General features: G+C 34.3%; 5 protein-coding genes, 1 long non-coding RNA gene and 2 other non-coding genes across 22 annotated transcripts; 4 read left to right on the top strand and 4 right to left on the bottom strand.

Moving 5' to 3' along the window:
* Window positions 1–14,777: 14,777 nt before the first annotated feature.
* On the bottom strand, window positions 14,778–52,156 carry LOC118197086 (tripartite motif-containing protein 2-like). The gene is made up of 4 exons (XM_085824693.1): window positions 51,928–52,156; window positions 38,492–38,594; window positions 30,338–30,389; window positions 14,778–25,117 (listed from the first exon to the last, which is right to left on the bottom strand). The coding sequence occupies exon 4, from the start codon at window positions 25,079–25,081 to the stop codon at window positions 23,054–23,056; it is 2,028 nt and encodes a 675-aa protein (XP_085680819.1). The 5' UTR covers window positions 25,082–25,117; window positions 30,338–30,389; window positions 38,492–38,594; window positions 51,928–52,156; the 3' UTR covers window positions 14,778–23,053.
* Window positions 52,157–65,173: 13,017 nt separating this feature from the next.
* On the top strand, window positions 65,174–227,545 carry LOC146994906 (uncharacterized). Its single transcript, XR_015043722.1, has 3 exons — window positions 65,174–65,304; window positions 115,815–115,873; window positions 227,467–227,545. It is a non-coding gene; the product is annotated as an uncharacterized LOC146994906 (long non-coding RNA).
* Window positions 89,106–89,187, top strand: TRNAL-AAG (transfer RNA leucine (anticodon AAG)). Its single transcript has one exon. It is a non-coding gene; the product is annotated as a tRNA-Leu (tRNA).
* Window positions 135,508–135,580, bottom strand: TRNAS-CGA (transfer RNA serine (anticodon CGA)). Its single transcript has one exon. It is a non-coding gene; the product is annotated as a tRNA-Ser (tRNA).
* Window positions 227,546–261,211: 33,666 nt separating the features above from the next.
* On the top strand, window positions 261,212–554,976 carry LOC118181685 (uncharacterized). 5 transcript variants are annotated; one of them, XR_015043301.1, is made up of 5 exons: window positions 351,278–351,326; window positions 351,429–351,480; window positions 508,810–508,919; window positions 548,727–548,789; window positions 554,760–554,976. XR_015043301.1 is itself a non-coding variant. In XM_085824691.1 (4 exons), coding segments are annotated over exons 1-4 (348 nt in total). In that variant the 5' UTR covers window positions 369,828–369,906; the 3' UTR covers window positions 554,762–554,976. The 5 variants fall into 5 exon arrangements, 2 of the variants coding, with proteins under 2 accessions (XP_085680817.1, XP_085680818.1); XR_015043302.1 differs by lacking the exons at window positions 351,278–351,326; window positions 351,429–351,480 and adding an exon at window positions 261,212–261,341; XR_015043300.1 differs by having other exon boundaries at window positions 351,260–351,480.
* Window positions 320,059–482,305, bottom strand: LOC118201692 (uncharacterized). Of its 4 annotated transcripts, XM_085824689.1 has the most exons (7): window positions 482,171–482,275; window positions 423,452–423,575; window positions 360,942–361,097; window positions 358,858–358,974; window positions 349,037–349,421; window positions 342,976–343,388; window positions 329,447–331,794 (listed from the first exon to the last, which is right to left on the bottom strand). In XM_085824689.1, the coding sequence occupies exons 3-7, from the start codon at window positions 360,987–360,989 to the stop codon at window positions 331,750–331,752; spliced, it is 1,008 nt and encodes a 335-aa protein (XP_085680815.1). In that variant the 5' UTR covers window positions 360,990–361,097; window positions 423,452–423,575; window positions 482,171–482,275; the 3' UTR covers window positions 329,447–331,749. The 4 variants fall into 4 exon arrangements, with proteins under 4 accessions (XP_085680816.1, XP_085680815.1, XP_085680813.1 ...); XM_085824690.1 differs by lacking the exons at window positions 329,447–331,794; window positions 423,452–423,575 and adding an exon at window positions 320,059–320,476 and having other exon boundaries at window positions 482,171–482,305; XM_085824687.1 differs by lacking the exon at window positions 423,452–423,575 and having other exon boundaries at window positions 482,171–482,305.
* Window positions 530,431–532,991, top strand: LOC118181684 (chloride intracellular channel exl-1-like). The gene has a single exon (XM_035350873.2). It carries the CDS (start codon window positions 530,731–530,733, stop codon window positions 531,463–531,465), a length of 735 nt encoding a protein of 244 aa, XP_035206764.1. The 5' UTR covers window positions 530,431–530,730; the 3' UTR covers window positions 531,466–532,991.
* On the bottom strand, window positions 536,124–1,023,766 carry f (espin protein forked). Of its 8 annotated transcripts, none has more exons than XM_085824686.1 (13): window positions 1,023,749–1,023,766; window positions 946,832–946,955; window positions 805,228–805,648; window positions 689,268–689,423; window positions 612,933–613,116; window positions 610,068–610,250; window positions 573,586–573,753; window positions 561,609–562,140; window positions 558,739–560,151; window positions 556,380–556,492; window positions 548,332–548,490; window positions 542,887–542,981; window positions 536,124–537,789 (listed from the first exon to the last, which is right to left on the bottom strand). In XM_085824686.1, the coding sequence occupies exons 3-13, from the start codon at window positions 805,575–805,577 to the stop codon at window positions 537,573–537,575; spliced, it is 3,570 nt and encodes a 1,189-aa protein (XP_085680812.1). In that variant the 5' UTR covers window positions 805,578–805,648; window positions 946,832–946,955; window positions 1,023,749–1,023,766; the 3' UTR covers window positions 536,124–537,572. The 8 variants fall into 8 exon arrangements, with proteins under 8 accessions (XP_085680812.1, XP_085680811.1, XP_085680810.1 ...); XM_085824685.1 differs by lacking the exon at window positions 1,023,749–1,023,766 and adding an exon at window positions 1,003,988–1,004,142; XM_085824684.1 differs by lacking the exons at window positions 946,832–946,955; window positions 1,023,749–1,023,766 and adding an exon at window positions 891,295–891,593.
* Between the last annotated feature and the right edge of the window lie 118,579 nt (window positions 1,023,767–1,142,345).

Below are 1,142,345 nucleotides of genomic sequence, written 5' to 3'. Positions count from 1 at the left end.
TTCGCTTCCGATAGTGAAGAAAGTGACCCAGAGGTTATTGAAAACGAAAACATTTCGATTGACAAACTAGTCGGTATTCTCAACACAGCAATTATAGGACTTGAACAGCGGAACTTTGTAACTGAACAAGAAATTATGTCTGTTTAATAGAATTAAAGAGAAAGTATTATCACATGAAACGAAGCAACTTACATTGAAAGAAACGTATAATAAAGTAAACAAATAAATATTAAGCTTTTTCTTTTTGTAAATTTTGATACCCTTTAGATCATAATTGTTCTTTATTTCATAAATTACGGTTTTATATTTTTAATTTTGTAATTTCTGCATGCCATCGTACCAGATTTAAACTTATGATCTATAATTCGGAAAAATCGATAATCCGGAATCGCCGAAGTCCCGACGAGTCCGAATTAACGACTTTTGACTGTATATGTATAATGGAGAGAAAATTTATGTGGGAAGGTCCTTTGCAAATGATTAGCATACTTGATATAAAATGAAATAATGACTGATAATAGAATTTCACTAATAGCATGTTTTCTGAGATCACCCCTCCCATAAAAACATCTATTTCAGTAAGAGGTTACTGTCTTTGGGAAGTTTGATTGCATTTTCTACAAAAAAGCACACACTGTTTTGCATATCATTACATTCGTCCATATCTGTGTTGATAGCAAAAACTGAATCATAATATTAAATGATGTGAAATATATCCAAGGAAATTGCAATACAGTTTAACTAATTAAATGGATGTATAATAGAAATATAAAAATGCATGTTTCCACGGGACCTTCATTAAGAAACAAGAGCTAAAAATTTAATAATAGTGGATAGCATGCAGTTGTCATGAAAAATATCATTCATAAACAGCTCCGATTATGAGCATTAGGTAAAACAGTTTTGAGGAATAATAAGCAGAAGTAAGAAAGTTTTTCTCATCATCATATTCGAGGCCATTTTTTTTTTTTTTTTTTTTTTTTTTTTTTTCATATTTTGTACTTGGATCTGTTTGAGGAAGTGATTGATTTTGCCATCAGTAAAAGTTATCCTGCTTAAAGCAGTTCATTATTGTGTTTTCTGAAACATGGTTTCAAGATATATATTTAGCAAATGCAGAAAACGCACCAAGGAAGTTAGTTCTTATTCACTCATTTTCACTTTCATCGAAATTTTCCTCATTATGAAGAATACAACTCACCACACAAAGATCATATTCTTTCATCGCTCTATAATAATTCCTTAATCCCAAACTGGAATAATAGATATCATGTTTTCTGCAAGGAATAAAACTCCAAATTTTCCTCATTATGAAGAATACTGCTCACCTCACAAAGATCATATTCTTTTATCACTCTATAATAATTCTTGATCACAAACTTGAATAATAGATATCATGTTTTCTGCAAGGAATAAAACTTCAGCATACTTTATAGAGTATGTGTTGTGACATGCAGTTGTAAATCAGATCAAAGCTAAATTTCTTTTCACCATACAGTTTCTATATTCATTCATTAAATATTGCTGTCATCGTCAGCAATATTTCATTATCAACCTTACATTATTTTCCCCCAATTTCATATTCATCAAGGAAAAAATCAAATACATTGTAACATTTTGCTCACATTAAATGATATAATAATTATAGTAAACGATAAGGCAAATTCCGATGGTTTTGTACAAGTACCGATAGAACTTTGATATTTCGAAACGTTTGCAAAACTTGCAAAATATTAAAATAAATTTAGATTTCAGAGGCAGAAAAAAGTAAAAAATATCACATCTGAAGTTTGGTGTCATTAACTTCACAAATGATGTTAAATTATACGAAAGCACAGTAATTTTACGATTAACTAAAATATCAACAGAAAAAATGCGTTTAAAATTCAGCATTAAAACAGTAATTTTAAATATGTAAGTATTTTTATAATTAAACAGTTTAGTGCTTTCGTAAAAACAAAACAAATAAACAAACAAAACAAAAACCACTCAGTTTTTTTATCTTATTTTAATAGTTTTAATGTAAATAAAAACTCTAAAGGGATATAAGCGTATGTATGTATACTTTTTTTTTTTTTTTTTACACAACCCTAACTAAATAATAGAAGAACCGGATTAAAGTTAAAAAAAACAGTCAAGATTGGCATGTACACTGGGGGGAGGGACAGTTCTATATCTTCCATTCTACTGGGCCGATTGACTAAATTCAAATTGCGTTTTTCATGTATCGAAAGAACGACTTAGGATATATATTAGATTTACATATAGCATTGTCCTAATATAGGTATTTTGACACAAAATCGGGCTTTCTCTGAAATAACATACCAATTTTTTTCCGTATTTCGTTTCTACGACTCAGATTATGCCACAACCGCAAGTTTTGTAAAAATTTTTGTGTAATTTTAATATTTAAAATTACACAAAAATTTTAACAAGTAATTTTTAAAAAATTAGCTCTCAAAATTTTAGCTCCTCTATGTAAATTGAATTTAGTAAATATTTATTAATATCTCATTTTTATTAAATTTATTTAATTCTTTTTTTCACATTTCGAAATTTAGGTTCATTCCATATAAAATTCGCCCATTTTTTATGATTTATTTTTAAAATTTGCATTTTTAGATAATTTTTAAAAATTTTTCGAAAAAAATTTGAATTATAATCTGTAAGGTATTTTTCCCGCCATCATAGAGCGCCTTCGTGGTGCAGTGGTCTGCACGCCGGGCACGTATTCCAGAGCTCCGTGATTCGATTCCCGCGAAGGCGTTGCTTTTTTTTTTTTTTTTCAAGTCTCTTGCTTCCAAATAACTTAATAGCTCTACAAATCTATAAAGTTTTTACCATCATCTTAAAGTAGACGGATTTCTAAGCATACCTGCAAAAAATTATTTTATTTTTATTCAAAATTTCCGAATATATACGTGGATTTATATATTGGCGCGTTTTGAAATTTGGCATATTTTTTGAAAGCGGTGATAACATCAAATGTGGTTAACGCACTTTGTTAAAATTATTTGAACCTAAGAACAATGTGACTTTTTTTCCGCTCGTGCACAATGTAAAAAGAGAAAATAAAATAGGTTGCCGCAACTTAAGAAGATCGCCAAGTGAATTATTCTTGGCTCATACTGAAAAAAAAATGCACCAAGATAAATTTTTTAATTTCTCCATAAATTTCGCACCAAATTTTAATATTTAGGCATAATTTGAGTCGTTGAATCACAATATGAAAACAAATTGGCTCGTTATTTCAGAAAAAGTCCGATTTTGTGTCAAAATACCTACATTAAAACAATGCTATATATAAATCTAATATATGGCGTATGTCGCGCTTTCGAGTCCTGAAAAACACAATTTGAATTTCGTCAATCGGCCCAGTAGAACGGGAGATATAGAACTGTACCCCTTTTTTTTCCGCTAATTTTTAAGAACCTGAACAAAGTTAAAAAAAGCCAAGATTGTCATGTAAATGCTATTTTTCAAAATTTGTTTAATTATTCTATTTCCCTTTATTGTCAAAGGTTCCACTAACCAGTAGTTACATATGATTTCAACCTTTACCATCAGTTTATTTCTTCACTTTTCTCACACAAAAATTATAAGATTTCTCTTTTCGGCATACTCTTATGGTGTAATTGAATAGCACACTCGGCGCGAATTCAAGAGGTCCAGTGAAGGCATTTGCTCATTTTCTCACTCTTGCATTTAAACCTAATAACTCTACAAATTAATTAAGATATTTAAGTAGAAGGTTTTTTTGAGGTTAAAAGATATTAGATCAAAGTTGGTATTTTGTTATCCACTAGTGTGAGTTAGTTGAATTATTTCTAATATTCATGTGTGTATATATTTATTACTATTAAGTTACTTCCTCGCAAATGACAATTTATTTGAAAGCACCAAGTGAGTGTAAGTTTTTATATTTTTGTAAAAAAAGCAGCTTTTTTTAATTCCATATAGTTCCAACAAATATTTTTAATGGGAAAATATGCATATTATACATTTACATTATATATGCAAATCTAACATAAAGATGAGGCAAATGACATAATTGCTTCTCACATTATTTCTTCTTCTTTTTTTTGATTCCATAAAAGATTCTTATACAACGTTCTGTACTAGTTGTGGTCATAATGACGAGTTGTAAAAATTAATGTCCATATAATAATCGTTTAGCGTATCCATCAAAAAGTCCAAGTCGTCAGTAGTATTCGTTGAAATTAATGAAGAGTCATCCAATGTAACTCTTTCAGATTGAAAATTATTAAAACTCATTATTATTATTATTATTATTATTATTACTATAAGGGCCCAGCCCCGATCCTTCTAATCGGCATAAGCTGGCGTGTGATCAAAAAATGAGACTGGCCAGAAAAAAAATATATATATTGTTACGAAATGTACAGTCGCGGTAAGATGGCTTCCCCGCAAAGCAGTTTTAGGGTTGTCATAAAATGGCAAGGGAAAGCAGAGTTGCCGCATTTGGCGAGAAATCACCCATTTGGCGACAAAATTGGCGATATGCCATGGACGGATGCAGAACCTTCTGGAACGAATTCTTACCGGTTTAGCCCAGAATGTTCTCGAACACAAGCCGAAAGCTATATAAACCCTGCTGGTACGCAGTCAGTCAGTGTGTTTCATCGAGAGGGCGAGTGAGTGTGCCTCGTCTAGTTAGTACAGTAAAAAGTCGTTAATTCGGACACCCATAATCCGGAATGATCTATAATCCGGACCTCAAAGCTACAAACTTTCTGCGCATGCGTCGCGTTCACGCATGCGCACAGACGTTTACGAGTGCGCGTAAGACCTTTAAGGCTGCGAATATGTTTTTGCGCATGCGCGTTTAATGTGTAACGGATGGTATAATCTAAGCAAAAATTATTTAATTCAGTTAATGTTGCAGATTGCGTTGTTCCTTAATCTTCGAATTGGATCCGGCTTATTATTTTTTGCGGACTATTAGAGCAATTTCATAAAAGTAAGTTTGAACTTTCGATTATGTCAAATAGAATTTCCGATATATATTTACTAATATGTAATTTGTATCTACAAAGCGAAAGTATGTTTTGAAATCCGAAATCTGTTTATCAATTTCACGCCGCGGATTGGAAGTTGATCTGTCAGCACTATCCTTATCTTCAGGGCAGATGTTTTTATTTCATTTGGCTTATAATTCCTTACTAAGTGTAGTATTTCATCTCGATGTACTCCGTCTTTGATATGATTTAAATCAAGTTCCTCGTCATTATAATTCGCTTCCGATAGTGAACAAAGTGACCCACAGGTTATTGAAAACGAAAAAATTTCGATTGATAAATTAGTCGGTATTCTCTACACAGCAGTTATAGAACTTGAACAGCGGATCTTTGTAACTAAACAAGAAATTATGTCTGTTTAACAGAATTAAAGAGAAAGTATTATCACATGAAACGAAGCAACTTACATTGAAAGAAATTTTTAATAAAGTAAACAAATAAATATTAAGCTTTTTCTTTTTGTAAATTTTGATACCCTTTAGATCATAATTGTTCTTTATTTCATAAATTACGGTGTTTCATATTTTTAATTTTGTAATTTCTGCATGCCATCTTACCAGATTTAAGCTGATGATCTATAATCCGGAAAAATCGATAATCCGGAATCGCCGAAGTCCCAACGAGTCCGGATTAACGACTTTTGACTGTATAGAGTTGGTGTCTCGTCTAGCGAGTCAATCCCCGTAGAGTCAATCGAGTTGACAGCCGGGCAGCGAGTGCCGAGTGGGTTGTCGCGTGCACCGAAAGAGTCTCGTAGTGTATCGCGGTTAGTGCATCGTCGAGAGAGCGTGTTGAGCTCCGGGAACGACTGAACCGAAGAGTTGGGAGCTGTGCTCTGTGTGTCGTCTTGTGCATCGTGAGTTGTAGCGTGGAGAGTGTCGAGAGTACGTGGAGTTTCGAGAACGACCAAGCAGAGTCGGGAGCTGTACTCTAGCGCTTTGCCGTAAAGCTGTCTCCACTTTGATAGCCTGATAACCTGGAGGCTGTGTCGCTGATCGTGTCAGCGTGTTTATAGTAGTTCATCGACGACTGTAAAAACGTGTTTTGGAGCTGTCCTGACAATATTGGCTAATAAAGTGTGCTTCGATATTTCATCAAGTGTCGTCGTTATTCACTGCAAATCTACAAACACCGTACGAACGTGAAGGAAGAAAATAACGTAACAACTGGTGTCAGAAAGTAAAACGTAACAATATATATAAGAAAAAACATATAAAGTTCAAAATCTGAATCTCAGTGCCGAATTCCAATTCTATCTTTGTTCGTACTTAGAATCTTCTTTATTGTCTTAGCAAAATCTTTGAAATTTGAATAGTTCCTTTTAAAATCTTCCTTAAAATTCTTTCTATATTTCTCTCTTGCACTCCGGGTAAGCGTATATTCATCGACGAAGTGCCTGGCGTCCCCAAACTTATCACAAATTAAGCATTTATCATTATTCTGTAGATGGAACCGATTAAAATAAGCCGGGAAAAGCCCATGGTTAGTCAGTACCTGATTTACATCAACATTATTTATAATATTCATCTTCTTGTTTAACTTTATATTTTTCATTAATTTTTTTTTCTTATTATACGACTCCAAGCAAAAATTAAATTCCATTCTGTATAAATCCAGTTTTCCATTTCAGCAATGGTCTTTTTTTTCTTGAATCTTGGATATCAAAATTATCGGTCCTATCTCCAAGTGCCGCTGTTTTAGCAAGATTGTCCGCTCTTTCATTTCCGACAATTCCATTATATGCTTTTACACAGTGTCATTTAACAATATGTTTTCTTTCAGCCTTTTTAAACAAGTCTTTTATTTCATTAATCAGTCGGTTTTTATGATCTGGTTGGGCGAGTGCCTGAAGCGCAGAATAGGGCATCGGTATAAATATTTATAAAACATAGAACTGTTAATTTTTTATTAATCCAATTAAAAGCCTCTGTCAATGCGTATAGTTCTGCTTGATAAACCGAATTCATTGGTCTCACATTGTTCTATCTACACTGCATGAAAATAAATTACCACAGCGCTACTCACTTCCCCATCCATCTGGTAAAAATGTCTATTTCGCCAACAGAAGGCAACAAGATCATAAAATAATCCAAATTCGTGTCATTGGGTGAATAATATCCTCATTCTCTAGTTGAAAGGCCTTACTTGTGAGTACTTTTTGTCCAATTTGAGTATCTATAATAATTTTATTAGCTAATAGAAACTTTTTCTAGAATGATTTGTATAACATCGAGAGGGGCGGAATACCCGCAAGGACGCAGGCAACTTCAGTCAGAACGGTTTTGAAGGCTCTCGTAATGGCAAACATCCAGCCTCACTGCAGGGTGTCCAATTTCATTCTAATCCTAAATACCTCTTCTGCCCAGCAGCCCCAAGCTTCGACTCCGTAAAATATTTCAGGGATGATCACATTTCTATAGGATTATCGCTTACCCCTCCTTGTAAGGAGGTATCTTGGGTTTGTTTCAAAACATGAGGGTTGTATAAATGAAGATTTTTGTATAACGGGTCTCTGCTATTTGTGGTAATGGTGCAGTTTCTCTATAATCATTAAATGGTGACGAGTTGTAAGAATTAACGTCCACATTATAATCGTTTAGCACAGGGGTTCTCAACCGGTGGTACGCAAGAGAAGAATAGGTAGTACGCAAAGAAGCAAAGTATTTTTAACTATTAAATTCAAAAATCAAAACCCCAACATCCTGATTAAGTTTTTTCTCTAACACTCGTAAATTTATGCGATCTGAGATTTGTTCAAGAGTGGTGGTGGTAGTAGTACTTTGTAGTGGTGCTACTAACGGTTTTCAGTTTTTGTTTAGATGGCAAAAGATAGCAGATCGTTAGTGAAAAGGTTGAGAACCGCTGGTTCAGCATATCTATTAAAAAGTCCAAGTCATCAGTAGTATTCGTTGAAATTAATGAAAGTCACCCGATGAAACTATTACAGACCGAACATTAATAAAACTTGTTGTGGGATTATCGGACATTCTTTGGAGAACTGTCTTGACCCCCAAAAAGGGAGAAGTAGCTCATTATGGTAGATAAGACTACGGTTGTTATCCGATGACGGAAGTATCTGTCGGAAGGGGCGAGTATGAGTAAACCATGGAGGTAGGAAAGGGAGGAGGGGCCATTCCGCGCTAGAAGTGAAGCACTGCTTTGAAGCTTGGATCACCAGACGGGGTGTTCTTTGTTTACATTCAGAAGCTCGCTTGACAAGATTCTGATAATATTTCGACACACGACAGTTCCATAGAAATCGAAAAAGGGACACTCTCGCATGAAAGAAACATTCATAGTGTAATGGATAATAGCAATTTGTATAGTTTACTGACATTTACGCAAAAATCACATCTTGGTTATTTTTCGATAACTAACAACAGCGATTTTGATTATGAATTTGTTTTATAAAATTCTAAGCTGTTGCACTACAAAAATATAGATTTTAAGAAAATTGCTAAAAGAGATCTGCCAAAATTTATTTTCTAGCAGATTTGAAAAGTTTGAAACTTGATGGCTAAATGTAAATATAAAATTATGTATGTTAAAATATTTGTAATTAGGCACATAGGTCAGATTAAGTTTTTATTAAATAGAGTAACGCATGCAAGGGCTATTTGCCTACAGAGAGAGATGCCATCGTGGAGGAATTTTGAAGAAAAACTGACCTTTGAGTGGGTATTAAAAATAATACTTATAATTTTCATTCAAATTATATTCATATATATTTTTTATGTAAAACTTTCGGGTTTATGCTAAATTAGTGTAAATTACTTTACACGAAAAATATAGTGAATGCACAGAAATTAAAGATTTGCACATGCCGGAAATGATAAATAGGAAATATGTATGGGTATATGCATGTGCTTGCAAAAAACATGTATCTGCCTGTAACAAAATACTTAAATATTCATTAAATTATTTGTAAATGTATTTGAAATGAAGAATTTATTCACTTATAAACAACTGTGAAAGTACTGTGAAGAAATCTAATGATTAAATGTATCTAATTTATAATGATTATAAATGTTATCTAAATATATAATAACCTTAATATTGAATAGTAAACATAAATTGAAATCCTGTTGACAAATACGTTATAAAACTATTTAAGCAAGAATTGTTCGTATTGGAAAGCAATCTGTTAAAAGGTATTGTAAAGCAAATGCTAGGAGATGCGCACGAACGTAATAAAGAGTCTTGGAATATGTATTGTTGAAATAATGAAGGGTAAAAAAAAAAAAAAAAAAAATCTGATAAGTATAATTAAAAGAATTATTCCCTTTACATTTTATAATAACTCAGTTACAAGTTTTAAATAATACTTAAAAAAAAAAAACTTATTTTATTCCCTTTCAGAAATGTTCAGAGAAAGTCAAATACTATTTAATACCTATTTAATTATTAGGAATTAGCGAAATACTTATTTAAAGTATTTCGCTAGTTCCTAATAATTCTCTAATTTAAAATGAACCGAATAGAGCATTAATTATAAATTGACTTACATTTTTCGATTTAAAAGAAGCCAAAAAATCATGTCATATTTAAGAAAGTATTTTAGGAAGAAGCTCTATAAATAGAAAAGAAATAATGCATAATTTTAATATTAATAATACAGTAAACTTTGATCTTAATTTTTGTACCTTAACCGAATAAAATCGATTTACCTTAATTTTTTTTTTTTCTAATGTAATTAACGAAAACTTGTGAAAATATTTTATTCAAATTAGACCATTCTGAGAAAACTGTCCTGTGAAAAGTATAGCATTTAATTCCGTTCAGAATGAAATGTTGTTTAAAAATATGTTGTTTTCACATACTTAGGACTCTGAAGTGTTGTAGAAAAAGAAAATATATACATTTATATGTATATTTGCGACGTAATTACAAAATATTTACACCCGAACGCGTCAAATCCCATAGAACTCAATGGTAAATGACCCAATGTTTTGGTCACCACGTAGGGATCGCCGGTGCTTCAGAGCAGGGTACGGAGAAACTTGTTTAGGGCGACTCCATCTTACTTCCTACCTCCATGGAGTAAACTATTTTCTTATGTTAGACGTAGGAGATCACAGTTTTCTTCCTGTAAAAGGTCTATACACCTGGAGTCCCTAGTTTGAGTTGTGGTGTGTAGTCCGTGGTCTTTTCACCATATTCTCAGAGGCTGGGGTCTGATACTCTTGTTAAATGTTTAAACTGATTTATCATTTTGTTAAAGAAATTATGAGAACTTGTAGGCGAATAATCATGAATTATGACAAATTTTAATTCTTTATGAATTTGTTTATTACGCACAAACCAGAATGCATTAAGTATGGTTCAAAGAGTCTTATTTTAAAAAACATTCATGCTTTTTCAGCTGGTCTTATCTACAGTGGCTCACAGAGCCAGATATCTAATACGTAAATCCTTTACTGGTGGCCCAGGCCGGACCTGCATACGTCAGAACTGGTCTTATTTTCGTTTTATCCTATACCCAAGTTTAGATCTTCGTCCAGTTAAAGGAGAAACAGCCATAAGAGCTAAATTTGCAATTTTTATGGCATGGGAGAAATTACTTCTAACTTCAGCTTCATTCATTTTAATATGTTTATGTACAAGGAAATTTTCCATGTAACGTCTGAAATGATTACGTTCCTTTTAAATGGGTTGATTTTAACGCTGCCCAGACTACACCAATGCGCTACAATGTTTACACCTGTTTCAAGGGAATAAAAAGCTTTTTGCGGATAATCACCGTGTCATCGGAATATTTTGCAATTTTTCCGTTGCTCTAACAAGGTCATTTATAGTAAATGCTGAAGACTGTGGGTCCATGCCAATGCCAATGATTTGCAATTTTCGGAGTGCCTATGGTTCAAACCATGTACCTCCATATCAGAATTACTAAAAGTGAGCAGAAATAGGAATAATTTGGCACAAGTGATTTACTTGATGCTCAATAGAGGGAGCCACAGGCTCGAGAAAGTTTAGGGATAGAGATAGGATAATAAAAACTTAAGTATCATAATCCTTTTTATAAGTTTTTAGGTTTTTATAATTTTTTTGTATTTTATATTTTATACTTTTTTTGGTTTTTATATTTTTTTTATACACAATACAAACACTAAAGCAACTGTGGGTCCAAATAATTTTTAATGGGGTCGCATACATAAAAATGTTATGCATATACTATTGGTTAATTCTTGATTATTAAATACTGCTAGAAACATGATCAAGTACCTTTATTTTATTAAAAACCTATGTTTACTAATTATCTTTTTGCACATGTGTTTATTGTGTATTATATCTGCAAATTGGTATAGCTACATATTTTATTTTACCCAACAGAGTATCTACTTTACACGTGATCGAAATACAGATTCTTTCCGTTCATAGATGGCAGCACTAGCACATGTGTGAACCTGAATTTCAACTTTACATCCTGATTTCCATCACTTCAGGGCCTTTATCGTCATTTAGGCCTTTTATCGAACAGTGCGAAGCCACATAATCTACATAACATTTTGTCAACAACCGTGCAAGACAGAGATTCTGTTTAAAACTTCAATAGTTGTAGAATCAATATCCCGACTCTTTTAGATCTAATTACGAGTAAAGATGACTGGAAAACTTTATTTCGTTAAATTTTAATCACAGACTTTTAAGTATTCCCACTTATCGATATAGAACTTTATTGTTATTATTATTAATTTTGCAAGCAACCTTACGCATAGACAATTCTTAAAAAACTGTTTTGGTAAAAACGGGTAAATCTGCAATTCCTAAGAAAACGGAACAGTTTGAAAGCAACGAATGTATTTCTGAATCATTTAAATCCTTCTTTTTAATTATATATGTAATTAATATAAAGCATTTAATTTATATTGCATTTAAATGTAATATAAATTAAACTGCATTCTTACAAGTGTCTACAGCCTTGGTTTCATAATAATAAAATTCTTTCTTTAATTATTGGTCTTAGGTATATAGTACTTTCAAGTATCTCATTTTATATTAATAAAATTGTTCCTTTAAGTATTGATACTTGTACTTTACAAGTATTCGTTATACAAGTTAATTAATAGTGCTAAACGTAAAATCTCTACCTACCTTTTGGGCTCACAAATAGCTATACTTCCAAAATTAATTTATCTTTCATACTTTATTACTTGTTAACCTGAACAATTTAAGCACAATATTGTTTTTTTTTATTAATTTAGATCTCTATTCCGAATAATAACTATTCTTTACTTAAGGTTATTTTAACCTATATTTAATAATTAAATTCCTTAAAAATAAGAAGTTCTGAATGATTTAGGAACAAAATTTTAAATTACAATATTTATATACTTAATACTTTTGATGCTCTAAGTTTTGAAAAAAAATGATCATCATAATAATAAATATGATATTTTTGGTTATCAATTAATTTAATCTATTTATCATAATAAATATATAATAATAATACTTTGGAATAAATTAAACTTTCTTGAGATCATTACATGAACTGAAATTTTCAAATTATAGTTCTTGCAAATATTTCTTAATTAGGATTTGGGAATATTGGATTCACTGAATTTACCAAAAAAGGTAAATGAATATGATTCTTTGCTATTTTAGCTATAAAACACATGAGAAATAAAATTAGCATTTCGTAATACATGATTTTCTGCCGATTACTTTCGTATTCAAGTTCATTGAAAACTTAAGATTTTTAGCAATTTTCAAGAGTGAAAAAATAAATGATAATGCAGGAATAAGGAAATGATTCTACAATTGGATATGTAATGCACGACACAACATAAACACTTTACAATGCATAGTTAGATCACTGACAAACACAGCATTTAAAAAATAGCTTACTAAGAAAGGCTGTCAATACCAGATGTTCCTACAAAATAAATGTTTCCAATCCTGAACAGTGGATACATAAAAATGTTATTTAATGCACCAAATAATTTCTTGATATTATCTTTTTGCCATCTTGGAAACAGAATTATATCTTTTAATTACATAACACGAAAAATTCAGCACACTGTACCTTGTTTTCGTTCATAAAATTAGTTGAAAATAACATGTTATGTTAGTCATTAGTTGAAAATAACATAAGTCTTTTATTAACTAGCCATTTGTGTGAGCAGTCTCCTAAAATTGTTATCATAAAACGTAAAAAGTATAAAACAGTATTATCCAGTGCAGTTAGTGTATTTGCATAAAGATATTTAATATTTCTAATTAAAACACCCTCAATTTAAATTTATGTGTATTTCAATCAATCAGATTAAAAAGGTAGAAAAAATATTCTTATTTATTATTTTTAAACTGCTTGGCTTCTTAACAGTCACATTAAATCTGAAGTATCTTACAAAGTACTGCACAAGTGTCCATATGCACTTAGGCAGATAGCCGTAGCGAGCATTGCCATAATCATATAAATCAAACATTACATTTTATTGAAAGGCAACATGCTAGCATGTGAAAGATAGAAGTATTTTATTTCGGGCAATGGCAACATACTAATATTAAAAATTGTATTATACTGATATTAAAATGGTGGAGTTTGTTCATTAAAACTGAAAGACCAATATCTTACATTTTGTTGAATGGCAAGTCTTAAGCAATGGAGATAAAAATACAGTCAAAAGTCGTTAATTCAGACACCCATAATCCGGACCTCAAAGCTAAAACCTTTCTGCGCGTGCGCCGCGTTGACACATGCGCATAGGCGTTTACGCGTGCGCGCAAGACCTTTCACGACTGCGCATATGCGTGTGAGCAAGCGCAGAAAACGTTTTCGCGTGCGCGAAACAACGGACGGTATAAGCTAAAATTATCTAATTATCTATTTCAGTTAATGTTGATGATTGCATTGTTCCTTAATCTTCGAATTGGATCCGGCTTATTATTTTTTTCAGACTGTAAGAGCAATTTTATAAAAGTAAACTTGAACTTTCGATTATGTCAAATAGAATTTCCGATTCTGGAGCTCCCAAAGAATCGTACAAAACGAAAGTATGTTCCGATGTCCATCAAACAAAAAGTGGAATTGCTGCAAAAAATGGATAAAGACATGAAGAAAGTGACAGAGAGGTTAGTGAAAACGAAAAAATTTCGATTGACAAGTTAGTCGGTATTCTCGGCACAGCAATTAACGGGACTTGAACAGCGGAACTTTGTAACTGAACAAGAAATTATGTCTGCTTATAGAATTAAAAGAAAAAGTATTATCACATAAAACGAAGCAACTTAAACAACTTACATTGAAAGAAATGTTTAATAAAGTAAACAAATAAATATTAAGCTTCTTTTTTTTTTTTTTTTTTTTTTTTTTTTTGTAAATTTTGATACCCTTTAGATTATAATTGTTCTTTATTTCATAAATTACGGTTTCATATTTTTTATTTTAGAATTTCTGCATGCCATCTTACGAGATTTAAACTGATGATCTATAATCCGGAAAAATCGATAATCCGGAATCGCCGAAGGCCCGACTAGTCCGGATTAAGGACTTTTGACTGTATTTCATTCAGTGTTGCCACTGCTGACTTTATCACTGCATTTAATGAAAATTCATTGAATTTGTGCAAAATATGAAATAAATCAAAAGTATGGCTTCAAGGTGCATGTGTTCAAGTGGAGGACTATGTGCCTCAAGATTCAGTAGCCCTCTAGGTGTCACCATTTTTTTTGCAATGACAGGAACATACAAATTCTTTATTATTTAACAGCAGAGACTTACAAAACACAACGATATGAAGAAAAATTATTTATTGTATTCTGTTGCACAAAGCTTCTTTCAACTGACTAGAAGCATGACACTACATAAACACTTTACAATGCATAGTTACATCACTGACAAACACAGCATTTAAAAAATAGCTTACTAAGAAAGGCTGTCATTACCAGATGTTCCTACAAAATAAATGTTTCCAATCCTGAACAGTGGACACATAAAAATGTTATTTAATGCACCAAGTAATTTCTTTAGATTATTTTTTGCCATCTCGGAAACAGAATTATATCTCTTAATTACATAACAGGAAAAATACAGCACACTGTACCTTGTTTTCATTCATAAAATTAGTTGAAAATAACATATGTCATGTTACAAAAACATAACGACATTATTTTAAACTATTTCGAAAATTATTGAAATTTTGAATATGAAATTTCATTTTTTTATATTTGAAAATACAGTTGGACAGGAAATTAATAAAGTTCAAAACTACATAAATACTCTAGAAAAGAAATATCTAACATGATTGTGTTAGTTTAAAAAAAAACTGTGGAAAAACGTATACTATTACTGAGCTTTTATTTCTTACATTATATTGACAAAATAATATCAAGATTTACAAGTTTTAATTATAGATTGAAGATCTGAAAAATTTTTTAACCTGTTCTTTGAAACATTCAGGATGCAAAGGAATTTTTTCGATGCGTCTCATCTCCAAATTAACGATTTAAATGAAGAGGCACTTCTTTATATTTTCCCATACATTTAGAAAGATTCAATTATGAAAATAAAAGTTTTTAAATAAAAAAATATTAAAATGCTTTTCTCTCAGGTTTTCAAATTTAAAATATTTAGTCAAAAAATTAGTCTTTTTATTTTAGAATCTGAATATCAATTAATGTAAATACAGGTATCCATCTTATAACACAGGTCTGCTCTTACATAACAAGAAAATTACATAAGCCCTTGTATAGCATGGTAACAAGGTTTCATTCTGGCATGTCACTGATTATGTATAAAAGTTCTTAGAATAATTTATGTACATTCTTTGATGTACTATACTTACATATGTACATATTTCGGTAACACAATTTTTATTCTAAACGTTTACAAAATTAAAAGACATACTATACCATCATGTGTAGTATACAACAGCAAATTATTTATTTTAACACACTACAAGAACAGAAACAAAATAAAATTTACGTGCATTCTCTCACAAAATAATTATGAATTATTTCCTGAAAATAAATAAATATTCGCATAAAATTCCAAGAATACGTGCATGAAATTGAGACATGCCCATCATTTACATAATACCCATCTTGTGCTCAAGTATTTGTGTTACATACACAATAGTGATTTTGAAAAAAAAAAATTGGAGTAATTATTATTAATTAGTAAGAAAAAACTTTTAAAAGTAAGTTTACTTTTTTGGAGATGAAAATACAAATTTTGAATCGCTTGTTAAAAAAAGAAACGGCATACGACATCACAAAAAGTTTAAATTTAAATGAGGCAACGAAGAACCATTACAAAAATATTTTGCCCCCTCTATTTTGTATGAGTTGTTTATAACATGGTATTTTCTAGGAACCCATTTACTGTGTTATAGGAGGAATACCTGTATAATAGTTTATAATAACATTGCTACAATTAATAAACGGCTGTTATATCTCATATTTCTATTAGGTACTAACTGTTATTTTTCAAGTACCAATTCTGATAAATGTACATTAATTTGCTATAATATACAGTAGTACCTCCTGTAGGGAACTCTATTTAATGAGAGTAAAAAACTTCAAAATAAGATAAAGGCACAGAAACAAATAAAAACTAAAATACACTTTGTTAGTAATCTTCTGAGGTTTCAAAGGCAAGTTTGTGCTTAGTGAAAGGTAGTTTTGTGACAAGTAACAATAAAATAAAAAGTTATTCCCTCCCTTTTGAAAATGTTTTTCAGTTGGGAAATGAGAATAAATACACAGAGAAAAAGCTACTTATGTTTCAATCAAAAAGATATTTCATAGTCACAGAATTCAAAATCCCATTATTTTTGCCAAAGTTTTCGCTAGAGGGCAGGAAACACTTTAACAAATTATAAGGCAATCCAAAGCTGGAACCAATGTCTTATCTAACATGGCTCCAAAGAGAAAAAGATTAACATTAAAAGAAAAAGTTGATGTAATTCATTTAACAAAAATGAATAAACTTCGTTTGCAAGATTTAAGGCAGGAATTTTGAATAAGTAAAAACCAATTAAGCCATGTGCTAAAAGATACAGAAGAAAAAAATATTATGGATTAGTATTTCAACAGAAAATCTGAAGCATGTAAAACTGATACAGTAGTGTTCAATTTGTTTTATTCTGTAACAAACAATGTTGCTCTAAGTGAAGTATTCTTGCAAAAGAAGTTTCAGAAAGACTGGGACTACAGAACCACAAAGCATCAAATAGTTGATTAGACAAATTTAAGCAAAGACATAACATTATTTTTAAGACTATTTGTGGTGAAAACATATCAGTAGATATGTAACATGCAATAAATAGGAAAAAAAAAAAAAAAGGCTAAGTAAAATTTAAGAAAGATATGAGCCTAAAAACATCTACAATGATGATAAAATTGGATTATTTTAATGAATTTTGCCTAATAAAACTATGCTTCTAACGAGAAAAGTGCTCTTGTATTAAAAGCTCCAAGAAACGTTTCAATGTGCTACTTTTGTGAAACATGGAAGAAAAATTTGAGCAATCACTTCTAATCAGAAAGGTGAAAAACCAAGATGCTTCAAAAGCATCAATCCAAAAGCTTTATCAATCCATTGGCATTACAATAAAAAGTCATGGATGAATCAAAGGATAATGCCAGAATGGTTGACTGCTCTTAATAAAACAATGTCTAGGGAAAAAAAAAAAAAAAAAAAAGAGGAAAATTCTGCTCTTCTTGACATATCACTAACCCATTCAACAAATTTTAAACTGAAATTAGTGTTTTTCCTACCTAATGCAACACTAGTATTTGGATCAGCTTTTGGACAAAGATATAATTAGAAACTTCCCGATTTGTAGCAGAAAACTGTTTTTAAGGCATGTCAAGCTGCTTGCTAAATGTGTCAATATAATGAATGCCATTCAGTGAAAAACAATGACTGTTAAATCCGTATCACAAAGTTGTGTTCAGTATTGTTTTAAGAAAGCACGCTTTGAAATATTTAGAAAGTGATGAAAGCTTGATTACTAAAGATACCAATGATGACGTAAAATTTTTTATTTCAACTGTAACTGATGATGTGAACTTTAATAAAAATAGCATGGAAGGCAATGAGGAAATTGAAGAACCAGAGAAAAGTGTGACATCTATACAGATCTCTTAAAAATACATTTCCCAATTAATAAATTTATAAATATTGGTATAATAAATTTAACTATTTGTAACAGTGAAAGACTTAAGATCATCTGTGACCTTAGTAACCACGTAGAAAACAATGCTTGCAATGCACACTTTGAAACAAATCCGTGTAACATATTATTTTCAATTCTGTATACAAAACTCTATTGTTCATTTTATCCATTTTTACAATAATCAAACTTTTTTAAATTATGGATTTCACTTTTCATTAACTTTGAATTCAAATAAATACCTGTGACCTGAGTCACAAGCACACAAGACCTCTCTTTCATTGAAGTACTTCAAAAGATCTTTCCATGACATTTTTTACCATTCACTTTCACAGATGTCTTTTCCTCATATCAGTCCTTTATCAATCAACTGATATAGAATCAGAGACTCGGGAGATGGGGAAAAATGTTACACAGAAGGCACTGACAATAAAAATAAATTAACCACAGGACAGTATGCAGTTCATAAGGTAACAAAGATGGTTACATAAAATAACTCATTATAGAAAATTACTCAAAGCTTAAGGTGGCTGAAATATCCAAATCTTAAAATCAATCGACTGATTGTTTTAAATTAGGGTTCCCAATGGGGTTTTTAGGGCTCGATGAAATTTTAACGAGGGTAAATTATGGTAAAGGGATCAGCAGTTGAATATAGCACCAGCAACTGAGCAGCAAAATCAAGATCTCATTGATTATAAAAAATCATTAATTAAATTGGTAATTAACTGTTTATCAATCAATATAAAGCTATATCATGTATGAGGGAGAAAATCGTATAAAAATATATAAGGGAAAAATAAACTAAAATTACTTATACTTTTTGATTCAATAATATTGTTTTAAAATGTATAAAATTTTTATGCAATATAAAAGAGTAAAATGTGGGAAGACAAAAAAAAAAAAAAAAAACACAACAGAGAAATATGAAACACGTAAAAGTAGAATAGACAAGAATCGAGCTGAATATTTTTGAGCATGTTCATTTAAAATTAAATTATGCCAAATATTACACTAAAGGTTGTATCAATATATGTAATATAACCATTACATTCATTAAAATTTGACTTTAAAGCAATTAGAATCCCTGGTTTTGTTTCTGAAAGGTAAAAGTTAATCCATAAAGTAATAAAACATAAATATAATAAATTCATTGTTTCTCTAAAGTTTTTGTTTTTTCTTATTTTAATCCAACTGTTATCTTTTTATTTATGTACAGGTATTCATATTATAATTTTATGTTTCATGTTGTATATTATGCAAAGAAAAAAGTTTGGACTACTTAGTTTAAAAAATTTTAGCAAAGCCCATGAAGCAATATGGAAGTTGATCAAGAAGGATAGTGTAATGAAAAAAAATATTTAAGTATTCTGGCAATTTTATTGCTGTTGTTTTTCGTTTTCATAAAACATTATGAATGAGGTATGTAAGCACAGTTCAAAATCTTAGCATTTCTGAAACATTAACAGCAAAATTGAACACCGGGTAATTACAGAATTGCAATTTTCACACAACAGAATACATCATTTTCAATTAGTTTATTCTAAATACAAGGCAATATTGTGAAATACGACCAGCACATTCACTTTGCTATGTGTAACAAAAATGGCACAAACAAATATGGAGCAACATAAATAACTATCGTAAAATAACACTTCTACATTAACAAAAGTTCTCTTTTGCAATGGCTATGTCGAGATGAAAACCAACTTCTTCAAAAAAATACATACATCATACCCATGGATTTGATATATAAATGTAATTTTTTTACGACCTATTGAAAATATAATCAGTACAAATAAGTAGATCAAATGTAAAAAATAAAACAATCAATGTGTATGTTGAAAAGAAAATTGGCAGTGTAGATACTTATGTGCATCTAGAGATGGAAAAACACATTTAAAGCATAGTATACATTGCACACAGAACTATAACAACTTCATTTTCATCAAATCATATTTCTAAGAATTCTAAGCATTGTGAGGAAAAAAGGAAGGGGGAGAAACACGCTTTATAAAAAATTAGAATGTTTTTAGAATAATATTTTACTCATTACTGAATGGATTTTCTTGAGGCAGAGCATATGCTTATTTGAAAGTATTTAACTATTTGAGCCTGACATTACAGCTATTTCTGTAGAATAACAACTGCTTATTCAATATAATAACTTGAAATATTTTAAAGCTATTTTAATAATAATCATAGTGACAATTTTCACATAAAATGATGCTCAATAATAATATAATTTAGCTAGAGTAGTAATTTATCTTATAAGAAAAACAGTTAAAATATTTGTTTTATGTAAGTTTTAAAGACTAATTTTAGTTGAATTTTGAAATACACTTCAGAAGTATGCACACACTAATAAAAAAAATCAGGAGCAAATTTTCAAATTCCTAATACAAGATTATAATAAAGAATTACATGAACAAGGGAATAACATAAAAAAATTAAGTGCACAAAATAAAAAAAAGTACACTGAAACACTCCTCCCCCCCCTCTGGAAAAAGAGTTTTCTAAGAACACCCTCTTCAAAATAAATTTTTTTATTAATATCATTGGGGGGGAAAGAGCCTTAAATTACAACAAAAGTATTTCTTTCACTGAAGTTATGTACTTTGAGCTCATGACAAATTCGTGGGATTCCCCCCCCCCATGTATGACATATTTGGCTCATTTTCAAATTTTACTTTTATATGATGTCCCAGAAGAAAAGAAAGAAAATTCAAGATAAATTAATATTTAAAGTTTAATTTGAGCAATGCATTGCATAAAGATAACTATAAATATATTTCTATAATTTAAAATATAATCCATTGAAATTTTTTAGATATAAATCTTACAAAATGTGATCCTAGACAAAAATGCTTGTCCCTTTCAAGTTTTATGTTACTCAACATCTTTCTTTTGTAACCTAATTATTTTTTTTAAATTAAGAAGTTTAATTACTTTAAACATGACTATGCAATGTTGTTCAAATTAAAATTTAAATATTAATTTATCTTGAATTTTCTTTCTTTTCTTCTGGGACAGCATATGTAAGCAAAATTTGAAAATGGGCTATTTACACACTTATTCTTTAAGTATGTTGATCTTTTTTTATATTAAATTTTAAAATTTATAACCAAAAAAGGTGCTTAATTTTTCTACAAATAATTTATATAACAAAGTACATGTTAATGCTTAGAGTTTAAAAAATATTGCATATATATTCCAAACTCTTAAAATTTACAGTTCATTTCAGCTGTCACTTTGAAGTATACGAGGGATAACAGTGCAGACAGGAATCAAAAAGACTTAAGATATAGTTGGAGAAGCTATAAAAATATACTTTTTGCAACTGCTTTAAATTTTAATTCTATGTTCTTCTATTATTAATTCTAGGTGTGTATAGGGGGGAGAAGCCTTTTTCAAAATTTAGTACCACAGCCTTCAAATAAAATAATCACCTCAGTTCAGTGATTTTTTTTTTATTTAAAAGTTCACCACATGATCAGTCACTTACACCATTATAAGATGGTTCACACTATTAAGGTGACCATTACAAAAAAAAAAAAAAAAAAAATTAACAATACAACATTAACATATATATATGGCACAAAATTTTGCCAAAATAGCTAAGAAATCTTAAATTATAAATATATGATTCTGCTGACATCAAATATATATATATATATCATTTTCTAGCAGTAAATTTACTTAAAACATTAATTTAAGAAAGCATTAAAACGATACTCACTGAACAATTTCGAAGCTTCAATAATATTATCTAGTTTGAAGAGGGAATTTTCTTTACAGATAATATGTTATGTTAGAAACATAATTCTATAAACTTCAAAACGCATATCTAACAATATGCAAAAACCGTCTATAAACAATTTGCAATATCCTACATAATAAATATATAAAGAAAAAACAAAAAGTTGATTTCCTATACAATTAACTGTGTGGAAGTTATTTGTACTTTAATAAAAATTTAATCATGCACAATAACTACCACTGCATTGCTTAAAATAAAGGAAAACTCCATAGTTATGTCTATGGAACAAACAATAATACAGAAAAAATAAGAGATCCATAATTTCAATGAAAATGATAGAAATGTTGAATTATGTGAGAATCTTTGGGTAATTGCTTAAACATGTTAAAAAAGTATAACAGTACATGGTAAAATATAAAATATAAAAGCATTAATTTAAAATAATTTGTCTTCAGTATTATCTTATTTGTATGTATAGGGAGAAACATGAATAAAATAATGAATTAATGAGTTCTGTGTCAAAATAGTTCAACCAAGTAATAAAAAAGTCTTTGGTCCACTTAAAAGCTTACATTTTCCGAAGTGCAATATGCAGATTGCAAAATACTTTTTATGATAAACACACAAGATATATAAGAGATTGTTATAAAGATAAAAGAAGAATGAGATTCAGCATATGTTAACAATAAACACAGCCATCTGAATTACAAAAAGATAAAACTGCCATATTCCAAATTAAGTTTAATATAAAATAAACCAAATAACCTTTTCAACAAAAACCTCAGCATATGAAAAAAGTCATGAAGAGTTTTACACTAGTGAATACGAGTGCAGAAACCGCAAAAAATGTTTTGTTTAACATGTGAAAGAAAGGTATTAATGAAAGCTTTTACATAAACACATTCCATATATTTATAAACTGACTTTGAGTTAAATATAGTTGAAAGTAAAATAAATAACTAGAAGACTGATTAGATAATTATTACACAGATAAATTCCAAAAGATAATAATAATATAAGGAACTAATGCATGTGATAATTAATTGTTGAGTATCGCAATTCTATATAGGATGAAGAATATAAACATTTAAAGATTAGTGCAGCTATAGATTTGCTTCCAGATATTGACACATTTAGCGATATCTAAACTTTTTTATACAATCATTTCCAAGATCAGCCACAACTACATGAAAGTCATTAAGTACATCCAAGCCACTTGGACGTTTCAGTTTAGCCTCATGACTATCAATAGAAAAAAGGAAATTTCCTGACTGGTAACTGAAGACTCTTATAAAACTACCACTCTTATCACTTTTTGTAGCTAAAAGATTTCCTTTGCCATCATAAACTATTCCACCATGACGACTCTTGCCCTTGCCTTCTGAAACAATCTCTCGAAGAAATTGTCCACTAGATGTAAAAATCTGGATCCTTGAATCACTAACTATGATTTCATCTAATGGACCAATTGCAATAGAACTAATTAAATTAAATGTACTACCAAATTTCATAACAAAGGTACCAGATGGCTCAAATGCAAACACAGAAGCAGCACCATTATCAGCCACAAAAATTTGGCCCTTACTATTAATGGCTAAATCTATTGGCTCCACAAACTCAGCATGAGTAAACTTTTGAATAACAGAACCTTCAAAATCAACTTCCGTTATAAATTTTGTTCTCCAATTAACTATAAACAAGGTGTTCTTTAAAGATAAAGCTATCCCTGTACCACTACGATCTTCCATACCTGCATCAAATATATGACCTAAAAATTTGAAATCTTTTGTAAGGACTTTTATTCTGCTATTTCCAGTATCAAGGACAAATAATTTACCACAACTTGAAGCAACCAACCCAACAGGCTGGAGGAAATGCAGATCGCCACTGCCACGCAGACCAAATTGAGAAACAGGATTAATGTGCTCGGACACTATAAAATGAAAGGGACTATCTTTGATAGGTCGATCAAAGACAGTTACATTTAATTTATAATTTCCTGGCTGTTCTGGGAGAAAATTCACATCATAAGTTCCATTATTGCGGTCTATCAAATGGGTTTTGACACTATCTCCGTTTTCATACCTTAAGTCGATAACCACAGGATCTCCACCTTCAGACTGAACTGTTCCATGATAATCATAAGCCGTAATGCACACAGTTGTTTCTAAGTGAGCTGAGCAACATTCAACCGAGGCAGAGCACAAAGCAGGATATGTGGTACTAGAACGAACACGACCAAATTCTCTAAGCGATTTTTCTATATCATTTGATGCAGAATTATGGTCATGCTCATATTTAAGAAATGCATTTTCTCTAGGCTCCATAATAGCATTTAAAGAATCTAGTTTTTTATTCAAATCACTTATTCTATTGGTAATATTACGAACTTCAACTTGGTATTGCAAACCGCTACACTGCTGCTCAACTTTTTCCTTTTCTGATTCAATGATGGACAGCTGATCAGCTAATATTTTTTTCTTGTTGTTTTTCAGTTTTTTAACTATTTCTATGAGTTCACATCTTCTCCGTTCAATGGCATTTGTTATTTCCTGAACAGAGCGATTGATGGTTTCAAATGTTTCTTCTGCAGTAGATTCTAATTTAGTGATTTCATCATTTACATTTTCTGCAGCTTTGTTAAGTTTACTAATACAAAGATGTGCCTTGTACAAAAGAATTTCTGACATTCTCTTTATGGCAATGGAAAATGGTATGACAGTGTGCTGGCCACTCTCAGTGCCATTTCCATGTGCTCCTGTAGTGCATAATCTACAAAATACACAATCACAAGTTTCACAGAATAGCAATTCCTGAGTAGAATGCAAAGAACATTTTGGAATAACTTCTCGCCGTTGCCTGGACATTAGATCTAAAAGCTGATTTACCAGGAAACTTGGTGGCAAAGCGCTGACTCCACCACGAGGCAAAGGAATCGTTTCTCGACAAATGGGGCATCGGAAAGAACCAGCATCCCGAACACCATTTCCTGCTGCTATTCGCTCAAGGCAATTACGGCAAACTGTGTGAGAACATGGCAAAAGTTTCGGAGTATGTTCTTGGCCATCATAAGTGCACAAACATGTTCCACATGTGAGAAAGCTCTCACTAAAATCTTCATAATCAATAGAAACAGTTTCAACCAAAGTTGATGAAGTCATTTTAGTTGATCTTTTATTTCTTCTCTTGGTTAAAACCTACAAATATGAAGCAGAAAAAAATATGATTAAAAATCTGCTATGCAATCAGTAGAAAGAACAAATTTTTAATAATAATAATAATATTACACTCTTAAAGTGAAAGTTGTTTAAGACACAATTATGAATGACAACTACAGTTTTCTTGATGTCTAATAAAACAACATAAGACACAAATAAAATGAAATTTTATTTTAGGCTGGCAGCGAATTTGTCTGGCTTTTAAATGTACCGGAAAAATGGCTGAAGGAAACACCAACCATTAAATTTAAAAACTGTGTAGGATTTTACTCTACAGAACAACTTCATAAAAAGAAAGTTATTACATATAACAAAATTACAATGAAATAAGCAATATCCCTTAATACAAATAATAATTATCCTAATAAATACATTAACCAACTTCCCTTTGCAAAATCTTAAGAACTCAAATGGTATAAAGGAGGTTAAGAACTTTGTTTTCCTGGCAGCGAGTCTAATAAAACAACATAAGACACATAATGAAATTTTATTTTAGGCTCGCAGCGAATTTGTCTGGCTTTTAAATGTACCGGAAAAATGGCTGAAGGAAACACCAACCATTAAATTTAAAAACTGTGTAGGATTTTACTCTACAGAACAACTTCATAAAAAGAAAGTTATTACATATAACAAAATTACAATGAAATAAGCAATATCCCTTAATACAAATATTAATTATCCTAATAAATACATTAACCAACTTCCCTTTGCAAAATCTTAAGAACTCAAATGGTATAAAGGAGGTTAAGAACTTTGTTTCCTAAAAAAAATCACTCAAAACTTTTCAGTATCTTAAAAACATTGAAATGAGCAATAAATAACATAAAAGAATACAAAAAACAAAAAATTCTAAAAAGCAAAGTATAATTACTGATATTTTATCTTATATTTTCAAGAGAAAAATTTACAACGAAATAAGCTATATCCCCTAATACAAATATTAATTATCCCAATAAAAAAATTAACCAACCCATTGAAGAAAAAAAATCATGCAAAACTTTTCAATATCTTACAGTGAAATAAGCAAAAAATAACATGAAAGCAACTCAAAAAACATAAAATTCCGCACAGAATTTTACTCTTCAAGAACGACTTTATATTTAAAAAAAAAAAAAAAAAACCACCACCAATAAAAATGTATTACATTTATATAAAAATGACAATGAAATTTGCCAATCTCTTAAACACAGAGACATAAGAAATATGATGGAAAATTGTTGCCAAACCCATATTTCTAAAAGAATGAAACTATTCAAAATGATGCAATTTCATCAAAAATCTATCAACAACAATAAGACAGGAAAACTGTTGCCAAAATCACATTTTTAAAGATATGAGAAGTGTACTCGGAAGCTTCATTTAAAAATTTTTTTTAAATACGAAATACTATCATTTTTCCAAAATTCTTTTTGGAAAAGCAGTCACAAGGATGAAAGTTTAACATGTCCAAAAATCAAAGAAAAATAAACTGCACATTTTTAAAAATAAAGTTTTTTCGAAAATATTCCGTTGAAAAGTTGCTAAGCTCCCTTTGTTAAATAAATTCCTATTTAATAGATTTATCGAAACATGAAATTTATTTTAAGTTCATAAAATAGCTAAGTGCCTACGTTTCATGACGATGTGAAAATGGAGTGTGTCGAGTAAAATCCCGCTTTCCTATAGCCCATTATGTCTCAAAATGAGGTGATTTTGTAACACATAAAATAAAAAAAATTCTAATTCGAATTTTGAAGAAAAATTGCTTTGAGGTGCACTGGCTCTTGTCTAGATGCACCTACGTACCAAATTTCGTAGCTGTGGGTTTATTAGCTTATGCGTAGCGCGAACAAAAGACAGACACACACAGACAGACTCTTTCTTTTATTATATGTAGAGATTATATGTGAAATTGGGATTTTTGTTCTTAACTTTGCTAAATTTTGAACAAACCTAATCTGACTGCATAAGGTAAAATAAATAAAAAGTACATTTATTAAATAGCATTATTTTCCAGAAAAGTTTCAGTTACTAGAGTATATTTAAAAATAGTTTTAAAATGAAAGGAATGCATAAATAGATTATTTAAGTTTTATGAAATTTCTTAATTCCTATTCTGAAGTCAGACTAAAACCAACAACAGACTTATTTCAAATCTGGTGGCTATATCGTTACAGTCACCCAACAAGATACTTTTTTCTTGGGAGGGAGGAAGGACACTTTTACTAATGAATTCTACTATTAACTTGAAAATAGTTTCAACAAATGCCACCAGATGGTTGCTCGGTTTTCAGATGTGAATTAAATGATACAAACGAAGGATTAGGAGCCATTCTTTGCGATTCCAGCTCCAGTAATATCTTGTTCTTTACCACTATAGCTCCATTCTACATTTAAGAAATTGGGGGTCGAGTTTGGGGTCATGTGAGTATTCAAATACTAGATACTTGGCAAAGAAGAGATACAACCATTTTCAGTGGATCCTCTCTTATACATATATGCATCTGACAATGAAGTCGCTGATAAACTGCATAAAAGAGGAAATGACTACTAAACATGGTATTAGTTTTGGGAGATTTTTTTATAAGGCTAGTTCACCGCTCCATCCCATAACTGACATGGCCAAAAGACGCCTTACCTTGGAATTTGAAAGACCAGATCAAATGGCTATTTCTCAGCTCATCAGTTAGCCATTTAAAAATTATGTGTTTTTTAACAAGATTGAAGGTTCTTCTCAACTTGCAATATGTGCAAATCACATCATGCCATCCTCTGAACACATCCTTAATTGTTTGGGTTTTTACGCTTGAGGATATCTACACACACACAGTTACGGTGCTTGATTTTGCTAAAGTGCATGGGCTCATGCACCAGATCTAGCTGGGGTATACTATTGTCAGCAACAACAACCATTAATAAATATCTAAAGATTTGTCTTTCAAGTAAACTTATAATAAGAGGAATATGCCTATAAATTGAAAAAATAAACTGTTTAATACTGAAAAATACCTAATTCTGTTTAGTATTATTGTCCATGGTAAATCTTAGCAAGTTGGTAAGCAAAGACGTAATTCACACAATGAAGCATGTTTCATCAAAAATATGGGAACATATAATGACTTGTAAGGGCACTGGCATCGCAAACAAGCAAAGGCATACAAGTTGATATGTGCACAAAATCAAATCTATAAAAGGCAGGGGTAGCTCTAGGAATGACTTACTCTACTAAGATAACCATGAAGAATTCCAGCTCCTCACAAATAGAATAAAGACACAAATAGATACAAATGAACTAGCTTCTTTTGCAAATATCCAGATTGGCACAGTAGAACATGTTATTGAACAACATATACTCCTTTAAAATGGCGCACAATTCAACTAGAGGACTAGGATCATGTCTCCACTGAAGCCTTGATAGAAGTGACAAATAATCAACTCTTTCCTCCCTTTTCCTCCACTGCATTCACAGAGGAAAGAATACAGGCACCTTCCAGCACAACTGATGCAGTACTGCTGAGCTTTGATAGTCTAAGGCGGTATGCACTTTTGTTTATATCCACAGCATGTTACCTTAACAGCAGTTTCATGGTCCTTCCAAATATGAGAATTCTATATAAACTGAAAAACAAGGACACTTCCTTACAAAGACACATTCATTGCCTTCCCTCTTCCATGACTGCATTCATTTCTATACAGACTTCATGATGAAATAATTCATGTCATATGCCTATTGCAAAAGTATCTCACCACAACTTGTAAAATCTCGTTTCACACAATAACTCAGTTAATGTCGGTATCTGTATGAATGTCTTCTTATTTTTTCGTGCTTCACCAATAATCATATTTGTTGAGTGAAAGTAAAAGAATCTATAATCATTATTTTTAATATAAAACAATTTAATACTTTCACAAATTTCATGAGGACATGCATATATCACATATTTAAAAATTTTAGCATACATAACATTAAATATACACTTTACAAAAAATAATTCCCTTTTTTGCAGTCCCCTTCTAATGATAAAACAGGATTTTATCTAACTTGAAAACTTGGATCTAACTTGAAATAGTTAATACAGAAATAAAAATAATTCTATGAAAAAGGGTCTCCGCTAAACTGTAAAATTATATTATAATCTAAAAAATTTTAATTAATTCTCTTGGTTCTAGGTATTAATCCCATGTTCTATTTAGATAATTTATATTAAACCTATGTATTCTATTTTAGCATAATTTTGATATGATAGCACACGCTATAAAATATTGATGTGTAGAATGCATTCATGGGTTATGCTAGCAGTTAAATTATTTCATCAGTTATATACATACAAATTAATTAATGGAATTCTGCATGTCCTGAAAATTCTGCAATAATTATAACTGTTAAAGCAATACATGTACTTACACATTATCCCATCAATTGTGAAACAGCTGTCAAACCATATGATTTAGTATCAATTATGGATAAGTGGAGTGTCATAATACACTCATAATATCTGTGTTTTTGTTTGATGCAACTCGAACTGATTTTTGATAAGCCACATTTTTTTGTTTTTATGAACAAAGATATAAAGTGGTTGTTAACAGCTGCATTCCCCCCCATATTATGGAAAAACTATTAAAATTTGAGACCTGCCTGAATGTTTTAATCTATGTTCTACATACAGGCCTGCCTGTATGTTTTAGCCTGTTCTATGTTCTATATACAGACCTGCCTACCTGTATGTAGAGCAGCAAGCAGTAGATTTTTTTCAAAGTTATGGAATCCTAGCCCCCACCCCAAAAAAAATGTGAATACATGATATGGTGAGTCGACTGCATATGGCTGATGAAACAATAACCTTCAGAAAATTTTAACTCATCATATTCTAAACAAAACTTCCATTAAAATCAAGGCCCTAGCAAAATAGCAGACTTCAAGAAAACTTTTAATGAAGAGCAAAAATGAAACAGGTTGAATAATGATTGTTTATTAAATAAAGAGGCCTCAATTCCTTCAGAATTCCACAAGAATGATTGATGCAACTTTGGCAGGATCTCCGTCAAGTTTCATGGTTCGGTGATAGCCAACTTTCCTGATTTGTAAGACTTATAAGAAGAATATAAAAACACAGGAGAAAACTTCCATTTATTCAATATGGAATGGAACATTATTAAATCTAGCCACAAAACTTAAAATTTCACTGAATTATAGTAATTAAATTTTAAAAAATTACATACCTATCTATATTATTCCACTAGTTCTAATACAGCATGAAGCAGTATTTTCCAGCTAAAATTTAATAAAGAAAAAGATATTAAGCCCAATTAGAAACGAGAAATACATTTACTCAAAATTAAGAACTGTACATTATTTTCTTTTTTAAATAATGTGCAGATCAGAGTTTATAAAGGAAAGAACATAGAATAATTACATAAAATAACTAATATAAAATCAGAGATAACATAAAAGAAATCATCATCAGTTTTATCAGAAATAACATAAAAATCAGAGTTTATAAAGGAAAGAATTAAATTTAAATTAAAAAAAATTCTTTAATGCCAGATGAATACTTGCTATGTCTTAAACAAACATAATAAAATAAAAAACAGGAAATCAGATTATTACAGTACATTCTAAAACAAACTGATTATCTGCACCCTCACATAACACTCGCCACATCACTGGTGAAAAATATTTCATTTGGCTATCTTTCCGGCTCATATGTACTGTTTTGTTCATAAACAATAATAAAAAAGAAGCATTTTATAAAAAATAAATTTTACAGTGGGAACAAATTCACACAGTAAAAAAATTAATTGATCAACTCAAGTATTGAGTGATCAGTTATTGATCGAGTTATTGCTAAACATAATAACATAAAGGCATGCAAATTCACATGTACTCAAACCCATATGTGGTGTGCACATGCGTTTGCTATTATATGTATGTTTGGGAATATTAGGGGGGGGAACAGAAACTCAAGTGAATTTAAAACCAAGAGGTGTAGATAATGAGAAAGTACCAAATCTTGAAACTGGAGGGGAAAGGAATTTTGGGTTTTGATCAAATAAAAGTTTTGACTCTGCTAATTTAACACTGCATTAATTCATATCATAGAATCTTGGCAATACTAGGGGGGGGAACAGCAACTCAACTGAATTTAAAACCAGGAGATGTGGATAATGAGAAAGTACCAAATCTTGAAACTGGGGGGGGGGAGGAATTTTGGGTTTTGTTCAAATAAAAGTTTTGACTCTGCTAATTTAATTTAACACTGCATTAATTCATATCATAGAATGCATTATTTAAATATATCTGAACAATGGATAACTGCAAGCAGAAAATAGCATTTCAAGCAGCACTGCCTAAAACCTAAATAGTAATTACAGTCTACAGGAAATAACCCATTAAATGCAATCTCAAAGATAAGAAAATAAAATTATGAAAAGAACAATATGCAGCAGTGGATTTTTTATGGCAGCAGGATTAACCAATGTCGAAATTCATCAATGGATGTTAAGGATACTTGTATGTTACTCGCAAGGATACAGGAGCACAGCAAACTCTTCACAGAAACATTGCCATCGTTGAAAAATTATAACTGATCTGATACACCAAAAGCAGCAAATCAATCATGTCTGCTTCAGTGTTACAGTTATTAATGTGATTATCCAAATAAAGTTCTAAAACCTGAATGTCCAGATGGACTGAGGACTAAGAGATATATCGAGTTTTAACAAAAAAAGTTCCCTGCCACCACAAATGTCGGCTGCGCAAACAGTTCACATTGACATCTTTAATCATATTTTGTTGAACAATTTTTGGGATTTGAAAGAAAGACATTTGCTTTACAATACTGTGTCGTGAAATATGTAAAATAATGTCACTAAATATAAGGTGTCTGAAATGGGAATTCTGTTCCAGTTCTGTTGCAAAAAGTCAGCTACAAAATGTCACCAAATCATGTGTACAGCTTTTGGAACTAATGTTGTACCATATGACACTGTGAAGGTTTGATACCAGAAGTTCAATAACAAGGACTATGACATTCAAGAAGCGGAGCACTCTAGCCGGCCTACTGATGTTGATGAGGCTTGCCTGCCAGAATTTGTGGAAGATAATCAGTATGCAACTACTCAAGAGCTTGCTAAGGAGTTAGATGCTCGTGTCATGTCCATTAGTTGTGCTATGCATCACATAACCTTTAATGTACAAGTTCAAATGCTGGAAGCCATATGAGCTGAGTCAAGCAGATAATAACAGACTTGTTTAGGCATGCACTAATCTGCTTGAATATCTACAGAAGGACAAAATTCTGGAACAGATCATCACTTGTGATGAAAAGTGGATTTACTTCAACAACACAGACCGAAAAGGGGGTTGATCTGCATCCAATCAACCTGTCAGCAGCGTCGCAAAGCACAATTTAACTAACAAAAAGGTCATGCATTGTATCTGGTATTGAAGATTGCCATGGTATTTATTATCCACAAAGAGTACCTGAAAAAAAGGTAAAACCCTCGACAGCAAGGTGTAGAGCAAGATGGTAATCCATTATGATGCATCAAGGAAACGCATCGAACTACATTCCGGCACAAAAAGGTAATGTTCCATCAAGATAATGCAAGACCACATGTGCCTTGCATGTGACCACGGGCTGGAATCTGTATGGACTTGAATGGGATCTTTTGCCACATCCACCATATAGCCCAACATCGCTTCTTTGGACTTCTACCTTTTTTCACACCTGCAGCAACATCTTGCTAGCGCAATCTTCCATTCTGCACAGAATCCCCAAAATGAGATTGATCTGTTTTCTGACTCGAGGGCAACAAGTTTCTGGGTGAAAGGATTTGAAAAACTACCAAAATGTTGGCAGAAAATCATAGATTTGGCTGGTGATTACTACCTGCACTAAAGGTACTGCTTTCATGCTTTTTTCTAACTTTATTAAGGATGTATTTTGGCAGAAAACTTTTGCTACAACCAGATATTTAAGCCTCTGCAGTATTTGTAACAACATACCACAGAAAGAGATGTTTTTGCATCATGCAGGGCCAGTGCTACACTTTCTGCTACCCCATGCAAATTTTGTAACTAAAAAATTCTGTCGCTCAATTCCTTCCTAAATTCTAAACATTTTTTTTACCTTAACTCTGTTGCCCAGTGTGGTTGCACATGGTGTGGCAGCACACGGTGGCCAGTGGTGAATTTCTGGTGTCATGTCCTGCCCACTTCTACCTGTACTTGCCATAAATAGCTGCTGCCTGATAGACCTATGTTTGAATCCCAACGAAGGCATGGAGGTTTGTAAGCAAAATGTATCTGTGCAGTAAGGGGACACTCAAAACACACGGTAAGCCAAAAATCCTCTCGAAAGGTTGGTAATATGGAAAAAGGCGTGGGGGACCCTCAAACTATCTCCACAGCAAGTTCTTTCTCAAAACTGGAAAGGAAACTTATAATTAGCTAGGTTCAGCATCATCTAAATTACCTGTGGAGGTGATGACCTAGCTGCATCTGACCTGTCTTGGATAGCAGCCAACCTTCAAACAGAAAAAAATGGAAGGTACTTGTGTGAAAACCATGAGGTTTTAGGAGATTTTTGCACTACATGGCAATACCATTTCAAAAGAACTCCAAGTTTACTTAAAATTCAATTTATAGTGCAAGATTTCTGTTAACTAATGATTTATAATATGAATTCTGATATAAAATATATTACCATTTAATTAGATATGCTAAATTTTATATTTTCAGGCTTGTTTCATAAATTTTCTGGTGAAAGTGCAGAATCGCCCACTGCTTGGCGCATTTTTCAGAATTGTACATACATGTACACGTCAACCTGTTTTCACTTTAAAAAAATATCCCAGAATTGCACAAAAATGGCATTGCGCACACACTTGACTTTATCCATGTACACATCAACCTATTTTCTTTTAAAAAGTCAAAGAAAATTGACAAAAATCCAATTCTTCTTACTCTTGTAAAAAGCAACAAACAAATAAGTGGGAAATTCTGCACTTTAGCCAATTTTCTTATGCTTTTATATTGAGAAAATCCTGAAAACAAATAAGTGGGAAATTCTGCACTTTAGCCAATTTTCTTATGCTTTTATATTGAGAAAATCCTGAGTAGGAAAGAAAATTTTTTATCAACTAAAGAAATTTTAATTAATAAGAAAATAAATAAATTAATAAATAATTAATGTATATATTATCATGTGAATAAACTTAATATTGTACCATTTACTGTAGTGATATAAAATTAAATGCATATATTAATTACTTGAACACTGGTTGAACTTTTATAAAAGTTCCACAAATGTCTACGGTAGTTTAAGATATTCAAATCAATCAAAATTTAAAAAAGAAAAATAACAATAAAAATCAGTGCTTGTGAGAGAATGAAATTTGGATATTTTGAGTTTAATTAATTTAAAAACTTTTATTTATCGCTTAATGCCATTTTCCTTAGCTAAAAATTGAAAATCGGAAGATTTGGTGATCTACCAGGGGATGTCATGAATAGTGGAAGAGTTTCAAGCTATGCTATGGTGTCAGTGTAAATGTACTTCTTATCAACATCATAAAACACCACCAATGATGAATGTGCATTGCTATGGGAAGATACTGACATCACAGGAATGGTCAATCAAGTGATAAAGATCTGGAAAATTTTCAGACAACATTTGACACCATGCAACAAATGTAACTACAGACCTCTGCAGGAATTTCACCTGTGAAGTTCTCACTCCATCCCACAATTCAGAAACGTAACTCTACGACTTCATAGTTTCTAGACGGATAAAAAAGCTTTTTTGAATACAATTCGAAATTAATGATAACATGAAAGAGAGAATTCGAAAATGGTTCCAAGAACAACTTAAGGATTTTTACAAGAAGCTATAATATTTTTGGTGCCTAAATAATAATAATAATAACTATTTTTGGGGAATATTAAATCATTACAGACCTCTGACTTAATATTTATTAAATCTATCAGTACTTCATGATTATCTGTACTTCCAGTTACACTCAAAATACAGACTGAGTAATTAAACTGCTGTGTTTTCAACGTATTTTCAACCCCACAAGCAACAATAACTTATTCACTCTTCAGCTTCAGTATGTGTGGAATGGAATTCACGAAGCCTAGTTTCAAGGCATTTTAGTGCTCCTTCAACTAGAATACTAGTAAACAGTGATTAAAATTGATTAAAAGAAACCACAACTGAGTGCAGGGAAGAAATGTCTGAAGTATACCCGATGACTTCAAAAAAAATATTTACAATGTAAAAATTGTTAGAAAGTAAAGGAAAAAAAATCTATTGAAATTTTGTGGACAGCATAAAACCTAACATAGTTAGCAATAGGTGGAAAGAGTGATTTTTAAAATGAAGTTGAGAATACATGAGATTTAACAACAATGATCTGTCCATCCTTATCAGCTTTGGAAATAATGACGTCAGGATTAGCATGAATTCCATGTAAGGCTTTTTTTCCCTTTTGGTTAAGATTCGAAACCATCAATTTGTTATTAAAATTCAGTGGCAAATTGTATCTTCCTGTGTTTCTGAAATTTAAGAGGATTTTAAATCTTTTTCAATAGGAATAGAGCCAAGAAAAAGAAGACACAAGTAAGGCCCTTGCCTCAAGTGATGGCTAGAAAGGTTGCAGAAATTTTATAAATACATACAAAAATAGGTACTATTCGGTTTTGAGGGCCGTAAAAAAAATGCCAAACTATTGTTGATGCCAGTGCTGCCAAAAATAATTGCGGCAAGAAAGGAAGTATAATAGTAAATAACTATCTAAGATTGATATTTTAATTTAGATGAAAGGTTAATTTCATATAATACGTTTTTATTATTATAATTTATATAAAAAAGGCTAAACATGACTGAATGGAAACATAAGAGTAAATAACTATATAATATAACAACAGATCATTATTATAATTTATATAAAAATTGCTAAACATAACTGAATGGTTGCCTGCATCGCTATTTCGCTACCGAGTTATCGCTAAAGCATAGTTTCATCTCAGTTGTTCAAACATAATTTTCTATAATGAATGATGCCTTTTCTTTGAAAAAAATCTTGGTAAAGTTCAGAATCGTCCACTTATTTGTTTGCCACTTTATAAGGGTAAAAACAATTGGATTTTTTGTCAATTTTCTTTCACTTTTTAAGTGAAAATAGATCAATGTGTACATAGATAAGTCAAGGGTGTGCCGCAGTGCCATTTTTGTGCAATTCTGGGATTTTTTTCTTTTTTTTGAAGTGAAAATAGGTCGATGATGTGTATGGATACCGAGCATGTGCAATTGTTAAAAACGTGTCGAGCAATGGGCGAGTCTGTACTTTACCCAAAATTCTATTGCAGACTTTTCGTCATGGGCAATTCCCAAATTGCTAAATCCATGTGATATCAAAAAAAGGATTTAAAATCAAAAAAGGGATTTAACAATTAAACTAGTATTTCAATGGCGTCTTAAGAAATACAGTACATCTTTAATCTGGAATGATCTATAATCCCGACCTCAAAGCTACAAACTTTCAACGCAAAATCGCAAAATGAAAACAATAGTCCTTCAGGGATAAAGCCACTTTGGACTAATAATTAAGTATATTTAACTTTATTTTTCTATTTACTTAAACATTAATTTACAAAAATGCCTGAATATTAATGGGTTTCATATTAACTGTGGTATTAGTTATATAATTTCAGTGCTATTTGTTATTAAAAAAAATCCAAAAGGTATCTTTAATGTTTTACTTTAAAAATTATAAATTATTACATGTATTAATTTTCCAAATATATAGGGATACAACAAATTTGATTATATATGGGGACACATATATAACTCATTGCCTCAGGTGAAAAAAATTCTTAAGCATGTCTCTGCATAAGAACAATGATTTGAAAAGCTCAAGGTTTTGATGTCTTTGAAAAGTTTGAAGTTATATTGCAATACTTTCATCTGATCCTCCAAAAGATTAACAGTTGTGATATTAACAAGAGGATTACTATTACAGTGGAAAGATTAACAAGTTGGAGTGGCTAGACCACTGGGGTGAGAGCTTTTGGAATTTAGAAGCATGGACGTCATGGTTTTGACAAGCGGGTTAAGTTCTAGACGAAGATTTTTGATCAAATGAGGAAAAATTTTTAAGTAGAATTGGCAATTTTTCAAATACTGGTAAGGTAACATAATTAATATCCAATTTAGACAAATGTTTGCATGTTTCTTACAATAAGAGGAAGAAGTGACAATTTGAATTTCTGCATAATTTTCCGTAAAAATCTCAACTACATATTTTTCATTTGCTTATTTTATGGAATTTTAATAAAATGTTTTAGGATCACAAGAGTTTATAATCTCATTTGATGAATAAGAAAAATATTCAATCATAACATAACGAATTGATTTTTAACTGTTTTATGATTGCAACAATTTTTTTGGGGGGGATGATAGAAAATGATAATCATGCTTAAAATTTACCTTCAATATTAAATTGGTAAAATACTAGAATACGATATGGCCTTGGCAAGATTTCTGAAAATTATCGCCAACACCAAAATTACTTGTTTGCCTGCTCATCATAATGTCGCAAAAAGTTGCCAAATCGCATGTGTACAACGTATATTAGGATTAAACTATTAAATTGAAGGCATTTCATGTAATATAATTTATTCTTTAACATGTGCAGAACAATGCAGGATGAAAAACATATTTTTTAATATAAAGGTAATGTGCACACAATTTTTCATTTTGATTTCAATTAACAAATATAAAGTTTTTTTCAGATATTGTTTTATGTGGATGAAATCAAATGCATATCCAAGTGAAAAGATGGGCACAGCTTTCCACAGCAGCAGAAAGTAAAACTTTTCATCATAAAATGTGAAAATGCAATATATTACGACTTTTATACATTTAGCTACCAAGTCCTCGTATATGTATATTACAAACAAACAGTAAGACTACTTGTTATTTCACTCTAATTTTTGTTTACAATAATTATTAAAAATAATATTAAAGGATTATCACTGAAAATTTTACATAGCTCAAATAAAAATTAGTACCATAGTTAAGAAGAAATAATGAAAATTAACATTAAAAATTTTTCAAAAACAATCCTAATTTACTAGTTCAAGGCATACATATAGCTAAACTACTAATATGATATTTATTTTATAACTTTTCTAAAAATTCATCTTAACTATTTGTCTTTACATGTATAATAAATCAGATAAAAAATAATACATACAATTTTTATTAAAATACTTTCTTTATAAGAAAATAACTTTCAAAAATTACAGGGCAACACATATAGATTAACATAACATTACAACATTTGCAATTTATTATTAGTACTCACTGTGACTTTTCTTCGCTTTAGACTAGCTCTTGGTTCTCCTGACTGCTCCGATGTTTTAAGGAACTTCCAAAAACAACTCATCTTTAAGTTACATATGTATGACCTAAAAAACAGCATGTGTTACTAAATCTATAAAATTTACAAATATTAAAACATAGCGCAATAAACACTATTCTCATATTCTGATGCATGAAATATTGGTTGATCTTTACAATATGGTAACTGGTAGTTTAGCCACATTTTGGAGGCGATAAAGGTTACTACCTGGGACTTTGGTAATAATGTGAGCAGTACTCATTTCCAATTACGCATTATTTTGTGTGAGGGAAATGAGAGATCATGGGATATGTCATGTGATATTAATGGACGAATTACGGTTCTTTAATCGGAAAAGGGGGGAAATTGAGAAAAAATCTGGAAATTTTGTATTTGGCTTTATTCTGTGTTGTGTGAAACAGTGTTCGTGAATTTTTGGATCCCATGGCCGTAACTAAAGTGAATTCGAAATGGGTATTTATGTATGTATTAATTTAATGTATGTGCTCATTTATATTTTAAGTAGTGTTTTTGAATTTAATTATATTTTAATTAAATGATAGTTATTTTGTGAATTTTATGTTTGTAGGAATTTGGTATACGTTTTAGTTGAAGTAAACGTGCATGGAAATAATTTAAATATCTGACACTAAGTATTTGTAATGGTTGCGGTATGAATTCGTTGGTGATGTGTATAATGTAATAGATGATTTAGAGGTAAAAGTTTTTGGATATTTTATTTATTTTATATGTGGAAATGTTCATATTTGGAAAGGGTAAATACTTTTTCGCGATCAGGTAATTTCATATATGTTCTTTTTACCGGGTTTAAAGATTGAGAAAATTGTCATGTATTTTCGTGAAATTTTTCTAATTTATGAGAAAAAAGCAGTGTACATGGATATAGTGAAGAGTGTGCGCAATGCCATTTTTTGTGCAATTCTGGGATGTTTTTTTAAGTAAAAATAAGTCGGCGTGTACATGGTTTAGTGATATTTTAATTAAATGATAATTATTTTGTGAATTTTATGTTTGTAGGAATTTGGTATACGTTTAAGTTGAAGTAAACGTGCATGGAAATAATTTAAATATTTGATACTAAGTATTTGTAATGCTTGCGGTATGAATTCGTTGGTGACGTGTATAATGTAATAGATGATTTAGAGGTAAAAGTTTTTGGATATTTTATTTATTTTATGTGTGGAAATGTTCATATTTGGAAAGGGTAAATACTTTTTCGCGATCAGGTAATTTCATATATGTTCTTTTTACCGGGTTTAAAGATTGAGAAAATTGTCATGTATTTTCGTGAAATTTTTCTAATTTATGAGAAAAAAGCAGTGTACATGGATATAGTGAAGAGTGTGAGCAATGCCATTTTTGTGCAATTCTGGGATGTTTTTTTAAGTAAAAATAAGTCGGCGTGTACATGGTTTATGTGTATGAGTTATTTTGAAAAACGCGTAAGGAGTATGGTATTGTGCACTTTTTCCCAATTTTGCAGTGAATATTTGTCATGAGTAAGCAGTTTTGTTAGGTAAAATTTCTAGCATAAGTGTAATTCGGCTAGTAGATTGTTGGAAGAAGTGTTCAGTAGATAAAAAGAAAAGAAACATGTCTTTACTTCGTGAAGACAAAATGGCGGCGGGAAAAAAAAGTAGAGGGTTGCTGTAGGAGAGTTGGTCGCCAACTTTTCGCCAAAAAAACGCCAAGTTACCATAATGTAAAGATCAACCGAAATATTGTTACGAGAAATGTACAGGTGTGGTGAGATAGCTTCTCCGCAAAGCAGTTTTAGGGTTGCCATAAAATGGCAAGGGAAAGCAGGGTTGCCACATTTGGCGAGAAACTGCCCATTCTGTGACAAAATTGGTGATATGCAATGGACGGATGGAGAACCTTCTGGAAATAATTCTTACCGGCCAGCAAGTGTCGAGTGGGTTGTCGAGTGCACCGAAGGAGTCTGTTAGTGTATCACGGTTAGTGCAACGTCAACAGAGCGTGTTGAGCTCTGGGAACGATTGAACGGAAGAGTCGGGAGCTGTGCTCGTGTGTCGTCGAGTTCATCGCAAGTTGTAGTGTGGAGAGTCTCGAGAGTACGTGGAGTTCCGAGAATGACCAAGCAGAGTCGGGAGCTGTACTTTGGTGCTTTGCAGGAAGCTGTCTCCACCATTATTGCCTAACAGTGTGAAGGCTGTGTCGCTGATTGTTCCAGACTGGAGTCATAAAAAGAAAAATGCAACAACATTTTCTTTTGGATGAAAATTGCATATGGTATAAGCACAGAAGAATCTGTCTGAAATTTAAAGGTTCTGTTGGTTACATTTTGTAATTGGTACTGATAACTGGCATTTATTTCAAATAATTCTAATGCATTGAAATAATCATTAAATAACTTTTAATTTAAACTAAAAATAAACAAACTGCCAGAAATTTCCCAAGTGAAGAAAACATAAATTGGAATTTTCCTTTTTGTGTCATTATAATTATTCGTTAGGCAAGTTCTGATAAATATTTAGTAAATAACATAGTTTAAAAAATTTGTTTTGCTAAAAAAAATAATGGCCTATATCAGCTACTTTTAAATAATGCATTTGGCACTGGCATGCAATTCAAGACACTGATATAAAGAAACAAACAACAACAACAAAAAGTAAGTAACTAAATTGTTTATACAGAAAACAAAATTGTGTTAAAAAGGAAAACTAAATAATAAAACTGATTTGCATCACAGTAAGAACAATATATAAAAGCAGAACATTTCTTAATATTGTACATGTTTTGCAATTTTATTTAATTTTGAAAGGATTTTTTTTATTTTGTAATTTTAAATTTCAAAAGGATAAATTCAAAAGAAGTGATAATTTACTGCTGAACTTTAATTTCAATAACATTGTAGTTCATGTGAAAATCAGAAATGGTGCATTCCTTTCTACCATACAAGATTGTATTGCAAATGGCATCAGGGTAAAATAAGATTTTGGATACGGTGTATTCTCAGAAGTGTTCGAAAGTTTTTTTTCATGGTGGAGAAAATCAGATGGAAGACTGTTTTTTTTCCCTTATTTAATATTATTCATATTTGATTGAGTAACACTATTACAGTCAAAAGGTTTTAATTCAGACTCATTGGGACTTCAGAGATTCTGGATTATCCATTATTCCTGATTATAGATCATCAGTTTAAATCTGGTAAGATGGCATGCAGAAATTATAAAATTAAAAATATGAAACTATAATTTATGAAATAAAGAGCAATTATGATCTAAAGGGTATCAAAATTTACAAAAAAAAAAAAAGCTTAATATTTATTTGTTTACTTTATTAAACATTTCTTTCAATGCGCGCGTGCGTAAAGCATACATTACGCATAGTCGAAATTAGAAAATTGCAACCAGAAAACTATTTGATTTGTATTCATGATATTTATAATGACGAGGAATTTGATTTAAATCATATCAAAGACGGAGTACATCGAGATGAAATACATTCAAAAGTCGTTAATCCGGACTCGTTGGAACTAAGGCGATTCCGGATTATCGATTTTTCTGGATTATAAATCATCAGTTTAAATCTGGCAAGATGGCATGCAGAAATTATAAAATTAAAAATATGAAACCGTAATTTATGAAATAAAGAACAATTATGATCTAAAAGGTATCAAAATTTACAAAAAAAAAAAAAAAAAAAAAAAAAAAAAAAAGCTTAATATTTATTTATTTACTTCATTAAATATTTTAATTCTATTTGACATAATCGAAAGTTCCAACTTACTTTTATAAAATTGCTCTAACAGTCTGCAAAAAATAATAAGTAATGTGTAAGTTGTTTAAGTTATAAATTGCTTCGTTTATGTAAGTTCTTATAAGTTGCTTCGTTTTATGTGATAATACTTTCTCTTTAATTCTATAAACAGACATAATTTCTTCTTCAGTTACAAAGTTCTGCTGTTCAAGTCCTATAATTACTGTGTTGAGAATACCGACTAATTTGCTAATCAAAATTCTTTCATTTTCAATAACCTCTGCGTCACTTTCTTCACTATCGGAAGCGAATTATAATGACGAGGAATTTGATTTAAATCATATAAAAGACGGAGTACATCGAGATGAAATAATACATTTAGTAAGGAATTATAAGTCAAATAAAATAAAAACATCTGCCCTGAAGATAAGGATAGTGCTGACAGATCAACTTTCAATTCATTGCGCGCGCCGCAGAGCAGCGTGAAATTGATAAACAGATTTCGGAATGGTTAGAGAAACAAAGGATATGCCTTTATCCGTTTTGGTTGATCTTTGGATTATGGTAACTTGGCGATATTTTGGCGACCAACTCTGCTACAGCAACCCTCTATTTTTTTTTTTCCGCCAACATTTTGTCTTCACGAAGTAAAGACATGTTTCTTTTCTTTTTATTTACTGAACACTTTTTCCAACAATCTACTAGCCAAATTACACTTATACAGTCAAAAGTCTTTAATTCGGACACCCATAATCCGGAATGATCTATAATCCGGACCTCAAAGCTACAAACTTTCTGCGCATGCGCCGCGTTCACGCATGCGCACAGGCGTTTACGAGAGCGCGTAAGACCCTTACGACTGCGAATATGTTTGTGCGCATGCGCGTTTAATGTGTAACGGAGTTATACGCTAAGCTAAAGTTATCTAATTCAGTTAATGTTGCAGATTGCGTTGTTCCTTAATCTTCGAATTGGATCCCGCTTATTATTTTTTGCAGACTGTTAGAGCTATTTTATAAAAGTAAGCTTGAACTTTCGATTATGTCAAATAGAATTTCCGATATATATTTACTACAAAGCGAAAGTATGTTTTGAAATCCGAAATCTGTTTATCAATTTCACGCTGCTCTGCGGCAGAGGGGGGGGCAGAAACGTCATTATTAGATTATGATAGATTAGAAAGATTATGTCAAATAGAATTTCCGATATATATTTACTAATATGTAATTTGTATCTACAAAGCGAAAGTATGTTTTGAAATCCGAAATCTGTTTATCAATTCCAGTGACCCAGAGGTTATTGAAAACGAAAACATTTCGATTGACAAATTAGTCGGTATTCTCAACACAGCAATTATAGGACTTGAACAGCGGAACTTTGTAACTAAACAAGAAATTATGTCTGTTTAATAGAATTAAAGAGAAAGTATTATCACATGAAACGAAGCAACTTACATTGAAGGAAATGTTTAATAAAGTAAACAAATAAATATTAAGCTTTTTCTTTTTGTAAATTTTGATACCCTTTAGATCATAATTGTTCTTTATTTCATAAATTACGGTTTCATATTTTTAATTTTGTAATTTCTGCATGCCATCTTACCAGATTTAAACTGATGATCTATAATCCGGAAAAATCGATAATCCGGAATCGCCGAAGTCCCGATGAGTCCGGATTAACGACTTTTGACTGTACTAGAAATTTTATGTAACAAAACTGCTTAATCATGAAAAATATTAACTGCAAAATTGGGAAAAAGTGCACAATTGCAAACTCCTTGCACGTTTTTCAGAATAGCACATACACATAAACTATTTACACGTCGACTTAAAAAAAATCCCAGAATTGCACAAAAATGGCATTGCACACACTCTTAACTTTATCCATCTACACTGCTATTTTCTCATAAATTACAAAAATTTGCACGAAAATGCAAAAAAAATTCTGTGAATCTTTAAACTCTGTAAAAAGCACATATATGAAATTACCTGATCGCGAAAAAGTATATACCCTTTCCAAAGATGAACATTTCCACGTATAAAATAAATAAAATATCCAAAAACTTTTACCTCTAATTTATCTATTATATTATAAATGTCACCAACGAATTCATACCGCAAACATAACAAATACTTAGTGTCAAATATTTAAATTATTTCCATACACGTTTACTTCAACTGAAACATATACCAAATTCCTACAAACATAAAATTCACAAAATAACTATCATTTAATTAAAATATCACTAAACCATGTACACGTCGACTTATTTTTACTTAAAAAAAATCCCAGAATTGCACAAAAATGGCATTGCGCACACTCTTCACTATATCCATGTACACTCCTTTTTTCTCATAAATTAGAAAAATTTCACGAAAATGCATGAAAATACTCAACATATTCCAAAACCACGATCATTAAATTAAAATATAATTAAATTAAAAAAATACTACTTAAAATATAAATAAGCACATACATTAAATTAATAAAAATTAGATTAGAATCCTAATTACTTTAAACTAAATCATTGCTAACAACAATTTTCAAATAATACCATTTTAATTTATTTACTCCTTACATTTAGAACAATGCATAAAAATAATATCCTCAAATGATTAAAAATACTAACTTAACTAATCTTCTTCAGAATCTTCATTACGTCGCTGCAGTACTACTGCTAATTTCTAAATCTTAAATCCAATAGTCAACTGGAAGTCTATTCACCAAGTAATAAGAAATTAATAAAATTTCACCTATACTCAAACTACTTTCAGCAAACCACGTACCCTTCCTTACACTCCTTTTCACAAAATGTCCATTTTCACCATATTTCTTGCACCGCCATTTAAACTTGTAATATCCTTCCTTTCACACAATCTCAACTTATTATTATTATCAGATAACCGCATTAAAAATTTAGAATTCACTTTACATAGCGCCATGCAATCCGAAAATTAATCAACACTATTTCACACAACACACAATGAAGCTTTTCCAAATTAACCCCCGTTTCCGATTAAAGAACTGTAATTCGTCCATTAATGTCACATTTCACACAACAGAGAATATAACTAAATACGAAATTTCCAGATTTTCCCCCCTTTTCCGATTAAACAACTGTAATTCATCCATTAATGTCACATGACATATCTCATGATCTCTCATTTCCCTCACACAAAATAATGCGTAATCGGAACTGAGTGCTTCTCACATTATTACCAAAGTCCTAGGTAGTAACCTTTATTGCCTCCAAAATGTCGCCAAACTACCAGTTACCACATTCGAAAGATCAGCCTCCATTTTTTGCAGCAATTCCACTTTTTGGTTAATGGACTTCGAATCATACTTTCGCTTTGTAGATCCTTTACATATTAGTAAATATATATTGGAAATTCTATTTGACATAATCGAAAGTTCAAGCTTACTTTTATAAAATTGCTCTAACAGTCTGCAAAAAATAATAAGCCAGATCCAATTCGAAGATTAAGGAACAACGCAATCTGCAACATTAACTGAAATAGATAATGAGATAATTTTAACTTAGCTTATACTGTCCGTTATACATTAAACGTGCATGCATAAACGTATCATGTACATGCGCACATGCATATTCGTAGCCGTAAAGGTCTTACGCGCATGCGTCAACACGACGCATGTGCAGAAAGTTTGTAGCTTTGAGGTCCGAATTATAGATCATTCCGAATTAACGACTTTTGACTGTACTACATTTAGTAAGGAATTATAAGCAGAATAAAATAAAAACATTTGCCCTAAAGATAAGGATAGTGCTGACAGATCAACTTCCAGTTAATTGCGCGTCTCATTCTACATCATCATTAATTAGTACAGTATACAGTCAAAAGTCGTTAATCCGGACTCGTCGAGACTTCGGCGATTCCGGATTATCGATTTTTTACAGATTATAGATCATCAGTTTAAATCTTGTAAGATGGCATGCAGAAATTCTAAAATTAAAAATATGAAACCATAATTTATGAAATGAAGAACAATTATGATCTAAAGGGTATCAAAATTTATAAAAAAAAAAAGCTTAATATTTATTTGTTTATTTTATTAAACATTTCTTTCAATGTAAGTTGTTCAAGTTGCTTCGTTTTATGTGATAATACTTTCTCTTTAATTCTATAAACAGACATAATTTCTTGTTCAGTTACAAAGTTCCGCTGTTCAAGTCTCGTAATTGCTGTGCCGAGAAACCGACTAACTTGTCAATTGAAATTTTTTCGTTTTCACTAACCTCTCTGTCACCTTCTTTATGTCTTTATCCATTTTTTGCAGCAATTCCACTTTTTGATTTGATGGACATCGAAACATACTTTAGTACTTATGTATTATCGCAACCAGGTTGGCGCGATTTGTAAGTTTGAGTAAAAAAGTATGAATAGAAAGAAAATGTACATTTATCAATTACAGATAATTTTTAATACAGTTTTTTATATTATTTTGTTTTAAAATATAAAATAGCAATTAAACCCTTCCAGTTTCGAATTTGAATAAGTTGCAGAATTATTTTTTCGGCGGAAATCTTTTGGCTATTGCTTTTAGCACTGATTGAAAACCGTCTTCGCCATTAACAGCTTGAGCTTGGCGCCATATAAATTCGATAAGGTACGAGTCAAGATGATGACGGACTGCTCCTCTTTGTTTTTTGTTGTGCCATTTGGCTGAGCCCCACGTGGGCTCTACATGTTGTGTGTGAACGCCTGTGTTGGGATCCACAAAGTTATATTTGTGATTAACAGTTCCATACAGAAATCCAGCATTTTCGAACTCACTTGTATTGTATCCTTTCCAGCAATCCGAATAAATGATGCTTCCTTCCTTGATATTTTCACAAATTTTTTCCATGAGGGTAACGGCGCTTCTGTTAGGTACGATAACCAAAAAAGTCTCTCTCTTTTCTCGGCAAATTCCGCCGAAAACCCATTGCTGTGGTAGTACACGCCCAGTGTTATTTTTTCTTTTTACAAATAAATTCTTTTTACTAAACTACGTATAACACGTAGGGGTGCCGTAAGTAGGGTCGCCAAATTTGGCGATTTATGCAAATTTTGGCCTGGTTGCGTTAATATGTAAGTACCCATACTTTCGTTTTGTAGATCCTTTGGGAGCTCCAGCATCGGAAATTCTATTCGACATAATCGAAAGTTCAAGTTTACTTTTATAAAATTGCTCTTACAGTCTGCAAAAAATAATAAGCCGGATCCAATTCGAAGATTAAGGAACAATGCAATCATCAACATTAACTGAAATAGATAATTAGATAATTTTAGCTTATACCGTCCGTTATACATTAAACCCGCACGCGAAAACATATTCTGCGCTTGCGCACACGCATATGCGCAGTCGTAAAGGTCTTACGCGCACGCGTAAATGCCTATGCGCATGTGTCAACGTGGCGCATGCGCAGAAAGTTTTTAGCTTTGAGGTCCGGATTATAGATCATTCCGGATTATGGGTGTCCGAATTAACGACTTTTGACTGTACTACTATTTTCAATTCTGAAGGGATAAATCTAATATAAGAGAACCTGGACTATGCCACAGCAGTCAATCTGAATCCAACTGTAGAAGATATAGGGAAAACCTTCTAGGTTAAAAAAAAAAAAAAAAAAAAAAGTGGAAAGAAGTCTTGTGGCACTGGGTTTGAACACGAAGTTCGATTGTTAGGTTCCACATCAGTTCAATAGGTTAGAGTAGACTGAAGGGTATCCCTTGCATTATCGCGAAGTTGTTGTTTCAATTATCGCCAAGTCGTTTCATTTATGGTAACCTGAGTAGTTGAATGTTATGGAAACCCTATTATGACGTAATCGGTTGCATGACTGCAGTAAATTTTGAATTATGGGATGTTTTGTAAGGGCTTTTGGTGTGTATGTGTTAGAAAGTGCATTGCTTGTTTTGTTGTTTAGATGGTAGAATGGCTGAATGTATAAAGATTAATTTGAATTTTCTTTTTGGAAATTTGGAACAAAAGCGGAAAAGAGCATTAGTTGACTGATGTGTAAGATGGTTTATTTAGTAGCCATTTTCCGAACAGTCGAGAGTTCGGAACTAAGGAGGATATTTTTTACTCTTACTTTACTTAATTTATGTGGCGACCACGATAAGCGGAGTTCAGATAATTTTAGGAAGTTTTTGGATGCTGTTAAGGAATTTTATGTGCCACATACTGAAGACAAAGAAATTTCTAAATAAGGTAAGTGGATATTGGCTTTGCGTAGTGCTTAGATGCAGAAGAGGTTTTTCTTTTTTTATGTTATTTTATTGTTTGGTTTAAAATGTAGTTTATTGAGATTATGTATTTTTTGTTTGCTTCTACTGTAAAATTGGGTGCTCCTTTTACTTTTTAAGTGAAAATATATCAATGTGTACATGGACAAAGTCAAGGGAGTGTGCAATGCCAAGTTTGTGCAATTCTGTGATGATTTTTTAAGTAAAAATAGGTCAATGTGTACATGGATACCGAGTTTGTGCAATTCTTTGACTTGTTATTTTGTTTTTATGTAGTGGCAATTTTTTTGCACTAAAAGTGCCGCTAAACAAAGCCAAAATAACAAGTCAAAAGAATTGCACAAACTCAGCATCCATGTACCGCAAAAAATCACCAATTTTCGCCAAGGGGTACCTGTGAATATACTTTTACCACTCGGTACATACAGCTCATCAAGAGAGGCAAATCATGACACGTGTTTCCTTGCTTTCTCAGTAGCAAAATCACAACTTCTTGACACAAACACAGGAGATAGAGAAGTGGGTTATGAACCAGAATCTGAAGCATCTCAGGACCGGTGTCATGTTTCTGAATTGCCTCAATCAATGTCCAAACAAGAACTTCATCCCAAGAAGGTATTGTTGAGTATGTGGTGACATGTAAAAGGAATAATTCAATGGGTGGTCTGGAATATAATCAAACCATTCAAGCAACCTTCTAGTATTAACAGCTGGATATAGAGTGATAATCATTATGGTCAAAGTGACGAAGTCTTGTTCATTGCCAAGGGCTTATCATCTAACATAACCTTTTACAATTGAAATTTTGTTATTCACGATTTAATTCCGGTCCCCATTAAACATTTTTAACAATTTACATTCAAGTTACTTCAAAACATCTTTCGAAATAGAACTTACTAAGTATGGATTCACTCTTTTCAGATAATTCTACTATAATTAATCTTAGAAGATAATATAATCAATATTATTTAGTAAATAAATTATTATTAACTTACTTTGCAGCAATTGCGCAAGTAGTAGAATAACTTGTTTTTGCACTAAGTGAATTTAAGATCATACAAAATTATATGTATACATATATATATGTGCAATTCCTACATTTCTTACTGTCTTTATAATTGACAGAAGAGCTTGATGATTTATTTTATTTCCTTAAGCATCCAACACTATTTTTATCATGGTAAGTTATAATAATTATGAATAAAATTGTAACTTTATATTTGAAAGCTACGTGAATTAACATACAAAAGGAAAAATGTCATATTACAACCTTACTATAACTAATTTTCTGTAGAACAACTACACAATTTAGAACAAATTCTAATTTAATATAAAAATATGTAGAAGATATACCTAATAACTGAAAGTAAAGCTATTTAATTTATAAATGCTTTAAATAAAATACATGCTGCTTATATGACCTCATGACTACATAATTATATCAGAATAAAATTAAACATGAAAATAGCAATTGAATCATCAAGCATTTATAAATATATAACAGTAGCATTTACTGTACAACATACACAAAAACATAAAATAAATATTACAGATTAAATGCCACAGGCTAAAACCATATTAACATGCTGAGTTTTATTGACTTACTCAAGTATGCACTTCATGTCTCAAATTATAACTAAACAAAATTTTAAAAAAAGATTTTTACTCATAAAATTTCAAAAATACTCTTGTTGTTCACTAATTAAAATGGAACGTTTTCAAATTTTGCTTACATATGCTGTCCCAGAAGAAAAGGAAGAAAATTCATGATTAATTATGTTTAAAGTTTAATTTGAGCAATGCATTGTATAAAGATGACTATAAAGATATTTCTACAATTAAAAATATTTAAAAAAATCAATTGAAATTTTTTAGATATAAATCTTTAAATGTGTGATCGTAGGCAAAAATGCCTGTCCCTTTCAAGTTTCATGTTATTCAACCTCTTTGTTTTGTAACCTAATTTATTTTTTTAAACAAATAAGCTTAATTACTTTAAATATGAACTATTAGTATGTTATACTCATGATAAAAATTAATTGCAGAAGTTTTTTTCTTTAACAAATCAATAGAAAAATAATTTGTCTTCTACTTCATGTCAAGTCCATTACCTTGAGATTATTTTAACAAAATTAGTTTGTAAATCTGTCTAAAAGAGACAGTACATATTCAGTGACATAGATAAACTAGTCAATTTATAAGTTCGACTGCTCTGAATATGTACTGTCACCACTTTAGGCAGATTTACAAACTAATTGGGAGTAAAATAATCTCAAGATAACGGACTTGACAAGAAGTGGAAGACAAATTATTTTTATCTGAAAATTTACAATTTATTTTTTTATATTTTAAATTGTAGAAATATATTTATAGTTGTTTTATGCAATGCATTGCTCCAATTAAACTTTAAATATTAATTTATCTTGAATTTTCTTTCATTTCTGCTAGGACAGCATATGTAAGGAAAATTTGAAAATGGGCCAAGCAATTATTTTGTTTTCTTCAAGTACATGTTCACATGATCAAATAAATATGATGAATATTTTTCACTGTAGAATAATAATGAACAACCAACTCAATTAAATTTCTTCATTCATACTTTGGTTTTTGATTTAACTTTAAGAGTTCATCTTAAAAAGGAAACATAACTAATGGATTACAATATATTTAAAATGTAAAACTTTTTCTTTGATTATCAAATATCACTGCTTTTCCAAAATGATATTTTTCAAAAATAAAAAGACTACCAATTACCAATACAACATTTTGCTCTAATGTATGTATGAGATAGGAATCTCAAATTACTAAAATATTTCAATATTAAATTATATTTAGAAATAAGATTTCGAACGTCAAAACGATGTTGAAATTTTAGCATAACAATATATTTCTGAGAGATCATGTGATTAATTAAGTACAAATATCATGAAATCTAAAAATTTAAATCAAATATAACAGCTTTGCATAGCTGTAGGTTTTTATTTGAAAGTTACGTGAAACTCTACTTTAACTGGCATAATTCTTTTTTACTTAAAAAAATAATAATATATTAAAAAAATGTTTATATTTCATGAGATTAAATGACATGATTTCATATGTGATAATCAAATTTAAAAAAAAAAAATAAGAATTTTTTATATTTCTCACTGTCGTTTGTTACATGAATGGCAAAAGTTAAAAACTTCAAACAACACGATTGCATATTGCACGGAGGAGAATAATTAATCAAACAATTAAGAGACTTAAAAAAAATGCGACTGAAAAAAATACACGATATAGAATATCTATGTATAGAGGATACACAACATTTATGTTGACACTGTATTTACCATCATGTACATTTTACACGAAGCTATTAAATTTCATATTGCGAGAGGGAAGGGGAAACAATTCTACACTTACTCGAAGCAGTTTGTTTATCCAACACGCACAGAGCTTTAGAGAATTACTAATTCTAACAAGAACTTAGAGGGCAATCACAGTCAAAAAGAAAACTTTTCATGTACACAAAAGATGAATCCCATCGTCAATACACAATGCCACGGGTAGAATCGGTTCACGGCAATTTATTTCCAGCTCTAAAACTCATCTGCACTTCAACAACGGTACACTTCTTCCGTGGAGCGACAGCTTGTAATTCGTAGACAGACAGACAGAAACGCCAGTCAGCTGAGATAGGGTTGCCATATGCGAAGATATCTAACTTTACAGCACTGTCCGTTGCTCGCCAAACGTGTCCGATTTGCAAGGGGATCGATCAGCTTAACGAAAGCTACGTACAAAACCTTTACTTATTTTTTAATTTTGATACTTCACTTGCATTTGAAAAAATCAGATGTGCATGTAACAAAAATGCCATTACAAACAATAATTTATGATAATAGAATAAATCCATTTCACATAAGTAATGAATTAAAAGTAATATTGCTATTAATGGATTGAATTGGGTTATTAATTATGGCAAAGCACACGAGAGCTATCTGCCTAAGGGAAGGGTTGCCTTCGTTGAGGACTTTCTAAGGGAAGCTGTCTCGTATACACGTTACACATGGGGAAAACCACGAAAACGCCCATGCAGCCAGCCCGTTCGCGGGATTCGAACCTCGGACCGAACTACCAGTGTTCAGCGTCTTTACCCCTCGGCCGCTGGTGGGCCTTATTGCTATTAATGATATGAATGAATACATAATTTCAGTTTAATTGAAAATGCAAGAAACTGATAAAACTTCTAGCAAACTCATTGTTTGGCCCCGCACGAATAATTATGCGTTAGAAATGTTTTCTATTTAACGTCGATTTCTCTTGGCGTGAATTTATGGGAATTATAGACTTGTTACATAATAAAAATTTTTACGATTGATTTTGTCAATAAAATAAACGAATATAAATATTTTATTCCATGACGGATAGGATTTCTTTTCTATATATATATTTTTTTTCCTATTTTCCTATAATCCCTTTTTTTCCTGTGCAGTTCAGTTTCTTAAAATGGCAAGCAATTCAATATTACAAATTCAGAGATAAAGATCTTATGCCACAGAAACGGCAGCAATAGCGTGAACCAGGTCTCAACAGAGAGTGATTAAGACCATTGAATACCAAAGTTGGTTCCCAGGTAAAAAGGTCGCTGCATTATTGGTTTTCGTGTTTTTTCCCATGTTTAAACGAATACGAGCCAGTCCCCGTTAAAATTTCTTCAAAGGCATCCTTTCCCTTAAGCAAATAGCCCTTCTGTGTTTGCCATATTCAATTAACACAACATAACTTTATAAATTAAGGAGCTTTGGCTTTTAATCTAAAGTGTTTAAATTTGCAAAATTTGTATTTTATAAAGGTTTGTTTTTTCAGAACATAACCATAAAGCCATAAATTAAGGCTAGACGAATTATTGTTTTACATAATATCATTTTATTGCGAATTATGTAGCCCAAATATGTCACTTCTTGTTTCTAGCGTATTTCTTCTTCAAACTGTTGCGACTACCTTCATGACAACTACTCCGCAGAAAGAAAAAAAAAAAAAAAAAAAAAAGAAAAGAAAAGAAAAGAAGAAAACAGTTTTTGATTCGAGTGTTTTAGCAACAGAGAGAAACCAGACGATAACCGTAGAACTAGCATTTTTATTCAGATTTTATTTTTATTCTTTAACTTGAACTGAATTTTTAGGAGTTTTTGTATCGGCTGTAATCGAATATTGTATTTTAAATTATTATCGTTTTAAACTAAAAATGTAAATAATACTGTGTCTATACAAAACTTTTTTGAAAAGATTTAACCAATAAATCTTATGACAACAGACTTTTGTTTAGGAAAAAACTTTATTTTTCTCAAATAAATAAATAAATAAGTAAAATAAAATAAATAAATAAATAATTATAGCAATATAGAAAAGAAAAAGAATAAAAAAATTTTACAAGTTTCAGATATTAATGATCCTTCAAAAAGGCTGTCTTAAAATTTAATATTGTTTATCGGTATAGATTATCAACAGAGACAGTTCGGGTAAAATGGCGAAACATTTTCTAAGCAACTACAGGAATGTGCACCGGGATCATGGGAACGCTGTATTGAATATCTTCTGTATTGAAGAGTGAAAAAATACAGAACGTCATTCTGTAAAAATATCGAATGTTTTTAATAGGATATTTCATGAATTAAATTGACCATGTACACCTCGAAGCAAAAATTTTGAATCTTCTTTTAAATTTCATATCTTTGTGTGTATTTAATGAATTTTTAATTAACAAACTCAACCATTTAAAAAGCAATGTGCTACTATTGCACCAGATAAAACGTTTTTGTTTTCGGCGTCCCAGTGTTGCCATTTGGCAAAGTGTAAGATGCGCATTTTTCAAATTTAATCAACAAACAAAGGTCTTTAATTTTTCAAATTTAATTTCAAAATTTTCAGATTTAAACATCAAACTCAGCTCATTTTACCACTGTCAGAAATGAAATACTTTATCTTCCATGTGTCACTGTGTTATCATTCGGCAAAGCGTAAGATAATTTAACTTTCAAATTTAATCAGTTTGTTATTAAAAAAAAATCTAAGCGATTTAAAAGCCGTAAACGCAGGTCTTAATAACAATTTTTGTTCTACTTTTTAATCCAATTTATTTAAATAAAAATTCATCATATCAGTTTCGCAAAAAATTTTACTATATAGTTAGTAATAATTAAATTTATACAAAAAGATACCATTGTTAAGTAGTGACGGCGAAGACAGATAAATTTGAACTATGCCATCTGTAAGGATCTGGCTACACGACAAATTAACAAAAAGTTGATGGTATACGCCGTAAATGACACCACAGATTTCTTTCTGCGAAACTAAACGCGTTCAAGGGCTGAGTTCGATACATAAATACCTCCAATCAAATATATGTTCCAATCGAGATAAAAACTACGAAGCATTTTTCAACAGCAGGCAGGAAAATTACAGTTGAAAACCAGGAAAGATATCTGTACACAAAGTTGCAAATAAAACAACAGATATTTTCAAGCTTGACGTGCCATTGAATTGCTATATAAAAAACCGTCCACATATTTCAAACATTTACTGACCTTGCTTTCATGAACACTCACTATTCGCGTGACGTAACGCGAGGAGGCGGTCATGTGACATGATCCCACACTTTATGAGTTATGGCAGAAAATAAAAATAAAACATGCCGTTTCTTACTGAACCATATTATTTATTACTCAACGCAGGTCTTGCGTAGTGACAGAGAAGCTGTGGGTCTCGGTGTCTAAAACAATGCCGATACAATCGCGCAAGAAACAGGATAAAGCAGTAAAATAAAAGTAATACAAAAGGAAAAAAATGCGCGGATAACAGCAAAGCTCACACCGAAAAACTTCATATAAACCAAAGCTGAATCTTGGAAACTAAATGGTAGTGGTGGTGGAGGGGGGGAAAGCTGATAGAACTATTTGGCATTGTTTTTGAAGATGTTCGTTAGTCACTGCATTGCCAGCAACTTTCTGAAGGAGATAGAATATAAAGTATAAGAAAAACAGAAAACGTTTAGGGCAGCGTTTAATAAACAAAATGTGTAAATCTCTAATAAATCAGACTGGATCGCAGTTAAAGTAATAAACAGAGGAGCGTTCTACCACACAACATTTATTCACAAACACCAAAGACGAACTGATACATATACATAATTCACATCACAGTTTCCTTTTACAAACAAACACTACCGCCATCTATTGGCGATCTATGGATACACAATCCTAAACTTAACATTTAACAAATATTTTTTCTTAAATTCGAATGTTCTGTGGGCTGCTTTACTCTTCTCTTCGAACGATTATATCCCGTTTCACGCTTACCCAGAGGAGGTGTTTTTTTAAAAATCGTGCCATTTCAGCCTCTCTTGATAGGATAGGTAAGAACAGTTCACATTTCAGCCTTGTCATTCAGCGTTAACGTAAAATCTGAAAGAGCTATAGAAGGTCATGTGACTGTAAAATACGCTTAAAGTGATGCCACAACGACGTGTAAAGGTTTTAAACTTAGTTTCAGCTTATGTAAACCATTAATGACACTTGTGATTATACCTAATGTATAAAACAAGATGCTTTTAACATTTGATTACAATTTAGTATAATTATTATTATCTTGAAATAAAATCAAGGGTCAATTCCAAAGGATTAATTGCGGCTAACATATTTTGAGAATTCTACATCTTGAAAACTAAAGCATTGAAAGAGAAAAATTGAAACATTGAGTGGGAAAAATGAAAACTTTTTTGAAGATTTGGATAGCTTTCAGTCTGCAATAAAATTACAATACTCCAAAAGAATCGTGAAAATTGTCCGTAATAGTTCTATCACAGTTCATATTAAAATAGATTAATTCTTTACAGATTTAAAAGATTTCACCGTAGATATATTATGCCATATATAGGAAATATATGTCATATATAGATATATTATGCCATATATAGGACTATTTAAGCCATATATAGGAAAGCCGATTTTTTTTTTTTTTTACTACCATCTCCTGAACGGAGTTACTATACGGTATCAAAACAAAATATACGTGTTCATTATGATCTGAAATAATTGATCTTAAAAGACCTTTTTTTCGGTTTTCCTTGTTTTGCTCACAATTTATTCTCGAGAAACGTAAAAATACACGAATTTTACCTTACAATTACACTCTCCTCGACTGTCTTCCCACCAACTATAATGAAAAGTTAAAAGCAGAAAAGCTAAAATGGTACGATTTCTGATGCTCTCTTCCAGAACTCCTACAGAAGGGGGTGGGGAGACTGAAATGGCACGGTTTTTTATTGCCACCACCAGGAAACCTGAAATGGGAAAGCATTACGTTTCACGCAAGCTAGATTAATCTGTTTTAGGGACCTAGTCATTTCTTCCTGCCGAGTTCCCACCGGGGGGGGGGGAGGATCCTCTAAAAATTAGAAAATTAAATAAATAAATGTTCCTGGTTAATTAAAAATTAATGCGCATTTATCCAAGAAAAAAATTTCAGTACAATAAACATGAAAAAAAAAATACATTTTAGTTTTTATTTCAAAGTTTATAAAAATATATGATTTTACCTTGTTCGAACTATTGCAAAATCTGATTATAAACATTATTTGATTATGTATCATAACACTAATAGAATTAGAATTGTTTGATCACACCTCACAAATTAAAAAACGAAATTCATTTTGTTAAACATCAAACTGGTTTTCAAATTGTACAAAAATTAATTCAAAAATACTTTTTTCTCGCTTTCAATTCTACAAAATTCTGGATTAGTTTCTCATAACTGATATTTCTCAAAGCTTTTTTTTTTTTTTTTTTCGATGTACAGTAAAATCTAAAGAAGTTAATTTTGTTTAGCTAAATGAGTTTTGTAAGTAATTTTTTTATACGTTTTATTACTGAAAATGAAAATACCATTTCCTGTGTCACACTCCACCTTGCAGTTAGTCAGCACAACATTGCCACGTACAATGAATGTATTATTTATAACAATAACATGTAAATAAGAAAATAATCCTATAAATTTTAATCGAAGGATTATTTTTTTTTTTTTTTAATCCAAAAAAGAGTGTTTGTTTAGTTCAGAATCTGCGCCAAAGGGTGTGCAACTGGTGCGCACGCACCAGATGAGAGAATTATCTACTTTATGACCAGTGAAAAATTTTGATCAGGCCATCTGATGCGCATCCTCCTCCCCTTTTCGAGTATAGCTGTGCTTAAGCTCCTCTCTTTCCGTGGAGGATTCTTCTAAAGTCCAAGCCCTGATAACCAAAGAATAGGCGGAACTTGTTTTCTTGGCACCCTTAAATTCATGGGCTTGTCCTGATGTTGCTGTCAGAGAAGTTAAATAACTGACAACAACAGTAACCATTTTCTCTCTCTACAATTTTCCAAAGTTCCAAAATTCTAAAGAATTTTCATCTCCACTGGACCATAAACATCTTTAGATTAAAAAAAAAAAAAAAAAAAAAAAAAAAAAAAAAAATTCTTCTCCACTGACCCAGACTTTTTTATTTGTACTTTCATATTTACATTAAAAAATACTGTAAAATCTAAACACTGACCGCGTTCATGTCACACGGTTTTTTTTTTTTTTTTTTTTTTTTTTTCCTCTTCGCCTTTTCCAGAATAAGATTACGATGGCATATATTTGTATTATTTAAAAATAATATTTTACGCAATTTAACATTTATTAAAAAATATTTTTCAATTTTTTACAATTCAGTCGTCTTCCCCGATGCTACCGGTTCCGTCGTATTTGCCTCCCCCACACCCCAAATTGGTTAATCCGGCGACAGCAGACAAAGAACCACTATTGAGTTTTCCAAGTGCGATTACCAACGAATTAAAAGAGCGAAACGTTGCCAAATCATGTAACCATGCCGAAACCTACCGAATAACGATCAAAGACCGCCGCTAAATGCCACCTCTAGACAAACGCGCGCAGTGAAACGCGCGCCAGTTGATTCGTTGGCGTCCGACTACCATTCACGAATTTCCCAGTGGTAGAAAAGAGGGAGGGGGGGGGGAAGAAACCGTAGAATAAAAAGAAAGCGTTTCTTTGTTCAAAAGTCGTTTTATAATAGTCAGCTTGAGCTATTTGCGTCAGATCCTGTAAATAATACTGAGGGTGTTTATGAACAACTGGAATGGGGAACTTTCAGACAGAGAAGCAGACGGTTTCATTTCGTTACATAAAAGTGTCGCTGACCGATAATAAAATCGGAGAAAAAATTTTAACAAAGACATGTTTTCATGGCCAAACTGAGAGTGATTAGAATCTCAGAGCAGGATCTCAACTTATGTTATATTTTTAGACTTCTTGTGAGTTTTTACCAAGGGCTTCGAGAAAAAGTGGGATTATAGTTGATATGTAGTTTGTATTTTATACGTGCTTTTATTTTATTTTATTTACTTTATATTTTGAAGTCACTAATATTTTTGCCCCAAAGGGCTTTTAGTCAAGAAACCCTATTTTGGGTTGTTTCACTTTTCTGTTGCCATTCGCCGTTCGGGCAAAATGTAAACATACTGACCTTTGTCTGTTAGTAATGGATGCAGTTCTTAAGAATAGTATTTTTTTTTTTTTTTTTCTTTTTAATCTGGTTTGTTAAATAAAAATGCATTTAATTCATGGTATATCTAATTAAAAACATTCAATATAGAATTTCGTTATATATATATATATATATATATATATATATATATATATTTGTAATAATAAAATTCCATAGTCAAGAATACACTTAAAATTCTAACTGTATGTTCTTTTCATTTTTAATGGCGACGTTCTCTTATTTGAAAGTACGTGGAATTAAATCCACAGCCCCGTAGTGAAGTTGTTTTTCCCGCCTTTTCTACACGTACAGTTTTAGAATGTTCTGGAAATATTTAAAGCGAACTGGATTGGCTGACGTCATTTCTTGGAAGCTCCGCCTTTCCAGAGGTTATAAAAGACTCGCAAAGGAATATCGGGGGGCTTTTTCTTAAATGTCACGATGCAGTAAACTTCATACAAAAAGTTACTAGTAATTCTTTTTTATTTACCCCGGAGATCTTAATTTTTGTAACTGCTATTTCTCCTGAATAATAATAAATGGATCCTGTTTTGTAAACTTATCGTCTGTTAATTTAAGCTACAACTACATTTATGATGCTTCACAAATCTATTTATTCCGGACAAAAGCTGGTACATCACATATATATATATATATTTTCACTTTTCATTGAAGTGTCTTGCCATTCGGAGAAATGTAAGATATTATTCTTCCATATTTAATCCATCTATTACTAATTAATAAACTAATGAGAAACGAAGCAGTCAACTAAAAAGAAGCAAGTATGTTTGTACTAAAAGCGACAGATGCTGTTGTTAAGAATTTTTTTTTTTTTTTTTTACTTTTTAGTCGGATTGATTTAATAAAAAATGCATTTAATTGATATATCTAATTAAAATCATTCAATATTTTTCATAGATTTCACTCATTAGATATTTTTTCACTTTTCAAATATACGGAAGGAACGTAACGTTCCGATGTTAGTCTAAATGCATATTCTAAAACGATTCGCTCTTCCACCTGGGGGCATCTCTACCGATAATCTGTATTGATGATCCAGATTAAATTTTAAAAGACCCTTTTGGGCGCTCGTTAAAATCTGACCCCTTCCAGAATTTTTGTTGATCTTGTTGTCGTTAGTTTTGTTTCTTGGAAGTGGCACCAAAACAACTTTTAGAATAAAATAAAAATATGCGTCTTTAGTAGCCTTATTAAAAATATTTGTTGTTTACAAGAGATGTCTTATTTAAGATCCGAACTTATTTTCTGACATATATGATACTTCAGAATTTGTTTATTAGCCTGTAGAGTTCGTGACATGCTGGCAGCTTAGCAGTTTAACCTGACGAGTAAGCGAATAGAATTTCCTAAGGTTTCGGTGACTGGGACGTGGAGGATTTTCTAAGGGAAATCGGTTCGGATGCACGTTATATATGGGGAAAATCACGAAGACGCTCCCCGTTCGCTTGGAATCGAAACTATAAAATCGATATAAGTTAACGTTGTCTTCTTCGGGAAAAAGAAACTTTGTAAACACGCAAGCACATCACATAATAAATTTCCATTCGATTTCAAACTAACCTTTAATTTTAGCTATAAATGAAAACGATGTTTAACGTGGGTGCATCTTTTAAATCGCATAAAATTTTCCATGTGGCGGTTAGGTTAGGTTATATGAATATCATCAAGCCACATGGGCTACTTGCCTAAGAGAAGGAAGGCTTTCGTGGAGGTCTTTCGGGGGGGGGAGAAATTGGCTCCTGTTCTCGTCAAGCACGGAGAAAAATCACGAAAGCCAACCATGCAAACCGTTTGCCAAAGCTCGAACCCAAACTAAATCGAATTATGAGTATTCAGCGGTCCCCTCAGGCCCAGGTGGGTCAACCCCAGAAAATAATTTAAATGCCTGAAATTTTCATTTGAAGACATTAGCGCAGTGCCTAATAAGGTATTAAAATACCGCCCCTTTATAAAATTCTCTCTCCCCCTCTCACCGCTTTACGCAAGTCTTTCAACAGGTTGTTCATCGAATTTGAACGGAAATGAGCTACTTTAATTCTAAATTCTGGTTTCGTGTAGACGGTCAGGCGACTTCGCTTTTCCCAGAGAAAAACTCCTAACTCAGATAAACGTTTAAAATAAACGTATTTTTATTGGAATTTTAACTTAACAACATACATGGCTCGTGCAATTAACAAATCATCGCTTCCTACAGGATTTAACACAACACAAAAGGTCAAAGTACAGCTTAAGAATTAAAGTACAACTTCATACGGTACTGTCCTGCTGTAAGCTTTGACTCAGGTCCTCTGATCACGTGAGCAAAACGCGGCTAACAAAGACTAAAGTTGGTGTATTTAATTATGGCAAAGCACACTAGGGGCTATCTGTCTAAGGAGAGGGATGCCTTCGTGGAGGACTTTCTAAGGGAAACTGGCTCGTATACACGTTACACATGGAGAAAACCACGAAAACACCCATGCAACCAGCCCGTTCGCGGGATTCGAACCTCGGACCGAACTACCAGTGTTCAGCGACTTTACCGCTCGGCCGCTGGTGGGCGACAAAGACTAAAGCAGATTCAAGTAAAGTAGCTGGGAGAAAACACTTCGAAGATGATCAACTGTCTCTGTCTCTGCCAAAAGCTTCCCCTTAATTTCAAGAACTTTATTCTTATAGTTCTGGTAGGAATCGACGAAGGCGAAATCACAGTTAAAATAGTGGGTTTGTAAACAAAAGATCTAAAGATTAACGTTTTAGACACATTATACTGTTTGATAGTCTAAGTCAAGTCTAAGTGATAGTCTAAATGAAGGGCTATGTTTAAGTCAAGATCTAAGTCAAGGTCTCCCTAGTGCGATCCGTGTTGACCCCCTAGAGGCCGATGAAATTTTGAAAGCTGTCAATTATTATAGCGGGGACGATAGCTGAATATGCAGCGGCAATTGATCGGCATAATCAAGATCCCATTGGTTACACAAAAAATTGTTAATAAAATTGATAATTAATTGCTTCGTGGAGGACTTTCCAAGGGAAACTGGCTCGTATACATGTTACACATGAAGAAAACCGCGAAAATGCCCATGCAGCCAGCCCGTTCGCGGGAATCGAACCTCGGACAGAACTACGAGTGTTCAGCGACTTTACCGCTTGGCCGCTGGTGGGCGAAATCTGGCGTGAGAGGGTTGCCCATTTGTTGAAATGGAATTTCTCTAAAATAGGCTAATATTTTATGTAATAGGGTATCCAAGTCAAATTCAGATCTTTGCAAAAAATAAAAATAAAAAGTAAAATAATAATAATAAAATTTCAGATTTTATATTATGCTCAAAGGGGCGTTTTTCTAACGTTTTGTGTGTTACTTTTATTTAATAAATATTATGTTTTTCGCACTTAAACTATAAAATTAAATTCAAAAGCAATAACACAAAATATTTAAAAAGTGCATATCTTTAGAATTTCCGATACACAGTCTCGAGCGCTCAGTGGCGTAGCTAGAGTGGGGCAAGGGGGGCATCTGTCCCCGGGCGCAGCATCCAAGCGGCGCCAAACTGATGCTACGAAATTTTTTAATGAAATGTTTTCCATTCTTGGCACATAAAAAAAAGGCGTAAATTCTTCAGTTGTCTCCGGGCGCTGGGAACCCTAGCTACGCCCCTGTGCGCTCTGGAGATAACAATTTTTTTTCGTACAGTGTTGCCATTGCTCTTTTTGAAATCGTTGAGTTTGTTAATCAAAAATTCATTTTCATTAATCAAATTTTACGAAATATGAAATACATAATAAAACAAACTCCACATTAGGGCTTCCAGATGCCCATATTCGGGTGGAGGATTACGTTATTCAAAATTGGATGGCTCTAGGTACTGTCGTTTTATGGCAATGCGAGAATCATACATACATTTATGCAGATTCTTCCTTATTTAATTCCTTTCAATATAATGCAGGACTCCAACATTTGGTGGTAACAATATGAAAAGTGATAAACCGTTTATAGTCATTCGACGCGAAATGCCACAACGAAATTAATAGCCCTTCTGGGCTAACGCCCTTTGAGCTAATAAATAAAAATAATAAAAAAATTTAAAGCTTTCCGATTTTATATTATGCATTTGGGATAACGTCCCTTTGGTTAAAAAATATTTGAAAACAGCATATCTTCAGAGTTTCCGATAGAAAGTCTCGTGCGCTGGAGATAAAAAAATTTTCCGTACAGTGTTGCCATTGCTCGCTTTGAAATCGTTGAGTTTGTTAATCAAAAATTCGTAAAAGTTTTACAAAATATGAAATGGACAATAAAACGTATTCGAAATTCCTAGTTCGGGCTACCACATGTCCATACTCGGATAGAGGTCTCAATTATTCAAAAGTGATGGCAAAAAATTAAAAATTTGAAAGATACCTTTGTTTTTTACTCAGTGCGAGAAACACAAACATTGATGCAGATTCTTCATTATTTAATTTATTTTTAAATATAATACAGGGCGATAAAATTTTGTGGCAGCAATTTGAAATGTGAAAAGGACATTAATAGTGAACCGATGCAAAATGCCGTTTCGATACTAATACGCTTTCTGGGCTAACGCCTCATTGAGCTAATAAAAAATAAACAAAAAAATTAATTTAATGCCTTGCGATATTTAGGGTTAATCTCGTTTTATATAAGTGTTATATAAGTAATATAGTATATAAAAAAAGGTATCGAAAATTTTACAATATCCTTTAAGTTTTTCTACTACAAGAGACAAAGTCTGCAAGGGAAAGACTATCAACTTTTCTAAATATCGAAATTATTTTACAAACTTTCCTAGACAATCTATTTTTCTAGCTTCCAAAGAAAGATCTTTCTCTGTATTCTTTAAGGTAAAAAATATAATAGAACTTTGGTTCATGAGTGCCTTGGATCACAAACAGAATTTCTAACCGAAATTTATATATTATGGGGTGACGAACAATGTCTAGAGATATGAACAAGTAAGCCGACAACAAATGGTACTCCAAAATGGAGGTTATGCAGTTGAGGAAGTACCTTAAGAACATGGAAGAGAAGATGCTTCTTGTTGTCTGATTCGTGAAATTTGTGCAATGTATAAGATGCAAAGGTTCGTTCATAGAACATTCTCACCTTAAAAAAATAGTAGAACGCCGTACTATAAATATTCGCAACTACATTGCCATGTCTTGCTTTAGGAACATTTTAAAACATAGACAGAAATTTTCAATGGGACAAAAGCTCAGCGATTTTAAATCAGATCTAAATGATGTTAAGAGAAAGAACGGGGAGGGAGGATCTGAAAGGTTTCGGATTTTAAATTACGTCCTAAGGGGCGTTTTTTTTAACGTTTTGTGTGTTACCTTTATTTATTAAATATCATGTTTTGCGTAATCAAACTATAAAATTCAATTCAATAGCAATATCACAAATTAATTTTAAAATGAGCATATATTTAGAATTTCCGATACAGAGTCTCTCGCGACGGAGTTTTTTATTTATTTTTTTTTATTTTTTTACACAGTGTTGCCATTGCTCGCTTTGAAATCGTTTAGTTTTTTAATCAAGAATTCGATGAAGTGTTACAAAATCTGAAATCGATAATAAAACAATGAAAGACCTAATTCGAATTTGAAATTCCTTCCTATTCAAATTAGCCCATATTCTATGGAAGATTACGTTATTCAAAATTCGATGGCTCTAGGTACCGTCGTTTTGTCACAATGCTAGAAACATACATACATTCGTGCAGATTCTTCATTATTTAATTTCTTTAAATGTAAGACAGGGTCATAAAATATGGTGGCAACAGTTTGAAAAGTGATACAGCCTTTTAAAGTTTACGATGCAAAATGCCAAAATGAAATTAATAATCGTTCAGCGCAACAAATTGCCCCTTTGGACAAAAAAAAAAAAAAAAAAAACAGAAAGACACCATCTGTTTAATATTTTTATAGAACAGGACTTCAAATTGTTGAAAGCAGAGCCTTAAAAACTTAATTGCAGAAATTATCGCTTGCTAGCGCACTACACCTCAACTTTCTTCTGGCGCGAGTTTTGGCTTATTTTCTAACATGCCTGGGAGAAAAGACGTTCGCTCGGATAAGCGGCGAAAGAGTTCACTGTTAAAACTAACTTTGTAACTTGTTATTAATGTTATAATTTCAATATATGTTTTTGTTCATTTCTTTATTCTGAAGATCAGTCATCTCGGAAAGAAAAGGTAGGCTTAATTTTGATATTTCTATTGAAATAAAAATGTCTGGGCTGTAGTGTAGAATTGGGTGATCCTTCGATTAGCGACAATTATTTTTAAATTTTGGCGATAAAATCTCGTTTTTGGTTACCATGATAGTTTTAACTTTGTTTTAGCTTCCTAACCTTTTTTTTTTTTTTTTTTTTTTTTTTTTTTATGAAAATAGATTGATGTGTACATGGACAAATTTAAGACAATGCGCAATGCTTAGTTTGTGGAATTCTGGAATTTTTTTTAAGCGAAAACAGATCGATGTGTACATGGATACAGAGTTTGTGCAATTCTTTGACTTCTTATTTTGGTTTTGTGTAGCGGCCATCTTGAAATTGTGCCTTCCTGGCGCCGGTCTTGGCATTAAAAAAAAAAAAAAAAAAAAGCAAGGGGCACTCAACTGTAAACTTTTACCAAAGTCTGTCTTCGAAGAAATAAAAAATGATGAAATTACCTTTTTAGGTACTATTCGGTTTTGAGGACCGTAAAAAATCGCCAAACTATTGTTCATGCCAGTGCTGTTAAAAGTAATTGCGGCAACCCTAACGCAAGAAAGGAAGTATAATAGTAAATAACTATTTAAAGTTTATTCTTTTAATTTAGATGAAAAGTTAATTTTATATAATACTTTTTTTTATTATTATAATTTATATGAAAAAGGCTAAACATGACTGAATTGAAGCAAAAGAGTAAATAACTATTTCAGATCATTATTATAATTTATATAAAAATTGCTAAACATAACTGAATGGATGCCTGCATCGCTATTTCGCTACCGAGTTATCGCTAAAGCATAATTTCATGTCGTTGGTTGTTCAAACATAATTCTCTATAATGAATGATGCCTATTCTTTGAAAAAATTCTCGTAAAGTGCAGAATCGCCCACTTATTTGTTTGCCGCTTTTTACAAGAGTAAACAAAATTAGATTTTTGTCAATTTTCTTTTACTTTTTAAGCGAAAATAGGTCGATGTGTACATAGATAAAGTCAAGGGTGAACGCAGTGCCATTTTTGTGCAATTCTGGGATTTTTTTTTTAAGTGAAAATAGGTCGATGTGTACATGGATACCGAGTATGTGCAATTCTTAAAAACGCGTTCTTAAAACAATTCCCAAGTTGTTAAATCCATAGGATATCAAAAAAGGATTTAAAATCAAAAAAGGATTTAAAAATTAAACTAGTATTTCAGTGGCGTCTTAAGAAATATAGAACTATCTAAAATTACGAAATTTGAAATCAGTGCGTACGCTAGATTTGGCGCGCTGTTAAATGGGCGCGTTTGCTAGATTTGGCGCTTTTGCGCGAACATTTTCGCTACAATTTTTTACGGTTCTTAAAACGGAATAGTACCAATTTTTAACATAAACAGTAACATTTAATTCAAGTTCTCCTACTTCTTATATGTTTAACAATGTCTTAATGGTGCTCCAGAATTAAAGCGGCCACTACGGTCAATCGCCAAAATCGGACGAATAGTTGCCAAGCTTGGTAAATATAACCGAACATGGAGGTTCCTACCTCCATGTACCCACAAATTTTTAACCGCCAACGGATTTGATTTTGAGACTGTTATGATTTCCATGTTGTCCGCGTGGTATCATCGATTCAGTTATTCTTTTTACTTCCTTTTAAGTAAAGGAAATATTGTAAACGCGGAAAATTTCGGGTATCATATTCAAAAAAAGGAAAAAAAAAATAATAATAATTTGACCGCTTTCGAATCCATTTGGGCGAGCTTTTTGCGTAACATCCGTACGTACGGACAGAATAAGAGAAAGCACATAAGCAGATAATAAGAACATAATAAGAATAAAAACATATAATAAGTACGTACGGATTCATATTTAGACGAATTTATGCGGTGGCATAATATAAGGTGAAACAAAATGTTTGTTTCTTTTATAGCAGCGATTGTCGAATTATGGCCTTCACAAATATAAATAAATGCTATTGATCCAAAGATAAATACATATAATTTCATGCTAAGAATACAAAAAAAAAAAAAAAAAAAAAAAAGTCTGAAAGGGCTCATATTTTAACGGTCGCCGAAATGGATTTTTGAGGTTTTTCTACGCCGTCAATGAGCTCGCAGTCTACTAACCCGCTGTTGCACTCGCTCCTGCTAACACATTTCTTTTTGTCTTTTTAGCTTTGTTATTAAGCATCATTTCCTTCGCGCTTACGCCATATACAATTCAACAGCAAAAATTTTAAAAGCAGCAGAATTCTGGATGAATTGTTAAGTGTTGGTATACATTTTCCTATTTTTTTTTTTTTTTTTTTTTTTTTTTTTCAGTCTTTTTCTCAGTTTATCATATCCATGTATAGTTTTCTTTGTAATATGGCTTGCAAAACTTTTTTTTCTTTTATTATTAACGTTTTGTGTGTTAAATTCATTAATTAGATACCATGTTCTTCAAACTTACGCCACATAAAATTTAGTTGAATAGCAAAATCCCAAAATAATAATAATAATAATAATAAAGCATGTAGAGACATTAGGTTATTTATGAACAACGCCCTCGCCGGGACTCGAACCACAGACCTCTCGATACGCGCCGAGCGTGCTGACCACTACACCACGAAGTCATACTAAGAAGGCGGGAGAAGTACCTTATATACTCCCCTTTTAAAGGGCGATTGGGGATTAGGGGACCCAATCGCCAATTCCTGGTGGTGGAGAATGTCATCCACCACCTTTTTTAGTTCGGGTGCCACTGTAGAGACATTAGGTTTTTTTTTTAAAGAAGAAGAAATGAAAAATGAGCAGTGCTCTCGCCGGGACACGAACCTCGGACCTCTCGAATACGCGCCGAGTGTGCTGACCACTACACCGCGAAGACATGCTAAGATGGCGGGAGAAATACCTTATAAGCATACCTTTAGAATTTCCGATTAGTCCCGTGCGCTGGAGATAAGAATGTTTCAATCCGTACGGTGTGTCCACTGCTCGGTTTTAAATCATTGAGTTTGTTAAAAATTCATTATTATTAAATATGAAATACAAAATTCGGGCTTCCAGATTCTGAAGTTCGGGTGGAAGACCACGTTGTTCAAAATTTGATGGCCCTAAATAATGTCGTTTTTACACAGTGTGAGAGACATATATCCATTCATACAGATTCTTCATTATTTAATTTCTTTAAAAGTAATCCAGGGGCTATTATATTTCGTGACGACAATTTGAAAAGTGATTCAGACATTTATACGCCGCTAAATCTCATTTAATAGCCCATTCGGGCTAATAAAGTTTACTAATTGTTAAATAAATATTATTTATTAGTTTCCTGTTTTGTGGTTCTTCATTTTTTGAAGGTTACCATAGTGTAATGTTCGTCAAATTAATTTTAAATGTCGCCAAATCTCGCCAAAGCATATGCGGTGGCCGTTTAACACCTTTTGAAGTACCATTTTGTTAAATAGTATTATGTATATGTTAGATTTAATGAATTCCACTGGTTTTGGTAAGGAACTTGCACACAAAAAACTCATTTCTAAATAATGGCATTCGAGAACGTATTAATTCAATTTATCGGGTTCGTAAGAAAATAATTTCAATTTTTAGTGTGAAACAAAACTCAATTTTTTGCTATACAAAAAATGAACTTTAACCAGACAAATATCTTACATTCTGGTCGATGATCTTTAGCCATCTTTTCTGGTAACTTCGTAATTCCGTGTTCAGAGAACTTCTGTCTTTATTAGCATAGAACTCAAGTGGGATTTGAGGTCATCGTTATTACTGAAATTGTTACCATTGAAGAAGTATTGTAAACTTCGAGATAAATGATAATCCCATGTGCAAGCTCCGGCTATATGGGGAATGCGACATCTCTTCCCAACCAAGCTCCAATAATTTCGCACGTGTTGCTGAAGATGTGTGAGGCTTCGCATTGTCGCGGTGGAACACGATTCCTTTGCGATTTGCCAATTCTGGTCTTTTCTTTGTCACTGCTTTCTCCAGTTTCGTAAGTTATTTGCTCCCTCCTTCCAACATGCCTTCGTGGTGCATCGCTAGCACACTCGCAGCGTGTTTGAGAGATCCAGGTTCGAATCCCGGCGACGGCATTGCACATTCTTCACGTCTCCAGCATCAGAATAACCTCATGACTCTACAGGGGCGCTGAAACTAAAAAGTGGCGGAAAATAATTCGTCACCTCCAGGATTTTTCAACTGAGACCCCTAATCCCTAGTCGCCCTTTAACCTTTTAACTGTCATGCCCGAGATAATCTCGGGTACAGCACTGGTGTTCGAAAATGTCACGCCCGAGTATTACTCGGGGTAATTTTTATTTTGAGTGCATCGTATTGTTATATATCGGGAGACGTTTATTTCGGCTTCAGCTCTTTGTCAAACCCGTCTGTATCTCGGGAAAAGTTAATGTGCGCTCAGTTCAATAGATGACAGCACTTTACTGAAGATTTCAAAGGTTAGAGGTTATTTGGTTCAAAGTGTATGGGGGTCTTTTTGTTGTAAAATAGCCTCCAGTTCTTTGAAACGTTATATAGATGATTTAGATTCTTCAACCGAAGGTGAAGGATGTGTGTTTGATGAGCAGTATTCATGATACTTCCATGGTCAGCCTCAAAAATTAAAAAATGGAGATATACTCAAGCCGAAGATTGTTTCTAATTACGGTCTAAATATGGGTGGTGTAGATCGCTGTGATCAGGAAATATCCTTTCATCCAACAATGTCAACAAAACGTCAGAAAAAATATTATAAAAAAGATATTTTTACATTTACTAGACAAGGTACTCTGGAACTCATATTTGCTCTATAAAAATGTAGTTGGGAAACGTATTACATTTTTAGAATTTCGAATCCAAGTTGTAGAAGAGCTTTTACATAAATATGATGATGCAGCTTCTGAACAAAAGAATGTTGGCAGACCACCTACAATAGATAACCCTGCCCGTCTTACTGAACGACATTTTATATCCCATTTTCCTCTTACTCCTGCGAAACGTGAGCCTACAAGACAGTGCAAAGTGTGTTGTTCGAAAAAGGATAAAAATGGGGAAAAGATAAGGAAGGAATCACGATTCTGTAGTGATTGTGGAGTTGGTTTGTGCTTGGAAAAGTGTTTCCAGTTGTACCACACAAGACTGAATTACTGAACTACTATTAGGTATTCACTTATATTTATTTATGTTTTAGAAAATAATTAATTTTTTTCATTTTTAGAAAATAATGCTCCACTAGAAGCGAACTTTGCAACTGCCATGTTGAGTAGCAGCCGCCTCAAAGCAAATATGCAGTGGCTACAAAACTTTAAAAATTTTACCCATGTACGTCAAAATATCAATTTTTAACTACTTAAGTATATTTGATTTTGTACTAAACATTTGGTTTTTGCAATAAAAAAATTTGACAATTTGTGTACCCAAATCATCAAAATAACTTGACAGTTAAAGGGTTAAAAGGAGAAGTATATAGTGGATTTTCTCCCTCGTTTCTGCATGCCTTCGTGGTATAAGGGTAGCGCACTCGGCGCGTATTCGAGAGGTCCAGGTTCGAGTCCCGGTGAAGGCACTGTACATTTTCACGTCTCCTGCTTTAAAACAACCTAACGATTTTACAAGTTGTTGGGAGTAAACATCTCAGCTGATCGTTTGGTTGCTTGGAAGCAACTTAAAGTGCATAACAGCTTTGTAATCCCACAAAATGACAGCATACGTTTCTTCGAGTGCAATTTAACTTTCGATGCTTGGGCCATGATCCTTTTTCGATTATTGTTATTGTAGACGATCCATATTTAGTTACCAGTGATAATTCGTTTAAAAAAAGGATGGACTGCTTTACGTTCGAAGCGTATCGCAAATATTGATTCGTCGTGTTACGTGAATCTTTTTCAATTCATGTGGAATACAAATATCGATCTTCTTAACAAGTCCAGGACATCTTGTGTAATTTTCAATTGTTGTGTGTGATATATTTAGCCTTTTTACAATCTCTCGAACAGTTACATGATGCTTCCATTCAATTAAGGCTCTTTGGGGAACGGTCTTACGTGTTATTGCAACCATCTTAGTAGAAGACGCCATATTTTCAGAATGTGAGAAACTCTGGCAAGCCTGAAACTTCTTTAGCCAACCATGCTGATAACAATCCTTGGATCAACTAATGTCCTCAGTTTCGTATGGGATCGTTTTGTTGTGTTCGAAGTTCATACGGTTTTTATAAACGAATCGTGACGTGTTTTGCCGTACACTTATTTTTAAAATATGCACTTATGGAATCTACGAGCAATGGAAGAAATTGCCGTAAAATTTCTTCAGGAATGTAGAATTTTCCCGCACAATCTGTGAATCGAAAAACGAGGAAATGCGTTCGATAGGTAGCCTCGGTGTTGCCATGGCTAGCGCGATGCCGAGTTTCTGTTATTCTCTGCTTTTTTGAGCGAAAATGGATCGCTGTATACTTGGGGAGACGAAAAGTGGAAGTAAATTTCAGAAAGATTGGTGAAGAATGTAAGAGTTTTATTTTTACTTCCTTGTACGAAGTAAAAAGGAAGTATTGTAATCACGAAAAATTTCAGGCAGCATATTTCAACGAAAATATGCATTTTGACCGCTATCGAATGCAAATTAACGATGTTTTTGCGTCATATCTGTACGTAAGGACAGAATAAAAGACTCTTTTCCTTCAAAAAAATTATAAAACTGCTTTAAAATTAATTCTGAAGATAATTTTTCGTGGCGTCTGTACGAACGTATGTACGTGCGTACGTACGTTCGTGCGTACGTACGTATCTCGCATAAATCAAAAACGAGTAGCCTCAGAACGTTGAAATTTTGTATATAGGACTGCTATAACATGTAGATGTGCACCTCGTATTTTGGTTGCAATCGGCAGCACCAAACGTATATAAATACATTTATATATATATCCACTCTATTACCCGGCTCAGTGATCTCAGTTTCTTTACTCTTATATGTTTGTAAATTGCACATTTTTTGCTTTACAAATGATTGAATTATGTTGTTTTTATCTTCCGGTTAAGGATTTTATGCCTTTAGTAAATCTGTGTGCAATATATTTAGAATTATCAGCAGTTTTAAAGTTGTTTAATTGCCGCTAAGCCTGCTTTTAATGGCGGCCATTGATGTTTACATTGGAAACAGGAGACTAGTGGATTTGTTGCCAATCTAGAGAAACTTAGCTTCGCAACAACAAAGATAACGCATTCATTTATTATTGCCAATTAAATCATGCTTAATTCTTTCTGGAATTTTTTCGAGGAAATAAGCGTTTGAAATTTACTTCGTAATTTTTAATACAGATATTTTGAGTTTTTATGTATTTTTGCCTTCTCGCGAAGTGAGAACTGAATTAATTGAATGAGAAATACTCAATCGTCTGTGAAAAACTGTTTCTGTTTTGTTTTTGCTTAATTTCTTTTATACATAGTTCTAGCTTTATTATTGTATTTGAATAGAACATGTGGCAACGATTAGATAATTCTTTAAGTGATATACATTTTGTGCATTCTGAGTTATAATATGAATGATATATAATACTGTTAAAACCTAGCGCCAGAGTGTCGCTATGGTAAACAAAGTCAATTTTAAAGAATTGTATTGCATTTATTCTATTGTGGTTTATGCGCTGTCGGCGAAGTAGGTTTAATTAAATCTAATAAGTTTAAATGAAATGCAAGAAAAAATGCATATAATTTAATATTCCGTACAAGGAAGTCATGTGGTGTACACATCAGATTTTTTGAATATATTACGTAATCCGTATCTAATAATTAAGATCTGTATTGTTAGTTGCTAAGTGCCTTTTTTTTTTCTTATATTGATAATATCTGCCGATTTAGAATAAATACCGATAGTTTGGGAATCTTTCTTAAGAAAAATTCGCGAAAAACATCGCCTTGCACCCGGTAAGTCATTTTAACTTTTCACCCATACACAATCGCCAAATTGTGCCAAGGTGTTGCTTTAATACGTAAGTACTACTTTGAGAGTATTACAAACTCTGCATCAAGAATAACAGAACGAAATAAAATTGTGCATGCAAATTAAACTTCGAATTTAATTTCATTTAGGAAAAAAAAAAAAAAAAAAATCTTTCGGATAGCAGGTTTTGATTAACCGAAGTCCGGATAACTAGATTTCTTTTTAACTGGTTCAGAGTTGTTGTTCTTTACTGCTCAAGCTGAGTCTGATTTTAACCAAGCGAATTCGAATAACTTTTCTTGCAAGTGTTTTGAGTAGCTGTGAAAAGAATTTTGTTATTTTTCGATCGAAATAGATTTCATATCATTTATAAATATCAATAAAATTTTTTAGCAATGGAATGAAGAGAGGAGGAAAAAAAAGCAGACTTCGAATTTGCATAAATTGAATAGCACTTGCTATTTAATATGCCGATAACGATCAGCTGGATGAGCGCAATCTATTTTAACGTAAACAAACACTTTAAAATGCTAATTTGATAACGGAAGGGGAAAAAGTTTCAGCAAGCATGAAAACTGTGTTAAGGTCGAACTTGAGATAGGGATTTTGATGCAGTTTCCATAACCGTACACTGAATTACATAATCAGGCATTCCAATCACACATCACCTCGATGATGTAAATAGTACGTTGGGTGAACGTGGTAAAAGAATTATTCAAGTTCAGTGGTATCTGCGCGTAAAACAAAGCGTTGTTCAAAGGAATTAATATAGAGAATTTCTTTGGTTGAATATTTTACTCGAAAGATCTTTGAATATTATTTTCGACAGCTATATAAATGCAAAAGGTATTGTTGCGGTTTTCTCTTCTTCTGACACCAGTTGTTACGTTATTTTCTTCCTTCACGTTCGTACGGAGTTCGTGCGGATTTGGAGTGAATAACGACGACACTTGATGAAGTATCGAAACACACTTTATTTACCAATATTGTCAGGACAGCTCCAAAATCACGTTACAGTCGTCGAAGAAATACTATAAACACGCTGGAACAATCAGCGACACAGCCTTCAGGTTATCAGGCTATAACGGCGGAGACAGCTTCCTGAAAAACTACCGACTCTGCTTTCCGGAGTACAGCTCCCGACTCTGCTCGGTCGTTCTCGGAACTCCACGTACTCTCGAGACTCTCCACGCTACAACTCGCGATGCACTCGACGACATACGAGCACAGCTCCCGACTCTTCGGTTCAGTCGTTCCCGGAGCACAACACGCTCTCTCGACGATGCACTAACCGCGATATGCTAACAGACTCTTGCAGTGCACTCGACGACCCACTCAGCAATCGCTGCCCGGCTGTCAACTCGATCCACTCCGCAGGGACTGACTCGCTAGACGAGACACACACACTCTAACTGACTGCGGACCAGCAGGGTTTGTATAGCTTTCGGCTTGTGTTCGATAACATTCTGGGCTAAACCGGTAAGAACTCGTTCCAAAAGGTTCTCCATCCGTCCATGGTACATCGCCAATTTTGTCGCCAAATGTGACAACCCTGCCTTCCCTTTCCATTTTATGGCAACCCTAAAACTGCTTTGCGGGGAAGACATCTTACCGCGCCTTGACATTTCGTAACAGTATGTACTCCACAAAAATCCTTATGTGGTCTTTGTTTACGTAATCGTTCATAGTAGAATGTTGTAGCATTGCATGTTCTTAATTTAAAAATTCAATCTTATAAAAATTACAATAAGGTATTGGCTGTTCCCGACAAATGCATTAAATTTCAAGCATCCGGCCATTTGAAACAACAAGAACTTTTATTGGACTTGTATTTCTGTATGCTCTGGTCTAGTAAACGAAATTTTGAGCTATAAAATTCACTTATTACATCTCTTAGCATCGCAGACGGGATAGGGGTTAGAGATTCTGACTACCGTACCGAAAGGCTTGGGTTCGAATCCCCGAGAAGGCATGGATATTAGTAAACTTATAGTGTCAACACCCCCATTATTCATTTTCTGCGGAGATCTGGATGATTCGGGAAATGATAAACTGACACTTTCGGCTTTCTTTATAGTTTAGTTTGCGTCCAAGCATACATCTGGCAAGCATATTGATTTAAATGAGTGTTTTAATTGAAAAAAAAAAAAAAAACACAAGGGAGACAAAAAAACGTCCTTCCCTTGTGTAATAAAGAAAATACGATAACCGGAGCCGCCCCAACCGGCATAATGGTTAGTGACTCTCACTACCGCACCGAAGAGCCCAGTTTCGAATCCCTGTAGAAGGCATGGATGTTTCTAACTGTATAGTGTCTGTGCGGCATGGGGGCCAATGTTGCCAGATCGTGCGATTTTTCGCAATTTTTGCGACCTCCATTAGTTTCTTATGCCACTTTTTGCAACTTTAATGATTTTTTTAATATATCGTAAAATGCTTTTATGTTGAAAATAATGTATCAATTAAATATAATTTATATTTAAAAAAAAGTAGTTTATTTAGGCTTAAACAGAAGTTAGCATCGGGCATTCTTGTTTACATGTGGGCTTTCCTTTACGAGCCTACACAGCCTGACGCCTGAAGGGGAAAAAAGTGGAAAAGGAAAAAAAAAAAAAAAAAAACTGCTTCGGGACCTCTGATCTGCCCCCCCTCATCCCTCGTGTGTTTTGTTTTTAAGTTACTTTCCCGCCCTTGTTCTATGGTAATAATGAATTGAACAAAAGAACTTGTAGGTTGCGAGCTATATATTGGGTGCCCAAATAGAGAAAGAAATAAAATTCATTCTTCGGATTATAATACTTTTAAGAACTAAGCAATGGAAATAACTTAAAAATCAAAGTCATTTTTTAAATAACAACGCAAACAAATTTAACAGTGAACGAACAAGGCTTTCTTAAATAATCAGAATGCTGAAATAAATCCACCACGCATAATGAAATTCTTGCTGAAAAGCATTCCTCAATTAATATGTTCACAATTAAGCCGGAAAAAAAATAAGAAATTAATGAATTGCCAATTCAAAATATTTAGTACAAAAGCGCTAACAGTCGAAACGTGAGAAATCTGCTAAGAATGGATATGTACAAATTAATTTAAAAATAGAAACCTAAATTAAATTAGAATTAATTAAAAAAGAATTGGATATTTAAACAATTGAAAATAAGCAATATAGTTTTAAAAGTTTAGTTAAAGCTACGTTATTAAAAAGACTTTAAATCGAATACAGCCTGTGACTTACAGAACCAACAGACTGTAAATTGTGATGACGTCAGAGGTCATGTGAGCACGCGCAACTATGACGTCACAAAAATCACGTGATCTCTGACGTCAGCTGCGATTTTTTGCAGCTTTATGTGTCTTCTTTTGCTATTTTAGTTGAAAAATTTCTCGCAACACTGATGGGGGCACTCTAAATATGCGGCAAGCCGAAATTCCTCTCGAGAGGTTGGTGGTAGAGAAAGAGGGGTGAGAGACCCTCGAACGCATTTCTCCCCCCCCCGGGATGCTGTCCATCAAAATTAGGGGCGAAACTGAGAAAAATCGAACTGTCACCTGTATGGTGCTCAAGGCTCTTGCCAACGACAGGCGCAATTTTGATAAGTCACAACAACAGTAATAGAGATCTGTTAAGACAACACTACTCGGACCTCGTGGAGATATCAGTCGAAAATCAAGGCTATGAGTTGCAAGAGCCGCCTCATGGTAACGTCAGGAATTTGAGCGAGTGGAATGACACGGACATCTCTTTCGGTGGTATTGGTAGTGTGCGTGCAGTGTCTGCGCGGCAAGGGGCACTTAAAATAATCGCAAGCAGAAATCTTCTCGAGAGACTAGTGGTAGGGAAACAGGGGTGGGAAACTCTCGGATCGCAACCTATGGTATTCTTCCTTTCGGAATTTTATCCGGGAGGAATTTCAGCCAGTTAGCTTAGTCCCGGCGATACCCTGCATACCTGTTTGGACGCACATGCTCTTCTAAGTACTGGGGACATAGACTCATTTTAACTGATTTTATGCCTTTAGTCGTCTTGCTGATTAAATCATGTAAAGGGTATCTGCTTACGAAAACAATACTATCAGCAAAGATTTTTCTAACGGTAACTACCTCGCATTGACGTTATACGCGGGTAAAACTACAAAAAACGCATCGGCAAACCAGTCTCCTCATCGAGATTTAGCGATCTTATCCACTTCATGGACCAGAATAAATTCGAATATTCCGTTTTCGTCATTAAAAAGCAATTTTTTGAAGTAAAGTTTCTATTTTTGAATATAAATTATTTAAACTATGAAGGAATTTATATTTTTATCTTGAGTACATGTAATTGCTACTTCCTTCATGTTATGACCGACCTTCGAAGACTGACTTCGAAGACTTTAAGCTTCGAGATTGAGCTCATAAGTTCATCCTTATGACTGATTATCATATTATTATTATGATCTAAGGATTGGAAATTTTCCAGATGGGTGTCGCATGATTCCCAAGGATGCAGAAACATACAGTTAATCAGAAAATTCTGCTGCCTTAACTGTAATGAAAGTTTAATATTTGTTGGTGTGCTGTTACTTATGCTCACTTGTCTGGCAAAAACATCAGCCCAAACCCACGTGGCAAGAAGAGCCAGATACGCCTAACAGGTGACTGTGCGATTTAGCTCAGTTCCACCCCCAATTTTGATGGAGCGCAATCCCGGGGGGGGGACGAGTCCGCGTCTCCCACACCTCTCTCTTTCCAGCAAACCACACGAAAGGACTTTCGAATCGCCGCATATTTAGAATGCCTCACCGACGCTATACATTTACAAACATCCATACCTTCTCCGGGATGCTATTTCACAAGTGCACATCTGTGTAGCCACCAGGTAGTGGCTTCTAGAATGGACCAATGAGCATCCAGTAATATTTCATGTCACACGACTTTTCGCATGATTTAAGATTTAAGCAAGACGGTTGAAAATATTCTGCCAGGCAATTTTCTGTACAAAACAATTAAAGCGTCGTCGATTGCTTTTGAAACTTTTCATTGCGAAGTTACATCAACTATAGCCAGTTATGAAGATTTTACTACCTGGTTGAAATAAATACAAACACATGTTGGATACTTCGCAAAAATATCGATATTTTTGCGTGAAATACTAACTCAATAAGTGGTAAATAAGATGAAAAAAGAAATACGTGATAAACATCTGAGCCCAAATGCAATCTTTACATAAAACTATGCGTGTGAGAAAAATATTTACACTAATTATATATGTAAATAGAAGTCAGTACTTTTTATCGCAGTCTATATGAAAAAGATGTTCTATAATTATAACCCATGCAGAATTTTATTCAAAGTGAACTTTACTAATTTGCATTCGTATACATTTAGTGTGTTAAATTTCACATTTAATAACTGCTCATTCTTAAATGTACTGTCTACACAAATACTTATCAAACAAAGTGAATTTATCTTATTCACAACGAGTATATTCACATATAACTTTTAATGTTAACAATGGATATAATCAGATCATATGTATTCTGAATCTTACACTTTAAAAATCAAAAGAATGCAAGCACTGAATAAGAAAACACTAGATTCATTGTAACACTTTCAGTCATTCTCAGCTCAATTAAAAAAATATACACTTGAATTCTCTTAATCCACATAATATGCCGTGAACATCAATCCTAATATTAATGCGTAGTAAAAATCGCCAAAGTGAAATGTCAGCTAATAATTAAACTCAGAAAACGAGAGCGCTACAAGATTTCTGCTATATTTATAGCTGCGAAACAAATGCAAATTAAAGCGTAAATAACATATGCTCACATGCACGAAGATTTAGCGTCACAAGAGCAATAGCAGCTCATTGGTCCATTTTCGAAACCCCTCCCTCAGTAGCTACGCTGATGTGCACTCGTGAAATATGCATCCGGGATTCGAACCCGGGACCTTCGGCACGGCAGTCAGCGACGCTAACGACTATATCGGTTCGACAGCAGTTTAATATTTAAAATATCCAAATTACATTGCATAGGAATTTTAAACTTTCATTTAAATCATAATTCAAGAGTTATTTTATAGTATTTCACTGTAGAATAATCACTTCTTTAACCTTTAAAATATAGTTTTTTTAAACGAATATTATTTTAAATTCGAAGATTTCGCATCCACCCCTCTCTCCCCCAAAAGGCTTTTGCTTTCGATGGAAATGTTTGTTACAAGCTCGTGCGCAAGCGATTTAGTTAAACTTTTGTACAGCTGTTACGGTGAAACACCGAAATCTGGAGAATGTCGACTTTCACCGGTGAATGTCAACATTCACATAGTCGCTTGGTGTATGTCCGAAATATTTTCCAAATACTACTATTTCTGACTTACACCGGTGAATGTCGACATTCACCATGTACCAATGGTGAATGTTGAACATATAAGAATATTATATTTCCTTCTCCGTAATTCATTCGCGAAAAAACGCACTTGAGACTCAGAATAAGAACTTAAGAACATAAGAACTTAAAACACACAGTACATTCAAAATGAGAAAGGAAAATAATTGAAGTTATAAACTTACCAAATTATGTGATTCAAATCTTATTTATTGCAACAACTTAAACTATTATGACACTTTGAATTGCACAAGAGGCTCTTGCTTTTACAACTGCATTTATTTGTGGAACACTATCTTATGCAATGACAGCGTGTACATACTCCTCTCTTTTCGACCTATACCACAGCATATCTGTGATTGTCGACATACACTGGTGAGGGTCCGAATGTACAAGAATGTAATGCAATATTTGATCTTTCACCGACGTATTTGGTGAATGTTGACATTCTCCGGTGAAAGTCGACATTCTCCAATTTCGGTCTTTCACAGTAACATATCCATACCTAATTGCATTTATATTTCTCGAGATATTTCGGAAATCTCTTAATTTCTTAAATTAATTAATCTCTTAAACTATTAGGACACTTTGAATTGCACAAGAGGCCCTTGCTTTTACAACTGCATTTATTTGTGGAACACTTCCGTTTGGAATGGCAGCGTGAAAGAATGTCAAGAAATATTCGATTTTTCACCGACGTATTTGGTGAATGTTGACATCCTTCGGTGAAAGTCGATATTCTCCAATTTCGGTCTTTCACGGTAACACAGCTACGTCTTCAATAATTAGTCCAAAGGGATTTGAATCCCGAAGGACTATTAGTTTCGTTTTGGCATTTTGCGTCGGACGGATAAATGTCGGTTCACTTTTCAAACTGTTGCCACAAAATGTTAGAGTCCTGCATTATATTTGAAGAAATTAAATAATGAAAAATCTGCATAAATGTATGTATATTTCTCGTATTGTGATAAAACAACGGTCCATAGAGTCATCGAATTTTGAATAACGTGATCCTCCAACGAATATGAGCATGTGGAAGACCAAATTTGAAATTTGAAATTTGTTTTATGATCGATTTCCTATTTTTTAAAACTTTGACGAATTTTTGATTAACAAACTCAAGGATTTCAAAGCGAGCAATGGCAACGTTGTGCAGAAAAAACATTTTTATCTCCAGCGCGTGAGTCTCTGTATCGGAAATTCTAAAGATAGGCTCGTTTTAAAACTATTTTGCGATATTGCTGTTGCACTGGATCTTATGGTTTAAGTGCGAGGAACATGATATTTAATAAAGAAAGGTAACACACAAAATGTTAAAAAACGCCCCTTTGGACGTAATTTAAAATCTGAAACATTTCAGATTTTTTTTTTTTTTTTTAATTTTTTTTTTTTTTTTTTTTTTTTTTGTTGTTGTTGTTGTTGTTTGCTTGTTTAAGAGCATTGATCTCCATGAGGCGTGAATCTGTTGATGAAAACGCATCCAACAATTAAATTATCAAGTACAGTGCGATCGAAAGATATTTTGTAGAATTCTCTCGCATTACCTCCACCTTACTTTAAGACTTCCAGAATCTTCCCCAAGGTTGTCCGAACAAGTTTCATTGAGTTGGAATAACTGAGATTTTGTTACACGAACACTGATTATCCGTACACTTGCAACAAACATCTACACCAACTCCGATGAAATTCCTTCAATGAAAAACAAATGTTAGTATATGTATACCTTGTTCCATTCTTCCATAAAGGCAGTTAACTAGTCTTGAGACAATCCATTAAGAGATTTTTCAAGGTCCGCTGACGATAACCATTTAGCATTCTTCTGCAATGGCTATAAATCTCACTAATCCTCTACTTCGGTATTTGATTGCACAACCCATTGCTAAATAGATCTGCGGATAAAAGGTTTATCATTTACCAAAATGTTAATACGATATTTCTTCGCATATTTACCCCCCCTTTTTTAACTAATTGTATCGTCTGAAAATCCAGAGGTAACATTATGCGAATCATTTAACTTCCGAAGAAAGCGATTACAGTACAAACATAACACATGAAAAGGTGTAATGGATAAACTGTATGGATAAAATATTATTTCTTTAAAACAAACATATATACCGATAATATATAATAATATTGCAATATCTGATGAATATTGAACCGATATCTGATAGTAACTGAACCGTCTGAATTAACTTGCAAAGCCCCAGGGGCACCTTACATGAAATGAGTTTTGACCGAAGTTTTGAAGAAGGCCATCGGAAGAACGAAGGCAGGCGAATAAAAAAAAAATCCGGATTTCGAACAATTTAATATATCAGCAATCGATAAGCTAAAATGAGCTGGAACGTAAATAATAGAAGCAAGAAGAAATCATATATTTAGAAAGTTTTCAAAGAGAACACCTGCCACGTCCGTCGAAGAATCTGCACAAAATATTGTTACGGATTTGGTATTTAAATAGCTAATGTTAGTTGAATTGTAAATTAAATGGTTTTATTTCCCGCGCAGTGCAGCGCGTGACGAATATTAAAAGAAAGCTAAGCCGGAAAATTGAAAATACAAGAGCGCGTGCATTTAACATTTAATAAATATCTCTTTTTGATTTCGAGAAAGTTCCAGAAAGTTCTCGCGCGCGATTTAAAAATCTTATAAAAAGGAGGAAAACCTCTCAATTCAGGAAGTTACTTAGTTTGTTGTTGTTCTGTAACAGGTCTCTGGAAAGCTGTTCGGAAGAAATGGGATAGAATACCTCTTCTGCCACTTCAAAAGGCATTATTATCCTGGAAATTGCGGTGTCGAAAGATAGTTCAGAATAAAGGATGTCAAATAGAACATTTAAAACACAAGAATTTTATGTAATTTAGTTTTGTGAATACCACATATATCGTCTAAAAAATGTGTGAACAGCCTCTGTATATAAAGAAAAAAGTCGGTTTGTTTGTTCCTTAATACAGGGGTTGGACAAAAATATGGAAACACCTTTAAAAAAACATGTTTCTTTGCTTAATATGGTGTAGGAAACCCGTTGGCATCCAAAACAGCTTGCAGTCTTCTCGGAATGGATAAATACAGTTCCTGTATGTTTGCCAAGGGAATATTATACCATTCTTCCTGCAAAACGGTGGCAAGTTCAGATAACGATGTTGGCGGTGGATAACGAGAACGCACTTTCCGTTCCAATGTAGACCACAAAAGTTCGATGATATTCAGGTCTGGTGACTGTGGTGGCCAGGGGAGATGGGACAACTCATCCTCGTGCTCAGAAAACCAGTCCTGGACAATGTGAGCTGTGTGAACAGGGGCTTTGTCGTCTTGGAAGACACCATCACCATCGGGGAACAAAGTTTGTACCATGGGATGAACTTGATCGGCCAAAATGTTCACATAAGTCTTGGTAGACATGTGCCCTAACACAGTTATCATGGAGCTAGCAGAGAACCACGATATGGCTGCCCAAACCATAACAGAATCCCCGCCATGTTTTGCTCCTGGCAACAAGCAGTCTGTATTATAGGCTTGAGATGGCGTTCTCCAGACGTAAACTCGGCCAGAAGTGGGAAACAATGTGAAAGAAGACTCGTCAGACCATATTACTCGCTTCCACTGCTCTATAGTCCAGGCTTTATGACTTAAACACCACCTTTTCCTGTTACGGGCATTAGCATCACTGATGAGTGGCTTCTCAATTGCAGCACGGCCAGCAATTCCCTGTTTATGAAGCTCCCTTCTAATTGCATTAGTCCTCACAGGGTTCGGTAATTCATTTCAGCAGTAATTTTTGCAGCTGTGGTCTTCTTATTTTTCGTCACAATTGCCCTTAATGATCGTCTGTCACGATCACTCAGGACACACTTTCGTCCGCGCTGTGATTTAGCAGATGATGTTTTTCCGCTTTTCAAATATGCGGAATAAATCTTCGATACAGTACCTCTTGAAATACTAAACACCTCGGCTACCTTGCTTAACGAAGCACCTACCATACGTGCTCCAACAATTTGCCCACGTTCGAAGTCTGTTAACTCTGACATAATGCAATGACAACCTCACATAACAGTACTCCGACAACAACTGAACTGTTTAGCACATTTACGAAGTTGTATAGGTGGCATCAGTAGTCGAAAACGCCAGCGCCACCTACATATTTCATTAAAATGAATCTTTCTTTTCAAACATGCATTTCACAAGGTGTTTCCATATTTTTGTCCATCCACTGTAACTCAGTCACTACTATAGCTATCATCGCCAAACTTTCTTAAGTTCTTTTCTGGGTTCTGGAAAAGGTTGTCGTCCACTTTGAAAAAAAAAAAAAAAAAAAAAAAAAAAAAAAAGTGGGTTACAGGGATATTGTTCTCTGTTTTTCTATGCATTACTCTCAATCTGACTTAACTGGCCTCTAGTACTTCTGCTAGTTAAGAAATAAATTAAAAGGTTCATATTTTAACGGTCGCCCAAATGGCTTTTTTAAAGTTTAACACAGTCTATCAGTACAGATTATCAAAAAAGATGACCTACTGGAATAGCGAATCATTTTATATATATTTAGACTAATATGGGAACGTTATACATCTTTTGTATGTTTGAAAAATAAATATATATATAAGTCATTCTGTAAAAATATTTAATATTTTTAGTGAGATATATCATGAAGAAAAGAATCAAGTAACAGAAGCTTCATGCTTCGAGAATTTTGGTCACATGATACCTCTCAGTAAAACATATACGAAATTTCGAGTTTCACAAAAACCACTTAATTACACTGCGAAGGTATAAAAATGCTTTACGTTTTTCCTGAATTAAAAAGCGACTAAGAAGGTGGGAATCCAATCGTCAATTTTGTGGCAAAATGGTTATCGTGCACTATATTTGGGCGCCACTGTAATCGTTGGGGTGCTAGTATTTAGGAAACATGATATAATCTAATGAGTCATTAGGCTATTTCGGAACAGGAAACATAACAAATCTACAGTGCCCTGGCCGGAATACGAAATCCGGTCCTACCAACTGCTAGTCAGATGTGCTTCCAGTTAATTACGCGACAAAAGTACTTTACAATTTAATTACTATAAATAGGCCGATATTTTAAAATATAACTGGATGTCTAACTGGTATGTTGGGGATATATAGTCTAATGCTGCGGAGTTGGGACTCAAGGACATATCTTGCTTTATGTAATTATAGATAACTCTATGCTTCAGCTTTTATCGGTGATAAGCCTGGATTCTCAGATAAAGGTGTAACTGTTTTTGTTTTGTTGTCAAAATCTAACTGAAATTTTTGATAAGGGATTTAATGTCGTCAAATCTGTTTGTGTATGGCTTCCTCATTCATTCTTTGAGAGCAAAATGAGTCATTGATAAATATAAACTGATTGTGTTCTTTTGATAACTATCCCATACCAGTTTAAATTTACACTTTAAAAGTTGATAAAAAGTATGAAAGGAATACTAAGAACCAGAAAGTACGTCTAATAGGCGCATTTGAAAATTCTATGCTTCAGCCTCGAGGGCATCTGAAAATTAACTCTGAAACTGGCAATTATAAAGCGCAAAATTTCATCAGATTATTACAGACGTAAATAATGTTTTTATACGCATGTAAATCACACGACAAATAGATAAAGAAAATATGATAAGTATATATAAATATGATAAGAAAATATAATAATTCATTTTTTATAAAGAAAGCACTAAAAACGTATTTTATACAATTTTTATATTCTATTTCACTTTGCAATAGAACCGTAGAAGTCAGAGTATGTAGTCAGAGTAAAATGGGTTTGGTTTGTTTGATGCGATTACGGCAAAGCCTCCAGGGCTATCTTCCCAAGGGAAGGGATGGCTTCGTGGAGAGCTTTCTAAGGTTAACTGGCTCGTGTACACGTTATACATGGGGAAAACCACGAAAATTCCCATGAAAACAAGCCCGTTCGCGGGATTCGAACCTCGGACCGAACTACCAGTGTTCTGCGACTTTACCGCTCGGCTGCTGGTGGGCCTTAAATGGGAGTGCACTCTTAATCTCTATTCGTAACCTTATCAGGTTCAGTGTTTCTCCTTACTTGCTTGGGGAACATTGAAGAACCTGATAGTGGCGCCCAACGTGAGGCCCACTATCAGGTTCAATGTTCCTTCTTACTTTCTTTGGGAACATGCAAAGACCCTGACTCGGAACAGGGAGCTTACTAAAGCTATGTTCAATAAATGTGGGAAGTAGACAAGATACACAGGAAGGGTATACGAAACCCTTTATTTTTCACTCTTTACAATAATTTCCGTACTTCGGAATACAGAGACCAACTACTTGTGGTCTGAACGTAAGAATATAAAAATATTTAACTAAACTTTAACTTAACTTTGGAATAATAAACAAGGGCCTACGTGGAAGATTGGCCGTATATTAACAGGAAGCCGTATGTAGTACAGAGAACTGTTAACACTACAATACGTTTAAAAGTATCACGAGGATTAAACCTCTGGCCTGGAAGGCAACCAGCAACCGAGTAAAACTGCTAAGGTAAGCGGCCTGCTTCGACTAACTCCTTCCTCTCTCTCGCTTGGCAAAAAGCCACAACTTAGGTACTTGGCGTTCGCCAGACAAAATTTGCATAAATAAGTTAAAGCTTTTAATTCTGGCCGGAAGTAGAAAATAAGAAGTGATAGTAAAGATTTAAAATAAAATAAACGTTAGTAAAACTTAAGATCCTTACAACCTGACGTTAAGATTGTATATGTATGTTCGACCGGATGCATATATATTTTCAACAACATATATATTTTCAAATTTAAAATAATGTAACTGAATAACGTCGTTGTTAACGCCGTTTATTGTTTTGTATAACGTCGATGTGACCACATTGACGTTGAACGCTGTGTATGCACATATATGCCGACACATTAGCAACGTAAACAGTTTAAACTGTCTTTAAATTTTAAAATAATTTGGCTGAATAATTTTTTAACTTGATTTGGGCACTTTGGCTCTGAAGACTGTATATGATACGTCCGGATGCATGAGAAGCTACAGCAGTTTAGATTTTTAGCAAGTTTGGGTTTAAAATGATTTTACGTAAAATATTTTAGTAATAAAAATTTAAAACAGCACCTTCGAAATCCGTCCTGTTCGGCTGATAATTAAAAACACACCAAGGAAATTATAAATAAATTGTGTCGCTCTTTTTATATTTAAATATGCCGTATTGCTTGCGTATATTCCCCCTAACTTTTTATCAGAACCTAGCACATTTTTATAAAAATTTTAGCCCAAAGGTGAAATTTGCCCAGAGTTATTAATTAATTTCGTTTTGGCATTTTGCGTTGATTCCCTACAAACGGCGAATCATTTTTTTAATTGTTGCCACCAAATATTAGAGCCCTGTATTATATTTAAAGAAATTAAATAATGAAGAATCTGCGTACGTGTTTATATGTTTCTGGCATTGTGATAAAACAACTGTACCTAGAGCCATCAATCAAATTTTGAATAACGTACGTCTCCACCCGAATGTGGACGTCTGGATGAATCCGATGAAAAATGAAGAAAATTTATTATTATAACAACATATATGATTAAATGTCCTCAAATAATCGTGCAGTATCACAATATATCACAGTAGTAATCTTCTAACTACTCAAACGTTTAAGAGAACTTAATTCAAAACAGCTTAAGAAACCTACTCCGCGAATTCGCTACAATCAACAAGAGCAGTTTTCTTTAGGGTTTTGGGGAGCCCACCAGCGGTCGAGCGGTAAAGTCGCTGAACACTGGTAGTTCGGTCCGAGGTTCGAATCCCGCGAACGGGCTGGCTGCATGGGCGTTTTCGTGGTTTTCCCCATGTGTAACGTGTATACGAGTCAGTTTCCCTTAGCAAGTCCTCCACGAAGGCATCCCCCTTTTAGGCAGATAGCCCTCGAGGCTTTGCCATAATTACACACACACACTTTAGGGTTTTGGGAGAACATTTGGATAATGCAGTTTTTAAAAGTCCGAGAGCGCAAAAATCCATAGGTGACACATCGGGAGATTTAGTTGGGATATCAGTGAAGGGTATGGCCTTGATACCAGTTTTTTGTTCCATTTCTTTTAGGAAATTTACAGTGGATTTTGATGTGAGACTGCTAGCTTTGTCCTGATGGAGTCTCACAGATGGATGGCACTGTGAGTAAAGCGATGGTATTTCATTCAAAAACATTGGCGTTAAAATATGTTCGTGATAGTATTTGGAATTAATCTTGACATTTTTTTGCACTCTCTTTATTTTTAACTTGCCATTATAACAAAAACCAGCAACCATCATGAATCCCTTAGAAAAACTTTCTTTGGATTCTTTGAACCATGTACTTTAATTTTTTTTCCCTTTTTATGATAATAAATGGCTCTTTTTTTGTTACAATAATTTAAATACACCCATGCTTCATCCTTATTGTGACAATTGTTTTCCCATTTTTCTTTGGATAAGTGTTTCTCGTATAGAATTCTGCAGCGTGTCCTGCGTTGAGCGATATGCTTTGGAAGAAGACGATGCACATTGCGTTTTTTCGCTTTAAGATTTAAGTCAACGTTCAGCATTTTGTTTACAGTGGACACCGAGCATTTTAATGATTTTGCAACTGTCCTTTGACTAGGGGGATTTTCTTTTGACATTAAACAACGTACCTTTGCAATAGTCGAAGATGTCCGTTTTTTCCTTGGATACTTGTTTGGAATTTTTGTCCCACTTGAGGCTCCGATTTGACGTTTGTTTCCATTTTGTTGATGATATTACCTATCGACGCTTTAGATATCACAAAACCATGACTCTCACGTCGTTTTTGGATAACGGAGTATGCATATTTCTCTTCGGAAAGAGCGTCAATGTAGCCTTCGAATCACTGCTTTATTAAATTCGCTATTTTGAATAAAAACAAAACGTTCAAGCCACAGACGATAATTTTGACTTTTAAAAGCATAGTACAATTGCAATTACTTTTGCAGCAAACGATTTTTTATTACCGCTTACCAAAATCGTCTAAAAAATGTGCGAACAGCCTCTGTATATATATTCTTCTTCTTATTATTATTATTAATAATGCTGTAAGTTTTTAAAATTTTCATTTTTTTACAGAATTCATTGAGCATTCGCAAACGTTTCAAGTCTATACTCTTATGTGAGAATTGAAATAATAATTGTGCCAAGCATATGATCGAATAATAATTACAAACTATTATGCTCACTAATAAGTAAGTAAGAAAAATATATCAGCAAATAACCATCTGTATGAAACGTATATCTATAAGGGGAAAAATAATAAAACCGATATAAAATTTTCGTTTAAAGAATAAAAGCCTTAAATGAAGTGCGTAAGAAGTTTTACACGTTTCCTTTTCTTATCTACTCCAGTTGAATCCGATTAGACACGGGCGTGTTCTTGTCCTATTTTCGAAATCTTTTGCCTTTCAAAAGCTCATTATCAATTTAAATTCAAATTTGGATTGTACAGCTAGAATTCTTCCCGTTGGTAGCGTGGCCGAGCGGTCTAAGGCGCTGGTTTAAGGCACCAGTCTCTTCGGAGGCGTGGGTTCGAATCCCACCGCTGCCAAATGTTTATTTTTAACGCAAATGCTGATGCCAAATAATCTACTGAAAAACAGCACGATATACATATAAGGAAGAGATCTGCTATTAGATCGTCTACATAAGTTAAAATGTATTAATTTTTTTTTTTCAAAATACATTTTTGTTAGCCCAGATGGGGTATTGGTGTCGTTTTGAAATTTTGCGTTGGTTCACTATAGACAGCGTTTCTTTTTTCATATTGTTTCCACCAAATAAATATTATTATGTTTAAATAAATTAAATAATGAAGAATCTGCGTGAATGTATGTATGTTTCTCGCGCTGTGAAAACACAACCATAAATACAGGCATAAAATTTTGAATAACGTAGACCTCTACTTGAATACGGGCATCTGGAAGTCCAAATTTGGAACTTGTTTTATTACCTGTTTCATATTTTATAAAACATTAATGAACTTCAATTAATGAACTCCAAATTTGGAACTTGTTTTATTACCTGTTTCATATTTTATAAAACATTAATGAACTTTTGATAACAATCTCAACGATTTCAAAGCGAGCAATGGCAACACTGTACGAAAAAAAAAAAAAAAATTCATCTCCAGCACGAGACTTGTATCGGAATTTTTAAAAAGATTGAACATCGTTATAAGCAAAGCGACATAGATTTAGTAGTCTGAAAGCATTTGTTTGGGATTTAATAGAGATATGATCAGAAAGAAAGAATAAATAACGCTCTAATAATGAATTTTTAAAAGGAAACGAAATCTGACGTGGACACCCCACGACTTCCTTCTACGCCTATTAAATTATACACATTATTTTACCGTACATCATTTAAACTTATTTTCTCGTATTATTTTACCGTACATCATTTAAACTTATTTCCTCGTATTATTCTAACTTAATTAACTGATCCTTCACGCCAAGTTGAAAATGGCATCAAAAATTGAAAACTTTGAAATTAAATAGCTTGATCAATTTTTGCAGTACGGGAGCCAATTTTTTTTTTTTTTTTTTTTTTCAAAACACACACACGCGTACTGTGTAAGAGTTATACGAAATGCAAAAGGTTAAAATGACATGATGCCGAATTAGTTTTCAGATATGACGCAGGTTCGAGAAAGTTATTGCTATTCTTAAAATAGAAAAGGGAAGTGCATGAATTAAAAAGAGAAATTAAGGGGCAGTTGCTGATTGAAAGCACAGTTCAGAATTCTACAGACGTCGTAAACAATCCAATTTGAATCCATTTCACAATCTGTTTTGGGACATCCAGACGATATAGTGGTTAGGGGAGACTACCGAAGGGGTTGGGTTCGAGTCCCAGAGAAGGCGTGGTGTACTTGTCCTTCCCTTCATAGGACGCAACGTGGCCCACCTATTAGGGTGCTTCCACAACAATGTCGCCACTACCTCCGGTCTTAGTAGCGGCCAAGTCGACGCCAATGGACAAAAAAAAAAAAAAAAAAAAAAAAAGGGGGGGGGGATATATTCCTTTTTCTACAGTACAGATGTCAAGCAAAAAATAGTCAAGATGGATTCAGGAACGGTCAAAATGGATATTTCCGTTGAAATCTGAAAACCAAAATTTTTCGCGATTACAGTATAAGGTATTTCTCCCGCCTTCATAGCATGTCTTCGTGGTGTAAGGCTCCGCACACTCGGCGTGTATTCGAAAGGTCCCAGGTTTGAGTCCCGGGGACGTAATGGCATGCGACATGCGACGGAGGACGTGGGCACCACCCCTTTACCATATGGTTAATTGGTGTAGCGCCACGTCCACCAGTGTCAATATAAATATCAAGGTGCATTAGATTTCACTTATTGCGCCTGACTGGCGTAAGATAAAATGTTCTACTGTACAAGGTTATATGCATGCAGGGGTAGGATATGGAAACAGTAAGATGATAATGCATAAAACAATTATATGTGGAGATATGCTGAAATATAACATACCAACACAGATATCATAGATACATTAAACATACTATGTTACATAAAAATCAATAACTAACATACTATTATACCTACATTAATCAAACATTACCTAAATATCAAGGACTGAGGCACTAGTTGCATTAAAATTTCACTTACTACTCCACACAGGGGCGCTTTAAAATATTCTATGGTACATAGTTATTTACATGCAGGGGTAAAACATGGAAAAAGTTACTTAACAATTATTAACACCCAATATCCTAAATACATTAAACTTTTGTTACGTAAACATTAATGACTTGGATACTATGTTTACATTGGACAGACATTGTATGGATATCACAGACTCAGACGTTGTGCTTTAAGCTTCACTTATTGCGCTACATAGCCACATATTAACGTATTCTATGGTACAAGGTTATATATGTGCAGGGGTAAGTAAGGCATAGAAAACAGTTAGATAATAATGCATAAGACAATCATATGTGGAGACATGCTGAATTATAAGATACAAACACAGATATCATAGATACATTACACATACATTACATGGAAACATCTAGATACATTACACATACATTACACACACGTTACATGAAATTTAATGTCTAAAATACTATATCTACATTAAAAAGGCGTAGCCTAAATATCAAAAAATGAAGGCACTGGTTGCATTAAATCTTCACTTAACTGCACCATACAGGGGCACGTTAAAATAATCTATGTACATAGTTATTTACATGCAGGGATGAAACTTGTGGAGAGTTACATAACGATTATGGAAACAATATTATATAAGCACTAAACATATGTTACATAAAAAATAGTGACTGAGATACTATGTTTACATTAACCTGACATATATCAAAGACTCAGATGCTATTGCGCTACTCTGGAGCATGTTAAAATATTCCATGGTACATAGCCATGTACATGCAGGGGTAAAACATGAAAAACAATTACATATTAATGCATGATACAGTCATATGTAGAGACATGCTTAAATATAAAATACAAACACTGATATCATATATACATTACGCATACATTACATGAAAATCAATGACTAAGTTTGTCTACATTAAACAAACATTATATATATATATATATATCAAGGACTGAAACTCTGGTTGCGTTAAAACTTCACTTACTGCGCCTCACAGGTGCGTGTTAGAATATGCTATGGAACATAGTTATATACATACAGGGGTAAAGCATCGAAGACAATTACACAAAATTGCATAGGATAACCATATGTGGGAGCATGCTACAATACAGAATACAGTCCCTGATATCATGGGTACAGTAAGCATATGTTACATAAAATCGGTACAATAAACCATTAGACAGTTATATGAAGAAACCATGCTAAAATATAAAAAACATACACAAATATCATAAATATAAAAAAACATATACTGAGTACAATCAATAGTTTAGACACTATATTTACAGTAAACACACATTACATATAAATCAATGACTTGAACACTGGTTACATTATAGCTTCGCTTACTATGTTGGAGTTACATCAATACATTTGAACTGTAGTATAGCACATTTTGTCTTAGACACACATACGCACAGTTTGCAATTTGCAGATTACATTTGGAACAAACTTACAGATACTATTGCGTTTTAATATTACATGTGCCTATGTGGTTTGCATATTGGGTGTAAAATCAGACGCAGAGTTTAGGCGTCCATTCATTACAAATTTCACTGTAACTGTTGTAACGTTATGCAGTTCATATTGCATTGAGTATATGCAAGTGTGCTTAGGCTGCGCGGACTGCTATATTTGGCATAAGTCTGTGTATAGGTCTGCCAGCTTATCCATCATATGTCCAATTTTTTGGATTAAGTGGCGCTGCTTAATAAGGAATTTACAAAATGACTGCCTGTTAGTCGTTGGTATAGGAACATGTTGTCCCTCTGTGAGTGGACAAGAAGTTAGGTAGTGCTCCGGGGAGCCTGTGTGTCCACACGTACATTGATCTGAGGAACAGATGCCAAATCGGTAGAAGTATACAGGAAAAGGTCCATGTCCCGAAATGTACCTAACCAGCTGTGTATTGGCAATGTTCCGTTCTGTGTCCACATAGCTGATGTGGTAGTGGACACGTCTTCCAGTGGTACTGTCATTCCATTCTTGTTGCCACTTGCCAATGGCTTTAAGTCGTAGTGACTTCTTTAGAAATGTGACCGGCCATGGGATATTGAACTGCAAGTCTGTCGGGCCTAACGCCGCTTCTTTGGCAAGTTGGTCCGCCATCTCGTTTCCGAGATGACCCGCATGTGCTTTGATCCATTCAAGCTTGATGTGCAGGTTGCATTGGCGCAGATTTGCTTGAATGCCCTGTATTATTTTACTGACATGGTTGGGGTTCATGATGGCATGCAACGACGACAAACTGTCGGTTTTGATGGGGGACGTAATGGCAGACCACACATTGTTTTCTGGGCATGCGCAGTATGCGACATTCGTTTAAGACTGTTCAACTCAATGTGTGGGACGTAATGGCAGACCGCACATTGAGTTGAACAGTCTTAAACGAATGTCGCATACTGCGCATGCCCAGAAAACAATTTGGCGTAATTTCTATGTTGGCGCGATTTGTAAAGAAGATAAATACGGTATATGGTAGATGTACCGCCATCTGATTGTAAACAAATCTGGCGTTTAAATCTTCGTAGAGTATAATGTAAATGTAAATTAATTACTGTTTTAAAATACTATTTTTTGCTGTACTGCTGAAACAACTAGAAAGCTGAAATTATTGCGAACACTGAGGAGTATAACAAAGTGCTTGCAAATAACCCTGAAGAAATTTTACAATTCCTTAATACTAGTTATTAAATTCTTTGAAATGAGAAAATAAAAGCGCGAATATACGCTGACAAACTAAGCGAGAAAGTCCAGTTTACAATTACTGAATTATGACATGTAAACAAATTACATCTAAATAACGAATTATTACGAACATATGTTAACAAATATTAAATGCACTGTTATTGATAAATTAAAATGAAACATATATTAGAAAAATAAGCAAGTGCAATCGGTATGGACGTTAAAATAACTGATAAGCAAAGTTCCACAATATTAAATAAACGTCACTCGAACACACTCAACAGCCATGGAGGTCACGAATAAGCTAGCGTAGGGTTCGTAGGGTTGCTTAGTCGCCAATATTTCTCCCCGCGCCAAAGGTACACCATCAAGCATGCGCAGTAAGCGAAATTCGCTTAACACTGTTCAACTCAATGTGCGGTCTGCCATTACGCGTCCCGGGGATGACATTGCACATTTTTCACGTCTCTCGCATTAAAAATAACTAATGTTTCTACAGTGGCGTCCGAACTAAAAAAAGGTGGTGGATGATGATTCTCCACCACCAGGATTTGGCGACTGGGTCCCCTAAACCCTAGTCACCCTTTAAAAGTGGGAGTATATATTTCTCCCGCCTTCGTAGCATGCCTTCAAAGTATAACGGTCAGCACACTCGGCGCATATTCGAGAGATCCAGGTTCGAGTCTCGGCGAGGGCATTGCACACGTTTCATATCTCCTGCTTCAAAATAGGTGGTGTGGTATATTTAATTATGGCAAAGCACACTAGGGCTATCTGCTTAAGGGGAGGGATGCCTTCGTGGAGGACTTTCTAAGGGAAACTGGCTCGTATACACGTTACACATGAGGAAAACCACGAAAACACCCATGCAACCAGCCCGTTCGCTGGATTCGAACCTACCATCGAAACTACCACCTGCTTCGAAATAACCTAAGGTCTCAGCAAAAATACTTCGTACAAGGAACTGAAAAAGGAAATTATATAAATGCGATTTACGTAAAACATTTTTTATATTTAACTCAAACTAATTAATTTATAAATTTATTGCTTTAAACGTTTGTTACTTCATAAGCAACACTTCATTAAACACAAACATACTTCAGTGATAGTCGGACCTCTTCCTTCTACTGTATTGTATAATACAGCTGCGAAACAGACGTGTTATGACTTCTATTCTATAAATATGAGGCCTTTTTCATTTACATTTCATTTTCATTCATTTTTTCAAAGTTAATATCACACACATTCAGTGCTTTAGATGAGAGAACTAAAATCAGTTATTATAATCCATTGTGTATAATATCTGCTGCTACAAGAAGGCGTAAATAACAGTACAGTAAATAAATAAATAAATAAATAAATAAAAAAAGGCGTAAATAACAGTACAGTAAATAAATAAATAAATAAATAAAAAAAGGCGTAAGTAACAGTACCGCGCTGAATTTCTATTGGGTTTATAGCTGAGATAAATGTCGCTACAATAACCGTTTGCATGCGACTGAATTTGAATATGCTTTTATTTCAAAGGTTTAACAGCAATGTTTAATGTTAATGTAGTTATTCAAAGAGTATGCGACATCTGCTTAAAGTTAAAATAATTATTCGTTTCTTAAAGATGTGTTATTCAGAAAACATACAGTCAGAAAATTTTACTTTGTTTAATTGCAAAGAAAATTATAGCAGAAACCCTTTGTTGCTGGAAATTTATGGTGAACATGTTCGATTCAAGAAAGAGCATGGAAAATCACCAAAAATATTTCAGCTGTTGCAAATCAATCAGAAAATCTGTAATGCTGGACATCATAAACAAGAGGTAATTAATATAAAAGAAACACCGAACCAAAAATATGCTGTGGTCACCACGTGACTTTCTTGTATATGGCATATTAAATTATACACAATTTTGCTGCCTTTCATTTAAGGCGACTCATACACCTTAAAATCCATAACATCATCGAATATGTGACTTTTGCAAGAATTGAGATAACTTATTTATTTTAAAAGCAATTACTTCAACTTTTTATAGCTGACTGCATAATATACCTGCTCTCTGAAATAGTCATCAGAAAGTTTGTGTTGCCATAAATATTTTTGTAATTTAATCCGCTTTGTGACAAAATTTTTCGTCATGTTTCCATCTAGCACTCACAGTTTAAAATATTCTGTTGCATAAGTTAATTCCATATTTAATATATAGCTTTTATAACATTTGGAAACAATTGTAAACCTAAAATTCTAAGAATTTTATGTTAAATTTTTATTTTATTTGGAGTTGAGTTTATAAAATGTATTTTATTAAAACATTCTGTAATGTTTTCGTCCATGAAATTTTTTAATATTAAAATATTCATCAGATTTTTGGTTCAGTTAGAAAATAGTGCCCATATAAAGAAACCCATCAAATTTCATGTATGTATCATTAGCCATTTTCAAAATATCATGCGCGCAAGGTGGAAACATGATGAAATATTTTGTCACAAACAGGAATAAATTACAAAAATATTTGTGGCAACACAAACTTTCTGGTTACTAGTTTCCAAAGCAGCTATATTATGTAGTCAGCTGTAAAAGGTTGGAAGTAATTGCTTTTAAAATAAATAAAATATCCCAATTCTTGCAACAGTCACATATTCGAAGATCATGAGGGGTTTAAGGTGTATGAGTCCCCTTAAACTTATTTACTGGAATTTCATTGGAGATTTATTTTTCATTCAATTAATTCAGTTCTCACTTCGCGGCAAAACAAAAATGCATAAACTCAAACATCTTCATTAAAAACCGTAAAATACAGAAAAATATAAAACACCAAATACAATTTAAAAAAAAAAAAAAAAAAAAAAAATTAAAATTAAAATTAAAATTTAAAATTAAAATTAGAGTTTCTACGCAAAAACAAGAAATTCGGCTAGCTAGCTAGAAAGCAGATTTTTCGGTGCGCAAAAATGGGTGTTTAGTTTTCGTTCAACTGGGCAAAAGGACAATGAAAGTTCAGAAACTGAATTCACTATTCTACTTCATCTTGAATGTAAGTAAATGGCGGTTCGTTAGGATTAACTCGCCACTTAAACTTTTAAATTCTTGATAGTTCTACAACTATTGCATGCGGATTAACTAAAGGCATAAAAACCTCAACCAGAACATAAAAGACACATAATTCAATCACTTTTAAAGCAAGAAATGCACAATTTACAAATATATAAGAATAAAAAAACTAATCTTACCAAGCCAGGTAACAGAGTGGGAATATTGGTATACTGTATAGTTATATACGATCGGTTATCTTTTCTTTATATATATAAGCGGCTAAAGTGTGTGTCGCCGATAGTTTATTGTTGCCACTCGGAAAAATGAGCGCGGAAACTAACGTTTCCGCAGTTTTTAATTAATATCTCAACCGATTAAAGGCGTATGAAGATGAGAACGGTATCGATGGATTCGGAGAATTTTTTGGAATCCGAGGATACGCGTCTCGAATTTCAACTCGGCGCCATTCCGTAGTTATTCGAGAAAAAAGAATTTGGCACGTAGCCAAATCTCTCTAATAGGGAAAACACAAGAAAGAAAAAGGAGAATGTAGGGAAATCGTAGGGGAGAAAATTAATTTTTAATTAATATCTCGGATAATTAAAGTCCTAAGAATACGCGAATGGTCAAAATGGTGTGCCACGGACCTGCGGAATCGAACGGTGTGCTTCGCTAAACCCGGGAGCCAGCCGTTTTGGAGGAGATAATGCTACTTCACCTCATATATATATATGCGGCTTAAGTGTCTGTTTGTCGCCGATAGTTTATTGGTTGCTTGAGTAACTGTATTAACCAATGGGGTGAAGTTGCCACGGCACAGGGTTGCGTTTCAATTGAGATGTAGACAATTTCCTGTAAAACTTGCCTTTTCTATGACCATCAGTAAATCTCAGGGCCAAACGCTTAAGCGTGTTGGCATTTTCTTACATGAGCCTGCATTTGGCACGATCAACTTTATGTTGCCTGTTCAAGAGTTCGCGAAAGAACAGACGTAAAATTAAAAATATTGGATGGTCCTTCTGCAAGGCGAGCTCAAAAATGATGGAAAGATCTACACAAGAAATGTTGTGTACAAAGAGATCTTTGACATGTGAATTAACATTTATTGATTGAGCTAGCGGTGGGCTCTTTAAGAAATGTACCGCCAGTGGTTTCCTTCATTGTACTCTACTTTAAGCAATTAAGCAAGTAGAAGGGGGAAATTCCGTGGGGCAGTAAGCAATGGGCGTCATCGCCGCCTGCCCTGGGTAATTTAGTTTAAATTAGCAGACATCTTTGCACAAATCATTTTAATTACAATTTATAATATCTAGAACAGCGGTCATTTCGTATGACCGCCCGGCCTTCTAGTATCGTATATACGATTTATATACGATTGGTGCACAGCGACATGTTACAGCAGTCCCATATGCGAAATTTCAATGTTCTACGGCTACTCTTTCTTGAGTTATGCGAGATACATACATAAGTACGTACGTACGTATAGACAGACGTCAAATAAAAAAAATCTTATGTCAATCCATTTTAAATCCTCTTTTTTGAAATCCGTTTCGGGAAAAAGAGTCCTTTATTGTGTCCCTACGTAAAAATGTCAGGGAAAAACATCATTAAATTGCATTCGATAGCGCTCAAAATGGATATTTTCTTTGAAATATGACACCCGAAAATTTTCGCGATTACAATACTTCCTTTACTTCGTACAAAGAAGTAGAGGTTTTAGAAACATTAGGTTATTTCGAAGCAGGAGATATCAAAAATGAGCAATGCCCTCGCCAGTACTCGAACCACGGGCCTCTCGACTACGCACCGAGCGTGCTGACCGCTGCACTACGAAGGTATGCTAAGAAGGCGAGAGAAATACCTTATAAGGTAATTAATATGAATGAAACACTGAAACAAAAAATATTCATAATCTGTTTCAAAAGACACGAAACGTTACTTTTCAATATGCCGATGCTCGGTTTCACATGCTGTACGGTCAGTCAAGGAAAATTTAGAAGCTCTACTCTGCGATACGTTACCTCTCCAAAGAAATGTGTATTCCTTCCATTACACCACACCAAAATGTTTGCTCCTTCATGTTACCATTCATTTCAATATGTGTAGACCGGCCTTTCTGGGCAGTGATTCAGTTCTTGTGAGGGTATCAGAAGTTTTGATGAGTTGATTGTTTCAAAACAAGCAGATTTCTTCCCTAATGAAATAAAGTTTTGCTCATCAGATCAGCATTGATCGGTATAGTGGTTAGCGATGGCGACTACTGTACGGAGGTACCGCATCGATGCTGGTATCGCATGCCTTGTCACTTGATAACGATAGTTTAAAAAATATGATGTGTACACCACATGACTTCCTTGTACGGAATATTAAATAATATGCATTTTTTTATTGCATTTCATTTAAACTTATTGGATTGAATTAAATCTACTTCGCCGACAGCGCATAAACCAAAATAGAATAAATGCATTCTTTAAAATTCACCCTAGTATTTGTTTACCACAGCGACACTCTGGCGCTAGATTCACTTAACAGTATTATATTTCGTTCATATTGTATCTCAGAATGCACAAAATTTATATCATTTAAAGAATAGAATTATCTAATCGTTGCCACATGTTCTATTCAAATACTATAATAAAGCTAGAACGATGTATAAAAGAAATTAAGCAAACAAAACAAAAAATAAACAGTTTTTCACAGACGATTGAGTATTTCTCATTCAATTAATTCAGTTCTCACTTCGCGAGAAGGCAAAAATACATAAAAACTCAAAATATCTATATTAAAAATTACGAAGTAAATTTCAAACACTTATTTTCTCGAAAAAATTCCAGAAAGAATTAAGCATGATTTAATTGGCAATAATAAATGAATGCGTTATCTTTGTTGTTGCGAAGCTAAGTTTCTCTAGATTGGCAACAAATCCACTAGTCTCCTTTTTCAAATGTAAACATCAATGGCCGCCATTAAAACAGGCTTAGCGGCTATTAAACAACTTTAAAATTGCTGATAATTTTAAAAATATTGCACTCAGATTTACTAAAGGCTAAAAATCCTTAACCGGAAGATAAAAACAACATGATTCAATCATTTTTAAAGCAAAAAATGTACAATTTACAAACATATAAGAGTAAAGAAACTGAGATCACTGAGCCGGGTAACAGAGTGTATATATAGATAAATATATTTATATACGTTTGGTGCGGCCGATTGCAATCCAAATACGAGGTGCACATCTATATGTTATAGCAGTCCTATGTACAAAATTTCAACGTTCTGAGGCTACTCGTTTTTGAGTTATGCGAACGTACGTACATACGTTCGTACAGACGCCACGAAAATTTCTCTCCAGAATTCATTTTAAAGCAGTTTTATAATTTTTTTTGGAGGAAAAGAGTATTTTATTCTGTCCTTACGTACAGATATGACGCAAAAACGTCGTTAAATTGCATTCGATAGCGGTCAAAATGGATATTTTCGTTGAAATATGCTGCCTGAAACTTTTAGCGATTACAATACTTCCTTTTCACTTCGTACAAGGAAGTAAAAAGATGAAACATCAATCATAATTTCAGAATACAGCCAAAAAAAAAAAAAAAAAAACTAATAGGAAGAAAAATGTTTCATGAATCTCCTTGTTCCCCAAAATCGAAAGATAAACTAATGTAAGCGTATTAAACTCATTCGTCTCAGCAGCGATTTTCCCCATCCGTAACGTGTATACGAGCCAGTTTGCCTTAGAAAGTCCTCCACGAAGGCATCCCTCCCTTTAAGCAGATAGTCCTCGTGTGCTTTGCCATAATTAAATAATCCAATCCAATTCGTCTCAGCAGCGTCGTCGTTTGCTTGTCAAGAATTCATGACTGTGGGATCTAACTTTTTATTCCACAAAATAAAAAAGATAAATTCAAATCCCTCTAGCCGGATGATTTCACACTGATGGCCCCCTTATAAAGGTGCCAGCACCTTTATTTTTATGCAAGTCGGCGACCGTTCGCCAAAACGGAAGCCATCGTAACGGTGCTTTTACATAAAAAAACAAGTTCCAGCACCTCGACAAAAGTTGCCTTCTTCGAGTTCATAAACTGAACTTCATAACGGTGTCGGCAATTTATGATGGAGATTTTGCCGAGGCAATTCATCCTATAGCAGCTGATGAAAGTTGCTTTCTTTAAATTATAAAAAAGAATTTTACTACAGTGCGGACATCTTTATGCCAGGGCATCTTTGATATAAACAGTGACCCATAGTACAGAGATGCCGATTCCTTTATGATGGGAACTTCTCGAAGACAGAAACCACAATAAAGATATTCTGAAGTAAAAGTACCGTAACTTTGATAAAAGTTGTTTTCTTTAAGTTATAAACTGAAGTCCATAAGGGTGCCGGTACCTTTATGGTGGAGATTTTACCAAGGCAAATCATCATGCAGCAGAGCTGACAGGAGGGTACTGGCACCTTGGAAAAGTTGCTTTCTTAATGTTATGAAAGAACTTTATACGGTTGCCGTCAACTTTACGCCACAGTATTGTTAGTAACCGACTGGTATAAAAAGAACCTTTATGATGAGGATTTCTTCAAGACAGAAACCACGATACAGATGCTTTGGTTATAAAAGGCATAAAAGTGTGGCACTTTACCAAAATTTGCTTTCTTCAAACTGAATTTTACAGGATGAAAGCACATTTATGCAGGGCATTCTTGGCAAACAATAGTCGACAAGGAATTATGGTGCCAGAACCTTTATGATAGGAATTCTGCAAAACAAAAACCGTCATACAAGCGCTCTGGCATAAAGGTACCGGCACCTAGATGAAAGTTACTTTTCCCAAGTTGTAAATTACAGTCCTTATTGATGCAGGCATCTTTATGCACATTAGTTGTGTCACGCGACTTTTACGGCTCTTTAAGGCACGATTATATTTTTTTGCACAATTATCGCTACAAAATAACTGAAACATCGTGAATTTCTTATGAAAATTTCCAAAGCGAAAATTATCGAATTTAAATAATTGTGAAGATTTCACTATTTAGTTGAAGGAATTTGAAAGGAATACAAATATGTACTGGACACTACGGGTAATTACAAAATACAGGGGTTGGACAAAAATATGGAAACACCTTAAAAAAAACATGTTTCTTTGCTTAATATGGTGTAGGAAACCCGTTGGCATCCAAAACAGCTTGCAGTCTTCTCAGAATGGATAAATACAGTTCCTGTATGTTTGCCAAGGGAATATTATACCATTCTTCCTGCAAAACGGTGGCAAGTTCAGATAACGATGTTGGCGGTGGATAACAAGAACGCACTTTCCGTTCCAATGTAGACCACAAAGGTTCGATAATATTCAGGTCTGGTGACTGTGGTGGCCAGGGAAGATGGGACAACTCATCCTTGTGCTCAGAAAACCAGTCCTGGACAATGTGAGCTGTGTGAACAGGGGCTTTGTCGTCTTGGAAGACACCATCACCATCGGAGAACAAAGTTTGTACCATGGGATGAACTTGATCGGCCAAAATGTTCACATAAGTCTTGGCAGTCATGTGCCCTGACACAGTTATCATGGGGCTAGCAGAGAACCACGATATGGCTGCCCAAACCATAACAGAACCCCCGCCATGTTTCACTCTTGGCAACAAGCAGTCTGTATTATAGACTTGAGATGGCGTTCTCCAGACGTAAACTCGGCCAGAAGTGGGAAACAATGTGAAAGAAGACTCGTCAGACCATATTACTCGCTTCCACTGCTCTATAGTCCAGGCTTTATGACTTAAACACCAACTTTTCCTGTTACGGGCATTAGCATTACTGACGAGTGGCTTCTCAATTGCAGCACGGCCAGCAATTCCCTGTTTATGAAGCTCCCTTCTAATTGTTTTGGTACTCACAGGGTTCGGTAACACAACATTCATTTCAGCAGTAACTTTTGCAGCTGTGGTCTTCTTATTTTTCGTCACAATTGCCCTTAATGATCGTCTGTCACGATCACCCGGGACACACTTTCGTCCGCGCTGTGATTTAGCAGATGATGTTTTTCCGCTTTTCAAATATGCGGAGTAAATCTTCGATACAGTACCTCTTGAAACACTAAACACCTCGGCTACCTTGCTTACGGAAGCACCTACCATACGTGCTCCAACAATTTGCCCACGTTCGAAGTCTGTTAACTCTGACATAATGCAATGACAACCTCACATAACAGTACTCCGACAACAACTGAACTGTTTAGCACACTTACGAAGTTGTATAGGTGGCGTCAGTAGTAAAAAATGCCAGCGCCACCTACATATTTCATTAAAATCAATCTTTCTTTTCAAACATGCATTTCACAAGGTGTTTCCATATTTTTGTCCATCCACTGTAAAATGTAAACAATAGGTTTCAAAGATTCTACGTGACAAGAACAGTATAAGCCCATTGTTCCCAACTTTAAGCCCTTCCCTAGGTTGCAATACCAATGTGCACTTAAGAATTATGTGCCCCGGCATCCTGATGAAGGTTGCAGTCTTCAAGGTATAAAATGAATTTCAAAAAAGCGCCGGCACTTTTGTTTCCTCGCCGATCAGACCACCCCATTCGTTCCCGTTAACTTTCAAATTTAAAAGTTTCTGTAGTGTTGACATATGTAATCGACTTCTGGAAATCAAATGCTATTTATAGTTGAAAAAAAATCTTAAATCTAGCTTGAATAAAAGTGCCGACCCTTTCGCAAGTTGGCCATTGTTCTTCAAGATGACTGAGGTGAAGGCACCTTTACGAAGCCCAGTTTACGCCATGAAAAATGCAAACTTCATCAAAATGGTGGGACGCCTAAAGGAAGATTTAGATGAATAGACGCTGGAATGCCGGCAATTTTATGAAATCCTCGGGGTGGGTGAACGTAAAAAATTCACCGTTTTTATATTATGGACGATAGATCCATAAATTACGAATTTACAATGAGCTAATAACGACGGGTTAAGACGATGAGTTTAATAGTTACTGCATAGCTTTCGAATTTATTTATTTATTTTATTTACTGTCGTTGAATGATTTTCTTCTGATGAGTTCATTGTTCTCTGCTGCATGAGTCCTCCAGCTGCGATTAATGTTTCATCATTTTTAAACTACCAATATCAGATAAGGTGGACTTGACGGTCGGGAAAATTCCTGATACTTTCATCCACCCCTGAAAGTAACTGTCAAACAAAATTTTATTCCTTACTGTTATTAAGCCATTCTACTAAGAATAACTCTCTCTGAATGACTAATTGAAGACGGGAAACAAAAGACGGCGGCAATGCCCGCCACAAGGTCAGGCATTCACTGGACTTCTCCGACTCGTTCGCATCACGTGGCTCAGAAACTACGAGTACAGACAATCACTGCCACCACCCACCAGGATTTACGCGCAAAAATATTTTTAACGAAGGTTCTTTTCAGCTGAGATAATAACGTTACTAGACGCCTGTAGGTTCATCTTGTCATTACTGATGTTGGACCTTTTAATGAAAGTGCGAGAGTGTTCGTTAACACAGAAGTCATCATAAAGGTGCGAGCACTTTTTTTTTAAGAAAGATGCTTTCTCCAAGTTCTATAATGAACTTCATATGGTGCCGGTACATTTATGATAGTAATATCATCCAGACAATTCGTCATGCAGCAAATGAAGAAAGTTACTTTAAGTGATAAAAAGGATTTTATAAAGGTGCGTATACCTTTATGCCAGAGCATCCTTGCCTCACACCGACCGACTGGCATAAAGGTGTCGGTACCTTTTATGATGACGTTTTCTACGAGACAGAAACCATGATAAAGGTGCTCTGACGCAAAGGTACCGGCACTTCTACAGAAGTTGTTTCACAGATGGTGCCAATCCATTTATGAGAGAATTTTGCCAAGACTCCTAATAAAGACGCTTTGATATAAGCCGGTATATTTATGAGGGAATTTCGCCAAGCCTTTTTATAAAAATGCTTTGATATGAAAATACAATCTTCTTGACAAAAATTGCTTTTTTTAAGCTATGAACTAAATTTAATAATGGTACCGGCTTCTCAAGAATGCGAGCAATTTCATGCCAGGGCATGCTTGCCAAACAGTGATCCAATAGCATAAAGGTTCCAGTACCTTTGATAAAGATTTCGTAAAGACAAAGAATAGACGCATAGATTATAGATACAGATTTCCACGAAGACAGAAATTTTGTGAAACATCGTAAAGGTGTGGCACTTTGACATAATTTGCTTTGTCCAGGTTCGAAACAACTTCACAAGGGTGCAGGCTACCCTGTGCATACTGATGACTATTGACTAAATACCTAACTAGCACAAGAACGTTCAGAGAACGTTCAGTGCAGGTGCTTCACAAACGTGTCGGGAACGTTCAAGCAGAACGTTCAAAATGCCGTCTATATGTTACAGTTCTAAGACGGGCAATAACACGTCAAATACTTGTGTTTGTAACACTTTCATGCAACGTGTCATTAACGTTCTAGTACAACGTTTTTGGCACGTTTTACCTGAACGTTCAAAATCACGTCTATGTATTGCAGTTCAATAACGGACAGTTGTACGTCAAAAGTGGTTAACTATCACTTTTTTATAACGTTCTATGAATGTTCTTCTAACGTTCTAACAGAAAGTTCCTTTAACGTTCTGGCAGAACGTAGTGAATCAAGTCAATATGTTACAGTTCAATAACGGGCAGTAGAACGTCAAAAAATGGTGTTACTAACAATTTTATAAAACGTCTCTTGAACGTTATATGGAAGCTCCGTTAACTTTCTAACAGCAGAACAACCTTTTCCTTCAACGTTCTAGCAGAACGTTTCTTTAACGTTCAGGCAAAACGTTCTGAATTACGTCTCCAAGATGTAGTTCATTAATGGACAATAGTACGTACATACGTTCGTACAGACGCCACGAAAAATTCTCTTCAGAATTCATTTTAAAGCAAATTTATAAATTTTTTGGAGGAAACAAGTCTTTTATTCTGTCCTTACGTACAGATATCACACAAAAACATCGTTAAATTGCATTCGATAGCGGTCAAAATGGATATTTTCGTTGAAATATGCTGCCAGAAACTTTCCGCGATTACAATACTTCCTTTTTACTTCGTACCAGGAAGTAAAAAAGGCTCCAGTGCGCGAGACTGTGTATCAGAAATTCTAAGAATACACTCTTTTTAAATTATTATCAGATATTGCTGTTGAATTGAATTTTATGGTTTAAGTGCGAAGAACATGATATTTAATACATAAAGATAACACACAAAACGTTAAAAAAAAGCCTCTTTTGGGCGTAATATAAAATCAGAAAATTTTCAGGTTTCTTTGTTTATTAATTTTTTTTTTTGTAATCGATGGGTTTTGATTATGTCGATTATTAATTGCTAGTGCATATTTGGCTATCGATCCCTTGATCACCATTGGTTCCCTTTAAAATTCATCGAATGCTAGACAGCGATGGAAGCCCTTGCTATTTTTACGTTGTTGGAGAAGTAAAGATAGCCGTCTTCGCCTTCACCCCAACTGGTGGATGAACCGATGAGGAGTATTCTAAATCTATTGCAGTGCTATCTGCAGCGAAACGATTTAACAGAGCTTAATTTCTCATTTCTTCTTCATTATGCTGTTTTACGAGGCCTTTGCGGCAACTTTAGTCACGCAACTTTTAATCTGCTTACGACCTTTAGTTGCCACGCAACAGTTGACGAGACACTACACTGGCGATAAATCTGGAGTAGATTCAACACTCGACAAATCCTTTTTGTTCAGGAAACAGCTGTCGCACCCAGACGGGTGGCGGTGAAGTCTCCTCAAGCAGCAATATCCTTGAAATTAATTAATTAAAGAAACAAAATGAAAGATGCGAGGCTTTGAGCGTTGGATTATTAACGACCTTCAAATGAAGTAAAATGGATGTTAGTCGAGCAAAGTGCTGTTGACCGTGTGATGGGTTGAGTGATTTCAGATGGTTACAATGCAGCTTTCATCAGCTGCTGACCATTTATGGGCAAGCCGGAGCATTAATATAATTAATCACACATATAAGCGTTTAGACTACAATTCCTAATTAATGTTTACAGCAGACGCCGCTTAAATGGGGCTCATACACCTTAGACTCCTTATGATCTTCGAATATGTGACTGTTGCAAGAATTGAGATATTTTATTTACTTTAAAAGCAACTACTTCCAACTTTTTAGAGCTGACTACGTAATATAGCTGCTTTGGAAACTAGTAACCAGAAGGTTTGTGTCGCCACAAATATTTTTGAAATTTAATCCGCTCTGTGACAAGATGTTTCGTTACGTTTCCATCTTGCGCGCATGATATTTTAAAAATGGCTAATGGTACACACTTGAAATTGGATGGAATTCTTTATATGGGCACTATTTTCTAACTGAAGCAAAAATCTGATGAATATTTCAATATTAAAAAACTTTATGCACGAAAACATTACAGATGTTTTTAATAAAATACATTTTATAAACTCAACTCCAAATAAAATAAAAATTTAACATGAAATTCTTAGAATTTTGGGTTTACAGTAGTTTCCAAATGTTATAAAAGCTATATATTAAATATGGAATTAAATTATACAACAAAATGTTTTAAACTGTGAGTGCTAGATGGAAACATGACGAAAAATTTTGTCACAAAGCGGATTAAATTACAAAAATATTTGTGGCAACACAAACTTTCTGATGACTATTTCAGAAAGCAGCTAGTCAGCCGTAAAAGGATGGAAGTAATTGCTTTTAAATAAATAAGTTATCCAAATTCTTGCAACAGTCACATATTCGAAGATCTTATGGGTTTTAAGGTGTACGAGTTTCCTTAATGTGATAGCGGTTAATATAATTATTCGGATATTGGTATTGAAGTACGGAAGCCCATTTGTATACATACGTAAATTTTGAATAAATCTGTCGAATTTGAGGGCGATTAGACACAGGTCCACTTCTTCGATGGGGGGCAAGGATTCTGCATAATTTTCCTCCCTGTTCTTGGGGGGGGGGGCCTAGAAGCATCTACGAGACACTAAATTTTACATCTGCATATTTTCTTCCAGTTAATGCGGGATGCCCTCCGAATATTAATATTAGGGATTTTACATCGGTTAAATAATTTCCAGAAATGTTATGAACGGTTCCTAAATTAACTTTTGTGTGAAAAACATTATAAACAGTTCATAAACAAATTTTTGAGTTTTCCTAATTAAAATTCTGCTAAAGTATTTATTTATATGTTTCATGTTGTATTTTTACTTCCTTGTAGGAAGTAAAGGAAGTATCATAATCACGAAAAATTTCGGGTGTCATATTTCAACAGCTTTCGAAACCATTTGAGCGATGTTTTCGCGTGACATATGTACGTACGGACAGAGTAAAGGACTGTTCTTGCCAAAACGGATTGAAAAATGCATTGCAAATGGATTCAGAAGAGATTTTTGTCCCTTGACGACTGTACGTACCTATATGTATCTCGCATAACTCAAAAACGATTAGCCGTAGAACTTCGAAAGTTTGTATATAGGACTGCTATAACATGTAGCTGTGCACCTCTCCTTTTAGTTGCAATAAGCTGCATCACTCGTATGCAGATATATATACATATATATGTATATATGTATATATTCCCACTCTGTTACTTAGCTCGGTGAGCTTAGTGTCTTCTTATATGTTTGTAAGCTCTACAATTTTTGCTTTAAAAGAGATTTAATTACGTGGTTTTTATGTTCCGGTTAAAGATTTTATGCCTTTAATTAATCTGCTTGCAATAGTTGTAGAATTATCAACAGTTTAAAAGTTTAATTGTCGAGTTAAGCGTAACGAACCGTCATTTACATTTGAAATTCAGTAGAATAGTGAATTAAGTCAGTTTCTGCACCTTAAGTGTTTTTTTTTTTTGCCGATTGGGGGCAGAATTAAACTTTCAGTTTTGTGCACCGAAAAGTATGCCTTTCTGCCCGTCGGCCGATTTTGCATAAAAACTAATTTTAATTGTAAGATTTTTTTTTTTAAACTGTCTTAACAGTATTTGGTGTTTTATGTTTTTCTGTATTTTAGAATTTTTAATGAAGATATTTTGAAATTTTATGTATTTTGCTTTTTGGCGAACTGAGAACTGAATTAATTGAATGAGAAATAAATCTGTAACGAAATTCGAGGAAATAGGTTTAAATGAGGTGCAGCAAAAAATGTTTTGTCTACATCAGATTTATTTTCTCATCGTTCAATGCTATCAAAATAGCCGCGAGTAAACGTGATCACATTATGCGGCGATTTAAGCTGAATATTAAGACATTGCAAAATTCAGTTCATAATTTTTGCAACGTCAGAGAACATGTTTACGATCAGTTCGAACGATCACGCTTCAAAGGAAAAATGTATGGCCTATTAAAAAATAAAGAAAGTTATCAATATTACTGGCGTTGATGGACGTGAATAACATAATTGTCTAAACCGAAGTGAAACATATTGCAAGTGACGTTTGAATTCCTCCGCAGATAAGGGTTTCACCAAGGCTCGAGTGATCACCGTTTTTGGAATTTAGAGCAATGTATTAAGTGATGATAAACAGAACATTTCTCTTAACCTTTGATTTTAATTATTTTGCTTTACTTTTGGATTGTTGAAAATATTTATATGTCCATCTAGAGTAATTTCTTAATGAAACAGGAATGCAGACTCGAACCAGACATGAAAATGTTGTGGGTGTTGCAAATTTTCACTAACAAACTGGGACATCTGTCTTAAATCAGACAGACACTTCTGTTACCATTGTGAGCAAGTACATTAGTGAGAAAATAAAGCATCCCCCCCCCAAAAAAAAAATTATTCTAACCCAAAAATTTAAGAAAATTATAATATAGCAATAGTTAAAAATAATTAATAAAAACGCTGAATTAATTCACTTAATTGTTGTTTTTAACACTTGCCGCCCAATGGTATAGTGGTTAGAGGTGTGATGTGGTGTATTTAATTATGGCAAAGCACACTAAGGCTATCTGCCTAAGGGAAGAGATGCCTTCGTATAGGACTTTCTAAGGGAAACTGGCTCGTATACACGTTACACATGGAGAAAGCCACGAAAACACCCATGCAGCCAGCGGGATTTGAACCTCGTACCGAACTACCAGTGTTCAGCGACTTTACCGCTCTGCCGCTGGTGGGCCAGTGGTTAGGGGAGTCGACTGTATTACCGAAGGGCCCGGGTTCGAATCTCTTTTCCAGAGAAGGCATGGATGTAAATTGTCTGCCCCGACATAGAAGGTAACAGTAGCCGCATGTTAAGTGCCTCCACAATAAAATGGCCACTACTTCTGCCCTAAGGAGTGGCCGCTGCTGCAAAAAGGCATTTGACTAAAAAAAAGTTTTTAACACTTCTGTTCCACACAGCACTAAATATTTTATTAGCTTATGTCTCATTCGAGGCTTTCCCAAATGAGGCTTTTTAGTTCAAAAGACCTATTAGTCTGGATACACGATTATGCTTTGTTTCACATTTCATTCGTGTCTGTTGCCATTCGGAAAAACGTAAGATATTATTTTTTCATGTTTAATCCTTATTCATTGACAAACTAAATTATTTAAAAGCAATAGATGCAATTCTTAAGAATATTATTTTTTAATTTTTTAATGGGTTTAATTGAAATAGAAACGCTTTTAATTCATTATATATCTAATTAGAAATTTTAAATATTTTTATAGAATTACATACGTTTTCCACTTTTTAAATATAAAGAAGATATGTAATGTTACCATGCTAGCATAAATGCATATTCATCTACTATTCTATAAAACGCTTCGCTTTACCACCGAGTCCATATCTATTGGTAATCTCTACCGATAAACGATACTAAACTTTAAAACACCCTTTTTGGGCGATCGTTGAAATCATAGCCCTTTCAGATTTTTTCAAAACTTTTTATTCCAAAGGGTGTTAGCACAGAAGGGCTATTTATTTCGTTTCGCCATTTTGAGTCGATTCACTTTCTGCGTTGATTCACTTTTCAAACTGTTGCCACCAACTATTACAACTCTGTATTATATTTAAAGAAATTAAATAATGAAGAATCTACATAAATGTAAACGCGTTTCTCGCATTGTGATAAAACAACGGTACCTAGAGCCATCCAATTTTGAATAATGTAATCAATCCTCTAGCGAATATGGGCATCTGGAAGCCTTAATTTGGAATTTGTTTTATTATCGATTTCATATTTTGTCAGACATTAAAGAAATTTTGATTAAGAAACTCAAAGATTTCAAAGTGAGGAATGGCAACACTGTTAATTTTTTTTTTTTCCTTATCCTCAGCGCGCGTATCGGAAATTCTAAAGATATCTCATTTTAAAATTATTTTGCGATATTGCTGTTAAACTGAATTTATGCTTTAAGTGCGAAGAACATGGTATTTAATAACTATAGGTAACACACAAAACGGTAAAAAAACGCTCCTTTGGATGTAAAATTTGAAAGCCTTCAGATTTTTTAAAAACATTTTATTTACTTAAATCTTTTTATTTCAGACTTTTTTGGAGGCAAGTAAGAAAATTCTAATTTCAGCCTTTCTATTCAGAGTTCAAATTCTAAATCCGAAAATATGATCATGCAACTCTGAGAAATGAATGAAATGATGTTGATTTCTAACTATGCCGAATTCTAAAGAATAATTTCGCCAAAATTATTTTGAAAATTCTAAAACTTAAATGTAAACAAAATTGAGAATTTTTGAGGGTTGGGCTAACAGTAAATTTTATAATGTTGTTAAGTTTCATGCTACCGGCCACGAAAGAATGCAGCTTTTTATTTTATGTCTACTGTTTTTCTCACCGCTTTGCAGATTTTTTGATTGAAATGTAGTGGCAACGATAGAAAAATGACGAATGTTCTGTAAGAAAGCGAATTGTAAACAGCTGTAAATAAAGTTCTCCGTGTGATAAAATGGCAAAGAATTGCAAGCTTCCTGTGGACTTCTTTAAGAAGGGGTAAGCCGAAAAAGTTTCTTGTGATGTTGCTATTGCAGTTTTCAATGAAATAAATTCAGTATTTTAGTGGCTAATTCGTTAAAAATATGTGTTTTAAGGTATTCTCTGGTCCACACAGACGTGTTTTTGGAGTTATTTAAAATATGTTGTTTGTTTTGGTTTATTTAATTAAGGCAAAGCATACGAGGGTTATCTGCTTGAAGGAAGAGATGTCTTCGTGGAACGGGCTCGTATACATGTTCTACAAGGGAAAAACCACTTTAAAGTATGCGAATTTTATCTTTAAAATTTCTGCTTCTATAGAAAACAGTGAAAAGATTTTTCTCGTTTATAAATATTTGATGACTAACACGCAGTGCAAATTTAGTGGGTAATCAGTAAAATCAGTCTGGTACACACTCATTACAATTTTAAGTTATATACTATGTTTTTATTTGGGGAGGGAAGAATTATGTTTTTTGAAAAATCAATTTAATTGTTCCATGACTTGAAAGAAATAATAAAAAGGCGCAGTTTTTTAATGCACTCATTGGGAACACCTGCAAAGGGAAAGAAAATTCCTGAAAAGGCATGATTTTTGTTGCCACCTTCAAAAAGCCTGAAGTGGGAAAAGCTGAAATGGGACATTACGAATAATCGATTATCATGTAACCTTTCTAGTTGCTAGGTTAGGTTATTTAATTACGGCGAAGCCTCGAGGGCTATTTGCCTAAGGGAAGGGATGCCTTTGTGGAGGACTTTCGAAGGGAAGACATTATACATGGGAAAACCACGAAAACACCCATGCAGCCAGCCCGTTCGCGGGATTCGAACCTCGGATCGAACTACCAGTGTTCAGCGACTTTACCGCTCGGTCGCTGGTGGGCCCCTTTCTAGTTGCATTTGGTTTGTTTGAATATGGAAATGTATGTGAGAGCTATCTACCTAAGTGAAGGGTTGCTTTCGTGGAGTCCGTTTGCTGGGATTTCAGCCTGAGATAAACTACTGGTGTTCAATGAATTTACTACTTGGCCCCTCGTGACTTTTTGTAATACTTCATTTTGGTTCCATATATCCTTCAACACTATTGGAACATCCCCCGAGTGATTTAGAATAATTCAGTCAAATTCTCCAGAGAATGTTTTATGATTTTCGAGGGCTATTCCTAGAGTATTTCAAGCATATTCCCTTCGGGCACAGTTTTTCTAATTTACTGCAAGGAAGACTATGACGAAATATTTTATTAGAATATGTTTTTGCATTGTAAAAAATTCTTTCGTATGCAGTACACGCCGCTTAATGTGATCGCGGTTAATGTTACCATTCGGATATTATCTATTTGCCGAAGTCCTGCCCGTTTGCATATTTCACAAGTGCACATCTGTGTAGCCACCGAGGGAGTGGCTTCTAGGATGGACCAATGGGAATCCAGTAATATTTCTGTCATGTCACATGACCTTTCGCGTGCTTTAAGAATGAAACAAGATGGTTGATAATATTTTGTCATGCGATTTTCTGTACAAAAGCATCGTCGATTTCTTCTGAAAATTTTCATTGCGAAGTTAGATCAAATATAAGCAACAGTGAAGATTTCACTACCTGGTTGAAAGAATTTGAAATAAATACAAACACATGTTGGATACTCCGCAAAAGTATTCATGTGAAATATTATTTAATAAGTGGTAAATAAAATGAAGAAAGAAATATGTAATAAACATCTGAGCCCAAGTGCTATCTTTACATAAAAGTATTCATGCGAGGAAAATATTTACATCAATTATATATGTAAATAGAAGTCAGCATTTTTTATTCTAGTGTCTATATGAAAAAGATGTTCTATAATAATAGCCAATGCAAAATTTTATTCAAAGTGAACTTTACTAATATTGCATTCGTATTCATTTCGTGTGTTAAATTTCACATTTAATAACTGTTCACTCTTAAATGTACTGTTTACACAAGAAATACTCATCAAACAGAGTGAATTTATCTTATTCACAACGAATATATTCAATTTATTCACATGTAACTTTTAAAGTTAACAATGGATATAATCACATCGAGCACAATATATATTCTGAATCTTACACTCTTTAAAAACCAAAAGAATGGAAGCACTGAAATAAGAAAACACTAGATTCATTGTAACACTTCCAGTCCTTCTCAGCTCAATTAAAAATTATGTCAATAACATATATGTGAAAAATACGCTCAATTAAAAATGCGCTTGAATTCTCTTAATCTACAGGTGTTAGTAAATGCCTAATATTCGACGCTAATTGTAGCTTGAGTCCTTTTTTCGATGTAAAGAGCGATAATATGCCGTAAACATCCATCCAAATATTAATGCGTGATAAAAAGGGAAATGTCAACTATTCATTAAACTCATAAAACGAAATAACGAGGAGATTTTCTACTATAACTGCGAAACAAATGCAAATTAAAACGTAAACTTTCGCTCACATGCATGAAGATTTAGCGACACAAGAGCGATAGAAGCTCATTGGTCTATTTTCGAAACCCCTCCCTCAGTGGCTACGCTGATGTGCACTTGTGAAATATGCTGCCCGTTTGCATACGGATATATGAGAAATACATGGCTTAATGTGATCAACAATTCGGTTAATACGGTGAAAATATTATAGAATTTTTTGAACTAATGTAAAGTCCCTAAATAAAACACAAAGCCATCAAATAAGTTTAAAATGCATTATAAAAGTTGCCAAGTTACAGAGAAATGTCCCCGATTAAGGATTAAGTCGCCAAATATCTGGTTTCCATTTTAATCAAATATTTAAAATTAAACAAAATAATAAATAAATAAATAAAATAAAATAAAATCTTAATTTTACTTAAAATTTTCAATAGCACTTACGATTTTGATAGGATCAGACGCACATCTATCTTCTACAGGAACAAAGAACATCTGAAGAATTTTTAGCCAAAGGCGCGTTAGCCCAGAAGGTTTATTAGTCTCGAAACGGCATTTTATGTCGAATCATTACGGCTGTACCTCTTTTCAAATTGCTGCTACGAAATATTATTGCTGTATATTATATTTGAAGAAATTAAACAATGAAAAGTCTGCATGAATGTATGTATGTTTCTCGCGCTATGAATAAACAACGGCACCTAGAGACATCAAATTTTGAATAACGTAGCTCTCCTCTCGAATATGAACATCTGAAAGCCCAAATTTGTTTTATTATCTATTTCATATTTTGTAAAAAATTATTGATAAATTTTTGATTAACAAATTCGATTACTTCAAAGCGAGCAATGGCAACAGTAAACAGCTATGCCAAACCGAGGTTGCCTTTTTTTTTTTTTTTTTTTGGCTTACTTTTAAATTTTACATTGACAAGAGTTTTCTTCCAACGAGGGATGCCATCCAAACACTAAAAACTAAAATTAGTGGTGCAGCATGGGTAAAAATATTTGCAAAAACATCATGAATAACACTTTTGCATTTTCCGAGATAAATATCTGCGAGTGCCTATTTATATGCTTTAAGGTATATTTATATTAAATTAATTAAATTCCATTGCTGTTTTAAAGTACATCCCCCCCCCCTCAAATCGTTTAATATTATCACCACAGCCATGGGCAAACACAGTCACACCGCTGTACTTCCAATTTTCAGGAAAAAGAAACACTGCGCATGCGCATGGTAGAATCTTAGCAGGAAAAAAATAAAAAAGTACGTCACACTTGAAAAGCCGTTTTTAAATTTGTTAATTGTTAAGTTTGGAGTTTTGTAATGTTTAAAGCATTTGAACTAGTTGTAAAATATATATTTGTTAATAAACTTGTTCAATAAATCGAAAGGATAAAGAATCTGTTTGTTCTAATTGCAACAAATTTCCTTTAGATCCAGATTTAGCCCTAAGGATTTTCTGTTTGACATCAAGGAACTCCAGTCTGCTAAAGGTAAAAAATTTCGAATTAAATTTGTAATCATTAGTTGATATAACAACATGCATAAAAAATTCCAAATGCCATTTTGTATATAAGCTTAATAAGAATACTTGAGTAGCTCTTAAGACCTAAGTAATTTGCTTACCAAATTGAAACGTAGTTCTCATTAATTTCGCCGAACGTAAGATATGGATTGATTGCAAGATAAGGTCAAAAGCTTAAGGAAAACAACTATTTAATCAAATTAAATTTTGAATGATGATGTGGTATTTTCAACACGGCTTCATAATGCAGTAGTAGGGTAATAAAATATACCAAGAAAAGTTGATGAATTTTCCTTCAGGCTTCTGAAAAGACTTCTTATGTTATATGCTAGTAGTCTGGTTGCTCACGGTGACCCTTGTTTGTTCATGTGTGTTGTCCGCTCGGTGAAGAGTGTGACAGTTAAAATAAATATGCTAGTAGTCTGAAAACCAAACTGCATGCGGGCCTGATTCACATTCTGAAATTTTTTAACTTCCTTGTACGAATATAATGAAGTACCGGAAACACGAAAAATTTCGGTTATCAGCAAAGGGAATATCCATTTTGACCATTTCCGAATCCATTTCCACTATTTTTTCCATGACATCTGTACGTGCAGACAGAATAAAGAACCCTTTATTCCAAAACGAATGGATTCAAACTAGATTTTTTTTTCGTGACGGTTTCAGCTTGTATAACTCTAAACAGATTAGCCGCAGAACGTTGAAATTTTGTATGTGTGGTTGCTATAACATCTAATTGTGCATCTCCCTTTTTTATTGCAATAGCCAGTACGAAACGTATATATACGTAATAATTCCGGAAGCATAGACGGGGAATTAGCTTTCAGTCGTCGTGATGAGGATGAAGGCTCACAGATGAAGATAACAAAAATATGAACTTGACGAATTTCCAGTCTTTATTTCCACGCATATAAAATCATCTCAGTAGATATTTATCCAATCGTAGTAAAATCCAAGACATTTTTATGATTCAATCATAATGAAATACGATAAACTGCTATGTACATTGATTCTTAAAATTAAGACGCAGGCAGTTTATATGGAGAAACAAAGCGAGGAGCTATTAACAAGGTAGAATCTAGCAGACGAAGTGACGTATTTCCTTTCCTTTTCCCATTATTGCCGTGTGTGGCTTGCAGATAGCAAGCTGTATACCAGCTGTCTTGAATTAAGGACACTGCAAGTACACTGGTGTGCAAAAATTAAGGACGAGACGGTTTTTTTCAATATAACTTTGTACAAAAGCTTTCCAAATCAACACATTTAATACCGTAAGATCCCCAATACGTAAGGGCATGAGTAATGTAAACAACACTTACTAAAAGAAAAATCAGAGGGATAAAAAGAAGCTTTATTGAAAAAGTAGCATGGAGCTCAATGCGGCTGAAGGCCGAAACATCCCTGTGATGGGTGTCCAGCAAGAAACATCCGGTCTTTAATAGGGGATATGATCTTCCCTGACTGCTAGGCAGATTTCATAGCGTCTGCCCAAGCTGAGAATGAGGGTGTCAATGAGTTGTTGAGGCATTGCTGCCCATTCGTCTTGCAGCGCCAATCGAAGCTCCGGAATCGTTACTGGTGGTAAGGTACAAGCTGCCAAGCGTCTGCCTAGAAAATCCCATACATGCTCGATGGGATTGAGATCCGGAGATCGTGCCGGCCAATCCATACGTTCAATTTCCTCACTCTCTAAGAGCTGTTCGGCAGCTACTGTGCGATGACATGGTGCATTGTCGTCCATGAAAAGGAACTGCGGACCCATAGCGCCTCTAAAAAGACGCACATATGGAAGAAGAATCTCGTTACAATAACGGGTCCCGTTGACTGAACCTGCGTCGAAGATGTGAAGGTCTGTACGACTACCAAGCATGATGCCTCCCGAAACGAGAACACCGCCACCTCCATACCTGTCCCTTTCAATGATGTTCGAGGGATGATTGCGGCTTCCCCGCTCTCTCCAGATGAGTATGCGATGAGAATCGCTACTCAGACTGAATTTGCTCTCATCTGTAAAGAGTACTCGTCCCCATTCATTGTCTCTCCAATTTCGGTGTTCCCGGCACCACAGAGAACGCCTTCTCCGATGGGCAGGCGTTAGAGGTACACACCGTACAGGGCGTCGTGCAAACAGACCACCACCGTGCAGTATTCTGGCCACGGTAAAACGCGATATCGGTCGTCCAGTCGCCTGTGTCGTGTGTATAGCGATTTCTCCCGCTGTCTGCCGCCTGTTTCTTCTGGCCTGTAAGGCAATCTACCGGTCATCTGCGGGTGTGGTTCCTCGTGGATAACCACTACAAAACCCCCGGGATAGCTGTTCCTGTAGTTTGAAATTGTCTCCAAAGTCGTGAAACATTGTTGTGAGCAATTCCGAACTCTGCAGCCACACTTGTCACACTGCGGCCTTCCTCCAACTTCCCAATGATTCGACCTCGGGTAAAAGCATCCAGATGTCGTCTAACAGATTGATTATTCGCCATTTCTCGCTGAGGCAGCAACTCGGTGTGATTTTAACTGCTATACTGCGTGCAATCTCTTTGCCAGAAATACTGATCTTACACCGACAACATGCTTTATACTACTCAGACACTCCCCCGTTACGTCTACCTGCATACCTGCCCATGTGCTACCGTACATCACCTTACTTAATCACCTGATTGGTCTTTCTGTCCGCTCTGCCTCTTCGTTCAGCTGATATGCTGATTTTTCGACTTCGTCCTTAATTTTTGCACACCAGTGTATAGGAAATGCATGAGTGTGGCCGGAAGACAGGTTAGCTACCAGGGGTATTTGCACCAAGTTTGATGTACAAGTATAGGTAATGTATGATTGGTTAGTTAGTAGCGTTATACAACGTAGAAAATTCTCGAATTCGGGAGAACAGACCAGACGGTTGAATCTGATATAAACAGCGATAATTTTGATGTAGAATGCTGAAATGCCGATCCACAATGAATAGGAAACGGGAAGCTGTGGCAGATAAAATCTTTTATTTTATCCTCCTTCACCGTTTGGTAACTAACTGGTGCTCCCTAAACTTTTACCCAAACTTTTGTACATTAAATGGTTAACTATCGCTAATTATAATAACCACGTCCAAATCAGCAATTTCAGGACACTAGGTAACGGGTGAGCATATTTCACAACTGCACATCTGTGTAGCTACCGAGGGAGTGGCTTTTAGGATGGACCAATGAGCATCCAGTAATATTTCTGTCATGTCACATGACCTTTCGCCTGCTTTAAGATTTAAGCTAAGATGCTTAAGATGGTAAGCTAAGATGATTTAAGCTAAGATGCTTAAGATGCTTAAGATTTAAGCTTAAGATGGTTGAAAATATACTGCCACGCAATTTTCTGTACAAAATAATTAAAGCATCGTCGATTGCTTCTGAAACTTTTCATTGCGAAGTTAAATCAATTATAGGAAATTATGAAGATTTCACTACCTGGTTGAAATAAATACAAACACATGTTGGATACTTCGCAAAAATATCGATGTGAAATACTACTTAATAAGTGGTAAATAAGATGAAGAAAGAAATATGTGATAAACATCTGAGCTTAAATGCAATCTTTACATAAAACTACGTGTATGAGAAAAATATTTACACCAATTATACGTGTAAATAGAAGTCAGCTCTTTTTATTGCAGTCTATATGAAAAAGATGTTCTATAATAATAACCAATGCAGAATTTTATTCAAAGTGAACTTTACAAATTTGCATTCGTATACATTTAGTGTGTTACGCATTTAATAACTGCTCACTCTTAAATGTACTTTCTACACAAGAAATACTCATCAAATAGAGTGAATATATCGTATTTACAACGAGTATATTCAATTTATTCACATATAATTTTTAAATGTTAGCAATGAATATAATCAGATCATATGTATTCTGAATCTTATACTTTATGATCAAAAGAATGCAAGAACTGAAATAAGAAAACACTAGATTCTTTGTAACACATTTCGTCATTCTCAGCGGAATTAAAAAAATATACACTTGAATTCTCTAATCCACATAATATGCCGTTATCATCAATCCTAATATTCAAAAGAAAGAAAGGCTTCACGAAGGTGGTCTGTATGCGACGCGACCAGCCATTTGTGTGCCGCTCACGTCACGCCATAGGATGGACCGTTTTCAGCGGGCACGACAACATGTCCACTGGACGCCTGATCAATGGAGGGCGGTTCTCTTTACGGATGAGTCCAGGTTTAGTCTAGAAAGCGATAGTAGGCGTTATTTAATATGGAGAGAACCTGGAACCCGTTATCATCCGTCAAACATCCGTGAAAGAGATGCGTACGGAAGGGGCAGTGTCTGTGTTTGGGGTGGCATCTTTTTGGGTGGACGCACAGACCTCCATGTCTTTCCAAGGGGAACCATGAATGCTCAGATTTATAGAGATGACATCCTTGATGTTTATGTGCGCCCATATGCCAGGGCAATAGGTGATGCTTTCCTGTTACAGGACGACAACGCAAGACCACACAGGGCTCGCAACGTAGATGATTATCTTCAACAGGAAACATTTATCGCATGTAGTGACCAACTCGATCCCCGGACTTGAATCCTATCGAATACGTTTGGGATGCTTTAGGGAGACGTCTAGCTGCTCTCAATCCGCCCCCGCAAACCCTTGTCGCGCTTGCAACTGCTTTGCAAGAGCAATGGCTCTCGCTTCCTATGGAACGGATAGACCGCATAATTGAAAGCATCGCACATCGCTGTATGTGCTGTATTGCTTCTAGAGGCGATCATGTTCCATATTGAAGGTACTTTTCCTATAGCAAACTGACACCTTCGATTTGTTCATTTTATACATGTGCTAATTTCTATACTATGATATTTGTCTGGTAATTTCTTCTTATGTTATTTGATACCTTACTATGTGTTGTATATTGTGGGTAAGTTTCATTAAATTCTACATGAAACCTTTTCAGTAATCGTGATTTTTGTGATTTTTCCTTAATTTATGACAACCAGTGTATTTTATATATATTTATAACTGCGAAACAAATGCAAATTAAAACGTAAACAACATACGCTCACACGCACGAAGATTTAGCGTCACGAGAGCAATAGTAGCTCATTGGTTCATTTTCGAAACCCCTCCCAGTCACTACGCTGATGTGCACTTGTGAAATATGCTAACGGTGCTGTTATTTCAAGAAAATGCTGAAGAAAGGGGGAAGTGAATAAGATTTTCTTTTTCGAATTGCTGTTATACAAATTAAATATTTGCCTCTGCATTCATATTTCTTAAAACTTATACTAAAACGTTGGGAGGAGAACTCCATGTAAAAATATTTTGGAATATTAAATATGGTTGACGAATAAGTCAAGTTTGCAAATCACTCAAAGTATTGACTTCTGTAACAAACAGAACCACCACCTACTTTTTTGGAAGCACACAGCTAATTCAAGACGTCGGAGAGGTCGCCTTCAAACCCTACTAAATGGATCGTCTGTGAATCTACCGCCACCATTTCCTCATGCTAACAATTGATAAAAAAAAAAAAAAAAAAGCAGCACTCCCACGCCGTGGAAAGAAGTCATAGAAGTCGGGGAGAGAAAACAGCAAAAAGGATGCGAATCGGGTTGATGGACCGCGTCTGTTATCGCGAGAGGAAACGCGGAAGAGGTCTTCGGCTTCGGAATATCTTTTGCTGAAGTTACCATCTCCCGCGAAGTGTGATTAGAATAGGTCCGATCTCTCAAGGGGCTTCCAGCACCACCGGTGACACTGCTATTTTGGTGGAGCTGTGAATTTTCCGGAAATTTATGACGGAGACGAAAGCGGAAAAGACTCCAAGAGAGATTTTTTTTTTCTCTTTTTCGTTCCCCCTCTTGTCCTAGAAGTGCTCGAGATCTTGGATGGCACTTGCCGCACTCCTTAGAAGGTGGCACGATAATGATGCCACTCAGGCAGTTAAAAGCTAATTTAGAAGCAGTGGGGTAAAAACTGGGCCCTTGAAGAAGGTTCGAACATGGAAATCAATATTACAACAGTGGCGTGGATAGAGCTTTGACCGCCCGGAGTGGTTCCTTATTTGGTCGTCTGGGACAGTTCCTGAATTTGCCGGCACTCTTGATATACAAACAAATATCTAAAAAAATGTTAAAAGTTACATACAGGGAAATACATTTAAATCTATGTGTGCTTTTTAAGAAAAATTTCCATCGCAACATTTTAAAATTAGTAACTCAAAAGGGTGGTGTGGTGTGGTGTATTTAATTATGGAAAGCACACTAGGGCTATCTGCCTGAGGGGAGGGATGCCTTCGTGGAGGACTTTCTAAGGGAAACTGGCTCGTATACACGTTACACATGGGGAAAACCACGAAAACACCCTTGCAGCCAGCCCGTTCGCGGGATTCGAACCTCGGACCGAACTACCACTGTTCAGCGACTTTACCGCTCGGCCGCTGGTGGGCCTAACTCAAAAGGGACATAAATCCCGAATGGGATAGTCAGAAACGCCATTTTGCGTCGAAACACTTAAATGCGTTGGATTACTTTTTAAATTGCTGCCAAAAAATATTATAGTCCTGCATTACATTTAAATAAATTAAATAACGAAGAATCTTTGTGAATGTATGTATATTTCTCGCATTATGAAAAAAATGTCCATCTACCATCAAATTTTCAATAACGTAGTTCTTCCCCCGAATATGAGCACTTAGAAGCCCGAATTTTGAATATGGAATTTTTTTTAATATCTATTTCATATTTTGTAAAACTTTAATGAATTTTTGATTTACAAAAACGATTTCCAAGCGAACACTGGCAACACTGTACGGAGTAAGACATTTTTAGCTCCAGCGCGCGAGACTAACCATCAGGAATTCTAAATGGTTAGTAGGAGTGAGTGTAACAGCAGACTGGTAGACTGCAAGCTCAACGAGAGCTTAAAAACTTTAACAAACCCTTTTGGACGACGATTAAAATCTGAAATCTTTTCTTTTTAGCCCAAAGGAGCTTTAGCTCAGAAGGGCTATTAATTTCGTTTAGGCATTTTGCGTCGATTCACTATAAACGCTGATTCACTCTTCGAACTTTTGCCACCAAATATTAGAACCCTGTATTATATTTAAAGAAATTAAATAATGAAGAATCTGAATAAATGCATGTTTTTCGCATTGTGATAAAACAACGGTACCTAGAGCCAACCAATTTTGAATAACGTAATCCTCCTGCGAATATGAGCATATGGAAGCCCTGATTTGGAATTTGTTTTATAATCTACTTCATATGCTATTAGACATTAAAGAATTTTTTATTAACAAACGCGACGATTTCAAAGCGAGGAATGGCAACACTGTACCGGGGGGGGGGAGAAAAATTATCTCCAGCCCGCGAGACTGTGTATCGGAAATTCTGAAGGATATGCTCATTTTAAAATTACTTTGCGATATTGCTGTTGAATTGAATTTTATGGTTTAAGTACGAAGAGCATGATATTTAATAAATAAAAATACCATACACAAAACGTTAAAAAACGCTTCTCTGGATGTAATGTAAAATCTGAAAACTTTCAGATATTTTTTTTTTTTTTTTTTGCTTTTTTTAATGTGATGATAACACACTCGCCGTCTCAGAAAGAACCCCCAGTTGATTAGTGTAACAGATAAACGGTACATAGATACTGCTGAATGAATTTTAAAAATACACAGGTATAAAAATGTATAGAAAAGTGATTAGATTTGCATAATATCGATCCTAGACCCCATTTAATATTTTTTTCTAGTTTTCCCTGCAAAGGCTTTTGTTAACAATTACTTCACAAATAAATAGCATAAAAATTCATTCCAAAATGTATTATTGCAAAACACAAAATCTGAAGACACTTGTGATTTTCTTTGTGATAAAATGGAACTCATCTACGAAATAAGAAAAACTATGCTATGATCTAGTTAAATAATGTAAGATGTTTGAAATGCTTTATATTATCGTTACGAATAATGAATGTGTTATAATAATGTAAGGAATAATAAATACAAATGTGTAAATATTTATAAAAGTTTACTCTAATGTGTAAATATCTGCCACAGTTATTAGTTACACTAAAAATTAGTTTAATAATTTTTAAAAACTGTTAAAAACAAATAAAATAGTTCTTGAGAAACTACAGAATAATATGGTTTTAGGAATACCTTTTTACTTCCTTGTACGAAGTAAAAAGGAAGTATTGTAATCGCGAAAAGCTTCAGGCAGCATATTTCAACGAAAACATCCACTTTGACTCCTTTCGAATACAATTTAACGATGTTTTTGAGTGATATCTGTACGTAAGGACAGAATAAAAGACTCTTTTCCTTCAAAAAAAAAAAAAAAAAAAAAAAACTAAAAAACTGCTTTAAATTCAATTTTGAAGAGAATTTTTCGTGGTGTCTGTACGAACGTATGTACGTACGTGCGTACGAACATACGTACGTATCTCGCATAACTCAAAAACGAGTAGCCTCAGAACGTTGAAATTTTGTATATATGATGCACCTCGTATTTTGGTTTAACATGTAGATGTGCACCTCGTATTTTGGTTGCAATCGGCCGCACCAAACGTATACAAATATATTTATAAATATATCCACTCTGTTACCCGGCTCAGTGATCTCAGTTTCTTTACTCTTATATGTTTGTAAATTGTATATTTTTTGCTTTAAAAATGATTGAATTATGTTGTTCTTATCTTCCGGTTAAGGGTTTTATGCCTTTAGTAAATCTGTATGCAATATTTTTAGAATTATCAACAATTTTAAAATTGTTTAAGTGCCTAATTTGATAATAATTTAATAAGCCTAATTTGATGGCGGCCATTGATGTTTACATTTGAAACAGGAGACTAGTGGATTTGTTGCCAATCTAGAGAAAGTTAGCTTCGCAACAACAAATATAACGCCTTCATTTATTATTGCCATCATGCTTAATCCTTTCTTGAATTTTTTCGAGGAAATAAGCGTTTAAGATTTACTTCGTAATTTTTAATACAGATATTTTGAGTTTTTATGTATTTTTGCCTTGTCGCGAAGTGAGAACTGAATTAATTGAATGAGAAATACTCAATCGTCTGTGAAAAACTGTTTATGTTTTGTTTTGTTTGCTTAATTTCTTTTATACATAGTTCTAGCTTTATTATAGTATTTGAATAGAACATGTGGCAACGATTAGATAATTCTTTAAATGATATAAATTTTGTGCATTCAGAGTTATAATATGAACGAAATATAATACTGTTAAGTAAACCTAGCGCTAGAGTGTCGCTATGGTAAACAAAGGGAATTTTAAAGAATGCATTTATTCTATTGTGGTTTATGCGCCGTCGGCGAAGTAGGTTTAATTAAATCTAATAAGTTTAAATAAAATGCAAGAAAAAATGCGTATAATTTAATATTCCGTACAAGGAAGTCATGTGATGTACATATCAATTTTTTTTTTAATTATATCAATGGAAAGAACTTTAGTGTAGTAAATTCTTGCTGATCCAAAAAATGTGTTTGGTATAGTTCAAATTAAGAAAGTATGCATAAGTTAATAGCAAGTCTCTTTGTAATTTCTTTTATTATTTTGTACAATATAAAAAAAAAAATTTCTCCTCAATTCAGTTTGGTATCACAACACGGCATCTCATGATTCTTTATCTTATCATCTTGGTAGTAGTTACACCTGGGGTCAGATCCCCAAAGATGCTTTGACTGTCGTTTATCTTATGTGTAACGTAGAGTATGTAACGTTGTATTCAAACATACAATGATGCGAAGATGGCACAGTGGCCCTTTCGTAACGTACACTTTTGCACAAAAATAAAATAAAATAAAAAATAAATAAAAATTTGAAAGCTTTTATATTACGCCAAAAGGAGCGTTTTTTAACGTTTTGTGTGTCACACTTTTTCTTTATTAAATATCATGTTCTTCGCATTTACACCATAAAATTCAATTCAACAAGAATATTGCAAATATTTAAAAGGAGCATAACTTTAGAATTTCCGATACACAGTCTCGCGTGCTGGAGATATTTTGTTTTTCTCTACAGTGTTGACATTACTCGCTTTGAAATCGTTGTTAATCAAAAATTCTTTAATGTTTGACAAAATATGAAACAGATAATAAAACAAATTCCAAATTTGGGCTTCCACTTGCCCATATTCGAGTAGAGGATTATGTTATTCAAAATTTGATGTCTCTAGGTACCGTTGTGTTTTCATAGTGCATTTTCATAGTTGTCTTTTCATAGAAACATATACATTCATGCAGACTTAATTCATTATTTAATTTCTTTATAATGCAGTTAGTTATCTTATATTTAGTGGCAACAATATTAAAAAGGGAAAAAACACAAAATTCCAAAGGGAAATTTGCCCTTCTGGGACAAATCGCCCCTTTGAGCTAAAAAAAAAAAAAAGAGTACAGTTCATTATCTCCTGTTCCACTGGGTTCATGACGAAATTTAGCTTGCGTTTTTCATGCCTCGAAAGCGTGGCTTAGGATATGTATTATATTTATATAGTAATTGTTCTGACTTAAATATTTGGACCCCAAATCGGACTTTTTCTGAAATGACATAACTACTTTTTTTAATGTTTCTAGTCTATGCCGAAATATTAAATTTTGTAAAATTTGATGAGAAACTTACCGGGAAGTTTTAAAATTTGTCTTGGCGATCTTTTTCAGTTCGCACCAAGAATAGTTCACTTGGCGAAATTCTTAATTTATGGTAACCAATTTTCTTTTCTCTTGCATTGTTTACGAACGGAATAAAAGGTACATCGTTCATTCTTTAAATAATTTTAACACAGTGCTTAAACTATATTTGGCGTTATTATCGCTTATAACAAATATGCCAAATTTCGAAACGCGCCAATATATAAATTTCACGTATATCTTAAAAAATTGTGAATAAAAAATTCTATTTTTTTGCAGGTATGCCTAGAAATACGTATACTTTAAAATGATGGGAAAAAAAAAAATTATAATTGAAAATTGCTTTCGAAAAATTTATAAAAATTACTAAAAAATACAAATTTTAAAAGCAAAGTTTCTAGGCATACCCGGAAAAAAATTGGAGATTTTTATTCAAATTTCAGAAGATATACATGAATTTATATTTTGGCACGTTTTGAAATTTGGTATATTTGTTATAAACAAACAAGAAACTGAAAATTTTCTTTGATTTCAGTTTGGAAACTTTGCAGGTTTCTATAGAATACCATTCTATAAAGGCTTTTTAAAATTTTTATGTGATTTTGCAAAGTAAAATTTCTTTAGGATTCTGGTCTATGAAATCTTTATACATCACCTATAGCAGTGATCTCGAACTGGAGGCCTACGGGGCACATGCCCTTTATACAGTTACACTTTCGCCACGTGCGCCCCCCCCCGAATGAGGCCCGTGAAGATATTTTAACTATGTGTTTGTTGCAAATACAGTATTGCAAATATTTCAAGGTTTTAGTTGCCCACTAGCGACCGAGCGGTAAAGTCGCTGAACACTGGTAGTTCGGTCCGAGGTTAGAATCCCGCGAACGGGCTGGCTGCATGGGCGTTTTCGTGGTTTTCCGCATGCGTAACGTGTATACGAGCCAGTTTCCCTTAGAAAGTCCTCCACGAAGGCATCCCTCCTCTTAGGCAGATAACCCTCGAGGCTTTGCCATAATCACACACACACACACAAGGTTTTAGTTATTTGAAGTCCGAGTTTACATTATTTGCATTTCCATTATTTCCATTAAAAATTAACATGAATAACGCACCGGAAAATATATAAACAGAGCTAATAGTTTGCAGTGTGTATTCAAGCATTTTGGAGATACAAATTTTATTAAATTTTATTCTTACTTGTCTAAAAGTAAATCAGTTGCGAATTTAGGAAAAAAAAAAGGGGGGGAATAAGAAAAAAAAAATTATTTATTTATTTTTGCGAATACATAAGTGAATAGCTTTTTTCACAATTGAAAATTAATAAGAAAAGATTGACTATTGACCATTTACGATCCGTGATGTGAGGGTAATTTTTAATAATTTCTTTCTACTGTTATAAATTTCATCGGAAGTGAAACGCTTTCGAGTGTCAACCTATAGTAAGAAATGAAGAAGTTTATAAGTATTGACACGTAAACATATGTATTTTGACTCATATGTGGAAGAAAAATTTAACAAAGAAGAGAAAAAGAGTAAGCAATGATTATTTATTTTGAAGTTTTCTCCCACCTGGTAAATTTTCTCTGAAAACTTAAGAGTTTTCATAATTTGCTTATTTTTAATTTAAATTAAAGTAAGTTGTTTAATAATTATTTAAACCTATTAAAATTATTTGAAATAAATTTTAATCTGAAAATTTAGTATTTGGCTGTTTGTGTATTTGAATTACAAAGTCTAACCAGTAAAAATGGCTTGGTTTATTTAATTATGGAAAAGCACACTAGGGCTATTTATCTAGGGGGTGATGCCTTCGTGGAGGATAAGGAAAACTGGCTCGTATGCACTTTACACATGGGGCAAAACACAAAATTTTCGTGCAGCGAGCCCGTTCGTGGGATTCGAACCTCGAACCGAACTACCAGTGTTCAGCGACTTTACCGCTCGGCCTCCAACAGAAGTGTCTTGCAGATATGAAATTTTAGATTTCGGATGGAAAGTAAATACAAATTTGAATTTGTTTCCTTTACAATATTATTATTATTATTGCTTTGATAAATATTTAGTAAGCTCACGAGCCGTATAATTACATTAAAAAATTATGGCTCATGAGCTGTATTAGATCATGCATTCGGCTTACTAATCTATAGAATTTTTTACAGAAGCATTTATACAGATGATTACCTATAAATTTCTATAGAAACTTCTGTAGATATCTGTCACCTCTATACGAAATTTACTTGGGACTAATTATACGAACATTAACTGAAGTATCCGTACAAATATTGTTGTAGACTATATAACTAATTGGGAGACGAGATCTAAATTATCACAAAAATATCATAATTTCAGTATTTTAAGTCTCCGTAACAAAATATACATTCAATTTCGATCTTCAGATTCAGTCTAGATAATTACTTTGCAGACCAGTTCATCTACTATATATTTGAGTCGGAAGTGGAAACTTGAAATCACGAATTTTCTGTATCCGTTTATAATGTAATCAGAGACAGTACGGAAAACTGAACTGTGCTGATTATGGTATTTAACTAGAATCTAAAGATACAAAAGAAAAAACAAAGAAAATTGTATAACAAATTATACACGATTGGAGCACAAGAAACTCTAAAAGAAAAGGAGGAGGAAGAGAAAAAGGCAAAAAATTTCATGGGAAATGGATACTTAATGATGCATTTTGTAGCTGCGCTAATGTGATTAACATTCCTTTTGGCTTGCGAAGCCCCCGATGGCTACTACTAATTAAATATTTTATAAGAATTATTATATTACTGTAAGATTTGTTTTTTAATTAATATTACAAGAAGCTTGCGATACAGGTTCGCCAAGACCTTCACTTGGGTGTCCGGGCTGTCATGATGAGGGTTGCTTTCTTCCCGAAAACGAAATTCATAAGGGTGCCGGCACTTTTGTGGCTTTAAGTCAAGACGCACTTGTGTCTTTGCAACTGACGATCAGTTTGGAAAGGTACCGGCACCTTTATGTTGGCGTCTTTTCATTAAGATTAAAACTTTAAAATGAGCGTCCCAGCAGGCTTGATAAGGTACTTTTTTAAAGATACCGAACTTCATAAAATTCCTGGCACATTAGATATAAGGGTGCCATAAACCGCGCAAGATGTGGCCGTTTCGCCGTCGGTACATTCGCCGTCAGGACCTATTTTTCCTTACACGACTGTATTATATTACGTTGATTTAAATTAATAAATCTGTTTAGTTTAATAATTTAATTTAATTTCATAAACATTTAATATAAAATGTTTTTGTGTACAGTTTTGTACAAATACACCGTTCCACATGATATATTAATTTTAAGAAAGTAATGTACTGACAAGATTCCAAAGTAATTCCGTTTTCCATTCAGATTTCATTAAAATATGAATTTCCTGGTTGTATGTGTGATTTCTCTGAACTAGCCGACTAAAATTTCATGCAATTTTGGTGAATTATGTAAATATTGTACCCGCATAATTAAAAAATCGATAATATATTTTCTGATATAATAGAAATTTAGCCCCAGTTCTCTTTGATACTGCCATAATTTTCCAACTATTTGTAATTTCTTTATATCTCATACTTGTAAAACACTATATATTGTTACATTTAATTTTCTTCACGGGTTCGTGCAGATTTGGAGTGAATAATGACGACACCTGATGAAGTATCGAAACACACTTTATTTAGCCAATATTAATCAGGACAGCTCCAAAATCACCTTTTACAGTCGTCGAAGATCTACTATAAACACGCTAACACAATCAGCGACACAGCCTTCACACTATCAGGCTATAACGGTCGAGACAGCTTAGCTACAAAGCACCAGAGTGCAGCTCCCAACTCTGCTCGGTCGTTCTTGGAACTCCACGTAGACTCTCCACGCTAGAACTGGCGATGCACTCGACGACACACACAGCACAGCTCCCGACTTTTCCGTTCAGTCGTTCCCGGAGCTCAACACACTCTTTCAACGATGCACTAACCGCGATACACTACGAGATTCTTTCGGTGCATTCGACAACCCACTCCGCACTCGCTGACCGACTGTCAACTCGATCGACTTCATATGGACTAACTGACTCGATACTGACGAGACACACTCACTGACTGCGGACCAGCAGGGTTTATATAGCTTTCGGCTTGTGTTCAAGAACAATCTTGGCTAAACCGGTAAGAATTCGTTCCAGAAGGTTCTCCATCCGTCCATGGCATATCGCCAATTTTGTTGCCAAATGGACGATTTCTCGCCAAACGTGGCAACCCTGCAATCCCTTGTCATTTTATGGCAACCCTAAACTTGCTTTGCGGGAAGCTTACCGCGCCTTGACATTTCGTTTCAATATATTACAAGCAACCTTTATTGAGTATACAAAAGGTAAACAGCATTATTAATATAAATTAGTTTAATACGAGTATAATACAGTCATATAAAGAAAAATAGGTATTGACGGCAAAATGTCCCAACAGCGAAACGGCCACTGTGCAATGGCGACGGCGAAAAGTTCTAGTCCGCAAGATATAAGGGTGACTCGACAAAAGGCACTCGTATATCTTCGCGAACAATCGGCACATTGGGTGAAAGGTACCAGCACCCTTATTGAGTTAAACAATTTTACGTCTTTGGCGAGAGATGGGCTACTAGGAAAAGATGCCGGTAATTTTTCAAAGTTCCCGCGCCGGTTACTCCAACTTCATCCGCCCCTGTTTCCAGCTATCAATAAACCACCACATTATAAACACAAAAATAATGCTCTGCTTGAACAGCAAAAATCACTTAGCGATTAAAAAACAAGTGATTGTCGAGTTATACGGAATGTCCAGTAAGCGGGATTAGGAATCAGTTAAAAATATAGTATTAAACTATGAAATGTATAGAACAGTGTAGAACCTATTAGGTTGCCAAAGCGGTAAACGAAAAATCAGCGATGCCCTCACCGAGATTCGAACTTGGGACATTCTGATTACTAGCCGGATGTGCTGCCGATTGTACAAAAATAGAAAAAAAATTCTTACACAATGACTGTGCCTAAGGCGATCATCCACAGTTTGTTACACTGTATTTAAACATACTTTGATAAATGAGAGTTTTTCTTCCCCACTCAGAATTTTTTCAGTATAAAAGTGGAAAATAATTACAAAATGAAATTAGCCAAAGATCATAAAAAGTTAGAATATCTAATATATTTTACATCAGTATCATATTATAAACAGTCCAGAAACCTGAATCATGGATTGTAAAGTGAATTTAAAAGAATTAAAGTTAATGGGAGGTTTTTTTTTCAAACGGCGCCGTCGTACAGCGCTAAAATATCCCGGAATCTCCCGATTTTGCGCTCGAGAATCTCTCGGTTTTTTGAATTTCAAGTTTGGCAGCTGTATTATATAACAGGAACACATGTATTGTAATCAACAGGCGTAAAAAAAAAAAAACCCATTTTTTATTGAATTGCAGCGGAATCATATGCACATTTCCATTGATGTGACAGTTGTGCAAATGGCAGTTTCACATTTGTATACATCATCCCTGCAGAAACATGAAATTTTCTAACAGATGTAACCAGTTACTCCCAACACGTGGTATTTCCACTCAGCCTGTCAGAAACAATCAATCGGCTTGACGATTTATTGACACGATCTTTATTAAGTGGGGTCTACACTGACTACCAATAAGTATTTGGACACCTGTGATAGAAAAGAAAAACTAACTTTATTCAAAATCAATAGTTTGTAGAGCCTCCACGAGAGGTAATTACAGCGTGGACCCTCCGGGGCATACTTTCCACAAGTCTTTGTATGACAGCTAGTGGTATTTTCTTCCACTCGGCTTGGAGAAGACATAGAAGTTCCTTCACCGATTTTGCACGGGTAGTGCACCCCCTGAATTCGGCGATGCAACTCGTCCCAGAGGTTCTCGATAGGGTTCAGGTCTGGACTTTGGACAGGCCAATCCATTCGATGAACTCCATTGGCACCATACCAAGCCTTGGTTAACGTCGAAACATGACAACTGGCATTGTCGTCCTGAAAGTAACAGGGGTCCAACCCGTAAAACTGCCACAACGTAGCAAGCGCATTGTCATCCAAAATAGTGCAGTAGGCATCGGAGTTGAGCTTACCATGAATGCGGACCAAGGGTCCCAGCCCATACGAGGAGAAACACCCCCAGACCATAATTCCACCTCCGCCGAACTTGACTGTTGGCACAATGCATGCTGGCAGGAGACTTTTCCAGGTAGACGTTAAACCCAGATCCTGCCATCCGAACGGTAAAGGGTGAACCTTGATTCGTCACTCCAAAGAACCCGTTTCCACTGATCTACGGTCCAATTTCGATGTACTTTGCACCACATTAACCGAGCAGTGCGGTTGGACTTTGTCATCAAAGGCTTATGGGCAGCAACACGACCATGAAAACCAAGCAGATGTGCTTCCTTACGAATGGTATTTATTGAAACAATACTCCCGGATGCCTGTTGAAATTCCTCGTGGATGAGGGCCATCGGTTGGGTGCGGTTCTTCCGAATTTCTCTGGACAGCACTCGTCGGTCTCTATCTCCCATCAGTTTCGTTGGTCTGCCGACTCGGGGCACATTCCGACAAATCACCTCTCACCATCCACCTCTTACTCCCATAGGACACTGTCGATTTTGGGTACTTCAGATCGCTAGATATGTCCCTTTTAAGGATCGGCCACATTTGTGACACCCGATAATTATACCCTTCTAGAAATCAGAGAGCTCCGAACTGCGAGGCATCTTGCATGCGACTAAAGCCGATGCTGTTTCCTATACGATATATAACGGCTGAGTCCGTGACGTACCATAGGACCGCAGATATCGTCATTTGCATAGGTGTCCAAATACTTATTGGTAGTCAGTGTATTACTGCTATGACGGTAGATTTCTGATAACAATAATTTCCTTGCCTGTGTGCACGATTTTTTCGAAACCACTTGTTAGAATTTCAAAAAAAATTGGACCAACTCTCTAAACCCTAAGCGAGTTTAAAAGGAGCAACTACCATGCTTCTCGCCTTAAAATGTTAGAAATTACTTTTAATTATGTTAAAAAAATTTATTTTGGAACTACAAAAATAAAATAAATAACACGTTATTCTTTTAGAAAATATAATTCAGTCATTTTTAACATGGGTCATTTTAATTAATATTTTTTTACTTAAAACAATCATCTAAAAATACTAATTTGTGTATACAGTGCTGCGCTCAGTACGTATTAGAGTATTATGTGGTTGACAAAAAATTATTTTACAATATTTAAAGTATTTTGGATATGATTTAAAGTAACTAGTGATGGGCAACTTCGGTACATTCTTGTACCCGGTACGAGAGTAACGGGTACAGACAAGTACTCGGTAAAAATACCCGTTACTCAAGTAACCGTTACTTTGAAAAGTACTGAAAACCGATTTCAAGTACCGAGTACCCAAGTAACGATTTGGAGTACCGAAATAACGAAATACCGGAGTAACGGTTTGCTGTACCGGAATACCCTAGTAACGATTTGGAGTACCGAAATACGCAGCTAACGATTTTGCTCACTGAAGGAACTCTGCCACGTCACCGCGTGTTTGATTTTATCTGTACAGAGTAAGATTGTGAATATCAGAAAACATGTCAACTACGAAAGTGTCTGAGGAGCAGACCATTCATAGACACAAGGAGCGCATATCACCATTTCGCAAATACGACCAGATACTACTGTCCTGGTACCAAAACCGAAGTGAGCTGAACCCTCATCGATCCTCCAGTAACGAATACCGAAATACCGAGAAGAGACGCATATTTTCGTTACAAAGTAACGAATAACGAAAGCACCCGTTTGTATAACGAAAAGCACCCGTTTCGTACAGAAATAACGAATACCGAAAAGTACCCGTTTCGGTACAGAAGTAACGAATACCGAAAAGTATCCGTTTCGGTACAGAAGTAGAAGTAAGGAATACCGAAAAGTACCGATTTCGGTACTGAAGTAACGGGTACTTGGATGTACCGATTTTCAGTACCCGTTACAAAATACCCGGTTCGGTAGTACCGACTCATCACTAAAAGTAACAAATACATTATTAAAAATATCGAAATAAGTAGCCCAAATTTCACGCTCATAAACGAGTTATGAAGATACTGAGCTTTAAAGTGTGCAGCATTTTGAAGATATTTTGGCATTATAAAAGCACCTGATTCTTTAAGGTACTTATCATTCTTTATACTGTTTAGTGCGTGTACAGGTTCGTAATGGATTAAATGCAAACAGAATGTGATAAAATTTATTTTATCAAAAGAAACACTTAACAGTTCTGGAAATTTTCACAAAAGTACTCGTGCAAGTCTTCTCCCTATCACAGAGTGCAATCAGCAGTTGCACTTCAAGCAACTAAGAACGTTAAACACAGCGCAAAGCGCATCGCAAAGCACATTGCGTTTTAGATGCGCAAAGCACATCGCATTTTAGATGCGCAAAGCACATTGCATTTTAGATCAAAGCACATCGCGTTTTAGATGCGCAAAGCACATCGCGTTTTAGATCAAAGCACATCGCGTTTTAGATGCGCAAAGCACATCGCGTTTTAGATCAAAGCACATCGCGTTTTAGATGCGCAAAGCACATCGCGTTTTAGATGCGCTTCGCGTTGCGCTGCGCAACGCGAAGCGCATCTAAAACGGCGAATCTTTCAATACTCCGAACTCACGCTGAACTAAGCAACTACTACTCATGCTTTCTCCGGTCTTATATAGTTTTCCCCCGGCCGCCGAGAAATCTCTAGCACCTTCCACTTCTCGAAATTACTGGATGGCATATGATTGCCGAAAACAGTTACAGTTACATATAGGAATCAACTGCAATTATTCAGTTACAATACCAGATATAGTTGTAAAGACATTAGGTTATTTCGAAGCAGGAGATATGAAAAATGAGCAATGCCTTCACCGGGACTCGAACCACGGACCTCTCGAATTCGCGTCGAGCGTGCAGACCACTACACCACGAAGGCATGCTAAAAAGGGCGGGAGAAATATCTTATATACTCCCCCTTTTAAAGGGCGATAGGAATTTTAGGGGACCTTATCGTCAAATCCTGGTGGTGAAGAATCATCATTCACTACCTTTTAGTTCGGGTGCCAATGTAGAGTATTAGATATTTTTGAAGCAGGAGAGATGAAAAATGAGCAATTCCCTCGCCGGGATTGGAACCACGGAACTCTGGAATACGCGTCGAGCTTGCTGACCACTACACCAAGAAGGCATGCTAAGAAGGCGGGAGAAATATCTTATATACTTATATAGGGACTGGACCAAGATGTTGCCAAATGTCGCCCAGTTTGTTGACTTTTAGCGATATCTCACCAACTTTGGCAGCTAATTTGTGTCTCCAAAACCATCGCCAGCTTGGCAGTATCTCACCAGTTTAGCAACATACACATTTACCTCAATGTTAAATAGGCGTCCACCTGTAATTTTATTTTTCCGGCAGAGCTTCGTTGTTTCAAGCATTTCATGTTACCTCATACAAAAAGTACTACAGTTCGACATGCAATTACACTAAAATAATTGCCATGTGCAGGGGCGTAGCTAGAGGGGGGGCAAGGGGGGCATCTGTTCCCGGGCGCAGAATCCAAGGGGCGCCAAACTGATGTTACGACATTTTAGAATTAAATGTTTTCCATCCTTGGCAAGCAGTAGGGGACGCGAAATCTTCAGCTGTCCCTGGGCGCTGAAAACCCTAGCTACGACTCTGGCCATGTGTACAAAATTCGTAATAATGCGTTAACGCATACTTAATAGAAATATTTCTTTTTAAATGTATATTTGTGCAATTCGGTAATTTAAAATTTTGTAATGCAATAAACAATCGAAATCGCTGTTCCAAGCGATCGAAAGATAATCATAATATGAGGATTTGTACGGAACTGTCATGCAACTACACAAACTAAATCTAGCAAATTAAAGTTTTTTGTGCGCAAGTACCATTAAACTGTCTTGGATGACCGCTTCTGCAATATGATAACCTTACATACATCATATCTAAAAAATATTAAAATTATATGCAGATGAAGAGATGAAGGGATACTTTCCAGAAAATTCGAATACCTTATAGAAGATGGTAAAACAGCAAACGTTTATCTTTCTCCTCGTTGACAGGTATCTCCAACCCCGTACGTGAAGAATATCGGTTAAGAACCGCAAAAAAACGGGAGGGTGAAAGAGAGAGAGATAGAGAGAGTAAAATCTTTTCACGCACGCCCCCTGCACAAACACACCGAAAAATTATTTTACCTTGACATAAAGCTAAATGATAAATGGTACTCGCTATGGGCTTCCTCAACAGCGACAGGTGGAGAGTTTTATGGGTGAAATCGTGAGTAGAGGGTTGCTCCAGGCTTTTGTTTCGCCTGCAGAGAAAGAAGCGGTTTTTTTCATTCTCTTCCCTTACATGGAATATATGCCTCACGCTCCGGCTATTTTGTATTTACACATAATTTTGTTTTACTTTCTGATCATTCTTCTCCCCCTTCCTACGCCATGGAGGTAGGAAGTAAGAAGGAGTCGCCCTAAACAAGTTTCTCCGTACCCTGCTCTGAAGCACCGGCGATCCCTACGTGGTGACCAAAACATTGGGTCATTTACCATTGAGTTCTATGGGATTTGACGCGTTCGGGTGTAAATATTTTGTAATTACGTCGCAAATATACATATAAATGTATATATTTTCTTTTTCTACAACACTTCAGAGTCCTAAGTATGTGAAAACAACATATTTTTAAACAACATTTCATTCTGAACGGAATTATATGCTATACTCTTCACAGGACAGTTTTCTCAGAATGGTTTAATTTGAATGAAATATTTTCGCAAGTTTTCGTTAATTACATTAGAAAAAAATTTAAGGTAATTCGATTTTATTCGGTTAAGGTACAAAAATTAAGATCAAAGTTTATTGTATTATTAATATTAAAATTATGCATTATTTCTTTTCTATTTATAGAGCTTCTTCCTAAAATACTTTCTTAACTATGACATGATTTTTTGGCTTCTTTTAAATCGAAAAATGTAAGTCAATTTATAATTAATGCTCTATTCGGTTCATTTTAAATTAGAGAATTATTAGGAAAATAGTATTTGACTTTCTCTGAACATTTCTGAGAGGGAATAACATAATTTTTTTTTTTTTTTTTTTTTTTTTTTTTTTTGTTAAGTATTATTTAAAACTTGTAACTGAGTTATTATAAAATGTAACGGGAATAATTCTTTTAATTATACTTATCAGATTTTTTTTTTACCCTTCATTTCAACAATACATATTCCAAAACTCTTTATTACGTTCTTAAGTGCGCATCTCATAGCATTTGCTTTACAATACCTTTTAACAGATTGCTTTCCAATACGAACAATTCTTGCTTAAATAGTTTTATAACGTATTTGTCAACAGGATTTCAATTTATGTTTACAATTCAATATTAAGGTTATTATATATTTAGATAACATTTATAATCATTATAAATTAGATACATTTAATCATTAGATTTCTTCACAGTACTATCACAGTTGTTTATAAGTGAATAAATTCTTCATTTCAAATACATTTATAAATAATTTAATGAATATTTAAGTATTTTGTCAAAGGCAGATACATGCTTTTTGCAAGCACATGCATAAATACCCATACATATTTCCTATTTATCATTTCCGGCATGTGCAAATCTTTAATTTCTGTGCATTCACTATATTTTTCGTGTAAAGTAATTTACACTAATTTAGCATACACCCGAAAGTTTTGCATAAAAAATATATATGAATATAATTTGAATGAAAATTATAAGTATTATTTTTAATACCCACTCAAAGGTCAGTTTTTCTTCAAAATTCCCCCACGATGGCATCTTTCTCTTTAGGCAGATAGCCCTTGCATGCGTTACTCTATTTAATATAAACTTAATCTGACCTATGTGCCTAATTACAAATATTTTAACATACATAATTTTATATTTACATTTAGCCATCACTTTTCAAACTTTTCAAATCTTCTAGAAAATAAATTTTGGCAGATCTCTTTTAGCAATTTTCTTAAAATCTATATTTTTGTAGTGCAACAGCTTAGAATTTTATAAAACAAATTCATAATCAAAATCGCTGTTGTTAGTTATCGAAAAATAACCAAGATGTGATTTTTGCGTAAATGTCAGTAAACTATACAAATTGCTATTATCCATCACACTATGAATGTTTCTTTCATGCGAGAGTGTCCCTTTTTCGATTTCTATGGAACTGTCGTGTGTCGAAATACTATCAGAATTTTGTCAAGCGAGCTTCTGAATGTAAACAAAAAACACCCCGTCTGGTGACCCAAGCTTCAAAGTAGTGCTTCACTTCTAGCGCGGAATGGCCCCTCCTCCCTTTCCTACCTCCATGTCCTACGCTTGCTTTCGTTTGAAAGACGAGACAGTACAGAAAAGCTTCTTTATAAAAATTTGTATTGGAAAAGCCGACTAGAATAAAAACCGTATCAGGCGATCAATCTTCATTTATATTCGCTAGGTATCCTTTTTATACTAGGGATGTAAATATGAAAGTATCCAGATGATAAAGATATCCAGATAGCTTCGCCTGTAAGAATTATTACTACTTGGAGCTCTAAAAAAGTTGCCAAATATTTGGTTACTGTTTTTAATCTTCTGACATGTTTATTCGCAAAGTCTGTACGAATTTTTAACGCATTAAAATCTTAACTCGGCATTTTAGAACACAGGAAAATATCAAAATGTTTCATTTAATTATTCTTTGTTTCGAAGCTGAGACTCTCTTACGATTTTCAAAGCAATTTTGAAATGAAATCCTAAGTTTCTGTTTAATTTTATAAATCGGTAAGATGTTATTTTGATACATTTAAAAGGATCGATTTCAAAATTCCAATAATACTATCAACAAAACGTTTTTAAACATGATACGCATGCTTCAGTAATGGATTATTATTACATTAATTATTATTTTCCGAGTTAGCAGTAACATCAGCATCTTAATAGAATTTCAGGTCTTCGCTTATTCGATTCGTTAGCTAGGTAGTAGAAGTTGTAAAGCCTTTATTTTATTCTAACAAATTATTTTTTAGTCCAAACGGGCTTTGTCCCTGAAGGACTGTTGTTTTCGTTTTGCGATTTTGCGCTGAATCGCTATAAATGTCCGTTTCACTATTCAAACTGTTGCCACCAAATGTTAGAGTCCTGCATTATATTTGAAGAAATTAAATAATGAAAAATCTGCATAAATGTATGTGTATTTTTTACATTGAGGTAAAACAACGGTACATAGAGCCATCGAATTTTGAATGACGGAGTTCTCCTACGAATATGGGCATGTGGAAGACCAAATTTGAAATTTAGAATTTGTTTTATGATCGATTTCATATTTTGTAAAACTTTAACGAATTTTTGAGTAACAAACTCCACGATTTAAAAGCGAGCAATGGCAACACTCTACGGGGGGGGGGAACCTTTTTATTTCTAACCCAGCGTATCGGTAATTCTAAAGATATGCTCATTTTAAAATTATTTTGCGACATTGCTACAGAACTGAATTTTATGGTTTAAGTGCAAAGAACATGATATTTAATAATTAAAGGTAACACACAAAACGTTAAAAAATCCGCCTCTTCAAACGTAATTCAAAATCTGAAATGTTTCAGATTTTTTTTGGGGGGGGGCTTGTAGTTTGATTTTCCTTTTCCGCCTGATTTCAGTTTCCTGCCTGAATGTAAATTGTCATGACGTAGTATGCAAAATCTAAGTGTGTTCAGAAGCAGTATTCAAAACGCGGTTCTTCAGATTCTGTTGATATTCGAGACTCGGCTTTGCTGTGTGCAACCGATTTAGCTTTAGTTTAAGCTAAGAAGCCAGTCATTAAGATTCTTAATTTAATTAGTGATTTGTTACATTCTTATTTTTCTGTTACGTAGCCACAAGTGGTGGCGATTTGCGAACACGAAGGGCGTGCACCTGTTTTAATTTAAAGTTTTAGATAAAAAGAATATTTAAACCTTTCTTCTACGGTATTGATTCTTAAAGTCTAGCCAGAATTTACTATTTCGTCTTTAACATAGGTTTCAGGGTGTATGCTACCAAAGAATACACAAAGACTCTGTAGCTTTACCATATTCAAATAACCTAACCTAATCTGGACTCCACTTCCTAGAATATGGTAATCCTAACCATAATACAATATGCAACTTTTGTATAAGAGCATTTCTTCTTTAGTCGCATTTTCATTTTGAAGATACAGCAGAAGTCCATTTACCCGGAAGTAATGTGACCGCGGCGCTTCCGGATAATTGAATATATGTTGATACAACTTACTTGCTCAAGTTTTGAGATGCCATCTGCCCAAATTATAGAAAGTCTGTCGGTAGGTTTTTTTTTTTTTTTTTTTTTTTTTTAGTCCAAAGGGATTTGAATCCCGAAGGACTATTAGTTTCGTTTTGGCATTTTGCGTCGGACTCATAAATGTCGGTTCACTTTTCAAACTGTTGCCACAAAATGTTAGAGTCCTGCATTATATTTGAAGAAATTAAATAATGAAAAATCTGCATAAATGTATGTATATTCCTCGTATTGTGATAAAACAACGGTACATAGAGTCATCGAATTTTGAATAACGTAAACCTCCAACGAATATGAGCATGTGGAAGACCAAATTTGAAATTTGAAATTTGTTTTATGATCGATTTCCTATTTTTTAAAACTTTGACGAATTTTTGATTAACAAACTCAAGGATTTCAAAGCGAGCAATGGCAACGTTGTGCAGAAAAAACATTCTTATCTCCAGCGCGTGAGTCTCTGTATCGGAAATTCTAAAGATATGCTCGTTTTAAAACTATTTTGCGATATTGCTGTTGCACTGGATCTTATGGTTTAAGTGCGAGGAACATGATATTTAATAAAGAAAGGTAACACACAAAATGTTAAAAAACGCCCCTTTGGACGTAATTTAAAATCTGAAACATTTCAGATTTTTTTTTTTTTTTTTTCTTTTTTCCATCCAAATAATACTGAAAATTGTAGAAATCATTTAAAATTAAAATGCGTAACATGATTTTATATTTCAGGAAAACAAATTAAAAAAATAAATCTGAAAGCTTTTAGATTTCAGATTTTCAGGCGCCCTTTTTTTTAACGAATTTCTTAGCATGAATCTTCGAATCTCTGCCTACTTATAAGATTGTTGCCATAGTTTTAAAAATTCGCTGTATGTATAATGAAGCTTCTTAACATCGCGTACGTGCATAACATGAGTATTTCTCGGCAAATCTTATGAAAACCTCCAATCCTACGTCAGCCTTCTTCCACGTACTTATCTTAATCTGCGTATCGTCTTCATCTTCAAGCTTCTCCTCCTCCTCTTCATAATCTTTCTCCTTTCCCAGTACATGGCAAAGTATTTCGTCGTGGTCTTGAAAGAGTGCGACGGGAACAGAATTATAAAAATTAACATTAATCTTCTCTGAACATGTAAGCGAATCCAAGATGTCAGACACGGGAACCGATCTTTTTTAAAACCAATAGACTATTTATCACTTATAAAAACAAGAGAATTTTTATCATTGAGTCGTGATCTACGGATATATCATAGGCCGTAACTTATGTTAACAGCGACTTTAAGTAATGCTGTTTATATCCTTTTAGAAAGAAGCGAAGTAAATGCCGCGTCTTTCAGCGTGAATTGTTTTCGAAAATCGTGGAATCTTAATTTCAAAGTTTATGCTTGAACGCGTAAAAAAAAAAAGATCTGTAAATCATCTTTATATTCTGGATAAATTTTTGATTCACTGGTTTGATAAGACTTGTGCCGCAGAATCATTATAAGCATATTCTCCCTCCTTTCTGCATGACTTCGTGGTGTAACGGTAGCACACTCGGCGCGTATTCGAGAGGACCAGGTTCGAGTCCCGGCGAAGGCATTGCTCATTTTGCATGTACTCCTGCTTCAAAAAAACGCTAATGACTCTACATCATAACACTTTCATATCTTGTAAGCTTAAATTTCGAATTTAAATTTTGATTTTCAAAACGGTTGTTATTTTGATACCGCCGGCAAACTGATTGCCAGTTATAAGGGATTTTACTGTATTAGGAATTCACTTAAAAATAGAGCCCATATACTTCACACGCGTCTTTTAATTGAACCTATAGAAATATATAAAAAGTAGAAAACAAAGACACAAACACAATTATACTACTGTAAGCAAACTTCCGAGATGGAAAATAATCAGACCAGTGGTCTTTTAAATATTTATTTTAAGGTTTCTAGGTGAAAAAACAGTAAATCATCAGTACAGCTACAGAACGGACAGACAAAACTTCCGCTTGGTGCGGAACATTCAATCGCTTGGCGGGACTTATACCTACGGAATCTTTTGGACAAAAGTCTCTTCTTTTCTTTTAAGTTATTGTCACAAGGACACCACACAAGGGGGGGGGGAGGGTTGTCCTTAACGAATTTTCTTTGTTGATTACCTTCTGGTCATCTAGCGGACCCCGTGGTTCTTTCTCAAGAGAATAGGAAGTCTTTTAATTTAAATCTTACGTTCCATCAAACCTGAGGATCGTTACAGTATATGTAAAAATGTAAAGCTTTTTATCGGAACATTCGATTTGTTAGGTATAAGAAAACAATGGAAATGTTTCATTAATAGCAAGAAAATCTTGTGTCCAAATGGGTAGTATCTTTCATATTCAATAACATTCGAATTTAGAAGAATAATAATGATAAATGCTTAATTTGCGATAAGTTTGGGGACGCCATGCACTTCGTCGATGAATGTACGCTTACCAGGAGTGCAAGAGAGACATATAGAAAGAATTTTAAGGAAGATTTTAAAAGGAATTATTCAAATTTGAAAGATTGTGCTAAGACAATAAAGAAGATTCTAAGTACGAACAAAGATAGAATTGGAATTCGGCACGGAGATTCAGATTTTGAACTTTATATGTTTTTTCTTATATATATTGTTACGTTTTACTTTTCTGACACCAGTTGTTACGTTATTTTCTTCCTTCACGTTCGTACGAGGTTCGTAGATTTGGAGTGAATAACGACGACACTTGATGAAGTATCGAAAGAGACTTGATTTGCCGGTATTAATCAGGACAGCTCCAATAACACTTTTTACAGTCGTCGAAGATCTACTATAAACACGCTGGAACAATCAGTGACACAGCCTTCACACTGTCAGGCAATAACGGTGGTGACAGCTTCATTGCAAAGCACCAGAGTACAGCTCCCGACTCTGCTCGGTAGTTCTCGGAACTCCACGTACTCTCGAGACTCTGCACGCTACAACACGCGATGAACTCGACAACACACAGAGCAAAGCACCTGACTCTTCGGTTCAGTCGTTCCCGGAGCTCAACTCGCTCTCTCGACGATGCACTAACCGCGATACACTAAAAGACTCTTTCGATGCACTCGACGATCCACGCGACACTCTCTGCCCGGCTGTCAACTCGATCGACTCCGCATGGACTGACTAACTCTCTCGCATTCTAGACGAGGCACTCTCAGTCGCCCTCTCGACGACGCACACACACACTGACTGACTGCAGACCAACAAGGTTTATATAGCTTTCGGCTTGTGTTCGAGAACATTCTGGGCTAAACCGGTAAGAATTCGTTCCAGAAGGTTCTCCATCCGTCCATGGCATATTTCCAATTTTGTCACCAAATGTCACCAAATGAGCGATTTCTCGCCAAATGTGGCAATCTTGCCTTCCCTTGCCATTTTATGGCAACCCTAAAACTGCTTTGCGGTGAAGCCATCTCACCGCGCCTGTACATTTCGTAATAATATTTCCATTTATGAATGTTAAAATTTAGGGCACTTCTCAACTATCCGTCTCGTCTTATTTTTGCAGCTCACTGATTCTGTTTCGGTCATAAATAATAACAGAAAGAAACATTGTACACGAAATAATAAATTCTATTAAGAAAAAAAAAAAGTCATCTTTATAATTTAATTCAGTGGTACCGCGATATACGCCCGCTTTGAAATACGTCCAACTTGATATGCGTCCTGTCTGGACGCAAAAATTTTTGTTTGGAATAAGACTCAACTTCAGTGAGTCACCGATTGCGCTCATTGTACTTGTTTACTTCTTTCGAGACTGTTGCTACCACCCAATAAGCAGCCAGCTATGGTTACAGCCGAAAACATCGCGGCAAAAACATCGCGGACGAAAACGTCGCGGAGAAAACAACGCAAGGCGAAAACGTCGTGCTACAAAACATCGCAGTCCTAAAACATCGTGGTACAAAACATCGTCGTCGAAAATAAAGCGGTTCAAAAACTTCGCAATTTAAAAACATCGTCGTCGAAAATATCGTGGTAAAAAATAAAGTATCTACAAATCATCGCATGACGATAACATCGCAGACATGCTTTTTTCATACATGCTTTTCGCAAACATGCGTTAATAACTGTAAATGGATATTCGCATAAAGATTTGTAAGCGCAAAATAGAAAGAAGGATAATTTTTACTTTCACATTTTTTTATTAACTAATAAATTTTTTCTGAAAAAGTAAGAAGGAAACTTAAGCATAGCAAATTAATGCAACTTATAGCAATTAATAGAATTTTAAACTGACATAGTTAACTAACAAAGGCCATTAATAAATCATTTTTTATAAAGTTTTTACTGGTAATTTTTCATGAAAAGTATAATCTATAAGTTGCATTTAATTTTCTATGCTTAAGTTTCCTTCTTACTTTTATTATTAGTTAATAAAATTATTAGTTAATAAAAATAAAATTTAATATAAAAATATAAAAATAAAATTGTTAATAAAATTTATTAGTTAATAAAAAATGTGAAAGTAAAAATTATCCTTCTTTACATTTTGCGCTCACAAATCTTTATGGGAATATTCATTTACAGTTATTAAAGCATGTATGGAAAAAGCATGTCTGCGATGTTATCGTCATGCGATGATTTGTAGATACTTTATTTTTTACCACGATATTTTCGACGACGATGTTTTTAAACTACGAAGTTTTTGAACCGCTTTATTTTCGACGACGATGTTTTGTAGCACGATGTTTTCGCCTTGCGTTGTTTTCTCCGCGACGTTTTCGTCCGCGATGTTATCGGCGGACACCGCCAGCTATAGCTATAAATTAGCTGTAGCTCTAAACTATCTATAGCTCTACATTTTCAAGTGATTTTGTGTGGTTTTTATTGTTATTATTATCATAAATTTTAAAAATTCATTAACACTGAGTATTAGGAAAATTAATGGGAAGCAACGAAGCAAGTATCTACAAAAAATAAAGTATCTACAAATCATCGCATGACGATAACATCGCAAACATGCTTTTTTCAGGCTTTAATAACAGTAAATGGAAATATGGTTCTCATAAGGATTTGTGAGCGCAAGATGTAAAGAAGGATAATTTTTACTTTCACGGTTTTTTATTGACTAATAAATTTTTGCTGAAAAAGCTAAATTTTTGCATTAATTAATTAAATGCAATTTATAGATTGTACTTTTCATGAAAAATTACAAGTAAAAACTTTATAAAAATGATTTATTAATGGCCTTTGTTAGTTAACTATGTCGGTTTAAAATTCTATTGAGTGCTATAAGTTGCATTAATTTTCTATGCTTAAGTTTCCTTCTTACTTTCTCAGCAACAATTTATTAGTGAATAAAAAATATGAAAGTAAAAATTATCCTTCTTTCCATCTTGCGCTCACAAATCATTATGGGAATATCCATTTACAGTTATTAAAGCCTGAAAAAAGCATGTCTGCGATGTTATTGTCATGCAATGATTTGTAGATACTTTATTTTTTACCACGATATTTTCGACGACGATGTTTTTAAACTGCGAAGTTTTTGAACCGCTTTATTTTCGACGACGATGTTTTGTACCGCGATGTTTTAGTACTGCGATGTTTTCCCTTTGCGATGTTTTCTCCCACGATGTTTTGTAGCACGACGTTTTCGCCTTGCGTTGTTTTCTCCGCGACGTTTTCATCTTCGATGTTTTTGCCGCGATGTTTTCGGCTGTAACCACCGCTTGAGAGGACTTTCTGAGATAACTGAGTTCTGGTATTAATAGTGTACACAAATCATATTGAGAAAAGACTGTCCTTGAAAAGTTCAACAACTGATGCTTCCAAAAGCATAAATGTAAGAATAAATGTCTTTTCTAAGGCAAGTCTAAGCAAGGTGTAATAAGCAAGTCTTTGGAGCTCCCGTCCATCAGCATTGCGTAGATAAATGAAACTGTTGGAACATTAAAATGAAATAAAAATAAATAAATAAATAAATAAAACAAATAAAATAAATAATAAAAAATTAAAAAATATATAAATAAAATAAAATAAAATAAAAAAGGACAAATATGGTTTAGTAACATATGGAGATGAATAAGCATTAGATATGACAAATATCCAGTCCAAGTCTTTGGATATGTATAAGAACGTCTCTGATTTTGGCCCTAAGGTGTCTGTTCTTTATTGGATATTTCTTAAATGGTATTAGATTGTTGTTAGGCTTGATAAGATGTTTGCTGTCTGTTAGATTACAGTCAAAAATGTAATGATCAGGGTCACCCCTTTTGCCACATATGCAGAGATCCGTGGGGCACATCCCTCTGTCATGGAAGTAGGTGGGGAAAGGAGCGTGCCCTGTGATATACTGATTCAGAACATGGTCATAGTGTAGTGCCTCTTTGTCAGTTTTTGAGAAAAAATTGTGGACGCTTCTGCCTTGCAATGCAGAATCCCACTCTTCTTGCCACTTTGAGTCGACAATTGCATTCAGTGTAAATTTTAAATGGGACTTGGGTCACGGGACATGAATTACCTCACTGTTGATGTTAGTCGTTGCATCCTTTGCAAGGAGGTCAGCTGCCTCGTTGCCGTTGTGGGCTTTCACCCAATTGAGGATAAACTGGATTTCTGTGTGGGCACTTATAGTATTTTGAATATCTTGAACCAGTTGGTTCTTATTGTTTCTGTCCTTCAGGGCATATAATGCAGATTGACTGTCTGAATAGATAGCTATTGTCCTAAAATTATTTGATATAGCTTTATTTACTGCAGATTGAATTGCTGACAGCTCAGCTTGATAAACGGAATTTTCTGGAGGCTGAACACTGGTAGTTCGAAACCCGCGAACGGACTGGCTACATGGGTCTTTCGTTAGTGAGTAACTCTACAAGTGGCGCCCGAATTAAAAGATGGTGGGCGATAATTCATCACCACTAGAATTTGGCGACTAGGTTCGCTGATTCCCAGTCGCCCTTTAAAAGGGGGAGCAGGTAAGGTACTTTCTTGCTCTTTTCCTCATGCCTTCGTGGTGTAACTGGAAACACATTCGACGTGTGTTTGGGATGTCCAGAGTTCGAATTCCGACGAAGCATCAAAAACCCTAATGACTCTACAAGTTTAACATGAATGACGAGTTAGATACTTTAATTAATTAATTAGAACCTTAACTTTGTAAGGCGAAGTATTTTGCACTTTCCATTAAGAAGAAAAATAAAATGGAATTATAGTATTTGTAGCAGATCCGTTTGTATTTTTCGTTACTCACGAAGACTTGGTAATAATTATCATTTAGAGACATAAATTCAGACACTAATGGTCATCAGAGGAAACTTTTTAGTTATTAATTATATTAGTCCTCGAACGCTACGAAAATCAGTCGCATCCCTGCTTGCTCGAAACGGCGTAGTGGCGAAGAAATTCAGCAGGAATTTAACGAACAGCGATTGCACCACGCGCCCTTGACCGAAATTTGTCTTTACTGTGTTTACCTGACAGACAGGTGCTTTAATTTCGGCGTAAAACAGTTAATACTAAATCGCTTCATTCAAAATACGATGCACTCCCAATGAAGATGTGTAACCCAAAATCAAGTTAGCCTGAGAGCAGGTTAAAAAAAATCCAAAAGCTTTCGAATTTTATATCACTCCCAAAGAGGCTTTTTTTTTTTTAACGTTTTGTGTGTTAACTTTATTTATTAAATATCATGTTGTTCGTGCTTAAACTTTAAAATTCAATTCAACAATAATATCGCAAAAAAATTAAAAAAAAAACGTATCTTTAAGAATTTCCGATACACAGTCTCGCGCTCTGGAAATAATTTTTTACCCCTTCCCCCCCTTCGTACAGTGTTTCCCATTATTCGCTTTGAATCAATCGTTGAGTTTCTTGATCAAAAATTCCTAAATGCTTTTCAAAATATGAAATAGATAATGAAACAAATTCTAAATTTGGGCTTCTAAATGCCCATATTCGATGGGTACGTACGTTATTCGAAATTCGGTGTCTCTAGGTACCGTTGCTTTATCACAATGCGAGAAACATACATACATTTATGTAAAGTCTTCATTTTTTGATTTATTTAAATATAACACAGGGCGATAACTTGGTGGCAACAATTTGAAAAGTGAAACGGACGTTTAAAATTTTCGACGCAAAATGCATGAACGAAATCAATAGCCCTTCTGGGATAGCCTGTATTATACTAGAATTAAAAGTGTATTGTACTTTAAATTATTATTAATAATATCGTATCCCCCTATAAGGAATTTTTCCCACCTTCTTGGCATGCCTTTGTGGTGTAGTGTTCTGCACGCTGGGCGCGTATTCCAGAGGTCCGTGTTTCGATTCCCGGCGAAGGCGTTTGCTCATTTTACATCTTTCCTGCTTCCAGAAAATAACCTAATGTCGCTAAAGTGGCGCCCGAAATAAAAGTATCTTGGATGACGATTCTCCTCACCCAGGATTTCCCGATTGGGTCCCATAAAAACCACAGTCGCTCTTTAAAAGGAGGAATATATAAGGTATTTCTCTCGTTTTCTTCGCATGCCTTCGTGGTGTGGTGGTCTGCACGCTCGGCGCGTATTCCAGAATTCTGCGGTTCTACTCCCAGCGAAGGCGTTGCATATTTTTCATCTTGCCTGCTTCCAAAAAAATCCTAATGTCTCTACAACCCCCTTTTTTTACTATTTTTATCGTCTGAAAATGGAGAGGGGAAATTACGCCCAAAGAGGCGTTTTTTTTAACGTTTACTTTTAGTTATTAAATATGTTAGGATATTTAATATTAACCGAAGAACGCGGTTATACTAAGTATATAATAGAAGAAAAGGAGTCACGGATAAATGAATAGTAACTATCACAATATTGTCGCGCGCGTACGGGTTCCTGACGGATTGAATGCACACAGAACCTATGAAAACTTCATAAAATTTATTTTACCAAAAGAAATGCTTTACAGATTTGAAACTTTCCACAAAAAGTATCTCTACTCAATATCACACAGCACAATCAGCAGTTACCCTTCATACCACTAAGAACGTTAAACACAACGCAGTGAAATTTACATCTAAAGAGAGAGGCTCACACGGAGATATCTCAATACTCCGAAGTCGACTATGAAGGGAAAAACTGAGAAACTGTGCTCTACTCGGTCTTATATAGTTTTCCCAAAGTCGTCGAGAAAACTCTAGTACCTTCCATTTGTCGAAATTACTGGAAGGTATATGAGTGCCGGATACGACTGCAGTTACATGTAGGGCTCAATTACAGTTATTCAATTATAGTTGCACCAGGATGCCGCCCAGACGCTATAGTGGTTAGGAGAACCGACTGAGATACCGAAATGCCCGGGTTCGAATGTTGGAGAAGGCATGGGTGTAAATTGTGTGTCCCCTCATAAAAAGAAACGGTGGCCGCCTATTAGGTGCCTACATAATAAAATGACCACCACTTCTGGCCTTAGTAACGGCGAAAGCCTAAAAATGGCTAGTGCCCGCCTGAAAATAAATAGTTATTGCAGGGATAGGACTCAAATGCTGCCAAATGGTCGCCAAGTCTGGCGACTTTTGGCGATTTTTTGTCAAATATGGCGATACAAATTAGTCACCGAAATCATTGCCAGCTTGGCGATATCTCGCCAATTTAGCGAGATAGACAGTGCTCAATAGATTTGCCCTTTTAGTCTTATTTTTCCAACAGAGCGCCGAGTCATTCAAGCATTTTATGTTACATTATGCAAAAGGTAATACAATTTTACATATAATTTCATTAAAATTATTTACATATATATATACAATTCGTAACAATGCTAACAAATAACTAATCGCAGTATTATTCCATTTAAAAAAAAAAGTAATATTCCAATAAGAATAGATAGAAATATTAACATTATAGCATCTAATAAGACAACTTCATCTCTACTACCCAGTAACTTAAATCTCGCCCGTTCTTACTGTTATTACTGCTACTTCTTAGGCCTCCATTCATCCATAAATAATCAGAGAAGATGAATGCGCCGCCGAGTCGACCATATCCTAGACTGAATATTAACTTGTGTCTGCTAGATTTGTTGTTATATTAGCATGGCATAGTAAAGTTAAGCAGAAGAAAAAGATTCGGCGTGGCGTTCGCGATTCGGCGTGGCCGTAATTTGTGAGGTTTCTTTGTTAGTAAGACAGAACGATCACCTCGTGAACGAATCCATTTTTAATATGTAGGGAGATCCTTCTTTGAACGGACTGAGGAAGGGAGAAATGACGAGAGTACATTTTAAATTTTCAAAATCTGGCACTAAAAAGCAAGGGAAAAAATCCGTGAGGAAATAATGCGTATTAACCACTAATAATTTTATGGTATTTCAAATTTGAGTTGAACAAAAGAACTAATTTGATTATGCAGACAGATTAAATATGCATTCAAAAAAACAAAAACACACTTCAAAACATAAAAAAGAATGTTTTCTGTTTCTTTTGTACTTTAATAGCATGAATGAAATGCATGATGAAAACAGATGAAAGTTAATGTCGGTGTATTTAATTTATATTTGCAGTTTAGTAATTTATTTTTAATGGATGAATGAACAATATTTATCTATTGCAGATTATGTACCATTAAATTATAGTTGGTGCCTCATAATGTGATCCCGTTTGTCTCCATTCTTTTGGCAACACTAAACAAATTAAAAGACGAAACAAAAAAAAAAAAAAAAAAAAAATGCCTCTCAAAGCAGCAATGGAATTTAATTAATTTGATACAAGTATAACCAGAAATATATAGGCAGTGTACGAATTAAGGCAAAAATAATGAAAAATAAGGCAAAAAAGCAAACTCAGTAAATGACTTCATCCGTTTTTTTTTTTTTTTTTTTTTTTTTTTTTTTTCCCTCCGGTGGTAAGGAAAAGGAGGAAAAAATTCTGCTGAAATACTTTTTTGCTCCTGAAGAAGAGGGACTTGGGTCTGATCGCCCACAAAACCGATAGAGTAATTCAAAATCTACGCCAAACAAAGGCTGTTTTCTTTTCTTTGCATACTTTTAAAGGGTTGCTTAAAATCAAGATATTTGGCAACTTAATCGAATTAATCCCTAACTCGGTGACATTTCTCTATAACACCTGGCAAATTTTTATAATTTATTTTGATTTTAATTGAAAAATTCAGTTTAAAAAATTAATTCTGAAAAAAGTATGGCAACACTTAAATGCAAGCTCTGATCACCTGACTGCGTCCAAGTTATACACGTCTCAGCATATATTTTTCTTTTTCTCTTCGCCTTTCCTAATATAAGATTCCGAGCGTGCAGTATCATTAGTTTTACGAAGAGAAGGAATAATATTTTTTTAAGTGAATCTTAGCTATTTTTTTAGAATGACATCCCCCCTCCGATTTGAAGCATGGTATTTCCTCAGCTGCTAGTAATCGACACCCGAACGATGTTAGTCTTGTAACGAGCTAGTAATTTTTAGAGCTAATGGCAAATGTCATGACTCTAGTTGTTGCCGTGATCTCGATAAGCAGAGTACTCAACGAGCTGGAACTTATTCCCTCCTAAATAATCGTATAAAATTCCCAGATCATGTACAACACTAATGTCCTATACTTAATTTTTTATCACAAATTCTTCTGATGCTTGCTATAAATCTTTTTTTTTTTTTCCTCTTTCTTTCTTTTTTACAGCAATGATGTTTATTTTCTTCCCCAGGGAGGATCATTTCTCAAGGTTTTTCTCCTCTGCATTTAAACCACGTGCTCCCAGTAGGACAGTACTGACACCTTGGGGGGTTGATGAAATTTTAACCCTTTCCGGCACGCTACCTTTTAAAATTGGAGTTTTGATTTAAAAAAAAAAAAGTAGACAATCTAATTAGGGTTAGAGGAGTACACAAGTAAAATTTTGTGAAGATAGCACTTATCGTTTTAATTCTGTGGGTGTGCCCAAAATGGGCACACTGATTGAATAGAGTTTCGAAAAGAGTGCTGAAACGAGCATTGTTGTCAAGGAACTGACCGATGAGATGCGGAGAAACAAAGAATACACACTGTCAGTTGTCCTAGATGATCGGTGAGCCCGGTCTGGGCACACCGTTTCATTTTAGGCAAGATTTCAAGGTAAAAATTTAAAACTAATATAGAATCAGGAGATTAGCATACAGCCAAAAAAATAACATAGAAATTTCTTTTCAAACAATTTCTTTTATACCCTAAAAAAAATCTGGAAAATTTCTTTGAGAAATGAGTGTCTTAAAAACTAAACATGGCTAAAATATATGGACTGGTTTGTGTTGAGCTGCCATCTACTATAAATAAAGAAGGTTCAGAGTAACCTATAGTAATTTATAAAATCATTTTTCATTCAATTTTTCTGTGCGTACAGAAGGAAATTTTTAGGTGTGTCCAGACCGGATACACTGTGCCGCAAAGGTTTAAAAGAGGCCGATGATGATCTAGGAGTCGATTGGGGGGGGTCGATAGCCGAATATGCACTGGCATAATCAAAATTCAGTTGGTTACAAAGAATATTATTAATACTGTACAACTGATAGTTAATTGTTTATTTATTGTATGAAAAACAAATCTCTGCAGAAGCATGCCCTATAAAAGTAAAAAGGAAATTTTTTTTTTGGGGGGGGGGAGCAAGAAATCTGAAAGCTTTCAGATTTTATATATTGCGCCCAAACGGGCGTTCTATTAACGTTTTGTGTGTTACTTTTATGTATTAAATATCAATTTTAAACCATAAAACTAAATTAAACAGCAATATCACAAAAATTTCTTTTAAAGATTTAAATTTTGGATACACAGTCCACAGTCTCCCACGCTGGAGATAAAAGTGTTTTTTTTTTTTTTCCTTCCCCCGTACTGTGTTGCCATTGCTCGCTTTGAAATCGTCGAGTTTGTTAATAAAAAATTCGTTAAAGTTTTACAAAATATGAAATAGATGATAAAACAAATTCCAAATTTGGGCTTTTAGATGCCCATATTCGAGTGGAGGACTACGTTTTTCAAAATCTGATGCCTCTAGGTACCGTTGTTTTTTCGTATTGCGAGAAGCATACATACATATACCTGTATATTCACGCGGATTTTTCATTGTTTGATTTCTTTAAATATCACACGGCTCTAATATTTGTTGGCAACAATTTAAAAAGTGAAACGCCGCTTTACAGTGGACGACGCAAAATGCCAAAACGAAATTAATAGGCCCTCTGGACAAATAGCCTTTTTGGGCTATTAAAAAAAATCTTAGGGAAGTTGTTACTAATTACAAAAGAGATTTAATCTAGTAAAAAATTTTTTCTCAATTCATACAACGAAAGTGTCATTTCCGACAAGAAAGAGCCATTTCCGACTTTTTAATCTGAATGTTTTAAATAGATTTACTTCCAGTTCATGACGTATCTAATTAAAAATATTAAATATTTTCATGAAATTTCTCTAGCGGGATTCGTTAAAATCATTATATATATATATTTTCCTTCTTTATAATAATTATTTTAAGCGGCTAGTTCGTTAATAATTGATCAAATCTAGTGAAGTGGGGGGGGGGAAACAAAAACAATCGGAGAAAAGAAAAGAAAAGAAAAAAAAAACACCTATTCTCAACGTATAAAGTCTAGTTCTCTCAGGGAGCCAAAAAACTATTCAAGAATTATCTTCTAGCCTTGTGAAACAAAACAAAGTCAGAAGAAGAGTGTATAAGACCCTTTTATTCGAACACAAAATTAGCAATTACCCAGCTTAGGTTTACAAAAGCAAAGCATTTCTGTCTTAACAGAAATACGTAACGTTGAACAATTTCAAATGTGTAGATTAGCCTAATTTCTTACAGAATAATTTAACGCGCAGGAAAGGCTCTGGTTTGTGAAAAAAACCGGCGAGATAAGACAAATGGCTAGAAGCAATCAACACCACAGAATCAAATCGCTAATAATCACGGCGCAATGCGGCCTGGAAACTAACTTCCGAAACTTTAGCTTAAATAGCACTTCTTGCTACTTTAATCTGAATAAACATTCGCTATCTTATTTATATTCTGGCATGAAAAGCGTGGGTGAAAAGAGAGTGATAGGAAAGTACTAAAAATTAACTATTAATTAAAAATAAATAGATAAACCTCACAAACGCTTACTTACAAGGAAAGTCCCACTTCCGGCAAGAAAGTATTTCCGATTTTTTAAGCTAAATGATTTAAATAAACATGCTTTCAATTCATGATGCATCTAACTAAAAACGTCAAATATTTTCATGAAATTAATCTAGCTGAGTCATTAAAATCATTAGTATATATTTTTCTTTTTCATAATAAATAATTCAGGCGGCTACGTCATTAATAACAGATTTAATCTAGAAAAAATTATTCACAGCGCTTACAAAGGAAGTGTCATTTCCGACACTTTTCTGCAAGAAAGTCTCACTTCCGGCAAGAAAGTATCATTTCCGACATATTAATCTGAATGATTTAAATAAACATGCCTTCAATTCATGATGCATCTAAATGAAAACGTTAAATATTCTTATGAAATTAATCTAGCTAACCATTAAAATCATTTTATATTTTTCCTTTTCTAAAATAAGTATTTCAGGCGGCTACTTCATTAATAACAACTTCAATCTAGAAAAAAAATTATTCTCAACACTAACAAAGAAAGTGTCATTTCCGACACTTTTCGGCAAGGAATTCTCATTCCCGACTTTTTCATCTGAATGATTTAAATAAATATTCCTTCTGTTAACGATGATTTTATTCTAGCTCAATTATAAATATATAATGATTAAAATCATTATATGCTTTTCTTTTTCTTTAATTACTATTTTGGGCGGTTGTTTCATGAGTAATTGCGAAAGAGGTAAAAAGTTATTCTTAACGCTTACAAGAAATGTCATTTCCGAACTGTTTACATAGCATCATTTGCCTTCATAACCTTTAAAACCACATCGCCAACATAAGACATAAGCCGTTCTTAAGGAAACACGTCGACAAAGCCAATGAATAACTAGCAGTAGCGACAGGAGTATTATAAAACTGCGTTTTTGTCTACATGATGCAACAAGTACATTTCGCAACAGCGCAGGGAAAACAATCGAAAGATCAAACGAACGTCCAGCAAGGGTGAAGGATTTTATAAAGAAGAATTTGCTTATGAACAATTTATCCGAACGGAGTGCGATTTTCGATCAGGCAAAAATGCTATTAGAATTTCAAATCAGACTGTATTCCTAAATAAGCAAGGACAATTAATGACCTTTGCCAGCCACTGGCAGTGACATTCAACTTGCCTTCGAGACAGCGCAGTAGGTTGAACACGTCTGTGTTCAACGTGACGCTTTATTTTCGCTTGCTGAAATCGTTACGAGAATTCTTTCTGGAGTTATATCGAAACGGGTTGTTCACACGGTGTGATGAGTCGGTACTACCGAACCGGGTATTTTGTAACGGGTACTGAAAATCGGTACATCCAAGTACCCGTTACTTCAGTACCGAAATCGGTACTTTTCGGTATTCGTTACTTCTGTACCGAAACGGATACTTTTCGGTATTCGTTACTTCTGTACCGAAACGGGTGCTTTTCGGTATTCGTTACTTTGTAACGAAAATATGCGTCTCTTCTAGGTATTTCGGTATTCGTTACTGGAGGATCGATGAGGGTTCAGCTCACTTCGGTTTTGGTACGAGGACAGTAGTATCTGGTTGTATTTGCGAAATTGTGATATGCGCTCCTTGTGTCCATGAACAGTCTGCTCCTCAGACACTTCCGTAGTTGACATGTTTTCTGATATTCACAATCTTACTCCGTACATATAAAATCAAACACGTGGTGATGTGGCAGAGTTCCTTCAGTGCGCAAAATCGTTAGCTGCGTATTTCGGTACTCCAAATCGTTAATAGGGCACTTCGGTACTCCAAATCTTTACTAGGGTACTTTGGTACTCCAAATCGTTACTAGGGTACTCCAGTATAGTAAACCGTTACTCCGGTACAGCAAACCGTTACTTCGGTATTTCGTTACTTCGGTACTCCAAATCGTTACTTGGGTACTCGGTATTTGAAATCGGTTTTCGGTACTTTTCAAAGTAACAGTTACTTGAATAACGGGTATTTTGTACCGGGTACTTTTCTGTACCCGTTACTCTCGTACCGGGTACAAGAATGTACCGAAGTTGCCCATCACTATTCATACCGTTCTATTGATCTACCGTATTTCCTCGCTTACTTTCCCACCTCGCATACCTTCAGCATTCTCCAACATTTTAGCGCTAAGTTTTGCAAATTTTTAAAGTAGTTTCACAACTAGCCCCTTCATATATTGTCCATAGTTTTCCCTCTGAGGGCTAGTTTATTGGTAAATTGTATTCTCTTGATTATTTTTATTTTTATTCAATGAATCTAGTTTGTATTAGCATTTCAACCTTTTTATTTTCCCCTGCATTTATTATTTGAAACATATTCCGTGTTGATTCTTCGTTGAGCTACCCAATTAGAGATTAGGGAACCCAGTCGCCAAATCCTGGCGGTGAAGAATCATCATCCAACCACCTTTTTCTAGTTCGGGCGTCACTGTAGAGTCATTAGGTTTTTTTGGAAGCAGGAAGCTGAAAAATGAGCAGTGCCCTCGAACCTGGACCTCTCGAATACGCGTCGAGTGTGTTAACCGCTACATTACGAAGGTATGCTGGAAGGAGGGAGAGAATATTTTTAATATTTCTTCAGGAAATTTCCCGTTTTCTACAATCATTTCGAAACCTTTGTTCAGCAATTTTGTTACTGTGTAAAAAAAAAAGAGCAAGGAATGCAAATCTTAGCAGCGCCTGTCAGAGCAAATCAAATTAATCCCCTACTTCCTGAACATCTCCTTTCCAAAACAGTGGCAAATAACTTTCGCACAGTTAAGGTACGTCTTCACTTCCGTAAGATAAGAAAGTCTGGAAGCACTCATAAATCACTGCAAGCGTCTTGCACTTGACTTTCCCTCTGGAAGCGATTGTGAGCCATTCTGTGAGTTCATCACCCACATTTGGCTTCTCACACACCACACGCACTAAATTAAGATGCCGGGGAGAGCAGAGCACTCGAACCGTACGAAACAAAGGGATATGCAATGCAGATTGCGACTAAAAGAGCGTGCGATCTATACGAACAACACCTATGACACAATATCAAACCAGACCGGGCAATAAAACCCCCTTACGCTCGGGTGCCTGCGCTAATGGATTTCCTGTTCCAGACGTGTCCATGATGGGCACTACCCCGTCCGTCCACGGTTACAGAGATGGATGACGTGCATTTTTATCACCGGCGTGGATATATCTTATCTCGGAAAAAGGGTCTTTTAATCTCGGTAAATACTCTACGATTCTTCATTGGTATTCTCCATCCCAGGTTTTACAAGAGGTTGGAAAGTTAATAGTTGTTTGTGTTACTTGTCGTGTTTATTTATCTCACGCATGGTTTTTGTCACTAAGGCCAAAACTTTGCCATCTATTTTTAAAGTACTCCCTAATAAGATGTCGAATGTCCCTAATAAGAACACCTATTACAGATGACTACGCTGTGTGGTGAAGTTTTTTTTTTTTTTTTTTTTTTTTTTTTTTTTTAAATCCATCAAAATTTGATTTGGAATTTAAAAAATTTAATGTTGGAACGATTTTTCGCACATATCTTCGCCTGGCTTAGAAATTAAAACTTTTAGAATTTTACTGTTTGCACCAGCGGATACAGCGAAAAAATATTTAAAATAAAGTTTCTGAGATTTTAACACGATTGATATTTTTTTCGCAAAAACAATGGGATTCTTCGACCATCTAATGTTATAGAATTGCTGGTAATGTACTTCGTCTACATTTAACTTACGTTTAATTTCTGTGAGGGGTTGACCCCATAGCAACTGGTTTGCCCAGTGATCCATAATGTTCATAAGACGGCACTGCCCGTAACTCTTTCTTCAGAGTGTATGAAACCTTAACCCCTCCAGAATACCCGCAGCATAATTTTCTACTGTTATTATTTTAATACTATATTATTTTAAGATTAATAATGAATTAAGTTAGAATGATGCGATTTGTAAGGTATTTCTCCCGCCTTCTTATTTGTAAGGTATTTCTCCTGCCTTCGTGGTGTAGTGGTCTGCGCGCTGGGCGCGTATTTCAGAGGTCCGTGGTTCGATTCCCGGCGAAGGCGTTGCTGATTTTTCATCTTTCCTGTTTTAAAAATAACATAATATCTCCACAGATTTAATACAAAATTTTCATTACATCAGTGATTTCAATATAAATACAGTGACAACACATATTTCAAAACTGAAACGTAGCATTATTAATATATTCTAATTATTTTCTCTATCAGGTTTCGTAAAAGGAAAATGAGTGACTTCATGAATTTATTGACTATGAATGAGATCTAGACCTAAACTAAAAATCATAAACATTTCTCGAAACAGTGTCGTAGCGCTGTAATATGTTAAACCTATAATAAGTAAATTAAAATGTCACTTTTTTTCCCACTAAACGTAAGACTAGGATTCGATCTGTAAGAAAATGCTAAAAACCATTGTAGTTGAACACAAAATGAATCGCTTTATATCATGTTATATATCTGAAATTCAATAATGAAGTCACTAAAAATAACCTTAGTAAGGTTATCTTCAATTCGAGCTTCATTATTGACGCGATCTTTGAACCCGCTTTGTTGAGCACGGTGTGTTTAAGTCAGGATCAAATATGAAGAAATAAAGCCTCTAGAACAGCTTTTTTTTTTTTTTTTTTTTTTTTTTTGTGTGTGTGTCTTTAGACATATACTGTTACTATACTGTTACTAAAAAAATGGGCCTATCTCCTGCCTTTAGACTGTCTATTAGCTCTTGGACAGCGAAAATGCCTTTTTCCTTTCTTAAATTCTTAATCATTGCGACACGACAATTAGCCAGAAATTAATTAATTTCCATTCACTAGTATTTTCAAAAAAATCTTAACAGACGGTCTCTCTCAGATAAGAACTCCACAAAATACATCCCTCAAGAATTCCAAGTCCCACCCAGTACCATAAATTACTTCACCCAAGTCTTACCGACTGATATTATTCAAAGCCCCTACTGCCGCTAAGAATTTTCGGACACCCTACACTTCTGAGTCAGACACGAAGAGAACACTTTGCCAACTCCCCCACTAGAAAGAATGTAAGTTACTTAATACCTTTCTGGCCTTTATATCTTCATGTTCATTCACTGATATTATTTATATTATTTTCTATATTATTTTTATATTATTTTTATATTTTCTTTGACTTGTTTTTACAAAGTTTGCATTATTTATCTTTTTTATAATCTTCTATGTTTATTTCAACTTTACTTTGAATTCGATTTCATAATGACAATTTCCAATGTTTAATTTCTACAAATAATATAGTACTCAAATGCATAAAGATAAAAGTGTCGGGGACGGTTACTCGAGTTTTACAGGATTTCTCTACAGTAATTGATTTTTACTCCAAATTGAATTGACTAAAATGCTTCATGAGAATAAGTTCTTTGAGTATCAGCATTGGTTCATAATTCCTACTATTCGCGGAAATATTTGGCCTGACTAGAATTGCCGGTTTGGCTTTAACTTATAACTCGAGTAAAGACGAAACACTTTCGTATTTACGTATTTTTATCAATTATTGTTCATTGAACGGGAGTTGGTTTGTTCCCCTTGAAAAGTCAACTAATTTCCGATCAATGACAATGATTACATGTTTTAATTTTTCCTTTTACAATTGAAATATTATTCTTCGTGATGATTTAACTCCAGTCCCCGTTAAAACATTATTCACATTTTGCTTTCAAATTACTTCAAAACATCTTTCAAAATATAACTTACCAGTAAGGATGCACACTTTTAAAATAATTCTACTTTAATTAAACTTAGGAGATAATATAATCAATTAATCAATACTGTTTAGGAAATAATTTATATATATATATATATTACAGTAACTGTTTTTAAGTAAACGTGTTTTTGAGTTTATGCACAAAAATACTGAAATTTTTCGATCATTTGATGTTACAAAATTATTGAGGGATTTCCAGCGTCGTCAATACTGACCCCCTAGCGTTCGATGAAATTAAAAGGGGGTTAATGATGATCAAGAGATGGTTGGGGGGGGGTTAATAGCCGAATCTGCACCGGCAGTAGATTGGCATAATCTAGATCCCATTGATCACAAAAAAACGAACGAATTTTCTGTACTTGTAAATAGTTTTAGTGAAATTATATGTAAATTGTAGTATTTCTTGTATAATATAACATGAAAGGCCTCAGAATGCGAAACATTGCCGGAAAAAGTAGAGTTACAGGGGTAAATCCATTTAACATTAAAGCAATTTTACCAGTTTGGCAAGAAATGAAGCGCTGTTGGTTGTTGTTGCAAATGCTGACTTGTCTGACCTACAGTCAGCCCAAGCGCACGAAATTCCTCGCGGCAAGGAGCGCAAGTTTACGCCTGTAGTTGGCAACTGAGCACCTTACAGGTTACAGTGCGATTTAGCTCAGTTCAGCCCTCAATTTTGATGGAGAGCACTCCGGGGCGACGGGTCCTATGTTCTCCCACCCCTCATCCCTTCCACGAAACTACACGAGAGGACTTTCGGCTCGCCGCATATTTAGAGTGCCCCTATGCCGCACAGACACTATACATTTATAAACATTCATGCGTTCTCCTGGATTCGAACCTGGCCTCTTTGGCACGGCAGTCAGCGACGCCAACCACTATACCGATTGGGCGGCTCGGATCTGGGGACTAATTTTTGTCATCAAATTTGGCGAGAAATCGCCAGAAGGCTCCGAGCTTGTCGACTATTCGGCGACATTTTGGTCTGATCCCTGTGTAACTGTAGTTGGTCCGATCCCTAACTGTAATTTTATCCGGTGTATAATTGTAATTGTGTCAGCCCCTATGTAATTGTGTATGCCTTCCAGCAATTTAGAGAAATCGAAGGTACTGAAAGTTTCTCGGCGGACGAGAGAAAACTATGTAAGACAGAAGAGAAGATCAATTTTCAATTTAGTTCAGAGTATTGAAAAATAACCGTGTATTGCTTATGCTTAGCATTCTTAGTAGTTGGAAGTGTTAACCACTGATTTTGCTCTGTCATAAGTGTATTTTCTCCCTCCTTTCTGCATGCCTTTCTGGTGTAACAGTTAGCACACTCGGCGCGTATTCGAGAGGTCCAGGTTCGAGTCCCGGAGAGGGCATTGCTCATTTTTCACGTCTCCGGCATCAACATAGCCTATATCTCTGAAAAACAGAACAGCTGTACGAGTACTTTTGTTCGTAAAATTCCAAAGCTGTATTCTTTTCCTTTCCTTTGTTTTTGGAGGGAGGAGTGCGTGTGTGTGCGTTCCTACATTTTTACTCTTTTGTTAAATGATTTTTGAGCATTTTTTTTGTTACATTTATTTTATTATTTATTCTTTACTAAACTTACTTATGATGCAGCTTTATGTAATTACGTTTTATATTACAGGGTAGAATAATTCGATGAAATGAGTTTAAATGGGGCCCACCAGCGGCCGAGCGGTAAAGTCGCTGAACACTGGTAGTTCGGTCCGAGGTTCGAATCCCGCGAACGGGCTGGCTGCATGGGTGTTTTCGTGGTTTTCCCCATGTGTAACGTGTATACGAGCCGGTTTCCCTCAGAAAGTCCTCCACGAAGGCATCCCTCCCTTTAGGCAGATAGCCCTCGTGTGCTTTGCCATAATTAAATAATCCAATCCTACTTTCCCACCTTTAACTTTTGGTCCTACTAAGCAAAAAGACACTGAAGTTGGTGCACCAACTGACTTAATTCACGGTTCTACTAAGAGTTTCAAATGTAAACAAATGACGTCTTCGTTAGGCTTAGTATCATTTAAATAAATTTGATAATTCTACAATTATTGCATGCAGATTAACTAAACCCTGAACCGGAACATAAGCACATAATTCAAACACGTTTAAAGCAAAAAATGTACCGTTTAGCAACATATATGAATATGAGAGCTCACCGAGCCGAGTAACAGAGTGGGTGTATTATACTTTCGGTGCTGCCGATTGCAACCAAAAAGAGAGGTGCATAACTACATGTTATAGCAGTCATATATATAAAATTTCAACGTTCTGAGGCTACTCGTTTTTGAATTATGCGATGCGAGATACATACATACCTACGTACGTACGTTATACAGACGTTATGAAAAAAATCTCTTCTGAATGCTGGCCCACCAGGGGCCGAGCGGTAAAATCGCTGAACACTGGTAGTTCTGTCCGAGGTTCGAATCCCGCGAAAGGGGTGGCTGCATGGGTGTTTTCGTGGTTTTCCCCATGTGTAACGTGTGTACGAACCAGTTTCCCTTAGAAAGTCCTCCACGAAGGCATCCCTTCCTTTAGGCAGATAGCCCTAGTGTGCTTTGCCATAATTAAATACATCAAGTTTAAATGAATTGCAGCAAAAAATGTATATAATTTAATAGGCCGTACAAGGAAGACATGTGGTGTCCATACCGGATTTTTTAAAATTTAAAAATACGGAAACGTAAATCTGTTTATCATTTAAAATATTTTTGTAATTTGAATCTATGTCTTCGACCAACAGCTGCGAATATAAAGGTCACGATTTTTGTGGACATGGTGTATCATCTTACTTCGCAAAATATTATGTTAAACTCGCATATGAGTTTTAGGGCACATTCATAACCATTGCATTAACTATAAAACTACTTCAATTTCTTCCGTTTTAGTGTCTTGTCGCAGACCAGTTGCCAGTAGGAAAACTCTTATCTCACCTAACAGTTGCGATGCTGATAAAATCGCATCAAAATTGTATGGGTATTATAAAAAGGACGATGAACTTGGAAGAAGAAGCTATATATGGAATTTTTGAATATTCAGTCAAGCATAAAACGATAACAGGCTCATTAACCTACTCCATGCTGCTGACTTAAAGTGAATGACTTGATAAAGAAATCTAAAAATCTTTCATTTGTTTCTCAAGAAAGGTCGGCAGAAGTCAGACAGATTCTGAGACATCTCTGGAAATTTTGTTTGGTTAAATGACTTTAGAAGCAGATCTTTCAACAGTTTCATTAATTTCTATTACTAGCCGCCTAAAATAGTTATCATAAGACGGAGAAAGTTTGTTATGATTATAATAAGTCCGGCTAATGTCGATACAGATTAAATTTGAATTTTCAATATCTTACGTTTTATTGAATGGCGATATGCCGGCGCGTGAAGGCAAAAGAATTTTGTTTCAGGCGGTGGCAATACATTGCTTTTTAAATAGCCGAATTTGTGGGTTAAATTTGAAAGATTTATTTTGCTGAATGGCAATAGTCTGGCATGTCGGAGATAAAAAAAAAAAAAAAAAGTTTTATTCCGAACAGTGGTGCTATAGCTCCCTTTCAAATCGCTGAGTCTGTTAATCAAAAATTCATTAAAATCATACAAAATATGAAGTAAATCAAGAATAAATTCAGAATTCAAAATTTTGGCTTCCAGACGCAAATGTTCAGTGGAGGGTTATGTGTATTCAAATTGAGTGTGACTCTTTTAAGTACGGTCGTTTTTTTTCACAATGCGAAGAACATGCATGCCAACTCCGATGTAAAAGTCTTTTTTAGCGAATACTCACTAACGTGCAAAAAGGTGCCAGCACCCATATGAAGTTCAGTTTATAACTTGGGGAAAGCAGCTTTTCTCAAAGTGTCGGAACTTTTATGACAGACCATCTTTATCATGGTTTCTATCTCAGAGATATCCCGATTATAAAAGTTCGAACACCTTTATATTAGTTGGCCACTGCTTGCCAGTGATGCCTTGGCGTAAAGATGCCAACACCCTTATAAAGTCCAGTTCATAACCTAAAGATTGCAACTTTCGTCAAAGTGCTGGTACCTTTATGTCAGAGCAGCTGCATTATGGTTTGTTTTGCCGAAATCCCCACCATACAGCTGCTGACACAATTACATAGTTTATAGCTAGGAGAGATCACTTTTGGTCGGGGTGCTGGTACTTTTATGTAAAAGCACCGTTACGATGGCCAGCAGATACCGACTTGCATAAGGATAAAAGTGCTGGCATCTCTATGACGGAGTATTGCTATGAAATCGTCCGGGTGAAGAAACACGAAAATTGATCACTTTTTATGCTATGGAGTAGGAATCAGATCGTAATGACCATGCTATTAAGACGATGAGTTTAATGCCTTTACCATTAGTTCATTTTACGATTTTTCTGGGGGTATGTTATTAAATCTTTTTCTTACAATGAGATTTTTTCTTTTCATATTTTTGTCTGAATTTTGCAATTATGATTAATGTTTCATCCATTTTTAAACTATCGATATGAGGTGAAAAAGGCGGACCTACAGCTATAAATTTCCCGAATTCTCGACTGTACTCGAATCCCTAAACGATCATGATATTTGTACTTTGATGAACTATTCGTACTATTCGCGCTTTGAAGGCCAGATATTCGTTCTCTAAATGCCAGGTATCTGGACTTAAAAGGCTAACTATACATACTTTGATAAAGGCTAGATATCTGTACTTTGATGAGGACTAGATATCTATACTTCTATAAGGTATTTCTCCCGCCTTCTTGGCATGTGTTCGTCTGCACGCTGGGTGCGTATTCCAGAGGTCCACGGTTCGATTCCCAGCGAGGGCGTTGCTCATTTTTCATCTTTCCTGCTTCCAAAAAAATACATAATGTCTCTACAGTGGCGCCCGAATAAAAGGGTGGTGGATGATGATTCTCCACTACCGGGATTTGGCGATTGGGTCCCTTAAAAAACCTCAGTTGCCCTTTAAAAGGGGGAGTATATAAGTTATTTCTCCCGTCTTCTTGGCATGCCTTCGTGGTGTGGTGGTCTGCACGCTGGGCGCGTATTCGAGAGGTCCGTGGTTCAATTCCCGGCGAAGGCGTTGCTCATTTTTCACATCCCCTGCTTCCAAAATACCTAATGTCTGTACACTTTGAAGGGCAGATATCCGTACTTTGAAGGTCACATATTTGTATTTTGAAGGCTAGGTATTCGTACTTTGATAAAGGCTAGATATCTGTCCTTTGAAATCCAAATATTCGTAGCGTGACGGCCAGATATACGTATTTTTAAGGTTAGATATTCGTATCATGATGAAGGCCAGATATCCCTGCTTTGAAGGCCGGATACCTGCATTTGAAGCTAGGTATTCCTACTTTGAATGCTGGGTATCTATACTTTGATGAAGGTTAGATATCTCTATTTCCTGCCTGAAAGTATGTCTAGGTATCCCTATTTTAAAGGCTAGATATCCGCACTTTAAAGTGTAGATATCCGTACTTTGAATTCTTGATATATATATATACTTTGATGAAGGTTAGCTATTCGTTGTTTGAATTGTTGATATGTATACCTTGATGAAGGCTAGTTATTCGTTGTTTGAATGCCAGACAGATATCTGCACTTAAAACTATCTGTACTTTGATGAAGACTAGATATCCGTTCTCTAAAGGCCGGATATCCATACTTTGATGAAAGCTATGTATCCCTATTTTAAAGGCTAGGTATACGTACTTTGAGTCTAGATATCCGTACTTTTATAAAGGGTAGATATTGGTACTTTAAAGGCAGATATTCGTTCTTTCAATGCCAGATATCTGTACTTAAGAGAGACTATCCGTATTTTGATGAAGGCCAGATATCCGTATTAAATGAATGAATCTTTCAACAGTGTTTATATGTTTCAACAAAAAAGAAAAGTAATACCATACTAGCAAATACCAAACGTCCCCTGCTGAAGGTCTAGGTCTCGCTTTCATCGTCACGCAAGAAGGCAATTGTAAATCAGAGATACAAATGAAGCTAGGAGTTGGTCACGATCGATCCACGAATGCACCTGCTGACATCAATCTCCAAAGATGACCACAGGAATACTTGCCGAGGGGAAAAAACTGACCATCCAAGCGCTTTTCGTGATGGGCAGGACCTTGTTTTGCTGAGGGCAAAGGACAACATTCGATAACTATATGTCCCGCTATACGTGCAGATTGCTTTTCTGCTCCAGACAAATTTTCCCACACGAGATGAGGAAGATATTAAATTATAAAAACATCATTCAAGCTACGGAAAGTAATGATATTATTAAAAATTATTAAGTGCTTGTTGATATTCCGCCAATCCAATGTCTTAATATGCAGTTGGCGTAGCTTTAAGTAAATTATCACTTCCGGTTCATCATTTGTAAATAAAATTTAAGTTCTTTATCCACTTTATGGCCTGAATGTTAATTATAAATGCTGCTCTTTCTTTATTGTTGTGTTCTTCCACACAGTAGACAATGATAACTATACGCGCTCGTGTACAAACCCGTTCTCAAGCTTTGATTTGAAAATATCGCATTGATCGTATATCGTCTGGTCGAGGAATGTTTCAGATTCACAAATCTATAAAAATTTTCGTAAACGTTGTTCGATAAAATTGTCAGATCACCCTTATGAAAATTTTTTGTAGAGATTGAAGCAACGCCGCAAAAACTGCTCTCAAGAGAATCAATTAGCAAACTTAGCCATCAGCAAACGGAACAATGACAATCACAGATTTTTTAAAAGCAGCCTATCTTTAGAATTCTCGATAGAGAGTTAAATGTTGCTATATATTTCTTTTTATGCTCAGTATATTATTTATATTTATTTATTTACTACATTATTCTAATGCATTTTATTACTACTACATTATATATTCTTACTTCATACTACATTATATATTCTATTACATTTTATTATTATAATATATTTAATACATTTAAAAATAAAACATAGTATAACATTTGGAGGCAGCATTTTTTAATTTGAAAAGTGATTCGATAAAAAAGGGAAACGAACACATTGAGCATTGAGGGTAACACTTTTAACGAGAGCTCATCTTCGTAATGAGTTTATTCTCATTGCCTTTTCGCAGAATTCCAAGAATGCGTTTAATACTTTATAAGGTTTGTTTAATTTTAACTTATCAGTTATTTTATGTTATAAGGTATTTCTCCCGCTTTCCTAGCGTGCCTTGGTGGTGTAGTGGTTCTGCACGCTGGGGCGGTATTCCAGAGGTCCGTGGTTCGATTCCTGGCGAAGGCGGCTGCTAAGTTTTCATCTCTCCGGCTTTTCACATTAACTTAATGTCTCTACAATGTTAATTTGCTCTTCTGGCCTTCTCGCTTCTAATTTTTCTGCCAGAAAGTAAATTTCTAGCTCCCGTGTATAGTCAGATGAGATAGAAAGGAGGTAGTATTTAAATGAGAGTTTTAGAGAGTGTTCTGTTTGTTGAAGGCTAAGTTTGCTAATTGTTCTCTTGAGAGCAGTTTTTGCGGCGTTGCTTCAATCTCTACAAAAAATTTTTATAAGGGTGATCTGACAATTTTATCGAACAACGTTTACGAAACTTTTTATAGATATTGATAGATCTCAGTAAAAATTGTTATAGAACTTTATAGGTAATCTTTTACAGAAATGCTTTTCTATAAAATTATATAGAAATTTTATAAAGATTTCTGGGAACAGAATTCTATTGAAATATTGCTTTAGAAAACCGCACAGAAATTTTATTAAGCCTTAGTAAAATTGCATTCCTTTGAAATTTCTGAAGTTTTCAAGCTGCAGTCAAAGCAAATTTTTAAATTCTGATCTGCTGTATGGGATACAGAAGGGGAAAAGTAAAAAATGTTACTCGTAAGGGTTATTTAAAATGTACTTATTTTCATTAAAATGCTTTTTAAAATCAAAATAATATTAAATTTTTTTATTAATCGTCCTCCCCCCCCCCCGAAAAAAAAAACACCTCTTCTAAAAGTTTTAAGTTTTTATTCTCGCCTTCATGTCAAAACTTAGGTTAAAGAATTCTACCCCAAAATGAAAAATACAATTTATTCATTTTAATCCCAAAAGATAATTTTGTTAATTTTATAATGCTTCGTAATAGTCAAAACGCATGGATAGAATCTTTTATATAAAATAAAAGCAAGGACACTTGTTTAGAATACTTTAGAATTCTGCTCTAATTTTCTGTAACTCGGATGTACTATTTTCAGTAGTATTATATTAGATGTTTGTGTACTCCATATATAAGATTATATACGGGGGATCTTTAGAAGCCATATAAAATCTCTACACGGATCTTGCCAGAATATCAACACTTATTTGTATAGATTATTATTTATTTGCACACTTACTTGTACGCTGCGAAAAAAAAAGACAGTTAAATATTTCCCATTTTACTGGGCAGAATTGAGGAAATTCAAATTGCGTTTTTCATGTCTCGAAAGCGCGACCTAGGGTATATATTAGATTTATATATACCATTGCTCTAATATAGGTATTTTAACACAAAATCGGACATTTTCTGAAATGGCATGCCAATTGTTTTTCCCTATTCCGATCCTACGACTCAAATTATGCCTAGATATTAGATTTTGTAAACCCTGGTGCGAAATTTATGAAGAAACTCAAAAATTTATCTTAGCGCATTTTTTCAGTTTGCGCCAAGAATAAATCACTTGGCAAACTTCTTAATATATAGCAACCTATTCGCCAAATATGTAAAGTCACGTATATTCTAGGAAATTTCGAATATAAAACTCTAATTTTTTGCAGGTATGCTTAGAAATTCATCTACTTTAAGATGATGGTAAACATTGTATAGTTAATAATTCAAAATGTTTTTTCGAAAAATTCATAAAAAATTATTGAAAAATACATCTTAAAGAAATGGGCGAATTTAATTTGGAATGAACCTAAATTTCGAATTCTGGAAGAAGGAATAGTGGAACAAGTTTAATAAAAGAGACATATTATATATATTCATAAACATATATATCAAATTCATATAATATTGAGTAGCTATAATTTTGAGAGCTAATTTTTTAAAAACTACTCATGTGATTTCAACGAAACTTAATAGTTTGGCTTGAGTCATAGAATCGACATATGGAGAAAAATTGGCATGGCTTTCGGGACATGAAAAAACGCAATTGGGATTTCGTCAATCGGCCCACTAGAACGGGAGATCAGATTTTTTTTTTTTTTTTTTTTTTTGTCTAAAGGGGCTTTGTTCCTGAAGGACTATTGTTTTCGTTTTGCAATTTTGAGTTGATTCACTATAAATGTCAGTTTCACTTTTCAAAGTGTTGCCACCAAATGTTAGAGTCCTGCATTATATTTGAAGAAATTAAATAATGAAAAATCTGCATAAATGTATGTGTATTTCTCGCATTGTGATAAAGCAACGGTACATAGAGCCATCGAATTTTGAATGACGTCATTCTCCTACGAATATGGACATGTGGAAGACCAAATTTGAAATTTGGAATTTGTTTTATTATCCATTTCATATTTTGTAAAATTTTAACGAATATTTGAGTAACAAACTCCAACGATTTGAAAGCCAGCCATGGCAACAATCTACGGTCATGGAGGTAGGAAAGGGAGGAGGGGCCATTCCGCGCTAGAAATGAAGCACTGCTTTGAAGCTTGGGTCACCAGACGGGGTGTTCTTTGTTTACATTCAGAAGCTCGCTTGACAAGATTCCGATAGTATTTCGACACACGACAGTTCCATAGAAATCGAAAAAGGGACACTCTCGCATGAAAGAAACATTCATAGTGTGATGGATAATAGCAATTTGTATAGTTTACTGACATTTACGCAAAAATCACATCTTGGTTATTTTTCGATAACTAACAACAGCGATTTTGATTATGAATTTGTTTTATAAAATTCTAAGCTGTTGCACTACAAAAATATAGATTTTAAGAAAATTGCTAAAAGAGATCAGCCAAAATTTATTTTCTAGAAGATTTGAAAAGTTTGAAACTTGATGGCTAAATGTAAATATAAAATTATGTATGTTAAAATATTTGTAATCAGGCACATAGGTCAGATTAAGTTTTTATTAAATAGAGTAACGCATGCAAGGGCTATCTGCCTAAAGAGAGAGATGCCATCGTGGGGGAATTTTGAAGAAAAACTGACCTTTGAGTGGGTATTAAAAATAATACTTATAATTTTCATTCAAATTATATTCATATATATTTTTTATGTAAAACTTTCGGGTGTATGCTAAATTAGTGTAAATTACTTTACACGAAAAATATAGTGAATGCACAGAAATTAAAGATTTGCACATGCCGGAAATGATAAATAGGAAATATGTATGGGTATTTATGCATGTGCTTGCAAAAAGCATGTATCTGCCTTTGACAAAATACTTAAATATTCATTAAATTATTTATAAATGTATTTGAAATGAAGAATTTATTCACTTATAAACAACTGTGAAGAAATCTAATGATTAAATGTATCTAATTTATAATGATTATAAATGTTATCTAAATATATAATAACCTTAATATTGCATTGTAAACATAAATTGAAATCCTGTTGACAAATACGTTCTAAAACTATTTAAGCAAGAATTGTTCGTATTAGAAAGCAATCTGTTAAAAGGTATTGTAAAGCAAATGCTATGAGATGCGCACTTAAGAACGTAATAGAGAGTTTTGGAATATGTATTGTTGAAATGAAGGGTAAAAAAAAAAAAAAAAATCTGATAAGTATAATTAAAAGAATTATTCCCTTTACATTTTATAATAACTCAGTTACAAGTTTTAAATAATACTTAAAAAAAAAAAAAAAAAAAAAAACTTATTTTATTCCCTTTCAGAGAAAGTCAAATACTATTTAATACCTATTTAATTATTAGGAATTAGCGAAATTCTCTAATTTAAAATGAACCGAATAGAGCATTAATTATAAATTGACTTAAATTTTTCGATTTAAAAGAAGCCAAAAAATCATGTCATAGTTAAGAAAGTATTTTAGGAAGAAGCTCTATAAATAGAAAAGAAATAATGCATAATTTTAATATTAATAATACAATAAACTTTGATCTTAATTTTTGTACCTTAACCGAATAAAATCGAATTACCTTAATTTTTTTTTTCTAATGTAATTAACGAAAACTTGTGAAAATATTTCATTCAAATTAAACCATTCTGAGAAAACTGTCCTGTGAAAAGTATAGCATTTAATTCCATTCAGAATGAAATGTTGTTTAAAAATATGTTGTTTTCACATACTTAGGACTCTGAAGTGTTGTAGAAAAAGAAAAATATACATTTATATGTATATTTGCGACGTAATTACAAAATATTTACACCGGAACGCGTCAAATCCCATAGAACTCAATGGTAAATGACCCAATGTTTTGGTCACCACGTAGGGATCGCCGGTGCTTCAGAGCAGGGTACGGAGAAACTTTGTTTAGGGCGACTCCATCTTACTTCCTACCTCCATGTCTACGGTAGGGGGGGGAACCTTTTTATCTCTAGGGTGTGCGGAACTGTGTATCGGAAATTTTAAAGATAGGCTGATTTTAAAATTATTTTGCGACATTGCTATTGAGCGGAAATTTATGGTTTAAGTGCGAAGAACATGATATTTAATAAATAAAAGTAACACACAAGACGTTAAAAAAACGCCCCTTTGTATTTAATTTATAATCTGAAACCTTTCAGATTTTTTTTTCGCAGTGTACATAACTCTATAGAAGCTATATCTAGAATTTCACAAAATGTTACAGAAGACCTTCGACCTAGTTTGCAGGCCATGATTCTGTAGGGTTTTAAAGAAGTTTAAATTTTTTACAGAAATCTGTAAGATATTTCCATTAGAGGAAGATACTCTTAAAAAATTATACAGCAGCAGATGTGTCACACTAACTGAAACGTACAATCTTTCCGAAAAGATAAATTACTCTTACTTCATACTTTGAAAAAAAATAAAACATTCTCAGATAAAATAACCTTTCTCTATTTTTAGCGGAGGAAATTAACTTGCAAGGGAAGATGAACAGGCGTAGGTACGAATTACAGGAGAGCTGTTTTGTCTTAATTTCTCTTTACGGTTAATGGAAGTTGTATCAAAAAATGAAATTGAAATTGCGACAGATATTGATTTTCATTTTATTAAAATATTACTTTTCGACTACAATGTTGAGTTGTGGTCATTTCAGGTTTTTTAATGATAGTGGGAGCTTTAAAAAACAATGCAGTTTTTTTTTTAAATTTCTTTCCATGTACTTGAAATGGCTCAAGGTCAGTGGTCTCAAATTCAAATTGCATGCAGGCTGAATGTATGTGCGTTGTTAAAAATTTGGAAGAAGGTTAAAATAACCTTTTTTATTTTACTCTTTAATTAAATATAAAGGAAATTTCCTCCACTTGTGGATGTTTAACGTAACAGTAACAGATAACTAAATTCAAACGTTGGTCATAATACAGGGAAGACCCAATCTCCCTAGTCCCACTGAACCATATGACCATAAAGGGTCGACCCCCTCAAGACCACAAAAGGAAAGAAGAGAGAAAAAGAAGCTAATTAACTAAAAATAATTGGAGATTAATTAACGAACTAAAAATAAGGAAGAGACATACAAACAACGAAGCACAACACCAAACATTCAAAATCCAAAAACAATTAAAAACCCCACGGGCAAACAGAGTGGCGAAAACTCTCAAGAAATATTCATTCACATGAATTTTCGGAACAGGCACAGGGGGTTCAAAGCATCGAGGAATTCCCAATTTAAATAACCTGCAGAAGTTCAAACCGAATTCCTTGCAGTATTACTTTAATGGCATATTATTTGTATATTCATAATTATATTTAAACTATTAATTTATTTTAAAAATTTACTTTAATAGTCCTACCACTATCTGAATTCAAATGTATTAATTGTCTTTAATAATAGAAAAGAAGCTCCAAGACTGCCAATAACCAAAACTGGAAAAATTTAAGATTGCTATGTATCATATTAAAACTTTAGTAATTACTCCATTAAGAACAAAATATAAGAAAAATTTTAAAACTTTAAAATTTCAGAACATTTTAAAATCAAAAACTACAATTAAAAATTTAAGAAAAAATATAAAAATTCCATAAAATTTAAAAATAAAAATCCTAAAACTCAAAACCACCATTAATTTCGATAATTTAAATCTGGTAATCCATCAGGATTCTCAACCTCTGCAAGGCCATATCTATGTAACAATCTAATGCATCCCCTCGAAATACCGCATGTACAAAACATCCACAATGCATTAAATAAAACAGTACACAGGAAAATTTCAAAATTTTCGTAGTAAACGCACAAATACTCATAACTGAGACTAATTCAAACGTTGGTAACGTAGTCTAAGATTGCACATTAAATCAATACACATGTTTTACCGGCGCGTATTTAAAACATCGAGTTGCGAGAATGCTAAAGGCGGAGTATAACTTTAATAATCTTTTTAACTTTTCAATACCGTTGCGTGCGTACGAGTTCGCAGTATATTGAAGGCACACAGCTCCAATAATAGGTTGGTAAAATTGATTTTATGAACAGAAACACTTAGCACTTTGGAAATTTCCACAAAATTAGCCTACAACTCTTCACAATATCACAGAGTACAACCAGTAGTTATACTTCTTTCTAATAAGAACGTTAAACACAATGCAATGCAAAGCGCATCTAAAAGGCGAAGCTTTCAGTACTGCAAAGTCGTTCGAAACTAACAACTCACAACAACAACTAGTGAGAACCGATTCTCGCCTCTGATAGAGGTTACCAGGCCGCCGAGATATTTATAACACCCATATTTTCCCTCCCCTTTGCATGCCTTCGTGGTGTAATGGTTGGCACACTCGACACGTATTCTAGAGGTCCAGGTTCGAGTCCCGGCGAGGGCATTGCTTATTTTTCATGTACTCCTGCTTCAAAATAACCTAATGACTCTACATACTTCTCGAAATTACTGGAAAGCATATGACGCTCAGATACGGTTACAGCTAATATAGTGATCAGTTACAGTTATTGAATTACAATACTTAGTACGGTGATACAGGGACCGGACCAAATTTACTATACCGCCAATTTTGGTGACTTTTGTCGAGTTTTCGTCAAATTTGGCTACAAATAAGTCGCCAAACCGTTGTCAGCTTGGCGATATCTCTCCAAATTACCGAAATGCCCATTTATTCAATGTTAAATGCGCTTGGATCTGGTGATGCTTCCAGTAACACTAACAAACGTGAAGGTAATTATAACTGTGTCTGAAACAACGACAAAGTCGTGAGAAGGTAGAAAATAACCTCTTCATTTAAACAGAATTTAAAACCCAAATACTTGTGCTACAATATAACCACAACTCTCTATGAATCTGCACAACCACTCTTCTGTTTGGTAGCACAACTACCAAACAAAACAATCATATTTAAGTTAAATGGGGAACGGGAATAAAAGACTACACAATAAATTTCTGCTCTAGAAGCTGGCTCGCTACTCTACCGGAACGTCAGAATTAAAATGCAGGCAGCGAGAAAACGCAAAATTGAATAATTACAACTGCCAGAGCTGGCAGGAAACTCGCAACCTAGCTTGTACACAATGCCAGAAAAACGCTCTGTCTTAAAATTCGAAAAGCATAGTTTAAATACTGAATACTCATTTATATTCTGGTTCGAAGTACAGAAAGGAGAAGTTATAATAAACGCTGAAATTATAAATAACTAGTTAATTAGCATAAAATTCCCTGCAACTTAATGAAGTCCAGTATCTTTAAATTTTTGAATCAGATTTATATTACACAGTAAATAGTTCCATTTGTAGATTATTCCCGTTTGTTACTTCCATCTACGAAGTAAAGGAAGTATAGAAATTGCGTAAAATTTCGGATATCATACTTCAACGAAAAATCCATTTAAACGATGTTTTTGCACACCATCTGTATGTACGCAGAGAATAAAGGACTCTTTTTCTCACAACAAATTCTAAAATAGATTTAAAATGGATTCAAAAGAGGTGTATTAAGAATACGGCAAAGCACGCTAGGGCTATCTGCCTAAGGGGAGGAATGCCTTCGTGAAGGACTTTCTAAGGGAAACTGGCTCGTATACACGTTACACATGGGGAAAACCACGAAAATGCCCATGCAGCCAGCCCGTTCGCGGGATTCGAACCTCGGACCGAACTACCAGTGTTCAGCGATTTTACCGCTCGGCCGCGGGTGGGCCAGGATTCAGAAAAGATTTTTTTCATAACGTCTGTATAACGTACGTACGTAGGTATGTATGTATCTCGCATCACATAATTCAAAAACGAGTAGCCTCAGAACGTTGAAATTTTATATATAGGACTGCTATAACATGTAGTTGTGCACCTCTCTTTTTGGTTGCAATCGGCAGCACCGAAAGTATAATACACCCACTCTGTTACCCAGCTCGGTGAGCTCTCATATTCATATGTTGCTAAACGGTACATTTTTTGCTTTAAACGTGTTTGAATTATGTGCTTATGTTCCGGTTCAGGGTTTAGTTAATCTGCATGCAATAATTGTAGAATTATCAAAGTTATTTAAATCAGTGCTCCGCAACCATTTCTCACCTGCGACGCACAAAAAATCTTTCTGGAATTTCGTGGCACACCAAAAGCTAATGTATATATGTATTGATTTATACACAAAATTTACAATAAATTTTTGTTTTTAATTTGAAAAATATACAATTATAAAACCATAACATATTTATTTATATGCAATCATAATAATTATCAATGTGATACCTGCGCTTAAAAAAAGTTATATATTTTTGAGTTCCGAGTTATCAAGGAAGTGCCGAAAAAATTCAAATGAATTATGTGCTTATGTTCCAGTTCAGGGTTCAGTTATTCTGCATGCAATAATTGTAGAATTATCAAAGTTATTTAAATCAGTGCTCCGCAACCATTTCTCACCTGCGACAACACACTTACAATCACACACACAACCACACAACAGTGAAATATATAAAAACATTTAAAATAGACATTATTAAGGGAAAAAAATTGTCATTGTGTATTAAATACATGATAAAAAATTGCAAAATGTCAAATACATGTATTTGATTGCGGCACACCTATATCCTACTCATGGCACACCAGTGTGCCGCGGCACACCGGTTGCGGAGCATTGATTTAAATGGTACTAAGCCTAACGAAGAAGTCATTTGTTTACATTTGAAACTCTTAGTAGAACCGTGAATTAAGTCAGTTGGTGCACCAACTTCAGTGTCTTTTTGCTTAGTAGGACCAAAAGTTAACTTTTAGTTTAGCGCACCGAAAATTTTGTCTTTCTGTTCATTGACCGAACTACTTTTTTTTTTTTTGTATAGAAATTCAAATTTTAATTATAAAATTTTTTTAACTGTTTTTAAGTATATTTAAAATACAGAATAAGTATTTTGCAATTTTTAATGAAGATGTTTTGAGGTATATGTATTTTTGCCTTGTCGCAAAGTGAGAACCGAATTAATTGAATGAGAAATTTATCTGCAATGAAATTCGTGAAAATGTAGCAAAAAATGTGTATAATTTAATAGGGAGTCATGTGATATACACATCAGATTTTGTTAATTGTAATGCAAAACTCGGCTCCAAATACTTGAAATCTTACATAGTATTTCTCTTGTTTCACTAACGCTTTAAAGCTTTCTTCTAAAAAGCGTTTTCTGCCGCCTAACCTTTTTTGTCTTTGAGGGAGAGAATATGTAAAAAGCAGGTAAATCGGCTTTATAATTTAATTTAGTAATAGCTTCTTAATTTCTCATTTTTAACTTAGGTATTTGCTCCCTGTATTCTAAAAATAGTAATAACTTTACTGGACTGTGTCATTTCTAGATAAGTCTATGTTACATGGCTTGTGTAACGCTGTGATGACGAAGCTAAATCGGAATTTGAACTCAAAATTTTGAGAACTGAAACCTTTTTAACCTAAACCTAAACCTTCTGTTGATGAGTCTCATATTGCACATTTGCGCATTTCAGTTTCTACCTCTTGTGCCGCTTGAACGCCACTTCTTTCTGCTCTCTTTCTATCGGAACAGTATCCAAAATGTAAATATTCTGAAAACAGACATGATTAGATTGCCAAGTGAATTGTGGCTACAAATTTTAAGTGAAATAAAAATGAATATTTAATCTTACTCGGTTGCTAAGTTTCCTAGTCATTGTGGATTCAGTATTTTAGCATTCTACGCAATCAGAATTCTTACTCTTTAATATGGATCTACGTTCTGTGCTATCTACGTGCTGCGCCATCAGTATTTCTGCCTTTCAGTATTTCTACATCAGTACTTCTAACTTTGTTTGTATTACATATATATATATATATATTAATAAGCTAGGTTGTAAGTACTATACCAAAAAGGCCAATTTGGTCAAAAACTTTATATATATATATATATATATATATATATATATTGGTACGAAATGTACAGGCGCGGTAAGACGGCTTCCCCGCAGAGCAGTTTTAGGTTTGCCATAAATGGCAAAAGAATTCAGGGTTGCCACATTTGGCGAGAAATCGCCCATTTGGCGACAAAATTGGCGATATGCCATGGACGGATGGAGAACCTTCTGGAACGAATTCTTTCCGGTTTAGCCCAAAATGTTCTCGAACACAAGCCGAAAGCTATATAAACCCTGCTGGTACCCGGAGAGTTAATTAGTATCGAGTTGGTGTCTCGTCTAGCGAGTCAATCCCTGCGGAGTGGATCGAGTTGACAGCCGGGCAGCGAGTGCCGAGTGGGTCATCGAGTGCACCGAACAGTCAGGAACTGTGCTCTGTGTGTCGTCGAGTGCATCGCGAGTTGTAGCGTGGAGAGTCTCGAGAGTACGTGGAGTTTCGAGAACGACCAAGCAGAGTCGGGAGCTGTATTCTGGTGCTTTCCAGTGAAGCTATTTCTACCGTGATAGCTTGATAACCTGAAATCTGTGTTGCTGATTGTGTCAGCGTGTTTATAGTAGTTTATCGACGACTGTAAAAACGTGTTTTGGAGCTGTTCTGACAATACTGGCCAATAAAGTGTGTTTCGATACTTCATCAAGTAGTATTGTCATTTTTCACTCCAAATCCTCACAAACCACGTACAAATGTGAAGGAAGAAAATAACGTAACAACTGGTGTCAGAAAAGAAAAACGCAACAATATATATAAAATTGGGTATATGTTACTAATTAACTTTTCTGTTTTGGGAATAATTCCCAGAAATTGTATTTCAGTCCCTAACTATGTCCGAAAATGGGAAAACAACTTTTAAAAGAAAATTTATTTCTCTGCAGACGAAAATACAGATTTTGAATCATTTTTTAAAAGCAGAAAAGGCAAACAGTTGTAGCAAAAATTCGAAATTTAAATTGGACAACAGTGAGAATCATTAGAAAAATATTTTTTTTAAAAACTTTTCGGAACGCGTCCTTCTATTTTGTATAAGTTGTCAGTCTCGTATAATGCGGTTTCACACAACACGGTATTTTCTAGGAATCTATTTACCGGATTATAGGACGCATACCTGCACTTTGCAAGTCTAAATAAACAGTTTAAGAAGGGGAAAAAAACTGTCTATTATAATATCATAGCATTGTAACTAATTTATTCCGAAGCAAAATTTGATGATGCAAAGTTCATTGCTCTGTATCGATCAAATCGATAAATTAGATGAAACTCCTATTATGTACATGTACCACAAGACAAGGAAACTGTTAAATCGATGATGAATAAGAAAGAAAGAAAAAAAAAGCGACTAGAACCCAACTATGGACCGTAACACTCATAAACGGGAGTTTTTCCAAGAAAGGAGAACACATTTTCGAGCTCTTCGCCAATATTTACATTTTATTCAGCGGATACTTTAAGAAGTAGGTTAAGCTGAATTCAACGGGAACTAAATCGAACGAAAGTGCGTTTAAAACAGCAGGTGGTATTTATCAAGTGTATCTTTTCTTTCTTCTTAAAAGGCAAAGTTGCGAGAATCCACATGAATGGAATTTTTTTTTTTTTTCCCCTACGTGCTGTATATGTTTTGCAAAAGGTAATCATACATTTGAAACAGCTGTGTTTATACGTAACTATAATCTGAATTTAGGTGAAAGACTTGATGAAACTGGTTGTTTTATCAATGACCACTTAAAAAAATACTGGCTGCGGAAGCTAAATTAATTATTTATGTAAAAGAAAAAATATATTACGATGTTAATGAAATCAGTTAAGTAATTTCACTAGTTCGGTTAATAATGGTTTCAGTGAGCTCCAGTAATAATTAGTAATAACAGAAATGAAGAACTGTGTTGATTGCTTTGAAACCGCTAAGTTTGTTTATAAATAACAGGTTAAATTTCAAAGACAAATGTTTTACGCTTTTTGGAATGACAACACATCGTTGCATGGAAGATAAACAAATTTTATTCCGGACAGAGGCAGTGCCTTTCTTTTAACTAAAAAAAAAATTTAAAAAAATTCTTTTAAATAATTTCATTTAAATATAATAAAAGTATAATAAGAAATCTGATGTGTACACCGCATGACTTCCTTCTACGGAATATTAAATTATACGCATTTTTTCTTGCATTTTATTTAAACGTATTGGATTGAATTAAACCTACTTCACCGACAGCGCATAAACCACAATAGAATAAATGCATTCTTTAAAATTCACTTTGTTTACCATAGCGACACTCTGGCGCTAGGTTTACTTAACAGTATTATATTTCGTTGGTATTATAACTCAGAATGCACAAAATGTATATCATTTAAAGAATTATCGAATCGTTGCCACATGTTCTATTCAAATACTATAATAAAGCTAGAACTATGTATAAAAGAAATTAAGCAAACAAAACAAAAAAGAAACAGTTTTCACAGACGATTGAGTATTTTTCATTTAATTAATTCAGTTCTCACTTCGCGAGAAGGCAAAAATACATAAAAACTCAAAATATCTATATTAAAAATTACGAAGTCAATCTCAAACGCTTATTTCCTCGAAAAAATTCCAGAAAGAATTAAGCATGATTTAATTGGCAATAATAAATGAATGCGTTATCTTTGTTGTTGCGAGGCTAAGTTTCTCTAGATTGGCAACAAATCCACTAGTCTCCTGTTTCAAATGTCCGCCATTAAAAACAAGCTTAGCGGCAATTAAACAACTTTAAAATTGCTGATAATTCTGAAAATATTGCACACAGATTTACTAAAGGCATAAAATCCTTAACCGGAAGATAAAAACATCATAATTCAAATCATAATTCAAAGCATGTACAATTTACAAACATATAAGAGTAAAGAAACTGAGATCACTGAGCCGGGTAATAGAGTAGATATATATATAAATCTATTTATATACGTTTGGTGCGGCCGATTGCAACCGAAATACGAGGTGCACATCTACATGTTATAGCAGTCCTATTTACAAAATTTCAACGTTCTGAGGCTACTCGTTTTTGAGTTATGCGAGATACGTACGTACATACGTTCGTACAGACGCCACGAAAAATTCTCTTCAGAATTCATTTTAAAGCAGTTTTATAATTTTTTTGGAGGAAAAGAGTATTTTATTCTGTCCTTACGTACAGATATCACGCAAAAACGTCGTTCAATTGTATTCGATAGCGGTCAAAATGGATATTTTCGTTGAAATATGCTGCCTGAAACTTTTCGCGATTACAATACTTCCTTTTTACTTCGTACAAGGAAGTAAAAAGATTTTGTGGATTAAATTCGGAAGACAACTATGTTGGTTTTCCTGAGTGGCAACAGATTTCTTTTAAATCTCTGTGTTTGCTAATTAAATTTGAAACACTGAGAATGGCAACAGAATGTTTCTAAATCTCTTCGTTTTTTTCCCCCGTTAAATTCGCATAAAATACGAAGTAAATAAAAAGCTAATTAAAAATTCAGACTTTGATATACCTGCGTTCTGGTGGAGAATTAGTGTTCCAAATTGAGTGGCTCTAAGTACCACCGTTTTTCCACAATGCGAAGAATATACAGACAGACGTAATAGAGATTATTGTTCACTTCGGACATAAAAAGGGGGGGGGGAGTTTTACATCTTTCCGTTCTAGTGGCCGATTGACAAAATTCAATTTGCGTTTTTCAGTCTCGAAAGCGCGACTTACAGGTATTATGACACAAAATCGGACTTTTTTCTGAAATGACATGCCAGTTTGTTTCCATATTTCGATTCTACGGCTGAAATTATGCCAACTGTCAAGTTTTGTAAAACTCGCACGGGTAAAAAGCTAGCTTTTAAAATTTTAGCTCCTCAGTGTTAATTGAATTTGATATATATTTATTAATCTCTCTTTTTTTTATTAAACTTATTTGATTCCTTCTTCCAGAAATCGAAATTTAGGTTCATTCCAAAGAAAATTCGCCTATTTTTTATGATTTATTTTTAAAATTTGTATTTTTAAATAAATTTGATAAATTTTTCGAAAAACATTTTGAATTATAACCTATAAAAGTTTTGCCGTCATCTTAAAGTAGATGTATTTCTAAGCACATCTGAAAAAAATTACAGTTTTTTATTCAAAATTTCTTAAGATTTACCTGAATTAACATTTTGGCGCGTTTTGAAATTTGACGTAATTATTATAAGTGATAATAACGAAAATGTGGTTTACACACTTTGTTAAAGTTATTAGTATGAACGATGAATTTTTTTCCGCTCGTGGACAACGAAGAAAAAGGAAAGGAAAATAGGTAGCTATAAAATAAGAAGTTCGCCAAGTGAATTATTCTTGGCGCAAACTAAAAAAAAAAAAAATTCTCCGAGAAAAATTTTTAAATTTCTCAGCAAAAATTACAAAATTTAATATCTAGGCATAATTTGAGTCTTAGAATCGAAATATGGAAAAAAATCGGTATATTATTTCAGAAAAAGTCCGATTTTGTATCAAAATACCTATGTTAGAACAGATCTATATATAAATCTAATATATAGCCTAAGTCGCGCTTTCGAGACATGAAAAATGCAAGTTGAATTTCGTCAAACGGTCCCGTAGAGCAGGGAATATAAAACAGTCCTCTTCTTCTTCCCCCCTCCCCCCGCGGTATACCTGTCTATAACATGTTATATATGTAATAATAACCTTTACGGCTGCGAATATAGCCTTTACGGCTATGAATATGCTTGTGCGCGTGCGCAAAATACGTTTACGAGTGCGCGTTTAATGTATAACGGACAGTATAAGCTAAGCTAAAATTATCTAATTATCTATTTCAGTTAATGTTGCAGATTGCGTTGTTCCTTAATCTTCGAATTGGATCCTTATTATTTTTTGCAGACTGTTAGAGCAATTTTATAAAAGTAAGCTTGAACTTTCGATTATGTCAAATAGAATTTCTGATATATATTTAATAATATGTAAAGGATCTACAAAGCGAAAGTATGTTTCGAAGTTCATTAAACAAAAAGTGGATAAAGGCATATCCTTTGTTTATCTAAACTTTAACGTTTGTTTATCTAAACTTTGTTTATCTTTAACGGCGCGGCGCGCAATGAATTGGAAGTTGATCTGTCAGCACTATCCTTATCTTCAGGGCAGATGTTTTCATTTTATTTGGCTTATAATTCCTTACTAAATGTAATATTTCATCTCGATGTACTCCGTCTTTGATATGATTTAAATCAAATTCCTCGTCATTATAATTCGCTTCCGATAGCGAAGAAAGTGACAGAGGTTATTGAAAACGAAAAAATTTCGATTGACAAATTAGTCGGTAGACACAGCAATTATTGGACTTGAACAGCGGAACTTTGTAACTGAACAAAAATTATGTCTGTTTATAGAATTAAAGAAAATGTATTATCACATAAAAAACGAAGCAACTTAAACAACTTACATTGAAAGAAATGTTTAATAAAGTAAACAAATAAATATTAAGCTTTTTTTTTTTGTAAATTTTGATACCCTTTAAATCATAATTGTTCTTTATTTCAAAAATTACGGTTTCATATTTTTAATTTTAGAATTTCTGCATGCCATCTTACCAGATTTAAAATGATGATCTATAATCCGGAAAAATCGATAATCCGGAATCGCCGAAGTCCCGACGAGTCCGGATTAACGATTTTTGACTGAATAACCTTACACTTTATTTGATAATCGAAACAGTCTTAGAGGTGTTTAATGAGCAAGTTAACAACGGTTCTTTATTGCCCTGTAATTGAAGAACTTATCACATCTAGGGTTTATGCAGATATATATCAAAAGGAATTATTTGATGCTGAAATTAAAAAAAGATAAAAATGTACTAGAGAATTAGTTCTAGAGGAATTTATTATCTTGAAACTTGGGTTTGCCCGTACATGCAGCTTTCCTTTCTGATTTACGTTTCGAAGTTGTCCCTTTATTCTCGTTATATTTAGCACATGTAATATTATCCAAGATAGAAATCTTCCTTCCATTTCCTCATCTGCAGTAGATTTCAAGTTTTAAAAAACTCTTTTATGATGCCGCCAGCTTTCAAAAACAGTTTTAAAGAGCTCATATTTAAAAGCAACATACCGTAAATATTTATTGCGAAGACGTAAATACAAGGATGTAGGACTGAAGTTTAGATTATCTTTTTTTAGATGATCGAAAGAAGCCAGTTAAAAATTTTTTGTCACTAAGGTTATCAGGTTCGTGAAACCTCTCACGGTGACCGCTTCTGGAGATAACTGATATTTCTTCGAATATAATATTTACCGTATTTCCTCACGTAATTTTCGCCTTTTTTAGCCCAAAGAGGTAATTAGCTCAGAAGGGCTACTAATTTCGTTTTGCCATTTTGCGTTGGCTCATTACAAATGGCGTTTTACTTTTCAAATTGTTGCCATCAAATATTAACGCCCTGCATTATATTAAAAAAATTAAATAACTAAGCATCTGCATGAATGTATGTAAGTTTATCGCACTGTGAAAAAACAACGGTACCTAGAGACATTCAATTTTTAATAACGTAGTCCTTCGCTTGAATATGGGCATCTGGAAGTCCGAATTTGGAATTTGTTTTATTATCTATTCCGTATTTTATAAATTTTTAGCGAATTTTTAATTAACAAACTCAACGATTTCAAAACGAGCAGTGGCAACACAGTACGGGGGAAAAAATTATGTCCAGTGCGCGAGACTGTGCATAAAAAATTCTAAAGATATGCTCTTTTTAAATAATTTTGTGATATTGCTATTGAATTGACTATTATGGTTTAAGTGCGAAGAACATGATATTTAATAAATAAAGGTAATACATAAAACGTTAAAAAAATGCCCTTTGGGTAAGGTGACGGATAATCCCTATTTTTGGAAGCACGACAAGCTAGGGGAATGGCAGGAGAACGGGAAGGGAATATACGGTTTTGGACAGCTATGAGGTTTTGCCAAGATATGCGTTTTGCATTTTTTTTTTTTTTCTTGTGTGTGTGTGTGTCTGTGTTAATTTTATGATGTTAAACTTTAATAATAAATAATAATTTATAATAATTCCTCCTATTATTTATATTTTGTAGTGGTGGCAAAAAAATCTAGCGCCTGTCTTGAAAGGGACACTTACGACTTACGTTACGGTAAATTCAGAGGAAAAATAACACAAGCTAGTATTGTTATTATTTAGAAAGAAATATTAAAATTAAAATAATTTTTAAAATATAGTTAGTTATTTTATAACAATCAAATTAATTTAATTTATGAAAACTAACAATAAAATATGGTCATGTAATTACTTACTGTGTTTTTAAGCAATATGTATAATGTAAAATTAAAAAACATTTTTTTTTTAGATTTTTAACATAATGAGTAAGAAAAGAGGATGCAAATTCAATGATGATTTGTGTGCGTGTGTGTGTGCTATTTTAAAGGTTCGCTGTCGGGGGAACGTTGATAGAATTTAGCACAGAGCTGATTAGAAAAGATGAAACCAATTAATTTTTAAACATGGCCGAGAACTGACTGCAGAGAAAATCACAAATGGCTTGATCGTTAAAATATCATTATATTTTGAACAGGGAATATTCTTCAGAGATACATTTTTGTTTAAACTGGTACAGCATTAAAACGGATATTATTAAACGCACCCCACATTTTCTATACACGCAGTTTATATTTTAGGCAATAGAAAAAGGAGTTTAGGGAAGAGATGTGACTTTTTCAAGCAGAGCAAGTAGGTGGAAAAGTAATAACTGCAGTCGTACTTATAAGCACGAAAAGTCTTTGTTTTAATCCTGAACAGCGACTGGAGAAAGTTTTCCGCACTGCAAACACTTAATGCTTTTTTTCTCAAAACGCTTTTCTATCGCCAATCCTTTTTACTTCCTTGTACGAAGTAAAAATGAAGTATTGTAATCGCGAAAAGTTTCAGGCATCATATTTCGAAGCAAATATCCATTTTCACCGCTATCAAATGCAATTTAACGATGTTCTTGCGGGACATCTGTACGTAAGGATAAGATAAAGGACTCCCCCCCTAAAAAATTGTAAAACTAATTTAAAATGAATTCTAAAGAGAAATTTTCGTGGCGTCTGTACGTATGTATCTCGCATAACTAAAAAACGTGTAGCCTCAGAACGTTGAAATTTTGTGTATAGGACTGCTATAACATGTAGATGTGCACCTCTCATTTTGGCTGCAATCGGCCGCACCAAATGTATATATATATATATATATTCACTCTGTTACTCGGCTTAGTGATCTCAGTTTCTTTATACTTATATGTTAAACTGTGCATTTTTTGCTTTAAAAAATGATTGAATTATGTTTTTCTTATCTTCCGGTTAAGGTTTTTATGCCTTTAGTAAATCTGTATGCAATACTTTTAGAATTATCAACAATTTAAAAAGTTGTTTAAGTGCCGCTAAGCCTAATAATTTTTTCCATGGCGGCCATTGCTTGTTTACATTTGAAACAGCAGACTAGTGGATTTGTTGCCAATGTAGAGAAACTTTGCTTCGCAACAACAAAGATAACGCCTTCATTTATTATTGCGAATTAAATCATGCTTAATCCATTCTGGAATTTATTCGAGGAAATAAGTGTTTAAGATTTACTTCATAATTTTCAATACAGACATCTTCAGTTTTAATGTATTTTTGCCTTGTCGCGAAGTGAAAACTGAATTAATTGAATGAGAAATACTGAATCGTCTGTGGAAAACTGTTTCTTTTTTGTTGTTGTTGTTGTTCTTTGCTTAATTTCTTTTAGATTTATTATAGTATTTGAACAGAACATGTGGCAGCGATTAGATAATTCTTAAGATGATATAAATTTTGTACATTCTCAGTTAAAAAATGAATGAAATATAACGTTGTTAAGTGAACCTAAGGCTAGAGTGTCGCTATGGTAAACAAATATAGTGAATTTTAAAGAGTTCAAATGAAATGCAAGAAATAGGTATAATTTAATATTAGTACAAGGAAGTCATGTGGAACACACATCAGTTTTTTCTTCTTGAAGGCGAGGGAAAGATTATGTAAGAAAAAAATATGTAACTCTGAATTACAAAAAAAAAATATGTAACTCTGAATTAAAAAAAAAAAAAAAAAAAAAAAAACTCTGAATTACAAATAAATAAATAAATAAATAAATAAATAAATAAAATGTTACTCTGAATTACAAAAAAAAAAAAAAAAAAAAAAAAAAAAAAAAAAAAAAAAAAAAAAAATGTAACTCTGAATTACAAAAAAAAAAAAAAAAAAAAAAAAAAAAAATGTAACTCTGAATTACAAAAAAAATTATGTAACTCTGAATTACAAAAAAAAAATATGTAACTCTGAATTACACTTTGAATTAACAGCAGCCCCTTAATTCATGTTTTTTAATTTGGGCACTCTTTCCCCTTTATTCTAAAAATAGTAAAAACTTTTTCGAAATTGTGTCATATCTGAAAACGAATTACGCATCACGTCATTTAAACCTCTTGCATTGCGTATAGTTCTTAGCCAATCAGATTAACGAAAAATTTTACTATAATTCCCGCTGCAATCCAATTACGCTCTCTCCTTTGTTGCGTACGCTTGCTAGCTTTAAAGGATATCTCTTTTGTTCGGCTGCTTCTATTTATTGCTAAAATTGTAATATAAAACAAATTGTGGGGCGAAAATTGTGCCTATTGTAATGTACAATGTCACATTGTAATCAACAAGTAATAAAGATATGTTTGGATTATTAAGCGAATTTATTATTCTTCAAAAGTTCTCGGCATATTCTACTACGTATTCGATATTCCAGTGATTTTTCTAACTTCAGTCCACTCGCGACTGCAGAATATTTGGGTAATTTTTGTCTTCCGTAGTCGGACACTTAACTAATATCAAATTAACTGTAACGAACAACATTATTCCATCACACACATACACAATAATTTAGGAAAGTTGATCGTGTGTGCTGTAGATGTTGATCCGTAAAATGAAGAGTAAACTTGGCAGCCAAGGCGGATTTAATATTCATTTTTATTTCAATAAAAATTTTTCGGCCACAAACAAACTGGCATACTCATCTTGACTACTTAAGAATATTTACATTTCTGATGTTATTTCAACTGCAAGCAGCGAGGCAGCGTCTTGGCAAAAACAGAGGTAGAAGCAGAGTGCGCAGTTATCCAGTATGGGAGGAAAAGGTTTCCATTCTCGACATTTTGAGTTAAGTTTCGATTCAGCTTCCGCTACGTCATCATCGTTATGTAAAGGTCATATATTAGGATTAATCTAGACAAAAATGCGTTAAAGGATTAGTCTTACTGGTACAAATTATTACTATTTTTAGAAAAGAGAGGGGAAGTACCCCAATTAAATTGAGGAATTAAAGGTCTATTGCTAATTTAAATGATAAATTATATTTGCATATTTTATCTTGCGTAACTACATTGCAGTTTCTTAGGAAGATACATACACATAAAATGTGTAAATTCGATTTACGTGAAAGTCGAATGCCCTAAAAGTTAACGAAATGCATTATGTACATAACTCAGGGTGTTGCTGTAGTTCCTTTTTTTTTTTTTTTTTTTTTTTTTTTGTTGTTGTTGCTGTTTGAAGGAAAGTATATTTAAAAAATCTGATGTGTACACCACATGACTTCCTTGTACGGAGTATCAAATTATACGCATTTTTTCTTGCATTTCATTTAAACTTATTGGATTGAATTAAATCTACTTCGCCGACAGCGCATAAACCACAATAGAATAAATGCATTCTTTAAAATTCACTTTGTTTACCATAGCGACACTCTGGCGCTAGATTCACTTAACAGCATTATATTTCGTTCATATTATAACTCAGAATGCACAAAATTTATATCATTTGAAGAATAGAATTATCTAATCGTTGCCACATGTTCTATTCAAATACTATAATAAAGCTAGAACGATGTATAAAAGAAATTAAGCAAACAAAACAAAACATAAACAGTTTTTCACAGACGATTGAGTGTTTCTCATTGAATTAATTCAGTTCTCACTTCGCGAGAAGGCAAAAATACATAATACCTCAAAATATCTATATTAGAAATTACGAAGTAAATCTGAAACGCTTATTTCCTCTAAAAAATTCCAGAAAGGATTAAGCATGTTTTAATTGGCAATAATAAATGAAGGCGTTATCTTTGTCGTTGCGAAGCTAAGTTTGTCTAGATTGGCAACAAATCCACTAGTCTCCTGTTTCAAATGTAAACATCAATGGCCGCCATTAAAAACAGGCTTAGCGGCAATTAAACAACTTTAAAATTGCTGATAATTCTAAAAATATTGCACACAGATTTACTAAAGGCATAAAATCCTTAACCGGAAGATAAAAACAACATAATTCAATCATTTTTAAAGCAAAAAATGTACAATTTACCAACATATAAGAGTAAAGAAACCGAGATCACTGAGCCGGGTAAAAGAGTGGATATATATATAAATATATTTATATACGTTTGGTGCGGCCGATTGGAACCAAAATACGAGGTGCACATCTACATGTTATAGCAGTTCTATATACAAAATTTCAACGTTCCGAGGCTACTCGTTTTTGAGTTATGCGACATACGTACGTACGCACGTACATACGTTCGTACAGACGCCACGAAAAATTATCTTCAGAATTAATTTTAAAGCAGTTTTATAATTTTTTTGAAGGAAAAGAGTATTTTATACTGTCCTTACGTACAGATATGACGCAAAAACATCGTTAAATTGCATTCGATAGCGGTCAAAATGGATATTTTCGTTGAAATATGCTGCCTGAAACTTTTCGCGATTACAATACTTCCTTTTTACTTCGTACAAGGAAGTAAAAAAAAAAGAAAGGGAACTGATATGTACTTACCAGGGTTACCAAGAAACTTTAATCCTCCGTACACTGCGTCTTATTCATTACGCACATTGAAGCATTTTGAAATTATCCCTCGTGGATGTGCTGCGCACGTTGCTGTAGTATTACGACTAAGAAATATGAAGGTGTACTACGTAGATTAAAATATCGTTGAAAACAAGACTCAAGGAACCAGAACCATTTTGCAGATAAAGGGGCTGTTGGAAATCAAGCGTGCATCAACGGCGACGTTTGTGGTGACCCCGAACTCATTTCTGTATTTGGTTTGTTATTTTGATTTAGACATCGGTTAGACAGAAATAGATGCGTCTTTCAAATCTGGCTTACTTACGGTGATATTACAGTGTAAAAAAAAATATTCGCCCGTGGAAACAAATAATTATGCTTCCGTCATCAAAATTCATATCCGTTAAAAAAATAAAGCTTTATTACTAGGTTAGCTTGTAGGGTTTATATTTATTTTAACTAACATTTATTTTAAGCTAGCTTTCCTGTCAAGCCTTTAATTTCCCCTAGAATTTCCAGTGCCAGAGTATGTAAATTGTAGAAGAACGCGCAGAGTATTCAAATTTTAGCAGAAGTAAGTTGAGTTTAAATAGAAGGGAAAGGAGATTGTATGTGTGCTTCTTGAATCGCTAACGTGAAGGTTGCTAGGTAGAAATTTAAGAACCGCGCGTTTCGGCCTGTGTGCCTATCTCGGCAGTTCACTGAATATATCAATTGCTTAATCAGTAAGCTTGCTGAATCTCAGCTGTATCTTAGAACGCGGTTAAGTTAGTTACGATTTTAGAGCCTCGTAGGTAGTGATCTCGTTATTTATTCATCCTGTCATTTATTTTTAGTTTCACATTTCTGTTTTGTTAAACCGCCGGGTCGGCGTAGTTTGTGAGCGTCGAGTGAACGCAGCTGTTATTTCTAAAGTGGAATAAAAGGGCATTAAAACTCTTCTTACGTGTTTGTGTAAATTACAGTTCATAGCAGTCACTACCACAATTGCTAACAAGTTGGGGCCACGCAACACTATAAGCTTAAAATGCAGAATGAAAAAGAACTGAAAAATTTAGGATGCAAAAGCAAATCAAGAAATGGAAAACATTATGAAAAGAATGCAAATTTTGCGAAGTGTTAGCAGGATAAATAGTAAAAATAAATGGAATGTTAGCCACCTGCGGTCTATTTACGCCGCCTTTCTGGCTTTCAAAGACGAGGCTTCGAGACATAAAACGTTCGTCGATCGGCCCAGTAGAACGGGAGATATAGAACGGTCTCCCCTTTTCTTGCGCAGTGTACATATTTCAATTATTAGTGCTATAGTTTTAGTGATTTAGTGTGTAGTTTTGTAGGTGTAATAAACATTTTAAAATAATAAAGAAGTGTAAATAATTTCTTTGATGAGGCGAGATTGTGTAGAATCATTAAGTTATTTTTGAAGCAGGGTGTCAGGACTTGTGTTTCTCTTGATTTGCTTTGGAAACATGAATGGTCCTGAATAGGAACAGGGAGCTTACTCAAGCTATGTTCAAGAATGTGTGAAGTAGACAACACAAGCAGGAAGGGTATACGAAACCCTTTATTTTCAATACTTTACAGGTATTCCCGAACTTCGGGATACAGAGACCAACCACTTGTGGTCTCAACGTAAGAATATAAAACTACTAACTAAAACTCTAACTAAAAGCTAACTTTGAATTAGTATACAAATGCCTAGCACTAAGACTGGCCTTTATTTAAAAGGGGTATGTATGTAGTACGCCGAGCTGCTGAAACTACAATACGTTTGCAAATATGAAGAGGGCTAAACCTCTGGCCTTAAAGGCAACCAGCAACCGAGTGAAAACTCGTAAAACTGCAGTGGCAAGCGGCTTGCTTCTAACGCCCAAGAAGTACCTGGGCGTTAGACAATTTGCATAAACAAGTTAAAGCATTTAATTCTGGCCGGAAGTAGAAAATAAGAAGTGATAGTACAGTTTTAAAATAAAATAAACGTTAGTAAAACTTAGGATCCTTACAAGCGAACATGCAGAATGTGCAAGCCTGGACCTCTGGAATATGCGCCGTATAGGCTACCGTTACACCACGAAGGCATGCAGAAAGCAGGTAGAAAATACGTTATACACACCCTCCTTTTAAAGGGCGAGTGGGGTTAGGGCTATCAATCGCCAAATCCTGGTGGTGAAGAATCATCATTTAGCACCTTTTAACTTCGGGCGTCATTGTAGAGTCATTAGGTTATTTCTGAAGCAGGAGACATGACAAATGTGAAGTGCCCTCGCCGGGACTTGAACCTGGACCTCTAGAATACGCGCCGAGTGTGCTACCGTTACACCACGAAGGGATGCAGAAGAAAGGGAGAAACTACCTTATAAGTGATATTACAATGTGGGTCAATACCGACTCTTCTGGGAATCCCTGGTGTAGATGATGAAACACAGTAAAATTACAGTGCTTATTTCGCTTATTATTTTATTCTTCTTTACCGTATTTCCTCGCGTATTTTTCTCTCTAGCTTAGCATTAGGTTTCGAAAATTTTAAAAATATTCGCATAATTTTCGCCCTGTTCAATGCGCTCAGAGAACTAGCTTCCGTAATTTTAAAATGGATTTATAAAGGATTTAAAATGGATTACTAAATTATTTAAAATTTTGATTTAAAATAAATTCCGTAAATTTTAAAATGGTTCAATTCCGTCAGTTAATGTTTTCGTTTCACTAACAAAGAGGAACCCTCGTAAACTACATGCGAAGGTCACGCTGAACGTTTTCATTCTAACTGTTGGATTTTGTGTCAGCTTAGTACAAAAAATAGGCCCATGATAGCAAGGTAAATACAAAATAACTTTCAATCTACGATTAATAAAGTTGGCAGCACGTTCACCACCTCTCTTTATGGATGATTGGAGATCTAAGGAGTAGCAGAGACAACAATAAGAACGGGGAGGTAGAAATGAAGATACTATTGCGTACGTACGGGTACGTACCAAACTGAATGCACACAGGTCGGATGACAGGTTGATAAAATTTATTTTATCAAAAGAAACAATTCAGAGATCTGGAACTTTCTACAAAAAGTTTCGTGCAGCAGCTCTTCACAGTATCACAGAGTAAAATCAGTAGTTATACTTCACACAACGTTAAACACAATGCAGTGCAAAGCGCATCTGAGAGCGAAGCTAATCTCAGTATTGCGAATTCACTCTGAACTAGCAACTAACAATTGAGGGCATCAGCTTGGCGATATCTCGCCAAATTAGCGAGATAATCAGTTACTCAGTGTTAAATAGACTTATTCTTACCTTTCCGGCATAGTACCGTCTCTTCTAGATTTTCATATTACCTCATGCAGAAAAATGCAACAATTTCACATGTAACTACACTAAAACCATCTATCTATACACAAAAATTCGTAACAATACATTGTAGTGTTAATATTGCATGATATTCTTTTTTAAACATAGGTTTCTGTTAAAGAAATAATGGTACTATTCGGTTTCGAGGGCCGTAAAAAATCGCCAAACTGTTGCTGATGCCAATGCTGCCAAAAATGATTGCGGCAAGAAAGGAAGTATAATAGTAAATAACTATCTAAGATTGATGTTTTAATTTAGATGAAAGGTTAATTTCATATAATACTTTTTTATTATTATAATTTATATGAAAAACGCTAAACATGGCTGAATGGGAGCAAAAGAGTAAATAACTATTTCAGATCATTATTATAATTTATATAAATATTCCTAAACATAACTGAATGGATGTCTGCATCGCTATTTCGCTACCGACTTATCCCTAAAGCATAATTTCATCTCGTTGGTTGTTCAAACGCAATTTTCTATAATGAATGATGACTTTTCTTTGAAAATATTCTCGGTAAAGTGCAGAATCGCTCACTTATTTGTTCGCCGCTTTTTACAAGGGTAAAAACAATTGGATTTTTGTCAATTTTCTTATACTTTTTAAAAGAAAATAGCTCGATGTGTACATAGATAAAGTCAAAGGTGTGCGCAGTGCCATTTTTGTGCAATTCTAGGATTTTTTTTTAAAGTGAAAATAGGTCGATGTGCACATGGATACCGAGTATGTGCAGTTCGTAAAAACGCGTCAAGCAGTGAATGATCCTGCACTTTACCCAAAATTCTATTGACGACTTTTCGTCATGGGCAATTCCCATATTGTTAAATCCATAGGATATAATAATAATAATTTTAAAAAATCAAAAAAGGATTTAAAAATTAAACTAGTATTTCAATGGCGTCTTAAGAAGTATAGAATTATATAAACTCACGCAATCTGAAATTAGCGCGTACGCTAGATTTAGCGCGCTGTTAAATGGGCGCATTTGCTAGATTTGGCGCTTTTGCGCATACACTTTCGCTGCAATTTTTTTTACGGCCCTCAAAACAGAATAGTACCGAAATAATACTGCGATAGTAACCTGTAGTTTATCCATGGATACTTTTCATTTGTTACGTTCTTACCGTAATCGCGTACTCGGGAAATTAAATTATTCGCTTAATTTTCCCCTTTAAATTTTGGGACGATAAATTTAGTAAAGAAAAGGAAAATACATCAGGAAGTACAGTATTTATCGTCATACCCAACAGAAGGAAACGAATGATCTTAAAGCAAAGTGCAACAACATGTCGAAAATTAGCGTTACTTGTGCCATTTTCCGTTATTGCCTAACTTCTTTTCAATTACAACACAACACGCTCGTTTATCAATGCGCATTCTAACTCAACTGCAAGAAAGATAAAAACAAAATCCATAAATAAAAACAACTTCTCCTTTTCATTACGTGTAAAAATGCTCCACGCGAGCGTACAGGAAATGTGAACTCTCCACTCCAGCAAGCTGTCTTGGAGCAAAGCAGGTCAAACTCTGCCTTCGCTTCTTCCCACCCTCCCCTTCTGAAACCTATGTTGTTATGGGACATCCAAAACATCACCAGTGACGTCACGATCCTTAGCTCGCTTCACGCTGAGTGACGTAATTAATCGGCTGCAAACACAGATAACGTTTGAAAGATCCTAAAGCAATCAAGCAACCTTCGTTTTGACAGCTTTGGATAGTTATTTATAAATTCTTACTGAAACGTGATGTAAAGAAGGGCAGAATATGATGCCGTAGTTTTTTTTTTTTTTTTTCGTACTGGAGAAATCATTAATTTGCTGCGAAGGGATTTAATTGCGATTTATTATAGCTCATATTTCACTTGAAATGACATCTACCTTTTCATCTTTGAACGTTAATTAAGACGGGAAAGAAGTGAATGTAAACATAATTTTAATATATTTCCGTAATTTTTGCCACGTTTTCTTTTAAGCAATACATACTGTAAATTAATTGACGACGAATAAGGCTGTGGTCTCAAATTAGTGGCACCCTAAGTTAGCGGTTCTCAAGCTTTTGACAAACGTATAGCATCTAAACAAAAACTGCAAAACGTTAGTACCAACACTTAATTTTACAATGATTATTATTCAATTTATCAGTAGAAAAATAATATATATATATGTGATGTACCACCTTTTGTCCGGAATAAATAGATTGGTGAAGAATCATAGATGTAGTCGTAGCTCAAAAATATCAGACGATAAGTTTAAAAAACAGGATCCATTTATTATTATTCAGGAGAAATAGCAGTTACAAAAATCAAGACTCTGGAGTAAATAAAAAAAAAAAAACTACTAATAACTTTTTGTATGAAGTTTACTGCATCGTTACATTAAAGAAAAGACCCCGATATTCCTTTGCGAGTCCTTTTATAGCCTCTGGAAAGCGGAGCTTCCAAGAAATGACTTCAGCCTCGTCAGCCATTCCAGTTCGCTTTAAATATCTCCAGCACATTCTATAACTGTACGTGGAGAGAAGGCGGGAAAAACAACTTGACTACGGGGCTGTCGGACACTTGACTTTTGCTTCATCTGATTTTTGACTTCTCAGGCTTTGTGACTCTTGGCCAGCCCCCCCCCCCATCTCACATTTGACTCCACATTGCTATGTCCGGAATTTTCCAATGTCATCTGCCCTCCGGGCTTTTCTCTTAAGATCCGGAGCCGTCGCGATATCTTGGCGATAATTGTACGGATACGGATACGGATAGTTCGAAATATGGGCCTGTTTAAGACAGAGCAATTATTTTATGTCTGATCTTATTTTACTAAGTTTTAACCGTGAATTATGATCCACTTTTAATTTTGTTAATTTTGTTCTGTATTTATATTTCAAATAAAATATAAGGTATTTCTCCCGCCTTCTTAGCATGCCTTCGTAGTGTAGTGGTCAGCACGCTCGACGCGTATTCGAGAGGTCCGTGGTTCGAGGGCATTGCGGATTTTTCATCTCTCCTGCTTCGAAATAACCTAATGACTCAACAATAACATGGAAGAAAATCCTCGTTCACACAAATAGGTTGTGCAAAAAGGCAAAAAATATTTCTTAGCTTTATGCCTTTCAATTCTTTATTTCGCTTCAACCAGAAGTTAACAAGTGTATTATTTTTAAAATCTTCAGTTAGAGTTGGAGGACAGGAAATTTCTATCCATTGTTCTTTTTCTTCACGAGATAAAATTTCAGGTACAATTGAACAAAATAGATTTATAATCTAATTTTCTTTTTCACAATCCTCAGGAAACTACTTGTTGAAAGTATTTATTAATGAAAAACAATGGTTTTTAATGTCGGATGCCAATTCTTCTTTTCTTTTCAAATTATTTTCGGTTAGAGAACTTTTAAAAATGGTAAAAAGCTTAATATATTATTATCCAAATCTTTGATTATTAGCTCGAATTTTGTTTTGTCACTGCATTTATTTTAACAAATTAACACTTTGTCCTGGTAATCCTAAATTTAATTCATTTAACTTTCCAAAAATAAGCTAAACGCGCCAACCATAACTCATTAAATAAACATTTTTGCAATTTAAATTTTGAATCACAAAGGAAAATTCGAATTTCTAACTGAAGTTCAAAAAGACAATTTAAAACTTTGCCTCTGCATAATCTACTTTCTTCGAAATGTAACAAAAGCATTTCATTTTCACTCCCATCGCTTGGCATAAGATCGTCAATATTCTTGAATTTAAAGCTCGGCTTTTAATAAAATTAACAATTTTCACAGCTTGATTCAAAACCATTGTTTTTACTTCACGATAAGTGGAGCAGTGAGTACATTTAGTTTCAGGCGCCATTTTTTTTTATTTGAGAAATAACACCAGAATGTTTTCCTGTTAAAGCCCAAGCTCCGTCGCTTCATACGGCAATGCACTTATTATTCCAAGGAATATCAGACATAAAATTGTTAGTTATTTTGAAAATTTCATTTGCAGTTACTCTATCATGAAGACATTCGCAAAATAAATACCCGTCGGCAATTCGTTTAGCTTCTTCGAAGACATGTAAACTAAAAATTGGACACCCAATTGCAATGCGAAATAGTCACTGTGTTTTATTTTTTGGTACTTTTCCGTTTTGCCGGCGTAGGCGATAAAGTCGCCAATAATGGTACAACTGATGCCAAATGGAATATCCTCGCTAGTAACCTTTTACGCCTCATTTTCAAAACAAGTCGCAGCCATTTCACATCAGACTGATTGTTTCTTTCAATACTGGCATACAATTACATAGAATTTTTACCAGACAGTTCAATTTTATGCCCTAAGGCCATTCGCGGTAATTAAGCCAATTAGGATGCAATCACTCTGCTCACCCGAAGGCGAAAATATAGAAAAGGCAAAGTCAAGGGTTCAATTCATCAATCAATTCTAATGAGAATTCTCTAACGAAGTAAAGTTCTTCGGTTTTTACATAATTTCTGAGCGGGCTATTCGTACGAATTGAAAGAATTCTTGAATTTAAACTTGCATTCCAAATTAAGATTTAACTCGAAATTAATGTAGATAATTACTGAGAGAATTAGATTTTTGTAGCGTAGCTTACGTGAGATCACTTGGGGTCACGTGATATGAACCGGCGAATCAGCATGTTGAACCATGACAGCATAGTTAATGCTTAAATTAATGCCATTTTACAAATTTGTCTTTATTTATTGGCTTTTTACAAAATTTTAAACGATATTAAAATGTTCATGCATTCAAAATAAAAAAATCATAGAACTAACATTTGTTAACATTTTTTTTATGTGTGCACTGTATGTTGTCGCCAATAAAGTCTACTTGGCGAAATTTGTGCCGGGGGAAACGGAAAAGTACCTATTTTTTTAATAGGTGTCTCTTTTATAGAATTTGCCATTTCATGAATTCGTCGACTTACTGTATAATTTGATAATGGAATATTATTACTTTCATTAGCCGGTTTTAGCTGCTGGTAATATAAGGTTTTCTCCAATAGTGTGAGCCTGCCCAATCTTAGCAGTTCTTAGGCTTCCAAAGCTTTTTCACTTGAAGTAACAAAACCTTTCATTACTTTTTTACTATTTTTGAATAATTATTTTCTTTTACAATATTCTTTAGCCTTTACTTAGATTCAAGATGCCTTTTAAGAAACGCTGGTTTTATACTTTGGTTGGATAATACAAGGGGTGATCAAATGAAAAGGTACGAAACGACACGGTGGGTACAAATGTAGACTTTATTCAAAATATACACTATAGGCCTGAGCACAACGATCCCACTAATAAACAAGCCGCAGGATTCCTTGTTCCCAGAATTTCTGTGGCCGTAATGAGACCCAGTCCTTTACAGCGTTCTTGAGTACGTCGTCCGAGTTGAAGCGCTTCCCTTTCAGGTGTTTCTTCAGTGGACCAAACATATGGAAATCGCAGAGCGACATGTCCGGACTGTAGGGCGGATGGTCCAACGTCTCCCACTTGAACTTGGCCATTTCCATGTGTGTGACTCTGGAGACGTGTGGACGCGCGTTATCATGGAGCAGAACCACACCCTCCGCGAGCAGCCCCGGTCTTTTGTTCTTGATGGACCTGCGTAGGCGTCGAAATGTCTCACAGTACACATCGGAGTTAAAGGTTTTTCTGTGCTTGAGGAATTCCACAAGTAGCGGACCTTAAACGTCGAAAAAGACGGTGAGCAACACCTTGCCTGATGACGGCACGGCTTTGAACTTTTTAGGGGGAGGGGACGACGCATGCTTCCACTGCATGCTGTCCAGCTTTGTCTTTGGCTCGTAGTGATGGCACCAGGTCTCATCACCTGTGACAATCCGCTCCATGAAAGCGGGGTCTTCTTCATACCGAAACAGATGTTGCAGTGCTAGCCCCATACGCAGTTCCTTTTGCTGGTCGGTGAGCTGCTTCGGAACCCAAGCGGCATACACCGTCCGATATCGCAACCTGCCGTGAACACACGGTTGTCCACACGGTTCCATAGCTGACATCGCCAACATTCGCAATGTGACACGCCGATCACTTCCCAATAGGTCTTCCACCTTGTCGATGAGATCGCTCGTGATGACAGTGTTTGCCTGGCCTGGTCTCGGGTCATCACCCACCCTCTCACGGCCTGCACGAAAACGTGCACTCCATTTTCTGACAGACTTGTCAGAGACACATTTCTCCCCGTAAACGGTCACCATCCGGCGATGAATAGCTGCCGGTTTTTCACCTTCCGTTGTCAGAAATCGGATAACACCTCGCTGCTCCTCGGTCGTCGAATTTTGCAATGAGGACGCCATCCTGTCCTCATACGGACTGCCGCATCATTTGGATGCCGCTTTTGATAAGACCCTCTGCTCTCTCCTGCGCATGCTCCGATCCCAGTCAGAGGCTCCAATCGCATCCCGAGATGTATCCCTACGTTCTCCCATGGTGGAATATGCAAATATTTAACTGTTACGTTTTTACGTCGTTTCGTACCTTTTCATTTTATCACCCCTTGTAGTTCACTGCAAACAACACGTTGAGGTTGAGAGCCCATTTCATCTCCATTCCAAGTAAACCCAAATAATAAACAACTTTCATAATATTTTTTATAAACAATTTTTGTTTTCTTTTCAACATTCTTAGTGCTAGTAGATTGTCCTGGATCCATCACTTGTGAATCGTCACTTTCCGCTCAGTCAATCCTAACCATTTTTCCATTTTGAAAATCTAAGTTCGTTTTGTTATTTTTTCACAAATATTTAAATGCAAAATATATTACGAGTTCTTCAAAAACAAAGGACGATATTTTAAATCATGTAAAAAGATAAAGCATACAAAGCAACAAGAAGACAAAATACCTGCTATTAAAGACAACAAATCGAAGCAAAAAATGATTATAATTGAAAATAGAGTAATATGAGACCGGAAATGGGGACCACATAAAGTGCAGACATCCTAATAAACCGATCAACCCTAAGAGAATCAGTGTGATACTATTATCATTTTATAGCAACTTATTTTTATTTACTTAATTTTAAAACATCATTTATGACAAATTTTGTTATGTCTTTGACTAAATGAATATTTGTGAAAATAAAAACGGATTATTTTGCTAAAATCTATGAGCGAAGCCCAGACACAAAGTCTTGAACAAAGTCCAGAAAGCATAAATTTACGAGTGTGAGAGAAAACTACTTAAGCAGGATGTTGGGGTATTTAACTTTTGAATTTAATAGTTAAAAAAAATCTTAAAAACTTTCAGATTTTATATTACGCCCAAAAGGGCGTTTTTTAACGTTTTGTGTGTTACCTTTATTGATTAAATATCATGTTCTTAACACTTAAAACACATAAAATTCCATTCAACAGCAATATCACAAAATATTTAAAAATAGCAAAACAGCGTATCTTTATAATTTCCGATACACAGCCTCGCGAGCTGGAGAGATTAAAAAAAAAATTTTTATTTTTTATTTTTTTAAGTACAGTATTCCCATTGCTCGCTTTGAAATCGTTGATTCTGTTAATCAAAAATTCGTTAAAGTTTTACAAAATTTTAAATTTAATAAAACAAATTCGAAATTCAAAATTCGGGCTCCCAAGTGTGCATATTCGGTTGGAGGACTAAGTTACTAAACATTTGATGGCCCTAGGTATCGCTGTTTCTTTACAATACAAGAAACATTCTCGCATTCATGCAGATTCTTCATTATTTAGTTTCTTTAAATATAATATTTGGTGGCAACCGTTTGAAAAGTGAATCGACGCAAAATGCCGTTTTGAAGTTAATAGCCCTTCTGGGCTAACACCCTTTGGTCTAAATATTTTGCGTACCACCTATTTTTCTCTTGCGTACCACCAGTGGTACGCGTACGAACGGTTGAGAATCGCTAAGTTATTTCATGCGGTTCAAGAATACATTTCAATTATATGTTTGTTGCAAACATAGTTGCTTAAGCGCTAGTTTTAAATTATTTTCATTATCTTTAAAAAAAGAAAATAACAGATATCACGAAATTAATAAATGGAACTAATTAATTTATAATATAAATATAAACTCACACATTTGAAGATACGGGTTTTAGCTTTTTTCCGTATTTCTCAAAAAATGAGCATGCTCAGTCACGAATTTTTGCACTAGGACTAGTTACTTTGTTTGGAAATACATTTATAAATGTTTGTATATTAAGTTATAAGTCAGTGTAAGTTTTCATATTGCTTAAAAGCGTTCTTTTCACAGAGGAAAATTAATAAAAAAAAGAGTTCGATTGACCAGTTAGAATATACAATTCATGATTAAGACTATTTCTATCCACGGCTACGGGCTTTATCAGAATGGAAGCGTCATCGAGTATCAAGAACTATCGAGTACTTTTGGAAGTGCTAACTCACTTCCAAAAGTTAAGCACGAAGATGTAAACTACAAAAAAATCTACAAATACTGCTTTGATTGACACAAAATTCAGCAGGAAAGTAGCATATATACAGAAATGAAAACAATATTAAATTTTTGTAAGTTATCAGATAATGACATACTGGAGACTTCAACAGAATTATGTATAAACAGAAAATAAACAGCATAGAATTTAAAAAAAAAAAAAAAAAAGGACATTGATAGGATATGTGATTCCCCCCTCATCTGTATACAAAGTTTACACCTTGTGACCATGCTTTCAATTAGGTGGTCAACCACCGCAGAATTAAGCAATCGCCATTCTTCTTGTAGAGCAGTTTCCAGCTCAATAAGAGTGGCTGGAGGTGGGAAACGTGAAGATACAGTACGTCCGAGAGCATCCCAACGATTTTTAATGAGATTAAGGTCGGGTGAATATGCTGGCCACGCCATACGCGCAATCCCTTCACTCTCCAGGTAGTCATCGACGATGTCAGCTCTATGGGGACGGGCGCTATCGTCCATTAAAACAAAAGTAGGGCCAACTGCTGCAGCGTACAATCTCACAATGGGTTCTAGGACTTCATCTCGATACCGGACAGCTGTCAAAGAACCCCGTTTAAAGATGTGCGGATAGGTGCGGTGTTCTAATGAAATCCCTGCCCACACCATAATGCTTCCGCCTCGGAATGCGTGATGTTCGGTGATGCTTTGGCACTGATTGCGTGTTCGTTGTTCACGCCATATCCTTATACGCTTGTCATCTAGCTCCAGAGCAAATCTTGACTCATCAGTAAACATGACATTGCCCCAGTCAGACACATTCCAATTGACATGTTTCCGGCATCACTGTAATCGTGCCCGTCTTGATTGGACGGATAGAGGAACACAAACTCGAGGTACCCGGGCGTACAGTCCATTCATATGTAATCTTCGGCGTACAGTAGCTGTAGATATCGCCTTACCAATGGACGCTGTAACCAACCATAGATGTCACACGTGTGGATGTCGATGTGCGATTCCGCTTGGCTACAATAGCAATAAATCGATCTTCCGCCGGGGTTGTAACCCTTGGGCGACCGGCTATAGGCCTTCGGACAACTGTCTGTGTGGTTTGGAATTGTTTCCATAAACGTGAAATTACAGAATGATGAACGCCGAAGAAAAGAGCAACATATGTGATCGACTGTCCTGCTTCAATGCGCTCCACAGCACGCCAGCGCTCAGAATCTTCCGTTCGTCTTCTGGAAGTCATATAAACGCGTATGTCTTGAAAACAAATTGCACGAAAGTTTTAAACACCTTCTATCAGCACTTACAATCAACTTCTGTAATCCTTCACAAAGCTGGCTTCTTATCTTTTTTGCATATTTCTTGACATGAAAGCGCGATTGGCCGTTACCTAACATATTGTCATACTTCCATCTACTTCTGCAGCGAATTGCATCCTCTTCAATTCTGATTGGCTTCCGGAAATTAACATTTTCTCTCCGTGATTAACTTTTGGAAATGAGTGTATTTAAAGAAACTAAATAATGAAGAATCTACATGAATGTATTGTTTCGTGCGTACGGGTTCGTAATTGAATGCACAAGTCCGATAAAAGGTTAATAAAATTTATTCTTATCACAAGAAATATAAGAGAACGCTGGATTTTTTCTCAGAGATATTCGTGCAATATCACAGTATCACGCAATATAAATTAGTAGTTATGCTTTAAACTACTAAAAACCACAAATAGAGGGCAAAGCACAGAGAAAACTAATCCGATCAACGTAAACAACAACAGCTCACTATAACGACTGAACTGAGATGTCTCTCTCCGGCTTTTTAAAGCGGCCGCGCAATACAGTTCTAGCAATTTCTGGAAAACAAAAAGAGTAGAATTACGGTTACAGCTAACATAGCAATTACATTTATTCAAATTAAATATTATTTATAGAGATAAACTTTTCTTGAATGTTAAATGCATGTGCTCTTGTAGTTTTAATAGGCAGATAGCCGTCGAGGCTTTGCCGTAATTAAATAACCTAACCTAACCTAACCTAACCTTGTCGTTTTAATTTTCCGGCGTAGCTTTCTCTTTAAATTTGTCACGCGCTGCATTGCACGGGAAAATAAAACAATTGTAATTAAAATTCTATTAAAAGTATCTCACTATATACAAAATTCGTAACAGTATATATGTTTTTCGCATTGTGAAAAAACAGCGTTACCTTGAGTCATGAAATTTTAATAATGTAGTCCTCCATTCGAGCATGAGCACCTTGAAGCCCGAATTTGGAATTTGGAATTTTCTTTATCGTCTATAACATATTTTCTAAAACTTTAAAGAATTTCTAACTGAAAAACTCAACGATTTCAAAGCGAGCAGTGGCAACACTGTACGGAATAAAACATTTTTATCTCCAGCGCGCGAGACTGTGCATCAGAAGTTCTAAGGATATGCCGTTTTTCAATATTTTTTAGCCCAATGTGGCGTTAGCCCAAATGCTCTCGAATCTCAAAACCTGCATGTGTTAAAAAAAAAAAAAAAAAAAAAAAAAAAAAAAAAACCACTTTTGGGCGTAATATAAAATCTGTATTCTTTCAGGTTTTATTTATTTTTTAAATAAATGTTAGTCTGAAAATTTCATATTTACCTGTCAAAAGAACAGCAATTTGAGAAATGTAACAAACTTTTAGAACGTCAGTTACCCATAATGCCATTGCTTTCATACCCATAATGCTATTGCTTGAGCAGAAAATGGGATATTGACTGAGAATATCGGATGCCATATATTAGATTGATTTCATTAGTTAATTATTCATGTCAAAGCAGTTAGGGTCTTGATAGGAGGGATGATTTCGTGGAGAACGACTCGGGAAAAGAAAATTAGCTGTTGTTTAGATAACATATGGAAAACACTGAAATACCCATGCTGACAACATGCTATGTTCCTGTTTATCCGGAACTTCCGAAGAAAAGACGGTACAAGGTCTAACGCGGGAACTGCGGAAATATAAAATGCTAGTTTTTATGTACGTGCTCTGCAGTTATGAATGCTGACGGAGCTTTGGCGACGAAGCGGTCTTTGATCCAGTTTTGCTGAATAGCTTATTCTGACAGGTGCTTGTCAAAATGAGCTATGAGTTGTGATAAATGGTCAACGAACGTGAACTGGGCATCAATCACCTTGTCCCTTTTTTTTTTTTTTTTTTTTGTTGTTGTTGTTTTTCAAACGTGTATGTGTGTAGGAGGTGGAACCCCAGTCGTTTAAAACCTTTCTTTCCCGTATTTTTTCTCTTCTCAAACCTGAAATTTTGTGTAATAGTTGCAGAAATATATTACAGCACTGTTGCTTGTTAGAGTAACGGTTTTCAACCAGGGGGAGGGGAATTTCATAGTTTCAGGAGGGGGAATGCAGTCGCCTTTTAATTAGGTGTTAAGTATTTAATTTATGAACACAAAAAACTACGTTTATTCAAGTTTTGGTATTTACCAATATTTTCTGTTTAATTTACGAAGCACGTTAAAATAAAATCTAAATCTAAACAAATGCATACCGTATTTCTTTGAATATCCTCCTCTAGCTTTAAGCACTAGATCTTGAAATTTTAAAAATACTCGCAAAATTTTCCCTTTTCCCAGTTGTACGTAGTTTTTCCCTCTTAAGGTGGTTTGTTGATAAATATATATATATATATATATATTTCCCCCAGTGGATTTTATTTGAATTTGCATTTTTGCATTAGGATTTCATCTATTTTATTATTTTCCCTCGCATTTATTATTTCAAATGCATTTTGTGCAAATTCTTCGCTAAGTTCGATGTGGCAGGCATTCTCACACTTTACAAACATATTATTACACCTTGCTTCTATTATTAACGTTCCAGCTCCTTACAGCCTCATCTGCCGCTGATGTGTTCGAACTCTCGAAATCCGTATCTTTTATTTGCCTTCCTTCCTGTTCGTCCCCCCCGATGTCACTGCGGTTACGACTTGTTCATGTGAGGTGCCCCTGGGGCTTTACAAGATAACTAACTGCATCTCAGTTATCTTCAGATATCAGTCAGTTATTGCAATGTTAATATTACTGCGTATTCTACTTGCAATGCAGCTTTCTTTTAAAGAAATAATATTGTGATAGTTAACAATAAGTAGTTTTACCATGACTGGTTTTCATTTGCTGTGTTGTTACTATAACCGTATCCATTGAAAATGAAATGACTCACCTAATATTTAACTGTCGATTTTCGGAAGATAAAATAAGTTAAAGAGAGAAGGGTAACATGCGAATATTTTTTGAGATTTCTAAAGGAGGAGGAGAATGTTAGTTGTGCCTTATCTCACCTTTTTGACAGTAACATCAGAACAAGCCCACAAAATTCAGTCCTTTACCCCTGCAACCAACCTCTCCAGAGGTCTTTCGGCTCGCAGCGTTTTTAGAGTGCCTCCATGCCACATGGACGCTATATATTTACAAGCATCCATGCCTTCTCGGGGATTCGAATCCCTCCAACGGCAGTCAGCGTCGGTAACCAATATCTCGGTTCGGTGGTGGGGAGAATGTTCTTCTAGTAGTTCTGAAAAGGGTGCATGGGGCAAAACAGATTGAGAACTATTGTCTTAGACGTAAATTTCACCGAGTTTCCTAAAAACTTAGCAGAGATATATAAATTTGAAGACTCGTAGCTATACCACAGTTAGAGATATTCCCGATAAAAGGTCATTAACACTTCAAACCAGTGGTTGTAGGAAGTTATAACGTTAAAGATATTACTAACAGTCATCTACCTACAGGATTCAGCAATGAACGTTGCACATATTCAAAATAGAATAACAGACTTTAACTCGTACGCAGCAATAGATACATCTCAACACGGTTAGGTAAGTCAGTGTCTTATTTACAAAACTAGCCTCTCTTCTACAATTCAGCTGTCATTGGATGACGTCACACAGGAGAGTACTACGTCCTGGGGCCTGTAAAATGTGACCTGCTCACCTAAGTTATTTATGTTAGTGGTCGCAAAGTCAAAATTGCTTGCGGGCTGAACGGAGGACCTAAAAGCAGCTGAAGGGGCCGATTTTTTTTAAACAAAATGAAAAATTTTACAGAGGCTGTTTGCACATTTTTTAGACGATTTTGGTAAGCGGTAATAAAAAATCGTTTGTTGCAAAAGAAGTAATACTATGTTTTTAAAAGTCAAAATTATCATCTGTTTCTTGAAAGTTTTGTTTTTATTCAAAATGGCGAATTTAACAAAGCGGTGGTTCGAACGCTACATTTACGCTCTTTCCGAAGAGAAATATGCATACTCCGTTATCCAAAAACGATGTGAGAGTCATGGTTTTGTGATATCTAAAGCGTCGATAGGTAATATCATCAACAAGAAAGGAAAGTGAACAAGAAAGGAAAGTTGGAACCTCAAGTGGGACAAAATTTCCAAACAAGTATCCCAGGAAAAAACGGACATCTTCGACTATTGCAAAGGTACGTTGTTTAATGTTAAAAGAAAATCCTCCTAGTCACAGGACAGTTATAAAATCATTAAAATGCTCGGTGTCCACTGTAAACAAAATGATAAACATTGATTTAAACCTTAAGAAAGCAATGTGCATCGTCTTCTTCCAAAGCATATCGTTCAATGCAGGACACGCTGCAGAATTCTATACGAGAAACTCGTATCCCAAGAAAAATGGAAAATATTTATAACAATAGATGAAGCATGGGTGTATTTAAATGATTGTAACAAAAAAGAGCCATTTATTATCATAAAAGGGGAGAAAAAAAAATTAAGTACATGGTTCAAAGAATCGGAAGAAAGTTTTTCTACGGGATTCATGATTGTTGCTGGTTTTTCTTATAATGGCAAGTTAAAAATAAAGAGAGTGCAAAAAAATGTCAAGATTAACTCCAAATACTATCAGGAACATATTTTATCGCCAATGTTTCTGAATGAAATACCATCACTTTACTCACAGTGCCATCCATCTGTGAGACTCCATCAGGACAAAGCTAGCAGTCACACATCAAAATCCACTCTAAATTTTGTAAAAGAAATGGAACAAAAAACTGGTATCAAGTCCATACCCTTCACTGATATCCCTACTAAATCTCCCGATGTGTCACCTATGGATTGTTGTGCTTTCGGACTTTTAAAAACTGCATTATCCAAACGTTGTCCCAAAACCCTAACAGGAATCTGAAAGCTGTTCGGGAGGAATGGGATAGAGTATCTCTTCTGCCACTTCAAAAAGTATTATTATCCTGGAAATTTCGGTGTCGAAAGATTGTTCAGAATAAGGGATGTCATATAGAACATTTAAAACACAAGAATTTTATGTAATTTAGTTTTGTGAATACAATATACATCGTCTAAAATGTGTGAACAGCCTCTGTAGCAACAAAATTAAAAAAAAATTAAATTTCTTTTACGAAATATTAAAACACACATAAAAATACTGATAATATCGCAAAGGAAACACATTCAAATTTATTTTTATTTTCTACCTGAAAAATTTTGGTATCTGCAACACACTTTTGTAGGTTACACATTGTAATTTAAATATAATGACAACTAGTTACGTTTCATGATTCCAATATAGCGATAACCAAATACTGCATTCTTAGACTAACTAACATTTCTTTCATATAATTCTAACATGATTAATTAATCATTAAATAACTTACTTATAAGCTAATAATAAACACATTATGGAAACTTTCTAAGCTTTGAGAGAAAACTTGGGACAAAATTCGAGAATAAATAATGACAACCTAGTCTTTTTCTTTTATTTATTAAATTTTTTTGACGCATAAATAAAAATAATACTGTTGCATTCTACGTGTTCGTGGATTTGGAGTGATTGATGACACATGATGAAGAATCAAAACACAATTTATTCGTTTTAATTTATTAACTACACAGGACAGTTCCACAGACGCGTTACAGTCGTCGAAAAACTACGAGAAACACCCTGAAACAATCGCAACACAGCCTATCAGGTTATAACGGTGAAGACAGCTTCACGGCAAAGCACTGAACTACAGCTACCGACTTGGTCGTTCGCTCTCGTGCTAATCTCGAAACTCAAGACACTACGACTGAGCTCAGCATACTCTAGGTACTCTTCTACTACTCATACATGTAGATTTATAGCTTATGAATTGCCTTCGAGGACATTCTCGAAAAAAAACCCGGTAAGAATGCGTTCTAGAATGTTCTCGCTCCGTCTGTGACATATAGCCACCAGAAAGGCGATTTCGCTCTAAATCTGGCAACACCGCATTTTTTGCCACTTTCTGGCAACCCTAAATCCGTGTTGCTGGGGAAGCCATCTTACCGCAGCTGGGCATTTCGCAACAATATATATTGTTACGAATTTGGTATTTAAAAAGCTAATGTTAGTTCAATTATAAATTAAATGGTTTTATTTCTCGCGCAGTGCAGCGCGTGACGAATATTAAAAGAAAGCTAAGCCGGAAAATTGAAAATACAAGAGCGCGTGCATTAAATAAATAAATATCTCTTTTTGATTTCGAGAAAGTACTGGAAAATTCTAGCGCGTGATTTTAAAATCTTATAAAAGGAGGAAAACATTTCAGTTCGTAGTTGTTGCTTAGTTTGTTGTTGTTTAGAAAACTGCTCTTGTTGATTGTAGCGAATTCGCGGATTAGCGTTCTTTAGCTGTTTTGAATTACGTTCTATTGGACATTTGAGTAGTTAAAAGAAAACTACTGTGAGATATTGTAATACTGCGTGATAATTTGAGAAAATTTAAGCATTTTTGTTGTGATAATAATACATTTTTGTTCATTTTTCATCGGACTTGTGCATTCATTTCCTAACGAACCCGTACGCACGCAACAATATTGTTACGTGCGTATGTGTTCATAAAGGATAGAATGCACACAGAACCGATGATAGCGTGATGAAATTTATTTTTACAGAAACACTTTACAGTTCTGCAAATTTTCACGCAAAAGTACTCATACAGTTCTTTCTAATATGACAGAGCACAATCAGTAATTACCATTTCAAATTACTAAGAACGTTGAACACAAGGCAATACAAAATGCCTAATGCGGAAGTTCGCACAGTGATCTCTCAATACTCTAAGCTAAACTCTGAACTAAACTGAAAATTGACGTTCTCTCCGGTCGTGTATAGTTTTCCCCTCTCCGCCGAGAAATTTATAGTACTTTCAATTTCTCAAAATTGCCAGAATGCATACACAGTTACAGTCACATAGGGCTTGACACAGTAACAGTTACCTAGGTATCGGGCCAAAATGGCCACCAAGTTTGGCGAGTTTTGGCGATTTCTCGCCAAATTTAGAAAAAAAAATAGTTGCCAATGCCGTCGCAAACTCACCAAAAAAAACTGGCGAGGTCGCCATTGACCTTAACGGTAAATGGACCTATAATCTTATTTTTCCGGTGATGTTAACCTCTTGAGGTTTCAAGAAATGCTACAAATAACATAAAAAATTGTAAAATTGTAAAATTATTTACATACATAAAAATTTCTTAACAGTATGTTTTTATGTAAATAATAAAAAAATTCTTTTTCTAACTATTATTTTCAGCAGCATAACATCACGGTAGTTTCGATTTTAATAAAGGTTTTTGACCTTGGAGGAAAAAATACTAAAGATTCTATTCATCAAGGATCCTGGATGTTCAACGGTCTTTTTTTATTAATTTTCAACCCCGAGAAAAAGCTGTTGACGTATAAAAGTACTCCCAAACAAAGCGATTATTCTTATTGCGAAATTCGTAACTGAAGCTATTCATTTTTTGCCTTGTAGAAATAAAAGTTAATCAAATCTATATATCCAGAATTTTTAATAAGGTTCATATCACACTTTAAATAAATTAGCTCCGTTTATAGATTCGCTTGTGAGTTATTCAATTTTTTTAATGGAAATGGTTTGGTTTATGTGATTATGGGAAAGCTTTGAGGGCTATTTGTCTAAGGGGAGGGATGCCCTCGTGGAGGATTTTCTGAGGGAAACTGCCTCGTATACACGTTACACATGGGGAAAAACACGAAAACGCCCATCCATCGTGCCCGTTCTCGGATTTCGAACCTCGGACCGAACTACCAGTGTTCAGCGACTTTACAGCTCGGCCGCTGGCGGGCATTTAATGGAAATGAAAATAATATAAACTCTTACTTCAAATTGTTGAGTCATTAGGATTTTTTTGGTGCAGGGAGATGTGAAAGATGACCAATGTCCTCACCAGCACTTGAATCACGGACTTCTCGAATACGCGTCGAGCCGGCTGACCACTGCACCACGAAGGCATGGTCAGAAGGCGGGAGAAATACCTTATAAAATAACTAAAATTATGAAATCTTTGCAACACCGAAACTGCAAAAAATAAATTTCGCATATTTCCGAATATGATCAATCCGTGTACTACTGAACTCAACATACTAGTAGATACTCTCGTACAGGCAGGGTATATATAGTTTTTGACCTGTCTTCGAGAACATTCTGGGGAAAACCGATAAGAATTCGTTCTAGAATATTCTGCATTTTTTCTTCAAGAATTTACGAAGACTTCAAAACCCCATACATAAGGCGAAATAAAAAGAAAAATTTCTGTGACGTTCAAACATATCGCCAAGAGGGCGAAAATATTGTCAAGCAGGTAAAACGGTGGTTTATTTTCCAGTCAAATGGCTGTAAAATAAAACGCTACACGCCAATGACGATAGTCTGAACTCTGGTAACCCTATCTGAACGTACCATATATCTTTTTTAAAATTTGTTTGCTATCTTACAGAGAACTTATAAGATTATTTAAACCATGCGCTTTTTTTTTTTTTTTTTTTTTGTTGTTTTGTTTTGTTTTGTTTGTTTGTTTGTCTGAAAGGTGAGCAGGAAGAGAAATTCTTATACGGAAAATTTCAAATCACTGGTGATCGTGCTTGACGAAAATTCTAACAATACTATGGTTGCTCCACATTTCTCCGTAAATGGAAAATTATTTCGAGAATGAAGTTCATTTTGGTGACGACGCACCAAACCAGGATTATAAACAATTTCGAAAGTAAAACAATTGATTTTCATATCTTGTTTCATTTTCAAAATCTTGTTTTATTTAAAATCAATTTTTATTCGTAAATTTAATGAAACTTAAAACTAAAGAAATAAAAAAGTGCTATATTTGGCGATTTATCGCTTGCGCCCGGCTAACGGAAAAGTACCTACTTTTGGGGGGGAGATTAGGGAATCCGCATATAAGCCGACCTCTTAATTTAACTTTAAGAAAACATTCAAAAATTTTTCGGGTTATTCATGGAAATATACGGTAACTGAAATGTCTTCGCATAAATTTGGTTTGGGGGGGTCAAATGCGGCCCCCGGGCTATTTGCTTGAGACCACTGTTGAAATTCTGACAGAGACGCTGCTTCACAAAACTAGATTTGAATCCCCACCCGATGGGTTTTCACTCACTTGGATAGGTATGCAAACATTTGTCGACAAGTCAATACGCGCGATTCTTTTAGTACATTTTTTACCTATTTTTTCCAATACCGCTAGTCAGAAAATATTCTCTTCTTTTTCCGCGGCAATCCCGTGTCCCTTCTCACGCCACCGGAATCATAACCAATATCTATAAGCCGTTTTAACGAGCATGACTGCGCATTGCCTTGACCGTGTGCCCCCCTCCCAGTAAGTGACTGGCAACATTTTCTGGGTGCCAATCGTCAGGCAACTTTCGCTAGAAAAACATTCCGAGCACGTTTCAGCCTGCACGCTCTACTTCCTTTTTTCTTCCCATGGTACTTTTTTTTTCTTTTTTTGGTCTCCTCCCCCGCTACTATTTCACGGGGATGCATAAGACGATGCTTGATTTCTTTGTTTGCTTTCTTGAAGTAATTCGTTTCCGAACGTTAGAATGATGTACTCCTGTCCACCCCCCTGCCTCCATTTTTTTTTTTTTTTTTTTTTTTTTTCTTTCTCGAATTATTCTGCGTGACTCCGTTAATAAAGAGGGAAACGAGCACGCAAGGAGGTTGGAATTTCGTAAAAACGATTAATGAGCGAATTTGAGAAATCCGCTTAGAATGAGTAATTCATTGCCCTTCTTCTTCTGAATTGCGACGGTGGATTCAATCAGCATCGCATTAGCCATTTGCAGTGCATTAGAACGAAGAAGATCCTGAACGGGTTCAGATCATGTCCGTCTGGTTGTTCGCGTTGTTGCTAAATGAGTGCTGAATTTTACGAGCTGAATTTTGATCCGTTACTTTAAATGCTTCAGCTATTGAATCTCCTGAAACAGCCTAAAAAAGATTCACGGATCACAGAGAATGATTGTAACCAGTTACTGCTTGGTCCAACAGTAACCACAATTACTCAGTAGCTTCTTTCCATTTTATAGAAGCGATTTTGATAATTAATTTTTTACGCATAAAGAGCGTACTACTTGTGACGACTTGCTTCTATATTGTTACGAAATGTACAGGCGCCGTGAGATAGCTTCTCCGCAAAGAAGGTTTAGGGTTGCCATAAAATAGTAAGGGAAGGCAGGGTTGACACATTTGGCGAGAAATCCCCCGTTTGGCGACAAAATCGGCGATATGCCATGGACGGATGGAGAACCTTCTGGAACGAATCCTTACCGGTTTAGCCCAGAATGTGCTCGAACACAAGCCGAAAGCTATATAAACCCTGCTGGTACGCGGAGAGTACCAGCAGGGTTTATATAGTTGGTGTCTCGTCTAGCGAGTCAATCCTTGCGGAGTCGATCGAGTTGACAGCCGGGCAGCGAGTGCAGAGTGGGTCGTCGAGTGCACCGAAAGAGTCTCGTAGTGTATAGCGGTTAGTGCATCGTCGAGGGAGCGTGTTGAGCTTCGGGAACGACTGAACCGAAGAGCTGTGCTCTGTGTGTCTTCGAGTGCATCGCGAGTTGTAGCGTGGAGAGTCTCGAGAGTACGTGGAGTTCCGAGAACGACCGAGCAGAGTCGGGAGCTGTACTCTGGTGCTTTGCAGTGAAGCTGTCTCCACCGTTATATCCTGATAACCTGAAGGCTGTGTCGCTGATTGTGTCAGCGTGTTTAAATAGTAGTTCTTCGACGACTGTAACGTGATTTTGGAGCTGTCCTGATTAATATAGGTAAATAAAGTGTGTTTCAATACTTCATCAAGAAGTGTCGTCGTTATTTGCTCCCAATCCACACGAACTCCTTACGAACGTGAAGGAAGAAAATATGGTAACAACTGGTGGCGAAAAGAAAAAACGTAACAATATGATAGCCTGAACTCTTGGGTATACCTCTAGCTCGGATTTTCCATGAAAGTAAACTTTTAAAACCCCACCCCCTCTTCGCCTCCTATCAACCTCTCGAGGGGACTTATCCCATATTTAGAGTGCCCCCCCATGCTGTACAAGCATTATACATTTACAAACATTCATGCGTTCTCCGAGATTCGAATCCGGGCCCTTTGGTACTGCAGTAGGTTCTGGCCGAATTGGTTCCAGAATCTACAAAGTAACTGAGTTGCCCAGCGGAAACTGAAAGCAATAATTGACTACTGTACTAACAATTACTCTTCTGACTTTGGAACATAGCTATAAAGTACAAACTTGAGTCGTGTCTAACACACATTACGTTCTAACAATGCCATTTCTAAGCACAGTTCTCTTAGAAATAGACATCACACCTTCAGTATGGCATTAATTCTTCTTGAACTGAGACATTTATTAACTTGAAGACAGATTACTTGCTCTGCAAAGCATAGCAGTATGCACGTTAGAATTATTTAAGCTGGTTCAATATATGTCAGCAACAGAGCATGTGATATGTATGTTCAATATGTAATTTTGTATTTATACTGTGCCAGGTTTTCATACATAAAGTTTGTACTGTATCTGAATGCTATGTACTATATCTGTTACATGTTTATATCTTTTATTAATGGTACCTAATTTATACTAAGGATCACGCGTACCTCAATGGCATGCTTCTTGCAAACTTTAACTATCATGCTAACGTATATATTATAGATGTATATATGAATATGAGTGAGAGTATGTATACTTTTATTTGTTTCGGAATATCTGTATCTGAGTTGATATTTATATGTATATAGTACATATATTTTGATTGTACTCTTCTTCAAGTGCTTTGTATGCATATGTATATTTATTTTTTTGCATTTTATAAATGTCGTCTGCTCAGCCGGGGCTGCCCAGGGCTGCGGCCTGGCAGCAAGTGGTTCACTCCCGCTGAGTTGGTAACCAAGTCTGCATGGATATTTCTATACCTGGGTCGGAAGCCAACTCAGCGGTTTAATCCCCTAACCACTCTACCGTCTAGGCAGCAAAAAAGTCTTGAGTAGGTTTTTAATTTCACCGTTCATTACCGAAGTTCAAGAGAAACTGTGGAATAAAAAACTCAAAAATTCTTCTTTCATAGGTCTTTTTTCTTTCTTTCTTCTTTTCTCTCTTTTCTCTTTTCTTTTCCTTTTTTTTTTTAGTCCAAAGGGATTTGAATCCCGAAGGACTATTAGTTTCGTTTTGGCATTTTGCGTCGGACTCATAAATGTCGGTTCACTTTTCAAACTGTTGCCACAAAATGTTAGAGTCCTGCATTATATTTGAAGAAATTAAATAATGAAAAATCTGCATAAATGTATGTATATTTCTCGTATTGTGATAAAACAACGGTACATAGAGTCATCGAATTTTGAATAACGTAATCCTCCAACGAATATGAGCATGTGGAAGACCCAATTTGAAATTTGAAATTTGTTTTAGGATCGATTTCCTATTTTTTAAAACTTTGACGAATTTTTGATTAACAAACTCAAGGATTTCAAAGCGAGCAATGGCAACGTTGTGCAGAAAAAACATTTTTATCTCCAGCGCGTGAGTCTCTGTATCGGAAATTCTAAAGATATGCTCGTTTTAAAACTATTTTGCAATATTGCTGTTGCACTGGATCTTATGGTTTAAGTGCGAGGAACATGATATTTAATAAAGAAAGGTAACACACAAAATGTTAAAAAACGCCCCTTTGGACGTAATTTAAAATCTGAAACATTTCAGATTTTGTTTTTTATTTTATTTATTTATTTTTTTGAGGGGGGGAATATGTGTGCGTGTGACCTTTCGGATTTCTCTAAACATGTATCTAGAAAGGAAGATTTTTAATCATTGAATGTATTTCTGATCCGCCAAAACGTATGTGCGACGACTAAGAGAGGCCATAACAAACTTCGTGTCAGTTACGTTCACAAAATTCGAAATATTTCGGGACCTGATCTGAAGTTGGAAGACGCAATCCGTACGGCACAGCCACTTTGGCTAAGGAATTGTGTCTAAGGATCTAGTGCAGTGGTGTTAGGCTGGCGGTACCTGAAGCAATTTAACCGGCCCGCAACAATTGTGTATTAGTTGCAAATAAGATGCAAGATTTTAAGATTTTTGATTAATTGAAATCGCAGTTTACATCATTTTCGTTATCACTTGAAACGAACGTGAATAACGCATCGTAATATCTATTAAATGGAGCTAATTAATTTATAATATGATATAAAACTTACTCAAAGATTTCAAGATACAGATCTAAATTTCTTCTATTCGTACTTGTCAAAATAATAAATAACTTCAGTTACCAGTGTTTTGCATTTAGAATAATCGCTTTGTTTGGGAATACACATAGATATGTAAACAAGCTTTTTATCACTGTTTAGAATTCGAAAGAAAAGAAGGCGATTGAACGAAGATCATCTACAATCCCCGATGAAGATCATTTTTAGCCCAAAGGGGCGTTAGACCCAAAGGGCTATTAGTGTCAAACGACATTTTTGCGCCGTTTCATTTTCTGCGTTGATTCGGTTTTCAAATTGTTACCACCAAATATTATCGCCATGCGTTACATTTAAAGAAACTAAATAATGAAGAATTTTCAGGAATGCATGAATGTTTCTCGCACTGTGAAAAAACAACGGTACCTAGAGCCATCCGATTTTGAATAACGTAGTTCTCCAACCGAACATAGTCACTTCGAAGCCCGAATTTTGAATTTCGAATTTTTTTATTATCTATTTGAAATTACGTAAAAATTTAACAAATTTTTGATTAACAAATTCTACGATTTCAAAGTGAGCAATGGCAACACTGTACGAAAAAAAAAAAACATTTTTATCTCAAGCGCGCGAGACTGTGTATTGGAAATTCTAAGGATATGCTGTTTTGCTGTTTTCTGATATTTTGTGACATTGCTGTTGAATTGAATTTTATGTGGTTTAAGTGCGAAGAGCAGAATATTTAATAAATAAAGATAACGCACAAAACGTTAAAAAAAACCTTTTTTGCGTAATATAAAATCTGAAAGCTTCCAAATTTTTATTTATTTATTTATTAGTATTTTGTTTCAGTGCACGGGTATTATGAAAATTTTATATAATTATTTATAATATTTACATACAAACACATATTAATATAAATATTTACATACGATTATTTATAATATTTACATTATTTTAAATTTATTTACATACAAACGTACGTATTTTAATTTATATGTAGAATAAAAAATTTAATAAATAACAGAAAGAGAATAAACTGTTATTATTTAATCTGGAGTTTTGTCTTGCTTGGGAAGTGCTACAAAAAATGTCGAAACTGCGTGTAGGGTTATAAATTAAAACTCTTATGTTTATTTATGAAGAAAACCTTAACATTTTAAAATTATGTTATTATTTCACTGTTTATTTCTTTACTTCTCTGTGGGAAGGAAAGGAAGTATTGTAATCACAAAATATTCCAGACACCATATTTCAACGAAAATATCCATTTTGACCGCTATCAAATGCAATTTAACGATGTTTTTGCGTGACATTTGTACGTATGGATAGAATAAAGGAATCTTTCCCCCCCAAAAAAATTATAAAACTGATTTAAAATGGATTCAGAAGAAATTTTTTTTCCTGGCGTCTGTTTGTACGTACGTGCGCATGTATGTATGTATGTATTTATCTCGCATAACTGGAAAACGTGTAGCCTCAGAACGTTGAAATTTTGTATATAGGAGCTATGCACCTCCCTTTTTGGTGGCAATCGGCCGCACCAAAAGTTAAATAAATATATATATACACATATACCCACTCAGTTTGGCTCAGTTTTTTTTATTCTTATATGTTGGTAAATAGTGCAGATATTGCTTTAAAAATGATTGAATTATGTTGTTCTTATCTTCCGGTTAAGGTTTTTATACCTTTAGCTAACCTGTATACAGTATTTGTAGAATTATCAACAATTTAGAAGTCGTTTATGGGCGGCTAAGTCTAAATTTTACCATAGCAGCCATATTTCTTTACATTTGAAACTTAGAATAGTGAATTTGTTGCTAATCTAAAAAAACTAAGCTTCGCAACAACTGCTTCTTTCTTATTTGCCTAATTTCTTTTATACATCGTTTTAGATTTATTATAGTATTTGAATAGAACATGTGGCAACGATTAGATAATTCTTCAGATGATATAATTTTTGCGTATTCTGAGTTATAAAATGAATGAGATGTAACGCTGTTAAGTAAACCTAGCGCCAGAGTGTCGCTATGGTAAACAAATATAGTGAAATTTAAAGAGTGCATTTATTCTATTGTGGCTTATGCGCTATTAGACGAAGTAGATTTAATTCAATTCAATACGTTTAAATGAAATGTGCGCGTAATTTAATAATCCGTGCAAGGAAGTCATGCGGTGTACACATCAGAATTTTTTTTTCGCAAAACCATCCAGCATAACATAGAGGTATACTAGATTGTACCAGTAGCGGTTATGTAAACAATACACAAATATTTCTTACTGCAGAATATGGATTTGTAGTTCTTAAACGATTTTTATTTAGAAAAAAATCCTTACGACTTGCAACACTTATTAAGAACGAGAGGAAATAGGATTGTTCGTAATAGTGTTAGATTATTCTAAATTTGTTTTGGAGATCGTATTTTAGAAAAAAACTGCAGAAGTCCAGAAGAAGCGCCCTTGTATGTTTCTGTTTCGGTTTCGCTATCAATAACGGAAATAAAAATCTGAGATAATTCTTTCTTATCGAGGAATTCTTTCGTATGATCCTAATTTAATTATGTTCGTAATTTGCATTCGAAAGTTTCAACGGAATAAAAATACGTAAGATAAATATATATCTGTTGAAATCACAAAGTGATTTCTTCACAATTAACTCCGTAAGGGAAGTTAGAATCTAATCATTCGTCACCTGCCTCGACGATCTAGCTGACTAACCCCTGCAAAATAAAATTTCTAGCAATAAATGTCGTCCATAAAAGTATGTCGACAGCTATGCCATCGCATCGATATTCATCCGTCCCAAAAAGGCCCCAAATTTTGATTGGCGGACGGACTCCGGAAACATCTGATCACTTTACTTTCAGGAGCTTTTGTTTTAAATCCAGGCTCGTGAGCCAGCTGCTATGAAACTTCTTGACCACTCAGGAAATATGTAACGCGTGGTCTATTTTTACATTGCCGTTTATGTTTACTCTCGGCGAACGTGACTCACGGTCCCTTCTTGCATTAACTGCGACCGGAGAGCGGTTAAAAGGCCCAGATAGAAGCGACAGCTGGCTCATTCAAGCCCGTATTTTATGACTCTCGAGATTACTCAGGCTGTCATACAAATTACGCTCCGATTATCAGAGAGGACCGTTGACGGAGCAATGCGTAGGTGGAAAGCATCTGGGGGCCTTCAGAAAATAATAAGCGGCAAGCTGGATGTTTCTTCAATCGTTGATAAATTTTGTTCCCAGCATTTCAACTCCCCTAATCACTGTACCGTCTCGGCGGCCGTTCATAGAATGTGCTTCTGTTATTTTTAAAATGGATTCGTGCACGTGGTCGTTGTTTTCATCTAACTAACAAAAACAAAACCTCGCAAACTACTTGCAAAGGTGACGCCCAACTTCTCCCTCCTAACTTATGCAATTTATCCGAGCTTGATATGAGAACCGACCCATCACAGAGAAGCAAACTCGAATAGTCAGTCTATCAATTTCATCGAGTCAGTTGCCTATTCACTTCAACTCTTATTATTTATGAATGATTTGAGGCTTAAGAGGTAGAAGAGACAGCAGTAAGAAAGGTCGATATTCAGTTACAGATATAGCCTGTTTGCAATATTTCATTATGACATTTATATTGAATTTTTTATTCCAAATCATTTCGAGGAATAGTAATTTATTTTAATATTATGTACTAAGGCTGGGATGTTACAATGATTAGTCTGTGAAATAGTCTTATAAATATTCCAAATAATTTCTAGAAATTTGAGTCTTCCTAAAAGCGCCACATCAGTTTGAATTATTGTTGTGCACGTCGCAGTGGAAGTAAAGTAATTCAAATCCATGTGGGTGAGACATGGTAAAATGTTGCCATGATCTCAATTGGACTGATATATTTTTAAGATAAAGTCTAGAGATGTGTAGATAAGTAGAAAGGGAGATAAATATTTTATTAGATATTGTAATGGTAATATTACTATGCATTCTTACTGGAAAGTAGATTTCCTTTAAAGAAATACTCCTGTGATAGTTACCTCTAATGTAATTTATCCATGACTACTTTACATTTGTTATGTTTTCTTACTGTAACCGCGCTTTTCAGAAATTAAATGATTTGCCTAGTTTTCCCTTCCGATTTTCGATGATAAAATTAGTGCAAAAAAATCTGATGTGTACACCACATGACTTCCTTGTACGGAATATTAAATTATACGCATTTTTTCTTGCATTTTATTTAAACTTATTAGATTGAATTAAACCTACTTCGCCGACAGCGCATAAACCACAATAGAATAAATGCATTCTTTAAAATTCAATTTGTTTACCATAGCGACACTCTGGCGCTAGGTTTATTTAACAGTATTATATTTCATTCGTATTATAACTCAGAATGCACAAAATGTATATCATTTAAAGAATTATCTAATCGTTGCCACATGTTCTATTCAAATACTATAATAAAGCTAGAACGATGTATAAAAGAAATTAAGCAAATAAAACAAAAAAGAAACAGTTTTTCACAGACGATTGAGTGTTTCTCATTTAATTAATTCAGTTCTCACTTCGCGAGAAGGCAAAAATACATAATACCTCAAGATATCTATATTAAAAATTACGAAGTAAATCTTAAACACTTATTTCCTCTAAAAAATTCCAGAAAGGATTAAGCATGTTTTAGTTGGCAATAATAAATGAAGGCGTTATCTTTGTTGTTGCGAAGCTAAGTTTCTCTAGATTGGCAACAAATCCACTAGTCTGCTGTTTCAAATGTAAACAAGCAATGGCCGCCATAAAAAAAAAGGCTTAGCGGCACTTAAACAACTTTAAAATTGTTGATAATTCTAAAAATATTGCATACAGATTTACTAAAGGCATAAAAACCTTAACCGGAAGATAAAAACAACATAATTCAATCATTTTTAAAGCAAAAAATGTACAATTTACAAACATATAAGAGTAAAGAAACTGAAATCACTGATCAGGGTAACAGAGTGGATATATATATAAAGATATTTATATTCGTTTGGTGCGGCCGATTGCAACGAAAATACGAGGTGCATATCTACATGTTATAGCAGTCCTATATACAACATTTCAACGTTCTGAGGCTACTCGTTTATGAGTTATGCGAGATACGTACGTACGCACGTACGTACATACGTTCGTACAGACGTCACGAAAAATTCTCTTCAGAATTAATTTTAAAGCAGTTTTATAATTTTTTTGAAGGAAAAGAGTCTTTTATTCTGTCCTTACATACAGATATCACGCAAAAACATCGTTAAATTGCATTCGATAGCAGTCAAAATGGATATTTTCGTTGAAATATGCTGCCTGAAACTTTTCCCGATTACAATAATTCCTTTTTACTCCGTACAAGGAAGTAAAAAGAGAAAGTGCGCTAGGAAATGCAATAAAATAAAATAAAATGTTTAACAAAATAAACAAAAAAAAAAAAAAAAAAAAAAAAAAAAAAGTTTCTGTCCCGCGATACGTAAAGCATTCAAATCCTGTCGTAACAAACTTTTAAAAATTTTAAGATAATTCCAAAAATCGATTCATGTATTGTGATAATTTACTGCGTAGTCGTGATGGCTGAGTGGAAAAGGCAGGAAGAAGACGTTGACAAAACTCATTTCAGCGAATCACCGTCTTTATTTTTAGGGACTTCGACGTCATTTCTTTGCGGAAAATATACTTTCTGATCATAAGCAAATACAATAATTTTTATACACGCGTTACGTCATCTTAGATAATGAACAACGGAGGGCATAGCAGCGTAGAGATGATTGCATGGCAGAAGTTAGGAAAAGGAATGACGTAGTTACTTGCGAAGCAGTATTTATACTAATTAGACGCACATTTAAATCTGTCATGATTGGGTAATTTTAGATTTTACTTCCTTTTTTCAAGCAGTGTCATGCAATTTGGAAACATCTCGAATTTAGAAGAACAGATGAATTTATGGAAAGAGCACCAAATTTAGAATAGTCAATTTTAAGGTTGCTAATCATTTCTTAGCGAAGCCATTGTATTTTATTATATCTTACACACACATCTCTCTCTATATAAATTAGCTAAGAAATTTTATTTCTAAGCTTTCTAAAAAATTCATTAAATTTGCGGAATTGCTACATTCATAATGAATTCTTTATAGTACTTCACTTTAATTCATCTCACCTTAATTTCACTAATTTGAATTAAAACTCAACTCACAAGTTTGACTTAAACTCAAATTGACAGTTTGGCACCATACTTCTTCCTAGACTAAAAGACGAAACACCTTCGCATTTATTAATTATTGTTAATTGAACGAAAGTTGGTTTTTTCCCCCTTGAAAAGTCAACCAATTTCCGATCAGTGACGATAATTACTTAGTTTATTAACTTTCAACTTAAAAGTTTCCATTTCTATATTTCCTGATTCAAATTCAATTTACCTTTAAAAATACTATTAGGAAATAATATATTCATATTACTTAGTAAATAAATTATTTATATATACATATTTTGTAAAATACGTTTTTAATATCAAATTTATAAAATAATTTGTCATAGAGTTTCATGGGAACAAGGGATTAAAAAATTCTCTTTACAAAATTTATCTGCAATTTTTTTTTTTCATGAATAAAAGCGTGGGTCATCCTTAAAAAATTTATAGAGATAATAACGGGTACTTCTGTCAATGCAATTCTATTAATAGCTTTGAATATTTTGGAGCCAGGAATATTATGAAACAGTTCATAAGTGAACTTTTGCTTTGAAGACATTATGAACAGGTCATAAATAAATGGTACTTACGTATTATCGCAACCGCCTTAGTAGAAGTCGCCAAATTTTCAGAAGCTGCCAAATTCTGGCAACCATGCGCGTAACAGTTCTTTGGGTAACCATATCTATTGTGAGTTGCAATCCGAAAATTCACCAAATGACCTTTGCTTCTGTAAAAAATCGCCAAACTTCACCAGGGTGGTTGCGCTAACACGTAAGTACCTAATTTTTTTTTAATTTTCCTAATTAAAATTCTATGAAAATTTCAATTAATATGTTTCTAGTTTTATTCATATCGAATTAGTTGAATCCCATTGCTATTTTGAAAGACATTTTTTCTCATTGTCCAATGTTATCATTCGGTTAATCAAGCCTTATACAACTAATGAATCAAGGAATTATCCAGAATATAAAGATAAACTACGATTCTTTTTTATGCGTCTACGTGTGAATTTTGTAAGTAGTGTCTACGAAAGGGATGGGATCGAAAAAAAAAAAAAAAAAGTTTGGCGGGCCAAGATAAATTTTTCTAAAATTTTAAATACAAGTCAAATCAAGTCAATTAAATCAAGTATTACAATTGAACTATGTTAATGAGCTAAATGAAATTGCGATTTCATTTTTAAAAGTTCCTTATATTGAGGTTCGAAGTGAGATGTACTGATTCTAAGGAACGAGGATAAATGCTCACCTGTCAGTCTACTTCTGAAATAATTCTTTCTAAGATTTACGGTTGAAAACACTTGTTCACATATTTAAGATGAAGTAAACATAGCACATTTTCTGGGCGTGAGATATTAAATTTGGGAAATTTACTTTCGATAATGATTTGTAAAACTCTAACTTTGGCATATTTAGCTGCTTGAGATGATTGTTAGATTGCAACTCAATTAATTCAAGCTGCAAGTGTGACTGACCTCACTGCTTCACAATTTACCTTGAAAGGCATGGTAAAAAAATCCAATTCTGTTTGAATGGCACTGAAATTTTGAAATCTTCGTTCTAACTCCAAATGCAGTTTTTTTAAGCCATCGTCATTCTTAAAAGCTTCTCTTCATTTACTGAGGGTATTGAATTTAACCTCGGGAAATGAAACTAGTAGCTAGCTGCCCAGCAAACAGATTAAATTTTATTAAACTTTAAGTTTAGATAATTAAGTTTTTTCTATGATGTCTAATTCACCTATAATTGGATTCCCATATGTCTGCTCCCCGAGAAAGAGATAACGCTTGTTGGCGCCAATCTACAGCTATAACTAACAAAGAACTCCTGCTGTTAACACTTTACCGATTGAAAGCTGTCTGTGCTTGCTATTTCTGTCAATTTATGTTTTGTAGAACAAAAATAGAGAAAGTAAAAAGATCATCAGTCCTTTGAAAAAAAGGAAGGAAAAATAATATTTAAACAAAGTAGAAAACGAGATGGATATATAATATATAAATATATATTTCTTTTAATTTGCCTCGGATCGGCAAATTAAAATTCTATCCAAGAGCCGGATAGAACCTTCCGGCGCGGGCTGTAGTTTGCCCATCTTTGGTCTACGATATTTGGAAATAATTCCCTGTGAAGGACGCCATATTTACTTTGTCTGTTTCCTGGAAAGAAATAAAGAACATTACTTTATATCGGCTGTGGGTGTAAATTGTGGTCTATGATCATGTACACCTTAAGAAAAGAAAAAGGAGGGGGGGCAGTTCTATATCTTCCTACTGAGTTCTATCTCTCTCTACTGGGTCGATTGACAAAATTTAACTTGCGTTTTTCATGTCTCGAAATCGCGACTTAGGATATATAGTACATTTCTGTATAGCATTGTTCTAACATAGGTACTCTGACACAAAAGTGGACGAATTTTTAAATTATGACCTATAATTTTTAGTATAACCTATAATATTTGTTATAAGCGATAATAACTAAAACAGTGGCTTACGTGTTTTGTTGAAATTATTTGAAAGAATGAACGATGCACCTTTTTTTCCGCTCATGCACAACGAAAGGGAAAGGAAAATAGGTTACCATAAATTAAGAATTTCGCCAAATGAATTATTCTTGGCGCAAATTGAAAAAAACTACACCGAGATAAATTTTTAAATTTCTCGGTAAGTTCCTCACGAAATTTTACAAAATTTAATATTTGGGCATAGTTTGAGTCGTAAAATCGAAGTATGAAAACAAAATCGGCATACCTTTTCAGAAAAAAGTGCAATTTTGTGTTAAAACACCTATGCTAGAGGAATGCTACATATAAATCTAATATATATCTTATCTTAAGTCGCGCTTGACACGAAAAACGAAAATTAAATTTCATCTATCGGCTCAGTAGAACGGGAGATAAAGAATTGTCTCATTTTTCTTTATGCAGAGTGTACATAGATGACGAATCTAAAGAGAAAAATTCTATAGATTTTAAAACAAGTCTAGCACCCGTGTCAGACGTCTTGGATTCACTTATATGTTCCGAGTTGATTCGTGTTATTGAAGAGAAGGTGCAAGCGTGGATGAATGTAAACATTTTTGTTCCCGTGGCAGTCTCTCAAAATGACGACGAAATAAGCGGCCATGTACTGGGAAAGAAGGAAGATGGTGAAGAGGAGGGGGATGGAACTATAGACGACACGTACAGCAAGGAAAATACTCGGAAGGAAGCTGACGAAGAGTTGCAATCTTGTTCCTCTGTGTCCATACATGATGCCATGAAGCTGTATTGAACAGGGCCGGATTTAGACATGAGAAGGTCCTCAGCTATTTGAGATATGGGGCCGTTTATAATGACATATTTGGCACTGACATAGATGTTATATGTCAGTGCCAAATATGATTCTCGGAACCTAGAGGGTTTTTTGAGGTCCACCAAGAAAGCGGGCACCCTAAGCTATAACTTGTGGAGCTTATATGTAAATTCTGCACTGGTATTGAATACACAGCGAATTTCTCAAAGAACGGCGACAATTTTGCGAGGACACAGAAAGAGACAGACGAAGTTATATACTAAGAAATGACACTAAGAAATTCGTAATTTTGATGTGATAATAAATACTGTAAATTTAAAATGGTGCTTAATTTTGTGATTCTGAAATCTAAAATCGTGTAATGTGTTTTAATTTTAAATAACCTGTCCGATTTTCCGTATTATTACTTCCTTGTACGAAGTAAAAAGGAAGTACTGTAATCGCGAAAAGCTTCAGGCAGCATAGTATTTCAACGAAAATATCCACTTTGACCGCTTTCGAATGCAATTTAACGATGTTTTTGCGTGATATCTGTACATAAGGACAGAATAAAAGAATCTTTTCCTCCAAAAAAACTAAAAAACTGCATTAAAATGAATTCGGAAGAGAATTTTTCGTGGCGTCTGTACGAACGTATGTACGTACGTATCTCGCATAACTCAAAAAACGGGTAACCTCAGAACGTTAAAATTTTGTACATAAGACTACTATAACATGTTGATGTGCACCTCGTATTTTGGTTTCAATCGGCCACGCCAAGCGTATATAAATATATTTATAAATATCTCCACTCTGTTACCGGGCTCAGTGATCTCAGTTTCGTATGTAAATTGTACATTTTTTGCTTTAAAAATGATTGAATTATGTTGTTTTTATCATCCGGTTAAGGGTTTGATGCCTTTAGTAAATCTGTATACAATATTTTGAGAATTATCAACAATTATAAAATTGTTTAAGTACCGCCAAGCCTAATTTGATGGCTGTCATTGCTCCTGTTTACATTTGAAACAGCTGAGTAACGGATTTGTTGCCAATCTAGAGAAACTTAGCTTCGCAACAACAGAGATAACGCCTTCATTTATTATTTAAATCATGCTTAATCCTTTCTGGAATTTTTTCGAGGAAATAAGCGTTTAAGATTTAATGTTTAATACAAATATTTTGAGTTTTTATGTATTTTTGCCTTTTCGAGAAGTGAAAACTGAATGAATTGAATGAGAAATACTCAATCGTCTGTGAAACACTGTTTCTTTTTTATTTTGTTTGCTTAATTTCTTTTATACATAGTTCTAGCTTTATTATAGTATTTGAATAGAACATGTGGCAACGATTAGATAATTCTTTAAATGATATAAATTTTGCGCATTCTGACTTATAATATGAACGAAATATAATACTGTTAAGTAAACCTAGCGTCAGAGTGTCGATATGGTAAACAAAGTGAATTTGAAAGAATACATTTATTCTATTGTGGTTTATGCGCTTTCGGCGAAGTAGGTTTAATTCAATCTGATAAGTTTAAATGAAATACAAGAAAAAATGCGTATAATTTAATATTCCGTACAAGGAAGTCATGTGGTGTACACATCAGATTTTTTATTTTAGTTTGGCTGAAAGAGCAAACCTCCACCAACGGAATTAGTATGCCGCAGTTTCTACAGTTGGCATCAAGACACACGAGCAAGTAAGTTCTACAAATATACATTTTCAGTTATCCGGAACCGACACAATGCCATTGTTCCGGTTAAAATTGGTTCTATCGCATTTAAAAACATTAGAAAGAAACTCTATTCGGTTGCAATGGCATTAGTGTGACGTCGGTTGCGTTGTATATAGAATTTCAGCTGCAAAAGCAGAAATGATGATCCTGCCTGATCTGCATAAATAAGTACTTCTATTTTTAATTACTTTATGACGACATCGTAGAGATCATTAAACTCCGGGTGGAGTATAAAATAGGTCACAGAACATCTCTCTCGGAATCCGAAAACACTGATACCTTTGAAAAGAGGAGACGGAAGTAATTAAGCTAGTAGACTGAAATACAAAGCTTAAATTCAATACAAACAAAATTAAATTCAGCGCTGAACACCAAATGTGACTTGTAAATAAAAATTTCTAAACTTATATTAAAATTGTTAGCTCGAAAAGGATGGCCTCGAAGGAAGATTTTGCGTCTTCCACTATAAACGACGAATCACTTTTCAAATTGTTGCCACCAAATATTATCGCCGTGCTTTATTTTTAAAGGAATTAAAATAATAAAAAATTCTCATTATATCTGCATGCTTCCGTCCTCACAGATCTTTCTTTATCTTGCTATGGTTCAAGCAAAACTCCGGGAAAAAGTCGGTATTTCAACTGCGCGATGATCAGCGATCATTAAATAATTAATTAAAGCAGGAGTTCCCAAATTTTTTTGTCCCTAAGAGCACATTCTAGAATGTAGATTGGATGGCGGGCACCATTTACTTTTTCAAGGTGAATTTATAGTTGGACAGAGTTAATAACACACGCACATCAAAAAAGAAATCGGTCGCATTTCGCTTTGTGCTGGTATATGTGTCGGACGAAATTTCTATTTCATTGAAAATGAGAAAACTTTCACACAGAATTTTATTGAAAACTAAAACATTTTTATTGTGATCGCACAGCGGCGGGCACACGTTAAATGAGACACGTTAAATGCACACGTTAAATGACGTTGATGTCGCCCGCACAGCGGCGGGCGACATGGTGCCCGCGGGCATAGGGTTCGAAACCCCTTTATTAACCTTTAACTGCTGTGAGCGGTCTGTCAGACCGCGCGACATTTTTCATTAAATGCTTCCACCTCTTAGAATAATTAATGGGTATTGCCATCCTTAGTACCTTCCTAAAACAGTTCTCCAAGGTCACATACCAAGTTGCGTTTGGCTAGCTCTATTTATTCTTTTATTTTTTTTTAAATTTTCTCCCCTCAGCGGTCTGTGGGACCGATCACAGCAGATACGATTCAAATTTCGGCCGCTAAAGTTCACTTTTCGTTGTTGTTACATATTTCGCTTTTTTATAAATATTCTTGAAATTGCTTCAAATGCGTGCAGGAAACGTTCTATATATCTTACCCAAGAACAATTTCAGTAAATATTTCGAAATTGGTCTAATTTAGAGTTCTATGATGAAAGTGCCCATGATGAAATTATAGAGAGCGACCACGACACAAATTCAGAAATATCTGCCGATGAAAATGAAAATCCATGTTCTCCTTCTGCAAGAGATTTTTTATTGGAAAAAAATTAATTCAAATAGTCTATTCAAGTGCCCAACAAGGGTGTTCGAACTCGTAATCACAATATTATTCTTCGTTCAATATATACAGCTGCTCGTAGAACCCGACGTTGGCCTATGGCAATATTCTTCAGAAACTTGGATATATGTGCAATAAATACATTCGTACTATTTCAATCTTATCCCATTGGCTCCGAAAATGAAACGAAAAGATTTGATTAGCAATTCAGTCGATGCAGTCTCGTGTAAAACGGAGGACAACTTCATCATTTTTACCTGAAGAACTCAAACTTACAATAAGAAGAGTTTTCGGAATAAATGATGATGAAGGAAACATTGCGATCGAAGACGATAAATTAGATAAAAAAAGAAAGTGCTATATTTGTCCATCGAGCAAAAAAAAAAAACAAGTAAAAAAAAAAAAAAAAAAAAAAAAGGAAAACAGCTTACAAATGTAAAGAATGCAAAGAACCAGTGTGTCTACAATGTAGTAGAAAAGTATGTGTAAAATGCAGCTCGAATTATAATTTTTAGAATAAAAATTAATTTTCTATAGTGTTATTAAAGTATTCTTATCGCAAGTTTTAATGTAAAATAAAAAATTTGAATTTTAAAATTTACTTCTTCCATCCAGATACGTGATCGAAGGAATTATTATCATAGTATATATTTTATTCTAATGAACTGATTTAAGTATAAAAATTGCTTTATATCTTTATGAAAAAGTTAAATATAGGAAATTAAATAACATTTATTCAAATAAGAAAAGTAAAATAATATCTTATTTTGTTTTTAGCAGAAGAGACCGCTCACAGTAGTTATGCGACAATTTAAGTTACAGTAGTTAAAGGTTAAAGAATCAGGCGTTCGCTCACTCAGTAAAGTGATTCTATTCTAGAACGAATAGCACATCCCGATTCCTGGCACGCTTCCCAACCAAACTTTTACCTTTTCTTCTCAATTTTTAACTGTGTGTGCTCCTTTAAAAGCAGAGGCCCACCAGCGGCCTAGCGGTAAAGTCGCTGAACACTGGTAGTTCCGACCTGGGTTCGAATCCAAGCGAACGGGCTGGCTGCAATGGGCTTGTTACATCATTGTTTTTCCCATCTGAACGTGCGTACAAGCAAGTTTCCCTTAAAAAGCCCTCCACGAAGGAATCCGTCCCCTTAGGCAGATAGCCCTAGTGGGATTAGTCATAATAAACTAAAATAACCATTAAAAACTGCGTGTTTAATGAGATTCAAATCTTTACCCATTAAATATTAAAACTGTAGGATAATGTTAGCAGCTCCACTACTCACTTTTTTATTTTAATTTTTTTAGAGTTTTATATATAATTCTAGGTATCCCTTACACCCTTTTGCAATATATGACACTGGTACAGAGTTTAATTCGACTCAAATAAACACAAGTTACAGATTACTTTCGAAAGAATGAAACATACCTGGAAAACGATTTCATTTTCAATTTAATTAAAATACACAGAAATTTCTGCCTCGATTGTTTATGTTAAGTCGTGTATAATAAAACGGAAATTAAACCTTAGGCCATCGTAATCGTATCTCAACAGCTAATCAAGGTAGAAGATAACGGATATTTTATGACTAACCTGCGTATTTTTTTTTTTTTATATATTATTGAAATCAATAAAAACGTTCACTCTTTATTTCTTTCCCACACTCTTCCGTCCTTAAGAAGAGCTCTTTCAGACATCGAGGGATGAAATGATAGCAGCGTATTCAAAAATCTAGATAATTATATGACAAAGCAAATTATTTCCTATCCAGCAAATTGCAGGCATCTCATAATAAGCTATTCATCTTTTGCAAACAATGCCTAATCGTCTCTTATTGTTAAGAAGAAAACAGACTTAAATGTTAGTCCATAGTTTTATCATATATGCAATTATAGACATTTAAAATCGATGATTTCGATTTAATCATATAGACCATGGATGAATTTAAATTTACCGATGCATTTTGTGTTTGAAGTATAAATCCTTTTGAACATCATATTTGAATTCTTTCGATAAGGATTAAAAGGTGAGACCACCAGTTTTTTTTTTTTTTTACCCGGACATGCTGCAATCTGCGGACACGTCGCGCAGATTGCAGCATGTCCGGGTGATCAATTAAGCCACAATCCCGACGGGGTCAGAATCTGGAGTGTCCAGAATCCCGACAGGGTCGAAATCCCGACTGTCCAAAATCCCGACAAGTTAATATCTAAATACAAACACTCAATTTAGCTTAATAAAATGCAATTTTTAACTAACTATTACATATTACTAATTAAAAGTTTGAATCAAAAAATCATAAAAATTATGTCATTACTTAAAATAATTTTTAACAAATTGAAATGACCGTTAAAATTTGAAATGAAGATTTATAAAATTCTTTTTATTAAGAAAAAGAAAACATCACTTACACATGCAAACGACATATTTACAGTGACACATTGTGAGCGATAGCACGAAGATATTCCATCACAGGTCGATTATCACGATCGTCCACAACAGTCATAATTCTCCTTTCTCTGTCATCATCTACCTTTCTACGTTTTCGTTGTTGTTCTCCGCGAAGAATGCATTCAACTTGGTATTCCACATGCTCCTGTTCTTTTTGAAATCCTTCTATGATGTTATAAACGCCAACATGGGCCCGTCCAATTAAGGTCTTTTGTGTCAATCCTCGACAGCATTTTGAGTGCGCGGAGCATTTATAGCTGCCTTTTCTAGATCACTAATGATTCTAGATGGCCTCAGTTCAATATTATTTTCTTCAGCGGAATCAATTAAATCTTGGAATAATCTTTTGTAATTTTCTTCAGATTTGCTAGTCATCAAAGCATATTCTAGTTGCAGCTGTGGAAGTATGTTAAGGGGTCATTAGGCCTTATTGGGATTTCACCCGTGTCGGTATTTTGACCCTGTCGGGATATTGGACAATCGGGATTTCGACCCTATCGGGATTTTGGCTTGTCGGGATTTCGACCCTGTCGAGATTTTGGTTTGTCGGGATTTCGACCCTGTCGGGATTTTGGCTTGTCGGGATTCTGGCTTGTCGGGATTTCGGCTGTCGGGATTATGTCCGGATACCAACAGAACCCCCGCCATGTTTCACTCTTGGCAACAAGCAGTCTGTATTATAGGCTTGAGATGGCGTTCTCTAGACGTAAACTCGGCCAGAAGTGGGAAACAATGTGAAAGAAGACTCGTCAGACCATATTACTCGCTTCCACTGCTCTATAGTCCAGGCTTTATGACTTAAACACCACCTTTTCCTGTGACGGGCATTAGCATCACTGATGAGTGGCTTCTCAATTGCAGCACGGCCAGCAATTCCCTGTTTATGAAGCTCCCTTCTAATTGCATTAGTCCTCACAGGGTTCGGTAATTCATTTCAGCAGTAATTTTTGCAGCTGTGGTCTTCTTATTTTTCGTCACAATTGCCCTTAATGATCGTCTGTCACGATCACTCAGGACACACTTTCGTCCGCGCTGTGATTTAGCAGATGATGTTTTTCCGCTTTTCAAATATGCGGAATAAATCTTCGATACAGTACCTCTTGAAACACTAAACACCTCGGCTACCTTGCTTACGGAAGCACCTACCATACGTGCTCCAACAATTTGCCCACGTTCGAAGTCTGTTAACTCTGACATAATGCAATGACAACCTCACATAACAGTACTTCGACAACAACTGAACTGTTTAGCACATTTACGAAGTTGTATAGGTGGCGTCAGTAGTCAAAAACGCCAGCGCCACCTACATATTTCATTAAAATCAATCTTTCTTTTCAAACATGCATTTCACAAGGTGTTTCCATATTTTTGTCCATCCACTGTATTTTCCCATAAAGAGTATAAAAATTTTTCAAGTGCAAGTATAAGAACCAGGAGACCGCATTAGAAGTTAGGTTTTCGTTATTTGCCCAGAATTATTATATAGATTTTTTAAATTTAACGTTGCCAAAACATCAATATTTAAGCAATTTAAAACTCTTCTCTAATTAGAATTATGATTACGAGCAACGATTGCATATATATATATACCAGAAGTATAATCGTAATAGAAATTGAAAAACGAATTTGTAATGAAACGTAGGACCCATTTGGTCTTAAAAATTTTTTGCGCAAAATGCTGCAAAAATATGAAATAATATATATATATTTTTGGTACTGCCAATTGCAGTAAAAAAAATGAGGTGCATAACTGGATGTTATAGCAGTCCCGTATACAAAATTTCAACTTTCCACGGCTAATCGTTTTTGAGTTATGCGAGATTCATACGTACATAAAGATCACAAACAAGGTTATTTTGAACCTACTTTGAATTCGCTTTATAATTCCGTTTGGATTAACGAATCCTTTATTCTCTGTGTGCGTACAGAAGTCACGTAAAAAAGAAGTTGGAGAGGTTAATGCGTATGAGTTAGACCCCGAATTACATGTACATTTGGAGGTACTGTAAGCAGATTGAATAGCTGCTCCACTATTGGCCAGTAATTTAAGACCACCGAATAGTGGTAGTTCGACCTGGGATCGAACCACTACGAGCGGATTGACTGCATGTTTTGTTTTCTTGGTGTTTCCCATGTGTAATGTGAATACGAGCCAGTTTCTCTTAGAAATTCTTCCACGAAGGCATTTCTTTCTCTTAAGCAGAAATCCCTTGTGTGTTTTTCCGTATTCAAATAACCCAACCTAACCAGTCTTTCAATTCTTCGACTAACCAGGTTTCTTATTCGCTTGCCGCTCCCCACTTCTTTCCCATCCATATTTATTCAGATGGCTTCCGTTTTAATGCGTATCATTCGAACGGCACGAATGTTGGGAGGGACGCAGATATTATTCCTCACATTTTATCAATGAAATACTGTAATGATATCTAACTGCACAGGACGGGAGATCAGTGATTTATTATTAGAGTAAAAATCATGTTACACAAAAAAGTCAAATAAGCTTAAATAAATAAATTTATAATGTATTCTGAAATTTCTCACGCATTAATCCCTCCATTTTTTTTTTACTAATTTTATCATCCAAAAATCAAGAGGGAAAAATTATATAACAATTTAATTTTCGTAGAATACGGTTACAGTAAGAACATAACGTTAGTAGTATAAAAATGGGCGTTCTGCATCAGGAGGAGCTGAGGAGCTGAGGGCGTGGTCATCATCACACAGAGGGCGGGGCCAAAGGCAACGTCATCACACTAGGAGGCGTGGTCACGAGTGGAGTTGAGGTGTTGGTAGATTGCTGATTGAGTTGTAGACCTCCTGCTTTTCATTTAAAGTTAGTTTTTTTAATTTGGCAACAGGAAATATTTTCTGCATCTTAATTTTGATGAAATGGCGATGCTGCCCTCTCTTGACGAAAAAGTGAATTATTTGTTTTAGAAATATATTTTTAAGTCTGGTGTTAAATTATTCAATGCGCGACTCTGAAAACAATGTAAAAGAAACAAATATAAAAAAGACTTTCCTTTAATGATACTTCATCATGTCATGAAAATGAAATTACAAGATAATTTGTTTTTATTACTCAATTTTATTCTGATACTTTTATCCTTTCTAGTTTTAAATGAAACTTTAACTTATTTCTTAGGTTTTCTGTTCATAATAACATATTCATTTACTGTCATATTTTTTTAATACTTAACACGTTTCTAATTTGTAATATTTATTTAATTTCCACATACTATTTTTTTTCATACCTTTCATAAATTTCAGCATACCCTGATTTTTAACTTATATGTTATATTTCACAAACGTTCCCGCACATGCTGTTTATTTGTTACATTACTTAATTTTAAATGCAATTTCACACTTTTTTTAACGTTATAATGTTCAATATATTCTGAATTTTAACTTCATTTACTTTTTTTAAACCACTCTAGTATTCTATACACACTTTAACTTAGTAGTATGAAATTGTATTTAAAAAGAAACGTTTATTTTTCGTGATCTTAGTTCTTTTACTAAATTTTCTACAGAATTTCTAATTTCTTTCACGTGTTTAACAATATCTTCCTTACATTACCGAATATTTTTTAAAAAAACTTAAGTCTATAACTGTTAATTGCTTTTCTTACGTTCATGATTTCCCTTCTGTGTTCATATTTCTTAATTCTATCTTAACTTATTTATTATAATGTTTTTATTTCTGTCTCATCACTCGTAATTCCAACATTTTATCCCTTTTTATTCATTTTAACGATATGGATTGTTTTCATTTACTCCATATTCAAATATTTCCTTACAATTTTTATAATACTTGTTTTATTCCTCGATCATAATAGATCATCTGCAGGTTTTACTCAGAAATTTCCATTCACAACTTTACAGTTTAATACCATTTATATCTAAATGTCTTTCTTTCTCATATAGTTTTATGGTCTTCAAAGTTTCTAACATCATATTTAGATTTAAATCCCGATTACCTTTAAGTGTGTTGATAATTTTCATTTCTAATTTTACAACCACGTTCAGTGTTTCATCCACACATACCAAAATATTTCTTACATTTTCTGATATTTAGTCTATGTCATATTTCAATACTTCAAATGAATTTACACTGCTCACACTATTATTTTTTCATGTTTTAGAGACACTAACTATACTAATTTTACTATTTTTCCTGCACTAATTGCATCTATGTCAGCACTCATGATAAACTAGCAATTGTTTTGCATCACATGCATAAAGAAATTCTTAAAACCAACTTTTTCAATATCGTACTCAAATTACTGTTTTCCAGATGGGAATTACCAGTATTCTTTGGTTTACTCTGTTACAACTTTTTATATTTTAACATCTTACTTTTAATTCTAACATACATCTTTTAAACAGTTTTTTCTTTTATGGATAGCCTTACCTTATTTGTTCAAATTAATTCTTTCATTCACCTTCTTTACTACCTTTCAGTACCTTCATAATTCACTATGCAAACGCAATGTCTTTCACTGACATTCTGTTTAATAATACCACAAGTTTCCTTAATTGACAAAAAGCGAATTATTTCTCATTTCAAAATAGAACTACTATATTTTTGCACAAACATTACCTTTATCCATTCAAGCCACCCCTTAACCTGTAACTGACGTAGCGATAGGAAAGGAGATTCTTATCATATGCTCTTTCGACATTTGAGGTTTCTAGAACTTCTTTGACAAGTATATCAATACCATCAGAAAATATACTTAACACTTTTACCCAGTTTAAAGGCAACATACTGTTATAAGAATAGTTTTAGTTAAATTTATAACACAAATAAACGCATTTTGTGCTAAATAGGCATAAACATTTAGATTCAGAATATTTCTTTTTAATCCGATGTAAGACTTGAATTTCATTCATGATACGGATTGTCTCTTGATTTTCTTTTTGTTTACCTTACACTAATAGAAAATTTTTATTTTACAAGTTCAGCTTTTAATGAAATAGAAATAAAAACTACGATACACCTGCTGTTTTTAAGAAAAGGAACTTTGATATATTTCTGGAAATGTAAATGCTTTTAGAGTTTTCTTTCAATAACGTTGATTTTCATTACTTTACTAACTTCAATAATTCTCTTATTAGCTAATATGAATGAAAGAAGATTGTCAAAATTGTGACACAGTATAATTCTTACGAACATATGTACCTTTACCAGCATACAGATATTACCGATTGAAATGAAGAAAGATACAGATATTTTACTCCAATCTACATTAAATTTAAAAAAAAATATTTAAACTTTCATACATTCCAAAGAATAAACGAAAACTCAATAGATATTGTCATGTTTGTATATATGAGATAAAAGTTTTATGAATGGTATTTAAAGTAATGCTTAGAACTTCATTAAAGCGAACATTCACTATGTTAATACACATATCATCAGTTATTTACATTAATCAATGTTATATTAATCATTACATGTACTATATGCATATATATTTAAAGTTTAATTGTCTTACAATTGAATAATTAACTATTGAGAGAAAGAGGTTCATATCTTACACTATTTAATTCACATGGAACAAATTTTTCCATCAACCACATTGAACCACGTTTATTAAATTCGCCAAAGCTCTTTTATTTCTGCATTTTCACACTCACGACACATTTTAAATGTAACTATTGATTACCATTTCAAACACCGATATCATAACTCAGTGTAAAACTACATCATAACTCATTTTTTCCCTACTAACTACAATTTTATATATTCAAGAAGTGCATCTAAGACATGATCATTTTCTATGTTCTAGCAAATCGATTCAATTGCGAACATACTATTAAGACTTGCGATTTTAGAAGACTTGCATGTATTAACGATGTCAACGTTTCTTCGTTTTTGTAAGATTCGCATCAAACCATGTCGCATTCGAATGTGGTGTAAGAGATCACTTTTTCTTTTAAACACTTGTAAACAATGGATGCAATTTATAAGAAGAGAAGTATCATGCTGTTTCAAAACATCATCATCAGCATATTTCTGTTTCTTTTGACACCGGCAACATTTAAAAAAAAAAAAGTTTCCTGAGATATTCTTCAAATTCTGTTTTACTTGAAAAAATGTCCGAACATTCAATACGATGTAAAGATTCATATTGTTTTAAATTCTTATGCTTACTAAATATTTTTTATCACGATTTACTCTTAAAAGTAACTTTATAAGTTTTCATATCCTTTTTACATGAAAAGAACTTGTGATTATTCACTACAAAATTCTAAGACGAGAAGCTTCGCGACGTTTCAAACTACAAACTTAAATTTCTTAGGACATACACTACATCTGATGTTTCTTTCATGAGATTTCAAATATCTCTTCAGATTACTCGTATTCAAGAAACCTTACAAATATATCACATAAGTTCAGCGAATAATTGCTTCATAAACTCTTAAATTTTCAACACGAGTGAATCACTTGAAGCATATACTGCACTGTAAACATACAATACTTAAAAAAAAATTGTTATAAGAAATAAAAATACATTCATTTCACCAAGAAGCTTTTCTATTTAAATACATTTATTTATTTCCAAAGAACAAGTTTCTGTATTATACATAAAATATACTTAGAATTTTCTTTCATTAGTTAATATCAAATTAAGAACAATATCCATTTACTGATATTTGATATACATGTTTGCTTTAAAATTAAAACTAAAATTTCAATATATTTCTATTAAAAAAAACATAAGGAAAAAAAAAATACTCATTACATCAACCAAAGACAGAAATTTAAATAGAATCGCTGTACTTATATTAGTGCATTTTTATAATCTTCATAACATTTCGATTCAAAAAACCTATTACAAAATAAATGAAACATTTTTTTCTGCCTTAAAGAATCTCTTATATTTTTAAAATTAATACATAAAAATATATCTTCCCCAATATATTTAATTCTATCCTCAACACTTATTATAATGCAATCATGTCTTGTTTGTGAAGGATGATTTACAATACAACCTTCGCATTTAAATAGTTTTTTAATCACTGAATTTAATTCAGTTTTGATAGAGTTTATGAGTTCTTTAAAAAGTTCATCATCATCACTTACCATATCCGAACAATTGTTTTTACATTTGATTTGCAACGGTAAAATAATTTCAAAAATACTTTTATATAAAGTATTAGATACATCAGGAATAATTTCTTTCAATTTTTTTAAAATATTACAGTTTACTTTTAGGTATGTAGGTTTTAGTTTAAAAGAATTTTCATCTTGTTTAAAAACTTGTTGAAAAATACACTCACCTTCTTTGTTGAAAACTACCAACTCATTATTGCAAATGATGCTGGCAGTCGTATAGACAAGATTAAATTCATATATTTTTGAGGAAAATTCTTGCCATGTTGCAGGAGTTATAACAACACCGCGTGTAGTAGGGTATAGTATTTTATTTTGTTCCACACATTCACGTAGATGAATGTTCATTCTGTTTTCAAACTGATTTATGGACACAAAATATCCCCAACCAAGAGTCCACTGTGCAATCAACTTCGAACTTTCTTTTTTCTGTTCTCGATTATTCGGCATGAAGATATTTTCAGGAACAGACTTCATATAGTGGGCAAACCAGTCATCCTCTGGAAGTTCATCCTCATTATCTTCCAAGCGTCGTTTTTTAATTTTCGAAATTTTTATGTTTCGGAATGTGATACTAATTCCAGAATCTTTAACGTCAGGTTGAGAGGGTATTCCGTGCATCCAAAATTGATTCGTTGGGGGTTTCATTACAAGGAGAGTTCCATGAGTTAAGTCCACGCTTCGAGATGTGAAATTTCGTCTGGTAAATACCATTTGACGTTTTGCACCTAAACTGATGATAGGTATATCACTTTCAGGTTCGAGACAAGTTTCATTGTCTTTATGCGTTGAAATTTTCGCCACTCCGTCAGGATAATAGTTCAATAAAGCAAAATTATATTTTTTGCCAGTTATCGTTTCAACATAATCTTTTACATTTAGAAGAGTTTGAGTCCATGGTTCTGCACAAATGCTCGTTCCAGAGAATTCGTAACTAAGTCCTTCATCACCAAAACCGAGTACTTTTCTTCGTGGAACATACTGAGTCCCATTAATTTCAAAACTAATATTTTTAAAATCATAATTTGATAGTTCATCTAGCAAAATATCAGCTTCATTTCGTGAATAAAATTCTTCGTATAATTCCACATTTAACTCTGTATCACATATATTCCTCATATTCGCTTCTGAATCTAACGACAATTCTGAATGATATAGAAATACGTAGCATTCTTAAATAGCAAAAATTATCTAAAACATACATTAATGAAATGATTTCATCAACACTTATCGTAATACATTCTTGTCACGTCTTGTTTGTGAAGCCAATCTTTCCGGCGTCATATGTGTAAAAATAATCATGATAGGATAGTGGGAAAGAGTTATAGTGTCCTAATGTTGTTATTCTGAACCTCGATATTACATATATGCATAAGGAGAATCTTAAAAGCATCATCCACTTATCATGATAGAGTAATGGAAAATTTCTAAAACTCTGATAATCATACGCGAAAGAATGTATTATCTTAAGGTTGTTGTTGCTATTCCAAGTTTGACAATACATACAGAAGTGAAGGAAGACCCTTGATAAGTGCTGCACGTTATCATGATAACGTGAAGTCTACAGCGCTTATCAAGGATCTTCCTTCACTTCTGTATCAAATTTGGAATAGCAACAATAACCTTAAGATAATACATTCTTTCGCGTATGATTATCAGAGTTTTAGAAATTTTCCATTACTCTATCATGATAAGTGGATGATGCTTTTAAGATTCTCCTTATGCATATATGTAATATCGAGGTTCAGAATAACAACATTAGGACACTATAACTCTTTCCCACTATCCTATCATGATTATTTTTACACATATGACGCCGGAAAGATTGGCTTCACAAACAAGACGTGACAAGAATGTATTACGATAAGTGTTGATGAAATCATTTCATTAATGTATGTTTTAGATAATTTTTGCTATTTAAGAATGCTACGTATTTCTATATCATTCAGAATTGTCGTTAGATTCAGAAGCGAATATGAGGAATATATGTGATACAGAGTTAAATGTGGAATTATACGAAGAATTTTATTCACGAAATGAAGCTGATATTTTGCTACATGAACTATCAAATTATGATTTTAAAAATATTAGTTTTGAAATTAATGGGACTCAGTATGTTCCACAAAGAAAAGTACTCGGTTTTGGTGATGAAGGACTTAGTTACGAATTCTCTGGAACGAGCATTTGTGCAGAACCATGGACTCAAACTCTTCTAAATGTAAAAGATTATGTTGAAACGATAACTGGCAAAAAATATAATTTTGCTTTATTGAACTATTATCCTGACGGAGTGGCGAAAATTTCAACGCATAAAGACAATGAAACTTGTCTCGAACCTGAAAGTGATATACCTATCATCAGTTTAGGTGCAAAACGTCAAATGGTATTTACCAGACGAAATTTCACATCTCGAAGCGTGGACTTAACTCATGGAACTCTCCTTGTAATGAAACCCCCAACGAATCAATTTTGGATGCACGGAATACCCTCTCAACCTGACGTTAAAGATTCTGGAATTAGTATCACATTCCGAAACATAAAAATTTCGAAAATTAAAAAACGACGCTTGGAAGATAATGAGGATGAACTTCCAGAGGATGACTGGTTTGCCCACTATATGAAGTCTGTTCCTGAAAATATCTTCATGCCGAATAATCGAGAACAGAAAAAAGAAAGTTCGAAGTTGATTGCACAGTGGACTCTTGGTTGGGGATATTTTGTGTCCATAAATCAGTTTGAAAACAGAATGAACATTCATCTACGTGAATGTGTGGAACAAAATAAAATACTATACCCTACTACACGCGGTGTTGTTATAACTCCTGCAACATGGCAAGAATTTTCCTCAAAAATATATGAATTTAATCTTGTCTATACGACTGCCAGCATCATTTGCAATAATGAGTTGGTAGTTTTCAACAAAGAAGGTGAGTGTATTTTTCAACAAGTTTTTAAACAAGATGAAAATTCTTTTAAACTAAAACCTACATACCTAAAAGTAAACTGTAATATTTTAAAAAAATTGAAAGAAATTATTCCTGATGTATCTAATACTTTATATAAAAGTATTTTTGAAATTATTTTACCGTTGCAAATCAAATGTAAAAACAATTGTTCGGATATGGTAAGTGATGATGATGAACTTTTTAAAGAACTCATAAACTCTATCAAAACTGAATTAAATTCAGTGATTAAAAAACTATTTAAATGCGAAGGTTGTATTGTAAATCATCCTTCACAAACAAGACATGATTGCATTATAATAAGTGTTGAGGATAGAATTAAATATATTGGGGAAGATATATTTTTATGTATTAATTTTAAAAATATAAGAGATTCTTTAAGGCAGAAAAAAATGTTTCATTTATTTTGTAATAGGTTTTTTGAATCGAAATGTTATGAAGATTATAAAAATGCACTAATATAAGTACAGCGATTCTATTTAAATTTCTGTCTTTGGTTGATGTAATGAGTATTTTTTTTTTTTTCCTTATGTTTTTTTTAATAGAAATATATTGAAATTTTAGTTTTAATTTTAAAGCAAACATGTATATCAAATATCAGTAAATGGATATTGTTGTTAATTTGATATTAACTAATGAAAGAAAATTCTAAGTATATTTTATGTATAATACAGAAACTTGTTCTTTGGAAATAAATAAATGTATTTAAATAGAAAAGCTTCTTGGTGAAATGAATGTATTTTTATTTCTTATAACAATTTTTTTTAAGTATTGTATGTTTACAGTGCAGTATATGCTTCAAGTGATTCACTCGTGTTGAAAATTTAAGAGTTTATGAAGCAATTATTCGCTGAACTTATGTGATATATTTGTAAGGTTTCTTGAATACGAGTAATCTGAAGAGATATTTGAAATCTCATGAAAGAAACATCAGATGTAGTGTATGTCCTAAGAAATTTAAGTTTGTAGTTTGAAAAGTCGCGAAGCTTCTCGTCTTAGAATTTTGTAGTGAATAATCACAAGTTCTTTTCATGTAAAAAGGATATGAAAACTTATAAAGTTACTTTTAAGAGTAAATCGTGATAAAAAATATTTAGTAAGCATAAGGATTTAAAACAATATGAATCTTTACATCGTATTGAATGTTCGGACATTTTTTCAAGTAAAACAGAATTTGCAGAATATCTCAGGAAACTTTTTTTTTTTAAATGTTGCCGGTGTCAAAAGAAACAGAAATATGCTGATGATGATGTTTTGAAACAGCATGATACTTCTCTTCTTATAAAATGCATCCATTGTTTACAAGTGTTTAAAAGAAAAAGTGATCTCTTACACCACATTCGAATGCGACATGGTTTGATGCGAATCTTACAAAAACGAAGAAACGTTGACATCGTTAATACATGCAAGTCTTCTAAAATCGCAAGTCTTAATAGTATGTTCGCAATTGAATCGATTTGCTAGAACATAGAAAATGATCATGTCTTAGATGCACTTCTTGAATATATAAAATTGTAGTTAGTAGGGAAAAATGAGTTATGATGTGTAGTTTTACACTGAGTTATGATATCGGTGTTTGAAATGGTAATCAATAGTTACATTTAAAATGTGTCGTGAGTGTGAAAATGCAGAAATAAAAGAGCTTTGGCGAATTTAATAAACGTGGTTCAAAGTGGTTGATGGAAAAATTTGTTCCATGTGAATTAAATAGTGTAAGATATGAACCTCTTTCTCTCAATAGTTAATTATTCAATTGTAAGACAATTAAACTTTAAATATATATGCATATAGTACATGTAATGATTAATATAACATTGATTAATGTAAATAACTGATGATATGTGTATTAACATAGTGAATGTTCGCTTTAATGAAGTTCTAAGCATTACTTTAAATACCATTCATAAAACTTTTATCTCATATATACAAACATGACAATATCTATTGAGTTTTCGTTTATTCTTTGGAATGTATGAAAGTTTAAATTTTTTTTTTTAAATTTAATGTAGATTGGAGTAAAATATCTGTATCTTTCTTCATTTCAATCGGTAATATCTGTATGCTGGTAAAGGTACATATGTTCGTAAGAATTATACTGTGTCACATTTTTGACAATCTTCTTTCATTCATATTAGCTAATAAGAGAATTATTGAAGTTAGTAAAGTAATGAAAATCAACGTTATTGAAAGAAAACTCTAAAAGCATTTACATTTCCAGAAATATATCAAAGTTCCTTTTCTTAAAAACAGCAGGTGTATCGTAGTTTTTATTTCTATTTCATTAAAAGCTGAACTTGTAAAATAAAAATTTTCTATTAGTGTAAGGTAAACAAAAAGAAAATCAAGAGACAATCCGTATCATGAATGAAATTCAAGTCTTACATCGGATTAAAAAGAAATATTCTGAATCTAAATGTTTATGCCTATTTAGCACAAAATGCGTTTATTTGTGTTATAAATTTAACTAAAACCATTCTTATAACAGTATGTTGCCTTTAAACTGGGTAAAAGTTTTAAGTATATTTTCTGATGGTATTGATATACTTGTCAAAGAAGTTCTAGAAACCTCAAATGTCGAAAGAGCATATGATAAGAATCTCCTTTCCTATCGCTACGTCAGTTACAGGTTAAGGGGTGGCTTGAATGGATAAAGGTAATGTTTGTGCAAAAATATAGTAGTTCTATTTTGAAATGAGAAATAATTCGCTTTTTGTCAATTAAGGAAACTTGTGGTATTATTAAACAGAATGTCAGTGAAAGACATTGCGTTTGCATAGTGAATTATGAAGGTACTGAAAGGTAGTAAAGAAGGTGAATGAAAGAATTAATTTGAACAAATAAGGTAAGGCTATCCATAAAAGAAAAAACTGTTTAAAAGATGTATGTTAGAATTAAAAGTAAGATGTTAAAATATAAAAAGTTGTAACAGAGTAAACCAAAGAATACTGGTAATTCCCATCTGGAAAACAGTAATTTGAGTACGATATTGAAAAAGTTGGTTTTAAGAATTTCTTTATGCATGTGATGCAAAACAATTGCTAGTTTATCATGAGTGCTGACATAGATGCAATTAGTGCAGGAAAAATAGTAAAATTAGTATAGTTAGTGTCTCTAAAACATGAAAAAATAATAGTGTGAGCAGTGTAAATTCATTTGAAGTATTGAAATATGACATAGACTAAATATCAGAAAATGTAAGAAATATTTTGGTATGTGTGGATGAAACACTGAACGTGGTTGTAAAATTAGAAATGAAAATTATCAACACACTTAAAGGTAATCGGGATTTAAAACTAAATATGATTAAGACACAATAACACGCCGAATAAATACTGATTCAGAAGTCAAACAACAAAAATCAGCGTTAATTCACAAAATTTTCACAGGACTAGTTTCGATGGTTTTACCGAACCATCATCTTCAGCTGCAAAACCGCAAATGAACAAGATAGGAAATAATGTTTAGATAAGATAAGAAAGCCTGGACAAGAATAAGCAAGTGGCGCCATCTGTTGGCGAAACCAGAACTAAAACATGATTTCTCTAAAAGCCGAAGGCAAATTTGGATTGGAATTAGGATCGTTAACTAGAACAGAAAGATTTTTATGAATGTGAAATGCCTCTAGAAAATCCAGTTCTCCAATGGAAGATGTTTTTTGAATAATTTTGGCAGCAGAAAAATTGAAAGTGTGATTTTCGGACCAACAATGTTGAACAACAGAAGACTTCTGTGTTTCCTTTTTTCTAACATATGCCTCATGTTCTTTGACGCGAAATTTTAAGGCTCTCTTAGTTTGGCCAATGTAAATTAAACCGCACTGGCAAGGAATCCTATAAATACCCCAGGAATTCATATCCGGAATGGGGTCCTTGAGTATAGAAGTTGGAATTTTATTGATGGGAGAGTAAACAACCCGAAAGTTAAATTTCTGCAAAATACGTGCAACTTTATAGCTAATTGATGGAAAGAAGGGAATGACAACAGAATTTTTATAATCTCCTAAAATAAGAGTGTGGCTTTTAGTGTGTTGAGATGAGAATTTTTTAACTGCTTGATTAATAATGTTGGGTGAAAAGCCCCTGTCAATAGCTATTGCTTTTAAATAATTTAGTTCTTCATCAAGGGCTAGTTTGGAGGAGCAAACTTGAAGAGCACGGAAAACATAGGAATAAAATGAAGCTAACTTTTGTTTAGTCGGATGACATGATTTAAAGTGTGGTGGAAGGCAAACCGATGAAGGTTTACGGTAAACTGTAGTACTGAAGTTGGATGTGTTACGTGTGACCAGAATGTCGAGAAACGGAAGAGAATTGCAAGTCTCAAGTTCAAAAGTGAACTGAATAGCAGGATCAATAGAATTCATTGTTGAAAGAACTCTATTTAAATCATCTTTATTGCCTTCAAACAGGGTAAAAGTATCGTCTACGTAGCGGAACCATGCCGGGAAGTTTAAAGTTTCAAACAATTTTGATTCATAATAATGCATGTAGATATCAGCCAGGATGGGACTGAGGGGGCTTCCCATGGCTAATCCCTCAGTTTGCTTGTAATATTTATTTTGGAAAACAAAATAAGCAAACTGAGGGATTAGCCATGGGAAGCCCCCTCAGTCCCATCCTGGCTGATATCTACATGCATTATTATGAATCAAAATTGTTTGAAACTTTAAACTTCCCGGCATGGTTCCGCTACGTAGACGATACTTTTACCCTGTTTGAAGGCAATAAAGATGATTTAAATAGAGTTCTTTCAACAATGAATTCTATTGATCCTGCTATTCAGTTCACTTTTGAACTTGAGACTTGCAATTCTCTTCCGTTTCTCGACATTCTGGTCACACGTAACACATCCAACTTCAGTACTACAGTTTACCGTAAACCTTCATCGGTTTGCCTTCCACCACACTTTAAATCATGTCATCCGACTAAACAAAAGTTAGCTTCATTTTATTCCTATGTTTTTCGTGCTCTTCAAGTTTGCTCCTCCAAACTAGCCCTTGATGAAGAACTAAATTATTTAAAAGCAATAGCTATTGACAGGGGCTTTTCACCCAACATTATTAATCAAGCAGTTAAAAAATTCTCATCTCAACACACTAAAAGCCACACTCTTATTTTAGGAGATTATAAAAATTCTGTTGTCATTCCCTTCTTTCCATCAATTAGCTATAAAGTTGCACGTATTTTGCAGAAATTTAACTTTCGGGTTGTTTACTCTCCCATCAATAAAATTCCAACTTCTATACTCAAGGACCCCATTCCGGATATGAATTCCTGGGGTATTTATAGGATTCCTTGCCAGTGCGGTTTAATTTACATTGGCCAAACTAAGAGAGCCTTAAAATTTCGCGTCAAAGAACATGAGGCATATGTTAGAAAAAAGGAAACACAGAAGTCTTCTGTTGTTCAACATTGTTGGTCCGAAAATCACACTTTCAATTTTTCTGCTGCCAAAATTATTCAAAAAACATCTTCCATTGGAGAACTGGATTTTCTAGAGGCATTTCACATTCATAAAAATCTTTCTGTTCTAGTTAACGATCCTAATTCCAATCCAAATTTGCCTTCGGCTTTTAGAGAAATCATGTTTTAGTTCTGGTTTCGCCAACAGATGGCGCCACTTGCTTATTCTTGTCCAGGCTTTCTTATCTTATCTAAACATTATTTCCTATCTTGTTCATTTGCGGTTTTGCAGCTGAAGATGATGGTTCGGTAAAACCATCGAAACTAGTCCTGTGAAAATTTTGTGAATTAACGCTGATTTTTGTTGTTTGACTTCTGAATCACTAAATATGATGTTAGAAACTTTGAAGACCATAAAACTATACGAGAAAGAAATACATTTAGATATAAATGGTATTAAACTGTAAAGTTGTGAATGGAAATTTCTGAGTAAAACCTGCAGATGATCTATTATGATCGAGGAATAAAACAAGTATTATAAAAATTGTAAGGAAATATTTGAATATGGAGTAAATGAAAACAATCCATATCGTTAAAATGAATAAAAAGGGATAAAATGTTGGAATTACGAGTGATGAGACAGAAATAAAAACATTATAATAAATAAGTTAAGATAGAATTAAGAAATATGAACACAGAAGGGAAATCATGAACGTAAGAAAAGCAATTAACAGTTATAGACTTAAGTTTTTTTAAAAAATATTCGGTAATGTAAGGAAGATATTGTTAAACACGTGAAAGAAATTAGAAATTCTGTAGAAAATTTAGTAAAAGAACTAAGATCACGAAAAATAAACGTTTCTTTTTAAATACAATTTCATACTACTAAGTTAAAGTGTGTATAGAATACTAGAGTGGTTTAAAAAAAGTAAATGAAGTTAAAATTCAGAATATATTGAACATTATAACGTTAAAAAAAATGTGAAATTGCATTTAAAATTAAGTAATGTAACAAATAAACAGCATGTGCGGGAACGTTTGTGAAATATAACATATAAGTTAAAAATCAGGGTATGCTGAAATTTATGAAAGGTATGAAAAAAAATAGTATGTGGAAATTAAATAAATATTACAAATTAGAAACGTGTTAAGTATTAAAAAAATATGACAGTAAATGAATATGTTATTATGAACAGAAAACCTAAGAAATAAGTTAAAGTTTCATTTAAAACTAGAAAGGATAAAAGTATCAGAATAAAATTGAGTAATAAAAACAAATTATCTTGTAATTTCATTTTCATGACATGATGAAGTATCATTAAAGGAAAGTCTTTTTTATATTTGTTTCTTTTACATTGTTTTCAGAGTCGCGCATTGAATAATTTAACACCAGACTTAAAAATATATTTCTAAAACAAATAATTCACTTTTTCGTCAAGAGAGGGCAGCATCGCCATTTCATCAAAATTAAGATGCAGAAAATATTTCCTGTTGCCAAATTAAAAAAACTAACTTTAAATGAAAAGCAGGAGGTCTACAACTCAATCAGCAATCTACCAACACCTCAACTCCACTCGTGACCACGCCTCCTAGTGTAATGACGTTGCCTTTGGCCCCGCCCTCTGTGTGATGATGACCACGCCCTCAGCTCCTCAGCTCCTCCTGATGCAGAACCCCCATTTTTATACTACTAACGTTGAAAACTAAAGGATAAATTGCAGGTTAATGTTTTAAAAGAAACCTACATTCTAATAAGAACACGTAGATATTAACATAACACTATCTGACGGTAAATGAGCCAGACACAATGTACAGAGCGCGATGTGTGTGGCTTCTTTACCTTGTAAAACCCTAGGGGCATCTCTCATCAAATCGTCTTGACTGCAGTTTCCAAGAGGGACATTTTGTTTTGGTTTATTTTAATATAGAAAAGCATACGATGGCTATCTGCCTAAGGGGAGGGATGTCTTCGTGGAGAATTTTCTAAAGGAAACTGGACCGATACACGTTGCGAATGGGGAAAACCGCGAAAACGCCAATACAGTCAGCCCATTCGCCAATATTTGAACCCCAGACCGAACTACCTGTGTTCAACGACTTTACTAGTCAGCCGTTGGTGGGCCTTTGCAAAGGGGAAGGGAAGGGCGAACGAAAGTCCGAGATTTCGAAAGATCGAAAACATCAGCAATAGATAAGGGTACAGTGAGCTGGGACGTAAACAACAGAAGTATTGTGTAATCACATGTTTAAAAAGTTTCTTAAATGTGAGAACACGCCACTTCAGGGAAGCTCAATGAAGAATCCGCACAAAATACATTTTAAACAATAAATGCAAGGGAAAATAAAATGGATGAAATGCAATTACAAAAATGCAAACAGAAATTGAATAGATTGAGTAAAAATAAAAATAGTCAAGGAAATACAATTTACTAATAAACTAGCTCTCAAAGAGGAAAACGTTTTGCACAATAAACGACGGGAAACATGATGCGAATATTTTAAAATTTTCAGCACCTAGCGCTTAAAAACTGTGGGGGGGGTGGAATTCACGAGGAAATACGAGGTTATTTTATTTTACAAAATTCATGAAGTTATACAGCGATCTGTTTCTGGATTTTGATTGAATGAAATATTAAAGAAATTTAAAACTTAATTTTTGATTATACGTTTGATTGTGTTTAACAATAATTTTATTTGGCGTTTGAATAAACTAGTTAAAATGATGTGTAATTTATAAGCATTATAACTGTAATTTATGAAGCTTTAAAACCAATTTTCATAGACTAAAATAAATAAGGTATAATAAAACTACACAAAAAGGATATATGTGTGAATAAATTTTGTAAATAACTTAGCTTTAAAAGCTATATTCTTATAAATTGTGTAAGCACGCTTACAGCTAATCTTTACATCGCTAAAATATTTATAAAAGATAAGAAACATCAGACTGAAATTATGATTTCGAAAATAAATTGCAAAGCAGGTTATAAATAATTATATCACCAATATCACAATTTTGATTATTAATATGATTTATTATAAATTTCGTAGAAAGGTATAATTCCACGAAATTTCAATTACAGAATAAGAATTATCATTCCAAAATCAGAGTATACTTTGAAATAAAACATTTTAAACGTAAAATATTTGTGCCATATACATCAAATAAAAGCCACGCGCAATGTACAAAAGAACAATAAAAATGCACAATATTTAATTTCAAAATCTAATGCAAAATAAAATTTCCATTTTAGATAAGAAATAGGTAATGCATTAAAATTATATTGATTTCTACTCTTAATCAAATGTTGCAGGAAAGAAAATTCGATGTTGTTATGAACTACTACTTAACTTCTCCCGATTTCTCAAAAAGCACTGAACAGTGTAATTACGTATATATTAATCGAAACCAAGTTGTTTGGCGACGTTTTTCTGGTTCTTGGCATTTTTTATACTTTATTTTCAATTTATTTGATGACTTCAGTTTAAAAATTTATTCAGTAATAGGAAATGAATAGTGTAATAATGTATGCGGTATCTGTAGGCAATATAATTTCAAGGAGAAAAAGTAAGAAATGTCTACGAAAGAAATAATTAATATTTAAAAAATTATTTTTCGACGATAGAGATAACAATTTTCATTTACTTTTTACATACAATAGACGCCATTTAATGGGTTCACGTTGGTCCACGGCTATTTTGGTAATACTAAACGAAGAGAAAACAAATGTCCTTGAAAATAGCGATGGAATTTAACTAATTTAATATAAAATGTAAAGAATATATAAAAGTAGGTAATTTCAGAATATTTTGATGAAGAAAAGGCAAAAATTTATTTATGAACTGTTTGTTCAACACACTTTCTCGACGATTCGCTAACCGCGATACACGAAGAGACTCTTTCGATGCACTCGACGATTCACTCGGCACTCGCTGCCCGATTGTCAACTCGATCGACGTCACACGGACTGACCAACTCGCATTGACCAACTGACAATCCACTATTTAACTCTCCGCGTACCAGCAGGGTTTATATAGCTGTTAGTTTGTGTCCGAGAACATTTTGGGCTAAACCGGTAAGAATTCGTTCCAGAAGTTGTCCATCCGTCCATGGCATAATCCCAATTTTGTCTCAAAATGAGCGATTTCGCGCCAAATATGGCAACCCTGCCTCCCCCTGCTACTTTATGGCAACCCTAAAACTGCTTTGAGGGGAAGCTATCTTACCGTACCATACTACATTTCGTAACAATATCTACAATACCTAGGTATATAATGGGCGGGAAAATCTTGTTTTATTGGTAATGCGGCACTTTTTTAATGGAAGAAAACAGGTATATTCCTAGCTGAGTAGGTAATGTGCATAGAAACAGTTTTCAAAATGTTACGGTAACATATACACCAAATCTAAAATCCCCAAACACAAAGACTTCAAAAGTTATTTTTTACATATCTGTTTCATATTAAACAATAAAATATAGAGGTATTTCTCTTACGAAAATTAATTCAAGGTTTCTTGGTATTTTTTTCCGCAGTCTGTTAAGTCTAAACAAGTAGCAGCAATATATTTTCCAATAAACAAAACCATCCATCAAAATTTACAATCGCTAATTTCAAGGTAAGAAAACAACAGTGAAAGGTGGAGAACTTCAGAACTCATTTCCTTCAATTACTGCGTAACAAACAACTCGCGGCAAACTCACCAATTATTTCATTTTAATGAAGAGTTTTTAAAGCGCGTCTGGTATGGTTTCAGGGTCGACGAGTAACAATGCTAAAAAATTGCAGGTCTGGCACCATAACAATATACGTTCGGCGGTAGTTTTCCCCATTTTTTTTTAAATGAGCTGAAACTTGATCCGGTCTGCTTGACTCTAAATGTCGATAGCAATTGGTCGACGTCAGGGGTTACAGTTTTATTTTACTTGTCTTACGGTGTAATGTGGCATGTCAAAAAAGCTAAATTTATTAAAGAAGAGGAGTAATGAAAAGATTACGAGATTTTTGAAAAATAATAGAAATGATTAAAAGAAAAAGTCTGACGTGGGCATCACATCAGACTTCTTTTTTATTAAATTAGACATATTTTTTCCTGCACTTCATTTAAACTTATTTCCTCCAATTATTCTAAGTTAATTAACCGATCCTTCCACGCAAGTTGAAAATAACATAAAAAATTGTAAATTTTGAAACTAACTATCCAGCCAATTTTTGCCGTACGGGAGCCGAACATCTTATAATTTAATTTTTTTTTTCTAACGAGTGTAAAACTGTCCCAAATAAAAGTATAAGAACCGAGAAACCGCATTAAAAGTTACATTTCGATAAGTGTCCGAAATTAATTATTATTTTTTTTTTAATTTGACACTGACAGTACGAATATTTTCGTCTTTTAAAACACTTCCTTGATTGGAAGTATATGACTACGATCAACGATTGAAAAATAAAGGCCGGGCAAGGACTTTTAATTCTGGTAAGGGGGTGAGTATATTGTTGCGTTTTTCTTTTCTGACACCAGTTGTTACGTTATTTTCTTCCTTCACGTTCGTACGGGTTCGTAGATTTGGAGTGAATAACGACGACACTTGATGAAGTATCGAAACACGCTTTATTGGGCCAATATTAATCAGGACAGCTCCAAAGTCGTCGAATATAGTCGTCGAAGATATACTATAAACACGCTGGAACAATCAGCGACACAGCCTTTACACTGTTAGGCAATAACGGTGGAGACAGCTTCACTGCAAAGCGCCAGAGTACAGCTCCCGACTTTGCTCGGTCGTTCTCGGAACTCCACGTACTCTCCACGCTACAACTCGCGATGCATTGGACGACACACAGAGCACAGCTCCCGACTCTTGGGTTCAGTCGTTCCCGGAGCTTAACACACTCTCTCGACGATGCACTAACCGCGATACACTAAGAGACTCTTCGATGCACTCGACGACCCACTCGGCACTCGCTGCCCGGCTGTCAACTCGATCGACTCCGCACGGACACACTCGCTCAATGACTGACTATCAGCTCGCTAGACAAGACACTCACTAACTGACTGCGGACCAGCAGGGTTTATATAGCTTCCGGTTTGTGTTCGAGAACATTCTGGGCTAAAACTGTAAGAATTCGTTCTAGAAGGTTCTCCATCCGTCCATGCCATATCGCCAATTTTGTCGCCAAACGGGCGATTTCTCGCCAAATGTTGCAACCCTGCCTTTCCTTGCCATTTTGTGGCAACGATAAAATTGCTTTGCGGGGAAGCTATCTCACCGCGCCTGGACATTTCGCAACAATATATAGAGAGAAAGAGATTGAGGGGGAGAGAGAGAGACTTCAAGAAGCCGAAGTCAAAAGTAAATTGGAGTCAAAGCAAGGCAATTCCTCAACACTATTAATAATTTCACTGGTGTATAAGAGGTTTAACACAGCATCTAAAAAAATCAAAATTAATTAAAAAAAAATAAAAAAGTCTGAAAGTTTTCAGATTTTAAATTACGTCCAAAGGATCGTTTTTTTTTAAACATTTTGTGTGTTACCTTTATTTATTAAATATCACGTTCTTCGCACTTAAACCATTAAATTCAGTTCAACAGCAGAATCGCAAAATAATTTTAAAGTGAGCAACAGGGCTCTAATATTTGGTGGCAACAATTTAAAAAGTGATTCGCCGTTTAAAGTGAATCAACACAAAACGACATTAATAGCCCTTCTATGCTAATTGCTCCTTTGGACTAAAAACAATAATATTAAGAACTGCATCTAATTCTTTTAAATAATTTAGTTTGTTCATTAACAACAGACAAATTATGCATGAAAGAATAATATCTTACATTTTCCCGAATGGCAACAAACTCGAATGAAAAGTGAAACAGCGCACTGACAATTAGACAAAAGTGAATCAGCGCAAAATCGTGTTTCAAAATAATAGCCCTTTTAAAAATGGCATTTTATCTATGTGGATTATACGGACTCCTTTATTATTTTTATTTTGACATCTAGAATGCTTAATGTCTAGTGTGCGACACTATCATTTGTAAATTTAATGCATCATACCATGATAAATATTATATTTTTAAAGGAATTCGTAACAGTTGGAATCAAACCTGCATCAAGGAAACTCTTAAAGACGATACTCTAGCTAGAGAAAACTGAAATCTTACACACCCCACAGAAAAGAAGAAAACGCTGGAATGGGCCTCACTGTTGTTTATAAACGAAAGAATATTTTAATTTTCCGCTTCACTTGCTTATTTACCATTCCTGCCCATTTCGTAAAAAGTATATCATTCTTTCAAGCGTTACTGTTGGCATAGCTTTAAATATTTCAGTTTTTAAAATTTTTTTTTCACAAGCACATTTTTACTTCTTTATACGAACTAAGGGAGTATTATAACCGCGAAAAATTTCAAGTATCATATTTCAAGCAAAATGTCCATTTTGACTTTTTTTTGGACTCGTTTTACTTCCTTGTACGAAGTAAAAAGTAAGTATTGTAATCGCGAAAAGTTTCAGGCAGCATATTTCAACGAGAATATCCCATTTTGACCTCTTTCAGATGCAATTTAACGATGTATTTCCGTGATATATGTACGTAAGGACAGAATAAAACACTATTTTCCTCCAAAAAAATTATAAAACTGCTTTAAAATGAATTCTGAAGAGAATGTTTCGTGGCGTCTGTATGAACGTATGTACGTACGTATCTCGCATAACTCAAAAACGAGAAGCCTCAGAACGTTGAAATTTTGTATATAGGACTGCTATAACATGTAGATGTGCACCTCGTATTTTGGTTGCAATCGGCCGCACCAAACGTATCTAAATATATTTATATATATATCAATTCTGTTACCCGGCTCAGTGATCTCAGTTTCTTTACTCTTATATGTTTGTAAATTGTACATTTTTTGCTTTAAAAATGATTGAATTATGTTGTTCTTATCTTCCGGTTAAGGTTTTTATGCCTTTAGTAAATCTCTATGCACTATTTTTAGAATTATCAACAATTTTTAAAATTGTTTAAGTGCCGCTAAGCCTAATAAAGTTTTTGATGGCGGCCATTGATTGTTTACATTTGAAACAGCAGGATAGAGGATTTGTTGCCATTCTACAGAAACTTAGCTTCGCAACAACAAAGATAACGCCTTCATTTATTATTTAAATCATGCTTAATCCTTTCTGGCATTTTTTCGAGGAAATAAGCGTTTAAGATTTACTTCGTAATTTTTAATACATATATTTTGAGTTTTTATGTATTTTTGCCATGTCACGAAGTGAAAACTGAATTAATTGAATGAGAAATACTCAATCGCCTGTGAATAACTGTTTATGTTTTGTTTTGTTTGCTTAATTTCTTTTATACATCGTTCTAGCTTTATTATAGTATTTGAATAGAACATGTGGCAACGATTAGATAATTCTTTAAATGATATAAATTTTGTGCATTCTGAGTTATAATATGAACGAAATATAATACTGTTAAGTAAACCTAGCGCCAGAGTGTCGCTATGGTAAACAAAGTGAATTTTAAAGAATGCATTTCTTCTATTGTGGTTTATGCGGTGTCGGCGAAGTAGGTTTAATTCAGTCTAATAAGTTTAAATGAAATGCAAGAAAAAATGCGTATAATTTAATATTCCGTACAAGGAAGTCATGTGGTGTACACATCAGATTTTTTTTTAAAGATTAATGTCAAAGATAAGGAACTATGACAAGGGATAATATGATAATTAACTTTCAGTGAATTGTATTTAAAATTTAGTTTGATTTTGATAGTTTGAATTTTCCTTGCTTTGGATTTAGAGTTTTGACTTCTAATTTGAATAACGACTTTGACGCTGAAAAACTAACTCTGACCTTTTTTTATGGAATATTGACTATTCTATATATCTATTAACTGTGTATTTGAGATGTATTTAATTTTTAAAAGAGTTTTTTAAAATTCTTTGTACGTTTAAATTTCTGTATTTTTATAACCCCTTTTTTGATTTTGAAGTCATCTCGATTTGTAATTTTTACCTTTAGTTTTTACTACTTTGTTTTACTACTAATAACTTTAGTTTTTACTACTAATATTGTTTCTAACTGTGTCATGATTTTACATTTTTGCTAAGGAACTTAGTGTCAAATGTATTTTTAAGCATTAGCTTTTAAACATTCCTCTTATTAAATTAAGGACTATATATATATATATATATATATATATAAAGTCTAATTATGGTTAATATATTATTAAATATCGATGTATACATTTTACTCTGGGCAGAAAAAGTGCATCATGTCGCAGGATATGTCGCAAAATAGCTTACGCAAATTTATAAATTTCTTACCAAAGCTCAATACAGATATATACCATCGGGATGATTTAATCCTTTGGTCTATATAAGTACCTTAGATCGGTTGCCATCTCAATGGCGAGTAGAGTAGAGTGGATGAGCAGTTAAAGGCTGCTGATGCTGGTAGTTCGTCCCGTGTTCACCCTCAGACGAACAAGCTAGTTGCGTGATCGGTTTCCATCCTGTTCTTAGGTAGGTAGCCTTTGGATGTTTTGCCATGTATCGATAACCTAACCTTTCTTCAGCGGGGGCAGGAGGGAGAATGTAAATGTTTGTATGGGATTTGTGCTTTCGACCCTAGACTGTCTTTATCGGGCTTTATACGTAAGATAATTGGCCATACTTGTGAAAGGGTCCTTTTTTGCCCATCGCCTACATTTACTACAGTACAGAAAGAAAACCAGAATTTCACCAAATGGTCCCATGTATATAGTTCCACTGCTTTTCACTTGGGTATTTGGCTCTCATTGTCCTTCCCTTGCATTTATTATTTGGCAGAAAGAATGCCAGGACATCAGGTATAGCTCTAAGCACTTGAATGTACAAACATCGTCGGTTTTTTTTAACATCCTTCAATACAAATCAGATCATTCATTGCCATTATAAATTTCTTCAAGCTGCGTTTTAATGCTCCCATTTTGATTAACTGTGCAGAATTATCTCGCTATATTATATCTTTCCTTTACATATTCAAGTCGAGTTTGAGGTTGCGATTTTATTTATTTCAAGCTGCTTTAAAGAATATGTTTAATGCTGTTTCCAGCAGCATAAAGATAAGGAAATGACGTGGGTTCGATCTTAAATATCTTTTAAATAATTTAGAGGCCGCTCACGTCGATTGAAAATTGTTTTGTTTTAAAAAATATTACGACTAAAGAATACATTCTTAAACAGATTTTGCAACTTTGTTTATTGTTTCTGAATTTTATTTATTCAGGTTTTACTCATTTGAAATTATTACCGCTGAAGAATACATTCTAAAGCAGATTTTCGATTTTTTTTTTTTACTGAGTCTGGATTTTTGTTTACGCAGATTTTGTTTATTTGAAATTATTATGGCTGAAGAATACATTCTAAAGCAGATTTTGGAATTTTGTTTACTGATTTTGGATTTTCTTTATGCAGGTTTTATTTATTTAAAATTATTACGGCTGAAGCATACATTCTTAAGCAGATATCTAGAATTATGTTTATTGATTCTGTGTTTTGTTTACACAAGTTTTATTTATGTGAAATTATTACGACTGAAGAATAAACATTCTTAAGCAGATTTTGGAATTTTGTTTGTTGATTCTGGATTTTGTTCGTACAAGTTTTATTTATTTGAAATTATTACGGCTGAAGAATATATTCTTAAGCAGATATTTGGAATTTTGTTTATGAATTCTGAGTTTTATTTACACAGGTTTTATTTATTTGAAATTCTTTCACCTGAAGAATAACATTCTTAAGCAAATATTTAGATTTTTTTTTTTCTTCTGGATCTTTTTTGCGCAGGTTTTGTTTACTATTTGGAACTAGTTGAAGCACATGGCATAGACTGGGCTTTACATAGAGTGAAGAGGCTTCATTTAAAAGAATAGAGGCCGTTTTTCTGAAATGCCATCTTGGCAGTGTTCGTTGAAAGCTGATAGAGCATTTAAATTTTGCTCTGAAGGTTATAACGCTGTTCTGGAAAATTTTAACACTGTTAAAAAAAAAAAAAAATCTAACATGGTGCCATCTAACGGTTTTCGTAAGAACTGATGCTTGCATTGTTAAAGGTATGCCCTTTTTCAAAAATCATCATCCCCTTTGGTCGATTTCTTCACCGTTTTTGAAATATTCGCGATAACTGACAGACGCACGTAAATTATGCTTTAAAGATTCTACACTCTTCTTGAAAGTTCTACAGTGCTCGGGGGATGCGGATATCATTTCGAATGTCTGTCCCAAGAATAGAAGAGGACAGAGAAGGATACTGAAAACACAAGCGAAGAAGATGCTGACAATTATAATAGTCCCGAGAAAACAATAACTTCTACTGGAACTCTGTTGGGCTTCGTCGACCAGAGGGAATTCGAATACAATTATAAAACAGCACTTAGAAAAATAAGTGGTGAAAGTCACAGATATTTAAATATTCTAAGAAACATTGTATAAATACTAACTTTTTAAAGAAATAAACACATACAATATGCATGAAAATCGCTAGTTCGGATTACACGTGTTTTTCAATTTTCCGTGACTAACTTGTCCGGCATTAGCCTCACTAATCTAAAATACAACTGCGGAAATGACGAAATTCGAATTGCGTTTTTCATGTCTTGAAAGCGCGACTTTGGCTATATATTAAGTTTATATATAGCATCATTCTAACATAGGTATTTTGACACAAAATCGGACTTTTTTCTGAAATGACATACATATTAGCATATATATTGACATATAAACTCGATATTTCTATTCTACGACTCAAATTATGCTTCAATATAAAATTTTGCGAAATTTACGGAGAAATTCAAAAATTTATTTTGGCGTACTTTTTTCAGTTTTCACAAAGAATAATTTATTTGGCGAACTTCTTAATTTATAGCAACCTAGTTTGCTTTTCTTTATTTTCATTGCAAACGAGCGGAAAAGAAGTCGTTGTTGATCGTTTTAAATAATTTTAACGAAGTGCTTAAACCACGGCGTTATTATCGCTCAAAAACAAGATGCCGAATTTCAAAACTCTCCAATATGTAAATTCATGTAGATCTTAGAAAATTTTGGATTAAAAAAATTCTAAATTTTTGCAGGTGTGCCTAGAAATACATCTGCTTTAAGACGATGTTAAAAATTTTATAGGTTATAATACAATAAAGTTTTCGAAAAATTTAATAATAAATATTTAAAAATAAATCATAAAATATATGCGAATTATATTTGGATTAAGAATTAATTTCGAATTCTGGAAGAAGGAATCAAGAAAGTTTAATAAAAAAACCTCTGATGTGTACACCACATGACTTCCTTGTACGGAATATTAAATTATACGCATTTTTTCTTGCATTTCGTTTAAACTTATTGGATTGAATTAAACCTACTTTGCCGACAGCGCATAAACCACAATAGAAGAAATGCATTCTTTAAAATTCACTTTGTTTACCATAGCGACACTCTGGCGCTAGGTTTACTTAACAGTATTATATTTCGTTCATATTATAACTCAGAATGCACAAAATTTATATCATTTAAAGAATTCTCTAATCGTTGCCACATGTTCTATTCAAATACTATAATAATGTTAGAACTGTGTATAAAAGAAATTAAGCAAATAAAACAAAAAAGAAACAGTTTTTCATAGACGATTGAGTATTTCTCATTTAATTAATTCAGTTCTTACTTCGCAAGAAGGCAAAAATACATAAAAACTCAAAATATCTGTATTAAAAATTACGAAGTAAATCTTAAATACTTATTTCCTCGAAAAAATTCCAGAAAGGATTAAGCATGATTTAAATAATAAATGAAGTTGCGAAGCTAAGTTTCTCTAGATTGGCAAGAAATCCACTATCCTGCTATATTTCTATAGATTGGCAACAGTCCGCTATCCTATTTCAAATGTTAACAAGAGCAATGGACGCCATCAAAAACATTATTAGGCTTAGCGGCACTTAAAAAATTTTAATATTGTTGATAATTCTCAAAATATTGCATACAGATTTACTAAAGGCATAAAAACCTTAACCTGAAGATAAGAACATAATTCAATCATTTTTAAAGCAAAAAATGTACAATTTACAAACATATAAGAGTAAAGAAACTGAGATCACTGAGCCGGGTAACAGAGTGGATATATATATAAAATTTCAACGTTCTGGGGCTCTAATTTCAACGTTCTGGAGTTATGCGAGATACGTACGTACATACGTTCGTACAGACGCCACGAAAAATTCTCTTCAGAATTCATTTTAAAGCAGTTTTATAATTTTTTTGGAGAAAAAGAGTGTTTTATTCTGTCCTTACGTACATATATCAGGGAAATACATCGTTAAATTGCATTTGAAAGAGGTCAAAATGGGATATTTTCGTTGAAATATGCTGCCTGAAACTTTTCGCGATTACAATACTTCCTTTTTACTTCGTATAAGGAAGTGAAAAGATATATTAATAAATATATATCAAATTAAATTAACATGGAGGAGCTAATTTTTTAAAAACTACTCTTGCGATGTTTACAAAAACTTGGCAGTTTGGCATAATATAACTCGTAGAATCGGAATATGGAGAAACATTAGCGTGTCATTTCAGAAAAAGTCCGAGTTTGTGTCAAAATACCTGTATTAGAGCAATTCTATTTATAAATCTAATACATACCCTAAGTCGCACTTTCGAGACATGAAAAAGCAAGTTGAATTTCTTCAATCGATTCACTAGAATGGGAGAAATAGAACTGTCCCATTTTTTATTTTTTGCGCAGTGTAAAATGTATCTTTATATCAATAAACAATTAATTATCAATTTTATTGATACACATTTTCGGAGCTTCTGTTCTAAATAATCTCCCAGAAGCATGTTATATATGCTTAGAATAATATTTATAAGCCACTGGACATTAAAAGTCGGTTGCCAAAGCATTCTGTCGAATTATGAATTGATTACGACTTCTGAAGAAACATTATTTCCTCGCACTCTTAGGAATCACAATATGCAATTCTGTTCTGAAGAACAACGCTTGTGACATCCTTTTTAGTATTTTATTGCTTCACTTCGTTACTGATGACCCATTACCGCAGAATTCAGAGTACTTCGTGTCTCGTGAATATGACGAAAGTTGTTGTTTCCTTCCGTACAAAGACACCAGGAAATATGCCGATACACAGGATTTGAATTCATCCGGGGCCCATAGCAACTTGACGATGATGGTCGGTTCAACCAGCTTGATTTTCACAAGGACACGTTTGTATTTTTAGATTCATGATACGGATTAACTATTAATTTGACTGGCTTTCGTAAAAATTCTGAAAATAATATAATAATAAACTTGATCATGACCCTTTTCCCTTAAAATTTATCACAAAGCTAGGAGTGGCAAGAAATGTAATTTTTAATTTCTAACCTGCGAATGTTTATTATGAAACGAATGTGACAGTTTCAATTAATAAGTAATTAGTTTCTGTTTTAATTATTCACGATTAAGTCAACAAAATAAATGTATAAATTAAAGAAAAAATAATTAAAAGAAGTAAAATTCATAATTTTTGTCTTGTTGCTATTTAAAACATTTTTAACTGAGATAATAAAAAAAATTTTTAATATTGAATTTTTTTTTGTCAAGGCGAAAGCAGACAAAGTAGATTATAAATATTAAAATTAATTAATTAGTTCAATATTTTTAGTAAAAAGTAAATTGTAGAGATATTAGGTTATTTCGAAGTAGAAAATGGGAAAAATGAGCTTGCTCTTGCCGGGACTCGAACCTCGGACCTCTCGAATACGCGCCGAGCGTGCTGGCCATTACACCACGAATGCATGCTAAGAAGGCAAGAGAAATACCTTATAAAATAAATAAATAAAAAATCTGAAAGCTTTCAGATTTTATATTACCCCCAAAGAGGGACTTTTTTAACATTTCGTGTGTTACCTTTATTTGTTAAATATCATGTTCTTCGCAGTTAAACCCTAAAATTCAGTTCAACAGATATATCACAAAAGATTTGAAAAGAGCATATCTTTAGAATTTCCGATACACAGTCTCGCGCGCCGGAGATAAAAATATTCTTTTCCGTACAGTATTGCCATTGCTCGCTTTGAAATCGTCCAGTTTGTTAATCAAAAATTCGTCAAAGATTTACAGAATATATGAAATCGATAATGAAACCAATTCAAAATTTCAAATTTGGTCTTCCACATGCCCATATTCGCAGTAGGATTACGTCATTCAAAATTGGGAGGCTTTGTGTACCGTTGTTTTATCACAATGCGAGAAATATCCGTACATTTATGCAGATTTTTCATTATTTAATTTTTTCAAATATAATGCAGGACTCTAACATTTGGTGGCAACAGTTTGAAAAGTGAAACGGACGTTTATAGTGAACGAAAGCAAAAATCGCAAAACTAAAACAATAGTCCTTCTGTGACAAACCCCCTTTGGACTAATAATAAAAATAATAATCGTATCTCACAAAAAAATATGATAACGATGTTTTTATATTTGTATGATAAAGAGTAACAAAAATATTGGCAAATTTACCTTTAACTTTTACTTAAGCTATGTATGGTTGCACAGGAAATTCAGTAACTTTTATAAAAAATACCCAATGTCTTGCAAAAGATCTAATGAACGCAAACTTCCCATTTGGAAGAGAGAACTTGGATAGCATTTATGGGATCATTAGAACCAATATATATATATTTTCTTTTTACAATAATTATTTTAGGTATCTAGCCATGCAAGAAATGGCTGTTATCGATAGAAATTATCAATATAGATGACCCAGGTGGAATAGCGAAATATTTTATAGGATAATAGATAAATATGCATCTAGACTACCACTGGAACGTTATACATCGTTGCGTGTGTAGCGGTTTGTAACGGTCTGAATGCATGTAAAATTTATTTTTACCAAAAAAAAAAAACACTTTACACTTCTGGAGCGTTCCGCAAATATACTCATACAGCTCTTCTCAGTGTCATAGAGTGCAATTAGTAGTTACGTTTGAAACTATTAAAAATGTTAAACACAGCGCAGTGGGGAAACGAATCTAAAAAGGCGAAGCTCCTACGGAGATCTCTCGATACTCCGAATCCACGCTAAGCTAAACGACTGGAACCTGATGCATTCTCCAGTCGTATATAGTTTTCTCCCCTGGTCACCGATAAATCTCTAGTAGCTTCCATTTCTCGAAATTACTGGAAGTCATACACCTGTAAGTTACGTATAAGAGCCGAATGTGGTTACAGTTACATATAGGGATCAATTACAGTTATTCAGTTATAGTATCAATTTGTTATAAGTGGGCGGACCGAAAATATCGCCAAATCGTCACCAAGCCTAACGACGTTTGGCGATTTCTCCCCAAATTTGGCGACAATAGTTAGTTAGTTATAATAACAATTTGTTATAAGTGGGCGGACCGAAAATATCGCCAAATCGTCACCAAGCTCAACGACGTTTGGCGATTTCTCTCCAAATTTGGCGACAATAGTTAGTTATAGTATCAATTTGTTGTAAGTTAGCGGACCGAAAATATCGCCAAATCGTCACCAAGGCGATTTCTCCCCAAATTTGGCGACAATATTTAGTTGACAAAAACCTTCGACAGCTTGGCGATATCTTTCATATTTAGCGGCATAGACTAAATGTTAAACCTCAGTGTTAAACAGATTGACCTTGTAATCTTATTTTTCCGTTGCAGCTTCTTCTCTTTCAAACATTTGATGTTACATTATCTCCCCTCCCCCTCCCAAAAAAAAGGGTCTGAAAGATTTCAGGTTTTATATTATGGTTTAAAGCGGCATTTTTTTCGGTGATGTCCACTTTTAGCCGGGGATTTTGAGCGGAAAAGGAAAATAGTGGACACCAAACCTTTTTTTCACAGGAGATTCAAAACGGGATTTGAAAAGTGATACAGACATTCAATGTTATTCAACGCAAAATACCGTTAGACACTGTAAAGTCTTTGCGTTGCTACTCTAGCTACATAATACCTGTAAAAAATGTAAAGAAACTTCGCGCATAAAATAGCCCTGCTTGAAGATGCGCGCGATGTTAATGTGAATGAAACACTTCGAAATCGTTGAGTTTGTTAAACGAAACTTCGTTAAAGTTTTACAAAATATGAGCTAGATAATAAAACAAATCCATATTCCAAATTTGGGCTTCCAGATGCCCATATTCGAATGGAGGACTACGTTGTAGGGATTTATATTTATTTTAACTAATAATTTAAATTTTAGTTCAGACTTTCCTATAAGCCTTCATTCCCCTAATTGTCAGTGCCAGAATAGTTAAATTAGGCAGCGCGCGTGACAAGAAGGCAAATTCTACTTTGAGGAGGAAAGTTTAAATAGCGAGGTTTTGGAAGGGAAGTGAGAGAGTTGGGCTCGAGTAGTCGGCTCTGCCGTAGATATAATTGCTGATTCAAGTGGCTTAACATGTTGAGCGCCACGTCAGCCATCTGTGGCTGACACTAGATTTTCCGTGTAGGCCGCGTGAGCCGTCTGTGGCTGACACTACATTTTCCGTTTAAGCCGCGTCAGCCATCTGTGGCTGACACTAGAATTTCCGTTTAGGCCTCGTCAGACATCTGTGGCTGACACTAGAATTTCCCTTTAGGCCGCCTGAGCCAACTGTGGCTGACACTAGATTTTCCGTTTAGGCCGCGTGAGCCATCTGTGGCTGAAACTAGAATTTTCCTTTAGGCCGCCTGAGCCAACTGTGGCTGACACTAGATTTTCCGTTTAGGCCGCGTGAGCCATCTGTGGCTGACACTAGATTTTCCGTTTAGGCCGCGTCAGCCATCTGTGGCTGACACTAGAATTTCCGTTTAGGCCGCGTCAGCCATCTGTGGCTGACACTAGATTTTCCGTTTAGGCCGCGTGAGCCATCTGTGGCTGACACTAGATTTTCCGTTCAGGCCGCGTCAGCCATCTGTGGCTGACACTAGAATTTCCGTTTAGGCCGCGTGAGCTATCTGTGGCTGACACTAGATTTTCCGTTTAGGCCGCGTGAGCCATCTGTGGCTGACACTAGATTTTCCGTTTAGGCCGCGTCAGCCATCTGTGGCTGACACTAGAATTTCCGTTTAGGCCGCGTGAGCTATCTGTGGCTGACACTAGATTTTCCGTTTAGGCCGCGTGAGCCATCTGTGGCTGACACTAGATTTTCCGTTTAGGCCGCGTCAGCCATCTGTAGCTGCACTGAACTTTCCGTTTAGGTCGCGTCAGCCATTTGTTTCTGACACTAGACCTTTTCGTTTAGGCCGCGTCGACCGCCGCTGGCTGACAGCGTGTAACGTGATATATAACTATAAAATTTACACTGTTTTATGAAATTATACAAAATTTATTTAAAATTTACTTAATTTTGATTCATGATTTGGTTTTGATGCATTGGATTTCATTGAAACACGCTAAACGTAAAAGCGGTTCTCCATTACAGCTAATAGAAAATGTGACAACACTCTTTTAGTCTTTTTTTCTGGCCATTACTCTACCAGCTTCTGTTGCATTTTTATCATAACATAATTTACAATATTTTCGTACTTCAGAGGCTTTTCCCGGTTTTCTTCGGAGTTTATGTTGTCGTTTTCTAGATGTTCTTGCATTTTTTGTTCGACGGAATGTTTTCTTTTTCTCAACTTGTTGCTATCTTCTACCGCGATACGAATCATTGGTCTTACAATACCAGCGCATTTAAGCGAAGCGCGTGGCCTGAACGGGATTGCCTAAAACATACGCGTGGCGCTCAACATGTTAAATGCATTTATCTGCTGCCACTAGATATAGAGGGGGACGAAGTTCGGTATCTCGCTGAGCCCTGTAGGTTAGTTTAGCACTTGTTAAACATTTCAGCTTTTGCTTTCCAATTAATTACCTGCTTTTCAGTTACTGCCCAAGTAGAGGCGAAGTTTATTAGCGTCGAGTTGACGCAGTGTAAATTTTAGAGAGTTAATAAAGGGTTTGAAACTTTTTCTGTGTAGTTTCCTGCTACTGCAGTATACAGATAGAAGTTAAACGGCCTGGACACTACAACGTTATTCAAAATTTGATGTCTATAGGTACAGTTGTTTTTTCTATAGGTACAGTGCGAGAAACATACACACATTCATGCAGATTCTTCGTTATTTAATTTCTTTAAATATTATGCAGGGCTCTAATATTTGGTGGCAACAGTTTGAAAAGTGATTTAGATTTTTATAGTGAACCAACGCAAAGTGCCAAAAAGAAATTAATAGCCTTCCGGGCTAAAAATGTTGCACGTATAAATTATGTATAATTTTATTAATCATAACTATAATAATTTTACTAAAATAATAATAATAATAATTTTACCATAATTACACTAAATATTAATAATAATAATTTTACTAAATTTATACTAAAAGTATATAATTATGCCTATGTATAAAATTCGTAACAGTATCTTCTGTCTATTTGAAAACCGAGAATAAACATGATGTTAAATGTGTAAAAATTAATTGGTAATATTAAAGGTAAAATATTATAAAAGTTAAAGTAAAAGGTTCAGTTGTCAGCAGTTTTGCAAAGTAAGTTTAAGTCTTTTTTCAGTCAGGTTACACAAGGCAAGCTAAACAAATAGGCAAAACGTAAGTGGGTGATACTCATCATCGCGATTATTGAAGATGAAAACGATTTAGATCAATCCGATTCCCCGCTATTAATAATCTCTGCAAAAGAAAATTACTAGAATTATTCATACAATTCTGAACCGGAAAGAAAGATTATTTAGATGCAGAAACTGGAAAAGAACAAATTTTGATAAACCAAAGAAATTTTGTAGTTATTTTTTTTATGAAACCATATTTATTAAAGCATACCGAAACTATATATTAAGAAAAATAATAAAATAAAATAAAAGAAAAGAAAAAGAAAAAGAAAGAAAGAAAGGAAAAAAAAAAAAAAAAAAAAAAGAGGAGCAGCAAAAAAACCAAATTTCTTTTCTTCCGAGCTGTTGAACAAGCGATATCTTGGAATGGCTGACATTTGTTTATTGGATAGAACGTGAGTGTTAAGAAAGCACGTATCGGGTCAACATTCCAACATATTTTTCTTTAAATACCATGAACATCATAACATGATATGCACAAATATGGAGTGATGCTGAATTTTATTTTTAATCTTATATATTTCTTTACGTTTTATTTTAAAAATAATTTGTTTGTGTTGTTTGGTTTTTGGTGCTTTTTTGAACGCTTGCGTAATGAGAAACATGGTTGTCTACTAAAGGAGCATACGGAATGTAAGTAAAACGCAAAAAGAACTTTGTACAAGAGATGAATAGGGCATGTCAGTGTATCAGATGTAAGAAAAAATGTGGCTTCCTTGTACGGGCTATTAAATTATACACATTTTTTTCTGAATTCATTTAAACATGTTTCCTCGAATTATTGTAACTTAATTTAACTAATTCCTCGAAGGAAGTTGAAAATGACATCAAAAATGGCAATTTTTGAAATTAAATATCTTGGTCAATTTTTGTCGTAGGGAATTCAAACTTCTTGTATTTTTATTTTTTTTTATTTAGTATAAAACTTTCGCAAATATAATTGCAGGAATCGGGAGGTTGACATTGCCAAAGCAACATGAATATTTTCGCTATTTAAAACACTTTTGAAATTGAACGTATGTGCACGACCAACGATTGCGAAGATAAAGGTCATGTACTTTTTGATACTACCGATTGCAATAAAAAATGAGGTGGACAAATACAGAGTGAATTTGAACAATTGTGCAAAACTTTAGTGGGTGATAGACATACGAGCAATTTTCGTTATGGAATGTATGATCGGAACGCAAGCGGTGAGAAGTTAAAGGGTAATTTTCCACTGGCACATTTAAAGAATTTATACAAGAATGAGAGGCGATACTTCAGAAAATATTTTATTAACAGGAATGTAATTGATGTTCATGCTCAAAAGACCTTCCGCCAGCTGTAATGCAGGCTTCACACCTGATGGATAGGAACTGACGTACATTTGCGAAGACACCAGACCTTTCTGGAGTATCGGCGGCAACAATGGAGATCCTGGCGGCTAAATCCATAATTGGCTTCAATGGGGGTAGATTAGGCTTTTCGTATGGCCCCACAAGAAAAAGTCCAAACACAAGAGATCCGGTGATCTTGGTGGCCATGCTATGGGACCGTCTCCACCAATTCATCGCCCTGGAAATTTCATGGCTCCTATAACCAGCAATCTTCTTGACAATCCACGGTATAAAATGCCGTTGGGTTTTTCCATTTTACGCTGTTATACTGGACATAGCCTGCGTGGATAGCAGGCTTTTTGCCAGTTGTCGTCCAATATGGGTTCCTAGAAGTACAAAAAACAGAACAAAGGTGTCGCAGAGACAAGATGTGAAAATAAGGGAAAATGTGGCACTTTGCCACTAAAGAGTGTAACATCGTGGAGTGGTGTAAAATACAAATCAGATACAAATATGCATACAAGTTGAAATGATGAAAGTCGAAAATAAAATATAGTTATTCAGATAGAAGTTCCATAATTGAATCTTGGTTAAATATGAGTATTTACAAAATGGGGGGGGGGAAGTACTAGACTTACGCGAACTTCCCCAAAATTTGAAATGCGAGAGAGGTCAGTGGTTTCAGATTTTGCAGGATAGTCCTAGAATTATGTAGCATAGAATTGTGAAAAATGATATACAGTTACAGATGTTCAGTTCAATATACCGGGTGATCAAAAAGTTAGTATAAATTTGAAAACTTAATAAATCATGGAATAATGTAAATAGAGAGGTAAAAATTGACACACATACTTAGAATGACATGGGGTTTTATTAGAACCAAAAAAAAAAAAAAAAAAAGAAAAAAAGTTCAAAAAAAGTACTGTTATCGGGCCTTTTTTCTTCGAGGAAATGCGTGATTCTGGTTTTGTAACTGCTACCGTGACGGGTGAGAGGTACCCCGATTTGTTACAGAATCGCATCGTCCCCAGCCTGGCTGATAAACACCCGCTGGAACGTACGATTTTTATGCAGGATGGCGCTCCACCCCATATTGCTAGACGCGTGAAAGATCTCTTGCGCGTGTCGTTTGGTGATGATCGTCTGCTCAGCCGCCACTTTCGTCATGCTTGGCCTCCCAGGTCCCCAGACCTCAGTCCGTGGGATTATTGGCTTTGGGATTACCTGAAGTCGCAAGTGTATCGTGATCGACCGACATCTCTAGGGATGTTGAAAGACAACATCCGACGCCAATGTTTCACCATAACGCCGGACATGCTTTACAGTGCTGGTCACAACATTATTCCTCGACTACAGCTATTGTTGAGGAATGATGGTGAACATATTGAGCGTTTTCTGTAAAGAACATCATCTTTGCTTTGTCTTAATTTGTTATGCTAATTATTGCTTTTCTGATCAGATCATTGCTTTTCTAATGATTGCTTATCTAATAAAACCCCATGTCATTCTAAGTATGTGTGTCAATTTTTACCTTTCTATCTACATTATTCCGTGATTTATTAAGTTTTAAAATTTATACTGACTTTCTGATCACCCGGTATGAGAGAATAGCTGTGTAATTTTTGTACAGATTTTTCTTACAGAATGGAGGAGTAATGAAGTTAACAGTTTTGATTTTTTTTTTGGCAACGTATGTATACTAGGACAGTAGTCTCGAACTCAAACTATGTGCTAGTCGAATGCGCGTTCTGAAAACAACTAACGAGCCAACTCTCTCTCTCTCTTTTTTTTAAAAATAAAATGAAACGTATTTATTAACAAATTAAAAATATTTTTAATAAATTTTAACTTTTGCTAACTAAGTATTAATCAAAACATGCATAAACAATAACAATAATATTCCAAAAGGGAAAAAATCAAATTTATATTCATTTTCTATCCGAAATCTAGAATTTAGTACCTGCACCACGTATTTGTTGATTACACTTTGTAATCCAAATACGATATCCAAAGCTAAATATTAAGTTTTCGGATTGCCATTTATTTTAAGTAATTCTAACATGTGTAGCTCACCAACGACCGAACAGTAAAATCGCTGAACGCTTGTAGTTCGGTCCGAGGTTCGAATCTGCGAGCGGACTAGCTGCATGGGCGTTTCCGAGGCTTTCCTCATGTGTAATATGTATACGAGCCAGTTTTCCTTGGGAAGTCCTCCACGAAGGCATCCCACCCCTTAGTCAGATAATCCTCGAGTGCTTTGCCGTAATCACATAAAGCAAACCATCTAACATGTTTAATTAATAATCATTAAATAACTCATTTTTCATTTAATCTAAAAATGAGCAAATTATGAAAACTTTTGAAGTTTTCAGAGAAAACTTTCTAAGCGGGACTATTTCTTCATTTATTAAGTCTTGTAACTATACATCCGCAACTCCCACCCGCTTTCGATATAAACATAAATCCACTCAATTGTTTTCCCGCTTTGTGACGTCGTTATATAGAAGCATCTCGTGGCATCTAAACCAGATAATATGTTGCCATAAAACAGGGTGGAGATAATTTGTGGACACAGATAATCCTTATCGTAAAGTGAATGTCTTTCTACTGCGCGTATTCGGAATTTATTTTCCTTTTCGGCTTTTTAAAATTAATTCTTCCTTCTCCTCCCATGATAGAGTATGTATTTTGACATGTTTACAGGATTGGAGTGAAAGATAACTTGATTTTAATGCGTCGCAGAATAATAATTTAAACACTATAAAACTGCACAGAGTTTGCGCTAAGAAATAAATTTAGGAACCGTTTTAATATTAATGAAATTTCGGGCGGTGGTTGTGCAGGGAATGATGAAGCTTGATATTGTTTTTTAAAATAATTATGGGCGTTATAACATTTAAAAGTATTTCCGCTTAAATATAATTTCTGGAAAATTCATTTTTGTCAAGAATTTTTGTTTTTACTTCCTTGTACGAAGTAAAAAGGAAGTACTATAATCACGAAAAGTTTCAGGCAGCATATTTCAACGAAAATATCCATTTTGACCGCTATCGAATGCCATTTAACGATGTTTTTCCGTGATATCTGTACGTAAGAACAGAATAAAATACTCGTTTCCTCCAAAAAAAATTATAAAACTGCTTTAAAATTAATTCTGAAGAGAATGTTTCGTGGCGTCTGTACGAACGTATGTACGTACGTGCGTACGCACGTATCTCGCATAACTCAAAAACGAGTAGCCTCAGAACGTTGAAATTTTGTATATAGGACTACTATAACATGTAGATGGGCACCTCGTACTTTGGTTGCAATCGGCCGCACCAAACGTACATAAATATATTTATATATATATCCACTCTGTTACCCGGAATAGTTATCTCAGTTCCTTTACTCTTATATGTTTGTAAATTGTACATTTTTTTGCTTTAAAAAATGATTGAATTATGTTGTTTTTATCTTCCGGTTAAGGTTTTTATGCCTTTAGTAAATCTGTATGCAATATTTTTAGAATTATCAACAATTTTAAAGTTGTTTAAGTGCCGCTGAGCCTTTTTTTTTTTTTTTGATGCCGGCCATTGATTGTTTACATTTGAAACAGTAACTAGTGGATTTGTTGCCAATATAGAGAAACTTAGCTTCGCAACAACAAAGATAACGCCTTCATTTATTATTGCCAATTAAATCATGCTTAATCCTTTCTGGAATTTTTTTCGAGGAAATAAGTGTTTAAGATTTACTTTGTAATTTTTAACACAGATATTTCGAGTTTTTATGTATTTTTGCCTTGTTGCGAAGTAACAACACCTTTCCAGAATCCTGTTACGGTTTTGGCACAATGTTTGGATAATGCAGTTTTTAAAAGTCCGAAAGCACAAAAATCCATAGCTGACACATCGGGAGATTTAGTAGGGATATCAGTGAAGGGTATGGCCTTGATACCAGCTTTTAGTTCCATTTCTTTTAGGAAATTAACAGTGGATTTTGATGTGTGACTGCTAGCTTTGTCCTGATGGAGTCTCACAGACGGATGGCACTGTGGGTAAAGCGATGGTATTTCATTCAGAAAAATTGGGGATAAAATATGTTCCTGATAGTATTTGGAGTTAATCTTGACATTGTTTTGCACTCTCTTTATTTTTAACTTGCCATTATAAAAAAAACCAGCAACCATCATGAATCCCTTAGAAAAACTTTCTTTCGATTCTTTGAAACATGTACTTAAATTTTTTTGTCCCCTTTTATGATAATAAATGGCTCTGTTTTTGTTACAATCATTTAAATACACCCATGCTTCATCTACTGTGACAATTGTTTTCCATTTTTCTTTGGATAAGTGTTTCTCATATAGAATTCTGCAGCGTGTCCTGCGTTGAGCGATATGCTTTGGAAGAAGACGATGCACATTGCGTGGTTTCGCTTTCTTAAGATTTAAATCAACGTTTATCATTTTGCTTACAGTGGACACCGAGCATTTTAATGATTTTTCAACTGTCCTTTGAATAGGGGGATTTTCTTTTAACATTAAACAACGTACCTTTGCAATAGTCGCGAAGATGTCATTTTTTCCCTTGGATACTTGTTTGGAATTTTTGTCCCCCTTGAGGCTCCAATTTGACGTTTTTTTCCTTTCTTGTTGATAATGACGCTTTAGATATCACAAAACCATGACTCCTACATCGTTTTTGGATAACGGAGTATGCATATTTCTCTTCGGAAAGAGCGTAAATGTAGCTTTCGAACCACTGCTTTGTTAAATTCGCCATTTTGAATAAAAACAAAACTTTCGAGCCACAGACGATAATTTTGACTTTTAAAAACATAGTACAATTGCAATTACTTCTTTTGCAGCAAACGAGTTTTTAGTACCGCTTACCAAAATCGTCTAAAAAATGTGCGAACAGCCTCTGGAGATTTTTCATTATTTAATTTCTTCAAACATAATGCAGGACTCTAACATTCGGTCGTAACAGTTTGCAAAAGTGAAACGGACATTTATAGTGAACCAACGCAAAATCGCAAAACGAAAACAATAATCCTTCAGGGAAAAGCCCCTTTGGACTAAAAAAGGCAGACCGTATAGATTTTAAATTTTTAACGTAGGATTACTTCCCTCCATAATGGTGCGATGGGATAGTAAAAATTAAGAGGCTATTTAAGGGGTGGGCGAATGCTTAGATTTTCGAAACTACAAATGTTACAATCAATCTAAATACATCATTAGACAGATGAAAAAGCACACGAGTAAACACATTTTTTTTTTTTTTAGTCCAAAGGGATTTGAATCCCGAAGGACTATTAGTTTCGTTTTGGTATTTTGCGTCGGACTCATAAATGTCGGTTCACTTTTCAAACTGTTGCCACAAAATGTTAGAGTCCTGCATTATATTTGAAGAAATTAAATAATGAAAAATCTGCATAAATGTATGTATATTTCTCGTATTGTGATAAAACAACGGTACATAGAGTCATCGAATTTTGAATAACGTAATCCTCCAACGAATATGAGCATGTGGAAGACCAAATTTGAAATTTGAAATTTGTTTTATGATCGATTTCCTATTTTTTAAAACTTTGACGAATTTTTGATTAACAAACTCAAGGATTTCAAAGCGAGCAATGGCAACGTTGTGCAGAAAAAACATTTTTATCTCCAGCGCGTGAGTCTCTGTATCGGAAATTCTAAAGATAGGCTCGTTTTAAAACTATTTTGCGATATTGCTGTTGCACTGGATCTTATGGTTTAAGTGCGAGGAACATGATATTTAATAAAGAAAGGTAACACACAAAATGTTAAAAAACGCCCCTTTGGACGTAATTTAAAATCTGAAACATTTCAGATTTTTTTTTTTTTTTTTTAAATTGGGGAGAGAGTATACGCATAGTAGCGCGTCAAAAATAGCGAAATTTTGGTAAAACGTTTTTGGCGAGTAGTAGATGCGGTCAGTGTGTTCGTGTGGTTTGTGCTGTATTTTATTTGATTTCGCGCAGCTAGTGGTGTTGCGATATATATAAATTTGACGAGTGTAGCAGATTGTGTACCAATAGAATTTACTACTAAGCGGCTTAAGAGAATACAGGATTCAGAAGAAGGCGATATTTGTATGGTTGATGTTATTGTTAACGGACAATCAAAATTTATTCTGACATCCGTATATATTCGCTCAGCTGAAGTTCGGGTCTTGTTTAGTGCATTGATTAGACTACTTTATTGACCAATGAAGAATTTATTGTACGATGAGAACCCTTATCCCTCTCCCCGACCACCAATCCACACGCGAGGAATTTTCGCTCGCCATGTGCTTAGAGTGCTCCCATGCCGCGAAGACACTATACATCTACAAACATCCGTATCTTCTCCGGGATACGAACCCGGGCCCTTCGGTACGGAAGACTACTGCGGTACCACTATACGGTCTGGGCGGTTTTTGAATGAATAAATGAAATAAATAAAAGATAAAATAAAATATATGTGTATGGGAAATTTCTTCTTTATTTTATTTGTTCTGTGAGGTCCTGACACTTCTGAGGCTCTTTAAACTAAAAGAGAGAGCCTACCTTCAATTATTCCCCCCCCAACGAGCTAGTACCCTCCCAAAAAATCTGCAGAAGATTAAAAAAAAATTTTTTTTTAATTTTTTTTTTTTACATTCTGAAGAAGAGGAACCTGTGTTTGATCACACTGAGAATCGACAAAGTTCTTCAGTATCTAAGCCAAAGAAAGGTTGTATTTTTGTCTAATTTCATATGATTGACACAAATCGAAAACAAGCTGTTTGATGACCTTCCCCCCCCCCAACACTTGCAATTTTTATAATGTTCTGTGACCTTATTTGACGAATTTATCTTTTACTCGCCGACTTTAGTTTAAAATACTTATTCTATATGAACTGAGCTGTTGATCACAATAAGGAAAGTATTTTTCATGTTTCCGTATACAAAATTGGGCGAGGCGAGACTTCGTAAATCGATATTATTAGCGGAATGATAGCATTAACTGCAGTGACATTAAACAGCGTTTAATGCATTTAAAAGAAAAGCTACGTAATAAAGAACTCGGATTTCGTACGTACTATATTGTTACGTTGTACGGGTTTGTGGGTTTGGAGTAATTGATGATAACACTTGATGAAGAATCAAAACTCAATTTATTGCCAGTAAGAACTATTACACAAGACAGTTCCAAAGTGACGTTTGCATTCGTAAAAACACTACGACAAACATTGAAACAATCAGCAACACAGCCTTCAGGCTATAACGGTGAAGACAGCTTCACGGCAAGGCACTACAGTACAGCTCCCGACTCGGTCGATCGTTCTCGAACTAATCTCTGAACTCAAGACAGACAGGCAATCCCAGGACAGGCAGTGTATATACAGCTTTTACCTACCTTAGAGAATATTCTCGTGAAAACGACTAAAAATGTATTCTAGAATATTCTCGCTCCGTCTAAGACATATCACCAATTTTGTAATTACATTGTTTTCTTTTTTGTTAAAAACCAGTGTGAATGACGCTCCAGAAAATCTGCAAATAGAGCTAAATAATTTAAAATGGGATGTAAATCTTATTAAAAGATTTGAAGATACAAATTTAATTAATTTTTATTCCTACTTGGGAAAGAGTAAATACGCTCGGTTACGAAATTTGACATTAATAGTAATAGCTTGTTCTTGTTGTGCAATCCTATATTTCAGGGAAAAATGGTTGCCAGAGATTTAAGGAGGTTCGTCTTCAACTTCCACTGCAGTTTTAAGGGAGAGCGCCCGGAGGCACATAATTCACATGTGCACATTAGTATCGCCACTAAGTTTCAAGAATGACCAATGAACTTATATTGCTCTTGTGACACTGAATCTTTGAAACTATGCATATGAGCGCATGTTGTTGTTTACGTTTTATTTTGCATTTGTTTCGCAGTTATAAGTAAGGCGTAAGGTTTTCTTTCGCAGTAAGGCGTAAAAATGCTGATATCACTTTAGTAGAAAATTTCATAATGCTGTAATTTTATAAGTTTATTTATTCGTCATACGTTTCGCTTTCGTGAAACCTATTACGCATTGATATTCGGATGAATTTTGTGGCATATTATCGCTCTTTATATCAAGAAAAGTATTCAATATACAATAAGCCTCAAACATTATGCATTTACTAACATCTGTGGATTAAGAGAATTCAAGTGTATAGTTTTTGAATTGAGAAGAGAATAACTGCAAGTGTTACAACAAATCTAGTATTTTCTTATCCCAAGAAAATATCTTAAATAATTTTAAAATGAACATATCTTTAGAATTTCCGATACACAATCTCGCGCGCTGAGGATAAAAATGTTTTTTTCGTACGGTATTGCTGTTCCTCTCTTTGAAAGCGTTGAGTTTCTTAATAAAAAATTCTTTAATGTCTGATAAAATATGAAATAGATAATAAAACAAACTGGGGCTTCCAGATGCCCATATTCGGTTGGAAGTGTGCGTTATTCAAAATTGGATGGCTCTAGGTACCGTCGTTTTATAACAATGCGAGAAACATAGATACATTTACGCAGATTCTTCATCATTGAATTTCTTCAAATGTAATACAGGGCTGTAATATTTGATGGCAACAGTTTGAAAAGTGAAGAGACATTTAAAGTTTTCAACGCAAAATGCCAAAACGAAATTAACAGCCCTTCTGGTCTAAAAAACGTGAAAAATACGCGAGGGAATACGGTATTGAGCAGCATTATAACAGGAAGCACTGCATTAAGAAACTTTTTGCAATATTAATAGGGATATTTACGCGATGAATATGAAAAGAATACCACACGAAATCTAAATTCTTAGCTCTGATCTTCGTCATCTGAGCATTTATGCAGCATTATAATAAACTGTAAGAAGCGAAAAGTACATTTTTGAATCATGGCGTATCTAAATGACACACCATTGAAGCTGCGCAACAATTCATTGCCAGTCACGACAACTCTAAATACAATTTAAAGATGTTTGAACAATACAAGACGGCGTTTTCTTATCACCGGTCGACTTACATCTGTTCTGGAATGAGGTTGCGCTCCGTATCTATCAGCTTATCGAATTTCAGCCTTTGGTACAAGGAGGCGCGAGCACTTTTAGTTTCGATTTGAGGATTAGCGTTCTTAATGTATTCTGACAGCCGATATTCAATCGGTTCATTTCCCTGCGAACACTGCTGTTAATGAGTTGACTGTGTTCTATATCGAACCTGGTTATTTTTCTCAGCGGTTGTCATTTAAGCTCTAATTTCTTGGCCACGTAGGCGAAAGGAAATATGATTATCTTGCAAAGTGTGCGTATAAGATTGTACTTTTATTCTAATCAGTTTTGGACACTAGAGGTGTCTCAAAACTGACTAATCATATTGCTGCTGCCAAATATTATCGCCTTGTATTACTTAAAAAAATAAATAATGAAGAATCTGTATGTATGTTCCACGCATAGTGAAAAAGTGGCGTCACCTAGAGCCACCGAATTTTTGATGCAGGTAATCCTCCACCCGAACATGGGCACTTCAAAGCCCGAATTTTGAATTTCGGATTTGTTTTTGATTTGTTTCATATTTTGTACAGATTTAACGGAATTTTGTTTGTCAAACTGAACAATATGAAAGCGAGAAATGGCATCACTGTTCGAATAAAACAGTTTTATTTCAAGCGCGCCAGACTGTCATTTCGAAAAATGTAAGGTGTTTGTTTGTCTTTTAATTTATTTTATTTATTACAGATCCTTAGGCAAACACCCAATCCTGTGTATAGCAATGTACAAAAGGAGACAGTTCTATATCTCCCGTTTTACAGGAATGATTGTCGAAATTTGGGAATTTAACTCATTTAATATAACTAACTTAATATAAACCTCCACCTAGACGGAAAGGGACACTGACTGTCGTCCAGAAGAGCCCGGATTCGAATTCCGGAGGAATGTAAATTGTCTCCATAACAAAGCGACCATTGCTACCGGCCTTAGTTGTGACCAATGCCTATATTGCTCGCCATTCGGGGACAAAATATAACTATAGACATATAAATAGCTGGTTTAATTAGGAATATGCAAAATTGTTTATGAAGAGTTCATAATGTCTTTAATGCAAAAATTCATTTATGAACGGTTCGTAACTGTTCTGTAAACTGTTTGACGAATGCTCTATATTCTTAATGTTCGGAAGGCATTCGGCATTCTTTATCGGAGGAGAATCTGGAAAAAAAAAAAAAAAAAAAAAAAAACGCAGCTTTAATTTGTTATAGGCGTTTCCAGGGAAACTTTTGTCAAGGTAAAAGGAAAAATCGTGCAGCTTTATTTATTTATTTATATTTTTTTGCTCCTGAAGAAGAAAGACTTGCGCTCTCAAAATCGATAGTTATTCAAAATCTCCGTTAAACCAACGCTGATTTTTTGCCTAATTTTAAATGATTGGCTGTTATCGAAACCAAGCTGTTGGATAAATGTATTGTTGTGTTTTTCTATTCTGCCTTCACGTTCGTACGGGGATCGTGTGGATGTGGAGTGAATAACGACGACACTTCTTGATGAAGTATCGAAACACACTTTATTGGCCAGTATTGTCAGGACAGCTCCAAAACACGCTTTTACAGTCGTCGATGAACAACTATAAAGACGCTGACACGATCAGCGACACAGCCTCCACGTTATCACGCTATCACGGTGGAGACAGCTTCACGGCAAAGCACCAGAGTACAGCTCCCGACTCTACTTGGTCGTTCTCGGAACTCCACGTACTCTCGAGATTCTTCTCGCTTCAACTCTCGATGCACTCCACACAGAGCACAGCTCCCGACTCTTCGTTTCAGTCGTTCCCGGAGCTCAACACGCTCTTCTCGCTTTTGGTGCACTCGACGATTCACTCGGCACTCGCTGCCCGGCTGTCAACTCGATCGACTCCGCAGGGAATGGCTCGCTAGACGAGACACCAATTCGATCCTAACTATCTCGCACTCTATGCGAGGCTCCACTAACTGATGACTCGCCCTCTCGACGAGACACACACTCACTGACTGCGGACCAGCAGGGTTTATGTAGCTTTCGGCTTGTGTTCGAGAACATTCTGGGCTAAGCCGGTAAGAATTCGTTCCAGAAGGTTCTCCATCCGTCCATGGCACATCGCCAATTTTGTTACCAAATGGGGCATTTCTCGCCAAATGTGGCAACCCTGCCTTCACTTGCCATTTTGTGGCAACCCTAAAACTGCTTTGGGGGAAGCCATCTTACCGCGTCTGTACATTTCGTAACAGTATCCCCCCCACCCACTTGGTGATATTTCTCTGTCACTTGGCAATTTTTATAAGCTATTTTTACGTTATTTGGAGAATTTATCGTTCTTTCGGCGACTTTATTTTAGTTCAAAAAATTTATTTTACTATACTTTTCATCATATTAAGGGAACTCTCGATCCCAATAAGCCATGTTTATATGTTTTCGTTAAGCAAACGGGCGGGACTACGGCAAATCGGCAGCAATGTCCGAATGATAACATTAACCAAATCAAAGTAAACGACGTCTACTGTAATTAGAATAATAAACAAAAGTTATAAAATTCACAGCTTTATTTTTTCTTCTGTTTCACTATTTTTTTATGCAACCGCAGAAACAGAAATGTTGTCTTTGCACATAATGGTAAAAGAGAATCGTTGACGAAAATTGTGCAGAATTGAAAATCTTACATTTTACGACAGAAATAATAGAGGATTAATCCTGACGGGAATACTCAAAGTTGATCGCTTTCATTTTTTAAAATTTTAACAAAAAATACAAACAATAAATTTTTGCATTTCATTTTAAGTGCTTGTGAAAATCCACCAATATGGTACCCAAAACACCTTGAAAGAAAAAAAAGTACTCGAAGGCCACAGAAAAAGACTTAAAACCTGACTCTTCTACCACCAGCCGTGCACCTTTTAAAATTCGTGAAGTAGCCATAATTGACCTTGACATTAAAGGAAAAACACATTTCAAAATTCAAATTAAGTAATCTGCAAGATCAAAGAGCGAGGAAGGGAAAGAACTTGGTAAAAGGATTTTCTTCGTTCAAAATTTTTATGAGCCGCGATTAGCTTAATATTGCAAAAGAAACGGAAATTTGAATTACATAGGAAATAGAGAAATAGAAATACCATATATAGTCAAAAATTAGACTTTCCTATTTTGTTATACTTTCGTATTAAGAGTTTGAGGGTATTTTGATAGGAAAATTTGCAGAATAAGAATAAAGAGGTGAATTATCGTACTCTATGTAGGGCGTTCTAAGAAAAGCCTGGGTTTGATATGTTTTATAGCCCAAAGGGGTTTTAGTCTCAAAACGGCATTTTGCGTCGTTTCACTTTCTGCGTTGGTTCACTTTTCAAACCGTTGCCACCAAATATTATCGCCATGTATTATGTTTAAAAGAAACTAAATAATGAAGAATCTGCATGAATGTTTCTAGCATTGAGCAAAAAACGGTACCGAGACACATCCAGTTTTGAATAACGTAGTCCTCCACCCGAACATGGGCGTCTGGAAGCTTGAATTTTGAATTTGTTTTATTATCTATTTCAAATTTTATACATTTTTAACGAATTTTTGATTGCCAAACTCAGCGATTTCAAAGCGAGCAATGGTAACACTGTACGGGGAAAAAAAAAAAAAACACTTTTATCTCTAGCGCGCGAAACTGTGTATCGAAAATTCTGAGATATGCTCATTTTAAAATTATTTTGCGATATTGCTGTTGAATTGAATTTGATGTTTTAAGTGCGAAGAACCTGATATTTAATAAATAAACGTAACACGCAAAACCTTAAATAAACGCCTTTTTGGACGGAATATAAAATCTGAAATCTTTCAGATTCCCATCCCCAATAATAGGCTTTAGCCGTTTTCAGGCTTTGACCATTACTAAGGCCAGAAGGGATGGACTCTTTATTACGGAGGCACCTAACAGGTGGGCCACCGTTGCCTCCTATAAAGAGACACAAATATTACATCCATGCGTTCTCCTGTATTCGAACCCGGGCCTTTCAATATGGCAGTCAGGATCACTAACCACTTTCCCGTCTGGGCTTAAAAGTTACGAAGTATAATTTTTTTCAACGACGGTCTGTAAGCGTTTATAGGCGTTGGCCACTACTGAGGGCAAAAGTGTGGTCTCGTGAAGGCATCTAATTAGTTGGGCCACTGTTGCCTTCTGTGAAAGGATGGACAACTTACATCCATGCCCTCTCCGGGGGAGAACGGGGCTCTCCAATAGGATAGTCAGAGCCACTAACCACTTTCCCAGTCTAGGCAATAATTTAATATGTGCAATAATATATTTTATTTTAAGAGAATTGATAACATTTTAACATACTTACAACAAGTAAATATTTCGATTTGAAAATGAAAAATAATGTACAGTGGTGGCCAAAATTGTAGACACTTTTGGAAATTTTTATGTTTTTGAACTTTGTATGCTTATAGAAAATGTTACGTTTCGCAAAATGCAAACTTGTATATATCATTTTAAAGAGAATGTATTACTGAATTCAATACAAAACACAAAATTCAATTATTTGCAATACAAAAAAAAAAAAAGTTATATGTACGAGTACTTTAATATAAATAAAAAACACAGTTATGAAGTGGTTTGTAATGTCTAGCTTTCCTGGCCAATCACTGTTCTTGTTCTGAGAACCAATCAAATGTTAGTAACTGCCAGTAGAAGCTGACATCGTGTTTACACTTGAAACAATTCATTATTTTGCTTTGTTCTGTACAAGGAGGACCTGTTTCTTACACACTGCAATTACAAGTAGGAATTTTTGTAAAAATTTTTAATATTTAGTCAAGAAGCAATGACATTATATAAAAGAGTAGATTGGACACCTAGAAAGAGATGCAATATTACTGTGTTACGAGAAAGTGGTCTATCCTATGCTGAAATTGCAAGACAGGTGGGTGGTTCAGCTTTCCCGGTCAACCCAGGGGAACAATTTTGATACACAAAGTCCGGAAATAGGAACACATGGTCAAAGGTGGATGGCACGACAAAGAAAACATAGATGCGTCGTAGACTGTTCCCCCAGAGCTGACCAAGGAGAGCCAAACTCTCAAGGGCAGCCTTCGATATCAAACCGTATCCACAATCAAGGAGCAGACAACCAGAAGTGTTCCCGTGGAGCCTGTATCTACCACGGAATAAACGATGGTTTTAGTCACCTGCGAAGACTAATTATTTAGCCCCAGAAGTCGAGTCTATTTAGGTACAGGTTCTAGCCAAAATGCAGGGAGTTGCCACCCAGTCGACCCCCGAGTTAAAATCTTCTTTATCAGTCTGCAAACTGTAGTTTCGTTCGATAATCTTTCAACTTGCAAAGACTGCACAAAGCTTCCTAAAGCGCCGTTCCCACTGCGGTTTATCTGAGCTAACGGAGTCAGTTCCCTGTGTGGACTAGCTCCGCTGTGCCTGCAGTTCAGATTTTTCAACTTGCTGCTCTATGAGGAAACACTGGTTTTGGGGATGGGTCGACTACGTTAGTTGTGTTCGTTAGCTCAGATAAACCTCAGTGGGAACGGGCCTTAACAGTCTATGCGTAACACTGGCCGTATTTGGAATGAAATTTTACAATAAAATATCGCTGTCCTTTTGTGACTGTCGATTAATCTATAATGAAGATGCTAAATGAACTGACAGTCACGAAATGCCAAGGTCACCAGGTCAAATCAAAATCAGCATTCTTAAATTTCAACATTTACTTATAGTTCCTAATCTTTTCTTTGTAAGGGAAACTATATGCAGCTTTATTCTCTATAAAAGTGTTGAATGTTCTCAGTTATCTTACTTCCTTGTTAATTTTCCCCCCTTAGCATTTTACCGTCAAGTTCTCAAAATTTAAAAAATCTGATGTGACCATCACATGACTTCCTTGTACGGCCTATTAAATTATATTCATTTATTTTCTGGAGTTATTCTAACTAAATTAACCGATCCCTCGAGGCAAGTTAGAAATTATATGCAGAACTGAAAATTCTGAAATTATATATCCCGGTTAATTTTTGTCGTACGAGTGTCAACTTCATATAATTTTATATTTTTATGATAAGACTTTCCCAAATATAATTACAGGAACCCAAACTCCCATCAAAAATTAGATTTAATTACTTGTCCAATATTAATTTTTTAAAATTTGATATTGCCAAAACGTGAATAATTTCATTATTTAAAACCTTTCTGTAGTTGGTATTATATCATAGTGCCAGGTTCAAGTGCCAGGTTCTTGTATGTACACAATGGAAGTAATAATGGTCCGTGTCGCCTTCCTCTCCGCATTCGCAGAAAGGAGTATCCCTAAGTCTGAATCTGTTCAGGTATACTGGGAATGGTCCATGACCTGTCAAAAACTGTGTTAGGCTAGCACAGTGGGTCTTTAGTTCCATGTTAACTTTTGGCAGTAAGCGAAATGTCCTTCGTCCTACCTCTGCCTCTGTCCATCTACTTTGCCAATTTTCTCCCTCCTTATAGCATACCTCCGTGGTGCAACGGGTAGCACACTCGGCGCGCATTCTAGAGGTCCAGGTTCGAGTCCCGGCTAGTGAATTGCTCATTTTTCGTTTCCTACTTTAGAAATCCTGATGATTCTACAGTGCCGTCCAAACTAAAAGGTGGTGGATGATGACTCTTCACTACCATTATTTGGCGATTGGGTCCCCTAATCCCCAGTCGCCTTTTAAAAGGGGTATATAAAGGTATTTTTTCTCTCCTTTGTGCATGTCTTTGTGGTGTACCGGTAGCACACTCGGCGCTTATTTGACAGCTCCGAATTCGGTTCCTGGTCAGGGCATTGCACACGTTTTCCAGCGTAAAAAAATACCAATGTCTCTACACGGTAACTGAAAATACGAATTAATTTTAAAATTCTGCATGTTCCTAGATTAGAAATAAAACGCTTCGAAAATTAATCCAATAATCAAGTTGAAAAGAAAATGAGATGTATGCCATCAATTGCTCTGCAATCAACAACAAAGCCGATGATTATGTCTCCTATTTTACAATCCCATCATTCAAACGAGACAGCGAAGTTCTTGAGTAGAGGATATCGCTCTCCTTAAGAGAAGGTCAGATCAATCCGATTGAGACAAATTATGTCGTTATTGTTTGATGTTCACGAGCAGTTATTTCTCGCTAAGGTGTTTGACACATTGAGGTTACAAACTGCGAACAAAGATGGAACTAATGACATTAAAAACGAAACACATCCAGACGGATTATACTCAGAAAGAGGTAAAAGAATTTGATAAATAGAAAGATAATGCGGATCTCTGCTAAATTCCTTCTGAGAAATACTTCTGGGAGTCTGTTTAATATTTTTAACGCGTATTTGCGAAATTCAAAAGGAATATGGATCTCTGTATTTTACCTTCGTGTTAAGAGACTCTCATTACGATATATACTTTCTACTAAAGTGGAATATTTAAAAGTTGCAGTACACACATTATTAAAATGGTCATTTATTTTTATTAATTATGTGTTCCGCGTAAAGGCACTACACAGAAGCTTCGTGGAGAACTTTCTTAAGGAAACTGGCTAGTATTAACACGTTACACATGGGGAAAACCACGACAACACCCAAATAGCCAGCCCGTCCGCTTGATTCGAACTTTGAACCGAACTACCAGTGTTCAGGGACTTTACCGCTCGGCCGCTGTTGCGCTTAAAACGGGCGTTTAAGTCAAAGTTTCCAAACTCTTTTCTTGCACCGCCCCCTTTTAAAGGAATAATTTTCTTCATCAACCTTCTTGCATTTTTCTCTATAATATACAGCATACAACATAATAATAATAATAATAATAATAATTATGCATAAATAGTTTAAAAGGGTTTAGAAGATTTTCGCTTTACTATTTTCTGTATTTTTAGCCCAAAGGGGCGTCAGATCCAAAGGGCTATTAGTCTCAAAACGGCATTTTGCGTCGTTTCACTTTCTGCGTTATTCACTTTTCAAACTGTTGCCACCAAATATAATCACCATGAATTATATTTAAAGAAACTAAATAATGAAGAATCTGCATGAATGCATGACTGTTTCTGGCACTGTGAATAAACGAAGGTACCTAGAATCGTCCAATTTTGAATGACGTAGTCCTACAATTGAACATGGGCACTTGGAAGCCCAAATTTTGAATTTCGAATTTACTTTATTACCTGTTTCAAATTTTGTAAAACGAATTTTTCATTAACAAACTCGACGATTTCAAAGCGAGCCATGGCAACACTGTACGGGAAAAACCATTTCAAACATCTCAAGCGCGCGAGACTGTGTATCAGAAATTCTAAAGATATGCTGTTTTTAAATATTTTGTGCTATTGCTATTGAATTGGATTTTATGTGATTGAAGTGCGAAGAACATGATATTTAATAAATAAAGGTAACATAAAACGTTAAAAAAAAAAAAAAAACCTTCTGGAGCGTAATATAAAATCTGAAAGCTTTAGATTTTATTTATTTATTTTTTAAAAATTATTATTTCTCAATTTTAAAAATGCAAATAGATTTTCAGAAACAAAATTACAGATTCTAATGGCACTAAAGCTCCATTTTAATGAATGGGTCGGCTAGGCAACTGCGCCTTTCATGGAGGTAGGAAGTAAGAAGGAGTCCCCCTAAACAAGTTTCTCCGTACCCTGCTCTGAAGCACCAGCGATCCCTACGTGGTGACCAAAACATTGGGTCATTTACCATTGAGTTCTATGGGATTTGACGCGTTCGGGTGTAAATATTTTGTAATTACGTCGCAAATATACATATAAATGTATATATTTTCTTTTTCTACAACACTTCAGAGTCCTAAGTATGTGAAAACAACATATTTTTAAACAACATTTCATTCTGAACGGAATTATATGCTATACTCTTCACAGGACAGTTTTCTCAGAATGGTTTAATTTGAATGAAATATTTTCGCAAGTTTTCGTTAATTACATTAGAAAAAAATTTAAGGTAATTCGATTTTATTCGGTTAAGGTACAAAAATTAAGATCAAAGTTTATTGTATTATTAATATTAAAATTATGCATTATTTCTTTTCTATTTATAGAGCTTCTTCCTAAAATACTTTCTTAAATATGACATGATTTTTTGGCTTCTTTTAAATCGAAAAATGTAAGTCAATTTATAATTAATGTTCTATTCGGTTCATTTTAAATTAGAGAATTATTAGGAAAATAGTATTTGACTTTCTCTGAACATTTCTGAAAAGGAATAAAATAAGTTTTTTTTTTTTTTTTTTTTTTTTTAAAGTATTATTTAAAACTTGTAACTGAGTTATTATAAAATGTAAAGGGAATAATTCTTTTAATTATACTTATCAGATTTTTTTTCTACCCTTCATTTCAACAATATATATTCCAAAACTCTTTATTACGTTCTTAAGTGCGCATCTCCTAACATTTGCTTTACAATACCTTTTAACAGATTGCTTTCCAATACGAACAATTCTTGCTTAAATAGTTTTATAACGTATTTGTCAACAGGATTTCAATTTATGTTTACAATTCAATATTAAGGTTATTATATATTTAGATAACATTTATAATCATTATAAATTAGATACATTTAATCATTAGATTTCTTCACAGTACTATCACAGTTGTTTACAAGTGAATAAATTCTTCATTTCAAATACATTTATAAATAATTTAATGAATATTTAAGTATTTTGTTAAAGGCAGATACATGCTTTTTGCAAGCACATGCATAAATACCCATACATATTTCCTATTTATCATTTCCGGCATGTGAAAATCTTTAATTTCTGTGCATTCACTATATTTTTCGTGTAAAGTAATTTACACTAATTTAGCATACACCCGAAAGTTTTGCATAAAAAATATATATGAATATAATTTGAATGAAAATTATAAGTATTATTTTTAATACCCACTCAAAGGTCAGTTTTTCTTCAAAATTCCCCCACGATGGCATCTTTCTCTTTAGGCAGATAGCCCTTGCATGCGTTACTCTATTTAATATAAACTTAATCTGACCTATGTGCCTAATTACAAATATTTTAACATACATAATTTTATATTTACATTTAGCCATCACTTTTCAAACTTTTCAAATCTTCTAGAAAATAAATTTTGGCAGATCTCTTTTAGCAATTTTCTTAAAATCTATATTTTTGTAGTGCAACAGCTTAGAATTTTATAAAACAAATTCATAATCAAAATCGCTGTTGTTAGTTATCGAAAAATAACCAAGATGTGATTTTTGCGTAAATGTCAGTAAACTATACAAATTGCTATTATCCATCACACTATGAATGTTTCTTTCATGCGAGAGTGTCCCTTTTTCGATTTCTATGGAACTGTCGTGTGTCGAAATACTATCAGAATTTTGTCAAGCGAGCTTCTGAATGTAAACAAAAAACACCCCGTCTGGGTGACCCAAGCTTCAAAGCAGTGCTTCACTTCTAGCGCGGAATGGCCCCTCCTCCCTTTCCTACCTCCATGGCGCCTTTATGAAGTCAAATTTATAGAACATTTCATTGAAGTGCCATCACTTTTATCTCACGGCACCTTTATGATGGCTTCCCCCTCCTCGCGGGTCGAGGTAGAAGCCTCGAAGCTACTGGCTAGGATCTGTACATAGGCAGTCTTAGCCACGGGGGTATACAAATTACGAACCTAGTGGTTCTCGAGGCCCCGAAAGGTCATTTATTGACTGGCATGTCCTAGAGTAGAAGGCTCTCGTAGCCCAGGGGTAGCGTCCCGGGTTTGCTGGGTAATGTTTCTCTGAGACGGGCAGCTCGAGCGACTGATAAGTAACAAATAGACGACCAGCGCCGCCGCCGCCGTATGGCTGTTCGTGTCAATCCTCTGCAAGGTGCGGGGACAGGGGTTGAACCCATGGAGGTAGGAAAGGGAGGAGGGTCCATTCCGCGCTAGAAGTGAAGCACTGCTTTGAAGCTTGGGTCACCAGACGGGGTGTTCTTTGTTTACATTCAGAAGCTCGCTTGACAAGATTCTGATAGTATTTCGACACACGACAGTTCCATAGAAATCGAAAAAGGGACACTCTCGTATGAAAGAAACATTCATAGTGTGATGGATAATAGCAGTTTGTATAGTTTAGTGACATTTACGCAAAAATCACATCTTGGTTATTTTTCGATAACTAACAACAGCGCGATTTTGATTACGAATTTGTTTTATAAAATTCTAAGCTGTTGCACTACAAAAATTTGGATTTTAAGAAAAATGTTATGCTTAAAGAATGAAAAATACCTTACGGTACATTTAAAATTGTATACGTCTTTCGATACCCTTGATAGAGTATTCGCTACTTTTATTTTATTTTCCAAACGTCAAAATGTTTTAAATAAAACAAACTTTTTTCACATCCATGTATTATTGTAACATGTACCTTTTAAAATTTTTTAGAGAAGAGGCTTTACTGCTGCTCATTTTAAACCCATCGTTTTAATTTTATATATCTGAAAAATAATCACTTTGGGCTTACACGTTTTACTTATTTGGGTTAATTAAAAATGAAATTACCATCAAATGCTGCAATCCTCGTCAAAATTATATGTATGGGTATTTATGCATGTGCTTGCAAAAAGCATGTATCTGCCTTTGACAAAATACTTAAATATTCATTAAATTATTTATAAATGTATTTGAAATGAAGAATTTATTCACTTATAAACAACTGTGAAGGTACTGTGAAGAAATCTAATTATTAAATGTATCTAATTTATAATGATTATAAATGTTATCTAAATATATAATAACCTTAATATTGAGTTGTAAACATAAATTGAAATCCTGTTGACAAATACGTTATAAAACTATTTAAGCAAGAATTGTTCGTATTCGAAAGCAATCTGTTAAAAGGTATTGTAAAGCAAATGCTATGAGATGCGCACTTAAGAACGTAATAAAGAGTTTTGGAATATGTATTGTTGAAATGAAGGGTAAAAAAAAAAAAAAAAAAAAAAAAAAAAACCTGATAAGTATAATTAAAAGAATTATTCCCCTTACATTTTATAATAACTCAGTTACAAGTTTTAAATAATACTTAGGAATACCTTTCAGAAATGTTCAGACAAAGTCAAATACTATTTAATACCTATTTAATTATTAGGAATTAGCGAAATACTTATTTAAAGTATTACGCTAATTCCTAATAATTCTCTAATTTAAAATGAACCGAATAGAGCATTAATTATAAATTGACTTACATTTTTCGATTTAAAAGATGCCTCAGAAGCCAAAAAATCATGTCATATTTAAGAAAGTAATTTAGGAAGAAGCTCTATAAATAGAAAAGAAATAATGCATAATTTTAATATTAATAATACAATAAACTTTGATCTTAATTTTTGTACCTTAACCGAATAAAATCGAATTACCTTAATTTTTTTTTTCTAATGTAATTAACGAAAACTTGTGAAAATATTTCATTCAAATTAAACCATTCTGAGAAAATTGTCCTGTGAAAAGTATAGCATTTAATTCCGTTCAGAATGAAATGTTGTTTAAAAATATGTTGTTTTCACATACTTAGGACTCTGAAGTGTTGTAGAAAAAGAAAATATATACATTTATATGTATATTTGCGACGTAATTACAAAATATTTACACCCGAACGCGTCAAATCCCATAGAACTCAATGGTAAATGACCCAATGTTTTGGTCACCACGTAGGGATCGCCGGTGCTTCAGAGCAGGGTACGGAGAAACTTGTTTAGGGCGACTCCATCTTACTTCCTACCTCCATGATCCTCTGCAAGGTGCGGGGACAGGGGTTGAACCCCTGGGTCTTGTTCTGAGAGTTGATTGGCCGCGTAGCGCCAGGACCTTGCAAGGCAGAGCGTGAAATCCATTTAAAAACTAGTTATGATGACTTCTGCCTTACACTGGCCTGAGCCACATCTACACAATCTTCCTGCAGTCCCTTATCAAGGTATCCCTGCAAAGCATTGTATGTTATGTCTTCTCTAACCGGGGTTATTTGAGGTGCCTGTAATAGCGGGATACAATTCCTGCTGAAACAGGCATATCAAAAGTATCAAAGTATCAAAGTTCTGCCTTACAATCGCCGACTTGCGTAAAGGTACTGGCATCTCTAGTGACAAGGTGGTCCTATAAAATATGGATGGCTCGGGAAATTTCCCGAAATCAACATAACCCCATCCGCCCTTGATTATTTTATTAATTTTTATAGTTATGGTATTATAATCTTAATAAATAAATACGTATTATTGCTTATATATTAGTGATTTTATTATTGATATATGCTCAAATAATGAAATTAAAATCTATATCAATTATTACGAACACAACCGGCATGAGGGTCGAATGCAAGATTTGTAAACAACTGACGAGTCACAAAAAATTTTCTTTATTATAATTATTATCTGTTATAATTGAAGATTTTGTGTTCTTTAAAGAACCTTGAGAGTTATGCGTAGTGGTGGCTTAGCGTTATGCGTGGCAGTGTTACAACAGTCGGTTGTATATCCAACAGCAGTTATATTTCATTTTTCACAAAATGTAACGGAATTGTAATAAACTGATACTTATGGATACAACGTGCCTGTTTTCATGAAATTCATGCAAACAACGTATCTCTCAGAAAGGGTTTTTCTACGAAATATTTTCCTATCTCGAAAGGGGAATGATCGCATTATGTATGCAGTATCACGAATTCTAACTTACGTGCCGTTGCAATGGAAACTTAATTTCCAAAGCAACGAAACACATGTAACTAATAACAGCAACCAAAATAAGTTACGTTATCGCAAATAGAGAAAAAAATGAATTCGCCATTTTCGACCCATGTTTTTCATAACCATAAAGAACTTATGTTACGCATAAATTTAATTTATGAACTCTTCATAGTGTCTTTAATGCCAAAATTCATTTATGAACAGTTCTTAATGTTTCTTGAAATTATTTGACCCATACCCTTAAACTTAACTCATTAAAAAAACCATTCATGAATTCACACTCATTAATGTTCAAAAATTAATTATGAATGGTTCAATAATGTTTTTTAAAATTATTTGACCGATGATTTTGCTTAATCTTAATACTGAGGGCATCCTTCATCGAAAGAGAGCTTGTCAAAGTAAAATTTAAAATTAACCAAAAAAAAGCACCCTTAGTTTTGCGTAGAATGTTTTCAGATAACCTTTCGGATAAAAACAAATCACCTGTGTCGATCCGATCAAAATTGATAGAGTTATTTAAAATCTACTTGACACTATGATAGATTTATTGCCTAGTTTTGAATATTTGACCAACATCAAAACAGAATATTTGGCAACCTACTCTCTTACTTGGCGACATTTCTTTGTATTTTGGCATTTTTTATTTATATAAGACTTAAGGGGACTCATACACCTTAAAACCCATAAGATGTTCCAATAGGTGACTGTTGCAAGAATTGAGATAACATATTTATTTTAAAAGCAATTACTACCAACTTTTTACAGATGACAACATAATATAGCTGCTTTTTGAAATAGTAATCAGAAAGTTTGTGTTACCACAAATATTTTTATAATTTAATCCGCTTTGTGACAACATTTTTCGTCATGTTTCCACCTTGCGCGCATAGTTTAAAATATTCTGTAGCATAATTTAATTCCATATTTAATATATAGCTTTTATAACGTCTGGAAACTACTGTGAACCTAAAATTCTAAAAATTTCATGTTAAATTTTTATTTTATTTTGAGTTGAGTTTATAAAATATATTTTATTAAAAAAAATTGTAATGTTTTCGTCCATAAAATTTTTCAATAGCACAATATTCATCAGATTGTTGGTTCCCTTAGAAAATAGTGCCCATATAAAGAATTCCATCTAATTTTAAGTATGTACCTTTAGCCATTTTTAAAATATCATGCGCGCAAGGTGGAAATATGGCGAAATATTTTGTCGCAAAGAGGATTAAATTACAAAAATATTTGTGGCAACACAAACTTTCTGGTTACTAGTTTCCAAAGCAGCTATATCATGAAGTCAGCTGTAAAAAGTTGGAAGTAATTGCTTTTAAAATAAATAAAATATCCCAATTCTTGCAATAGTCACATATTCGAAGATCATGAGGGGTTTAAGGTGTATGAGTCCCTTAAATCATCTCGTTCAAAAATATTCAATCTGTTTCTTGTTATCCATAGTCAACTCTTGACTTGACTCATGCCTGCTAATGTCAGGTAATAAGCAAAAAAGTCAATAATGTGGTTTAGTAGCTAGCTTCGTTTGAGGATATTTCTGTCGGATGAATTTTGGTTCCCAAACCGTAACCATACATTTCAAGAAGACTTGGTTTTAAACACCCACCTTCAGTGCAATAAACTCTTTTTGCTTCTCATTTTGGCAATAGTTGATTATGGCAAAGCACACTAGGGCGTCTAGCCTAAGGTGAGGGATGCTTATGTGGAAGCTTTTCTAAGAAAAACTGGCTCGTATTATCAGGTTCAGTGTTCCTCCTTACTTGCTTTGGGAACATTAAATGACCTGACTCGGAACAGGGAGCTTACTAAAGCTATGTTCAATAAATGTGGGAAGTAGACAAGATACACAGGATGGGTATACGAAACCCTTTATTTTTCTCTCTTTACAATGATTTCCGGACTTCGGAATACAGAGACCAACCACTTGTGGTCTGAACGTAAGAATATAAAAATATTAACTAAATTCTAACTAAACTAACTTTGGATGAATAAACAAGTGTCTACTTGAAGATTGGCCGTATATTAACAGAAAGGCCGTATGTAGTACAGAGAACTGTTAACACTACGATACGTTTAAAATTATCAAGAGGATTAAACCTCTGGCCTTGAAGGCAACCAGCAACCGAGTCAAACTGCTATGGCAAGCGGCCCGCTCCTAATCACTCCTTCCTCTCTCTCGCTTGGCAAAAAGCCACAACTTAAGTACTTGGCGTTCGCAAGACAAATTTGCATAAATAAGTTAAAGCTTTTAATTCTGGCCGGAAGTAGAAAATAAGAAGTGATAGTAAAGATTTAAAATAAAATAAACGTTAGTAAAACTTAAGATCCTTACAAGCTGTCTCAAACTCGTGGCCCACATGCGAAGTGGCGTAACTAGAGGGGGCGGTCCGCCCCAGCTGAACGTTTTTCACATATTGAGACATTTGGTTCAAAATTTCGTTATGCTTTACTGGCTGCCATTTGGCATGTTACACCACACGTTACACCACAAAAACACACGTTACACCACAAACGTTACACACGTTAAACACGTTACACACGTTACACCACAAAAACGCCCATGCAGCCAGCCCGTTCGCATGGAATCTAGAATTAAACCTAGGTCGAAACTACGAGTGTTCAGCGATTTTACCGCTCGGCCACTTGCGAGCCTTCCTGCATCGCGATATCGAGATCAAGCACCTAGAATCGCGTTTCGGGGGTTCTAGGAGCCATGTTGACACATTCAGATTTTCAGTGTCTTAGGCCCATATCACACGGCGTTTGATTCACACGAACAACTCTTTCGGACAATTTTTCTGCCTGGTTTACTATTGAAAGAAAGAGTGCGACTTTTTCCTTCCTTTCGAAAAAAATTACAAGTTGTTCGTTTTCAACCAATCAGCTATCAGCTTGTTTGTAATGGGGAACCAGTTTCTCCTGTGTTAACCCCAAAGCGATCTATAGTGATTGGCTGTTGTGGCAAGGCAGAAAAATTGTTCCAAACAGTTGTTCTTCCGAAACAAACCGACGTGTGATAGCAGCCTTAAAAGTGAACATTAAAATCCTGCTTTAAATTTTGCAAGTGGTTTGCATGTAACAATATATGGAATGGAATTCTTTTCGCAACAGTGTCGATATGAACAAATCAATTTTGGAACGAAACCAAAGCTAATCGTTGTAACTTCAAAGAGATTGGTGTCTCTTCCTTGCAATGTGTTTTGTGTGGTGCTGAACAATAATACGTAGCAGTCAAGGAGAATATAATATGTGTTTTGAATTTTATTAATTGTGTAGATATACTGTTTTCAACCTCAAGGTTGTTAATTTTATTAATAAATATTATTTCTAATCAAGAAGGTCTGGATTGTGCCGGCCAAATGCCGGTGCATGTGCGGTTACCGCACCCCCCGATTGACCTCTTCATTCATCACTGACACCTTTAAAATTCCATCGACACCTAGGGGGTTAGTACTAACCTTGTTAGGAATCTCTGACGTAAATCAATCATAAAAATTAAAAATAGTTAATTTAAGTAATGTTTTATAAGTGCTTTCATTTGGGCATATGGGAACAGTTACAAATATAATGTTAAACACATACGTAAACACATACACCCGTTTAACTTGAAGCCATACGTTCAAGACTGTTTTGATAACATATTTAACAAACTTTAATTTATTAACAAACTTTTTATTAAGGGGGCTCATACACCTTAAACCCCTCATGATCTTCAAATATGTGACTGTTGCAACAATTGGGATATTTTATTTATTTTAAAAGCACTTACTTCCAACCTTTTACAACTGACTACATAATATAGCTGCTTTGGAAACTAGTAATCAGAAAGTTTGTGTTGCCACAAATATTTTCGTAATTTAATTCTCTTTGTGACAAAATATTTCGCCATGTTTCCACCTTGCGCGCATGATATTTTAAAAATGGCTAATGGTACATACTTGAAATTTGGTGGAATTCTTTATATGGGCACTATTTTCAAACTGAACCAAAAATATGATGAATATTTTAATATTGAAAAATTTTATGGACGAAAACATTACAAATTGTTTTAATAAAATAACCTTAACTCCAAATAAAATAAAAATTTAACAAGAAAGTTTTAGAATTTTAGGTTCACAGTAGTTTCCAAATGTTATAAAAGCTATATAAAATATGGAATTAAATTATGCAACAGAATATTTTAAACTGTGCGCGCAAGGTGGAAACATGACGAAAAATGTTGTCACAAAGCGGATTAAATTATAAAAATATTTGTGGCAACACAAACTTTCTGATGACTATTTCAGAAAGCAGCTATATTATGTAGTCAGCTGTAAAAAGTTGGAAGTAATTGCTTTTAAAATAAATAAGTTATCCCAATTCTTGCAACAGCCACCTATTCGAAGATCTTATGGGTTTTAAGGTGTACGAGTCCCCTTAACAAACTTTTTATTAACAAACTTTTATTAACAAACTTTTATTAACAAACATTTAACAAACTTTTTATTAACGAACTCTATAAAACTTTATCGCTCCGGACCGATGAGAAAAATATCCTTCAAATCAATAGTAGAGTTTAACTAAGCTAATGTAAATAATAATAATAAAAAATAAATCTGAAAGCTTTTAAATTTTACATTACACTCAAAGGGGCGTTTTTTTTAACGTTTTGTGTGTTACCTTTATTTATTAAATATCATGTTCTTCACACTTAAAACATAAAATTCAATTCAACGGTAATATCACAAAATAATGTTAAAGTGAGCATATCTTTAGAATTTCCGAGATACAGTCTCGCGCGCTGGAGATAAAAAAACTCCCGCCCCCCGTACAGTGTTGCCATTGTTCGGTTTGTAGTCGTTGAGTTTGTTAATCAAAAATCCGTTAAAATGTTACAAAATATGAAATAGGTATAATAAAACAAATTCAAAATTTGGGCTTCCAGATGCCCACATGTGGGTAGAAATGTACGTAATTCAAAATCGGATGGCTCGTACCGTCGCTTTATCAACATGCGAGAAACGTAGATACGTTTATGCAGATTTTTCATTATTTAATTTCTTTAAATTTAATGCAGGGCTCTAATATTTGGTGGCTACAGTTTGTAAAGTGAATCAACGTTTCTAGTGAATCAACGCAAAATCATCTCTTCATATCGCAACAATATTAAAAATGTAATGTTCTTGATGAGGCACCAAGTAAATTGTCAGGTGCCATGTAAATTGTGGCTGCAAATGTCAACTGAAATAAAGTTCAATATTTAATCTTACTCGGCTGCTAAGTTTCCTCTTCAATATGGATCTACGACACCAACATTGTTACGTCTTTTTCATTACATATATATATATAATAACAGAGGCTGTTCACACATTTTTTAGACGATGTATATTGTATTCACAAAACTAAATTACCTAAAATTCTTGTGTTTTAAATGTTCTATTTGACATCCCTTATTCTGAACTATCTTTCGACACCGCAATTTCCAGGATAATAATGCCTTTTGAAGTGGCAGAAGAGATATTCTATCCCATTCCTCACGAACAGCTTTCCAGAGTCCAGTTAAGGTTTTGGGACAACGTTTGGATAATGCAGTTTTTAAAAGTCTGAAGCACAAAAATCGATAGGTGACACATCGGGAGATTTAGTAGGAGATTTAGTAGTATATCAGTGAAGGGTATGGCCTTGATAACAGTTTTTTGTTCCATTTCTTTTAGGAAATTTACAGTGGATTTTGATGTGTGATTGCTAGCTTTGACCTGATGGAGTCTCACAGACGGATGGCACTGTGGGTAAAGCGATGGTATTTCATTCATAAAAATTGGCGATAAAATATGTTCCTGATAGTATTTGGAGTTAATCTTGACATTGTTTTGCACTCTCTTTATTTTTAACTTGTCATTATAAGAAAAACCAGCAACAATCCCTTAGAAAAACTTTCTTTCGATACTTTGGAACATGTACTTAAAATTTTTTCTCCCCTTTTATGATAATAAATGGCTCTTTTTTTGTTACAGTGATTTAAATACACCCATGCTTCATCTATTGTGACAATTGTTTTCCATTTTTCTTTGGATAAGTGTTTCTCATATAGAATTCTGCAGGGTGTCCTGCGTTGAGCGATATGCTTTGGAAGAAGACGATGCACATTGCGTTTTTTCGCTTTCTTAAGATTTAAATCAACGTTTATCATTTTGTTTACAGTGGAGACCGATCATTTTAATGATTTTGCAACTGTCCTTTGACTAAAGGGATTTTCTTTTAACATTAAACAACGTACCTCTGCAATAGTCGAAGATGTCCGTTTTTTCCTTGGATACTTGTTTGCAATTTTTGTCCCACTTGACGGTCCAATTTGACGTTTTTTACTTCCTTGTACTAAGTAAAAAGGAAGTATTGTAATCGCGAAAAGTTTCAGGCAGCATATTTCAACGAAAATATCCATTTTGACCGCTATCGAATGCAATTTAACGATGTTTTTGCATGATATCTGTAGGTAAGGACAGAATAAAATACTCTTTTCCTTCAAAAAAATTATAAAACTGCTTTAAAATGAATTCTGAAGAGAATTTTTCGTGGCGTCTGTACGAACGTATGTACGTACGTGCGTGCGTACGTACGTATCTCGTATAACTCAAAAACGAGTAGCCTCAGAACGTTGAAATTTTGTATATAGGACTGCTATAACATGTAGATGTGCACCTCGTATTTTGGTTGCAATCGGCCGCACCAAACGTATATAAATATATTTATATATATATCCACTCTGTTACCCGGCTCAGTGATCTCAATTTCTTTACTCTTATATGTTGGTAAATTGTACATTTTTTGCTTTAAAAATGATTGAATTATGTTGTTTTTATCTTCCGATTAAGAATTTTATGCCTTTAGTACATCTGTGTGCAATATTTTTAGAATTATCAGCAATTTTAAAGTTGTTTAATTGCCGCTAAGCCTTTTTTAATGGCCTCCATTGATGTTTACATTTGAAACAGGAGACTAGTGGATTTGTTGCCAATCTAGAGAAACTTAGCTTCGCAACAACAAAGATAACGCCTTCATTTATTATTACCAATTAAATCATGCTTAATTCTTTCTGGAATTTTTTCGAGGAAATAAGCGTTTGAGATTTACTTCGTAATTTTTAATATAGATATTTTGAGTTTTTATGTATTTTTGCCTTCTCGCGAAGTGAGAACGATTAGATAATTCTATTCTTTAAATGATATAAATTTTGTGCATTATGAGTTATAATATGAACGAAATATATAAGTTAACTGTTATATAATTATTGGATTATATAACAGTTAACTTAATTTCCGTTATAAAATTATTATATAAGTTAACTGTTATTTAATTATTAATACTGTTAAGTAAATATAGCGCCAGAGTGTCGCTATGGTAAACAAATACTAGAGTGAATTTTAAAGAATGCATTTATTCTATTGTGGTTTATGCGCTGTCGGCGAAGTAGATTTAATTGAATCCAATAAGTTTAAATGAAATGCAAGAAAAAATACATATAATTTAATATTCCAATACAAGGAAGTCATGTCGTGTACACATCAGATTTTTTCCTTTCTTGTTGATGATATTACCTATCGACGCTTTAGATATCTCAAAACCATGACTCTCACATCGTTTTTGGATAAAGGAGTATGCATATTGCTCTTCGGAAAGAGCGTGAATGTTGCTTTCGAACCACTGCTTTGTTAAATTCGCCATTTTGAATAAAACAAAACTTTCAAGCCACAGACGATAGTTTTGACTTTTAAAAACATAGTAGAATTGCAATTACTTGTTTTGCAGCAAATGATTTTTTATTACCGCTTACCAAAATCGTCTAAAAAATGTGCGAACAGCCACTGTATATGTGCGTATGTTTATGTTGCAGTATGTCTGATGCAGTCGATTGCAACAAGAACTGGAGCTGCACAACTAGACGTCCTACATAGAAAATTTCAACATTCTGCGGCTAATCGTTTTTAAGTTATCCGAAATAAGTTCGTAGGTATCTACAGACGTCACGAAAAATCTTTTCTAAATGAGTTTTAAATGCCCTCTACAATTCCTTTTGGAGAAAAGAGTCTTTTAATCTGTCCATACGTATAGATGTCATGCAAAACAATTGTTCAAATGGAATCTAGAGTGGTCAAAACTGGTTATTTTCTTTTGAAATATGATACGCGAAATTTTTCGCGATACAGTACTTCCTTTAATTCATGTATAGAATAATTAAAATCAAAAAGTTTGGTGATTTAATGCTTTAATGACATTTAAAAAATAATAGTTTTAATATTTTCAGCTTATTTTAAGAATTTACTTTAAAAAAATAAAACAAAACTTTGAAAAATTCCTTCTGTAATATTTTGATAACATTAACCGATTTCTTGATCACAATAAGCGATATATTTTCCAGTGTTTCCCGTATAAAAACGGAGAGGACGGGGGCGTCGGCAGTTCGATAATAATATCCGAATGAAAACTTTAATTACGATCACATTACGCGTCTACTCTGTTGCAATTGCGATAAATTTTCTAAACCGCCAAAAGTGAATAAATAAATATTAATAATAATAAAAAAAAAAAGCTCCTGAAAGCTTTCAGATTTTATATTACGCCCAAAGTGGCGTTTTATTTAACGTTTTGTGTGTTACCTTTATCTATTAAATATTATGTTCTTCATTTTTAAAACATAATATTCAATTCAACAGCAATCTGGCCCACCAGCGGCCGAGCGGCAAAGTCGCTGAACACTGGTAGTTCGGTCCGATGTTCGAATCCCGCGAACGGGCTGGCTGCATGGGCGTTTTCGTCGTTTGCCCCATGCGTAACGTGTATATCAGTTTCCCTTAGAAAGTCTTCCACGAAGGCATCCCTCCCTTAAGCAGATAGCCCTAGTGTGCTTTGCCGTAATTAAATAAACCAAACCAACCAACCAACAGCAATCTCGCAAAATATTTAAAAGAGCATATCTTTAGAATTTCTGATACACAGTCTCGCGCGCTGGAGATAATTTTTTTTTTTTTTTCCGTACAGTGTTGCCATTGTTCGCTCTTATATCGTTGAGTTTCTTAATCAAAAACTCACAAATGCATTACAAAATATAAAACTGATAATAAAAGAAATTCCAAATTCGGGCTTCCGCATGCCCAAATTCGGGTGAAGGCATACGTTACTCAAAATTGGATGGCTCTAGGTACCGTTGTTTTATCACAGTGCAAGAATACATTATACCATGCAGATTCTTCATTAATTAATTTCTTTAAATATAATACAGGGCGATCATATTGGGTGGCAACAATCTGAAAAGTGAAACAACGCCTCTAGTGAATCAACGCAAAATGCCAAAACGAAATGAATATACCTTCTGTGCAAATACGCCTTGGGCTTTTAAAAAAGGACAGGAAAGGAATGTTAAACGCGAAGTTTTTCTTACTTTTCATTTCTATATTTTTAACAAAATCGTAATACTATTAACAATGATATATTGCAGGTCTCACTTCAGCAGCTTAAATGAGATCATACAATCCGTTTTCTTTCATTACCGCATTCCCCCGAGTACGACAAAAGCATGTCAGTGATTGATGACCGAAACTTTTTTTAACCATATTACGAATTAAAATTCCGCCCGTATACTATGAAAAGAACCTCATATCCGTAAATACGAATAAATTACAGGAAACCGTTCCCCGCTTAATCCATTTAAATGGTTGCCGGCCAACTTTAGAAAGCTCTGTATAATAAAATATACCAACATGTTTTCGGAAAGAAATAGGTAAAAACGGTCTTAACTCAAGATCAGTAGAAGCGATAAAATGTGAGTTTCGGAGGGCGTAACTTTTTTCAAGGAGATGATAAAATTAAATATCTGATGCGGACACCACATGACTTCCTTGTACGGCCTATTAAATTACGCACATTCTTTTACTGAACTTTATTTAAATTTACTCCTCGAATTTCATTAATGATTATATTTCTATTTCAATCAATTCAATTCGTACGTCCAGGCAATGAAAAATGTATAAAATCTCAAAATAACTTCATTAAAAATTGTAAAATGCAGAAAAAAGCTAAAACACTAAATACAGCTAAAAATAATTCAAAAAACATTTTTCACAATTAAAATTAGAGTTTCTAGGCCAAAACAAGAAAGTTAGCCAGCGAGCAGGAAGACAAAATTTTTGTTGCACATGACTGAAAGTTAACTTGGATCACAGTCGTGAAAAAGGCACTGCGTACCAACTTGTCAATTCACTATTCTACCAAGATTTTCAAATGTAAACAAATGACGGCGTCGTTAGGCTTAGCGCCACATTTAAACTCTTCAAAAGTGTTGATAATTCTATAAGTACTGCATGCAGATTAAAGTAAACGCATAAAAACTTTAACCAGAACATAAGAAGAACATAATTCAATCACTTTTAAAGCGAAAAATGCCTATATATATGATGTACCAGCTTTAGTCGTAGCTTAAATTATCAGACGATAAGTTTAAAAAAACAGGATCAATTTATTATTATTCAGGAGAAATAGCAGTTACAAAATCAGATATCCGGAATAAATAAAACGAATTACTAATAATATTTTGTATGAAGTTTACTGCATCCTGACATTTAAGAAAAAGAGCCGATATTCTTTTGCGAGTCCTTTTATAGCCTTTAGAAAGGCGGAGCTTCCAAGAAATGACGACAGCCTCGTCAGCCAATCCAGTTCGCTTTAAATATTTCCAGAACATTCTATAACTGTACGTGAAGAAAAGGCGGGAAAAACAACTTGACTACGGGGCTGTGGATTTGATAAAGAGATGTGCCGAGCTACATGCTGTTGCAGTCCCATATTCAGAATTTCAACTATGACTATTCGTTTTTGAGATATGCGAGATACATACGTACGTATGTACGTACAGACGTTGCGAAAAAAATCTGTTTTTAATCCGCTTTACTTCAATTTAAAAATTTATTTTATCATATTTCAATTACATTATCCGCAAAATAAGAGAAGTATTTTCTATGATCCAGCATAAAGTAACGTAGCTGAACACTGGTAGTTCGGTCCGAGGTTCGAATCCGGATGCTGGCTGCATGGGCGTTTACGTGGTTTGCTGTTTGCGGAAATTGACTTGTTTCTTGTTTTCGGAGATTTCGTTTGCAAAGAATCTATATTTAATGAACATGAAAAACAATGAATCAATAATCACAAAACCTTTAATACGAAGGCTTTTAAATTAAGAATACATTTATTAAAAACCTCTGCACATAATATTCATACACATTTACGCAGTTAGCGCAGAAGAAATACTGATTCTCCTCTATGGGGTTGAAAAAAAAGAAAAAGCACTGCATTTTTTACATTAAATTCTTAATACTACAGTGCCACAGTAAGAGTAATCCGCAAAAAAAAAAAAAATTCAACGCACGTTCTTAACGATAACGATCTTTTCGGTAGTGCTATCGAAATGTAAATAAACAGTATGGAGGTGTTTGTTTGAGGCTAAGCAAAGTCAAGGCGTTCCTAAGCATAGAGGAAATGATGTCACCGGAAGCCGTATTGAATCACGGGATGGATGTTTCACTATGCGCGGTACTGAATGCTTACATACGGCCGGCCAATGTCCGAACGGTAAAGCCGCTGAACACTGGTGGTTCCGGCCTGGGTTCTAAACGCAGGTTAGCTGCATGGGCGTTTTAGTAGTTTTCCCTTTGGCTAACGTGAATACTAACCAGTTTTCCTTAGAAAGTCATCCACGAAGATATCACTTGCGTGCTTTGCCATAATGAAATAAACCAAATCAAACTATGTGTCGGGTGACAATTTGTATTCGCCGCAGGATGTTTTAAAATACTAAGCCTAATCTGTTACAATAAACTGAGTTTGTAGATACTGGGGCACAACAAGCTTTCAAACATATTTTGAGAAGATAATTTAATACTTAACGAAATACTTTTCTTACATGCCCTACCTTAGAGATAAACCAAATAGAAAAATATTAAAACTGATTAAGAACATTATCCAAGAAATATTAAATTTTACATTTCTTTTGTACAGACGAGAAAATGATGTTTAAAAGCGTTATGGGGCAAATACACATATTTTCAAAAATTCCAAAAACTATTTTAACGTATTATTGCTTAGTGTTTAGATTTATCATCATACACTTAAAAGGGCGCTAAAAACGATTTTTAGCCAAATCAGTATAATACTTTAATCTAAACGCAAGATAACCATTTTAATAGTATTACTCAACATTGTAAAACCCTCTGGCTACCGCACGGGGAAATGACCGTTTACTTTGCACATGTTCAGCATTTATTAATACTAATTACTAGCTTAAATTTGTGTCAGCTTCTGGGGCACTCGTAGTTTTAGACTTTCATTCGCGTGAACACCCATAAACACTAACAGAAAAGCAACAGCTGTGAACTTTGGAAAATTAAGAGTGACACTGGTGTTCATTATTCTGGTAAATGCCAGTTAGCAGGATGAGATCATAAAATTTGCAATTAAAAAAAAAAAAAAAAAAAAAAAAGAAAAGAAAAGAAAAGAAAAAAAATATTTTTCTCGGATAGCAAAGTTGTAATAGGAAAATTTACGTGATAAGAAAGGATTCGCTTTGTTTGCAATAAAAGTAAATTTATATTTTGGAAAAATAAAAGTTTGATTACATCATCAACCACAATGTTTGTGAGACTCAGAGAATGATAGCCTAAATGCCTTTACACATATAAATACAAATAAATTAATTGATTAAAATAAGAGTAAAATTTAAAAAAAAATTAAATTTATTTTAAAAAAATCTGATGTGTACACCACATGACTTCCTTGTACGGAATATTAAATTATACGCATTTTTTCTTGCATTTCATTTAACTTATTAGATTGAATTAAACCTACTTCACCGACAGCGCATAAACCACAATAGAATAAATGCATTCTTTAAAATTCACTTTGTTACCATAGCGACACTCTGGCGCTAGGTTTACTTAACTGTATTATATTTCGTTCATATTATAACTCAGAATGCACAAAATTTATATCAATTAAAGAACTATCTAATCGTTGCCATATGTTCTATTCAAATACTATAACAAAGCTAGAACGATTTAAAAAAGAAATTAAGCAAACAAAACGAAAGAGAAACAGTTTTTCACAGACGATTGAGTATTTCTCATTCAATTAATTCCGTTTTCACTTCGCGACAAGGCGAAAATACATAAAAACTCAAAATATCTGTATAAAAAATTACGAAGTAAATCTTAAATACTTATTTCCTCGAAAAAATTTCAGAAAGGATTAAGCATGATTTAATTCGCAACAAATATGTCCGCCATGTTATTTGAAACTTAATCGCACTTAAACAGCTTTTAAATTGTTCATAATTGTACAAATATTGCTTCCAGAATTACGAAAGGCATAAAAACTTTAACCGGAAGAGGAAAACAACATAATTCAATCATTTTTAAAGCAAAAAATGTACAATTTACGAACATATAAGAGTCAAGAAACTGAGATCACTGAGCCGGGTATCAGAGTGGATATATTTATAAATATATTTATATACGTTTGGCGCGGCCGATTGAAACCAAAATACGAGGTGCACATCTACACGTTATAGTAGTCTTATATACAAAATTTCAACGTTCTGAGGCTACTCGTTTTTGAGTTATGCGAGGTACGTACGTACGCACGCACGTACGTACATACGTTCGTACAGACGCCACGAAAAATTCTCTTCAGAATTCATTTTAAAGCAGATTTTTAGTTTTTTTGGAGGAAAAGAGTCTTTTATTCAGTCCTTACGTATAGATATCACGCAAAAACATCGTTAAATTGCATTTGATAGCGGTCAAAATGGATATTTTCGTTGAAATATGCTGCCTGAAACTTTTCGCGGTTACAATACTTCCTTTTTACTTCGTACAAGGAAGTAAAAAATGTACAAGCTTTCACATTTTATATTACGGCCAAAGAGGTTTTTTTTTTCATTTACATACAAGTTTCGAGAGCATTTGGGTAAATGTTCCTTTGACCTAAAAATATTTAAAAACTGCATACTTTAGAATTTTTGACAGACAATCTCGCGCGCTGGAGATAAAAATGTTTTTTCTCGTACAGTGTTGCTTATGCTGCCTTTGAAATCGTTGAGTTTGTTAATCAAAAATTCGTTAAAGTTTTACAAAATATTTATATACATAATAAAACAAATTCTAAATTCGGCCTTCCAGGTAGTCCAAATATGGACATATTCGGGTGGAGGATTACGTTATTCAAAATTGGGTGCCGCTACGTTTTCTGCATATTTAATACGGGGGATAATATTTGGTGGCAACAATTTGAAAAGTGATTCAGACTTTTACAGTGATTCAACGCAAAATCCCGTTTTGAAGCTAATAGCCCTTCTGGGCTAATGCTCCTTAGGGCTAAAAATAATAATAATAAAAAAAAACCTATTATTCTGTAGTCCAGTTGTCTGAAACTTGCAGCCAGCGGGCCGCATGAAGCCCCCGAAGTAATTTTATGCGGCCTGGGAATACATTTCAATCGCGCATTTGTTGCCAAGAATTTAGTTATTTAAAGTCCGATTTTATATTATTTTCATTACCATTAAAAAAACTTGCACAACGCAATTAATTTACAGGGTGATATAAAAGTTTTTCAAAGATTTTTGAGATGCAAATTTGATAACTTTGATTCCTACTTTTCAAAAAATAGCAGGAACATCCAATTACGAGTTTTTGCGCTAAGAATAATCGCTTTGTTTGTGAATATTTACTTTGCAATATTCAGCTTTCTAATCCTTGAAAACATCATTTCCTTTGTACTTAGAGCGGTAAAGTCGCTGAACACTGGTAGTTCGGTCCGAGGTTCGAATCCCGCGATCGGGCTGGCTGCATGGGCGTTTTCGTGGTTTTCCCCAAGTGTAACGTGTATACGAGCCAGTTTCCCTTAGAAAGTCCTCCACGAAGGCATCCCTCCCTTTACGCAAATAGCCCTAGTGTGCTTTGCCATAATTAAATACACCAACACCTATGAACTTAGGCAATATACATTTCAACAGAAAAATTACCAAAGTTTTAAAAACAGCATGTGTTTAGAATTCTGGATGAGGTGTTGGCATAAAGATTTTTCTATATTTTCTGTCTTTTCTCAGTTCGTCATATCAGGGTTCAATTTCTTAGTAAAATGCCTTGCAAACTTCTTGTGAGTCTGTGTTTTCATTATTTACATTTTATGTGTTAACTGTATTTATTAGTATGGTGTTCTTCGCACTTTAGCCATATAAAATTCGATTCATCAGCGAATTCACAAAGTACTTAGAGACAGCCTATTTTAGAATTTCTGACTGACTGTCTCTCGCGCTAAATCTTTATGTTAAAAATTCATTCAAGTTTTAGAAAACACGAACACAAAATTCGGACTTCCCGGCGCACATGTTCGAGTGGAGGATTACCTTATTGAAAATTTGATGGCTCTAGGTACCGTCGTTTATTTCACAGTGGGAGTACATGCGTAAAATACATTCAGATTCTTCATTATTTTAATTTCGTTAAAAATAATACAGGCCGATAATAATTGGCGGCAACAATTTGAAAATTTATTGACTGTTTATATTGGACGACAGAGAATCCCTTTTCGAGAGTAACAGCTCATTCGGGTTAATCAGCTAAATTATTATTATTATTGTCAAAAGTCGAACATTTTCTTCCGAGGCATCACAAACAGATGTCTAATAGAATGCTTCCCTGCTGTTGCCAATTAGGAATCAAAATGGAAAAAGGAATTGTGACCTTCGCAACGCCCTCTACTACGGAGCAGAATCTGCACAGCTTATATCTGAACAAGCATATTTTCGCAAATGAAAACTAATAAGTAAAGAACTCGGTTAACCGATGAGTATCTATAATCCATGATAAACGTAATTTCTAGCAATATCTCTCAAAGCCTACAAACTGGATCGGAATTAAAATGCCATAAAATGTCAACAAGAAATATCAAAGTTTATAATTATTTACATACATAGCTATTTTCATTTATGCGTCGCATATCATGCTTTCTTATACAGTACAAAGTCCGTAATCCGGATTCGTCGGGACTTCGGCGATTCCGGATTAGGGGTTTTTCCGGATTATAGATCACAATTTGAATCTGGTAAGATGGCATGCAGAAATTATAAAATTAAAAATATGAAACCGTAATTTATGAAATAAAGAGCAATTATGATGTAAAGGGTATCAAAATTTACAGAAAAGCTTAATATTTAGTTGTTTACTTTATTAAACATTTCTTTCAATGTAAGTTGTTTAAGTTGCTTCGTTTTTTGTGTTAATACTTTCTCATTAATTCTATAAACAGACATAATTTCTTGTTCAGTTACAAAGTTCCACTGTTCAAATCCTGTAATTGCTGTGTCGAGAATACCGACTAAATTGTCAATCGAAATTTTTTCGTTTTCAATAACGTTCTCTGTTACTTTCTTCACTATCGGAAGCGCGCATGGGTAAACGCTTTACTGGCTTTACGCGCATGAGTAGCGGGCGCGCGAATCAAACGTGCATGCGTAAATGCATTACGCGTGTGCGTAAGTTTCTGGCTTTGAGGTCCGGATTATAGATCATTCCGGATTACGGACTTTGTACTGTATTAGCATAATAAAGCATAATACGCATACACATATACGTTCTCGCGCATTTTTATAAATACTGTACTTCTTGCTAAAGAGCAGCTGAAATTCGTCAAACAAACTTCTAGCTTCTGTCGTAGCTACGTTCCTGATGTTAGTATGCTTACCAGACGAATAACAAGAACAGAATTTTAAATTACTAATTTCTAACTTATTTCCGCACTTTATTAACTTATTTTATCGTCTAAAAAAAGAAGAGGGGAAAATTATGCGAATCATTTAAATTCCGAAGGACGCGGCGATAGTGAGAACATAACAATTGAAAAGTAGTCATGGATAAACTACTGTGCACTATCATAATATTATTTCGTTAAAAGAAATCTACATTCATAATAAGAAGGCACAGTAGTATTAGCATTACAGTATCTAATAACATATCCTCATTCTTACTTCCGTAACTAGAATCACGCCTGTTCTTATTGTTGTTTCTGCTAGTCCTTAAGCCTCAGATGATCCGTACATAAATAGAAAAGGTGAATAGTGCTGCTGAACGGAATAATAGACTGAATTTCAGTTCGTGTTTCCTTTGCTATGATGGGTCGTTTCTTGAATCTGAATCGCATAAAATTGTACAGTTAGAAAGGAAAGGTTCGGCGTGACCTCCGCAGGTAGTTTGCGTGGTTTCTGTCTTTGTTAGAGAAAAGGAAACAATCATTAAGTTGACGAATCCATTTAAGGGAACTCGTTTGCATTGAGGAAGACAGAAATTAAGAGTATATATTTAAAAATTTCAGAGCGTGTTGCTAAAACGCTGTGGGAGGGGAACACGAGGGAAGTATAGTTGGCTGTTAAAATTAGTTAGGTGGTTGAAAAACCTATATCCTAAATCAAAGTTTGGACAAAATCCAAATGAAAGTTGAAAAAATCCAAATGAAAGTTGAAAAAAATGCTAATTAGTCGTCCACAAAGATAACACATAACTTAGGAAATTGTTTTCTACGCGTTTTCAACTTTGAAGCTAAATTCATTTTTCGCTATTGTCAGTGAAGAGGAAAAAATTAAATCGATTTTCGATTGAGCTCCTTTCTGCGTAGTTTGCCGCTAAATAGCGCATGACCTTCATAAGCTCGGTGATGAAAATAGGCATTTTGTTGCAGTGAATAAAAGGTAAAAAAAATTGCTACAATGGATAAAAGGTAAAAAAAGGAGTATATTCCATTTCGTCTTTGGAAAAACACGAAATTCTCTCATCCCATTTACTTTGTAAGTCATCCATCACCCCAGTGAAGGAAAAATAAAATTTTCCAAATGTGAGACTATATTACAATACAACAAATGTCACTTCATATGATTACATTTGTCCACCACTATTTACATAACATTAATCGAATGACAATATTAAACGACGAGAATGCTCAAATTTTCAAAGCAGCAATGGAATTTAAGTCATTTAATATAAACATAACTAAAAACATATAAATAGGCAATTTCACAGTATCTTAGATTGACTATTATCAGTTGATCGACTGAGCATTGACTGTTGGCTGTGGATGAAGCTATGACTACTGGCTATGATAAATACTAAGGAAGAACTATTGAGGATTTATTGACTAGTGATGAACTATTGACTAATTCTATAAAGTAAAATAAGTAGTTAAATTCATAAATTAAGTGGTGACTGCTTTTCTAAGGACTATACATTCTAAGACTGTATACGGTTAATATATTCTGTTAAATCTACGTGTAAACAATGCATTCAGTCTATGGACAATAGAAAGTACTCAAATGGACTCATGTCCATAAATTAAGAATAATTCGGAGTCACGCGGAAATCGAACTCTAAAATAAATATATCACCTGTAAAATCACTACACACATCTTCAAGAATCATATGCAAATTTCAGGAAGTAACCAGATGACACCGATGGTACGTCACAATGATGAGAGTGTAAGAGAGTGATATATAAGGAATACAGACAAAGAAGTAAAATTGTTCGCAGGCGCTTTATAAGCATTTCAGTGCAATAACCGAATAGTTATGACACAAAGGACGCATTTGGATGATTTTTTACGTGGTAGAATTATCGGCCGTCTGGAATGTGGGCGTACCCAACTGGAAGTATCAGACGAACTTGGAATTGCCCAGAGTGTCATCTCCAGGCTTTGGCAACGATTCCAAGGTGATGGTAATGTGAGTAGACGTTACAGCACAGGTCGCCCCAGAAATACAACGCCGAATAAGGACCGGTATTTGGCAGTTACTGCCAAAAGAAACAGGCGGAGCACAGCCTCAGACCTGTCTCGTCAGCTCTCTTCAGCCACTGGTACGACAGTTTCAAGGCAGACTGTGCACAGACGCTTAGGGCAGATTGGTCTATATGCTCGTAGACCTGTCAGATGCGTTCCACTTACTGCAACTCACTATCGCCTGCGGTTAGCCTGGAGTAGAGAGCATGCATTGTGGAGAGCGCAACAGTGGGCTTGTGTGATGTTTTCCGACGAATCCAGGTTTAGCTTGCAGTCTGATTCTCGCCGGACTTTCATATGGAAAGCTCCAGGTACCCGTTACCACCAAGAAAACATCATTGAACGATACTGTTACGGTGGTGCAGGCGTGCTCGTTTGGGGTGGAAATATTCTGGGTTCCAGAACTGACCTGCGTGTTCAAATTGGAACCATGACAAGCCAAATCTATCGGGACGTCATTCTGGAACAACATGTACGTTTGTGTCGGGGCGCCATGGGCGCACAATTTGTGTTTATGGATGACAACGCCCGTCCTCACCGTGCAAACATCGTAAGCGAATGCTTTCAATCGGAGGATATCACCCGTATGGACTGGCCAGCATTCTCACCGGACTTGAATCCAGTAGAGCACGTGTGGGACATGTTTGGCCGACGAGTTGCAGCCCGTCAACCTCCTCCTACATGTCTACCGGAACTTCGGAGAGCATTGCTTTTTGAGTGGTGTAATATCCCGCAAGATCAGATCGATAATTTGATACTCAGCATGCCTAGGCGTTGTACGGACTGTATTGCATCGTCTGGGAGACATACAATGTATTAACAATCATACCAACCATGTAATATTGGTTTTCTGTAAATAAGTTTTTTTTTTTTTTTTTGTAATTTGCTGCAGGGAGAAAAAATCGCTAAATTTTTTAATAATATCAAACATATAGCATTTTTTTTGCTCTTTACCTTTTGTTTAATAAATAAGCTTTACAAATATGACAAATTTGTTTTGCTTCTAACTCTTCCTTTGCCTGATTTTGCATTATCCTTAATTTATGGACATGAGTGTATTTTAAAAGCAATTACTTCCAACTTTTTACAGCTGAGTACATAATATAGCTGCTCTGGGAACTAGTAACCAGCAAGTTTGTGTTGCCACAAATATTTTTGTAATTTAATCCACTTTGTGACAAAATATTTCGTCATCTTTCCACGTTGTGCGCATAATATTTTAAAAATGGCAAATGGTACGCACTTGAAAGTCGATGGAATTCTTTATATGGGCACTATCTTTTACCAGAACCAAAAATTTGATGCAAATTTTAATATTAAAAAATGTTATGCACAAAAACATTACAGACTTTTTTAATAAAGTACATTTTATAAACTCAACTTCAAATAAAATAATGGTTCACAATAGTTTGCAAATGTTATAAAAGCTACATATTAAATATGCAATAAAATTATGCAACAGAATGTTTTAAACTGTGCGCGCAAGGTAGAAGCATGAGTAAAACTTTTGTCAAAAAGCATATTAAATTATAAAAATATTTGTGGCAACACAAGCTTTATGATTACTATTTCAGAAAGCAGCTGTATTATGTAGTCAGCTGTAAAAAGTTGGAAGTAATTGCTTTTAAGATAAATAAGTTATCCCAATTCTTGCAACAGTCACATATTCGAAGATCTTATGGGTTTTAAGATGTAAGAGTTCCCTTAAGCAGATAGTCTTCGTGTGATTAACCGTATTCAAGTAACCTAACCTGAGTGTTATGTATTTACCAAATGGAGGTATGAGAATTAAGTTTCTAACCTTATTATATAGCTAACCATAATTGTTGACCATTATAATAATACCTAACCTTATTATATTGTTAACCAATTGTGTTGTTGTGTCATATTGTTAAGCAGGTGGTATTGCGAAAATTAAAATATTCAGCTATCACGTGGTCCAGCTATTGGACTGCTTGGGTTATGACAAAGCACACGAGAGCTATGTGCCTTAAGGGGAGGGATATCTTCGTGGAGTTTCTACGGGAAACTGACTGATATCCATTTTACACATGGGAAAAATGACTAAAACTTCTATTTAGCAGAATTTGAACCCGGGGCGAACTATCAGTATTTAATGATTTCACCATATGACCATTGGCACGCCTTGGTGGGAGAAGAAAAGTCAAGCTTTTCTGTTAGTTGTATTGTTTCTTCTATTTCTTCAAGTGGCGATGCATGCGCTGATGATATGATAACTTGCGTATTCTTTCTTGTTGATCATCACATCCCTTGCTGCATTGGCCGAATGGTTAAGAACGCGTTGAAAAACTGGTTCCGAACCCAGTCGAACGGTTTGGCTATATGGTTAGTTTCCGTGTTTTCCCTTATTATACCAACCTCAATATCAACTAGTTTCCCTTAGAATATCCTCTAAGAAGGTGCTTGTGTTCTTAGGCAAATAGCATACATGAAGGACTTTCTAAGGCTCGTAACCACGTTACAGGTATAGTTCCGTTGCACTTAATAAATGCCTTCTTGCCCACTGGTCCTACTCGAGACAGGGCTTGGTAGGTTATAGTGGATATCATCTACCAGGGTGACATATCACTGATAGATTTTTCTTGAAAAAGATAAAGTCAGGGGTCACCCGTAGTGTCATTTACATCGCTAACCAAAATACCACTTGGAGGGCACACATGCAACTAGCCCATTTGTCCAGAATGGAACCCAGATCGAACTAGCAGTGTTCAATGACTTTTCACTCAGTTGCTGCTGGGCTCTCGTGCTTCGGAGGTTTTGGAACTCCTATACCCTCCCTTCATTGTGCGCGGCCAGTGGACCAATGAATACCGGGGATGCCACTGTGTACTTCGAAAGTTAAAATCATTATTACTATTACCATTGTAAAACCAGTATCTATGCAAGATCTTGTGCTTAAAATATGTAAACTCCCGGAGCGGTTCTCTTGTTGTCCCCGGGACCTGTTGCTCTGGATTGGAGACGGCGTCGGGCGGTGAGGTCACGATCGGGCATACACCTGCTTACTTATATTAGGCATCAGGTGTCCCCGCCCTCGGTTCAGCCGCGATGCGGACGTTCTCTTGGGTACCGGTGTAACATAACTATCCCAGTGTAACATGACATTTAAAGATTTTCGAACATATGTCCGTTCATAATTCTCTTATAGTTTGGTCAAGTCCATAGAAAATATGGAAAAAAGGAATAATATCATGTCGAGGTCCAACGTCATAGTTCATCAAGCAACGTGTGCGAACACGAAAGACACTCAGCTCAAAACGACAAATGCTGCAGCAAGTCCAAATCAGGCAGAAGGCACTGTGAGGCGTTGAGTATTGTGCGAATCAACAGATAAGCAGGTTTACAAAGATATGTCAGTTCTAGTCTGTCATAATAATAGCAGTCAAGAAGAGAAAGCATACAAGAAAAGGAACATGAGTGGTATAACAAGGTTAGAGTGGGGTTGAATGACTTTACGAACATAGGTAAACTGAATATACAATACAAGTATTATAAAATACAAAAATAAAACGATACAAAAAATTATGTTGTAAGATTCTCACTAATGTAAATCTCAGTTACTGTAGAAAGTGGCGAATCTTAAGTTCGTGTCACAAGAAACAAGAAGATGGAAGGGGAACTAACCCTTTATTATTCCAATAAGGTTTAACAAAACTCCGTCTTGGAGTGTACAATCAAAGCCGACACTTGGGCATGAACTCAAGAGACTAAAAATTAAACTAAAACTAAGATTAACTAAAGAAATATAGCCGAAGCTATCAAGATTCTGGACTAGTTGGCCCCTTAACTCTATTTGACTACGAAGCTTAACAAGAGCCTGAGTACGGCCGAGCGTAATAACAGCTTTGAGAGAGAGTGTGGCCAAAAGGCAGACGCGCGTGAATCAGAAACTCTGATTCTCTCTCACTAAGACCAAAGAACTTCGCGGTTAAATACCGCTCTTCCTCATTATGTATTCAGACGTGATTCTTAAAACTACGTTCTGGCCGGAAGTAGTAAGTTGAAGTTAAGAATTTGACAGGAAAGGAACTTTAACTTAAAATTTAACTGTTCATGAAATTAGCATAATTCTTACAATGTGATGTGTTTTAAAGGGTGTCCCCGCTCTCCGTAACCAGTCACCAGTGGACGGGTTTTTAAGACCGCGTTGAAAACTTGGTTTGAACCCAAGCAGACGGAAAGATCCCTTTTCATTGTCTTCCTTGGATGCAATAAGATACTGGCCAGTTTTCCTTAAAAATGTACTCTAAGACAGTGGTTTCGAACTCAAATAGTATGAGGGCGGAATGCACAGTCTAAAAATATTTGGTGGACCAGGTTTTTAAGTTTTTTTTAATTTATTTAATTTTTTTTATATAAATTCTTATCAATAAAATAAAAAAGGCTGATATGCACACCACACGACTTTATGTACCTACATTATACGCACTTTATATTATACGCATTTTTTGCTGCACTTCATTTAAGCTTATTTCCTCGAATTTCATAAGACATATATTTCAGATTCAATTAATTCAGTTCTCACTTCGCGGCAAGGCTAAAACTCAAAACACCTTCATTAAACGTTGTAAAATACAGAAAAAACTTAAACACCAAATACTATTAAAATAGTTTTTTTTAAATTACAATTAGAGTTTCGAAGTAAAAAAAAAAGCAGCATAGCCAACGAATTAAAAAAAAATGTGTAAAATTATTAAAAAAAAGTTGAAACAAAACACGGTGTTCAGCGGTTTTCAGAGCATGCGCGTGCTTGCTCGTGTTTCTCGCGCATAGTATTGAGTATCCTCACTGAGCATGCGACAGCGACGCCAGCATTTTTGCGTCGACATTCGTAACCGTGCAGCAAGTTGAACTTCAGGGGTGTGTGGATGGTAAGGGAATCGCCGGTAAAATTTTTAAAAATCTGGGGAACTCCCTAATACATGCAAAAACAAAGACTTGGGGAGTCATTGCCCTCTTATTAAATGCGACAGCGCATTTGTGGCTCCCCCAAACAGGATACGGAACACCTTAAAAGCAAACCACAGAACGTGACAATAAAAGAAACTGATCATCAGCGAAGTTGCACCCAAAAAATGCAACAGGAAGCTAGGAGCATAATTTGGGGGAAACAATAGGGAGCGTAAAAGATTTCTCCCATCGCACTTCTTTCTAACAAAAAGGTAAACCCCCTTTACAATTACCGTACTTTTTCTTGATCTTATTTTTAACATTTAACATTTGATAAATAATCTTTTGCTTACCTTTCTTAATGATTTTACAAGACGCTTGGAATTCTTTGCCATTTTGTTTTTCACACTGAACTTTATTTTACAACTATTTTCAACAAAAATGTTTACATTAGAACGTTCATCATCTTTTTGTTGCCTCTACATTTTTATCAAAATCCGCAATGCGGTAAAAAAATATAACGAGCATAAAAGTAAAAAGGTCATGCCCTCTTGTGGCCAGTAACATAAACTGTAACATCCTCCCCCTCGATGAACCCTTGTTGCTTCATCAAAGAATTGGTTTCTGAAGTTATCTTAAACACCAAATGTTTTTAATGTTCTACAAGTTTAAATGTTCGTAGACGCAGTGTTCGCAATTTAAATTCACTGTGTTCAGTTCAAAGAGTTCAAGTCATTTCTAACGGGTACAATAACAGCACAGGACGATGAAGATGATTTCCATTAGCTAAACCGATAGTGCAAACCCTTATTTTATCCGTCTCGTCCTGGATGACACTCCTGTACAACTCCCCTCTTCCATAATAATCTTGGCAGTTTTCCTTCATATACTAGAGCTACAGATCCCTTCAAGAGATCTGCACCGGCATTACCTCTCTGAATTTGCTTTACGTTTCTAATTTCAAGTAAGTATTCCCTTTTCCATTTTTTCCAAAAAAACCTTCTAATAACCTTAGACGGTATTTATATCACCTTGTGAAATTTTCTTCGTGTTCAAGAAATTTGCCAGATGGTAAACATGTCAGTCTTCGTCCAACTAGAAAATGAGCTGGTGTCAGCGGTTCTGGTTCTCCGATTTCGCTATAAACATAAGTAAGCGGACGTGAATTCAATATTGCCTCAATTTCAATTAAAACTGTTTCCAACTCTTCAAATTTAAATCAAGTCTTTACGAGTATTTTCTTCAAACATCACATGATAGATCTTACAAGCCTTTCCCAGAAACCGCCCCACCAAGTCGCCTGTTTTCACATTGAATTTCCACTTAATACCTTTATTACCAAAATAATTTTGAACTTCTGTGTCCTTGATGGTATTCTATAGTGTTTGTAAATCCTTGTCTGCTCTTTTGAAGGTTTGTGCATTGTTTGAATATATCATTCGACATACTCCTCTTCTTGAAATAAATCTTCTTAAGGACAGAAAAAAATTTTTCGCTGATTGGCTAGACACTAGTTCCAGATGCACAGCTCTTGTTACAGCGGCATGGCGGCACTCTAAATATGCGACGAGCCGAAAGTCCTTTCGTGTGGTTTGGTGGAGGGGGAGAGGAGTGGGAGACCCTTGGACTCGTCCCCCCAGGGGTGCTCTCTATCAAAATTGGGGGCGGAGCTGAGCGAAATCGCACTGTCACCTAAATGGTACTCAGTTCTGTTGCCAGCCATGGAGGTAGGAAGTAAGATGGAGTAGCCCTAAACAGGTTTCTTCCGTACCCTGCTCTGAAGCACCGGCGATCCTTACGTAGTGACCAAAACATTGAGTCATTTACCATTAGGTTGAATGGGTTTTGACGCGATCGGATGTAAATATTTTGCAAGTACGTCGTAAATATACATATAAATGTATATGTTTTCTTTTTCTACAGCACTTCAGAGTCCTAAGTATATGAAAACAACATATTTTTAAACAACATTTCATTCTGAACGGAATTAAATGCTATACTTTTCGCAGGACAGTTTTCTCAGAATGGTTTAATTTGAATGAAATATTTTCACAAGTTTTCGTTAATCACATTAGAAAAAAAAATTAAGGTAATTCGATTTTATTCGGTTAAGGTACAAAAATTAAGATCAAAGTTTATTGTATTATTAATATTAAAATTATGCATCATTTCTTTTCTATTTATATAGCTTCTTCCTAAAATATTTTCTTAAATATGACATGATTTTTTGGCTTCTGAGGCATCTTTTAAATCGAAAAATATAAGTCAATTTATAATTAATGCTCTATTTGGTTCATTTTAAATTAGAGAATTATTAGAAATTAGCGAAATACTTTAAATAGTATTTGACTTTCTCTGAACATTCCTGAAAGGGAATAAAATAAGGATTTTATTTTTAATTAACCCAAATAAATAAAACGTGTAAGCCCAAAGTGATTATTTTTCAGATATATAAAATTGAAACCATGAGTTTAAAATGAGCAGCAGTAAAGCCTCTCCTCTAAAAAATTTTAAAAGGTACATGTTACAATAATATATGGATGTGAAAAAAATTTATTTTATTTAAAACATTTTGGCGTTTGGAACATAAAATAAAAGTAGCGAATACTCTATCAAGGGTATCGAAAGACGTATACAATTTTAAATGTACCTAATGTAACGTAAGGTATTTTTCATTCTTTAAGCATAACATTTTTGTTAAAATCTATATTTTTGTAGTTCAACAGCTTAGAATTTTATAAAACAAATTCATCATCAAAATCGCTGTTGTTAGTTAGCGAAAAATAACCAAGATGTGATTTTTGCGTAAATGTCACTAAACTATATAAATTTCGATTATCCATCACACTATGAATGTTTCTTTCATGCGAAAATTTCCCTTTTTCGATTTGTATGGAACTGTCGTGTGTCGAAATACTATCAGAACACTGTCAAGCGAGCTTCTGAATGTAAACAAAGAATACCCCATCTGGTGACCGAAGCTTCGAAGCAGTGCTTCACTTCTAGTGCCGGTTGGCCACTCCTTCCTTTCTTACCTCCATGTTGCCAGCGGCAGGCGCTCTATGTCACGGGGAATTTCGAGGGCTTGGGCTAACTACGTCAGACTACTGAGCATGAGCAACAACAGCGACAGATCAATCAAGTGAGATTACTCATACCTGTTAAAAATAAATAATTATCAATTTAGAAAAAGGTTTCAGTATTAATGGATTATGTGACGAGCATTTCCATGCATGTTGTTCTGAAAAAGCGTTGATGAATAGAATCTTTTAGAATCGTATAGAGTTATTGTTTTAAGAAAACACTGGCGGGTTTGAATATTAGTACACAGCCAGCTCGTAGCGTTAAAAAATGAAAAGTATTTCTAATTTAATGAATTTTTATATAATTATTATATTAATGATCTGAAAGTGACACAACTTTAGAAAAGTATTAATAATGAATATTTATTAATGGCTACTGAAATTTAAAAATTAATTGTGTGAAAATTGTTTTGGCTTACTAATTGTAATAAATGTTAAATTACAGAATGCTACACACTAGTAAATCACAGAAGAATATAACTGAACGGCACTTATAAGAGAGAAAATTCAACATCGAGTTATTTTAAATCAATTTATTAACCGACCCCTCAAGAGGCAAGTGGAAAATGAAGTCAAATTTTGAAATTAATTATCTGTGCCAGTTTTGTAGTACAGATGTCAAACATTTTATTTTTCATTTTTCGTAATTAATATATAATTTTCGTAAATATGATTATAGGGACTAAGAGGCTGCATAAAATGCTAGTTTTTATAATTTTTGTAAATTTTTCACCGTCAGTGCATTGTTTAACTTATCATTCGGCTCTGTCGCCATTCAGTAAAATGCAAGATAAATGATTATGCAAGATAATGTTGTATAAATGAAACTGTCTTTTAAATTGAATCTGTTTATTATGGAATAGAAAACTAAGCTATTCAAAGATGCTGATCTTAAGAATATATTTTTTAAACATATTTTTTTCTGATTGATTGAAATAGAAAGGCGTTTAATTTATGAAATAAATAAATGAGAATGTTCAATATTTTTATAGAATGACGTTCTACATTTTTTACCTTTTTAAACTGACAGAAGATAAAAAAAAAAAAAAAAAAAAAAAAAAAACATTTTTATCTTAGTTTAAATGCATATTCATCTAGTATCACATAAAATGCATCGCTGTTCCACCCGGGCCATCTTTATTGATATTATCGACTGATAAACTACATTAAACTTTAAAAGAGGCCTTTTGGGAAACCGTTAAAATCTGAAAGCTTTCAGTTATTCTTTTCTTTCTTTTAGTTCTTTGTCCGATTTAATTAAAACTCATACGTATTTTTACGAATTTTGTACTTAGATAGGTAATTTGAGTAGAATTATAAGTGAAATTGTTGTATTTTTCTGTGCAATGACAAATTTTAAGAGAAAGCTATGCCAGAAAAGTAGAATACAGGGCCAAATCCATTTGGCATTGAGTAAATGGGTATCCCGGTAATTTGGCGAGAAATCACCACATAGGTTTTGCGACTTATTTTGTCGCCAAATTTGGCGGTCATTTACATTTATTCAGTTTCAATACATATTACGGTGATAAAGGGACCACACTGAAATTTCCCCAAATGTCGCCAAATCCGGCGACCATTTGGCGAAATTTGGGTTCGGTCCGTGTATTGCCATAATATGCATTGAAAGTGAGTAAATGTAATTTATCACTATGTTAGCTCTAACCATAGTTCTACCCTCATGTTACTTTCCAGTAATTTCGAGAAGCAGAAAGTGCTAGAAATATCTCGGCGGCCGATAAAACTATTTAAGACGGAAGAGAGAGCATCTGCTCTCAGTTGCTTAGCAATTGTTGTGCGAGTCTTTACTTCCGAGTGAAATGAGCCGAGTTAGCGTATATAACCGAGTTATATTTCTCTTTAGACGCTTTTTGCATTGCGTTGTGTTTAACGTTCTTAGCAGTTTGAAATGTAACTACTGATTATACTGCGATACTGTTAACACTTGTACGAATATTTCTGTGGAAAATTTTAGAGTTCTGAAATATTTCTTTTGATAAAAGTAAATTTTATCAATCTATCATCGGACCTGTGTGTTCAGTCTACTGCGAACTCGTAGGCCCACAACAGTATTTATATGCAAAGTTAGAGCCAGACTTACTTATATTTCAGAGTATTATCATATGTTAATCAAATTGAAAAGAGAAAACTGTTGAGATTTTGTAATAATAGTTGCTTGTTCTTTTAATGGGCTTCCTGTTGGAAGCTGCAAACTCCATTTCACATGTAAATGAATCTCAGAAGGTACTGTATTCTTTACTGTATTCTGGTATAATAAGTATTCATTACTTATAATAAGTATTCTTTTAACCGATATTATGATAATGTTTCATACTTTTCGGTAGTATTTTTCAGTTATTCTCATGATGTTTTTATTTAAAACTAAATGATGTTAAATTAATATAAATTAACTTTTGATCGCCAATTAACTGTAATTAAGAATAAATATTGAAACATATCATTCTTAGACGCGCAATACAGGTGTCCCAACTAAACCGTACAAAACTCGTAATATAGGGTGTCCCAATTAGAACGTCGGATTTATTTTACACTCTTAAAACAGGTGAATGTTCCAATTTAATAATATCGATTTTCATTTGACCTGGCAAGTGTGGCATTTTATCACCGCCATTTCATTTCGCAAAAGTCTTGTCGACGCAAAGGAATAGCGAGTTCTGATTGTGAAAACTCATTGCAAGAATGGTGTGTTATGCACAGACCATTAGGAAGTTTCGTGTAATCTTCTGAAGTGACTATTGCAGCAACAGATCCCAGACTGATAAAGAAATATGTGGCCATGAGTTCAATAGCAGACATTAAATGGCCACACTTTCGGTCCAGCCGGTCTTCTGAAAAAAAAAAAAAAATCGCAAATAAAGAAATAAGAATAATAAATAATAAAAAAGAATATAATAAATATACTATATTACTTTCCTCCAAAGATTTTGGCACTATACTTTAATACTATAATGTAATAGTTTTAATTTACTTAGAAGGCCAAACTCTACTTTTATTAACAAATCGGGCCTTTTCATTTTTCATAGTAGCTTGACCGCCCTCTAGCTTGAAGAATGACGACTTTTATTAACAAATGACTTTTTCCAATTTACTTTTTTTTTTTTTTTTTTTTTTTTTTTGTGGCCTAAAAAGTAATTTTAGCTGAATTAGCCATTTTCACTCATTTTCACTTTTTTAACAGTTTTGTTCTTCTAACAACTTGATAACAACTTCTAACAACGTTTCTATTGTCTATGTTTTTGGTTCTAATAAGACCCTGCGACGTTTGTTTTCTTACAAATTTAATTACTTTTTTATTTGTTTACAGCACCATTCTCTTTATAAAAGTTACATCTTCTTTAAGGTCTAAAGGACCAGCTCGTACGTTGTTGTAATATTTGACTAATAGCAGACCGCTATTTATTTTATTTTATTTTATTCTTTTATTCTACTTTGATTTTGATTTTAATTTTACATTGCCCGGAGTTTCAATAGCTTTTGACACCTTAATGTGTATTTCAGCGGACGCGTCGGGAAAAAGGAACAGAGCAGTGAAGCTCCAAAAAAGGATTTATTCCAAAAAAGATATATTCGGGAATACTAATGTTCTTTTATAAAAAATTTTTCGCATTAAACGAGAGCTTCAATGGTCTGTTTCGGCGAAACGCGTAATGGTATTTAACCTAGTTCGACAATCAGTTTTTTTTCCCTTGAAAAGCCAATTGAGAGTACGAGTGGGTTAATTTACCGTTTTCCGCTATTTAATTATTGTATATTGTATTGTTGCATTTTGTGTCTTCATTTTCATTTTTAATTTTTAAATTTTGCTTTTTATGTATTGGCATATTTTAATCTATGTTTTTTGTACTTTCCTTATATTTTTTTTCCGTCGATCTAATTATCATGTGAGTTAACTTTTCACACATCACAACGGTCGGATTAATTTTTTCGTGCATTAGCAAGTATTCCAACATTAATTTTGGCTGTTTTTTTCGCGTGTTTACAGTTTTTTCCCCCGTTTTTCCAGACAAATTTCTTTTTATTTATGTAATACTGCGTTAAAATATTTCGTGGAGCTACAGCTTCTGGTAATTTTTTAGCAAGATCGCTGAAATGTTTCTACCTACTACTATTATTTCAAATCTTTTTGCAGCATTATGCGCAAAAGTTTTTGAGACCAAATAGGTCTTACGTCTAATTACCAGTTAGGTTTACGTTTTCTTTTTCAATTAATATAATATATATATATATATATATATAATTAATGTTATATTCTAAAAGTTTTTTCATTCATGGTTTTAAACTTCATTTGTGTTCCTTGGAGATGGTATATGGAAAGTTTTCTTATTATGAATTATTGGTTTATTACTTTGCAGCTTTAGCGCAAGTCATAGGCTTTTTAATTTATTTTTAATTACTTAATTTTGAATTAATATTATATATTAATATAATTAATAGAATAAATAATAATAAGAATAATAAATAAGAATCCACAATACGTTTGTCTTCTAACATCAACCGTTGTTTGCCAATGTTGTTTTTCTGGACACTTGCAGGATGGATAATACCCGAATAATCAGTGAAAGCCGCTCGGGTGTCCGGACCCTGCTCTCACCTGTCACCTGTTAACGAGTCGCTAGTGTAATCTCTTGTTTAGAGGGGCAAATGGGATGATTTGACTGGTGCGTCTAATTTGCATAAAGTACCGACAGCTTTATGAAAGTTGTCCATTATTCGGCAAGCTAGAAAGAGATGTCCCGGAGTATGCATTTTGCCGCCCGGTGCAGTCACTTCGGTAACTAGAATCTACCTTCCAGTAACTCCCTAAATTTTACAAATTTTTTAGCTCTTAAATTCTGTCGCCCGGTGCGGCTGCATCTGTTGCACAAGCTCTGGCACCGAACCTCACAAAGAGTGCCTCAGCATTAAGACACAAAGGTGCTTATGAAGTTGGGTCTGTAACAGGGGTGACCAAACTTCATGTCAGTAAAAGCCACGTGTCGGAACTCAGGAAAGTTCGAGAGCCACAACTAGATTTTCCGAAAGACACAAGTCCGTATTTATATATCATTTTTAAAGCACTGAAACAGTTTCGAATGGAAAGAAATGTTTGATTCTAAACAACCATTCAATGACAGTCAGCCTTCAGCATATGATAATGCGTCGAAGACAACGCGAAGTTTTGTGGTGTATTTTTGTTTTCTCTCTAATTAGAACTTGATGGGGTTAAAAAAACTGTTTCTCACTTTTTAAGTACTTTGATTTTTCCACAATACCTTCTTACAACAAATGTTGATATATCACAGCTTTGTAATGCTCGTGAAACTTCAGATTCTCCTTAAATATGCGCCACAACGACTCAAATCGTTATTCTGTTTATAAGGTATTTTTCCTGCCTTCTTGACATGCCTTCGTGGTGTGGTGGTCTGCACGCTAGGCGCGTATTCCAGAGATCCGTGGTTACATTCTCGGCGAAGGCGTTGCATATTTTTCATCTTGCCTGCTTCCAAAAAATACCTAATGTCTGTATATGTTAACTAAAAATTATTTCACAATTCCCCTACATGCTCGTTCCGCGGCAAGCAAGAGCTGTTGTCCTAAAATTTTATGAATTCTCGAAATTTTTGATTTCTTGTCTAAATCGTCTTCTAAGCTATGACCATTGTCAGATTTATTAGAAATTCTTAGAACTTAGAGTTGCTACAAATTTCTAATGAATTCGGACGTCGAATCGACTTCTAAATTATTTTTAACTTGCATCCATCCAATTCTGTATAATATTAAATTTTCGGATGCATTATATACGTTCTCTGTTTAGCTCACAAAGCACAACAATTTAGTTTCTATCGCTGCTAATGAGTCAGAAATTCGGCAGATCCTCGCTGTAGAGCATCCACAAGCATCCATTCATCAGTTCATGAAACTTCCATAAGCAAATCTATCATTTAAAGATTTTATTCATAAAATTATTTCATAAAATAAGTAAAATAGTTTTCTTAATGTTTTTGAATAATATTAAGCTTTTTAACTAACAAGAAATGAGATAAAGTAATTACATTCGGACATTGATCAGTTTAAGTTTACTAATAACTGTGTAAAAATAAGTGAAATAAATTACTTCTTTTCGGACATCGAGTAGTTTTAGCTTATCATATTTTAAACATATATTTCATTTGTATAGGAGTCGCGCTATTCGCCTGTGTGGTTTATGAAAACAGTGGTGTAGCCAGGGGGAGGGGCAAGGGATGTATGATGCCCCGGGCGCCGCTCGCAGAGGGGCGCCAAATGGTCTACAAACAAGATTTTCACCATATCACTGTGTTTTGTTTTCGGGAGGGGCGCCAAAAAGGTATTTTGCCGCGGGCGCCAGTTATACTCGCTACTGCACTGTATGAAAGCAGAGATAAATGTTAAATCATTTAAGAAGTGTGGCATTAGTAATGCACTGGATGGTACGGAGGACAATTCGTTCTATGAGGACTCAGATGCTGATTTAGAAGAGGTTTCAAGTGACTCTTCATTTAGCTCTGGAGAGGAGTGTCTGGCTTTTGACGAAGAAGATTAAAAGGTGTTCTTTCCCAGATAGAATGGGTAATTGCAGAAAGTATTACTTTTTATTTGTATGATTTTATATTTAAAATATTGTAAATTCATTATAATGATCATTAATAAAGTTTTATCCTTCAAAAATGTGTGTTCAAAAATGGGAAAAGGGAGTGCGTCCTATACGCCGGCAAAAACGGTAATTGAAGATAAATATATCAAGAAACATATAAATAGGTACTTCTGCAGCTTTTTAATAAGGAAAAGGAAAAATTTCGGTTATGAACTGAACATGTTGGTACTTTGAGATTATCCCGTCGACTTGTAAACGCTCGCGAAAATACACAAATCCTTTGGTGCCATCCTAATGAAAAGCAATTTCCAAAATAAAACACATTAAATTTATCAAACAATAATAAAAAATGTAAGTGCAATAATACGTAATAAATATGTAATAAAAAATCAAAACAAATTTAAAAAAAAATTTTTTTTTGTACTTTTCCGTTTTGCCTGCGCAGGCGACAAAGTCGCCAATAATGGTACAACTGATGCCAAACAGAAAATCTTCGTTGGTAACCTTTTACGCTTCATTTTCAAAACAAGTCCCAGCCATTTCTTATCAGATTGATTGTTTCGTTTAATACTAGCATACAATTACATAGAATTTTTACCGGATAGTTCAATTTTGTGTCCTAAGGCCTTTCGCGGTAATCACACCTCGCACCGGAAGGTGAAATTGTAGAAAAGGCAACGTCTTAAATTCATCAATTCTAATGAGAATGCACTAGCGAAGTAAAGCACTGCGGTTTTACATAATTTATGAGTAAGCTATTCATACGAATTGAAATACTTTTTGCATTTAAACTTGTATTCCAAATTAAGATTTAACTTAATTTAATGTAGATAGTTATTGAGAGAATTAGATTTTTGTAGCGTAGTTTACGTGAGGATCACTTGGGGACACGTGATATGAAACGGCGAATCAAGATGTTGAACTATGAAAGCATAGTGAATTCTTAAATTAATGTCTTTTTTATAAATTTATTGTCTTCATTTATTAACTTTTTACAAAATTTTAAACGATATTAAAATATTTATGCCTTCAAAATAAAAATTTTTAGAATTAACATTTGTTAACATTTTTTATGTGTGTACTGCCAATAAAGTCTGCTTGGTGAGATATGCGCCGGCGAAATGGAAAATGTACCCCTTTTTTTTATGATTTTACATTGAATTATCCTTGAATCTAACATATATATTATTATAAATTATTTCGGCGACCAAAAATCCTTGATAGCTTTTACAGCGCAAATAAAGAAGTCATTGTCTTTCTTTCTAGTCTCCGCGCCACATAAATTGGTTTAAATACTTAAATACGAAATCAAGTGTTTTCGGGTAGTTCTGCGGCGTTTCTTGTTTCCCCCCCCCCGCCCATTTTGCCAAATCCCACAATAGTTCTATATTTTGTGTATGTGCATCATCAGTTTCAGGATCCACAAAATTATATCGGTGATTCACTTTAAAGTGTTGGAATCCCGCTGCTTCCAGTTCATCAGTTTAGGAACTTTTCCACGAGTCTTGAGAAAATTGTAGTTCCTTCTGCAATGTTGTTCCTAATTTCAGTCATTAGAATGCATTTCGATTGGGAACCTTTACGATGAAACACTCGTTCGTCTCTCTGTATGGAAGAATACGACCGACTTGGTTTTTGCGCTGTGTGAAAAGGTTCTTATCTGTCTCTACAATTTTGTTCGGACATCCTATTTGTTTCGAAGCCAGTTCTCCTTAGAAAGTCCTCCACGAAGGTATCCCTCCCCTTAGGCAGATAGCCCTAGTGTGCTTTGCCATAATTAAAAAAATCTGATGTGCACACCACATGACTTCCTTGTCCGGAATATTAAATTATATGCATTTTTTCTTGCATTTCATTTAAACTTATTGGATTCGATTAAATCTGCTTCGCCGACAGCGCATAAACCACAATAGAATAAATGCATTCTTTAAAATTCACTCTAGTATTTGTTTACAATAGCGACACTCTGGCGCTAGATTCACTTAAGAGTATTATATTTCGTTCATATTATAACTCATAATGCACAAAATTTATATCATTTAAAGAATAGAATAATCTAATCGTTGCCACATGTTCTATTCAAATACTATAATAAGCTAGAATGATGTATAAAAGAAATTAAGCAAACAAAACAAAAAAGAAACAGTTTTTCACAGACGATTGAGTATTTCTCATTCAATTAATTCAGTTCTCAATTCGCGAGAAGGCAAAAATACATAAAAATTCAAAATATCTATACTAAAAATTACGAAGTAAATCTTAAACACTTATTTCCTCGAAAAAATTCCAGAAAGGATTAAGCATGATTTAATTGGCAATAATAAATGAAGGCGTTATCTTTGTTGTTGCGAAACTAAGTTTCTCTAGATTGGCAACAAATCCACTAGTCTGCTGTTTCAAATGTAAACAATCAATGGCCGTCGTAAAAAAAAAAGGTTTAACGGCACTTAAACAACTTTAAAATTGTTGATAATTCTAAAAATATTGCACACAGATTTATTAAAGGCATAAAAACCTTAACCGGAAGATAAAAACAACATAATTCAATCATTTTTAAAGCAAAAAATTTACAATTTACAAACATATGCGAGTAAAACTGAGATCACTGAGCCGGGTAACAGAGTGGATATATATATAAATATATTTATATACGTTTGGTGCGGCCGATTGCAACCAAAATACGAGGTGCTCATCTACATGTTACAGCAGTCCTATATACAAAATTTCAACGTTCTGAGGCTACTCGTTTTTGAGTTATGCGAGATACGTACGTACGCACATACGTACATACGTTCGTACAGACGCCACGAAAAATTCTCTTCAGAATTAATTTTAAAGCAGTTTTATAATTTTTTTGGAGGAAAAGAGTCTTTTATTCTGTCCTTACGTACAGATATCACGCAAAAACATCGTTAAATTGCATTCGATAGCGGTCAAAATGGATATTTTCGTTGAAATATGCTGCCTGAAACTTTTCGAGATTACAATACTTCCTTTTTACTTCGTACAAGGAAGTAAAAACCAAACCAAACCAAACCTATTTGTTTCGAATCACTTTGTAGAAAGAAGACTATGACTGCACATTTTCCTCATACAGTTGTTTCCAATCAACAATTGTCTTCCCTGTTAAATTCAGCTGTTTTCTGCCCATTCATTTGATGTAAATTCTTGCGACCAGTAGTAAATACACCGGACGGCAGTCAGAAACGGGAGTTTCCAGCCTACCAACCACGTGGCTTTTCGAATAGCTACTCGTTTATCGCACCCCTTTACTTTGCATCGCCATTGCTTATCAGTTTTAATATACATCGCCAAATCGTGGATATTAACGCACATTTTCTTAGAAAAAATGATTCGATACTCTTGAAAATATGCCACTGTACTGTCTTCGATGCTAGGCAAATCCCAAATTCGAATCATTTTGCAGTGGAGCAAAAAAATGCAGTTTATTTCAACACGCTACAGAAAACTAACTCGTGTAGTCAAGGATTACACAGTTATTTGCAGTTATTGGCGTAGCAGTTACCTTTTGGCCATAATAACAGGTTTGGCGAACATGGTCGACGGGATAATCCCAAAGTACCAAAATGTGTTTGACCAATGCTGTATCCCTAACCTTAATATTGAGAAGGCAGCCCTCATTCGAATGTATCAAATATAAAATTTCCAGTAACCAATGTAAAATTTTAAACTAAGCAAAAAAGCAAACTTGGTTTGTCGTAGATATTTTCAGGGAATTTTCTTTCAAGGTAAAAGGAAAAACATCTCGTGAAGAAGAAAGATCCAGTTTTGCTGATAAAGGAAAAAGCGTTTAAAACAGAAAGAACCGTAAAACACACCTAGCTGTTGACTCAAGCACTAGCTTCAATTAAGTTGTAAAAAATCCGAACGTAAAAGGTTCATAAATTTCGAATGTATCTAACAGTGGCTACCAGAAATGCGAAACAATAATTTTCAACGAATAGCAAGGCATTTTAAAACTTGAAAACAAGTCTTCGTTATCTTGTTGCTATGCCAATGGAGGCTTCCGGGAAAGGGGCAAAATGGGGGGGGGGTTGGTGGGTAGTAGTTAGAGGTAACCAGTTAAAAGATGGTGTCGTTTTTAAACAGTTTGTTTGTTAAATGAACTAAAAAAATGGCTAAATGTCAAAGTTAAATCTGGCCGAAGAGCAGAGGAAAATGAAAAATGTGGGTGTTAGTAAAAGTCGTCACAATCGGGCTATAAAAACGTATAAAAGAAATTGAAAGAAGCCGTTAATTTATTAAAAGGAAAGTTGGCCGGTAAATCATAATAATATTAAGAAAATAGTACTATGATTTTGTAAGCGAAATTCAAAGAGAAAAGATAATTTAAATTACATATTTACATTAAATCACTTGTGCTTGTCATCCACTAGTTACCGCCTTTGCAGGCTTGAGTAAAAAATTTCATGTCACCAAAAACAAGTAATTTAAAATATCAGGTAAAGGCCAGATTTCCTTAAAGAATATGAAATTACTAATTTGGGAATTTGATTTTCCAGGAGGATGTGAATAAAATATTGTATTTCATCTTGAAGAAAGTCAGTGTTATTGCAAATTCCTTTTATTCTAAGTAGTTGGGAATTAATTGTATTAATGACTCTTTTTGAAATGTTAGAAGTCCAACTGGTCAGTTTAAGAGTGTGAAACTTGAATTCACTGCGCGTATCGTAAATTATTATTATTATTATTATTTTGTAATTTAATATATGAAGATCAAGGTAGACTATACCATTTTGCTATGGGCTAGTAGTGTTAAGTTAAAAGCTAGTGGGGTAAATATTGGCGTTGTCAATTTTCATCATTTGCACTTCTGCAACTGATGTAGGAGGTTCTGTATTTAAACCTTCGAAACTAGTCCTGCAAATTTATGTTAATTATGCTGATTTTTGGTATAATAGCAAAACCGATATCTCCAAAAATTTTTTAAATGAACTTTTAATCGGAACGTATATATAACGTATATAGAACGTATATATGAATATAATCTCATATTGTGAAATTCTAACTAAATTTTGAAGCTTAAAAGGCAAATGAGAAATTTTAATGAAAATGTATCGTAATTTAAAAAAAATCTCAATCATTTAATTCTTGACGAAGCCAAAACAAAACAAAAACAAAAATAAATAAATAAATAAAAATGAAACCAGAAATATAACTCTGATTATTACTGATAAAGACTATATTCAAAAGCAATAACATTTTATTTTTACATTTTAAAATCAACAATATATAAAGATGTAATTATGACACAAAAGTAACAAAATGCTAAAATACAAAGTAATAATTTCTAAAGCGTCACAGAAAAAGACTATAAAAGTCACATAGGAAGATATTTTGGGCATAAACAATATGGCGCAACTTGTCCTGAATTTTCGAGTGGTGGAAAAACAATCAACCATTTTTAAATTTCTATAGAAACACGAATTTTAATTGTTGTAATTACCTTTTTTTTTTCCAAGAAGCTATAATAATGGCAGTTACTGTATTTTGTAAGTTTTATTTTAAGTAACGAGCTCTTTTACATATCGCTGAGAAATTTAATTTGAAGCATGCCAGGAATAAAGACCTGCTGTTCTTTAATGAGCTTATTCGCTTTACAGAGCGAGCGAACTTCAGATTCTAGGAAAAGAAATAGAAGGAAGCTGGAAGCATGCCAGAAAAGTTCGATTCTCATTTCAGGGAAGAAAAGAATGTTTATCCTACCATGTTAAAAAGTGAGTTTAATTTTTATCATTTCCCAACTTCTTAGAAATTTTTTTAATATAGAATTTTATTGTTAGTTCTGTGCAAAAAGGAAGTTTTACGGAATCTGAAAACTAGAAAGAAATCAGTTCAGGTAGTTAGCTTTAAATATATTCTTCCGATCCCACTCCTGATTCGATTCGTTTTCATTCTGGTTCCAACTTCGCTAATCGGCTCCGATCCCACTGCTCTTTCGATTCTTTCCACTCTTCGCTCCATCCTTGATAACCGCTCTTTGTTCACCGCTCGTTCCGGATCTTTTTCACTAAGGTTATTTCTAATGAGTGGCAAGTCATAAAAAAGAGATGATATATTTCAGTGAGAGACAGTTCTGATTCGATGCCATAAAAGAGCGGATTTTTCCATCCGTATTTTCTATTGGTTTGATGGTTGGGAAAGAAGAGCGGGAGATTCTTGGGATGCTCTCTTTGTGATTTTCATCACCGAAATTAAAGCGCAGATTCCCAGTTATTGCAGTGAGAGTATACCTGTACGACCAGTGGTCCAATTTTGGTGTTCCGCCCACTTCTAACTGTATTCCTCTAGTCTCACGCTGATTGGTGTAGCGGTCAGTGTAGCGTTAGTCACGGAAAAGGCACGGTTGTTTGTAAATGTACAGTGTCTGTGTGGTAAGGAGGCATTTAAAATACTGGCGAATCAAAAGTAATTTCGTGTGGATTGATGATAGAGGAGGAAGGCATGTGGCTTTTTCCATCAAAACTGGGGTGGAGTTGCACAGATGGTGTGGTTGGAGAGTACTTGTGCAACTAGTGTTAAATTTCTGGTGTGTCATATCTTCCTTTTCTGTAGTCAAGTAGTCAAGTAGTCAAGTAGTGCAGAATTGAACTCATCCCCTTCCTCGAGTGTTCTGGTGCAGAACTGAACTGAAAAAAGCGGTGGAGCTTTGGCTGTACGACCAGTGTCTCACCCATTTCTATATGTAGCTGTAGTGTTCTAATTGTTCCACGAGCAGCCGAGCGGTAAAACCCCTGAACACTGGTAGTTAGGTACGAGGTTCAAATCCCGCGGACGGGCTGGCTGCATAGGCGTTTTCGTGGTTTTCCCCATGTGTAACGTGTTAATACGAGTCAGCTTCCCTTAGAAAGTCATCCACGAAGGCATCTCTCCTTTCCGTGAAGTACTTTAGGGCGGAACACGTAAATGATAATAGTGTTCTGATTTTGTTAGTTAGAAGAGTCAGAAATTTGTCTGGCGAGCTGGAGGGTTTGACTAGTATTTGGAATTAAGCCAATATGAAGAATAATGCAGAATGTATGTAAATTTACTAGTATATAAGTTTCTAACACACATCAGTAATCTTATATATTGATAACTAATTGATTGAAAAATAGCAAACGCGTTCGCAAGGCAGGGGGGATATGCAAGAATTTGTTTCAATGAAAAAGTCGGTGTAAAAGTTGCTCTAAAAAATTGGTTGTTCCAAATAGCTACACGTGTGATAAGCGTTTATCGAATTCCAAACTATAAATTACAGAATTTAAACTGCATATGGGAAATTGTTGCTCTGTGCTCAGTTTAAGATTCTGCACCAGTTTCTTCTGGCAAAATTTTATTCACATTACGGTAGTCTCTTTCATAACGATGTCTCAGGACTTGTCGGATGTAGAAAAGTCAAGTGTTATGATGCATTCATGACGTAACCATTTTCTTTGCGTCTAATAATGTTACTTTAAGATTAATTTTTTTCATGGCTGAAGTATATTTATATCAAGTTGAATGATATTACGAATGTTGGCTGATGTACTGAGCTGCCATTTTCTCAAAATCCTGTAAAATATAAAAGGAAGAGAATTAGCATGAATACAGTAAAGTATTCTATTTTATGTTAGTTCTGTTACGTATGAAAAAATTTAATTACAATTCCATACAATAATTAAGGCCATATATCATCGCGTATCCTTCCCCCTTTTTTTACTAATTTTATCGTTCGAAATTTGAGGGGGGGGGGAATCTGCACATTTTTATTTCTGAAGAACGCAGTTGCAGTTAGAATATAATAGATTAAAAGTAGTCACGAACAGGCTAAAGATAATTGTATCACAATCTTTTTCAGGACACAACAAAAATATTTCCTCATAAATAGAACGAAGCTCACTGTTAAAAGCATTTAGTTTCGTTTCGAACAACTTTACCTCTAAAATTTCTGCTTGTTCTAAATTCGAATTTACCTTGCCTTTAAACGTTGTTCTATTGCTTTTTAGAACCTTCTTTTTAGTTAAAACTGGTTTCAAATCAGCCATTATGAATAACAATAAATATTATACTAACAACGCTAGCAAAAGAAGATGAAATATTGGAACGTACTCACCCCAATGGTGAGGTTTCTATGCTACACCATGCCACGGGAATATTCCACAAATCGAAATTGATTTCACCACAGATGCCACACGCATAACCCACAAATCGAATCGAAAGTACACTAAGTTGATTATTAATCCACAAATCGAAAGTGATTTAACTTGCTAATATTTGAATAAATCACATCATATCCAAAGCTCGCTAACTCTTCTCTTCGGTCGCACGGACCAAGAATGTTAAGAATAAGTTCACAAAAACAAAGGTAAGCGGACTGTAAATCACTTACAGTAAGACCCCGCTTAACGCTGTTTCGTTTAGCGCTGTTTCGGTTTAGCGCTCTTTTATTTCAACCCGGGGATTTTCTGAAATTGTGCGCAACGGTAGGTTTCCAAATAACATATCCGAAACTTTGTAGTTGTGTTTCTTGTTTGGTGCGGTGAGGTGCTGTACGGAAGCATTTTTATCATTTGAAACATTTGTTGACATTATTGTAAGTATAAATTTACATAATACTATAACGATTAATACAGTGACAAATATTATGATCTTTAGTTTTTATCATGGGTGATAATAAAAAACAAGAAAAGAAAGCAACCAGAAAAAGCATTTCACTGGAAACTAAAATGCAGGTGATTAGAAGATTAGATTCTGGTGAACGTCAATCTCAAATCAGTGCTGCATTGAATTTGGCAACTTCATTAGATGCGTTCTTGACAAAAAAGCAGAAAATTGGAAACACAGAATAGACTGAATGATCTGACTGACTGAGAATTGTATTTGTTTTTTATAAGTATATTCGTTTATATTGTTTTTATTTTTGTAAGAAATAAATGTTTGGTTTTATTTTTATTAAAAAAACATTATTAAATTTAATACCTAACCAATTTTCTATCCATCTTCCCCTAACCCCATTATTTACATGTTAAGATAGCCTCGTTTAGCGCTGTTTCGTATTACGCTCTACTTTGCTAGAACGTATCCCCCGCGTTAAGCGGGGTCTTACTGTATTTATTTTACATAACACTTTCAAATAGAAGGAATGCCGTCTACGTGACGACACAGCACACTTCACTCTTAGCACTGTAGCAATTAAAAAAAAAAAAAAAAAAAAAAAAATTCGAAAAGGAATAGAATACAAATCACATAAGTTATGAGTTGAAAGTTCGTTACCATAGCAATCAGAATTGAATCATCAGGCAGCAACGCCATCTATTGTTGCAAAGACACACTAGTAATTCGTTTGGTAACAAAAAATACTAAACAATAATTATTCCAATACAATTCTTTAATAGGAACCTTCATTCCAATAAGAATATAAACTAATATTAACATTTACGGTATTTAATAAGATATTCTCCTTTCTGTTTCCCTGTAATTGAAATTTCGCCCCTTCTAATTGTTGTCTCTGCTTCTTCTTAAGCCTCAAATCCTTCATAAATAACTAAATAACTAGAGAAGGAGAATGGGCAGTCGAGTTGGGTAAATCGTAGACTTAATGTCAATTCATGTTTGCTTTATCGTGATGGATCGGTTCTTGAATCAGACTGGCATAAATTTGAACAGTTAGAATGGAAAGCATCGGCGTGACCTTTGCAGGTAGTTTTCGAAAGTTTTCCTTTGTTAGGAAGTTGAAAATTATCACCACTTAGACGAATCAATTTTAAAATTTAAGGGAACTGATTCTCTGCATGCAATGAGAGAGGGAAGAATTACACGAATATTTTTAAAGGTTTCAGAACCTCGCGCCAAACAGCTAGGGGAAAAAACGGTATGACTCGGAGGTAATCATACTTATTTTTTAAACTGTCACGTCTTAAGCTTGTTTTAAAGGCTGACTTTTCACACCGTTTGAATCTGAACTGCGCGGTAAGGTGGAAATGGGTACATTTTAAAGTACACTCATGTCCATAAATTAAGGATAATGCAAAATCAGGCAAAGGAAGAGTTAGAAGCAAAAAAAATTTGACTTATTTGTAAATCTTATTTATCAAACAAAAGGTAAAGAGCAAAAAAAGATGCTATATGTTTGATATTATTAAAAAAAATAGCGATTTTTTCTACCTAGAGCAAATTAAAAAAAACAAAAAAAAACACCCTATTTACACACACACACACACACAAAAAAAAAAAAAAAAAAAACCACCCTATTTACACACACACACAAAAAAAAAATTACATGGTTGGTATGATTGTTAATACATTGTATGTCTCTCAGACGATGCAATACAGTCCGTACAACGCCTAGGCATGCTGAGTATCAAGTTATCGATCTCATCTTGGGGGATTTTACACCACTCGAAAAGCAATGCTCTCCGAAGTTCCGGTAGACATATAGGAGGAGGTTGACGGGCTGCAACTCGTCGGCCAAGCATGTCCCACACGTGCTCTACTGGATTCAAGTCCGGTAACAATGCTGGCCAGTCCATACGGGTGATATCATCCGATTGAAGGCATTCGCTTACGATGTTTGCACGTGAGGATGGACGTTGTCATCCATAAACACAAATTGTGCGCCCATGGCGCCCCGAAACAAACGTACATGTTGCTCCATAATGACGTCCCGATAGATTTGGCTTGTCATGGTTCCAAATTGAACATGCAGGTCAGTTCTGGAACCCAGAATAATTCCACCCCAAACGAGCACTCCTGCACTACCGTAATGGTGTCGTTCAGTGGTGTTTTCTTGGTGGTAACGGGTACCTGGAGCTCTCCATATGAAAGTCCGGCGAGAATCAGACTGCAAGCTAAACCTGGACTGGTCGGAATACAACACACAAGCCCACTGTTGCGGTGTCCACAATGCATGCTCTTTTCTCCAGGCTAACCCGACAGTGAGTTGCAGTAAGTAGAACGCATCTGACAGGTCTACGAGCATATAGACCAATCTGCCCTAAGCGTCTGTACACGGTCTGCCTTGAAATCGTCGTACCAGTGGCTGAAGAGAACTGACGAGACAGATCTGAGGCTGTGCTCGGCCTGTTTCTTTTGGCAGTAACTGCCAAATACCGGCCCTCATTCGACGTTGTAACTCTGGGGCGACCTGTGCTGTAACGTCTACTCACATTACCATCATCTTGGAATCGTTGCCAATGCCTGGAGATGACACTCCAATGGGCAATTCCAAGTTCATCTGATACTTCCAGTTGGGTACGCCCACATTACAGACGGCCGATAATTCTACCACGTAAAAAATCATCCAAATGCGTCCTATGTGTCATAACTATTCGTTTATTGTACTGAAATGCTTATGAAGCGCCTGCGAACAATTTTATTTCTTTGCCTGTATTCCTTATATATCACTCTCTTACACTCTCGTCATTGTGACGTACCATCGGTGTCATCTGGTTACTTCCTGAAATTTGCATATGATTCTTGAAGATGTGTGTAGCGATTTTACAGGTGATGTATTTATTTTAGAGTTCGATTTCCGCGTGACTCCGAATTATCCTTAATTTATGGACATGAGTGTGTTTGAAATAAAAATTATTTTAAAAGAGTGAAAATAAACATTAAGCAATATTTTTACCGGAAAAAATACGAATTTTCCAAGCGTATGATAAAACTTTGTTAGATTGCCTCTGGGATCATGTGTATGACGTGCACGACATCCACAGTCAATCAATATAAAAAGGCTGACTGAGTCATTCAGTTAATGAGAACCCAGTTATGATTACCATTTCCAGGGACCTTATTTCATGTCATTTTGCAGTTGTAAATAATACAATAGTGCACAGTGTACGTGTTGTAAACAATACAATAGTGTACGTATAAAATGTGTATGTTAATCACTCCAGTACAAATCAATATGGAATTACTATGATTACATGCAAGGCACTTTGCTGCATACTTCTATTTTACCTGAATATGCAAGTATTTGAGAGTGGTAAGGCTGATTTGAAACTCAAATTGCATCTGGGCCAAATGCACAATTTGAAAGGATTTAAAGAGAAATTTTACTACGTATTTCTAAAAACGTACATAAGAAAATCTGACGTGTACACCACATGACTTCCTTGAACGGAATATTAAATTATACACATTTTTCCGGCATTTCATTTAAACTTATATCTTCGAATATTATTAGAGGTATATTTCTCATTCAGTTATTCAGTTCTCACTTCGCGGCAAGACAAAAATACATCAAAACCCCAAACATCTTCATTTTAAAAATTGAAACATATAAAAAAACATTAAAAATAACAGTTAAAAAAATTTAAAAAAAAAACAGTTTTTACAATTAAAATTACAGTTTTTACACAAAAACAAGGCCGGCAGGCAAAAAGGTAGGTTTTTCGGTGCATAAAATTTCCTTTTGGTCCCACTCGGCAAAAAGACACTGAATGTGCCGAAAGAATTGATTCAGTATTCTGTGAAGTTTCAATTTTAAACAAATATGGCTGCTATGGTAACAAAGAATTAGGCTTAGCCGCTCTTAAATTGTTGCTAACTCTACAACTGTCGCATGCTGATTAACTAAAGGCATAAAAACCTTAATTGGAAGATAAGAATAACATTATTCAATCTTTTTAAAGCAAAAAATGCGCAATTTATCAACATATAAGAACCTAACTGAGCCGAGTAACAGAGTGAGTATATATATTTGGTGCTGCCGGTTGCAACCAAAAAAGGAAGTGCACAACTACATGTTATAGCAGTCTTATATACAAAATTTAAACGCTTTGAGGCTACTCGTTTTGGAGTTATGCGAGATACATACGTGTGTACAGATGCCACGAAACAATTCTTTTCTGAATCCATTTTAAATCAGTTTAATAATTCGTTTTGGAGAAAAGAATCCTTTATTCTGTCCTTACGTACAGATATCACGCAAAAACATCGTTCAATTGCATTCCATAGTGGTCAAAATGGATATTTTTCGTTGAAATATGATACCCGGAATTTTTCGTGACTGCAATACTTCCTTTACTTCGTACAAGGAAGTATTGCAGTCACGAAAAATACTTTAGTTCCTACAAATAAAAATAACGCAAAGAACAAACTTAAATTCATCTGCAGAAAATCTAATAGTTGGTATCTGTAAGAAATTTCTCTTGGTTACAGTTTGTAATCCAAATGCATCGACAGCTAATTATTAAAATTATCAGACTGACATTTACTGAAATAAATTTAATATATTGAAATAATTTAGTAAGTACTTACTTAAAATAGAAAGAAATATACGAAAACTACCCAAGAGGGACAAAACTTGAGAATGAAAATGAAACCTATTATTAAGACACAATAACATGCCGAACAAATACTAATTCAGAAGTGAAACCAGAAAAATCAGCGTTTTCAAATTGTCACAGGACTAGTTTCGATGGTTTTACCGAACCACCATCCTCAGCTGCAAAAGCGTAAATGAACGAGATAGGATAAAATGATTAGATAAGAAAACCATAACAGGAGATAAGCTAGTGGCGCCATCTGTTGATGAAACCAGAACTAAACATAATTTCTTTAAAGGCCGAAGGCAAAGATGGATTGGAATTAGGATCGTTAACTAGAACAGAAAGATTGTTTTTGAATGTGAAATGCGTCTAGAAAATCCAATTCTCCAATGGAAGATGTTTTTTGAATAATTTTGGCAGCAGAAAAATTGAAATTGTGATTTTCGGACCAACAAAATGTTGGGCAACAGAAGACTTCTGTGTTTTCCTTTTTTCTAACATATGCCTCATGTTCCTTGACGTGAAATTTTAGGGCTCTCTTAGTTTGCCCAATGCAAACTAAAACACACTGGCAAGGAATCCTATAAATACCCCATGAATTCATATCCGGAATGGGGTCCTTATGTATGAAACTCGGAATTTTATTGATGGAAGAATAAACGACCCGAAAGTTAAATTTCTGCAAAATATGTGCAACTTTATAGCTAATTGATGGAAAGAAGGGAATGACAACAGAATTTTTATAATCTCCTAAAACAAGAGTGTGCCTTTTAATGTGTTGAGATGAGAATTTTTTAACTGCTTGATTAATAATGTTGGGTGAAAAGCCCCTGTCAATAGCAATTGCTTTTAAATAATTTAGTTCTCCATCAAGGAATAGTTTGGAGGAGCAAACTTGAAGAGCACGGAAAACATAGGAATAAAATGAAGCTAACTTTTGTTTAGTCGGATGACATGATTTAAAGTGTGGTGGAAGGCAAACCGATGAAGGTTTACGGTAAACCGTAGTACTCAAGTTGCATGTGTTACGTGTGACCAGAATGTCGAGAAACGGAAGAGAATTGCAAGTCTCAAGTGAACTGAATGGCGCCGCTAGCTTATCTCCTGTCCTGACTTTCTTATCTTATCTAATCATTTTATCCTATCTCGTTCATTTGCGCTTTTGCAGCTGAGGATGGTGGTTCGGTAAAACCATCGAAACTAGTCCTGTGAAAATTTGAAAACGCTGATTTTTGTTGTTTGACTTTTGAATTAGTAAACTATTGTTGCTTGCGTACGGGCTCTAAATAGATTGAATACACAGGTCCGATAAAATGTTAATAAAATTTATTCTTATCAACAGAAATATAGCAAAATGCTGGAATTTTGCTATGAGATATTCGTACAGGTGTTCACAATATCACGAGTGATAATCAGTAGTTATCCTTCAAGCTATTAAAGCGTTAAATAGAACGCAATCCACAGCGCAGATAAACCTAATCCGATCAACAATAACAACAGCAGCTAACTAAACAACAATTGAGTTGAGATGTGTATCTCCTGAGGCTTTTTAAAGCTTTCAGTCGTTTGCGAAAGAGTTCTAGTAATTTCTTTGCCTCTCTAGATTTCTGGAAACCAACAAGAGGGTGGAATTACGATTATAGTTATAACAGTAGTCAATTACATTTATTCAATTTCAATGCAAATAAAAGAGATATTTATTTATTCAATGTTAAATGCACGTGCTCTTATATTTTTATTTTTTCGGCGTAGCTTTCTCTAAAATTTATCACGAGCTGTATTTCAAGGAGAAATAAAACAATTCTAATTATAATCCTACTAAAATATCTAACTAGATACAAAACTCGTGACACTATTCTTTTCTTTTATTTACTAGATATTTTTGTCACGCGTACAAAACAATATTTGTATTTAAATAACTAAAATTCTTTGCTTTTTACTACACCTTTCAGCTACAGCACCTTATGACGATGCCTTTAATAAAGTTTGTAGACATGGAGGAAAATTACAAAATTATCTTCATCACAAATTGTAAATACTTATCGGAAGTCTGGTTTTTCCCATAAATTTATCGATTTTCAGCTACGAGGAGAAAGCAAAAACTGTTTGCGTGTAAAATATGTTCCCAAACTAATCAACTATTCTTAATGCAAAAATATGAACTGTGAATATTTATCTTTTGACGAGTACTAATAAAATTTATTCGATTTGTATCTTCAAAACTTTGAATAATTAGACTGCAGTGTAAAATAATTAACTCCATTTCTAGATTTTTCGAAGAGTTACTCCTGTTTACGAATTTTGTATATAGATGAATTATTTGAATGGAATCATGTGTGAAATTGTTGTATTTTCTGTGTAGTGTAACATGAAACATACAGAGAAAGAGAGGGAGCTATGCCGGGAAAATAAGAATACGGGGGCAATTCTGTTTAACATTGAATAAATGGGAATCTCGGTAATTTGGCGAGATATCGCCAAGCTGGAACGGTTTCGGCGACTTACATTGTCGCTAAATTTGGCGAGAAATTGCCCAAAATCGCCAAACTTGGAGAAATTTTCGAGACATTTTTGGTCCGGTCCTTGTATTACCGTAATAGGTATTGTAATTGAATAAATGTAATTGATCAGTATATTAGCTGTAACTATAATTCGACCCTCATATTGCCTTCCAGTTATTTCGAGAAGCAGAAAGAACTAGAAGTATCTCGACGGCCGGGCGAAAACTATATAAGGCCGGTGAGAACATCTGCTCATTGTTGTTAGCTGTTAGCTCAGTGTGGCCCTCCAGCGACCAAGCGGTAAAGTCTTTGAACAGAGGTAGTTTCAACATGGGTTCGATTGCAAGCAGCGGGTTGACTGCATGATTTTTTTTGCGATTCTCCCCAAGTGTAACGCGTATACGAGCCGGTTCCTCTTAGAAAGTTCTTTACGAAGTCATCTCTCCTCTTAGGCAGATAGCCCTAGTGTGTTTTGCTGCAATCTGAAACCAATTAACCAAAGCTCAGCGTGAGTTTGAAGTATTGAAAGTTCTCCGGGTAGTTTTCTCTTTGCATTGCTTTGTGTTTGACCTTCATAGCAGCTTGAAGTGTAACTACTGATTGCACTCTGTGATACTGTGAAAAGTTATACTATTTTTGTGGAAAGTTCCAGATCTCTAAAGTGTTTATTTTGTTAAAATAAATTTTGTCAACTTTTCATTGAAGCTGTGTGCATTCAATCTCTTGCGAACCCGTATCCACGCAACAGTATTAAAACACGGAATCTAACTTTTTACAAGTTGCCCTGCGATTATATTTAGGAAAAGTTTGACCTCTTTATAAAAAATAAAACACAAGAAGTTTGATTTCAATGCGATAAAAATTGACCGAGATATTTGATCTAAAAGTGTGCGATATTTGCCGCCATTTTGAATTTGCTTTGAAAGATCGGTTAGTAAGTAAATAAGAATAACACGATTGATTTTTTGGGTCAGTTTGTTCCCTATTAAATGATATTTAACTATAAACTTTTTAAATTTATTAATATTTATAAATTTGTTACATTTAGTACGCAGAGGAAATTCTCGCACAAGAGATTTAGAAATTATAAAACTATGTTATTAATATTCTCATGAAGTTTTACTACTTTAAACTTATAATCTAGTAATCATGAAAAGATTATTAAAGTAAAAAAATCTTTTTAATTAATGCAAATAATACTGCGAGTTATATTCTTGCCAGTGCTGAAGCCAGCCATTGTTTTCTAGAGCACGAATTCTGTAAGGTTCTATGAATAAGATTTCCATTATTTATATTGTTCAATATGGTTCGCGTTTGGTAAATAGTCGATGCGCGATGCCAAGTTTGTGCTATTTTCTAATTTTTACTTCCTTGTACGAAGTAAAAAGGAAGTACTGTAATCGCGAAAAGTTTCAGGCAGCATATTTCAACGAAAATATCCCATTTTGACCTCTTTCAAATGCAATTTAACGATGTTTTTGCGTGATATCTGTATGTAAGAACAGAATAAAACACTCTTTTCCTCCAAAAAAATTATGAAACTGCTTTAAAATGAATTATGAAGAGAATTTTTCGTGGCGTCTGTACGAACGTATGTACACGCGTATCTATCTCGCATAACTCAAAAACGAGTAGCATCAGAACGTTGAAATTTTGTATATAGGACTGCTATAACATGTAGATGTGCACCTGGTATTTTGGTTGCAATCGGCCGCACCAAATGCATATATAAATATATTTATATATATATCCACTCTGTTACCCGTCTCAGTGATCTCAGTTTCTTTACTCTTATATGTTTGTAAATTGTACATTTTTTGCTTTAAAAATGATTGAATTATGTTCTTATCTTTCGGTTAAGGTTTTTATGCTTTTAGTAAATCTGTATGCAATATTTTTAGAATTATCAACAATTTTAAAATTGTTTAAGTGCCGCTAAGCCTAATAATGTGTTTGATGGCGGCCATTGCTCTTGTTTACATTTGAAACAGCAGGATAGCGGATTTGTTGCCATTCTACAGAAACTTAGCTTCGCAACAACAAAGATAACTCCTTCATTTATTATTTAAATCATGCTTACTTTCTGGAATTTTTTCGAGGAAATAAGCGTTTAAGATTTACTTCGTAATTTTTAATACATATATGTTGAGTTTTTATGTATTTTTGCCTTGTCGCGAAGTGAAAACTGAATTGATTGAATGAGAAATACTCAATCGTCTGTGAAAAACTGTTTCTTTTTTATTTTGTTTGCTTCATTTCTTTTATACATCGTTCTAGCTTTATTATAGTATTTGAATAGAACATGTTGCAATGATTAGATAATTCTTTAAATGATATAAATTTTGTGCATTCTGAGTTATAATATGAACGAAATATAATACTGTTAAGTGAACATAGCGCCAGAGTGTCGCTATGGTAAACAAAGTGAATTTTAAAGAATGCATTTATTCTATTGTGGTTTATGCGCTGTCGGCGAAGTAGGTTTAATTCAATCTAATAAGTTTAAATGAAATGCAAGAAAAAATGCGTATAATTTAATATTCCGTACAAGGAAGTCATGTGGTGTACATATCAGATTTTTTTAAAGCAAAAATAGATTAATGTGTAGATGAGGAGAAGAACATGGAAAAAGTCTGCAGAATGATTTCGCGAAAAACGCATCTGTTTTGCCATTTTAATGTATTATATAATCTTTATTTAAAAATTAAAATTTGTATTTTAACTTAAGTATGTTTTCTTTTGATACGCTGATTAAGTTTGCCGACTTGACGGTAATTATCGGAAGTCTGACAATCGTTTTAAGAGGAAGTTGCCAAAATCGACAGTTTGCAACCGATAAGTGGCTTTAGCCTTTTCCTTTGTAACGAATTCTTAATTTTCCTCAAGGTGGTTACGTTAATACGTAAATACGCATTAGTCATGTATGAAATGTTTAATTAATTTAATTAATCAGTCGAGGCAATAGTATAATTAATTACCTCAATCTCTGCCAAGATAGCTGGATCGATTTGTGCGCGTTGACTGCTAGCAACTTTTCTAACAACGGGAGCTTTCCACACGTGCTTTGCCGGAACAGTTGACACCCATTTTTCGGATTCTTCCACCTCTTCCTCATCGCTGGATTCTGAGGAGGAGGAGGACGACAAGTTATCCTCAATCCCGGATGTATTGAATCCATTACAGTCTTTGCTGATATCCAAGGAACTGCTGGCCTTTTTCTCTTCGAGGATATTGTCTTCGGACTTGATCCGTTTTGTGGATCCCCAAAGTTTCCTGCGAATACGGGAATCCATTAAGTTTCCTAAAAACTTGAACGGTCCTTTCCACGGTTTCGCATCCTTGGAGATGTTGACGTCTTCACAGCTAGCGTGGGAAGTTGATTTAATATTCACTAGAAATGGAAAAAGAAGCAGATGGCAATAAATAAGAAGAATATTCATCAAGCAAGTAGTTAATTGGCAGTAAAACATTTAGGCGAAGCGGACGACATACCGTTAAAAGGTCACATTGCTGTTTGGAATGTTAAGGTGACTGGACTGCCAAGCTTTAATTAAACGTAAACATTTTAAGTCGCTGGGCGTGGGGCATGGGGGTTGTGCAGCAACGAATGTTGAAAAACTATTTATTATCTTGGTATTAAAAATTTTGTGTAGGATTAGTACTAGTATAGGATGAATTAGTATTGCATAACATAATGCAGCGGTCTCAAAGTGTATGCAGGCCGAACCCACAAATTTGGAAATAGCTGACGGACCAGAATTAAGAAAAGCATTTAAAATTTTGCTTACTAAATATTTATTCAATCATATACAAACAATAGTAGTAATATTAGTAATAAAATATTGCAAAGATAAAAAAATTCAAATTTGTATTTATTTTTTGTATGAAATCTAGAGTTTGGTATCTTTAAAGTATTTCTGTTGGTTACATTTTGTTATCTGAATATAATGACAGTTAAATATTCAATATTAAATCCAGATGGTACAGCTGTAGCCTACTGCGGTACCGTAGGGCTCGGGTTCGAATCCTGGAGAAGGCATCGATGTTTGTAAGTGTATAGTGTCTGCGCGGTATGAAGGCACTCTCAATATGCGGCGAGCCGAAAGTCCTCTCGAGAGGTTGGTATCTAACACCTTTTTTAATTCTTAACTCTAGATTTATTAGATTTTTTTATGCTGTAGACTTGAAAAATGAGCAATCCTTCGCCAGGACTCGAACCTGGACCTCTCGAATACACGCCGAGTATGCCACCGTTACACTACGAAGGTACGCAGAAAGAAGGGAGAAAGGGACTCTGCAAAAAACAGGTGGGGGGGGCAGTTCTGTATCTCCCGCTCTACTGAGCCGATTGACGAAATTCAAATTGCGTTTTTCTCGTAAGCGCGACCTAGGATCTATATTAGATTTATATACAGCAATTATTCTAATATAGGTATTTTGACACAAAATCGGACTTTTCTAAAATGACATATCCGTTTTTTTTTCATATTTCGATTCTACTACTCAAATTTTGCCTAGATATTAAATTTTGTGATTTTTTGTAATTTTGGTGAGAAATTTACAGAGAAATTTTAAAATTTATCTTGGCGGATTTTTTTCAGTTTGCGCCAAGATTGGCGGAATTCTTAATTTATCGTAACCTTATTCACGTAATTCCTAAGAAGTTTTGAATAAAAAAAACTCTAATTTTTTCCAGATATGCTTAGAAGTACATCTACTTTAAGATGATGTTAAAATTTTTATAGGTTATAACACAAAAAGGTTTTCAAAAAATTTATGAAAAATATTTAAAAATACAAATTTTTAAAATGAATAATAAAAGATGTGCGAATTATATTTGGATGAAGCCTAAATTTCGAATTCTGGAAGAAGGAATCAAGTACGTTTAGTAAAAAAATAGATTTTCATAAATATATATCAAATTCAATTAACATTAAGGAGCTAAAATTTTGAGAGCTAATTTTTAGAAAACTTCTCGTGCGGTTTTTACAAAATTTGGCAGTTTGTCATAATTTGAGTCGTAGAATCGAAATATGGAAAACAACTGGCATGTCATTTCAGAAAGAGTCCGATTTTGTGTCGAAATACATATATTAAAACAATGCTATATATAAATCTAACACATATCCTAAGTCTCGTTTTCGGGACATGAAATACGCAAGTTGAACTTCGTCAATCGGACCAGTAGAACGGGAGATATAGAACTATCTCATTTTTTCTTTCTTTCTTTCTTTCTTTCTTTTTCTTTTCTTTTTTTTTCCCCTTTCTTTTTTTTTTTTTTTCGCAGTGTACTTACAAAAATTAATATTATTTGCATAATTAAGATTTTTCATAAGAATATACAAGTAAATAATTAATTTATAATTTAATCTTTTTTCGACCTCTTCTTTGAAAGATTGTCTTACTCTACTTTATGCATCTCTTTCTGCTCTCTAAAAAACGTTGCAATCAACTTGCTGCTCAGTAACTCCCTTCTGCCCAAGTAGTTAGATTGGTTTTCTGCTGCATTTACTACTCGGTATAGTTGGACCGTCTCAAACGCAACCTTGGTTGGCATTCTGCCAAAACACAATCTCTTCCAAAAGTGGCGTCATTACTTACTGCGACGTGAACAGTCACGTGAAAATCTTCTCTTCTTCAGAAAGAGAGAAGTTATATGCTCGAGGAAAAGAAAGTTCCCATCCTTCCACCTTGTTTTGAGAAGAATTCGATCCGAATGGCGCATGCGTGTTTGCACTCATGATCGCGGATGAGGCGGTCGGACTATAACAATTATAATGCCTCACAGCCATCGGTGTGATTAAATAGCAAATCCGAACAGCCATATCACACATCACATTAAAAACACTTCCGGAGGACAAAGGTTTAGGGCAGTTTTTCGCATTTGTCACGCGATACAAAATTTCCAAACACCCCGGGCCACTTCTGAGTTTTCATATAAAAAAAAAAAAAAAAAAAAAAGTGGCTCATTACGAGCATGGAGGTTACCAACGCAGAAGTCTTTCATAACCAATCAATGCTTGTATCTAACTAGCTGAGACGCTTACGTGGAAAGAAGGAAAAATGCGAGTATATTTCACTCAAAAAAATTATTTGTAAAGATTCGGTCCGGTATGAAATCCTGTGCAACGCCATTCTCATCTCTTTCTTACTCGATTTTGCGCTGAAATCGCATCAAAATCAAATTTAGCGTCGCTGACTGCCGTGCCGAAGTGCCCCGGAGAAGGCATGGATGTTTGTAAATGTATAGTGTCCATGCCACATGAGGGCACTCAAAATATGCGGCGAGCCGAACATCCTCTCGAGAGGTTGCTGGTAGGGAAAGAGCGGTGAGAGACCATCGGACCCGTCCCGCCAGGGTGCTCTCCACCAAAACTGGGCACGGAACTGAGCTAAATCGCGCTGTCACCTGCAAGGTGCTCAAGGCTGTTGCCAACGGGAGGCGTATCTTGGAATTTCGTTGGCTTGGGCTGACTTATAGCTCAGGCAAGTGAGCATTGGCAACAGCATCAACGTTTCTTCTCTATTTGAAAATGAAACAATAGACATGTCAATCATTTGATGACCATTTGAACAGATCCCAGTTTTGATTTATGTTTTAATTTTTTTTAAACTGTAATCGTAAATTAAAAAAAAAAAAAAAAATTCTACTTGGCGTTTCCTTCCATTGCGTCCTGTAAACAATAGGAGAATCGCTAAAGATTTAAAGATTGTCGCAACTCCGCCCACATGATACACTGCAAAAAACGGTACTTTTCCATTTTGCCGGCGCAAGCGATAAAGTCGCCGAAAATAGTACAACCGATACCAAACGAAATTTCCTTGCTGGTAATCATTTTCAAAACAAGTCGCAGCCATTTCTTATCATATTGATTGTTTCTTTCAATACTGGTATACAATTACATAGAATTTTTACCCAGATAGTTAAATTTTATACCTTTAAATTCATCCATTCTAATGAGAATGCACTAGCGAAGTAAAAGTACTGCGGTTTTACATAATTTTGGAGTAAGCTATTCGTACGAATTGAAATAATTCTTGCATTTAAACTTGTATTCCAAATTAAGATTTAACTTGAAATTAATGTTGATCATTACTGAGAGAATTAGATTTTTGTAGCGTAGTTTACGGGAGATGAGATCACTTGGGGTGACGTGACAAGGAACTGCGAATCAGGGTGTTGAAAGTATAGTAAATTCCATGAAAAAAAAGCACGAAAGCATAGTAAATTCTTAAATTAATGTCTTGTTACAAAATTTTAAGCAATATTAAAATGTTCATATCTTCAAAATAAAAATTTCTTAGAACTAACATTTGTTAAAATTTTTTATCCGTATACTGTGTGTTGTCGCCAATAAAGTCTGCTTGGCGAGATTTGCGCCGGCGAAACGGAAAAATACCCAAAAAACATTTTTAGGCCCTCGGCCACAACTATGTGTCCGCTTCTGTTCTAAAGATTCGCATCTTTTGATTTCAGACGTATGGTATTTTCAGATATTTAGCCGGGGTATCAGATATTTATAAAGGGCGGAGTTCATTTAAAATTTAATTTCAAATTACAGTATTTCAGGACTAAAGCAGCCACTTCGGTCTATAGCTAAAATTGGAAAATTAGTCGCCTAGTTTGGAATGAATAATCGCCAGATTTTTAACCTGAAACGGATTTGATTTTCAGACTGTTTTGTTTGCGATGTTGCAATTCCTGTAATGTTGTTGTGAATCCTCTGTTGCGATGTTGTGATCCTTGTGTTGCGATATTGTGATTCTTGTGTTGCGACGTTGTGATTATTGTGTTGCGACGTTGTGATTCTGCGTGATTTTCCTGTAAAACATAGCTTGATATTGTTCTATTGTTAATTATTTCCTTTTTAAATGCTGGCAACTTTAAACTTGCCGTCAATTTGAAATTCAGGTTCTTCGCGATTTTGTTCATTCTTTCGTCCTCTTCATTATTGATTTTCCCACTAAAATATAGATCATATTTAATTTATTATCAACTGAAAACGAAGCTGCGGTTTTCTTACAATAGCACGGACTTCGTATACTGAACTCAAATGGTAATTCCTAATTTCATCTCAGAGCATGGACTTTGTATACTAAGCAAAAGTGTAAAAATGACCACCTAATAAAATTACTTATAAGCTTTATAGGAGGGTTGGAACTTTAATAGTGGCAACTATTTATTTACAAGGAATACAAAAGTGATTCATGTCGCCATGTTTTACAGTCCTTCAATATAGTCGCCAGCATTGTGTACAACCGGTTTCCAACGATGTGGAAGTCGCAGAATACCTGTAGCAGCGCCTGTTTTGTTGATAGTTTGAATGGACCGGTCTACTGCCGCAAGAATCTCAGGAACAGTTTGGAAGCGAGTGCCACGAAGTGGTTCCTTCATCTTAGGAATTAAGTCATAGTCACAAGGGCTTAGATCTGAGGAGTATGGTGGATGGTAAAGCACTGCCCAGCCCCATCGCTTAAACAAATCAGTCACAACTTGCGCTCCATACAAGGACCCGTTTTTCGCGTCACTCCGCATGCGCGTGACATAGGCAGGACGAGTCTTTTTGCTGAGAGGTAAGGTAGGTATGTAGTTTACGTGTGGTATACGCGATATTCTTTGGTTTTGTTGCGTAGCGTTTTTTCAGCTGTGTTGCCACTATTAAAGTTTCAACCCTCGTATTTAAGCTGCGACAAATGTCTGGCAACGAAAAATGGCTGGCAAAACTTGGATTCATATTTATTAGAATTTATTTAGTGGCAATGTGTGTGATAAAAGAAAATGTTTGCAGTTTGTATGAATATTTACCAGCAGTTACCGAATTATAGTCTCCACAAATGTAAATAAATCTTATTCTTACATAAATAAATAAATATCACTTCAGGAAAATAAATGCTACTTATTATGCTTCCAATGTTGTGGTTTTTCGTTTTCTGAAGGTTGCCATAGTGCTTTTTAAAATTTCCCAAATGTCGCCTAAGTGCATGCGGTGGCGCTTTAATACTGAAATACCACATTATTAATTTAAATTTCAAACTTACATGATGACAACGATGCTACAGCCCTTAGTTCTCCAAACAGATGCCTCTTCCTGAGCTTCTCGGTTGGCGAAGACATCATATGGTAAACCTTCTTCTTGAGGCTATTCCTTCCTGAAGACTGGCTTAAAGTTTCACTGGAGGAATATATAGCTGGATGGGAAGAAGAAAGGTGAAGGGCTCCCGTGCTACCGAAATCGGTTCCGTAGTGTCTTAACATTCTTCGTCTTGCATAGTATGCATTTCGCTCCATCTTCTCTAACGTAGAACCCAAATCCTGTAACTCGTTGGACAGTTCAGACATTTGCTGACGATAGAACTGCCTGTCGTTCTCGGATTCTGGAACTGTCCTGCGAAGGTTGTTGAGCTGACGCTGTACCATATCTAGCTGTGAAAGAATACAATGTCTGGTATAAAACGAAGTGTAAAATTCAACAATGATCTGTTACTGACTAAACCGTCACCACGGAGAAAGGACACCCAGACCCAGCTTAAATTAGCCATACACGGTTAATCGCCCCAACCGATCAAAGGAAACATAACCCCCGGCCAACCCAAGAGGACATACAGTGGATGGACAAAAATATGGAAACACCTTGTGAAATGCATGTTTGAAAAGAAAGATTGATTTTAATGAAATATGTAGGTGGCACTGGCGTTTTGACTACTGACGCCACCTATACAACTTCGTAAATGTTCTAAACAGTTCGGAGTACTGTTATGTGAGGTTGTCATTTCATTATGTCAGAGTTAACAGATTTCGAACGTGGGCAAATTGTTGGAGTACGTATGGAAGGTGCTTCCGTAAGCAAGGTAGCCGAGGTGTTTAGTGTTTCAAGAGGTACTGTATCGAAGATTTATTCCGCATATTTGAAAAGCGGAAAAACATCATCTGCTAAATCACAGCGCGGACGAAAGTGTGTCCTGAGTGATCGTGACAGACGATCATTAAGGGCAATTGTGACGAAAAATAAGAAGACCACAGCTGCAAAAGTTACTGCTGAAAGGAATGTTGTGTTACCGAACCCTGTGAGTACCAAAACAATTAGAAGGAAGCTTCATAAACAGGGAATTGCTGGCCGTGCTGCAATTGAGAAGCCACTCATCAGTGATGCTAATGCCCGTAACAGGAAAAGGTGGTGTTTAAGTCATAAAGCCTGGACTATAGAGCAGTGGAAGCGAGTAATATGGTCTGACGAGTCTTCTTTCACATTGTTTCCCACTTCTGGCCGAGTTTACATCTAGAGAACGCCATCTCAAGCCTATAATACAGACTGCTTGTTGCCAAGAGTGAAACATGGCGGGGGTTCTATTATGGTTTGGGCAGCCATATCGTGGTTCTCCTAGCCCCATGATAACTGTGTCAGGGCACATCACTGCCAAGACTTATGTGAACATTTTGGCCGATCAAGTTCATCCCATGGTACAAACTTTGTTCCCCGATGGTGATGGTGTCTTCCAAGACGACAAAGCCCCTGTTCACACAGTTTACATTGTCCAGGACTGGTTTTCTGAGCACGAGGATGAGTTGTCCCATCTCCCCTGGCTACCACAGTCACCAGACCTGAATATTATCGAACGTTTGTGGTCTACATTGGAACGGAAAGTGCGTTCTCGTTATCCACCGCCAACATCGTTATCCGAACTTGCTACCGTTTTGCAGGAAGAATGGTATAATATTCCCTTGGCAAACATACAGGAACTGTATTTATCCATTCCGAGAAGACTGCAAGCTGTTTTGGATGCCAACGGGTTTCCTACACCATATTAAGCAAAGAAACGTGTTTTTTTAAAGGTGTTTCCATATTTTTGTCCAACCCCTGTATATGTACATACAGTCTGGGTTTACTTTCGCAAGTCACATATAGACGGCTGCGCATCCACCAGAAAAGATAGAAAGAACGACGTAGTCCGTCCCCTAGAGTTGACCAAGGGGAGTCAAACCCCTAAGGACAACCTTCCAACTCAACAGCCAAGGAACGGACAAAACAGTACCATTACGATCCCTGCCAAGACTGAACCCGTCCCCCGAATTAACAGCGGTTCTAATCCTGTGAAGACTGATTATATACCGTCCTGGCTGAGACCACATACAGAAGATCCTAGCCAGTAACTTCACAGAGTGCTCTGCGTCGATCTTCCGGAATACGGTAATTTCTAATGTCAAGCGGTTAAGGGAGTCCGAAGGAAAGCGCGTAAATGGGTAATTTAGTATACCCTTACTTTGCTCTTTGCGCAGGTCGGCAGACATGTTGGTGTTTGTGAGTGCTCTGATTAAAACCCTTATATTTTGGTGAGAAGTGATTCTATCTTTTCGAAAGTGTTTTATTTTGATTGTTGGTGTGTTCCGGTTCAAGTATTTATGCTTCTGACTGAAAGATGTTCATTATTTTAGAAGACTGAAGAATTTTAAATTTCGAAGCTTGCCGTACAGCTCATTAGCATAGGTAAGTAAGTTTTTATGCTGGTTTAGCTATTTAAAGACCGTGCAAATAACTTTAGTGACTGTGCTTTTATTGTATACACCTTTCTTTATACATATGCTTGTTTTTACGTTTTTGGGATTGATATTTTTAAAGTTGTGAACACTTTTATTTTCAAATACTACGATTAGGCTTAGCGTGGCGGACAAATGTTTATCTTTTGAGTTTTGCACCGGCACCAGGTATCTTTCAGCCGAGTGAAAAATTTTCTAATTGTACTTTCAATGAATCCAGAAGATACTAATCGATAATTTGATGCGCTGACCTGATTTGTTTTCGGCCCGTTGGTCGAGTTATTGAATTTATTGCATATTCTGCAGAACTTCGTTCCGAAGGATTTTTAATGTGTATCTTATTGAAATTATAAATTTTTGCTGCGATTTTTAGTAACTTTTAGATATTTTCAGAGTTTCTCGAAGAAATACAGTATTTCAACTGACATTGAGAGTTGTTTGTGTGTTTTTAGAGCTGTTTGTGTAATGTAAATATATGTATTAGAATTTTATTTGTCCCTTACCGTGGTTCTTAAGAAATAAAAATTTATAATTTAAATATGTCTTCTTTGAATGAAAAAGAGAGTTTTAATAGAAGTATTCGAGAGATAGACAAAGATATGCAAAAGGCTGATGTTTTAGGAGTAATTCAGGGTCTCTATGATACTATAGACGTTATGAAAGATAAACGATATAATCCATGACTTGTCTTCCGGACTGGCCTTTATAGCCAAATGGGTAGAGAAATGCTGTGTTAATGAATTGGATTTAGAGAATTCAAGACAAAAGGAGGAAGGAATTTGTATGAAATAAAGGATATAAAGAGTACGCTAAATTGTAGAGAGGAAAGAGGCTATGTTACTGAACAAGATGGGAATGGAGTAAGAGATAAAAGTTATAGTTAATGATGATTTGGAGAAGAGAGCTAAAAAAGAAAAAAGTAGGGATAATGAAATATTGTTAAGATCTGTTGATAAACAGAAAGATGTCTATGAAGAAATTTCTCATCAGTTAGACAGACACTAGTAAACTAGGTATAGGAGTCATAAATGTATTCACGAAAAAGAACGGTGACGTAGTTGTAAGATTAAAAGACAAATATGAAGTAGTGATTCTGGAAAAGGCTATGGGCAGAGTAGACTTTAAGGTACCCTTTGTATTATGGTGAAGTTGTTTGATTTATCGCCAAGTTGTTGTTTCATTTATGGTAGCCTGAGTAGTTGAATGTTATGGAAACCCTATCGTGACGTAATAGGGTGCATGATTCTGCGAAATTTTGAATCATGGGATGTTTTGTAAGCGTTTTTGTGGTGTTTGTTGGTTTGATTCTTTAGACGGTAGAATGGCCGAATGCAGTAAGATTAATTTGAAGTTTTTTTACGATTTAGAGCGAAAGGGAAAAAAACTTTAATTGACTGGTATATAAATGAAGGTTTACTTAGTAGCCATTGTAAGTGTCCTGTACGTAGGAAGGATATGCGTCTAGTCGAACATAAAATCCGTTTAGATGGATTTGAATGGATTTGTAGGAAGAAAGGTTCAGATGGTCACTATGTGAAGCGTTCGATCAGAAAGAGTACCTGGTTTGGAAAAAGTCATTTGAGTATGATTGATATTTTGATTTTTACGTGGCTCTGGGTGTACGAAGCGAACTCGAAAATCATGGTAAGTGAATATTTGCTTTTGGTAATGCTTAAATGTATAACATGTTTTCCCTTTTTATGTTATTTTATTGTTTGGTTTAAAATATATTTTATTGAGATTATGTATTTTTTGTTTGCCTATATTGTAGAATTTGGTGCTCCTTTGACTTTTTAAGTGAAAATATATCGATGTGTACATGGACAAAGTAAAGGGAGTGCGCAATGCAAGTTTGTGCAATTCTGGGATTTTTTTTTTCAAGTAAACATAGCTCGGCGTGTGTACATGGCTAAAGTTAAAAGAGCGCGCAATGCCATTTTTGTGCAATTCGGGGATTCTTTTTTAAGTGAAAATAGGTCAACGTGTACATGGATAAAGTCAAAGAAGTGCACAATGCTTTTTTTTTGTGCAATTCGGGGATTTTTTTTTTCAAGTGAAAATAAGTCGATGTGTACATGGATACCGAGTTTGTGCAATTGTTTGTCTTGTTATTCTGGCTTTGTGTAGCGGCGAATTTTGGCGCAAAAATCGCCGCTTCGCAAGCCAAAATAACGAGTCAAAGAATTGCACAAAATCGGTATCCATGTACCGCCCAAAATCGCCAAGTTTCGCCAAGAGGTACCCTAAACTATACTTTTACCCTCATATTATATTTCTGTAATTAGTTCTTGCTTCATCTTCCGTGTGTACATAACTTCTCTGGTTACAGACTTTCTCTTCTGTTGTTGAATCGGCAAACCCAGGGTCTATTTTCACTTTTATATATGTGTTTCTATCTAAAAGCCCTATCAACATACACTAGGATTTCCTAACGTTTCTGAATTCTAATATATTCCATTTTTTCCACAGTTTAATTTGAAATTAGTTCGTAAACTGTCTTTCGTAAGACCTTGTTAAAGAACTAATATAACCAGTACACTTTAGTGCTGTGGTCGCGAAACCCATGAAAGCTTCAGAGCTGCCATACCCTTTTTAAATCCTACTGTGAGCTATCCAAAAGAACCACTTTCTTCTTTATTTTTAAAAAATCTTATATTTATTCATTGCTTATAATCTTTCATTTCTAGTAAATTTGAAGTCAATTTAAATTAAACTGTACATAACAAATTGAAATTGAATTGTAAATAAGAAAGAAATTGAAGTATAGTTAGTAATAAATAACAAATGTAGTAACAGACATGTTTTATTAGACTGATTAACATTAATGAAGAGGATGGAATTCTTTTTTTTTTTTTTTTTTTTAAATTGTTGGGGAAGTAGGTTGTAGCTGCCATTTGAAAACAGTTGTTCAGGTATTCATCAGTGGGTTTATTTCTGTACAAATGTTTAGTGAATTTCATACTGGAAAAAGAAATCTCACACAGATATATAGAGCTGAACATTGCCTTCACTTTGAGACAAATCTGGACCAAAATGTGATATTTTTCTTAAGGAACAAGAGGCAAAATATTTTCATAGTTTCAAGAAAGCTATTTTATAGAAAAATAATTTTTGAAAAAAAAAAAAAAAAAAAAAAATCAGTGCCAGCGTCAGCTCAGTGGAGGAATCAAGGTTAGGCAACCGAAAATAGTTAACGTGATCTACCGAAGATGTTTCCGCGAGCTACAAGTAACTCGCGGTCGACGTTTTGGCGATCACTGCTTTAGTAAGTTCAGAAAAAAAAAAAAAAAAAAAAAAACTGCTACTAGAAATTGAACTTTAACCCTCTGACTGCTCAATTTGTGGACCGAAATCGCTTCCAAAATTGTGTATTTTTTCTTTTGCATATTTTAAATCTATATATATTGGAATATATATTGGAGAATTGAAAGATGCACTTTTTCCTTCCAGAAAATATTTTTTTATATAGATTTTTATCATGAGAAACTAAGTTGCCAGAAAAACGAATTTCAGATGTAAAAAAAAAAAAAAAAAAAAACTTTTTAAAATAAATTTCAGTCGAATTACAGTTAATTTCTATTTATTGCATAATATAAAAAAGTAAAATGTATAAAATTTAAGAAAATATAATGCGTTGAGGGGAAAAGTACCTTAGAAATGCAGTTTAGCATGATAGAGTTCAAAAACAGGGTTCAAGGCAAAGTCCAACTTCACAGTCTTTGCACCAGATTCAATAAATCGAATTAATAATCAATCTAATTATTAATCTAATCAATAAATTTAATTAATAATTCAATAATTTAATTAAATAATCAAGATAATCGCTGAACGTTTTATACCAGCTATTTCTGTAAGAAAAAAGCGGCAAAAAGTGAAGTTTGAGCGCTAATACCACGTTCCTTCAAATGCCGCAATTTAATGGACAACTAATGATATTTTTTGGCCAAAAACGTAAACTAAACGCCTAATACTGTATATAATGTATTTCAATAGTTAAACGGGGAAAAAACGGGATCCGATCCTCAATAAAGGAAGAAAAACATATGCCCGCGGAAAAAGCGGCATGAGCAAATTTTGCTACATTTGAGTTGCCCGTGGAAATAGCGGGGTGATCAGCCAGAGAGTTAACGAAGGCCAAATGCCTCTCCCCCCCTTGAAGACAGATTAATGCGAACCACATGAGATTTGGGTGAAATACAAATACACTCTTTCTTTGCTTTTATACATGGAGGTAAGAAACATCCATGCGTTTATACGAGGGAGTGGAAAGCGAAGGCAAATGTGGGAACGATGGTCAAAATCTATTTCCGGGAGTGATAAAATCGTCAAGCCTGTGTTCGGATAAGTCTACTTTGGGAACATCACGGAAGCTATAGTTTTCCAGTTATAAAATGTTTTAAGGGGACTCATACACCTTAAAACCCATAAGATGTTCGAATAGGTGACTGTTGCAAGAATTGGGATAAATTATTTATTTTAAAAGCAATTACTACGAACTTTTTACAGCTGACTACATAATATAGCTGCTTTCTGAAATAGTAATCAGAAAGTTTGTGTTGCCAAAAATATTTTTATAATTTAATCCGCTTTGTGACAACATTTTTCGTCATGTTTCCAACTTGCGCGCACAGTTTAAAACATTCTGTTTCATAATTTAATTCCATATTTAATATAAAGCTTTTATAACATTTGGAAACTACTGTGAACCTAAAATTCTAAAAATTTCATGTTAAATTTTTATTTTATCTTGAGTTAAGTTTATAAAATGAATTTTATTAACAAAATTTTTAATGTTTTCGTCCATAAAATTTTTCAATATTAAAATATTCATCAGATTGTTGGTTCAGTTAGAAAGAAGTGCCCATATAAAGAATTCCGTCCAATTTCAAGTATGTACCATTAGCCATTTTTAAAATATCATGCGCGCAAGGTGGAAACATGGCGAAATATTTTGTCACAAAGAGGATTAAATTACAAAAATGTTTGTGGCAACACAAACTTTCTGGTTACTATTTTCCAAAGCAGCTATATTATGTAGTCAGCTGTAAAATGTTGGAAGTAATTGCTTTAAAAATAAATAAAATATCCCAATTCTTGCAACAGTCACATATTCGAAGATCACAAGGGGTTTAAGGTGTATGAGTCCCCTTAAACGACTCGAATACTGTAGTATTGGCATTTTTAAATTAAAAAAAAAAAAATTAATTTTCTAAAAATTACGCAGTATAACTTTTTATACATTTTTCAAGTTATTGTACTTATGTTTAGGAAAATATTATATTGCTTATAAGGGAAAAAAAAAAACCTCGTTAAATGCCTGACTCCTGAATAACCAAACGAACAAACCTTTACCGAGATAATTTCGAAATTTTCCATTTTTGACATTATTTCAAATTTGTATTGAGGGGTTGGTTAATAAGTAAATTAGAAGAATATGCGTGGCTGATTTTTCTTCTGTGATGTTCTTTCGTGATTTACTAGCATTTTTAATTTACAATTTTATTTACGAATTGGCCATGTGCCAATACTGAAATCCTGTGCGTCTTTTTACGTTTTTGTGCGAAGCAAAGAAAGAACGTAATCGCGAAGAGCTTCGGTCATCATATTTTAACGGAAATGTCCATTTTAACTGTTCCCGAATCTATCTGGATTTTTTTTTTTTTTTTTTTTTTACCTTGACTTCTGTATGGACGGAATAAAAGGCTCTCATTTTCCAAAACGGATTGTAAATTGGTTTAAAAATGGATTCATAATGGATATTTTGTTGCGTCTGTATGTACGTTATATAGCTCAGAAAAATTAATTTTGAATTCTATTCTATTTCTGTTAATTTCACTTTTTTTTTATTTAAGAGTATATTATACATGAATATCTATTTTTATTTTATAATAGCTACTTTACTCACTCATCAAAAGCAAATTTAGTGGCGCCATCTATAGCTTATCCCTAACAACAAAACCTTCTTGAAATTAAAAAGTTTGGTTTTAAATGTACGCATATTTACTTTTTAATTCTCAAATAACCAGTATACAATATATCCATAAACTATTTCCAGACTAATAAACAAATTAAAAAGAAAATCATTATAAAAAAAGAGAGAATTCTCAAATGTGGAAAATTTGTTCAATTGCTTCTCGCTTTATCAGCTGAGAGCAGGTCCTTGAAATTGCCGCTTTTCTCGATATGCTTAAAAAATAACTTAAAAAAGTGTCAAAATGACATATAGAGAAATAATTTAAAACTCTACGTTTATTTTTGAAGAAAATCTTTAACTGCGATGTTTCAAAATTGCATTATTATTCTGCTTGCTTTTTTTTGTTCACAAAATCATCGAAGATATAGTGGAGGTTTAATTGATGTCCTCTTATATAAATAGTATAGAAATTGTTTTTAAATGCGAAGTAAACATATAGTTCTTAAATTATTTTATTTAGAAAACTCTTCTCACAACTAGCAACACTTCCAACAATTGCAAGAAAATTTCGCAGTTGTATTAGAATATTTGGAGCTTTGTTCTGAAGATGTATTTTAGAATAAACCACTTAAATTCAAAAGGATCGCCCTTCCGCTTCCCTGTTTGGTTTTAGCTAGAAATAACGGGAATAAAACTCTGAAATACTTCTTTCTTAACGAGGAGTTCTTTATTTAATGTAACTGTGATCATAATTTAGTTCATATTCGCAATTTACACTCAAAAGTTTTGAAGTCATAAAAAGATGTAACAAGCTGAAATCACATAGTCCATCTACAGCAAAAAAAGATTTTTCTTCTCCATTTAGCTCCACATGAAAATTTGTAATCTCATTATTTTCCATTTATATAATTTTGTATGTTTAAATATTAGTTTTCGCCGCCAAACACAATATTGTTTATAACATTTTTAACTCTAAAGTTGTTATAAAAATTTTAGTTTTTAAAGTGTCAGTAAACTTTCAAAATGATTTTCCAAGCGTTTACCACAAAGTATTCCTAATTTGAGAAGCATCTTTGCAATGACTAACTTAGTTATTTGAGATTAAAAGCAATAATGTTTTTGGTGGCGCCATCTGTCGGAACCAATACGAAGTATAAACTTTGGAAACTTTTTTTTTGCTAACATGTTTTACGAGACATCCGCGTTTATTGTTAATAATTCTATAATACTAATAAAGTAAAAAAGAATTAATATTTTAAGAGCGGATATAACTAATAAAATAGTTTGAATATTTATCTATATGTATTTAGTATTTCTTTATACGTCAACAAATCAGTAGTAATTTTGAACAACTGAAATTATTCGCGAAATAAATACTGTAGCAGAAAGATGTAAATAACAGATAAAGCATACTTTTAATTGCGTAGAAACTTTTCTATGCTTCAGCAACGTAGCTCTTCGCAGCGCTTCTTGTTGAGACAGGAAATTATTGATGTCTTGTCCATCTCCAATTTTGGCTTTATCGAATTTCTGTTGAAGACAGTCATAAAATATAAATTAACGTAATATCTGAAAATGTTCAGTGTTTATGACACATAAAATTCAAGAGAAAAATCATGAAATATTTAAAAACAGCATAATTTAGAAATTCCTGATAGGGTGCTAGCGGCTGCCGTATATATATATTTTTTTTTTTTTTCACATTCGCTGTAATATTCCTTTAAAAACTTATCGCCCGAGAGACCAGCCGTCTAAAAGAGGTATTAAAAAATCTGATGTGTACATCACATGACTTCCTTGTAAGGAATATTAAATTATACGCATTTTTTCTTTCATTTTATTTAAACTTATTAGATTAAACCTACTATGAATTAAACCTACTTCGCCGACAGCGCATAAACCACAATAGAATAAATGCATTCTTTAAAATTCACTTTGTTTACCATAGCGACACTCTGGCGCTAGGTTCACTTAACAGTATTATATTTCATTCATATTATAACTCAGAATGCACAAAATGTATATCATTTAAAGAATTATCTATTCGTTGCCACATGTTCTATTCAAATACTATAATAAAGCTAGAACTATGTATAAAAGAAATTAAGCAAACAATACAAAACAGAAACAGTTTTCACAGACGATTGAGTATTTCTCATTTAATTAATTCAGTTCTCACTTCGCGAGAAGGCAAAAATACATAAAAACTCAAAATATCTGTATTAAAAATTACGAAGTATTTCTCAAACGCTTATTTCCTCGAAAAAATTCCAGAAAGAATTAAGCATGATTTAATTGGCAATAATAAATGAATGCGTTATCTTTGTTGTTGCGAAGCTAAGTTTGTCTAGATAGGCAACAAATCCACTCGTCTCCTGTTTCAAATGTAAACATCAATGGCCGCCATTAAGAACAGGCTTAGCGGCAATTAAACAACTTTAAAATTGTTGATAATTCTAAAAATATTGCACACAGATTTACACAGATTAAGGCATAAAATCCTTAACCAGAAGATAAAAACAACATAATTCAATCATTTTTAAAGCAAAAAATGTACAATTTACAAACATATAAGAGTAAAGAAACTGAGATTACTGAGCCGGGTAATAGAGTGGATATGTATATAAATATATTTATATACGTTTGGTACGGCCGATTGCAACCAAAATACGAGGTGCACATCTACATGTTATAGCAGTCCTATATACAAAATTTCAACGTTCTGAGGCTACTCGTTTTTGAGTTATTCGAGATACGTACGTACATACGTTCGTACAGACGCCACGAAAAATTCTCTTCAGAATTAATTTTAAAGCAGTTTTATTATTTTTTTGAAGGAAAAGAGTCTTTTATTCTGTCCTTACGTACAGATATCACGCAAAAACATCGTTAAATTGCATTCGATAGCGGTTAAAAATGGATATTTTCGTTGAAATATGCTGCCTGAAACTTTACGCGTTTACAATACTTCCTTTTTACTTCGTATAAGGAAGTAAAAAGGAAAACAATTTGTAATGATTTTAAGAAATCCAGTTAGTGTCATATCATAAAAATATTTAATGTTTCGAAAAAGACAACTCACGATTTAAGTGCGTTTTATTTATATCAATCAAATTAAAAAGTTTTTTACTGAATGGCAACAGTCTGGGACGCCGAAGATGATGTTTTATTTCGAACAGTGTTGCCACATCTCGCTTTCAAACCACGGAGTTTATTAACAAATATTCTTAAAATTTGTGCAAAATATAAAATGAATCAGAAACAAATACAAAAGTCAAAATTTGGTTTTCGAAGTGCCGATTTATGGATGAAGAACTACGTATATTAAAAATTCGGTGGCTCTGGCTGGCATGGGTGTTCCACATTGCGAGGAACATACATACGTTTAGTATACAAGTTCTTCGTTATTTAATTTTTTTAAAATAATACATTATGATTACATTAGGTAGAAACAATATGAAAAGTTATAAGGACAGTAAAAGAGTTTCGAGACATACCTGATGTGTATCTGTTTTTGATAAAGGAGATTGGGCAACTTGAGCCATTTTTATTCCTTTTTAGGTTTTTATTTCTTCATCCATTTTTTACACTTTCGGTGAACGACGTTCAGCTTTCAGGACAGAGTTCAATGGTCCATCACAGTTCATAGAATCCTGAAAAATAAAATACCTTTCATGAATTAGGACAAGTTTTAGGAATATTTGTTAATATTTATTTATATTCTTTTTATTAAATGCTTTACGAACGTATTATTTTTAAACGCGTTACATTTATCACATTTTATTTATAAACGCTTTATATTTAGATATATGTAAGGATTATGTTAATTTTATTAACAGTTAAATTTTAAGTTAAAATTTCTTTCCTGTCAAATTCTTAACTTCAACTTACTACTACCGGCCAGAACGTAGTTTTAGAATCTTGCTGAATATTTAATGAGGAGGAGCGGTATTTAAACCACGAAGTTACTTACAGTGTGAGAGACTTAAAACTGGACACTCTAAAAGAGCACCTGAATAAGATCAACAGGAAATTCTTCACGAAAGCTCTGAACTGTGACCATATGAGAAATTTTGATATCTTTACCTACGAAATATTGAATGAGGACGCCAAACTGCGCCCACTTGCGGCCCACCTGAACAGGGACTCGAACTTTCCCACCTACTGCCCACCTGTAAATAATGTACCTAATGTGTTTATTAGCATTCTTAATTTTGTATCTTACTCATTTATTGTACTGTGTATTTCTTAAATTCACTAGTTTTATTCACATTCTACACTCATTTTATGACTCCCACTTAGTCATGCCTTTACCGCGCCGGTTACTTTCTAGTGAGCTCTTTCTTTGCTTGTCTTCCTATTCTTTATCCGTCTTAGCTCCTCCTTACGGCGGACATTATGTGAAGATAGTTCTATGTTATTGTGCCCATCTGGTATAAATTTGATTGAACCAGATAAACTACTGATCTCAGTGGTATTCTGGCTATAAGTTATCAGTCAGTCAGTAATTATATTCTGGCTATAAGTTATCAGTCAGTCAGTCAGAGTGAGAGAGAATCACAGTTTCTGATTTACGCGCGTCTGCCTTTTTTGCCACTCTCTCTCTCAAAGCTGTTATTACGCTCGGCCGTACTCAGGCCCTTGCTAAGCTTCGTAGTCAAATAAGTTAAGAGGCCAACTCGATTTGAATCTTCATAGCTTCGGCTATATTTCTTTTAGTGAATCTTAGTTTTAGTTTAATTCTTAGTCCCTTAAGTTCAAGCCTAAGTGTCGGCTTTGTTTGTACACTCACAGGCGGAGTTTTGTTAAATCTTATTGGAATAATAAAGGATTAGTTACCCTTCTATCTCGTTGTCACTCGAACTTAAGCGATTATTCGCTTATCAGTTCTTAAGATTCTTCACTTCCAACATTAACTTAGAATTACAAAGGGAGGAACTCTACATATTACATTTTATTTATACACGCTTTATATTTGTTACATATTTTATTTATATTATATTTTATTCACGCTATATTTATTAAACGTTTTGCATTTATTACATTTTATTTATAAACGCTTATTATGTTTTACTCTTTTTATATTTATTATATATTTTATATGTTATATTTTATTTCATTGTATTATATTTATAAACGCTCTATATTTATTATATTTTCTTAATATAATATTACATTTATTAAATGCTTTATAAACGTGCTAAATCCAGGGATACCCAACTTTTCACTTGCATGTTTAATTTTACAAATATAAACAGTTCTCGGCAATAAAATAGCAGATTTTAAATAAAGTGATGTCCACGTTTGTATATTCCAGCATGTTTTTTCTTATATTATTTGACATAAAAGTGTTTAAAACTTAATTCTTAAAGCACCTCTTTAAAAAAACATTCAATCATTTTCTTGTTTCTCATAGAAAAATTTTGATTTGACGAAGTCAATGACTTTTATGTCTTCCTCTGGTATAAATGTATGTTCCTAACAAATTTTTCTTAAAATCTGTGCATTAGTTTTTCCGTAATTTGACATAATGTACAGAGTCTCTTAATTTTGCCCACAAGTGTGTATATCCACCCCCGCTTACTCGGCTTAAAAGTCCTTACACTGCCTTTATTTTCGCAATCGTTGGTCGTAGACATATACCTCCAGTTATAGAAGCGTTTTAAATGATGAAAATATCCATATTTGGGCAATTTCAAATTAAAAAAAATTCAATTTTGGATAAATAACAAAATCTACCTTTTAATGCAGTCTCCTTGTTCTTACACATTTGGGAAAATTTTATTTACAATTTGGATGCTGGTTATGTAAAAATAAAAGTACAAGTAGTTTGACTTCCGTTCAATATAAATTCACGGGAATATTTCATTTAAAAATTTGCAGTTTTTGATATCTTGCCTTGATTAGTTTGAAGTCTTGCCTTGATTGAAGGATTGGTTAGTTCAGTTAGAATAATTGAAGGAAATAAGCTTAAATGAAGTACCAAAAGAAAACAAAATGTGTAGAATTTAATACGCTTACAAGAAAATCATGTGCTGTTCGCATTAGAATTTTTTTTACTTCTGAAACAAACGCGTTTCTGTGTTTATAGGATCCCATTTCGCAATAGCTTCCAGTTAAAAGTTTTTAAGAACACGACCCAGGTGACAGTAGAATACAATTCTATTAACGGATCGTGTTGCCAAATGCAATTACAGACTTAAAGCTTGTCGTTTTGTTTGAGTTTTTCAAACATTTCTTGTGCTGAAAGCGCTCCTAGACCAGTGCTTTATAGATCGTAAGGTCAGAGAATTCCTTCTTGTAGTTTTACAATTGTTGACGCCTTCCATTTTCCTTCATGAAAAGTGACAATTCTTTTTTATTTTTTTACATTAGCACTCGTCGTTAGACTTGTTGCTTTGCCAGGTGCAGGGGAAAAAAAAAAAAAAAAAAAAAAAAAAAAAAAAAAAACTCTCGAGAAAACAAAACAAAAATTTGCCTACGCTAAAATGTCCATCAATCTCTCTGTGTCGGGTTTTGAATTTACAAATGACGTCAACGTAAAACCAGAAGCCAGTTATGCTACTGCACATCGATGCTGTTCCACTTTACTTGAGAACTGATCTCATTCATGCAGCGACAAACAAATCTTTGGACTCGACAACTCGCAGAGGTAAGTGTACGTGACACTGAGTACTTGGTCTGTCAGTCTGATATATGGTAGGGCAACAATTTTTACCTTTAACTATCTCCTCCTTTCTACTATGATCAAGACGAAGATAAAAATTGACTGACTGTTGACAAGCTTGAATATCGTTTTAACTATGACTGACTGTTAAAATACCTTTCTAACTATGATTGACTGTTAAGAAACTTGAAATTCCGTTTCGACTTGGAAATGACTATTATGAAGCTTGAAATTTCGTATTAAGTGAACTGTTAGAAAGCTTGAAATACCGTTGTAACTATTACTGACTGTTAAGTAGCTTGAAATTCCGTTCTAATTGAGACTGACTGTTAAGAAGCTTGAAATACCTTTCTAACTATAACTGACTGTTAAGAAGCCTGAAATTCCGTTTCAACTAGGAAATGACTATTAAGAAGCTTGAAATTTCGTATTAACTAGACTGTTAAAAAGCTTGAAATACCGTTGTAACTATTACTGACTGTTAAGAAGCTTGAAATTCCGTTCTAACTACGACTGACTGTTAAGAAACCTGAAATGTCGTTGAAACTATGATTGTTGAGAAGCTTGAAATATCGTTTTAACTATTCTCGCTTACTTTTTCCATTTTTTAACTAATTTTATTACCCTGAAGAAGAAAAGGGAAAATGAGGCGAATCATTTAATTTCCGGAGAAGGTTACAATAAGAACATCACAAAAAGAGCTACAGATAAAATACAGTAAGACCCCGCTTAACGCGGGGGATACGTTCCATCGAAGTAGAGCGTAATGCGAAACAGCGCTAAGCGAGGCTATCTTAACATGTAAATAATGGGGTTAGGGGAAGACGGATAAAAAATGGTTAGGCATTAAATTTAATAATATTTTTTTAATAAAAATAAAATCAAACATTTATTTCTTACAAAAATAAAAACAATATAAACGCATATACTTTTAAAAACAAATAAAATTCTCAGTCAGATCATTCAGTCTATTCTGGGTTTCCAATTTTCTGCCTTTTTGTCAAGAAGGCATAATGATAGATTGGCTTAATGGCATATTGCGTTCAATTTCGTCGTCAATCCATATAGACAGTCGTTTTTCCATTTCCTCTATAATGTTATTTCTAGAACGGGTAATTCTAGTTGCAGAGCTTGACGTAGTTGCAGTTGCCGATGACAGTATTTTTTCTTTATTCTTAAGAATTGTCCTTATTGTTGAAGTTGCCAAAATCAATGCAGCACTAATTGAGATTGACGTTCACCAGATTCTAATCTTCTAATCACTTGCATTTGAGTTTCCAGTGAAATGCTTTTTCTGGTTGCTTTCTTTTCTTGTTTTTTATTATCACCCATGATAAAAACTAAAGATCATAATATTTGTCACTGTATTAATCGTTATAGTATTATACAAATTTAAACCTACAATAATGTCAACAAATGTTTCAAATGATAAAAATGTGTCCACAAAGCAAGAAACACAACTACACTGTTTCGGATATGTTATTTGGAAACCTAGCGATGCGCACAATATCGGAGAATCTCCGGGTTGAAATAAAAGAGCGCTAAACGAAACAGCGTTAAGCGGGGTCTTACTGTACTCGCAAATGTTACAATATCGTTTTTTTGAAACAAACCTACGTTCCAATAACAGTACGTAACAACAGTGACATTACAATATCAGACGGATATTGAGAGTCCGGCTCAGTTATCTTGTATGGGCATCTCACATGAATGAGTCTTGACCGCAGTTCCCGAGAGGGAGTAAGGAGGGGGAAAAAAGAGAAGGGTTTCGAAAAATCGAACACATATGCAGCATAAGGCTGCAATAAGCTGGAATGTAAATAATAGAAGTAAGGTAATATTTGGGAAACTTCTTAAGTGTTAAAACCCGCCACGTCCGGGCAGCTTAACAAAGAATTTGCACAAAATACGCTTCAAATAATAAATGAAAAAGAAAATAAAATGATTGAAATGCTAGTGCAAAATTGAGCACACTGAATAAAAATAAAAATAAAAAGAATCAAGGGAATATAATTTACCAAAAAAGCTAGGCCTTAGAGGGCAAAACAACATGAGGTAGAGGAAGCGTAAAATGAAGCGAATATTACGAAAATTTTCAGAACGTAGAGCTAAAAAGTCGGATGGGAAAAATATGCGAAGAAATGCTGTATTTCAAAAGCTAATGTTGGAATACCATTACGTATTTGAAATCTCACGCGCGAAAAACAGAGTACTTATATTATTATACTTGTTTCAGCTCGAAATTCTAGCTTTTCTTCTATAGCTCCGAGCTAAGTGATTGGAGTTCACGTGCATGATTTTCACAGTTTGAAAACTGTAATAAAAAAGGAGGCTGAGGAGAAAATGCGTTGAAACTTTCCAAATTGTCACGCCTTAATATTCATATCACCTCGAAACTTACCGTAAATGCAAATTTGCATCCTGTTTCTGAATCTTTCAAGAAATATTGCATCTTTTGATTATTTCCCTCCTCCTCGTTACGGATCAGAACCCTATGTTTTAGGTTGGTTTATTACTGGAACCACTTTCCGAAGAATTAAAAAGTAAAACTATAAAATTTAAACTAAAAAAAAAAAAAAAAAAAAAAAAAAAAAAAAAAAAAAAAAGACACTGAAAGTATTCTTTAATGTATATAGAAAGCTCTAAATGACAGGTATTATACTTTGAAGTGTAGTGTATCTGGGAAGATGAATTTAGAAACGCGGTGAAGAAAAAATAATACAACATAGGTAGATTTTTATAGCGCCATTTTTATTGCGTTTCAGAACGCAGAGGTCGTTTAAGCGTAACATTGCTTATTAAAAACATGAATTCATTTCATTTTCGTTGCATGTACTCACCTGACACGTGATTCACACTTACAGGGCAGTACTTCACAGTCCTTTAGATCCTACTTAAAGTCCTTTAGAGCATTTGTGATACGGAATATAACTCTGCTACTTGCGGATATTTAAGCTTACATAACATGACGTTTAAATTCAAATACAGGTAACACAGTCTGATGCTACCCATAAAATAGTCTACATAAGCTGGCTGAAGGTAATTAACGGCTCATATTTTAAACGTCGGCTAGCAAAGTGGCTAACGCCGGTATAAAACTGTGGTAGAACTGGCCATAATGCATAACTACAATGCGCGGCTGCCAGAAGCTCTTGCTCTAAAATAGGGGTTCCGAACCCTATGTCCGCGGGCACCAAGGCACCGGCCGATCGTTTAACGTGTGCCCGCAGCTGTGCGATCACAATAAAAATGTTTTAGTTTTGAATACAATTTTATGTGAGTTTTCTCATTTTTAATGAAATAGAAATTCTGAAAGGACTCTTTATTCTAAAATGGATTTAAAATGGATTTTTTCGTGACATCTGTATGTATCTTGCATCAGAAATGATTAGCCATCAGAAAAATCCAAATGATCAGAAATGATTTGAAATTTTTTATATCGGAATGCTGTGGCATTTAGTTGTGCACCTCCCTCTTTTATTGCAATTGTCAGAACCATAAGTATATATATATATATATATACATACATACACCCATCACTTTACTCGGAACAGTCATTCTTGCCTTTATTTTCGCAATCCTTGGTCGCAGTCATGTAATTACAATTACAGAAGTGTTTTAAATGACGAAAATATTCATGTTTTAGCAGCATCGAATAGAAAAGATTCTTGTACTCATATTATTTGGGAAAGTTCTATGCTCGTTATGAAAAAATAAAATTATAAGCAGTTCGACTCTCGCACGATAAAAATGGATCGGGATAATTAATTTCAAAATTTACAGTTTTGGATATCATTTTCAACTTGTCTTGAAGGATCAGTTAACTAAGTTCGAATTGTTCGAGGAAATAAATGTAAATAAAATGCAACAAAATTATGTATCAAATCATGCAACGTCCATCTGAAACCTTTCAGATTTTTAAAAAAATATTTTTTTGGCTATCGGCTAAATTTGGATTTTGGTTAACCATGGACATAGTCTTTTTTTTTCTTTTTTTTTTAAATTGTTAAAAAAATAAATTATAATTTTGGTTAACTGTCGTTTGTCTTTCCTGTGTTTTTACACTGCTCTAGAATAAATCGTGATTTTACTAACCGTGGGTGTCATTTGGCTTTCTTACTTTTTTTAACCACTGTCGGATAAATCGCGATTTGTGTTAACCGTGAATGTCGCTAGTCTTTCCTACACTTTTTTAACTGCCGTCGGATAAATCTTGATTTTGTTAACCGTACACATCGCTTCTCCTTTTTTTAACTACCTTCCTATCGAATAAATTGATATTGTGGTGCACCATGGAAGTTCTTTGCCCTTCTTGTGATTTTTTTTTAAATGTTGTTGGATACTTGTAATTTTGGTTAATCGTAGACGTCGCGCATCTTTCTGGAATTTTCTTAAACTGCTGTCACATAATCGTGATTTTGTGACAGCAGAAATAACCGCGGATATCACTCGTTTTTTCTGCTTCTTTTAACTTCCTTGTACGAAGTAAAAAGGAAGTATTGTAATCGCGAAAAGTTTCAGGCAGCATATTTCAACGAAAATATCCATTTCGACCGCTATCGAATTCAATTTAACGATGTTTTTGCGTGATATCTGTACGTAAGGACAGAATAAAAGACTCGTTTCCTCCAAAAAATTATAAAACTACTTAAATACTAAAATTAATTCTGAAGAGAATTTTTCTTGGCGTCTGTTCGAACGTATGTACGTACGTGCGTACGTATCTCGCATAACTCGAAAACGAATAGCCTCATAACGTTGAAATTTTGTATCTAGAACTGCTATAACATGTAGATGTGCACCTCGTATTTTGGTTGCAATCGGCCGCACCTATATAAATATATATATCCACTTTGTTACTCGGCACAGTGATCTCAGTTTCTTTACTCTTATATGTTTGTAAATTGTACATTTTTTGCTTTAAAAATGATTGAATTATGTTGTTCTTATCTTCCGGTTAAGGTTTTTATGCCTTTCGTAATTCTGGAAGCAATATTTGTACAATTATCAACAATTTAAAAGCTGTTTAAGTGCGGTTAAGTTTTAAATAACATGGCGGACATATTTGTTTACATTTGAAACAGCAGAATTGTAGATTTGTTGCAAATCTAGAGAGACTAAGCTTTGCAACAACAAAAATAACGCCTTCATTTAATATTGCGAATTAAATCATGCTTAATCCTTTCTGGAATTTTTTCGAGGAAATAAGTGTGTAAGATTTACTTCGTAATTTTTAATACAGATATTTTGAGTTTTTATGTATTTTTGCCTTGTCGCGAAGTGAAAACTGAATAAATTGAATGAGAAATACTCAATCGTCTGTGAAAAACTGTTGCTTTTCTGTTTTGTTTGCTTAATTTCTTTCATACATCGTTCTAGCTTTATTATAGTATTTGTATAGAACATGTGACAACGATAAGATAATTTTTCAAATGATATAAATTTTTTGCATTCAGAGTGTCGTTATAGTAAACAAATATAGTGAATTTTAAAGAGTGAATTTATTCTATTGTGGTTTATGCGCTGTCGACGAAGTACATTTAATTTAATTCAATCAATTTAAATGAAATTCAAGAAAAAAAATGCGTATAATTAAATATTCCGTACAAGGAAGTCATGTGGTGTACACATCAGATTTTTTATTAAGTGTCATCAGATAAATCGTGATTCTGCTTAATCTTGGACGTCATCGTCTGCATATTGCCCTGGATAATTGGAAATCCACTATATTCAATATCAAGTTTTAACTGATCTCTAAACCCAGATTGTTTAAAATAAGAATAAAAAAATTGAAAATGACATTTTGGAGGGTTATTTTACTAGAATATACGAACACAGCATTTTATTCAGCAGATATTCAAAAAGAAATCAAGCAAATATATGATTTTCCGGCGAGGTCTCCTCTTTGTGCAGAAAGTTCGAAGTACATTTGCTGGAATCATCTGAGAACAATGAAGTGTTGTCCAGAGTAAGTATAAAGTTGTTCTAGCCAAGTTTTGTTCACTTTCTGAACTTCCTCTCTATGTCTTTTCATATGCACTTCGTTTCTTTGCAGTTGAATATCTAAACAAATCTATGATGTCAAATCTTTGATGATCTATGATGTCATTGATCTATGATGTCTATTGATCTATGATGTCTATTGATCTATGATGTCTATTGATCTATGATGTCAAATACGTCATGAATTTGACGAAAACAATGAGACATTACAACGCAGACACTCTTTTTCTTGGCTGTCTGGCTAGCAAAATCTGCTGACAAACTTTCAAACTCTGCGGGTGCAAAGGAACGTCGTTGCTTGGCTTACCCCCAGAATCATAAAAAAACTAAATTAGATGTTTAGATTGGGTGTCTTACACTCTAAGAGATAAGGACGTCATTGTTCCTCCGCTAGAAATTTTAACATCTTGATGCTGCAAAAGAAGAATAGGGATAATTCCTGTGATTGTTTCGATAGGATTCGAATTAACGTACAGTCACTAATTTTGAATTATCTAATACGTGTATAATAAACATCTCCCGTTCCTGTTTCTTGGAATGACGCCAAAGTATTTCTGAAAGCAGCGTTTAGCAGTATTTTTGACTCTTAATCCAGTCTATAAAACATGTGTTACGGTGAAACACCGAAATCTGGAGAATGTCCGTTTTCACCGGTGAATGTCAACATTCACCTAGTCGCTTGGTGTATGTCCGAAATATTTTACAAATACTCTTATTTCTGACTTACACCGGTGAATGTCGACATTCACCATGTACTAATGGTGAATGTTGAACGTATAAGAATGTTATATTTTCTTCTCCGTAATTCAGTCTCCAAAAAACGCACTTGAGACTTAAAATAAGAACTTAATAACATTAAACTTAAAACACACAGTACATTCAAAATGAGAAAGGAAAATAGAAGTTAAAAAGTTACTCAATTATGTAATTCAAATCTTATTTATTGCAACAACTTAAACTATTATGACACTTTGAATTGCACAAGAGGCCCTTGCTTTTACGACTGCGTTTATTTGTGGAACACTTCCTTTTGCAATGACAGCGTGTACATATACTCCTCTCTTTTTGACCTACACCAGAGCTTATCTGTGATTGTCGACATACACCGGTGAAGGTCCGAATGTACAAGAATGTAATGCAATACTCGATCTTTCACCGACGTATTTGGTGAATGTTGACATTCTCCGGTGAAAGTCGACATTCTCCAATTTCGGTCTTTCACGGTAACATATATACACTATATATACACTATTACACTAGAAGACGATTACGTTACTTCTTCCTTATTTAAGTTGTCTTAAACTCGCGAAGCATGAGAAGTGGCGTAACTAGAGGGGGCGTCCGCCCTAGCTGCACGTATTTAACATATTGAGACATTTGGTTCAACGTTTCGTTATGCTAAACTGGCTGCCATTTGGCATGCATTTAAGAACATAGCTGGGACGTAACTAGAGGGGGGGAGGGGATGGTCCGCCCCAGGGTGCACATTTTTATCTGAGGCATTTCCTGCGTAAAATATTAGGGATTAGGATGAGGCAGGCGGATCGTCGGGGCAGGCGAAGAATAATTAGATTCTAAATTGCCACATGGAATTAAATTGTGAAGAAGTGAATTTATACTGTAAACCAGAGTTTCTTAAACTGTGGGTCGTGACCCTCATGCGGGTCGCCGGACCTGCAAAAGGGGATCTCCAAAAATTTTAGCAGTTTTGATATTTCTTTAACTTATTATGATAATTTTACAGTTACCAAATATTTTTACACTATGTATCTGAAAATAGAACGAAAAGACACTACAGACAAAGAAAAAACGAAAACGTTTCGCGTTCTTTTTATAATATAAACGTTCATTTTACTTGCTTTGCACGAGAAGCTGTCATTTCGTCTGTTACTTATTTAAAATTTTCACATTGTTCTGTATCTTAAAATTAGAAATTAAAGTTAATGACCTAAAACTGCAATAATATATTACAGATTGATACATATGAGGTCTGACAAAATTTCTGTAAATATTATGGGGTCCTGGGGTTAATAACCTCAAGTTAATAACATAAAACTGTAATAGTATATTACAGATTGATACATATGAGGTCTGACAAAATTTTTGTAACTATTATGGGGTCTTGGGGTTGCGAAAAAATCCTCAGTGATAAAAAGGGGTCGCGACTGAAAAAATTTAAGAAGCCGTGCTGTAAAAAAAGTATTAAAAAAATCACCACGTTATTTCAACTGTAGCATAATTTTGTTACACTTTTTTTTATTCCATCGAAATTTATGAATGAATATTACGATTTTGGACTAAATTATGATAACGGTTTGCATATTTAACAAGGGCACATCAATATAGCCACTGAGGGAGGGGTTTCAAAAAAATGGACGAATGAGCTTTTATTGCTTTTGTGACTTCGAAACTTTGCATATAATCGCATGTTGTTGTTTACGTTTTATTTTGCATTTGTTTCGCAATTATAAATATATCGCGTATAAATGCTTCTATAATTTTAGTAGAAAATCTCGTAGTGCTTTCATTTTGTATGTTTATTTAATCGTCAACATTTCACTTTCCCGAAACTTATCACGTAGTGATATTCGGATCAAAGTTCGTGGTATATTGTCGTTCTTTATATGGAGAAAATGACTCAAGCTACAATTAGCCTCGAATATTATGCATTTACGAACAACGGTAGATTAAGAGAATCAAGTTATAAATGTTTTTATTGAGGTAAGAATAATTAATCTAGTATATTCCTATCTCAATGCTTGCATTCCTTAGATTTTGAAAGTGTAAGATTAAAAATATGTATTGTTAATGACGTGATTATACCTGTTGTTAACATTAAAGTTATATGTGAATAAATTAAATATATTCGTTGTGAATAAGATAAATTCATTCTGTTTGAAGAGTGTTTTTTGTGCAGGCAATATATTTAAGAGTGAATAGTTATTAATGTGAAATTTAACACACTAAATGTGTAGAAATTCAAAATAAGAAAGTTCCCTTTCAATAAAACTGTGTATCGCCTATTATTATAGAACATCTTTTTCATATAGCCTGCAATAAAAATGCTAAGACTTATGCTGTTTACATGTAAAAAATTGCTTATATTTGATCTAATTCGAACTGAAAATTTTCACAAGAAATCCACGATGCTTTAAGTATTTTGTACAGGAAATAGCGGGACAAAATATTGACAGAACTACTAATGGATGCGCATTGGTCCATTCTAGAAGCCACTCCCTCGGTGGCGATACAGATGTGTACTTACGAAATACGCTACCCGGCTGGGTGAGCTCCAATTTTTTTTCTTACATGTTGGTAATTTGTGCATTTTTTGCTTTAAAAAGGATTGAATTATGTCGTTCTTGTATTCCGGTTAAGATTTTTATGCCATTAAATCTACACGCAATAGTTGTAGAATTATCAACAAATTAAAAGTTGTTTAAGTCCTACTAAGCCTAACGAAGTCTCTATTTGTTTGCAGTTGAAACTGTTAGTAGAACTGTGGATTTAGCTAGTTTCTGCACCAACTTCAGTGTCTTTTTGCGGGGCAGGACCAAAATTACGATTTTGTACACCGAAAAATATGTCTTTCTGCCCGCTGGCCGAATGGCCATGCTCTTGCGTAGAAACTCTAATTTTAATTGTAAAAAAGCTCTTTTAAACTATTTTCAACTGTATTTTGTGTTTTATGTTTATGTGCATTGTGCAATTTTTAATGAAGATGCTTTGAGTTTTTATATATTTTGGCCTTGGAGCGAAGTGAGACTCGAGGAAATAAGTTTAAATGAAATGTAGCAAAAAATATAAATAAATTTAATAGGTCGTACTAGGAAGGCATGCGGTGTCCTCGTCAGATATTTTATTACCACTCTGTGTATAGAAGGTGATACAATTTCTACTTCTTTATTTCCTGAAGTTTTAGCACATAGCTAATGTTCTGATTATCCATAGTTCTTTTACTATAACGTTACAAAATTAGGAAATACACGAAATAATTGAAATTATGTACTTCATGCTTTCTGATTAAAGTTCTTAGCCTTAAATCCTGGTTTGGGACAAGTACGTGACCATCTCAAAGCAAACAGGGCACAGAGGATTTATTTCAAGTGACAGTTTTTAGCGCGTTTTGGCATAGAAATCAATTTCGATGCGCTGCGGCGGGTAGTGAAGTGTGTGCAAGCGAGTGAAGTGTGTACCAGCCAGACACAATCCTCTCCCACGGGGGATTCAGAGCAGACAGAACCAACCATGCTCACCCAGATGTGGAAAAAATGTTATAATAACCAGTGCGTTTTTATTACTCCATTATCGGTCAGAAAGCTGCGAGAAACCATTCGAAGAGCCGTTGTGCGGCGACCTTGAAGTCGTTAGATAGGGTTCTTACCTGCAGAGGAACGAAATGACCGTTAGGAAAGCATCTAGGCATGAGCGAACAACCTTTTTCTTGCGAAGGGTTGATTGATTGCGCAAGTGCTGAAGGCTTAACGTTGCGAATGGGAATCATTTTCCAGTGAAAGGTCATGTGAGTTAAACTCAAATCAATATCATTTCCCTGTTCCATACGAGCTATCACAAAGGAAGTGTTTTCCAACGTGTTTGTTATGTTATAAAATTAACCCTTACGGCTGTACAGAGCAGTGAAATACAGAAGCATAATTGCATACCAGAAGAAAATAATCTGATATGGACGCCATGTGACTTCCTTTTATGCGTCTATTAAATTTTCCCCTTTTTCGCTGCACTTCGTTTAAATTTATTTCCCTTAAAAGTGACATACGATCTTCCAATTCAAAGTGCCCTTTCGGCACTTCCTTTTGCAGTATAAAAAATCTGATGTCTACACTACATGACTTCCTTGTACGGAATATTAAATTATACGCGTTTTTTATTGCATTTCGTTTAAACTTGTTGGATTGAATTAAATCTACTTCGCCAACTGCGCATAAACCACAATAGCATAAATGCATTCTTTAAAATTCACTCTATTTGTTTACCATAGCGACACTCTGGCGCTAGGTTCACTTAACAGTATTATATTTCGTTCATATTATAACTCAGAATGCACAAAATTTGTATCATTTAAAGAATTATCCAATCGTTGCCACATGTTCTATTCAAATACTATAATAAAGCTAGAATGATGTATAAAAGAAATTAAGCAGACAAAACAAAAAAGAAACAATTTTTCACAGACGATTCAGTATTTCCCATTCAATTAATTCAATTCTCACTTTGAGAAAAGGTTCAAAATATCTATATTAAAAATTACGAAGTAAATCATAAACACATATTTCCTCGAAAAAATTCCAGAAAGGATTAAGCATGATTTAATTCGCAATAATAAATGAAGGCGTTATTTTTGTTGTTGCGAAGTTACGTTTCTCTAGATTGGTAACAAATCCACTACTCTGCTGTTTCAAATGTAAACAAGCAATGGCCGCCATCAAAAAAATTATTAGGCTTAGCGGCACTTAAAGAACTTTAAAATTGTTGATAATTCTAAAAATATTGCATGCAGGCATAAAAACCTTAACCGGAAGATAAGAACAACATAATTCAATCATTTTTAAAGCAAAAAATGTACAATTTACAAACATATAAGAGTAAAGAAACTGAGATCACTGAGCCGAGTAACAGAGTGGATATATATATATAAATATATTTGTATACGTTTGGTGCGGCCGATTGCAACCCAAATACGAGGTGCACATCTACATGTTATAGTAGTCCTATATACAAAATTTCAACTTTCTGAGGCTACTCGTTTTTGAGTTATCCGAGATACGTACGTACATACGTTCGTACAGACGCCACGAAAAATTCTCTTCAGATTTCTAAAGCAGTTTTATAATTTTTTTGGAGGAAAAGAGTCTTTTATTTTGTCCTTACGTACAGATATCACTCAAAAACATCGTTAAATTGCATTCGAAAGCGGTCAAAATGGATATTTTCATCGAAATATGCTGCCTGAAACTTTACAATACTTCCTTTTTATTTCTTACAAATAAGTAAAAAGAGGTGCACAACTAGATGTTGTACCAGTCCATTGTACAAAATTTCAACATTCGACGACTAATCGTTTCTGAGTAATGTGAAATACATAAAAGTGGGTACAAACGTCACGCCGAAACTAGTCAAAAGTCTTTAATACAAAATTATGACATTTTACGGTTTTTGAGCTATACGACATACGTACGTATAGACGTCACAATGGAACTAGTTACAAAGGATTCGGGAAAGGTTATTGAATTCTGAAAAGGGGAAAATTTCCCCATTACAATACTTCCTTTACTTCGTACAACAGGCGCGTGAAACTCACGGCTCGCGGTCCACTTGTGGCCCTTGGGCTCATTTTTTACGACCCTAGATTCAGTAATATATATATATATATATATATATATATATATATATATATGTGTGTGTGTGATGTACCAGCTTTAGTAATAGCTTAAATTATCAGACGATAAGTTCAAAAAATAGGATCCATTTATTATTATTCAGGAGAAATAGCAGTTACAAAATCAGATATACGGAGTAAATAAAAAGAATTACTAATAACTTTTTGTATGAAGTTTACTGCATCGTGACATTTAAGAAAAGCCCCCGCTATTCCTTTGCCAGTCCTTTTATAGCCTCTGGAAAGGCGGAGCTTCCAAGAATGACGTCAGCCTCGTCAGCCAATCCAGTTCGCTTTAAATATTTCGAGAACATTCTATAACTGTACGTGTAGAAAAAGCGGGAAAAACAACTTGACTACGGGGCTGTGGATTTAATTCCACGTACTTTCAAATAAGAGAACGTCGCCATTAAAAATGAAAAGAACATACAGTTAGAATTTTAAGTGTATTCGTGACTATAGAATTTTATTATTACATATATGTATATAAATAATTAATAGCGGGCAAGCCCGCCAAATGAGTGGACTGCGGCCAAAGCAAAACATATAAGTTCTATGCGCACCTGAAAAGCAAATGTATAAAAACACTTCAGTATGAGTGAAATCAATCCAGTCTTTCCAAGCAACAATCAATTCGTAAATATTTTTTTGCTGCCAAACCAGGAAACAAAAACTTTTGACACTTCAGGTTAATGACGTATGACGTCATGGTTTAAATTTAACGAAATTGCTAAGGAACGTGAACGAACTCAATTAACACACAATAATTTAATATGTTCATTATATTTTAGATTTTTTGTGGCAACGGTGATGTTTTGTTTACATCTGCTTTATATAAGAACGTGAACAAACTCAATACGCAATAATTAATATGTTCATTATATTGTAGATTTTTTGGTGGCAACAGTGATGTTTTGTTTACATATGCTTTGAGCGTGATAACGCACGGAATGTTCCTTTTTTGATATGTTTAGAATACTAAATAAATAAGTTCGTGGTTAATTAAAAAGGTTTTCTCTTCTAAATATATTTGAATTCGTCCGAAGTTATTAAAATAAGTTAAGAACTTGATTAATTTCCAACAGCAATGTACAAACTTTTCTCAGTATCCATAAAAGAATTAACAGGACAGTAACATACCCTGTCAATTATCCTATAGTAATCCTGCAGTTATATAGTTGTAGAATAATCAAGAATTTAAAAGTTTTTTTAAGTGCTATTAAGCGTGACGAACCCGCTATTTGTTTACATTTGAAACTTAGTAGATTAGTGAAACTCTTAGTTTCTGCACCAACTTTAGTGTCTTTTTGCCAAGTGAAACTAAAACTAAACTTTCAGTTTTATGCACCAAAAATCTGCCTTCTTGCTCGCTGGCCTAATTGCTTGTTCTACCACTAACTTTAATTCAAATTTTTTTAAAAACTGTTTTTAACTATACTTGATGTTTATATTTTTGTGTATTTTGAATTTTAAATGAAGATAATTTGAGTTTTTATGTATTTTTGCCTTGCGAAGAGAGAATTGTATTAATTGAATGAGAAATAAAGCTCTAATGAAATTCGAGGAAATACGTTTAAATGAAATGCAACAAAAAATGTGTATAATTTGATAAGCTCTATGAGGAAGAGCACATTTTTTTATATAGAAATTAAAACATATTTCTTACTTAGTTACTTAGAAATAAAACGCTAACTGAATTATAATTTTCAGATACTATTCTACAGCTTCATTTTCACTGATAATGAACCATACTTTCTGCTTGGATTGTTATTTACGACCGGTGTCATTACAAAGTTCAATTAACTGTTCTCATTAATTAAATGACAGCTTGTTATTTTTAAAATTCCAATTAAAGTATCAAGAACCCATGAAATTTCGTTATATTTAGCACTTAGGAAACAAGTTTTAAACGGTGACCGCAGAGTTTCGAGAAACAGATACACGTCGTTGTTTATCCATCACTAATAACGGTATAAAGATCTATTAAACAGGATTCTAAGGTAAACATGGTAAAAAAAGTCTCTATTTTACACAGCCAACCCACAAACCACCGTTCTTCTCAAACCGCTTTACTTTCTCATGCGCAAGCCCACTAGTGGCTAAGTGGTTAACTCGGTGAAGAATGGTAATTTGTCACGAGTTGTCTATTCCTGACGAACGGGCTGATGGGATGAGCATTTTTCGTTATTTTCTTCCTGTGTAACATAAATTCGAGCTAGTTTCGCTTAGCAAGTCCTCCACGAAGGCATCCTTCCTTTCAAACAGGTAGTTCTTGCGTGCTTTTCCATAATCAACTAAACCAAATCAATTTTCTCGTGGGCAATGAGAACAGAAAAGTTATGTTTGTTTTTAATCATTTTCAAGGTTATGTTATGCGCCGCCAACCAGGCTTCCGACCTAGGTAAAACCGAACGGAATGATGCCTAATCAGTGGAAAAAACGAGCAGCCACCTCAAAATGGTAGTGGCTGAAAATCTAAACGCCATTAATTGTTTTTAATCAGGATATCTTGTAAACAGAGATTGAATTAATTTAGTTTTGACGATACATCTGATACTTTTTATTTATTTATTATTATTATTTTTTCAATGGCAAGCACTAGCCATTATTGACGTTGGCCACTATTGTGGCTGGCAGCGGTGGTCACTTTGTTAAGGGGGCACCTAACAGGTTGAAGCGTTGGCTTTTATGAAGGGACAGACAATTTATATCCATGCCTTCTCCGAAATTTGAACGCGGGTCCTTTGGTAAAAGAAATCAGAGTGACTAGCCACTTTTTTGCCCAGTCGCAACATGTTAAATATATGCCAGTGTGGTTTAGCCACATATTATCAGTAAGAAATGATATACCATCTTTTTAATTTCGTTTATAAATAATAGGTATTTTTGCATATCAAAGAGCAGGCTTCTGGGACCACAGATTGAGAAACACTGTTTTAGTATATTTAAATCCCCCTTCTGAGTATACTGAAGTTAATATACTAAAATAATATCTCGAGTAATAATAACTGACAAATTTTTATCAGTTTAGAATTGAAGCAATTTACCTCGTGATAAATTTGTTATATAATCAAATAAATCCCATTTAATAAATAATAAATCCCAGATAAACTCCAGAAACATACATACATTTATGCAGATTCTTCATTATTTAATTTCTTTAAATATAATACAGGACTATAATATTTGGTGGCAACAGTTTGAAAAGTGAAACGCCGTTTATAGTGAAACGCCACAAAATGCCAAAACGAAATTAATAGCCCTTCTGGCCTAACGGCCCTTTGGCTTAAAAATGCCAAAACGAAATTAATAGCCCTTCTGGGCTAACGCCCTTTGGCCTAAAAATGCCAAACGAAATTAATAACCCTTCTGGGCTAACGATCTTTGGGCTAAAAAGGAGAAATCTGAAAAGTTTCACATTTTATCAATCGCCCAAAAGGATTTGTTGATTTTTGTTACGCTTTTGTAGAACTCGCAAACGATCACTCTGCTTCTGCATTCACCCTGCTAACTCATTTCTTTTTGCCTTTTTAGCTTTATTATTATGCATCATTTTTTTCGCACTTACGCTATATGCAATTAAAGAACAAAATTACAAAAATTTTAACAGCAGCGCAGTAGCATATCTTTAGAATTCTCGAAGCAACCTTAAATGTTGCCATACATTTTTCTGCTTTTTTTTTTGTCAGTTTATCATATCAATGTTCAGTTTTCTTAGTGAGACCATTTGCAGATTTTTTTTTATTAATATTTTATGTGTTAACTCTATTTATTAAATATCATGTTTTCGCACTTACGCCAAATACAACTCATTTCAGCAAAGCCGTAAAATCACAAAATATTTAAAAATAGCATATCTTTAGAATCTCCGTTACAGAATCTCGCGCGCTGGAGATAAAAATGTTTTATTCCTTAAAGTGTTGCCACTGCAGGCATTCAAATCGTTGATTTATTAATCACAAATTACACTGAAGTTTTGCAAAATATGATATAAAAATTTTGAAATTTAAAATTCGGGTTGGAGCACATATTTGGGTGGAAGACTAGGTTATTCAAAATCTGATGGGTCGTTTATTTACAGTGCGAGGAAAATACATAGATAAAAGCAGATTCTTAATTATTTAATTTCTTTCGAAAATAATAGAGGGAAATAATATTTGGTGGGAAGAATCTGAAAAGTGATACAGCCATTTATATTGATTCAACGCAAAATCCCATTTCGAGATTAATAGCCCATTTAGGCTAACGCCATTTTGGGCTAATAAGATAATTTTAAAATGTTGGAATTAAAAGATTTTCTTCAAAAGAGAACATGAGGTTTTAATTTATTCCCCTTCATTTGTTTAGACATTTTTTGTAGTTATTTATTTGCATATAAAGATGGCCGGCTAATTTAGCAGTTAACCCAGGCGGCAAAAGTTCTAGCTACACCCCTGATTAAATGGTGTTTGCTGTATCATTTATAATATTGAAAGTACAAACTCCGAGTTCAGTACATTCTATTAGTTTCAGAAGTATGTCTGTGTCTATAATACATAAATAAAACACTTCTAGAATAAACAATATGGCGATAACATTACTTTTATGATCTGTTATCACAGAAGCTTTTTACCAAATTGAGTAATATTTATGTACTCTGGCTTTCGTTAATGATCTCTCTGGCTTTCTTTAATGATCGATACAAAGTTACTGTCTCCTCTCTAATGCCCCCCCTCGAAAAAAAACTGAACAACTACTAACGCATGAAATTATTACTAATAGATATTAACGCTGGAACGAAAGTATAAGCGTAAAAAACCTTCTACCACTAACAAGTTTACGAAAAAAAAAATTCTTTTTATATACAAACAATCACTTTGGAAAGAAACTTTTATTATCACACGTGAGACTTCTGTCGGCCTGTAATTATAAATATTGATGATGTGACGTTTTTTTTCTTCTGGCAAAGCATAGAACAAATCACGCAAATTAAAACGAAACTGAAAAAGAAAACCAGTGCTGAAAATATCTTATTAGCAATTAAGAAAAATATGACAAGTGAAAGAATAATAATTTGACGTTTCATAGTAATTTTTATAATAGAATGGCGTTAAAATCTAGGCAGTTGAGTTAGCCATTTTGGGTCTAAGTATCTGTTGTGGTCTTGTCCATGTAGCTCTTTGAAGAATTGTTGCAGAGCATGAAGGAGGTTGGACACAGTTCTGAAGAAGCAGCTCGAGGACTGGTCCAAGGATCTCCACCCCTCTTCCCTACCACACCTAATCAGCCGCACCGAAAGTATATGAATATATATACCCACTCTGTTACTTGGCTCCTTGCGCTCAATTTGTTTTTTGTTCTTATATGGTCGCAAATTGTGCACTTTTGTTTTAAAAATGATTGAATTATGTTGCTCTTTTCTTCCGGTTAAGGTTTTTATGCCTTTACTTAATCTGCATGTAATAGTTGTAGAATTATCAACAATTTAAAATTTGTTTAAGTGCGGCTAAGCCTATTTTTTTTTTATACCATAGTAGCCATATTTGTTTACATTTGAATTCAGTCAGTTTCTGCAGTTCTGCTAAGTGTCTTTTTGCAGGAGTGGGACCAAAAGTAAACTTTCGGTTTTGTGCACCTTCTTGCCCGCTGGCTGAATTACTTGTTTTGCGTAGATAATCATTTTAATTGAAAAAAAAATATTGTTTTAACTGTATTTGGTGTTTTATGTTTTTCTATAGCTTTCAGTTTTTAATAAATATATTTGGAGGTTTTACATATTTTTGCCTTGTCGCGAAGTGAGACCTGAATTAATTGAATGAGAGATATATCTCTAATGAAATTCGAGGAAATAAGTTTAAATGCGTGCGTATAATTTAATGTTCCTGCAAGGAAGTCATGTCATCAGATGTTTTTACCCGCGCGTGGGTACTTTTGCTTGTTTAAATATAGAGTCCAGAATGGTTTGATGGTATAGTTTGATGTTTTGAACTTTATTTGTTTGCTTAGCATTTGCTTTGGAAAGACAACCAAATCCGCCTATTAATCGATTGCTACTCTTGTGTCTAAAAATTGATTGAAAATTTCATTTTAATCGAAGCGATTGCCTCAGTTGGAAGATTATCGCAAACCTATTAGGAGGTATATTCAAGACTATCCGAAAACAAACTAAAGTTGATCCAGAGTGAATATGCTGCATCCGAGGTGGATTATGTGACTGTTTATAGATTTTAACTGCTTATTTCAAAAACCATAAAACTGACAAATTCGTTACTGCGTTTTAATTCGTTACTGCGTATGAAGTCAGAAGTCATGTACCAATATTCCAGAAAGAACAAACTTTTTATAAGGAGTACTGGTACTTCAGTTCGTAAGGTGAGAAAAATTTCTCACGAAAATCGCAATAATAAATTTACAAAATCGGTGGCAGCCGCATTTCGACCTATCTTATTAGTTTTGAGAATTTCTGAACTGCATGCAACGTCTACAAATAAGAGGACATCAAAAGGAAGATTTTCAGCAAGCAAAATTATCACTTATTTTCTTAACCTGATTATAACGAAACTTACAATTGTTGATATCTTTTATGTGGCCATTTTGTATAGCGTAAAGTTAGCCATCGCTTCGGAAGTTCAGATTGCGTTTGAGGTAGCTTTAGAAATTTCTGTCTACAAGATGCGACGACTTACATCCCTTTTGCTACACGATATTTCTCAGGTTTGTAAAGACACATTATCAGCGGATTATTTTAGTAAAACAAAACATCGTATTAATGTCAGTATATTTTGCTCGTTATTGTACATTGTTACCATGACCATCGGGGTCTGTTATGCAGCCATTAATACGCACGGGGCACCTCTGTTAAGCATGCCACATTACTGCATTACATACTTGAAAATTGCTAAGATGTTGCGATTTCTCTACATACAACTGTTTTTAGGATCTTTCGTAATATTTTATGGTCATCTATGCTGGATAATAACAGACTTATTCACTTATATCGTTACGCATGTGCAGAGCTACACTGTTTCCAGTAAATGTGAACATCTTCTATACTCGTACGAAAATATGAACGGAGTACTGAAAGCTATGAACAATTTATTTTCTTTTTCCGTGTTTGCATTAGTTCTGTGCTCTTTTATGGCATTATTTCGCTTTGAATACCGTTTGTTATTTAATTTCAATACACATGATATTCTTTTGGGTATATACAGAATTGTCTACTGTTCTTTCCTTACATGCGTCGTAATTATATTAGGGTCAAAAGTTAATGAAACTTCCGAAGAAACTCTGAGTTATATGAAGTCCCTACCCGGTAGGGTACCTTCTCGATATCTGGAATTAAAGATACTTCTAAGAAAAATTCCCAAACGACCCCCAGTGCTACGCCTGTGGAACGTTTATACTATTGACAGAACCCTGATTATCAGTGCTGTTGGATCTGTCTTAACTTATGGAATACTTATAGCGACTCTGAGGAAGCAAACGTAATCTATCCATGTCTTGCTAGAGCTAGTTACTATAACTGCATCTAAGTGTTACTCGAATACGAACTGAAGCGTGAGTAGAACTTTTACCTGACAAAGCGCTCGCTGGATTTAATGCCTCTAACAATCTACTGGGAAATTCTAAAAATATGCTATTTGAAATCAATGAACGTATTAGTTTTGTATTTAAGAATTATGGACGAATGAAAATAAACTTTAAAGATAAAACCTTTCTAATTAACAGCGGCTGGAAAGCCTTTTATACAATAACTGTCTCTTCCTTTTTCAGAAGTAGAAATTCAAATCAAAACGAATAGTGAAATAGCGCCACAAAATATTTACAACATAAAAAATATACTGAATTAAGTTTTACCTCCCGGGGGTCGACGTAGAGAACTCTGCGAAGCTACTGGCTAGGATCTGTACGTAGGCAGTCTCGGCCACGGGGGATAAAATTTATGAACTTGGTGGTTCTGTAGCCCCTGGGAAAGGTCATTTATTGGCCGGCCTCGGGGACTGGCATGTCCTGAGCGGTGTGGAACCGTAGCCGGAGGGCTTGGTTCCCCCCGGTTTGCTGGGTAACGGCCCACTGCGACTGGTAGGAGCATTAGACGACCGGTGCTGCCTGGTGAATTCCCGGTGGTGCGCTGCTCCTCTGGAGGGTAATAGTGGAGGTTGAACCTCCACGACGTGCCCAAAGGGGAAGTAGACCTGTAGTGTGATTTAGTTCACGGGGGGAAGAAGCCTAAATTATTGTTGTTGTTGTTGAATTAAGTTTTAAATATTGAGTTCGTACGCGTTCCTGAACATCCTCCCACATTGCAGTTTTCTAAGATTGCAACACTTTCGCTGTTCAGAGGTTCAGCCAATCAGAAACATCAACGTGACTATCAGTTCTTGTGGTTATAGCAAAGTTAGTTGGTTATAAATCCGTTGGGTATAGAAGACTCAGTAGATAGCTCAGCTGTCCTTAATGTATCAGTCTGACGGACCAGAGATGATTGCACTGGGAAGGATTTCCAAGGATTTGTGGCTTTATCTTAATCTGGTAACACTTGAATTAGTAAATGCGCAGGTAGTTCTGTAGAATGTGCCACTTTCCTCTAAAGGGTAGATATTTTGAAGAGGTCTTATTTTCTCACCTTCAGTGTTATACTTTCTCTGTACTTGCCTGAACATTTTAACGCGAAAATACATGAACAACTAATCCAGAGGTGTAGCTAGAGTTCCCAGCGCCCGGGGACAACTGAAGATTTTGTGCCGCTTTCTGTGTGCCAAGAATGGTAAACATTTTATTCTAAAATTTCGTAACTAGCGCCCCTTGGATGCTGCGCCCGGGGACAGATGTTCCTCCTTGCCCCACCCTAGCTTGTAGAGTCATTAGATTAATTGGAAGCAGAAAAGATGAAAAATATGCAACCGTTTCGCCGGGAATCGAACCACGGACCTTTGGAATACCGGCCCAGCGTACTACCATTACACCACGAAGGCACGCTAGGGAAGTGGGAGAAATACCTTATATACTCCCCATTTTAAAGGGCGACTAGGGTTTTAGGGGACCTAGTCGCCAAATCCTGGGTGCGGAGAATCATCATCCACAACCCCTTTTAGTTCGGGCGCCACTTGTAGAGACATTAGAATTTTTTCAGAGGTAAGAGAGGTGAAAAATTAACAACCGCCTTCGCCGGGAATCGAACCATGGACCTCTGGAATACCGGCCCAGCGTGCTACCGTTACACCACGAAGGCACGCTAGGAAAGTGGGAGAAATACCTAAGCTACGCCACTGAACTAATCCAACTACATCAATTCCCAAACTGATTCTGCGAAAAGTATCGAAGGGGAAAGTTTTGAAGTTTTGTAAAATTTCAAGAAGACTTGCGACCGGACCTTTTCACGAATGCTTTAATATTGTACATTGTTTTAGTAATGTTATTAAGGTATCTGGTACAGCATGCGTTTTCTTACGGGGATCTTTTGAAGACGAACTGCAGAACAATTAGTATTATGTAAATCAAGAGCAGCATTTGTCAAAGCAGTAACTGTTCCCTGATGCTTGATTATAGCAAAGTGTCGTAGTAATGTCCGGGTATATTGCTTGTTAACGTACATTGCTACCATTACCTTCCTGGTCTTTTATAAATGCATTAATATGTTTTATAGTCTTCTGTTAAACATGCCAAGTTACTACATACAGTACTTGAAAGTTTCTAAGATGTTTGCGACTTCTGTACATACAACTGTTTTTTGCATCTTTTATGCTATTTTATTATCATTTATGCTGGATAATATAATAACGGACTTATTCACGTATATCGTTACTCATGTGTAGAGTTCTACTGTTTCCAGTAAATGTAAACATCTTTTGTGTTTGTACGAAAATATGAACGAAGTTCTGAAAGCTATGAACAATTTATTTTCTTTTTCGATGTTTGAATTAATTCTGTGCTCTTTGATGGCATTATTTCGCTTTGAATACGTTATGTGTATCCAAATAAAATAACCAACGCTTCGTTGGTTATTCTATTTGGATACACATAGCTTCATACAAAATTGTCTACTATTCTTTCTTTATATGCGTCATAATTATGTTAGGGTCAAAAGTTAATGAAACGTCCGAAGAAATTCTGAGTTGTATGCAGTCCCTAAGCGGCAGGGTACCTTTTCGATATCTATAATTAAAGATACTTCTAAGAAAAATTCCAAAACGACCCCCAGTGCTACGCTTGTGGAACATTTATGCTATTGACAGAACCTTAATTGTCAGTGTTGTTGGATCCGTTTTAACCTACGGAATACTTATAGCGACTCGGACGAAGCAAAAATAATCTATCCACCCCTTATAGAACAAACCGTAACTCCATCCGAGCAGAAAACTATAGAACGTTTGCCGCCCTATTGATTTACAAGCAAATAACTATAAAAATTGTAAGAATGACGTGTGATGAAATAACTTAAAATTCTATGTTTATGTTTGAAGACAAACTTTGAATTCCAACATTAAAAATATCTGATGTGTACACCACATGACTTCCTTGTACGGAATATTAAATTATATGCATTTTTCTTGTATTTCATTTAAACTTAGTGGATTGAATTAAATTTACTTCGTCGATAGCGCATAAACCACAATAGAATAAATGCACTCTTTAAAATTCACTCTATTTGTTTACCATAGCAACACTCTGGCGCTAGGTTCACTTAATATTTCGTTCACATTATAACTCAGAATGCACAAAATTTATATCATTTGAACAATTATCTTATCATAACCACATGTTCTATTCAAATACTATAATAAAGCTAGAACGATGTATAAAAGAAATTAAGAAAACAAAACAAAAAAGAAGCAGTTTTTTCCAGACGATTGAGTATTTCTCATTTAATTAATTCAGGTCTCACTTCGCGAGAAGGCTAAAATACATAAAAAGTCAAAATATCTATATTAAAAATTACGAAGTAAATTTCAAACGCTTATTTCCTCGAAAAAATTCCAGAAAGAATTAAGCATGATTTAATTGGCAATAATAAATGAATGCGTTATCTTTGTTGTTGCGAAGCTAAGTTTCTCTAGATTGGCAACAAATCCACTAATCTCCTGTTTCAAATGTAAACATCAATGGCCGCCATTAAAAACAGGCTTAGCGGCAATTAAACAACTTTAAAATTGCTGATAATTCTGAAAATATTGCACACAGATTTACTAAAGGCATAAAATCCTTAACCGGAAGATAAAAACAACATAATTCAATCATTTTTAAAGAAAAAAATGTACAATTTACAAACATATAAGAGTAAAGAAACTGAGATCACTCAGACGGGTAACAGAGTGGATATATATATAAATATATTTATATAGGCATTTGGTGCGGCCGATTGCAACCAAAATACCAGGTGCACATCTACATGTTATAGCAGTCCTATATACAAAATTTCAACGTTTTGAGGGTACTCGTTTTTGAGTTATGCGAGATATGTACGTACGTATGTACATACGCACGTACGTATATACGTTCGTACAGATGCCAAGTATATGTATCTCGCATGACTCAAAAAAGGATAGTCGTAGAACTCTGAAATTTTGTATATGAGACTGATACTTATGCATCTTTTCCGTTGCAATCGGCTACACCAAACGGATAGTAAAATGAATTAAAAAGATTTTTTGTGATGCCTGTCCATGCGTACGTTCGTACATGTATATATCTCGCATAACTGAAAAAACACCTACACTTTGAATGTTGAAACTGCGTATATGGGACTCCTGTAACATCTAGTAGTGCACTTGTGCTTTTAATTTTATTGCAATGAGCAGCACCAAAAGTGTATAAAAATATATAAATATGTGAAATATAAAATATGAAAAAAAATTTTAAAACCCGATTGGAATCAACTGACACTAGACCTTTAAATTTATAAATTTTAGTTAAACACGTCCTCACTTCAAAGATAGGCTTTGCACTATTTTGCACGGTGCTACTTTACTAGACGGTTGCACGGATTTTGGCGACTTTTTGGCGATTTGCCTTTTGGCGAGTAATACAACTTATGGTAAACCCATTGATGGATAAGTTATTTATGGTAACCGATATTTTGTTGTCATTTTATTAAAAAAATAATGCGTTTTATTATGCATAACTTCCGTTTTTTAAATATTATTTATGGCTTCTAAATATTAAAAATCAATTTAATTTAACATTTTTATTTGAAATAAAAATTTTGTTGTTTATAATATTTTATATAATTTTATGTTGTGGATGATGTAATAATGACGTCACCTTACTTAAAAAGTAATTGGTTTTATTAATATCTATAAATTTAATCTAATGTTTTAAACATTATTTATGACTGTTAAATATTAAAATACAATTTAATTTTGCATTTGTTTTAAAAATGATTTTATTATAAATGATTATTTAAATAATTTTAATTCTATGCGTGATGTAATCAGCTGCCTGATTGGTTACTGAATATTTGTGCATTACCGCTTCATTTTAAAATTTTATTATTCATCTGTTATTAGTAATTACCAAGAATTATTGGTATTGGAATAAAAAAATTGCCCTTTGAGACTTTATTTTGTCTTTCCTAATCAAAGATTTATTTATAAATTGTTAAAAGTGTCAGAGGAAATTTTGGAGGAAACCTCGCTAATTGCTTCTTCAATGATGTGCGAGATATTTGGATATCAGATGAAGATGGTTAAAAGATCCGATTCAATTATGATTTCGATTTTTTTTGTGGTATTTATCAATAAACAAGAGGTTAAATTACTCAAAAAAATGTAAGTACATATTTTTCTTTTATTTTATAATTGTATACTCCAGTTTTTGTTAAAAAAATTAATACACTATTTTCAAAAATTGCTGAGATAATTATTGTCACATATGTTTTAATGTTAATTATATTGTATATAACGTGTTTTAAAGTATTTGAATTTAATAATATTCTAATTCTTTTAAATGTTGGTAGGATGGTTTTTAATTCGATATTCAATTTCAGTAATATTTTAATCTAATTAAACGTTGGCACAATATTTTTATAGCGGTGTTTTTATTCTCTTTTTTGCTATATGAAAGTAATAATTGCCTTACTTTAGTACTTTATACTCATAGTAAATGTATTTATTTACACTTGCCTGCCATCTTAAAAAACGACATTTTCAACAAAAATTAATCCATTACTTTTAACGATATTTTTTTTTTTTTAAGTTTCGAATACTTTACTATGCGTAAAAACAGCGTTTTTCAAGATGGCTGACGATTGTAAAAATTGCGCCAACAATTGCGCCAACGTAAATAGCCAAAAATCCGTGCAACCATCTACCAAAGTAGCACCTTTTGCATCACTCTGCAGCATGTTACGTCACTCTTTCCCTGCCATTTCGTTGCACTGCGAAACATTTAGCCCAATCGCCGTTCAGGATTAACACAAAGACTTTCCGGTTATAAATATGACTGCTGTAAATACGCAGTAATTTTTCTTGTCTGCTGCTTCTTGGAGAAACCACGTCTCTCGCTTCTCCTTCTTTCTGTATTGTTTAAAATGTAAACTTCATATATAGAAATTATGGCGTGTCTTTAGCACCCCTAGTGTGGTACTAGATTTAGTCAGAAATGTATTTCTGAATAACTGTTCTTGCGAAAAATGAAAATGATGATTTAACTATCAAGCCACTTGTGATTTTCACACCAGTCGTCATACAAGCAACAGTCTTCTCTTCATCTTCCGCAAAACTACAACATCCCATATTTATATAATGTCTTGAACACAATAGTTCATTATGAAATTATGACATTTCTGTAAATCATTTCACCGATTCTCTACCTCTAATCTTAATACTCGGTAGGCTTCCCTTCCTTCCTTAATACTTAGCAAGCTCCCTTCCCAATGTAAAATTTAAATTAGGCAAAAAAAAAAAAAAAAAAAAAAAAAAAAAAAAAAAACCATTCTTAATTTGCCTTCAGGGAACTCTTTAGCGTTTTTTACTTCCTTGTACGAAGTAAAAAGGAAGTATTGTAATCGCGAAAAGTTTCAGGCAGCATATTTCAATGAAAGTATACATTTCGACCGCTATCGAATGCAATTTAACGATGTTTTTTTGTGACATCTGTACGTAAGGACAGAATAAAAGACTCTTTTCCTCCCCCCCAAAAAACTGCTTTAAAATGAATTCTGAAGAGAAATTTTCGTGGCGTCTGTACGTACGTAAGTACGTATCACGCATAATTCAAAAATGAGTAGCCTCAGAACGTTGAAATTTTGTATATAAGACTGCTATAACATGTAGATGTGCACCTCGTATTTTGGTTGCAATCGGCCGCACCAAACGTAAATAAATATATTTATATATACATCCACTCTGTTACACGGCATAGTGATCTCAGTTTCATTACTCTTATATGTTTGTAAATTGTACGTTTTTTGCTTTAAAAATTATTGAATTATGTTGTTCTTATCTTCCGGTTAAGGTTTTCATGCCTTTCGTAAATCTGGAAGCAATATTTATACAATTATGAACAATTTAAAAGCTGTTTAAGTGCCTTGAAGTTTTAAAAAACATGGCGAACATATTTGTTTATATTTGAAACAACAGAGTAGTAGATTTGTTGCCAATCTAGACAGACTAAGCTTCGCAACAACAAAAATAACGCCTTCATTTATTATTGCGCATTAAATCATGCTTAATTCTTTCTGGAATTTTTGCGACGAAATAAGTGTTTAAGATTTACTTCGTAATTTTGAATACAAATATTTTGAGTTTTTATGTATTTTTGCATTGTCGCGAAGCGAGAACGGAAGTAATTGAATGAGAAATACTCAATCGTCTGTGAAAAGTTTCTTTTTTTGTTTTGTTTGCTTAATTTCTTTTATACATCGTTCTAGCTTTATTATAGTATTTGAATAGAACATGTGGTTATGATAAGATAATTGTTCAAATGATATAAATTTTGTGCATTCTGAGTTATAATTTGAACGAAATATTAAGTGAACCTAGCGTCAGAGTGTTGCTATGGTAAAGAAATAGAGTGAATTTTAAAGAGTGCATTTATTCTATTGTGGTTTATGCGCTATCGACGAAGTAGATTTAATTCAATCCAATAAGTTTAAATGAAATGCAAGAAAAATACGTATAATTTAATATTCCGTACAAGGAAGTCATGTGGTGTACACATCTGGTTTTTTTTTTCAAGGAACAAAGGGGCTATTAGTCTTGAAACGGCGTTTTGCGTCAGTTCATTATAAACGGCGTACCACATTTTTAAACTGTTGCCACCCAATATTAGAGCAATGTATTATATTTAAAGAAATTAAATAATGAAGAATCTGCATAAATGTATGTATGTTTATTACATTGTGATAAAACAACGGTACCTAAAGCCATCGAAATTTGAATAACGTAATTCTTCACCGGACATTTGGAAGCCCAGGTTTCGAATTTGTTATATTATCTATTTCATATTTTGTAAAACCTTAACGAATTTTTGAACAACAAAACTCAACGATTTAAAAGCGAGCAATAACAACACTGTACGGGGAAAAATTATTTGCAGCGCTCGAGACTGTCTATCGGAAATTCTAAAGATATGCTGTTTTTAAATATTTTGTTGAATTGAATTACTGTTGAATTGAATTTTGTGTGGTTTAAGTTCGAAGAATAGGATATTTAATATATAAAGTAGACGCACAAAACGTTAAAATATGCTAGTTTAGGTGTAATATAAAATCTAAAATTTTTCAGATTTTTTTTTTTTTCCAAATTTTATTGTATTATTATTATTTTTTGGGGGCCTAATTTCGAATGGTTGACCGAAATCGAAACCAGGCTGTTAGGAAACTTGGCGACATAACCACACTTGGCGACATAACCCCTAATTTAGCGATATCTCTCTGTGACTTGGCAATATTTATGATCTTGGTATCTTTAATATCACTTGGCAATTTCGACCTGATTTGGTGAAATTATCTCTCCTATTTGGCAGCTTTATTTTAATTTCAAAAACTTAACCGAAATGTTGATCACCATACGCGACGTATTTTTCACGGATTCTTTTATAAACGGGCGGCAAACTGATAATATATCGAATGATAACATTAACCGGAATTACATTAAATGCAGTGGCATAGCTAGAGGGGGCAGGAAGGGCGGTCCGCCCCAGGCGGCACAATTTTAAAGTCTGCATTTTCTGTTTTCCGTGTGAAAGACTATTTTATGGGAATTAGTCAGGGCAGGTAAGATTTTAAATTGCCATACGGAATTGACGGAATTGCCATACGGTGAGATTTTAAATTGCCAGATGTTGAACAGTTGTCCCTGTATGGCCGTGTATCCACATTTATATATAAACTCCAGGGGAGGACGCGGGACATATGCCTGTTAACCTCTGTTAAACTTCAGGCGTCCCCGTCCTCCATCACCTGTCACCTGCCATATGGAATTCAGCTGAGAAAAGATTTTTGCTCTGAATAAAGTATATAAGGTATTTTCTTCCTCCTTTTCCAGCAAGCCTTCTTGGTGTAACGTTCAGCACACTTGGCGCGTATTCGAGAGGTTCAGGGTTTGAGACCCGACGAGGGCATTGCACATTTTTCACATTTCCTGCTACAAAAAATCCTAATGACTCTACAGTGGCGCCCGAACTAAAAAAAAAGGCTTTGAATGATGATTCTTCACCAGCGGGATTTGGCAATTAGTTCCCCCAATCCCCGATCGTTCTTTAAAATGTATTTTCTCCCTCCTTCCAGCATGCTTTCGTTTTGTTACGGTTAGCCGCGTATTCGAGAGGTCCAAGGTTCGAGTTCCTGCATTGCACATTTTTCATATCTTCTACTTCAAAAACTCCTAATACCTCTACGAGTGTTCAATGAAATCACCACATGATTTCAAGAGCCACAAGTTGTACCTCTTTTATTTTGACGAATCTTTTGAATGCGAACATACACTAAATTACTTATGAATTTATTCTTAATTTCCTACGAATATATATTAAATTATGATCATGGTGACCTTCATAAAGAAGGTTTCATTGCTAAAAGAGATGTAATTCAGAGTTTTATTTCCATTCTTGCAAGGAAAAACGGAAATGGGAAATGGAAGAGTTCTCCTTTTGATTTCGTGTAGTTTATTCTAAAATGCAATTTCCAGGGCAAAATTTCAAATGTTGTTATCAAATATATTTCTAAAATGTCACTGATGGTTTTGAGAGTAAAACAAGAAGAAAAATAATTAATAATTGTAAAACGTTGAAATAAAAAAAAAAAAAATCTGAAATGTTTCAGATTTTAAATTACGTCCAAAGGGGCGTTTTTTTAACATTTTGTGTGTTACCTTTCTTTATTAAATATCATGTTCCTCGCACTTAAACCATAAGATCCAGTGCAACAGCAATATCGCAAAATAGTTTTTAAACGAGCCTATCTTTAGAATTTTCGATACAGAGACTCACGCGCTGGAGATAAAAATGTTTTTTCCTACACAACGTTGCCATTGCTCGCTTTGAAATCCTTGAGTTTGTTAATCAAAAATTCGTCAAAGTTTTAAAAAATAGGAAATCGATCATAAAACAAATTTCAAATTTCAAATTTGGTCTTCCACATGCTCATATTCGTTGGAGGATTACGTTATTCAAAATTCGATGACTCTATGTACCGTTGTTTTATCACAATACGAGAAATATACATACATTTATGCAGATTTTTCATTATTTAATTTCTTCAAATATAATGCAGGACTCTAACATTTTGTGGCAACAGTTTGAAAAGTGAATCGACATTTATGAGTCCGACGCAAAATGCCAAAACGAAACTAATAGTCCTTCGGGATTCAAATCCCTTTGGACTAAAAAATTCTAAAAAGTAAACTTAGGGTTTTAATTTATTTTTCTCCATGTAGTTTTGATATTTTTTGTAGTTATCTGTTTGTACATCGAGAGGGACGGCTAATTAACCTTTTGAGGCCGGGACTTTGGTAGCAGTAAAAGCTACCAAAGGACGGGGAATCTTGAATCGAATGCCTTGCCCCCTTTACGAAATCACCTCCTATTTGCAACAAAGTTTCTTGTGGGTAGTTTAATGGATTCTCAGAGGGGTGCATCTATGTCGCAAAAGGAAGACCTTTGAAAGAGATAAGTGGTTAAAACCCCAGGAACGTCAAATTTAACATTTCACCCCACTTTTAAAATGGAGGAAAGAGACATGGCCACTAAAGTGGACAACCCCTTTTTTTCAAAGAAGGACTCTATGGCCACTATAATGGCCATCCCGTTTTCAAAAGGTTAAGCGACTGCCTCGGGCGGCAAAAGTGCGGCAAAGCACTATGTCATTCTCGAAAGTACAAACTCCGAATTCAGTATATTCTGTTAGTTTCACAAAAATGTTTGTGTTTACAATATTTAAATAAAACATTTCTGGAATAAACAATACGGCGATATCATTACTCTTATAATCTGTTATCGCAGAAGCGTTTAACCAAATTGAATAATATTTACATACTCTGAAAGTCTCTCTGGCTTTTGTTAATGTTCGATAGAAAGTAATTATCTCTTTTTTAATGCCGAAAACCTGAATAACTAATAAGGCATGAAATTATTACTAATGGATATTAACGCTCGAACGAAAGCATAAATTCAAACACCCTTCTACCACTAATAAGTTTAGGAAAAGTAAAATTATTTTTATGTGCTAACAATCACTTCGAAAAGAAACTTTTATTGTCACCGGCGAGACTTCTGTCGGTTTGTCATAATATTGATCGCGTGACATTTTCTTTTGGTAAAGCACAGATAAAACCCCGCAAATTAAAAGGACTGAAAACTAAAATAAAAAACTAGAACTGGAAACGTCGTATTAGAAATTAGTTTAAGTTTGGTTTAGTTTGTGTAATTATGGCAAAGCCTCGAGGGCTATCTGCCTAAGGGGAGGAATGCCTTCGTGGAGGACTTTCTAAGGGAAACTGGTTCGTATACACGCTACACATGGGGAAAGCCATGAAAACGCCCATGCAGCCAGCCCGCTCGCGGGATTCGAACCTCGGACCGAACTACCAGTGTTCAGCGACTTTACCACTCGGCCGCTGGTGGGCATTAGAAATTAAGAAAACTATGAAAAGTAAAAGAGGAACGTTTTCACGTTTCGTAGTACTTTTATAATCGAGTGGGGTTAAAATTTAGGCAGTTAACTTGGCCATTTTGGGTCTACGTTTCTGTTATTGCCTTGTCCATGTATCTCATGGAAGAATGATTGCTAGAGCCTCAAGGAGGTTGGACTTTCTACTTCCACCACAGTTTCGAGATAGCACCTCATGGACCGGTTCAAGTGTCTCCACCTGTCTCCCGCACCATTCCCAAACCACACGAGAGGACATTTGGTTCACCATTTAGAGTGCCCCGAATATTTGCAAACACATTAAAAACATACTATTGCAATTACAAACATCCATGCAGTATATTCTGCCTTCTCTGGGATTCGAACCACGACTTCGGTTCCGTAGTACGCTCCTCTAACCACTATACCGTCTGAGCGTCCCTTAGAAAGTCCTCCACGAAGGCATGCCTTCCTGTAGGCGAATAACCCTAAAGTTGATACTCAAATAAGCCAAACTCTTTATGACATTTTCTTTACGACGTATTTTTCTTACGAAAACGGAACTGAGTATGAACAAATGGTTAAAAGATTTATTAACGGTATTAAAGTTCATTTAATTTGTTTATAGTTACCTATAGAATACTGTAAAGTGAACGGTAAGTATTATTTGAAAAATGGCGAATTGCACTAAATTCGTATCTGAACGTGATTTTCCGCTAAAAATTAAAGGGAAAAAATGTTGGATATTTTTGTAAAACCAAAATATTGCTAAAAGTGCTAACGCATTCCATATTTTATAGTTAATAAATGGAAGTTTACTTTTCTCAAGTACCATTTGCTAGGTTAGGTTAGGTTATTTGAATGTAGCAAAGACCCGAGGTCTGCCGAAGAGGAGGGACGCCTTCGTTGAGGAAAATATAAGGGAAACTGGTCGGTTTATACGTTATACTAATTCACTAAATTGGCTAAATACTCGTACATTCATATTATTTCGGACGTAGGTAACTCGCCAATTTGTCTAGTAGGGTTGTAAGACTTAAATACAGTATCTAGATCAATTGTAACCTTACAAATATCGCCCAAAATATTTGTCGTAATTTTGCCGCACTGTTTAAAATCTTCCCTATAAGTAGAAAACTTATGAATGATCTTTACATAAATAAGTTCCAAACTAAGTAAATCAATTTTAACTTAGTAAAACGTCTTCTAAATTGCTGACCAGTGGCCCAAGGGTTAAAATGGCGTTTGTGGATGCTTTCATGGCTAAACGTAATTCAATAAATAGAGCCAGATTGTTTACAGAAGTCCTTCATGAAGGCGTATCTTTTGAGGAAGATAGCTCTTTATGTTTCCAAATAATTGAATGAAGATTTAATTTGTCACCTTCCAAGGAATTCACTCTTTCTTTAACGTGTTCGTTGGTGGTGTAATTTGAAACATGTCCGGCTAGCGCCAAGAAGTCCGGAGTTCGAATTCCGGCTAGGGCATTTAAACCTTGATTTTTTGCAGTAATTAATATTTAAACTTTGAGATAAAGGCCTGAAAATGGCGTACATATCTGGCCATGTAAAAATACCGTATTGCTACACACATTCCCCCCTTTTTTATTTACATAAATGCAAAGATTTTGTTTTTGGCCGCCTCCACATGCAGAGAGTATATACTGAATATGTGTAGAAACCATTTTGTATATGAATTATTTTTCAGAATATTTTAGACTTTCTTTTGTTTTGTTGTATGCACAGAGGTGTTCTGTGGCCCTATAGTCTTTTTGTCAATTCTAGTCTGTACTTTTGCCGATTTTGTCCTTCAATTTTTTTCCAACTAGGTCGTTTTGTCAATTCTAATTAAAATTTTTGGAAGTTCCAGTGTGTTATTCTTTGCTTATCTTGTACTGCACAATTCTTCTCCTCTACTAGCGAGGAATATGACTGAGGGTTCCATTTTTCTTCTTAGTTGTTTGATTTTTTATGCTATTTGCAAGTACTGATATACATTAGACTAAGGAAGATTCAAGTGATAGTTTTTTTGTTAATGGACATTTGAAGATGTAATGGTTAGGGTCGCCCTTTTCCCCACATATACATTGCTCAGTTGGTATGTATTTAATTACGGCAAAGCTCACTAGGGCTATCTGCCTAAGGGTAGGGATGCCTTCGTGGAGGACTTTCTAAGGTAAACTGGCTCGTATACACTTTACACGTGGGGAAAATCACGAAAACACCCATGCAGCCAGCCCGTTCACGGGATTTGAACCTCGGACCGAACTACCAATGTTCAGCGACTTTACCGCTCGGTCGCTGGTGGGCTCTATACATTGCTCAAAAGGAGCTATATTTCGTTCGTAAAAATAAGTGGGGAAGGAGCCATGTCCTGTTATGTGTAATGCGTATTCCATCCAGTTTCCCTTAGAAAGTCCTCAATGAAGGCCTCTCTCCTCTCAAGAAAATATCCGTCCAGTTCTTTGCCATAATCAAATAAATCAAACCAAGTCTCACATTGAATGTGTCTGGACTGCAGTTTCCCGAGAGAAACATCGGAGGAAGGAACGCGAAGGGGGCGAAGAAGAGACCTGGATTACAAAAGAACGAATATATCAGAAGTCGATAAGACTACCATGAGAGAAACATAAATAACAGAAATAAGGTGAAACTCATGTTTAGCAATTTTTTAAGTGTGTGAGAACACATGCCATGCCCAGGTGGTTCAGCAAAAAACCTGGATAAAATACATTTCAGATTATAAATGCGAGGCAAAATAAAATGGAGGAAATGTTAATGCAGATACAAATTTAATGCAATGAATAAAAACAACCAAGCGAATAAAATTTATCAAATTGAATGCAATGAATAAAAATTACCAAGCGAATAAAATTTATCTAATTGAATGCAATGAATAAAAACAACCAAGCTAATAAAATTTATCAAATTGAATGCAATGAATAAAAATTACCAAGCGAATAAAATTTATCTAATTGAATGCAAAGAATAAAAATAACCAAGCGAATAAAATTCATGGAATTGAATGCCGTGAATAAAAAGTATGTATTAAAAGCAGCGTATCTTTTGAATTTCCGATGCACATTCTCGCTCGCTGGAGATAAAAATGTTTTTTTTTTTTTTCGTACAGTGCTGCCATTGCTCGCTTTGAAATTGTTGAGTTTGTTAATCAAAAACTCGTTAAAGGTTTACAAAATTTGAAACAGATAATAAAACAAGTTCGAAATTCAGAATTCTGGCTTCCAGGTGCCGATGTTTGGTTGGAGGACTACGTTATTCAAAATTTGATTCTTCTAGGCACCGTTGTTTTTTCCCAATGCAGATTCTTTATTATTTAGTTTCTTTAAATATAATGGATGCAGATAATATTTGGTGGCAACAATTTGAAAAGTGAAACAACGCAAAAAGGGAAACGACGCAAAATGCCGTTTTTAGAGTAATAGCTCTTTGGGTGTCAGGCCTCTTTGGGCAAAAAAAATATCATTATCCTGCATACTACACATTATACAGAAAAATATAAGGGGTTGATTAAAAAAACATTTTCTTAAAAGGGGACGATGCAAGAAAACATTTTGGAATGTCTGATCTAGACACATTCAAACATTTGCCAATTCAGTTGCACGTTTATGTGCAAGATGAATAGGCTATCTTCTTTATACTCACATTGCATGGTTTAGATAGTAAATAAATTAATTAAAGGGCATTTAAAATTTGTTACATTATGAATGAATGAAGACAAATTTTTAAACGATTCAAATAAAATTAAATAAAACACTGCTATGTTTGAAAATTTAATTTAAAATTAAAAAAAATATTAAAGCTTGTAATCGATAATAAAACAAATTCCAAATTAGGGCTACCAGATGCTCATATTCTGTGGAGGATTACGTTATTCAAAATTGGATGGCTCTAGGTACTGTTATTTTATCACAATGCGAGAAATATACATATATTTATGCAGATTATGCATTATTTAATTTCTTTAAATATAATACAGGGCGATAATATCAGCAACAGCTTGAAAAGTGAATCAACGCAAAATGCCAAAATAAATTAATAGCTCTTCTGGGCTAACGCCCTTTGGGGTAATGAAACTTATTACTTCTAAGAAAATAAATAAATATTACTTACTGTTACGCAAGCTAAATTCGTATTACTATCAAAAGTAATCCTTTAAGGGTGGAAGAGGACTTCTGTGAAACATCTTCTTGTAAGTGTAATTGAAATGAAATGAAAAGTCCCTCGCTTAACAATAAAGGACAGTTGCAAGATAACATGCTTAACGCAAGAGAAACATGCTTAAAAGAAAACCATGCCGGGATTGGTGATAAAATATCCCATAATTCCGCATGAGAAGGCAAGACTGACGAAGCGTGACCCATTTTGTTTTAGCTGAAATGGATGATATATCGCAGCAAAGGTTTAGGAAGTGTTGCGAATTTTGACGAAAAGAAAAACAGCTATATTTATCAGAAGCAGAAACTTCTTCGGTTAATTATAGCTTTATGAAAGAAAGATGACGGAAGGCAAAATACGAAACTTTAATTTTTTTTAAAGACACTAAAATTTGGAATTCTCGTAAAAATGATTAACCTAACGTCTGTCTTCCTATTTTAATGCAACAGCTGAGTATTAAAAGCATCAATGCAGTTTTATGAGTAATAATTCCTTAAAAAAAATTGCTTTTCAGAAAATTACTCGTTTAGTTTTCTTTAAGCTTAATTTTACATCCTTCCATTTTGTATGAATTACTAGCAATAAATTAATTCACGAATTTAGGTATGTAAGGAATTTTCTCCTTCCTTATCGCGTGCCTTCGGGGTGTAATTGAAAACACATCCGGCTTGCCATCGGAAGCTCCGGAATTTGAATCACGGCGAAGGCATCGCTGATTTTTCCTGATCCAAGATAAAAAAAAAAAATCTGACGTGTACACCACATGACTTCCTTGTACGGAATATTAAATTATACGCATTTTTAATTGCATTTCATTTAAACTTATTGAATTGAATTAAATCTCTTCGCCGACAGCGCATAAACCACAATAGAATAAATGCATTCTTTAAAACTCACTCTGTTTGTTTACCATAGCGACACTCTGGCGCTAGGTTCATTTAACAGTATTATATTTCGTTCATATTATAACTCAGAATGCACAAAATTGATATCATTTAAAGAATTATCTAATTGTTGCCACATGTTCTATTCAAATACTATAATAAAGCTAGAACGATGTATAAAAGAACAAAACAAAAAGAAACAGTTTTTCACAGACGATTGAGTATTTCTCATTCAATTAATTCAGTTCTCACTTCGCGAAAAGGCTAAAATACATAAAAACTCAAAATATCTATATTAAAAATTACGAAGTAAATCTCAAACGCTTATTTCCTCGAAAAAATTCCAGAAAGAATTAAGCATGATTTAATTGGCAATAATAAATGAATGCGTTATCTTTGTTGTTGCGAAGCTAAGTTTCTCTAGATTGCCAACAAATCCACTAGTCTCCTGTTTCAAATGTAAACATCAATGGCCGCCATTAAAAACAGGCTTAGCGGCAATTAAACAATTTTAAAATTGCTGATAATTCTAAAAATATTGCACACAGATTTACTAAAGGCATAAAATCCTTAACCGGAAGATAAAAACAACATAATTCAATCATTTTTAAAGCAAAAAATGTACAATTTACCAACATATAAGAGTAAAGAAACTGAGATCACTGAGCCGGGTAATAGAGTGGATATATATATAAATATATTTATATACGTTTGGTGCGGCCGATTGCAACCAAAATACGAGGTGCACATGTGCATGTTATAGCAGTCCTATATACAAAATTTCAACGTTCTGAGGTTACTCGTTTTTGAGTTATGCGAGATACGTACGTATGTTCGTACAGACGCCACGAAAAATTCTCTTCAGAATTCATTTTAAAGCAGTTTTATAACTTTTTTGGAGGAAAGCAGTCTTTTATTCTGTCCTTACGTACAGATATCACGCAAAAACATCGTTAAATTGCATTCGATAGCGGTGAAAATGGATATTTTCGTTGAAATATGCTGCCTGAAACTTTTCGCGATTGCAATACTTCCTTTTTACTTCGTACAAGGAAGTAGGAAGGTTTAAAAAATTTTGCAATGGCGTCTAACTAAAAATATGGTGGATAATAAATCGTCACCACCTGGATTTCACGACCGAGTGTCCGACTGACTAACTATTATTGTATACAACTATTATGTATTACCAAGTTGTCAAATTTGCAATAAAAATCTGTGGGAAAAATTATTCTTGCTGCGTCAACGAAAGTGAAAAGCACTGAAAACATTACGTCCCTTTACAACAAACAGTTGCAAATCCTGTTTCAAAAACCAAGCATAATATTCTAGATTAACGATAGTGTTTTACATTGTTCTTAATCCTGACATAATGAATGAAGTAAAAATATATATATATTGCATAAAATGCTTCTTTTCCTTTCACAATTTAACTCTCGCTGACCTATATACATAGTTAAGTGAGGTAATGTTTTTCGGTTCAAAAATTCGATGGTGAGTTTTGTGTGAAAAAGCATGAATTTTTTGTATCAAAACATGTTTTCACTATTTTTAAAATGGCTGTCTGTTACGTATATTTGTATGACGATTTTTTTCGTCCACGATATTTATAATAGTGATTTGATTTGGAGTACAACCGGACAATCGGAAGTAATGCTATTGAAACTCATAATATTTCTTAATGGACAATAGAAGTCCGTAACTATTTTGCAGTAATTAACATAACATAATATTGCATATACAAACCATAAGGTATTGTTGCAGTGTAATAAATATTGTTGACGGATACCTAAATATCACGAAGATATACGTGCAGGATTACAATGAATTTAGATTTGTTGATACTACAGAAATAACACAGAATAAAATTTACGTATATTCGTTTCAAAATATTTGTTTTAACATATTATAAACACTGAATTTTTTTTCATTAAAAAATAATTAAAATTTATGTTATTCAACTGCCTGATAAAATATAAATTGTAATTACAACGTAAAGGCCTTTTTCTTAATTACGATGATTATTGGTATTGATTTTAAAAAAAACGAGTGTTTATACAAGGCTAGTGATGGGCAACTTCGGTACATTCTTGTATCCGGTACTAGAGTAACGGGTACAGACAAGTACCCGGTACAAAATACAAGTTACTCAAGTAACCGTTACTTTGAAAAGTACCGAAAACCGATTTCAAGTACCGAGTACCCAAGTAACGATTTGGGGTACCGAAGTAACGAAATACCGGAGTAACGGTTTGCTGTACCGGAGTACCCTAGTAACGATTTGGAGTACCAAAGTACCCTAGTAACGATTTGGAGTACCGAAGCGCCCTAGTAACGATTTGGAGTACCGAAATACGCAGCTAACGATTTTGCGCACTGAAGGAACTCTGCCACGTCACCACGTGTTTGATTTTATCTGTACGGAGTAAGATTTTGAATATCAGAAAACATGTCAACTACGGAAGTGTCTGAGGAGCAGGCAATTCATGGACACAAGGAGCGCATATCACCATTTCGCAAATACAACCAGATACTACTGTCCTCGTACCAAAACCGAAGTGAGCTGAACCCTCATCGATCCTCCAGTAACGAATACTGAAATACCGAGAAGAGACGCATATTTTCGTTACAAAGTAACGAATACCGAAATGTACCCGTTTCGGTACAGAAGTAACGAATACCGAAAAGTACCCGTTTCGGTACAGAAGTAACGAATACCGAAAAGTATCCGTTTGGGTACAGAAGTAACGAATATCGAAAAGTGCCCGTTTCGGTACAGAAGTAACGAATACCGAAAAGTACCGATTTCGGTACTGAAGTAACGGGTACTTGGATGTACCGATTTTCAGTACCCGTTACAACTAAGTACCCGTTACAAAATACCCGGTTCGGTAGTACCGACTCATCACTATACAAGGCCAACCATACCTAATAAAATAGAATAAAAAATTTCATAGTTACAGATGCTATTTGTTGAAACAACTATAATATAGTACAAAGTCCGAAACCCGGACGTCCATTACCCGGAATGATCTAAAATCCGAACCTCAAAAACCACCAACAACGTTTTCTCGTAGGCTTTTACGCATGCGCATTTCGTTCCCCCCTTTGCGCATAATAAAACATCTGGAAAGCCCCGATTTTTAATTTCACTTCGACACTAAATAAAATACCTTGTTATTAAAGAAACAATAATTTTAGCATAAATTTGTACGATCAGTAATTTGGCTCCATTGCTGCGTATCTGTTTGGCGCACATCTCAAACCGAAACATTCCACATAGATACATCGTTGATCTGACTCCAACCTGGCGAATCATTGTTTACTATACTTTCCTTTTATCACCACATGTTTACCAAAACATGACAACTTGAGTAATGACTCATGTAGCGATGCCTAAACAATTCTTTTTATGTTAGTAATTGAATAATAAAGGAGTATGATAACCCGTTATGTTAACATTACGCTTGGCGATGATTACAGACTTAAGTGAAATGCGTTAAGAAATGATGACAGGAAAAATTTAACAAAAATATCTTTTAATATGGTAAAAATAGATTTTGTTAATGAATTAAGAATAACTGATTTGTTATTCGCATAAACCCAGAATAAGCGCCAGAGCTCGTATGGACGCACTGAGCGGTAGAATTTATTGAAGACAAAGCAAAGAACAATACATATTCTTTGGTCAAAGGGAGTCTCTTGGTAGCAGAATTTAGGACCCGCAGAGTCTGTATCAGGCGGTAAGATTTCTAGTACCGGTGCTCAATAAGCCTTAAATATATGTGGGAATTTATTTATTCAGGACTCAGATAAGCCTTAAGTATGTGCAAGGAATAGGCGTAAGTATAATAAATAACTAATACAATTCAGGCTTACTTGTCCCAGTGCGCGATAGAAGGAAGATAAATTTTAGCCTTTAGTCGCCAATCTCATGATACATAGCCAAATATCTATAGTTAACGATAGCTGAATTTGACGATGATAGCCGCAAATCTTAAGGTTTTCGAATATCGCAAATCAAAGATGAAATTTTTTAATTAACAGATTTTGTAAAGAAATGTGGAAAAGCGGTTATAAATGAAGATGATATAAAATGAGTCTTTCATTGTGATGACAATGCTTCTCAATCATCAATCAATCAACGGATGGAGAAATCTGTAGTATGGTTCTAGATCCAGAAAATATCGCTAGCGAAAGTGACAGAGTGGTTACTGAAAACGAAAAAATTTCTATTGACAAGTTAGTCGGCCTAGACACAACAATTACAGGACTTCAACAATGTAAATAAACCGAACGAGAAATTATATCTGTCTACAGAATTAAAGAGAAAGTATTAGCACAAAAAACGAAGCAACTTAAACAACTTATATTGAAAGAAATGTTTAATAAAGTAAACAAATAAATAGTAAGCTTTTTTTTGTGTGTAAATTTTGATACCATTTAGATCATAATTGCTCTTTATTTCGTAAATTACAAGTTCATATATTTTATTGTATAATTTCTACATGCCATCTTACTAGATTTAAATTAATGACCTAATATGCGGAAAAACACCAAATCAGGAATCGCGCAAGTCCCGACGAGTCCGGATTTCGAACTTTGTACTGTATAATAAGATTTAAAGTTAAGATAAAATAACACGTGGAACAAGTATTAATTTATAATTCAAAAACAAAAATCAGCGTTACATTGGCCAAACTAAAAGAGCCTTAAAATTTCGCGTTAAGGAACATGAGGTATATGTTAGAAGAAAGGAAACACAGAAATCCTCTGTTGTTTAGCATTGTTGGTCTGAAAAATCATAGTTTCAATTTTTCTGGAGCCAGAATGAATCAAAAAGCATCTTTCATTGGTGAAATAGATTTTCTAGAGGTGTTTCACATTCAAAGATATCTTTCTGTTCTAGTTAACGACCCTAATTCCAATCCATCTTTGCCTTTAACCTTTAAGGAAATTATGTTTAATTCTCATTTCATCCATAGATGGCGCCAGTAGCTTAACTCTTGTCCAGACATTCTTATCTTATCACTATATCTTATTTCGTTCATTTGCGCTTTGGTAGCTGAGGCTGATGGTTCGGTAAAACCATCGAAACTAGTCCTATGAAAATTTGCAAATATAACGCTGATTTTTGCTGTTTAAATTATAAGTTAATGAGATTTAGAGTCTTTCACTATTGTAAACTGTGACCGAATCTATCGTAGACGTAAAGCGATTTATCACAAAGTAAGTACAAAAACTTTAGAAGACAGGTTTTTTTGAAACTAAATAAGATGAATAGAAGTCACACATCGTGTTTAACAATCTGCCAGGATTTATGGCGAGAACCTTAAAGTAGAATTTTAAATGTAAAGCTAAATTTAAATAACTAATAATCAAAGGCTACACAGAGTAATTTATCGCGAAGTTGGCTCTGAACTTCAGCGGCGTGAGTTTAAACTATCGGTAAGTGTAATGCAATGCCGAAGACTAGAACTGTTATCTTAGAATAGCAAACCTAGTAACGTAGCCTTTAAGACGAAGAACACGCTCTGTCTTAACAATCTCAAAAACTCACTTGAGTGCGCACGAACTAATTTGCATTCTGGAGGGAAAACGGGAAAAGAGAAGTGATAGTAAAGATTCCAAACATAAAATAACAGGTTATTTAAATTAATGAAACGTCATGAAGTTACTACAAGATTTATTTTATTCAACAAATTAAAAATCAATTTTAAATAAATTGATGCTTACAGAAAATATTTGGTAATTTTTTATGAAAAACAGCAAAGACCGGATGCCGGAAAACTGGAATCCCGATTTGCTAATTAAAATTTGTTAAAAATTTAAAACCACGTGTTAAAATTCAGAATAGATCTTGAAAATATGTTTGAGATGCCACCATGCCATTATCACATTGTTTCCTTCTTTGCTTCAACGAACGCTGATAGGAGAAAATATTGTATTTCATTGTTAACCCAATAGCTTGAAGCATCGATATTCAAATGCCCAACCACTGCAATAGTGATGTTTGTAAAAACAACTAAAAATCCATTTGTCTTATTTTACTTTAATTTATTTAGTACTGTTTTACGCTTATTTGTTCTATAAAAACATCATGAGTGATAAGAAAATTATTCAAAGGTAGAACAAAAGACCAACTGTTTAAAGGAAGAAGTGACACTTACGCGCGTGGCATTTCCGCATAGGTGACATTTGCGCCTATCATCCCTCCAGTTAATGGACAATAAGTAACATTTCCCACCAGTCACTTTCTAGATGCTACCAGGCCTGTATCGAGGTTGGTGGTGACACATTTGAGCATTTACTGTAATATTATGTAAACAAAGAGTTGTATTTCATTTCCTTAGTGGCCCACCAGCGTCTGAGCGGTAAAATCGCTGAACACTGGTAGTTCGGCCCGAGGCTCGAATCCCGCGAACGGGCTGGCTGCATGGGCGTTTCCGTGGTTTTCCCCATGTGTAACGTGTATACGAACCAGTTTCCCTTAGAACGTCCTCCACGATGGCATCCCTTTTCTTAGGTAGATAGCCGTAGTGAGCCTTACCGTATTCACAATACACATACACATTTCCTTAGCACTTTCTCTTTTTCTGCCTACACTTTCGTTTTCGACCCCACACTGCTACACAAAAATGATTCTTTATGTGTGTTTTCCCTTCCCTTAAAGCTTGTTCCATGAGTTCAGGAACGCCCTGTATAAATTTTTTACTCAATAAGTATAATATTAATTCAGAAGTCAGACAACAAAAATCAGCGTTATATTTTCAAATTTTTGTTGTTTTGGCTTCTGAATTAATATTTGTTCGGCGTGTTATTGTGTCTTAATTTAAGTACAATACTGTTACGAATTTGATATTTAGATAAGTAATTTTAGTAGAATTATAATTAAAATTGTTGTATTTTTTGAAGTAATGTCGCGCTAAAATTTTTAACAGAAAACTATGCCGGGACACAGGGGCAATGTGTATTTAACATTGAGTAAATAGGCATCTCGATAATTTGTACCGAAATGGAATAAATATAATTGACCACTATGTTAGCTGTAACCGTAATTCCACCCTCGTATTGCTTTCCAGTAATTTCGAGAAGCAGAAAGTATTAGAAATATCTCGCGGCCGTTTGAAAACTATTTAAGGCCAAAAAGAAAGCATCTGCTCTCAGTTAATTAGTTATTCTTGTTGCGAGTGGTTTAGTTCCGCTTGAACTGAGATATCCCAGTTAGCTTTCTCTTTAGATGCTCTTTGCATTGTTCTATGTTTAACGTTCTTAGTAGTTTGAAGTGTAACTACTGATTGTAGTGTGTGATACTGTGAACACTTGTACGAATATTTCTGTGCAAAATTCCAGAACTTTGAAGTGTTTCATTTAATGAAAATAAATTTTATTAACCTGTCATCAAACCTATGTGCATTCAATGTATTACGAACCCGTACGCACGCAACAATTATCTCGTAAAAGAAGTATGAAATTTTCCCACTTTGTTACTCGGCTAAGTGTACTCAGTTCTTTTATACCTATATGGTGGTAAATTGTGCATTTTTTGCTTTACGAATGATTGAATTATATTATTCTTATCTTCCGGTTAAAGTTTTTATGCCTTTAGGTAATCGGCCTGCAATAGCTGTAGAATTATCAAGAATTTAAAGTTGTTTAAGTGCGGCTAAGCCTAATTTTTTTTACCATAGCAGTCATATCTGTTTATATTTGAAACTTAGAAGAATAGTGAATTAAGTCTTTCTGCACCTTCAGTGTCTTTTTGCCGAGTCGGACCAAAAGGAAACTTTTAGTTTTGTGGACAGAAATTTCTGTCTTCTTGCCCGCTGGTCGAATTGCTTGATTTTGCGTAGAATAATTTTAATCGTAAAATTGTTTTTTAATTGTTTTTCTATATCTTTCAATTTTTAATGAAGATATTTTGAGTTTTTATGCAAGTGAGAACTGAATTAACTGAATGAGAAATATATCTCCAATGAAATTCGAGGAAATAAGTTTAAATGAAATGCTGGAAAAAATGCGTATCATTTAATATTCCATGCAAGTCATGTGATGTACAAATCACATTTTTTAAGTTATTAGTGTGAAAAATATTTGTATTATAATTATGTTGTATGTTGTAGGGAAAAATGCAAAGGTACTGATAAAGGACCTGTTGTAATTTTGTAAGGATTTGACGCAAGGAATGGATCGCGTGGTTTAAAGGCCCATTATGATTCATTTCAGCAGCACCAAGTAAAACGTTCTCTGATTGGGTGGGAAACAAATTCGTAAAATGTATTTCAGGCTATATTTTAGAAATGACGTCATATGGTTCATTGCTTCATTTGATGAAGCTAAGCAGTGGTATCGCTTTAAATTTGCCCGTCTGTCTCTCTAATCTCTCTTTTCAATCAAAATTTCTAGGCATCAAAATATGTTTCTAGGTTAGTAATATTTTCAAGAATTTTGTCAAACAAAAAATACTCCTGTTGTCGTCATTATTCTAGGTATAATTCGTTGGTTGATGTGTTTCACTGTACGCTGATTTTTCTGTGATCGCTTACTGAAAAGTAACACAAAAGATTCATGTATTTAAAATAAATCTGTTTATCTACCTATTTTTCACTTCCTTGTACGAAAGTGCTGTAATTGCGAAAAATTCCCGTTATCAGATTTCAACGGAAATATCCATTCTGAGCGTTCCCGAACCCATTTTGACTATTATTTTTTGCGTGACGTCTGTATGTACGGACAGACTAAAGATTACTTTTATTCGAAAACGGATCCCAAACTGGATTCAGATGAATTAAAAATGGATTTTATTCTGATGTCTGTACATATGTAGATGTCTGGCATAACTCAAACACGATTAGTCTTGGAACATTGAAATTTTTTATAATGGGATTCCAATAATATTTAGTTGTGCACCTTCGTTTTTTAGTGCAATCGACTGCGTGTATATACAGGTTACTTCAGCTAATCGGTTACAAACTTTCAGGAGAGATAGAGTGCACCTGGACGATGTAAAATCACATAGCAAAGCATAGTTCGAAACGTTTTTCTGGAGCGGTGATGGAAACGCAAACACAAGAAAGGAAGGACACGAACAGGGTGCGAAATTACACTGGTTATCATAAATTAAGGAAAAATAACAAAAGTAGCGATAACTTCCCCCAAAATAAGCCAAACCGTGTAAAATTTGAATATGTTGCCAAGTAAGAGTAGCTGAGTAAAACTCCAATATGCAAATTAGTGACGCTGCACTCGGAATACGTCATCTGCGCGGAGCATAAAAGTTCATGTTTGAGAGCAAGCCCACATATTTCACTGTGACAGTGACATCGGAAATCTGAGATAGCCAATTCATAACAATGATCTCCAGGCATCAGTTGCCTGCAGAACTACGACAGAAAGCCATTGGGAGACTAGAGGCAGGACAAAGTCAAACAGAAGTGGCCAGATGGCTAAATGTGAGTCCTTCTGTGGTTCATAGACTTTGGAGGGATTTCAAACCACAGATTCGGCACCTAGGAGGTTCAGCCAAGGACGGCCAACTGCTACGACGAGCGCCGATGACCGATATTTGACATTATGTGCACTCAGGAATAGAACCGCTACTCCGACTCTTCTTAGATCCTTCCTTGCTGCAGCTACCGGAAGGTTGGTGTCAACGTCAACTGTGCGTAGAATGCTTCACGAAGGTGGTCTGTATGCGAGGCGAACAACCATTTGCGTGCCGCTCAAGTCCCGCCATAGAAGGGACCGTTTGCAGTGGACACGACAACATGTCCACTAACGCCTGAGCAATGGAGGGCTATTCTCTTTACGGATGAGTCCGGGTTTAGTCTAGAACGCGATAGTAGGCGTTATTTGATATGGAGAGAACCTGGAACCCGTTATTATCCGTCAAACATCCATGAAAGAGATGCGCACGGAAGAGGCAGTGTCTGTGTTTGGGGTGTCATCTCTTTGGTGGACGCACAAATCTCCATGTTTTTCCAAGGGGAACCGTGAATGCTCATATTTATAGAAATGACATCCTTGATGCTTATGTGCGTCCATATGCCGGCGCAATAGGTGATGCTTTCCTGTTACAGGACGACAATGCAAGACCACACGGGGCTCGCATAGTATATGATTATCTTCAACAGGAAACAATTATGCGGATGGAGTGCCCAGCTCGATCTCCGGACTTGAATCCTATCGAGCACGTTTGAGATGCTTTAGGAAGACGTCTAGCTGCTCTCAATCCGCCCTCTTAGACCCTTGCCGCGCTTGCAACTGCTTTGAAAGAGCAATGGCTCTCGCTTCCTATGGAACTGATAGACGCATAATTGAAAGCATCACACATCGCTGAATGGGCTGAATTGCTTCTAGAGGAGATTATATTCCATATTGAAGGTACTTTTAGTATAGCAAACTGACATCTTCGATTTATTCATTTTATACAGGTGCTAATTTCTATACTACCATAATTGTCTGGTAATTTCATTTTATGTTATTTGATACCTTACTATGTGTTGTATATTGTGGGTAAGTTTCATAAAATTCTACCTGTAACTTTTTCAGTAATCGTGACTTTTGTGATTTTTCCTTAATTTATGATAACAAGTGTATTATGCTTAGCACCGCAGAAACCAAGAAATAAGAGCAAAAACAGATAACGATTATCATCAAAGACGGTGTTCGAAATTACGACCCCGGACCGTGATGCAGGCCTCACATCTCCGGCGCATGGAAGATACGATGTTCTGGAAAATACCTGGCGTGTCCCAGACTTCCCCCGGTATATGCCACCATGCGTTAACTGAGCACTGTTACAGCAGTTACGTACACCAGAGCCTTGACGTACCCCCAGAGAAAGTAATCAATGCAAATGAGGTGTAGGGATCTTGCTGGCTAATGCACCGGACCACCCCTGTCGATCCAATGTTAAGGATACGTTGCATTCAGGTGGAGAAGCACATCAAAGCTGTTAGTGTATGCAAAAACTGAACATTCCGAACATTCTGGTTGCACTGAGTATAATACACATGTTTTCTCACTCTGATCGTGTCCCTCCTTTCTTGTGTTTTCTGCCGCCACTACCGCCCAGGAGAGCATTTCCGACTTATATCATTTTACATTGTTTAGGTGTTCTCTATGTTTCCTGAAAGTTTGTAACCGAACTGCTGAAACACCCTGTATATATACAGGGTGCCCACTAAAGTTCGATACCACTCGTTTAACAGCCAAACAGCTGCAGCTATAGTCATATGAGCTATAGTCATAAGTAGTGTCTAGGTATGGCAAAGTGGCTATGCGCTACTAGATAAGACAGCTTACAGTTCCACCTGGTGGAAAACGGCGGCATTAGCGTCCCTATCCCGAAAACCGGAGTAAAAATAAGTCGACGTGTACATGGTTTAATTATATTTTAATTAAATGATAATTATTTTGTGAATTATATGTTTGTAGCAATTTGGAATACGTTTCAGTAGAAGTAAACGTGCATGGAAATATTTTAAATATTTGACACTAAGTATTTGCAACCATTTTTAATGTTTGCGTTATAAATTTGTTGGTGACGTTTATAATAGATAATTTAGAGGGAAACGTTTTTAGATATTTTATTTATTTTATACGTGGAAATGTTCATATTTGGAAAGGGTATATACGTTTTCGCGATCAGGTAATTTCATATATGTTCTTTTTACCGGGTTTAAAGATTCAGAAAATTGTTATGCATTTTCGTGAAATTTTTCTAATTTATGAGAAAAAAGCAGTGTACATGGATAAAGTCAAGAGTGTGCGCAATGCCATTTTTGTGCAATTCTGGGATGTTTTTTTAAGTAAAAATAAGTCGACGTGTACATGGTTACTGAGTATGCGCGATTCTGAAAAACGCCGCAAGGAGTTTGCGATTCTGCACTTTTTCCCAATTTTGCAGTTAATATTTGTCATGATTAAGCAGTTTTGTTCCATAAAATTTCTAGCATAAGTGTAGTTCGGCTAGCAGATTGTTGGAAAAAGTGTTGAGTAAATAAAAAGAAAAGAAACATGTCTTTACTTCGTGAAGACAAAATGGCGCCGAAAAAAAAAAGTAGAAGGTTGCTGTAGCAGAGTTGGTCGCCAAAAAATCGCCAAGTTACCATAATCGAAAGATTAACCGCACATTAAGGTCCTTGTTTATGTACACTGCAAAGAGAAAAAGGGGGACGGCAGTTTTATATCTCCCGTTCTACTGGGCCGGTTGACAAAATTCAAATTGCGTTTTTCATGTCTGGAAAGCGCAACTTAGGATATCGATTAGATTTATATATAGCATTGTTCAAACATAGGTATTTTGACATAAAATCGGACTTTTTCTGAAATGACATGCAAATCGTTTTCCATATTTCGATTTTACGACTCAAATTATGCCTAAATATTAAATTTTGTAAAATTTGGTGCGAAATTTATGGACAAATTCAAAAATTTACCTCAATTTTTTTTTATTTTTCCAGTTTGTGTCAAGAATAATTCACTCGGCGAACTTCTTAATAGAAGGCAACATGTTTTCCTTTCCCTTCCATTATGCCGGAACGGAAAAAAAAAAAAGGCACCTCGTTCCTCCCTTTTTACATTGTGCTAGAGCGGAAAAAGTCACATCATTCCTACTTTCAAATTCGGAAATTTTGAATAAAAAAACTGTAATTTTTTGCAGGTACTCAGAAATACTCAGAAATACGTCTACTTTAAGATGATGGTAAAAGTTTCATAGATTATAATTCAAAACGTTTTTCGAAAAATTTATAAAAACTATTTAAAAATACAAATTTTTAAAATAAATCTTTACAAATGGGTAATGTTATTTGGAATGAACCTAAATTTCGAAATGTGAAAAGAAGAACCAAATAAATTTAATAAAGAAAAAAGAGAGATTTACAAATATATACCAAACTCATTTAACACAGAGAAGTTAAAATTTTGAGGGCTAATTTTTTAAAACCTAATCGGGCGATTATTACAGAACTTGGCAGTTTGGCGTAATTTGAGTCGTAGAATCGAAATATGGAAAAAGAAAATGGCAGGTCATTTGAGAAAAAGTCCGATTTTGTGTCAAAATACCTATATTAGAACAATGCTGTATATAAATCTAATACATATCCTAAGTCGCACATTCGAGACATGAAAAACGTAAGTTGAATTTCGTCAATTGACTCAGTAGAATGGGAGATATAGAACTGTCCCCTTTTTTAGTCCAAACGGGCTTCGTCCCTGAAGGACTATTGTTTTCGTTTTGGGATTTTGAGTTAAATCACTATAAACGGCGAATCAGTTTCAAACTGTTGACACCAAATGTTAGAGTCTTGCATTGTATTTGAAGCAATTAAATAATGAAAAATCTTCATAAATGTATGTATATTTCTCGCATTGTGATAAAACAACGGTACATAGAGCCATCGAATTTTGAATGACGTAATCCTACTGCGAATATGGGGTTGTGGAAGCCCAAATTTGAAATTTGGAATTTGTTTTATGATCGATTTCATATTTTGTAAAACTTTAACGAATTTTTGAATAACAAATTCAACGATTTAAAAGCGAGCAATGGAAACACTCTACGAATGAAAAAAAATTACCTCCAGAGCGCAGATCTGTATATCGGAAATTCTAAAGACAGGCTCATTTTAAAATTATTTTGCGACATTGCTATTGAACTGAATTTTATGGATTAAGTGCAAAGAACATGATATTTAATAAATAAAGGCAGCACACAAAACGTTAAAAAACGCCCCTTTGGACGTAATTTAAAATCTGAAACCTTTTCAGATTTGGGCTTATCAGCAGCGGAGCGGTAAAGACGCTGAACACTGGTAGTTCGGTCCGAGGTTCGAATCCCGCGAACGGCCTGGCTGCATGGGCGTTTTCGTGGTTTTCCCCATGTGGAACGTGCATACGAGCCAGTTTCCTTTAAAAAGTCCTCCACGAAGGCATGACTCCCTTTAGGAAGATAGCCCTCGTGTGCTTTGCCATAATTGAATAACCCAATCCAACCCTTTGAGATTTTTTTTTTTTTATATTTGCACTGTACTTTCATTACCAAAATAATGAAATGAGCTTCGTTGCAGCGAAGACCTGAATGAAGCTACAAAATGTGTGAAATGAATTCCACTATAGCCTGAACGTTTGTCGTGTGATTTGGGGAATGGGGGATATAGAACATTTTTTAGAGTGTGAGGGAAACTTGTTGTGCTTGTTGTTACTTTTATTTGCTACTTATATTGTACGAGCAATGCTTTTGAATGTATAGCGTTTTGACAATGACTAACTTTTTCGTAATAGCCTTGTGTTATGCCAAAGGAAATACGACTGAAAAAGTTATATAAGTTTTTCTAATTACGTTTGTAGAGTCATTTGTTTATTTTAAAGCAGGAGGGAAAAAAAAAAATGAACAATGCCCTCGCCGGTACTCGAACCTGGAACTCTTGAGTCCGCGCCGAGTGTGCTACCGCTACACCACGAAAGTATGCTGGAAGGAGGGAGAAAATACTTATATGTTAACAAATTTTGTGAGCATCGCCAAATTATGCGACGGAATTCTGGCAAGCAGCTCTCCTAGAAGCATTCACTAGAAGCAGTACGTAAAGTTGGATTTAAGAAAATTATTCTTGTCGATAACTGGATAGATAAGTTAATTTGTTGTATTATTTGCAGGAATAGGACTCAATGAAAGTATTTTAGTTCCCGTTTAATGAGTTCCTTTGACTAAAATCAAAACGCATTCGAACAGAGTGTTCATTGTCCAGCAGTGAAGACTTGTACTGAGAGAAGGACTTGTACTGGGACAATCTTGAGCATATACCTTCAAAGAACAACATCTAAAAATATCATCTCGATTGTATAAGAGGATAAGCCGCTAGGGGTTTAAGTATCGCGGGAGTTTTTTTTTTTTGGGGGGGGGGAGGAGTCGAGATGGGTTTCATATATCGGGAAATTTTTTTCCCCGTATCTCCTCCCCTTTTTTATTAATTTGTATAGTTCAAAATCCCAGAGGGGAAAATTATGCGAGTCATTTAATTTCCGAAAAACGCGATTACAGTAAGCACATAACAAATGAAAATTAGTCACTTTTAAACTACAGATAGCTACCACTATATTAATTTTTATGAGAAAAGCCAACATTCCAATGAGAACACTTAGGAATAACAACATTACGACTTCTAGTAAGGTATAGTTATTTCTACCTCCTGTAACTTGAATCTCGCCCGGTCTTGTTATTGTTCCTGCTACTCCTTAGGCCTCATATCACCTGTAAATAAGAAGAGAAGGGGAATGGGCAGCAGAAGCAGCGAAATCGTAGACTGAATATCATTTTGTGTTTGCTTTGTTGTGATGGTTCGGTTCTTGTATAGGCTGGCATAAAAATCAACAGTTGGAAGGAAGAGCTTCGGCGTGACTTTTGCAGGTAATTTACGAAGATTTGTCTTTATTAGTAAGACGAAAACAATCAGTACGTGGGCGAATCCATTTTAAAATTAGGCTGCTCGTACTCTGAACGTGCGCCCACCAGCGGCCGAGCGGTAAAGTCGCTAAACACTGGTAGTTCGGTCCGAGGTTCGAATCCTGCAAACGGGCTGGCTGCGTGGGCGTTTTCGGGATTTTCCCCATGTGTAACGTGTATACGAGTCAGTTTCCCTTAGAAAGTCCTCCACGGAGTCATCCATCCTCTTAGGCAGATAGCCCTATTGTGCTTTCCCATAATTAAATAAACCAAACCAAACTAAACGTACTCTGAACGTTTTAGGGAGGAGAAAAATACGCAAATACTTTTAAAATTTTCAGAACCTGGCCCATGAAATGAGGTACTTCTTTAAAATAGCATTTTTACTTTCCGAGATAAGAGCGATTTACGATTTTATTTTCCCAGGAAAGCAATGAAATTATAGTTTCTATCCGAAGACACAGACTTTGGAAACTAACTTTTAAATCCATAAATCTTGGTCAGCGTCATCTTCCATCTTAGGCATTATCACTTTCCCCCCACTTCATTCTGAACTTAGAAACTCTTTTAAGCTTTATCAGAGGTGCTTAAATCATTTCCTAGAAATTTTTAATAACTGAACATTCTATTTTTTTTTTTAATCTAACAATGTGAAGGAGAAAAGAAATATAATTGAGCTCTTGAGAAGCTGAAAACCTGAGACTTCATCTCTGAGTTGGATGCGCCTCAAGTAGTAACCTATTTTTAACCTCCCCGAGATCTTCCTTCAACAATGGGAGGTCTGAGCTACTCCTCTTGCTGGCTCCCCCCCCCTTCAATCTGAGCTGACAACACCGAGATAGTGCTCCTCGAGAGACGGATGAAGTTGAAGGACAGTCCCTAAAAAGAGACTTGTGTTTACTACTACTACCCTAAACAGAGAGTTCGTCGCGAAGAGTGGACATTTGCACGCGAGCGTTCTACGTTTGAGAACTGCGTTCAGCAGCGGTGAGCGAAAAGAAAAGAAACGCTGTTGCAAAATACGAGAAACCTCTCGATGCAGAAACCTTCTTCTTTTTCTTAATGTTATTATTTTATTTATTTATTTTTTACTCTTTGAACCGCAATTTCGTGTCGCAAATCTGTTTCACAAGCATATGGTTGAGACATCCACATTTTTTTAAAATAGTGTTGGGTCAAATTGCAACATAAAGTTTGCTTGCCGCGACAAGTTGTAATTTTCTTGCCAGTTTTCAAGTTCTTTCTTCCCAGAATGTTTGGATTAGCAACAAAATTGAGTGTTTCCTCGCACAAATTGAAATTTTCCTGTTAGAGAGTTACACACCATAACATATTTCCTCGCGTAGTATTTCCCATTTTATTTCCTTGTACGAAGTAAAAGAAGTACTATAATGGCGTAAAATTTTGGATATCACATTTCAACGGAAATATCCATATTGACCGATCCCGAATCCATTTGGATGATTGTTTTGAGTGATGTCTGTACATATGGATAAGTGCGGCCTTGTGCGGCTCCAGGGAGTTGTTGCATCTAGTTAGTGGAAGGCGTGGGACATATGCCTGCTTACCCCTGTTAAACACCAGGCGTCCCCGTCCTCCGTCACCTGTCACCTGTACATATGGTCTGTACACTACGTGTTCAACTGTAGCCTCACGACGAGCCATCACCTACCATATCCCACTATGGATATAGTACCTTATAAGAGATTCATCATCAAACACGCACCTGCGATAAGAAATATATGTAAAATTATACAGCAGCTGAGCGCCCTAGGGCAGGATGTCTGCCAAGCAACATAGGAATAATAGCATACACAGCGCAATAATTCTATGTCTGTATTGTAACTTAGCAGGTGTTATGTCTAAAATTGTAAATATGTAAGTGTATAAGTAACTGTGTAATGTAAGTAATAGTGTAATGTAAGTAATTTAATCAATGAGTGTAATACGTCGTACTATGTGTACTTTTAACATAACGTAATCGGTAATGTAGTCATTAGCGTGTGTAACGCGTGCCCCATGTGTATTATTTTAAGTAACGCATATATGATTATAAGGCAAAGTATGTGTGCCTATCTTGTTATATAGCATAATGTCATTTAAGAAGTAATAGCAATAATGTAAAATATAAGTAATCCAGTTATAAAGTAACTTAGCAAGTTCGCAATACAATTAGCTTAACGTAGTATACAGTCAGGTTATAACTCTAATAAGTGTAGATTAATGTCATGCATTATGTATGTGTAGTCTAATTCTAATGTCATGTGAAGTGTAAAGTATGTATGTACTAATTCATGCAAGTATTATGTATAAGTTTAATGTCATGTCATATATCATGTATGTAATGTTATTGTTTCATGTATACATTATGGCCTATGAACACCCAGGTCAATCATTAACATAAGAATCTGTACAGAACCAATGTCAAACTGGAATAGCCCCTGTATGGCCATGTAAACGTTTTGATGAAGGCTCAGTAACTCCCGGTGCGCCCTTGTGGGACCCCAGGGAGTTCTTGTATCTATATAGGGGAGGGCGTGGGACATATGCCTGTTTACCTCCGTTAAACACCAGGCGTCCCCGTCCTCCGTCACCTGTCACCTGTACATATGGTGAGAATAAAGAACTCCTTTTTTCCGAAACGGATTGTAAATTCAATTTAAAATTGATTCAAAAGCGATTTTTTTTTAAATCTGTACGTATGCATGCGGGGATGTATGTATTATGTATGTATCTCGCATAACTCAAAAGTAATTCAACCGTAAAACTTTGAAGTTTTGTATATGGAAGTCCTATAACATCTATCTGCTACTTACACACTGGTGAACAAAATTAAGAGATGGGGAGCATTTTTTCAGATTTCTCCTAAAATACCATGCAAAACCTGGACAATTGGTTGCCATATAATGTCACTGTGGCGCTGGTGTCACTGGTGTGTGTTTATGTATTCCTGTGGCCGTCGCTACGCCAGCAGGAGGTATAAAAGTCCTCGTCCAGCTGCTCAGCTCATTTCGCTGTGCAACACAGTAGTGATTTTTATTGTCTTTCGCGAATGATTTTATTGTTTTTGCTGTTTTTTAGGTGAAATGAGTACACATGATCGCTTAAACGAAGGTATGGGATATAGAATTGTGAGTAGACTTGAGGCAGGACACTCATAAGCTCAGGTTGTAAGAGAATGTAACCTCAAGTTCCATGTCTAATTTGTAGAATTAGTTTAAAAACAGCGGGACAGTGTCCAGAAAACCAGGACAAGGTCGCCCGAGATCCACAACGACCGATACTTGGCTGAGGTCGTTGTGGCCAGAGGACTCTTACAGCCGCTTGCGACCTCGCTACTGCTACGAAACGTCAGCTTCAAGAAAGACAGTTGCCAGAAGGCTCTGTGAGACTGGACTGTATGCCGAAAAGCCCGCTATTTGCATCCCCCTCACTCCCTCCCACAAAAGAGAACGTTTACAATGGTGCATACAACACCAACACTGGACATAACTTCAGTGGGCTAATATTCTCTTCATGGATGAGTCCAGATTCAGTCTACAACTTGATTTGACGCGATTATTGATGTGGAGGGAAACTGTGACTCGATACCATGCCAGTAACATCTTGGAAAGGAACCATTATGGGGGTTGAGGAGTGATGGTTTGGGTAGGGATCCTGCAAGGTACCTGGAGAACCACTCCATGTGTTTGACACTGGTTCCGTGAATACCCAGGCAGGCAGGTCTGATGAGGTACAGGCAGGAGATCCTAGAGCCCTATGTACGAATTTTCAGGGGTGCTATTGGCTCTGAGTTCATTTTTATGGACGACAGTGCACGATCACATAGGACCCACCTAGTTGCTAACTATCTGGAAAGTGAGGATATTCCCCTAATGGACTGGACAGCCAAATCTCCCTATTGAACATGCTTGGAATCCTTCATCCTATTGAACATGCTTGGAATGCTCTTGGAAGGACTATTGCAATTAACAGCATGGCTACTCGTTGTGCATGCTATCTGTCTGTCAGAGGCGACTATACACCACGCCAGTCACATTTTCATTATTATCTTTCAACCTCAAGTTTCGACAACATTGCACTCTTGTCCAGACCTAATGCTAATGAATGTCATTTTCGTTGTTGTTATATACACATTATTATCATGTAAGAAGCTAAATCCATACCAAATTTTATTTATTTTTATTAAGTATTTCTCAACATATTTTGGGAAAAAGTGTTCTATCTCTTAACCCTTTCCGGCACGCTACCTTTTAAAGTCGGAGTTTTGATAAAAAAAAAAAAAAAAGGTAGGCAGTCTAATTAGGCCTAGAGGAGTACACAAGTAAAATATTGTGAAGATAACACTTATCGTTTTAATTCTGTGGGTGTGCCCAAAGGGGGCACTCTGATTGAAGAGAGCTTCGAAAAGAGTGCCGAAACGAACACTGTTGTCAAGGAACTGACCGATAAGAGGCGGAGAAACAAAGAATACAGACTCTCAGTTGTTCTAGATTATTCGGTGAGCCCAGTCTGGGCACACCTAGGGTTCGCCGTTTTATTTTAGGCAAGATTTCGAGGTAAAAATTTAAAACTAATATATAATAAGGAGATTAGAATACAGCCAAAAAATAACATAGAAATTTCTTTCCAAACAATTTCTTTTATACCGTAAAATAATCTGGAAGATTTCTTTGAAAAATGAGGGTCTTAAAAATCTAAACATGGCTAAAATATATGGACTGGTTTGTGTTGAGCTGCAATCTACTATAAAAAAGAAGGTTCAGAGTAACCTATAGTAACCTATAAATGCTTTTTCATTCAATTTTTCTGTGCGTACAGAAGGAAATTTTTAGGTGTGTCCAGACCGGACGCACTGTGCCGCAAAGTGTTAATTTCGTCCACCACGGTATATCCACCACCCTTACAAGGCCTTTATTTTCGCAATCGTTGGTGGTAATCTTATGCTTCCAATTACAAAAGTGCTTTAAATGACGAAAATATTCATATTTTGGCAATGCCAGATTAAAAGAGGATAATTTTAAATAAATAGCGAAATCTAACGTTAATGCGGTATTCCTGTTTCTGTGCTTATATTTGTGAAAGTTTTATAACCGTTACGAAAAAATAAAAGTACAAGAAGTTGACTCCCTTTCAACAAAAACTGACCGGGATATTTTAATTCAAAATCTTACAATTTTGGATGAATTTTCATCTTGCCTTGAGGAATCGGTTAGTTAAGTTAGAATCATTTCAGGAAATAAGTTTCATCGAAGTGCCGGAAGAGTAGGCATAATTTAATAGGACGTACAAGGAAATATTGTGGTGTCCGCACCAGATTTTTTTTTCTGATCGTTTGATGTTGTTACGTTATCCGAATAATCGTGGACAAAGGGAATCACATTGAGCGGAAGTACATTATGTTGGCTTTTTACAGTACAAGCGGTTAAGGCCCACCAGTGGGGGGGGGGGAGGGATAAGATCACTGAACACAGATAGTTCATCCGAGTTCAAATCCTTGCCAAAATAATAAGTGGATGGAAGTTTTTGTGGTTTTCCTCGGGTATACAACCCCTTCGTTTCACTGAATATACGAGTCTGTTTTGCCATAAAACTTCCCCCTCTAAAGTAATCCTTTTCGTAAGCAGACATTTCTCTAGATTGTTTTGCCTAACCAACTGACCACTTCAATGTAATATGAAACTCAAATATTTGCTTATTTTTACTTCCTTGTACGAAGTAAAAAGGAAGTATTGTAATCGCGAAAAGTTTCAGGCAGCATATTTCAACGAAAATTTCCATTTTGACCTCTATCGAATGCAATTTAACGATGTTTTTGCGTGATATCTGTACGTAAGGGACAGAATAAAAGACTCGTTTCCACCAAAAAAATTTATAAAATTGCTTTAAAATTAATTCTGAAGAGAATTTTTCGTGGCGTCTGTACGAACGTACGTACGTACGTATCTCGCATAACTCAAAAAGAGTAGCCTCAGGACGCTGAAATTTTGTATATAGGACTTCTATAACATGTAGATGTGCACCTCGTATTTTGGTTGCAATCGGCCGCCCCAAACGTATATAAATATATTTATATATATATCCACTCTGTTACCCGGCTCAGTGATCTCAGTTTCTTTACTCTTATATGTTTGTAAATTGTAAATTTTTTGCTTTAAAAATGATTGAATTATGTTGTTTTTATCTTCCGGTTAAGGTTTTTATGCCTTTAGTAATTCTGTATGCAATATTTTTAGAATTATCAACAATTTTAAAGTTGTTTAAGTGCCGCTAAGCCTTTTTTTTATGGCGGCCATTGATTGTTTACATTTGAAACAGCAGACTAGTGGATTTGTTGCCAATCTTAGAGAAACTTAGCTTCGCAACAACAAAGAGAACGCCTTCATTTATTATTGCCAATTAAATTATGCTTAATCCTTTCTGGAATTTTTTCGAGGAAATAAGTGTTTGAGATTTACTTCGTAATTTTTAATGTAGATATTTTGAGTTTTTATGTATTTTTGCCTTCTCGCTAAGTGAGAATTGAATTAATTGAATGAGAAATATATTCAATCGTCTGTAAAAAACTGTTTCTTTTTTGTTTTGTTTGCTTAATTTCTTTTATACATAGTTCTAGCTTTATTATAGTATTTGAATCGAACATGTGACAATGATTAGATAATTCTATTCTTTAAATGATATAAATTTTGTGCATTCTGAGTTATAATATGAACGAAATATAATACTGCTAAGTGAATCTAGCGCCAGAGTGTCGCTATGGTAAACAAATACTAGTGTGAATTTTAAAGAATGCTTTTATTCTATTGTGGTTTATGCGCTGTCGGCGAAGTAGATTTAATTCAATCCAATAAGTTTAAATGAAATGCAAGAGAAAATGCGCATAATTTAATATTCCGTACAAGGAAGTCATGTGGTGTACACATCAGATTGTTTCCTCTGCAAAGTTAACAGTTTTGCTTCTGGAACTTGAAATGCTTGATTAATCAGTTCTTGGAATTCAGTGATTTGGGACGTTAGATTCGGGAAAAATTCGGCTATGAAAAGAATACAATAATAAATACAGAATACAGTAATGAATGGTAAAGTATCTCACTATTCCAATTTCTTTAATTCAAGTTTAAATGGCCTCCGAAAAGGCCTGGAATGAAGAATAATATTTTAATTTTATTTTTCAGTATACGAAGGTATCTAATTGTTTAACAGTTAAATGTGGAATATGGAATATTAATCTGTTTATTTTTTAATATTTCTTTATAATTATTTTACGCTATGCTAATGCATTTTTCACTATTATTGAAGGTATCGATATGAATCAGATGATAGGTGATGCAGTGTTTTCTGAACCAAGCATCATGAATCACAATAAATAAATAAATAAAAATAAAGTTTACCAAATTTCCCGTATGCAGACGGGTGGGACTTCGGCAATAGGATAACAATATATGAATGATAACATTAAGCGCAATCACATTAGGTGGCGACGACAATAATAATCTAAAAGACTCCTTTCTTCCCCTAAAAAAGAAAGAAAGCTTCAGATTTTTATATTACTCCCAAAAGGGCTTTTGTTTTCGTTTACACACACATACACGTTTCGTAAGCCGTTTCCAGAGCATTTAGAAAATAATAATATTGTAGAGACATTAGCTATTTTTGGTAAGCAGGCAAGATGAAAAATCTGCAACGTCGTCGCCAGGAATCGAACCGCGGACTTCTCAATTACGCGCTGAGCGTGCAGACCACTATACCGCGAAGGCGGGAGAAATACCTTATAATATATTTAAAAACAGCATATCTTTAGAATTTCCGATAGACAATCTTACACGCCGGAGATAAAAATGTTGGCATTGTTCACTTCGAAATCCTTGAGTTTTTAAATCAAAAGTTCCTTAAAAAAGAATATTCCTTAAAGTATGTAATAGATAATAAAACAAATCCTAAATTCAAAATCCGGGTTTTCCAGATACCCATGTTCGGATGGAGGACTACGTTATTCAAAATCTGATGGCTCTAGGTACCGTTGTTTTTTCACAATGCTACAAACATTCATGCAGCTTCTTCATTATTTAGTTTCTTTAAATATAATACAGGGCGATAGTATTTGGTAGCAACAGTTTGAAAAGTGATTCAACGCAAAATGCCGTTTCGAGACTAATAGCAGATCGGGGTTAAAAAAAGAGCTTAAAGTGACATTGTAATACGATATTAAAATAGATAGTTCGGACTGAATATAATGAATATTAAAGAATATCTGAAAATAGTACATATTACTAGCACGAGTCCAGCTAGGCAAGACAGTTAGGGTAGAGTAGACTTTAAGGACCCTTTGTATTATGGCGAAGTTGTTGTTTGATTTATCGCGAAGTTGTTGTTTGATTTATCGCGAAGTTGTTGTTTCCATTTATGGTAGCCTGAGTAGTTGAATGTTATGGAAACCCTATTGTGACGTAATCAGGTGCATGATTCTGGGAAATTTTGCATCATGGGATGTTTTGTAAGCGTTTTTGTGGTGTGTGTTGGTTTGATTCTTTAGACTATAGAATGGCCAAATGTAGTAAGATTAATTTGAATTTTCTGTACGATTTGGAGCGGAAGGGAAAAAGAGCTTTAATTGACTGGTGTGTAAATGAAGGTTAGCCTTTATAAGTGTCCTGTATGTAGGAAGGGTATGCGTCTATCCGAACGTAAAAACCGTTTAGATGGATTTGAATGGGTTTGTAGGAAGAAAGGTTTAGATGGTCACTATGTGAAGCGTTCGATCAGAAAGAGTACCTGGTTTGAAAAAAAGTCTTTGAGTACGATTGATATTTTGATTTTTACTTGGCTCTGGGTGTACGAAGCGGACTCGAAAATCATGGTAAGTGAATATTTGCTTTTGTTAGTGCTTAAATGTATAACGTGTTTTTCCTTTTTTATATTATTTTATTGTTTGGTTTAAAATTTATTTTATTGAGATTATGTATTTTTTGTTTGCCTATATTGTAGAATTGGGTGCTCCTTTGACTTTTTAAGTGAAAATATATGGATGTGTACATGGACAAAGTAAAGGGAGTGCGCAATGCAAGTTTGTGCAATTCTGGGATTTTTTTTTAAGTGAAAATAGGTCGACGTGTACATGGATAAAGTCAAAGGAGTGCGCAATGCCATTTTTGTGCAATGCGGGGATTTGTTTTTAAGTGAAAATAAGTCGATGTGTACATGGATACCGAGTTTGTGTAATTGTTTGTCTTGTTATTTTGGCTTTGTGTAGCGGCGATGATTGGTGCAAAAATCGTCGCTTCGCAAGCCAAAATAACGAGTCAAAGAATTGCACAAAATCGGTATCCATGTACCGCCAAAAATCGCCAAGTTTCGCCAAGGGGTACCCTATACTATACTTTTACCGACAATTACATGTATTTTGATTTAGATCAGGAAGTTTATAGGCTTACTCTTGATCTGGCTATTTAGTCCAATAACCCTAACGGACGGGAAGCGAATTATCGTTATGACTAAAACAACGACAAAGTCGGGAAAATCTTTTTATTCTATTTAGTTTAGAATTTAGAACATAAAGGCACTCTCTTTTGTTACAATTTCCAAAACTCGTGGTACTGGAATTAAATATAACGCGCAGTTTTAAGTTAAACGTAAAACAGTAATCAAAGACTACACAATTAATTACTATACTAGAAGCTGGCTCTCTGCCGGAACGTCAGAATTATAGTGTCGGCAGCGATAGAAGGCTAAGCTGCACAATTATAACAATCAGAGCTGGCAGTAAACTAACACATAACGTAGATGAACGTAATGCCGGGAACATACTCAAATGCAGAAACCTCAGTTTGGAATGCTCGCTACTCATTTGATTCTGGTGAGAAATACGGAAAGGAGAAGTTATAGTAAAGGCTGCAATTGTAAATAATTCGTTAATTAAAATAAAATTCCCTACAAGATTAAAATGGAAAACAAATATTACTAAGAACTGCGTTTCTTACTTTTAAATCTTTTAGATTTTTAATAAGTAGCAGAGAGAATAAATTTGAAATTTAAATATATTACGCTTTACCGAATGGCAACACGCTGACGTATGAAAAACAAAACTATACTGTTTCAGCCAGTCACAGCACTTCACTTTTAAATAGGCTAGTTTGTTGACGAAATTTGAAAGAAATTACATTTTGGTGAACAGTAATACACTGGAGAATAGAAGACAAAAATGTTTTATTTCAGGCACTCGCAACACGTTTCATTTAAATTCCTGAATTGTTATGAAAAATTTATTAAATTCTTAGAAAATATATAAATAAACAAATAAATAAAAAAAAGTCAGAATTTAAAATTATGCATCCGAGGTTCACATATTCCGTTGGGGGGGGGCTACATATGTTCAAAATTTGGTGGCTCTGGTTGCCGACGTTTTGCGTCAACGTGAGGGAATTCTTTAAAAAAGGAACAGATTATTTAGGTACAGATTTACGTACAGATTTTTTTTCGTTATTTAATAAGGAACATACACTCAAGAGCCAAAACATTATGACCACCTGTCAATAACGAGTTGTGCCACCTTTGGCGCGCAACACAGCTTCAACTCGCATTGGCATGGATGCCACAAGTCCTTGATAGATGGCCGGAGACATATTGTACCAGATGTTGTAGCAACGGTCACGCAAATCCGAGATATTGCGAATTGGTGGTCTTTAACCTCTGAGCTGCCGTCCCATGACATCCCAAATGTGTTCTATCGGATTGAGATCCGGTGAGTTAGGCGGCCAGGACATTAACTGGAAATCAGCATCGTATTCCTTGAACCACTCCAACACAATTGTAGCCTTGTGCACGGGGCGTTGTCCTGTTGGAACATTCCATTTCCAGCTGGAAAAACAGAGGCCATGTAAGGGTGCAACTGGTCCGCAATGATATTCAGATATCCTGTAGCATTCATGGTCTGCTCTATCACAACCAAGGGTCCCAGAGACGCCCAAGAGAACGTCCCCCAGAGCATAATACCGCCACCACCGGCCTGTGTATGACCTACTGTGCCATTGAGGGAGCAACTGTTTGCCTGGAAGACGACGTATCCTGACACGGCCATCGGCGTGATGAATGACAAACCGTGATTCATCTGATCAGGCAACTCTCTCCCATTGATCCATGGACCAGTCGCGATGTTCCTGGGCCCAGCACAGGCGCAGTTGGCGATGACGCTTGGTCAGCAGAGGCACACGAGTGGGACGTTTGCTGTGTAGCCACATATCCAACAGTGTCCGCTGAACAGTGTGCTCCAATACTTTTCTACTTGGCCGTGCATTGTATTCGACTGTCAGGACTGTCAGCTGAGCCACTGTCTGGCTCCGGTTTTGCTTCACCATGCGAGACAGTCTCCGACGACCTTTTTCTTTGATAGCGTGTGGACGTCCAACACCATGTCGTCTACTGCTGGTTTCACTGTCATTCATCCACTTTTCATACGTACTAACAACTATAGATCGCGAACAACCCACGAGTCGTGCAGTTTCGGAAATACTTGTTCCGAGCCTTCGAGCCATTACAATCTGCCCTCTGTCAAAGTCGCTTAGATCCTCAGCCTTTCCCATCACACACAGAAGTAAGTGAAAGAAGGATTCTTCAGACTCTCCAGCAGCAGTTAAATACCACTTCCACCTGATCACGTGCCTTTCACGTCATCCAGGCGCGTTCATCGCAAAATGTAGGGCTGGTCATAATGTTTTGGCTCTTAAGTATAGTTATAATTTTCTGTAAATATCCTGTAACAATTTCAACCATTATTTTATTGGTAAGAGATCATCGGATCTTCCTCTCCCCAATGTGCTTTGATCAAATTTGGAACTAGATGGAACTAGGTAGAGAGTTCTCGTGAACATATTCTTAATTAAAAAAATTCAGTTCAAATCTGGCGATGCACTTACAGACGAGAATTCGTTTCCTTTAAAGACCCAAAACACCAGTGGCGTAGCTAGAATTTTTACCGCCTGCCCTGGTCGGTAAAATTCTGAGTTTGTCGTTTGGGAAGGATTCCTAATTTGCCACCCCGCTTGATATACAAACTTAGAATTATAAAAAATGTCAAAACGGCATGCAGGGAAATAAATTAATACTCTGCGTTTATTTTTGAAAGAAACCTTTGTTTCAAAATTATGTCATTTTGATTGCTGTCTTTATTCTCAAAATCAACAATGGCATTGTAGAGGTCTATTTGATTACTGCTGCTATCATGCAAACAGTAGAGAGTTTTTAAACATAAAATATACTCTCTTTAATACTTAAATTCTTAAATACTTCTTATTTAGAAATTTCTTTAGAATTATTTTTGTTTAGAAATTCTTCTTGCAACTTTTAGCACTTAACGACAGTTGACGAGAAAATTCCTCCTAGTATTACAATAATTGTTCTTTATGCACCTTAAGAAGCCTCCTTTCTTCCGTGTCCCTTGCTTTGCTCACCTGTTATTCTGAAGTGACTTAAAACACACGAAATTAATATTACAATTTTATTTTTCCAGTGTTTTCCCAAATGAAAATTTAAAAATAGAAAGGCGAAAATGGTACGATTTTTTCATGTTCTCATGTGGAACATCTTCAGAAAGGGAAGGCAAAGCCTGAATTGACACGATTATACTGCTATCTCCAAAAAGCCTGAACTGGGAAAGCCCGAAATGGGACATCACGGTTGAAATCACGTGGTGATTTTTTTAAAAACTTAATACAGATTTAAATTATTTTCCTTTTCAATTTAATGCCGTAGGGCAATTTAGATTCTAAATATTCTCTCCCCCCCCCCGCATCGACGATCCGCTTGAATAACTCCTATAAAATAACATTTAACGTGCGGCGGACCGCCCCAATCCAGGTACCCACTGCAAGGCACATGTGTTATAGTGGAGCATAAACAGAAAAAATGTTAATTACCTTACTCTTTATAGAGATCCCATTTGCTATGAAAAATAGCAAAAGCCTGATTTTATAATAATATGCTAATGTAATTCGTAAGAAGAAAATACGATTTTGGTACTTCTGTTTAACTATTAAGCATTATAAAACATGTCATTTCAGTATTTTTCTGCCTGAATGCTCTAATACGTTCTTAAGATTCCCAGAAATCGATAAAAAAAAAGAGATCATGTGGTCAAAGATTTGAATTTATGTCGTGGGTTGCATAATCCACACACGATGACACACCCAAGTTAAATTAGAACGCGAAACTCGTAGTTTCCTCTCCTGATGTAGTGATTTAGATTGAATTTTGTATCATTATGGCATCAAGTGATAATCTAGAAAATTTATTTGCAGTTAGAGTTTTAATAATATTCTTTCTGCTTTCTGTTTTATTGCAATCCAGTTAGAGGAAAAGGACTACTATTACGAGAGAAAAGTTCTACACACCTAAATGTGATCTCGTTTGTTCAAGGCTATTTTGATAACATTAAACGAATCACATAACCATATGATAGCATTAAAGATGAGAAAACAATGGCTTTCAAAACAGCATTGGAAATTTTTGATTTCACGTAAAAAAAAAAAAGAAAAAAAAAAAAAAAAAGGGGGGGGGGCAGTTCGATACCTCCCGTTCTACTGGACCGATTGACGAAATTCAAACTGCGTTTTTCGTGTCTCGAAGGCGCGACTTGGGATATGTATTAGATTTATATATAGCATTATTCTAGTATAGCTATTTTGACACAAAATCGGATTTTTTTCTGAAATGACATGCCAATTTTTTCCCCATATTTCGATTCTACGATTCAATTTATTCCTAAGTATTAAATTTTTTAAAATTTGATGCGAAATTTAAAGAGAAATTCCTAAAATTTATATTGGTGCATTTTTTTAAACTTGCGCCAAGAATAGTTCACTCGGTAAATCTTTTAATTTATAGAAACCTAGTTGCCTTTCCTTTTTACTTCCTTGTACGAAGTAAAAAGGAAAGGCAACTAGGTTTCGAAGTAGGTGATATGAACTAGGTGTACGAAGTAAAAAGGAAGTATTGTAATCGCGAAAAGTTTCAGGCAGCATATTTCAATGAAAATATTCATTTTGACCGCTATCGAATGCAATTTAAGGATGCTTTTGCGTGATATCTGTACGTAAGGACAGAATAAAAGACTCGTTTCCTCGAAAGAAAAATTATAAAACTGCTTTAAAATGAATTCTGAAGAGAAATTTTCGTGGCGTCTGTACGAACGTATGTACGTACGTACGTATCTCGCATAACTCGAAAACGAGTAGCCTCAGAACGTTGAAATTTTGTATATAGGACTGCTATAACACGTAGATGTGCACCTCGTATTTTGGTTGCAATCGGCCGCACCAAACGTATATAAATATATTTATATATATATCCCCTCTGTTACCGGCTCAGTGATCTCAGTTTCTTTACTCTTATATGCTTGTAAATTGTACATTTTTTGCTTTGAAAATGATTGAATTATGTTGTTCTTATCTTTCGGTTAAGGTTTGTATGCCTTTAGTAAATCTGTATGCAATATTTTTAGAATTATCAACAATTTTAAAGCTGTTTAAGTGCCGCTAAGCCTAATAATGTTTTTGATGGCGGCCATTGCTTGTTTACATATGAAACCGCGGACTAGTGGATTTGTTGCCAATTTAGAGAAACTTAGCTTAGCAACAACAAAGATAACGCCGTCATTTATTATTGCGAATTAAATCATGCTTAATCCTTTCTGGAATTTTTTCGAGGAAATAATTGTTTAAAATTTACTTCGTAATTTTCAATACATATATTTTGACTTTTTATGTATTTTTGCCTTGTCGCGAAGTGAGAACTGAATTAATTGAATGAGAAATACTCAATCGTTTGTGAAAAACTGTTTCTTTTTTGTTTTGTTTGCTTAATTTCTTTTATACATCGTTCCAGCTTTATTATATTTGAATAGAACATGTTGTAACGATTATATAATTTTTTAAATGATATAAATTTTGTGCATTCTGAGTTATAATATGAACGAAATATAATACTGTTAAGTGAATCTAGCGCCAGAGTGTCGCTATGGTAAACAAATAGGGGGAATTTTAAAGAATGCATTTATTCTGTCGTGGTTTATGCGCTGTCGGCGAAGTAGATTTAATTCAATCCAATAAGTTTAAATGAAATGCAAGAAAAAATGCGTATAATTTAATATTCTGTACAAGGAAGTCATGTGATATACACATCAGATTTTTTTTCATTGTAAATAAGCGGAAAAAAAGTCGTCATTCATTATTTGAAATAATTTAAGTGCATAAACCACATTGGGCTTTATTACCGCTTATAACAAATATGCCAACTTTCAAAACGTACCAGTATATAAATTCACATATATCCTAGGAAATTTTGAATAAAAACGTCTAATTTTTTTTTTCATGTATGCTTTTCTAAGCACTATCTGTTTTAAGATGATGGTAAAAATTTTATAAGTTATAATTCAAAATGTTTTTTGAAAACTTAATAAAAATCATTTAGAAACACAAATTTTAAAAATAAATCATAAAAAAGGCCGAATTGTATTTGCAATGAATCTAAATTTCGAATTCTGGAAGATGAAATCAAGTTTAATAAAAAAGAGATATTAATAAATATATACCAAATTCAATAAACATGGAAGAGTTAAAACTCTGAGAGCCAATTAAAAAAAAAAAAAAAAAAAAAAAAAAAAAAAACTACTCGTGCGATTTTTACAAAACTTGACACTTTGGCTTAATTTGAGTCGTAGAGTCGAAGTATGAAAAAAATTGGCGTGTCATTTCAGAAAAAGCTCGATTTTGTGTCAAAATGCCTATATTAGAAGAGTGCTATATTTAAGTCTAATATAAGCTTAATAATGTTATCTAATACAAAATAACATTAAGTCTATGGGAAATTAGATGAGAAGAAAAAGTTCGTTCGTTGTAGTGGAGTCTGATTAAGGAAAAGGGTACTTTACCGTTTTGCCGGCGCAGGCGATAAAGTCGCCAATAATGGTACAACTTATGCCAAACTGAAAATCCTCGCTGATAACCTTTTACGTCTCAGTTTCAAAACAAGTCGCAGCCATTTCTCATCAGACTGATTCTTTCTTTCAAAGCTGGCATACAATTACTTAGAATTTTTACCAGATAGTTCAATTTTATGCCCTAAGGCCATTCGCGATAATTAAATCAATTAGGATGCAATCACAACGCTCACCCGAAGGAGAAAATATAGAAAAGCAAAGTCAAGGGTCATCAGTTCTAATGAGACTGCACCCGCGAAGTAAAGCACTGCGGTTCTACATAATTTCTGAGTAAGCTATTCTTACGCATTGAAATAATTCTTGCATTCAAACTTGTATTCCAAATTAAGATTTAACTTGAAATTAATGTAGATAATTACTGAGAAAATGAGATTTTTGTACGTAGTTTATGTGAGATGAGATCCTTTGGAATCAAGTGATATGAACCATCAATATGAATCAGGATGTTGAACCGAGAATGCATAGTAAATTCTTAAATTAATGTCTTTTTACAAATTTATTGTCTTTATTTATTGGCTTTTTACAAAATTTTAAACCATATTAAAATGTTTATGCTTTCAAAATACAAAATTCTTAGAATTAACATTTGTTAGCGTTTTTTATGTTTTTACTGTATGTTGTCGCCAATAAAGTCTGCTTGGCGAGATTTCCGCCGGTGAAACTAAAAAGTAATCTAAAGCTATTTTTCTTTTTCTCTGATGCTCTAAATAGGATTAATTTAAGGGTATCGGTAATTTTTCTTTTGAATTTCTGAAAAAAAAAAAGTAAAAGAAAAGTTTCAATGGAATACATTCATACAGTTCGTGATATCTGAAGTTCATATATATCCCAATATAAATTTTGGAATTTCTCCTTAAATGTCGCATCAAATTAAAAAAAAAAATAATATTTAATTTGAATTTAATTTGAATAATTTGAATTGTAGAATCGAAATATGGAAAAAAAATTGGCATGTCATTTCAGAAAAAAATCCGATTTTGTGTCAAAATAGCTATACTAGAATAATGCTATATATAAATACAGGTTTGGGTTTAATCCTAGTATCCGGTGCACACGGGATTTGGCTACATTTGGCGACTTTATGATGAGCAGTAAAAACGGGACATATACGATGTGTAGTTAACGGGTCATTCAAAGAATACATATAGTTATACATAGTATATACTGTGTGTGTAGTGATAGTACATAGTGTATAATATATACATAGACGTTCTTTGGGTTATTTTTGGTGTTGACGATAATTTTCAAAATCGCGCCAAGGCTGCACCGTATACTAGGATTTTACCCAGGTTTGTTAAAGCCCTATAAAATAACATTAAGTGTATAGGAAGCTGGAAGGGATAAAAAAGATTCGTTCGGGGGGTCGTTATAAGCGGGTTCGCTGTGTCCGGGGTTCAACTGTGCTACGTAAGTAAATGTATGTTGCTAAAACTAATTCTGCTGAGCATAGGCATACACGCTGCCATAATTTGATTTAAATGGATTAATCCTGATACATGCGTCGAATAGATTCATTCTATTCGAAGCATAGAGCCATTCCATTCGAGGCATGTGTCAGCGAATTTTACGCGGAAGTTTTCTTATCTGTACTTATTGGATAAAAAAACTCAAAAACGGAATAAATTTACATCCATAAATATTTAAAAAACATCCATTTCAGATAAAAGCTTAGTTTTCTAGATTACCCGTATTCCCACGCAAGTTACGAACAAAAGCATTACACATATAAAAAAATAAATATTTATATCTGTTTTTTGGAAGCAATCGTGTAATATCAACTCCAAGATCTTCGCTTAGAAGCAGATTTCCCCTCAATCCATCAAAACAACAGCACCTCTTGTACGCTATCGTACAACAGAATTTACTTATCTGACACGCCATCTTGTGAATCGAGTTATATTTCTTTCTTTTTTTTCTTTTTTTTTTTTTTTTTTTATTTAGGAAGGAAAGCGATACATACACCAGTTTTGGAATATCGCCCGAGGTTGCTGCTATCCGGAGGCTAAAAATGTATTTGAATAAGCTAGTTTTACAAATAAGTGTAGCTCAGAAATGCTTGTTCCGAACTAGCGAATTGACAAGTCTTCTTCTCGGTTCACTGGCGCCCGTACCTCCCCAGTTACAGATCACGAATAAAAACCAGTTTTTGATGGTGTTTCTAAAGTCTTTGCTTGCTTCTCGGTGGTATTTGCAAAATGCCCGAAAATGATGATTGCTTTATTATATACTTATACTATATAAGCCTCAAGCAATAAATTGTGTGAGAAAAAAAATGTTTTAACTATTATACTGCTGCATCTACAGCGAATTACCCTCAGGTTTTTAACCGTGTCGCTGTTTATTTGAATCTTCTGTGAAACGCTACTGAAAAATACGGTACTATTCGGTTTTGAGGGCCGTAAAAAAATTGCAACAAAAATGTATGCGCAAAAGCGCCAAATCTAGCAAACGCGCCCATTTAACAGCGCGCCAAATCTAGCGTACGCGTTGATTTCAGATTGCGTAAGTTTATATAGTTCTATATTTCTTAAGACGCCATTGATATACTAGTTTAATTTTTAAATCCTTTTTTGATATCCTACAGATTTAACAATTTGGGAATTGCCCATGACGAAAAGTCGGCAATAGAATTTTGGGTAAAGTCCAGATTCACCCACTGCATGACGCGTTTTTAAGAACTGCACATACTCGGTATTCATGTGCACATCGACCTATTTTCACTTAAAAAAAGTCCTAGAATTGCACAAAAATGTCACTGGGCACACCCTTGACTTTATCTATGTACACATCCACCTGTTTTCACTTAAAAAGTAAAAGAAAATTGACAAAAATCCAATTGTTTTTACCCTTGTAAAAAGGGGCGAACAAATAAGTGAGCGATTCTGCACTTTACCGAGAATATTTTCAAAGAAAAGGCATCATTCATTATAGAAAATTACGTTTGAACAACCAACGAGATGAAATTATGCTTTAGCGATAAGTCGGTAGCGAAATTATGCTTTAGCGATAGTCGGTAGCGAAATAGCGAATAATTTATCCATTATGTTTAGCAATTTTTATATAAATATAATAATGATCTGAAATAGTTATTTACTCTTATGCTTCCATTCAGTCATATTTAGCCTTTTTCATATAAATTATAATAATAAAAAAGTATTATATGAAATTAACCTTTCATCTAAATGTAAACATCAATCTTAGATAGTTATTTACTATTATACTTCCTTTCTTGCCGCAATTATTTTTGGCAGCATTGGCATCAACAATAGTTTGGCGATTTTTTTACGGCCCTCGAAACCGAATAGTACCAAAAATACTTTTGAATTTTTTTTTTTTTTTTTCTTGTCCATGTATTTCATGGAAGAATGGCTTGACTGAGCATCAAGGAGGTTGGACTTCTACTTCTAGCGCAATTTTGAGGGAAGCACTCCGAGGGGGCCGAGGGTCTCCCACCCCTCTTCTCTACCACCAAACAGCACGAGAGAACTTTCGGCTCGCCACATATCTAGAGTGCCGTCATGCCGCAAGGACACTACACATTTAAAAACATCTTCTCCGGGATTCGAAGCTGGGCCCTTCGGTACCGCAGTTGACCCCCTAACCATTATATCGTCTGGGCGTCTGTTATTTAAGTAAATCCACGAAATGGCTCTTTTTAGGGTGTGTTGGCGAAATGGTTTTATGGCTGAGCTTTAGTAAAATGGCTTGAATTAAAAAATAAAAATAATTGATCATGTAACTTTAATGGGAGCCAGAAATTAAATAAGTCTGCTTATTATAAAATTTACCCACAATTTTATATCACAAATAACTAAAGACATAGGAACCTAAATAACGAAACCTATGAATAATCAAATAATATAAAAATAATGGAAATGCATTATCGAATGTAGAGTTTTTATACTTTACAATTTTTCCAAAGAAGCCCCACACTTTTATTAACCGTGATATAAAATTGTACACCGAGGAAAAAAAAGGGGGGAGGCAGTTGTATATCTCCCCTTCTACTGGGCCGATTGACGAAATTAAAATTGCATTTTTCATGTCTGGAAAGCGCGACTTAGGATGTATATTAGATTTATATATAGCATCATTCCAACATAGGTATTTTGACACAAAATTGGACTTTTTATGAAATTAGATGTTTTTTCCCTGTATTTCGATTCTATGATACAAATTATGGCAGGGTACCAAGATTTGTAAAAATCGCAAGAGTAGTTTTTTTAAAAAATAGCTCTCAAAATTTTAGCTTCTCATCTGATATATATATTTATTAATATCTCTTTTTTTATTAAACTTTTTGATTCTTCTCTTCACATTTCGAAATTTAGGTTCATTCCAAATAATATTCACCCATTTATGATTTATTTTAAAAATTTGTATTTAAAAATAATTTTGGCTAATCTTTGGAATATGGTCACAGGTAGTTTGGCGACATTTTGGTAAGGCGATAAAGGTTACTAGCTAGGACTTTAGCAGTGTACATGGATAAAGTCAAGAGTGTGCGCAATGCCCTTTTTGTGCAATTCTGGGATGTTTTTTTAAGTGAAAATAGGTCGACGTGTACATGGATGATACCGTGTATGTGCAATTCTTAAAAACGCGGCAAGCAGTGGGTGATTCTGCACTTTCTCCCAATTTCGCATCTAATTTTCGTCATGATTAAGCATTTTTGTTCCATAAAGGTTCTAGTATAAGCGTAATTCGGCTAACAGATTGTTGGAATAAAATGTTGAGTAAAAAAAAAAAAAAAAAAAAAAAAAAAAAAAAAAAAAAAAAAAAAAACATGCCTTTACTTCGTGAAAACAAAATGGCGTCCAAGACAAAACTAGAAAATTGCTGTAGCAGAGTTGGTCGCCAAATTTTCGCCAAAAAACTGCCAAGTTACCGTAATCCCAAAGATTAACCATAATTTTTATATAATTTTCGAAAAAAATTTAGAATTGTAACCTATCAAAGTTTTTCCATCATCTTAAAGTAGGTGTATTTCTAAGTATACCTGCAAAAAATTAGACTTTTTTATTCAAAATGTCACGAATTTATATATTTGTGCGATTTGAAATTTGGCATCTTTTTTTGAGCAATAATAACGCCAAATGTGGTTTATGAATTTTGTTACAGTGAATTGCCACAGCTATTTTTAACCTTAAATTTCAAATAAATTTTTACAGAGAATTAATTATATGAAATTTTTTCCCTCAATGATGCCTAATAAATATTTATTAATACTATATGAAAAGCTATTTTTTAAATTTATAGATGATATTATTCAAATTTTAAACTTTTTTTTAAATTTCTTTCTTTCCTCCCCTTTTTTTTTTAATATTTGTAAGAGTAAATTTTTACCTTCGCCGTGTTATCGTCTGCTACTTTACTTTAACTTCATTTAAATTTAATTGTCTAAAACTGAGAAAAGTTTATTTGATGTTTATTTTCACAATGTTTTTAAGCAAACAAGACGTTGACACTTTGGGTCATGTCCCAGCTTTAAAAAAATATATATAAACATAAATTTGTACATTAATCTTCTTAGAAAGAATGTTTTAAGTAGTAATTTTCTCTCGTGTTGTAGATTATTATAAAAAACATCTTCTTTAATATAGAAATTTTTAGGCTTAAGAACTCTAAATAATATGATTAAGATTTTTTGCACCCGTTATAAGAATTAGGTCACGTGGTGGTACAGGATAAACGTTGCTGGAATGGTTTTATTTCTTTCTCATTTAACAAAAATCTTTTAATTCAAATATTTATTCTTTTCCCTCTTGGTGAAATCAGTCTTCCCTTTCATCTCACGCCTTCAAAATACTAAGACAGCTAAAGGCTCTGACTAAATCTGATGAAATGGATTGATTTGGATTATTAAGTTACGGCAAAGCCGAGCTGTCTGCCTTAAAGGAGGGATATGCCTTCGTAAAGGACTTTCTAAGGGAAACCAGCTCATATACACGTTACACATGAGAAAAACCACGAAAACACCCATGCAACCAGCCCGTTTGTCGGGAATCGAACTTCGGAGGGAACTAACTACCAGTATTCAGCGACTTTACCACTCGGCCGTTTGTGGGCCCTTTTAAAATGGAAGGCGATAAATTTATTTAAAATGAATGTCAGAAATACCAATATGTTTCGAAAAGTTGGATGCTTTTTAATATATTTGCAGAATTCCTGAAAAAAAAAAAGAGCAAGCCATTAAGAAGAAAAAATAAATTTTTGCTTCAAATTTAGTATTTTTTAAATTAAAATTTAAAAAAATTTTATGGTATTTGATTCTTGCAATTTCAAAAATAAAATATTTGACTAAATTATGAATAACATTTTAAGAAATTAAATATAGGATGATAAAATTGTGTAAAGCAATGGGCACAATGAAAAAACTGTTTAAAGCAATGTATGCAAGTCATCCTAAATTAAAATGTCGGATATATAACTCTCTTATTTATATATCTTTTCTGAATGGAACACTGAAAGACGTGGTAACTGTGCTTTACTGTATTTTCCCTTTTAATATATGCAGTTTTCAAACGCATCGTAGTCTGAGTCATAAAGTATTCTTCCGAAAGAAACGCAACTTAAAATACTCATTTCGAATGAATGAATAAATTTTAAAACAACAATCTGAAGAGACAATGCGACACAAAAAATTAAAAGTCTAAAATTTCAAAAATTACCTAAAATAATAACTATGACTAAAAATATAGTATAAAGAAAACTATTTAAAAAATAAAAAAAAAAAAATGTTAAAAAATTAAATGGAAGTATATACATAAAAAAATCTGAAATGTTTCAGATTTTAAATTACGTCCAAAGGGCGTTTTTTTAACGTTTTGTGTGTTACATTTATTTATTAAATATCACGTTCTTCTTTGAACTTAAACCATAAAATTCAGTTCAATGGCAATGTCACAAATAATTTTAAAATGAGCCTGTCTTTAGAATTTCCGATACACAGTTCCGCGCTCTGGAGATAAAAAGGTCCCCCCCCCCGTAGAGTGTTACCATTGCTCGATTTTAAATCGTTGAATTTGTTATTCAAAAATTCGTTAAAGTTTTACAAAATATGAAATCGATCATAAAACAAATTCCAAATTTCAAATTTGGTCTTCCACATGCCCATATTCGTAGGAGGATTACGTCATTCAAAATTCGATGGCTCTCTGTACCGTTGTTTTATCAGAATGCGAGATATATACATACATTTATGCAGATTTTTCATTATTTAATCTCTTCAAATATAATGCAGGACTCTAACATTTGGTGGCAACAGTTTGAAAAGTGATTCGCTGTTTATAGTAATTCAACGCAAAATCGCAAAACGAAAATAATAGTCCTTTAGTCCTAATAGTCCTTTAGGGGCAAAGCCCCTTTGGACTTAAGAAAAAACCCGAAAGCTTTCCGATTTTATATTGTGCCCAAAGGGGCTTTTCTTTAATGTATTGGGTGGTACCTTTATTTATTAAATGTCGTGTTTTTCCTACTTAAACATCGTATTTTTCCTACTTAAACCATAAAATTCAATTCAACAGCAATATCACAAAATGTTGCCATTGCTCGCTTTGAAATCGTTGAGTGTTTATTGAGTTTCTTATCATTGAGTTTCTTAATTGAGTTTCTTAATCAAAAACTCATAAATGCTTTACAAATTATGAAACAGATAATAAAATGAATTCCAAATTTGGGCTTCCAGATGCCCATATTTGGGTGGAAACGTACGTTATTCAAAATTGGATCGCTCTAGGTACCGTTGTTTTAAAACAGCGAGAAACATACATACATTTATACAGATTCTTCATAATTTAATTTTTTAATATAATGCAGGGATCTAATATTTGGTGCCAACAATTTGAAAAGTGAACCGACATTTACAGTGAATCAACACAAAATTCCAAAACGAAATAAATAATCCTTCTGGGCAACTTGGCCCTTTGGACTTATAACAAAAAAAAAAAATTCGAAATTCGGGCTTCCAGGTTCGAGTGGAGGGTTACGGTAAGCAAAATTTGCTGGTTCTACGTACCATCGTATTTTTCTCTGTGAAAGGATCCTATTCATATACCTACATGAAGATTGTTCATTATTTAATTTCTTCAAAAATAATATAGGGCGATTATATTTGGTGGCAACAACTTGAAACGTGATACGACGTTTATATTGAACCGACGCAATAACTTATTTCAAGACTATTATCCTCTTTTGGGCTTAAAAAAGAAATATGACATGGGAAAGGAAAGTAGAATGGACAATGGAAAGCATTTTACAGCTCTTTACTAAACAGATGTCTTTGTTTGATCTGCCTCAAGTGAAATTTCAACTACTCGAGCAATTTCGTTCTAATTATTTTTTATTTTGTGCTAGGGACTTCATAAATCGTCTGCATCTCTGTAACTTTATTCTTGGCCTTATTTTTGTTTCAAATGGTCTCTTCAAAATGTTACATGCGAGCTAGAAATAGGAAAAGTTGCCTTTAATTAGCTAGTTGCGGGATTTTGCGATAAAGTAGCGGGTCTTTTGGCAGACGATTGCAATAAACTTAACGTAGCGGTAGACGCCGCTTAATGTGATCACGTTTGTCTACAGCTGTTTTGATAATATTCCTTGAATGACATTAAGGCGAAAAAAATTTCCTTTAAAGTACAAATGGAATTCACTTAATTTAATGTAAATATAACTAGAAACATATCAATACTTGCTTTCGTAATATTATAATTAGGAAAAGTTTATTATGAACTTTTCATAACATTTCTGTAACTTATTTGACCGATGCAATCAATACCTTAATACGTAAAACAACTTATAACTCAGAATCTGCAAAATATGTAGCTTCTGAAGAAGAGGGTCCTGTGTCTGATTCCATTAAAATCGGTTATTCAAAATCTAAGCCAAAATAATGTTGCTTTTTTGCCTAATTTTAAATGATTAACTAAAATCAAACACAAGCTGTTTGGCAACTTAACCCCTTACTTGGCGACATTTTTTCTGCTACTTGGCGCATTTTATAAACTTATTTGACGTTATTTGGCAAATTTATCTTTCATTTAGCGACTTTAATTTAAAAACTTTAATGCTATAATATTGCTACGAATTTTGTATTTAGATAGCTAATTTTCGTAGAATTATAATTAAAATTGTTGTGTTCCCCGTGAAATGCAGCGCGAGGCAAACTGGAGGGAAATCTATGCCGGAAAAGTAAAAATACTGGAGCACGTACATTTAACATTGATTAAAATGTTATCTCTGTAATTTGTATTCAAACTGTGTGTGTGTGTGTGTGATAACGGCAAAGCCTCGAGGGCTATCTGCCTAAGGGGAGGGATGCCTTCGTGGAGGACTTTCTAAGGGAAACTGGCTCGTATACACGTTACACGTGGGGAAAACGACGAAAACGCCGATGCAGCCAGCCCGTTCGCGGGATTCGAACCTCGGACCGAACTACCAGTGTTTAGCGACTTTACCGCTCGGCCGCTGGTGTATTCAAACTGAATAAATGTAATTGAATGCTATGATAGTTGTAACCGTAATTCTATCCTTTTTACTATTTCCAGTAATTTCGAGAAGCAGAAATTGTTAGAAATATCTCGCGCGACCGGTTGAAATCTATAGAATGCCAGAGGAAGTGGATCTCAGCTCACTTGTTAGCTGAGATCTGTTGATAGCTTCTGTTGTTACTGATGCGAAATTTGTCGCATCATCTCCTCCGGAACTTCGTGAAAAGCCATTTCGAGCATTCTCATCGTCGTACGACTTTAATTAAAAAGACCGATATATTAATTAAAAATTCTGGAAACGTTAATTTTCGCACTCATTTAGAGTTGCAACAGTCTCGCGCGCTGGTGATAAAGATGTATTTCGAAATTTGTTGCCACTGCTCGCTTTCAAATCGTAAGAGTTTGTTAACCAAAATTTGTAAATTTTATAAAATATGAAATAAAAATTGCATTGCCAAGTATTAGAGATATTATTATTATTATATAAGGCCATATTCTAACGTTGAGGACAACAACACGTTACATTGACGTCAGTGTATGTTAAAAATTTTTCCTTAATGTTAGCACTTTAGATAAGTGTCTGCTGTTATCAACTTTTTTGTTTCCGGTTAGGATAATTCCCACAGTTTGTTACTGCCTCGATAATTCTTTTATAGATATTTGAGAAAAAGTTGTTACAGTAAATTAAATTTAAATTATGACGTCATGCGTATTAACCTGAAGAGTCAAAAGTTTTTGTTTCCTAGTTTTGGCAACAAAAATGTTATTTACGAATTGGTTGGCACTTGGAAAGAATGAACCGATTTAATGCATATTTAAATGGTTTTATACATTTGCTTCAAGTGTACATAGAACTTAAAAATTTTACTTTGGCTGTAGCCCGCTAATATCCCATAAAATTTTTCGCTATTTCACGTGGCCATCTATGTTGATAATTTCTGCTAATAAACTCTATTAAGGGGTTCATACACCTTAAACCCCTTATGATCCTCGAAAATGTGACTGTTGCAAGAATTAGGATATTTTATTTATTTTAAAAGAATTCACTTCCAATGTTTTACAGCTGACTTCATAATATAGCTGCTTTGGAAACTACACTCATGTCCATAAATTAAGGATAATGCAAAATCAGGCAAAAGTTAGAAGCAAAACAAATTTGACAAATTTGACTTATTTGTAAAGCTTATTTATTAAACAAAAGGTAAAGAGCAAAAAAAAGATGCTATATGTTTGATATTATTAAAAAAATTAGCAATTTTTTCTCCCTGGAGCAAATTAAAAAAAAAAAAAAAAAAAAAAAAAAAAAAACACCTATTTACAAAAAACCAATATTACATGGTTGGTATGATTGTTAATACATTGTATATCTCCCAGACGATGCAATACAGTCCGTAAAACGCCTAGGCATGCTGAGTATCAAATCATCGATTTGATCTTGGGGGATATTACACCACTCAAAAAGCACTGCTTTCCAAAGTTCCGGTAGACATGTAGGAGGAGGTTGACAGGCTGCAACTCGTCGGCCAAGCATGTTCCACACGTGCTCTCTGGATTCAAGTCCGCTGAGAATGCTGGCCAGTCCATATGGGTGATATCCTCCGATTGAAGGCATTCACTTACGATGTTTGCACGGTGAGGACAGGCGTTGTCATCCATAAACACAAATTGTGCGCGCATGGCGCCCCGAAACAAACCTACATGTTATTCCAGAATGACGCCCTGATAGATTTTGCTTGTCATGGTTCCAATTTGAACATGCAGGGCAGTTCTGGAACCCATAATAATTCCACCCCAAACGAGCACTCCTGCACCACCGTAACGGTGTCGTTCAATTATGTTTTCTTGGTGGTAAAAAGTACCTGGAGCTCTCCATATGAAAGTCCGGCGAGAATCAGACTGCAAGCTAAACCTGGATTCGTCGGAAAACATCACACAAGCCCACTGTTGCGGTGTCCACAATGCATGCTTTCTGTTCCAGGCTAACCGCAGGCGAAAATGAATTGCAGTAAGTAGAACGCATCTGACAGGTCTACGAGCATATAGACCAATCTGCCCTAAGCGTTTGTACACGGTCTGCCTTGAAATTGTCGTACCAGTGGCTGAAGAGAGCTCACGAGATAGATCTGAGGCCGTGCTCCGCCTGTTTCTTTTGGCAGTAACTGCCAAATACCGGTCTTCATTCGGCGTTGTAACTCTAGAGCGACTTGTGCTGTAACGTCTACTCACATTACCATCATATTGGAATCGTTGCCAAAGCCTGGAGATGACACTCTGGGCAATTCCAACTTCGTCTGATACTTCCAGTTGGGTACGCCCACATTCCAGACGGCCGATAATTCTTCCACGTAAAAAATCCTCCAAATGCGTCCTTTGTGTCATAACTATTCGGTTATTGCACTGAAATGCTTATAAAGCGCCTGCGAACAATTTTACTTCTTTGCCTGTATTCCTTAGATATCACTCTCTTACACTCTCGTCATTGTGACGTACCATCGGTGTCATCTGGTTACTTCCTGAAATTTGCATATGATTCTTGAAGATGTGTGTAGTGATTTTACAGGTGATATATTTATTTTAGATTTCGATTTCCACGTGACTCCGAATTATCCTTAATTTATGGACATGAGTGTAGTAACCGGAAAGTTTGTGTTGCCACAAATATTTTTGTAATTTAATCCGCTTTGTGGCAAAACTTTTCGTCGTGTTTCCACCTTGCGCGCGTGATATTTTAAACATGGTTAATGGTGCATACTTGAAATTGGATGGAATTCTTTATATGGGCACTATTTTCTAACCGAATCAAAAATCTGATGAATATTTTAATATTAAAAAATTTTGTGCACGAAAACATTACAGATGTTTTTTAATAAAATACATTTTATAAACTCAACTCCAAATAAAATAAAAATTTGACATGAAATTCTTAGAATTTTTGGTTCACAGAAGTTTCCAAATGTTATAAAAGTTATACATTAAATATGGAACTAAATTATGCAACAGAATGTTTTAAACTGTGCGCGCAATGTAGAATCATGACGAAAAATTTTGTCACAAATCGGATTAAATTATAAGAATATTTGTGGCAACACAAATGTTTTGATTATTATTTCAGAAAGCAGCTATATTATGTAGTCAGCTGTAAAAAGATGGAAGTAATTGCTTTTAAAATAAATAAGTTATCTCAATTCTTGCAACAGTCACCTATTCGAAGATCTTTTGGGTTTTAAGGTGTGTGAGCCTTCTTAAACTTCATAAGAGCCCTTTAGTGAGTGATCTTTTAAATCTGCTTTCAGATTTGAATTCCCCCCCCCCCAGAAGTGGAAATGCTTAAGTTTTCCATTCGTCATTGAGTCAAAAGTCGCACTTTCAAATGCTGGTTTATCCGTTAATTTTACAAGGAAGAGGGAAAAGTTTTAAGCATTTTATCCGAAGAGCTCTAAGGCAGATGAGAGATTTCTTTTTGGTTATTACAGCTTTTCGCTGATCTTAATCTCTTTCGATCGATTGCTGTTTTTAAAATAATAATACGTTGCGTTTTGAGCTGCGACACAAAATTCGGGTTTTTAAAACTCAGGAATTATTACGTTATATGAAGATTCTGCAAGTTATCAAAGCCAGTTTCTATGACACGTGAATAAACTGAAAAATGAACATGAATAAACGGTACTATTCGGATAGTATATTTATTTATATTTTGAGGGCCGTAAAAAAATTGCAGCGAAAATGTATGCGCAAAAGCGCCAAATCTAGCAAACGCGCCCAATCTAGCAAACGCGCCCATTTAACAGCGCGCCAAATCTAGCATACGCGTTGATTTCAGATTGCGTAAGTTTATATAGTTCTATATTTCTTAAGACGCCATTGACATACTAGTTTAATTTTTTAAATCCTTTTTTGATATCCTATGGATGTAACAATTTGGGAATTGCCCATGACGATTGGGATTGGGATTATTCAATTATGGCAAAGCACACGAGGGCCATCTGCCTAAAGGGAGGGATGCCTTCGTGGAGGACCTTTCTAAAGGAAATTGGCTCGTATGCACGTTACACATGGGGAAAACCACGAAAACGCCCATGACGAAAAGTCGGCAATAGTATTTTGAGTAAAGTGCAAAATCACCCACTGCTTGACGCGTTTTTAAGAATTGGACATACTCGGTATCCATGCGCACATCGACCTATTTTCACTTTAAAAAAAAATCCTAGAATTGCAATGGTACTGCGCACACCCTTGACTTTATCTGTGTACACATCGACCAATTTTCACTTAAAAAGTAAAAGAAAATTGACAAAACTTCAATTGTTTTTACCCTTGTAAAAAGCGGCGAACAAATAAGTGAGCGATTCTGCACTTTACCGAGAATATTTTCAAAGAAAAGGTATCATTCATCATAGAAAATTACGTTTGAACAACCAACGAGATGAAATTATGCTTTAGCGATAAGCCGGTAGCGAAATAGCGATGCAGGCATCCATTCAGTTATGTTTAGCAATTTTTATATAAATTATAATAATGATCTGAAATAGTTATTTACTCTTATGCTTCCATTCAGTCATGTTTAGCCTTTTTCATATAAATTATAATAATAAAAAAATATTATATGAAATTAACCTTTCATCTAAATTAAAACATCAAACTTAGATAGTTATTTACTATTATACTTCCTTTCTTGCCGCAATTATTTTTGGCAGCATTGGAATCAACGATAGATTGGCGATTTTTTACGGCCCTCGAAACCGAATAATACCGAATAAACTAAACATATATTCACATAAACGTGAATATATGCAGGTATTTTATTTTGTGGGTATATTCTAACTGTGATTTGTGAGGTCATTTTTGTGTGGTCTCCATTTGGTACTTTAATTTATTACATTTGGTATTGTTAATGATGCCCGTCGACTTCAAAACATGTGTTTTTGATAGCTTTTTTCATGTCAAAATTCAATGAAGTGTTCAGAGCTGCAAAGTACGTATGAGGGTTGCCGAGTGGCTTTCCTTTTTTATGCAAAGAAAAGTTCACGTATAAAGACTGGTGCTATGAAAAAAAATTCTGATGTGAACCTGCATGACTTCCTTGTACGGCCTATTAAATTACACACATTTCTTCCCTGCACTTCATTGAAATCTATTTTGTTAAATTATTCTAACTTAATTAACCGATTCCTCAAGGCGCATCGAAAATATAAATTTTGAATCCTGGTCGTTTTTTGTCATATGGTAGACAAACTTCTTGTACTTTTATCTTATCATAACGAGTATAAAACTTTCTCAATGTAAATATAGAAACTGGGAGACCACATTAAAAGTTAGATTTCGGAATTTGTCTAAGTTTTTTTAAAATTTGAAATTCACAAAACATGAATATTTTTATTATTTAAAATATTTCTATTATTGGAAGTATATGACTATGACCAACGATGGCGAAAATAAATGAAAATCCACTTTTACCCCTGGATTTTTAGCCGAAAATTCCGGCCCCCCCCCCATTTAAGGAACATGTGCAAGTAATCCGACCCCTATCAGCTGTGGCCTGACTGACTACTTCAAGTTACCCATACGCACACGTGCACATTTGGCGATAACTTGCTAAACTTGGCTTCTATAGAGGAGTCGAACAACGGTCGCTTAAAATACGATTTTCCCGAACGGAAAAAAAGTAAGTTAAGTAGTCTGCTTTGTAGAAGTTAGAGCTGTTCATTAGTATGCTAATTCGGCAAACGGTCGCCAAATCTGAGCCAGTTAAAGACATCGGACTTCAGAAAAAGTTAACGCCGGAATTAGGCGAGTCAAGTTGCGAGGTCTTGGCTAAGTGGGAAGTGTTTACTTACTTGCAACCTGCTTCGTTTTTGCCTTCTGTATGGGGGGGGGCGGAATTTTAGCTTAAAGTCTACTATTTTCCCGATTTTCCATTGCGGCTAAAATTCCAGCGGCTGAAAGAACATCAAACCAAATAAAGATCGAATTTAAGCCGAATGGGAGGGGGTGTATATACTTTTGGTACCGCCAGATTGCAATAAAAAAGAGAAGTGGCCAACTAGATGTTATAGTAATCACATATATAAATTCCAACGTTCTACGGATAAATCGTTTTTGAGTTATGCGAGATACATATGTACGCACAGATGTCACGAAAAAAGTCCGTTTTGAATTCATTTCACAGTTAGTTTTGTAACAAAGAGTTATTTATTCTGCTCGTCTTTTATTCCGTAGAAACCAAAAGTTTTCTCGGTTACAGTTCTTTCTTTATGTTCCATATTAAAGAAAGAACTGTAACCGAGAAACGGTTCGTTTAATTTCCGAAGAACACGTTTGCAATAAGACCATAATAAATTAAAAGTAATCGCGAATAACTATCCCGATATTGTTTCTTTAAAAGAAACCTACACTCAAATCAGAATTCATATATGCATATACAATGTTCCACTATTTATACACAAAGCCATATTAACTGTACACTATCTGATAAGACACCTTCATTTCTGCTCCCCTGGTCACTTGAATGTCGAAGGTCTCATTGTTATCGCCGCTACTCCTTAGGCCTCAAATTATTCGTAAATAATAAGAGAAGGTGAATGTGCAGCCGACCCGGCAAGAACGTAGACTGAATATCCATGTGTCATTGTTTTTATTTCTCTGTGATGGGTTGGTTCTTGTATTAGGCTGGCATAAATTTCAACAGTTAGAAGGGAAAGGTGCGGCGTGATCTGCGCGGGTAGTTTGTGATGGTACAGCTTTGTTAATAAGATTAAAAAAATAACTACGTCGACGAATCGAGTTTCAAATTTAGGGGAGCTGTGTCTGTGAACGCATTGTGGAAGGATATGAGCTGCTGGTCATTAAAATTGCAACACTATGAAGAAAAGGAAATACAAAAAAGGTATTTATTGTGCGCATGACGACAAAATAATCAAATTTGTAAGCAGTCTGGGAGGGTTTACAGGGGTGCGAAATTAGCAGAAACAACTACCAGTCCTGGCAGCTAAAACGGCTCTTACTCGGTTTAGGCATGGAGTCGAACTGGGCTTGGATGACAGAAACGGGCAACTTATTCCATGCTGCTTCAAGTCATTAACCGTATGCTTCATTAACCGTATTAGCTGGAGAGGACTGGCGGGCCAGTCTTTCAGCAACCCATGACCAGATGTTTTCAATTTTTGAAAGATGTAGAGACAGTATAGGTCAGAGCAGCGGTCGATTACCCTGTGTATTGACCTTCTGCATTCGGTTTGACCTTCTGCAGGTTATTTAAATTGGGAATTCCTCGATGGCTTTGGTCCGCCTGTGCCTGTTCCGAAAATTCATGTGAATGTATGTTTCTTGAGAGTTTCCGCCACTCTCTTTGTCCGTGGGGTTTTAAATTGTTTTTGGATTTTGAATGTTTGGTGTTGTGCTTCGTTGTTTGTATGTCTCTTCCTTATTTTTAGTTCGTTAATTAACCTCCAATTATTTTTAGTTAATTAGCTTCTTTTTCTCTCTTCTTTCCTTTTGTGGTCTTGAGGGGGTCGACCCTTTATAATCATATGGTCCAGTGGGACTAGGAGGATTGGGTCTTCCCTGTATTATGATTATTATGACCCTGTGTATTGAGTAAGGTCAGAACACTACGTGCAACATGTGGTCTTGCATTATCTTGTTGGAACATGGCGTTTGAGAGCCTCGAAGATAGGGCACAACCATTGGGTGTAAGATGTCAGAAATGTACCTATTTGCATTCAAATTACCGTCGATCCAAACTAAGAGATGTGCGTCTCATGTGGGTACACGCACCACACCAGGTTTGGCTTCCGAAACCATCACACCAGGTGCAGGGCCCCTATGCCGATATCGAATGCAAGCAGGTGAGGTGCTGTCTCGTAGGAGCCTCCAGACACGTATACGACCATTAGAATACTGCACTCAGAACCGGGACTCGTCTGAAAAGGCGACATTGTGCTATTCCTGTATCCAGCTTCGTCGTTTGGCGCTCCAGAGTCGTCGTCTCTATCTATGCTGCATTGTCAAGGGAAGCTGAAGTAATGGTCGCTGTGCAATAATAGTCAACGTTGCTGCGAACGTCGACGCACCGTACGAGCGGATACCGGGCGTGTTGGAAACATGCCCATTTGCTGACTAATGGTCCGTGATGTGGTTCTATGGTTTTGCAGGGCTGACCTCATAATATGTCAGTCCTCTCGGGTGGGAGTCATGAGAGGGCGTTGAGATCCTACATGCCGTTCAGTATGACTATCGATTCCATATTCGCATGACAGTAGTTGAATGTCGACCTGTGCGACGGGCGACGTCAGGAAACGATAATCCGCGCTCTGGATAGGCAACGATCCTGCCTGTATCGAATTTCGACACTTGTTGGTAAGCATTTCTTCTCACTCGAGGCATAACACGATATTGAGCAAACCTTATAAAGCGCGTTCCGAATGAGAAATCCACTGCATAACTTTTCTTTTATGCAATGCTTCAGATGTCGTTTCGCCTTCCTTCGTCGTCTAAATGAGCTGAAATACTAATCATTTGAATATCCCAACCTCTTCTTCCTTTCATGTGATTTTGACTTTCGTCAGATCATTCCTTCCTGATGTTGCAGTTTTCATGGCCAGCAGAGTGTAATTGCACAAACATTTTAAAGATTTACAGAACTTTGCGCTAAAAGGCTTTTAATTTAATTCTTGCTTTTAATTTATTCCTTTTACAATTGTTATTCATGATTTAATTCCAGCCCCCGTTAAACATTTTTAACAATTTACATTCAGGTTACTTAAAAACATCTTTCGAATAGAACTTACTAAGTATGGATTCACTCTTTACAGATCATTCTACTATAATTAATCTTAGGAGATAATATAATCAATATTATTTAGTAAATAAATTATATATATATATATGTGTGTGTGTGTGTGTATGAATAATAATGGTAAATGTAAATGTTGATGTCAATATTTATTCTAAAATCTTTCCAAGAGTTTTTAAATTTCAACAGAATTTTTGTCTTGGATTTTTCTCAAGCTGAAGAATTAATTGTTATTAAACTTCACGTGAAAAATTATGCTTGTAGAACTGGCTGCAGAGGGAAAATACTTCTTATTTGTTTAAAAAGTATAACACAAAGTCTCGAATTGCACTTGACCCAGACATTCAGACGTCCTCAGGAGAAAGAATATTGCTCGGTAAACATTCTCAACTGCTTTCCCCTCGACAGACTATTTATTCACGAACCGAATGTGGAGCAAGATGTTTTACGAACGTGAGTGCCATCAGTTTTCAGACCGGCTCAGTATTTTAAAAGTAAATTGGAGTTTTTGTTTCCTAGATGTCCTGATTTGCAAAATTGGAGATGGACTTCTCTGGATTTCCACGACATCCCGGAATTTAATTTGCTATCGCTTTGAACCTAACGTCTTGGTTCAAGGACTGGAATAATGTGCGTCTAAACAAATCAGGAAGGTAGTTCGAGTAAAGAAATTAAATTAATAACAAGTGAAGCGATTTGCAAATCATCTGCATATTGAAAAGAGTCGGAATCTGTAACTTCATTGTCTGCAAAGAAATAAAGTGTATTTTCTCGCGTACTTTTACACCTAGATATTTAGCGCTATGTTTGGAAAATTTTAAAAATATTCGCTTCACTTTTCTCTGCCTCTGTTGTATATAGTATTTCCCATATGAAAAATGGTTTATTGATATATTAGATTCCTTTGATTATTTTTATTTTTAATAAGTCTTATTTTTTATTTTTATTTATTTTTAGTCAGTATATTCAACTGGTATTTGCATTTTTGTGTTAGTATTTCATCCATTTTATTTTCTCTTGAATTTACTATTTGAAACGTATTCTGTAGATATTCTTCGTTAAGCTACCTGGACGTGGCAGATGATTTCGAACTTAAGAAACATTCCAAACTTGGGATTTCACCTTCTGTTTTTTTACGTTCCAGCTCATTGTAGCCTTCTTTACTGCTGATGTGTTCGAACTTTTGAAATCTGAATCTTATGTTGGACACGTTTTCCTGCAGTCTTGCGATGTCCTTCTTGGGAACTGGGGTCAAGACTTATTTATGTGAGGTGCTCCTAGGGCTTTACCTCGGCTTAATATCCGTCAGATGTTGTCATCTTAATATTACTACGTACTGAGTTTAAATGCAAAAGAAAAGGGTTTAGTAGTTGCTATTTTTATGTAATTTTATTCTACAAATAGTAGTATTTTTTATGTATTTTTATGTAATTTTATTCAACAACTAGTAGTAGTTGTAAATTTTATGTAATTTTATTCTTGATAAAGAAGCGATTTGAAGGAGCAAACGTAAAGTGCACGGAAAACGAAGCAATAAAACAAAGCAAACTTCAGTTTAGTCGGGTGACATAATTTAAACTATGGTGGAAGGTAAATAGACGAAGGTTTATGGTAAATAGTAGTACTGAAGTTTAATATGTTACGACTTAGCTAAATGTCAAGGGAACGCAAGAGAATTGGATTTCTCAACTTCAGAAATACATTGAATAGCAGGATGAATCGAATTCATTGAAAGAACTGTATTTAAATCATGTTTATAATCATCAAACAGTGTAAAGGTATCGTCAACGTAGTGTGTTGTGAAACTGATTAATGTTTCACAGTCATGTCTAAAGAAAGCAGCACTCCAAGTTGAAAATGATATAAAAATTGAGAAATTTTGAAATTAAATATCGTGGTAAATTTTTGTCATACAGGAGTCAAACTTCTTATAATTTTATATTTAATAACGAACATAAAACTTTCTCCCAAGTAGAAGTTGTTCGTTATTTGTACAAAACTATTTTTTCTATTTGGCATTGCCAAGACACGAATATTTCCTCGTTGAAAACACTTCTGTAGTAGGAAGTAAATGACTACGCCCAATGGTTGCTAAAATAAAGGCCAGTTAAGGATTTTTAAGCCAGGTAGTGTGACAACTAGATGCTAGAGCAGTCCCACATGCAAAATTTCATTTCAATGTTCTACAGCGTTTCTTTCAACGTTTCGAATTATGCGAGATACGTGCGCATGTACCTACGATGAAGTAGTCGCGAAACAATTCACTTTTATCTATCTTACAATCTGTTTTGGAAGAAAGAGCCCCTTCATTTTGTGTATACCAACAAAAAAAAAAAAAATAGTCGCGATACTCAGAAAAATAATCAAATTGGATTCGGGAGATGTCAAAATGAATATTTCCGTTATATACAAAGGAGTTGAGTTGAGTTGAGTTGAGAGCAGAATTTGGACACCCGTGCGGCTTACTAAGACTATTCGGGTCTAGTCCAGGTTCCGCAACTATCCGGGGCAACGCCTCATGGGGCCTATAAGGGCATACATTGGTCCTGTATACATGTTTACATAGTTCATAATATATGCTTACATAGTTACATAGTTCATAGTACATGCTTATATACAAGTAGTTCATAATACATAGATCTTTCATAATACTTGCTTACATAGTTCATACATATACATGCTTACATACGTAGTTCATACATATACATGCTTACATAGTACATAATATATTGAGCCTGTTACATAATACATACATATAGTTCATAATAATTTTCATTGCCATAGTACATACTATATACAAAGGAGCCAAAACATTAAAAACCTTGAGACCACTTACTCAGTAAATTGCTGAGCAACCTCTGGCCTTCAAAACAGCTGAAACTCATCTTGGCATGGATGCCACAAGTTTTTGGTAGATGACTGGAGGTATAGAGTACCAAATCTCTATGCAGCGGTCACGCAAAGTCGAGATATCCCGACATGGTTGTGTTTGAGCTCTCAGCTGCCTCTCCGTAACATCCCGGATGTAGTGTATTGGTGTAGATCCGGCGAGTTAAGTGGCCAAGACATTAACTGGAATTCATCTTTATGCTCCTCGAACCACGCCAACACAATTCGTACCTTGTGACATGGGCTTTGTCCTGTTGGAAGATTCCATTTCCAGTTGGAAAGACAGACGTCATGTAAGGGTGAACCTATCCATAATTATGTTCAGTTATTCCGCAGCTTTCATGGTCTATTTCACCACAACTAAGGATCCGAGAGCCGCCCATTAGTTTATGAAAAGTTTCAAAAATTTGGGAGCTTTGTTCTGTTTCGGAAATCGTTTCCAGAATCAACTTCTTGCTATGGGTAGAAAGCTCTTTCTACCTGTAGCAAACATCTGTTTCTCTGATTTATATTTGTGTCCGTAGCAAAGAGTTGATTCTTTGAATTATATTTGTGTCTGTAGCAAAGAGTTGATTCTTTAAATTATATTTGTGTCTGTAGCAAAGAGTTGATTTTTTGAATTATATGTGTGTCTCTAGCAAACACCTGATTCTTTGAATTATATTTGTACCCGTTGCAAAGAATTGATTCTTTGAATTATATTTGTGTCCGTAGCAAAGAGTTGATTTTTTGAATTATACACTGGTTATCATAAATTAAGGAAAAATCACATAAATAGCGATAACCCCTCAAAAATAAGCCAAACTGTGTAAAATTTGAATATGTTGCTGCCAAGTAAGAATAGCTGAGTAAAATTGCGATATGCAAATTAGTGGCGCTGCTTTCGGAATACGTCATCTGCGAGAAGCATAAAAGTCCATGTTTGAGAGCAAGCTCACATATTTCACTGTGACAGTGACATCAGAAATCTGATATAGCCAATTCGTAACAATGACCTCCAGGCATCATTTGCCTGCAGAACTGGGATGGAGTGCCATTGCGAGAGTAGAGGCAGGACAAAGTCAAACAGAAGTGGCCAGATGGTTAAATGCGAGTCCTTCTGTGGTTCATAGAATTTGGAGGCAATTTCAAACCGCAGATTCCGCATCTAGGAGGTTCAGCCAAGGACGGCCAACTGCTACGATCAGCGCTGATGACCGATATTTGACATTATGTGCACGCAGGAATAGAACTCCTACTCCGACTCTTCTTAGATCGTCCCTTGCTGCAGCCACCAGAAGGTTCGTATCAACGTCAACTGTGCGTAGAAGGCTTCACCAAGGTGGTCTGTATGCGAGGCGACCAGCCATTTGTGTGCCGCTCACGTCACGCCATAGGATGGACCGTTTTCAGTGGGCACGACAACATGTCCACTGGACCCCTGATCAATCGAGGGCGGTTCTCTATACGGATGAACCCAGGTTTAGTCTAGAAAGCGATAGTAGACGTTATTTGATATGGAGAGAACCTACCCATGATCATCAGTGAAAACATCCGTGAAAGAGATGCATACGGAAGGGGCAGTGTCTGTGTTTGGGGTGGCATCTCTTTAGGTGGACGCACAGACCTTCATGTCTTTCCAAGGGGAACCGTAAATGTTCAGATTTATAGAGATGACATCCTTGATGTTTATGTGCGCCCATATGCCGGGGCAATAGGTGATGCTTTCCTGTTACAGGACGACAATGCAAGACCACACAGGGCTCGCATCGTAGATGATTATCTTCAACAGGAAATAATTATGCGCGTGGAGTGGCCAGCTCGATCCCCGGACTAGAATCCTATCGAGCACGTTTGGGATGCTTTAGGGAGACGTCTAGCTGCTCTCAATCCGCACCCTCAGACCCTTGCCGCGCTTGTAACTGTTTTGCAAGAGCAATAGCTCTCGCTTACTATAGAACTGATAGACCGCATAATTGACAGCATGCTTCTAGAGGCGACCATATTCCATATTGAAGGTACTTTTCCTAAACTGACATCTTCGATTTGTTCATTTTATACATGTGCTAATTTCTATACTACCATGTTTGTCTGGCAATTTCTTTTTATATTATTTGATACCTTACTATGTGTTGTATATTGTGGGTAAGTTTCATTAAATTCTGCATGTAACTTTTTCAGTAATCGTGATTTTTGTCATTTTCCCTTAATTTATGATAACCAGTGTATTTTTATCCGTAGAATAGAGTTGATTCTTTGAATTATATTTGTGTCTGTAGCAAAGAGTTGATTTTTCGAATTGTATTTGTATCCGTAGAATAGAGTTGATTCTTTGAATTATATTTGTGTCTGTAGCAAAGAGTTTATTCTTGGAACGATATTTTCACTCACAGCAAAGAGTAAGAACACTTTATTGGAAATGCTTCATGATAAAGGGAGTATATGGCGAAGAATTTAAGCTAGAATTATTTTTTCAATCACGCGGTTGTGCAGTTAGTTTCTTGATATGTTTATTCAAACCATTAGTTTTGAAATTCTTACTCTTTTCTTTTTAAAACTCTTTTAGATTGACCAACAGCTCGAGCGGCTAGTTTTTTAAATAATACAGCAGATTAACAAAATGTATGGCAACAGTGTGGGGTATTCTAAAGATAAGCTGTTTTTAAATATTTTATGACTTTACTGTTGAATGTTACGCGAAGAACGTGATATTTAATCAATAAAGTTAAATGAACAAAAAATTAATTATGAAAAGACAAAAAAACAAAAGAGTGCTTTAAAGTCATCTTCCCAAAGAAACTGAACAGTGACTGGATGAATTGAGAAAAGGCTGAAAATAAATGTATGCCGATACGTGACATTGTTGTCGTGAACAAAAATTCTTACTTTTCACACTTGACTACAACAGGCTCTGACACAGAATATATACTCAACATCCACAAATTAAAATACCATTTTAGATTTTTTGAAAGCATTTAATAGAATTCTATTAACTGTTATATTTGCAAATTATGTATATCTACAATAACAGAAAATTTCACTTATCTGTACATCCAGAAAAATGCCAGCGTATTTTTTCTAAACTTGAGAAAACTGTTGTAAATTTAATACTCCAAACTTAAACACAGGAATCTTCATTTTCTAAAACGTAGCAAATTGAGAAATCTCCCTAATATCTGCAGCAGATTTCATTTCATCCAAGCAGAACTTAAACGCAATTCTAAAAATCCCTTTTTTTTCTTCTAATTAACTCTTTTTAATCCAAAGGGGCAATTTGCCCTGAAGGGCTATTAGTGTCGTTTTGGCATTTTCCGTCGATTCACGATAAGCGTCACTTTTCAAATTGTTGCCACGCAATATGATCGCTCTGTATTATATTTAAAGAAATTAAATAATGAAGAATCTGCATGAATGAATGTATGTTTCTCGCATTGTCATAAAACGACGGTGCCTAGAGCCATCAAAATTAGAATAACGTAATCTTTCATAGAATATGGAAGCCCTAATTTGAATTTTAAATTTGTTTTACTATCGATTTCGTATTTTGTAACACTTCAACGAATTTTTGTTTCATAAACTAAAGGATTTCAAAGCGAGCAATGGCAACACTGTACGAAAGAAAAAAATCTGATGTGTACACCACATGACTTCCTTGTACGGAATATTAAATTTATACGCATTTTTTCTTGCATTTCATTTAAACTTGTTGGATTGAATTAAATCTACTTCGTCGTCAGCGCATAAACCACAGTAGAATAAATGCATTCTTTAAAATTCACTCTAGTATTTGCTTACCATAGCGACACACATTTCTAGACATCTTAGAAACCAGACTTCGCGAATTTCACTTCTCTTGCATCGAAATTGATGAGCTAATTTCTCTCACTCAACTCTGTTTGAAACAAACATATTTTGTTTTCCAAAATAAATATTACAAGCAAACTGAGGGATTAGTCATGGGAAGCCCCCTCAGTCCCATCCTGGCTGATATCTACATGCATTATTATGAATCAAAGTTGTTTGAAACTTTAAACTTCTCGGCATGGTTCCGCTACGTAGACGATACTTTTACCCTGTTTGAAGGTAATAAAGATGATTTAAATAAAGTTCTTTTAACAATGAATTCTATTGATCCTGCTATTCAGTTCACTTTTGAACTTGAGACTTGCAATTCTCTTCCGTTTCTCGACATTCTGGTCACACGTAACACATCCAACTTCAGTACTACAGTTTACCGTAAACCTTCATCGGTTTGCCTTCCACCACACTTTAAATCATGTCATCCGACTAAACAAAAGTTAGCTTCATTTCATGCCTATGTTTTCCGTGCTCTTCAAGTTTGCTCCTCCAAACTAGCCCTTGATGAAGAAATAAATTATTTAAAAGCAATTGCTATTGACAGGGGCTTTTCACCCAACATTATTAATCAAGCAATTAAAAAATTCTCATCTCAACACACTAAAAGCCACACTCTTATTTTAGGAGATTATAAAAATTCTCTTGTCATTCCCTTCTTTCCATCAATTAGCTATAAAGTTGCACATATTTTGCAGAAATTTAACTTTCGGGTTGTTTGTTCTCCCATCAATAAAATTCGGACTTCTATACTCAAGGACCCCATTCCGGATATGAATTCCTGGGGTATTTATAGGATTCCTTGCCAGTGTGGTTTAATTTACATTGGCCAAACTAAGAGAGCCTTAAAATTTCGCGTCAAAGAACATGAGGCATATGTTAGAAAAAAGGAAACACAGTAGTCTTCTGTTGCTCAACATTGTCGGTCCGAAAATCACACTTTCAATTTTTCTGCTGCCAAAATTATTCAAAAAACATCTTCCATTGGAGAACTGGATTTTCTAGAGGCATTTCACATTCATAAAAATCTTTTTGTTCTAGTTAACGATCCTAATTCCAATCCAAATTTGCCTTCGGTTTTTAGAGAAATTATGTTTTAGTTGTGGTTTCGCCAACAGATGGCGCCACTTGCTTATTCTTGTCCAGGCGTACTTATCTTATCTAATCATTATTTCCTATCTTGTTCATTTGCGGTTTTACAGCTGAAGATGGTGGTTCGGTAAAACCATAGAAACTAGTCCTGTGAAAATTTTGTAAATATAACGCTGATTTTTGTTGTTTGACTTCTGAATTAACTTTAAAATTGTTGATAATTCTAAAAATATTGCATACAGATTTACTAAAGACATAAAAACCTTAACCGGAAGATAAAAACAACATAATTCAGTCATTTTTAAAGGAAAAAATGCACAATTTTCAAACATATAAGAGTAAAGAAACTGAGATCACGGAGCCGGGGAACAGAGTGGATATATATATATAAATATATTTATATACGTTTGGTGCGTCCGATTGCAACCAAAATACGAGGTGCACATCTACATGTTATAGCAGTCCTATATACAAAATTTCAACGTTCTGAGGCTACTCGTTTTTGAGTTATCTGAGATACGTACGTACATACGTTCGTACAGACGCCATGAAAAATTCTCTTCAGATTTCATTTTAACGCAGTTTTATAATTTTTTGGAGGAAAAGGGTCTTTTATTCTGTTCTTAGGTACAGATATTACTCAAAACCATCTTTAAATTGCATTCGATAGCGGTCAAAATGGATATTTTCGTTGAAATATGCTGCCTGAAACTTTTCGCGATTACATTACTCCCTTTTTCTTCGTACAAGGAAGTAAAATGCATTTTTATTTCCAGCTCGCGAGACTCAGTATCGGAAATTCTAAAGATATTCTCATTTTAAAGATATTCTCATTGCTGTTGAACAGAATTTTGTGGTTTAAGTGCGAAGAACAGAATATTTAATAAATAAAGGTAACATAAAAATTCTTAAACACCGCACCTTTAGACGTAGATTTTTTTTTTTGAAAACTTCCGCAAGAAATTCTGTAGCCATAGTTACCACTACAGTTGTTGCCAGACTTATTCTCTTAAATTATTCGAGGTACAACAACTGTATTGGTATTCTAAATATATGCTGCTATGCTAATTTAAAAAAAAAATATGATTTTGCTGTATAATTGTATATGGCGTGAGTGCAAAGGGAGTGATTCTTACTAATAAACCTGAAATCTGGAAAAAAAAATAGCGTTGGTGGAAGTGAGCCCGTGAGTTAGCTTGGTAACCTGCAATGCTCAGCGAGACCATGAAAAACCTTAACATTATAACTCATTATAATCTTTTCAGATCTTCTTTCTTTCTTGTATTATTATTGTTTATTTGTATTAGCTTGATAAATATTTATTTTACGAAATTTAAAATTTAGTTTAAAATATTTTACTTTGTTAAAAAATATTTTGTTATAAATGAAAATTAAAAAAAAAAAAAAAAATGCTGGCCTGTCGTCTGCTTTTAGGTCGTGTGTTTGGTGCGCATGCAATTCAGTTTGAGAACTCTGATTCTAGGTAACGCAAGAGATAAGAGAAACCATGAATTTAAGAATATTACGTTCTTTTTGTGAATGCGCGATATCCTGGATTGAAAGACGGCAATTGTCAAAACTGTCAAAATGCGTTAATTTTGTATACCGATCAAACTCCTGTATTCGCAACCTTTTTTTATAGCTGTTGCAGATTTTATGCTAGAAGCGACGGAAACGACAAATTAAAACATCCAAAATGTCAAAATTTATGAATGAGAATGCAGCAGATACTTTGACGTGTCAGGATTTCTGATAGATGTTTAGAGTGTTTCGTCAATTATCGTCCCTTAACATAAAAAGATCTAGACGTGTTCCTGTTCTTCGATTTGACAGTGTGAGAAAAATAATTCTTCTACTTGACAGTGTAAGAAGTCGAACGATAATCCTTTCTTAAAGAAGAAAATGCAGATCATTTAAGTAGTAAAAACGTTTCGTTATTAGTGAAGCATTGCATCCCATTAGATACAACTTAAATGATTATATGCTATTTCTATAGGTTAAATATACACCGCGAGATGTATTTAGAATGTAGGAGTATCATATTTCCTCTCGTATTTTTCCCTATTTTTAGCCTAGAAAGGCTATTCTCGAAACGGTATTCTGCGTCGAATAACTATAAACGGATCTATCACTTTTCAAACTGTTGCCACCAAATATTAACACAACAATTCTCTTTATTAATTTATACAACAATTATCTTTATTCTCTTTATTTATTTTCTTTAGTAATAAAACGATTCGCTTTATTTATTTATATAATAATTCTTTGTATTTTCGTTTATAATACAATAATTATCTTCATTTATTTATATAATAACTCTGTTTACTCTTTTTACTTATTTTCTTTAATAATGCAGCAGCAGCGATAAATACAACAAAATTCTTTAACTAGCCGATACGAGGCCAACCTTCGTCTGGCTTTTAAATGTATCGAAAAAATGCCTAAAGGGAACACCAAACATTAAGTTAAAAAATCTGATGTGTACACCTCATGACTTCCTTGTACGGAATATTAAATTATACGCATTTTTTCTTGCATTCGTTTAAACTTATTGGACTGAATTAAACCTACTTCGCCAACAGCTCATAAACCACAATAGAATAAAGGCATTCTTTAAAATTCATTTTATTTGTTTACCATAGCGACACTCTGCCGCTAGGTTCACTTAACAGTATTATATTTCGTTCATATTATAACTCAGAATGCACAAAATTCATATTATTTGAACAATTATCTTATCATAACCACATGTTCTAGTCAAATACTATAATAAAGCTAGAACGATGTATAAAAGAAATTAAGCAAACAAAACAAAGAAGAAATAGTTTTTCACAGACGATTGAGTATTTCTCATTCAATTAATTCAGTTCTCACTTCGCGACAAGGCAAAAATACATAAAAACTCAAAATATTTATATTAAAAATTACGAAGTAAATCTTAAACGCTTATTTCCTCGAAACAATTCCAGAAAGGACAAAGCATGATTTAATTCGCAATAATAAATGAAGGCGTTATCTTTGTTGTTGCGAAACTACGTTTCTCTAGATTGGCAACAAATCCACTACTCTGCTGTTTCAAATGTTAACAAGCAGTGGCCGCCATCAAAAAAGTTATTAGGCTTAGCGGCACTTAAACAAATTTAAAATTGTCGATAATTCTAAAAATATTGCATACAGATTTACTAAAGGCATAAAAACCTTAACCGGAAGATAAGAACAACATAAGTCAATCATTTTTAAAGCAAAAAATGTACAATTTACAAACATATAAGAGTAAAGGAACCGAGATCACTGAGCCGGGTAACAGAGTGGATGTATATTTATATACGTTTGGTGCGGCCGATTGCAACCAAAATACGAGGTGCAGATCTACATGTTATAGCAGTGCTATATGCAAAATTTCAACGTTCTGAGGCTACTCGTTTTTGAGTTATGCGAGATACGTACGCACGTACATACGTTCGTACAGACGCCACGAAAAATTCTCTTCAGAATTCTTCCTTTTTACTTCGTACAAGGAAGTAAAAACTGCACAGACTTTTACTCTGCAGAACAACTTTATTTTCTCCTCCCCCCAAAAAAGATACAAATTTCAATAAAAATTTATTACATTTAAAAATATTACAGTGAACTAAGCAATATCCCTTAATACAAATATTAATTATCCTAATAAATAAATTAACTAACTTTCCGTTGCCTTTTGTCAACAAACGTCCAGTATGCAAAAGAAACGTTAAATTTAAAAACTGCACAGAATTATCGCCGTCATTTTTCCAAGTGGCAACAGTGCTGATTTTCAACAGTCATCAGTCCAGTATACAAAGCATTGAAGAAAACGTGTTGCCAAAACCACATTTCTAAAAGAATGAAACTATTCAACAGGATGCGACTTCATCAAAAAAGATAAAATTAAAAAAAAAAAATATTCTAATTCTGAAACATTCACTTCGAGGTGCACTGGCTCTTGTCTAGATGCATCTTATGTAACAAATTTCATAGCCTCAGGTCTATTAGCTTACGCACAGCACGAACGAAAGACACATACACACAGACAGACTCTTTCTTTCTTCTGTTATATGTAGAGATAATACAACAGTTCTCTTCATTTTTATTATAATAATTTTCTTTATTCTCTTTATTTATATTCTTTGATAATACAGCAGTTCTCTTCATATAAGAATTATCTTTATTTATTTTCGTTAATAATACAATAATTCTCTTCATTTAGAAAATGTTTTTCACAACTAGTAACACATCAATCGAGTGGAAAATTCCCACTAGTGTTATAATATTTGTAACTTTTTAGAATTTCCTATTTTAGAATGAACTGCCAAATATCAAAATTTTTCCCTTCCAAGCAACTGTTTCGTTTTCCCTAGCATGAAACACTTCTCTGAAATTCTGGAAAAATCTGAAATTTTTCTTAACGAAGAATTCTTCCTTATGAATGGCACCGCGATCATAACTCAGTTGATATTATTTGTAATTTATATTCAAAACTTTCGATGGAATAAAAACAGATATGATAAATGTAATCACATGGCGATTTCTTTGAATGCAATATTTAGAAAAAAGCTCTTTTCTAAATTTAACTTCGTATAGCAATTTAGAATCTAATTATTCTTCAGCTGCGTCTCCGATCCATCTCATTAACCCCTGTAAAACAATGTTTCACGCAGTAAATGCTGGCCCGTCTAACTTCGCTAGTGATTTTATTGACACATTTCTTTACACAAGGGATTTTTATTACACAAATTCTCAACATAATACATAAAACATAATACATATTTCTTAAAATAATCTAAAATTACTGATGCTTTTGCCTCCTCTTAATAAGCTATGGTTTCTTTTTCTAACCATTTCATTTGTTGCACTGCGACAGGGAAGTGCATAGAAAACGTCCTGTTTGCTTTTTGAAGTATTTATTTTGTTACAAGAATACAGGCTTGAATTTTAAAATATCCCAGCATGCATGAATGAAGAGGTATGTTTAAATTTAACAGCTCACTCGTGCACTCATGCATGCATCGTTTACAACAAACGATATTAATTTTCATTCGTTTGAATCGATAACATCAGACATGTATTGTTATTTAATTGTAACGCAAATTTCATTCTAAATGCTGCATATAAACCTTTCAATAATTACAAAATGCCCTTTCGCCAATTCCATATTCTAAATAGCAACCAGCATTAAGCAAAATTCCACTTCCGGTTGATCGTCTGGACAAAAAATCTAATTGTTTGTTCCAGTAAATATGTGCAGTGTCTCATGTCCAGTTGTTAAGTTTTTGTCTTTACTGTTTCTTCTCCTTTCCGTGTTCCTTCGCAGAATGCAAAATACTTTTGAGTGTATTTAATCTGAGGGTTTTGAATCCGTAGTTGAAAGAGATTCTGGCAGTCATGTATTTTCGCCAGTTCTGCTTGAAAGGTTATTGTTAGAATACGTAAAAGAAAAATCTGATGTATACACCACATGACTTCCTTGTACGGAATATTAAATTATACATATTTTTTCTTGCATTTCATTTAAACTTATTGGATTGAATTAAATCTACTTCGCTGACAGCGCATAAACCACAATACAATAAATGCATTCTTTAAAATGCACTCTAGTATTTGTTTACCATAGCGACACTCTGGCGCTAGATTCAATTAACGGTATTATATTTCGTTCATATTATAACTCAGAATGCACAACATTTATATCATTTAAAGAATAGAATTATCTAATCGTTTTCACATGTTCTATTCAAATACTATAATAAAACTAGAACGATGTATAAAAGAAATTAAGCAAACAAAACAAAAAAGAAACAGTTTTTCACAGACGATTGAGTATTTCTCATTCAATTAATTCAGTTCTCACTTCGCGAGAAGGCAAAAATACATAAATACTCAAAATATCTGTATTAAAAATTACGAAGTAAATCTTAAACACTTGTTTCCTCGAAAAAATTCCAGAAAGGAGTAAGCAAGATTTAATTGGAAATAATAAATGAAGGAGTTATCTTTGTTGTTGCGAAGCTACGTTTCTCTAGATTGGCAACAAATCCATTAGTCAGCTCTTTCAAATGTAAACAAACAATGGCCGCCATCAAGAAGAGGATTAGGCTTAGCGGCACTTAAATAACTTTAAAATTGTTGATAATTCTAAAAATATTGCATACAGATTTACTAAAGGCATAAAAACCTTAACCGGAAGATAAAAACAACATAATTCAATCATTTTTAAAGCAAAAAATGTACAATTTACAAACATATAAGAGTAAAGAAACTGAAATCACTGAACCGGGTAACAGAGTGGATATATATATAAATATATTTTTATACGTTTGGTGCGGCCGATTGCAACCAAAATACGAGGTGCACATCTACATGTTATAGCAGTCCTGTATACAAAATTTCAACTTTCTGAGGCTACTCGTTTTTGAGTTATGAGAAATACGTTCGTTCGTACAGACGCCACGAAAAATTCTCTTCAGAATTCAATTTAAAGCAGTTTTATAATTTTTTTGGAGGAAAAGAGTCTTTTATTCTATCTCTACGTACAGATATCACGCAAAAGCATCGTTCAATTGCATTCGATAGCGGTGAAAATGGATATTTTCGTTGAAATATGCTGCCTGAAACTTTTCGCGATTACAATACTTCCTTTTTACTTCGTACAAGGAAGTAAAAATTAACATAATTGTTTCGGATACCGTAACTAACCGTCTACGGACCTGTATTTCACATAATGAAACGCAAAGGTAATAATTGACCTATCTGTAAAATCTAATCTGCTTGTTCTTGAAAGGAACAAGAATTTTCATAACACCATAGAAATATTTTTTTATCTTTCTACACTCAGTTAAAAACATTATCTGAATTCTACGCTCAGCAAAAGATTCATCAGAATTCCATTAACTCAAAAAGAAACCAACTTTTCTAACAGTTGCCATCACATTTTTAGCAACATTATTTTCAAAATATTAAACTAAAATAAAAATTTCGAACGCGTTATCACGTGAGCATTTATTTAACAATGATGTTCCGGCTTTAGTATTCTCGCTAGCCGGTATTTGAATTAAGCGTCGATAAAATAATCTCAGCCATTTTATTCTATTGAATATGTTATCATGGACTACGTTATCAGCTGTTGAATTTAATTGTCTGCTCTGTTAATTTAAATATCCACAAATAGTGGAAGTTTCGTCTGTGCACAAGTTGTGTCTTTATGTTCAATTTAAAACTAAAATTTATTTTTTGAACCTTCTATTTCTGTGAGTTGTTTAAGACGTAGCGATAATTTGTTATCTGTGTAGTAGCCCTGGTAGCACTTTCATTATAGCTCCGGTTGCAATAGCAGTTCTACGAATAAAAAGTCTGTAATAAAGAAATTTAGAATTGTATTTTATGTGTATTGTTAGCCATCTATTAAAACTGTTTTATTTTGTCAGCGAACACTAAAATTATTATTATTTTAATTAACCCTTTATTATGATTTGAACCTTTACTGTATGTTCTTCTTTCCGTAGTCGTCACCAGAATGCAAACTAGTTGTTGAATATTTAAACCCAGGGTTTGAATGCTTAGTGTTAGAGCTTTTAACAGCCCGCTTGTAATTTACGTCCTGTCGTCAGCTGTGCCAAAGTTTATTTCGGCTTTAGCCATTTTGCTAGCCGACGTAAAAGCGCGTCGTTAATTACCTGAGCCAGCTTAAGTAAACTATTTTGTGTGTATTTCCAGACTACGTTACTTGAAATTTAACTTTCTTTCAAGTTATTTTAAATACCTGATAGTGGCGGAATTTCTTTCTATATCTCTTCACTGCCTTCTGTTAAATTTAAGGAGTTAATATAAAAGTTATTTTAAGCTTCGTAAGACTTAATCTTTCGGCTTCAGATTATGGCGGTAAATTTCTTCTCAGTCCGATAAGGTCTGCAGGAAATTGAGTTAAACTTATTTATGTAGCAGAACCCTGCAAGACTGGTTATTCAATAAAATGTTGATTTATGAAATACTTCGTGTAACAGTATTTTAAGTTCAAAGAACGACAAAAGCTCAAAATTTAGTGATCTTTTAAAAAAATAATTAATATTTGAATTTACGGCGTGAAAGAAAACAAACAACACGGTTTTCATCATTAAAGTAGTTAAGACACAACACTCAGTTACAGTAGACATCGTTTAATGTGATCCCATTTGTCCACCGCTATTTTGATAACATAAACCGAATGATAATATTAAACGATGAGGAAAAAAATTTACTTCAAAACTACAGCGAAATTTAACTAATTTAATGTAAAAATAACACGAAACATATAAACAAATATTTTCACAGCATTTTAATTAAGAAAATTCAAAGTTCGTTTATGAACTGTTCATAATATTTTTAATGAAAACATACATTTATGAACTGTTCATAACGTTCCTGGAAATTATTGGGCTGATGCTGAAGTCCTAATCTTAATACTTGGAGGTCATTCCGCGTTGGAAGAGACCATGCCAATGTAAAATTAAAAATTGAGGTGGGGGAGGGAAGTAACCTTAGTAGAGAATTTTATGGATTCCGACCCCTTAAAAGCAACAAAAAAGTAACAAAAATTCTGCGGAATATTTTTTCTCCGAAAACGAGGGACCGGTGTTTGATCGCCTCAAAACCGACAGAGTTACTCAAAATCTGAGCCAAAATAAAGTTACTTTTTTTGCTTAATTTTAACTGGTTGCTTAAAATAGAAACCAAGCTGTTTGGTGACTAAATCCCTTACTCCGCGCACCTTTCTCCATCACTCAGCAAACTTACATAATCTATTTTGATGTAAATTGGCGAATTTACTTCAGTTTAAACTATTGTTGCGTGCGTAAGGGTTCGTAATAAATCGAAAGCACACAGGTCCGATGATAGGTTTATAAAATTTATTTTATCAAAAGAAACACCAGAATTGTGGAACATTTCAAGAAGTAATCGTTCACAGTATCGCAGAGTACAATCAGTACAACCACTTCAAACTACTAAGAACCTTAAACATAAGGCAATGCAAAGCGTATCTAAAAGGCGAAGATTTTCAATACTCCGAAATCGAACAAATTTCAAACTTGAACAAAACTTTTTATGATATATGAGCAGTGATCGCTGGGAAATAACAACTCATAGCAACAACTGAGGGCGGATACTCTCAAGCCTTATATATAGTTTTCATCCGGCCAATGAGATAGTTCTAGTGCTTTCTGCTTCTCGAAATTACTGGAAGGCATATGAAGGACGAATTAAGGTTACGGTGATCAATTGCATTTATTCAATTACAATGCCTATTACGGGGATACAGGGGCCGGACCAAAATGTCGCCAAATAGTCCCCAAGTTTGGCGACTTTTTCCCATTTCTTGCCAAATTTCGCAACAAAACTCAATGCATAAGCCGCTGCCGATAAGTCGCCAATTTAGCGGCATAGCCATTAACTCAATAGACTTGCCCCTGTGTTCTTATTTTTCCGGCAGAGCATGCTCCCTCTGGATTTTTATGCTACATTATACAGAAAAATACGACAGTTTCACATACCATTTCACTGAAATAATCTATCTGTGTGGAATCATCTATCTGTAGTTGGTATCGTAATATAAATAATGTATCATTAATTTTGCATTAACCTTTGTAATTGAATGATATAGCATCCATTATCTTACGTATTAGTTGTACATCATATTGTACTGTATACTGTATTATATAATATATACATTAAATTGTGAGCATAGTATAGATATGTATCATCTTGTATAAAATTGAATTATAAGTTCCCTGCAATGCAGTACTGTGTAATATATACTAAATTGTGAGCATCGTATAGATATGCGTCATCTTGTATAAAATTGCACTAATATAGGAAATATACAGTTGGTATAGTAATATAAATAGTGTTTTATTAACTTTGCATTAACTATTGTATTGAACAATATGGCTTATTGATCTTATATTGAATTATCTATCTTGTCTTGCATCTCGTACAGAATCATTAGTATTGTTTTACCTTATATTGGTATATATATATATGTCATAAAAAAAAACAAAAGGAAAAGACGGAACACTGTAGATGCGTAGTTATCCTATATTGAAGAGGAATTTTGATTGCGTAGTACTTAAAGAACTTGGCAGTCGAGGCAGTTTTAATTCCATTTTTATTTTCAATTGACATTTGTGGCCACAATCACTTGGCACTCTAGTCGTGCCTTTCCACGGAAGATTTACATTTTTGATATTGTTGAGATAGAAAGCAAGCCAGCGAAATTACATCTTAGCACAGTAGAGGGCAAAAGCTGAAGTGCGTCGTTATGAAAGATGGAAGCACGCGAAGAGAAAAGTTTTGGTTTACAATTCGGTGATTGGTCGTCAAGAGGCATCTGGTATTAACGGTTACGTAAGATAGCATGATTAATTTGAATGACGCAATGCAGATAAGTTATTACGATTTTAGAATAGAGAGGAAGAATTAATGTTTATAGTTACATTATAATTCTGATTCATACATTTTTATCTTACATATTCCCCCCCCCTTCAAAAAGAAAAAGGCGTAGCGACAGAGAAGCCTTTTTAAAGAGAAAGAGTTAAAGCACTAGCAAATAAAAAAGAAAAACATAAATCATAAAATTTTGATTCTATAAAAGTATAATTTATAAATATCAATTTTTTAAAATAATTTTTTAATTTTTAGAGTCCTATTGAATTTTTCAGCATTTCAATCCAAAAGTCTTTTTGTTTGAGAGTTCACATAATCATAATTCTTCAGGGAAAGTTCTTGTTATCGCAGAATATCACAAAATAAACTTTTACATAATCATTACATATAATTAAATGTAATGCACATAAATATTTATGATATTAATTTTCATATTGATAAATTATATTTTAATACAATATAATAATAGGAGTAAGCTTCAGAAATTATGGTTTCACCGTTATCATCTTTCATTTACAATTCCTGATTTTACCAAACTGGAAGCCTCGCAATACTTCTAAACAAACATATCCATCAATAGGGCTGTCCTCTTGAGCTAACCAGTGTGTTCTCTGCACTGGTGTCCCAGGGTGCCTAGGCAGTTACTTGAAAAGGCCTCCGTTCCTTGCATTAAGGTAACTGGCCTTTGAGAACTGCACTAATACATTCCATAATAAAAAAATATAATAATAATCATAATAATAATATAAAAAATTTACATGCATTCATAAAATGAGAGCCTCCAATGGAATTAAAACTGCCTCGACTGCCAAGCTTTTTCCTTTCCTTGTGCTTTTAATATTACATATATATATATGTGTGTGTGTATATATAGTTGTATAATTATCCTTTTTACCTTGTATTGGTATCTACGTATATAGTTGCATAATGTATTCATGTATTGTATCCTTGCTTTGTACACTATTGTACTTATTGTACACTATGTATTGAACTTACCATCAGTGTTAAGATCATTACATCACCGATATTATACTATCAGCATTATTATCAGCCTAGTATATAGCAGCAGTAGCAGTTTTGTAATATTTAGCATTGTATCAGGTTTGTAGTACTGTTTGTAAGTATTCTAGTACCAGTTTTGTAGTATTGTAGTATGTAGCAGCAGTAGTAGTTTTGTAGTGGTGTTTACTCGTTTGGTTTTCTATTGTTATCGCTATCTATATGTGTTTTGTTCTAATTATGTCTAGGTGATTATAGTATTTATTCAAAACTGGCACTTGCACCTTTGTAATCTTATGCTTTGTCAAAACTACAAATGTACCCTTTATTTATCTTTTTTTTTTTTTTTTTTTTTTTTTTTTTTGAGCCCTTATCTGGCCATGTATTTGATGAACTTTGACTCAATAAATACTAGGCCCGGGCGGTTGGTGTGAACATGCTTCTGGGGGCTTCTTTGGTCTTTTGGACTGCTACCTGGATGGCCTGGTCGCTGGGTTTCGGTGTATGGTGCGAGGCGCCTGTGTGGCCCATCTGGCTCAAGATAGAGGTGGACGTGCTGCATATGCCAATTAACCATTACGGTAAAGGGATGGTGCACACGTTCCCCGTCAACTATCAACTATCTGTGTGTAGAATTCGTAACAATATTTATTCTAAAATATTTTAATTATTAACCGACTTGTTGATGACAGCAAACAAAATAATTTGCTTGCTTTCTTATGCAAATGGGCAGGACTTCGGCAATTCCATAGCAATATCCGAATAACAGGATCAATTGGGATCACATTAAGAGGCGTCGACCGTATTGAAAAAAAACTTGTCCGTCCATAAGAATGTGCGAAATAGCTAAAACACCGACAATTAAGGATACCTTTTTTGAAACAATTTGTTATTAGTCCAGAGGGGCAATTTGCACAGAAAGACCAGAAGGAATTTCGTTTCGCCATTTTGCGTTGATACACTAAAAGCTTTGTTTCACTTTTCAAATTGTTGGCACCAACTATTATTGCCCTGTATTATATTTAAGAAAATTAAATAATGAAGAATCTGCCTATATGTATGTATGTTTCTCGCAATGTGATAAAACAACGGTACTTAGAGCCATCGAATTTTGAATGACGTAATCCTCCTGCGAATATGGGCATTTGGAAGCCCAAATTTGAAATTTCTTTTATTATCGATTTCATATTTTGTAAAACTTTAACAAATTTTTGATTAACAAACTCAAGGATTTCAGAGCGAGCAATTGCAACGTTGTACAGAAAAAACCTTTTTATCTCCAGCGCGCGAGACTGTGTATCGGAAAAGATATGCTCATTTTAAAATTATTTTGCGATATTGCTCTTGAACTCAATTTTATGGTGCGAAGATCATGATATTTAATAAATAGAAGTAACACGCAAAATGTTAAGAAAACGCCCCTTTGGACGTAATTTAAAATCTGAAACCTTTCAGAATTAAAAAAAAATTAATATTAAAAGTGAAAACTTTAAGAGTAGACTTAGTAAGCGAACGTGTTCTAATTTCGTTATTATACACATTTAGCTGCCTCTATGAATGAATGGTAAAAAAGGAAATGAAAAAACTTTTTATGATATTCGAGCAGTGATCGTGATCATTGACTGCGTCATGTAAAAAATACACAGGAAATCAACAGCGAATGTCCAAAGATAACAATGTCCTGTTTCGATAAAGCATGCAAAATTAAATCATACAGACTTCTGCCAATAAATGTTTTCGCCATTGCCATTTCTGTGTTTATAAAATTGTGATAATGGAGAAAATTTAAATTTAAACGCATTTGATGTGAATAATAAATTCTGGTTTAACATAAATTGTGGCTCACGTGAATAAAATAAAATTCTGTGAAGGAAAATAAGAAATATTAGCGTATTTGATGTAAAATGATAAATAATTGTTTCACAGAAGTTGCCATTCACGTAAATGAAATTAAATCTTCTTAAAAAACTCAAATATTCTCCACCGACTTCAGTGAAATTTTACTTAAACATTTTCGAACTTTTATCCTTTTTAACTTGACCTTTTTTACTTCCTTTTGCTAAGTAAAGGAAGTACTGTAATCGGGAAAAATTTTGGGTATCATATTTCAACCAAAATATCCATTTTGACTGCTCTTGATTCCATTTGAACGATTTTTTTTTGCGTGACATCTAAAGACTAAAGAACTCTCTCTCTCTCTCTTTTTTTTTCCGAAACGGATTGCAAAATGTATTTAAAATGGATTCGGAAGAATTTTTTTTTTCCGATTCAGAATATATGTACACACACACACACACACACACACACTCTGTTACTCGTTTTTGTGAGCTTTGTGTTTTTATTCTTATATGTTGGTAAGTTGCGCATTTTTTGCCTTAGAAATGATTTAATTGTGTTGTTCTTATATTCCGGTTGAGGTTTTTATGACTTTAGTTAATCTGCATACCAGCGTTTTAGAATTATCAAAAATTTAAGAGTTTAAGTGGTGCTAGACATACGAAGGGGCCATTTGTTTACATTTTGAAACTCACAGTAATTCAGTCAGTTGGTGCACTGAGTTCATTGTCTTTTTGCCGAGTGGAACCAAAAGTTAACTTTAAATTTTGTGCAACGAAAATTTTGTCTTCGTGTCCTGGGGCCGAATTGCTTGTTTTTGCATAGAAACTCTAATTTTAATTGTAAAAGTTGTTTTTTTATCTGTTTTTGATTGTATCTGATATTTTTTCCCTGTATTTTACAATTTTTAATGAAGATGGTTTCAGTTTTTATGCCTTGCATCGAATGAGAATAGAATGAGAAATATATCTCTAATGAAATTTGAAGAAGTACGTATAAATGAAGTGCAGCAAAAAACGTGCGTAATTTGTGTGGCCCCGTACAAGAATTGAATGGGGTGACCACATCAGATGTTTATTATTGTATCTCGCTCTACATTAGTGTGATACGTAATTATCAAAACCAATCATCCATTACTAATAAAATAAAAAATTTGACATGACTTTCTTGTACGGAATATTAAATTGTACGCATTTTTTCTTGCATTTCATTTAAACTTATTAGATTGAATTAAATCTACTTCGCCGACAGCACATAAACCACAATAGAATAAATGCATTCTTTAAAATTCACTTTGTTTACCATAGCGACACTCTGGCGCTAGGTTTACTTAACAGTATTATATTTCGTTCATATTATAACTAAGAATGCACACAATTTATGTTATTTAAAGAATTATCTAATCGTTGCCACATGTTCCATTCAAATACTATAATAAAGCTAGAACTATGTATGAAAGAAATTAAGCAAACAAAACGAAAAAGAAACATTTTTTCACAGACGATTCAGTATTTCTCATTCAATTAATTCAGTTTTCACTTCGCGACAAGGCAAAAATACATAGAAACTCAAAATATCTGTATTAAAAATTACGAAGCAAATCTTAAACGCTTATTTCCTCGAAAAAATTACAGAAAGGATTAAGCATGATTTAAATAATAAATGAAGGTGTTATCTTTATTGTTGCGAAGCTAAGTTTCTGTAGATTGGCAACAAATCCGCTATCCTGCTGTTTCAAATGTCAACAAGAGCAATGGCCGCCATCAAATTAGGCTTAGCGGCACTTAAACAATTTTATAATTGTTGATAATTCTAAAACTATTGCATACAGATTTACAAAAGGCATAATACCCTTAACCGGAAGATAAAAACAACATAATTAAATCATTTTAAAGTAAAAAATGTACAATTTACAAACATATAAGAGTAAAGAAACTGCGATCACTGAGCCAGAATGGATATATATATAAATATATTTATAAACGTTTGGTGCGACTGATTGCAACCAAAATACGAGGTGCACATCTACATGTTATAGCAGTCCTATATACAAAATTTCAACGTTCTGAGGCTACTCGTTTTGAGTTATGCGAGATACGTATGTATGTACGCACGTACGTACATACGTTCGTACAGACGCCTCTCAAAATTCTCTTCAGAATTAATTTTAAAGCAGTTTTATAATTTTTTTGGAGGAAACGAGTCTTTTATTCTGTCAGATATGACGCAAAAACATCGTTAAATTGCATTCGATAGCGGTCAAAATGGATATTTTCTTTGAAATATGCTGCCTGAAACTTTTCGCGATTACAATACTTCCTTTTTACTTCGTACAAGGAAGTAAAAAAACATTCAAAATGCATATTCAGTTGCAATGTACGGGTTTTTAAAGCCCTATTCATCTCAGGAGAGGGACATTTTCAAAGAAACTTCGCAACACCGTCGGAAAATTGCCACACATTTATACAAGTCATTCTGACTCAGGAGAAATTTTTGAGTTCATTGATATCTAAAAAGAAATGTTCATTAACAACGCAGTATTTGTTCTTAGAATGTATTTTGAAGCATGCGGTCGATACCCTTGAATCGTTTAGTGATTGCGATTTATAAAGATGTTCCTATCTGCCCGAGACGAAATTAATGAATGTGACGTAAAATTGTTTAACTTAACTCTTAAACCCCCTTATTCAGAAATATTCAACCTGTTTCTTGTTTTCTGCAGTAAATTATTTACTCTTTAAAGCTCTCTTCCGCCAAGTAAGAACAGGAAAAAGCCAAGTTTGGTTCGGTAACAACCTTTTATTTGAGGTGGCTTTTAAATTCCAAAACTTAGCTTACTCATGTATTCTGAATAAGACTTGTGCTTGAATATCCTCCAAACTCTTTTTTACTTCCTTGTACGAAGTAAAAAGGAAGAGAATTTTTCGTGGCAACGAGTAGCCTCAGGACGTTGAAATTGTGTATATAGGACTGCTATAACATGCAGATGTGCACCTCGTATTTTGGTTGCAATCGGCCGCCGCACCAAACGTATATAAATATATTTATATATATGTCCACTCTGTTATCCGGCTCCGTGATCTCAGTTTCTTTACTCTTATATGTTTGTAAATTGTCCATTTTTTGCTTTAAAAATGATTGAATTATAATGTTCTTATCTTCCGGTTAAGGTTTTTATGTCTTCAGTAAATCTGTATGCAATATTTTTAGAATTATCAACAATTTTAAAATTGTTTAAGTGCCGCTAAGCCTAATTTGATGGCGGCCATTGCTCTTGTTTACGTTTGAAACAGCTGAGTAGCGGATTTGTTGCCAATCTAGAGAAACTTAGCTTCGCAACAACAAAGATAACGTCTTCATTTATTATTTAAATCATGCTTAATCCTTTCTGGAATTTTTTCGAGGAAATAAGCATTTAAGATTTACTTCGTAATTTTTAATACAGATATTTTGAGTTTCTATGTATTTTTGCCTTGTCGCGAAGTGAAAACTGAATTAATTGAATGAGAAACACTGAATCGTGTGTGAAAAACTGTTTCTTTTTTGTTTTTGTTTGCTTAATTTCTTTTATACATAGTTCTAGCTTTATTATTGTATTTGAATAGAACATGTGGCAACGATTAGATAATTCTTTAAATGATATAAATTTTGTGCATTCTGAGTTATAATATGAACGAAATATAATACTGTTAAGTAAACCTAGCGCCACAGTGTCGCTATGGTAAACAAAGTGAATTTTAAAGAATGCATTTATTCTATTGTGGTTTATGCGCTGTCGGCGAAGTAGATTTAATTCAATCCAATAAGTTTAAATGAAATGCGAGAAAAAATGCGTATAATTTAATATTCCGTACAAGGAAGTCATGTGGTGTACACATCAGATTTTTTCATCCCAATATCGACATCAAATTTATTTCAGTTCTGTAAATGACTCTATGAGTCATGCTGACTCATTGAAATTCTCAACGTCTCAGAAATTGAACGTTAAAACTCTCTTTAAAATTTTGCAAACTATTTGTGTATAACAATATATTTTTTGAGGAAGTTTTGTGTTCTTCACATTTTTTGGTTGCCTTTTCCTTCTGTCCCTGCACTTTACTATTGCACTTTTTGCATGAAATATTTATATAATATAGAAAGTATTATTGATTTTTTAAAATAAATTAAATTTTTTTTTAGAATTTTTCCTGCTATTTATTTTATGCGATTGAACTGTAAAGAGTATTTTTAAACGTTTCATTTGTTAGCTTTTTTGTGGACTATAAGTTTGCATCGGGATTTCTATGGCAGAATGGCGTTTCGTAAGAGTTTTATTCCTCTTCCACTACTTTCCATCTACCGTGGTGGGTTGGCGCTTAGAAAGAGCTCTCTTTTCCAGAGACCAGAGGCGCAACAGTCCATAGGTGAAACGTCAGGAGGCTTCGCAGAAATGCGTTGTAAAAATATTCATACATGTATCAGTCCTCATTTTTAAAGACGAAACTCAAATTGCGTTTTTCATGTCTTGAAAGCGCGTCTTAGGATATATATTAGATTTATATACTATATAGCACTGTTCTAATATAAGTATTTTGACGCAAAATCGGATTTTCTGAAATGACATGACAAGCTTTTATTTCCATATTTCGATTCGACGACTCCAAATTATGCCTAAATATTAAATTTTGTAAAATTTGGTGGGAAATTTACAAATTTATCTTGGCGCATTTTCTTCAGTTTTCGCCAAGAATAAGTCACTTGGCGATCTTCTTAATTTATAGCAACCTATTTTCCTTTCGTTATTTTCATTGTAAACGAGCGGAGAAAAAGTCATCGTTCATCGTTTCAAATAATTTTAACAAAGTGCGTAAACCACATTTGGTGTTATTATCGCTTATAATAAATGTGCCAAATTTCAAAACGCGCCAATATGTAAATTTACGTATATCCTAGGAAATTTTGAATAAAAAACTCTGATTTTTCACAGGTATACTTAGAAATACGTTTACTTTAAGATGATGGTAAAAATTCTATAGCTTATAATTCAAAAACTTTATAAAAATTATTTAAAGATACAAATTTTTAAAATAAACTATGAAAAACGGATGAATTTTATTTCGAATGAACCTAAATTTTGAAATCTGGAAGAAGGAATCAAGTAAGTTTAATAATAATAATAATAAAAAATGATGTTAATTAACAAATATATATCAAATTCAATTAACATTGAGAAGCTAAAATTTTGAGAGTTCATTTGTAAAAAAAACTACTCGCGCGATTTTTACAAAAATTAGCAGTTTGGTATAATCTGAGTCGTAGAATCGAAATATGGAAAACAAAAATTGGCGTGTCATTTCAGAAAAAGTCAGATTTTGTGTCAAAATGCCTATGTTAGAACAATGCTATATATAAATCTAATACATATCCTAAGTCACGGTTTTGAGACATGTAAAAGGCAAGTTCAATTTCGTCAATCGGCCCAGTAGAACAGGAGAGATGGGGGGGGGAACTGTCCCTTTTTTTTCGCAGTGTACTTCTCACTTTATCTTGACTTCTTGCTTTATCTTGATGAAGTTTCATTCTATGAAAGTCACTAGGATAAAGATATGGAATTTCTTCTGTAAATATTTAATGTAAAGCATTCTTTGGTTAGTACGTTGAGTTGATTTTAACATTTTCCCCACTCATTGTTAATTTCCCATTGTAAGAGAATCCTGCGAAAAGAATTATCATAAATCTCTTTTAAAACTTTCTTTGCATTGACTGAACCAGGTTTGTAAATTTTTTATTCATCGTTTTGACAATAAATAGACTTTTTTTCGTTGCAGTCATTTAGGTAAATCCATGCTTCATCAAGGGTCACAATATATTTTCGTTTATCTCCTGCTAAATAGAATTCTGCAAATTGCTCTGCGTTGTATACCATGCCTCGGCAAAAGCTGGTGAGCATTTTGAATTTAGCTTTTTAAGTTGTGAATCTTGTTTATTATTTATTTAGTGTTGCTACAGATGTACTGAAAGATTCTGCGCTTGATTTATGCTCCGAAGTTTCTGTAGTCAGCAAGGGTTTAAGTTCAGAAACATTAGAAATAGTACGTACCATCTTCGGGTATTCTCTTGGACTCTTCTATCCATATAGAAGTAATGATGGACGGTTTCTCCTTTTCCGATTAATAATGTTGCTTATTTGCTTAGAAAATTTAATATCATGCATTTTACAACGTTTCTGGATTATGGCATAGGAATATTTCTATTTGGAAAGAGCAAAAACATATCCTTCATGCGACACAAGCTTCTTGACACGCGACGTTTTGAGAGATACAAAATTTAAAAATAGCAGATCATTTCAAATAATAAGCTGTAGTCGGAGATTTTTATTCCAAGAAATTTTTCTTTTTTTTTTCTTTTTCATTTTCTTTTTTTCTTTTCTTTTGTTTTTCTTTCTTTCTTTCTTTCTTTCTTTTTTTTTTTTTTTAAGCCCAAAGGGCATTAGTCCAGAAGGGGTATTAATTTCGTTTTAGCATTTTGCGTTGTTTCACAATATTCACTTTTCATTATTGTTGCCACCAAATATTATCGCCCTGTTTTATATTTAAAGAAATTAAATAATGAAGAATATGTATAAATGTACGTGTGTTTCTCTCATTGTCATAAAACAATGGTACTTACACACATCAAATTTTGAATAACATAATCTTTCCCCGAATATTGGCATCTGGAAGCCTTAATTTTTTTTTTTTTTTTTTTTTAAATTCTCGATTTCATATTTGTATAACTTTAACGATTTTTAATTAACAAATTCAACGATTTCAAAGCGAGAAAGGGCAACACTGAGGGGAAAAAAAGAGGGAAAAAAACTACTATTTTTGTCTCCAGCGCGCGAGACTGTGTATCGGAAATTCTAAATATATGCTCATTTTAAAATTATTTTGCGATATGCTGCTGAATTGAATTTTATGGTTTAAGTGCAAATAACATGGTATTTAATAAATAAAGGTAACACACAAAACGTTAAAAAAGTCCCTTCGGGCGTAATGTAAAATCTGAAAGCTTTCAGATTTTTTTTTTCCCCCCTTAATTTTTTTTCCAAATTTGTTGTCAAAATGTGTAAACACCCTCTGTATTTATCAGTGGCTTTGTATTTTAAAATTTTAAATGAATGCCCTTTTTTTACCACAAGAATAAGTTCGAGTTATTTTCTCAATTGCGTGCCTACGAGCCATTACAAAAGGCCCCAAAATATTTGAAGTGACATTCTTTTAATTCTTTTAGCAATAAAATTCTTGCAGAACATATCTCAATGCGAACAAAGAAACGGATGTTAGGACTACATATAGAAAAACCTCAGAACGATTAAAATTGAGGAATATAAATTTATGGCTTCTTTATGACTTCCTCGATCGTAGAAAATAAATAATTCCAATTTACTTTTCAGTGTAATTATTACACGCAATCGGATTATAATTTAGGGGAAACTGCTCTTGAAAGATCTTAATTTATGAGGAAAGTCATTATTTGGAATTATGGAGCATTTAATGACTGTATTTAAAGGAAACAATTACAAGCATTTTGTACTGCTTGTAACTTTCGGTATAATTAGCACTGAAAAGTCTTAATACTTCAATCTTTAAAATGCAGGAAACTTTTTTGGTTAACTGAAGTTTGAAATGGTACGTCACGAAAAGTTTAGTTATCAATTTCAAATCGCTGCTGACAAGAAATATGTAATTATAAGTTATGTTTTAACCTACAAAGGCTATTTATTAGGCTCGAAAACATTTTCCGTCGAATCTCTTTTTAAATTGTTGGCACCAAACGTTATCGCCCTGTTTTATATTTAAAAAAACTAAATAATAAAGAACCTGCATAAATGTGTGCATGTTTTTCGCACTGTTACGGAAAACAACGGTACCTAGAGCCACTCATTTTTGAATAACTTAGTCCTCAACCCCGAATATGTGCTACTGGAAGCCCGAATTTCGGATTTGTTTTATTATCTATTTCGTATTTTGTAAAACTTTAATGAATTTTTGATTAAAAAGGCTTAACGAATGGCGTTTTATAAATTAGGAAAACTTTGTCTTTTTTGATTTTTTTAGCCCATTGTTTGTTGATTCGCTATAAACGGTGAATCACTTTTAAATTGTTTCCACCGAATATTAGACCCCTTCATTACATTTAAAGAAATTAAATTTTTGTTTGTTTCTGGCATGGTGATAAAATGACTAGAGCCATTAAATTTTGAATAACGTACGTTTTCACCCGAATATGGGCATCTGGGAGCCTTAAATTTGGAATTTGCTTTATTATCTATTTCATATTTTGTAAAGGATTTATGAGTTTTTGATTAAAGACTCAACGATTTCAAAGCGAGCAATGGCAACACCGTACGGAAAAAAAAAAAAAAAAAAAAAAAAAAAAAAAACTTTTTGTCTCGAGCGCGTGAGACGGCATATCGGAAATTCTAAAGATGTGCTCATTTAAAAATAATTTTGCGATATTGCTGTTGAAATGAATTTTATAATTTAAGTACGAAGAACATGATATTTAATAAATGAAAGTAACACACAAAACGTTAAGAAAACGCCCCTTTGGGCGTAATATAAAATCTATATACCTTCAGATTTATTTTTAGATTATTACTGTCGGCGCCGCTTAATTGATTGCGCTAAATTTTGTCATTCGAATATTGCTATCGAATTGCCTGTTTGTATACGGGAAACTTCAGAATCATATCGCTTACTGTGATCAAGAATTTGGTTAAATTGATCAAAATATTATAGTAAGAATTTTTCATTTCGAAGTAAATCCTCCCCCCAAAGGAAAATCTGAAAGATTTGAGATTTTAAATTGCATTCAAAGGGGGTTTGTTTTAGCGTTTCGTGTGTTACCTTTATATATTTAATAATATAAATGTTCTCCGCACTTAAACCTTAAAATTTAGTTCTAGAGCAATATCGCGAAATAATTTTAAAATGAGCATATCGTTAGAATTTTCCAATACACAGTCTCGCGTGTTGAGAGATAATTTTTTTTTCGTTAAGTGTTGCCATTGTTCGTTTTTAAATCGTTGAGTTTGTTAATCAGAAATTCGTTAAAGTTTTACAAAATAGGAAATCCATAATAAAACTAAGTCCAAATTTCAAGTTTGGTCTTCCACATGCCCATATTCGTTGGAGGATTACGTCATTCAAAATTGGATGGTTCTAGGTACAGTTGTTTTAATCACAGTGCGAGAAACATACACACATTTATGCAGATTTTTATTATTTAATTTGTTTAAATATAACACAGGGCATTCATATTTGACGGCAACAATTTGAAACGTGAAACAACGCAGAAAGTGAATTGACGCAAAATGCCAAAAAAATTAATTGTTCTTCTGAGCTCCTTTGGACTAATAAAGCCAAAATGTACTTTACAAATTGCCAAATGACTGGAAAAGTCACCAAGTAAAAGATTAAGTCAACAAACTGTTTATTTTTCATTTATAGTCAACCTTTTTATGTTAGGCAAAAAAGCAACTCTTTGTTTAGTTTGGCACATTTTTTTAATAGTCCCGTTGATTTCGAGAACGATCAGATTTAGGTATCTTTTCTTTGTATAGAAGAAGAAGAAGAAGCCACTTTCTTTCTAAAACATATACAAGCGCACCATATAATAAATTTTGTAAAGAACGGAAAGATTAAACAGATAAATTCCATATAAACGCTGATATAAGGAATGCCCTCTGAGAATTAGGGTTAGCCATACACCATGATTCACGTAATCTCCAGAAACACTGGACACAGTTGATAAATGAACTTTTGAGTAACATTTGCAAACAGTTCACTATTAACGACATTTTTACGAGTTAAAGTGGTGTGGAAATACGCCATTTATATGTTTCTAGGTATATTTTTCTTTAATTACGTTCTATTGCTGATTCGACGCATATTTTTCGCATAGTTTATTGTTATCATTTGGTTAAAGTTACCAAAATAGCTGTAGACACACGTGTGCACATTATATATTCTAAAATCGGTTACCGAATTGAAGTGAATTAGTTAACCCTCGACTGGTGTACCGTAATTTATCTACGTAAGAACAGGGAGGCTTTCGTGGCGGACTTTTTAAGCGAACTGGCAGGTATTTAAGTTACACATGGAGCCAAACCACGAATCTCCAATGCAAAAAATACAAAGTGTGTAAAATAGATTTGTCCACGTAGTAATTATTTCCCTCATTTTCGAAGGTCACGCCGAACCTTTGCTTTCTAAATATCAAACTTTATACTAGCCTAATTTAAGAAACGACCCAGCACAGCGAAATAAACACGAACGGATATTCAGCCCACGATTTCTTAGAATCGGCTGCACATTCGGCTTCTGTAAGTATTTATGGATGATTTGAGGCTTAAGGAGCAGCAGAAACAGCAAGAACGGACGAGGTTCAAATTACAGAGAAGTGAAAATGAAGCTATCTTATTAGATATTATAATATCACTGTGTATTCTTATTGGAATGTCGGTTAATTAAAAAAAATAATATTGCGATAGGTACCAGTAGTTTACCCATGACGCCTTTTCATTTTTGTTCTTACTGTAACCACGCCCTTTGGAAATTATATAATTCGCATAGTTTTCCCTTCTCGTTTTTGGACGATAAAATTAGTGAAAAAAAAATAGGCGAGTTAATGTGACATGTTAGCGCTATAAAATCAGTCAAAAATACAAGACAAGTGCAAATAACGGTAATAATAAAACAGAGAAAAAGAGAGTGAGAAAGAAGAAAAGAAACTTTACCTGAAATGATAGTATATCCGAGCGTGGAAGAAATGATGACACTTTTCTGGAGTTTTATCTCGTAAGAAGTACGAACAAGACTCTCGAGCAACGGGTTTAGCGAAGAACTGAGCAAGATCGTTTGAGAATTGTTTCCCACTCAGAAGACGGTGGTGGGTGGGTAAGAACGAGCGATAAAAAAGAAAAAAAAAAAAGTAACTTAAACAAAACAAAGGGACCATTCACAAAGTGCAGTATTTTAATAACTATGTCTGTTCGCTATTCTCAAACTCAAATTCGATCCCCAAAATATCACATTATGGATTTGCTTAGCATGCGTAACAGTAATATCTATACTACGTATTAAAATCTGTTTATTTCTGTTTATTATTATCTTCGCCGGAACGGTGGGAAGTTGAATTTCAAGAGGTGTACTTCCAGATTTCAAAAATTCATGTGAAGCATTTCGACCACTTTCATCTTCGTATGACGTTAATTAGCTCAGATAACAATTAAAAACTCTAAAAACGCTAATTTTCGCCTTTATTTTTCCGAGTGGCAATAGTCTCGCACGCTGGATATAACAATCTGCTTTATTTCGAAAAGTGTTGCCACTGGTTGCTTTGAAATTGTAGAGTTTCTTAATAAAACATTTGTACGCTTTACAAAATATGAAATAAAAATAGTAGCGAATAAATAAAAATAGTATATGAAATAAAAATAGCATTTAATATATTATTCCGGATTCCAATAATTCGTGGAAAGCCATTTTGGCTGTTCTCATCTTGGTACGACTTTAATTACACGAGATATCAATTAAAAACTTTAAAAACACTAATTTTCGCACTCACTTTTCCAAATGGCAACAGTCTCGCCCGTTTGAGATAAAAATGCTTTATTTCGAAAAGTGTTGCCACTGCTCGCTTTCAAATCGTAGAGTTTGTTAATCAAAAATTTGTAAGTTTTACATAATATGAAATAAAAATAACGTTGCCAAACATTAAATATATTATTATATAAGGTCATATTTTGACGTCGAAGAAAGTACGCGACGGCATGTGACGTCACTGTATGTCGAAAATTGTTCGTTCATGTCAGCATTTTAAATAAATAGCTGCTGTTGGCAACATTTTTGCTTCGGATTAGTATAATTGATACGATATATTATTACCATGTTTATTCTTTTATTAAAATTGAGTAAATATTGTTATATTACATTAAATTTAAATCATGACGTCATACGTATTAACCTGAAGTGTCAAAAGTTTTTGTTTCTTGGTTCGGCAATAAAAAAAAAAAAATATTTACGAATTGGTTGTCGCTTTGAAAGAATGAACTAATTTCTTTCATACTGAAATGTTTTCATACATTTGCTTTTCAGGCGTAAAAACATAGAACCTACAAATTTTGCTTTGTCTGCAGACCGCTCATCTGGCGGACTTTTTTGCTAGTCTGATATTAAAACCTTGCCGAACGCGGATTTACAGAACACGATTTTGCGTGTACGCGTTAATTGCCTCCATTTAATTTGTCCTGTGCGAGAATTCCTATCATGCATGGTACGCTGCAGAGTGTCAGCCGCATTTTGCTAGCCCTGTTTAATGACTGGTTGGAAAATTCATTCATTAAAGAAGTCAAATATTACTTAAAATAGCAAAACCTGAGATTTAATGTTGCCCTAATTATCGATAAACGCTCCGGGACAAGATACTAAAGCCCTCACAACATTGCATCCAAGTAAAGAGGTTTTACACTAACGCCTATTTATATTTCTGCAAGTAAGTAAAACACGACATACTAATACCATTTCGGAAAGAGTGCAACTTTTAAGACACTTCACAGAAATTATTAAAACATAATAATTTCTGTGAAAAACAATTGGCAACAAATGAATTCATCGAAAATAAATGCTTTTGGGCCTCAGCTCTGGTCAGAAGTTGCTAACAATTTTAAAGAATTTTGTTGATTGTAAATGAAGCCAAGGAAATCCTACCAATTGCAAAAGCAATAGAAGATAAAGGATCCCCCGCCAGTGGCTGGCCTTTGGTCGACTTCGGCTTGACCACTGCTAAGGCCAGAAAAGATAGTCACTTTATTATGAAAGTCCCTAATAGGTGGGCCACTTTTGGCTCCTATGAAGGGACGGACAGTTACAGCAATGCCTTCTCCAGGATTTGAGCACGGGCAATTTTGGAAAACTTTGCAGACCTTAACACGAAACTTTTAATGAGTTGCATCAGACACTGTCCCAAGCAAAATTCACTTGCTATTTAAAAACATAATTATTATTTATTGGGATATCTTCGATTCCATGTCGAAAACAAAGTTAACTTCATGCTGAAGGAGAATTTCAATTGTGCAATTTCGATTATTTCAATTATTGGACAATTAAATATGGCTACTGAATGATAGCTTACGATATACAGTGTCTCACAAAAGTGATGGGACACTTGTGCCTTTACAAAAGGAAACTATAAAATAAATTAAAAATACGTGTAAACATTTTTTTGTGGGTGTGTTTCATATTTAAATTTAGTAACAATTATTACATAACATACATTTTCTCAAAATATTAAAATATTAGTTTAATAAAAATACAATTGTTTAGAACGGAGCAAAAAATTGCTCACATAAGTGATGGGACACCATTAGATACTACTGTACTATGCAACAAAACTCGTTTGAAAGTAAGTTAAAAATATTTTTGGGGGTTTTATTTTTACTCAAAAGCAATTGGCAATAATTTATAAAATCGTCTGCAGTATTTCTCTCCAGTTTGTTTTGGAATTTTTGTGTTTTTTAGCACTGTGCAGCCATGAATGCTAAACGAAAAGAAACTTTGCCTGAAATTCGAAAATTAGTTATTAATTTGCATATTGAACGTGGAAAATCTATTAGAAAAACTGCTGAAACAGTTCACTTGAGTCATTCAACAGTTTTTAATATCATTAAATGATATAAAAATAATCATATGATTCAGGATAAAAGAAACCTGGCCGACCATCAAAGCTATCCAATGGAATAAAGCGAATTATCGTTCGAAGTATTAAAAAAGATCCAAGAATGAGTGCTCCTAAAGTTGCTGCTGATTTACAAGCATTATATGGAGTAATTGTTAATCCTGAGACTATTAGAAGAGTAATTCGATCTCCTGGATATCACGGTAGAGCAGCCAGGAAAAAATTCTTCGTAAGTGAAAAGAATAGAAAACTCAGACTGGCTTTCGCAAAATCCAACATAAATAAGAATTCTGATTACTGGAATGAAGTTATATTTGCTGATGAGAGTAAATTTAGTATATATTTGGTCCTGATGGTAGAATCTTGGTGTGGAGAAAACCCAGGGAAGAATTTCGCAAACAGAACTTGGTGTCAAAAGTAAAACATGGTGGAGGAGGAGTTATGGTATGGGGCTGTATGTCGTCCGCTCTAATTGGTAATCTTGTTTTTATTGACAGTATAATAGATCTGTACAAGTATATTGACATTTTAAATCAAAATTTGAAATCTTCAGCACGAAAATTGAACGTTCATAACGATTTTAAATTCTACCAGGACAATGACCCCAAGCATACTGCTTTGAACGTTAGACTCTAGCTGCTGTATAACTGTCCTGAAATAATAAAAACACTAACACAATCTCCAGACTTAAATCCCATAGAGAATGGAAAATTAAGTGTCCCATCACTTGTGTGAGCCATTTTTTGCTCCGTTCTAAACAATTGTATTTTTATTAAATTAATATGTGGTTTTCCCCATGTGTAACATGTATACGAGTCAGTTTCTCTTAAAAAGTCCTCCACGAAGGCATCCCTCCCCTTAGGCAGATAGCCCTAGTGTGCTTTGCCATAAATAAATAAATACACACATTAAATTAATATTTTAATATTTTGAGAAAATGTTTATTATGTAATGATTGTTACTAAATTTAAGTATGAAACACACCCACACACACACACACACACAAAAAAAAAAAATTACATGTTTTTTTAATTTATTTTACTACAGTTTCCTTTTGTAAAGCACAAGTGTCCCATCACTTTTGTGAGGCACTGTATATTGGATTAGATGTCAAAAACACTATTAACTTCATGGTGAATGACGTATTAAATTTTAGATAATTATTTATCTCGTTTGGATGATTACTCATTGAAATATATTCGATTCCCTGTCAAAAAACGTAGTTAAATTCATGCTGAATGATGTATTAGACTTTGGACAATTATGTATTCTGACCAGGATGATTGCTTACTGAGGTATATTATTAGTTTCCATGTCAAAAACATTAACTTCATAGTGAATGATGTATAAAACCTTGGATCATTAATTATCGCAATTAGATGACTGTATATGTGTAAGGTCGCGGTTGATCTGGAAACTAAACTCCAGGAATTGAATTTTATAGTTGATTGAATGAATTTTATAGTTTAAGACAATGTAAAGAGTTATCGCTATGTGTGAAATATGACAGCGTAGATTTAAATATTTTTAATACAAAAAGACTTTGTCCTTGAGGGACTATTGTTTTCGTTTTGCGAGGAATCGCTCTGAATGTCCATTTCACTTTTCAAACTGTTGCCACCAAATATTATCGCCCTGTATTATATTTGAAGAAATTAAATAATGAAAAATCTTCATAAATGTATGTATGTTTCTCGCATTGTGATTAAACAACGGTACCTAAAGTCATCCAATTTTGAATGACGTAATCCTCCTGCGAATATGGGCATCTGGAAGCCCGAATTTGAAATTTGGAATTTTTTATGATCGATTTCATATTTTATAACACTTTAACGAATTTTTGATTAACAAACTCAACGACTTAAAAGCGAGCCATGGCAACACTCTACCGGAGAAAAAAAAATTATTCTCAGCGCGCGAAACTGTGCATCGGAAATTCTAAAAATATACTTATTTTAAGATTATAAAGAAATTTATTATTTAAATATTATATTATTATTTATACCACTTTCAAGACAATCTCAAACATTCAAAACCCTCAGCTTATTGTTGCGAACGTTAATCTGCTTTCTGGTGAGTCATACGTCAAAAAGAAGTTATAGTAAAAGTCAAAATCATAATAACTCAAGAGCCTTACACATATATTGGATTCCAAGTCACACTAAACTTCATGGTGAATGGAGAGTTAAACTCTGGATAATTATTTATCGCGCATGGATGGTTGCTTAACTCAGACATATTGTATTGAGTCAAAAACATAATTATGATGCGATGAATGATGTATTCAACTTTCGATAGGTACTATATTTCGTCGCTTGTTTTCCGCCTTTTGTTTTACGAATTTTTGTATCCGAAAATCGAGTAAGACTATAACCAATGAAAAGTAGTCATGGATAAACTATGGGTAAACGCGCCGAGCTTGCTGACTACTACACCACGAAGGCATGCTGAGGAGGCGCGATAAATGCCTTATATACTCCCCCTTTCAAAGGTGACTGGGGATTAGAGGACCCAATCGCGAAATTCTGGTGATGAAGAATCGTCATCCAAAAACATTTTTAGTTCTGACGCCACTGTAGAGACATTAGGTCATTTTAAGCAGGAGACATAAAAAATTTGCAATGCCCTCGCCGAGACCCGAACCTCGGACCTCTCGAACACGCGCCGAGCGTGCTGACCATTACACCACGAAGGCATGCTATGAAGGCGGGAGAAATACCTTATAACTGTAACAATATTATTTCTTTTCAAAGAATCTTACATTCCATTAAGAACACCAACTACACAAATATTAAAGTTACAGTTTTTTTAATAAACCTGGCGTTAGCCGTGTATGGGTATTAATCACTACTAAGGCCTGAAGCGGTGGTCTCTTTGCTATGGAGGCACCTAATAATTGGACCACCATTGCCTCCTGTGAAGGAACAGACAAATTACATCCATGTCTTCCCTGGGATTCGAACCGGGCCCAGGAATCAGAGTAACTAAACACTTTACCATCTGGACGGGTAATACTGCAATATCTAATAAGATATCTTCCTTTCTACTTCCTTGTGAATCTCGCCCGTTCTTATTGTTGTCTTTGCCACTCCTGAGGCCTCAAATGATCCAAAAATAATTAGAGAAGGTAAATCTGCAGATGGCTCGGAGAAATAGTAGCCTGAATATCAGTTTGTGTCCGCTTAGCTGGGATGGGTAGGTTCTTGTCGGGGTGCATAAACTTCAATAGTTAAAAGGGAAAGGTTCGGCGTGACCTTCGGAGGTAGTTTGCGAGCTTTTGTCTTACTTAGTAAGAATCAAGTAATCACTAAGTGTAAGAATCTATTTGAAGATTTAAGGAAGCTCTTTCTATGAACATATTGAAGAAGGAAAAATTACTCTATTATTTATAACATTTTCAAAACCTGGCGCCAAAACGCTAGGGGGGTATGCGACGAAATATGGTATTTTTGTCTACTAAATGACTGTTTACTAAGATATATTTCATTACAGTTCAAAAACATACAGTTTCGAATAAAATGTAAATAAGCAGTACAGGTGACGGAGAACGGGGACGCCTGGCGTATAACATAGGTAAACAGGCATATGTTCCACGTCCTCCACTATCTCGAAGAAGCAACTCGCTGGAGCCCCGTGAGGCTGCACCGGGAGTTTACATGGCCATACAGGGGCTAGATGTCGAGTAGTTTTTACATAGGACGTTGTTAATAACACAAAGTAACTTAAAAAGAATATAAAGAATAGCATTAAAACACTAAAACACTCATATAAGCTGAAACACATAGATATACAAAATTAAACGTAAAAGCATAAAAACAAACTCGTAATTACGTAACATAAAGACATAAAAACACACACGAGAATACATAACATGACACATAGAATACATACGGAAACACGTAGAGCACATAAATGCAAATATTGCACACAGAAGAAACATATGAGACATAGTAAGGTGTGCGTAAAGCAGAAGCGCTATGCAGAAATATGCTCAGTACCCATAATACATAATGTACATACTTTCATTAGGGGCTTCTGTTGCATGATTTACATATTTCGTTGCATACACTACATTGGTGCATTGTACGGATATTATATATTTCGATTTGGGATAATTACAGTTATACAATTCTGGAAGGATTCATGGTTACATTAAAGACATACAATACATTGGATAAATACATTAGGAACATACATTATTTCATTAGAGACTTGCATTACATTATTTACATATATTACGATGCATACACTACATATGGCACATTGCACGAATTTATGCATTTCGATCTTGTGCAGTTACAGTTATACAATTCTGGAAGGATTCATGGTTACATTAGAGACGTACGATACATTAGACGAATACTCTACATTAGGAGCATACATTACTCCATTAGAGATTCGCATTGAATTATTTACATACAGTGCATACTCTACATTTGGTACATTGTACGAATATCTTCTATAGTTACATTTATATAATTATGGAAGTACTCAGGGTTACATTAGAGACATACAGGGGTTGGACAAAAATATGGAAACACCTTTAAAAAACATGTTTCTTTGCTTAATATGGTGTAGGAAACCCGTTGGCATCCAAAACAGCTTGCAGTCTTCTCGGAATGGATAAATACAGTTCCTGTATGTTTGCCAAGGGAATATTATACCATTCTTCCTGCAAAACGGTGGCAAGTTCAGATAACGATGTTGGCGGTGGATAACGAGAACGCACTTTCCGTTCCAATGTAGACCACAAAGGTTCGATGATATTCAGGTCTGGTGACTGTGGTGGCCAGGGGAGATTGGACAACTCATCCTCGTTTTCAGAAAACCAGTCCTGGACAATGTGAGCTGTGTGAACAGGGACTCTGTCGTCTTGGAAGACACCATCACCATCGGGAAACAAAGTTTGTACCATGGGATGAACTTGATCGGCCAAAATGTTCACATAAGTCTTGGCAGTCATGTGCCCTGACACAGTTATCATGGGGCTAGTAGAGAACCACGATATGGCTGCCCAAACCGTAACAGAACCCCCGCCATGTTTCACCCTTGGCAACAAGCAGTCTGTATTATAGGCTTGAGATGGCGTTCTCCAGACGTAAACTCGGCCAGAAGTGGGAAACAATGTGAAAGAAGACTCGTCAGACCATATTACTCGCTTCCACTGCTCTATAGTCCAGGCTTTATGACTTAAACATCACCTTTTCCTGTTACGGGCATTAGCATCACTGATGAGTGGCTTCTCAATTGCAGCACGGCCAGCAGTTCCCTGTTTATGAAGCTCCCTTCTAATTGTTTTGGTACTCACAGGGTTCGGTAACACAACATTCATTTCAGCAGTAACTTTTGCAGCTGTGGTCTTCTTATTTTTCGTCACAATTCCCTTATTGATCGTCTGTCACGATCACTCAGGACACACTTTCGTCCGCGCTGTGATTTAGCAGATGATGTTTTTCCGCTTTTCAAATATGCGGAATAAATCTTCGATACAGTACCTCTTGAAACAGTAAACACCTCGGCTACCTTGCTTACGGAAGCACCTACCATACGTGCTCCAACAATTTGCCCACGTTCGAAGTCTGTTAACTCTGACATAATGCAATGACAACCTCACATAACAGTACTCCGACAACAACTGAACTGTTTAGCACATTTACGAAGTTGTATAGGTGGCGTCAATAGTCAAAAACGTCAGCGCCACCTACATATTTCATTAAAATCAATCTTTCTTTTCAAACATGCATTTCACAAGGTGTTTCCATATTTTTGTCCATCCACTGTACAATACATTGGATAAATACACTACATTAGAGACATACAATACATTGGATGAATACACTACATTAGGAACATTACTTCATTAGAGACTTGCATTATATTATTTACCTATGTTACGGTGCGTATTCTACATTTGGTACATTGTACGAATATCTTGGCTAATTACAGTTATCCAATTCTGGAAGGATTCATGGTTATATTAAGGACATACAATACATTGGATAAATACATTAGGAACATACATTACTTCATTAGAGACTTGCATTACATTATTTACACTAAAGCAGTACACGACTGCTTTTATGCATGACAGAGACTTGCATTACATTATTTACATAAAAGCAGTAAATAAGCAGTACACGAAGTCTTTTCTACCTTAATCTGACATTACGCCCTTTACAATCCTGTAACTTTGCCAATTATTTAAATTTAAAAACATTCTTTTGCGAGAACCTTCTGCGCTTACGAACTTCAAGTAAATGCAGAAACAAGCTTTCTGATTTCTTAAAAATCTCGGTGATGTTTATTCGAAAGTGCTTAGAAGGAATCATTCTAAATTTAGCAACAGGATTTGAAAGTCTTTATAACTTAGTTAATTCGAAACAATTCAGATTGATATAAGAAGGAAAACTTATACCTGGGAAAATAACAATAGCTGAACTTATTAAAACAAGAAGGGGTATTAAGAAGGCAAAATTTTTACAAAACGTGTAGGCTTTATTTTCATGAGTTACTAAATAACAGAAGAAAATGAATAATTCATTAGAGGCTTTGCTATGCGGAAATTTTTGAATTGTGTATGCTAACTAGTTTCAAAACCAATTTTCTTTTTAAATCGTTTTATTTATTTCAATAGAAATTGTCTGAAGTGTAATAATTCCTAAACTTCCTTGTGTTAAACGAAGGGTAAAATTCGTATCATAATGTAAGTAAAATATTTCTATTACAATATTTATCTCTGTTCGATATTACCCTATTTTTCGCGTATTTTTTTTAACTAATTTTTCGTCCGAAAATAGAGAGGGGAAAATTATGCGAGTCATTTAATTTCTGAAAGACGCAGTAACAGTAAGAAGATACAAATGGAAAGGCGTCATGGATAAATTACAGGGTGCCCATAATTAAACTTGAAATTTGCGAGGTGTCTGTAGCAAAGATTATACAGCGGAATTGCATGAAAATTGGGTAATGGCAGAATGAAATGATGGGAATTTTATAGGGAAAAAAAAAATAACGAGTTTCAAAAACCACCCCTAAGTGGCGTATCGTAGCTTTATTGAGAACATATAAATAATCTACAAAAGTTTACAAAACATGCTCGATATGATGTCCACCATTGTGTGCTACCATCTGGAAGCGTAAAATCGCATGTACGACTGTTGAAAGCTGCATGAACTGGGTAATGTTACGCGCATGGCGTTCTATACTTCAGATACAGATGTGATGGGATCACCGTAGACCATGGTCTTGAGGTACCTCCATATCCAGAAGTCGCAAGGATTCAAGTCGGGAGATCTAGGAGGCCAAGCTGTAGGAAATTGCCGACTGATGATCACCGAAATGGCTGCGGAGCACTTGTTTCACACAATAGGCGATGAAGAGCCGGAATAACGGATTGTTCTAATAATGAAGCGTATCGTTGACAGGTGACGATGCATGTCACAGGTCCTGTGGCGCTGTGCTCTTCGGAAAAAAAAATTACCATAGCAGCCATGTTTGTTTACATTTGAAACTTAGCAGAATAGTGTATTTGTTGTCAATCTAAAGAAACTAAGCTTCGCAATAACGAAGTAACGTCTTTTATTATTACGAATTAAATTATGCTTAATTCATTCTGGAATTATCATTTAAGTTGTAAGGATCCTAAGTTTTACTAACGTTTATTTTATTTTAAAACTGTACCGTCACTTCTTATTTTCTACTTCCGGCCAGAATTAAACGCTTTAACTTATTTATGCAAATTGTCTTGCTAACGCCAAGTGCTTAAGTTGTGGCTTTTTGCCAAGCAAGAGAGAGGAAGGAGTTATTGGAATCAAGCCGCTTGCCATTGTAGTTTCACGAGTTTTCACTCGGTTGCTGGTTGCCTTCAAGGCCAGAGGTTTAGTCCTCTTGATAATTGCAAACGTATCGTAGTTTTAGCAACTCTCTGTACTACATACGGACTTTTGTTAAATAACGGCTAATCTTAACGCTAGGCACTTGTTACTAATTCAAAGTTAGTTTTAGTTAGAGTTTTAGTTAGTAGTTTTGTATTCTTACGTTCAGACCACAAGTGGTTGGTCTCTGTATTCCGAAGTTCCGGAAATACCTGTAAAGATAGAAAATAAAGGGTTTCGTATACCCTTCCTGCTTGTGTTGTCTATTTCACATCTTCCTGAACATAGCTTGAGTAAGCTCCCTGTTCTTATTCAGTACCATTCATGTTCCCAAAGCAAATCAAGAGGAATACAAGTCCTGATAAAGTTATTAGTTTGTTTTGGCGTAGAAACTGTAAGCTTAATTGTAAAAATTGTTTTTTAAATTCTTTTAACTGCATTTGATATTCTGTATCTTTCAAATTTTAATGAAAATATTTTGAATTTTTACGTATTTTTGCCTTGCCGCGAAGTGAGAACTGAATTAATTAGTAGCGCATGCACATTAGGTAAGCGACGCTGATTCCTCTGTTAAAAACTGTTTCTTTCTTATTTGTTTACTTTCTGTTATATATCGTTTTAGATTTATTATAGCTTTTGACTAGAACTTGTAATTCTTCAGATGATATAATTTTTGTTCACGCTGAGTTACAAAATGAAAGAGATGTAACACTGTTAAGTGAACCTAGCGTTTAAGTGTCGCTATGGTAAATAAATATAGTGAACTTTGAAGAGTGTATTTATTTTATTCTGATTTATACGCTATCCACGAAGTAGATTTAGTTCAAAATTCGTTAACTGTCAATTCAATATGTTTAAATGAAATGCAGGAAAATTGCGTATAGTTTAATATTCCGGACAAGGAAGTCATGTGGTGTACACATCAGATTTTTTATTATAATTATCGGTTTGTTTCCAAAAGGTCTATAGGAACAACTAAATAGTCAGAACTTTATCAAATAGAGAGTTCTTCGACAGCAAAAAGTTCGCTTGTAATCGTTTCAAGAATTTTTTTTCTACTTGTTGCCAAAATATGCTGGTAACATTCCCTTCTGTTTACATCCAAAAGAATATGCTTGGCGGTTCTTAGCTGTGTTTCGCCTAATCAAGTTGACAGTTTCTTTGTCGCCAGCTGAAAACACAGTCTAGCCTACTGAGCGCATCAGTTAAAATTGCCAATTCAGCTTCCAGCCGATGGCATCAGCAGAATAAAGGTTTATTTTATTTATTTATGCATTTTATAATTATCTTAGAAAAGGCGAATGTGTGTGCCATGGACGGATTGTTCACATTTGTTTGTCCTTTTTTTTTTTTTTTGTTTGTTTGTTTGTTTGTTTGTTTGTTTGCTATCTTTTTTACTTCCTTGCACGAAGTAAAGGAAACATCGTAATCGCGAAAAATTTCGAGTATCATCTTTCAGCGGAAATATTCATTTTTACCTTTCCCAAACCCATTTTCACTATTTTTTTTTTTTTTTTTTTTCCTGACGTCTGTAAGTGCGGACAAAACAAAGGACTCATTTTTAGAAAATGGACATTTTTGTGGTGTCTATACAACATACGTAATCTGTATCTCGTATGTACAGTGTCTCACAAAAGTGATGGGACACTTGTGCTTTACGAAAGGAAACTGTAGTAAAATAAATTTAAAAAAATGTAAAATTTTTTGTGGGTGTGTTTCATACTTAAATTTAGTAACAATTATTACACAACATACGTTTTCTCAAAATATTAATTTAATAAAAATATAATTGTTTAGAACGGAGCAAAAAATTGCTCACGTAAGTAATGGGACACTTACTTTTCCAACAAATATTTATCCAAAAATTTTACTTTTTAAAAGGTTTTAATATTTTGTTGGATTTCCTTTCACTTTTAAAACATGATTTAATCTTCTTGGGATGGATTCGACTAATTGTTTTGTGATTTCTGGAGTGCTTTTACCCCATTCTTCTTGAAGCACCGATTTTAATTGTTGTTTTGAAGAAATGGTGTGTTTGCGAATTCTTGATTCTAATTCTTGCGAAATATTCTCTTTGGGATATAAGTCTGGAGATTGTGGTGGTGTTTTTATTATTTCAGGACAGTTATACAGCAGCCAGAGTCTAACGTTCAAAGCAGTGTGCTTGGGTTCATTGTCTTGGTAAAATTTAAAATTGTTATGAAGTTTCAATTTTCGTGCTGAAGATTTCAAATTTTGATTTAAAATGTCAATATACTTGTACTGATCCATTATACTGTCAATAGAAACAAGATTACCAATTCCAGCGGACGACATACACCCCCATACCATAACTCCTCCTCCACCATGTTTTACTGTTGGCACCAAGTTCTGTTTGCGAAATTCTTTCCTGGATTTTCTCCACACCAAGATTCTGCCGTCAGAACCAAATATATTAAATTTACTCTCCTCAGCAAATATAACTTCATTCCAGTAATCAGAATTCTTATTTATGTTGGATTTTGCGAAAGCCAGTCTGAGTTTTCTATTCTTTTCATATACGAAGAATTTTTTCCTGGCTGCTCTACCGTGATATCCAGCAAATCGAATTACTCTTCTAATAGTCTCGGGATTAACAGCTACTCCATATAATGCTTGTAAATCAGCAGCAACTTTAGGAGCATTCATGCTTGGATTTTTTTTTAATAATTCGAACGATAATTCGCTTTATTCCATTGGATAGCTTTTGATGGTCGGCCAGGTCTTGTTTTATCCTGAATCATATGATTCTTTTTATATCATTTAATGATATTGAAAACTGTTGAATGACTCAAGTTAACTGTTTCAGCAGTTTCTCTAATAGATTTTCCAAGTTCAATATGCAAATTAATAACTAATTTTCGAATTTCAGACAAAGTTTTCTTTTCGTTTAGCATTCATGGCTGCACAGAGCTAAAAAATATAAAAATTTCAAAACAAACTGGAGAGAAATACTGCAGACGATTTTATAAATTATTGCCAATTGCTTTTGAGTAAAAATAAAAAACCCCTAAAAATATTTTTATTGTAGTAGGTAGTAGTATCTAATGGTGTCCCATCACTTATGTGAGCCATTTTTTGCTGCGTTCTAAACAAATGCATTTTTATTAAATTAATATTTAAATATTTTGTGAAAATGTATGTTGTGTAATAATTGTCACTAAATTTAAATATGAAACACACTCACAAAAAATTTTTACATGTTTTTTTAATTTATTTTATTACAGTTTCCTTTTGTAAAGCACAAGTGTCCCATCACTTTTGTGAGACACTGTACTTTCAATTACAGAAATATTTTAAAGGGTCTAAGGCTTTTCGCCGTCGCCATTTCACCGTGGCCGTTTCGCCGTCGGGATGTTTCGCCGCCGGGACGTTTCGCCGTTAATACATATTTTTCTTCAGAAAACTGTATTTTGTCTTACCGTAATATACTCGTATTAAATTTATTGAGTTTAATAATTCTGTTTACCTTTTATATACTTAATAAAGCTTTCTTTTAATATGTATAGTTAGTTACAAGTGTGATATATAAAGAAATTACACAGAGTTAATTGCGAAATGATGTCAGTATCAGAGAGAACTGGACTAAACTTGGGATGTAACAAAAGTTATCGATTTTAAAATTATGCGGGTACAATATCTACATGATTCGTGAAATTTTCTTGGAACTTTTATCGGCTAGTTAAGAGAAATCATTCATACAAGCAGGAAATTCACATTTTTTATGAAATCTGAATGGAAAACGGAATTACCGTATATACCCGCGTATAAGTCGACCCCCCACTTCCGAAATCGATCGAGAAACTTCGAAATTTTTTTTTTAAGTACTACAGTAAAACCCCGCTTAACGCGGGGGATACGTTCCATCAAAGTAGAGCGTAATGCGAAACAGCGCTAAACGAGGCTATCTTTACATGTAAATATTGGGGTTAGGGGAAGATGGCTAGGAAATTGGTTAGGTATTAAATTTAAAAAGTATGTTTTTTTAATAAAAATAAAACCAAACATTTATTTCTTAAAGCCCAAATTAATACCACATTATTATTTCTTGCAAAAATAAAAACAAAATATAAATAAAAAAACGAATATTCTTAAAAAAAAAACAAATAAAATTCTAAATTCTAAGTCAGTCATATTTAGTTAGCCTTCCGCGTTTTCAGTGTTCTGCCTTTTTGTGACAAAAGCATCTAATGTTGTTTGCCTTTTTCTTTTGCGTTGTTCTCTTAAAAGTTCTTCATAAACGGATAGAGCATCTCTAACACCACGCCTTACTTTCGAGCTCCTGTCAAAATTCGGATCATTTTCAATGAATTGATCCATTATTTCAGTTATGGTAGACAATCTCCTTTTTACAAACGCCATCGAAAGTTCTTTTTGCTCTTCTTCTGAATCACTGCTGTCAGCATTTTTGTTTTCATCTTGTTCAGTTAATTCCTTGAGCTCATCATTAGAAAGACTAGCCGCTGCTTCTTGAATTATTTCTTCGACATCTTTCACATTTACCCCTTCAAAATATGTCTGTACAATACCGCACCAAACAAGAAATACAAGTACACTCTTTCGGACATGTATTTGAAACCTATCGCTGCATAATATTTTGGGGAATCCCCGTATGCTGCCAGCGATTTCGTGGAATCCCCGGGTTGAAATAAAAGAGCGCTAAACCGAAACAGCGTTAAGTGGGGTCTTACTGTACATTTATTCAAAATCATCTGAGAAAAAAAAGTAAATATACGATAAAAAATACCTTGGTAAATAAACAAAATCAAAATCCTTCAACGTCCGATTCATGGTCAGATTCGCCAAACATTTCATAGAACTCTTCTATCGTCATTGGCTCGTCATCATACATATTTTCAGTCTCGAACTCTGTATTGTTACAATCACTACTAGAGCCTTCGTCGTCATTTTCACTTTCAAAAATAGTATCATCTTCCGTGCCGTCTACTTCGTTGCTAATACAACATTTTTTAAATGATTTTATAATAATTTCAGAGGGACTCTGTAATTAGTTCGTCACATAATTTAAGTCATGAAATTACTTCAAGTAAGTGACTTATTTGATAAGTCGTCCAATTTGAGTGCGGGAAGAAAACAACTGCATTATATAAAGAAATTTTTGAACTTCCGATTCTTTTAATTTTTTATGGCCCCGCGTATAGGTCGACCCCCCCCCACTTTGAAGTCTTTTTTTTGTCCAAAATATCTCGACTTATACGCGGGTATATACGGTACTTTGAAATTTTGTCAGAACCTTACTCTCTTATAATTAATATGTCATGTGTAATGGTGTATTTGTACAAAAACGTACACAAAAACATTTTATATAAAATATTTATTAAATTAAATTATTAAACTAAACAGAGTTATTAATTTAAATCAACTTAATACTGCAAGGTATAATACAGTCGTGTAAAGAAAAATGTGTGTTGACGGCGAAATGGCCCCATTCCCGTTTTAAACGACGAAAATATTTGACTCGCGTATGACGAAAATTGACCAGGATATTTAATTTCAAAATCTGCTGTTTTGCATGTCCCTTTCAACTTGTCTTGAGGAATCGGTTAATTAAGTTAGAATACTTCAATGGAATAAGTTTAAATGAAGTGCAGCAAAAAATCTCTACAATTTAATAGAGGTACAAGGAACTCATGTGATGGCTACATCATTTTTTTATATTCGCCATGCTATTCATATTTAGAATGTAAATTGACAGAAGTATCCGAACTTCCGACGGAAGTATCTAATGGAAGTATCAGGGAAGTGTCCCTGTAAAAATTGTTACTACTTGGAATTGGAAAAAGGTCCCAAATTGTTGTTTGTTTGTTTTTTTATATATTTAATGTATTTAGTTACTTGCTTTTTAGAAACATTTATTCACAAAGTTTATACGAACTGCTGAAGCACGAAAATATTAATTCAGTATCTGAAAAACATCAAAAAGGTTAATTCTTCACTATTATGAAGTTGAGGATGGCAACTAATTGTAAAGCAATTTGGAATGGAATCCTAAGTTTTCAGACTTTTTTGGAGGGGATGAGTAAGGCGTCATTTTTATTTATTTAAAATTATGAACTTTGAGATTCCAGTAATACTGTAAATAAAATGTTATAAGCCTTATTATTATGATTTGCATTCTGGGCACTACTTTGATCTCTGGGTCTTAAGATATTATGAGATGAGGTTTAAGGCACGAGTTCCCTACATTAGTTGTTATTTATTTTTGCTTTAGTTATTATTTACAGCGTAAGCAGTGACATCAGCATCCTCGTTAATATGATTCAGAAAGGCGGAGAGAAAAATAGCCAAGAAAAAGGAAGGGGCAAGAGTAAAAAAGTTTTGTATGGCCTGGACACACTCAGTTCATCAATGTTTACGAATAATGTTTTGGAAAATGAGAATTATTTAAAAAAATCTAAAAGAGATAATTGAGGAATGAAAAACGTTTAGTTCTCTTCATGCACTCGATAAGAGTTAGTATTAAGACAATGGGGCACTTTTTTCAATTGAAGACATCTTTACGAGAATAGTTTATAGAAGAAAAAAAATTAGTATTACTGGATAAAAAAAATCCATTCGAGTTCTACGATGAATCGGAAGAGAGACAATTTGTTTTAGAATGAAAATTAATTTGAATTCAGACGATGGTGTTAAAAAGTACACAATGGAGCACTTTTTTGAATTGAAGACATCTTTACGAGAATATTTTCTGGAAAAAAAAACTAAGTATCACTGGATAAACAACATCCATTCGAGTTCTACGAGGAATCGGAAGGCTTGCCAATGAGGGACGATTTTTTTAGAATGAAAATTAATTTGAATTTAGACGATAGTGTTAAAAAGTACACAATGGGGCACTTTTTTCAATTGAAGACATCTTTACGAGAATAGTTTCTAGAAGAAAAAACTAAGTATTACTGGATAAAAAAACCCCATTCGAGTTCTATGATGAATCGGAGGGCTTGCCAGTGAGGGAAAGGGAACACCTTATGAACATGCCAACAGATTCGAACATTAAATCTACACTCATGTCCATAAATTAAGGATAATTCGGAGTCACGCAGAATTCGAACTCTAAAATAAATATATCACCTGTAAAATCACTGCACACATCTTCAAGAATCATATGCAAATTTCAGGAAGTAACCAGATGACACCGATGGTACGTCACAAGGACGAGAGTGTAAGAGAGTGATATATAAGGAATACAGGCAAAGAAGTAAAATTGTTCGCAGGCGCTTTATAAGCATTTCAGTGCAATAACCGAATAGTTATGACACAAAGGACGCATTTGGATGATTTTTTACGTGGTAGAATTATCGGCCGTCTGTAATGTGGGCGTACCCAACTGGAAGTATCAGATGAACTTGGAATTGCCCATTGGAGTGTCATCTCCAGGCATTGGCAACGATTCCAAGATGATGGTAATGTGAGTAGACGTTACAGCACAGGTCGCCCCAGAGTTACAACGCCGAATGAGGACTGGTATTTGGCAGTTACTGCCAAAAGAAACAGGCGGAGCACAGCCTCAGACCTGTCTCGTCAGCTCTCTTGAGCCACTGCTACGACAATTTCAAGGCAGACCGTGTGCAGACGCTTAGGGCAGATTGGTCTATATGCTCGTAGACCTGTCAGATGCGTTCTACTTACTGCAATTCATTTTCGCCTGCGGTTAGCCTGGAACAGAAAGCATGCATTGTGGACACCGCAACAGTGGGCTTGTGTGATGTTTTCCGACGAATCCAGGTTTAGCTTGCAGTCTGATTCTCGCCGGACTTTCATATGGAGAGCTCCAGGTACTTTTTACCACCAAGAAAACATAATTGAACGACACCGTTACGGTGGTGCAGGAGTGCTCGTTTGGGGTGGAATTATTATGGGTTCCAGAACTGCCCTGCATGTTCAAATTGGAACCATGACAAGCAAAATCTATCAGGGCGTCATTCTGGAATAACATGTAGGTTTGTTTCGGGGCGCCATGCGCGCACAATTTGTGTTTATGGATGACAACGCCTGTCCTCACCGTGCAAACATCGTAAGTGAATGCCTTCAATCGGAGGATATCACCCATATGGACTGGCCAGCATTCTCAGCGGACTTGAATCCAGAGAGCACGTGTGGGACATGCTTGTCCGACGAGTTGCAGCCTGTCAACCTCCTCCTACATGTGTACCGGAACTTCGGAGAGCATTGCTTTTTGAGTGGTGTAATATCCCCCAAGATCAGATCGATAATTTGATACTCAGCATGCCTAGGCGTTGTACGGACTGTATTGCATCGTCTGAGAGACATGCAATATATTAACAATCATACCAACCATGTAATATTGGTTTTTTGTAAATAGGTTTTTTTTTTTTTTTTTTTTTTTTTGTAATTTGCTACAGGGAGAAAAAATCTCTAATTTTTTTAATAATATCAAACATATAGCATCTTTTTTGTTCTTTAACTTTTGTTTAATAAATAAGTCAAATTTGTTTTGCTTCTAACTCTTCCTTTGCCTGATTTTGCATTATCCTTAATTTATGGACATGAGTGTAAATTTAAGCAAGAGCAGCTTCTAAATTTTTGGTTGCAGATTCATGGAAAATAAATAAAGCCATTCGGAATGCTATTCGGAACAACGTATTTAAGTGAAAAATGTTTCTCAACGTATGTGTGGCACCAAAAACCAAATATTGAAACAAATTAAATATAGAATATGAAATGCGACTGCGCTTAATACCAATAGAATTAGACTTCAGCAGCTTGTAATAGGAAACTGCAAGTACTGTCCAGTAATTAAATGTAATTCAAGGGTTGGTGACACCTGGAGCTCGATTTAATGGCTGCTCTTAATGAGTAAATTACCTTAATTTTGTGTTAAACGTTTTTAGTAAAAATACTTGCAATTCTCTTTAATTTTCTTTACATAAAGTACTTCAAATATAATGATCAACTCGTATTATTTGAAGATATATTTTTCTAGATGACCGGAAAATTGCCCACAGGAAAACTGCTCACACGTATATAAGCTCAAGGAAAAAGGTCCACACCGAAATATGCCCACATAGAAAAAATTCTCATGTGTACACCACATGACTTCCTTGTACGGAATATTAAAGTATACGCATTTTTTCTTGCAATTCATTTAACTTATTACATTGAATTAAACCTACTTCGCCGACAGCGCATAAACCACAATAGAATAAATGCATTCTTTAAAATTCACTTTGTTTACCATAGCGACACTCTGGCGCTAGGTTGACTTATTTTTGTGTTGCGAAGCTTAGTCTCTCTAGATTGGCAACAAATCTACAATTCTGCTGTTTCGAATGTAAACAAATATGTCCGCCATGTTATTTAAAACGTAACCGCACTTAAACAGCTTTTAAATGGTTGATAATTGTATAAATATTGCTTCCAGAATTACGAAAGGCATAAAAACTTTAACCGGAAGATAAAAACAACATAATTCAATCATTTTTAAAGCAAAAAATGTACAATTTACAAAAAGATAAGAGTAAAGAAACTGAGATTACTGAGCCGGGTAACGGAGTGGATATATTTATAAATATATTTATATATGTTTGGCGCGGCCGATTGAAACCAAAATACGAGGTGCACATCTACATGTTATAGTAGTCTTATATACAAAATTTCAACGTTCTGAGGCTACTCGTTTTTGAATCTCGTACGTACATACGTACGTACGTTCGTACAGACGCCACGAAAAATTCTCTTCAGAATTCATTTTAAAGCAGTTTTTTTAGTTTTTTTTTTGGAGGAAAAGAGTATTTTATTCTGTCCTTACGTATATATATCACGCAAAAACATCGTTAAATTGCATTCGAAAGCGGTCAAAGTGGATATTTTCGTTGAAATATGCTGCCTGAAGCTTTTCGCGATTACAATGCTTCCTTCTTCGTACAAGGAAGTAAAAAGCTGTCATGTAAAAATGCTGACTTAGAAATATACTGACACCAAAGAAAGCTCACATAGAAATATGCTCACAAGGACAAATGCTCACATTAACATTTACAGGGGCAGTATATAAAAGAATGAAAACTGTAGTAAAATTTTGCATGTACTGCAATAGTTTATACCACTGCCGCTGTACGACTTTTTTTTTTGTGTGTGTGTGGGTGTGGGGGGGGGCATTTCTAAGTTTGGTATGGGGCTCCTAGAAAAAAATATTTTAATTCTAAGGGTTCCGCAAATCGGCAAAACTTAAATACCATTACTTTAGATCGTTACTCTTTTTAATAATTATCATACGGTAAAAAATAAATGAAAAAATTTAATAAAATTTGAAAAAAAAAATGTTAAAATTGTGTGGAAGATTTCAGATTCTTATATTACGCATTTTTCACGGGAGATTCAAAACGGGATTTGAAATGTGATACAGACATTCAGAGTCATTGGACGCAAAATACCGTTAGACATTGCGTTGCTGCGCTACCAACATCATACCCGTAAGAAATGTAAAGAAACCTCGCGCATAAAATATCCGTGCTTGAATATGCACGCCATGTTAATGTTAATGGAACGCTTTGAAACTATTCGGTTTGTTAATCAAAATTTCCTTAAAGTTTTACAAAATATTAAATAGATAATAAACCAAATTCCAAATCTGGACTTCCAGATACCTGTATTCGGATGGAGGATTACGTTATTCGAAATTTGATGGCTCTAGGTACCGTTGTTTTTTCACAATGCGAGAACCATACCTACATTTACGCAGATTCTTCATTATTTAATTTTTTTTAAATATATTTCAGGGCTCTAATATTTGGTGGCAATAATTTGAAGGTAATTCAAACTTTTATAGAAAACCAACTCAAAATGCCAAAACGAAATTAATAGCCCTTCGGGGATAAAAATGATCTCTTCCGAGAACAGAACAATAAAGATCTAAACTTCAAAATGTAGGAAAGAACATTTTCGGACCCGAGACTCAAGTTTATCTAGAATTTAATAATGTTAAACTAGTTAGGTTAGTTGATTTTCCCAAACTTTGTAAAGTGCGTTTCTTTTGTACATGGTGCCCACTAGCGGCCTAGCGGTAAAATTCGCTGAACACTGGTATTTCGAACCTGGATTCGAATTCCGAACGGACTGACTGCATGGGCTTTTTCTATGTGTAACGTGTGTACAAGCCAGTTTCCCTTAATACGTCCATCATGAAGGCATCCATACCCCCCGTTAGGCAGATAGCATCTGAAGTGCTTTGCCATGACTAAATAAAGCAAACGAAACCTTTGTGTATGGCTGATTTAAACTAAATCAGACTATTTTACCACTTTATATGAAGCTATTCCTCTGTTATTTGGCACTTTCTAGCCTCTGGCTCCACCTTATTTGGTGATTTTTATATTTTATTTGTTGAATTAACTTTGTAGAGATATTAGAGATTTGGAAGCAGGAAAGATGAAAAATACCCTCGCCAGGACTCAAGCACGGACTTCTCGAATACGCGCCGAGTGTGCTGACCACTATACCACGAAGGCATGCTCTGAAGGCGGGAGAAATAACGTATAACTTTAGTTTAAAAAAATTTATATTTTGATCATATTAACCGATTTGTTGATTACAATAAGTGATGTAATTTCCATATTTTCGTACACAAATGAGCGTGCATTTCACCAATTTGATAATAATATCAGACTAATAAACATTAACCGCGATCATAATAATCGACGTCGACTGTATTGACATGAGGCAACATCCGAATTTCAGATACCATCATCCGCCTCCGTTCGTGGAATTTGAGGATTCGAATGTTCTCATAACTAATAGGAAGGCGTATCAAAACACCTTCTGAAACGGCCTGACAGCTCTAAGCCTGATTTCAATTCATGGTCGATGTAGCATTTGAAGAGCCAGCGAGTCTGATTTAGTGTATAATGAGAGCTAAAGGACAGAAGTGAACGCAAAGAGTGACAAACTGTGACGAAGTTGAGGAGAAATAATGCTGCTTCCTTGGCAAATATTTTGACAAGACTGTTTCTGCTGCCGCGTCAAGTTTCTCCTTAAATCGGTTATTCCTCTTTCGTCTATTATGAAACCAAAACACGCACACACGATTCAGCTAGTGGCAACGTCTGTTTAGCATTATAGTTGCTCTGTAGTGTGTGGGTAAACTGTTTGTTTTACAATAGTTCTTTCTTATGGCTTTAATCGGAAATTAATCCACTTAATCAGGTCGCTCGCCAAAAACAAAACAGTAAATTCAAAATTGCACCACCAAAATATTAAAAACACTTAAATACTACAGCACTATATTTCAAGTCTTTACCAAAACATTAAGACATAAAAACTTCACAATTAAAACCTTAAACATCTTCATTGATTTGACGCAAAGTAACCGTGTGCTCAGAACATAAGATCTCAGGCCATCGGTTACAGCAGGAAGACATCATCAGTGGGTTGTAACTTAGAGTCAAGGTCCGGACAGACTAGCAAGTAGTTGCTTATTCTTAGTGTGTGTTTTCCAAAGAATGCACTGGCTATTAGTCAATATGCATATTCTGCTGAGATGTTTGGCTAAGCAGTCATGCCTTCTACCCAGTGTGAAATTAGCCACAGCCTTTCTACGTGGGCTGCGACTGAACTCATTCCAATCATTCCTGATATTCTCACAGAGTTTACCCTTCGATTTCATAGATAGTTCTGTGTAAGCTGACATAAGATTCTCATGAATTCTTCTTCTAAGTGAATCCGAAGGAATGGAACTCTGTTCAATAAATAACTCTGTACCCTTCTTTGCCAACAGATCTGCTTTTTCATTAACACCAATATGTACATGGGTTGGTATCCATTGAAATTCTAGAGTTTTACCGCTTCTATTTAGTTCCCTGATATCTTGTTTCATTTCTGGCACAAGAGGAGGCTCAGAGTGTTGTTGAAGGATAAGGATAAGGAACGGGGGACGTGGGCACTATGCCTCTACCATGCGGTTAATTAATATAGCACCACGTCCACCATGATCTAGAGAACCCTTAAGACAACACTAATTCAAATACGTGAGTACATTATTGAAAATGAATGATTGATTAGAAACAATTGTGGTATACCTTGGCAGTAAAATTGTTGCATTTGTGTAAACAAGTTACGATAAAGACAAAGATGTAGTGATAGTCTGTAAAGTGCTAACGATTAGTATTCCAGTTGTTGCCATTAAAAGAGGATACTTCCTGCTGTAATGGTCACTCCAGGGTCATTTATTCTGCTGCGCAGAGGTCCGTGCCGAGACTGGCTAGCTTCTCCATAATTTTGATGAGCTGCCGGCAGAGGTGCTTCTGTTTGACCATGAGCTTTCAGAATGCCTGTGTGTTTGTAGTGGGAATACGTATGTACATCCCGCTGGTCAGAGAACAGGTAGTGACGTAATGCTCCGGAGTACCCAGGTGACCGCAGCTGCACTGGTCTGTGTCAGTCGTGCCGTGCCTGGCAAAGTACTCCGGGAAGGGTCCATGAGACTGGTGTTGAAGAACTGCTGCCACTATGGCTGATTTAGAACCAACAAGAATGACGGCCCTTGTAAAAAGAACTGAAATAGATTTCAAATTAGACACAGCCAAAAAGACTGCATGAACTTCTGCATCAAAATTCAAAAACTGTTGACCCACTGGGGCATTCTGTGAAAACAGTTTACAATATACACCTGCACCAGCAGCATTATTCATTCTAGAGCTATCTGTAAAGTATTTTCAACAGGAATAATATGGTTTAAAGATACAAAAGGTCTTCACAAATCTCAACTGGGGAAATCTGAGTTCTGAGGATGCCCACTTGTATATTTTGCATCCAATTTGCCCGTCTTGATGGTTTCAGTCTAGCAACTGTATAAACTGCCTGTTTCTTTATCTCAACAGCAATTAGATTGTAAAGCTTAATTGTGAAGTTGACACTACTGCTCCCGTGGTCAAGCGGAAAGCTTTATTCTGGGCTTTCTCCAGGACTTCCATCTTGGTCCGTGCAGCCGAAACCAGAATTTCAGTACCATATTTAACTAATTTTATACAGGTGTTGTAGGTTAGATTTAGACCGTTCTGGGAATCCTGCCCTATTTTGCACCTGTCAGTCTCTTTCAGATAGGCAACCTTTTTTCGACTCTAATCACAATGTGTCTGATATGCTTCTAAAAATTTAACTTACTGCCCATTATAACACCGAGGTATTTTGTCCTGATATTTCCATTTAGTTTTGTGTTATCCAAATACAAATCAAATCAGGTACAACATATCTCAAAGTGGTAAAAAATTGATACATAATTTTAAATTTATTGATGGTTTATGTGATTGTCCATGGCTCAAGATTGAAAGGTCTTCAGAGCTATTCATATTACCCTCAAGTTGCTGTTTCTGTCTTTGATACTTTCGACAGTTAATAGTTTCCGTTCGTGTTACTAGATCATCAGCAAGTATGCTGACTTGGGATATCTCCAATCTCTTTCAAACTCTTGGTGAGATCATTAACATAAATGTTGAACAGTATGGGGCTACTCACTGAACCTTGTGGAAAGCCGACTGTATTCGGACTCTTAATGCTATTCCAACTAGTCTTGACCCATCTCTGAGTTAGAAATCTTCCAATCCCGTCCAGCATTTTCCTTGTATTCCTTTTTCTCCTAATTAGGAGATTTTTCTTACAAATAGTATCATAAGCCCCCTGGAAATCCACAAATAATGCCAATGAGCTTTTCTTAGAGTTAAACCCTGATTTTAAGATATGAAAAGAGTTAGAGGTGGACATGTCATTTCTAAAACCAGCCTGCTCCTCCTGTATAATTTCAGTAGTTTCCAGGAAAGATTTTAGTTTAGTAGTCAATATTCCTTCAAATGTTTCTGCTAGTACTGAAGCCATAGATACATAGGGCTATATGAGTCAAAGTCCTCTATTAGTTTATCTTTTTTATGGATAGGTATAACCATAGTCTTGGACCAATCAGATGGAATATTAATGTTCCTATTCCAAAATGTATTGGCCTACCAGCGGCCGAGCAGTAAAGTCGCTGAACACTGGTAGTTCGGTCCGAGGTTCGAATCCCGCGAACGGGCTGGCTGCATGGTTGTTTTCGTGGTTTTCCCCATGTGTAACGTGTATACGAGCCAGTTTCCCTTAGAAAGTCCTCCTCGAAGGCACCCCTTCCCTTAGGCAGATAGCCCTCAAGGCTTTGCCATAATTAAATAACTTAACCTATCCAAAATGTATTGTAGATTGACAAAAGAGTATTTTGGGCCATAAGTCTCGGGTGTTTTAAAAACTCTGGAACTATATTGTGTGGACTCGATTGCCTCTTCACCTTTAAGTGTTTTATAAACCCTTTTAATTTCTCTATTGAGAAGATATCATTAAAGATAAACTTTTGGGCTGGCCATTTTCATTGCGTATGGTATGTTGGTATATTTATTCAGGAAGTGTTTGTTAAATTTCTCTGCTATGTCTCTATAATCTGTTGCACAATGTCTCCAACTAACATAATTAACGTATATTCCATTTTGCAACTATATATGCAACTAAGAATACATTATATAATTTCTGAATTTTCAGGTATACAGAAATGTACAGGGTTCTCCTGTTTGTCTAAATGTATATTAATGTAGTATCCTCTAAAATGCATCGCTCTACCACCTGTGCCATCTCTTTTGATAATCTGTGTTGATAAAGCATTGAACATTAAGAGCCCTTTTGGGCGACCCATTAAAATCTGAACCCTTTCAGATTTTTAATTTTTTATTATTTATTAACTTACTATTTTAATTTTTAACAGTATTAAAGAACTCAATATCTGCAGCGTATAATTTAATATTTTTTTCTTTTTGTCTAGTGGTTCTAAATCTATCGGTATTACCTTCGGAATTTCAACTAGAATACAGGTGAAGTCTCTGTGGAACTACGTGCTCGCACAAGGAACTTGCCTCAGAATTCAGACAAGAGGTATGTACTTTTTTTAAAATATGGTGATTTTCGCCCTTTTTCATATGCATGTTTTAACTTGTTCTATTCTGTGGATCTGTTCATTAGTTAAAGAAAGGAAATTCACATATTCTCGGAGTAAGGTTTTCAAATACTTAATAAAATTAACAGAAAACCAGTTCCGTTCCTCCTCAAAATGCTCTTTCGTAAGTTTTGCTCTTGATGGAAAATTACTGAGAATTTTTAACCCTTTGTCTCCCTTTTAAAAGCTAGTCAGTAAAATTTTTTATTGTTTTCACATGATTATAGAAAATATGGGGATCACACTAAAACACCACTAGCACTATATATCTCGATTTATTTTTGATAGTATTATAAAAATGGTTCTTATTATCGTCAGTCAGAGTCCATGATTGCAAACTGTGCCTTTCCATTTTACCATTGCATGTGCGACAGAGTTGAGCTTTTGTTCTGCATAAACCACGTCATAAAGATGTATCGTATATTGCGATATGCCCTGCTTCTGATTGGCGAATCTCAGATGGGATAAAACGTCTGCCTGTTTTGGCACAAATGTTCATGTCATCACTTTTTCGTTCATGTTTTTCACGCTTTCGCAGTGCTATTCGTTCTCTCGCTGTAGAAATTCGAAAATCTTTCAGTCGTAAGAAAGATTTCTTCACTGCTCAAATAGAAAAAAATGTTTCTTCGCTGCTCAAATAGAACAAAAACGTCCGAAATCTTAACTGTCATATCACAATATGCTAAATCTATTTAAACGTTGAGAAAACCAACTTACCAGCCATTATCCAATACTTAGATAAAGAATATGAGTCCTGTTGGGCTGAGTGTGTGCAGAAACTCCACAGGATTATGAACAGTATCTTCTACTTCTATTGACCACATCTATAGACTCGTACTTCATCTGTTCAGTTGTTAGTTTCAGGTGATATTGAAATTTTATTGCACAAAATACACAGAGAGCGAAGTTATGTCACTCTGTAAGTGCCATCACACATGAAAATGCCGATATTGATGAAACGCTTAAATTCAATGTGAAATTTCCCTTACGATGGTTCCCGAAAGATGGCGTTCTGTGCTACCTATTTATGCAAATGATTCAGCAAGGAGAATCACCGGTTTACAATCTGTATAATTTTTAATAGTTGGTTTCAGTGTTTGGTCACCGCGAGCGAAAGGGTTAAGTGAGACTGACTGTTTATATAATTAATCAGTTTCAGCACTAAATGCTCAGTTTCAGGTTTCGCATAAAAGTTTTTTCCAACTATAATCAGAAACTTTTCTTCAGAAGGAAATCAACACTTTAAATGAAGACACAGGGAGGGGGGAAGATGCCAACACTTTAAAAATACTTAAACTTGAAAATGAGCTCCAGTTATTCATGAAGTGATCTTTATGTGGATGTAAAATCTAAAGTTGGTATCACACATCCATTTGTTTCGGACGCACAACTATTTCAAACACTTTTTCTATATGCTTTAGTCTTGAAAGAAAGCAAGATTTTTTCATTCCTATTGGAAAAAACAAAGATTGAAGGCTTTCCTTTCAGAGCCGCCAGTGCGTAGGATTACTAATGGAAGTGTGAGGATGTTATAGAACAAATAATACAAACAAAAATTTTACACACACACGTATATTTTATTTTTTATTTATAACATTCATTCATTTAAAATAACCCTACCTAAAATGGGTCGACGATATGAGAAATAAGATACACAAATTTAAGGTGTCTGCAGTTACAGTTAAATGGCCCCATTTTGAGATTAAAACAATGTTTTAAAAAATCAAATGTCTTTCATTTCGAGTAAAATACAGCAAACACAACACAAATACATTGACTGTTTGTTAGTTTTGACGCGTTGCTGTATGTTTACCCTTTGTCCCATTAAAAAAAAATCTGATGTCTACACCACATGACTTCCTTGTACGGAATATTAAATTATACGCATTTTTTCTTGCATTTTATTTAAACTTATTAGATTGAATAAAACCTACTTCGCCGACAGCGCATAAACCCCAATAGAATAAATGCATTCTTTAAAATTCACTTTGTTCACCATAGCGACACTCTGGTGCTAGGTTCACTTAACAGTATTATATTTCGTTCATATTATAACTCAGAATGCACAAAATGTATATCATTTAAAGAATTATCTAATCGTTGCCACGTGTTCTTTTCAAATACTATAATAAAGCTAGAACTATGTATAAAAGAAATTAAGCAAACAAAACAAAAAAGAAACAGTTTTCACAGACGATTGAGTATTTCTCATTTAATTAATTCAGTTCTCACTTCGCGAGAAGGCAAAAATACATAAAAACTCAAAATATCTGTATTAAAAATTACGAAGTAAATCTCAAACGCTTATTTCCCCGAAAAAATTCCAGAAAGAATTAAGCATGATTTAATTGGCAATAATAAATGAATGCATTATCTTTGTTGTTGCGAAACTAAGTTTCTCTAGATTGGCAACAAATCCACTAGTCTCCTGTTTCAAATGTAAACATCAATGGCCGCCATTAAAAACAGGCTTAGCGGCAATTAGACAACTTTAAAATTGCTGATAATTCTAAAAATACTGCACACAGATTTACTTAAGGCATAAAATCCTTAACCGGAAGATAAAAACAATATAATTCAATCATTTTTAAAGAAAAAATGTACAATTTACAAACATATAAGAGTAAAGAAACTGAGATCACCGGGCCGGGTAACAGAGTGGATATATATATAAATATATTTATATACGTTTGGTGCGGCCGATACGAGGTGCACATCTACATATTATAGCAGTCCTATATACAAAATTTCAACGTTCTGAGGCTACTCGTTTTTGAGTTATGCGAGATACGTACGTACATACGTTCGTACAGACGCCACGAAAAATTCTCTTCAGAATTAATTTTAAAGCAGTTTTATAATTTTTTTTGAAGGAAAAGAGTCTTTTATTCTGTCCTTACGTACAGATATCACACAAAAACATCGTTCAATTGCATTCGATAGCGATCAAAATGGATATTTTCGTTGAAATATGCTGCCTGAAACTTTTCGCGATTACAATACTTCCTTTTTACATCGTACAAGGAAGTAAAAATGTGTGTGTGTTTGCTAATGTGCTCTTTCAGCTATCGGATGATGTATTAATTGATTGTAACGTTTGTAATTTCAAAGATATAAGTGTTCTCGCAACCTCAAATATCGTTTTAATTTTTTTTCCCATCAGGCCATTATGAAGGAACGTTAAAAAAAAAAACTTCTACGTTAAAACATTATAAGCTTTGTTTCAACAACCAATCAGCTATCAGATCGAATCCTCTTTAAGTGGTAACCCCAAAATGATTGGCTGTTTTGAATCATGTGACAAAGCAGAAAAATTCTCTTGAAAATTTCTTGAATTGAATTCTCTTGTTCTTCCGAAAATTTGTAAATGTGTGATACGACTTTAACACACTTTTAAATAAGACTTAAGGGACACTATAAAAGTCTTATTTACTGGAGTATGATCTTTGTGGGGAATGCACACTAGTAAAACGCTTATTACTTTTATCGACAATACTCCATAAAGTGTAATGTAGTGGGTGGAAGAGGCTCGTATGGGGAGGAGAGGAAGTTCCTTAAACAAATTGACCGATTTTATTAGGAACATGAAAGCTATTGTTCTCGAGCCTCTCTTTTGTGTTGAATCACTTTTGCAGACTATCACTTTTCAAATCAAAAGCCAATTATATATATTGTCAATGATACTTACAACTTAACCTCATTTTTACAAATGTATCAGTTTTCAATTTAAAAATCGATCATATATGTATGTTGATCACCCTTCAGTTACAAAATCAGTATTATTGCAAATTTCTGTAATTATTTAAATGTTGTTAATTATGCTTATGGGACTTTTGCTCACTTTTGCGGTGCATCATTTTTTAACTAACGCATACACGTTTAGAACTTATTTTTACTAACTCTTTGCGGCACAGTGTGTCCGGTCTGGACAGACCTAAAAATTTCCTTCTGTACGCACAGAAAAATTGAATGAAAAAGATTTATAGGTTACTATAGGTTACTCTGAACCTTCTTTATTTATATGAGATGGCAGCTCATCACAAACCAGTCCATAAATTTTAGCCATGTTTAATTTTTAAGACCCTCATTTTTCAAAGAAATCTTCCAGATTTTTAGGGTATAAAAGGTGTTGTTTGAAAAGAAATTTCTATGTTATTTTTTGGCTGTATGCTAATCTCCTTATTCTATATTAGTTTCAAATTTTTACTTTGAAATCTTGTCTAAAATCAAACGGCGAACCCAAGGTGTTCCCAGACCGGGCTCACCGATCATCTAGGACAACTGAGAATTTCTGTATTCTTTGTTTCTCCGCATCTCATCGGTCATTTCATTGACAACAATGCTCGTTTCAGCAATCTTTTCGAAGCTCTATTCAATCAGGGTGCCACAGAATTAAAACGATAAGTGCTATCTTCACAAAATTTTACTTGTGTACTCCTCTAGGCCTAATTAGACTGCCTACCGTTTTTTTTTTTTTTTTTAAATCAAAACTCTGATTTTAAAAGGTAGCGTGCCAGAAAGTGTTAAGCTAACACAGTGGCGTTTATAACGCTCCAAAATATCACGTTGTTTACTGTTTTCGCTTCGGATGATAACATGTATCGCCTATAAAGCATATAACATTTATAACGTATTCTTACTTTTGTGTCGGATCACTTTTCAAATACGCATGAACTATTTTTATAAAGCTAACGTATTGACGCATATAAAGCTCCAAAATCTATACTGCTTGCTTTTCGAACGATATCGTATATCGCTTATAAGTCATAATACTCATAATTTATCCTCACTTTAATGTCGATAACTTTTTTTTGTTTCACTTTTCAAATAATGGTGAACGCTTGTAAGGTTAAAAAATATCAAAATATCGAATGTTTTGCTTTTCGAATAGTAATATATACAGCTCATAACACTTATATATAAAATGTAGCATTTATATATATGCTTATATGCAATAATATATATATGCTTATATGCAATAATATATATATGCTTATATGCAATATATAACACTTATATATAGTATTATGATTCAATAGAGATCTTGAGTTTAGAAAATCGCCTGCGTGGATACTTAAGAGCAGAGAACGGAATAAAAGAGAAGCTTTTAGACTAGGCCGCTGATTTGAATGCGTACCAAATTTATGGCATTCGAGCTAACAAGTTGAGCTACAAATGGCTGTGAGTACTGCCAGTTTTTTAAATAAAGTAATTTGTATTTATGATAAAGAAATATGCAAGAAGAAAAATGAACAAAATTACACGAAATTGTTTTGTAAAGATACGGAAAATTTTAAATACACTTCTTAGACACTTAATTATTTATAATTTCATATTCATTTCTTTCATGTGCGGGTATTGTATTAATAATTTACGGGCAATATTTTTTATATCCAGAAAACAGTTTTTAAAGTTGAGAAACATTTAACTAATTATTTACTCAATAGATGGCAGCACTATTAAAATTCTGAAGAGATTCAAATCAAGTGGAATGTAAAGGCTGAAAAACACTTTAATAAAAACCCTTTAAAAAAAAAAAAAAAAAAAAAACCACTTTCACAGAAATATTTGCAATACATATTCCTATTAAAAATTCCGTATTTCCTCGCGTATACCTTCTACCTTTTCATCGCTAGGTTCTGAAGCTTTTAAAAATGTTCGCATTATTTTTCCGTTCTTCTATTAAAATTAGTTTTTCTTCTCGATGGCTAAATTTGTTGGTAAACTGATTATTTTTATTCAGTGTATTCAATTAGTATAGGTATTTCATCCATTTTATTTTCCATTGCATTTATTATTTCAAACGCATTTTGTACAAATTATTAGTTACGCAACCCGAACGTGGCAGGTGTCGCACATTTAAGATATTTTCCAAATTGTGTAATTACCTTACTTCTATTGTTTATGTTCCAGCTAATTGTACCTTATGAACTGCTTATGTGATCAATCTTTCTAATTTGTTCGGCATTCCTATCCTTCGTACCTCCGATATCTAGTTTGGTGGTCAAGACTCATTCATCTGAGTTGCCTGTGGGATTTTACAAGATTAATTAATATCCGTTATCAATATCCGTTAGATAATGTTATGTTAATATTACTATGTATTCTTGATAGAATGTAGTTTTTATAAGGAAATAACGTTGCGATAGTTACAAGTATTTTACTCAAGACTGCTTTTATTTATTGCTCTCACGTAACCGTAGTCTTCAGAAATTAAAGGACTCACTTAATTTTAACTTCTCCCTTTTTGCATTGAAAAATTACTAGTTTAAAAAAAAGGAAAAATACTGGAAGAAAAACGATAACTCTTCAATAAAAGTAGTTTGAGACTGTTTTACAGAAGGGTAATGTCAATTTTTCATATGCTTCTGTCGTGGATAATTACCAGAGAATATTAAAATCAACAATCGTATTTAACCAAAGACGTTATTTAAAACAATTTTTTTGGTATTTAGAGTAAGGAAAAAGAGAGATTAGTTTCTATCGAAATATAAATGACAGATTTCGAATTTTTAGAAAGTACTTCCACTGAATTCTTAATATAATATGGTAAAATTTATTATTATTATCATTAAAGCTATGGTGAGATTAGGCACCGCTTAATATGATCGCGTTAGTCCACGTCTATTTGGATAACATTAACCGAATGGTAACATTAAAGGTATGAGAACAAAATATGCTTCAAAACAGCAATGGATTCATTTAATATAAATATAGGTAAATTAATACTTCATTTTAATTAGGAATATGCAAATATTCATTTGCGAGCTGCTCATAATGTTATTTATGTAAGTATTCATTTATGAACGAATTTGGAAAATATGTGACTGATGTTGTACCCCGAATCTTAATACTCGGAGATCATTGCTCACTAGAAGAGAATATAGTAATGCACAATTCAAAATTAATCAAAAAAGCAACTTAAGTTTGGTTTAGATGTATATATACTCTCATACTCGGCTCAGTGATCTCAGTTTCTTTATTTTATATGTTTGTAATTTGTGCATTTTTTTGCTTTAAAAATGATTGAATTATGTCGTTGTAATTTTCCGGCTAATGTTTTTATGCTTTTAGTTAACTTCTACGCAATAGTTGTAGGTTTATCAACAATTTAAACGTTGTTTAATTGCGGCTAAGCCTAGTTTTTTTTTTAACATAGCAGCCACATTTGTTTACATTTGAAACTTAACAGAATAGTGGATTTGTTGCCAATCTAGTGAAACTAAGTTTCACAACAACAAATTAAAGTCTTCTTTTATTATTTCGAAATAAATTATGATTAATTCATTCTGAAATAGCATTTAAGTTATTAAACTATCTCATATATTGACTCAGCTTGCGTCCACAACAAATGAAGTCAGTTTCTACGCCTTCGGTGTCTTTTTGCCGAGTGAGACCAAAGGTAAACTTTCAGTTTTGTGCACCGAAAGGTTTGTCTTCTTGCCCGCTGGCCGAATTGCTGGTTTTTGCGTAGAAACTCTAATTTTAATTATGAAAATTATTATTTAAATTTTTAACTCTATTTTACTATTTGATTTTATTCTTGCGTTTCATATTCTTGCGTCTGTATATTAATAAAATTATTCCTATCACAAGGAATTTAACAAAACGCTGGATTTTCCCTCAAAGATATTCGTACAATATCACGCAATATAATGGGTATCTATACTTTAAACTATAAAAAAAGGTTAAGTATAAAGAAAGCACAGAGGAAGCTAATCCTATCAGCGAAAGCAACAACAGCTCACTAAACAACTGAGCTAAGATGTCTCTTTGGCTTTTTAAAGCTTTATAATCGGCAGCGAGAAAGTTTTGGCAATTTCTGTAACTAATCTTTGGAATATGGTAACAGGTAGTTTGGCGAGATTTGGTACGGCGATAAAGGTTACTTTAGCAATAATCTGAGAAGTACACAGTTCGAATCACAGATTATTTTGTCTCAGAGAAATGAGAGATCATGAGACATGTCATGTGACATTTTCCGGAAAATTCCGATCGTGATTTTAGCTTATAAGCACTTAGAAGCAATTTCGCTGTCCACTTATTTGTTTCGCGCTCTTTACAAGAGTAAGAAGAATTGGATTTTTGTCAATTTTCTTTCACTTTTTAAGTGGAAATAGGTCGATGTGTACATGGATAAAGTCAAGAGTGTGGGCAATGCCCTTTTTGTGCAATTCTGGTATGTTTTTTTAAGTGAAAATAGGTCGACGTGTAAATGGATACCGCGTATGTGCAATTCTTAAAAACGCGCGAAGCAGTGGGCGATTCTGCACTTTCTCCCAATTTCGCACCTAATATTCGTCATGATTAAGCACTTTTGTTCCATAAAAGTTCTAGTATAAGCGTAATTCGGTTAGCAGATTGTTAGAAAAAAATGTTGTGTAGAAAAAAAAAACATGCCTTTACGTCGTGAAAACAAAATCGCGTCCTCCCCCCGGAAAAAAAAAAAAAAAAAAAAAAATAGCAGGTTACTGTAGCAGGGTTGGTCGCCAAAAAATTGCCAAGTTACCTTAATCCGAAGATTCACCATCTCTGTTTTCTCGAGGTTTCTGGAAAGCAAAAGATTAGAAATACGATTTACTATTACAGCTAACATAATAGTCAATTACATTTATTCCGTTTAAATATAAATTACGAGATATCTATTTATTAAATGCGCGTGCTCCTGTGTCCTTTACTTTTTCGGCGTAGCTTTCTCTTAAATCTCGTCACGTGCTGCATTGCACGGGGCGGGGGGGGGATAATAAAACAATTTTAGTTACAAATTTACTAAAAATAGCTAATTAAATATAAAATCCCTAACAATATATTATAGGGCTCTAATATTTGGTGGCAACAGATTGAAAAGTGAAACGCCTTTTATAGTGAACCAACGCAGAATGCCAAAACGCAATTAATAACCCTTCTAGGCACATTGCCCCTTTGGGCTAGAAACGATTTGTGGTGTGTGTTGCTGATTACCTCTCCCGGTTTTAGGAATAATGACTGCGAAATAATATTTCAATTCCAAACTATGTCTGAACGTAAGGAAACGACTTTTAAAAGAAAATTTATTTCATTGCAGATGAAAATACAAATTTTGAGTCGTTTGTTAAAAGAAGAAAAGGCATTTCACTTTGCAAAATGTTTTAATTTAAACAAGGCACGTACTTAATAAGGCACGGAGCTAGCCGTTCTGATTCAGTCCCATAAAAGCGCTTTTGTTCATCTGTAGAACGTACCTTACCTCCCTTCGCAAGTACAATATCGGATAAAACCCAATGGTGAGACTCTTTGAGCAAATACCTCCGTAATGAGACAGTTGAATAGTAGATGGAATTCCTGGTAAATAACTTTTGGGCGCCATTTTGAGGAAGGGGAATAAAAGAATTATACAGAATGTTCGGTTTTATATTTTAGAAACCTGAAAGTGTTGAAACATTTTCATAAAATTCTGCACTGTGTATTTAGGAAAAAAAAAAAATCTGGGGTGGACGCCGCATGACTTTTTTGTATGGCCTATTATACAGTTAAAAGTCGTTAATCCGGACTCGTCGGGACTTCGGCGATTCCGGATTATCGATTTTTCCGGATTATAGATCATCAGTTTAAATCTCGTAAGATGGCATGCAGAAATTCTAAAATTAAAGATATGAAACCGTAATTTATGAAATAAAGAACAATTATGATCTAAAGGGTATCAAAATTTGCAAAAAGAAAAAGCTTAATATTTAGTTTACTTTATTAAACATTTCTTTCAATGTAAGTTGTTTAAGCTTTGCTTCGTTTCATGTGATAATACTTTCTCTTTAATTCTATTAAACAGACATAATTTCTTGTTCAGTTACAAAGTCCTATAATTGCTATGTCGAGAACACCGACTAATTTGTCAATCGAAATTTTTTCGTTTTCAATAACCTCTGTCACTTTCTTCGCTATCGAAAGCGAATTATAATGACGAGGAACTTGTTTTAAATCATATCAAAGACGGAGCATATCGAGATGAAATATTACATTTGGTAAGGAATTATAAGCCAAATAAAATAAAAACATCTGCGCTGAAGATAAGGATAGTGCTGACAGATCAACTTCCAATTCATTACGCGCCCGCCGCGGCGATCCCCCCGCCGAGCAGCGTGAAATTGATAAACAGATTTCGGATTTCAAAACATACTTTCGCTTTAGATCCTTTTCATATTAACAAATATATATCGGAAATTCTATTTGATATAATCGAAAGTTTAAGCTTACTTTTATAAAATTGCTCTTACAGTCTGCAAAAAATAATAAGCCGGATCCAATTCGAAAATTTAGGAACAACGCAATCATCAACATTAACTGAAATAGATAATTAGATAATTTTAGCTTATACGTCCATTATACATAAAACGCGCACGCGAAAACGTATTCTGCACTTGCGCACACTCATATGCGCAGTCGTAAAAGGTCTTACGCGCACGCGTAAACGCCATGCGCATGTGTCAACGCGGCGCATGCGCAGAAAGTTTTTAGTTTTCAGGTCCGGATTATAAATCATTCCGAATTATGGGTGTCCGAATTAACGACTTTTGACTGTATACACTTTTTTCCGCTCTTTATTTAAACTTAAATTCTTGAATTATTCTGACTTGATTAACAGATCTCTTAAGGCAAGTTGAAAATGACATAAAAAGTTGCAAATTTTGAAATTAATATACCGGTCAATTTTTTTCCGACGGGAGTCAAGCCAATAACCGCAGTTTATCACAGGATAGAGATACAATTTTAATATCTTGCGGTCAGAGTGAAACAAACTGACCTAAGTTGCTTTTATTTGGCATTTCCTATTACTAAGAATAAAAATTTGTTATTGATCAAATATTTTTTAAAGCTTTTCTTCCATTCTTTTATTATCGAATTAAAAGAAGACAATTTTTTTTTTTTTTTTTTAAAACGCGATTTTTTTTTTTTTTTTTTTTTTTTTTTTTACTTCAGTTAAAAGCAAAGAAAGAAACCTAGATCATTTATAGGAGAAGTCATTTTTCCGATGTTTTAGAATCTTTTCATTTAATAAAAGACGAAATGTATTTTTCTTTTTCTGTTTTGTTGTGTACTTGGTTATAACAGCCGTTCCCATGCGACTGAAAAAAACTTGAAAACAGTTCTATCCTACAGCAACTCATTTTCAAGCGGATACATAAAAAGTAAAAGTTCTTTTATAAAACAGCGTACTTTATTCCTAATATAATTCATTTCCTGTTCATTCAATCGGTAATTTTCCTCGTCATTCATTCAACGCTAAATCTTCTTGCTCATCCATGAGCTTCAGAGAAAGGATATTCATTGCACTTCTCTTTTACTTTGTGGTGCTGCCATCTAGTGGTAGAGAGTATAACTAAACCCAAAATTCCGCGCCTTTTTAAGAAATGATCATGACGTATTAAGAACAAAATTCTAGAAATAGAAATTGTTCATAATATATTTAATATTTTCTTTAAAGAATTAATTTTATTTCATTTTTTCATTTATTACGTGGATATTTATTACAATTTTAAATTTCATCAAAATTTTCTGAGAAATCCTTTTTTTTTTTTTTTTTAAATTTAAAAGGAAAATTTGACGTGCATTCTTTTAAAAAAGTGTATCTTGGATAATTTTAGTAACTTCGAAGCATGTATCATCTTCCATATTCTTGTATAATTCATTAATTGATTCAATTCAGACCTTTTCGCCGAAATTTTTATTATTTGCAGCTTTCCTGCAATAAATTTTAGCAGAAAATCTAATTTCTCATAACTTATTCTTAAAATAATAATACCTGATAAAGTATATCTTTACAATATTTAAATTTCCCATATAAACTTTATATTGGTAAAATAGTAATGTAAATTTAAATAAACTTACGTTTTTCACTAGAAAATGATATTTTTTGGTTTCAGTTAAAAATGATGAATTTAATTTTTAACAAAAAAAAAAAAAAAAAAAAAATCTAATTTTTAATTTATCTACTTTCTAAAATACGTTTGATTTGCGAAACGATTATTCCAGTGTTTAAAAACGTGATAAGTTGAATGAACTTTCAAAATATAATAATATTATATATACCCTATTATTATTATATTATATCTACAATTACACTATAATAATATAATAATTAACATTCGTCTTGTGTTCTTAATATAATAATTAATAATTTTGTTCTTTTTAATGGCTTTCTTTTCTGTTTTTATGAGTATAAAAGTTACATAAGGAATCTGGGAAAGAATGTTTTCGGTATATGATGAATGCGAAATACCATATGAGGTACAATTTTGCCAATCACATACAAAATCTTCTACTCTTATCACCTATCGTGCCTCTAATTAAAATTAAGAAGATTTACTTTTACTAATTCAGAAGTCAAACAACAAAAATCAGCGTTATACCTACAAAATTTTCACAGGACTAGTTTCGATGGTTTTACCGAACCATGATCTTCAGCTGCAAAACCGCACGTCTTACTTACACGTCTCAGATTTAAAAAGAAAATCTTCTTCTACGTGGGAGCATGTCGTCGTTCGGCAAAACGTATTTAGGTTTTCTTTCAAACTTATTCTGGTATTAATTAACGAATTTATAAGATTATCCTCTTTTCTGCATGCGGTTTTGCAAATGAAGATGATGGTTCGGTAAAACCATCGAAACTAGTCCTGTGAAAATTTTGTAGGTATAACGCTGATTTTTGTTGTTTGACTTCTGAATTAGTATTTATTCGGCGTGTTATTGTGTCTTGATTTACTTTTAGTTAAAAATTTTCTACTTCTTTTAATATAGCTTGCTATTCTTTGACAGTCACATTTCGATGAAGGTTATTTGTCTTTTCAATTTTTTCAACAACAGTACGTTACGTTACTCTACCGCATAAAATTTCTTTGTTTATCGGTGTAACTGAGTTAAAAACGATGCATACGGTTTTTAGTGTATTTTCCCGTCCGTTTAGCAGAGCTCGAATCCTAGCGACAGCAACAGTAATTTTAGTTCCAAAAAAATCCTCTCCCCGTTTGTTTTTCTGCAATTTAGCTGTGAAATGTTTTGTACGGTTAAACCTCTACTTAACATATAAAAGAAATTCCTCTAAACGCAAAATGTTAATGTTTCGAATTTAATCAACCGATTAGAAAAAAATGTGTTATCACGTCTCAGATTTAAAAAGAAAATCTTCTTCTACGTGGGAGCATGTCGTCGTTCGGCAAAGCGTATTTAGGTTTTCTTTCAAATTTATTCTGGTATTAATTAACGAATTTATAAGATTATCCTCTTTTCTGCATGCCTTTGTGGTGTAACGGTAGCACACTCGGTCAATGTACTTATTTTTTTTTTTTTTTTTAACTGAAATAAAGTCGCCAAATTAAAGGTAAATTGCTAAATAAGGTCAAAATAAATTTTAAATAAAGTCGCCAAATTAAATAATAAATAATAATAAATAAAGTCGCCAAATTAAAGGTAAATTGCTAAATAAGGTCAAAATAAATTTTAAATAAAGTCGCCAAATTAAAGGTAAATTGCTAAATAAGGTCAAAATAAATTTTAAAAATTGCCAAGTATCCAAGAAATGTCATCAAATAAGGGCTTATGTCGCCAAACAAAGGCTGGTTTTGATTTAAGTCACCCACTTAAAATTAGGCAAAAAGCAGTATTAATCTAACTTTAAATACTAAATTAATACTAAATTACTCTATTCAGCTTTTCAGACGAAAATATGATCTCTTCTTTTTGCTCTCTCTATCAAGTTCTCTTGTTACAGGAATCACTTCATGCCCACTGTGGACTCATCTCAGGGCAAATATCTATAAAATACAAATTGTGTGAATTAAAATATTTATAGAAATAGCCAACTTTCCTTGGTTTATAAGGAACAGCACGTTACCTGTCGATTGAAACCCTCAGAATTCACAAAATTTCGGGAAATTTTTGTTATATTATGTATTATTATAATTTCAGTTCAAAGTGGCCCACCAACGGCCGAGCAGTAAAGTCGATGAACACTGGTAGTTCGGTCAGGAGTTTGCATCCTCCGAACGGGTTGTCTGCATGGGCATTTTTATGATTTTCCCCATGCGTAGCGTCGATACGACCCAGTTTCTCTATGAAAGCCCTCCCCGAAAGCAGACCTTCCCTTAGGCAGACAGTGTCGGCTGCTCTGCCGTAATCAAATGAACCAAACCATACCTTCAGTTCAAAATCATGAACTACGACCCCAAGAAAAGAACGTGTTCAGAGCTTAATAAAATTCTTTTGTAATAAAAGTTACTTTCCATTTAAAAAAAAATTCAAGGACATCCCATATCAAATTATTACACCTGACTCTTCTTACCTGATACTTCCAGAACTTTAAAATACCATATTTGGATATGCAAAAATCCTAAAATAGCAAACTTAGCGATTTACTGCTAGTTTAACTTTGATCTGGTAAATAACAAACAACGTTATTCTCTTCCACAAAGTTAGTTGGCAATAAAATCAATAATATATCTCAAATGAATAAAATTTTGGACTTAAATTTGTAATAATGTTGTAGTGTAAGTAAACTTGAGATATAAATTAATAAAAAGTTTAACATTATTTGGTCGGAAATCAGAATAAGCGGGTAGTTGGAATTCGGTGTATATGGTTGTTTAAATAATCGGAATTGCATTATACAGTGTCTCACAAAAGTGATGGGACACTTGTGCTTTACAAAAGGAAACTGTAGTAAAATAAATTAAAAAAAACATGTAAAATTTTTTGTGGGTGTGTTTCATACTTAAATTTAGTAACAATTATTACATAACATACATTTTCTCAAAATATTAAAATATTAATTTAATAAAAATACAATTGTTTAGAACGGAGCAAAAAAAAGGCTCACATAAGTGATGGGACACTTACTTTTCCATCAAATATTTATCCAAAAATTTTACTTTTTAAAAGGTTTTAATATTTTGTTGGATTTCCTTTTACTTTTAAAACACGATTTAATCTTCTTGGGATGGATTCGACTAGTTTTTTTATGATTTCTGGAGTGATTTGACCCCATTCGTCTTGAAGCACCGATTTTAATTGTTGTTTTGAAGAAATGGTGTGTTTGCGAATTCTTGATTCCAATTTTTGCCAAATATTCTGTATGGGATTTAAGTCTGGAGATTGTGGTGGTGTTTTTATTATTTCAGGACAGTTATACAGCAGCCAGAGTCTAACGTTCAAAGCAATGTGCTTGTGGTCATTGTCCTGGTAGAATTTAAAATCGTTATGAACGTTCAATTTTCGCGCTGAAGATTTCAAATTTTGATTTAAAATGTCAATATACTTGTACTGATCCATTATACTGTCAATGAAAACAAGAGTACGAACTCCAGCGGACGACATACATCCCCATACAATAACTCCTCCTCCACCATGTTTTACTATTTGCACCAAGTTCTGTTTTCGAAATTCTTCCCTGGGTTTTCTCCACACCAAGATTCTACCTTCAGAACCAAATATATTAAATTTACTCTCATCGGCACATAAAACTTCATTCCAGTAATCAGAATTCTTATTTATGTTGGATTTTGCAAAAACCAGTCTGAGTTTTCTATTCTTTTCACTTACGAAGAATTTTTTCCTGGCTGCTCTACCGTGATATCCAGCAGATCGAATTACTCTTCTAATAGTCTCAGGTTTAACAATTACTCCATATAATGCTTGTAAATCAGCAGTAACTTTAGGAGCACTCATTCTTGGATTTTTTTTTTAATGTTTCGAACGATAATTCGCTTTATTGATAGCTTTGATGGTCGGCCAGGTCTTCTTTTATCCTGAATCATATGATTCTTTTTATATCGTTTAATGATATTGTAAACTGTTGAATGACTCAAGTTAACTGTTTCAGGAGTTTCTCTAATAGATTTTCCAAGTTCAATATGCAAATTAATAACTAATATTCGAATTTCAGGCAAAGTTTCTTTTCGTTTAGCATTCATGGCTGCACAGAGCTAAAAAACACAATTCCAAAACAAACTGTAGAGAAATACTGCAGACGATTTTATTAATTATTGCCAATTGCTTTTGAGTAAAAATAAAAACCCAAAAAAATATTTTTATTGTAGTACGTAGTAGTATTTAATGGCGTCCCATCACTTATGTGAGCCATTTTTTGCTCAGTTTTAAACAATTGTATTTTTATTAAATTAATATTTTAATACTTTGAGAAAATGTATGTTATGTAATAACTGTTACTAAATTTAAGTATGAAACACACCCACAAAAAATGTTTACACGTTTTTTTAATTTATTTTATTACAGTTTCCTTTTGTAAAGCACAAGTGTCCCATCACGTTTGTGAGACACTGTACATTAGACTGATTGAAAAAAATAAAATGGCATTTGATTTGATTTACTATATCATCGTTCTAAATTAAAGATACTCGCATATGATTAAAATTTCATATTTGATATAAGATATCTAACAGCAAATTTTACACTTTATCAGATAATTTAACCGCTTAATTTTGTTTGATCGATCAAGAAAATTTGACTGCTGTTTGGCGAAAAGCGCAAGCAGACGATTGATTAACAAATCCATTCTTTGCATTTATTTTTCGCTATTGTTCGAATTCTACTGAACTGTTAATAGCGTTTTATTATTATTATTTTTTTCTTTGTGACAGATTTTGTATACACACTATATGTAAATATTAGCTATAAACTTCCGGTTTCTATTGGAAATCTGAAATAAATACGTCTGGATAGAATTTCGATATTCATTCATGAAAAAAATTGGAATTATGCCAATGCAGTCACAACAAGCGGTATCTAAAGAACGTCAAGAAAGCCGCCGTAAGTACATTTCAAATACTTTTGTAGTTTACAAGTAGATGACATAGTCTATATTGTTTAATATTTATTCTAAAATAAAAGTAAATTCCGTACATGTAATATGTATTCTGATTTCTAGATAATTCATTAATCAATTCTTTGGAATTGCTTAGTAATTCCACCTACATTACCCATTTGTTTTCGGGCACTTGCGTTTTTTAGAGTTGTTTTCATAGATATTATACCAAATCTGAAAACACTGATTCCAAAATTTTTCTCTAATATATAGTGGATCACATTTAAATTGTGTACATACGTATTTTTGAAATTTATTTAGTATATGGATCTTTTATTAAATATTGAAACGTAGACTCCAAATTTGTTTTTCTAATGCAGTATTCTTTTTTTTTTATTTTAAGCCTTGCTTGTTACTTTACAAGGTATTTCTTCCGCCTTCTTAGCGAGCCTCCGTGGTGTAGTGGTCTGCACGCTCTGCGCGTAATTGAGAGGTCCGCGGTTCGATTCCCGGCGAAGGGCGTTTCTCATTTTTCATCTTTCCTGCTTCCAAAAAATACCTAATGTCTCTACAACTTGTTGGAATAATTTGACAGATGAAGGTTCTTGTCATATTTTGTTTTTAACTGAAATATTTTGTACGAGTTATCGTTTGAATTTGGGCATTTGTTTCTACACAGCTGTGCAAAAATTAAGGACGAAGTCGTAAAATTAGCATATCAGCTGAACGAAGAGGCAGAGCGGACAGAAAGACCAATCAGGTGATTAAGTAAGGTGATGTACGGTAGCACATGCGCAGATATGCAGGTAGACGTAATGGGGGAGTGTCTGAGTAGTATAAAGCATGTTGTCGGTGTAAGATCAGTATTTCTGGCAAAGAGATTGCACGCCGTATAGCAGTTAAAATCACACCGAGTTGCTGCCTCAGCGAGAAATGGCGAATAATCAATCTGTTAGACGACATCTGGATGCTTTTACCCGAGGTCGAATCATTGGGAAGTTGGAGGAAGGCCGCAGTGTGACAAGTGTGGCTGCAGAGTTCGGAATTGCTCACAGCATCGTTTCACGACTTTGGAGACAACTTCAACCTACAGGAACAGCTATCCGGGGGTTTAGTAGTGGTCATCCACGAGGAACCACACCCGCAGATGACCAGTATATTGCCTTACAGGCCAGAAGAAACAGGCGGCAGACAGCGGGAGAAATCGCTAGACACACGACACAGGCGACTGGACGACCGATATCGCGTTTTACCGTGGCCAGAAGACTGCACGGTGGTGGTCTGTTTGCACGACGCCCTGTACGGTGTGTACCTCTAACGCCTGCCCATCGGAGAAGGCGTTCTCTGTGGTGCCGGGAACACCGGAATTGGAGAGACAATGAATGGGGACGAGTACTCTTTACAGATGAGAGCAGGTTCAGTCTGACTAGCGATTCTCATCGCATACTCATCTGGAGAGAGCGGGGAAGCCGCAATCATCCCTCGAACATCATTGAAAGGGACAGGTATGGAGGTGGCGGTGTTCTCGTTTGGGGAGGCATCATGCTTGGTAGACGTACAGACCTTCACATTTTCGACGCAGGTTCAGTCAACGGGACCCGTTATTGTAACGAGATTCTTCTTCCATATGTGCGTCTTTTTAGAGACGCTATGGGTCCGCAGTTTCTTTTCGTGGACGACAATGCATTATGTCATCGCACAGTAGCTGCCGAACAGCTCTTAGAGAGTGAGGATATTGAACGTATGGATTGGCCGGCACGATCTCCGGATCTCAATCCCATCAAGCATGTATGGGATTTTCTTGGCAGACGCTTGGCAGCTCGTACCTTACCACCAGTAACGATTCCGGAGCTTCGGTTGGCGCTGCAAGACGAATGGGCAGCAATGCCTCAACAACTCATTGACACCCTCATTCTCAGCATGGGCAGACGCTGTGAAACCTGCCTAGCAGTCAGGGGAGATCATATCCCCTATTAAAGACCGGATGTTTCTTGCTGGACACCCATCACATAGATGTTTCGGCCTTCAGTCGCATTGCGCTCCATGCTACTTTTTCAATAAAGCTTCTTTTTATCCCTCTGATTTCTCTTTTAGTAAGTGTTGCTTACATTACTCATGTCCTTACGTATTGGGGATCTTACGGCATTAAATGTGTTGATTTGGAAAGCTTTTGTACAAAGTTATATTGAAAAAACCGTCTCGTCCTTAATTTTTGCACACCAGTGTAATTTGTTGTACAAGAAAAATTTTTTTAGCCCCTATTGATACATTCGATTTCGGGTTGATATATATCGGAAGACAAAAAGTCAAGGCATAAAGTGAGAGTGTCATTCTGAAATATAACCAAGAAAATAGTACTTATTCATCCTATTTTAGGAAGCTTTGAAATTTCAGGGCCATACCCGTAGCGCTTCTAGGTTCATAAAAACAAAAGCAAAATAGAAGGAAACAAGCGATATTTGTGCTAATATCAGTACTACCAATATAGAAAAATAACATACGAAAATAAAATAAACATGGAAGGTCTAAAGGAAAGAAATAAACTGGTTTATATTTCATACCCGTTTTTAATTATTAAACCATAAAATCGATATTTGAATATCGATATTTTATTCGATAAGAATGTAAATATATTTCAAAATTTATATCATTATCGATATTTGAAATTATTGTTACAACTCACCAGAAAAAAATGGTACCTTTTGATTTATACGAATACCTCACATATGTTTAAATAAAGATGGATATACACGCTATATTCAACCGTCATTTCACTGGTCGGTGTTACTTGTATATAAGATCCCCCCCGCCCCCTCATAAACGTTTTTATTATTTATAAAATACTTTTTTTATTCTTCTTATTTTTTTATTCTGATTTCTATGCGCTGTAAAGGAGTCATGCAACTTTTTTTAGCCAATTCACAAAACACTCAATTAAAATATCTGAATATTTAATGAAACTGAAATATCATGAACGTTGTAGACATTAAAACATTTGAATACATCGTAAATTTTTATAACCATTACTTTAATTGTTAAATTGTACGCAGAAAGTATTTCAGTTGTAAGTCGTAAAACTGAATAGGGAATAGTTCAAGAAAAAAGAAGTTAATAATAAAAAAGTTGTTTTAAGAAACATAGGAAAATGAATGTTTAAAAAATAAGATCAGGAATAAGAAATCGTTTTAAAATAAGAAGTTGGCATAATAAATTGTTTCAAAAGAATTCTCGGACAAATATATGTTAAGATTTTCAGCAACGCTGGCCTCGATTCTAATTTCCGTAATTCAGTAAATTGCGGTGATAATTAATTCTAGAAAAAGAAACAATTATTTTTGAATAATTAAGTGCAGAAATTTAAACGAAAACTTTAAAATATATTTTACCGTCAAGGTATGAAAGCCGAAGTTCTATAGAATACCTAGGCATTTTATAGAATGCCGAAAACTGGCCGGCAATGTATGGAACGATTAACATTTCATACCTTTTTAGGCATGTATAATGCCAAATGATAAACCCGCAAATATGGAAATACGTTTCCGTTTCTTTTCGAATATCCATACATTCATACTCAATTGATAAATTTAATACATCCATACATTTAATACATTCATACACAATCCGTAAATTTAATACTTCCATTCCATACATTTAATACATTCATTCCATACACTTTCATACATTGTTACTTTAGTAAGAAAAGCATAAATTTTGTTTTATATAACTTTTATTCAAAATATGTAAAGAAAAATTAAAGTTTTTAATGGCACTCTTTCACTATTTCAAAATAACATTTGTATTTTCGAGGAATGCACGTCTTTTAAATAAATAATAACCTTATGACTTTTATTTTAAAAAGTCTCAAGGTTATTATTTATTTAAACAATAAAATAATAACTCTCTTAAATAATAACCCTATGACTTTTTTTCATATTTTGTTTACCCGAGCGGTTAAGGCAGCTGAATATTGGTAGTCCGACCTGAATTGTGTTCAAACTCAGGCGAACAGGCTGGCTGCATGTTTGGTTTTCGTGGTTTTCCCCATGCATTACGTGAATACGAGGCCGTTTCTCTCAAAAAATACCCCACGAAGGCATTACTTCTCTTAATTAGATAGCTTTCGAGCGGTTGCCATATTCAAATAACCTAACCTAACTAACATCTGTGATTCTGTAGAATGCCTAGGTATTGCATACAATGCCTAGGAAAAATATGCAATGATTCTGTGATTTTGTATTTTCCCTAGAGTCATCAGGAATTCTATGAAATGCCTAGGTATTATATATAGTGCTGGCATTTCATACATGCCGGTAACACATATAATTTCAAGGGCTCTTTCGTCAGGCGTAACATATTACTTTTCATTCAAACACACATTGTACTGCTTTCAAAAATTTTGTTGAACACCATTTAAAACGCTGACGCTACTTTATGGCTTCAGCAACAACATAAGACCCGGATATGCAATTCTTTCTACAACAGCCTACTTCTTCTCGTCGTAATTCAGTTTATCCATTTAACTTGTTTTCCCTAGCTTCTCGCCATACGGCGACAACAGTGAAAAGAGATGGGATATTTCACGTGAAGCTTGTCTCGAAATAACCGAAAAAAACTTCAGGAGTTGAGGAGAGAGAAGAGATTACAGTGCCAAGAAGATATTTTTGGCTTTTGAGCACCGAAGATCAGCCCGCGAAGGATTGTGGGTAACCGAACGTGTCTGATGGTATCTTCGTTTGTTGCCTGTGATCCTTGAACAGCTGTGTTGCAGTGGTCTGGTTGAAAGAAAAGGTGTCCAACTTGTCTGAAGTTGAAAACGGCATCTCTTTCAGATGGTTGGATTACTTCCGATTTTTCAAAATAGTAAATGAGTGGAAGTGTGCAGATTATTTCCTTTTACGAAACTTTCCCCGAAGGAATCATTTAGTTCTTTGCAAAGTTGTTCGATCTAGGTTTTTTGTACAATGAGTTCGCCGCAAGAACTCATTCTTTTTGTGAAAGCCGGTGATGATGGTAAACGTTACGGCGCATGTCCGTTCTGTCAAAGATTGTTCATGATCTTGCTCATTAAATCTTCCCAAAATTTACTGCAGTTCAAAGTGGCAACAGTTAACTTGGCTAAACCACCTGACATGTTTCGGAAGTTGACTCTGAGACGGGTGCCTGCGCTGATCCACGCCGATACGGCCCTCGACAACATCGACGAGCTTATCCAGTACCTGGACGAGGCTTTCCCTACGCAAAATCTCCAGTATGAGAATGCGGAGGCTGACAAATGTTGCAAAGACGTGTTCCAGAAGTTTTGCTTTTATGTGAAGGACGTCTCGAAGGATGCTTCCCAGTTGGAATCCGAACTGCGCAAAATTGATACCTACCTTGGAACGATCGAAACGAAATTTTTGTGTGCAAATCATTTAACACATTTAGACTGTGAGCTTCTGCCCAAGCTTCACCAAGTCAGAGTAGCTGCAAAGTATTTAAAAAACTTCGAAATCTCACCGAAATTGGTAAATATGTGGAGGTATTTAGGTGGTGCATATGCTGAGGACACTTTCAAGCAAGCTTGTCCTTCCGATCAAGAAATAATAGTTCACTGGGCAGATAAACCGGAAACGCCGAATTTGTCAATGGAAGAAAGGGCAAGACTGGCTAGGGAGGAACCGAAGTTTTCGTTTGACGTGCCTATAATATTAAAATAATTTTCTTCGCTGTCTCCTAATAAAATACCGCATTTCCTCACGTATTTTACTAATTTTTGTCCAAAAATCGGAAGAAGAAAATAATGCGAATCATTTAATTTCCAAATGACGCTTTTATAGTAAGAACGTAGCAAACGTAACGTTCGTGGTAAACTGGAGGTAGCCATCACAACGTTATTTCTTTGGAAAAAAAAAAAAAAACTTAACATTCTAATAAGAATATATAGTAATATTAAAATTTAAGATATCATTTCTACTTCTCTGTAATTTGAATCTCACCGGTTATTATTGTATCTGCTACTCCTTAGGCCTCAAGTCATTCATAAATAAGTGCAGAAGGGGAATGTGCACCCGACTCGGCAAAATCATTGGTTGAATATCAGTTCGTGTTTGTTTCACTGTGATGGATCGGTTCTTGTATTAAGCTGACATAATGTTCAGCAGTTAAAAAGGAAAGATTCTGCGTGACCTTCGCAGGTAGCCTGCGAGGTTTCGCTTTCATGTTGTTAATAAAACGAAAGAAATCACTAAGTGGACAAATCCATTTTTTTTTTTTTTAATTTAGAGTAACTCGTTATGTGAACACACTGATGAAGGGGGAAATAATGCAAATATTTAAAAAATTTTCAAAAACCTGCCGTTAGAAACTTTGGAGAGAAATACATGTTGAAATACGGTATGTTATTTATATGATTAGTTTTAAGTATTTTGTTGGAGAAAGAAAAAATTGCTTTTCTTTCAGCTCGTAAAAATGCTTCAACTGAGAAAGAAAGCAATTTGCGTTTTCTGTGTTTCCGATGGGTCCAATATTCGGATCATAATAATTAAGTTGTAATTAACTTGCACTGAATACGAATCTGCTTTGAAACTGTGCACCTCTATGAATACGAAACCTTAACATTTCTGCTAAATGTAAAATATACGAAAATTTAACGGCAGTAACATGTCTAAATAACTTTCTGTTACATTTATGCATGTTTAATAATTATAGTTCTGATAATTAATTCAATCAAATTAAATTATCAATTATTAAATGTAATATCAAATGTGTGAAATATCAGTTTTGCTAATGTAAACTTTCTCACAGATAATTTGATATAGTAATTATAATTTTAGTTTAGCTACATTTAATTAAATGATTATAGAAAAAAAAAATAATGTTATTTTGCTTTAAATGTTTTTTTGTTGGATTATTCTTATATGCCCATGGATTACTATTGGTAGGGAATTTTCTTAATGATGAATTTGAAGATTCAGTTAGAAAATATTATTTTTAATAACCTAATGCAGAATAAAGTACACTTCGGTCATTATGGTTGGTTACCAATTTGCAGACGAAAGGAAACTGGAGGATGAATGTTTGTTAACTGGACATTCGAATTCTGTCATTGCAAAATTGATTATTTTATTTAATATTTTATGAATATCTGCATTTAAAAGGTGCACAAAGTTAAAAATGTCAACTGTCTTGTTTATAATTTTTTATGCTTTATTTATGCATTAAAAAAAATCTGACAATCTCATAAGGTTCTGAAATTTATCACATAATTACACTCGAAGAATTAATTTACGTTTCAAGTAATTGATACTTTTTAAGGCAATTAAGATAACTCATAATCGATGAAATCGCAGATTTTGCAATTTTTTTGCTAAAAATATGTTTTAATACCTCTACTCACTAAGAAGAAATTTTGAAACGATCTGACGAGATTAAATGGTGTAAAAAGGTTTTTAAAAATGTTGGCAATCCTTTAAATGTAACACCCACGTCGGGGTTTATTTTCTTTTACTTATTAATTGGCTCAATTATTTACTAAAAATTAATTAATTATTAATTTTTGAAATTAATTAATTACCAAATTATTTACTAAAAGTGCAGGACAACATGAGTGCACTTGTTTCGAAATATGTTCGAAAATTAACTGGTACATACTCGTGTATTTTTGAATGCAGTTTGTTTCTTTACAATAAATAATTTATATTTATAAGCGCCATCCATGTGCATCTAATTAGCTTATATAAATTACTGTAAAATGTACTTAGTGCTGCAGTACTGTGATATACTTTCTCAAAGAGGTGCGAAAGCGAAAAAGATTAATTTAATTAAATGTGATTGCAACTATCTACAAACTTTGTTTATGTGTGCAATCTGATTAATTTAAAATTAAGTTCAAAATTTTTTCCCCACTTTTTAAATTGCAGTCAAAGGCTATTAAGCGAAATGGCATTTTACGTCGAATCACTTAAATACGATGAATCATCTGTCAAATTGTTGCCACCAAATATTTTCGCCTGTATTATATTTAAAGGAACTAAATAATCAAGAATCTTCATGAATGTAAGTATGTTTCTCTCATTATGGAAAAACAACGGTACCTAGAGTCATCAAATGCTGAATAACAGAGTCCACCATACGAATATGGGTACTTGGAAGTCTGAATCTTGAATATGTTTTATTAACTCTTTCATAACGATTTCAAAGCGAACAGTGCCAATACACTGTACGGAATAAAAAATATTTTTATCTTTAGTGCGCGAGATTGTCTATCGGAAATTCTAAAGATATGCTATTTTCAAATATTTTTATTCCAAATGCTCTGGAAACATGTATGTGTTAGCAAATGGGGGGGGGGACGTGCTTTTGGGGCCTAATAAAATCTAAAAGCTAGGAGAAAAATAAATAAATAAAATTCGACAGCTTTCAGATTATATTTATTTATTTATTTTTACTCAGTTCAGAACATATATCAGAAAATATATCAGTTCAGAAAATATATGTATTTTGCCAGTCAAATGTGTTATGCTTGTTCCAAAACGGAATTATTTGTGATACATATGCGCAGGAAGAGGTAGCATAATGAAAGTGATCCAGTTCATGACTGTAGCATTATTGAAATTCAAGCTGAAACAAATATTAAATCTTTAATTTACTCTTAAATTCATAAAAAAAGGCAATTTATATATGAGAACAAAGGGTTAAAATAAGAGAAGAAATCACGTATTCTGTTTTGCAATTTTAAATAAAACGTTTTTGTGTCAATTCAAATTTCAAATCATACATTATGAAAGATTAATGTTATTTATATTGATTATAAATGTTTTAGAACAAATATCATAATTAATTTACTTAATAAAACTGTTCCGAACGTGTTTTACAAAACATAAACAGGGAAAGCAAAATTCCACTTACGTTTTATGATTCCTAATTACGTTTTAAAATTCACTGATATCCAAATAACACCTTATATTTTTAAACTAGTTCCTGAAGAAAATACCTTTTCTGAAACATTTGGTTATTTGAGTTTAAGAGAATTAGGAATTTCATTACCATAAATTTATTAATTGTTTAATAGATGGATAAGAAAATATGAAATATGTCCTGCAGATATAATGTATTTTTAGGTGTTTTCATTTTTTAAAACTTATACTTTTTTTACGTGGCATTTTTAATGCCAGAATTCGATGTAATTTTAAATACTGATAAAAATGGAAAAATACTGTATAAGCTAGACGAACATTGCAAATTTAATGTCAGTTTCACAAAAATAAATTTAAAAAAATTCTGAAAGCTTTCAGATTTTATATTACGCCCAAAAAGACTTTTTTAACGTTTTGTGTGTTACCTTTACTGATTAAATATCATGTTCTTTGCGCTTAAACAACGTAAAATTCAATTCAACAGCAGTATCACAAAACAGCATATCTATAGATTTTCCGATGCATATTCTCGAGTGCTGGAGATAAAATTTTTTTTTTTTTTTTCGCACAGTGTTACTCGCTTCGAAATCGTTGAGTTTCAAGTCAAAAAATTCGTTAAAGTTTCACCAAATTTGAAATACACAATAAAATATTTAAAAACAGCACATCTTTAGAATTTCCCATAGCCAGTCTGGCGTGCTAGAGATAAAAATCTCTTTTCCCTTACAATATTGCCATTGCTCGCTGTGAAATCGTTACGTTTGTTAATCAAAAATTCGTTAAAGTTTTACAGAATTTGAAACAGATAATAAAACAAATTTGAATTTCAAAATTCGGTCTTCCAATGTTCGGTTGGAGGACTACGTTATTCAAAATTTGATGGCCGTAGGTACCGTTGTTTTTTTCACAGTGCGAGAAATATTCATGCAGATTTCCATTATTTAGTTTCTTTAAATATAATACATAGCGATAATATTTGGTAGCAACACTTTGAAAAGTGAATCAACGCAGAAAGTAAAACGACGCAAAAAGCCGTTTCGAGACTGATAGCCCTTTAGGTCTGACTACCATTTGGGCTAATAAATAAATAAAATAAAAGTATATACTGTTGGTTCATACTTCTTATTACACTGTTTAGGGTTTTTTTCCTTGATGTAATTAACGTGATGACTCTTGAGTAAATTTATAACATTTTTGCTAAATAATTTATTTCTGATACGCGTTACTGTAATATAGCCCTGATTTTCTTTGCAACAGTTATTTTTACACGTTTTGAGAGTTAGCATGAACTAACAATATACAGCATTAATTAATAAGTTCTTTAAAAACATGATTTTAGCATATTTCCATAGATTATGGTATACAAATTGCGTGACCAAGAGCAGTATATCAAGATTTATGTGTAAAATGCGATTTTTGATTTAAATTCCAAAAATAATAAAAAAAAACAGACAACTTGATATTTTCAAGCAATTTATTGCATTTACAAAATACAAATTTGCATAAACAATTATGCTCAATTTGCTTTCAAATAAAGCTTCTGAGAATGTATATAGGTATGTAAAAAATGATAGAAAATATAACACAATTCGCTGTAAAAGATTTAAAAAAATCGAACAAGGACTTGCGAAAAGTAATCGTTAATTTTTCTAACATTAGAACCCGATCCAACACCTCAATAGATTTTTAAATATCTTACAATAAAACTCTTCACCAAAAGTATTTATTTTTACATTCGAGTGATAACCTCGAGGATAAGAAAATCTTGTTCGCCGTCTTATATCACCAAATTAGAAACAGCCATAGCAATATATTAAATTTTATATCGATTTATCGTTAACAGTATACTCAGAAAAATAAGTCTCATCGTAGTACTTTGAGCAAATCAGTAAAGTCCATCCTGTTCCGTGAATATCGATGATGATGAAGTAAGGAATTTCATCGATTCCACGCATATATTTCACTATAAAACATAAAAGGACTTTCACCAAACATAAAAAATAGTTCAATCGGGAGGTGACTTAGACAGTTATGACTCTGAATAGGGGGGCAGAGAAGTAAAATTATCTAAGTACGCAATAATTCCACTTCCTTTTTACATAATTTCTTATTTTTAATGCTCGAGTATTGTTTCAAATATTAAAAAAATACTTGCCCCGAATGTAAGTGCTTAAATATAATACAATACTTGTTTCTGCATTACATTAGTTTGTATCAAGAATATAACTTCTTCGTTTTAGGGTGTAAATTTCGTTTACGAGTAGAAAAAATCTTCTAAAAATAGTAATTTTTAAACTCTAGTTCAAAAATAAATTCATTTAAAACAAAGGAACTCTATAAATAAAAGTTTATATTATTATACAAGATATGGATTGTAATATAATACAAGCTAAAGCGGATACTTGGAATGTTTAGTGAGTGCTATACGGCATTATATGCCGAACATATTTGTATAGTTTGAAGGCAATGATAAAATACTAAATTCAGTTCTTAATTTAAAGTCTGTGATTTCCTAATTTCAAGTTATTTAAACGCTAACTATTTTGTGAAGTATTGATAGTTTCTGTTACAGTATAAGCATCATAATAAGACTATGACTGTAGGTTTCAAGAGTGTAACACATTTCAGTGATATGTGGACATCCTAATATTCACTGATCATTTTCAAGAATAAATCCCATTTGAATGCAGGAATCAGTAATGGAATCCCGATGTGAAGTTTCCGATGGTGATGGAACTTATTTCTCAAATATCGCTTGAAAACAAATCATTTAATCACTGGAATTCGTCATTTCTGGAACCGCTAAGTTCCAGACATTTGCACAGTTCTGTAAAACTATGTCTCACTTGAAGTTCATAGTTATAGTTCAAATTATCTAAGGAAAATGCCTAATTTTTTTAATGGACTGGTCATCGGAAAACGCTTTTTGTTTTCCTTAGTTGTTGCAGCCATGGGTTTGGAGGAATATCGTCAGTATCTTCGTGCTGGGGTTCCGTTTCCGAAGGTTTGTTTGCAGATTCCCGTGGAGGTTCTGGGCTTTTGGGCTGAGCCTCTACTGGAGGTCTTTCTGCGTGGGGAGGAATTTCTACAGTTTTGCCCACAGGCTGGGACATAGTTCGATGAATGCTGTAAGAAAAAGAGAAAATTCTAAAAACATTTCAAAATCATTTAATTTTAGCGTACATTTAATAGCATTTAGTATTTTACTGCTGGCTCATGTAGTCTCAGACTAATGGAGTACCAGGGCTGTAACTACCACCCTAGCAAGGGGCAGTGCTTCGAGCTTACGGCGCCCTGGAATGAGGGAAAAAAGTATATCGTTTTTTTTTACACTCATGTCCATAAATTAAGGATAATTCGGAGTCACGCGGAAATCAATTTCTTAAATAAATATATTACCTGTAAAATCACTACACACATCTTCAAGAATCATATGCAAATTTCAGGAAGTAACCAGATGACACCGATGGTACGTCACAATGACGAGAGTGTAAGAGAGTGATATATAAGGAATACAGGCAAAGAAGTAAAATTCTTCGCAGGCGCTTTATAAGCATTTCAGTGCAATAACCGAATAGTTATGACACAAAGGACGCATTTGGATGATTTTTTTATGTGGTAGAATTATCGGCCGTCTGGACTGTGGGCGTACCCAACTGGAAGTATCAGACGAACTTGGAATTGCCCAGAGTGTCATCTCCAGGCTTTGGCAACGATTCCAAGATGATGGTAATGTGAGTAGACGTTACAGCACAGGTCGCCCCAGAGTTACAACGCCGAATGAGGACCGGTCTTTGGCAGTTACTGCCAAAAGAAACAAGCGGAGCACAGCCTCAGACCTGTCTCGTCAGCTCTCTTGAGCCCCTGGTACGACAATTTCAAGGCAGGCCGTGTACAGACGCTTAGGACACATTGTTCTATATGCTCGTAGACCTGTCAGATGCGTTCCAATTACTGCAACTCACTGTCGCCTGCGGTTAGCCTGGAGTAGAGAGCATGCATTGTGGACACCGCAGCACTGGGCTTGTGTGATGTTTTCCGACGAGTCCAGGTTTAGCTTGCAGTTTGATTCTCGACGGACTTTCATGTGGAGAGCTCCAGGTACCCGTTACCACCAAGAAAACATCACTGAACGACACCGTTACGGTGGTGCAGGAGTGCTCGTTTGGAGTGGAATTATTCTAGGTTCCAGAACTGACCTGCATGTTCAAATTGGAACCATGACAAGCCAAATCTATCGGGACGTCATTCTGGAACAACATGTACGTTTGTTTCGGGGCGCCATAGGCGCACAATTTGTGTTTATGGATGACAACGCCCGTCCTCACCGTGCAAACATCGTAAGTGAATGCCTTTAATCGGAGGATATCACCCGTATGGACTGGCCAACATTCTCACCGGACTTGAAACCAATAGAGCACGTGTGGGACATGCTTGGCCGACGAGTTGCAGCCCGTCAATCTCCTCCTACATGTCTACCGGAACCTCGGAGAGCATTGCTTTTTGAGTGGTGTAATATCCCCGAAGATCAATCAGATCGATAATTTGATACTCAGCATTCCTATGCGTTGTACGGACTGTATTGCACCGTCTGGGAGACATACGATGTATTAACAATCATACCAACCACGTAATATCGGTTTTCTGTAAATAGGTTTTTTTTTAATTTGCTCCATGGAGAAAAAATCGATAATTTTTTGAATAATATCAAACATATAGCATCTTCTTTTGCTCTTTACCTTTTGTTTAATAAATAAGCTTTACAAATAAGTCAAATTTGTTTTGCTTCTAACTTTTCCTTTGCCTGATTTTGCATCATCCTTTATTTATGGACATGAGTGTATATTATGGATTTTATTTCAAGAAAGTGAAATATTATTCTTCGCAGATGCTTTATGCGCATTCGACAGTGTAAAAAGTATATATATATATATAAAAAATAAATAATGTGATATGTATAAGATTAAATTAACAACGGAAATTTCCCTTCTCAATTCTAAAAATAGTAACCTCTCCCTCTACTGCGTCATTTCGAGACTATTCCATGTCATATGATTCTTACGTAATTCTGATGATGTAAATGGAACTAAAATTTAGACAGCCAATGATAATTTTATAGCAACTATTAACTAGCCAATCAAAATGCATCGAAAACCAAAACTAACTCAGTCTGAATTAGGATTTCACCCTCGCACTTGCTTCCTACGCTTTGGCTTAGCTGGACTGCAGCCTGTCTGCTCCTACTTTCTCATTGCAAATTTACCTAAAATGTAAACTTTTCGGGATAGGCATATTTAATGTGCCAACTTGTTTGTGGCCGCAACATATCTGCTGAAATAAAAAATGAACATTTAATCTGCCTTCGCCTCCAATTACCTATCCATTATGGATCAACACTTCTATATACTACATATATCTGTAAATTTTTGACACAGTCGATACAAAATGCTTTTAAATTGAAAAATGTTTGTATATATATTAAGACAAACCATACAGTTCATACGCCTTGTTCGAAACAAAGATTTTTATAAACACATTTACAATCGTAAATTCATGGAGATGATAAAAATTCTAAAGCAAATAAGAAGTAAAGAAGTCTTTACTTTCTGTAAGTAGTTTCTCAAATAAAAGAACATTAATTTAACGGATTAATAAAACAACGCAAACATTTATGGTTATATTATATCCACGAGTTTTAAACCTTTATCGCTTATTTAGGTATGTTTAAAGTTTTAGATTAAAAAAACACTGGGGAATAATGGGGATGTTACAGAAAAAGGTGTCTGATAACTTTCATCTAAAATTAGTTTTATTGTTGGTGGCAGCATGCCAAGTCGGTTCCGGGATTGCTTCGATGGCAGAGTTTATTAAAAGAGTACTTCAGAGACTTTCCTCGTGTTTTAGAAGGGAAATATACGCTAACGCAGCACTTTTTAAAAGAAGATTTTGTACACTTTTAAGTAATTTATTATTATTAAAACAGAAACGTGGGGGGCAGGGAATCAAAGCAAAGATGAATACTATCTTCTAAGGACATCATCTCCCGCCGAAAGTAAAGCTGCCTTATTTCTTAAAAACGGTAATGTATCTCGTACAACTTTCCTTAGCTAGCTCTCACTGTGGGAACGTTAAAAGTTAGTGTTTTCTGAATTCAAATGGCAGTCAGTGGCGTAATTAGATGAGAGCGTTTCACCCCAGACGGCACATTTTTAGGGGCGACATTTTTTTTTTTCGCTTGCAACAGTATTTTATAGGGTCAGTCAGGTGGATCATCAAGGCAGGTAAAGAATAGTTAAACTCCAAATTGCCATACAGAATTAAATTGAGAAAAAAAAAAAAACGTTTTTACGTTAGGTAAAATATTTAAAGAAGTTACCACGTAATTTCAACAGCTATATACTTTTATTATACCTTTTTTTATTGAATCGAAACTTTTCCACGAAGATTACGAATATGAACTAAATTATGATCACGATGGTATTCATAAGAAGAATTCTCAGTTAAGAATGAAGGATTTCAGGGTGTTTTATTTCTGTTATTGCTAGAGACGTCGATATAGGAGCGTGAGCGGGCAGTCCTTTCGAATTTTGGCAATTTAATTCTAAAACACAATGTCCAGAATGAAGTTCCAAATATTGTAATACTAACGCGAACTTTCCTTTTCATTGCTGTAAGTGTTTTTAGCTGTGGGAAGCGTTTTAAGAAATCTTTTTATACTGTCTACATAACCATAACCGGAGCAGTCAAATAGACCTCTACAATGCCACGTGCGATCTTGCGAACAGAAAAAAGCAAAATAATAATATCATTTTAAAATGTTGGAACTTTTCTTAAAATGTCTTAAGAAAACAACGTTTTTCTTAAAAGGTAGAGTTTTAATTTATTTTGCTATCTGTCGTTTGGATATTTTTTTCAGTTATTTAGTTTGTAGAATAAAATTGTAAAACAAAAGGGGCGGCAAGTTCAGGAACCTCCTAAGGCGGCAAACTCAGAAACTGCCCAAGTCGGCAAAAGTTCTAGCTTCGCTACTGATGACGATGGACTCTGTAATAAATAATGAAAGTATAATAAACACAAAATCGAGTTTGTACTTTAATGTACATGCAAGTTATCGTCTGTTAGATGATATGTAGATTTCTGAATTAAACATTCATATCTGAATGTTCCATTTTTAATGCAAGTAATATTTTATAATCGTATATTTAATTATAAATTTACTAGCTGAAGTACCTGGCAGTGCCCAACTCCATTTAAGGAGATAGAAATAGTTTTTTCCGAAATCTCAAGTAAACAGTGATTTTATTTTGGTTCCAGACGAATTCTTCAAAACTTTCATTCGAATATAATCGTAGAACTTTGTGCAACTAACATGACACTATACAATGGTTTTAGTAAGAAATACCATTTGCTTTGTTATTGGGTTATGTCTCTTTTCGTAAATGAACTTTCCAAAAATCACAGCCCACTTTGGCCATTTCTTCACCAATTTTGAAATATTCGCGGAAAACCGATTGAGAGAGAAGTTAAATTCTGTTTTAAATGTTCTACACAGTCGCCCAGACGATACAGTGATTAAGACTGCGATACCAAGGGTCTGGGTTCGAATGTCGGGGAAGGCAAGGCTGTAACTGTCCGTCCCCTTCAAAGAAGGCAAAGGTGTTCACCTATTAGGTGCCTCCATAATAAAGTGACTACCAATTCTGGTCAAGCCAAAGTCAGCTGAGGACTCGCCATTGGAAAAAAAGGATGGTTCTACACAGTTCTGAAGAGTAAATTCACCATGTAATGGTTTTGAATAACTGCTTGTGTCTCTGTTGAATACACTTTGGAAACTGGAATTTGCTTTTAAAATATTGTTGTGTGGAATATGAAACATTCTTTGAATACATCAACTGAGGCGAATTACACTGAATATACATTTATTTGTGTACTGAATATGAATTTTTGAAAATCATTCGATAGCCTTTGATACCTTGGAATAAAGAAATGGAATTTCTTCTATAAATATCTGATGTAAAATGTTTCCTTATAGAATGATGGATTAATTAAAAAAATTTTATCCACTTTTCATTTATTAATTTCTCACTGTAGAAGAAAAAAAGAACAATCATAAAACTCTCACAAAATCTTTCTTTGTACTGTCGGAACCGGACCCGAGATTGTAATTTCTGACTCGAAGTGCTTAAGAATAACAACTTCGGATGTTACTATGGTGATACTCACCTCTGTGTCGTGACTGGACTGGTTGGTTCTTTTCGCTGTAGCAGTTGTCTTTTCCAAGGAGGAATAGCATTCAGTTTTTTCGCTTCCGCTTCCCTCTGTGAGGCAAAAAATGAATACTAGTTAATGACCAGATAAAACGTTTCGGATTCGACACGATTTACCAAATGACAGCTCAATAAAATAGTTTTGTTTAAAATTAAAGGAGTTGCCAATAAATATTTCTGAGAACGAATACAATGCTTTTGTTTTATGGATAGAAAATGAACATTTTTTCAAAGTACATATATCACTAAAAATTTCTTTTTCCTGTTATGTATTTTGCTATTTAAACAAGAACTTTTATTTTATTTTAATTCAGTTACAGAACACTTCGTCTTCCGACGGTATTTGATGGTAAAAAAATTAATGGCTATTTAAAAGTAATTAAACTCCATCTAAGAAAGTTTTGAACATAGATTTTTCAGTTACTGAGATCTTAGTTAACTGATGTAAAAAGAAGCACATATCTAAGAAATTTTAACAGACAGATGAATTGCTTTGTCCAAAAAGAATTTTCAGTGTTTCGAGATGAGACAGAAAGTGCGTCAGAAATAAAGAATAGACAGTAAATAAAGTTTAGCTGCATAAAGAAAGTCCTCCCCCCAAATAATTCTAAACTTTTAGTAATTTAATGTAAGAAAAACACTATAATCAATAGTTACAGGAAAGTAACCAACACTATACTCAGATGTTAACAAAGATTTCAGTAGTTAATGGGTATCATAATTACATTAATTATAGTTAAATCTTTATAGATTTTACTTTCTAACCACAATTTCCTACTCTTGAATATCCTAACCTCTTAGAGTATCTACGTAGGAAAATGTAATGAAAGCTCAATTCGGTTCATAAAATTAATTTGTTCCTGAAGAACTATAGCTATAATGCTTCCCCCGAAGAAGTGCATTAGCAAAAAGATTTTTCATTAATATACTTTCGAACTGTTATGCGTACTGTTCATAACTTACCTGAACATACCATTCGGATTACAAACAGCTTGATTCACGAACAAATTACCTGAACAAAATACGCCCTGGATGACGAACGAAGTTACGGAGATTCAAGTCGGCCACATACTCTTTTCAGAAACATACCACATGGGGCAACATTTTAGTGAAAGAAGACTTATTATGTCTCACATAAAATTGAAATGTGCTTAATACGAAGAAAAGATAAAAGAAGATGCCTTCCGAAATCATTTTATCTGACGTTTTTGTGTCAAGAGGTGCCTCACCAAATGATAAAATCTTCATTATCATTTGCCACTTATTTGGCTTCATACAGACACAAAATTACGTTTTTGCTTGTTTTTACTGTTTGGTAAATATTATATACAATATAAATTGCTTTCAAATTATTGATTTCAAACCCATTGCTTTCAAATAGCCGAATTTGTGGATTAAAGTTGAAAAATAAAATTTTACGTTTTGCCGACTGCCAACGGTTTGGCACGCGTGAGATAAAAATGCTTTATTTATTTTGAAGATTGTTGGCACTTCTCGCTTTCAAACCACCGAGCTTGTTAATTAAAAATTTGTTCAATTTGCGCAAACTGTGAAATTAATAAAAAAAATATAGACTCAGTGTTCAGATTTTATATTAAGCTCAAAAGGGCCGTTTTTTTTTAACGTTTAGTGTGTTACCGTTATTTATTAACTATCATGTTGTTCTAATTTGAATCATGAAATTCAATACAAAAGAAATATCCCAAAATATTTAAAAAAGTATATCTTTAGAATTTCCGATACCCAGTCTCGCGCGCTGGAGATATTTTTTTTTTTTTTTTTTTCGTATACTGTTGCTATTGCTCGCTTTGAAATCGTTGAGTTTGTTAAACAAAAATTCTTAAAGTTTTACAAAGTGTGAAATCGATCATAAAACAAATTCCAAATCCGGGCTTCCACATTCCCATATTCGAGTGGAGGACCACGTTATTCAAAATTTGATGTTTCTAGATACCGTTGATTTTTCACAGTGCGAGAAACATACATACATTCATGCAGATTCTTTATTTTTTAATTTCTTTAAATGTGATGCAGGGCTCTAATAGTTGGTGGCAAAAATTCGAAAAGTGAAACGCCGTTAGTGAGCGACTCAAAATGCCAAAAACATTTGATGGCTCTAAGGATCCGTAATTTTTACACAGGGCGAGAACACTATTTTTTAATAATATATGCGCATTAAAAATTCAGTAACTCTAGGTGGTGCCATTTTGCCACAGAGCGAGGAATACAGTACATACAGGCATACAGATTCTTGAAAGGGTTCAAGTATCCAGACAATAAAAAATGGGTTCAAAGTTCTATTTTAATTTAGTTGGTTTTCATAAAATCTTCATTTATTGTAGGAAAGACTTCGAAATTTCGCTCTAATCTCATGCTAAACAAGTTGAAGTACCGATTTACAATCCGCAAAATAAATGCTAGACATCTATTATGTTCATCAAACACAGAGTTTTTGGATTAGAATGTTAAGTGCAGTGCTTATCAGAATTAAAGAACAATCTCCCAAAAAAATATGCACGCTGGTTAAAAATTTCAGCAATGTCCAATAATGTATTATTTATAGTAGTTATTTGCAATTGAATTCAAAATTAGGAGGGGTTAACGCATGAAATATCAAACAAGAATAGTGTGTAGTTTTACAATTCAATTTTTAAAAATCATATGGTGACAACCAAATTGGAAAATGATTCGGGTACAACGGACAAGTGATACGGACAAAGGAAGTGCTTCGACACAAGTAGCACTTCTCATGCTAAAACAGATGTTCCGCACTGACTACCAATAAGTATTTGAACACCTGTGATAGAAAAGAAAAACTAATTTTATTCAAAATCAATAGTTGGTAGAGCCTCCACGAGAGGTAATTACAGCGTGGACCCTCCGGGGTATACACTACACAAGTCTTTGTATGACAGCTAGTGGTATTTTCTTACACTCGGCTTGGAGAAGACATAGAAGTTCCTTCACCGATTTTGCACGGGTAGTGTACCCCTGAATTCGGCGATGCAACTCCTCCCAGAGGTTCTCGATAGGGTTCAGGTCTGGACTCTGGGCAGGCCAGACCATTCGATGAACTCCATTGGCACCATACCAAGCCTTGGTTAACGTCGAACCATGAGAACCGGCATTGTCGTCCTGAAAATAACAGGGGTCTAACCCGTAAAACTGCCACAACGTAGCAAGCGCATTGTCATCCAAAATAGTGCAGTAGGCATCGGAGTTGAGCTTACCATGAATGGGGACCAAGGGTCCCAGCCCATACTAGGAGAAACACCCCCAGACCATAATTCCACCTCCGCCGAACTTGATTGTTGGCACAATGCATTCTGGCAGGAGACGTTCTCCAGGTCGATGCCAGACCCAGACTCTGCCATCCGAACGGTAAAGGGTGAACCTTGATTCGTCACTCCAAAGAACCCGTTTCCACTGATCTACGGTCCCATTTCGATGTGCTTTGCACCACATTAACCGAGCAGCGCGGTTGGACTTTGTGATCAAAGGCTTACGGGCAGCAGCACGACCATGAAAACCAAGCAGATGTCTTTCCTTACGGATGGTATTCATTGAAACAATACTCCCGGATGAGAGCCATCGGTTGGGTGCGGTTCTTCCGAATTTCTCTGGACAGCACTCGTCGATCTCTATCTCCCAGTTTCGTTGGTCTGCCGACTAGGGGCACATTCCGACAATCACCGCTCACCTTCCACTTCTTAATCACATAGGCCACTGTCGATTTTGGGTACTTCAGATCGCTAGATATGTCCCTTAAGGATCGGCCATATTTGTGATACCCGATAATTATACCTTTCTCGAAATCAGAGAGCTCCGAACTGCGAGGCATCTTGCATGCGACTAAAGCCGATGCTGTTTCCTACACGATATATACCGGCGGAGTCCGTGAAATACCTTAGGACCGCAGATATCGTCATTTGCATAGGTGTCCAAATACTTATTGGTAGTCAGTGCGTAAAACAGTTACCTGATGCTGTATGGAATTGAATTCCACATCCAAACAAAAATATGTGCTGCATCATTTTTCACTTTCCCTTCTTACACATACTTTAGAATTAAATGAAATAAAAATTTCATCTATTTTATCTATTTAATATTGTGTTTATCATTTTCGTTTTATGCATAACAATTTCTATTTGTTTGGGGTTAAAAGTAAAAACACAATGTACTGTTATAAAATTTAAACAAGCAATCATATGTGATCTCGGAACGATTAATTCATTTTACTATAATTTTTACAGTGAAAAAGTGGTTAGCATATCTTTAGAATTCCCGATAGACAGTCTCGCGCGCTGGAGATAAAACTGTTTTATTCCCTACAGTGTTGCCACTGCTCGGTTTGTAATGGTTGAGTTTGTTAATCAAAATTCGGTAAAGTTTTACTAATAGGAAGAAGACAATAAACAAAATTCCAAATCCAGGCTTCCAGGTGCTCATATTCGGGTGGAGGACTACGTTATTTAAAATTCGATGGCTCTAGATTCTAGCTAAAATACGAGAAACATAAATAAATACATTCATGCAGATTCTACATTATTTAATTTCTTTAAATGTTATACAGAACGATAATATTTCGGTGGCAACAATCTGAAAAGCGATATAGCCGTTTCTAGTGATTCGACGCGAAATACCGTTTCGAGACTAAAAACTCTTCTGGGTAACACCCATTTGAGCTAAGTACGAGTATTTGAACAAAAGCATAATCTAACGTAAACTACCATGTTTGCCAATTGAATAGTTTCAAAATATTCAAGTTAGATTTACAGAAATGTAACTCGGATGTAAAAATGGTCTCCTCTGATTTAATATTTCATGAATAGGGATTTCATTGTATGGTCACTTCTAATAGAAATGCAAGGTTTACATTTGGAGTTACAAAAGTTAGCAAACTGTAGACCAAAATTTGTCAAACTGCTCACTATTCTTGTTTGGTATTTCATGCGATAACCTCTCCTAAATTTGAATTCAATTGCAAATAATTACTATAAATAGTATATTGGACATTGCTGAAACTTTTAACCAGCGTGCATATTTTTTTGGGAGATTGTTCTTTAATTCTGATAAACACTGCACTTAGCATTCTAATCCAAAACCTCTGTGTCTGATCAACATAATAGTGATGTCTAGCATTTATTTTGCGGATTGTAAATCGATACTTCAATTGATTTAGCATGAGATTTGGGCGAAATTTCGAAGTCTTCCATACAATAAATGAAGCAAGTATCAAAACCAACTCAATTAAAATATAACTGAACCATTTTTTTTTTTTTTTTTTTTTTTTTTTGTCTGGGTACTTGAACTATTACAATAGTTTTAAAGTTATTCAGCAATTTGAATACTCCAGCATTCGTTTGTGAAAATGCAGTAAATGTTTGTTAGGCTGACTTACAATTCTTTGTTCTTCGGCCTCCTTTTTGGCTTTCTCCGCCGCCTTTTTGGCGAGCATTTGTCTTTTCCACGGAGGGATTACGCAGCCGTTGGCGTCCACCTCTGGGATCTGATCCACGAAATTTTCAGCCTTGAAGTTTTGAGCAATATCTGCAGTCTGCTTTTTCAAAGAAAAAAAAAGTGTACGTTATATTCATAACAGAATTACGTAGACAAACACACAAACACACATACAAGAAAAAGAGACAGATTTATTTATTTATAGATTTTGGGACTCCTGGAGTCATGCTGTTCGTGTTTCAGCGTGTTGGGGTTGAAATGGTGGGACAAGTATTGATTTGAGGTTTATTAAAAGTTTAAAATTTTATTTGTAAGTCTCTGTCATTGTCATTTCAGAAGCGGACTGTGCCATTGACCTCTCTAGCAATACCAACCGTCTTTACAATGATTCCAAGAGATGTAAGTTCTTTGCATTTAATTTTTTTTTAATTTTCATTGTTTTTGCATATGTTGTAAATTGATCGCAGACATAGCCGACAGCCACTTAATCGACAAGACATTAAGCCGACGGTTTGTTTGACCGAAAAGTTTAGCAGACAGCGCGTTTAGCCCAGAATGGATGCATTTAGCCAAACAAATGCGACAATGTTACAGTTAAATTTGTCCATAGCTATCCAACAATTAATAATAGAGATTTCTATCATAGTTCAAATTATCATAGTTCATAGTATCACAGTTCTTCCTATCAATAACAAAATTGCTCAGACTCTCCGAAAGCTGAATACTTAAGTCATTTTTTTTTACCTATCAATAAAATTCGTTGTCTGATTCTTAAAAATCCCATCTCTGTTTTTCCTTCTTTTTCTAAATTCGGCCCCATTGGGTCATAGTTAAGGGGGCTCATACACCTTAAACCCCTCATGATCTTCGAATATGTGACTGTTGCAAGAATTTGGATATTTTATTTATTTTAAAAGCAATTACTTCCAACTTTTTGCAGCTGACTACATAATATAGCTGCTTTGGAAACTAGTAACCAGAAAGTTTGTGTTGCCACAAATATTTTTGTAATTTAATCCGCTATGTGACAAAATATTTCGCCCTGTTTCCACCTCGCGCGCGTGATATTTTAAAAATGGCTAATGGTACATACTTGAAATTTTATTGAATTCTTTATATGGGCACTATTTTCTAACTGAACCAACAATCTGATGAATATTTTAATATTGAAATATTTTATGGACGAAAAAATTACAAATTTTATTAATAAAATACATTTTATAAACTCAATTCGAAATAAAATAAAAATTTAACATGAAATTTTTAGAATTTTAGGTTCACAGTAGTTTCCGAATGTTATAAAAGCTCTATATTAAGTATGGAATTAAATTACGAAACAGAATAATTTAAACTGCGCGCGCAAGTTGGAAACATGACGAAAAATGTTGTCACAAAGCGGATTAAATTATATAAATATTTGTGGCAACACAAACTTTCTGATTACTATTTCAGAAAGCAGCTATATTATGTAGTCAGCTGTAAAACGTTGGTAGTAATTGCTTTTAAAATAAATAAGTTATCCCAATTCTTGCAACAGTCACCTATTCGAACATCTTATGGGTTATAAGGTGTACGCGTCCCCTTAAGGGATTTTATTGATGGGACTTCAAAGTCCGTAGGGAAAATAAAGGGTTAAACCCTGCTCAGGTGAGTAGGATTGGCTTCTGTTTAGTTTAAAAAAAGCCGAGTGCAGCGGCTTTCCCTTACGAAGTGCCGGCTTTGCTCGACTCCGAATCATTTACATTCGAAGAAGTGCCTAACCTGTGAGGCTTCCTGTTTGTACTAATTTGAATTAATAGTCGTTGATGTAAATAAAGTAATACGCACTAAAGCGATCAGTTAAAGAAAAATAATTTATTAGCGAGATGAACATTTTAGAGAAGTTAGATACTGCTAGACATCCATCTAGAAAAATAAATTCTTTTAATAAATCAAAATATGTACACAGCGATAGAATAACATTAATCTCAGTGACAGGAGTGTGCACGAACTTATAACAACAGAAGGCAAACGTTCTTTTTTTGCAGTCCTGCAGAGATGAGATTCTTATTCGCATACGCGAGGAGGAGCATTCGAGGCGCTGAAGAAATGTGGGTGGGAAGGTAACCCCATAGAAGTTTCAAAAGTTACATTGAAGTTCAATAAGTAGGCGGAGCATAGGATTTAAAGTACATGCTACTAAAGTTTGATGTTCTATGCACTCTACACTGACTACCAATAAGTATTTGGACACCTAAGAAAATGACGATATCTGCGGTCCTAAGGTACATCACGTACTCAGCCGATATATATCGTGTAGGAAACAGCATCAGCTCTAGTCGCATGCAAGATGCCTCGCAATTCGGAGCTCTCTGATTTCTAGAAAGGTATAATTATCGGGTATCACAAATGTGTCGATCCTTAAGGGACATATCTAGCGATCTGAAGTACCCAAAATCGACAGTGGCCTATGTGATTAAGAAGTGGAAGGTGAGCGGTGATTGTCGGAATGTGCCCCTAGTCGGCAGACCAAAAAAACTGGGAGATAAGGATCGACAAGTGCTGTCCAGAGAAATTCGGAAGAACCGCTACCAACCGATGGCCCTCATCCGCGAGGAGTTTCAACAGGCATCCGGGAGTATTGTTTCAATGAATACCATCCGTAAGGAAGAACATCTGCTTGGTTTTCATGGTCGTGCTGCTGCCTATAAGCCTTTGATCACAAAGTCTAACCGGGCTGCTCGGTTAATGTGGTGCAAAGCACATCGAAATTGGACCCTAGATCAGTGGAAACGGGTTCTTTGGAGTGACGAATCAAGGTTCACCCTTTACCGTTCGGATGGCAGAGTCTGGGTCTGGCATCGACCTGGAGAACGTCTCCTGCCAGAATGCATTGTGCCAACAGTCAAGTTCGGCGGAGGTGGAATTATGGTCTGGGGATGTTTCTCCTAGTATGGGCTGGGACATTTGGTCCCCATTCATGGTAAGCTCAACTCCGATGCCTACTGCACTATTTTGGATGACAATGCGCTTGCTACGTTGTGGCAGTTTTACGGGTTGGACCCCTGTTACTTTCAGGACGACAATGCCAGTTGTCATGTTTCGACGTGAACCAAGGCTTGGTATGGTGCCAATGGAGTTCATCGAATGGATTGGCCTGTCCAAAGTCCAGACCTGAACCCTATCGAGAACCTCTGGGACGAGTTGCATCGCCGAATTCAGGGGGTGCACTACCCGTGCAAAATCGGTGAAGGAACTTCTATGTCTTCTCCAAGCCGAGTGGAAGAAAATACCACTAGCTGTCATACAAAGACTTGTGGAAAGTATGCCCCAGAGGGTCCACGCTGTAATTACCTCTCGTGGAGGCTCTACCGACTATTGATTTTGAATAAAGTTAGTTTTTCTTTTCTATCACAGGTGTCCAAATACTTAGTGGTAGTCAATGTATAGAAGTTGCCACCCAGACGGTACAGTGCTTAAGAGAGCCTACTGCGGTAGCGAAGGGTCCGAGTTTGAATCCCGGAGAAGGCGACGGTTCCTCATAGAGACAACAATAGCCCCACCTATTAGGTGCCTCCATAGTAAAGTGGGGACCACTTCTGGCCTTGCAAAAATTCAAGCTACTTTCTTAATATATACAGGGTCTTTCATAGATCATGGGACGAACTTGGAGGGGTGATGGAGCTTACTAAAACGTGCATATTTTGTTTAGGAATGTAGGATCTAAAGTGAAGGGTTAAGGCAGGAACGCAAAAAAACGACACGACAGGAAAATGCGTTTATGTACAAAAATCAACGCAAAGTGCTTCTTTGCAGCAAAACAGTATTCACAATAAATGTTCAAAAAAGGGAACACTAACAGTAATAGGAACTACAGCTGTGATTGGCTGGCAATGCAGTGGCAGATGGCGGTAGTGAGCCGGGCAAACCCCGATCCGATGCACCAGAAGATCATTCGCAACTCTGATGTCGAGCGTGATGGGTGAGTTTACGCACAGGGAAAAGCTGACATGTATCTCATGTATGGTGCTGCTAATAAGAACGGCAGAGCAGCGCTACGGTTGCACCAGGAACGGTTTCCGAACAGGCGTATGCCGAAGCACACAATGTTCGAGAGGTTGCATCGGGCTCTGTGTGAAAACGGGTCATTTGAAGCCACCTCTGACACTAGGCGTGGAGGATGAAGGGCACGACAACCTCGCATTGAAGAATCCATCTTGAACATTGTGCATGAATCACCTCACACAAGTACAAGAGCTATTGCACGTCGTCTGCAGCTGAGTCATTCCACCAGAGTATTGCATGAAAATGGTTTGCACCTATACCATTTGCAGAGAGTCCAAGCCTTGCAAGAGACAGATTACCCTCTTCGAGTTCATTTCTGTCATTGGTTCTTGCAGGCAGTGTGCGGCGCAGGCGGATTTCCCATCGGATGTGCTATTCACGGACGAGGCAACTTTCTCACAGGACGGCATCTTCAATAGCCACAACATGCACGTGTGGGCAACTCATAATCCACACCGCACACGTCCACATGCGTTCCAAACCCGCTTCTCCATTAATGTGTGGGCGGGTATTGTCAACGACTACCTCATAGGCCCATACCACTTACCTACACGTACAAATGGCTTATGTTGTCATATTTTTCTGCAAGAGGTGCTACTGGAATTGCTGCAGGGTGTTCCGGCTGTCGTTCGTGATCGCAATGTGGTCCCAGCATGATGGTGCACTAGCCCATAACCACGTGCGGGTCCGCAATTACTTGGATGGGACATTTCCAGACCGATGGTTAGCCGTGGTGGACCCGTTCGTTGGCCATCCCGTTCGCCAGATTTATCCATCTTGGATTTTTTTATGGGGCCATCTGAACGATGCATCATTTACGAGACTCCCGTTGACTCACTGAAGGACCTCGTTGCGGCTGCAAGCGTGCGTGCCTGTCGTTTTTCAAAATGTTCGTCGATCCATTCTGCGACATGCATGTATTACGGCTGTTGGTCGCAATTTTGAACATTTATTGTGAATGCTGTATTGCTACAAAGAAGCACTTTGTGTTGATTTTGTACATAAACGCATTTTCCTCTCGTGTCGTTTTTTTGTGTTCCTGCCTTAACCTGCACTTTAGACCCTACATTCCTATAACAAATGCATGTTTTAGTACGTTCCACCACCCCTCCAAGTTTGTCCCCATGATCTATGAAACACACTGTATAATTTTTCTTTTCGGAATAGAAATCGTGTAATAGATCATCTTTCTCAATAAGTGACAAAACGTGGTTAGCAATAAATGTTACAGACATGCTTGTCCGATGCCAAGACTTCAGTGCCTTTTATGTAAGGATATGCTAATTTTTATCTTAAAAAACGATGGAATGAACTGCTTCCCTCTTATAGAAGACACAATGATTATGATGCATGTCCTGTTGGATGACTGTGTGGAGGATATCCTAAAGGAAACCAATGATGCCGAAATACCAATATTCAGCGACTTTACCGCTTGGCCATTCGTAAGCTGCAGGATTGAGATTGAGATTGAGATTGCTGGAGTGCTCCCCACCCACCTGATCACGAAGTGATCTTATGATCTTAAAGGGGCACCCACGTAACCTGCAGGATATGATAATGCTACCCTTAAAGCCCTATAGTGGCCGAATGGTTAAAACCGCTGAGTGCGGGTCGTTCGACCCAAGTTCAAATTTAGGCGAACGAGCAAGTTGCATTGTTAAGTGTAGTTTGAAAGAGACAATTTTCCTTAAAAAATCCTCCACGAAGGCTGCGTTAGGATTTTTGGATATGTTAAAGCCACAAAAGCTACATATCTAGTATGGAGAGGCTAGCTCGTATTGACGTTACACATGGTCAAAACCAAACATGTAGCCAGCCAGTTCGCCTTGGATAGAATCCAAAGCTGGTCGAACTACCAATATTCAGCGGTCTTAATCACTCGCCGCCTTAGGCAGATAGCCCTCGTGTGCTTTCTCATTAGCAAGTAACATAATTTAAAATCTTTAAATGAGGTAACTCTCTAAAACAATGGTCCCAAACTTAAGGTCTGCAGACCACGTGCAGCTCCAAAAAGCAATTTCGCACTGCCTACGAAGATATTTCAATTATGTAATGGTTACAAGTAAAGTATTGCAAAGATTGCAAGATTTTGGTTATTTTCATTTACTGAACTTGAATAACAGCCAAAAATATCTATAAATAGAACTAATTAATTCATAGTATCAGATAAACTTTATTCAGAGGTATGAGATGCAGATTTGATTAACTTCTTATTTGTGTTTGTCAAAAAAATAAATCAATTCAGTTGCGAATTTTTGCACTAAGAAAAATTTCTCTTCTTTGCAAACATGTTTACTACTTCTATGCGAACTTTTTTATTTTCAGAGTTTTAAGAAAAACGTCAGTTGGGTTGATTGACCAATGGGCATCTGCAGTGAGAGATGAAGATAGTTTAGTTATTTCTCTCCGAGGTTGCTAACTTTATCAGAATCGAAATAAATATCAAGCTGTAGTAGAAATAATGAAGTTTGTACTTATTTATCTAAAAAAGTATGTATTTTTATTTATGCATAAGAAAAATTTAATAAATAAGGGAAAGAGACTATTTAGTTTTTATTTCACATTTTTGTTGTTTCACTTGGTACATTTTTTCTGAAAACTTACAAAGGTGTAATTTGTATAATTAAAGTAAATTGTTAAATGATTAATTAAATATGTTATAATTATTTGAAAGAAATGCAAGTCTAAGAATTTAATATTTAGCTGTCGGTATATTTGATTTACAAAGTGTAACCAAAAAAATGTTTTGCAGGGACCAAACTAAAGACAATAAATTTGTAAAAAGACATTAATTTAAGAATTTACTATGCTTTCATGGTTCAACATCTCCATTCGCCGGTTCGTATCACGTGACCCCAAGTAATCTCATCTCACATAAACTACGCTATAAAAATCTAATTCTCTCAGTCATTATCTACATTAATTTCAAGTTAAATTTTAATTTGGAATAAAAGTTTAAATGCAAAAATTATTTCAATTCGTACGAATAGCTTTCAGAAATTATGTAAAACCGCAGTGCTTTACTTCGCTAGTGCATTCTCATTAGAATGGATGAATTTAACTCTTGATTTTGCCTTTTCTAGATTTTCGCTTTCGGGTGAGCGGTGTGATTGCATTCTAATTGACTCGATTACCGCGAATCGTCTTAGGGCATAAAATTGAACTCTCTTGTAAAACTTCTATGTAATTCTATGCCAGTATTGAAAGAAACAACCAATCTGGTAAGAAATGGTTGCGACTTGTTTTGAAAATGAGGCGTAAAAGGTTACCAGTGAAGATATTCCATTTGGCATCAGTTGTACCATTATTGGCGACTTTATCGTTTGCGCCGGCAAAACCGAAAAGTATCCAAAACTTAAAATTTATTTTGATGATTTAAGCACTTTTAAAGGTTTTAAAATTTCATTTGTTAAACAATGATAGAAGAAAAAAATTATGGCCCGTAAACTGTTTTTTCTCTTGTACACTTGGCCCACAAGCATTTTAGTTTTTTAAATAATTGGATTACGCTCATTTTTATCTTTTTTTAAATTAATGTTAGTTTATTATACTTAATTCATTAAAAAATATAACGAATATTTTAGCAAGTTTTGTCTTCTGAAATTTTAGTGTGTTTGTGTCTGTGATTATTGCAAAGCCTCGAGGGCTATCTGCCTAAGGGGAGGGATGCCTTCGTGGAGGACTTTCTAAGGGAAACTGGCTCGTACACACGTTACACATGGGGAAAACCGGGAAAACGCCCATGCAGCCAGCCCGTTCACGGCATCTGAAATTTTAGTAAAAGTTTAAATTACAATAATAAACTGATATCAATACCCGATAAAATATTCGCTGTTTTAAGTTCACTTTTTATGTACAGATTTAATTTGAGCTTCTGTAAGAAATATGCTACTATTTTCAGTAAATACTACAAAAAAAGGATGTGAAGAATCAAAATAAACTTACTATTTCCTCTTCTATTCTGCTTCTTTCTTCTTTCATTTTCCGAACACCTTGAATATCCTTAGTCTGCTTCAACTCGGCAATCAAATCATTTTTTTGTAGAAGTACCGTCCGCTCTGAAATAAGACGGTTAGGAATGTAGAACAATTTTATCACAGAATACAAATTGAAAAGCTTAATCCGATTAAACATTCAGAAAATGCAAGAAAGTCACATTTTTAAGCTTATAACAGACTTCTTATCGACTTTAATTTAAGGCTTTGAGGTTAAATAAATTCTTAAGAAAAACACCTTTACCATTATGAATTATTTAGAAGCTTGAAGATATTTATACATTCTGAAAATTCTTGAACATCAGTTTGATTAACTTTGTTTTCAGCAGCACAGTCTTCAGGCTATCATGATATAATGGTGAAGACAGCTTCACGGCTAAGCACCAAAGTACAGCTTCCGACTCGGTCGATCACGCTCCAGCTAATCTCTAAACACTACTACTGAACATAGTAATTGATACTCCGATTACAGGTAGATATATATATATATATATATATCTTTTGACCTGCCTTCGAGAAAATTCTAGCGGAAACCAGTAAGAATTCGTTCTAGAATGTTCTCCCTCTGCCTATGACATATCGCCGATATTGTTGCCAAATCTGACAACCCTGCCTTTCCTTGCCCCTTTCTAGCAACCCTAATGCGGGAACTTTGTTCTTCTTTGCTAGCTTGATCTAGGGTTGCTAGAAAATGACAAGGAAAGGTAGTGTTGTCAGATTTAGCAAAAAAATCGGCGATATGTCACAGACAGAGGGAGAACATTCTAGAACGAATTCTTATTGGTTTCCTAAATCTTTCCTTTATACAATGGTCACGTCAGGCGTACCAGGGACTGTACTGGTACTGTCAAGTTTGACCCGTAATGTGTGGTTGGTATATATTTTTAGATTGGGAAAATAGGAAAGCCCATTTTTTATGTCCTTTCATTATCCTGTGCTCTCTCTCTATATATATATATCATCTTGTGTGATCAATTCTTCAGAGAAAGGGAAGATCCTGGCCGCTTCTATTTTATATACCCTCTAACCGAGAGATTTCACATTAAGTACCCAAGTAACTATACCAGATTTAAAAGATCCTTTGTGCACCATCGAAAGATACATAAGAGACTTATATCCATCGTCGATTATCTACACCAACAAGGCTTCAACCGATCTCACCCACAGACTCTACTTTCAAATGTACCTTCAGTGGTTCCATAAAACACTTCTTGTAACCTTTATAAAATTGTAAATAAACTGTCAATTGGGGGCCCGTAAAGAATCTAGATTGGTTACTTGGGCCGAGGCTTTACCAATTTTGAACCAATGACGCTGTTTTGATGCCCCACATACTTATACATGATCAGACCTATGTAGCTAAACTAAATTATCAAAAGCGAAATGACTGCGATTCTTCGGCTGACACCGAATTGCACCGATTTCAAACGAAAACGAACTGGTTTATTTTATCTATCGAAAAACTTAAAAATTTAAAAGCCAGTCTCTGGAAGACATAAAACGTGGTTTTCCCTTTCCTACATAAAACAAACGTCGCAAGTAAATAATTTAGAATTAACTATAAATTTTCTATTTTTTCTATTATTTAAATTACTATTTGTTTCTTTTGAAATGTTAAAAAAAATTCATATGCTTGTGAATTTTATGTTTTTGCAATTATCACTTATTTTTTTATTTAAAATCAAGCATCTGTTCCAAGATATATATTAATTTAAAGCATTTGCAACTTTATCGTTTTCTCAAAAATTCTTTAATTAAAAAAGATTTTACAAAATTAACGACAGACTATGAGGGAATTAAAAATTACGACTTATTTCAAACTATTCCCACTTTACAAGTGTGTGTTACTGTCACTGTATGAAAGCCGTCATTCTCTAGAATACCTCGGCATTTTATAGAGTGCCTAAATCTGGCCGACAGTGTATGAAAGTATTAATATTTCAGACATTTCCTAGGCATTCTACAAAATGCCAAATGACAAAACCACAAAGTACGGAATACATCTCCTATTCGTTTCGAATATCCGTACATTTCATCTGACTTTTCATGACCTTTTCTTCCATACTTTGTCTAAATAGTACTTGCCATTGTATAGAATACCTAGGTATTATAAACAATGCCTATAAAAGTAAGTAATAATTTAACTATTTCATACTTTGCCTATAGAGCCAGGGATTCTATAAAATGCCTAGGTATTCTATAGAATGCCGGTAACATATATATCAGAAATTATATTCCCGGTAAAAGTGAATAATTTCTTTCCTGATTCGTGAGTTGAAACAACAATATAAGAAACAGAAAATTACTACCTGGCGTTGATGGTTTGTCCGTCTTCTTCAGATGTACAGTTTGCAACTGCTCTACGGTGATATTAAACACAGGAGTATTACTATTGCTGTTGCTGTTCGTTAAGGGTGGATGTGATTTCTGCTCTTGCTCTCTGAAATTCATTTCATTTTGGTTACTATGAGCAAAATGGGACCTCGAATCACTTTCCAGTAACGTTTCGTGGCTTTCCGTTCGACTGCCAAAAGATATCTTTTCTGGTTTAGACGCCATGGCCAGTTCACCTAAAGACACAGCTCGATGGAGTGTGGAATTTGACTTCAGAGTTGAATTCTTGGAGGAACTCTTGGCTTGCCGCAGATATTCAGAGGGACGAATGTTTTCGTTCGTGTCTGGAGGAAAGCTAAACTGTGGAGGAATGAAAGGTAGTGTTCTCTGATGACTATTTTTTCTACTGGCAGTTGCTTTTACGTAACGTTTCCCTTCGCTGCCATCCACTGAAGATTCGTCTGACTTTTGGGATGACCTGTCGTCGTCTGGATGACATTTGGAATCATCGGACTTGGGAAGAACCTTGATTTCTTTAAGAGGAGGCAAGTCTGGTGGTGGTGGAGGAGGAGGAGCTTTGGATTTGTTGACTTCGTCTTCAGATTTAAGCTGGTTGTTCTTGGGCAAAGGGGGAGGAGATGGGGGTTTTACGACAGGCTTGGGTTCTTCAATTTTTTTCGCTGGCAGGGGAGGTGGAGGAGGTGGAGGTTGAGAAACCGTTGATTCTACAACTTTTCTCTCACCTCTGGGTTGAGCAGTTGGCTGTCGGGTGAGCGTTCCGCTGTTACTGTTAAGACCATTCCTCTTCCGTGATTCTTCTTGTGGTGACTTCTCCATTTTAAGAGTACCATTCTGTTTTAGAGTGTTGTTATTGTTCTCCGTCGCCGTTTTCTTGTTGTCGTCATGAGTGGCATCGATGGGGTTGGATGCTCTCCGAGACACTTGTAATACGGGATTGCCGCCTCCAAATGGGCCTTCTAATTCTGGAGGCGGCCTTTTGTTTCGGATGGCCACCAGATCCTCCTGGTGGTGAGGAGAGAAACTGACCTCATTGTCATGCAGCTCGTCCTCATCGTCCTCTTCGTCTTCTGGATGGTGTGGAACAAGGCGGTGCATCTCGTCCTCATCTAGCTCATCATCGACATCCTCCTCTTCCTCTACGTCATCTTCTTCATCTTCCCCCTCGTGGTAAATGCCTTCGTCAGTGCTCAGACTGCTGGCCTCACGGCTAGTCTTCTTCACACGACTGTGCGTGTTGTTATTATTGTTGTTGTTCCCAGTGCTGCTAGACTGACTTCCCTGGTCATCATAATCGGGAATAGGATCGCTCACATCAGATACGCTATTGGAATCCTCACTGGCTGACGAATGATGGACTTCGACGGTCACTGTTAAAGAAAAACAATATTGTGTGAGTTTCTAAAGCATACCAAAACCCTCATTACAAATTTTCGCGATACATTAATCATAACGGTTCAGCTTATTTTATTTAACAATTTTCAAAAAGAGTAGGATCAGTGTACAGGCGTTCCTCTTATAACACGGTTTCGCTCAAATTGCGGAAAGCCTCATATAGCGTGGTTTCGTTTTAGCACTTTAAAATGAGCACGCGTAAATCCTCTTATAACACTTTATGCCTGTACATACTTCGATAACACGATTTTTATTTTAAACATTTGCGGTTGCCCACAAGAGTTGTTGATGATGATGGCTGCTTGCTCTGAGTGTTCGTGGCGACGTCTATGGGCATTTGACACTTATGGCCATCTATGGGTGGATGGAAGTGCGATGACAGAGTCCCGTTGACCTTCACAAACAAGTTACTGCTGGGGGTAGCACTCGAGGTCATGTCATGATTGTAAAATGGTCTACCACCATCACAGAAGAGCTTCTATTGCGGCGGCTTAAAGGATTTAATCAAATTGCGGGCGTTATTGAGGGCTCTCTCACAGACGCCGTGCATTTCCAAAGTTAAGTATTATGCCATCATATGTAGTACACAATAACTGTCTATGGTGTCATAGTTACAAATACGGGAAAAGTTTGCATCTTAAATTTTATGAAAATGGTCGATTCCTAGGTAGCAGACCTCAGATTAAGTATTTTGCTTTTCAAATTACAATAGCTTTCATGTGTGTCTCCAGCCGCTATATGGTTGGTGACGATGACTACCGTGCCCGTGGGCCGGGGCTCGAATCTCGTAGCAGGCATGGATGTTTATAAGCGCATACTGTCTCCACGGCAAGGTGGTACTCAGCATACTCAACGAGCCGAAAGGCATTTCGAGAGGTTGGTAGTTTAAAAAAGAGTGTGAGAGATCTTCGGATCGCCCCCACCAGCAAGCTTTTTGTGAAAATTGTGGCGGAACTGCACCGTTAGTGAGGCAGGACTGGCGTTTACCTGTAACTGGCATTACTGTATTCCCCTCCAGAAGTAAGTCTCGAAGTGACGGAGGGTCGCAATGAATGGTCCTTCGGGGCTACGAGGTCAATGGGCAGACGACTGGTTGAGGCTTTAATACGCCAAGTTTGCCAGTTATAATGGAAATAAACTTAATGCCTTCGCAGTTTAATTGGACGAGACAAAAATATTTGTTCGTTATTTCCGGAATTCGTCATAACCGGGCTCGACTGTATTCTCATTTATGAAACTCATCATTTTGTAGTCTATAGGAAAAAATCGGGCGGCATCAAAAGTTTCGCGTGTTACAGAGGGGTTCGACTGTACATCATTATTATAGAAAAAAACTAGGCAGGATCAAAATATTTGTTCGTTACAACGGGGTTCGAATGTATGTGACTGGTGCATTTATATTTATCTTAATATAGCAATTGATATTTCTTACCAATTTGCGAGCCATTATTGTTATTAACATTGCTGTTGTTCATATTGCTATCCGGCATGTCCACTTCATCCTTGGTGGTCTTTTTCGTTTTGTTGTCAAACAGCTTCTTGACTCTGTCATCCGATGTCATATTGGGTTCATGCAAGAAGAAAGGTTCTTGGGAACCGTTCACATTATCCGTCTGGGGGCGGGTCGTTCCTTCGTGAATGCTTCCCGTGCCCCCGTTGTACCCGGAATCCATCCTCTTGGAATGATTGGAGGATCCGCTGGAACATCGCTTGTGGTTGGGGTTGTTGGCTTTGCAGACCCTCTCCTGGGAATGGTGTCTGTGACCATTAGTGTGAGGAGCACGAGCAGGATGATGTGAGCTATAAAAGTTCCATCCAGACAGAACAGTATGAGGAGCACCCCGACCGCCAGGGCCTTGCAGTGATGAACGGGTACTGCTAGTAGTAGTATCCGATGGATAATCGTCTGTCAAACTGCAGCTTTCTTCAGAGCCAGTAGACTGGCATGAACAACCATCAGAATCCTATACGAAGGAATCATCATTTAAAATTTTAAATTTATAAGTGTATTAAATCAAAGGGAAAGTTGTTTGAAAACTATAGAATTAAAGACAATAACAGATGATGGAAGACGGGAATACTTGATGTATAAAAATGTAAACAGCTATTTGATCCCTCGTCTTCCACTATCTGGATATACTAACACCTCCGGTGAGGTCCTTACGTCACTGCACTGGGAGTTATTAATAGAAGATTCATACATAAGTATGGAGGTGTCAGAGATTCTCCTCATGTACAGGGAGTGTTTACACATTTTGAGAATGATTTCGACAAAGAATTTTAAAAAGTGTTTTCGAATAAAAATTTCTTTAACGATATATTATTTGAAATGAGAAATATCGTCTGCGAGTTTTAAATTCATTTTGCTTTCAAAGTGTTCAAAATACTTCGAAATTGTAAAAACTACATGTACACTGTTGAAAAAAAAAAAAAAGTGGGGCAGCTCTGTATCTCTCGTTCTACTGGGCAGATCGAACTTCAAATTGCGTGTTTCATGTCTCGAATGCGCGATTTAAAATATGTATTAGATTTATATATAGCATTGTTCTAATATAGGTATTTTGACACAAAATCGGAATTTTTTTTCTGAAATAACATACCAACTTTTTCCATATTTCGATTCTACGACTCAAATTATGCCTAGATATTAAATTTTGTAATTTTTGGTGAGAAATTTAAAAATTTACCTTGGCGCATTTTTGTTCAGTTTGCGCCAAGGATAATTCACTTGGCGAACTTCTTAATTTATAGGAACGTATTTCCCTTTCCTTTTTTTCATTGTACACGAGCGGAAAGAAGTCATCGTTCATAATTTCAAATAATTTTAACAAAGTGCCACATTAAAAAATCACATTTGGCGATTTTATCGCTTATAACAAATATGCCAAATTTCAAAAGTCGCCAATATGTAAATTCACATACTACATCTAAGGAAATTTTGAATAAAAAACTAATTTTTTGCAGGTGTGCCTAGAAAGACATCTACTTTAAGGTGATGTTAAAAATTTTATAGATTACAACACATAAATTTTTCAAAAAACTTATAAAAAATATTTTAAAATACAAATTAAAAAAATAAGTCGTAAAATATGTGCGAATTGGATTAAGCCTAAATTTCGAATTATAGAAGAAGGAAACAAGTAAATTTGATAAAAAAAAAGAGATATTAATAAATATATATCAAATTCAATTAACACTGAAGAGCTGAAATTTTGAGAGTTCATTTTTAAAAACTACTCGTGCGATTTTTACAAAACTTCACAGGGTGACATAACTTGAGTCGTAGAATCGAAATATGGAAAAAAAATGGCACGTCATTTCAGAAAAAGTCCGATTTTGAGTCAAAATACCTATATTAGAGCAATCATACCTACAAATCTAATACAATATTTTATATACAAGTCCGCTTTCGAGACATAAAAGACGCAAGTTGAAAACTTTTGCATTTTCTTAATTATTATAAAAATGTATGAAAATACCTGTTTATAAGTTTTCTAGTTATATATATGTTAAATTAGTTAAATCCCATTGCTTGTTTTGAAGGATATTGTTTCTTGTCGGTTAATATTATCAAAATAGCTGTGGACAAAAAGGTCATCAGATTAAACGGCGTCTTCTGTATATTCAGCGACATTTACATAAACCGGACGGAGTCATTAACGGTCAGCTGCAGTTCCATAAACTTGTTTTCTTTTCCACAAGGGAAAGCAATAAAGACGCGGCTTAACTTTCTTTGCTACCGTTTCCTCCTTTCATTTATTTCTTTATTCGAAAATTCGAAGAAGCATATAATCATGGAACCTTTCCCCGAAGTGGAAACAAAGCAGCATTCCGTTCGTCTGCGAATGCGGTAATTTGTGGCTCAACCACCCCTCACCAGCTGTTGGGAAAATACTACCAGCACCTGCGGTAATGCAGATGGAAATTCGGGAAAAAAAAAAAAAAAAAAATTCATTCTCTTTTTTGAGATAGAAAATATGTGTACTAGCAACGTATTTTAGGAATGGCATACAAATGCCTAAACAACTAAAACGAAAGCACAAAAACTGATAGAAAAAACATTTCAAAAGTCAAAAAGAAATTGTATTTAAATATACAGATATCCTAAAAAATTTTAAAAACAAAATATTTTTTAATTATTTTCACCGTTGCCTCATTTACATTTAGACATTTTGCAATGTCAGATACTTTCACTTTTTAACAAAGGATTCAAGATTTGCATTGCCATCTACAAAGAAATAGATTTTCTCTTAAATGTAGTTTACTTTCGGACATACCTTGGGACCGAAATTATATTTCAGTCCCAAAAGTACCTTGGGACTGAATCAATTAAACATTGGTATGTTCTCTTCCAATGTCGGATACCATCCAAGGAATTACTCCTAAAACCGACAACGCTATTTTGTTAATACTCCTAAAACCGACAACGCTATTTAGTCAATACTCCTAAAACCGACAAAGCTATTTTGTTATTATTCCTAAAACCGACAAAGCTATTTTGTTATTATTCCTAAAACCGACAAAGCTATTTTGTTATTATTCCTAAAACCGACAAAGCTATTTTGTCATTATTCCTAAAACCGAAAAAGCTATTTTGTCATTATTCCTAAAACCGAAAAAGCTATTTTGTCATTATTCCTAAAACCGAAAAAGCTATTTTGTCATTATTCCTAAAACCGACAAAGCTATTTTGTCATTATTCCTAAAACCGACAAAGCTATTTTGTCATTATTCCTAAAACCGACAAAGCTATTTTGTCATTATTCCTAAAACCGACAAAGCTATTTTGTCATTACTCCTAAAACCGACAAAGCTAATTTGTAAAGCAAACGGATTTTTTTAAGATTCTTCCAAAATCACAATCACTTAATATGTGTAATCTGGAGCAAGAGACAGTACTATGTAAATGACAGGCACACCTACATTTCCAAAAAATTTCGATATGAGAGAATGCATGTATTCCCAGGATTTCTAGCCAAAGGGCGTTAACCCGAAAGGGCTATTAGTCTGCAAACGTTATTTTGAATCGAATCACTATAAACGACTGTATCACTTTTCTAATTGTTGCCAACAAGTATTATCGCCCTATATTATATTTAAAGAAATTAAATAATGAACAATCTCCATGAATGTGTGTATGTTTCTCGGGCTGCGAAAAAACAATGGTACCTAGAGACGTTAAATTTTCAATAAGCTCTCCTCCACTAAAATATGGGCATCTGGAAGCCCGAAGTTGGAATCTGGAATTTGTTTTATTATCTATTTCATATTTTGTAAAACTTTAACCAATTTTTGATTAAGAAACTCAACGATTTCAAATCCAGCAATGGCAAATCTGTATGGGAAAAAAAAAAAATTATATCCAGCGCGCGAGATTCTGTATCAGAAATTCTAAAGATAAGCGCATTTTAAAGTTATTTCGCGATCTTGTTGTTGAACTGTATTTTAGGGTTTGAGTATATAGAACATGATATTTAATAAATGAGGGTAACACACAAAACGTTAAAAAAACGCCCCTTTGGACGTTATTAAAAATCTGAAACCTTTCAGATTTTTTTTAATTTATTTTCAAAACTAAACTGATTTCAATAGAAACATAGCAGCAAAAAGTAGCATAACAAGTAAATAAAAAGTATCTGAATGCTTTCAGATTTTATATTACGCCCAAAGGGCCGATTTATTTAACCCTTTCGCCGTTCTCTCCTGTCCCCCCCCCAGCGGCCGTCTGTTTTCCGTAGCGTGTAATGTTGTTTTCTCTGTACATCATAACTTTCCATACACGACTTTCGTAGTGGATGAATGTCAATGAATATTAAGTAAAATTATAAGGAAATAAAGCATAATGGAAAAATAATAATATCTCTGCTTATTTCTAACAGCAGGATAATTTGATCACATCTGATCCAGGCGGTTCACTCCTTCCATTTTGTTGTTGTAATCTTTTACAATTATTGTTTTTTTTTACAGTTCTTTTGCGTTTTCCAACATCCATCATCGAGTTATTATGGACTGTACTCATCAAACATATATCCTTCTTGTCTTTCCAATTCACAACCTCATTTTTTCTTTTTTTCTGCCGAGTATACGTTGAAGCCATCTCTCACTGTCTTGCATGTGTAAAATGGCGCGAATATTCATAAAACACGGGGCAAATTCAATTTGAAATAGAATGCCTGATGAGTGCTGCCCTCTAGGAGGTATTAGAACAGAGAAAAATAAAAACTCAAACAAGTAAACATTTAGAAAGCGTTTCAAACGTTTAAAAGTTTTAATATGTAGAAGAACGCTTGCGGCGCCTTACGGCCGTCGTGCGGAAGTTTCACTTGAACGCGTTAGACGCGTTACGGACGAAGAGGTTAAAGTTTTGGGTGTTACCTTTATTTATTAAATATCATGTTCTTCGCACTTAAACCATAAAATTCAATTCAACAGCAATATCGCAAAATAATTTTAAAACGAGCACGAGCATATCTTTAAAACTTCAGATACACAGTCTCGCGCGCTGCAGATTAAAAACGGTTTCTTTTTTGTACAGTGTTGCCATTGCCGTCTTTGAATTTGTTAGGTTTGTTAATCAAACATTCGTTAAAGTTTTACCAAATGTAAAATAGATAATAAAACAAATTCTACGTTCGGGGTTCGAGGTGCGCATATTCGGGTGGAGGAACTGTCGGAAGTGATATTTAGTTGCAATGTTCTTCGGTAAAACAGAAGTGCTGATAACGCAATGCAATATGACAAAAATCCTATTTCGTATAAAGACCAGTCATAGATCTTCAAAGCAAATGGTTGAGCAATGTGTACAAAGAAACCATATGGATAACACGTGAGCATAATTACAGCATTAAACCAATTACAGTGACAGCACAACAAACTTCTGAAGAAGGACAGACGTCTCGTAATTCGAAGCATCAACCTTTCACCTTGGGAACAGATAGTTAAGATTATCCAGAACGAAAACAATACACGGAGCAGTTTTGTTCGAGCTCTAGCATGTTGCCACGGTTCGTAGAAATCTGAACAAATTTACGAGATCCGTGATGTCACGCGGTAGACATTATGTCCGCCCTTTCCAAACGGGTCGTAAATTGACTGCCTCACGAGAAGCTCCCATCACGAAATTCAAATTAGATGGCAGACGGCTCGAGGACCATGGAACCATAACTAAGCTAGCCATTCATTTCAACTTTCGAGCGCCTTATGTCATTTTTGTCATCTTCCTTCAGTATCCAGTAAAACTCGGAGCTAAGTATTCAAAAATCTGGTTTTATTCGAAACCTGGAGATCTGAGCTTTCCTGTAAAATTTACCGAATATTTATTTCACAGATCTTTCGCAAGGTATTTTATATTATATAAGTACAGGTATGGGAAGAGATATCTAAAAGCAATAAAAAAGTTGGCCTTTGAATGGGTCGTAAGAAACGAAACTTGCGGGCAGAGGCTAAAGAACAGGAAATGTTCCCATTTCTAACGGTATTTTTTCAAAAAGCTAAATGAAAATTCGTTTTGAAATCGACAATTAAATTTTGCATTGTAGAGTCATTAGGATTTTTTTAGAGGCAGAAAAGATGAAAAATATGCAACCGCCTTCGCCAGGAATCGAACCAAGGACCTCTGGAATACTGGCCCAGCCTGCAGAACCACTTCACCACGAAGGACGCTAGGAAAGTGGGAGAAATACCTTATATACTCCCCTTTATAAAAGGCGCCTAGGGTTTTAGGGGACCTAGTCGCCAAATCCTGGGCGTGCAGAATCATCATCCACAACCCTTTTAGCTCGGGCGCCACTTGTAGTGTCATTAGGTTAATTGGAAGCAGAAAAGATGAAACATATGCAACCGCCTTCGCCGGGAATCGAACCACGGACCTCTGGAATACCGGCCCAGCGTGCAGAGCCACTACACCACGAAGGCACTCCAGGGAAGTGGGAGAAATACCTTATAGCATAACAAAATTAGCATTTGAAAATGCCCATAGTGATTACGTGTTTAAATCTTATTTCTTGGCATAGTTTTCAATAACCTATTCATGATGATTTTATGGATATAAAAGTGCTAACTATATTTCGATTCATAGCCAAATCAACTATCTAGTTTTATTTGGTTTATTTAATTACGGCACAGCCTCAAAGGCTATCTGCCTAAAGGGAAGGATGCCTTCGTGGAAAACTTTCTAAGCGAACCTGCCTCGTATGCACGCTTCACATGGGGAAAACCACGAAATCGCCCATGTAGCCATTCCGTTCGCGGGATTCGAATCTCGGACCGAACTACCAGTGTTCAGCGCTTGACCGCTGGAGGGCTTTCTACTATTCAGCTCAAATTCAGCGCGCCTGCCGAGTGGCAAAGTATTGCTTTCAGGAAGCTGAGTTTGTTATTAAAAATGACAAAAAGTATCGTCAAATAAATAAGAAACAAGTTTGAAACTCAAAATTTGAACATTGAAGTGCAGACGTTTCAATGGAGGACTATGTGTATTCAAAATTTGACGGCTTTAGTTGCCACGGCTTTTACACAAATGTGATGAACAAACATACATACATATATTTGTACAATTTCTCCACGATTCAGTGAGAGATAACACTTTAAGACAGGGATGGGTTAACTACAGCCCATCTATGTCTTAAACTTTTGGTAAAATTTAAAAGTTAGGATGCAAGGGAAAAAAAAGCTATTTATCGACGACACCTGAGCTCATCTCAAAGGTTTTACATGAAAACTTGATCATCTAACAAAGAACGACCTGTTTCATTTCCCGGAGTTAAATTCCATACCTTCAGGAAAAGAAAACAAGTTTAAGAACTATGAAGATGGTTTGAGATAACTGCATTTTGAGTTTGAATGCAGGTTCAAAATTTCAATGCCATTTATCCCTTTGACTACAAATTAAAACAATTACTCCGCTTTCTACCCAAGTGAACAAAATATGTCATAAACAAGGTAAATTTAGAATTTAAGATAGGTTTGATAAATGGTTTTCAAGCCTAGTCTCAACCGTACAGAGGCTGTTCACACATTTTTTAGACGATGTATATTGTATTCACAAAACTAAATTACATAAAATTCTTATGTTTTAAATGTTCTATTTGACATCCCTTATTCTGAACTATCTTTCGACACCGCAATTTCCAGGATAATAATGCCTTTTGAAGTGGCAGAAGAGGTATTCTATCCCATTCCTCCCGAACAGCTTTCCAGAGTCTTGTTAGGGTTTTGGGACAACGTTTGGATAATGCAGTTTTTAAAAGTCCGAAAGCACAAAAATCCATAGGTGACACATCGGGAGATTTAGTAGGGATATCAGTGAAGGGTATGGTCTTGATACCAGTTTTTTGTTCCATTTCTTTTAGGAAATTTACAGTGGATTTTGATGTGTGACTGCTAGTCTTGTCCTGATGGAGTCTCACAGACGGATGGCACTGTGGGTAAAGCGATGGTATTTCATTCAGAAAAATTGGCGATAAAATATGTTCCTGATAGTATTTGGAGTTAATCTTGACATTTCTTTGCACTCTCTTCATTTTTAACTTGCCATTATAAGAAAAACCGGCAACCATCATGAATCCCTTAGAAAAACTTCCTTTCGATTCTTTGAACCATAATTTTTTTCTCCCCTTTTATGATAATAAATGGCTCTTTTTTTGTTGCAATCATTCAAATACACCCATAATTCATCTATTGTGACAATTGTTTTCCATTTTTCTTTGGATAAGTGTTTCTCATATAGAATTCTGCAGCGTGTCCTGCGTTGAGCCATATGCTTTGGAAGAAGACTATGCGCATTGCGTTTTTTCGCTTTCTTAACATTTAAAGCAACGTTTATCATTTTGTTTACGGTGGAAACCGAGGATTTTAATAATTTTGCAACTGTCCTTTGAATAGTGGGATTTTCTTTTAACATTAAACAACGTACCTTTGCAATAGTCGAAGACGTCCGTTTTTTCCTCGGATACTTGTTTCGAATTTGTGTCCCACTTGAGGCTCCAATTTAGCTTTTTTTTTTTTTTTTTTTCATTTCTTGTTGATGATATTACCTATCGACGCTTTATATATCACAAAAACATGACTCTCACATCGTTTTTGAATAATGGAGTATGCATATTTCTCTTCGGAAAGAGCGTAAATGTAGCCTTCGAACCACTGCTTTGTTAAATTCGCCATTTTGAATAAAAACAAAACTTTCAAGCCACAGACGATGATTTTTTACTTTTAAAAACATAGTACAATTGCAATTACTTCTTTTGCAGCAAACAGTTTTTTATTACCGCTTACCAAAATCGTCTAAAAAATGTGCGAACAGCCTTTGTAGTTGTTGGTGGGATAATGTCCCACACGTAGCGATCGACTTAACTGTAAACACACCTATTATTCTGGAAAGCTTTATTATATGAAATAGATTTACACGGTGTGATACAGGGTAAAAACCATTCTTTGCATAAGCCAACATTACACATTGGGCAATGTATTTGGCATATTTGTTCTTTTCTGTATGCTCATTTGTGTACATCGACCACAGCGACGTCTTGATTTTCCAACTATTGGAAGATGATCCCAACATTCAGGAGCTTTTAAGGAATTTTTAACACAGCAGTAATTTTAAAAATTTTAATGGGACGTTTATATCCCGCTAGTAGTCAAAGAATTAGGGAGAGAAATGGATATTTTGGCAATGCGATTCAACGTAAATTATGAAGCAATGATTTGCAGCAGGAGTCGCAGCTTTTATTAATTGAGTTACATTCTAACAATAATACCGAGGAGTTGTTTCTCGATGTTTCAAAATTAGAGCCTTGCAAATCTTTATCGAAAGTAAGTTCCCCAAATTGAATATCTCGCTGCCAGAAAACTACAACTACGTTTGCTTCATCTGGTGTATGGGAACAAGCGTTTCCTGCCTTAGGGAAAATTCTGTCTGACATATAAAAATATGGATTTATGTGAGATAAAAGCATTATCATGAAATGAAAATATGGATTTATTTGTGATAAAAGCATTATCTGAAGCATTTTTTCCTTGAAATCAGTAGTGAGGTTTTAAATCTGAATTGAGCAACGATAATAAAAGAAACATTTAGGAAAACGAAAACATTATTTGCAACAGGTCTCTAATCATTAGCATTAAAAGTGTTCAACGTAGAGTTCAGCAGCATAAAACACAGATAAAATGAACTATGTACATTAGATATACATAACTGTTTATTGTACTTTTAGGTGTTTTTTTTTAGTAAAGGAAAGGCAATAGCAAAGTAAAAATGCAAGATAAAAATGGAAATAATTTTTTATTTCATTCTTATCTTTCTTATTTATTCATCAACCTTCAAACGAATATGTGAAATCATTCTAGAAAGAAGATTAGTTGAACTTTATTTTTAAACCTGTTTTTAACTTCAAATTTGCCTCACGGTCTTTAACTATTATTTTGTCAATAATTAAATATTAAAAAATATATGTTAATTTGCATATAAAAATATAAAATTATAAACTAGGGTTTAGAAGCCCAAAGAGGCAATTTTCCCTCAAGGGCTATTAATTTCGTTTCTTCATTTTGCATTGGTTCCCTATACGCTTTCACTTTTCTAATTGTTGCCATCAAATATTATCGCCATTATATTTAAAGAAATTAAATAATGAAGAATCTGCATAAATGTATGTTTCTCGCATTGTGAAAATACAACTGTACCTAGAGCCATCGGATTTTCAATAGTAGAGATATTAGGTATTTGGGACGCAGGAAAGATGAAAAATTAACAAAGCCTTCGCCGGGAAACGAACCGAGGACCTGTGGAGGACGTTACAATATCTAACGGTATTTTGCTCCGAATGTCTCTACATATCTGTATAATTTTCAAATCCAGTTTTGAAACCCCCCCCCCAAAAAAAACCCTTTGAGTGTAATATAAAATCTGAAACCTTTCACATTTTTTTAATTTCCTTGTACGAAATGAAAAGGAAGTATTGTAATCGCGAAAAATTTCGGGTAACATATTTCAATAAAAACATCGATTTTTACCGCTATCAAATGAAATTTAACAATGTTTTTACCTGACATCTATACGTAAGGACAGAATAAAGGACTCTTTTTCTCCAAACGAATTATAAAACTGATTTAAAATGGATTCCGAAAAGATTTTTTCATGGCGTCTGCACCATACGAACGTATATATGTATGTATGTATTTATCTCGCATAACTCAAAAACGAGTAGCCTCATAATGTTGAAATTTTCTATACAAGACTGCTATAAAATGTAGCTATAAAAGTATCTCATTTTGGTTGCAATCGGCCGCACCAAAACTATATAAACAAATATATGTATATATATCCACTCTGTTACCTGGCTCAGTAATCTCAGTTTCTTCCCTCTTATGTGTTTGTAAATTGTGCATTTTTTGCTTTAAAAATGATTGAATTATGTTGTTCTTATCTTCCGATTATTGTTTTTATGCCGTTAGTTAGCCTGCATGCTATAGTTGTAGAATTATCAATAATTTAAAAGTTGTTTAACTAAGCCTATTTTTTTTACAATAGGAGCCATATTTGTATATATTTGGAAATTAACAGAATAGTGGATTTGTGGCCAGTCTAGAGAAACTAAGCTTCACAACAACAAAATAACATCATCTTCTATTACTGCAAATTAAATTATGCTTAATCCATTCTGGAATTATAATTTAAGCTATTAAATTCTCTCATATATTGACTCAGCATAGCGTCCACAACAAATTAAATCAGTTTCTATGCCTTCAGTGTCTTTTTGCCAAGTGAGACCAAACTTTCAGTTTTGTGCACCGCAAAATATGCCTTCTTGCCCGCTGGCCGAATTGTTGCTTTTTTGTAGAAACCGTAATTTTAATTGTAAAAGAATTTTTTAATTGTATTTTGCATTTTATGTTTTTCTATAGCTTTCAATTTTTAATATAGATATTTTGAGTTTTTATGTATTTTTGCCTTGTCACAAAGTGAGAACTGAATTAATTTAATGAGAAATATATCTCGAATGAAATTCGAGGAAATTAGTTTAAACGAAAGGCAGGAAAAAATGCGTATAATTTAATATTTTGTACAAGGAAGTCATGTGGTGTATATATCAGAATATTTATTTTATATTATTTATTAATATATAATATTTGAAAATTAATATATAATTAAATAAATTTTATAATATGTAATTAAAAACTATTAAAATTAATATATAATATAATGTAATATAAAATGTAATTCTTGACATGAAATTCCATGGAAACGATTATGGAAACTGCTATACATTTTCTTGCAGGAATTTCATGTCAAGAATTACACTTTATATTACATTATATATTAATTTTAATAGTTTATTTAATTACATATTATAAAACTGATCAATGAATTCAAATAAAATTCAAATAAAATTGATCAATGAATGTTCACTTACCGTTCTCCTGTGTGTTTGTGACTGTCTCATATTAGACATGGGTGTCCTGCATGTGCACCTGCGCACGGTGCGAGCGGCTGCAGGTCCCGTAGGGGGCAGCACTGCAGACACACCGGGCTCACTCTGGTGTCGAGGGTCCGATGCATGAGCTATGAGCAGGGCCAGACACTAAAAGGAAACAAATTCATTAATTCATAAACAGCTGTTGGTGGTGACGCTGGCAGCTTTGAAAATACAATGAAAAAAAAGTCAATATGCAGTGTACTCTTGATTATCCGGATGCGGATTATCTGTGCGTGGGTAACCCCATGCACCCACATTCAGTGCCATGCGCAGGAGTGTGTAAAAAACAAACACGCGCAACTCTGAGCCTGCTCTAAAAAACACTGAATTACGTCTTTAATTTTAAGAATTACCTAGTTTAATTAATTTGTTCTTAATGTGTATATTCGAAGGCATCTTTTGGGTTGATCAGAAAGATTTTTTTTATTATTTTGTACGCATTTTCGGGGATATTTTCTGTAATTTTTTAAAAATTGGTTTAAAGTTTTAGGTCTACAAGAGAAATTAATAGCACTGGTTCGACCATGGAAAAAGATTCTTCATAACATAGAAATCGGAGTTTCTCTAATCGGGAAGAATAACTAAAGGAGTATGCAAAAAAACGCGAAAATGTAAAATTCTTCGAAAATGTCGATCGGAAGGACATCAAGGAATGGTTCCATGGCAATTCGACTGAGCCGGACCGTTAATGCTCGAACCATGCGCATATAGTTACAAATGCCACAAGAACAGAGAAGGCAGACTGTGATACTAAATATGCAAGCGAAGAAGATGCTGACAAAAATACTGAATCCCGAGATGGCAATGACTTCGATTATAAAGTATTTTCCCCTCCTTTCTGCATGCCTTCGTGGTGTAACGGTAGCACACTCGGTGCGTATTTGAGAGGTCCAGGTTCGAGTCCCGGCGAAGGCATTGCTCATTTTTCAAGTCTCCCGTATCAAAAATACCTAATGATTCTACTGTGGCATCCGAACTATAAAGGTGGTGCATGATGATTCTTCACGACCAGGATTTGGCGACTGGGACCAGGATCTGGCGACTTAACAAACACGGGAGTATATAAGGTAAGTAAGTAAGTAAGTAAGTTTTTTTGGCTTCCCTGTTCCGGGAACTAAGCCCACTACACGTCTACTCCCCCTTTGGGCACATCGTGGAGGTTCAACCTTCACTATTACCCTCCAGGAGAGCAGCGCACCACTTGGATAAGACACCAGGCAGCACCGGTCGTCTAATGCTCCTACCAGTCGCTTGGGCGAGCCCGTCGCAGCGGGACATTACCCAGCGACCCCGGGGGAGACCCCCGGGTTACTAGAACCACGCCGCGCTAGGACGTGCCAGACTCCGAGGCCGGCCAATAAGTGACCTTTCCCAGAGCCTTCAGAACCACCAAGCTCATAAATTTTATACCCTCGTGGCCGAGACTGCCTAGGTACAGATCCTAGCCAGTAGCTTCGCAGAGTTCTCTACGTCGACCCCCGGGGGGGAGGAGTATATAAGGTATTTTCTCCCACCTTTCTGCAAGACTTCGTAGCGTAACGGTAGCAAACTCGGCGCATATACGAGAGGCCCAAGTTCGAATCCCGGCGAGAGTACTGCCCATTTTTCACACCTCTCGTATCACAAGTACCTAATTGACTCTACACTGACGGGACTTGGATCAAAAGGGATTCGAAAAGACAATAATAAAATAGCAATTCTAAAAATACGTAGGGAAATTCGACAAGTATTCAAACGTTCTCAAAAACATGTAAAATTGCTGACTTTTTTAAGAAATAAAAACGTAAAATGTGCATGAAAATTGATTGTTTGGATTATCCGTGATCTGCTTCCCCGACATTAGCCCGGATAATGAAGAATACACGCAGATCAGAGCACAAATACGTATATGGAATGCTTTTGTTTTCCATGACACCAGCTGTGTTCCTTTCTGTAAAATCGCTGAAAAGGATTTCTTACGCGGAAGTAGGAAATTTTAAATTCCAACTAAAGTGAAATATGATAATTCCGAATAAACCGAAACACGAGAAACTGCTTCCTAGAAAAACCCTCCCCCTAGCTAAGTCTTGTTCATGAAACTTGTAATTCTTACGGAAAATAGACATAAGCGAAACAAATTGCGAATCTCAGCGCCTTTTACTTATAATCTGGTGTTCGTAAGTATCAGAATCGATATCTTAGTTACGAAGCCTCAGGCTTATTTTTCCGTATCATTTAAGTAGCAAATTATCAATACAATGCGATTATTACTAATAATCATACTTCCTCATAACTATCATAATTCTAAGAAGTTAATAATCTGAAAGGGCACGTCGACTATTCAGTTAAGTAGTTAACTTTAGAATGCATATACAGTAAGACCCCGCTTAACGCTGTTTCGTTTAGCGCTGTTTCGGTTTAGCGCTCTTTTATTTCAACCCGGGGATTCCACGAAATCGCTCACAGCATACGGGGATTTCCCGAAATATTATGCAGCTGTAGGTTTCAAATACATATCCGAAAGAGTGTACTTGTATTTCTTGTTTGGTGCGGTATTGTACAGACATATTTTGAAGGGGTAAATGTGGAAGATGTGGAAGAAATAATTCAAGAAGCAGCGGCTAGTCTTTCTAATGATGAGCTCAAGGAATTAACTGAACAAGAAGAAAACAAAAATGTTGACAGCAGTGATTCAGAAGAAGAGCAAAAAGAACTTTCGATCGCGTTTGTAAAAAGGAGTTTGTCTACCATAACTGAAATAATGGATCAATTCATTGAAAATGATCCGAATTTTGACAGGAGCTCAAAAGTAAGGCGTGGTGTTAGAGATGCTCTATCCGTTTATGAAGAACGTTTAAGAGAACGACGCAAAAGAAAAAGGCAAACAACATTAGATGCTTTTGTCACAAAAAGGTAGAACACTGAAAACGCGGAAGGCTAACTAAATATGACTGAGAATTTTATTTGTTTTTTTTTTAAGAATATTCGTTTTGTTATTTATATTTTGTTTTTATTTTTGCAAGAAATAATAATGTGGTATTAATTTGGGCTTTAAGAAATAAATGTTTGGTTTTATTTTTATTAAAAAAACATACGTTTTAAATTTAATACCTAACCAATTTCCTAGCCATCTTCCCCTAACCCCAATATTTACATGTTAAGATAGCCTCGTTTAGCGCTGTTTCGCATTACGCTCTACTTTGATGTAACGTATTCCCCGCGTTAAGCGGGGTCTTACTGTATTTAGTAACTTAGCTAAGCTGCAAATTAATTACTTGGTACTCTTAATATTTTAAGTTTTCCGACAATTTTACCTTTCGTTTACTTCTTTTTTTTTTTTTTTTTTTTTTTTTTTGAGTTATATTATTCTTTAGCATACTTTTAATCAAATTCTTTACGAAGAGCAGCTATCACAGGAAACTCATAAAAGAGACTATCTCTCTTATTAATTATTGAATACTGATCGACATGTCGATTCTAGAGACGGAAAACATTTTGAAGCTTTTTCTCTAACTTGCTTCTGCATGACAAATATTTAAAATAGTTTCTCTGAAATCTGGATGTCAATTTCGCAATAAATATTGACACGTATTGTTCGTGTTAAAAATAGGATGATAAAACCCTTTTTTTAATTAATTAAAAAAATTTTAAGCATAAAACACATTTTTAATTCTATTTCTAAAAACGAATTGGCATTCGTTATCTTTTAAAAAGTTGCATATAAAATAAATTTACATTCCCCCGTCGCCTATGCAATTATATATATGAAATTGTATTTTTCTCCGTAATGTAACCTGAAAACAAATTTAAAGAGACAAGCTATGCCAAAAAAGCAAGAATACAGGGGCAAGTGCATTTAACACTAAGTAAATGGGTATCTCGGTAATTTGGCAAGAAATCGCCAAGAGCCGCCAAACTTGGCGACATTTTGGTCCGGTCTCTGTATCACAGTAATAGGTATTGTAATTGAATAAAAGTAATTGATTACTATATTACCTGCAACCATTATTTGACCCGCATATTGCTTTCCAGCAATTTCCAGAAGCAGAAAGTACTAGAAATATCTCGACCACCGGATGAAAGCTATATAAGGCAGGAGAGAACATCTGCTGTCAGTTAATTGTTATTGTTGTTGCGAGTTGTTAGTTCAGCCTGAATTGAGATATTTCCGGGTTAGCTTTCTTTTTAGGTGCGCTTTATATTGCGTTGTGTTTAACGTTCTTTGTAGTTTAAAGTGCAACTATATCTGATTACTGATTGTACTATGTGATACTGTGAATACCTGTACGTGTATTTCTGAGGAAAATTCCAGAACTTTGATGTGTTTGATTTGATAAAAATAAATTTTACTAATCTACCCTCGGACTTGTGTGCATTCAATCTATTATGAACCCGTATACATTTTTAATGCTTGTCTAACAGTACGTTTTCTAGCCTTTAAATCCGTATCGCACTTTCCGTGACAGAAGGGCATTCGTAAAATTTCGAAGCGTTTTTGGTTTCTATTCCTGTACTACTACTTTTGAGAGTCCATGTCATGGTGGGTTTACGCTTAGAAAGAGTTCTCTTCTACAGACCAAAGCATAGTTCATGAGTGGAACGTCATTGGACTTCTGAGGAATACGTTAAAAAGGTATACATGCAATACATGTATCAGTCTCCATTTTTTCAAGGAATGCAGAGGTGCTTTCCGAAGTACGACTTGTTGCTTTGACGTGAAGAAGATGTTTTGTTGATGATGTTGCTTTGTCTCTTTGAAAGTCACTGGGGTAAATAGAGAAAATTTCTTCCGTAAATACCGGACTTAAAATTTTCTCTCGAGTTGATTTTAACATTTTTTTCCCCTCATTTTTCTTATTTTTTATTTCCAAGTGTAAGAGAATCCTGCGACAACCATAAACCCCTTAATGAAACTGAGGGGTTTTGCATCTACAGAATTGCATTTTCTTGAAGCTTTTCACATTCACAAAGATTTATTTTATTTATTTAATGACCTCTAATCTAGTCCTTCCTAACTATTCTAATACAGTCCTTCCTAATGCTTTTAATATTCTACTAACTAAATGTTTCAGTTTTGATTATTATTTCTGCCGACAGATGGCGCTACATTCTCTTTCGCTTTACTGCTTTTCGGTATATATACAACCGTGGCTTTCCCTTTAAATCCGTATCGTATTTAAATCATCCTGTGTGCCTTCGAAATCAATAGGCTTGATCATAATCTACGCAGAGCACAATCTTGTTGTTTTCGTAATTTTACATCGAAATGAGCACAAAAAATTTCACGATAACATCAGTTAGTTATAAAAAAAAACCAGCAAGCCTCGATTTCCTTATGGTATAAGCGAAAGCCTGAAACTCGCTACGGGATAAAGAGATAGTATGAGAATTAAAAAGTAGAGAATAAATCCAAATTTAAAGTTGTACAGACGTTTTTGGACTTGGCGATAAGCTTAAATGAAATTAAATAATAAATAATTTCATAAAAGAAAGATTAAACGAAGATGGATCGACTAAAATATAACTCAAAAATGTGCGCAACAATGAGCAGTAGATTTAACAAAATAAATCAACTCAGGAAATGAATCAAAAACTTCACTCTACACAATATTTCGGATTGAAACATCATTAAATATTAAAGGGCATGTAATATACATGTACAGCCCTTTAAATGTAAGCTTCGGAGCAGAAAACTTACTTTTGCTTTAACTGAAACGTAATAATAAATTGCGGCACAATCCGTGGAAAAAAACAAACAACCACTTTTCCCGCAGATTAAGGGAAAAATTCGCCCAGGCTTTTAGGTTGCGGGAGAAAAGGGAAATCTCTTTGACATTGCTGAGTGTGTCCACGGCACACACATTCGCCTTTTGGACTTTAAAAATACGTTATATTTTAGGCATATTCTTACATTTCAGAGATACCAGGCCTCTTAAGCTAATAAGATTTATTTCTCTTATCACATTTCATTTTTATCTACGGAAGCGAGAAAACGAAATGATACTTTCGTTTCCTTGATTTTAGTTCTTGCTGTTATCTGATAGCAACTGGACATAAACTTCTATTTTTGAATATAAGCCATAAATATAAGTGAAATATAAGCGATTAAACACTTTTATGCTCAGATTTCATATTTATATGACACTGCATAAAAGTCCCAAGAATATTTATTTCGCGATATGTAATCTAATGAAGATATCGCATTTTCGAGGGCATTTCTCTTTTTTGTTACAGTACTTTCATGTTTTTTTCATGTTTCAGCAGAAGAATAAAAAATAATATGAAAATTTATATACGGTTATATGTAGGAACAGGCAAAAATTAAATATTTGTTTGTCAACAGATACCAGTAGTTTGATTCAGTTTGAAATATACACTCACGTTTGTGAAAATTGCAACACCAAGAAGGAATCGTCATAATTGAATGCAATTTAATACACAGTTGAGTGGTAGTGGTACAAATAAATGATTAAATGTTCAAAGCAAACAAACAAGAACACGAGATCAGAATCAGTATTTTGTGTGGCCACCACGCGCCGCAATAAGTGCTGCTACACGACGTGGCATGGAGTCAAACAAAGTTTGAATGTCTGACTGAGGAAGAGCATTCCATATCGTTTGTACGCGTACCCAAAGTTCGTCTGCAGACGCAACAGGACGAGGATCACGAGCAAGACGCCGACCAATGACATCCCACACATGTTCAATTGGCGACATATCCGGGGAACACGCAGGTCAAGGAAGAAGCTGTACCTGCTGCGCTGCAAAGAAGGATTTAACAATCCGAGCAGTATGAGGGCGGGCATTGTCCTGTTGAAATACAGCGCCTGGCAAGCTTTGAAGGAAGGGAACAGCTTCGGGCTGTAGAACTTCACGGATATACCGGTTGCTGTTCAGATTGCCCACAATTCGTAGCAATTGAGATCGTCTATGATATGCTATGGCGCCCCAGACCATAACTCCGGGTGTTCGTCCACTGTGGCGTTCGATAATGCACTCCGGAAGGTGGCGTTCACCGGCATAGCGTCTGACACGAATGCGGCCATCATGGTACCACAAATTAAAGCGGGATTCGCCAGAAAACACGACATGCTGCCAATCAGCACGCCAGTCTCTATGCTGATTGGCCCATTGTAGCCGCAGGCGGCGATGGTCGTGCGTTAGGGGGATCCTGTATAAAGGAGTCCGTGCGCGCAGTCCACACTGCAGCAGACGTCTACGAATTGATGAAGCACACAATGAAACACCTGTAGCTATTGACCACAGTGCTGCCAATTGTCTAGAGGAAGCTGTACGGTCCGTCCGCGCCATGCGGACCAGGTGTCTATCATCGCGAGCTGACGTCACATTTCGGGGTCCACTCCCGGATTTCCGAGTTGTCCGACACTCGTCCGTCCACTGCTTCCAAACGCGCATCACTGTGCTGCTGTTACGCTGCACACGAGAAGCTACTGCACGATACGACAATCCAGCTTCACGAAGGCCGATGATTCTCCCTCGTTCAAACTCTGTAAGTTGTTCAAATCTTGCTCTCTTTCGTCGACGAGGCATAAGTACAGATTGAGTTAACGTTTACCACTAGCAGATAACCACCGATAACCATACAGGCCTCGCTACAGCCGTCTATTTATTCGGATCCATCAGCCGTTCAGAGGGCGCTGCTCAGCATACGCATGCGCTACGGATTTGCAATTCTAATCATTTGCATATCATGCGCTACTTTGCATTTCCTGAAAATTTCAGCTCACTCGCGTAAGTCCTTCATGGTGTTGCAATTTTCACAAACGTGAGTGTACATTATTAGAGCTGGCAATTAGAGTTGAATTCTTAAGGCGTCGATACTTACGTATTAACACTGCCACCGTCAAATGACTCAACTGTATTACGCAAGAGTCGTTTGGCAACATTTTACCGATGAAAAAGTAAAAATTAGTTACTGGCTGCAAGTTGATGTTTATTCCCGATATTTTTAAAGATTCCTAAACTATCGATATTTATCGTACGCCGACAAAAGTTATCAACATATCAAAATAAAACTCGCTTTAGCAAATTAAAACACTAATTTAAATTAGTAAGTAAGGATTGTATGATACATTATGAAATAAAACATCTTTTTCGCGAAATCCTTCTGCAATTTTTTTTGGCATTCTTTTCCTTCTATACACAGTGATGTGCTTTCTTTTAAAAAACACCAGAGAATTCCTCAAACTCAGTGCAAAGATTCGGAAATGCGCAAAGGCTATCTACCGCACGCGTCTTATCATTTTTCCTTTTAGTGATTTTGCAGCCAAATGATTGTATTTCTGCAGAAAGATAACGTCACTTTCTTCCATTGCTAGCAGATTCCCCAAGCACATGCCTTAAAATTGAGTTGCAGGCAAAAAATATCGCGATTTGTCTCTAAAATACCATTGGAACTTGACATTCAGCAATGAACGTCAAGTTCCAAAAAAAAAAAAAAAAAAAAAAAAAAAAAAAAAAAAAAAAAAACCGCATACTAAAATACTACTACCCGCATTCTTTCACATCCGAAGTTCTTTCGAAATGGAGTCCTGCTCCTGACTTAACGGTATATATATCTCGCGCTTCAAGCAAAGAATCTCTAAGGAGCAAAGAATCAGCAAGCAAAGAATCTCTCCTTCTAGATTCTTTGCTTCAAGTATTCAGTCGGTAGATTTCATAAATTACGTAATTGCGATTTAGGAAAAAAAAATTAAAAACATTTTAGGGTATGTTTTACTAACTTTGTTATTTTTAGGGGTAATGATTGAGAAATTATATTCCAGTCCCAAACTGTGTCCGGGAAAATAAGAAACTTTTGAAAGAAAATTAATTTCTTTGAAAATGAAAAATTCAAAATTTGGAACCTTTTGATAAAAGAACAAAAGGCATCTCCTGTTGAAAAAAGTCTAAGTTTAAATGAGGAAAAGGTGAAAACAATTAAAAGAATTTGCATTTCATTAAAAAAAAGTTTTCATTGCCGTGTCCCTCTATTTTATATTGGAAGTTATTCTCCCCGCTTCACACTACGCGTTATATTTTCTAGGAACTTATCTACTCTGTTATAGTAGAGATACCTGCAAATACATAGTTTGGTTGCTTGGAGGTAGATTTATACAACTGGGTCGAAATTTCCACTTATTTGTCGAGTATTTTAAACTAACGGAGGTTACGATTTCCAGTCGAATGACTGCTCTATTTCGATCGTCTGCTCCTTCACAAAAACAAAACTGTAAATCTAGCATTTACAAAAGCATAGAATCGAAGGTTTGGGAGAGCAAATTAACACGCTCGTTCTTCCCTGTGATCTTTTATTATTTTGTTTGAATCTGGCAGCGGTGGGCTCGGGCACCGTCTGACGTAATCGTCTCGCCACGTTCTGCTTCAGATCCCGAGCAACGTGGATGCGGTTTCGAGAGCTGCAATCGGATCAATTATTTCTAAGCTCAACTGGCAACAGCTGAAACATTCGCTTTTTTACGGCGAGGTCTCGGTTCCGTGTAATGCAGGAAGTTGTTCACTTCCCCTTCCCCCCATTAATTTACACCTCTTTCTCACTAATTTTTCACGCTTTGAGGAAGAGAAGAACACGTAAAAAGGAACCTGTAATTAAATAAAACCTAATTTAACTGCAACTGCATTTGTATATTCTTTAAGGAGTTGATCCCTGACGTGCGAATGGTGAAATGCAAAGATTAGCCATGTCACCCGTACTTATACATCAATTAGTTATTTATCTAGAGCAGGGGTTTTCAAACTTTTTAGTGCGTCGGCCGTGTTGGCTCTTTCACAAAGCTTCGAAGGTTAAGACTTAGTTAGATCATCATACACTGGTGATGTAATTATGATGAATAGCATACACGTGTTTTTAAACAAGATAAGTTTTTTAAGCGGTTGGAGCTACACTGCTGTGATAACACTTGTTTGAAGAAACTTGTTTTTTACATTTTCACACAGTTTCATCTAACAAATTTCTTAACATTTGTAAATTGTAGATTTTTCTAGGGGTATCATTAGCCCAAAGGACTATTAATTTCGTTTTGGCATTTTCCATTGAAAACTGTAAAAGGCTGTATCTGTAACTGTAAAAGGCTGTGTTTTCAAATTGTTGCCACCAAATATTATCGCCCTGTGTTAAATTGAAAGAATTCAAGTAATGAAGAATCTGCATAAATGTGTGTATGTTTCTCGCACTGTCATGAAACAACGGTAACTAGAGGCAACCAAATTTAGATAACGTAATCTTCCAACCGAATATGAGCTTCTGGAAGCTCTACTGTGGAGTTTGTTTCATTACTTATTTCATATTTTGTAAACCTTTAACGAATTTATGATTAACAAACTTGACGATTTCAAAGCCAGCAATGGCAACGTTGTGCAGAAAAAACATTTTTATCTCCAGCGCGCGAGGCTGTGTATCGGAAATTCTAAGGATATGCTCCTTTTTCTTTTGAAATTATTTTGAGATTTTGCTGTAGAATTAAATTTTATGGTTTAAGGGCGAAGAATATGATATTTAATTAATAAAGGTAACCCACAAAACGTCAAAAAAGGCCCCTTTGGGCGTAATATAAATCTGAAAAAATTCAGATTTTCAAAATTTTTATTAACTTTTGTTTTTAATGAAAATAATGTAAAATTAGACTCCAAATCAATAAAATATTAATTTTTTTTCCTCAAAATTCGTAGCCCACCAGCGGCCGAGCGGTGAAGTCGCTGAACACTGTTAGTTTGGTCTGAGGTTCGAATCCCGCGAACGGGCTGGCTGCAGGGGCGTTTTCGTGGTTTTCTTCATCTGTAACGTGTATAAGAGCCAGTTTACCTTAGAAAGTCCTCCACGAAGGCATCCCTCCTCTTAGGCAGATAGCCTTCGAGGCTTTGCCGTAATTAAATAACCTACCCTAACCTAATTTAAAATTCGTATCGTAACATGTTAATTTATTAGAAATGTATTTGCTGTCTGTGCAAAATTGTTTCGGGGGCCGCGTTGGGCTCGTGGCCCACCAATTTGAGACTACTCCAATGAACAAAGTAATTCCACAATTAATTTTACAATTGATTTTAATTCCACAATTTAAATAACTTTCTTCTTACGTTACATCCCATTTTTTGAACAGTTTACTAATTTTTACTATTTTAACCATTAGCACGAACATAAAAGTAGTAAACTAAAAACAAGCCAAATTACATTATTTATCAAACTTCCTAATGCGTTTCCTTTTTGCAACGAAAACTCGCTCACTCTTTTCCTAAATAAGTCAAAAACCGTGAACATAACGCAGCTGTCAAAAATTTAAAAACTGGCTTTATTTCGCAAAGAAACTAGCTCTATTGAACAACTTGATAATTTAAAGGTTAATTTAATTTTTCTCTTGAAAAATAGAGCGAACAACTAGGTTACGCCGTTGCCAGATTCATTACGGTTTCTTTTTTTAATATAAAAAGTGCAACATCTGCACTAATGACAATTCTGAAGAGGTTATGCACGCTTAATGAATGCTACTGCTTGGAAGAAAAAAGGCGTGTTATGACACAACTTAATATCACAACAGCAAGTTATTCAATTCCTGGGTTAATCTGCATTTATAATTAACTTTTTAAGTTTAGATGGCTGAATATCGTTCAGTATCAAATTTATTGGTAAAAACGTATAGCTGATTTAATTGTTATTAAAAGTGTAAACATCTTATTTAATTTCCTAATTTATGGAATTTTGAGTTAATTTTTACAAGCTTCTATATATATTCTGTTCAGAACGGAAATTTTTGTTTTAAAATGAAATTCGTATGAAAAATTAATTGCAATTTTCGAATTTTGGGCAAATTTTCGAAAATGGCTCGATTTTATGGATCATTTGACGTACCAGATTTGTTTGAAGTAAAGGAAAGTTTTTACTTCCTTTGTACGAAGTACAGGAAGTATTGTAATCGCAAAAAGTTTTGGGTGTCGGATTTCAATGAAAATATCCATTCGACCGCTCTAGAATCCATTTAGACGGTGTTTTTTTTTTTTTTTTTTTTTTTTTTTTTTTTTATATATATATATATATATATATATATATATATATATATATATATATATATATATATATATGACATCTATACACACGGACAGAATAAAGAACAATTTTTCTAAACGAATTGCAAAATGAATTTAAAAGGGACTTTTAGCACCTCTCACAGCTCAAAAACAATTAGTCGTAGAACGCTGAAATTTTGTATATGGAACTGCTATAACATGTAGTGGTGCACCTTTATAGTCCAAAGGGGCTTTGTTCCTGAAGGACTATTGCTTTCGTTTTGCGATTTTGCTTTGGCTCACTATAAATATCCGTTTCAGTTTTCAAACTGTTGCCACCAAATGTTAGAAACCTGCATTATATTTGATGAAATTAAATATGAAAAATCTGCATAAATGTATGTAATAATAAAATTCCATAGTCAAACTAGTAACTGTATGTTCTTTTAATTTTTAATGGCGACGTTCTCTTATTTGAAAATACGTGGAATTAAATCCACAGCCCCGTAGTCAAGTTGTTTTTCCCGCTTTTTCTACACCTACAGTTATAGAATGTTCTCGAGATATTTAAAGCGAACTGGATTGGCTGACGAGGCTGACGTCATTTCTTGGAAGCTCCGCCTTTCCAGAGGCTATAGAAAAACTCGCAAAAGGAATATCGGGGCTTTTTCTTAAATGTCACGATGCAGTAAACTTCATACAAAAAGTTATTAGTAATTCTTTTTATTTACTCAGGATATCTGATTTTTGTAACTGCTATTTCTCCTGAATAATAATAAATGGATCCTGCTTTTTAAACTTATCGTCTGATTATTTAAGCTACGACTAAACCTGATACATCACATGTACGTATATATTTCTCGCATTGTGATAAAACAACGGTACATAGAGCCATCGAATTTTGAATGATGTAATCCTCCTACGAATATGGGCATGTGGAAGACCAAATTTGAAATTTGGTATTTGTTTTATGATCGATTTCATATTTTATAAATCTTTAACGAATTTTTGATTAAAAAACTCAAGGATTTCAAAGTGAGGCATGGCAACGTTGTACAGAAAAAACATTTTTATCTCCAATACGCGAGACTCTGTATCGGAAATTCTAAAGATAGGCTCAATTTAAAACTATTTTGCGATATTGCTCTTGAACTGAATTTTATGGTTTAAGTGCGAAGAACGTGATATTTAATAAATAAAGGTAACAGACAAAATGTTAAAAAAAAAAAAAACCGCCCCTTTGGACGTAATTTAAAATGTGAAACCTTTCAGATTTTTTTTTTTCATTATTATTATTTTTTTGGGGGGGGGGCAATCGGCTCCATCAAACGTATATACATATATCTACTATCTTATCCGGCTCGTAGAGGTCTGTGTTTTTATTCTTATATATTGGTAAAATTGTGCATTTTTTTTTTTTTTTTTTTTTTGCTTTAAAGTGATAGAATTGTGTTCTTTTTATGTTCCGGTTAAGGCTTTTATGTCTTTAATTAATCTGCAAGCAACAGCTGTAGGATTTTAAACCATTTAAAAGTTCAAGGGACGCTAAGCCTAAAGAGGTCCCATTTGGTTTATATTCGAAGCTCTTTGTAAAGCAGTGAATTAAGTCACTTGATGCACCAACTACGTCTTTCTGCTCAGAGAGATCAAAAGTTAATTTTCAATTCTGTACGCTGAAAATTTTGTCTTACTGTTCGTTAGCTGAATTACTTGTTTTACCTACAAACTCTAATTTTAATTGTATTTTTTTTTTTTTTTTTTTTTTTTTTTTTTTTTTTTTTTGGTGTTTTAGGTTTCATTGGATTTTACACTTTTTAATAAAGATGTTTTGAATTTTTGCCTTGCCACAAAATGATAACTAAATTGATTTGAATGAGAAATACATCTTTAATGAAATTGGAGGTAATAATTTCAAAGGAAGTGCAGCAAAAAATGTACGCGTGTAAAATGCGTGTAATGTCTATGAAAAAAATTTAACATTAGAAACGCCGAAGAACAATAATAAACTATTATTTCGGTGAAACAAATTATTAAAAAATCATTCCCAGTCATATAATAATTTATATTCATTAAAATATTGCGTACAGTCTGACTAACAATAAATTCATATACTTTTTTAATAAATATTTCAAATTCAAAACACAGGAAAGCAAACATTTAAAACACCCGGTTCATTAGTCAAAGAAAAACAACCTAATTTAAATCGGGAAATATTTGCCTAATTTTTAAAAACATGCCGATTCTTTAATTAATTCGGTACTTAGAATAAAAAATAATTAATGAAATTTTGCAATGTATTAATTAATTAACGAAATTTTGAAAAAAATTAATGAAAGAAACTCTGAATAATAAAATTATTATGAATTTAAGAAATTTCGAAAAACAAAAAGCATAAGTTAAATTAAAAAAGGACATTTTTAAAATGTCAGTCTTCATGGAATGGTTTTATTTTTGAATTCAAGGCACATTTTTTTTTCTATTAAAATATTCATAAAAACAAATTTATACTTTAACTTTTAGAATATTCCTTTTGATCATGTTTCATAAATAAACAGAAAAATGGCGTATTAAAAATACAATTTTAGACAGTTTTTTTAGAAAAATGAAAAATGAATTTAATGAAAGAAATAAATATTTTAAATTAGAATCAATAAGTACTGTACAGAGAATAAAATTACTCCGTGTCATTAAATTGAAATTTTAAAAATAGCTGGAGATATTTTATAATTTTACTGTTTAAAAATGATTTAAATTTTAGAAGCAAATTTTCAAGCCTATCAATATTCACTTTTTCTAAAACCAAAGAACAAACATCTTTTCAACAAAGGGATTTATAAAAATTCATATTTCAAGAAAATCTGAAAATTTTGCTCAATCTGTTCATAAATAAAATCATGCGTACTGTTAATCGAATCCTAAAATAGTTTTTAAAATTTAATTGCATTTTTAAATATAGGTTTTATCTATTTTCACAAATTCTATACTTTCTGTACTTTGCATTTCATATTCACAGGAAAATTCTATATTCACATTAAATTTTATATTTTCCAATAAATTCTAAATATTTAAACTATATTATAAATATCTTAAATATACTTTTTTACCTATTTTCATATTAAAAAAGATTTATTTTCATGACACTTTCAAATTTTGTGGTAAAAAATTTAAAATGTTCTGCTCCAAACATATAAAGTTATTTTTTTCCTGTTCACTTTTTTTAAGATTAAAGCTATAATTATTAAAGGAAAATATGAAAATAATGGAACTAATTAACAAATTAATTAGCACATCAAAATAATTTTATTGAATTACAGTAAAATTATATGTCATCATGGCAGGAATATTTACTGAAAGCGACTCTGATAGATCTTAATTTCAGCTTTTTTACGTTTCACTAAAATACTTCAAAATAATCATAAGAATCATAACAAAAGATAAAAATCAAATAATAAAATTCAAGAAATAAAGATCACTAAAATATTAAAATAAGTTTAATCAAACAATCGTTTAATCGAGCTTTCATTTTAATAAAAATCATATTATTAATTAATTTTTTAAAAGAATAATATTAAAATATAGATTTCATCTGTTGTTTTCCACTATTTTCACTAAATTTTAGAAATCAATTTATTTTGTGTGAAATAAAAATCACTATAATATTAAGAAAATACTAGAGTAAGTTTAATCATATAAAATCGAGCTCTAATTTTAATAAATTTCATATTATTTTGATTAATTAATTTTTTTAAGGAATGCATTATTTTACATTAAATTTTAGAAATCAAGGAATTTGTTTTAGTGAAAAAATAAAATCACAATAATGTTAAAATTACAGAGTTTAATTAAATATAAAATCAAGCTTTAATTTTAACAAAAAATCATATTATTCTGGATGAATTAATTTTTTGAAAGGAAGATACACAATTAGATTCTTCTCTCTTCAAATTCTATAGAAAATCATTGTTGCATTAAATGAATAGATTAATAATTCAGATTAAAATGCTTGCATATTTTATTAGCAAAAATCTGTAAATGATTAAAAAAATTCTTCCGAAATGCTTTGAATATTTTGACACAAAAATCATGCTAACTAAAAGTTTTAATATGCATCGTACAAAAAAACACACGTCAAGAACTTTTAATTACCAAAAAATAACAATGAAAAGGGCTTAAAATAGTTATTTAATAAACCCGACGAAACTAGGCTTATAATTAAATAACAATTAATTCAGAGAGCCCCTCTCCCATTTTATGATTATTTTTAAAAGAAGGATATATGCATCTTACCTTAATTTTATCAGTGAATCCAGAATTTTTCTAAATAACATAATCCAAAAATCGTTTGAAGATCTAAACCAAAAATTCTTAATCCTGCTTGCAGTTAGAATTGTATCCCGACGACAGGCAACTACCACTCTACGAATTTCAACAGCAGAATAACCACAGGTAAATTTACAGTGGGAACGTTAGATAAGAATTAGCAAAAAAAAACAACAGAGAAGTCGTCTGTGAAGAGCGTGGCGTGCCAAACGATGGATAGCGCTGCGAATGCAGAGCGTTCGACCGACTACCGTTTAGACGCGAAACAAAAGGTTCGATAGCAAAAAAATAATAAAACCAAACGGTGAAATGGAAGATAATAAAACGACGCTAGAGGCCATTTTTAAATGGCGTAGGCTTTATGATATGAGATGCGGGTACGGTTAAGGATATAGCAGATAACAGTTTTTTCTTTTTTTCCTTGAAACTGATTTCATTGATATTATATTTTAAAATTATTCAGAAAAACCGGAATTATTATTTTTATTGCTTCAATTTCTAAAATAAAGAAACAAAATTTAACTAGGAAAGTCAAAGTTTGTAAAAGATATGCTAATTGGAAAAAACTAGAAAATAAACATATCGGAGGAAAAACGAATTTTCCTTTTTCTTTAAAATACTTCGAATGCACAATACTCTAAATCAGGGGTTCTCATCGGGAGGTACGTAAGAGAAAAATAAGTGGTACGGGAAAAAAAAAAAAAAAAAAAAAAAAAGCAAAGTATTTTTAACAATTAAATTCAAAAATTTAAACCCAACATCCTGACTGAGTTTTTTTTTTCTCTAAGACTCGTAAATTTATGCGATCTGAGCTTTGTTTAAGAGTGGTGGTGGTGGTAGTTGTACTTTGCAGTGGTGGTACTAAAGGTTTTCAATTTTTGTTTAGATGGTACGCGCAGTTGAAAACCGCTGCTCTAAATATTTAGTATCAGAATAGAAAATATATTAGACTCTTTTCGAATATGCAGAACGAATCACATTATTATAAGGATGACTAAAAATTTTAAAACTTTGCGTAGCAAAATTTAAACCAGAATTTATAATCATCCGACGCGTTTTCATAGTAAAAAAATCTGATGTGTAAACCACATGGCATCTTTGTACGGAATATTAAATTATACTCATTTTTCCTGCATTTCATTTAAACTTATTTCATTAGAGATAGATATCTTATTCAATCATTTCATTTATCACTTCGCGATAAGGCAAAACTACATTATAACTCAAAATATCTTCATTAAAAACTGAAAGATATAATCGAAAAACATAAAACACAGAATACAGATAACACAATTAAAAAACAATTTTAAAAATTAAAATTACAGTTTCAAAGCAAAAACAAGCAATTCGGCCAGCAGGCAAGAAGGCAGATTTTTCGTTGCACATAACTAAAAGTTTCGTTTTGGTTCCACTCGGCAAAAAGGACTGAAAGTGCAGAAAGACTTAATTCACTATTCTGCTAAGTTTCAAATGTAAACAAATATGGCTGCTTTGGTTAAAAAAAATTAGACTTAGCCGCACTTAAAACAACTTTTAAATTGTTGATAATTCTACAACTATTGCATGCAGATTAACTAAAGGCATAAAAGCCTTAACTGGAAGGTAAGAGCAACATAGTTCAATTATTTTTAAAGCAAAAAAATGGATAATTTACCAACATATAAGAATAAAAAACTGAGTTAACTGAGCCTAGTAACAGAGTGGATATGTACGTATATATATATATATATATATTGAATGAACTGAAATTCACTGAAATCAAAAAACATTTTTCGGAATTATTTTTCATGATTTAATTCAAGTACCCTTGAAAAATTGTTTCATGATTTAAATTAAAGTTCCTTTAAAAAAGTTTCGGAATTCAATTTCATACTTCTGCATTACGTAATTTTGATACATTCTACTAAATTTATATCAGGAGATAATATAATTAGCATTACTTTATTAAATATATATATATATTTATTTATTTATATACGTTTGGTGCAGCCGATTGCGACCAAAAAGGGAGGTGCACAACTAAATGTTATAGCAATCATATATACAAATTTCAACGTTCTGAGACTAATAATTTTTGAACGCGAGATACATACGTACGTACAGACGCCACGAAAAAATCTCTTCTAAATCCATTTTAATCCGTTTTATAATTCATTTGGGGAAAAAGAGTCCTTTATTCTGTCCTTACGTACAGATGTAACGCAAAAACATCATTAAATTGCATTCGATGGCGATCAAAATGAATATTTTCGTTGAAATATGAAACTCGGAATTTTTCGTGATTACAATACTTCTTTTACTTCGTATATGGAAAAAGAAATGATATTTTAAGAACTCATATAGTGCTTTTCAATAGCTTTGTATCTTAGTACATAATAGATTGATCCAACGTTTTTTTTCGCTGAGTGGCAACAGATTTGAATGGAAAGTGAAACAACGCTATTGCTGAAGCAAATGGTGAATCAACGCAGAATCGTGTTTCGAGCCCTTTTGGGCTGAAAAAAAAATTTCCTTTTTGCTAAATTTTAATACTGATGGCAAATTCGTTATTTTAATGATGATTCTGTAATTAACTCATGATATTACTGATATAACGGTATTAATAATCCTACACAGAACATTTCTACTTGAAAATCTTTTGTTAGTAGAGAGAAGGAGGTAGACAAATACGTAGATAATACTTTAGGTACGAGTAAATCTAGGTTTAATGAGTAAACCGATAATTGCCATCACTAAATTTTGGCTTCTGTGAAACGACCATCTCCGCGGAGGACCAAAAATTGTCCGCAACCTTGAATGTGATAAAATGTTCATTGAAGTTTCATTTTTCCAGCCATTAAAAAATAAATTCGAAACGGTTCTTTGCAGTAGTAAAACTTTTAAACAGAAAACAGTTCATTATGAAAATTCGTTCTGGTTGTGAAAAACTCATCTGCATCTCGTACCAAACAAAAGGTTTATAAACCTAACAAGCCTAAACTGAAAGTGAATTTTTTAGTGACATATTACTTTTAACTAAGCTTGAATATATTTGGAAGATTTTTTCGTGACCGGACGGACAGAAAACAGCACTCTTTTTCCCAAAATGGCTCGTAAAATGGATTTACAAAGGATTTTTTATGACGTCTGTATGTACGTACGTATCTCCCATAACTCAAAAATGATTAGCTGTAAAATGTTGAAATTTTGTATATGGGATTGATGTAATATCTAGTTGTGCATCCCCTCTTTTATAACCCATCCTTTTACCCGACTTGGTAGCTCCTGTTTTTCATTCTTAGATGTTGGTAAATTGTGCATTTTTAATTTTAAAAGTGATTGAATTATGTTGTTCGTATGTTGCGGTAAAATTTTTTATACGTATAGTTAATCTGCATGCAGTGTTTGTACATTATGAATAATTTAAAAGTGTAAGTGGAGCTAAGCCTAACGTGGCGAGTATTTGTTTGCATTTGAAACACTTACTAGTACAGTGAATTAAGTCATTTGGTGCCCAACTTCAGTGTCATCTGCTCATTAGAGCAAAAAGTTAACTTTGAATTTTAGTTCACTGAAAATATCTTTTCGACATTGACCGAATTGCTAGTTTTGGCACAGAAACTCTGATTTAACTTCAAAAGTTTTGAAACTCTTTTTAACAGTATCCGGTGTTTTAGGGTTTTTGTCTTTTCCAGTTTTTTATGAAGATGTTTTGAGATTTTATGTATTTTTGCTTTGCCATGGATTGAGTACTGAACTGACTGGTTGAGGAATATATCTCTAATGCGTATAATTAAATAGGCCGTACAAGGAATCAGATATTTTAAGTTTGGAAACAAAGGGTAAATGTCCTTTGTTTCGAAATCAAAAATCTCTTATGGCTGAATGATGACATTTAGCTTCATCATTTGAACAGTTGGCGCAAGGAGCCGCCAGCCAATGAGAGAGTTAGCTGCGATCTCTGATCTGTGACGTAGTGAAGTAACACTGTGAAGTACTGTAACGTAGTGAAGTAACCCTGAGTAACACTGTGAAGGGATCTCGATATGACGAGGAATGTTTTGGCTTTCAAATTCATCTACGTTTGAAAAAAATGTTGATAATACAGAATCTCAAAAGATTATCAGTGACACTTCTATTATTCCTTTTTTTTTTTCAGCAGTTACTTTAATGGAAATTCTACATTTGGAAAATTGTCAATTCCAAGTCTGTTAGATAATTAATTTCAAACACACAAAAAATTTGTTATTGAAAAGTTCCGAAGATTCAAAGCTAAACATGGATGATATTTTTGATGAAGTAATGTCTGACCGACTGTATTTGAAGTCCTGAGCATTTTACAATATTCAAAACATTAAGCAGCAGAAATGGCATATTTTTAAAAATACTAATTATAAATGTATAAATATTTAAAAAATAGTTACGTATGTGCTTTCAATTCCTGAAAATCAGTTTACTTTACTGTTAAAGAATTTTAAGTACCATGTCAACTAAAGTGATAATTCATACAGATTCTTCATTATTTAATTTTTTGAAATATAATATACGACGATAATACTTGGTGGCAACAGATTGAAAAGTGATACGCTGTTTATACTGATTCAGCGCAAAATGCCGTTTAGAGACTGGATTTCGTATTATCGCCTAAAAATTAAAAAAAAAAAAAAAATCTGAAATGTTTCAAATTTTAAATTACGTCCAAAGGGGCGTTTTTTAACATTTTGTGTGTTACCTTTCTTTATTAAATATCATGTTCCTCGCACTTAAACCATAAGATCCAGTGCAACAGCAATATCGCAAAATAGTTTTAAAACGAGCATATCATTAGAATTTCCGATACAGAGACTCACGCGCTGGAGATAAAAATTTTTTTTCTGCACAACGTTGCCATTGCTCGCTTTGAAATCCTTGAGTTTGTTAATCAAAAATTCGTCAAAGTTTTAAAAAATAGGAAATCGATCATAAAACAAATTTCAAATTTCAAATTTGGTCTTCCACATGCTCATATTCGTTGGAGGATTACGTTATTCAAAATTCGATGACTCTATGTACCGTTGTTTTATCACAATACGAGAAGTATACATACATTTATGCAGATTTTTCATTATTTAATTTCTTCAAATATAATGCAGGACTCTAACATTTTGTGGCAACAGTTTGAAAAGTGAACCCACATTTATGAGTCCGACGCAAAATGCCAAAACGAAACTAATAGTCCTTCGGAATTCAAATCCCTTTGGACTAATAAGAAATTTTCCCCCACAAGATTCGCTAACATACATGTTAATTGCTTTGCTTTTGTATAAAAACGCGTCTAATAAAGTAATTTTTTTGTAATAAAATAACTTTTAATGGTTTCTTAAAATTTTAATAATTAACCGAAAGGAACAGTCTGCCCAAAATGGCTATTAATTTTGTTTTGACATTTTACGTCACCCACTACAAAACGGTGTTTTACTTTTCAAATTGTTGCCACCAAATATGATAGCCCTGCATTAAACAAATTAAATACTGAACAATCTGCATGAATGTATGTATGTATGTTTCTCGCAGTGGGAAAATACACCGGTTCCTATAGGCATCAAATTCTGAATAGCGTAGTCCCCCACTTGTGGGGGAAAATTTCTTATTAGTCCAAAGGGATTTGAATTCCGAAGGACTATTAGTTTCGTTTTGGCATTTTGCGTCGGACTCATAAATGTGGGTTCACTTTTCAAACTGTTGCCACAAAATGTTAGAGTCCTGCATTATATTTGAAGAAATTAAATAATGAAAAATCTGCATAAATGTATGTATACTTCTCGTATATGGGCATCTGGAAACCCAAATTTAGAATTTATTTTATTATTTATTTCATATTTTGTAAAGCATTAACGAATTTTTGATTAACAAATTTGACGATTTCAGAGCGAGCAAGGGGGAAAAATTATCTCCAGCGCGCGAGACTGTGTGTCAGAAATTCTAAAGATACTCTTTCTAAATATTGTGTGATATTACTTTTGAATTGAATTTTATGTTTCAAGAGCGAAGAACATGATATTTAATAAATAAAGGTAACACCCAAAACGTTAAAAAAAAGGCCCCTTCGGGCGTAATATAAAGTCTGAAAGCTTTCAGAGTTTTACGCTTTTTTATTTTATTTTATTTGTAGAGTCATTAGGTTATTTTCAAGCATGAAACTTGAAAAATGAGCAATACCCTCGCCAGGACTCGAACCTGGACCTCTCGAATGCGCGCCGAATGTGGTACCGTTACACCACGAAGGCACGCTAGAAAGAGGGAGAAAATACCTTATATATTTACTTCGGATTATTAAATTTAAATTAATTTATAATTAATTAAGTTTTTATTGGCCTATTTCTGGTTTCCGAAATTATGTTTGAAAAAGTGTAAGATTTTATTCAAACCCATTAAAGCACTTTAGAACTCTTAATATGAATATGATTTTAATAAATCGATATATTTTTAATACAAATATTTAAGAATAAGTGTTATTAGAAGCTTAAAAAAAAACCTACTTTTTCTCGTTGGGTCTGAAATAATTAGATTAAGAAGAGATAGCAAACGATGGTAAAAAGAAAAAAAGACGAATAAAAAAAAGTAGGAAGATTCAGAGCAGTACAAAAGGACAAAAAGCAACATCACCCAGAGCTTGAAAAAAAAACTGAATATCGAAATTTTGATAACCTAATTGCTAATCAAACCAAAACGAATACGATTCACTTAATTTTTTAGTGTCTGAGTAGGCGTCTCTTAATTATTATCACGTTTATCCACGGCTATTTTGATAACCGAATGATAACATTAAACGAGGCGGAAAAAAACGAGGAGGACAAGTTGAAAGAACTTTTGCACATCAAAAGTTTTTTCGTATAGCTCTTAAGGAAGGCCACACTGGTGAAGATGATGTTGAAAGAATTGTTGTACACCGAAATTCTTCTGTTACAAATGTTAAGATCTTAACTTTCAAGATCTCGAGATCTTGAAGAGAGGGATGACATTGAAAGTACTATTTTACACCTAAATTACGCTAGTACTTATTTGAAGACCTCACTGGTGAGGGAGATGAACTTAATCCCCTTTTCTAACTTTGACTTTCTTATTAATCCCATGCAATTGCAATGATCATTAGCAGCTATAACTGTACTAGAAAGCCCGCTGTTCTAGATATTATGAATTGTAATTAAAATGATTTGTGCAAATGTGTCTGCTAATTTAAACTGAATTGCTCAGGGCAACCGGCAAGGACGCCCCTTTGCTTACTGCCCCACGGGGTTTTCCCCTTCTACTTGCTTAATTGCTTAAAGTAGAGTGCAGTGAAGGAAACCACTGGTGGTACATTTCTTAAGAGCCCACCGCTAGCTCAATCAATAAAGGTGATTTAAATAATGAAATGTTAAGTCTGTCAAAGATCTCTTTGTACACAACATTTCTTGCGTAGATCTTTTCATCATTTTTAAGCTCGCCTTGCAGAGGACCATCCATTACTTTTAATTTTACGTCCGTTCTTTCACGAACTCTTGAACAGGCAACATAAAGTTGACCACTCAGGTAAAAAAATGCCAACACGCTTAAGCGTTTGCCCTGAGACTTATAGTTACTCAAGCAACCGATAAACTATCGGCGACAAACAGACACTTAAGCCGCATATATATATGGGGAGAATTAACATTATCTCCTCCGAAACGGCTGGCTCCCGGGCTTAGCGAAGCACACCGTTGGATTCCGCAGGTCCGTGGCACGCCATTTTAACCATTCGCGTCTTCTTAGGACTTTAAGTAGCCGAGATATTAATTAAAACTAATTTTCCGCTATGTTTTCCCTACATGTTCCACTTTCTTTCTCTGGTTTCCCTATTACAGGGATCTGGCTACGTGCCAAATTCTTTTTTCTCGAATATCTACGGAACGGCGCCGAGTTGAAATTCGAGACGCGTATCCTGGGATTCTAAAAAATTCTCCGAATCTATGGATACCGTTATCATCTTCAAACGACTTTAATCGGCCGAGATATTAATTAAAAACTACAGAAACGTTAATTTCCGCGCTCATTTTTACGAGTGGCAACAATAAACTATCGGCGACAGACCACTTTAGCCGCTTATATATATAAAGATGATAGTGTTCTTTATTTCTTTGTTCATTTTTAGATCATAATTTAAAACAGCAGTGATTATTTTTTGTTCCTATTTATGAAATATCAGTTCATTGCATAAATGTTAAATAACAATAACAATATAATTATGAAGCAAAATTTTCATCACAGAAAAAGAAGAAACCAAGGAAGTTTGACTAACCCTTGCAAAACAGACACCCAAATTTCCGTGATGAATTGCAAATTTAGCTTGCAATCCTTCAATTTTTTTTTTTCGTAAATGGTGGCTCGCATGGTAGCTCGAAATAAATATCTTCATGCGTGTGGGAACCTAGGCTTGAGCAACACAAAAATACGAAAACAAAAGATTCGACAAATCGCGATCGCGTGCTTATGGTAATCGTTGGTTTTTTATTCAGATCCTTCGATACTGTTGCAAATAAACTCTGGGTCTAAAAATAAGAGAAGGAGTTATAAATTTACAGTAACTATGTATGGGTACAGGATTGATTCAAATGAAAAGCTACCGAACTGCAAAATTGTCGCCTTTTGGGAAGCGGAAGCTTACACTGCCATTGCTTTTGAATGGTCAGATGTGAAGACGATTGCTGAAGAATCTGAGGCAACAGCGCAGAAAAAAGTGGAAATTTTTTCTTCCACCAACTCTTGTACAAGAGAAAATGTAATAGACGCCGCTTAATGTGATCGCCGTTAATGTTATCATTCCGGGATATTGCATTCGAATTCCCGAAGTGTACGAAAACATGGAAAATGCATCGCTATTTGTGATCAACAAGTCGGTTAATATTATCAAAGTATTATCGAATATTTTTTTAACTTAAATAAAGTGGCCAAATGAGGTCAAAAAATAGATTATTGCCAAGTGTGAGAAAATGTCGCCAAGTAACGGTTTATGTCGCCATACAACTTGGTCTTAATTTTAGTCAACCTTTTAAAACTAGGCAAAAAGCAACCTTAGATTTTGAATAACTCTATCGATTTTGAGAATGATCCTGTCAGATACATTTCATCAAGAATGAACAAATGTTTCTGCTGAATGTTTTCCCCAGATCCTTTAAAAAAAATTCTCTCCAAAACATTTACGTTAAATCAAGATTGATTTTTTCCGCCGCCTTCATATTTTTAAATTTAACAGTTGCATGTTCTCTTTCAGAGAAAGAGAGAGAGAACGGAGGACGTGAGCACTATCCCTTTATCAAACGGTTAATTAGTATAGCACCACGTCCACCACTATCTATAGCACCCCTTCAAAATACATAATGCCACCTGAAAGGTATTCAACGTGCACAACAAGACATACAATATAATATGTTACAGAGTTACAGATTAATATTCAAGATACATTACTGGTATATTACTGATGCAAATATGACAGATGCAGAACTGATTAAAGGCTGATATAATACTGGTACTGATATTAACACTGATTAATACTGCTACATTACTGATACATTGATATAAAACTGAATATTAATACCGATGAAATGGGAATGATTTTGCACAAGTCGGTAAATAAATCCACGAAATTATACGTTACAGAGACCCCCCCCCCAAAAAAAATGAGAATTGAAATATCATAGATCAATGTTCTACTATTACATTACTTGTTCTCTTTCAGATGGTCTCAGATGATTAAGATTAGGATTACAGCACCGGTCCAATAAATTCCAGAAACGTTATGAACAGCTCACAAATGAACTACAGCCTTCAAAAAGTTACGAACAGTTCATGAAAATAGGTAAAGTATGAACTTCAAAAAGTTATGAACATTTTCGTTTTGAAGGATATTTTTCCTCATCATTTAATGCTATTATTCGTTTCATGTTATCCAAATAGCCCTGGAGAAACGGGATCATAATAAGCTGCTCTTACTGCAAGAGAAAACAGAAAATGCACTTGAAGTAGTTGGCGTCTAAGTATTACAAGGTGGGGGAAAATCGCGTTTCAGAATTAATGAAGTTATGAAGTAGAAACCAAGTGTCCATAAGAAAATGCGTAGGGACTGAATATGAATCACAATAATAGGCGAAACTTTAGGCAACAATAGTCAAAGCTGATTGCTGTTTATAATATAAATCTATGTATTGAACCAAAACAAATACCATAAATAGGAAGCAAGTTCGAATTTTAATTAAAAACTGTATAAATGCTTGTTCATACATGCTTGTTCAAAAGTTACCCGCAACCAAATTACAATAATTTTTGAATTATTGTAATTTGGTTGCGGTTAACTTTTGAACAAGCATGTATGACCTTCAACGCTTATAACTTTGAACTCATACATACAATCTTACTCAGAGCAACTAACAAAAATTAATTCTGATACATCCCGATTCAGCACCCTGTGTTGCTTTCTGATTTGTTCTACTGAAGTGGAATTGGATAGGACTACTGAAAGCGTCCAGATTTGCTTTGGTTTTTTGGATTGTGGCAAAGCCCTCGAGAGGGCTATCTGCTTTACGGAAAGGATACCTTCGTGGAGGCCTTTCTAAAGGAAAATGGCTCGTATACTCGTCACACATGGGGAAAACCACGAAAACGTCTATGCAGACTATGCAGATTCGAACCTCGGGTCGAACGAACTACCAGTGATCAGCGATTTTACCTCTCGCCCGCTGGTGGGCTGGAGGGCGTCTAGGACTTTCCGTCGTCACCGATTTGTCATCGCCCTTTTGCCGACTGGATATGTACAGGGAAAATATATATAAGACGGGATTTTTAAAGAATATATGTAGGGGTAACATCACTAATAAACACCGCTATAATCACCACTAAAACGCGGAAGTTATTATTAAACTACGATTTATTTACATAAATTAAAATGAAAAGAAAATAGAAAGATAATCGTCACATTTTTACAGGTCTTCTTTCGTCATCAATAGCGTCTCGGCTACGCACTCATCTGGAGAGCGCTTTACAATTATCTAAATCACAGTTGCATAGCCATTTCCTACATATATAAAACTCCGTACTGCGAAAAAGTCGATAAATAAGAATGAACTGCAATATGATAAATACTTGCAAAGCAAGTCCAAAACTGCCGGCAGATTACGACGACTTGGGTGCTCGTGCAGATCTATTACGAAATAATCCCCGCTACAGCCCTTATTCATCGGCCTGAGTCTTTTTGCATTTATTTTACTAAAATGCAATTAACATCAAACAGTCTTTGAAGCCGGAGAATCAAAACAATTATATGCAATGCAGGTAATTTTTTATAAAGAAATCAGTAGAAAGATGATTTTCTGTGTACCAAGTTGTACAGTCTTTTTTTTTTTTTTTAATAGCCAGAAAGGCGACAAAGTAGCGGTGCCCTAGCAGAGATTCGAACTCCTGACCTTCAATTTGCTAGCGGGGCTGTTTTCATTTACACCACAAAGACACTCTGTAACGAAATAAAGAGACACGGGAGAAAATTACTTACATTCTATACGGGAGAAAATTACTTACATTACTATACGGGAGAAAATTACTTACATTGTTCCCAATCTAAAGACATACTGGTAGTTTAGCTTATTGAGATTACGGCAAAGCACACTAGGGCTATCTGCCTAAGGGAAGGGATGCCTTCGTGGAGGACTTTCGGCTAACCTTTGTAATATGGTAACAGGTAGTGTGGCGACATTTTGGTAAGGCGATAAAGGTTACAAACTAGGACTTTAGCAGTGTACATGGATAAAGTCAAGAGTGTGCGCAATGCCATTTTTGTGCAATTTTGGGATGTTTTTTTTAAGTGAAAATAGGTCGACGTGTACATGGATGATACCGTGTATGTGGAATTTTTAAAAACGCGGCAAGCAGTTTGCGATTCTGCACTTTCTTCCAATTTCGCACCTAATCTTCGTCACGATTAAGCACTTTTGTTCCATAAAAGTTCTAGCAAAAGCATAATTTGGCTAGCAGATTGTTGGAAAAAAATGTTGAGTTATTAAAAAAAAAAAAAAAAAAAAAAAATTACTTCGTGAAAACAAAATGGCGTCCAAACAAAAACTAGCAGGTTGCTGTAGCAGGGTTGGTCGCCAAATTTTCGCCAAGTTACCATATCCAAAGATTAACCGTACTTTCTAAGGGAAACTGGCTCGTATGCACGTTACACATGGGGAAAACCACGAAAACGTCCATGCAGCCAGTCCGTTCGCGGGATTCGAACCTCGGACCGAACTACCAGTGTTCAGCGACTTTACCGCTCGGCCGCTGGTGGGCCCACTTACTGGTAGCAATATTCGACCAGTAGTCGAATCCTAGTGGCAGCAAATTATCATCCACCAGTGTTTAGTTTGGACACCACTTCTGCAGTATTTCCTTTTTAAGGGGAGGGGGAGTTTTTTTTTTTTTGGGGGGGGGGGGAACTAGAAAGTGAAAAATTACTGTTACTGCTGACAGGATTCGAGCTCTTCCAAACGCACAGACAAATATACTAAAAACCATACGCATCGTTTTTGACTCAGTTACACTGATAAACAATGTATATGATTATGTAATAGAGTAACATAACGTACTATTGTTGAAAAAAATGAAAAGGCAGATAACAGACGCTTCCTTAATCGAAATGCGAATGTCAAAAAATAGCAAAATGTAATAAAAAATAGCAAAATGTAATAAAAAATAGCAAAATGTAATAAAAAATAGCAAAATGTAATAAAAAATAGCAAAATGTAATAAAAAAATAGCAAAATGTAATAAAAAATAGCAAAATGTAATAAAAAATAGCAAAATGTAATAAAAAATAGCAAAATGTAATAAAAAATAGCAAAATGTAATAAAAAATAGCAAAATGTAATAAAAAATAGCAAAATGTAATAAAAAATAGCAAAATGTAATAAAAAATAGCAAAATGTAATAAAAAATAGCAAAATGTAATAAAAAATAGCAAAATGTAATAAAAAATAGCAAAATGTAATAAAAAATAGCAAAATGTAATAAAAAATAGCAAAATGTAATAAAAAATAGCAAAATGTAATAAAAAATAGCAAAATGTAATAAAAAAATAGCAAAATGTAATAAAAAAATAGCAAAATGTAATAAAAAAATAGCAAAATGTAATAAAAAATAGCAAAATGTAATAAAAAATAGCAAAATGTAATAAAAAATAGCAAAATGTAATAAAAAATAGCAAAATGTAATAAAAAATAGCAAAATGTAATAAAAAATAGCAAAATGTAATAAAAAATAGCAAAATGTAATAAAAAATAGCAAAATGTAATAAAAAATAGCAAAATGTAATAAAAAATAGCAAAATGTAATAAAAAATAGCAAAATGTAATAAAAAATAGCAAAATGTAATAAAAAATAGCAAAATGTAATAAAAAATAGCAAAATGTAATAAAATATGTAGGAAATTTTTAACTAAAAGAAACCTTCTTAATTTGAATTAGAAGCACAATATGTGATAAGAGAAGATTTTATATGTGATTGGCAAAATTGTACCTCATATATTTCGTATTCATCATATAAATATCATATCAAATATGCTTTCTCAGATTCCAAGTAAGTTTTATGTTCATAAAAACAAAGAAATTCATTAAAAAGAACAAACTTATTAATTATTATATTAAGAACACAATAATGCAAATTATTATACTATAATAGTAGATATGATATAATATAATAATAATATGATATAATGTTATTATATTATTGATTATTATACTTTTTAAGTTCATTCAACTTATCACGTTTCTTAACTAGGGAGCAATCTTTTCATAAATCAAACATAATCTTTTCATAAATCAGGAAGGAAATTAAAAACTAGATTTTTTTTATTAAAAATTATACTTGTCATTTTTAATTAAAACCAAAAACCAAAAAACAAACAAAAAAAAAAAAAAAAAAGAGGCCATTTTCTAGTGAAAAACGTAAGTTTATTTAAATTTCCATATCTATTTTCCAGATATAACTTTTATATAGGAAATTTAATATTGTAAAAATATATTAGGTGGATAATTCATATCATATATCAAAATTTCATTTCAGAAACGCTGCAAATAATAAATATTTCGATAAAAAAGTCTGAATCAATAATTAAAAAGAATTTACTAAAGCATTTTTCAAATTGTAATTTAAAAAGTGGTAATTTAAATAAACAGTTAATGAATTATATAAGAATATGTAAGAGGAACCATGCTTCGAAGTTGCTAAAATTATCGCAAGGTAAATTTTTTTTTCAAAAAATGCACGTTAAAATTTTCCTTTAAATAATAAAAACAGCAAACTCCGGTGAAATTTAAAATTGTAATAAACATCCACATGATAAATGAAAAAAATGAAAATAAAATCAATTTTTTTAAAGAAAATATAAAATATATTATGAACAACTTCTGTTTCTAGAATTTTGATGTTAATGCGTCATGACCATTTGTTAAAAGGCGTGGAATTTTGTTTCTAGTTATACTCTCTACCACTAGATGGCAGCACCACAATAGAACGAAGAGAAACAAGTGCAATGAATTTCCTTTCTCTGAAGTTCATGGACGAGCAAGAAGATTCAGCGTTGAATGAATGACGAGGAAAATTACCGACTGAATGAACAGGAAATTAATTATATTAGGAATGAAGCACTTTGTTTTATAAAAGAACTTTTACTTTGTAAGTATCCGCTTGAAAATGAGTTGTTGTAGGACAGAACTGTTATCAAGTATTCTTCAGTCCCATGGGAACAACTATTATAATACATACACAAGCAAAACAGAAAAAGAAAAATGCCCTTGAAGCTTAAAAAAATGCCGCATTTCGTCTTATATTAAATGGAAAGCATTCTAAAACATCGGAAAAAATGACCTCTCATTTTTGGTTTCTTTTTTCGCTTTTTAATGGAAGTAAAAAAAAAAAAAAAATCACATTTTAAAACCTGACATTTTCCCCCTCTTCTTTCAGTTCATTAAGAACAGAATGGAAGGAAAATTAAAAAAAAATATTGATAAATAACAAATTTTTATTTGTAGTAGTAAGAAAAGCAAATAAAAGCAACTTCGGTCCATTTTGTTTTTCTCTGACCATTAAAATTATATTCTTTGCCAGTGTTAAAAATATACGGCGGTTTTTTGAGCGACTCCCGTAGGGCCAAAATTGACCATGATATTTAATTTCAAAATTTTCAGTTTTGATGTCATTTTCAAGTTGCCTTGAGAGATCTGTTAATCAAGTTGTAGGATTTAAGTTCAAATAAACTACAGAAAAGAGTGTGCATAATTTAATAGATTGCACAGAGAAGTTAAGTGGTGTCCACATCAACTTTATATATATATATATATATATATATATGCAGTGCAGAATTTTATGAAAAATGTTTCAACATTCTCAGAGTTCTGAAAAATAAAATCGAACATACTATATAATTCTTTTATTTGTCCCCTTCCCCAAATAGCTCCCGAAAGTCATTTATCAGAATTCAATCCATTATTGAACCGTCTCATCACAAAGCAATTTGCCCAAAGTGTCCCACAAACAGGTTTTTTCCGTTATTACACTTGCGAAGGGAGGTAAGGTACATACTAGACATGGGAAAAACAGCTCTTGCAGGACTAAATCAGAACAGCCATCTTGTTTAAATTTAAGCTTTTTGCAATCTGAAATGTCTCTTCTGCTCTTAACAAACGATTCAAACTTTCTATTTTCATCTTCAAAGAAATATATTTTCTTGCTTTCAGACATAGTTTAGGACTGAAATATTATTTCACAGTCATTATTACTAAAAACGAGAGAGCTAATCAGTAATACACACAAATTATATTTAGCTTGTAGGGTTTATATTTATTTTAACTAACATTTATTTTAAGCTATCTTTCCTGTCAAGCCTTTACTTATTCCTAGAATTGCCAATGCCAGAGTATGTAAATTGTAGTAGAACGCGCAGTATATTCAAATTTTAGCAGAAGTAAGTTGAGTTTAAATAGAAGGGAAACGAGATTGTAGGTGTGCTTCTTGAATCGCGAACGGGAAGGTTGCTAGGTAGAAATTTAAGAACCGCGCGTTTCGGCCTGTGTGCCTATCTCGGCAGTTCGTTGAATCTTTCAACTGCTTAATCAGTAAGCTCGCTGAATCTCAGCTGTATTTTAGAACGCGCTTAAGTTAGTTACGATTTCAGAACCTCGTAGGTAGTGATCTGGTTGTTTATTCATCCTGTCATTAATTTTTAGTTTCACAGTTCTGTTTTGGTTAAACCGCTGGGTCGGCGTAGTTTGTGAGCGTCAAGTGAACGTAGCTGTTATTTCTAAAGTGGAATAAAAAGGGATTTAAACCCTTCTTACGAGTTTGTGTAATTTACAGTTCATAGCAGTCACTACCATAGTTGCTGACAAGTTGGGGCCACGCAACACTACAAGCTCAAAGGGGTAATTTGCTCAGAAAGGCTATTAATTTCGTTTTGGCATTTTGTGTCGTTTCACTGTAAAACAGCGTTTCACTTTTAAAATCGATGCCACCCAATATTAGAGCCCTGCATTACATTTAAAGAAATTAAATAATGGAGAATATTTATGAAAGTAGGTATATTTCTCGCACTACGAAAAAACAAAGGTATCTAGAGATATCCAATTTTGAATAACGTAGTCCTCCATTCGAATATGGACATCTGGAATCAACCCAGAATTTGGAATTTGTTTCATTATTGATTTCATAATTTGTAAAACGTTAACGAATTTTTTATTGAAAAACTCAACGATTTCAAAGCAAGCAATTGGCAACACTGTACAGGAGCGGGGGGGGATGTTTACCTCCAGCGCACATGACTGTGTAACGGAAATTCTAAAGATATGCTCTTTTTAAATTATTTTGTGGCATTGCTGTTGAAATGAATTTTATGGTTTCAGCGCGAAGAACATGATGTTTAATAAATAAAGGTAACACAAGAAACGTTAAAAAAGCGCCCCGTTGTCCGCAATATAAAATCTGAAATCTGTCAGATTTTTTTAATTTTTTTCCCATCATTAAAATTATGCAATTTACGCAGTCTACCAACTCAACACTAGCAGCACGGAATACATACTGCATAAAAGATAACCCCAAAACAATTTCGAAGTGGGAGAACGAGGGTACTACCGGAATTTATTTTACTTCTGTGTGTATAAATAAATAGGTTGTTTTAAAATTCGTAACAAAGCAACCTTGAGTTTGGTGAAAATTTAAATCAAGATCTCAATTGATTTGACCAAGGTAAACGGTGACAGGTCCCTCCACATCAGGAGCAAGGAAAGCTGAAGACTGGAAAACAGTGGACATAACAGTCGTATTTATACTTCACAGTACTGTGGAGTATAAATACGACCCTTACGCCTATTTCTTTCCAGTCTTGCAGACTTCTTTGCTCCTGATGAAGCGGGACCTGGACCTGTTTACCCACGAAATGGACTGAGCTCTTGACTTAAATCTAGGCCAAACTCAAGGTTGTTATGTTACGAATTTAATGTTTCACTTGGTGTGATGGGATAATCTCTTCTGCATGCAAACAGGTTGCTTATTACAATATGTGCTACATACGATAACATAGTGCGTTAATTAAGATACAATAACACGCCGAACAAATATTAATTCAGAAGTCAAACAAACAAATATCAGCGTTATATTTTCAAACTCTCACAGGACTCGTTTCGATGGTTTTACCGAACCATCATCCTCAGCTGCAAAAGCGCATTTCTAAATTAATAGTGCGTTAACTTAATTTTGTAAATGTTTAGAATAAAAATCGTGTTATCGAAATATGTGCATATATGAAGCGTTGTAAGAGGGTTTTTTACGCATATTCAGTAGCGTACTAGAATGAAACTGTGTTGTCGTGCTGGTGTCGACGGTCTCCGCAACTTTTCGTTAGAGCGAAACAACGTTAAAGCGAGACCGTGCTATAAAAGGGGCGCATGTACTGATAAACATTTCATTTTTAACCAATTGCCTCACTGACCATCTGATATATTATAATCTCGAACAGTTTGTAATTATAACTGCCGGTTGGCATTTTTAACCGCTCCCAAAAGTTCTGGCCTCTTAAAATAACAATATCATTTTAATAAAAAAAACCCTTGCTCTATTTAAGTTGCATGCTCGCGCATCCCCCCCCCTCCCAATACCGCCGACAACTTAACTCAACAAACGGCGTGAATGCGAGCTTGGAACAAAAGAGCGTAAGTGTTAAAGGAAAGAAAAGAAATTGAGAAGCCAATGCGAGGGCACGATCATCAACGCACGAAACTCCTCTATCGCCGATGGAACGTTCAGCTCATACAAATGATCCCAATTAAAAGGATACCAAAGCAAAAGATGTCCTCATTTCCAGAAGATTCTAAGCGGGGACATCTCCTTGACGGTACGACTTTTACTCGAGTTCCGCGAAATACAGTCGTTCTGAAGATAGTAGAAGACGGTTGGGGGAGGGGGAGGAAGACGAGCTAACAAGGGAAAGGGTGCCTTGGCCCTGATCATGATACCGAAAAGAAAAGAGCTCGTTTCTGAAAGCATTGACCTCAAAATGTTGCCTCGAATGAAAAAGGTACAAATCACCGGATAATGTTTCCCATCTTTTTATTTGTTTACGAATTAGTTTGTTTGGTTTTGTGGCAGCTGGTAAGGAGGCCGCGAACACTGACCTAAGACAGTGATCTCGAATTACCTGAGAGCTGAATTCTGTCTCAAATTCAGAAGCTGCTCTCGGCAAGAAATTCGTAATGGTTAGACTTTGGTATTCAAACGCATTGACTGCTAAATACTAAAATTTTTGACTGGCATTTACAGTAGGTGCCGGTTAATGTAGTCGCAGTTAATCTATTCGGATATTGTTATCGATTTTCCGGCCGTTTCTATATGAAAATATTCAAAATAAATGGCTTATTTTACATTGCTTATACGTGATATATAGTATGGTATATTTACTTTACTTATACAGGATCAGCAATTCGGTTAATAGGATCAAACAATTACAGAATAAATTTTTTTAATTAAAGTCGCCAAGAGAATAAATTCGCCATACAAGATCAAAACAGATTATAAAATTTGCCAAGTGATAGAGAAATGTCGCCAAATGAGAAATCAAGTCTCCAAACACTTTGGTTTCGATTTCAGTAATCATTTAAAATTAGGCAAAAATCTTACGTAGACATAACATGATTTCCTTGCACACCTATTAAATTATAAACGTTTATTGCTGCACTTCATTTACACTTATTTCATTTGAAAGTGAGCTAGGCTTTTCCCATTGAAAGATCCCTTTGGGCATTGCCGATTGCAAGAAAAAATGGAGATGCATAACTACATGTTATATTAATTAATTTTCTGCCTCCTTTTCCCGTGCCTTCATGGTGTAATTGGGAGCTTACTCGACGCGTATTCGAGAGGTCCAGGGTTCGAGTGCCGGCTGTATATTTTGCAGGTCTGCTGCTTCAAAATAACCTAATGACTCTACGAATGGCGCCCGAACTAAAAAAGGGTGGACGACAATTCGTAACCACTAGGATTTGGCGACTGGGTCTTGTAACCCCCAGTCACCCTTTAAAAAGTGGAGTATACAAAGTATTTTCTGCCTCCTTTCCGCATGCCTTCGTGGTGTAATTGGTTAGCATACTCGAGAAGTCCAGGATTCTAAAGATATGCTCATTTTAAAATTATTCTGCGATATTGCTGATGAACTGAATGTTATGATTTAAGTTCGAAGAACATGATATTTGATAAATAGAACATGATATTTTATAAATAAAGGTAACCCATAAAACGTTTTAAAAAAGCCTCTTTGGGCGTAATGTAAAATGTGAAAGCTTTCGCATTATTATTATTATTTTATGTTAAATTAGTTGAATTTTACTACTATTTTGCAGGCAATTGTTTCCTCACCATTTAGTGTTATCATCCTGTTAATGTTATCAAAATAGCGGTGGACAAATGTAATCACAATTAAGCGGCGCCTACTGTACACAAAGAAAGGATGCTTATTTATATAACTACCCCGCAAACGCATCGATTATCAAATGCGTTACGTAACATACCACTTAACACCCAAATCTACAAACTGCAGACGAAGATGCACTTACCTGCATATGTTCGTTTTCAGCCGCATCATTCAGGGGGCTCTTTCCGTGTTTGTCCAAGAGGATGCGTCCTCCATGCTTCAGTAGCCACCGCAGAGTTTCTAGGTGACCACGACTGGCTGCGAAGTGAACCGGAGTCGCCCCGTCGTTGTCCCGAAGATTCGGATCTATACCTTGTTCCTCCACCTGCGGATAATTCGGAAACAGTTACTACATGTCAGGGTTAACGAGACAATGCGACATTATCATGGCTAACAAGACGGAGCGATATCGCTAAACCACATTTCAAGGCTTTTTCCCGTTCTGGCACGTAAACTGCTTTGTGTTCAAGAAGTTTCTGTACCAGGGTGCTAACTAGATGGAGCCAGTGGCGTAGCTAGATGGAGGCGGAGGGTGCGGTCCACCCCGAGAGGTAGATTTTTAAGGGCGGCACGTTTTGCTACAGCGGTTAGTCAAACGGATAGTGAGATAGGTAAATAATAATTAGATTCTAAATTATCAAGCGGAATTAAATTGAATTATGAAATTTTACTCTAGATCAGCTCTAGATCATAAAACTCTAGATCAGCGGTTCTCAACCTTTTGATTAACGCGTACAATCTAAACAAAAATTGAAAACCTTTAGTACCACAACTACATTTTACAATGGTTATTTTTCAACTTCTCAATAGAAATATTTAAAAAAAATATATTTTGCCCTTTGCACAACTTGTTTTCTATTTGTATTAAATACGCACACATAAAATTTTAGATTAAAAATTGGTTAAAATTTTAAATAATCAAAATTAAAGTTATCTTCAATTCCAAAATTTATTGTGAAATTTGGGCCTTTTCAAGAAAGATCAAATTGTTTACATCTCGTCATATTTCACTTAATTTTAGCCGTAAATTAAGATCCCCTTTTAATTTTGTTCTGTATTTGTTTTTCAAATATAACATGGAAGAAGATATTTACTCGCACAAATAGGTTGTGCAAAAAGGGAATAAAAATATAATAGCTTTATTTGAAATGCCTTTAAATTCTTTTTTTTCGGTTGAAATCTTCAGTCAGAGAGAGTTCGATCAAAGAAAATTTCTATCGGTTGTTCTTTTTCTTCGTGAGATTTTTGAATTAATTAGTTAAAATTACTTTTTTGTTTCTTTTGGGTACCACCTGTTGAGAATCGCTGCTCTAGATAAAGTATTCAGAGAAATCACTATGTAATTTCAAAAGCTAGTTACGTATGTTATACCTTTTTTTATTCCGTCCCAGCTTTTGAATGCAAATTAAGAATATGAAATAAATTATGATCACAGTGACATCCGTAAGGAAGAACTGCTCGTTAAGAGAGAAGTGTTTCAAGAGTTTGTTGTTATTGCCTAACATATAGTCAGCCCAAGGCCCAGGAAATGTTTCGTGGCAAGGAGCGCAAGATTACGCGTTGTCGTTGGCAACAGTCTTGAGCACTTTACAGGTGACAGTGCGATTTAGCTCAGTTCCGCTCCCAATTTTGTCGGAGGGCACCTGGAGAGACGGGTCCGACCAATTGTGGTCAATGTTATCTCTACATATAATAAAACAAAGAGTCTGTCTGTGTGTGTGTCTTTCGTTCGCGCTGCGCGTAAGCTAATAGACCCACGGCTACGAAATTTGGTACAAAAGTGCATCTAGACAAGAGCCAGTGCATTTCGAAGCGATTTTTCCGAAATTCAAATTAGAATTTTTTAAATTTTATGTTTAATGTTAAATAATTAATTCCTATAAAACTTATTTTAAAGTATTTAAGTAATATTTTAATTCTTTTAAACGTTGGTATGATGTTTTTAATTCGATATTCAATTTAAGTAATATTTTAATCCAATTAAATGTTGACGCAATGTTTTTATAGCGGTGTTTTTATTCTATTATATGAAAGTAATAATTTAACCTTACTTTAGCAGTTTATACTCTTAGTAAATGTATTTATTTACCAGCCATCTTAAAAAAAAAACGTTTTCAATAAAAAATTAATCCATTATTTTTAACGATATTTATTTTTTTTTTTAAGTTTCGAATACTTTACTATATGCGTAAAATACGTAAAAACAGCATTTTTCAAGATCGCTGATGACTGTAAAAACCGCGCCAACAATTGCGTCAATGTAAATCGCCAAAAATCCGTGCAACAGTCTACCAAAGTAGCACCCAATTTTTTTCTCTTGAAAATATAACATAAAATATCATTAATTATACTTTGCTTTTCAGAATTTTTTTTTTGTATTCTTTTATATTATTTATTGGTCATTTCACTGTCTTTAAGATATTGAAAAGTTTTGAGTGATTTTTTTTAGGAAACAAAGTTCTTAACCTCCTTTATACCATTCGAGTTCTTAAGATTTTGCAAAGGGAAGTTGGTTAATTTATTTATTACGATAATTAATATTTGTATTAAGGGATATTGCTTATTTCATTGTAATTTTGTTATACGTAATAACATTTTTTTATGAAGTTTTTCTGCAGAGTAAAATTCTATGCAGTTTTTAAATTTAACGTTTGGTGTTCCCTTCCGCCATTTTTGCGGTACATTTAAAAGCCAGACGAAGGCTGGCAGCGAAGCTGCTAGTTGTTAATATATTGTTGAATATTAATGTATAAATTATACTGATCATTCGAAACACAAAAAATTCAAAATTTCGCAAGAAATGTTACAAAACGAGTAATTTCTTGGTCAGTTTCTTACTAAAGCTCAACAAAGATATCTACCGTCGGAATAACTTAATTCGTTTGGTCTATATTAAGACCTTAGATCATATGGCATCTCGATAGATAGTAAACACTACTTAGATAAACATAATACTGAACATTCCACAACTGTTTTAAGATGCGTTGTTTCAAGAGAATTCTCTTACCATCCATTTGACGCATTTGAGAACTCCCATCTGAGCCGCGGCATGGATGGGGGCCATTCCGTCCTTCGCCCTCAAGTAAAGGGATCCTCCTGCTACCAGAACGAGATACTTAAGCACGTCCAGGTGTCCCTCTTGAGCTGCCAAGTATACCGGAGTGACACTGTTTTCCATCTGCGTGTTGGCACTGCAAAAAAAGAGGTGATTTTCGGTTATATGTACGTCTTCTTCACAATCTAGTTTCACATATTGTATTTTCTGAAATATTCCCACCCCTTTTTTAACTGTTTTAATTGTCTGAAAATAGAGAGGGGAAAATTATGCGAGTAGTTTAATGTCCGAAGAACGAGGTTGCAGTTAGAACATAACAAATAAAAAGGAGCCACTAACCATAACAATATAATTTCTTTCAAAGAAACCTACATTCCTATAAGAATACATAGTAATATTAACGTTACAATACATGAAAAATATTGAGCCTAAACCTTGCGGTAATCGAACCAGCTCAATTAACTTCCAAGTAACCTCATATGCATGAGTCTTGACTTCAGTTCTTTGGAGATACACGGGGAGGGCGTAAACAAAAGATCCGTATTTCGGAAGACCGATCATATCAGCAGTAGTAAGGTGGAACGTAAATAAAAGAAGTTGGAACGTAAATAACAGAAGCAAGGTGAAACCACGTTTGGAAAGTTTCTGAAGTGTGAAAACACCTACCACGTCCAGGTATTTTAAAGAAGAATCTGCGCAAAATATATTTAAATTAATAAATGCGAGGGAAAATAAAATGGGTGAAATGCTCATACAAATTTGCAAATGCCAACTGAACTCAATAAAAATAATCAAGGTAATACAATTTATAAATAAAACTAGCCCTTCGAGGGATACAGTATGTACAGTAGAAGATGGGGAAAATAAATGCGAATATTTATAAAATTAGAGATAAAACGTCTGAGGGTATACGCGAGAGGTAAAAATGTGCAAGGAAATACGGTATTAAGTTTAATGTTGAATGGCGATTTGCAAAGAAACGAAATAAATGACAATCTGGAGACGGTGTTAAAAAATAAATAATAGTGGATGTTTTCATGGACTCGTTTATTTTTCAGAAGCATGGAAAATGAGGGGGGGGGGGGAAATCTGCAGAATTATTATTATTATTTCGCTTCTGGAGAAGAACAAAATCTACTAAGGTAGATTAAGGTGGCCTTTTTTTTTCTTTTGCTTAGTTTTAATTGGTTGATTGAAATCGACACTAATATGTTTAGTGACTTAGTTCCTTACTTGGCGACATTTCTTTACCACTTGGCAATTTTTACTTATTTGACTTTATCTGGAAAATTTATCTTTTACCTGGCGGATCAATTTATCTTTTATTTATTTCATTCTATAATATTTTGATCATATTAACCGAAATGTTGATCACAATAAGTGAAGTATTTTGCATCTTTTCGTACACAAACTGGCGAGGCTTTGTCACTTGGATAATAATATTCGAACGATAAATATTAACTGTGATATCCGAACGATAACATTAAGTGGCGATTATTGTATCCTCCCTCATTCTGTGTGTATTATGTTATTGCGCAACCATAAGCAAAAATCTTACGAATGTATATTGTTTTGTTAATAATTACTATCATTTGTAAAAAGAAATCTTACGAAAGAAAATTTCTTTTGGTTTGGAATAAATAATTTACTCTATTTTCTGTACAACTGACAAATTTCTTTTTTTCTTCTTCAATTTCAATCCATAAAACTTTTGTATTAGATCAGATATATATAAAGCCATTCATGGTCGATTTAAAACGAAGCAATTGTCTGCCTGCAATTTAGAAGCAAAAACATCACATCATTTTCTTTTCATACGCATTAGATTATGCATAAAAAAAATCTGATAAAAGTTACCATAAAAAAAATTCCCTCAGAAAATAAATGAGGAAAAATAATGCGGTAGCGAGAACTTGACATTATTTTGAAAACTAAAAGAAGTACGGGAAGTAGCGCCCCCTGCCGGGAGAAAGGAAAAAAACAAGCGTGCTTATTCTAGCAACGCGAGTCTTGACTGGTTGCGCAAATGGATGATGAAGTAGATCTTTGCGGCACGCGTCGGTAAGCTGGTTCGTCAAGAAACTGGAACGTACGTACGAGCTTGATTGTAGCTAATTTAAACAGCTTCTTTAAAATTCTTTTTTTGCTCTGAAAACAATTTATTTATCATTAACGAATGGCTCAGGCTGAAACGTGAATAAAACAAAAAGAAAAGTGTATTAAAACTAATGGATCGTCTATTACAATTCATTTAACTCAGAAAGGGGTGGAGGCTAGAAAAACAAAACAAAAAACAATCAAATTTTTTCGATGAAATTTTTACGTAAAAAACGATTAATGCAAAAGGAAAAAAAAATCTGAAAGGATTCAGATTTTAACGTCACACCAGAGGATTTGTTAAGGTTTTTAATGCTCTCGCTGAGTATCATAGGCTACCAATCTGCTCTGAGACTCACTTCTCGTAACACAATTTTTACCAATCCGTAGTTTACCAGTTTACTATTGCTGCTGTTGCATTCACACACACCTGTTAACACTTTTTTTTTTTTTTTTTTTTTTTTTTTTTTTTTTGTCTTTTTAGCTTTGTTATTAAAAACTGCTTTCTTCACCCTTACGCTATACACCATTCAACAGCAAATTCGCAAAATATTTAAAAACAGTAGGCATATTTTTAGAATTCCCGATATTGTGTTAATAGTTGCCGTACATTTCTTTATATTCCTGATATTTCTTTTAAATCCAGTCGCTCGAACTAAAAGCGTTATTATAAAAAACAGGTTATAAAGATTTTAATGAGTCCGGCAAGTGTCATTTCATAATGATATTTAATATATACCAAAAACGCCGCCCAACAGGGTAATGATTATTGACTCTGACTACCCATCCCTTTATAAAACAACGATTTTTTTCATCGAACCCCCCTTCCTCCTCCTTACATTTTACTCAGCATTACACAGCAGAGGTTCACAACCAGAAGGGATTTACCCCTTGGGGGTGGGGGAGGAATTCAGTCAGCATTTTATTTAGATGTTTAATGTTTAATTCTAGCTCATGGATATTAAAAAAAAAAAAAAAAAATACTCTTATTCAAGTTTTGACATTGGGCATCATTTTCTGTATTTTTTCTTGTTTCATTTATACACAACATTTTCTAATGTTATGTATATGTTACCGTGAAAGACCGAAATTGGAGAATGTCGACTTTCACCGGAGAATGTCAACATTCACCAAATACGTCGGTGAAAGACCGAATATTTCACTACATTTTTTTACATTCGGACCCTCACCGGTGTATGTCGACAATCAGATATGCTCTGGTGTAGGTCGAAAAGAAAGGAGTATATGTACACGCTGCCATTCCAAAAGGAAGTGTTCCACAAATAAATGCAGTTGTAAAAGCAAGGGCCTCTTGTGCAATTCAAAGTGTCCTAATAGTTTAAGTTGTTGCAATAAATAAGATTTGAATCACATAATTTGGTAAGTTTATAACTTCTATTATTTTCCTTTCTCATTTTGAATGTACTGTGTGTTTTAAGTTCTTATATTCTTAAGTTCTTATTCTGAGTCTCAAGTGCGTTTTTTCGCGAATGAATTACGGAGAAGGAAATATAATATTCTTATATGTTCAACATTCACCATTAGTACATGGTGAATGTTAACATTCACCGGTGAAAGTCGACATTCTCCAGATTTCGGTGTTTCACCGGAACATATAAATGAAACAAGTAATAATCTATATCTAATTTTAATAATCTATATCTATTCTATTCTAAATTCTAAATAATCTATATCTAAATAAATGTATTCATGTATTGTTATGCACATACGGATAATTTTAGTGAAAATATACGTGAAATTGTTGTATTTTTTCTGCACAGTGTAACATGGAAATCTAGGAAGAGGATGCTCTGCGGGAAAAGTAACAATACAGGGGCAAGTCTATTTAACTCAGTAAATGGCTCTCTCGTTGGCGAGATATAGGCAACTTGGCACCTAATTCTTGTCGCCAAATTTAACGACAAATCGGCAAAAGTCGACAAACGCGACATTGGCTCTGTCCTTCTATCACCGTCATACGTATTGTAATTTAATAACTGTAATTTATTTCAAATCCGCTGTAACGATATTCCACTCTCATATGCCTTCCAGTAATTTCGAGAAGGAGAAAGCACTAGAAATATCTCGGCGGCCGGGTGAAAACGTTATAAGATCGAAGGGAGCATCTGCTCGCAGTTGTTTTTAAGAGTTGTTGTTTCAGAGCGTCTTCGGAGTATTGAAGTGTGGTGTGGTGTATTTAATTATGACAAAGCACACTAGGGCCATCTGCCTAAGGGGAGGGATGCCTTCGTGGAGGACCTTTCTAAAGGAAACTGGCTCGTATACACGCTAAACATGGGGAAAACCTCGGAGTATTGAGATATCCGTGATAGCTTTGTCTTTTGGATGCGCTGTGCATTGATTTGTGTTTAACGTTCTTAGTGGTTTGAAGTATGAGCCTTATGCAGCCTGTTTGTTTTCCATTTTAGTTTTACTTTTATTGTACTATTTACTGTGTTTTCGTGTGTTCTTGCTTTTTACGTTTTTCATATTGCACTAATTGCATAAAAAATTTATATATTTAAGAAAAGTTATTGATTTTTAAAAGTATTAAATAATTTCAGTTTATTTTTCCCCTTATATTTATTTCATACGATTTCTTTCTTACTACATTATACAGTTTTATATCAATAAGCAATTATTAATTTTATTAATACTTTTTTTAATAAATGGAATCTTCGAATATACCTATACATTGGCCGGTGCGCATAATTCATAAATGCACGTCTGTATCGCCACCGAAAGTTGGATCAACTTTAAACATAATTATATATGTAAATAGCAGAAGTCTTAGCATTTTTTACTGCAAACTGTATGAAAAAGATGTTCTATAATAATATGCAACAAAGTGAACTTTCCTAATTTGCATTTAGTGTGTTAAATTTCAAACTAATTAAGAACTGTTCACTCTTAAATGTCTTGCCTGCACAAGTAATACTCTTCAAACGGAATGAATTTATCTTGTTCACAACGAATATATTTAATCTATTCACATATAATATTTAATGTTAACAATAGATATAATCAGATAATTCACAATATATATTTCGAATCTTACACTTTAAAATCAAAGGAATGCAAGTATTCAGATACGAAAATATTAGATTCATTCTGACACTTAGATTCTTAGCTCAATAAAAAAAATTATACACTTGAATTCCCTTAATCCACAAGTGTTCAGTTAAATGAATAATATTCGAAGCTACTTGTAGCTTGAGTCTTTTCTCGATATAAAGAGCGATAATATGCCACGAACATTAATCCATATATTCTAGTGCGTGCTAACTTTCGCGAAAGTGAAATGTTGACGATTGAAAAAACTTATAAAATTGTTTGCTTTAAAAATGATTGAATTATGTTGTTCTTATCTTCCGGTTAAGGTTTTTATGCGTTTAGTAAATCTCTATGCAATATTTTTAGAATCATCAACAATTTTAAAGTTGTTTAAGTGACGCTAAGCCTAATACCTTTTCTTGATGGCGGCCATTGTTGGTTTACATTTGAAACAGCAGGATAGTGGATTTGTTGCCAATCTAGAGAAACTTAGCTTCGCAACAACAAAGATAACGCCTTCATTTATTATTGCGAATTAAATCATGCTTAATCCTTTCTGAAATTTTTTCGAGGAAATAAGTGTTTGAGATTTACTTCGTAATTTTTAATACAGATATTTTGAGTTTTTATGCATTTTTGCCTTGTCGCGAAGTGAGAACTCAATTAATGGAATGAGAAATACTCAATCGTCTGTGAAAAACTGTTTCTTTTTTGTTTTGTTTGCTTAATTTAGTTTATACATCGTTCTAATTTTATTATAGTATTTGAATAGAACATATGGCAACGATTAAATAATTCATTAAATGATATAAATTTTGTGCATTCTGAGTTATAATATGAACGAAATATAATACTGTTAAGTGAACCTAGCGCCAGAATGTCGCTATGATAAACACATAGATGAATTTTAAAGAAAACATTTATTCTATTGTGGTTTATGCGCTGTCGGCGAAGTAGATCTAATTCAATCCAATACGTTTAAATGAAATGCAAGAAAAAATGCGTATAGTTTAATATTCCGTACAAGGAGGTCGTGGTGTACACATCAGATTTTTTAAAAAAGATTTTACTTTCTGTATAACCTCATTTTTAGTGCTGTCTTCTCCATCATTTCTACAAATTAAATTCAATGCCATACTCTAAATCTGAAAACGAACTCTAAATATTTCTTACATGTTTATTCTATAACCTTGTTTATTTCATTATGTAAAATGAGGTCTTTCTACAACAAGTAAAAAGGTGTTTTTCCCCCTCTGACAAAACGATGACCTCCACTCAAATATGATTACGCATTTAAAAGGAAAATGAAAAAAATGAATAAACAAATTCATTCCAAACACGACCAAAAACCATAAAGATGGTACTTCATTCATATGCGTTACGCAACATCATCACGTGACACAATTGGCAAAGCAGCCATTTTTTTGCTTTTCTTTTCTTAACTATAAAATTTGTATCACATGACTATCAAGCGCTTATAAATAAACTATTTTTATTTATTTGTTATTCGAAATGCGCATTTTAAAACAACGAGTTCTGCAGCTGCATTTAAATACTTGCTTTTCTTTCCTTTATTGCTTAGAATAGTGTAGCTATGAAAATTTGATATTCTGCTGAGTGTTCATATTGCTTACAGCAACGTCACGTACAGAGTTTACTGAAAAGTGTGTCTACGGTCATTGAAAGTGTTCAATGAAAAGTGTGTCTTCGAATATAAGAATACTTTTTAAAGCTTTTTATGAGGGCAATAGTCTCTTTTCCAATCTAGTCATACCAACATATTATATACGTTCATAACATATTATTCATATCAACATATTATATTATTAAAACTTCCAAATTAAAAAAAATATATATAAGGTATTTCTCCCACTTTCCTAGCGTGCCTTCGTTGTGTGATGGTTCTGCACACTGAGCCGGTATTCCAGAGGTCCGTGGTTCGATTCCCGGCGAAGGCGTTTGCTAATTTTTCATCTCTCCGGCCTCAAAAATACATAATGTCTCTACAAAATATATACCAAATTACTCTGCGGCACATTACGTTACTTTACCCCAATATTAATCAGCCATGTGCACCGACTAACTTCTGGTTATAAGTCTTGTAGGAAAAAAATCTTTACCATTCAAATTATAGCAGTACACATTATAACACTAACAAACTGTACTGAGAAACTTAAAAATAATATTCGGAATATCTAGTAGTTTTAATTTTTTTAATTATCAGTCTAGCACAATTTAAAAGGTATTCGAGTCTGTTGCCATTCGAAAAATGTTAAATATTTATCCTTCCAGTTGAATTTGCCTGTTATGGATATAAAAACTAAGCTACTAAACAATAGATGCAGTTCTTTCGAAAAAAATATTGTTTTTCAATTTAGAATCCGACTGATTAAAACAAATGTGCATTTAATTCATGACGTATCTAATTAAAAACATTCAATATTTTTATAGAATGTCGTTATATATTTTTTCACCTTTGGAATAAACAGAAGGTACAGAACATTCTTATATTGTCTTAAATGTTTGTTTATCTCACAGCCTCTAAAATGTTTCGCTATTCCACCTGCGCTGTCTCTATCGATAATATTTACTGATAAATCAAATTGTTACAAAATGTATAGGAGCGGTGAGATAGTTTCCTGGCAAAGCAGTTTTAGGGTTGCCACATTTGACGAGAAATCGCCCATTTGGCGACAAAATTAGCAATATGCCATGGAGGATGGAGAACCTTCTGGAAAGAATTCTTACCGGGTTAGCCCCGAATGTTCTCGAACACAAGCCGAAAGCTATATAAAACCTGTTGGTTCGTAGTCAGTGTGTGTTTGCCTCGTCTAGCGAGCTGACAGTCATTGAGCGAGTGCATCAAGAGAGTTAGTGTATCGCGAGATAGTGTATCGTCGAGTTTTGTCTTTGCTGAGTCGAGAGCTATACTCTTGTATATCGTCGAGTGCATCGCGAGTGGTAGCGTGGAGAGTCTCGAGAGTACGTAGAGTTCCGAGAACGACCGAGCAGAGTCGGGAGCTGTACTCTGGTGCTTTGCAGTGAAGCTTTCTCGACCGTTATAGTCTAATAGTGTGAAGGCTGTGTTGCTGATTGTGTCAGCGTGTTTACAATAGTTCTTCGACGATTGTAAAAGTGTATTGGAGCTGTCGTGATTAATATTGGCTAAATAAAGTGTGTTTCGATACTTCATCAAGTGTCGTCGTTCTTCCCTCCAAATCTACAAACCCCGTACGAACGTGAAGGAAGAAAATAACGCAACAACTGGTGTCAGAAAAAAACGTAACAATATTAAACTTTAATAGAGTTTTAGGCGACCATTAGAACCATAACCATTTCTTTTTCTCTTTTTTTCGTTAATATGATGTTATTTTCACACCTATATTATTATTATTTTTACATCATGCTCTCGCATATTTTTCACTTACCGTTTTAGCATAAGATCTAAAAAAATTTTAAATAGTCCCATAATTTTCCCCTTCTTGTATTGCACATAGATTTCCCTTAGAATGCTAGTTTAATAGTAAATTGTATATCCCTTGATTATTAACCCTAAAGACGTTAGCCCAGAATGGCTATTAATTTCATTTTGGCATTTTGCGTCGACTCACTTTCTGCGTTGATTCACTTTTCAAACTGATGCCACCCAATATTATCACCCTGTATTATATTTAGAGAATTAAACAATGAAGAATCTGCATAAGTGTATGTATGTTTCTCGCATTGTGACAAAACAACGGGACCTAGAGCCATCCAATTTTGAATAACGCAATCCTCCACCGAATATGGGCATGTAGAAGCTCTAATTTGGAATTTGGAATTTGTTTTGTTATCTATTTCATATTTTGCCAGACATTAAAGAATTTTTGATTAAAATCTCAACAGTTTCAAAGCGAGCAATTGGCAACACTGTACGGAAGAAAACACTTTTATCTCCAGCGCGCGAAACTGTGTATCGGAAATTCTAAAGATACGCTCATTTTAAATTTATTTTGCGATAATTGAATTGAATTTTATGGATTAAGTGCGAAGAACATGATATTTAATAAATAAAGGTAACACACAAAACGTTAAAAAAAACGCCCCTTACGGCGTAATGTAAAATCTGAAAGCTTTCAGGTTTTATTAGCTTTGATTGTTTTATTTTTATTTCATTATGTTCAAATTTATTTGCGTTTTTTTCCTTTAGCATTTAATCTATTTTATTTTTCCTCGCATTTGTTATTTGAAACATATTTTGTGCAGATTCTTCGCTAAGCTACCCGGACGTGATAAGTATGCGCGCTCTTAAGAAACTTTCGAAACATATGATTTCACCTTACTTCTGTTATTTACATTTCAGCTCACTGTACTTTTTTCTAGTACTGGTGAGTTCCATTTTTCATCTTTTGAAATCCGTGTATTTTGTTCGCCCGCTCCTTCGTTATCCCTTTCGGTGTCTTTACAAAGTAACTGAGGCGGCTCAATTACCTTCAGATATTGGAATGTTAACACATTAAAAGCGGGGGATCTTAATGATTAAAGGCGGGGGATAGGTATGCTATGCTAGGTATCGCGGCGACCGCTTCGCCTCGTTTTTCGTCGTAGAGCGGGCGATATTTTGTGTAATCATAAAAAAATTTAGACGTAAAAAAGTTTATTTAAACTCTTAAATCTACAAGAAATATTAAAAAAGAACTAAACAATCATTACAATTTTTTTAAAGTATGTATTTATGAGAAGAATCTAGTATTTTTTACGAAAGTTATAATGCTGATAACACTCGCCACGGTGAAGAGGTGCATTGGAAAACCCGCATTTGTAGCAAGTCAACTTTCTTTTTTTATGTACGCAGTTTCGTTGGGCATATGGCTTTTTGCCTTTATTTTCTATCCGAATTAATTTGTGCTTTTTGATGTCTAGCGAAAGACGTCCAGGCGGATCAATTTTATATCGTGGAGTCCGTGGTGCCGAGTTCGATGTACCAGGTTGTGGCTCTTCAATGTCCATCAAATCGTCTGCATATATATCTTTATTTTCACGTGAAACCATATTGAAGGATTTCAAAATTTACTGTAAGTAGAATTTGAACAACAGAACAGCTTCAAACCACAAAATATACTAAATACTAATGTAAAGTGGCGCAATCCACGCGCTAGCTACAGTCGAGATAAATGCGCAAGCTACAGTCGAGATAAATGCGCAAGCTACAGTCGAGATAAATGCGCAAGCTACAGTCGAGATGCGCAAGCCACAGTCGAGCTAACTCCCGACTCCGCCTTTAACTCTCGACTCCCGCCTTTAAGCTACAGTCGAGATAAATCGTAGTACTACGACTCCCGCCTTTAAGCTACAGTCGAGATAAATCGTAGTACTAAGACTCCCGCCTTTAAGCTACAGTCGAGATAAATAGTAGTACTACGACACCCACCTTTAAGCTACAGTCGAGATAAATCGTAGTACTATGACTCCCGCCTTTAAGCTACAGTCGAGATAAATCGTAGTACTACGACTCCCGTCTTTAAGCTACAGTCGAGATAAATCGTAGCACTACGAGATAAATCGTAGCCTTTAAGCTACAGTCGAGATCAATCGTAGTACTACGACTCCCGCCTTTAAGCTACAGTCGAGATAAATCGTAGTACTACGACTCCCGTCTTTAAGCTACAGTCGAGATAAATCGTAGTACTATGAATCCCGCCTTTAAGCTACAGTCGAGATAAATCGTAGTACTACGACTCCCGTCTTTAAGCTACAGTCGAGATAAATCGTAGTACTACGACACCCGCCTTTAAGGTACAGTCGAGATAAATCGTAGTACTATGACTCCCGCCTTTAAGCTACAGTCGAGATAAATCGTAGCACTACGGATAAATCGTAGCCTTTAAGCTACAGTCGAGATCAATCGTAGTACTACGACTCCCGCCTTTAAGCTACAGTCGAGATAAATCGTAGTATTACGACTCCCGCCTTTAAGCTACAGTCGAGATAAATCGTAGTACTACGACTCCCGCCTTTAAGCTACAGTCGAGATGAATCGTAGTACTACGACTCCCGCCTTTAAACTACAGTCGAGATAAATCGTAGCCTTTAAGCTATAGTCGAGATCAATCGTAGTACTACGACTCCCGCCTTTAAGCTACAGTCGAGATAAATCGTAGTACTACGACTCCCGTCTTTAAGCTACAGTCGAGATAAATCGTAGTACTAAGACTCCCGCCTTTCAGCTACAGTCGAGATAAATCGTAGTGCTACGACTCCCGCCTTTAAGCTACAGTCGAGATAAATCGTAGTACTATGACTCCCGCCTTTAAGCTACAGTCGAGATAAATCGTAGCACTACGAGATAAATCGTAGTACTATGACTCCCGCCTTTAAGCTACAGTCGAGATAAATCGTAGCACTACGAGATAAATCGTAGCCTTTAAGCTACAGTCGAGATCAATCGTAGTACTACGACTCCCGCCTTTAAGCTACAGTCGAGATAAATCGTAGTATTACGACTCCCGCCTTTAAGCTACAGTCGAGATAAATCGTAGTACTACGACTCCCGCCTTTAAACTACAGTCGAGATAAATCGTAGCACTACGAGATAAATCGTAGCCTTTAAGCTATAGTCGAGATCAATCGTAGTACTACGACTCCCGCCTTTAAGCTACAGTCGAGATAAATCGTAGCACTACGAGATAAATCGTAGCACTACGAGATAAATCGTAGCACTACGAGATAAATCGTAGCACTACGAGATAAATCGTAGCCTTTAAGCTACAGTCGAGATCAATCGTAGTACTACGACTCCCGTCTTTAAGCTACAGTCGAGATAAATCGTAGTACTATGACTCCCGCCTTTAAGCTACAGTCGAGATCAATCGTAGCACTACGAGATAAATCGTAGCCTTGAAGCTACAGTCGAGATCAATCGTAGTACTACGACTCTGGCCTTTAAGCTACAGTTGAGATAAATCGTAGTATTACGACTCCCGCCTTTAAGCTACAGTCGAGATAAATCGTAGTACTACGACTCCCGCCTTTAAGCTACAGTCGAGATGAATCGTAGTACTACGACTCCCGCCTTTAAACTACAGTCGAGATAAATTGTTGCACTACGAGTTAAATCGTAGCCTTTAAGCTATAGTCGATATCAATCGTAGTACTACGACTCCCGCCTTTAAGCTACAGTCGAGATAAATCGTAGTACTACGACTCCCGTCTTTAAGCTACAGTCGAGATAAATCGTAGTACTAAGACTCCCGCCTTTAAGCTACAGTCGAGATAAATCGTAGTACTACGACTCCCGCCTTTAAGCTACAGTCGAGATAAATCGTAGCACTACGAGATAAATCGTAGCCTTTAAGCTACAGTCGAGATCAATCGTAGTACTACGACTCCCGTCTTTAAGCTACAGTCGAGATAAATCGTAGTACTATGACTCCCGCCTTTAAGCTACAGTCGAGATAAATCGTAGCACTACGAGATAAATCGTAGCCTTTAAGGTACAGTCGAGATCAATCGTAGTACTACGACTCCCGCCTTTAAGCTACAGTCGAGATAAATCGTAGTATTACGACTCCCGCCTTTAAGCTACAGTCGAGATAAATCGTAGTACTACGACTCCCGCCTTTAAGCTACAGTCGAGATGAATCGTAGTACTACGACTCCCGCCTTTAAACTACAGTCGAGATAAATCGTTGCACTACGAGATAAATCGTAGCCTTTAAGCTATAGTCGATATCAATCGTAGTACTACGACTCCCGCCTTTAAGCTACAGTCGAGATAAATCGTAGTACTACGACTCCCGTCTTTAAGCTACAGTCGAGATAAATCGTAGTACTAAGACTCCCGCCTTTAAGCTACAGTCGAGATAAATCGTAGCCTTTAAGCTACAGTCGAGATAAATCGTAGTAATACGACTCCCGCCTTTAAGCTACAGTCGAGATAAATCGTAGTACTAAGACTCTCGTCTTTAAGCTACAGTCGAGATCAATCGTAGTTCTAAGACTCTCGTCTTTAAGCTACAGTCGAGATCAATCGTAGTTCTAAGACTCCCGCCTTTAATGTGTTAATAGTACTCTGTATTCTTATTAGCATATAAGATTCTTTTAAAGGAATAATATTATGATAGCTTCCGGTAGTTTTATCTATGACTCCTTTTCATTTGCTGCGTTCGGATTGTAACCGCTTTCTTCGGAAATTAACCGACTCGCACATTCCCCCCCTTAATTATCCGACGATAAAATTGGTTAAAAAAAAAGGGGGAGAAATACGGTACGTTTTATTACTTATTATTATTAAATGTGGAAATCTGGAGATTTCTTTAACCTGCTTAAGATTATTTATTGATAATATTCTTAGGAACGCAGAAATATAATGTTACCTTTTATCTCTCCTTGCCAGAATTCGTTTTTACTTACAGGTTTTTATCTCCCTCAGAGCACGCAAAGGACAACTACCCAACATAAAAACACATTTATCGTGATTGCTAGAGCAATGTACTCTCATATATCGTGATAATCTTGTTGCCCTTGTTAGAAAACGTTTTGGAATCTCTCACTAAAAAAGATCTACAGCAATTTTTAATTTCCTTATCTTCACAAAAGAAAGAAATAACATACACATTCTGCTGAACTGAATTCTTTTTTTTTTATTCTACAATTAATAATCAAGAATGAGTATGTATGCATGTACGTTTGTATGTTCCTTGCATTGCGGAAAAACGGCGAAACCTAAAGCTACCAAATTTGGAAAGCACATAGTTCTCCGACCGAATATATCCACCTCGAAGCCAAAAATTTCAATTTTAAATTTATTTTTCATTTATTAACCCAAAGGGACAATCTTCCCAGAAAGGATATATAATTTCATTTTCGCATTTTGCGTTGGTTCACTATATAAACGGCGTTTCAGTTTTCAAATGGTTGCCACCAAATATTAAAGCCCTGGATTATTATTTAAATAAACTAAATAATGAAGAATCTGCATGAATGTAGGTACGTTTCCTCGCACTGTGAAAAAACGACGTTACCTAGAGATATCGAATTTTGAACGAAGTCGTTCACACGAATACTGGCATCTGGAAGCCCAAATTTGGATATGGAATCTGTCTTACTATCTATTTCATATTTTTTAAAAAAATTAACGAATTTTTGTTTAATAAACTCAAAGATTTTAAAGCGAGCAATGGCAACACTGAGCGGGAAAAATTTATCTGCAGCGTACGAGACTGTGTATGGGGAGTTATATATATATATATATATATACTCTTTAAGTTATTTTGCGATATTGCTGTTGAATTAAAATTTATGGCTTAAGTACATGATATTTAATAAATAAAGGTAACGCAGAAAACGTTAAAAAACGCTCTTTTGGGAGTAAAGTCTGTATGTTACCGTGAAAGACCGAAATTGGAGAATGTCGACTTTCACCAGAGAATGTCAACATTCATCAAATAGGTCGGTGAAAGATCGAATATTTCTTTACATTCTTGCACATTCGGACCCTCACCGGTGTATGTCGACAATCGCAGATATGCTCTGGTGTAGGTCGAAAAGAGAGGAGTATATGTACACGCTGCCATTCCAAAAGGAAGTGTTCCACAAATAAATGCAGATGTAAAAGCAAGGGCCTCTTGTGCAATTCAAAGTGTCGTAATAGTTTAAATCGTTGCAATAAATAAGATTTGAATCACATAATTTGGTAAGCTTATAACTTCTATTATTTTCCTTTCTCATTTTGAATGTACTGTGTGTTTTATGTTCTTATATTCTTAAGTTTTAATCCAGGTAACATAAAAACAAAAATTCAGAAATAAAAAAGAAATAAAAAATTCAGAAATAAAAAAGAAATTGTCTTGGAACTTTTCTGATAAAGGAAGGATGTATTTTAGAATAAATTGCAAAACTTCAGACGAACTGCTGTTCCATGTTTCGATTTCCCTAGCAATAACGAAAATAAACTCTGAAGTGCTTCTACCTTAACTAGGAATTCTTCTTTACGAATGTTACCGCGATCATAATTTAACTTATATTTGTAATTTGAGTTTAAAATATTCGATGGAATAAAAAAGCTGTAACAAAAGTATATGCTTGTTGTGATAAAATCATGATTTCTTTGAGTACTTTATCGTTTTCTTCAAAATGATAATTTAGAACCTAATTATTCTTCACCTGCCTCGATGATCCACTTAAATTCTTCTTCTTTACAAGCACAACAAACAGTGCTTGTGAAGTCTGTTCGTGAAGTCTTTTCTGCTTGTTGTGCTTGTCGGTTTGTTGTCTGCCTGTTTGTTGTGCTTGTCAAGTTTGTTCGTTGAGGCTTGTTTGTTCGTTTGTCAAGGATTTTAAATAACCCTATAAAGGATTGACTCCTGCCTCAACGATGCGTTTCTTCCAGCGTCTTCTATCTGTAGCGACTCTTCTCTAATTTTTAATATATTTAATTCTCTTTCAATATCCTCTAAGTAATTGGTGGTCTTCCTTTATCTCGGGATCCCTCAAGTTTAGTTAATGTCAAGATCTTCGTGCGATTATTCTTCGGGCTTCTCCAAACATGGCCCAGCCATCATAATCTATTACTACGGATGGCTTGTATTATTTGTGGGTGCCTGTAAAGTCTGTACAGTTCAAAGTTACATCTTGCTCTCCAACGTGTCTCTTCCTGTACTAGCCCAAAATTGCTGTGCAGATTTTACTCTCAAACATGCTCTAACCTCTGTAAAATAACGTTTCTCGCGAACAACTCTGCTTCTAAAAATGCACCGCCCGGGGCGGACCGTCCCCTCTGCTACCCTTTAGCTACGCCACAGTATTTTTTCCTCCATCAATAAGCGACCTTGCCGCCGTTATTCAATTCAGAGCAGAGAAGTTGAAAGCACCCCATTCATCTAGCATGATCTTGTCAAAATTGCGAGGTCACATATTGCAGCAATTTACGTTGAACGAAAACCTCGGAAAAAGACGCTTAACCATTAAATAAATAAATAAATAAAAAACTCTGAAGAGTTTCACGGGCACTTGAAAAACATGAAACAAAACCTTCCCGCAACAGGATTCAGCACAATTTGAAATCTTTTATCCAACGTTCAATTATTGTCCCATTTTGTTCTCTAATGTTGTATTCTCTAATATGACGCATGATATTCTTCTTTTACATATTTATGTATTCATTATGTGTTATAGAGCTAAATCTGTCGTGCACAGTGTTGTGACATACATACGTTTCGGTTTACCTGATTGTTCGGTATTCATACATAAACGACCGAGACTTGTAAACGCAAGGTTGAGTCATTTTTTTTTTTCATGATAAATGTACATTAACATCACGATGACATCCCAACAGTACCACGGCCTTGGTCATAAAAGCAGCGGACACCTCGACACAGACCTACTTTATTTTATTTATTTATTTTTGTCGGGTGTTTGAGGACGCAATTCTGCGGAAATTTATGAAATTACGATTAAATACTGTAATTTATGGCGGTAAATGATTTTTGTTGTCCAGGAAAAATAAGAATGGTATATCACAAACCAATTCTACCGCTCTTCGGAAAACGTTAGTCATACTATTTGTTAGTCCTGTATACGTTTCCGTATGTGGAATCGATGTCGCATATCAAAATTTATACAAAAAAAGATAAATTTAAAAATCTGAAACAATTTAGATTTTAACGCTGAGCTACCATTGGCACCCAAGTTACCATTGGCTCTTGGACTCACTCCAGCCAACATTTTTTTACTTCCTTGTACGAAGTAAAAAGGAATTATTGTAATCGCGAAAAGTTTCAGGCAGCATATTTCAACGAAAATATCCATTTTGACCCTTTCGAATGCAATTTAACGATGGTTTTGCGTGTTATCTGTACGTAAGGACAGAATAAAAGACTCCTTTCCTCCAAAAAAAAATTATAAAACTGCTTTAAAATGAATTCTGAAGAGAAATTTTAGTATCATCTGTACGAACGTATGTGCGTACGTACGTATCTCGCATAACTCAAAAACGAGTAGGCTCAGAACGTTGAAATTTTGTATATAGGACTACTATAACATGTAGATGTGCACCTCGTATTTTGGTTGCAATCGGCCGCGCCAAACGTATATAAATATATTTATATATATATCCACTCTGTTACCCGGCTCAGTGATCTCAGTTTCTTTACTCTTATATGTTTGTAAATTGTACATTTTTTGCTTTGGAAATGATTGAATTATGTTGTTCTTATCTTCCGGTTAAGGTTTTTATGCCTTTAGTAAATCTGTATGCAATATTTTTAGAATTATCAACAATTTTAAAGTTGTTTAAGTGACGCTAAGCCTAATAATTTTTTTGATGGCGGCCATTGCTTGTTTACATTTGAAACAGCAGGATAGTGGATTTGTTGCCAATCTAGAGAAACGTAGCTTCGCAACAACAAAGCTAACGCCTTCATTTATTATTGCGAATTAAATCGTGCTTAATCCTTTCTGGATTTCTTTCGAGGAAATAAGTGTTTAAGATTTACTTCGTAATTTTTAATACAGATATTTTGAGTTTTTATGCATTTTTGCCTTGTCGCGAAGTAAGAACTGAATTAATTGAATGAGAAATACTCAATCGTCTGTGAAAAACTGTTTCTTTTTTGTTTTGTTTGCTTGATTTCTTTTATACATCGTTCTAGCTTTATTATAGTATTTGAATAGAACATGTGGCAACGAGTAGATAATTCTTTAAATGATATAAATTTTGAGCATTCTGAGTTATAACATGAACGAAATATAATACTGTTAAGTGAACCTAGTGCCAGATTGTCGCTATGGTAAACAAACAGAGTGAATTTTAAAGAATGCATTTATTCTATTGTGGTTTATGCGCTGTCGGCGAAGTAGATTTAATTCAATCCAATAAGTTTAAACGAAATGCAAGAAAAAATGCATACAATTTAATATTCCGTACAAGGAAATCATGTGGCGTACACATCAAATTTTTTTAGCTTTATTATTAAGCAGTGCTTTAGCTTGGTAGCTTGATAGCTGAGTTATTACCTATATGCCTACCCGGAAGTAAAATGCAAGAAGAAAAATTTAAAACATCTCTTCAGAAAAGCCATAAATAAAAGCTGTTCTAATAAGCTTTTATATATCATTGTATTAAAGTTGTAGAGTCATTAGGTTGTAGAGTCATTAGAAAAGATGAAAAATATGCAACCGCCTTCGCTGGGACTCGATCCACGGACCTCTGGAATACCGGCCCAGCGTGCTACCGTTACACCACGAAGGCACGCTAGGGAAGTGGGAGAAATACCTTATAAAGTATTGTACAAGTATTATTTATTGCGCCGTATTTCGATGGGATTATTTCTAAAATTTTCAGAAAATAGGGCTAAAAAGCTGGGGGGAGGGGCATACTCATGGAATTGTTATATATTTTTAAAAAACATATTTATTTAAAGTATATATTAGACAACTTTTGTGTGTTCCGAACTTTATAATAATTAATTAAATTTTTTACTAAGGTTTATTTTTAATTTTGTGCTTAATTATTTATTCTTGTAAGGATTATGTTAATTTATCTAACAGTTAATTTTGAGTTTAAAGTTACTTTCCTATCCTTTCTTCATTTCAAGCTTACAACTTCTGGCCAGAACGCATTTTTTTTCAATCGCGTTTGAATGCAAATGAGGAGTAGTATTTAACTGTGAAGTTCTAATGACTTCGTTACAGAGCCAGTGGTTCCTGACTAGCACGCGTTTGCTTTTTCAGGCTACTCTCTCTTTTAAGCTACAGTACTTTAGGCCCTTAATAGCTTTGCCGTTAATAAGCGTTAAAGGGCCAACTCTGTTAGAATCTTGATAGCTTCGATTATATCTTTTTAGTTAAGATTATTTAAGTTTTAGTTCTTAGTTTCCTAAGTTCAAGCCCGAGTAGAAGCTTTACTGTAACTCCAAGAAAGGAGTTGTCTGGTAAAACATTATTGGAATTATAAAGGGTCATTTCATCCTTCTTACGTTTTGTTCTCTGTCTCACGAACTTAAGTAATTATTCGCTTACCAGTTCTTAACGTTCTTCAACTTTAACAGTAATTTAAAAGTACACAGGTTAGAATCTTAGTTCCTTATTAATTTTGTATGATTTCTCTTTTACGAAATGAACATAACTTTCTATAAATAAATAAATAATGATCAATTTTATTAATAATTCTTTTTAGCCCAGAAGGGATATTAATTTCGTTTTGGCATTCCGCGTTGATTCACTATAAACGGCTACTCACTTTTTAAATTGTCGCCACCAAATATTAGAGCTCTGTATGATATGTAAGGATATTAAAAGATGAAGAATCTGCATAAATGTATGTATGTTTCTCGGATTGTGATAACTAAACGGTATCCAGAGCCATCCAATTTTGAATACCGTAAGTCTCCACCCGAATGTGGGCATCCGGAAGTCCAAATTTGGAATTTGTTTTATTACCTATTTCATGTTTTGTAAAGCATTTATGAGTTTTTGATTAAGAAACTCGGCAATTTCAAAGCGAGCAATGGCAACACTGTAGGAAAAAAAGAAAAAAAGAAGAAAAAAAAAAAAGCTATCTCCAGCGCGCGAGACTGTGCGTCGGCTATTCTAAAGATACGCTCACTTTAAAATTATTTTGCCATATTCCTGTTGAATTGAATTTTATGGTTTAAGTGCGAAGAACATGATATTTAATAAATAAAAGGTAACACACAAAACGTTTCTTTGGGCGTAATATAAAATTTGAAAGCATTTAAAAAATTTTTTCCCCAGTCAACTGGATCTTGATTAGTGATGTGTCGGTACTACCGAAACGGGTATTTTGTAACGGGTACTTAGTTGTAACGGATACTGAAAATCGGTACATCCAAGTACCCGTTACTTCATTACCGAAATCGGTACTTTTCGGTATTCGTTACTTCTGTACCGAAACGGGTACTTTTCGGTATTCGTTACTTCTGTACCGAAACGGATACTTTTCGGTATTCGTTACTTCTGTACCGAAACGGATACTTTTCGGTATTCGTTACTTCTGTACCGAAACGGATACTTTTCGGTATTCGCTACTTTGTAACGAAAATATGCTTCTTTTCTCGGTATTTCGGTATTCGTTACTGGAGGATCGATGAGGGTTCAGCTCACTTCGGTTTTGGTACGAGGACAGTAGTATCTGGTTGTATTTGCGAAATGGTGATATGCGCTCCTTGTGTCCATGAATGGTCTGCTCCTCAGACACTTCCGTAGTTGACATGTTTTCTGATATTCAAAATCTTACTCCGTACATATAAAATCAAACACGTGGTGACGTGGCAGTTCCTTCAGTGCGCAAAATCGTTAGCTGCGTATTTCGGTACTCCAAATCGTCACTAGGGTACTTTGGTACTCCAAATCGTTACTAAGGTACTCTTTGGTACTCCAAATCGTTACTAGGGTACTTTGGTACTCCAAATCGTTACAGGGTACTCCGGTACAGCAAACCGTTACTAGGGTACTCCGGTACAGCAAACCGTTACTCCGGTATTTCGTTACTTCGGTACTCCAAATAGTTACTTGGGTACTCGGTACTTGAAATCGGTTTTCGGTACTTTTCAAAGTAACGGTTACTTGAGTAACGGGTATTTTGTACCGGATACTTGTCTGTACCCGTTACTCTCGTACCGGGTACAAGAAAGTAGCGAAGTTGCCCATCACTAATCTTGATTGTGCCGATTAATTTCCCTTTCGGATGGCGACTCCCAGTCAACCTCACGATCAACAATCAAGAAATCTTTCATTCCAAATCCAAAACAACACTTACAAAATTATGGCTGTTTCTGAAATACGTCCATTTAAGCTTAAAAAGGAAAGAGGTTTTTGAACTTAGGCAAAAACAGAAATACAATAGCAATACAAAAAAAGAAATCATTCTAATAATAAAAAAACTGTCGAAGTAAGCTCCAATTTAGAACTTGAAAGAAATATATTAAGGAAAAAATTGCAGTAAACATTACTGCGGCCGGGGGGGGGAGAGTAATTCGATTCTGGGGCGTTAACATGTTAGGATCCGCGGGGAGCATTTAGAGTTTACTTAACGTGTGAAGTCTCCTGGAAGATGGAGTTCAAGGTCAGAGGAAAGTCAAACGCCTTCTTCCGTATTTTTCCATCGAGTGCCAAAATTGGATTAAAAAGTAGCTTATTTGATTATTTACGCAAGTGGCGGCTGACGGGGCTTTAGGGAGATCGCAGCGGTTTACAGTTAAGACAGAAGCTTGATGTAATGAATGAATTTCGTTTTATACATACTATATTGAATGTGCCATCTTAACGAAATCTGACGTCAAGGTCAAAAATGTTAAGAAGATATGAAAAACGGAGCGAAATGTTAAGCGAGGTTTAACAAAGTAAATTCGAATAAAACACAATTTTACAAAATCCGATTAGAGTGGTACTTCTTGGGTAACGTCATTAATCCTTTTCAGATTCTTAAGCATCTATCGAACGAACTTTTCCAGTAAGAAATAAAAGGAAAAAAAAATGCATTTTAATAAAAATCCTGTTGTTATTATTGTAAAACTACCGGGCAAGTCCGTCAAATGAGTGGGCTGCAGCCAAAGCGGAATTTGTAAGTTCTGTGTACCCCTGAAAGCGAATGTATGAAAACATTTCAATATGAAAGAAATTCGTTCATTCTTTCTAAGCAACAAGCAATTCGTTAATAATGTTTTACTGCCGAACCAGGAAACAAAAGCTTTTGACACTTCAGTAAAAATACGTATGACGTCACAACGTTAAATTTAATGTAAGATAAGGAAGGACATTTTTTCAATATTAATAAAAGAATTAACGTGGCGATAACATACAGTTCAGTTATACTAATCTTAAACAAAAAAGTTGACAACAGCAGCTATTTATTAAAAAATGCTGACATTAATGAACAATTTTCGACGTACAGTGACGTAACATGCAATCGCGTGCTTACTTCAACGTCAGACTAATATCTTATATAATAATATGTTTAAAGTTTGCCAATGTTATTATTATTTCATATTTTGTAAAGCTTACAGATTTTTGATTAACAAACTTTATGATTTGAAAGCGATCAGTGGCAACACTTTTCGACATTATGTCTTCAACGAGCGAGACTGTTGCCACTCGGAAAAATGAATACGAAAATTAGCATTTTCGGAGTTTTTAATTAATATCTCCGCTGATTAAAGTCGTATGAAGATGGGAACAATAGAAATGGCTTCCCACGAATTTTTGGAATCTGGAATAATATATTTAATATTTGGCAATGCTATTTTTATTTCATATTTTGCAAAACTTAAAATTTTTACTAACAAACTCTACGATTTGAAAGCGAGAAGTGGCAACACTTTTCGAAAATAAGGCATTTTTATTTCCACCGCGCGAGACTGTTGCCACTAGGAGAAATTAGAGCGAAAATCAGCGTTTTCTAAGTTTTTAATTAATATCTGCCCTAAATGAAATCGTAGGAAGATCAGAATGTTCAAAATGGCTTCCCACGAATTTTTGGAATAGGGGGGGGGATTACTTCTAATGAAATTCTACTCCCCGCCGCTCCGGAGGAGATAACGCCACAAACAAACAGACAGACACAGATTTTAATAAATCGTTTGATACTAAAATGCAAACGCAGTGGGTGAAATATGTACTGTTACATAAATGATTCGCAACCTTTAGTAACTGCTTTATTTTCCGTAATCTTGAACACCATTGAACTCGGCATGCGAGATGAGATACAATAGCCAGGTCCCAAATACGTATGCCGTCTTGATACCTTTCAATAACCTCTTTATCTTTCACTTCCATGATGATCCTAACCATTTTCTTCGTTGCTTGACTCTTCTGATTAGTTTCCCCAAAACTCATAATTAATGACTTACTATTGAAATAATAAATAATTCATTAAATTAAGAATAAATTAAATTTCCTAAGCCGCTATCAGACCTGCTTCCTAGCCTTAAGGAAACATTCCTGGAAATCTTTGCATCAAGCAAACCTGACTGCAAAGCCTACGCGATACAGAGCTGCAGGCGAAACTTTCCCCAGCTTCGTAAAATAATACGGGTAAATATACGCAACTGCTTCTGTCTACACACAAAAACACTGTAATCCTTTACCGAAACTATGTTATATAAGAGACTACAATAAAAATGTGGAAAACATATAGTATAACGTTTATAAACTAACACAAACAAACCGCATAATTATTTTACATAAATACGTACGTACGAAAATAATTTACCAAAAAAATTCCTTTCGAATGCATTTTAAATCCATTTTATAATCCCTTTGGGGGAAAAATTTCCTTTAATCTGTCCGTATGTACAGACGTCACACACACCCACAAAAATAAATAAATAAATAAATAAATAAAACAAAATAAATAAATAAATTTTTAAAAATAAAATTAAAAAATAAATAAAAATACAAAATTAAAAAAAAAAAAAAAACTGAAAGGTTACAGATTTAAAAATACGTGCAAAGGGGCGTTTTTTTAACGTTTTGTGTGTTTGTGTGTTACCTTTATTTATTAAATATCATGTTCTGCGTACTCAAACCGTAAAATTCAATTCAACAGCAATATCACAAAATAGTTTTAAATTGGTCACATCTTTAGAATTTCCGATGCTGAGTCTCGCGCAGATAAAAATGTGTGGGATTTTTCCCCCCCTCTTACAGTGTTGCCATTGCTCGCTTTGAAATCGTTTAATTTGTTAATAAAAAAAATTCCTTGAAATGTTACAAAATCTGAAATCAATAATAGAACAAACTTCGAATTCAAACTCACGCTTCCACACGCCCATATTCTATGGAAGATTACGTTATTCAAGTTTTGATGGCTCTAGGTACTGTTGTTTTATCACAATGCGAAAAATACACGTACATTCATGCAGATTCGTCATTATTTCATATCATTTCTTTAAATATAATTATCATTTCTCATCGTCATCATTTCTTTAAATATAATACAGAGCGATAATATTTGGTGGCAACAATTTTAAAAATGATTCACCACTTCTAGTTTTCAAAGCAAAATGTCAAAGCGAAATTAATTGTCCTTCAGGGGAAGTTGCTATTTCGGACGAAAAAAAAAAAAAAAAAAATGGTCCAAATGGATTTCGGTAACCGTCATAGTGGATATTTCTGCTGAAATATAATAACCGAATTTTTCTGTGATTACAATGCAAGGAAGCAAAATGGGGGGGGGGGGGGATATGATATTTATCACACATCTAAAGTGGTTATTCACTTTATATTTATACATCTATTATAGTAGTTACAAGCTTTGAGATTTAAAGGAACATGTTTCCACTGCCCCGTTTAAGAAATAAGATTGGCACTGGAAATTCTTGACTGAATTTTCGCATTGTTCGGCCTCTTACAATTCTTCATAGAAAAAATGAGTTTTACCGTTATAACTCTAAGTACGCTTTAGAATTATGACGCCGTTAGAGTCTTTCTATTTCATTTAGTATTTAGTCTTGAGTACGCAGACTGCGTCGATGGGCCTCTGGGCTTGTACAGGCTGTCAATTTAGACGTCAAAAGAAAAGTCTAATAAAATACACCAGGTTTAATCAAACAAAAAAGTGACAGGTGAAGAAATAACTCATAGTGAGTTTTTCCACTCCTTAAAAGAGATGGCAGACGTTTCATGCTGTTATTATTGCTGACATTTCGTTAGATCCGCCTTTGATTCCCCGCTTCGTACTATCTTGCAATTTTATAGATCCAAAAAATCCCAGTGACGGGGGTACAGTTTTTGTCGGAGCAATCCGCAAATTTTCCTTCCCTCTTGATATATATAACTAATATATAACTAAAAAATCTAATATGTACACCACATGACTTCCTTGTACAGAATATTAAATTATACGCATTTTTCTTGCATTTCGTTTAAACTTATTGGATTGAATTAAACCTACTTCGCCGACAACACATAAACCACAATATAATAAACGCACTCTTTAAAATTCACTCTCTTTGTTTACCATAGCGACACTCTGGCGCTAGGGTCACTTAACAGTATTATATTCGTTCATATTAAAACTCAGAATGCACAAAATTTGTATCATTTCAAGAATTATCTAATCGTTGCCACATGTTCTATTCTAAAGCTAGAACGATGTATAAAAGAAATTAAGCAAACAAAACAAAAAAGAAACGGTTTTTCACAGACGATTGAGTATTTCTCATTCAATTAATTCAGTTCTCATTTCGCGACAATCCAAAAAAAAACATAAAAACTCAAAATATCTGTATTAAAAATTACGAAGTAAATCTTAAGCACTTATTTCCTCGAAAAAAATCCAGAAAGGATTAAGCATGATTTAATTGACAATAATAAATGAAGGCTTTATCATTGTTGTTGCCAAGCTACGTTTCCCTAGATTGGCAACAAATCCACTACTCTGCTGTTTCAAATGTAAACAAGCAACGGCCGCTATCAAAAAAATTATTAGACTTAGCGGCACTTAACAACTTTAAAATTGTTGACAATTCTAAATATATTGCCTACAGATTTACTAAAGGCATACAAAACTTAACCGGAAGATAAAAACAACATAATTCAATCATTTTTAAAGCAAAAAACGTACAATTTACAAACATATAAGAGTAAAGAAATTGAGATCACTGAGCCAGGTAATAGAGTGGATATATATATAAATATATTTATATACGTTTGGTGCTGCCGATTGCAACCAAAATACGAGGTGCACATCTACATGTTATAGCAGTCCTATATACAAAACTTCAACGTTCTGAGGCTACTCGTTTTTGAGTTATGCGAGATACGTACGTACGTACATACGTTCGTACAGACGCCACGAAAAATTCTCTTCAGAATTCATTTTAAAGCAGTTTTATAATTTTTTTGGAGGAAAAGACTATTTTGTCCTGTCCTTACGAACAGATATCACGCAAAAACATCGTTAAATTGCATTCGAAAGCGGTCAAAGTGGATATTTTCGTTGAAATATACTGCCTGAAACTTTTCGCGATTGCAATTCTTCGTTTTTACTTCGTAGAAGGAAGTAAAAAATGTCGAAATTACATGCAGAGGCATAAATTTAATCTCCGTGTTCATTTTGGGAAAAAAAATCAATTCCAGTATTTTAAAGTTATTACCCCAATGGGCTTTAGCCCAGAAGAACTAATAATTTCGTTTTGGCATTTTGCGTCGAATTTCTATAAACGGCGTATCACTTTTCAAATTGTTGCCACCAAATGTTAGAGACATGTATTATATTTAAAGAAATTAAATAATGAAGAATCTCCATGAATGTATGTATGCTTAGTTTGAGAAAGCAATGGCACCTAGTCCTCCACTCGAATATGGGCATCTGCGGAAACCCTAATATGAAATTTATTAATTTATTATCTGTTTCCCATTTTGTAAAACTTTAACGAATTTATTTTAACAAACTCCACAATTTCAGAACAAGCAATGGCAACATTCTACGGAAAAAAAAAAAAAAAAAAAAAAAAAAACCCTTCAGCGCGCGAGACTGTGTATCAGAAATTCTAAAGATATGCTCTTTTAAAATTATTTTGCGATGCTGCTGTTGAGTTTAATTTTATGGCTTAAGCGCGAAGAACGTGATATTTAATAAATAAAGGTAACACAGGAAACGTTAAAAAAAAAGTTGGTAGCGTAACATAAAATCTGGAAACTTTCAGATGTTAATATGTCTGGATATTCCTTTCGGAATGTAGAATTCTTTTAAAGAAATAATATTGTTATAGTTAATGGTATTTTATTCGTAACTGCTTTTCATTTGCTACTTCCTAACTGTACTTTAAAAGAGATCAATGCAAGAAGACTTATGTTCCTTGCTTAAAATATTTGAATAATTTCTTATTCCCGGCACCGCATTTCAATAAATTCTGCACGAAATTTGAGCACAAGACGCTTAAAATTCATTTCTGAGATAACGGAACCACAGCGCACGTGTCGGTGTACCGCGAAAGCAATGTTCCGGTGTTCAGTTCTAAACTTATTCCACTATTAGCTTAAAATGGCGCATATTTTCCGCTTAAAAAACTTAACAACATTCATATTTTTTGATTCATGGTTCATTTACGCTGGAGACGACATGTTCATATCGAACAGTCCGTAAGACAATATGTTCCCTCGGAGAATTTCACTTTTAATGGTAATAACAACAATAAAAAAATTGCATATAATCAAGCCAAACTTTGGCAGCGATTCGCCGCTTTGGAGATATCTTGATCAGCTACGTTCAAATTATCCGGTAACTATCCTGAAACATGGCGAAAAAAAATTATGCAAGTGCTATTTTTTTTTTTTTTTTTTTTTAAATCTTTCTAGAGGTTGTTTTGGGAAAGAAAATTGCAGTGTTTGATATTTCAGATAGCAAGTTTCTAAATTTTGTGCTTAGGAATAAGTTTCTTTTGACAAAGAGAGTTTTCGAAATCGGCGAAGATATTTCTGGAGTTTAATGACTTCCAGAAATGAGAGTTCAGTTTCCCACTTATGCGTCTTCAGCGTATTAGAAAAGTATCGTAAAATTACCTTAGTCGAAAGCATTAAAAAAAAAAAGTGTGTGAGCCGCGCACGCCGAAAGCTGATAAGTGTTCACCTTGACAGAGAGTTACGTGTTGCCATACGTTTTTTAAAATTTTGCATACTATTTACATTTGGCGAAAATGATGAAAGTATGCAAACTTGCTCCGGATACCTTCACCTGCAAAAATATTAACCATTTGTAACAATTTTTACAGGTGTAAAAAAGTTCACAATTTTGTTGTTCTCTTTTTTAGCCCAAAGGGGCTATTAATTTCGTTTTCGCATATTGTTATTTAAACCACTAGTACCTTTAGAATTTCCGATACACAGTCTCGCGCACTGGAGATAACAACGCTTTTTTTTTTTTTTTCCTCTTCCTATACGGTGTTGCCATTGCTCGCTTTGAAATCGTTGAGTTTGTTAATCAAAACTTCGTTAACGTTTTACAAAATTTGAAATAGATAATGAAAGAAATTCGAAATTCGGGCTTCCAAGTGCCCATGTTCGGTTGGAGGACTACGTTATTCAAAACTTGATGCGGCTAGATTCCCTTTTTCTTTCACTATGCGAGAAACAATTATGCATTCATTCAGATTCTTTATTATTTAGTTTCACTGAATATAACACGTGGCGATAATATTTGGTGGCACCAGTTTGAAAAGTGAATCAACGCAGAAAGTAAAACCACGCGATATGCCGTTTTCAGTCCTTTGGGTTAATACACTTTAATTAATTACTGTATAGAGACATTAGGTATTTTTTTAGAAGCAGGAGAATGAAAAATTAGCAACGCCTTCGTCAGGAATCGAACCGCGAACCTCTGGAATACGCGCCCAATGTGCAGACCACTACACAACGAAGGCACGCTAAGAAGTCGGGAGAAGTACCTTATAACTGAATGTACCGTATGTTGAAAATGGGATAAGAAAACTATTTTTAAAGAAAAAGAGGTTTTATTAATTAAAATGTAAAGGCAGAACTTTTACTCGTATGTTATATAGCGTACTGTACAGTACTTACAAGAGCTGAAAATCATTCCTTGCTGAATATTTCGGTTAAGTTAAGCTTAAAATTTCTTAGCCAGTCGTTACTTGCTTTAAAATATATACAACTAAGTTTATGAGCTAAGATCTTAGCTTTTTCAGAAAGAATCGGACTCAAAATTGGGTTTCCCATAGAACATTGCTGCAAAAAACCACTTGAAAACGACACCTTCTAAATTTTGTTTGTTGCTGCATTCACTGATTTTTCTTAAGGGGGCTCATACACCTTAAACCCCTTATGGTCTTCGAATATGTGACTGTTGCAAGAATTGGGATATTATATTTATTTAAAAAACAATTACTTCCAACTTTTTACAGCTGACTACATAACATAGCTGCTTTGGAAACTAGTAACCAGAAAGTGTGTGTTGCCACAAATATTTTTGTAATTTAATCCGCTTTGTGACAAAAGTTTTCGTCATGTTTCCACCTTGCGCTCATGATATTTTAAAAATGGCTAATGATACATACTTGAAATTTGATGGAATTCTTTACATGGGTAGTATTTTCTAACTGAGCCTAAAATCTGATGAATATTTTAATACTAAAAAATTTTATGCGCGAAAACATTACAGACGTTTTTAATAAAATACATTTTATAAACGCAACTCCAACTAAAATAAAAACTTAACATGAAATTCTTAGAATTTTTGGTTCACAGTAGTTTCCAAATGTTATGAAAGCTATATATTAAATACGGAAATAAATTACGGAACAGAAGGTGGAAAAATGACGAAACATTTTGTCACAAAAAGGACTAAATTATAAAAATATTTGTGGCAACACAAACTTTCTGATTACTATTTCAAAAAGCAGCTATATTATGTAGTCAGCTGTAAAAGGTTGGAAGTAATTGCTTTTAAAATTAATAAGTTATCCCAATTCTTGCAACAGTCACATATTCGAAGATCTTATGGTTTTTAAGGTGTATGAGTCCCCTTAAAGAATTTCCATCTTCGTTTTCTGGCAGTGCCATGAAGTTTAAAGTGTAGGTTTGCTCCTTTTAATGTCTGAAGTCGTTGATTGTCTAACACTACGTTTCCGTCTTAATTTTTTTCTTAAATTCTGACAGTGATTCGGATAGTCGGAGTTCGTATAATAGGAGTGATACCGTGTATGCCTATCAGAGTTACTCTGTAGTATTCAAATAAAGAACACGTCTTCCTTTCAGGCTGAAATAAATATTTTTTATGCATAGAAAGGCTGAAATGACACAGTTTTTGCCGTTCTCATCCAGGGCACCGCAAAAAAGGGGGGGGGGGAAACCCGAAATCGCACGACATTTGTTGCCGCTTTCATGAAGCCTGAATAAGGAACGTCGGAAATAAGAACTAATTAATTGCCCGTACGAAAATTTAGGATAAAAACAACTGTTTAATATTCAGTTCTTCCCAAGCAGATCCTTGACACTCAGAGGGTTAAAAAACCTGCACCTCATTATAACTGCACCTGACTGTAGCAACTGATCTTTTAATAAAATCGCAGTTTACGCAAAATGGCGTTTACTGTGACTCGTTGACTCGAATGAACCGATTTTCAATCAAATATTCACCACTTATGTCCGGAAATAACTTTACGAGTTAACAAACGCTGCAGGCGACGTAAACCTCCAAAATTTCGGCCCATTTAACGGAAGAAGTACGTCATTTATAAGTGAACCGCTTTTCTTTAGGCCACCTCCACCTGTCAAAGAACATCCGGTTAGAAATCTACGAGGGTTGAAACACCGTCAGAACGAAACCTAAGTTTTCTCTCGCCCGCCCCCGTACTGAAAAGCTCTACAGCCCAAAAGCCCCCGGGCCAAACGTTTAATCTGTTGGGGGTTGCACCGCGGGGCAAATCCGGCGCAGGTAACGCGACTGGATTACGAACGACCTTGCGAAGAGACGCGAAGCCGCTATGAGCAAGATTACTGACTGCTCTTTTTGATCTTATTTTCTTTATTTTGTTTTTATTACTTGAGGAAGAGTAGCGGTTGGAAAAGCGGAAAAGCTTGTATTGTCGATGTACGATTATAAACGTCAATGGCTTCGAAATCCCGGTTCAACACGGACAAAAACAAAGCATTATAGATTAAGGGTTCTCGACCAGAGAGGATGTTGGGAGGGATGCGGTCAGGCTTTTATTTACCTGCTAACTGTTTAGTTTTATTTTATGCATATGCTACCGTGAAAGACCGAAAATGGAGAATGTCGACTTTCACCGGAGAATGTCAACATTCGCCAAATACGTTGGTGAAAGATCGAATATTGAATTAAATTTTTGTACATTCGGGCCCTCACCGGTGTATGTCGACAATCACAGATATGCTCTGGTGTAGGTCGAAAAGAGGGGAGTATATGTACGCGCTGTCATTGCAAAAGGAAGTGTTCCACAAATAAGTGCAGTTGTAAAAGCAAGGGCCTCTTGTGCAATTCAAAGTGTCATAATAGACAACTGACACTTGTGCAATTAAAGTGTCGTTGCAGTAAATAAGATTTGAATCACATAATTTAGTTAACTTCTGTTATTTTCCTTTCTCATTTTGAATGTACTGTGTGTTTAAAGTTCTTATATTCTTAAGTTCTTATTTTAAGTCTCAAGTGCGTTTTTTTGCGACTGAATTGACAGAGAAAAAAATATAATATTCTTATATGTTCAACATTCACCGGTGAAAGTCGACATTCTCCAGATTTCGGTCTTTCACAGTAACACATATAAAATATACTTTTTTTTTCAACTTTTGATGCTTATCAATAGTTTTCATACTTTTTGTTGCTTAATTTATAAAACATATTTAAAAAAATGGCAAACGAAAATAAAAAAAATCTGAAGGATTTCAGATTTTATATTACGCTCAAAGGCCCTTTTTTTTCCCCATTTTGTTTGTTACCTTTATTTATTAAATATCACTTTCTTCGTAAGGAAGTTCACCATAACTTTCAATTCAACAGCAATATCACAAAATAATTTTAAAAAGAGCATATCTTTAGAATTTCCGATACACCAGCCTCGCGCGCTGGAGATAAATTTTTTTTTTTTTTTTTTTTCCTTCCAGTATTTCCATTGCTAGCTTTGAAATCGTCGAGTTTCTTAGTCAAAAACTCATAAATGCTTTACAAAATGTGAAATAAATAATAAAACAAATTCCAAATTAGGGCTTCCAGATGCCGATATTCGGGTGGAAGATTACGTTATTCAAAATTGGATGATGGCTCTTATAAACCGTTGTTTCACAGAGCGAGAAACATACATACATGCAGATTCTTCGTCATTTAATTTCTTTAAATATAACACAGGACGGTAATAATTGATGGCAACAATTTGAAAAGTGATACAGCCTCTTAAAGTGCTCGACGCAAAATGCCAAAAGAGAATGAATAGCCCCTCTGGCTAACGCCTTTTGGGGAAAAAAAAAAATCTAAATTTAAATAAATATATATTATTTTTCGAGTTTTAGAGGAGTGGAATGATCGCCTAGCAATAGTGAAAGGGGTGCGGGGTGCAGGGAGGGGGAAGGTTGAGAATCACAGGTATAGATTATTATTAAGGTTCTTTCCGGACAATTCGTTTTCTCGTCCTTCCCGTAAAGTTCTTACCGTATTCCCTGATGTACTTCCCTTATTCCGTGTTTCCCCTTCTTAACTTTTCAGCGTCAGGTTATGGAAATTTTTTATATAAACACGCAATTTTCTCCTCCCTCTGTGCGTTTAGAGAACGAGCTTCCCTACATTTTAAAATGGATTCGTCCACGTAGGGATTGTTCTCATCATCTTTCTAACAAAATCAAAACATCGTAAACTACCTGTGAACATCACGCCGAACTTTTCTAACTGTTGAACATTTTGCCAGCCTAGTACAAGGACCGACCCGTTACAGCGAAAGACAGACGAAGCGACTTTGTCTGTTATTTCCCACTGTCAGCTGCATATTCACCTTCTCTAATAATTTAGAGATAATTTGAGGCCTGGGGACTAGCTCAGACGACAATTTGAACGGGTGAGATTCAAGTTACAGGGAAATAGAAATGAAGATATCATCTTATATATTGTACATTTAATATTATTTTCTGTTCTTTTTGGAATGTAGGTTTTCTGTTAAGAAATAACGTTGTTACCAGTAGTTTATCAATGAATACTTTTCATTCGTTGTGTTCATACTGTAGCCGTGTTCTTCGGAAATTAAATGACTCGCACAATTTTCTCTTCTCCGTTTTCGAACGGTAAAATCAGTTAAAAGAAAAAGAAGAAAAGAACGCTAGAAAATATGATATGCAACTATTTTACCTACTTTGAATCACATAAAAACATTCAAAGCCCAACTTAAATATTTTACAGAGGCTGTTCACACGTTTTTTAGACGATGTATATTGTATTCGCAAAACTAAATTACATAAAATTGTGTTTTAAATGTTCTATTTGACATCCCTTATTCTGAACTATCTTTCGACACCGCAATTTTCAGGATAATAATGCCTTTTGAAGTGGCAGAAGAGGTATTCTATCCCATTCCTCCCGAACAGCTTTCCAGAGTCCTGTTCGGGTTTTGGGACAACGTTTGGATAATGCAGTTTTTAAAAGTCCGAAAGCACAAAAATCCATAGGTGACACATCGGGAGATTTAGTAGGGATATCAGTGAAGGGTATGGTCTTGATACCAGTTTTTTGTTCCATTTCTTTTAGGAAATTTACAGTGGATTTTGATGTGTGACTGCTAGCTTTGTCCTGATGGAGTCTCACAGATGGATGGCACTGTGGGTAAAGCGATGGTATTTCATTCAGAAAAATTGGCGATAAAATATGTTCCTGATATTATTTGGAGTTAATCTTGACATTTTTTTGCACTCTCTTTATTTTTAACTTGCCATTATAACAAAAACCAGCAACCATCATGAATCCCTTAGAAAAACTTTCTTTCGATTCTTTGAACCATGTACTTAAATTTTTTTCTCCCCTTTTATGATAATAAATGGCTCATTTTTTGTTACAATCATGCTTCATCTATTGTGACAATTGTTTTCCATTTTTCTTTGGATAAGTGTTTCTCATACAGAATTCTGCAGCGTGTCCTGCGTTGAGCGATATGCTTTGGAAGAAGACGATGCACATTGCGGTTTTTCGCTTTCTTAAGATTTAAATCAACGTTTATCATTTTGTTTACAGTGGAGACCGAGCATTTAAATGATTTTGCAACTGTCCTTTGACTAGGGGGATTTTCTTTTAACATTAAACAACGTACTTTTGCAATAGTCGAAGATGTCCGTTTTTTCCTCGGATACTTGTTTGGAATTTTCGTCCCACTTGAGGCTCCAATTTAGCTTTTTTTTTTCCTTTCTTGTTGATGATATTACCTATCGACGCTTTAAATATCATAAAACCATGACTCTCACGTCGTTTTTGGATAACGGAGTGTGCATATTTCTCTTCGGAAAGAGCGTAAATGTAGCCTTCGAACCACTGCTTTGTTAAATTCGCCATTTTGAATAAAAACAAAACTTTCAAGCCACAGACGATAATTTGAACTTTTAAAATCATAGTACTATTGCAATAACTTCTTTTGCAGCAAACGATTTTTACCCAAATCGTCTAAAAAATGTGCGAACAGTCTCTGTACAGTAGATCCGTCACTATTCACTGTGCTCGATTTTGCTGCAAAAAGTAATACACAACAGAAAAACCCAACAGGAACAAAACAGAAATTCCAAACGAAGCCTCTGCATAAAAATCAGCAAAATAATAAAAAAACAAACAAAAAGCTACAAAGATGCAATTTAGATAGTGCGATCCCGTCCGCTTTACAGCTTACTGCAAGCTCAATTTATCGAGTATGCATATAAATGACTGCATAAGTAAATTATTTGATGAATCGATAGGTTAAGAAGATTTATCGATAGGAAATGCAATTTCCTCGCCCATCAATGCGTGAATGATCTTTCGCATTACCTATTTCCACACGTAAAGGAAAATCGATCTGCCGCTTACAGTAACTAATCCACAGTGCTATGCGTGAGATAATTAAATAGCGACGCAAATGAAATGGATGAAGATCGAAAAGTAATCAATAGATCGATGACACTTCTACTAATGTGATTAGGAAGAAAACGTGATTACTTACCTTCTTTCTTATTTTACATTTCCATATATTATATTTTTATTTTACGTATGTTATATATCTATTATTATTTATGTATATTACATATCTATTATTCTTTATGTATATTACATATCTATTACTATTTATATACATTATATATTCATTCTGACTATAATATTTTTGCATACAATATATATTTTTTTACATGTAATATTATTATTTTATATGTAATTTTCAGTATAGTATTTACGTATATTATATATATAATTATTATTTTACATATGGAATTTACGTTTTATATATATATATGTAATAATAAAATTCCATAGTCAAGAATACAATTAAAATTCTAACTGTATGTTCTTTTCATTTTTAATGGCGACGGTCTCTTATTTGAAAGTAAGTGGAATTAAATCCACAGCCCCGTAGTCAAGTTGTTTTTCCCGCCTTTTCTACACGTACAGTTATAGAATGTTCTGGAAATACTTAAAGCGAACTGGATTGGTTGACGAGGCTGACCTCATTTCTTGGAAGCTCCGCCTTTCCAGAGGCTATAAAAGGACTCGCAAAAGAATATTGGGGGCTTTTTCTTAAATGTAACGATGCAGTATACTTCATACAAAAAGTTATTAGTAATTCTTTTTTATTTACTCCGGAAATATGATTTTGTAACTGCTATTTCTCCTGATATAATAAATGGATCTTGTTTTTTAAACTTATCGTCTGACAATTTAAGCTACGACTGCATCTATGATTCTTCACCAATCTATTTATTCCGGACAAAAGCTGGTACATCATATATATATATATACATATAATTTATTTACTAAAGAAAGAAATATTGATTATATTATCTCCTAAGATTAATTTTAGTAGAATTATCTTAAAAGAGTGAATCCATAGTTAGTAAGTTCAATTCCGAAAATTGTTTTAAAGTAACTTGAATATAAATTGTTAATAATGTTTAACGGGGACATGAATTAAATCATGTTATATTTACTAAAGTAATATTGATTATATTATCTCCTAATATATTTATAAAAATAATTTGAATTAACATGCATTAAAGTGAGGGTGTCGGGGGACACTTTACTCAAGTATATAATAAAATATTTTTACTACTTACTTTGGCTATATTAGCTCAAGATGTCTAAAAATCCATCAACTTAACGGAAATGCTACATTCAAAATGAATTCTGTATAGAACTCTACTTAATTTGGCTATAATATCTCGAGATTTCTAAAAAATCCATTACTTAACGTAACTACTTCATCTCACTAATTGAATTAAAACTCGACTACAATTTTGGCCTTAGCTAAAACTGCAAGTTTGGCATCATGCATCTTACTTGAGTAAAAGACAAACACCTTTGCATTCATTAATTATTGTTTGTTAAACGGGAGTTGGTTTCTTCCCCTTGAAAAGTGAACCAATTTCCGATCAATGACGATAATTACTTAGTTTATTAATTTTAAAAGTTTGCATTTGTATTTTTCATGATTTAAATTGAAGTTCCTTTAAAAATATTATTTTGGGGATTAAGTTTCATATTTCTGGGTTTCTTCATTTAGATACATTCTACTAAATTTATTTGAGCGGATAATATAATCAATATTACTGTAGTATATATATATATTGTTGAGTGCGATTAATTACATTAGATTTTACGTGAGGCAAATTAAATAGAATCAGGTGGTTTTTACGTGAGACAAATTAGTTAGATTTGATTAGTTTTTAATGTGAGGCAAATTAATTAATTTTTTACGGAAGCAAATTAATTAGAATCAGATGACTTTTACGTGAGGAAAATTGCTTAGATTATTTTTTACACAAGGCAAATTAATTAAATTATTTTTTGTGGGAAGCAAATTATTTAAAATTAGGTAGTTTTTACATTAGGCGAATTAATTAGATTAGATTAGCTTTTTCGTGAGGCAATTTAATGAAATTTAGTTAGATCATCAGCCTGAGCAAATATGGCCTCTACTCATAAGACAAATTCAAAAAAGGCAAAATATGTCTTCTGTTCATAAGACATAACGAAAACCACAAAAGCCCTTGTAATCAATCCGTTCTATTTTCAAGGCTATAGAAAAAAGAAAAAAACTGTTGAGAAGGCATTGAACATAAGTTTCCCCTCCAAATGTTTGCACCAATTCAATCTTATGCTCGTTGCCAAACACATAAAACGATTGCAATGACCTGATAGCGCAAGTTTCACATTTTTCAAGAAAGCTACATTTTAGCCTTTAAAAAAAAAAAAAAACATTAAAAAATGTCATCCTAACCCAAGGCAATCTAACACAAGCAACACTCAAAATTACCACCTATAGACGAAAAGATGAACAGAAAACACTAATACAGACAGACAACATTGAAAGAAACGTTTCTAAAAACGATTAACTGTGCTCAATAACGTCGCAACTCGAGAAAAATAGCACAAAACTGTCCCGATTTCAGATACATTCAAGAAAAGTACTATAATTATGAATGATAACACTTGTACATCACGTGAAGGTATTCGGTAATGGATGTAACTATTGTGACAGCATTTCTTGTGAAACCTAGCAAGATGATGTTGCTTTGAATTCGAACTTTAGAATGCAGTTGCAACCATTTGTTTTCGGAACTTGTGTGTTTGAAATGCCTTTGAACGGATTTCTACAAAATGTTGAAACAGACTTCAATTTTTTACCCCAAAGGGCGTTAGCCCAGAAACGCTATTAATTTCCTTTTGGCATTTTCCGCTGAATCACTTTTCAAATTGTTGGCACCAAATATTACAGCCCTGTATTACATTAAAAAAATTAAATAATGAAGAGTCTGCATAAATGTATGTATGTTTCTCGCATTTTGATAAAACAACGGTACCTGGAGACATAAAATTTTGAATAACGTACATCTCCCCCCCGGAATATGGAATACTCCCCCCCCCGGAAGCCCAAATTTGGAATTTGTTTTATTACATATTTCGTATTTTGTAAAACGTTAACGAAATTTTGATTAAAAAACTCAATGATTTCAAAGCGAGCAATGGCAACACTGTACGGGAAAAAAAAAGTTATCTCCAGCGTGCGACATTGTGTATCGGAAACTCTAAAAATATGCTCTTTTTAACTTATTTTGTGTTACTGTTTTTGAACTGAATTTTATGGTTTAAGTGCGAAGAACATGATATTTAATAAACAAAGGTAACAAGCAAATCGTTAAAAAAAATCTCCTTTGGGCGTAATATCTGAAAACTTCAAGATTTCACCCCTCCAATATGATTTTTTTTATTTTTTATTTCGAGCTTTGCTTGTTGTAAACTAAATATATCAAACTATTTCTTGCAATAAAATAATTTGCTCAAAATGTGTAAATCAGTAACTCACATTAACAACTCGGACATGCCAAATATTTTCTGAAGTGTTTTGGTTTGGTTTATTTAACTATAGCAAAGCACTCGAGGGCTATCTGTCTAAGGGAAAGAGATGACTTCGTGGAAAACTTTCTGAGGGAAATTAGCTCGTATACACGTTACACATGGGGGAAAACCACGAAAATGCCCGTACAGCCAGCAAGTTCGTTGGGATTCGAACCCCGAACCGAACTACCAGTGTTTAACGACTCTGCCGTTCTGCCGCTGATGGGCAACTCAGGCATTTTTATTGGAATGTAGGTTTCTTTCAAAGGAGTGATATTGTGATAAGTTACCTGTAACTTATCCATGACTACTTTGCATTTGTTTTGTTCTTTGCAAGTTAAATTACCCTCAGGATTTTCCCTTCCGGATTTTCGCATGATTAAAGTAATTAAAAAAAGGGAATACGGTTTTCATAAAATAATAGTTAAAGCTCTGAGGGAAATTTTTAAAAACAGATTTCATAAGAATTTATTTTGTTTTCATCACGCTTTTTTGGCAATTTTATATCAACATGATATCCATTTTATTTTCCCTTGCATTTATTATTTGAATAGCAATTTACGCATATTCTTCGTTAAACTACGTGTACGTGGCGGGTGTTTCCACACTTGAGAAACTTTGCATGCGTCTGATTTCACCTTACTTCTACTATTTACATTTCAGCTGATTGTAGCCTTATCAACCGACAATGAGCTTGATTTTTCAAAATGCGGACATTTGTTTGCCTCCTTCTTCTTCTTTCCTCGGATCGAATGGCCTTCTTATGACCTGCGGTCAAGATTCATTCGTGTGATGTGCCCCTAGGGCTTTACAAAGCAATTGAGCCAGAGCACTAGATGTTACCACCAGATATCTGCTAAGTATTTGTAAGATATTGTAATGCTATTATTTAAATTGAAGTTCCTTTAAATATTATTTTTGGGATTAAATTTCATATTTCTGGGTTTCTTCATTTAGATACATTCTACTAAATTTATTTGAGCAGATAATATAATCAATATTACTGTAGTATATATATTGTTGCGTGCGATTAATTACATTAGATTTTACGTGAGGCAAATTAAATAGAATCAGATGGTTTTTACGTGAGACAAATTAGTTAGATTTGATTGGTTTTTAATGTGACGCAAATTAATTAAATTAATTTTTTACGGAAGCAAAAAATTATTATTGAACTGTAGGTTTTATTTAAAGAAATAATATTGCCATAGTTACCTGTAGTGTATCCATGACTCCTTTTCATTTGTTTCGTTTTTACTGTAGCCGTGTTCTTCGAAAATTAAATGACTCGCATAATTTTCTCGACCCGAATTTCGGACAGTAAAATTAGCTAAAAAAAGAGGGTAATAAGCGAGGAAATTACTGTCTAATGCGATTTGCATTAATGAATATCAAATGCGTGTTAAAAAAGTACAGATCGGATAAATTACGATAGCAAAATAAGATTTAATGGCTCAGTGAGCAGAGACAGGAGAATCTGATGAGTGAATGATTGGAAGAAAACTTCAATCATAATGATTAAACGGCGTGGGAGATTTTAACATATGAGTGCAAATCCTCACGCCGAAAAATCTGACAACGTTTCTGTTTTCCGGGGCGAAGAACCTCAAGTGAAGCCTTATATTAAGAAATGAGCATTCAAACTTTCCGCACATTGAGCAAAGAAAAATAATCGCATATATTGTTTTAAGGAGAAAGAGTATGATATTTTTTTTTCTCTGAAGATAAATAATACATCTTTTAATTTAGTTATTTCAATAAATGAAATATTAAAATATAATCACACACTTTAAAAGCTTTTTACCGACAACAATTACTATGTAATCTATAACACTCTCTCTCAAAAGTTATCAACAAAATATTTAATTTAAAAGTGGCCAACAGGAAACAAAGCCACTTAAGAGCTGTTCTAATGAAATTTTGTTTTTATTTCACGTACATTTAAAGTAAATCTGTAAGTTTTCAGATTTTCTGTTACGCCCTATGGCGCGTTTTTTTAACGTTCGGTCTGTTACCTTTATTTATTAAATATTATGTTCTTCGCACTTAAACCACATAAAATTCAATTCAATAGCAATACCGCAAAATATTTAAAAACAGCATATCTTTAGAATTTCCGATACACAGTCTCGCGGGCTGGAGATAAAAATTTCTTTTCCCGTACAGTTCTACCAGTGATCGCTTTGACATCGAAGAGTTTAATAATTAAATTTTCGTTACAGTTTTCAAAATACGAAATAGATAATAAAATAAATTCCAAATTTGGGCTTCTAGATGTTCATATTCGAGTGGAGGAATACGTTATTCAAAATCGGATGTTTCTAGGTACCGTTGTTTTTTCACAGTGCTAGAAACATACACACGTTCATGCAGATTCTTCATTATTCAATTTCTTTAAACGTAATGCAGGACCCTAATTTGGTGGCAACAATCTGAAAATTGAAACGTAGTTTTATAGTGGAAAAAGCAAAGTAAGCTTGTAGTGCCGTTTTGATAGTTTATAGTGATGTTAATTATACACATAATAAGTTTATAGTGTCGTTAAAATTGAAACGCTGTTTTATAGTGCCTAATAATACGTAACTCAGTTTTGTAAATAGCTATACTATTAAAATCTGTGGGCGAGATGTAACCCCTGGATTCCAAAATTTTGTAGGAAGCAATCTTCGTGCGACTTTAATTAGCGGAGATATTAATTAAAAACTCCGAAAACGCTCATTTTTGCCCTCATTTTTCCGAGTAGTAACAATCTCGCACGCTCGAGATAAAAATCTGCTGTATTTTGATAAGTGTTGCCACTGCTTACTTTAAAACTGTAAAGTTTATTGATAAAATATTGCGATTGCAGCTGACGTCATTATATGTCGAAAATGTTTCGTTAATGTCGGCAACTTTTTTTTGTTTGTCGTTGTCGTTTCAGGTTAGAATAATTGACACAATATGTTATCCCCACGTTAATTCTTTAATAGATATAAAAAAAAAAAGTTGTTATATTAGATTAAATTTAAATCATGACGTCATACGCATACGTATTAACCAAAAGTGTCAAAAGTTTTTGTTTCACGGTTTGGCAACAAAAAAATTCTTTATGAAATGGTGTTGCTTGAAAAGAATGAATTGATTTCATTCATACTGAGATAGTTTCATATATTTTCTTATTGTGTACGAGAGAAACAGTGTTATAACAGGAATACCTGCGCATTGCCCAAATTGTTTATGAGAATATACTAATAAATGGCAAACGTATGGAAAAGACATTATTTTCCCGACAGCTGACCTTACGTTTTAGAAATACAGACAAAACCTTACGTGACATATATGGTTATTTATATTTCCATCTAAAGAAATATTCAAATGAAAGCAAGCAGAGCACAATGCATCAACTTTTAAAAACTGGTTGTTAAAATTGCAATTATTATTGTATGTGCATTTCCCCCGAGGCACCGAATCAACTTGGTACTTGTGACTCAGAGGAAATTTGAGGTGAAACTTCAAAAAATCATTAATTTCTATGGAATAAGGCGTGTCTTACTAGACATTTCTTGAAACTTACTTTATAAGTCGTGGCAACATTTCGGTCATTTAGACCAGTTTATCGAGTAAATTAGAGTAACAGAGATAATAAATTTGATTTTTCAATGACGTAGCGAAGTAACTATTTCACCAACTGGGTGAAGGACGTATTTATTAGTAACGCACGGACAAGGATTTCGGGCGCGACACAGACAGATTTATCTAGTCTTTCATTTTTGTTTCTTACTAGAGACAAATTAATAGAGATAATAATAAAACCGCTTTTAAATCCCTTACTTTGTTACTCAAATATTAAATTTCAAAGTTAAACATTCAATTTTTTGCCGAATGACAATACACTAGGGGAAAACAATATTTCTAGCATTGACAAAATATTTCTTTAATATTGCAGAGTATGGTGATTCAATTCGGAAGACAAGTATCTACTGCTTTTAAATCCCTGAGTTTATTAATCTAAATTTCCTTTGGTTCGGGCAAAATATTAAAAAAAAAAAAAAAAAAGAAAAAGAAAAAAAGAAAAAACTGAAAGGTTTCAGATTTTAAAATAGTCTAAAGGTGCATTTTTTTAACGTTTTGTGTGTTACCTTTATTTATTAAATATCACATTCTTTGCACTTTAAAATTTATTTCAATAGCAATGCCGCAAAATAATTTTAAAATGAGCATATCTTTAGGATTTCCGATACAAAGTTCCGCGCGCTGCAAATAAACGTTCCTCCCGCCGTAGAGTGTTGCCACTGCTCGCTTTGAAATCCTTGAGTTTGTTACTCAAAAATTCGTTAACGTTTTAAAAAATATGAAATCGATCATAAAACAAATTCCAAATTTCAAATTTGATCTTCCACATGCCCATATTCGTAGGATGATTACGTCATTCAAAATTCGATGGCTCTATGTACCTTTGTTTTATCAGAATGCGAGAAATATACACACATTTATGCAGATTTTTCATCTTCAAATATAATGCAGGACTCTAACATTTGGTGGCAACAGTTTGAAAAGTGAAACGGACATTTATAGTGATTCAACGCAAAATCGCAAAACGAAAACAATAATCCTTCAGGGACAAAGCCGCTTTGGATTAATAAATTTAATCGAGATTCAAAATTCGAGCTTCGAAGTGTTTGAAGACAAGAGAAAAATAGGGAAATTTTTTTTTACTTCGATTTATTTTTGCTTTCAATCTTTATTAAATAATGGAAAATTTGCATGTATATATGTATGCATGTTCCTCGCATCGTGGAAAATAGTATACATAGTACACTCCACCGCAACATGTGAACCTCGCTGTTGTTGCGTACCTCGAATTTAGAATTTTTAGCCCGAAGGAACGTTAGCCCAGATGGCGAAATTCGAAACGAGATTTTGCGTTGAATCACTTTTCAAATTGTTGCCACCAAATTTTATCACTCTGTCTTATATTTAAATAAATTAAATAATGAAGAATTTGTATCACTGTATCCATGTTTTTCTCATTGTGGAAAAACAACGGTACCTACAGCCATCCAATTTTGAATAACGTAATCTTCCACCCGAATATGGGTACATGGAAGACCAAATTTTGAACTTGTTTTACTGTCTATTTCATATTTTGTAAATTTTTAAGGAATTTTTTACTAACAAACTCAACGATTTTAAAACGAGCAGTGGCACACTATGCGGAAAAACATATTTTTATCTCCAGCGCGGGATGAAATTCAATCGTAAATTCTAAAGACAGGCTCTTTTTAAATATTTTTATCGTAAAAGGACATTAACCCAAATGCTCTCGCGACATGTATGTGTATTTAAATGAAAAAAATGCTCCTTTGGGCGTAATGCAAAATCTAAAATCTTTCAGACTTTTTTTTTAATATTTATTTTATGTTTTTGTGCGTACTTAATACAATTTCGATTAACAAACCCAGGGATTTAAAATGTGTTTCCACCCGTACATTTGTCGTTCAAATTGAATCAATAAATTTGGCGAATTTTAAAAAAAATGCATTTCCACTTCAAGAAATAAAATATTTTTCTTTCCTACGCATCAACTTGTTGCCATTCGGCAAAGCATAATATATTTGATTTTTTAAAAAAAATTTAATCCGTTTCTGGTCAGCAATCTAAGCGATTGAAAAGCAATTAACGCAGTTCTTTATCTACATTATCATTCATTATTAGCTAGACTTATGAAATGACAATAGCTGTCTCTTTAAAGTCATTACATGGATTTCTTTAATTTTTCTTTCTTTCTTTTTTTTCCTTGATGAAATTTTGCACACTTCACCTTCAAACTAGAGAAAGATTGCTATGTACATTAAGATTTCGACCTCCTCCCTATTCTTTATAGAAATCGATTTTCTGCGAATTTAGTGAATTTGTAAGGATTTATTTTTATGTTAAGTATCTTTACTGTCATTCTCCATTTCCGTTTTGCTGCCAGAATACTAATTTTTAGTTTGTGCACATTCAGAAGATGTAGAAAGAGATAATATATAAAGGAAAGATTTAGATTGCATGGTCAGAGCGTGTCCTGCCTGCTGACGACCACGTGACTAGTTGCAATTCTTCCATAGCAGTCTGTCTGCGGCGTTGTTTTATTTTTGCAAATAGGACTAGTTACGCCGGTATAGATTTGAGTTAACGTGGGCATTAATCAGTTTGCAGAGCCTTCATCTAACTTACGGCTTAATTTAGTTTTTTATCTGAACTTACTTTTCAGTTACGCCATAAATGGTGGTTGATTTGTAAGCACAAGAAGTACCTTCAGTTAAATTATTTTGAGTTCTTAATGAACGAGTCTTTTACACTCTTTCACAAGTACAGTTTCACCTTAGACATAACGATAAATCGCTTACACGTGTATTCAAGGATTTGTCACAAGTTACGATTACAGCTACAGGCGCAATGCATACAAATTTTTGTTGAAGGTCATATAAAAGCTTCGTGTTGCCAAAATTTGCTGTCGTTACATTATGCTAGGCAGAAGAGGTTATTATTATTATTATTTACGTGTTCCGCCCTTAGGCACTGCACGGAAGGAAAGGGGTGCCGTCGTGGAGGACTTTCTAAGGGAATTAAGCACGTATTTAAACACGTTACACATGCGGAAAACCCCGAAAACGCACATGCACCAACCCGTTAATGGGATTCGAACCTCCGACCGAACTACCAGTATTCTACGACTTTACCGCTTAGCAGCTGGTGGGTTAAGATAAGAAAAGTACATTGGGTCAAGTTTTATAAAACAGAAGCAATAGCACTATTCAGGTAACGTCACGAAGGTAAAATTGTCATTAAATAGAAAACAACTGAACACCGTAATCAGTTTTAGTCCAGGGGGGAGCGAAACGAAACTCATATCGGAAGATCGAACACATCAGCAGTAGATAAGGCTACCATGAGCTGGAACGTAAATATCAGAATTAAGGTGAAATCACATGTATGGAAATTTTCTTAAGCGTGAGAATACATGCCCCTTTCGGATAACCTAAAGAAGAATCTGCATGGTATATGTTTCAATTAATAAATGGATGAAATATTAATAGAAAAATGCAAATACAGACTGATTACGCACTGAATAAAAATTAACATAATCAAAGGAATACAGTTTACCCATAATCCAGCCCTTTAAGGTATCTGCCTACGTTCGGAGCACTTTTTTTTTAAAACATAGAATTCTGATGAAATATATATTTATTTAGTCAAAATATGATATCAAATCATGAAAATAGGTAAATTTTTAGGAATATTTTTTTAAATTTTTGAAATATATGCAATTTTATGCAAATTTTTAGGAGAATTTAACACTTACGTTAAATGCCATATATTTTTCCTCACAGCATATATTTCAATTTTTTTTATACTGTATACTACTACAACACTTATCTGTGTTATGACCTAAAATGTATATGATATTTCTAAAATTTTCTAAAATATGTGTAATTACATGAAAAAACACAGTTTTTTGTAAAATATTTCTTATCGTTTTATATAGAAATACTTATAAAACAATCAAATTAATAAATATTACTTAGATTGTAGCTTAAAACCTAATAAATAATATAGAAAACATTTTAGTGAAATTTAATAGAGATATCTTTAGAACATTTTGAGTAATTACATTTCTTGTATGTAAAAACACTAGAAAAATTAGTTTTTCAGAAAACGCATTTAAAGATTTCACATTAACGGAAAAACTGTTCTATTGTATTTACACACTTAAAATTCTCCACATTTGTACATCACACCCTCCATATCTTTATACTTAAGTAGTTTTGATTTCCTATTTGATTTTAGTTTTTTTCTGGCTATTTTCGAAATGAGCGACGAATGAATTTTCGAGTTCTTTATTCTTTCGTTATCAATTCCAAAGTAATTTTTAATCATTTCTTGTTCAATTGATATGCCTAAATGTTCAAACACAGGAAGTAATCCAAGATACCCTGAATTAAAAATTAAAATGGCTATATATGCACCCAGCAACATAGTCTTTATACCTAATCGCAATGTTGCCAAACCCAGTTAAAAAAACCGCAATGTTGCCAGTCCCAGTTCAAAGAATTAAGGCAAATAATTATTGCCAGAATTAAAATGAAATGTTTTAGCACAATTTTACACACAAACAGTTAAAAAAAAAAACACGGTTAACAACATTGTTTACCTTTAAGTTGAGCCTTTTAAATGGCACTTCCGGTCTTTCTGCTTTCACTTCCAGTGCAGTTAATTGGCTATACCTTCTCTTCTAATTATCACAAACGTAAAAATGAACCATTTTCGGAATCCTACAAAATTGACCTTTCAAATTGGGCAATAAAAAAATCGAATTTTTTCGCCGAAATCGTTTTTTTAACGTAGGCAGATACCTTAAAACAAAAATTATATACAACAGCGGAAACAGAAAATGATGCGAATAATATATCGACCTAATGTGAATGTAGGAATTAATGACCCATCACCCAGTTTTGCTATCTCGTTCTACAACCGTCAACAATTACTCTAATGCCTCCCAAACGGGAAAATGTTTAGTGACTCTGCCGTGCCGAAAGACTCAGGGTCGAGTCCCGGAGGAAGCATGGATGTAAATTTTCTGTACCTCCCTAAAAGGCAACGATGGCCAACCTATTAGGTGCCTCCAAAATAAAGTGACCACCACTTCCGGCCTTAGTAGTGGCCAACGCCTCCACTGACTAGTCCCCGCCATTAGAAATTTAAAAAAAAAAATATTTACTTGAATGTCCGTGCGCAAATTTCTAAATAATCACCTCGTAAAAGTCTATTTCATTATCTCCTCCGTTTGCATGAAAATATTCAGCTCCAGTTAAGACATTTAAAAAGAATGAAAGCTTAAAAAAAAAAAAAAAAACTTTAAAAAAAGCGAGCGATATTAAAAAGGTTGGTGGCCCGTAAAGAGGGCGAGAGATTAAGTCTCCCTCGGGGCTACTCTTAACCGTACCCTCTCGAACGCACGTCGAATTCTAATCGCTGCACAATGAAGTGAGTTAATAAAATTCCGTTGAAGATTACTTCTTTTCAGAAATTTCGCCAAGATACAGATGAATTAATTTTGCTGCCTTAAGGAGAGATAAGCTATTTGTGGATTAAATCCCAGAACTTGAGTTAACAGCATGGATATTCCGTTGTTTCTCCCAAAAAACAATAACAAAGGAAGAATGTGTTTGTTACGAATGCGTTGAACTTCTGTGAGAACATATTTATAGATAAACATAAAACATAAAACACCTAGTATAAGTCTCTCTTATAAGGCTTAATAATGTTAGTAATTATGAGGAAATACTGTGAACGCCATGGCCATTTTATAATTTGAATACATGCCCCTTTCTGATAACCTAAAGAAGAATCTGCATGGTCTATGTTTCAATTAATACATGGAAATCAGTAGAGTTTGGAGTGGAATATCTTCTCCGCGGATGACTATAAGCAAACTGTACATTGTTAGGACAACCGCTTTAATTTGACCAATGGCAGTTCAGATAAATATCGCTATTAACTCCGCCCACCATGATGATGTCACAAAGACAGAAGTTTGCTTACATTCAGCTATTATGAGTAATTATTATGAAGTATTATTGCTACAATCTTTATTTTACATTATAACTCAAACTTAACGTTTTAGAGAAATCGGTTTGTTGTGTAAGAGAGCATCAAGCTTATATCATAGCCCAACTAACAGCTTCTGCCAGCTGGTTTGTAGCATGTTTTATTAATGGACGTCTTAACATATAAACAGCAGAAAGTAAACTTAAAGCAACATGAAATTATTAATGTGGTTGGAGTCAGTAGTGATCTGCTGCCTCAGTGGCCAACTTCAACTAGTTGTCCTAGCAAGGTGCAGTTCGTTTTTATGCTTCCAGCCATTGACAGTGAAAGCTGTTTGGTGCTAAAAAATTTTCCTTAAGAAGTCCTCCACGAAGACATCCCTTCCCTCGGACAGATATAACTCTAAGGCTTTGCGTAATTCAAATAACCTAGTCCAGTTCAATACTCCAAGTCAGTTTTGATCCGTCTTTTGGTGTGTTTTTACGGTATCATCTCACTGACTTTCTGTGATTGACATTGTGCCCTGTCTTCTGCCTTCTGCTGCTGACTATCATTACAGTATAATATGGAAACGAAAGTGGTCTGAAAAATCATAGATTGCTTACGTTTCGTAAGCCCCAAGCACACAAAGAATGCGTTTGACGTAAAATACTAAGCTCCTGATGCGCCTAACAGTTACTGATTTAAGAGTTAATTTCAACTTTAAAATAACAAATGAGGTATTCAATATATTTTATACAACTTTGCAATATAGGGAAAAAGGATCCTCCAAATTTGTTGATCCGTAAATCTTTATGTGAGGCTGGTGTTGTTCAAGACGGGCAAGAGATCATCGAGTTTCATTCTGTTGGATGGTTTCTGCCAAAATTAAAATGAGGTTTGACAAAGTCCGTACTGCCATAAATCTTTCTTTGTTCCAGCGTTGGTTGATCTGAAAAGAGCATCCATCTGCGATTGCTCCGTTTACAACTAAATGGCGCGAATAACCTGAACATAGGATAATCAATTGCAAACATTAGAAGGTTTAAAAATTAAACCGCATAGGGTAACCAGGGCAGTGAAATTTATATACTTCTCACCTTAACACTACTAGTATTCTGTAACATAATTATGTTTATGTTGCAGGATATATTTAAGTACTTAAAAAAATCCTAAAGGATTCAGACTTTAACGGCCGCTTAAAACGTCTCTTTAAAAGTTTAATATGGTTTATCAGTAGGGATTATAAACTCAGATGACTTAGGTGGAGGACAGGTCATATGAATACGCCAAAGCCACCAGAACTATCCGCTTAACAGGAGGATGCCTTCGTGGAGGATGTTCTTAAGAATATTAGGTCGTATTTACGTACGGAAAATCACGAAAAACCAACCAAGCAGCCATGCCAAATTCATCGCTGGTCGTGTAGTCCCACCCCAATGTTAAGGGAGAACTCCCTGAGGGGTTTAAGGGTCTTCGTCTTAAACCAACTTCTTTTTTTTTTGGCCAATGGCAGATTGTGAACAATTACAAATGTAACCCAGTCCATTAATCTATACAAGGTCGGATGTGGTGGTCTCTTTATTATGGAGGCACCTAATAGGTGGGCCACCATCGCCTTTCCTATGAAGGGACGGACAGTTACAACCATGCCTTCTCCGGGATTCGAACCCAGGCCCTTCGGCATCGCAACCAGCTTCCCTGACCACCATACAGACTGGCCGGCTCTTAAACCAACTTCTTGACAGGATTTTCGTCTCACAGTGTGAGTTCTGAGTGCCTCCTTGCTGCACAGACATCATACGCTTACTAACATCCATGACTTCTTAGGGATTCCAGCCTGACGATATGAACGACATGAACGTACGACTGTACGGTCAGTCTGTTCGCCTCGATTAGAACCGAAACCAGGTCGAATTATGAGATCGTCTCTTTACGTGAAAAGTGAAAAAATGTAGAGCATCTTTCTACAAAAATACTAAATGTTTTTAAATGATCCTCAACTTTTAACGTATCATGATTTCCATGCATTTTTATTTCGATGAATGCAATTGAAAAGTAAAATAAATAAATGAATCAATAAATATTCCTCAGAACTGCATCTAATGCTTTTAAATGGCTTAATTTGTTAATCCATAACAGACAGAATCAACTGAAAAGATAAATATCTTACATTTTGCTAAATGGCAGCAGAGTCGAGTGAAAGGTGAAACAACATAAAATCGCATTTCGAGACTAAAAGCCCTTTTGGGCTAGTAAAATATTTATAAAAGCCGTTATAAACTAAAAGATATTGATCTGTTTTGCTAAAAATTGTAATGCCTGAGCTTCAAACTCATGTAATACAATAGCGCGACATGAACTTTCTTGTGGGAATGATGCTATTTATTACGAGAAATTTATTTCCCGGATGGTTAAGATTTATCTTGCAAAAGCGACCAAATCCAGCTTTAAGTCAAACTTGAATTTATGACCCTTGTTTTTCGAGGGTTTTGTGTCGTAATCTTGGAACTTGTTGGCAAACCTTGTGAACTCTGTCACATGATCTAGTACCAACATCAGATAATTTTCGGAGAGTACAGTTAGGGAATGAACCTGGTGCGTGGGCCGAGAAAGCGTGGAACATACACTTCTGCTGGAAATGGAACAAGGGGGAAGGAACCTCGAACCTGCAGGACAAATTCATTTTTAAAGACACTGCTGAGTCTAGGCTTTAGATAGCTATCCGCGAATTATCTTTTCAAACGCAGATTAGGAGTCTTGTCTTATTTTGCTTTCCGGTTGTTTATCCACATAATGGCAGCCCGTGTTGAAAACGATACCCTTTAAGTATTCGATAATCGCTCGCTTGCTGAATTAGAACGAAATCTGAGCGTGAAGGTCTTCAACTGGAATTTTTTTCTTAGATAAAAATCTTTCTACTCCCTCTACAAACAAATAAAAGCATCTTAGTATTTTGCGTAATTTGCCTTCTCAGTAAATCATTCCGTCGCAATTTTAAATGTATCCAAGTGATCCTAAAATAAGGAGAAAAAAAATCAGTAAGCTTTCAGATTTTAATACATTAAGCTCAAAGGGGCGTTTTTTTAACGTTTTGAGTGTTACCTTTAAATATCATGTTCTTTGCACTTAAACCACAAAATTCAACTCAAAAGTAATATCGCAAAATGATTAAAAAGAGCATATCTTTAGAATTTCCGATATACAGTCTCACGCGCTGGAGATAAAAAAAAAAAAAAAAAAATTCGTACAGTGTTGGCATTGCTGGCTTTGAAATCGTTGAGTTTATTAATAAAAAAATCGTTGAAGTTTTACAAAATGTGAAAGTTGTGGATGATGATGATGATGTATTTAATTATGGCAAAGCACACTAGGGCTATCTGCCTAAGGGGAGGGATGCCTTCGTGGAGGACGTTCTAAGGCAAACTGACTCGTATACACGTTACACATGGGGAAAACCACGAAAACGCCCATGCAGCCTGCTCGTTCGCGGGATTCGGACCGAACTACCAGTTTTCAGCGACTTCACCGCTCGGCCGCTGGTGGGCTCAAAACGTGAAAGAGATATTAAAACAAATTCGAAATTCAAGCTTTCAGGAGGCCATGTTCGAGTGGAGGACTAAGTTATTGAGAATTGGATGGCTCTAGGTACCTTTTTTTTTTTTTTTTTCCATAATGCGAGAAACCTGCATACATTTATGCAGATTCTTGATTATTTAATTTAAGTATAATACAGATCGATAATATTTGGTGGCAACGATTTAAATGTGATTCGCCGTTTATAGTGAATCGCCACAAAATATCGTTTTGAAACTAATGGCATTTCTGGACTACCGCCCCTTTGGGCTAAAAAAAATAATAAAATAATAATATATATTAATATGATAGATATACTAACATAATAAAATAAATTACGTACTAATACAATAAAATATTTTTTTAAAATTTAAAACTCATCATAGGTCAACAACAACAAATCTTATATTCTAATTCACTACCAGCAGGAGATATTTTCCAATCGCCCCGTTGTTACAGCACGTATGTTCTCTAGCTAAATTACCCAGAATCTTCTTGACCAAACCAACTTAAATCTTTTTTTTTTTCGTGGCACTTAACCAGGCAATAGATACCACAGATCAAAAGGAATCACAAATTCCATTCATTTCCTCTGAAGCAGATAAGCCTAAAACAAAGGATCTGGACATCAAAATTCTGGACGCAGAAGGTAGGATCTTCACTTTTCCTGTCACGCTAAAAACCAGAATGGACAGACAGCATCCGGTTCATTGAACATGCAAATCGCTAACCAGTCCATTAATGCCAAACTCCGAAGGTATCTATAGCTCGAGATTTCTCATTTGTAATGGCAAAAAAAATTATAGAATGGCCATTAGACGAGAACTTTTAAAAAACTGTTTAACTCTTTGAGAGCAGGAAAAGGCAATGAACGTTTTCAGCCAAACTCTTGTTTTATTTACTTATATCAGGTGTTACAATGAAATTATTTGTGACAATTACACATATTTTGTCCAAGACGCGTGAAAAAAAATGACCGCTTCTGGTGGTTAGTGTGTCAGTGACCACCGCCCACAGAACACATTCCTACAAATCAGTCTCGATGGTACTCATGGAAACAATTTTTCTTTTTTAAGCAGTGTGCAACTTTGCATGTGCTGCATTCCCACACTGTTCTTACAGGCTTTCTCATCGTGCATCATCGTCGTGATGTTGTCTTCGATGGCTGATGCTGATTTTCTTGAAGACGAATTGCCGCATCAACAACTGGCTTATGTTTCTTGTTTGCTATCTAGTGAGCTACAAGCTACAAGGGAACTTCAGAAACGATCAGTTTTGAAAACTACTCACACGAGTGAGTAAGACGTTCAATAGAAAATGTGGTTATAGTTTAGTTTACGAGTATCCTAAGACCCTCCTGGCCGACAATAATCGGCCTCATGGTTAACGCAGCACACCCGACGCAGACAAACAAAAAAAATAAAAATAAATAAAAAAAATAAAAATAAAAAATAAAAAATAAATAAAAGATTACTGTAGATAACCACCGCCCTTCAAAGAGTTAATAGCTCAAGTTAATCGTTGAGTGCCACGTCAGCCATCTGTGGCTGACTCTAGATTTTCCGTTTAAGCCGCGTGAGCCATCTATGGCTGACACTAGATTTTCCGTTTAGGCCGCGTCAGCCATCTGTGGCTGACACTAGATTTTCCGTTTAGGCTGCGTCAGCTATCCTTGGCTGACACTAGATTTTCCGTTTAAGCCGCGTGAGCCATCTATGGCTGACACTAGATTTTCCGTTTAGGCCGCGTCAGCTATCCTTGGCTGACACTAGATTTTCCGTTCAGGCTGCGTCAGCCATCTGTGGCTGACACTAGATTTTCCGTTTAGGCTGCGTCAGCTATCCTTGGCTGACACTAGATTTTCCGTTTAGGCCGCGTCAGCCATCTGTGGCTGACACTAGATTTTCCGTTTAGGCTGCGTCAGCTATCCTTGGCTGACACTAGATTTTCCGTTTAGGCCGCGTCAGCTATCCTTGGCTGACACTAGATTTTCCGTTCAGGCCGCGTCAGCCATCTGTGGCTGCACTAAACTTTCCGTTTAGGTCGCGTCAGCCATTTGTGGCTGACACTAGACCTTTTCGTTTAGGCCGCTTCGACCGCCGCTGGCTGACAGCGTGTAACGTGATATATAACTATAAAATTTACACTGTTTTATGAAATTACGCAAAATTTGTTTAAAATTTACTTAATTTTGATTCATGATTTGATTTTGATTCATTGGATTTCATTGAAACACGGTAAACATAAAAACGGTTCTCCATTACAGCTATTACAAAATGTGACAAAAACTCTTTTAGTCTTTTCTTCTGGCCACTACTCTACCAGCTTCTGTTGCATTTTTATCATAACATAATTTACAATGTTTTCGTACTTCAGAGGCTTTTCCCGGTTTTCTTCGGAGTTTATGTTGTCGTTTTCTAGATATTCTTGCATTTTTGTTCGACGGAATGTCTTCTTTTTTATAACTTGTTGCTATCTTCTACCGCGATACGAGTCACTGGCCCTACAATACCAGCGCTTTTAAGCGAAGCGCGTGGCCTGAACGGGATTGCCTAAAATATACGCGTGGCGCTCAACGTGTTAATAAACGTAGGAAATGGAGTTCCAATTTGGTAAACTGCAAGCTGAAGCATGTTTTACCCAACTATTTTATTAAAAATAGTTAAAATTTTTTCCTCCCTTAAAGGATGATTCTCTTTTTTTAAATAGTAAATATCTATTATTTTACACTAAAAATTTTTCGGTAGCAAATATTTAGTTCTTTCAAGAATTCTACGAATTCGGTATTTTCAGTTTAAGGAACTTATTATTTTCTTCACTTTCGACAAATGTTGAATGAATGTAGAATTTACAAAATTTTACAAAATTAGAATAATAGAGAATAATAGAAGGAGATGGCATAGAGAAATAACGTAAAGCCAGGGCTGGTGCCTAGACATTTGCGGCCCGGTGCAAACGCTACAAATCCTAAATTTTGCTGTCTATCCCCTGTTCAAAATCTAAACAATTTTCCGCCTCTAAATTCTAATAATTTTGCCATTCTTAAATTCTGCTACTGGGTGTTTCTCTAAATTGTAAAAATTTTTTCCACCCCTAAATTCTGCCGCTCGGTGTGGCCGCACCGTCTCTAGCGCCGGCCTTGCATAAAGGTGTTTTTCCTCCTTGCAGATTCATCCTGTTAACCTAAAAGCGGAAGATTTTAGTGATCAGGAATTGTTTTTGTTAAAATTTGCTGAAATTCTGGAAAAAGAATGAAATATACAAAATATATTTCAATCGAAGTTATCGAACCATTTCGCTATATCCGATTGTCACACTCTCGGGGGTTCATTATAACAGTATAAAATAATATGTAGAAATTATAAAACAGGAACCAGATGGCGCTGTGCATCTTTCTTTTGAGTTAAAAATTCTATTGCCATGGAAACCGCTAAGAATGTAGATGGTTAGGTTAGGTTATTTAATTACGACAAAGCTCGATAGCTTTCTGCCTAAGGGTAGGGATGCCTTCGTGTAGGACTTGCTAAGGGAAACTGGCTCGTACACACATTACACATGGGGAAAACCACGAAAACACCCATGCAGCCAGCCCGTTCGCGGGATTCGAACCTCAGACCGAACTACCAGTGTTCAGCGACTTTACCACTCGGGCGCTGGTGCGCCCTGCTAAGAATGTAGAACGATGAATTTTTGTTAAGTGCGAACTACATATATATAAATGGATTTATAAGTATATTCTTTTTTGTCATGTATTTGTGTGTGCCGTAACTAAAATTGGATTAAATATCTTGGATTAATTAGATCTCGTCTGACAGTTAAGAATCTTTAATTATTAGACTAAAGGCTCTAATAAATTACCAGTAAAATTAAAGAAGGAAACTTAAGCATAAAAAATTAAATGCAAATTATAGATTATACGTTTCATGAAAAATTACAAGTAAAAACTTTATAAAAAATTATTTATTAATGGTCTTTGTTAGTTAACTATGCCGGTTTAAAATTCTATTAAGTGCTATAAGTTGCATTAATTTTCTATGCTTAAGTTTCATTCTTATTTTCTCAGCAAAAATTTATTAGTTAATAAAAAGTATGAAAGTAATTATCCTTCTTTCCATCTTGCGATCACAAATCAATATGGGAATATCCATTTACAGTTATTAAAGCCTGAAAGAAGTATGTCTGCGATGTTATCGTCATGCGATGATTTGTAGATACTTTATTTTTTACCACGATATTTTCGACGACGATGTTTTTAAACTGCGAAGTTTTTGAACCGCTTTATTTTCGACGACTACGTTTTGTACCACGATGTTTTAGAACTGCGATGTTTTCTCTTTGCGATGTTTTCTCCCACGATGTTTTTGTAGCACGACGTTTTCGCCTTGCGTTGTTTTCTCCGCGACGTTTTCGTCCGCGATGTTTTCGGCTGTAACCTTCGTCTATAGGCATCTTCATGAGCAAAAAGCCCATAGCCAGAAAGCGAGCCTTCCATGAATGTTAAGCAAAAGACGGGTGAATTAATCCCGACCGTTTCATAACCTTAAGATATATTTAAGCAGATATGTAAACAAAAGGGCCCCGTATGTCACATGAAACGGAAGAATACCCATAACTGTAACTGTGTGCATAACGGAATGCAAACAGAAATCCCTTCCGCTTCGAACATAACTCGATATTCAAATATTCAAAGGTGAATGGACGATTGGCAACAGTTCACGGCACAGACCGTTTGGATTCCCCTTCCCAAGAGTTTTAGACCGTTTCCCTCCCCCCTTCCATGCATCTTAATCTTAGAAATCCAATGCATCGAACTACCGGCTCATTTATTTACATCTGCTCGTTTCCGATTTCTCGTCCTGATGGAGATGGATTGTTCCGCCGTGAGAAAATCATTTGCGAGGAGAAAACAGTGAAAGAGAAATTTTTGTGATTTAATTTTTTGTTTTAGAAATTAAGTAGTATAAATATAAATTCTTAATTGAATAAAATTTTCAATGTCAATAACCTTGATGGGAAAGTGAGCTAACACAGTGCTATCAAACACGAGGTCCCCGAAGCAATTACACATTTTTAGAATAATTTCGATAAAGCATTAAAAAAAAGCAATGCTTTAAAAAAAATTTCGGCGACAGATTATTTTTTGAAATGATAAATATCGTCTGATAATTTTAAACTTATTCTTCATTCAAAATATTTCATGTAAACAAGCTGTGTAATGAAAGATACGGTTTAGCGCTTTCCGAACAAAAGTATTTTTATTTCGTAATTCAAAAACGTCGTGAAATGCACGGTATTAAAATTTATAAGTGAAAAATAAATAATATTATTAACCGGAAACGGAAAACATTTCGTCATTACTTTTACATAGAAAGAAGGCTTCGAAAGAATATCCGGAATAGGTACGTGCTGTTTCTGAAACTAAACAATTGGTAACAAGAAAAAAAAATCCACTGACACAGAAATGAAATACATCTGTATCAATAATAAATAAAACAATAAGCCAGGATTTACAACTTAATGTTCACCAGCTTTCGACAAGGCATGTGTGTCAATGCAGAACAATTTTTAGAATCTTGTATGAAAACGATTTAGCAGGAGATAAATGGAAATGCACTGAGACCTCGACGAAGCAAGGCTTTATTTACTAAATGGCTGAAAAAAAAATCTATTATCGCAAACAAAAAAATAAAAATATATAAACTGAGTTCCGTCAATGCAAAGAAAGTTTCATTAAAGTGCTTACGATTTTCACAGGATTTTCTTACAATGGGAAATTAAAAAATAAGAAAAATGGGAAAAAATGTTAAAATGAACTCAACATACTATGAAGAGAAAGTTTTGTGACCGATATTTACGGAAGAAATTCCATTTCATTATCCCAGTGACTTTCAAAGAGTAAACCTTCTTCCAAAACAAAGCTACAAATCATCTTTCGAAACGTATCATTGCATTCCTTGAAAAATGGACCTATGAACTGTTGTGCATTATTACTCTGACTGCCATAGGTTCCGAGTTCGAATCCCGGAGAAGGCATGGATGTACCGTATTTGACGACATATAAGACACACCCTTATTTAGACGGCCACACACAAGGAAAAAAATTTCAATAGCGTGGTTTCTTATAGTTCTCACGTTTCCTAAAAGCCAAATAAACAATCATTGAATGCAATTACCTTCACGTATAAGACTGTGTCCTTCACGTATAAGACGCAGGTAACTTTTTTGAGACCAAATTTTGGAAAAACAGTGAGTCTTATATGCCGTCAAATACGGCAATTTGTCCGTCTGTCCGTAGGAGGCAATGGTGCTCTACCTATTAGGTGCCTCCATAATAAATAGACCACCTCTTCCCGCCTTAGTTGTGGCCTAGAGTCAGCCACTGGGGGGGGAGCTTTGGGGGTAGCCAAAGGGTTAAACAAGATTCTTGAACCTCAAGCCAATTAGATACTTAGACAACAGCATTGAAGGAAGTGCTCAACAAACTCCTGTCTTTATAATTTTAGACCTATTGATCTGGCAAGCAATCAAGTTGATACTATAGTGAGTATCACAAAGTTTATTTTCAGAGTGCCAGTAAATTAAAAGCTAGTCACGGTTTTCCTGAAACTTATTTCACAAACTACAGCTTCCGGATATTTGGATGTCAAAAACATTTGAAAATTTTAACGAAATAATTATATCCTTAAATCGGTGACTGTTGACATCTCGCAATCCATTTCGCAGAAGAACAAGTTAATTCACATAATCTTTCGAACATAATTCTTACAAGAAAATGGAAAGAGCACGGTTACAGCTGTTTTCCTTTAAGCGAGGAGGAAACCGAGGCCTTCAACTCACGTTTAATCCACCTTGCATCGAACGATGACCACCAAGAAGAATTTTGTAGTTCAGACCTATTATCAACCTTATCAGAATTACGACTTCAGATACTTCAGTTGAGTGATTTAGTAGACACACCTTCAATGAGGCTTCTGGTAAATGATCCACCACTTTTTCTCTACCCCGAGGAAGAGTTGTGTACGAAAAGGCCTTGGTATTGACAAGGGTTGTGACTGCAAGGTCATTTCTTTCCCTAAAGGTAAATAAGTAATTGCCAGTTTTATGGCTGAAGGAGGAGTTATACTTTCGAATAAAAACACATTAATAATAACTGAAAGACGAATTTTTAAAACATTTTTTCCATAACTTACACTTGTGTTGAACATCATTGTGTTACGTTATCATAAAAAAAAAAAAAAAAAAAAAAAAAAAATCTGAAATGTTTCAGATTTTAAATTACGTCCAAAGGGGCGTTTTTTAACATTTTGTGTGTTACCTTTCTTTATTAAATATCATGTTCCTCGCACTTAAACCATAAGATCCAGTGCAACAGCAATATCGCAAAATAGTTTTAAAACGAGCATATCTTTAGAATTTCCGATACAGAGACTCACGCGCTGGAGATAAAAATGTTTTTTCTGCACAACGTTGCCATTGCTCGCTTTGAAATCCTTGAGTTTGTTAATCAAAAATTCGTCAAAGTTTTAAAAAATAGGAAATCGATCATAAAACAAATTTCAAATTTCAAATTTGGTCTTCCACATGCTCATATTCGTTGGAGGATTACGTTATTCAAAATTCGATGACTCTATGTACCGTTGTTTTATCACAATACGAGAAATATACATACATTTATGCAGATTTTTCATTATTTAATTTCTTCAAATATAATGCAGGACTCTAACATTTTGTGGCAACAGTTTGAAAAGTGAACCGACATTTATAAGTCCGACGCAAAATGCCAAAACGAAAGTAATAGTCCTTCAGGACTCAAATCCCTTTGGACTAAAAATTAATGGTTCTCAGTGTTGTCTCATTTAAATCTAGACACTTCTATAACATTAACTGCCTTTTTTCCTTTTAGCGAATGATCCAAAATTGGTATTTTGATATCCAAAGAAATAAATTTTCGACTAAAAATTGTAGAGTCATTAGGTTAATTGGAAGCAGAAAAGATGAAAACTATGCAACTGCCTTCGCCGGGAATCGAACCACGGACCTCTGGAATGCCGGCCCAGCGTGCTACCGTTATACCACGAAGGACGCTAGGAAAGTGGGAGAAATACCTCACATACTCCCCTTTTTAAAGGCGACTAGGGTTTTAGGAGACCTAGTCGCCAAATCCTGGGTGCGGAGAATCATCATCCACAACCCTTTTAGTTCGGACGCCACTTGTAGAGTCATTAGGTTAATTGGAAGCAGAAAAGATGAAAACTATGCAACCGCCTTCGCCGGGAATCGAACCACGGACCTCTGAAATACCGGCCCAGCGTGCAGAACCACTTACACCACGAAGGCTTGCTAGGTAAGCGGGATAAACACCTCTTATACTCCCCTTTTTAAAGGGCGACTAAAGTTTTAGGAGACCTAGTCGCCAAATCCTGGGTGCGGAGAATCATCACCCACAACCCTTTTAGTTTGGGCGCCACTTGTAGAGACATTAGGATTTTTTGGATACAAGAGAGATGAAAAATATGCAACTGCCTTCGCCGGGAATCGAACCACGGACCTCTGGAATACCGGTCCAGCGTGCAAAACCACTACACAACGAAGGCTTGCTAGGGAAACGGGAGAAACACCTCATAAAATTGCTTTCTTACTTTTTAACATAGCTGGGAACTGAAATATAATTTTGCAGTCAGTGCTCCTGAAAACGACAAAGCTAAATAGTAACGCTTGCCCAGAATTCTTTTAAAAAGTTTCTCCCAAAATCACAGTTATGTAATTTATGCCGTATACCGAGTGATTGGAGCTTGGAGCGCGAAATACATACGATGTAAATGATGGACACGACTCACTTTTGAAAGAATTTCGAAGTGAGAGAAAGTGGATATCCAAGGAGTTTATTTTCTTTTTGTGTGTATGGAAAAACAGGTTGTTATTCTGTATACCACATGATGGCTCTTACTTTTATAAATACTTTTAGAATAAAACCGCATCATAGAAATATGTACATACATAAAATTTTAGATGTTTATAAAATTTAAAGAAGTGTAACCTAAGGTTACAAAAAGATAAAAAGATAAAGTTCTGCTTTTAGTTTAAATTTAAAGCATATTTATCTAATGTAGCTTTGGTCACTTTATGATTAAACTAAAATACTTATAGAAAACTTTTAACCACGAAGCTCCTGCAGGTGAAGTTAAGTGTGTCTTTCCTTTTTCTTCTAAAAATCTTTAAAAAAGTGCAGAATCGTGTGATAAGGGAAGCCATTTTGCATTCCAAAGTCATAAGCATAAGGGAATCCATTCCATCAAGCATATGGGTAGCCATCTTTCCCTAATAAACTGCTATTGCATACGAAATTGTTGCGTTCTCCGGTGAGTGCTCCCGTCGTGTAGTTTACATACCAGGTGGCAGCAGATTTGCGGTTCGATTCCCGGAGAAGGAACAGTTGATTTTTTCAGGTTTTGCACCGCAAAAAACCTAATGATTTTTATAAATAAAATTTGTGTAACCGTTTTGAATCTAATTAAATGGAGCCAATTATGTGGCCATTTTTTTAACTGTTCTTATATAAACATAAACGCCGGCTGGCTGTAAAAGTATTTATTAACAAAGCACAGAAGCAGTTACAAAGATAATACACGTCCAAACAAAACATACCCCAAAAACGAAACACCTAACATTTAGAATTAACGTTCGAGTCACAGAGACATGTTGTTGAAGAACCTATCCTCATTGAAGCTAGAGATCGGCTGCTGTAAGTTGTTCTCGTCGCCACTAGATGGCGTTCGATAAAAATAATTCAGTTACAGCCAAATAGTTCTGTCATAACCGATATAGTATTAAACAAAGTAATCTGTAATCATTATATAACTATTACCGAACGCGATAACTATATCTGACTATTATCAGTGGCAAATCTGTTACTCTGTTTTATTTTGAATTCAAATCCATGAAATTTCGATTACTATATCTGAGTATTACGAGTAGTAGTAATTCTCTTACTATGCTTTATTTCAAATCCACGAAGTTTCGATTACTATATCTGACTATTATCAGCAGTAAATCTATTACTCTGCTTTATTCTGAATTAAAATCCATGAAATTTTGATTACTATATCGGAACAATTATCAGTAGTTTCTGAAAGTTTCTACTTTTTATTTTCTAGCAAAGCAAGTTAAGGATTATTCATAGTAAACTATATTGAAATATTTTTCAGTTGATGCAAAATGTAGGTTTAATAAATAATCTAGTTATTTGCCGTGAGACAATATGTGAAAAATAAAGACAGAATACTCCAGATACTGTAAAGAGGTTTCTATTTTAGTTCTTTTTAGATGGACAGATTCCAGAACAGTCACATACACACGGTTTAGATTTCTATAACCGTCGTCATTTCTAATGTAATTAATGGTACACTGAGGGAAAAAAAAAAGGGATAAAAAATAAGAAACAGTTCTATAGCTCCCCTTCTACTGGGCCAATGGAAAAAATTCGACTTGCGTCTTTCATGTGTCGAAAGCGCGACTTAGGATATGTATTAGATTTATATATAGCATTGTTCTAATATAGATATTTTGACAAAAAATCGGACCTTTTTCTGAAATGACATGCCAATTTTTTTCCATATTTCGATTCTACGACTCAAATTACGCCAAACTTCCACGTTTTGTAAAAATCACAAGAGTAGTTTTTAAAAAAATTGCTCCTTAATTGTAATTGAATTTGATGCATATTAATTAATATATCTTTTCTTTTAATTAAACTTACTTGATTCCTTCTTTCAGAATACGAAATTTATGCTTAATCCAAATATAATTCGCACATTTTTTATAATTTACTTTTAAAATTTGTATTTTTTACTATTTTTTTTTATGAACAAAAAAAATTTTGCATTATAACCTATAAAATTTTTAACATCATCTTAAAGTAGATGTATTTCTGGCACACCTGCAAAAAAATTAGAGTATTTTTATTCAAAATTTCCTAAGATATCCGTGAAATTACATATTGGCTCGTTTTAAAACTTTCGCATATTTGTTATAAGCGACAAGAACACCAAATGTAGTTTACGCACTTTTTTAAAAGGTCATCTTTCATTACTTTTAAATAAAATTAATGAAAGATGACCTTTTTTCCGCTCGTGTATAATCAAAAAAGGGAAAGGAACATAGGTTGCTATAAATTAAGAATATCGCCAATTCTTGGCGCAAATTGAAAAAAATGCGCCAAGATAAATTTTAAAATTTCTCCTTAAATTTCTCACCAAAATTTAACATTTGGGCATAATTAGAGTCGTAGAATGGAAACAAAATTGGCATGTCATTTCAGAAAAATTCCGATTTTGTGTCAGAAAAACTTATATTAGAACAATGCTATATATAAATCTAATAAGTATCTTAAGTCGCGCTTTCGGGACATGAGAAACGCAATTTGAATTTCGTCAATCGACCCAGTAGAACGGGAGATATAGAACTGCCCCATTATTTTTTTTTCGCAGTGTACATTAGAACATATTGTTGATCCTTCTAATACCAAGAAAAAGGGGGCGGAAGGAGCTCTGTACCAAGTTTCAAAAAGTAGTCGATGATAATCGTAAAGAAAACCCATTAGTCATCAGAAGTCATTAGTGTGGAAAAGATAGCGTGGTTAGTAAAGAAAAAGATGGAAAGATATTTTCATTGTAAAACTAATTGTTTTCGGGTAGCTCTAGAAACTTGCTTTAAAGAAGAAATTTGTTAAACAGGTCAGAAGAGATTTCTGAATGTGCTAATTGTGGGAAAATGTTCGAACATTCATTCATTCATTAAAATGTTCGTAAACTTTAGCATTCACACAGGATAATTTTTCTGTCTTTGTACGTCACCTTTCAGTTTCAATGAACTCTTAGCATTAGGAAAATTGTTAATATTTATTGAATTATATTATTTCATTATTCAATCGTTTTTCTGCGAGAAATATTTGAAATGTTGAAATATCCATCTTTAATTATTATGGATATGGAATAAAACGTACTGGAAAAATAACAATTTATTGATATGATATTTCTTAAATAGTGCTCATTCCTGCTCTGACGGCTGTTTTGCGCTCAACTGCCACTTCACTATACAAACTACTATTACCCATCCAGCAAGAATGTTTCTTGTGCGCAACTGCCACTACACTATACAAACTGCTGTCCAGCGGTGAATGTTTCTTACATGCAAGTTCCCTGCTTTACAATTTGTAAGCAAATGCCACTAAACGAATAGATCTGATGGCTACCGAACAGAAAGGTTTGTGTATGATCTAATGTAGAATTTGATTAATTCTTTATGTAAAAAATATTCAACGAGTATCTTAGAAATTTCTATTAGACTATGAAGTCAAGAAACTTCCATCAATGTACAAAAGTGAAATTTTGCCCTCGAATTTGTCTATTATTAATCACACTAACATCAAGAAACAAACTCACTTCAAACCATACAGTTAAATCGGGCAGAAGAGAATGCAATTAAAATACAAGCTTTTAACCTTCCTGAACTTAATTGGAGAGAACTTAACCAGAGGAAAAGCTCCAAAACTTAAGATGGGGAAAACCCTCTTATAATCCTTTCGCTTCCACTGGTCTAACACTGAAATCATTTATTCAAAAGTCTACAGAATTCAAGCCAGTGGTTTTTATTTCCAACAACATGCATAAATAATTAGCAAACGACGCCAACTTTTGGCGCGTAGAGGAAATTTCTCGGTGAAACTCAGCCTTTCGTTCATAGGGCATTTTCTTGATGTAATACTGTTACCGTGAAAGACCGAAATTGGAGAATGTCGACTTTCACCAGAGAATATCAACATTCACCAAATACGTCGGTGAAAGACCGAATATTTCAATACATTCTTGTATATTCGGACCCTCACCGGTGTATGTCGACAATCACAGATATGCTCTGGTGAAAGTCGAAAAGAGAGGTCATCAAGTGCAATAAATAAGATTTGAATAACATAATTTAATAAGTTTTTTACTACTGTTATTTTATTTTCTCATTTAGAACGTACTGTATAATTAAGTAAGTTTTTAACTTCTATTATTTTCCTTTCTCATTTTGAATGTATTGTGTGTTTTAGTTTCTCATGTTCTTAAGTTCTTATTTCAAGTCTCAAGTGCGTTTATTCGCGACTGAATGACGGAGAAGAAAATATAATATTGTTATATGTTCAACATTCACCATTAGTACGTGGTGAATGTCGACACTGACCGGTGTAAGTCAGAAATAAGAGTATTTGGAAAATATTTCGGACATACACCAAGAGACTATGTGAATGTTGACATTCACCGGTGAAAGTCGACATTCTCCAGATTTCGGTGTTTCACCGTAACAATACCACCAATATCGCTTGTGCAAAAACTGGTGAATTATTTTCTCAAAGTTTATGGCTTCGTGTATCTTGGCATTTTAATGAAGTGACAAATACAAATTCGTATACGTTCTTCTCTATAAGGAATCAATCTTTACGATTAAAAAACTTTCAAATATCTTTTGCGAGAAGATGGATGCGAAAACCGGATAAACGTAGACGAAAAGGTGAAGACAAGTTTTATTCCATCTTGAAATTCGCCAACAAGAAACAGTGTATACGGCAGTGCATCTTTGCGATGTGGTCTGTGCAGTTCAGCAGCTGAACCCCATCGCGCAAAATGACTTTGCAGAGTTTACAATCTTGAACTGTTCCTGAACGATAAGAAGAATCAAAACTTGAGGCTTATGTCAAAAGTTCTTAATTGAGCTTACTTATTTTCCGACGAGTAAATATTAATAAAATCTATACCTTGAAATCTTTGAAAAAGATTTACTATCCAAGGTGTAAATTAATTAGCTCTATTTATTGATTTTCTGGTACGTTTTTAATGGAATTACGTTTACAATGGAAATGAGAATATAAACCCTGACTTCAAGTAACTAAAATCTTGTAATATTCGCAACAAATACGTAATTGATATGTCTTCGTGGGCCACGTAAATTTGCTTCGGGATCACTGAAAACTTGAAGCAGCAAGAATAATCGATAAAGACATATTTAGCAAGGTTCAATTTACACGAATTTTTTTATAAAACCAATTTGAAAAGATTTCCCACGATTAATCTCCTAAACTATAAATGTTTCTTTTTAATATTTCCCTTTAAATACAACAATTAGATACGTGATAAATGATCAGAGGATTAAAAGAGGCATCCAACCGTAAGCTGTCTTAACTAGGACATCACTGGAAATCTGAAACAGCAAGAACAATCTGCAAGAGATGCTTTTGATGATGTCTAGGTCAGGACCCAAGGGGCCCGTAACAAGGGTAAGCAGCAGACGAAACCTGAGCCAAAAGAATACTTTATCCGCCGAAAACCAGTTTTTTATAATTACTTATTTCTTTCCTTCCAAAGAGCACGATAAGATTTATGAAGTCCAGAAAATTTGTTAGGAGGAGTCAGTAAAGATATATATACAATATATCTTTCTACTCTCGATGCTTCGATTGCTAAATATAAAGACGTTTACATTTCTTGCTGGCAATTATGTCATCAAGGTCTGAATGAAACGATAGAAATTCCGCTTTTATCGACTGGGCAGAAATCTATGAAATTTTGAAACGCAGTTATTAAAGCTTCTAATTTTCGAAACTTTTGTTCCCTCGTCCCCCTCTCATGCCCTGTGGACCAACACCTACGTATTTTCAGTTATTGTCTTTAATTGGAGGGGGGCTCTGATTTATTAACTCAGCCATTAGTTCTTCAAATATACTTTAATTAATGCTTTCATCACTTTCCGAACGCTTCGTGGATTCGGGGTTGAAAGAAAATGATTTATGTGCAGTTGATTTGGAGCATCTATCATTGACTCAGGTGATTCTTTCGAACATTGCTGTTAGTTTGCAAGATCTTGCAGCTTTATATCGGTTGGTGATTTAGAGGTTTGTCATAAATTTTGTTCAATTGCAATATAATTGCTCGAAATTTATTTTATAAGCAATTTGCTCAATTCGAACGTTTCTGCTAACTATTCTTCTGTTTAGAGAACGAGTTATCGTAGATGAAAAAATAATCATATACACAACACATACAGATACACATCTCTAAAAATAGTCAAAACGTGTTGTGGGTCCCCCAATTCCTGCTTATTCACTCATAACACGATCGAATTTTTTAAGCGAAAACATTACCTCCCTTACCTATGAATACAAATTGGTGAGAGGTTAAAAAATAAAACGTAAACTTTTACGTGTTATATGACATTCAAAATTCTAAATGATTATTTTATTTAAATATTATAGTAGAAATGGTAACTTCATTAGCCCAAATGGGCTGCTTGTCTCAAAACGTTGTTTTTTGGTGGTTAACTGTAAATGCTTTGTTTCACTTTTCATTCGAATCTGTTGCCATTCGGGAAAACGTAAAATGTTATTCTTTCATTATTAATCAGTCTGCTACTGATAAACAAACTAAACTATTTAAAAGCAGTAGATGCAGTTTTTAACAATATTTTTCTTTTTACTTTTGAATCTGATTAATTTAAATAAAAATGCATGTAATTAATGATGCACTGAAACGTTGTTTTTCAGTGGTTAACTGTAAATGCTTTGTTTCACTTTTCATTCGAATCTGTTGCCATTCTTGAAAACGTAAAATGTTATTCTTTCATTATTAATTAGTCTGCTACTGATAAACAAACTAAACTATTTAAAAGCAGTAGATGCAGTTCTTAACAATATTTTTCTTTTTACTTTTTAATCTGATTGATTTTAATAAAAATGCATTTTATTCACGATATTCACTGAAAAACGTTCAATATTTTTATATTTTTTACTTTTTAATCTGATTAATTTAAATAAAAATGCATGTAATTAATGATGCATTGAAACGTTGTTTTTAGTGGTTAACTGTAAATGCTTTGTTTCACTTTTCATTCGAATCTGTTGCCATTCGGGAAAACGTAAAATGTTATTCTTTCATTATTAATCAGTCTGCTACTGATAAACAAACTAAACTATTTAAAAGCAGTAGATGCAGTTCTTAACAATATTTTTCTTTTTACTTTTTAATCTGATTGATTTAAATAAAAATGCATTTTATTCACGATATTCACTGAAAAACGTTCAATATTTTTATATTTTTTTACTTTTCAATCTGATTAATTTAAATAAAAATGCATGTAATTAATGATGCATTGAAACGTTTTTTAGTGGTTAACTGTAAATGCTTTGTTTCACTTTTCATTCGAATCTGTTGCCATTCGGGAAAACGTAAAATGTTATTCTTTCATTATTAATCAGTCTGCTACTGATAAACAAACTAAACTATATAAAAGCAGTGGATGCAGTTCTTAACAATATTTTTCTTTTTACTTTTTAATCTGATCGATTTAAATAAAAATGCAGTTTATTCACGATATTCATTGAAAAACGTTCAATATTTTTATATTTTTTTACTTTTTAATCTGATTAATTTAAATAAAAATGCATGTAATTAATGATGTATTGAATTAAAAACGTAAAATATATTTGCAGAATTACAATACGTATTTCTTTCTTTTTTTAAGTATTCAGAAGATATACACCCATGTACAAAATTAAGAGAATTTGTACATTATGTCGACTTTCTGAAAAACCTAATGCACAAATTTTAATAAAATTTGGCATGAATATATATTTTTAACAGAGAAAGAGAAGTACATTTCAAAAGTCATTTTCTATACCTATGTATGTATATATGAATAAATTAATAAATTTGAAGCAAATAGAATAAAATAATTTAATTTTGTTCTCTGTTATTTATATATTATCATCAAATTTAAATTCATTTTGATGTGTACGTATATAACAGCGGTATTTAGGTATCTATAAGCAATGCTCATTCAACTCCAACACTGTGTTATAGTTTATATACGAAACAATACATAATGGTAATGGCTTCAAAACAGTTACGGGCTTCAAGAAAAGTGCCACTTATGACTGTCCATTAAAACACTGTTACTGGATTCAAGTAAAGTACCATTTCCGGTTGTCCAATTTTACCCCAAATCTAATCAAATTTTCATATGAATGAGCAGAAAAATAATGAAATATAAATTAGGAAAACAGAAATTTTTGGAAGTTATAGAGACATTAGTTTATTTTAAGCTGGAATGGCTTTAAAAAATGGGCAAAGCCTTCGCCGGGACTCGAACCTGAACCTCTCAAATACGCGCCGAGTGTGCTACCGCTACAACCTGAAGGCATGCAGAAATGAGAAAGAAAATACCTTATACACTTCCCCTTTTAAAGGGCGACTGGGGGTTAGGGAACCCAATCGTCATATCTTAGTGGTGATGGATTATTCTTCAGCACCATTTAGTTCGGGCGCCACTGTTAAGCAGAAGATGTGAAAAATGAGCAAGGCCTTCGAGGGAACTCGAACCTGGAATAACAGTAGTGGCGATTATGCTACCGTTACACCACGAAGGCATGCAGAAAGGAGAGAGAGAAAATACCTTATAAAGTTTGGAATTTTGAAGAGTAATTGTGAAGGGAAAACTCGCCACACATACACACACAAACAGGTATTATTGTAAAAATAATACAAAAAAGTGTTGTGTGAACTTTAATTCCTACTTTTCACTGACAGCTCACTATCGAAGTTTTGAACCTAACAACCCATGCACTATATAGTTTGGCGAGAGGTAAAAAGGCGGTAAAATGCAAATTAATCTCCGGCTATTATATCTAATCTGACTGACGCTGATTTCGACATTCTGGATAAATAAAACTGAAGCAATAATAAATTTATAGATTTATAAAAGTCAAATGTTTCTATATTCCGTGGATTTATTTGTTTGCCATGCTTGGCGAAAATCACTAAAATGCAAGAAAAATAAAAAGGTTTGAAAATAGACTTCAGGCTCGAAATTTAGAAAAAGCAGGGAAGCCACTTAGAGGTTATTAAAGTCCGATGAACTAGGACTTAAATTATCCTTAACTGGCAGACTTTCGAAATCTAGAGTTAAAGACTTATAAGACAGATATTGTGGAGATTAGACAGGAGACTCAGGAACGGAAAGACAGGTGTCTCATCAAATGCGATCCGACAAAGATAAAACCGCAAATGACACAATGAGACTGTTGTGATCAGTCTGATATTGTACGCTACTTTTCCCTCCTTATTTTATTTTCATTTTATTTTTATCTTTTCCTTGTAATTAATTCTAAAATATTTTCTGCTTCACCAAATTTTTGATAAAAATGAAGCTATGATATGAAATTCGTGCAAGCAAAAGTTAAGTATCTCATCCTAAAAGAAATTCCTTATAAAATCGTTGAAATGGATTATTTTCCTTTATACTAAGTTAGAAAACGATTGCATTTTTTTTTTTTTTTGAGTAAGTTCACTTGTGTAATATCAAAAGTGCACTAATAAGAGATTTGTGCTATATCTGTTTATATTTGTTCCTTAGGCCAATGGTTTTAAAACTATTCGCTGGCTGCATGCGCGGTCTGAAAACAGTTGACAGATCAGAATATTTTTAAACAAATTAACATTTAAAAAATAGGCCAAACGGGCGTTTTCTTTCATTTACAGACAGATTCACGTTTCGAGAGCATACGACGGGCTGATGCCACATTGGGCTAAAAGTTATTTAAAAACGCGCTGGAGATAAAAAAATATATTATTCCCTACAATGTTGCCACTGCTCACTTTGAAATTATTAGCTCAAAGTCGCAATTTGTCTAGAAGGGCTATTAATTTTCGTTTTGGCATTTGGCGTTGGTTTACTATAAACGGCATTTCACTTTTCAAATAGTTGCTACCAAATATTAGAGCCATGCATTATACTTAAAGAAATTAAATAATGAAGAATCTGCATGAATGTATGTATGTTTCACGCAGTGGGAAAATACAACGGTTCCTAGAGCCATCAAATTTTGAATAACGTAGTCCTCCACTCGAATATGGGCATCTGGAATCCCAAATTTGGATTTTTTTTTATTGTCTATTTCATACTTTGTAAAACTTTAACGAATTTTTGATTAAGAAACTCAACGATTTCAAAGCGCGCAATGGCAACACTGTACGGAAAAAAAAAAAAAAAAAAAAAAAGAAAAGAAAAGAAAAGAAAAGAAAAAATTTTTATCTCCAGCGCGCGAGACTGTGTATCGGAAAAATTCTAAAGAAATGTTCTTTTTAAATATTTTATGATATTGCTGTTGAATTGAATTTTATGGTAAGAATGGGAATTGCATGATATTTATTAAATAAATGTAACGCAGAAAACGTTAAAAAACACCCTTTTGGGCGTAATATAAAATCTGAAAGCTTTCAGTTTTTTTTTTTTTTTTTTTGGTGTGTATGTGTGTGTATCGAGTAATCATTTATAAAGAAGCTATATTTATGCAATTTAAGGAAACTACATAATAATTTAAGATACATATCGCAGAAATACACCGGGCCATGCGTGCCTACGTACATTTATGCTTACAAACAGCGTGATTTGTATTTCCATGCTGAAAGACTTCAGTAAGCACGCGAGAAAGTTTAAAGATCCTTATGAGGAAAAACGCAGATATTATTTGGGGCCAGGTAAAAGATTCATGCTGGTGAAAAACTAACTGCAGTTTCTCAGCAACCAGTTTTCAGTTTCTTGATTTAATTATTTAAAATGTTCGCATCGCTTAAAATTAGCTTCTCAATTTAGTTTCCTTCCTATTTACATATTTACCGTATTTCCTCGTGCATTTTTGGATTCTTTTAACTAATTTTATCGACCGAATCTTAAGACGGAAAAATTATGCTAATCGTTTACTTTTCGGAGAACGCTGTTACAGTAAGAATATGACATATGAAGAGTAGTTAAGGATAAGCTACTGGTAACTATTACGATATTATTCCTTTAAAAGAAACCTACATTCCAGTAAGAATGCACAGTAACATTCACATTGCAATAACTGACGAATACTGAGCTGATATCAGACGGTAACTAATCCAGGCACGTTCCGCCAACTTATAAAGCCCCAAGGGTACCTCACGTGAATAAATCTTGATCGTAATTACTTAAAAGGACATCGGAAGAACGAAGGAGAAGGGGGCGAACAAAAGAGCTCAACGTAAATAATAGAAGCAAGATGAAGAATCTGCCAAAAAATATATTTCAAGTAAGAAATGCGGCAGAAAAATGGATGAAATGCTAATGCAAAATAATAGAGTAAGATGAGAATCTGCCAAAAGTACGCTTCAGGTAATAAATGCGGGGGTAAAATGAATGAAATGCCAATGCAAAAATGCCAATACAGATTCGATACACTGAATCAAAAAAGTAATAAAGGGATTCCAATTTACCAGTCGCCTAGCCCAAGCAGGAAAAAAATGTGCAACAGTGTAGGGGAAATGTGATGCGAGTATTTTAACATAGCCATAATACAAATATTTCCACATAAGTAACATAAAGATAACAATTAAACTGAGAATGTTTAGTAACATAAAGATAACAAAAAACTAATGTTTTGTTGGAAAGTATGGTTTAATTAGATTTATATATTATTAGTTTTGTATTATTATTAGTATCACAAATATACAAAAGTTTTTATATATAAGACGTAATTGCACAAAAATTTGATTTTAATGAATATGATGGCGAGGCTTGATGTAATGCCAGGAATTTTTTTAATATTTGGCATAAAGCTGCTTAGCTTAATTCTCAAATTATCTGGTTCAAAAATATTCAGCTTGTTTCTTGCTTTCAGCAGAAAATTATTGACTCGACTAAGGATTGCTTTCACTAGGTAATAAATGGAAAAAGTCTCTAATGTTGGTTCAGTAACAACTTTTACTTGGGGATCTTTCCAGGGTTTTCATTTTTATTTATCTTGCACGTATTGCATTTATATATATATATATATATATTTATGTGATGTATCAGCTTTTGTCCAGAATAAATAGATCGTTGAAGAAATATAGATGTAGTCGTAGCTTAAAATATCAGACGATAAGTTTAAAAAACAGGATCCATTTATTATTATTCAGGAGAAAAAGCAGTTACAAAATCAGATATCCAGAGTAAATAAAAAGAATTACTAATAACTTTTTGTATGAAGTTTACTGCATCGTGACATTTAAGAAAAAGCCCCGATATTCCTTTTGCGAGTCTTTTTATAGCCTCTGGAAAGGCGGAGCTTCCAAGAAATGACGTCAGCCTCGTCAGCCAATCCAGTTCGCTTTAAATATCTCGAGAACATTCTATAACTGTACGCGTAGAAAAGGCGGGAAAAACAACTTGACTACGGGGCTGTGGATTTAATTCCACGTACTTTCAAATAAGAGAACGTCGCCATTAAAAATGAAAAGAACATGCAGTTAGAATTTTAAGTGTGTTCTTGACTATGGAATTTTATTATTACATATATAGTATATACATATAATACTGAAAATTTCTAAAATATATTATATAAATTTACTGTATATTTCCTCCTATATTTATTTTATGATTTCCTACACGCTATATGATATAGCTTTATATCAATAAACAATTAATTATAAATTTTATTTATCATTTTTTCACAAATGTTAGTTCAGTAACAACTTTTATTTGGGGATCCTCAGTTTTACTTTTTGAATTGTACATAGCACTTTCTGCATAAAAAAATAATGCATTTTAAAAAGATATTATTTTTTAAACTATATTAAATAATTTCACACACTTTTTTGCACTGTTTTCTTTACTACATGATACATACACCTTTCCATCAATAAACAATTAATTATCAATTTCATTAATGCTTTTTTTTTTTTTTTTTGGTGTTCAGTGGGATCATGACTATGCCAATCAGTTTTCGAATCGAAGTATCGACCCCCAATTGACTGCTTGAAAATCATTGACCCCCTTTAAAATTTCATTGCCCAGGAGGCCCATGTCGATCACTTTGAGAACCCATGTTATAAATAAAGTTACGTATGCGGCATTGCCTTCGCAGTTGCAGGTTAGAATAAATTAGTATCATTTTTGGGGACACTGGAACGTCAAAAACAAACGAGCGCCAAACGATATATTGGCGAGAGAGGATCCTACCTATGTTTTCTGAGGTCTTAAAAAGATTTTGCGCTAACGTTGTACTTGTGCTTTATTTTTGTCAGCATGCTACCGTTTTTTATGGAATATACTTCTAATAATATTGCCTAATAGGTAAGCTTGAAGATATTTAAAACTTATAAATAAATCTCTTACACTTTGATTTAAATGTTTGTGAACACTGTTAACTTTGATCTGTATTCTGTTTGTGTTCTATTTGAGTTAAGCAAACTCTCTAACTTGTTAAATAAAGATTTCATAGTTATTCTAACTTATGATTCTTTAATAAAACTGTGATAAATAGAGGGGAGTGTACTCAAACGCTTTAACTGTGTTAAATGCACGGCATATGACAAAGCAATTCTTTATTCTAATAAAAGAAAGAATATATTTATCATTAAGAAACTTCTAAATAACAAATCCACAAGAAAGCAGGTCTCAAGAAGGAAGCATAAAATGTAAATCTTAATAACCGGCAAACTTTCTCCACACAATTACAGAGTTATTAAACAGATATGCAACGATCAGTTCTTTATGCTTCTTATCCCAGAAACCCGGATGTTTCTCGCAAAACTGAAGCCCATTCCCACACCAATATACTCAAACTCGCTGTCGTCAAACCAAATAATGTTTTATGTTCTTTCCAGAGCACAGATTTCAAATCCACTGAAGAGGAAAAAAAAGTGTTATTAATTTATTAATGCACGCTAAATGTTCCATTGTGTTTCAGTTACTGAGAACGATTTGGATTCGAATACCAGATTTCTTTCCGTGTGTGGCGTGCCCGGTAGCTCGCCACGGTAGGCTGAATCGTTTGATTTCGATCGAGTGCCGATCCGGATTTCTTTGGAATTCCTATAATTGTCATATTCTAAATGTGTTCAGTTTGTTCGAAGCCCTTTAAAGATTAAAAACTTCATTTCTATCTCACAGTCTTCAGTAACCTGGTGGTAGTTTTGTTAAACGATTAAATGGAAAATTTTCGTTAAGCTCATCGAATGTAAATATCTTGTAATCTTAGTTGGTTTTGTCAGAAAATGGATCCAATTTTAAGCAAAATGTAAAAACATTTGCCTTTTCCACTCTTTTTAAACAATTTACCGTATTAATTAAACAAATCAACAATCTTGTGTTTAGCGTAGTAAATTTAATTAAAACACCATCGATTTCGATAGCGAAAAGGCACAGGTCCCTCTTCGTCAGGAGCAAAGAAATTCTGCAAAGAAGTGTTTTTTTGGCAACATTTATGTTAAAACGCATTTATACTAAAAACGAAGAAGCAAAGGTAGCGCCATCTGTCCACGGTAAAGAAAAATAAAAAATTAAGATAACAGAATTCTAAAAGTGTTAGGAAGAACTGGATATGAATTAATGTTTTAACTAAAGAAAATTAATTCATATCCAGTTCTTAGAAAGCTTTTAGAATTCTGTTATTTAATTTTTTATTTTTCTTTACCGTAGACAGATGGCGCTACCTTTGCTTCTTTGTTTTTAGTATAAATGCGTTTTAGCATAAATGTTGCCAAAAAGAATTAATTAAAAAATTAATTTTTTAATTTTCTTTCTACTTAAAAAATTAATTAAAAAACATTTTAAAATTAATTAACGTTTTAACTAAACAAAATTTAATGCTAAATTTATAGATTTTAGTGATATTCTTATAACAGACTAATCTAATGAAATGATCATTGTATTGTATCTCATGCACCACGCCATGAAAAACAATATGTTTACTTTGCTAATTAGTTACCACAGTCTTAATGTACCCTTTCAATAGTCGCTCAGTACAAATTCTATCAAATTTTGCGTTTCTGAAATGTAAAAGTAAAATATTTCATAAGAAATTACTGTACCAGTGCAGTGTATTATAGCAAATATGAGGGTACACCATAATTGGTTTTTGTTGTTCCAGCCTGCTTACGTTTGTATGAATGATACTTATGGCACATAATGTCTGAATTTGTAAAGCACATTAAGTATGTACTTTTCAATGATTCTCAAAACTTGATCCTCTATTTGTATGACCCTATATTTCACATTCTGCTCCTAATATGCAAAATAATAACTTGTAAAATATTCACTGGTATAAGTGTATCTGTATTATTTTGTATGGCATATTCTATATGATTAGCTCTCGAAGACTTGCTTATTTATTCTTTTCGGTCCCACGTTTCGTGTTCCCTGATACGAAACTTTAACGCTCTTAACCCCTTAACTGCCGCGGAAAACATACAAGATTCATTTCCCAGTGCCACGGTTTTTCACACAGGCACGCGTAGTTATGCGATGTATTAGGAGGAAAATAAGTGCAAGTTTTACTTTTACAAAATAAAGAATAAAAAAAAAATAAATGCACAAAATTTAATGTTTTGAGTAAAAGTATAATGACAAAAATTTAAGTATAATAAAAAAGATCCCTAAAATGCTTTGCGATACGTGTAGCAGCGCAAAGCAAATGATAGTAGTTTGGAAGGGCGTATATATACGCCCGGGGCAGTTAACGCATCGGCTGAGCAAGGCGTATATATACGCTCGCGGCAGTTAAGGGATTAATTCGGTTGATATATCTCAACCACACTAGAAAGATATGCTATAAATTCTCCAGGAATTAAAGTCAGAGATGGAATCTTTACGACTCGAACAACGGACTTTATTGATAGCCGAGAAAATGACTTGAAAACTAAACTACTGGAGAACCCGTGCAATTTCGTAACTAATAAAAAGATGAAATAACGACAAAGTTATAACGTTATTTCTAAGAGCGTAATGTTTTCTTTGATGGAAGAAAGATGAAAATTTCTTAGATGTGTTATCAAGGTGTTCCCAGACGGCTTCATATGAACTGTGGATTTTCAATGTTACTGGGCAGTAATATGAATTCCCCAAGCGATTCTTTTCATCTGTTATTAAATTACGGTACTAGCAAGAAGGTATGGACTCACCTGAGTTCGGGGCACGACTCGACGAGGAGTTTGACGCAGTCTAGGCAGCCTTTAGCAGCTGCATAGTGGAGTGCCAGAGCTCCTGTGGCCGTCGTCTCCAGGGCTGGCATCTTCGCCTCCCGAAGTAGCCACTTTAGAACACTACGTCGCCCGTACCTGTAACGCAAGAAAACAACAGTTAAAAAACACTCGCTGCAGAAGAAACAGTACGTCACGAAGTATATTTAGATAATTAAATATGTACAAAAACTGATGTGGTCAGCACATGATCCTCCAGTTCCATGACATGGAACTGGAAACATAGCAATGAGCTTATAAGGTATTTCTCTCACTTGCCTAGTGTCCTTCGTGGTGTAGTGTTTCTGCACGCTGGCCGGTATTCCAGAGGTCCGTGGTTCGATTCCCGGCGAAGGCATTTGCTATTTTTCATCTTTTCTGCCCCTAAAAAAATCCTGATGACTCTGCAAGTGACGCCCAAACTAAAACGGTTGTGGATGATGATTCTCCGCACCCAGGATTCGACGACTAAATCCCCTAAAACCCTAGTCGCCCTTTAAAAAGGGGAGTATATAAGGTATTTCTCCCACTTTCCTAGCGTCCTTCGTGGTGTAGTGGTTCTGCACGCTGGGCCGGTATTCCAGAGGTCCGTGGTTCGATTCCCAGCGAAGGCGTTTTCTATTTTTCATCTTTTCTGACCCTAAAAAAATCCTAATGACTCTACAAGCTTTAAGTAAGCTATCAACTTCCAGCTGATCGTTTGTGAATAAAATTCTATTTTGTTTATGAAGTTTATCGCTCAGTGTTAATTTTACACACTATTCATTTTTTATTGTTCTAGTCTCCCATATAGTGGACAATGATAACTACATGTGCTCGTGGATACATCTACTCTCATGCCTCCATTTGAAAGTATCGCATCGCTCATAGTAAATGCTCCGGTCATAGAGCGTTTCGAGTTCATAAATCTGTAGGCTCACCAGCGCCGAGCGGTAAAGTCGCTGAACACTGGTATTTCGGTCCGAGATTCGAATCCCGCGAACGGGCTGGCTGCATGTGTGTTTTCGTGGTTTTCCCCATGTGTAACGTGTATACGAGCCAGTTTCCCTTAGAAAGTCCTCCACGAAGGCATCCCTTCCCTTAGGCAGATAGCCCTAGTGTGCTTTGCCATAATTAAATAAACCACACCACACCACACCATAAATCTGTAAAGTAGAAATTTCAACACTTTTGATAGCCTCCCCTCTTTAGAATTCCCGATAGAGTGTTAAATGTTGCCGTACATTTCTTTTTATATTCGTTATATCATTTCATTAGAAACAAAGCGGTAGCGGTAGAATTGTGTGGAGGGAATATCATTTCATTTCAGAAGTGATTCGACATTAAAGTGAAAAGAACACATCTGCAACAATCTGCGAGAAACATCCGGGTTTCTGGGATAAGAAGCATAAGGAATTGAATGAGGATTGAAGCGAATACAATTAACTTCTTCATAACAAGAGTTCGTTTCCGTAATGAGCTTATTCTCGTCGCAATTCCCATGATTCCACGAATTTATTTGATGCTTATAAATGTAATATGTTACTCTCAATCACATACATATTTTACATACCAAATTCGGTAAGTTTCAATTATTAGCCCAAAGGATGGTAACCCAGAAGGGTTATTCGTTTGAGCATTTTGCGCCAAAAACTTTAAAAGCTTGAATCACTTTCCGGATTCTTGCCACCAAATATTAGAGCCCTGTATTATATTTAAAGAACTTAAATAACGAAGAATCTGCATAAATGGACGTATGTTTCTCGCATTGTCATAAAACGACGGTACCTAAGCCATCCAATTTTGAATAACGTAATCCTCCACCCGAATATGGCCATCTCGAAGTCCAAATCTGAAATTTGTTTTATGATCGATTTCATATTTTGTAACACTTTAGCGAATTTCTGATTAAGAAACTCAAGGATTTCAAAGCGAGCAATAGCAACGTTGTACAGAAAAAAAAAAAAAAAAAAAAAAAAAAAAAAAAAAAAAATTTTATCTCCAGCGCGCGAGTCTCTGTATCGGAAATTCTAAAGGATACGCTCATTTTCAAACTGTTTTACGATATTGCCATTGAACTGAATTTTATGGTTTAAGTGAGAAGAACATGATATTTAATAAATAAAGGTAGCACACAAAGCGTTAAAAAAACGCCTCTTTGGGCGTAATATAAAATCTGAAAGCTTTCAGATTTTTATTTATTTTTTCCCCTTATAATATTTTTTTTTTTACAAAAAATCTGTTCAGAGCTTCAAGTATCACTTCCGGTTTTTAAATTTTAGCCAAAATTGTTCCCATTGGTGTGAAAGTTCTAAATAAATACTAAAATTGGGAAAAAAAAAAAAAAAAATCGTTTATGTTTTAATGCAGCTTTTCATAAAAACTATTACGGGCTTCTAGTAAAATGCCATTTTCTATTATCTATTAAAGACAGTTATGGGTTTTCTGTAAAGTACCATTCACGGTTGACCAATTTTACACGCAACCTAATCAACTCTTAATATGAATATAGAAAGTAATACAGAAATTTTTGGAAGTTTAGTATAACAGTTATCGAGGCCGAAAAAGTCATTACACACAGGGAGAGACAGAAGTCAGTTTAAAAATAGATATATAATAAACCCTGCAAGTCATCAAAGTCAGAAAATAATAGTAATAAAAAAAAAATTGAAAGCTTTCGAATTTTATCTTACGCCTAAAGGGGTGTTTTTTTAACATTTTGCGCGTTACCTTTGCTTATTAAATATCATGTTCTTCGCACTTAAATCGTAAAATTCAACTCAACAGCAATATCACAAATTATTTAAAAGTGCATATCTTAAAATTTCCGATACACAATCTCGGGCGCTGGACATAATTTTTTTCCCCATGCAGTGTTGCCATTGCTCCCTTTGAATTTGTTGAGTTTGTTAATAAACAAATTCTTTAATCTTTGACAAAATATGGAACAGATAAAGCAAATTCCAAATTTGGGCTTCCAGATGCCCATATTCGAATGGAGGGTTATGTTATTCAAAGTTCGATGTCCCTATGTACCGCTGTTTTTTCACAGTGCGAGAAACATACATACATTCGTGCAGATTCTTCATTATTTAATTTCTTTAAATATAATGCATGGCTCTAATATTTGGTGGCAACAATTTGAAAAGTGAACTGACATTTATAGTGAACCGACGCAAAATGCCAAAGCGAAATTAATAGCCCCTCTGGGCAAATTGTCCCTTTGGGGTAAAAAAGAATTTTGTAAACCCTAATGCGTGTTTATTCACTGAAAACTCATTATCGAATTTTTGTACCCAAAACAAAGTAAACGAATTGTAACAGAGATATCTCTTACTTATGTGTAAAGGTTGGACGAAGATAAAAACCTAAAACTATCTTTTATGAAAAAGAAATGAGCTAATAAAAAGTTAAATTTTCGTACAGAGGATCGATTATGGCAAATGTACAATAGAAGAAATATAGAACCTGTTCGTAATCGATTTTATTGTATCTATTTGAGTAATTCGTAGAAAGTTTGGTTTGGTTTGAGTTATTTCATTATGGCAAAGTATGCTAAGTTACCCGCCTAAGGGGAGGGATGCTTTCGTGGAGGGCTTTATAAAGGAAACTGGCTCGTATCCACGAATTTATAGAAGGTAATATTTACTGTGTATTCATTAGTGTCAATGATTCAATTATTTAAATATTAACAAACTGAAAAACTGACCAAAATATGTTGTTCTTATGACTTAATTTTATAAGGTATTTCTCCCGCCTTCTTTGCATGCCTTCGTGGTGTAATGGTCAGCAAACTCGGCGCGTACTCGGCGGTCCGAAGTTCGAGTGTCGGCGAGGGCAATGCTCATTTTTTACGTCCCCTGCTCCCAAATAACTTAATGTCTCTACAGTCTCACTTGTCTGGCACACATCAGAACTAGCCCACGAAATTCATCCATCGTGGCAAGCAGAGCAAGATTCCGCCTGTCGTTCGCAAGAGCCTTCAATACCATACGGGTGACAGTATGACTTCGTTCCGTTCCTCCCCCAATTTTGATGGAGAGCACCCCAGGGGGATGGGTCCAAAGGTCTCCTACCCTCAATCTCTCGAGAAGACTTTAGGCTCGATATGTATTTAAAGTGCCCCCATGCCACAAAAACACTATACATTTACAAACATCCATGTCTTCTCCGGGATTCGAACCAGGGTCCTTCGGTATCGCAGTAGGCTCCCCTAATTACTTATTTCCTCACTGGTCATGGGCCCTTTCCTTCATACCTCTGCCGCTTTGGCTTGAGAGAGAATGGTAACTGTGAATGTGGCAAGGAGGGTCATCCAGATCATTTTGTGTTCTCCTGCCCACACACAGCACTTAACAGCCTCAAGCAACCAGGAGCCAGATTCTGGCCAAATCGGTTCCAGAATCTACAAAGTAACAGAGTTGCCCAGCGGAAACTGAAAACAATAATTGACTACTGTACTAGCAATGATCCTTCTGACGCTGGAAGATAGTAGTCATAAAAGTCTATATAAGCTAGTTCAATATGTCAGCAACAGAGTATGTGATATGTATATACAATATGTAATTTTGTATTTATGCTGTGCAGGTTCCCCTACATAAAGTTCGTACTGTATCTGAATGCTGTAATATATCTGTACATGTTTATATCTTTCATTTATGGTACCTAATTTATACTAAGGATCACGCGTACCTCAATGACATGCTTCTTGTAAACTTTAACTATCATGATAACGTATATATTATAGATGTATATATGAATATGAGTGAGAGTATGTATACTTTTATTTGTTTCGGAATATCTATGTATGTAAGTGTGTACTATATATCTGTATCTGAGTGTGTATTTATATGTATATACATATATTTTGATTGTACTCTTCTTCATGTTCCTTGTATGCACATGTATATCTCTTTTTTGCATTTTATAAATGTCGTCTGCTCAGCCGGGGCTGCCCAGGGCTGCGGCCTGGTAGCTAGGGTTGACTCCCGCCGAGTTGGTAACCATTTCTGCATGGATATATCTATACCTGGGTCGGAAGCCAACTCAGCAGTTTATCTTCCCTAATTACTAACGTGTTTGCTCAGATGTGTTCCAATTGCTGAGATTTTCCTGTCTGAACTACTAACAGTATGTCCCTTTTTTCTTTTGGTTTGCCTTCTTTAATTTATAGACCACAAGGATACGGTATGCGTGAAACTAATTACATTAGTATTTAAATTTACTGGTTAATTATATCGATAACTTATTTAGATTATCATGTACAAATGAATTAATTTGATAATTAAGTAGATTAATAATTAATCTATAATTTAATTAGATTCATACAAAAATGATTAATAAGCAATTACTAATATTAATATTTTTTATTAAAAACTATTAGCTAATTAAATTGTGTTTTAGCCGCAGGATAAATCTTCTGTTTCTGATTATGTTTTTTTCCTTTCTTGAAATAAAGTTTTGAACCATTTGTTTTATGCGTGCACACATTTGAATCAAATCGCACAAGTAATATTTAATAAAGCAAGTTTCTAAGATCAGAGATTCTTAACCCTTTTTTTGCATCGACCTCTTAAAAAAATGGTTTTCCTATCGACGCTTTTACATTTTCCCTCTATAGTACACAGCATACATCAAAATTATAATACAAATAATTGCACATGCATAATTTCAAATTAACAATTAGACTAAGGAAGAGAGGTTTTGAAAAAAAAATGGTTTATCGTTTTCAATGTTATTATTTTTGGAATCATTATTTTTACTTCTGCATATATAAAAAGCTTTCAAAAAGTCAATCATGGATTTTAATGGCACGAAAAGGGATTTCAGTGAAATGGCTACGCTTGATGTATTACTGCAATGTTTTAAATATTTGGCATAAAATTGCTTCACTTGATTCTTAAATCCTCTCCTGCAAAAATATTCAATCTGTGTTTTGTCTTTTGAAGTAAATTATTGACTTTATAACAAGCCTTTGCATTGCATATTTCGCTTATTTCACAAAACAATTTAGATATTTTAAAAAAGAAATTGCTTTTTAGAAACAGATTCAGTAAATATAATTACTTAATTATCCCCTCATATTTATTTTATGATTTCTTCCTCACCACGTGATACAGATTTATAACAATAAAGAACTGTTTATAGATTTTACAACATTAATTATTTTTTGTGATCAATGGGATCTTTACTACGCCGATCAAATACCAATACATATTCGACTATCAATTGATCCCTTGTTCATCACTGACCCCTTAAAAATTTCATCTACCCCCACAGCATCAATAGCGACCCCTTCGGGAAGCTCTGATCTAGTGTTAAATACGTTACTATAAAATAGCGTTATAAGGTTACGTAAATTTATGTTTATGATTATTATATTTTATAGTTTCGTATCAATAAAAAACTACCAAACTTATTAACAGAATTTTTGTATATTTTTATCATTGATTTTATCGGTTTTATTTGATTACAAACGCTTGAGGGTTATCTGCCTAAAGGGGAGGGATGCCTTCGTGTTGGACTTAAATCCATAAAAATGTATTATATATATAAAAAAATTACGATCAAATATGCCAATCTCTTAAAAACAGTGACATAAGAAATACGATGAAAAATTGTTGCCAAACCCATATTTCTAAAAGAAAGAAACTATTCAAAATGATGCGATTTCATCAAAAATCGATCAACAACAATAAGACAGGAAAATTGTTGCCAAAATCGAATTTTTAAAGATGTGAGAAGTGTACTCGGAAGCTTCATTAAAAATTTTTTTAAAAAAATACAAAATATTACCATTTTTCCAAAATTCATTTTGTAAAAGCAGTCGCAAGGATGAAAGTTTAACGTGTCCAAAAAATCAAAGAAAAATAGACTGTACATTTTAAAAAATAATCTTTTTTAGAAAAAATCAAGTTGAAAAGGTGTTAAGCACCCTTTGTTAAATAAATTCGTATTGAATCGATTTATCGAAACACGAAATTTATTTTAAGTTCGTAAAATAGCTAAGTGCCTACGTTTCATGACGATGTGAAAATGGAGCGCGTAGAGTAAATTCTCGCTTTCCTATAGCCCATTATGTCTCAAAATGACGCGATTTCGTCACAAAACATAAAATTAAAAAAAATCCTAATTCGAATTTCGAAAAAGTCGCTTCGAGGTGCACTGGCTCTTGTCTAGATGCACCTGTGTACCAAATTTCGTAGCCGTGGGTATTTTAGCTGACGCACAAGCGTGAACGAAAGACACACACACACACACACACACACAAGGCAGACTCTTTCTTTTATTATATGTAGAGTAGACTATTTATTAATTACTTAATTTCGTTTAATCTCATCACGTTCAATCTCAAAATGCATGTACAACTAACTTTAAAGTTGGATTGATTCTGTATTTTTAATTATGTCATTCTCGTTCGCATGCAAATGGCGAGTTTCAAGATTCGAGAGCTTACTAGTTCTATAATGTTGCAGTTTCATTTCCTGTAGCTTCTGTAAAAATCAACAATCGTTCTGTCTAAAAATATATAAATAAATTTACATTACATTTCCAAAATGCCTCATTTTCAATTCGGAATCAGATTTCAATAAAATGATATTCTATCATCATCCATGAAGTCAATGGATAGATATGACGCATGAACAGTAAAAAAGACCAAATAGCATTATTTTGCTTACACTCTTAACTTTCGTAAAAGAAAATACAGACTGAATTTGTTTCCTGCATTTCCTACTTGCTAGCAAATTTTTGAGCTCTAAATTGTCTTTTCTCTTTTCAACAAAAGGATAATATTCAATACTGAACAATGGTCACTCGCCTGAGCTGTATCAAGCACTAAATCGAATCGATTGTATTCCGATGATCGCCTATTAAATTCGAGGCGTGTATAATGAGAATGCTGAAGTGAAACCCATTATTTGTCTGTTGTAAGTGGCAACAGTCTAATTGCTTTCCACGTGCCAAGACAAGCATGGTAATCGATATCATATTGGCTACTGGTATCGAATATGGATGAAATAAGGTTAATGATAATTCTTCTTTTGTGCTGCTCAGTTCCATGTATCAGCATTTCTTCTGATTGTTCTTCATATCTTTTTCCTGGTTGCTACTTTCTTTATTACATAAGCAAATAAATATGTAAAAAAGGAAACAAATAAATAGCAAATAGACTAACAGAGAAACAAATTTGAAATCCAGATGGGCTGCTTTAAAATTTAATACGAGATTTATGAATCAGTCGAGTATATCAACAGAGATGGCCTCGTGGAAATTAGTGGAAGATTTTATAGGATACTATGTCAATAAACATTTAGGCTCACATATTAGAGTTATATATCTTCTGTGTATTTGTAGAGTGAAAAAGTATAAAATATCATTCTATATAAATTATATTTTATATTACGCCCAAAGGAGCGTTTTTTAACATTTTGTATGTTACCTTATTAAATATCATATTCTTCGAACTTAAACCGTAAAATTCAATTCAACACCAATATCACAAAATAATTAAAAAAGTGAAGATTTTTAGAATTTCCGAAATTTTTACACAGTCTCACGCGCTGGAGATCTTTTTTTTTAGCGGGGGGGGGGTACAGTGTTGTCATTGCTCGCTTTGAAATTTTTGAGTTTGTTAATCAAAAGTACGTTAAAGTGTTACAAAATATAAAGTACATAATAAAACAAATTCCAGTTTTCGGCTTCCAGATGCCCATATTCGATGGAGGATTACGTTATTCAAAATTTGATCGGATCTAGGTACCGTTGTTTTATCACAATGCGAGAAACAAACGTACATTTATGCAGATGATTCTTCATTATTTAATTTCTTTAAGTATAACACAGGGTGATAATATTTGGTGCCAATAATTTGAAAAGCGAAAAGGAAATTTTAAGTTTTCAACGCAAAATGCCAGAACGAAATTAATAGCCCTTTTGGGCTAACGCCTTTTGGGCTAAAAAATATATTCCTAAGAACTGCATCTTTTACTTTTAAAGGATTAAAAATTAAAAATGTGATATTGTTAAGAACTACAGCTGCATTTAACAGATTCAAAAGTCAAAAATAATATTAATAACTACAGGGGTTGGACAAAAATATGGAAACACCTTTAAAAAAACATGTCTCTTTGCTTAATATGGTGTAGGAAACCCGTTGGCATCCAAAACAGCTTGCAGTCTTCTCGGAATGGATAAATACAGTTCCTGTATGTTTGCCAAGGGAATATTATACCATTCTTCCTGCAAAACGGTGGCAAATTCAGATAACGATGTTGGCGGTGGATAACGAGAACGCACTTTCCTTTCCATTGTAGACCACAAAAGTTCGATAATATTCAGGTCTGGTGACTGTGCAGGCCAGGGGAGATGGGACAACTCATCCTCGTGCTCAGAAAACCAGTCCTGGACAATGTGAGCTGTGTGAACAGGGGCTTTGTCGTCTTGGAAGACACCATCACCATCGGGGAACAAAGTTTGTACCATGGGATGAACTTGATCGGCCAAAATGTTCACATAAGTCTTGACAGTCATGTGCCCTGACACAGTTATCATGGGACTAGCAGAGAACCACGATACGGCTACCCAAACCATAACAGAACCCCCGCCAGGTTTCACTCTTGGCAACAAGCAGTCTGTATTATAGGCTTGAGATGTCTTTCTCCAGACGTAAACTCGGCCAGAAGTGGGAAACAATGAGAAAGAAGACTCGTCAGACCATATTACTCGCTTCCACTGCTCTATAGTCCAGGCTTTATGACTTAAACACCACCTTTTCCTGTTACGGGCATTAGCATCCCTGACGAGTGGCTTCTCAATTGCAGCACGGCCAGCAATTCCCTGTTTATGAAGCTCCCTTCTAATTGTTTTGGTACTCACAGGGTTCGGTAACACAACATTCATTTCAGCAGTAAACTTTTGCAGCTGTGGTCTTCTTATTTTTCGTCACAATTGCCCTTAATGATCGTCTGTCACGATCACTCAGGACACACTTTCGTCCGCGCTGTGATTTAGCAGATGATGTTTTTCCGCTTTTCAAATATGCGGAATAAATCTTCGATACAGTACCTCTTGAAACACTAAACACCTCGGTTACCTTGCTTACGGAAGCACCTACCATACGTGCTCCAACAATTTGCCCACGTTCGAAGTCTGTTAACTCTGACATAATGCAATGACAACCTCACATAACAGTACTCCGACAACAACTGAACTGTTTAGCACATTTACGAAGGTGTATAGGTGGCGTCAGTAGTCAAAAACGCCAGCGCCACTGACATATTTCATTAAAATCAATCTTTCTTTTCAAACATGCATTTCACAAGGTGTTTTCATATTTTTGTCCATCCACTGTACCTCTGTTGCTTTTAATGGATTCACAACTCAAATAATATTCTTAAGAACTGCATCTGTTACATTTAATTAATTTAGTTTGTTATTGTTACATGTTCAGTTTGAAAGATAAATATCTTTTGTTTTTCCGAATGGCAACGGACTTTGAAGCAATGCATTGACAGCCAACAATATTTGATGTGAGTAACGTAAAATGGGATCTCGAGATTATTATTCCTTTAAAATACTGATGTACTAAAAATACTGATGTAGGGGAATACAATGTAGATTTTTGTCTGGTGTTACATGTTTTGAATTTCATACCGCTTCGTCAGATTTTCTTTGTCAATTGTAGTGTTTGGTGTATTAAAATGAAAATGTTTATAAACGTACAGCATGTTTTTATATTGTATTTTTAGAAAAAATAAAAGAATACATACGTTTATTTCCTTAACTAATTTTTCATTTCGAGTTTTCTTATTAGTCCAAAGGCGCTTTGTCCCTTTTGTTCCTGAGGGACTATTGTTTACGTTTTGCGATTTTGCGTCGAATCACTCTGAATGTCCGTTTCACTTTTCAAACTGTATTATATTTGAAGAAATTAAACATCAGATAGTGACTCAATTTCAGTGTCAAATATTATAATTTTGATATTGCTATGTATTGTAACAGATTTAAATAATATTAAAATCTTGTAGTTTAAATAATTTAAATAGATGAACATTAAGGTATTTGTGAATGGCAATATTTGAAACCAGACTCGAGTGCCTCGTGCGACTCTCGCACGAAGAATGTAATTTATTTTTAAATGTTAGAATATGTTTTCTCTTCTTGTTTGTATGTCGCCATTTTTTTAAATGTTAAATAAAAGTTATTGCTGTGTTCCATCATTGGAGTTGCTTCATATTGCCAAAGAAGTATCACAGTCTTAATTATTTTGGAGACACCAACCGAGATCGAATAATCGTGCGTATTTTTACTTCATTAGTTCATCACTGAACATAATATTAGTGATACCAGATTATTACTTTCTGTTAATATTGAATTGCTTTGTTTTATTAGTTCATCACTGAATGCAATATTAGTGATACCAGGTTATTAATTCCTGTTGATATTGAATTGCCTTATTTTATTAGTTCATCACTGAACGTAATATTAGTAATACCAGATTATTACTTCCTGTTCATATTAAATTGCCTTATTTTATTAGTTCATCACTGAACGTAACATTAGTGATATCAGGTTATTACTTCCTGTTAACACTGAACTGCCTTATTTTATTAGTTTATCACTTGAACGTAAACTTAGTGATACCATTTTAATGCCGTTTCTACTAGAGCTCAAAGGAAAAGAAAAATAGCCGAAGAGCAGATCTTTGAACCGATGAAGGAAGAAAATAAAGCATCCAGAGATGTATTTGAAGAAGAAGTTAAATCACCAGAATTAAACGTGTAAGATGTTCACGAAAATTTGAAAAACGATAAAGAAATTAATATTGAGAATCATTTTGCAATGCAGCGTTATCATCATCTTTCGGCTTTTGATTTAATATCAAAGCCGCTACTAATAGACGAAAAAAAAACAATTGTCGAAAGCAAATGACAAATGAATATTATCCGAAAGGCACAGATGAACTGAGGAAAGGCTTTGCTGTGAATTATAGCCGAGGAACTGGCCCACCATGGAAGAGATCTAGGCGCCGTCAAGAAAAAAAAAGAAGACTATAATTTGAACACTGTCCATTTTCTTCCTATTTAAATGTGGTGTAAAAATATTTGTTTAAAACTTAAAATTTTCGACCTGAAAATTTGGAAACTTATGAGAGAAGTTATCTTTTCTCTTTAAGCAATTGAGCAAGCCGAGCTTATAAACTTTCGAAATTTACAGAACTTTTCCCTTCGGTAAAAGTCTCTCCGTTGGGGGAGAGGTTGTAACAGATTTAAATAATATTAAAATCTTGTAGTTTAAATAATTTAAATAGATGAACATTAAGGTATTTGTGAATGGCAATATTTGAAACCAGACTCGAGTGCCTCGTGCGACTCTCGCACGAAGAATGTAATTTATTTTTAAATGTTAGAATATGTTTTCTCTTCTTGTTTGTATGTCGCCATTTTTTTAAATGTTAAATAAAAGTTATTGCTGTGTTCCATCATTGGAGATGCTTCATTTCGCCAAAGAAGTATTACAGTATTTTTATTGGAATGTGGATCACTTTGAAAGAAATAATATTGCGATAATTACCTGCAATTTATTTCACGACTCTTTTCAAATTGTTATGGTTTTACTGTAACTGCTTTCTTTGCAAATTAAATTACTCGCATAATTTTCTCCTCTCGATTTTCGGAAGTAAAATTGGTTTAAAAAAAAAAGCTTTTTTAGTTTGGTGAATAGATCAGATTGATAAAAGGCGAAGGGAAAACTGGGAAATTAATAAAATTTTAAAAAAAAGTATTATGCATGTAAATCTTAAAAATCTTATCAAGATAAAAATAACAGTTTAGTAAAAAGAAATTGTTATAATATTCTCAAACTTCCTGATCTTCTGCTTTCGCTTTTTTTATATTTGTTTCATATTCATCTAGGGACACGAGACGTTATTTCTATTCATCTTCACGTATAAAGAAATATTTTTCTTTGACACTTATTATCGGTAGGAGATATTGTTGAAATTCATTTATAGATAGGTAGGATTCATTTATAGGTAGGAGATATTGTTGCAATTCATTCAAGAACATTTTGTTGTTGGTAAAGCAAATCAAATATGAAAAGCAATATTTTGAGATTAAAGAAATGAGTCCTACAATCATTTTTGTGAATGACATCATATTTAGTGATATTTAATACAAATAAATGGTACAGTAACGAATATAAACATTAATCCTTGAAGTACGATCTGCGTTATTTCCATAGGAAGCAATCCTTATATTTTTCGTTGCTGAGATTTTAGTTTCAATTTGTCAAATTGCAGAAATCTTAAGTTTAAATCATAATTTTTCAAGAAAGATTTCTAAAACTGGAAAACGAGGTGAGAAAAATTTGATATAAAACTTAGTTGAATTCAGTGCTATATCCAGCATATTTTATTTAAATCACACTGAAAACGAAATTGTATTAAATAAATATAACAGTTTAGAAACCTTAAAGGTGATTATTTTTCCTTTTTAACCCAGAAAGACTATCAGTTTCGTTTTGGCATTTTGTAGCGTTTCACTTTTCAAATTGTTGCCGCTTTCAAATAATGCCACAAAATGTTCTCTTAACCTAAAGAGATATTAATTTCGTTTTAGCATTTTGCGTTGGAAACTTTAAATGTCGGTTCTCTTTTCAGTCTGTTGCCACCAAATGTTACAATATAGTATTATCTTTAAAGAAATTATATAATGAAGAATTTCATAATTGTACGTATGTTTCTCGCATTGTAATAAAACAACAGAGCCATCCAATTTTAAATAACGAACGTCTTCACCCGAATATGGGCATCTGGGAGCCCAAATTTGGAATTTGTTTTATTATATATTTCATATTTTCTAAAGCATATAAGAGTTTTTGATTAAGAAACTCGACGATTTTGAAGCAAGCAATGGCAACACTCCGGAAAAAAAAGTTATCTCCAGCGCGCGAGACTGTGTGTTGGAAATTCTAAATATATGCTCTTTTTAATTTATTTTGCGATATTGAATTGAATTTTATGGTTTAAGAGCGAAGAACATGATATTTAATAAATAAAAGTAACACACAAAACGTTAAAAAAAAAACCCTTTGGGCGTAATATAAAATCCGACAACTCTCAGATTATTATTTTTTTTTTTATTTTTTTTTAGCTAGAAATTTCTTTGCTTGCTTTTATGTTTTATTTTATGTGTTAATAAATTATGAATATTAACTGAAAAATCTAAAGACAAAAATTGAACTAATTATGTTTGATTCCACTAAAATTTAAATATCACGAATTAAACTCTTTTTATACACTTACTCTATCCAGAGACTAAATTACTAAACACTTCTAAAAGTATTTCTCTGTTTATCAAAGGCCGAGGCAAAAAAGGCCGACCAGCGGATGATGAGCTATTAAAATCGCTAAACACTGGTAGTTCGATCCGAGTTTCGAATCTCACGAACAGGATAGCTGCATGGGCTTTTTTGTGATTTTTCCCCTATGCGTAACGAGTCTACGAGCCAGTTTCCTTGACGATTTTACTCCCTATTTACTCCAAGGTTTTTAACATTCTTTCCACGTAAGCCATCTTTTTCCGCCGCTTCGTATAAACGTAAAAAGGTGAATTTATGACACGCCAACCCTCATTTTATAAGGCATTTTCTCCCTCCTTCCCGCATGCTTTCGTGGTGTAACGGTAGCACACTCGGCGCGTATTCCAGAGCTCCAGGTTCGAGTCCTGAAGAGGGCATTGCTCATTTTTCATGTCTCCCATTTAAAAAAACCTAATAACTCTACAATTCGTTACACCAAAATAATAACGTGATTCGCATTAACCTATCTCTGTATTTGACTTATTTTAAAAACCAATTTCGAGTAGTAATAGTATTTTTTATATTTTTTTCATTTTTTTGGTTAGCTTGTCGCGTACTATTACGGTATACAGTACTGTTTACGTTAGAAATTCTTTAGCAAGGTCTTAAAAAATAGAATATATTAAAGTTTAGAACAGCTAAAAGCCCTATTGAATGATAGCATGTCTTTTTTAGATTGAAGCCTACATACAAAAGTGGAAATAATCATTAGGTTTGCCGATCATGGAAGTATTCTAATAAGTAAAGACGAGAAAGTCAATGACCAGAGAAGTTGTACTACTCAAACATAAAATGAGTTCTAATTCACAAGTTAAACAACAATAATCAGCGTTATATTTACAAAATTTTCACAGGACTAGTTTCGATGCGGTTTGCAGTTTCATTGCGCTTCATTTGCGGTTTTGCAGCTGAGGATGGTGGTTCGGTAAAACCATCGAAACTATTCCTGTGAAAATTTTGTAAATATAACGCTGATTTTTGTTGTTTAACTTGTGAATTAGTATTTATTCGGCGTGTTATTGTGTTTTAATTATAAAATGAGTTGTTTCAGAGGATGCTGGGAAAATTTAACAGCCATTTCGACGATATACGTGTATAAATGAAAATGAGATTAAAACCACTAAAATAATACAAAGTCAACTATTTATTCAATGTTGTTTTCGTATATAATCATACCCCAACCAGATAAATCATTATAAAAAATAGCTATGCGGTTTCAAGCGCTAAACTTCCGTTCTCTTATGCACGGAAGAGGGTGTAAAAAGTCTACGTTACAAATGAATTGAGCGGATATTTCTTGATCGGATTCAGTTGGAAATATAATTACTGAATCCTTCCCTTTAAGGCTCAAATAGAAATAAAACTAGTAAGGTTGTTTAGGAAACGGGCTCAACGGACTATCACTGACGTATAAACTTAAAACTTAAATTTGCTTTATGGATTATTATTATGCTTTATTATTGCAATGCACTCGAAGGCTATCTGCTTCCTCAGAGGAGGAATGCCTTCGTGGAGGGCTTTCTAAGGAAAAGAGTACAAACTGAATACAGTGAACAAAAGTTTGAAAACCGTTTTGCGTATTACTTTTATTTATTTATTAAAATATCCTATTCTTCCCACTTAAACCATAAAATCCAATTCAACAGCAGTACCTCAAAATATTTAAAAAGAGCATATCTTTAGAATTTCCAGATATAGAGTCTCGCGCGCTGGAGATATTTTTATTTCCTATACAGTGGTTCCCACTGCTCACTTTGAAATAGGCTAGTCTGTTAATGAAAAATTCGCTTAAGTTTTACAAAATATGAAATAGGCAATAAAACAAATTCCAAATTCGGGCTCACAGGTGTCCATATTCGGGCTGAGAATAACGTTATTCAAAATTTCATGTAACTAGGTATCGTCGGTTTTCCACAATGCGAGAAACATACCTACATTCATGCCGATTGTCCTTTATTTAATTTCTTTTTAAATGTTTGGTGAGCAATAATATTGGTTGGCACGAAAAAAGATAGAGTTGCAATTCGGCACTGAGACTAAAATTTTACTTTATTTGTTTTTCATTTTTCCCCTCTTATATTTGTTTTTTTTTCTGACCAGACCCATTTTTTGATCATACGGCCGGCTAGGAGGATCCGGGCTTTAAATTGCGTCCAAAGAGGCATTTTTTTTACGTTTTGCGTGTTTCCTTTATTTATTAAATATCATGTTCTTTGCACTTAAACCATAAAAATTAGTTCAATAGCAATGCCGCAAAATAATTTTAAAATAAGCATATCTTTAGAATTTGCGATACACAGTTCGACGCGCTAGTAATAAAAAGGTTTTTTACCCCGTACAGTGTTGCCATTGCTCGCTTTTAAATCGTTGAGTTTGTTACTCAAACATTCGTTAGAGTTTTACAAAATATGAAATCGATCATAAAACAAATTCCAAATTTCAAATTTGGGATTTCAGATGCCCGTATTCTCCGTAGGATGACGTCATTCAAAATTGGATGGCTCTAGATACCATTGTTTCACCACAATGCGAGAAACAGACATACATTTATGCAGATTTTTCATTATTTAATTTCTTCAAATATAATGCAGGACTCTAACATTTTGTGGCAACAGTTTGAAAAGTGAACCGACATTTATAGGAGTCTGACGCAAAATGCCAAAACGAAAGTAATAGTCCTTCGGGACTCAAATCCCTTTGGACTAATAATAATATTGGGTGGCAACAACATGAAAAGTGATTCAGCCTCTTACAGCGATTCGATGCAAAATCTCGTTTTGAGACTAGTAGTCCTTCTGAGCTAACGTTTTTTGGGTTAAAAATAACCAAGGTAATAATCCAATTTGCCAATGAAATATCCCTCAAAGTTGAAAACCGTGTACAGTAGAAGAAAATATAAAATGATACGAATCTTTTTAAAGTTTAGCTGTGTTTTTACTTCCTTGTACGAAGTAAAAAGGAAGTACTGTAATCGCGAAATGTTTCAGGCAGCATATTTCAACGAAAATATCCATTTTGACCGCTATCGAATGCAATTTAACGATGTTTTTGCGTGATATCTGTACGTAAGGACAGAATATAAAATGCTCTTTTAATGCAAAAAAATTATAAAACTGCTTTAAAATGAATTCTAAAGAGAATTTTTCGTGGCGTCTGTACGAACGTATGGACGTACGTGCGTACGTATCTCGCATAACTCAAAAACGAGTAGCCTCAGAACGTTGAAATTTTGTATACAGGACTGCTATAACATGTAGATGTGCACCTCGTATTTTGGTTGCAATCGGCCGCATCAAACGTCTATAAATATATTTATATATATATCCACTCTATTACCCGGTTCAGTGATCTCTGTTTCTTTACTCTTATATGTTTGTAAATTGTACATTTTTTGCTTTAAACATGATTGAATTATGTTGTCTTTATCTTCCGGTTAAGGATTTTATGTCTTAAGTAAATCTGTGTGCAATAGGTTTAGAATTTTCAGCAATTTTAAAGTTGTTTAATTGCCGCTAAGCCTGTTTTTAATGGCGGTCTTTGATGTTTACATTTGAAACAGGAGACTAGTGGATTTGATGCCAATCTAGAGAAACTTAGCTTCGCAACAACAAAGATAACGCCTTCATTTATTAGTGCCAATTAAATCATGCTTAATTCTTTCTGGAATTTTTTCGAGGAAATAAGCGTTTGAAATTTACTTCGTAATTTTTAATATAGATATTTTGAGTTTTTATGTATTTTTGACTTCTCGCGAAGTGAGAACTGAACTAATTAAATGAGAAATACTCAATCGTCTGTGAAAAACTGTTTCTTTTTTTGTTTTGTTTGCTTAATTTCTTTTATACATAGGTCTAGCTTTATTAAAGTATTTGAATAGAACATGTGGCAACGATTGGATAATTCTTTAAATGATATCAATTTTGTGCATTCTGAGTTATAATATGAACGAAATATAATACTGTTAAGTGAACCTAGCCCCAGAGTGTCGCTATTGGTAAACAAAGTGAATTTTAAAGAATGCATTTATTCTATTGTTGTTTATGTGCTGTCGGCGAAGTAGGTTTAATTCAATCTAATAAGTTTAAATAAAATGCAAGAGAAAATGCGTATGATTTAATATTCCGTACAAGGAAGTCATGTGGTGTACACATCAGATTTTCTTTTATTAAAATCAGAGCTGAAAGTTTAAAAAGGTTTGGGAGAGAAATACGCAATTGGAAAATACGTTATTTTAGGCTTCTTTAAATAAGTGTAAAAGCACTGTAAAGCAACTTTCAACGTTATCAGTGATGTATGAACCTAACTGGAAAACAGAAAATAACTTTCGCTAATTGGAGACTGCATTTTTATGATGTTCCTGACGCAGGCGAAAACTAATTGCGAAATATTTACCTCACCATGCATAACCGGAGAACAATCCTGTTCCGGAATCATATTGACTTTATTTATCTTTTTATCCGTTTTACTGACCTTATCATCCGGTTGCCCGTCATGACGCAAGAGCGGAAACGCACTTTCCAATTTGTTGTGGCATTCGGAGGTGGGAATAGTTTCATGACGGGAGAAGAAAAAAATGTTTATTCCCAGGAAACTTTTTGTTCCGTTTTGTCCTTTGTCACGAACTGTGTTATCGCTTGCTGGGTGATTTTAAAATTTATTCCCATAATACGTCATTTTTCTCTTTGGAGCAGTCGCGCAAATTTACCTTCAGAACACGCAAAATGGCAGAAATCACGAAATATTTTAAGATTCAATAGCGAAGTATTCTTTTCCACGGTAAAAGACGTCTTTAACCTTCAGAAAGCTAATGAGTTGTTGAAATTCAATTTTTTGCAGACATCATTTACAATTGAACATTACGAGTAAACCAAAATCTGGGTTGAATCTCCATGACTTCCTTGCACACTTATTAAATTATAGGCATTTTTTACTGCACTTCGTTTAAACCTATTTCCTCGAATTATTCTGAGTTAAAAAGCAAGCTGAAAATGGCATTCGTTTTTGAGTTATGCTGTAGAAGCATCAGGTTATTTTGAAGCAGGAAACATGCACAATGAGCAATGTCCTAGCTGGGACACGAACCTGGACCACTCGAATACGCGTCGAGTGTGTTACCGTTACACCACGAAGGTATTCAGAAAGGGGGGAGAAAATAAAGCGAGGTACAGAAGTCGCGAAAAAAGCCATTCTGAAACTATTTTACAATCTTTTTTTTGTAATAGAGTCCTTTATTCTAATCGTATACACACACATCAGGAAATCAATAGTCGAAATGCATTCGGGAACTGTCAAGATGGATATTTCCGTTTAAATCGAGAAACAGAAATTTTTAGCGATTACAATGCTTTCTTTAAATCGTACAAAGATGTAAAAAAGTAGGAAAAGATTAAGTTTTATGAATTAATCAAAAGATTTTTATCCTATGAAATAAGTCTAGCAGTTTTACAAAAACGGTTTTTAGAACGCAAGTCATATAGAACGAAAGCCTAACAGCTTATGCAGTCTTATATTAGAGTAGAAGGCGTGAAAAATCAGAAATGTCCTCGCTAGCATTCGAATTGCACACTTTGAGATTACTAGTCGGATATGCTTCTAATTACACTACGAACGCAAGCGGTAAAGAAAATTCTATAATTTTCCTCTGTTAAAAAAACTGGGGAGGAAGAAGACTATTTACTAAATCCAGTGAAGGCACATTTAGTTCGGGCACCCCCCCCCCTTGTAGAAAGAATAAAATTTTTTCCGATACCTGGAAAAATGAAAAATCAGTGATGTTCTTGCCTGGGTTCGAACTTCTAACCTTCCGACTGCTGGTCGGACATGCTTACAATTACACCACGAAGGCACACGGTAAGAAAAGAAAAAATTATATGTAAGGTTATCCGAAATACGCAATCATACGTTAGGAGAAGTGTTTATGTTAAGAACACTTTTCCTTAACAGTGATTTATGAAACTCATTCTAAGATTGAAAACCTTCCTTTCGCCAGTTGAAATCTACTACATCCATCATTTCTATTAATAGTTTTTTTCCGCACGAAGAAATAAATAAATTTCATTAAATTCAATTCATTTGTCTCTGTTAAAAGATTTCTATACATAGGTCAGTGTTTATCACTAAAACAGTTACTGATCGATATGGTATTAACCGGTCTTTCACTAAACTGTTTTCCGCCGACAGAAATATAACAGTGAAACGGGTCTTAATATTTACACGGTGTTCTGCTGAACTGCAAGAATAATGGGATTATGTTCCTTTCAAAGAACTTAAGGCAATTTTGTTCTGATATGTCTTTACGAAGAATAGCTCTTCATTTGACACTACAATTTTCTTGATAGAGATTTATTGTTTCCAGGTGATGAAGAATCGTCCGTCACCCAGAAAATTGGAAATACCTTTAACAAAAAAAAAAAAAAAAAAAAAAAAAACATTTAATCTTCTAACAAAAAAAATTCAATAACGCGGCAATTTGCGGATTATGTGTTTTTCTAAGGAGCTCCATTTTTCTCGTTACATGAACCTTTTTGTTCAAAAAGAATGTTTTTCACAGATTTCCTAGTTTTTAGTTAAATTTCATTTTCCTGAATTTAGAGGTCTTAAATAAAATGCCGTTTGTAATTGCTCATCCTAATAAAAAAATGGTTTGTTAATTTTTTAAATGTATATAATTTTTTCCGTGATAAGATTTGAACAGCCGTTTTTAATATCATATAAGCAGGCTGCAGCCAACGCAAAATTTGCAATTTCTATAACTGAAAAACAAATGTATGAAAACATTTCAATGTGAAAGAAATTATTTCATTCTTTACAAGCTACAACCAATTCGTTAATATTTTTTATGGACACTTCAGGTTAATACGTATGACGGGATGATTTAACTTTGATGTAATATAACATTTTCTCAATATTAATAAAAGAATTAACGTGGCAATACTATATCGTGTCAATTATACTAACCCGAAACAGAAAAGTTGCCAACAGCAGCTATTTATTTAAAATGCTGACATGAACGAACAATTATCGACATACAGATAACACATATTAGTTAATGTATATAAGAACAGGATTCCGGAATTAGCAGAGAGCTTCTGGCAGCGTTTCGCATAAGTTTTTTCGTCTCGATTTTCGAACTTTAAAATTGTATAAATTGGGGCATATGGTACAGAAACTCTTAACTTTTGCAGTAAGCTTACGTTAATATAATATCGAAATTACATTTATTAAATTATAATTCAGTAAAAGTAACAGATAAGAATATTCGGTTTTAAATGAAAAAATAAAAATTAGAAGTAAATCGAAGTAAAATCTTAACTAGAATGTTTTCATCGAATGCGAAAGCAAACTAAAAACTAGACGTTTTATGTTAAACAATTTAGGTCAACATGCAGAGGTTTTCGTTAATACACCCATTATTTTATATTTCCTAACCTCTACTGTAAATTCAACTTTCGCGGACTCCCACCAGGATGTATATGATCAGAACTCTTGAAATTACGATTGAGCTTTCGGCAGCGACCTCTGACTTCCGAATTATCTTCGCCCACCTTTTAACTTTATATGAATCTGCTTTAACCTTTGATAACGTGTTTGCTTGCGTGGTTCCATGGTCAGAGCCAAAGCTTACAGCAGAACTTTGGTAGGTGAATTTAAATTTTATAAGGTATTTTCTCTCTTCTTTTCGCGTGCCTTCGGGAATCCGTAATTCCGGTGTTCGAATCCCGGAGAGAACACTGCACATTTTTCGCGTCTCCCGCATCGATAAACCTCATGACTCTACAACTTTAACGGCTTAAGCTAACCCTAACCTTAACTTTGGCAATTCTACAGTAAGAAGTTACTTGTTCTGTTACTGTGCTTCCTTGTACTTCATGCAAAGAAGCAAAAAGGAAAACTGCTCATGAAATGCATTTCCTAGAAATGTACTTAAGAAGTTAACTTCAAGACACTGTATCAAAAAGAATAGTACAAGAGGCGAAGAGGGTACAAAATTAAATGGCGTTCTACCACAAAATATTATGATACTTCTGCTACAAATGTACTTAAGAAGAAGCAAACTTCAAAAGTGGGAAACAAAACGAAAGGTACAAGAGGCAAAGAGAGTACAAATCTAACAGGCTTACCATGACAAAGCATGTACATCTGCCAGAAATATACTTAGGAAGAAGCTAACTTCAAAATTGGGGATATCGAAATAATAATACATATGGCAAAGAAAGTACAGAACTAAAAGGAGTACTGTGACAAAGCATGCTAGTACATCTGCTGTAAATGTACTTAGGAAGAAGCTAACTTCAGAATTGAAGATCAGAAGGAATGGTACAAGAGGCAAAGAGTACAAAACTAAAAGGCGTACTATGACAAAGTATGTTAATACTCTGTAATAGGAATAAATGTACTTAGGAAGAAGATAACTTCAAAATTGGGGATCGGTACAACAAGCAAAGAGAGTACAAAACTAAAAGGCGCACTAAAAAAAAAAAAAGAGAGAGAGAGAGAAAGCATGTACATCTGCCGTAAATATACTTACGAAGAAGATAACTTCAAGATTGGGGATCAAAAAGAATGGTAAAAGAGGGAAAGAGAGTACAAAATTAAAATGCGTACTATGGCAAACTATGTTAATACATCCTGGTATCAATGTACTTAGGAAGAAGATAACTTCAAAATTGAAGATTAGAAGGAATGGTACAAGAGGCAAAGAGTACAAAACTAAAAGGCGCACTGAAAAAAAGAGAAAACATGTACATCTGCCAGAAATAAACTTAGGAAGAAGCTAACTTGAAGATTGGGGATGAAAAAGTATGGTAAAAGAGGGAAAGAGAGTACAAAACTATGGGGTACTATTTTGACAAAGTATGATCATAAAGAAATGTACTTACGAAGAAGCTCCTTCGGCATGCGATGGTTGGTATTGATGCATATCCGGTATAGACTGAAATTGCTGCACATCGTGGGGTGCCTGGCGTTTCCGCCTTTCGAGAGAATGGAATCGAAACATATCGTACCACATAGTTTATTCCAACGCTTCTCAAAACACTATGCAACAACCATATATCCAATATTCATATTAAAATCGAATACCATACGAGACAGAAAACTCCTCGGCAGGCCTTGTCATTTCTCTGCATCAACTCACCTGTTGGTGGTGGATGAGAGTGAAAACGACGAAAGAGAGCCAATCGTGCAAGGAAGCGTAGCGATGCCGTTCGAGCGTATGAATTTCTGCCCTTTGGCGACAAATTTTTTCGAAGTAACTGTGGATTCTACTTCAGTTAGTTACCTTCAGAAATTGAGGAAGAAGCGACAGGCGTAAAAGCTGTTTGGTTTTTCAAGAAAATATCAATAAAAAGGGACAAAAAATTCAAAGAAAAATTCTTCTTAAACCGTTTTTATAGCGGACTATTATGTTGACATTCTATCCGTGACACTGATGTTATTGGATGGTTTGGGGTGTACAAAATATAAGTATAGAATACCAATGTGTGATCGACTGTTACTTTGGATGGTTTGCCGAAAAAAAAAAAAGCTCGTTTTAGCCCTCCAGGCTCGCATTTATTATGCATGCGTCTAGGTGGATATGTTTTAAACATGGGCTGATACACTGCATCTTTCAGAGAAGTCATTTTAATGGGCAAATCCCTTGCTTACACACCATTTGGCCCTTAAACTCACAGCGATGTTTTCCAGATATAGTTTTAGCTTTTAGTTTAGGTTTTAAACCGCAACCCCATAATCGGTTACAGTTTCGATAACGTGGAAAAATATCTTAAAAGAGTAGTGGAAAGTAAACACTTGGTTATAATAGCTTGCAAGGCAGTTAAGTCTAGTTTTATGACGTAGAAAACAGTCGCATAGCTAGAACTTTCGCCGCCCGGGGCGGTTGTTGTGTCTGCCGCTTGGGGAGGTCGTCCCCGAATTTTCCATCCGTTTGATATACAAATAAATAACTACAAAAATGTGAAATGGATTATGTAAGGAAATAAATTAGAACTTAATTTATTTTTGAAGAAATATTTTAATTTCAACATTTGTCTTTAATTTGCTTCTTTTCTTGTTCGCAAAACTATCTATGGCATTGTAGAGGTTTTTGGTTGCTCTTTCTACTTTGCAGACGATAGAAAAGATTTCTTAAATGCAATACATATTTGTAGTTCTTAAATACGTCTTATATGATTTTTATTTAGAAAACGTTTCTCGCAATGAGCAACACTTACAGCAACTGAGAGGAAAGTATGCACTAGTATTTCAATATTTGGAACTTTGTTCTGAAAATCTTGTTTTATAATAAGTTGCAAAAACTGAAAAGGACATTCTATCCGTGACATTCTATCCGTGAACGCTCTTCTACATTCATGTTTCCATTCTTCTATCAATAACGGATATAAAACTCTGAAATACTTCTCTTTTTTAACGAGAAATTCTTCCTTATGAATATCCCCATCCTCATTACTTAGTTAACATTTGTAATTTGTTTTCAAAAGTTTCGTTGGAACAAAAAACAAAATAACAAAAATACCCCACACCTAAACTAATTTATAGCCAAAAAAAATCTGATGAATATGATGTTACATTACGCCCAAACGGGCGTTTTCTTACCGCTTTATGTGTTTCAATTCAACAGCAATATTGCAAGATAATTTTAAAATGAGCATGTCTTTAGAATTTCCGATACATAGTCTCGCGGGGCGCTGGAGATAAAAATGTTTTTTTTTTTTTCGTATACTGTTGCCACTGCTCGCTTTGAAATCCTTGAGTTTCTTAATTAAAAATTCGTTAAAGTATAATAAAATATGAAATCTATAATAAAACAAATTCCAAATTAGATCTTCCGGATGTCCATATTCGGCGAGGATTACGTTAATTAAATTTTCATGGCTCTAGTTACCGTTGTTTTATGACAATGCGAGAAACATACATACATTTATGCAGATTCTTCATTATTTAATTTGTTTAACTATAATACAGGGCGATAATATTTAGTGGCAACAATTTAAAAAAATGAACCGACATTTATAATGAATCAAAGCAAAATGCCCAAACGAAATTAATGGTCCTTCTGGGCAAATTGCCCCTTTGGACTAAAAAGGGCAACTACTGTATATAATTGTTGAAACAGCGTAGTGATGTCTTGGACTACTTTAGATAGGGTAAATACCCTCTTTTTTTCAATTTAATTACGTTTGGAAATTTAGAATCTAATTATTTTTCACCTGCCTCAAACGATACACCTAACGCCTTTAAAATAATGTTATACGCAAAAAATGTCGCCCGTACGTATCGCTCATCTAACTACGCCACCGGTTGCCAACTAAACATTATTCATAATCTCATTTCTATTCAGTCCATATTTACAGATATATGAATGATTTTATAGGCATTACACAGCTAGGATCAACAAAACTTGGATCCTACACCTACTTTAAAAAATTATTTTTAAATTAAGCTTTCCTTGCATAATCTTAAAAAACAAAAATACATCCTATATAGATAATTTCTTAAAATCTTAATATTACTTTTCCCGCTTCTCGAAATGCAAAATATTTTAATCGTATTAAAATAACTTGAGACGAAACTTATCGACATATTAATCAGATAAGCTCAACAAAGTATCCTATTTAATTATAAATTATTCATTTTAGTTCAAACTTACTTTACTTCAGTGTTTGATGGCCACAGATTACATACTATCTTATTTTCAATGATGCGAAAAACGATAGGAATGATACAAATTTGATAAGACACAGAAATGTTCCTGTATCTGGAAATAACGACTTCTAAGACTTACTTCGATACGTAAAACTACACAAAATACTAATAGATATTCATTTAACATAAAGAAATATAGGAAACTTAACTGATAAATTAGGCAAAGGAAGATACCACCGGCGTAAAGTAAAATGCACATTATACGCATCTACGGTGTACTTTCTCGCATTTAGAGCGTACTTTACATTATACACATTTACATATACTTCCTCGCATTTACAGCGTACTTTCTCTTCCTCGTTCATCTCAAGTTTAATATTTATTCATTGCTCTAATGAGAAATGATTATCTTTAAAATATAAACCTGATAATCGTACTTTTTTCCCCTTTCTTTTACTAATTTTACCAACCTAATCAGAAAATTATGCAAATAATTTTATTTCCAAAGGACACGATTACAGTAACACCATAACAAATGGACACTAGTTATGGCTAAACTACTAGTAATTGTCACAATATTACTTCTTTAAAAGAAACCTATATACCAATAAAAATACATAGTAGTGGTAACATTACAATATCTGATAAGATATTTCATTGTTGCATCCCTGTAACTTGAGTCTCGCCCTTTATTTATAGTTGTTTCTGCTACTCCTGAGGCCTCCAATCATCGATAAACAGTTAGAGACGGTGATAAATGCAACCGGCTCGATGAAACAGTGAACTGAATATCGCTTCTTGCTTGCTTTGCTGTGATGGGTCGGTTCCTCTATTAAGCTAGCATAAATTTCAGTTGTTAGAAGGTTCGGCGTGATCTTCGCAGGCAGCTTGCGAGGGTTAGTCTTTGTTATTAAGACAAAAACTATCGCCTACGAATACATTTTTAAATTTAGGGGAATTCTTTCTCCAAACGAAGAGGAAGGTGAAAATTACGGGAATATTTTTATATATTACGGGAATATATAATACACTAGAGGGGATATGCAAGGAAACGCGGTAGGTACCTAGACAAATTTTAAATTAAATATTCCATTTGTAAGAAATAGTAAATCTTAGCCTCTTTATCACAAATACATATATTCTCATCCACACAGAAAGAGTAGGTGTGTTGGTTCTTGTATTAAGCTGGCATAAAATTCAACAGTTACGTTCGGCGTGACCTTCGCAGGTAATTCACGAAGGTTTGTATTTGTTAAGACGGAAACAGTCACCACGTGAATGAATTCATTTTCAATTTTAAGGGAGCTCATTATCTAAACTGACCGAGGAAGGGGGGAAATTACGCGTTTATTTTTTAAATTCCCAGAGCATGGAATTAAAAAGCAAGTGGAAAAGCACACGAGGGGGGGGAGGAATAAGTGAGGAGACACGGTATTTAAATAAAACAGGAATTCATTAGAATCACCAGACGGTATGAACCAAAGAACGGGTTTGAACTGTCAAAATACTCAACGGCCATCTGCTAAGAGAACGGCAGCCTTTGTGAAGGATTTTCCATGAAAAATTGATTCGCATTCACAGTTGCACATGGAGAAAACACGTGAACCAAGTAAAGGTGAAAGAAAATACTGAAATAAAATATGGTAGTACTGTCAGTTATTATCAAGATGATAGAACACTGAAGGTCGAGTAATATAAATAGCTATACAATTTTAAAAGACATGGAAAGGAATGAGAAATATTAAATAACAACGTTTGCGATGTTATGCGTCCCAGTATGCGAACAGATCATTTCTGCAAAACCATATCGAGCGAGACATGGAAAAGAAAACAACGTGACTGGAAGACATTGCTATGCAAAACATCAAAGGGGGGATGAGAAAGGATGAAACATCGCAGTTTTAAAAAAATAATATCATACAATGCACTGCAATAAAACACAAACTGAATATATTATTATGATGCTGCTTGTATGAAACAGCATAGTACTAAAATAAAAAGGACATCAAACACGCTTTTTCATAAATATTTAAACTATTATAAACATTCAAGTATAAGTAAAATCGAAGTTTGTTTTCAAATAGATAGCTGCTCGTTCCCAATCGACTCTGTGCAGCGGAATAATGCTTCAACATAACGATGCTTTGTGTTTAAATTTATTCTCACAGCTTAAAAGCCATTAATCATCGACAGAGCAATTATGGCCACAACGGGCAGGCAAGCTCTTTTGAAGTGACAAAATTAAAGGGAAAGTAAGTGAATAAATACTACATTACGTCCTAAGGCGTTTCTTTAACGTTTATTTATTAAATATCGCGTTCTTAGCACTTAAACCACAAAATTCAATTCAACAGCAATATCGGAAAATAATTTTTAAATGAGCATATCTTTAGAATTTCTGATACGCAATCTTGCGCGCTGGAGATAAAAATGTTATTTGTTTTTTTCGTACAGTGTTGCCATTGCTCGCTTTGAAATCGTTGAATTTCATAACTACAAATTCGTCAAAGGTTTTAAAAATATGAAACAGGTAATGATTCCTCCAAAACAAATTCCAAATTTGGGCTTCCATATGCCCATATTCGGGCCGAAACGTACGCTATTTAAAATTTTATGGCTCTAGATGTTGTTGTTTTATCACAATGTGAGACACATGCATACATTTGTGCAGATTCTTCATTTTTACTTCCTTGTACGAAGTAAAAAGGAAGTATTGTAATCGCGAGGCTTCAGGCAGCGCATATTTCAACAAAAATATCCACTTTGACCGCTTTCGAATGGAATTTAACGATGTTTTTGCATAATATCTATACGTAAGGACAGAATAAAAGACTCTTTTCCTCCAAAAAAACTAAAAAACTGCTTTAAAATGAATTCTGAAGAGAATTTTTCGTGGCGTCTGTACGAACGTATGTACGTGCGTACGTATCTCGCATAACTCAAAAACGAGTAGCCTCAGAACGTTGAAATTTTGTATATAAGACTACAGTAGAAGTCCATTAGTCCGGCATCCAACAGTCCGGAATGCCCGATAGTCCGGCATCGCTCCGGAAAATTGTAAAAATTTTGGTTTTCTCCAAAAGTGTGTCTTTAAAGCAAATAAAACCGCTCGAGAGCTATTCGGAAGTTTTCGGGGTAGTTCGAGATCATCCTGAAGCGCTCAGTATTGTTCGGAAACAATTAGCGGCCGGCTAGTCTCAGCTGTCACAACAAATTCAGGTGCAGTGCAGCTCCGTTAATCAATCACGAAGCGTCTTCGCCACTTTGTGCCTGAGGTCAAGGAATCCTTCGAAAGCCTTGGTCTACCAGAAGATACTAAAGCCATCCTTCTTTTGGACAATTGCAAAGCCCATCCGCCAGTAGATGAGTTAGTTTCTGGAAATATTGTTGCTACTCTGCTCCCACCTAACGTAACATCTTTGATTCAACCCATGGACCAAGGGGTTATTCAAAATTTTAAATGCTTTTATAGAAGGTCTTTTATTCAAGGCCTGTTAAATGCCGACTGTGACGTGACTGATTTTCAAAAAAAGTTTACAGTAAAAGATGCCGTCTATGCTATTGCACAGTCTTGGAACCAGGTAAAATATACAACACTCCAAAAATGCTAGAGAAAACTTTGGCCAGCTGCAAACCCTGCATCTGACCTAACTCTGCAGACTGATGAGGAAGAAAACCATCAAGACGCTCTGACCAAAGTTTTGGATGTCATTAGAAGTACTGACAATCCCTTGAAAAACCTGCCTGAAGATGAGGTAGAGGAGTGGCTTTTAATCGACGAGAATGAGCCTGTTGAACAAGAACTAACCGATGAGGACATTATCAACATTGTAGTAAACCCTCAGCCTACTCAAAATCTTGAAGAAAATGACTCAGATGCCGAAACGGAAGAAAAGGAAAAAAATCAGCTGGGCAGAAGCTGCAGAATCACTAAATAAGTTTATCTCTTTTGCCGAGGCTAGTACTAGCTACAGTGCTTCAGAAATTATTGATTTCCATATCATTAGAAATAAATTTTACACTAAACGCCAAAAGTCAAGAAAACAAAAAGACATTCGTGACTTTTTTAAATCTAAGTGAAATATGTTTTACAGTACGTGTACATACATTATATGAAATGTAAAATAAACTTTGTTGTATGTATTTGCATACTGTATTTTTAGTTTAATTATTAACCTAATTGTTCTTATAATTACCGCCCGATAGACCGGAATTTTCCGTAGTCTGGCACCGATCCGGTCCCGAACGTGCCGGATTATCGGACTTCTACTGTACTATAACATGTAGATGTGCACCTCGTATTTTGGTTTCAATCGGCCGCGCTAAAACGTATATAAATATATTTATAAATATATCCACTCTGTTACCCGGCTCAGTGATCTCAGTTTCTTTAGTCTTATATGTTTGTAAATTGTACATTTTTTGCTTTAAAATGATCGAATTATGTTCTTTTTATCTTCCGATTAAGGGTTTTATGCCTTTCGTAATTCTGGAAGCAATATTTGTACAATTATGAACAATTTAAAAGCTGTTTAAGTGCGGTTACGTTTTAAATAACGTGGCGAACGTATTTGTTTACATTTGAAACAGCAGAATTGTAGGTTTGTTGCCAATCTAGAGAGACTAAGCTTCGCAACACAAAAATAACGCCTTCATTTATTATTGCGAATTAAATCATGCTTAATCCTTTCTGGAATTTTTTCGAGGAAATAAGTATTTAAGATTTACTTCGTAATTTTTAATACAGATATTTTGAGTTTTTATGTATTTTTGCCTTGTCGCGAAGTGAAAACTGAATTAATTGAATGAGAAATACTCAATCGTCTGTGAAAAACTGTTTCTTTTTCGTTTTGTTTGCTTAATTTCTTTTATACATCGTTATAGCTTTGTTATAGTATTTGAATAGAACATGTGGCAACGATTAGATAATTCTTTAAATGATATAAATTTTGTGCATTCTGAGTTATAATATGAACGAAATATAATACTGTTAAGTAAACCTAGCGCCAGAGTGTCGCTAGGTAAACAAAGTGAATTTTAAAGAATGCATTTATTCTATTGTGGTTTATGCGCTGTCGGCGAAGTAGGTTTAATTGAATCTAATAAGTTTAAATAAAATGCAAGAAAAAATGCGTATAATTTAATATTCCGTACAAGGAAGTCATGTGGTGTACACATCAGATTTTTTAATTTCTTTAAATATAATACAGGGCGATAATATTGAGTGGCAACAATTTGAAAAGTGAACCGTCATTTATAGTGAACCAACGCAAAATGGAAAAACGAAATTAATACCCCTTCTAGGCTAACGCCTTTTGGGCTAATTATCAACTATTTTGCAGTGCAGTATGCCTAAGTTAACAGACGCAGTGTAATAGAATCTAAAAGACAGCCTTTTAGTTTGAGCTCTAAAATACATTAAGTGATGTATCTCTAAATCTACAATGTAAGTGTAGATTTAGAGATACTAAGTATTTCTAAAGGTACAATATATGATACAAGGCTACTGCAGGACATATAATTAAGACTTATATATGAAGATTATCATGAACTTAGTATATATCATCCTACTATGTATCATGATTATATCATGGACTTATGTCTCATGATTATTCTAGACTTGCGCATCGTGGAATCGAGGAATTTTATGCTATGCAATTATGTATGTATGATGTAAAATATTTCACATATCTAATACTCGATGTAGCCAAAAATGTATACATTTCTGAAATTGTAATAAATGCTGTCTGGACTGCTAACCCTGCTCTTGGAGGTAACAAAAGTTATTTACCGAGATGACCAAACACACGTTACACGTGGTATACACGTTACACGTGGGGAAAACCACATGAAATGCTATTACAAAAATGACAATACAAATTGAATACACTGAGTAAAAATAATCCAAGGAATACAATTTATCAGTAAAGCAACCCACAGTGAAAAGAACTGTGAACAATAGAGGAAGGGAGGCCGACCAGCCGCAGAGCGGTAGAGTCCCTGAACACTGATAGTTCGGTCCGAGGTTCGAATCCCGCCAGCGGGCTAGCTGCATGGGCGTTTTCATGTCCCCCCATGTGTAATGTGTTAATACGAGTCAGTTTCCTTAGAAAGTCCTCCACGAAGGCATCCCTCCCTTTCGTGTAGTGCTTTAAGGTAGAACATGTAAATAATAGTAATAATACAGGAAGGGAAATGTGATACGAATATTTTAAAATTTTTAGAAATTAGCGCTAGAAAGCTAGGGTAAGGGAAAGAAAATACGCAAGGAAAAACGATCCATTATCCTTCATGAGTTACAAAATCAAAAATAGGCATACTTCGTATGCCAATATATTTATTAAAATTAAAATTTTATTATTAATGTAAGTGCTTTGAAACTACGGTGTATTTTATACTATTACGTACATACAGTTTAGTAATTGATTGAAAACACACAGAACCGATAATAGCTTGATGAAATTTAATTTTTACAAAAACACTTTGCAGTTCTAAAACTTTTCACTCAAAAGTACTCGTACAACTCTTCTCAGCATAATCAGTAGTTACACCTGAAACTACTTTAGCACAAGGCAATGCGTCAAATGCGTAAGCTCACACGGTGATCTTTTAATATTCTGAGCTAACTGAAACGTCATACTTTCTCCGCTCTTATATAGTTTTTTCCCCGTCCGACAAGAAATTTCTAGCACCTTCGAGTTTTCAAAATTGCTCGGAGGAAAACACAGTTACCTAGGACCAGATACAGTTACAATTACACAAGAGTCGGACAATTATAGTTTCTTTTAGTGATACCACTTTTAGTGATTTCGGGCCAAATTTGGCGAAAAAACATTAGTTGCCGAAACCATCGCCAGCTTGGAGCTATCTCGCGAATTAATTTACCCCAATGTTAAATGGTTTTACTCCTGTAACCCTATTTTTCTGGCAATGCTTCGCCCTCTTGAGGTCTTTCATGTCATATTATACGAGAGATAATGCAATTTACATATAATTTAACTAAAATTACTAACATATACACAAAATTCGTTACAATATAAATATTTTATGGCGTATGTTTACGAACTGAAAATAGATTATTATATGAAATGTGTCCTTCAGCTATTGAAAAGCGCACGTAAGCGATATTTCGATAGTTCCAAAATACAATAGGATATATCGAAATCATTTTTAATGAGGTGTACGATCATCCATTGTTCTTACTGTCAACAGTGCCACTGTCACTAACTTAAATGGAAACTTTGTATCAAAACCACGTAACACTGCGTGTGAAAGTTTTACACTGACCTATGCTTTGTGCAAAAGTTTTCCTCTTATTTTAATAAAGACTTTCAAATGCTTTTCTCTTGGTGTTTCTTTACTACTGCAGAAACACGTAAGAATCAGTGAATGTTTAGATAAAGAAATGCCAGTGATAGTTTACATTGGCAGTTTCCTCAAATGTGATTAAAAATAATATTGCTACAAAATTTGTACTTCATAAGTAAAATTGTTGTATTTCTTATGTAACATGAAAAATATAAAGAGAAGCTCTGTCTTAAAAGTAAGAATACAGGGTCATGTGCACTCAACATTGAGTAAATGGTCATCTTGGTAATTTGGCGATAAATCGCCAAAAGTCGTCAAATTTAGCGATCATTCGGTAATGTTTTGGTCTGGTCGTCACCGTAATATGTATTGAAATTGAATAAATGTAATTGATCACTATGTTAGCTGTAACCGTATTGCACACTTGTATTACTTTCCAGTAATTTCGAGAAGCAGAAAGTACAAGAAATATCTCGGCGGCCGGTTGAAATCTATTTAAGGCCAAAGAGAGAGTATCTGTTCTCAATTGCTTACTTATTGTTGTTGCGAGTTGTTTGGTTCTGCGTGAACTGAGATATCTGAATTAGCTTTCTCTTTAGATGCGTTTTGCTTTGCGTTGTGTTTAACGTTCTTAGTCGTTTGAAGTGTAACTGTAACTGATTGTACTTGTGTGACACTGTGAATGTTTGTAACGAATATTTATATGGAAAATTCCAGAGTTCTGAAATATTTTTGATAAAAATAAATTTTTATTAACCTATTATCGGACTTGTGCATTCAATCTATTACGAAGGCACGCAATAATATTATTCTTTCAAACGCAACAATACTATTCTTTCAAAGGCAACAATATTATTCTTCAAACGCAACAATATTATTCCCGTACGCAAGCATCAATGTTATTCTTTCAAAAAACTACAATTTTCAAAAAGAAAGATTACAATTAAATATTTCAATTTTAAAAAAGAGAGAAAGCCTGTAAGGATTTAGTTACGAATGTCGCACCAGAATATTTGTTAACGTTTTTTATACTCTCGCTGAACATTGCTGGTTTTGTTTGGTTTATTGGATTACGGCAAAGCACTCGAGGGCTATCTGCCTTAAGGGAGGGATGCCATCGTGGAGGGCTTTTTAAGGGAAATTGGCTCGTATACACGTTACACATGGGGAAAACCGCGAAAACACCCATGCAGCCAGCCCGTTCGCGGGATTCGAACCTCGGACCGAACTACCAGTGTTCAGCGACGTTACCGCTCGGCCGCTGAACATTGTAGTTTCTTAGTCTGCTCTTGCACTAACGCCTGCTAACACATTTTTTTCCTTTTTAACTTTAATAATTAGCATCACTTTCTTCGAACTTACGACACATAAAACGCAACAGCAATACCACAAAAAAATTAATAAAACAGCATATCTTTAGAACTCCTGATAGAGTGTTAGAGGTCGCCACACATTTATTATATTCGCTATATCATTTTTTTAAACTAACTGGCTAAAAGTGTTATCATTAAAATATAGACATACGTAAATAATCTCGTAATAGAAAAAAGTAATATGTATGCTAGGGACGCATCTTAGTGATCAGTGTTCACCTTTACAGAATGTTCTCATACTTTAATTTTATATTCGTTATACTATTTATATTTGGGATGTAAATTCATGGAAGTATCCGGACGATGAACATATCCGAATTGGCCCCAAATATCTTCATCTGTAAAGATTGTTACTGCTTGGAGTAGTAAAATGGTTCCAAATTTTTATTTATTTAATAATTTATTTTGTTTGTTTGTTTGTTCTTCTGGCGTGTTTATTCACAAATTTTATCGAATTGTAAACACGCAAAAATTAAGCATGCAAACGCGGTATTTGAAAATACTGAAAAATAGCAAAATATTCAACTTAATTACTTTTCGTTTCGAAGCCGTGAATGGCAACGATTTGTAAAGCAGTTTAAAATGGAATCCTAAGTTTTAACCTAAACGTCTTCAAAAATAAAGTTAATGATTTTTTTAAAGAAATAAACAAATATAATATAGCTGAAAATCGATAGTTTGGATTATCCGTGTTTTTCAATTATCCGTGGCCTATTTCCTGACATTAACTCGGATAATGGAGAGTACACCGTATCTCTCTCTGTGGTCCGAACTTTATTGTAAAGGTCAATGAAATGGGCGGAATTTTTTTTCTTTTTTTCTTTTTCTTTTTTTTTTTTTTTTTCTTTTTCTTTTTTTTTTTCTTTTGTCTTTCACTTAATCGATGATAGCTGCCGTTGAAAATGTCATAAGAATTTGAAATTTTTATCATCGACATGGTACCGGTTTTTGTGAAGCAACACGGTGCCGTATTTGCTGTTGTGGTACTTTACGTTACTGTAATTATCAACAAAGATCTCTGTACCTCTTTGCTGTTATTTTTTTAAAGAAAAAAGTCCAGTTTCTTGCGCAACATTTCAGCTTCGAACCCTTCATCAATTCCTAGTTGCACCTTAAAAGGTAATGCGTTCGGTGGGAGATTTGACCGACCAGAAACAGGATTGATCTGGACCTAACCAGTCTTAAATTTCTTACACGAAGCCTGCCACCGAATCCGCTTCCAAAATAGATAAGAAAAAGTGTTTCCTGTCAAAAATGTCAATCCTGCCATTATTGTTCGTTCTAAGTACGGAGTTTTCTCTTTTCGTCAAATTCTTTCGGGCAATGACATTTTTTCCTCAAAAATGCCAGCTGCGGTCTTTTCAACATCAGGATTTATGACTATATATGGAACAAGCAATTAATAATCTTACAAACTATATGAACATGTAAAGGGATAAAGATAAAAAAGCCTGATTAACCCGGGCAGGCTCGCATTCCATTCTCATGTACGAGTTCGCGTGAAATGTATATTTAACCCCGTGTCTCAAATATACCCCTAAATATACCCTAATATAATTTGAGGAAATATACTTTTCTCAAATTATTACTCATCGAAATATGTTTTGTAGAGTATATCTGTTGTTGATGCTATTGCTCGCTTGTCTGACCCAAGTCCACGACATTTTTCGTGGCAAGGAGCGCAATTTTACTCTTGTCGTTGGCAACAGCCTTGAGCACATTGTGAGGTGCGATAGGTGACAGTGCGATTGGGCGCAGATGCGCCACCAGTTTGGATAGAGAGCACCCCGAGAGGACGGGTCCGAGGCTCTCTTTCCCCCACCACCAACCTCTCGAAGAGACTTTCGGCTCGTCACATATTTAGAACACCCAGAGTATATCTATATAAAATCTATTTTTTGACATCCCATGTTCTCAAAATAATTACCCATAAATATCCATACGAATATGAAATTCCTTCTAAGTATATTTAACATTAAATTTCGTGTGGACCCACAAGTCTTTTAATACAATATATTACTTATTTCGGTGCATAATAATGACCTGAACACCGCTCAAACCCCAGTTTTTAATTCCTTTTTCTTAAGAAACGACAAACAGTAGATATTCGACGCATTGCGGAAACTTGAATAGCGACCCTCATGCGATAATAAGATTTGATTATGTGATTATGGAATAGCCTCGAGGGCTGTCTGCCTAAGGTGGTGTGTGGTGTATTTAATTATGGCAAAGCACACTAGGGCTATCTGCCTAAGGGAAGGGATGCCTTTCGTGGAGGACTTTCTAAGGGAAACTGGCTCGTATACACGTTACACATGGGGAAAACCACGAAAACGCCCATGCAGCCAGCCCGTTCGCGGGATTCGAACCTCGGACCGAACTACCAGTGTTCAGCGTCTTTACCGCTCGGCCGCTGGTGGGCTCTGTCTGTCTGTCTGCCTAAGGAGAGGGATGCCTTCGTGGAGGGATTTCTAATGGAAAGTGGCTTGTATATGTTACCGTGAAAGACCGAAATTGGAGAATGTCGACTTTCACCGAAGAATGTCAACATTCACCAAACACGTCGGGGAAAGATCGAATATTTCTTTACATTCTTGTACATTCGGACCCTCACCGGTGTATGTCGACAATCACAGATATGCTCTGGTGTAGGTCGAAAAGAGAGGAGTATATGTACACGCTGCCATTCCAAAAGGAAGTGTTCCACAAATAAATGCAGTTGTAAAAGCAAGGGCCTCTTGTGCAATTCAAAGTATCATAATAGTTTAAATTGTTGCAATAAATAAGATTTGAATCACATAATTTGGTAAGTTTATAACTTCTATTATTTTCCTTTCTCATTTTGAATGTATTGTGTGTTTTAGGTTCTCATGTTCTTAAGTTCTTATTTCAAGCCTCAAGTGCGTTTATTTGCGACTAAATGACGGAGAAGAAAATATAATATTGTTGTATGTTCAGCATTCACCATTAGTACATGGTGAATGTCGACATTGACCGGTGTAAGTCAGAAATAAGAGTATTTGGAAAATATTTCGAACATACACCAAGAGACTATGTGAATGTTGACATTCACCGGTGAAAGTCGACATTCTCCAGATTTCGGTGTTTCACCGTAACATATACACATTACACACGGGGAAAACAACGAAAAAGGTCCATGCAACCAGCCCATTTGCGGGATTCGTACCTCGGACCGAACTACCAGTGTTGAGCGGCTTTACCGCTCCGCCGCGGGTGGGCTATGCGATAATAAGAATTTTTCACTTATTCTTTCGTCAATAAATTTTACACTGCCGAAAGCCAACTGAACGTTGTTGCCTTTACAAGTTAGAAGAATTTATAAACACTTTGTTTTGTAATCCAGCACTGAAAGCGAATTTTCAAAAATGTTGGCTAAAGTTATTTACAGTTTCCAGTGCTATATTTAGAGAAGTCAAATGAATTTTCAAAGTTCTTTCAACCTTATATTCAAAAAGAAAAGGCAGATTTAAATTCAAATGAAATGCTAAAATATTTTATGAAAAATTCTCATCTCATTTTTCTGCTTTTGCCACTTTTATGCAACATTAGTGGGAAAAGAATGATATAACAATAACATCTGCTGTCAACAATGGAACAAACCCTTTTCTTTTCTTTATTTTGAAACGAATGCTGAATCCTCCTCTTTTTTTTTTTTTTTTTTGGGAGGGGGGGATGAGAACATTTTACCTTCTGTTTGCCATTTCGAACGAACTAAAATTTTTACAAATAAAGAATGTTTTTATCTGTTTGTACGATGTCCGTTTCTTAGAATTTAGATCATCTAAATTTTTAAACGAAAATTGTTTAACAAAATAAATTCAAAATGTTTGCCTTTTAAAAACGACGCTTTTAAAACGGGTTTTAGCGATTACAATACATCCTTTACTTCTTACAGGATAGTAAAAAAGCAATTTTTCTTTTACTGATATATTCATAAAGGGACATCAGATCAGACATCAATACAAAAGTTATCATACTTACACAATCGGTAACTTAACCCTTTGACTACAAATTTAAAAAAAAATTGTCCCGTTTTCTATCCAAGTGAACAACAAAATATGTCATAAATAAGGTAAATTTAGCATTTGGGATTTTTTTATGTTTTTACTTCCTTGTACGAAGCAAAAAGGAAGTACTGTAATAGCGAAAAGTTTCAGGCAGCATATTTCAACGAAAATATCCATTTTGACCGCTATCGAATGCAATTTAACGATGTTTTTGCGTGATATCGGTACGTAAGGACAGAATAAAAGACTCATTTCCTCCAAAAAAAATTATAAAACTGCTTTAAATTGAATTCTGAAGAGAATTTTTCGTGGCGTCTGTACGTACGTACGTATCTCGCATAACTCCAAAACGAGTAGCTTCGGAACGTTGAAATTTTGTATATAGGATTACTGTAACATGTAGATGTGCATCTCGTATTTTGGTTGCAATCGGCCGCACCAAACATATATAAATATATATATATATATATATATATATATATATATATATATATCCACTCTGTCCGGCTCAGTGATCTCAGTTTCTTTACTCTTATATGTTTGTAAATTGTGCATTTTTTGCTTTAAAAATAATTTAATTATGTTGTTCTTATCTTCCGGTTAATGTTTTTATGCCTTTAGTAAATCTGTGGGCAATATTTTTAGAATTATCGACAATTTTATAGTTGTTTAAGTGCCGCTAAGCCTTTTTTCTGACGGCGGCCATTGATTGTTTACATTTGAAACAGCAGACTAGTGGATTTGTTGCCAATCTAGAGAAACTTAGCTTCGCAACAACAGAGATAACGCCTTCATTTATTACTGCCAATTAAATCATGCTTAATCCTTTCCGGAATTTTTTCGAGGAAATAAGTGTAATTTACTTCGTAATTTTTAACACAGATATTTTGAGTTTTATGTATTTTCGTCTTGTTGCGAAGTGAGAACTGAATTAATTGAAAGAGAAATACTCAATCGTCTGTGAAAAACTGTTCCTTTTTTTTTTTTTTTTTGTTTTTTGTTTGCTTAATTTCTTTTATACATCGTTCTAGCTTTATTATAGTATTTGAATAGAACATGTGGATTAGATAATTAGATAATTCTATTCTTGAAATGATATAAATTTTGTGCATGCTGAGTTATAATATGAACGAAATATAATATTGTTAAGTGAATCTAGCGCCACAGTGTCGCTATGGTAAACAAATATTAGAGTGAATTTTAAAGAATGCATTTATTCTAAACTTTATTATATGAAAGATTTTACATTGTATGGTACAGGGTAAAAATCTTTCATTGCATAGTTCAACATTACACATTAGGCAACACATATTTGTTCTTTTCTCTATCTACATTTGAGTACAACGAACACAGCGGCGTCTCCATTTTCCAACTACTGGAAGATAATCCCCAACATTCGGGAGATTCTAAGGACTTTTCAACCCAGCAGGAATTTTTAAACTTTTGGTGGGACAATTATGTCCCGTTGTAGAGTCATTAGGATTTTTGGAAGCCGTAGAGATGAAAAATTAACAACCGCCTTCGCCGGGAATCGAACCACGGACCTCTGGAATACCGGCCCAGCGTGCTACCGTTACACCACGAAGGCACGCTAGGGAAGTGGGAGGAATACCTTATACCGTTAGTAGTCATAGGGTTAAATTATTTATTTACTTATTATAAATAAAATATTTATAAAGTTTTAAAATATCATCTTTTCTTTCTTTTTTCTTTTTCTTTTTCTTTCTTTTTTTTTTTTAGCTACAGGTTTTTCTCTTATAACACGGCAGATTGGTTTCTAGAAAATATCCTGTCCTGTTACGTAGGACCGTGTTATAAGAGATACACAACCAATATAAAGCAGAAAAATACGTTCCGAAGACTTTTAAAAATACAAACATACAAAAAAGTGTTTTTAGAAATTTCTTCCAAAACCACAATTACGTAATTTATACAGTTTACCACATGAACACTTGGAGGACAAGATTCCATTGTATAAATGATGGGCATGACTCAATTTCCAAGGAATTTCGATGAGAGAGTTTGCGGATATTCCTGGAATTTATTTTATTTTTGTTTGCAGTAGTAGGTAAAAATAGCTGGTTATTCTGTAGTAGTACTATTGTGGTTATTGTGTCATAGTACGCAACTTAATTATGTAAGTGTTTAGAATAAAAATCGTGCCATCGAAGTATGTACGCAAGGAAAGTGTTTACCTGATGATTCAAGCATTTTCATGAGTGTGCTAGAATGAAACCGTGTCTTCCGTGCTATACGAGGGCGTTCGCAATTTTCTTATCGAATACGTTTGGTTTGGTATATTTTGATTATGGCAAAGCACATGATTGACTACCTGCCTAAGAGGACGGATGCCTTCGTGTAGGGCTTTCTGAGGAAAACTGGCTTTTGTACACGTTACACATAAGGAAAACTACGAAAACGCCCATGCAGCCCTTTGGTGGGATTCGAACCTCGGACCGAACTACCAGTGTTTAATGACTCGGTGGGCCTCTTATCAAGTAAGAGCGAAATAGTATTACAAGACGGATGCTTGTAACATTTAGAAAATGCATTATAAATTAAAAATATCAAAGCCTTCAAATTTTATATTATGCCCAAAAAATTTTGTGTGTTACCTTTATTTATCATATTCTCCGCATTTAAACCGTAAAATTCAATCGAACAAAAATATCATAAAATATTTAAAAACAGCATATCTTTAGAATTTCTAATACGCAACCTGGAGATATTTTTCCCCCATCCAGTACTCGCTTTGAAATCGGTGAGTTTGTTAATTAAAAATTCATTATTTTACAAAATGTGAAATAGATAAATAAAGGAAATTCCAAATTCCAGATTTGGGCTTCCAGATGCCATTATTCGAGTGGAGGACTACGTTATTCAGAATTTGATGTCTCTAGGTTCCGTTGTTTTTTCACAATGCGAGAAATATACATACATTCACGCACACTCTTCATTATTTAATTTCTATCAATATAATGCAGGGTTCCAATATTTGGTAGTGGCAACGGTATGAAAAGTGAAAAGCCGTTTTATAGTGGGTGACGCAAAATTCCAAAATGAAATTAATAGCCCTTCTGGGCAAATAACCCCTCTTTGGGCTAACAATTCAATTAGATTTTGAAAACGCTTTCGGTAAATGGTTTGATTTACTTGCAAGTTTAATGGAAAGCTGGAATTGAAAGCGCAAGGATTTAAAAGCCCACAAAGTTTCTTAAATAAAGTTCTTCTTTCTTATATATTTTTTTAATCCCGAAATATCCTCTAAATATTTCTTTCGTTACTACAAAAGGCTTAATAATGTAGCAGTACCCATACTCTTTAAAAAAAATTAAAAGATATTTCAAAAGATAAATATTTAAATTTTCATAGTTTATTTAACAAAACTGTAGCACTTTTATAAATTTCACACTAATAATTATTTTTTGGGATAGTATTCATAAATTAAATACTTTATGTTTCTTAATCAAAAACTTGTAAAAGATTTAAAATATTTTAAAATGTCTAAAGCACTCGGTATGAATAACACTTTGTTAACCCCAAATATGTAATTTGCGAACATTTTGATCTCTCCTCTTATGTAGGTATGAAAATCTCTCTCACCTGTTCATGTGAACTCACTCCTCCAAAACGGAACCACTTTGAACACAGGTTATTTACTTTCACTCCTTTATTAGCTTCATTTCAATTACACGAACATCACTTAGATAACCATTCAAATGAAACACCATCTCAGGAAGTCATTGTATGAGTAAACAGCCCATCCCAACAACTATACATAATTACATCTCCATCAAATAATACAGAACGCGAATCGGAAGAAAACATCATTCTTCGGCAACAGCGGCGTTATCCTTCAGTTCTGTGTGGTTTCACTTTCGGAGATGGAAGTCCGAATATTCAACTGACCCGAAACTGTCCCATCGAGTCCACTGACCCCATTTTGGGAGGTTTTAATTGAAAATTGGCTACTTCGTTACCGATGTTGTCCTGTACTGAAATTAGATCAGAAACCCTATTTGACCCTCGTGCTAAAATAAAAAGGAGAAAAAAGGAACTGCTTAAAGCAGAGTGGTACGCTTTTGTATCCCATGCCGGAACTGGGCTCAACGTGGAATTATTGTTGTTTTCATAACACTTTCTATGCTAATTTGGCACGTCTTCGCTGCCTGTCAACACTGCAATTAATATTCGAATCGGATATCTCAATTAATTAAAAAAACAAAAATAACAGCAGCAACAAAAATCTAAAAGCCTTTAGATTTTATATTACGCCCAAAGACTGTTTTACGTCACTTTTTTTTAATGTTTTGCGTGTTACCTTTACTTATTAAATATCATGTTCTTCGTAGTCTTCTCTACATATACTAAAAGAAAGAGTCTGTTTGTGTGTGTGTCAGTGTGTCTTTCGTTCGCGCTGCGCGTAAGCAAATAGACCCACGGCTACGAAATTTGGTACATAGGTGCATCTAGACAAGAGCCAGTGCATCTCGAAGCGATTTTTTCGAATTTCGAATTAGAATTTTTTTTATTTTATGCTTTGTGACGAAATCGCGACATTTTGAGACATAATGGGCTATAGGAAAGCGAGATTTTACTCTACACACTCCATTTTCCCATCGTCATGAAACGCAGACACTTAGCTATTTTACGAACTTAAAATAAATGTCGTATTTCAGTAAATCGATTGAATACGAATTTATTTAACAAAGGGAGTTTAACACTTTTTAAACTGGATTTTTTTCTAAAAAAGTTTATTTTTAAAAATGTACAGTTTATTTTTCTTTGATTTTTGGACACGTTAAACTTTCATCCTTGCGACTGCTTTTACAGAAAGAATTTTGGAAAAATGATAATATTTTGTATTTTAAAAAAAAAATTTTAAATGAACTTCCGAGTACACTTCTCACATTTCGCATCTTTAAAAATGTGATTTTGGCAACAATTTTCCTTTCTTATTGTTGTTGATAGATTTTTGATGAAATCTCATCATTTTGAATAGTTTCATTCTTTTAGAAATATGGGTTTGGCAACAATTTTTCATCGTATTTCTTATGTCACTGTTTTTAAGAGATTGGCATATTTCATAGTCATTATTTTATATACATAATACATTTTTATTGATTTCTTTTGATAAAGTTATTCTGCGGAGTAATATTTTGCGCGGAATTTTTGTTTTTTGAGTTTCTTTCATGTTATTTTTTGCTTATTTCACTATTTGTAAGATATTGAAAAGTTCTGCATGATTTTTTTCCTTCAACGGAAAGTTGGTTAATTTTTATATTAGGATAATTAAATTAATATTTGTATTAAGGGATATAGCTTATTTCATTGTCATTTTTTCTCTTGAAAATATAAGATAAAATATCATTACTTTGCTTTTCAAAATTTTTTGTTTTTTGTATTCTTTTATGTTATTTATTGCTCATTTCACTGTCTTTAACATATTGAAAAGTTTTGAGTGATTTTTTTAGGAAACAAAGTTCTTAACCTCCTTTATACCATTTGAGTTCTTAAGATTTTGCAAAAGGAAGTTGGTTATTTATTTATTAGGATAATTAATATTTCTATTAAGGGATATTGCTTATTTCATTGTAATTTTGTTATACGTAATAACTTTTTTTATGAAGTTGTTCTGCAGAGTAAAATTTTAAGAAGTTTTTAAATTTAACGTTTGGTGTTTCCTTTAGCCATTTTTCCGGTACATTTAAAAGCCAGACGATACATAAAATTTAATTCAACAGCAGTATCAAGAAATATTTAAATAGAGCACGCGCTGGAGGAATTTTTTTCCTTACAGTGTTGCCATAGCGTTAAATTAAATAATACATTAATGCATCTCTTAATTTAGTTATTTCAATAAATTAAATATTAAAATATAATCACACATTTTAAAAGCTTTTTACCGAGAATAATTACTATGTAATCTATAACGCTCTCACGTTAGCGGGCTACCTTATTCAAAATCTGGTGCACCTAGGTACTGTTGATTTTTCACAATACGAGAAAAATGCATTCATTCATTCAGATTTTTCATTATTTAATTTCTTTAAATATATTGCCTGGCTCCCATATTTGGTGGCAACAATTTGAAAAATGAAACGCCGTTTTATATTGGACGACGCAAAATGCCAAAACGAAATTAATAGCCCTTCTTGGCAAACTGCCCGTTTCGGCTAAAAACAAGTTTAATAATGGAGCACATCATCTTATATTAGAAAATGCGAATGTGTGTGCCGTGGACGCAGTCAGCTGATCACATTTTGTTGGGTGTTACCCTACCTTTCTTCATATCCGCTGTGCTATTTATTTTTCGGATGTAAGTTAATGCATCCGGATGATGCAGATGTACAGATTTGCTACGGATATCTCTGCCTGTAAAAATTGTTATTGCTTGGAGTCGTAAAAACGGTTCCAAATTTTAGCTATATATTTTCTCTTCTGGAATATTTATCCACAAAATTTATAAGAACTGTTAACACATAAAAATGTTTACTGAGTATTTGCAAGCACTGGAAAATATAAAAATATTTAATTTAATTATGTTTATCGACAAAATTTAGATGAACTGTAAGGACATAAAATTACTAACTCAGTGTCTGGAAACAGCAAAAAATGTCAAAATATTTAATTTAATTATTCTTTGTTTCAAAGATTAGAACGGCAACGAATCGTAAAGCAATTTAAAATGGAATCTTGAATTTTAAAAGTTTTATTTTGGAAAACAGAAGATTTTATTTTTATATATTTAAAATATTAAATTTTAATATTCAGATAACAAATCAAAAGATGTTATAAGCTTTATTACTGTTTTGCTGTTAGTTTTAAAATATTATGAGAAGAATGAGCTTTAAGACAATAGTCGCCAACTTTAGTTATTATTTCAAGCGTTAGCAGTGACATCATCTTGGTTAATATGATTCAGAAAGACGAAGAAAAAAAAAGACAAAGAGAAAAAAATTGTGTGTGGCGTTGACATACTTCACCTAATCAATGTTTACTGCTGTAAGAAATGTTTTCAAAAATGAAAGTAATCAAAAACAATCAGAGATAATTGAACATTAAAAATATTTAGTTCGCCAACATATGCTCTCTATGAATTAACATTAATATATATGTGATGTACCAGCTTTTGTCCGGAATAAATATATTGGTGAAGAATCATACATGTAGTCGAATGCTCTAAGTATCAGATGATAAATTTAAAAAACAAGATCCATTTATTATTATTCAGGAGAAATAGCAGTTACAAAAAATCAGTTCTTCGGAGTAAATAAAAAAGAACTACTAATAATTTTTTGTATGAAGTTTACTGCATCGTTACATTAAAGAAAAGACCCCGATATTCCTTTGCGAGTCCTTTTATAGCTTCTGGAAAGGCGGAGCTTCCAAGAAATGACGTCAGCCATTCCAGTTCGCTTTAAATATCTCCAGAACATTCTATAACTGTACGTGTAGAAAAGGCGGGAAAAGCAACTTGACTACGGGGCTGTGGATTTAATTCCACGTACTTTCAAATAAGAGACCATCGCCATTAAAAAATGAAAAGAACATACAGTTAGAATTTTAAGTGGAATTTTGACTATGGAATTTTATTATTACATACATATATATATATACATAAAAAATATTCGTTACATATTAATGGGTATTGGAAACATGGGTTGAATGGATAGGTTAGTCGGTCACTTTATTTTAAAGCATTATTCAATTCGTTACTGAATTATTACTGAATTCGTTACTTACTAATTTAAAATTATGCTCTTTAAATATTTGTTGAAAATATAATGCAATCGGTTTAAATGAAGATAAAAAAAAAAATCCATTCTAAAATTTTCTAGAGAACAATTTAAGCTCAAAGAACAGCGCAATAAGTCAGAAAAAAAGGATGTCTTTTATACTGTTTTTTTAATGTTTGTTTAGAGAAAAAGAAAAAAAGGTGAGGTTAATTGGTAAATTGGAACTACTGAGTCAAAGAACGGGCTTAAAAATGCCAATTTAAAGATTAACACACTCCTTTTTGTGTAAAAACCGAAAACATTCCATCCTAATATTTGCTAAAAGCATAACAAGACACGAAACATATTTTCTGCACTCTCTCCCCCCAAAAAACATTTATTCTATTGAAAAGATTACAGAAACTTGGTTTTTTTCATCAAAGCCCATGCCAATAGATCTTTGAAAAGCTGGTAGTTGAGGAAACCTTCAAAGTCACGTATACAAATACTTTTTTATCCCGTTTATAGGATATTATATACTAATTAGCCTTTTTTACTTCCTTGTACGAAGTAAAAAGGAAGTATTGTAATCGCGAAAAGTTTCAGGCAGCTGGAGATTTTTTTTTTTTTTTTTTTTTTTTACGGAGTTGTCATTCCTCACTTTGAAATCCTTGAGTTTGTTAATAAAAAATTCTTTAATCTCTGACAAAATATGAAGTAGATAAAAAAACAAATTCCAAATTAGGGCTTCTTCATAAGTCAGTGCAGGATTACGTTATTCAAAATTTGATGTCTCTAGGTACCTTTGTTTTATCACAATGTGAGAAACATACATACATTTATGCAGATTATTCATTATTTAATTTCTTTAAATATAACACCAGGGCGATAATATTTGATGGCAACAGTTTGAAAAGTGAATCAACGCAGAAAGGGAATCGGCGCAAAATTGCCAAAACGAAATTAATAGGCCTTCTGAGCTAATGCTCCTTTAGGCTAATAAGATTTAAAAAAAAGAAAAAAAAAATATGATGTGTATACCACATGACTTCCTTGTACGGAATATTAAATAATACGCATTTTTTTCTTGAATTTCATTTAAATTGATTGAATTAAATCTACTTCGTCGACAGCGCATAAAACACAATAGAATAAATGCATTCTTTAAAATTCACTATATTTGTTTACTATAACGACACTCTGAATGCACAAAACTGATATCATTTGAAGAATTATCGTTGCCACATGTTCTATTCAAATACTCTAATAAAGCTAAAACGATGTATGAAAGAAATTAAGCAAACAAAACAGAAAAGAAATAGTTTTTAACGGACGATTCAGTATTTCTCATTCAATTAATTCAGTTCTCACTTCGCGACAAGGCAAAATTACATAAAAACTCAAAATATCTGCATTAAAAATTACGAAGTAAATCTTAAACACTTACGAGTATTTCCTCGAAAAAATTCCAGAAAGGATTAAGCATGATTTAATTCGCAATAATAAATGAAGGCGTTATTTTTGTGTTGCGAAGCTTAGTCTCTCTAGATTGGCAACAAACCTACAATTCTGCTGTTTCAAATGTAAACAAATACGTTCGCCACGTTATTTAAAACGTAACCGCACTTAAACAGCTTTTAAATTGTTCATAATTGTACAAATATTGCTTCCAGAATTACGAAAGGCATAAAACCCTTAATCGGAAGATAAAAAGAACATAATTCGATCATTTTAAAGCAAAAAATGTACAATTTACAAACATATAAGAGTAAAGAAACTGAGATCACTGAGCCGGGTAACAGAGTGGATATATATATAAATATATTTACATACGTTTGGTGCGGCCGATTGCAACCAAAATACGAGGTGCACATCTACATCTTATAGCAGTCCTATATACGAAATTTCAACGTTCTCAGGCTCTCGTTTTTGAGTTATGCGAGATACGTACGTACATACGTTCATACAGACGCCACGAAAAATTCTCTTCAGAATTCATTTTAAAGCAGTTTTATAATTTTGTTGGAGGAAACGAGTCTTTTAATCCGTCCTTACGTACAGATATCACGCAAAAACATCGTTTAATTGCATTCGATAGTGGTCAAAATGAATATTTTCGTTGAAATATGTTGCCTGAAACTTTTCGCGATTACAATACTTCCTTTTTACTTCGCACAAGGAAGTAAAATCCGCTTCATCACATTGTATTATCATCCAGCAACAGTGTGCATGTAAAGCTTGAACTCGATAGCCTATCAAGAAGCAAGTTAAAAACGATGACAAAATTCCAACCACGGTGAAACACCATGAATGAACTAGATAAAAGCTTATAAAAATAAACAATAATTTCCATAAACGGATACCGTACGATGTTTCTCTCCCAAAACACAGATTCTAAGACGTATATCGAGATTTAGATAATGAATCAGAGTGATGAAGGAATTCTACAGAGGAAATTCGAGAATAAAAGAAGACATTCAAGAAACCAACCTTGAAAAGTCAGTCGACCATTCCCCAAAGATAAGGGAACTCAGTCCCGTGCTCTGCCGCCATCTTCTCTTAAAAGCGAACCAACGAACCGTCTCCAGAAATGGACAAATATGTAACTTTTTCCAAGGTTGAAACTCCGGCACAGCTTGAGAAAGAAGCAAAATTAAACTACCAAGTCACACATTTTGTTCCATTAAAAAGCTGCAAACATGTACAGTTGAGTGTTGAGGCTGGAACAAGATATAGGCTAATGGAAAAGTTACTGTAAATTTCGTTTAAGATACAGTTCGTGCCTGTTAATTTGATCACGTTGGTGCAGGGCTGTTTTGATAACATTAACGACGAGAAAAAAAAAAGCCCTTCAAAAAAGCAAAGGAATTTTATTATCTTAGCATAAATAAAAACTGTAAACACATGTGTTTAAGTACATTCCGGGTATTTTAATTAGAAAAATGGGGGAAAAAAAAATATCCCAGAGAAGCAATTTGTCCAGAAGGACTATTAATTTCGTTTCGGCATTTTGCGTTGGTTCACTATAAAGGGGTTTCATTTTCCAAATTGTTGCCACCAAATATTAGAGCTCTGCATTATATTTAAAGAAATTAAATAATGAAGAATCTGCATAGATATAGGTATGTTTCTCGCACTGTGAAAAAACAACGGTACCTAGAGGCATCCAATTTTGAATAACGTAGTCGTCCATTCGAATATGGGCATCCAGAAGTCCAAATTTGGAATTTGTTTTATTATCTCTTTCATAGTTTGTAAAACTTTAAAATGAATTGTTGACTACGAACTCAACGATTTAAAAGCGAGCAATAACAACACTCTACGGGGGAAAAACAACCTTTTTATTTCCAGGGCGCGGAACTGTGTATCGGATATTCTAAAGATATGCTCATTTAAAAATTATCTTGCGACATTGCTGTTGAACTGAATTTTATGGTTTAAGTGCAAATAGCATGATATTTAATAAATAAAGGTAACTCACAAGCGTTAAAAAAACTCCTCTTTGGACGTAATATAAAATCTGAAAGTTTCACATTTACCGAAGCTGTACCCCTAATTTTAATACTCGGAGATCGTCTCTCATTTCGAAGGGAAATCGCCAATGTAAATCTTAAAATTAGGCAAGAAAGCAACTTTAAATGTTTCCAAGAAGTTTTTTTGGGGGGAGGGAGGGGAGCGAATTCTGCAGAAATGTTTTTGGCCTAAATAAATCGTCTTCAGAATCGGTAGACTTATTTAAAATCTACCTGAAACCAAGTTACTCCACTCAATATTAAATGGTTGACTAAAATCGAAACCAAGTTGACTAAATATAAATCCTTACTTGGCAACATTTCTCTGTTTCTTGGCAATAAATTTTTAAAGTCAATTTTGAGCTTATTTGGCGACGTCAATTCATTTTAAAAACATCATTCTATAATATTCTGATCATATTATCTTAATTATTGATCACAAAAAGCAATGAATTTTGAATGTTTCTCGTATATGAATTCGTGGCACGATAAGAATAACCGAATAATAACATTAATAACGATCGTATTAAGCAGCATCTTACTGTAGCTCCTTTTATTTTTATCAGTAGTTTTATCTCCGGTAGGAAAATTAACACAAAATGAATTGCCATCATGGAAAAAAACATTTTAAAGAAATATTTATCGATTTATTACGTGCTCTCTTTAAAACTAAAGTATTTTGAGATACTTATGTTAGTAAAGAAGTAACCGAGTACTTTTATTTCGAAGAACTCAATAAAAAATGCGAAATCAATCAATTTAAATTTAAAAAAAAGAATCTGATGTGTACACCACATGACTTCCTTGCACGGAATATTAAATTATACGCATTTTTTCTTGCATTTTATTTAAACTTATTAGATTGAATTAAATTTACTTCGCCGACAACGCATAAACCGCAATAGAATAAATGCATTCTTTAAAATTCACTTTGTTTACCATAGCGACACTCTGGCGCTAAGTTTACTTAACAGTATTATATTTCGTTCATATTATAACTCAGAATGCACAAAATGTATATCATTTAAAGAATTATCTAATCGTTGCCACATGTTCTGTTCAAATACTATAATAAAGCTAAAACTATGTATAAAAGAAATTAAGCAAACAAAAACAAAAAAGAAACAGTTTTTCACAGACGATTGAGTATCTCTCATTCAATTAATTCAGTTCTCACTTCGCGAGAAGGCAAAAATACATAAAAACTCAAAATATCTATATTAAAAATTACGAAGTAAATCTCAAACGCTTATTTCCTGGAAAAAATTCCAGAAAGGATTAAGCATGATTTAATTGACAATAATAAATGAATGCGCTATCTTTGTCGTTGCGAAGCTAAGTTTCTCTAGATTGGCAACAAATCCACTAGTCTCCTGTTTCAAATGTAAACATGAATGGCCGCCATTAAAAACAGGCTTAGCGGTAATTAAACAACTTTAAAATTGCTGATAATTCTAAAACTATTGCACACAGATTTACTAAAGGCATAAAATCCTTAACCGGAAGATAAAAACAACATAATTCAATAATTTTTAAAGCAAAAAATTTACAATTTACAAACCTATAAGAGTAAAGAAACTGAGATCACTGAGCCAGGTAACAGAGTGGATATATATATAAATATATTTATATACGTTTGGTGCGGCCGATTGCAACCAAAATACGAGGTGCACATCTACATGTTATAGCAGTCCTATATACAAAATTTCGACGTTCTGAGGCTACTCGTTTTTGAGTTATGCGAGATACGTACGTACGCACGAACGTACATACGTTCGTACAGACGCCACAAAAATTCTCTTCAGAATTAATTTTAAAGCAGTTTTATAATTTTTTTGAAGGAAAAGAGTATTTTATGCTGTCCTTACGTACAGATATCACGCAAAAACATCGTTAAATTGCATTCGATAGCGGTGAAAATGGATATTTTCGTTGAAATATGCTGCCTGAAACTTTTCGTGATTACAATACTTCTTTTTTACTTCGTACAAGGAAGTAAAAACATTTATCGCCTGATAAAAGTTAATACGAATAATTGTTCAATAGAAAAACCCTTACTGTAATATCTCAATTTTTTTAGAATGCTATAATGGTATGTTTACGGAAAGCAAAGTTTATTTAAAGTAAAATTCTAAAAATTGAGAGCATTTGTGATGAAAAAAGAATTTTTAAATGCTTCGTTAAATTCTCAAGCCTTACTTAAAATGGGTTTCAACATCAAAATAAATATTCTCCGCTGTTTGAAAAGAACAATACATTTTTTCCCATGCATCGCTCAAGATGATTGCTAGGTGATTTCTTCACCCGTAAAGAAAAAAAGTCTCGAGATATTTACATTACCTTCATCGATGAGCGCATGCGGAAACCTCATCGATTTGATGGATGGTTGGATTAATCGATGATTTATTCATAGATGTCGTAGCGGATTAAAAGGGAATCAAACGGTTTCGTTGAAGCTTGGCATGCAAAATAGTGGTAGAAGGAATGTAAAGATATTCAATAGTAGCTTTAAATTTAATAAAAAATATCGAGTTTTAAATTTAAAACAAAATTCTATATTTCAGTCCTTGAAATTATCTATCAGTATTTAAAATTTAAGACATAACATTTCAGTTTTTTTTTTTTTTTAACTTTGAAAAGAAAAAAATTTGTATTCAAATTTCTATGTCGATTCACTTTTCAAACTGTTGCCACCAAACAAACGAAGTGCATACGTGTTTATTATTTTCTTGGAAAGACAGTTTTAAACAGTCTTGCACAACAAAATTTAAACATTAAATAACTTCCACATGATGTTTATTTGCGGCACGCAACCAACTCAAATGTGATATGCGCCCAATTAATTTTGGACCGCCCTGTATAGTGACAGCTAAATATTAACTTCTTAGACTCTTCTTTCTTTCAATTAATTCTTTTTTCTTTCAATTAATTCTTCTTTCTTTCAATTAATTTTAACATGTTTAATTAATCAAAATATCTTATTTTAATTTAAACTGAAAATAAATAAATTATAAAAACTTTAAGCTTTCAGAAAATATATTTACCAAGTAGGATAAAACTTGAAAACAAATAATGACAACTTTATCTCTTTCTCTTATTTATCAAACTTTTTTTCGACGCATAAATAAAAATATATAGGCTTTTATGTAAATAACTATGACTATAGCAGCATATCTTTTAATGGCGTTTCGATTCTGATGAAGTTACTCGAAGAAAAACTATTACAAATCATCTTCACCACGTACTGTAGATGCTCATCGGCCAACCGGGTTATTTTCACGTCCGAAAAGGCGATGTTAATATAAAAATGTATTTTCATATAATAAAGCGATTATTTTTGGTATAAATGAGCAAATTTATTTTTTGATAGTTATAAGGTGTTTTCTTCCTCCTTTCGACATGCCTTTGTGGTGGTATAACGGTAGCATATCCGGCGCGTATTCGAGAGGTCCCGGTTCGAGACCCGGCGAGGACATTGCTCATTTTTCATGTCTCCTGCTTCATTATAATGTAATGACTCTGCAGTGGGCCCCCCCGAACTAAAAAAGTGGTGGATGATGTTTCGTCACCACCAGGATTTGGCGACTGGTTCCCTTCATTCCCACTCTCGCCCTTTAAAAGGGGAAATATATAAGGTATTTTCTCCCTTTTTTGGCATGCCTTCGTGGTGTAACGGTAAGCACACTGGGCGCGTATTCGAGAGGTCGAGACGCATTGCTCATTTTTCATGTCTCCTACATCAAAATAACCTAATGACTCTACAAAGTACAAATAGAAGTTTAAAAAGTCTTTAAATGCCTTCAAATCTTTGATTAAGATTTTTATCAACTCTGGATAGTCTGAAAAGTCAACTCCGAATATTTTCTGGTACGTTATTTATGTTCGTTTTTAATTGAAATAATGTAAAATCGAGCTTCAAAGAACTAAAACTTTGAAATCTTTGCAACAATGCGATTGAAATGTTTTCGTAAACCGCGTCAAGTCGCTTCGGCTGTTTGAGACTGCTCTTAAACATGGAAACCTGATGAAATACAGATGCGACATGGGACGGAGGACGTGGGCACCACCCCTCTACCAATCCGGTTAATCGGTATAGCGCCACGTCCACCTTTATCTAGATAACCATACGTGTTCATTGTGCTAATATACTAATACATAAATATACATACAAAGTTGGTACTTCATACAGTGTCGTTAGCTAATTAATGTTAGACACTGGATAATACATTGCCATGTTAAAGGTGTATGCAAAAGCATAGATACGGTAGCATATATACATAACGTGTGTACTCATATGTTGAGTACACTATGATCCTTTGAAGCATTATCATTAGATACACAAGACATGTACATACTGAAATATTAAGTGCGCAATGTTATGCTAGAATAAGTAATTAGTACAGTAAATTAAAAGTTAGACCCTAGATTAGTACTGTGTGGTACCGTGTCTTACTACTGAATTATTTGTACTGTTAAATACAGATGCGAAAAATATTGGCGTAAACACGACGTACGAATGTCAAATAAACTTTAACAAACAACTCATTAGATAAGAAAACCAATCACTGCTGGCCATACATAAATCTTCTGGATAGTACGTCACTACCTATAACAAAAGATGATCCATTATTTGTCTAAAAAATTTCCGAGACCAACAGCAACGAACTTGAGCAATTTTACACGTCCGTAAGTATTCTCATAACTGATCTGATATCGGTAAACATTTACCCGTCAGGTTTAATTAGATAACAAACCTATGCCAAAGCTTGTTTGTAAACTTGTTTGTAAACGTACGCAAAACAAGTTTACCTGGAAGAGTAATATAATTTGTAACAGCTCTGGGTGAGGAGATGTCATGGTTAAAAAATAATACGATGACAGTTACGATATCCATCACTGTAGAGTTATCGATGAGGATGTTTGGTAATTTGTATCTGGTTGTTTATCTTGTAAAGTAGTCATGTTTACTTGCATTTTTATCGATTGTTATTTATTTATTTATTTATTTTATTTTATTTTTTTTTTATTTTTATTTATTTATTTATTTATTTATTTATTTTATTTTTTTTTTTTTATCGAAAGGGAATGACAAATCGTTAACTAATTGTCTTTCGTATGCAACATTAAATAAAAAAATAATTTCATGTATTTTTGCAAACTCAACACACACAGATAGATATTTTTATCCCGAAGGTATTGTGTGTGTGTGTATTTAATTATGGCAAAGCACACTAGGGCTATCTGCCTAAGGGGAGGGATGCCTTCGTGGAGGACTTTCTAAGAGAAACTGGCTCGTATACACGTTACACATGGGGAAAACCACGAAAACACCCATGCAGCCAGCCCGTTCGCGGGATTCGAACCTCGGACCGAACTACCAGTGTTCAGCGTCTTTACCGCTCGGCCGCTGGTGGGCTAAATTTTATCCCGAAGGATATGATTTTAATGGATTGGATTGGATTATTTAATTATGGCAAAGCACACGAGGGCTATCTGCCTAAAGGGAGGGATGCCTTCGTGGAGGACTTTCTAAGGGAAACTGACTCGTATATACGTTACACATGAGGAAAACCACGAAAACGTCCATGCAGCCAGTCCGTTCGCGGGATTCGAACCTCGGACCGAACTACCAGTGTTCAGCGTCTTTACCGCTCGGCCGCTGGCGGGCTATGATTTTAATGAAAAAGATGTATTATCGGTTTCTTAAAGTTTTAATTTCTGAATTCGAGATTTTGCTTTCTTTAACTTTTTTTGGAACTTTTAATTATGTTTTAAAAATTAAAGAGAATATCATTAGCCAAAAAGTATTGTTACTGTCCAAACAAAATTTTGCGATGATTTATTTCAATGTCTTTCTTCACTTTTCATTCGAGTCTGTTGTCATTCAAAAAAAAGTAAGATATTGTTCTTTCATATTTAATGTCTCTGTTATTCATTAACAACTTAAACTACTGAAAAGCTACGCTATCTATCAGTAAGTTTTTGGGCAGCCATGAAAATCACGATATCTGGACCCCTGATATACACCCCTCCCTCCCGTCGTTTATATATCGTGTAGGAAACCACATAGGTATTAATCGCTAATTCAGAAGTCAAACAACAAAAATCAGCGTTATATTTACAAAATTTTCACAGGACTAGTTTCGATGGTTTTACCGAACCACCATCTTCAGCTGCAAAACCGCAAATGAACAAGGTAGGAAATAATGATTAGATAAGATAAGAAAGCCTGGACAAGAATAAGGAAGTGGCGCCATTAATCGCTATTCTACTTCACCATTTGTACGCCTATTAAATCATGCACATTTTCCGCTGCACTTCATTTTAACATATGTCATCGAATTATTCGAACTTAATTAACCGATCCTTCAAGACAAAGTGAAAATGACATCAAAAACTGCATTTTTTAAAAATTAAACATAGCGCTTAATTTTTGTCGTGCGGAAGTCAATGTCTTTGTAATTTTATTTTTTAGAACGAGTATAAAACTTTTCCAAATACAAGTATAGGAGCCAGGAGACCACATTAAAATTTAGATTTCATTAGTTGTCCAAACATGTTCACATGGTCAAAACATGACAGTTTTCTTCACTTAAAACACTTGTGTAATTGGAAGTGGGCGAAAATAAAGACCGGTAAGGGAGATGGGTACGTATACATATACTTCTGATGTATATATGTGATGCTATTCTTCTTTTTTGCAATAAAAAGGGAAGTGCTCAACTAGATGTTATACCAGTCCCATATATAAAATTTCATCGTTCTACGGCTTGAGTTATAGGAGATATATACGTACTTACGTATAGACGTCATGCAAAAAAATTCTCAGTATGAATATTTTCGTCGAAATACGATACCCAAAAATTTTGGCTATTAAAATACTTCTTTCTCATAAGGAAGTTAGGTTAGGTTATTTAATTACGGCAAAGCCTCGAGGGCTATCTGCCTAAGGGGAGGGTTGCCTTCGTGGAGGACTTTCTAAGGTAAACTGGCTCGTATACACGTTACACACGGGGAAATCCACGAAAACACCCATGCAGCCAGCCCGTTCGAGGGATTCAAACCTCGGACCTAACTACCAGTGTTCAGCGACTTTACCGCTTGAGGGCTTTCATAAGAAAGTAAAAAACCAGTAAAAAGAGTAATTATGCGGCCTGTGAAGTCATTGTTCTAACGTATACGTTGCAAAGATTTCAATATTTTAGTTATTTGAAGTCCGAGTTTATACTCGGATTTTGATATACTGGGATACTGGATTTATACTGGGATTTCGTCCGAGTTTATACTCGTGCATGATTTCCATTCGCATTAAAAACGAAGATGAATAAAGCACGAGAAAAGTAATAAATATTGTTAATTAATTTGCAATGTGATATAAAACTTTATTAAATATTTGAAGGTACAGACTTTGTTAATTTTAATTCATACTGGTCAAAAAGTAAATATGTTCGGTTACGACTTTTTGCCGTAAGAATACTCACTTAGTTTTGAAGTATATTTACATGCGAAGAACTTCCCCCCCTACTTCAAAATTAATAAATAAACAAGCCGAGTGACCTACAAGCGTCTACAATCCTCGATATAAATAATTTCTAGTAATTTTTGTTTAAAGCTACAAACTTTACCGGAATCGAAACGTCATGAAGTGTCACACTATAGTAAGAAATAAAGAAATTTATAAATTTTTACGTATAAACATATGTACTTTATTTATGCGTCGAACAAAACTTAATAAACAAGAGAACGAAACTAGGTTGTTATTGTTCCAAATGGTTAATTTTCACTGAAATCTGGTATATAATTTGTTTATTTTTGTTTAAGGTAAGTTATTTAATGACTAAATAAACATCTTAGAATTATTTGGAAGAAATGTCAGTCTAAGAGTTCAATACCTAACTGAAAATATGTTTGAATTACAAAGCGTAACCAACAAAAGTGTTTAACATGTAACAAATTTATCTTTCAGATAGAAAATTAATTAAAATTTGAATTTTTTTCCTTTACAATATTATTATTATTACTGCTTATGTATATTTTGATATATATATATGGAAAGAGAAATTAAAAATTTGTTTAGAATATTTTAATTAGCCCAAAAGGGCTACCTCAGGGCTAAAAATGGCCCTGAGGCTCAGGGTTCAAAAGGGCTAAAAACGATTACCTCAGAAGTGTTATTAATTTCTTTTGGGCATTTTGCGTCGTCTACTGTAAAATGGCTTTTTCATTGTTGCCACCAAATATTATACCTCTGCATTATATTTAAAAGAAATTAAATTATAAAGAATTTGCATAAATATGTGTATGTTTTTCGCATTGTGAGAAAACAACGGTACCTAGAGTTTTGTACTAGAACTCAGATTCTGAATAACGTAGTCTTTCAGCTATTTTCAGATAGTGCATACGGCCCACTTTTTGTTTGGGGAGGTGACCATTTTCAAATGAAGATATTATCACCAGCAACTGATTACTTTCAGGTACGGAATACATTATTGTTATGCATTTAAAAATATACACAAATGCGTGGTTTATAATTAAAAGTTAAAAATAAATGCAATAATCTCAATTGCAATTAAAATATGACTACAATTTTTATTCTCCATAGCTAAGTGATTATAAATATTGATATTAATATGCGATTAAATTATAATAATTAGAAAATAAACAAATACACACTAAAATTAGCTTCTTTTTTATGTAGGATATTATTTTTATAAAAGCAATTTTAATTCTTTTTCACTTTTTGTCTATTGCCTACTCAGTCTTTTTCGTTTTACATTTTCATTTAATACTATGAAATAATATCCGATTTTACGGGAGGTAAAATTTATTTAACCACTTGAACGAAAAGTTTTACATTTTCAAGTAAATTTATGAAATAAAATTTATAACAAGAACTGAACCAAAATTCTAAATTCCTGAACATCTAATTATATTCCCCGGTACGTCAATTTACTGAAAAATAAAATTTTAATGAATATAAAAAATTATGCCGTGAAATGTACGCGTTGAAAAAAAAAATGGAATTACAATAAATTTTATAAATAAATTCCCGGTGAGCGTTAAGATTCCAAACCGGTTATTAACAATTTCAAAATTCGAAAGCTGGTAAAACTTTCATAACACACTATGGTATTTCAAAGCTCTTATTCGAGTGACATAATCTCAAGAAATAGTAATAATAAAATTATTTTACCTGAAATTTCAATATCCTTTGAGTTTCAAAGGGGGTAAATGAAACCAATAACAAATAAATAATAATCCTGCACGATATTTTTTTTCAACTAATGAAACAACGCACCGCACAAATTGAACAATTCCACCAATTTAACAAACCCGCACTCATAATATTAAGCGTTTGAACCCAGACGAACCAGTTACCGAATGTGGGAATGTGTAACGCGCGAAGCTTAAGCGGTTTCCTCCAGGTGGCGCTGTCCGTGAGGCCCCTCGGTTCCACCCGACTGAACCCAGGGGCAAGTGCTTCAGGGTGGCTTCCCGCAACCTCGGATTCGAAACTTATTGTATTAAGCTGATCGTATTAGTAGAAGTTGAAGTTCATCACGAGATTTTTTCGTCATTTATTATGCGGTAAACTGGAGCAAAACTGGATTTCTGAGGGAAGAGGATTTTCTTCAGACTATTTTACCTAATTAAATATGTCTCCGGAAGAGAAAACTGTGTTGATTTTGCTTCCGGTGGAGTACCTACAGCTTCTTCAGCGCCTTTGTCGCATAATATTCGAGTCAGTAGAACCTACAGCGAGTTCAAGAAGGTAACATAAAGAGCAAATTGCGTCTGATTGCGCCGTTTTTCCGCTTACGAGAAGGTAGTTAAATGTGCCAGAATGTTACAGCCGTTTAAGAAATACTACTTTTTCAAGAAGCAACTTGGAAGGTAGTCTGAACACTCTGGTTTATCTAAATTATTGAATTTCAATGTTGTAGCTTTCTTAGTAAACAAATTATTCTAGCCATTAGCTCAAAAGGGGCGTTAGTTCCGAATGGAACATTAGTCTCCAACCGGCATTTTGCATTAGTTCATTAGAAATGGCGTTTCGCTTTTAAAATTGTTCCCATTATCGTCTTGTATTATATTTAAAGAAGCTAAATAAGGAAGAATCTGCATGAATGTTTGCATATTTTTTTGCATTGTGAAAAAACTACGGTACCTAAAGCCATCGAATTTTGAATAACGTAGTCCTCCATGCAAACATGGGCATCAGGACGCCCAAATTTCTAATTTGTTCTATTGTCTATTTGAAATTTTGTTAAACTTTAACGAATTTTTGATTAGCAAACTCAACAATTTCAAAGCGAGCAGTGGCAACATTGTAGGAAAGAAAACATTTTTCACCTCCAGCGCGCAAGACTGTTTATCAGAAATTGCAAAGATATGCTGTTTTTAAATACTTTAGCACAATGTGGCGTTAGCCCAAATACTCTCGTAACGTGTATGGTATGGTTTGTTTTAATTAATTATGGCAAAGCCTTGAGGACAATCAGCCTACAGGTAGGGATGCCTTCCTGGAGGACTATATCAGGGAAACTGGCTCTTATATACGTTTCACTGGAAGAAAACAAGGAAAACGCCCATGCAGCCAACTCGTTCACGGGGTTCGAACCTCGGACCGAATTCCCAGTGTTCAGCGACTTTACCGCTCTACCGCTGGTGTACGCCGAAATGTATCTGTGTCTCTAAATATAAAAAACGCCTGTTTGGGCATAAGATAAAGTTTGAATGTTTTTTAGTCCAAAGGGGCTTTGTTCCTGAAGGACTATTGTTTTCGTTTTGCGATTTTGCGTTGGTTCACTATAAATGTCCGTTTCACTTTTCAATCTGTTGCCACCAAATGTTAGAGTCCTGCATTATATTTGAAGAAATTAAATAATGAAAAATCTGCACCAGTGTACGTATATTTCTCACATTGTGATAAAACAACGGTACATAGAGCCATCGAATTTTGAATGACGTCATCCTACTGCATTTGGAAGCCCAAATTTGAAATTTGTTTTATTATCGCTTTCACTTTTTATAAAACTTTAACGAATTTTTGATTAACAAACTCAAGGATTTCAAAGCGAGCAATGGCAACACTCTACGGGAAAAAAAAAAACCCTTTTTATATCCAGCGCGCGGAACTGTGTATCGGAAATTCTAAAGATAAGCTCAATTTAAAACTATTTTGCGATATTGCTCTTGAACTGAATTCTACGGTTTAAGTGCAAAGAATGGGATATTTAATAAATAAAGGTAACAGACAAAATGTTAAAAAAACTCCCCTTTGTACGTAATTTAAAATCAGAATTTCAGAATTTTTTTTTTTTTTTTTTTTTTTTTTTGTTAACGAAACTTTTTTAAATTTGTGAGATAATTTTTTTTTACGGTAATATTTTTCAAAACATACCTATAAAAATAACGCAAATAAAAAACTGAAATTCATACGTATTTTCTGCCTAAAATCTAAAGTTTGTCTCCGCAGTTACCAAAATATATGACAGGAGATAATTAGTTTGCAATATTTTACTACAAGCATGAATTTACCAATACTGATCATTGTGTCTATACGGACATACAATTTCCAGATCGAAACGGAATGCTGTTTAACGAAACATCTTGTTAAAATTATTGCAGTTAATTTAATTTCTTTCAAAAGATTCCTTATTAAGGAAAGACATCTTAAAATTTGTAAATACCTGAACCTCCTTGCTGCATTGGGAAAAGATATCTGCACTTCCGCTTAAAAAATATGAATATTACATAGTAGTATATTGGAATATGGAATTTGTTTTACTATCTATTTATATTTTGTAAAACTTTAACGAACTTTTCATTAAAAAACTCGACGATTTCAAATCCAGCAATGGCAACACCGTACCATTTTTATCTCGACCGCGCGAGATTGTGATCTAAAGATATGCACATTTTAAAATTATTCTGCGATATTGCTGTTGAATTGAATTTTATGGTTTAAGTTCGAAGAACATGATAATTTATAAATAAAGGTAACACACAAAACATTAAAAAAAAAGCTCCTTCGGGAGAAATATAACATCTGAAAATTTTCAGAATTTTTTATTGTTTTATTATATCTTATTAATGTGTATATCGTATTCTCTCACGCACCTCCCCGTAGCATTTTAAAACCAGATTCTAGAAATTAAAAAAATATATTCGCGTCATTTACCCATTCCTCAATTCTTTTAAAATACTTCTTTTAAAATTTCCTTATTTTATGGGTAAACGGCGTAAAGAATTCATATTAAAACAAAAGACTTTTCGAATGATGCAAGATTTTATGAATGCTTAATCGAACTTTATAAGCGCCATAACTTTAATGCTATTGCCTTTTATTGGGAAAAATTTGCACAGGAGGGCTATTAATTTCGTTTTGGCATTTTGCGTTGAAACATTTTTCAAATTGTTGCCATCAAATATTATCGCCCTGCATTATATTTAAAGAAATTAAACAATAAAGAATTTGCATAAATGTATGTATCTTTCTAGCATTGTGATAAAAGGAAGGTACGTAGAGACATCAAATTTTCAATAACGTACGTCTCCACCCGAATATGCCCATCTGGAAGCTCGAATTTGGAATATGGAATTTGTTTTACTATCTATTTATATTTTGTAAAACTTTAACGAATTTTTCATTAAAAAACTCGACGATTTCAAATCCAGCAATGGCAACACCGTACCATTTTTATCTCGACCTCGCGAGATTGTGATCTAAAGATATGCACATTTTAAAACTATTCTGCGATATTGCTGTTGAATTGAATTTTATGGTTTAAGTTCGAAGAACATGATAATTTATAAATAAAGGTAACACACAAAACATTAAAAAAAAAGCTCCTTCAGGAGAAATATAACATCTGAAAATTTTCAGAATTTTTTATTGTTTTGTTATATCTTATTAATGTGTATATCGTATTCCCTCACGCACCTCCCCGTAGCATTTTAAAACCAGATTCTAGAAATTAAAAAAATATATTCGCGTCATTTACCCATTCCTCAATTCTTTCAGGGTACGAGCTCCCCTAAATTTTAAAATGGATTCGTCCACATAGGTATTTTTTGGTATTACAAACAAAGATTATTCTCTCAAACTACCTGCGAAATTTACTCCGAACCTTTCCCTTCTTATGTGGAACCTTATGTCGATGAAATAAAAAAAAAAAAACCGACCCATCAGAGCGGAGGAAATCCGAACTGACATTCAGTCTACCGTTTCGAAGAGTTTTATGGAATCCGTATGGTTGTACTTTATACGTATTATATACTTTATATTATTATATATTTTTATACTATACGTTTTATGCAGTATGCTTATACTTCCCAATCCCTAATTATTCATGAATGGTTTGAGAGGTATAAAGAGCAGCAGAGACAACAATAAGAATAGACGAGCTTCCATTTACACGGAAGTAGAAATGAAGATATCTTATTAAATACTGTAATGTTAATGTCGAGAGCTGATAGAGTTTTGAAAGTACATAATGATATCCCAGATCACTATGTGAGAGACATTATCTCAAGAAACAGTAATTATAACATAGCAAAATTTATTTTACCGTAAATTTTAATAGTCTTTGAGTTTTAAAGTTGGTAACAAAACTATAAAAAACCAATAAATATTAATTCTCCACGATTTTTTTTTATTACCGGTGCACCACACAACCTGAACAATTCCATTAGTTTTGTAAAATGACACTCATCATAATAAATTATTTTGATCTTATTGGAATGCAGGTTTTACAAATAATAAAAATCTGATGTGTACACCACATGACTTCCTTGCACGGAATATTAAATTATATGCATTTTTTCTTGCATTTTATTTAAACTTATTAGATTGAATTAAACCTACTTCGCCGACAGCGCATAAACCATAATAGAATAAATGCGTTCTTTAAAATTCACTTTGTTTACCATAGCGACACTCTGGCGCTAGGTTTACTTAACAGTATTATATTTCGTTTATATTATAACTCAGAATGCACAAAATGCATATCATTTAAAGAATTATCTAATCGTTGCCACATGTTCTATTCAAATACTATAATAAAGCTAGAACGATGTATAAAAGAAATTAAGCAAATAAAACAAAAAAGAAACAGTTTTTCACAGACGATTGAGTATTCTCATTCAATTAATTCAGTTCTTACTTCGCGAGAAGGCAAAAATACATAAAAACTCAAAATATCTATATTAAAAATTACAAAGTAAATCTTAAATACTTATTTCCTCGAAAAAATTCCAGAAAGGATTAAGCATGATTTAATTCGCAATAATAAATGAAGGCGTTATTTTTGTGTTGCGAAGCTTAGTGTCTCTAGATTGGCAACAAATCTACAATTCTGCTGTTTCAAATGTAAACAAATATGGCCGCCATGTTATTTAAAACTTAACCGCACTTAAACAGCTTTTAAATTGTTGATAATTGTACAAATATTGCTTCCAGAATTACGAAAGGCATAAAAACTTTAACCGGAAGATAAAAACAACATAATTCAATCATTTTTAAAGCAAAAAATGTACAATTTACAAACATGTAAGAGTAAAGAAACCGAGATCACCGAGCCGGGTAATAGAGTGGATATATATATAAATATATTCATATACGTTTGGTGCGGTCGATTGCAACCAAAATACGAGGTGCACATCTACATGTTATAGCCGTCCTATATACAAAATTTCAACGTTCTGAGGCTACTCGTTTTTGACTTATGCGAGATACGTACGTACAGACGCCACGAAAAATTCTCTTCAGAATTAATTTTAAAGCAGTTTTATAATTTTTTTGAAGGAAAAGAGTATTTTATTCTGTCCTTACGTACAGATATCACGCAAAAACATTGTTAAATTGCATTCGATACCGGTCAAAATGGATATTTTCGTTGAAATATGCTGCCTGAAACTTTTCGCGATTACAATACTTCCTTTTTACTTCGTACAAGGAAGTAAAAAATAATATTGCAATAGTTATATGTAGTTTATCTATGACTATTTTTCAGTACGTTTCAAAATTCGTGCTTTTAAATTATGTATTGAAATAAAAAATGTTACAAATAAATATAATTAATGATATATACGACAATACCTGTCAACCGTTAGTGAAGACCAGTATCTCCATTCATCGTCAACTAAACTGAACTGAAAAAGGTAATAAAATGTTTCTTGTCATAATGATATATTAATTAGTGGCATCTTGAATTGCAATCGAAAGCATCAGCTTGTGATTTTAGTAATTAAGTGAGAAATAAATTCTTCATATCATTGTATAGAACTAAAAATAAATAATACATAATAGAGATCCTTCACGTAGATTTAAAAGAAAATGGCGTATCTTTTATTTCTCACTTCGATTAAATTGACCCATTCGGTATTCGAAACCAATTTTTTTAGTTGTTTACAAACCAATTTTCTCTGGGTTTTTTCCAAAACATGAGACAATTACGTCATTTAAACTTGTCAATCTAGTGTTTATTTATTATTTTTTCTTTCATCGAAATGCTATTCTGTATTTCATTACTTTGACCGAGATGATACTTAATTATATCTAGAATTTTTATAAAAACACGTACTGAATTATATGATGCCATTTTCAGTTTATCAAAAGTTGAATAAACCAATAAAAAGTCTTTATGATCCTTACCCGTAAACCAATAATAACCATTCAAGCGTATCTCATTTTTTCTTTTCTCAAACACTAACATTAAACTATATTTGGCTTTTAATACCATTTTATGAAGTTAAGAATTCTATTAACGAATGGATTAAAAGATTTATTTAGGCACTCTACCGCATTTTCGGTTTTCACCGATCTAAGTTTACGAGTCTTCAGGTCTTTTCGAAGTCGAATTAAAATCGTGACCACAGTTAAAAAAATGAAAGAGAAATTTACGTATTTAAATGAACATGGCGTTATTTTTGTACGTAGATAATCGGTGACGTTTGCGGAGATAAAACAAATGGCCTAACTTTTACGAATGTAATCGGTGAAAAGCTCTATTATTTTTACCTCGCTTGCGAAGAATAGTGAGTTATATACCGGATAGGTTAATAACTAAACTATGAAACTTCTAATTCACATTACTGAAAACAATAAAAATGAGATAATGCTTTTTGATTTACAGTCTTTCGCCTCTAGCAGTTTAGCGCTAGATTCTGAAAATTTTAAGAATATTCGCATCATTTTCCTTTTCGTCTATTGTGTACAATTTCTCCGTATGAAGACTAATTTATCAGTAAATTGCATTAATTAATTTTAATCAGTGAATTCAGTTTGTATTTGTAATTTTATATTAACATTTCACCCATTTTTATTTGCATTTATTATTTTGTACAGATTCTCTGTTAAGCAGCCCGGGCGTGAAAGGCGTTTTCACATTTAAACTTTACCAATATGTGATTTCACCTTACTTCTTTTATTTACGTTCTAGCTGATTTCAGCCTTATGACTGCAGGCGTACTCCGTCGTTTGAAACCTGTGTGTTTTATTCAACCCTTTTTTCTTCTTCTACCGATGACCCTTTTGCAATTGCAGTCAAGACTCACTCATGTGAAGTGCCCCTGGGGCTTTACAAGTTAAGTGAGCCACACCACGACGTATCGGGCTCAATTTCCGTCAGGTACTGTAATGTCAATATTACTATAGTTCTTACTAGGATGTAGGTTTCTTTGAAAGAAATAATATATGATAGTTACCAGTAGTTAACCATGCATACCTTTTATTTCTTATATTCTTACTATAATGCGTTCTTGGGAAAATCAATGGCTCCAGTAATTTTCCACTCGCGATTTTCGGACGACAAAATTTATGAAAGAAAAATTGAAAAATAAACTAAATTCAGTTTATAATACAAGAAAACTTTTACGACTTTACTAGTTATAGCTGCTCTGTAACGTCATTGAAGAAATTCTACGGATATGATTTTTAAGCTAAAATCCTTACAATTTGATTCAATAAACAAATTAACTTTCTCGGCTGAATATTTAGTTTACGACAGTTTGTTGGCACGCCCTTAACTCTAGACACAAAAGGTGTGTTTTATTATGCAAGACTCGGTAAACTTTCGAATGAAAGACAAGGATAAAGGGGGCAGGATTTTGATACAGAATGATGAAATCCAAAGGCTGACATTTAGCAATGTGCGAGCAACAAGATGCAAGTGAAAAACGAATATCTATCATTTACTATGATTTTTTATAACTGAAGCAAGTTTATACCATTCTACTCGTTTTCCAGCAGTAAAAGACTATCGGTATTTGAAAAAAAAAAAAAAAAAAAAATCTGAAATTTTTCAAATTTTATTTTACGACCAAAGGGACGTTCTTCTAACGTTTTGTGTGTGCCCTTTATTTATTAAATATCATGTTCTTGGCACTTAAACCATAAAATTCTATTCAAGAGCAATATTGCAAAATAATTTTAAAATGAGCATATCTTTAGAATTTCCGATACACAGTCTCACGCGCTGGAGATAATTTTTTTTTCCCGTACAGTGTGGAGATAATTTTTTTTTTTTTTTTTTTTTTTTTTTTTTTTTCTGTACAACGTTGTCTTTGCTCGCTCTGAAATCGTTGAGTTTCTTAATCAAAAACTCATAAATGCTTTACAAAATATGAAATAGATAATAAAGCGAATTCCAAATTAAGTGTTCCGTGTTCCCATAATCGGTGGAGGATTACGTTATTCAAAATTGGATGGCTCTAGATACCGTTGTTTTATGACAGTGCGAGAAACGTACATACATTCATACAGACTTTCCATTATTTTATGAGGTATTTCTTTCACTTTCCTAGCGTGCCTTCGTGGTGTAGTGGTTCTGCACGCTGGGCCGGTATTCCAGAGGTCCGTGGTTCGATTCCCGGCGGAGGCGGTTGCTAATTTTTCATCTTGCCTGCTTCCAAAAAATCCTAATGTCTCTACAATTTAATTTCTTTAAATATAAAACAGCGCTCTAATATTTGGTGGCAACAATTTAAAAAGTGATTCGCCGTTTATAGTGAATTAACGCGAAATGGCAAAACAAAATTAATAGCCCCCCTGGGCTGATATCCTTTGGGCTAAAAAAACGTAATACCTCACCCCTCTTAGCTAATACTAATATTAGTTGCGTTAAAAGAGCTAACGGTGATTTCCTACATATATATACATATATATACATCTTTCCTCCAAAGATTTTGGCACTATACTTTAATACTATTGTTTTGTGCGAGAAACGTACATACAGTGCGAGAAACGTACATACATTCATACAGACTTTTCATTATTTTATAAGGTATTTCTCCCACTTTCCTAGCCTGCCTTCGTGGTGTAGTGGTTCTGCACGCTGGGCCGGTATTCCAGAGGTCCGTGGTTCGATTCCCGGTGGAGGCGGTTGCTAATTTTTCATCTTGCCTGCTTCCAAAAAATCCTAATGTCTCTACAATTTAATTTCTTTAAATATAAGACAGCGCTCTAATATTTGGTGGCAACAATTTAAAAAATGATTCGCCGTTTATAGTGAATTAACGCGAAATGGCAAAACAAAATTAATAGCCCCCCTGGGCTGATATCCTTTGGGCTAAAAAAACTTAATACCTCACCCCTCTTAGCTAATACTAATATTAGTTGCTTTAAAAGAGCTAACGGTGATTTCCTACATATATATACATATATATACATCTTTCCTCCAAAGATTTTGGCACTATACTTTAATACTATTGTTTTAATAGTTTTAAATTACTTAGATGGCAAAATTCTACTATTATTAACAAATCGGGCCTTTTCATTTTTCATAGTAGCTTGACCGCCCTCTAGCTTGAAGAATGACGACTTTTATTAACAAATTACTTTTTTCCAATTTACTCTTTCTTTTGTGGCCAAAAATAGGTAATTTTTGCTGACTTAGCCATTTTCACTTATTTGAAGCAGTTTTGTTCTTCTAACAACTTGACTGACGCCATTTTGAGTTCTTTCCGTGTCTTTTCACGTCTGTCACACCCTCTATTATAAAAAGGGGGGAACAGAAGTTCCCGCCAAAACTACAATCTCAGCCCATTGGCCTATGCAGTTTTAATTGTTTCTCCCAACTACGTCACACGACGAGAAGGAAGGTTGGTAGGACACGGAGGGGATTTGCACCCTTTTCAGATTTTTTCGCGATGCTAAGGACGGCACCTTACAGGTCAGATTTTTCGTTTCTTTTGTCAGTGTTTTTTTGGTCCTAATAAGACCTCAATGTACTCAGCATTCTGATTTAAAAGGATTATTTCATCCAACAAATGCTTCTAGCTGTAAATACGTAGAGTTCTCGCCTTCTCCACTGCGTACCTCCGTGGTGTAAGTGGTAGCACGTTCAGCAGGTAGTCGGAATACACGGGATTCGACTCAGGGTGAAAATATCGCTGGCTTTTTTAAGCTTCCCCTTTCACGCATTAGTCGCGTCTGACTAAAAGGTTGGTCGACGATAGTTTCGTCACCAGATAGATTTGTCTACTCTGGGTCTGTTTCTCTTTTCCCAGTCACCCTTCAAGTGCAGGAGCAGGTAAAGAATTTTCGCCTTTCCTACTACGTACCTTCTGTATTTCTCGATGGTAAAAATATATATTTCAGTAACGATGTAAGGTTGTATTATTTTTACTAACAGTTATTTTAATTTGTTAACCTTTTCCGTCTTTCTTTATTTTCCTCACGTTTCCTCGCCAGAATGTAAATGAGTTAGGGTGAACGAGAGTGTATTTAAAGTGAAGTAGCGAAAAGTTTAGCTAGAGCGTGGTTTCGCTATTATGAGAGCACGTTGTTAGTTCTGTCAGTTGTTAACTTCGAATCTCGGCTTTGAATTCTTGCCGGCGAAATTAGTGTCTCGCCGGTGTAGGTTTCTGAGTCAGCCTGCTCAATCTTGTACTACTAATTACCTTTGAATTTAGTTGTTACATTATCTGTTCTGTTCCTCACCATACATTGCATTGCTTTTTTTTAGTTTGGTAACACCACACACTGTTAGTTCCTCACCACTTAACTGCTTAGTTTTGGTGACTCTGTAAACACGCAAGTCCGTGCCATCTGTAGTAAACTATTGCCCTGAGTAACTTTAACGCTTTTATACATTTCCCTTATTGTATTCATCTTGCATCGTGTTTGAGAAATTAAATATGAAATTAATAGTTTAAAAAAACTGAAAGCTTTCAGATTTTACATTAAACCCAAAGGGGCGTTTTTTTAACGTTTTGTGTGTTACCTTTACTTATTAAATATCATATTCTTCTCATTTAAACCATACAATTCACCTCAACAGCAATATCACGAAAAATTTAAAAGAGCATATCTTTAGAATTTCCGATACACAGTCTGGCGCGCTGGAGATAAGTATGTTTATATATATATATAGTGGTGGCCAAAATTGTGGACACTTTTGGAAATTTTTATGTTTTTGAACTTTGTATGCTTATAGAAAATGTTACGTTTCTCAAAATGCAAACTTGTATATATCGTTTTAAAGAGAATTTATTACTAAATACAAAACACAAAATTCAATTATTTGCAATACAAAAAAAAAAGTTATATGTACTTTAATATAAATAAAAAAACACAGTTATGAAGTGGTTTGTAATGTCTAGCTTTCCTGGCCAATCACTGTTCTTGTTCTGAGAACCAATCAAATGTCAGTAAGTAGAAGCTGACATCGTGTTTACACTTAAAATAATTCATTATTTTGCTTTGTTCTGTAAACGGAGGACCTGTTTCTTATACACTGCAATTACAAGTAGGAATTTTTGTAAAAATTTTTAATATTTAGTCAAGAAGCAATGACATCAAATAAAAGAGTAGATTGGACACCTAGAAAGAGATGTAATATTATTGTGTTACGAGAAAGTGGTCTTTTCTATGCTGAAATTGCAAGACAGGTGGGTGGTTCAGTGACTACATCTGGAGTCCGAAAGTTTTGTTTACGATATCGGGAGACAAATTCAATAAAAAACAAAGAAGGAAAAGGCCGAAAAAGGTGCACCACATCTATTGATGACAAAAGAATAAAAAGACTATGTCTCCAAGATAGAAAAATGCCATCAACGGCCATCAGAAGTGATCTGAATGATGCTCGTAATTCTGTCAGTTCAAGAACAATAAGGAGAAGATTAACAGATGTTGGACTGAGAGGTAGAATTCCACGAAAAAAGCCTTATCTTAATTTTCAGCAACGAAAGAAAAGACTACAGTAGGCAAAGGAACAAATTAATTGGACAGATGATCAGTGGTCACAAGTTATATGAAGTGATGAAACTAAGATATCGTTATTCGGTAGTGATGGGCGAAAATATGCAAGACGTAGAATAGGAGAAGAGCTACATCCTGACACTGCATTCAAGCAACTGTGAAGAACCCAGTTAGTGTTATGATTTGGTCATGCATGTCAGCAGATGGTATTGGTCGCCTTCATGTCATTGATGGGAAACTGAATGCCAGAAAATACACTGACACTATTCTAGAAACAAAACTTCTACCTTCCATCGGAGATCTCTTTCCCAACAATGCTTCGTTTATTTTTCAGCAGGATTCTGCTCCTTGCCCACACGGCCAAAATATCGAAAGAGTGGTTTCGTACAAAGAGCATTAAATTGTTGTCATGGCCAGGAAACAGTCCTGACCTCAATCCTATCGAAATTTTGTGGCACCGTTTGAAAACTCTTGTCCGAATGAGGCGCCCATCAAATAAAAGGGAACTAATTGAGGCTATAATTGTTTCCTGGCATCATGTAATAATGAAAGAAGAGCTTAAAATTAATTTCAGCTCAATGAAACGTCGATGTGAAACTGTAATCAAAAATAAAGGGTACCCTACTAAGTACTGATAACTCACTGCAATCATCACTATCTAATGTATATCGATAACTATTATCGTTTAACTTTTTTTGTATTGCAAATAATTGAATTTTGTGTTTTGTATTGAATTCGGTAATAAATTCTCTTTAAAATGTTATATACAAGTTTGCATTTTGTGAAACGTAACGTTTTCTATAAGCATACAAAGTTCAAAACATAAAAATTTCCAAAAGTGTCCACAATTTTGGCCACCACTGTATATATATATATATATATATATATATATATATATTCATACAGTGTTGCCATCACTTTGAAATCGTTGAGTTTTTTAATCCAAAATTCGTTAAAGTTTTACAAAATATGAAATCGATTATAAAACAAATTTCATATTCCAAATTAAGGCTTCCATATTCGATGGAAGATTACGTTATTCAAAATTGGATGGCTCTAGGTACCGTTGTTTTATCACAATGCGAGAAACATATGCATTTATGCAGATTCTTCATTATTTAATTTGTTTAAATATAACACAGGGCGATAATATTTGGTGGCAACAATTTGAAAAGTGTACCGACAGTTAAAGTTTTCGACCCAAAATGCCGAAACGAAATTAATAGCCGCTCTGGGCTAATGCTCTTTGGGCTAAAAAAATTTATTAACAGAGTAAAAAATAATTTTGATAAATTTTAAATTTTGCTTACTAAATGTGTATGAAAACCAGGCATAAACAATAATATCTTAATAAAAAAAAAAAAACTCAAATTTCTATTTTCTTTCTGAAATCTCAAGTTTTGTACCTGCTAGAAATATGTATTAGCACCTATTTGTAATTCAAACAACAGACAGCTAAACATTAAAATCTTAGATTAACGTACCTTTGAAATAACTTTGGTATGTTTAATTAATTAATGAATAATTTACTTAAATTTAAATTAAAAATAAAAAAACTATTAAAACTTTAGAATAAATAGTAACAATCTACACTCTTTCTCTTAATTATTAAACTTTTCTTCGACGCATAAATAAAAATACATAAATTTGTATATAAATAATTACAAATTTCTTTATTTCTTACTACATCTCGACACTTGATAGGATTAGATTCTGAAAACTTTTTTAACCGTGGAGAGAAATGACAAGAAATTATTTTCATCACGGATTGTATATGCCAATCGTTCAATGAGGCTCTTTTCTTATCAACTTTCAGCTGTTAAAAAAAGGGTTTCCATGTAAATGTATTGCCAAACAAAACGATTATTGTTAGCGCAAAAAATAGTAACTGAGCTTAATGAAACGAATAACGAATAATAGTTAATGAAATCTGTATCTTTAAACCTTTGAATAAGACTTACATAACACTGTAAATTAATTAACTATACATTTACAGATTTACTAGCATGTAGTTCACGTTCGTTTTTAATGGAAATGAAAAAAAAAATATAAACTCGGGCAACCAGTTTGATAGCCTTGCTATTAAATCATGAAGAATATGTTTATACGCCTATTTCTCGCATTATGGTAAAACGACAGCACGGCTTATGTGTTCGATCTTTAGAAATCGGGGTTTTTTATTCGCCCCTTTCTCCTTCCTTCCTCTGATATCCTTCTTGAGAACTGCAGTCAAGACGCATTCATGTGAGGTGCGCCTGGGGCTTTACAAGGTAAGTGTCCAGCTCAGTTACCATGAGATTTCGGCTTAATAACCATAAGTTACTGTACTTTTCATTTTTATTCGAATTTAGGCTTCTTTTAAAGGAGTAATACTGGATATTTACTAATAATTTAATTAATCTTTTTCATTTGTTATGTTTTTACTGTAACCGCGTCCTTAGGAAATTAAGTGACTCGAATAATTTTCCGCTCTCGATTTTTAGATAGTAAAATTAGTTAAAAACTGGGGGAAAAGTACACAAAGTATCGTATATAGATGCTGCGTAATTAAATGAATACACATTTTGTACGAATTTAATGCATTTTTTTAACGAACTCGGCGATTTGGAAACGAGCTAAACTAGCTTCAAAACTATTCGAAATAAAATATTTTTATGCACGGCGTACCAGACTGTTGCCATTCAGTAAAGTGTAATATATTTTAACGTTCAAATTTAATCTATCTTTTACTAACAAAGCAAGCGATTTAAAACAATAGAAAGTTCTGAAGAATATTTTTTCTACTTTTAATGTGATCGATTTAAACAAAAAAAATGCATTTAAATTACGAGATGTCTAATTAGAAATATTACTGTTTTTATCCTGTGGCATTAAATAAACTCATTAAAATGAATTTAGATACTTTTTTCCATTTTATGGTAATTACTTTAAATCTCTGATGAGGTATAAAATATTCTAGAATGGTTATTTTGTATTTCATTAGCCGAATTTGAAATTTTGTCTTTAAAATTTTGATTTAAGTTATTCTCATCCAGTCTTATTTGAAGGAAATAAAAAACGAAATCAAGTTAACAAGCCTACATATTATTTTGAAATTGTTCTATTTAACTAATTATGAAACATTCAAAGGTCCTTCTTCTCCAACTTGTAATAATTTATTTTATGTTTTCGCAACTTCAATATTTATTGCCAGCTATATTCCGGCAGAAGCGGGTTAGTCGTCAGGCAAACAAACAAAAGTAACTCAATGTTTAAAAAATTTTTAAAAGAAATTAAATAAAAATAAAGCAAAGATTAGAATCGGGTATCGCTGGAATACAAAATGGCTCAATTTAAATTTGAAATTCCTCTTATCTTAATACTTTAAATAAATTGCATGTTTTCTGCACGTTGAAAAGATAGAAGTAAACACTTGCTATCACGGATGCTAACTGTGACGATGGCATAAGCAAAACGATTTCATGCCATTCTTTTTTTTCACAGGCGGATGCGTACGTCCCCACGCAATTCCAATCAGTCCTTGGATGTCAACCAGAAATGATGTCAAAGTCAAGAGATATTCCTCTCTCTGACCTTTCAGTGGTAAAAGTATGTCTTATTTTGCATGTAAAATAACGCGCGCTTTTTGAGGCCATTTTAAAGATTCTGACAAGATGAATTATGTAGATATTTGGTCATATTTTTAAATGTTCCATCTACGTGTTCTATTTCGTCTATCTGATTCGTTTATCCATGAAAAGCACGTAATTTAGGAATGAATTAAAATTTGAATATAAAAAAGCGAAGGTCATTCAAGTATGTCGAAGAGCAATGTGCGGTGAGATTTTTGACCAAATCTGATATCGTAACATTCTGAGGAAGGTTTCAGTAGATATCATAAATTGCGCCAACTGTGACTGAAAGCTTCGGAGAATTTTTCTATAGTAAATAAAAGCATGACTTCCAATGTCCAATGACAGATAATAATTTCTTCGTGTATTCCCCCTCTTCTACATCCTCCTAGCTCTTTTAAATTCCGAAAATTTTTCAAAAAGCATTTTCAGATTCTCCTGTTCTATACAGTTTTGTTCGTTTGAGGGTAAACTCAATTCTTTTTATTACTTTTATTTTTATTCAGTTTGTTTTGACCCATTTGTATTAGCATTCTATCCATTTTATTTTCCCTCGCATTTATAATTTTAAATGTATTTTGTACAGTTTAGTCTTTCAGCAACCCGGACATGGCAGGTGTTCTCTCACTTAACCAACTTTTCAAACATGCGATTTCACCTTACTTCTGTTGCTTACGTTCTTGCTCATTAAAGCTTTATCTACGGCTTATGTATTCGATCTTTCGAAATCGGGATTTTTCTTCGCCCTTTTTCCTTCCTTCCTCTGATATCCTTCTTGAGAACTGCAGTCAAGACGCATTCATGTGAGGTGCGCCTGGGGCTTTACAAGGTAAGTGTCCAGCTCAGTTATCATGAGATTTCGGCTTAATAAAGGTCAGTTACTGTACTTCTCATTTTTATTCGAATTTAGGCTTCTTTTAAAGGAGTAATACTGGATATTTACCAATAATTTAATTAATCTTTTACATTTGTTATGTTCTTACTGTAACCGCGTCCTTAGGAAATTAGGTGACTCGAATAATTTTCCGCTCTCGATTTTTAGGTAATAAAATTAGTTTAAAAGTGGGAGAAAAGTACACGAAGTATCGTATATAGGGTGCTGCGTAATTAAATTTGCAATTTAAACATCAGTAAATAATTTTTTCTTGTATTTTGTTTTTCAGACTAGATAGCCAGACACTTATTAACCTATATGACAACATGCTGGCGCGTCTATTTCGGATTATATAACCAGGACCAAATCCCAACATCCATCATTTTATAATGGGTGATGTGGTTTGTTTATTTGTTTAATGGCAAAGTACTTCAAGGCTATCTGATGAAGATAAGGGATGCCTTCGTGGAGGACTTTCTAAGAGAAAACGGCTCGTATACACGTTACAGATGGAGAAAACCATGAAAACATCCACGCAGTCAGCCCCGTTTGTCTGGAATGGAACCCAGAACGAAATACCAGTGTTCAGCTGTTTTACCACTCGGCTGTTGGTTGGTATGCCTTATATTGTACATATAAAGTACATACTATATATACGTGCATACTTATGCATATGTATATATACACAGTATGTATGTGTATTCTCTCCTGATTGAGGACTTCTATATACACCAGGGGTTCTCAACCAGGGAAGAATTTTATAGTTGCAGTAGCGAGGAATGCCGTCAGCATTTTATATACCTATTAAGGATTTGATTTTAGTTTATGGATATAAAAAATACTTTTATTCAACCTTTGTTATTTGACAATTTTTTCTATACTTTTTAGTTTAATTTATAAAACACATAAAAAAATAATTTAAACAAAAGTATATGCATTTTTCGAATTTAGGAAAGGGAGGCTGATCGTTTAGCAATGGTGAAAGAACTGGGGCAATGGGAAAAAAATGGTTGATGCATATATACTTACATATAAGTGATTACGTACGTTCATGCATACATACAAATCATATGTATGTATACGCATACTATGTATACCTGTATAATTGTAGTGTATATACTGTATATACATAATTTGGATATTACATATCTGTATACTGTATATAATTGCACATACATACAGTATACTGTATAACTGCTTATACGTGCTGTTAATTGCACGTATAATTCAGTACTATATTTTAAATTCTAATTATGAATACTATTCAGTACTATTTTTTAAATTACCTTTTTTTAAATGAAGTTCTAATATTCAAAAAAGTCAAAAAGACTCTCCCCCCCCCCAAGAAAGTAATTTATGAGCAGGAAAGGAAATTTTGTGAATTATAGCTTTACTCATAGAATATTCGATGGAACAGTAATAATAACAAACAGCAAAAGATCAATAAAACGCAGCGCAAAATAATCGCAATAGCACATATAAAACCTATTTATAGAACTGAGAGTGAAATTAGTCAATCAAAACTTTCATTACTTCTGCATCCATAAACTCAACAACGCCGAACGTACAGTGTAGTCCTTATATGAAATCAATTTCATTTCCTTTGGTACTATCTATTTATTTTTTCCATGATCTATGGCAGCATCGCGAGCAGACGACTTTAATTTGTGAAGAATTGTTTAGTTTTCAGATATGCTTGATTACCTGTGTTCTATTTTTGAGTTTCGAGAATGGTTTACAAGCTTCGGTAATTATGCCAAGCACGAAAAAATAAATTTCACGAACATCGCTTTTTTTTTTTTTTTTTTTTTTTTTTTTTGGTGCCTTATTCGGATCACTTGTAACTGATCGTGGAAGAGAAAGACATAAAGCAAAAATAGATGTCATGGGAAAGAAGAAAAAAAAAAGAAATGCCTGAAGATTTTTTTTCTAAATATGAAGACGTGCTTGAAACTAATTTTGAAGGATCATAATAGCAACTTAAAGTGTAGAAAGATGTGTATTAAAGGGAATTAATTTTTGAAAACTGTAATTGAAAGAGTTAATAGATTAAAAAGGATAAAATAGGTTAAAGAGATTTTTAAAATGTTTAAAATACATTACAGGTTTTGTTACAGCATGGTTAAACAAAATGGCAACATTCTTTAGAATAAAGAACTTGAAAGAATTTTTTTTTTTTAATATGACTTTGCTTTTCTACTTAACTTGCAAGTCATAGTTGAATATATTGTATAATTTAATTTAACAATACAACTAATTTGTAATTATATTATCATCATAATATCAATGAATAAGATAAAGTTTTTTTAAAGGTAAAATTCAAGAGCAAAATCACAAAATACTTAGAATTACTTTAGAATTCCCAATACAGTGTTAGGAGTTGCCAACAAATTTTTCATATTCGCTGTATTATTTCTTTGAAAACTAGCGATATAATGATTTCAGTGAACCCAACTAGTGTTATCTCGCAAAACCATTTAACATTTCTAATTAGACATTTCATGATTTAAATGGATTTTTATCATTTTGTAGTGATTTAAATTCATTTTATCACTTTAAATATTTCTTTGAAAACCAGCCGTCTGAAAGAGTTATCATAAAAAGAAAAAGTCTGCGCTGGCCACCACATGACTTCCTTGCACGCGTATGAAATTAAACCAATTTTTTGCTTAAATGAAATTAAACACATTTTATGTAATTAAAAACTTCATTTAAGCTTATTTCCTTATTCTGACATAATTAATCGATCTCTCAAGGCAAGTTGAAAATGACATCAAAAATTGCAAATATTGAAATTAAATATCTTGATCTATTTTTGTCGTACAGGACGCAAAGACTTCACGTAAAAAAGTAGTCAGAATGGACTCAGGAATGGCCAAAATAGATATTTCCGTTGAAATCTGAAAACCGAAATTTTTCGAGATTGCAATACTTCGTACAAGAAAGTAAAGTTTGCATTTCTCTCGTGAAGAAGTGGTGCGAGTTCCACGTGCTTCGAGATATGGTTTTAAGAATTTGTAAGCTTCTGTCTTAGTTATATTTCCAAAAGAAGTAAAAGGTGCACATACTTCAAATAAACAAACAAATCTGAGAGAAATCCAATTAAAAAGTTTAAAAAAAAAAGCTTTTTTTTAGAACTGCGTTGATTAATTTTCAATCACTGGATTTGTTACTAAGTAACTGAAATAGTACATTTGAAAGTTAAATATCTTACGTTTTACTCAATAGTAAAACGCCGGTACATGGAGACGGTGAATATTCTTTTTGAGGCAGTGGCAAAACATTGCTTTCAAATAGCCAAATTTGTGGATTAATTTTGAAAGATAAACGTCTTACATTTTGCCGAATGGTAACAATCTAGCGTGCGGGAGATAAAAATGTTTCATTTCAAACAGTTTTTCCGCAGCTATCTTTCACATCACTGAGTTTATGAATGAAAAATTTATTTAATTCGCACAGACTATGAAATAAATAAAAAAAGAGAAAAAATCTGAAAGTTTTCATATTTTATATTACGCCCAAAGACGCTTTTGTTAACGTTTTGTGCATTACCTTTATTTATTAAATATCATGTTCTTCGCACTTAAAACATAACATACAATTCAACACAACACCAGTATCCCGAAATAATTTAAGAAGAGCATATCTTTAGAATTCCCAATACACAGTCTCGCGCGCTGGAGATAAAAATAAAAATTTTTTCTTACAGTGTTGCTATTGCTCGCTCTGAAATCCTTGAGTTTGTTAATGAAAAATTCGTTAAAGTTTAACAAAATATGAAATCGATAATAAAACAGATTCCAAATTCGGGTTTCCAGATGCTATACTCGAAATTATTGCACTTTCGATAATAAAATCGATAATTGCACTTTCGATAATAAAATCGATAATAAAATCGATAATAAAACAGATTCCAAATTCGGGTTTCCAGATGCTATACTCGAAATTATAGATATGCACTTTTAAATAATTTGTGATATTGCAGTTGAGTTGAATTTTATGATTTAAGTGCGAAGAACATGATATTTAATAAGGAAAGGTAACGCGCAAAATGTTAAAAAATGCCCCTCTGGGCATAAGATAAAATTCGAAAGCTTTCAAATTTTTTTCTATTACTATTATTTTCTGACTTTGATGACTTGCAGGGTTTATTATATGTCTTTTTTTTAAACTGACTTCTGTTTCTCTCTGTGTGTAATGACTTTTTCGGCCTCGATAACTGTTATACTAAACTTCCAAAAATTTATGTATTTAAACTTTCTATATTCGTATTAAAAATTGATTAGTTTGCATGTAAAATTGGACAACCATAAATGGTACTTTACAGAAAACCCATAACTGTCTTTAATAGATAATAGAAAATGGCATTTTACTAGAAGCCTGTAATAGTTTTTATCAAAAACTGCATTAAAACATAAACGGTTTTTTTTTTTCAATTTTAGTATTTAGAACTTTCACACCAATGGGAACAATTTTGGCTAAAATTTAAAAACCCGAAATGATACTTGAAGCTCTGAACAGATTTTTTGTAAAAAAAAAATATTATAAGGTAAAAAATAAATAAAAATCTGAAAGCTTTCAGATTTTATATTGCGTCCAAAGAGGCTTTTTTTTTTTTTTTTTTTGAACGCTTTGTGTGGTACCTTTATTTATTAAATATCATGTTCTTCGCACTTAAACCATAAAATTCAGTTTAACAGCAATGTCGCAAAATAGTTTGAAAATGAACATATCTTTAGAATTTCCGATACAGAGACTCGCGCGCTGGAGATAATTTTTTTTTTTTTTTTTTTTTTTTTTTTTTTTTTTTTTTTTCTGTACAACGTTGCCATTGCTCGCTTTGAAATCTTGAGTTTCTTAATCAGAAATTCGCTAAAGTGTTACAATATATAAAATCGATCATAAAACAAATTTCAAATTGGGGCTTCGAGATGGCCATATTCGGGTGGAGAATTACGTTATTCAGAATTTCATGGCTCTGGTACCGTCGTTTTACCACAATGCGAGAAACATATATATTTATGCAGATTCTTCATTATTTAATTTCTTTAAATATAACACAGGGTGATAATATTTGGTGGCAACAATTTAAAAAGTGATTCAGACTTTTAAAGTTTTCTACGCAAAACGCCAAAACGAAATTAATAGACCTTCTGGGCTAACGAAATTCAGAATTCGAGGTGGTCATGATCAGTTGGAGGACTATGTTTGTAGCTTTCGGTGCCGCCGTTCCTGCGCAATGCGAGAAACATACGTACATTCATACAAACAAATCCCTCACTACTAAATCCTAGAGATTAAACAGTAACTGAACATCCATTTTGAAGGTACCTTTTATGATGAATATTCGCAAAGTATACTCAGTTGATGTTAAAAACTCATTGATGATGTTCAAAAAACCACAAGAACTACAGCAAGCAATGTTACTTTACGAAAATAACTCTATTAGGAAACCAAAAAACAGCCGAGCCGGCGGCATTCACTTATGTTATGCATCCGCAACGTGCGGCATTACGCGACAAATTTATTTCTCATGACCAGTTTCCTCACTCGCTGTTGACAATCCGCCTGAGAAAGAGTGCACTATCCGCTTATCATACCATCGGTGACAGATAACAAAGATGGACGTTGAATTTAGCCGCAAAAATCTGCGTTCTAAATCTAAAAAAGATCTTTCGGGAATTTTAGACAAATGTTGTTTCTGATTGGTGAGTGTCCCGAAGGCAGTTTCCTGAATCTTCCTCCTGCTTTAGGTTACACGACGAGAAGAATACCATCAAAAAGAAACACAGTTGACTTGCGGCGTTTGAATCTTCTTCGCCGACTCCAATTAATTTGGGTATTGTTATCTAAATTTAACTTTCACTATTGGAATCCTTTCTGATGGAAAAAAAGTCGCAATACATTGCATTAACTTTCGCAAATTTTCTTTTTAACTCCTTCCCCAAAACCGCATTAAGTGAAACAACTTTGTCAAAATATCCGAGCAAATGTGTTACGTTGTAAAGACATTAGGTATTTTTTTTAAACAGGAGAAGTGAAAAATAAGCAACGCCTTCGGCGGGAATCGAACCGAGGACCTCTGGATTACGCGCCCAGCGTGCAGACCACTACACCACGAAGGCACGCTAAGAAGGCGGGAGGAATACCTTATATACTCCCCCTTTTAAAGGACGACTGGGATTTTTAGAGGACCCAATCGCCAAATCCTGACTGTGCAGCACGTGACTTTCTTATACGGAATATTAAATTCTACGCATTTTTTTCTGCATTTCATTTAAACTTATTTCCCCGAATTTCATTAGAGACAGATTTCTCGTTCAATTAATTCAGTTCTCCCTTCGCGACAAAGCAAAGAGACATTAAACTCGAATCATTTTCAGCGAAATTGTAAAATACAGAATAAATAAAACACCAAATAGAGTTAAAACTGTTAAAAAAAGATTTTTTTACAATTAAAATGATACTTTCTACGAAAAAAAAAGGCAATTCGGCCAGCGGGCAAGAAGGCAGATTCGTCGGTGCACAAAACTTTTTATTTTTGGTGGTGTGGTGTGTGTGATTATGGCAAAGCCTCGAGGGCTATCTGCCTAAGGGGAGGGATGCCTTCGTGGAGGACTTTCTAAGGGAAACTGGCTCGTATACACTTTTATTTTTGGTAAACAGTTTTATAGAGTAAGTAAACCAAAAGAAAACCACTAGTTTATTTTTGGTCCCACTCGGCAAAAAGACATTGAAGGTGCAGAAACTGACTTAATTCACTATTTTACCGAGTTTCAGTTGTAAAGAAATGGCGTTTCAATTAGCTTACTCACCACTTAGGTTTTAAATTGTTGATAATTTCTCCAACAATTGCATGGGGTTTAATTAAAGGCATAAAAACCTTATTCAGAACATAAAAATCACACAATTTAATTACTTTTAAAGCAAAAAATGCACAATTTACCAACATACAAGACTAAAAAAACTAAGCTCACGAGCCAGATAACACAGTAGGAATATATATGTAAGAAAAAGAATATGTAAAAGATTAAATTAGCAGCGTAAATTAATTTCCCTTCTCTATTCTAAAAATAGCAACATCTATTTATACTGCGTCATTTCGAGAAAAATCTGTGTCATGTGACTCTTACGTAATTCTGATGATGTAAATGAAACTAAGACTCAAGCAGCCAATCATAATTTTACAGCAATGTTAAATATCCAATCAAGATGCTTTGAGAACCAAAACTAACTCAGTCTGACTTGAGATTTCATCCTGACCATGACGCACTTGCTTTCTACACTTTGGCCTAGCTGGACTGCTGTCTGTCTGTTCCTTCTATTTTATTGCAAATTTATCTAAAATGTAAGTTTTTTGAAATAATAAACACAACTTGTTGGTGGCCGTAACACGTTTGCTGAAATAAAAAATGAAAATTTAATCTACCTTCGCCTCCAATTTCCTATTCATTATGGACCAACATTTCTACGCTATCAAAATTCCTGCTAGTCTTAGCTTCTGACTTTGTTTTTATCGCAATTGATATCCCCCCCCCATTTAAAGAGAAGAAGGCGTAGCGACAGAGAAGCCTTTTTTAAAAAAAAAAGCGTTAAAGCATTAGAAATAATGAAAAACGTAAATCATAAAATTTTTATCAACAATAATTAAATAAATAATTGTAAAGTATTTTTACATATTCTTTATTTTTCTTACACCCATAAGCATACAATTGCAACAAAAAAGGGAGGTGCACAACTACATGCTATAGCAGTCTCATATACAAAATTCCAACTTTCTATAGCTACTCATTCTTGAGTTATGCGAGATACATACATACGCAGTACGTATGGACGGATGTCGAGAAAATAATCTCTTCTGAATCCATTTTAAATCCAATTTGCAATCCTTTTTCGCAAAAACAATCCTTTATTCTGCCCGTACGTACAGATGTCATGCAAAAACATCGTTCAAATGGTTAAGAGAGCGGTTGAAATGGATATTTTCGTTGAAATACGAAACGCAAAATTTTGCGCTATAACAATGCTTCATTTACTTTGTATAAAGAAATAATTATTCGAGACATATCATAGTTAAAGTTAAAAGAAGATTCGGACATGAGACAGGCCACAATTACGTTGGTTGATCATTTGAATTTAAATCATTATTCAACTCGTTGGAGAATCTGGGTCTTACTAGTTACAAATTAATGTGATATGAAGAACTTTGCACCAAAATGTAACCCGAAATTTCGAGGATGTGGGCTTAATTTTTTAAAAACTTTTATTTTTAGTACTTTAACCTCTATTATCTGCAATGGCCTCTTTTCCTATGACAGCTTTATCTGAAGAACTCAAATCAATGATTTCGATGCCATCAAAGAGAATTTTAAAAATAAAAATCACGATGTGTGTTTGCGATATTCGTAGTTAAAATTTCTTTCATTCATATTATTCCAGACTAAGAATGAAAATCCAAATAAAAATTTAACCAAGGCATAAAAGAGAGAGAAACGCAAGTGATCCATTACCAGGACACCTGGTGAGTGATGAGAAAAGGAAGCAAACAGAACATTTTCCCAGTTTCTCGTTGCCACATTTCTGCCACATTCGGTCGTTAACGGCGGCCATATACAGCATCAGTTTCCTCAGAAGTTTTAGATTTCAACATTTGATAAAGAGGTACCATTAAAATACTGTGTGTATGTACTTCCCCCCCCCTTCTCTTACAGTTCTTTTTTTGTTTCTCAAACTCGTCTTGCAGGGCCACCCGGATTCTAACGAATTATTAAATGTGAAGTTTCTCGAGAATTAGACATTTATGCTGCTACGAATTGCCAGTATTTTTACCTGCATCGCAGTTTTACTACTCCTTCCTGAGTTTGATTTAGAAGACATCGTTTTCTTCAACATCTGACAGAGCAAAGATTTTTTTTTCTCATTTTTTTCCTTTTCTTCTTACTTTTTTGTACGAAATATGAAGAAAGTACTGCGGCCCCGAAAAAATTCGTTTTCCACATTTCAACGAAAATATCCATTTTGACTATATTTTTGCGTGGCGTCTGTACGTTCGAACAGAATAAATGGTTCTCTATTACAAAAAGAATTGTAGAATGGATTCAAAATGGAATTTTTTCGAGACGTGTATGTATGTACAGGGGTTGGACAAAAATATGGAAACACCTTAAAAAAAACATGTTTTTTTGCTTAATATGGTGTAGGAAACCCGTTGGCATCCAAAACAGCTTGCAGTCTTCTCGGAATGGATAAATACAGTTCCTGTATGTTTGCCAAGGGAATATTATACCATTCTTCCTGCAAAACGGTGGCAAATTCAGATAACGATGTTGGCGGTGGATAACGAGAACGCACTTTCCTTTCCATTGTAGACCACGAAAGTTCGATAACATTCAGGTCTGGTGACTGTGGTGGCCAGGGGAGATGGGACAACTCATCCTCGTGCTCAGAAAACCAGTCCTGGACAATGTGAGCTGTGTGAACAGGGGCTTTGTCGTCTTGGAAGACACCATCACCATCGGGGAACAAAGTTTGTACCATGGGATGAACTTGATCGGCCTAAATGTTCTTATAAGTCTTGGTACTCATGTGCCCTGACACAGTTATCATGGGGCTAGCAGAGAACCACGATATGGCTGCCCAAACCATAACAGAACTCCCGCCATGTTTCACTCTTGGCAACAAGCAGTCTGTATTATAGGCTTGAGATGGCGTTCTCCAGACGTAAACTCGGCCAGAAGTGGGAAACAATGTGAAAGAAGACTCGTCAGACCATATTACTCGCTTCCACTGCTCTATAGTCCAGGCTTTATGACTTAAACATCACCTTTTCCTGTTACGGGCATTAGCATCACTGATGAGTGGCTTCTCGATTGCAGCACGGCCAGCAATTCCCTGTTTATGAAGCTCCCTTCTAATTGTTTTGGTACTCACAGGGTTCGGTTACACAACATTCATTTCAGCAGTAAACTTTTGCAGCTGTGGTCTTCTTATTTTTCGTCACAATTGCCCTTAATGATCGTCTGTCACGATCACTCAGGACACACTTTCGTCCGCGCTGTGATTTAGCAGATGCTGTTTTTCCGCTTTTCAAATATGCGGAATAAATCTTCGATACAGTACCTCTTGAAACACTAAACACCTCGGTTACCTTGCTTACGGAAGCACCTACCATACGTGCTCCAACAATTTGCCCACGTTCGAAGTCTGTTAACTCTGACATAATGCAATGACAACCTCACATAACAGTACTCCGACAACAACTGAACTGTTTAGCACATTTACGAAGGTGTATAGGTGGCGTCAGTAGTCAAAAACGCCAGCTCCACTGACATATTTCATTAAAATCAATCTTTCTTTTCAAACATGTATTTCACAAGGTGTTTCCATATTTTTGTCCATCCACTGTATCTCGCATAGGTCAAAAATGATTAGCCATGGTGTTTATGTTAATTTTATTAACAGTTAAATTTTAAGTTCCTTTCCTGTCAAATTCTTAACTTCAACTTACTACTTCCGGCCAGAACGTAGTTTTGGAATCACTCTGAATACTTAATGAGGAGGAGCGGTATTTAAACCGCGTTTTATGCTACCGCGAAGTCTATAGACTTCGCGGTAGCATAAACCCATATAAACCATATAAAAATATATATACTCATAAATATAAACCCATATAAAAAATAGCATAAACTCATGTAAACCAACAGAAGATTTATTATTATATTGATAGCAGTAAGAAAACCAGTAAAAGTCAATATAAACCTATACAAACCAATACAAAGTTCTGCCATTGAATGTTGGTTGTATGGGTGTCAACTGATACCAGTAAGAAAAACCCACAGAGATCAATAGAAACCAGTAAAAGTCAGTAGAGACCATCAAAAATTCTATAAGTACCAGTAGAAAGTTTTACTGGTTTCTATGGGTCATTTTGAAACCAGTAAGAAAAACCCACAGAGACCAACAGAAACCAGTAAAAGTCAATAAAAACCCATAAAATCTTATGGGTACCCATAAAAGGTTTTACTGGTTTCTATGGGGCATTTTTAGCAGGGTACTTGCAGAGTTAGAGAGAATCAGAGTTTCTGATTTGAGCGCGTCTGCCTTTTGGCTGCTCTCTCTCTCTCTCAAAACTGTTATTACGCTCGGCCGTACTCAGGCCCTTCATAAGCTTCGTAGTCAAATAAAGTTAAGGGGCCAACTGGATTAGAATCTTGATAGCTTCGGCTATATCTCTTTAGTTAATCTTAGTTTTAGTTTAATTCTTAGTCTCTTAAGTTCAAGCCCAAGTGTCGGCTTTGATTGTACACTCAAAGACGGAGTTTTGTTAAATCTTATTGGAATAATAAAGGGTTAGTTACCCTTCCTTCTTGTTGTTTCTTGTCACACGAACTTAAGCGATTATTCGCTAACTGGTTCTTAAAATTCGTCACTTTCTACAGTAACTGAGAAATACACTAGTGAGGATCTTACAATGGAATGTTGGAATTTTGCATATAAGACTGCTATAACGGCTAGTTGTGCACCCTTTTTTTTTTTTTTTTTTTTTAGTCCAAAGGGATTTGAATCCCGAAGGACTATTAGTTTCGTTTTGGCATTTTGCGTCGGACGGATAAATGTCGGTTCACTTTTCAAACTGTTGCCATAAAATGTTAGAGTCCTGCATTATATTTGAAGAAATTAAATAATGAAAAATCTGCATAAATGTATGTATATTTCTCGTATTGTGATAAAACAACGGTACATAGAACAATCGAATTTTGAATGACGTAATCCTACTACGAATATGGGCATCTGGAATCCCAAATTTGAAATTTGGAATTTTTTTTATTATCGATTTCATATTTTGTAAAACTTTAACGAATTTTTGAGTAACAAACTCAACTATTTAAAAGCGAGCAATGGCAACACTCTACGGGAAAAAAAAAAAAAAAAAAAAATTATTTCCAGCGCGTCGAACTGTGTATCGGAAATTCTAAAGATATGCTCATTTTAAAATTATTTCGCAACACTGTTATTGAACTAAATTTTATGATTTAAGTGCAAAGAACATGATATTTAATAAATAAAAATCGCCACACTAAACTTTAAAAAAAAAAAAAAAAAAAAAAAAAAAAAAAAAAAAACGCCCCTTTGGACGTAATTTAAAATCTGAAATATTTCAGGTTTTTTTTTTTTTTTTTTTTTTTTTTTTTTTTTGTGAAATCGGCAGCATCAAATGTTTACATATATACCCATCCCCTAACATCGCTTAAAAACCTAAATTAGTGAAAAAAACTAATTTCCTAGGACTCTAATCTACTTTAAAACCTAGGTTTATTTTTTCCCTCCTTCCAGCATGCCTTCGCGGTGTAACGGTCAGCACACTCGGCGCGTATTCGAGAGGCGCAGGTTCGAGTCCAGGCGAGGGCATTGCACATTTTTCATGTCTCTACAGTGGCGCCCGAAATAAAAGGTGGTGGATTCTGATTCTTTACGTCCTGGATTTGGCGATTGGGTCCCCTAATCTCTAATTGCTTTTAAAAGGGTTATTAATTTTCTCCCTCTTTTTTGCATGCCTTCGTGGTGCGGTGATTAGCACACTCGGCGCGTTTTCGAGAGGCCCAGGTTCGAGTCCCAGCGAATGCATTGCACATATTTCATGTACTCCTGCTTCAAAATAAACCTAATGACTCTACAAGTTTAAAGGATGGTAATATTCATGTGTTGCCAGTGTCAAACCAAAAAAAAATAATAATAATAATTTTCGAGAAATAACAAAATTCAACTTTTAATGCTGTCTGCCGGTTACTATACTTAAATTTGGGAACGTTTTACACTACTTATGAAAAAATGAAGAAGTTTGTCTCCCTTACGACAAAAATTGATCTCAATATTTATTTCAAGTTTTGTTGTCGTTGTCAACATGCACTGAGAGATCGGTTAAATAAGTTAAAAGAATTCGATGAAATAAGTTTAAGTGAAATGCAACAAAATATGTTTATAATTCATTTAATTGGCGTACAAGGAAATCACGTGGTATTTAGATAAGACTTTTTTCCCCTTTTTTTGCAAACTCTAATACTATTTTCTAATGTTTCCAGAAGTAGTTAAATTTTGATTTTATTTATTAAATGAAAAAAAAAAATCTGTTATGGAAAACATACGTTTTTCTTGCACGTTTATTAAATTATACACATTTTTTGCTGCATTTCCTTTAAACTTATTCCCTCGAGTTATTCTAAGATCCTTCAAGATAAGTTGAAAATGACATCAAAAATTGCCAATTTTGAATTTCTATCGCACGGGAGTCAAACTTCCTGTATTTTTATTGTTTCATAACGAGCATAGAACTTTCTCCAATACAAGTATAGAAGCCGGGAGGTGCGTATTAAAAGTTAAATTTCGTTATTTGTCCAAAATTATTTTTTTAACCTTAAATTGCGAAAACATGAATGTTTCTGCAATTTCAAACACATTTTTAACTGGAAGTATATGTCTATGACAACGATTTCGTAAATAAAGGCCAGATAAGGACTTTTAAGCCGGGCAAGGGATTCGGTGTATTGTGTGCATGTTTGGTTTGGTTTATGTAACTGCCGCAAAACCTCAACGGTAGGGATGCCTTCGTGGATAACTTTCTAAGGGAAACCGACTCGTATACACGTTACGCACGGGGAAAACCACGAAAATGCCCATGCAGCCAGCCCGTTCGCGGGAATCTCGAACCGAACTACCAGTGTTCAGCGACATTACAGCCCGGCTGCCTGGTGGGCATTGTATGTATGTATGTATATACATATATATATATATATCAGTAAAGACATTATAAGATATTTCTCCCATTTCCCTAGCGTGCCTTCGTGGTGTAACGGTAGCACGCTGGGCCAGTATTCCAGAGGTCCGTGGTTCGATTCCCGGCGAAGCCGGTTGCATATTTTTCCTCTTTTCTGCTTCCAATTAACCTAATGACTCTACAACATAAAGTAAGAAATTTAGAACAATTTTTTTCAAATTAATTCAAACTTCAAATTCAGTAATAAATTTCAAATAATAATATTAAATGCAAAAAATAATTTAATAAATGTTAAAACCAAAACACTTCAAACAAGCAATACCCCAATTCAAAAAATAAATGAAATTTAAAGAAAAAAGAGCATAATAGAAAAGGAATTCAATCCACTTCAATGGTACTTCGTCAGGAGGAGGGACATTGAAATGAATTGAAATCTCTCTTTCACAAAAATCCTTGCATATCTATATTCAGGATTAACCGATGAACCATTTCAATGTATTTTAATTATAACAGTTCACTTATATTATGTAGGTAGGTATGTATGTATACTTTTGGAACAGTCGATTGCAGTATAAAAGGGAGGTGTAGAACTAAACGTTGCAATGATCTCATATACAAAATTTCAATATTCTAAAGCTAATCGTTTTTGAATTACGAGAGCTACATACATACATACACCGTCACGAAAAAATCCATTTTGAATCCGTTTAAAATCCATTTTACGATCCGTTCTCGAATGCAGAGCCCTTTATTCTATTAGATGTCGGGCAACAAAACGGTTAAGATGGATTCGGAAACGGTCTAAATGGATATTTCTGTTGAAATCTGAAATCCGAAATTTTTCGATAAAAACTGATTTAATTCAGCTCCTCGACATAACTGCTTCACCTCGTCATGCTGAATAATTTCTCTCTACCCACTTGCAATTTCCTTCAGCATTGCAAAAAACTCGATAAATCAAAGCTCGCCTGCGGATGAAGAGTACTGGTTCAGTTATTATTACTTCTTTGTACGAAGTAAAAAGGAAGTATTGTAATCGCGAAAAGTTTCAGGCAGCATATTTCAACGAAAATATCCATTTTGACCGCTTTCGAATGCAATTTAACGATGTTTTTGCGTGATATTTGTACGTAAGGAAAGAATAAAACACTCGTTTCCTCCAAAAAAAATTATAAAACTGCTTTAAAATTAATTCTGAAGAGAATTTTTCGTGGCGTCTGTACGTACGTACGTACGAATCTCGAATAACTCAAAAACGAGCAGCCTGAGAACGTTGAAATTTTGTATATAAGACTGCTATAACATGTAGATGTGCACCTCGTATTTTGGTTGCAATCGGCCGCACCAAACGTATATAAATACCATATTTGTTTTAAATAATATGGCGGACATATTTGTTTACATTTGAAACAGAATTGTAGATTTGTTGTCAATCTAGAGAGACTAAGCTTCGCAACAACAAAAATAACGCCTTCATTTATTATTGCGAATTAAATCATGCTTAATCCTTTCTGGAATTTTTTGGAGGAAATAAGTGTTTAAGATTTACTTCGTAATTTTTAATACAGATATTTTGAGTTTTTATGTATTTTTGAATTTTCGCGAAGTGAGAACTGAATTCATTGAATGAGAAATACTCAATCGTCTGTGAAATACTGTTTCTTTTCTGTTTTGTTTGCTGAATTTCTTTCATACATCGTTCTAGCTTTATTATAGTATTTAAATAGAACATGTGGCAACGATAATTCTTCAAATGATATAAATTTTGTGCATTCAAAGTGTCGTTATAGCAAAAAAATATAGTGAAATTTAAAGAGTGTATTTATTCTATTGTGGTTTATGCGCTATCGACGAAGCAGATTTAATTCAATCCAATCAATTTAAATGAAATTCAAGAAAAAAAATGCATATAATTTAATATTCCGTACAAGGAAGTCATGTGGTGTACACATCAGATTTTTTTAATAACTTTTTCGGCACCGTATTTGTAACAAATATACGTAGCTAGAATGTATTCTCGGGCCGCATGCCCCCCCCCGTGGACCACCAGTTTGACACCACTGTACTAAATGATGTTCTTACGATTTGAAAAAGTTATATATTTGGACGAACTAGCAGGTTTCGCGTTACAAGACTACAAGCTGACGTCAGTTTTCGGATCGTAAACTAATTTTGATTGCAGGTGGGATAACAAATTTCTGAAGTTACATTTTCTTGACCAGATTTTATAAATTTCGTAGCAAAAAGTGGAGATTTTTTGATGTTCTCTCAGGAATCATGTACTTCCTTCATTGATAAGATCTGTATTTGGGAAATAAAACTTAAGTTGTCAGAGCGGAATTTTGAAACTACGGATTTTTATCCGTGCTAGCATCCTTGTAATTAATTTGGTTTAGCTCAAATGGCATCTTTATAAATCTACTTTTTTAGTCTTTACTGAACACATCGAAGGAAACCTCTTCGATGTATTTATTGTTTCCAATTCGCGAATTTTGGATTTTGCCAAAATAGAAAGTTTTGCCACCGTTTGAAATAAATATCTGTTGCAGGATTCATACGGAAGCGATCCAGTGCTACGTCTTGGAATTGTCAAGTCACTTGTTTACCTTATTTAATAAGTGCAAAAGTTTCCACGGAGGATAAAACCATTATAAAATATCATCATTGCAAATTTATTCTCTACCATTTAGTTTTGCAATTCAAATGGCAAGATATTTGAATATGACAAAGCCCACTAGAGTTATCTGCCTAAGAGACGAGATGTTTCGTGGAGGACTTTCTAAGGGAAGTTAGCTCGTATTCACGCTACACATGCAGCCAGCCTGTTCATCAGGGTTTGAATTACTGCTTTAGTGGTAATTTATGTTAGTAGTACTTACGTTAGTGACAGATCAAAAAATTTCGCAATATGCAACAAGACCACAACGGCCAACGATAACAGACTTTATTGCAAAGGCATATTTGAGACACGTTACAAAATAATCTTTTCTGCGTTTTCTTTCTGTTCTTTTTCAGTTTTCTGTCTCAGTGATTATCAGCGTAGACATGCTAATCTCGTTGATATGCAATTATTCGGTTTGTTCTGCCGCTATTAAAATGCATCATAAAAATGCGTCCTGTCAAATTAATAACACAAGATAACCACTGCAATGTCACCAGCATCCTCCAGGCATTTTAAAACTTCAAGCTCGTTTTAAAACGTTTCCTCTTTTGATTTTTGACTGAAAGTTTCAACAAAAAAAAGAAAAAAAAAAAAAAAAACTTCAATTCCGCCGAAATTTATCAAAATTCTCAAGTAGCGGTTTTTAAGGAGAAAAAAGTTTGCATTGTTGAGTAAACTTTCCCGGGAGGGCTGTTTAGAACATCATCGAAGCCTGAGGGGGAAGAATTTAGCGCAATTATTCGCTGCGCAGCAGGCGTGAAATGCTGCCCCTTTAACGGATTTTCTTTCCGATATCGTCTGCTGCCTTCATCTTCCGTCGATTCCTGCTGGATCAAATGGGAGGAAAATCCGATTGTTCTTTTCCAGACAATTCCAGAACCTTCCAGGCAAATTTAGAGAAGATTGTTTCTGGTTGGGGGGGGGGAACCGGAGGGATATTAGTCAGAAAGAATACTGTCTTCGAAGAATACGTATAAAGCTGAAATGCTTAAACAGTTCGACACCAAGCTGCGTTTAATAATAACAACTGAAAACATTCTGAATCTTCTATTCGGCAACAACAATTGCTGTCAACCACAGAAGATTTATGGATGAGCTCAGAACAAAAGTAAGCAGGAAAAGGTTATCGGACATTTACTCGATATCAATCAATAAAAGAACTTAATATGTCACTGGATTAAAAGGCTTAGCAAGGAAACTATTATTTTTAAATGAAACAACGCTAGCATATGATATAAAAATCTGATGTGTACACCACATGACTTCCTTGTACGGAATATTAAATTATACGCATTTTTTCTTGCATTTCATTTAAACTTATTAGATTGAATTAAACCTACTTCGCCGAACACCGCATAAACCACAATAGAATAAATGCATTCGTTAAAATCCACTTTGTTTACCATAGCGACACTCTGGCGCTAGGTTCACTTCACAGTATTATATTTCGTTCATATTATAACTCAGAATGCACAAAATTTACATCATTTAAAGAATTATCGAATCGTTGCCACATGTCCTATTCAAATACTATAATAAAGCTAGAACGATGTATAAACTAAATTAAGCAAACAAAACAAAAAAGAAACAGTTTTCACACACTATTGAGTATTTCTCATTCAATTAATTCAGTTTTCACTTCGCGACAAGGCAAAAATACATAAAAACTCAAAACATCTGTATTGAAAATTACGAAGTAAATCTTAAACACTTATTTCCTCGAAAAAATTCCAGAAAGGATTAAGCATGATTTAAATAATAAATGAAGGCGTTACCTTTGCTGTTGCGAAGCTAAGTTTCTCTAGATTGGCAACAAATCCGCTATCCTGTTGTTTCAAATGTAAACAAGAGCAATGGCCGCCATCAAAAACATTATTAGGCTTAGCGGCACTTAAACAATTTTAAAATTGTTGATAATTATAAAAATATCGCATATAGATTTACTAAAGGCATAAAAACCTTAACCGGAAGATAAGAACAACATAATTCAATCATTTTTAAAGCAAAAAATGTACAATTTACAAACATATAAGAGTAAAGAAACTGAGATCACGGAGCCGGGTAATAGAGTGGATATATATATAAATATATTTATATACGTTTGGTGCGGCCGATTGCAACCAAAATATGAGGTGCACATCTACATGTTATAGCAGTCCTATATACAAAATTTCAACGTTCAGAGGCTACTGAGGTGTTCTGAGGCTTTTTGAGTTATGCGAGATACGTACGTACATACGTTCGTACAGACGCCACGAAACATTCTCTTCAGAATTCATTTTAAAGCAGTTTTATATTTTTTTTTTTTTTTTTCAGGAAAAGAGTGTTTTATTCTGTCCTTACGTACAGATATTACGGAAATACATGGTTAAATTGCATTTGAAAGAGGTCAAAATGGGATATTTTCGTTGAAATATGCTGCCTGAAACTTTTCGCGATTGCAATACTTCCTTTTTACTTCGTACAAGGAAGTAAAAAATATGGCAGAATATTAACAACTTCCTCCAGCGAAAATTTCCCATTAAAATTAAACAGACGCATCAATGACACTTGCTATTCAAGGTTTGGTTTGTTTGGTTATAAAGTATTTCTCCCGCTTACACCACGTAAGTTGATTATAGCAAAGCACACTAGAGAGGGATTCCTTCGTGGAAGACATTTTAAGGGAAACTGATTCGCATACACGTTATACGTGGGAAAAACTCTGAAAACACCAATGTAGCCAGCCCGTTGGCCTGGAGTCGAGCTGAAGGTCGGAACTACCAGTGTTCAGCGATTTAACCGCTCGGCTGCCATTGGGCTCAGATTTAAGTGCTATTCATGGTGGTGTATGGTGGTGTATGGTATATTTAATTATGGCAAAGCACACTAGGGCTATCTGCCTAAGGGGAGGGTTGCCTTCGTGAAGGACTTTCTAAGGGAAAATGTCTCGTATACACGTTACACATGGGGAAAACCACGAAAACGCCCATGCAGCCAGCCTGTTCGCGGGATTCGAACCTTGGACCGAGCTACCAGTGTTCAGCGACTTTACCGCTCGGCAAGTGCTATTCATGAGTTTGAAAAAATAATTATAGAAATTTACCAAATCTTGGAACAGTGATTTAAAGGAAATTAAATGGAAAACTAAAATACGGCAAGAGGCATATTTTTATATTTTTTCAGTCTTTTCTCAGTTTATCATATCAGTGTTCAGTTCTCTTACTAAGATGGCGTGCAAAGCTTTTTTTTTTTTTTTTTTTTTTTTTTTTTTTGTGTGTGTGTGTGTGTGTGTGTGCGTGTTTGTTTGTTAAATGTATTAATTTAATATCACGTTCTTTTCACTTATGTCGCATAAAACTCAATTCAACAGCAAAACTACAACATGTTTATAAACAAAATAGATTTAGATTTCCTAACAGAGTGTTGCAGATTGCTATATATATTTTTATATCCGTTATGTTATTTGGTAAAAAACTAGTTCCTAAAATAGTTATCATAAAAAAGGAAAACTATACTGGTATTTCAATGAGTCCAGCTAATGTAATTTCATAAAAATATGGAATATTTCTAATTAGACATACTTTAATTTTAATACATGTTTATTTAAATTAATCATACAAAAAAGCAGAAAAAAAATAATATTCTAAAGAACTGTGTTTATTGCTTTTATCTTGGAGAATTATGAATCCTTAATTTATAATGCTCCAAGATAAATTTGAAAGTACCTGAGGTTTTACTGAATGGCAACACGCTGGCGCGTGGAAGATGAAAGTATTTTATTTCCGTCCGCGGCAACACACTGCTTTCATACAGCTGAGTTTTTTGTCGAAAGATAAATATATTACATGTTACCGAATGGCAACAGTCTTGCTCGCTGGAGATAATGTTTTTATTTCGAACAGTGTTGTCACTGCTCGTTTCCAAAACATGATTGATTTTGTTAATCAAAAACTTAATTAAATTTTTACAGAATATGAGATAAATAATAAAACAAATTCGAAATTTAAAACTCAGGCTTCCAGGCGCACATGCTCGGATGTAAGACTACGTTATTCAAAACTGAACGGCTCTAGGTACCGTGTTTTTTCCCAGTGGGAGGTACATATATATGTATACATGCAGATTCTTCATTGTTTAATTTCTTTAAAAATAATACACGGCGATAAGATTTGGTGGCAACAGTTTGAAAACTGATAAGCCATTTTTAGGGAACCGACGCAAAATCCCATTTCGAGATTTATAGTCCATTTTGGGCTAAATAAATTAAGAAATAAAGAAAATCTGAAAGGATGTTAGGTTTCTAACTTTCCAGCAGACGATTTATTAAGGTTTTTCTATGCTGTCGTTGACCAGTGCAGGACAGCAATAGGCGCTTGGGCTCTCTCCTGCTAACACTACTTTTTTTGTCTTTTTAGCTTTATTATTAAGCATAGCTTTCTTTGCATTTACGTCATATGCATCTCAACAGCAAATTCACAAAATTTTCAAAAGCAGCATATTTCTAGAATTCCAAATTGAGGATTTAGGGTTGCCATACTTTTTAGCCCAAAGGGGTAATTTGCCCAGAAGGGTTATTAATTTCGTTTAGGCATTCTGCATCGTTCACTATAAAACGGAGTTTCACTTTTTAAATTGTTTCCACTACATATTAGAGCCCTGTGTTATATTTGAAGAAATCAAATAAAGAAAATTCTGCATGAATGTATGTATGTTTCTCACATTGTGATAAAACAACGGTACCTAGAGCCATGTAGTTTTGAATAACGTAGTCCTAAACTCGAGTATGGGCATTTGGAAGGGCGAATTTGCAATTTATTTTATTACCTATTTCAAATTTTGTGAAACTTTTTTAGCGAATTTTTGATTAAGAAACTCAAAGATTTCAAAGCGAGCAATGGCAACACTGAACGGAAAGAAACATTTTTATCTCCAGCGCGTGAGACTGTCTATCGGAAATTCTAAAGATGTGCTCAATTTAAAATTATTATGTGATATTGCTGTTGAATTGAATTTTATGGTTTAAGTGCGAAGAACATGATATTTAATAAATGAAGGTTAAAACGTTAAAAAAGGCCCTCTGGGTGTCAGATAATATCTGAAAATTGTCAGATTTTTTTTATTGTATTTATATTTAATTATTTAAATTTTATTGCTGTTTTGAAGAATATTTTTTCTAATCTTTTAATGTTTCCATCCGATTAATGTTATCAAAATAGCCGTGGAAAAACGTGACCACATTAAACCTCACCTGCTGCAGTCAAAATTTCCTCCCAGTAGTAGTTTTCCACATTTCGACTTGATACTTCGAAACAAAACTGCACACCAAACCTGCGACACCCGTCGGAAAATCGTGTAAATTGATTAAAGATAAGCACCAATCTTCAGCGACATCTGAGAATAATATGTAAGCAATAAATTTTAGAAAAATGTTCGGAGGAAAAAAAAAAAAAATGGCGTCTGTCTTTAACGCCTGGTATTCTGGTTCTGGCGGCGCTAATGGCATTTCTTTTTTCTGTCGGAAACATGAAAATTCTGCTAAAAACCGAAGTCGAATTCTTGGATTTGTATCTCTCCACATCTAAGTCCAATTACAATTGGTCATAAACTTCTGCAGTCTCGTACGAAGAAAGAATACAGATCAACTAAAACGAAGGTGAAAATTCCTTCTTTGTCAACGTGATCAATCGGAAGTTACCACGAAAGTTATTAAGACGTAGACAATCTTTGATGCCGATGGTGGCTTTGATAGGAGTGGAATTTTGGTTAGAAGTTTTTTAGACATCTAAGTTTTGCTGGCAGTTATAGTGATTTTATCAAATTCATGATTTTGACTTCCTTGTAAGAAGTAAAGGAATTATTGAAATAGCGAAAAATTTCGGTTTTAAGATTTCAACGGAAATATCGATTTTTGCCGTTCCCGATTCCATTTTGATTATTTTTCCGCGTAATACGTAACGGATATGTTACCGTGAAAGACCGAAATTGGAGAATGTCGACTTTTTACCGGAGAATGTCAACATTTACCAAATACGTCGGTGAAAGATCGAACATTTCTTGTATCACATTCTTGTACATTCGGACCCTCACCGGTGTATGTCGTCAACCACAGATATGCTCTGATGTAGGTCGAAAAGAGAGGAGTATATGTACACGCTGCCATTCCAAAAGGAAGTGTTCCACAAATAAATGCAGTTGTAAAAGCAAGGGCCTCTTGTGCAATTCAAAGTGTCATAATACACTCATTTCCAAAATTATCTTTACATACCCAAAAATGATGATATTCAATGAAATATCGAATAAATGTGATCCGTATTTGCAGGGAATGTGTGAAAACCAAGCCTAATTAGCATTATCCAATCAAAAGTAATCAAACGGTTTGTGATATGCAAATCTAGGCGTTACGTCATCCAATCAACCTAATGATTCTACAAGTGGCGCCCGAACTAAAAGGGTTGTGGATGATGATTCTCCGCACCCAGGATTTGGCGACTAGGTACCCTAAAACCCTAGTCGCCCTTTAAAAAGGGGAGTATATAAGGTATTTCTCCCACTTCCCTAGCGTGCCTTCGTGGTGTAACGGTAGCACGCTGGGTCGGTATTCCAGAGGTCCGTGGTTCGATTCCCGGCGAAGGCGGTTGCATATTTTTCATCTTTTCTGCTTCCAATCAACCTAATGACTCTATAGCCTTCGTGGAGGACTTTCTAAGGGAAACTGGCTCGTATACACGTTACACATGGGAGAAACCACAAAAACACCCATGCAGCCAGCCCGTTCGCGGAATTCGAACCACGGACCGAACTACCATGTAGACTACCAGTGTTCAGCGTCTTTACCGCTCGGCCGCTGGTGTGCCTAGTGATACTAAAGTTTTTTAATTTTTGTTTAGATGGTACGCATTAGTCAAAAGGTTGAAAACCGCTGCGTTACACAGTACCGTATTTATTAGCCAGTCCCCTCTCAGCCATATGGCTTCCCTTGCTAGGTTGGCCCAGTGCTTAGAACTAACTAACTAACCTTACACCGTACGGTGTGGAGTATTTAATTATGGCAAAGCACACTAGGACTATCTGCCTAAGGGGAGAGATGCCTTCGTGGAGGACGTTCTAAGGCAAACTGGCTCGTATACACGTTACACATAGGGAAAACCTTGAAAACACCCATGCAGCCAGCCCGTTCGCGGGATTCGAACGTCGGACCGAGCTACCAGTGTTCAGCAACTTTACCGCTCGGCCGCTGGCTGGCTCTTACACCTTACGACAAACACACCTTAGATATATTCAGAGGAGGAAAGCTACCTAAAATATTTCTCACGTACCAAATTTTTTAACTCACGCAAATGTACATTATCGAATTTATTAACTCTAAGCTATATAGCTAAGAGAAAATTACGCGATCATGTAAAAATCCACTACGACGAAAATCACTTTTTCAACGAAATCTCCAAACCAAACATTTAGATGCAGTTCCGGTCGTATATTTGAGTATCTCAGCATGCTGTTACGCAAGAATTTCAGGTAAAAAGCTCCATTTATCCTACCCCTCCCAGAGAGGCAGAATCCATTGGGTGTCGGCGACGAGGTAACGCTCGTATGGGGAAGGGAGGTTTCGTAGTTCAGATCGCAGCAGGAACTGGAAGCAGATCTGTGAAGCAATTACACAATTACCCGTATCAAATGGTCGTTTACCACGAACCATCTTAGATACCCCATTGAGACTTTCGTCTTAAAGTCATGCGTTTTTCGTCTCATATGTTTTATATCTACGATGTTTACTAAGTTTAGTATAATTTGTGGTATTTACTTACATGTCCGCATTTTTGGTATTCTGCTCTTTTTTTTTTTTTTTTTTTCAAGTAAAACTTCATTTATTTACGTGCTGCGCTAATAATAGATGAGGATTGCTGAACTGGCAACACATATTTGTAACATTTTTTGAAAATGGCTAACATTTTTGCTTTCTTAAAAGGTAAGTATGACGTTTATTTTCAAGTTTGTCAGAGTCGCTTTTCGAAGCCAACTTCCGAATTAGTGAATATAAAATAAATAGCTGAGTATTATGCTTATCGCATAAAAATTTTTAAAATTGCCTCTATGTATGGGGGAAGGTATGTAAAAATTAATGGATTTGAGTGTCTCAGAAATAAACAAATATTTTTTAGGAAAATATAATTTGATTACTTTAAAGTAGGCCATTTTAATATTACATTAATTTTCCAGTTTGGGTAAAAAAAATGTAAATAAGGTTAGAGATTTGTTTATCCATAAGGCTCGCAGTAAGCACATTAATTTTCCAATTTTGATTTTAAAAAAATGTAGATTCAAGTTAGAGATTTGTTTATCCATAATGCTGCACGCAGTAACTTCATTAATTTTCCAATTTTGATAAAAAAAAATGTAGACAAAGTTAGGGATTTGTTTATCCATAATGCTGCACGCAGTAACTACATTAATTTTCCAATTTTGATAAAAAAATGTAGATAAAGTTAGGGATTTGTTTATCCATAGTGCTGCACGCAGTAACTACATTAATTTTCCAATTTTGATAAAAAAAATGTAGATAAAGTTAGGGATTTGTTTATCCATAGTGCTGCACGCAGTAACTACATTAATTTTCCAATTTTGATAAAAAAAAATGTAGACAAAGTTAGGGATTTGTTTATCCATAATGCTGCACGTAGTAACTACATTAATTTTCCAATTTTGATAAAAAAATTGTAGATAAAGTTAGGGATTTGTTTATCCATAATGCTGCACGCAGTAACTACATTAATTTTCCAATTCTGATAAAAAAAATGTAGATAAAGTTAGGGATTTGTTTATCCATAGTGCTGCACGCAGTAACTACATTAATTTTTCCAATTTTGATAAAAAAAAATTGTAGATAAAGTTAGGGATTTGTTTATCCATAATGCTGCACGCAGTAACTACATTAATTTTCCAATTTTGATAAAAAAATGTAGATAAAGTTAGGGATTTGTTTATCCATAATGCTGCACGCAGTAACTACATTAATTTTTCCAATTTTGATAAAAAAATGTAGATAAAGTTAGAGATTTGTTTATCCATAATGCTGCACGCACTAACTACATTAATTTTTCCAATTTTGATAAAAAAAATGTAGACAAAGTTAGGGATTTGTTTATCCATAATGCTGCACGTAGTAACTACATTAATTTTCCAATTTTGATAAAAAAATTGTAGATAAAGTTGGGGATTTGTTTATCCATAGTGCTGCACGCAGTAACTACATTAATTTTCCAATTTTGATAAAAAAAAATGTAGACAAAGTTAGGGATTTGTTTATCCATAATGCTGCACGCAGTAACTACATTAATTTTCCAATTTTGATAAAAAAATGTAGATAAAGTTAGGGATTTGTTTATCCATAGTGCTGCACGCAGTAACTACATTAATTTTCCAATTCTGATAAAAAAAATGTAGATAAAGTTAGAAATTTGTTTATCCATAATGCTGCACACAGTAACTACATTAAATTTTCAATTTTAGTAAAAACAATGGAGATAAAATTAGGGATTTGTTTATCCATAATGCCGTACGCAGTAAATTCCGAGGGACGCTGTTACAGTGAGCACATTAAAAATGAAAAGTAGTCATGGCTATACTAGTGGTAACTATCACAATGTCATTTCTTTTAAAAAAACCTACATTTCAATAAGAGTACATGTTAATCTTAGCATTACGATACCTAATAAGATATCTTCATTTCTAGTACGCTGTGACTTGAATTTGGCCCATCCTTATCGTTATCTGTGCTATTCCTTAGGCCTCGAATCACCTATACAGAGGAATATTAATGCGCAAACGAGTACGCGAAACCGTAGTCTGAATGACGATTCGTCTTTGCTTCCCCGTGATGGGCTGGTTCTTGTATTAGGCTGGTACAGAGTTCAACAGTTAGAAGGAAAACGTTCGACGTGAACTTTGCAGTGAGTTTGCGAGGGTTTGCCTTTGTGAGTAAGACGAAACCAATCACTACCTGAACGAATCCATTCTTTTAAAAATTTAGGGATGCTCGCTCTCTGAACGCGATGACGAAAAGGAAAACGACGCGAGTATTTTTTAAATTTTAAGAACCTGGCGCTAAATGCTAGGGAAAAGAATGCGCAAGATAATACGGTATTTATTACTTTTATTTTATTGGCTGGGTTACTATAGGAATATTACTGTGAATCACAAAATGAATGTTTTCGTTTCTAAGGCCTAAACTTAGTGCAGTCTCTCACATTTGCCCATTTCCATGATTTCAGATTAATCTTCATTTTCCAGGAAAACAGCTCATTCTCATTCCAGCACGTTAATGAATATGCGTAAAGTCTCTTATAATACTTTATGTATATACCTATTTCGTTAACACGATTTTCACTCTAAACATTTACAAAATTATGTTACGTACTTGGCCATCGTGTATAGTGCACAATAACAACCTATTTATTCATGACCCCCCCCCCGAATAAAATAAATTATGAAGCCGGGCCGGTCAGTTCAGTTACAGTATATCGCACTCTATACCCTCGCTTGACCCTGTCCGACATAGGCCTCCTCGTGGCTCCCACTGGTAATGTCGCTGGGTTGATTATATCAGACACCATCCGTGGGTGTTCGACTGGTTGGAATTTCCGAAACCGACCATGTTACGGGAGGAGACCCAGGGCTGTGTTCAGTAAACTGTCAACACAGCCTCAGCTTCTGGGGTAAAATAAGCAGTCTTCACAGGACTAGAGCTATCGTCCATTCGGTGGTAGGTTCGGGCTTGACAGCGACCGTACTGGAACTGACTGTCTACCCCTTGGTTGTTGGAACGTTGTATCGTCAGATATCGCAGGTTGTCCCTCTACTTGGTCAAACACTTACGGACGGTGTCTGACTTTGTATGAGCGTTGACTTTTTATAAGCATTGTTTTATTAACCCACACTTTGCCCTCTCGGATAAACCGTGTAAAGCGGTCGCTAGCTAAGACAGGTCTGGGAGCCCTTTCCTCCGCTGCACTGTATATCGGTCTCCCCCGGGGGGGTAGGGTCGACTGGGAGTAATCCCAGCGTTCTGGCTCGATCACTACCTTAACAGACTCGACTTCTGGAGGAAACTATGGATTTTGGGCTGTCCTGCTCCGAGAACTTAATCTCACTGCAGGTCCACTCTCCCTTTGGGCACGTCGTGGAGGTTCAACCTCCACTATTACCCTCCAGAAGAGCAGCGCACCACCTGGGGACAGGCCCCAGGCAGCACCGGTCGTCTAATGCTCCTACCACTCGCTTGGGCGAGCCCGTCGCAGCGGGACATTACCCAGCGACCCCGAGGGAGACCCCAGGGTTACTAGTACCACGCCGCGCTAGGACGTGCCAGACTCCGGGGCCGGCCAATAAGTGACCTTTCCCAGAGCCTTCAGAACCACCAAGTTCATAAATTTTATACCCCCGTGGCCGAGACTGCCTAGGTACAGATCCTAGCCAGTAGCTTCGCAGAGTTCTCTACGTCGACCCCCGGGGGGGGGGTCTGGAGGAAAACTTAACAGGCTTTACAGTGACTATAAGATATATATATCTTTTTATAGAACCATTGTTTGTTCGATGGTAGGTCAGGCTAGGCAGGCACCGTACTGGTACTGTCTTGTTTGCTTCTTGGTTGTGGGGACGCTATATGGTTAGATTTCGAAGATGGTCCTTGGGGGCTTGGCTTCCCTTGGTCAACACTGGGGGACGTTCAATGTCTAACATGCATTCTGAGTTTTTTCGGTAGATCGTTGCATTCCATCGTTGTTGTAAGCGTTACAAAACCCAGACTCTGTGAAACTGAAACTGCTTCCCCCGTTGACTGGAGGGGGGTTATGCCTCCTTGGCTCGGCCTAGGGGGTGGGGCAATTACCCTTGTAAGGCAGCCTCGAGCTTGCCAGGTCTGGGTGCCCCTTCCTTCTAGTGTGTTGATGTTGTCGTTAGTACGACGTCGTGCTCCAAAGTGTTCAGTCAGTAGATTGCATGAATTACGTTTTGAAAGATTTTTAGGAGAATATTAACAAAAATGGGATTGTATTATTAATTAGCTTTGTCCGTTTCGAGAGTAATGACATCGAAATTATATTTCGGTCCCGAGCTGTGCCCGAAAGTAAGAAAACCCCTTTCAGAAGAAAATTTACTTCTTTGGAGATGAGAATAACGAATTTTTAATTCTTTGTTGAAAGGAAAAAAGACATCTCCCGCTGCAAAAACTATAAACAGAAATGAGACAGCATTTAGAACCCTTAAAAAGAATATTTTGTTTTTAAAACTTTTCAGGACGCATCCCTGTACTTAGTATTGATTGTTAGTTTCGTATAACTCGTTTTCAAACGACACGGTAATTTCTAGGAACCAATCTACCGTGTACCTGTACATTAAATTTCCAAACATGCGAAATGACTTCAGTATTACTTTTAGTATGGGAAACCTACCATAATAAACTCTGTCATTATAGTTCCGGTTTAAAAAAAAGATAACACTCGTAGAAATGAGTGAGTAGAAATAATACATTAATCGCGGGTTATTAACTCGATATCATACACAAAAATGAAAAACAAAAGGAACCACGCCGGCGTAATCACATATTTACTCAGCATAACTTTCTCTTTCATATCCAAGACACACTCGCACAGAAACCAAAAACAACATAAAATAGTATGACCGCTCAACGCAAAACCCAGCCCATCACCACGGTCACGGTCAAGGTGAGTGACCACCACCGTCACAAAGCGCAAAAAAACCTTTTGATCGCCAACTCACACACACATACGCAAAAAGAAATGTAGATATGGAAGTCATAAATAAACTGTGTGTCAGTGTGACGATAGAAAGTGCCCAGTGATTGTTTACCAAAACACGCAGCAGGTATAACAATGGAAACAGATCTGGCGATTCCTGTTCACCAGCCGGCAAAGAAAGGCTTAATCCGTCTTTCCTCCCCCTGTTGGAAATTCCGAGGGTTGTTCTGTCTGCATGCAGAAAAGCGATGCAGAAAGTTCAAGTACCCAATAAGAATAGAAGAGGGCTTTTATTAAGCAGGTTCAGACTTTCCGGAGTTTTGAAAGTGATTTGAATGTTGATAGAGCATTTAGATGACGCCCATGCGCTGTAGCGATTCGAAAAGGGCAATAATAGATCCTTACTGAGCTCACGTCATGGTGTCTCGCATTTGATTGAGGGTGGTTTAGTGATAGAAATTTCAGCTGAATGAATGCAATAAATTCTGAAATATTATTGGAGACTTTATCACTCTCATAGAATTGTTAGTCACGTGCGCGGCTAGGTTTCTAAAAGAGTTAGCATATTTCCTCGCTGGCCCTTTCCCTTTTTAGTCCAAAGGGATTTGAATCCCGAAGGACTATTCGTTTCGTTTTGGCATCTTGCGTCGGATTCATAAACGTCGGTTCACTTTTCAAACTGTTGCCACAAAATGTTAGAGTCCTGCATTATATTTGAAGAAATTAAATAATGAAAAATCTGCATAAATGTATGTATATTTCTCGTATTGTGATAAAACAATGGTACATAGAGTCATCGAATTTTGAATAACGTAATCCTCCAATGAATATGAGCATGTGGAAGACCAAATTTGAAATTTGAAATTTGTTTTATGATCAAATTCCTATTTTTTAAAACTTTGACGAATTTTTGATTAACAAACTCAAGGATTTCAAAGCGAGCAATGGCAACGTTGTGCAAAAAAAACATTTTTATCTCCGGCGCGTGAGTTTTTGTATCGGAAATTCTAAAGATATGCTCGTTTTAAAACTATTTTGCGATATTCCTGTTGAATTGAATTTTATGGTTTAAGTACGAAGAACATGATGTTTAACAAATAAAGATAACGCATAAAACGTTAAAAAAACGTAATTTAATTTGGACGTAATTTAAAATCTGAAACATTTCAGATTTTTTTTTTTTTTTTTTTTTTTTTTTTTTATTTTAATTTTATCGTCCGAAAAATAGCAAAATAGAAGAGCCATTTAAATTCCACAAAATGCGCTTACAGTAAAAACATAACGAATGAAAAGAAATTCTGGAAATGTATAATATTATTTCTTTAATCCATTAACTGCCATGATCCCCCATCTGGGGATTTGTCTTAGTAGCGGAAATTTGGTAACTTTAAATTGGCAACAATGGTTATTTTTTTTACATTATTATTTAAACCTTTTTCAAGCTTTTGCACGAATTGTTGAGTAGTAGCTGTTAAATGAGCTGGAGAGTATTGTTTGCGAGAAGAAGTAAAATTTTGGTGACTTTCAACATTTTCAAAACGCCGATATGTCATATTATTACGGGCATCATATCCAACTCCTGTGTACTACCGTATTCTCTAATGGTTTTAAAATATATTTACTAACTATTTATTGTCAATGCGAATTTGATTTTCCGACGAGAGGCTACTTGAATGTCGATCCCCATTGGGGGCTCATGGCAGATTCCATCTATATTCCATTTATATTCCAACTTCCAGTCTCTATGTGAATCTAGACCCCCAGAAATAAATGTAAATTGAGAGGAAAAAATTTTGCAGTTAACGAGTTGAAAGAAACCTACATTCCAATAAAAATACATACTCACGTTAACATTGCAATATCTAATAAGACATAATTATCCATAGCTTGAGTATCGCCCGGTTGTCTCCTCTGTTGTTGTGCACTGATATTTCCTAGGCATCAAATCATCCATAAATAGAGAGCCGCCCAAAAGGGATAGTTGTTAGCGACGTATTGTATGAACACTGATTGTTATTTACTATCTAGTATGAATCTTTTCTTATACATATTTCTTTGTTTGCACTTCTTGTATCTACATTGTAACCATTCCGTCGCAGTATGGGGATTAAGTTATATGTATGCACACATAGTTCTCGACATTTAATGTATGGTATGTATATTGTTTCGTATATCCCTCATGATATTCAATGTATGGCATTAATATTGTGTTACACATATTTCCGGCATTTTTATGCAAAACTTATTGGTGTTAAGCTTATATGTGTGCATTCTTAGTGTTGGCATTTAATGTAAGGTTTGCACACTGATTGTTATTTACTGTATGGTATGAATATTGTATTATATATATATATAGCACTCATAGTCCTAGGCATTTAATGTAGGGTATACATATTGTATAGTGTATACTTCAGGATATTCAATATATAATATTATTATTGTCTTAATATCTTTTTGGTTTTTTTTATGCACAATTTTTGGGTATTAAGTTTATATGTGTGCATTCCCAGTCTTGGGTATTTAAAGTCTCGTATGACTATCGTACTGTGTACACTTATTATTATTTAAAGTATGGTATGAATATTATATTATCTATATTTCTGGTATCCTTCTGATTTCGTATTATATATTTTTCTATTTATTTCTTATTGTTATTTTTATGCATAATGTATTTAACTGCAGTCTATGTATTCTTTTATATGTATCAACCAGGAAAACAAACACCTCTGATCTTTTCGCATATATATATTTATGTGTACCACAATGTTTCTCTGCAATGTACTTATTAATATAATAGGTATATTCCCTGTATGCGTATCGTCTACATATGTATACTCCTATTATTTTTGTGTATTTTATTGATAATGCATACATATCTGTATATTCATCGTTCTGGTACTTACCTACTTAAGTGTTGTATTTGTTCATCACATATTCACTGCAGGTACTTATTGTATTGGTCCCACTTGCAATACTATCTGTATCTGCACTAAATATATATGCTTTAAATCTCTGTGTAAATAATAGTATATATATATTGCTTATTGTAAAAGACAAAATATATTACATCAACATGGTCTTGTACTTACAATTTTAAATATATCCTCACTATGTTTATACATTGGAACTATTGTTTTAGTACACACATTACCTGCACTGTATTTTTAATTTATTATTTCTATTGCACTGTTGGAATTGAAAGTATACCGTCGATATATACCATCTATATTGTACTTATAGTGATGTGTATGTTTTATATATTGCATTTGAACAAAACCGGCTACCCACTTGGATTGTTAATTTCCAACCTTTAATGCCCTTGGTACTTCAATACTTGTAATGCTATTTGTAACGTTCATGCCTTCTTGGTTCCGTTCCCCCATGTTAAAACCTTTATGTTATTATAATTCTTCTTGTATTCCATATTTATTTATAATTCCATATTTATTGTATTTAATTATTATCATATAGTTACTTACTATTTCAACCATTTCTTATTATATCTGGCTAACTTAAGCATATTTAATATTATCTCATATAATATTTATGTTTATTATTTCTTTTGTTATTATTAACCCTTGTTTAGACATGTAATTTTTATTTGATTTTTAATAAATTCCCAGTGGCTCTTTGGGTAGTGAACGGCTTGGGGGCCTGGATCCGACGTTGGGCTTCGGCGCCGGGGGGGGGGTTCTCATGTGTAGATCTCCTCTTTTTGGTGTTGTCTCTAGACAGGGGTGGACGCGGTGCTATACCGATTAACCTAATGGTAAAGGGACAGTGCCCGCGTCCTCCGTCACTTGTCACGTGTTATCGACGCTGACTGCCGTACCGCAATGCCTGAGTACGAATTTTGGAAAAGGCGTGGATGTTTGTAAATGTATAGTTTCTGAGCGGCATGGAGGCACCTTTAAATATGCGGCGAGCCGGAAGTCCTTTCGAGAGGTTGGTGGTAGGGAAAGATCGTTCTGTCACCTATATGGTGCTCAAGGCTCTTGACAACGACAGGTGTAGTCTTGCACTCCTTGCCACTAATAATTTCGTGGGCTTATTGATGTTATTTTCAGGCAAGTAAGATAAGTCACAACAATAACAACAATATAAATAAAGTAGATGAATGGGCAGCCGACTCGGCGAAATGTTTCCTTCAGGATTTAAACTCGGCTCGTCGGTACGGCAGTCAGGGTCACTAACTATTGAACTGGCTGGACGGTGCCCTTATTACTCGGGTTCGAATCCCGGAGAAGGCGTGGATGTTTATGAGTTTATATTGCCTCTAGGGAAGGGGGACACTTAAAATACCGGCGAGACTAAAGTTCCGTCAAATAGTTTGGCGGCAGGTGAATGCCACGCATCCGTCTCCCGGGGCGTACTCCATCAAAACTAGGGCAGGGTTGTACAGTTAATACAGTGGTATTCTGTTTGTACGAACAATTATGAAATTCTGGTTTTCTCGCCTATACTCCCTTTCATTTCTGGCTGCTGTGTCTGCTCTTTCAAAACAACATTTATTTTATTACGGCAAATTTTTACTGAGAACAAACAGATAGACTTCATTTTAAATTATACGGTGAAAATATTATTACCCTCTGTGCTTCTCAAAGATTTTGCATTAATAAAATAAATCCTGCGCAGAGGAAATCTATTATGTACAACAGAAATCCTTTCCAGGTAGGTGAATATGATGACCATACGGATGTCCGGCGTGGGGGAGAATATCGGTTTGCAGCTTCTCATTGTATAACTGAGACAGACTGTGAAAAGAAATAAAAGTTAAATGAATACAATTCGGTACTTCAGACGGAGGCCACCGTTGTTAACTTTGCTTTAACGTAGAGAAAAATATACCTAAAAATCGGGAGTACAATCAATATATTATACAGGAAAAGTCCAAACACGAGAGATCCGGTGATCTTGGTGGCCAAGCTATGGGACCCCACTGACCAATTCATCGCCCTGGAAATTTTGTGATTTGCATAACCAGCCACCACGGTAGAAAATGCCGTTGGGTGAGAGGACCGACACTTTTTATACCATTTATTTACAATGCCACCTAGCAGATCGCCGTTTGAGTTCCGACCATACATTCTCTATGATAAATATCGCTCGTATAGTTGATGAATGAATATCACCCCCTAAAGTTTTGCCCTCTTGTTCAAAGTCATCCTGTATATTAACTTAACTTATTAACATCCTGTTTATTAACTTCATAAGCACTCTCCTGCATGGACCAGTCAAACAAACTAAGATTTTATATCAAAGGACTTTATTTTGAATTCCTGGGGAGGCATGTAATTCATCCGATTGGAGCACATGCGCATTTTACTAGATATGAGAGGGACCGTAGATTATAGTCAAGACACGTATATCGATTTCGAGGACAAACATAGTATACTGATATCGGGGGCAAACAGATACAGGCCCCTCTTCATCAGAGCTAAGGAATCTGCAACAAACGGAAAGGCACAGTTGTATTTATACCCAAAAGGAGTAAAGCGAACGAGAATGTAACGCCATCTGCCGGCAGAAATAGTAATTAGAATTTAAAAATTAAGTTAATAGAATTTTAAAAGCGTTACAAAGGACTGAATGGGAATTAAAGTCATTAATTAAACAAAATAAAATCTTTGTGAATGTGAAAAGCTTCAAAGAAATCCAATTCGCCAATTGTTGAATCTTTTTGAATAATTTTTGCAGACTCAACATTCTCATTAAATTTCTAACTGCGATGAGGTAAAACTTCTTAATTTCACTTTTTCAGATCCAAGATTCGTGTTCCTTGATGCAAAACTTTAACGCTCTTTTAGTTTGAGTCGATATATCGTAAACTACACAGACAATATATGCTATAAATTCCCCCAAAATTAAAATCAGAAATGGAATCTTAAAAAACCGGACCATGGATTTTATTGACAAAGAAGGAACTGTTTGCCTTCGAAATTGATACAGGCTTGACTAAAATCTACGGCAATCACAAAGTTTCTGCTTTGTTAATTTTACATTTATTTGTAAGAAATCTGTTCAACAAATCTATTGAATATCAAATGCTAAATTACAATAAACAATGAAATTAAACATAACCAAACTTACCAGGATTGTACTTTGAATTAAACAGAGAATTTGAATTAAACATTTTCTTAAATTTTTTAGCCTTAAAATCTAAAAATTACTCCTAATATCATATGCTGCAAATATTTTAAAGCCAGATGTATATTTGTCGGATATAAAATATGGTACATATTTAATAAAAAGATTTAAAACCTAAATACACAGTTCCTGTTATTTAGTTTTTAAATGTTTATTATTTTAGAATTCGTCGTTATTAAGGTAGTTACTTTTAAACAAAAAGCAAAGTATACGAACTAGATAACAATTATTACGATTTTTGCTTTGCTCTATGAAGCATGAAATTACAGCCTTAACATAAAAATGAAGAAAATGGTTCAAAATTAAGTTTTTAAAAAATAAACCTTTAAATGAGTAAGTGCAGTGCATTATTCCAATTTTGCGATGATTACTTTAATTTATACGACCTTGAGTACAGATTATTGTGAAGGGAAATGAAGTAAATAATGATTAAAAATAATTTTTAGGTTATGTGCTGGAAAAATGATAGAGTTAAACCTTTAAAGATCATTCAAAAGGACAAAATGATGTAATATTAATCAAAGTTTGTCAGATGAACAAAAATTATCAAAAATATAATGCTTCTATTCATAGTCATAAATATACATATTTTAGATATTAGAATATTTAGTAGATATTAGATATTAGAATATTTAGTAGATATTAGAATATTTTTAGATATTAGATATTAGAATATTTATAATTTCATTTTAAATGAAAAATTACTAGAAAAATTTTGAGTAAAGAACTCATTTTGAATCCCTAAATAAAGCGGCTTTAATTGAGATTTTAATAAGCACATTTAGAATTCAGAGTAAGAATCATATTTAATCATATTTCATGCTTATTTACTTCTGAGTTATTGCTGTTGAATTCAGATGTATTTTACTTTTTCATATGTATTTTAATTCATATGTATTTTACTTTTTCAATATAGAATTCTGCAGTTAAAACGAAAGAGATGAAATTAACTACAATATTTATATATTGGTTTTAAAAACATGTTTACATTTCTCAAAATGAAAATAAATTCTACAGTAAAAATGATGATTAAATTGACAAAATATGCAATTTTAGAAAGGAAATGTTATAAAACGAAAACTAGGTATCATTAAAAATAAAATGCTATTTGTTTTTAATAAAAATATTAAAAAACTCTTCATTCAGGTCAGTAAAGGAGGCGAAAAATAAAACAGGATAATTTCTAATTACAGTATTTATTTATTCATCATTCTTACCACAGTATTTAAAAGACTTACAGTACAAAAAAAAATAGGATAGATTTAGGTTATAACTGAGGTCGAAAAAAAATCCTGAGAGTTACAACAATAAATAAATAAATGACGACAAATGCTAAACTAATTACTTTGGCTTAGTTCATGTAACACTGGAAAGATGGCAGCACCAGACAGCTTCAAAATGTTTTTTCTCTTTGGTAACAGATCTGATAATATAACTAATAATTGCATATAATAATAATTATAATAATCTTTTCAATTCCTTCAAGAAAATATTGATTTTTTTCAAATATAACTCCTGTTTTATACAAGCATATTTTATAGTTTTCGTCCTCATCGCGCTCAGTTCATTGCGCTTAACATTTAAGAATGTTGTGCTATTTTCAGATTCATCAAACATTCGTCTATATTTTCCAACTTAAAAGAGTAAATTTCTTTCACGAAAGCTAGGTCAATAGCTCTCAAATTATTTCAGTGCTGCCATCTATCAGGAAAAAGCAGAAATACTTTGTCTTTAGTTCATGTTAAACATGGAAGATGGCAGCACCATTCGTGAAGGAAAGACTTTCAAATGTTTTTTCTGCGGGAAAACGGAAGTAAAATAAAAAAGTAGCATTCCTTAGATGAAATTCAAACTATTATATAATATCAATCATTATTAAATGATTGATATTATATAATAATTAATCAAACAGGTTAGCAACAAATTTTATAAACATTTTACTTAACATTATTAAAAGTATTAGCTTTATGTTATGTCAAATTATATATAATTTAATGTACTTAATAATTTAATAATAATGCATTTAATTCATGCATCACGTCCACAAAGGTCGTTATTCGGCCTCACAAAGTATAAAATGAATATAAGGAATTGAGAAATAACGATTTATGACATGCTGTGGTTGCTATGGTATTATATCAATTTTCTGTTAATTTCTTTTAGAAATCGTTCACTCTTTAGAATTCAGATAAGAATACTTTCGAATAACTTAAAATAAAGCTAAAATCTATTCATAAGGAAGATTAAAAAAATTCTTAAATGGCATTATAAAACGCTGCTTCGCAGTCTAAACTCCTCTCGCGAAGAACGGATTTTGTGGACACAGTTTGTCGCACTTGCTATAGTAAAATCACAAAGTAAAAAAAAAATATGCAAGCTTTATGATTTTATATTATTCCTATACAGGCCTTTTTTTAAAATTATTTACAAACACATACATGTTTCGAGAGTATTTGAGCTAATGCTACATTGGGCTAAAAATGTTTAAAATCAGCATATCTTTAGAATTTCCAATAGACAGTCTTCTGCACTGGAGATAAAAATGTTTTATTTCTTACATTGTTGCTGAAATTGTTGAATTTTCAAGAGAAATTCGTTAATGTTTTACAATATATGAAATAGATAATAAAAGAAATTCGAAATTCAGGCTTTCACGTGCTCCTATTCCAGTAGAGAACTACTTTATTCAAAATTTCATGGCTCTAGGTATCCTTGTTTTTTCACAATGCGAGAAACATACATACATTTATGCAGATTTTTCATTACTTAATTTCTTTAAACAAAATATAGGGCAATAATATTTGGTGGCAACTACTTGAAAAGTGATTCGACGCAAAATGCCGTTTGGAGACTAATAGCCCTTCTGGCTAGCCCCCATTTGGGTTACAAATAAGCCAAATTTCCCGTTCGCCTTGTTCTTTTTCACGTTGACACAGCGATGTGTTTACGCTTAAGAAAACATCATACAATTGTACAAACTTGGCATCGCGCAAACTTAGGCAAAGGTGGCTAATGGTGGCAAAGGATCTAATGATTTTTTCTCTTGAGGGATTTTCTGGCAAAATTCTGTACTCCTAGAGAAATTTTTCCCGCACTTTCTCCCATTACTGGCAAATTTCACAAGCACACACTTCAAAGTTGATTTTACGGCAAAAATATCGCGAATTATCAATAAAAATTGTTGAAATCAAGAATGCAACAAAAAGAAAGTATACGAAAATAGTGAACTTTGCTTAACTGAAAGAGAGTTGTGAGTGTGGTTTGTCTGAAGGATTGTTATGAAATGGTTGCTTAAAGAATGGTTACGTGTGTGGTTAATACAGCTTTGCCCATTCTGAAGATTTGGCGACATCTACTGAAGTGGTTGCAAATAATACGTAAGTACTAATTTTCGTGGAGACGGTGTACGGATGCATTTTGAAAATCCTTAAAAAATACTGCTCTTATTCTTTCGTTGATGCAAAAGAATTGCTAGGTAAAGTATTTTAAATATGGTGAAGCATACGGGGGCTAAATGTCAAAAGGCAAACATGCTTTCGTGGAGGAGTTTAAAGAGAAATTAGCAGTATTCGTGTAGACGTAGGGAAAACCACAAAAATCAACCATGCCGCCAGCCCGTTTGTCTGGGTTCGAACTCGGGTCTATTCAACTCGAATTCGAACCCAGACATAAATTAGTAAGTTATAGTCAAAACATTAATTTATAAGCGGGTACACTGATATTTCAAGCTGTAAGACATAGTATGTTCGGAGTCCAGAAGTTTAATGAATGACATGAAATTGCTCAAAATATTATCTACATTAGCGTAAATTTTAAATAAAGCTTGTTCTTTTCAAAGGCTATTGATATAGGTCCATCTTCTTCAGGAAGGGTAATGTATCTTTTTTCGGAGGGGGGGGGGGATTGAAAGAAATGGTGATATAAAGTGGCAAGTGCATAGCTATGTTTATTGAGAGAAAAGTTAGTTAAAACTTCAGTCATAATTAATATTTTCTTAGCTTTTTAAAAGTTAGAGAAAACCTCGATAGGGAGTGAAATTATAAATTTGTGTAGCTGTGAAAACTGGAATATTTCTCGAAAAATTAAGTTATAAATTAGTAACAGATTTACAAATTGGTTATGTATACATGTATTGTTAATGCACAAACTAATAAAAATTAGAAATTAGAAATTTACAAAAAATATTTTTTATAAATTTTTTATTTGTCGTTTTTACAAGTAAAAAATGATAAAAAAAATTAATAAAGAAGTAAGTAAATTTTTAGACTAAACTTTTACAGGGTTATGTAATTCAACAACTGAAGAAGTTTCGTGGGTAATTTCAGCATAACTTAAGTCAAAATCGTAGTTTAATTGTCAGCTATTGAATATTTATTTATTTCTCCTTTTCGAAAACGGACTTATTGCTGTTTAGTACCGCTAAAATGAAGGATCGTGTTCACCTCAAATTAGCCGATTTTGTAGTTAGATATACAAATAGATTATCCACGAAACTTCTTCAGTTGTCGAATGACATATCCCTGAAAAATTTTAGTCTAAAATATTTACTCACTTCTTTATTAATTTATTATCATTTCTTACTTGTAAAAACGATAAATAAAAAAAATTAATAAAAAATATTTTTTTGTAAATTATTAATTTATAATTTTTATTAATTTGTGCATTAACAATCCATGTATACATAACCAATTTATAAATCTATTCTAAAGTGAAGGATTGTGTTCACATCAAATTAGCCGATTTTGCAGTTAGCTAATGATTTTAATCTGCTAATCTTCATATGTAATTCGCAATACCGAGTTTGTGCAATTCTCTTATTTTTAAACCAAAATCAGTCCATGTACACAGCGATCTGTTTTGGTTTAAAAATAAGAGAATTGCAAAAACTCGGTATTGCGCGCCTCCTATGGTGATTAGTAGATAATAATTATTATCTAACACATTCATTTAAAATGAAGAAGTATCAAATCTTACCTTGCAGCGATGTGCAGAACTGTTGCTCCGTCTTTGTCCCTGTCCCACAACGTACAATCCGTATTCCTCAACAGCCAGACGAGAGCCGGTAGTTTACCCATTGCGGCTGCATCATGGGCCGGGGTAGCTCCCACAAACGATCTTACATTCGCTCGCATCGAACATTTATTGATGAGAAATTCGAGCACTTTCACGTGACCCCCTCGGGCAGCATAGTGGACACAGGTGGCTCCGAAGTCATCGTGTAGGCCTTGTAGCAGCTCCTGCTTCTTTTTCAGAAGCTGCAGGCCTTGGAGATCTCCTTCGCGGGCAGCAACGAGAGCTCTGTGGATGAGTGGCACTTCAGGCATGGCGCCGGGAGGGTAGGGCGGATGATAGTGAGGATGATGAGCCCAGCAAAGGGGCGGAGGTGGATAAGGATCTGTAAAGGAAGACATATTCAACATTTATTTTACATTCAGTGGGAAAACGTTCTTAAATGCACTATTAGAAACACATTAAAACACAAATTTTATATTCATTTCACACTCAAAGCAACTAGAATTTTGTGAGACAAGAAAAGCTGGACTTTTTATTAATTTAAACTGAAAAACATAACAAAATTTTCATATTTACTACCGATATAATACAGAAAGATGTACTTCGCTTTTGTTTTTACAGAAAATGGGAAAATTATTAAATTCGCTATTGATAACATACAGAAGGGCAAATTTCGAATTTATTTACTATTCAGAGGAACTCAGAACTGGTAAATACACCACTGGCATGCTATAAAAAGTTGAATTTATATATATATATATATTCAGAGTCAAATAAAACTATCAAATGGATTCCTAATAACAAATAAATAAAATAAAATTCCTGATAATAAATAATAACATTAATTTTACATCCAAAGCAAAGCAAAACTGTGATACGCACTATTGATAACGTCTGCAGGAGGGGGGGAATCACTAAGAGAACAACGCAAAGAGAAAACATTCCAACTCTAAAACATCGTGATATTATAATAGTACTGCTATAAAATAACATTAAAATAACGCACCTGCAAATCATAGCATGATGATTTTTGAGCGCAAGAAGTAATAATAAATGTTTTTACCTCTGTATTTCATTCATTTTTTTGAGTTTACTCATGAAAACCTAGTACTACAACTTTACAAAAATACCTGATGGGAACAACACCAGATGACATTCTTTTACGGCTTATTAAATTATACACACTTTTTGCTGCATTTCACTTAAACTTATTTCCTCGAATTTCGTTAGAGATACATTTCTCATTTAATTAATTCAGTTCTCACTTCGCGAAAAGGCAAAATTACATTAAAATTTAAATCATTTTCATTGAAAATTGTAATACACAGAAAAATTTGAAGCACGAAATGCAGTTAAAAAACACAAAACGATTTTTCTGTTTTTAACTGCAAGAAATAAGCAATTCAACTAGCGGGCAGGAAGGCATATTTTTCGATGCACAAAATTGAAAAGTTTACTTTTCCCAGCAGGCAAGAAGACACTGAATGTGCAGAAACCGACTTAATTCATTACTCTGTCGAGTTTCAAATGTAAACAAATATGGCTGCTACGGTAAGAAAAATTAGGTTTAGCCGCACTTAAAGAACTTTTAAATCGCTGGTAATTCTACAACTATTGCATGCAGATTAAATAAAAGCATAAAAACCTTAAACGGCAGATAAGAACAAAATAATTCAATTATTTTTAAAGCAAAAAGGGCGCAATTTACTAACATATAAAGAAAAGAAAAAAAAAACTGAGCTCACAGAGCCGAGTAACAGAGTGGGTACATACATATATATATTTATACTTTTGGTAAGGCCAATTGGAACCAAAAAGGAAGGTGCGCAACTACATGTTATAGCAGTCCTGTATACAAAATATCAACGTTCTGAGGTTACTCACTTTTGAGTTACGCGAGATACATACATACATACGTACGTACGTACGTACGTACAGACGTCACAGAAAAATCTCTTCTGTATTCATTTTAAATCACTTTTATAATTCCGTTGGGGGAAAATGAGTTCTCTATTCTGTCCTTAAATAGAGATATCACGCAAAAACATCGTTAAACGGCATTCAGTATCGGTCAAAGTGGATATTTTTGTTGAAATATGATACCCAAAATTTTTCGTGATTACAATACTTCCTTTACTTTGTACAAGGAAGTAAAAATATGAATTAAATAATGACCTTAGTTAACTATATAAGTTTATTAAATAATGACATTTAATTGTTAACTGCATCTTTGTTTCTTGCTTTTCGCATAAGTATTCTAAATTTAGTAAATTTAATTCAGCAAGGAGTCGAAATAGCTTAGCCTGAAATAACTTGTAGATAATTATCCCACTCTTTGTTTAGTGTATTCATATATAAATATTCAAAATATAGTAAATTTTGTTTGCCATCAAATAGAAATAACTTTTTACATTAGCGTTTGTTCTGAACATGTGAATAGTTACCATATTCTTTGTTTCAATTATTCGCATAAATATTTTATAATTTAGTAATTTAGTGCAGTGCGAAATCTGAATGAGCGATTATGAAGATCCGAAACAAGCATCTGCATAATTATCATATTTATTATTACAGAGTACATATACATTCTTATTTTAGTAAATTTAATATAGTATATCGTATTTCCTCACGTATTTTCTTAATTTTCTTAACTAATTTCATCGTTCTAAAATCGAGAAAGAGTCATTTACTTTCCTAACAACACGGTTACAGTAAGGACATAACAAATGAAAAGCAGTCATGAATAAACTAATGGTAACTCTCACATTGTTATTGATTTAAAACAAATCTGCATTCCAGTAACAGAACATACTAATGTTAACATTACAATATCTGACCGTAATTCAAGCCAGACACGTCGCACTATAGCTTGTAGGATCTGACCGTTTTTGCTATAATAAATTTTGTTAGATTCCACTAAGGAACCTGTAGACTCCTCGCACAAGCGTAAATGCCAGTATAGAAGAAGGGTAATATAACCCTTTATTATTTGTCAAACTCTGAATACAAGTGCACGTACTTTGTGCTTACAATAACACCTACAACGTGTGATGGTGGTGGAAGAATAGTTATACAATAATTTCAATGATGAAGAGCAGTGCTGGATTAACAATTTAATTTAAGGCTAACTAGGCTGACTCAACAACCTACCCGGTGATATACTTATTAAATGGCCAAAAAGGCATATCAGAAACTCTAACAGCTAGGACAAACTAGTAACCTGCGTTGGCTAGCGAAATCACGCTCTGAATAAACTACAAGATTCGTCTGACTTTATACTCAATTCACTTTAAATTTGCAGCCTGGCGAGGAAAGGGGAGGGGAAAATGAGAAGTTCAGGAAGGATACCAAACTTAAAATAATTTGTTATGCAAAATTAGGAAACCCTACAAGCTCAGTTACCTGGTAAAATCTCAGGGGCATCGGAGGAAAGAAGGAGAAGGGAAACGAATAAAAGCATGGATTTCGAAAGATCGAACACATCAGTCAGCACTAGCTAAGACTACAGTGAGCTGGAACCGTAAGTAACAGAAGTAAGGTGAAATTACATGTTTGGAAAGTTTCATAATGCTGAGAGTATCTGCCATGACTGAGTAATTAAACGAAGAATCTGCACAATAAACTTTAAAAATAATATCAGAAAAAATAAATGTAAAAAATGCTAGTACAAAAATGCAAGCACAAACTGTAAAAATTGGATACACTGAATAAAAATAAATAATAAAAAAAGGGAATACAACTTATTAGTACAATAACCGTCAGAGGGAGAAACTATGTAAGATAGAAGAAGAGAAAAACAATATGAATATATATATTTTTTTTTAATTTTAAGAACCTAGCGTTAAAAAACTAGGGTTAAAAACACGGAAGAAAATACTGTACATTCTTATTTTAAATAACTTTAATGTAGTGTAACTTGCAAACAGTATGCGTTACAATATATGACGTAAAATAGGCTGACTTAATGACAGTACATAAAGTTGCAACGGATATATTATTTTGTCATACACAAAATTTTATTAATTATTAAAATAAATTTTAAATTAAATAAAAAAGAACAAATCATACATTTCTCGTATCCCTTGAAATACTTCTTCAGAAGAATAATCTCCTTCAAAATACGGCTTCCTTGCCTTTTTAACAACATGCTTTCGCTTGCGGAACATCAGCCTCTTCCTCCGGAAAGGATATTATTATTTCTCGGTCTCGTTGGCAACACGAATTAATCCCACGACAACGATCCAACACTCATTACTTACACAAAACTAAAATTCAACTGCTGTCAGTATCCATAAGGCACAAACTAGTACTACGTTATAATAAAACCAAAGGACCCGTTAACGCTTTTCGTACCGCCTAATACCACGGTTAATTTACAAATTAACTTATCGACTTTAATATCTTTAACAATGACCTTGCCAAATTCGAATCTCATTTGGAATTCGGAAGGAAAAATACCACCCTTTTCATGGCTGTTTTAAAATGGGTTCGATTCTAGAATGTAAAGTAGTTCGTATCTCTGTTCTGCCGTGATATTTTATTAGCTATCGGTGTTCCTAATAGCAAAAGAAAGAACGGAACTCGTTACTTGTACCAAGTGACCGCAAGGTGACTGTCAAAAAAGTCGTTCCGACCTTGTCCCGTTAAACTGAACCTCAGTGGCAACACGATTCGGAATTAGAAAATAAATGGAACTAAGAAAGGAAGCGACTGAATACAATGCTGAGGTTTGAAATAATTGGACGATAAAGATTCAGATAGTGGTACGATAACATGTAAATCGATGTTATTTATTCTGTTACAATGTAAAATTACAGACATTATACTTCAAGTGGAGAAGATAAAATCAATTTTCTATTCTTCAGATCATTAACAGCTAGTACTTTCTAGCAGTTTAAGAAATACATTCAAATGTCCGTTATTACTAACAAATGAATGAATTATTATTATTATTATTAATGAAACTTTATAATAACAATAATAAAAATTATTATTTCATTTCGTTAAGTTTCAAAGCGAGCAATGGCAACACTGTTATTATAATGTCATTGTTAAACATTATAATAACAACAATAATAATACTAAATACCCAAAAGAATTATATTATATTATATAAATTATATTACACCCCAAAGAGCATTTTTTTAACGTTTTGTGTGTTACATTTTTTGTTATTAAATACTACGTTCTTCGCACCTAAACCATAAAATTCAATTCAACAGCAATATCCAAAAAAACTTCAAATGAGCATATCTTTAGAATTTCTGATACACAGTCTCGCGCGCTGGAGATAAAAATGCTCCTCCCTGCACAGTGTTTCCATTGCTCACTTTGAAATCCTTAAGTTTCTTAACCCTTTGCGGCACAATGTGTCCGGTCTGGACACACCTAAAAATTTCCTTCTGTACGCACAGAAAAATTGAATGAAAAAGGATTTATAGGTTACTATGAACCTTCTTTATTTATAGTAGATGGCAGCTCAACACAAACCAGTCCATATATAATCAAAATCGTAAAAACAACCTTGTATTTAGCGTAAGTATATTGAATGAATTATTATTATTATTAATAATGAAATATTAATGAAACATTATAATAACAATAATAATAAAAAAATTGTTATTTCATTTCGTTAAGTTTCAAAGCGAGCAATGGCAACACTGTTATTATCGGCAACACTGTTATTATCAACCTTATATTTAGCGTAAGTATATCAATATACTTACGCTAAATACAAGGTTGTTTTTACGACTTTGATTGTCACATTAGCGTGTTTCTCTTCTAGTCCAGTCCATATATTTTAGCCATGTTTTTTAAGACCCTCATTTTTCAAAGAAATCTTCCAGATATTTTTTAGGGTATAAAAGGAATTGTTTGAAAAGAAATTTATATATATATATTTTTTTTTTTGGCTGTATGCTAATCTCCTTATTCTATATTAGTTTTAAATTTTTACCTTTAAATCTTGCCAAAAAACAAACGGCGAACCATAGGTGTGCCCAGACCGGGCTCACCGATCATCTAGGACAACTGAGACTCTATTTTTGTTTCTCCGCATCTTATCGGTCAGTTCATTGACAACAATGCTCGTTTCAGCACTCTTTTCGAAGCTCTATTCAATCAGTGTGCCACTTTGGGCATACCCACAGAATTAAAACGATAAGTGCTATCTTCACAAAATTTTACTCGTGTACTCCTCTAGGCCTAATTAAACTGCCTACCTTTTTTTTTTTTTTTTTTTTTTTTTTTTTTTTTTTTTTTAAATCAAAACTCCGACTTTAAGAGGTAGCGTGCCGGAAAGGGTTAATAGAAAATTCATGTTTTCCAAAACATAAAATAGATAATAAAACATATTCCAAATTTGGGCTTCCAGATGCCCATACTCGGGTGGAAACTTACATTATTCAAAATTCGATGGCTCTAGGTACCGTTGTTTTATCACAATGCGAGAAACCTACATACATTTATGCAGATTCTTCATTATTTTATTTCTTTATGTATTATGCAAGGCTCTAATATTTGGTGGCAACAATTTGAAAAGTGAACCGACATTTATAGTGAGCCAACGCAAAATGCCAAAACGAAATTAATAGTCCTTCTGGACAAATGGCCTCTTCGGACTAACAAATTCGAAATTTCGGGCTTCAAGTGCAGTGTTGCCAGATCGTGCGTTTTTTCGCAAATTTGCGACTTTTGTCTAACTTGTGCGACTCAAATTTTAATATTTGCGATTTTGCGAAATTTTTGCGACCTCCATCATTTTCGTATGCTACTTTGTGCGACTTCAAAGATTTTTTTAATATATCGTAAAATGCTTTTATGTTAAAATACTGTTACAATTAAGAATTATTTATATTAAAGAAAACAGTTTATTTAGGCGTAAATAGAAGCGTAACTATGAGGTCACAAAATCACGTGATCTCTGGCGCCATTTGCGACTTTTTTAGTCTACTTTTGCTACTTTAGTTGAAAATTTTCTGGCAAGACTGCTCTGGTGGAGGACTACGTTATTCAAAACTGAGTGGCTTTAGGTACGTCTTTTTTTTCGCCATGCATATATACATGCAGATTTATCATCTTTTAATTTATTTATAAATAATACAGGGAGATGGGAGCAATTTGAAACGTGAATTAACCATCTAAATGTAAGCCGACATTTATACCAATTCGCAGCAAATTCCCTTTCCTGAACTAATTGCCCATTTTAGATTGAAAACAATGGTATTAAAAGTGAACTATCCATCGATACAATTATATTACTACAATCAACGGTTAATTTGTAACAAAGTTTTAGAATTAGAGCAAAATGTTGTGCTTATATTATACATTCCTGTTATTATTATATATTAACTCGGCCAGTGAAATTACACTAGTTAGACTTATGAAAATCATTGTACACGTTGTAAATTGTTCCCATCAAATAATATCTCCCTGCATTATATTTAAAGAAATTAAATAATGAAGAATCTACATGAATGTAAGAATTGGAGGCTCCCTTCAGCCCACCTTAACACGAGTGTCCCCATAGATCAAAAGAAGGGGCCCCGTATCTTTACAATCGAGGGCAGCCAGTAACCCAGCCACCCCCAAACAACAAACAAAAATACTAAATCAAAACTAAATAAGCACATCTAACACAAAATTACAGACTAACAAACAAACAAACAAAAAAATCCATAAACACAAATTCACAACATAGAACACCACAGATATATAAAACCCATATAAATACAAAATTCAATTTTAACAGAAGATTCCTCCTAGCGCCCTATTTTCATTCATAAACTTCATTAGAGCAATAGAATATGATTTAAAAACTTTAAAATTAACGATACTTACATTAAAATCAGTAGTGTTAAAAATCTGTCTAATAGGGGCTGTTAAACTACAATCAACCACGAAAGGCATCACCATCAACCTGACAACTATTACATAATTTATTTTCCTGCAGATTCAATCGGTTGAAATAGAACGGAAACCTACCATGTCCAGTGAAAACCTGATTAACATCAATATTGTTCATACATTTCATTTTATTTGTGATTTTAATTAGTTCCACAAATCCTTTGTTTTTAGGTGAAGAGAACCACTGTATTTTCCATTTGTTAACGTAAATTTTTTCATTCTTCGAATTGTAATTCTCTTCGAAACTGTTACTTCAATATCCATTGCACTGACATTTGAGACCGCCTGCTTGGCCAGGCCTATATGGGCCTATATGGGCTTTAACCCAATGTAGCTTAATATTTAAATAGGAACTCAAAGTTTCTACATGAATGTATGCATGTTTTCACATGAATCTACATGAATGTATACATATTTCCACATGAATCTACATGAATGTATGTATGTTTTCACACTGTGAAAAAACAAGGGTACGTAAAGGCATCAAATTTTGAATAACGTAACAGTCCGCTCAAATATGGGAACGGGAAGCTCAAATTTGGGATTTCTTTTATTACTTATTTCATAGTATGTAAAACTTTAACGCATTTTTGATTCGTTACAGTGATTCGTTCGTGGTTTGATGATTCAACGATTTCGAAGCGTTCCATTAACATCGCTTGCATCAGCACGGATATTTTATGCGCTTCTTTCTTTACATTTCTTATTGGTATTATGTTGGTAGCGTAGCAACGCAAAGACGTTACAATGTCTAACGGTATTTTGCGTCAAATGACTTTGAATGTTTGTATCTCTTTCCAAATCCCATTTTGAATCCCCTGTCTGGGGGGGGGGAGGAAAAAAGCCCCTATCGGCGTAATATTAAATCTGAAAGCTTTCAGATTTTTTCTTCCCCCCTCTTTTTTTTTAGTCCAAAGGGATTTGAATCCCGAAGGACTATTAGTTTCGTTTTGGCATTTTGCGTCGGACTCATAAATGTCGGTTCACTTTTCAAACTGTTGCCACAAAATGTTAGAGTCCTGCATTATATTTGAAGAAATTAAATAATGAAAAATCTGCATAAATGTATGTATATTTCTCGTATTGTGATAAAACAACGGTACATAGAGTCATCGAATTTTGAATAACGTAATCCTCCAACGAATATGAGCATGTGGAAGACCAAATTTGAAATTTGTTTTATGATCGATTTCCTATTTTTTAAAACTTTGACGAATTTTTGATTAACAAACTCAAGGATTTCAAAGCGAGCAATGGCAACGTTGTGCAGAAAAAACATTTTTATCTCCAGCGCGTGAGTCTCTGTATCGGAAATTCTAAAGATATGCTCGTTTTAAAACTATTTTGCGATATTGCTGTTGCACTGGATCTTATGGTTTAAGTGCGAGGAACATGATATTTAATAAAGAAAGGTAACACACAAAATGTTAAAAAACGCCCCTTTGGACGTAATTTAAAATCTGTAACATTTCAGATTTTTTTTTTTTTTTTTGTTTGTTTTGTTTTTTATAATAAATACCTTAAGAAGCTAGTATTAAAAAGAGCTCTGAATATTCCCTCCCCACTTTCATCTCAGCTCATAAATAGGAATACAGGTACTTTAGAAATGGATACAATGGCACACAGCGACCTCTACGCCACGGGGGGAAAAATAATAATAATGCCGCAACAAAATAAATCGTGCTCCAGGCAGTTCTGCGAATGACATTGCACGATATTTCTCGAGATTTATCATCAAACCCACTCGAAATAATATTATCGGACACATCGGTTGTCCGTCGGGCAATGTGGGACGAGCATGTAACAGCAACTTCCAAGCTGCGCAGAACTCGCTCAACATTCCCTGCCCACGCAATTGGGCTAAGTGAGGATTATAGCGTTATCTGATGTCTGCTGTCCGAAAGCTTTTGTTGATTTCGCTTGATGGATTCTGTCATTAGTTGTCGCCCCTTATCTTTGTTTATTTATCCGGATTACTTTCATTTGCGCTGTAACAGACGTGATTTTGGGTCTTTACACTACAACAGTTCAGCGCCGGAGCCAAAGCCGATGCGCAGAATTTAACAGCGGCAAAAGTTCAACGGAAGAACCGAGCAACAAAATTTCGTGATGACAAACATAGGACAGCAGAATTTAGGGCCGGCAAAATTTTTACGAGTTTTGCCGCCTGCTTTCATTTTGTTCTTCAGTGATTGTTCTCTCTTGTTTTTTAAAATTTCCATTTCTGTGATGCTGAGGTAACAGAAATTTTATTACAACGCTACTCCACCACTTTGGCCCGTGCAACAAACTTTAAGAATGGCAATTTTTTTTAACTCAGGGAATGCACTGGGAAACAAAATTTATTGAGCTAGAAAATTTTTAGATTTCAACAGAAGCATCGTACAGTAAAATTGAGTGGTGGAACAATTTTTTAGAATTTAAAGAAGCACAGAGGAAGAAAATGGAGTAAGGTGAAATTTTAGAATTCAGCAAAGCACTGAGCGATAAAATTTACTGACGGTTGGATTTTTAGAATTTAGAAAAAATGCCCAGCAGAGGAATTTAGAGCCGGCAACATTTTTAGAATTTAAAGGAGCACTGAGCAACAGAGTTAACGATGGCGATATTTTTAGAATTTGGGAAAAAACACCAAGGAGCAGAATTTAGTGCCGGCAAAAATTTTAGAATTTAGTGAAGCAGCGAGCAAGAAAATTTATTCAAAGCGAAATTTATAGAATTAAAGAAAAACACCGGGCAGCAGGATTTACAGCTGACAAGATGTTTAGAATTTAGAGATGCAGTGAACAACAAAATTTAGGAATGGCAGAATTTTTAGAATTCGGTGGAGGCATGGGCGACAAATTTTTTAGAATTCAGAGGTAAAATGAAAACACCAGGCAGCAGACAAATATTTAGAATTTAGAGATGCAGTGAACAACAAGATTTAGTAATGGCAGAATTTTTAGAATTCGTTGGAGGCATGGGTGACAATTTTTTTAGAATTCAGAGGCAAAATAAAAACACCAGGCAGCAGAATTGAAAACTGACAAAATGTTTAGAATTTAGAGATGCAGTGAACAACAAAAATTTAGGAATGGCAGAACTTTTAAAATTCGGTGGGGGGCATAGGTGACAATGTTTTAGAATTCAGAGGCAAAATAAAAACACCAGGCAGCAGAATTGAAAACTGACAAAATTTTTAGAATTGAGAGATGCACTGAAGAACAAAATTTAGGAATGGCAGAATTTTTAGAATTCGATGGAGGCACGGGTGACAATTTTTTTTAGAAATCAGAGGCAAAATAAAAACACCAGGCAGCAGAATTGAAAACTGACAAAATGTTTAGAATTTAGAGATTCACTGAACCACAAAATTTATAAATGTCAGAACTTTTAGAATTCGGTGGAGGCATGGGTGACAAATTTTTTAGAATTCAGAGGCAAAATAAAAACACCAGGCAGCAGAATTGAAAACTGACAAAATGTTTAAAATTTAGAGATGCACTGAACAACAAAATTTAGGAATGGCAGAATTTTTAGAATTCGGTTCAGGCATGGGTAACAAATTTTTTTAGAATTCAGAGGCAAAATAAAAACACCAGGCAGCAGAATTGAAAACTGACAAAATTTTTAGAATTGAGAGATGCAGTGAAGAACAAAATTTAGAAATGGCAGAATTTTTAGAATTCGATGGAGGCATGGGTGACAATTTTTTTTAGAATTCAGAGGCAAAATAAAAACACCAGGCAGCAGAATTGAAAACTGACAAAATGTTTAGAATTTAGAGATTCACTGAACCACAAAATTTATAAATGTCAAAACTTTTAAAATTCGGTGGAGGCATGGGTGAGAAATTTTTTTAGAATTCACAGGCAAAATAAAAACACCAGGCAGCAGAATTGAAAACTGACAAAATGTTTAGAATTGAGAGATGCACTGAAGAACAAAATTTAGGAATGGCAGAATTTTTAGAATTCGATGGAGGCATGGGTGACAATTTTTTTTAGAATTCAGAGGCAAAATAAAAACACCAGGCAGCAAAATTGAAAACTGACAAAATGTTTAGAATTTAGAGATGCACTGAACAACAAAGTTTAGGAAAGGCAGAACTTTTAGAATTCGGTTGAGGCATGGGTAACAAATTTTTTTAGAATTCAGAGGCAAAATAAAAACACCAGGCAGCAGAATTGAAAACTGACAAAATGTTTAGAATTTAGAGATGCATTGAACAACAAAATTTAGGAATGGCAGAATTTTTAGAATTCGGTGGAGGCATGGGTAACAAATTTTTTTAGAATTCAGAGGCAAAATAAAAACACCAGGCAGCAGAATTGAAAACTGACAAAATGTTTAGAATTTAGAGATGCATTGAACAACAAAATTTATAAATGTCAGAACTTTTAGAATTCGGTCGAGGCATGGGTGAGAAATTTTTTAGAATTCAGAGGCAAAATAAAAACACCAGGCAGCAAAATTGAAAACTGACAAAATGTTTAGAATTTAGAGATGCACTGAAGAACAAAATTTAGGAATGGCAGAATTTTTAGAATTCGGTGGGGGGAATAGGTGACAATGTTTTAGAATTCAGAGGCAAAATAAAAACACCAGGCAGCAGAATTGAAAACTGACAAAATTTTTAGAATTGAGAGATGCAGTGAAGAACAAAATTTAGAAATGGCAGAATTTTTAGAATTCGATGGAGGCATGGGTGACAATTTTTTTTAGAATTCAGAGGCAAAATAAAAACACCAGGCAGCAGAATTGAAAACTGACAAAATGTTTAGAATTTAGAGATTCACTGAACCACAAAATTTATAAATGTCAAAACTTTTAAAATTCGGTGGAGGCATGGGTGAGAACTTTTTTTAGAATTCAGAGGCAAAATAAAAACACCAGGCAGCAGAATTGAAAACTGACAAAATGTTTAGAATTGAGAGATGCACTGAAGAACAAAATTTAGGAATGGCAGAATTTTTAGAATTCGATGTAGGCATGGGTGATAATTTTTTTTAGAATTCAGAGGCAAAATAAAAACACCAGGCAGCAAAATTGAAAACTGACAAAATGTTTAGAATTTAGAGATGCACTGAACAACAAAGTTTAGGAAAGGCAGAACTTTTAGAATTCGGTGGAGGCATGGGTGACAAATTTTTTAGAATTCAGAGGCAAAATAAAAACACCAGGCAGCAGAATTGAAAATTGATAAAATGTTTAGAATTTAGAGATGCATTGAACAACAAAATTTAGGAATGGCAGAATTTTTAGAATTCGGTGGAGGCATGGGTGACAAATTTTTTAGAATTCAGAGGCAAAATAAAAACACCAGGCAGCAGAATTGAAAACTGACAAAATGTTTAGAATTTAGAGATGCATTGAACAACAAAATTTAGGAATGGCAGAACTTTTAGAATTCGGTGGAGGCATGGGTGACAATTTTTTTAGAATTCAGAGGCAAAATAAAAACACCAGGCAGCAGAATTGAAAACTGACAAAATGTTTAGAATTTAGAGATGCAGTGAACAACAAAAATTTAGGAATGGCAGAACTTTTAAAATTCGGTGGGGAGCATAGGTGACAATGTTTTAGAATTCAGAGGCAAAATAAAAACACCAGGCAGCAGAATTGAAAACTGACAAAATTTTTAGAATTGAGAGATGCACTGAAGAACAAAATTTAGGAATATCAGAATTTTTAGAATTCCATGGAGGCATGGGTGACAATTTTTTTTAGAATTCAGAGGCAAAATAAAAACACCAGGCAGCAGAATTGAAAACTGACAAAATGTTTAGAATTTAGAGATTCACTGAACCACAAAATTTATAAATGTCTGAACTTTTAGAATTCGGTGGAGGCATGGGTGACAAATTTTTTAGAATTCAGAGGCAAAATAAAAACACCAGGCAGCAGAATTGAAAACTGACAAAATGTTTAGAATTTAGAGATTCACTGAACCACAAAATTTATAAATGTCAGAACTTTTAGAATTCGGTGGAGGCATGGGTGAGAAATTTTTTAGAATTCAGAGGCAAAATAAAAACACCAGGCAGCAGAATTGAAAACTGACAAAATGTTTAGAATTTAGAGATGCATTGAACAACAAAATTTAGGAATGGCAGAATTTTTAGAATTCGGTGGGGGGAATAGGTGACAATGTTTTAGAATTCAGAGGCAAAATAAAAACACCAGGCAGCAGAATTGAAAACTGACAAAATTTTTAGAATTGAGAGATGCAGTGAAGAACAAAATTTAGAAATGGCAGAATTTTTAGAATTCGATGGAGGCATGGGTGACAATTTTTTTTAGAATTCAGAGGCAAAATAAAAACACCAGGCAGCAGAATTGAAAACTGACAAAATGTTTAGAATTTAGAGATTCAATGAACCACAAAATTTATAAATGTCAAAACTTTTAAAATTCGGTGGAGGCATGGGTGAGAACTTTTTTTAGAATTCAGAGGCAAAATAAAAACACCAGGCAGCAGAATTGAAAACTGACAAAATGTTTAGAATTGAGAGATGCACTGAAGAACAAAATTTAGGAATGGCAGAATTTTTAGAATTCGATGGAGGCATGGGTGATAATTTTTTTTAGAATTCAGAGGCAAAATAAAAACACCAGGCAGCAAAATTGAAAACTGACAAAATGTTTAGAATTTAGAGATGCACTGAACAACAAAGTTTAGGAAAGGCAGAACTTTTAGAATTCGGTGGAGGCATGGGTGACAAATTTTTTAGAATTCAGAGGCAAAATAAAAACACCAGGCAGCAGAATTGAAAATTGATAAAATGTTTAGAATTTAGAGATGCATTGAACAACAAAATTTAGGAATGGCAGAATTTTTAGAATTCGGTGGAGGCATGGGTGACAAATTTTTTAGAATTCAGAGGCAAAATAAAAACACCAGGCAGCAGAATTGAAAACTGACAAAATGTTTAGAATTTAGAGATGCATTGAACAACAAAATTTAGGAATGGCAGAATTTTTAGAATTCGGTGGAGGCATGGGTGACAAATTTTTTAGAATTCAGAGGCAAAATAAAAACACCAGGCAGCAGAATTGAAAACTGACAAAATTTTTAGAATTTAGAGATGCACTGAACAACAAAATTTAGGAATGGCAGAATTTTTAGAATTCGGTTGAGGGATGGGTAACAAATTTTTTTAGAATTCAGAGGCAAAATAAAAACACCAGGCAGCAGAATTGAAAACTGACAAAATGTTTAGAATTTAGAGAAGCACTGAACAACAGAATTTAGGAATGGCAGAATTTTTAGAATTCGGTGGAGGCATGGGCGACAATTGTTTTAGAATTTAGAGGCAAAATTTAGCGATAACGAAATTTTTAGAATTAAGGGAAAACAACGCATTTAGGACCGGCAAAACTTTTAGAGTTTAAACAGGCACAGAATAACAGAATTTGACAATGGGAAGATTTTTGAATTTAGGGAAAACACCAGGCAGCATAGAATTGAAGACTGGCGAAATTTTTAGAATTTAGAGATGAACTGAACAACAAAACTTAGTAATGGCAGAATTTTTAGAATTGACTGGAGACATGAGCGACAGACATGACGGAATTTTTAGAATTGACTGGAATTTTTAGAATAGAATAATGGAATTTTTAGAATAGAATGGTAGAATTTTTAGAATTAAGTCATGGGTGACAGAATTTATTGGGCGGCAAAATTTCTAGAATTTAGAAGTAAAATTTCGCGATAACGGAATTTTTAGAATTTAGGGATATCACCGGGCAGCAGAATTTGAGGCCGACAAAATTTTTAGAATTTAGAGATGCACCGAGGAACAAAATTTAGGCTGACGCCAGGAGGCAGAACGCCTAGCGTCGGCTCTGCCTATATTCATGCGATAAAGTCCATTAAATAGTCAGTAATTTTAACTTAATTAAGTTTGAATGAATTATTTTTGAAATACTTAAACGCAGTAAGATAAATATTGGTGCATCGATCTTGATCTTCAACATCATGCGCAGTTTTAATTACAATGTCAATGCGTTTGAATTACAAAGTGTAACCAACAGAAATTTCTTGCAAATAACAGTCGTTAAATTTCACGCGGAGAACAAGTACAAATTGTATTTTTATATGGAGGTTTTGAAAATATGTAACAAAAAATTTTAATTTAATTTAAAAAAATTTGGTTACGTTTATTAAAATTTCGATATGTCAGCTGTTTTTAGATAGATAACATTTATGCTCAAACAAACAAAAATGTACAAAAAAACTTCATTCCATAAAAGGTGAATCAACTGTATAAACACAAGCCCATAGGATTACGCATTTCCTCTTTCCCTGAATAGCGAAAAATTCAAAATTTCCATTATAATATCAGCTTTAATAATCAGCTTTAAATAATCAGCTTTAAATAGAGCTTAAATAGAGCCCCGTATGACAGAACGCTCAAAATAATTTAAACGGTTGGTGGTGGTGTATTTAATTATAGCAAAGCACACTAGGGCTATCTGCCTAAGGGGAGGGATGCCTTCGTGGATGACTTTCTAAGGGAAACTGGCTCGTATACACGTTACACATGGGGAAAACCACGAAAACACCCATGCAGCCAGCCCGTTCGCGGGATTCGAACCTCGGACCGAACTACCAGTGTTCAGCGACTTTACCGCTCGGCCGCTGGTGGGCCCAAAATAATTTAAACGAAAACAGAGAACCGATTTACATTCTTTGATTTAATGGTCATATACACCGCATACAAAGAACGCTATAGGATTTCTGCTTCGAGATTTGCTTACTATGCCATCATTATCCTAGACTGCGCATAAGACTTGTTTCGCACAACAGTCTTTGTATAGAACACAGAAAAAAGTTGGGGCGAACATAAAAGAAAAGGAAGTAGATATACTTTCTTTTAGGAATGGAATATGGATCCTAACATCCTAAACGAGGATAATTTTAGGGTTTTGTAATTTTTGCATTAAAATTCATAAAAATTCTGGAAAAAGTGCGAAAAATAAAAAAAAAAGTTTTAATCGAAGATATCCATATAATTCGTTTTACCCAGTTTTTATACCTTTGAAAGTTCGCTGTAACAATATAAAATAATATTAAGTGCAAAGGAAACTGAATGAAATAAAAAAGGTTCGTTATATTCGTATTCAGTTCGGAGATTCGTTATATCCGATTTTTATAGTTTGGAAAGTTCCTATAACAGTATAAAATAGCATTAAGTGTACAGAAAACTGGACGGGACCCAAACTTAGCTCGTTGTATCCGGGAATTCGTTAAAAGCGAGATTCGTTATAACGGGGTTCAAATGCATTAACTGATGCAGTTCAAAAACTGTCAGTAAACACAAGCAGTTTGATATGCGTAATAAACAAGCATCAGTAAATAAAAATTTCTTTGAATTGTGTTGCATAATAACATGCTAGAATATCAGATTTTCGTTGAGAAACGAGTAATTATTACTGAGGTGTACTAAGCGTGGGAAAAGACCCCAAAACCCGCTTTATGTGACGTTTAAAGTTAAACCCCCTAATCTAGTTGAAGCTCGCCCTTTTGCAAAACCCAGTTTCAATGTTTTTGCTTTGCTTTTTGTTTTTAGCACACTCTATCGCGTGCAGGTACGTTCTAACATTGAAGGTTTCCTGCCGTATATCAGATGGAGGCAGACAACAAGAAAAGCTAGAATTGTCAAACTAAGTTTTTTCAAATGTAATAAATGACAGATCGTGGTGCAAAGAGGGAAAAAATTAACGAATAGTTCCTACGGTCATAAACAAATATTTCAATTAGAAGCAAAAGGAAAACCGATCTGAAATGGGAGTAAAAAATTGGCTTTCAAACGGCACTCAAATTACAAAACTTAGAATTTATGCTTCAGAACTCATTTGAAAAGTAATACATATAAAATTAAATTTATGAACAATAGAGGGCGGATTTAGAATGATTTCGATAAGGAATTTAAAACAAGCAATGTTTTGGAATAAAACGTTGAGGCAGCACCTTATATTTGAAATGAGAAATATCGTCTGCTACTTTTAAATTCATTCTTCATTAAAAATATCGCATGTGATCAAGCTGGGAATTCAAGGATAGGTTTTGGAGCCTTTCGAACAGATATATTTCTATCGCATTATTCGGGAACGTTATCAAACCATGGTATTAAAATTTCTAATTGCAATATAAGCAATATTATTAATCAGAAAGAGAAAAATCGTTACTTCTTTGTGGAAAGAAGAAACCAAACGAATACCCGAAAAAGGTGCGTACTGTTTCTAGTGTTTCTAAAGTAAAGTCGTTGGAAACGAAAGAAAATCAGCCGAAGTAGAAATCAATTGCAAAGTCTAGAGGAAATTCACCAGTTATACTTCGGAAAGTACCTCAGCATTCCTTGAAAAAATGAAGACTGATACAGGTATTGTTTTATACCTTTTCAACATATTTCTGTGAATCCCCTAACATTTTACCCATGCACTAACGGTGCTTCTGCTTTCTTGAGAAGAGCTCTTTCTGAGAACAAACCCACCACTATGTTTGGACTCTGAAAAGTCATGAAAGAGGAATGGAAATTGGTAAATTTTACGAAAAGCCTTATTATCGCAGAAATTGCGACGCAGAATTATAATCTAGGAAAACGTCTGATCCAACATTTAAAAAATATTCTCGACATTTTAAACATTAATTAAACCGCCCCGAAATCATTCTAAAATGTGAAAATACAATCTGTATGTAATTTTTTTAATAATATAAATGAAATTGATTTTAAATCTGCATTCCCCTTCTTCTGGGATTATATATCATTTACAAACTAAGAACTTTTTTTAAATCTTGGTACTAAGGAATTCTTTTTTCAGATTGCAACGTTTAGTTAATGTATTAAACTTTAAGCGGGTACTAGAATCGTAACTGTTTTAATATTTCTTTTTCCGTCCTAATTTTTCGTAACATAGTATTTAAAACTAGCTCTTCAGGGGCGCCATCTAAGAAATAAATAACTAAGCAAAACCAGTCGATTGCATGCTAAATGATGCCGAAATTCCAATCACTGGCAATGCTGAATGAAGTTAAAAAAATAGTCCATTAATATAAGTAATTTTATTGTTGATATCTCTAATTATTAAACAACGAAAAACCGGTTTGTATGCATGATTGTACATTCCTCGCACTGCAGAAAAACTGCGACATCTAGAGCCACCAAATATTAAACGCACGTAGTCCTCCTCCTGAAGATGTGCACTTCGAAGCCCAAACTGTGAATGTATTTCTTAATTGATATTTTGCGCGAATTTAAAGAAATTGTGGTTAACAAACTAAACGATTTAAAAGCAATGTGTTGGCTCTCAGCAGAACAAAAAATGTTTATGATTCAAGTGCAATAAAAAAACTCATCCATTTAAAAGAAAATGGCTGTCACTCGGCAAAACGTAAGATATTTGTTCTTTCAAATGTAATTCAACAAACTCAACGATTTAAATACCAGTGCCCGAAATAAAATATTTTTAACTTCCACGCGCCAGCATGTTTCCACTCGACAAACCGTAAAATATTCAATTTATCTTTGACATGTAATCACTCTGTAATCATTAATCGAACAGAACGATTTAAAAGCAGGTCTTCTTCTTTATTAAAATTAATTACCAGCTGGATTTATTAAATTCATTAAATAAATTTTCGTTTTTGTAATAACTATTTTAGGCGGACGTTCGCGTAAGTGCCCAGTTATTTAAAAGTTTTCGTAAATTACACGTAAAACACTACAAAAGGAGCTATAGCTTATTTCCTCTTTTTCCTTAACTAATTTTATCATCTAAAAATCGGTAGGGAAAAATTATGAGAGTAGCTTCGTTTCCGAAGAACGCGGTAGCATAAGAACATAGTAAATGACAAGGAAGCGTGGACAAACTAATAAATATCATATTATTTCTTTAAAAGAAACCTACCTTTCAATAACAGTGCACAGTAATATTAACATTACAATATCTGACGGATATTGAGCCGATATCTGAAGGGAGATAAGCCTGAATCGTAACGTTTCGACTAGTTAAGTCCCAGGAGCACCTCACATGAATGACTCTTGACTGCATTTTTCAAGAGGAATATCGGAAGAACGAAAGGGGCGAACAGAAGACAAGGATTTCGAAAGCTCGAACACATCCGCAGTGGATAAGGCTACAATATGTTGGAACGTAAATATTAGAAGTAAGGTGAAATCGCAGGTTTGGAAAGATTTTCAGCTGCGAGAGCATCTGCCCCGTCCGGGTAGATGAACGAAAAATCCGCACAAAATAAGTTTCAAATAAGAAATGCGAGGGAAAATAATACGGATGAAATGCTGCTACAGAAATGTCAACACAAATTGAATCCAATGAAAAAAAAAAAAATTAAATAATCAAGGTGTTAGAATAAATTAGTGTTATTTTTGCATAATGAAACTCGACCACGTCAAACACAAAGGAGCGCCAAACAATATACTGGCGAGAGAAGGTTCTACCTACGTTTTTCAGATGCCCAAAAGTCTTAAAAAGATTTTGTGCTTGTATCTGCTCTTCATTCTTTTCAGTATACTATCTTCTTTTATGATATGTACTCCTGATAATATTACCTAACAGGTAAAGCCTGAAGCTATTTGAAACTGATAAATGAGTCTCTTGTAGGTTCTTTGTTTCTACACTTCGAGTTAAATGTTTGTAAAGGCTATTAACTTTGATTTGTATTCTATTTGTGTTCTATTTGAGTTAATTAAACCCTCTAACTTGTTACATAAAGATTTCGTAGTTATCCTAACTCATGATTCTTTAATAAAACTGCGCTAAATAGAGGATAGTGTACTCAAACGCTTTAGCTGTGCTAAATCCACGATACATCATTATATGTAAATGTAGCCGTATCCGGCCCTTATAAGAAACTTTAACCGTATACGCCTTTCACTAATTTCGAGAACTGGAAAGTATTCAAATGCCTTAACTAAGTTAAATGCACTACATATCACGAGGAAATACAATTTACAAATAGTTAGCAGAGTTAGAATTCTTTGAAATGGCTCTAAATCTGAAAGGTTTAATATTCAGCTCTCATTATAGTATTTGAATTATATACTGTAACCACAAAAACCCACAAAACCGGGACTCGAACCTGGAACTCTCGAATCCGCGTCACCGTTACACCACGAAGGCATAGAGAAAGGAGGAAGCCCCTTTTAAAGGGTGGCTGGGGATTAGAAAACCCAATCGCCAAATCCTAGTGGTGAAGAATTATCATTCACCACCTTTTAGTTCGGGCGCCACTGTAGAGTCATTAGGTTATTTTGATGCTGGAGAAATGCCTTCGCCGGGACTTGGAGCTTTCGAATATGCGCCGAGTGTGCAAACCATTACACCATGAAGGCATGCTAGAAGAAGGGAGAAAATACCTTAAAGTACCAAACTTTAAGATTTCAGATAGAAAATAAATATGAATTTGAATTTTTTCTTTGCATTGTTATAATTGTTTATGTATGTTTTGATAAAAACCTCAAGCAAAATTTAAAACTTAGTACTCCCACACACACACACACATACTTTTTTGTTTAAATGGACCGTCAGCTATTTTTCGATCGTACACACAATCTGCGCGCATTTTGAGTTTGAGACGCTGCGTTAAAATATCTGACTATGGGTCATATTAAACAGAAGTATATAAACACTTTTAAACATGAAACCACTTATTTATTTTAAAGCTACATAAGATACATTTTCAAACTTGCATCTCAAGCGAATTCATTCACATTCTTTTATTGCATCGTTTGATATGCAACGTAACACAAACGACACCAATTTTATCACTATAATTTCAAGACTAACGCGTCATCCGGAAATGTAAAAAACAAATATTTCCAAACATCTGGCAGTATTGAAAATTAACTTGTCTTTTACAGGTAACGTATTGATAAGAAAATAAAAGACAGGCATCTGCTTTTCAACTTCCTTTCTATATTTCTTATTTGCTGTTTTATTTTACTTAAGTTAGAGCTTGTATGAATTGCTATAAAAAATAAGATATAGAGCAAGTTGAATACATTTTTATCGTAGACGTAAGCTAGCGATCCGTGAATTCGAATGAAGATATCTGAAGAATGTAAAAAAGTATGTATGGAAACCGAACAAAATGACAAAAATGTTCTTTTTTTAATCGTAGACATACAAAACTCCTATATAAAAGCACAGATCACGACGCAGTTAATCAACCAGGATATTTTTCACAAAGTGCCAAAATAATTATATAAATTACAAGAGCCATTTTTTTAAAAAATATTAGTCAGTATTTTTAACATATCTTAAGACAACATATTATTAAAGAATACCCATATTCCTCACCAGAATAAAAATTAGGCTTTTGTGTATTTTAGCTGAGGGTTAGGAATATTTAGATTAGCGCTTTCGGCTGCTGCGTCTTGCTGTTAGATATGCTCGTCATCTTCGCATAGAGCGATATTCTGGCTTTAGCGTTTTGGCTAGCGGATGCCTTGAAACACGCGAATGTAATATTCTGAGACATCTTAATTTAGTATGTTGTATGTGGTTTCTTTATTCTGTATGTTGTTGTTGTTTCTTTCTTTTCACCATCGACGGAACAGCTGGCCCACTGGGGTTAGGTGCTTTTCAATCTGTTGTATATCGTCGATGGAATTAAAAATAAATACATGAATAAACATAAATAAAGAGCTTATTACTGTATCCTCCGGGGATTGCCCACGAAACGAGAAACATTGAAGAACCAGAACATGGAAAGAAGGTGCATGCCGAGGACTGCTGAGACTAAGCGGAAGACCTTTTCACTATTATCGTACATGTTAGGCATACAGTTATATTAAGGATGTGCTATAAAAATCAGGTACAGATGTAAAGATGACCAAATACATTACAAATTGTGGAATACATTAAATGAGTTCTGGATTAATCATAATATTAAATATAATTAAAAACAGCAAAAACAAAAACAAACAAACAAACAAAAAAAAAACAAGACATTAACTAAATTAATATATGTACAGAGCAGGCTGCTGACGGCACGGTGTCCAAGGAAAGGAGTCACTGCAGGCTGTCAGCAATGCTTTTAGGAATGGTAGTGCAGTCTCAAATGCTGCTGAGAGCATATTTATTCTTAATCGTGTTCTTGAACCATGCCGGCATATTGATTGCAGTTGGTCTTTTTAAATGCGAATTCCCAGTGTGCGAGCAGTCAAACAAATAGTGTTCTGCGTCACCAGTGCTGCCACAAATACATTGGTCACTGTCTCTTAGGCGAAATCTGTGAAGATAGAACATATATGGACCATGGCCGTGTCAGATACTGTGAGAGGTGCGAAGAACTGCTATTTAAATTGTGGTTAACTTTATAAGGTATTTCTCCCACTTCCCCAGCGTGCCTTCGTGGTGTAACAGTAGCACGCTGGGCCGGTATCCAGAGGTCCGTGGTTCGATTCCCGGCGAAGGCGGTTGCATATTTTTCATCTTTTCTGCTTCCAATTAACCTAATGACTCTACAACTTTTGGTTGGAAATCATACAGTGTTCTGCCTGTGGTGCTTGTTTCCCAGTAAATTTGACGCTTGAATTCAACTTTTGTTGTTTATTTAAATATCCACTTGTGGTGTATGAGGTATCAGAAGAAGGCGCAGCCCGACTCACCTAATTAAACAATTCGGTCTTATGTTCATAACAGACCAAGCATTTTCTCCCTTCTTCCAGTATGCCTTCGTGGTGTAATTGGAAGCACACTCGGCGCGTATTCGAGAGGTCTAGGTTCGAGTCCCGGTGAGAGCATTCCTCATTTTTCAAGTCAACTGTTCTTGCGGTTTTCGCGGGGAAGACACGGACGCACTTCATTACCTGCTCTTCTGCCCTCTGACAGAGCACCTTCGACAGCAGTTCTTTCCTTCCGACTACATCACATATCCTGTGAATAGACTGTTCACGGACTATTACTGCAACAAGGGCATCTTAGAGATAATGAAGCAAGTGAATGAAAATAATTATATCCAAGAAACAACAGATTAAAGTAAAATGTAGAAAGGCGGCCTAACCGTCAGATTGCTAGCAATGACTAAGATGACTTCCTAACCCTGCAGTGCCATTAACTCAGTTTGGCGGAACAGGTTAAGTAAAGTGACCATATGTCTCCTAGAAAAGTCCTAATGCGCCCTACAGTGGCTTCCAGACTAAAAGGTGGTGGACAATAAATTCTTCACCGCTAGGATTTCGCAGTCGGGTTCTTTATTCCCCAGTCGCCTTTTAAAAGGGGGAGTATATATGGTATTTTCTGCCTCCTTCCAGCATGCCTTCGTGGTGTAATTGGAAGTACACTCGACGCGTATTCCAGAAGTCCATGGTTTTTGTTCCGGCGAGGGCATCGCACATTTCTTACATTTCCTGATATATATGTATATATAAACCCTATTGACTCTACAAGTGGAAGTTTCATCTGTAGCACAAATTGTGCCTGTTATATTAAAGACTAAATAAAAAGGATATTTTAACCTTCTTGTGCATTTTATAAGTTGTTTAAGAGGCAACGATAACTCGCTATGTGTCTACAAGATTCTAGCTCCCAGTTACGAGTGAACCCTATGTTTCGTAATAGAGATGAAGCTGCATTTGCTGTGCATTCGCAAAAATCATTTGTTTAAACGTGCTAGAACATGTTTTAGCATGTTAGATGTTATGGAATTTTCTTCTTCAGCGGCTCGATAGCCCATGATGTGCGTTGGCCTTCTTCAGAATTTCAGGCTGTTCTACTCTTACTTTCCAGTTAATGACCTTCAAGTTAGACAAGCCTCTCTACAGACAGTTTAGCCATTTGAGCTTCGGTTTCCTTCTCTTTGCAACGGCTATTGCGTTGTATTTTTGTTTGTTGCTCTATTTTCGAGTACTCTGATTAAGTGATCAGCCCGCGCTCACAAAATTTTATGATGTCTGGATGCCTGTACGTTCTGTAGATTTCTGCGTAGGTTCTTCTCCAGATGCAATCTTCGCCACAAGGGTCGACTGGGGGTCACTCCCGGCATTCTGGCTAAGGCCTCTATCTAGACTCTAGACAAATGTTACTTCTGGGGCAAATAATCAGTCTTGAAAGTGACTAGAACCCAATTATATACGGTGGTAGGTCCAGGCTCGGCAGAAGCCATATGGTACTTGCCTTGTCTGTACTGTCTGTCTTGTATCGAACGTTGCTCGGGAAAGTTCGGTTTTCCCTGGTCAAACATCTGACCTTTTTGACTTGTGTTCTCTTTGTTGACGACTGTCCCCCTGGGTTGATCGGGAGAATTATGTCTCCTTCGGATCGCCTCTAGAGCGTATGGCTTTTCTAATAAGCTGAATCTAAGTGCCTTTTTTCCCTAGTTCACTGTCCAGATGTCATCTAGTATCCCCCCCTCCGGGGTCGACGCAGAGAATTCTGCGAAGCTACTGCTACTAGCCAGGATCTGTACCTAGGCAGTCTCGGCCACGGGGTATAAAATTTATGAACTTGGTGGTTTTGAAGGCTCCGGGAAAGGTCACTTATTGGCCGGCCTCGGGGTCTGGCATGTCCTGAGCGGTATGGCTCTAGTAGCCGGGGTAGAGGTTCCCCCGGTTCGCTGGGTAATGTCCCACTGCGACTGGCTCGCCCATGCGACTGGCAGGCAGCAATTGACGGCCAGTGCTGCCTGGTGAGTTCCAGGTGGTGCGCCGCTCCTTTGGAGGGGTAATAGTAGAGGTAATGAGACTTGCCGAAGGAGCTTGTTCCTACTTGGTTGTATAAGGTCTCGTATCCCCTTGGCCGAGAAGCGCACCACTTGAGATGTCGCTTGAGGGCGGGAGAGACGATGCAAAAAAAAATCTGAGGACGGTAGAGAGAGGTTGAACCTCTACGATGTGCCTCAAAGGAGGAGTGGACCTGTAGTGTGATTGAGTTCACGGAGTAGGGAATGCCCAAATCTTGTTGTTGTTGTCATCTAGTATTTGGATACCTCCAAAAATGCTTCTCAAAATCTCACTCTGAAAAGACCGTAAGTATTTCTTCATCCTTTTAGTCAATGTCCAGTTTCCAGCTCCATATATCAAAATAGATCTAAGTAAATGCTTTTAAACTGTCAATTTATTTGTTGTTTTCATAAAGTTTGATTTCAGAAACTTCTTTAAAACGAAACAGCATCGGTTAGCAAGTGCTTATTCTGTTACAAATTTATGATGCTACGGAAAACTGCCAAAATATGCTCAAGCTTCCGATAACTTAGACAAATTGCGTCCTTTGTATTATCAGAGCTATCATGTGTGCAGCACTTAACACTTACTTCTTTTTTCTCGTGCAGGTTTACGAACAAAAAATGCAGTTCGGATGTACGTCCCAACACCCCCAGACAGCGCTGATGAGCCGCATTCCAGGATTATTGCCACCATTACCGAAATTACTACAGATATGCTCCGCCGAGTGTGGCAGGAAATTCATTTCTGAAGCTACGTCTACAAAATTAGTGGAGGCAGTCATATAGAACCTAACTCTCGGTATTGAAAACTTCAGGCATCATAGTAACTTCAATAATAAAAAAATGTTGTTCTTTTCTTCCTTCTAACTTTTCTATTGTTTCTAAAATCTTTCGTACTTTATTCGAAATATCCTGTACTTTGCGCGGTGGTATTTCACGCTAATGCAACTAACATACTTGGCATTCCGACGTGCAAAACAGTTCTATTTAACATATATAAAAAATCTGATGTGTACACCACATGACTTCCTTGTACGGAATATTAAATTATACGCAGTTTTTCTTGCATTTCCTTCAAACATATTGGGTTGAATTAAATCTACTTCGCCGACAGCGCATAAACCACAATAGAATAAATGCATTTTTAAAAATTCACTCTAGTATTTGTTTACCATAGCGACACTCTGGCGCTAGATTCACTTAACAGTATTATATTTCGTTCATATTATAACTCATAATGCACAAAATTTATATCATTTAAAGAATAGAATTATCTAATCGTTGCCACATCTTCTATTCAAATACTATAATAAAGCTAGAATGATGTATAAAAGAAATTAAGCAAACAAAACAAAAAAGAAAATTTTTCACAGACGATTGAGTATTTCTCATTCAATTAATTCAGTTCTCACTTCGCCAGAAGGCAAAAATACATAAAATCTCAAAATATCTGTATTAAAAATTACGAAGTAAATCTTAAACACTTCTTTCCTCGAAAAAATTCCAGAAAGGATTAAGCATGATTTAATTCGCAATAATAAATGAAGTCGTTATGTTTGTAGTTGCGAAGCTAAGTTTCTCTAGATTGGCGACAAATCCACTAGTCTGCTGTTTTAAATGTAAACAATCAATGGCCGCCATCGATAATTCTAAAAATATTGCATACAGATTTACTACAGGCATAAAAACCTTAACCGGAAGATAAGAACAACATAATTCAACCATTTTTAAAGCAAAAAATGTACAATTTACAAACATATAAGTGTAAAGAAACTGAGATCACCGAGCCGGGTAATAGAGTGGATATATATATAAATACACTTATATACGTTTGGTGGAGCCGATTGCAACCAAAATACGAGGTGCACATCTACATGTTATAGCAGTCCTACATACAAAATTTCAACGTTCTGAGGCTACTCGTTTTTGAGTTATGCGAGATACGTACGTACATACGTTCGTACAGACGCCACGAAAACTTCTCTTCAGAATTAATTTTAAAGCAGTTTTATAATTTTTTTGGAGGAAACGAGTCTTTTATTCTGTCCTTACGTACAGATATCAAGCAAAAACATCGTTAAATTGCATTCGATAGCGGTCAAAACGGATATTTTTGTTGAAATATGCTACCTGAAACTTAGACGCGATTACAATACTTCCTTTTTACTTCGTACAAGGAAGTAAAATATAATAAAAATCTGAAAGTCTTCAGATTTTATATTACGCCCAAAGGGGCTTTTTTTAACGTTTTGTGTGTTACCTTTACTTATTAAATATTATGTTCTTTGTAAGTAAACCATAAAATTCAATTAAGCAGCAATATCGCAAAATATTTAATTAGAATTTCCGATACACAGTCTCGCGTGCTAGAGATATTTTTTTTTTTTCGTACAGTATTGCCCATTACTCGCTTGGAATTCATTGAGTTTGTTAATTAAAAATCTTTAACAGTTGACAAAATATGAAATATATAATAAAACAAATTCCAGATTTGGGCTTCCAGATGCCCATATTCGAATGGAGGACTACGTTATTCAAAATATGATGTCTCTAGGTACCATTGTTCTTTCAAAGTGCAAGAAACATACATACATTCTTGCAGATTCTTCATTATTTAACTTCTATAACTATAATACAGGGCTCTAATGTTTGGTAGCAACAATTTGAAAAGTGAACCGACATTTATAGTGAACCGACGCAAAATGCCAAAACGACATTAATAGCCCATCTGAGCAAATCATAATATAAATACAAAGAAATAATAAATTAATAATGTTTGCTTCCAAGACATAAAAAATTTATATATGCCGGCGTAGCTCATAGAACTGAAATGATCGGCCGTTTGTCTGAATCTGGATATTATGAAAGAAGAAGAATTTGATTGAATCGATGGTTGACGTTCAAGTACAAATCTTACTCATGTTAAAAATAATAATACAGATCGTAATAAAAATATAAATCTAATAAACCTTTTTTTTTTTTTTTTACAAACTTCTGTTCATATTCTTAGTGTAATTGTTATCTTTGAGTTATTTACTTTGAATTATTTATATTATGATTATTTTCTATGCTGCTTGTTATGCAGAAAAAAATCTGACGCGGTCACCACATGACATTTTGATAAGACCTACTAAATTATACACATTTTTTTTTTTCTTCTACCCTTCATTTAAACTTTTTTCCTCGAATTGTTCTAACTTAAATTAACCGATTCCTCAAGCCTAGTCGAAAATGACATTAAAAACAGCAATTTTTGAAATGAAATATCTGAGTCATTTTCGTCGAACGGTAGTGGAACTTCTCGTATTTTTATTTTAGAGAATGCTGTTACGTTTTTTTTATTTTTGTTTCTGACAACAGTTGTTGCGTTATTTTCTTCTTTCATGTTCGTACGGGGTGCGTAGATTTGGAGTGAATAACGACGACACTTGATGAAGTATCGAAACGCACTTTATATTATTTACCAATATTAATCAGGACAGCTCAAAAACACTTTTACAGTCGTCGAAAATCTACTATAAACACGCTGGAACAATGAGCGACACAGCCTTCACACTGTTAAACAATAACGGTGGAGGCAGCTTCACTGCAAAGCCCCAGAGTACAGCTCCCGACTCTGCTCGGTCGTTCTCGGAACTCCACGTACTCTCGAGACTCTCCACACTACAACTCGCGATGCACTCGACGACACACAGAGCACGGCTCCCGACGCTTGGGTTCAGTCGTTCCCGGAGCTCAGCGCACTCTCTCGACGATGCACTAACCGCGATACACTAAGAAACTCTTCGATGGACTCGACGACCCACTTAGTGCTGGACTTCGAGACACTCGCTCAATGACTGACTATCAGCTCGCTAGACGAGGCACACACTCTCAAGCACTCTGGAAGACACTCCTGACTGCGGACTAGCATGGTTTATATAGCTTACGGCTTGTGTTCGCGAATTAGGCTAAACCGGTAAGAATTCGTTCCAGAAGGTTCTCCACCCGTCCATGCCATATCGCCAAATTTGTCGCCAAATGTGGTAACCCTGTCTTCTTTTGCCATTTTATGGTAACCCTAAACTCGCTTTGCGGGGAAGCTATCTCACCGCGCCTGTACATTTCGTAACAATACTTAGCTGAACAGATATTTAAACTCACATGTGAACATTATATATCTTCGGTACATTTGAAAAGTGTAAAAATATACATAACGCCACTTTCGAAAATCGAATTTCGAATTTGCTTTTGTATTGATTTTATGTTTTGTATAAATTTAATAATTTTTTACTAACAAAAACTCTGATATTTTAAAGTTCCCACTGCTCAAAATAAAACATTTTTATCCTTGGCACGCCAGTGTGTTGCCGTTTGACAAAGACTCTATGGTTCCTTCCTTCTATCTACAACTTAAGTGTGGAAGAACCTAGTGAAAAGCTAAACGAATAATCGCTCAAGTTCAGTAACAGAAACGTAAAGCTTAAAAAGGGTTAATTATACTTTATTGCTCAAAATAAAGAATAGCAATCGGCCCCTTTCTCAGGGCGTACAGAAAAGCCTTCACTTGGGCTTGAACTCAAAAGTGTAAAAAAATAAGAACTTAACTAATCCTTATCTAAAGAGATGCAGCCGAAGCTACCACAGATCTAACTACTTTTCTTCTAAATATCGAATTAGCTAGCGAAGCTATCAAGGGCCTGTAATACGGCCGAACGTAATAACATCTTAGACGCGGCCAAAAGGCAAAAGCGAGCTCGTTAGAAACTCTGTTGCTCTCTGTGGAAATCAGTGGAACTTAAATACTATTCCTACTCATTTGCATTAAACGAGATTCTAAAAACACATTCTGGTAGCAAATTGTAAGCTGAAATTAGGATGGAAAGGAGCTTAAAAAGGACAGTTAAAAACTTAGGATAAACCTTACAAAATTAAACCTTTCAGATTTAACCAACAAACATGGTTATTTAAAAGCAATGTGTTGCTTCTGCCTGAAATAAAATACTTCTGTCTTCCACGCTGCAGGATGTTCCCGTTATATTTAACTTCAAAATGTAATCGGTCTGTTACTGAATAACAAACCAAGAGATTTAGAAAGAATCAACACAGTTCTTAATAATATTTTCTATTTTAATGTGATTAATTCAAATAAAAATGCGTTTGGATCATGAAATATCTAATCAAAAATATTAAATATTTTTATGAAATAACACTAGCTCAATAAAACCTTTTTATGATAAGTGTTTCAGGCGGCTACTCAATTGAAAAAAAAAAAGTGTTCTTTTCAACAAATGTCAGACGATTGTTATTAAAATTTCTAATTCAAAAAAATGTAACGCAATTCTTACCAAACACCATCTACTATACAAAGAAGTAACAACTCACAAAGAATAAAGAACCGCAATAAATAACATTTTCCTCAAAACAGAAACATGCAGCCTGTTAATACGTACCCCATTTACAGATAATGAGAGAATACGAGTCAAGTTTCATAATAGACTTCCAAATATTAAAAAATCGATCGGTCGAGCGTATTTACCACTCGATGGCAGGTCAGGGTTAAGTTCATTCAATTACAACTAGATCAGGAACAAATTAACAAGCTTTCGACATTTGAATCGTGTTCTATACATTTGATCAAAGTTAAATTGCTTTGAATAAAATTTTTACAAAATGCTTAATTAGATGGTAAACATGAATATCGAAATACTTTGATGTGTTACCGTGAAAGACCGAAATTGGAGAATGTCGACTTTCACCGGAGAATGTCAACATTCACCAAATACGTCGGTGAAAGATCGAATATTGCATTACATTCTTGTACATTCGGACCCTCACTGGTGAATGTCGACAATCACAGATATGCTCTGGTGTAGGTCGAAAAGAGAGGAGTATATGTACACGCTGTCGTTGCAAAAGGAAGTGTTCCACAAATAAATGCAGTTGAAAAAGCAAGGGCCTCTTGTGCAATTCAAAGTGTCAAAATAGTTTAAGTTGTTGCAATAAATAAGATTTGAATCACGTAATTTAGTAAGTTTTAACTTCTATTATTTTCCTTTCTCATTTTGAATGTACAGTGTGTTTTAAGTTCTTATATTCTTAAGTTCTTGTTTTAAGTTCTCAAGTGCGTTTTTTCGCGACCGAATTACGGAGAAGAAAATGTAATATTCTTATGTGTTCAACATTCACCATTAGTACACGGTGAATATCGACATTGACCGTTGTAAGTCAGAAATAAGAGTATTTGGAAAATATTTCGGACATACACCAAGCGACTATGTGAATGTTGACATTCACCGGTGAAAGTCGACATTCTCCAGATTTCGGTGTTTCACCGTAACAGATGTACTAAAAATAAATAAATAAACAACGTGTATTACAATGGCCCTAAATTAGGATCCAAATAACAAAAATCTGGTATACTAAATAAAAACATTTAAATCTACATAAATATACGAGTTATAAATTATTTATTAATAACTTACTCAATATAGCTTAAACAATTTTTTCGTATTACTAAGTTTTGTAACTCACTAAACAAACGTATATATTGCCGGCATTCTATAGAATGCCTAGGCATTGTATGTAATGCCGAACGTTTTTAGGCAAAGTATAAAATATGAGAATTATTACATACTTTCTATACGCATTGTATATAATACCTAGGCATTCTATAGAGTAACAAATGCTCTTTAGGCAAATTATGATTAACGGTTATGTCAAGGCTATTATTTAAAAGATGTACGCAGCGCAAGAAAAAAAAAAAAAGTGACAGTTCTATATCTCCCGTTCTATGGGCTGATTGACGACATTCAAATTGCGTTTTTCATGTCTCGAAAGCGCGACTTAGGATATATATCAGATTTATATATAGCATTGCTCTAACATAGGTATTTTCACGCAAAATCGGACTTTTTCTGAAATGATAAAACACATATTTTTTCATATTTCAATTCCACGACTCAAATTATGCCTGGATATTAAATCTTGTAATTTTTGGTGAGAAATTTATGTAGAAATTTAAAATTTTCTCCTGGCGCAATTTTTAGTCAAAGGGGCTTTGTCCCCGAAGGACTATTGTTTTCGTTTTGCGATTTTGCGTTGAATCACTATAAATGTCCGTTTCACTTTTCAAACTGTTGCCACACAGTGTTAGAGTCCTGCATTATATTTGAAGAAATTCAATAGTGAAAAATCTGCATAAATGTATCTGTATTTCTCGCATTGTGATAAAACAACAGTACAATACAAATAAGATTTGAATCACATAATTTGGTAAGTTTATAACTTCTATTATTTTCCTTTCTCATTTTGAATGTACTGTGTGTTTTATGTTCTTATGTTGTTAAGTTCTTATTCTAAGTCTCAAGTGCGTTTTTTTGCGAATGAATTACGGAGAAGGAAATATAATGTATGTTCAACATTTACCATTAGTACATGGTGAATGTCGACATTCACCGGTGTAAGGCAGAAATAAGAGTATTTGGAAAATATTTCGGACATACACCAAGCGACTACGTGAATATTGGCATTCACCGGTGAAATCGACATTCTCCAGATTTCGGTGTTTCACCGTAACATATATATCAAATTCAATTAACATGGAGGAGCTAGAACTTTAGAAGCTAATTTTTTTTAAAAAACTTCTCACGCAATTTTTACTCTTGGCCGTTTGGCATAATTTGAGTCGTAGAATCGAAATATGGAAAAAAATTGACATGTCATTTCAGAAAAACTCCGGTTTTTGTCTCAAAATACCTTTATTAGAACAATGATATGTATAAATCTAATACATATTCTAAGTCACGCTTTCGTGATATGAAAAACGCACGTTAAATTTCGTCAATCGGACCAGTAGAACGGGAGATATAGAACTTCAGAATTTTTTTTTTTTCTTTCTTTCTTTCTTTTTTTTTTTTTTTTCACAGTGTATATTCCTCAAAATTACAAATGTTATTTTTAAAAAATAATGAAAACATGCTATTAAAAAACTGTTATTCAAAATATGTAAAAAATAGTGAGATGATACTAATTCAGAAGTCAAAGAACAAAAAATCAGCGTTATATTTTCAAATTTTCACAGGACTAGTTTCGATGGTTTCACCGAACCACCATATTTATAGGATTCCTTTCCAGTGTGGTTTAATTTACATTGGCCAAACTAAAAGAGCCTTAAAGTTTCGCGTCAAGGAACACGAGGCATGTGTTAGAAAGAATAAACACAGAAGTCATCTGTTGCCCAACATTGTTGGTCCGAAAATCACACTTTCAATTTGTCTGCTGCCAAAATTATTCAAGAAACATCTTCCATTGGAGAACTGGATTTTCTAGAGGCATTTCACATTCAAAAAAAATCTTTCTGTTCTAGTTAACAATCCTAATTCCAATCCATCTTTGCCTTCCGCTTTTAAAGAAATTATGTTTTAGTTCTGGTTTCATCAACAGATGGCGCCACTCGCTTATTCTTGTCCAGGCTTTCTTATCTTATCTAATCATTAGATCTTATCTCGTTCATTTACGCTTTTGCAGCTGAGGATGGTGGTTCTGTAAAACCATCGAAACTAGTTCTGTGAAAATTTTAAAATATAACGCTGATTTTTGTTGGACTTCTGAATTAGTATTTGTTCGGCGTATTATTGCGTCTAGTGAGATTATCTTGACACAACATAATAAATTGGTATTATCTTTTTGTTTTTCCTGGCAGGGCTTAAAAAGGTGGTTTGTACAGGTCAATATCATACGTATAACGTTTTTGAATTTGTCTGGAAGTTATTGTAACATTCTGTTACGTTGTACGTGTCCAGCACTCCAATGAGTTTTCATGAGTTACTCGAAATAACTCAGCGTCCGTGACGTAATACTATATAGTACTGACGCTTTCTTTAACAGGATAAATGAATGTCATTTTGTTTTCCACAAGCATCACATCCTAGCGATTCAATGTCCCGTGGTTCCTTCTTAATAGTCATTTTGGATTTTTTCATAATTTATTAATTTCTGTTAAGTAGTTTCGGCTCTTCGAAACGACTCGGAAATGTATTTCATACTTTGCCGGCATGTCATTTGGCATTCTATAGAATGCCTAGGAAATGTGTGAAATGCGAATCGTTTCATACTTTCTCGACTAGTTTTAGACATTATATACAATGCTGGGTTTCATACTTTTCTAGTAATATATATAAATGAGTTAGAAATCACTTTTTCGTAACTCACTAAATATCTTGAACCAGTTGTCTCAAACTGAAAAGGCATGCGGATCGATCTGAAAACAGCTGACGGGCCAGAATTTTTCGTTTGAACTAAATTGGGGGGGGGGGGAGAGGAATAACTCTGTTTTAAATTTTGACTACCAAGTATTTATCAGAACATTCATAAAGAGTAATAATAATAACGCAAGTACAAAATGCAAATTTATATTTACTTTTTACCTGAAATTTATAGTTTAAAACTTGGAAGACATATTTGTGGTTACAGTTTTCATTTGTGGTTACAGTTACAGTGGTTACAGGTGGCGGTTTCAGTTCAATTTAAATATATTGAAAACTGAACATCAAATTTTCAGATTAACGTTTAATTTCAAATACCGTATTTGGTGGCTTATGACAATCACCGGCCAATCGGAAGCACCCCCTCCTTTTTTCTTTACATATTTTTGAAGGATAAAACTTTTATTACTGATCATTATAATGAATTTACAGTATTTTAAATATAAAGTATTACAAGTGAAAAGTAATACTTTCTGTAAATACCCGATCTATGAGTTGGTTTTTTTTAAATCCTCTTCCTGATTCTACCAAGTTCTTACCATTTTCTCAGTTGGGGGTGGCCCGAAATGCCCCTCTGCAGCTCTGTTTCCATGTTCTATAGGATACGCAACCACACGTAGCTTGTATGCTATGTTATAGCAATGCCGAAGTTGTTTTTCAGCCAAAACTTGAAGAAATTTCACACACTTAAAAGTCGTTTCCAAGAATTGGAAAGTTTAAACGAACACAGCTGTGATCATCGATGTCAACGCATGCGCATTCACTGAACTCTTCTAATATTCCCACACTCCGTAAGAAAACAAGAAAAAAATCGAATAACTCCGAATAGAGAAAATCTCCAGAAATGAATGCAATGAAAAACTAAGTATCCACCCCGTTTTTCAGACCTATTAAAAAAAAAAAAAAAAATTACGTCTTATACACCGCCAAATACGGTAATTCTAATTCGTTTAATTGATCACTAAATTATTTACTTTAATCCAAATTAAAAACAAAAATATTATGAAAAATTTCTGAGGTTTCAGATAAATCTAAGTTAGAGCTTATACTGGCGTGTTTTTCTCCCAGTTCCTTCTGAAAAATCTTTATTCTTTTTGTTATACATGTATTTTTTCTCCAAAGATTCAAGAAGAACACACAGAAAACTGAATTAAAACAATTTAATTTTTTTATTTTTTTAAACATAAATTCCAATCCATCTTTGCCTTCCGCCTTTAAAGAAATTATGTTTTAGTTCTGGTTTCATCAACAGATGGCGCCTCTATCTCGTTCATTTACGCTTTTGCAGCTGAGGATGGTGGTTCTGTAAAATCATCGAAACCATTGTTAAATTAAAATATAATGAATATTGTGTACTTTAAACTGAATCCTGTTCTCATATACTATAAAAGCGTACCAGTACGAATTAGTAACGACAAATTGTTAACTTCAAAATAGATGACATTGAACTCAATTTTTATGTCCCAATGGAACTCATCAATTTAAAATACACTATTTAGTTTCTGGCATCAGACTCTTCGGTACTATACAATACCGCATTTTTCGCCTACTTTTCCCATTTTTTACCCTATTTTTACTTTTTTTTTTACTTCTACAAATACAAAATAAAGGAAGTATTGTAGTTATGAAAAACTTCGGTTACCACATTTCAATGGAAATATCCATTTCGACAGTTTCCGAATCCATTTTCATTATTTTTTTACGTGACGTCTATACGTACAGGCAAAGGAAAATCCTCTTGATACCAAAACGAGTTATAGAATGGATTAAAAAAGGTTTTTTTTTTTTTTTTTTTTTTTTTTTTTTTTGTGTGTGTGTGTGAATTCTGTACGTATATATCTCTCATAACTCGAAAAAGATTAGCCGCAGAACTTTTAAATTTTGTATATGGGACTGCTATAACATCTCGTTGCGCACCTCCCTTTTTTATTGCAATCGGTTGAACCAAACGTATATATATGTGATGTACCAGCTTTTGTCCAGAATAAAAGATTAGTGAAGAATTATAAATGTAGTCGTAGCTTAAATTATCAGACGATAAGTTTAAACAACAGGATCCATTTATTATTGGTCAGGAGAAATAGCAGTTACAAAATCGGATATCCGGAGTAAATAAAAAAGAACTACTAATAATATTTTGTATGAAGTTTACTGCATCGTGACATTTAAGGGGACTCATACACCTTAAAATTCATGTTCTTCGAATATGTGACTGTTGCAAGAATCGGGATAACTTATTTATTTTAAAAGATATTACTTCCAACTTTTTACAGCTGACTACATAATATAGCTACTTTCTGAAATAGTAATCAGAAAGTTTGTGTTGCCACAAATATTTTTATAATTTAATCCGATTTGTGACAACATTTTTCGTCAAGTTTCCACCTTGCGCGCACAGTTTAAAACATTCTGTTGCATAATTTAATTCCATATTTAATATATAGCTTTTATAACATTTGGAAAATACTGTGAACTTAAAATTCTAAGAATGTCGTGTTAAATTTTTATTTTATTTAGAGTTGAGTTTATAAAATGTATTTTATTAAAAAAATCTGTAATGTTTTCGTGCATAAATTTTTTTAATACTAAAATATTCATCAAATTTTGGGTTCACTTAGAAAATAGTGTTTATCTAAAGAATTCCATAAAATTTCAAGTACTACCATTAGCCATTTTTAAAATATCATGCGCGCAAGGTGGAAACATGGCGAAATATTTTGTCACAAAGCGGATTAAATTACAAAAATATTTGTGGCAACACAAACTATCTAGTTACTAGTTTCTAAAGCAGCTATATTATGTAGTCAGCTGTAAAAATGTGGAAGTAATTGCTTTTAAAATAAATAAAATATCCCAATTCTTGCAACAGTCACATATTCGAAGATCATAAGGAGTTTAAGGTGTATGAACCCCCTTAAGATTAATCGAATTCTAGAATTTATATATTTATATTGTTTTCGTAGCTGAAAATGAATTATTTGTTAACATAATTAAGGGTAATTTCTAAAATTTTTAATAAATCGCAGTGTCACATCGCATTTAAATGGCATTTAGAAAAAGCAGAAAAACGCAGAGTTATTTTATTATTATAAATAATTTTGACAGCTATCTGAAAAACTAAAGCACGAATTTTTGTGTAATCAGTAATGAGGTGTCGACCTACTTTTAGACATTATCTCGAAAGAGAATTTTGTACATAAATTAAAATCAATCAGTGCCGGCGGACGTTGAGCGCTCTTTGTGCTCGTCTCCGCTGAAAAAGGTTTTAGAACGAGAGCAAGGCCAGACGGACAACAATAGCCTCGCCTGCAGCAAGGAAAGCAACTCGAGTCCAGAGGTTTGTTTTTTATTTTCTAAGATGTACCAACCCGATTCCTGGATCCATCGCAATTAGGGAAATTATAATTATTACTATTATTGTTTGTTTTTCCGGAAGTGAAGTAAGTTTTGCTAAATGTGGCGGGGGAACTGTTACACTGTGGCACCACCGAGTGGCATTCCTTATCTGCTCCTAAACAGAAGAACCTGGATTTTCAAATGTTTTGAGCTTGTTTATTTGAAGGTTAATGATTAGCTAGCTACCTTTAAGCAAAGTAAAAGTGGTTAAAATGACCTTAAATGTCTCGAAAATACATAGGGTGGAGTCAAGAGATAAGTTGTTTATTATTGTAATTATAACAATAACAATGAAGAATTTAAGGAATATTTTTTACCTCTCATCAACTGTACTTCCTCGCGTCCTTTTTAGTCGGTATTCTCGACACAGCAATTATAGGACTTTGTAACTGAACTTTGTCGGAACTTTGTAACTGAACAAGAAATTATGTCTGTTTATAGAATTAAAGAGAATGTATTATCACATAAAAAACGAAGCAACTTAAACAACTTACATTGAAAGAAATGTTTAATAAAGTAAACAAATAAATATTAAGCTTTTTTTTTATAAATTTTGATACCCTTTAGGTCATAATTGTTCTTTATTTCATAAATTACGGTTTCATATTTTTAATTTTATAATTTCTGCATGGCATCTTACCAGATATAAACTGATGATCTATAATCCGGAAAAATCGATAATCCGGAATCGCCGAAGTCCCGACGAGTCCGGATTAACGACTTTTGATTGTACTAACTGAAATGAGAGGTTTTCCTCCTTTTTATAAGATTTTAAATCGCGTGCAAGAACTTTCTGGAACTTTCTCGAAATCAAAAAGAGATATGTATTTATTTATTAATTCCGTTTTGGCATTTTGCGTTGATTCACTATAAATGTTGCCTCACTTTTCAAATTGTTGCCACCCAATATTATCGCCCTGTATTATATTTGAAGAAATTAAATAATGAAGAATCTGCATAAATGAATGTATGTTTCTCGCACTGTGATAAAACAACGATTCCTAAAGCCATCAAAATTTGAATTATATATCCACAGAATATGACATGTTTCATATGGACATGGGAAGCCCTAATTTAAATTTGAAATATGTCTTATAATCGATTTTCTATTTTGTAACACTTGAACGAATTTTTGATTAACAAACTCCACGATTTCAAAGTGAGCAATGGCAACACTGTACGGGGGGGGGGGATTTTTATCTCCAGCGCGCGAGACTCTGTATCGGAAATTCTAAAGATAGGCTAATTTAAAAATAATTTTGCAATATTGCTGTTGAGCTGAATTTTATGGTTTGAGTACTAGAACACGATATTTAATAAATAAAGCTAACACACAAAACGTTAAAGAAACCCTCATTTGGACGTAATTTAAAATCTGAAACCTTTCAGATTTTTTTTAACTAATTTTTTCATCCAAAAATCGAGAAAGGAGAATTATGAGAATCATTTAATTTCCGAAGGACGCGACTACAGTCAGAACAGAACAAATGAAAAGCAATCATGGATAAATTACAGGTAACTATCACAATATTACTTCCTTAAAAGAAATCCGTTTCAGTAAGAATTTCAGTAAGAACAGCCAATAATTTTAACATTACAATATGTGACAAAATATCTTCAATTCTACTTGCCTGTAAATTAAATCTCCCCTGTTCTTATTGTTATTTTTGCTACTTCTTACGCCTCAAATCATCTATACAGAATTAGAGAAGGTGAATGTGCAACTCACTCGTCGAAATCGTAAACTGAATTTCAGTTCGTGTTTGTTTCGCTGTGATGGGCAGTTTCTTGTATTAAGCTAGCATAAAGTTCAACAGTTAGAACGGAGTGGTTCACAAGTAGTCTGCGAGTCTTTGTCTTTGTTGGTAGTAAGATGGAAAAACAATTACTAAGTGGTCGAATTCATTTTAAAATTTAGAGGAACTCGTTCTCTGAACGCATGGAGGAAAAAAAATTACGCGAATATTTGTAACATTTTCAGAACCTGGTGCTGATAATAGACAACAAGAATAGTAATGAATTTTGGTTTACTGATACCGTTATTTTAATTTCATTGCTTACAAGAAGTCTACTGACGTGAGTTAGAAAGTGCAAATGGTGAAAGAGAAGTCTGTGCTCAGGACAATAACAATGGAAGGAAAGAAGTCAAGCTACTGGTGAAATCTATTGATAAAAATGTGAAACAACTATGAAATAATTTTCTTAAAAGCTGAAGGTAATCGATTAGCTAAAAAATTGCACGTATTTTACAGAAATTCAACTTTAAGGTCGTTTCTTCTTCTATCAATAAAATTCGAAGTTGCATTCCTAAAGACCCTATTCCAAATAGGTATTAGACTCTTATGGCTATATGTAGGATTCCTTGCCAAGTACTTAAACTTATACGGTTAAACCAAGAGAGCCTTAAAATTTCGAGCTGGGGACCATGAGCCTATGTTGCGAAAAAAGAAACACATAAATCCTCTGCTGTCCAACACTGTTAGTCAGAAAATCCCATTTTTTTTCCTTTTTTTCAGCCAAAATTATTCAAAAAATATCTTCCATCCACGAATTAGATTTTCTAGAGGCGATTCACATTCATAAAAAATCTTTCAGTTTTAGTTAACGATTCTAATTCCAACCCGTTTTTACCCTCAGCTTTTAAGGTTATGTCATCCGAATATGACACAGTAAGGCTATTTACCTAAAAGGTACGCTACCTCCTTAACCCCTTAACTGCCGCGGGCGTAAATATACGCCTTGCTCAGCCGATGCGTCAACTGCCCCAGATGCGTCCAGATGCGCAGCCGATGCGTTTACTTTGCGAATAATTTTAGGTGTAGCAGCGCAAAGCAAATGATAGCAGTTTGGAAGGACGTATATATACGCCTGGGGCAGTTAACGCATCGGCTGAGCAAGGCGTATATATACGCCCGCGGCAGTTAAGGGGTTAAAGGACATTCTGAAAGAAACTAGCTCGCATTTGTGTTAACCACGGGGAACACCACAAAAAACAACCATGCTGTCAGCTCGTTCCCCTGGAATCGAACCCAGACCAGGCTCACGTACCAACTGTTTTAAACAATCTGTCACTGGTGTGACTCAGCTTTTAAGCAAATTATTTCATAGTTAGTTTCATGTTTCATCAATAGATGGCGCCACACACTTCCTGTCATTGTTATCGCCTGAGCACAGCTTTCTCTGTGCTATATCCGAAGCATTCATTTTGCACTTCTCAAGTACAGAAGGTTTTATACTTTCGAAACTAGTTGTGCAAATTTACAAATATTACGCTGATCCTTGTGGCTTTAGCACTTCCGATAATCGTTATTCGGTACGGTTCTTTAATCGAGAATCGGTTCTTTATAATAGTAAGACACATGAACGCTTCGAATATTCATATCCAGATATGAGAGGTGTTTGGGACATGCACTGAAAGACATTAATACAGGTGACAGGTGACGGAGGACGGGGACGCCTGGTGTTTAACAGAGGTAAACAGGCATATGTCCCGCGCCCTCCCCTATCTACCGGGGGTTTATTGAGATCTTAAAAGATTTATTACATTGCCATACAGGGGCAGATGAGAGATACATTGGCTATTTATATTGTATTACAGATTTTAGGTTTGCAAGGTATACGTTACATAACATACTGGTTACACATTTAAGAAAAAGAAAAAAAAAATTAACATAACACATACATGACATGACACATAAATACTATTACTAAAGAAGGTACATGCGCTTAGCAGAAGGAAGATACTGTATTTCCTTAGATGCAGAGGAGTACTTACATTCACTTAAGACCCTGAATTAGTGGGGTTGGCATAGGTCTTGCCCCAGGGCGGTTATCTGGCTGATTATTCTGCAGATGGTATTCACTGTGCCTTTGTTATTAACGATGAATCGTTTAAAGGCTATTTGGTTGTCTGCTGGCAAGTGGAGGTGATTATCCTCCGTGAGCGGGCATTCAAAGATGTAATGGTCTGGAGTTCCGAGCGACCCACAGACGCACAAGCCTGTATTAGAGATACCAAATCGCTCAAAATAGGTGGGAAAGGGCCCGTGCCCCGAGATGTAATTAGTGATGGGAGGTATGGAGTATTGGCGCTCCATTTTCACTCTAGGCAGAAATAAATTGGTTCTGCGACCCGTATCACAGGTCTCCCATTCAGCTTGCCACTTCTGCAGACCTTTTTCCTTAAGAGTTCTCTTGAGATACGAGGGTGGCGCTGGAATAGTTACCATCTGTGCAGCTATGTTGCTTGCTGCCTCCTTTGCCAGTTGGTCAGCTGTCTCGTTACCCTCGTTGTTAACGTGTGCCTTAGTCCACATTAAATTTACAATTAGTTGAGGATGTGATTGTAAGACATTAATACACGAAAATGATAGAGATGATTCATGGAAGTTTCGGAAAACGTCTATAATGAAATGCGTTGTTGTAATCTACCGACTGTAAGCATCGGCGATATTGTGTAGGCAATGGGTGATTGAAATTCACGCAAACAGATCAGGATAAGTAGCATGGAAAAATGAAAACGACCGTGACTAACTGGCTATTATCACTGGTGGCCAATTTCAACGAGGAGGGTATCCAAATACTCATCCTTCGTTGCGGTAAATGTTTAAACTAATAAGGAAATTGCGCAGAAAAATATACTATTGCATATAAATACAGGAATTAAATGTATTTCTGGCTTTTTTTAAAAAAAATATTTTAATTTTAAAGTCATTATTGTATTGATTAATTTTTAGGGTCTGTTTGTGCGGTCCCCTTTCCAGGAAATAAAATGTCTTTTAGGTATCAAGTGTAAAAATTGTCTATTGAGAGAAATAATTTTTATCTTTTTAAATTCCTACTGCTAGCTCATACTCTTCCTATATCTTGTTCAAATTTTCGATCGTTAATAAAATACTTTTTATTCATCCACTCAAGTTCAAATACATTTTTTAAACTTGTAGTAGATGACACTTGATGTTAATAAAGTTTTTTCAAATATTAAAATTTTTTTAATTTTATTAAAGAAATTAAAAATTTTAACATATTACAAATTTAAAATTTTTAATTTTTAAAATTTTTTAAACTTTTTTTAACTTTTTAAAGTTAAAAAATTTTAATTTTAACTTTAAAGAATTTTTTAAATAAATAATTACTACTGATAAATAAAATTTAAAATAAATGTAATAATAAAGTATTTAAAATAAATATAGTAATAAAAAATTTTAAAGTTAAACATTTAAAAATGTTTTTAAAAAAATTTTTGCATTAAATTTTTTATTTTTTATTTATTTATTTATTATTATTATTATTATTATTATTATTATTATTATTTTTTGTTTTTTTTTTTTTTTTTTTTTTTTTGTATTTTAAAAATTTTTCTTTGTTGACCGAAGTAGGAATTATACATTTTTTTTATATTACTTCTTAACTTTATATTTAAGGATTTCCATTGATTTCGCATTATGAACTTGTGTCCAAAACTTACAATTTAAATAAAAATTTACCATTAATCCAGAACCGAATGAACCAATTTTACATTAATTGCTAAGGAGAAAACTATTCGGGTTGACGAACATTTTTGCTCACGACCTGCTTTCAGGAGCGAATTATATTCGTAAACGGAAATTTCACTATAAAAACAATTTCATGAATTGTTCATGAATTCTGATTTCATATGAGACAATACAAGAACTACAATTAATACCATTAAAATTTCCAAAAAAATCAAGGATCAGTAGTATTTTTGAAAAAACAAATACATACTCTCAAATCCCCGTAAATAATAAACAACTCTTCGCAATCAGTAAACTTAAAAGCTTTTTGAATGACAGTAAATACGGAACGCTCATTTATCATTTTTAAAACGCGTTTAATCCATTTGCGTTTTCGGATGGAGGTGGAAAGATAGGTTAAAAACATTATTTATTTAATTGGCTTAAATTACATTTAATCGGTTTGCTTCTCATTGTATTCTAAACCTCTTCGTGCTCTAAATCTTTCAAAATCATTTAGAACAGCTTTCCGAACATTTTCTTCAAGTGAAGACCACTTTTACAAATTAGAATGTTCTGCGGACCACCTTACACTCGTCCGCTTCGAAAACAATTCGTTTAGCATACGTTACTACCCGCATACTTATATTTTAAAAATCCAGTTCATTGAAATTCATTTACTTTTACATTGGCGTTAATTAAGTTATAGAAGAAAAATTGAATTCATTTTTAATAATTCAAGGCTGTTAGACTTTGAAAAATCTTTATTTTATTAAATAAAACTTAAATAAACGCTGTAAATATATTAATGAGACGGCTAAAACCGCTGATTCTTGCACATATTTTCCCTATTTAGTCGGATGTATACTGGTAAATTTAACTGTCAGATCCGTACTTACATCAAGTCTATCTCTGTCCTTTGTTTACAGTCACTTTTAGTGATGAAAAAACTTTGTCACACAAATACGTAGAAGTGGTGTGGTGGTGTATTTAATTATGGCAAAGCACACTAGGGCTATCTGCCTAAGGGAAGGGATGCCTTCGTGGAGGACTTTCTAAGGGGAACTGGCTCGTATACACGTTACACATGGGGAAAACACCCATGAAGCCAGCCCGTTCGCGGGATTCGAACCTCGGACCGAACTGCCAGTGTTCAGCGACTTTACCGCTCGGCCGCTGGTGGGCCTCAAATACGTAGAAGAATTAAATTGTAATTTTCAAAGCACTATTATACGGTATTATTACAATATGTTACATAGTAAACTCTTGTCAAACGGGTTGCGTCATTAACACGCTGATTGTTCTTTTAAGTTAACTTTCGATGAAAAAAACGGATTAGATATAGTTTAGATTCAAATAGAAATCTTTATAATTTATACAAACCTAAACATTGTTATGCATTTTGTACATGTGTAAATAATTTTAGCGAAATTATGCGTGAAATTGCAGTACTTTTTGTATAATCTAACATGAAATGCTTGAAAGAGACGATGTTTTGCCGGAAAAATAAAAATACAGGGGAAAGGCAAACATAAAATATTTAACATTAAATGTCTGTCTCGCTAAATTGGTGAGATATCGCCAAGATGGCGACGGTTTTTGGATACTAGTTTCTGTCGCCAAATTTGGCAATCGCTAAAAGTCGCCAAACTTGGCGAACATTTGGCGACATTTCGGTCCGGTCCCTGTACAACCGTGATTGGTATTATGATTATGTGTGTGTGTGCATTTAATTATGACAAAACACACTAGGGCTATCTGCCTAAGGGGGAGGGATGCCTTCGTGGAGGACTTTCTAAGGGAAACTGGCTCGTATACACGTTACACATGGGGAAAACCACGAAAACACCCATGTAGCCAGCCCGTTCGCGGTATTCGAAATTCGGACCGAACTACCAGTGTTCAGCGACTTTACCGCTTGGCCGCTGGTGGGCCCGTATTATGATTAAATGAATATAATTGATTGTATTATAGAACTATAACCGTATCCGGCCCTCATATGCCTTCCAGTAATTTCAGGAATTGTAAGGCACTAGAGATTTCTTGGCGAACAGAAGAAAACTATAACATCAGTTTCTCTGTTGAATTCAGCGTTAAGTACGGAGCATAGAGATATCTCCGTGTTGAGATGCGTGCTCCGTGTTGAGATGCGTGCTTCGTGTTGAGATTAGTAAATCTCTATGCAATATTTTTAGAATTATCACAACAATTTTAAAGTTGTTTAAGTACCGCTAAGCCTAATACTTCTCTTGATGGCGGCCATTGATGTTTACATTTGAAACAGGAGACTAGTGGATTTGTTGCCAATCTAGAGAAATTTAGCTTCGCAACAACAAAGATAACGCATTCATTTATTATTGCCAATTAAATCATGCTTAATTCTTTCTGAAATTTTTTCGAGGAAATAAGTGTTTGAGATTTACTTCGTAATTTTTAATACAGATATTTTGAGTTTTTATGTATTTTTGCCTTCTCGCGAAGTGAGAACTGAATTAATTAAATGAGAAATACTCAATCGTCTGTGAGAAACTGTTTCTTTTTTTGTTTTGTTTGCTTAATTTCTTTTATACATCATTTTAGCTTTATTATAGTATTTGAATAGAACATGTGGCAACGATTAGATAATTCTATTCTTTAAATGATATAAATTTTGTGCATTCTGTGTTATAATATGAACGAAATATATAAGTTAACTGTTATATAATTATTGGATTATATAACAGTAAACTTAGTTTCCGTTATATAATTATTATATAAGTTAACTGTTATATAATTATTAATACTGTTAAGTGAATCTAGCGCCGGAGTGTTTCTATGGTAAACAAATACTAGAGTGAATTTGAAAGAATGCATTTATTCTATTGTGGTTTATGCGCTGTCGGCGAAGTAGATTTAATTCAATCCAATAAGTTTAAATGAAATGCAAGAAAAAATGCTTATAATTTAATATTCCGTACAAGAAAGTCATGTGGTGTACACATCAGATTTTTTTTTAATATCGTAATGGAAAGAATTTCGATCTCATGAAAATTGATTATATTTATCATTTGGAAAATAAATTTCAAACTGTGACGTCAGAGTTTCGAGATACGAACATATATGACGCATGTTTCACAACTCTATAGCATTTGTGTAAGTGCATTTCTTAAAACATTTTCCAGCTATTTTGCAGTCATTCAATCAAGCATGGAATTAAAGCATTAATAACTTTTTTTTAAATTAATAAGCAAACCGCTATTTAAAATATGGAAAGAAAAAACATCAAACGTTTATTAGCATAGTTACGAAGGCAGTTAATAGTGCTCTCTTACAAAAAACCGTGAAATTAAAATTCAGATATGTAATTAAAAAATATGATATCGAAATAGTTTCACAAATAAGCGAACAAAAGTGGAGATATGAATTGTAAAATGTATCAAAATAAAAATTGACGCAAATTGCATGATACAGAAAGTGAAGTACAGAAAAATAAATAATTTAGAGCAGCAATTTCGCATTAATTTTGTCGCAAGTTATAAAAAATTGAAAGTGAAGTACAGAATAAATAATTTAGAGCAGCAATTTCGCATTAATTTTGTCGCAAGTTATAAAAAAAAATCAGAAAAACAAAAATAAAAATATATTTTATGTTTAAAATTTAAATATTTTTAAATAAAAAACTAAAATAATAAAGTTTTTTCAGAATATCAAAACAACTGCTTCAAATAAACAAGAATAAATTAATATTTGTTTAAATTTTAAAATGCGGAGCGTACTATGAGAAATATATATTCAAAATATGCCACAGAGTTTTAGATATACAAATGTATACGTATACAAATGTAAACAAAATGCCATTAAATAAAGTATCTGGAAAGTGCATAATTGGTTTCCTTGATTTCCTTGAGAGAAAATTAGGCGAGTCATTTAATTTCCAAAGAGCGCGGTTACATTAAGAACATAACAAACGAAAAGACGTAATGGATAAACTATTGCTAACTATCACAATATTATTTCCTTAAAAGATACCAACATTTCAATAAGAAGACATAGATATTAACATTACAGTACCTGACGGATGTTGAATCGATATCTGATGGGTATCTTACGGTAACTGAGAGTGCGACGCAATGGATATCTTACGGTAAATTTACGTTACGAAGTTCAAGGGGTACCTTACATGAATGAGTCTTACTGCAGTTCTTAAGTGGGACATCGGTGGTGTGTGGTGTATTTAATTACGGCAAAGCACACTAGGGCTATCTGCCTAAGAAGAGGTATGCCTTCGTGGAGGACTTTCTAAGGGAAACTGGCTTATATACACGTTACACATGGGGAAAACCACGAAAACACCCATGCAGCCAGCCCGTTCGCGGGATTCGAACCTCGGACCGAACTACCAGTGTTCAGTGACTTTACCGCTCGGCCGCTGGTGGGCAAGTGGGATATCGGAAGATCAAAGAAGGAAAGGGGGCAAAAAAAAATATCTAAATTTTCGAAAGATCGAACTCATCGGTAGTCGATAAGGCTACAATGGCTTGGAACGTAAATAATGGAAGTAAGATGAAATCCCTTGCTTGGAAAGTTTCTTAAGTGTGAGAACATCTGCCACGTTAGGTGGCTGACCAAAGAATCTGCACAAAATACATTTCAAATAAGTAAATATGAGAGAGAAAATAAAATGGATGACATGCTAATATAAAAATGCGAAAATGTTTTTAGTATTTTCAGAACTTAGCGCTAAAATGCTAGCTATAAAAATAAGCGAGGAAATAGGCTACTTTAGAATAAAATTGATTTTTTAAAATTGATCAAATAATTTTAGTCCATTTTTCCCTTATTAACCCCCAAAGGGACAATTTTCACAGAGGGGCTATTAATTTCGGCATTTTACATTGGTTCACTATAAAAGTTTGAACCACTTTTCAAATTGTTGCCACCAAATAATAGAGCCCTGCATTATATTCATAGAAAGTAAAAGAATATTAAATATATGATGAAGAATCTGTATAAATGTATGTATAGTATTTCTCGTATTGCGAAGAAACAACTATAGCTAGAGACATTAAATTTTGAATAACGCTATCCTGCACCGAATATGGGCATCTGGAAGCCTTAATTTGGAATTTGTTTTATAATCGGTTTCATATTTTGTAACACTTTAACGAATATTTGATTAACAAACTTGGACGATTTCAAAGTGAATCACGGTAACACTGCACGGAAAAAACATTTTTATCTCCAGCGCGCGAGACTCAGTATCGGAAATTCTAAAGATAAGCTCATTTTAAAATTATTTTTCGATATTGCTGTTGAATTGAATTTTAGGGTTTACGTGCGAAGAACATGATATTTAATAAATAAATGTAACCCAAAAAACGTTAAAAAATCGTCCCTGTAATGTAAAATCCGAAAGCTTTCAAATTTATTATTATTATTATGTTTTTATTTCTTTTCTTTTGTATTTATTTTAAATAATTTCTTACTTACTATATAATACACTTTCGTTTCTAAAAAATCTGATGTGTACACCACTAGACTTCCTTGTTCGGAATATTAAATTATACGCATTTTTTCTTGCATTTCATTTAAACTTATTGGATTGAATTAAATCTACTTCGCCGACAGCGCATAAACCACAATAGAATAAATGCATTCTTTAAAATTCACTCTAGTATTTGTTTACCATAGCGACACTCTGGCGCTAGATTCACTTAACAGTATTATATTTCGTTCACATTATAACTCATAATGCACTAAATTTATATCGTTTAAAGAATAGAATTATCTAATCGTTGCCACATGTTCTATTCAAATACTATAATAAAGCTAGAACTATGTATAAAAGAAATTAATTAAACAAAACAAAAAAGAAACAGTTTTTCACAGACGATTGAGGATTTCTCATTCAATTAATTCAGTTCTCACTTCGCCAGAAGGCAAAAATACATAAAAACTCAAAATATCTATATTAAAAATTACGAAGTAAATCTGAAACACTTATTTCCTCGAAAAAATTCCAAAAAGAATTAAGCATGATTTAATTGGCAATAATAAATGAAGGCGTTATCTTTGTTGTTGCCAAACTAAGTTTCTCTAGATTGGCAACAAATCCACTAGTCTGCTGTTTCAAATGTAAACAATCAATGGCCGCTATAAAAAAAAAAAGGCTTAGCGGCACTTAAACAACATTAAAATTGTTGATAATTCTAAAAATATTGCATACAGATTTACTAAAGGCATAAAAACCTTAAATGGAAGATAAAAACAACATAATTCAATCCTTTTTAAAGCAAAAAATGTACAATTTACAAACATATACGAGTAAAGAAACTGAGATCACTGAGCCGGGTAGCAGAGTGGATATTTATATAAATATATTTATATACGTTTGGTGCGGTCGTTTGCAACCAAAATACGAGGTGCACATCTACATGTTATAGCAGTCCTATATACAAAATTTTAACGTTCTGAGGCTACTCGTTTTTGAGTTATGTATGATACGTACGTGCATACGTGCGTTCGTATAGACGCCACGAAAAATTCTCTTCAGAATTAATTTTAAAGCAGTTTTATAATTTTTTTTTGAAGGGAAAGAGTATTTTATTTTGTCCTTATGTACAGATATCACGCAAAAACATCGTTTAATTGAGTTCGATAGCGGTCAAAATGGATATTTTCGTTGAAATATGCTGCCTTAAACCTTTCGCGATTAGAATACTTCCTTTTTACTTCGTACAAGGAAGTAAAAAATTATCAATTTTATTATAAAAATTATTTGTAATCAATAGGATCTTGATTATGCGATATATGGCTAGTGTATGTTCGGCTGACAACCCCCAGTCGATTTCTAAATCATCACTGACATTTTTTTAAATTTCATCGACTCCTGGGGGGAGGGAGGACAAGACAAACTTCCTTTGGGAACCTTTTTCTTTAGAGAATACATAACATCGTGCGAATTACGTTTGCCGCAAAATAAGTTAAAATTTCGAAAATAAAACCACGGCTCTATCTGTCTCGACAGGTAAATAAAGAACTGATCTTTTGTCTCAGGAAAGCTTCTGAAAATACATAAATAAAACTTAAACATTAACCATTGCATAACGCCTCACTCACCGCGGTCAGTTACGAAGCAAGAATGGAAGCAAAATAAAAAAAAAAAAAAAAAAAAACTACTAAAATAAAAACATAAAAAAAGAAAAAAAAACTGACCTTCCGTTCGACCTTCAATCAAAATGGCCCTAAAACGTGTCGAGGAAACAGATAGCTTTCGAAAGAAACTTCGACCTGCATTGTTTGCTGAGTTTTACTTAAAAGAAACGGCCGACTTTCCTTAGATTTTTAGACGGATAACTGAATATTCCATTCATTTCACTCTTTTCAGGGTTTATTGATTCCAGAAAAAGTGTTCAACAGGAAAGTAATTCAGATTATCACAAAGCGAAATTAAACACACAAATAAAAAGGAAAATCCACGAACGGAAAACCAAGCCCACGCTTCGGGCGGTTATGATCTGCGTTTACATATTCGCTGGGAAAAATGGTTCCGCTCCGTGTTTTTTAATTTTGATTACTACAGGAAAAATAATTTATTCTGGTACATTAATCCTGGAATAATAAAAGAGACGCTTCGGTGAGGATTAGTCTTACACACCGAGAAAGTAATTCGAAAGAAAAAAAAAGGGGATAAGCGATCATGGAAATCGAAGACGTTTCACATGATGAACTTCAACACGTCTTCTCATCAATATTTCCCGAAGAAGTATCAGGCAGGACCTAGCAACAAAAGGAAAATATCCTCGCCTTTACAGAAACAAGAAGCTCACATTAAAGATAATTATCATTTAAATGTATTTTAAAATTTAAATATCGGAAATTTCACAATTAAAGGTGCGTGCGCCTTAAAATATTTAACGAAAAAAGAGCTCCTCTCTTCGAATACAATGGCAGTCGAAATCATTTTCAAAAGAAAAATGGGATAGATTAATTCACATCGAATTCTAGATGCTCGATTAAAATTAGTTTTGGAGAATTGATAATGTCTGTAAAAAAAGCTGATGCGTACACCACATAATTTCTTTGTACGGAATATTAAATTATACGCATTTTTTGCTGCATTTCATTTAAACTTACCTCCTCGAATTTCATTAGAAATGGATTTATTATTCAATTAATTCAGTTCTCACTTCGTGGCAAAGCAAAAACGCATAACCCTCGGAATACCTTCATTAAAAATTGAAAAATGTAGAAAAATATAAAACACCAAATATAAACACCAGTTAAGGTGTCTTATACACCTTAAACCCCTTATAATCTTCGAATATGTGACTGTTGCAAGGATTGGGATAACTTATTTATTTTAAAAGCAATTACTTCCAACTTTTTACAGCCGACTACATAATATAACTGCTTTGGAAACTAGTAGCCAGAAAGTTTGTGCTGCCACAAATATTTTTGTAACTTAATCCGCTTCGTGACAAAATTTTTCGTCATGTTTCCACCTTGCGCGCACGATATTTTAAAAATGGCTAAAGGTACATACTTGAAATTGGATGGAATTCTTTATATGGGCACTATTTTCGAACTGAACCAACAATCTGATGAATATTTTAGTACTGAAAAATTTTACGAACGAAAACATTACAGATTTGTTTAATAAAATACATTTTATAAACTCAACTCCAAATAAAATACAAATTTAACATGAAATTCTTAGAATTTTTGGTTCACGGTAGTTTCCAAAAGTTATAAAAGCTATATATTAAATATGGAATTAAATTGTGCAACAGAATGTTTTAAACTGTGCGCGTAAGGTGGAAACATGACGAAAAATCTTGTCACAAAGCGGATTAAATTATAAAAATATTTGTGGCAACACAAACTTTCTAATTACTATTTCAGAAAGCAGCTATGTTATGTAGTCAGCTTTGAAAAGTTGGTAGTAATTGCTTTTAAAATAAATAAGTTACCCGAATTCTTGCAACAGTCACATATTCGAAGATCTTATGGGTTTTAAGGTGCAGAAACTGACTTAATTCACTATTCTGCTAAGTTCCGAATGTAAATAAATGTGACTGCTATTGTAAAACAATTAGGCTTAACCGAACTTAAGCAGCTTTTAAACTGTTGATAATTCTATAACGACTACATGATAATTAACGAAAGGCATAATAACCTTAACCGGAAGATAAGAATAACATAATTCAATCATTTTTAAAGCCAAAAATGCACAATTTACCAACATGTAAGAATAAAAAAACTGAGCTCACTCAGCCGAGTAACAAAATGGGTGCATATCTATATATAAATCTTTTTTCACTTTCGTTTTCAATTCTTATAAAAAGAAGAACTCTCTCCCTTTTTTAAGATTATTCTAATTTTTCTAACTAGAATTTACCTTGTTTTTCCCTTGCTTTGGGGAAGGGCCAGAATTTTCGGGTGAACTATTATAATTATAATTAAAATACACTGAATTGTTTCATCGGCTAACTCTGGATACAGAAAAGCAAGGATTTTTGTAGAAGAGAGCTTTAGATTAATTTCAAAGTTACTCGCCCCCGATAAAGTGACATTGAAGTTGATCGAATTTCTCTTCTGTTTCTGTTCATTTTTCAGTAAATTTCAAAAATTTTTTTAAGTGGGATTTTACTTGTTTGAAATGTTTTGGTTTTAACATTTTTAAATTCTTTGTTGTATTTATATGATTATTTGAAATTTATTAATCATGAATTTCAATTTCTGGTTTTTGTGAAATATTAGTTCTAAATTTCTTACTTGATGTCTTTAATGATATATCTATTTATATACATATTTATTTATTTACATACTTTTGGTGCAGTCGATTGCAACCAAATCAGAAGGTGCACAACTACGTGTTATAGCAGTCCTATATACAAAATTTCAACGCTCTGAGGCTACTCGTTTTTAGAGTTATGCGAGATACAGACGTACGTACGTACAGACGCCACGAAAAGGTCTCTTATAAATGCATTTTAAATCGTTTTGGGAAAAAGAGTAATTTATTTTGTCCTTAGGTACAGATGTCAAGCTAAAACATCGTTAATGTCCATTCGATAGCGGTCAAAATGGATATTATCGTTGAAGTATGACACCCGGAATTTTTCGTGATTGCAATACTTTGTTTACTTCGTACAATGAAGTAAAAAACTCCTCTCTCCCTATACAATGGAAGTCGAAGAGAAAGATTTTTAAAAGAAAAATATGATAGCTTAATTCACATCGAATTCTAGATGCTCGATTAAAATTAGTTTTGGAGAATTAATAATGTTCGTTAAAAATGGTAGATTAATTCACATCGAATTCTGGATACTCGATTAAAATTAGTTTATTCGAGAAGTAATAATGTTCGTTAAAAGTTATTGATACAAAATTTTGATAAATTATATAGCAAAGACGCTTGTTAGTTTACCCTCATTTTATACACTGGTCTTCAAAATTAAAAGCATTTTCAGTGGGACAACATACACTGTCACCTTAATATCGCGAATACTGTTTTTATATTGATATTAATTGCTGTTGCATCTGTGCAAATGTATGCTAAAGGAATTTTATTTACTATATTTATCTGCTGCATGCTGTTCCTCTTTTTACCGCAAAGCTATCCGAAATGTAAATGTTATATTTTCGAATACGCACGTGTGTTTGCCAGGTTATTTGTGGTCCCAAATGTCAATTTAGACGAAAATGAACATTTAAAATCTGCAATAACTCCAGGCTTCTACCATTTTGGTTTTCAACATCTATTATCTAAGATAATTCCCAAATTATCACACAAGGAAAATTGTTAAAAAATGAAAGTTAATTGGAACAAATTACTAGCTTAATTAGCAATACATCTTTTAATTCCTAATTTCAATTTAAACACATCTTCCTTCGCTCAGCGTCACTTGTCTGCAGCCATCCTCATTGCAGAAGCCCAGACATTCATTAAATAATAAGAATTCTACAAAGAATATTGTAAACATCACGAATTATAAATAAAGAAAACAGAGTTATGCTTTTTTGGAATGGCAACTTCAGAATAAAAAGATGTTCTAAGATCTGACCGAAGTTATGTAAATATCGTGAATTATGCTTTGCCGCAATGGCAACATCAGAATACATTAAAAAGATCTGATATAAAATGTGCACTTTTTTTCATTAACATGGAGGAGTTATATGTTCGTGTTTCAAAACTCTAAATAAAATTTAATAATTTAATCAAAGATGGCCTTTTATTCATAGAAATTGAATTCTCACGTTACTGAAATAAAGCGCGAGAAGATCAGTTTGAATATCACCTCAGTGTGGAATTTTGGAAGCAAGAAAGATTTAGTAACATTCTTCCCAATTTCCATATTGTCAAACGGTGTTCAGAATTGGGAAAATTCTATTGCACACACACACAAAATATAATAAGTAATTAAAAAAAAAAAAAAAAAAGAAGAAGAAGAAGAAGAAAAGGATTTTACATTACGCTCAAAAGGGTGTTTTTAACACTTTCTGCGTTACCTTTATTTATTAAATATCATGTTCCTTCTCATTTAAACCATAAAATTCAGTCTAACAGTAATATGGCAAAATAATTTTAAAATGAGAATATCATTAGAATTTCCGATACACAGTCTAGCGGTCTGGAGAAAAATTTTCCCCGTACAGTCTTGCTATTGCTGCCTTTGAAATCGTTGAGTTTGTTAATCAGAAATTGGTTAAAGTGTTATAAAATACGAAATCGATAATAAAACAAATTTCAAATTCGGGTTTTCAGATGACCATATTTGATGGAAGATTATGTCATTCAAAATTCGATGGCTCTAAGAACCGTTGTTTTATCACAACGCGAGAAACATGCATACATTTATGCAGATTCTTTATTATTTATTTTCTTTAAGTATAACACAGGGCGATCATATTTGGTGGCAACAATTTGAAAAGTGAAACAACGCTTATCGTGAATCGACGCAAATGCCAAAGCGAAATTACTAGTTCTTCTGGGCAGATTGCCTCTTTGGACTAATAAAGTAAATAAAATAATAAAATAAATAAATAATAAATAAAAAAGAATGGAAAACCTGAAAGATGTATGTTTTTTAACGTTCTGATGGTTAGCTTTATTTATTAAATATCACTTTCTTCACACTTAAACTTAAACCATAAAATTTACTTTCACACTTAAACCATAAAATTCAGTTCAAGAGCAATATTGCAAAGTAATTTTAAAATGAGGATATCTTAAGAGTTTCCGATACACAGTCTCGCGCGCTGGAGATAATTTTTTTTCGTACAGTGTTGCCATTGCTCGCTTTGAAATCGTTGAGTTTGTTAATCAAAAATTCGTTACAGTTTTACGAAATATGAAATAGATAATAGAACAAAATCCAAATTCCAAATTTGGGCTTTCCAGATGCCCATATTCGTGTGGAAACGTACGTTATTCAAAATTGGATAGCTTCAGGTACCGTTGTTTTATCACAATGCGAGAAATAGACATACATTGATGCAGATTCTTAATTATTTAATTTCTTTAAATATAATTCAGGTCTCTAATATTTGGTGGCAGCAATTTTAAAAGTGAAACGCGGTTTTCAGTGAACCAACGTAAAATGCCAAAACGAAATTAATAGCCCTTCTGGGCTAACGGTCTTTGCTTTTTGGGCTAAAGAAAAAAACTTTCTAAAGTGAGAAAAATTCCTTTTAGTAAAATTCATTTTCAGCTAGTTGGAAGTTTCAGCAATGGTGTCAAAACGTCAGGTCAAGCTTGTTGTATGAATGCGATTCTCGTGAGATTAAAAACAAAACAAAACAGAATACTTAATAAATCAGTCCTGTTGATTTGTGACCGAAATCTTCGCACCATCGTTCGAAATAATTGACAACATAAGTAACAGCAACAAATTGCTTCTGTCGCACGTGGCCGAGATGCAGACAATTGTTATTTTCCTCCTTTTCAAACCTTTCGTTTTCTATCCGTTCACCAGGTTAATAATATGCCTCAATTTGGAATGCTGAGGAAGACCAGTGACAATTCCTGGCGTGCCTCTGACAAACGGGAACATTCTGCTCGATTGTAAATATCGAAGGACTCTCGGTGCATGTCAGAAAACACGGAACTGCGATCATAATTTTTACAGAAACAAAGAAAAAAGCCGGAAAGTTTTATGTTTTTGTACAGCCAGCGGATCGTAGCAGCTTTTTGACACAAAATCAAGTGATGGCCGACGGTAACCAAACGCTAGATACAGCAATTGTGATCAGGAAGAAAGAGAATAATGCACACGAAAGCACTTGAAGAAAATACTTGTTTGAAAAACTTAAAAGCATCTTTGGTAATTTGAATAACTGCGTGTAATAAGAGAAAGGTAACAAGGATCTTCCTCTAAACTAATAAACTATGCACTGGATTTTAAATTGGAGATATAAGCACAAAAATGAGGAATTACGACTCTAAAACTATAATTGCATGCGGGTTGAATGCACAATCTAAAAACAGCTAACAGTTTTTTTTAGGCCGAACGGGCAATTTGTCCAGAAGGGCTATAATTTCGTTTCGGCATTTTCCATTAGTTCACTATACAAGGAGTTTCACTTTTCAAATTATTGCCACCAAATATTAGTGCTCTGTATTATATTTAGAAAAATTCAATAATGTTGGATCTGCATGAATGTATTTTTTGCGCACTGTGAAAAAACAACGGTATATAGAGCCATCCAGTTTTGAATAACGTAATCCTCCACCGGAAAGTGGGCATCTGGAAGAGCGAATTTTGAATTTCAACTTTGATTTATTATGCATTACATATTTTTTAAAACTTTAATGAGTTTCTGATTAAAAAAACTCAACAATTTGAAAGCCATCAATAGCAACAGTGTATGGAATAAAATATTTTTATCTCCAGTCTCCGAGTTTGACTATCGGAAATTCTAAGGATATGCTGTTCTTAAACATTTTTAGCCCAAAGAAGCGTTAGCTTAAATGCTCTCGGAACGGCTTTTGAAACGTGTATTTGTGCGTAAACGGAAAAAAAAAAGTCCCTTTGGGGAGTAATATAAAAGCTAAAACTTTCAGATTTTCTTCATTTTATTTATTTTCTAATAGGAAATTTAAAGTTTGATAGCTGCAAGACGCTTTCATTGGTTACACTTCCTGATTCAAATATACTGGCAGCTAAATATTAAATTCTAAAAGACAGGGATTTCTTTCAAATAATTCTAACGTGTTTCATTAATTATAAAATACCTTAGACGCCCAACCGGTATAGTGGTTAGCATCGCTGACTGCCGTGCCGAAGCGGAGAAGATACGGATGTTTGTAAATGTATAGTGTCTGTGCGGCATAGGGACACTCTAAATAGGCGGCGAACAGAAAGTCCTCTCGAGAAGTTGGTGGTAAGGGAACAGTGGGTGGAAGACCGTCGGACCCGTTTCCCCGGCATGCTTTCCATTTAAAAGTGGAGGGGGGGCGGAACTGAGCTACATCGCTCTGGCACCTGTAAGGTGCTCGAGAGTGTTGCCAACGGCTGGCGTAAACTTGTGTTCTTTATCACGAGGAATTTTGAGCTGACTATAGGTCAGAAGAGTAAGCATTAGCAACAATAACAACTTTAATTTAAACTAAAAATAAAGAAATAATGAAAGTTTACGAAGCGGGGTAAAGCTGGAGAATAAATAATAACAACCTAAACTCTTTCTCTGATTTATTAAATTATTCTCTGGTGTATAAATTAGAATACATAAGTTTGTATGTAAACAATTACTAACTTCCTTTTTTTTTTACTTGTACGAAGTAAAAAGGAAGTATTGTAATCGCGAAAAGTTTCAGTCAGCATATTTCAACGAAAATATCCATTTTGACCGATATCCAACGCAATTTAACGATGTTTTTGCGTGATATCTGTACGTAAGGACAGGATAAAATATTCTTCTCCTTCAAAAAAATTATGAAACTGCTTTAAAATTAATTCTGAAGAGAATTGTTCGTGGCGTCTGTACAAACGTATGTACGTACGTGCGTACGTATCTCGCATAACTCAAAAACGAGTAGCCTCAGAACGTTGAAATTTTGTATATAGGACTGCTATAACATGTAGATGTGCACCTCGTATTTTGGTTGCAATCGGCCGCACCAAACGTATATAAATATATTTATATATATATTCACTCTGTTACCCGGCTCAGTGATCTCAGTTTCTTTAGTCTTATATGTTTGTAAATTGTACATTTTTTGCTTTAAAAATGATTGAATTATGTTGTTTTTATCTTCCGGTTAAGGTTTTTATGCCTTTAGTAAATCTGTATGCAATACTTTTAGAATTATCAACAATTTTAAATTTGTTTAAGTGCCGCTAAGGTTTTTTTTTTTTTTTTTTTTTTTTTTTCTGAATGGCGGCCATTGATATTTACATTTGAAACAGGAGAGTAGTGGATTTGTTGTCAATCTAGAGAAACTTAGCTTGGCAATAACAAAGATAACGCATTCATTTATTATTGCCAATTAAATCATGCTTAATTCTTTCTGGAATTATTTCGAGGAAATAAGTGTTTAAGATTTACTTCGTAATTTTTAATATAGATATTTTGAGTTTTTATGTATTGTTGCCTTCTTGCGAAGTGAGAACTCAATTAATTAATTGAGAAATACTCAATCGTCTGTGAAAGACTGTTTATTTTTTGTTTTGTTTGATTTCTTTTATACATCGTTCTAGCTTTATTATAGTATTTGAATAGAACATGTGGCAACGATTAGATAATTCTATTCTTTAAATGATATAAATTTTGTGCATTATGAGTTATAATATGAACGAAATATAATACTGTTAAGTGAACCTAGCGCCAGAGTGTCGCTTTGGTAAACAAATACTAGAGTGAATTTTAAAGAATGCATTTATTCCATTGTGGTTTATGCGCTGTCGGCGAAGTAGATTTAATTCAATCCAATAAGTTTAAATGAAATGCAAGAAAAAATGCGTATAATTTAATATTCCAATACAAGGAAGTCATATGGTGTAGACATCAGATTTTCTTACCATAGCTTAACACTTGATAGAGTTTTGATTCTGAGAATATTTTATCCTCGGAGAAAAATTACTAGAATCAGCTTCAACACTGATCGTAGATCTTTATCGGTCAATTGGATTCTAATTCTAAACTGTGAAACAAAATTCGGTTCGCGTGTAAATCAATAAAAGCGATTATTCTTAGCGCAAATATTCGTAACGGAGTGTTTCTACTTTTTGGACAAGACCGAACAAAAGTTAATCGAATCTGCATATTCAAATCTTTGAGTAAGATTTATATCACATTGTAAATAAATTAGCTTCACTTGTAGATTTTCGGGCCCACCAGCGGCCGAGCGGTAAAGACGCTGAACACTGGTAGTTCTGTCCGAGGTTCGAATCCCTGTAACGGACTGGCTGCATGGGCGTTTTCGTGATTTTCCCCCATATGTAACGTGTATACGAGCCAGTTTTCCTTAGAAAGTCCTCCACGAATGCATCCCTCCCTTTAGGCAGATAGCCCTCGTGTGCTTTGCCGTAATTGACTAATCCCAATCCCTTGTAGATTTTTTGGTGGTTATTCAGATTCGTTTTTTGTGGAAATGACAAAGTCATAAACTCGGGCTTCAAAAAACGAAAACTTGAAATCATTTCAACACAGCATTTGTAAAAAATATATAATTGAAATGGCTTTGCGGGCCACATAAACTGTTTCGGAGATCGCCAATGTGTGACACTTGAAATAAGGAATTTTAATCTTCTCCTTTGTGTGCTCTTGCGATGGAATATTATTACGTCCGGCTAGCAAATGTAATTCCGGAGTTCACATCCCGGAGAGAGCGTAATAATTTTGGGTGTTTTCTGCTCCAGAGAGGTACCTAATACCTCTATGTACAAGTGGCTCACGCCTAAAAATGTGACAGACCACAACTCGGTATCATCTTAGATCAGCCGACTGGGTTTCGCTCCTCTCTCCCCAGTCGCCCACTAAGTGGGGAAGAATTCATGTAATTTCCGCCATCTTCACTGTTTAATCCCGTGACGTAACTGGTACCTGGAAGTTAAAAGATCTGGAGTTCGAATCCCGAAGAAAACGTAGCTGATTTTTCTTGTTTCTATAAGCTTAATAGAGGTGTAGAGACATTAAGTATTTGGGAAGCAAGAGGAATGAAAAATGAGCAATGTCCTCGCCGGGACTCGAACCTGGACATCTCGAATAAATGTTACATCACGAAGGCATGCTGAAAGAAGCAGAAAATACCTTATAAACTCCAAGTTTAAAATTATAAAAATAATAAACAATTATTCTCTATCTAAACAGAAGCATATGGCCTTAGAATCATGAGTCATCTTTTACGAATTACAGAAAGCCTCAAAGGCTATTTGACTAAGGGAAAGGATGCCTTCGTGGAGGACTTTTTAACCCTTTAACTGTCGAGTTATTTTGATGATTTAGGTACACAAATGGTCAAATTTTTTTATTGGAAAAATCAAATGTTTAGTACAAAATAAAATATACTTAAGTAGTTAAAAATTGATATTTTGAAGTACATGGGTAAAATTTTTAAAGTTTTGTAACCACTGCGTATTTGCTTGAGGCGGCTGCCACTCAACATGGCAGTTGTAAAGTTCGCTTCTAGTGGAGCATTATTTTCTAAAAATGAAAAAAATTAATTATTTTCTAAAAAATAAATAAATGAAAAAAAAAAGTTAATACCTATTAGTAGTTCAGTAATTCAGTCTTGTGTGGTACAACTGGAAACACTTTTCCAAGCACAAACCAACTCCTAAATCACTATACCAGAATCGTGTTTCCTTCCTTATCTTTTTCCCATTTTTATCCTTTTTCGAACAACACACTTTGCACTGTCTTGTAGGCTCACATTTCACAGGAGTAGGAGGAATATAGGAAATAAAATGTTGTTCAGTAAGACGGGCAGGGTTATCTATTGTAGGTGGTCCGCCAACATTCTTTTGCCCAGAAGCTGCATCATCATATTTATGTAAAAGCTTTTCTACAAATTCGAAATTCTAAAAATGTAATACGTTTCCCAACTACACTTTTATAGAGTAAATATGAGTTCCAAAGTACCTTGTCTAGTAAATGTAAAAATATCTTTTTATAATATTTTTTCTGACATTTTCGGATCGTTGGATGAAAGGACATTTCCTGATCACAGCGATCTACACCACCCATAGTTAGACTGTAGTCAGAAACAATCTTCGGCTTGAGTATATCTTCATTTTTTTTTTTTTTTTTTTTTTTTTTATTTTTGAGGCTGACCATGGAAGTATCATGAATACTGCTCATCAGACACACATCCTTCATCTTTGGTTGAAGAATCTAAATCATCTATATAATGTTTCAAAGATCTGAACGCCATTTTACAACAGAAAGATCCTGTGCACTTTGAACCAAAGAACTTCTAACCTTTGAAATCTTCAGTAAAGTGCTGTCATCTATTGAATTGAGCGCACATTAACTTTTCCCGAGATACAGTCGGGTTTGACAAAGAAATGAAGCCGAAATAAACGTCTTCCGATATATATTCGGGTATAACAATACGATGCACTCAAAAAAAAATTACCCCGAGTAACACTCGGGCGTGACATTTTCGAACACCAGTGCTGTGCCCGAGATTATCTCGGGCATGACAGTTAAAAGGTTAAGGGAATCTAGCTTGTATACGCAGTACACATGGGAAAACCATGAAACGCCCATGCAGCGTGATCGTTCGCGAAAATCGAACCTCGGACCGAACTACCAGTGTTCAGTGACTTTACCGTTCGGCCGCTGGTGGGCCTAGATGCATAACAAATCGCGTCAGTTAGATTTATTATATAAACCATATCAGTTAGAGCTATCAATTTAAATAAAGATGTAAATTACTTCGAAGGGCATGCATTGCAGTGCTGTTATTTAACTGAAAATTTCTTTCTTTAATTTGAAATGCAACATTGATTTCCTTTTACTGTTGACGTAATTTAATAACCCTATGGGTTAATACTTCACAACCAAAGCAAAATTAATGAAAGATAAAATAAATCTGTAAGCTTTTCAGATTAGAATGCCGGAACTTTTGAATCGCACTGTATAATAATATAAAACACCAAATGGTATATCAGAGTAGATTTGTGAATAGATTTAAGAAATGACAATGAAAATTTAAGTTCTTAATTTAAGAGCTGCGAACGGAAATGGAAGATAAGTGCGAGAAAGAATGAAATGGACATTTACGGAGCGATTAGATTAAAAAGGACTGACAGATAAATGCTATTTGGCTGTACAAAATTCAACGTAGATGATCTCCTGCGAGTTGTTTAGGCGAGAGAACAGAAAACATACGGAGGAAAAAGAACTTAAATGGACACAATCATTTTAACCAAATGGGAAAAGAAATAACGTAAACAGATAGTAATTTAAGTTAAAATAGTAAAGCGAAATATAAAGAATATTTTAGCGGAGAGTGAAAATAGCCAATATTACATTAAAAGGGAGTATCAATGGGCGTTTATGAAACAGATGTTCAGTAAATAAGTACGAGATGGACTTCTTTTAAAAGGAGTTGAAGGCAGAACGTGTCGTTAAGAGAAAGTGGAAGACGAAATGCGACAGAAGTTGAGGCTTTAATGGGAAATAACTATTGTGGGAAAAGTGAAAAATAAAAATTATGTACGACTGATTGCGGACGGCAATCTCTACGGGCAGAAAATTGCGTCTGCGAACAAAAAGAGTTAAAAGAAATAAGTGTACTTACCACAAGATCGCTAAACAATTGAAATTAAGGTTGGTTTATTGGATTATAGCAAAGCAGGCAAGCGCTATCTGCCTAGGGAAAGGGATGCCTTGTTGGAGGGCTTTCTAAAGAAAACTGTGTAGAGACATTAGGTATTTTGGAAGCAGGGAAGATGAAAAATTAGCAAACGCCTTCGCCGGTTATCGAACCACGGACCTCTAGAATACGCGCCCAGCGTGCAGACCACCACACCACGAAGGCACGCTAGGAAGGCGGGAGAAATACCTTATATACTCCCCTTTTTAAAGGGTGACTGGGGTTTTTAGGGGATCCAATCGCCAAATCCTGGGTGTGGAAAATCTTCATCCAACACCCGTTTAGTTCGGGCGCCACTGTAGAGACATTAGGATTCTTTTGGAAAAGCCGCAGAGATGAAATATTAGCAACGCCTTTGCCGGGAATCGAACCACGGACCTCTAGAATACGCGCCCAGCGTGCAGACCACCACACCACGAAGACACGCTAAGAAGGCGGAAGAAATACCTCATAACTGGATCTTATCCACGTTACACAAAGGGAAAGCCACAAAATCGCCCATGCAGTTATCCTGGTCGAATTCCTCCTGGTCGAACTACCAGTGTTCAGCGACTTTTCCCACTCGGCTGCTGATGAGCACATTACAATTAGAGAAGAAATTTTATCGTTTAAAATAGCCGGACACTTGTAATTTAATGTATTCAACTGGAATGGCCAATATTTATAGGTCATTTCGCCAACTTATTTGATGGAGAACATACCCGAGGACGATTCTGAAGGTATCCATCCCCTCTTCCTTTACCATAAAAATCTCTAGCAAGGGCTCTCAGCTCGTTAATATTAAGTGTCCCATTGCCACACAGACTTTCGTGGCTCCCATAGACTACAAAGCATTGATGACACAGAAACATCTGCCGATACTAACGCTCAAATCGTAAGAGCGATTTAGAAAAATTATTAAAAAATGGATGGTCCCACTCGGCAAAAAGACACTGAAGTTGGTGCACCAACTTACTTAATTCACTGTGCTACTAAGAGCTTCAAATGTAAAGAAATAGCCGCCATAATAGGCCTAGCGACACTTTTAAACTGTTGATAATTTTGCAACTATTATATGGAGAATAACCATATATTTATATACACGTGTATATACATACATAATACGTTTTTCAACGTTCAGCGTTTATTGTATGGAGAATAAAAATGAATTTATATACACATATAATATACATACATAATACGTTTTTCAACGTTCAGCGTTTATTGTATGGAGAATAACCATGTACATACATGTATACGACTAATCATTTATGAGTTATGTGAAATACATACATAAGTACGTTCGTACAGACTTGACGAAATAAAATCGCATTTGAATCCATTTTAAATTCATTTTACAGTCCGTTTTGGGGAAAAAAAAAAAAGAATCCTTTATTCTGTCCATACGTACAAATGCACACACACACACACACACACACACAAAAAAAAAAAAAAAAAAAAAAAAAAAAAAAAAAAAATCGTTCAAAAGAGTTCAAGAGCGGTTAAAATGGGTATTTCCGAAAGAAATCTGCTATTTTTCGCGATTAAAATACTTCCGTTACTTCGCACAAGGAATTAAAAAGCGATGTTGCCAATGCAATGCTTTTTAATTATTATGAAAAATGTTAGTAAAATTATATTACTTTAAATATATTCTAATACATCTTGATGTGTTTAGAAGTTGAAAGTTAAAAATCATAATTTTTAACAGAAATTTGGGATTATTCAAAGCTAAAATGGCGCCCCTTCTAATTATTCACCTTAGGCAAGTGCTAAAGGTGACGGGACAACGCAATATGCATAGACGTTCTTTGACAAGGGCGTGTCAATTGCCTCGTCCTTGTCCGAACTCTGCTGAATGCTAACACGTTCAATAACATATTGCAAGCCCTAAATTTGGTACTGACTAAATTTCTGAAGACACTTGTACAGTAGACTTCACATAAATTCCGTAAACATTTAAGATAATTGCGTGGGATAACAGATACGAGTCATTTAAAAGCGGAAGGTGATGCGGAAACAGATATAGTCTCGTCCAAAGGCAAAATAATTGCAAATTCTATAGTTTAATAGTTTAAAAGCATTCTTAAACTGGCAGCCGTGACCGTTAAAGGTAACTGAAGGTCTCCAACAATGTAAATATATACTTAATTGTGAGAAAAATTCAGCAAATAAGGAACTTCTAAAATTCTTCTTTTGAATTATTTTTTTTCCTGAAAATACTAATAAGAGTGATTCCTCATGCGAAATGAAGAATACAGTTCCTTGAAGCACAGAAAATATTTATCCACCGTCGTGAGAAAAAAACCATTGTTCCGTAAGCCATTGTTCCGAGTATCTTCAACATGCGCATTTATTTAAAGGAATGACCATTTCCATTGCCTAGGCAGTAGCTGCCGCTTAATGTAATTAGGGCTTTCCATGGTCGCCAGGACGGTATAGTGGTTAGAGGAGGGGAACCGCTGAGTTGGCTTCCGACCCAGGTATAGATATATCCATGCAGAATTGGTTACCAACTCGGCGGGAGTCAACCACTAGCTACCAGGCCGCAGACCTGGGCAGCCCCGGCTGAGCAGATGACATTTATAAAATGCAAAAAAAGAAATATATACATGTGCATACAAGGCACTTGTAGAAGAGTACAATCAAAATATATGTATATACATATAAAAACAAACTGGTATTTATATGTATATACAGAGCCTATATGTATACATAGCGTATATCTATTTATATGTATATACATAGTGGTTAGAGAAGCCTACTACGGTATCGAAGGGCCCGGATTTGAATTACGGGTAAGACATGGATGTTTGTAAATGTATAGTGTCTATGCGGCATAGCGGCACTCTAAATGTGCAGCGAGTTGAAAGTATTTTCGTGTGGATTGGTGGGTGAGGAGAGGAGTGGGAGCCCCCCCGGATCCCCCCGAGTGCTCTCCCTCAAAATTGGGGGTGGAAATCAGAAGTCCAGCCTCTCTTCGGAGTAAGCTCTGGCAACTATTGTTCCATGTAATATGGACACGACAACAACAATAGGCTTTGCATGACTATTGCGATAACAATAACCGATAAGTGATAAGTGACGGAGGACGCGAGCACCACCTCTATACCATAGCGGTTAATTGTTGCGAAAAATATCTGTGGGATTTAACTAATTTAATACAAATATGCCTAGAAACATAAGTGCACGTCGGTTCTGTATTAAGGCTGGCTAGCACAGTATTCAACAGTTAGAAGGGAAAGGTTCGGCGTGACCTTCGCAGGTAGTTTGTGAGGGGTTTGCCTTCGTTATCAAGCCGAAAAAAATCATTATTTTAACGAATCCATTTCATAATTTAGGATAGCTCGTTCTCTGAACGCGTTGGGAAAGGGGAATATGATGTGAATATTTAAAAAAATTTTCGGAACCTGGCGCTAAAAAGCTAGGGGAAGAAATACGCAAAAAAATATGATACGCTGTTAAAAGCTCTTTCAGCGTGTCTATAGATACGCCAAAAATAAATGTTCTTTCCCATGGAAAAGTTTGGCTTTCTAGGATTGCATGATGCATAATGGCATTTGGTTTTTCAATTTTTACTGCATGACGTAAACTTGATGCGTTTTTCTACATTATGACAATCACTCAGCCTTTTTAGGTTTTCAAAATAAGTCGCTGTTTCTTTGCAATGTTTTAAAGTATGTTCTAGATTTCCGAGGGATGTTTGTTAGAAATAGGGGGGGGGGGGGAATTTTCTTCTGTAATGCCGAGCTCGAAGAAACAAGTCCATGCTTTTTGATTTTGACTCAGTTTAACCTATTCTGGTTATTTTATCATTTTTTTTCCAAAACTTGCTTCTGCGTTAAATGTATTATGTGTTCTGTTCGAAATGTATTTGAACTAGTTTTTATTTATTTATTTGCAAACATTTTACTAAATCTTTTAAAACAACTCTAAAATTCTTCATCTAAACACACAAATATTTATTCTCAAAAACAAAATTTTTTTAAGACCTAACAAATTTTTTCTTTATTTTATTTATTTATTTATTTATTTTATTCATAAGGTATTTTCTTCCTCCGTTCTGTATTCTTTCGTGGTGTAACGGTTAGCACACTCGGCGCGTATTCGAGAGGTTCAGGTTCGAGTCCCGGTGAGGGCATTATTCATTTTTCATGTCTTCTGCTTCAAAATAACCTAATGACTCTACACACTAAACCTGAAATCTCATGAACTTGTTATATTATTTTATACACTATTCCGATTAAGAGCTGTAAAAATCTTACTAATTAAAATTTCCTTTCTGTTTGAAACAGGCCATCAGCGGATTAAGCCGTTAAACACAGGTAGCTCGACCATTGGTTCAAATTCAAATGGATAGGTTGGATGTACGGGCGTTTTTCTGTTTTCGTCTTGTGTAATATGAATACCAGCCAGCTTCCTTAAAAATTTCCTTTAGGAAGACATTTTTACCCTTATGCAAATACTTTTAAAATGGTTGTTTAAGGGGACTCATACACCTTAAACCCCTCATGATCTTCGAATATGTGACTGTTGCAAGAATTGGGGTATTTTATTTACTTTAAAAACAATTACTTCCAACTTTTTACAGCTGACTACATAATAAGGCTGCTTTGGAAACCAGTAACCAGAAAGTTTTTGTTGCCACAAATATTTTTGTAATTTAATCCTCTTTGCGACAAAATATTTTGCCATGTTTCCGCCCTGCGCGCATGATATTTTAAAAATGGCTAGCGGTACATACTTGAAATTTGATGGAATTCTTTATAAGGGCACTATTTTCTAACTGAACCAACAATCTGAGGAATATTTTAATATTGAAAAATTTTATGGACGAAAACATTAAAAATGTTGTTAATAAAATACATTTTATAAACTTAACTCAAAATAAAATAAAAATTTAACATGAAATTTTTATAATTTTAGGTTCACAGTAGTTTCCAAATGTTATAAAAGCTATGTATTAAATATGGAATTAAATTATGAAACAAAATGTTTTAAACTGTGCGCGCAAGTTGGAAACAAAGAAAAATGCTGTCACAAAGCGGATTAAATTATAAAAATATTTGTGGCAACACAAACTTTCTGATTACTATTTCAGAAAGCAGCTGTATTATGTAGTCAGCTGTAAAAAGTTGGTAGTAATTGCTTTTAAAATAAATAAGTTATCCCAATTCTTGCAACAGTCACCAATTCGAACATCTTATGGGTTTTAAGGTGTACGAGTCCCCTTAAAAGAAACAAAAGGATATTTTGAGGATATAATAGCTATATTATAAAATAACGAAAAAACTGCATGTACGTACGTACGTACGTATGCATATTCCTCTCATTAAGGTATTTTAATAATTTCCTGAGTTTTTAGGTGAAAGGCATAGTAACCGTTCATTTCAAATTCTCTTAAGATTTACACAATTATTCAAATATTTTTGAAATTGTTACCAATGGTTTCAAAGAAAGAAATTTCAAAGAATTCATTGCAGCTTTCCTGCCCGCAATAAAGCTGCAATGTTCCCAAGAGTCACATCAACTATAAATAACTCTATTTACATAAGGCAGTCTTCTCCAGTATGAAACCGCTTAAGAACCTCTTCACATAAACAAGCGGATCTACTTAATGATAAAATAATAAGATTATAACGCAACAGATCTTATCATTTTTATTGTATTTCATTACCACCTACGCAAAGAGGACTACCAGAGCCGTGGCCATACATCAAAGGTATCTACTTCAGATGATCTTTACAAAACTGAACCTGTTTCTACTTGCAGATGAGTAGATATCATGATAACCTATCATCATTAAATGGATGTAGAATCGTCTCCACTAACCCGCATTTACTAATCTAAAAGCAGATTGCTAACTGTCCTTCTTTTCGGACTGAATCGGAGAGTGGTGAAAATCGCAACCGCCACAGTCCAGAGAGCGTAACAGCCTTTTTCCATTGTTCCCTCCCCCCTTTTCCCGCTCCTACGTGTGAGGTCGGTCGTATTGGCTTTCACCGACTGCCAATTCACTCGCAATGCCGGTATTTCACAAGTCTGCGGAATGATGCGCAGTGAGGATTTCCCTGACTTGGGAACCAAGTGAAAGAAATTAAAAGAGAGAATACAAAATGGCACTTCCAAAGAATTGTTTGAAGGGAGTGCAAATTAACACGCCTTTGGTGGTGTTCTTGTATATGTTACCGTGAAAGACCGAAATTGGAGAATGTCGACTTTCACCGGAGAATATCAACATTCACCAAATACGTCGGTGAAAGACCGAATATTTCACTACATTCTTGTATATTCGGACCCTCACCGGTGTATGTCGACAATCACAGATATGCTCTGGTGAAAGTCGAAAAGAGAGGTCATAAAGTGCCATAATAGTTTAAGTTGTCGCAATAAATAAGATTTGAATCACATAATTTAGTAAGTTTTTTGTGACTGTTATTTTATTTTCTCATTTAGAACGTACTGTATAATGAAGTAAGTTTGTAACTTCTATTATTTTCTTGAATGTATTGTGTGTTCTAGATTCTCATGTTCTTAATTCAAGTCTCAAGTTCGTTTATTCGCGACCGAATGACGGAGAAGAAAATATAATATTGTTATATGTTCAACATTCACCATTAGTACGTGGTGAATGTCGACATGGACCGGTGAAGTCAGAAATAAGAGTATTTGGAAAATATTTCGGACATACACCAAGAGACTATGTGAATGTTGACATTCACTGGTGAAAGTCGACATTCTCCAGATTTCGGTGTTTCATCGTAACATATGTATTACTGGCAACGCATGAAAGGTTCGCTGGTCCCGAGCTGACAGTTTGGGACTACCGGTACTAAAGGGTATTGATTGTTGAAAAGAAAGATTTAGTGGAGTAGCCAAAGGTGAATATTTTTGCAGTGCCTTTCAATTGCAATTTCTAAAGCTCTTGAATGATTACACGAACAGCTAGAGTCAAATTCATGCCGCACCTAGAGCCAGATTTTCAGGTAGATGAAACAGATATTTGCTGAGTCCAAATGATCCGTTTTAATAAATCTTTTTTAATTCTCTTATTAAAGTTATTCAAGCAAAGATCAGTCAATCAAAATTAAAGACGAAAAACTTTCCCATTCTAAAGTAACTTTCCCAACTTAAGAAGCTTAGAGAAGATCATAAGAAAGGGGGTCGAAACTGAGAAGATTAATCGAATTTAGAACTGAAAAATTAATTCTCCAGAGAGCTGGATGGGAAAACAAAGTGGAACAAAAAAGAAAAACTTTGGGTCAGCGACTGGAGACGCTTCAAAGTTATGGGATGATCTCAGACGTCGTTCCAAAACGTACTCCATATACCAGTTCGGAGAATCGAGGAACTGTTTCAAAATACGTGTAATAAGAAGTGAAACTTTTTCCTAAATAGAAGAGGGTCGACGAGTCCAACCCGCCGTTCAGGACAACAATGGCAACTCATGTGTAGCATTTTATGGCGCCCCGCCTCCCACTTCCGAGCATTGTTATTAGGAATACCTGAAAAGGTAAAAAATGCTAAAAATTCCCGGTCCAGGTGACGCGCACCCACCAGTCCTCGGATGGCTTATTGTGAAATGACGTCATCCCGGATTCCAGGAAGTGGGGATTTCGTGATACCTAGCATGCATTTGCTAAAACCAGCCGGACGAATCATAATTGCATACGTTTGCCACAGAATTATTGCATTTACTTCGCAGCAGCTGTGATGTGTGGCCAGTACATGACTATGCGCTTGTACCACTTGGACAACCACATAGCTGAATCATTTATTGCTTGAATAGTGTTTTGCGATCTGGCTATTACTGGATTGTTGTCAACTCATGGGTCCCTTAGAACTATAAAGGGGTAGAATTTTCGGGGAATCCACTATATCTTAAAATCCATAAGGAACCTTTGAAATGCAACTCTTAGACAGATATTTCTTAAAATAATATTTAAAATAGATCAATATGTTGTAGGTACTTTATGTAGACAAAGAAAAATACTGAATTTTTTATTCAAATATTACAATGTACAATTAATGTTGTAGAGACATTAGGAGTTTTTCGGAGGCCGGAGAGATGAAAAATCAGCAATCGCCTTCGCCGGGAATCAAACCACGGACCTCTGAAACACCGACACAGCTTGCAGAACCGCTACACCACGAAGGCACGCTAGAAATACCTTATAATGTAATTTACTCATTAATAGCATTAACTCGTGCTTAAAGTGTCATTTACCCTTGCATTATATTTAGTGACAGGGGTGTCCTAGCGTTTTTTACCCAAACTGTCCAAGTCTGTCTCTAAGGATTTTATTTCCAGTGGCATTTCATATTCTGAGTTTGATATATTTCTATGTTTTATTTCCGTTACTACCTACGTTGAGAAAGATTTTTCATTTAACCCTTTGCGGCACAGTGTGTCCGGTCTGGACACATCTAAAAATTTCCTTCTGTACGCACAGAAAAATTGAATGAAAAAGGATTTATAGGTTACTCTGAACCTTCTTTATTTATAGTAGATGGCATTTCAACACAAACCAGTCCATATATTTTAGCCATGTTTAGCTTTTAAGACCCTCATTTTTCAAAGAAATCTTCCAGATTTTTTTAGGGTATAAAAGGAATTGTTTGAAAAGAAATTTCTATGTTATGTTTTGGCTGTATGCTAATCTCCTTATTCTATATAAGTTTTACATTTTTACCTTGAAATCTTGCTTAAAATCAAACGGCGAACCCTAGGTGTGCCCAGACCGGGCTCACCGATCATCTAGGACAACTGAGAGTCTCTATTCTTTATTTCTCCGCATCTCATCGATCAGTTCATTGACAACAATGCTCGTTTGAGCCCTCTTTTCGAAGCTCTATTCAATCAGTGTGCCCAAAGAATTAAAACGATAAGTGCTATCTTCACAAAATTTTACTTGTGTACTCCTCTAGGCCTAATTAGACTGTCTACCTTTTTTTTTTTTTTAAATCAAAACTCCAACTTTAAAAGGTAGCGTGTTGGAAAGGGTTAAATACGCTGTTTCGAAAAGCATTAAAATGTTTATAGCCGCGTAAGAAACATTTTGTATGAATTAGTTCTATTTCCGCGATTCCTCTTTCCGCGTTTTTCAAAATTCTTCCTGTTCCCGCGAAATCTGAGAGTATAGTCACCCTCCCACAGGTCCTCAGGAGATGTCACGATGAGTTATTAAGAACAGCTGGGCAGTTTTTTTGTAAATAAGTTAGTCTTCGTTAGACTGAAGACGTGTCTTAATTTAGGCTCCTTTCGAAATCTTATTATAGCTCTAATGAAGTTTATGAATGAAAATAGGGCACTAGTAGGAATCTTCTGTTAAAATTGAATTTTGTATTTATATGGGTTTTTAGATATCTGTGGTGTTCTATGTTGTGAATTTTTGTTTACGGATTATTTTGTTTGTTAGTCTGTAATTTTGTGTTAGATGTGCTTATTTATTTTTGATTTAGTATTTTTGTTGTTTGGGGGTGGCTGGGTTACTCGCTGCCCTAGTTTGTGGAGATACGGGGCCCCTTCTTTTGGGCTACGGGGACACTCGTGTCCAGGTGGGCTGAAGGGAGCCTCCAATTCTTACTTGTTATAGCAGTCCCACATACAAAATTTTAACGTTCTGAGGCTACTCATTTTTGAGTTATGCGAGATATATACATACATACGTACGTACAAACGGCACGAAAAAATCTCTTCTGAATCCACTTTAAATCCATTTTACAATCCGCTTTGGGAAACAGCGACCTTTATTCTGTCCTTACGTACAGATGTCACTCAAAAACATCGTTAAATTGCATTCGATAGCGGTCGAAATGGATAATGAAATCGTTGAAATATGATACACGAAATTTTTCGCAATTACGATACTCCCTTTACTTCGTACAAGGGAGTCAAACAATTAAATTATATTTTATTCAACTTCCCAATAAAATAGATTAAAAATAAATAGCAACATTTGATTATGCTAGTATAAATTTAGAAAAAGGCGCTTTTGTCACATGGTCAATTATACCTAATATAATATAATTAAAAAATTCGTGTTATTGTAATACAAAAATTAAATGTAATACGAAGTTAGAAAAACCATTTAGATTTTGTTTATAAAAAATTAACCGGAAGTGATTCATTATATAAAATTCGTTGCTATCTGAGGCATGGAATAAGCGGGAGGTTATGTGCTGGTCACATAAGATTCTCTATTATCTAATAAGATCGATTCACGAAATTCAAAAAGATAAAACTTCTGATTCGGAATTCTTAATATTTCTAATACTTCCCTTGGGGAAAGCTTAAAGAAGCAAAAATAGTACATCCACACAGATAAGATCGAAAAATGCACATAAATCCGAATCTTCACTTTGAAAGAATTTTTTATTAACATATTCTCTCAAAGATTCTTCGGTTTTTCTCAGAAAAAAAAAAAAAAAAAAAAAAAAACTTTTAAACTTACACCGAAATTATGAACGATTTATAAAAATATTCTGTATTGCATTTCAGGAACTTCAAAACAATTTTCGCCTCATGTTTGTATTCTGGAATGGCAACATCCTGAAGTTGAGTGCAAAGCAACTGAACCGTTAAGAAAATCATTTCTGCAGGTTTCCTGTAACAATTTATATTATCATTATGTTGTTTGTTAGCAACAAAAGCCTGAAATACAAAAATGCTTCGATTTCTACGAATTTCTAGTTTTCTTTTCATAGAAATACGTACCTTTTATTTTGTGCATTTGCATTTGACACTGTTGTGGAGATTAAGAATAAGGAATTTAATAATAAATATTAAATAAAAAATCTGATGTGCACACCACATGACTTCCTTGTCCGCAATATTTAATTATACGCATTTTTCCCTGCATTTTCATTTAAACCTATTGAGCTGAATTAAATCTACTTCGGCGATAGCTCATACATCACAATAGAATAAATGCACTAGTTAAAATTCACTATATTTATTTATCATAACCACACTCTGGCGCTAGGTTCACTTGGCGTCACATCTCCTTCGTTGTTTTCTCAGAATGCACAAAAATTATATCATCTGAAGAATTATCTAATCATTGCCACGTATTCTATTCAAATACTATAACAAATCTAAAACAATCTATCAAAGAAATTAAACAAATAAAAATGAAACAGTTTTCACAGACGATTCAGAGCCGCTTACCTAATGCGCATGCGCTACTATCTGTCCGAGTCAGACTGGCAAAAATACAGGGTGTTCATAAAGTCCCGGACCCATTTTGATGTTTAATAACTCATAAAATAATAAAGAGAGATTAAAATTAATAACATAAATGGTTAGATAGACTCAAAAAATTTTATGACCCTTGTCAATGAACTTCCACGCGTGCCCCCTTCGTCGCACGGAGAATATCAAGTCGATGTTCAATTTCACGCCAGCTACCGGCAAGCATGTTTACATCCACAGAGGTTATTGCGGTTGTAATTCTGGCTTTTAGGTCATCAATGTTCGACACTCTTCTCTTGTAAATGTTGTCCTTTACAAATCCCCAAAGGAAAAAGTCCATAACATTGCAATAATTGCCAAAAACAAAAGAGAAAAAAATGCACTTAATAAGCAGACGATATGTAGAAAAGTACAGGTATTTAAACTGGAAAAGGAAATTATCTGAAATTAACCACAAGCGCAGACGATATTTACGAAAGTAAAGATATTCAAACCTGAAAAGGAAAATATATAAGTTATTCCATCAATAAAATGCCTTACGTTTGTTTATATCTTCATTATTTTATGAGTTACAGTGTCTCAAAAAAGTGATGGGACACTTCTGCTTTACAAAAGGAAACTGCAATAAAATAAATTTAAAAAACATGTAAAATTTTTTGTGGGTGTGTTTCATACTTAAATTTAGTAACAATTATTACATAACATACATTTTCTCAAAATATTAAAATATTAATTTAATAAAAATACAATTGTTTAGAACGGAGCTGAAAATGGCTCACTTAAGTGATGGGACACTACGTACTATGCAACAAAAATCGTCTGAAGTAAGCTATAAAAATATCTTATGGGGTATTTATTTTTACTCAAAAGCAATTGCCAATAATTTATAAAATCGTCTGCAGTATTTCTCTCCAGTTTGTTTTGGAATTTTTGTGTTTTTTAGCTCTGTGCAGCCATGAATGCTAAACGAAAAGAAACTTTGCCTGGAATGCGAAAATTAGTTATTAATTTGCATATTGAACGTGGAAAATCTATTAGAGAAACTACTGAAACAGTTAACTTCAGTCATTTCAACAGTTTTAAATATCATTAAACGATATAAAAAGAATCATATGATTCAGGATAAAAGAAGACCTGGCCGACCATCAAAGCTATCCAATGGAATAAAGCGAATTATTGTTCAAAATATTTAAAAAAATACAAGAATGAGTGTTCCTAAAGTTGCTGCTGATTTACAAGCATTATATGGAGTAACTGTTAATCCTGAGAATATTAGAAGAGTAATTCGATCTGCTGGATATCACGGTAGAGCAGCCAGGAAAAAATTCTTCCTAAGTGAAAAGAATAGAAAACTCAGACTGGCTTTCGGAAAATCCAACATAAATAAGAATTCTGATTATTGGAATGAAGTTATATTTGCTGATGAGAGTAAATTTAATATATTTGGTTCTGACGGTAGAATATTGGTGTGGAGAAAACCCAGGGAAGAATTTCGCAAACAGAACTTGGTGCCAACAGTAAAACATGGTGGAGGAGGAGTTATGGTATGGGGGTGTATGTCGTCCGCTGGAGTTGGTAATCTTGTTTTTATTGACAGTATAATGGATCAGTACAAGTATATTGACATTTTAAATCAAAATTTGAATTCTTTAGCACGAAAATTGAACCTTCATAACGATTTTAAATTCTACCAGGACAATGACCCCAAGCACAGTGCTTTGAACGTTAGACTCAGATGTTTGACTGCTAGAACGTTAGACTGCTGTATAACTGTCCTAAAATAATAAAAACACCCCCCCAATCTCCACAATTAAATCCCATAGGGAATATTTGGCAAGAATTGGAATCAAGAATTCGCAAACACACCATTTCTTCAAAACAACAATTAAAATCGGTGCTTCAAGAAGAATGGGGTAAAATCACTCCAGAAATCACAAAAAAATTAGTCGAATCCATCCCAAGAAGAATAAATCTTGTTTTAAAAGTAAAAGGAAATCCAACAAAATATTAAAACCTTTTAAAAAGTAAAATTTTTGGATAAATATTTGATGGAAAAGTAAGTGTCCCATCACTTAAGTGAGCCATTTTTTGCTCCGTTCTAAACATTTGTATTTTTATTAAATTAATATTTTAATATTTTGAGAAAATGTATGTTATGTAATAATTGTTACTAAATTTAAGTATGAAACACACAAAAAATTTTACATGTTTTTTTTAATTTATTTTATTGCAGTTTTCTTTTGTAAAGCACAAGTGTCCCATCACTTTTTTGAGACACTGTATTAAGCATCAAAATGGGTCCGGGACTTTATAATCACCCTGTATTTCCTCCTAATATGAAACACTTATTTCCTCGAATTTTGTTAGGGGTATATTTCTCATTTTATTAATTCAGTTCTCACTTCGCGGCAAGGCCAAAATACATAAAAACTCAAAATATCTGCATTAAAAATTGAAAGATATAGAAAAACATATACACTAATTACAGTTAAAAGAATTGAAAAACAGTTTTTGCAATTAAATTTAGAGTTTCTGCTCAAAAACAAGCAATTCGACCAGCAGACAAAAAGGTATTTTTCGGTGCAATTAAGTAAGTTTCCTTTTCCTCTCACTCGACTATACATTAAAGGCGTATAAACAGACTTAATTTGTTATGGAAGCTATGCCGAGTCAATATATGGACTAATTTAATAACTTGAATGATAATTCCAATACTTCTTTTACATCGTATTTTTACTTCCTTTACTTCGTATAAGGAAGTAAAAAATAACAGCTTGGCAAATTATATGATTTAATGCATTGATTGTTCTATATTTAAAATTTTTTATAATATAACAGTTTTAAGAGAAAAAATCATGCATTTTTTCCACCAACTTCTATTTGATTGAAATATTTGAAATTTCAGTACTTTTCTAGGGCTTTTAAAAATACATTTAAAAACTTAATCTGAAATAATAATTTCTGACACATTTTTACAAGGGTTTTTTTTTTTTTTTTTTTTTTTTCCGAATATAAAATGTTTAACGTTACATTATTTAATAATATATTTTCATTTTTTACTTCCCCGTAACTTAAATCTCGTCCGTTCTAGTTGTTTCTGCTATTCCTTCGGCCCCCAAATCATGCATAAATAATTGGACAGTGTGAATGTACTCGCTCAACGAAATCGTAGACTAATGTCAGTTCGATTTCTTTGTTCGCTGTGATAGGTCTGTTCTAGCATAATATTCAATATATATGAGGAAAAGGTTTGGTATGTCCTTCGCAGGCAGTTTGCGAGGGTAAAAAGAAAACAATCCGTAACTGAACGAATTTATTTTAAAATCCTCCTACATACTCAATGGCAGATCTACAATTGTTGAGGATCCGTGTGGAAATCTCCGACGGCCTCTTTACTTGAATGATCACCCCGCAAAATGTCGAACAAATATAGAATTAACATTTATTTATTCAAAATTAAATAGTTAAAATTATTTGGAAAACAAGAAATCTTAAGGCTAAAGAGAAAACAACTTTTATCTAGCAGACAAGCATAGATTTAATAAAGCTTATTAATCTGCCATTTTTGATGATTTAAAACTATGTTTTTTTAATTTTTCTGTCAATAAAAAAATTATGTCAGTAAAAATATTTTTATCACTCCCCCTCGATCTTTGACTTTGAAAAATTGGTTTACAGCTGAATTAATATTTTTTGCTAATACATCTTCAGCGAAAATCGTCAAGTCTCACTGGTGAATGTCGATCGAAGATAGCTTTCGATCAACTTTTGATTAACTTCAGCTTCTCTTGCAAGAAGCAATTGAAACACATACTGCCAAAAAAATTCTTTTTTGCCAAATACAAGTTAGGGACTCATTCTTGGAAGTGCATTTCCACAATCAACATTCCACACAATATTTTCAACGCAGACCAGATTTTAACTTCGTCCTTTTTTACAGTCCTACATAAAGGGTACATGTACTTAAAAATTGAAGGCTTTTTCGAAGACCCCCCCCCCGATCAGTAGCTCGGGCAAGTCCGCTCCCTCTCCCTCCATACGGCCCTACCCAACGGTACAGAATTTTTGTCCTCGCCTGCTATTAGCTATCAGTTACTGCACTTGTTGCAGAAAACATTTATACACTTAAAAAATAACATGATTTATATGTCACACTATTAAATCCTTGTGTTAAGCGTAAAATGTACTGGACTTTTCCCGAGAATTCTACAATTTTCGACGATAATTTCCCGCTTTCTATGAGTTTCAGAGAACATTCTATAGTAATTTATTTCTCTCTCTCTCTCTTTTTTACAAATTTATGTTCGAAAAACCAACAAAGGAAAATTGTATTAATAATTTCATTTCCGAAGGACACGATTACTGTAAGAATGCAGTAAATGCAAAGCAGTCGTGGATAAACTACTGGTAATTATCAGAATGTTATTTCTTTAAAAGAAATCTACATTGCAAAAAGAATGCATAGTAATACTCGTAGTAACATATCTAATAAAATATTTCCATTTCTTCTTCCCAGTAACTTGAATCTCGCCCGTTCTTCTTATTGTACCGGCTACCCCTTAGGCCTCAGTTCCTCCAAAAATAATTAGAGAAGGGGAAACAGGTCATAATAAATAATTAGAGAAGTCGAGTCACTGAAATCGTAATCTGAATGTTAGTTGGTGTTTGCTTCACTGTGATGAGTCGGTTCTCATATTAGGCGAGCATAAAGTTTAACAGTTAGGAGAGAAACTTTCGGCGTGACTTTTGCAGGTAGTTTACGAGGGTTACGAAAATAATCACTACGTGAATGAATCCACTTGAAAATCCTCTTACATTATATGTAGTTATTTACTCCTTACACTTCCTAACTTATTGCAATGAATACAACATTCCAAAAATTCCAATAAAGACAAATTTTTCCAACTACTAAGACTGCTGCCATATTGAATCTAAACCTCAAACTTGAACCCAGTGCCATTTACAATATGTTTATAACAACATGTTTACCTTACATCCAGTCTTCTTAACAGAACAATCAACAATCGAGCTAATGTACTTAAAACTTAATGAAGGGAATCATAAAAACGTATCCTTTCCACGCTTCGATTGTGATAAACTCGACACAAGAATGTGTTTTATTACCGAGTTTAGATTCTGAAGATGTTGCTATCTATTAAATGAGACGTTTCGTTTGTTTTGAATGGACATAGAATTTTAATGCCTGAACGAATGCTTTTTTTATATATTCCTTGCAAAACAGGGATCTGGTGGGGAAAAAAAAAAAAAAAAAATTTATAAGTAATTATATTAGGCTTAATATTCCACGTCATTTATAAATAAAAGATAACATAAATTAATAATGTAAAGCATTTACACTAGACGCTGCTAATTTGCAGAAGTCCCGTACCTTTGTATTCGAAAATATAGAAAATACTTCACTTTGAGATAAAAATTGCGGTTAATCTCCTGAAAATATTATAGAATAAATTTTTAAACTAAAGTCGCCAACTCAAAGATAAATTCGCCAAAAGAATCATAAATTCGAAAACAAAAATCTGAAATTTCAGATATTACATTACGCTCCGAGGGGGCGTTTTTTTAACGATTTGTGTTACCTTTATTGATTAAATATCACGTTCTTCGCAATTAAACCATAAAATTCAATTCAACAGTAAAAATCACAAAATAATTTTAAACTGAGCATATCTTTAGAATTTCCGATAGAGTATCGCGCGCTGAAGATATTTTTTTTTTTCTTTCGTACAGTGTTGTCATTGCTCGCTTTGAATTCGTCAAGTTTGTTAATCAAAAATTCGTTAAACTTTTACAAAATATGAAATAGATAATAATACAAATTCCAAATTCGGGCTTCCAGACGCCCATATTCGGGTGGAAACGTACGTTATTCAAAACTGGATGGTTCTAGGTACAATGCGAGAAACATACATACATTTATGCAGATTTTTCATTATTTAATTTCTTTAAATATAATACAGGGCTCTAATATCTGTTGGCAACGTTTTAAAGTGATTCGCCGTTTATAGTGAATCGACGCAAAATACCTTCGCCGTTTATAGTGAATCGACGCAAAATACCAAAACGAAATTAATAGCCCTTCTGGGCTAACGCTCGTTTGAGATAAAACTTATTGAGACAGAAATATCGCCAATTGGGAGGTTAAGTCGCCAAACAACTTGGTTTCGATTTCAGTCAACCCTTTAAAATTAGGCAATAAAGCAATCTCAATTTCAGGTAGAGGCACTTACGTATTATCGCAACCAGGTTGGCGCGATTTGTAAGTTTGAGTAAAAAAGTATGAATAGAAAGAAAATGTACATTTATTAAATACAGATAATTTTTAATACAGTTTTTTATATTATTAGTCCAAAGGGATTTGAATCCCGAAGGACTATTAGTTTCGTTTTGGCATTTTGCGTCGGACTCATAAATGTCGGTTCACTTTTCAAACTGTTGCCACAAAATGTTAGAGTCCTGCATTATATTTGAAGAAATTAAATAATGAAAAATCTGCATAAATGTATGTATATTTCTCGTATTGTGATAAAACAACGGTACATAGAGTCATCGAATTTTGAATAACGTAATCCTCCAACGAATATGAGCATGTGGAAGACCAAATTTGAAATTTGAAATTTGTTTTATGATCGATTTCCTATTTTTTAAAACTTTGACGAATTTTTGATTAACAAACTCAAGGATTTCAAAGCGAGCAATGGCAACGTTGTGCAGAAAAAACATTTTTATCTCCAGCGCGTGAGTCTCTGTATCGGAAATTCTAAAGATATGCTCGTTTAAAAACTATTTTGCGATATTGCTGTTGCACTGGATCTTATGGTTTAAGTGCGAGGAACATGATATTTAATAAAGAAAGGTAACACACAAAATGTTAAAAAACGCCCCTTTGGACGTAATTTAAAATCTGAAACATTTCGGATTTTTTTTTTTTTTTTTTTTTTTTTTTTTTTTTTTTTTTTTAATATAAAATAGCAATTAAACCCTTCCGGTTTCGAATTTGAATAAGTTGCAGAATTATTTTTTCGGCGGAAATCTTTTGGCTATTGCTTTTAGCACTGATTGAAAACCGTCTTCGCCATTAACAGCTTGAGCTTGGTGCCGTATAAATTTGATAAGGTATGAGTCAAGATGATGACGGGATGTTCCTCCCTGTTTTTTGTTGCGCCATTTGGCTGAGCCCACATGCGCTCTACATGTTGTGTGTGAACGCCCGTGTTGGGATCTACAAAGTTATATTTGTGATTAACAGTTCCATGCAGAAATCCAGCATTTTCGAACTCACTTGTATTGTATCCTTTCCAGCAATCCGAATAAATGATGCTTCCTTCCTTGATATTTTCGCAAATGTTTTCCATGAGGGTAACGGCGCTTCTGTTAGGTACAGTAACCAAAAAAGTCTCTTTCTTTTCTCGGCAAATTCCGCCGAAAACCCATTGCTGTGATAGTGCACGCCGAGTGTTATTTTTTCTTTTTACAAATAAATTCTTTTTACAAAACTACGTATAACACGTAGGGTTGCCGTAAGTAGGGTCGCCAAATTTGGCGATTTATGCGAATTTTGGCCTGGTTGCGTTAATACGTAAGTACTCAGGTAGATTTTGAAATAACTATATGGATTTTGAGAGCGAGCTTTCTTCGTCAGGAAATAAAAAAAATTCTTATGCGAAATTTTTCCTTTTCCGCTGGAAAAGAAAAAAACAAAAAAAAAAAAAAAAAAAAAAAAAAAAAAAAAAAAAAAAAATCCTGAAAACATTCTACCACAAACGAAGATTGCTTTTTAGCTGGATTTCAAATTTTACACTGGTATGCTTTCTTCCAATTAAGGATGCCTGGCGAAGAATAGAGTTTCGGTAATGGTTAAATAATTTCCAGAAACATTACGGAGAATTCATAAATGAACTTTTGCAATAAAAACGAAGTAGAAACACGCTTATAAAAAGGGTTTTGCATTTTCCTAATTAAAATGTGGTGAAAGTGCTTATTTATATGTTTCTTGTAGTAGTACTTCTGTTAAATGCGTTCAGTACCCTTGCTGTTTTGAAAGATATTGCTTCTCATCGTTTAGTATTATCATTAGTTTATTGTCATCAGAATGCCCATAGACAAACGTTAAATGCTGCGTAATAAAATATTTTTCTTAAAGAAATATTTCTTTTGGAAACTTAAGGTCATGAATGTATTTTAACACAAGTAGCTCTCGACTTACGCTACCTCGCTTTCACGACGACCTGGCAACAAAAAAAGATTTAGATTTTAACGTCGCACAGAGGATTTGTAAGGATTCTTTATGCTTTCGTTGAAAGCTACGGGGGGGGCTATCTGCCTAAGGGAATGGATGCCTTCGAGGAGGACTTTCTAAGGGAAACTGACTCGCATACATGTTAGAGATGGGGAAACCACAAAAGCCAGCCCATTCGCTGGATTCGAACCTCAGACTGAACTACCAGTATTCAGCGACTTTACCGCTCAGCTGCTCGTGGGCCTTCTTTTGTTTTGTGTTTTTAATTTTCTTTATTAAATACCATGTTCTTCGCACTTACGCCCCGAAACATTCAACAACAAAATCACAAAATACTTAAAAACAACCTATTTTTAGAGTTCCCAATACAGTGTTATGTGTTTCTATCTTTTTTTTAATATTTGCTATCTTATTTCGTGAAAAATAACACATAATGATAACATTTCGTGACAATAGCCTTTCATTTGAGAAGTGATAAGGACAAAAAAGTGGCGATCGAGACTAATAGTAACCCTGGTGCTAGAAAGTTGGGGGGGGGGACATATTTCCTTTTGCAGTAAATCATCCAAATGAATAATTATTACTTGCCTGTAATTTCAATTAAAGACATCCTTCATACATTTTTTTCATGCTTACTAATTAAAAGGAAAATTAATTTTATAAAATAATGAGTCACTCCATAAATAACGCGTTTTTTTTTTTTTTTTTTTTTTTTTTTTTTTTTATATATATATATATATATATATATATATATATACTGCTTTTATTTTTCAAAATTAAGCAAAATTCTTTTTAAATCTAAAACAAAGGTTCTCAACGATATTGAAAGCAGAGGTCAATAAAGATCAAGGGGTCGACTGAGGTCGACAACGGAATAATCACCAGCAATTGATCGGCATAATTAAGGTCCTATTGTTTACAATTGATCCTATTGATCAAGTGGTGTTCACATCAGTATAGAAAGGTAAAACCTAAGAACACAAAGAAATACAATAAAAAAACACGAACAACACAAGCGAGAGAGGTAATTTATTTTTGAGCGAGGTCATTTAAAAATTAAATTAAGCAGTTTTAAGCCAAATATTAAATAAAAATTACGTCATTACATCACGCGCAGCAATTGCATTGATTAAAATCGAACTGAGCAATAGAATCTGATTTCGTGTTTACAAACTTGGAAAAAATTTTTAGCCAAAAGGGCGTTAGCCCATAATGGCTAATAATTTCGTCCCGGTATTTTGTGACGTTTCACTTTTCAAACTGTTGCCACCAAATATTAGAGCTCTGAATTATATTTAAAGAAATTAAATAATAAAGAATATGCATGAATGTATGTATGTTTCTCGCACTGTGAAGAAACAACCTAGAGACATCAAATGGCAACATTACATATTTTAAAAAATATCCTTTTAGAATTGGCATCGACAAGAATTTTATCCTAATGATTTTAGCGGTCTGCTGTATTGGTACTTTCTGTGTGTTCATGCACAGTAAAGTATGTGTTTTAATTTAAGTATTTATTGATTCATTGTACTAAAGAGTTACTTAGCCCTCTCACGTATATATATTACAATTAATTTCAAATTTTTATGACAAGAAATATTTGACATTTCCCTCCCCCAAAAAAGGTAAAAGAATAATAGGTAAAAAGTAAAAAAATAATCGAATAGAAGAAGTTGAAGTGTAGGAGTTGTCTTATCTTATCAAACTAATTTTTCTCCAGCTTTTTTTGATTAGGAGAGAGTATTACTGATTAACTTAGTGAGTTAAGTCGTTGAATTTTATTTCTTTGGCTTAATCCAAAATTTTACTGTCGAACTTGAAAAATTGCTTCTTCCTCTTTTTAAAAAGAACGTGACTTAATATCTGATTGATAAATTTCTAAGCAACATTTTGAAAGAACTACATTGTCATTTTATCAAAAATGAAATTAAAAAAATATACTATTTAGTGAATTTAATAATATACAGAAAAATTAATTACTTCATCGGAAAACTACATAATAAGTTTTAGAAAAACATTTAAAGTTCGGTTCCCAATCTTTATCTTGCATCGACCTCTTTTTAAAAGGACGATTTTCTTGATAGACTGCATACATTTTTCACTATATTTTACAATGTAATCATAATAAAAACCATTGCGCATAAATAACTGAATGATAAAGATTAAAATACGAATACGAAGAAAAGTTTTCAGAAAATGTTTATTAGATTTAAGTTTAATTATTTTTTGTATTATTTTTTTTTTAATCTTAAGAAAGAAATGTAAACAAATATCGCAGTTTCTAATTGCACAAAAGTTGAATTTTAGTTAATGGGATGGTTGTGCTTGATATATTGATGCAAGTTTTTTAATGTTTGGCACAAAGTTGTTTTTTCAGATTTAAATCACCTTGTTCAAAATATTCAACCTGTTTTTCCCCCCATTATAGTTAAACGTTCTTTTCTCTCAACCTCATTTTTTTTTTTTTTTTTTCTAATTGTGTTTTCTTGCACTTTTTTTTAATATTGGGCTTATTATACATAAAAAATTTCTTTATTTAAAAAACAACGATTTAAAAAATATATTAAATAATTTTAGGGCATTTTTCCCGTACATTTATTTTACATGATACAGATTTATGAATTAACAATTATAATAACCAATTAAATACGAATTTCAATAATAATTTTTTTGAAATCAATGGGATTTTGAATATGCCAATAAATTGCCAAAGTATATTTGGCTGTCAATCCATTTATCATCTTTGACCCCTTTTAAAATTTTATGGACCCCCACGGATTCTAAATTAACTCTTTATCTTGGGAAACTCTGATTTAGAGTAAACTGTAATTAATTAAAAGAAGATCTTCAAAATTCTTTTGAAAGGAAAAATAAGTTACAGAATATTATGACTGGAGTTTAAAAAAAAAATCCCAAAACCGCAATAAAATCCGGAGGCCGGGGGTTTGGAGGAATAACTGTAAATTTACATCTGCAAGTGACTTTGAGTAAAGGAAATAATTTAAAAAAAAACTTCCACACGCTAATGTTGTACATGTGAACTGTTTTAAATCGGGCAAAATTTATTTTGATATTTTTATAGGAAAAAACTCACCTATTTTCTTCATGTTTTTGATGGCCTTCATTGTTTTCTTAGTAATCCAAACAAAATGAACATCGAAAAAACACAATAATCCAATTGGGAGCCACCAGTTTTTGAGGTATTCAGAATCACATGAATGACTGTATTTTTATTATCCATATGTTAAAGCATATCCATGAAAAATAAAGTTATAAATATCCATACTGTTTTGCAGTGACGTCATATTTATTCATACAGGTACTGAATATTAACAGTAAAATGCTTTAGAAAAATGAGCAAAAAAAAAAACACAGCTTGCCTTTCCGTGGAAATGTTTTATTGACATAGGTTAGGCCACTGTCACCGACGGGCTATTTGAAAACGACGGAAAGTTTCACTGCAACCAGTGAGGGATTGACTATTTGGCGCAGAGGGGATGTAATATTTGGCTGTATTGCACTTATTTGGCTTTCTTTTTAATGAAGTTCATAGCTATAAGGGATTCCCAACTATTTTCTTGTGTCGGCCCCGTTTGAAAGAATGGCTTTCTTCATCGACCCACTTATATATTTTTCTTTATAATATACAGCATACAATATATAATGTAATCATAATGCAAATAAATGTACTTAAATAATTTAAATAACAAATTTTTATAATAAAGACAACAAATAGATATATTTCGGAAAAGTTTTCAATTTATTTTATTTTTCTTTTTAATATTTGATACAAAATTTCCTAATTTAATTCTTAAATCCCCTTGTTCGAAAATATTCAACCTGTTTATTGTTTTCTTTTCTTTTCTTCTTTTCTTTTTTTTTTCGGGGGGGGGGCACTTACTGCGTAAATAATTTGTACATTTAAAGATGTATTGATTTTTAGAACATATTAAATAACTTCAGCTCATTTTCCTCTTATATGATTTCTTCCCTACTACATGATATGGCTTTATATCACAAACAATTAATTATCAGTTTTCTTAATACTTTTTTTAATCAATTCAATCAGTCTTAGTTATGTCGATTAATTGGCCGTTCATATTCGGCTATCAACTCCTTGATAATCAATGACGCCCTTTAAAACCACCTCATTTATGGTCTTTTTGTTTTTCTGATTTATATTTTGGAAAAAAAAATAATAATAATAATAAAATAAAAAAAATAATAACAAAACCAGCATGATGATGATGTTTTAAAAGACTGGTAAAAACTTCCTTCTATACTGTCTGGCGAACACAGCTAATATGATATTTACTTCACTAATAAACTTTGTTATTTTAATTCCAAATAGATACGATTTTTAAGTTTATTTATTTATTTATTTTGCTATGAAATTTATACAATGGGTGAAGCAGTAAAAATAACTATTTAGATATATTCTAAAGAAATTATTTAATTCAAAATTTCATCTAATTATTGTTAGCCCAGAAAGGTTATTAATTGCGTTTGGGCATTTTGCAAGGATTCACTATACACGGCACTTCACTTTTCAAATTGTTGCCACCAAATATTTGAGCCCTGTATTATATTTAAAGAAATTTAATAATGAAGAATCTGCATAGATGTATGTATGTTTCTGGCATTGTAAAAAAACAACGGTACCTGAAGACATCAAATTTTGAATATCTGGAAGCCCTAATTTGGAAATTTGTTTTATTATCCATTTCATATTTTGTCAGACACTAAAGAATTTCTGATTAGCAAACTCAACAGTTGAGAAAATTCTAAAGGAAGAAAATTCTACGGAAATTCTAAAGATATGCTCATTTTAAATATATTTTGCGATATTGCTGTTGAACTGAATTTTATGGTTCAAGTGCGAAGAACAAGATGTTTAATAAAGTAAGGTAACGCACAAAACGTTAAAAAAACGCCCCTTTGGGCATAATGTAAAATCTGAAAGCTTTCAGAATCTTTTTTATTTAAAATGTATTCTTATGTGAATATAGGTTGCTTTTAAAGAAGTAATATTGTTATAGTTACCTGCAGTTAATTTATATCTACTTTTCATTTGTTACGTTCTTTTCGTAACTGTGTCCGTGGAAAATTAAATTATTCGAATAATTTTTTCTTCTCGATAAAAAAATGTATTGGGAGGGGGATACGGTAAACCATTTTCATCTTTTTAAAACGCGTCTATAGCTACATCTATTTGCAAACTGTATTTGAAAAGCTACTATTATTAGTTGCAGTAAATGCTACAAAATCCTCAGCGAAAAAAATTAGAGCTGCCTTTGGTTTTAAAATTGCCACATGGTTTTCATACGAAACTTTTCTTTAAACGTTTTAAATATTTCGAAGATACACGTTCATTTTAACTGTAATCCAGATATTCCAGCTGCTGTCAAATCCACCGTGCAGTCACGATTATTCGTGGTGGTGTGGTGTATTTAATTATGGCAAAGCACACTAGGGCTATCTGCCTAAGGGGAGGGATGCCTTCGTGGAGGACTTTTTAAGGGAAACTGGCTCGTATACACGTTACACATGAGGAAAACCTCGAAAACACCCATGCAGCCAGCCCGTTCGCGGGATTCGAACCTCGGACCGAACTACCAGTGTTCAGCGACTTTACCGCTCGGCCGCTGGTGGGCCACGATTATTCGAAAAAACAAGTAGCTTTCGCATTGTTACTTATCATTATTATTATTTGACTATTCACCAGACGTAGTGACGTTGAAGAATGCATTTCTATATCAAATATGTGTTGAATTTTTCACAGAATTGAAACTATATTGACTTAACAAATACAACGATATCTTTTCTATTAAATTCGCAAATAAAGGACTAAAAAACAAAAAATGACCCACTGAGTATATCATTAAACAAAAGTTTAGAAACCTCAGATTATGATAATAAACTGTTAAAGTCGCGCAGAATGCTAAAATGTGTATTTACTTTTATGTTTACTTAAAATATATTAATTTTTGGTTTACAAAGTTTTTTAGCAACTATGCTCTTTCTTTGGTCCGGAATTAATATAATTTTTATTTAGCACATTGCTTTTATTACGTAATTTTTTTTTTTTTTTTTTTTTTTTTTTTTTTTTTAACTTTCTAACTCTATAACTCTATTTATAATGTTTGTTTTTTCAGTAATTTTAGGATCTCGTCGGAGCTGATTATATCTTGATGATTAAAATTTTTACTTTACTTGACTTTTAAAAAACTAACAATAAATTTTAATTAAATTAATTTTTATTTATACTGTTTTAAAATTATTTCAAGAATTCATAGTCATTCACATGTAATTCAGGCACATAGTTCTGTTGAAAATTCTTCGGATGCTCTTTGAGAAAGATTAAATAGTTTAAAAAAAAATTTTATAATTTTTTGTACATTAATTTTACTATTTTATATTAATTATATTAATTTAATTATTTTATTTTATTGAATTAAAAGTCCTAGGATTTTCCAATTTTTGCAACCTTTCAAATTAGAATACGCCCTTAATATAGCTTTTAATATTAACTTTAAGTAATATCTTGTATTACGTATATCTTTAATATCTTACATTACGTAGATTACAAGAACCTCCAAGTGTTAAAATATGATGGCGACATGCAATTTTGTTTTTTATTCCCTCAACGCACTGATTTATAAATTGTTAATAAAGAACATGGGGTTGTGTAAATTTGGAAATTTAAGATAAAACATAAAGCTTTAAGATAAAAATAAGATACATTTTTAATTTTAAGATAAAACAAAAGCTTTAAGCTAAAAACTAAGCTATATTTTTTAATTAAGATAAAAATATAAATCTAAAAACTATGCTAATTTTATATTTTAAAATAAAAATATAAATCTTTAAGATAAAAAACAGTATTTTTTATTTTAAATATAAAATTTCAAGATAAAAATGTTTTTTGTTTTTTGTTTTAAAGATTAAAATACAAACTTTTAAGATAAAAAATTAAGATAGATTTTTAATTTTAAGATAAACCAATAAAGCTTTAAGCTAAAAACTAAAGTATATTTTTTAACTGTTAAAATAAAAATATAAATTTAAAATAAAGCTATGTTAATTTTTTATTTTAAAGTAAAAAAGTGTAAAGCTTCAAGATAAAATCCTGCGATTTTTTTATTTTAAGATAAAAATATAAAATTAGTTAGCGTCTTCCTTTTTCGGAAAACGTTATTCACTAAGAGGATATGAGTTTTGCCTTTCGAGATCATGGAAGATTATTTTAGGAGCACTGTGAAATCAAATTTTGGCTGCCTTTTTAAAAGCGAAAGCGACGCTCTGAAACCAAAACAAGAGCCGCGAGATGATCCAACGCGGACGACAGACGAACTCCAATCGTAGCGTGAGACCCGGTGGTAACCCTACTGAAGCGTCTGTGACGGAACCATGCGTGGCTGGTCTGCGCGTGCGCTGAACCGTAGAACAATTCGACTTGACCTCCTGCTATTGGTTAACTAACTCCTCTGTGCCGAGTAGTTCAATGTCAAGGAACAACTGGGGAGAAAGCCATCTTGACGAAGATGCAGATGAGTTAGCAATTGAAACGTCACGAGAGTTAGATTGTTGTTATTTTATTTATTTCCCCCCTTTATTTCTGGATGGAAAACAATGGGACGACATTGTCCGAGTTTTTGTAAAATGCTTCTAGTGTTTCACAATTTGGTACCTTTTTACTTTCTTTCCCAGGACTGAAGATGGACAATGATTCAATGGCGCGTTCCTTTTGTGGGAAGCATTGGATAATAGTTGACATGCAAATGTGGAATATAAAAGACTTAATCGACAATGAAGCGCAGTCGAGGTACTTGAGGAGGAAAAGGAAGTTATTTTTAATCTCATCGCTGCTTTAGCGTTGCTAATTGAATAAAAGTAAAGTTTGGCCGTGAGCATTAAGGAAAAGGTAGAAAATTTTTAAGGAATTTTCAAAAGAATACTCTATTTTCTTTCTTCGCAGTTCTTAACAATTAAAATCAAGGGCTGAAAAAATATTCTTTTTTATTACCGTATTCATCGTAACATCATCACGTGTTTTTGACTCCTTTTTAGCCCAAAAGGGCTATTAATTTCGTTTCGGCATTTTGTAGTTTCACTATAAACGACGTTTCAGTTTTTAAATTGTTGCCACCAAATATTATCGCCCTGCATCATATTTGAAGATATCGAATAATGAAGAATCTGCATAAATGTATGTATGTTTCTCGCACTGTGATAAAACAACAGTACCTAGAGCTATCCAGTTTGGAATAACGTTACCTCTCCACTCGAATATGGGCATCTGGAAGCCCCAATTTGGGATTTGTTTTATTATCTATTTCATATTTTGTAAAGCATTTACGAGTTTTTGATTAACAAGCTCAACGATTTCAAAGCGAGACTGTACGGGGAAAAAAAAAAAAAAAAGAAAAGAAAAAAAAAAGGGGGAAAAAATTTAGTTCTTGCGCGCGAGACTGTGGATCGGAAATTCTAAAGATATGCTCTTTTTAAATTATTTTGCAATATTGCTGTTGAATTGAATTTTATAGTTTAAGTACGAAGAACATGATAAGTAAAGGTAACGCACAAAACGTTATATAAAATCTGAAATCTTCCAAATTTTTTTTTTTTTTTTTTAAGTTATTGTTTTTTTAAACCAATTTTTTTTCGTCCGAAAATCGAGAAGGGAATAATATGTGAATAATTTATTTTCTGAATAACGCGGTTGTAGTAACAAATCAAAATTATTTATCAATAAACTACAGGTAACTATTCTAATAATATTTCTTCAAAGAAACATGTACATTCCAATAAAAATGTATATGGTAATACTAACATCACAATATCTAATAAGGTATCCTCATTTCTACTTCTCGTAACTTCAATCTCGCCCTTTCTTCTTGTTGTCTCTGCTACTCCCTAGGCCTTCGGTCATCCATAAATAATTCGAGAAAGTGAATGTGTAGCCAGTGCAAACTCAAATTGTGGAATCTACAATTCGGCATGAGGGCAGAATGTACAATCTGAAAGTAACTACGGGCGATTTTTTTTAACAAAAATAAAGACTTTTTAACTAAATTTAAAATGTTATCTACCAAATATTTATCATAACATACGCAATTAAATAGCAATAATAATGACGCAAAGAAAAAAAATTCCAATTTATATTTATTTACTGCCTTAAATCTAAAAATTGTTAATTGCAAGAAATTTCTGTTGGGTACACTTTGTAATTCAAATATATTGACAGCTCCAGCACGCGAGATAGTAAATCTTCAGATTAAAATTTATCTCAAATATATATATATATATATATATATTACGTTTAAATCTTTCAATCTTTTTTATTATTTATTATTAAATATTTTCCTACGCATACAAATATTTGTTCGTAAAAAATTAACATTTTTACTTCTTACTACAGTTTTCAACTACAACACCTTGACGATTTTGGTAAATTTTGTAGAAAAATAACTAGAAACTATCTCACTAACAAACAGTACATGCTCATCAATCAGTCTCGTTCCTTTTTACTTCCTTCTACGAAGTAAAAAGGAAGTATTGTAATCGCGAAAAGTTTCAGGCAGCATATTTCAACGAAAATATCCATTTTGACCGCTATCGAATGCAATTTAACGATGTTTTTGCGTGACATCTGTACGTAAGGACAGAATATAAGACTCTTTTCCTCCAAAAAAATTATAAAACTGCTTTAAAATGAATTCTGAAGAGAATTTTTCGTGGCGTCTGTACGTACGTATGTATTTATCTCGCATAACTCAAAAACGAGTAGCCTCAGAACGTTGAAATTTTGTATATAGGACTGCTATAACATGTAGATGTGCACCTCATATTTTGGTTGCTATCGACAGCACCAAACATACATAAATATATTTATATCCACTCTGTTACCCGGCACAGTGATCTCAGTTTTTTTACTCTTATATGTTTGTAAATTGTGCATTTTTTGCTTTAAAAATGATTGAATTATGTTGTTCTTATCTTCCGGTTAAGGTTTTTATGCCTTTAGCAAATCTGCAAGCAATATTTGTACAATTATTAACAATTTAAAAGCCGTTTAAGTGCGGTTAAGCCTAATTTTTAAATAATATGGCGGACATATTTGTTTACATTTGAAACAGCAGAATAGTAGATTTGTTGCCAATCTAGAGAGACTAAGCTTCGCAATAACAAAGATAAAGTCTTCATTTATTATTGCGAATTAAATCATGCTTAATACTTTCTGGAATTTTTTCGAGGAAATAAGTGTTTAAGATTTACTTCGTAATTTTTAATACAGATATTTTGAGTTTTTATGTATTTTGCCTTGTCGCGAAGTGAAAACTGAATTAATTGAATGAGAAATACTGTATCGTCTGTAAAAAACTGTTTCTTTTTTGTTTTGTTTTCTTAATTTCTTTTATACATGATTCTAGATTTATTTTAGTATTTGAATAGTACGTGTGGCAACGATTCGATAATTCTTTAAATGATATAAATTTTGTGCATTCTGAGTTATAATATGAACGAAATATAATACTGTTAAGTAAACCTAGCGCCAGAGTGTCGCTATGGTAAACAAAATGAATTTTAAAGAATGCATTTATTCTATTGTGGTTTATGCGCTGTCGGCGAAGTAGATTTAATTCAATCCAATAAGTTTAAATGAAATGCAAGAAAAAATGCGTATAATTTAATATTCCGTACAAGGACGTCATGTGGTGTAAACATCAGATTTTTTAGACTTACGAATTCTCAACTGCGTGGGAGGGAAACTGTTCGCATATAACTGTATTTCCAGACAAAGCGATAATTCTTACTGCAAAAGTTCGTAACTGAGGTATTTTATCTTCTGACAAGTACGAAAAACATCTGATGTGGATACCACATGACTTCCTTGTACGGCCTAAACTTACTTCCACGAATTAGTCTAACCTAATTAACCAAGCCCTCAAAGCAAATACAAAATGACAACAAAAACTGCAAATTTTGAAATTAATATATCCTGGTTTTTGTAGTACGAGAATCAATCTTCTTATAATTTTATTTTATTTTTCGTATGGAATATAAAACTGTCCCAAAGGATAGGAATTGGAAGACCGCATCAGAAACTAAATGCCATTTTTTGTCAGAAAACGTTTTTTGTTTTAAATTTGACGCCGCTAAATCTAGAGTATTTTCGCCATTTAAAACACTTCTATAATTGGTATTATATGGTTTGGTTTAGCTCATTATGGCAAAGCGCATTAGAGCTATTTTCCTAAGGGAAGGGACGCCTTCGTGGAGAAATTTCTAAGGGAAACTGACAAATAATATACATGAAACCACGAAAACAAAACTCCCAAACAGCCAGACTGTTCCTTCTCCACCTGTATTTGATGGTGTAAAGAGCAAAATTCTGATTTCCTTAGCTTGTTCGTTAAACAGATATGTGAATAAAAAATAAGTGGCTCACATAGACTGTCATTTAATTTTGCTTATACAGTCAAAAGTCGTTAATTCGGACACCCATAATCCGGAATGATCTATAATCCGGACCTCAAAGCTACAAACTTTCTGCGAATGCGTCGCGTTCACGCATGCGCGTAAGACCTTTACGGCTGCGAATTTGCGTGTGCACGTGCGCAAAATACGTTTACGAATGCGCGTTTAATTTATAACGGACAGGATAGGCTAAGCTAAAATTATCTAATTATGTATTTCAGTTAATGTTGCAGATTGCGTTGTTCCTTAATCTTCGAGTTGGATCCGACTTATTATTTTTTGCAGACTGTTAGAGCAATTTTATAAAAGTAACTTGAACTTTCGATTATTTCAAATAGAATTTCCGATATATATTTACTAATATGTAAAGGATATACAAAGCGAAAGTATCTTTCCATTAAACATTCCATTAAACAAAAAGTGGAATTGCTGCAAAAAATGGATAAAGGCATATATCCTTTGATTATCTAATCATTCCGAAATATGTTTATCAATTTCACGCTGCTCTGCGGGGGAGGGAAACGACACAGCGCGCAATGAATTGAAAGTTGATCTGTCAGCACTATCCTTATCTTCATGGCAGATGTTTTTATTTTATTTGGCTTATAATTCTTTACTAAATGTAGTATTTCATCTCGATGTACTCAGTCTTTGATATGATTTAAATCAAGTTCCTCTTCATTATAATTCGCTTCCGATAGCGAAGAAAGTGACAGAGGTTATTGAAAACGAAAAAATTTCGATTGACAAATTAGTCGGTATTCTCGACACAGCAATTATAGGACTTGAACAGCGGAACTTTGTAACTGAACAAGAAATTATGTCTGTTTATGGAATTAAAGAGAATGTATTATCACATAAAAAATGAAGCAATTTAAACAACTTACATTGAAAGAAATGTTTAATAAAGTAAACAAATAAATATTAAGCTTTTTTTTTTTTGTAAATTTTGATACCCTTTAGATCATAATTGTTCTTTATTTCGTAAATTACGGTTTCATATTTTTAATTTTATAATTTCTGCATGTCATTTTACAAGATTTAAACTGATGATCTATAATCCGGAAAAATCGATAATCCGGAACCTCCGAAGTCCCGACGAGTCCTGATTAACGACTTTTGACTGTATAATCCTAAATCCCTAAATCAATAAATTTAACAATTAATTTTGCACGCTTTTATTACAGTTTAAATAATCCGCTAAACGCTCAATTTACAATCTATTCTGAAGACATTCACTTTTATTGGTTAGTTCAATTACTTTCTCCAAGATTTTATGCACGTTGCAAACAAAGAAAAAAAAAAGAGAGAGAAAGATAAAAAGAAAAGGAAATGTTTTCGAAATAATTAGATACAAATCTAATACTCCCCTTTATATGTTTAAGAATACACAGGCAGCTGCTGTGTATTAGAGGGATTATTACCCACATTCCAAATTCACCTTAACCGTACTCATAAAGTACATAATATTACTATTATTGTTAAACATTTCTTTGTTCTCTTCGAGCTTCCTCGTGTTTTTTAACGGACAAGTTCGTAAAACCCAAAACAATGGACACGTACATCCGAATAGCAGCAGCACGAGGAAAAATCCCACGATTAGCTTTAATTTAATACTCACAAACCTTTCGTTTTTGTTCCAAGGTTAACGAATTTTTCCCCCCCCCCACAATCACCGAACGCAAAGCCCCAGCAATCCCCCGTCCTCACCTTCACCCACCCAACATCATCGCAGACACCCGGCTAGTTAAGCTTCTTTCTTTCTTTTTTCTTTTTTTTTTTTTTTTTTTTTTCAGCTACTGGCTAGACATTTAAAAAATATATAAATAAAATAAACATACTGTTATGCAACTGAGTGGGAAAATTAGGTAGAAATAAAAAAATAAAAAATTAGAATTAAAAAAAAGTAAAGGTGAGTCATTCGTTAGATGTGTTTGTTAAAGATTATGTCTGGGAAAATTGGTGAGTTGGTTGTATATTATTCTACACACAATCTTTTGGTGGGTGTTTCTTCAATTGGTTCTAAGTTTTCTACATTCTTAGAAATTAGTCGCTTGCTCAGCCAGCCGCCTAAAACAGTTATCATGAAAAATAATATATATATATATATGGAATAATAAAATTCCATAATCAAGAATACACTTGAAATTCTAACTGTATGTGCTTTTCATTTTTAATGGCGATGGTCTGTTATTTGAAAGTACGCGGAATTAAATCCACAGCCCCGTAATCAAATTGTTTTTCCCGCCTTTTCTACACCTACAGTTATAGAATGTTCTGGAAATATTTAAAGCGAACTGGAATGGCTGACGTCATTTCTTGGAAGCTCAGCCTTTCCAGAGGCTATAAAAAGACTCGCAAAAGGAATATCGGGGCTTTTTCTTAAATGTCACGATGCAGTAAACTTCATACAAAAGTTATTAGTAATTCTTTTTATTTACTCCGTATATCTGAATTTTTGTAACTGCTATTTCTCCTGAATAATAATAAATGGATCCTGTTTTTTAAACTTATCGTCTGATTATTTATGCTGCGACTAAAGCTGATACATTATATATATATATATAAAATTAAAATCATTATATATATATATATATATATATATAATTATTTTAATCAGTCCAGCTAGGGTCATTTTATAAAAATACTATTTTATATTCCTAATTAGACATATCAGGATTTAAAGGCATTTTTACTCAAATTAATCCTATTAAAACGTAGGAAAAATATTAAGGAATGAGTTTATTTGCTTTTAAATCCCTTATTAGTTTGTTATATTCAGCAAACGGATTAAATTTGAAAGTTAAATATTTTATGTGTCGCTTGGAAGTATTTTATTTCGAGCAGTATTTAAATAGCAGAGTTTGTGAATTAAAATTGAGAATAACATCTCATATTTTACCGAATGTCGACTGTCTTGAACAGTGAATAAAGCAGCAGAAAACCTAAAAATGCAGCTAATGCCAACGCAGATCTTATTCAAGGATGTGAAGATACAGATTTAATTAATTTAACTTGCTCCCCCCCCCAAAAAAAAGAGAGAGAAGAGAAAAATCATACAATCTGTTAGTACTTTTTTGTCAAAAAAAATTGCAAGTTTTATGAAATATGAATTAATGAAAATCTGAAACCTTTTCAGATTTTACATTATGCCCCAAGGAACGTTTTTTGACGTTTTGTGTGCGACCTTTATTTATTAAATATGTTATTCGCATTTAAATCATAAAATTCAGTTCAACAGCAATATCTCAAAATAATTTTAAAACGAGCATATCCTTAGAATTTCTGATACACAGTCTCGCACGCTGGAAATAATTTTGTTTGCTTGTTTGTTTTGTTTTCCGTATAGTGTTGCCATTCCTCGCTTTGAAATCGTTGAGTTTCTTAATCAAAAATTCTTTAACGTCTGATAAAATATCAAATAGATAATAAAACAAATTCCAAATTAGGGCTTCCAGATACCCTTATTAGAGTGGAGGACTACATTATCCATACTTTGACGGCTCTAGGTACCGTTGTTTTATCGCAATACGAGAAAAATACATATATTTATGCAGATTCTTCATTATTTAATTTCTTTAAATATAATACAGGGCTGTAGTATTTGGTGGCAACAGTTTGAAAAGTGAATCAAAGCAAAATGCCAAAACAAAATTCTGGGCTGACGCCTTTTGGTCTTAAAAAACATTCTGTTACAACTTTTTGCAGTAAAAATAATCATTTTGTTTGGGAGTATATGTATATGCAAACAGTGTTTTTCGTAGTTGAAAATTAATAAATCTGAGAAAAGAAGTCCATTACAGAGAGAGTTTTTAGCTATTTTTCTCGAAGTTTACAAACTTTATGAGACTTAAAATGCCATCAAGTGTCAAACTGTAGTAAGAAATAAGTACGTTTGTAATTGTAAAATACAAATATATGTAATTTTTTTTCAGCAAGTGTAGAAGAAAGGAGGTTACATTATTTATTTTCCTGTTTTGTCCAACTTCGAAAATTTCCTTTGGAAAACTGGAAAAGTTACGTAAAATTAGCTTATTCTTAGTTATTATTATACTTAAGATATATATTAGATTTATATATAGTATCTTTCATGTCTGAGATATAGCATCATGACTGAGGTCAGTCGCTTTTTACAGCATAGATATTTCCTTTTGCAGCTCCGCTAATTACTACCAACTCTATGACTGTACATGCAGGAAACACCGAACTCCACAAAGGTACCAGACGACACCCCTGCACGGCGAGGGAGGAACATTAGAACAGGACGTTGTTCATGTCCGGAATTTAACAGACGAGGAACAAAACAAACTCACAAAAGATTCGAAAATAAATAAATAAATAAATAAAATTTGGAACAATGCTTTTGAAAAACTCCACTTCCACCTATTTTGCCGCCCCCGAGGGAATAAAACGAGTAGCCAGAGGTAAGTGAATGAATGGATGCATGCATACCGGAATAAAACATAACTGATGGGTGCATGTAGGAGAACAACACGCATGTGACAACTACAACGGCTATGTGACGAAAAACAAGATAAATATTTCACTTCCAGGAAGGGATGGTGATTCGGGAGCAACGATTTTCGCAGACTTTGTCCCGGATTCGAATTGCCATTTTCGAACAGCGAATAGTTCGAGATTGGGGATTGTTATGCACTATCGGACGGATTGTTTTCTTTGTTCGATGAAAGGTGAAACCGATTTTTCAAGAAAAATGTCCACTTGTCATTTAAGTGGAAGGGGCCTATGGATGGAATGTTGATATCTGACAGAATGATTTTTCTCTTTCCTTTCCAGGGTCGTGGAAGAGGCCGTACTCTTCCTTTCTTGCTTCGGAATTTCCGCATTCTACCGGAATGTTTGAACCTTTAGCTCTGAATTGGGAAAACGTTTTTTTTTTTTGAGAATTTACTCTTTTTTTTTTTTTTTTTTTTTTAAAGGAAAGGAAAAGAAATCTGAAAGGGTTCAGATTTTTATCGTTGCACTATGGGGTTTGTTAAGGTTTTTTAGGCTCTCGTAGAGCTTGACTTTGTTTATTTGCTCTTGGACTCTGTCTTGCTGACACAACTTTTTTTTTGTCTTTTTAACTTTATTACTTAAGATCAATTTCTTCTCACTTAGGCTGCATAAAATTGAGCAACGAAATCTCAAATTATTTAAAATGAACATGTCTTTAGAATTCCCGACACAGAGTTAAATGTTGGCATGTATATACATATGTATAATCGTGATGTATCAGCTTTAGTCGTAGCTTAAATAATCAGACGATAAGTTTAAAAAACAGGATCCATTTATTATTATTCAGGAGAAATAGCAGTTACAAAATCAGATATCCGGAGTAAATAAAAAAGAACTACTAATAACATTTTGTATGAAGTTTACTGCATCGTGACATTTAAGAAAAAGCCCCAATATTCTTTTGCGAGTCTTTTTATAGCCTCTGGAACGGCGGAGCTTCCAAGAAATGACGTCAGCCAATCCAGTTCGCTTGAAATATTTCCAGAACATTTTATAACTGTACGTGTAGAAAAGGCGGGAAAAACAACTTGACTACGGGGCTGTGAATTTAATTCCACGTACTTTCAAATAAGAGAACGTCGCCATTAAAAATGGAAAGAACATACAGTTAGAATTTTAAGTGTATTCTTGACTATGGAATTTTATTATTACAAATATATATATGTGATGTATCAGCTTTAGTCGTAGCTTAAATAATCAGACGATAAGTTTTTTGTTAAAAAAAGGATCCATTTATTATTATTCAGTAGAAATAGCAGTTACAAAATCAGATATCCGGAGTAAATAAAAAGAATTACTAATAACTTTTTGTATGAAGTTTACTGCATCGTTGCATTAAAAGAAAAGCCCCGATATTCGTTTTGCGGGTCCTTTTATAGCCTCTGTAAAGGCGGAGCTTCCAAGAAATGACGTCAGCCTCGTGAGCCAATCCAGTTCGCTTTAAATATTTCCAGAACATTCTATAACTGTACGTGTAGAAAAGGCGGGAAAACAACTTGACTACGGGGCTGTGCATTTAATTCCACGTACTTTCAAATAAGAGAACGTCGCCATTAAAAATGAAAATAACATACAGTTAGAATTTTAAGTATATTCTTGACTATGGAATTTTATTATTACAAATATATATATATATAATGTTGTATGATCTTAAATTCACTTAGTGCGAAATCGAGTTATTCTACTACTTGCGCAATTGCTGCAAAGCAAGTTAATAATAGTTTATTTACTAAAGTAATATTGATTATATTATCTCCTAAGATTAATTTCAGTAGAATAATCTTAAAAGAGTGAATCCATAGTTAGTAAATTCAATTTCGAAAATTGTTTTAAAGTAACTTGAATGTAAATTGTTAAAAATGTTTAACGAGGACTTGAATTAAACCATGAATAACAAAATTTCAATTATATATATAGAAAAGAGTGGAATATATATATATATATATATATATCAGTCTTTTCTCAGCTCATCATTTTGTGTTTGCGTCGATGGGTCGGTTAATAAACAAATTAAGAGTGATTTGAGGTTGATTATCTTTTCTCTTAATTGCCATTCAAGGATAATCTTTTTGCGATTTAATATTTTTTCTTTAGCTCAAAGATCTATTAGTCTTAAAATGGCATTTTGCGTCGTTTCACTTTTCAAATTGTTGCCACCAAATATTACAGCCCCATATTATATTTAAAGAAATTAAATAATGAAGAATCTGCGTGAATGTATGTATGTTTCTGGCATTGCGATAAGGCCGTGTAATAAGGGACGTTTTGTGGATACAGTACATGTTTAAGTTACCTTTTTGTTCTCTAAATTGAGGTTGAAAAAATTTGGTTGACCAAAAATTTGGTGACCCGCATTTTATTTTTAACAACTGTTTTTATTTTTAACAATAATTTTTAACAATGTGTCGATGGACTTGAATTATTTTCAAGCCCATCGACACCTTTTAAGAAAAAGAAACTGATGGTCTATAATAGAAGTTTTCAATTAGGGAAGAATTCAATCCAAGGGGGAATTTCATAGCTTTGTGGTAAAATCCGAAAAGCCTTTTATGTCAAATATATACCTGTCAAATATTCAGTTTTAGTTTATAAATATAAAAATCTACTTTATTAAAGTTTTTGGATTTCTCAACATTTTCTATACTTTTCACATCGACATTTTCTATACTTCCCCCTTGTTTAACTTATGAAATACATTTAAACTGAAATAAATGTACATGTATTTTTCGAATTTTGTATAAGAAGAAGAGGGAAGGATGATCGTCTAGCTGTGGTTATGAGGTATATTCTCCCTTCTTTCTCTCACGCCTTCACGCTGTAATTGGAAACAACCTCGACTCGTATCTGAGAGATCAATATTCAAGTCCTAGGGAGGGCTTTGCTCATTTTTCATATCTCTTGGTAACACCTAATGACTCTAAGTGACGCCCGGACTAAAAGGTGGTGGACGATATTCGTCACCATCAGGATTTCGCGATTGGGTCCCCTAATCCCCAATTGCCGTGTAAAAGGGGAATATATAAGGTATTTTCTTCCCTCATTTCCCCATTTTCGTGATGTAACTGGAAGTATACTGGGCACGTATTCGAGGTTTCGTCTAGGTTTCGAGCACCGGCGAGGGGCAGTGCACATTTTACACGTTTCCTGCTTCAAAATAACCTTATGACTCTACATGGTGAAATGGGTGCATAGCGGGGTAGAGGGGAATTGAAAACCGCTCATCTATAAGAAAAAATCTGATGTGTACACCACATGACTTCCTTGTACGGAATATTAAATTATACGCATTTTTTCTTGCGTTTCATTTAAACCTATTGGATTGAATTAAATCTACTTCGCCGACAGCGCAAAAACCACAATAGAATAAATGCATTCTTTAAAATTCACTCTAGTATTTCTTTACCATAACGACACTCTGGCGCTAGATTCACTTAACAGTATTAATAATTATATAACAGTTAACTTATATATTTCGTTCATATTATAACTCATAATGCACAAAATTTATATCATTTAAAGAATAGAATTATCTAATCGTTGCCACATGTTCTATTCAAATACTATAATAAAGCTTGAACGACGTATAAAAGAAATTAAGCGAACAAAACAAAAATGAAAGTTTTTTACAGACGATTGAGTATTTCTCATTGAATTAATTCAGTTCTCACTTCGCGAGAAGGCAAAAATACATAAAAACTCAAAATATCTATATTAAAAATTACGAAGTAAATCTTAAACACTTATTTCCTCTAAAAAAATTCCAGAAAGGATTAAGCATGATTTAATTGGCAATAAAAAATGAATGCGTTATCTTTGTTGTTGCGAAGCTAAGTTTCTCTAGATTGGCAACAAATCCACTAGTCTCCAGTTTCAAATGTAAACATCAATAGCCGCCATAAAAAAAAAGGCTTAGCGGCACTTAGGCAACTTTAAAATTGTTGATAATTCTAAAAATATTGCATACAGATTTACTAAAGGCATAAAAACCTTAACCGGAAGATAAAAACAACATAATACAATCATTTTTAAAGCAAAAAAATGTACAATTTACAAACATATAAGAGTAAAGAAACTGAGATCACTGAGCCGGGTAACAGAGTGGATATATATATAGATATATTTATATACGTTTGGCGCGGCCGATTGCAACCAAAATACGAGGTGCACATCTACATGTTATAGCAGTCCTATATACAAAATTTCAACGTTCTGAGGCTACTCGTTTTTGAGTTATGCGAGATACGTACGTACATACGTTCGTACAAACGCCACGAAAAATTCTCTTCAGAATTAATTTTAAAGCAGTTTTATAATTTTTTGAAGGAAAAGAGTATTTTGTTCTGTCGTTACGTACAGATATCACGCAAAAACATCGTTAAATTGCATTCGATAGCGGTCAAAATGGATATTTTCGTTGAAATATGCTGCCTGAAACTTTTCGCGATTACAATACTTCCTTTTTAGTTCGTGCAAGGAAGTTCAATTATTTAGAAATCTAAAAATTCAGACCTTTAATCAATTTTTTTGGGGGAAAGGGAGATGAGAACTGTACTTCACTAAAACAATTTAAGAAATAAGCAATTTAAGAAATAATTAGTGTCTTTAATAAATCGGGAAGCAAATCTTTTAGTTTTGCCCTTATTTGTTTAAATAATGGCAACACTAAGACGTGCGTTTTGTTTCAGTGTTACCTTTGCTTAAAAAATATCTTTGTTATTAAATTACTGCAGAATAAAAAAGAAACTTCCTTTCTTTTAAGTTAGGTTAGTAGCATCTACCAAAAAAATTTCTCCGTATTTAAAATTTATCTCGGTCAGTCCGTCTGATCTCTCGTTACCCGCATTTCTGACTTCGCAAACCTTAACGATAATTGCCACTTGCGATTTTTAAAGTTCTTTCATTTGTTAAAGGTAATTTATCTCCACAAATAAAACCAGTTTCTTTCATTACTTGAGTAGAAACATTCTCTTGATGCGTACGGTACGTCTGGTCTTCATAATTACTGTAAAATAAAGCATAAGGATTGTGGGTCAGGTTATTTTTCGAGAATCTTGTAGCAGTTGAACGTTTTTGAAGGGTTATTGTTCATATCTATCTTTATCCAGCTTACAAATGGATATATATGTATACACACACACATACATTTTAAGTGTAAAAATAAATGCATATTTGTTTAAGATTGATTTGATAGGTCAAAGAAGAGTGAGAAAAGGGTATTATGTTCTAAAAAAACATGGCCCCATTTCGTTCATAGCGCATGAACGAAACTGAATGTGGAATAACCAATAAAGAATTTATTACTTAAATATTACTTCCTGGCTTGCTTTTCTTTTAACCTTAAATGACAAAAGGGGGGGAATACGAAAAAAAATTTTTTTAATAAAATCTGAAAGACTTCAGATTGGATATTACGCCCAAAGGACCTTTTTTTAACGTTTTGTGCGTTACCTTTATTTATTAAATATCATGTTCTTCGCACTTAAACCGTAAAGTTCAATTTTACGGCAATATCGCAAAATAATTTTAAAACGAGCCTATCTTTAGAATTTCCGATACACTGTCTCGCGAGCTAGAGATAATTTTTTTTTCCTCGTAGTGTTGCCATTGTTCGCTTTGAAATCGTTTAGTTTATTAATCAAAAGCTCATGAATACTTTACAAAATATGAAACAGATAATAAAAAAATTCCAAATTTGGGCTTCCAAATGCCCATATTCGGGTGGAGACTTACGTTGTTCAGAATTGGATGGCTCTGTGTACCGTTGTTTTATCACAATGCGAGAAACATGTATAGATTAATGCAGATTACTCATTATTTAATTTCTTTAAACATAATATTTGATGGCAACAATTTGAAAAGTGATTCAAACTTTTAAAGTTTTCGACGCAAAATGCCAAAACGAAATTAATAGCTCTTCTGGTCTAAAAACATCGGAAGTAATACATCAAAAATAGAGTAATAGTTGCAAAAATTCTTAAATTTACTGATTGTAAATTGAAAATTATATACCAATACAAAAATAGTTCAATTTACATCTCACAAACTTTTTTTTTTTTTTTCAAAACTTATGTTGATATTCTTGATCTAATTACTATCTTTTTATCACCTATGTGCATTTATCTCTACAATGATTATGTTATATGCTGTATGTTATTTAAATAATGTTATGAATAAAGGAAACCATTTTTTTAAAAGGAGTCGATGTAAGAAAAGGATTGGAATCCGTATTTTAAAGTAATGAAAAGAAGATGTTTAAATGACGATTTATCAGTCTACCTTAATGAGATCATCTGATAAAGATTTGTGAAGCATAGCCATGTCAAGTTGTCATTCGGATGCTCGATTTTACTACAGACAACATTAGTTATGCACGAGCACTTTTTAATCAGAGTCGCAGTCTGTGATTGAGTTCGAGCCATAATGTTAATTATTTTGTTGAAATGAGCTGTGTAAATCTCATCTTAATATATGTTTATATCATTTACGTACTTTAATTGGAAATTTTATTTGACATTTATGCTTTAATTACGATTACTAGCCCAAAAGAGGTATTAATCTCGAATACGACTTTTTCACGTTTTATTCGAGCCTGTTGCCGTTAGGAAAAGCATAAGATATTATTCTTTCGCTTTTTATCAGTTTGCTATTATTTAACAAAGTAAATTATTTCAAAACAATAGATGCATTTCTTAAATTATTTTATTTTTTTACTTTGTTATCGGATTGATTTAAACAAAAATGCATTGAATTCGTGATATATCTAATTAAATACATTCAATATTTTTTATAGATTTACGTTAAAAATTTTTCACTTTTTAAGTATAGAGAAGATCTATATACTATAACGTTCGCTGTTAGTTTAAATGCATATTTATTTCATAGCCTATTAAACAGTTTCGTTATTTCATCTGGGCCAACATTTAGCGATTGTCTGTACTGGTAAACTACATTAACACGTTCACGTCGGCGCCCTAGTCTGTTTCATCGGGCGGCGCGTAACACCGGTGGCCCGCACTAATCTGTCTCATCGGGCGGCGCGTACCACCGGTGGCCCGCAATAGTCTGTTTTATCGGCGGCGCGTGCCACCGATGGTACGCATTCGATTGTGTTATTAGACGCTGAAAATTAAAATAGTGAAAAAATAACGTTTATTTATTATAAAACCTTTTTTTAAATAAAAATTATAATTAATATTGCAAACGTACAACTCTATACAGGTCTGAACAGGTAATAATCGCGCGCCGCCAGATGAAGCGCGGCAAAAATTCGCGCGCAGTTTCACGGCGAAAAACATAAAAATTGGCTTCGGCGTGAACGTGTTAAACTTTAAAAGAGTCCTTTCGGGCGTAAACCCTTTCAGACTATTTTTACTTCCTACTTTTTGCTTTTTATAAAAAAAGTATTATAAACGCGAAACTTTTCGGGTATCATATTTTAACGAAAACATTTATTTTGACCTTTCTCGAATCCATTTGAACGATGTTTGGGAATAAAGGTTTCTTATCCCCAAAACGGATTGTAAAATGCACTTAAAAGGGATTTTTTTTCTTGACGTCTATACGTAGGTATGTACGCACCCCATACCATCTCTCTAGCTGATGGGCCAATCTGACGATGTTTACTGAAAGCTGGCAATTTGCGTTCTCTGCGATGCCGCCAAATGCGGATGTAACCATCATGGTGTTGTATACAGAACCAGGATTCGTCTTTAAAAGATGACGTGACGTCATTCCTTCGTCCAGGTTGGTCGTTGATCACACCGTTAAAAGAGCTCCTGTGTGTGACGCAGTCTCAAGGGTAGCTGAAGCCATGGTCGCCATGCTAATAGTCCATGCTGCTGTCCTAATGTCCGAGCAGAAACTTTTTGTCTTGCAAACGATTCGATTTCTCGACTCAGGGTTTGTAAATTGGCTATATTATCCGTTGTGGCCATGCGGAAAAGTTGTCTGTCTTCTGGGCTGTTAGTGACGCAGGCATCTGAGATCCAACTGGTCCTGAACCCATCGATTCCATATTCTGCAGACAGTCATGAGACAGTCAGGGCCGACGCAAGCAGCTACATTGCCGATACCATAAACCGTGATTTCGGTAGGCTATAATCCTTCTTCGATCAACGTGCTGATAGGCATTTCTTCTTCTTTGAGCATTACGACTTTGTTAGCCAAAAACAAAGTTCAAAAGCAAACTGTATAGGAGAAAGCTGCTGTCAAATCTCTGGTTTTATACACATGGTAGGTGTGGTATATCGAGAATTATCGATGCGTATATCATAATCGGACTTTAAGCTGGCACCGCGCCAAGCATCGAAACGCCCGCAGTGATAAGAAAAGGACTGGAATGCGAGTAGCTTAATTATGGAGAGCTGTAGATATAAGTGTCTATGCGAGTGATGGTATAGTATTTTATATATATAATAAAAGTAGCATGTAGTTTAAAAGAATGTATCTTGTGAAATAATTACCCACTAAAGGATACACGACAGTAGGTGTCGCTACTGTCACTTGCTTGAGCTAAAAATCTAATAATTTGCACATCATAGCATGTTCTATCTTCCCCGCAAATTTCAGGTGTGTGGTGTGCCGCCTTCCTGGTGTAGCAATTTTAATGGCCAGTAGGGTATTTAATGGCCAGTAGAGTTGGAACATTTTTCATAGGTTAATCTTATTATCTAAACATTGGCATTTAGTTCTTTAGCTGTCTTTCTGTGTGTTCATGGTCGTCGTTAGGTTAGGTTATTTGAATATGGTAAATCACACGAAAGCTATCCGCCTAGAGGGAGGCATGCCTTCGTGCGGGAGTTTCTAAGGAAAACTGGCTCGAATTCATGTTAGACATGGGAAAAACAAACGTGCAAACAGTGCTTTCACCTGGAGTTGAACTGCCACTACGATTTATCGACGAGGGCATTTCAAAAAGTAAAGATACAATGGTTCGCATTCTTAAAAAAAAAAAAAAAAAAAAAAAAAATTATTTAGAAAATGTCAGTTACATCTTATTAACTGGATTATTTATTATTTTTCGACATAATCACCCCCGTTATCCAAACATTTGTTAAGTCGGTGCACAAGCTTTTGTATCCCACAGTGATAGAAGTTTGCCGCCTGTTGGAACCCAGCGCGCACACAATTTCCTGTACCCTAACTTGACAGTCACAACTTCATAAAGAGTTGTCATTGACACTTCCGGTACGATCTGATGCAATTCTTTCAATTTGAGACGTCTATTCGCACGAATTGCTTCCTCTGTTCTCTGAAGAAGGGCATCAGAGATCGCAGATGGCCGACCCGTTCTTTGTTCGTCATGAACATCGGTCCTACCTTCAGAGAAATGACGACACCATTTCGTTACATTTTGTCTACTCATAATGTTGCCATAAACAGAAACAATTTCTTTGTGAATATCCGCTGGTCTCTGACCTTTTGCATGAAAAAAAACTTATGACAGAACGCACTTTGCATTTGGCGGGATTCTGAATCGGCGCAGCCATTTTAAACACGACCTACTCCAATCAGAATCAACGTTGAAATGCCGAACGACCGCGAGGAGAAAGCTAACGGTTCAAGGTTAACACCTGTGTTGCCAGCTTGCTCACCAAAACTTTTTTTTTCCTCTGGTGTACGGTGTATCTTTACTTTTCCAAATGCCCTCGTGCGGTAAGACAAACAAAGAAAGGGCAAAATGATGTGTAAAAGTGTTTTCTCTTTATAATGAATTTCTTGAAACTTTTCTTCGTAATACGTATAATAGATTTTTTGCAAGTTATAACTAATAGTTAAATTTTCAGAAAGGGAAAAGAATAAATGTAGATTTGCAAGTACGTGGTAAATATAAAACTATGGCAAAGTTTTCCTTACATCACACTGGATATGTAGACGAGATGTTATTTTCCGAGGAAAATCTGCTTGCATTGGCGTTACGTACGGAAAAGCTACACGAGTTCTCATACAGTTATACCATATTTCCTTGGGTGTTTCTTCCCTTAGCTTTTCAGCGCTAGGTTCTGAAAATTTCAAAATTTTCGCATCATTTTCCCCTTTCTCTGTTGCACATAGTTTTGTCGTCTGAGAACTACTTTATTGGTACATTGAATTCACTTGATTATTTAAATTTTTATTCAATGTATTCAATTCTTATTTGCATGTTTGTGTTAACGTTTATTGTTTGATACATATTTTGTATAGATTCTTCCTTAAAATACCCAAACATGGCAGGTGTTTCCACATTTAAGAAACTTTCCAAATTCGTGATTTCACCTCACTTCTAATAATTACCTTAATTATTCTAATAATTACCAGACTGTCTTCTCTACTGCTGACGTATTCCAGCTTTCGAAATCCGGGTCTTCTGTTCGCTACCTTCTCCTTCCTTTCTTTGAAACTACGGTCAAGACTGAGACAAGAGAGGTGCCACTGAGGTTTCACAAGGTTCCTTTCCTGAAGTATTGAGCCGGCTCAATATCCGTCATATATTGTAATGTTATTATTACTATATATTCTCTTTGAAACGTAGATTTCTTTTAAAGAAGTATTATTGCCGTAGTTACGAGTAGTTTATCCGTGATCCCTTTTCATTTGTTATGGTGTTACTGTAACTGCGTAATTCGGAAATTAAATGATTCGAATAATTCTCTCCTCTCGAAATTCGGACGATAAATTTAGTTGACAACGGGGAGGGGGATACAAGAGGAAATACGATACTTCTTCATCCGTGAGAGTAACGATTTCGAAACGGTATTCACTAGCATTCTTCAGTTGTTCAGTCAACTTCTAATAAATTCAAAAAAAATTCTAAAAGAACTTTTCAAAAAGTGCATTAAACTTCTTTCATGCGTGAAATTTTGCTTGTATTAAGTAAAATTTGTTTTCATGCAGTCATTTCCTTTCGCTCTTTACTATTGGTGATTGAATAGTTAAAGTCATTGAACTGATAGTTATCTCCGAAACTCATTTCCTGCGAAGTTGATCTAGTGGCATAAAAGTCTTTCTTTTTCTCCTCCTCTCGGCTAATTCTTTATGCGAGTCAATTTTCTATATCAGGCTCGCTACTAACGAATTTTATGATAATTTCGTTGACGATAATTTCACAGTTGTGTATATGTTAAGGTGAAACACCGAAATCTGGAGAATGTCGACTTTCACCGGTGAATGTCAACATTCACATATAGTCGCTTGGTGTATGTCCGAAATATTTTCCAAATAATCTTATTTCTGACTTACACCGGTGAATGTCGACATTCACCATGTACTAATGGTGAACGTTGAACATATAAGAATATTATATTTCCTTCTCCGTAATTCATTCGTGAAAAAACGCACTGAAGACTCAGAATAAGAACTTAAGAACATAAGAACTTAAAGAACACAGTACATTTAAAATGAGAAAGGAAAATAATAGAAGTTATAAACGTACCAAATTATGTGATTGAAATCTTATTTATTGCAATAACTTAAACTATTATGACACTTTGAATTGCACAAGGGGCTCTTGCTCTTACGACTGCATTTATTTGTGGAACACTTCCTTTTGGAATGACAGCGTGTACATATACTCCTCTCTCTTCGACTTACACCAGAGCATATTTGTGGTTGTCGACATACACCGGTGAGGGTCAGAATGTACAAGAATGTAAAGAAATATTCGATCCTTCACCGACGTATTTGGTGAATGTTGACATTCTCCGGTGAAAGTCGACATTCTCCAATTTCGGTCTTTCACGCTAACATATACAAATGGCAGCAAAGTTAATAATCAAACTGGACTAGCTTATGTCGTTTTTCATCATGCTTCTGAACTGGAATACATAGTCTTTAGAATTCCCAATAAACGCAGTATTTTCGAAGGGTGGGTTTTTTTTTTTTTTTTAATTTTATTTTTTTTATTTTTTTTAAACCAATGGCGAGCCTTTAGCGGACTTCGGCTTGGCCACTACTAAGGCCAGAAGTGGTGGTCACTTTATTATGGAGGCACCTGCTCAGTGGGCGCCACCTTTGCCACCTACATGAAGGGACGAGGCCGTAACAACCATTCCTTCTCCGGAATTCGAACACCGGTCTTTTGGGATCACAGTCGACAACCCCTAACCACTATTAACCGTTTATGCAGCAAGCGTTTTCAAAGTGTAACTATGCAATAGTGAATCAGTTATGTGGATATCTAAGCACTGTTGTAACTTTCTTATTTGCTGCGTTTCTCTTTCACCCTTACACTCTCTTAATAAGTTTTCCTGCAATAAATTAATTGTCGTTTCTCGTGCGATTCTTAAATATTTTAATAATAAAAATATTGATGTCATCTTTTCTCATGTATGCGGCCACATTGGCAATCCAGGAAATGAAAGGGCTGATTGGCTTGCAAAAAGAGTTACAAATCTTCAAGTTAACATCAATGGCACCTCCAAAGTCATTCTTCACGAAACAAGTTGGATTATACCATTCTGAAGTGGATTGGTTTTGGTTTTATGTGATTACGGCAAAGCCTTGAGGGTTATCTGACTAAGAGTAGGGATGCCTACGTGGAGGACTTTCTAAGAGAAACTCGCTCGCATACACGTTACGCATGGGGAAAACCACGAAAGCGCCCATGCAGCGGGATTCGAACCTTGAACCGAACTACTAGTGTTCAGCGACTTTACCGCTCGGCCGCTGGTGGGCCAATTCTTAACTGGAATGAATTGTACAGTAAGTCTTCTACTACTGCTCTGACGTAATTATTTTTTTCTTCTCTTTCTTTTCGCACACTCAGTTATAAATATTGTTTCTGAAATTTTGAAATTACTAAATACCTAACAGGGCAAGGTAATTTCAATGCATTAATGACAGGAATTTGGAGTATCTCGTACGGACTTAGGTACCTGTAGCTCCGGGGGAGTGAAAAATTTGTTGGTTGAAGCTTGCGCAAGGAAAAAAGAGCCCATTACTCAATTAAATTTTAAACCTCAAGTTTAAAATTTAAAGACATGTTTGCTAATATGAAATTTCTATTTAAAAACATTAAAATTAATATGCGTTTAGTTATACTTAATATCTGTGATATTATAAATAAAAATAAAGCATAGCGGTGAATTTTGAAGTAGTAAAATTCGCGAAGAAACCGGAAGTTTCAGAAAGGTTTACGGGCTCGGCAGAGGCACCATTTTAAAAGAACTTCAAATTAATTTTATAACGCATAAATATGATATTATTGAACTATTTATAATATTCTAAAGTAAAATATATTAATATGCAGTTACATATTCTAATTTATATATTCCTTTGGATGATTTTATTTTGTAGTTCCTTACAGTTTTATACAGAGAAAATCAGAAATTTTATTTGTAAGTTTCTTCCATATTTCATATCTCACAAATTATATATAAATATATATATATAAATATCATTCTATAAAAACACTATAATTTTTAATTAGATAAACCATGATTTAAATGCATTTTTATTTTAATCAACCCGATTCATGAATAAAAAAAGCAGTATTTTTAAAAACTGCATCTTTTACTCTTTAATCAATGGCATACGATTTATTGAATAAAACGGGGCTAATTGGTCGAATATGTATATTAACAGACTAAAGTCGACTAAAGTCGAATATTTATATTAACAGACTAAACATTGGGTGAATCTTCATAAAAAATTTCTTAAATATCTACAGCAGATTGGGACCATTCGCATCAATTTAAGAAGAAAAACTACACTGAAAATCACAAGGAACTGAAGGAGTGGAATTTGCATAGTTTAAGTTTCATTAACTTAGTAAATTTAATTTATTACTGAAAAACACGTTTATTTGTAGTTTTTCCTTTGTGAACACAAAAATCTAAAACCCGGAGGATTCAGTGATCTACAGAGAAATGTGATGAAAAACCGGAAGCTCTACCAATAAAACAGGAAGAGTTGGCTTTTATGATAAAAAAATCTGATGTGTACACCACATGACTTCCTCATAAGGAATATTAAATTATATGCATTTTTTCTTGCATTTCATTTAAACTTATTGGATTGAATCAAATCTACTTCGCCGACAGCGCATAAACCACAATAGAATAAATGCATTCTTTAAAATTCACTCTAGTATTTGTTTACCATAACGACACTCTGGCGCTAGATTCACTTAATTGTATTATATTTCGTTCATATTATAACTCATAATGCACAAAATTTATATCATTTAAAGAATAGAATTATCTAAGCGTTGCCACATGTTCTATTCAAATACTATAATAAAGCTAGAACGATGTATAAAAGAAATTAAGCAAACAAAACAAAAAAGAAACAGTTTTTCACAGACGAATGTATTTCTCATTCAATTAATTCAGTTTTCACTTCGCGACAAGGCAGAAATACATAAAAACTCAAAATATATGTATTAAAAATTACGAAGTAAATCTCAAACACTTATTTCCTTGAAAAAATTCCAGAAAGGATTAAGCATGATTTAATTGGCGATAATAAATAAAGGCGTTATCTTTGTTGTTGCGAAGCTAAGTTTCTCTAGATTGGCAACGAATCCACTAGTCTGCTGTTTCAAATGTAAACAATCAATGGCCGCCATCAAAAAAAGGCTTAGCGGCACTTATGCAACTTTAAAATTTTTGATAATTCTAAAAATATTGCATACGGATTTACTAAAGGCATAAAAACCTTAAGCGGAAGATAAAAACAACATAATTCAATCATTTTTAAAACAAAAAATGTACAATTTACAAACATATAAGAGTAAAGAAACTTAGATCACTGAGCCGTGTAACAGAGTGGATATATATATAAATATATTTATATACGTTTTGTGCGGCCGATTGCAACCAAAATACGAGGTGCACACGTACGTACATACGTTCGTACAGACGCCACGAAAAATTCTCTTCAGAATTAATTTTAAAGCAATTTTATAATTTTTTTGGAGGAAACGAGTCTTATTCTGTTCTTACGTACAGATATCACGCAAAAACATCGTTAAATTGCATTCGATAGCGGTCAAAATGGATATTTTCGTTGAAATATGCTGCCTGAAACTTTTCGCGATTACAATACTTCCTTTTTACTTCGTACAAGGAAGTAAAAATGCACTGAAAATCACAAGGAACTGTTGGTGTGGAATTTGCATAGTTTAAGATTCATTAACTTAGTAAATTTAATTTATTACGGAAAAACACATTTCTTGGTAGTTTTTCCTTTGTAAACACAAAAATCTAAAACCCGGAGGATTCAGTGATCAACAGAGGAATGTGATGAAAAACTGGAAGCTGAACCAGTAAAAAAGCGAGAGTTGGCTTTTATGACAAAAACATGTACAAGTTTTCCCGCCATTATACATGAGAAAGCTAAATGGTATGAAACCTGAAATCGTAAAAAGACGCTAATCAGAAATCGCATGGGTCTTTGCAACTATAATACTCGAAACGGACTTCTGACAGGGAAAAAAGAAAAAAAAAATCAAGGAACGCAAGGAAATCTTTAGGCCCCAATCTCTCACGGAATGAATTCAAATGAGAAGGCTGTCCACAATTTCCACGCTTGAGCGAGTATTCTGATGGTACTAATTCAGTTCTTACATGCGACTTCAGATCGAGCTGACCTTGGGGCAGGCACAACCAAACTATGCTATTAGGCCCGATAAACATCGAATAAATCTCTTTAGCCGCACAATGGCCAGGAGGTTATTGAACGACATCACTATGTCCACAAAGTCGGTGCTTTTGGAGATTATCTATCTGAATGCCTTCTTTTATCGTACCCTTCTTTCGCACTTCTTTCTGAGGGACAATGAACCGTTTGGAATCCTATTTTGTAGATGCTGGGCAATTAGTAACTTGAGCTGTAAACATTTTCTCTTGTTATATACGTCCATGAAAAGCCAACTATATAATGGACTTCTGCTGGTTAGGACCGAATACTGTACAAGGCTACCTTTCTTCTTATTAAGATATCATTGGTGTCTACGTAGTATAAGCACATGGTGTCATCCGCGGAACTTCCTTCATGTAGATAGATCTCAGCATTATAAGAAAGAGGGTTATAAAACTCACTGATACACCCCAGTGGTGTAGCTAGAGTTTTTGACTCCGACGGCAGTCTCTGAATTTGCTGACGGGAACGGTGCCTGAACTCGACGTCAGTCTTGATATACAAATAAAAAATATTAATATATGGAAATAAATTAAAACTGTATGTTTATTTTCGAAAAATCCAACATTAAAAGATTATAATTATTTTGACTAAAAACATAGTCCTAAGGAACGTTGGCCGAGAAGGGCTATTCGTCTCGAAACGGCATTTTTCGTCGGTTTGCTATAAATGTCGTCTGTTTCACTTTTCCTATTGTTGCCACCAAACATTACAAACCAGTATTATATTTTTAAAAAATTGAATAATGATGAATGAGCATGAAGGTATCTATTTTTCTCGCATTGTTAGAAAACAACTGTATCTAGAGCTATCCAATTTTGAATAACGTAATCCTCCTGAGAATATGGGCATCTGGATGCCCAAATTTGAAATTTGTTTTATTGTCTATTTCATATTTTGTAAAACTTTAAACGAAATTTTGATTAACAAAGTCAACGATTTCAAAGCGAGCAATGACAACACCGTACGAATAAAAATAATAATAAGAAGAAGAAGAATTTTAATCTCCAGCGCGCGAGACTCTGTATCGGAAATTCTAAACATACGCTTTTTTTAAATATTTTGTGATATTTGTTTAATTGAATGTTATGTGCTGTAAGTGCGAAGAACATGATATTTAATAAATAAAGGTAAAACACAAAACGTTAAAAAAACGCCCCTTCGGGTATAATGAAAAATCTGAAAGTCTTCATTTTTTTTTTTTTTTTTTTTTTTTTTTTTTTTTTTTTGTGTGTGTGTGTGTATGTGTGTGTTCGCAAAACAATCAATGACATTTTAAAGGTCTGACTACTGCAGTTGCTGTTATGTAGATAATAGAGCGAGATTTCTAAAACAGAAAATACTGATTTGTAGTTCTTAAATACTTCTTAAATTATTTTTCTTTAGAAAACCCTTTTCACAACTAAGAAGAACTACAGAAGTTGAGAAGAAATCTCGCGTTAGTACTTTCGTACATTTCTTTTTTTTAAGGAAAACTACTAAATTGTGAATGCCACCATGATCAAAATTTAGTCCATATTGGTACTTCGCATTGTTTGCAAGTTTTGACAGAATAATAAATGCATCACAAAAGTACATAATTATTGAAATCAAGTATTGATTTTTTTATTATTAGAATTAAAAAGTATGATAGCTATTTAGCTGTCATTCGATTGATTCGAATGAAGGGGGGTGGTTAAGATTCGAGGTTTCGAAACGAATATTTTTCAGCATCCGTTATTTTCGTTGATTCGAATATCCCATCTTAATATGCTATACTTAATATGCTTCCTTCGTTTTTCGTTATTAGTTAGTCTCTGGATGGTTATAGAAACAAATTTATGCCTAAATAATGAGAAAATAATGAAACTTACTTAAATACTAAGTTTTCGAAAACTTAAATTTTTGATGACTGTAAAACACATCGGATGACGAAATGGCTTCCCACTAGTTTTTGAAATCGGGAATAATATATGAATAACATATTTAATGTTTGACAATGCTATTTTATTATCATATTTTATAAAGCTTATAATTTTTTTTATTAAGAAATTCTACGATTTGAAAGCGAGCAGTGGCAACACTTCTCGAAATAAAGTTATCCCCAGTGTGCGTCACTTCTGCCACTCGGAAAAATGAGGGCAAAAATTAGCGTTTTCCGAGTTTTTAATTAATATCTTCGCTAATTAAAGCCGCACGAAGATGAGGAATGGTGTAAATGGCTCCTCACGAAATTTTGCAATCCCGGGGAGGGGTTACATCTCCCAAAACTCAAGTCCCCGCTGTTCTGGAGGAAATAATGCCACAAGCGAACAGAGAGACACGCACAAATGTTAATAGTATAGCTTCCATTTGCAAGGAACAGTGAATCTTAGCCTCTTTATCACAAATATCGTCATCCGCACACAAAGAGTGTTTCGGAACTCATGGGCTGTGGTAGCGATCACAATAATCACGACTGAATGAAAAGATGGAAGCTTAAAAGCTAAAAACACTATAATGGGACTCAATTTACGAGGGGGGAGGGGAGAGTGCGCTGACCGAGTTATGCAGTACCTGTGACGCATCTTAAATCAAGAGGAGAATTTATCTGCCATGCTCACTCAAGCGAAAGTGCTGTTCGGGGCAGGGAATGAAAAAAAAAAAAAAAGGAATACCGTCTAAGAAGTGCCTATTAATGTCGCGAATGCTAATATTATAGAAGCTTTATGAATGGATTTGCCTAAGCGTATTTTGAAAAGTGCTTTTTGCCATTTTTTTCTTGCTGTAACGCAAGAGAGTCCGTGTAAATGAGGAAATCAAAATAAATATTGGAATGCATGGAGGTGTAAGTGTTTGCTGAGCTATGTAAGGATGCAGAAATGGAGCAGTATTTGTTCATTTTTTTTAATGACTAATTTTTTTTAAATTTTATTTCTTTATTTACTTTTGGAAGGTGGTGTTTAAGTTTTTCAATTTAAAATTTGGCGGTAAATATTCCGAGGAAAATCATTTTTAGACAGTCTATCGGCATATTATGCTGCTGCAATTTTTTTTTTTTTTTTTTTTTTTTTTATTAGTTGAGCTTCCTTCGTTCATTTACCGTATGCGCCCCTTTTTTAAACTCCATTTATTGTTCGAAGATGGAGAGGGAAGTTATGTTAGTTTTTGGTTTGGTTTGGTTTATTCGGTATGGCAAAGCACTCAAGGGCGACTCGCCTAAGAGGAAAGATGATTTCGCGAAAGACTTCGTAAGTGAAGCTGTTTCGTATACACTTTACAGATGGCAAAAACCGCGAAAACGCCCGTGCAACCAGATTCGACTCTCACACCGAACTACCAGTCATCAACGACTTTACCGTTCGGCCGCTGGTGGGCCAATTATGCGAGTCATTTAGTCTTCAGAAAACGGGATTGCAATAAAAACATAACAAATGAAAAGTAGTTGTGGATAAACTACTCGTGGTCATCAGAAAATATTACTTCTTTAAAAGAAACCTACATTCTATTAAGAATACGTAGACGTATATATTAACGTAACAGTATATGACAGACATTAAGCCAATGCCTGGCAACCGGCTGAATCTCTTTGTAAAAGCCCCAGGGTTCCCTCACGTGAATGAGTCTTGACCGCAGCTTCCAAGAGGGACATCTGAGGTACGAAAGAAAAGGAAGAAGTACAAAAGACCAGATTTCTTTCATAAGGTCGAAACATCAACAGTAGATAAGGCTACAAAGAGCTGGAACGTAAATATTAGAAGTAAGGTGACACCTCACGTTTGTGAAGTTTCTTAAGTGTGAGAATATCTGCCACGTCCGGTAGCTTATCAAGGAATCTATTCCTTCTAATCTTCCAGCGTAATACAAGAATCGATCCATCACAAACCGATATTCAGGCTACGATTTCGCCAAGTGTGTTGTATAATAATAACCTTCATCCCTCATTATTTCTATAGGATTCGAAGCCCAAGGATTAACAGAGACAACAGTCAGAACGGGAGAGAATCAAGTAAAGGAAAGTAGAAATGAGTATATTTTATGCAATATTTTAAAGTTAATATTACTATGTAGTCACATTGCAATGTAGGTTTCTTTCAAAGGAATAACACTGTTATGATTGCCTGTAATTTATCCGTATTACTTTTCATTTGTTGGGTTATTTGCTTAATTTTTTCCTCCCTCAAATTTCAGAGAGTAAAATTAGCAAAAAATATCGGATGTGGACACCACATGATTTCCTTTTACATGATTAAGTTATAATTTTTTTTCACTTCATTTAAACTTATTTCCTCGAATTTCATTAGAGATATATTTCTCATTCAATCAATTCAGTTTTTCATTTCGTGGCAAAGCAAAAATGCATCAAAACTCAAAACATCTTCATTAAAAATTGAGAAATGCAGAAAAGCTTAAAACACCAAAAACTGTTAAAAACAATTTTAAAAAAAGATTTTTACAATAAAAATTAAGTGTTTACGCAAAAACAAGCAATTCGTCCAGCAGGCGGGCTGGAAGACATCTTAAGACGGAGCACACCGTCCTTGCTGCGTGTATTGAAACACCAAGGTTATACACAGTTGTATCGTTAGTATACAAGTAGTATCGTGCTACGTGTATTGAAACACCAAGGTTATACACAGTTGTATCGTAGTTATACACAGTTGTATCATTAGTATACAATGATATTAACGATAAAATATACTACCGTTATTATACATAATATCGTTAGTAGATACTACTTGTATACTAACGATACAACTGTGTATAACCTTGGTGTTTCAATACACGTAGCAAGGGCGGTGTGTTCCGTCTTAAGATATCTTCTAGCCCGCCCGCTGGACGAATTGCTTGTTTTTGCGTAAAACTCTTAATTTTTATTGTGTGTATCCATATACAGTACAGACTAATGACTTTACATACTAGTATATAAGTAGCATTCCGGTGTGTGTGTGTGATTATGGCAAAGCCTTGAGGGCTATCTGCCTAAGAGGAGGGATGCCTTCGTGGAGGACTTTCTAAGGGAAACTGGCTCGTATACACGTTACACATGGGGAAAACCACGAAAACGCCCATGCAGCCAGCCCGTTCGCGTATATAAGTAGCATATACTAATGATATTATATAGTATATAGCATTTTAAATATACTAACTATTATAGCATATATGTACTCTAGTACTTAAAGAAGTATATCATTATAATATTTAATACTTATACACTTCTATATACACGATTGATAAGTACTACCGGCATGAAACGCCGGCATTTTACAGAATGCCTAGGCACTGTGTATAATGCCGGACGATTTGAGGCAAAGTATGAAGTATGAGAATTATTACATACTTTTCCTAGGCATTCTATAGACTGACAAATGCTCTTTATGCAAACTATGAAAAAAAAAAAAAAAAGGTTACGATAAGGCGATTACTATTTAAAATGACGTTCATTCGTCCAAAATACAAATGTTATTTTGAAAAACTTATTAAAGAGTGCCATTAAAAAACTGTTATTCGAAATAAATAAAAGAAATATTGAGATGATCATGATGCAGCATAATAAAATTTTATTTTCTATGTGGCTGGGACTGACAACAGCCTGACAACGGAAATTAAATTCAGAAACAATCATAAGTTTCACAACAATGTTCTTTTTAATATCTTTTTGTTTTTTTCTGGCAGGGTTCACAAAGGTGGTTGTACAGTTCAACATCATTACGTGTAACTTTTTTTTAATTTGGTTGGAAGTTCTTGTAACATTCTGTCACGCCGTACGTGTCCAGTAGTCAAATGAGTTTTCATGAGTTACTCGAAATAACTCAGCGTCCGTGACGTAATACTATATAGTACTGACGCTTTCTTTAACAGGATAAATGAATGTCATTTTGTTTTCCACAAACATTCACATCCTAGCGATTCGGCATCCAGTAGTGCCGTTGTTCCTTCTTAGTAGTCATTTTGGCCTTATTCACATCCTAGCGATTCGGCATCCAGTAGTGCCGTGGTTCCTTCTTAGTAGTCATTTTGGCCTTATTCACATCCTAGCGATTCGGCATCCAGTAGTGCCGTGGTTCCTTCTTAGTAGTCATTTTGGCCTTATTCACATCCTAGCGATTCGGCATCCAGTAGTGCCGTGGTTCCTTCTTAGTAGTCATTTTGGCCTTATTCACATCCTAGCGATTCGGCATCCAGTAGTGCCGTGGTTCCTTCTTAGTAGTCATTTTGGCCTTATTCACATCCTAGCGATTCGGCATCCAGTAGTGCCGTGGTTCCTTCTTAGTAGTCATTTTGGCCTTATTCACATCCTAGCGATTCGGCATCCAGTAGTGCCGTGGTTCCTTCTTAATAGTCATTTTGGCCTTATTCACATCCTAGCGATTCGGCATCCAGTAGTGACGTGGTTCCTTCTTAGTAGTCATTTTGGCCTTATTCACATCCTAGCGATTCGGCATCCAGTAGTGCGTGGTTCCTTCTTAGTAGTCATTTTGGCCTTATTCACATCCTAGCGATTCGGCATCCAGTAGTGCCGTGTTTCCTTCTTAGTAGTCATTTTGGCCTTATTCACATCCTAGCGATTCGGCATCCAGTAGTGACGTGGTTCCTTCTTAGTAGTCATTTTGTCCTTATTCACATCCTAGCGTTTCGGCATCCAGTAGTGCCGTGGTTCCTTCTTAGTAGTCATTTTGGCCTTATTCACATCCTAGCGATTCGGCATCCAGTAGTGCCGTAGTTCCTTCTTAGTAGTCCTTTTGGCCTTATTAACTTCTGGTAAGGAGTTTGGATCTTCGAAACGAAATAGGAAATGTATTTCGTATTTTGCCGGTTTGGCATCTGACATTCTATAAAATGCCTAGGAAATGTGCGAAATATGAATTGCTTCATACATTGTCGGCTAGTTTTAGCATTATATACAATGGCTAGGTACTCTATAGAATGCCGGAACATACTTAGCCGGTAACATATTGTTGCATTATTTTCTTCCTTCAGTTCGTACGGGGTTCGTGTGAATTTGGAGTGAATAACAACGACACTTCTTGAAGTATCGAAACACACTTTATTAACCGGTATTGTCAGGACAGCTCCAAAACACTTTTACAGTCGTCGAAGATCTACTATAAACACGCTGGAACAATCAGCGATACAGCCTTCACCCTGTCAGGCAATAAACGTGGAGACAGCTCCCTGCAAAGCACCCGACTCTGCTTTCCGGAGTACAGCTCCCGACTCTGCTTGGTCGTTCTCGGAACTCCACGTACTCTCGAGATTCTCCACGCTACAACTCGCGATGCACTCGACGACACACGAGCTCAGCTCCCGTTCAATCGTTCCCGGAGCTCAACACGCTCTCTCGACGATGCAGTAACCGCGATACACTAACAGACTCCTTCGGTGCACTCGACGACCCACTTGGCACTCGCTGGCCGGCTGTCAACTCGATAGTCTCTGCACGGGATAACTAGATGAGACCCTCTACGAGGCACACACACTAACTAACTGCGGACCGGCAGGGTTTGTATAGCTCCCGGTATATGTTCGAGAACATTCTGGGCTAAACCGGTAAGAATTCCTTCCAGACGGTTCTCCATCCGTCCATGGTATATCGCCAATTTTGTCGCCAAATGGACGATTTCTTGCCAAATGTGGCAATCTTGCTTTCCCTTGCCATTTTATGGCAACCCTAAAACTGCTTTGCGGGGAAGCCATCTCACCGCGCCTGTGCATTTCGTAACAATATATATTAATAGCAAGGAAAAGAAAAAGACGGAGCACTGTTGATGCGTACTTAGATCCATATTGAAGAAGAAGAATTGTGATTGCGTAGTATGCTAACATGTTGAGATCGTAACATCTAAGAAACTTGGCAGTCCAGGGCAGTTATAATTCCATTTTTATTTTCCAATTGATATTTGTGGCCACAGTTTGCTTGGCATTCTACCTGTGCCTGTTCAAGAACATTTACATTTTTCATATCATTGCAATAGGAAGCAACATAGCCAAATTACATCCAAGCAGAGAGAGAAGTGCGTAGTTACGCAAGATGGAAGCACACGAAGAGAAAGATTTATAAGGTATATCTCCCGCCTTCCTAGCGTGCCTTCGTGGTGTAGTGGTTCTGCACGCTGGGCCGGTATTCCAGAGGTCCGTGATTCGATTCCCGGCGAAGGCGATTGCTCCTTTTTCATCTTCCCTGCTTCCAAAAATATACCTAATGTCTCTACAAGTTTTTTTTTTTTTTTTTTACGATGCTTGTTTCAGTTCCCAATTATTATGTCATCAGAGCTGCACAGGCCATAGAATGATCTAGAAAGGACGCAATCCAGAGAAGTTATTCCGAACAAAGAGGGAGAAATAAAGTTTTACCATCAGTTTAAATTATAATTTTGATTCACGTATTTTTTTATCTTACAATCCAATCAATCCTTCCCCCCCCCGTCAAAGAGAAAAAGGTTTGGTGACAGAAAAGACTTTCTAGAAACAAGCATTACAGAATTAGCGAAACAAAGGAAATGTAATAGTGAATAAAAATCATAGAATTTGATAAAAACAATTTTTTAAATAAAAAAAAATCTTGTAGATATCATTTTTAACAATAAATTCAAATTGAAAATTCTGTTGAAGATTTCAAGTCCATTTTTCTGTAAAATCATCGAAGGAATGTCCTAATCTTTTCAAGAAATATTGGAAAAGTTCACAGTTCTGTAAAATATATGCTTGAATATTAATCATAATCAATATTTTGCAGTCCCTTAGCTTGAAAGTCTTTCATAAAAATTGATGCTGCCAATATCAGACCAAAACTTTCTTTTTAAATATTCATGAAATTTGAATTAATTATTTATAAAATATAATCCACATTTCCTTAATTGTAAAGCAGTGTAAAATGAAATTTAGAACGTAATACATAGTAACAAAATTCAGTACAATAATTGTATAAACTTTGACAGAAATGGGCAAATCCTCAACAATGTAAATCAGCGTGACAACTTGCTGATGGCTGTGGGATTCTTAATACAATTACATATATATGTTACGGTGAAACACCGAAATCTGGAGAATGTCGACTTTCACCGGTGAATGTCAACATTCACCTAGTCGCTTGACGTATGTCCGAAACATTTTCCAAAAACTTTTATTTCTGACTTACACCGGTCAATGTCGACATTCACCATGTACTAATGGTGAATGTTGAACGTATAAGAATATTATATTTTCTTCTCCGTAATTCAATCGCGAAAAAACGCACTTGAGACTTGAAATAAGAACTTAAGAACATAAGAACTTAAAACACACAGTACACTCAAAATGAGAAAGGAAAATAATAGAAGCTAAAAACTTACCAAATTATGTGATTCAAATCTTATTTATTGCAACAACTTAAACTATTATGACACTTTGAATTGCACAAGAGGCCCTTGCTTTTACAACTGCATTTATTTGTGGAACACTTCCTTTTTGGAATGGCAGCGTGTACATATACTCCTTTTCGACCTACACCAGAGCATATCTGTGATTGTCGACATTTACCGGTGAGGGTCCGAATGTACAAGAATGTAATGCAATATTCGATCTTTCACCGACGTACAGTGGATGGACAAAAATATGGAAACACCTTGTGAAATGCATGTTTGAAAAGAAAGATTGATTTTAATGAACTATGTAGGTGGCGCTGGAGTTTTTGACTACTGACGCCACCTATACAACTTCGTAAATGTTCTAAACAGTTCAGTTGTTGTCGGAGTACTGTTATGTGAGGTTGTCATAGCATTATGTCAGAGTTAACAGATTTCGAACGTGGGCAAATTGTTGGAGCACGTATGGGAGGTGCTTCCGTAAGCAAGGTAGCCGAGGTGTTTAGTGTTTCAAGAGGTACTGTATCGAAGATTTATTCCGCATATTTGAAAAGCGGAAAAACATCATCTGCTAAATGACAGCGCGGACGAAAGTGTGTCCTGAGTGATCCTGACAGACGATCATTAAGGGCAATTGTGACGAAAAATAAGAAGACCACAGCTGCAAAAGTTACTGCTGAAAGGAATGTTGTGTTACCGAACCCTGTGAGTACCAAAACAATTAGAAGGGAGCTTCATAAACAGGGAATTGCTGGCCGTGCTGCAATTGAGAAGCCACTCATCAGGGATGCTAATGCCCGTAACAGGAAAAGGTGGTGTTTAAGTCATAAAGCCTGGACTATAGAGCAGTGGAAGCGAGTAATATGGTCTGACGAGTCTTCTTTCACATTGTTTCCCACTTCTGGCCGAGTTTACGTCTGGAGAACGCCATCTCAAGCCTATAATACAGACTGCTTGTTGCCAAGAGTGAAACCTGGCGGGGGTTCTGTTATGGTTTGGGCAGCCATATCGTGGTTCTCTGCTAGCCCCATGATAACTGTGTCAGGGCACATGACTGCCAAGACTTATGTGAACATTTTGGCCGATCAAGTTCATCCCATGGTACAAACTTTGTTCCCCGATGGTGATGGTGTCTTCCAAGACGACAAAGCCCCTGTTCACACAGTTCACATTGTCCAGGACTGGTTTTCTGAGCACGAGGATGAGTTGTCCCATCTCCCCTGGCCTGCACAGTCACCAGACCTGAATATTATCGAACTTTTGTGGTCTACAATGGAAAGGAAAGTGCGTTCTCGTTATCCACCGCCAACATCGTTATCTGAACTTGCCACCGTTTTGCAGGAAGAATGGTATAATATTCCCTTGGCAAACATACAGGAACTGTATTTATCCATTCCGAGAAGACTGCAAGCTGTTTTGGATGCCAACGGGTTTCCTACACCATATTAAGAAACGTGTTTTTTTAAAGGTGTTTCCATATTTTTGTCCAACCCCTGTATTTGGTGAATGTTGACATTCTCCGGTGAAAGTCGACATTCTCCAATTTCGGTCTTTCACGGTAGCATATACACACACTAATGATATTCGAGTGCATTTTGCAGCACAATGCGCAAAATGTTTGACCACATACATCTTTTATCGTTTGTTTTTTCTACTTTACTTTAAATTATATGTATATATATATTAGTACCCGATGTATACGGAAGTACCCGATGCCAGTTAAGTTCGATTGAGAATAATGTATCCAACAACAGAGAGAACGATACCGCCGGAATTCTTCTCTGATAACAATGAAAAAAAAAAAAATGACTTCTTTGTTTTGGAATATTAAATTATACGCATTTTTTTCTTGCATTTCATTTAATTTTATTGGATTGAATTAAATCTACTCCGCCGACAGCGCATAAACCACAATAGAATAAATGCATTCTTTAAAATTCACTCTAGTATTTGTTTACCATAGAGACACTCCGGCGCTAGATTCACTTAACAATATTAATAATTATATAACAGTTAACTTATATAATAATTATATAACGGAAACTAAGTTAACTGTTATATAATCCAATAATTATATAACAATTAGCTTATATATTTCGTTCATATTATAACTCATAATGCACAAAATTTATATCATTTAAAGAATAGAATTATCTAATCGTTGCCACATGTCCTATTCAAATACCATAATAAAGCTAGAATGATGTATAAAAGAAATTAAGCAAAAAAAAAAAAAAAAAAAGTTTTTCACAGACGATTGAGTATTTCTCATTTAATTAATTCAGTTCTCACTTCGCGAGAAGGTAAAAATACATAAAAACTCAAAATATCTATATTAAAAATTACGAAGTAAATTTGAAACACTTATTTCCTCGAAAAAATTCCAGAAGGAATTAAGCATGATTTAATTGGCGATAATAAATGAATGCGTTACCTTTGTTGTTGCGAAGCTAAGTTTCTCTAGATTGGCAACGAATCCACTAGTCTCCTGTTTCAAAAGTATACTTCAATGGCCGCCATTAAAAAAAGGCTTAGCGGCACTTAGACAACTTTACAATTGTTGATAATTCTAAAAATATTGCACAGAGATTTACTAGATTATTTTATTACTTAAGGCATAGAATCCTTAACGAGAAGATAAAAACAATATAATTCAATCATTTTTAAAGCAAAAAATGTACAATTTACAAACATATAAGAGTAAAGAAACTGAGATCACCGAGCCGGGTAACAGAGTGGATATATATATATATATAAATATATTTATGTACGTTTGGTGCCGCCGATTGCAACCAAAATACGAGGTGCACATCTATGCTAAAGTGTTATAGCAGTCCTATATACAAAATTTCAACATTCGGAGGCTACTCGTTTTTGAGTTATGCGAGATACGTACGTACATACGTTCGTACAGACGCCACGCAAAATTCTCTTCAGAATTCATTTTAAAGCAGTTTTATAATTTTTTTGAAGGAAAAGAGTATTTTATTCTGTCCTTACGTACAGATGTCACGCAAAAACGTCGTTAAATTGCATTCGATAGCGGTCAAAATGGATATTTTCGTCGAAATATGCTGCCTGAAACATTTCGCGATTACAATACTTCCTTTTTACTTCGTACAAGGAAGTGGAAAACGATTCATAGTCATAAATTCTTCAGTGTGATGCGATATGGAACATACATAAAAAATTTCGATAGAAAAATAATCTGATTCTCTCTCTTTATATCAGCAACATAGACATTCAGGTTTTAATGAATTTAAATCTAATCCGTAAAATCCGTAATCTAATCCGTAAAAGCTCAAGTTCCATCCAATATTTCACTTATATTCAATTTTAGTCGATTAAATGTGGCACAAAATTTGTGATAATTGATCATAAATCAATTACGCGAAAAAACACACAAATTTTTGCTTAACAAACTGTACGATCTTAAATCAAATAGTAGCAACACTTTTCGAAATCGAGGATTTTTATCTCCAATGGGCGAGAGTATTTCCACTTAGAAAAATGAATGCGAAAATTAGTGTTTTTAGAGTTTTTTAATTAATATCTCGACTGTTTAGAAGCGTACGAAGATGCGAATAGTCAAAATGGCTTTCCAGGAATTTTTGGAATCGGGAATAATGTATTTAATGTTTTGGCAATGCTATTTTTATTTCATACTTTGTAAAACTTAGAAATTTTTATTAATAAACTCTACGATTTGAAAGCGAGCAGTGGCAACACTTTTCGAAATAAAGCAGATTTTTATCTCCAGCGTGCGAGATTGCTGCCTCTCGAAAAATTGATGGCGAAAATTAGCGTTTTCAGAGATTTTAATTAATATCTCTGATTTTAGCTTTTTTTTTTTCTTCGGAAAAACGTGGACATCGACCTTTCCCAGAACCCAGAAAAGAACTGTAGAAAGTTTTACTGAGGATAGCTATAGTAGTGACTGAATTAATCGCGAACAAATACACAAACAGACATTCTTCTTTATATATATTCTTTTTGTTTCTTATTGTTTTATATGGATTATGTCTAGTTCTTTTTTAGTTTCTTTTTATTGATATGCATATTCATGTCGGGGAAGTTTCTGTAAACAAGGGTTTCTAAAATACATTGGTTTCTAGATTACTTTTTATTTTTTATAAAAAATTAATTTTTTGAAAAATTAAATTTTTTTAAAAAAAGTTTAATTTAATACTTGACTTTACTTGCTTGTTTCTCAAAAGACTTTATTAGTATTTTCCTTTTAAAACTTTAATTCTTAAATGCTAATTTCTAAGGGTACCACTTTATTGGTATTTCTTTTTACTTTTGGTTTTGACTTTACCCTTGCCTGCATGAATGACGAAACACGAATTGAATGATTGGAGAGTTAGGTTTGGAGGCAACTTCCCCTTGATAAATCTGTCTCCTGTCTACTCAACAGTCATTCACTTATGAATTTTTAAAAAAATTGTTTGGTTTAATTTTAATTTGCTAAATTAGTGAATTTAATTTCATGGATTGGTTTTGCACTTGATTTACTTATGCTTCTGAATTTAAATGATATTGTAGATTAGTTCGAGAATTAATTCTTTTATATGTTTGCACATTTTTTTAAAATATTTAAAAAATTATTTTGGCTTTTTTTCTTTATTTTGGCTTTAAATTTGCTTTATTACTTTTATACGTGTTTGATAAAATTTAAATTTTTTTAAATTTAAATTTCATTCCTTGCAGCAATGGCGCAAATAATCTGTAATTAAATTTGTATTTAAATTAAATTTATTTAATTAAATTCAATTTATTCTTATGAAACAATATACGATATAGATATATACGTATATAGATATATGTACACTTACATACTTAAAGCTGTATATATAATACTTATATAGTATCGAAACACTGAATTACATACAGTGTCATAAAACACTGAGCATCATTGTCTTGTGGTACCAGTATTTCAGGAAACACACGCCAGAACTATTTGCCATTTAAAATTGAGTGTTTTATTGCACGAAATGCGAATGCAGTTGGCAACAAGGATCACGTGACCAAGAAAATAGATCCCTCTTTACATTTCCTACTATCTAGTTAGTGATCAGCCAGATATTCGAAGAACCTTTCCAACAGATTTACACAAACTGTCAAGTTCTTCCAACTAACCTGGTTTCCTAACCTGTAAAAGTAAAACAGCAAAAAGGAAACAGGGAATCCGTTTGGCTTTTCCGTTCTCACTTCGTTGGACAAAATAATCGAAGATTTTTCTGTTCCTCCCCCCTCCCTAGTAAGGTTTGTCGGGTGCAGAAAATCGGGAACACTCTTTACTTGTGACCTGAATCATTGAGGATTACTCAGGGATGAGCTGAACGTTCTAAGAAGAGAAATGTTCCCTTGTTTTCGCTTTTTTGTTTACCATTTTTTTTTACTTGCTCCATATTTTGTGTAGGTTATCCACTGATTAACTTATTAGGAAAAGTTAGAAAAGCTGCTTCAATTTCGCAATTAAATATCTTTCGATAAAATCGAATAATTCAATACAAATCATATTACTGGATATTTTTAACATGGATTTCAAGCTGGTATCAGTCAGCAGGTAACTGTAGTGGGCGGTCCGCTGCGGGTGGCACGCATTTAGATGAGGCATTTTTTTCGTTTTAAACATTATTTTACATGGTTAAATGTGGATAATAGAGGCAAATGAAGAATAAGGTTAGGTTACTGATTAAGGCAAAAGGACTCGACGGCTATCTGGCTATAGGGAGAGAAGCTTTCGTGGAGGGCCTTTTAATTGAAACTGTCTTGTATCTACACTCATGTCCATAAATTAAGGATAATGCAAAATCAGGCAAAGGAAGAGTTAGAAGCAAAACAAATTTGACTTATTTGTAAAGCTTATTTATTAAACAAAAGGTAAAGAGCAAAAAAAGATTCTATATGTTTGATATTATTAAAAAAATTAGCGATTTTTTCTCCTTGCAGCAAATTACAAAAAAAAGAAAACTATTTACAAAAACCAATATTACATGGTTGGTATGATTGTTAATGCATTGTATGTCTCCCAGACGATGCAATACAGTCCGTACAACGCATAGGCATGCTGAGTATCAAATTATCGATCTGATCTTGGGGGATATTACACCACTCAAAAAGCAATGCTCTCCGAAGTTCCGGTAGACATGTAGGAGGAGGTTGACGGGCTGCAACTCGTCGGCAAAGCATGTCCCACACGTACTCTACTGGATTCAAGTCCGGTGAGAATGCTGGCCAGTCCATACGGATGATATCCTCCGATTGAAGGCATTCGATTACAATGTTTGCACGGTGAGGACGGGCGTTGTCATCCATAAACATAAATTGTGCGCCCATGGCGCCCCGAAACAAACGTACATGTTGTTCCAGAATGACGTCCCGATAGATTTGGCTTGTCATGGTTCCAATTTGAACATGCAGGTCAGTTCTGGAACCCAGAATAATTCCACCCCAAACGAGCACTCCTGCACCACCGTAACGGTGTCGTTCAATGATGTTTTCTTGGTATTAACGGGTACCTGGAGCTCTCCATATGAAAGTCCGGCTAGAATCAAACTGCAAGCTAAACCTGGAGTCGTCGGAAAACATCACACAAGCCCACTGTTGCGGTGTCCGCAATGCATGCTCTCTACTCCAGGCTAACCGCAATCGACAGTGAGTTGCAGTAAGTGGAACGCATCTGACAGGTCTACGAGCATATAGAACCAATCTGTCCTAAGCGTCTGTACACAGTCTGCCTTGAAATTGTCGTACCAGTGACTGAAGAGAGCTGACGAGACAGGTCTGAGGCTGTGCTCCGCCTGTTTCTTTTGGCAGTAACTGCCAAATACTGGTCCTCATTCGACGTTGTAACTCTGGGGCGACCTGTGCTGTAACGTCTACTCACATTACCATCATCTTGGAATCGTTGCCAAAGCCTGGAGATGACACTCTGGGCAATTCCAAGTTCGTCTGATATTTCCAGTTGGGTACGCCCACATTCCAGACGGCCGATAATTCTACCACGTAAAAAATCATCCAAATGCGTCTTTTGTGTCATAACTATTCGGTTATTGTACTGAAATGCTTATACAGCGCCTGCGAACAATTTTACTTCCTTGCCTGTATTCCTTATATATCCTTGCCTGTATCCTCTTACACTCTCGTCATTGTGACGTACCATCGGTGTCATCTGGTTACTTCCTGAAATTTGCATATGATTCTTGAAGATGTGTGCAGTGATTTTACAGGTGATATATTTATTTTAGAGTTCGATTTCCGCGTGACTCCGAATTATCCTTAATTTATGGACATGAGTGTACATTACACATACAAATCAAGAATAATAAAATTTTGAATTGCCGTACGGAAATAAACTGAGAAGGAAAATAATTTTTGCGCTATAACAGTGGTGTTTAAGATTCATTCACTCATACAGCCCTTAGTACTTTAAGGTATTTTAGGGAAAACCCATCCTACAATAGGATGCAAAATATTTAAAAACAATATTTAAAGTAGATCAATATATTTTAGATACTTTGTGTAAAGACAATTACAGGAACGTATTAAATCCTTTATTAAAACCATTTAACATGAAATGAATGTAATTTACTCAATTAATAGTATTAACTCATGCTTCAGGTGTCACCTACCCTTGCGTTATCTTATTTAAAACTTGCATTTTTTTCTCTAATTAACTAATTTTCCCTGATGTTACCTCGAGTCGCATTTTCTATTCTGCATTTAATTTATTATCATACTCTGTTACGTTGAGAAAAAGTTAATCTGTTCCGAATTTCTTCGTTTGAAAAAAGTGCTCCATTCTACAATTTTTATCACTGTCGTCTAAATTCAGTTCATTTTCCAGCAGAAAACCATTTAGTTTTGCAAAAGCATTTCAAGTCATTCTCATTGACATGCGACGATCACTTGTTAATTTCAAAACCAACCTGTAACCAAATCTAGCTTTATAATTATAGTCAATATACAGCAGTTAAATAGGATGAGTGCTTTATAATTTTCTTTTCGAATTTGTATTTTGATTCGTGGAACCCCTGGTTTTCTTGAAACTCAATTTCAAGACCAGTGCTCTGGGTCAAGTATTGGGAAAAAAAATTGAAATTTAGGCCTTTGACGTGTGCATATTCGGGTGAACGACCTTTTCATGACGCATAAATTATTTAAAACATATTGAAAAGTAAAAAATAATCGGAAAACATCGTGTTTCCACATGTATTTTGTCTAGGAGTTTAGGGCCAGGTTTTGAAAATTTTTCAAATATTCGTGTAATTTTCTCAATCCTCAATGCGTTCTAGCAGCTAGCTCTCCTAAATGCCAAAATGGATTCGCCCATGTAGTGATTGTTTTCATCTTGCTAACAAAGATAAACCCTCGCGAACTGCCTGCGAAGATCCCGCCGAAGCTTTCCATTTTAACTATTGAATTTTATGACAGGCGAATATAAGAACCTTCCCATCACGGCGAAGCAAAACCAAACCGTCTACGCTTTCGCAAACTCGTTTGCACGTTAATCTTCTTTAACTACTCAAAGGTGATTCCAGGCTTTAAGGTATTGTAATGCTAAGATTACTATGCATTCTTGTAGAGGTTACTTTACGTTTCTAACAATTATTTTAAGTTTAAACGTTCTTTACTCTCTGTTCTCGTTTCCCATCTACTATTTCCTATCAGAATGAGTATTTAGTATAGCGTTGTATGCAAATAAGTTAGAAGAAGTATTGGTACTTACGTATTATCGCAACCAGGTTGGCGCGATTTGTAAGTTTGAATAAAAAAGTATGAATAGAAAGAAAATGCACATTTATTAATTACAGATAATTTTTAATACAGTTTTTTATATTATTTTGTTTTAAAATATAAAATAGCAATTAAACCCTTCCGGTTTCGAATTTGAATAAGTTGCAGAATTATTTTTTCGGCGGAAATCTTTTTGGCTATTGCTTTTAGCACTGATTGAAAACCGTATTCGCCGTAACCATGTACACGTCGACTTATTTTAACTTAAAAAAACATCCCAGAATTGCACAAAAATGGCATTGCGCACACTCTTGACTTTATTCACAAAATTTTCCTGCATTTTCGTGCAAATTTTTGTAATTTATGAGAAAATAGCAGTGTACATGGATAAAGTCAAGAGTGTGCGCAATGCCATTTTTGTGCAATTCTGGGATGTTTTTTTTAAGTAAAAATAAGTCGACGTGTACATGGTTTCCACATGCTCTTTTTACAAAACTACGTATAACACGTAGGGTTGCCGTAAGTAGGGTCGCCAAATTTGGCAATGTATGCGAATTTTGGCCTGGTTGCGTTAATACGTAAGTACCGAAGTATTTAAGGAAGGTTCAGTTTACTTCGAGGAGAGAGAGCTTAGGAGTCCTTAGTGGCGCGTGTTTGCCGTTGTCCTACGTTCGGCCGTATTGTACGTGCCTGTGAATATTCGCCGGCTAAGTTATATTAAGGCAAACTATGTTAAGTATTTCTATCTAGCTTCGACTGTCAGCTTTGATTAGTTTCTTATTTTTCTTATCTTGATTTGAAGCCAAGTGGAGGTTCCCTGTACGCCCGAGAAGGGAGCCATCTATAAATATTTCTTTGAGTGAATAAAGGGTATTTTAACCATTCTCTAAACTTTAACTATACACGTGATGACTTTAACTGTACACGTACTATACCTATAACGAGATTTAACCATTCTCTAGACTTTAACTATACACAACTATACACGTGACCTTAACTATACACGTGAACTCAGCGATACATCGTTTCACAGTTCAGTCAGTTCATCTACGTTCAGCATAGTCGAAGTAGTGAAGAATATTATATTCTTATTGAAATGTAGGTTTCTTTTAAAGAAATAACATTGTGATAGTTGCCTGTAGTTTATCCAGGATTACTTTTCATTTGCTGTGTTCTTACTGTAACGCCCTGCTTCGGAAGTTGACTTATTCGCGTAATTCTTCTTTCTCGATTTTCGGTGGATAAAATTAATAAATAAGGAGGAAAATAAGCGAGAAAATGGTATATGAGAGATAAATATTCTGCGTTTAGAATTCGATAACATCTTATAAACAATTACGTTCCTCTCGCGGCTATATTTGTTTGCAATATCAGAGGTTTTTATTCGCTCGGCAATTACAATCACAATGAAACCGAAAACACAATGATCATAGGAAGGTTAATGACGAAAATTAACGCTGTAATAAAAAAGGAAATGCAGATTTAGATCAAAAGTGTGGACAGAAAACGTTCACTAGCACCGGGAGGGAAAGGTCGCGATAAAACTACTGCCAACGCCCAAATCAAAACTTCGCCTTTTTGTTTATTTGTGTTTATTTATTGGGGCAGATTGCGGTTGTTCCTCGTACATGTAATATCATTTCGACATTTTTTTTTTTATTTATTGCATCGTGACTAATAACTCGTTAGCCTACTTATTTCTATACCTAAGAAAAGTCAAGAGCAAAAGATTGTTTCGTGTCGTTTTTACAACGTTAAAAAACATATTTTTCATTGTCATAAGTTTAAAATAGCATTTAAATTGATGCTGACCTCGCCCTTTGAGCGACCTTTCCGAATTTTTATTATAAAATTAATTTATTTAATGCGTTTTATTTACAGCAGCTCATTTTGAACTCAATATGAAGTGATTGAGATAATTACCTAGGACCATGCTCATCTACCTTAACTGGTGCTTATACAGGTCCAGTTCTATATACGCAGCTGTGTTCATGGATTCGCGTAGAAATACACTATCTGCCAATAAGTATTTGGACTGGGACAGAAAAGAAACAAAAATATTCATATTCTTATAGTTGGTACAACCTCTAGGGCCGGCAATCCGGGGCATGCTTTCTACAAGTCCTTGTATGATGGCTATTAGTATTTTCTTCCACTAGGCTTAAAAGAGATATGCAAGTTTCTTAACCGACTACTGGACGGTTGTTGCGTCCCTTAATTTGGCGATCCAGCTCGTTCTAGAGGTTCTCTATAGGGTTCAGATCTGGGATCTAGGCAGGTCAGTCCATTCGGTTAACCCCAATGTTACCATGCCAATCCATGGTGGACCTCGCAGCATGACAACTGGCGTTGTTCTCAAAGTAACATGGGTCCAACCTGTGAAACTGCCTCAACGCAAGAAGCACTTTCTTTCAAAATAGTACGGTAGGCGTCGACATTAAGCATGAATTTGGACGGTCTCAGTCCATACAGGACAGGACAGGACAGGACAGGACAGGAAAAAGTGCAGGGGGCACCACGACATCGTCATAGACAAAAATGGTATTGCCCCACTGCACTAACCTTTTCTGGCATTTATTAAGACAAAAGATTACATTTCAAGTCATTACATTACGCAGTTGACATAATAAATTACATTAAAGTAACAAGTTATTTACATAGAAAGAACAATTATACAGATAAACTGGGGTACAGGTAATCCAGGTACAGATATATTGGTATACAGGAATCAATATGGAGATAACATGTTACAATTAATTAGGTGTTGCAGTTTGACATTTGTTGGTGTGCTTGGAGGAATGCCTTAGCATTTGGGAAGATGGATGTGATGTGAGTTATAATGCTATGTTATTTTTGTGTTGGTGGTATCATTGTGTGATTTGCACAGATTTTGAAGAGTTTACTTTGCACAGAGTTCATTGTGCATAGAGTTCAATGTGCACAGAATTGTGCGCAGCAGCATGGAGAGCACGTTGTATAATGATCTCAGTCCATACAGGAGAAACCCCCCCCAGGTGTTAATTCCACCTCCACCGAACTTTATTTTGGGCATAATGCATTCTGGCAAAAGGTGTTCTCTAGGCAGACCCAAACTCTGCTATCCGAAAGGTAGAGAGTGAACCTTGATTCGTCGCTCCAAAGAACCCATTTCCACTGATCTACGGTCCACTGTCGAAGTGCCTTGCGCCATATAAAGCGCGGCTGGATTTTGTGATCAAAGGCCTCCATGAAAACAGAGCAGATGGGCTGCTTAATTACGGATGGTATTGAATGAAACAAGACTCCAGGAAGCCTATTGGAAACTTCTTGAGTATGTGGGCCATCGGATGGGTGCGGTTCTTTCGAATTTCTCTGGACAGCACCCATCGCCGTCTATGTCCCAGTTTCCCCCCCCCGGGGTCGACGTAGAGAATTTTGCGAAGCTACTGGCTAGGATCTGTACCTAGGCAGTCTCGGCCACGGGGGTATAAAATTTATGAACTTGGTTGTTCTGAAGGCTCTGGGAAAGGTCACTTATTGGCCGGCCCCGGAGTCTGGCACGTCCTAGCGCGGCGTGGTACTAGTAACCCGGGGGTCTCCCCCGGGGTCGCTGGGTAATGTCCTGCTGCGACGGGCTCTCTCAAGCGACTGGTAGGAGCATTAGACGACCGGTGCTGCCTGGGGCTTGCTCCAGGTGGTGCGCTGCTCTCCTGAGGGGTAATAGTGGAGGTTGAACCACCACGATGTGCCCTAAGGGGGAGTGGACCCGGAATGAGATTAAGTTCTCGAAACGGGGAATGCCCAAAACTTCTATGTCCCAGTTTGTGGGTCTGCCGACTCCGTGGCATATGCCGACAATCACCGCTCGCCTTCCACTTCTGAATCACACAGGCCACTGTCGATTTTGATAACCAACTCACTAGATATGCCCCTTAAAGATTTGGCCATTTATATGATACCCGACGATTACACCTTTCTCGAAATCAGATAACTCTGCACTTTGTGGTATCTTCCATGCGAATAACGTTAATATTGTTTTTTACACGATATCTCACGGTGGGGATAAATTCAAAAAGTGCACATCGGTATCACCACTGAGGGAGGGGTTTCAGAAATGGACCAATGAGTTTGTATTGCTCTTATGACACTAAAACTGTGCATACGAGCACTGTAAATACTACTGTATCTGAATAAAATTAGCACACTGGGCGCGTATTCCAGAGGTCCAGGTTCGAATCCCAGCGAGGACATTGCACATTTTTCACATATCCTACTTCAAAAATCCTAATGTCTTCACAAAGTGATTAAAATATCACGGGGGCAAGAAAAAAGAAGACGTTTGAAAGGGCTAGACTTTTAACGATCACAGTAAAGCTCACTTTCAAAGTTCAATATGATTTTTATTAGTGGAGATGGACCAGAAGAAATAACGGAATATTTTATAGGATACTACAGGAATGGGCATTTAGTCTGATGAGAGAATGTTACGTATCTTCTGCATATCTAAAAATTGAAAAAATACACAACTTTATTCTGTAAAAATGTTGAATGTTTTTTATTAGCTATATCATGAATGAAAGGCATTATTATTTCAATAGACTCGAATGAAAAGTGGCACAGCGCGTTGACAGTGGTGGCTAATAGTCTTTTGAGGATAAGAACAAAAGGAAGTGCAGAAAACAATAAAATGCAATGTAAAGCTTTTTGTTAAACTGTAACCCTTTTCAGCAAATGCAAAACCTATTTGTTATTTCTCTTATTTCGACTCAGAACGGGTTTGAAAATGAGTGTAAAAATATTAAGCTAATTTAATAACAAAAGATAAAATCAGTTATCAGGCATGATAAATTACAGCTCGCTGTTACAATTTAAAGCTGTTTATGCATTAAGCCAAAAAAAAAAAAAAAAAAAAAGAAAAAGAAAAAGAAAAAGAAGATGCCCGTACCTCATATTCTATACATCAGTAGATTATTCAAATGATTAATCTGGCAACACGAAATTGCTCTGGATCCTTGATGCTATCTTTTAGTTTAACTGACAATTCCAGTGCACGTTATTAAACTGAAAAGTGCGATCGTGTGCAGTTGCTTTTAAAAAGCATATTCGCGCGCTGTGCTGTTTTTACAGTAAGTCATTAATTCTACGAAATAATCTATCAATCATAAATAAATTAAAACTAGAGCGAAAAGAATGACAGCATGAATAACACACTTTAAAAACGAAATAAAGTATTATTTTTTTAATTTGAAGATAGCGGGTTTTCTGGAGCAAATATTATCGGGATGTGTTTGTAGATTCTCTTAAAACATCCATTTTTGTCGACGATAAAAAACATAACACTCAATGGAATAAGCATTGCGTCTTAAATCCGTGTTTCCAAATTGGAGTAGCAATTTTAAACATCCGCTTAATATTCACTTTGTTTGGGATATATTTACACAGCTTCTTTGAAAAATAATGAGAAAAGAACGCGATGAGCATCTAAAATCCGTAGTAGAGACATTAGGATTTTGTGGAAGCAAGAGAGATTGAAAAAATAGCGGCCGCCTTCGCCGGGAATCGTAGGAGGATTACGTCATTCAAAATTCGATGGCTCTATGTACCGTTGTTTTATCACAATACGAGAAATAGACATACATTTATGCAGATTTTTCATTATTTTATTTCTTCAAATATAATGCAGGATTCTAATATTTGGTGGCAACAGTTTGAAAAGTGAAACGGACATTCAGAGTGATTCGACGTAAAATAGCAAAACTAAAACAGTAGTCCCTCAGGAAAAGAGCCCCTTTGGACTAAAAAGTACTAAGTATTAATTGATATACATTTTAATCTTTTTTCTTAAAATTTAGTACTTGCGTGGGAAGTTAAAAATTAACACACTTTAACACAAGTGTCAGTTTGTAGAGACATTAGGATTTTTGGAAACAGGAAAGATGAAAAATTAGCAATCGCCTTCGGCGGGAATCGAAACTCGGACCTCAGGAATACCGGCCCAGCGTGCAGAACTACTACACCACGTAGGCACGCTAGGAAGGTGGGAGAAATACCTTATAAGTTTAACACTTGCATTTATAAATCTTTAAACATTTATGAGCTATTAAAAAGGATAACATGATGGAATCATAGTAACAGTAATTAATGACAAATCCTACATGTTAATTAAACAGTTCACACACAAATAAGAGCACTGAAAATTTGAAAAATGTATCACAGTATCTTATAAGGTATTTCTCCCACCTGCTTACATGCCTTCGTGGTGTAGTGGTCAGCACGCTCGACGCGTATTCCAAAGGTCTGTAGTTCGAGTCCCGGCTAAGGCATTGCTCATTTTTCATCTCTCTTGCTTCGAAATATCCTGTCTCTACAATCTAACGATTTATGCAACGCATATCTTTAATTCATGCTTGCAGATATTCTTAGATATCTTAATAGTTTAATTACTAATGTGCTAAATTATTTTACATTATACAAAGTTTTAACAACAAATAAATATATCAAAAGATTGATTTGAAAGTCGGACCACAGGGTTTTAATTACATACAATAAGTTGTAGACGTTATGAGTCATCTACGTTATTGCAGGAAAAGCAATAAACGTGAATGCTTATAATGCTTTTTAAACATTATGCATATAGTACAATGCATATAGAGCTTAATTTAAGGTCACTTTTGCTTCAAATCACTTTTCAGATAACACGTGGATGCTTATAATGTTTAAAAAGCATTATAAGCATCCACGTGTTATCTGAAAAGTGATTTGAAGCAAAAGTGACCTTAAATTAAGCTCTATATGCATTGTAAACGATATACGTTATCGCCCAAAAAGCAAGCGTTCAACAATGTTATATTTTTTAGCGTTATAAACATTACTAAAGTAAGCTGCACATGGCAAAATGCGATTTGACACAAAATTGAGGATAAATTATAACCGTTATGAAAGTTATTTGAAAAATCATATATCGCAAAAATAATTCGACGCCGAAGTGTTAAGCATTGTTTATGTTCTAATGGATATGCTATTTTCCGAAATGCAAATACTCGATAACATATTTTTAATTTCATAAGCGTTATAAAAATAACCGCTATTAATAGAATTTAAATATTTACAGATATTTACAGCAAAACTGATTCTATGGACGATTCTGTAGCACAAGGTTGGGCAACTTTTGTAGTACATATGATTTACTTTCGATGTGAAAAGTGATACTCCTAAAAGTACGGAGGGTGCTTACAAAATTTTAGGACGATTTAGGAGTCGCTGAATGTTTTAAAATGTAAAGAGAATTGTTTTAAATGTTCATTAAATGATAGCTTTTTTCTGAACTGCAAGTCAGTATCTAATTTCTATGACAGAAGGGCTTTTCGTAAAATTTCCATGTGTATTAATTTCGATTCATCTTTCCTTGATTTTTAGAGTCCATCCATCGTGGTCAGTTTTCGCTTAGAAAGAGCCCTTTCCAAGACACCATACTCGCAATAGAACATAGGTGAACCGTCAGAGAACTTCGCAGCAATACTTTGAAAATATACATATGCAATACCTGTATCAGTCTTCACTTTTCCAAGGAACGCAGTGCAGTGCTAATTATGAAAGTATGGCTTATTGCTTTGTCTCGTTGACTATTTCAAAGTCAATGGGGTGAAGAAATGCGATTTCTTCTGAAAAATGTCGGACATAAAATGTTCTCTTCATAATACATTGAGTTGATTTCCACTCTTCTTTGCATCGATGGAACCAGGTTTTATATGCATTTTTCGATAATAAACAGACATTTTTTTTGTTGGAGTCATTTGGTTAAAACTATGCTTCATCAAGGTTCACAATGTATTTTTGTAACAGAACTATTTAAGTGTAATTGAACTATTTTATTCAACGCCATGAACTCCTGAACTGTAACCGAACTATTTTATTTAAACGCCATCTAGTGGCAATATGAAAAAACGTCAGTCAACCTCCAGCCGCCATGTTGATAGTTTACTATGTCTCTGTTAGTCTAATGTTTGATGTTCCATTTGGTATATGTTTCATTTTTACGTATATTTCTTTTGTTTGTAACCGTTCCCGTGTGCTCTGTTAATAAATCCTTTTAAAGCTAGCCGGTATTAGTGTCTATTGAGGAACGGCTACATCACATTTTCATTTATCTCCTGCTAAATAGTTTTCATACAGGGTTCTAGAAACTGCTTTGCGTCGAGCCACATGCCTCGGGAAAACCTGGCGAACATTACGTTTACTAGCTTTTTTAAGTCACAAATCTTGGTTTATTATTTTATTATTGTTGATGCCGATTTACAAATCTTGGTTTATTATTTTATTATTGTTGCTGCCGATTTACAAATCTTGGTTTATTATTTTATTATTGTTGCTTAAAGACTTTGTAATTGATTTCTGCTTGGGCGGATTTACTTTTGCTACCAATAATTAAACTTTGGAAACATTAGAAACAGTTCGTCATTTTTTCGGGTATTCATTTAGTCTTCTTTTCATGTAGAAGTTTTTTGCCCTGTCCAATTAATAACGTCGCTTAGTTTTGGAATTAGAAATTTCAATACCGTGCGTTTGACAACGTTTTTGAAACACGGAACAGGAATATTTCTGTTGCCAAAACTTACCCTTCCATTCCCAGCTTATTTAGTAGATACGACATTTTGAAAGGATACATTTAAAAGCGGCAGACGATATTTCTAATTTCAAATAATAAGCTGTTGCGAGAAATTTTTATTCCACAGTTTTGCTTTTGTTATTAAATTATTTATGGAAATCCTTCTAAAACTGTGTAAACATTCGATAATTAAAGGCAAAGCTAAGTCTCTCTGATTGTGAAAACAAAACTAGCATTTCAAGATGACATAAATAGAATGTTTCGTAAGAGCATTTTTACGGCATCGGCAATGCTATTGTTAAGTGGCCTAGCAACATGAAAACTACAAATTCAAACACGAGTAAACAAACAAACAAAACAAAACAAAATTACTCTAACCGTCTTACCTGAAAGAACACAATCGGTACTTTGTAGGACAGCGACAAGAGCTAATCAGCGCTCATTTTCACTGAGCTTGAATTTCTTAATCCTGATACCAGAAATCTTATCCAAATAAGATTGACGCCGTACCTGGAAAACAGAAAAAGAAAAACGTATGTAAAATAAATACAAAAGATCATAAATTCCACCCTTTTTACAAGACCCATATAAAATTTACAGCACGTTGCGAGATAAAAGTTTCGAACTGGAATATTCGACTCCTTTGCATGCGCAGCACGATAAAAATAATACTATAACAAGAATGATGTGACACAAAGAAGAACACTTTTCATCACGATGGTGGTGTTTTTTAATTTTTAAATTTCACTGCCCCACATACACGACACACGAGAATGAAAAGAAGTACCTGGAGGGCGAAAATGGATCTACATTTTCGATTTTTTAAAACTCTCTTTTAGCGGGAGATCATTAACTCGCTAGTCACGACTTAAGCTGTCTCTGAGTTAAACGTTTTTCATTACTGACCTCGGCAGACTTCCTTTGATTTGTCGGCAACAAAGCGCATTTTGTAATCCGTATTACAAGTCAAAATGAAGTATAATTATTGCTGTGTTCCCAGTTTGGAAGGAAAAGGAAAATTTAGTGGCAGTGTGCCACTGTTAACCATTGACAGAACCCACTCAATAACATTCCACGTCAAATTCAATGAATCCGCTGACATTTTTCATGACATAAATTCATTTGATCAAATAAATGCATTTAAATGTATCCAAGCCATAATAATTTACTTTTTCCTCGCTGCGTGTCTTCGTGGTGTAATTGGAAACACAATCGGGAGGTAAAGAGTTCAAATCCCAGCGTAAAATTGCTGATTTTTCCTGCTTCGAAATAAAACCTAATTTTTTTACAAGTGAGGTCCGTACTAAAATGTGATGTACAATAATTCGACGGCATCGGAGTTAGAAGATGGGTCTACTGCCTTCACAGTTGCCATTTATGTGGGGGAGAATGTAGAGAAATTTTCTCTTTCCCTACCGCGTTCCTTCGGGCGTAACCGCAAGAACGTCCGGCTAGTAATCAGAAGTTCGAATCCCGGTGAGGCATTGCTAGTTTTTCCTGTTTCTTGCTCAGAAATAAATGACTGTACTACTTGCTCTCTTCCCCCCCCCCCAAGGGGTAGACTGGGAGCAATGCCGATGTTCTGGCTAGGTCAATATCTAGACAGACTCTTGGGGGAAAATTAACAGTATACACAGTGACATCGCTTCTAGGGGTTGGGGCTATTAATCGTATAAGGCAGCCTCCAGCAAGCCAGGTCTGGGTGCCCTTCCCAGTAACGCCTAGATCCTTTAATTCTAGGGGGTGTTTCCCGTTTTCCTAACGCACTGTGCTACATGCTTTAAAAAACGGGGCGGGGGGGATATCTCGAAGCATGTCGCGCAATATTTATTATCTTGTCCGTCAGCATATAAAAGTACAATTATTTTTTTCCATACAGTTTAGAAAAGGGAAACACATATCCCGTATATATATGCTATGATAAGATAATTATAAAACAGATAATTAATGGGAAGTTGACAATAAGATTAAATGAAGATTAAATAATACTATATAAACATCAAACAAAGATGTACCGATTAATTTAATCTTTTATTTACAACATAAACTTTGCACAACAATGACCAGTCAAGTTAACAAAATAAATCAACTCATGAATGGAATCAAAAATCAAGACAGAAGAGAAAACGCCCAAATAAACATAAATCGGACAAAGCAACAACTCTTGTGCTTGACGTGGGTTTTATTTAGGACTATCGATTTTGCTTTGCCTGATTACTCAAAAACTTCCCTGCGCACAATGTTTCGAGTAAAAAGTAGTTAAACATTAATAAACAGCTGAGTGCGTCCACGCCACCCACACATTTTTTTCTCCTCTTTTCTTCTAATATAAGACATTGAATATTTTCAATCAGATATATCATAAATTCAACGAGATTTCATTTTAATTAATCTGGTTCAACTGGAAAAAGTAATGAGCTTAAGAACTGCATCTCTTGTTTGTGTGTGTGTGTGATTATGGCAAAGCCTCGAGGGCTATCTGCCTAAAGGGAGGGGTGCCTTTCGTGGATGACTTTCTAAGGGAAACGGGCTCGTATACACGTTACACATGGGGAAAACCACGAAAACGCCCATGCAGCCAGCCCGTTCGCGGGATTCGAACCTCGGACCGAACTACCAGTGTTCAGCGACTTTACCGCTCGGCCGCTGGTGGGCGCATCTCTTGTTTGAAATATTTCAGTTGGTTAATCTGTAACAGACAAATTGCTTGAAAGATAAATACTGTTACAAATTGTGTGTATATATATATATATTATATATATATATATATATATATATATATATATATATATATATATAATTTTAGCGAAATTATGTGTGAAATTGTTATATTTTTCAGTGTAACATGAAAATCTAAATAAGCGAAGCTTTTCCGGAAAAGAATGCAGGGGCAAGTCCATTTAACACTGAATCAGTGGTTATCCCGGTAACTTGGCGAGATATCGCCAAGCTGGCAACGTTTCTCGCGACTAACTTCTAATTAATTAAAATTTGTACTACAAATGGATAAGTGGAGAGAAGCATCAGAAAGCCATCGAATGCGGAAGGTCATACAAACAGTGGAAAGGTTTAAAGTAAAATAACTGCTGATTGAACTCTGTGATACTGTGCAGAGTTGTACGAGTGTTTTTGTGGTAAGTTCCAGAAGTGAAAAGTGTTCCTTTTGGTAAAACAAATTTTATCAAGCTTTCATTAAATCAGCGTGCATCCAATCTATGACAAAAAAGAATATCTCACATTTTTCCGGATGACAACAGACTCGAATGAAAAGTGAAACAACGCGAAATCGTGTTTCGAGACTAATAGCCCTTTTGAGATAAAAATTTAATTATGAATGTTTACTTTTTCGAGCGGTTCCGTTCTGGGAAGCCGATATTCGTCTTATCGTACTTCCAAAATTAGCTTTGTCTAACGGTGGGGAATTCCTTCTAAATTACAGTTCTTAACAGAACATAATCGTATTAATATCTATCGTGATCTGAGTCGCTAATTCACATGTTGCGATAAATGCGTCGAGAGAAACAACAGGTTTTTTTAATTTCATGGAAGACTTATCCCAACAAATCCTCCTAAACGGAGACAGTATATCACTAGTGAAGCATCAAAATTCAACATCCGCCAGTTGATTCTCTATCGTGAGACTTAAGCACACACACACTAATTTGCTATTATCTTTCCGACTAGCTATTAGTTTCTGATCTATGCTGTTTCCTGGTTGAGTGATTTTTCACCGACGATTGATCCGTAGATATCTTAGGAACCCGAGATGCAGATAGCAATAAAAAGTCACCGATTCCAAGAAGGCAGAAGAAAGTGAACTGCGCTAATGGATGTTGTCATGCAAGCGGTTTTAATGATACGGCCATTACTGGAAACGTAAATTAGAGAAATGGGTTAAACCGGTAAAGTATCGATATCGTGATTGTGAAATTTGTGCTTGTTAATTACGCTTTTATTTAAATTCATCCCCTCGTTGAGAAATAGAATTCAGGGCTAATCTTTAGAATATGGTAACAGGTAGTTTGGCGACGTTTTGGTAAGGCGATAAAGGTTACTAGCTAGGACTTTAGCAATAATCTGAGAAGTACACACAGTTCGAATCACAGATTATTTTGTCTCAGAGAAATGTGGTGTGGTGGTGTGGTGTATTTAATTATGGCAAAGCACACTAGGGCTATCTGCCTAAGGGGAGGGATGCCTTTCATGGAGGACTTTCTAAGGGAAACTGGCTCGTATACACGTTACACAAGGGAAAACCACGAAAACGTCCATGCAGCCAGCCCGTTCGCGGGATTCGAACCTCGGACCGAACTACCAGTGTTCAGCGTCTTTACCGCTCGGCCGCTGGTGGGCCTCAGAGAAATGAGAGATCATGAGATATGTAATGTGACATTTTCCGGAAAATTCCGATCGGTGTTGTGGTGGTGTATTTAATTATGGCAAAGCTCACTAGGGCTATCTGCCTAAGGGGAGGGATCCCTTCGTGGAGGACTTTCTAAGGGAAACTGGCTCGTATACACGTTACACATGGGGAAAACCACGAAAACACCCATGCAGCCACCCGTTCGTGGGATTCGAACCTCGGACCGAACTACCAGTGTTCAGCGACTTTACCGCTCGGCTGCTGGTGGGCCTGAAAATTCCGATCGTGATTTTAGCTAATAAGCACTTAGAAACAATTTCGCTGCTAAAGTGCAGAATCGCTTACTTATTTGTTTGGTGCTTTTTACAAGAGTAAGCAGAATTGGATTTTTGTCAATTTTCTTTGACTTTCTAAGTGAAAATAGGTCGATGTTTACATAAAGTCAAGAGTGTGCGCAATGCCATTTTTGTGCGCAATTCTGGGATGCTTTTTTAAGTGAAAATAGGTCGACGTGTACATGGATATCGTGTATGTGCAATTCTTGAAAACGTGGGGCAAGCAGTTTGCGATTCTGCACATTCTCCCAATTTTGCACATAATCCTCGTCATGATTAAGCATTTTTGTTCCATAAAAGTTCTAGTATAAGCGTAATTTAGCTAGCAGATTGTTGGAAAAAATGTTGAGTAAAAAAAAAAAAAAAAACATGCTTTTAGTTTGCGAAAACAAAATGGCGTCCAAAACAAAACTAGCAGGATGCTGTAGCAGGGTTGGTCGCCAAATGTTCGCCAAAAAATCGCCAAATTACCATAATGTAAATATTCTCCGAATTCAGTATTTATTTCATATGTCAATGGCGGTAGAAGAATGAACATGGCGAAATTAGGCTTAGGAAATAACCCGCGCCAGTAGTCTCAAACTAATCCCCCGCGGCCCCCGAATATATTTCCAGTTAATTAACATTATTTTTAGCCCAAACGGCGTTATACCCCACAGAAGGGCTATTAATTTCGTTTTGGCATTTTGTGGCGTTTCACTATACACGGCGTTTCATTTTTAAAATTGCTGCCACCAAATATTATCGTCCTCTGTTATATTTAAAGAAATTAAACAATGAAGAATCTGCATAAATGTATGCATGTTTCTCGCATTTTGATAAAACAACAGTACCAACAAACATCCAATTTTGAATAACGTAATCCTCCCTCCGAATATGAGCATCTGGAAGACCAAATTTGGAATTTGTTTTATTATCGATTTCATTTTTTGTAAAGCTTTAAGGAATTTTTTATTACGAAATTCGACGATTTCAAAGTGAGCAATGGTTATAATGTACGGAAGAAATAAAAATTATCTCCAGCGCACGAGGCTGTGTATCGGAAATTCTAAAGATATGCTGCTTTTAACTTACTTTGCGATACTACTATTGAATTGAATTTTATGTTTCAAGTACGAAGAACATAATATTTAATAAATAAAGGTAGCGCATAAAACGTTAAAAATAAGCCCATTTGGGCATGATACAGAATCTGAAAACTATCAAATTTTTTAATATTAATTACTAGCAGGTACGCTGCCAGCCTTCGTCTGAAAGGAACACCAAACGTTAAATTTTAAAAATGCGCAGAATTTTACTCTGAAAAAAACTTTCGGAAAAAAAACACAATGTTTTAAAAAATTATATTATATATAAAAAAATTAACCAACTTTCCGTTAAAGAAAAAAATCATGCATCAATAAGTAAAAAATAGCATCAAAGAAACTCAAAAAACAAAAAATTCCGCGCAGAATTTTACTCTGCAGAACAAATTTATCAAAAAAAAATCAATAAAAATGTATTATATATATAAAAAAATGACAACGAAATATGCCAATCTCTTAAAAACAGTGACATAAGAAATACGATGAAAAATTGTTGCCAAACCCATATTTCTAAAAGAATGAAACTATTCAAAATGATGCGATTTCATCAAAAATCTATCAGCATTAATAAGAAAGGAAAATTGTTGCCAAAAACACATTTTTAAAGACGTGAGAAGTGAGAAGTGTACTCGGAAGCTTCATTTAATTTTTTTAAAAAAAAGACAAAATATTATCCTTTTTCCAAAGCTCTTTTTGTAAAAACAGTCGCAAGGATGAAAGTTTAACGTGTCGAAAAATCAAAGAAAAATAAACTGTACATTTTTAAAAATAAACTTTTTTAGAAAAAATCCCGTTGAAAAGGTGTTAAACTCACTTTGTTAAATAAATTCGTATTCAATCGATTTATTGAAACACGAAATTTATTTTAAGTTTGTAAAATAGCTAAGTGCCTACGTTTCATGACGATTTGAAAACGGAGTGCGTAGAGTAAAATCTCGCTTTCCTATATCCCATTATGTCTCAAAATGACGCGATTTCGTTACAAAACATAAAATAAGAAAAATTCGAATTCGAATTTCGAAAAAATCGTTTCGAGGTGCACTGGCTCTTATCTAGATGCACCTATATACCAAATTTCGTAGCCGTGGGTCTGTTAGCTTACGGGCAGCACGAACAAAAGACACACCCACAGACAGACTCTTTCTTTTATTATATGTAGAGATTATGGCAACAATTTAGAAAAAAGGTTTACGATTTTAATGTTTTATTAGTCCAGTTTTACTTATTTTCAATACGATTAAAAACAAACCGGAGTAACGCCCCAGAAAATTTGCAAATGGCGCTAATTGTGATCTAAATATATTCAAAGATTTAAAGATACGAAAGTGATTAGCCTTGTCAAAAGATAAATTCCTCAGATACGAATTCTTACTCTGAGAATTGCTTTATTTGGGAATACATTTACATGCTAACAGTCTGTATTCTCCGCAGTTAATAAAAAAGAATCGAACTGGAAGTAAGCATCAACAGTTTGTACAGATAGTGTTCACACGTTTTTAGAAGGAATTTGATAAAGAATTTTTTTAAAAAGTAAATGTTTTGAAATAAAAATCAATAAAAAAAATGAGTACTAAAAAATCTGAAAGCCTTCGGATTTTATATTACGCCGAAAGGACCGTCTGGTGGAAGAAAAACATTTTATAAGTAATCATATTAGGCTTAATATTCCACGTCATTTATAAATAAAAGATAACACAAATTAATAATGTAAATAAATCATTTACAACAGACGCTGCCGATTTGCAGAAGTACCGTACGTTTGTATACGAAAATATAGAAAATAATTCACTTACTGAAGATAAAAAATTTGTTAATCTCCTGAAAATATTATAGAATAAATTTTTTTTAACTAAAGTCGCGAACTCAAAGATAAATTCGCTAAAGAATCAAAATAAATTCGGAAAAAAAAACTGAAATTTCAGATTTTACATTACGCTCGATGGGGGGCGTTTTTTTAACGTTTTGTGCGTTATCTCTATATACTAAATCTTCGCACTTAAACCATAGAATTCACTTCAACAGTAATATCACAAAATATATAAAAGAGAAGTTCCTTTAGAATTTCCGATACACAGTCTCGAGTGCTGGAGATATTTTTTTTTTTTTTTTTTTCTTCTTTCCGTACAGTGTTGCCACTGCTGGCTTTGATTATCAAGGATTCGTTGAAGTGTTACAAAATAGGAAAATAGATAATAAAACAAGTTCCAAATTAGGTCTTCCAGATGCACATATTCGGCGGAGGATTACATTATTAGAAATTTGATGGCTGTTGTTTTATCACAATGTGAGAAACATCCATACATTTTTGCAGATTCTTCATTATTTAATTTCTTTAAATATAAGACAGGGCGATAATATTTGGTGGCAACAATTTAAAACGTGGTTCGCCGTTTATAGCAAATTAAGGCAAAATGCCAAAACGAAATTTATAGCCCTTCTGGGAAAATTTGCTCTTTGGACTAATTAGCGTTCAGTGGGAGATCCTATGGACGATAAAAGAAGAGGAAAATTATGTGAATATTTAAAAAAATAAATCAGAATCTAGCTCTAAAAAGTTACGAGGGAATATGCGAGAGAAAATGCAATAATTTATGATATACCGAACTAGTAAATTTTATGAAGACGTATACCATTATTTACATTCGCAAAATACGTTTCTAACGCCATGTGTTACGTATCTGAGATGAGAATGCCCATCAGGTATACGTTTATATTTCTAAAGTAGCTATGTAACTTGTGCTGATTCACGCGTAAGCCATTCGAGTTCTATAACGTTTCAGTTAGCTGATCATGACCTTTTCTTCACTTTGTTCTGAATCATTGACAGGAAATCTCATTTCCTATTTTTTATTGTGTTTTTCTCAAACATGTAAACACAATTAATTAAAAGTAATAACCAATATCAATCATTCCCCTCGTCACTTCTCAACTGCTTGACAAGGCGCATCGTTTAAGCCTAAAAATAAAAGATATGTCTTTTATTATCTAGGGATATCTAAAACTAACTACGGATATCAAATCCTTAACTTATGTTCAATGACAAAAGGCGATATGCATTATAAAGAAGAAGATCTCCGTGATTACTCAAGCGTTTTGTTTTGCAGTGCCTGAGAAAGAAAGATTTCTGTAATGCAGCATTGGCTTACCGTAATGCATTGTTCAAGCAGGGACATTTTAGGCAATATACTCACAACGTACAATAAAACCTACTGGTCCAAACATCTATGATTGAAAAGCTAAATAAAGAACTTTTTGACGAGAAAGGATGCCGTGAATCACTTTTGAAATTGTTGCCACCAAATATTATCGCACTGCCTTATATTTAAAGATATTAAATAATGATGAATCTGCATGAATATATGTATGTTTCTCGTATTGTGAAAAAACAACGGTACCTAGAGAGATACCAAATTTTGAATAGCGCAGACCTCCACCCGAACATGTGTCCCTGAACTGTGACGCACGAATTTTTAAATTATAATTTTATATTTCCTAGTTTGTAAAATTTTAATGAATTTTTGATTAACGAACTCAACGATTTTCAAAGCAAGCAATGGCAACATTGTACGGAGTAAGCTTTTTTACCTACAGCGCGCGAGAATGTCTGCCCGAAATTCTAAAGATATGCTGTTTTGAAATATTTTGCGATTTTCTGCTGTACGGAATTTTTTTTATGTGGAAGTGCCAAGAACGTGATATTTATAAATAAAAGTAAACGTTAATAATGAAAAGACAAAAACAAGCTTTGTAAGGTCATCTTAGTAAGAAAACTAAAGACTGTTATGATAAACCAAGACTGGGAAAAAAAAAAAAAAAAAAAAAAAAAAAACAGAATACTGCTTCGGGATTTATAACCGTATACTGCCATGCTGCTTTTAAAATTTTGTAATATATTGTTGAACTGTATATGCCGTAAGTGCGAAGAAAATGATGCTTAATAATAAAGCTAAAAAGACAAAAAAAAAGGGGGGGCTGGTAGGAGTGAGCGGGGCAGCAGACTGGTAGACTGCGAACTCAGCGAGAGGTAAAAAACCTTAACCCTTTGACTACTAGCGGGACATACATGTTCCACGAAAAGTTAAAATTACTGCTGGGTCAAAGACTGTTAAGAATTTCTTGAACGTTGGGGATCATCTTCCAATAGTTGAAAAATCAAGACGCCGTTGTGCTCGCTGTACACAAATGATTTTAGAAAAAAGAACAAATATGAGTTGCCCAATGTGTAGTGTTGGGTTATGCAAAAAATGCTTTACCCTCTATGATACGACGTAAATCTATTTCATATACTAAAGTTTTCCAGAAGAAAATAGGTGTGCTTAGTTGATCGCTACGTGTGGGACATATATATCCCACAATTAACTAGGGCTGGGACATGTCCCAGCTTCTGGCTTGAAAATAGTTTGTCAAAAAAATCCCAAATGCTAAATTTACCTTATTTATGACATATTTTGTTCACTTGGATAGAAAATCGTTTAAATTTTTCTTTTAAATTCGTAGTCAGAGGGTTAGCGAATCCTTTTGGCAGACCGTTATAACCTGAAATTTTTCAAATTTAGAAAAAAAATTGAATTTTTTAATAGAAACTTTATAGGCGCGCCTTTTTTCGTTTAAAATTACTCTAACAGTTTTATTGTTCTATCATACTTGAATTTTATTTGTTATTGTTAATGACATCGAAAAATTCATCTCTGCAGTTTAATTCGCTGTAAATTTTGCAGCTTTATAAATCTTCTACGGTAGATTCCTCAGACGATATGATATATGAATACTCTTTCGACTGGTAGCGATGTTCCTGGCATGAGGAAAATGCATTTTATTATTTGCACTCAATTCAAGAATGAAATTTTTTTATATGACTGAAATGATATATCTAATTTTCATCACAATTTTTTTTTTTTTTTTTTTTTTTTTTTTTTTTTTTTTTTTTTTTTTTTTAAATTTCGTAACTATTTCAGAATTATTGCATTATTTGTGACAGTTTCGTTGATTTTTTTTCGTATGAAATTGCAATTTCAGACCATCTTAATTCAGTGTTGTTTATCCAGATAAAAGATTCAGCTCCGCTGAAACATGTTTTCATACAACTTGTAAAGTCATTAGGATTTTTGAAGCAGGAAACATGAAAAATGAGCAATGCCTTCGGCGGGACTCGAACCTGGACCTCTCCAATACGCGCCGAGTGTGCTAACAGTTACACCATGGAGGTATGCTTAAAAGAGGGAGAAAACATCTCATGTACTCCCCCTTTTAAAGGGCGAATGGGGGTGAGAGGACCGAATCGCCATATCCTGGTTGTGAAGAATCATCATCCACCACCTTTTTTTTGGTTCGGACGCCACTGTAGATACATTAGGTTATTTTGATGCAGAATGATGTGAAAAATGTCCAGTGCCCTTGTAAGGGACTCGAACCTGGACCTCTCGAATACGCGCCGAGTGTGCTACTGTTACGCGACGAAGACTCAAAGAAGGAGAACCTTATAGGTTTAATCTAAGAAAGACATCTGTCGTCATTTTTTTTTGGGGGGGGACATCTAAATAACATTCAGAGTACCGTATATTTCGGCGTATAACGCACATTTGTAATACAGTCAAAAGTCGTTAATCCGGACTCGCCGGGACTTCGGCGATTCCGGATTATACATCATCAGTTTAAATCTCATAAGATGGCATGCAGAAATTCTAAAATTAAAAAAATATGAAATCGTAATTTATGAAATAAAGAACAATTATGATCTAAAGGCTATCAAAATTTACAAAAAAAAGCTTAATATTTATTTGTTTACTTTATTAAACATTTCTTTCAATGTAAGTTGTTTAAGTTGCTTCGTTTTATGTGATAATACTTTCTCTTTAATTCTATAAACAGACACAATTTCTTGTTCAGTTACAAAGTTCCGCTGTTCAAGTCCCGTTAATTGCTGTGCCGAGAATACCGACTAACTTGTCAATCGAAATTTTTTCGTTTTCACAAACCTCTCTGTCACATTCTTCATGTCTTTATCCATTTTTTGCAGCAATTCCACTTTTTGTTTGTTGGACATCGAAACATACTTTTGTTTTGTAGATCCTTTGGAAGTTCCAGCATCGGAAATTCTATTTGACATAATCGAAAGTTCAAGTTTACTTTTATAAAATTGCTCTTACAGTCTGCAAAAAATAATAATATTTTTAAAGCAAAAAATGTACAATTTACAAACATATAAGAGTAAAGAAATTGAGATCACTGAGCCGGGTAACAGAGTGGATATATTTATAAATATATTTATATACGTCTGGGGCGGCCGATTGAAACCAAAATACGAGGTACACATCTACATGTTATAGTAGTCTTATATACAAAATTTCATCGTTCTGAGGCTATTCATTTTTAAGTTATGCGAGATACGTACGCACGTATTTTTAAGTTATGCGAGAACGTACATACGTTCGTACAGACGCCAAGAAAAATTCTCTTCAGAATTCAAAGCAGTTTTTTAGTTTTTTTGGAGGCAGAGAGTCTTTTATTCTGCCCTTACGTATAGATATTACGCAAAAACATCGTTGAATTGCATTCGAAAGCGGTTAAAGTGGATATTTTCGTTGAAATATGCTGAAGCTTTTCGCGATTACAATACTTCCTTTTTACTTTGTACAAGGAAGTAAAAATGAGATCGAAATTTACGGGTGTGAGTAAATATATAAAAATGATAGATTTAAAAATAAGGAAAAGTTGAGCATTAAAATAATGATTTCTACGTGTACTTAAATGCTGTTAGTAGCGATTTTGGTGATTTTCTAGGAACCAGTTGGTAACACTTTCTTTTAGAATAGGCCATTATATTACCCTTTTCCGCAAATCATATTCGTTATTTGGCATATTAATTAATATGATACGATATCATTTTTCTTCCATTCACGTATGGAGATTTAATGGATTTATAATGTGCATTTTAAACTATCTTAAACTGTATCATGTTACATATGTACATCTATTTTAGTCTATGAATTTAAACATCTATGTATTTAAATTATTCTAAACTGCATCATGTCATAAGTACATTTATTTTTAACTGGCATAATATTTTCAATGTAATTTACTGCAAACTTATTAGTCTATACCTATGTATTCATCATTATTGTAATCTGCTGTAAACTACTGTTTATTTATCATCCTATACTGCATTTTTATCATACTGTACTGCATTTTTATCAACCCATAATCTCTCTACAACTATATGTTTGACTTCTCTTCAGGAGTTTACCCTCGTGCTGTATCATCCATTAAGTATAATCATATATCACTTATTAGAAGTCTTATGCAATAACATATATGACTTCGTATTTACATTGTATTATGTTAAATGTATCGTAATCTGCTATTTACACAAATGGCAACAATTCCTTATTGCTAAGGTATACTACAACTGTTTAAACTATATCATGTCATATGCACATCTATTTTTAACTGGCATAATATTTTCAACGTATTTTAACGCAAACATATTAGTCCATACCTTTGTATTCATCATTACTGTAATCTGCTGTAAACTACTGTACTTTTGTCATCCTATACTGGATTTTATCATACTCTACCGTATTTTTATCATATTATAATCTCTCTATAGTTATATGTTTGATTTCTCCTCAGGAGTTTATCCTCGCGCTGTGTCATGTATTAAGTATAATGATATATCACTTGTTAGAAGTCTGATGCAATAACATATATGACTTCGTATTTACATTGTACTATGTTAAAATGTATCGTAACTTGTTATTTACACAAATGCAACAATTTTACTGCCAAGGTATACCACAATTGTTTGTAATCAATCATTCATTTTCAATAATGTACTCACGTATTTGAATTAGTGTTGTCTTAAGGGTTCTCTAGATCATGGTGGACGTGGTGCTATACTAATTAACCGTATGGTAGAGGCATAGTGCCCACGTCCCCCGTTCCTTATCCTTATCCTTATGGAGATTTTACACATATCAAACATCCTTACTGCAGCACGATTTCCATTTTCATTCGCGAACTGAATCAAAACCAGCACTACGCTTATGTTTGGCAGGAGCCATATGTATTACTAAAAGGAATACTAGATATGCTGCATTTCAGCTAAAGCAAATGCGATTTACAAAAGCCTTCGATGTTCACTTGAAAATCACGACTAAATGACTTCAGCAAGAGAAAACTTCTGACTCCTTATACCGCGAATTCATTCGGTCGGAAGTACATTTGTATTCCAAATTACGTTGTCCATTTCCTCGAAACCTTCGAACAACATTATTATGCGAACCTGCATTGAATACAACCAGCCCTTTTTGCTGAAATACTCCCTCAAGCACTTTCCCCGCACACATATTTTTCCCCTTATCGTTTGTCAATCGAGCTGTTCGAAGCCTGCGAAAAATCTTCAGTTGAATGACATCAGAAGAAACAGTATCACACATGTATCGTTCAGGTTTCTTCGTAATGAAAAGGGTGCTCGTTATATAGAGAATGCATTTAAAAATTAAAAAATGGAGTTAGAAATTACAGGTGCGTGTTATACTCCCGAATATACAATACTTAGATCTAATGATAAAATATTTAGAATGGTAACATTGAGTGCAACAGAGCAACAGAGGGGCTAGGGGCTATTTTAATCGGCAAAATGCCGCTTTACATGAGGCTACCGTATTTTTACTTCTTGCACCTTTAATACGACTTAAAAACTTTATAAGGTACAGTACAAAGTCTGTAATCCGGACGTCCATTATCCGGAATGGTCTATAATCAGGACCTCAAAGCCACAAACGTACGCATGCGCGTAAAGCGTTTACCCATGCGCGCTTCCGATAGTGAAGAAAGTGAAAGAGACGAAACGAAAACGAAAAAAATTCGATTGACAAGTTAGTCGGTATTCTCGACACAGCAGTTACAGGACTTGAACAGTGGAACTTTGTAACTGAACTAGAAATTATGTCCGTTTTTAGAATTAAAGAGAAAGTATTAGCACAAAAAACGAAGCAACTTACATTGAAAGAAATGTTTAATAAAGTAAACAAATAAATATTAAGCTTTTTTTTTTTGTAAATTTTGATACCCTTTCGATCATAATTGCTCTTTATTTCATAAATTACGGTTTCATATTTTTAATTGTATAATTTTTGCATGCGATCTTACCAGATTTAAATTGATGATCTATAATCCGGAATCGCCGAAGTCCCTACGAGTCCGGATTACGGACTTTGTACTGTATTTCTTCCGTTTTCTTAGCATGCCTTCGTAGTGTAGTGGTCAGCACGCTGGGCGCGAATTCCAGAGGTCCGTGGTTCGAGTTCCGACGATTTTTTATGACTCTTGCTTCCAAAATACCTAATGTCTCTACGACTTTACCAAATAATCGAGACAAACTGCCGGGACTCAAAGACCACATCATCCATCTAAGGCAGTTCCGGTCGAAGCGGGACGTCAGGCAAGCCTAGCTAGATACAGCCTAGTTAGCTTGGCACAGCCACCCTAAAGAGAGTTTCCGCAGCAGATTCCAATCTTGTACACGAAAGCAATTAGTTGAAATCTGGAGTTAATGTTCCTTGTGATTCGTTAGCTTATCATGCCCATCTGGATAGTTTGGAGTTCTTAACGATTATGGACGATTCTTTCAAAGTTTTAATTAATCTGGATGAATGAATAGCTGAGCTAAACAGTCTGTTGTGAAAACGTCACGGTTAAAATTGTCACAGGCTTTACGGATCAGTTGCAGTTGCAGATAGTAAAGCATCACTGAGTAAATTTATAGATATTTTATCGAAAGATCACATGAGAATGCACAGGGCGAGTGGTTGCTAACCTTGTTCTATAGGCGAGTGATAATCTGTTTACTGGTCTTCGTTATCTCTATTACTAAATAATGAAAAATGCATATATATAGTACGTTCCTCCCACTGCTGAAAAACATCGACGCTCAGAGCCACCAAATTTGGTATACACGTAGCAAACCGCCCGAATATGTGTACGTTCCGGTGCCCGAATTTTGAGCTTCGAATTTATTTATTTCATGTTCGGTGAGAACTTAATAATGGATCAACAAACTCAGCGATATAAAACAGATATGTTGCACTTGGCAAAGCGTAATTAGACTGACAAAGCGTCTTACGCAGCTGGCTTGATACCGACAAAAACAGAAAAAAATAGGTAAAAACAAGTAGCAGAAAGAGAAAGTAACTTTTAAATTATCTATCATCTCTTCTGAGAATTTAATTTCGAATTATTGAAATATATATCAACATTAAAATAAATCGCTATTTCGCAGAAATCGGCAAGATGGAGATGGTTTTAGCGACTAATTTTTGTCGCATAATTTGATGAAAAACCGCCAAATGGTAGCCAGACTTGGCGATCATTTGACGACATTTTGCTCCAATCCTTGTATAACTGTAGGCGGATCCGGCCCTCATATACCTTCCAGTAATTTCCCCCGGGGGTCAACGTAGAGAATTCTGCGGAGCTACTGGATAGGATCTGTACCTAGGCAGTCTCGGCCACGGGGATATACAAATAACGAACCTGGTCGTTCTAAAGGCCAAGCAAAAATCGGTTATCGATCGGCCCGTGGGTATGGCAGGTTGTGGTAGCTCGGGGTGGCGCCCGGGTTTGCTGGGTAATGTCGTTTCACGATGAGCAGCCCGTGTGACTAGCAGGTGGCAAATTTTGACGATCATTTTAGTCAAATGGCGATGACGTCAATCCTCTCCAAGATGCGAGGATAAAGGTTGAACCGCTTGGCATGGTTCTGCGGTTGGATTGGCCGCGTAAAGGCGTTATCACATCTAGCGACGGACCCCACTAGACGCGACTTTTTTGGGAAACGTGATTCTGGTAGCATTGGTTTAAACGGAAGGATTCCTAGAAGAAATAGCTCCGCTGGAAGCCCGCCTAGCTACGGAAACGATGTCCCGGCTACGCGAGATATTTTGAAACTCCGCCTAAAATGTTCTGTCTGCAGCTCTGTCTTGCGTAGGGATCAACTAACCAAACGAAAGTTCTGCTTCTGAAGGATCACGTGATCCCAATCTGAGCGATAATCGATTACTGTTTGGCGTTCAAGTCTTTGTATAAGTAAAAATGGCAACCTAGCTACGTAGGTTTCGTGGAAATGTGCGGGTTCTGAGAAATGTCCCTTTCGAAGTCTAGTCCCGCGTAGCAGGAGCATATGTGATATGGACTTAATGTCGGCTTAGATGTCTGACGGAACGTGTATGCACATATATATATACAGTTACCTTCATGTAATTTCGAGATGGGGAAGAATTTTGAGAAGAGATGTTCGGCGGCCGGGGAAAAAGATGTAAAACCGGAGAGACAATTAGTTTCTCAGATGTTAGTTCAGAACTGATTCCCGAGTATTCAGATATCCGTGAGAATATCGCCTTAGAGATGCGCTTTGCACTGCGCTGTGTTTAACGTTCTTAATGCTTTGAAGCGTAACACTGATCGTATTCTGTGATACTGAGAAAAGCTTTACGAGTATTTTTGTTGGAAGTTCCAGAACTGTTTACAGATTCTTTTAGTAAAATAAATTTTATCAAGCTATCATCAGCTCTGTGTGCATTCAATCTATTACGACCGGTTGCAACAGCTTTAAATATTATTAAAATCATGTAGTTTAAAATAAATAACTTAGATGAACATTAAGGTATTTGTGAATGGCAGTGTTTGAAACCAGGCTCCAGTGCCACGTGCGACTCTCGCACGAAGAATGTAATTTATTTTTAAATGTTAGAATTCTTTTTTCTTCTTGTTTTGTATGTCGCCATTTTGAGTGCTAAATAAAGTTTTTTCTGTGTTCCATCATTGGAGTTGCTTCATATTGCCAAAGAAGTATCACACCGTACGCATTCTTCGATATAATATATACGGCCTAAAATATTTTTTGTGATATCTCTAAAAATGTATATTGTAGAGACATTAGGATTTTTTTTGGAAGCCAGCGAGATGAAAAATATGCAACCATCTTTGCCAGAAATCGAACCACGGACCTCTGGAATACCGGCTCAGCGTGCAGAACCACTACACCGCGAAGGATGGTAGGAAAGTGGGAAAAATACCTTATATACTCCCCTTTTTAAAGGGCGACTAGGGTTTTTAGTCGCCAAATCCTGGGTGCGGAGAATCATCATCCACAACCCGTTTAGTTCGGCCGCCACTGTAGAGGACATTAGGATTTTTTTGGAAGACAGAGATGATGAAAAATATGCAACCGCCTTCGCCGGGAATCGAACCACGGACCTCTGGAATACCGGCCCAGCGTGCTAGCGTTACACCACGAAGGCACGCTAGGGGAAGTGGGAGAAATACCTTATATACTCCCTTTTTTAAAGGCCGACTAGTTTTTAGGGGACCTAGCCGCCAAATCCTGGATACGGAGAATCATCATCCACAACCCTTTTTTTAGTTCGGGCGCCACTTGTAGAGACATTAGGATTTCTTTTTTTTTGGGGGGGGGAAGCCAGCGAGATGAAAAATATGCAACCACCTTAGCCGGGAATCGAACCACGGACCTCGGGAATACCGGCCCAGCGTGCAGAACCACTACACCACGAAGAACGCAAGGAAAGTGGGAGAAATACCTTATAAAATGTCAAAGAAATTAAAGCAATATATCAATAGAAAAGAAATCCAGGGAGAGTTTTTTACATTAAAATCAAAAAAAATAATTTGATCTCATAGTAGTTTTGTGAAATTTGTCCTTTCTTAGCGAAGATCCTGGCCGCTCAGAGGGTTAAACGACTCGCGCTATTTTCTCATGCCTATTTTCCTATGATAAAATTAGTTAAAAAATGGCGAAAATGCGGTAGTATTTCGTTGGGCTTTCTAAGGCCTTTCAACTGTTTTAAATGCGTAAACACATTAATATGCTGCATTTCCATACGTAATTAAGTAACCGCAAATGCGAAAGCAGCCCTATTTTTCCAAACACCTGCTTCGGAGAACGTCGCTTGGCAAACGAGTTTAAGGGAAAGATCCATCCACATTGAGTAACGGAATTTTTAATGAACTCGCAAGAAAAATTGTTTAACCGTTAGCGACTCTTGTTTTTGCATCTCTGGAACTCAAGGTTGGCGCTCAAAATGTAAGAATAAAACGGCAATGACAAGGACAAATTCCGCTGGGAATTTTTCTTTTCCCTGCTCTGACTGGGTCAGGATGGAACAGTGGCAGGTAGCATCAGGGCTAACCACTCGTCGAAGGGAAAATACAGATTTTAATTAATCAAATTCTAATGTGCATTAACAACACCGTCATAATAATAGCCACCATAACACAGTAGCCATTCCAATAAATTAAATTAGCAGCGATATATCATCTGTGATGGTTTCGCTATTGCCACCACACAAGAAAAAACTGTCAACAATAAATAACCAGAAATTTAACGTCAAAAGAACAGTCATGAGTTTAAGGCAGAATAACAGCATAATAAATGTAACGCTGTTTAGTATGCTTTTGAAAAATGAATGGTATAAAAGAGACTGTCAGACGATATTGAAGATATTTATTTTCTATAAACCATATATTTCCATAATATGGCTTTAAGAAATAAATCAGTTACTCAGTTTTGGTATTTTCTCTTCATAGTGGCAAAATGAAAAACTATATAAATACTAAAATAATAAAAGTATATAAAAATGAAAATCAAAGATCTGAAAGTTTTCAAATTTTATATTACGCCCAAAGGGGCATTTTTTTAACGTTTTGTACGTTAGCTTTATTTATTAAATGTTATGTTCCACGTACTTAAATTCAGTTCAACAGAAATATCACAAAATATTTAAAAGAGCATATCTTTAGAATTTTCGGTACACAGTCTCGCGCGCTCGAATTTTTTTTTTTTTTTTTTCTTTCCGTACAATGTTGCTATTGCTCGCTTTGAAATCGTTGAGATTCTTAATCAAAAATTCTTTAATGTTTGACAAAATATGAAATAAATAATAAAACAAATTCCAAATTCGGGGTTCCAGATTCCCATGTTCGAGTGGAGGATTACGTTATTCAAAATTTAATGTCTCTAGGTACCTTTTTTTTTTTCACACTGCCAGAAACATACATACATTCATGCAGATTCTTCATTATTTAATTTCTTTAAATATAATGCAAGACTGTAATATTTGGTGGCAACAATTTGAAAAATTAACGCCGTTTACAAAGAACCAACGCCAAAATGTCAAAACGAAATTAATAATCACTCTGGGCAAATTGCCCCTTTGGGAGGATAATAAACAAGTAAATAAAGAAAAAGGGATTCAGATTTTAACGTCTAACGATTCTAACTTTTAACGATTCTAATGTTTTCAGATTAACTCGCTGGTTTCGTTGTTTACCAGTCTACTTTCATGCTGACACAAGTCTTTTTTGCCTTTTTACCTTTATTATTAAACATCGCTTGCTTCGCACACAAAATTCAACAGCGAATTCAGAAATTTTTTTTAAAAACGGCTTATCTATAGAATTCCCGACAGAGCGTTAGGGCAACAGGGGCTGCCACGCCTTCTTTAATATTCGCTATATTATTTCTGTGGAACATAGCCATTCGAGCGCCTAATAAAGGCCGACTAAAAAAAAGAATATAGTAGTCATAAATAAGCAAAAAGCATATAAGGATTTTAAAAAGTCTAATTTAGAGCCATTTCATAAAAGTATTTAATATTTCTAATTAGACATATCATGATTTAAATGCATTTTTACTTCACCTGATTAAAAAGTTTTAAAAAAAATATTTTTAAGAACCGAATTGTTTGCTTTGCAATCACTTGGTTTGCTGCTCAGTAGCAAAAAGATTAACTTTTTAAATCTACTTTTTAAATATACAGAAGATAACCTTTCCTTGTGTGTCAAAATGTATATTCATCTAATATCCTATAAAATGTTCCGTTACTCCGCCTAGGCCAATAATCGATAATTTCTCTTGAAAATCTTTACTGATAAACCATATTAAAGTTTAAAGGAGCCCTTTTGTGTGATAGTTAAAATATGAACCCTTTAAGATTTTTTTCCCGTTCAATCTTAGGCTGTTAACAATCTTAGGCTGTACACTACGCCCCTCCCCCCCCCAAAAAAAACAGTTCTTTACCTCCCGTTCTACTCTCTTCCGCCGATTGAGGAAATTCAAATTGCCTTTTTCATGTCTCGAAAGCGCAACTTAGAAAATATATTAGATTTACATATAGCATTGCTCTAACACACGTATTTTGTCATAAAATGGGACTTTTTCTGAAATAACATACCATTTCTTTTCATATTACGATTCTACGATTCAAATTACGCCTAAATATTAAATCTTTTAGGTACTATTCCGTTTTGAGGACCGTAAAAAGAATTGCAGCAAAACAGTATTCGCAAAAGCGCCAAATCTAGCAAACACGCCCATTTAACAGCGCGCCAAATCTAGCGTACGCGCTAATTTCAAATTGGTTGTATTGGCGTATTTAATTACGGCAAAGCACACTAGGGCTATCTGGCTAACGGGAGAGATGCCTTCGTGGAGGACTTTCTAGGGGAAACTGGCTCGTATACACGTTACACATGGGGAAAACGCCCATGCAGCCAGCCCGTTCGCGACATGCGAACCTCGGACCGAACTACCAGTGTTCAGCGACTTTACCGCTCGGCCGCTGGTGGTATTATTATGCTTCAGCGATAACTCGGTAGCGAAATAGCGATGCAGGCATCCATTCAGTTATGTTTAGCCTTTTTTATATAAATTATAATAATGATCTGAAATAGTTATTTATTCTTATGCTTCCATTCAGTCATATTTAGCCTTTTTTATATAAATTATAATAATAAAAAAGTATTATATGAAATTAACCTTTCATCTAAATTAAAACAATAACCTTTATCTTAGTTATTTACTATTATACTTCCTTTCTTGCGTTAGGGTTGCCGCAATTATTTTTGGCAGCACTGGCATCAACAATAGTTTGGCGATTTTTTACGGCCCTCATAACGGAATAGTACAATTTTTTAATATCTAGTGCGAAATTTTACGGAGAAATTCATAAATTTAACTTCGTAATTTTTTTCAGTTTGAGTCAAGAACTTGGGGAACTTCTTAATATATGACAACCTATTTTCCTTTCCTTTCCATCATGGAGCGGAATAAACGTCACATCGTTCTTACTATCAAATAATTTTAGCAAAGTATCTAAACCACATTTGATGTTATTATCTCTTTCAACAAATATGACAAATTTCAAAACGCTCCAATATATAAATTCACTTATATCTTCCGAAATTTTGAATAACAAATTCTGTTTTTTTGCAGGTATGCTTAGAAATACATCTACTTTAGGATAATAAAAATTTTATAGGTTATAATTGAGGAGCTAAAATTATGAAGGCTAATTTTTTAAAAACTACTCCTGCGATTTTTACAAAATTTGGTAGGTTGGCGTAATTTGATGATGTCAAATTACGCGTACGCTAGATTTGGCCGCCGTTAAATGGGCGCGTTTGCTAGATTTGGCGCTTTTGCGCATACATTTTTGCTGCAATTTTTTTTACGGTCCTCAAAACGGAATAGTACCTAAAAAATTTAATATTTAGGCGTAATTTGGATCTTAGAATCGAAATATGGAAAAATAATTGGTATGATATTTCAGAAAAAGTCCGGTTTTGTCTCAAAATACCTTTATTAGAACAATGTTGTATGATCTTAAATCCATCCCCGTTAAAACATTATTAACATTTTGCTTTCAAATTACTTTAAAACATCTTTCAAAATGTAACTTACCAGTATGGATTCACTCTTTTAAAATAATTCTACTTTAATTTAACTTAGGAGATAATATAATCTATTAATCAATAATGTTTAGGAAATAAATTATTATTAATTTATTAGAACAATGATATATATAAATCTAATACATATCCTAAGTCATGCTTTCGAGACATGAAAAACGCAAGTCGAATTTCGGGAATCGGCCCAGTAGAACGGGAGATATTAGAACTGTCACTTTTTTTTTTTCCGCAGTGTATAGATACAACAATCTTCTTCCAAAACCACTATAAAGTTAAAAATATCGTTTGTAAAGCTAAGTAAATTGCCTTTTTTTTTTTTTTTTTTTTTTTTTTTTTTTTTTGGTAAATGAGAAATTTCATAATCGTCTAAAATTCCAATTATTCTCACATTTTGAGGAATGAAATGGAGAGGCAGGGGATTGTTCACTCACGAATTGCTCTCTCTTTTCGTAAATTTGAAAAAAATCATGGGTAGAATCATCATAAATTAAAATTATTCTTACATTTTGAGGAGCGAAATGCAAAAGGAAGGGGGTAAATACATCAATCGGCATATACATAAATTATTTCACATTCTTTTGTCAAGTTTCTTGACATTCTTTGATGGATAGCTGGCCTTCTTCAATGTAAAGGTTTGATAAAATAACCCGTTTACAAACTTCATTGAATTCGCCTTTTACCTGAAAACTCCTAACCTATTTGTGAAGACTTCAAACTTTATCAAGATTAAGCTAGTAATTTTAAATATTTCTTCTTTCTATAAGCGAAACGGATCTTAATTTTTATGTGGTGCCTCCGAGCAACACTTTTTAATCGGAAAATCCCAAATTCAGCTCATGTACATCAAACCATTTAAAAAAAAAAGATCGCAAAACGTTTTTGTCGAGTTAAGTCCCCCCCTTACAGAGGACGCTTGAAAAATCTCTGCTCGCTCCACTGCGCATGTGCCACATCCGCGGTTGTAAAAAGAGGTCGAAGATAGATCAAGGTCGCCGACGACATTTTTATTTATTTTCGTTCAGTAGAATTTTATTCTTTTCGGATGTTTTGGCAAGTTTTACGTTGTGTAACATAACGGGCGGGGGGAGAGGCTGAGAAGCCATAATACTGAATCCGGAAGTAGTATCGCTTCGATGTGAACGTCAGACGATTTGTTTTTTCCCCTTTAATTTTACGTTACCTCTTACAAAAGTAATATTACAAAATCACAAAGTGGCAACTCGTAGGCCAAGTAGTTACATTACCATTTCATCAAATGAAAAAAGGAAAACTTTTAAAATGCTGTGCTCGCTTCACTTCTCTACCAATGGTGTACGTTCTTATTTTTGATCCCTATCCCCTCTGAACGTCTATCTGAAACGATTCAGATTTAAATGTTCGCCCAAAAGAGCTCTTTTAAAGTTTAATACGGTTTATGAATAGATATTATCGATAGAAATGGCCCATGTGGAACAGCGAAATATTTTATAGGATATTAGCCAAATATGCATTTTAGACTAAAATTGGAACGTTTTACATCTTCTGTATATTTAAAAAGTGCAAAGCTATGTAACGCCATTTTTCTAAATATATTGAATGTTTTTAATTAGATATATCATGAATGCAGTAGATTTTTATTTAAATCAATCCGATTAGAAAGCCAAAAAAAAAAAAAAAAAAAAATGTTCCTAAGAATTGCATATATTTCCATTAAATAGCTTCATTCGCAACCGTAACAGACACATTCGATTTGAAAGTGAAATATTTTACATTTTGCCGAATGGCAACAGACTCGAATGAAAAGCGAAACAACCCACTGACAGTGAGTGAATCAGCACAAAATCGTGTTCCGAGATTAATTGTTCTTTTGAATTAAAAAAGGTCAAGAAAATTCTTCTATTACAAAATTAAAATGTTTACTAAAACCTCGACCTGACGGTTACACAAAATGAAATGAGTAGAAATAAAAACGTCTGCTCGCTTGTCGTTAAGTGTCCAAAAGTTTGTAGTCCTATGTTCGTAGGAGAGGCGTTTTTTTTCCTATAGCTTGTGGTTAAATTACAGTAGAGTCCAGCAAACTCGATGTAATGTAGACTAATAGGGGACGAGCTACCGAAAATGCTAAGTGTTATAGAAGAAGGGGTGGTATGTTCTTTTGTCCAAAAATTTCTTTCCCCTTTGACTTCCCTTTGATGATTCTCTCTTGACCTCTGATACTCTTTCACCCAAATTCCATCTACGCCTTCCCAACGAAGGAGTTATCTTTCCGATCACACTCGCTTCATACAAAAGCCAATATTGTTCTATACTATTCTACTCGTTAAGATGCTGTACGTTTAAATGTTTTCCTACAGCTTATTCGCATTAAATATTCTGCATAACAATATAACCATACATAACAGCATTATCGTATTATTATATATTTACGTGGTTATTACACAACAAACATGCGTAATATTCTAAAATTTTAATTTGATAACTACCCACCTATTTAAGGCATTCTGACATTTTACGAAATTAGTTAGTAGTATTAGTAGCATTTGTTAAAAATTTACGTATTCTATAACAAGGATGAACACTGTGTCAAAGATGTAACTTTCTATTTGAGGCAAAAATTTACTTTCCCGTAGTTTAAGCCACTTGTGGTTATGAAAAACTTTCTGTGATACCAGCTAGCCGAAAAATTTTCTACTTCAATTCTGGATAATTCCAGTGCCTAGACTCATAATACTACTTGGACCAATATTTAAATCCAAGGCGATTTTTCTCGTTGTCCAGTCTCTTAAATTAACCAATTTTATTTCCAATGTCCTGCTCTTTTCTTGTCCCTTTTTTGTTCTTGTTCAACATTTTCACTTGTTCAGACAAGGCAACAATTGTAAGTCTTATTATAAAGTGAAAAACTAGCCAAAATTAAGCACTGGACAAGCCTTCTAGTCGATAGCTAAAGAAACGTTTGGTTTGGTTTATTTCGATTACGGCACAAAGCATACGAGAGCTATTTGCCTAAATTATTTTCTGCCTTAAATTTTTATTTCATTTATTTGCTAAGGGGAAGGATGCCTTTCGTGCAGGACTTAAGGGTGTGTGTGTGATTATGGCAAAGCCTCGAGGGCTATCTGCCTAAGGGGAGGAATGGCTTCGTGGAGGACTTTCTAAGGAAAACTGGCTCGTATACACGTTACACATGGAGAAAACAACCATGCAGCCAGCCTGTTCGCTGGATTCGAACCTTGACCGAACTACCAGTGTTAAGCGACTTGGCCGCTGGTGGGCCCCAGGGCTTAAGGGAAACTGGCTCGTATACGCGTTACACATGGGGAAAACGACGTAAACGCCCATACAGCCATCTCGTCCACCTGGTTGGAACTAACAGTGTTCAACGACGTAACCTATCGGCCGCGAGTGGGCAGCCGCAGAAAGGAATGTGAGCAGAATTCGACCGCAGTTACCTGAATTTCTTCAGCCTCTTCGTTACCGAGAAGAGGAGGACTTTTTTTTATGAATTACTGATACCCAATTTTATTGCACTTTGTGGAAAGTTATCTCGCAACACATCAATATAGGTTCGAGCTGTCATATTCCCACCAATGAAACACAAATTACCAACTCCTTTGCTAGCCATGCACCCCCAAATGATAACAGAACCTCCTCCATGTTCAACTATAGGTAACACATTTTTGGTATGAAAAGCAGTACAAGGTTTTCTCCAAACTAATTTCCTGCCATCTGATTTAAAGATATTGAACTTACTCTTGTCGGATAATATGACATTTTTCCAGAAATCAATTGGCTTATTGATATATTCCTTAGCGAATTCAAGTCTCTTCAGTCTATTTCGTTCAGTTATGCGAGATTTTTTCCTTGGAGATCTCCCATAAAAGTGTGCATCGTGCAGGACATTTCGAACACTTTGGGCACAGATTTGAACTCCAAATGTTGAAGCGACATCATTGGCTAAAGTAATTGCACTAACAAATGGATTTTTCGATGCTTTTCTTATGATTCTTCGCTTCATTCGCAGTGAAAGTTTCTCTGGGCGTCCAGAGAGCAAGTTATTTGATGTAGATCCTCTTCCTTTATGACGTTTTATAACATACCGAACAGTAGAGAAGCAAACATTTAATTTTTTATCTATTTCTCGATAATTTAGGCAATTTTCACGTAGAGAAACAATTTTTTCTCGCAACGAAATGGACAATTAAGATTTCTTATGTGCCATTACAATTTGAAATCGACAATCAACTCTTACCGAGAAGAGGAATAGGATAGAATGGAAATTTCCACGAAAAGAACAAAACGCGTCACCAAATTCGGCTCCCAAGTTCCGAGTTATAGTGTCAAAGGGGAAGAGACAAAATTTGCAAAAAGTACCCTAACAAAACTTTGAATAGAACAAGAAAACATCTTAGTATACTTACGTATAAATATGTACTGTAACTACAATACAGAAAGGTAGATTAAAACCTATTTTTTACTATTCGCACCATATAGGCGATGTTAAGAAATTACTACATCTAATTATTTATAAACCAGCATATTATTTCAATGCTAATGCATTTCTTGACCACCAGAAATCATATGCCGATTAAAAAAAACGCAATCGTCGAGTTATACGGAATGGCTTAGCTTGATTTATTTGATTATAGCAAAGCAAACGAGAGCTGTCTTTCTAAAGGAAGAGATGCCTTTAAAAAGGACGACAGCGCTGCACGAAGTTAATAGACCCACGGCTACGAAATTTGGTACATAGGTGCATCTAGACATAGCATTTTTATTGCCAGTGCACCTCGAAGCGATTTTTTCGAAATTCGAATTAGAAGTTTTTTTATTTTATGTTTTGTGACGAAATGGCGTCATTTTGAGACATAATGGGCTATAGAAAAGCGAGATTTTACTCTACACACTTCATTTTCACATCGTCATGAAACGCAGACACTTAGCTATTTTACGAACTTAAAATAAATGTCGTGTTTCAATAAATCGACTGAATACGAATTTATTTAACAAAGTGAGCTTAACACCTTTTCAACGGGATTTTTTCTAAAAAAGTTTATTTTTAAAAATGTACAGTTTATTTTTCTTTGATTTTGGGACTCGTTAAACTTTCATCCTTGCGACTGCTTTTACAAAAAGAATTTTGGAAAAATGATAATATTTTGTATTTTTTTTAAAAAAAATTTAAATGAAGCTTCCGAGTACACTTCTCAAATCTTTAAAAATGTGATTATATGGCAACAATTTTCCTGTCTTTGTTGATAGATTTTTGAGGAAATCGCATCATTTTGAACAATTTCATTCTTTTAGAAATATGGGTTTGGCAACAATTTTTTATCGTATTTCTTATGTCATTGTTTTTAAGAGATTGACATATTTCATTGTCATTTTTACATATATATAATACATTTTTTATTGATTTTTTTTGATAAAGTTGTTCTGTAGAGTAAAATTCTGTGTGGAATTTTATGTTTTTTGAGTTGCTTTCATGTTATTTTTTGCTTAATTCACTGTCTGTAAGATATTGAAAAGTTTTGCATGATTTTTTTTCTTCAACGGAAAGTTGGTTAATTTTTTTATTCGGATAATTAATATTTGTATTAATTCATATTGCTTATTTCATTGTAATTTTGTTATACATAATAACTTTTTTATGAAGTTGTTATGCAGAGTAAAATTCTACGCAGTTTTTAAAATCAACGTTTGGTGTTCCCTTCAGCCATTTTTCCGGTACATTTAAAAGCCAGACGAAGGCTGGCAGCGAAGCTGCTTGTTAATAATAATGATAAAATTATACAAAAGTTTCTTAATCCTAATTATGCATAGTACAGACAAATTTCTGTAGAATTCGATTCTTCGGACACGTTATGTATTAACGGAGGAACTCCGGTTTTCGGCAAAGTTTTTCTGTAAATGCAAAAAAATGCGTAATTAACCTTTAAGAGACTGGGGAGTTTGGAAAGGTTTCACTTAAAAAGACGGGAAATCCAAATGCATTTCCACCCCCTTTTAGCTGCCATTGTAAAGGGAAACTACTACTCGTTTGCAACTTTTCCTCTAGGTCGCCCTTGGGGGTTCGCCTTTGTTAGTTTTCAGATAAGAGACTAGGGAATAATACAAAGGAATTTGTTGAATTTCTTCTCTTTTCTGCTGTTTCTTTTCCCTAAACTAGAAAAACATATGATGGTGAGATTTCGTAGCTAAATAATTGTCGTATGTTGGAATATTAACTTTTGACATTGCGTCACAATGAAAATACGCCTTAGCAAGAAATGCATGCCTATAATCAGTCCATAGTCTAATCGGTTTTTATTTGTTTCCAAACTGAATTTAGTTTAGAAATACATGTACTAATTAACATTTTAAATTTATACACGAAAATGATGTTTAACTATTTTTTTCTCGTATAAATCGGCAGTTCGCTTTCATTTGTTTAAAAGCATTGTGTAACAGCTTATATTTATATATTAAATAAATCCCTTTATATTTTTCTTATATTAGTTTCGTTTACATTTTTCATTAGTATTCTTATTCAGTTTAATTTATTGATCCCCCCCCCCATTGTATGGTAAGTTATTTCATCTTTCAACTACATTATTGTTCATTGTTCTTTCTTGCAGTTTTGTGATAGCAGCTTTTTTTATCCTTTAGCGTGCCTTTTTTTTTTTAATTGTTTTCCCTTTACTATAAAAACAGATTTTATTGATTATATTTTCATTGCATTGCACTGCCTTGCATTTTGCATGTTTCAAACAGCAATATTAAATACAAAAATTAAAATAGAAAGAGGAAATATAAAGAAAAAGTACATTTTTAATGACATTGAAAAATTGGTGAAATTAATACTAATGTAAAATTTTAAGCGGATTTATAAACTTTATTTATTTATACAGACTTACTAGAGTTCGTTACTAGAGAGAACTAGCTGGTTGCATGTGACGTTATGTGTACCATGAGTACCAACCAATTTCTTTTAAAAAGACCTCCGTGAAGCCCCTTCTCCCTTGGGCAGATAGCCCTTTGTGCCTTGGTCGTAATCCAAATATTCCCACTTTTATTTATATATGCGTATAAAGACTGAAAGTGTTATAAACAGAACATAACCCTGTCAAAATATTGACGCTGTTATGCAGGTCCCTTTTACAGGAATTTAGCTCATATTTTCATTATGCACAAGAATGTAAGGAATACTGAAACTACAAATGTTATTAAAATAGCATTTCTGGTTATTACTTTACCATAATGATGAAAATTTTATTCTTAATTAAAAAAAATGCTTGTGCCGAAAATTAATTCTGTCTCTCGGTAAAATATTAGGCACTACACCGACAGGGAGGGACGCTTCATGGAAGACGTTTTAAGGGAAACTGACTTGTAGGCACGTTACATAAGAGGAAAACATCGAAAACGCCTATGCAGCCAGCTCTTTCGCCGGGACTCGAATCCCGGAATAAACTATCAGTGTTCAGCGGCTTTTATAGCTCGGCCGCTGTTGGGCCTTTGTTAAGGACTTTCTACGTGAAACTGGCCCATGTATTTCTTGCTCATGTGTACGTGAAAGAAATAGCAGATGCTTTATTTAGATCAAACGGAGAATAGAACCTTTGAGAACCACCAGTGTATATCGATTTCACTGATATCCCATTACTGTTATCAGTACGGGAATACGGGTTTAATTTTCTTATAAGAAAGAAGTTGAAACAAAAGGCTACATATGTATCTATATTTTAATTAATATTCATTTTGATCATCTAAGAAACGAAGAGTAAATGCTAATTTAATAAGAGATTTTTTTTAAAGTTAAATTTTAGTAAATGCTGTAAAACTGTAATTTAATACATTTTCCACATTTTGCTTTCTTGCCACATTTTGGATTTGCAAATATTTATAATAAAAGAAATATAGAAAGCAAATATATAAGAATAATTACTGCTGAACTCACAGAAAGTCTTGACTTTATAAGCGGAATTACTCTTTCCATAAAATAACCAGTAGTTGGAATATTATCGCGTTTCGTCTCTTTCGTATTTTTGAATAAAACTTCTATGCCGAATGCGAAAGAAAACATAAATTAATATAATATTTGATTTTAAATCTGTGATTTTCAAGTATATGCACTCATACCCTCATTTACATATGTATATACCATACGCTTAAGCATATTAGTATAGTGAGGTTACGTGAAGATGGCAAAGCACACAGGAGGGAATGCCTTCGTGGATTACATTCTAAGGGATTATTCAGTTATGGCAAAGCACACGAGGGCTGTCTGCCTAAAGGGAAGGATGCCTTTCGTGGAAGACCTTCTAAGGGAAACTGGCTAGTATGCACGTTACACATGGGGAAAACGAGTAAAACTCCCATGCAGCCAGCCCGTTCGCGGGATTTGAACCTCGGACCGAACTACCAGTGTTCAACGTCTTTACCGCTCGGCCGCTAGTGGGCCCCACTCTAAGGAAACTGGTTTGTAGGCTACAGTAGAGGAAACCAGGCATGTAGCCAGCCCGTTTGTTATGGTTCGAGTCGAACTGCCAGTGTTCAGTGATGTTAACCACTCGACCGCTGATAGATTATATATATATATATATATATCAGTATGCGTGTTTGGTATATACACACGCCTGTAATATGTACGTTATAACCGTACGTGTGTCTGTATATGTATTACACGCGCATATATGTATGTATATATACATATAAGTGCATTATACATATGTATACTTACGCATATATATATGCATATATGTACATATTTACATATACATATGTATGTATATGTCTATATGTAAGTATATATATATATGTATGTAAATATATATATATAATGTATGTGTGCAGGTGTATAGGTTGACTGGATATAGATGAATCTTATTTTCAAATTTCAGCCTAAAAATAGGCCTTTTTTTTCTGTTTTTGTTTGTTTCAAATTTATATATTTCATATGATAGCTACTCTCGAATTAAATTTGTATATCTGTCTCAAGTCTACTAGTATGATAAATTTCAAAACAATTTATACATAGTCCAATGTCACATTTCTTGCAGGAAACTGAAGTTCTTTTCCTAATTCCGTTTTTAGAACAAACTACGCAACGTCTCTGAACTTTAGTTTGAAATGACCAGTGCTGGTCGAGGTTGTTCGTTGAAAGTTTCCGTTTAACGGATTGTGAAGTTCTAGGCGAGGACATTACCTTTGGTTCTTCAGCAAAACTTCTCTGAACCATTTGATAAATTAAATTCTGTCGAAAATTTTTATGTTTTATCCCAGGGTTTTTCATTTTGAACAAAATGAAAGCATTCAAAATAGACAGGTCTAATAAGTGGAAACATAATTTTTTTGTCCACTTCAGAGTTTGCCGCCCAAATGTGTAGCTATTAGCCATTCTGTCGCTGAGATCTACATAACCCATATTAGCGTTGTAACAAGCTTTTACATCTGGCTTTTCGGATCCAGTTTCTATTTCTCTGAATGGATTATGCATGTTGCTCAGCATAAAAACCTCTCGCTTATCCTTCCAGCACGTAGCTACCATACCCTGTGAATATAATTCTCTGCATTCACCTTTTTTCATTCGTGGAGAGGCCAGAATCTTCGGATAATATTTTTGATTTGACCTAACGGTACCACAGCTGTTTATTTTATACTTACGGTGAAGTTCAAGAAACAATTGTGGGGATGAAAAGAAATTATCCATAAAAAGTTTATGTCCTTTTCCTTTAACACATTCAACAAGTCCAGTGACAGTTCGATGTGCAGAACATTTTTCTCCATCGCCTAAAAGCTTATCCTTCCCCAGATACACACACATGTTGAACGTATACCCATTTTTATCTGCAAGTTTGTAGACTTTAATACCGAAACGTTTTCGCTTTTTCGGGATGTACTGCCGAAAGACTACTCGACCTTTAAAAGCAACGATAACTTCATCAACCGCAAGTTCTTCTGTAGGGTCATATATTTCTTTGAAGCGAGAATTTAATATTTCAAAGACATTTCGAATCTTCCACGTGCGGTCGTACTCGGGATCTTCTTTATTCGGTGCTAATTTATTGTCAGAAAAGTGAAGAAATCGAAGAATGTTTAAATATCGATCTTTTGCAATAGTTTTTCCAAAAAATGGGGTTTCGATCATCTCATCAGTCGACCAGTAGTCTTTTAAACTATCTTTATCAATGTGCCCCATAAGCAGAGTCTGAGCTAAGAATTTCCTTAGCTCCGATGTACTTACATTTTTCCATTTCACAGAATGAGCTTTTTTAGAAACACTTTCAGTTAACTCGAAAAATTGCTCGGCATATTTATTTGTTTCGAGTGTTATAAAATCGAGTAAATTCATTTGAAATACGCATTCGAAAAAATCAATTTCATTACTGCATTCTGCAGCATTTCCTTTTAATGCGTTAGTTCCTTTAAATGAATAGGTATCCGTTTTCATCGAAATATCAGGATCAACCCAATTTATATCTATGTCTTCCAGATGAAATTCATTAATATTTTTTCCTTTATCTGCAACATCTTCCGAAACAGACTGAAATTCCGTAAAGGAAGACACCTCTTTTCCTTCATCATTATCAATTTCGCATTCGGAATCACTGTCACCAAAAGCTTCATTTTCAAGATCTTGAAGCAATTTCTTCTTGAGTTAAGCCTTTCTTTCTTCTATACATAGCGAAAGTAAAGCACAGCCAAGTATTAGTGCAGAGTTCTAGAGAGCAAGTAAATCACGCAAAACGCAACCAAAGAACATATAGGAAGAACAAATATTCTTTGACACAACTGAAAGATTTTGCCCCGAGCTAAGATTTCACTGCTGAGGGAAACGAAAGGGAATTTACGAACCCCCACAGTTGGGACGCGCGAAGGTCATCTCCGATAATTGGCAAGGGAGGTTATTTGGACAATGACTATCTCCGCACCCTCAAAGATTGGGGGGAGGAATTCTCTGGCCGATATTTCGGCCACAGCCGTCTTTCTGAGACACATCAGCTCTGGCCGATTCTTAGGTCACCCGTCTTTTAAGCGTTAAACATCGTCTGCATCTTATGAAGATGAAGTGCCACCTCACATTTATGAAATGTGAGGTGGCACTCTCTAAAAGGTGGGAAAAAATGCTACTTTTAAAGTAAAAACAGAAGGGGGGGATATTATGTTACTCAACATAACAGTATCATCTAACTCTAGTTAAACAGTAAATAAACATGCTTAATTCAAAATTGTAAGCATGTGCTTCATTGTAGGAATATCTCAATTCTTTTTCTAAAATTACATGCATTAACTACAAAAAGAAACAGAACCTCGCTACGCATCAAAAAGTATTCTTTTGTAAATGATTATGTTTACAAGCGAAGCGGTTGAAAATAAAAATAATTAAAAAAAAAGAGACTTTTGTCACCTACTGCTGTAAAAAAAGAAAAAAAAGCCAGAGCCATTGAACGGAAGAATGCACCTATTTTTCTGTTCTTCCGACCTTCATTAAAAGAAGCTGCCATTTGTAAAAACCCAATTTACGTCTCATAATTAACGTTCTAGGTAATTAACAAATAACTTACCAATTAAAGCAATAAAAATTAATTCTTCCATTAGAAACAATCAGTTAAATTTTTCTTACTCTTAACAACAATTTTTTTTTTCCCCCGGAGGAAAAAATGCAGAAGTAACTACGAACACTTAAAACTGTTTCAATTCCTGGTGGAAATTTCTGAATGCATAACATTGATTCTCATTCAAAGCAAAATACGTGGTACCAAACTATGATCAGTATTATATATTAAAGAAATAATATAGCGAATATTAAAAAATGTGTGGTACCACTTAACACTCTATTGAGAATTCTAAAGGTTTTGTTGTTGAATTTTATGTCGCGAAGAAGCTCATGTTTAATAAATAAAGCTAAAACAGCAAATAAAACAGTTGGACCATCTTATTAAGGAAATTGAACATAATTCTTGAATTATAATTTCAATACAATAAAATTTAAAATTTCGTATTAGAAACCTTTCTGTTTATTGAAAGAACACAGTAGATTTTTTTTCCAAACTAACAGCCTGGAGTGATACTTGGAGTTCGCTGCTGTTTAAAACATGAAATTGAGAGAACTCTTTTTTTTCTCAAAGGGATTACAAAATTGATTTAAAATGAATTCAGAAGAGACTGTTCGTGACGTCTGGATGTACGTACGTATGTATCTCGCATAACTCAAAATCTAGTAGCTTCAGAACGTTAAAATTTTGTATACAAGACTGCTATACCATATAGTTGTGCACCCCCCTTTTTGGTTACAATTGGCCGCACCAAATATATATCGGAAGGTTAGATATAAATATATATCGTAAGGTTAGATTAGGTTAGGTTATTTAATTACGGCAATGCCTCGAAGGCTATCTGCCTAAAGGGAGGAAGGCCTTCGTGGAGGACTTTCTAAGGGAAACTAGCCCGTATACACGTTACACATGGGAAAAACCACGAAAACACCGATGCAGCCAGCTCGTTCGAGGGATTTGAACTTCGAACCGAACTACCAGTGTTCAGCGGCCGCTGGTGGGCCTGTTTTTGATTAAACCAACCTTAATTTACTTTAAACTTTGTTTTAAAATTCAAATTTATATGCTTCTCTTACATATACAACATAAAAAGACATGGCGGGAATAAGGCAAATTTTTAAAAGTTTGCTAGGCAGCATCTTTTAACAAGTTTCACCATTTTTCATTTATTTCTGATACATATAAATTAATCTCTTTTTACATTTGCTGCGGTATTTTTAAGGCCTTTCAAAACTGTTATCATTCTGATTAAAAGAAGCGACATTCTGACTTCTGCTGCACAAACAAAGGACGACAATTATTCAAATTCAGTAGAAATGCAAACGCTAAAAACAATTACACACTTTATTCATTTTAATGCTAGGGGGAAATGCCGCAAATGAGTTCATTTCTCATCTAATGACTAGAAAGTTTTGTAATTGGTTTTGCGAAGGTAGTAATTGTCCCCTCCTCCACCTTCTGCATTACCTGACCTACTTTCCCGTACGAGCCATTCACAATAAACTGTCGTAGTAAGTAGAGGCGCCAGTTTCATAGACGCCCATCTCTTTGTAAACTAATTTAACTATTCAGTATTCAGCAGTTCCGCGCGAAACCCATTGGTTCTTATGTAAACGTGAGAGTAACACGAAAAACCACTTTTGAGATTAGAATCTGGAGCCATTATTTAACTATATCTTGAGTGCTCCTGTAGTCATGGCTTACATTAATGTTAGTATACCGTTGATGTGAGTACCTCCAGGGTGTACATGCACGGGAAACCGTGTTACATGAGGTTTCGCTCTTACACCAAGAGAAAACTGCAGAAAACCTCGTACAGTAAGGTAACACGGTCTCGTTCTAACACGTACATGAGTATGAGTTAACCCTCGTATAACATTTTATGTATGCGCATATTCCGATAAAACGATTTTTGGTACTTTTCCGTTTTGAGGACCGTAAAAAAAATTGCAGCGAAAATGTACGCGCAAAAGCGCCAAATCTAGCAAACGCGCGCATTTAACAGCGCGCCAAATCTAGCGTACGCGCTAATTTCAAATTAGTTGTATTGGCGTATTTAATTACGGCAAAGCACACTAGGGCTATCTGGCTAACGGGAGGGATGCCTTCGTGGAGGACTTTCTAGGGGAAACTGGCTCGTATACACGTTACACATGGGGAAAACCGCGAAAACGCCCATGCAGCCAGCCCGTTCGCGAGATGCGAACCTCGGACCGAACTACCAGTGCTCAGCGACTTTACCGCTCGGTTGCTGGTGGCCCGATTTCAAATTGCGCAAGTTTATATAGTTCTATATTACTTAAAACGCCATTGAAATACTAGATTAATTTTTAAATCCTTCTTTGATTTTAAATTCTTTTTTGATATCCTATGGGTTTAACAATTTGGGAATTGCCCATGACGAAAAGTCGGCAATAGAATTTTGGGTAAAGTGCAGAATCACCCACTGCTTGACGCGTTTTTAAGAATTGCGCATACTCGGTATCCATGTGCACATCGACCTATTTTCACTTCAAAAAAAATCCCAGAATTGCACAAAAATGGCACTGCGCTCATTCTTGACCTTTATATATGTACACATCGACCTATTTTCACTTAAAAGGTAAAAGAAAACTGGCAAAAATTCAATTGTTTTTACCATTGTAAAAAGCGGCAAACAAATAAGTGGGCGATTCTGCACTTTACCGAGAATTTTTTCAAAGAAAAGGCATCATTAATTATAGGAAATTATGTTTGAACCACCAACGAGATGAAACTATGCTTTAGCGATAACTCGGTAGCGAAATAGCGATGCAGGCATCCATTCAGATATGTTTAGCAATTTTTATATAAATTATAATAATGATCTGAAACAGTTATTTACTCTTATGCTTCTATTCGGTCATATTTAGCCTTTTTTGTATAAATTATAATAATAAAAAAGTATTATATGAAATTAACCTTTCATCTAAATTAAAACATCAATCTTAGATAGTTATTTACTATTATATTTCCTTGCGTTAAGGCTGCCGCAATTATTTTTGGCAGCAATGGCATCAACAATAGTTTGGCGATTTTTTACGGCCCTCAAAACCGAATAGTACCCGATTTTTTATTCTTAACATTTGCAAATTTAAATTACGTACTATATCATCGCACGTAGCACATAGTAACATCCTATCTATTTATACGGCACAGAAATAAAATAAATTCCGGGAATATCCGCATTCTGTCACCTCGAATTCTTTTGAAATGGAGTTCTGCTCATCGTTTACATAGCTTACGGTTTCGTGGATTTAGAGTGATTGATGACAACACTTGATGAAGAATCAAAACACAATTTATACGTCAGTATTACACAGGAGAGTTCTAAAGACACGTTCATAGCCGTCGAAAAACTACGATAAACAGGTTGAAACAATCAACAACACGGCCTTCAGGCTGTCAGGCTATAGGTAGCTTCACGACACAGCACTAAAGTACAGCTCCCGATTCGGTTCGGTCGCTCTCAAGTAAATCTCTGAACTCAAAACACTACTACTGAGCTCAACATACTCCTCTACTGCGCGTACAGGGAAAGTATATATATAGCTTTTGACCTGCCTTCGAAAACATTCTCAGGAATACCGCTAAAAATTCGTTCTAGAATGTTCTCGCTCTGTCTATGGCATATCGTCCTTTTTTCCACCAAATGGGAGATTTCGCGCCAAATCTGGCAACCCTAAACCCTAACTTACCGTAGCTGGGCATTTGCAACAGTATGTATCTCGTGCTCTTAGTGGTCACCTGGGAGACTGCACAAATTACGCAATTGTGATTTTGGAAGAAAACTTTTTAACGAGAATTTAGGGTATGTTCCAGCTTTGTCGTTTCTAGGAGTGGCCCACCAGCAGTAAAGTCGCTGAACATTGGTAGTTCGATCCAGTGCACACGAGCCAGTTTTCCTTAAAAATTCCTGCACAAAGTCATCACTCCACTTTATGCAGACAGCCCTCGTGTGCTTTACCGTAATCAAGTAAACCAATCCAAATCGCTTCTAGGAATAATTATTGTGAAATTATATTTCAATCCCAAACTATGTCTAAAAGCAGTGTCATATTAGCCACTAAGCAAAATAAGCACATGCTTAAATCATTAAGAAAATGTTTGGTTTGGTTTGTGTGATTATGGCGAAGCCTCGAGGGCTATCTGCCTAAGGGGAGGGACGTCTTCGTTGAGGACTTTCTAAGGGAAATACGAGCCTGTTTCCCTTAGAAAGTCCTCCACGAAGGCATACTTCACCTTAGGCAGACAGCCCTCGAGGCTTTGCCGTAATTAAATGACCTAACCTTCTAAGGGAAACTGGCTAGTTATATACGTTACATGTGGGGAACACCGCGAAAACGCCCACGCAGCCAGTCCGTTCGCGGGATTCGAACCTCGGACCGAACTTCAGCGAATTTACCGCTCGGCCGCTGGTGGGCCATTTAGGAAAGAGGGCGCCATAAATTCTGCATTGCCGGTTTATCATGCAAAGTATAGCGCAGTTAAGCAAGATCGTGAGTGAAAGAATGAGGAAAATGTATAGGGCCTCTAAAAATTTTAATCTGCCCCTGTCTTAAATATGAAAACAACCTTTAAGAGAAAATTTAATTCTTTGGAGATGAAAACCCAAATTTTGAATCCTTTGTAAAAAGGAGAAAAAGGCATCTCACGTGACAAAAGTGTCTAAATTTAAATGAGGCAGTAATGAAAACCATTAAAAATACTTAGTTTTTAAAATTTTGAGTACGCGTTCCTCTATTTTGAATAGGTCTTTGGTCTCGTGTAACAGGGTTTTATACAATATGATATTTTCTAGGTACTTATGCACCGTATTATAGGAGGGATACCTATATACCATATGTATACCTACATAATGGCATATTAATGTTTGCATACCGGTGATATGAATGATATTATTTGTTTTGTTTTCGAAAATAAAGATAGGAATATCAGCAACAGAAGTTACAGCATTTTAAATCTGTGAAGGGAATAAGAAAATGGAAAAATACTTTTCAACAACTCTTCGTCAATACATCGCTAGAGCTTTTATAACAGCAGTCTTTCAGCAATTTTATAACCAGAACTTACATATTAAGCGTAATTTGTTCTTTCCATCTATTTCATCATATTTAGTAAATTTAGAAGCAAACTTTTAAATACCCAAATTATGCTGCTTCTGTAGTTATGACTGTTTAGGGAAGGAGAATTATCTATTCGATGGATACGGCTTCAAATCCTATATGTCCGCGACTGTAGTTTCATTGACTGACTGTGGTACATGGAATCTGTGGATATGAATGTCATGTGAAAAGTTATTTGTAAAAAAAAAGACACTTGTGAGAATTACCCACTATTTGAAGAAGCTTGATACAGAAACTGGCTCATATCCAGGTTACAGATTGGAAAAAGTAGCCATGAAGCCAGCCCGTTCGCCTAGATTGATTTCAGATCGAACTACTAGTTTTATAACAGCGCTAAGTTAAAGAACACCAGACACTTTGCTTTTCTGCTGAGGGGTTGGTAACGATCTCGTGCACACTTTCAAAATCTTTCTCTTCTGGGTCGGAGTCGACCAGCGGAGGGTCAACTTCGCGAGCCCCAAAGGCGCCAAAAAGCAGTAATCATCAACAGACAGAAGATGGACCGTGGTGTGAGATGGCACGTTGTTGCAGCACAGAACCACGTTACCCTTTTCTTATTTTTGTTGTATCTTTCCCTACTGTGAAATTAATGTATTCAATAGCCTTCATTGTTACGTTTTCATCGACTGAACCTTTTATCGACTGATAAGCAATCACTACAATATTCAGCGATTTTACCGTTCGGCCGCTGTTGCGCTGTGATGTAAAGAGACGGTTACCGAACAATTTTCGCACAGCTGCCTTGCAGTACGTGATGTCGCATCATCCTGTTAGAACCAAGTTGTCGCACCATCCAGGTTGAAACCAAGATGTGAACCTTTTGGAACCAGTTGAAACTACGCGTAGTTGTGGAAATTGTTCAACTTATCATTGTTTATGCAAAACATTTTTATGGCAGAAGCGTGCTGTTGACCGTTCCACTGATCCCATGATTACTAAATGGCGAGACTGTGTACAGCTCATGGCGCCTGTTCCGCAGTGCTGCCAACTGCACATAGCTGCAACTATCCATTTCTAAAGTTCCCGTTTTTCTGTGTCACCTTGTATTACACATGAGATGCACTTTTGCAATCGTAAATCATCATTATTTTTCATCTAAAAAATGACGCCGAAGTGATGACGCTAACAAGTAATCGACTTTGCAGAAATACAATAGTTTCATATTCAGAATATGTTTTATTAAATTCGATTCATTTCAAACTACTACTTTAGGCTTTTTAAACTTCACTGAAAGAACAACAGCTCAGATTATATCTCTGAGCAAGAAATATAGAAAAACTGTATGCGTAGATTTAGTTGTAAGCATTAACAGAAATTTTTTCAGATTTCGCACTGAATAATTTAAAACAATTGATAAAGTTTCTTTACTGAATCAATTTTAATAAAGTTAAAAAATAAGGACACATTTACAAAGTAGCATTGTGTATTGTTTTAGGTCCCTTAATTTGAAGCATTTTAATACTAACGAGATAAGTATCCCGGCTAATTATAATTATTTAAGTTATACTTAACAGAGAGACCATTCCGTACAATGCATTTGTGCCGTACATATTAAGTAGCTTTCACTTACACTTTTAAAACGACTCCAGAAGATAAGACTTTTCCCATTGCCTCTGCATAATTAAACGTGACGGAAGACGGAGGTAGTGCTCTCTGCATTATAATTAATCTCTCTTCAGATCTTAACTTACGGAAATCTTAAACTCTTAAAGATACAATAGTTCTTCATTGATCTAACTAGTGTAAATCTTAGAATTTAGCAACTTGTGAATGGCAACATTTATTAATTAGTAATCTGAGGATGGCAGTTTGCACGTACTTAAGCGGACTCATACACCTTAAACCCCTCATGATTTTCGACTATGTGACTTTTTGCGAGAATTGGAATATTTTATTTATTTTGAAAGCAATTACTTCCAACTTTTTACAGCTGACTACATAATATAGCTGCTTTGGAAACTAGTAACCAGAAAGTTTGTGTTCCCACAAATATTTTTGTAATTCAATCCTCTTTGTGACAAAATATTTCGCCCTGTTTCCACCTTGCGCGCACGATATTTTAAAAATGGCTAATGGTACATACTTGAAATTGGATGGAATTCTTTATATGGGCACTATTTTCGAACTGAACCAACAATCTGATGAATATTTTAGTATTGAAAAATTTTATGGACGGAAACATTACAAATTTTTTTAATAAAATACATTTTATAAACTCAACTCAAAATAAAATAAAAATTTAACGTGAAATTTTTAGAATTTTAGGTTCACAGTAGTTTCCAAATGTTATAAAAGTTATATATTAAATATGGAATTAAATTATGAAACAGAATGTTTTAAACTGTGCGCGCAAGTTGGAAACATGGCGAAAAATGCTGCCACAAAACGGATTAAATTATAAAAATATTTGTGGCAACACAAACTTTCTGATGACTATTTCAGAAAGCAGCTATATTATGTAGTCAGTTGTAAAAAGTTGGTAGTAATTGCTTTTAAAATAAATAAATTATCCCAATTCTTGCAACAGTCACCTATTCGAACATCTTATGGGTTTTAAGGTGTATGAGTCCCCTTAAAACCAGAAGTACGTTAGTATTGCAATTATGTACAGGACTGGAGCCAGAGTTAGTGCAAGCGGTGCGACCACACCGAGCGGAAGAACTTAGAGAAGGCATAATTTTTATAATTCAGAGAAGCACCAAGCAGCAAAATTTAGAGATGGCAAAATTTTTAGAATTTAGAGAATTGAGGACGATTTTAAGCAGTGAGCAGCAGAACTCAGAGCTGACAAAATTTTTATAATACATAGAGGCATCGGGCAACAGAATTAAGACACACAGAGATTACACCAAGCGATACAAAACCAAAGCCGGCGCTAGGCACTTTACCGCTTGATTTTAACTCAAAGGGGCAATTTTTCCAGAAGGGCTATTAATTTCGTTTTGGCATTTTGCGTTGATTCACTATAAACGACGAATAACTTGTTACAACCAAATATTAGAGCCCTGTATTATATTTAAAGAAACTAAATAATGAAGAATCTGCATCAATGTATGCATGTTTCTCGCATTGTGAAAAAACAATGGCGCCTAGAGACATCAAATTTTAATAACGCAATCCTCCACCGAATACGGGCATCTGTAAGCCAAAATTTGGAATTTGTTTTATTATCGATTTCCTATTTTGTAACACTTAGCGAATTTTTCATTAGCAAACTCGACGATTTCAAAACGAGGCATGGCAACACTGTGTGAAAAAAAAAATATCTCTAGCGCGCGAGACTGTGTATCGGAAATTCTAAAAATATGCTGTTTTAAAATTATTTTGCGATATTACTGTTGAATTGAAGTTTAGGGTTTAAGTGCGAAGAACATGATATTTAATGAATAAAGGTTACATGCAAAACGTTAAAAAACGCCCCTTTGGGCGTAATATAAAATCTGAAAGCTTTCAATTTTTTTCCCTTTTTCCTTTTATTTTTTTTTAAAGAATTCTATGCTAAACAGAACCGCATTTTTTTGTTTTGTTTTATTTAGAATTATAAATAAATAGTTTAATAAATAGACAGTTAAAAGAGCAATTTATCTCACATTTCGCTCACAAATTTGAAACAGGGTTTCTTAATGGGGTCGGTATTGATACTCTGGGCGTCGATGAAATTTTAAACGGATCAGTGACGATCGAGGGATCGGATTGGGGGTCGATAGCCGAATATGCACTTGAGTGATCATCATAATCAAGATCCCATTGATTAGAAAAATTGTTAATAGAATTAATAATGAATTGTTTCTTGATATAAGAAGATTTGCTTGCATTTAAGAAAGAATGTCAAGTCGTTGTAAAAATCAACTTGAAACAATATACTTGAAACGACAGTGACCAGTGGTCATTTTGTGTCTTATTCAAAACGTATGGGTATGATAAGTTTTGGAATGATGGAATCATCCCAGAGAAATACCCAAAATAAAAGTGCTTACGTACCAACATAATTGACTTATTTCTCGTCTTACCAAGTGAAAGCAAGCTTTGATCAAAGCACTGTATAATACAGAAAACAAAAATGAATATTTTTGAAGGTGTGTGTATTTAATAATGGCAAAGCACACTAGGGCTATCTGCCTAAGGGGAGGGATGCCTTTGTGGAGGACTTTCTAAGGGAAACTGGTTCGTATACACGTTACACACGGAAAAAAACCACAAAAATGCCCATGCAGCCAGCCCGTTCGCGGGATTCGAACCTCGAACCAAACTACCAGTTTTCAGCGACTTTACCGCTCAGCCGCTGGTGGGCCCGAATGTTCTTGAAGGAGTCTACTTAATTAAGTTTCGCGATTTTATTCAAAGTATTAAAAATTTGCATCCATATATCAAGCGCACCGGTGACGTTCATTAAAAGAGAATTTAAGTGTAATTAGAATCTTTGATTTTGTTTGTGAAAACTTGTTTATACTTGTAAAATTATAAATAATAAAACATTAATAAACCTATTTCTAAACTCTTGTTTATATTCGTAGTCTAGCTGATATCTTTAAGTTATTTGTGTGCAATTATTTATATTATGATGATGCTGTATACATGTTACGATGAAACACCGAAATCTGGAGAATGTCGACTTTCACCGGTGAATGTCAACATTCACATAGTCGCTGGGTGTATGTCCGAAATATTTTCCAAATACTCTTATTTCTTACTTACACCGGTCAATGTCGACATTCACCATGTACTAATGGTGAATGTTGAACACCTAAGAATATTACATTTTCTTCTCCGTAATTCGGTCACGAAAAAACGCACTTGAGACTTAAAACAAGAACTTAAAAATATAAGAACTTAAAACACATTGTACATTCAAAATGAGAAAGGAAAATAATAGCAGTTAAAAACTTACTAAATTACGTGATTCAAATGTTATTTATTGCAACAATTTAAACTATTATGGCACTTTGAATTGCACAAGAGGCCCTTGCTTTTACAACTGCATTTATTTGTGGAACACTTCCTTTTAGAATGGCAGCGTGTACATATACTCCTCTCTTTTCGACCTACACCAGAGCATATCTGTGATTGTCGACATACACCGGTGAGGGTCCGAATGTACAAGAATGTAAAAAAATATTCGATCTTTCACCGACGTATTTGGTGAACGTTGACATTCTCCGGTGAAAGTCGACATTCTCCAATTTCGGTCTTTCACGGTAACATACACACTGCATATTAATCCAGTAGTGGTTTCACAATCTTTTTTTGCATCCCCATTTCCCAAAACTCGAAAAATGTGTCTTACAACAAATTAAACAAGATATAGTACAAGAAATGTTGATAAGTACCCCAAACTTGATAAGAAGTAGTTTTTTACATTCTTAAACTACTACTTCACAGGTAAATTAAACGCATTGTTTGCCTGAAATTATGAAGTCCCCCCCGGTTAATGACACCTGTTATAGAGGGTTGTCATTTTGGTAAATGTGATTACGGCATAGGCTCCACCGCTATCTGCCTGAGGGGAAGGATGCCTTCTTGGAGGACTTTTGGCTCGTATACACTTTACACATGGAGAAAAACACGAAAACGCTTGCCGCGCAGCCAGCCTATTTGCGAAATTCCAAAATCAGACTGAACTACCAGTGCTCAGCGATTTTACCACTCGGCTGCTAGTGTTGGTGTATTTAATTATGGCAAAGCACACTAGGGCTATCTGCCTAAGGGGGATGTCTTCGTGGATGACTTTCTAAGGGAAACGGGCTCGTATACACGTTACACATGGGGAAAACCACGAAAATGCTCATGCAGCCAACCCGTTCGCGGGATTCGAACCTCGGACCGAACTACCAGTGTTCAGCGACTTTACTGGTCGGCTGCTGGTGGGCCCATTATAGAGGGAATCGATAAAGAAAATTATTTTTTTAAAGGGAGCCTATGCAGAAGAAGGCTGAATTAATTACCGTGCAGGAAAGGAACACATACACAGGGGAAAAAAAAAAGACTCAAATTAAGCCAAAGTGCCAAGTTTTGTAAAAATCGCACGAGTAGGTTTTAAAAAATTAGCTACCAAAATTTTAGCTCCTCCCTGTTAATTGAATAGGGTATATATTTAATAATATCTCCTTTTATCTTTATTGAACTTATTTTATTCTTCTTTCACATTTCAAAATTTACGTTCATTCCAAATAAAATTCGCTCATTTTTTATGATTTTTAAAATTTGTATTTTTAAATAATTTTTATAAATTTTTCGAGAAACATTTTGAATTTTAGCCTATAAAATTTTTACCATCGACTTAAAGTAGATGTATTTCTAAGCCTACCTGCAAAAAATTAGAGGTTTTCATTTAAAATTTCCTAAGATTTTCATGAATTTACATATTGGCGCGTTTTGAAATTTGACATATCTCTTTGTTATAAGCGATAATAACGCCAAATGTGGTTTACCCACTTTGTTAAAATCATTTGAAAGTGTGCACGAAAACCTTTTTTTTTCCCGCTCGTGAACAATCCAAAAAAAAAAAAGGGGGGGGAATAATTTGCCATAAATTAAGAAATTCGCCGAGTGAATTATTCTTGGCGCAAACTGGGAAAAAAAAATTAGGCAACATAAATTTTTAAAATTCTCCATAAATTTCTCACCAGACACCACAAAATTTAATACCTAGGCATAATTTGAGTCGTAGAATCATAATATGGAAAATAATTGATATGTTATTTTAGAAAAAATCCGATTTTGTGTCAAAATACGTATGTTAGAACAATGCTATATATAAATCTAATATACAGTGGCTCCCAAAAGTGTTCGTACACTTAAAATATGATTTTCATTGAAATAAGACTCTATCCATTAATTAAAAGTTAACATTCTGAATGAGATTTTAATAATAAGATTTATAATCTATTCGTAACAAAATTACATGAAATATTTTTAAAATACAGCGTTCTGTTTTTCTCAGTAACAAAATTTTTTTACGGGCAGAACGCCCATGTAATCCAGCTTCTCTGAGAACTCGTCGAACAGTTTAAAGTGAAATTGAAGTAGAAAACTTTGCATTAAATTCTGCAGAAACTTTTACAGCACTCAAATGTTGGTTTTTCACAAATTGTCTAATAATAAATGTCTCATCACGTTTAGTTAACTTTCTCGGTCGACCTTTTTTTACCTGGTTTTCAATTTGATTTTCTTCTTTAAAGCATTTTATCACATACTGCACTGAAGAATGGGATAAATTAACTAATTTAGCGATATTTCGAATTGATTTACCACAACTATGGTGAAAGATTGTCAATTTTCGAATGCTGTTTGTAATTTCTTTACGACTGCGACCCATTTTTCAATAATAAATAGAATATTATGAAGTAAACAATAAAAAATTAAAGCAAACGATTTTTTTAATGCCACCACAATGCAAAAATTAAAAAAAGCGGCAAACGATAATTCTAATTTTGATTTTATCCAAAAATATTTCAGTGTACGAAGACTTTTGTGAGATAAAATGTTTATCTTTTTTTATTATTAATTTCTTAAAAATAATGTTTCGCTATATTTTAAAAAATATTTCATATAATTTTGTTACGAATAGATTATAAGTCTTATTATTAAAATCTCATTCAGAAAGTTTACTTTTAATTAATGGAAGATATAGAACTGTCCTTTTTTTGCGCAGTGTACAATTTCATTTCCATTAATTTAATAAATTTAATTTATTGCTGAACAGCATTTTCCTTAGTAAAAGCTAAAAATTAAAAACTCGGAGATTAGATATACACAAGCATAAAATATGAATATTATTTCAAGAATTCCCCAAACACATACGAGCTCTTCTACTTTATTAATAAATTCCAACTGATATACCTCATTTTTCAGACCTTTTCTTAGCCTGAAAGGAATCCTATTGACTTAAAAAGATATGGATTCTTGAGATAATGTTATAATATATATATATATATTTTTTTTTTTATAAAAATATTTTTTTTTTTTTTCGGTACTGTTATGTTATCGAGTTTGAAGTCGTCGCCAAATGCTTTGCTAAACTCGCCAAGAGATTGTTCATATGAAGTTGCCAATCTTTGCTTCTAAAGTCGTTACGATGGTAACTTTTTTCAAAAAAAGTAAAAGAACGTCTTTTCAAAATTGGCAACGAGAATGCAAATTCCAAAAACGTAACGGTCACTTGTATTTTTGTTATTATTGTATTTACCATGGATATGAAAATTTCGACTTGCCTAATGATGATCTGACATGCAATTTCCTTAGGTACGAGGAAAAATTCAATCTGAAAAAAAGTGCACGAAAAAACATATTTTTTTCCTGATTTCTTGGTTAAGTTGTTTAATAAATTTCTAATATTACGAACATCTGTTGTTATTTTTTCGAATGTATTTTTTAAAATTAACCGTATCGTATTTTATTTATCGTAAATTAAATATTTTGGCGATTATTCTTATGCTTCAAATTTTTCGCCAGATCGTCAACTTTTGGCGATATCTGAATGCGGTTTCGATAACAAAACAGTACCTATTTTTCCATCATTAGAGAATTTTTTAATTAATTAATTTGTTCGTGATCTAAAGTTTTAACTGTATATTATAAAGTATATTGTAAAAAAAAATTACAAATATTCTACAAATTCACGCAAACGCTGACATTTAATATCAATAGAAAAATAAACTTTCTGTTCATTAGCTTTTAAATAAATTACTTTCACGTGAGTCATCGAAAACTTTACGAGGAAAGTACTAGGTCCAGTTTTAGCCAAGCTGGTATATGTGTGACGTCTTTTTCAATACCCATCCTCGAAAGATACCTGCAGCGACAAGTGATTAATAGTGATAAAGACAGGCTATGCAAATGCATGGACTTACGTCACAGGGCGTTATCATTTTACACTTTCGGAATCGGTCAAACGGAATCGTGTCTGTAGTTTGAGAACCAGATGGGCAATTCCTTTCATGGCATACACACTGTTTGCTGTATGGACTGGCAGTGCGAATTAATATTTTGAGTTACACACTCGAAAATGTGGTTGGCATTGATAATGAGATCTTTTATTTGGATCCTAACGACACTAGAAAGTGCAAGTGCCAGTTCAAGCTTCTTTATTTTGTGAATACGTGCCAGATATTCATGACAGTACTTCTCATGGTACTTCCTTGTCAAAGCCGATCACCGTATATGCTTTATCAAAATTTGGCGACACCTAAATTAAATTTGATAAGAATTAGCAAACACTATGACAACCCTTCAAAATATGAAAAGCCGTAAGTGTAAAGCGGATAACAATTATTATTTACCTTCCTGGAGGCTATAATTCAGGATTTGCTGCTACAGTAGACTCCGCTGAATGTGGTCATGTTTGAACGTGAACACGACTGTTTCTGTAACATTAACCGAATGAGTGATCGCCGCTTAATGTGGTTATCACGGTTAATGTTATCATTCGGATATAGTTATCGAATTGCCAGCTGCTTTCTATGTGAAAACATGGAAAATACATCGCTTGAGATATAACATATCGATTAACAGGATCAAAATATTATAAAATAAATTTTTTAAACCCAAGTAAATTCGCCAAATAAGTTAAAAACTGTCAAGTGGGAGAGAAAGTCGCCAACAATGAAGGGGTGAAGTTGCCAAACAGCTTGGTTTCGATTTTACTCGAGCATTTCAAAGTAGGCACAAAAAAAAAAAAAAAAAAACGTTTTGACGTAGATTTTTTAATAACGCTATCAATTTTGACGACGAGCAGAAACAGCTCTCTCTTCTTCAAGAGAAAAAATAATTCTACAAAATTTTCCCCCCTCAAAAACGCTCCCCGAAATCATGTCTGCCAACTAGGGTTGTTTTTTTGCCTAGTTTTGAGCCACGTTCTCTTCTACAGGTACAGGTTGAAATGTAATAGAGCACTCAATGTTTCCTGTAAGTAAATGGGATATTTAGAATGAAATAGATAAATAATAATTTACAGTCGGTGCCTTTGCAGTTACAAACATTGGAGTCATTTTCAGAATTTTGGCAGTACAAATTTTGTTACAAATACAATTTTTTTTCTTTTTTTCAAGTTTGCAGAATTTTGTCATAATATATAATTAGCCATATTAGATCTTTAGGATGAGACTTATAATAGATATTTTTTTTCATAGTTCATCATTTGTAGTATATGTTTGTATATGTTACGGTGAAACAGCGAAATCTGGAGAATGTCGACTTTCACCGGTGAATGTCAACATTCACATAGTCTCTTAGTGTATGTCCGAAATATTTTCCAAATACTCTTATTTCTGACTTACACCGGTCAATGTCGACATTCACCATGTACTAATGGTGAATGTTAAACGTATAACAATGTTATATTATTTTCTTCTCCGTAATTTGGTCGCGAATAAACGCACTTGAGACTTGAAATAAGAACTTAAGAACATGAGAACCTAAAACACACAATACATTCAAAATGAGAAAGGAAAATAATAGAAGTTAAAAACTTACTTAATTATACAGTACGTTCTAAATGAGAAAATAAAATAACAGTAATAAAAAACTTACTAAATTATGGGATTCAAATCTTATTTATTGCAACAATTTAAACTATTATGGCACTTTATAACCTCTCTTTTCGACTTTCACCAGAGCATATCTGTGATTGTCGACATACACCGGTGAGGGTCCGAATATACAAGAATGTAGTGAAATATTCGATCTTTCACCGACGTATTTGGTGAATGTTGATATTCTCCGGTGAAAGTCGGCATTCTCCAATTTCGGTCTTTCACGGTAACATATGTTCATGATTCGTAATAGTAAAATTTATTTGTAGTTCCTAATAGGAGTGTTAATAGTTAATCTGTGAGGTTACAATAATTGGAGTTATTGGGTAATTGAGCTGCATCTACTTAGCACAAAGGTTTTCGGTAAAAGTATATTTACAAGTAACCCTTGGTGAAAATTGGCGATTTTTGGCGGTACATGGATACAGAGTTTGTGCAATTCTTTGACTTTATCCATGCACACGTCGACCTATTTTCACTTTATAAAAATCAGAGAATTGCACAAACGTGGCGTAGGCACTCCCTTGACTTTGTCCATGTAAAGATCGTTATATTTTTACTTAAAAAGTCAAAAGAGCACCCAATTTTAGGTAAAAGTATATTTACGAAACATTCGTACTCAGGTTATCATAAATTAAACAACAACTTGGCGATAAATGAAACGACAACTTGGCGATAAATGAAACACAACTTGGCGGTAATCCAAAGGGTGCCCTTCAATCTACTCTAACCAATTTTTCTCCTCGGGATGAAAGGTACAACATGCTATTTTCTATTTTCTTTCTGAAATGCGTATTCTTGATTGCAAATTTAATAAAGCATTTGAGTTTGTGGTAGGTAATTTAATATGAAATGATCTAGTTAAGGGTAGATCTAGTATTTATATAATGATTAGGGTCTCTTCTATCCCCACATACGCGACGATCGGAAGTAGAGATGTTTCTTTGTCGTTTGTTCTCTTCCATAGAAGGATGCTCTCTAGATATTAAAATTAGGGCTGTAGCATTGGTGAAATAATATCCAGAAGCATTATGAACCATTTTTTTTTTTTTTTTTTTTTTTTTTGCTTGCAATAAAGGCATTATGACTAAACAAACACTATCATGCCAAACAATTTTTTTCTACTAAAATGATCTTGAAAGACCTATTTATATATTGTATATGTTTCTAATTGAATTTTTATTAAATGAGTTAAATTCCATGGCTATTTTGAAGGGCACTTTTTTCTCATTGTTTAATATCATCATTCGGTTAATGACGTAAACAAAAATAGATCGCCTTATGCGGCGCCTAAATATCCTGAAATAATTAGGATATTTAATTTCGGCAAACATCCAGGGCTACCTGCCTTCCTGGACTTGATAAAAAACATCATAGTAAAGTAAATTTTATACTTATTACTATTAAACATAAAACAACCAAAGTTTTTTTAAATGAATAATAATCGATCTAGCGTGAATACAAATATAAGGAAGCTTAGTTTGTCAAACAAAGTAAGAAATAAATTACGCAAAACCAGATTGTCAAGAAGGAGAACTTATACGAGGATTTTCTTAAATAAACTCGGTTATATTTGCCTTATCAAAACTCATTAATACACCCGAAATTAGAAATTCGGAGAACTGGGGATAGTGAAAGAATAGCTATACAAACCAGTTAGTTATGCAGCTAGTTATGGATGAGGTTAGTTATGTAACCAATTACGGATAAGCAGAACCAACACACACTTTACCATCTCGCTTTTCTTTGATGTAACACCGATTAATTCTAAGCCATACTTTGTTTTTATGAACAAGAATGTAAATTAACTGTTTTTGTTGTATCATTTACCGTGCATTTTAGCTAAAAAAAAATTCTGAAAGTTTCCATATTTATAGTACCCCAACTGGCATTTTTTTTTAACGTTTCGTGTGTTATCTTTATATTAAACATCATGTTCTTCGCACTTAAACCACATAAAATTCAATTCAATAGCAATATCGCAAAATATTTAAAAACAACATATCTTTATAATTTCCGATATACAGTCTCGCGCGCTGGAGATAAAACTGTTTTTTTCCGTACAGTGTTGCCATTGCTCGCTTTCAAATCGTTGAGTTTCTTAATAAAAAATTCGTTAAAATTTTACAAAACTTGAAATAGATAATAAAATAAATTCGAATTTCAAAATTCGGGCTTCGGAGTGCCCATGTTTAGGAAGAGGACTACGTTATTCAAAATTTGATGGCTCTAGGTACCGTTGTTTATTCACAATGCGGGAAACATTCGTGCAGATTCTTCATTATTTAGTTTCTTTAAATATAATACATGGCGTGGGTGGCAGCAGTTCGAAAAGTGAATCAAAGCAGAAAGTGAGTCGACGCAAAGTGCCGTTTTGAGACTAATAGCCCTCCATTTGGGCTAAAAAAATTAAAAATTTGGGAAAATGGCAAACTAAAAAATACATAAGCAAATTATGCATAAGCAAACTAAAACCGTCAGAGACACATACGGAAATAAATTAAAACTTTATTTGTTAAAAACATTGTTTATTTTTACCTCTTTGCAACGAAGTAAAGGAAGTACTGCCATTGCGAAAATTTTCGGTTTTCAGATTTCAACTGAAATAGCCATTTTGGCCATTCCCGAATCCATATTAATAATCCATAATGACTATTTCCTTGCGTGACGTTTGTACGTATAGACAGAATAAAAGGTTCTTTATTCCAAAGCGGGTTGTAAAATCTGTATAATGGATTAAAAATGAACTTTTTTGTGACATCTGTATGCATGTACCTCGCATTACTCAAAAATGACTAGTTACAGAACGTTGAAATTTTGAATATGAGATTGTTGTAACATCTAGTTGTGCACCCCCCTTTTTTTAATGTCAGCGGTATCAGAAGTGTATAGTATAGATAGACAGATACACACATACACTCTCCCTTTACCCGACCTTTATTTTCGCAGTCGTTGGTCGTAGTCATAACTTCCAGTTACAGAAGTGTTTTAAATGATGAAAATGTTCATGTTTTGGAAATGTCAAATTTAAAAAATACATTAATTTTGGTCAAATAACGAGATTAACTTCCGATGCCGTTAGCTATTGAAATCGTGTACCGATTTCGTTAAATACTATATCTCTAATATAAAAACTATATTTCTTCTCAGTTTAATTCCATTTGACAGTGTTTAATTCTTTATCTGCTTCAAAAATTAAATGAATAACCCCTGCAAATTTTATTACAGAGGTTATGTTGTATATGATGCACATGATCTAAAGCTTATGTTTCAAGTCAAAATTTCGCCCCCAAAAGTGTGCCGCCCCGGGCGTGCCTCCTCCTCTGGCTGCACCATTGTGCAAGTATAAAAAACCGTTAAAAATATAAACTACTATCCATAGCATAATTCATTCAATCCTTCATTATAAAACTAATCCTACCAGTTAATCCATTTCCTTTGATTACAGCCTATATAAATTGGCCATTATTTTTCTAATCTATAAAAGTAAATAACTTAAAACAAGCTGAGATGAATACGTTATTTGACTGCCCCAGATCGAAGAGGAAGGGCTCACGTTCCTGAGTTTCTCCAGTCAGGCGCACCCACCCGTCTAGGGCACGAGAAATCAATCACCAACTGACTGAACTCACTGACGTGAACTGCAACTAATCCTTTTGCAGCGACAGGTTAGTGGAAATGTGAAGTTGGCGGTGTTAGAGCCACTCTTTCGGACGTTGCAAATTTTCAAAATGAATAGTGATCCCATTCCGGAATAAGATTACTAACAATTAGGCTTACCATGATATCTTTTGCTTCAACCAGGATAATTTTGAAAAAATTCAACAGAAAATAAAACGCTGGCTAATCTTTGGAATATGGTAACAGGTAGTTTGGCGATATTTTGGTAAGGCGATAAAGGTTACTTAATTAATTTGGCTAAAGTGCAGAATCGCCCACTTATTAGTGTGGCGCTTTTTACAAGAGTAAGAAGAATTGGATTTTTGTCAATTTTCTCTGACTTATGAATTTCTTTGACTTTGATAGGTCGATGTGTATATGGATAAAGTCAAGGGAATGCACAATGCCGTTTTTGTGCAATTCTGGGATTTTTTTTTAAGTGAAAATAGGTCGATGTGTACATAGATACCGAGTATGAAAAAAGCGCCAAGCAGTGGACGATTCTGCACTTTCCCCATTAGTTTTATAAATAATTAAACCTGAAACTAGATTGGAAAATAAGCTGCATATTCAAGATTGATCTGTACCAAGGTGTTAGAAACATACTCTCTTAACTGAAATTATGATGCAAGAGTTTATGAAAATTATCATTTAAATATAAGTAGACATAATACAACAATATACAAATCCGGTACAATTATAGTTTAAGGTACTTGGCGAAACTTGGCGATTTGGCTAATCTTTGGAATATGGTAACAGGTAGTTTGGCTACATTTTGGTAAGGCGATAAAGGTTACCAGCTAGGACTTTAGCAGTGTACATGGATAAAGTCAAAAGAGTGCGCAATGCCAATTTTGTGCAATTCTGGGATTTTTTTTAAGTGAAAATAGGTCGACGTGTACATGGATACCGTGTATGTGCAATTCTTGAAAACGCGGCAAGCAGTGGGCGATTCTGCACTTTCTCCCAATTTCGCACCTAATCTTCGTCATGATTAAGCACTTTTGTTCCATAAAAGTTCTAGCATAAGCGTAATTCGGCTAGCAGATTGTTGGGAAAAAATGTTGAGTTAAAAAAAAATAATAAAATAAACATGCCTTTACTTCGTGAAAACAAAATGGCGTCGGAAAAAAAAAAAAACTAGCAGGTTGCTGTAGCAGGGTCGCCAAAGTTTCGCCAAAAAATCGCCAAGTTACCAAGTTGGAGGCAAGAGAGATTGAAAAATGAGCAACGCCTTCGCCGGGAATCTAACTACGGACCTCTGGAATACGCACCGAGCGTGCTGACCACTACACTACGAAGGCATGCTAAGAAGACGGGAGAATTACCTTACAAACTGAGCATATCATATTATTAAGAAATTATTTGTACTTATCACTACTACGAACTTATAAATATACTTTGCTTTCTTTAATGGCATCGAAAAATGCACCGTAAATTAGTTCACTGTCAATTTTGGTGCTTAGGAAATATTATATGGTTGATACAGCCACTCTACCTTTTTCTTCACACCATACGATATTCATTATTGAAAATACTTTTTCGACTGGTGCCGGTGTTCCTAACATGCTCAAAATGTATTCTATTGTTTGAGCAAGAGGGAACAATGAAATCTTTTAAATGGCTGAAAAGAAATGTATCCATTTTTTGTGACCTGACTACCTGGCCAAAAACAAATTCTACAATCATTAATTACTTCAACGAAAATTTTAGCCATATTTATTCTATTATTAACGACAGTTTCATTAATTTTTTTCACGTGAAGCTTCAATTTCAGAGCATGTTAATTAACCGTTGTTTATCCAAATAAATAATTCTGCTCCATCAAAACATGTTTTCCCATAGCACAGTGTAAAATATCTGATGTCGACACCATACAACTTCTTTGTACGTATTATTAAAAAATGAACATTTTTGGCTACAGTTCATTTAAACTTATTTTCTCGAATCATTCTAATTTAACAGATTCCTGGAGGCAAGTTGAAAATGACATCAAAAATTGCAAATTAAATATCCTGGTCAATTTTTTCGTACGGGTGTCAAACTTCTTGTATTTTTATTTTTTATGACGAGTATAAAACTCATAAATATAATTACGGAAAACGAGAAACTGCATTAAAAGTTTCATTTCGTTAATTGACAAAATTAATATTTAAAGTTGTCAAAATATGAATAGTTTCGTCACTTCAAACCCTTCTGTAACTAGAAGTATGTGTCTACGATCAACGAAAATAAAGGCTGCGAAAATAAAGCCATATATATATATATACACTTTTAACACTGCCGACTGCAATAAAAAAGGGAGGTGCACAACTAGATGTTATATCAATCCTATATATATAGTTGCAACGCTCTACAGCTAATCGCTTATGAATTATGCGAGATGTATACTTACATAGGTACGTACAGACGTCACGAAAAAAATCCATTTTCATTTCGGGTTAAATCCGTTTTAGAATCCGTTTTGGAATAAAGAATCCTTTATTCTTACATGCAGATATCACGAAAAAAAGAAAAAAATAAACCATTTTCATTTCGGGTTAAATCCACTTTAGAATCCGTTTTGGAATAAAGAATCCTTTATTCTTACATGCAGATCTCACGAAAAAAAAATCCATTTTCATTTCGGGTTAAATCATTTTAGAATCCGTTTTGGAATAAAGAATCCTTTATTCTTACATGCAGATATCGCGAAAAAAAGAAAAAAAAAATCCAAATGGATAAGGGAACGTTCAGAATGGATATTTTCGTTGAAATCTGAACACCGATTTTTTTTTTTTTTCTTTTTTCGATTTTAACACTTCTTTTTACTTTGTACTTTGTACAAGTTTTCTTTGAAAAGACACCTGTCATTATTTTGAACAAAAATACCTAAAAAACATTAAAAGGTCTCAGATTTAGATACAAAATATTTAGATCGGCAACGATGAATGTGACAAAGGGAATATTTTAACTGCCAATTCGCTGCTTTACCCGAGGCTACACTATTTTTACGACTTGTATATTCGGCATTTTTAATATTATATCAAATAACCGGGCAGTATGACAAATTGACTAGGACGCAGAGATTACATAATCAAAATGAGACAGGTAAACTTCTGGCACACCTAACATTAGTGAAATACGATTTTATTGGCAACAATGTTAAATTGAACAAAATATTTGAAATTCTTATTACGTTAGCATCTTAAACATTTAGGTTGCTACGTACCAAGTTTTCGAGATATATAGCTCTTTAATCGCTTTAAAATTATTTGCTGTGTCTAGGATGAAATTCTAAAGATAAATCTGTGAACAGCATAAATCTGAAATTCATTATTGAATAGTATACAATGCAATATGTACACATATCAGTAAACAGATTAATTTAATAAAAAAGATTAGATTTGATTAAAAAAAACTACGGTAAATATATCCTTACTTCACGTTAGTAAATGCTGGCCAAATTACATTTGTGATTTCGTTATATTAAAATTTAGAAGGAGATTTACCAATGCTTATCAGACCAAGTTCTATTTTTACGACAATGCACCGGAAACACGAATCTGCAATATTTAGCTGTTTTTATTCGTATGCATATTCAAAGTTGTTCGATTTTTATATTATGCTAAAAGAAAACGATACATATGAAAGAATCATAATACAAATCGCGAATTTGATTTGATCGAATTTTTGTGCATAATTCGATTTTCCAGAAAAGTTTTCAAATTTTGCCTATTAAAATGTATTTTCTGAAATGCCGAATATTCAGATTCGTGTTTTGGGGCATAATGCTGATTATATGTATGACACGTTAATATTCATGTACATCAGTGTGTGATGATATCACTAAAAAGTAAACAAACACACTATAAAGGCAAACAAATTTTTCCCCAAAATCAAGAAATAAATTTCAAAAATCAAGAACTTTGACAATTCTTTATAACTCATTCGAATCACAAAATTTACTTGAATTCAAGTCGAGAAACAAGAATTTTACCGCTTCATTAAAAAGATTAAATTAAAAAACAAACAAACAAAAAAGACTAACTGAACAACGTTGGCTGTTTAATATCAGATTTTTATAAAAGCACGTGGTTGTTTCTTCTATGATAAACAAATTCAACATCATGGAATTCGAAATGATAACATAAGCCTGGAACTTACCTTGGATAGGAATTATCCTTTAGAAATTTTGAAGTATCACACACCACATTTATTAAAATAAACATTCACCCTTAAAAGAAAACAGCGAACAATTCTCGCTATCAAGCAAACGGTAGCACCTCGCAACCGCGTCAGACATTCTATGCAGCAATGGTTATGTTTAATGCTTGTTGGGTTTCAGGTACAAATGACTGACTAAACGAGAACAGACGAAATACGGAAACTGCTTGACAGCGCATGCGCGTTTAAACGCCAGGTGGAAAGAGAAAATTGCCGAGCGGGAGTTTCGGTTCCGATTTCCTAAGCTTTACTAGAAAGTAGAACTTTAAAAACATGGATTTAAATACGGATATACTGGGATTTTAAAATATAATACATGATTGTAAAAATGAACTATTTTCTTTTCATATTTTATAAAAAAAATATTGGAATTATAAAATAGTCCATTAGGAATCTGCGTAAAATATAATATTTTTTAAAACTGACTTTATGTTCTGATCTTATTTTATAGTAAAAATAGCGGACTGCAGCCAAAGGAAAATTTGTAAGTTCTATATACACCTGAAAAGCAAATGCATGAAAACATTTAAATACGTAGCGTATTCGGAAACTAAGTACCGTTTAATTCATGGAGGTAGGAAGTAAGATGAAGTCGCCCTAAACAAGTTTCTCCGTACCCTGCTCTGAAGCACCGGCGATCCCTACGTGGTGACCAAAACATTGGGTCATTTACCATTGAGTTCTATGGGATTTGACGCGTTCGGGTGTAAATATTTTGTAATTACGTTGCAAATATACATATAAATGTATATATTTTCTTTTTCTACAACACTTCAGAGTCCTAAGTATGTGAAAACAACATATTTTTAAACAACATTTCATTCTGAACGGAATTAAATGCTATACTTTTCACAGGACAGTTTTCTCAGAATGGTTTAATTTGAATGAAATATTTTCACAAGTTTTCGTTAATTACATTAGAAAAAAAATTATTGTAATTCGATTTTATTCGGTTAAGGTACAAAAATTAAGATCAAAGTTTATTGTATTATTAATATTAAAATTATGCATTATTTCTTTTCTATTTATAGAGCTTCTTCCTAAAATACTTTCTTAAATATGACATGATTTTTTGGCTTCTTTTAAATCGAAAAATGTAAGTCAATTTATAATTAATGCTCTATTCGGTTCATTTTAAATTAGAGAATTATTAGGAATTAGCGAAATAGTTTAAATAAGTATTTCGCTAATTCCTAATAATTAAATAGGTATTAAATAGTGTTTGACTTTCTCTGAACATTTCAGAAAGGGAATAAAATAAGTTTTTTTTTTTTAAAGTATTTTTTAAAACTTGTAACTGAGTTATTATAAAATGTAAAGGGAATAATTCTTTTAATTATACTTATCAGATTTTTTTTTTACCCTTCATTTCAACAATACATATTCCAAAACTCTTTATTACGTTCTTAAGTGCGCATCTCATAGCATTTGCTTTACAATACCTTTTAACAGATTGCTTTCCAATACGAACAATTCTTGCTTAAATAGTTTTATAACGTATTTGTTAACACGATTTCAATTTATGTTTACAATTCAATATTAAGGTTATTATATATTTAGATAACATTTATAATCATTATAAATTAGATACATTTAATCATTAGATTTCTTCACAGTACTTTCACAGTTGTTTATAAGTGAATAAATTCTTCATTTCAAATACATTTATAAATAATTTAATGAATATTTAAGTATTTTGTCAAAAGCAGATACATGCTTTTTGCAAGCACATGCATAAATACCCATACATATTTCCCATTTATCATTTCCGGCATGTGCAAATCTTTAATTTCTGTGCATTCACTATATTTTTCGTGTAAAGTAATTTACACTAATTTAGCATACACCCGAAAGTTTTGCATAAAAAATATATATGAATATAATTTGAATGAAAATTATAAGTATTATTTTTAATACCCACTCAAAGGTCAGTTTTTCTTCAAAATTCCTCCACGATGGCATCTCTCTCTTTAGGCAGATAGCCCTTGCATGCGTTACTCTATTGAATAAAACCTCAATCTGACCTATGTGCCTAATTACAAATATTTTAACATACATAATTTTATATTTACATTTAGCCATCAAGTTTCAAACTTTTCAAATCTGCTAGAAAATAAATTTTGGCAGATCTCTTTTAGCAATTTTCTTAAAATCTATATTTTTGTAGTGCAACAGCTTAGAATTTATTAAAAAAATTCATAATCAAAATCGCTGTTGTTAGTTATCGAAAAATAACCAAGATGTGATTTTTGCGTAAATGTCAGTAAACTATACAAATTGCTATTATCCATCGCACTATGAATGTTTCTATCATGCGAGAGTGTCCCTTTTTCGATTTCTATGGAACTGTCGTGTGTCGAAATACTATCAGAATCTTGTCAAGCGAGCTTCTGAATGTAAACAAAGAACACCCCGTCTGGTGACCCAAGCTTCAAAGCAGTGCTTCACTTTTAGCGCGGAATGGCCCCTCCTCCCTTTCCTACCTCCACGGTTTCATTCTAGCGCCGTCGCAGCGCTGTGGTAGGCGTCCCGCGCATGCGCACTAGTCTTCCTTGTTCACTGACTTTCAATTGTCGCCATTTTGGTTGCTCTATGTTGTGTTTTCAGTTTGCTGTGCACATTCAAAATGTTTAAGACAATTAGTTCTCCCGCTGACTGTGAGATTCGTGCCGTGATTAAATTTTTGAATGCGAAGAATGTTAAACCGGCCGAAATTTATTCGTCAAGTGGCAGAAGTTTACGGTGAATACGCGATAAGTGATGGAATGGTGAGAAAGTGGGTAAAAATGTTTAATGCAGGTTGAACAAATGTCCACGCCGAGGCTCGGAGTGGTCGACCTTCTGTTGTCACCGATGATTTGGTAAGGAAAGTTGATAAAGCAATTCATGAGAGCAGACGCTTCACAATGACAACTCTTTCAGAGGCATTTCCACAAATTTCACGTACTGCTTTGTTCGAAATTGTTTCTGACCGCTTGAATTATTGCAAACTGTGTTCCCGATGGGTTCCAAAAATGCTCACTGATGTTCACAAAACAAAGCGACTTGGTAGTGCCCTGACATTTCTCACGCGGTACAGTGATGAGGGAAGAAAACTTTTTAAACCAAATTGTGACAGGTGATGAAACTTGGGTGCGTCATTTCACACCAGAATCGAAACAACAATCGATGGAGAGGGGACACACTCATTCTCCGAAAAAACAAAAGTTCAAAGTGACAATGTCATCACAAAAAATCACGTGCACTGTCTTCTGGGATAGGAAAGGCGTTTTGCTTACTGAATTTCTTCCCAGAGGTGAAACCATTAATGCGGCACGATATTGTGAGACTTTAACAAAACTAAGGCGTGCCATTCAAAACAAACGAAGAGGAATACTCAGTAAAGGAATTGTGTTGCTCCATGACAATGCTCGGCCCCATACTGCTGGTGTCACTCAATCGTTTTAATTCGACAGTTTCACTGGGAGCAGTTCGATCACCCGCCGTACAGCCCAGACTTGGCGCCGTCCGACTATCACTTGTTTCTGCACATGAAGCGCGAGCTTGGTGGCAAGCGCTTTGGATCTGACGATGACACGAAAAATGCTGTGGAGTCGTGGTTATCGAAACTGGCGGGAAGTTTCTTTGACGATGGTATACAAAAACTGGTCACCCGCTGTGACAAGTGTTTGATCACTGGCGGAAACTATGTTGAAAAATAGTTTAAGACATGTATTTTCATGTAAAAATAAAACTGGATTCGAAAAAATTGTTTTACTATTTTTAGTCCAAAGGGATTTGAATCCCTAAGGACTATTAGTTTCGTTTTGGCATTTTGCGTCGGACGGATAAATGCCGGTTCACTTTTCAAACTGTTGCCAGAAAATGTTAGAGTCCTGCATTATATTTGAAGAAATTAAATAATGAAAATCTGCGTAAATGTATGTATATTTCTCGTATTGTGATAAAACAACGGTACATAGAGTCATCGAATTTTGAATAACGTAATCCTCCAACGAATATGAGCATGTGGAAGACCCAATTTGAAATTTGAAATTTGTTTTATGATCGATTTCCTATTTTTTAAAACTTTGACGAATTTTTGATTAACAAACTGAAGGATTTCAAAGCGAGCAATGGCAACGTTGTGCAGAAAAAACATTTTTATCTCCAGCGCGTGAGTCTCTGTATCGGAAATTCTAAAGATATGCTCGTTTTAAAACTATTTTGCGATATTGCTGTTGCACTGGATCTTATGGTTTAAGTGCGAGGAACATGATATTTAATAAAGAAAGGTACCACACAAAATGTTAAAAAACGCCCCTTTGGACGTAATTTAAAATCTGCAACATTTCAGATTTTTTTTTTTTCTTTTTTTTCCAAAACGGTACTTAGTTTCCGAATTACGTATGTAAGGAATTAGTTCATTCTTTCCTAGCAACAACCAATTAATTAGTAAATAATTGTTTTATTGCCAAAGCAGGAAATAAAAACTTTTGACACTTCAGGTTCATACGTATGACGTCATGAATTAAATTTAATGTTATATGACAACATCTTCCCAATATTAATAAAATAATTAACGCGACCTAACATATCGTGTCAGTTATACTAACCTGAAACAAAGAAGTTGCCAACAGCACCTATTTACTTAAAACGCTGACATTAACGAACAGTTTTTCACATACAGGGAGGTCACATGTAATCGCGTGCTTTCTTCAATGTCAGAATATGACATTATATAATAATAATGAGTTTAATGGTTGGCCATGTTATTTTTATTTCATATTTTATAAAACTTACAAATTTTTGATTAACAAACTCTGCGATTTGAAAGCGAGTGGTGACAACATTTTTCCAAATAAAACATTTTTAGCTGCAACGCACAAGACTGTTGCCACTCGGAAAATGAGTGCGAAAATTTGCGTTTTCAGAGTTTTTAATTAATATCTCGGCTGATTAAAGTCGTACGAGGATAGCAACAGTCGAAATGGCTTCCCACGAATTTTTGGAATCGGGAATAATACATTTAATGTTTGGCAATGATATTTTTATTTCATATTTTTTAAAATTTAGAATTTTTTTATTAACAAACTCTAGGATTTGAAAGCGAGCAACGGCAACACTTGTCGAAATAAAGCAGATTTTTCATCTCCAGCGTGCAAAACTGTTAAACTTTGTGAAAGTACCAAAAATTAAATTTAAAATTTAAAATTATAATAAAACAAATGAATTACTGCCGATTTCAAGAAGAAACAGGAGGTATTTCACTAGATGTTAAAACAGTCCCAAGTACAGGCAGTACCATGATAAGCAGTCCCATGTACTGCTTATCATTTTTGAGTTACGCGAAATACATACGTACGTACGTACAGGCGACGGAAAAAAAACTCGTTTTTAATCCGTTTTGGAATAAGGAGTCTTTTATTTTGTCTAAATTTACAAATATCACAAACACACACGAAAAAAAAAAAAAAATAAAATAAAATAAAATAAAAATAAATAAATAAATAAATAAAAGTGGTGTCGAGAATGGACAAAATGGATATTTCCGCTGAAATTTGAAAACCCACATTTTTTGTGATTACAATGTCCCGTTTACTTCGTGCAAAGAAGCAAAAGTGAAGTAAGTTTTAACCCATTTGAATCCTGTAAGAATCAAACACTAAAAACATATTCTAGACTTCTATTTTTGACACTCATGTTTTTGTTTGAATGCTAGAAAGTATGCTCTGCAAATTTAAGAGCATTTCTTTTTACATGACATTTTTGAATTTTTCTTTCCATTCATAGGAAAACAAAAAATTAATTATAGCATCGTAATATACAACACAAACTGCATAAAAAATCCGCGAAAATTATCTGTAGGTATTTAGCTAAAGCTTGATGATTTTTTACTAAAAATGTGACTTTTAAACTAAATTTAAACATTAAAATACACGTTTCCATTTTTAAAAAAAATCACGTATTTCATGAATTCACGTTCTTATTTAAATCGAAGGTAGAAGACTTTCAGAAGATTGCGTAAAAAATTTAACATCGCAAGTTAGATTTTAAAATTAAAAATGTACGTTGAAATATAAAATTTTAAATCATTTTAACGCACAGAAATTTCTGTATTTTATTTACATGTTAAATACTACGTCATTAAAAAAATCGAAAATATCGAGAGAATGAACAAGCAACGAAATCGCATAATCACCTTTATCCCCCCCCCCAATCTGAGACTCACTTTCGTGCAAACCGCTCATTTGTTCCACTTTTATGAATTTTTGAAAAGTGAGCGAACAGTTATTTAAACGATTATTGAATCTCTTCGCTCCATCCACTTCGCTCTAAATCAAAACCTTATAAATCTAGCCAGTTTCCTAACGTAACCTAATTTAACCAACACAATTTCCACATCGTTAATTTAACAGCAAAAACTGCAAATACAACACAAAGGAATTGAAACTTCTCTTTCTTATGATAATTCGCACACTGCCCCTTATGAACAAGACGTATGAATAAATTAATCAGCGAGAGGTTTGATAGAAATCATTCGATTGACGTTAATGGAGGGTTGTGCAGAATAAACTGAATGAAAACTTGGCGGTTTTCTTTCAATGAATCTATCAACCGAGTCTAAACAGTGAGGGGAAAGAAATAAAAGTATACAAAATGAAAGCTTATGTAGCATCATGCCTTAAGTAACAAATGAACTTCAACTTAATGTATCATAATTTGACTGGCGGAACAATCAACCAATAATAAAGGAGTTTTCCGTATTATGCTTTTTATATTACATTCGAATCTCGCTATACAAACACGGTTTTTAACAAATACCCGGATAATTAAGACACAATAACACGCCGAATAAATACTAATTCAGAAGTCAAACAACAAAAATCAGCGTTAATTTACAAAATTTTCACAGGACTAGTTTCGATGGTTTTACCGAACCATCATCTTCAGCTGCAAAACCGCAAATGAACAAGATAGGAAATGATATTTGCAGCTGAAGATGATGGTTCGGTAAAACCATCGAAACTAGTCCTGTGAAAATTTTGTAAATTAACGCTGATTTTTGTTGTTTGACTTCTGAATTAAATACCCGGATATAACGCGAGAACCTATGCATCCCGTCTTAATGTTATATTACATTACTATACAGAACTTCCAAAAGTATGACAATCGGATATAATGAACTTTATGGATTTCGAGTTTTGTACTTCCCGTATGGATCCACAATTTCTGAAATTTAAAAAAAATATAATGGAATAAAATCTGAAAGCTTTATTTTTCCTTTACAGAACATTCACGTTTCGAGACCATTTTGGTTAACGCCACTTTCGGACTAAAAATATTTAAAAACAGCGTACATTTAGAATTTCTGATAGATAGTCTCACGGGCTGGAGATAAAAACATTTTATTCCGCACGGTGTTCCCACTGCTCGCTTAGAAATTTTTCACTTTTTAAATCAAAAATTCGTTAAAATTTTACAAAATATGAAACAAACACCAAATTCTAAATTTGGGCTTATGTCCCAGGTTCCTATGTTCGGGTGGAGAACACCGTTATTCAAAATTTGACGACTCTATGTGCCGTTGTTTTCTTACAGTGCAACAAACATACATATATTCATGCAGATTCTTCATTATTTAATTTTCTTTAAATATAACACAGGGCGATCATATTTAGTGGCAACAATTTGAAAAGTAATACATCGTATTTAAGTGATACAACGCAAAATGACGTTTCGAGCCTAATAGCTCGTCTGGGCTAACGCCCTCTTGGGCTTTAAAAAAATATCTTTCATATTTAGTATGTCTGTTATTAATTAATGAACTAAACTATTTTAAAGCAATAGATGCAGCTATTAAGAATATGTTTTTACTTCCTTGTACGAAGTAAAAAGGAAGTATTCTAATCGCGAAAAGTTTCCGGCAGCATATTTCAACGAAAATATCCATTTTGGCCGCTATCGAATGCAATTTAACGATGTTTTTTGCGTGATATCTGTACGCAAGGACAGAATAAAAGACTCGTTTCCTCCAAAAAAATTATAAAACTGCTTTAAAATAAATTCTGAAGAGAATTTTTCGTGGCGACTGTACGAACGTATGTACGTACGTATCTCGCATAACTCAAAAACGGGTAGCCTCAGAACGTTGAAATTTTGTATATAGGACTGCTATAACATGTAGATGTGCACCTCGTATTTTGATTGCAATCGGCCGCACCAAACGTATATAAATATATTTATGTATATATGTCCACTCTATTACCCGGCTCAGTGATCTACGTTTCTTTACTCTTATATGTTTGTAAATTGTACATTTTTTTCTTTAAAAATGATTGAATTATGTTGTTTTTATCTTCCGGTTAAGGATTTTAAGCCTTTAGTAAATCTGTGTGCAATATTTTTAGAATTATCAGCAATTTTAAAGTTGTTTAATTGCCGCTAAGCCTGTTTTTAATGGCGGCCATTGATGTTTACATTTGAAACAGGTGACTAGTGGATTTGTTGCCAATCTAGAGAAACTTAGCTTCGCAACAACAAAGATAGCCCATTCATTTATTATTGCCAATTAAATCATGCTTAATTCTTTCCGGAATTTTTTCGAGGAAATAAGCGTTTGAGATTTTTAATATAGGTATTTTGAGTTTTTATGTATTTTTGCCTTCTCCCGAAGTGAGAACTGAATTAATTAAATGAGAAATATTCAATAGTCTCTGAAAAACTGTTTCTTTTTGGTTTTGTTTGCTTAATTTCTTTTATACATCGTTCTAGCTTTATTATAGTATTTGAATAGAACATGTGGCAACGATTAGATAATTCTTTTAATTTAAATGATATACATTTTGTGCATTCTGAGTTATAATAGGAATGAAATATAATACTGTTAAGTAAACCTAGCGGCAGAGTGTCGCTATGGTAAACAAAGTGAATTTTAAAGAATGCCATTATTCTATTGTGGTTTATGCGCTGTCGGCGAAGTAGGTTTAATTCAATCCAATAAGTTTAAATAAAATGCAAGAAAAAATGCGTATAATTTAATATTCCGTACAAGGAAGTCATGTGGTGTACACATCAGATTTTTTACATTTAAATGTCACTGATTAAGAAATAAATAATAATTTTAAAAAACCTGAAAGTTTTCTGATTTTATATTAGACCCAAAATAATGAGTTTTTTTTTAATTTTTATTTTTTTTTACGTTTTGTGTATTACTTTAATTATTAAATATCACGTTCTTCGCACCTAACCCATATAAGACTGGTGTCTTAGCCAATGTCCGTCAGTCCCTATCCCGCAGGGCTGAAGCCTGCATTACAGCTGCCGGAAGGTCTTTTGAGCATGTACATCAATTACATTCCTGTTAATAAAATGTTTTCTGAAGTATCGTCTCTCATTCTTGTGTTAATGCTTTAAATGTGACAGTAAAAAAACTACTCTTTAGCTTCTCACTGCTTGCGTTCCGACCCTACATTCTATAACGAATATTGCTCGTATAGCTGTCTTCTATCACACCCTGAAGTTTTTCTCTCTCGTTCAGATTCACCTTGTATATTTATATACTACATGTGATGTACCAGCTTTTGTCCGGAATAAATAGAATGCTGAAGAATCATAAATGTAGTCGTAGCTTAAATAATCAGACGATAAGTTTAAAAAACAGGATCCATTATTTATTATTCAGGAGAAAATAGTAGTTACAAAAATCTGATATCCGGAGTAAATAAAAGAATTACTAATAACTTTTTGTATGAAGTTTACTGCATCGTGACATTTAAGAAAAAGCCCCGATATTCCTTTTGCGAGTCATTTTATAGCCTCTGGAAAGGCGGAGCTTCCAAGAAATGACGTCAGCCTCGTCAGCCAATCCAGTTCTCTTGAAATATTTCCAGAACATTCTATAACTGTACGTGTAGAAAAGGCGGGAAAAACAACTTGACTACGGGGCTGTGGATTTAATTCCACGTACTTTCAAATAAGAGACCGTCGCCATTAAAAATGAAAAGAACATACAGTTAGAATTTTAAGTGTATTTTTGACTATGGAATTTTATTATTACATACATATATTATTATTATATTATATTATATATAAAGAGAGAGATGTAAATTTTTAATGATTTGGTTTTAGATAAATATATTAAAAAGTAAAACATACTTTTTGCACATGATAATTAATACATTTACTCTAAAAACACCGGATTTATCAGATGTTATGAATATTGCTTAACAGAGATTATTAAATAATGAATAGGCTTTAACCCTTTGTTGCATCACGTCCATTCTAGTAGACAAAAGTTTAAATTTGTTTATTCTTCTGTAAATGCCTTAACAGATTCCATTCCTGTGTTTATTACTTCTATATTATTAGAACTTTCAACTGTCGATCCTAAATGGCTGTATAGCATCACTAAGTAAACTGCTATTTGGAAAATGGCTCCTACTTCTGTTTCCAAGTTAGTACAATTTCTCATAGTAAACATTATATAATATTGCTTACATATTCTTATACTGCCATTTTTTATTCATAATTAGTTATTTTAGACATTATATTTTAAATGTCAGTTTGAGAAAATTGTGAAGTGGGTAGATAAAGATCTACCGAAAAGAGTGAATTGAAACCCAAATGTAGTGCTTATCAAGCCAAAACAAGACTGGAAAGGCTTATGTTTGGCAAGGAATTTCTAGAACATTTGAATCCAATAGGTACAGGTTACAAAATCGTAGCAAAATGATTTCAATCACAATAGACGAAATGAAGGTATTTTGTGGGATCTATATGTACATGTCAGTTGTAGATTTACTATTTAGAAGATGGTAATGATCACTGCAAACAAAGCAGGAAATGATTTCAAATGCAATGACCGTCGATCGTTGGGAAGAGATTTGTATGCAGATACGTATATGCATGCTGTCCACTGTAGTGAACAAACTGTAGCATTTATTTAAAACGAAAATTGAATAAAATTATTTTTTTTATTATTACTAAGGTTATTTTATTTAGAAAAAATACAAACATTTTCGTTTAACTTCTCTAGATTATTTGTATGCAACAAAGAGTTAATCATGGGTGGGAAAATAGGGACATTTATAACCACCAAATTCTGAAAGCGCTTGGCACCTCGCACCATTGAAACACGTCCATCTTACAGACTGTATTTTAAATTTCGAATTTATCATTTAATTATTTTATATATTTTGTGGAAATTTAATGGATTTTTCACTAACAAACTCAACAATTTAACCATTGTTGGAAATAAAACACTTATCTTCAGCGATAGTATCTTGCCATTCGATGAATTATTTAAGACATTTATCTTTCAAATTTAACAAACAAAGTCTACTATTTAAATGTAACGTGTTACCACTGTGGGAAATAATTATTTTTAGCTATTCGGCAAAGCGCAAGATACTTAAATTCCAAATTTAATCTGTCTGTTATTGATTAAGAAAATAAACTATTTAAAAGTAATAAACGTAGTTAAGATTATTTTTTCTCTTTTTTAATCTGATTGATTTAAATAAAAAATCTGATACGCATTTTTTCTTCCATTTCATTTAAACTTACTGGATTGAATTAAATCTACTTCGCCGACAGCGCATAAGCCACAATAGAATAAATGCATTCTTTAAAATTCACTCTAGTATTTGTTTACCATAGCGACACTCTGGCGATAGATTCACTTAACAGTATTATATTTCGCTCATATTATAACACAGAATGCACAAAATTTATATCACTTAAAGAATACAATTGTCTAATCATTGCCACATGTTCTGTTCAAATACTATAATAAAGCTAGAATGATGTATAAAAGAAATTAAGCAAACAAAACAAAAAAGAAACAGTTTTTCACAGACGATTGAGTATTTCTCATTCAATTAATTCAGTTCTCACTTCGGGAGAAGGCAAAAATACATAAAAACTCAAAATATCTGTATTAAAAATTACGAAGTAAATCTTAAACACTTATTTCCTCGAAAAAATTCCAGAAAGGGTTAAGCATGATTTAATTGGCAATAATAAATGAAGACGTTATCTTTGTTGTTGCGAAGTTAAGTTTCTCTAGATTGGCACCAAATCCACTAGTCTGCTGTTTCAAATGTAAACAATCAATGGCCGCCATAAAAAAATAAAAATTAAAAATAAAAAAAAATAAATAAATAAAAAATAAAAAAAAAGCATAGCGGCACTTAAACAAAAATAAAATTGTTGATAATTCTAAAAATATTGCATACAGATTTACTAAAGGCATAAAAACCTTAACCGGAAGATAAAAACAACATAATTCAATCATATTTAAAGCAAAAAAATGTACAATTTACAAACATATAAGAGTAAAGAAACTGAGATCACTAAGCCGGGTAACAGAGTGGATATATATATAAATATATTTATATACGTTTGGTGCGGCCGATTGCAACCAAAATACGAGGTGCACATCTACATGTTATAGCAGTCCTATATACAAAATTTCAACGTTCTGAGGTACTCGTTTTTGAGTTATGCGAGATACGTACGTACGTACATACATCCGTAGAGACGCCACGAAAATTTCTCTTCAGAATTAATTTGAAAGCAGTTTTATAATTTTTTTAAAGGAAAAGAGTATTTTATTCTGTCCTTACGTACAGATATCACGCAAAAAATCGTTAAATTGCATTCGATAGCGGTCAAAATGGATATTTTCGTTGAAATATGCTGCCTGAAACTTTTCGCGATTACAATACTTCCTTTTTACTTCGTGCAAGGAAGTAAAAATGCATTTGAATCACAAGTTATGTAATTAGAAATATTAAATGTATTTATAAAACGATACTAACGGGACTCGTTAAAACCATTACACATTTCTGTTTTATGATAACTATTTTCAGTAACCGTTTCTCTAAAATTTTAGAGCAAGTCAGATGTTATTTATAAACGTACTTTGCTCTTCAATCAATTGTTTTCAGTAAAATAACAATTCCGAGACCCGAATGCTGCACAAATAAATAAATTTGCAGGTTACGAATAATTGTTTCAGTTTATGAAACAACTGTCGAGCAATTTAAGGTCATCAACATCGAATTCCAAGACGTAATATCATCATAAAAACGCATTTCTCCAAACCGATTCTCCTATAGGTATCTCTCGATGAGAAGCTGGATAGAAATAACTTCATTGTTTATTTCAAACAGACACGATAAGAATACTTGTGTCTTTTAGACAACCAATGATGCATAAAAAGACACCATCCTTTATCAAGCATAATACTTCCTTCCCCTGTCAGTTACCGGATCGTACTCAAACTCGAATTTGAGGTTTCGCGTTTTTCAAATCGATCATTATTTTAGACTTTCGCGGAATAAGGAGTATGAATAAAAGATCAAAAGCAGTAAAATCCTCGGATTTAGGACGATCGATGGCTAGTTTGAATTGAATTCCGATGCCAGAGTTAAGTGGACCCGAACGAGGTAACAAAAAATATTCAAAATTGCCTTGACCGAATATGGCTTACATTCAAAATCAAACGCGTATGAAAAATCAGAGATATTCCTCCAGAAACAGGTCTTTAATTTCTTTTTAATTTTCTGCGGTAGGGTATAATTAATATGAAAGACCTACGGGCAAATTTATAAAGTTTTTCGTAGTTGAGAAAACGAGGTAAAGAACTGCAATTTCAAAGAAATCAAACTACAAGCAAGTACCAGCCAAAATGTTTTGTGCGGTCATTGAAATGTTAGCGTATTTCCTCCATTTTTTAACTAACTTTATCGTCCGAAAAATCGGGAGGGAAACATTAGGGGACTAATTTAATTTTCAGAGGACGCTGTTGCAGAAAGAACTTAGCAAATGAAAAGTTGTCGCGGATAAACTACTGGCAACTATCACAATACAAGAAATCTACATTCCAATATAACTGCATAAGAATAATAACATTACACTATCTAACGCGAGGCCCACCAGCGGTCGAGCGATAAAGTCGCTGAACACTGGTAGTTCGCTCCGAGTTTCGAATCCCGCGAACGGGCTGGCTGCATGGGCGTTTTGGTGGTTTTCCCTTTGTGTAACGTGTGTAACGAGTCGGATTCCCTTGGAAAGTCCTCCACGAAGGCATCCCTCCTCTTAGGCAGATAGCCCTCGAGGTTTTGCCATAATCACACACACTATCTAACGCGAACTGAGCCAGTCGCGACATGTCTGGCTCACTTATCTTGTAAGTCTCAATGGCAACTCACATGCATGAGCCTTCACCGCATATCTTGAGAGGGACATCAGAGAAATTAAAGACAAGGAGAAGAATAAAAGAACTGGATTTCGGAAAATCGAACACATGTTGTTGTCGTGTCGACACGACATGGAACAATGGTCGCGAGAGCCTACTCCAAAGAGAGGTAGGACTTCTGTTTTCCACGCCTTCTTTGAGGGAGAGCTCCCTGGGGAGATGGTCCGGGGTCTTCCATTCCTCTCCTCTTCCACCAAACCACAGGAGAGGACTTTCGGCTGGCTGCATATTAAAGTGTCCCGATGCTGCATGGACACTATACATTTACAAACATCAATCTTCTCCGCGATTCGAACCCGGGCCGTTCGGTACCGCAGTAGGATCCCCTAACCAAATCGAACACGTGTGCAGCAGCTAAGGCTACAATGAGCTGGAACGTAAATACTGGAAGTAAGGTGGAATCATGTGCTTCGAAAATTTCCTTAATGTAACAACGCCTGCACCGTCGGAGTAGCTTGACAAAGATTTCAAAGTACGTTTCAAATAATAAATGACAGGGAAAATAAAATCGATGAAATGCTAATACAAAAAAGCAAATACAAACTGAATACAAATAATCAACGGAATACAACTTACCAATACACTAGGCCTTTCAGGAAAAAACTACATAAGATAGTATAGGAAAAAATCAAGCCAATACATTTCAAATTTTCAAAAATCTATCACTAAAAAGGTAGGGAGAAGTGAGGAAAAAGGTTGAACATTTTTGAGTGATGTGTTTTAAAAGTTACGTTAAGCAGCTTCATATTCAACAAAATCGCACTTTCGTACAATAGGAATGCACGACTTTTTTTTCTTTTTTTATTCCAAAAAGCATTTCTATAATTGTAAAATTAATAAACTGAAAGGTTTCATATTTTAAATTGCCTTCAAAGGGGCTTTTTTTAACGTTTTTGTGTTATTTTTATTTATTAAATATCATGTTCTACGCACACAAACCATAAAATTCAGGGAGCAATATCGCAAAATAATTTTAAAATGAGCATATCTTTAGAATTTTCAATACATAGTCTCACGCGCTGGAGATAAAAATGTTCTTCTGTACAACGTTGCCATTACTCGCTTTGAAATCCTCGAATTTGTTCATCCAAAATTCGTTAAAGTTTTACAAAATATGAAACGATAGCAAACCAATTTTCATATTCAAATTAGGGCTTGACCATGTCCATTATTCTATGGAAGATTACGTTATTCAAATTTTGACGGCTCTGGGATCCGTTGTTTTATCACAATGCGAGAAACGTACATTCATGCACATTCTTCATTATTTAATTTCTTTAAATATAATACAGGGCGATAATACTGGGTGCCAACAAGTTGAAAAGTGATTCGCCGTTTATAGTTTTCAACGCAAAATGCCAAAACGAAATTAGTGATAGTCCTTCAGGGTAAATTGCCCCTTTGGACTAATAATACAAAAATTATAAAACATAAATCTATTAAGCCTTTTTACTTCCTTGTACGAAGTAAAAAGGAAGTATTGTAATCCCGAAAAGTTTCAGGCAGCATATTTCAACGAAAATATCCATTTTGACCGCTATCGAACGCAATTTAACGATGTTTTCGTTAATCTGTACGTTGCGTTCACATCTGTACGTAAGGACAGAATAAAAAACTCTTTTCCTCCAAAAAATTATAAAACTGCTTTAAAATGAATTCTGAAGAGAATTTTTCGTGGCGTCTGTACGAACGTATGTACGTACGTCTGTACGTATCTCGCATAACTCAAAAACGAGTAGCCTCAGAACGTTGAAATTTTGTATATAGGACTGCTATAACATGTAGATGTGCACCTCGTATTTTGGTTACAATCGACCGCGCCAAACGTATATAAATATATTTATATATATGTCCACTCTGTTACCCGGCTCAGTGATCTCAGTTTCTTTACTGTTACATGTTTGTAAATTGTATATTTTTTGCTTTAAAAATGATTGAATCATGTTGTTCTTACCTTTCGGTTTAGGTTTTTATGCCTTTAGTAAATCTGTATGCAATATTTTTAGATTTATCAACAATTTTAAAGTTGTTTAAGTGCCGATAAGCCTAATAATGTTTTTGATGGCGGCATTGCTTGTTTACATTTGAAACAGAAGACTTGTTGCCAATCTAGAGAAACTTAGCTTCGCAACAACAAAGATAACGCCTTCATTTATTATTGCGAATTAAATCATGCTTAATCCTTTCTGAAAATTTTTCGAGGAAATAAGTGTTTAAGATTTACTTCGTAATTCTTAATACAGATATTTTGAGTATTTATATATTTTTGCCTTGTCGCGAAGTGAGAATTAATGAATTGAATGAGAAATACTGAATCGTCTGTGAAAAACTGTTTCTTTTTTGTTTTACTTGCTTAATTTCTTTTATACATTGTTGTAGCTTTATTATAGTATTTGAATAGAACATGTGGCAACGATTAGATAATTGTATTCTTTAAATGATATAAATTTGGTGCATTATGAGTTATAATATGAACGAAATATAATACTGTTAAGTGAATCTAGCGCCAGAGTGTCGCTATGGTTAATAAATAGAGTGAATTTGAAAGAGTGCATTTATTCTATTGTAGTTTATGCGCTGTCGACGAAGTAGATTTAATTCAATCCAATAAGTTTAAATAAAGTGCAAGAAAAAATGCGCATAATTTAATATTCCGTACAAGGAAGTCATGTGGTGTGCACATCAGATTTCTTACCTCCTTGTACAAAGTAAAGAATGTATTGTAATCAAGAAAAATTCCGGGTATCATATTTCAACAAAAATATTCATTTTGACCGCTATCGAATGCAATTTAACGACGTTTTTCCGTGACATCTATACGTAAGGAGAGATTAAAAGACTCATTTCCCCAAAACGCTTTTCAAGAAGGACTTAAAATGGATTCAAAAGAGGTTTTTATTTGACATCTGTATGTAGGTATGTATGTATCTCTCATAACTCAAACACGAGTAGCCTCAGAACGTTTAAAGTTTGTACATAAGACTGCTATAACATGTAAATGAGTACCTCCCTTTTTGGTTGTAATCGATCAAGCCAAAAGTACATATATATATCCACTCTCTTACTCGGCTTTACTTACTTTTTTTTTAAATTTGTGTGTTATTCTTTACACATAAACATCATGTTCTTCGCATTTAAAACACATGAAATTCAATTCTACAACAATATCACAAAATATTTAAAAACAGCAAAACAACATATCTTTAGAATTTCCGATACACAGTATCACGCGCTGGAGATTAAAATGCTTTTTTTTTTTTCTTTCCCGTACAGTGTTGCCATTGCTCGCTTTGAAATTGTTGAGTTTGTTAATCAAAAACTCGTTAAAGTTTTACAAAATTTTGAACAGATCATAAAACAAATTCGAAAATTTAAATTTCGGGCTTCCAAATGCCTATGTTCGTTTGGAGAACTACGTTATTCAAAACCTGATGACTCTAGGTACCGTCGTTTCTTCACAATGGGAGAAAAATTCATGCATTCATGCAGATTCTTCATTATTAATTTCTTTAAATATAATACAGGGCGCTAATATTTGATAGCAATAGTTTGAAAAGTGAAACGACGCAAAATGGCGCTTTGAAATTAGTAGCGCTTCTGGAATAACACCCTTCAGAAATAAAGAGCAATAATAATAGAAACAAAATATAACAATAGAATAATAGTATTATAATAACAAATGAAAATAGGGAAAATAATAATAGAATCCTACAATAGATTACAGCATTTTATAACAGACGTCGTTCTTACGTTGAGCTACAAGAAAACATGTTTTGGTGGAGCAGAATCTCTTATTTGGGAAAACAAGTGAATTAATGTAGTCTAAAATTGAAGCTTCAGGAGCAAAAAATAACGAAACTGCCTCAAATAATACAATAAACATGGATCAGCACTTTAACGAAGCTGTGACAACAAAACCTTTTTGCTCAGCTAATTACGAAATTTGAAAAAGTAAATGTTGTGAAGAAAAAAAGAATACAACTTTTTTGTCATTTCGAGGAGGGGGGAAATCATTGAGCAATTTTTCTCAAATAATCGAACGCATTTTCAGCCTGCGAGGTACATCAGCACCAGATGAAAGACTTTTCTCAATATCGAATATCAAATCGAATATGGTCTGAAGAAAGAAGTAGAACGACTGGATTAACGCTAAAAGCTTTACTGAACTGTTAAATTAACAGATAACTTGTAAGGCTTTTATGTTAATTAACCAGCTTTAGCGATTTTGATTTTCACTATAACTTTCCCCCCCAACCGTTACAGAAGTTAACGCTGCTGATTGGCGGGCCGAAAGGCCGGGGTTCGAATCCCGGAGAAGGCATGGATGTTTGTAAATGTATAGTGTCCGTGCGGCATGGGGCACTCTAAATATGCGGCGAGCCGAATATCCTCTCGAAAGGTTGGTGGTAGGGGAAAAGGGGTGGGAGACCCTCGGACCCGCCTTCCCGGGGTGCTCTCCATCAAAATTGGAGGCGGAGCTGAGTTAAATTGCATTGTCATTTGTATGGTGCTCAAAGCTGTTGCCAACGACAGGTGTAAATTTGCGCTCCTTGCCACGAGGAATTTCATAGGCTTGAGCTACTATAGGTCAGGCAAGGCAGCTTTAACAACAACAACTTCTTCTTCCACACTAGAATGCAAATTAGCTTTTAAAATATATAAGCTGAGTGTTTTTTTATCTTACAGAGAGAAATCTTACAGTTTTTTTTTATCTTACAGAGAGTTTTTTTTATCTTACAGAGAGAAAGAGATTTTTTTATCTTACAGAGAGAAAGAGTTTTTTTATCTTACAGAGAGAGAAAATCTGACACTTGCGCCACCCTGTTAGAATAATAGCCGATAGCTTTTAAATTTACAAGTCGGTAGAATACTTGAGCCAGCTTATAGCTTATTTTATTGAATGTGCAGTCTTCGAGTATTTTACTCACTGTCGAATAGATTTCACTGTTACTGCTTAATTTGTATCGCCACAAGTAGTGGTTATCTGTAGCATAAGTTGTGCCCTTTATGTTTTAAGTTCAAGAATTATTAAAAAGATTATTGAAACCTTTGAAAGTCTTTGTCATACCATATCAGACGTAGGGATAACTCGCAAACTTATTAATTAGCGTTGTAGAACTTAAATTCAGTTTCCACATCAACTGCAACAACATTACAAACCAAACTGCTGCGAATTTTTCGATGCCATTAAAAACAACAAAAAAATTTTAAAGAAAGTTCCCACTAGTGATAAATATTAATAACTTCTTAATAATAAATATACATTTCTTTTTAACTCGCTGTTTTTGTTAAGAGCTATTTTATTTTGCTCTTTCAGTCACGGGTACTTATCCTGGAAGGTTTTTATTTTCTGTTGTCAGAATGTTCTCAAACTATCAGGAAAGCATGTTTCGGTTTAAGTAAAATATATTATGGTAAGCCTAATTATATTACAAACAAAATTTCTCGTTACTCACCTGATAGCCTTAACTGAACGTCCAGTTCCTAGTCTTGGCAAGCAAAAGGTACGGCAGAGCCTTAACATGCAGTAACCCATACACGTACTGTTAGTCAAAAGCCCAATCAGCACACACAGCTTCAGAAACTACGGCACTAACAGGAGGAACCGGCATCACCGAATAAAAACTACACAGGTCGTGTAATTAAACGTAAAACAGAACTTTCAGAATTTAAAAAAAAAAAAAAAAAAAGAAGACCAGCTGTCATCGCTGTCTGTCGTGGACAGGTCGAAGCTTGTGAATCAAATAACTGCCACCGAATCGTTTGAAAAGAAAGACCAGAATAATGCGATCACACCAATGAAAGAGGAAAAACGCCTTCGAAAATAAGAAAAAGTTTTCTCTCTTTTTCTCAATTAAAAAAAGAAAAAGAAAAGAAAAAAAGAAAGGAAATTTGGATAAACGGGAAGATCTCCAAAAGTAGGTGGTCCCAGATATACACTTGACATTATCTTCTTATTTTGCTTCGCGTACCTACCACCCCTGTGCTCGAAACAAACCAAGTGCAACGGATCGCAGAGGGAGTACGTCTTTTATTCCTGAATATTTTCACGCATTTTCTTTTCACATCTAGTGTTATTATTTTCTACGCCGCCTCCGGGCTCCTTGAAGATGGAAACAGAACAAATGGAACGATTACATGCTTTATTGGATCGAACTCACGATTTCGACTTCTAATTGCAATATAAAGCTAGGTTGTAAATATATAAATAGATTACCGATTGATAATACGTGTGAGAATCTTGTTCAGGGATCGTCTTCGGCCATGAAATATAATAAACTTTATGACTTGGCTCAAGTATATGAGGTAATAAAGAGTCGTTATTTGGGAAGATTCTAAAAGCCATTTTATTAATAGATACCTGAAAGAAATTCGTAGCTTTGTACAGAGCCTGTTTACTCATTTTTGGAACGATTTCGAAGCCCTTTATCCTTTAAATTTAAAGACTTAACCTTAAAAATGTAAATAGTTCTTTTTTAAATGTTCGGTTTAATAGCTTTTGTTCTGGAGTATAAGTCTGCATCGTGATTTCCTTAAGAGAAATGCTTTTCCAAAAATTTCCAGGTGCAATGTAATGTAATATACGAGTGTGCTGAATAATGTAACATACGAGTGAATAATGTAATATACGAGTGTGTAATATACAATTGTACCGATTATTATCCTGGCGGATAATAATCGGCCTCATGGTTAAAGCAGCACACCCAGCACATCTTCAAAGGGTATTCATACAGCCTACGAAAGCCCTCGGGGCCTACGATTCATCCCACTTCAAATAAAACTTCAAGCGTTATGCGCTTATATATATATGTTTCCGATTTCTGCCGATATGTGGCACAATTCACAATATCGCTTTCTCAAAGTTTATATTACATTTCAGGCTTTTTCGAAAATCCTACCGTTTCCCCCTCTAGATGATAGGTAACAGCAATTTCCATTTCAACTTTTTCATTCAGGTTAAGTAAAATCCGAAATCGCGAAAGGTCACATGACTGTAAAATATTGTTACGAAATGCCCAGCCGCGGTAAGATAGCTTTCCCGCAAAGTGAGTTTAGGGTTGCCAGAAAATGGCAGTGATAGGCAGGGTTGCCAGGTTTGGCGCAAAATTGCCCATTTGAAGACAAGATTGGCGATATGTCACAGACGGAGCGGGAACATTCTGGAACGAATTCTTACCGGTTTGGCTCAAAATGTTCTCGAAGGCAGGTCGAAAGCTATATAAACCCTGCCGGTACGCGGAGTACGAGCGTACCGTGAGTTTATCGTAGAGAGTGTCTTGAGTACTTTGAGTTCGATAGCACTGTGTTGACCTACGAGAGCGATCGACCGAGTCGGGAGCTGCACTTTAGTGCCTTGCCGTGAAGCTGTCTTCACCATTGTACAAGGCTGTGCTGATTGTTTCAACGTGTTTGTCGCAGTTTTCGATGATCATAAACGTGTCTGTGGAACTCTCCTGTGTAATACTGACGAATAAATTGCGTTTTGATTCTTCCTCACGTGTTGTCTATCATTACAAAAGTTAAAGCACAGTTTGCTTACTATGGGCAGTGTTAGAATTATCTCGAAAAAGATAAACAAACGTAATGCGCACAGGCGTGACTCAGGCCTTATTCCAAGCAAATGTTGTAAACAAAACAAACATTTTCGTCTAACAGGGCGTATACCAAAGTACCACTGTTTTTTGCATACTATAGACACAAACTGTATATTGTATATGATTACCAAACAAAACCCCATTGGACGAAATCGCACTTGACGAAAGCCCCAAAAAGAGCCCACTTTGATAATTGTCCACTCGACACACACCCACAGCGATGAAAGCGCACATTGATAAAAGCCCACGCAGATAAAAGCCCCATTGAAACCCACATCGATGTATATGCTACGTTGAAATTAAGTTTTCCCCATTTTTTTTTTCAGTTATACAAAGTAGACTCATTAGAAGATAAAATGAGAAATTAATTAAATTAAATTAAAAAAATAATTTAAAAAAAACAAAATCTGAAATGTTTCAGATTTTAAATTACGTCCAAAGGGGCGTTTTTTAACATTTTGTGTGTTACCTTTCTTTATTAAATATCATGTTCCTCGCACTTAAACCATAAGATCCAGTGCAACAGCAATATCGCAAAATAGTTTTAAAACGAGCATATCTTTAGAATTTCCGATACAGAGACTCACGCGCTGGAGATAAAAATGTTTTTTCTGCACAACGTTGCCATTGCTCGCTTTGAAATCCTTCAGTTTGTTAATCAAAAATTCGTCAAAGTTTTAAAAAATAGGAAATCGATCATAAAACAAATTTCAAATTTCAAATTGGGTCTTCCACATGCTCATATTCGTTGGAGGATTACGTTATTCAAAATTCGATGACTCTATGTACCGTTGTTTTATCACAATACGAGAAATATACATACATTTATGCAGATTTTTCATTATTTAATTTCTTCAAATATAATGCAGGACTCTAACATTTTGTGGCAACAGTTTGAAAAGTGAACCGACATTTATGAGTCCGACGCAAAATGCCAAAACGAAACTAATAGTCCTTCGGGATTCAAATCCCTTTGGACTAACAATAAATTAAAGTATAAAAAAATCTGAAAGGTTTCATATTTTCAATTACGTCCAAAGGGGCGTTTTTTTAACGTTTTGTGTGTTACCTTTATTTATTAAATTCTACGTACTCAAACTATAAAATTGAGTTCAACAGCAATATCGGAAATAAATTTTAAACTGAGCATATCTTTAGAATTTCCGATACACAGCCTCGCTCGCTGGAGATAATTTTTGGTTAATCTTTCGATTATGGTAACTTGGCGATTTTTTGGCGAAAATTTGGCGGCCAACCCTGCTACAGCAACCTGCTAGTTTTTGTTAGGACGCCATTTTGTTTTAACGAAGTAAAGGCATTTTTTTTTTCCTCAACATTTTTTTCCAACAATCTGCTAGCCGAATTACACTTATGCTAGAAATTTTATGGAACAAAAGTGCTTAATCATGACGAAGATTAGGTGCGAAATTGGGAGAAAGTGCAGAATCGCAAACTGCTTGCCGTGTTTTTAGGAATTGCACATACACGGTAACCATGTACACGTCCACCTATTTTCACTTAATAAACATTCCAGAATTGCACAAAAATGGCATTGCGCACACTCTTGACTAGTCCTAGCTGGTAACCTTTATCGCCTTACCAAAATGTCGCCAAACTACCTGTTACCATATTCCAAAGATTAGCCTAATTTTTTTTTTCGTACAGTGTTGCCATCGCTCCCTTTGAAATCGTTTAGTCTTTTAATCGAAAATTCGTTGAAGTGTCACAAAGTATGAAATCGATAATAAAACAAATTTCAAATTAAGGCTTCCACATGCCCATATTTTATGGAAGATTACGTTATTCAAATTTTGATGGCTGTAGGTACCGTTGTTTTATCACAATGCGAGAAACATACATACATTTATGCAGATTCTTCATTATTTAATTTCTTTAAATATAAGACCGGGCGATAATATATGGTGACAACGATTTGAAAAGTAATACAGCCTTTTAAAGTTTTCCATGCAAAATGCCAAAGTGAAATTAATAGTCCTTCAGGGCAAATTATCCCTTTGGAATAATAATAACATTAAATTAAAGTAGCGAAACACATTTTATTTTGGGCTCCGGCTGAATTAAAACCCAACACGTATATGAAAAAGGGAGTCAATCAAATTAAATCTAACCAAATTAAAAGGATATATCTATGTGTAACTTTGCTATTATATTTACGCCATAAAGGGAAGTGTCCGTCTCATTAAGTCCCACGCAAAGGAGATGAAAGGGAATGCTAGCCACACTGCTTCTTCTAATTCTAAAAAATTATAACGAGTATAAAATGCATGTAAATTTTCATCACGTACAGAGAATAATTATAAATTATTTAACAGTTCAGAAAATTTTATATGTAATGAATTTAATATGGAGAATGAAAACCGAACTTTTATTTCAACGAAAGAGGTACAAGTACCCTTATTCTATTATGATTAGCAAAACATTTGTGTGCGTTATCAAAAACACTGTTTTAGTAGTAAATTAAAATCACTGTTTCAAATAATTGAGTTACTAAATTATATTATAGAGAAAATGTAAGAAGGTCGATGAACAAAATCATTCCTTTAAAAGGGGTCGTTGATAAAAAAAAAAAAAAAAAAAAAAGGAAGACTGACAATCCCTGCTACAGATTGTCAAAGTCAGTGAAACGACAGCGAAGTTTACGGGAGACAAATTTTCTTTTCAAAAAAAAATCGGTCCAGGATATCGAAATTTCGCGTCCTCCATCGAATGCAAATTTTCTCCTCTGCTTTGGAGTAGGTTACTGTTTCACGGTCGGATAGAGTTTTCTGTCGCGAAATAATTGAATCGCAATTGGGCCAGAATCTCTTGCAGAGTGGAATCATCTCTTGAATTGGAATTGATAAAATGATTACCGACAGAAGAATCCCAGATATTTTGGAATATTTTTCTAACCTAAAAGGTTGCTTCCGAGGCTTTATTTATCTTTTATGTGGGAATATTTATTCATATAAAAGTAATTTTCTGCTAGGACTCGTCCGTAAATCAAATGAAAACAGGGTAAAATTTTGCTAACCTATTTATTCTGTGGCATCGTGAAGGGAATTAAATTGAGCTATCAATGAATTGTAATGAGAAGTAGGTTTGCAAATTCTAAAGAAAAGAAGCTGCACATTTTTATTAAAACAGTGTCTGCTTCAAATGCCATAAAAAATAATCTTTTTGTCGTTCCTTATCTTTTGGAATTTTTTCAGAATTCTGGATTTCTTCCTCTGGTTGTTAATGGGCAGAAAATTCACCAGTTTGTGTGTTTCATTTAAGTGTGTATGTGTTATTATGGCAAAGCCTCGAGAGCTATCTGCCTAAGGAGAAGGATGCCTTCGTGGAGGACTTTCTAAGGGAAACTGGCTCGTATACACGTTACACATGTGGAAAACCATGAAAACGCCCATGCAACCAGCCCGTTCGCGGGATTCGAACCTCGGACCGAACTACCAGTGTTCTCTACCGCTCTGCCGCTGGTGGGCCCATGTTGCATTTAAGAAACTTCAACTGAATTCTGGAGTGGATATTCTTGTGAATCTTAAATTATGTCAATGACTCTCAAAAAAAGCTTGTAGAGCATATAACGCTCACAAATTAATTCTCTACTGCATGGACGCTAATAACACACCAAACATACTAAATATGTAACAAACTGAATGCATTAAAATGACACATAAAAAGAAACCTGAAAGCTTTCAGATTTTATATTAAACCCCAAAAGGCGATTTTTAACATTCTTCGTGTTACCTTTACTTATTAAAAATCATGTTCTTCGCATTTAAACTATAAAATTCAATTCAACAGCAATATCGGGAAAAAAAATTTAAATGAGCATGTCTTTAGAATTTCCGATACACAGTCTCGAGCGCTGGAGATGATTTTTTTTGGGGGGTGGGGTACAGTTTTGTCATTGCTCGCTTTGAAATCGTTGAGTTTTTTAATCAAAAAGCGTTGCAAAAAATGATATAGATAATAAAACAACTTCGAAATTGAAAATGCGGTCTTCCAGGTACTCATATTCGGGTGGAGAACTGCATTATTCAACACATGATGGCTTTAAGTACCGTTGTTTTTCATAATGCGAGAAACAAACATACATTCATGCAGATTCTTCATAATTTTTACTTCCTTGTACGAAGTAAAAAGGAAGTATTGTATTCGCGAAAAGTTTCAGACAGCATATTTCAACGAAAATATCTATTTTGACTGTTATCGAATGCAATTTAACGATGTTTTTACGTGATATCTGTACCTAAGAACAGAATAAAAGACTCGCTTCATCCAAAAAAATTATAAAACTGCTTTAAAATGAATTGTGAAGAGAATTTTTCGTGGCGTCTGTACGAACGTATGTACGTACGTATCTCGCATAACTCGAAAACGAGTAGCCTCAGAACGTTGAAATTTTGTATATAGGACTGCTATAACATGTAGATGTGCACCTCGTATTTTGGTTGCAATCGGCCGCACCAAACGTATATAAATACATTTATATATATATCCACTCTGTTACCCAACTCTGTAATCTCAGTTTCTTTACTCTTATATGTTTGTAAATTGTACATTTTTTGCTTTAAAAATGATTGAATTATTTTGTTTTTATCTTCCGTTTAAGGCTTTTATGCCTTTAGTAAATCTGTGTGCAATAGTTTTAGAATTATCAGCAATTTTAAAGTTGTTTAATTGCCGCTAAGCCTGTTTTTAATGGCGGCCATTGATGTTTACATTTGAAACAGGTGACTAGTGTATTTGTTGCCAATGTAGAGAAACTTAGCTTCGCAACAACAAAGATAACGCATTCATTTATTATTGCCAATTAAATCATGCATAATCCTTTCTGGAATTTTTTCGAGGAAATAAGTGTTTAAGATTTACTTCGTAATTTTTAATACGGATGTTTTGAGTTTTTATGTATTTCTGCCTTCTCGCCAAGTGAGAACTGAATTAATTAAATGAGAAATACTCAATCGTCTGTGAAAAATTTTTCTTTTTTGTTTTGTTTGCTTAATTTCTTTTATACATAGTTCTAGCTTTATTATAGTATTTGAATAGAACATGTGGCAACGATTCGATAATTCTTTAAATGATATAAATTTTGTGCATTCTGAGTTATAATATGAACGAAATATAATACTGTTAAGTGAATCTAGCGCCAGAGTGTCACTATGGTAAACAAATACTACAGTGAATTTTAAAGAATGCATTTATTCTGTTGTGGTTTATGCGCTGTCGGCGAAGTAGATTTAATTCAATCCAATAAGTTTAAATTAAATGCAAGAAAAAATGTGTATAATTTAATATTCCGTACAAGGAAGTCATGTGGTGTACACATCAGATTTTTTTTTAAACATAATATAGCGCAATAATATTTGAGGGCAACAATTTAAAAAAATGATTCGGCGTCTATAGTGAAAATCCTCAAAATGCCGTTTTGAGAATAATAGCCCTTCTGGGCTACCTTGGGCTACAAAAAAAAAATCGTATTCCTGAAAAATATCGCTTTTCCAACCTTTGATTTTAGGACGTAACGTATATCGCTCGCAACGCACATGAAGTTTTGCGTCAAGCAAATTTTTTGGAATATAATTTATTTCTTATAACACTTTTAATATCTATGAAGCTTATGAGTTATTTTTAAATTGCTTTCAATACTTATAGTGTTTATAATGCAAGGACGCTTATAATGCTGAAATATATCATGTTGTGGAATGTTTGCTTTTCGAACAACAGCTTATAACGTATCACCATTTTTAAGTTGAATCACTTTTGAGGCGTACTGCTTTACAAATAACGCTAATAACTTATCTTGACTTCTGCGGCGTATCACTTTTCAAATGACGTATGAATGTTTATAATGCTCGAAATAATTATGCTGTTGAATGTTTGCTTCTCAGACGTTAATTTATATCGAATATAAGTTATTTTTATAACAGTTATACATAATATATATAAATAATGACTTCAAAATCTAAAAATTAACTTTTTGTCCGAACACTTTTTAAATTATTGCCACCAAATGTTATCGCCATGTATTATTCAAAAAAATAAATAAATAATGAAGAATGCGTGTGTATATATGCATGTTCCTAGCCTTATGCAAAAACGACGCCACTTGTAACCACCGATTCTTTTAATACACGTGGTTCTCGACCCAAACACGCAAATATTTTTAATTTTGAATTGTTTTTGATTTATTTCATATTTTGTACGAATTTACTGAATTTTTCATTAATTAACTTAGCGATTTTAAAGTCAGCAATGACAACAATGTTCGAAATAAAACATTTTTATCTACGTCAAAAGCACTGTTGCCATCAGGAAAAGTGTAAGATATTTTATATTTCAATTCTAATCAACAAACTCGGTGATTTGAAAGCAATATGTTGCCACTGCCTCAAACAGAATACTTATCCGTTTTGCAGTTCACTAAAGAGTAAGATAAAGAGTAACTTTCAAATTTAATCTTCCTTTTACTGAGTACCAAACGATAGGGACTAAGAAGCAATAAACACAGTTCTTAAAAATATCCTTTCTACATTTTAACCTGATTGATTTAAATAAAATTGCATTTAAACTGTGAGATATCTAACTACAAATATTAAATATTTTTATGAAATGACACTTGCCACTCGGAAGAATGAGTGCGAAAATTAACATTTTCAGAGTTTTTAATTAATATCTCGTCTGATTAAAGTCGTACGAAGATGAGAATGGTCGAAATGGCTTTCCACGAATTTTGGCGATCGAGAATAACATACTTAATGTTTGACAATGCTATTTTTATTTCATATTTTGTAAAACTCAGAAATTTTTTATTAAGAAACTCTACGATTTGAAAAGAGAGCAGTGGCAACACTGTTCGAAATAAAGCATTTACATCTCCAACGCGCGAGACTGTTGCCACTCGGAAGAATGAGTGCGAAAATTAACGTTTTCAGAGTTTTTAATTAATATCTCGACTGATTAAAGTCGTACGAAGATGAAAATGGTCGAAATGGCTTTCCACGAATTTTTGGGATTGAGAATAATAAACTTAATGTTTGCTAACTTAATGCTATTTAACTAAACTTAATGCTATTTTTATTTAATATTTTGTAAAACTCAGAAATTTTTTATTAAGAAACTCTACGATTTGAAAAGAGAGCAGTGGCAATACTTTTTGAAATAAAGCAGATTTTTATCTCCAGCGTACAAGACTGTTGCCTTTCGGAAAAATGAGGGCGAAAATGAACGTTTTCAGAGCTCTTAATTGATATCTCGTCTAATTAAAGTCGTACGAAGAGGAGAATGGTCCAAATGGCTTCTCAAAATTTTCGAATCCGGGCGGGGGGGGGTTGCTCTCGGAGCTCAACTCACCGCCGTTCCGGAAGAAATCAGGCCACAAACAGATAGGCGCGCATAGATTTTAATAGTATAAATGCTTTTTTAAAATATTTTTTGATTTTATGTTCAGTTTTATGTAGCAGAGAGCCAAGAATGCTATACTCGGTAATAAAGTTAAAAAGACAGAAAATGTTGGGTATCAGGAGTGAGCCCAAGAGGAGATGGATAAATTGCAAGCTCAACGATAGCATAAAAAATCTTAACAAACCCTCTGGTGCGTCGTTAAAATCTGAATCCTTTCAGATTTTTTTTCTCATTTATAGTTGTTATCAATACTTATCTCCTTTATGTCACGTAAATCACGAAACGAACTCGTAAAGTAGGAAATATTTCGTTTATACTTCGCCAACCACATGAGTATTACACTCATTATTCTGTCGAAATAAGTGGCAACATCGTAGATAAAGCTTTAATACTTCGAAACCCCAACTCTGGACGAATGTTGTAGGCTCTCAAATCAACCTGATGCTTCATCATGCTTAAAAAACTAAATACAATACGATTATAAACATGTCTCGCTCTGTTGCCTTCTTAGAATATCAAACCCATCTATTGGATTAAACATTTTTAAATACGATGCGCCACAAATTCATTGGCGTCGGTCCATTCTCGGCTTTCACCATTTAGCACGCCGCAACAAAAGGATTAAGCTTTTATCGCACATCAACCTCGTTTCTCACAAGATTATGAATATTTGTTCTTGCTATGCATAAGTGAACCAGCAAAATCTGATCAATTTAGGAACTTGGAACACGAAGTAACGGCCAGAAATAGCGAATTCACACCCGTTTGTCTCGGGAAAGTACGCAAGAAGGTTAAAAGATGAAAAGTGTTTTATTTTGCTTCGATATTTGTCGTCTGTATGCAAATTACAACTTTGTTTGGAGTTGTTTTCTTCAACAGGCAGATGTGCAACACAGGAAACTAACGGTCAGCTGAAGGAAAAGTGGCATTCAACTCTTTGGCATAAAAAGATGTTTTTGAATCAAACCATAAGAAAGGATTGATATTAGGTTTATATTCCGCTGGGAACATCGGGAAGTGCATCTGTCTGAATTTTTTACCAAAGTGGTTTTTTTACAGAGAATTTAATTTAGACATTTAATATAAAAATGCTTTCGAAACTCTACATTTTAATTTTGAAAATGCTGAAATTAAAGTTATATTATAGCTTCGAAATTATGATAAAATATTATTAACGGCTGCACTGTGGCATAACATGGAAAAGTGTAAAATAGGGTTATAAGGTTTCACTCGAATAATAAAAAATATTATGCCGTTGAAAGGACTGACTTTACATTCACTTATTTATAGAGGGAGATGTAAAATCACAAACTAAGCTACCAATGAAACGAGAGGGTATTTAACGATCAGGCTCACTTGGGAATCAAACTACTGAATCCTTCCCTCTAAATCTCATACAAGAGTAAAAGTGTTAAGACTCTTTTGGGCTGCCCAACTGGTACAGTGGTTAGTGCCAAAGGGCCCGGGTTCGAATCCCGGAGAAGGCATGAATGTTTGTAAATGTATAGTGTCGGTGCGGCATGGCGGCACTCTAAATATGCGGCGAGCCAAAAGGTCTCTCGTGTGGTTTGGTGGAAGAGAAGAGGGGTGGGAGACCCTCGGACCCGTCCCCACCCCGTTGTGCTCTCCATCAAAATTGGGGGCGAAACTGAGCAAAATTGCACGGTCATCTGTAAGGTGCTAAAAGCTGTTGCAAACGACAGACATATCTTGAGCGCTCTTTGCCCCAAGGGGAATTTTGTGGACATCCGCTGATGTTGCTATCAGACAAGTGAGTGTAAGTAACAACAGACTTATTTGGGAACGGCCTCAATCGGCATTAAACAGTGCTGTGCTACAGTAACTGCCGTTTGATGTGATCACGTGAGTCCACGGCTATTTGAATAACATTAACCGAATGATAACATTAAACGGGTAGAAAAAATATTGTTACGGAATGTACAGGCGCGGTGAGATAGCTTCCCCGCATAGAAGTTTTAGGTTTGCCATAAAGTGGTAAGATAAAGGCAGGGTTGCCACATCTGGCGAAAAATCGCCCACTTGGCGACAAAATTTCATGGATTCAAAATCGACATGAACGAATGGAGAACTTTCTGGAACGAATTCTTACCGGTTTAGCCCAGAATGTTCTCAAACACCAGCCAAGAGCTATATAAACCCTGCTGGTACGCGGAAGGTTAAGTATCGAGTTGGTGTCTCGTCTAGCGACTCAATCCCTGCGGAGTCGATCGAGTTAACAGCCGGGCAGCGAGTGCCGAGTGCACCGAAGGAGTCTGTTAGTGTATCGCGGTTAGTGCATCATCGAGAGAGCGTGTTGAGCTCCGGAAACGACTGAACCGAACTGTGCTCTGTGCGTTGTCGAGTGCATCGCGAGTTGTAGCGTGGAGAGTCTCGAGAGTACGTGGAGTTCCGAGAACGGCCAAGCAGAGTCGAGAGCTGTACTCTGGTGCTTTGCAGTGAAGCTGTCTCCACCGTGACAGCCTGATAATCTGGAGGCTGTGTCGCTGATCGTGTCAGCGTGTTTATAGCAGTTCATCGACGACTGTAAAAACGTGGAGCTGTCCTGACAATAACGGCCAATAAAGTGTGTTTTCGTCGTTATTCACTCCAAATCCACACGAACCCCGTACGAACGTGAAGGAAGAAAGTAACGTAACAACTGGTGTCAGAAAATTTAAAAAAAACGTAACAATATCATTCAAAACAGCCACTGAATTCAACTCATTTAATACAAATAGATACTTTTGCAACATTTTAATTAGGAAAATATAAAAGTTTGTTTATGAACTGCTCATTATTACTTTAATGCAAAAGTTCATTTATAAACTGTTCATGGGGAATTTTTGTTTCGGGAAATTTTTTGACCAATGCTGTAACCCTAATCTTAATACTTGGAGATCATTCCCCGTTGAAATAGAAGTTATTAATGAAAAAATGTTAAAGTAGGCAAAAAAGTGTAACCTCAGTTTAGCATCATAGATATTTTCAGAGAACTCTTTTCAAGGCAAAAAAAATTCTACAAACTTTGTTTTTCTGAACAAGAGGAACATGTGTCTGATCCCCCTCAAAATGGAAGAGAACATGAGAATATAAATTTAAAATTAGGCAAAAAAATTCAGCCTTAATTTGGCATAGATGTGGAAAGGAAAGTGGCAAAAATTCTACAGAAATTTTATTGCTTCTGAAAAAGAACGATTGCCCTTAAAATCGACAGAGTTAATGAAAACTACGTCAAAATAAGCTTGTTTTTTATGTAATTTTTAAATGGTTGTCTCAAGTCAAAACCACACTTATGGGTAATTCCACACTTGGCAACATTTCTCTGTTGCTTGGCGATTTTTATAATCAATTTTGAACTTATTTGACGATGTCGGTCTAAAAAAATTCTACTACAATATCTTGATATCCTATTAATACACTCATGTCCAAAATTATGTTTACATGCATAAATTCACGGATTTCTCAGAGACTATGACTTATAATTTAATGAATTTTCGTGGAATCATACATAACATGATGACACATAAATGCAAAAGAAAAAATTGAAGATCACCTCATATGATATAAAATTGTAGCATGAAACCATAAAAATGGTAATAAAGTGTGACAAAGAGAGTTAAGAAAAAAAGGAATGATTCAGAAAAAGAATTAAGTCTTACGAATTTAATATCGAATATGATCTCCCCTGACTTGTATACTCATATCACAACGTGTTTTAAGGCTAGAAATAACGTTGTTAACCACAGTTTGGGGAATTAATCTCCACTCTTCCAGCAATGCCGTCTTCAGAGCATTTACATCTCTAGGAGGAGGATGTATACGTGCAATTGCTCTTCCAAGGTAGTCCCATAAGTTCTCTATCGGGTTAAGGTCAGGAGAATTTGGTGGCCAAGGTATTCGCTTAATGTCTTCACTTTCAAGGAATTCATCAACGAGGTTTGCTCGATGTGGACGGGCATTATCATCCATAAATAAAAAGTCAGGTCCATATGCACCCCTGAAAAGTCTTACATAAGGATCTAAGACCTCATCCCGATATATCTGGCCTGTCACAGATCCGCTGCTGAACACGTGTAGGGCCGTACGTCCATCGATCATTATTCCACCCCATACCGTCACACCTCCACTACCGAAACGGTCACGTTCCACAATGTTCGAGGGATCATTTCGTGTTCCTGACTCCCTTCGGATGTAAACACGTTTAGAATCACCAGTTAAACTAAGCCGCGACTCATCAGTAAAGAGAACATGGGACCATTGATGTTCAGTCCAGTTTTGATGTTCTTTACACCAATTAAAGCGATCCCTCTTTTTCTGTGAAGACAGTAAAACCCTTGGCTTTCTGGCATAAAGGCCTTTTTCACTAAGCCTTCTGTATATTGTTTGCCGTGATGCAACAGTTCCAGTGGCGGCTGCAAGCTCTGAACTTAACTGGCGAGCAGTAGCCTTTCTGTTACGACGGGCAGTTAATGCCAGATACCGATCCTCACAAGCAGTTGTCATTCGTTTCCGACCTTGTCCAGGCCTTCTTACAACACTTCCATCATTTTGAAACTGTTTCCATAGCTTAGAGACTGTCTGTCTTGAAATATTCAGACATGTGGCTGCTTCCATGATTGACTGCCCTGCTTCTAAACGGCCGATAATTCGCCACTTTACAGATTCTTCCAAATGATACTTCGAAGTCATAACAAACCGCTTTGAGTCCCTACACACTGAAATCAAACGCTATGTTGCAGAAATTCACTCAAATATTCAGTTTGCGCAAAGTGCTTGATTCACCCTTGGATGACGTAACGCCTAAATTTGCATATCACAAACCGATTGATTACTTTTGATTGGATAATGCTAATTAGGCTTGGTTTTCACACATTCCCTGCAAATACGAATCACATTGATTCGATATTTCATTGAATATCATCATTTTTGGGTATGTAAAGATAATTTTGGACATGAGTGTAGAACAGCTGATCCAAATAAATGGCGTTTTTCCATATTTTCGTATATGAAAGAGTACATTTCCACAATTTGATAACAATATCCGAATGATAACATTAACCGCGATCACATTAAGCGGCGTCTACTCTATACGTGAGAAAGTATTATCTTCCCTTTAAACAGCATACTTTATTGTAGTGGACTAAAAAATGTGGATTTCAAAAAAGATGATAATTTATTTGAAATCACTAAATCCTATTTTAGTATTAATATTCAACTATATACCATCTCCATAAAAGTTCTTTCCGGGCTTTTATTAGCCCGAAGGGCTATTAATTTCGTTTAGGCATTTTTCGTCGGAAACATCAAATGTCGGTTCACTTTTCAAATTGTTGCCACCAAGTATTAGAGCCCTGCATTATATTAAAAAAATTAATTAATGAAGAATCTGCATAGATGTATGTACGTTTCTTGCATTGTGATAAAACAACGGTACCTAGAGCCCTCCAATTTTGAATAACGTATGTCTCCACGAGAATATGGGTATCTGGAAACCGGAATTTGTTTTATAATCGATTTTATATTTTGTAACACTTAAACGAATTTTTGATTAACAAACTCGACGATTTCAAAGCAAGCAATGGTAACACTATACGAAAACAACAACAAAACAAAACAAGAAAAAAAAATTATCTGTGTGTCGGAAATTCTAAAGATGTGTTCGTTTTAAAATTATTTTATTTTGCGATATTGCTGTTGAATTGAATTTTATGGTTTAGGTGCAAAGAACGTGGTATTTAATAAATAAAGGTAACACACAAAACATTAAAAAAGTCCCTTTGGGCGTAATGTAAAATCTGAAAGCTTTCAGATTTTATTATACTTTTGTATTATTTTGTTGATCGTAGACATGTACTTCCATCTACAAAAATGTTTCAAATGTCTTGAATATTTATATTTTGGCATGTTTAAGTTTAAAAATAATCAATTTTGTAAAAATTATAAAATTTAACTTCTTATACGTTCCTCCTACTTTTATTTATTTCTTCTATTTTTATTTTGTTTTAATATTCGAAGCATAAAGTAAAAGTAGAAATCCAGTGTAAATGGTATCAAAATGTATCTATAAAATTTCACTTTCATAATCCAGTTAGTTATAAAGATACTCAACTTTCAAATGCGTTAAAAGTTTTAGCATATTATGACATGTCAAAGTACTTGGTGCAAAACGATTTTCGTCGCTGAGAAAACTCTTTGTATGTCTTTGGGAAAAAAGACCCGAATTTTGATTTTGATACGTTGACAGGAACAGATAAGATATGATATAATTAAATAAAAAATAATCTGAAAGTATTCAAATTTTATCGATCGCCCAAAAGGCATTTTTTAGAGTTTAATATGGTTTATCAGCAAAGATTATTAATAGAGATGGCCCAGGTGGGACATTTTATGGGATACTGGTTGAAGACACACTTAGACAGATATAGCAACGTTCTGCATCTTCGCTCTGCTTGAAAAGTGAAAGAAAATATATAACGTCATTCCATAAAAATATTTAATGTCTTTAATTACATATATCATGAATCAAATGCATTTTTATTGAAATCAATCCGATTGAAAAATAATATTCTTATGAATTGCATCAATTTCTTCTCAACAGCTTAGTTTATTCACCCATAACAGACTGATTGAATTGGAATGATAAATATCTTATATTTTGCCGAATGGCAAGAGACTGGAATAAAAGCAAAACAATGCATTGACAGTTCACAACATTGAAAATGAATCAATGTAAAATCGTGTTTCTAGGATAATAGCCCTTTTTTAGTTTCAAAATAAATGTATAAGAAACTTATAATTTTTGAGCTATTATCTCATATACGAATCAACGAAAATCGAAAACATCTCTACTTATTCAAGCTTTTTAAGAAATAATAAATATCGAAATCGTTCTTTTAGCTGAAACTAGATACGGGGATATGCAGGTATAATAGGAAATGAAGCGCTGATACAGCAGGTTAAAGGAAGCCACATTAAAAATGTGATTGGTATCCATCTTCCTATTTGAAGAATTACAATCAAGAATAAAATTTTCAAACAAGTTAATAAAGTGGCAAAGATGATGGTATGAGGCAGATACAAGAAGGGTGACTCGTTACATTATGCTAACTTGGCGATTTTTTGGCGAAAATTTGGTGACCAATCCTGCTACAGCAACCTGCTAGTTTTGTTTCGGATGCCATTTTGTTTTCACGAAATAAAGGCATGTTTTTTTTTTTTTTTTAACTCAATATTTTTTCCAACAATCTGCTAGCCGAATTACGCTTATATTAGAACTTTTATGGAATAAAAATGCTTAATCATGTAGAAGATTAGGTGCGAAAAAAAGTGCAGAATCGCAAACTGCTTCCCGCGTTTTTAAGAATTGCAAGAATTGCACATAAGCGGTATCCATGTACACGTCGACCTATTTTCACTTAAAAAAATATCACAGAATTGCACAAAAATGGCATTGCGCACACTCTTGACTTTATCCATGTACACATCGACCTATTTTCACTTAAAAAGTAAAAGAAAATTGACAAAAATCCAATTCTTCTTACTCTTGTAAAAAGCGCCTAACAAATAAGGGGGCGATTCTGCACTTTAGCAGCGAAATTGTTAAGTGCTTATTAGCTGAAATCACGATCGGAATTTTCCGGAAAATGTCACATGACATGTCTCATGATCTCTCATTTCTCTGAGACAAAATAATCTGTGATTCGAAATGTGTACTTCTCAGATTATTGCTAAAGTTCTAGCTAGTAACCTTTATCGCCTTACCAAAATATCGCCAAACTACCTGTTACCGTATTATAAAGATTAGCCGCAAGAAGATTAGCCCACAAATACGTTTCTCAAGTATCCATAAAAAGAATAAAAGCAAACTTTATGCTACTACAATTAACAACAAGTCATAGAAAGTTTTCATCTTATTTCCAGCTATTCTTAAGAAGAAATGTGAAATGTGGGGGCAGAACAACAGCACATCTTGCACATGCCAACATTATACATCCTTTGTGAGAAAATTTTCAGGAGAAAGGTCTTTTAAAAAATAGAAAACTGCATTTACCAAGTAATGATCCTAGCTGCTATCAAAGTAGTCCCCTTGACTATCTCTACACAACTGCCAATGTTTCTGGTGGTCTTGGAAACAAGCAGGGAAATCTTCAATTGCAATGCTTGCAATCTCATTTGTCACAGACCGTGACAAAATTGGATGTCTGCAATAATCTTGATGAAGCTTTCCTTTCAGTCACCTTTTCACTCACGAAAACAAGAAAAAAAATCACAATAATTTTTGGCACAAATGTGGGATAGCGTCTGGCTCTATCCAATAGTTCAGCAGAAATTTTTCGTCTTTCCTCTTTCTGTTCATGTGTTAGTGAATGAAGGACAATTCTTTCATTAAGTTTCTGTTTCCCTAAATTTTTGCGTAAAATCTTACGACACACATCACGATTCAAATTCAGTTCTTCTGATATTGTATCTTCTTCTGTATTGTCATTAATTACCCCAAACTCACGGACCCGTAGAACGCAACGGTATGTATCTACAGGAAAAAAGCCCACAGGAATAATGCTCACAGGTATAGATGCTCACAGGTATAGATGCTCACAGGTATAGATGCTCACAGGTATAGATGCTCACAAGTATAGATGCTCACAAGTATAGATGCTCACAGGTATAGATGCTCACAAGTATAGATGCTCACAAGTATAGATGCTCACAGGTATAGATGCTCACAAGTATAGATGCTCACAAGTATAGATGCTCACAGGTATAGATGCTCACAGGTATAGATGCTCACAGGTATAAATACTCACAGGAAAAAAGCCCGCACAGATATATGCCCACATGGAAAAATACTCACATGGGAAAATGCTCACATAGAAATATGCTCACACAGAAAAAAGTTCACATAGATATATGCTCACATGGTAATAAGCCCACTGATAACTAAAATACGTAGAAAAAGCCTTACATTAATCAATCAATAATTAATTGATTTGAACATCGTACACCTACTTGAATTTTTTAAAGAAACATTATTGGACAAATGCCCATATTAACCTTTTCAGGGGCAGTATATGAAAGAATGAAAAAACTATAGTAAAATTTAGCATGTACTGTTAACATTTTATATCACTGACCCCTGTACATTTTTTTCCCTGTAACTGCCAATAGTTTATTTTTTAGTCCAAAGGGATTTGAATCCCGAAGGACTATTAGTTTCTTTTTGGCATTTTGCGTCCGACTCATAAATGTCGGTTCACTTTTCAAACTGTTGCCACAAAATGTTAGAGTCCTGCATTATATTTGAAGAAATTAAATAATGAAAAATCTGCATAAATGTATGTATATTTCTCGTATTGTGATAAAACAACGGTACATAGAGTCATCGAATTTTGAATAACGTAATCCTCCAACGAATATGAGCATGTGGAAGACCCAATTTGAAATTTGTTTTATGATCGATTTCCTATTTTTTAAAACTTTGACGAATTTTTGATTAACAAACTCAAGGATTTCAAAGCGAGCAATGGCAACGTTGTGCAGAAAAAACATTTTTATCTCCAGCGCGTGAGTCTCTGTATCGGAAATTCTAAAGATATGCTCGTTTTAAAACTATTTTGCGATATTGCTGTTGCACTGGATCTTATGGTTTAAGTGCGAGGAACATGATATTTAATAAAGAAAGGTAACACACAAAATGTTAAAAAACGCCCCTTTGGACGTAATTGAAAATATGAAACCTTTCAGATTTTTTTATACTTTAATTTATTGTTAGTCCAAAGGGATTTGAATCCCGAAGGACTATTAGTTTCGTTTTGGCATTTTGCGTCGGACTCATAAATGTCGGTTCACTTTTCAAACTGTTGCCACAAAATGTTAGAGTCCTGCATTATATTTGAAGAAATTAAATAATGAAAAATCTGCATAAATGTATGTATATTTCTCGTATTGTGATAAAACAACGGTACATAGAGTCATCGAATTTTGAATAACGTAATCCTCCAACGAATATGAGCATGTGGAAGACCAAATTTGAAATTTGAAATTTGTTTTATGATCGATTTCCTATTTTTTAAAACTTTGACGAATTTTTGATTAACAAACTGAAGGATTTCAAAGCGAGCAATGGCAACGTTGTGCAGAAAAAACATTTTTATCTCCAGCGCGTGAGTCTCTGTATCGGAAATTCTAAAGATACGCTCGTTTTAAAACTATTTTGCGATATTGCTGTTGCACTGGATCTTATGGTTTAAGTGCGAGGAACATGATATTTAATAAAGAAAGGTAACACACAAAACGTTAAAAAACGCCCCTTTGGACGTAATTTAAAATCTGAAACATTTCAGATTTTGTTTTTTTAAATTTTTTTTTTATTTAATCTATTTTTTCATACTTTTGATGTGTATCTATAGAAATTGATGTGTGAATGTAGTTATTTAAGTCTGGAGCCAGAAAAGCTCTAGAAGACCACAGTTTCCAATCGAAGTGTGGAATCATTATGAAGCAACCTTCGAAAAATCTCCTAAAACAACGAATTATTACGAAACCTTTCATAAGGTGCTAAATTCATTATTTAATTGTGAATATGAAATGAGGAAAATTCTGAAAATCCTAGTATGTGGTTTTTGTTTGACGAACTGAAAAAAGATGTAGCCTTTCAACGTTTATTACTAGCTATTGTAAACACAGGGCGTACTGATTAAAAACAAAAAAACAAAAAAAAAAAAAAAATGAAAACATACATTTGGTAATCACCGAATCATGTAAGAAACTATGATGAAATCAAAGATAAAATTAGATATTTACATATATTAGCTAATATTCAGTAAGTTTGTAGATATATTAGGTATTTTGGAAGCAGGAAATATGAAAATGAGCAAAGCCTTCGTCGGGAATCGAACCATGGGCCTCTGGAATACGGAATTGTATTGGTTACAGAAGAAATTATTGCATTTTGAAATTGCTAGGAAGGCGGGAGAAATACCTTATATATTCCCCCCTTTTAAAGGGCGACTGGGTTTCTTAGGGAACCCAATTGCCAACACCCTTTAGTTCGGGCGCCACTGTAGAGACATTAGGTATTTTGGAAGCAGGAGATGTGAAAAATGAGCAAAGCCTTTTCCGGAAATCGAATCACGGATTTCTGGAATACACGCCCAACCTGCAGACCACCACACTACGAAGGCATGCTAAGAAGGCGGGAGATATGCCTTATATTGTATTGTATTATTGTATTATTCAAGTATGGCAAAGCACAAGAGGGCTATCTGCCTAAAGGGAGGGATGCCTTCGTGGAGGACTTTCTAAGGGAAACTGGCTCGTATACACGTTACACATAGGGAAAACCACGAAAGCGCCCATGCAGCCAGCCCGTTCGCGGGATTCGAACCTCGGACCGAACTACCAGTGTTCAGCGTCTTTACCGCTCAGCCGCTGGTGGGCCAGAAATGCCTTATAAGTTTATGTGATATATACATGACTTATATATAACAAGGTATTTTACGTACTTTAAATAAAATAATTATTTCTATTTGCTTATTCTTCTAAATGTTCATATTATAAAATGTGTAACTTATACTAACAAGGTATTTTACGTAATTTAAATAAAATAATTATTTCTATTTGCTTATTCTTCTAAATGTTTATAATATAAAATGTGTAACTTATACTTACTATTACTTTTTTAACAATTAAAATTGCAATAATTTTTCGTTGTATATTCTGTTTCATTTTTCTTCATTCCTCCTCTCTTTTTCCTAATACAAAACGGCCCATTTGTTAATCTTATATAGCAACTAAATCTACACATAAGTTATACAGTTTTATATATATATATATGTATACACAATAGATGTTTTGGTAATTTAAATAATTTTTCTTTGAAAAATTCAAGTAGGTGTAGGAAGTTCAAAATCGATTAATTATTGATCGATTAACGTAAAACTATTTCTACGTATTTTATTTATCAGTGGGCTTATTTCCCTGTGAGCATATTTCTATGTGAGCTTTTTTCCGTGTGAGTATATTTCTAAGTGAGCATTTTTCCATGTGAGCTTTTTTCTATGTGGGCATATTTCTGTGTGGGCTTTTTTCCTGTGAGCATTATTATGTGAGCATTTTTTCCGTGGGCTTTTTTCCTGTGAGCATTTATACCTGTGAGCATTATCCTGTGAGCATTTTTTCCTGTGAGCATTCCTCGAATTACTTACTCGAAACTTATTTCCTCGAATTCCATCAGAGATATATTTTTCCTTCAATGAATTTAGTTCTCACCTCGCGGCAAGGCAAGAATTGAAAATTATTAGAAATTGAAACAAAAAATATAGAAAATTTTAAAACAGCAAATACAGTTAAAACAATTAAAAAACAATTCTTTAAAGTATGATTTCTACGGGGGGAGAAAGCAATTTGGCCACGGTGCATAAAACTGAAAGTTTACTTTTGGTCCCATTCGGCAAAAAGACACTGAAGGTGCAAATACTGACTTAATTCACTTATGAATCAGGAGACATGAAAAATATGCAATGCCCGGGACTCGAACCTGGACCTCTCGAATACGGGTTGAGTATGCTTCCCGTTACATCACGGAGGCATGTGGAAAAGAGGGAGAAAACATGCATTCTTCACATGTTTTTACCCATACCCGCCTTTTCTCATAACCAAAGTCTTTTGAAGTTGAGTCGTGTCCAACATGTACACAGCACCTACCTCTTTTTTCAGGTCTTCAATCGGTAGACTGCATAAATTACGTAATTGTAATTTTGGAATAAACTTTAAAAAAATTGTGTTACTAATAAGATTTGCTGCTTTCTGGAATAATTATTGCTCATTTATATTCCCCTCCCAAACTGTGTCTAAAAGTAAGAAAACAACGTTTTAGCCCAAAGAGCATTAACACAGAAGGGCTATTAATTTGGTTTTGGCATTTTGCGCTAAAACTTTGAATGTCTGAATCACGTTTCAAATTGTTTCCACTAAATATTACAGTCCTGCATTATATGTAAAGAAATTAAATAATGAAGAATCTGCATGAAAGTATGCATGTTTCTCGCACTGTGATAAAACAACGTTACCTAGAGTCATCGAATTTTTGAATAACGTACGTCTCCACCCGATTATGGGCACCTGAAAGCCCGAAGTTGGAATTTGTTTTATTATGTGTTTCATATTTTGTAAAATTTTAACGAGTTTTTGCTTAATAAACTCAACGATTTCAAAGCGCAAATGGCAACACTTTACGAAGAGGGGGGGGACATTTTTATCTATAACGCGCGAGATTGTGTATCGGAAATTTTAAAGGTATGCTCTTTTTAAATTATTTTGCGATATTGCTGTTCAATTAAATTTTATGGTTTAAGTGCGAAGAACATGATATTTAATAAATAAAAGTAATAACACACAAAACGTAAAAATCGCTTCTTTGGGCGTAATATAAAATCTGAAAACTTTCAGATTTTTTTTTTTTTTTTTAATTAACGTTTTGTATATTTATTTCATTTTTTTTTTCTTGTATAAGAAAGTTTACTTGTTCTGTGATGAATATACAAATTTTGAATCGTTTATTAAAATTTAAAAAGGCATCTGACATCACAAAAAGTATAAATTTAAATGAAGCAGCACTGAGAACCATTAAAATCATAATTTTGTTTTTTAAAGTTTTCAGAATGCATCCCTCTCTTTTGTTTTAGTTTTTAGTGAAACATGGTTTTAGTTTTCTTTTAACATAGTTTCACACAGCACGGTATTTTCTAGGAACTTATCTACCGTGTTATAAGATGATATGCCTGTATTATAATTATTATTCGCATTATCGATGTTTCACATGATGATTTTTTACAGGTGATACTGTTTGCGTAATAAATCACATTTACAGGAAAAATATTATTCTAAATTATTATTCTACGTATCATTAGCTCTAGAAATTCACAGTAATAATGATAGATTGTCCTACACAAAGCACAATGAAGAAGACAGAGTTTAAAGACTCCCTCCCCAAAAAAGGAGAATATTAATGGCCATCAATATTATACTGCTACTAACTGCTTAACATAAATTTTAATACACGTTTGAAAAATTTTATTTTGAAAAGTGGAGCTCTGTTTGCTAATAATCGTTGAATTTTGTATTCTATTGATGCAAGGAAAATCCAAAGTTTAGTAATTAATGCAAACAGAGAGCTAACATTGAAAAATGATAGTTTACGAACGAAAAGTAATTTGAAAACTAAACCCACTAAATAAATGAAAAGTTTTGTATCTGACACAAACATGGAAAAAAAAAAAAAAAAAACTGCTGTGGTCACCACAGGACTTCCTTGTAATGCATATTAAATTATACGCATTTTCTGCAGCATTTCATTTAAACTTATTTCCTCGAATTTCAATAGAGATATATTTCTCATTCAATGAATGCAGTTCTCACTTCGCAGCAAGGCAAAAATGCATAAAACTTCAAAATATCGTTATTAAAAATTGAAAAATATAAAACACCAAATACAGTTAAAACAATTTTTACAAGTTAAAAGTAGAGTTTCTACGCAAAGAAAAAAAAAAAAAAAAAAATTGCAATTCGGCCTCCGGGCAAAAAGGCAGATTTTTCGGTGCACAAACTGAACGTTTACTTTTGCTCCCGTTCGGCAAAAAGGCACTGAAGGTGCAGAAACTAAATTCACTATTCTTCTAAATTTCAAATATAAACAAATATGGCTATTATGGTAAAAAAAATTAGGCTTAGCCGCAATTAAACAACTTTTAAATTGTTGAGAATCCTACAACTAATGCATGCAGATTAAGTAAAGGCATAAGAACCTTAACCGAAAGATAAGAACACCATAATGCAATCATTTTCAAAGCAAAAAAATACAGAATTTACCTACATATAACAATAAAAAAAAAGGAGCTGACTGAACGAGGAACAGATATATATATGTATATAAACATTTCGTGCGGCCGATTGCAACCAAAAAGGGAGGTGCAAAACTATATATTACATTCAGGCCTATATACAAAATTTCAACGTTCTGAGACTACTCTTTTTTGAGTTATGAGAGATACGTATATACGTACGTACAGACGCCACTAACAAATCTGTTCTGAATCCATTTTAAATCGGTTTTATAATTCGTCTGGTGAAAAGAGTCCTTTATTTGTCCTTACGTACAGATGTGACGCAAAAACATCGTTAAATTACATTCGATAGCGGCCAAAATAGATATTTTCTTTGAAGTATGATACCCGAAATTTTTCGCTATTACAATATTTCCTTTACTTCGTACAAGGAAGTAAAAAATATGATGTGTACACCATATGAATTCCTTGCGCGGAATATTAAATTATGCGCATTTTTGCCTGCACTTCATTTAAACTTATTGAATTGAATTCAAACGACATCGTCGATAGCTCATATTTCGATTCTACGACTCAAATTATGCCTAGATATTAAATTTTGTAAAATTTGGCGCGAAATTTACGGAGAAACTCAAAAATTTATCTTGGCGCAAATTTTTCAGTTTGCGCCAAGCATAATTCACTTGGCGAACTTCTTAATGTATGGCATCCTATTTTCCTTTCCCTTTTTGCATTGTCCTTGAGCGGGGAAAAAGCCACATCGTTACTACTTTCAAATAATTTTAAAACCATATTTGTGTGTAACCATATTTGATGTTTTTATCGCTTTCAACAAATATGCCAAATTTCAAAACGCGCCAATATCTAAATTCACGTATATCTTGGGAAATTTTGAATAAAAAACTCGAATTTTCTGCAGGTATGCTTGGAAGATATTATTTTAAGATGATGGTAAACATTTTACAGATTATAATGCAAAATGTTTTTCAAACAATTATAAAAATATTTAAAAATACAAATTTAAAAAGTAAATCATGAAAGATGGGCGAATTTTATTTGGAATGAACGTAAATTTCGAAATGTGGATGGAAGAATGTAGTAAGTTTAACAAAACAAAAGAGATTAATAAGTATATATAACAAATTCAATTAACATGGAGGAGCTAAAATATGGAAAGCTGGTTTTTTTTAAACCTACTCTTGCGATTTTTACAAAACTTAGCACGTTGGTATAATTTGAGTCGTAGAATCGAAATATGGGAAAAAATTTGCATGTCATTTCAGAAAAAGTCCGTTTTTGTGTCAAAATACCTATATTAGATCACTGCTATATATAAATCTAATATATATCTTAAGACGCGCTTTCGAGACATGAAAAACGCAAGTTGAATTCCGTCAATCAGCCCAGTAGCGCGGGGGGAATATTCGATTCCCCCCCCTGAAGTGTACCTTTTAACTTAAACAAAGAAATGTTCACCAGCGACCAAGTTGTAAAGCCTTGAACATTGTTGGACTTGGGTTCAATTAGGCGAAGGGATTGGCTGCACTGGTGTTTTCGTTGTTTTTTCCATGAGTAATTTATATACAAGCCAGTCTCATTTAGAAAGTCATCGACGAAGGCATTCCTCTCCTTTCGCAAATACCCGCAACATCCTTTGCTGCAATCAAATCAGAGAAACTTATCTTGTCAGGACTTGTATGTCTTTTGACTTGCTTCGGAAATATAACGTATCCTGAATAGGAACAAGGAGCTTACTAAAGCTGTGCTCAAGTACGTGTGGAACAGACGACACAAGTAGGAAGGGTGTACTGAACCCTTTATTCTCTATTAATTTACAGGTACTCCCGTACTTCGGGATACAGAGACCAACCATTTGTGGTCCGAACGTAAAAATATAAAACTACTAACTAAAACTCTAACTAAAAGCTAACTTTGAATTAGGTTACAAATGCCTAACACTAAGACTGGCCTTTTTTTGAAAGGTTACGTAGGTAGTACGCAAACTGCTGAAACTAAAATACGTTTTAAATATCAAGAGGACTAAACCTCTGGCCTTAAACCTCAGCAGCTGATTGAAAGCACGTAAGAATGCAGTGGCAAGGCGGCTGACTTCCTCTCTCTCTTTAATTCTTGGCAAAAAGCCACAACTTAAATGCTTGTGCGTTAGCAAGTTACAATTTTCAAAAACAAGTTAAAATATTTAATTCTAGTTAAAGCATTTAATTCTAAGTGGAAAATAAGAAAGATAGTAAAGTTTTAAAATAAAATAAACGTTAGTAAAACTTAAGATCCTTATAATCTAATGAATGAACAACTTCAACACCTCTGGAATATGCGATTTGCTGAACATGATTTAACGCTCTTCGCAAACTCTAAACCTCCCTGTTTGTCGTTTCTTTTTTAGCTGATGTGTTAAAGACTTTGTTTACATTACCAAACTTTGGTTCACCACAAGAATCGCATTATTGTACCTGTTAAGATTTGTAACTGTTTGAATTAAAGCAGGGTTTCTTAAACTTTTTTCAGTCACTGAGAGTGCCTTTTCTATCACTTTTCAGTCACTGCCCTTTCTATCACAGAGTTTTTTACGACTTCCAGGACCCCCATGATATTTACAAACATTTTGTGGGACCCCCCCATAAATATTGCGCAAATCCCACCCATGTGTGAATGAAACTGTCAATGTTTTCACTTGTACTGCAATATACTGTCTGTCTATCATAAGTAAAGCTCTCACCAGTTAGTCTGCAGTTGTCTGTTGCCGTAGAAACGAGACTTGACCCATTTTCCGTAGGAGTATCTTGAAGTCTTTTTTCCCCTCAGCCAACAGTCGCCAAAACGAAATAACAATAAAGCAACCCTTGGCTCGCCTCTATTTGAAATAGACTAACCCTGTTGTTATAGGGATCGCCACCCGCCAGACACTGTGGCGGTGCTGTTCTTCTTGTAGACAGACAGTATTATTGCAGTTTGAAGTCATTAAGTTCTAATTTTAAGACATAGAACAATGTGAAAATTTTAGATAAGTAACAGACGAAATGACAGCGTCACGTGCAAAGCAATGAAAATGAACGTTTATATTATAAAAAGAATGCGTCGAAACGTTTTCGTCTTTTTCTTTGTCTGTATTCTCTTATCTTTATCTATTTTCAGATACATTGCGTAAAAACATTTGGCAATCGTAAAATTATTATAATAAGTGAAAGAAATATCAAAACTGCTAAAATTTTTGCCGACCCCCTAGGGGGTCGCGACCCACAGTTTAAGAAACCCTGAATTAAAGCAAAGCTACTCGAGAACTATTTATTGAAATGGGGGAATGTCTTCGTGTAAGACATTTTAATCTAAACTGTCTCGTATTCGTGGTGCACATACGGAAAACACGGTTTTTGTCAATCCCAGCGAACTATCTGGGAAACTTGAAGGGGAGGATATTAAAATACCAAGAAGAGGATTTTGAAGATTGCAGTTGCCTTGCAAACAGATGACCAAATGCGAAATTTATGAAATATTGACTCAAAATTGTACGAAAAATACCAGATGCCCTTGACACAGAAAGCCTAAATCGCAAAGAAGTAATTTGTTTGGATAAACATTTCAATCATTAACTGAGACGGCTTGTTTTTCTTTGTGTTCTGTAAATCATTGCGTTTCGCGTAATTTACTTTTGATTTTGCTTGTTCTCGAGATATGCTGTTAAAACAATCAGCACTCGAGTGTTTCTTCATTTGGATTTTACACAAAAGCCTTTTTCTTAATTTATTTTTGCTGAGTTACAAGTGTCAAAATGTCATTTACGAGTGTCGAAACACGGATGCGTCTTCGCATTTACAAGATGTTTTTTAATACTTTGTATGGAAACGTTTCATTACCTCTTGACCTGAATACATAAGACAGTGATTTTCCCCTTAACATCTTTTCTCAGAAATCATACCCTTCTCGCATGCACTGACATATATTTGTAATAAATATTAAAATAATTTACCACTTATCCCTTCACTTTTGTGATATGAAACGGCATTTTTAGTTTCACCTGTTTATATTATTTGGCTTCATTTACTTAAACTATTCATTGAGGACGTCTTCAGGACGTTATCGGTTCATGCGTCTGAGGCCTGTTTTATAATTTGCAAACTATTTCTAACATCTTAGTTCCCTGTTCACGGCAGGCCGATTTGGGTTTTAATCCCGCTTTAACTTATTTCTAATTGAGAGAAACTAACACGTAATTATAATAGCAATAAAGAATAGTATTACCCTTGTACAATTTTACATTAATTAACCAATTATGATCTGAAATTTTACTGTAACTTCTTTTTTCTGTATTCCTTCTAGAATGCAATTTAATCGTTGGGTATTTAAGCCTAAGGTTTGAATGTTTTAAAGTTAGGGCTTCTGGCAACCTTATAAGGTATTTCTCCCACTTCCCTAGCGTGCCTTCGTGGTGTAAGGGTAGCACGCTGGGCCGATATTCCAGAGGTCCGTGGTTCGATTCCCAGCGAAGGCGTTGTTAATTTTTCATCTTGTTTGCTTCCAAAAGGATCCTAATGACTCTACAGTGGCGCCCGAACTAAAAGAGTTGTGGATGACGATTCTCCACACCCAGGATTTGGCGACTAGGTCCCCTAAAACCCTAGTCGCCCTTTAAAAAGGGGAGTATATAAGGTATTTCTCCCACTTTCCTAGCGTCCTTCGTGGTGTAGTGGTTCTGCACGCTAGGCCGGTATTCCAGAGGTCCGTGGTTCGATTCCCGGCGAAGGCGGTTGTTAATTTTTCATCTCTTCAGCTTCCAAAAGTCCTAATGTCTCTACAACCTTGCTGGCAATTATGTACTATCGCCAGCTCTGCCAAAGTTTATTCCGTCTTCAGCCATTTTGCAAGCCGACTTTTAAAGCTCGCCATAAATTACTTCAGCCAACTTACGTAGAGTGTTTGTATGTAGTCTCAGACAACATTACTTAAATTTGCATTTAAACTTAAGTTATTTGAAATATCACCCAAATAACAGAGTCACTTTTTGCAGAATAAGTGGGGTCTTAAAGAGTTCAATGAAAAAGTTATTTAAGCCTTGACTGTCATCTTAATTCAGACTACAGCTGTAATTCCCTTGTCAGTTTAGTAGGTTCTGAAAGACATTGATTTAAGCTTCAATACCTACAGGACCCTACACGTTGTGCATGAGCTTAAACTGTTAACAGAACGCGTTTTAAGATAGCAGAATCATTAGGTTTAATGTAGAAAAATATACCATGGCGTCGCAGGGAAGTGCGAGTGAGACCTTTTAATTTGCTAGCTGCACATAAGTACAGTACCACAAAGATAGCAAACGGAAAAAAAGTCTTTGATTTCGTATAATACATAGTACTGTTACGAAATGTACAGGCGTGGTAAGACAGCTTCTCCGCAAAGCAGTTTTAGGGTTGCCATAAAACGGCAAAATAGGGCAGGGTTGCCACATTTGGCGAGAAATCGCTCATTTGTCGATACTTTGGGACAAAATTGGCGATATAACATGGACGGATGGAGAACCTTCTGGAATGAATTCTTACCGGTTTAGCCCAGAATGTTCTCGAACACAGGCCGAAAGCTATATAAACCCTGCTGGTCCACAGTCAGTCAGTGTGTGTTTCATCCACAGGGCGAGTAAATGCGCCTCGTCTAGTCAGTATCAAGTTGGTATCTCGTCTAGCGAGTCAATCGAGTTGACAGCAGGGCAAGGAGTGCCGAGTGGGTGGTCGAGTGCACCGAAGGAGTCTTTTAGTGCATCGCTGTTAATGCATCGTTGAGCGAGCATGTTGAGCTCCGGGAACGACAGAACCGAAGAGTAGGGAGCTGTGCTCGTGTGTCGTCGAGTGCATCGCGAGTAGTAGCGTGGAGAGTCTCGAGAGTACGTGGAGTTCCGAGAACGACCAAGCAGAGTCGGGTGCTTTGCAGGAAGCTGTCTCCACCGTTATTGCCTGACAGTGTGAAGCCTGTGTCGCTGATCGTTCCAGCGTGTCTATAGTAGATCTTCGACGACTGTAAAAAGTGACTTTGGAGCTGTCCTGATTAATATTGGTAAATAAAGTGTGTTTCGATACTTCATCAAGTGTCGTCGTTATTCACTCCAAATCCTTACAAACCCCGTACGAACGTAAAAAAGAGAAAAACGCAACAACTGGTGTCAGAAGAATAAAAAAATTAACAGTACTAACGGTGACCGAGTGATTAAGACTGTCCCCCCTTTTAAGCAGATAGTCCTCGTGGCTTTACCGTATTCAAATAACATCAAGCTTATACTATTTCCATATAACACATTTTCATAATAATACTAAAAGTATAATAATTTGTTACATGTTCCATCTCAAAGTCTCTGGAGATCATTTTATTTTTTAGATGGCTTTAGAATCTAAGAGTATTTACAATTGGACTGTCATTATTTTTGTTGCAAAATATGGTTACTTTGCGACATACATTTCGGTTTCAGTTCGACTAACAGTTAAATATTAACTCTTTGACAACTAACGGAGCATAAATGTCTCACTAAAAGTTTAAAAATCACTGCTGTGTTAATAAGTACTTAGAATCTCCTGAATGTTGGGGATCATCTTCCAATAGTTCGAAAATCAAGACGCCGCTGTGTTCGTTGTACATAAATGAACATAGAGAAAACAACAAATATGAGTTGCCCAATTGTGTAATGTTGGGTTATACCTACGATGTACATAAAATCTATTTCATATAAGAAAGTTTTCCAGAATAATACATGTGCTTATTAGTAAGTCGGATCGCTACGTGTGGGACATTATGTATCCTCCCACTAATTACGGCTGGGACATTCGTGTCCTGACTTGAAAACCGTTTGTCAAAAAAATACCAAGTGCTAAATTTACCTTATTTATGACACATTTTTCTCACTTGGATAGAAAACAAGGTAAAAAGAGTCTTTTTTTTTTTTTAAATGCGTAGTCAAAGGGGTTAAATTGATTCTTTCCTTTATAAGGTATTTCCCCCACCTTCTTGGCGTGCCTTCGTGGTGTAGTGGTTCTGCACACTGAGACGGTATTCCATAGGTCCGTGGTTCGATTCCCGGCGAAGGCGTTTGCTCATTTTTTTATCTCTCTTGCTTCCAAAAAAATACCTAATGTCTCTAAACCTTTATACCTTATTTTATGCCATACACGCTCAGTCTATATGCAGATTTATATTACTGCAGAATATATAGCAATCGGCATAGGCTAAAATTAGAAGAAGAATCACCATAATTTGTAGCAGAGACCTGACTGTTGCTCTGTCTGCTATGTCTAGCAGAAAGTCGCTGTTAGATTAAACGTGGCCGCTTGATATTCGGCAGGGTTTGGTAGGTTTGAGCTCTAGTAGAGTTTAGGTTATCCGACTCAAATGTTATTTGTGGCTTCGAAAGAATCACCATTGTTGTAGCCATTTAATGTGCTGTACGTTCCAGCCAACAAGAAAACTTAAAATTTTGCGGTGTATTATTGTATTATTTTTAAGTTAACTCGCCAGCGATGAGAAAATAAAATTTATATTTCACATTTTGGGGTTATAGAGGAATACCAGACGAATAAATCAATCCCCCCCCCACATTTTCCAGGCGAAAAATGTCTTGGATGATCCACGATGTCTCGAGATACGAACAAGGATGGATGTTCTTAGTTATTCGACCCTAGAAGCGCAAGTTTAGGAATGTCGTTGGCAACAGCCTTGAGCATCTTACAGGTGACAGTGCGATTTAGCTCAGTTCCGGCCCCCAATGTTGATGGAGAGCACTCCAGGGGGAGGGGTCCAAGGTCTCCCACCCCTCTTTCCCTACCACCAACCTCTCGAGAGGACTTTCGGCTGTCCGCATATTTAGAGTGCCAACACGCCGCACGAGCGCTATACAAATACAAACAACCATGCCTTCTAATGGAACTAAGTTAAATCTTCTCCGGGATTCGAACCCGAACCCTTCGGCACAGCAGTCAGCGACGCTAACCGCTATACCGGATGCGCGGTGCGATTCTCAAGTAGAAGCGACCGGTGTTGTGTGTGTGTGATTATGGCAAAGCCTCGAGGGCTATCTGCCTAAGAGGAGGGATGCCTTCGTGGAGGACTTTCTAAGGGAAAATGGCTCGTATACACGTTACACATGGGGAAAACCACGAAAACGCCCATGCAGCCAGCCCGTTCGCGGGATTCGAACCTCGGACCGAACTACCAGTGTTCAGCGACTTTACCGCTCGGCCGCTGCTGGGCCTTCGACCGGTGTTGAGAAAACGAGAAAAGAAACAAAACCCAGAAAGACAGCAGCTACCTGCTGTTTTTACGGAATTTACGCCTTCAACTTCCCTTCGTAAACATAAAGAAAAATTAATTTTATTTCTCCTATTTTTCTATCTTTAGATAATATTAATATTAAATATATAATATTAATATTAAATATGCGTTAGATTTAATGAATTCCACTGGTTTTGCGTTACGAACTTATATACAAGCAACTCTTTTCTAAACAAACATTTGGGATCCAGGAACAGATTAATTCATTTTACGTTAATTCGTAAGGGGAAAGTTTTTTCAGTTCACGAATATTTTGGGTGATGGTTCAAGGTTTCAATGTATCCCAATTCCCTCAGTCAGTTTAGCAAAGAGCAATAATATGCACACGCAATATTTGAATAGTCGAAGCACATGAGAGTTATCTGCGTGAGAGGAAATGTGCTTTTGTGAAGGACATTTTATGGGAAATTGGCTCGTATTCGCAATACACATGGGAAAAAAAACACGTAACAAACCATACAATCAGCCCGTTCGCCTGGCCTTGAAACTACGTCGAACTACCAGTATTCATCAGTTTTTAACAGCTCAACCACTGGTGGAGCCAATGTCAACTGAGATAAGTCCCAACAAAAAAAATTGCATATACACTCATGTCCATAAATTAAGGATAATGCAAAATCAGGCAAAGGAAGAGTTAGAAGCAAAACAAATTTGACTTATTTGTAAAGCTTACTTATTAAACAAAAGGTAAAGAGCAAAAAAAGATGTTATATGTTTGATATTATTAAAAAAATTAGCGATTTTTTCTCCCTGGAGCAAATTACAAAGAAAACATATTTACAAAAAACCAATATTACATGGTTGGTATGATTGTTAATACACTGTAAGTCTCCCAGACGATGCAATACAGTCCGTACAACACCTAGGCATGCTGAGTATCAAATTATCGATCTGATCTTGGGGGATATTACACCACTCAAAAAGCAATGCTCTCCGAAGTTCCGGTACACATGTAGGAGGAGGTTGACAGGCTGCAACTCGTCGGACAAGCATGTCCCACACGTGCTGTACTGGATTCAAGTCCGGTGAGAATGCTGGCCGGTCGATACGGGTGATATCCTCCGATTGAAGGCATTCGCTTACGATGTTTGCACGGTGAGGACGAGCGTTGTCATCCATAAACACAAATTGTGCGCCCATGGCGCCCCGAAACAAACGTACATGTTGTTCCAGAATGACGTCTCGATAGATTTGGCTTGTCATGGTTCCAATTTGAACATGCAGGTCAGTTCTGGAACCCAGAATAATTTCACCCCAAACGAGCACTCCTGCACCACCGTAACGGTGTCGTACAATGATGTTTTCTTGGTCGTAACGGGTACCTGGAGCTCTCCATATGAAAGTCCATAAGTCCGAAAAAAAATTTCCTATATATGAGTTTTCGTTATTAGAAAATTATGGATGGCTTATTTCGGAAAAAAAATTAATAAATGACTAAAATAAAATCAGAAAGGTTTCAGATTTTAAATTACGTCCAAAGATGTTTTTTTTTTAACATTTATTAAATACCATGTTCTTCGCACTTAAACCATAAAATTCAGCTTAAGATTGTTGCTTAATTAAGAGCAATATCGCAAAATAATTTTAAACTGAGCCTATGCTTAGAATTTCCGATACAGAGTCTCGCTCGCTGGAGATAAAAGTGTTTTTTCTGTACAAAGTTGCCACTGCTCGCTTTGGAAATCCCTGGGTCTTTTAATTAAAAATTCGTTAAAGTTTTACAAAATATGAAATCGATAATAAAACAAATTCCAAATTTCAAATTTGGTCTTCCAGATGCCCATATTCGCAGGAGGATTACGTTATTCAAGATCGGATGTTTCTAGGTACTTTTGTTTTATCACAATGCGAGAAACATACATACATTTACGCAGATTCTTCATTATTAAATTTCTTTAAATATAATACAAGGCGATAATATTTGGTAACAACAGTTAGAAAAGTGAAACAACGCTTGTAGTGAATCAACGCAAAATGCAAAAACGAAATTAATATTCCTTCTGGGCAAATTGCCCCTTTGGACTAAAAAAAAAAAAAAGGAAATATCGCCATAAACAGTAATATGTACATAACCACATAAATAATGCAGTTAAGCTTTCCAAAAAATACCTAAATTACAATATGTATTCCGAAACTTTGATCAAATTTCAAAAGCAATCAGTCTGTAAATAAAAATATAATCTCTCCATTAATGGACTGAGAACAATTTTGCTTACAAGCATACAAAAGGTAAAATCAACATAAAAAAGTGTTCATTTTCCTACATATCCTCACTACAATCTGCCGTTTTACTAAAAACACACTTACTAGTTTCTTTGATACCCTAAATAAAGATATTTATCAATCCCTTAACATACGTAAAACGCTAAGAGATGTTTGTTTAGTTATTTTCCCACTTAACTCTCATAATTTCTTTATCTCCGTAATGAAAACCGACTTGCAGCAGGATTGAGCTAAACGAACACCGTCACGATATTGTTGATCTGGTTTCTTATCGTCGGAGAACGGCCTTTTGCACAGACTGATATTATTCTGAAACTAGATCTCGATCGTCCATTCTTGCAAAATGATTCTATTTTAAATCAACTTCGCGTAGGTCGAGTTTTACTTATTTATTTATTTTTAATTCTTTGAAAATTCTGTGAATAAACAATACGAGAAAATGTTTGAGAAAAACTCGAAGCGAAAGAGGTTTTTTTTCTTCTTCTTTATTTAATTTGCTTTAGTCAAGAAATAAATGGAATGATGCCGGTTATTCCCCTACACTTTAAGAATGTGTTTATTTCGCTGTTTGCCTCTGGCCATAAGAATCCCAATTTTTACCCGGTAGAAAACAGTAGGTATGAAAACTGCGGATTACCGATTTGAATTTGAAGTAATGCAAATACAGTAGGCGCCGCTTAATGGATCACGTTTGCCCACGATAACACTGACCGAATGATAACATTAACCGATAAAAGGATGAGAAAAAAAATCTGATGTGGACACCACGTCTTCCTCCTTTGCAATATTAATATGCACATTTTTGCTGTATGTTCAATATGTAATTTTGTATTTATGCTGTGCCGGGTTCTCATACATAAAGTTCGTACTGTATCTGAATGCTGTAATGTATCTGTACATGTTTATAGCTTTTATTTATGGTACCTAATGTATACTAAGGATCACGTGTACCTCAATGGCATGGTTCTTGTAAACTTTAACTATCATGATAACGTATATGTATGGGTGTATATATCAATACGAGTGAGAGTATGTATACTTTCATTTGTTTCGGAATATCTATGTATGTAAGTGTGTATATATCTGTATCTGAGTTGGTATTTATATGTATATACATATATTTTGATTGTACTCTTCAAGTGCCTTGTATGCACATGTATATATTTCTTTGTGCATTGTTGTATTCTTCTTCAAGTGCCTTGAATGCACATGTATATATTTCTTTGTGCATTGTTGTACTCTTCTTCAATGCCTTGTATGCACATGTATATATTTCTTTGTGCATTGTTGTACTCTTCTTCAAGTGCCTTGAATGCACATGTATATATTTCTTTGTGCATTGTTGTACTCTTCTTCAATGCCTTGTATGCTCATGTATATATTTCTTTGTGCATTGTTGTACTCTTCTTCAAGTGCCTTGAATGCACATGTATATATTTCTTTGTGCATTGTTGTACTCTTCTTCAATGCATTGTATGCACATGTATATATTTCTTTGTGTATTGTTGTACTCTTCTTCAATGCCTTGTATGCACATGTATATATTTCTTTGTGCATTGTTGTACTCTTCTTCAAGTGCCTTGAATGCACATGTATATATTTCTTTGTGCATTGTTGTACTCTTCTTCAAGTGCTTTGTATGCACATGTATATATATTTTTTGTACATTGTTGTACTCTTCTTCAAGTGCCTTGTATCCCCATGTATATCTCTTTTTTGTATTTTATAAATGTCGTCTGCTCGGTCGGGGCTGCCCAGGGCTGCTGCCTGGTAGCTAGTTGTTGACTCCCGCCGAGTTGGTAACCAATTCTGCATGGATATATCTATACCTGGATCGGAAGCCAACTCAGCGGTTGTCTTCCCTAACCACTATACCGTCTGGGCGACTACGAAACGTTGTAGAGACTAGTAGTGAATTATCACTGTTTATAAGCACCTCAGAAACAGGAAAAGGGAGTAAAGGAAACTTTTATTTCATTCAAATAAAAGTTAACAGAAGTCTTCTCGAGAGGTTGGAGGTAGCGGAAGAGGGGTTAGAGATCCCCCCCGGAGGTGCTCTCCATCAAAATTGGAACTGAGCGAAGTCGTATAATCATCTGTATGGTGCTGAATTCTCTTGCCAACGACAGGTGCGATCTTACTCTTCTTGCCAGTGTTGCAAAACATTTTCGACTAAAGTACCAGAAGAAGAATCGAAAAATCGTAAAACGTAGCACATGACGTCAGATATCACGTAATTTTGGTGATTTCATAGTTAAGTATGTTCATATGCCCTCTGACGTCATTACAAATTCAGTCTCCATTGATTTCGTTTCTTAAATTTGAAAAACATTTTAAAACCATAGTGCTAATTATCCATTGCTTAAACATTCATTTTTAACTTCTAATTACTTCTCAGTTAATTTAGATTTTTATTTTTAAATTAATTTGTTCATAGCCATCGCTGCTTCTTAAAGTTTGGATTGTTACCTAAATAAATTGCTTTTAAATTGCTTATTATTATTTAAATTGCTTATTTATTTATTTGTTATAATTAATTTTAGTCGATACATTATTTTAACTCTTTCGCATCGAAGTCGCCCGTAACGCCCGTTCATTCAGGGAACGGCAAACCGCCCCAATGCCTCTTTTATTTTCTACCTAGTGCTTTCCCCCTCCACGTTAGTATATGGCTCATTGGTTTCGCGAGTTGTTAAGAGACATGTCAATTCTTTTGAAGCAACTGAAGGAGAAATACGGAAAGCTATTGACGTTCGCAGGTGCAATCCCGGCCCTAAGGTGAAACTGCACACAATGGATGAAACCGCTGAAAAACCCCCAAGAGAGAGAAATAGTCATTTCACTTAAGTAGGTTATTGTTAATGCTGTAGCTATCTACCAGGCAGAGGGAAAGGAAAAACATTCCAAGACAAATTCGTAAACACGGGCGTTTTCGATGTTTGATGAAAACTGATTTGGTCGTCTCTCGATGCGAAAGAGTTAACATTTAAGTGTTTTACGATCTATTAATAAATTTTAAAGTCACAAAATGTAGCGCTAGGAAATGAAAGTAGCAAAAATTTCAAAAACTTCGCATGATAAATTTTAGTCGAAAAGTTTGGTCAAAAGTAGCAAATCTTCGAAAATTCGCACGATCTGGCAACACTGCTCCTTGCCACGCTTGTTCTGATGACTTTTGTCAAACAAGTGAGATAAGTCCAACATAACGCAAAAGTTAACAGACGGCACCATTCGTGCTTACAAATGCCAACTCTTATATTGCTTAAATCAAAGACAATGAAATAACTAAAACTAAGAAAAGTTAGTTAGCTTAACCGCTGCACAGTTAGAAAGTTGGCTTTTAGCTAAGGTCGCCTAATAAGCTTAATGGAGAGAGTAAGGCAGCATCACAGAATACTAGCAAGAGAATCAAGTTAGTAACGTGGCCTTCAGCAGGCAGAACACGCTCTGTTTCTACCCTCTAAAATCGTCCTTTAAATACTCTCTTCTTTCTACCTCATTTGAATATCACGTGAACTATAAATTTAAAATGTTCAACCGGCCACTTTTGCATTATCTCCTTGCGAATCGGCCTTCATCATTAACATCCACGTCGTCCTCAAAAATGGATTTCGTTACATATTATATATGAAGAATCCGGATAATCTATAGATGATACTGTAACACTGAGAAAATCCAAATTTTGCAAAAATAATTATAACTGAGAAGATGGCAGGGTATAGTTCAGTCTCGCAGTTTGTTTAGCTGCTGTTCCGCATTTTATCAAACCCATGAATCCGCAATTTTTGTTATCTTCATTTATAATTTTTAAGAGAAGATCAGGTGTTTGCCATCATTTGTTTTTGGACGTTGCATTTGTTTTATTGTAGATGAACATTCTTTATCATCACTGATAAATTGGCTTTAAGAGCGACCATACTTGAATGGTTTCGTTTGGTTTATTTCATCTTAGCAAAGCACGAAAGGGCTATTTGCTTAAGGGGACTCGTACACCTTAAACCCCTCACGATCTTCGAATATCTGACTGTTGCAAGAATTGGGATATTTTATTTATTTTAAAAGCAATTACTTCCAACTTTTTACAGCTGACTACATAATATAGCTGCTTTGGAAACTAGTAGCCAGAAAGATTGTGTTGCCACAAATATTTTTGTAATTTAATCCTCTTTGTGACAAAATATTTCGCCATGTTTCCACCTTGCGCGCACGATATTTTAAAAATGGCTAATGGTACATACTTGAAATTTCATGGAATTCTTTATATGGGCACTATTTTCTAACTGAACCAACAATCTGAAGAATATTTTAATATTAAAAAATTTTATGGACGGAAACATTAAAAAAATTTTTAATAAAATACATTTTATAAACTCAACTCAAGATAAAATAAAAATTTAACATGATATTTTTAGAATTTTAGGTTCACAGTAGTTTTCAAATGTTATGAAAGCTATATATTAAATATGGAATTAAATTATGAAACAGAATGTTTTAAACTCTGCGCGCAAGTTGGAAACATGACGAAAAATGTTGTCACAAAGCGGATTAAATTATAAAAATATTTGTGGCAACGCAAACTTTCTGATTACTATTTCAGAAAGCAGCTATATTATGTAGTCAGCTGTAAAACGTTGGTAGTAATTGCTTTTAAAATAATTAAGTTATCCCAATTCTTGCAACAAGTCACCTATTCGAACATCTTATGGGTTTTAAGGTGTATGAGTCCCCTTACGGGAAAGGATATCTTCGTGGAGGGCTTTTTAAGGGAAACTAATTCATGTCCACATTAAACATGGGATAAACCACGAAAACCGACATGCAACCAGCCTGACCGACTAGAACTGACCTGCCAGTTCGAGATGGATATTTCTTTAGTGAGAAACATGCCTTCGTGGAGTACTTTCTAAAGGGAAATGGTTCGTATATACGTTAAACACGAGGAAACCCACGAAAACGTCCACGCAGCCAACCGTTCGCCTAGAATTGAACCTAGGTCGAACTACCAGCATTCAGCGATTTTACCGCTCGACAATCATTCTTGAATGAGGTTTACATTTTTGAAAATGTATAAACCATAGTATATTGCTGCAATCGAACGAGCATTGTTTACTGACATTTAAATGTCGCCAAGATATACGTGCAGACCCAAATAAATTCAGGATGGTTGATATTTTAAATAATAATTTAAAAAAAAATCTGAAAGCTTTCAGATTTTATATTACGTCCAAAGGGGCGTTTTTTTAGCGTTTTGTGTATTACCTTTATTTATTAAATATCATGTTCTTCGTACTTAAACCATAACATTCAATTCTACAGCAATATCGCAAAATAATTTAAAGAGAACATGTCTTTAGAATTTCCGATACACAGTCTGTTGCGCTGGAGATAAAGATTTTTTTTTTTTTTCGTACAGTGTTGCCACTGCTCGCTTCGAAATCGTTGAGTTTGTTAAGAAAAAAATCCTTAAAGCTTTACAAAATTTGAAAGAGATAATAAAACATATTCCAAATCTGGGTTTCCAGACGCCCGCATTCGTGTGGAGAACTATGTTATTCAAATAATTTGATGCCTCTAGGTGCCGTTGCTTTCACAATGCGAGAAACATAGAAACGTTCATGCAGATTCTTCATTATTTAATTTCTTTAAGTACAATGCAGGGCTCTAATATTTGGTGGCACAATTTGAAAAGCCGTTTGTAAACCAAAACAAAATGGCAAAACGAAATTAATAGCCCTTCTGGGAAAATTGTCCGTTTGGGCTAATTACGGTATTTATTGCACCGTATTTAATTTTAATATATTATCAACGCTTAGTTTTCTTTTATTAAAAAGAATTCAATTGTATGCACACTGCCCAATAAAATACAGTTTATTAAAAAATATATAAAGGGACAAACGGCTAATCTTTAGAATATGGTAACAGGTAGTTTGGCGACATTTCGGTAAGGCGATAAAGGTTACTAGCTAGAACTTTAGCAATAATCTGAGAAGTACACACTTCGAATCACAGATTATTTTTTTCTCAGAGAAATGAGAGATCATGAGACATGTCATGTGACATTTTTCGGAAAATTCCGATCGTGATTTTAGCTAATAAGCACTTGGGAACAATTTCGCTGCTAAAGTGCAGAATCGCCCACTTATTTGTATTTGTTTGGCGCTTTTTGCAAGAGTAAGGAGAATTGGATTTTTGTCAATTTTCTTTGACTTTTTAAGTGAAAATAGGTCGATGTGTACATAGATAAAGTCAAGAGTGGACGCAATGCCATTTTTGTGCAATTCTGAGATGTATTTTTAAGTGAAAATAAGTCGACGTGTACATGGATACCGTGTATGTGCAATTCTTTAAAACGCGGCAAGCAGTTTGCGATTCTGCACTTTCTCCCAATTTCGCACGTAATCTTCGTCATGATTAAGCATTTTTGTTCCATAAAAGTCTAGTATAAGCGTAATTCGGCTAGCAGATTGTTGGGAAAAAAATGTTGAGTTAAAAAAAAAAAAAAAAACATGCCTTTACTTTATGAAAACAAAATGGCGTCCAAAACAAAACTAGCAGGTTGCTGTAGCAGGGTTGGTCGCCAAATTTTCGCCAAAAAATCGCCAAGTTACCATAATGTAAAGATTCACCAGACAAACATTTATTACGTTGGTATAAATTTATGGAAAAAATTTTTTAACCCTAGCCAGTAATACCTAATAAAATATATTCCAAAATTTCCTATTGCAGACCTGTCTATTGATTGGAACAACCAATTAGATTTCATTTAAAAACGGTCGACAGGAAGTGATGCTTTACTTAAAAGCTTGCTATTTAAAGCATTTTATTCTTGGGAGGTCTTGGGGTGGCCACATCAGATTTTTCTCCTTTACTTGCGATTGTGATAATTATAAAAAGGTATGTCATTTTTATGCCAGTAAAATACGACAGTAAAGCGTGTCTATGTCTGGATTTATGTTTGTAGAAGCTCGCAGACGCTAATTTTCCGTTAAGGATTGACGGTCAAGAGAGATAACGGCCTCTAACGACAGGAAAAGATCAAGATCGAACAGGAAAGAATCAAATTCGAAATCCGTTTTTGCATCTGCCCTCGCGGTTTAATTTACCTACTGAAGCATTCACAGAAAAAAACTGGAATTCACCCCTAAGACAAGATTTCGTTTATCAGGCGTTGTAACCCCAATGCCTGCACCGGAGCGGCTTGTACCAAATTTATTTTCCTCTTCAGATGCGTCATTCAAATAACATTTTAATAAGGAATAGACGAACACAAAAAATAAATTTGATTCACCTAAATGTATCTGTCTTTCATTAATTGGTTCATTGCGGCTCCCAATTTTTTTCTTCACGCTCGGATTTTTAAAGCTGAGTTCATTACAGACTCAAAATGGAGCTGGTTCTTAGTTTAAATCAGGCATTTTGAACTTTTTTTTTTTTTTTTCATCTATCTTTTTTAAAGAAATGGTTTTCTTCATCGATCTCCTTATATCCTTTTCCTGTGTAATACACGCTATACAACATAATCATAATACAAATAATTGCATAAGTATAACTTTAAAGTTAAAAATACGATTAAGAATATGAACAAAAGTTTTGAAAAAATGGTGTTGCGTGCGTAGGGGTTTAGACTGAATGCGCAAGTACGATAATAGATTAACAAAATTTATTTTTATCAAAACAAAATATTTCAGAACTCTAGAATTTTCCACAGAAAAATTCGTACATGTGCTCACAGTATAACACAGTATAATCAGTACTTACACTACAAACTACTATGATCGTAAACCACAACGCACTGCAAAGCGCATCTAAAGCTAACTCGGATATCTCAGTTCACGCGGTTTATTTTTCATTTTAATTATGGCAAAGCACACTATGGCTATCTGCCTAAAGGGAGAGATGTCTTCGTGGAGGATTTTCTAAGGGAACTGGCTCGTATACACGTTACACATGGGGAAAACCACGAAAACGCCCATGCAGCCAGCCCGTTCGCGTGATTCGAACCTCGGACCGAACTACCAGTGTTCAGCGATTTTACCGCTCGGCCGCTCAGTTCACGCGGAACTAAACAACTCGCAACAATAAGAACTAGGGAATTGAACTCAGATGCTCTGTTTCCGGGCATTTATAGTTTTCAAGGGCAGGGAGATATTTCTAGTATTTTCTGCTTCTCGAGCTCGAGCTTACTGGAAAGGCTCGAGCTTACTGCAATACGAGGCTGGAATCACGGTTACAGCTAACATAGTGGTCAATTACATTTATTCAATTTCAATACAAATTACCGAAATACTCATTTACTCTTTATTAAATTTTACTTATAATTCTACTAAAATTACCTATCTGAGTAAAAAATTCGTAACAATGGTTTTTTAAATTTATGTTTAATTATTTCTTTCCATGTGTTTGCATATTTTATATTTAATTTTTGGAATATTCTATGTTTAATTATTTTTAATTATTTACCAAAAGGGAGACTATTCGCCCCAAAATGGGATTCTGCATGTATTCGTTTTAAATGACGAATCAATTTTCCAATTGTTGCCACCAAATATTATCGACGCGTAGTATTTTTAAGGAAATTAAATAATGAAGAAGATGCACGTATGTATATACATTTCTCGCATTGTGAGAAAAAGACGTCTGGAGCCATCAAATTTGAATAACATAGTCATCGGCCCAAACTTGGAAGCCCGAATTTCGAATTTTATATTTCACATTTTATTAAAACTTTAATGAATTTTTGATTAACAAACTCAATGATTTCAAAGCGAGCAGTGGCAACACTGTACGGAATAAAAAAAAAACATTTTTATCTCCAACACGTGAGTCTGTCTGTCAGAAATTCTCGAAAGATATGCCGTTTTTAAATATTTCGGGTTTTTATTGTTGAACTGAACTTTATGTAGCGTAAATGCGAAAGTACATGATATTCAATAAATAAAGTTAACACACAAAATGTTAATAATAATAAAAAAAATCTGATGTGTACACCATATGACTTCCTTGTACGGAATATTAAATTATACGCATTTTTTCTTGCATTTCGTTTAAACATATTGGATTTAATGAAATCTACTTCACCGATAGCGCATAAACCACAATAGAATATGTGCATTCTTTAAAACACACTCTATTTGTTTACCATAGCGACACTCTGGCGCTAGGTTCGCTTAACAATATTATATTTCGTTCATATTATAACTCAGAATGCTCAAAATTTATATCATTTAAAGAATTATCTATCATTGCCACATGTTCTATTCAAATACTATAATAAAGCTAGAACGACGTATAAAAGAAATTAAGCAAACAAAACAAAAAAGAAACAGTTTTTCACAGACAATTGAGTATTTCTCATTCAATTAATTCAGTTCTCATTTCGAAAAAAGGCAAAAATACATAAAAACCCAAAATATCTGTATTAAAAGTTACTAATTATTAAAACTTAAATTATTAAAAATTAAGTAAATCTTAAACACTTATTTCCTTGAAAAAATTCCAGAAAGGATTAAGCATGATTTAATTCGCAATAATAAATGAAGGCGTTATCTTTGTTGTTGCGAAGCTACGTTTCTCTAGATTGGCAACAAATTCACTACTCTGCTGTTTCAAATGTAAACAAGCAATGGTCGCCATCAAAAAAATTATTAGGCTTAGCGGCAATTAAACAACTTTTAAATTGTTGATAATTCTAAAAATATTGCATACAGATTTACTAAAGGCATAAAAACCTTAACCGGAAGATAAGAACAACATAATTGAACATTTTTTTAAAGTAAAAAATGTACAATTTACAAACATATAAGAGTAAAGAAACTGAGATCACTGATCCGGGTAACAGAGTGGATATATTTATAAATATATTTATATACGTTTGGCGCGCCGATTGCAATCAAAATACGAGGTGCACATCTACACGTTATAGTAGTCCTATATACAGAATTTCAACGTTCTGAGGCTACTCGTGTTTCAGTTATACGTACATACGTTCGTACAGACGCCACGAAAAATTCTTCAGAATTTCATTTTAAAGCAGTTTTATAATTTTTTTGGAGTAAAAGAGTCTTTTATTCTGTTCTTACGTACAGATATCACGCAAAAACATTCTTTAAATTGCATTCGATAGAGGTCAAAATGGATATTTTCGTTGAAATATGCTGCCTGAAACTTTTCGCGATTACAATACTTCCTTTTTACTTCGTACAAGGAAGTAATAAAAAAGAAATATTTTGCGAACAATTTTCCTAAGAAAATTGAATATTGATATGATAAATTGAGAAAAGACTGAAAACAAAAAACAGAAAATTATGTGCCAACACACTGCAATGGTAGTTCTAAATGTATACTGCTTTTAAAAATATTGTAATTTTACTGTTGAATAGTATACGGCATAAGTGTGAAGAAAATGGTGCTTAATAATAAAGTTAAAAAAATCAATAAATAAAGAGAGTTAGTAGGCATTCGCTCGATAACTAACGGTTATGCTAACAATGCTGCATTGGGAATTCTAAATGCTGCTTTTAAAATTTTGTTGTTGAATTGTATATGGCGCAAGTGCGAAGGAAATGATACTTAATAATAAAGCTAAAAAGGCAAAAATAAATGGATTAGCGGGAGTAAATGTAACAGCAGAGTGGTAGACCGCGATCTCAGTGAAAGCGTAATAAGAAATCTTAACAAATCCTTCTAGACGATCCTTAAAATCTGAAACCGTTGACATTTTTTTCCTCTGTTATTAATATTTTTAATTTTACGAATGTAAATAGTTTTCAGAAACAAAATACAAATTCTAATTGCATAAATATTCGGTTTTATTGAATGCGATGGTTCCGCTTAATGTATGGATGCAAATTTTTAATATTTTGCATAAAACTGCTCAACTTAATTTTTAAAACACTTCGCTCAAAAATATTGAACTCGTTTGTCATTTTTCATCTTAGTTTTCGTTGTTCGTATTTTTTTAAACTGTGTTTTCTAGGGTTTTTACAATTTACTTTGTTTTCATCACTACATTTATTTTGTAAAATATTCAAATATTTACGAAATTTTTCCCTTATATTCATTTCATATGACTTTTTCCTTGCTACATGATAAAGCTATATTCATCAATAAACAACTAATTATCAATTTCATTTATAATTTTTTTGTAATCAATAGGATTTTCATTATTTAGATCCATTGCCAGTGCATATTCTATAAGGTATTTCTCCCGCCTTCTTAGGATGCCTTCGTGGTGTAGTAGTCAGCACACTCGACGCGTATTCGAGAGGCCCGTGGTTCGAGTACCGAAGACGGCATTGCTCATAATTTCATGGTTGTGTTTCTGAAACTGAGTTTTTTTATTTCCTTAAAACGGAGGTACAGTAGGCGTCGTTTAATGTGATCACGTTTTTTTAGGGCTATTGTGATAACATTAATCGAAGGATAACGTTATAAAATATCCTGCAAAATAGAGATGGTATTTAATTGATTTAATATAAATGCAACTGGAAATATATTAATAGGTACTTTCTCCACCTTTTAATTAGAAAAATTATTTACGAACTGTTCATAATATATTTAATACAAAAGTTCATTATGAACTCTGCATAACATTTCTGAAAATTATTTGACCGATGCTAATAATTATTTGATCGATGCTAATAATTATTTGACCGATGCTAAATGACAGGGTATCCCTCATTCACTAGAAGAGAAAACGCGAATGGAAAATTTAAAATGAGGCAAGAAAGCAACTTAAGTTTGGTGTACATATTTTTAGGAATTTTTTTTTTTCAGGGGACAAAAAGATTCTGGAGAAATTGTTTTGCTCCTGAAAAAGGGGGACCATTGATTGATCGCCCTCAAAATCGATAGATTTATTGATAATCTACGACAACTAATATATTTTTTAACCTAATTTCAAATGGTTGATTAAAGTCGAAGCCAAGCTGTTTGATGTCTTAATCCCTTTTGGCGATATTTATGAATCATTTCTTAAATTAAGCTACTTTGAATTTATTTGGCGACTATCAGTTTCAGAATGCGATTCTGTTTGATCCACTGTAAAAGCGTTGTTTCGCTTTTAATTCGAGTTTGTTGCCATTCAGAGAACGTAAAATATTACTATTTCCTATTTAATTTCTCTGTTATTAATTAACAAACAAAGCTAAACTATTTAAAACCAATAGACGCAGTTTTTGGAAATATTACTTTTTAATCTTTTAATCTTATCGATTCGGACATTCAACGTTTTAAAAGATTTACACATCATTTTTTTATGTATATAGAATATATTGTTCCAACTAAAATTCCCTAAAGGGATAAACTGATGTTTGCTTTTCCCACGGCGAGGGGAAAATATAGTTAGAACACACAGGAACGATGATATGGTAAGATGTGTAGATCCGGCACTGTGCCGCGTATGATATTTCATATTTTGTTTCAATCATGTTGTTATTGTTTTCAATAAATAATCAAAAGACAACTACTGTGAATTAAATGGCTCAATACTTCAGAACGAAGATATCACAGATATACAGCATTGGCGTGTTAGTCTAAATGTATGTTCATCTAGTATCCTATAAAATGTTTCGCTGATCCACCAGGGCAATCTTTATCGATAACCTCTACCTATAAATCATATTAAACTTTTTAACAGCCTTCTAGAATGATCGTTAAAATCTAAACCCTTTTATATTTATTTTATTAATTTTTCCTTTGAAATTTAAAATATAATCGCCACTATGTAATCGTTAATATTTTCGTCATATCAATCGAATTATAGATCACACTACCATCTTTTCCGTACACAAACGGGCGGACCTTCAGTAATTTGTACTACCGTATTTACGCGAATCTAATGCGCATCTTTTTTGGCCAAATGTAGTACTCAAAATTGGGGTGCGCATTAGATTCGAGTGCAAAGTTCGCCGATGACGTCAGCAGTTCGCCGATGACGTCAACCGAATTTAAATCGTAACAATGGATTACTGTATTTCTCGACTACATTTACCGTTACATTTATCGTTGACACATTATTGCATACTGCAGAGTACGTAGTCACGAAATGGAGGGCAAGCAGAGAAGAATGTCATATGACGCTACTTTCAAACGTAAAGTAATTCTTTAGCCTGAAAGAAATGGCAATAGAAAGGCTGGGAGAGAGTTCAACGTAGCTGAGAGCAATGTTCGCTTGTGGCGGCAACAGAAATTGGCACTGTTTGCAACTAAAACTAGTAGAAAGAAATTCACTGGCCCTCGCAAAGGAAGACACCCTAAAATTGAAGAAAAAGTTTTGGAATTTGTACGTGAAAGAAGGAAGAATGGACAACCTGTGACTAGCGACACTATAAGAAATAAAGCAAAAGAGGAGGCTGAAGTTCTTGGAATACCGAAACGAGAGTTTAAAGCTAGCCGTCGATTGGTGGATCGGTTTATGAAGCGGATGGGCTTCTTTCTAAGACGCCGTACAACAATATGCCAAAAGCTTCCTGCAGATTTTGAGGGAAAACTACTAACATTTTAGCGGCCTGTCATCACACTTCGGAAGGAAAAGAATTTTTCAATGGGGCAAATTGGCAACGCTGACGAGACGCCAATTTGGTTTGATATGCCTCGTAACTACACCATTACGGAGAAGGGGACTAAAAAAGTTATCATCAAAATAGTGAATAAAAACGTTTACTATTAATAACTGATTGTAGAAACTGTTAGCTAGATAGAAATGTTACCATTTATTTCATGTTCATACTTTACGATATGTACCGTATATACGGTAGTGGTAATTAACAATGATTGTTTTACATAACAATAGCCCACTAATAGGTTAATTCTATGTTCTGTTACTTTATGTATAAATCCATTGTTGTATAAAATATGGTATCTAAATTTAAATAAAATTATCATACCATTGATTGATAGTTTATATACAAATCCATTGTTGTATAAAATAAGATTCAATAAATTCCTCATACCATTGATGCGCATTACATTCGCCGACAAACAATTTTTTTATTATTTAAAGTTTTAAAATGGGGATGCGCATTAGATTCGATGGCGCATTAGATTCGCATAAATACGGTATTAATATTTGTGCGCGTCTGTTTGTTCGTTTGTGGCATCATCTCCTCCGGAAAGGCGGGGAGTTGAATTTCGAGAGAGATACCCCAACCCCCGGATTGCAAAATTTCGTGGGGAGCCATTTCGACCATTCCTCACCATCGTAAGACTTGAATTAGCGGAGATATTAATTAAAAACTCGGAAAACGCTAATTTTTGCCCTCATTTTTCCGAGTGGCAGAAGTGACGCATGCTGGGAATAGCTTTATTTCGACAAGTGTTGCCACTGCTCGCTTTCAAATCGTAGAGTTTGTTAATCCAAAATTTCTGAATTTTACAAAAAAAGGAAATAAAATAGCATTGTCAAACATTAATAAGTTTTTCATATATTATTTCGGATTCCAAAAATTCGTGGGAAAACCATTTCAATTGTTCCCATCTTCGTACGATTTTAACCAGCCAAGACATTAATTAAAAACTCCGAAAACACTCATTTTTGCACTCATTTTTCTGTGTGGCAACAGTCTCGTGCGTTGGAGACAAAAATGCTTTATTTGGAAAAGTGTTGCCACAGCTCGCTTTCAGATCGTAGAGTTTGTTAATCAAAAATGTGTAAGTTTTATAAAATATGAAATAAAAATAATACTGCCAAACATTAAACACATTATTATTATATAAGATCATATTCTGACATTGAAGAAAGCACCAATGGCATGTGACGTCACTGTATGTCGAAAATTGCTGGTTAATGTAAGTATTTTAAATAAATAGCTGCTGTTGGAAACTTTTTTGTTTCAGATAAGTATATAATTGACACGATATGTTATTTCCAGGATAATTCTTTTATTAGTGTTGAGAAAATGTTGTTATATTAGATTAAATTTAAATCATGACGTCATACGTATTAACCTGAAGTGTCAATATAATTTGTTGCCTGGTTTGGCAACAAAAAATTATTTACGAACTAGTTGTTGCTTGGAAATAATGAACTGATTTCACTCATATTGAAATGTTTTCATTCATTTGCTTTCAGGGATTCACAGAACTTTCAAATTTTGCTTTGGCTGCAGACCGCTCATCTGGCGGACTTGTCCGCTATTTCAATAATAATATCCGAATGATAACATTAACTGCTATCACCTTAAGCGGCGTGTACTGTAGTTTTGTGGTTTAAAAAATCTGATGTGTACACCACATGACTTCCTTGTACGGAATATTAAATTATACGCATTTTTTCTTGAATTTCATCTAAATTGATTGGATTGAATTAAATCTACTTCGTCGACAGCGCATAAACCACAATAGAATAAATGCAGTCTTTAAAATTCACTATATTTGTTTACTATAACGACACTCTGAATGCACAAAATTTATATCATTTGAAGAATTATCTTATCGTTGCCACATGTTCTATTCAAATACTATAATAAAGCTAGAACGATGTATGAAAGAAATTAAGCAAACAAAACAGAAAAGAAACAGTTCTTCACAGACGATTCAGTATTTCTGATTCAATTAATTCAGGTCTCACTTCGCGACAAGGCAAAAATACATAAAAACTCAAAATATCTGTATTAAAAATTACGAAGTAAATCTTAAACACTTATTTCCTCGAAAAAATTCCAGAAAGTATTAAGCATGATTTAATTCGCAATAATAAATGAAGACTTTATCTTTGTTATTGCGAAGCTTAGTCTCTCTAGATTGGCAACAAATCTACTATTCTGCTGTTTCAAATGTAAACAAATATGTCCGCCATATTATTTAAAAATTAGGCTTAACCGCACTTAAACGGCTTTTAAATTGTTAATAATTGTACAAATATTGCTTGCAGAATTACGAAAGGCATAAAACTCTTAACTGGAAGTTGTTGTTGTATTTAATTATAGCAAAGCACACTAGGGATATCTGCCTAAGGGGAGGGATGCCTTCGTGGAGGACTTTCTAAGGGAAACTGGCTCGTATACACGTTACACATGGGGAAATCACCCATGCAGCCAGGAAATCACCCATTACACATCACGAAAACACCCATGCAGCCAGCCCGTTCGCGGGATTCGAACCTCGGACCGAACTACCAGTGTTCAGTGTCGTTACCGCTCGGCCGCTGGTGGGCCTCTTAACTGGAAGATAAGAACAACATAAATTCAATCATTTTTAAAGCAAAAAATGTACAATTTACAAACATATAAGAGTAAAGAAACTGAGATCACTGAGCCGGGTAACGAAGTGGATATGTATATAAATATAATATTTATATACGTTTGGTGCGGCCGATTGCAACAAAAATACGAGGTGCACATCTACATGTTACAGCAGTCTTATATACAAAATTTCAACGTTCTGAGGCTACTCGTTTTCGAGTTATGCGAGGCACGTACGTACATACGTTCGTACAGACGCCACGGAAAATTCTCTTCAGAATTCATTTTAAAGCAGTTTTATAATTTTTTTGGAGGAAAAGAGTCTTTTATTCTGTTCTTACGTACAGATATCGCGCAAAACCATCGTTAAATTGCATTCGATAGCGGTCAAAATGGATATTTTCGTTGAAATATGCTGCCTGAAACTTTTCGCGATTACAATACTTCCTTCTTACTTCGTACAAGGAAGTAAAAACAGGAAAAGGATTGAACTCATTTGATTCAAGAAAAAAGTTTCTAAATCAAAATACAATTGAAGAAAACTTGTTACTAGTATATTGATTGTTTTTCTTCATTTTCTACATTGGGTACAAAGAGAAAAAATTTGCTCAATAACGTTGGCTAAATTTGCTCAATAACGTAAACACTTCAGATCATTGTTGCGGGGTAACGCTCTGCTTGCGAAGTGACCGAGAGATAGGTTGAAAATACTTCTTATCAACTGTGTGACAGAATAACAGTCTTGTGACAATTAACATTTGACTACGCTGTATAAATAAGAAAAATCATTAATCATGTCAGTTAAAAGGAGATGTTGAGTTTTTTTGGCACTAAAAAACGAATTCTCAGAATAAATTAATCAAACTGCCATGGTGTGTTTTAACAATTATCACAGAAAATGTAAATATGCAATGCAGTGTGTTTCATTTTCTTTCCTTTTTTTTTTTTTTTTTTTTTTTTTTTTTTTTTTTCAGATATATGTCTTGTTTATAAATCCAACCGTGGCAACCGTGTTTCTAACCGGTCAACCGCATAGGTTCGCTTCCTGCTTTCGAAGTCACAATCTGGTTATTCACACCCAACATTTAAAATTTGTCATAAATATTTTTAAAACAGATCGAATAATAATAGCCTTAAAATGACCTCTAAACACTTAGTGAATAATATTACACTTGACTGATTCTTCAGAATACTATCACCTTACGTTAGAAAAGGCGAAGAGGTTTAAAAAAAAATGTGCGTGCTGTAGGCTGATCAATGTTTGCGTTTGTTAAGTGATAAGTACGTTGCCATATTCCTTTTATATCCTCTTTACTAATATATTATTATTTTATGGTATTTATACTTGGGACGTAAATTGCTGAAGATATTCTGATTTGCTTCGTGTATCTTCACGTGCACTGCTTGGAGTTTTAAAAAAAGGTTTCAAATGTTTAATGTTTCCTGCCCTTCTGCCTCGTTTATATTCACCAGGCTTTTTCAAACTGTTTGTAGAGTCATTACGTTATTTGGGAAGTAACAGACATGAAAAATGAGCAATGTCCTCGCCGGGAGTCGAACCTGGACCTTTCGAATACGCGCCGAGTGTGCTAATCTTTACACAACGAAGGCATGCTGAAACGAGGAAGGAAATATCTTTTAAAAGGCGACTGGGGATTAGGGGACACAGTAGCTAAATCCTGGTGGTGAAGAATCATCATCCACCCCTTTAGTTCGGGCGCCACTGTAGAGTCATTAGGATATTTTGAAGTAGGAAACACGAAAAGTGAGCAATGCCGTCGCCGGGACTCGAACCTGGACCTCTCGAATATGCGCCCAGTGTGCTGAGCGTTACACCGCGAAGACATGCAGAAAAGAGACAGCAATTACCTTGTATGTTAATGAACAAATATGCGAATTCCACATTTGAAAATAGAGGAAATATCAAAATGTTTTATTTTCAAAACTTTTCAATGTATTCTTAGTGTCGTTATCTTTAAGTGATCTATGCTTAATTATCTGCATTATGATTACGTTGGATGCTGTATATTGCAGGAAAAAAAATTCTAATGTGGACACCACAAGACAGCCTATTAAATTATACGCACTTCTTGCTGCACTTCATGTAAGCATTTTCTCAAATTTTCATTAAAGATACTTCTTATTCAACGAATTCCGTTGTCATTTGGCGGCAAGGCAAAAATATGTAAAAACCCCAAAAATCTTCATTACAAATTGTACAATACAGAAAAAAAATCTAAAACACAGAATACAGTTAAAAAAATAATTTCTGCTATTATTATTAGATTAGAGTTTCTACTCCAAACTAAACAATATGGTAAATGGACAGAAACACAACATTTCCGGCGCGGACAAATTTAAAGTCAACTTTTGGTCCCATTACGCAAAAAGACATTCAAGTTGGTGCACCATTTGACTTAATTCACTATACTAATAACAATTTCAGATGTTAACAAATAGCTGCCAAGGTAGATCTAGCGCTTCTTAGACTTTTCAATTGTTGATAATTCTTTAAATATTGCATGCAGATTAACTAAATGCATAAAACTCTTAATAGAACAACATAATTCAATCAGTTTCAAAGCAGAAAATACACAATTTACCAATATATAAATAAGACACAATAACACGCCAAATAAATACTAATTCAGAAGTCAAACAACAAAAATCAGCGTTATAGTTACAAAATTTTCACAGGACTAGTTTCGATGGTTTTACCGAACCATCATCTTCAGCTGCAAAACCGCAAATGAACAGAATAGGAAATAATGATTAGATAAGATAAGAAAGCCTGGACAAGAATAAGCAAGTGGAGCCATCTGTTGGTGAAACCAGAACTAAAACATAATTTCTCTAAAAGCCGAAGGCAAATTTGGATTGGAATTAGGATCGTTAACTAGAACAGAAAGATTTTTATGAATGTGAAACGCCTCTAGAAAATCCAGTTCTCCAATGGAAGATGTTTTTTGAATAATTTTTTTGTTCATTTGCGGTTTTGCAGCTGAAGATGATGGTTCGGTAAAACCATCGAAACTAGTCCTGTGAAAATTTTGTAACTATAACGCTGATTTTTGTTGTTTGACTTCTGAATCAATATATAAATATTTAAAAAAATGAGCTTACAGAGACTAGTAAGAGGGTAGGTGTATATATATATATATATATATATGTAAGAAAAATAAAGAATATGTAAAAGAATAAAATACCAACGTAAATTTCCCTTCTGTATTCTAAAAATGGTAACTTCTATTTGCACTGCGTCATTTCCAGACTAATCTATGTCACATGATTCTTACGTAATTCTGACGATGTAAATAGAACTAAAACTCAGACAGCCAATAGTAATTTTCTACCAATAGTTTAACTATCCAATCAAAATGCATCGAAAACCAAAACTAACTCAGTCTGAATTAAGATTTCACCCTGAACATTACGCACTTGCTTTCTACGCTTAGGCCTAGCTGATGGACTGCAGTCTGTCTGCTTCTTCTATCTTATGGCAAATTTATCTAAAATGTAAACTTTTTGGAAGAGGCGCATTTAATGTGCCAACTTGTCTGTGGCCGCAACATGTTTGCTGAAATACAAAATTAAGATTTAAAGTCCTCTAATTTCCTATTCATTATGGATCAACGCTTCTACGCCATCGAAATTCCTGCTGGTCATTACTTCTGAGTTTGTTTTTATTGCATTTAAAATATAAAAAAGACAATGGCTTTGCTCTGCGCGAACCTATAATTAATTTTCCGCAATTTCCCTAGACCAGTACTTTCGAGAACTTTCTGGCATGTTATATAACCGCTAGTATAAATACTAAGTGCGCGCCATTTTTCGGGAGACTGCTTCCTTCTACTCGCTGCTACAAGACCTTGCTGCTGCTCGTCCCATCTTTTTCTTCTCTTTGTTAGAACAGTTATGAAGAAAAAGTCTAAATTTAATCTTACTTAGTTTAAATCACTATTGAATACGTAATTTGGAGAATTTCATCTATATGTAAAATGATCTGCTCTGAGAATGGAATAAAGATGTGGAATCTTAACAGCTAAATCCTTCTTTGTCGGTATTTTGCAGCCTTCTACTCATCCATAATAACGCCCGGACTGTGATATACACTCATGTCCATAAATTAAGGATAATTCGGAGTCACGCGAAAATCGAACTCTAAAATAAATATATCACTTGTAAAATCACTACACACATCTTCAAGAATCATATGCAAATTTCAGGAAGTAACCAGATGACACCGATGGTACGTCACAATGACGAGAGTGTAAGAGGATACAGGCAAGGATATATAAGGAATACAGGCAAGGAAGTAAAATTGTTCGCAGGCGCTGTATAAGCATTTCAGTACAATAACCGAATAGTTATGACACAAAAGACGCATTTGGATGATTTTTTACGTGGTAGAATTATCGGCCGTCTGGAATGTGGGCGTACCCAACTGGAAATATCAGACGAACTTGGAATTGCCCAGAGTGTCATCTCCAGGCTTTGGCAACGATTCCAAGATGATGGTAATGTGAGTAGACGTTACAGCACAGGTCGCCCCAGAGTTACAACGTCGAATGAGGACCAGTATTTGGCAGTTACTGCCAAAAGAAACAGGCGGAGCACAGCCTCAGACCTGTCTCGTCAGCTCTCTTCAGTCACTGGTACGACAATTTCAAGGCAGACTGTGTACAGACGCTTAGGACAGATTGGTTCTATATGCTCGTAGACCTGTCAGATGCGTTCCACTTACTGCAACTCACTGTCGCCTGCGGTTAGCCTGGAGTAGAGAGCATGCATTGTGGACACCGCAACAGTGGGCTTATGTGATATTTTCCGACGAGTCCAGGTTTAGCTTGCAGCCTGATTCTCGCCGGACTTTCATATGGAGAGCTTCAGGTACCCGTTACCACCAAGAAAACATCATTGAACGACACCGTTACGGTGGTGCAGGAGTGCTCGTTTGGGGTGGAATTATTCTGGGTTCCAGAACTGACCTGCATGTTCAAATTGGAACCATGACAAGCCAAATCTATCGGGACGTCCTTTTGGAACAACATGTACGTCTGTTTCGGGGCGCCATGGGCGCACAATTTGTGTTTATAGATGACAACGACCGTCCTCACCGTGCAAACATCGTAAACGAATGCCTTCAATCGGAGGATATCACCCGTATGGACTGGCCAGCATTCTCACCGACTTGAATAGAGTAGAGCACGTGTGGGACATGCTTGGCCGACGAGTTGCAGCCCGTCAACCTCCTCCTACATGTCTACCGGAACTTCGGAGAGCATTGCTTTTTGGTGGTGTAATATCCCCCAAGATCAGATCGATAATTTGATACTCAGCATGCCTAGGCGTTGTACGGACTGTATTGCATCGTCTGGGAGACATACTATGTATTAACAACCATACCAACCATGTAATATTGGTTTTTTGTAAATAGGTTTTTATTTTAATTTGCTCCAGGGAGAAAAAATCGCTAATTTTTTCAATAATATCAAACATATAGCACCTTTTTTTGCTCTTTACCTTTTGTTTAATAAATAAGCTTTACAAATAAGTCAAATTTGTTTTGCTTCTAACTCTTCCTTTGCCTGATTTTGCATTATCCTTAATTTATGGACATGAGTGTAGTTATATCGTCAAGCTTTGTCTTTCCTGTGCCTGCCTGCCAAAATATTACATATATATATATATATACGTTTGGTGCGGAGGATTGCAACAAAAAAAAAAAAAAAAAAAAAAGGAAGTGAACAGTTAAACTAGATGCTATAGCAATCTCATATCCAAAATTTCAACGTTTTACGGCAAATCGTTTTTGCGTTATGGATACATAAATACGTACGCAAGCGGAAACAGATGTCACGAAAAAAGTTCCGTATGAATCCATTTTAAATCTATTTTACAACCCGTTTTTTGAAAAAAAGAGTCCTTTATTCTGTTCGTAGGTACTAATGCCAGGCCAAAAAAAAAAAAAAAAATCTTTCAAATGGATTCGACAGCGGATAAAATTTTCGTTGAAACCCGAAATTTTTCGCGGTTACAATATTTCCTTCAATTCAAGGAAGTAAAAATGTAAGGGAAGTGGATGACGAAAACTCTTCTTTTAAGTCTTTTCAATGGGGTGGATGCAAGAAAAAATGCAGGGTTGGGGGTTCAGTTTAATGCAGGGTTATGCATTAAACTGAACTTGAGAACATGAAGAAGATGTGAAAATAATTGATAAAAACAACAGACATATCTTCTTGCATGCATGAATTATATTTTTAATTATTTATTAGTTTATCTGATGTAGCATAAAATACAAAAGCTTAAATTGATCTAATATCAAACAAGATTTCAAAATTCACAAACGTTTTACAGAAAGAGAATTTACCTTTTGAGATTAATTCGATGTCGAGATGAGGAAATCTGGTGGAGGAAAAAAATCAGTCCTACATTTTTGATAAAATTTAATAGTGACAAGGCTATTAAAACAAACTGCTTGAGGAAAGAATCTTTATGATATATTTTTAATAAAATATTTTTTAAATATTTAAATAAAATCTAAGCTTTTATCAAAGGAAAGAAGATGAGAAATTTAGAGGAAAAGAGCGACGATCGTTGTAAATTAATACTTGAAGCCAAATAAATGGCTATTTTAAGAAAGAGAATGTGATATAAAGTTTCATAAAATACATACCACACATTCTTTTCTCACTTGAATGTCTCGCTTTACTTCAGTGCTACAAAATCCGGGTAAAAGCTCACAAATTACACGAGCAATGTAGTGTATACAGTACTTTGAACAGAAAGGTCTTATAACCCAAAACTTAATGTTTAATAACTTTTTTTATCCCAAAAGGCGTTAGCCCAAAGGGGCTATTAATTTTCTTTTGTCAGTTTGTGGCGTTTCACTTTTGAAATTGTTGCCCTGTAATATACTTGAAGAAATTAAATAATGAAGAATCTGCACAAGTGTATGTATGTTTTTCGTATTGTGATAAAACAACGGTACCTAGAGCCATCAAATTTTCAATAACGAATTAGAGATTTTTTTTTTAAAAAGAATAATAAAATAAAATAAAAGTGTAAAAACTTTCAGACTTTTATTTATTTTCAGATTTTATACTACGCACGAAGGAGCGTTTTTTAACGTTTTGTGTGTTAACTTTACTTATTAAACATCATGTTTTGTGCACTTAAATAAAAAAATTCAATTCAACAGTAGTATCGTAAAATATTTAAAAGAGCATATCTTTAGAATTTCCGATACACAGTCTCGCGCGCTGGAGATAAAAATGTTTTTTCTGTACAACGTTGCCATTGCTCGCTTTGGAAATCCCTGGGTCTGTTAATCAAAAATTCGTTAAAGTTTTACAAAATATGAAATCGATAATAAAACAAATTCCAGATTTGGGCTTCCAGATGTCCAGATTCGGATATAGTTATTCAAAATTTGATTTCTGTCGGTACCATTGTTTTATCACAATGCAAGAAACATACATACATTCATGCAGATTCTTCATTATATAACTTCTTTAAATATAATTCTGGTTTCTAATGTTTGGTGGCAACTATTTGAAAAGTGAAATGCCGTTTTATAGAGGACGATGCAAAATGCCAAACCGAAATTAATAGGGCCCTTCTGTGAAAGTTGCTCCTTTAGGTTAAAAATTAATTATTAAAATTTTCTAAGTTTTCAGAGAAATCTTTGCAAACGGCATAAAACTTGACAATAAATATTGACATCTTCCTTTGATTTGTTAAATTTTGTTTCGAAATACAAATTAAAGTACATATGTTTCTGTGTAATACTTCTGACTTTTGCATATAAATACAAAATTCGTTGGTGTAATGTCCGTGCATGTGTGAGAAAAGTCACTAGAAATCACCTTCATAACGGATTATAAATGCTTATCTGGCAATGGGGTTCTTTTCTTATTAATTTTCAACTGTGAAAAACGCTGTTGCCAAATAAATATATTCCGAAACAAAACAATATTCTTGGCGCAAAAATTCGTAATTGAAGCATATTTACGTTTTGACAACTACGAATAAAATTTAATCTAATCAAGTATGCCTGTTTCTTGAATTCTCTGAATGAGATTTATATCACACTCTAAATTAATTAACACATTTTATACATTTTCTGACGCGTTATTCATGCTTTCTTTTAACAGTAAAATAAATTCGGACTTTAAATAATTAAAATCTTGAAATCTTTGCAACAACTGAAATGTATTCACGGGGCACATGTAATTGCTTCGAAGGCCGTGTGTGGCCCGCGAGCCGTCAGTTGGATACCAGTGGTGTATAAATACGTAAATAAAATAATACGTGAAACATACAGTCATATCTAATATTGTAATACACTTATAAATCTTACCTTTCGAATCCTTGCAGCTCCTTCTTCTAAACAAGCACACCGAAGAAGAATCGCGATTATGTAACAGTCTTGGTTAGTAAACAGATGAGTAATAAATGCTTCAAATGTTGAAGTTAATTTACGTGTGAAAAGAAAGAAAGAATATATAACATTTGCGCTTCGCAAAACTAGGGACGCGTAAAGACAAACACAAATGAAACAAGATGAAGCACCATTTACTTCTGAGCAAATTATTGGCCTCGATCGAACTGCTGTCGCAGAGCCATTCTAAATTCTATTTATTTAGTTTCTATGTGTAGCGTAAGATGGACAATAAGAAAAAAAAAAAGCTTTTCGGAGGTGTCTATAACAATGATAATGATACCGTTGCTTACACGTCCCACTGACAAAAAATGCGCTCTTCTTTTTGTTCTCCAAAATATTTTTCTAATTTACTAAAAACCTCTGATGCGAAGCAAGATTTTTATTCATTTAAATTAAGGATAACGTATTTTTTAAATTTTCTACAGTTTATGAGCTGCGGGAAGTTTGTTTTTTTCACGCCGAGTTAAATTTTTAACTTTATTTTGAAAACTAATAATAAATGTTTTAGTTAATTTTTAATTAAATATTTTAACAGAAAATTTCAATGACGATAGATATCATGTTGAATTTAACTCTAAATAAGTAAGGTTTTCTTTATAAAGTGTTACGAATTTTAAACCATCCGTAGAAATTTGTTTTAAAATAACAGCTTGTCCTGGCTATGCAATTTTTAGTATTTTAGACAAATAACTGGATTAAAGTTTGTCTTTAATTTATAAAATTAAGAAGTATCCTCAAAAGTTATACGTTTTTCAATGACTTCAGGTAAAAGGTAAACTAAAATATTCTGAGTCTTCATTGTTTGCGGTTTATCCATTCACAAAACATTGCAATCAGAAATGTGGCGCATATTCATCAAAATTAATATAGCGGCATTTAGAAAATATGAAGCTACTAAATTAGTTTCAATTCATAGAAATAAATTATATAAAGTAAGTTTCATAAGTAATTATACAGTGTCTCACAAAAGTGATGGGACACTTGTGCTTTACAAAAGAAAACTGTAATAAAATAAATTAAAAAAAACATGTAAAAAATTTTTGTGGGTGTGTTTCATACTTAAATTTAGTAACAGTTATTGCATAACATACATTTTCTCAAAATATTAAAATATTAATTTAATAAAAATACAATTGTTTAGAACGGAGCAAAAAAAATGGCTACCATAAGTGATGGAACACCGTTAGATACTACTACGTACTACAATAAACATATTTTGGGAGTTTTTATTTTTACTCAAAAGCAGTTGGCAATAATTTATAAAATCGTCTGCAGTATTTCTCTCTAGTTTGTTTTGAAATTTTTGTGTTTTTTAGCTCTGTGCAGCCATGAATGCTAAACGAAAAGAAACTTTGCCTGGAATGCGAAAATTAGTTATTAATTTGCATATTGAACGTGGAAAATCTATTAGAGAAACTACTGAAACAGTTAACTTCAGTCATTTCAACAGTTTTAAATATCATTAAACGATATAAAAAGAATCATATGATTCAGGATAAAAGAAGACCTGGCCGACCATCAAAGCTATCCAATGGAATAAAGCGAATTATTGTTCAAAATATTTTAAAAAAATATCCAAGCATGAGTGCGCCTAAAGTTGCTGCTGATTTACAAGCATTATATGGAGTAGCTGTTAATCCCGAATTAGAAGAGTAATATTATTATTAGAAGAGTGATTCGATCTGCTGGATATCACGGTAGAGCAGCCAGGAAAAAATTCTTCGTAAGTGAAAAGAATAGAAAACTCAGACTGGCTTTCGCAAAATCCAGCATAAATAAAAATTCTAATTACTGAAATGAAGTTATGTTTGCTGGTGAGAGTAAATTTAATATATTTGGTTCTGACGGTAGTATCTTGGTGTGGAGAAAACCCAGGGAAGAATTTCGCAAACAGAACTTGGTGCCAACAGTAAAACATGGTGGAGGAGGAGTTATGGTTTGGGGTAGTATGTCGTCCACTGGAGTTGGAAATCTTGTTTTTATTGACAGTATAATGGATCAGTACAAGTATATTGACATTTTAAATCAAAATTTGAAATCTTCAGCATGAAAATTGAACCTTCATAACGATTTTAATTTCTGCCAGGACAATGACCCCAAGCACACTGTTTTGAACGTTAGACTGTGGCTGTTGTTTAACTGTCCTGAAATAATAAAAACACCACCGCAATCTCCAGACTTAAATCCCATAGAGAATATTTGGCAAGAATTGGAATCAAGAATTCGCAAACACACCATTTCTTCAAAACAACAATTAAAATCGGTGCTTCAAGAAGAATGGGGTAAAAGCACTCCAGAAATCACAAAAATTAGTCGAATCCATCCCAAGAAGATTAAATCATGTTTTAAAAGTAAAAGGAAATTTCACAAAATATTAAAACTTTTTAAAAAGTAAAATTTTTTCATAAATATTTGATGGAAAAGTAAACGTCCCATCACTTATGTGAGCCATTTTTTGGTCCGTTCTAAACAATCGTATTTTTATTAAATTAATATTTTAATATTTTGAGAAAATGTATGTTATGTAATAATTGTTACTTAATTTAAGTATGAAACACACCCACAAAAAATTTTTACATGTTTTTTTAATTTATTTTACTACAGTTTCCTTTTCTAAAGCACAAGTGTCCCATCACTTTTGTGAGACACTGTATGTACTTATACAACATCATCAATATCATCTACAAAATACATTACGTTTTGTACATTTCCGTGTTTTCCGTTTAAGTATACACCGTTTACATCAGAAGTTTAAAAAAAGTAGTTTAAAAAGTAATTTTTAATTGTCATTTACTTTCTATTTATTTTATTTACTTTTATTCACTTATTGTTTACTTGTTTATTAATTATTACATACTTTAAATTTCCTCGTACAAAGTAAAGTAAAGATTGTAATCCCGAAAAATTTCGGCTCTCGGATTTCAGCGAAAATATCCATTTTGACTATTCTTTTGCTTAATGTCTGTACGTACAGACAGAATAAAGGATTTTTTATTCCAAAACGGATTGTGAAATATATTCAAAATGGATTTTTTTCGTTACGTCTGTACGTACATATGTATCTCGCGTAACTAAAAAACGGTTAGACGAAGAAAACATGGAAATTCTGTATATGGGAATGCTGGAACATATAGTTGTGCACCTTTCTGATTTTTACTTCTTCTGCGAAATAAGACAAGTACTGTAATCACGAAAAACTTCAGTTTTTTTTTTTTTTTTAAATTTTAACGGAAATATCGATTTTGATAAATTCCGTCGTGACGTCCGTACTTGCATGTGTCACATGACTCAAAAATGCCAGAAAATGTTGAAATTTCGTAGTTAGAACTCTTAGTAATATCTGTTTGCATACCTCCCTTTTTAGTTGCAATCCAAAAGAGTACTCGAAGGGCTTTTAAATCCAATAAAGTCAGGGTACAAATGTTAATTAAAAGTTTATACAGCAATCTTCCAATTTTTGTTTTCGTTTTCAATTTGTTGATGGTTATATCAAAATAATTTAAAAAGCATAGTATTATTTAAAAAGTAATAAAGAGACTTTTCACTCCATCCTAATAATTGAGGTAAGATTGTTGAATTAATAATTATATCAATATTTTATGTTAAGAAGTCAATCGGTGTCGACATAAGATTTTTTTAAGTTTTGTATTTCACTTTATCTTACTTGAGACGAATTGCTCATCAGATAAAACTTTGTTTCCGAGTATCTCGATTTTGGATGATAGAAGTTCTACTGTGCAAACGACAATAAAATCATTTTCTATCGTAAATTAGCTAAAAACTGTATTTTTGTTAATTTAGAAAAGGGAAAATGGACTTGCTAAGAATTTGCAACACATAAATTCAAAAAAAAAAAAAAACTTCTTTATCTGTATATTTATATAAATCCCTTTTTCTTCGTTCGACTACTAGAAAAATAAGAAACTAATTGAAAACATGAGTATTAAATAGATTGCGATTCCTTTTCTATAGGTAGAATAAAAATAATAAAATTAATACAACAATAGGCCTACAGATGGCGATAATTAGCCAAAAACGAGAGCAATTTTTTTTTTTTTTTTTTTTCGAAAATTTCTTTAAACTTCATTCTCAGAATGTTATTAGAATTGTTTCACAGTTGCCATCTTTTAAAAGTAACAAGAAAATTAGCATTTTTTTTCCGCTTCTGTATTTGCTTTTAACTTGTGGACACAATGTGGACAAAACAGAATAGCAAATTTCATGAAGGTGTGGTAACCAAAAGAATAACATAGTAACGTTTATTAAAAAAATCAGGCCATATTTTCTTTTTTGTCTTCAAACAAACTCATTTGTTCCCATACGCCCAGTTTCTACAACAGGTGTTTTGTTCATGTTTGGAGTTCTATTATACTCTTCAGAGATTTTTTTAAAAAAAGGTAGAATCCATTTTACCGGTCATACACTTATGAGTAAGAAAGTTCTGAATTTTTCACGTCTTTGTTTAGTGTTCGAGGAAATAAATTGGGAAAAATTCTAATTGCTAATGAACTAAATTATATTATAATGAACTCCACTTCTAAATAGAGCCCAGAACTTGTTTTTTAACTGTTAATACTATATTTTCTCCCTTATTTTTTCCTTTTTTACTTCCTTGTACGAAGTAAAGGAATTATTGTAATCATGAAAAAGTCCGGGTATCATATTTCAACGAAAATATCCATTTCGACCGCTATAGAGATGTTTTTGCTTGACATCTGTACGTAAGGACAGAATAAAGGGCTCTTTTTTCCCCAAACGAAATTATAAAACTGATTTAAAAGGGATTCAGAAAGTATGTTTTTCGTGGTTTCGTGGTCTCAAAAATCTCAAAAATCAGTTGCCTCAGAACGTTCAAATTTTGTACATGTGACTTCTGTAACATGCAGTTGTGCACCTCCCTTTTTGGTGGTGCACCAAAAGTATATATATTGCTCAGCAATTATTCACTTTATGCAATTTTTTTAGTCTTAAAATATTTAAAAAATTTTTAGGATTAATTTTTGGATTACTAAATATTTTATAGTGTTTTTAGATACTTGCACTTAATTTACATATGCTTTTTGAATTTAAATGATATTGCAAACTAATTCGCAGGAATAATTAATCTTTTATTTGTATGCAATTGAAATTTCATAGTTTAAAATTTAAATTAGCTTTATATAATAGAGAATATTTGTTAAATTTAAATATATATATATATACTCAGCTCTTTGAGCTCTTTTTTTAAAATTATTCCTATATGTTGGTAAATGTATATTTTTTGCTTTAAAAATGATTGAGTTATATTATTCTTATCTTCCGGTTAAGGTTTTTATGCCTTTAGTTAATCTGCATGCAGTAGTTTTAGAATTATCAACAATTTAAAAGTTATTTAATTGCGGCTAAGCCTAATTTTCTCATCATAACAGACATAGTTGTTTACATTTAAAACTCATCAGAATAGTGAATTAAGTCTTTCTGCACTTTCAGTGTCTTTTTGCCGAGTGGGACCAAAAGGGAACTTTTAGTTTTGTACACCGAAAAATTTGCCTTCTTGCCTGCTGGCCGAATGGCTTGTTTAAACGCAGAAACTCTAATTTTAATTGTAAAAAATTGATTTAACTATATTTGGTGTTTTACGTTTTCATATAGCTTTCAATTTTAATGAAGATATCTTGGGTTTTTATTATTTTTACCTTGACGCAAAGTCAGAACTGAATTAATTGAATAAGAAATTTATCTCTAATGAAATTCGAGGAAACAAGTGTTTCGTATTAGCAGCAAATATTGTTGCCAGTCTGACTCAGAGAGAAGAATGTTTACGAACAGCGTATGTGCATTAGGTAAGCGGCGCTGAATCGTCTGCGAAAACTGCTTCTTTTTTATTTATTTAAATTCTTTTATATACAGTTTTAGATTTATTATAGTATTTGAATAGAAAATGTGGCAACGATTAGATAATTCTTCATTACATAATTTTTGTGCATTCTGAGTTATAAAATGACTGAGATGTAATGCTGTTAGGTGAGCCTAGCGCCAGATCAGATTTTTTTAACTGATTTTATCGTCTTGGTATAATTTAAATTTTTTAGTAATTATATGGTAAATAATTATTCTATGATTTAAAAAAAAAATCTGATGTGTACACCACATAACTTCCTTGTACAGAATATTAAATTATACGCCTTTTTTCTTGCATTTCATTTAAACTTATTGGATTGAATTAAATCTACTTCGCTGACACCGCATAAACCACAACAGAATAAATGCATTCTTTAAAATTCACTCTAGTATTTTTTTACCATAGCGACACTCTGGCGCTAGATTCACTTAACACTACTATATTTCGTTCATATTATAACTCATAATGCACAAAATTTATATCATTTAAAGAATAGAATTATCTAATCGTCGCCACATGTTCTGTTCAAATACTATAATAAAGCTAGAATGATGTATAAAAGAAATTAAGCAAACAAAACAAAAAAGAAACAGTTTTTCACAGACGATTGAGTATTTCTCATTCAATTAATTCAGTTCTCACTTCGGGAGAAGGCAAAAATACATAAAAACTCAAAATATCTGTATTAAAAATTACGAAGTAAATCTTAAACACTTATTTCCTCGAAAAAATTCCAGAAAGGGTTAAGCATGATTTAATTGGCAATAATAAATGAAGGCGTTATCTTTGTTGTTGCGAAGCTAAGTTTCTCTAGATTGCCAACAAATCCACTAGTGTGCTGTTTCAAATGTAAACAATCAATGGCCGCCATAAAAAAAAAGGCTTAGCGGCACTTAAACAACTTTAAAACCGGAAGATAAGAACAACAGAATTCAATCATTTTTAAAGCAAAAAATGTACAATTTACAAACTTATAAGAGTAAAGAAACTGAGATTACTGAGCCGGGTAACAGAGTGGACATATATATAAATATATTTATATACGTTTGGCGCGGCCGATTGCAACCAAAATACGAGGTGCACATCTACATGTTATAGCAGTCCTACGTACAAAATTTCAATGTTCTGATGCTACTCGTTTTTGAGTTATGCGAGATACGTACATACATACGTTCTTACAGACGCCACGAAAAATTCTCTTCAGAATTCCTTTTAAAACAGTTTTATAATTTTTTTGGAGGAAAAGAGTCTTTTATTCTGTCCTTACGTGCAGATATCACGCAAAAACAACGTTAAATTTTATTCGAAAGCGGTCAAAATGAATATTTTCGTTGAAATATGCTGCCTGAAACTTTTCGCGATTACAATACTTCGTACAAGGAAGTAAAAAATGGGCGAATTGTATTTGAAATGAACCTAAATTTTGAAATGCGAAACGAAGGATAAGTTTAATAAAGAATGAGATATTAATAAATATATACCAAATTCTGTTAATACTGCGAGGCTCAAATTTTGAGCTAATTTTTTAAAAAGTACTCGTGCGATTTTTTACAAAACTTGGCATTTTCGCTTAATTTGAGTCGTAGAATCGTAATATGGAAAAAATTCGTATGTTATATCAGAAACAGTCCCATTTTATGTCAGAATAGCTACAGACATGGAAAATGCAAGTTAGTTAAATTTCGACAATCGGTCCAGTAGAACAGGGGATATGAACTGCCCCTCCTTTTTTTTGGTGCAAGGTGTACTTTAGATTAATATTTGAACGGTGAAAATTAAGCGAAGTTCTGAGTTTTCGACTCTCGACTCATTTTGCAAGATGCGCTTGATTAAGAGGATTTGAACGTCCCCATTTTTAAGCCTATTTTTGAAAATTTCATTTACTCTGTGTTTTGATATTTAATTAATTTTAGAAAATTAATTAAACAGCAAAACACAAGTCTAATGTTGTTATAAATATTTCTATATATAAAGGTAAATAAATTGTTTAAACGATTTTTATCATCACTTAAAGTGTAAATAGCCTATGTGCGATATATTTCGAATGAAAATTTAAATCAAATTGAAAAATAAAGAACACTTACTGTTTGCGAATTTTAAAAATCCATTCTTTCAGCACACAGCATGAAAAGGAAATATTCCGAAGTGGCCAGACTATGTTCGATGCATTACTGCGAGTATTTTATCAGAGAACGTTTGACCACATCGTTTGCTAAGTAAGAAGACTGTGATCTACAGTGTTCCAAATCGGTGTAGTCTAGCATCCTCAAATTAAACCACTATCTCGTCGATCTATGTTATGTAATTCGTTTCTCGGCATTGAAGAATTGTTCGTGCTCAAAAAATTATTTATGTCAGAGTTATCAAACTGTCGCGATTTGTGACGACGACAATTTGATCAAATTCTCGTATTAAGTTCCAGATATTCTCTTTTTCCCCCTCCCGGCTAAGACGCAAATAATATAATTTCGCCGAAAATAGGATATATAGCTTGAAACAAAAGAGAAAGACGTTCATTTCATATGCCACCGAACAGAAAACCACTTCCAATTATGTCCGACGAGCATCAAACAAGACTCGTTTGTCCCCTCCAGGTTTTCCCCGCTCTTTGTATAGCACTGTCACGTAATAGAACTGCGAAAGTAGAGCAACTTTTAACTAAGCGCGTTTTTTTGTACCTAACCCTCCTCAAACTTAACTGTACAAAATAGCTTGGGTTCCTTCGTTATTCTCTCGCAAGACTTAAATTGTACTCGCTCCACTTATCGAAGCCATTGATAAATAAACAGACATTTTCTTCTTCTTTTTCTATGAAAATTCTTTTCCTCTCATTCTATATTTTTAAAATGAATGAATATGGGTGAAATAAATTACAACTGTCAGTGAGATTCATTAGACAATTTTTCAAAGTGACCGCAATATTTTTGTTTTTCAAACACTTCCCCACGAATTATGCGTTTATAGAACACAGTTAATGCTAGTTTTAGTCTTCGCAAAATAATTTCTTGTATCTAGATAATTAATGAAGCGTATTAAAATTAATTGTAGTGTTGTTTATTACGTCGTCTTAATTCTGAACATCGAATTGCTCATATGTCTGGACCAGTGACAGATCAAAATAAGACCGAAATACAAATTTCTTCCTTAAAACGGGCAAACAACAAAGTATAAATACTGTACGTAAAACTAAAGCAACTTAAAACATAAGGGTAAAATATAGACAGCGTTTGCAAGACAAGTTAAGGAAAAGATGTCGAAGTGGATATCTAGGAGGTCTCATTCAAAAATCACAGAATAAAGGATCATTTGGAAATTAATATTGGTGATATTGTTTCAACTGAAAACGACAACACTAAAGGGATCAATTGGCCACTTCAACCTATTCGCTTGAACCTAAATTTCTTTTAGATAAACACAACATTCAAGAATTAATTGATCTGTGCTTTTTTAAACATTCCAATTCATAAATTGATTGTTATGAATAAAATATCAGATGTAATGACGTAATGCTTGGCCCAAAGTAATGCGTTCTCTATGAAAACTTATTTATTATAAAATAATGTTGAAATAAGTTTTCTGTCATTTAATTTTAGCAATATTTATTTATTCAAAATTTTAACATCTATTGCTTTTCCCCACCAGTGGCCTAGTGGTTAAGACCGCTGAATGCTGGTAGTTCGATCTGTGTACGAGGCTAGGTGAACAAGCTAGCTGCATGGTAGATTTTGGTAACTCTCCCTTTTAGTACTTTTCGGCTGACACACTGCGTTCAAGAAATTTCTCTACCAGAAGTTTATTGAATTATGGATTGTGGCACTTACTTCTCTTTGGTTTATAATTTATTTCTATTTCTATTTGTTTTGGATGTCTCGTGGTTGTTATGACTCCTCCAGAAATAAAACATAATTGAAAGTCGGATTCTAATGATGTTATCGCGGTTTAAACAGGAAGTAAAAAGGTTAGATAGTATCAAAACAGTCTATTCAGACTGACATGCAAAGCAAGAAAATTAATTTTCTCCTGTGATGCTTCTAAGTAACTGCAACAAGACAGGTGTGAATAAATCTACTTTATTTTATTTGATACCGTGACTGTGACTACACATTTATAATTAAGTCAGTGACGAAGCCAGAGCTTTTGTCGCCTGGAGCGGTCCCTGAATTTTCCACCCCTTTGGATAGGCATAAAAATAATTTTAAAAATGTCGAAATGGCATATGGTGAAATAAATTAAAACTTTAAGTTTATTTTTGAAGAAAATGTTTAATTCCAACATTTTAAAGTTATATTATTATTACATTGCTTGCTTTTTTGTTAGCAAAACCGTCTATTTGATTGCTCCTTTTGATGTTACGTTGACTGTACAAAAAAATTTCTTAAATGCAGAATAAACATTTGTAGTTCTTAAATGATTTTTATTTAGAAAACTCTTCTGACTACTAATAGTAATTATATAATGCATTTCGTCCCTCCTTTCTGCATGCCATCGTGTAACGGTACCACACTCATCGTGTATTCCAGATGTCCCAGGTTTGAGTCCCGGCATGGGTATTGCACATTTTTCACATCTTCCGCATCAAAAAAAGATCCTTATGATTCTGTAGTCGAGCCCGAATTAAAAGGGTGGTGGATAATAATTGTTCACCACCAGGATTTGGTGATTGGGTCCCCTAATTTCCAGTCGTTTTTTGAAAGGGGGAGTATATTGGGTATTTTCTCTCTCTTTTCTACATGCCTTCGTGGTGTAACGGTAGCACACTCGGCGTGCATTCGAGAGGTCCAGATTCGAGTCTCGGCGAAGGCATTGCTCATTTTTTATGTTTTCTGCTCAAAATTCCTAATGTCTCTACAGTTATAGCAATCGTGAGAAAAGTTCGCAGTAGTGTTACAATATTTGGAACTTTTTTCTGGAAATCGTATTTTAGAATAAATTGCAAAAATTCAAAAAGACCGCCCTGCCACATTCCTGTTTGGAATTCCGTAATAGTCAGGGAAATAAAACTCTGAAAGACTACTTTCTTAATGAGGAATTCTTCCTTATGAATGTCATCGCGATCCTAATTTATTTGATATTCGTAATTTTCATTCGACAAAATAAAAAAGATATAACGAGAGTATGCAGCTGTTGAAATCTCATGGCGATTTCTTTAAATATTTTATTTAGAGTAAAAACTATTTTTCTTCTTAATTTAATTCCGTGTGGCAATTTAGAATCACATTATTCTTCACCTGCTTCGACGATCCACATGAGGAAATCGTATAAAAGAACAATAAAATCAAAAACAGTTTACATACATTTTACATTTCGCTTACTAAATATTTGTCAAAACAAACATAAACAATAATAATAATGGGGCAAAAGTTCAAATTTGCATTTCTAAACATCTTTTAACTTCATTAAAAGGAAAGAAATGGGCAAGTCTTGCGGATTTCTTTGCTCCTGATGAAGAGGGTCAGGTTAGGTTATTTAATTACGGCAAAGCCTCGATGGCTATCTGCCTAAGGGGAGGGATGCCTTCGTGGAGGACTTTCTAAGGGAAACTGGCTCATATACACGTTACACATGGGAAAAACCACGAAAACACCCATGCAGCCAGCCCGTTTGCGGGATTCGAACTTCGGACCGAACTACCAGTGTTCGTCGACTTTACCGCTCGGCCGCTGGTGGGGCCCCCTGATGAAGAGGGACCTGTACCTGTTTGCCCTCAAAATCAATTGAAATCTTGACTTAAATCTATGCCAAAGTGAAGGCAGTTTTGTTACTAATCTAATTTTATATTTCATTTGGCGTGTTTCTCTTCTGCTTTAAAATTCAAATATTAAATTTGCAGACAAAACGCGCCTACGAACGTTGGCTCAGGCCCTCTAAACCTTATCAGCAGTTACGAGTAGCAAAGCTGAAGCCGATTTATGAATACAGCTGTTAAAAGCTTTCTTTCGAACTCCAAAACTTAGATCTTATATACGACAGCTAATTTACATCCTGGTGGGAGCCGACGAATGTAGAAAGGAAAGTATGTACAAAATACTAAGACAATTAATAAAAAATCTGATGTCTACACCACACGACTTCCTTGTACGGAATATTAAATTACACGCATTTTTTCTAGCATTTCATTTAAACTTATTGGATTGAATTAAATCTACTTCGCCGACAGCGCATAAACCACAATACAATAAATGCATTCTTTAAAATTTGCTATATTTGTTTACCATAGCGACACTCTGGCGCTAGGTTCACTTAACAGTATTATATTTCGTTCATATTATAACTCAGAATGCACAAAATTTATATCATTTAAAGAATAGAATTATCGAATCGTTCCCACATTATATTAGTCAGGAAACACGATTTAGTGTTGTTACACTTTAAAATGTCCTATTCTGTCAATACGTTGTTTCACTTTCTATTCAAATACTATAATAAAGCTAGAATGATGTATAAAAGAAATTAAGCAAACAAAACAAAAAGAAACAGTTTTTCACAGACGATTCAGTATTTCTCATTCAATTAATTCAGTTCTCATTTCGTGACAAGGCAAAAATACATGAAAACTCAAAATATCTGTATTAAAAATTACGAAGTAAATCTTAACCGCTTATTTCCTCGAAAAAATTCCAGAAAGGATTAAGCATGATTTAAATAATAAATGAAGGCGTGATCTTTGTTGTTGCGAAGCTAAGTTTCTCTAGATTGGCAACTATCCGCTACTCAGCTGTTTCAAATGTAAACAAGAGCAATGGCCGCCATCAAATTAGGCTTAGCGGCACTTAAACAATTTAAAAATTGTTGATAATTCTAAAAATATTGCACACAGATTTACTAAAGGCATAAAACTCTTAACCGGAAGATAAAAACAACATAATTCAATCATTTTTAAAGCACAAAATGTACAATTTACAAACATAAGAGTAAAGAAACTGAGATCACTGAGCCGGGTAACAGAGTGGATATATTTATAAATATATTTATATACGTTTGGCGCGGCCGATTAAAACCAAAATACGAGGTGCACATCTACATGTTATAGCAGTCCTATATACAAAATTTCAATGTTCTGAGGCTACTCGTTTTTGAGTTATGCGAGATACGTACGTACGTATGCACGTACGTACATACGTTCGTACAGACGCCACGGAAAATTCTCTTCAGAATTAATTTTAAAGCAGTTTTTTAGTTTTTTTTGGAGAAAAAGAGTCTTTTATTCTGTCCTTACGTACAGATATCACGCAAAAACATCGTTAAATTGCATTCGAAAGCGGTCAAAGTAGATATTTTCGTTTAAATATGCTGCCTGAAGCTTTTCGCGTTTACAATACTTCATTTTTACTTCGTACAAGGAAGTAAAAACATAAAAGCCTACAAACTGTTATTATAGCATTTTTCATTTTTTTCTAATATGGTTTTCACTTTTCCTGTCTTTTTAGCTCAAAAGTGTTATTAGTCAGGAAACACGATTTTTTGTTGTTTCACTTTAAAATGTCGTAGTCTGTCAATGCGTTGTTTCACTTTAAAATGTCGTATACTGTCAATGCGTTGTTTCGCTCTATAGGTTAACAAACGAAGCTATTTAGTCGTAGTAATAGAAGTAGTAGTAGAAGAAAAAGTGGCAGAAGAAAAGAGAAATAGAAGTAGTAGAAGAAGAACAAGTATTAGTATTAGTATAAGAAGTAGTATTAGAAGAAGAAGGAGTGGAGTATCGTTATTTACTTTTCAGAGTCGAATGGATCTTAAAGCATTTTTAAAGTATTCAATATTTTTACAGAATGACGTTGTATATTTCTTCACTTTTGAAATAGACGCAAGGTATATAACGTTCCGATGTTAGTCTAAATTCTGTATTCATCTAGTGTCACCTAAAGTGTTTCGTTATTCCGCCTGGGCCATCTCATATATACAGATGTACAGATGCAGGACAGATGTACAGATGTAGATCTAAACTATATTAAGCGTTATAGCGGCAGTTCAGATGGCAACATTTGAGTCTCATTTATTTTTTTTTAATTTCTGTTTATTTGATTATTTTAATATCTATGAATTAACCGACATGAGTTAGCCTACGTGCACGGTATTATCCCGATTAATCGACAGTTGTCCAAATAGTAATTAATCGATAGCCATTCCACTTCCTGGCAATATTTATCACCAGTTTAGGCTTTCAGAGTATTTAAGAATGTGTTTGGAAACAATAATGGATAACACTCTCTAAAGGTCGTTAAGCTTTCGACAGAATTTCCGCTTAAAAAGCAGAATGTTACCGCATGCGTCTCGTTGTGTTCCATCAATGTCAAATTACCGAGACATAATCGTTGTTTGTCGCAGAAAGCTCATTTTTCATCGCATCTTCAACAAAAATGGGTCATTTTTGTTCTGCTTGAAAAGGGTCTGCTATGTTTTAAAATGAGTTGTAGCTGTCAGTTTAAAGCGAGGACAGTTTTCGTATCTGCCAATTTAATTCAAGGAACTTCTGTACCTCCGTTTTCTCACGCTCCGAGTCGTCTCGAAACTTGTGCTCATGCTCAGAATCATTAAAAAATAAATAATAAAAAATACCCACGAATTTAATTTTCATTTGTTGCTAAAATTAAGGATATTTATTCAAAATCATAAAGAAAATCTGGATGAAGAGAACAAGAAAATTAAGCATCATGTCTCATATGCGTATATACCTTAGGTCAAAAAGCTATGGGAAAAATTACAACTTGGGAGTAAAACTTCCAATAATTGAATTCGTCTGTTAGCAGCTCACTCTCTACAGATACAGGTTTCAGTGAGGCAGGACACCCGAATTGCAGCATTGATCGTGCAAGTGTAGTCCCACCGCACTAGCTGTTAAGCTCCGCCCAGTTTCTATGGAGATCATCGCGTGGAACGATCCGAAGATCTCTCACTCTTTCTTCCTCTACTCCCAAACCACTTGAGAAAACCTTCGGTTCTCCATGAATTTTGAGTCTACCCTGCCGCACAGACACTGTACACTTACAGACAGACGTGCCTTCTCCGTTATACGAATCCGAGCCCAATGATCCAACAGCCAGAAACATTACCCGTTATACCGAACAGGGCGGCACGTATGTTCTGCAAGTACATGTGGAAGCAAAGTCGGCGATTAAGTATATTAGGCAATGCTGACCTTGCCAGCTGCTAAAGAAACCGGACGGAAGTGGTAGGCATTGATCAATTCCAACGTGCTCCCCATTCATCCCCACTCGGCCAGGGAACTGAAATCAGTTTTCTGACCGTCTCCTTGCCAGACATCCGCCATACATGCTGTTGGTTTATGTGATTACGGCAAAGCCTCAAGGATTATATGCGTAAGAAAAGGGATGCCTTCGTGGAAAACTTTTGACAGGCGACTGCCTCGTATACACGGTACACATGGAAAAACCACGAAAACAGCCATGCAGCCAGCCCGTTAGCCGGATTCGAACCTCGGACCAAACTACCAGTGTCCAGCGACTTTACTACTCGGCTGCTGGTGGACCTACATTCCGTTTCATTAATTGGTTTACTTAATTATGGCAGAGCATGCGATCAGCCTAAGGGGAGGGGTGTCTTCGTAGAGAACGTCTAAGAGAAACTGGCTCGTATACACGTTACACATAAGGAAAAACACCCATTCAGACAGCCTCCACTCGCCTGGATTCGAACTCTGGACCAAACTATCCATATTCTGCGACTTTATCCCTCGACCGCTGCCGTTTTATTGATACTTTGGCATCACATGACATAACATAACATAACTTGCATTCCATCTTAACATTTTGAAGCACTTTGAATGCACATGACAAAATGACAAAATATACATGATAGCTTAAATAAGATATACAAAATGCCGTATTTTCTCCCTTATTTTAAATAGTTTTATCGTTCGAAAATCGAGAGAGGAAATTAAGCGAGTCATTTAAAACTTCCGAAGAACACGGTCACAGAAAGAACATAACAAATGAAAAGTATTCATGGATAAACTACATGGTAGTTATCACAATATTATTTCTTTTAAAAAAACTATATTCCAGTAAGAATACGAGGTAATGTTTACCCTACAGTATCTGATGGTAATTGAGCGAGATCAGTTACCTTGCAAAATTCCAGGGGCACTTCATTTTGAACGAGTCTTGACTTAAATTTCAAAGAGGGACATAGGGGAAAACGAATGATAGGCCCGGATTTCTAAAAATAGAACACATCAGCAGTAAATGCGGCTACAGTGAGCTGGAACGTAAATAATAGAATTAAGGTGAAACCACGTATTTTAAAAGTTTCTTAAGTATGAGAACGCTCTCCACGTCCGAATAGTTTAAAAAAGAATCTTCATAAAATACTTTTCAAATAATAAATGCGAGGGAAAATAAAATGGATGAAATTATAGTAAAAACGAAAAGGCAAAACAAATTGAAAACACAATAAAAAATGATCAAGGAAGTACAATTTACCAATAATTTAAAATTCAAAGGGCAAAATTGTATGCAAAATAGGAAAATGAAAATTATGCGAATATTTCTTTTAATTTTCAAAACTTAGTACAAAAAAGCTAGGGTGGGGAGAAATATGCCAGGAAATACGCTACACTTGTGATATTATGTTACTATACGAAATTCTTCCATTGCAGAGTTCATACCTTGTGGACTAAGATCTTTAAAAAGACTTAGACAAAAAAATCTGACGTGTACACCACATGATTTCCTTCTACGAAATATTAAATTATATGCATTCTTTTTTGCATTTCGTTTAAATTTATTGGACTGAATTAAATCCACTTCGCCGACAGCGCATAAACCACAATAGAATAAATGCATTCTTTAAAATTCACTTTGTTTACCATAGCGACAGTCTGGCGCTAGGTTCACTTAACAGTATTATATTTCGTTCATATTATAACTCAGAATGCACAAAATTCATATTTAAAGAATAGAATTATCTAACCGTTGCCACATGTTCTATTCAAATACTATAATAAAGCTAGAATGATGTATAAAAGAAATTAAGCAAACAAAACAAAAAAGAAACAGTTTTTCACAGACGACTGAGTATTTCTCATTCAATTAATTCAGTTCTCACTTCGCGAGAAGGCAAAAATACATAAAAACTCAAAATATCTATATTAAAAATTACGAAGTAAATCTTAAACACTTATTTCCTCGAAAAAATTCCAGAAAGGATTAAGCATGATTTAATTGGCAATAACAAATGTAGGCGCTATCTTTGTTGTTGCGAAGCTAAGTTTCTCCAGATCGGCACCAAATCCACTAGTCTGCTGTTTCAAATGTAAACAAACAATGGCCGCCAGCAAGAGAAGTATTAGGCTTAGCGGCACTTAAACAACATTAAAATTGTTGATAATTCTAAAAATATTGCATAGAGATTTACTAAAGGCAAAAAAACCTTAACCGGAAGATAAGAACAACATAATTCAATCATTTTAAAGCAAAAAATCTACAATTTACAAACATATAAGAGTAAAGAAACTGAGATCACGGAGCCGGGTAACGAAGTGGATATGTATATAAATATAATATTTATATACGTTTGGTGCGGTCGATTGCAACAAAAATACGAGGTGCACATCTACATGTTACAGCAGTCTTATATACAAAATTTCAACGTTCTGAGGCTACTCGTTTTTGAGTTATGCGAGATACGTACATACGTTTGTACAGACGCCACGAAAAATTCTCTTCAGAATTAATTTTAAAGCAGTTTTATAATTTTTTGAAGGAAAAGAGTCTTTTATTCTGTCCTTACGTACAGATATCACTCAACAACATCGTTAAATTGCATTTGATTGCAGTCAAAATTTATATTTTCGTTGAAATATGCTGCCTGAAACTTTTTGCGATTACAATACTGGATTACTCAGGTTACTCTGAAACTCGTACCTTGGCAAGAAGGCTGCACAGTTCTCAAGATGAAGAGTGGTGAGCAGCAGCTCTGAATTTTAATACTGTTCATCTGCTGGCTATCTTCCTTTAAAATCTTCATAGCGTTCACATGAAATATTTCCTGGATTCTTGTAATCACTGCACACCCGTGAAATGGTTGCATATGAAAACCCAATTTTTCTTACCTGCGAAATGCTACAACCCCTCTCACGAGCTTCAAGTACTAAAGAGTTAAAAAGTGCTTAATCTTGATCATTTGCCATTCTCACGCAGAAACAACTCTAGAAGCTTCCGCAGATGCCAGTTACTTTATTTATGCAAACACTGAGAAAAGCAGATGGCATCACTTGTAAAGAGCTTATTTTACTCTAACCAATTATTTTCAGTTTAAGAGTTTTCCTTCTGATTTCGTTTTCCTGGCAGAATGTAAATTTAATCCAAGTGAATTGGAAACAGTATTTAAGCAGCAATTTTAAGAGTTTGCAGTAGGACAGTTAGTTCTGAATTTATGCCGCGTGGTTAATTTAGTAACCTTATAGTTGAATAGTTGGTCCACTTTCTTTAGACTATATTGATATTCTAGGCTCGGCTTTGCTGTCTGCAGCTGATTTAGCGGTTTAGATAAAGAAGAAGACAGTCGTGTAGCTAATCTTTACTTTATTGTGATTGTACATCTTATTTTTCTGTTTAAGTTACTTAGCCACAAATAGTGGTTAAATTGTGAGCACCGAGTTAAAATTTGCTCCGTTTAGTTAAAATAAAAAGGTTATTAAATCCTTCTTCTGAAGTCATTTGTTCTTTCAAGACCTAGCGAGAATTCACTACCTCGTCTTTCAGCAGGGTTTACCAGTTTATTATTCCGAAACACACTACAAGACTCTACACATGTTTATGAGTACTAGTTTCTTGACACTTTAAACTACATATTATGTAAATAAGTTTACCAGTCGTCTAGCTATGATCAGATTGTCCCAGTACCTTATGTTTACAGGACATTCCCAACTGCGGCACTACAAGTGCTAGCGGGTATCCCTCCACTGGACCTCCTAGTGGAGAGAGAATCGCTATTACTAAGGACATTGCGTCTGGAAAATAACGTCTCTCTGTGGCAAAAGACATTCTACCACGTAGACTATGAGAAGCGCAAGCCGATCATGCTTGGACACCCTGCAGATACAGATTTATCCAACACAATACACACCGCCAAATGAAAAAGCATTAGCTATTTATACAGGTGGCTCAAAGACGGAGAAGGTACTGCGCCTATTGTGCACTCCAAGAAGTAGAAGTGGTTTAAACTTGGGAAAGACGACTAGCAGACAAAAATACCGTCTTTCAGGCGAAGCTTCTTGCATTAAAAGCAGCCATCAATTTGGCAAAATATCAATTAGGTATAAAGGTCAATATTTATAGCGACTCTGCCTCAAGTTTGGAGTCCATCCGAGGACACAAGACAAGGAGTCCTTTGGTACAAGATATTCAGAAAATTCTTCTAAGTATCCCACCAGATGACAGACCTATCCTGATCTGGGTTCCAGCTCATGTGGGTATTACTGGCAACGAAGCGGCGGACGTGCTTGCGAAATCTGCAACCAATGACTCAAGTAGACTGGAAAACGCCAGTAAAAGTTCCGAAGTCCTATTTAAAATAAATCACGTTCAATAGCCTTTCACAAGAATGGCAGAAAAGATGGAAAAGGGAAAGCACAGGGAGGAGAACCTACAAGTTCTTTCCGAAAGTTACATGCTCAATTAACAGCGGAGCACAAACTGAATTCGACACTGGCCATGGAACCTTCCCACATTATCTTAAGAGACTGGGGCTAGAGGACCCAATCGCCAAATTCTGGCGGTGGACAGTCATCACCCACCACTTTTTAGTGTGGCCGCCGCTGTAAATTTGGTAGGGTTTTTTTTTTTTTTTTTTTTTTATTTTTTTATTTTTTTTTTAACTGAAGCAGGAAACGTGAAAAATGAGAATGCCTTCGCCGGGACTCGAACCTGGACTTCTCGAATACGCTTCGAGTGTGCTACCGTTACACCAAAAAGGCATGCAGAAAGGAAGGAGAAAATACCATATAATATATACCATATAATTGTGATTTTGAGGGGGTCGAACCTTTATAATCATATGGTCCAGTCTAGGAGGATTGAGTCTTCCCTGTATTATGACTATAATGACCATATAATATTACAAAGTTAAGAAAAGAAAAACAAACTAACGCAAATACAAAATGGGATAATAAACAAAATATGAAAATACAATTCAAAGCATAAATATATATGTTACGGTGAAACACCGAAATCTGGAGAATGTCGATTTTCACCGGTGAATGTCAACATTCACATAGTCGCTCGGTGTATGTCCGAAATACTCTTATTTCTGACTTACACCGGTCAATGTCGACATTCACCATGTACTAATGGTGAATGTTAAACATATAACAATATTATATTTTCTTCTCCGTCATTCAGTCGCGAATAAACGCACTCGAAACTTGAAATAAGAACTTAAGAATATCAGAACCTAAAACACACAATACATTCAAAATGAGAAAGTAAAATAATAGAAGTTAAAAACTTACTTAATTGTACAATACGTTCTAAATGAGAAAAATAAAATAACAGTCATAAAAAGCTTACTAAATTATGTGATTCAAATCTTATTTATTGCAACAACTTAAACTATTATGACAGTTTATGACCTCTCTTTTCGACCTACACCAGAGCATATCTGTGACTGTCGACATACACCGGTGAGGGTCCGAATGTACAAGAATGTAGTTCAATGTTCGATCTTTCACCGACGTATTTGGTGAATGTTGACATTCTCCGGTGAAAGTCGACATTCTCCAATTTCGGTCTTTCACGGTAACATATACACTACATCGAAAAATGCAACCCGTGTGAAAGATGTTTAAGTAGTGAAATTAAAGTCACTATCAATAATACGGTGAGCCGCTAAAAGTCTGGTAAATTTATCTTCATGTAATATTTCTATAACTAAATCTTACATGTGAGAGTTACGTTATCTAGATGTGAGTAGTTAACATAGTCACCGGAGGTAGCTTTATTGAAGAAACATTCATGGTACTTCGAAGGTAAGTTTTAAGATATTAAGTTTGGAGATCTTTACGGAGGATAGCATTTCTAACAAAGTAATGTGTATCAGTTATAAGTTATTTCTCCCACTTCCCTAGCGTGCCTTCGTGGTGTAGTGGTTCTGCACACTGAGCCGGTATTTCAGAGGTCCGTGGTTCGATTCCCGGCGAAGGCGGTTGCATATTTTTCATCTTTTCTGCTTCCAATTAACCTAATGACTCTACAAGTGGCGCCCGAACTAAAAGGGTTGTGGATGATGATTCTCCGCACCCAGGATTTGGCGACTAAAACCCTAGTCGTCCTTTAAAAAGGGGAGTATATAATGTATTTCACTCACTTCCCTAGCGTGCCTTCGTGGTGTAGTGGTTCTGCACACTGAGCCGGTATTTCAGAGGTCCGCGGTTCGATTCCCGGCGAAGGCGGTAGCATATTTTTCATCTTTTCTGCTTCCAATTAACCTAATGTCTCTACAAGTGGCGCCCGAACTAAAAAAAGGGTTGTGGATGATGATTCTCCGTACCCAGGATTTGGCGACTAGGTCCCCTAAAACTTTAGTCGCCCTTTAAAAAGGGGAGTATATAAGGTATTTCTCCCACTTCCCTAGCGTGCCTTCATGGTGTAGTGGTTCTGCACACTGAGCCGGTATTTCAGAGGTCTGTGGTTCGAATCCCGGCGAAGGCGGTTGCCTATTTTTCATCTTTTCTGCTTCCAATTAACCTAATGACTCTACACAGTGATAACTCTAAGAAATTTCTTTTGAATAATGTGTAATTGATGAATTTGGCGACCTGTGGCAGTATTCCAGGCAGGAGCCGCCTAACAGAGAATTGGCCTTATGCAAGCAATGTAAAAATGCTTCTTGGTCTTGAGTCTCAATTTACAGTATATGCCAGTAACGGGTTACAGCCGAAAACATCCCGGCCGAAACATCGCGGACGAAAACGTCGCGGAGAAAACAACGCAAGGCGAAAACGTCGTGATACAAAACATCGTGGGAGAAAACATCGCAAAGAGAAAACATCGCAGTTCCAAAACATCGTGGTACAAAATATCGTCGTCCAAAATAAAGCGGTTCAAAAATTTCGCAGTTTAAAAACATCGTCGTCGTAAATATCGTGGCAAAAAATAAAGTATCTACAAATCATCGCAAGACGATAACATCGCAGACATGCTTTTTTCAGGCTTTAATAATTGTAAATGGAAATTTCCATAATGACTTGTGAGCGCAAGATGGAAAGAAGGATAATTTTTACTTTCATACTTTTTATTAACTAATAATTTTTTTTCTGAAAAAGTAGGAAGGAAATTTAAGCATAAAAATTTAAGGCAACTTATAGCACTTAATAGAATTTTAAACTGACATACTTAACTAACAAAGGTCATTAATAAATCATTTTTATAAAGTTTTCTCTGGTAATTTTTCATTAAAAGTATAATCTAAAAAAGTTTTGAAAAAGGAAGCTGCCTAACTGCATGACCTTATCTATAAAAAATTGCTAATTATGAGATTATTTTCTTCCCTTTTGTCAATCTAATACTCTCATAATGAAAACTATTTCTTGTTCTGCTTCAGTTTATTAAGTATTAAGTTTCCTTCTTACTTTTTCAACAAAAATTTATTATTTAATAAAAAATATGAAAGTAAAAATTATCCTCCTTTCCATCTCGCGCTTACAAATCATTATGGGAATATCCATTTACAATTATTAAAACCTGAAAAAAAGCATGTCTCCGATGTTATCGTCCTGCGATGATTTGTCGATACTTTATTTTTTGCCACGATATTTACGACGACGATGTTTTTAAACTGCGAAGATTTTGAACCGCTTTATTTTCGACGACGATATTTTGTACCACGATGTTTTAGAACTGCGATGTTTTCTCTTTGCGATGTTTTCTCCCACGATGTTTTGTAGTACGACGTTTTCGCCTTGAGTTGTTTTCTCGGCGACGTTTTCGCCCGCGATGATATCGGCTGACACCCACTAACGGGAAGAAATCTATTTATGATGCCAGTAGCTCTGCTACGAATACCGTTGATGTGATCATGACATGTAGAATTTTGATTAATAATAATTCCCAGATACTTTGCTTTCCCAGGATGCAATGGAAACAATTTTCTTAAATAAGATTAAATTTCTCTAGTTGGTGTATCTCTTTTTGGTCTTGGGAGAAAATAATTTATTGGAACAAAGAACAAGTTATTGCGATTTACATGAAGCATTTTAAGCAGTTAGAGTTTTTTATAATCTCGGTTCATTTGTTCGAGTTCTGGACAGGAGTTGGGCAAAAGCTTACAGTGTAGTGAAATTGAAGCGAAAAGGTGACATCAATGATGCAGTGTAAATGCTTTGAAGGGGTTGTATTAGGATTAATATTAGTAACCTATTGCCAGTTTGTTCAAATGAAGTTACATTTTTTAGTAAATATGAGTCATATTTTTATATCTTACCTATATACATACATTATACGTGTATACATAGAACACATACACTCTCACGCATACCAAGCTTAAAAATCCTTACCCGGCCTTCATTTTCGTAATAGTTGGTGGTAGTATATATTTCCAACTGTTTTAAATGAAGAAAATGCTTATGGTTTGGAAGTGGCAAATTTAAAAATAATAATTTTCCACAAATAATGAGATCTAACTTTTAATGCGCTAAGTTTTATGCTTTTAAGAAAAAAGCTGATGTGTACATCACATGACTTTCTTGTACGGAATATTAAACTATACGCGTTTTTTCCTGCACTTACTTTAAACTTATTTTATCGAATTTCATTAGATATATAATTCTCATTCAATTAATTCAGTTCTCACTTCGAGACAAGGCAAAAATATATAAAAACTCAAAATATCTCTATTAAAAATTACGAAGTAAATCTTAAACACTTATTTCCTCGAAAAAATTCCAGAAAGGATTAAGCATGATTTAATTGGCAATAATAAATGAAGGCTTTACCTTTGTTGTTCCGAAGCTAAGTTTCTCTAGATTGGCAACAAATCCACTATTCTGCTGTTTCAAATGTAAACAAACAATGGCCGCCATCAAGAGAAGTATTAGGCTTAGCGGCACTTAAACACCTTTAAAATTGTTGATAATTCTAAAAATATTGCATAGAGATTTACTAAAGGCATAAAAACCTTAACCGGAAGATAAGAACAACATAATTCAATCATTTTTAAAGCAAAAAATGTACAGTTTACAAACATATAAGAGTAAAGAAACTGAGATCACTGAGCCGGGTACAGAGTGGATATATATATATAAATATATTTATATACGTTTGGTGCGGCCGATTGCAACCAAAATACGAGGTGCACATCTACATGTTATAGCAGTCCTATATACAAAATTTCAACGTTCTGAGGCTACTCGTTTTTGAGTTATGCGAGATACGTACGTTCGTACAGACGCCACGAAAAATTCTTTTCAGAATTCATTTTAAAGTAGTTTTATAATTGTTTGAAGGAAAAGAGTATTTTATTCTGTCCTTACGTACAGATATCACGCAAAACCATCGTTAAATTGCATTCGATTGCAGTCAAAATGGATATTTTCTGTGAAATATGCTGCCTGAATCTGTTCGCGATTACAATACTTCCTTTTTACTTCGTACAAGGAAGTAAAAAAAGGGAAAAAAACTAGGCTTAGCCCCACTTAAAAAAACTTTTAAATTGTTGATAATTCTACAAATATTGTTTGTAGATTAACTTCAGTGTTTCTCCTTACTTGCTTGGGGAACATTGAGGAACCTGACTCGGAACAGAGAGCTTACTAAAGCTATGTTCAAAACTGTGGGAAGTAGACAGGATACACAAGAAGGGTATACAAAACCCTTTATTTTTCTCTATTTACAATAACTTCCGTACTTCGGAACACAAAGACCCGCTACTTGGGGTCAAAACGTAAAAGTATAAAAATAAAAATAAACTCTTATTTAACTTTAAAATAATAAACGTGGAAGATTGGCCTTATCTTAGCAGGAAGCCGTATGTAGTACAGAGAACTGTGAACACTACAATACGTTTAAAAATTATCAAGAGGTTTAAAACCTCTAGCCTGGAAGGCAACCAGCAACTGAGTAAACTTCTAAGGTAAGCGGCCTGCTTCGACTAACTGCTTCCTCTCTCTCGCTTGGCAAAAAGCCACAACTTAAATACTTGGCGTTCGCCAGACAAACTTTGCATAAAAACATTAACGCTTATAATTCTGGCCAGAAGTAGAAAATAAGAAGTGATAGTAAAGATTTAAAATAAAATAAACGTTAGTAAAACTTAAGATCCTTACAAACTAAAAGCATAAAAAACCTCAAACAGAAGACAAGAACAACATAATTCAATCATTTCCAAAGAAAAAATTCACAATTTACCAACATATAAGAATAAAAAAAAACTGATCTCAATGAGTAACAGTGTGGGTATGTACACTGCTAAAAAAAAAAATGGGACAGTGCTATATCTCCCGTTCTACTGGGCCGATTGACAAAATTCAAACTGCGTTTTTCATGTCTCGAAAGCGCGACTTAGGATATATATTAGATTTATATATAGCACTATTCTAACATAGGTATTTTGACACAAAATCGGACTTTTTCTGAAATAACATACCAATTTTTTTACATATTTCGATTCTACGACTCAAATTATGCCAGAATACCAAGTTTTGTAAAAATCGTACGAATAGTTTTTAAAATATTAGCTCTCAAAATTTTAGCTCCTCAATGTTAATTGAATTTGGCAAATATTTATTAATATCTCTTTTTTTATTAAACTTTTTTGATTTTTTCTCTCACATTTCGAAATTTTGGTTCATTCCAAATAAAATTTACCCATTTTTTGCGTTTTGTTTTTTAAATTTCTATTTTTAAATAATTTCTATAAATTTTTCGAAAAAAATTTTGAATTATAACCTATAAAATTTTTACCATCATCTTAAAGTAGGTGTATTTTTAAGCATATCTGCAAAAAATTAGACTTTTTTATTCAAAATTTTCTAAGATATACACGAATGTACATAATTTCGCGTTTTGAAATTTGGCACCTATTTTTTGAGCGATAATAACGCCAAATGTGGTCTATGGATTTTTGTTACACTGAATTGCCACAGCTATTTTTAACCTTAAACTTCAAGTAAAATTTTACGAAGAATTAATTATATGACATTTTTTCCCTCAATGATACTTAATAAATATTTATTAATACTATATGAAAGGCTATTTTTTAAATTATAGATGATATTATTCAAATTTTTAACTATTTTTTTTTTTAAATTTCTCTCGTATCTTTTCTTTTTTTTAAAAAAATTTAAGACTAAGTTTTTGTAAGAGTAAATTTTTACCTTCGGCGTTTTATCGTCTGCTACTTTACTTCGTTTAAATCGAATTGTCTAAAACTGAGAATTTTCGTTTGATATTTATTTGAATTTTATGACATTAACTGCATAATTTATTTCTAAACAAACTGTGTCTTTTGAAGTGGCTTAAAGAGCGGCTGATACTATCATCCATATTTTTAAAGCACAATATATTTAATGATCTGTAGCTACTTAATGGCTGGATAAGTCAGCAGATTCTGTGGACAAGTAAGAATAATTATATAAACGACACCAACATTCTGGATTCAATAAACAACGAGGATACGATGTTTACTAAATGAATTTAAGAAGTTTTAAAACATAAAAAATCAACTCATTTTTTTTCCTAAAATGTATTTTTGTGCGTAGCGTATTTTCATTATATCCTTAAAATTCTAATTTAGAATGTAATTGTCAAGAACTGACTCCTAATCATCAGTAATATAATAAGTAATTATTATGGTTATTAATAAAACCTTCTTATAAAGTAATTGCAAATATTTCAAAAAACTTTCTGTCTGAATGCAAACATTTTTCTATGCAAATATTTTTAATTTTATATTAATCAAGATTGCACACCATATTACTTATTTCCACTTCAATTCTTACCGTCAGTTCTAGTAGAATTTACAAATCAATTATATTTAATTAAGGATTGGATTGGATTATTTAATTACGGCAAAGCACACGAGGGCTATCTGCCTAAAGGGAGGGATGCCTTCGTGGAGGACTTTCTAAGGGAAACTGGCTCGTATACACGTTACACATGGGGAAAACCACGAAACCGCCCATGCGGCCAGGCCCATTCGCGGGATTCGAACCACGGACTGAACTACCAGTGTTCAGCGTCTTTACCGCTCGGCCGTTGGTGGGCTATTTAATTAAGGAATGACCATCTAAGTTAAGAAACAGCGTACCGTAACAACATTTCAACTATTGGCGCCGTATCTTTCATGTTAATCCCGATTGGCTAGCTACATGATTTTTAATGAGTATTCGGATTTTACTAGTAACTTCACTTGGAAATCGCGCTTAAACTAGGTTAGTTGGTTATTGGAACATAGAAAGAACATGGGAGCTATTTGATTAAGATGCTTTCATAGAGAATCTTTGTAAAGAGAACCTAAAAAACTACGAAAACCAACCATGCAGCCTGGGTTAGACTGAGCAGCAAACAATTAGTATTTAACAATCTTTTTTTTTTTTTTTTTTTTTTCCAAATGCTAGGCAACTGATGAGGCTCCAATTAAATCTCCAATTTAATATTTTATTTGGAAATATTTAAAATATTGTTGTATTCTTAGACACAAAAAGCAGAATTTAAGTTTTGTTAACTGGTTAGTAAACTACCAAGCCGTAGTGCAAATGAATATTCAATTTCTTTGGCAATAATTGTATTCACTGAATATTCTTGGAATATGAGCTAAAGAAGGAACGTTCTCGGAAGATTAAAGAAGTGTTTAAATCCAGTGATATTAGGTTTGTCTTACAAGCTCAGGATCAAAACGATTCTGCAATTGCCCGAGTAGTTGACTTGTAAATGGATGTGAATTAAGCAGATGACTTTTAATCTTACGTTATTCAGCCAGAAAAAGTATTCCAAATGTTTTGTATTGCATGACAATGCATCTTTTCATTATTCAATAACCAGTCGGAGAACCGCTTGTGTTCCGAAAATAAGTATGTGTACTCAATCGTCCTGCATGTTCTTCAAATTTGTCTTCTTGCGATTTTTTTTCTTTCCCAAAAACTAAAGTTGCCTCTCAAAGGAAAGTTCTTTGACATTGAAGAGACAAAATTAATATGACATCTACTTTTAGAGGCATGTCAAAAAAAGATCTCTACAAACCTTCTCTTCCATTACATGTTGTGCAGTCAGGCAAAATTTACATCAGCCTAAATTCTATAATCTATTTTTATTACACTCTGATTACTTTATTAACATACAGTGAATATATACTAAAGCTTTTACTTCAGCTTAAGTAATTCGGAATTTTTGACGGAATTGTTGTCGGAACTAGGACTTAGAAGATAAGTCAAATTAAATATTTCGATAACCCAATAAATTCAAGTTCGAAATTTCAATATTTTATTTTCGGAGGGAGGGGAAATGTTTTCAGTTTTGGTCCATTATACTAAGTATATTTGCTTCGATTTTTTATTTTTCCATACAAGCGAAAATTTTACGCATGGTATACATATAACGCATAGCTTCAAATTAAAATTTAATAATATACAGAGTGGTTATAATTAAAGTTCCACATTGAAACGGTCATAAAAGGAAAACTACTGGATCAACTGTTATCAAACTTGGAAATCGTGTAAAGGAGGTCATGGGAATTTATTTTCCGCGAAAAAAGGAAGTTCGAAACCTCACCACCAGGGGGGAAATAGCGCTGTATGCAATATTGTTAAACGAAATATGGGTCGGATTCTAACTTAACCTTTTGTTAAACGGGTTTAATATGTTGTATACCCTTAAGAAACTTTGAAGTAGGCAAATTACCATTTAAAGACGTTAAATTCGATAAATGTCGAGTGCACCATCCCTGTAAGTGAGAATTTCGTCCGTGAAAACCACGAATTAGCGATTAGAAAATGTGAGATCACAAATCACTCTCACAAGTGCGTACAATCTGGAAATCGTTTTCTTACAGATCGCTAATTTGTAATTTTTTAAGCCTGAATTCGGCACTAAAACATGAAGATACTGATTCAAAACGCTTTTAATCGATTTGGGCCAAAGAAATCTCTCATGTTATCTATGTAGTTCCATTGCATTCTCCTACTGCATTCGATTGCATAACAGTCATTTCACACCGTTTACTGTTGAATGACAGCTGGTTTTATAACAGAACCAATTTTTTTTTTTTTTTTTTTTTTTTTTTTTTTTCTGAAGAGCAGTCGACAGCTGGACCACTGCGATTGCAGCTCACTTAGAGTCAATATTAAAATGTTTCGTGATACATGAACTGCAGTAACGTGGCATTTTAGATACTACGATTTTTATGCAGGGCTGGGCACCACCTCAAGAGTGTCGCATAGTTACTTAGGCAACATTTCACAAATGAACGTCTTATAGGCCAACACTTTCCCTTTTCCCACCAGACCTCAACCTCTGTGACTTTTGTCTATGAGGTTATCTCAAAAGCACTGTTTATGGTGATAATCTAAACAATTTGGCAGAAATGAAAAATGTGATACACTGATAACATTTCTCCTTATATGCTATGTGTAACGTGTATACGAGCCACTTTCCCTTAGAAAGTCCTCCACGAAGGCATCCCTCCCCTTAGGCAGATAGCCGTAGTGTGCTTTGTCATAATAAAATAAACCAAAACCTTTTGATGAAACCAGTCTTTCCTTTCATCTCATACCTTCAAAATGTTTAGCCTCTAAAGACTGATAAAGGCTCTGACGAAATACTTCGTGAAGAACTTTCTAAGGGAAACCAGCTGTCATACGCGGTACACATGAGAAAATCCACGAAAACGCCCATGCAACCAGCCCGTTTACCGGGGTTCGAACCCCGGAGTGAACTACCAGTGTTCAGCAACTTTACCGCTCGGCCGTTTGTGGGCCTTTATGAAATGGAAGGCGATAACTTTATTTAAAATGATTGTCAGAAATACCAAAATGTTTCGAAAAGTTGGATACTTTTCAATATACTTTCAGAATGCTTAAAGAAAAAGAGAAGAAAAATAAATTTTTTCGTAAAATTTAGTATTCGTATTTTTTTTTAATTTAAAACTTTTCAATCTTATGATATTTGATTCTTGCGATTTCAAAAATAAAATATTTGACTAAAATATTAATAACATTTTAAGAAACCAAATGTAGGATAAAACTGTGTAAAGCAATGGGCACAATGATAAAACTGTTTAAAGCAGTGTATGCAAGTCATCCTAAGTTAAAATATCGGTTATACATCTCTCTTATTTATATATTTTTTTTCTGAACGGAACATTGAAAGGCGTGTAAAACTGTGCTTTACTGTATTTTCTCTTTTAATATAGTATGCAGTTTTCAAACGCATCGTAGTCTGGGTTACAAAGTATTCTTCCGAAAGAAACGCAGTTCAAATAAATAAAATCAAATTCTGGAAAATTGATATTAATAAATATATTTAAAATGCTCAGTTCGAAGGAATAAATAGAAAATTTTAAAACAATTATCTGAAGATACAATGCAACACAAACAATTAAAATAAAAGTATAAAAATTTAAAAATGACCTAAAATAATAACTATGACGAAAAATATATATAAAGAAAACTATTTGAAAAAAAAATAAATAAATAAATAAACGCTGCACCTTTATTTACGCAGTTCGAATAGGTAAATAGAAATTTTTAAAACAGTTATTCGAAAAAACAAAAAAAGCGTGCAACTTAAACAATTAAAATGAAATTCGAAAAAGAAAAAATTACTTAAAATAATAAGTTATAATTAAAAATATAATATAAAGAATATTATTTGGTAAAAAGGAACGATGGTGACTTTTTTTCCTCTCACGGGAAAGGAAACTGGTTGCCATATATTAAGAAGTTCGCCAAGTAAAGTATTCTTGGCGCAAACTGACAAAAAAGTGCCAACATAAATTTGTGAATTTCTCCGCAAATTTCTCTCCAAATTTTACAAAATTTCATATTTAGGCGTAATTTGAGTCGTAGAATCGAAATATGTAAAAAAAATTGGTATGTTATTTCAGAAAAAGTCCGATTTTGTGTCAAAATACCTATGTTAGAATAGTGCTATATATAAATCTAATATATATCCTAAGTCGCGCTTTCGAGACATGAAGAACGCAATTTGAATTTTGTCAATCGGCCCAGTAGATAGGGAGATATAGGACTGTCCCATTTTTTTTTTTTTTTTTTTTTTTTTTTTTTTTTGAGCAGTGTACATACCTTTGATGCGGCCGACTGCAAACGAAAAGGAAGGTGCACAACTACATGTTATAGCAGTCCTATATACAAAATTTCAACGTTGTAAGGCTACTCATTTGTAAATTATGCGAGATACATACGTACGTACAGACGCCACGAAAAAAATCTCTTTTGAATCCATTTTAAATCCGTTTTATAATTCCTTTTGTAAAAAAGCAATCCTTTATTCTGTCCTTATATACAGATGTCAGGCTAAACAAATCGTTAAATTGCATTCGATAACGGTCAAAAATGGATGTTTTCGTTGACTTCCGTTACTTCGTACAAGGAAGTAAAAATAAAATCGGAAGAAATTTGACTCTCGTAAGATAAAATTGACGGGAGTTATTAATCCCCCCCCCTAAATTTGCAATTTTTGATGTCAATTCCAATTTGCCTTGAGGGATCGCTTAATTTAGAACAATTAGGGTAAATAAGTTTAATCGAAGTAATGCAAAAAATGTACATAATTCAATAGGCTGTATAAGGAAGTTATAGTGGTGTCCACATCAGGTATTTTTCCAAGTAAAAATAGTCACACTACATTCTGATGAAATCAAAATTAAATAAATAAATGAATGAAATTTGAAGCTTTCCTTTTTATGTTTGTTACCGAAGCGAAAATAAAACATTTGTTTTAAATTCTTATCCTATATGAGTACACATTTGAAAGCTTTTAGAGCAAAGCTGGAGAGGCGTTTGCAACCTAGGGGTCAACATATGTCCCACATCCGAAGCAAATTCTTACAAAATGCACATTTGGGAACGCAGATCTCGTTTCAATTTTTTTTCCCACCTCTGCTATAACAACGCATTTCACATTGTACTGGGTGAATTTGAATTCTCATCTCGCTTTGTATGCAAATTAGAAAATGCGGAGTGTATTTATTCGATTCCATCGGTCGTGTTTAATCAGATCTTCTGTCCTAAGCATTTTAAATCATTCATCTATTATGGTTGTTCGTTTGCTGTCAAAATGTGTCAGTTGGTATGTTCGTTGGGTTGATAAAGAGGGTGAAAATAAAACCTTCAAATCTGGGATATAAAACAATGGAAAGTTTTAAAACTTGGGTCAAAACATTGATTAAAATGTATCTTAAAATGAGAGCAACTTAATAAAATTTATCTTTTTTTTTTTTTTTTTTTTTTTTTGTCATTACCAATAAGATAACGGGCGGGCAAAAGACCGCGCGCGAATCGAATGCGGCCCTTCAAAGTGCTTAATACAACCCGTTTTGAAATATTGTGCAAGGATTTCATAACATTTCCATCTCTTTCCCACCCGATTTTGTACTCGAACTACCGAAATCATTATCAAATGTGCGGATCTATCGTTAGGAGGTATGTGCGCATGTATGCGCATTACTAATCTCGCGCTCAACCTAAGCTGCGACCACTACATATGCAGCCGGTGAAGAATATATCATTTCTAGCAGCTTTAATTAAAAAAACAATGAAATATGAATATTGTTCACACAATAAGCTTATGAAAGCATAAAGTTTTAGCTTTACGCACTGATTTGTGTTTCTCAGCATCACCTTCAGATATCAGGTAGACTACACATAAGCGAATTATTGTAAACGAACTGTAAATAAGTGAATGACACAAGTGACTACTATGAATGTGACAAGCAAATTTTGCACGTAAAGTCTGTAAATACGTGAACAGCGCATGTGATTTACATTAATATACACAGTTCATACTGTTCAGTATAAAATGCATCTGAATAACATCTTATATCCAAGTTACCACCGACTTTTAGAGTAAATCTTCTCTGTAAACCCAGAATCACAATGCATAAAAAATTGCTAAAAATACTCATTCAGCACAGTCAAATTCTTGAAACCACAGGTCACAAATATCCATCTTCTTTACTTTATAAATTCCACTACAAAGTTTAATATTCTATAGAGATATTTGGTTCGGCCTAGCAACAAAAGAATGCTGCACCAATAGAGTACAAATGCTGGTAGTCATCTAACAGGTGATACAGCAACTCAACTGGGGGTAAGTAACTAAGTAAGACAAAACGGTTGCTCAGAAAAGGAAGTTTAAAACGAATATTCACCTCAACATTTATATTTGAAATAAAACAGTTCATTTGATGACCATGGATGAGGATGGTGGTGTATATGATAATGGCAAAGCACTCAAGGGCTATCTGCCTAAGAGGAGGGATGCATTCGTAGAGGACTTTCTAAGGGAAGCTGGCTCGTATGCACTTTATACATGGGGATAATCACGAAAACGCCCAGACAGCCAGCCCGTTCGCAGGATTCGAACCTCAGACCGAGCTACTAGTGTGCAGCGACTTTACCACTCGGCCGCCAGTGGGCCCCTTGGCCTACAGGAAAAGATCCCATTACTGGCGTATTTGTAATTTATTTTAAATTGTAGTTTTTTAAATTTCTATACAGGAGAGGCGGTTTTCCCTCCCCACCGAGACCTGGAAACAGTACTTGGCTTTCTCCGATCACTGGAAATTTTGCATCTTGACGCGGATAATATACTACGGTGTCCTGAACAGACACCTTCAAACAGTACAGGATGAAGTAAGGCCGGCACATGTGCATCCAAATAGGCATTTACGCTCTGGGTGGATTTCCGAGAGCTTCTTACCCTACCACTGACCTCTCGAGGGGATTTCGGCTCGCCGTATATTTTGAATGTCCCCTAACCACCCGCAAACAACAGAGGTACCGCAAAAGATCGTTACTACCTTGCCCACATGATACACTAAAAAAGTATCATGTGGGCAAGGTAGTATACTTCACCACCCCTACATAAGATGCATATGGAACACTTCAACAGACAAAATAGAGAAGTTAGAAATAGAGAAAAAATTGTTAATAGAGAAGAGAAGGAAAGAAAATCTAAAAGGATTCAGATTTTTAACGTCGCATTAGAAGACGTGTAATGTTTTCTCATGTTCTCGCTGAGCATTACATAGATCAGCAAAAAGTGAGTTTTGAGACTAATACCATCTCTGGTGCTATATACATTGTTGCTTAATAAGAAAACAATTATAAGAATTTAATTACTGTAAATTAGTTTAGTCTATATCTGTGTAGTGTAGTCACCTTACGTCACCTTGCCAGAGCATTTCTTGCAACGTGGTAAGCATGGCCAATTAGCATTTATGTTAGGTGCAACTCCTAACTGCTCGCGGTGTAAGATCGTCACCACCATTCCAGTGGTGCAAGATCTTCCAATATATTTTTTTAATGAAATTTTTGTTGCTTAACAAATAAACAAAGTAGTAAACCTACTCTTCAATCATTTATGTGTATGATTTATGCTAGTTACCTGTTAATTTTCTTAACATTGGCAAACATCACTATTAAAAGATAATTTAAATTCCGTACATGATGCACATCAATAAAAATAATGATTTGTACTCGCCTAACGGAGAAGTTATGGGATAACGGCAATTACGGAATAGCATTCATTCAATTGGTCTCACTTATTGAAAAAAAAAATCTGAAAGCTTTCAGATTTTACATTACGCACAAGGGGACGTTTTTTTAACGTTTCGTGGGTTCAAGACGCAAGAGAAACACGCCGATGCGGAAACTAAAACAGGCAAATCGACAACATTATATTTGGCGTAGATTTTGTAAAATTCCAATCGATTTGAAGGGCAAAACGGGTGCCTCTTCATTCTTCAATTTTTTGCTCTTGTTGAAGGGGGACCCGTTTTGGCCTACGCCGAATATAAGCTTGTCGATTTGTCTGTTTTAGCTTCGTGGGTTACCTTCATTTATTAAATATCATACTCTTCTCACTTAAACTATAAAATTCAGTTCAACGGCAATATCGCAAAAGAATTTTAAAATGAGCATATCTTTAGAATTTCCGATACATAGTCATGCGCGCTGGAGATAAAAAAAAAAATTTTTTTTTTCGTACAGTGTTGCCATTGCTCGCTTAGAAATCGTCGGGTTTGTTAACCAAAAAATTCGTTAAAGTTTCACAAAATATGAAATAGATAATAATACAAATACAGTAAGACCCCGCTTAACGCTGTTTCGGTTTAGCGCTTTTTTATTTCAACCCGGGGATTCTCCGAAATTGTGCGCAGCGCTAGGTTTCCAAATAACATATCCGAAACAGTGTAGTTGTGTTTCTTGCTTTTTATCATTTGAAACAACATTTGTTGACATTATTGTAAATTTGATATATAATACTATAACGATTAATAATACAGTGACAAATATTATGATCTTTAGTTTTTATCATGGGTGATAATAAAAAACAAGAAAAGAAAGGAACCAGAAAAAGCATTTCACTGGAAACTCAAATGCAAGTGATTAGAAGATTAGATTCTGGTGAACGTCAATCTCAAATTAGTGCTGCATTGATTTTGGCAACTTCAACAATAAGGACAATTCTTAAGAATAAAGAAAAAATACTGTCATCGGCAACTGCAACTACGTCAAGCTCTGCAACTAGAATTACCCGTTCTAGAAATAACATTATAGAGGAAATGGAAAAACGACTGTCTATATGGATTGACGACGAAATTGAACGCAATATGCCATTAAGCCAATCTATCATAATGCCTTCTCGACAAAAAGGCAGAAAATTGGAAACCCAGAATAGACTGAATGATCTGACTGAGAATTTTATTTGTTTTTAAAAGTATATGCGTTTATATTGTTTTTATTTTTGTAAGAAATAAATGTTTGATTTTATTTTTATTAAAAAAACATTATTAAATTTAATGCCTAACCATTTTTTATCCGTCTTCCCCTAACCCCATTATTTACATGTTAAGATAGCCTCGCTTAGCGCTGTTTCGCTTTACGCTCTACTTCGATGGAACGTATCCCCCGCGTTAAGCGGGGTCTTAATGTAACAAATCCCAGATTTGGACTTCCAGATGCCCATATTCGAGTGGAAACGTACGCTATTGAAAGCTGGATGGCTCTAGGTACCGCTGTTTTATCTCACAATGCGAGAAACATACACACATTCATTCATGCAGATTCTTCATTATTTAATTTTTTTAATATAACACAGGGCTGTAATATGCGGTAGCAACAGTCTGAAAAGTGAATCAATGCAATGATACGATGCAAAATGACGTTTTGAGACTAATAGCCCTTTGAGACTAATAGCCCTTTGGGTCCAACGCCCCTTTGGTAAAAAAATAGGTCTAGGGGATTTATATATAGAACTTTGTGCCTGATATTACAGTTTAAACAAAGTATTCCAGCATTCCGCTCTTTCTGCACCTGAACGTCCCGGTAAATAATTTCCAGAAGTCACGATCATGTTTGCGACTAAATTGAAATGCAAATCCAGCAGGTGTTAAGAAGGTAATTAATCAGCTGTATGCCGCCATTTTGTTTCCGTGAAAGCAGATCAGGAGGTTAAATCTTGGCAATTCATAAATTTAAGCTGCTACACGTTTGCGCAGCCAATTACCTAGAAGTGTTACCTAAAAAAATACGTACTGTTTTTAATAAGCTCGTCTCAGTATCATTTTGCAGATCCAGATAGTAATTAATAATAATAAATAATTATGTTTATTGCTTTTAAATCGCTTAGTTTGTAAAATCACAATCTTTCGAAAGAAAAGTTAAAAAGCTTATGCTTCACCGAATGGCAAATAATTGGCACACGGAAGATACAAAAATTTTGTTTTGGGGCGTGCCAACACACGTTTTTTTAAACCGCAGAGTTTCTTAAATTTGAAACTTAAGTATCTTACTTTTTGGCGAGTGGCAACATTTTACTCTTAAATCGCTGAGTTTGTTGGTTAGAAAAAAAATTTTTTAAGTTCGCACAAAATATAAAATAATTTGAAAAATGAATCGAAACTCAAAATTCAGGTGAAGTGCTGATGTTTGGGTGAAGAATTACGTTTTCTTTAAATTTGGTAATTTTAGGATCCGCTGATTTTCCAAAATGCAAGGAACATACGTTAATCAATGTATCGATGTATGTATGTATTAATCGTAAGTTTATTTGATGATAGCAAAACACGTAAGAGCTATCTGCTTAAGGGAAAGGATGCCTTTGTGGAGGACTTTCTGAGGAAAATTGGCACCTGAAGGACGCTCAAAATGGGGAACTACGAAAACGATCATGCACCAAGCTCTTTGGCCAGGAATCGACCCCAGGTCGAACTACCAGTGTTTAGTGACTTCGCCGCTCGATTGCTGGTAAGCTAATGAATGAATGTAGGCGTGCATGTATGTATGTATGCATGCTTGCATAATAATTTTTAAGCACTTCATTTATCATAATTGTTTAGCATACATCTTTTTCAGATGTTACATTAAAATCTAAATATAAAAAATCAGGTTTCAATTTTTTTTTTTTTTTTTTTTTTTTTTTTTTTTTTTTTTTTTTTAAGTTTCAAAAACTGATTCTTTTGTCACATTTAATCTTTATTCTGATACATAGCATAATAAAATGCAAATTAATTGTTTAATATGTAATGCAATTCATCCATCTAAACCAGGATTCTCAACCAAATTCTTACACTAACTCTTTGAAAAGAATGGTTTTCTTCGTCGACCCCCCCCTACAATATTCTGTATAATATACAGCACGCAACGCGATTATAATTCAAATAATTGAACATAAGTAACTTTAGTACGATTGAATGAACAATTAGATTGAATGTGCAAAGTTCTTGAAAAAATATATTTTATTAGATTTATGTTTTGTGTAATATTCCTCATTTTACTTCCTTGTACGAAATAAAGAAAGTATTGTAATGGGGAAAATTTTCGGTTAAAAGATTTCGCTGGAAATATCCATTTTGACTTTTCCATTTTCTTTTCTTGAAATATCCATTTTCTTTTCTTTTCTTTTCTTTTTTTTTTTTTTCTTTTTTTTTTCTTTTTTTATTTATTTATTATTTATTTTTTTTTTTATTTTTTTTTATTTTTTCAGGGATGGATGTACGTATGAATAAAGAAATCTCTATTGCAAGACGAATTGTAAAATAGATTTTAAACGTATTCAAAATGGGTTGAATATCCCGCATAAATCAAAAAACGATTAGCCGTAGAGCGTTAAAATTTTGTATATGGGGCTGCTATAACATCTAGTTGTGCACTTCCCTTATTTATTGCAGTCGTCAGTATCAGAAGTGTATCCACATCTACTCTATACACACCTTATCCGGTTTAAAGACCTTACCCTGTCTTTACTTTTGCAATCGTTGATCGTAGTCACATACATCCAGTTACAGAAGTGTTTAAAATGACGAAAAGATTCATGCTTTGGAAACGTCAGACTAAGATGAAATTAATTTTGGACAAATAACGAAATTTTAATTTTAATTCGGTCTCCCGATTCCTATACTTATATTTGGCAAAGTTTTATATTCGTTATGAATAAAATTAAAATATAAGAAGTATCATTCCCATACGACAAAAATTGACCGGGATGTTTAATTTCAAAATTTCCAGTGTTTGATGTCATTTTCAATTTGTCTGAGGAGTCGGTTAATTTAGATAGAATATCCCAAGGAAATGATTTCAAATGAACTTCAGCAAAAAGTGTACGTAATTTATTGAACTGTAGTGAAAAGGAATCATATGTGGTGTCCACATGAAGTTTTTACTTTAGAAATACGAACAAGTTTTCAGGAACAAAATCACGGATTCTAACTTCGCAAAAGTTCGACTTTAATGAATGGGATCGCTGTGCTGGATCACTGCATTTTTTAAAAAAATAATTGGCATAAAATTGCATAATTTAATTTTTAAATCATCTGGTTCAAAAATATTCAACTTGCTTCCTGTTTTCCGTAGTAAATTATTAACTAGATTAAAGCTTGCTTCCACTAGGTAAGAAGGAAAAAAGTTAATAATGACGGTTCAGCAACAACTTTTATTTTAGGACTTGTCTTTGGGATAACTTTATAATTCCGAAACTTGGCATATCCATTTGTTTTGAGTAAGACTTGTGCTTGAACAATCTCGTTCGATGCAATCACCTTTTTCTTGCTTCATAATTTTAGCATATTTTCCTCCTCGTATTTATTTTATATGATTTCTAGCTTACCAGCTTACTCCCTAGCTTACCAGGTATTTCTCCCACTTCCCTAGCGTGCCTCCGTGGTGTAGTGGTTCTGCACGCTGGGCCGGTATTCCAGAGGTCCGTGGTTCGATTCCCGGCGAAGGCGGTTGCATATTTTTCATCTTTTCTGCTTCCAATTAACCTAATGTCTCTACAAGCTTGGTTAGATTATGTGAGTACCCGTACCTGAAACTGATTTCTGCCTTTTGAAACTACAATAGAACTCCAATAATCCCAGTCAACTGGAACCGGACCTCATTCGGATAATCAAAAATTCGAATAATTTGATTTTTTCCGAGGAAAGCCTCTACGTACACTTTCATTACTGTACGTACTACATGTTGAAAATAGGAGGAAAAAACTATTTTTGAAGAAAAAGAGGTTTTAATTAATTAAAATGAAAAGGCAACACTTTTAAGTACATGTTATATAGCGTACTGTACAGTACTTACAGGTGCTCAAAGACATTATTGCTCAACATCTCAGTCAAAGTAGGATGTTCGAGTATCTCCATCCATTTTCGGGTAGTCAAGTTTGAAGTTTCGCGCATCCCCTTGACAATAAGTTTTGCATGGGGTCACACTCGGGCTGACGCTCCATCCACTTCAGCGCAGTTTCAAAGCCGGCAAACTCTTCACTTAGCTGCTTTCTTCTCTCACACTTTTAATAAGTTCATCATCATTTAGAATTTGAAACCCAGAGTCTGACGATTCAAACACCATTCATTCTGCTGTATCCTCAGCAGTAACGTCTGAACATCCAGGAATTTTCAAAAGAATGTTTCTTAATTCCTCAAGTCACACGTCATCCTCATCTTTTCCTGACGCTTCCCTCTCTTTTTTTCTTAAATTCTGAAAGCGATTCGGATAATCAGCGGGTCATGTATAGTCAGTGTTCGGCTAATTGCAATTGTACTGAATTTTTCTCCAGATTTCTCATGAAGGAAACCCAAGCCCAGTTTAATTCATGAGACATCATGGCATGCGTATCGGTATACCTATGAGACCAGATGCATCTGAAAATGTCATGAGTCAAATGTCGCATACCATCTACGAAAAATGTAAATGGGAAAATAATAGATAATAGGATTATTCTTATCCACAAGACTGCGTAAATTAATTTAACGTTATCCGGAATATAAAAAGTTGCACAGTAAAAGTATAAAGTTCTAACCAATACTTTTAGGTGGGTTTGAATTCAAATTCAATGACATTACTCAAGTTCTCTTGTAAATAGTGTTATTTTAATGTCATTTATAACTTAATTTCTTCCTCCGTTATTTAGTGTTCTTTTTGTTTTGAATACTGATAACTTAATGAACTCATTAGTGCTCTTTTTGTTTTGAATACTGATAACCTAATAAACCCATTTTCCGGTTTAAATTGCTTGAAAATACAAACAAACTATTCACAGAATTTTTTAATTACTAACCATAATATGCCTTATTATTCTTTCATATATTTTTATAATTTTCACAACCGTTATTAGTCGTGAATTTAGGTTAACTGTGGACATCTTTCCCGCTAATACACAACTAATCGAATGCTGAGCGTAACAGATTGTCTTTACGTAACTAATTTTTGTGATGCGCAATAAAAATGGCATATTTACTTTTTAATCATTTGAATCACAAACTATAAAAATCTGATGTGTACACCACATGACTTCCTTCTACGGAATATTAAATTATACGCATTTTTCTTGCATTTCGTTTGAACTTATTGGATCGAATTAAACCTACTTCGCCGACAGCGCATAAACCACAATAAATGCATTCTTTAAAATTCATTTTATTTGTTTACCATAGCGACACTCTGGCGCTAGGTTCACTTAACAGTATTATATTTCGTTCATATTATAACTCAGAATGCACAAAATTTTTTTATCATTTAAAGAATTATCTATCGTTGCCACATGTTCTATTCAAGTAATATAATAAAGCTAGAACGATGTATCAAAGAAATTAAGCAAACAAAATAAAAAGGAGCAGTTTTTCACAGACGATTGAGTATTTCTCATTCAATTAATTCCGCTCTCACTTCGCGACAAGGCAAAAATACATAAAAACTCAAAATATCTGTATTAAAAATCACGAAGTAAATCTTAAACACCTATTTCCTAGAAAAAATTTCAGAAAGGATTAAGCATGATTTAATTCGCAATAATAAATGAAAGCGTTATCTTTGTAGTTGCGAAGCTACGTTTCTCTAAATTGGCATCAAATCCACTATTCTACCGTTTCAAATGTAAACAAGCAATGGCCGCCATCAAAAAAATTATTAGGCTTAGCGGCACTTAAACAACTTTAAAATTGTTGATAATTCTAAAAATATTGCATACAGATTTCCTAAAGGCATAAAACCCTTAATCGGAAGATAAGAACAACATAATTCAATCATTTTTAAAGCAAAAAATGCACAATTTACAAACATATAAGAGTAAAGAAACTGGGATCACTGAGCCGGGTAACAGAGTGGATATATATATAAATATATTTATATACGTTTGGTGCGGCCGATTGCAACCAAAATACGAGGTGCACATCCACATGTTACAGCAGTCCTATATACAAAATTTCAACGTTCTGAGGCTACTCGTTTTTGAGTTATGCGAGATACGTATGCACATACGTTCGTACAGATGCCACGAAAAATTCTCTTCAGAATGCATTTTAAAGCAGTTTTATAATTTTTTTGAAGGAAAAGAATCTTTTATTCTGTCTTTACAAACAGATATCACGCAAATACATCGTTAAATTGCATTCGATAGCGGTCAAAATGGATATTTTCGTTGAAATATGCTGCCTGAAACTTTTCGCGATTACAACAGTTCCTTTCTACTTTGTACAAGGAAGAAATAAAACACAGTTAAAGAAGAGCTTTTATAAAATAAGCTTTTATTTAAATGGATATATAAAAAAAAAAAAAAAAAAAAAAAAAAAAATCTGAAATGTTTCAGATTTTAAATTACGTCCAAAGGGGCGTTTTTTAACATTTTGTGTGTTACCTTTCTTTATTAAATATCATGTTCCTCGCACTTAAACCATAAGATCCAGTGCAACAGCAATATCGCAAAATAGTTTTAAAACGAGCATATCTTTAGAATTTCCGATACAGAGACCCACGCGCTGGAGATAAAAATGTTTTTTCTGCACAACGTTGCCATTGCTCGCTTTGAAATCCTTGAGTTTGTTAATCAAAAATTCGTCAAAGTTTTAAAAAATAGGAAATCGATCATAAAACAAATTTCAAATTTCAAATTTGGTCTTCCACATGCTCATATTCGTTGGAGGATTACGTTATTCAAAATTCGATGACTCTATGTACCGTTGTTTTATCACAATACGAGAAATATACATCCATTTATGCAGATTTTTCATTATTTAATTTCTTCAAATATAATGCAGGACTTTAACATTTTGTGGCAACAGTTTGAAAAGTGAACCGACATTTATGAGTCCGACGCAAAATGCCAAAACGAAACTAATAGTCCTTCGGGATTCAAATCCCTTTGGACTAATAATGTGTGTGTGTGTGTGATTTTGGCAAAGCCTCGAGGGCTATCTGCCTAAGAGGAGGGATGCCTTCGTGGAGGACTTTCTAAGGGGAACTGGCTCGTATACACGTTACACATGGGGAAAACCACGAAAACGCCCATGCAGCCAGCCCGTTCGCGGGATTCGAACCTCGGACCGAACTACCAGTGTTCAGCGACTTTACCGCTCGGCCGCTGGTGGGCTGGACTAATAATGAATGTACTAGAAGAATAAAAATAATTTGCCACATACTCTAATGGTAATAATAAGTTAAATAATTCTGTTGACAGAATTCGTGTACAAGTTTTATATCGCATGTAATAAAAGCTGGCGGAGTCCATCAAGTGTTTAAAAGGATAATAGCTTATACATTCGACAACGCAATTTAGTTAATAGAAAATTTTAAAAAATAATTTCTTTTATATTTGACAATACAGTTCGGTTAACAGATTTTGTTATTTAGGCGCCCGTGCTTTTAGTATTCATGATATAAAGTTTTTGATAATTCTTTAAGCGGAATTATTTAATCCATTTCCATTAAACTATATGATCAATTTTTTTTTCTCCTTTTAATGCCTTAACTATCATATCCATTTTAAATAAAAGTTTAACATATTAAAAAAACCTTATTTAAATTTTGTTTTTAGCCCAAAGGAGCAATTTGCCCAGAAGTGCCATTAATTTCGTTTAGATATTTTGCGTCGTTCGCTATAAAACAGCGTTCTACTACCCAAATTCTTGCGCCAAATATTAGAGGCCTGCATTGTATTTCAAGAAATTAAATAATGAAGAATCTGCATGAATGTATGTAATGTTTCTTGCACTGTGAAAAAACAACGGTACCTAGAGACATCAAATTTTGAATAACGTAGTACTCCACTTGAATATGGGCATCTGGAAATTCCGTAAGCGCGTATTTTAAAATTCAGTTTAAGGTAAAATTATCACGATTACGATTTAAAAAATTTTAAAAATCGTGATCGATTTAAAAAATCTTTAATTTAAAATTTAATCTATCTTTAATTCTGATGTCGACCCCAGATGACTTCCTTGTATGGCCTATTAAATTATACACATTTTTTGCTGCATTTCCTTTAAACTTATTACATTAGAGATAGATTTCTTATTCAATTAATTCAGTTTTCACTTCCCAGCAAGGCAAAAATACATAAAACATCAAAATATCTTCATTCAAAATTGAAAAATATAGAAAAACTTAAAACGCCGAATACAGTTAAAACAATTAAAAAAATACTTTTTACAATTAAAGTTTCTACGCAAAAATAAGCTGTTCGGCCAGCCGGCAAGAAGGCAGATTTTTCGGTGTACAAAACTGAAAACTTACTTTAGGTCCCCATTCGGCAAAAAGACATTGAATGTGCAGAAACTGACTTAATTCACTATCCTGCTAATTTTCAAATGCAAACAAATATGGCTGCTATGGTGAAAAATCTGATGTGGATACTACATGACTTCCTTGTACGGTATATTAAATTATACTCATTTTTTGCTGCATTTCGTTTAAACTTATTTCCTCGAATTTCATTAGATATATATTTCTCATTCAATTAATTCAGTTGTCATTTCGCAGCAAGGCAAAAATACACAAACCCTCAAAATATCTTTATTAAAAATTGAAAAATATAAAAAATATAACACAATTTAGGCTTAGCCGCACTTCAACAACTTTTAAATTGTTGATAATTCCGCAGTTAATGCATACAGATTAACTAAAGGCATAAAAATCTTAACCGGAAGATAAAAAATTCATAATTCAATCATTGTTAAAGCAAAAATATACAGATTACCAACATATAAAAGCCCACCAGCGGCTGAGCGGTAAAGTCGCTGAAAACTGGTAGTTCGGTCCGAGGTTCGAATCCCGCGAACGGGCTGGCTGCATGGGTGTTTTTGTGGTTTTCCCCATGTGTAACGTGTATACGAGCCAGTTTCCCTTAGAAAGTCCTTCCCGAAAGCATCCCTCCCCTTAGGCAGATAGCTCTAGTGTGCTTTGCCGTAATTAAATACATCATTACACACACCACATCAACATATAAAAATAAAAAACTGAGCTCAAGGAGCCAAGTAACAGAGTGGGTATATTTATATATAATTTATTTACTAAAGAATGTAGATTATATTATCTCCTAATATTAATTTTAGTATAATTATCTTAAAAAAGTGAATCCCTCGATTTCGCACTAAGTAAATTTAAGGTCATACAACTTATATATATATATATATATATGTATAATAATTTATTTCCTAAACAGTATTGATTAATTGATTATATTATCTCCTAAGTTTAATTAAAGTAGAATTATTTTAAAAGAGTGAATCCATACTGGTAAGTTGAAAGCAAAATGTTAATAATGTTTTAACGGGGACTGGAGTTAAATCATCATGAAGAATAAAATTTCAATTGTAAAAGGAAAAATTAAAAACATGCATGTCATTGATCGGAAAAAATTCCAAATTTGGGCCTACAGATGCCCATATTCGAGTGGAGGACTATGGTATTCAGAATTTGATCGCTCTAGGTACCGTTGTTTTATGACAAAACGAGAAACATACACACAATTATGTATATTCTTCATTATTTACTTTCTTTAAATCTAGTACATGTCGTTTTTTTAAATCTAGTACATTTAAAAGTGAACCAGCGCAGAAAGTTGAAACGACACAAAATGCCGTTTTGAGACTAGTTTCCCTTTGAGTCTAACGCCCCTTTAGCGTAATAATACTTTGTCAATTATTCTGCATTTTCGCAGTGCTATTTATTTACCAATACGCTTGAATATTTTGCAGAACTAATACTCCCAGAATTTAAAACATCGTTTCGTTTTTTAAAGTAGTGGAAAATATTCACTTACTTCTCTATTTCTTAACGTCCTTTCATAATGAAATTGGAAACTTCATAAGTAGAAATATACGAGTAATTCGGTAAAAATAATCCTCAAGAAAGTAAAGCACTCCACGTTTAGACATGCTACTAAAGAACAACTCGTGAATGTTTATAGTCTGTTTGGCAGCTCGAGATTCAAAGAATCACCCATCAGAAAAATAATCATGTTCTCGTTTTGCTGGTATTTTGCTTAGATTTGCTTGGGAAAAGTGGGGGGGGGGGGGTTGAAAGATTCGTTCTTTCCTACAATCCATCTCCGTTAGTTCAAAAGCAAAAGCAAACAAGGCCTACAAAAGGTAACGCTGTTTTAGCTCGATTTACGCTTGGTTTCCTTTTAATTAATGAATTTTGTCTCGGCTTTCTTCTGATGGAGTGTTAATCGTTTTTGCTCACCAGCGCGTGCTTTCGAGGAAGAGTCAAAAAGCAAAGTGCATCGCTGAAGAACTTTAAAGCGATCTGTACATTAAAGGGGAACGTAGAAGTAAGTTGAAATACCAGACAAAATAAATAAATGAAATTTTACATTAGAGTTACATACATATCATATTGCCTCCTTTTCTTTTTACTAACTTTATCGTCCGAAAATCGAGAGGGGGACGTTATAAGAATAATTTAATTTTCCCAAAACGAGGTTACAGTGAGAACATACTGTCTCCTGCCTGCTCAACAATCATTCACTTATGCATTTAAAAAAACTTTTAGATTAATTTTAATTTGCTAAATTGGTGAATTTTTTTTCATGGTTTGGTTTTGCACTTGATTTACTTATGTTATCTGAATTTAAATGATATTGTAGATTGGTTCGCAAATTAAAATTAAAAATTAAAATCTTTTATTTGTTTGCACATTTTTTTAATTATTTTAACTTTAATTTTGCTTTTTTACGTATTTACATGTTTGTTAAAATATAAATGAAAAGTAGTCATGGATAAATTACAGATAACTTTGACGATGTTATTTCTTTAAAAAAAACCTACAGTGGATGGACAAAAATGTGGAAACACCTTGTGAAATGCATGTTTGAAAAGAAAGATTGATTTTAATGAAATATGTAGGTGGCGCTGGCGTTTTTGACTACTGACGCCACCTATACAACTTCGTAAATGTGCTAAACAGTTCAGTTGTTGTCGGAGTACTGTTATGTGAGGTTGTCATTGCATTATGTCAGAGTTAACAGACTTCGAACGTGGGCAAATTGTTGGAGCACGTATGGTAGGTGCTTCCGTAAGCAAGGTAGCCGAGGTGTTTAGTGTTTCAAGAGGTACTGTATCGAAGATTTATTCCGCATATTTGAAAAGCGGAAAAACATCATTTGCTAAATCACAGCGCGGACGAAAGTGTGTCCTGAGTGATGGTGACAGACGATCATTAAGGGCAATTGTGACGAAAAATAAGAAGACTACAGCTGCAAAAGTTACTACTGAAATGAATGTTGTGTTACCGAACCCAGTGAGTACCAAAACAATTAGAAGGGAGCTTCATAAACAGGGAATTGCTGGCCGTGCTGCAATTGAGAAGCCACTCTTCAGTGATGCTAACGCCCGTAACAGGAAAAGGTGGTGTTTAAGTCATAAAGCCTGGACTATAGAGCAGTGGAAGCGAGTAATATGGTCTGACGAGTCTTCTTTCACATTGTTTCCCACTTCTGGCCGAGTTTACGTCTGGAGAACGCCATCTCAAGCCTATAATACAGACTGCTTGTTGCCAAGAGTGAAACATGGAGAGGGTTCTGTTATGGTTTGGGCAGCCATATCGTGGTTCTCTGCTAGCTCCATGATAACTGTGTCAGGACACATGACTGCCAAGACTTATGCGAACATTTTTGCCGATCAAGTTCATCCCATGATACAAACTTTGTTCCCCGATGGTGATGGTGTCTTCCAAGACGACAAAGCCCCTATTCACACAGCTCACATTGTCCAGGACTGGTTTTCTGAGCACGAGGATGAGTTGTCCCATCTCCCCTGGCCACCACAGTCACCAGACCTGAATATTATCGAACCTTTGTGGTCTACATTGGAACGAAAAGTGCGTTCTCGTTATCCACCGCCAACACCCTTATCTGAACTTGCCACCGTTTTGCAGGAAGAATGGTATAATATTCCCTTGGCAAACATACAGGAACTGTATTTATCCATTCCGAGAAGACTGCAAGCTGTTTTGGATGCCAACGGGTTTCCTACACCATATTAAGCAAAGAAAAATGTTTTTTTAAAGGTGTTTCCATATTTTTGTCCAACCCCTGTACATCCCAATAGAAATATTATCATTACATTATCTAATAAGATATCTTCATTTCTACTATTCTGTAACTTGAATTTTGCCCGTTCTATTTGTTCTTTCTACTACTACTTTTTTTTTCTTATTACATGCTCCGCCCTTAGGCACTACACGGAAAGGGAGGGATGCCCCGTGGAGGTCTTTTTAAGGGAAACTGGCTCGTATCCACGTTACACATGGGGAAAACCACGAAAACGCCCATGCAGCCAGCTCGTTCGCCGGGAATCGAACCCCGCACCGAACTACTAGTGTTCAGCGGCTTTTACCGCTCGGCCGCTGGTGAACTTTTGCTACTCGGTGGGCTACAAATAATCCATAAATAATTAGAGCACGGGTTCCCTATGCCCGCGGGCACCATGGCACCCGCTGATCGTTTAACATCGCTGTGCGATCACAATAAAAATATTTTAGTTTTTAATAAGATTCCATGTGAAAATTTTCACATTTTTAATGAAATAGAAATTGCATCCTACACAAATACCAGCAAAAAGCGAAATGCGACCGATTTTTTTTTTATATGCATGTAATTATTAACTCTATTTAACTAAAAATTCACCTTGAAAATGTAAATGATGCCCACCGTCCAACAGATATTCTAGAATGTGCTCTTAGGAACAGAAAGGTTGAAAACCCCTGAATTAGGCGAAATAAACGCGAAACAGTAGACTGAATGTCGGTTCATGTTTGTCTCGCTAAGATTAGTCGGTTCTTGTATTAGGTTGGCATAACGTTCAAGAGTTAGAAGGCAAAAGTTCGGCATGACCTTCGCAGGTAGCCTGCGGGGATTTATCCTTGTTAGTAAGGCGAAAGTGATAACTATTTGGACGAATCCAATTTAAAATTTTGAGCAGCTCGTTCTCTGAATGCATTGAGGAAGAGGGAAACGGTGTGAATATTTTTAAAACTTTCTGAAATCTAACGCGTACACATCAAATCCACAACAATTGTCAGAATTGAAATATGTCGTAAAATGTGAAGTTGATACAGATTCCTCTTGCGACGTTCGTCATTGCTTGTCAACAATCTCTCTCATGAAATATGTTATCGTCTGCGAAGGTGGGTACGTTGAAAACTAGCAACTCCAACAAAAGTTGTTCCCCCCCCCATTTTGTGTCGTCATCAGTCCTTTAGAATGCTCATCTTGCACATGTTTTTCGCCAGCAATTTTCGTCATAGCTGTATCGTTCCAATACCATTTCTCGTTTTTCAATGACTGATCAATTTGCGCAGAGAAAAAATGGGTGTTGTCGTTCCAAAATTTAAAAACTTTTTTCACTGTGTAATAATTTAGCTCAAATAAAGTCCTTTAACTACTAGGACTTAGTAGAACTATGTAGCGACTATTCACCAAGTTTATGTGCGTAAATAACTACTCTGAAGAAGAGTTAAAATGTCTTTTAATCAAGATCATCCCAGGTGGCTCCTTTTGGGCGTACAGAAAACCAACACTTTTGGCTTGAGTTTAAAATAGAAAAATGTAAAATTAAACTAAAGCTAAATACATTAAACAGCTCAAGCTGCATAAGAGTTGTTACCGGGTAATTGGCTTTTATCACTGGCGTAGACTAATAGACACGTAATAAGCATGCGCAACGCGCGTAAACTATCAAGCTTTAACTGGTATAACAGCGTGGCCGAAAGGCAGAACACGCTCTCTCTCTCTCTAACTGAAGTACCACAGACTTTATCTTAAATAGTAGTTTCTACCCTATTTTGCGTAAAGCTTGAAACTGAAAACTCATTCTGGTAGGAAAGCGTAGGTGGGAATGTGGAAGTAAAGGAAAGCTATCTTAAAATAAAAATAATTATTAGTATTATAAAGTAAAACCCTGCAACTGTAACTATCACTGCAAGAGCATTTGTTTCAAATTATCCCAATCTCAAACGCGCATACCTTCAAATAAAAGTATATGAAATTTCATTTCGATTGGTTGAGCGAGCAGGCTGCTAAGGATTCATGTAGAGAACTTTTTTGTGACCGCCCTGTATATTATATTCAATTCCTGTTCACTATTATGCGTGTCTGATAAGAAAATCTTAAAAGACTAAGTTACTGGCATAAAATGTTCCAACACTACACCCAAACCTGTCACCGATGCAGCAAAGCGAGAATTCCTATTCACAAGCAACAATACAAACTCACACACAAATGGCTAATAAATAAATATCTGGAAACCGAAGGCATTTGATGCAAAACACTTCCTGTGATTGAAATAGGCTTCAACACAATGCAAATATACTTGGACTGTAAACTGCAAACCAATGGTATCCGGTCCAGATATATAAAAATATACATACGGAATTGGAATACCAACTCAGCAGAATTTTTAAGCAATTTAAATTTTTTACAGAATCACTGCATATGGTAGTTTATTCACGTCAGTATTTCATAAATATTTCATATATAGTCGATTATTCAACATTATTAGTAGTCTATTAGAACTTAATACATCAGTTGTTCATTAGAATAATAGTCCATTAAAATAGAATTTATAGTACTTAGGTACTATCGCAATCATTTTGGCGCAATTTGGCCATTTTTTACAGATGAAAATGTAAAAGTTTCTTAGCATGGTAAATAGTATCAACATAGGAAATAAAAACATACTTTAGCAATTTAAAAATACAAATTTGAATTATTAAGGGGGCTCATACACTTTAAACCCTTTATGATCTTCGAATATGTGACTGTTGCAAGAATTGGAATATTTTATTTATTTTAAAAGCAATTAAGCAATTACTTCCAACTTTTTACAGCTGACTACATAATATAGCTGCTTTAGAAACTAGTAACCAGGTAGTTTGTGTTGCCACAAATATTTTTGTAATTTAATCCACTTTGTGACAAAATATTTCGTCACGTTTCCACCTTCCGCGCAAGATATTTTTAAAATGGCTAATGGAACGTAATTGAAATTTCATGGAATTCTTTATATGGGCACTATTTTTTAATTGAACCAAAAATTTGATGAATATTTTAGTATTAAAAAATTATGCACAAAAACATTACAGATTTTTCTAATAAAATACATTTTATAAACTCAACTCCAAATAAAATAAAAATTTAACACGAAATTCTTAGAATTTTAGTTAAGTTTAGCACAGTAGTTTCCAAATGTTATAAAAGCTATATATTAAATATGGAATTAAATTATGCAACAGAATGTTTTAAACTGTGCGCGCAAGGTGGAAACTTGACGAAAAATTTTGTTACAAAGCGCATTAAATTATAAAAACATTTGTGGCAACACAAACTTTCTGATGACTATTTCAGAAAGCAGCTATATTATGTAATCAGCTGTAAAAAGTTGGAAGTACTATCTTTTAAAATAAATAAGTTATCCCAATTCTTGCAACAGTCACATATTTGAAGATCTTATGGGTTTTAAGGTGTATGAGTCCCCTTAAATAAGGATTATGTCATACATTAAAAAATAAAACACATTTTTCTTCAAATCTTCCTGTAATTCGATTTTCGTTATTCGTCTTCCGAAGTACACAGCGATCTATATTCACTTAAAAAAATTTCAGAGATTTTCGGAGAATCGACTTCGTGCAACATTCGGCAACAGCGGCTATCTAGAAAACGCATTTCCCCGTTGTTCCCTTCAGAAAATGTCAGCACAATTCTGTATTACTTCCGAAATTTTGCGGTAGTTTCTTTCATTGCTGGCGAAGTCCACAAACTCATATTTTAAATTTTAGACAAACAGTATCAAAATTAGTGTATTAAAACCGTTAGAACTTGGAATACAACAAAATAGAGCGCATGCGGAAATGGCGGTATTGCTTGATGATTGTATGAAACGATTGTATGAGCATAGTTGCCGAAAGAATGGTTATACGCATGCTTGCCAGAGTTCGGCACTTTCTGAAAATTTGGCTGCTTTTACTAAGATGGTTGCGATAGTACGTAACCGAATTTGTCAATAGTCTATCACTATTAATTAGTTCATTAATAGTCAACAGGCAACAGTCATTAATAACAACAGTCTATTGTAGTCCAATTATTTATAGTCAATAATTCATCATTATCCATCATAGGTCCATGCACTTACACTACATGCTTAGAAATGTCCTATACTTATGTCTCTCCAAAATTTGAAGATTCCATCAGATTAAGAACAAGACTTCGTACCTACCATAAGGAGCTGTTTATTCTCAGTATATTAGAGAGATATAGTCTGCGAACTTGTTCTGTAAAATCTAGCATAGCTTATTAAACTTTACTCTTTCAAATAAAACTAATGCATGCTAAATGCGTGTGAAACTAATGTGAAACTAAATGCGGCATGTCTTTCTGGTTAGCTCTAAAGGCATTGTTTATCTATTTAAAGGAGGGGGAGATCGCCGACCGAGCGACCAGCGAGGATCTAGGCTTACTCATATGTTACCCAAACGTCTAATGCTTGAGTACTTTGGTGGTTTTTCCCACGTATAACGTGTAACGTTGCCGACTTCTGCTAAGGTGATTTGTAATAACACATAAGTACTGAATCATTTCTTTGTATTAATCGTTTGAATATTACTGATATACGCTACTTGTGACACTGCATATATTCACTATGTGCAAGCTTTGGAAGACCTCCAAACAACGAGGGAAGATCAACGGGGGGTCTAACATGCCCAGACAACCCATGTGCCATACTAGAGATATTCATCAAGGTGTGCTTCAAAGCAGTGTTTTATTCCGTGAAGCGTGCTGAGTGGTTGTGCCATTAGCAGATGCCAGGTGCCACTAGATTACAAGAATACAGACCGTTTATAACGACTTAAACTGCCACTGCAGCAACATCACTACACACAGTGGCAATGGTGCCACAGCTTCTGTGCCTTAGTGTGTCTCTACAGTTCCTTCAATCATGACCTCCCCACCGCAGTACCAGCCCTTTAAGGTCGGTTTGTTGGCATTAATATTTCATATTAAGGCTTTAAATTACCTCATTACATCGTCTAGAAGAGCAGTCACTGATCCACTGGCTCCTTGACATGAGCAGCTTTGAATAGGTGGCAGTCTGTACGAGTTGCTTGTAGCTGCTTCGAATTTCATGACACACACTAAGAGCACTCTTTTAAATCCTTGACATCCGCCTTTCATAGGCTCTTTATCTCAGGATTCCAGACGTCACCCACGAAATATTGCAGGGACAGTACATACCATGTTTCGGTTGGGAAGTCTGAAAAGGCGAGATGAGGCAGCCTTTCAACACCCGTGGCAAGTTTCTGGAGTGTTTCCGTGGGCTTCTGTTGACGAAATTTTAGCTGAAACCTGCTTTTAAACACTTTTCGCTAAGGCACAGCTCCAACGCGCCGGATAGAGCTTCGAAGTTCAGCCTCTGGTTTTCGGGCAGAAATTGATTGATATCCGCTGCGTTTGCTCTTAGAGAAGCGGCGAGAGACAGGCTTAGTTTCGAAATCGCGTCGGCCACTCTAGAGAACTGTGTCTTATAATACACTTACCAGGGGGTCTCTCCATCATACGATAGGATCGAAAAGATATAGATAGAGAGGATCGAAAAGATATAGGTAGAAATTTAAAGCCGTCAGAATTGTTTCCAGCTGTCACTATGGATTTCTTTAAGTTGAACTTCCTTGGCGTTAGCAGAAACCCTGTCATCGATTTGTTATTCGACAGCAGGAACTCTTTCTTTGAATTCCGTGCAAAAGCTCCGATTTTGGAGGCAATTGAAATTACAGTTGCAAGTGATTTCATCTAGGTTCCATCAGAAAAAAAGGAAAAAAAAAATGTCCTGCTTCCAATTCTTTCAACGAAGAGAGCTTATTTCCTTGGAAAGAATAAAACTGAACCATATTGTTGCAATCCTTTAAAAGATAATTTCTAAAATTTTTAAGCGAAAAGCAGAGTAGTTGCTCTTTTTAAACTCACTTTATTAAGTTTCTCACGGTTTTATGAAGCTGGTCAAACTTTTTTGAAATGCTGAAAAATCGCACACGCAAGCAAGAAAATTATAGTTATCAGAAAGCTACCTTTACAGCAAGAATGGACACTACTTCAGAAAAATCATGTCAATAAATTATAAGGCTGATTGATTGTTTTTCACAGACTGTGCAGAAAAGTCACTTGCTGTCCGCAACTGGTTACACCTGTTACAAAATTTCATGTTCCCGTAGGGATGATGTGTCATATGTACGTCTTAAGTATCGCATTACCAAGTCACATGAAAGTGTCGCATCACCAAGTCATATGTAAGTATCCGCTTCACCAAGTCACATGCAAGTGTCGCATCACCAAGTCACATGTAAGTGTCGCATCCCCAAGATTAGAGGTACAGGGTCGGCCAAGCAATTTCCAGAAATGTTACGAGCAGTTCATAAATGATATTTTGAACAGATCATAAACAAATTTTTGCATTTTCCTAAATGCTGTTAAAGTACTTATTTACATAATTAAGAAGTCGAACAACAAAAATCAGCGTTATATTTTCAAATTTTCACAGGACTACTTTCGATGGTTTTACCGAACCACCATCCTCAGCTGCAAAAGTGCAAATGAACGAGATAGGATATAATGATCAGATAAGATAACAAAGCCGGGACAGAAAATAAGCTAGTGGCGCCATCTGTTGATGAAACCAGAACCAAAACTCTTTGCCTTCGGCATTTAAAGAAATTATGTTTTAGTTCTGGTTTCATCAACAGATGGCACCACTAGCTTATTTTCTGTCCAAGCTTTCTTATCTTATCTGATCATTATATCTTATCTCGTTCATTTGCGCTTTTGCAGCTGAGGATGGTGGTTCGGTAAAACCATCGAAACTAGTCCTGTGAAAATTTGAAAATATAACGCTGATTTTTGTTGCTCGACTTCTGAATTAGTATTTGTTCGGCGTGTTATTGTATCTTAATAACTTATTTACATGTTTATGGTTATAGCCCAAAAGGGCATTAGCCCGAAGGAGCTATTAGTCTCGAAACGGGATTTTGCGTCGTCCACTATAACGGCTGTAACAAGTGGCTGTATCGCTTTTCAAACTGTTGCCACCAAATATTATCGTCTTGTGTTATTTTTAAAGAAGTTATGTAATGAAGAATCTGCATGTATGTATGTTTCTCCCACTGAGGAAAAAACGACGGTACCTAGGGCCATAGAATTTTCAATAACGTAGCCCTTCATCCGAATATGTACTCTGGAACACCGAATTTTGAATTTCATATTTTGTAAAATGTTAATGATTTTTTTATTAACAAACTCAACGATTTCAAAGCGACCAGTGACAGTACTGTATGGAATAAAACATTTTTATCTCCAGCAAGACTGACTGTCTATCAGAAATTCTATAAAGATATGCTGTTTTTAAATATATAGTGATTTTGCTGTTGAATAGAACTGTATGTGGTATAAGCGTCAAGAACGTAATATTTAATAAATTAAGTAAACACATAAAAAATAAAAGGACAAAAAAAAAAAAAGAGTTTTGTAAAGCCATATTAGTAAAAAACTGAATATTGATATAATAAACTGAGAAAAAGACTGAAAAAACAGTTATACTAATACTGCATCGAGATTTCTAAACATAGGCTGCTTTTAAAATTTTTATAATTTTGCTCTTGAATTGTTCATGGGGATAAATAAAGAAAATGATGCTTAACAGTAAAGCTGAAAAGGCAAAAAGATATGGGATAGCAGGAATGTGTGCAACAGCAGACTGGTCAACTGAAAACTCAGCGAGAGAGTAAAAATCCTTAACAAATTCTTCTGAGCGATCGTTAAAATCAATTTTTTTTTAGTCCCAAGGGGCAATTTGCCTAGAAGGACTATTAATTTCGTTTTGGCATTTTGCGTTGATTCACTATAAATGACGGTTCACGTTTCAGATTGTTGCCACCAAATATTATCTCCCTGTATTATACTGAAAGAAATTAACTAATGAAGAACCTGCATAAATGTATGTATCTTTCTCGCATTGTGATAAAACAGCGGTACCTAGAGCGATCGAATTTTGAATGATGTAATCCTCCGGGCATGTGGAAGCCCTAATTTGAAATTTGTTTTATCATCGATTTCATATTTTGTAAAACTTTAACGAATTTTTGGCTAACAAACTGAAGGATTTCAAAGCCAGCAATGGCAACGTTGTACAGAAAAAAAAAATTTTATCCTCAGCGCGCGAGACTGCGTATCGGAAATTTTAAAGTAATTTTGCGATATTGCTGTTGAATTGAATTTATTTTTTATGTTGAATTGAATTTTAAGTGCGAAGAACATGATATTTAATAAATAAAGGTAACACACAAAACGTTATAAAAAAACGCTCCTTTAAGCAGAATGTAAAATCTCAAAATTTTCAGATTTTTCTTTTAATCCTTTTTTAATTTATTTATATTAAATGATCGCTGTTGTTTTAAAGTGCATTTTTTTCTCGTCGTTGAATGCTAACATTCAGTTAATGTTGCCAAAATAGACGTGGAGTATTGGGATCACATTAAGCTGGTCCCAGTGTAGTAGGCTGCTAGGTTTTTTTTTAGTCCAAAGGGATTTCAGTCCCGAAGGACTATTGCTTTCGTTTTGGCATTTTGCGTCGGACTCATAAACGTCGGTTCACTTTTCAAACTGTTGCCACAAAATGTTAGAGTCCTGCATTATATTTGAAGAAATTAAATAATGAAAAATCTGCATAAATGATTGTCTATTTCTCGCATTGTGATAAAACAATGGTACATAGAGCCATCGAATTTTGAATGACGAAATCCTACTGCGAATATGGGCATCTGAAATCCCAAATTTGGAATTTGTTTTATTATAGATTTTATATTTTGTAAAACTTTAACGAATTTTTGATTTACAAACTCAATGCTTTAAAAGCGAGAAATGGCAACGTTATATAGAAAAAAAAAAATACTTTTATCTCCAGCTCGCGAGACTGTGTATATCGGAAATTCTAAAGATATGCTTAATTTAACATTATTTTGCGATATTGCTCTTGAACTGAATTTTATGGTTTAAGTGCAAAGAACATGATATTTAATAAATAAAGGTAACACTCAAAACGTTAAAAAAACGCCCCTTTGGACGTAATTTAAAATCTGAAAAATTTCAGATTTTTTTTTTTTTTTTCGAAATTTATGGAAGCTATCATGATACAATTGTAATATTTATTGTAAGGAAAGTAGATAACGAAGGGAATATGTAAAATCGAGGCCAAAAAGGCATTTATTAGCTTTGACGCAAATGTTTTTAAATAATATACTTTCTTTCAATTTCTTCCAAGGTCATTTATTCAAACATTTACTTACTAAATCTACTTCTTTCCCAAAATTCATTATTTTTCCGATCCAAAGCACAAATAGGCCACACCAAACTCGCATCAAACATTTTTCAGGATGTGGTTTGAGAACATTTCAAGGGGTAAATCTATGCAAATAATGAAATCGTTTTCAATGTCGCCAACATAGAATGGAACACAAACGACGAGGAAAAGAGTGATTATCTATGCAGTCGAATTTGTCTGGCTGTACTTGTTGCAGACAGTTCATTGCATATGGATGAAAGCTTTATTTTAAGATAAACTACACAATTATTTGAAGCAGCACCATGTTGGGATTCATGAATATTTAGGCGCATGAGAAATAGAAAACTACAAAGCGCTTGGAAGTATGTAGGGGTTTACAAATTTCCTTTGTAAAGAACGAGAGTTTTTTTCTGCAGAATAAATATTTACTTATAGAAAAGATAAATAATAATTTAAAACATGCTTAACAGAAATTTTCAGTATTGTATTACACATGCCCTGAAATACTTGTGGTTTGCAAATTAATTTCTTTAATTAACAATTAGAAGTGCTCTTAGTCTTGGCCCTCGGTTTTTTGTCCGTTCACTTTTCAAATAAAAGGATGCTGCCAATATATTTTATCGCCATGTATTATTTTTAAAGAAATAATTTAAATAACGAAAAAAATAGATAAAAACTAAAAAAAAAAAAAAAATCTGAAATGTTTCAGATTTTTTTTTAGTTTTTATCTATAAATTACGTCCAAAGGGGCGTTTTTTAACATTTTCTGTGTTACCTTTCTTTATTAAATATCATGTTCCTCGCACTTAAACCATAAGATCCAGTGCAACAGCAATATCGCAAAATAGTTTTAAAACGAGCATATCTTTAGAATTTCCGATACAGAGACTCACGCGCTGGAGATAAAAATGTTTTTTCTGCACAACGTTGCCATTGCTCGCTTTGAAATCCTTGAGTTTGTTAATCAAAAATTCGTCAAAGTTTTAAAAAATAGGAAATCGATCATAAAACAAATTTCAAATTTCAAATTTGGTCTTCCACATGCTCATATTCATTGGAGGATTACGTTATTCAAAATTCGATGACTCTATGTACCGTTGTTTTATCACAATACGAAAAATATACATACATTTATGCAGATTTTTCATTATTTAATTTCTTCAAATATAATGCAGGACTCTAACATTTTGTGGCAACAGTTTGAAAAGTGAACCGACATTTATGAGTCCGACGCAAAATGCCAAAACGAAACTAATAGTCCTTCGGGATTCAAATCCCTTTGGACTAAAAAAAACTAGAAAGTTTTCAGATTTTATATTACGCCCAAAGAGGCGTTTTTTAACGTTATGTGTATTACCTTTATTTTTTAAACATCATAAAATTCGCCCTTATACCATAAAATTCAGTTACACAGCACTATCGCAAAATATTTAAAAGAGCATATCTTTAGAATTTCCGACACTTTTTTCTTTCTGTACAGTGTTGCCATTGCTCGCTTTGAAATCGTCGAGTTTGTTAATTAAAAATTCGCAAAATATGAAATAGGTAATCAAACAAATTCCACATTCCAAATTCGGGCTTCCAGATTCGAGTGGAGGACTAACTTATTCAAAATTGGATGTTTTTAGGTACCGTTGTTTTTTCACAGTGCGACAAACATACATACAGTCATGCATATTCCTTATAATTTAATTCTTTTAAATATAATGCAGGACTCTAATATTTGGTGGCAACAATTTGAAAAGAGAAACGCCACAAAATGCCAAAGCGAAATTAATAGCCCTTCTTAGCTAACGCCGTTTGGGCTAAAAATTATTTTTTTAAATAACACTACAGCGAATATTATATATATATGTGTAATAAAAACAAACTTAGA

This window comes from Stegodyphus dumicola, chromosome 10, assembly GCF_044657685.1.
Source record: "Stegodyphus dumicola isolate Sdum_Otavi_A_Nest chromosome 10, ASM4465768v1".
Lineage (NCBI taxonomy): Eukaryota > Metazoa > Arthropoda > Arachnida > Araneae > Eresidae > Stegodyphus > Stegodyphus dumicola.
The sequence above is the reverse complement of the archived record's forward strand: the minus strand, read 5'-3'. Positions and strand labels throughout refer to the sequence as shown.

Excerpts from the sequence above, each read along its gene's own strand:
- LOC118181685 (XM_085824691.1), top strand. The coding sequence starts at position 369,907 with ATGACATTTTGGAGGGTTATTTTACTAGAATATACGAACACAGCATTT. Across the intron at positions 370,080-508,809 it reads ACAATGAAGTGTTGTCCAGA|TGGTTCTAAATCTATCGGTA; the intron begins GTAAGTATAAAG and ends CTTTTTGTCTAG. Across the intron at positions 508,920-548,726 it reads CCTCAGAATTCAGACAAGAG|AAGCGGACTGTGCCATTGAC; the intron begins GTATGTACTTTT and ends TTGTCATTTCAG.
- LOC118197086 (XM_085824693.1), bottom strand. The coding sequence starts at position 25,081 with ATGACTTCATCAACTTTGGTTGAAACTGTTTCTATTGATTATGAAGAT.
- LOC118181684 (XM_035350873.2), top strand. The coding sequence starts at position 530,731 with ATGAGTTCGCCGCAAGAACTCATTCTTTTTGTGAAAGCCGGTGATGAT.
- LOC118201692 (XM_085824687.1), bottom strand. The coding sequence starts at position 360,989 with ATGGCTCAAGTTGCCCAATCTCCTTTATCAAAAACAGATACACATCAG. Across the intron at positions 358,975-360,941 it reads CAAAAACAGATACACATCAG|AAATTCGATAAAGCCAAAAT; the intron begins GTATGTCTCGAA and ends TGTCTTCAACAG. Across the intron at positions 331,795-342,975 it reads CTATCTTGGCAGAGATTGAG|GATTTTGAGAAAATGGCAGC; the intron begins GTAATTAATTAT and ends TATATTTTACAG.
- f (XM_035350867.2), bottom strand. The coding sequence starts at position 809,413 with ATGTTGTTAAAAAGGCAAGGAAGCCGTATTTTGAAGGAGATTATTCTT. Across the intron at positions 689,424-805,227 it reads GTTCTGCACATCGCTGCAAG|GTACGGGCGACGTAGTGTTC; the intron begins GTAAGATTTGAT and ends CTTGCGTTACAG. Across the intron at positions 560,152-561,608 it reads CAATAATGGCTCGCAAATTG|TGACCGTCGAAGTCCATCAT; the intron begins GTAAGAAATATC and ends TTTCTTTAACAG.